The 1,141,067-nt window shown below is 41.1% G+C and overlaps 8 protein-coding genes, 3 long non-coding RNA genes and 1 pseudogene across 46 annotated transcripts; 9 read left to right on the forward strand and 3 right to left on the reverse strand.

Annotated features, from left to right (window-relative positions):
* Nucleotides 1-351: 351 nt before the first annotated feature.
* LOC110262133 (uncharacterized) lies at nucleotides 352-65,332 on the reverse strand. 2 transcript variants are annotated; one of them, XR_014812771.1, is made up of 7 exons: nucleotides 65,208-65,332; nucleotides 25,057-25,197; nucleotides 12,592-13,603; nucleotides 12,423-12,501; nucleotides 10,112-10,239; nucleotides 7,208-7,392; nucleotides 352-3,749 (listed from the first exon to the last, which is right to left on the reverse strand). It is a non-coding gene; the product is annotated as an uncharacterized LOC110262133 (long non-coding RNA). The 2 variants fall into 2 exon arrangements; XR_002346721.2 differs by lacking the exon at nucleotides 65,208-65,332 and adding an exon at nucleotides 59,244-59,295.
* An 11,148-nt stretch (nucleotides 65,333-76,480) lies between these two features.
* On the reverse strand, nucleotides 76,481-190,050 carry CNOT6L (CCR4-NOT transcription complex subunit 6 like). Of its 5 annotated transcripts, none has more exons than XM_021100613.2 (12): nucleotides 189,389-190,050; nucleotides 147,523-147,644; nucleotides 145,178-145,364; nucleotides 143,140-143,225; nucleotides 123,086-123,175; nucleotides 112,975-113,043; nucleotides 109,898-110,055; nucleotides 107,335-107,489; nucleotides 96,049-96,200; nucleotides 92,781-93,008; nucleotides 90,007-90,209; nucleotides 76,481-84,097 (listed from the first exon to the last, which is right to left on the reverse strand). In XM_021100613.2, exons 2-12 carry the CDS (start codon nucleotides 147,632-147,634, stop codon nucleotides 83,885-83,887), a joined length of 1,653 nt encoding a protein of 550 aa, XP_020956272.1. In that variant the 5' UTR covers nucleotides 147,635-147,644; nucleotides 189,389-190,050; the 3' UTR covers nucleotides 76,481-83,884. The 5 variants fall into 5 exon arrangements, with proteins under 5 accessions (XP_020956272.1, XP_020956265.1, XP_020956266.1 ...); XM_021100606.2 differs by lacking the exon at nucleotides 189,389-190,050 and adding an exon at nucleotides 189,112-189,178; XM_021100607.2 differs by lacking the exon at nucleotides 189,389-190,050 and adding an exon at nucleotides 189,041-189,178.
* Nucleotides 190,051-190,168: 118 nt separating this feature from the next.
* MRPL1 (mitochondrial ribosomal protein L1) lies at nucleotides 190,169-379,795 on the forward strand. Of its 21 annotated transcripts, none has more exons than XM_084972617.1 (12): nucleotides 190,169-190,450; nucleotides 220,330-220,594; nucleotides 237,251-237,365; nucleotides 247,209-247,467; nucleotides 250,929-251,012; nucleotides 253,014-253,085; nucleotides 256,020-256,131; nucleotides 267,459-267,565; nucleotides 294,334-294,415; nucleotides 295,843-295,887; nucleotides 297,740-297,795; nucleotides 307,764-308,166. In XM_084972617.1, the coding sequence occupies exons 3-11, from the start codon at nucleotides 237,286-237,288 to the stop codon at nucleotides 297,784-297,786; spliced, it is 888 nt and encodes a 295-aa protein (XP_084828743.1). In that variant the 5' UTR covers nucleotides 190,169-190,450; nucleotides 220,330-220,594; nucleotides 237,251-237,285; the 3' UTR covers nucleotides 297,787-297,795; nucleotides 307,764-308,166. The 21 variants fall into 21 exon arrangements, 18 of the variants coding, with proteins under 18 accessions (XP_084828743.1, XP_084828742.1, XP_020956279.1 ...); XM_084972613.1 differs by lacking the exons at nucleotides 190,169-190,450; nucleotides 220,330-220,594; nucleotides 307,764-308,166 and adding exons at nucleotides 229,057-229,109; nucleotides 230,143-230,239; nucleotides 378,606-379,795; XM_084972614.1 differs by lacking the exons at nucleotides 190,169-190,450; nucleotides 220,330-220,594; nucleotides 307,764-308,166 and adding exons at nucleotides 229,057-229,109; nucleotides 230,153-230,239; nucleotides 378,606-379,795.
* Nucleotides 379,796-388,391: 8,596 nt separating this feature from the next.
* Nucleotides 388,392-841,754, forward strand: FRAS1 (Fraser extracellular matrix complex subunit 1). Of its 3 annotated transcripts, XM_013978814.3 has the most exons (74): nucleotides 388,392-388,881; nucleotides 396,901-396,932; nucleotides 569,290-569,397; nucleotides 576,010-576,102; nucleotides 590,020-590,179; nucleotides 591,838-591,971; nucleotides 599,899-599,982; nucleotides 601,592-601,693; nucleotides 602,001-602,192; nucleotides 606,795-606,884; nucleotides 609,887-609,922; nucleotides 611,529-611,676; nucleotides 613,118-613,261; nucleotides 614,569-614,703; nucleotides 631,213-631,356; nucleotides 638,411-638,551; nucleotides 640,402-640,542; nucleotides 641,819-641,995; nucleotides 656,704-656,844; nucleotides 659,151-659,294; nucleotides 680,059-680,211; nucleotides 680,443-680,589; nucleotides 686,104-686,250; nucleotides 689,290-689,430; nucleotides 690,732-690,872; nucleotides 692,619-692,759; nucleotides 695,156-695,426; nucleotides 698,996-699,080; nucleotides 701,886-702,212; nucleotides 712,682-712,835; nucleotides 719,046-719,224; nucleotides 723,922-724,038; nucleotides 733,218-733,332; nucleotides 735,080-735,217; nucleotides 738,250-738,282; nucleotides 743,792-743,923; nucleotides 745,444-745,569; nucleotides 747,857-748,104; nucleotides 752,250-752,398; nucleotides 752,904-753,066; nucleotides 754,635-754,770; nucleotides 757,992-758,182; nucleotides 759,677-759,830; nucleotides 761,088-761,354; nucleotides 763,212-763,400; nucleotides 764,786-764,905; nucleotides 766,098-766,277; nucleotides 774,877-775,001; nucleotides 775,289-775,429; nucleotides 778,179-778,406; nucleotides 781,515-781,628; nucleotides 783,441-783,591; nucleotides 784,986-785,145; nucleotides 786,478-786,646; nucleotides 790,015-790,261; nucleotides 791,795-792,139; nucleotides 794,024-794,184; nucleotides 795,012-795,159; nucleotides 800,486-800,691; nucleotides 803,779-803,935; nucleotides 806,369-806,569; nucleotides 808,359-808,546; nucleotides 809,922-810,197; nucleotides 811,988-812,220; nucleotides 814,215-814,375; nucleotides 816,578-816,792; nucleotides 820,641-820,791; nucleotides 822,690-822,797; nucleotides 824,407-824,566; nucleotides 828,835-828,951; nucleotides 831,744-831,910; nucleotides 833,976-834,181; nucleotides 835,838-835,984; nucleotides 838,078-841,754. In XM_013978814.3, the coding sequence occupies exons 1-74, from the start codon at nucleotides 388,806-388,808 to the stop codon at nucleotides 838,669-838,671; spliced, it is 12,042 nt and encodes a 4,013-aa protein (XP_013834268.3). In that variant the 5' UTR covers nucleotides 388,392-388,805; the 3' UTR covers nucleotides 838,672-841,754. The 3 variants fall into 3 exon arrangements, with proteins under 3 accessions (XP_013834268.3, XP_084828705.1, XP_020956263.2); XM_084972579.1 differs by lacking the exon at nucleotides 778,179-778,406; XM_021100604.2 differs by lacking the exon at nucleotides 764,786-764,905.
* LOC146400889 (uncharacterized) lies at nucleotides 487,188-491,918 on the forward strand. The gene is made up of 2 exons (XR_014812779.1): nucleotides 487,188-489,563; nucleotides 489,835-491,918. It is a non-coding gene; the product is annotated as an uncharacterized LOC146400889 (long non-coding RNA).
* On the forward strand, nucleotides 614,815-622,066 carry LOC146400890 (uncharacterized). Its single transcript, XR_014812766.1, has 2 exons — nucleotides 614,815-618,764; nucleotides 619,302-622,066. It is a non-coding gene; the product is annotated as an uncharacterized LOC146400890 (long non-coding RNA).
* A 10,672-nt stretch (nucleotides 841,755-852,426) lies between the features above and the next one.
* ANXA3 (annexin A3) lies at nucleotides 852,427-875,336 on the forward strand. The gene is made up of 6 exons (XM_021101481.2): nucleotides 852,427-852,460; nucleotides 852,698-852,898; nucleotides 855,684-855,733; nucleotides 863,516-863,603; nucleotides 868,791-868,885; nucleotides 873,106-875,336. Exons 1-6 carry the CDS (start codon nucleotides 852,427-852,429, stop codon nucleotides 873,268-873,270), a joined length of 633 nt encoding a protein of 210 aa, XP_020957140.2. The 3' UTR covers nucleotides 873,271-875,336.
* A 9,047-nt stretch (nucleotides 875,337-884,383) lies between these two features.
* LOC102167454 (uncharacterized) lies at nucleotides 884,384-890,043 on the forward strand. Of its 2 annotated transcripts, none has more exons than XM_084972595.1 (2): nucleotides 884,384-884,538; nucleotides 886,060-890,043. In XM_084972595.1, exon 2 carries the CDS (start codon nucleotides 888,290-888,292, stop codon nucleotides 889,856-889,858), a length of 1,569 nt encoding a protein of 522 aa, XP_084828721.1. In that variant the 5' UTR covers nucleotides 884,384-884,538; nucleotides 886,060-888,289; the 3' UTR covers nucleotides 889,859-890,043. The 2 variants fall into 2 exon arrangements, with proteins under 2 accessions (XP_084828721.1, XP_084828723.1); XM_084972597.1 differs by having other exon boundaries at nucleotides 887,813-890,043.
* A 4,323-nt stretch (nucleotides 890,044-894,366) lies between these two features.
* On the forward strand, nucleotides 894,367-904,757 carry LOC146400891 (uncharacterized). Of its 2 annotated transcripts, XM_084972599.1 has the most exons (3): nucleotides 894,367-895,421; nucleotides 899,092-899,246; nucleotides 902,527-904,757. In XM_084972599.1, exon 3 carries the CDS (start codon nucleotides 903,004-903,006, stop codon nucleotides 904,570-904,572), a length of 1,569 nt encoding a protein of 522 aa, XP_084828725.1. In that variant the 5' UTR covers nucleotides 894,367-895,421; nucleotides 899,092-899,246; nucleotides 902,527-903,003; the 3' UTR covers nucleotides 904,573-904,757. The 2 variants fall into 2 exon arrangements, with proteins under 2 accessions (XP_084828725.1, XP_084828724.1); XM_084972598.1 differs by lacking the exon at nucleotides 894,367-895,421 and having other exon boundaries at nucleotides 900,774-904,757.
* Nucleotides 904,758-909,080: 4,323 nt separating this feature from the next.
* On the forward strand, nucleotides 909,081-919,464 carry LOC110262134 (uncharacterized). Of its 6 annotated transcripts, none has more exons than XM_084972589.1 (3): nucleotides 909,081-910,135; nucleotides 913,805-913,959; nucleotides 915,169-919,464. In XM_084972589.1, the coding sequence occupies exon 3, from the start codon at nucleotides 917,711-917,713 to the stop codon at nucleotides 919,277-919,279; it is 1,569 nt and encodes a 522-aa protein (XP_084828715.1). In that variant the 5' UTR covers nucleotides 909,081-910,135; nucleotides 913,805-913,959; nucleotides 915,169-917,710; the 3' UTR covers nucleotides 919,280-919,464. The 6 variants fall into 6 exon arrangements, with proteins under 6 accessions (XP_084828715.1, XP_084828717.1, XP_084828718.1 ...); XM_084972591.1 differs by having other exon boundaries at nucleotides 915,493-919,464; XM_084972592.1 differs by having other exon boundaries at nucleotides 915,652-919,464.
* A 31,110-nt stretch (nucleotides 919,465-950,574) lies between these two features.
* Nucleotides 950,575-959,248, reverse strand: NPY2R (neuropeptide Y receptor Y2). 2 transcript variants are annotated; one of them, XM_005666792.4, is made up of 2 exons: nucleotides 958,702-959,248; nucleotides 950,575-953,443 (listed from the first exon to the last, which is right to left on the reverse strand). In XM_005666792.4, the coding sequence occupies exon 2, from the start codon at nucleotides 953,425-953,427 to the stop codon at nucleotides 952,273-952,275; it is 1,155 nt and encodes a 384-aa protein (XP_005666849.1). In that variant the 5' UTR covers nucleotides 953,428-953,443; nucleotides 958,702-959,248; the 3' UTR covers nucleotides 950,575-952,272.
* Nucleotides 959,249-1,030,670: 71,422 nt separating this feature from the next.
* Nucleotides 1,030,671-1,031,060, forward strand: LOC100515153 (large ribosomal subunit protein eL32 pseudogene; annotated as a pseudogene).
* The last annotated feature ends 110,007 nt before the right edge of the window (nucleotides 1,031,061-1,141,067 follow it).

The following is a 1,141,067-nucleotide window of genomic DNA, read 5'->3' on the forward strand; positions in this document are numbered from 1 at the left end:
TAACGACGCATATGACCATTGGTCATGAAGTTTCCTATCTCCGCCCTCACCCCCCCTCTGCCAGCCCCGCATCCTTGCTCACTTTGAAGAAAGGTAGCATAACCAATTCTTTATGAGGGTAGTTAATATTACTATTTGAAGGGCTAAGAGATGTTTAAATAAATATTCAGTACAATTATACTCTACACCCTTTGTGTGTATATTTTTGGAGGAAAGTGGTTTCTGTTCTCTGAGAAATGGTTATTAAAGCAAGAACAAAATGGTTTTGGATGAGACTTGGCTGAAAATGACATTTCTAATTTGTTTGTTGATTGTTTGAGAAACAAAACAAACTAAAATGCTCTGTGAATCTTTTCTTTTCTTTTTTTTTTTTCTTTTTTTTTTTCTTTTTACCTTTTCTAGGGCTGCACCCACGGCATATGGAGGTTCCCAGGCTAGGCGGTCAATCAGAGCTGTAGCCCCCAGTCTACACCACAGCCACAGCAACGCAGGATCTGAGCAGTGTCTGCGACCTACATCACAGCTCACCGCAAAGCCAGATCCTTAACCCACTGAACAAGGTCAGGGATCGAACCTGCAACCTCATGGTTCCTAGTCAGATTCATTAACCACTCAGCCACAACAGGAACTCCAAACTGTTCTGTGAATCTTACGATTTGACCACCACATATTTGGTTCATGTTCAGCAGTAATGATTAATATCCCAATCCTGTTTGCCAGTGAATATTGATTCTAGGTCCCCTATGGAAAACAAAAGAATTCCCAGAAGTCCTCCTCTCACCATAAAAGAACTTACGTGACAATATGGAATTGTTGTGTATTATTGAGATGTTGGTAAAATAGCTCTCTAATCAAAACTTTTTCCTTTAAGTTTCAACTTGAACTAAATGAGCAGCTAGCATTGTTTTTTTGTTAGGGGTAAGGCTTTCTTTTTTTTTTTTTTTTCCCTCCAGGAACCATTGTAGAGGGGAGGGAAAATGTGAGTCACCACCACGGTGTGCTGAGATGTGACTTCAAACAAGCTGATATTTTTGTTCTTGGACTCAGCCTAGCCTGAGAAATGTTTCCTTCCATTTATTCACCTTTCTCATTAGAAACTGAAATACTCAGAGGTTGAGCTTAAGTGGGATGAAGGAAACACAATGGAATCACAGACAAGCAGCAAAAGTCACCCAACCAAGTTACTTCATTTTCCAGATGAGGTAAGGGTAACCCAAGCTAGTTAGTAGCTAAGGTTAAATAACTAGCAGATACAAGGGTAGAACCCAAGCCAAAAAGGGGCCATGCTTCTGTAGGAGAAAATGTCCCAATAAAATGTAGAAAGGAGAGACCCCAGCCATGATGACTAAGCAAAGTCTAGCCAACTGCCCCAACCAGTCCTCCCCCATGCATCTGCTTCCGCATCTACTACCTTGCCTGACATCACTCCAGTCCAACTAGTCAAGCTTGGACCCAGAAGACGTAGCCCATAAAAGCCTTCCAGGCTCAGACTCTGGAGAGCGATCTCATCTGAGCCCGCCGGCGTAATAAACCTGAGTTCTCCAACTCTCCGAGTGCTCGCTTGGTTTCTCGCCGGGTAAAAGAGCTGACCCACTACGGCCACAGAGCTACTGGAGCTGGTACGCTACAGCCACGGGGCTGTCGCCAGAGCTGATACGCTGCAGCACAGGGCTGCTGGGTATCTGCCGTAACACTTCCACATGCAGTGTTCTCTCTGTCACTCCAATCTAAACTTGGAAGAAGCAGCAAAGTGGAAGACACACAATTCTGTTTAATTAGTTAATTCATTAATATAGTTTATGAATCAAGTCTTTGAAGGGTCTCCATCACTGCTTTGCCCCTGGTGGCCTACTCATGATCAGAGCAAGAGGGAAGTTCCAAGAAAGCTTAATTCAAAAAATAAACATTGGAGACAAAACAGAATGAATTAGGTATTTCTGACACCACAGTGAATATACCCACTACAAGGCAGGGAAAGCAAAAAAATTTGCAGCCCATTTCACAGATTATAAATAAGGTCTAAAAAAATCTAGCACCTCGGAATATCCTAAGGCACAGCCAAAAGGAAGACCAAACCTTTGCCAGCTACTCCCTCTTAAGCAACTTCTTAATTTCTCTCTACCTCTGTTTTCTATGAAACAGTAAAATAATAGCATTATCCTCCTAAGCTTGTTATGGGGACCCCACGCATGAATAAGAATTATGTAATAATTATAATAATATAACTATTCATCATTATAATATGTATTATAAATGCATTCACAAACTGTGGCACACAGTGAAACTATATAGGTGTTTGCTATGCTGCTGCTTGTTAAATGTATCTGATAACGCAACATAACTCACTTTGGGGAATGAAAGCATGAAAGGGAAGTCTGAATTAGTACTTATCAGATGGAATTAGAAAAAAAACTCCCTGATGGTACAGAATTGCACAATTGAGTAAGTCCGAGAGCAGAAGGAGGTCAAGGGGAAGAGACCATGTGGTTGCAGAAGGTTTGAGGGCAGAGTTTGCCTCCTAAAATGAATCACCTTAGGCAGATATTTCCAAAGGACACCACCACCCTCTGCCACAACGCTGGCGAGGCTTCAGCTGAAACTCTTAGTGTACCAGTTTCCTGAGGGGCAAGCAGGCAGATCGAACAAAAGGCAAGCTGAGGGCTCTTTCTGGCCCAAATTCTATGACTGAAACAGGGCTGCCCCTCACATTTCCTGACTCACTCCATTGTCACTTCTTCTCCATTCTCGCTTCTATTACACAATTACTTTTTGTTTCTACTAGGTCACTCTTTCCTCTGTTTTAAGTTGGATTTTATGAAATTGGGTAAATGTTTTAGCCTAATCAAAAAAAAAAAAAAAACCTATGCATTCCATTTCAGTCCCTTATCTCATCAATATTTGAGAGGCAGCAGGCTGTGTGGAGATAATAATGAGTGAGGCGTTAAACAGACCCGGTTCACATGCTGGTTCTGTTATCTAAGAGCCAGATGACCCTGGCCGGGCCACTTACCTTTGCTGATTCTCGTTTCTTCATCTAGATGATGGAACGGATGGAACCCACTTCTCAGATTTGGGTGAAGATGAAGAGAACACTTTAAATGGACCTGACATTGTACATCTCCTCCCTTGTGTCAACCAGGACTCTCAGTAATGAGTAATCAAATTTTTTTAGCTTCGCTCTGAAGGGCAATTTCCTTTGCGCCAGGTAACTCAAGGCACAAAGAAACTCAAGGGTGGAAGGCAGAGGTGAGTGGTGCTGACAGGAAGTGAGGCCAATATCAGATTGCTCCCATGTGAGGCCTGTCGGGCCCACACAGAACCAGAACCAGAGTCAGCTGAGGGCAAGAGGGTCTAATGTGGTGATTAAGGGGCAGGTGATCAAGATGGCCTCTGAGAGAGAGAGAGAGAAAGAGAAAGAGAGAGGGGGGTACTATGCAAACAACAGGTGCCCGCTATTCCACCTCTGTGAGCCCAGGGATCTTATTTGCATCACAGGCAGCTTGTTGTTAATGCCTGTCTTAGACCAAGAGCACGGTATCCAGATTAATCCCCGCTCCCTGATGTAATAGACGCTTCCAATATGGTGCAACACCACCTTGACGGTATCATCCTAGACTTCCACTTGACGAGCCACAGCCCGTTCCACTCAGCTCGCTTCCAGCTGTTTTTCCCTTTTTCAATATTCATTGATTTGGAGTTCCATTCTGGTGCTGTAATCTCTTTGGTCTTGCCTCCAAAGTCTCATTGGCCTAGAAAAAAACAGCGAGTTTTCACACATGGTTCAGCTATAGTCACACATTTGAGTAAGTAAATAAATGCTCAAAACCCCATCCAAGCATCTGATTACAGCACATGAAAATAGTTATAAAAACTGCACTGTTTCTGAGCACTTATAAAGTTCAGAGTAGGAGACACATGTTTGATTTTGCCTGCGCCAAAAATTCTAAGATTCAATAAACAATTAGACCTACAGAGGAGATGAACTTGAGACAACATATTTGAGCCCAGCCCCACCACCTCTCAGCTTCTGATTCACCTTACTCTTCCCTTTAATTCTTAGCACCATTAAAACCTTTTCCTCCTGTCCTGGACTAGGAAGCTCTGTCTACACTTGAACCTTCTTCAAATCTTTGTTTCTAATCCAAATGGCATATCAAGAACTGTCTTCTGAGAAGTTCCCTTGTGGCAGCAGTGGGTTAGGGATCTGGCATTGCCACAGCTGTGGCGTGGGCCACAAGTGCAACTTAGATTTGATCCCTGGCCTAGGAACCTCCACATGCCACAGGCGTGGAAAAAAAAAAAAAAAAAAAAAAAAAAGAAGCGCTTTATGAATGAAAAGCAATGCTCTCCATTGAAAGATTCCATGTAATTTGTTCCACCTCATTTCAAAACACATTCAAATTAACAGAACAAAATAAAGTGTAAAGCTTTATCTTCTAGATATTAAATATTATAATTAATAATATTTTTATTATGATGATCAAAGGCAATTAGGCACTGGAGTTCCCATCGGGGCTCAGAGGTTAATGAACCCAACTAGTATCCATGAGGATGCTGGTTTGATCCCTGGACTTGTTCAGTGGGTTAAGGATCTGGTGTTGCCATGAGCTGTGGTGTAGGCCGGCAGCTACAACTCCGATTCCACCCCTAGCCTGGGAACCTCCATATGCCGCAGATGTGGCCCTAAAAAGACAAAAGGGGGGGCAATTAATCATTGATCAAAGACATAGGAAGACTTCGGGGTGGGGGCTCTAAAAAAAATCACACCACTGAGTAAGTAGAAATTACACTACTTTCTTGTAATTAATATTGGTCCAGAATTTCCCCTTCATTCAGACTTTCCTCAAGGCAATGACTTAGCTCCAGAATCTTTTTCCTGAGTTTCAGATGACAATATTGTTGGAAAGTGGAGTATTTCTAATACTGCAGAGGTACAATGATGAGTCGTGTCTTTTCTAGGTGTTTCATGGAATCACAGGGACCAGGACTGAAAATCGGGCATTTGTTACAATGGGAATGTGTGACAATTTTTGCACAGGACAGACTAAGCGGCCCTAGCTCCTCCTTCCCCACTTCTTCTGCCAAACTTCAGTATCTCTATTCCTTCCAAGATTTGGAGGCATTAGGCCCAAGAGTTTGAAGGCACCCAGAACTGCTTTTCTGCCATCTTTCCCCATTGAAGCATCAGCAGCAAATCTGACTTGCCTATTTGAGGCAGCCAAGAGCATGTCCATGAGCAATTGAGAGACAGCAAATCCTACTCCTAATTACAACTCATAGTTTCTTTGTCTGAAATTGATGGCCTTGGAGATCCCAGCCAAGCATTGTTGAGCTCCCCCTTACGGTAATGTAGGGGAAATATCGATTAGGAAAACCTAGTCCCTGGGCTTAAATGGCTCATAGTCTCCATGGGATGTATCAGAATGCCAGGCAAAATGTAGCAAGGGCTGTGACCTATGCCACAGCTGTAGCAAAGCTGGATCTGGAGTCCCTGTTGTGGTACAGCCGAAACGAATCCAACTCGGATCCATGAAGATGCAGGTTCCACCCCTGGCCTCGATCAGTGGGTCAGGGATCCAGTGCTGCTATGAGCTGTGGTGTAGGTCTCAGACACGGCTCGGATCCCGTATTGCTATGGCTGTGATGTAGGCCAGCGGTTGTAGCTCCAATTGGACTCCTAACCTGGGACCCTCCACATGCCGCAGGTATGGCCCTAAAAAAGCAAAAAAAAAAAAAAAAAAAAGCTGGATCCTTAACCCACTGCATTGGCCAGGTATCACTGCACCTCTGAAGTGACCTGAGCTGCTGCAGTCAGATTCTTAACCCACTGTGCCACAGCAGGAACTCCCAGGGTTTCCTTCACTTTTAAAGAAGATTCCACTTTCTCTGGGCCACTAAGTCTGTTACCACTTGCCAAGTAGTTATATAGCTTCCTTTTCCTCTCAGCATCCTTGCTCTTGGGTTTTTGCCTTTTAAAAATGTTTAAATGCCTTTTTAGTGGTAGTTGAAGATTTCAGGTTCTGTTGAAGAATGGGCCCCACCACAACCGGGGGAGGGGTGGTGCTGGTCTGCTGGGGCCCAGGACTGGCTGGACATCCTCCCACCCCCACCTCCACCCCCACCCCCAGGAACCAGGCCCCTGAGGCCTGCGGCTTGTGCCAGGCAGAATCAGGACCCTCGATTTCCAGGTCAGGAGATGCTTGAGCCAAATCAAATGTTCTTCAGGAATTTCTATCACAACATTGGAACGGAACACATTGGCCATGTAAAGTTGAAATTTTTTTTTAAGAGTGGGAAGAGCAAAAGAAAGATCTTGTTCAGACTTGAAATCTATGGGCTCAGCCCCCAAAGCACTGGGGATGCTTCCTCAGCAGAGAACCAAGGCAGCTACATTTTTTTCCCCCTTGGTCAGTGGTTCCAAATATTTTTGTTACCATGATCCCCTTGTGTTGTGTATATGTCCTCTTGCTCCCTGAATTTTTTGCTCACCTTTTTTTAATGAACGCATCCATTTTCCTTTATCTTACAATGCTCCAGTAAAAAAAAAAAAAAAAAAAAAAGCAAGCAAGCAAAAACCCCCAGTATGCTCATTACATTTTTCTTGAGGCAAACCAGGCTGTTAACAGAGTGAAGAGTCAACACACAAAATATTCAATGAAAATGATACAAAGCCATTCTAAAAATATCATTAGTGCAAATTCATTTGTGATTCATATTCCAAGTAAGTGGTGAAACTCAGTGATCAGCATTTCACCCACTTTCAGCGTCTCTGCAGCCACAGCAAGGATGGAATTGTTGGCAGCTGGCTGACAACAGCGGTGTTTAATAACACGGTGGACTCCCAGGAATGGCACATTCATCGCCTTCCCCGTGACAGCGCCTTTTCCTTGGAACTGTTCACCCCCCAGGACAAATGTGCTGCCTGTGTACAGAGAGCACCCAGCTGTTGCCTGTCACCATCAAAGTGGCGGTAATACCGGTGGACAAGCTTACCCTGACTCGCCCCCCTTGGCTCTCACGGCCATTTCACTCGCGTCCGCTCTCAAGTCTGGGGAGGAAAGCTCTGGAGCCGCCAAGCCAGTAACATGCAGTGGACAAAAGCAGGAATGACTAATTTGTCCTGGGAAAACATGTCCAGTTGTTAAACCTATTTGCACCCAATTCATCATTTTCAACTGGAAGGTCCTCGGTTTAGAATACGCCTCACCTGGAGTTTCCACTGTGGTGCACAGAGTTAAGGATCCAGCACTGTCTCTGCTGCGGCATGGGTTCTATCCTAGGCCCTGTGCAGTGGGTTGAGAATCCAGCATTGCCTTAACTGTGGCATAGGTCACAGTCGCAGCTTGGATTCAACCCCTGATCCAGGACCTTCCATATGCCTTGAGTGTGGCCCTAAAAAAAAAATAATAAAATAAATAAAAAATAAAAAAGCTCCTTACCTACCTATCAAGTTGGACCATATTAAATTACCAGTAACCAACCATTTCTGAACTACATGACTAGTAATTTCAGTCAACCCAAATCACATCTACTCATCCTTCAGGACCTGGCTCAGGTATCTCCTCATCAGGACCCCTTCTTGGCTTCCCTGATTTAGATGCTACCACTCCGCTCTCACTGCATGCTGGGTATATTACTATGTCATACTTACTTCTCCTCTGTCTTTCCCACCAGAATTAAAGTTAGGAGCCATGTATTACTTACCTTTGAATACCCTACATGTAACTCTGTGACAGGTAAACAGTAGGTGCTCGATAAGTGCTTGAGTAAATGAGACTACCAAAGAGGACAGCCAGCTGGGCAATAACTATGGGTGTCAAAATCCATAATCTCATCTAAACAAACGGTCCCAGTATGGATGAGTCTCCTTGGGTGTATCTCCATTTTTTTTTTCTTGCTTTTTAGGGCCCCACCTGCAGCACACAGAAGTTCCCAGGCTAGGGGTCGAATCAGAGCTGCAGCTGCCAGCTTACACCACAGCCACAGCAATGTCAGATCTGAGCCTCATCTGCAACCTACACCACAGCTCACGCAAGGCCGGATCCTTAACTCATCAAGCAAGGCCAGGGATCGAGCCAGCATCCTCATGGATACTAGTCAGGCTGATTAGTGCTGAGCCATAATGGGAATTTCCAGGTGTATCTCCTTACATACAGCTCCTTGTAATAAAGAAGGAGCTGTCCACCTGTAGCTCTGTGAGAACAAAGAGGTAGTTATCTGCCCCCAACACACCCAAAGGACAATGGCCTGCAAGTACTAGAGAGACTCCTGCTCAGAAAGGAGGGAGAGGGATACACAGAGGAGTCCCTGACTACTGCAGTTCTGAAATCCAGAAGCGGTGGGACTGCTGCAAGTTCCTCCTTCTGTGTCTGAGGCCTGGAAGTAATTCTCCGCAGCTCGTGGCTCTACTCTCCAGGCTGTTCCAGCCTCTGAGTCATCCTTACTTTTTCATGAAAGGTAGCACTTGTTTGTGGCCAAATAATGTTCTCAGCTTGCTTCCTGCCAGAAGAGTTTTGGAAGTCCAGTGGCTTCTTATTTTGTCCTGTCTCTGTCCCTTTCAGTCCCAGCTGGCAGAGTTTCTGTGATACAGTTTTCTCAAAAAGGTGATGGGGCCTCTGTGCAATTCGTTGGGGTTCCCACCATTAGACAAACGCCACACCCATAAAGCTCTTCTAGATCAGCTGTTCCCTACCCTGGGCTCCTGCTGAGAATGAAAGACCATGTTCTAAGTTCCCCATGGGTCCTATTTGTGAGAGTTGTGTCCTTAATCTCTTGAAAGGGACCTTTGTGGACTGAATAACCTGTTCTTTGTTTATTTGTTTTTGTCTTTTTGCATTTTCTAGGGCCGCTCCGGGGGCACATGGAGGTTCCCAGGCTAGGGGTCCAATCGGAGCTGTAGCCGCCGGCCTACACCAGAGACACAGCAATGCAGGATCCGAGCTGCGTCTGTGACCTACACCACAGATCACGGCAATGCCAGATCCTTAACCCACTGAGCAAGGCCAGGGATCGAACCCACAACCCAGGGATCGAACACACAACCTCATGGTTCCTAGTCGGATTCATTAACCACTGAGCCACGAAGGGAACTCCATTACCTGGTCTTTCGACATCTCTGAGGTCTTAACAAAATGTACCATTGCTCCCTTGGCTTCCTGACAGTACCCAGAAGTCATTTCTTAATTTTGGCATTTTTTGTTCTCTAAAGAGATTTTTCAAAACCTTCAAGTTTTGGCTCCTTTGGTTTAACAATCCCTCTCTCAAGTTCTCTTCTCTTCCATTTCATTTTTAAAATGTTATTTATTTATTTATTTAGCTTTTTAGGGCCGTATGTGTGGCATATGGAAGTTCTCAGGCTAGGGGTCAAATCGGAGCTGCACCTGTTTATACCACATTACAGCAACGCGGGATCCAAGCCACGTCTATGATTTGGCCGCAGCTCACAGCAACGCCGGATCCTAAACCCACTGAGCAGGCCAGGGATCAAATCTGCAACCTCATGGATACCTGTCAGATTCGTTACCACTGAGCCACAATGGGAACTCCTCCTCTTGCATTTTATTATAAGCAGCAAGAAGAAAGGAGGCAGCACCTTCAACACTCTTGGAAATCTCCTCAGCTAGATCACCAAGTTCATTCAGCCTGCTTCTACTTTCCACTGAAGGGCGGACGACACAGTGTTGCTAAGATTCCTGCCAGTACATAATAAGGATTCTCCTTCGTCCAGTTTCCAGTACCATCCAGATTTCTACCGCCAGGTTGTTCAGGCAACTTAAGCTTCCTTTACCATGCTCCCCAAAATCTTTCCAGCCTCCTCCCACTGGCTGGTCCCAAAGCAGCTCTGAAATTTTTAAGCATTTGTTACAAAGGCATCCCACTTCTAGCACCAAGATATGCACTGCTTATGTAACAGTGAATAACAAAGTATCCCAAACTTCCTGGATTCAAATAGCAAAGTAGTGAATTCCTAGGTTCTGAGTCCAGGTGCAGCTCAGCTGGGTCCTCTAGCTCAGTGTCTCTCATGAGGCTCCAATGACAGTGTTGGTGGGGGGCGGGGGCTCCAATTATCTCAAGACCTGAATGGGGAAGAACCTCTTCCCAGCTCACTTACATGGTTGTTGGCAGGATTCGGTTCCTGGCAGGCTGTTGGACTGAGGGCTTCAGTGCTTCACTGGCTATTGGCCAGAGGACACCCACTTTTGGTCACATGGCCACTCCATAGGGAAATTCACCATTCAGCTGTTTGATTTATCAGAATGCACAAATGAAAGGAGTCACAGAGAGAGTGCACGTCACACAGAAGTCACCATCTTTTACATCCTTACCTCGGAAATGACTTCCCATCGCCTTTTCTATATTCTATTCATAAGTGAAACTGTGGGTAATCATTTGTCAAATCCATTTTGCCTGCCTTCCCCCAATTGAGGTCATTTTAAGACCTGCATGTCCTCTAAGTGGCACGTAGCCTAAACAATAAGATGTTTGCCTGAGATGATGTCCAGGAACCTGCAGGAAAGTGGTGATAATTCAAGCTGCACTGGTTAAGACTCGATAGGACCACCTACCCTCCAACTGAGCATGTGTGAGTGTTCGCTATGTGACCTTTTGGCATCAGAGGGCTGAAAACTCCACCCTCAGATCATGCTAAGTGCTTCTATTTTGAATGTTCAGGTGCCTGTAGCTTAGTTACACCTGCACAGAACAACGATTACCGCATCTTTTTCCAATCACCTTTCCCCACGCTCCCCACGCTCCCCTCACTCCCCACACCTCAGACTGTCCTGCTCCTTTATTCTTAATCCCATAAAACCCCCAAGCCCCTTGCCTCCAGGGAGGCAGATGTGACAGGTCTCCTCCAGTCCCCTCGCTTGGCTGCCTTGTAAATAAACCCTTTCTTTGCTCTGAACCCCGGTGTCTCAGTGTTTAGGCTTGTTGTGCCTTGGGCAAAAGAGACCTGGTTCAGCACCACAAGCAAGGCTCTAGGTTCAACCCACACTAAGGGAAGGGGATTACATGTGAGCGTGAATAAAAAGACCACTGGGACCCGTTTTAGAAGCTACCAAACTAGAGCTTCATAAAGATGCATGAAAAGGCAGTGATTAATTATTTTAAAAGTTAGTATTTATTTTGGAGTTCCCATCATGGCGCAGCAGAAACAAATCCTACTAGGAACCATGAGGTTGCCAGTTCGATCCCTGGCCTCGCTCAGTGGGTTAAGGATCCGGCATTGCTGTGAGCTGTGGTGTAGGCCCCAGATGCGGCTCGGATCTGGCGTGGCTGTGGCTGTGGTATAGGCCGGCAGCTGTAGCTCTGACCAGACCCCTAGCCTAGGAACCTCCATATGCCACGGATGTGGCCCTAAAAAGACAAAAAGGAAAAATATATATATTTATTTAAAGTTTATTACATGTTACTATTCTAAATGCTTTGTCTACACTCCTTTGCCTCTTACAACAACCCTCTGGGGAAAGTATGATCATCCTGACTTGACACAGTAATCTCAGGATTTAAGCTTAAATAATTTAAGAGTACAAATCATTTGCAAAGGATTTCCAGCAAGTAAACAGTTAAGCCAGTGTTTAAACCCAGGCAGTGTGGCTCTAGAGCCTCTTACCCACCACAATCCACACCTTCTTATTTTTAAAATAAGGTAGGACATTAGGGAGGAATAGATTTATAGCTGGATCTAGACACAGTGTGGCGTGCCCATTAAGTAAACAATTCTAGGGCAGTTTTCCTGCTTCTGAACTTTTCATGGTAGTGGTGTAAATAGACAAGATGATAAATATCTCTGTATTAACTTTCAATGTTCATAAACATACTTTTCATGGGAAAAACAACGACTGGAGAGATTTGAGTGATTTGCCCTAAGACCCTAGGCTGTGTGCTGCTTTTTTCATATTATATTTATAAATATTTTCCATATCATTAATCACTCTTGAAAGTGACAGTTAACGTCTGTACTTCTCGAGCTCTGATTCAACATTCATATCACAGACTTCACCCTGAGAGGGCCAGAAACATCTGGATTAAATCCTTTAAAGTCACAGTGTGTTGCTATGTAGGATGAGAAATTCTGGAGGAGGAATAATGTTTAAAGCACATTGGTAAAACACAACAGAATGCCAGGCAATAGAGAAGCTCCATTCTTCTCTCCCATGTCCTTCGAAATTTCCACTGAAACTGAAGACCTGGAGGTCCCAGGTCCCATCCTGGTGTAAGGAGCCCAACCAGTATCCATGAGGACGCAGGTTCCATCCCTGGCCTCGCTCAGTGGGTTAAGGATCTGGCATTGCTGTGGCTGTGGTATAGGCCAGGGGCTGCAGCTCCGATTCTACCCCCAGCCTGGGAACTTCATATGCTGCTGGTGTGGCCCTACAAAAAGACCAAAAAAGGAAAAGAAAAAGAAATGGAGTCCCTACCATAAAACTGGGGGAGCACACCAATAATTCTGGAACCGCTGTCCACATCAAGGATTTTTTGAGGAATTTCTGTTAGATGCTGTGGGATGAAAATGGATTTTTATAGCACTGATTTCCTTTTTGAAATTACTATACAGTAACATTAAAGGTTTAAGAAAAACACACTTACTTGGGAAATTTGCGGTGTTTCTGGAGATTCACAGCACGTCCGCCGTTCACGGCCCTCTGCAAATTTCAGCTACTGAGACAACTATGGTGGGGGGGCAGGGTGGCAGCTGGGGACCCCTGGAGGAGTCCATCTGTATCTCCACCTGTGTGGGCCAGGCTGGGCCCAGGTGGGCAATGTCTGAAGCCCCACATCCAGCTCCAGGGCACAGGCCCAGCGACAAGGCACTGGGGAGCTTCAATAATTCCAACACCTTCTTCAATGGGACAGGGACTGTCTTTGTGGCCCTGAAACCTGCTGTCATAGATGGGGTAAGAACTGGCAGGTGTAGGCAGCTGTTATCTGCAAGGAAGATGCTGCCACCAACCATGCCAGAGGCCACTTCACTGCAGGGTCCCAAGGAGATATCAATTGGGTGCTGAAGCGAATCGGAAAACTGGTGAGCAGACCAAGTACCCTTGGAACCCGCAGGAAATCAATGTGTGTTCAACAATCTCCCTGGCTGGGAGGCTGGACACGTGTGGAAGAAAGGGAAACCATAGGGCTATGGCTGTGGCTCGTGGCCATGGCGTCCGCGTGGCTCCTCTGGCCTGTCTTTCCACTCTGCTCCCGCTAGAGGGAGCTGTGTGCCCTGGTGTGGAATAAGGGCGAGCCGCCAGCTCAGTCCCAGAGTTTGAGGACTCAGGCTTCTGGGCTGCTAGTTCCTCGCTTTGCCAGCCCTGGTTGTCTGATCCAAGCCTTCTTTGAACTTTGATCCATCCTGGCCCCAGCAGGTGGGAGGAAGCTGCCTGGGTGCTTGGCTTGTTGTTCTTAGATTCCTAAGCAGAACTGCCCGGATGGGAGAGGCTCCAGTTTAGCTCTTAGGCACGTCTTCAGTTCACCCCGTCCCTCGCCTGAGAAACTGAGAACCAGAAGTGAGGCCAACTAGGAGCCGGCGCTTTAGCACTGGTCCTCTAGAAGGATTGTCCAGACATAGTCGCTGCTGCTCAGCAGAGGCTGAGGACCAGCCGGGGACCTGAAGAATGGGATTCGGGTGAAAATAAACCAAAGAACCCCCTCGGCTTAGACCTTTCTTAAATAGAGAAAAAAATTTCTGTTATCAATATGTATAAAGCCTGCTTTTCTTTTTAAAATTTTATTTATTTGTATTGAGATTCAATTGACATATAACATTATATTAGTTTCAGGTGTACAACATAATGATTCAATGTAGGTGTACGTTGTGAACAAATGAAAATTTTTATATTGTCCAAAAAAAAAAAAAAAAAAAACCCAAGTACTTGGAAACTTAACATTACCAGCACAGTAGTTTTAAGATTCTGTTTTGGCACAGATTCATAGTTCATTTCTTTTTTTAATGTTGAATAGCATTTAATTGGATAATAAATCACATTTGTTTATCTGTTCACCTGTAGATAGACATGTGTTTCTAGTTCTTAGCTATTAAGAATAATACTGTTCTGCACATGTGTATGCAAATCTTTTTTGTGGACATAGTTTTCACTTCCTCTGGCTTAATGGAAACCTAAGAGTGGAATTTCTAGGTCACATGGTACATGTGTATCTCTTTATAAATAGCTTGCTTTTCCGGAGCTGTTGTATTTGCATTTCCACAGCAGTCTTTAAGAGGTACACTTGGAACTTCCCATTGTGGCTCAGTGGTTAACGAATCTGACTAGGAACCATGAGGTTGCAGGTTCGATCCCTGGACTCGTTCAGTGGGTGAAGGATCCAGTGTTGCCATGAGCTGTGGTGTAGGTTGCAGAAGCGGCTCAGATCTGGTGTGGCTGTGGCTCTGGTGCAGGCCAGTGGCTACAGCTCTGATTAGACCCCTAGCCTGGGAACCTCCATGTGCCTCGAGTGTGGCCCTAGAAAAGATTTAAAAAAAAAAAAAAGGTACACTTGCTTCACACCCTCCCTAGCCCTGGGCTTTGTCAGTGTTGGTTTTCGACATCCTAGTGAGTATAAAGTGGCATCCCAATGTGGTCCTAACTTGCATTTCACTGAGGACAACTTATACTGAGCTTTTTTTTTTTTTTTTTTTCACATGGCTTTTGGCCTTGGTACATCTTTTCCAAGAAGTGTCTTATTTTCTGAAGGGTTTCAAAGTAATTTAAAGACATTTGATGTACACGTGTTACTAAAAATGTCAGCTTGCATAAAATAAAATAGAGTTCAATGTTTGTTTACATTCACTTTTTGTTTTTAGGATTGATAGATGGTAGATATGTGTTGAGGCAAGAACAGTAAAACGTTAAAAGCAGAAACTGGAGTTCCCGTGGTGGTACAGCGGAAACAAATCCGACTAGGAACCATGAGGTTGCGGGTTCAATCCCTCGCATCACTCAGGTTAAGGATCTGGCATTGCCGTGAGCTGTGGTGTAGGCTGACAGCTGTAACTCCGATTGGACCCCTAGCCTGGGAACCTCCACATGCTGTGAGTGCGGCCCTAAAAAGAAAAAAAAAAAAACAAAAAAAGTAGCATCTAGGTGGTGAGCATACAAACAAATGTTCACTGTAAAATGATTTGATGTTTTCGTGCATTTCAGAATCCTCATTATAAATATTATTCAGCCTTTTTAAAAAAAGAAAATTCTTACACATGTTAGAACATAGATGAACCTTGAAGACATTTCGCAAGGTGAAATAACGTAGTCACAAAAGGACAAATACTGTATGATCCCACTCCTGCGAGGTACGTGGAGTAATAAAATCCATGGAGACAGAAAGCAGAGTGGTGGTTGCTGGGGGTGGGGAGGAGGCAGTAGAGACTGTTTACTGGGTATAAAGATTTGGTTTTGCAACAAGGACAAGTGCTGGAAATGGATAGAGGTGACAGTTCCACAGTATGGGTGTCCCTTAAGTCATAGAACCATCCATTTAAAAGTAGTTAAAACGGTAAAATTTGTGTTATGTGTGTTTTACCATAAGTAGGAATAGATTAAATTTGTTTTATTACAAAATATTAGAAAGAAATTTAGTTTGATAAAACCAGAAGTTTGTTCCAAAAGTTTTAACTTTAAGTGCTTGAGAGATTTTTCAAAGGAAGGTTTGAAAATTAAATAAAAGATAAAAACAGATACTAAAAAAATTGGGATTTACTATAACTTGATGTTTCAAGTGATAGTTTTTACTGAATTTTCATTTGGTTTGGAGGCAGGACTTATCATATAAATGAGTCTTGTACTATGTTATCCTATGATTATAGGCTGTAATACAACCAGGAAAATAGAAGCAACCTCTGAGTTGCATCTGAGACCCAGCTCTAACTTGCTTTGTGATCCTACTCATGAAACCTTGAGTGCTACCAAGAGATCTTCAAAACTTAGTGCTTCTGTGACTTTTTATTTTTAACTAGATTTTTTTCTTCACTATGGCTCACATTTTCCTGTGTATTTTCTTGTATAGAAATTTTTACTGTATGATAAATACAATGGAATACTACTTAGCAATAAGAGCAACTATATATTTTTATTTATTTATTTATTTATTTATTTATTTATTTATTTATTTATTTATTTATTTTTAGGGCTGCACATGTGGCATATGGAAGTTCCTGGGCTCAAGGTCAAATCGGAGCCGCAGCTACCGGCCTATGCCACAGCCACAACCACAGCAACACCAGATCCAAGCAGCATCTCTGACCTATACCACAACTTGTGGCAATGCTGGATCCTTAACCCACTGAGAGAGGCCAGGAATCTATCCTGCATCCTCATGGACACCACGCCGGGTTCTAAACCTGCTGAGCCACAACGGGAACTCCAAGTGGAACTACAAATAACTATAAAAATCAGAAGAAGCAAATGAAAAGTAAAAAGCAAGATAGGTATGTAAATCAAACCAAACTGATAAATTAAGTGTAAATAGCCAGAGCATTCTTGTACAAATCCAATTGTGAACACTTGATTTCATTTTTCTTGGGTAGAAAACCTAGGAGTGGAATTATTGTGTCATAATACATTTAATTTCATAAAACTTTTTCCCAAAGTGATGGTGTTTTTTCACATTCCTACCAAAAATGTGTAAGCCTTCTGGTTGCTCCACATCCTGGCTGAATCTTGGTATTGTCAGTGGTGTTCATTTTAACCACTCTGGTGTTTAGGGAGTGGTATCATATTGCAATTTTAATTTTCATTTCTGTGATGACTAATGATATAGAACAAATTTTATGTGCTTAATAGCTCTTCATTATTTTCCTTTGTGAAGTGTCTATTCAAATCTTTTGTCCATGTTTTTAATTTTTCTTATTATTATTGAATTGTAAGAGTTCTTTATATCCTGGACGTCAGCCCTTTGTTGGATCTATGTTTTACAAATATTTTTCCTCCTTCTGTGGCGTGTTTATTTATCATTTTATAATGATGACTATTTATGAGCCTAAGTTTTAAACTTTTGATGACATATAATTTGAATCAACTTTCCTTTCTCTGGTTCTTGCTTCCTTTGTCCTAAGAAATCTTGGCCTACTCTCAAGTCACAAATAATTCTTCTATGTTTTCTCCTAAAACTTGATAGTTCGCTTTTATGTTTAATGCCTTTGATTCATGTCAAATTGAATTTTGTGCCAGATGTCAGGCAGAAGTCTAGATTTTTTTTTTTAATATGAACCTACTTTTTAGAAGCTGAGGATATCTTTCTGCTATGCATTCTTTAATTTAAAAAAAAACCTACTGTAAGGCCATTCTCAATCTTTTATCTTAAACATAAAAACTAATCTCAATATTTGTATCAGATATGATTGTGTTTGCCTGTGAATAATTGAGATCATAAAAACAGTGACTCAAGAGAGCCAGATATTTCTTTCTTTCTCATATAAAAGCAGTCCAGAAGTGGGCCATCTCAAGCTCACACAGCACCTTACTGGTCATCAGAGGCTCAGGCTCCTTCCAGCTGCTTCTCTGCCAACCCTAAACTGCTGCTATCCCTAATCAAACATGGGGCTGAATATCCAGCCATATTGTGTCCATGTTCCCAGCAACAGGATAGAGGACGTACAAAAGCCATTTGACCACCTTTCAGGCGACTGATCAGAAATTCCACTTAGGGAGTTCCTGTTGTGGCGCAGTGGTTAATGAATCCGACTAGGAACCATGAGATTGCGGGTTCGGTCCCTGCCTTTGCTCAGTGGGTTAAGGATCCAGCGTTGCCGTGAGCTGTGGTGTAGGTCGCAGACATGGCACAGATCCCACGTTGCTGTGGCTCTGGTGTAGGCTGGCAGCTACAGCTCTGATTGGACCCCTAGCCTGGGAACCTTCATATGCCGCGGGAGCAGCACAAGAAATGGCAAAAAGACAAAAAAAAAAAAAAGAAAGAAATAAAAAAATTCCATTTATATACCATAGGCCAGATTTTAGCCATTTCATCGAGTCTAAGTACAAATGAATATTTTAGCTAAGTGGATAGTTAGGTGATCAACTACTAGTTAGGGTTCTATTGAAGCATTATTCACAGTATCCAAGATATGGAGGCAACCTAGGCACCCATAATAAGTGAATGATAAAGACGTGGTACATATATACAATGGGATATTACTCAGCCATAAAAAAGAATGAAATATTGCCACTTGTGATAATATAGATGGAGCCAGAGGATATTATGCGAAGTGAAATAAATCAGATAAAGAAAAATGAATATCATATGATCCCACTCACCTGTGGAATCTAAAAAACAAAACAAATGAACAAAAAGAATCAGAGTCATATATGCAGAGAACAAGCAGGTTGTTGCCAGAGGGGAGGGGAAGGTGGGATGATGAGTGAAAGAGGTGAGGGAAATTAAGAGGGACACATTTCCAGTTACAAAATAAATGAGTTGGGGTTCCCATCATGGCGCAGTGGTTAATGAATCCGACAAGGAACCATAACATTGCGGGTTCGATCCCTGGCCTTGCTCAGTGGGTCGAGGATCCGGCATTGCTGTGGCTCTGGCGTAGGCCGGTGGCTATGGCTCCGATTAGACCCCTAGCCTGGGAACCTCCACATGCCACGGGAGCGGCCCTAGCAAAGACAAAAAACAAAATAAATGAGTTGTGGAGGTAAAAGGTACCGCATGGGGAATATAGTCAATATGACTAGAATATCTTTTATGGTGAAGACGACGGTTGTCAAAAGATACAAACTTGCAGGTGTAAGATAAATAAGTACTACGGTGTAATGTACAACAGGATCAATACAATACATCCACTGCTCTGTTATATGTGAAAGTTGTCAAGAGAGTAAGTCTTCAGAGTTTTCATCACAAGGAAAAAATATTTTTCCTTTTATCTTTTTTTAAATTATTATTCTTTTTTGCCATGCCTGTGCCCTGTGGAAGTTCCCAGGCAGGAATTAAAACTGGAGCAGCAGCCTGGGCTGTTGCAGTGACAATGACGGGTCTTTAACCCACTGCATTACAAGGGCATCCCTGTGTATCTTTTATTTTTTAATCTCTATGCGATGATAGATGTTCACTAAACTTGTGATCATTTTCATGGTGTATAAGTCAAGTTGCTGTACACCTTAAACGTATACAGTGCTGTATGTCAATTCTACCTCAATAAAACAGGAAGAAAAAAAGTAGGGGTTCTAGTGAAAGAAAGGGGAGAATGAATATGGGAAGCACTTGGTACTCTCCTTAAGGGTATAACAGCCCTGGGGCGCTTTAGAAAATGTCTAGCCATTCAACTTTAAACAAAACAACTCATCAGCTTTTCTTCTTGCAAAAAAAAAAAAAAAATCACCTTTTAAAAATTTTTTCACTTAATCTTTTCCTACCCTGTAATGTCAATTTGAACAAAAGAACATTTTATTTATTTATTTATTTATTTATTTTTGTCTTTTTTAGGGCCACACCCACGGCATACCTAAATTCCCTGGCTAGGGGTCCAGTCGGAGCTGTAGCCACCGGCCTACACCACGGCCACAGCAACACAGGATCCGAGCCGAGTCTGTGACCTACACCACAGCTCACAGTAATGCTGGATTTTTTTTTTTTTTTTTTTTTTTTTTTGTCTTTTTGTCTTTTTGCTATTTCTAGGGCCGCTCCGGTGGCATATGGAGGTTCCCAGGCTAGGGGTCGAATCGGAGCTGCAGCCACCGGCCTACGCCAGAGCCACAGCAACATGGGATCCGAGCCGTGTCTGCAACCTACACCACAGCTCACGGCAACGCCAAAACCTTGACCCACTGAGCAAGGGCAGGGATCGAACCCGCAACCTCATGGTTCCTAGTCGGATTCGTTAACCACTATGCCACGACAGGAACTCCAATGCTGGATCTTTAACCCAATGAACAAGGCCAGGGATAGAACTCATGGTTGCTAATCAGGTTTGTTAACCAGTGAGCCATGACGGGAACTCCCCAACTTTCTTTGGCATCACTTCCATCCTTCCTCAACCTGTTAGAAGAAGCTTTAGAAAAAGTGTGACAGCCAAGCCCTCCTGTGTGGGGAGAGGCTATTTATTTAATAACCACAAAGAAATGACCCTAGTAAGGACTGAGTCTAAGGAAATAAACCATCTGAGATCATGCTTGACCTCAATTTTCCCTAAAATAGCATTTCATAAAATCTTAGAGGGATTAATACCTGGAGTCTAGGATTCTACAGGATTTTATGACAAATACATACTCTTATTTCACTTCACTTTGTTTGTGGTGGCTTTCTTTTCTCCTTGGACCCTAAAAAACTATTTTGAAATCTCAACCAAAAATGGTTGTATACACCAAAAGCACAAGCAATGAAAGCAAAGATAAACAAGCAGAATTACATCAAACTAAAAAGCTTCTACACAGAAAAAGAAATCATCAACAAAAGGCAAAGGCAACCTACAGAATGGGAGAAAACATTTGCAAGTCACATATGTGATAAGGGGTTAATATTCAAAATACAAAAAGAAATCATACAACTCAAGAGCAAAATCAAACTGTGATTAAAAAATAGGCAAAGAAGGGAGTTCCCGTTGCGGCAAAGTGGAACTAGAAACCAACTAGTATCCATGAGGATGCAGGTTGGATCCCTGGCCTCGCTCTGTGGGTCAGGGATCTGGCGTTGCCATGAGCTGTGGTGTAGGTCACAAATGTGGCTCAGATCGTGTGTTGCTGTGGCTGTGGTGTAGGCCAGCAGCTGTAGCTCGGATTTGACCCCTACCCTGGGAACCTCCATATGCAGTGGGTGTGGCCCTAAAAAGAAAAAAAAAAAAAAAGAAAGAAAAAAAAAAAAAGACAACAAAGTGTAGACAAGGGTATGGCAGCAAGGGAACCCTTGCACACTGTTGGTGGGAATGTAAATTGGTACAGCGCCAATGGAAAACAGCATGGAGGCTCCTCAAGAAATTAGAAATAGAACCACCTATGATCCAGCAATCCCACTTCTGGGTGTATAACTGAAGGAAATGAAAAGAGGATCTTGTAAAGATACCCAAGCCCTCATGTTTATTGAAGCATTGTTCACAGTAGCCGAAATAAGGAAATGAGGCAAATGTCCACCAGTAGACAAATGGATAAAGAAAATGTGACAGATATATAGAAACATAATTGTTATGTTTTGTTTTTTTATCTTTTTGCCTTTTCTAGGGCCGTTCCTATGGCACATGGAGCATCCCAGGCTAGGTAGGGGTCTAATCGGAGCTGTAGCCACTGGCGTACGCCAGAGCCATAGCAACACCAGATCCAAGCCGCATCTGTGACCTACAACCACAGCTCATGGCAACGTCGGATACTTTACCCACTGAGCAAAGCCAGGGATCGAACCCACAACCTCATGGTTCCTAGTCCGATTTGTTCACCACTGAGCCACAACAGGAACTCCTAGAAATATAATTGTTGTTGTTATTATTATATGGAATATTATTCAGCCATAAAAGAGGAAATCCTGCCATTTGTGACAACATGAATAGACAAATAGACATAGAAGATATTATGCTAAGTGAAATAAGTCAGACAGAGAAAGACAAATACTATACCATATCGTTTGTCTGTGGAATCTGAAAAAGCTAGACTCATACAGAGAGTAGAGTGGCCTGGACAGGGGGTGGTGGGCAGGGAATGGGGAGCTATTCGTTAAAAGACACAAACTTCCAAAAATATTATTAATGAGTTCTGAGGATCGAATGTACAGCATGGTGACTATAGCTATTAATATTGTATTATATACTGGAAAGTTCCTAAGGAAATAAAACATAAATGTTCTTGTCTCAAAAGAAATGGTAATTATGTCATGGGATAGAGGTGTTATGATAATGCTATGGTGGTAATCACTTTGCAATGTATATATTGATCAAATCAATACATTGTACACTTCAAACATATACAATGTTATATGTCAATTATATTGCAATAAACTTGGGAAAAATCAATGCAAATATGGAAATCTAAAAAATGGTCTTATAAGAGTTTCCATTGTGCTAGAACAAACAATCCAAACATTTATATGGAACAACAAAAGACCCAGAATCGCCAAAGCAATCCTGAGAAATAAAAACCAAGCAGGAGGCATAACTCTCCCAGACTTCAAGAAATACTACAAAGCCACAGTCATCAAAACAGTGTGGTACTGGTATCAAAACAGACAGACAGAGGAATGGAACAGAATAGAGAACCCGGAAATAAACCCTGACACCTATGGTCAATTAATCTTTGACAAGGGAGGCAAGAACATAAAATGGGAAAAAGAAAGTCTATTTGGTCGTCCCAGGCCCACCCCGGGAGCCATCTGGCGGACCTCTTCGGAGACTATAAAAAGCAGCCTACGGCAGGGGGCGTCGCAGGACCAACAAACGCATTGGGATGGATCGCTGTGTGGCGACACGGATTCTCCAGGCAGGGCAGGCATAAGGCCTGGACTCTTTCCTCCTGGAGCCCGCTTCTTCATCCGTGGCCTCGAAAACGAACCACTCCGACCACGGACCGTGGACCTTGGCCTCCACCTTTCATTTCCCAACGGCAGCCAGGGCATCCATTGTCACCACCGCGGAAAAGGTGTCCACAAAAAGGACAGGTGAGCGCCTCCATGGCATGCAGTGTCATCCCCTCCCGCCACCCCCACCCCGGCTTTAAAGGGTCCTCTTTCAAGTAATCACCTTGCCACAGCTGGGACTTGGATCGGATCCCTGGCTCCGGAACCCCATATGACCTGGGGCCGGCCAATGCATCCCTCCATAGCGTCCTAAATCCGTACATCGTTGATTCAGGACTTTCCCTCGTGGCACAGAGGAAACGAATCTGACCAGGAACCATGAGGTTGCGGGCTCCATCCTTCGCCTCACGCAGGGGGTTGAGACGAGGCTCAGATCTGGCACGGCTGCGGCTCGGGCGTAGGCCAGCAGCCTTAACTCCGGTTCGACCCCGGGAGGGAGTGGGAGGGATCGGGAGCTTGGGCTTATCAGACACAACTTAGAATAGATTTACAAAGAGATTCTGCTGAATAGCATTGAGAACTATGTCTAGATACTCATGTTGCAACAGAAGAAAGGGTGGGGTAAAAACTGTAATTGTAATGTATACATGTAAGGATAACCTGACCCCCTTGCTGTACAGTGGGAAAAAATAATAATAATAATAAAAAAAATAAAAATGCAAAAAAAGAAAGTCTATTCAGCAAGCATTGCTGGGAAACCTGGACAGCTGCATGTCAAGCAATGAAACTAGAATACACCCTCACACCATGCACAAAAATAAACTCCAAATGGCTGAAAGACTTAAATATACGACAGGACACCATCAAACTCCTAGAAGAAAACATAGGCAAAACACTCTCTGACATCAACATCATGAATATTTTCTCAGGTCAGTCTCCCAAAGCAATAGAAATTAGAGCAAAAATAAACCCATGGGGAGTTCCCGTCGTGGCGCAGTGGTTAACGAATCCGACTAGGAACCATGAGGTTGCGGGTTCGGTCCCTGCCCTTGCTCAGTGGGTTAACGATCTGGCGTTGCCGTGAGCTGTGGTGTAGGTTGCAGATGCGGCTCAGATCCTGCGTTGCTGTGGCTCTGGCATAGGCTGGTGGCTACAGCTCCGATTGGACCCCTAGCCTGGGAACCTCCATATGCCGCGGGAGCGGCCCAAGAGATGCCAAAAAAAAAATAAATAAACCCATGGGACCAATCAAACTGAAAAGCTTTTGCACAGCAAAGGAAACCAAAAAGAAAACAAAAAGACAACTTACAGAATGGGAGAAAATAGTTTCAAATGATGCAACCGACAAGGGCTTAATCTCTAGAATATATAAGCAACTTATACAACCCAACAGCAAAAAAGCCAATCAATCAATGGAAAAATGGGCAAAAGACCTGAATAGACGTTTATCCAAGGAAGATATACAGATGGCCAGCAAACACATGAGAAAATGCTCAACATCGCTGATCATAAGAGAAATGCAAATCAAAACTGCCGTGAGGTACCACCTCACACCAGTCAGAATGGCCACCATTAATAAGTCCACAAATAACAAGTGCTGGAGGGGCTGTGGAGAAAAGGGAACCCTCCTGCATTCTTGGTGGGAATGTAAACTGGTACAGCCACTATGGAAAACAGTTTGGAGATACCTTGGAAATCTATACATAGAACTTCCATATGACCCCGCAATCCCACTCTTGGGCATCTATCCGGACAAAACTCTACTTAAAAGAGACGCATGCACCTGCATGTTCATTGCAGCACTATTCACAATAGCCAGGACATGGAAACAACCCAAATGTCCATCGACAGATGATTGGATTCGGAAGAGGTGGTATATATACACAATGGAATACTACTCAGCCATAAAAAAAGAATGACATAATGCCATTTGCAGCAACATGGATGGAACTAGAGACTCTCATACTGAGTGAAATGAGCCAGAAAGACAAAGACAAATACCATATGATATCACTTATAACTGGAATCTAATATTCAGCACAAATGAACATCTCCTCAGAAAAGAAAATCATGGACTTGAAGAAAAGACTTGTGGCTGCCTGATGGGCGGGGGAGGGAGTGGGAGGGATCGGGAGCTTGGACTTATCAGACACAACTTAGAATAGATATACAAGGAGATCCTGCTGAATAGCAGTGAGAACTTTGTCTAGATACTCATGTTGCAACAGAACAAAGGGTGGGGGAAAAAAATGTAATTATAATGTATACATGTAAGGATAACCTGACCCCCTTGCTGTACAGTGGGAAAATAAAAAAATTTTTAAAAATAAAAATAAAAAAAAAAAAGAGTTTCCATTGTGGCTCAGTGGTAACAAACCTGACTAGTATCCACGAGGATACAGGTTCAATCCCTGGCCTCGCTCGGTGGGTTAAGGATCCAGTGTTACCATGAGCCAGGTTGCAGACATGCCTTGGATTCTGCCTTGCTGTGTCTGTGTTGTAGGCTGGCATCTGCAGCTCCAATTCAACCCTACCCTGGGAACTTCCATATGCCACACATGCAGCCCTGAAAAGCAACAACAACAACAACAAAGGGTCATATAAACAACTTGCGGCAAAGACAGTAATGCTTACCCAATAGTACATTAGTTTCCTCCATACTCCACCCCCTTGTCCGTTGGTTCACTCCATGTTCAGCCCCTGGTCTACTGACTTCACGTGTCCTCAGTCCCCTTGCAGTCACGGCAGGACAGGTGACTAGCTCTGACCAATGGGCTGTGACAAAAGTAAATGTGCATTACTTCTGGGCCATGGCAGTGAAAGCCCACAAGACTTCTCCAGTGCTTTTCCCCTACCTGTGGTGCAAAAGAAGGTCCTTATTCAGAGAGGAAAACACAAGGATCAAAGCAGCCTAATAGCTGAGCCATGGCATGGAGGACAGGTGCTCTGAAGAGCCATCTTGATTTATAGATGACTTTCGATTAGCAAGAAATAAACCTTTGTCTCTTAAAAAACTTCTACTTTGCAGTCATTCATTGCTATAGCACAAGCTAGCTCCTCCTAACACACAACCCAACAGAGCAGTACAAACCTTCAGTGGCAGGTGGATCGTGGGTACAGTATGCCACAACTATTTGGTGACGTATTGTATAGCCCTTGAAAAGAACTGTTACAAAACTAATAACAGCATAAGCATCATTATCTTAGTAACTGGAAAAAAAGCAGACAACAAAAACATGAAGGCAGGGATTTCCCAGTAAAATTGACAGGATGGATGAAATGGTGGTTCAGCATTGTTGAGATGTTTTCCAGGAAACCATAATGTATCAGAAGATCTGTATGTATTGGGTTGGGTGGAGATGGATCATGGAGTGGTCCCAGCTGAGTCTAAATCCATATTCAGACTTGTTCAGATATAGGTTGACTCTCTGCTAAAGAAGGAGCTTTTAGGAAAGAACCCACTTGAAGGCAGGGGAGAATAAGGACACACAATTTGGTCCATAACAACTTAGTTTTTGGCGTGACAGGGAACACATGTCTGAGCACTTGAATTTGTTCTCTGACCCAGGCCCCTTGGACTCAAGTCAGCACTTGAGAGCTGTTTGGCACATGTCTCTGTGTGCGATGTTGGAAGCCTAAGGCTGTGCTCCTTTGGGAACAGGGAAGACATCATGGGAGTCAGAAATTCACCTGGATTCAGGGAAGGGCAGTGCTGACCCAGCACAACCTGGAGCCAGGGTGTGACTGAAAGCAGTCAATGTCAAAGGCACTGCAATGACACCAGCAAGCCCACTTTCAGGGGCAATGGGAGGACTTTATATGATGGGCTCATCATCACCCCCATCACACCCATGGCCTAGAGGTGGCAGCTAACTTGGCAGCAGTGGGAGGCAGCTCTGGAGCAAGGGCCAGCACTCTTAGCACAGACATCAGAGCCATGGAAGGCCACCCTTCCTTTGCAGACAGTGGTGACCTTAGAGGTCAGTGAAGGTTTCAAGAAGTTATTTATGAGCTTCTGTGAGTGGTGTCCTGGGAACTCTCAGCAGAGAGGGCAGGAAATAGGCAATAAGTCCAAAAGACTCTGCAGAAGAGGGCAGGAGACCCCACCAGAAGTGAGGGTCATTGTTGATTACTGCAATGACCCCCATTTTCTGCCCAGACTGCACTACATATAGAGCATAACTTTTCAAAGGGCAGGTGATTTAACAGAAGAAAGAAGATTAACCTGGAAACAGACAAAGGTGAGTCAGGGAGGCAGCATTTCCTAGAGTTTATCCCTCCAGCACTGTCCAGAGGAAAGAAACACTGATCTGGGGGAAAGAAGAATTTAGATCATCAGAGAAGGGCTTATCAGGCCTATGTGGAACGTACCTCTGCTAACACCCATCTCGACATCCCAGGTGCCCTGAGACTTGAAAGATGCTGCTCAAGAGAGTAACATGAATATTTCAATCACTGTAAGTTAATGATCAATGACAGTATAAAGTATGTGGTCCCTTTCATAAGTGTTAAAAAATAAAGAGACTGGAGGTTAAGAACCTGACTAGCATCCATGAGGGTTAGGGTTAGGGTTAGGGTGGCTCAGTAGGTTAAGAACTTGGCTAGCATCCATGAGGACACAGATTTGATCCCTGGCCTCACTCGGTGGGTTAAAGATCCAGTGTTGCTGTGAGCCAGGTTGCAGACATGGTTTGGCGCTGCCTTGAGCTGTGGTGTAGGTCACAGACGCAGCTCAGATCCTGGGTGGCTGTGGTGTAGGCTGGCGGCTGCAGCTCTGATTCAACCCCTAGCCTGGGAATTTCTGTATGCCGTGTCTGTGGCCATAAAATGAAAAAAAATAATAATAATAAGGAGGCATTGTGGTAATCAGGTTGGTCTCTTGGTTAAAAAGATAGACTCTCAGGAGTTCCCGTCGTGGCTCAGTGGTTAACGAATCCAACTAGGAACCACGAGGCTGCAGGTTCAATCCCTGGCCTCGCTCAGTGGGTTAAGGATCCAGCATTGCCCTGAGCGTAGTGTAGGTGGCAGATGCAGCTCGGATCCTGTGTTGCTGTGGCTCTGGTGTAGGCAGGCGGCTACAGCTCTGATTCGACCCCTCGCCTGGGAATCTCCATATGCCATGGGAGCAGCCCAAGAAATGGCAAAAAGACAAAAAAAAAAAAACAAATTAAAAAAATAAAAAGAATGGACTCTCAAAAGACTGAAAGCCCTTGGGTTACACTGATCAGGTCATTGTTGAACCTGCAAAGCAAGGATTTGTGCCTTCCAAGCGGTGTTGCTGGAAGAGATCTGCTTACCATTACTAACATTTCTATAACAACAAATTAAATTAACACATACAGGAACACACAGACATGAGAATAAATGAAAGTAGGAGAAACGTGCTGAACACTCTCTGCTCCTCCATGGTTAACCCCCACGATGGTCCATGCTTTTGGTGAATGGCTTCCAATGACTATAGCAACCCAGTCTCCTCTCTATGAAATTTGTGGACAAAGGAACTCTTAATAAGGTCAATTCCATCAACAGTTTACCCTCCAGTTTATACTTTTAGGCCTTTTTGTTGTTGTTGTTTTTGATTTTTTTTCTTTTAGGGCTGCACCACGGCATACGGAGGTTCCCAGGCTAGAGGTCGAATCGGAGCTGCAGCTGCTGGCCTATGCCAGAGCCACAGCAACACCGATCCTTAACCCACTGAATGAGATCAGGGATCAAACCTGCATCTTCACGGATAATAGTGGGGTTTGTTATTGTTGAGCCGCAGAGAGAATACCCTTAGACCCTTGTTTTAATAGAAGTTTTCTATTCCCAAAATTAAAAAAATATTCTCCTGTGTTTTCGACTGTTAGCACTATGGTTTTATTTCACAGTTCTGTCTTTAATCCATCTGGGTTCATCTTTATATGATGCAAGGCAGGTATCCAGCTTCTTCTCTACATAGTGAGTGACTTTCCCCAGATTCATTTGGAAACATTCTATAATTTCCCCACTGATTGCAAAGTTCCCTTTATCACATAACAAATCCTCATATATAATATTTTTGGATTTTTAAAATTCTATTATATTCTTTTCTCTCTATTTTATTTCATTGGACTCTATGTCTTTCACTGTTTTTATGAATAGTTTTTCCTACTGTCTGTCATATTTTCCAGAGTGGGCTTAGCAACTTTCATGGATCTTGATTTTTCCAAATTTTAGGATACATTTATTGTTTCCCAGATGAACTTTCTGGAATTTTAATTGGGATTTGCACTGGATTTATCATATATCTTAGAGAGAATTAAGATCTTTATAGTAGATACTAAGTGAATTAAGTCAGACAGAAAAAGACAAATATATATCACTTATTTGTGGAATCTTAAAAATGATACAAATGAATACAAAACAGAAACAGACTCACAGATATAGAAAACAAACTTATGGTTATTAAAGAGGATAGTGGGTGGTGGAGAGGCACGGAGATAAATTAAGAATTCAGAATTAGCAGATACACACTACTATATATAAAATAAAAAACAAGGACCTACAGTATAGCATGTATAGCATAGGGAATTACATTCAATATCTTATAATAACCTATAATGGAAAACAATGTGAAAAGAATAAATATATTCTGAATCAACTTTCTATATACCTGAAACTAACACAACACTGTAAATCAACTATGTCTATCAAAAATATAGATATATATTTATTCTTTTTCACATTGTTTTAATAGCTTGCTTTTTCTATGAATATGGAATATCTCTCCACTTATGCCAGCATTCCTACATGTCATCTACATGACTTTAAATTGATCTTTTTAGGAGTGCCCTTTGTGGCTCAGCAGTAAAGAACCCAACTAGTATCCATGATGATGTGGGTTCGATCACTGGCCCCACCCAGTAGGTTAAGGATCTGGCATTGCCATAAGCTACACTGTAGGTCGCAGATGCAGCTTGGATCTGATGTTGCTGTGGCTGCAGCTGGGGTGTAGGCCAGCAGCTGCAGCTCTGATTCAACCCCTAGCCTGGGAACTTCCATGTGCTGTGGATGCAACTGTAATAAATAAATAAAGTAATAAATAAATCTTTTTAAAGGTCTTGTGCATTTTTGTCAGGTTAGCTCCTTGATACTTACATTTTTTTCTTGCTGCAGGTAACAGTAAACCTTTTAAAACTGTTTAAATAGAGGGTAAACTTTGGAAGTACGTGTATACTTGAGAATCCCTTTATTTTTTTCTCAAATGATAGATTAACTGGTTTATAAATTGCTATAAATTATATAAATTTTATAAATTGTGCTTTCAGCATTTTTTCATTTATTACTCTGAAATATTTTTTATATCCAATATTTATTTGGTATAATTCTCATGCTTGGTTCTTAGTAGAAGGTCTTTAACTTTTAAAGTTTTGAGAATTTTGTTTTTATCTTTGATTTTAAAAATTTTACTATATAATGTACCTAGGGATTTCTACGAGCAAACACTTTCAATCTGAGGTCTTTCAACTTTCTTTAAATCTGGGGAAATTTTGGTCATTATCTCCTCAAATATTTCCTCTTTTTTTTGTGTGTGTATATATATATATATATATGTATATATATTTACTATCTTTCTAGTTCTACAATAAAACAGATATTTACATTATAATTATGATCCTCTTAATTTTTTCCATATTTCCCAACTCTGTCTCTGTTCGATGCTTTATAGAAGAATTTTTTTATTTGATCTTTTGTTTTTCAAATTGCATACATTTTGGAATTCATCTATCTTTATTATAGTTTTCTATTTCAATCATTTAATGCATGTATGTACATTCTATGAACTCAGATTTAATAGGCTCTAAGCATCTTTCTACTAAGTCTCTACTAAACATCTTTCACCCTACATTGTCTCAGGATAGGGGAGGTAAGGTCAAGGTGAGGAAATGCTCAGAGGCTGAGGGTTTGTGACATCATTGCTCTCCCTTTTTGACTCCAGTCAAACTTGAACACTGAACTGATATCGCCCCAGAAAAGCTGGTGGAGAGAATAGGACATGGTTATAAAAGGGCATAGGTTACCCTGTCCTCTCTGCATCAAAGGCACTAGGTCCTCTTCCTTTCTGCGTACCATTATCTTCTTCTACACCAGGACTCAACTACCTTTATCGTTTTACCTTAATTTTCAGCTGCCTTGACTTCTCTTCTACTTCTGTGGCTTCTCCAGGGCTAAATGTGAGTCAGGGGGCAACTGTTCTGGTTAGTTTGTCATCTTTGTGGAAAAAGGGAATCCTGTCTAAGCTTAAATGCAGAATATGAACGCAGGTTGATAGATATGAATCTGGCAACATTTTGTAGACATTCCCTGGGAATTGGCTGGATAACAGGCCTAAGTCCATCCACAAAGAGACTTGCCAGCACTACTTAAAAATAAAGATAGCTTTAGGGATGTTCAGTGCAATTAGGAGCAGTGTCTTTTTGGTCAAGGAACTCATCACTAAAAATCCTCTACTATAAAACCTCATAAAAAGAGATTTGAGAGTAAAAGTGAGAAGAGGAATGTTAAGGGCTCCTTATAGCCTGTGGAGAACAATAAAAATAAGGCACCAAAATATCTGTGTTCTACCTACCACAGCCCTGCAGTGGAAGAGTGGAGCAAGCAGGTGGGGGCTGAAGTCTGGGCAGTCGCTACCAGCTGGAAAGTTGGTCAAAAAAGGGGGGGAGTAAAGCAGGAAGAAGAAAGGGCTGAGCAGCAAGATGGTGGGACAAACATGTGCATGAATAGAGCAGGAGAGATGGTGCCATGGCTGGATGAATGCAGACATTCAGGGAATGGAAAAGATATTTAGAGAAAATGATTGGGAAGATTTCTCTGTGGTATACTATATAATCCCCCACAGTAAAGTTCTATATTATTCCTCAAGGCACCTGGAGTCATATTTATGTTTTAATTTCCTGGAACTCCATGCAGAGGCTTGGCCACTAGAATCTGGGCTTTTATTGAGACTGTTGGTAAATAAACCCCTTGCCCAGGTGCAGATTAGTTTTACTTTGTTTGCTTTTCCAAGTCATCCAATCCCAAGTAGCTCGGGCGTATCCTTTAACACCGCATTTGCTAAAGTGGGTTCAGCAATTATAGGTAAAGAGGGTTCTAAAGTCAAATAAAACTTGGGATGTACAAGGTTATACGCTTAACATGAATTCTTTGCTTGCAGGGTTTCTCAGAGCTTTTAATATGCAAATATTACTATCATTCTCCAGTAAGGAGGCATAGTATGCCCTATTTCTCAAATTTGACCACAAAATCATGGACCAAACTCTAGGAAACATTCTTTTGGATTTCTTACTTTTGTTTGACTTATAATGTGGTCTTAGCAGATGTGGTCAAGGGCCATTCTTTTGGTAGTTGTTATGGAAGAGCATCTTGCAAAAGGCATTCTTCACAGTATTACTATCTAGCAAATGCTTTAACCATGAAGGTGTTATCTGTCATCTCTGTCATTATGCATGATCATATTCAATTAAGTAATTGTTTCAAAGCCGCTTCTATTGTTCTCTCTTCGTGGCACCTCATGTGGTTAGTCTTGTTTTCCTAAGAGTGCATAAGCTCCATAAAAAGAATCATGCCTATTCTTTTACTGAATCATGCATAGCATTTGGTGCAGTGTTAGATGAAAGATCAATATTCAATAAATATACTTTGATTGGAAAAAATAAAACTGCAGCAGAAGTATACTTTTATAAACCTCTCATGTATCTGATAATATGTTGTCTAAGTATTTTCGTGCTGTAATTGTCACGCCCCATTCCTTTTTTCTCTCTGTCCCTTTTCAGCACTAAATACACCCTGGAAGGAAAATGAGGGCAATACATCTAAGCAAAAAAGCCCTAAATTTTTTTTTTCTATTTATTCCAATATTAAGAAAAAAATCTCGGAGTTCCCGTCGTGGTGCAGTGGTTAACGAACCCGACTAGGAACCATGAGGTTGCAGGTTCGATCCCCGGCCTTGCTCAGTGGGTTAAGGATCCGGTGTTGCCATGAGCTGTGGTGTAGATTGCAGACGCGGCTCAGATCCTGCGTTGCTGTGGCTCTGGCGTAGGCCGTTGGCTACAGTTCCAATTCGACTCCTAGTCTGGGAACCTCCATATGCCATAGGAAGCGGCCCTAGAAAAGGCAAAAAAAGAAAAAAAAGAAAAAAACTTTAGCTAAAAAATTCAAACTATTCCAGCTCGTCTTTGCTTGATTCCCACCCAGTTTATTCACTAATTGTCCAAAATTTTTGCTCTTCCTTTTTCATGGCTGTGTTTTCCTTAAATATAAAATTCAGAATCTTCCAGAACATTTCTTTGCTTTGCGAGTCAGGAAAAATTTCCCCACCATCTCATTCTGAAAGCACTTGGCAGGTAAACTTCTGTTATCATATCATTGTATATGAAGGTCCTTAGCTTAGTCTAATGGTGTTTTGCCAAGTAAACAATTTATAGTCTATTATTTCCACTGGAAAGTCCCCTTTTCAAATTGAACAATTTCACAATAAAAAAAAAAAAAAAAACCACTGGTCAAAGAAAACCCAAGTATTTCTTAGCATTGGTATTTGGGGTTTCAACTTAATGGGGTCATTATTCATATGACCAGGTTGATGACACCAATACATCAAATTTACAATGGAAATTTAGGACCAAGTACTTCTGTCAATAGCTCTATTGTTCCCAGTTCCCTTGTTTGCCTGCTGACTCCCTCCTCCATCTCTTGCAGGCATAGAATCATTGGCCCCTCTGCAGGGACCTCTCCAGATCCTGCCCTTGCAACCCGCCCCCAACCTTACCCCCACCCCTGAACTTGTCTCTCACCCTTGCTTCTTCCCATTAATGACTCTTGCTGGCTTCTTTCATTGTTCCATTTCAAACTCCATTAACTGTCCACATACTTCCTCTTTCTTCTCAAGTCTCTCAATTAGTGGCCTTCCCTTCTCCCACCCTAACCTAAAACCAAGCCAAGAGATGTGGCTGACGTACTCCTCACCCGAGCTTCCAGACCATAGCTCCGGACATTTTATCAATAACCCCACTTGCTCTGCTTGCACAAGATCTTCCCAATATTCCTGTGGCTGTCATCCATCAGCCTCTAGGACCATCCCACTGCTTCGCTGATGTCAGGCTCACTATTTTCCTTCCTACTGCACTCCCTGCCATGCTGCAGAAGGAGAACAGTATCAAAGATGACTGTCCAGCCAACATCCTGGCCTCCCAGCTTCAGACTCGTCCTCTTCTCTGACATTCTAAGCCACTCCACTTTGGTGCCTCCCTGCCACATACACGCACCCACAGAGTCATACCTCATGCCTGGGTGCTGACTAGGTCAAAGGTCTTGTACTTGGCCTATCAAACAGGATGGACTCCACAGGGTTGACATCATAAACCAGCTTAATATTTTCACACGACTCCCTCTGACTCCATGGAGTTTCTTCAGTCTTTCCCATCTACTGAAATTCCCAGTAGAGCCCATGTTTTCTCTGATGACTCTACTTCTATTAATCAATAACTCCATTTTTGACTTGTAAAAAAGTTCAATTGAATCTGAATCAAACTTTCATTCTCTCAGTCCTTCCCCTCAGTCAAGTTACTCTCCCTACACCTCTCCATTAATAGCTACACATTCTGATCCCTCTGGAAAATGAAGAGGATGGAAAGGAAAGATTTAAGCAGAAGCATAACTGACTCTGATGCCTCTGAAGTCTCTGTGTTGTATGCCCCACTGCTGGTTCTTTTTCTCTTTAGTGTATTACTCACCAACATTCCTTTAGCAAGGCTGGTGTCTTTTCCTGATTGTCGCACATGACATAGCTCTGCCCCAATTTCTTTTCTTTCTTTCTTTTTTTTTTTTTTTTGTCTTTTTTTGCCTTTTCTAGGGCCACACCCGCAGGATTTGGAGGTTCCCAGGTAAAGGCTCTAATCGGAGCTGTAGCCACTGGCCTATACCACCGCCACAGCAACATGGGATCCGAACAGTGTCTGTGACCTACACCACAGCTCACGGCAACGCCAGATCCTTAACCCACTGAGCATGACCAGGGATTGAACCCGCAACCTCATGGTTCCTAGTCCGATTCATTAACCACTGAGTCACAATGGGAACTCCTCTGCCCCAATTTCTGATCATCTCTGGTCGTCTGACCTTCTCACTCTTCCCTGTAGGCCTATAGCAGAGATTCTTTAAGACAACTCACAAAGAAGCTACCTATAATCAACAATTAAAAAACAAATGATGGGCATTGCCATCATGGCTCAGCAGTAACAAACCCAACTAGGATCTATGAGGATGCATGTTTGATCCCTGACCTTGCTCAGTGTGTTAAAGATCTGGCATTTCCATGAGCTGTGGTGTAGGTCACAGACTCGGCTTGGATCCTGAGGTGCTATGGCTGGTTACCCTAGCCTGGTAACTTCCATATGCTGCAGGTGCACCCCTCCCCAAAAAAATTCAATTTTTTAAATGGACAAAGAGACTTGAAATCTATTCTTTAAAGAAAATACATGAATTGCCAGTAAACACATGAAAATATGCTCAATATCATTATCATTAGTGCAATAAAAATCAAAACTACAATGATATGTCACTCTAGACTAAGGAGAAAGCCAGTAGGGTGGCTATAATTTTTAAAAGGTAGACAAAAGCAAGCATTGGCAAAAATGTGGAGCAGTTGAAACTCTCATACTCTATATTCTCATTGTTGGTGAAAATGTATAGTGAGTGGTACAGCAGAACCGTCTGGAATTTCCCCAAAAAGATGAACATACAATTACATATAACTCAGCAATTCCACTCCCCGATGTGTACTCCAGAGAAACGAAAACAGGCATTCAAACAAAAACTTGTACCGCCAATGTTTCTGGCAACCCTATTTATAATGTCAAAGAAGTAGAAATAACCCAAATGTCCCTCCACTGATGAATGGATTAAAAATGGTATATCCATACATCCATACAATGGAATATAAGCCAGCCACAAAAATTAATGAAGTAGTGGTTCATACTATTACATAGGTGAAACTTGAAAGAATTATGCTGGTATGTGTAATCCTGTTTAAATGAAATGCCCCAAACAGGCAAATCAATAGAGGCAGAAAGATTAGAGGTAAACCAGGACTGGGCGGGTAGGAGGAATGGAAAGTGACTCCTAATGAGTACAGGGTCTCTTTTAGGGAAGATAAAAATATTCCACAATTAGAAAATGGTGATGGTTTCCACAGCTCTGTGAATATACTAAAGTTCATTGAGTTATGTACTTTAAAACGGTGAATTTCAGAATTCCCTTGTGGTGCAGTGGGTTAAGTATCCAGTGTTGCTGCTGCAGTGGCCCCAGTTGCTACTGCTGCGGCAAGGGTTTGAGCTCCAGCCCAGGAACTTCCAGAAGCCACGGACATTGCCATAAATACATAGGTTAATTTCGTGATAAAATAAAGCTGTGAAGAACAATAAGGAAGAGAAAGTAGAAGGAGTGGGGAAAACAGTTACTATACCAGGTCCATATCACTGCCACTGTGGTCCTTTCTCCTTCCTATAACCTATCACCCTCTAACAAGGCTTTCTCTTTTGTTTTATTTTATTTTATTTTATTTTATTTTATTTTATTTTATTGTTTTTTTAAGGTCACCCCCACAGCATATGGAGGTTTCCCAGGCTAGGGCTTGAACCAGAGATGCAGCTGCTGGCCTCCACCACAACCACAGCAACACCAGAGCCAAGCCATGTCTGTGACCTACACCATACCTCATAGCCATGCTGGATCCTTAACCCACTGAGTGAGGTCAGGGATCGAACCCACTGAGTGAAGTCATGGATACTCATCAGGTTCCTTAAAACTGAGCCACAAGACGGAACTCTAAGGCTTTCTCTTTTAGACATTTTTTTCAGGAACCGCTTACAAAACAGTCCCTGTGTCATCCAAGTTTCAGGAAGCATATGTTAAGCTCTCAGAATGAGTCCTTTGAAGTCACTGTCTCTTGACTCACTTTGGGAAGGCTGATGGAGGCAAGCATCTCTCTGTTTTGTCCCATGGAGATGTAGCACACAAGTTCTCCAAGAACCCCTCACTGTGTCTGAGCAATTGTGAACCCTTAGCCTCCTCTTAAAAAGCTGTTAATGGGCTGGTGATGAGAGAGTCAGATTAGAACCACTCTCTTTGCATAGACTGTGTAGTGCATGGCTACCTCAGGGGGCAGCAAACGTTGTCGAGAGACAGATAGCAAAGATTTTAGGCTTTGCGGTCTCAACCGCCTCTGTTGCAACGTCTCATCTCAGCTGCTGCAGCAGGAAAATACTCACAGACGGAGCATAAATGGATGAGCATGGCTGTGTTCCAACAAAACTTTCATTACAAAAATGAATGGGGGCCAGATTTGGTTCGTGGGCCTTAGTTTGCTGACCCCTGTTCTAGAGTCACTTGGAGGAGTTTAGAGAGTGAGAAGGGGGTACTTGAAACCTTTTAACTGAACCAAAAGAGCCCATGCTAACATTCTGTGGTAGTATCGGGTGATGAAAATCCTCTCTCCAACCATATTCTCCCGCCCAGCACTCTCGATGTTTTCCCGACTCGGAGCCCGCACTGTGCTCTCCTCACCCTGCCTGTCCCTTCGCACCTTCCTGTTTACCTGATCGATGAGGTGACTGCCTCATTTCAGTCTCTTCTTCACATCCTAGTCCATGATCTCATCTTTGCTATACCTTCCTCCTAGATTGACTCACCCCCTTGACCTTCTACCAAAACTTAAGAATTGCAACCTTTTAGAAAATCCAGCTCTGTGGTTTTTTTCCCTGTTCCAGGACTTTCCAGAGGTGCCAGGGCAACCTGATAACCATGGGGGTAAGTTCCACCACATGCTTAACCCTCTAGCAACATCAGCCAGAAACCAGCAGACTTTTCTGTAACTCTCAGCCAGAACTTTTTTTTTTTTTTTTTTTTTTTTTGTCTTTTTGCTATTTCTTTGGGCTGCTCCCTCGGCATATGGAGGTTCCCAGGCTAGGGGTCTAATCGGAGCTGCAGCCACCAGCCTACGCCAGAGCCACAGCAACGCTGGATCCGAGCCGCGTCTGCAACCTACACCACAGCTCACGGCAACGCCGGATCCTTAACCCACTGAGCAAGGGCAGGGACCGAACCCGCAACCTCATGGTTCCTAGTCGGATTCGTTAACCACTGCGCCACGACGGGAACTCCAAGAACTTTTTTTAAATTGAAGTGTAATTGATCTACAGTATCATATTCATTCCAGGTGTATAACAATGATTCAATATTTTGGCAGATTATAGTCCATTAAAAGTTATTACAAGGTAATGGCTATAATTCCCTTTGCTCCACAATATCTCCTTGTTGCTTATCTATTTTATATGTAGTAGTTTGCCTCTGTTAATCCCATATCACGAATTTGTCCCTCTCTCCTCCCCTTTGTCCTTTGGTAACCACTAGTTTGTTTTCCATATCTCTGAGTCTGTTTTGCTAATACATGCATTTGTATTACTTTTTAGAATCCACATTTAAGTAGTATCATAAGTATTTATCTTTCTCTAATGTATTTAAGTACATGTTGCTGCAAATGGCATTATTTCATTCTATTTATGGCTGAGTAATATTTCATTGTGTGTGTGTATCTGTGTGTGTATGTGTGTGTATCACATCTTCTTTATCCATTCACATGTTGATGGACACTTAGGTTGCTACCATACCTTGGCTATTGTAAATAGCACTGCTATGAACATTGGGATGCATGTGTCTTTTCAAATTAGTGTTTCCATTCTTTCTGGATATAGACCCAGGGCTGGGATTACCCAATCAAATGACAGTTCTATTTTTAGCTTTTTGTGGAACCCCTTACTGTTTTCCATTTTGGCTATATCAATTTACATTCTCACCAGCATTGTACAGGGATTCCCTTTTCTTCAGATTTTCTTCACATTCTCTCCAAGTTCCTTGTAGACTTTTTGATGACAGTCATTCTGACTGGTGTGACACAATATCCCATTGTAGTTTTGATTTGCATTTCTCTAATAATTAGTGATATTGAACATTTTTTCATGTGCCTATTGGCCATCTGTATATCTTCCTTGGAAAAATGTCTATTCAGGTCTTCTGCCCATTTATTGATTGGGTTGTTTGTTTTGTTTTTGATATTGAGTTGCATGAGCTATTTATATATTTTGGATATTAACCCCCTGTTGATCACACCATTTGCAGATATTTTCTCCCATTCCATAGGTTGTCTTTTTGTCTTGTCAGTAATTTCCTTTGGTGTGAAAAAGGTTTTAAGTTTGATTAAGTACTCAACCAGGACTTTGATCTCTCTTTGGCAGTGATGGTATAGACCACCTTTATGAACTCTCATCTTCCAATTTAAAAATGCTCTGAAGGAAAAAAAAAAAAAGTGTTCCCTGTCTTAATCTATACCTGCATGTATACCAATATGGTGGCCACTAGCTACTTGAAAAATGTCCAAGGAACATAGTATGACCGAGGAACTAAATTTTTAATTTTTATTTTCTTTTAATTCATTTAAATGTAAAAACTGAAGTAGTATAAAATTTGTTCTGCTAAAAGCACATATTTTTATTTTAATTGGACTATTTCACTTTAACCACTGAAAATGTAGCTTCTGAATTAAGACATGTAAAATACAGCTGATCCTTAAACAACACAGTTTAGGGCTCCAACCTTCTGCACCATCAGAAATCTGGATGTCACTTATAATTGGCCCTCTGAGTATGCAAGGTTCCTTCCCATCTGCAGTGTGGCATCTGCAGATTCAACCCACCATGACTGTGTAGCACTATGGTATTTACTACTGAAAAAAATTCACGTACAAGTGGATCCACATAGTTCAAACCCATGTTGTACAGGGGTCAACTGTACACTGATTTTTAAAGACTTAGTTAAAAAGCAAAAAGAAAAAAAAAAAGAATATGAGGGGGTTCCCACTGTGGCTCAGCAGGAATGAACCCAACGGTATTCATGAGGACGTGGGTTCAATCCCTGTCCTCACTCAGCAGGATAAGTGTTGCTGTGAGCTTTGGTGTAGGTCACAGACATGGCTCAGATCCTGTGTTGGGGTGGCTGTGGTGTAGGCTGATTTGCTCTGATTTGACCCCTAACCTGGGAACCTCCATATGCCACATGGGTGGCCCTAAAAAAAAAAGAATGCGGAATAATTCATCAATAGTTTTATGACGATTACCTGTTGAAAAGATAATAGTTTGGGCATTACTTATATTGGACAGTGAAGACCAACAACTATTAGTGTTTTGAGGGAATTTTTCTCTAGTATTTCTTGATTTTAATACTATTTTTTTTAGTTATGCAGAAATGCTAAGCGTTAACAGAAAGAACAAAGGATGAATGTGCATCCATCTCTAAAGAGTCAAGGTGGGGGGAAACTGTATTTCTCTCCCCAGAGACTCATGAGGAGCTGAACTCAGCTTCCAAATGGAAATAGAAGACAGCAGGTTAAATCCCTAGGGTTTTCATAAAAAAGTAACTGTTAATCATTACAGAGGCCCAAGCTAGCTCTTGCAGTCTCTTTATTACTTAATAAAAAAGAGTGCTGGATCCATATTTTACTACCATTTAATCTAAAGTCTATCAAAACAGGAGTCCCATTGTGGCACAGTGGAAACGATTCTAATATCCATGAGGTTGCAGGTTCAATCCCTGGCCATGCTCAGTCCAGTTAAGGATCCAGAGTTGGCGTGAGCTGTGGGGTATGTTGCAGACATGGCTCGGGTCCCGCATTGCTGTGACTGTGGTGTAGGCTGGCAGCTGCAGCTCCAATTGGACTCCTAGCCTGGGAACCTCCACGTGCCATGGGTGCGGCCCTAAAAAGCAAAATAAATAAATAAAAAATCTATCAGACAAAGGCAACAGCTTGTTTCATCTCTGAGTTTCAACTTTGTACCTGAACTTTTTAATTTCCTTTTCAAATCTTTGGTTTCAGTCTATAGTCCTTGACAAACTTCTGGTATAGAGAGATCTTGTCGGCAGTCTGGATTTTGAATTTGAGACCTTTTTATGTAGACCTTTTTTGGACCTCTTTATGCAGAAATGAGAAAGAGAAAATTTGCCTATGAACACTTGTGCATTTGTGCCTACCTATATATGACACAGCACAGAAAGTAATGCCAGAATAAAATTAAAATGAAACTGGCATTTTGGAGAAATTTGAACTTGTTGACTTAAAAAAATATGCACAACCTAAAAGTTGAGAGGTAGGTTTTATTTGGGGCAAAATAAGGACTATAGCCTGGGAGGCAGCATTTCAGATAGCTCTGGAAAAATACACTGGGAAGAGTTGGAGGGAACGTGAGTATGTATGTGATTTTGGTGAAGGGGGAGGTACATGCAACCAAGCATATATTTTAATATAAAGTTGCTGCTAGTCTTGTGAAGGTTACCACTAATCATGAGAAGAAGACGTCACCATGAAGGATTTTAGTACTTTTCTAGATACAAGGAGATGCAAGAATTGAGCTCATAAAGTCTTCTCCTGAAAATATCTATCTGAAAACCTGTTCTGCCAGTTTTCCCAGGACACAGAACACCTCACTTCTGATCTCCACCCTGAGCTCCTTTCAGGCGGTGTTGAGGGTTGGCAGCTCTGGTGGCTCATGACTCAGTCCACGTAGAGGCAGATGGCAAGTCCCAATCTCCCATTCACAAGCTGCTTTCAAAAGTAGGGGCAGGAGTTCCCGTCATGGCTCAGTGGTTAACGAATCCAACTAGGAACCATGAGGTTGCGGGTTTGATCCCTGGCCTTGATCAGTGGGTTAAGGATCTGGCGTTGCTGAGAGCTGTGGTGTATGTCACAAATGTGGCTCAGATCCCACGTTGCTGTGGCTGTGGTATAGACTGGGGGCTACAGCACAGATTAGACCCCTAGCCTGGGAACCTCCATATGCCATGAGTGTGGCCCTAGAAAAGACAAAAAAAAAAAAAAAAGTAGGGGCATCTGACTCCCTTCCAAAGAGTACAGTATGGAAATGGGGAAAGAATAACTTCACAGTAAAGAGACCAACTAAACACTATTATCAAGCACGTATTCCATTCAACATGAACAGTGACAAGCCATGTTGATAATATGTGCCATTGATAATGATATAATGAGAATGGCTCTTTATTTCTGTGACCCTCTCCAAAACACACAACTCCAGTCTAGCCATGATTTAAAAAAAAAAAAAAAAAAAAATCAGAAAAATCCCAAATGAGGGACACTGTACAAAATACCTGATGAATACATGTCAAAATTGTCAAGGTCATCAAAAACAAGGGAAGTTTGAGAAACTGTCACAGCCAAGAGGAGCCTAAGTTGGTATGATAACTACATGTAATGTGGAATCCTGAATGAGATCCTGGAATAGAAAAAGGGTATTAGATAGGAAAAAAAAAAAACTAAGAAAATCTGAATAAATTATGAACTTAAGCTAATAATAATGCATCAGTATTGATTCATTAATTATAGCAAATGTACCATAATAATAACATGATGTTAACAATAGGGAAAGTGGGGGCAGGGTATATGGGAACTCTCTGTACCTATGTTGTTCTAAAATTAAATAGTTATTAAAAAGAAAAAAGAAAAATGTTGCTTGTTTGTTCCAACGTGGGCCCCTAGAAGATTATTAAAGAAAATGAATATTAATGACTTGTTATGACCCTTGCTATAATAATGTCCTTGAATCCATGCCCAAGAACTACCTTATAAATATCATCATTGCAGAAAAGGCTTCTGGTAGTGCCTTCGTAATTAAAAGTCCCAAATAGTACTCCTCCCCTAAAGAAAAAGTGGATCCCCAGGTCACACAGAACAGGAACAGTTAATAGCTTCATCCTGGCCCATTGTAGTGCCCATTCTGCTGCTGGCTGGAAACTATTGTTATTCATGTCATTCATAATTGGATTTTCTTAGGAAAAAAAATATTTCTCAATGCAATAAAAATATCATAAAGTTCAAACTCTGAGTAGCAACTCTTAAAAACCCAATCTACTCCCTAGTGCAAAATGAACAAATTTGGAAAGAAACTTGTAGACATATGGAATAAAGTGTTAAATTTGCTAACCAGATTTTTCTGCTCGGTTTGTTTTCTGAATGTAGGTAATAAGTTAAAGTTAAAAATTGACTAATACTAGTTTCCAATTAAAAAGCAGAATCTCTGTGACTTCTTTGATTTCAGAAGACAAAGCTAGATTTTCCAAAAGATGCTACAAATTAAATAATATCTCATTATGCTTTCACGGATCACTGCTTCACAGGGAGTTTAATTATCATTAGGAGTGTGTGCAATTTTTTTGGGTAGAACACAAAAATGTGTTAATGAGAAAAACAGATCATTCATGCTACTCATTGAGCAAATATTGAACCAATATGTTCTATGTCCCAGACCCTATGCTGAGCAGATTATAATGGGGCCAAAAAGAGATGCAGGCCCTGTCCTCCTGGTATAGAACAATATTAACCAAGTAATTAATGTCAGACTATGTAACTAACTGGACTGAGCAGTCTCAACAACTTGGGTATAAACATACAGTTATTTTATTTTTCCAGCAAATGTTTTCAATTCTGTTCTGCTAATCCTCTTTTTTACTGGGTAGCAGGACCCCTAACATTGTCTCAGTTCTGGTCCATAATTTGCTGTCCCTTTCAGTTGTTAAAATAGAACGTCTTTGTTTCTCCAAAGAAGACATTTGTATCCTCCAAAGACAGATAGCTAAAAATCACAGGAAAAGATGCTCAACACTGCTAATTATTAGAGAAATGCAAATCAAAACTACAATCTAGTATCACCTCACGCCAGTCAGAATGGCCATCATCAAAATGTCTACAAACAATAAATGCTGTGGAGGGTGTGGAGAAAAGGGAACCCTCCTATGCTGCTGGTGGAAGTGTAAATTGGTAAAACTACTATGGAAAATATAGGGGTTCCTTAAAACACTAAAAATAGAACCACCATATGATCAATTCCACTCCTGAGTATGTAGGAGAAAACCGTAATTCAAAAAGGTACATGCACCCCAATGTTCATCACAGCACTCTTCACAGTAGCCAAGACATGGAAGCAATCTAAATGTCCATCAACAGAGGAACAGACAAAAAAGAGGTGGTTCATGTATACAATGTAATATTACTCAGCCATGAAAAAGAATAAAATAGGAGTTCCCGTCGTGGTACAGTGGTTAACGAATCCAACTAGGAACCATGAAGTTGTGGGTTCCATCCCTGGCCTTGCTCAGTGGGTTAAGGATCTGGCTTTGCCGTGAGCTGTGGTGTAGGTTGCAGATGCGGCTTGGATCCCACATTGCTGTGGCTCTGGTGTAGGCCGGTGGCTATAGCTCCGATTCAACGCCTAGCCTGGGAACCTCCATATGCCACGGGACCGACCCTAGAAAAGACAAAAAAAAAAAAAAAAAAAAAAAAAAAGAATAAAAGAATGCCATTTGCGGTTAACATGGATGGATCTGGAGATTATCGTACTAAGTGCAGTAAGTCAGACAAAGACAAATAATCATACAACCTCACTTATATGTGGAATCCAAAAAATGATACAAATGAACTTATTTACAAAACAGAAACAGACCCACAGACTTCAAAAACAAATCTAAGGTTACCAAAGAGAGAGAGTGAAGGGAAGGAAGGATTGGGAGCTTAGGATGGCACATGCACATTATGGTATATGGAATGGATGGTGAACAGAGACCTGCTGTACAGCACAGGGAAATCTGCTCAATATTATGTGATGACATATATGGAATGCATATGTATATATGTATAACTGAATCACTTTGCTGTATAGCAAAAATGAACTCAAGAGTGTAAATCAACTATACTTCAGTACAATTTTTAAAACAGAATGTCTTTGGTTATTAGGAATCAATTTTATTTCTTTTAAAAGTTCAATCACTTGTTTAATAGAGGCTCCCCTTCCCTACCCTGCAATCTGACTTACAGCTTAGGTGGGTATAGGTGGAGTGTGATTGGCTCTTTCCCAACACACCCCTCCTTCCTGGAAGCTTCCCTCCTCCTGAGCCCAACCCCAGAGGGATGAGGGAGAAAGATGTCTGGTTGTGGGACATAGCAGGCAATACTGATGTTTGCTTTCTCTTGGTCATTTCCACTGCTCAAGCTTGCTGCCCATAAACATGATGTGGAGAGCCAGTGCCCAACCGGTTTGCCAATGAGGAATTTATCCCAAGTAACTCACTTAGGTTGAGCGGTCCCTTGGGAGATTCTGCCACACCTTCCAGCTGGTGGCCTCACATTGTATTCCTCTGATGTTCATGCCCCTTTGTCCCCCACTGGAACAGCAAGCCTGCCACTCCAACTCTGCTCCATGGTCCCAGTTCTGGAATGTATGGGAATGGGCAAAATTCATTTTCTGTACCTATCTAGAAACACAAATTTTCTTTCTGACCTGATCTTACTAAACACTGTCTTCCAAGGCCACTTTCCTGATCTTTCTTCTTCTCGGGCAGGAACAGTTTAACAAATCTAGTGGCAGATAGTACATCCAACTAGTAAAGGAAATGTCAGTTTTCAGATGCTTTCCTAATTACTAGCACGCTCTTGCCCACCACTCCCCACTTCCTGAGCTTCAGTGGAAACTAATCAAGCCTACCCCTTCCCCACAGAGAAATGAAAGGATGGAAATATTCCATGCTGGAGTTCCCATTGTGGCACAGGGGGTTAAGAACCCAACTATTATCCATGAGAATGCAGGTTCGATCCCTGGCCTCACTCAGTGGCTTAAGAATCTGGCATTGCCACAAGCTGCAGTGTATGTTGCAAATGCGGCTCGGATCCCACATCGCTGCAGCTGTGGTGTAGACAGACAGCTGCAGCTCCAATTTGACTCGTAGCCTGGGAATTTCTGTATGCCACAGGTGCAGCCTTAAAAAGAAAAAAAGAAAGGAAATATTCCATGATGCTGCTTTCAATGGTCACTTGGAATGTCAGCTAACTGCAGTGGCCCATGCCCTAGACTGTGAGATGCCTGAAGTTACTGGGCCCCCAAACAGGAAATTTGTGAAATTACAGATGAAACATATGTGAAATGTGTGCAGGAAATAGAGCCTGAACAATCCAGATGTAAAGCATCTGTTTTGCAGTATCTATTAGGAACACAACATATGCCTACCCTATGACACAGCAATTTTACCCCAGGAGTATACTCAATAAAAGCAAGTACACAAGCACCTCAAAGGCGCACTAGTGTTCACAAAAGCACTTTTCATAATAGCCAAAACTGAAAAGGAAAATAGAAATTTACTAGGACAGCTAAATAAATTGTGGCATTCACACAAAGGAATACTTTGAAACAAAGAAAAGAGACAAACTCCTGCTATAGGTAACATGGATGAATTTCGAAAATTATAATATTGGAGTTCCCGTCGTGGCGCAATGGTTAACGAATCTGACTAGGAAGCATGAGGTTGCAGGTTCGGTCCCTGCCCTTGCTCAGTGGGTTGACGATCCGGCGTTGCCATGAGCTGTGGTGTAGGTTGCAGACACGCCTGGGATCCTGCGTTGCTGTGGCTCTGGCGTAGGCTGGGGGCTACAGCTCTGATTGGACCCCTAGCCTGGGAACCTCCATATGCCGAGGGAGCGGCCCAAAGAAATAGCAAAAAGACAAAAAAAAAAAAAAAAAAATTATAATATTGAGGGAAAGGAGCCAGAAGGAAAAAGTAGCTAATATATGATACCATTTATATGAAGTTCAAAATTAGGCTACCATAAACAATGGTGCTTAGTGTCAGATAACAATCAGCCGTGAGGAAGAGGGGTGTATTGTGGCAGAAAAATGGGTGCTTCTAATGCTCTAGTTCTTGATCCAAAGTGTTCATTGAGCTCTACACTTATAATCTGTGCAGTTTCCTATGAAAGAAATGAGTTACACTTCAACAGAATGGCTATGTTAAAAAAAAAAAAAAAAAAGGCCATCTAATTCCTTCTTGAAAAAGTTAACCATTGTTATATAAAAACTGTGGCCAAAGAAGCTGATTTAACACATGCAGCCTTAGAAGTTAGGACTCCTATATCCCCAGATGAAGAATGACTTTTCATTTGGAGCAAACTTATGAATTATTTTCCTCATTTTCAATTCTAAGTGTTCTTTGCAAGTACAAAAGTGAAGTGAGAACTGGCAAGGTATTGGCTCCACCAGCAAAAGTGTTCAGTGACATCGGTTTTCTATCAAAGTCTTCAGATGCTTCAGAGAAAAAGTCAGTTAGATGATGTCCAATAATAGCTCATTGTTTTCTTCCACTGCAGGAAATCAAGGTTGGAAGTCCATTACAATGAAAGTGAAATAGCTGTCATAATTGTGAGTGCTATTGTAAATTCAGTTTAAAATTTCAACATCGAAAATAAGTTTACTGGGTTTTTACAGTTACAACATTTTGGTTTCATGGATATAAGTATATGATATTTTTATTGAAAATATTTTAAAATAGGACAATTTTATAGGTCTTATAACAAAATAAGTATATTGCATAGTCAATAAATTCCAAAAATTACATGTTTTTTTTGTTTTTGTTTTTTTTTTTTTGTCTCTTTGCTATTTCTTGGGCCGCTCCCGCGGCATATGGATGTTCCCAGGCTAGGGGTCGAATCGGAGCCATAGCCACCAGCCTACGCCAGAGCCACAGCAACGTGGGATCCGAGCCACGTCTGCAACCTACACCACAGCTCACGGCAATGCCGGATCGTTAACCCACTGAGCAAGGGCAGGGACCGAACCCGCAACCTCATGGTTCCTAGTCGGATTCGTTAACCACTGCGCCACCACGGGAACTCCAAAAATTACATGTTTTAATGATTTTAACCATCCTCTCTCAAAAGCATCCCAGTTATATAAATTAAGTTCACTCTCAAAAAATGTCCCAATTAAGGAGTGACATGAACAAGAGGACAGATAAGAAGCCCCCAAATTCATTCTCTCACAGAGATACCAACTTAGTAACAACATATGATACAAAAACCTTTTTGAGAACTCCAGGAAACAGTTAAACAGTCACAGTACCCCAGGCAAGTGTGAGGCAAAAAACAGCAGTATTAAAATGAGGGAAAAAAAGACATTTCTTTTCACTCAAGATAACCCTTCCCTCAAGCTAGCACAGCTCAACCGGATGAGGAGAAACCATCCAGTTAATGACTTCTCCCTCAGGAAGGAAAGAGTAGTACAGTTATCCAACATTCCAGCTTTTACCAAGGAAGGACTAGTTTCTGTCTAGCCTGACTTGGAACACTGATGGCTAAATGACATATTTTGGGTGCCTGAGGGCCACTGATATTTTCAGTGGAGATATTTTCAGAGGAGAGCTCAAAGCCTTGTTGCTGCACCAGAGAGCCTACGGTTCAGAGAACCATCAGAGGGAGCAAGAGATTATGAGCTCCAGAAAAAGAAGCAGGCAAAATCCTCTACCTGGGAAATTACATGTACAAGGCCAGAGAAGATACATCCCCAGAATAGGTTTGAGGGGCTTCCAAAATCTCTAGCCAGGCTGATTAGTGCCTTCCCCTGTACAAAGGCAGACTGTAGAAAGCGGAAGATGTGGCTGTTCTTTCAAATGCCCAAACCCCAGCAAAATATAACAAGTCTTATGAAGCAACAGGGAAACATGACACAATCAACTGAACCAAATAAATCTCCAGAAAATGACCCTAAGAAATGGAAATCAGGAGTTCCCGTCGTGGCACAGTGGTTAACGAATCTGACTAGGAAGCATGAGGTTGCAGGTTCGGTCCCTGCCCTTGCTCAGTGGGTTAACGATCCGGCATTGCCGTGAGCTGTGGTGTAGGTTGCAGACTCGGCTCGGATCCTGCGTTGCTGTGGCTCTGGCGTAGGCTGAGGGCTACAGCTCTGATTGGACCCCTAGCCTGGGAACCTCCATATGCCGAGGGAGCTGCCCAAAGAAATAGCAAAAAGACAAAAAAAAAAAAGAAAGAAAGAAAAAGGAAATGGAAATCAATGAATTAACTCACGAAGAGTTTAAAGTATCCATCTTAAAGAAGCTCAGTGGGCTACAAGATTAACATAGACAACTAAAAAAAAAATCAGGATATGGTACATAAACAAAAATGAGAATAACCACAAGGAAATAGAAACTATTTAAAAAAAAAAAGAACAAAAGTGACAGACTGCAGCTGAAGAATACAATAATTAAATTGAAAAATTAACTAGAGTGTTTCAAAATCAGACTTGATCAAGCATAAGTATCAGTGACCTCAAGATCCTCCCTGGGGTATAAGAAGTTCAAGACATTTCCCCACAATGGGAAAATGAGTACCCTTAACTGGTCTGAAAACCAGTGAGGCTAACAGGAAGAACCTAGACTTTGCTTGTAAAGAGCATGCACACATTTGCTTACTCCCAAAACAAGGTGGAGCAAGCAGATTGAAACACAGACCAAGACTGGCAAGAGCCAGTTTTCTGTAACTGCCCTGGTGAGCACCCCAGCCTAAGCCAAGCACCTGCTCCATCCCAGCTATGTGGCACAGCTCCATAGCTCCATAATAGGCCAAGGGCCGTTGCAACAGAGGGGAGTTCACAGTTGTGAGAAATGAAGCCAACTCAGACCTGGAACAGCATCTGAATAGGGTGAGGGCAGTCACTGCTGATGCCTCCTAAGGCAGCAGGTCAGGAGTGTTCAGAGACTAACAGAGCTTGGAACACCGTGGTCTGTGCCCCAACACATGCCTAACACCTTCTCCAGACACTCATGCTCTGTGGTGCAGCTACTCACTGGGGATGGGACTCCTGCATTCGAGGGGAGTGGGCAGTTGTGAGGGACAAAGCCAGTCTGAACCCTGAATGACACCTGTATAAGGCAGGAATGACAATTGCTGGCACCCTAAGGCTATGAGCAGGAGAGGTCCAGGATTTTAACTGGGGCTAGAACCACCACAGCTCACACCCTGGCCCACACTGAGTACCCACTCCAGTCCCTTCTCCCCTGAGGGCTGAGGGTGCCAGTGCTGGGACGGGGGAGAGTACACATTTAGAGGGAATGGAGCGAGCTTGGCCCCAACCCTCAAGGCTTCTGTTCTGGCAACATGGGACCTAACACTGCCCCAATAGGATGGTGTTGGCCATTGAGTAGAGGAGAAGCCCCAGTTCATACCCAATCTAGACTCTAGCCCCTCTATCTATAGCCCTCCCCAATCTACCAAGGTAATAACTGCTATCACACACTGGGGGGAGACATAATTCATGCTCACACCAGATCTAGCTCTCATAATACCAAAGCCACTGGGCACACACAGACCATGTAGGGATACTCCAACACAAAGACATCTCTTCAAGACCAGAATAGGTAACCGTTTTACCTAATTTTATAGAAACAGAGAAAGTTAAGCAAAATGAGAAGAGAGAGGAATTTATTTCAAATGAAAGGACAAGAGATAATTTCTGAAAAAAAAACAATCAAAGAGAAATAAATAATTTACCAATAAAGAGTTCAAACCAATAGCAATAAGAATGCTAACCGATTTAGGGAAAAGAATAGATGAATACAGTGAGAATTTTAATAAGGAACTAGAAAATATAAAAAGAACCAGTCATAACTGAAGAATACAATAACTGAAATGAAAACCACACTAGAAGGAATTAAGAACAGATTAGATGATACAGAAGAAAGAATAAGTGATTTGGTAGATAGGATAATAGAAATCACCAATTCAGAAGAGCAAAAAGAAAAATGACAATAGCTTAAGGGCACTCTGAAACAATACCAAGCATACCAATATTCACATTATAGGGATCCCAGAAGGAGAAGAAAAAGAATCAAAAAATGTATCTGATGAATTTATGGATGAAGATTTTGGAACCTAAAAAAGGAAACAGATTTGGAAACTACAGGAAGCACGGAGGGTCCCTAAAATGATGAACTCAAATACACCCACACCAAGACACATCATAATTAAAATGACAAAAGTTAAAGAGAGAATTCTAAAGGTAACAAGAGAAAAACAAATATTCTCACACAAAAGAACCCCCATAAGGCTATGAGCTGATTTTTAAGCAGAAACTTTGCAAGCCAGAGAGGAATGGCATGTTATAGTTCTGAAAAGGAAAACCCTGCAACCCAGGATACTCTACCCAGTAAGATTATCATTCAGAATTGAAGGAGAGATAAAGAACTTCTCAGACAAGCAAAAAACTAAGAGTTCATCAGTACTAAATCTACCCTAAAATAAATGTTAGAGAGTCTTCCCTAAATGGAAAAGAAAAGGCTATAACAAGAAGGAAGAATCTATAGAAAAGGAAAAATTCTGCTAATAAAGACAAATACATAATAAAGGCTGGAGTTCCCATTGTGGCGCAGCAGAAACAAAATATTGTAAAGCAAACTAAACAGTGAAAGGATGAATGTAAAGATGTAAAATCTGACATCAAAAATTCAAAAAGTGGGGGACAGGAATGAAAAAAATGTGTTTGAACTTAAATGACTATCAGTTTAAAACAAATAGATATAGTTATATGTTAACAAACATGAACCCTATAGTAACCACAAACCAAAAACCTCTATTAGATAAATAAAAACTAGACATAAAGGAACACAAGTATATCAATAAGAAATTCATCAAACCACAAAGGAAGAAACTAAAAGAAGAGGAAATGAACAGAAAAGAACAATGAAAACACCCAGAAAATAAGCAACAACATGGCAATAAGTACATACCTATCAATAATCACTTTTCTTCTTTTTTTTTTTTTAAGGGCCACACCTGCAGCACACGGAAGTATGTGGGCTAGAGGGTTGAATTGGAGCTACAACTGCCAGCCTACACCACATACACAGCAACACAGGATCCAAGCCATATCTGTGACCTACACTGCAGCTCATGGCAATGCCAGATACTTAACCAACTGAGTGAGGCCAGGGATCGTTTTCCACTAGTTGGATTTGTTACCACTGAGCCACAATGGGAACTCCTCAATAATCATTTTAAATGTCAGTGGATTAAGTGCTCCAATCAAAAGACATAAGATGACTGGATTAACAAACAAGACCCATCTATTTCTGTGTACAAGACTCAATTCAGAGCTAAAAACACAGACTGAAAGTGAGGTGATAGAAAAGGATATTTCATGCAAATAGAAATGACAAGAAAGTAGGGGTAGCAATATGCTCATATCAGACAAAATAGATTTTAAAACAAAAGTCTGTATCAAAAGACAAAGATCTTGCATAATGCCAAAGGGATCAATATAAGAGGATAAAACACTTGTTAATGTACATGCGCTTACTATAGGAGCACCTAAATATATAAAGCAAATATTATCAGACATAAGGGGAGGAATTGACAATAATAAAATAATATTGTGGGGCTTTACCACCCTACTTATATCAATGGACAGATCATCCAGACAGAAACAAGGAAACACATGGACCTAAATGAAACATTAGGCCAGCTGGACTTTAGAGATATCTACAGGACATTCCATCCAAAAACTGGTAAAATGTCCAACTACTCAAATCAATCTACAAATTTAATGCAATCTTTATCAAAATACCCATATTTTTCACAGGACTAGAAGAGATAATCCTAAAATTTATATGGAACTCCAAAAGACTCCAAATTGCCAAATCAACCTTGAGAAATAAAAACTGACTTCAGATTATACTACAAAGCTTCAGAAATCAAAGCAGTATGGTACTGGCACAAAAACAGACACATAGATCAATAGAACAGAATAGAGAACCCAGAAATAAACCTATGTATCTATGGTCAACTAACCTAAAAGAAAGGAGGCAAGAATATACAAGGGAGAAAAGACAGTCTCTTTAATAAGTGGTGCATGGAAAATTGGACAGCTACCTGTAAAAGAATGAAATTAGAACATTTTCTCACATTATATACAAAAATAAAATAAAAATGGATTAAAGATGAAGTGTAGGAGCAGAAACTACAAAAACCCGATAAGAAAATATAGGCAGAACATTCTTAGACATAAATTGTAGCAGTATTTTTTTTAACCCTGTCTCAAAGGAAAGGAAACAAGCTGAGGCATAGGCATATAGCTCTGATTCGATCCCTAGTCCAGGAACTTCCATATGCCGTAGGTACAGTCATAAAAAGAAAAAAGAAAAAAAAAGCTGGATGAGTTAATAAAGAAGATATGGTGCATATATACACAATGGGATAGTACTCAGCTATAAAAAAGAATGAATTTCTGCCTTCTGTAACAATATGTAGAAGTTATTATGCTTAGTGAAATAAGTTAGAGAAAGACAGGTACTGCATGCTACCACTTATATGTGGAATTTAAACAATAAAAACAAATGAATGACTATAACAAAACAGAAACTAATGCACAGATATAGAGAAGAAACTAGTGGTTACCAGTGGGGAGAAGAAAGGGAGAAGGGACATGACAGAGGTAAGGAATTAAAAGGTACAAACTACTATGTATAAAATAAATAAGTTACAAGGATATATTTTATAGCATAGGGAACATAACCAATATTTTATAACTTTAAATATAATATATAATCTATAGAAATTTTGAATTACTGTTTGTATACCTGAAACTAAATAATGTTGTAAATTAACTATATTTCAGTTTAAAAAATAGATTGTTATACTATAGATGTTTCAGATAATCCCCATGGTAACTATAAAGAAAATACCCCAGGAATGAGAATGGAATCAGAGCCTGCACTGTAAAAAAACCAACCAAAGGAAGACAGCAAGAGAGGAATAAGACATAAAGAAAAAAATTAACAAAATGGCAATACTAAGTCCTTTCCTTTCAGTAATTACTTTGAATATAAATGGATTAAACTTCCCAAATCAAAAGACAGCAAATGCCTAAATGGATTTAAAAAAGACAAGATCCAACTATATGTTTTAAAAGAGACTCACTTTAGATGTAAGGACACACATAGGATGAAAGTGAAAGGATAGAAAAAGATAGTCCATGCAAATGGTAACCAAAAGAGAGCAGGAGGGGTCATATCTATGTCAGACAGATAGACTTTTAGTCAAATACTCTCACAAGCAATAAAGAAAGACATTATGTAATGAAAAAACGTCAATTCACAAGGAAGATACAATAATTATATATATTATGGTATATATATCCTCAGATCACTAAAATATGTGAAGCAAAACTGACAGAATTTAAGGAAGAAATAGTAACACAATAATAATAGCAGATTCCATACTCCACTTTCAATAATGGATAGTGTTGAGACAGAAGATCAGTAAGAGGAAACAAAAGTCTTACACAATACTGTAAACCAATTCGACCTAAAGACAAAACACTCCATCCAACAACAGCAGAATACAAATTCTTCTCAACAGTACATGGAACATTCTATATAATAGAGTATGTGTTAGACCACAAAACAAGTCTTAACAAATTTAAGAAGACTGAAATCATACTAAGTATTTTTTCCTATCATAATGGAATGAAATTAAAATTTAAGGAATTCCCCAGTGGCTCCGTGGATTAAGGATCTTGCCTTGTCATTGCTGGGGCACAGGCTCAACTATTGGCTAAGGACTTTTCATATGCTGTGGGCATGGCCAAAAAAATTAGAATAGCAAGATAAAAACTGGAAAAATCACAAATATTTGGTAGTTAAACAAAACACTCTTGAACAACAAATGGATTAAAGAAGAAATCACAAGGGAAATTATAAAATATCATGAGACAAATGGAAATGATAATACAACATATCAAAACTTTCAGAATGTAGCAAAAGCAGCACTAAAAGAGGTTTATAGTAGTAAATGTCTACATTAAAGAAAGGTCTTGAGAGTTCTCTGATGGCCTAGCAGGTTGAGAATCCTATGTTCTCATCACTGTGGCTCTAGTTGCTGCTGTGCGGCGTAGGTTCAATCCTTGGCCCAGGAATTTCCACATACTGCCTGTGTGACAAAAAGGGAAAAAAAAAAAAAAAAAAAAAAGAAAGGTCTTGGATTTCCCGTCATGGCGCAGAGGAAACGAATCCAGCTAGGAACCATGAGGTTGTGGGTTCGATCCCTGGTCTCACTCAGTGGGTCAAGGATCCGGCATTGCCATGAGCTGTGGTATAGGTCGTCAGCTATAGCTCCAATTAGACCGCAGCCTGGGAACCTCCATATGCCATGGGTGCAGCCCTAAAAAGACATTTAAAAAAAGAAAGATCTCATCTCAATAACCTTACTTTACTGTTAAAGGAAATAAGAAAAGTAGAGCAAACTAAGTCTATCGTTAGCCAAAGGAATGAAATAATAAACATTAGAGCAGAAATAACTGAAATAGAGAATAGGAAAAAACCAATAAAACAAAGAATTGGTTTTTTGAAAGATCAACAAAACTGACACACTCATAGCTGGACCAAGAAAAAAGGAAGACTCAACAAAAATCAGAAATGGGAGAGGAGAGATTAAAACTGATGCCACAAAAATAAAAGATTATTAAAGAACAATTATGTGCCAACAAAGTGGATAACCCAGAAAAAAATGAATAAATTTCTAGAAACATACAACCTACTGAGACTGAATCATGAAATAAAAAATCTGAACATACTTATAACTAGCAAGGAGACTGGAGCTCCTGTCGTGGTGCAGTGGAAACGAATCCGACTAGGAAACATGAGGTTTTGGGTTAGATCCCTGGCCTTGCTCAATGGGTTAAGGATCCTGTGTTGCCATGAGCTGTGGTGTAGGTTGCAGATGCCACTCGGATCTGGCGTTGTGGCTGCGGCATAGGCCAGCAGCTGTAGCTCCTATTAGACCCCTAGCCTGGGAACCTCCATATATCGTGGGTGTGGCCCTAAAAAGACAACAAGACAAAATAAATAAATAAAATAACTAGTAAGGAGACTGAATCATTAATCAAAAACCTCCCAACAAAGAAAAGCCCCAGACTTGATAGCCTTACTGGAGAAGTTTACCAAATAGTTAAAAGAAGAATTAGAAGTTCCTGTTGTGGCACAGCGGAAACAAATCCAACTAGGATCCATGAGGTTTCGGGTTCAATCCCTTTGCTCACTCAGTGGATTGGGGATCCAGCATTGCCATGAGACTGTGAGCTCATGAGTTCGTGAGCTCAGATCCCAAGTTGCTGTGGCTGTGGTATAGGCGGGCAGCTGTAGCTCCAATTCAACCCCTAGCCTGGAAACTTCCATGTGCCTAGCTGCTGCCCTAAAAAGCAAAAAAAAAAAAAAAAAGGAAGATTTAAATTAACCTTTCTCAAACTCTTCCAAAAATTGAAAAGAAGGGAGCACTTCTAAATGCATTTTATGAGGCCAACATACTAAGGCCAGAGAAAGATAACTATAAGAAAAATATTGACCAATTTTTTTTTTTTTTTTTTTTTTGTCTTTTTGCCATTTCTTGGGCCGCTCCCACGGCATAGGGAGGTTCCCAGGCTAGGGGTCCAATCGGAGCTGTAGCCACCAGCCTACGCCAGAGCCACAGCAACGCAGGATCCGAGCCACGTCTGCAACCTACACCACAGCTCACAGCAACACCAGATCCTTAACCCACTGAGCGAGGCCAGGGATCGAACCCGCAACCTCATGGTTCCTAGTTGGATTCGTTAACCACTGAGCCACGACGAGAACTCCTTGACCAATATTCTTGATAAATATTGCTGCAAAAGTCCTTAACAAAATACTAGCAAACTCAATGCAAGAGCACATTTAAAGAATTATACACCACAGCTATGTGACATTCATTCCTGGGATGCAAGGATGCTTCAATACACAAAAATCGGTCAATATACCATACCATATTAACAAAATGAAGAAGAAAGTCCACATGATCATTTCAATTGATGCAGAAAAAACAAACATTTGACAAAATGCAACACTTTTTTTAAGGTCTTTTACAAAGAACATTTTTTTTTATTAAAGTATAGTTGATTTACAAGCAATACTTTTATGATAAAAACATTCAACCAACTAGAATTAGAAGAAAACTACCGCAATAGAGTAAAAGCTATATGTGATAAACTGACAGCAAACATCTTATTCTGCTTATTTTGTGAAATAAGGCAGTGGCAAAAAGACAAATATCACATAATTCCCTGTGAAGTATCTAAAGTAGTTGAACTTTTAGAATCAGAAAATGGAATGGTTGTTGCCAGAGATGAGGGAGAGGAGAAAAAGAGGAGTTTGTTTAGTAGGTATAGAATTAAGTTTTGGAGTTCCCGTGGTGGCGCAGTGGTTAACGAATCTGACTAGGAACCATGAGGTTGCGGGTTCGGTCCCTGCCCTTGCTCAGTGGGTTAACGATCCGGCGTTGCCGTGAGCTGTGGTGTAGGTTGCAGACGCGGCTCGGATCCCGCGTTGCTGTGGCTCTGGCGAAGGCCGGTGGCTACAGCTCCGATTCAACCCCTAGCCTGGGAACCTCCATATGCCGCGGGAGCGGCCCAAGAAATAGCAACAACAACAGCAACAACAACAACAACAAAAAAAAAGACCAAAAAAAAAAAAAAAAAAGAATTAAGTTTTGCATAGAGCTAATACTGTTGTACTGTACACTTAAAAATGGTTAAGAGAGTAAAGTTTAGGTTACAATGTTTTTACCACAATTTTTTTAAAAGTATCTGAGTTAAGTTTTATGTTATATATAGCTTAAGTTATGGTGTATGGTCTCCCAATCCATGACACAGAGCTGAGTCCTTCAAATAGTCTTCATCTTCTGAAGCAAGCCATCTCCAACACACCTCCCCAACTTACTCCAGAGAATGAATCACTCAAAGCTGTGTTTTATGGGAAATCTGCTCAAGATGAAGGTGGTGGAAAAAAAATTCAAACTTCCATGACTTTGTGAATGCTCTTCCCCACATTGAAAAGTGCATGGCTTATTTGGGGGAACTAATCCGTTTGGTGTGGCAGGAAACTAAAGGCTGAAGGAGTAGGAAGGAGATGAGGTTGGAGAGGCTGAATATCATACAAGGCTTTTCAATATCTGACCCCATCCAAAAAGTCGGAAGTTTATCCTCTAGTCAATGGAAAAATCTCCAAAAGTCTCCACAGTGAGGGACAAGATCCCATTTGTGTTTGCAGAAAAATAATTCTGACAACTGCAAAGGATGGATTGGCAAAGACAAGGTTGGCATAGCTCAGCTGGTGTCACTTGTACTTTGGCAAAAACTTCTTAAATTGTGGAAGCAATGAATTTAGGAGATATTTTTGAGGTAGGATTAAGAGGATTCAGTAACACAGTAATGAAATTAATTGAAAGGCACTTGAAGGAATAAATGTAATTCACCTGGTGTAGGGCCTGACACATAGTAAGTAGCCAATAAATATTCATTTCCCCATCTCTTAGAAGTACATACACTTTACAACTAGCATAAGCATTCTGTTACTTGGTTAGGTGCATAACTATGATTCTTTCAAAAAAAAATACATGCATATCATGTTTTATTGCACTTTGCAGATATCGAGTTTTTCACAAATTGAAGGTTTAGGGCAACACTGCACTGTCCCAATAGTTAGCAATTTTTTAGCAATAAGTATTTTTAATTATTTTTTAGACATAATACTATTACACATTTAATAGACTACAGTATAGGGTAAACATCATACACCAAAAATTGTGTGTCTTGCATTATTGTGATATTAAGGGGGTTTGGAATCTAACTTAAATTACCTCCGAGGTACACCTCTAATATATTTAATTCTGGGAAAATTTTTTAATACATTGGAAATTGAAACAACTCATTGGAAAATTTTTGGTAATATTTGGCAAAAGTTGGCAATATTGAGTAAAGTCAAAAATACTCATATTCTAAGGCAAAGCAAGTCCCCTCTGTCTACAGTCTCTACAGAAAGTCTCACGTACGTGAAAACCGAGAACCAACCAAAATGTCTTTGAAGAGGAAAATGGATAATAAATTGTTGACTATTCATATAATGGCATGCTATAGAGTATTTATGAGCATGGATTAATTTTGAAAACCTATTAAGCAAAACAAACAAAAAAATGCAGTAAGATACGCATGATACCACTTAAGGTTTGAAACCAGTTAAATAATAACTATGGAATAAATAAGAAAAGAGGCTTGTGTAAAGGAGGAGTGCACTGGAGGAGTTCATTATATTTGTGAAATTTAATGTCTGAAAGAAGGACTTGAGCAGGTGTAGTGTAATGTTAAGATTTGATAGAGGCGAATACACTGATGTTCATTACAAGATTCTCTATGCTTATTCACATGTTCAAAACACTTTGCAATAAAATTTTTTTATTTTTTATTTTTATGGCTGCACCTGTGACATATGAAAGTTCTAAGCCCAGGGGATAAATTGGAGCTGTAGCTGAGGCCTACACCACAGCCATGGCAACACTGGATTTGAGCCACATCTGCGACCTATGCCACAGCTTGTGGCAACTCCAGAACCTTAACTCACTGAGCAAGGCCAGGGATCGAACCCACATCCTCACAGAGACAATATCGGGTCCTTAACCCACTGAGCCACAATAGGATCTCTTGAAATAAAATTTTTAAAAATGAAGTAGTCAAATATCTACCACCTTCTAAGCTCCAAAATAATATTCTATCCTGTATTTGCTAAAGCTGCAGGTCAGTAGCTAGGTCACATCTTTAACCTTGAATGGTCCCTGCAGAAACAGCAATCACCTTGGTGCACCAGAGAAGGAGTTCTGAGAAACTGGTGCTTATCTGGCTCTGATCTTGAGTAACTCGATAATTGTCATGTGACTCTGAGCAATTCATTTTATTTGGGGGCATTCCCTGGTAGCTCAGCAGGTTAAGGATCCAGCATTGTCACAGCTATGGCATGGGTTTGATCTCTGGCCCAGGAACTTCCATATGCCTAGGGCATGGCAAAAAAAAAAAAAAAAAAAAAAAACTTACTTTAGTCCTCAATTTCTTCATCTCTTCTTCAGCCACCACAGCTTAAATACCCTTGAACTGAGAAGACAGACTGAATCTTACAGTGAATCTTAAAAATAATAATAAGAACACCTGTCATGTATTGCTACACACCAGAGATTCTGGTAAACACTTTAATTAGGAGGATTAAAAGCTACAATGCATTCATTTCCTGTTATCATTTCTAATCTATGCATCAGGAAACTGAGGTTTAGAAAGGTTAAATAACTTGCTAATGACACACAGACAAAGCAGGGATTTTAGCCCAGATCTGTCACTTTCTGACTCCAAAGCCCATGCTCGGTCTGATCCAAACCTCAGGGCCTTTGCTGGGTGAGATCCACACTCTTAGTAAGTAGCCTTCCTAACACTCTGAGTAGGGTGGCCCTTAACTTATTCTCCAAACACAGAGAGTAAAAGGGGCACTATTAACAATTATGCATACAGCATTAATTAGTCAACCCTGTGTTCTAATTGCTAGGACACAGGGCAATTAGATGCTTCAGCAAATTCCAGCAGCTGTTTTAGAGATATGGTACAAACACAGTGGTTTTCTAGTAGCAATCAAGCGGGTCATTTAGACGCCCAGTCTAAAGGTCTGGTAGCATCAAAAGTCCTCCTAACGCAGCTGGCAGGAACAGAGAGCTGGAATGGTGCCTTCACCAGCTTCATACACAGCTGTTGCCCACTGAGGGTGTGTTCAGCAGCTGCTCCGAAATCCTTCCACAGTTCCTCTCCTACTGCCCCATTCACATTCTGGAGCACAGAATTTCTGCTTCCTCCCTTGCTGGGACACTTAGAAAAATCCTGCGGACAGAGAAGGCTCTTCAACTCCTGCAAGCCTTCGATGTAAGAATAGGCTGATGTTGCCCTCTAGTGTGACCAAGGAGGCAGGAGGGGTGCCCTGCAGAAGGGAAGGCGAGAAAGCAGAGCACCACCTCCTACCAAGCAAGTATATTAACACGTTTTCCTGTTGAATTCTTACAACTTTGTAAGTCTGCTCCTATGTTCTCCATTTTTACAGATAATAGAAGTGCTCAGAGAGACTGAATAATTTATTCAAGGTCATACCACTAGAAAACGGATTGAAATTCAAACCCAAATCTGTCTAGCCCCTGTTAAAGTCCGTGGTCTTTGCTTGCGTCATTCTACAGACTGTATAAAAACTGGGTCTCCAACTATTCAAAATGTATTTTAGAGCACTACTCAACGCCAGGAATGGATGTTGAGGATAGACTGAAATATTCCGTAAAAGGAACTCAGGGTACCTTAAGATGAAGTCTACGTGCCCATCCATGTGTGTGGGGCAGCGGGGACAGGGGTGGGGAAGAGAGGTGGAAAGGGTCCCGTGGTGCCTTTCCTTGTGTATTCTTTCATTTACAATGGCCTCCTACACCTTTGTTAATATTTTCCTACAGTCTTTATAAAAATTCAATCTTCCTCACCAATCTTTTCTCTCTTACTTCTGAACCACCTACCCCTTTCTCTGTACCAGTGATCTTCTCATATTACAGTCATCAGCACCTCTGTCTAATTCCTCCATCCACTGCCCTTGTATTTCAGAGTAAAATACCCGAGAGCCAAGAGCCGAGAGCCAGGACTCTCTCTCTTTTTTTTTTTCATTTCAAACCGCCCAGAACAGACCCTCAAGGCATTTGCAGGATTTGGACTGTGAAAGATGTCAGCCACTGTCTTGGATGAGATTTTAATTCCAAGACATTAATAGCTTCCTCCAACTTGATAACATCCCACTGTGTCCTTTTACAGAATGAATTTGCCATGTTAAACGTCTAACAGCCTGGCAAGATCAAAGCTCTCTTAACTCAACCTACACACTGGTGAAAATATAGGACAATGAACCCTGGAGTTGGGAAATGGGCTGGATGTGGTCTCTCTCCTCATCTCAAGTGTGGAGACTATGAAGCACTGTCCTACCGTGCTTCTCTCTGTCATCCTTCATGTCCCCATCCTCTTCTCTCCATATCAGGTGCTACTCTCTTGTACCCTAACACCATCTACCCTCTCACTCAATTGCTCCCTTAAATAGAACCCCTCTGCTTTTTCCTTTCCCTAAATGGCTTTCACTGATCCTGACTGGTGGGTTGTCTGTATTCAGGGAAATGTGACTAACCTCCTGACCTCTAGTTCTGCAGCCGACCAGCTGTCTTCCACGTATTAACCCTGTTTAAGCACGTCTTTAAATTCCTGGGATGCTCAGTCAGCAGCATCTAGAGCAGCAGCACCATCTGCTGGGAGTTTAACCCCTGGCTCCCTGGGTTGTTATGGTGGTAGGGGATTAGAAACCCTAGTCTCATATGGGGCCAGGTCGGAGCCACATGATTTCCTAATGCCCCTCTGCCATCCCACTCATTCTAAAGGCTGGCAAAGGAAGTTCTGGTATTGAAAGGTAAAATTTTAGTACACTTATGTTAGTTTCAGTGATACATCACAGCAAAATATTAGAAGCAATTTATATATTCATTAAATTCAGCCCTGTGATAACACAAACAAAATATTTTGAATGGCTTTCTAATATTCTGTGGTTTCGAAATACATGTATTAACTTGGGAAAATGCTTGTTATAATGATAAGTAGAAAAGAAGCAGGATATAAATTAAAAACTAGCAACTGTTTTGATGTATTTTCATCCATTCCCCCCCACCCACACATACTTTCTTAAAAATGTAACAAGAGAACTGCTGTTAGTTCATAAAGCACTTTCACTTATTCACAGTAATAAAAGATCAATGCAAATACGATAGCTCTGCTGTAGGTACAGCATGTTAACCAGCATAAACCCACAACTGCGGGTGAGCTAAACCATTTTATTGCTTCCTCCAGTTTCCAGAACTTCTTTTTCTTTTCTCTTCTTTTTTCTTTTTTTGTCTTTTTAGGGCCACACCTGCCATGTATAGAAGTTCCCAGGCTAGGGGTCGAATCAGAACTGCAGCTGCTGGCCTGCACCACAGCCACAGCAACACCAGATCCAAGCCGTGTCTGTCACCTACACCACAGCTCACAGCCACACCAGATTCTTAACCCACTGAGCGAGGCCAGGGATCAAACCCACATCCTCATGGATACTAATCAGGTTCATTACCCATGAGCCATGGCGAGAATGCCTAGAACTCCTTTTCCTACCAGCAATTCTTCACCACCACCACCATTTAAAAAAATCAGCGATTTCATTTCTCTCCTTTCTTCCCCCTTTCTTCCCAAAGTCACCCAAGCTCTCTCTCTTTGCACCTCTCTGAGTCTCAAATAAGGGGGATAAAAAAGCAGATCACAGCAAACATTTCTCCCACTTCATCTTTTCAAAGACTCTCTCCCTTGCATCCCCGAAATGACACAGGCAGGGCACTGTCACTAGAGAAAAACTGGTGGCCTGAGTATACAATTCCATTAGAAGATGACAGTCCACCACTGCCGGTTCAGACAAGATCAGAATTTTGTATAGTAACTGCCTAGTTCTGGTAAACAGGCAAATAAATATTGTACTTGCTTTTAAGAACTGTACTATAAGGCCCTCTCAGACCTTTGGCATGTGTGCTGAAAGGATTTCTTATTCTCTTTCCTGCGTCTGTTTTCAGGATTGGGCAAGAGACACTGAGAGCTCATATGACATAACACTTGTCCCTCCAAACAGCTGAGTATTTCCATCGATAGACAATGGCATTTATTTAGAGGAGCTTCTTTTGTATGTATTATGACAGCAGGTGTTTAAAGCACAGTGCAGTCCCGTCAGAAAAAGAGCCACAGTGCAGTCCTGTCAGAAAAAGAGCCATTTCCAGTTTTCCACTTGTATTCAGAATATAATCAGGTCAGAGGAATACCCCTAGATACCATTAGGGGAAAAGTGACAGTCCACATAGGCCCATAACAACGCCCATCTAATGTGGCTTGGATCTGAGAAGGAAGTAATCAGAGGAGAGGGACAAGGAGGTATAGACTCAATTAATTTCTTTATAAGTTTTCCATCTTTAGGAATCCTCACCCTTGATTATTTTTTTCCTTGCTCATAATCTATGATAGCAAATACACATATGTATCACCTCCCAAAGAGCTCCAAAATGGAAGCAGTTGAATTTGAGAAACTTAAGAGCCCAAAGCATAAGCAAGGTTGGCAGACTGAGTTTAGCATTGAGCTTTTAGAAGTCCTTTATATATAAAATAAAACTATAAAATAGCACAGCACATAGACTATCAATGACTTTTCGTACAACTTAAATTAGTAATAATAGGTTTGCACCTAATAAAATGGAGAAGAGAAAGGTATTAGTTATCAAGTCCTACCTGTGATGTATCTGACTGGTCTCTTTCTTTCCATGGGTCCCCAAACCTTAGACCACTCTTGACTGGAATCTTGTTCTTACCCCACCCAAGAAACCAAGAGGAAGAACAGGGCTAGTGATGGAAAGATTCATTTAATTTGGAATATCAGGGTTCCTGTTGTGGCTCGGTGGTTAACGAATCTGACTAGGAACCATGAGGTTGTGGGTTTGATACCTGGCCTTGCTCAGTGGGTTAAGGATCCAGCGTTGCCATGAGCTGTGGTGTAGATGGAAGATGCAGCTTGAATCTCATGTTGCTGTGGCTCTGGCATAGGCTGGCAGCTATAGCTCCAATTAGACCCCGAGCCTGGGAACCTCCATATGCCGCAGGTGCACCCCTAGAAAAGACAAAAAAAAATGGAATATGGTGAAATTTGGTGTGCCCAAGAACTTCTAAAGAAACAGTCATAAATAGAGGACCAAAAATAAAGAAAGAGACGAGGGGTGGATAGACATTAGGGAGTCATCAAAGGGGGAATGGCAGATGCAAGACTGAAAAGGAAAGGAAGTAAGTACGGCTGGTTCTTGGAATAATTCAGGGTAGTGGAGAGAGAAAGAAAAGAACAGTTAGGGAAGAAGTAATTCTTCCTGCGTTGTCTTCAACTCTTCTGAATGTTCACAAACGCCAAGAGAATGCAATTTTTCAGAAGAAATGGATGTGTGTCAAGAGTGGATGTGACAGAAAGGTGGGGGGAAATAAGGACCGAGGTCATTGATTTGATGTCTGGGAGTTGGCCAACTGCCTCGAAGCTTCTGGACCCACTGCTCCACTAACCTGCCTCTCTCTTGGTCCAGAGGGTCTGAAGAGAGAGTGAGCCAAGAGGGAAACAAAGAACAGGAATTTTCCTTTCACTCATTGTCAAATTTGTTAATTCTCTTTCTGTTTTGTCTTCTCTTTCAGGATGAGAGGGTAATGGAATCAAATGAACTTATTCTACAGAATGAAAGAGGCTTAATTCTGTCCAGTTAGGAGTTGAACTACTTATTCAATTATTCACATACAGAGATAAATTGGCCATTACATTTCCTTCAGTCCCAGTTTATATATTAATTCTCTGCATATTTCAAGGACATTTTTATTAATGAATATGAACATAACTATCTGGACAATAATGAAAACAGAAGATTCTATGATTCTAAATGCCAAGAGCTGGGAGGCCAATTAGTGGTCATTGAGATGGACTGTCAGTCTTCAGAAACTATTTTCTTTTACGGTGTTTCCAGAAGTAGCAGCAAGGAAATCTCTATGCAGTCAGTTTTTAAACACTTCCAATAATTTAACAACTCTCTCATTTATCGTTCTGTGTGTTTTTAAAGGGAATAAAACTAAGAACAGAGAGCCTCTATTAAAGAAAGCCCCAATAATTCCTCTTCCATATGATAACAATTTCCGAATATTTGAAGGGCTGTCCTATTTCCAAGTCTTCTTTAATGAATTCCGTCAATAAACATTTTATTAAGGGCACTGTGCAAATATGGTAGAAGCTGTTCCACCCCCCAAAACTGGGAAGTTGCAAAAGGAACCTAATATTTGGGACCCTCTCACATCCCTCCCTTAGTCTACGCATTTCCTGATGGCTCCATGCCTTTTTCCCACCCCCCCCCGGAAGTATACCTAAGAGCTGGCCTTCATCAGGATAGTAAAAGAAACATTTCTCTCTCTCCATCTTCACACTGAAGCCAGTATTCAGGGCCACGTAGTTTGTACGTGGTGATTTTGTAAAGTCAGAGGTTTGTAGTGGTTAATAAAGTTATCCCCTCAGTTCTAGTGAAAGGCGTTACTATGTAAAACTGAGAATGTGGTTATGTGGATAGTATCCAAGACTCTTCAGAAACAACTGCTGGGCCAGTTGTGTTGAGGAGAAACCCAATCTGGATGGTTAAAAGAAGTAGCATATTCTCATGCTGTCAGCCTCTATAGCAAATCTTCCTTCTCCCATTGGGAGGGGGGGAAAAAAAAGGAAGCTGTTACATGTCAATGCCTGAACCTAACTTTGTGATCATAGGGTCGAGAATTCGCATATTCAAAACATAAAGTCTTAAAAAAAAAAAAAAGTATAGGAGTTCCCACTGTGGCACAGTGGGTTAAGGATCCAACTACAGCGGCTCAAGTCACTAAGAAGGCATGGGTTCAATCCCCAGCCTGGCACAGTAGGTTAAAGGATCTGGCATTGCCACAGCTGTGGTGTGGGTCACAGCTGTGGCTCAGATTCAATCCCAGGCTCAGGAACTTCCATATGTCACAGATGCCCTCATTAAAAAAACCAAAAACCCAAAAAAACTTTGTGTAGAATGTATACTTTCCAACCTTATCTGCTTTTTGGTAGATAAAGTTCACAAACTATCAAGGGCATAAGCAAAAATTTGGCAAGAGCATTTCTGGCTTAGAATAAGACTCTTAAAACAAGACTTCTTCCCCCTCCCCCACAGAATATTTTATAGATGTGGAAATACTAAAAATAAAGATTAAAGTTTCCACAGAAATAAATATCTCAAAGCATGATTTTCCATACCATTTCCTCTCCTTATGTTTAGTACCTCATTTTCACACATCATTTGTGGTCTACTAAATTTAGACAGATCATCTTGGCTATGCAGTTGCAAATTACTAAAGAAAGCCAAGCTTGTGGGAGGGAAGGTGTATGTTGTTCTTTGGGTTTTCTTAGTTTCTCAATTAACAGATAAAATATTGAATAAAGCAATCAAAATAAGGGAAGTACTTAGGTAGAATCATATTTAAAAGCCACTTTAAGTAACTTCACACCTCTCTCATAAGATGATATCTATGGTGCTTTCTTTGATATATAAAAAAATATATATGTAGCTCTTCCAAGAAATAATGTTAGGATTCATCTGGCATTCATGCTGTTACTACTAATGACACATAAATATAGCCATATATTTGCAAGCTTCTCTGAAGCAAGGTCTGTACTATATCATCTTTATGAATCCACCTACAGCACCAAGTGTGCACATAAGTGCAAGAAAGGGATAAACTTCTTGCGGGTCATTTGCCTGCCTGCTCTCAGATTCATTCCTAACCTCTGCTAGTTTTGCCTGTATCTCAGGGTCTACATTTCCTGTGGTCCCTTGACAAGTGACTTCTGAGCAGGTTTGGCAAGTGGGAAGTCTTGCTGGCTTACTTGGGAGTGGGAGAGAGAAGAAATCAGAGTATTTTGCCCTCTTTCTCTGCTTTGGTGGCATCTCTGGCATGGACTATATTTTCTCCCTAACACTGGCTCCCATGGGAAAATCATTCCTCTATGTTTCAGATCTTACAAGACAGCCACTGAGAGGTTCCAGCTCCCACTAGATAAGCTCGACTTCTCAGCCCTGATAGCACTCTGTCCTCCCACACTCCATCCACCCAAATGGTGGTAGCAGTTTCCTGCTTTTCCAAATTTCAGGATTGCCTCAATGCCTTCTTATTTGGCTTCCCAGTTTTTCCACCTGTGTAACCACTGCCCTGCACTACATTCTTCTGTTTGCCATGTCCAAAGTGGTTTCTGTTCTTCTGAATGTCTCCTGGTACCAGATGGTCACAGGAAACTGATATTCAATATGGAACCCTGGGGTTGGGTTGTGATCTGTTTGACCATGAGTGCAATGAAGACCTCCTATAGGCAGTAAATGAACACTAGTAGGCTGTGGCATGCAGTGGCATCATAGCTTATGCAGTGGCATATCATAAGCTATGGTTTCTGGAGCCATAGTACAGGGTGAAAGCAATGCTTTGGTCAAGTAACTGATGCCTTTGACCATTACAATAACAATTATGATTAACAAGAATTATTAGATGGTATGGATGCTTCTGACTGCCCTGAAGAGTGTATACAAAGAAAAAAATAAGCCTGAGATCTTAAACTTTTAACTGAAAACCTTAAGCTACGTAGCCACATTCCATAGCCCTGTAGCCATAGGGCAGACATGGCTGAGAATCAGGCCCAAGGCTTGAAAATATAGATTGAAAAGTTACATTACTTGAATGTATGGTTCTATCAGGTATTTTATGCTCAGTGAAGGGCTCTGGATGGAAAGGAGGATTTCAGTGAGACTTTGGATGGTGACATTTGAACAGAAAGAGATAAGGTTACAAACTCTGAACTCTCCAGCTCCCTAAATCTTCCTAGCTGGCAGAAGTAGTTTTCCCCTTATCCATTTGTCAATTTACATTCTATCCAAAACAATCAACCTTCACTTGCATAAAACCTTTACAGGACTTCACTTGTGGTGGATGCCTGAGAAGAGAATGTTTATCTCCCGTGGAACATTTTCCCATCACCCATCATTGTCTCTAGTCTAATAACAAAGTTCTACCCCAACATAGCCCAGATGGAAAAGTGCAGGACCTGCTGCTGTAAGAGATAGCAAATATACTAAAAGAGTTGCAGAATTTTGTCAAAATAAGAAAATAGAGACATACCACTATATACTACTACTGATTCTATAGAAATAAAATGATTATAAGAGAATACTATGAACAACTGAATGCTAAAACACTGGATAAACTATATGACGTAGACAAATTCCTACAAATAGTAAAACCTACAAAGACTAAAACACAAAGAAATACAAAATCTGAATAGACCTATAACTAGTGATGAGATTGAATCAGTAATCAAAAATCTCCCAACAGAGAAAAGCCCTGGACTAGGTGGCTTCACTGGGGAATTCTACCAAATATTTAAAGAGGAATTAAATGAATTCTTCCCAAAGTCATCTAAAAATTGAAGAGGAGGAAATACTTCTAAACTCATTTTACAAGGCCAGCATTACCCTGATACCAAAGGCAGACAAAGATACTACAAGAAAACTGCAAATCAATATCCCTTAAGAATATTGATACAAAAATACTCAACAAAATGCTAGCAAACAATTTGGCAGCATATTAAGAGGACTAGACACCGTGATCAAGTGGAATTTATTCCTGGAAAGAAAGGATAATTCAAAAAAACCAAAATCAATCAATGTATTATATTAAGAGAATGAAGGAGAAAGCCCACATGATCATCTCAACTGATGAAGCAAAAGCATTTGACCAAATGCAACACCATTTCATAATAAAAAAAATCAAAACACTCAGTAAACCAGGAATAGAATAAAACCACCTTGACATAATAAAAACACCATGAAACCCCACAGTAAACATCATGTTTAATGATACAAGACTGAGAGCTTTTCCTCTAAAATCAGGAACAAGGAAGATGCTCACTTTTACCACTTCTATTCAACACAGTAACATAAGTTCTAGTCAGAGAAACTCAGCAAGAAAAATAAAAGGCATCTCAAACAGAAAGGGGAAATAAAAATATCTCTATTTGCAGATGATAATCTTATATGTAGAAAACGCTAAAGATTACACACGTACACACGCACATAAACTATTAGAACAAATTATTTCAGAAAAACAAAAGCAAACAAAATCAACACACAAAAATAAGTTTCATCTCTACACTCATCAGGAACAATGTGAAAAGCAAATCATTAAAACGATTCCTTTAACAATAGCATAAAAAACAAAATACTTAGGAATTTACTTAACTAAGGAGATGAACTACACAATGAAAACTAAAACATTACTAAAAGAGGCATTCCCATTGTGGCTATGGAGTTCCCATCATGGCTCAGCGGTAATGAATCCGACTAGTATCCATGAGGATGGGGGTTTGATCCCTGGCCTCATTCAGTAAGTTAAGGATCTGGCGTTGCCATGATTTGTGGTGTAGGTCGCAGACACAGCTCGGATCTGGCTTTGCTGTGGCTGTGGTGTAGGCCGGAGGCTACAGCTCCCATTCGACCTCTAGCCTGGGAACTTCCATATGCTGTGGGTGCGGCCCTAAAAAAAAAAAAAAGAAAAGAAAAGAAAAAATAGACTAATTTACATCATCAAAATGAAAAGTTTTTATGCAACAGAAACAGAGGACTCTATCAACAGAATAAAAAGGCAGTCCACAGAATGTGAGAAAGTACTTGTAATCATGTATCTAATAAGGGGTTAATAATGAGGATATAGAGAGCTCCTGAAACTTAATAACAAAAACACAAACAACCCAACCAAAAATGGGCAAAAGACTTGAATAGTTCTTTGTACGTCTTCTTTTTCTAAAGAAGCTAATGAGACGATCACTAATAACTAGGGAAATGAAAATCTAAACTACAATGAGATGCCACCACTGTATACACATTAGAATGACTACCATTAAAAAAGAAAAAAAAAGGCAGAAAACAAGTGTTGATGAGGATGTGGAGAAACTGGAACCCTTCTGCTCTGTGGTGGGAAAATTAAAAAGATAGTATGGCGGTTCCTCAAAAAAATAGAAATATCATGTGAGTCAGCAATTTCACTTCTGGATACAGAGTTTCAATTCTGCAAGATGAAAAAGTTCTAGAAATCTGTTGTATGCCCAACAGTGTGAATATACTTAACACTACTGAATTGAACATTTAAAAACGGTTAGGACAGTATATTTTATTATCTATTTTACCACAAAAAAAAAGATGCTGCAAATAAAATAATTTTTAAAATGAAAATAAAATGATGAGAAGCACAAAGATAAATGCTCAGATGTGAAAACAGCTGTGCATGCTGTGATTTACTTGTTTGCTTCCCGGTGCATTTCTCACCATTTCTCCATCCTGAATGTACCACAGGATGCACCATTTTCCAGGCTTAAGTTCAGCCAATGAGAGACACGGTGAACTAGAGGGAAGAGGGGAGGAAAGTCATAGTATTTCTCCTCTTACAGCAACTGATGGCATTTCTAGCAGCCTCCAAATCTTCTTCGTGACCCCAACACCCCAAAGACAGGCCCTCCCTTTGTGCCAGCACCTCCTGCAGGCAGCCGCTGCCATGGTGCTAGCTCCTGGTAGGTAAACCCACTTTCTTGGATCTGGTAACCCCATCTCCTCTTGATTTCCATGGCTTAAAGGTTATAGTGGCTGTTGGAGTTATTCATCTCTGGTTTGCCTCACCATTCACTCTTTGCCTTCATTTTTCCTCTTCCATTTAACTCATTCCCTAGATTATATTCATCTTAATTGAAATAGCTTCTGTTTTTCAACTGAATCCTAATACAATCCTTTATGAAAGATATGTCTAAATCTCATCCACATGGAAACATTAAAAAAAAAAAACCCTCATAAATTACACCGTTTGGTCTACATTGCCCTTTTAAATAAGGCCTACATGTTTATTTCTATGTTTTGCACAGTTTTAAGTGATTGGTACATATTTATAAAATACACACACACACTAGGAATTTCTTTTGTGTGCCAAGTACAATGGTTTTCTGTAGCAAGCGTCTATAATCCAAGAGCACTAGTCTAATTACCTGCCATGTGAATGTCCCAGGAAACAGATTTTGAGATGAAAACAGGCATTCAGGAAGTTTTTGGAGAGAGCTCAGAATCAAATATGGGAAGTGAAGGAAGAAATGACTATCAAGTGGGTCATGATAAAGGCCTTAGTCATTCCCATGGGGACTCAAACTGGCACGCCCCTTTAGAATTGTCACATATTGATATGAGGGAGCCAAGCCTTATAACCCCACATTTACCAGACATTGGCTGCAGACCAGTGTCTTGTCTTGGCATTGGGCATGACTTTGGGCCAGGAAGCTTTCCCTCCTCAGCCCCAGGTAATTCTCAGAGAGCGTCTCAGTGGAGAGTCCACTCCCAGTAGATGAGAGAATGAGTGTTTCCATGCCGAACACAGGAATCAAAGCAATACACCACATCACCATGGGCCACTCAAAGTCACCTGTTTCATATAATAATTCTGAAATCACCTCCATCCCCCTCGCCCCACTGAAACTTACAAGGGAAAGCTTAGTAACCTGAACCACAGCCTTTCTGTTGCAGCTGTTCTGGGGCTACGATTGATACTCCTCATCTCTCTCCTCCACTATCTACTCACCGTCAGCTACCTCTAAGCCTCTGCTGGTCTTGATGGCTGACCTAGGGCCTGGTTGCCATGCCCTTTTCCAGGCCATGACTCCTGTACTTGCAACTTCCCAGCAAAATAGGGCAAGGGAGTACCTAGAATTCCCCAAGTGTCCTCCTGGGTGCCCAAGACTTATACTTTCCCTCTCCCACTGTGTATAGAGGTCCATAGCAGCTGGACCTCTAACACCATAGGTCGGCAGGGTCCCATGACCCAATGGGAAGGGCCTCTTGAACTCTAGTCTGGAACTTCCGTAGAGCTCTTTCCTGATTCCTGCACCAACTCAGGCCAGGCTCATACAGCTATGGAGTGACACCTCTCTGGCCTTCAGTTTCCTCACCTGAAAATTAAGAAAATCACATTTCCTCACCTCAAAAATTAAGAGAATGACAATACATATTTTATTGAGTTGTAAAGATTAAATGAATTAATACATATAAAGCATATATAGTACCTGATACATAATAAACCATATATGACAGTAAATTCTTGCTTTATATTAATTTACATATTTGCCATGATCCACAAATAAGAAAGGGATGCAAGTATAATAACATTCTCAGGAGCTCCCCTTGTGGCACATCAGAAACGAATCCCACTAGGAACCATGAGGTTGAGGGTTCGATCCCTGGCCTCGTTTGGTGGGTTAAGGATCTAGCATTGTTGTGAGCTGTGGTGTAGGTCACAGACGTGGCTCAAATCCTACACTGCTGTGGCTGTGGCGTACGCCGGCAGTTGTAGCTCCAATTTGACCCCTTGCTTGGGAACCTCCATATGCCACGAGTGTGGACCTAAAAAGAAAAAAAAAAATGCTCAGAAAATATAGGACTATGCTTCAATTTAGTTTAATATGAAATTTATCAATTGCTATTATAATTTTATTTCCTTGATTTGCTTCAATAGAAGTTCAAGATCCGGAGTTCCTATTGTGGTGCAGCGGAAACGAATCTGACTAGGAACCATGAGGTCGTGGGTTCGATCCCTGGCCTCACTCAGTAAGTTAAGGATCTGGCATTGCTGTGAGCTGTGGTGTAGGTCACAGACGTGGCTTGGATCTGGCGTTGCCGTGGCTGTGGCATAGGCCAGCGGCTACAGCTCTGGCTGGGAACCTCCATGTGCTGCGGGTGCGGCCCTCAAAAGACATTAAAAAAAAAAAAAAAAAAAGAATTTCAAGATGCCTTATCAAGTCATATTTGAAGATAAAAGCTAGGTCTGGACATATGAGAAAGTTCTCATCAAGTAAGTGACCTTTAATCAAGAGGATCTAGGAACCACTGGATAAATCTTCTCTTCATTCCTCAGGTGGATATTCTCAGGTGTGTCTTACATGGCTCCTCAGAAGGTTCCCAGTGGGATCACAGAGGTGATCAGCCCGAGAACTCACCAACAAACTGGCTGGTCCTCCTTCACTGACTCTCCCCAGTCCTCTTTCTTTTTTCCTGAGATCACATCCCCAAATCAATTAGCTACACAAAAGACCTCATAGGCTCTGCCCTTTGTGAAACTTAGGCTAAGACAGCCATTATCATAAGTAACCCAGGGAAGCAAATGCTCAAGATGGGATTCTGGGCCTGGATCACATTCTAGTCACTCTGTTGCTGGTTGATGCTCTCACTGGTGGTGGATTTGAAGTGCAAGTGGAAGGGAAGCATCGGTTACATGGTTACAGAACTAGCACTTAACCAGTATGGTGCAATGGTAAGTATGGTGATTGTGGGGCTGTCTGGTTCTCAAAACTGACTTTAGACACCTCAAAAAAAGAGAAAGACAGGCCCATATTAGCCAGCTATAACACAAGACACACTGTGAAAAGTCAGATACATCCAGGGCAGTGTCTAAGGACCATTATTTTAGCAGCAAACAGGACTAAAGACCATGACCAGGATTTGCATAACAGTAGCAGAACCACAATGAGTCTCGGCAGTCTTCCAGGTTGTGCATTAAAAGTGAGACTCTAAAACCTGGGATGGGGACATTTCTCAGAAAAGCCAGAGAAGCTTGAATCCCCACACCCTGAACCTTCGGGGTCCTCCACTTTGCTAGAGAAACTTCCCTTTGTCTGGATAACTTGCAAAGTTGTCACCTATAGCAGGCGCCTCCAAAGATAATGTTTCTCCTTCATCAGATCCACCTACACCTCCTCCCTTTGAATGTGAGATCAATAACTATGGCAACATCACAGCACAGCCTGTGCAAGGAATATATCAGAAGAAAAGAGTTTCCCAAAGAATTCTAAGACCTGGACTAACATTATGACCAGGAATGAGAGAAACACGTGGAAATGGATCCTCAAAAGTGTTGGGTCAGAGTGACCTGAATAAAAATGCATAAGGAATAATTCTCACAGTGGCACCCTCTAGTGATTCAAGATCTAAAGTCTTAGCAAGGAGTCCTAGAGGCAGTCCTAATAAGCTTCTGGCATGACTCCTTGAAACTTGGTGTGGCAGGTCGTGTTCCTTAAGAAGAATACTCTGACATGGAGATGAGTGTGCAGGAAACTTACCCGTTTAGTGAGTGCTCTCAGAATCAAACTTTGTGAAAGGAATCAGAACTAGGCCAAGGGAGTAGTTAGGTTATAAAAGTCTCAACCAAGGCATCTGGGGAACTCTGAAGATGGGAGGGCCCTTTAGAGTTGCTGCGGTGTGGACAGAGACTGGGCCTTTAGGCCCACACACTGAACGTAGGCTGCCCCCATACGTGGGGCTCATGATGCTAGTGTACATATATCAAATGGCCATGAGAAAGTAGGGATGCTACTGCATAACAGGAGGCAGGAAGAAACATGTCTGGAACCCAAGGGACTCACTGGGCAGCTCTTGGTTCTCTCATGCCCAGGGATGAGTTGGCAGATTCAGCCACCAATGGCCCAACAAGATTAAAACATCTGGTTGGGATGAAGCTCTTGGTCACCCAACATTAGGGAAGCAATGTAGACCTACTGGTGTGGTGGTGTAAAGCTGAATAAAATCTAGAATGCATGATGGAAGAGGGAAGATGACATTAATTGTATATTCCTCAGAACCAGTGGCAGCAGTGGACTACACCTTGTTTCACTATTCCTCTATATTTTTCTGGGATCACAGCCTGTCTTGACCTCGAAGTCTGTGATGAAATGGATTTATCAATAGGTCCAAACAGATCTCATTGGTACAGAGTACATGGTGCTAGACTCCTCTCAGGCTCTGTCTGCCTCACATCCTCTCAGCTTGTTTTCTTATTCTCACCATTGCCTTGGCAACCAGTCACATGCAGATGTAGCTTAGTAGCACTTTGCCTCAGCTCCACCAAATGTTTCTTGCTTTCCGCTCTATTCCCCACCCTATTTCTCCACTGTTATTGTATGGGATACCTGCAGGAACCTGCTCAGTGGATCTGATAGGTGCGTGAAGATGGATAGGAAAAGGGATTTACACTCATGGAGTAACCCCCTGCCTCTCCTCTCCCATCCCTCAAGAAGACGATTCTGAGTACATTCCTCTCAGCAACTCCTAGGGTCAGCAGCAGGCTTATGCCCCGGGTTCTACACAGAGGTGATCAGCTCAATAATGCATCTTTGCCTTGGTTTTCCCTCCTCCTCTGCTTCATCCGTCCTAAGTTCCCTACTCTACTTTCTTGGGATCACTTTTCCAAATAAGCTATCTGTATGCAAGCCCTTGTCTTGGTGTTTGCTTTTGGAGAAGCCATTTCATGAGATTTAGTTTCTTATATCCATTTTACCAATGAGAATGCGTTTTCGTCCAAGATCACATGCTCGAATGCAAGGACACCTGGTGAATGTCTTAACTGCCCTGTGTGTCTTAAAGCAGTTATCCTGAAACCTGGTCCCTTCTAGATCCACTTCAGAGGTGAGCAATTCTACTTTTGGAAGGCTTTCAAAGGTCTGGCCAACATCAAGGCCTCTGTAAAGAGAGGGTCCTCAGGATCAATGACAGGCCCACGATGGGTCCTTGGTAGAAAAGACAAATCAGCTGGCACTGACCTTTCAGACCACAGATTGGTGATGTTAGCAGCCTCTTCCAAATAAATAACTAGTCCATATCCTCCCTCAGCACTTACGCTGGACAATTCAGTTATTATGTTTCACTCTCTTCAAGAATAATCTTTTCTCAATCACATCATACTTTAATATCATTTTTCCACCCAATATCCCTAAATACAGCTTTCAGAATGTCTATTATTTCACTGTGTGCCTTTCCGTCCTTCTTCTAAGGTTCTCAGATTTAAGTTACTGTTACTCTAACTAAAACACTATGTTCTCCTTAGTCATAAATGGAAGAGGATTTTGGGTGTGAATTCTTGGAGGATGAGGAACCTGTCCATCTTTACATCGCACAGAGCATCTCGTTCTAGAAGATACTTGAATGTTTGTTGAATGGATTTACTCTATGCCTTGGCAGGTCCACCTGCTGGAATTGATCAATACTGGTAACTCGGAAGATCTGTCTGATGGTTGTCCACCAGTCAGGATGGGCTACGTTAGGCTGTAATAACAAACCTTTGTTATATTAAGACAGATTTGGTGGTTGTTTTTCACTCACACTACATGTCCTATGTAGGTCAGCAAGGGAGCTCTGTTCCAAGTTACTCAAGGATCCAGGATGAGAGGTTTGATTGCAACATCACGCTTCTATGATCATCACAGCAAGAAAAGGGAATATGACAGATTGCACACTGGCTCTTAAAGCTCCACTCAAAAGTATCACATCCCTCCGCTCCAATTTCTTCAGCCCAAGTCTCATATGACTATCTTCCAAATCTATTCTAAACAAAGTATTATTTAAGTAGTAATGTAGTTTTCACCAGAAAAAAAAAAAAAAATGTAGCACGAATCTGTAACTTTTGCCTGAATTACCTTGGCTCCCTACTTCACTTTACGAGAGGGGTGCTGACTTGAAAGCAGACACGGATACTGCACACATAGAGAGTAAAAAAACAAGACAAAGATATGCAGTTGCAAAATGGCCATTTATTGCCTACAGGGGGAGGAAAGGGAGGGAGAGAAGGGGAAGTACACAGGTGCAAGGAAACAAGCATATATTTAGCCCTATACATCATGTGTGAGCAGTACCCAATCTCCAAAATGGAAAAAAGTATTTTGTCATCGGACATAGTAGTTAAGGTTCTTAAGCACCTCCCTCCTGAGCTGCCACAAGATTTAAAAGGCAGGACTGCTTTGTTTAGTCAATGTTCACATTAATGAAAAAAATACTACCACCCAACTGTGTCCTTTTGCACGCACATTTTGTACAGTGTCTATTGTGAAAAACATCTCAGCTGAGCAGTTTGGTCAAGATTCAGACCTCATCAACTATTTAACTGTAATAAATAGAAAAATAAAGCAGCTGGTGATTTTGCCAGAGAGATTGTGTTCCAATTAAGAGTGGAGCCACTTTCTCTGGGGATAACAGAGTGTTAAATGATTAGAACACCACAGAACCAGTCTATTAAACATTAAACACTAGTAAGCTACAATTACATGGCACTTCATTAAAGCTTCTAATTTAAAAAAAAGAAAATCTCAGATTTTAAACTGATTATTAGAACACAATAACAAATTGATTTAGTGCTTGGCTTTTTGTGAGGACAAAAGCGAAGTAAATACACAGCCTAAAACAGGAGCATCTGTTTTGGAATAATATCAATAGAAACTACCAAGTATTCAGGGAAAAAATTACCAAAACTTCTTGCTCAGTTTTAAACTCATGTGCTTTGCTTTCCAACCATTAAATTAGGTACAAAAACACTTCAGAGGCCACAAATGACTCAAATGTATGCAAAACAATGAATTATTAATTGAATGCCAAGTAATAAAAATAAATGAACTCTTCCCTATTCAAATGGTAAATTGAGTGGAAGAGTAGGTCATCTCATGGATGATTAGTTGGCACTTGTTTTATGGTTGAAAGAAATCACAATAAAAAATATAAATTAATCCATGGTGAATCTGACCAACACCCTGGCCTTTTCGGAGAGAAAAGGTAAACACACACACGCTCAAAACAAACACACACCTCCCTCCATACTATCCCACTCCAGTCAGAGACATAAAACCCAAAGTTTAAAGCATTCATTCCCCTCAAAATATAGCAATTACTCCAATGAACTATATTCCTCAGCTTCTCCTAGATGAAAGAATTGCTTGCATTTGGACAACTGGACAAATGCCCAGAGTGCACTTCTCAGTGCTGCTGGTGTTTAAGAAATTTGCCACTCACAACACTGAACGATTCCAGATCCAGTGTGCAGTAACACAGCTATCCAAAACCCCCCCACACCCCAAACTTGGCAGAGCACCGCTCAGAAATTTCAAAGGTAAGGAAATACTAGCAAGTTAAGCGTGGAGAAAGGACAGTACAGTTTCTGAATAAATACACACTCAGACTACTTCATCAAGATCGAAACAAGTAGCCGGAAACTAAGCCTGTTCTGTAAGAAGCAAAGCCATTGTTTGACACACCAGTGCTAATAAGCCAATTGTGGTACATATAACCTGTGATATCTTGAAAGAAAATACAGTCACATATCAGTAACTAGAAATTAACACAAAACTGAAAGGAACAAAAAAGGACCCTTTCGGGGGCGGGGGGGCGCTCCATGATTCTTATGCTTTAGAGTTAAAAGTGACAGACACAATTAGGGACATTAACTAAATTCAGGGAGATTGTTGTAACAAAAATAACAACTAGTAGGTGCCAAACTATGTCTTCTCAAAGTTTGTGGAAGCTGAACATACCCAACGTTATTGTGCCAAAAGTCCTGTCACCTGGCATTGCATACCCTCTTCAATGTGATTTATTTCTGATGACAATTTCTCCTTCAATACAATGCTACTAACTTTATACCATATGCCACAGAAAATTAACATTTAATAGGCAGAAATGTCCTTATTTCATTTGCCTTGAAAGTGAAAATTATTTTACTTAAAAACATTCCATTACTTTGATGTCATCATGTTTGTTGAATAAAACCTCAACATACTTGTTTTCCTTTGGTTCCAAGAATAACCCAAGTCTAACTAAACAAACTTAAGCTGAAAGAGATTACTTAGGTTAATAAAGCTTGCTTTTCCTGGAATCTCCCTATTTCTTGCTACAGAACTTGTGATTTAACAGAGAAACTTATACAAAGAAGGTATTTGGTTAAAACAAGAAACATGCATGTTCTCCCTTACCACCTTCCAAAAAGAACTGTGCTTTTTTTTTTTTTTTCTTTTTCTATGGATCTTGTTCAGAACACCCTGCAACAATAGGTATAAGAACTTTCTTTTTTTCTTTTACCCTTAAGCTTTAAGGTGACACACAATAAAGATGTATCATGTTGTAAAACAAAAGATACTCTTGGTATCCTGCTCTTCAACAGATTACCACTTTGGTAAATAACCCAGGGTAAAGGTGTACTAATTTCCTTACGTTTTGAATTCAAATTCAGTGATCATGATGCTGTTAAAAAGTTACAATCGGAGTTCCTGTTGTAGCTCAGTGGTAAAGAGCCCGACTGGTATCCATGAGGATGTAGGTTTGATCCCTGGCCTTGCTCTGTGGGTTAAAGGATCCAGCATTGCCCTGAGCTGTGGTGTAGGTCACAGACACAGCTCAGATCCTGTGTTGCTGTGGCTGTGGTTGTAGGCTGGAAGCTGCAGCTCTGATTTGACCCCTAGCCTGGGAACTTCCATGTGCCGTGGGTACGGCCCTAAAAGGACCAAAAAATAAATAAATAAATAAAATTGCTCAAAGCAACCCTAAGTATAAAAGTTTTCATCTGCCTACAAATTCAAGACTTTAACTGAAGTTCCTCACTTAGAAAAATATTCTGATTTCCCTAGTTAATTTGTGTAGAGTTCTACAAACATGATATATTTGGAAGGAAAAGGTTAAACAAATCTTCTACACATTAGAAAGGTGATTTTTTTTTAAGGGAAGGACAGGTAGAAAAGAAAGATTACCTTACAAATGTGAGAATTCACATTTCTGTTAAAATATTATCATGTATGAGTGCTTTTTTGAAAATGCGCCCTAAAGTCTTTGCTTGCCATTTTTATGGCCTGCCACATACATCAGAAACTGATGATGTTTTCTGTGACTGAAGCTACTGACCAGTCAGTGTATTTTACAAAGTTATTTAAATCCCTCAGAAACTCAGAATGTAAGACTCTGGAAACAAAAACGTAAGTACTGGGACATTGTCAATGTTTACTGCTAGAAAATCTAGCCTTGGAGTGGAAATAATGAACCATATGTCTCTGATTTCATCAAAGAACACATTTCACATATTTTTTTTCTTGTGCTTTCTCTATTATTTGCTATTTGAGTTGAAAGTATAGATGCATTAGTGATTTTTAGAAACTCTTGGAAATGCAAATATAAACTTAATTTTTGATCCATTTAACAGTATATACTTAGGACATACAATTTTAAAATGGAACACCTTACGTTTGCCCACGTTCCACTTTTAACGTGTCACATCCTCAATTCTAATACACCCCCCCCCGTAGAATCAAGTGATATGAGCCTTCAATGTCCTTCAACTTTCTCCCTTGCTTCTCTGTGATTTAATATATAACTATAAAACACCAAAGAATAGGGACAAATAAGAAATGAAGCTTTATATTTCTGCAAACTACAATACTAAAACACAGTGGCTTCTTTAATACATTCACACAGGATGCTTATTAGTAAAATTAAATATCTGCCTATGGATATCAGAAAAATAATTTGAAAAGAGCGAGCTTGGAACAAGGCAAATGGGAGGGAGGAAAAGCTGGTCTCAGAACCCATTGTGCCATACCTGACTTTAACATGTGATATTCGAACGAACGTTCACACGCCTTACATCAAAGAAATGAAACAAAAATATTCAGCTACGTTGTACAAAATTTTTTTTTACATAAAACATCATAAATCTTGAACAGATTTACTATATTTGAATTCTAAAAAGTTGCCTATAGAATGGTGCTGGGATTCTGTTCTCTGCTTGCTTTTAGGCAGTGCTGTTGCTTAAAAGTTGACACCAGGCACAATATTTTAAAACAAAGTCAACAAGCAAGGAGCAGTAAGTGGATTTGAGCCTTTCCCAGATGTCAGTCCTGAGGATGCTGCAGTATTCCCCATCAAAATGTGTAAAGCTATGAGGCGGGTACTGATGCCTGAGAGAGTGGGCGACCTGACACGCACACGTATGACTGGTGTAATGGCAAACAGTGCAGTTTTCCCTTCCTCCAACAACACTGTTTCAATAAATTTAAAGAACACTCCAGTTCTTAGATAAATATCAGAAATCATATTTAACAGTTAAAAAAACAACAACACATTATCACAATCTAAAAATGCCCAAATTTTCTTTTAACTTCAGATAAAATATGCAGCAGCCCCATGGCATAAAAAGCTTATTAACTTATTCTGAGAGCCAGAAAGTATATGAGCATAAATATTTCACTCTCATTGAATATATACCACATGTCATTCACCTCTTCCTTTGGGCTTCTCATGCCAAAGTTCCAAATGTCTATTTAACAAGACAATACTGAGGAGAGCAGCATTTCTGATCATCTGAATTGGCAGCTCAAAACAGATACCACTCCTTTTACAAAGGGGACAAAGGGTGAAGGGTGTGTGAAATTTGGGCAGTGGGCTAAAGGGAAACCGTGCACATGAAATCTGGGTTACCATGCCCCAAGTGTGTTTGCCACCCAAAACATAACACAATTACCTACTTCAACAGAGCTACTACCAACATTTACTAAAACCACATTAAAAATACACAGGATAATGAATGGTTTGAAAGAGTGCATTTGGAAGCAGAGAGAACCCAATTACACACCTTCCTGCAACAGAGTGCCTCGATCATACACAAAATAAACTTAAGCTGTTTACAATGTTTCCCAATTTTTTTTTATTTTTCCCTCTACATTTAACTATTAAAAAAGTTTTTTTTTTTATTAATAAATGGGCTCCTCTGTGGTTCATATACAATCATAAGTGAACTTTAAATTCCATTTTATACAAACATCTCAAAAAATATTGGGAGTGAAGTATGGTAGGAAATATTGCTCACATTGCTAATTAACATGCGTATATGAAAGGAGGAAAATGTTCTGTTAGTGCATATACCTCCAGAGCAGAAAACCCACACAAAACAAAAGATTTAAAATAAAACATACAGTAGCTGATTACAAAAAAAGGTAATGTCCACAAAATTAAGTTTTTCATGCTATTCTACTTTCCAGTACTATGCTTCAGGTAATCAATTTGCATGGCTAGATGTTGAATGCTTGAGGTATATAAGAAGGGGTACCTGCACATTGAGGAAAATCTGTCATCTTAAGGGTTGTTTCTTTATTTTGTTTGTTTATTCTGGTACCTTAACATTTTTAAAAGAATATTTTATTTACATCAAACTTCACTCAACTACAATGACATTCCAATTATAACAGATGACAAACAACGCCTCTATCACTAGGCACTTTTAAGAGGGAGTTTAGGCTTTACAGAACCCTTCTGATGCAATCCCATATATGATATTACATCATCCCACCACCCTCATCCCACTAAAATTACCCTTCAGGGGAAATATTCTCTTATGTAGCCTGATTAATTTACTATGGAAGAAATTAGTATAAAACAACCAAAGGAAATGCATCATTTAAGACTAATAAAACAGCCTAAGATGTCAGGTTTGAAAGAGGAGACAAATTGTATATATTTAAAACTAATTAAATAATTTAAATTTGACCTGTACTTTATATATTAGTGAGACACAAATATAGGCTATTTTCTTTTAAAATTTCATTCACATAATGGAAAATTTCTTGTTTATTAAAAATATCACATTTTGAGACTAGAAACAGTAAAGTGCATGAAAAGTTTAAAATATAAATTTCAGAAAACTCTTATAGCAGCAAAAAAGCAGAATAAGGAAAAACTTAAAAACACAGACACAACCTTTTCCTGTTACTGTGCCATAATTAACATCAAGTAGCCAACCAATTTTTCCCCCAGAAAACGGTATTTCATTCACTGCCTCTTGAGTCACAGATTTTCAACTGGCCCCTCCTGGGTGAAAAAAGGATTTCAACATATCTAAAGAGCATCAATAATTGGGAATAAACCAGTAGCTTCTTAATTCAACCCTGACAGACAACAGAAACAAAGGTTAAAAGCATATAACGGCCATTTGGCAACTAGAGTCAGGAAAAATGATCCAAGGTTTTCAACTACTCCCTGCTTTCTCCCCCTCCAAATCCTTTCCACTGTCACCTCAAATCCTTTCCACTGTCACCTCAAAAAGCCAAAACCAACAGCCACTTGACCTACTTTGGGAAACACATGAAATATGTGTATAGCTTTCTCCTTGTAAAACTTTGATCAGGGCCTTTTCAATTCAGTAGTTTTTGTTTTTGTTTTTGTTTTGTTTTTTTTTTTAACATTTCACCATAACAGCAAAAATGATGCAGATGATATACTTTCTCTTTTTCCAGCACAGCCAGGCAGAAAAGGGTGGATGGAAATCATTAAAAAAAATACTGGATGCTAATTTGGGGGGCATATTACATAGACCAAATACTATTTTCAAAAAGTATGGCAGTAGAAATTACCTGCTGTTTTCCTATAAAGACACTGGAGAGACAGGCCTAGAATTAATACTTCTAGTAAGGTTATAACTAATAGGGGAACAAAATACAGAATGATTCAAGAAACAAACAAACAAAAAGACGAACCAGCGCTTGCCCAACAAATAGCTGTGTGCTGTTAAATGCTTGATTTTGAAAGCATATTGCGCAACCATCTTTAATTTCTCAACTTTTTTCATTATGGCTAATTTATGTACAGATCCAGCAAATTTAAGTGCTTTGTTTATGTGCAAATGACTGGGGAGTCAAAAATTAGTTTATCATCATGGAAAACAGAAATTCAAAAAAGTTTCCTGCAAGGCAAGCCATCATTCAGTTTAAAATCTTCTATTTATAGTTTTTAAAAACTGCCTTTTTACAAAAATGGCTGTCTCACTTGAAACTGTTTGAAAGAAAGTGTATGTTTTGGAAGAACAAATACACTGTTGTTGGGCCTCGAATTGATGATTTATCAATTATGAGTGCTGACTCCTCATATAAGAAGAAGGTTCAACTAAAAACATGTTACATTAAAAATCTGAAAAGAGAGTAATACTTTGGTTCCAGCCCTAGTGCCAAATGATACCAATATGCACAAAACTGTACAAAATCGTATAGCAAACACATAATGAAAGGAACCTGAAGAAGCAGCTTAAGGATGGCCATACTTCACTCCTACATACTTTGATTTACAACTGTACAGGTCCATAGCAACAGATCCCCGTCTTTGCGGGGCAGTACTCCACTACCTCCGATTAGGCAAGTGAACACCATTGACAAGAGGCAGGAGTGGAGGGTGGAGTTCAAGTTGTGTTAACAGTGAGAAGTGGTCTGAAGGGATGTGAGGGTGTGGACACCCAGTGATGTTGTTCTCAACCAGCCATTGAGGATCTAAAGGCCCCAGGACACCAAGCACGTTCATATGAGTCTTGGAATAGAAAATGTAGTCAATCACGCCCTAAAAAGAGATTGGGAGTTGGGGGGGAAAAAAAGAAAAATAAATGCTTAGATAAAAGAAAAACTCAAGATACATTAAAAGAACAATCCATAATTTGTAAAAGCCAAATACCTGAGTAAATTGTAGTTCTGGTACCTATTGTCTTGACAATGGGTCAAACAAAGGACAAATCTTGAATGGGTGTTACATGAAATAAAGACAGCAGAATAGGGAGACACAGTACCCCGTAGAAATCATAAAGCCTTGCATGTGTACATAAATGGCAAGCAAATGGAGAAGCTAAGCACACCAGATTATGTCTAGGCATCTTGAGAACTGGCTTGCTTGGGTCAGTGAAATCTAATTTATCAGTATAAACATGGAAACTACACTAACTCTATCAGTTATGATAAGCAGAAAATAAGGTTATTTATATAAAAACATACATAGTTAATGAAAAGTTATGATAAATTAATTCTTTTAATGATAACTGGCATTATTTTTAGTTATTTGTAAATCAAGATATCCAAACACAGCTGAATGAAGCTGTGGCAGGGCAAGATTTCATATTTGCTAATTCTAGTTCAGCCCTTCCAAAATACTGCACACCTTTAATCATTCTGATCTGTTTTTTAGTTTAGGATATTCATTTTCACTAATCCTGGTGGACTGCAAATTCTGGATTCCCTGCTGCATTAACAATACCTCAACAAAAAACATTCAGCAGAGATCTACTTGTGGATTCAGTTGTAGAGCTAGATGATTTGGTTTATCTGACCAATAAATTTCAAAACTAGTGTGCTGCTTTTTTTTTGGCCCCTGGCTAAGTATGCAAGAGGGTAGAGTCAAATTTTTTCCTACCCACATCAAGACAGCCTGAGCCCAAGTGTGGAGAAATACTTCTACACCTGTAAGCACTGACTCATAAGTATTACACATACTGAGTTCTGGCTAATAATTTAAATGATAGCACAGTGAAATGAGCTACTTAAAAACAAAGACAAACAAACAAAAAACCTTTTTTTTTAATGTCTTTTTAGGGCTGCACCCAGAACATATGGAAGTTCCCAGGCTAGGGGTCAAATCGGAGCTGTAGCTGCTGGCCTACACCACAGCCACAGCAACACAGGATCCGAGCCGCATCTGCAACCTACACCACAGCTCACAGCAACGGCAGATGCTTAACCCACTGAGCAAGGCCAGCAATCGAACCCGTGCCCTCATGGATGCTAGTCGGGTTCCTTAACTGCTGAACCACAATGGGAACTCAAAAAAAACTCTTACTGAAAAAAGTTATCCTGTGAAAATTTTGGAAACAATTACCTTAGTCTGCAGATTTTGACACGACCAAAACCAAAAATAACAAAACAATTCTTTTGAGGGAGAGGGCCTTATTCAACACTAGATAAGAATCTTAACCTTATTTTACCTCAGATTAAGGAAACTACTTGAATCCAGGAGAGGACTTTCTGCCATTAACGCTCCAAGTTCAAAGGGTCAAGAAATGGCATAAGTACAATGTATTTTATCCCTTCATTTTGGTTAATGCCTAGTTTTGCAGTAATATTTTAGGAAAGGGGTTAACAAGAGTCAGGGTGGTTTTACTTTCTTTTATGAAACTACCTTTTGCTTCAGCTCTATGTCAACAAACAGAAATAAAACATTTTCAATAATTTAGGTTGAATAAAACTTCCTGTATCTTACCATTTTATTATAGAGTATCATTATACACATAAGCTACTAGAATTATACAATCTTTTGCAAACACAGGGATAAAGATGTTAAACATTCCAGAAAGTAAGATTTATATATTGGAGACATAACTATTTTCATGGTTTGAGATATTCAGAGTAAAAGCTCTTATCAAAAAGGTCATGTCTGAACTCACCCAAATTATCTGTACATATGTAGGTACATCTGTACACTGTATCATATCAAAAAGTTATAGATTCTTAACCTTTTCTGATTCAAACTGCGTATTTTTTATTATTTTTTAGGCTGTGTACATGGCATGTGGAAGTTCCTGGGGCAGGGATCAAACCCATGCCATAGCAGTGTTCTGAGCTGCTGCAATGACAACACTGAATGCTTAATCTGCTCAGTCACACAGGAACTCCCCAAACTGTTTATTTTCTTTCCCTCCCATCCCCTCCTCCCCCGCCTTCTCTCTTTCTTTGTTTTCAGTGCTGTGCCTGTGGCATATGGAGGTTCCCAGCCTAGGGGTCCAATCAGAGCTACAGCTGCTGGCCTACACCACAGCCACAGCAATGCAGGATCCAAGTCGTGTCTGCAGCCTACACCACAGCTCACGGCAACACCAGATCCTTAACCCACTGAGTGGGGCCAGTGATTGAACTGAATAGTCAGGTTTATTACCACTATACCACAACAGGAACTCCAAATTTTCTTTTTTAAAAGACCACATAGGAGTTGCCATTGTGGCGCAGCCAAAATGAATTCAACTTATATCTGTGAGGATGCAGGTCCGATCCCTGGCCCTGCTCAGTGGGTCCCGTATCCGGCGCTGCCATGAGCTGTGGTGTAGGTTGCAGATGTGGCAGCTTGAATCCCTCGTCGCTGTGGCTGTGGTGTAGGCCAGCAGCTGTAGCCCTGATTTGACTCCTAGCCTGGGAACTTCCATATGCCGTGGGTGTGGCCATAAAAAAATAAAAGACCATATATAATGTGGGGAAAGAGTCTTTATATTAGGTAAAGACTATAGGTAAGTCTATAGAACTGTATATGAGAAAAAAGTAAAAACAATGAAAACATTTTATGAGCTAGCATTCTGCTAAGCTTTGTTTTGTAAAAGAATGTGAGAAAATTAGACACCATAAATTTCATCATGTAACAGAAAGATTTATTACTTGACATAATGGCAATTTTTCCTTCCTCTTTTCATTAAATGGTTCAGACACACCCTAAGACTGGGCATGGCCGGAGGGTGGGGGTGGGGGTATGAAAGCAGCAGCAGCATGTTTGAATTAGGCTGTTTATTCAACTTACCTTGTGTTATAGAGTGAATGCTTGTGTTCCCCCAAAATTCATAAGCTGAAATCCTAATCTCCAATGTGATGGTATAGGGAGGTGGGGCTTTTGGCAGGTGATTGGGTCATAAATATGAAACGGTCATAAATGGACCCCCAGAGAGCTTTCTCTGCCCTCTCTACTATGTGAGGATGCAGTGAGCATACGGCTGTCTGCAACCCAAAGAGGAGCCTCATAAGAACCTGACCACACTAGCACCTGAACCTATACTTCTGGCTTCCAGAGCTGTGAGAAATGAAGCCACACAGCTTATGGTATTCTGTTACAGCAATCTAAACTCACTAAGATACCTAGTCTACAAGTCATTCTCCCAACTGCTCACCCTTCAAGTCCCTCCAAATCAATTATAGTTCTAATTTATTCGAGAACCAAGAAAGTAAACAAATGCTAAGCCAAGTAAAGAAAACTTAACAGCACTCCATTCACGCAATGGCAGAATACTATATACTATATCTGGTTCTGGTTTTAATGATAATCACATGACTTTTTTTTTTTTTTTTTTTTTGCTTTTGCTTTTCAGTGGTGTACCCGCTGCATATGGAGGTTCCAGGCTAGGGGTCAAATCGGAGCTGTAGTTGCTGGCATACGCCACAGCCATAGCCACAGCCACAGCCACACTGGATCCCTAGCCCCCTGAGCAAGGTCAGAGATCGAACCCACAACCTCATGGTTCCCAGTCAGATTCGTTTCTGCTGCGCCACAACAGGAACTCCATACCCACATGACATTTTAATTTTTTTACTTGTTGGCTGAGCCCATAGCATATAAAAGTAACCAGGCCAGGGATCAAACCTGCACCACAGCAGCAACCCAAGCTGTTGCAGCGATAACACCGGATCTTTAACCCGCTGCACCACAAGAGAACTCCCCACAAGACATTTATATATTTGATGCTACCTATCCTTTTTAACCAAGTCCCTTCAATATTGGTACAGCACATAAAATGCTTAGTAAGAAACTGAAAAGCTTACTGTGGGTTACTTGGACTAAAAGCTTAATTCTCTCTCTAGGCAGGGATACCCTTAGTTTGTTCTGATCATCCTTCTTTCCCATCTTATTTCAGCTTCCTGTCCATCTACCCAGCCAGCCAGTGTATTTATCTTCCCATTCATGACCCTCTCACACAGGTTTGTAGTTCTGTCCTTTCTCATCCTATCCTACATATGCAAATAGCAAACACTCCCTGAGCCATGTACTTTTGGTTCTTTCACTGTACTTCTTCAGACAATATAAATGGTTCATTAGGATGTTTTATTCAATTATTAACACATATAAAATCTTTTGAGGAAACATCAACAAAAGATTTTAAAGCAAATGAGATGTCTGAGGAAATAAGATAGCTTAGATTAATATTCCAAATTTTTTTTTCCCAATATTGACTTTATGGATAAAATAACCTGTATAGAAGCCTAGTTAAGGTAGAAGTGACCTGGTCTTTTTCCTACACATGTACCAAAACAACAAGAGTTGTAGAATCACTGAACACTTACTTTAAGGAACTTTTTTTTAGGTTGTGGGTTGTGTTCGCAGAGATGTATTACATACCGGTGTATACAGCTTAACCTATAGTAAACTGTGTATCGTGAAATCCAGAGGTTTTCCTTTAAGCTTACACAGGGGCAGGGGTGTGATAGTCAGCTAGGATCTGCTTTCTTAGCACTTCATCCCAATTCTGTGTTCAATGGTATTATGTTGGGAGCTTGAAATCTACCACAATGAGAGTACCTGTACCACAGAAATCAGCCAACACTATAAATTTAGGCTTCTTCTTTCTCAAAAAGCTAGTTATTAAATATTTATCAGCACATTTCTGCACATGAATCATCTGAACAAAATAAATTATCTCTGAATAGTATTATCTACTCTTACAGCAAAAATACTAAAACTAGATTCAATTTCTAAACATTTTTTCCCACTTCTTTCTTATAAAAACTGACCAATAACATCAGCACATGAATTTCCTATCTTCTTCCTACTGTTTCTTGGGAAGAGGCTAACAAGCATTGAAAATGGAAAAAGGTTTCCAGAGATGTATAAGGGCCCATTTCATAAATTTCCTTTTGTATTTTATTAAATTCTCTCTAGGCTTCTTACTCTTAACCACTTTCTACCATCTGCATTTTTTTAGGACAGTATAAGATTTTAGTATAGATGCCTGAAATGCTACAAAGTCAAACAAAGGTACAGCAGGAAAGCTATAGGCAGACAGGGTGATCAGAAAAGTGGCAAAGGGAAAGGGACTAATAACTGCAGAAAACCACTACCAATCAATGTTTCAAAAGAACAACTGGCCCTCTGTTTTTATCTTATTTTATAAAGAAAAATCTTTCTTGTCCTTTTATCAAGCTGGAGTGGTCTACTGCCTACAAATATATTAGTATGACAATATGGATGTAAAACAGACCCTAAGTACAACCCTCTCTCATTCTATCTCCCAAAGAAAACTGGAAATTTTTGAAATAAGTAAGATATAATGGAAAGTCCTAACAGAATTTTGAGGGAATACGATACAATGTCATTCATGGTGAGTTTAGCTATCTATATCAAGCTGCTTATGCTTCAGATCCTTACTGAAAGTTAGGGATGGTATGGACAAGTGAATATTGACTACATTAATAAATATAAAGTGCCTTTGAACAGTGCCTGGCACACACACAGCAATATGAAATTTGACCAAATGAGGGTTAAAATTTTTCAAGTCAACAATAAAAACCACAAAACCTAACAAATCTCCTTATATTTCAGTGCACACTCAGCCAAGACATTTTGAGAATCTAAAAATTCCTGAAGATTATACAATTGAGCATAAATAACATATACCTTTCTTGTCACATGTTTGCATTTGAAATAATTTCTATGCCAGCCCAGGGGCTGTCACTCACTTTGAAATCAAAGGTGTAATTGGTGTAAGGCATCAAGTTATTTTCATAGGCGCTCTTCAGTTGGAAGCCATGTGTGATTCTCCCTTCTGAGCTTCCATTCTTTCCATTGCAGCTGAAGTTCATAAGACACTCATTGTACCTTAGTTCCTTGAAGTCTTTATGGTTGTCAGCTACTCCTCCATTGCTTAAATATTCCACAACACCTAGAAAAATAAAGAAGGAAGAAACACTGCCTTTCAGCATTTAGAGCTTACAGAAGACCTCATGGCCAAAATGTGCTGCCAAGTGCTCACACCAGGTTCAGAGTGGTTTCATCACACTGCACCTTTACATATGAAACTGCCTTTTTGTCGTTAATGTTAAAAAAAAAATCAAAAATCAACAATTTCCTGTGATTCGAACTGAAGGGTATTTGCCTATTTCAAAACAAAAATATCAGGATCACCCAGAAATATCTTCAGTTTTCCTAATGGTTCTTCAAGCTGAAGATGATTCCTAGGGTCTAGAGTGGGATTCACCAAGAAGGTCTTAACCCTAAACATTTTTAGAGTATTAGCCCAACCACTACCTCTTTAGTATTTCACCAATTCTATGCAGTCAATCAACCACTTTCAGAACACGTAAAATATAACATATGCAATAAAAATTTTTTTAAATCACTGACAATAGGAGTTCCTTTGTGGCTAAGGATCCAGAGCTGTCACTGCAATGGCTAGGGTCACTGCAGTGGCTCAGGTCACTGCTGTGGTGCAGGTTCTATCCCTGGCTTAAGATTTTATGCATGCCATGGGTGTAGCTAAAAACAAAACAAAACAAAAAATTGCTGACGACAAAAATAGACATTGCAATGTCTAGTTGCAGTACTAGGTGGCATTACTTTTTTGTTTTGAGCTACAGTGAATTTTTTCAGTATGAAACTAAACAGGGCATGAGGTATACCACTTGGTCAAAAATATTAGATGTATCTAAAAAACTGAAGAGAGGGAGTTCCTGTTGTGGCTCAAAGGGTTAAGAACTTGACATAGGGTCCATGAAGATGTAGGTCCCATCCCTGGCCTCAATCAGTGGGTTAAGGATCCCATACTGCACAAGCTGCGGCATAGATTGCAGGGGCAGTTCAGAACTGGTGTTGCTCTGGCTGTGGCACAGGCCCCAGCTATAGTCCCGAATTGACTCCTAGCCCAGGAACTTCCGTATGCTGCAGGTACAGCCTTAAAAATATAATTTAAAAAATAAAATAACAGTAATAATAAAAAGCTGAAGAGAGTAGAAGCATTCAAAAAAAGTACACTGCTTCCAATGAATATAATGAATATAATGAATAGCAAGTAAAAATGAAAAAAAAAATACCCTTCTTATGTTGATTATTAGTGAGCACTGTCAGTCACCTCTTTCTGCGACCAGGGATGACAGCAACATATAATGAATAAATGGTGAGTGCAACATCAATATTGTGAATAGCTGGAAAGCAGCTATGGTTTATCTAGCATTTACTATATGCCAGGCACTGTTGTAAGAGCTTTAAACACTTAAACCTCACAAATAATTCTATAAAGGAGATAAAATGATTATCCTTTCATTTAAAAATGAAGAACTTAGTCACAGATTGCATAGCTCCTACGTGGTAGATCCAGCATCCAGCCCTGATAGCCTGGCTCCAGTCGGCACACCGTACTATGATGTTGACTGGTTTAAACAAATCAAATGAGATGGGGAAACTTGTGCTTGAGAGCAAATCACTCAAAGAAAGAATTAAAAAAGAAGGACATGGTTAAGGTGTCAGCAAGGCTAGCTAGAGGCTCAAGACAAATATTTGTGAAAGGACAATTTCAGTATTTATTTGCTAAGAAGAAAAGGAAAAGAGGCTTTCTAGATTTGAGAATTTTATTAATATTTACAATTGAGGGCATTTGGGTCATCTTATATTTATGTTGAATGGTTACTTTAAATAATTTAAAATAGCTCACTGCAAATATACAAAATTTAGAATATGCATTGGTAATAGCAAAACAGCAATACTTTACTGTTTTTACCTTTGAATTTAGTATCTTAAGATACAGATCAAAAACAATTTAAGTTAGGACATAAAGTAGTTAAGTGGAGCTCAAAAAGTAATGTGAAATTCTGAGATAATTTTGGTCACTCTTCTGTACCTAATATCAGTGTTCAAGTATAACTTAATGAATTCACTTCAAAGTTTCCAACTATTAAACTGGATGGCTACCTGTACTGAAACTTTCTGCTTGCCTCTTCCAGTCTCTCCACTGCAGCCCATGTCACTGGAGGCGGACCTTGACTTGCATCGACTGCAGACCCTCTAGCTGGACTGGTGAATACGGAGCAGTGGCAAGAGTTCATAGGACAGGAGCAGAGTGAAGGAGGAATATATATTCCTTGGGCTCCCTTTTTGTTGGTTTGCTAGAGATTGACTGCATCACAATTCAAATCCATCACTCCTATTACAGGCCCTCTTCTCACAACTACTTTTTTCAAGTTCTGACAAGAGCTCCTGCCACTTTCACCTCAGGTATGGGGGTGGGGAAGGCTTCCCAACTGTCCTAAGTACTGCAGCATTCACTGTTTTGTCCCAGCACACACTTTTGGAAACAGCTTAACTAAAACTCTCTTCAATTACCCCATGTCCTAACCCTGGAACTCTTACTGACACACCCTCTAATTTAGAAGAAAAATTCTCTGCTTGAAAGTCAGGAGCTAGCTAGGCCACTCAACTAGAAGTTAGGGCAAAAGCAAAGAGGAAATGACATCATAAATACCTGAATCTGGCAATGAGTTAAGATCTGCACATAGCACCAGCGGGATGGAATTAGGATCTGCGGTTGGGCTGCCAGGCCTGCTTGAGGCTTTCTCCAGAATGTTTTTAACCTCTGAGACAAACATCATGGTCTGAATGAGTTTCACATCAGAATACTCTGGGTCCCAATGCATGTGGGCATTTGCCACTATAAGCAGCTGTTTGTCTGCAGCATGAATAGGCTTCACACCTAAATTAAGCATTAGGGGAAAAAAGGTTAAGATTATACTTTATCAAAAAAAAGCAGTATCTTAACGTGTTCTCCCCCAAACCATAGACATTTCTTAACTCTTTTCCATTAATTTATACGTTCCCTTTTACCTCATAGAGCAGTTCTTAGAAGTGCTGAGATTCTGGTAACCCCAAAATGAGGGTCAATCAACCGCAGCCTTGGGGCTAGATCTGGCCTACCACCTGTTTCTGTACAGCCTGCATGAGCCAAGGCTGGTTTTACATTTTCAAAGGGTTCTACGAAACCCTTAAAAAAGATTGTGATGAGACCATATGTAGCCCACAGAGCCTAAACTAGTTACTACCAGGCCACTTACAGAAAGTTGGCCAACTTCTGCTCTCTAGCCAAGTTAGGAATGAGACCCATTTGATTATAGTACTGAGTTCTTAGTGTAAAGACAACTTTAAATATCTCTGTCATTTAACTGTTAAAATAACCTACAGTGAGGTTATCTAAATCACCTAAACCTTACTTTAAATTCTTCCTGCTGCCCAGTACTCACTCACCTTGTATTTATTTCCTAAGCATGTCAGTGACCAGGGCAACAGTAAAAGGCAATCATATTACATTAACCTATACAATAAATTAACAAAACAAATTCATACCATATATCCAAAATAAGTGATTTTATTTATTTATTTGGCCTCCCTGTGGCATATGGAACCCACAGGCCAAGGATCAGGTCACAATTCTAAGCTGCAGGTATGGCAATGCCAGATCCTTAACCCACTGCACCAGGCTGGGATCAAACCTAAGTCCCAGTGCTCCCAAGACACCACTGATCCCATGGGGCCACAGCAGGAACTTCCAAAAGAAGTAATTTTGAAAATGAGAACTGGGGAGCAGGGTGCTCTCCAAATCTGCATGTGGGATTCAGATTTGGCTTTATTATTATCCCTAACTTTTATTACTAATCACTTAACCTTTTAGGTATTCAGGTCCATATGGACAATAAGGTATTCAATTAGATAATCTCTAATGTTCTTTTTCCCCCTAAAATACTGTTTTTTTGGTCTTTTTTTTTTTTTTTTTTTGGTCTTTTTAGGGCTGCATCCACAGTTCCTCTGCAATACTGTTTTTTAATTCTAGCAAAATAAATATTAACATAGTGGACAAGAAAAGCATTAAAAAACCTGCCCCTTTGAAATGGCCATAAGCACATTTGAAGGGGCAAACTGTGAAAATTTAACCTAGTTAATAGGTACTGACAGAAAAAGATGTCCATGAAAATCTTATGCAACATTCATGATATGATGCCATTTAAATAAAACTATACCTATATATATACAAAGAAGTGAATAAGAGTTACCCCTACCGGGAATTAATATGATGAAGGGATCTCACACTTTATCCACTTTTGTACTATTGGACTATTAGTGAACACACAAAATTAATTTTTCTATTGAAATTTTTACACAAGTATCCCTTAAAAGTTTCTGCTGAAAATACAAACTCTGCAGAAAGACCTAATTTTCTCAGTCTACGATTTTGGTAAAGTTAAGTTTCCATCTTACCAAGCTATAAGTATCTTTGATGTTGAGTAAACAAGTAACTGAACTATCTTTTACATGTGATAGAATTAGTCATATTTAAAGCAATTTGATCATAAGATAAAAACTTTCAGCCCAAATTCTCTAAGCTCTCTTCTTTTCCTAGAAGTTTTATAGTGCCACTTTTGGCTGTAGATTAAATGCTCACTGTATTAAATATTAAAAAACTCACCCCTTCAAAGAGGCCATAATCACCTTCCATAATATTAAATTCCTCCCCCAGGAGTACAAGAGAGACATATTTCAGAATGTGAAAGTGTCTACTGTATAATTTATAATTACTCCTCTGCAAATTAAAAAGAGTGAAACTCCAAAAGAAGTTCAATTTCTGCATCACCAGAGAAAAAGGTACCAAATTTCTGAGAAGAATGAGACTAGAAAGAACATAAAAGTAAGTAAAAATGAAGAGGCTTAAAAAGAAGAAATTTAAAATCTCCTATCAAATAATTTTTTATGATAAACTGAAGAACAGTGAGAAAAGGTTTGACAGATAAGCATGGTCTCAATAATTCAAATCAATACTTAAGGAATAAAACTTTTTTTCTGCAGGTAAGTAAAGAAAAAAAAATTTTAAATAAAAGTCATGATGTGTGGAGTTCCCGTCATAGCACAGTGGAAACGAATCAATTAGGAACCATGAGGTTGTGGGTTTGATACCTGGCCTTGCTCAGTGGGTTAAGGATCTGGCATGGCCGTGAGCTGTGGTGTAGGTTGCAGACATGGCTTGGATTCTGTGTTGCTGTGGCTGTGGCGTAGACCGGCAGCTGTAGCTCCAATTCAACCCCCGGCCTGGGAAATCTCCATATGCCACGGGCATGGCCCTAAAAACCAAAAAATAAAATAAAATAAAAAGTCATGATGTGGTCTTATACCTTCTCCTTGCTCTTACCTAAAACATAGTTAAGTAAACAATGAAATGCTCAAAGGCAGGCAGTAGAAAAGGGAAAAAAAAGGTCTGGATATGCAAAGTACATAATGAGTTTCTGACTTTGAAGGAAGCTATAAATAATCCAAAATGGAAAATAAAAGCACCGGGTAGATAAAAGATCCTGCTCTTACCCTGACAATGACTGAAATATAACAAAGAAATCAGAGAAAACGTGCCAAGTACTTAACCTTAAAGACAAAAGATTTCAGACTCGAGAAGCTAAAAATGTGGCTAAAAAGAGAACCAAGTCATCATAATTTCCAAATTCAGCCTAAAACAATTCTTATTTCAAATAACCTTTTGGAAGTAATGGCATATTAACGACCTTCTTTTTTACAGATTACCTGGTAAGTACTATCCCCAGATACAGACAATGCTTTACACAATTAGTGCTACTTTCCGACCCATCTCCCTTAACTTTCCTCAAAAGACAAGAAAATAACTATGCAACAAATACCAGCAAGACTCTGCACTTGTGATGGTGTTCATTTTTAGTATGAATATTTTAAACTGCACTCACCTGCTCCAAATAGTTCTTTGTGGACCTCTAATACCACAGCAACACCAATATTATCTTTTGTCATCACTCTGTTCAGCATAGCTTCGGATCCATCTGAATTAGCCATTGCCACCTGGTTAAATTCCACTGTATGCTTCTGTACCAATGTAAATCTAAAAGTAACGGTGCATTAGTGTTACAATATTAGGCACTTGAACTATCGTGCTAAAAGACATCAAATGAAGGGAGCACAGAATAGACACTGCTCATTGTCCCCCTGGCCATTTTAGAGTTGCAAGGGGCCATGTGATACAGCTCTGGCCAATGAGAGGGGAAAAGTCTGCTTACGGTAAAAACTTCCCTTGAAGTGCCACCTAGCAAATATGTGGGGTATGTGTGTGCATACATGCACATATGCGTGCATGTATTCCTTTGCCCTTTTACATTGCTGCCCATGTGGTGAGAAATAGGAAAGCAAAGGTCAGCCCACTATGAATGGGGGAGTAGCTGAACCAGTCCTGGACTGCTATTTTTGGACTGCTTCGGTGAGAAAATTATTCTATTTCTTTAAGCTATGTTGGGATTTTCTTGTATTCAAAGATGAACAGGAGTTCCCATCATGGCTCAATGGAAACAAATTTGACTAGCATCCATGAGGACGCAGGTTCAATCCCTGGCCTTGCTCAGTGGGTTAAGGATCTGGCGTTGCCTTGAGCTGTGGTGTAGGTCACAGACATGGCTCAGATCTGGTGTTGCTGTAGCTGTGGTGTAGGCCGGCAGCTGTAGCTCCGATTCAACCCCTAACCTGGGAAATTCCATATGCCACAGGTGCGGCCCTAAAAAGACAAAAAAACAAAAAACAAAAAAACACAAAGGTGAACACAACCTTAACTGATTTCACAAGTTAATAAGAAAGAAGAGTATAAAATTCACCAACACTGTTTGCAGTTTTATTCTCACCACATCAAGAAATTTGTCAAGAAGTTCCTGTCAGGGCGCAGTGGAAACAAATCTGACTAGGAACCATAAGGTTGTGGGTTCGATTCCTGGCCTCGCTCGGTGGGTTAAGGATCCTGCATTGCTGTGGCTGTGGCATAGGCCGGCAGCTGTAGCTCCAACTGAACCCCTAGCCTGGGAACCTCCATATGCTGTGGGTGCAGCCCTAACAAGCCAAAAAAAAAAAAGAAAGAGAAAGAGAAAGAAAGAAAGAAAGAACGAAAGAAAGAAATTTGTCAAGAAAATGCAAGGACCCAGCCTTATCTCAACTAAGGAGAAGCCAATTTTTCCATCTGGCTTTTACTACAAAGCTGGAATTAGGTGTACGTTAAGTGAACAGAAGAAAAATATTCTATACAATGAGGAGTGGCTCTCCCTGTGATTATAGCTTCTGTATTTGCACTAATAATATTTCTTTTCCTTAGTGCCAAATTATGTATCATTGAGTTGCATGATTTAACAGAATTGAGTCTAGCTCTGACATAATAGCAGTATGACTGGCCAAGCCATCTAACCTCTGTCAGCCTAGTTTTATTACATTTGTAAAGTATTTACAAATGACCAAAACCTACAAAACATATTGTCTACTTTTTTTAATAGGTTTTAAGTAGAGAGAAGACATCTTCGTTTTATAAAGGGCCCCTGTCCCATCTTCCTCCTGGCTTTGAAATAGAAGCCCACACATATCCCCTTGAAAATACTGACTAAAAAACCTTACTGTGCTGCAGGATACTGTGCTAGATGAAAAAATATTCCTCTCCCTGCTCCAATTCTGAATGTGTCAGATGTGCTGAGAAGAATAAAAGGTCAGGTCATGTGTCTATTCCTAACCCAGAGTGATTAAAGGGACTGTAGTTCCCACCCTCTACTTTAAAGAGGTGACATTTGAACTGAAATATGAAGGATGAGGAACCACCAAGGTGAATGATGGGATTGAGAGCATTCCAGATGGAGGAAGAAGGGAAGGTCCTGGACCAAAAAAGAGCTTTATATGTTTATGGGTTAAAAAAGAATGGAGATTAAGAGGAAGAGAAAAACTGAAGTAGTTTCTAAGCAAGGATATTATTTGATATTTATTTTTCAAGATCACTGCAGCAACACTGTATAGAATGAATTATAGGAACCAAAACTGGGGAATTGTGAGACCACCTAGAAAGTTTCTGAAGTTGTTTAGATGACAGGTGATGGTGGTCTAGGCAAAGACAAGAGAAATAAAGAGAAGTAGGCAGATTCAGTGTTCTGCAGATAGAATTGATCGTCCTCCACATCAGACTTTTAAAAATGTCTTTAAGCAATGGAATATCTCTTTCAAACAATTTCTGGTAAGATTCTCACATATAAAACAGATAAATGCAGTATTATGTTTGAATAAATCAGTCACTGAAAATGATGAATTTGTTTTGATGATTATAAAAATCTGAAATCAGAGGATAATAATTAGTCTCATATCAGTCTCAGTATCCAATTTATTTCTCTATTTTGTTTTGATTACACAGTATTAATAAAAATCCTGATTCACATAGACATATAGATACTAGCGGTAATAACTGGCTTTGAACTTAGAAAAAGGAAGCAAGCAGGCAAAAACTCAATTCAGAGTTCTGCAACAAGTCTACTAAGCACATCAGGAAAACATTACTGATTTTCAAAGTGTTAAAATTTAGTATTTGAAACACCAGAATGAACATATTATCCTAAAATGACAGTTTAATTAATTGTATTTAATTTTTGAAATATCTTGAAAAATATTTACAGAACTCTTAAAGCTATTTATAGGAACCTAGGGTTCTGTAAGAAAGTTTAAAAATCCTGCTTAATAGTTATACTTTTAATATTGGAATATATTCCTTCTTCCAAAGTCAGACTATTATTTGGTGGGGGGGGGGGACAGAGTATCTAATTGTATCTTTCTTCCATCAAACCTTGATCTAGTTCATTTCTTTAAAGGAATACAGAATAAATCTAATTTATTTTCCATTTGACGCTACTTTAAGTATCATCCCCAGGTCTTCTCCAGAAAATAAGTCATTAATTCTTTACATGATGTATGATGTGAGAGCTGTTCATTTAAAAAACTCAAGTTTACCCAAAGGTGTAGTACCTAGAATTGAGCATAAGTGAACTACTGTATTTTTGTTAATGGACTTAAATCGCACATTGGCAACAGCCACATTAATTATAAATCAAATACATACTAATATATATCTAAAACTTTGTGATCTTTTTAGCTCTGAAACCAGGTCTCTTCATCTCTGCATTTATAGATGCTTTATTTTTAATAAATGAGTGAAAAAAAAGATTCTATTAAGTTATGTGTTTATTACAGAGATTTGAGAATAAGGACAAAATACAAAGGAAATTTAAAGTCACCCCCATCAACATGTCAACATATTTCCCCAGACCTTCGCCATGCATGTGTACACAAATATTTTTTATACAATAGAAAAATCATGTAAATCTTCGTTATAGCCTACTAATGAATACTCTACCAGGGACATTTCCCTGTAAAACTAAATATTTTTCAAAAATCAATTTTTATGATTGCATTATGGTCTATCCACTATATAGATTCACCATAACTGAACTATTCTGTGTTGGATATTTAAGCTACTTCTGTTATGAGCTTTTATACCTAATGCCATTATGAACACTGTTGCATGTAAATATTTTCTGTGCTCTCAAATGATTTTTTTCTCTCCTTTCTTTTCCTTTAATAATCAAGAAGTAGCAGACTTTATGTCTGTTGAGCATCGTTTCATGAGCTTCTGCTCATTAGTTCACCATTCGGAAAGTAAGAGCACTTTGAAACTTCATTCTGTTTTTCCAAAAGATTACATATGCCTGCCAGTTTTTTGGTTTTTACAAATCTTATATGTATGCAAGTCTTCTCTTAATCAAGATTCTCAATGAGACAGAACAAATAATTTAAAAAATAAGCTGTGCGTTACTGAGGATTTACTTTGCATTGAGACCTACAATAGATACCTCTTATTAGTCTAAAATTTGTTAAAACTTTGCGAAGAGGTGGACATGAAAAAATGCTGTCCAGATTCCTCAACAGTCCTTCAGGAATTGTTCCAGTTGCACAGAGCTGCCTCACCCAAGGTCAAGTACTTCTGGGAGTAGCACATATCCAATAACAGATCAAGCAACAGAGAGAGGTCTTATTCCTCCTGGGTTAACTCTCACAGGCCATTTCAGCTCCAAAGATATGGGGGGGGGGGGGGTCAGCTAAGGCTGTGAGTCTGCAACGCAGTTCTACTCTCTCAGTGCTCTAAGAGTATGCACAGTTCTCTTTTTCTCCCTCTCTTTCCACAGATGTTGATCCCTAATGAAATCCTGAACACCGAACTAACTTGGGAGTCTTCTTTCTGGAGAATTCAAACTGCAACAAGCAGTGTTACTATTACCATTACAAAGAGAAGGAAAACTAAGGTTTGAAAAGTCTTTCTTTTCGAAAAATGTGATGGTCTATTCATCTCCAGTACATTAAAATTTCTCCTATACTCCAATATTCATGATCGATGACCCATGCCATTTCTCTAATCATATTCCAGCAAGATCTTTTAACAACATGAGATGTAATTATCTGAATTTGGGACCCTAACTAGTTAAGGCAGTTTAGTGACTCTCTTGGCTCTTCTTGTCTTCTTGGTTTGCCAGTCTCCTCCTCACCTGGTCTTTTACTTAGTCTTTCCACTCTGAAAATAATTCTCCTCAAAAGAGACCAGAAAAGCAAAATAGAAGTTGTATAGCTCTCTTTCTTTCCTGATCATCAGTTAGTGATTCCACAATCCACATAAGTATATTCCCTTTATGGTGCATGTTATTTTGTTATTTAAAATACCATCCTTGTTAACTTAGCACTTTCACCTAAATTTTCCATTTTCCTAATTTTCCTGACAAAGACCACAGGTTCACAAAATCTCTCTCTCTTATTAAATATATGCTGAGTTACTGATGTTTTTATTGAAAAAAAATGTTTTTTTAAATGACTCCTGAACAATTACCTAGCTTATTAGATGCCTCCAACTATCCCTACAACTTTCTTCCTCACTGGTATAATTTACGACTGTATTGCCCTACTTTTGACTTTTTAAAATTTCCCAATCTTCTTAAGGTATCCACATTTTAATGTCTTTGGTTTCAAAAAGTTGAGAAAAATAAAATCAGTTTTCCTTAACAAAGCACATGTCATTATAACTAGCACACCCTTCCATGGCACTTAGAAATACTAAAAGGTCAGAGTCACACTCTCTATTTTATTATTTCAGCTTTACCAATAGTTGCAGAACCAGAGACAGCTGAGAACTAAGGAATCAAAGAAAAAATTCCTCCTTTGCAGTGAGAATTAAGTAAGAACAAGACATGCTTCTTGAACCTTAAGAACTTTTCAGGGACTCTGCTTTTATTTTTATTTTTTTTGTTTATTTATTTATTTTGCTTTTTAGGGCCTCACCTGCGGCATATGGAGGTTCCCAGGCTAGGGGTCTAATCAGAGCTACAGCTGCTGGCCTACACCACAGTCACAGCAACACAGGATCCGAGCCACGTCTGTGACCTACACCACAGCTCACAGCAACGCTGGATCCTTAACCCACTGATTGAGGCCAGGGATCAAACCCGCAACCTCATGGTTCCTAGTCAGATTCGTTTCTGCTACGTCATGACAGGAACTCAGGGACTCTTCTTGTAGAAAATGAGATTTCTAGCACTAGTAAGTATGGAGAGCTGTAATCTCCCACAATTTATCTTGTTTCAATGTTTATTTTATACTATGTTTGTAATTACAATACATTTATGATGCATTAAGAAATAATTGTCCATATTCTGTCCATACTAAAGTAACAATACTACTTTTTTCTTCCTCCCACATACAGACAACCTCCACTCTGCTTCTACTTTGTCACACCGATTCCCATATAAGTGATATTCTGACACAGAGTGTCTTTCTCCACTCTTTCTAGCAGATGTTTCTTTTGAATAAGACATACTAGTTTACAGTTACTTTTTACTCATTAATCTAAGCCATTAAGCCTTGGTAATAGGTAAAATCTTAAATATGCCTCTCTATTCCAATTCATTTTATTATCTCTATAGCTTCTACACAGATAGTAAAAATATTATTCCTGATGCTATTTTTCTTTTCTTTTAGTCTATGAATTCTTTAGTATATTCATTTTTTAAAAATTTTTTTATTTCAGAGGAGGTCAAATAGGTATGAGAGATCATAATAAAGCTTGATATGATTGAAAAACAAACAAAAAGACCTCACCCTTCTTACATGATTTGGAAAGATTATGAGGTTGAATGTTTCACAGGGAAAGAACACATCCAAAACATCCCTTCAAATATACAACAAGGAAATAACTCAATTTCTTACTAACTTATAATTCAGAAGTAATTTTATGGTCCATGATGTGACTGAATTAACACTAGAGAGAGGGCAGTGAATGAAAACTATGAGCAAGCAAAGCAATCTATAGGACTTAGGTAACATTCCCTCCCATAATTCATTTGCAAGCCAGAAGGAACAATGTAGGGCATAAGTCAAGAAGAGAATAACCACGCAAAAGTTCAGTATAGCTCTTTCTGATCACATTAAACTCACCCTCAAACCTAAAACAAACAGGAGTTTTTTACTGTATATTCAGTATAAGATGCTATAAAATGTGTTCTTGGATCCTTTTAGGTAATCATGGGCGTGCCAGAAAATAACATACCAGAAAAGGTGAACTTGGCGAGTGAGATAAAGAGAGAAGAAAGTGGATATTCACCATCCTGCATATATTTGTACCACTGAAAGCACTTTTACATTCCTGAACATTTTATAGCCCCATAAGAAAGCTCTGAAGGGAGGCAGAACAGTTATGATTATCTGTATTGGAAAGGTAAGGAAACTGGCATAAAGCAATTATTTTATGTTCCAGATTAAATTAATGGGAAAGTCAACATTAGAAACCAGAAACCAGGAGTTCCCATCTTGGCGCAGCGGAAACAAATTCAACTAGGAACCATGAGGTTGAGAGTTCAATCCCTGGCCTCGCTCAGTGGGTTAAGGGATCTGGTGTTGCCATGACCTGTGGCTTAGGTTACAGATGTGGCTCATATCTGATGTTGCTGAGGCTGTGGAGTAGGCCGGCAACTGTAGCTCTGACTGGACCTCTAGCTTTGGAACCTCCATATGCTATGGGTGTGGCCCTAAAAAGCAAAAAAAAAAAAAAAAAAAGGAAAAACCCAGAAATCACAATCTCAGATTTTAAATTCAATCACCACCTATGACAGACAAAATTATTAAGTGTGAAACTAGTAAGACAGGTCATTCTGGAATGATACTACACCTCCGGACACCCGCTTCACAACCACAAAACTACGTGTCATAACATAGAAAGAAAAACAAGGACGTGGCCTTAGCTGGTACCCCTGAGACAGAAAGAGAGGCAATACGGGAAAGACTAAGCACCCTGACAACCTAGTTCCCAATCCTATTGGAAGAGTGCCTCTCCACAGTGTAATGGTCACAGTGTTCTCAAACTGCTCTTTTCATCTTTCCTTTTCTCACTATTTGAAACAAAGTATGATCAGATCAGAATCACTAACCTCAGGAATAATAAGTCTAGTATCTAGGTCTTGTTTCATCTCCATTTGTCAACATTTTGGATTTCTTTAATTCTGGCTCCAAGACTCCACTTCTACTAATTAAGCCTACAGGACACAACATGGCAAAGAGACATTTAATTTTCTGACTCTTAAAACGCTTACAATAGTCTCTTCATACACACACACACACACGTATATGTGCATATGTGTGTTTTATAAAATACTTTGGACTGAAAAAAATACTTACGAAGGTAAAGAACAAATAAAAATCTGATCTCTGGCATCTTATCAATCAAAACTTTTTTCCAGTATCTTCATATGCATCTAACTACCCAAAAAATTATGTTCATAAATTATGACCAAAAGGTGCTGCCAAATCTTGACATTCCTTCTGAATACCCAAAGATTAAACTAGAATAAATATGATGTAAATATTTTACCATAGCTAATTTCCTGAATATTGATCTGTGTCCTAGCAATTACTAAGCAATAGACTATTTTTCCATCATAATGGATAAATTATTATAAAATTTTGCTAAAAATATTATAGAGTTTCCACGTATTGTTACCTATTCTGTACCACTGTTTTCCATGAAGGGGAAAGGTGTCATCAATGAAGATCAGAAATTATCTAAGACCTTGAGAATGAGTTACAGAGAGCTGAAATACTCTTCAACAGCTACTTCTGACTATTAGTTTTGGAAATCACAGAAATTATCTCACAAGGTAATATACAAATATATACAACAAATGAGAAAATAAGCCCAGAAAGACTATGTAACTCATTCAAGATTACACAGCTAAATAAGCAGGAGAACCACCTGGCTTCAAAAGTCTTTTCTTTGCACTGCTCCAATCTGAGGGAGTAGAAGAAATGCAGAGTAGCTCACTTTGTGTTAAGTTCCAATAGTTTGGCATTGGATAGATAGATAACATGGCATCAGCAAGTTATTTGGCACGGTTCACAAGAGGTAGAATGTAACAACGTATCACAAAGTCTCCATCTGTTGCTGGATCCTTGTTACTATTGAGGCAGAATGTTGAAGAAGGAAAAAAATGCATAGGATGCATCTCAATATTTCCTATGTGTTTATCTCTAAAATAATTCATAGAATTTTTAATACTTCAAGATCAGTTTTCAAATACTCAGTTGTTTAAAGTTTCCTAGATAATAGTTATAATTGTCAATTCAAGATCTTAGTTACCTGTAGAAAATTATGAAGGAAATTACGAAGTCATTTTAGATTTTCCTCTCAAAACTGCGAAGGGAATGATAAAAAAATTTATATATTATCTTCCTTCAGAAAGAAACAATGGTAAATAGAAAAAAATTGGTATATTTTAAGTCAGAGTGCTTTCAGTAATTAAAAAAAAAAAAAACTTAATGGCTGCTGCACCTGTGGCACATGGAAGTTCCCGAGCCGGGGACTGAATCTGAGCCATAGCTGTGACCTACACGGCAGCAGCGGCAACACCAGATTGTTTAATCCATGGCACTGGAAGTAATTTTTTTTTTAAATTATGGTGTTTCAAGGAAATTTATGTATGAATAAAAGTAACAAAAAATTCAAAGCAATTTTTCAAAATTAAGTAATCTTATAAGAAGTATGTATAAGTGGTAACAGAAACTTAAACAAGAAATCTAAAGATTCAATTTAACAGTGATTAAAAGCACCGACTATGAAGCCAGATACTGTCTATCTTGGGTTTCTCATCTCTAAAAAGGAGGAAATAGCTCTATTCCTACCTCTGAGGGTTGCTTTAAAAATTAAATAAAATAATCTGTTTAAATAGAAGAAAAGGGCTGACATGTAAACACTATGAAAATAATAGCTACTGCTATTCTAAATTCTGTAAAAAAATAAATAACCAACTCACTAGAAAAACTTAGCATATCCTGACCTCAAATACTATAGAGCTGTGCATTAATTATTAAACGACTGAGAACATCTCTATTAAAAATTCACAGAAAAGAAATGAAAGTAGGTACAAATAAATTAGGAGTGGTCCAAATATCTTTCAAATCACTTAATTTGTTTACCTGAAATAACAGGCCATGCTAGTAATAGGCTATATCAATAAAAACATTGAAATGCTTTATTACAACAGGCACTATCAGGCTGGAAAACAGTCACAAGCGTTTATGCCTCTTCTATTAGTAGTTCTCCCCACCTAATGAAAGCAACCGAAGTTATTGACTATGGGATACAATCTCTATCAGATCCTACAATTCAGTCCTCTACTAGAGGTTTCTTCAAGTTTTCCACTGTAAAATTAGCGGCCTTTATAAGGCAAAAATATGTTTCTCTCTTTTCCTCAAGATAACCAAAAGAATCTACCTCTAACCATCCAGCCATTCGGCTAGCATTCGAGAGACAGCCTTCTAATAAGCCTGTTATTATGGCTCTGAACTTTCCAATAGAAAATGTAGTTCCTAAATCTATACATACAACATCATAAATCCAGTAAGAGAGAAATATTGCAAAGGACTACAGAAACAGAGAAATATATGACAATAACATTTCTGGGACTCCTCATAGTTTATAAGTACCTATTCATTCATTCATTATCTCATTTAATTCCTGTAACTACCTCTGAACAGATACTCTTTTTCATCTTAAACTCAAGAATATTAAAGTACAGAGGTCTCTACAGGATTGTTCATGTTTTAATAAACAGAGTCATAACAATCTTATCTTTGACTATACTTCATCATCAACTATATTTACAGCTCTGAAAAAACACAGGCCATGTTTTCTGTTTTCCATTTCAGGCCATGACTGCTGTCCAGTCTCACGTCTCAATCAGTCCTTTAACTTCCCATCTCCGTAAGCTCTGTGCCTCTCTCTGTCCTCCCTTATCGACATCTCTAGCTCACAAAGAGCTCTAAGTGGTATCAGAAACTGTATCTTTGTGTCTATCGTGACTAGCACAGCACTCGTCACAAAGTCATTGCTCCATGAACATGTAGTGAATAAATGACTAAGTAAATGTATGGATGGTTAACTTAAAAAGACGAGAAGTTGATAAAATGAATGATTCTGAAAAAGGCCAACTATTAAAAAAAAGACAAAAAAACCACAGAAAGAAATTCAGATCACTTATTTCTAATCTTAAAGGGTAATACTTTTTTTACGCCAAAATTAAGTTTACTTCATGAAAATATATTTGGAAATATGATTACAACATCATATTCAAGTATATACCCCTTCATGTTTTAGCGTAATTTGGCAAAAAAAAAAAAAGAGGCATAAAGAATAATAATACAATAAACATCCTTACTTCCAATACACAGCCTAAGAAATAAAACACTACCAACAGTCTTAACTTTTTTTTTTTTTTTTGCTTTTTAGGGTTGCACCCACAGCATGCGGAAGTTCCCAGGCTAGGGATTAAATCGGAGCTCTAGCCTCTGGCCTACACCACAGCCATAGCCACTTGGGATCTGAGCCACGTCTGTGACCTACACCACAGCTCATGGCAGTGCCAGATCCTTAATGTACCAAGCAAGGTCAGGGATGGAACCCGCATCCTTATAAATACTAGTTGGGTTCATTTCCACTGAGTCACACTGGGAACTCCAACAGTCTTAACTTTTATATGACCTGCTTTCCAGCTTTTTGTCTATTTTAGGGTCAAACCAAAGTCAATTTTAACTGTGTGGTAATTAAAGAAACAAGTATATTATTACGCTTTGTTTCCTTAACTCACTTTTCTGTTTTGAAGAATATTGCACAACCGTCCACATGCTTTCTCTCCTGCTCAGACATGATTTTGGCACGTGACTTTGGAGAAAAAAATCCATCATATCCACGCTCCTTCAATGCTGGCAGAAAGAGAGTGAAGTATTGCTCTGTTTCCACTTCCTGAGACGAAAGAAACATTATCAACACGACAGAGGAAAACTAAGATAGAAAAACGTACATCATTATGAGTAAGGTGTTACTAAGTTAAAATAGTTCACTTAACAATTATTATCTACCTTACCTTATTGCCAGCAGCCACCATTTGACAACGGCAGCTTTTTAATTTCTAAAAGAACTGGAAAGTGACATGATTTTCTCATGCTCACACAGCTGGTTTAGTCCCAAGTTTCTTGACTCCCAATTTAGAGTTTATTCCACTATACTTCACTTCCCCAACTGGTAACTGAATGAAGAAAGTTGGTCATATTGCATATTAAGTGGTAGGGAATACCAAATTTTATACATAAAGAGGTAATTTTTATATTTACTGTTTCTAAACTGTGATGGAAAGGAATGATAGTCAAAGAGTGAGAAGCTTAAGATCTACCAACAAAAAATTCTACTTATTAGCAATTTTTAGGTCCCTGAACACCCCCCATCCAATGGTCTGTGTTAATTTAATTATTAAGTGAGACTATTTTATTCTTTGACCCCCCCAACACATTATTTTAAAAAATCTTCCCATATGAAATAATCAAGTATGAAGATAATGATTTATGTATGCTAATGCTGATAACCCATAGTTTTATAATAGTAAAAACTTATAAACAGTACGAATATCCAAATGCAGGGAAAATGCTAAATCAATCAATATACAGTCATATAATTGGCTTCGAAGAATTTTAGTAATATGGAAAGTGCATTAAGAACAATAAACAAGAAACAAAATATGTCAATAGTGTGCTGTTTTGAAAACTTATCTGTAAATAGGCAAGTGAATTTAAAAAAAAAAGAAGAAATACTTCAGAAGTTTTAATCCAGCAACCATCTTTGGGATATGGGCTGAAGTATTCTCTTCAATTATTCTTTATATTTTTTCAAAATTTCCAAATTCTCTAGAATGACTACTTTATAGCACATTATTATTTCTACAATAAAATATCTTTTAAAATTAAAATATACTTCACACTATACTTGGAAGAGTGTGAGGCTGTTATTACTACAAATAGTGAGTCAAAAGGAGGATAATTAGGGCGCTCCTGCTGTGGCACAATGATTTAAGAATCTGATCAACTGCAGTGGCTTGGGTCACTGCAGAGGCATGGGTTTGAGTCCTGGTCTAGCACAGTGGGTTAAAAGGATTTGGCATTGGAGTTTCCATCATGGCTCAGTGGTAACGAACCCAACTAGGATCATGACGATGCAGGTTTGATCGCTGGCCTCACTCAGTGGGTTAAGGATACAGCATTGCCATAAGCTGTGTTGTAGGTTGCAGACACGGTTCAGATCCTACGTTGCTGTGGCTGTGGCACAGGCCAACAGCTGAAGTTCCAATTAGACCCCTAGGCTGGAAACTTTCATTTGCCACAAGTACGGCCAAAAAAAAACAAAAAAAACCAAAAGCAAGATCTGGTGTTGCCATAGTTGTGGCATAGGTCACAGCTGCAGCTCAAATTCAATCCCTGTCCCAGGAATTTCCATGTGCCACAGGTGTGGCCATTTAAACAACAACAACAACAACAACGAAAAAGAGGACAATTAATTATGACAAGCCTACTTGTGTACTTTTATTTGCCTCCTCCTCCCCCCAATTCTGTGTCAGTTCTCAGTGTTTAGAAGAATACTTAATTTTTGAAGATTTCTTCTTGTTATTTCCAAGGGAGTCAAAGGAACCATGGATAACATAAATTTAAATCAAGCTACTTCAATACAAAAAAATTATTATCAAAGTAATAACTTTCTTCTTAAGCTATGCTGAAAGGAACATGTGAAATTATAAACCCATAACCTTGTTGACTATTCATTAGCTGAGTGCTGAAAAAAAGCAATAAAACACATATTTCAATAGAAAAGTGCTTCATCAGTTAAATTCATTACAATAAAGTATCTAAGTTTCAGAGGTTGTTTTCACAACAAAGTAAAATGCATGATTTATAGTACAATATTTTTAAGTCTTTAAAATGTTAATCATTAAGAAACAATGGTGAGCAAGTAATTTTGTTTTACAGATTCAATTATAAGTTAAATTTATATTCCTTAAAGATGCAGTCTTCTACAGTTTTCTCTTTCAGCAGTACCAGTGATTTGTTCATAAGATGAATTAACATGAACAATGCGGTGAGATTATTTTCACTCAAGAAAACATTAAATGAGTGTTAAGTGGATGGCTATTAGCAAAACAGTTTCACTGTGGAAATATCTTAAGTGATTATTTAATTTGTCCTTTAAAAAAAAAAAAAAACAGAGAGAGAAGAGAAAATAATTCCTTTGGGTTTTGCTTCAAACACAGATCTCTCCCAGAAGTAAGATCTTTTATTATTTTTAGGTTCACCTTTAAGTTAAAGACAATTTAATTTCTATAGTGTTACCTGAAGACTAATGATATCTGCGTCACAGTTAACAATTTCTTCCATAATTCCCTTTTTCCTGTATTCCCAGTTTAATGCCCAGGATGGGCAGTAGCCATATAGCTGCCGGGTGGCGTATTTATCACATAACACATTGTAACACATAACCGTGAATGATGCTAAGAAGTGGGAGAAAAAAACAACAGAAAAAAGGGAGAAAATTAGGCAGTATCACGTGTACACAAGCACACATGCCACACAAACATACTCCAAATATCAGTCTGTGAAATACCATGGGCAAGATTCTATTAAGCTCTGTGATAAAAGTTCTTTAACCAGAGTTAAGACTAATAGTTCATATTTGAGATTTTTAGGATATTTGAGATTTTTAGGATATTTTAATAAGTAAAAATCTGAATTTTAACTCAGATTTTTGCACCGTATGAATGGAACAAAAGTAAATTACAAAGATGTAAATTTTAGTTTCTCACTAAAAGGCTCTGATTTCATGAGCCTGTATTAACAAAATATCCATACTTAGTACTTTTTTGGGCCTCCTAGTGCTCTCACTGCTCTGAGCCAGAAGAATATGGACTAAGAAAGTTTAGTCATAAGAGAATCCTTTTTACCAAATCAAATGTTCATTTCTAAAATTATATTCTCACTTAGAAATACCCTTGAACTATAAAAGTACTATGAGCAAATGAACAGGAGAACACACCTTGTATCTCTGCTACTCACAAGTGTGCTCTAAGTACCAGCAGCATCAGTTATCACCTCCAAACTTAGAAATGCAAAATTTCTGGCCTCACAAAGACTTAGTTAATTGGACCCTGCAACTCAACGAAATCCCCAGGTGATTCTTTTTTTTTTTTTTTTGGCTTTTTAGGGCCACACCTGTGGCATACGGAAGTTCCCAGACTAGGGGTCAAATCGGAGCTACAGCTGCCAGCCGCACCACAGCCACAGCAATGCAGGATCCGCGCCTTGTCTGTGACCTACACCACAGCTCACAGCAACTTGAGATCCTTATCCCACTGAGCTAGGCCAGGGATTGAACCTGCGTCCTCAGTCCTCATGGATACTAGTCGGGGTCTTTCCACTGAGCAATGACGGGAACTCCCCCCCACCCCAGGTGATTCTTACACACATGCACACGGGTTTCAAAAGCTCTGATTTTTATCACTAATTCTCTATCCTGGCCTCCCATTCAAATCACTTTGTAAACCTTTAAAAATGCTGATAACCAGGGCCCTACCCTGGGCTAATTAAGTCAGTATATTAGGATCTGAGTATTAATATTTTTAAAAAGCATCCCAGGTGATTATGATGGACAGATGCAGTTGAGAATCAAATCCTTATTAAAAAATGAGTAATCCAAGAAATGAGGTAACATTTGATTGAAGTTGATTCATAGTCAGATGATGGAAAAAGAATTAAGAGAAACATAGTTCAATGGTGCCCAGAGGATCTAACTGGCAGCCATCTTGAACACTGGTACCCCTTTCACTAACTGGAATTAATTCTTATCTAATTATTACCATTATAGTTTTGTGGCTCTTGGTCATCCTTAATCATTGTTAGTTATTACATATATGTGTGTGTGCATATATATATATATTTATGTACATATATGTGTGTATGTATGTATATATGTGTGTGTGTGTATATATATATGTATGTGTATATATATATCTCCCTGTGCACCCAAAGTATAAGGCATTTTCAATAATATCTTTTTTTTTTTTTTAAGCACTGATACATCCCAAGAAAAATCTAAACTGGTTTTTCAATAAGTAAAACCCAAGAACACATTACTTAAGATTTCAACAACTAATGAAAACTTATTCCAGTTTCTTTTCATAATGGAAATGAAGGTATGTGATATTAGGAAAGCTTTTCTTCAAGATTATGTTAACTCGTACTCAAAAAGGGATTACTTTGAAGAACCAGAAAATGGTGTTTTTAATACCGCTTTAACACCAGAAAGAGAACAATTAATTATACATTAAGGAAGACTAAACATAAAACAAATCTGCCTAACTTAAGCCTTTGTTAAAAAAAAAAAAAAAACCTAAGGTATTTCTTTTACTCAGGCTAACAATGTGCATACTGATAACAGAAGTATTATTTGTCATTAACACTGACTTACTGCCTCTTAGAAGAGGCTGATACAATGGCTCTGGAGCACAGTGGGTTTAAAATTATTATCTCTAGGAGACTGCTGTATGTGATAATATTTCTCAGTGTTATTAAAATGTAAATAGAACCATGAAGATATTATACTACCTAAATTTCCCAATACCTAGAGCAAATGATTTTTCTGAATCCTTTTACTTCTTAAAAAAAAAAAAAAAAAAAAAAAAACTCATTAAACAGAGGTTTTAAAATACACAATAAATTCTGTAATTTAGCCTTTAAAAATTATTAGATATCAGCATTCAGTGATTGGTTTACTTTCACACTAAAACAGCAAAATTTTCATTTTAAAAATAAAATTAGATATCATGAAAACCATGAGTTGTGTTATATCTAATAAGCAGAAAGAAGTCCTATAAATGTCAAATCATCACTGGTCTGCACAAGGAGATGAAGGCTTATATTTTCTACATTACTGTAGTTAAGAAATCCTAAGTCATAAAATTAAATTACTCAAATCTTCACCCTATGCCATTTCTACACTTTGGGCCCACTATCATACTTTGCTGCCAATACAGTAATTTTGAGTTGGTCTAAACTACCTTCCACAGGTGTTACCAGTCTACCCACCTAAGAAAGATAAAGTATCCAAATAGTTTAAAATCTTTCAGAAGAAAATTCATTATTACTCACTTTTCTTAAATCACCAAACCCTGTGTGAAGATGACATTTAGAAGGCTCTATTACAAGAAATAAGTTTAAAACCAAGAGCTGCATCATTGTGAAAAATACGAGATTCTTGTATATAAGCCTTAGTCTGAACTTTAAATCTCTCAGTATTTTTAAACTCATCTACTCAGGGGAGGTAAAATGAAGGCCAGCTAATTATTTCAAAAAGCCTAAATGGCATTTCAAGTATTTCTGAAAAGAGTAAAGGATAAATAAGAAAAACTATTTACCTGATGGCAGAATTTGGTCTCGTTCTTTTAATGTAATCCATGGCCTCGGAGGAAGCTGCTCTGGATGAACTGAAAAAAAAAAAAAATTAAGCAAAATTTCATGTTTTCCTAAAATTCGTATCATTTATTTTATAATGTCAAATTGGCGTCTGTCTTCTCTTCACTAAAATGGCCCACAAACTGATTTAAAAATCCAGTGCTGAAATGTAACAAAGATTTAGAAGCTGAAGGAAGTTGACAAAGAGTTATGTAGAAAACATATGAGTAAATTCATTAATGGTATTTCTACTTACACAATATTTATAAAAAGTACCTATTTAAAACCTTAGGTGAGATCTTATGTCTTCATTACACATGTAAATTGTGTTGACTCAGCCTTGTTCCCAGCTGGAAAATCAAAGCTATGTGAAGTTTCAATACACTGATGAACAAAACACTCAAATGTTTTTAAAATGGAAAAAAAATATGAATGTATAATAAAAGTTAGGATTTCATTTCTTAGTTTTAATCTTTCTTTTATAATGACAGTGCAAAGCAAGAGTCTAGAACTACACTGTACAGAAAAAAAGGAAGGCACTGGTTAAACATTAATTGCTCAGATATGATTATCAATCCCATAGAACTAAATGCTACCTATCAGATGAAAGAAAAAATCACTAAGTTAGATTTAATCACCTCTTTTTCTTCTCCCTTTTGAAACATTTGAAATTATAGGGTAATGTGATTCAAGTTTGCAGATTTACCCAGGAAATTAGTGCCTAAGAAATGTATTCCTTTAAAGTAAAAACACTTCATTGTCATCCAGCCAGAAATTTTGACCAAAGTATCCAAGATCTTACCTAAAAAAAAAAGTATCCAAGATCTTTTTTAAAATGTCAGTTTACTACTTTGGTGTTCCAAAAGTCTATCTAAAGGATGCCTGCTTTGGCAGCCATGCTTTTCACAAAGTGAAATGAACATTATTTTGTATGGTCCATAACTTGTCAGGAAAGGAATGAAGGTCATCATAAGATAACAAACCAACCATCTAGGTAGTTCAGCATATTGAATCATGGAAAATAATCATGCCTGCGAGGAGTGCCATGCCACAATCAGGGCAACTCTCTCAAAAATAAAAAGGCCATTATATAAATGAACACTCTAGCTGCTGAGATCCTTATTAGCAAATGGTTAAGAATTCAGAAATCAAGAAAAGTATCAGGAGTTCCCACTGTGGCTCAGCGGAAATGAACCTGACTAGTATCCATGAGGATGCGGGTTCAATTCCTGGCCTCGCTCAGTGGATCAGAGATCCAGCATTGCCATCTAGGTCCCAGACATGGCTAGGATCTTCCTTGGCTGTGGAGTAGGCTAGGCAGCTGCAGCTGTGATTTGATCCCTTGCCTGGGAACTTCCATATGCCATGGGTGTGGCCTTATAAAGCAAAAAAAAAAAAAAAAAAAAAAAGGAAAAGACAATTATCAAAGTAAAGCACATAAGGTGATGTCAATATTGTGATGCTTCCCATATCTTAACTAATACAGCACAATATACCAGGATAAGTAAATGTATGGTATTGTCCAACAACAACCAAAGAATAAAAACATGGGGAAAGACACTCTATCTCACCAGTAACCAGGAAAAATAAAAAGATGAGATAGCATGTCTATTCAGGTTTACAAAAAAAAAGTTTAAGTTTAATAGTATCCGGAATTGGTGAAGGAGATAAGAAAGAGATACTTAATGCACAACTGGTAGAAGTACAAATTGGTACAGCTACCTGGAAGGACAAATTGGCACCATCTTTTAAAATTTATAACATTCATGTCCCTTTGACCCAGGAATTCCAATTGATGTTCATTATACCATCATTTATAATAGCAAAAGCAATGGTAAATAGCTTATATCCATTTTACAGACATCTATGCTACAGTTTAAAAGAAAAAAAGATATATGTGTGCTAAGGTGGAAAGGCATGTAAAAAATACTGTTGAGAGGGAAAAAAGCAGAAAAATATATAGTAATAAGAAAAAAATTTTATTAGAAAAAATGTAAAACACACATGCAAAGTAATACTATTAAATTTCTACGTGGTATAATTTTTATATGTAAATGTCTATAGAAATGCCTACAAGGATACACACCCAACTTATATGTGCATTTACTCTTACATGGAGGGAACTAGAATTAAAGTTCGTGGTCAAAGGAAAATATAGTCTTAACTGGAATTTTAACATTTTTTAAAAGGAGAATATTATACTCGTGTGTCTTTCATGCAATACGTCTTTCAACATCATACCTAAAATGCGATAAAACTATTCTCCCATTTTTATCTCCTATACTTGCCACACTAAGTTCTAGACAGCACTGCAACCAGACTTGAAGCCATCAGGAGTAAACAAGGATGGGAGGGCAAGAAAAGTCTGACTTCTCTGACCAATGGAATGAAAAGGGGAAAGCCCAGCAGGGAATAGGTGAGAAGCCCACAGCCAGTGGTAGTGACGACCCAAAGCTGCTGATGGTGACATCAACAGAGTCCCAAAATCTAATCCACTCCACACCTCATAGTGGCCTGGTCTCCCACAGTGTGAGTGCAAGCTGAGCCTGGAAGGGCCCACAGAACCCACATGCTAAAACTAAACTGGGCAGTTGCCTGCTACTGAGACTTTTCCTGAGTCTTCTAACATAATATTCTAAATATCTAGGGCCCAAGTGAACATCACTGGTCATACCAAAGACCAGGAAAAATCGCAACTCAAGTGAAAAAAGACTTCCAACAGAAATCAACACAGAGATGATACAGATGTTGAAATTATCTGACAGAAATTTTAGAGCAGCCATGATAGAGCTGCTTCAAAAATTACAAATTCTCTTAAAACAGATGAAAAAATAGAAAATGCCAGCAAAGAAGTGGAAGAGCACAATAGTAAGGATAACAAAAGATAAAATGAGTGAAATTTGAGGGCAAATCAAGAGAATTTACCCAAATGAACAATAAAGAGAAAACAAACAAAAAGAACAGAGCTTAAGGGACCTGCGGAACTATAACAAAAGATCTCAGATCATCTTATTATCAGAGTCCAGAAAGAGAGGAAACAGAATATAGACTTAAAAAGTATTCTAAGAAATAATGACTGAAAATTCCCAAATTTAGTATAGAAGTTCAAGATGTGCAAACTTCAAGCAGAAACCGTACCAAAACACATCATAATGAAACTGCTGAAAACTAAAGACAAAGAATCTCAAAAACATCTGAGAAAAGACGCATTTCCTAAAGAGGAACAAAAGGTTTCTTTTCTAAAACCATGGTGGCCAGAGGAAATGGGAGAATTATTTTTCAAGTGCTAAAAGAACTGTCACCTCAAATTCTGTTTCCAGCAACACTTTCCTTCATAAATCAAGGAAAAATAAAGTTGTTATCAAAGGAAAACTAAAAGACTTTGTGGCTAGCAGACCTGCCCTTAAAGAAAGGCTAAAGGAAACTCTCTAGACAGAAAGAAAATAATAACAATAGAAGAAATGGAATATCAAATAGAAGGAATGAGGAATGAGTAAAATTAAAGGTATGTATAACAAATTAATCTTCTCTGCATGAGCTTCTTAACACATCTGTGGTCTGAAGCAAAAATTGTAACATCTGTGTGGTACTCACTGAAGGTAGAGGAAATATTATAGACAATTATATTTTAAAAGTAGGGAGGGTTGGAGTTCCCATTGTGGCTCAGAGGTAATAAACCCAGCTAGTATACATGAGGATGTGGGTTCAATCCCCAGCCCCACTCAGTGGGTTAAGGATACAGCATTGCCGTGAGCTGTGGTGTAGGTAGCAGATGCAGCTTGGATCTTGTGCTGCTGTGGCTTAGGCCAGTAGCTGCAGTTCTGATTCGACACCTAGCCTGAGAACTTCCATATGCTCCTGGTGCAGCCCAACACACACACACATACACACACACACACACACACACACACACACACACACACACACAAGTAGGGAGGGTGAAGGGACACAAATGGAAGTAGGGCATCAGTACTTCATTTAAAGTGATGAGACGCCAGTATCAATAGACTGTGCTAAGTATGTATATTTTGATTTCTAAAGTAACCATTCAGAATGCAACAAGGTTAAGGATTTGGCATTGTTAATACAGTGGCCTGGGTTGTTATGGTGCAGGTTCAATCTCTGGCCAGGAAACTTTTGTGTGCCACGGACAAAACAAACAAAAAAATTAACTTTAAATATCAATAGTCTAATAAACACACAAATTAAAAGAGTGGAGTCTTGACAGAGTATATGAAAACATATACATAACTGTCTGCTGATACAAGAAACTCACTTCAAATACCACAACACACAGTAAAGCTGATACTAAGAAGATGTAAACATGAAACAAAAAAAAAAAAGCCAGAGTGGTTTATATTAATATCAGATAAAGGACCCATTAAGAGCAAAGATACTGGGAACAAAGAAAGTGATTACACAATGATAAAAAGATCAATTCACAAAGAAGATGTAGCAACCCTAAATATGTATACACCAAACAACACAACTTGCAAAACACATGAAGCCAAAACTGACAGAGCTGGAAGGAGAAATAGACAAATCCACAATTACAGTTGGTGATTTCAACACCATAATGTCTGCACTTAATAAGACCACTAGATAGAAAATTACAAAAATAAATAGAAGAATTAAAAAGCACCAACTACCAACATGATCTAAGTTACATGTATAGATTACTCCATCCAACAAATGCAGAACATATATTGTTTTCAAGCACTCATAGGACGTTCACCAAGATAGACAATAAAACAGACCTCAGCAAATTTAAAGGAACTGAAATAATACAGACTGTTTCCCAACTGGTCCCAAACTGGAATCAAACAAAAAGTTAATAACAGACAAAAGGAAATTAAACAACACATTTCTAAATAATCCATGAGTCAAAGAGGAAGACTCAAAAGAAATTTTTAAAAATACATTAAACAGAATGAAAATGAAAATACAACATATCAAAATGCATAAAATGCAACTAAAGTAGTTCTGAGAGGGAAATTATAAAGTGCGTAGTGCTATATATCCTTACAGATAAAAAGAAGAACAATTTCAAATCAACAATCTAAAATTTTACTTCAAATAAGAAAAAGAACAAAATAAACCCAAAGCAAGCAGACAAAAGGAAATACTAAGATAAGGGGATACAGAAAAGTTTAACATTAAAAAAAAGGAAAGATATATGGTGCAAATTCTAAACAAAATAGAATACATGCAGCTATATTTTTTTCATGTAGATATATTAGTATCAAAGTAACAAGAACAGCATAATGATAAAAGTTTGAAATAGCCAGAAAGATGAAACATAAAAATGTCCCCAATGTGTGAATTAAAAGTTGCAAGAGGAGTTCCTGTCATGGCGCAGTGGTTAATGAATCTGACTAGGAACCATGAGGTTGCGGGTTTGATCCCTGGCCTTGCTCAGTGGGTTAAGGATCCAGTGTTGCCGTGAGCTGTGGTATAGGTCGCAGATGCGGCTCGGATCCCGCATTGCTGTGGCTCTGGTGTAGGCCGGTGGCTACAGCTCTGATTTGACCCCTAGCCTGGGAACCTCCATATGCCCCGGGAGCAGCCCAAGAAATAGCAAAAAGACAAAGAAAAAAAAAAGTTGCAAGAGCTACAAGAAATAAATAAATCTACAATCAAAGTGGGAGATTTTAACATAGCTCTGTCTCTAATGAACAAAAACAAAGTAATCATTAAGTATATATAACATATTCAAACAATAAACAAACTTTAATATACGTAGAACGCTGCACCAAACAACTACAGAGTGCACATTCTTTTAAGGTACATATTTAACATTTACAAAAAGTAAGCAAGTGCTGAGTAATAACATATTTTAAAAATTTAAATCAACCACAGTACATTTTCTAACCACAATAGAATTAAGGTAGGAATCAATGACAAAGAAAAACTAGAAAAAGTCTCCTAAAAAGAAATAAACTTTCAAATGACTCATTAAAGAGGAAATGAGAGCTATTAGAAAATACGCTGAACTAAGTGATAAAGAAAATTAAATTAAAACCTGCTGGATTCAGTTAAAAGCCATGTGCAAAGGAAGATTTATTAATGAATACATCAGAGGAAAAAAAGAAAGTCTAAGCGTGAATGATTTTGGTGTTAATCTTAAGAAGTTGGGAGGAAAAAAGAATCAAATGAAACCCAAAAAAAGCAGAAGGAAGAAATAAGATAAGAAATCACTGATACTGAAAAAAAACCCATATAATAGAGACAACCAACAAAGCTAAAAATTAGTTCTTCAAAGAAAATATTGATAAATCCTCATGAAATACAGGCAACACAAACGACTAACATCTGGAATAAAAAAGACATCATTATACATTAAATGGACATTAAAATGTCATAAAAAGATTATTCAGAACAACTGGATGTCAATGAATTTGAAGATATTGACGAAATGTGCAAATTACCAAAAAACAAAACTTTCAGAAACTGACAGAAAAACAGAAAATCAGAAGAGTATTACAGTTACTAAAGAAATTAAATCAGTAACAAACTTCCTACAGAGAAATCTCAGGCTCATGTATTCTACCAAACATTTAAGAAAGAAAGAACACAAACCTTAAATAAACTCTTCCAAATAATAGAAAGTAAGGAAATTAACTCTCGATAACTTGTATGAGGCCAGTAGAACCTTTATATCAAAACGACAACAATACTGAAGAGAGAAATCACTGGCCAATCTCAAACACACATGCAAAAAATCCTAAGTAAAAACATTAGCAAACTGAATACAGGGATATGTAGAAAGGGTAATAATACATTACAACCTACTTGGGTTTATTTTAGGAATACAAAGGTGGTATAATATGAAAAACAATCAGTGTAATTACCAAATTAAAAGAATGAACGATAAAAATTATACATGTATCTCAATAGAGAATAAGCATTTGATAAAACTCAACGATTATTTATATTAAAAAATGAGACTCTCCTAGCAAGCTAGGAATAGAAGAAAACTCCTTAATTTTATTAAAGTTATCTCTATAAAAAACTACAGTGAACATCACCCAATCATAAATTATTAAAAGCTAATAAATAATGAAATTAGACAAAGATACCCACTGGGACCACTTATAGTTAGCATTTTACTGTTGGTCTCAGTGAGAGCAATAAAGCAAGAAAAAGAAATAAAAGATATAAGAATTACAAAAAGAATAAGAAAAGTGTCATTATTTACAAGTGATATGATTGCATAAATTGACATTAAAATGCTAATAGGATTCAAAAAGAATTGAGCAAAGTGGCTGAATATGTATTTAGCAAGTGTTCATTAAGGTAGTAGCTGAATACCAATAAGTATACAAAACTCAACTGTACTCCACAAATCAGCAATAACCATTAAGTTAATATTTATTTTCACAAAGAATATAAAAGCATGAAAAAAATCAGTACCTAGAATAAATGTAATAAAAAATGCACAAGACCACTATGGAGAAACATAACCCAATACTGAGAGAAATCAGAGAAGGCACAGTAAATGAAAGAATATCCTACCTTGTTAGATTAGATAACCCAGTGTTGTTAAACATGTTACTGCTTTCCAAAGCAATTTATCAATTCAATATACAATTGGTTCTTGAATAATATGTAGGTTAGGGGCCCTGACCCTCATACAGTTGAAAATTTGCATAGAACTTTGTAGTCAGCCTTCCACTGCAGTTCTACATCCACAGATTTAACTAAACATAGTTCCTAGAGTACTGTAGGACATACTCATTTTTTTAAAAAACCCACATATAATGGACTCGTGCAGTTCAAACTGTGTTCAAGGATCAGCTGTATCCTCAATCAAAATCCCTAGTCTTGGGAGAGGGAAGACATTTGAAAAGCTGATTCCAGCAATTTTAATAAAAATAGAAGGCAAAAAGAAGCATGAGACCAAAATTAGTCAAGACTTTATAACCAAACTGAGGAAAACTTTACTGAATCCCAAAACATTTTCTAAAGCTATCATAATTAAAAACAGTATTATGTTGCCATAAAGACTAGTGGAAGAGAACAGAAAATAGAGAATCTAGCAACAGATCCACACAAACACTTGACAATTCATGACAAAGACGGTGCAAAAAACAGTGATGAAAGAACAATCATTTTAATAAATGGCTCAGGGTCAATTTAATATACACATGGAAAAGTTATAAAATTGATTCCTGTGTTACACAAACATCAGTTCTAGGGAGATTATAGCTCTAAATATTGTAAGTAAAAAACAGAGTTTTATGATAATAACATAGAATATATTCATGAACTTGATGTAGGGAAAAATTCTTAAAGAGAACACAAAAGTAGTATCATTCTAGGAAAGATCAATAAAGTGGAATATACTTTTTAAGTTTTTTCCTGTTTATCAAGAGACAAACTAAGAGTGAAAAAGCAACAAGAGCAGGGGAAAAAGCATTTGCAACATTTGTACCAACAGCTTATATCTAAGACACATGAAGAACTCCTTTAAAATTACACACACAGGAGTTCCCATCATGGCGCAGTGGTTAACGAATCCGACTAGGAACCATGAGGTTGTGGGTTCGGTCCCTGACTTTGCTCAGGGGGTTAATGATCTGGCATTGCCGTGAGTTGTGGTGTAGGTTGCAGACACGGCTTGGGTCCCGCGTTGCTGTGGCCCTGGCATAGGCTGGCAGCTACAGCTCTAATTCGACCCCTAGCCTGGGAACCTCCACATGCCGTGGGAGTGGCCCAAGAAATAGCAAAAAGACAAAAAAAAAAAAAATAAAAAATTACACATACACATCCCCCCCTTGCCATGTGGCTGGATCACTGGCTATCATCCACATAGACAAGAGAGATAACTTACTCTTTTTTTTTTTTAAGAGATAACTTACTCTTAAAACAAAAAGGAAATAACACACCTGCTTTGTATACAACTTAATTAAATGGCCACATATTCTTAATTTCTTACTAAAAGGGTTTCTCTAATAGGATTTTTATCTCTCTCCCATCAATCAACTTTTAGTCTTTAAAGCCAAAAAAATTCAAATAATATTAATTTGGTTTTACCTCATCATAAATTTACTACTTTAAAAAATTTTGTATGTAGGTGGGCGTCTTCTATGATAGAGAGGAGTAGAGTAGAACCAAAATATTGTGATGATGGACTGTGCTGGAATCTAGATTTTTCTAGCTCTCTTTCAGGATACTATATTTTTTAAAGGCATCATTCCAAGAAAAATATATGAATTAAAAAATGTTTTAAATCAAATACTTAATACATTTTTTAAAAATTCCAGCTGGAATACATTTTAATCAGATAAATGTGGTGGGTTTTTTTTGTTTTGTTTTTTTGTTTTTTAAGGGCTGCACCCATAGCATATGGAGGTTTCCAGGCTAGGGGTCGAATCAGAGTTGCAGCTGCCAGCCTACACCACAGCTACAGCAACGCTAGATCCGAGCTGCACCTGTGACCTACACCACAAGTCACAGCAGTGCCGGATCCTTAACCCACTGAGCGAGGCCAGGGATTGAACTCGAGTCCTCATAGATCCTAGTCGGGTTCGTTAACCGGTGAGATGCAAAGGGAACTCCCAAATCTTTTTGGTGTTCTTAATAAAAATCCTGCTTGCAAGATCTCCACAAACGTGTAGTGAATCAAAAGAATCATTTCATTCATGAAATCTGTGTACAATATGTGAGTTCCAAGAAATCTGCATCAAATTCAGACAACTGATGACTATGTACCCCTATGGTTAAGAGCAAGACCACCTTGGGTTCACAACTCCAGCATCAATCAGCTGTGTACTTAGGTAAATAACTTATTCTCTGAATCTCAAAATGTCTACTGTGCCAGTAAAAATTCCTACCTCCGAGGTTCTTAAAAAGATTCAACATGATAAGGTAACTAAGCTCCTAATTGCTTAGCAAATATAAAGCCCAGAGTATATGAAATGAATTTCCCGTAACTACCATGGGATATACTAATTAAAGGAACTTCAATCCTATAAGCAGTTATAAAAAATGGTCAGATGCGCTTAAGCAAAATGTGATGTACTAGCTAAGAGCAGTATCTGTAGAATTTATTGCTTTGTCAGTAATAGTTACCTGCAAGATTGTCAAGCATGAAGTTCAGTAGCTTTCGGGTTCCATCTGGGTCCTGGTATAAATTGAGAATATCCTGTGATAAAGGATTGCCTAAGAAAAAGACAAAAATAAAATCTGTAAGACTTACCACAGGGAGATGAAACAAATGTGCACATAAAACAAAATACTAATTTTCTAAAGTGAATTTTACTGTATTTAATCTGTTAAATTTAAAGAAATCACATGAATTAAAAAATACTCTTTGTTAAGGTAGTCATAAAGAAAAACTTGAGAAGAATTGTTTCTTTCCAGTTTTCACTGCTTATACTGTACACTTACCATTTGAGTTTGTCAAAGTCACACATCTACATACATACATACATGCACATATATGTATAAACCTTGGTTAATTCTAAGCTAATATCACAACTTGGCCCACTGAAGTAACCCTAAAGGTTCTATATTTATTTTTGAAGACAATATTCTAAGTGAAAGAAAAACAGCCTTGTATGGGAAAGAATGTGTGATATCATGAAAAAGAAGGATCTTCCTAATTAGAATATTTATATTACAAATGGAGAAAAGAAAATCTATCATTACCAAGATGAGTTAGTGAAATATCAGAAGAAAATAAGAATTTTTTACGACCATGAGCAGGGGTATCTAAATACTAAGAGTACAGATTTATCAAACACTAAAAATAAACTATTATTAACAGTCAATATATTCCCTTAAGAAATAAAGGCAATACTTGTTACAACAAACATGCAAAAATACTCTAGCAAACAGATTTGAAAACAAAACAAAACAAAAAAACTGTGGAACTTTCAGAAATGAAGGTTTTAACCATTAAAACAAACAAGCAGGAGTTCCTGCTCTGATTCAGCTGTAACAAACCCAACTAGTATCCATGAGGACTCAGGTTTGATCCCTGACCTAGCTCAGTGGGTTATGGATCCAGTGTTGCCATGAGCTGTGGTGTAGGTCATGGACACAGGTTGGATCCGGTGTTGCTGTGGCTGTGGCACAGGCCGGCAGCTGCAGCTCTGATTCAATGCCTAGGCTGGGAACTTCCATATGCCTCAGGTGTGGCCCTTAAAATACAAAAAACAAAAACAGGCAAAATCTTCAATGCAACACACACCAATCAAAATAGCTAAAATTTAAAAACACCAATGAAGCAGTTAGAATGAATGGGAAGTACTTGGAATCCTTAGAAACCGCTAGTGCAGGTATAAAATAATACAACTGTGGTGAAAATCCATTTGGAAGTTTCCAACTGATCTATAAGTGGGGAAAGGAAACTTCCTGCAGTGAGGGAAAAGTTCTATATCTTGAGTTAGGCGGTGGTGACACATGTGCATACTGCTGTCAACATTAGTCAGGCTGCACACTTCAGTATTTGGATATTTTACTGTAAGTAACTGTAACTCAATAAAATACTAGAGGAAAAAATATCATGAGTTGGGCAACAGATTACTCACAGCTGAAAATAAAACAAGTCAACAAGGAAAAATATATTCAAAGAAATTACCAAAAATGCATCACTGAGAGTCCAAAAACATGAGGCAGTAAAAATACGGAAATTAGCAGAAAAAAATCTTAATATGCATTAAACTGGAGCTCTAGAAAGAAAGAATGCTACTTTGGTTTCCAGACCAAAATGTAAAGAGATGGGAAGTTGTCACTCCCAGCCCCACAACTGAGGTGATAGGGCAAAGTGCTGTCCTAAACACAAGCAGCCAGATCAGAGAGACACAGTCTAGTGGGAGCAGAAGCCCAGGGCTGGAGCTTGTATTGGTTGGAGCACTTGTAATTGATAAATTGCTGGACACTAAGAGAAGATTAGCTTGAGAGTTAAAAACTAGAGAGAACCCAATCTTAGGGGTCTCCACACTTTCCTGAATTTCATCCCCAGGAATCCTACCAGGTTCTCACTATAAAGACTGAAAAAAAATCCTCTTGTGCTCTGGCAGGGGAAGGAAAGAAACTGTTCTCTAACAAATCCTTCCCACAAAGGAATCTATTTTACCAGAATATAACCAAGTGCAGTTTACCAAAGCCTAAACAACCTGGGATAGGAGAAACAGCCCACCCTAGCCCCCTCAAGCCTGATGTGCATGGGGAGGAGTACACCCAATTCAGCCTCATCAAAAGACTGAGAGCACACCGCACGAGCGCACTCTTCCTCTCCTTCCACACTTCATCACCACATTAACAGAGGTCTGAGAACTGCAAGCTTCAGACCCCACTCAGTCTCTGGGAAGATCCAAGGACAACAGAGGACATAAAAACAAGGACACGAGGAGTTCCTGTCGTGGCTCAGCGAAAATGAATCCAACTAGGAAACATGAGGATGCAGGTTCGACCCCTGTCCCCACTCAGTGCATTAAGGATCTGGTGTTGCCGTAAGCTGTGGTGTAGGTCATGGGTGCAGCTCGGATCTGGCATTGCTATGGCTGTGGTGCAGGCCAGCAGCTACAGCTCTGATTTGACCCCTAGCCTGGGAACCTCCATTTGCAGCAGGTGTGGCCCTAAAAAAAAAAAAAAAACAAAAAAAAAAACAAGGACACAAGAGAATATTTTTAGATTCTGACACACAACTAGAGTAAACAGTAAACACAACCTACATTCTCACCAGAGAGAGGAGAAATGAGAAGAGGCAATATTTGAAAAGAAAAAAGTTGCAAATTTCAAAAGCTATTTTTAAACTTCAAACTGATATGAAAAGCACAACATATACAAAGAAGTTTATGAAAACTTTCATTTTATACTGTACTGAGAACTAGAAAATGCCCATGCAAATAGAAAACTTTAAAATCGGATAGGGAAAAAGGACCAACTACTTCAAAAGAAAAAACATGAGAATGACAACAAAATTCATTAACAACAATGGAAGCCAAAATACAGTGGAATAATATCTCCACAGAGTTGCAAGATGGTATTGGAGACTTTAATACTCTTCTACACAAAGTAGACAGAAAATCAATACAGATAAAGAAGACCCGAACAATATGGTTAACCAACTGATATCTACGTAATCTTCTACTCATGAACAAGAAAATATACATTCTTTCCCAGTACACATGAATATTTACCAATAGACCATAGTCTTGGCCAGAAAACAAACTATAATATATTTAAAATGAATGAAATCTTATAAAGCACACCATATGACCACAACAAAATAAAACAAGAAACCAACAACAGACAGGTATCTGGAAAATCCCCAACTATTCTGAAATTAAACATCATACTTCTAATAATACATGGGCCAAAGAGGAAGTCACAGGGAATTTTTTAATGTTTTAGTTAAATTAAAATGAAAACACACGATCAAAATTTGTAGGATACAGCTAAATCAACATTTTGAGGAAAATACATACCATTAGATGCTTTTATTAGAAAAGAAAAATCTAGGAGCCCCCGTTACAGCTCAGCGGTAACAAACCAAACTAGTATCCATGAGGATGCTGGTTCTATCCCTGTGCCTGCTCTGTGGGTTAAGGATCCAGTGTTGCTGTGAGGTGTGGTGTAGGTCACAGGTATGGCTTGGATCCCATGTTGCTGTGGCTGTGGCGTAGGCTGGCAGGTGTAGATCCAATTCAACCCCTAGCCTGAGAACTTCCATATGCCACAAGCGTAGCCCTAAAAAGCAAAAAGAAAAGAAAAATCTAAAATCAATGTTTTAACTCCCATATTAATAATCTAAAAAAAAGAGCAAATATAGCCCCCCAAAGAAACAAAAAGGAACTAATAAAGAGCAAAAATCTATAAAATTTAAAACAAAAAACAGATTAATATTGAACCCAAAAGATGGTACTCTGAAAGAGGCAATAAAATTAATAAATCCCTCTTTAACCAGGAACAAAAGATACAAATTATAAACATCAAGAATGAAACAGAGAACAGCCCTTGAGACATTAAAAGGATAGAGAACACTAGGAAAAATTTATGTCCATAAATTCAACAACTTAGAAGAAATGAATAAGTTCTTTGAAAGACAGAAACTCCCACAGCTTATTCAAAAAGAAATGGAAAATTCAGCAAAAATGGCAGAGTAAAAGACCTCTAAAATTTTGCCTCTCCATAAAAGCAGTAATGAAAAAACAAAAACAAACAAAAAAAGCTAGTAAAAATTGTAGACTCCATTAATTCAAAATTCTAGAAATTAACTAATGACTATAGCAATACAGGGAACATTTAGTCAAGATAAAAGCACAGCAATTTATCGAATTTTTTTTTTCCTGGTCCCTTACTTCCAGGGCAGCTTGACAGCCACTGGAGCACCAAAACTGATCTGGAACAATTCCAAAGACTTATTCCCAAATACTAGTAGTTATCGGACCTATGTGGTGATTCCTTGACTCTTGCCTAATGTTAAAAGACTTCTTCCTTAAGAGAAGTGGGGTTGGGGGTAATGTTTGAGGAAACTATTAATGGCAAATGTTTTAAATCTATGGGTATCTCAGGTCATGTAAACAGCTGAGGCAAACAATAGACTAACCAAAAAACTTAAAAGGAAAAGCTTGGGAATGAAGTATCAATAGGGGTTTTGAAAAGCTCTGACATATTCTTGGGACTCTAGAAGGTTATACATACATGGAGGCCAGTGCACATGCTTAGGAAATACCTAGAGAGAGCCTAGGTTCTCAACTCTGTCTGACCTTAAGATCAGACACAAGTAGGAAGTGAAGGACAAGGCAGAGTTATAAACTTCCTGGCTGAGATTTGAAGGTGTGTCCCAAAATACACATGTAGGCACTTGGCCAAGAGTGGGAGGCTTATTGGTTATGGGCATTTAAGGAAATCTCTGTCCAATCATTGGGTGACCATGAACTGAATAAAGACTTCAATGTCCACACATGATAAAGTACACAAAATTCACAGAATTAATTCTGAAAAGTTACTAAAGCAACAAACAACAAATATAACAAGCAGCTGGGAAGGGGAGAGAGTCTAACTTCAAAAGTTACATATTATTTTATTTTTTTTAATTAATTTATTTATTTTGTCTTTTTGCTATTTCTTGGGCCGCTCCCGTGGCATATGGAGGTTCCCAGGCTAGGGGTCCAATTGAAGCTGTAGCCACCGGCCCAGGCCAGAGCCACAGCAACGCGGGATCCGAGCCGTGTCTGCGACCCACACCACAGGTCACGGCAACGCCGGATTGTTAACCCACTGAGCAAGGGCAGGGACCGAACCCGCAACCTCATGGTTCCCAGTCAGATTTGTTAACCACTGCGCCACGACGTTTGTTTTTTGTTTTTTGGTTTTTTTTTTGTAAAAGTTACATTTTATTTTAAATGTCCAATTATTAACAACAACAACAAAAAAACTATAAAATACACAAAAACAAGACAGTGTGTCTCATACACAGGAGCAAAAAAGCAATCAGTATAAACTGCCCCAAGAATAAACACTGTATCCAAGGACTTAAAAAAAACGTTAACCCACAGAATGGGAGAAAATATTTGCAAATGAACCAAATGACAAGGGATTAATCTCCAAAATTTACAAACACATCCTGCAGCTCCATGCCAAAAAAACAAACAACCCCATCAAAAAATGGGCAGACAATTCTCCAAAGAAGACATACAAATAGCCAAAAAACACACAAAAAGATATTCAACATCACTCATTATTAGAGAAATGCAAATCAAAACCACTATGAGATACCACCTTACATCAGCCAGAATGGCCATCATCAAAAAGTCTACAAACGGAGTTCCCGTCGTGGCGCAGTGGTTAACAAATCCGACTAGGAACCATGAGGTTGCGGGTTCGGTCCCTGCCCTTGCTCAGTGGGTTAACGATCCGGGTTGCCGTGAGCTGTGGTATAGGTTGCAGATGCGGCTCGGATCCCGCGTTGCTGTGCTCTGGCGTAGGCCGGGGGCTACAGCTCCGATTCAACCCCTAGCCTGGGAACCTCCATATGCTGCGGGCACGGCCCAAGAAATAGCAACAACAACAACAACGAAAAGACAAAAGACAAAAGACAAAAAAAAAAAAAAAAAAAAAAAAGTCTACAAACAATAAATGCTGGAGAGGGTGTGGAGAAAAGGGAATCCTATTACATTGTTGGTGAGAATGTAAATTGGTGCAACCACTGTGGAAAACAGTATGGAGATGCCTCAGAAAACTAAAAACAGAATTACCATTTGACCCAGTAATCCCACTCCTGGGCATCTATCCAGAGAAAACCAAGACTCAAAAAAATACATGTACTCCAGTGTTCACCATATACAATAGCCAAGACCTGGAAACAACCTAAATGTCCATCGACAGAGGAGTGGATAAGGAAGATGTGGGACATATACACAATGAGTATATGTGGAACGGAATATTACTCAGCCATTAAAAGGAAAGAAATAACATCATTTGCAGCAACTATGGAAGGACCAAGAAATTATCATGCTAAGTAAAGTCAGTCAGACAGTGAGACACCAACATCATATGCTATCATTTACATGTGGAATCTAAAAAAAAGACACAATGAACTTCTTTGCAGTTCAGATACCAACTCACAGACTATGAAAAACTTATGGTTTCCAAATGCGACAGGTTGGGGAGTAGGGGGATGTGCTGGGGGGTTGGGATGGAAATGCTATAAAATTTGGTTGTGATGATCACTGTACAACTATAAATGTAATAAAATTCATTGAGTAATTTTTAAAAAGACTTTAAAAATCCACTATTTTAGGAGTTCCCCTAGTGGCTCGGTGGTTAATAAATCCGACTAGTATCCATGAGAGCATGGGTTTGATCCTTGACCTCACTCAGTGGGTTAAGGATCTGGCATTTCTGTGAGCTGTGGTGTAATTCCCAGACTTGGCTTGGATCCCAAGTTGCTGTGCTTGTGGTGTAGGCCGGCAGCTATAGCTCCGATTTGACCCCTAGCCTGGGATCTCCATATGTTGCAGGTGCAGCCCTAAAAAGACAAAAAAGACCAATAAACAAATAAATCCACTCTTTTAATATGTTTAAAGAGCTGAAGAAAATCACTTCTAAAGACTTAACAATAAAGTAGGAGAACAATGTATCAACAGATGCAGAATATCAAAAAAGAGAAATTATAAAAAGGAACTAAATAGAAATTTTAAGATAAAAAAAAAAAAAAAAAAAAAACACTAGAAGAGCTTAAGAGCAATATTGGACAGGTAGAAAAAAGGACCCATAACCTTGAAGATAGGTCAGTTGAGGCTATAGTATCTGAAGAAAAGAAAGAAAAAAGAATGAAGAAAAATTACAGAGCTCAGATATCTATGAAAGAACAAGTATGTCAAAATATGCATAATGGAAATCCTAGAAGAGGAAAAGAGAAAAGAACAGGACAATAATTTAAATAAATAATGGTTAAAAGCACCCCAAATTAAAGAAAAACATTAATATACCTATGCAGGAAGCTCAACAAACTCCAAGTAGGATAAAATACAAGCGAAATCCATACCTAGAGAAATTATAATAAAACTGTGCAAAATCAAAGAAAGAATCTTGAAAGTACCAAGAAAGAAGTGACTCATCGTATACAAATCCGCAAAAAGATTAACAGCTGATTTCTCATTAGAAACCATTGAAGATGGAGTTCCTGCCATGGCTTCATCGGATCCTAGTGGCTAACGAATCCGACTAGGAACCATGAGGTTGGGGGTTCAATCCCTGGCCTTGCTCAGTGGGTTAAGGATCCAGCGTTGCTGTGAGCTGTAGTGTAGGTCACAGATGCAGCTTGGATCTGGTGTTTCTGTGGCTGTGGTGTAGGCCAGCAGCTATAGCTCCAATTCAATTCCTAGCCTGAGAAATTCCATATGCTGTGAGTGCAGCACTAAAAAGCAAAAAATAAATAAAAGACAATATAAATGTAATTTTTGTTTTTAACTTTTTTTCTCCTAGCTGATATAAGAGATAATTGCATTCACCAATAAATCTACACTGAAGGGCAGATAATGTAAAAAAAGATGGTATCTGTGGTTACAACAGCATAAAAGAGAAGTGAATGAAGCTATAGGTGCAAAATTCTTGTATATTAAAATTAATCTGCTATTAATCCAAATTAGATTTCTATAAACTAAGATGTTAATTGTAATACTCAGAGTAACCACTAAGAAAATAATACAGCAAAAGAAACAAAGGAATTAAACTGGTACACTTGAAAATATCCATTTGACACATAACACATTACTTGAGGAACAGAGGAACAAAAAGGATATAACACATATAGAATACAAATAGCAAAATGGCTGACATGAATCTCCTTTATCACCAAATACATTAAATGTAAGTGGATTAGACACTGATTAAAAAGTAGAGATTAGCAGAATAAATAATAAAGCATGATTCATTATATGCTAGCCACAAGAAACACACTATAAATTCAAAGACACAAATACGTTGAAAGTAAAAGAATAGAAAAAGATATGCCATGCAAACAGTAACTAAAAGAGAACTGAAGTGGCTATACTAAAAGCACAGGGATAATCTCAATGTCTTATATCAATGAAAGGAAATGAATTAGTAGTTGAAAACTTTTCAACTAAAAAAATTCCAAGTCCTTATAGTTTTCTGGAAAATTCTACCAATAATTTAAGAAAGCAATACAAATGTAAACTCTGAAAAAAACAGAAGTGTTAGTAATACTTTCCAACTTATTTTATGAAGTCAGTACTATCCTGATATCAAGCTAGTCAAAAACATTATGAGAAAAATACTACAGAATATGTCTTACAATCATAAATGTATAAATCATCAACAAAATACTAGCACATCAAATACAAAAATACATTAAAAATAGAATACATTATGGCCAAGTGGCATTTATAATGGGAATAGAAGGTGAGTTCTATTGATAGAAGGCTGATTATCTATGAATAAAACATCAATGTAATTCACATATAAATAAAGTCATATGATCATCTCAACAGTTGTAGAGAAAGGATCTGACCAAATTCAACTTGCATAAATAACAAAACTCCTCAGCAAATGTGAAGAGAAGAAAAATTTATTTCACCTGAAAAGGCATCTAACAAAAAACTTGCACCTGATATAATTAATGGTTAAAGACTGAGTGCTTCCTCCCTAAAACTGAGAAGGGGGCAAGGATATGCAGTATTAAAATCCCTATTTAATATTGTCCTCACCAGTGTGAGGAGGCAAACAAACAAACAAACAAAAAAGGACAGGAAGAAATGAAAGGGTCTCTATTCACAAATTAAGAGTTTGTAAAAGTAGTAAGTTTACAAATGTTGAAGGGAAAAGGTCAATATATTTTTTAATGAACTGCATTTTAATTCTATACAATGTCAATAAATAATTGGGAATTTTTGAGTGTTATTTACAAGAGCATCAAATATCAAATAAGCAGAAAATCTGGCAAAAGTATGCACGTCTAGCAAAATATTTACAAGATCTACATGCTGAAAACTACAAAACATCAAAGAAAAATAGAAAGGTATACTCTATTCATAGATTGGAAAGCTCAATATTAAGTCTCAAGATTAATATACTGATTCTTTCCCCAAACTAATCTACTTATTCAATACAATTCCAATAAAAATTTCAGTAGGATATTTTGCAAAAATCATAAGCTGACTCTAAAACTTATATGGAAATGTAAAGCATCTAGAGGGTGCAAAGCAATTTTGAAAAATACCCATAAAGTTGGAGAACTCATACTATATACTCTCGAGGCTTATCATAAAGCTACAGCAATTGAACACTTTGATCAGTGGAAAGAATAATGTACCCAGCAGAAGACCCACATATATCTGGGTCTAATGAATTTAGCCAAAGTTGCAAAAAATCTGTGTAGGAACTATATCTTTTCAACAAACAATGCTGGAGTTGCTGAATGTGCATACACAAAAGAACAAACTTTGCACCGTATATCCAAAAGTGAATTCAAAACACACCACAGACCTATACATAAAACCTAATTATAAAATTTCTAGAAGAAAATCTTCATGTACTTGAGTGAGGCAAATACTTCTTAGATGTGACAGCAGAGACATAATCCACAGATGAAAACAAGTGATAAATGGGACATCATCAAAATGTAAAATCCCTCTTGAAAAAGCCTTATTAAGAAAATAAACATACAAGCCACAGTTTGGGAGAAAATATTTGCAAAAACACTCATTTTAAAAATGACTTGAATCCAGATCATATACTTAACTCTCAAATCTTAGTAATTGAAAAAAAGCAACTCAATAATAAAACTAGGCAAAAGATGTTATAAACACTTCACCAAAGATAGACAGATGGCAAATAAACACACGAAAAGTATAATTATTCATGAGAGAAATGAAAATTAAAACCGCAATATTAGTACATCCTATTAGAACGAAAAAAATAAAAAAATGTTGATAATACCAAGAAGCATTAATGAGGACGCACAGCCAACTAAAACTCTCATATTTTTCATAGGAATATAAAATGATAAATCCACTATGTTAGATTATCAGCCAGATAAACAGTCTGGCAGTTTCTGATTAAGTTTAACATATAGTTACCATACCATCTGGCAGCCCTACTCCTAGGTATTCATCCAAGGAAAATAAAAAATTACACAGAAATCTATACAAAAGTTTACAGTGCCTTTATTCCTCATTTCCCATAACTGAAACAACCCAAATGTCCTTCAACCTTTGAGGAGATGAAAACTTGTATATCCACACAATGCAATACTACTCAGCAAGAGAAATGCAGTACTGAAACAGACAAGATGGATGAATGGATGAACCTCAAATACATTATGCTAAATGAAAGGATCCAGACTCATAAGGCTACACATGGAGTTTCCATTGTGGCTCATCAGTGACAAATCCGACTAGGATCCATGAGAACGTGGGTTCCATCCCTGGCCTCACTCAATGGGTTAAGAATCTGGCATTACCGGGAGCTGTGGTGTAGGTCAGAGATGCAGCTTGGATCCCACGTTGCTGTGGCTCTGGTGTAGGCCAGCAGCTACAGCTCTGATTCGACCCCAGCCTGGGAACTTCCACATGCCTCAAGAGGGGCCTTAAAAAGACAACCCCCCCCCAAAAAAAAAGGCTACACACACTGTTTCCATAAAAGACATTCTGGAAAAGTAGTTGCCAAGGGCTGAGTAGAACAAAGTACTGACTTCAATGAACCCAAATTAATTTTGAAAGGTGACAGAACAGTTCTATGTCTCAACTGTGGTACTGGTTATACAACTGCACACATCTGTTAACATTCACTAAATGTCAACGTTTGTCAACAAACAGGTCAATTTCACTACATACATGGAGTTCAGTAAACAAGTTGCTAAAAATTTGTTTCAAAAATATATTCAATATACAATTTCAAGAGCATTCACTAAGAGTCCACAATGAGAATATACAAATCCAAAACCAATAGAAAGTATACAGACTGAGAAACAAACAAGGGGAAAAAACCCTATTTTTAGAAAGGCAAAAAGAAAGAAAAATCACACAACAAAATGAAATAAAAAAGTAGGATGGCAACAACACAAAAATATCAATAACTACAAAAAAGGTAAGGTAGCAACAACACAAAAATATCGATAACTACAAAAAAGGTAAGGTAGCTGGTCTGAACCAACACATGAAAAAAAAAAAGACTGGGAGTTCCCATCGTGGCGCAGTGGTTAACGAATCCGACTAGGAACCATGAGGTTGTGGGTTCAGTCCCTGTCCTTGCTCAATGGGTTAAGGATCCGGCATTGCCGTGAGTTGTGGTGTAGGTTGCAGACGCGGCTTGGATCTCACGTTGCTGTGACTCTGGCATAGGCCAGTGGCTACAGCTCCGATTTGACCCCTAGCCTGGGAACCTCCATATGCTGCAGGAGCGGCCCAAAGAAATAGAAAAAGACAAAAAAAAAAAAAAAAAAAAAAAAAAAAGACTGGATTAAAAACAAAGTCCAGTTATATACTATTTGTAAGAGATACACCTAAGCATAAGTACACAGAAATGTTGAAAGTAAACAAATGAGAAAAGATATACTAGACAAACATTAACCAAAGAAAACTTGCGTCGTTACAATATGAGACAACACAGACTGTTTAAGATAAAAACTCTAAGAAGAGGTTTATGACCTGGTCCAATTTACCAGAAGGTATAGCAACATATATGCATAGTTGGTAAACCTAATAAAATAATCTCAAAGAATATACAGCTGAAGCTGATTGAACTACATGAGGGAATGAACAAATTCACCATTTAAATGGAAATTTTCGCATATATGCCTTAACTATTAAAAGAGCAAACATGGAGTTTCCATCGTGGCTCAGTGGTTAATGAATCCAACTAGGAACCATGAGGTTGCAGGTTTGGTCCCTGGCCTTGCTCAGTGGGTTAAGGATCTGGCATTGCCATGAACTGTAGTATAGGTTGCAGACACAACTTGGATCCTGCGTTGCTTTGGCTCTGGAGTAGGCCGGTGGCTACAGCTCCAATTGGACCCCTGGCCTGGGAACCTCGATATGCCACAGGAGCAGCCCAAGAAATGGCAAAAAGACAAAACAAAACAAAGCAAAAAAAAAGAGCAAACAGTTGAAAATTTCCAAAGATACAGAGAATCTAAGGAACACAACAAATTTGATCTAATGGAGAAATATATAGACCTATACTCAACAATTAGAGAAACAATACTCTTCAGATACAGTAAAACATTTACAAAAATTGATCATATACTAAGCCATAAAGCAAGAATCAACAGATGTAAAAGAACCAGTTATTACAGGCTACCATAATTGCCCATAATGCAATTAAGTTCAAAGCTAACAATAAAACAAGCTAAATTTAAATCACAAATGCAGGGAAATTTTAAATAAATCATGAGTCAAAGAAGATGATGATAACCTATTAAAAATACTTAGCCCAGGAGTTCCTGCTGCAGTACAGTGGGTTAAGAATTCAACTACAGCAGATCAGGCCGCTGTGGAGGCAAGGGTTCAATCTCCAGCCAAGTAGTGGTTTAAAGGATATGGCATTTCTGCAGCTGTGGCATAGGTTGCAAGCTGCAGCTCAGTCCCAGCTACAGCTGGAAACTTCCATAAGCCATAGGTGTGGCCATAAAAAGAAAAACACTTAAGCCAAAGCAATGAGAATATTTTGTACCAAAATATGAAAATATGGGATGCCCCTCAAATGGTCAAACATATAGTCTAAAAATTAGTTTACAATACTTATATTTGAAAATTTGAGTGATAATGTTCTTTGTCTCTGACCCAAGAGCGTCATGTCTTCTACGACAACCCATGAAACCATAACTGGCTAACTTATTAGCTTGTAAGTAGGGTAAAATCTCAGAGCCTTTACAGTTCTTGACAAATATTATAAAAATAAATCCAGCACTGTATAAAAGTGCCAAGTTGAGTTCATCTCAGGAATATAAGCGTAGTTTAAATTGGAGGGGAAAAATGCTTACACATAATTAACACTTCAACCTATGAAATGAGAAAATAATGTAAACAGCTCAAAAGGAAAGCATTTAATAAAATTCAGCACTTGAATAAGTATTAGCAAAACAGAAACAGAAGGAAACTTCTAGAACCTAAAAAAAAATTTTAACCAAAAATACAGACCAAATATTCCTAATAGAAAATTAAAATCAATTCCTTTTAAAATCAGGAATTCTAGTATTAATGCCTCTATTCCATATCATTATTTATTATTATTATTATTATTATTTTGTCTTTTTGTCCTTTTTAGGGCTGCACCCACGGCATATGAAGGTTCCCAGGCTAGGGGTCTAATCAGAGCTGCAGCCGCTGGCCTATGCCAGAGCCACAGCTACACCAGGGCCAAACCTCATCTGCGACCTACACCACAGCACACAGCAACGCTGGATCCTTAAGTCACTGAGCGAGGCCAGGAATCGAACCCACAACCTAGTCCTAGTCAGATTCGTTTCCGCTGCACCACGACAGGAACTCTGCCTCTATTCCATATTATATTAAACATCCCAGTCAGTATATTAAAATAAGCAAAAGAAATTAAATAAATGAGAATTTGAAAGGAAGAAACAAAATCTTTATCAGCAGATGAAATGATTATCTGCATATAAACCCTAAAGAACCTGTAGACAAATTTTTAGGAAAAATGAGAATTTAGTCAAGAAGGCTTACTATAAGACCTTTTTCTTTTTAATAGTAATTTGCATATCCCAACAACAAATAGAAAAGGTAACTTAAAAATAAAAAAGACATGGTTCATATATAAAAGCAACAACAACAAAAAAAACTTATAAGGTATCAAAAAACAAGTCTACAAAGATGTGCCTGACCAGTGCTCAGAAAGTTATAAAACTGCATTCAAAGATGTAAAATAAGATCTAAATAAATGGAGAGAATGCCCAAATCCATGGACAGGAAGACTCAATGTAATTAAGATATCAATTCTTAAACTGATACAAACATTCAATGCAATTCCAAAGTCCCAAGACCATTTTTTGTGAAACTTAACAAGCTGTTTCTTATGTATGAAGATTCAAACTGCCAAAGCACTGCAAAAGTAAAATTTAAAGAGTTTTCCTCAACAAGATATCAAATCTTAATATAAAGCCTTAATAACAGCTACGACAACATAGTAACTAGTACAAGGTTTGACAAAGTGCCTACTGGGTACAGAGATCCCAAGACAGGCCTACTACATAGGGTTGATACATTGGAGATGACTTTGCTGATGGGTCTTAAGAAAAGTGAAAACTATTCACTAAATGATGCTGAGACAACTGGTTAGTCACAGGAAAAAAAAAAAAGATTAGATCCCTCCCAAAATGAGGCTCCTTATACTATAATTAAAAAAAAAAAAAAAAAAAAAAAAAAAACATTCCAAATGAATGAAAGAACTAACTGTGACAAGCCAAACTTTTCAACTTTTAGGAGATAATATAGGAAAATTACTTCTGACCTGAGGTAGGCCAGGATTTCTTTTTTTCTTTTTCAGCCACCCTCACAGTATATGGGAATTTCTGGGCCAGGGACTGAATCCAAGCCTGAGTCGCAACCTATGCCACAGCCGCAGCAACAAAAGATCCTTAACCCACTGCACCCGACTGGGGATGCAACCGGCAACTCCACAGAGGGAAGCCAGATCATTAACCCCCACAGCGGGAACTCCCAGGATTTCTTTAATAAGAAAATGAGACATTAATCATAAAATAAAACACTTAAATTCAACTACAATAAAAAATATAAAATCTGTGCACTGAAAGATACCAACAAAGAAAAGGCACAGAGTGGAAAAAGACATTTACAATACAAAATAGACAAAAGTTTAAAACTCCTACCGATCAATAAGAAAAAAATACCCCAAGTGAAAATGAGCAAAGGGTATCAATATCAACTTCAGAGAAGAAATGTGGCCAATAAATATATGAAAAAATGATCCATTTTGTTAGCAATTAGAAAATGCAAATTCAGAGTTCAATTAGAAACTGTTTCAAATTCAGTAACTGGCAAAACTTTAAAAATCTGACAACAGTATCTGCTGGAAAGACAGAAAAATGGAAATTATATTACTTTTGGAAGTATATGTCAGTATAGCTACTTTGTAAAATATCATGTCATTACCTGATAAAGCTAAGAATGTGTATTTGATTTCATTCCTAGGAAGTCTATTAGGAGACATGTACAAGAATGTTCATGGCTACACTGTTTACAGTAGTCAAAACAAGATGGAAACAATCTAAATATCTACAGTGGAAGGATTAATTACAGCATATTCATATAACAAAATACAATACAGCCGTAAAACAGATGAACTACAATTACATGCATGCATGAAGATGACTGAAACAAAAACAAAAAGAAAAGTCAAATCAAACCAAGTCACAGAAAATTATACTCAGTAGGATTCCATTTATATAAAGGTTAAAGCACCCTTAACTGATACATAGAAAACCTCAGTAATTGGCACAGTATGTGCTCATCATGCCTGTTAGATGACTGAAAGGAAAGCAGAAACTAACAAAATTTAGGACAGTAGTAATCTCTGGAAGAAGGGATGTAATCAAGAAAAAGCACACAGGAGATGGATACCAACAAGGTCTGATTGTGCCTACTTCCCAATAATCTCACCAACAGTTATTTTATCAAATTACTGGAATTCTTCCAATCTGATAAAAATTAAGCATATTTTCAATGTGAATTATTGTTATATATAAGGTGATCAACTTTCTATTCTTAGAGCCATTTGTAAATCCTGATATGAACTATTAATATGCTCTCTACTAGACTATCTTTTATTTATTGATTCCCAGAAGCTCATTATATAACACAGAAATAAGTACTTTGCCTCCTACATAAATTGACAATTAGATTTTTAAAGTACATTTCTAAAAAAAATACTGAAAACATTGGACAATGGATGTACTGTCATTCATTTTATCATTTCCTTTAAAATGCTGTTACTCTCAGGAGTTCCTGTCATGGCTCAGTGGTTAACAAATCCGACTAGGAACCATGAGGTTGCGGGTTCAATCCCTGGCCTTGCTCAGTGGGTTAAGGATCTGGCGTTGCTATGAGCTGTGGTGTAGTTCGCAGACGCGGCCCAGATCCTGCGTTGCTGTGGCTGTGGTGTAGGCTGGCGGCTACAGCTCCTATCAGACCCCTAGCCTGGGAACCTCCACATGCCACGGGTGCAGCCCTAGAAAAGGCAAAAAAAGACAAAAATAAATAAATAAATAAAATGTTGTTACTCTTTTTATATTATGACATAGTTCATGAATAAAAAATTTTACATAGTAAAAGAATCTTCAACTTCCATGTTCCATTTTATTTATTTATTTATTTATTTATTTATGCCCACAGCATATGGAAGTTCCCAGGCCAGGGATCAAACCACATCACAGCAGGAACCCAAGCCACAGCAATGACAATGCTAGATTCTTAACCCACTGAGCCACCAGGGAACTCTGGTGGTCCATTTTATTTTAAAGGAGATAGGTAATTCTTAGGAGAAAGCTAGAAATTTTCACAATTATTAAAGTTCTAATGTTTTTATTATTTGGAACATCAGTGTTTAATGCCTAAGGAAAACTCTTTGGTCCGTATGTCAGAGAAAGTATTGCTTTATTATACCTTAGGCATGAACATGAATTCTAAATTATCTTAAAATAACTGTATGAGAATTGCTTTTACTTACACCTTTTCTTCCATCAAATTAATATAGCTTGGATTTCTCTTTTAAATGACTTAAAAGAACATTTCCAACCTCCTGGACTGGCAGTGTCTACAGTTTTTAAATTGTCCTTCTCATCCTAACTCCTGAAACACCTACCCTCCACACATACTCCTCAAGTCTCAAAACAGAATTTCTACAAATTACTGAGACAGGATTATCAAAATCATTATCAAAATTTCAATATCGATGTTTCAAAAGACAGGAAATAGAAGAAAGGCACTCCCTTTTCCAGTTTCAAGACAAAATGGAATCTTAGAGGCAATCTACTCTCTTTGTTTCTTTTAAATATATCAGTCCTATTTTAAATATTCCATTCTACTCCCTCACTTCTTTTGGGACACAAAGTAGTACCATTATGTGGTTATTAAAACTGATTAAGAAATTATTTCAAATTTACCTTCCTAAGACTATAAAGCTAGAGACATTTTATTCCTTGAATTCCTTCATAAAGTCAATCCTGTTTTTACCACCTCAAACTTTTGAAAGAAGACCGAGAGGGCTTTGGTTTTCCTTCATTTCTAAAAGGTCCTTGCTCTTCTGTACTGATCACCTGAATGTAAAGTAGCACTGCCAGAAAAACAGATTCTCACAGAAGAGGAAAGGGCTGCATGTAAGTATTTACCATAGAACAAACTGAAGTTTAGTGAAAAGGAATTTATCCACAGGCATGGACAAAGCTAAATTACAGTTAGTAAATCTGAGTTGATGCCTGATTTGAAAGTCTATGGAGAGATTTTAACCAATGTGAATCATCAGTACACACAAGGACACTAGAATCAAAAGCAGTAGTTTAGACAACTAATAAAACAGAATAAAGAACTAAAGAGATAACAGATATTCAAAATGAATATTCACAGTTGATACTTATAAATTTTCTGGAAACATGTCTCTATATGAGATACTGTGGAAGAGAATTATGGAACAGTAAGATATATAATATTTGCTTTTACAGGAATGTTATAAGGTACAAAGGACAAGTTCAACTGGGTTCAACAGCAAATTATTCATTCGCCATTAACATATTCTCCATCAATATTAGGAAGAGGAGAACAGCTGTTCTGAATGACATTAAAAGAAACACTATCCTTGGGGACAAAATATATATATATATATATTTATTACAATTAGTATGAAAGTGTGAGTATTCTAAGATCATAAAAATGATAACCATTCCATAATTTGTAAGAGAAAGGAACAGACCTTCCCCCACTCCAGCTCTAGCTGGATGGCTGTTTCAACTATATTTACAAGAATCATACTCAGCATATAGAGAATAAGGTGAAATGTCCCAACAGTTAAACTTCAAATGCCTTGGGTTAACTCTCAAGAAAATATTTTAGATCTAGGTATCCTGGTCTGTCTACTTCATACATGCCAAAACCATCAACAAAATCCTACAAAGAAACTAAAACTTAGACCATTCATACAACTATCCAACTCATGAAGGATCAACAGTATAAGCATCAGTTTCACAAATAATGTCAGCAATCTTCCCATTCTTACTCAAGCTTTTCTTTTTTTCTTTATTTTACTTTTACTTTTTTTTTTTAGGGCCACACCTGTGGCATACAGAAGTTCCCAGGCTAGGGGTCAAATTGGACCTGTAGCTGCTGGCCTATGCCACAGCAATGCAGGATCTAAGCCATGTCTGTGACCTACACCACAGCTCACAAAAATACCGGATTCCTTAACTCACTGAGCAAGGCCAGGGATCGAACCTGCATCTTCATGGGTACTAGTCGGGTTAGTTTCCAACTGAGCCATGATGGAAACTCCCCAAGCTTCTTTCTTAATGCTCCATAATACATTCAATTTAAGCAAATGCAAACAAAACATGTTCTTGTGACTCTACAGTCTTTGAATAAAGGAAATAAAACATATTAAATAAAACATACTTTAATGCTTTGAGTAATAAATATTCACTCCTCATGAGCACAGAAAATGCCTAATCAATACAATAAATCTGTATTTAGTACTCCACATTGTTTTTCAAAATCAACCTCTCTGCCTACACTATGCTATAAGAGAAAAATATACAAATTTCAGCATTTATGAGATTTGAGTTGACTTTTCACCCCAAACAGAAGATACCATCAGAGGAACATGCATTTTGGATTAACACATTTTACTTACAACAGATGCACTTATTAGGTGTAGTTCATTTCTATTTTTATAATGTTTTCCCTCTTAAAAACACATGTCAATGCTAACTTATCTACTCTTTGAAAACCTGACATGGGACATTCTGGCTAAGGTTAAAATTTATTATGTTACATCATTTTTTTTTTTTTTTTAAAGTGGGGGGAAAAATCTACAGTGAAATGTTAATTTAAAATATCTCCTCTAGGAGTTCCCGTCGTGGCGCAGTGGTTAACAAATCCGATTAGGAACCATGAGGTTGCGGGTTCGGTCCCTGCCCTTGCTCAGTGGGTTAACGATCCGGCGTTGCCGTGAGCTGTGGTGTAGGTTGCAGACACGGCTTGGATCCCGCGTTGCTGTGGCTCTGGCGTAGGCCGGTGGCTATGGCGGCCGGTGGCTATGGCTCTGATTCGATCCCCAGCCTGGAAACCTCCATATGCCGCAGGGGCGGCCCAAGAAATAGCAAAAAGACAAAAAAATAAATAAATAAATAAAATATCTCCTCTAAGAAATTACAGTTTTACAGAAAATTAAAAGTAAAATATATATATAAAAAAATTTCCCTATATAATTTTGTTTAAACGATGGCAGCTTGTAGAAATCCTGAAGCTCAGTTTGATACAAAAGAACCACTTTTCTTTCAAGAGGAATTTAAAGTCACATTCTCAAAATTATCCTAAAACCTGACCCAACTGTAGCCAAAATGGACTTTAAAAGGCTAAGTAAACCTCAATACTGAGTGTTAATGTTATTTTTTAAAAATCACTCACCTTTCAAACCTAGAGTTTGTAGCTGGAAGAGCCGACCAAGTTCATAAGGCAAAACCCGTAACAGATTGTTATTTAAAAGCAATTCCCTGTTTTAAAAAAAATTGAGTTTAATACATCAAACTTTATTAATACCTACAACTGTTGTTCTAACATACCATGAGTGATGTTAATATTCAAAGCACATTTCTACACATTTATCCAAAAATGTTGTAACTGTCCCAATTATTAAGAGTGCTTCCACGATTTACTCATTCTCTAGCACAGATTAAAGTTAAAGGTATAGGGATTAGGTATCATTCTCAGGCTATATCCACTCCTTTTTCTCTCTCACCCAAAATGCCTCCCAGATGCAAATCAGAGTGATAGATACTCTGTGTATTCAAAGACAGTAGATATCCTTGAAACTACTCTCATTCATAGAAAAAATAAATTTTTTAATAAGCTTTAGGATTTAACTATAGTGGTCAATTACCCGTATCAATTTTTATAGCATTACAACTATAACCACTTTAAGATACAACAATCACTGATACAGAATATAAACATTAAAAATAAAGCATAGGATAGTACAGATAATAGGATAGCACAGATTAATATATGATTGTAAAATCTGGGGCAGACTACAGAAAAAATAAACCTTTGTTGATAATTAATGACTAGTATAAGATAAATGATTACAAAGTATAAAAAAACAACAAAAATATACAGTAAGCGGATGGTAAAGAACAAGATCTTTTAAATGATTGATTTTAAAATGTTTGATTTTAAACATGTGATAGTAATTTCTTAATTGATACTCAGTAGAAAAGTAATCCTCATTTTTATTGGGAACATGTATACAAGGTCTCAAGATTCCTATAAAATTTTCTTGTATGAAAAAATTCTTAAAAGCATCCTGAAAGACTAGAAATAAACCCATTTATTATTAGGTGTTAAGGTTTCTTTAAGGAGTTGTAAGATATAAGCATACCTTGTCTTACAAAATAGGTATGTTTCTAGAAGCTCTACTTATAAATAAATCATATTTTCTCAAATATTTCTGATTAGTCTAGACGAGTCTAGTTCCAATAAAATCTGATGAGCTCTGTCACTTGAGTCTAAAGTGAGACTTAGGAGTTCCCATCATGGCTAAGCAGTAACAAACCCCACCAGTATCCATGAGGATGTGGGTTCAATCCCTAGCCTCACTCAGTGGATTAAGGATCCAGTGTTGCCATGGCTGTAGTGTAGGTTGCCAGCTACAGCTTCGATTTGACCCCTAGCCTGGGAACTTCAATATGTCACATGTGCAGCCCTAAAAAGCAAAAAAAAAAAAAAAAAAAGGTGAGACTGAAGAGTTCCCTTGTGCCACAGCAGGTTAAGGATCCAGCCCAGGAACTTCCATGCCACAGGCTCAGCCAAAAAAATAAAACAAAATGAATGAATGAATAAATAAAAAATAAAATGAGGCTTAGGTATTTTAGCTATACCCTACCTCAGGTCTGTCAAAAGAAAGTGATAATACTTAAGCACATTTCTACCTAGAAACCTCCAAATTTAAAGGAAAGAAATGTTCCATGGACAAAAAGACAAAAAAAAAAAAAAAAAAAAGAAAAAAAAAAAAGGAGTTCCCATCGTGGCGCAGTGGTTAACGAATCCGACTAGGAACCATGAGGTTGAGGGTTCGGTCCCTGCCCTTGCTCAGTGGGTTAACGATCCGGCGTTGCCGTGAGCTGTGGTGTAGGTTGCAGACGCGGCTCAGATCCCGCGTTGCTGTGGCTCTGGTGTAGGCTGGAGGCTACAGCTCCAATTCGACCCCTAGACTGGGAACCTCCATATGCCGCAGGAGCGGCCCAAGAAATAGCAACAACAACAAAAAGACAAAAGACAAAAAAAAAAAAAAAAAAAAAAGGAAATGTTCCATGGGAAGCCAACTCAAGCACTGTGCATTTCTTTGCATACATATGGAATTCCTATTAGAAGATAATTAACCTCCCATAATATTCTTACTCAGTAAATTTAGAATTTTATATAGCGAATCACATTTACACTTCCTCACCTGAGAGACACCATGTTTCCTAGTTCTGCTGGTAAACTTCTGAGTTTATTGGATGACAGATCCAGGTAAACCAGATTATGAAGCTTGGCAATATCAGGTGGAATGCGACTAAGGTAATTGTCATTTAGATGCAGCGCTGTCAAGTGTGTCAATGACCAAAGTGATGTACTTAAGCTCCGCACTCTACCTAAAAGGCAAAATATTGGTGTATTACACTCCAGGCCCCAAGCAAAGACCGGACTAAAAAGTAGGCAAAAAGCCTGCAAATACATACAGATACTTTGACTCTGTCATTTGAATTTTATATTTAATGCTATTTGATTACTTACAAACACACCTGGCCCCTTCTTTAATTTCCCATCACTTTCACCTGACAACCATTCTGTCTCATGAATCTTCCAAGTATTAAATGAGATGTGGCATAATGAGGAGAACCTTGGAGGCAGGGTGATCATATGGTTTCAAGGGCTGCATTGAGCTTTTGTAGCACAACAGCCCTGATTTTTTTTTAAGTCATAGTCCTAACAAAAGTACTTCTCACATACTTCAAGAAAACTAAGAGTGCAAGGTTTACCCCTATCTAGGGCCTGGATTAGTCTACACACTTGAAATTGGCAAGAGTAACTGCTGTGATTTAGAAATAACCTTAGATTAGCCACCAGGCAAACCATTTTACCCTGAGGAGGCATCTTTTCCAGCTCCCTCATGTTTCAATTATAGATTAATAATAGATGGTTTAGGATTTTGCATTAAGTACAACATACTCAAGGAAATGGTCACTCATTAAGCTTTACCAATTAGTCAGCATCTGACAGTCATGGTAAAACATACACTGGAAAAAAAATCAAAAGACTTGGTATGGAGTTCTGATTTTTACCATTTATTAGCCATATAAGCCTAAGCAAATCACATAGCTTCAGATTCTGTAAAACGTGATAATATCTTAATACTAAAACTTATATTAACAGACTTTTAAATTTCTGAAGAACAGGTTTTGATTAAGAGAACAGTGGAAGGTAAAGATGGCAACAAAAAAAAAATCTCAAAAGGGAAATGCTATTTTTCATATGGCTGTCAAGTAGTAGACTCAAACTTAGATCTTCTGTCCAGGGTTCTTTCATGCTGTCTATAATCAGGCTTGAAGTGCCAACTAGGATTTTGCGTTTTAATAGGAAACAAAGTTTTCAAGTGAAAAGAGACTCTAGTAAAAAAGAAACTTGCTTTCGTTTTACCCTGGGTTTAATTGAGTGGTTCTCAACCAGAGATGATACTGCTCCTCAAGGAACTTTGGCAGTCAGGAGGCATTTTTGGTTGTCAAAACCAGAGGGGTGCTACCTGGCTTCTAGTGAGTAGAGGCCAAGACTGCTGCTAAGCATTCTTGGTGCACACAACCACTCCTAAGCATATTCATTTCTTTCTATTACCAATCACCTATCCACCCAGTTACCTTTCAACTAAAGGTAAAGATAATTCTTGCTTTTAATATGATAATGTGGGCTTACCTCTTCCAAATGAAAGCCTACTGGAGAAGAAACTACATTCTATATATGATCTGTACTGAATCAATCCAAAAGGAAAACTATATTTATATTTAATTTTTAATAAACTATTAACTTTGTAATAATTTTAGATTTACATAAAAATTACCTATCTTGGTAATTATCTGTAAGTAACTGTATTATTTTATATAGTTCCTGTATACCCCTCATCCACTTCCCCCGAAAATTAGCTTCTTACGTTACCATGGTACATCTGTCAAAACTAGGAAACCAAGATTGGTATTTAGCATAAACTAATTTATAGACTGTATCTGAATTTCACTAGTTTTTACACCTTTTTGTTCCAAAATTCAATTCAAGATACCATTCTGCATTCAGATATCATGTCTCCTTGGTCTCCTCTCCACTCTGACAGTTTCTGAGTCTTGTTTTTCATGACCTTGACAATTTTGAGGATTACCACCTAGGAATTCTGTAGAATCTCCTTCTGATGTTTGTATATTAGACTGGGGTTATGAATTTTAGCAATAGCTAAAACAAGTTCAATTATATCAAAGAACCTAGTTTTACTTAGAAACTGAATACCCAATGCCTTCAATTCTAGATGCCAACTGTGGCCTACAGTATTAATCTTAAAAAAAAAACAAAACAAAAAAAAAAAACAGAATGGGGACAAAGATACTTAGTCAAAGACAAAATAAGTTAAACACTAGTATATTAGCATCTTGTATTTTCTTAATTAGTTTCATCTAACTAAAAATGCATAGCAAAGAAATAAATAAAATACTCAACTCTTGTTCATTATTGCTATTACATCCCAGATTAAATGTTTCAGATTCCACTCACCCGAGATTTCTAATTCTGCCCAGTGAGATTTTTTCCCATTGGCTACCTCCTCTGCTGACATGATGGTATAAATTCTGCGAGGATCTGGAGGATCATATTTTTCCTTTGGCATCCCTATTAGTCTGTAAGGGAAAAAAAAGAGAATCAAATATAATTACAGTCTTAAAGAAAAAGAGAGAGAAAAACTGAATGGTAAGTTTTTCTTTTTCTCCCCCCTTGCCAGGCTACTGCTAAATTCTCACTAGAAGGAAAACACATAAGGAAAACACATCTATTGCAGGAACTCAGTAAAGATGCCTGAGGGAAAATGCAAAGAAGCAGGGGCTTCGTGATAAACAATGGTGGTTGCTTCCCAAATATCCACTGCACTCCTTCCCCTTTATGTAGCTGCCTTCCTTTCCAAGATAAACTGACCCTAAATGAGTTTCCTAAATAGCCTGTGATTAGTCTAAGAGAATCAGGGTAACCCTATCCGCCTTACCTCAGTGATACTCAGATTGCACCATATCTAAGACAATCAGCACATGACATTCCCCTTGTCACAGATGAATTCAGAAATATCTAGTAATCACTAGGCTTAAGGCTCACTCTATGTTTATGGAAGGAGCAGGCTTTTCTTTCCTGCTGGTCATAAATGAAGAAGAATATAGCCCCAACTGCAGTTGGCAACCATCCAACAACTATAAAGGAAGCCAGCCATAGAGGTCAGAGACTAGAAAATAGAGAAATAAAGCCAAAGTCCACCCCAAACCATATTGGTAGCACTCTCAAACACTGGGCTTTTTGGATACAATCTACTTTGCTCGTTTTTAAACTACCAGCTTGAGTTGTGTTTACTGTTACTTGCAATCGAAAACACCCTAATTAAGATGATCATGTATCTTGGTTTGCATCAGCCAGTCTTGGTTTATATCTGTTGTTCTTAGGTAATTATTAATATCGCTTTTTTCACTTTCAAAAGTGTCCTACTTGGATGATGAGTTTCCTGCCCATCCTAACTGAAACTAATACTATACAGTTTTCTTCATGTACCTGACAAAATAATCACTGAACAATCATCAATGATGACCAAATAGACATAAAACTCTTCAAGTGTGCAATGTATGAATCATATGACAAATGATCCTAAAAGTTATCCTTCAAGAGGTCTAATACAAGAATTACTTACTGCTTGGTAACTGGCAGAAAATGAAACCCAGTTCAGATCTAACAAAAATAGCAAATTACAAAGTCCTGAACCTAATCAAACTCCTTCATGTTATCAGTAAATCACCCCATAGTATTTACAGTACGTTCTTCACACATATTTTAACAAAGACATACACATACACACACCGAAACCAAGTGTCTAAAACAACGAGTGTTTCCAAATAGAGTTTACAACCTCTATCTCAACAGACAAGTTACTTTCAGATGATCTGAAAGTGATATAAGAACAAAGAAAAATTGGAATTTGTTACATATAACAATAAAGGAAAATCATGTTCCAAGAAATCAAAGCTAGGAGTTCCCATCATGGTGCAGTGGAAACGAATCCGACTAAGGAACCATGGGTACTTCAGAATATAATTTAGATAACAAGGTTTTCACACATGCACCATAAGGCACATGTGTCTCTGCGGGTACTCCTGCATACTAAAATAAGACTACAAAAGCACAAGCTGAAGCAAAATCAAATCAAATAGATCCAGATTCAAAGACATGCCACAAATTCATCACCTACAATGAGGATGGGTAAAAAAACAAAGACTATGAAGTCTGCAAAAATGTATGTTTCATTCATTTTTACTTTTTTATTAAAGTATAGTTGGGAGTTTCGTTGTGGCTCAGCAGGTTAAGAACCTGACTAGTATCCAAGAAAATGTGGGTTTGATCCCTGGTCTAGTCCAGTGGGTTAAGGATCTGGCATTGCCGCAAATGTAGGTCACAGACTCGGCTCTGAACTAGCATTGCTGTGGCCATGGTGTAGACCGGGGTCTACAGCTCTGATTCAACCCCTAGCTTTGGAACTACCATATGCCACAGATGAGGCCCTAAGAAGACAAAAAATATATAGTTGATTTACAATGCTGTGCCAACTGCTGCTGTACAGTTTTTTAAATTTTATATTAAAGTATATGTTTCATTAATTTTAAATCATTTTTATAAAACACAGAACGGAGATCAACTTAATTTGGCTGTTTTAATGATGGATCCCAGTAGATGGTGTGTTACTTAAAGGGACAATGAGTTGTTTCTGTGTGGAGGCATATCCTTTCTACATCTCTGTACAGTTCCTACCACATAGTAGGCACTTATTATGTATTTGTATGATGAACACACACTTTATCATCCTAAAAACTACCCTTTTCTTCCCACCTTTCCCAATTAATAGTCAATGCTCTTCTAAAAGTTAATTTCATGGAATAGTCATTAATCCACATGTTCAATTTCCCTAAATATTTAAAAAATCTAGATAAGAGATAATACTCATCATCTCTCCCGGCTTCCTAATGCTAATCTCTGAAATAGCCACTAGATAAGAACTGTATTTCTTTGTTTAAAAATTTTTTTCACAGGTTTCCACTTTTGTAAGTCCATTACAATTTATAAAATCTGAGATTTCCCTGGTAGCCTTGTGGTTAAGGATCTGGGGCTATCGATGCAGTGGCTCAGGTCACTGCTGTGACACAGGTTGAATCCCTGGCCTGGGGAACTTCTGCATGCCACAGGCATAGCAAAAAAATAATATGTGTATCCTGCAAATACAGATCCATAAAATATTTACCAAAGTCTCTAATATTTAAAAACCAAATTAACATTAATACTGGTTACTAGAAGTTAGAGGTATCTTTCAGATTTGATTTGGAAGTCAATAAAAATATGTCACTTAATTCTTCTAAATGAATCTAAATTTAGACAGTCAATGGAAGTTAAAACATTTTTCATTTGCATTAACTAAGTAATTTAGTAGGATCTATAATTCTGGTGATCACTACTGTCCCAAACAGTAAAAACTTAGCTCACATTTAGGAAGCTGGTATTATTGATTCCTTCTATTCAGCTTTATTTTCCCTCTCAGTTCCTCAGCATCAACTTTCCGCCTTGGAGATATACCACAAAAATATATTTCAAAAGAACATATAAAAAATAATTCAAATGTAATTTCAATCTCTAAATGTGACACTGATAATGTGCATTCCCAATAACCTATATACAGGGTCAATTGAAGACTTAAAAACTGGATGAACACTTTTCATCCAAGAAAGAGAAATGTTTTATGTTGTAAAGCCTAGCAGCTAATTCCTTTTCCTATCTTCTTTTTCAAATTAGTGAAGAGGCAGGTTTTTGAATCGGTTTTTTCAAAGAGTTTCTAATTTCTGCAACATCTTACATCAGTTCCCAAAGGATCTCCCCATTACATCAACCTAATTTATACTGAGGATCCTAATCATATAACAAAATAAAAGCCCCTTCACAACCAGCCTTTTAAACTTCCAGTCTTCAACTTCATTTCAACACTGTAAAAACACTCCGCATACATCCCCAAATACTAACCACCTAAGTTTCTTTGAACCTTGCCATACACTCTCCTCTAGTCCTTGAATCTCAGTTTATCACCAACGTAACTCTCTCAGACTCTAGCGCAAAACTTCTGAAAGTAACCATCAGTGCTGGACAAAGAACCTGATTATTTCCTACTTCTCAGTTCCCACATGAACTATCCTGAAAGTAAACAAATCAATTTCCATCACCAAAGGATGATTAATCACTACACACAGTGAAGATTTTCACTAGTTTATTTCTCAGTCTTCCATTTGTAAAATATTAACTTCATGGAAAATGCGTTCTTTTTTTTTTTTTCAAATATCTAAGCAACATTGTATGTAACACTAGGGTTACTCTCCCCTAAAAAAAAATTTCAGGAGTTTCCAAAACTTTAATAAAACACAAGATACCTATGAACATGTTGTTCAATGAACAGTATGTTGCAAAATATATATGAAATACTCTCAAATATACTCTTGCTAGGGAATCCCAAGGTTTTCTATCCAGGGCTAGGAAAACAACGCAGCATAATTCCCCCTGCCCCATCCCGGAAAAGAAAAAAATAATAATAATGATCAAAACCACATTCACAGCAAACTGTTAAAGGCCAGAACTAAACTTCTGTTAATTCTGGTCATCTGAAACAGCTTATTTTTAAAAAACAGCAGGCTCTATAGTGCATATAAAGAAGTAACTCCTTATAGTGCATATAAAGAAGTAGCTCCTTAAATCACAGCTTCCCTCCCACTACCTTCTCTAAATTTAAGGTCATTATGTATCAGTCTATAGTTCAACGCAATTAATACTATTTCACTTAGGATTTAGAATAAGAAAGAAAGAACGCTACAGCCAAAGAGTGCTTCATAATGAACCAGAGACTTGCGACTCAGTGAGTCCAACCCTAAGGTACAAACCAGTAAACATGACTTATTTCTTTAGAAATATTAAGTGTTCATCTCAACAGTAGCTTGTTTACAATTTTAGGCATAGATGCAGAGTTCCCAAAGTTGAAAGAAGACAAAATTAAGCCTCTACTAGGCATTCCTGCTTTACATGTTAAAAGAAGATGTCACTGACTTATTACATTTTACATATTCTCAGGTACATTTGTCTTCTATTGGCATTTATTTCCAAAGCTTATGCAACACATTTGCTATTTTTTGAACACCCACCTTGACTAACATTTATCCTTCCCATCTGGTCTTAATCATTAAGACCATTTTCCTTTCAGAGAAATAAATAACTTACAGTGCACTACTTCTCAATTTTCTATTTCTTCATCAATACCTATTTTTAACTATACACAACTATTAATCATTAACTATATACAACTATTAATCATTACAACAGTCATAAAAAATTTATAACTTCCATAAATATTCCACAGTGTCATAAAAATAGCACTGAGTAAATCACACTGCACATACTAGATTCATATAAATAAAAACTGATGGCAATCACAAGAGCTTAGAGGACACCCTGAGGTAAATAACAATTTCCTCCACATTTGCACTCCTCTTCCACCCTAAAAGCCTCTGGATGGCATTTATCTTCAACGACATTCAACTCAAGTCTGTACATGATAATAATGTAAACATTCAGACAGAATCCAAAGTTTTCATGGTATCTCCCAGTCTGTCACCATTCTAACAAAAACAAAACAAAAAACAAAATCCATGTTTTACAATAATAAAGTCACTGATGAAAAAAATAACCTTCAGACGTTTGGAATTTCATGTTTCTGATCAGTTTAACATTCAACAAATACTACAGGCCTACTGCTATCCCATATTATGCCAAGCATTAAGACTTCAATGATGAACAAGATGAACAGTAATCTTTGTCTTCATGTAGCTTACAACATTTTCATGGCACTACCTGAAAAATAAAGTTATAAAATACTTTCAAATAATGCTATAAAGAATTTAGCACTTCTTCTTATTGCTACCTTTTTTTCCCCTCATCAGGTAGTACATTGCTCCCAACTGCCACCATGCTGAAACACATAGCTAAGGGGAAAATAAAAGGTCCTTATCACAAAGGATGAGAGTAATGAATAATACATAACCTAGGAGTTCCCGTCGTGGCTCAGTGGTTAATGACTCCGACTAGGAACCATGAGGTTGCAGGTTCGATCCCTGGCCTTGCTCAGTGGGTTAAGGATCTGGCATTGCCGTGAGCTGTGGTGTAGGTTGCAGACACGGCTCAGACCTGGCATTGCTGTGGCTGTGGTATAGGCCAGCAAGCAGCAACAGCTCCAATTTGACCCCTAACCTGGGAACCTCCATATGCCACGGGAGCGGCCCAAGAAAGGGCAAAAAAAAAAAAAAAAAAGAAAAGATAACCTATAGAATGATGAAGGACAGGTAGAGAGAGTAGCACTCCCAGAACAAGAATGGTAAGTTTTAAATTGCCTATTAGTGGGGAATGAGACTAAAGATAACAAGGATAAGCATGTTTCAGTACATTTAACTTGAGATGATGATAGCAAATGGTTTCCTAACACAGTGATCATATTTTTCTATGACCCTTACTGGCAAACCAAATAATCAGAAAATGGGAATACCAAGGATTCTGCTGATCTTTAGAAATACTTGGATTCAATATGTTTTATTTCCAGTCAGTTTATTCTTAGGGATCTCCTTCATATCCAGTTATCTAACAAAAAATGCATAGGTAAATGTAACAATAAAGCCCCTGGATGAAAATGAGATAACTGTAATAACTGTTATACTTCTTTCTAAAGGTAATCCGAAGACAACTTTAAGGTAATCCAGAAAGATAACTTCTGACTCTATAAAAGGGTAAGGGCAAAATCTACTTGTCAGTAAAGTATCATGGGGGGTGGGGGGGGGAGAGAGGGGAAACAGAGTAAGACTATAACTCCTTTTCTGCACATCGAGAAATTTTCTCCTCCCACATGTGGGATACCAGGAAAAAAAAAAAAAAAAAGCAGCAGCAACATAAAATATAAATAAATACTAAAAGGAAAAACCTAGAATTACAAATCTACAAAGCATTTCAAAATTCCAAAATAATGTTACTATTAGACAAGTTTCATTTTGTTCAACTAGCAATCAATTAAGACAACCAAAGTTTATGATTCAAGTCCTATCATTTCAAATTAGGACTTAATCTATATCTAACAATCACTATGCTTTAATGCTTCTTACATTTAATGCCTCACACTTATCTAAAGATATTGAATAACAATCTTATGATCTTACAGAAAATGGAAGATGATTAGACTGGATTAAAATTTTCAACATCAATTTTTCCAGGACTATGAGTTCCTCTCCCAAACCCCAGCTATCCACTTTTTTGGTGTAGCCTGTGTTTTCTACTTCTTCTGGTATATATATTCGTATCTCTTTCAGTAGTGTCATATCACTATCCTTTCTTCATAGCTTAAGTCATCTTTCATCTCTTCTCTAGAATATTTTCCCAGGTAAAAAATCAACAAGCTGATTCTAAAATTTATATGGAAGGATCAAGAAAAGCCAAAACACCTTTGAAAAAGAAATATATACTTGGATTTTCCCACCATCTGATGTCAAGCCTTCCTAGGAAGCAATGATAATCCAGACAGTTTGGTACTAATGAAAAGACAGGCAAAATAGTTCAAAGAAATAGAACTGAGAAACTAGAAATAGACCCACACATATACCATCAACAGATTTTCCACAGAAGTGTGAAAGTAATTCAATAGAGAAAGGACAGATTTTTAAACAAGTGGTTTTAGAACAAGTGGGCATCCACATGCAAAAATTTTTAAATATGCATCAACCCACGTCTTCAACCATGAACAAAATTAACTTTTAAGGATCATAAGTTTAAATGTAAAATCAACACCTATAAAACTTATACAAAAAAAAAGAGAAAAATCTTTGGATTAGGCAAATATTATTAGGAAAAAAAAAAACAAAAAAAAAAGCATTATCCACAAAAGAAAAATACCAATAAACTCTATTTCTTGAATAGTTAAACATCTGCCCTCTGAAAGATGAATGAAAAGACATGCCCAGTAATTGAGAATATTTGCAAAACACTTATCTGAAAAAGTACTCCAGAATATTTAAAGAACTCTCAAAATCATAAGAAAGTCTAATTAAAAAGTAGCAGAAGATTTTAACAGACACTTCACCAAAGAAAATATACAGATAGAAAATAAGCCCATGTAAAGATGGTCAATATTAAGCAGCAGGGAAATGCAACCTAAAATCACAATGAGATAGCTATCATTACACATCTATTAGAATGAGTACACTGAAAGTTTACAAAAGTTAGGAATGACAAGAAAGCCATACACACACACACACACACACACACACACACACACACACACTCTCTCTCTCTCTCTCTCACATCCCTGGGTGTATTATTTACAAATATACATGTATTTCTATACAAATACACACATATTTGTATATAAACACACACACATATTTTACTGGTGGCAAAGCACAGCGGTACTGCCACTTCAGAAAACGGTTTGGTAGCTTCTCATAAAGTTAAACATACACTTACAGAACTCAATTCAATCCCTAGGTATTTTCCCAAGTAAAATTAAAACTTATGTTCACACAAAAATCCCAACATAAATGTTTTCGACTAGTTCATTTATAACCACCCCAAACTGGAAACAATCCAAATGTCCTTCAACTGACAAACTATGGTACAACATACAATGAAATACTACTCAGCAAGAAAAAGAAAGGACTGAATTACTGACCCACACCATGAATGAATGCCAAATGCATTATGCTAAACTAAAAGTCCCATTGTGGCTCAGGAGGTTAAGAATCCGACTAGTAGCCATGAGGATGCAGGTTCGATCCCTGGCCTCACTCAATGGGTTAAAGGATCCGGCGTTGCCATGAGCTGTGATATATAGGTCACAGATGTAGCTCAGGTCTGCCATGAGCTGTGGTGTAGGCTAGCAGCTTGCAGCTACAATTGGACCCCTAGCCTGGAAATTTCCATATGCTACAGGTGTGGCCCTAAAAAAAAAAAAAAAGTAAAGATGCCATACTTAAAATGCTATATACAATAAACTCCAACACACTAAAGGCCATGTGTGACAAACCCAGAGCAGACATCATACTCAATGGTGAAAACCTGAAAGCTTTTCCTCTAAGATTAGGAACAAGACAAGAATGCCAACATTCTTGCCACTTTCATTCAACATGATACTGGAAGTCACAGAGCAATTAGGCAAGAAAAAGAAATAAACAGAAATAAATAGAAAAAGAAATAAATCAGAAAGAAAGTAAAACTGTTTGTAGATAACATATTATATACAGAAATCCCAAAGGACTCTACCAAAAAACTGTGAGAATACATGAATTCAGTAAAGTTACAGGACACAAAATCAATACATAAAAATCTATAGTGTTTCAGGAGTTCCTACTGTAGCACAGCGAAAACAAATCTGTCTAGCATCCATAAGGATTTGGGTTTGATCTCTGGCCTTGCTCAGTGCGTCAGGGATCCAGTATTGCCATGAACTGTGGTATAGGTTGTAGACAAGGTTTGCTTTTCATTTTGTTGATATAAATATTTGCAAATCATATCTCTAATAAGGGATTAGTATTCAAATTATATAAAGAACTCATTCAGCACGATAACAAAAAAAAATCCAATTTAAAAATGGGCAAAGGCTCTCAATAGATACTTTTCCAAAGAAGATATACAGATGGCAAAGAGGTACGTGAAAAGGGGCTCAACATCCCTAGTCATCAGGCAAATGAAAATCAAAACCACAGTGGACTATCAACTTACACCTGTTAAAGTGGCTATTATCAAAAAGACAACAGATAAATGGTGAGGAAGTGGAGAAAAGGGAACCCCCCCCCCCCTCAACTATTAGCAGGAATATAAACTGGTACAGCCACTACAGACAACAGTAAGGAGGTTCTCAAAAAATTAAAAAGGTAACTACCAGATGATCAAGCAATTCTACTTCTGGGTTTTATCCCAAAAAAGCAAAATCATTATCTAAAAAAGATATCTGGGAGTTCCTGTCGTGGTGCAGTGGTTAACGAATCCGACAGGAATCATGAGGTTGCAGGTTCGGTCCCTGGCCTTGCTCAATGGGTTAAGGATCCGGCGTTGCCGTGAGCTGTGGTGCAGGTCGCAGATGCGGCTCGGATCCTGCGTTGCTATGGCTCTGGCGTAGGCTGGCAGCTACTGCTCCGATTAGACCCCTAGCCTGGGAACCTCCATATGCCACGGGAGCGGCCCAAGAAATGGCAAAAAGACAAAAAAAAAAAAAAAAAAAGATATCTGTACCCTCATGTTCACTGCAACATTATTTACAACAGCCAAGACATAGAAACAACCTATGTGCCCAACAACAGAAGAATGAATGAAGATGTTATACACATACACACACATACACACACACACACTCACAAAACAAACAATCAAATATTATTTGGCCATTCAAAAAACAAGAAATCCTGTTATTTGCAAGTGGACCTTGAAGACATTATGCTAAGTGAACTAAGTGCAAATACTGTATGATCTCACTTGTATGTAGAATCCAAAAAACAAAAAAAACATACTCATAGATTGAGAGAACAGATTGGTAGCTGCCAGAATGGGTGAAGTGAGTCAAAACGTAGAAACTTCCAGTTACAAAACAATTAAGTAATGCACAACATGGTAACCACAGTTATTAATACTATACTATATATTTGAAAGTTGCAAAGAGTTCTTAAAAGTTCTCATCATACACACAAAGTGTAACTTTGTGGTGATGGATGTTAACTAGACCTTTCTCACTGCAATCATTTCACAGTATATACATATATCAAATTATTATGTTGTACACCTAAAACTAATACAATGTTATGTGTTTATTATATCTCAATTTTTGGAAAAAAAATTGTAGCATAGGAAGCCATTTGAATGATATTCCAGAATAATCAAAACTACAGGGACAGAAAGCCAGTTAGTGGTTGCCAGGTGCTAGGGGTAGATGGAGGGGTAGACAGACCATAATGAAAATAAGTGCATTTTTCATGTGATGATGTGAACTAAATGTACTGGTTAATTTATAATTAATCATAATATCATCATCAGAAATACACTCAGGAAATAAAATAATTAAAGCCTTCCTATCTCTTGGTAAAGCAAAACAACATGAGGATAACTACCTTCCCATCCAAAACACCACTAAAGAGAGTAAAAAAAGAACAGAATGGATGATTCCCCTATCTCTAGCTTCACCTCAAGGCATTTCTAAATAGGTTAGGCTAAAAATAGCATTAACTGGAGTTCTCCTGTGGCTCAGCTATAACAAACTCCACTAGCATCCTCGAGGACGTGGGTTTGATCCCTGGCCTCACTCAGTGGGTTAAGGATCTGGCGTTGCCGTGAGCTGTCGTGTAGACTGCAGACTCGGCTCGGAACTCAAGTTGCTGTGGCTGTGGCGTAGGTCTCAGGTGTAGCTTGGATCCCGTGTTGCTGAGGCTGTGGCACAGGCCAGCAGCTACAGCTCCAAGCCTGGGAACTTCCATATGCCACAGGTACAGCCCAAATAAGCAAAAAGAAAAAGAAACAAAGAAAAAAAAGAAAAAGAAAGAAAAAGAAAACAGGAGTTCTCGTTGTGGCTCAGTGGTTAACGAATCCGACTAGGAACCATGAGGTTGTGGGTTCGATCCCTGCCTTTGCTCGGTGGGTTAAGGATCCGTGAGCTGTGGTGTAGGTCACAGACACGGCTCCAATCTGGCATTGCTATGGCTGTGGTGTAGGCCAGTGGCTACAGCTCCGATTAGACCCCTAGCCTGGGAACCTCCATATGCCTCAGGAACAGCCCTAGAAAAGGCAAAAAAAAAAAAAAAAAAAGGAAAGGAAAGGAAAAAAAAAAAAAAAACAAATAGCATTAATTGACTTTAACATCAAATTACAAACGTTAAATCTGTTAGTGCTTTCCTATAGATCATTTTCCTAACAAAAAAACTGCCAGTGAGAAGACAGTCTAATAATAAACATGACACTACCTCAATCCTAGTTGCCTCCTTTATTAATTCCCTTTTACTTTCTTCTGCTCACCTCCAAAAGAGCTTATATCTTCTACTGATTCAGCTGTCACATTCTTAAATTATAAATGAGGGTTTAAATTTATTAAAAATAAAAAATGAAAAATAAAACTGATTATCTGAAAAAAATTATAAATGTCTTAAAAATGCTGTACATATATTATATTCTTTTCACTTTCCCTAATAAAAGCAGACTACAGCAAAGTATTTACTGTTATCACATTTACCCCAAGTTTTTCAGCATGCACAACTATAACCACTAGAGTAGGTTTAGTTTGCCTAAGACCCAATTCTTCTTTGAAGTTGAGATAATCCACTTAAAGCAGACTATCTCTAAATTCAGTATTCTTCAGGGTCAGCAACTAGCCTATCTTCTAGTTCTAAAATAAATCCTTTCTTTAAGATTTTGAAAATGAATATAAAGTAGATATTTAGATTTAGATTATCCCATCTATAAGAATGATTTTATGCCACAGAAGAAATGCAACAAAATTCCAAGCTTATGTCCTTAACGGTTAATTTAAAATTCCCATTCAGGAGTTCCCTTTGTGGCTCAGCAGTTAACAAACTTGATTGACTAGGATCCATGAGGACAAGGGTTCGATCCCTGGCCTCGCTCAGTGGGTTAAGGATCCGGTGATGCTATGAGCTGTGGTGTAGGTAGCAGACACGGCTCGGATCCCAAGTTGCTATGGCTCTGGTGTAGGCCAGTGGCTACAACTCTGATTCGACCCCTAGCCTGGGAACCTCCATATGCTGTGGGAGCAGCCCAAGAAATGGCAAAAAAGACAAAAAAAAAAAAAAAATTAAAAAAAAGAAAGGTAATTTAAGAATACTTAGATTCACAAAATTAATGTCATGCAGAGATCACTGTCCATTTAAATATTTATATTTTCTTTGATCAAGAGCAGCATATTTAAGCATTTTTGTTAACTTAGTTATTACAAGCCTAAGACTATAAAGGTTTATTTATCTAAAGTTTATTCACCTATCACACCCATATTTTTCTAAATTTTTTTCTATATTCTGATTGAAGAAGTGAACCCGATTTTGCTTGGGTAATATTTAAGCTTAAGATGCTTACTTCTATCAATCACTCATTTGCACAACATTTAAAAATCAATTGGTATTATGAAAAATATTTTGATAAGGCAAATTACATCTAGAAAAGCTAGTTTTTAATTTATAAGTTCAAAATCATATTCTTATTAAATGTACATAAACACATATATCTAAAGCATAAAGGTCATACTCAAAAATATGTTTAAAAACTTACTGCCAATAACACTTTCCACTGTATGTATTCTTCAGCTGTTCAATAATTTTAGTTCAAGTAAAATACCCTGCATTACTATTTCTTTTTTTTTTTAAAGAGCCTATTTAAAAGTCACTTGTGGGAGTTCCCGTCGTGGCGCAGTGGTTAACGAATCCGACTAGGAACCATGAGGTTGCGGGTTCGGTCCCTGCCCTTGCTCAGTGGGTTAACGATCTGGCGTTGCCGTGAGCTGTGGTGTAGGTTGCAGACGTGGCTCGGATCCCGCGTTGCTGTGGCTCTGGCATAGGCTGGTGGCTACATCTCCGATTCGACCCCTAACCTGGGAACCTCCATATGCCTCGGGAGCAGCCCAAAGAAATAGCAAAAATAAATAAATAAATAAATAAAAGTCACTTGTGAATGCCTACAGACAACAGACCTCTTCTAAGCAAAAACTTCCTTTTTTCTAGGGAAGGAAATACTGTTTTCCCAACCACCTCTGAGTATAACACAAATAAAATTACCAATAAGATAGGCAACTTCCTATCTCTTCTTTTTGAAATCAAAGTGCAACAACAACAAAAAAAAGTGTAGGCCTGAGTGTTGTTATCCACTGAAAAATTCCCTAGGAGTTTTCTTGTGGTACAGGAGGTTAAAGATCTCGTGTTGCCAATACAGCAGCTTAGGTTGTTGCTGCGGCATGGGTTTGATCCCTAGCCTGCGAATTTCCACATGCTATGGGTAAGGCCAAAAAGAAAGAAAAAGAGAAAGAAAGAAGAGAAAGATTCCCTAGATACCTAAATACACTGCATCTATATGGGCAAGACAAGAATTTTTTAAATCATCAGTTTGGGCAATCACCAAAAAAATGACCACTCCCAGGAGCAGCAACTAATCAAGCAGTTATGCTAAAGTGAAAATATGAGAAAGATTTATTGAGTAAAACTAGTGGCAGTCTAAAAGATAAGTACTGATTAATGAAACTGTCATGGCTCTAAGAAATACTAAAATAACAAATCACAGTACACAACTGAAGTCTAGAAAAGGAGTTCTCAACCAGGTGTGACTTAGGCCCTCAGGAGACATTTGGTAATATCTGGAGATATCTTCGGTTGTCACAACTTGTTGCTAATGGTATCTAGTAAGCAGAGCTCATAGATGCAGCTAAACATCCTACAACACTCAGGACAGGCCCTCACAACAAGAAATATCTAGCTTAAAAGGTCAATAATGCCAAGGTAGAGAATCCTGCACAAAAATGAATCCGGAATATAGTGTATATTAAGCAAGTGTTTAGAGAAATAAAGTACTACTGCAAAAAAAAAAAAAAAAAAAAAAATTGGTTATGATAGAAAAGGAAAAGTCAAAGGTTATGAGTTCTATTTATTCATAAGGTCTTGTTTAAAGACATCCTAACCAACTAAAGTTGTCACCAGATGCTAAGGGAAGCAGCAATTCCACCGAAAGCTGAGCATCTCAGCAATTTGCACATGGAGACAAATATCAAGTTTATAGCTACTATTTAATGAGCACCAACCATGTGATAACATTATCCACATAGTGCTTTACATATAGTAAGTCACTTAGCAATCACAACTACTCTAAGTGGTAGGTGTTCTAATTTTCTCCATTTTGGAGAGGCAAAGGGAACTTGCCTCTAGTGACATGGCTAGTGGGTGGTAGAGTTGGAATTTAATCCAAGCAGTCTGGTTCTACAGTCTCAGTTTAATCCAATACACAATTATTGCTTCACATGTGGAGCTGGGAAAGACTGAGGACAGAGCAGGAAAACAAAGAGAAACTTCAGAACTCTGGGCCTTCTCATGAGTACTAAATAGCAGCCATCAATTGCTGAGTGTTGGGCAGGGAAGCTGAGAAAGACAGCCAATATATCTAACCATAGGAACTGCTCAATTTCAGAAGACAGACAAGCTCTCTGGTGGAGAAGAGTGTGTGGCATGGGGTGTGTACGTGGGGTGATGTATGCACACTATTTGTTATGAATTTCACTAAAATAAACTGTAGCACAAGGCTAACAAATAATAAATATATAATATTCATTATTGTAAATTCCAAGTAGCCTACTGACTCTCACAAAATGTTTTAGTTGATTTGTTATTGAACTTTTTTCTGTAGTTAACATGTGAATATTGCAATTGACAAATGAATCAGCCAACATGAATGATGGCTGATAATTTCATTCATGTTAAAAAGATAAAACAATAAAGACTTATAGCTTCACTTGTTTGAGCAATTTCTTTGCAGACAATGGTTGTCTAATACTGCAGGAATGTTTCCTTAATTTTTTGTGCTACTCACAGCAGAATTAGAACATTAAAATTTAATCTGGATTGTTAATATTTCCACCACAATTTTCCTAAAAGCAGACAATCAACAAACTAAGATCTACATGTAGCATTGGTTTATCTGCAGTACAAATATTCTCTGTGGATTTGTGTAAAAAAATCTCCCACACAAATGACAGATTTTGCTAAGTATATATGCATCCTATTATATGAAAAGAACAAAATTAAAATTTTAGAAATAGAAAGAAACAGAAGTCATATGTAGTCCAATAGTTCTCAATAGTCTTGAAGGGAGAAACAATACAAAATTCTGCACAAAGTCCTCCACAAAGTGGATGTGAACATTACCTTAATACCAAGATGAAACAGAAAGTACATGAAATACTTTAAAAATTTTTAGAAAATTGAATCTAATAATATAGAAAAAGGATGATACATCATACCAAATGGTGATTATTCCAGGAATGCAAGGTTAACATTAAAAATCAATATAATCCACCTATATTCAGACTAGGGAGAAAACCATCAACAGAGGCATAAAAAGCATTTTTAAAAATCTAACAGCCATTCCTATTTAAAAAGAAAAAATTATCATTTGGAAAATAAAAAGAAAGGTATTCAACCTGATAGATGGCATACATGAAAAACCTATAGCTAACACCATGAAATTCTGAAGTTTTTCTGCTAAGATCAGGACAAAGCAATGATATTTGCTCTCACTTCTATTCCACTCTAGCCTATGCAATCAGGCAAGACAAGGATATAAAATGCATCAAGACTAGAAGGAGGAATTAAAACACACCTTTATTCCCAGACAACTTAAATGTTCATATGCAGAAAATCCTACACAGTACCAAAAAAAAGCTTCTAGAGCTAATAAGTTTAGCAAGGTAGCAGGATACAATTATACTCCCCCCAAAATTGCATTTCTATATACAAGTAACAAGCAGTCAGAAGCTGAAATTTTTAAAATATCATTTACAATAGCATCAAAAATTATACAACACTTAGAGATTAAGAAGAAAAAAAAAAAAGATGTGGAAGACCTGCACATGGAAAACTACAACACACTGTGGAGAAAAAAATAGAATTTAATAAATGAAGACTTACAATATGTTCACAGAAGAAAAGAATTAACATTATTACGACGTTAATTCTCCCCAAATTCATCTACAGGTTCACTGCAGTTACAATTAAATCCAAGCAGGTAGTTTTTATACAAACTGACAACCATAGCCTAAAATTTATATAGAAATACTAAAGAACTAGAACAGCCAAAATAACTTTGAAAAGGAAAAATAAATTTAGAAGACTTAGACTACCTGATTTCAGAGTTACTATAAAGGTGCAGTAATAATGGCAATGAGTTAATAGCATAAAGATAGATAAACAAATAGATGAAGAGAACTAAATAGAAAGTCTAGAATTAAACTCACATATATATAATATGCTCAATTAATTTTAAACCAAAGAGTCAAGGCAATTCAATAGAGAAAGGATAATCTTTAACAATCAGTGCTGGAGAAATTAGACCACCATAGTCAAAAAAAAACCAACCTCAACTTTTATATCACATCATATACAAAAATTAATTCAAAATCAGTAATATGTATAATGTGCATGTGTTATTATATTCTAAGTTGCAGGTGTTTTTATTATCTCTATTTTAGAGATGCAGAGAACTGTAATCGAAAAACCTAAAATTACAAAATATCTAGAGAATACAGGAGAATATCTTAGTGATATGGGTTTAGCAAAGATTTCTTAAACAAGAGAACAAAAGCATGGTCCATAAAGCAAAGAATTGCTAAGTTGGACTTCAACAAAATCGAGAACTTTTTTTCCTTTGAAAAACATTATTAAGAAAATGATAAAACAATCCACGGACTGGGAAAAATATTTGCAACTCATACGTATAATTAAAAATGTATTATCTAGCATAAACAAGGATTCTCAAAAATAAGAAAATTTTCTTAAAGGACAAAATATCTTAACACATACTTCACCAAAGAAGATAATGTGGATGGCAAATAAGCATATGATGAGGTATTCAATGTCACTGGACAAATGAAAATTAAACCACAATGAGATACCATCTACTAAAATGGCTAAAAATTAAAGATTGACCAAGTAAAAGTGTGAAGCAACTAGAACTAAGGAGTACCATTTTGGAAAACAGCTTCAGTTTATTTAAAAATTAAATATTAAATATATACTTATCACATGATGCAGACATTTCACTGCTGGATATTTACCCAACAAAAATTAAAACAAATGCATATTCAAAGACTCAACTGAACCCAAATGTCCTTGGCAGTTTTATCTGCAACAGCCAAAAACTGGAAACATCCCAAATAGCTATCGACAGGCTAACAGATAAGTACAATGTAGTAAATGCGAAAAATGAAATATTACTCAGCAACAAAAAGGAAAAACCTATACTATATAATGATCAAAGGATCAATCCAAGAAGAAGATAAAAGGTGCAAACACATACACACCCAACATAGGTGCACCTCAACGTAGGAAGCTAATGTTAACAGACATAAAAAGAGAAACTGGAGTTCCCGTCGTGGCGCAGTGGTTAACGAATCCGACTAGGAACCATGAGGTTGCAGGTTCGGTCCCTGCCCTTGCTCAGTGGGTTAATGATCCGGCGTTGCCGTGAGCTGTGGTGTAGGTTGCAGACGCGGCTCGGATCCCGCGTTGCTGTGGCTCTGGCGTAGGCCAGTGGCTACAGCTCCGATTCAACCCCTAGCCTGGGAACCTCCATATGCCGCGGGAGCGGCCCAAGAAATAGCAGCAACAACAACAACAAAAGACAAAAGACAAAAGACAAAAAAAAAAAAAAAAAAAAAAGAGAGAAACTGACATTAATACAATAATACCCAGGGGAATTAATACCCCATTTACATCAATGGACAGATCATCTAGACAGAAAATTTATAAGGAAACAAACTTTAAATGAGACATCAGACCAGAAGGACTTAATCATTACTTAAAGAACATCCCATCCAAAAGCAGCAGAATACATTCAAGTGCACATGGAACATTCTCCAAGACAGAACACATGCTGGGCCTCAAAAAGCAACACTCAGTAAATTTAAGAAAACTGAAATCACATCAAGTATCTTTTCTGACCACAATGCCATGAGGCTAGAAAGCAATTACAAGGGAAAAAACTACAAAAAACACAAACACATGGAAGCTAAACAACATTCTACTAAACAAACAATGGATCACTAAAGGAAAAGAAAAAAAAATACCTAGAGACAAATGAAAATGAAAGCACATCAATCCAAAACCTATGTGATACAACAAAAGCAGTTCTAAGAGGAGCTTATAGCAATTTAAGCATACCTCAGTAAATAAGAAAAACCTCAAATAAATAACCTAACATTGTGCCTAAAGCAACTAGAGAAAGAACAAGCAAACCCAGTCAGTAGAAGGAAAGAAATCATAAAGATCACAGCAGAAATGGAGACTATGAATGAAATTAAAATGAAACTAAAAGCTGGTTCTTTGAAAAAAATAAAATAAAATTTATAAACATTTACCACAACTCATCAGGGAAAAAAGGGAGAGCCCAAATCAATGCAATCAGAAATGAAAAAGAACAAGTTACAATCACATCACAGAAACACAAAGGATCTTAAGAGAATACTATGAGTAACTATACACTAATAAAATGGACAACCTAGAACAAATGAACAAATTCTTAGAAATATACAATCTCCTAAGATTGAACCAGGAAGAGCTAGAAAATATGAACAAATCAATTACTGGTATTGAAATTGAATCAGTAATTTTAAAACTCCCAGACCAAAAAAAAAAAAGGAGTTCCCGTCATGGCGCAGTGGTTAACGAATCCAACTAGGAACTCTGAGGTTGCAGGTACGGTCCCTGCCCTTGCTCAGTGGGTTAACGATCCGGTGTTGCCATGAGCTGTGGTGTAGGTTGCAGACGCGGCTCGGATCCCGCGTTGCTGTGGCTCTGGCATAGGCTGGTGGCTACAGCTCCAATTCAACCCCTAGCCTGGGAACTTCCATATGCTGCGGGAGCAGCCCAAAGAAATAGCAAAAAGACAAAAAATAAATAAAAATAAAAATAAATAAAAACTCCCAACAAACAAAAATCCAGGAGCAGATAGCAAATAAATTTTACCATTTAGATCACCTATCCTTCTGAAACAATTCCAAAAAACTGCAGAGGAAGGAACACTCCCAAAGTCATTCTATGATACCAAAACCAAAGATATCACACACACAAAAAAAGAAACTTACAGACCAATATCACTGATGAACATAGATGCAATTATCCTCAACAAAATACTAGCAAACTGACAACAACAATACATTCAAAGAATCATACACCATGATCAAGGACGGAAGGATTTTTCAGTATCCACAAATCAATCAATGTGATACCCCACATTAACAAACTGAAGAATAAAAACCACATGATCACCTCAATAGATGCAGAAAAAAGCTTTGATAAAATTCAATATCCAGGGAGTTGCCGTCATGGTTCAGCAGAAATGAATCTGACTAGTATCCATGAGGATGCAGGCTCAATCCCTGACCTCACTCAGTGGGTCAGGGATCTGACATTGTTGTGAGCTGTGGTGTAGTTAGCAGACGTGGCTCCAATTTGGCATTGTTGTGGCTGTGGTGTAGGCTAGCAGCTATAGCTCCAATTCAACCCCCAGCCTGGAAACCTCCATATGTCACAAGTGCAGCCCTAAAGAGACAAAAAAACAACAACAAAAAAATTCAATCTCCGTTTATGATAAAAACTTCATAAAGAGAACAAAGTAGGAACATAACATAATAAAGAACATATACGACTAACCCACAGCTAACATCATACTCAATGGTGAAAAGCTGAAAGCCCTTCCTCTAAGATCAGGTACAGGACAAGGATGCCCACTTTAGCACTTTTATTCAACATAGTTTTGGAAGTCCTAGCCACAGCAATCAGAAAAGTAAAAGGAATACAAATTAGAAAAGAAGAAGTAAAACTGTCACTGTTATTCAAAAAGACACCTGCACCCCAATGTTCCTAATAGTACTATTCACAATAGCCAAGACAGGGAAGCAACCTAGATAGCCATCAACAGATGAATGGATAAAGATGTGGTATATATATATACAATGGAATACTACTCAGTCATAAAAAAGATTGAAATAATGCCATTTGCAGCAAAATGGACAGTCTTAGAGATTATCATATTAAGTGAAATCAGATAGAGACAAATAACATGATATGACTTATGTGCAGAATCTAAAAAATGATAGGAGATCCTGTCATGGCTCAATGGAAACAAATCCAACTAAGAGCCGTGAGATTATGGGTTTGGTCCCTGGCCTCACTCAGTGGGTGAAGGATCTGACATTGCCCTGAGCTGTGGTATGGGTCGCAGATGCAGCTCAGATCTAATGCTGCTATGGCTGTGGTGTAGACCGGCAGCTGTAGCTCCAATTGGACCCCTAGCCTGGGAACCTCCATATGCCGCAGGTGCGGCCCTAAAAACAAAAAAATTAAAAATGAGCGTATTTACAAAACAGAAGTAGACTTACAGACATATAAAACAAACATGGTTACCAAAAGGGATAGCTGGGGGGGCGGGGGGAGGGAAGATACATTGAGTTTGGGATTAATTTATACACACTACTATATAGAAAACAGATAAACAGCAAGGACCTACTGTATAGCACAGGGAACTATATATTCAATATCATGTATTAATCTATAATGGAAAAGAATCCAGAAAAAGCACATACACTGTGTGTGTGTCTGTATGTATAAAAACTGAATCACTTTGCCGTACACCTGAAACTAGCACAAAACTGTAAATTAACTATACAATTTTAAAATGGTTAAAAAAATAAAATAAAGAAGTTTACAGAAAATAAAAAAAGGACTGACCTATTGATATACATGACAACATGTACTAATCTCAAAATAATTTTGCTGAGTAAAAGAAAATAATTTTGATGATTTCAGCAAACTGATTCTTAGACAAACTGATTTTTAAAAATTTTATCTAGAAGCAAGAGAGTTGAGGAAGTCCATATAGGTCTTGATTTTAAAACATCCCAGCACAAGATCTATATATAGTGTCCAGAAACCCCAAGGAGACAAGCACAACTCTATTAGCAGGATAGATGGGTAAATGAGAGTACAGTTAGAGATGCAGGAATATCCAAATCTTACTACTACTATCATATTCCTAACATGCTGAATCCAAGTAACCTGAATAGAGCACACAGTGATTCAGAAACAGTTCAACTTTCTGACACAAACACAAATGTAACATCCATTACAGTGCAGCTTACTATTTAACAAACTTTGAAATAAACACAGAGGAAACCATGTTCCAATTTCTCTAATGAATTCTCACACTAGCAGTCCCTCTCTTTCATTTCCTACTTCAATCACAAACAGACACTGACGAATAAGAAAAATAGTTCAGGATTTTTAAAATTTGCACTCTTGTCCTCCAAATTCTCTGTCAGCCTAATTCCAACAGACCTCTTACCCTTTTTGAAGGGCAGCTATTAGATACCCAGATAAGCCAGAAAAAAAAGCTACACGATGAGAACAAAGTTTCCACCCTTGCTATGTACTCAAGATGCTATTATGTAGTCAAGAGAGAACTACCCAATACACTTGGCATGTGTTCAAGGATAAAGATACAAAGTCCTTTGTCTATTCTTCAGTATACTCCTTAACATATCAATCATCAAAGGTCACTATACGTGATTTCTGGAAATTCTCCTTTGAATTCGTCTACTATAGTTAACCCGCTAAAGATAAGTAGGAGGGGGAAAAACAGAAGCAAGAGTACTCTATTCACAAAGATGTCTACAACATAAGATCAGAAAGTTTACTGCAAGTGTTCTCCTAAAAATGCTAATCAATAACAAGCACTGTCCCTGCCAAAAAAGTATTCTCCTAAATCATTTGTCCTGACAGTAATCTGAAAGAAGAGTAAACAAGAATCCACAGCACAGCCTCTTTCTTCAAACTTATCAGAAATGAAAACATCTTTGCTGCTATAAACAAAGTCAATGGTGAATACATTCAGACCCAAACTAAGACAGGCTTCAGGGGCAGTTGTAAAAAGATCACAGATCATCTACAGAAGCCACACTGTTTAAAAATAAGCGTATTGGAGTTCCCGTCGTGGCGCAGTGGTTAACGAATCCGACTAGGAACCATGAGGTTGCAGGTTCGGTCCCTGCCCTTGCTCAGTGGGTTAATGATCCGGTGTTGCCGTGAGCTGTGGTGTAGGTTGCAGACGCGGCTCGGATCCCGCGTTGCTGTGGCTCTGGCGTAGGCCAGTGGCTACAGCTCCGATTCAACCCCTAGCCTGGGAACCTCCATATGCCGCGGGAGCGGCCCAAGAAATAGCAACAACAACAACAACAACAAAAAAGACAAAAAGACAAAAAAAATTAAAAAATAAAAATAAAAAAAAGAAAAAAGAAAAAAAAATAAGCATATCAAGAGTATGAGAGTTCCTATCACTCAAGACAATAAATCCACTACAAAAACTGGACTCTGTCCAACATAGTTCATGAGGGGGGGCAATCTAGAACTTTATACAAAACAAAATACTTTTATCTTTTTCTTTCTCCTACCTTCTAATTTTAGGCTCTGCCTCTCCAGTGCTATTTAAAAATCAAAGAATTCAGGAGCTCCCTCCTGGTGCAGCGGAAAACGAATCCAACTAGGAACCATGAGGCTGTGGGTTCAATCCCTGGCCTTGCTCAGTGGGTTAAGAATTCAGTGTTGCCGTGAGCTGTGGTGTAGGTTGCAGATGCGGCTCGGATCTGGCATTGCTGTGACTGTGACGAAGGCCAGCAGCAACTGCTCTGATTATACCCCTAGCCCGGGAACCTCCATATGCCATGGGTGTGGCCCTAAAAAGACAAAAGACCAAAAAAATAAATAAATAAATAAATAATAAAAATCAAAGAGTTCAGTGATGTTTCAGAAATATGTCTTCAGTTTGTTTATATAAGCAAAAAACCATCTGTATATAAACTATGCATGTTGTATTGCATCGAGAAAATTTAAACACTAATTCAAGAAATATTTGGTTTCTATTTTAGAAAGCGGAACACGGCAGCATTATTAAAATCTAAGTATTTAATGAACCCTTTCATAATTAACAGCTTTTCCAATTATCTTAGCTTTTCTATTTCTTGGGCAAAATAATGACTACAAAGTCTTACTTACTGACAGGAAAGTCTGAGAGTAATCATAATAGCTGTCCCATACACTTTCTGACCTGAACCAAATTGCACGATGTTCCAGGGTAAGATATACATAGCTAAATATACATAAAGAGGTGTTAAACCTAGGCTTCCTTATCTGAGAACCAATGTTTAGAATTTGGAAAAACCATGTCTAATCTAAAAGTCTCCATTAAAAACAGTGGGATAAAAATGAAAAACCTGAGTTACTAAACTCTGTCTTGGATAAAACTTGATAAAGCACAACGAAAAACTCCATTCAGGAAACAGTTCCAAGGTGCCAGCATCTTAATTATGAAAGAATTTAAAAGGCAAGGCCAATGCAGCCTCACATTGATCCAAAAAAGATAGCACTAAACAATAGAGCTAATCTTTAACTTTTCGACATGAATAAATGTGAGAGTACCTACTCTGCTCATACAAATGACTGCCAAGAAGGTAGTGCTTTGTACTGAGAGGAAAAGGTCTGAAGGGAAGGGGTGTCAGCTTTAAAACAGTTCCTAAAATAGTTGCTTAAAAGGATAAAGAATAAGAGAACTTACAAAGGCTTTGAGTCAAGCTTGGTTCCAGGAAAAGGATACTTTGGCCCTACGTGAAAGCAAAAACCAGCCACTGTAAAATACAGATACCCAGATTTTGTCAGCAAAAGGAAGAGTATTGTTCATTATTTCCTACAAAGGTAGCAGAACCTTTAACTTAGATTCCTATTTTTTCCTGGCAGGTAGATACTCTGCAAAAAGCAACAAAGCAAACTAAATATAAAACTCTTCTGAATTTCAACCCTGCAGTCAAAAAGCCAACTTTACAAACTCATCAAAGGTCACAGAGGAACAAATTTCCTGTTTTGTTACTTAAACTCATTACCTTCCTCCTGAGCTAACCAATACAGAATTTCCTTCTTCTTGTTTTGAGGCTGACAAAATGAGGACGGTATACTTACAACAAACTAGGAACAAAAGGTGGTTACCCAGAACCAAGGAAAAAAAGTTGATATTTTCTAAAACCCAGCTGCACATAATGCATTTGAGGAAGAGCTAAGTACATTTTTTATTAACAAATTTTTAAAACTGTATTTTGAGGTTGTTTTACAAAAAGAGTTAATGCTTTATAAACATTTATCAAAAATCCACTATTTTTAATTTTTATAACTGTGTTCCTTGCCCTAAAAACCTTATAATCTAAAAAAGATGAGGAAACAGTAAACAATGATTATTATATTTTAAACAATTATGTATTTCCTATCTCTTTCTAAAATGTATTTAATGTCACTTTACACACTGGAGTTTCCTCATGGCTCAGCTGGTTAAGGATCCTGAGTTGTCATTGCTGTGGCTCTGGTTACAGCTGTGGTGTAGTTTGATCCCTGGCCCAGGAAATCCCACATGCCACAGGCAGCCAAAAAAATTTGCTTTCCACAAAGGATATTTAACACTGTTTGCAAATGACTGTAGTTTAATGAAGAAATGTGTATAAATTCATTAAAAGCCTTACTGAGAATAAAATTCAAATGGAGCAACGGTTCTCGACCAGGCTGATGACTGTGAAATGTGCTACAAGCACTGTATTTTGAAACTAAAAATAATAAAAATGTCCTAGGTTTGGGTACAATTTATACACACGATATATACTATATATGCATTAGTATTGCTAACTCTATCCTCTTACTAGCATTCTACCAATGAGAGAAAAAGAGTTACAACTATTTCTCAAAGATATTACATACAATGGTGGATACATGTTGCATATGTGAATATCAAACTTCATGTATGTTGTATAGCTTCTAGTCCTCATCCTATTAAATTACGGCCATCTCTCTTATCACTCTAATAAAAAACGTTCTTACTAAACATCCAGGGCTGCAAACTACTAAACTGATTTTCAGTCAGTAGCCATGGCTTCTCTGGTTTTAAAAACTGAGGATCACCCTCATTACCTAAAACTTTGTCCTCCCCTCATCATCTAAATCAGAAAGTTTTTTGTTTTTTTTTTTATGGCCGAAGCATGCATGCAGAAATGCCCAGGCCAGGGAACAAACCCACACCACAGCAGTGACAATGCCAGATCCTTAACTGCTAGGCCATCAGGAAACTCCCTGAATCAGATTTTCAAGTAGACTGAGGGAGGACAAAGTTTATAAATGAGAGAAAGAATAAAACATGTCTGAATGTCTAGTTTGTGTCTAGATACTATGTTAGATGATTTGCATGCATTATCATTTAATTTTTCTAGAATTACAAACTTACTAATTTCTATTTTACTGATGAGGAAGTTTAAGTAGAGAGATATTGTGAAACAGCCAACACCTCACAGCTGGTAAGTGACTAGACTGGAATTTAAACAAGGCTAAGTCCAACTACAAAATCCAAGCTGCTTCTACTAAACCATGGCAAGTTTAATTTTAGATATTTCTAGAAGAAAATGAAGAATAATAATCTTACAATTTTGAGTGCAAAAATTTCTTCAAAGGTAAAGACCATAAAGAGAAAGAATGATAACTAAATAATATTTAAAAATTCCAATATCCACAAGGCAAAGAGCAAAGTCATAAAGTCAAAGGATAAAGAGGAAAAAGGAGCAAAAAGTCTGTAACACTGACATTGTACAAAGAGGTAATGTTTCTAAAATAAAAACAGCTTTTACAAATCAATAAGAAAGTATAAACACCTCAAGGGAAAAACTGGTCATGATCAAGCAAATCACAAAAGAATAAATTCAGTGGCCAAAAAAAAAGTGAAAAAACACAACCCCATTAGTCATCAAATAATTGGAAAATATTAAAAACATATGACTGTTATCAGAATAGCAAAGATTAACAATGTGAAAGACAGTGGAGAAACAGGCATCCACTACCAACTGGTGGGAGTAAAATTTTATACATTTCATGTTAACTTCCTCTAAGAATATCTGTGAACAGTTTATACTGTAGTGTGTTGCACTTGTTCATTTATTGTTTAGAAATAACTAAATTATATGTTTTATCCCCCTTATTCATAAGCTATAAGTTTCACAAGGGTCTCCTCTACTTTTACACATTTCTAAAGGGCAAACTGGACTGACAAGACATCAAAATTTTGAATGTGCAATCATTTTAATCCAGCAAGACCAATTCTAAAAATGTACCCTTTAAAACAGTGTACAAAGACATATGAGTCTTTTCAATGCATTATTGTTGATAACTGCAGAAAATACAGAAATCAATTAACTGCCAATCTATAGGGGATTGAGTTGTAAACAGCACATCAATAAAATGGGCTTTCAGCCATTAAAAAGCATGACACATGGAAATGTAAGATGATGAAGCTGCTGTGGAAAAGTCTGTCAGTTGCTTAAAAAGTTAAACACAGAATTACATATGATTCAGTAATCCCACTCCTAGGTATATACCCAAGAGATGTGAAAACTATGTCCACGCAAAAACCTGTATGTGAATGTTTATAACAGAATTCTTTATAACAGCCAAAAAGTGGAAACAATTCAAATGTTCACCAGCTATGAACAGATGAACAAAATATGGTATATATCAGTATACTGGCATATTATTTAGCCATGAAAAAGAAGTAGTGCTTCTTCCTTCAACATGGCACACACTCGAAAACCTTACATTAAATTGAAGAAGCCAGACACAAAAGGTCACATACTGTATGATTCCATTTATATTAAATGCCTAGAATAGGGAAAATTCATAGAGACCGAAAGTAGATGGGTATTTGCTCGAAGATGACATGATGAGCAAACTGGAATGGCTAAGAGGTACGAGATTTATTTGAGGGGCACGGAAATGTTCTGGAAGATACCAGTAGTGGTTCACAGCACAGTGAAAATACTAAAACCATTTTAAATGTGCATTTTAAAAGGGTGCATTTTTTTATGTGATATACATCTCAATTTTTTCAGCCATAATTTTTCCTAAAATGCAGCATATCTATGGATAGGAAAAAATGCCAATAATATGCTGTTATATCAAAAAGTTTAAAAAATAGGCTATACAGTATGATTCTATTTATATATGTTTATGTGGTTATTTAAGTTCATACTGTCCAGACCAGATACTAGTACTAAGTATATTATACTACTAACAGTCTTGATCTCCATGAGCTAGGATAACCAGAAAATTATACTCTTCGGTATCATTTTTTTTTTTTTACACAAAGAGCACATAATTATTTCCAAAAGCAGACATGAAAAACTATTACCATCTGCAAAGAAAAGGAGAATAACATGACAAAAATACACAGAGTAGATTGAAACCAGGAGTCAATGCAGCAAAGACCACTGAGAGAATCTGTGAACTTATTAAGGAAAAAAAATTATAACCCTAGTTTCACTAATCTCAAATTAAAATTTAGATCCTCTTTCAATCAGACCTATACAACCTACTGTAATAGCAGTATCTGTGATTTTTGTCACTAACACAAATTATATTTTGTATCACATTATAGTTGTTACAGATACTTTAAAATATCATCTACATATATAGCACTACTTCAAAATTATGGTGGTTATTAGACACTGCTAGATCTTGTTTAAATGCATTGACAAAAGCACATTTTATTAATTTATATTAATTATATTAATAAATATTAATACATCACAAATTTGTGTGGGGTTTTTTTGTCTTTTTAGGGCCGTACCTGCGGCATATGGAGGTTCCCAGGCCAGGGGTCCAATTGGAGCTATAGCTGCTGGCCTACACCACAACCACAGCAACTTGGGATCCGAGTTGCGTCTGCGACCTACACCACAGCTCACAACAATGCCAGATCCCTAACCCACTGAGCGAGGCCAGGGATCGAACCCGCAACCTCATGCTTCCTATTCGGATTCATTTCTGCTGTGCCACGACGGAAACTCCTGTTTTACGTATTTTAATATTTCAAATATAACAGGTTCCTTTTTAATCTTACTTATTTTATTCACTTAAAATCATTACTATAAAAAGGCTTCTCCAGACTGCTAGAGAGTCCATATAACCAAACAACCACCCATAACCAAACATAACACCCAGGCATTAGAGACAGGGAAAGGAAATCCACTCAAGGAACGTATTCTAATTATTCAGGCATGAAGTAATAAGCAGGGCCTAAAGTCAGGCAAAAATAAAAATTATTTCCATTTTAATCAATTTGTCTAATATAAAATTCATAATTTTCTTCACCAAATTATATCCTTCTGATTTCTAAGTTATCTCTTCTTCCTTCATATTCAATCAATGATATCACTTAAAAGCTTTCTTTTGTATCCCAACTGACAAAGATCTCTTTCCTAACTTATTATTTATATTTTATTTTTATTTATTTTTTTTTTTTTTAGGGCCACACTCACAGCACATGGAAGTTCCCAGGCTAGGGGTCGAATCAGAGCTGCAACTGTCAGCCTAAACCACAGCCACAGCCACAGCCATAGCCATGCCAGATCCGAGCCACATCTGAGAGCTACACCACAGCTCATAGCAATGTCAAATCCTTAACCCACGGAAGGAGGCCAGTGATCAAACCCGCAACCTAGTAGTTACCAGTAGGGTTTGTTACTGCTGAGCTCAACAGGAACTCCCTACATTTTAATTTGAACTCTTGATAAGAGCCTCCCTATTTGCATTCTGATCTCAACTGATTCTGCATACCTCAACCAGACTAATCTTCTTAAATAATTATTTTCAAACTGCCACCAAAATCACTCAATTTTCCCAATGTCTATAATAGTAGTATTAATAATGACATTTTACAGCCATATTTGCAATAACTATTAATTAAGACAATTATATAGGGAGTTCCCCTCATGGCTCAGGGGTAATGAACCTGAAGTTATGGATCCATCATTGCCATGAGCTGTGGTATATAGGTCACAGACACAGCTTGGATCTGGCATTGCTGTGGCTGTGGCTTAGGCTAGCAGCTACAGCTCCAATTTGGCACCTAGCCTAGGAACTTCCATATGCCACAGGTGCAGCCTTAAAAAGCAAAAAAGAAAAAAATAGCCATGTCCTACAAAATGTCATCTAAAACAATAACAATACTCAGGTATTAATAAGTGAACCCCAATGTATAGATATAAAAAACTACTTTGTGCTCTAGAGTTAAACCTACGATAAAATCAAAATTCCTAGAGCTCCCACTGTGAAAGAGTGGGTTAAGAATCTGACTGTAGCAGCTCAGGTAATTGCAGAGGTGCAGGTTCCATCTCCAGCCCAATGCACTAGGTTAAAGGATCTGACATTGCCACAGCTGTGGCTCAGATACAATCCCTGACCCAGGAACTTCCACATGCCACAGGTGCTACCATAAAATTTAAAAAAAAATTAAAATCAAAATTTCTCGTCATACCCCTCCGTAATAATCATGCTCCAATTTGCCTTATCAGCCTCCTTGATCCCACTGAAGCACTAGATGTTAACCAGATATTAACTCGAAGTTCCTCTCCTCCTTGAATCTGGACTCATGCCTTTCTGCTACTACATTATTTGTTGATGTTAACTTTTACCATCTGCAGTGCCACTTGATTATTCATTCACTTAATAAAGTTACTAACCCTCTAACATACACTTACACTTAGTACATAGAAGGGATTAAGCCCATACTATGTATCAAATACCCGAGCTACAAAGGTAAGGTATCTCTGCCCTTAAGAATCTCAGTCTAGGAGTTCCCGTCATGGCGCAGTAGAAACAAATCTGACTAGGAACCATGATGTTGCAGGTTCGATCCCTGGCCTCGCTCAGTGGGTTGAGGATCCAGTGTTGCCGTGAGCTGTGGTGTAGGTCACAGACCCGGCTTGGATCTGGCATTGCTGTGGCTGTGGCATTGGCTGGCAGCTACAGCTCCGATTAATTAGACCCCTGGCCTGGGAACCTCCATATGCCGCAGGTGAGGTCCTAAAACAAAAAGCAAAAAAAATGAATCTCAGTCTAATGAAAAAGCAAAGACATAAACCAGGTAAATACATGACAATGTGGTAAATGTCATCAGAGATTAATGCACAGAATGCTAGGGGAGCAGAGAAAAGCACAAAGCAAAGACTGGAAGTGTCAGGCAAGGTTTCCTGAAGTAGGGAACACCCAAGGTAAATTATTAAAGAACTCAGAGAGGTCATAAAGTGGAAGGTATTGTAGCCATATCTGAAGTATAAACCAGGCTATATACTAAGCTGGGCTAGCAAATGTGTTTGAAGAGACAGGAGTAATAAATGATAAAACTAGACAGGTACCCAGACAAAACCATGATGGGCCTCACCTATAATACTATCAAAACTTCATTTTACTCTAAAAGCAATAAGAAATAAATAAATAAATGCAATAAGCAGCAGCAGGATATGCTGGAAAGTATATAAATTTAGAATTCCCATGACCTAAATCTGAATCTGACCTCTTGTCATTTACTTCTTATGTGACTTTTCATCAAATTTGCTTCTCTAAGCTTCAGTTTCCTCAACTATAAAACAGAAATTAATAAAAGCAACTTTGCCAAGATTCTAGGAAGTTAATTCATGTAAATCTCAGCAAACTACAAGCTTGGTTTTCCAGCAAGGTTTTACAGTCTTAATTGTTTATATAGAAAAAAAAAAACCTACAAAAAAACAAAAACTATAGAACTGAGATCTTACGTGACCCACAAAGCCAAAATATTTACTATATGGACCTTTTTAGCATGTAATAGGCAACCAAAATGCAGTAACATTATTAAGGGTTTTAAGCAGTGAATTTAAACAACATCAAATGAATTTTAAAAGGATTTCTCTGGTGACAATGTACACAAAGGAAGAGAAGCTAAAGGAGTAATTGTGGATGTTGGGAGCCAAACAAGGAGAATGCTGCAGTAATCCATTAACTTTTCCTTTCCTTTCTCCTAACTATAAAGGTGAAATCAACTTCTGCCTCCTCTCTTTATCCCCATAGACTACAAGCCCATATATACTCTGTATGGAAGAGCACTTAATGTTCTTTGTCACTCAGCTTATTCTGTCTTCACTTGCTTGCTATTTATCCAGGCTTAAATTCCCAATAAGTGTAAGTAGTGTTCAGAGTAAATATTTTGGAATCCAACAGATCGTGTTTTAAATATTAGTTTTATCAATACTTAAGATTTGTTATTTAATTTGTATGGCCCCTAACAATTCAAAACCGTAATAATTAATACACATTGAGTTTTTCAGTTTAGTTTTTTTATAGTTCAGATATGTCACATACTGTTCTAAGCACTTTATAGGTATTACTTCATTTAACCCTGACAACAACACTATAAGGTAAGGACTGTTAACTTACCATCTCCCAATTACAGATGAGGAAACTGAAGCACAGAGAACTTAAAGAGTTTCCCAAGAACTAGAAAGTGAAGGATCAAGGCTCACAATCTTAACCAGCTACAGAACTGAGAATCATACCATCTAATTCACAGGACTTTCATGAAAACTAATTTATATTACATATTTAAAGGGAAGGGGATGGCTTTTCAAAGTCCTTAGTACTCAGTAGTCCAAGAAAAATACTGGTTCCACTTCCTGCTTGAAAAGACTATATTCTGAACTTCTCTTTATTCCCCCAGAACCCTGAATATAACCATTTATAGCCAGTAAAAGCTTAATAAATATTTACTAATAGGTTAGCTATACTTTTGTTGATTCAAATTATTGTACTATTTCAAGGTTATAATTTCATACATAATTCACAATACATTATTTCATAAATGTATATGTAGATTTTATAGGAGATTGTACTAAACATGAATCTACAGTAGAATATACCTCATCAGTTTTTTGGTTTTGTTTAAATGGATATATACATAAAGAGCCTAACAAAACCTTTGTATAGAAAGCTATTAAGGTTAGTGTATCCTAAATTTAGTTCTATTCTCTTAGCAGTATTTGTAACTGGTATTATATAACTCTTATCTATATTACTCATTTAGGGAATCTATTTAAGTAATTTGGGAAGAGGAAAAAAAAAAAGATTCTAAGCTATAAGATTACAGAGGTTATCCCTGCAAAAGATGAGTATAAGAAAGGAAAAATTTTATAACTTCTATTTTGTGTCACCAATTTCTGCTATGAATAAATGAAAACGGTATGAAAGCCCAAAATTAACAGGCGTCTATTCAGAATGAACGACAAGTCTTTCACACAGCAAAGTGAACTACTGATTTCTTTAGAAAATTGGAAAATGTTTACCTGTAATGAAATTTTAAAGTGGACTGAAAAAATTAATGAAAAGTAATAATCCTGCTAAAAAAAAGAAAAGAGAATACAAAACAAAAATCCTATTACTGCTTTCCAATTTTTGCCTTGTGAACAGAAAGATTCTTAGCTAAAGCCAAAGCTATTTAATTTCTGAGACTTATAACATGAAGGACAGAAATATTTTTTAAATATTATCTAATCAGAATGTAACTGCATGGAAACAAAGTTTCAAAAAGTAAACAAAGGGTAATTACATTAAGTCAAACATAACCTTACCTTGTAGAGCAAAATTTCCTAAGAAATCTATTAAAACTTTTTAGAAAACTATGCAGAAAACTTACAAAAGCAAAACCACTGATGCTGAAATGTTTTGGGAAAAAGTCAAGTGACAGCCAGGTTCAAAGCATGGAATTCTTCATTAAGCATACACTTGATATCAAAATGTTTATTCCCATCTTTTTAATTCTGTATTTAGTACTTCATTTATGATTTAGTTTCTCCCTGCTTCCTGTGTCTCCCTCCAACCTAGCTATCAAACTAATAAAAAAATTTTTCCAGTTTTCAATAAAAGTTTTTAAAAAGAAACAATATTCTCCACTAATCAAGAGATCTGAATTATTTGGAAAATCTTCAGTAAAGGATTACAGAGCCCTCCAAATGTGTATATGAATTAATAGGAAGACAACTAAGAAAGCATGAAAGGAGTAGGAAGGAGAGGGAAAAAAAGGAAGAGGAGAAAATGGGAAAAAGCTAGCTCCTCCTTCCCAAACAAGATAAACATTCTTATCTGCCACTCATTACTGGACTTAGTATCTTTGCTGTTCTAGTCTGTATTTCATATTTCCCTCAAATCTCAACCCCAACACCTCTTCATGATAAAATTAAAAAAAAAAAAAAAAAAAACACCTCAACACACAAGGAACAGAATGGAATTTCCTGAACCTGGTAAATGGCACCTATGAAAACCTCATAGCTAGCATCATACTTAATGATGGATGACTGAATGCTTTCCCCCCAAGAATAGGAACAAGACAAGAATGTCTGCTTTTGACACTTCTTAATGCTTCCCCCCAAGAGTGGGAACAAGATGAGAATCTCTGCTTTTGACACTTCTTTTCAACATGTACCAGAGGTTTTAGCCAGAGCAATTAGGCAAGAAAATGAAATAAAATGCATCCAGATTGAAAAAGAAGTAAAACTATACTTATTTACAGCTGACATGATCCTTCTTATATAGAAAATCCTACGTAATCCATTAAAAAATATATATTAGAATAAATTAGTTCAACAAGGTTGCAAATTACAAGATCAATATACAAAAATCAACTGTGTTTTTATATACTTACAATGAACAACCCAAAAATGAAATTAAGAAAACAACTGTATTTACCACAGCATCTGAAAGAACAAAATATTTAGGAATTAATGCAACAAGAGAGATTTAAAATTTATACTCTGAAACCTACAAAACATTGTCGAAACAAAGAAGATCTAAATAAAAGTAAAGATTCCATGTTTATGAATAGGAAGTCTTATTTAATATTGTTAAGATGGCAACACTTCCCAAATTGATCTACAGACTGAACACAATTTCTACCAAAATCCCTGATGCCTTCTTTGAAGAAATTGATAAGCTAATCCTAAAATTCATATGGAAATACAAGAGACCCCAAATAATCCAAATAACCTTGAAAAAGAACTAAGGTGGAGGATTCACACTGCTCAATTACAAAGCTAGTGTAGTCAAGACAGTACTGGTATAAGGAAAATTATACAGCTGAATGGAATAAAATTGAAAGTACAGAAATAAATTCTCACATTTGCAGTTAATTGATTTTCGATGAGTGATAAGACAATTCAATAGACAAAGAACTGTCTTCAACAAATGGTACTGAGACAACTGGCTATCCACATGTAAAGGAATGTTCGACTCCCTACATCAGGCCATAATTAGAAATTAATTTAAAATACAGCAAAGGTCTAGGAGTTCCTGCTGTGGCTCAGTGGGTTAAGAGCCCACATAGTATTCATGAGGATGCAGGTTCGATTCTTAGCCTTGCTCAGTGGGTTAAGGATCCAGCATTGCCACAAGCTGAGGTGTAAATCCAGATGCGGCTTGAATCTGGTGTTGCTGTGCCTGTGGTATAGGCCAGCAGCTGCCGCTCCTCTCTGACCCTTACCCTGGGAACTTCCATGTGCTGCAGGTATAGTCTTAAAAAATAAATTAATTAAATAAAATATAGCAAAGGTCTCAATGTAAGAGCTAAAACTATAAAACTCTTAGGACAAAGAAGGGTAAATCTTCATGACCTTAATATGGTTACCTAGATATGACACCAAAAGCACAAGAAAAAAAATCAGACTTCATCAAAACTAAAAACTTGTTCTTCAAGGGACACCACTAGGAAAATAAAAAAGAACTCACCAAACAGAGAAAAATATTTGCAAACCATTTGTGATAAGGGACTTGCATTTATAACATACAAAAAAAAAAACTGTTATGACTCAATAACAACAAGATAAACAAAAAATTCTAAATGGGCAAAAGATCTGAATACACACGTGAATGGCCAACAAGCAAATGAAAAGATGCTCAGCCTTACTAGGGAAATGCAAACTGAAACCACAAGACACTATGTAACACCCACTAAGACTGTTATGATCAAAAAGGTAATAAATGTTGGCAAAGATGTGAAGAAATTGGAGCCCTACTAGGCAGCTGATAGGGATGTGAAATGGTGAAGCTGCTTTGGAAAGTAGTCTGGAAATTCCTCAAAAGTTTAAACATAGAAGTACCCATATGATTCAGCAATTCCCCTCCTAGGTATATACCCAAGAGAAGTGCATACTCCTGTATACAAAACTTGTATATCAATGTCACAGCAGAACTATTTATTGCCAAAAAGTAAGAACAACCCTAATGTCCATCAGCTATAACATAAATGTGGTATATCCATACAATGGCATATTATTTAGCCATAAAAGAATAAAACACTATAACATTATACAACATGGATGAATCTTGAAAACAGGAGAAGTGAAAAAAGCCTGTGATAAAAGACCACATATTTGTATTAAATGTGCAGATTCCATTTATATGAAATGTCCAGAATAGGTAAGTACATAGTCAGAAAACAGATCAGTGATTGTTTAGAATTAAGGGTATGGCAGAGTGAGGGAAAACTCTTAAAAGAATACAGGAATTATATATCAGATGATTAAAATGTTCTATAAATTTTGGTGATGGCTGTATAAATGTGAATATACTAAACACTACTGAGTTATATATTTTAAGTGGGCTGCTTCTATGGTAAGTGAATTATATCTCAAAAAAGCTGTTACCAAAAAATTTTCTTAATTTCAAGTAGTCTATTCCATTTTATGTTACTCCCTCTCAGAATTATCTGCAAACAGTTCATACTGCAGTGTTTTGCACCTGTTCATTTATTGCTTAGAAATAACTAAATTATATGTTTTATCTCCCTTATTCATAAACTTTAAGTTTCACAAGGTTCTCTTCTACTTCTTTCATACTTGTTTCTAGAACGCAAGTATAATAATGGGCACAGAATGGGCCCTCAAATAGGGTTCTTAATTTTCAAAATGCAGAACATCAGAAATATTTAACATAGAGAAGTCAGCCAGATTACTCAAATATCTTCCTTTTGGGGTAAAGAGATATATAAAATTCCCCAGATTCCTAAACAGACTCAAGAATAAAAGTGGAGAGTTCCCACTGTGGCTCAGCATATTAAGAACCCAACTAGTATCCATGAGGAGGGTTTGATCCCTGGCCTCTCTCAGTGGGTTAAGGATCAGATTCGGCTTGGATCTACTGTTGCCAGGGCTGTGGTACAGGCCAGCAGCTGTAGCTCTGATTCGACCTCTAGCCTGGGACCTTCCATATGCTGCAGGTGCAGTCATAAAAGGAATAAAAAAATTTTCAATAAAATAGAATAAAATAAAAGTGGACATAGACCAGAGGTGTCACACTACAATAATCTTAGGCAATAAAAGAATAAGTTGTGATTCAATTAAAATTAAAGTTGTCCAGAAATAAAATTAATTTAATGGATTATGTTTCCGTGTTGGTGCAGGTGGTCAAAGAAAGTTGTATTTTCACCATGAAACATGAGCACAAGTTAATAATTAAGCCTCTGTTGTTCACTGGATGATTTTATTGTTCTTTCTGGATGAAGACTCACAAATAATAATTACACTGACTTTAGAGTTACAAAAACAGTAACAGAAAACACTAAAACAGAGTAAAGTCCACCTAAATGACGTTTCTTTAAAGTATAAAGTAATAATAATGGTCAATCCCAAAAGAAAAAAAAATTCAAAAAATGTGTTTCCCATGAAACTATACCTCCAAAACTGAAATTCTAAGTCAACTAATTTCAAAGTACAAAGAGAAATAACTCAAATGGCCAGAACCCGGGAGACCACAATGGCAATCAACAAATGGATAGTAAGAGAGACCCACTAAAGGTTATAAAATCCAACTGTAACAGTCTCTGTAAAATCTGTATCTTTAAATAGCTGCTGAAGTTGACCTGTTATTTAAACCCGCCTCAGAAGAGAAGTCCTTCTCTCCTTCTCCTTCTTCTGTAGCTCTTATTCCTTCCCTTCTTATCCCACTCACTCCTTTACACAATTTGACTCTCTGAAGATGGAAACCAATTTAGGTATTATAATTCTTTTAGACATAATTTCACAAATATATGCTACCATCTAAAATAACATGAGGAGTTCCATCGTGGCGCAGTGGACACGAATCCAACTAGGAACCAAGAGGTTGTGGGTTCGATCCCTGGCCTCGCTAAGTGGGTTAAGGAGCCGGCGTTGCCATGAGCTGTGATGTAGGTCACAGATATGGCCCAGATCCTGCATTGCTGTGGCTGTGGTATAGCCCGGAAGCTATAGCTCTGATTTGACCCCTAGCCTGGGAATCTCCATGTGCCTTGGGTGCAGCCATAAGAAGCAAAAAATAAATAAATAAAATAAAATAACATCATGAAATGCCCCAAGCTGTCCACAACCCACGGACTACATTCCCATCCCCCTTGCATTCAAATAAGGCTCTGTGACAAATTAGCACCAATGAAATGTGGGCAGATGTTTGTCTTTGGGGGTTCTTAAGAAATGCCCTGTGGGTGATAGGCAGGGCTCCAAGGCCCTAGGGAATGGTGGAGCCATAAGATGTAAGGTGTCTGGGTCCCCTCAATTACCACAAGGAAGAAAGCCACAAGCCTAACAAGGAGCACCTGCACTGGACTGTAATGCAAGCAAAATACAAACTTACATGTGTTAAGCCACTAAAATTTTGGAGTGTATTTATTACCCTAATTAGCATTATCCAAAGTAAAACATGCACAAATCATATTTCAATTTCCCCTAATTAAAGACATTTATAAGGGATATTTTGGAAAGATTGTTTAAAAGCCCATTTGTGTAACATTAAATTCTAAAACCTCAACAGTTTTCCACCTTGATCCTACTATAAGGTAATTACTTTAAATGATAACAAGGAGTCCCACTATTAATAATAAATTTCACTGTTCAGTTATCTTAATATATTAGTTCATATCATCTATTTTCATGATTATTACAGAAAAATGTTTTCCTCAATTCTCCCCATAAAAAAATTACAAAGTGTTTTGGAGTTCCAGTAGTGGCACAGTGGTTAACGAATCCGACTAGGAACCATGAGGTTGTGGGTTCGATCCCTGGCCTTGCTCAGTGGGTGAAGGATCTGGTGTTGCCATGAGCTGTGGTGTAGGTCGCCAATGCAGCTCGGATCCCATGTTGCTGTGGCTCTGGTGTAGGCTGGTGGCTACAGCTCCAATTAGACCCCTGGCCTGGGAACCTCCATATGCCGTGGAAGTGGCCCTAGAAAAGGCAAAAAGACAAAAAAAAAAAAAAAAAAAAAAAATTATAAAGTGTTTTAAAATACCATAATCCATAATGTCTAATGAAAATTATCAAATTCAACTTGAGGGAGAATTCATTTTGATTTTATTGTTTTTAATGTATTAAAAATTATCACATAATTTTTAAGGTAAGAATTCTTCCTAACCACATGGCAGCTAATTCTGTTCACTGTAAATGCACACACCCACAACACAAAAAGTTTAACAAAACCATAATATTTTGCATTTGAATAGTTTCCCCTCCTATTCTTCACAAAAGTGCTGAATTTTAGTCCTTTACTAGATTTTTTTTTTACATTTAACATTGCTGATGTAAATAATCATGATATAAGGCCTAAGGAAAACCCAGCATTAGTAAACAGAGACATTACAAACTTAAACCAATGAAACTCTTTCCACACACTCTTCACCCTACCTTCACCAAAAAAAGGGGGAGAAAAAGAAAAAACAAATAAATAAAAGAAAAAGAAAAAATTCTTTAATCTCTCTGTTGCCTTTACCTCAAACTCCATACCACTATTTTTTCAACCCCAATACAATTAAAGTAAATGAAGAGCACATTTACCACTCCACACAGCATTTTTTAGAAAAAGAAAATTATTGAATAGTTGATAGATTTTTACTTCCATTCAGGAAAATATTCCAAAAGTTTTTGTTTTTACTGGAATCAGTCAATTTAAACTAAAGCAATTACATAGCAATTTTGTGGCATTTATACTTTGTAGATCTATAAATATAAACTCTAGGTTCTTGGTCCTTTTTAATGCCTGATTGTATTGAAACATATGTGCTATATATAGCTGGAACAATTTTTTCCGGGGCTACACAGCAAGAACTCTTTTTTAGAAAGAGTGAAACTGAAAGATGGTCTACTTGAAAATATGAAACAAAATCAAGTATGATCAGAGAGTTGCTATAAACTAGTACACTCAGCTATTTTACTGACAGTTTATTAAAAGACTTCTAAAATACAACATTTAACTTTGTTTATATATACTTCTTACACATCAAAGGACCCTGAAATGTTCTATTGTCTTGATTTTTAACTTACATTAACAGAATACTGCTCTCAGTAATCCAATATGTATTTGTATTTAATACATATTTTTCAATGTCCACAGTCAGGGCTGCAGGAAGAAGAACTAATATTTAACTAAACAGCTACTATGTGCCAAATGTATTTTTTTTTTCAATTTATCCTCAGGACAACCTTACAATAAATGTCTTATCTCCTTGTTACTGATGACGAAACAGACTTATCCACACTTAGGTACCTTGCCTAAAATCAAATAGCTAAGAAAAAATAGCACAACCAGAGTTTTGAGGTCTGTAAACTAAACATGTGTTGTTTTTCCAGTAGTGGTCATATAAAACAGCTCCCCATCTCACCTGTTCTCCCCCTCAGTTCCCAGTGAACAGAAGGAAACATCTCTGTGAGACTAGGCTCAGAGAGAAGCAACCTCTAGCCATTACACAGAGCATGGATCGAATCTGTAACATGACTTTATCCACAGCGTTTTAGCTAAATGAGCTAACTAGATGGAAATAGAGGGTAGAGTCAATAGAGTAAACAGCAAATAATTATCCAAATACCATTTATATTTAGCTCTGAAATGCACTGTAGGCCTCACTGGTAGCTGGCTTACCTTTATAGTTGTGTTTAACTCAGACTACTCTCAAAATCTCTTTCCAAGAGTGGAAATGGACTTGGAGTGGACAACAGAGGCTGCTTGATCTAGGTTTTGGAGACAGTGAGGGAAAACTTGTTTGTGCATGACTATCTTGATTGACAATTAAGATAACTAGAGGCAATAAGGCAGGATCTCCTAAAATATAGTACTGTGCTTTCCCTGTGTACAGACGGCTCAGCTAAACTCCCTGAACACAATCCAGCTAATAAACAGTCTAAGCTAAATAGTCGAGCCGTGCTAAGGAAGATGACAGCTCCAGTAACTTCCTCTTTCTCGCCAACCTCCTCAGCTCGGCGAGTACACGCCTTTCCCCCTAGGAGGCAGGATAAAACAATTTCAAACGCACAAAATCGATCCGGTCCCACCAACACCATAAGACAGGGAAGTCAGCTTCCATGTCTTCCCCAGGCCACCAGAGTGAAATTTTATCTTAAAAAACTGCATAAATATTATCAACGAGAAAGTATCTGCAACAACGACAAAAAAATGAAAATATGTACTTAGTCCCTCCACACAGCCTTAAGGAAAGGATGGAAAGAAGGGATCTCGACACCGCGTCTCCTCGAGATGTAATGCTTTGATTCACTTTCCCCCGGGTCCCACCGCCAGCCAGGGGGAGCTTGCAGTTGGAACGCCAAAATATGCCTTTTCCTGTCCTCCGGAGTCGCGGAGGCAGCCGCGGCCACCGCGATCGGCGCGTCCCGCACCGACCCTCACCTGCCCAGGCCCGAGGCAGCGCCCTGGGCCCGGGCGGGCCCAGCGCCCCGGGAGGCATCCGGGAAGGCCGGCGGGAGGCAGGCCGACGGGCGGGCGGGCGCAGAGGCGGTTAGGCCGCGCTGCAGGCCGGCGCGCTTCCTGCCGCGGCCCCGGGAACGGCGGCGAGGCCCGGACCCGAAGCTCTCTGGGCCCAGATGCTGTGCGTGAACCACACACACACACACACACACACACACACACACACACACACACACTCACCCTCTTCGGCACACACACACACACACTCACCCTCTTCGGCCCCCGCGGAGCGGCTCTCACCTGCGAGGCTCCCGAGCCCCGGCCACAAAGGGGGAGGGACACGCCACTCGGGGGTCCGGAACATACCGAACCCGCCTACCCCCAGAGTCCCGGGCCCCAGGCGCGGACCACCCCCCAACACACACACACACACACACACACACACACACAGCCCGGAACCTTCTCCGCCTCCTACAGAGACGCGGGCCAGCAGCGCACCCGCCACACACCCACTCACTGTGGGTCCTCAGGCCGCCTCTCCGCCCGCCAAAGTCCCAACTCGCACGCTCCCCCACGCACATTTGTCCCTCTCCCACCTCATTTCCCCAGGGACGCGCTCCTCTTCCCAACACTCTCGATCCTACGCGGAGCTACAAAAACACTCTACCTCATTCTCTTCCTCTGGCCCAGGAGCAACAGCAGCCATTTCCCCGCGGCAGGGGAAACACACACACAAACACGCGCGCGCGCGCACCAGGCCCCCACAGATGCTTCCCCTCCGGAGCCGCGGCCGCAGACGCAAACACAAACACCCACAGGCGGGCCTGGCTGCCGCCCGCCCCGAAGGGAAGCCGCGGCGGCAGGCAGGGCCCGGATCCCAGCTCGCGGGCGGGCGCGCGGGGCGCCCGGACAGGGGTCGCGGAGGGCCTGCGCCCCCTCCTCACCTGCATTCAACGCGCCGGGGTCCGGGCGGCGGCGGCGGCGGCGGCGGCGGGGCGGCTGGTGCTGGTGCTGCGGCGGCGGGGGAGGCGGCGGCGGCGGTGGCGGCGGGGCTGAGGGCAGCAAAGACATGCAGGCAGCCCGCCGGGGGGAAAGGCACCGGCCGGAGGGGACGCGGGGCGGGCAGGCCGGGCCGGGCCGCCTGAGGAATGGCAGAGGCGGCGGCAAGAAGGGCGGCTGAAGAGAGCGAGAAGGAGACGGATGGGGGGCAGGGAGTGGGGCCGAGGGCCGCGCCGCCGGGTTTCGGGGACGGTGACGCTGGGCGCTCAGGAGAGGCACCGCGGCCGCGGCCGCCGACGAGAAGGCCGCTGGCGGAGGAAGCTGCGCCCCCGCAGCCGCCGGAGCCGCGGCTATTACTCCAAGGGCCGCGCAGAGCCTGGCCTTGGCCTTGGCCTCCTGGCGCTGGGGCTGCCGCCGCTGCGGGGCTTGCTGCTGCGCCTGCTGCTGCCGGGGCCGAGGCTGCTGCACCGAGACGCCAGCCTTCGGTGCCTCCGGTCTCTCTCACACACGTTCACACCCCCGAGGCCCGGGGGAGAGGCGTCCGCGCGATATCGGTATTGAGATTAATAACAAGGTGCAGAGAGTGCGAGAAGGAGGAGGGTTGATTGACGTGGAGGGGCTGGCGAGAGTCAGTCACTCCCCGGCGCGGAGGGGTGGGGTGAGGGGAAAGAGGCGGAGCTCCAGCGCCGCGCCTTGGCCACGCCCCCGGGGCGCCGCGTCGGGACGTGGTGCGCGTGCGCGCGGGGCTGCCAAGGTTCTTGCCCATTTTCTCCTTTACCCTTGCTGGCTTACTTGCTTTTCTTGGCTCGAATGACTAGCAGAGCTGGGGAGGCTGGTAGGTTATCAAAAAGCCGCAGTCACAGAACCATGGCGGGTGGTGGGAAGAGACTGGCGAACCTGCTTCGCCCGGTGTTCGTGTGTGGACTCGGCGCTGTTTACTGCACGCTCACCGGAGGCGGCCTGACAGCGGAGCCGAGCGCTAGTCTGGGCGGCGAATGGGACGCCAGGTGAGGTGAAGGAATCGATTGAAAGAAATGTTTCCTAACATCTTCAGTGGTTTGATTTTGTTTTAAACATGTAACATCTGTAAGTTGCATCGAGAGAGAGAAATAAAAGAACCTGTAACGCTCTGCGATAACCCCGTCCTATTTATTTTCTAATTTTCCCCTCTCACGATGGAATTACGTTTGTTTGCCAGCTGCAGGATGAAAATGTCAAAATGTAAACTAGAAATATTAACGTTTACTTGGTGAATGTGGCCTTGACACTTTAAGTTTATGGGGTTTAATTTTGTTTTTGTGGCCAGCTTCAGCTTTTACCACCAGCAGTCCAAAAACAAAGTATACCAGTTCTAGAGGCAGAATACTGCTGTTGCAGTTGTGCACAGTCTCTTTCCCACTGCATACTCTGGACTTGTGTACTTAACCCGTGTTGGTCAAGGGTATGTTAGCAGTGTTCAGTATTTTTTAGTGTGTTCTTTTGGACCCTAAGCACGTGTTGTTGGTTGCAGTTAATCTTAGACCCTCTTATTGAATGTGGAAAGCCCCTCTTGGAGAGAAAAATTGCGGTGAAAATGCAGATCATCATTTACCCGGAACTGATCAACTATTAAGAGTCCCCCATTGCAGAAGAACAATTGCATCTCTTTCATCTTTGTCACGAGGAAGTGTTGAGTGAGTGAGTGAAGAAGCCCCTCAAGATACAGAAGACTGAAGGTTACTTTGTTTTCCACCTGTGTTAAGTTTCCATTTCCCTCCTTAGCCACACCACCCCCATATCAGCTTCTGTAATAGGTGTGGAAATGGCCTTGATTCTAGAAGAAATCCCGCTCATTCCTAACTATCTTGATTCTAGGCTGAGGTATAATGGATAATTACCTTTCACTTTGTAAGCAACAAAGCCAAACAAGTCACTTCAGGAGCTCAGAAAAGTAAACCTGCCTCAGTGGCATCTTTTTTTTTTTTTTTTTTTTGGATAGGAAAGAAATAGTTTGATTAAGGTAGGACGCTTGTAAGAGATGCAAGCTGGCAGGCACAGAAGCTCTGCTTACCTCAGCGGCATCTTGCCACAGCATTTCTCCTTGGCACAGAAACACTTGCCCCAAGGAGAAATACTACCAAATGCTGAAGAGAAGACGAAGATAAATACCTGAAAAATATAAATTGGATGATGGGACATCCTCACAGATTTAAACTTCTTCAAATATCTATATAGCCCTAGCTATTCCTATACAATAAACGAACATCTGTGGAGGGTGTGTTATGTTCCAGACATTGTATTTTGCATCAGAGGCACAAAGATAAGCATATGTAGTCTCTATTCTTCAGTAGCTCACGGTCATAGGGGAAGCAGACCCATAAACAGGAAATTCTCCTACAACAAACCAGAAATGAAAGTATGAAACTGACACAAAATTAACAATCACGACAATGTCCAGGAGGATTAAACTGATGGCGCTGGCAATTTCACTTGAGCCATGTGATACCTGCCACTCTCAGACTCACTGGGACTGGGATGGGGAAAGAGAGGAGAGTCTTGGTGGATGTAAAAGAAGCACTAATAAATGCGGAGGCGGGGGGCGGTTTGCCAAAGTTGAGGCAGACTCACAGGTAGAAAATACTAGTGGGTGGGGGAAGGGGGAAGCAATATAGGGGTAAGGAATTAAGAGGTGCAAACTATTATGTATAAAATAAGCTACAAGGGAGTTCCCGTCGTGGCGCAGTGGTTAACGAATCCGACTAGGAACCATGAGGTTGCGGGTTCGGTCCCTGCCCTTGCTCAGTGGGTTAACGATCCGGCGTTGCCGTGAGCTGTGGTATAGGTTGCAGACGTGGCTCTGATCCCGCGTTGCTGTGGCTCTGGCTTAGGCCGGTGGCTACAGCTCCGATTCAACCCCTAGCCTGGAAACCTCCATATGCCGCGGGAGCGGCCCAAGAAATAGCAACAACAACAACAACAGCAAAAAAAAAAAAGACAAAAAGACAAAAAAAAAAAAAAATAAGCTACAACGATGTATTGTACAATATAGGGAATATAGCCAATATTTAATAATTGTAATGGAGTAGAACCTTTAAAAACTGTGAATTACTATATTGCACACTTGTAAATTATATCATATTGTACAGTAATTATACCTCAATTTTTTTAATTATAAATAAATAAATGATGGGTTTTGCAGGTCCTGAACCTCAGGTTTATATAGGCGATGTTCACTGTTGGCCTTTAAATTTTAAGTACTATATGTGTAACAATCCATTGAAAAGTTGTAATTGTGATATCCAGAGTTAAGAATAGTGAATTTTATCATAAAAAGATCAATTGAAGGAGTTCCCATTATGGCTCAGTGACTAACATACATGAGGACACAGGTTCAATTCCCAGCCCCACACAGTGAGTTAAGGATCTGGCATTGCTGTGGCTGTAGTGCAGGCCAGAAGTTGCAGCTCCAATTCGACCTCTAGGCTGGGAACTTCCATATGCCATGGGTGCAGTCCTAAAAAAAATAAAATAAATCAATTGAATGCATCTTAAATTTAAGTAATCTCTTACACCAGAGCAAATAGATTGACGCTCACTAAAAACAGGGAAGCAGTATTTTCATATATTAACAGTATATCATCCAAAAACTAGATTGTTGTTCTTCTCATATGCAAGGAGATTGAGATTAGAGAAATAATAATTTCTAAATAATTGGTACTGTACAAATGCTGAGAAATTAAATTTTCGCTGATATAGTAAAAAATACCCCCTTAAGACTCCAAAAGATATTCCAATTACAAAAGAATAGTATTTAAGCCTTTTTTTTTTTTTTTTTTTTTTTTTGCTTTTTAGGGCTGTGCCCTAGGCTTATGGAGGTTCCCAGACTAGGGGTCCAAATCAGAACTACAACTGCTAGCCTAACCACAGCCACAGCAACATCAGATTCCAGCCACATCTGCAACCTATACCACAGCTCACAGCAATGCCAGATCCTTAACCCACTGTTTGAGACCAGACATTCAAACTGCATCCTCATGGATACTAGTCAGGTTAGTTACTGCTGAACAATGACGGGAACTCCAAGCCATTTTTAAAAAGCAATTTTACAGTAGATCAGAGTTTGCAACAGAGTAGGAACCCGATTTTGATAGCTTATTTCATGGAAATTTTCCATGCTTGACAGTTACTGCAATTTTTAAATTAAAAATAAAAATACAGGAGTTCCCGTCGTGGTGCAGTGGTTAACGAATCCGACTAGGAACCATGAGGTTGCGGGTTCGGTCCCTGCCCTTGCTCAGTGGGTTAACGATCCGGCGTTGCCGTGAGCTGTGGTGTAGGTTGCAGACGTGGCTTGGATCCTGCGTAGCCAGTGGCTACAGCTCCGATTAGACCTCTAGCCTGGGAACCTCCATATGCCGCGGGATCGGCCCAAAGAAATAGCAAAAAGACAAAAAAAAAAAAAAATAATAAGAATACAATAAGAAAATCTCTTTAAAGAAGTGATTTATCCAAGTAAAAACTTTTGGCTTAAGTCCATCCTTTTTGACCAAAATGCTTTAATAGTAGCACTGTGTAGGTACAACTTGTTTTGAAAACACTTACGTTTATTTGTATTATTACAGAATTGGTTCTTTACTTCTCAAAAAAAAAAGAACTTGATGTTCTAGTGAACACCTGTGTCTTTTCCAAATTAGTGATTAATATTTAATCTGAGTAATTCTGATCTCTCCCTGTTTTCCTTTTGGTAGCACAGGTAACTGAACCTGTTAGACCCTTTATAACTATATTCCTTTGTCTATTTTATGAAATTCTGTCCAGCATCTTACAAGACAAAGATTTACATTTTTTAATTTAAAGACGGTGTTACTATTTGATAGTCAAATTTGATTTTACTGATTTTTAGTATGCACTTTTATACTAATAACTACAAAACTTTTCAAGAAAAGTGTTACATATAAATTATTTAGAAGGTATAATTAATAAAATAATTAAATGTAATTTAACTGACTTTCATTACTACTACTTTTGCATGGGTTTTAATCAAGACCATCTTGAATTTTTACTTTCCAGACCTCCTGACATGGCCTCCAAATATACCCCAGTGACATAGTCTACCTTTTACTGAACTACATTCCTCTCCATAGTCCCATCTTTACTCATCCTATTCCTCTTCCTCTCTTTCCCTCTAATCCATTAGTTTATCTCTAATATTTTTGAGGTACCACATACCATGGGAATATTCATCCAAGAAAGGTAGCTTTATTCATGGTCTCTACCCCTGCTTTAGTCCATCACCTCTCTCTTCCCATCAGCCTTCCATTTGTTGCTTTCTCTAGAATAACGGTGGATGACACCAAGGACCATTCCATGCTTTTCACCAAAGATAAATATCTTCCACCATTTTTAATAATGTGCCATATGATATGTCAGTCCTAGATAAAATGACAAAGCAGGCAAAGTTCATCTTGGTGTCCTCCTGCTTCCTCTTTCTACCCTCCAGTCTCAAGTCCTTTGATCCTTGAACCTTCAGAATCTCCACTCCAACTCCATCAACATCCATACCATTCTTTCTAATATTTTCCTGTATTCCAGAAATGTTTTACTATATAAGTACCACCACCATCAATAAATATCTAGTGCTTCAGTTGTTCGAGGATTTGGAGGAAACTGGCATGCTATCCAATCAATAAAATCCATTATTTTAATATTGTACTCCAATGATCTTCATGGGGTCTTCAGAGGTATACTTCAGAAGACACCTAGGATGCAGAGAGGTAACCAGATAGGTGGGAGCTCAATTGGAAAGCCTCTGTTTTATCTGTTTACATATTTCCTATCTAACTTTTTGCCTGGTAAGTTTTCTTTTTCTATTAACAGTGCTCCTTTCCTTTGGGGAGACCATTCCTGCCTATATTACAAACAGGTGATTCTAGTGGCAGTTGCAGCTTAAGCGAGTCCCCCAACTTCTTGACTACAGGGTGGGCATATGACTAAAGCCACAGCAAGGAGAATTCTCCCCCAGAATGTTTTCAAGTGGAACTAAGGGAAGAAGGGCTAGTCCACCATAGTGGTACAAGTGAGACAAGAAAGAAAGAAGGGTAGTTCCCTTGTGGCACAGTAGATTAAGGATTAGGTGTTGTCACTGCAGCAGCTTAGGACACTGCCATGGTTTGGGTTTGATTCCTGGCCCAGGAACATGCCGTGAGAGCAGCCAAAAAAAAAAAAAAAAAAAAAAAAAAAGAAGAAGAAGGAAAAGGGGGAGAATAAGAAAAAAATGAGAAAGAAGAAGGAGGAAAAAAAGGAGGAAGGAGGGAGTTCCCATCATGGCTCAGTGGAAACAAGTCTGACTAGCATCCATGAAGACAAAAGTTCCATCCCTGGCCTTGCTCAGTGGGTTAAGGAACCAGCATTGCCGTGAGCTGTGGTATAGGTCAAAGACGCGGCTCATATTTGGCATTGCTGTGGCTCTGGCATGAGCCTAAAAAGACAAAAAAAGAAGAAGGAAATCTTAAGAGTGACCAATGGCTACATACTACCTTGTGCAGAATGAATCCATCACACAGAGACAAGGAGTGTAGAGAGCAAGCCCTGGTTGTGTACCAGTGTCAAATTCCATCATCCATGGGGTTCAGCTGCACCTTTTCACAAAGTGTAGTATCTCATCTTCTATATCTAAAGTACCTTGAGTTAGACTTCTGTAACCACAACATCCCAACTAATATGTTGTGTTTCTGTATGAAAAGTCTTTCCAAGAAGGCTAAGTGCTGCTAACTAAATTTGAAAACCACTGAATTAAACTACAATACGACAATATTATTGTTTGAATCATACTCAGTTCCCAAATGGTGAAGATCCTGTGGTCTTACTTCCTTACTTTCCAGATGAGGAACCTAAAGCAAAGTGGCTTGCTGACTCTCACCTAGGTGATCAATGGCAAAGTCAGTGTCAGAAACTGACATCTAGATACCTAGTTCGGTTATGTCATCTGTTTTATTCTTCCCAATGATATTTTTTTTAAGAGGCAATTACTCACAGATACAACTGTAACCTACAAAACTAAATCCAAACCATGGCAATTTCAGACACTGCTTAATGGGAAGATATTTGGTGGCATGAGGCTGTAATAGTCTCTCTAAGACTTTCCCATATTTTTCATATTGGACTCAAACACATTCTTGAAGTCTTAGATCATCAGATCTACAAGTTTTAACTGCTATCTTTATGCTTATAACTCCCAAATTTACATCTCCAATTTAGGGTTCTTGCCACACATTCATGTCTATATTGTCAATTTCCTCCTGGGTTAGCTCCACTTGGACGGTCTGCACTTTTTTCAAGATCAGTATGTCTACAGCTGAGCTCATTATCTTTCTTCCAACATCTATTCCTGGCCTTGTATGATCCTCTCTCATTAAAAATGGTACCACCATGCTAATAGTCATGTAATCATATGAATGGTCACCCAGAGCAGAGTCCTAGGAATCATCCTTCACTTTTCTCTCCCATCTTCTCCATGATCTACCAATTCAGCCTACTAAATATTCTCATTTCTCTATCTGTCCCAATGCACTGCTAACGTCTTAAGTCAGCCTGTCACCTCTTGCCTGAGCTTTTGCATTTTGTCTGTTAATATATCCCTACTAAGAACAATCCTAACTGCCTCCTAAAACATATTCTATTCATGTTACTCTGATCTTTAAAATCTTTCAATGACTTCCCATACTGTGTAAACTAAAATCTAATTTCACAACCGTATCTGTCCCTTATTCACAACTGTATCTGTCCCTTAGTGATCTGCCACCCCTTTATCATCACCACCTTAGCCACTTAACCATCAACTTCTCTCTTTCACCTGTGACTGTTAGTAAACTACTGCCATTTCTGAAACAGGACATGCTATCTTAGGTATCTTTGCACATGATATTTCCTCAGTACGGTTATTTCGTCTTCCTCTTGAAATCATCCTTCACAATTTAGCTCAAGTATCACTTCCTTTGTAAGGCCTTCTCCGAAACCCCTAGTGTGTATTTCCTTAGCACACTGTGTCCAACTCTGTTACAATACATGGGATTAAATTAATTAGTAAAATGTCTTCTACATCTGAACTAATTTGAGTTCAATCTCTACAACCAGAACATCTGAAATAATACATTGCATTTCTGCATACAAGTTCTTTCAAAGAAGGATAACTGCTACTAAAATAAATTTGGAAACCACTGAATTTAAGGACAAGAAGGCATTATTGTTGATTGAATTATAATCTTTAAAAAAAAAAAAAAGCCTCCCATTTGTGGAGATGAACTAGAAAACTTCCCCTCTGGGTGAATGCAGTCTGTCAAAGCCCAGCTCCCACTCACCTCTTGGCCAGATATTTTTATCCAGTATGCAAACAGAACAACTTTATCACAGTTTACTGCAATTATCTATGTGAGTACACATCTGTCGTTCACATCCTGGACTGTAAGCTCTCTCTTTATCCCTAGCAATCACACAGTGTCTGACACACAATGCTCAAGGAACATTTGTCCAAACTGTTAATTAATGATAGAACTTCTCAAATCATACTGTGTATCTTAATTTACTACTGACCAGTTGCTAGCAAAAGAAATCAGAAATAACAATCATGAACAAAAGAATTTTCTTTTCCTCTTGCATAAAAAACCTGGAAATAATTGATTCAGGGCTGAAATGGCACATCCATGATCAGCAGGAACCTGTCTTCTTCTCTCTTTGGCTTTGCTATCTTTAGAATATGCTTTTTGTTCCTCCCTCATAGTCCGGTATGGCTGCCATGGCCACCTCATACAGTTGTGCATTTGTTTACTGCAAAGGCACCCAACCAAGAAGTAAGTGGTGCATCTACCCAGAGAAGGAACATTTTCTAGTTCATCTGCAAGGATGGGTGCTTCTTTCTGTCCTGTCCAAAGGCACCAAAGAAGTTATCGGAGCTCTGATCATTGGGATCCCAACTCTCCTATCCATTTTCCTGGCAGGGCAAAAATTATCCCTTTTCCTAAACACTGTCCTGCAAGGCCCACCAAAACCATATTCTGTTAGACTTCATTGGCCAAAAGTTAATGACAGAACAAAACTAGCTAAAAGGGAAGCTGGAAAATAGTGTTTCCGTTAAATACACTACCACCAGAAATAAACTACTGGGCTGCCTCAGTATAGGTGGAGCATGTATACAATGCAGTACCTCAACATTGACTGGATGGTGGATGAGTCCCAAGAAACAGAGTTAAAGCTTTGTATTGAGTTTCATAACAAAGAGTTTTAACTCTAGCAAAGCAAACTTATGTGTATATATAAGTTAAAGCAAGATACTTTCACCAAAACTTTCATGCTCTGTTTCTATTTTTTTTAATTAATTTATTTATTTAGTCTTTTTGCCTTTTCTTGAGCCACTCCCACGGCACATGGAAGTTCCCAGGCGAGGGATCTAATCGGAGCTGCAGCCACCGGCCTACACCACAGCCACAGCAACTCGGGATCTGAGTCTCGCCTGTGACCCACACCACAGCTCAGGGCAACGCCGGATCCTTAACCCACTGAGCAAGGGCAAGGATCGAACCCACAACCTCATTGTTCCTAGTCAGATTCGTTAACCACTGCGCCATGATGGGAACTCCTCATGCTCTGTTTTTACATACCAGTAATTAATAACTCTCTCTTTTTTCTTCTCTCTCTCTCAATTAAAGTTTACCAGAGTTTGTTTTTAATATCTCAAACACCAGCTATTTAAATTCTGAGTTGTCAAGTAGAAGGATTCCATTACTCTTTCGAAATGAAATAAAAAAACTCCTCTTAAGAGGGTAATTCTCCTAACCGGATACACTGAAATTTTAGGACTGTCAGCCACTGGTAGTTTGTAAAGGTTCTCCACTGCCTTTTGTTCAAGGATCTTTATAACCTCAAACACTTTTTTTTGGGGGGGGGGGGGCCACACCCACAGCACATGGAAGTTCCAAGTCCAGGGATCAAACTTGCACCACAGCAGCAACCTGGACCACCGCAGTGACAATGCCAGATCCTTAACCCACCGAGCCACCAAGCAACTCCTCAAACATTTTTCTAAACTAGCACATTCCTCCTTCACTCACCCTAGGTTCCATTCAAACTTGTTCCCTACAAAGGCTCTGACTTTCCCACTTTATAGCTTTGGCCACATTGTGGCTTACACTTCTCAAACTTTCATTTGTACATAATCAAAACAAGCACATCTTTCAAGCACGAGTTCCAATGCTCTTTCATTCATGAAGCCTTCTGGATCCCTCCCCAACCCCTACCTAACCAGATATACCTTCCTTCCCATCTGAACACCCCAAGAACCTTGAGAGAAGAGACTCTGATATGTAAACATGGTAGAAGTCCTATAGCTTTTGGAATGAAACCAATTTGGGTAAAAATTCTGGCTCTGCCACTTTCTATATGATCCCAGGCAAACTGCTCAGCTTCATCTGAGACATAAATGTAATATATACTTGCGGGGTTGGCATGAAAACAAGTAAAATAGTAAATGTTAACCTTCACAATAGTAGACACTCAATGTTTCTTAACTTAATAAATACAGCATATAGGCTTGTGCTGACATGTGTTAACATTGTAAGTTTTTCAAAGATACTTTCAAGGAGCAGCTACTGTGCTCTCTTCCACAAGATTTTATCTAAAGTAAAAAAAAAAAAAAATCCCAAAAACAAAGCACACTGACCTAATTGAAAGACATAACCACAAGCAGAAATACTTAAAGCATGTGTATAATTCAAGAAATATCTTCAAAAATAATATCCAAGTAAGCATAGCCTGAAAAACTGTGGGGGAAACATCTCTGTTTGCACTGGATTAGGAAGCAGGAGTGATCAGCTTCTAATTCTGTCATTAAATAGTCTGGCATCTCTGACAATTTGCCAGGATTTTCATTTCATGCCTTCCTTGTCTCTCAAAAACAGGATTAAAAACAGAATATTACTTTCCCCAAACAACTTGAAGATGAATATAACCAAGTGAAAATCTTACAGGAAAAATAACAATAGCAAAAATGCTGTATATTATTGTAAGTCTTATAATTATGTAATTATAATAAGACAAATAAATGGTTAAAAGAAGTATGTGTCTCTTTTGGCTTTTTTCCTGCAATGAATGTCTTTATTATCAGCTAAAAATGCCTTGTTGGCTGAGAGCACACCCTAAGCACTTCCCCAGAACCAACCTACCCACCTGCCTTACTTTTTTTCCTCCTTCCTTCCTTTAACAGCACAGGATTTACAGTTGTTTGATAAATTAATATTTTTACCTGACCAACGCTTTTGGTGGAAGGAAGCAGACTACATGCTAATGCTTGGGTTGACCCACATAACCGCCTTACCAAAAATACCAAATATCACCATGTTCTCTTGCTAAAAGCATTGAGAAAGGATATGTTTTTCTGTTTTCCTTGTTCTTGTCTTTCAGGGAAACCTGCAGTTCTGTGTGGCAAGCATGAGCCAGGGATTGAAATCAGGGAAAGAATATAAGACATCAACCCAGGCTTTACACTGATATATGAATTTGTTAATAGAGTTATTGTCGGTTGTTACAGGAATAATTTTTCAGATGAGAAATTTCCATGAAATTCAGTTTTTTCAAAAGAATTAAGATGTTCAGGGAATTCCTTTTGTGGCTCAGTGGTTAACGAACCCAACTAGGAACCATGAGGATGTGGGTTCGATCCCTGGCCTCGCTCAGTGGGTTAAGGATCTGGTGTTGCCGTGAGCTGTGGTGTAGGTCGCAGATGTGGCTTGATCCTATATTGCTGTGGCTGTGGTACAGGCCCACAGCAGTAGCTCCAATTCGACCCCTACCCTGGTAACTTTCTCATGCCGAGGATGCAGCCCTATAAAGAAAAAAAAAAAAAAAAAAGATGTTCAACTTTGGATTTTCTGTTTTTATCTTTATTGCATACTTTTAAATGAAAATATCAGGACATTCAATAGAGAAGTAGAAGTGCCTAAAGAAACAAACAGGTGAAAAGACCATCAAAATTTTACTATCTGCCATTTCGTTCTGAATGCATGCATGGTAGCATCATTTTCCTAAAGAACTGACATTTCAAGTTCTCTAAACAGTCTATTTGAAGCAAATTTTTATATTTCTTTCACAAAACAAATACATTTTTCTGGAATTTTTTTTCCCTGTCAACAAAGGATATGGAAGTTTCCATTGTGGTGCAGCAGAAATGAATCCAACCAGTATCCATGACGATGTGGGTTCCATCCCTGGCTTTGCTCAGTGGGTTGGGGATTCGGCATTGCCATGAGCTGTGGTGTAGGTCACAGACATAGCTCAGATCCCCCATTGCTGTGGCTGTGGTGTAGGCTGCAGCTGTAGCTCCGATTTGACCCCTAGCCTGGGAACTTCCATATGCCACAACTGTGGCCCTAAAAAGAAAAAGGATGTGTATCTTTTTTTTTTTTTTTTTTTGGTCTTTTTACCTTTTCTAGGGCTGCTCCCGCAGCATATGGAGATTTCCAGGCTAGGGGTCTAATTGGAGCTGCAGCCGCCAGCCTACAGCAACACATCTGCGACCTACAGCACAGCTCATGGTAACGCTGGATCCTTAACACACTGAGAAAGGCCAGGGATCGAACCCGCAACCTCATGGGTCCTAGCTGGATTCGTTAACCACTGAGCCAAGACAGGAACTCCAAGGACGTGTATCATATAGCCTCTAAAAATATGTCCCATACTGTGCTAAAGAGACTGTTGAATAAGCTATACTAATTAGGCTGAGGCCCAAGTCAGGGATTCTTTCCCATGGAAATGAGAATGGCTGTTTGGCTGACTTAGCCTGCAGCATGTGAGAAGCTGAATCAGCAAGAAGGACAGGCAAGGACAGGTGGAACAGAGGATGGCAGGCCCTGTTCTCACAAGGAGAGGCCATGAGGAGGCTAGGCTCTGCCCAGATGTTCAGCTCACATCTTGAAACTAGAAACACAGTCTACTTCATTTGATGTGAAAAAGAAGGTGCAGAGCTGCTACACTTTAACTACTTTAAACCCAGAAGTTAATATGACTGTCTCTTACCCTCCAGTGCTGTCCATTTTTTATGACACTGACTTGTTTAAGGCATCAGGACAATTGTTCTGGGGAATCTCACACTTTCTGGTTTGTCTAATGCTTCCTTGTGTTATCATTTAGTTCATTCTGCTATCCCCTGTGTTTTCTGCCAAGTGGATATTGCATCCAAAAGTTTAATGGATAGAAATTAAAGATTTGATGAGACTGCATCACATCCTGTGACATACATTCTGTGTGTCCTCTTGCCTCCCATCAGAAGATGCATATTATCTGGTTGACTCACAAGAGGTGATAATGAATTTGGACCCTGACTTAGAGTGATGAGCCTTTTCTCTCCCAGAACTCTAGCTCAAGGACTTGTTGCTTGTTGAGACTTAGCATTTGGTAAAATTTTGACTTCAGTATTGCTTTTGCCCTTAAGGACTTTATATGTTAATTAAGCCTTAAATTGGGTTTAGAATCCCTTATCTGTTTTGTTTGTTTTTATTTTGACTGTAGATTTATCTTCAAGATAAAGATTTACTTGATACTTTTTTCCCTTTGCTTTTTATGGCTGAACGTGAAGCATATGAAAGTTCCCAGGCTAGGGGTTGAATTCAAGCTACAACTGCCGAAACACACTACAGCCACAGCAACCCTGGGTCCAAGATGCATCTAAGACCTACACCACAGCTCATGGCTATGCCAGATCCTTAACCCACTTGAGCGAGACCAGGGATCAAACCTGCATTGATTTTTTTTTTTTCTTTTTAGGTGTGGCATATAGAAGTTCCCAGGCTAGGGGTCAAATCAGAGCTACAGCTGCCAGCCTATACCACAGCCGCAGCAATATGGGATCCGAGCTGTGTCTGTGATCTACACCACAATTCATGGCAATGCTGGATCTTTAAATCACTGAGCAAGGCCAGGGATCAAACTCGCATCTACATGGATACTAGTCAGGTTCCTTACTGCCCAGCCACAGCCAGAACTCCCTGCACTGATACGTTATTAATGGTAGTTTTCATAAACCATTTGGTGCAGGAAACTGTGGCCCAGAAGCACACTGTATGGCAGAGCAAATAAACTAGATGGTAAAAATTTTCAACAGATATTCGACTCATGAAATAATTTATGTTTTGAAATTTGAAACCTATATAATCTAAAATAACTATTTAATGGTCAAATTTTAGGATTTTTTTAAACTAATACCAACTGCTGATATACCTACATACACACACAAAAAAAATTCAGTGAACTTCCACCAACTGACCTTGAAAATAATCATCAGTTACAGGAATTACGTTCTTTTCTGCAGCAGGGGTAATCTTATTATTTGTGTTCTTTCTAGAATTATACCCCACTTTTTAATTTAGCTTGCCTATATTGGAGTGTCCATTGTGGCTCAGCAGTAACAAACCCCATTAGTATCCATGAGGATGTGGGTTTGAACCCTGGCCTCGCTCAGTGGGTTAAGGATCCTGCATTGCCATGAGCTGTGGTGTAGGTTGCAGATATGGCTGGGATCCCTCCTTGCTGTGGCTGTGGTGTAGGCTGGCAGCTGCAGCTCTGATTTGACCCCTAGCCTGGGAACTTCCATATGCTGTGGGTGGGGCCCTAAAGAAAGAAAGAAAGAAAATAAAAATAATTTAGCTTGCCTATATTGGTGTCTTAATCCCCTCAAATAACCAAAAAAAGCACAGTATTTCTAATATTTCAAATCATCTAATTTCTTTGTACTTATTTTCCACTTGGACAGGTTTTTTTTTTGAAATAGATCAATCTTTTGACTTGAAGAAAACCTCTATTTTTATTCTTTAGCTCTAAAATGACTCATGCTCATCACATGTTACAATTTCTGTTCTTTCGTTAACCTTTTCAGTTCCTTCTTTTTATCAACCTGAACTTAAAAAGTTCTGATTTATACATGATACAATTTACGAGAATCACAACACAAAACTATTTTCCCCATTGCTTGTTATAATGCCTGCAAATTAACTGTGGGGATTCAGTCTTTTGAAAATAAAAACTTTTCTAAAATACATTAAAATATATATATATATATATATATATATATATTTTGCTTTTTAGGGCCATACCTGTGGCATATGGAGGTTCCCAGGCTAGGAGTCAAATTGGAGCTACAAGCTGCTGGTCTATGCCACAGCTACAGCAAGGCAGGATCTGAATCTTGTCTGCAACCTAGGTCACAGCTCACACCAGATCCTTAACCCACTGATCGAGGCCAGGGATTGAACCTGCATCCTCATGGATACTAGTCAGGTTCGTTTCCACTGAGCCATAACAGGAACTCCTGAATTTGCTTTTTTTTTACTTCACTTTATATTGCTAATATATTTTTAGGATATTAAATATAATTCTAGAGCATGGTTCTTAGCTCCATCAGAGCCAACATTCCCCTTTCACAGGAAATATTTTATAATACCTTTATCATCCTGAAATGAAATTCATAGACAAAGTATTGTATGTGCATGAACTATGTATAAAAAAAATCATTCCTTAGCTGTAACATGCAGGATAATTAAAAACAAAGCAATTTGTAATGAAATACTGTATGAAATGCTCAGCTATGTCTTCACTAGAAGGCAGAGTGAAGAAGTTAGATGTTTGTACCTTGAAGTAACTTTGTTTTTTAAAATTTATTTTTATTTCTTTATTTATTTGGCTGTGCCTGCAGCCTGCAGAAGTCTCCTGGCCAGGGAAGGAATCCATGCCATAGATGCGAGCCGCATCTCACCACAGCTCATGGCAACACCGGATCCTTAACCCACTGAGCAAGGCCAGGGATCGAACCTGCAACCTCATGTTTCCTAGTCGGATTCGTTAACCACTGAGACATGACAGGATCTCCCATGGAACTCTTGAATTTATTTTTTTATTTAGGTAACACTGGTTTATAACACTATATTTATACATAACATTATAACATTATATTTCTACTTCTGTATATACTACAGCATACTTATCACTAAAAATTTAGTTTCCCTGTCACCACACAGCTGATCCTTTTTACCAATTTTTGCCTACTCCTCCCTACCCCCTCCTTCCCTCTGATAACTACTATTCTGTTCTCTGATCCACATATCTGTTTTTATTGGGTTTGATTTGTTCAGGGTTGTTTTGCTTGTTTGCTTGTTTTTTATATTCCATATAATAGTAAAATTATACAGTATTTGTCTTTCTCTTGTAGCTTTAACCTGAATGTCATGACTATAAAAGCAGACTGATATACAGATGTGTTGATTTATCATAAGGGTGACACTGTTGTGAGTCACATGATTTTACCAAGATGGTGAACCATTCTTGGTAAAATTCCAAGCAAAACCAAATAAATTCTTTCCTTTATTTTCCTAATAACTACATTCCTAGAAAATGTATGTTAAGACAATGGAAAACATTATGCTTCATGTGAAATAGAATTGAGGTCTAGGTTCAGATCATACACAAGAGTTTTTTAAACTACAGGAATACTTAGAGGGACATTCAGAAATCATGTAGCTTGCAAGGCCATGCATCCTTTCATATACAGAACTTTTCTAGAATTCCTGAGAATCCTAGAATTTCTAGCCTCCCTGGAACCTGTCCACTAATCCCAAGTACCACCTCCCACCACTACCTATATGATTATGATGTCCAAAAACCTTCCATACAACTGTCAAAATGCCCCACCCATGAGTGGGTGATTGCTAATTAAAGATTGTGATTGCAAAAGTGTATTTTAAAGATGTGTTAGCATTCCATTGAATTAATATGCACCAGTGGATTACCAGCTTTTCACTAAGTTCAAGGATGCAGTCTCCTTAAGTTAGTGAATAATCATTATAACAACCACTGACTGAGACCACATAATGTCCCAGACATTTTATTTGCATTTGGCTATTTAACCTTTACAACTGCCATATAAGGTTAAGTATTATTCCCCCCATTTTATAGATGGAAAAACCCAAGGCTCGAAGTATCAAATAACTTTCTTCAGGGGAGTCAAGCTCCAAACCCAGATCTTTTTGATGTTTAAGTCCATGTCCTTAGCCACAACAACGTATTGCCAGATGTAGTTTGTATTATATCTTAGAGAAATTATTCTCTTTCTGTTCAATTCTTTTCTTACCTTCTGATATAGTTTCCCTTCATAATTGCCCTTCCTTTTTTATCTTTCTGTAACAATTCCCTTCTGGAAAACATGAGGCTCTTCCCCAGTCCCTCCTCCTCCTGACTTTTCAAGTGGAGATCTATGTTAGATTTGGCTCAGCTACAATTGGTTCTAATTAATGTCTCTACCCTCAGGCTGTCTTTGTATAAATGACTCAATATAACTGAGCAAATTCAATTTTTAAAGGAGTTTGAGAATTTTTAATTCAAACTAACATGTCCAGGGAGTATACTATTACATGTTCATTGCCTCTTTTTTTTCTCACCAGCCATTCACTTTTTAAGTGATTGGATGGTTGCTTTCACTCCCTGACTAGTAGCATCTGAAATATTATTTCAGTGATTATGAATGACCTGGTCCTGAGTGGAGTGCTTTTTTTCCCCTACTACTAGAGTAGAAGGAACTTGAGGAGGGAGAATATATGCTACTATGTTTCTACACTGTTACATTGTAATGCTTGTATGTAATAAATTCACAGTAAGTATCTATTGAGCGACTGCATGAAGCTAACTTCAGTCTCATTTAGCACAATAAGCTAAATCTGAACAGACTTCCTCACTTAGATCCTTTGTATTTTGTTTTCCACACTTATAAAATGAGCTGAATTCATAGGACTGTGATAAAGACACATGAGCTATTTATGAGTTGTGGAAATTTGAAAAGAATAACTCCTCTTCCCCCTTTATCTTTTCCCCACAGTCTTTTAATCTTTAATAGACAATTTTAGCTGGATCACAGGAAATGAAGAGAGGGTTATTTGTCCATGCTTGAACCAGACTGCCCAAAGGGGGATCTTTCCACCCTCCCACCCTGCTCGGCATGGTTGTCTCAAGGGCAATCCATTTAAGGACCCCAATGGCTAGGGAAAGCCAGAGCTACCAGGCAGGGTCATGTGGCCCAACTGTCTCCTGATCATCTAGAAATTCTTCTAATGCTAAACTTGGAAGGTCTGGGTTTTTTAAAGAAAAACAGAATCCTGACACATAAGATTTGTTGCTTTCTCCTCAGAGCCTCCCTAGCACATGACACTCACTAAGAATTTCTATCATGGAGTTGCTGTTGTGGCATGGTGGAAATGAATCCAACTAGTAACCATGAGATTGCAGGTTTGATCCCTGGCCTTGCTCAGTGGGTTAAGGATCTGACATTGCCCTGAGCTGTGGTGTAGATCTCAGATGCGGCTCCAATCCTGCGTTGCTGTGACTGTGGTTAGGCCGGCAGCTATAGTTCCAATTGGACCTCTAGCCTGGGAACCTCCATATGCTGCAAGTGTGGCCCTAAAAAGAAAAAAAAAATTCTATCATAAATACATGAGCCAGTATATACTTACTAAGTCATACATAGGTCTTGCTAAGTCCCTATCATTGTGTGTCATAGCCAGCATCTAAATGCATTACAGGCAACTTTTATTTAGGTTCAACTCAATGCCGACTGAGAACCTTCCATGAACAAGGAACAGACCTAGCTGCTCTGGGAGACACGAGTATGAATAAGATATGGCATCTTGTTTTAAGGAACTAAAAATCTGGTGGTGGAGACAGACGCAGATATAAATAACCTTTTCTCTAATGTGTAACCCCAGGGATGTTCTGAAGTTCCCTAGCCCATGACCTTCCTCTCTTTTCGCAGGCATTTTCCAACTTCTCGCTCCCTTAAGAACACTTGCGCTGTTGTGCTTTATCTTCCTGCCTTTGTCACTCCCTTGACACCATTCTCATATTCTTTCATATCCACAGTTCTTATTGTTCCAATAGCTCTTTCCTCTTTCTTTATTTAAGCAAACTTCGAGCACATCCTTCTTGAGTAAAGAAAAGACTTCCCTGGAGGCTTTTCTTCGATTATCTTTCAAGTTTGGTTTCTTTTCTTCTTTTCTTTTCTTTTTCTTTTTCTTTTTTTTTTTTAAGTTTTTCTGTACTTCAAGTTGACCATTCTTAACCTTTGGTAGGTAGAACAGCCTTCTCTATATTTTCCCCAGAAGATACTTAGTAGATGTTTTATTAGTAAAGTGAAAAATCTGTACCTAGTGTGTTTCTATTTTTTTTCCCCTGTGTCACATAATATATTACAGAAGCTGAGTAAAATTCAGCTTAAAGGATGGACATATGCATGCTGCCTGTTATCAATAATATTGCCTCATTAAAATCAGATGAGTCAATAAATGACTTGTGTATCAAGGTCCCATAAAACAACGTAAGGCAAAAAAATATAATGCCTTTCTAAACATTTTCAGTTTTTTTTTCTAATTTTAGCGAAAGAAAATGAAATGCGACTTTGCATTTTTAAACAAATATTGTATTACTATATTTCTGATTCTGTATAGCACTTTACAATTTTCAAAACTTTTTGATGTGTAATTAGCTCATTTGATCTTTATATCAACATCTGATTTTGAATAAATCATTCATATCACAACTGCCAATTTTAGCAAATAAGAAAACTCAGAGATGCCAAATGACACTTTTTTTTTTTTTTTTTTTTTTTTTTTGCTATTTTAGGGCCATATCTGGGGCATATGGAAGTTCCTAGGCTAGGAGTCCAATTGGAGCTACAAGCTGCTGGCCTACTCAGCAGCCACAGCAACTCGGGATGAAAGCCACAGCTCACGGCAACACCGGATCCTTAACTCACTGAGCGAGGTCAGGGATCAAACCCACATCCTCATGGATCCTAGACTGGTTCATTAACCGCTGAGCCACAAAGGGAACTCTGAAAAATTACATCTTTTAATTCACAGGATCTGCTTATATGTGGCAGCTCTAGACCTCAAATCCAGGCATTCATACTTTTAGAACATTATTCTTCTGCCTCTTCATGCTATACATACTTCATCAAGCTACTTATACTTGGATTTAAATGTGATTTTAATTGTGTCGAAAATACTAAACCATAACTTCTATATTTTTCACCCAACATTTAGGTAGAAAAAAAAATTTTTTTTTTGTCTTTTTGCCATTTCTTGGGCCGCTCCCGCGGCATATGGAGTTTCCCAGGCTAGGGGTCTAATTGGAGCTGTAGCTGCCAGCCTATGCCAGAGCCACAGCAACTCGGGATCCAAGCCGTGTCTGCAACCTACACCACAGCTCACAGCAATGCCGGATCGTTAACCCACTGAGCAAGGGCAAGGATCGAACCTGCAACTCATGGTTCCTAGTCGGATTCGTTAACCACTGCGCCACGACGGGAACTCCATAGGTAGAAAATTAATACAGATTATGTGGTTTAGTAGTAAAGCTCTGTGAAGAGTGATGGCTTGGAGCTCCCGCTGTGGCCCAACGGGATTGGTGGCATCTTGAAGTGCTGAGATCCAGCATTGCTGCCACTGTGGCTTGGCCTGGGAGCTCCAATATGCCCACGGAGCAGCCAGAAATGGAAAAAAAAAAAAAAAAAAAAAAAAAGAATGATGACCAATTTTTTTTTTTTTTTAATGCTGCAACATGGCATATGGAAATTTCCGAGCTAGGGGTTGAATTAGAGCTACAGCTGCTGGCCTCCACCACAGCCACAGCAATGCAGCCACATCTGGAACCTACAGCACAGCTCAGATCCTTAACCCACTGAGTGAAGCCAGGGATCAAACCTGAGTCCTCATGGATACTAGTCATGTTTGTTTCTGCTGAGCCATAATGGGAACACCTGAAGTTTTCAACTCTTACTTTTATGGACATTGATAAGGCAGAAATTGAAGAAATATGTTCTCTGTAGCCCGGTACTCATACTAGTGTGAGAAGAAATCTCAACAGGCCACTGATCAGCTGGGAGAGGCATATGATAGTGGCAATATACTGTTGGAAATCTTTGGGTAACTTAAGATTCTCTTGGGCTGTCATCAATTTTAAGAGATTTAACTGTCAAATTTCCAAGTGCTTTGGAAATTTCTACTTTCTTGTATCACCTATAATTTACTGCATAGAGAAAAAATCTGGATGACTGAACACATTAACAGTGGTTATTTATAGGGAGAGCAATTATTGGAGAGAGACTTCCATTTTTATTTTACACTCTTTAGAATTATTATATTACTTTTGTTACAAAAATAAAAATTTTAGGGTGCTGTGTTAATAATCCCAAACTGAAAATAAGCTTGTCTTCCAGACATTTCAGACAATGGGTACAATTCTCAGGGTGAAAAAAAAATTCTCTACTTTCTAAAGTAGATTTTTACCAATATGACTTACAGGTATGGACACTTAGAAAAACATTATTTTCATTCACTTCTCTCCCTTCATAAGTATTTTACTATTTGATTATGCCCAGAGATTCTTGGATTCTTGTGTGCCTATATTTTTCAAGGAACAGACAATATATATATATGTATGTATGTTGTTGTTGTTGTCTTTTTGTCTTTTTGCCTTTTCTAGGGCCGCTCTTGTGGCATATGGAGATTCCCAGGCTAGGGGTTGAATCGGAGCTGTAGCTGCCAGTCTATGCCACAGCCACAGCCACGCAGGATCCGAGCCGTGTCTGCAACCAACACCACACCTCGCGGTAATGCCAGATCCTTAACGCACTGAGCAAGGCCAGGGATTGAACCCACAACCTCATGGTTCCTAGTCAGATTCATTAACCACTGAGCCATGACGAGAACTCCAGGAATAGACTATATTCTTGGTACATAGTCAGTGCTCAATAAATGTTTGTTGAATGAATGCATTAAATAAAGCTTAATTGTAGTCTATTTTGAAGTCAGAATAACATTTAATACAGAAGGATACAAGTTTGGGTTCTGAAACAGTTTTTTTCCCCTAGTAACCTAAAAATGTTATAATAATCTCTAAAAGTTATTGTTTAAAATTCCCTTTTTATTTCAGGGAATAGTTTATATAATTAAACATCTGATTTAACAAATAAGTTATATTTAATATTTTAATTTCTAAAGGAATTATTAAATAAGTAGTTTATGTTGACGAAGCTCTTTCACGTTATTTAATTAGCATTTCTTCATGACTATACTTCTGGTGCTATTATCTGAGTTTAAAAAATGTGATTGAGGAGTTCCCATTGAGGCTCAGTGGTAACAAACCTGACTAGCATCTATGAAGTTGAGGGTTTTGTCCCTGGCCTCCCTCAGTGGGTTAAGGATCTGGTGTTGCAGTGAGCTTTGGTGTAGGTCGAAGATATGGCTCAGATCTGGTGCTGCCTTGACTGTGGTATAGGCTGGCAGCTGCAGCTCTGATGTATTCCCTAACCTGGGAACTTCCATGTGCTGAGGATGCGGCCCTAAAAAAAAAAAAAGAAAAAAGGTGATTAAATGAATGAATGGATGGATGAATAAATGCTTTGCTTAAGATCTCAAAGACAGCTTAGCGTTGATTGCCTTTTTTTTTTTAATAATTTTTTTATTTTCCCACTGTACAGCAAGGGGGTCAGGTTATCCTTACATGTATACATTACAATTACATTTTTTCCTCCACCATTTGTTCTGTTGCAACATGAGTATCTAGACAAGGTTCTCAATGCTATTCAGCAGGATCTCCTTGTACATCTATTCTTATCTCCCCCGACTCCTGTTTGGCCCCCTGAGCCCTGTTTTCCCCTCAGAACAAAGAGGTAGTAGTGCAATGCTTTTTTTCCATGGCAGTAAATAAGTGGGTCATTTGTAGTAAATGCTTGACCAGGAAAAGTTGAAAGACTGAACCAAATAAGAAATATCTGCTTACTGCAGGTATGGTTTAGCATCTTAGTTTATAATTTATCTGTAGGAAATATTATGATCAGCATTAGCAAATCTTTTCAGTCTTTAAATTTACAAACTCACGTTTCTTCAGCAGTGCTAAAGGAAAATTGTCTTCTTTTCTATGCCTGGGGTGGCGGGGGGAAGGGGAGAGAGAGAGAGACAGAACGCAAAATTGAAATGGATCTGAAATACTGAGATTTCTTTGCTATATTTTTATTGAATTTGCATTTTAAAATTGAAGGAATGGATCTAACTAAAAATTGGCATTTATAGGGAAAATTACGATTTGGGGAGTAGGTCAGCTTTTACTAAGTTTATTTGCCTTTTTTTATTATATTTTTATTGAGTCTTTTTCTATAGTTTTTTGGGAATTAAGCCAGTTGTTGTAGAGGGAAACTTGTTTGTATGCACATGTAAGATTTCCCCCCACTTCCTTTAATGTTCATGTGAATTTATTAAATTTCTTTGGCTTGGGATATTTGCCTCTCTTGATCTTTTGTGTTCTGAACAGCGCTTTCCCTTCCATCTATTGTTCATGTGAATTAGGTGTTCACAGTTGCATTTACAAACTGTTGGGGAAATTAAAAGTTTTCCTTGGTGGCATGTAACTCAGAATACAAACCACTCTTGGTAGGTGCCAGTTATGACTGATACCTGTCCCAGTCTAAGCACCAGCACAGGTGTTATAAGTCATAACACCAAAGTTGAATTATAGCTTTTGACTAATAGACACCAAATTCTCATTATTTCATAGTTCTCTTGGGAAACGCAAATGTTCTCCAAATTATTTGGTTTTAGGGTTGGGGTTTTTTTTCCTTGTTTGTTTTTTTTTTTTTTTTTCCTATTCAATTCCAAACTCTTTCTTAGCTTTATCTCCCTCTTTGAAATATTTACCAGTGTTATGTCTCAGTATAATCACTGATAAATGTACATTATTATCATGCTGGCTTTTCTTCCTTACTAAGATTTAAATATATTTGAAATATTATTAATACATTTACAGAGTTCTTTTGATTCATAATATGGAACAAATCCTGCTGGATAACATTATGCAAAACAGCTATTTGCTTTAGTAAGAGTAAACCAAAGTAATGAAAATTCCTACCCCTTTGGGCTTATGCATTATTTTAAATGTCAAAATCTATTGAGAAAAATCAAGTATATTCCTCTTCCAGGTAGTTAACTACAAACAGAAACAAAGAAAAACTTGCAATGCTTTTATTTAAACTGTTACAGCATTAAATAAATTTATCTTGAATTTCTAATATAGGAGTCCCTCTCTGCCAAAGATGCGGCCCACTTCCAAACTTTTGTTTGGGAAAAGACCATTTAGAAATAATTGTTTTCGGGAGTTCCCATCGTGGCGCAGTGGTTAACGAATCTGACTAGGAACCATGAGGTTGGGGGTTCGATCCCTGCCCTTGCTCAGTGGGTTAATGATCCGGCATTGCCCTGAGCTGTGGTGTAGGTTGCAGAAGCGGCTCGGATCCAGTGTTGCTGTAGCTCTGGCGTAGGCTGGTGGCTATAGCTCCGATTCGACCCCTTAGCCTGGGAACCTCCATATGCCACGGGAGCAGCCCTAAAAACGCAAAAAAAAAAAAAAGAAAAAAGAAAAAAAAAATAATTGCTTTCTTATACTGTTGCCTTATTAAGTTCTATTTGTTCTCATTTTTCAAAGAAAGAGGCAGATATCACTAATTTTATAGTTGGCAAAGGTTTGTGATGAAATTATGACTGTTTCTCTCTTTATTAAAATCCTTCAATCTCCAAGGATTACAGTGATAAAACACACCCCAGCCTAGCAGGCCAGAGCTGCTCTTTCTAGTGGGGCTCCCACCTTGGTTTCCAAACTTCTAAACCACTTCCTTTCTCAGAATTCCCGCCGACAGTCCCTGCTTTTGGAAATACCAAACCCCACCCAGAATCTGTGTCCCCCTTGACTTTCCATGACAAACTGAGCTGTGAGATTTTCCAAAATCCCAACCTTTTTTTCTGTAGGTTTGAGATTCTCATAGGGCAGTGGTTTCCTCCAGGCTGCAACAGCAGCACCTCACCACCTAAGCAACCAGGGAGCAGAGGGAAGCCTCTGGTCCAAGGCCATACCTACTGAATGTGAAAGCCTGGGGCTGGGGCTTATCTGTGTTTGCAGCAGCACCTCTGATTCTGATCCACAACTCTCCACCGAACCTCACCGATACCCACCTCAGTACCCCCAGACTCACTTGTCTGCACAGCAAGTGCCCAACAAGGCTTTCAGAGGAAACCAATCCTTCCAAACAAACAAAATAAAACAAAAATGGCTGCCTAAAATTGGTTAACTAAAATAAATGAAACTGAAGCTCATTTTCCCAAAGCTTATTTACTTAATGATCACAGATGTTAATGACTAATTTTCCTAAAATTCAGCTCCTTTGAGTATTTTTTACTGCCTTATCATTTTCCAAGTTTGCACATTCTTCAAGCCTCTAATGAAATATCTACTTTCAATCCAAACTGAGATTCTCCCCACCTGAGTTTAGTCTTTTTCTCTTATTTGTTTCCATAGTGAGTTAGGAGCAGGTTTCTCTCTTGTATAACATTATCTATTTCTTGTGGGCAAAACTCTCTTATTTTTCTCATTATGTCTTACACAATGCTTTATGAGTAGTAGACATTTGACAAAAGCTTTTCGATTTCAATGGCAGTACAGTACACTCATTGAGAGTATTGACTGGAGCCAACCTGCATTCAATTGCCAGCCCCTTTACTTACTAGCTTTGTGACTTAGGGTATGCTTTAAATACCACTCTGCCTCAGTCTCCTTATCTATAAAATGGGTGTAATATAATAGTATTCACTATATATGTATATACACATAGAAAGAGCAGCTCTGGCCTGCTAGGCTAGGGAGTTGGTTTATCACTGTAATCCTGGAGATTGAAGGATTTTAATAAAGATGAGAGAGAAACAGTAATAATTTCATCACAAAGCCCCTTTGACCCCCAAGAAAAGATAGTGATACCTGCCACTTTCTTTTAAAAATGTGAAAAAGTAGAATTTAATAAGGCAACAGTACCAAAAAGCAGTTATTTCTACGATCTTTTCCCAAAAAAAAGTTTGGAAGTGGGCTGCATCTTTGGCACAGAGGGACTAGACCAAAGAATAGGAACTGTTTAAAGGATATATCTTTTTTTTTTTTTTTTTTTTTTTTTTTTTGGTCTTTTCGCCTTTTCTAGGGCTGCTCCCTCAGCATATGGAGGTTCCCAGGCTAGGGGTCGAATCGGAGCTGTAGCCACAGGCCTACGCCAGAGCCATAGCAAATTGGGATCTGAGCCGTGTCTGCGACCTACACCACAACTCACAGCAACGCCGGATCCTTAACCCACTAAGCAAGGCCAGGGATCGAACCCACAACTTCATGGTTCCTAGTCGGTTCGTTAACCACTGTGCCACAACGGGAACTCCTAAAGTATACATCTTAACTTTAAACAGTTGTAATATTTATTTTTTATGACAAAATTAGTTATTCTGTTAAATCTGAGTAAGGCAGAGAGTAAAATAAGGCTATTGAAAAGGAAATGAAGATATATAAACAGATATGTGAATAAAAGCATTAGATAACTTTGAGTTTTTAATGTAGGAGGCCCTCTGTGGGGCAGTGGGTTAATCATCTGGCTTGTCTCTGTGGAGTATTTGATTCGATCGTCTGCCTGAATTAGTGGGTTGAGAATCTGGCATTGCTGTAGCTGTGGCATAGGTCACAGCTCCAGCTCAGATTTGATCCCCAGCCTGGGAATATCCATGTGCTGTGGGTGAAGACAAAAAAGAAAAACAAAAAACAAAAAATATAGTTGGGTGAGCTCAGGGTGATTTCCTGTAAGCTATTTTACCCAGACCAGTTTGACTAAGAGTTTCAATATGTCCAAAAGCATATAAAATAGAGAAAGATGCATCAGGATGTGAAACAATCACCCACCCAAGAAAAGTAGCAAGTTGTATAATAATTACTACATATACATGATTCAGGTAGAAAGGCCCTTAGGTGAGTTGCTTAAAATATGAAAGGCAGGGAGTTCCCATCGTGGCGCAGTGGTTGACAAATCCGATTAGGAACCATGAGATTGTGGGTTCGGTCCCTGCCCTTGCTCAGTGGGTTGACGATCCGGCGTTGCCGTGAGCTGTGGTGTAGGTTGCAGACGCGGCTCGGACCCCGCGTTGCTGTAGCTCTGGTGTAGGCCAGTGGCTGCAGCTCCGATTCGACCCCTAGCCTGAGAACCTCCATATGCCTCAGGAGCAGCCCAAAGAAATAGCAAAAAGACAAAAAAAAAAATATATATATATGTATATATATATATATATATATATATATGTATATGAAAAGCAAATGGATCTTATCTAAGTATCTTCTCAGACTAAGTATCTATTCTTCAGCCATAGCCCTTTTTTTCATTCTGACAGACTCCAGAGGACACAATTTGAAAAGAAGTAGGATTAGAGGTTGCAAAGTCAAGTGCGTGTAGAATCTAGGCAGACCCCGAGGATGAGCGAAATGCCCAGAGAGACAGCACAGCGTGTAACGATCATGGTGCATGGGTGGCTGATGGCCCAACTAGAAAGAGAACACATTCTCAGCTCCAGTGAGTGATGACCACGTAGAAACATGGGCTCACGATGACTTGGTCTGTTGGCTATTTTCAAAAGAAGACTGAAATCGAGAGTCTTAACTTAATCAGTTGTCCATTCAATTAAAAAAGACATTTGTGGGCCAATACTATGTGAACAGTGCATATTAAGAATGTTTCTAAGAATTCATATTTCTCCTTAGGAGGGGTGTGTGTGTGTGTGATGTAATAGTTATCTGCCAGATGATGGAAAAAACACAGAGGCATTTTTTTTTTATTATTTTCCCACTGTACAGCAAGGGGGTCAGGTTATCCTTACATGTATACATTGCAATTACAGTTTTTCCCCCAGTCAGAGGCATTTTTTACCATTCACACTAGAGGGAAAAGTTAAAGAGAATCAGACTTTAATGCCAATGTCATAGGGGACTGTTCTGTCATCCTTGGAGGGTGCTAATTGACATTAAAAACTGTCTTGTTGGAGTCTTAACTGAATGACTCCAAATATTGGATATGTATCGAATAGGAAGGGCTGTAAATCGTGCGGTAAGGCCTTCTCTTCTACGTATAGAAGGAGCTTCAGCAAAGACTGGTGTAGCATTGTACCTTGGAAGTAAGATGACACTGGTGTTCTTACAGTAAGATATGGACCTCAGGACAGAGTTAAAAGTCAACCATAAGAAGGCCTGCTGTGGGAGCTCCCGTTGTGGTGCAGTGGTTAACGAACCTGACTAGGAACCATGAGGTTGCAGGTTCGATCCCTGACCTTGCTCAGTGGGTTAAAGATTTGGTGTTGCCGTGAGCTGTGGTATAGTTCGCAGGCACGGCTCAGATCCCAATTTGTTATGGCTCTGGTGTAGGCCAGTGGCTACAGCTCGGATTAGACCCCTAGCCCGGGAGCAGCCCTAGAAAAGGCAAAAAGACGAAAAAAAAAAAAAAAAAAGAAGGCCTGCTTCAAATGGCTTGGCTTTCTGCCTTCATTCCTTTGAACTATGGAAATTGTTATTATTAGCATGATGTTAAAAATTTTCACCAACACGTACAATTCTCTTTGTGTATCCCACCTAGTTAAATTCTGATCTAGCAATGCAGTTGACCCTCCATATTCAAGAGTTCTGCATCCATGGCCCAAATAGCCATAGATCAAAAATATTTTTTAAAAAATTCCAGAAATTTTCAAAAAACAAAACTTGAAGGGAGTTCCCATCATGGCACAGTGGTTAATGAATCTGACTAGGAACCATGAGGTTGAGGGTTCGATCCCTGGCCTTGCTCAGTGGGTTAAGGATCCGGCGTTGCCATGAGCTGTGGTGTGGGTTGTAGATGCGGCTCGGATCCCGAGTTGCTGTGGCTCTGGCGTAGGCCAGCAGCAAAAGCTCTGATTCCACCCCTAGTCTGGGAACCTCTATATGCTGCAGGAGCGGCCCTAGAAAAGGCAAAAAGGCAAAAACAAACAAACAAACAAAAAAACTTGAAGTTGCCATGCTGACAGTGATTTATATATCATTTACATTGTATTTCCAACTATTTACATAGTATTTACGATGTATTAAGTATCATAAATAATCTAGAGATGACTTAAGGTATACCAGAGGGTGTGCACAGGTTATAAGTTAATACCAGGACACTTTGTTTTTTATTTTTATTTTTTTGTTTTTTTTAGGGCCATACCTGTGGCATATGGAATTTCCAGGCTAGGGGTCAAAATAGAGCTGCAGCCGCATGCCTACACCACAGCCACAGCAATGTTAGATCTGAGCCACGTCTGTGACCTACTCCACAGCTCCCAGCAACACGGGATCCTCATCTCACTGAGTGAGGCCAGGGATCAAACCTGCACCCTCATGGCTTCTAGTCGGGTATGTAACCCACTGTGCCACAATAGGAACTCCACTAGGACACGGAGCATCTTCAGAATTTGGTGTCCGTGGGGGTCCTGGAACCAATTTCCCCACAGATACTGAAGGACAGCTGTATACTGACTAGGAATCTGTATTACTCAGGGGGGATACAATTTAAAAGAGTCAGTTTTCAAGGACATACCTAGCAAGGTGGACAGGATAAATTAAGGAGATGGTTGGTAGCAAATGATGTATAACCAGTATAGTATTCTTTTTTTTTTTTTTTTTGTCTTTGTTTGCCTTTTCTAGGGCTGCTTCCGTGGCATATGGAGGTTCCCAGGCCAGGGGTCCAATTGAAGCTGTAGCCGCTGGCCTATGCCAGAGCCACAACAACTCAGGATCCGAGCCGCATCTGCAACCTACACCACAGCTCATGGCAACACCAGATCCCCAACCCACTGGGCAAGGCCAGGGATCGAACCTGCAACCTCATGGTTCCTAGTCGGATTCATTAACCACTGAGCCACGACGGGAACTCCTAGTATAGTATTCTTTTAAAATAAGAAATGATCAATAGCTACCAGATTACAGCAAGGAGAAAAAACTGTTAGGAAAAAATGAGTAAAGATACTGAAGCATTTTTGTAGCAGGTGGAGTTATGGCAACGTGATAAGGGCAGAACAGCTTTGTAAAAATAAAAGCATCCTTCTAATCTACTAAATTATTTGAAAGAAGCAACATAAATGACAAAGGATTAATCAGTGAGTATAATTTACTCAGATTTCCTCATAAATTGTAATAATGCTTTCTTATTATAGACTATGAAAGATACTTAATTCTCATGGAATAAGGGATATGATAAATAGTCACAGGTAACTTGATAAAATTTAGCAAACTGACCAGGATTTTATATTAATTCAATTAAGATTAAGTTAAAATATAGGGCACAGAGTACCATATTTTATTTTATAACCTGGAACTTTTTCTTTTATAAAATGGGTGCAAGGAAAAAAAAAAAAAAAACCCTGCTAATCTTGGCCAAAGAAAACTTAGGAAAATTAAACAATAAATGAGACCTAGTAAACCTCATAATTGGGCATCGTTATTGTAAAAAACACAATCATGCTTGCTTGGCTTACTCTCAGAGGGTTTTCTGCGCATGGCTGTGTTTTCCAGACCAAGAAGGAACTAGAGTTTGGGTATTTATCTGCTTTTAGGACCTCAGCAATAATTTTGGGTCCTAAACTTCAGCATAAAATGCTCCCAAGCTCTGGATGGATGTACGGATTGTACCAAGGGACTGTCTCATTGAGTGTTTGCAAACACATTGCTGCTGTCTGGCCTCGGCCCTTTTTTGTCCTCTCCTGCTGCCTTTGACTACTGTCTGTCTGTAAGGAAGGTGCCCAAGCCATCGAAGCTCACACTGTCCTAAGTGGGTCACAGGCTGCAGCTGGCCACGTTGGAGAATTGCTCTGATGTCCTTTCTGTTACCTGGTTCCCATAAACAAGAAGTCCTGTGCTCACATGACCCCTGAGGTCTCAGCGTCATATCATTTACATATTTTTCTTTTGCCTCCCTGCTCAGGTTCTAACATGCATCCTTGGAAGGCACTAGGTAGAAGCAGAGCCCACACCCAGAAGGGCCTTTCCTTCGCATTGGTCTTGTACCCTTCAAACCCTCTCACCTGCCTTCAGATGAACCGTTCCTCAGAGCCAGGCAAAGCTACGCAGCAGGTCCTGTGTCTGTCCAACTTGTGTCTGCATCTAGGGTGTGAGCCACTTGGGTTAAGTGGAGCCCTCCCAAAACAGAGCTGCTACTTCCTGAATCTGCTCTGCAGGCTGTGTAAACGGTGAGTTGTGGTAACTCTGCAAAAATCCCCACCCTCACTGACAGCCACGGGAGGGGTTGGGCATCTTCCGATAGTGGAGTCTTGAGAACCAGGATGTCTTAGTCTCCCTCACCTTCTGGATGTAGCCCTCCTGGTGAGGATTCAGGAGAGCCATGCATTCTTGTATTTTCTTGAACAATTACGTTTTATACCAGTGATGATGGTTCAAAAATAGGAAAAAAAAGCAATTACCAGCACATATTTTAGAACCTAAATTATTACAGTTGAAAAGAAATTTTATTTTATTTATTTATTTTTTGTCTTTTTGCCTTATCTAGGGCCACTCCCATGGCACATGGAGATTCCCAGCCTAGGGATCTAATTGGAGCTGTAGCTGCCGGCCTAGACAAGAGCCACAGCAATGCAGGATCTGAGCCGAGTCTGCAACCTACACCACTGATCACGGCAATGCCAGATCCTTAACCCACTGAGCAAGACCAGGGATCAAACCCTAAACCTCATGGTTCCTAGTGGGATTCGTTGACCACTGCATCATGACAGGAACTCTTGCAAAGAAATTTTATTTAGTAATCTTTCTATTCTTATTTCTATGCCCAGCATTATTATTTTCCTTTGATCTTTGGAGACATCTATTTATCTTTCTAAATAATAGCTGTTTTTCCTGATGGATAAAAATGCTAATTACTCCCTCCCCTTGGGTCCCTGCATATCCCTTTGACCTATTGTGTTTTTGGTTTGGGTTTTGGTTTTTTTGTTGGGTTATAGCTGTTATCTGTCCCAGAGGAGCCAGAAAGTCATCTATTATTTATTCATTAAAAATTAACCCATGAGATTTCCCATCAGGCTCAGTGGTAACCAACACGACTAGTATCCACAAGGACTCAGGTTTGATCCCTGGCCTTGCTCAATGGGTTAAGGATCCCACGTTGCCATGAGCTATAGTGTAGGTGGCAGATGTGGCTCAGATTTGGCATTGCTGTGGCTGTGGTGTAGGCCAGCGGCTACAGTTCCCATTTGATCCCTAGTCTGGAAACGTCCATATGTCACAGGTGCAGTCCTAAAAAAGAAAAAAGACAAAAAAAAAAATCAACACGTGGAGTTCCCTGGTGGCCTAGCAGTTAAGGATTCGGAGTTGTCGCTGCTGTGACTTGGGTTCGATCTTTAGCCTGGGAACATCCACATGCTTCAGGTGTGGCCAAAAATAAATTAACCCTTAACAATTATACATTGCTGTTTAGCTTAAAATAACAAGGTGTCATTGAAGCTGAGAAGTTGCATGTAGAATCATGTGCCACAAAAATGTTGTAGTTACTATTTTCCTTTTTTTTTTAGGGCTGCACCTGCCCCGTATGGAGGTTCCCAGGCCAGGAGTCAATTCAGAGCTATAGCTGCTGGCCTATGCCACAACCACAGCAATGCAGAATCCGAGCTGTGTCTGTGACCTACACCACAGCTCATGGCAATGCTGGATCCTTAACCCACTGAGTGAGGCCAGGGATTGAACCTGAGTCTTCATGGATACTCATCAGGTTTATAACCTGATGAGCCACAATGGCAACTCTGAGAGTAAAATAATTTACACTGTGATGAGACGCCATTGTACATAGATGAATACTGGAGTGTTTAGCTTCACTATTTTATCAGATAACAATGACTAGGAAATAATTACTTAATCTCAATAGTAAGATTATTAACTTGTTGTTAGTCCCTAGGTTCAGAGCTGGGGAGGAACTCAGCCTCATTCTGACCTAATTTAAAAGAAGGGCCCTGAATGGAGCACAACAGCAAAATGTCAAGTTCACTTCTAAGTCTACAAATCGATAAAGCCACATAGCACAGAAGGGAGGAAGACAGTCACATCCTTTCAGTGACTTATGGCCTCCTCTTATGAGTGGTGCACACGTTTTTTTTTTTTTTTTTGTAAAAATCAAATGTCTTCCTGAGAATTGCTTTGTTGCTATTGTTCCTTTTTTTAGAGTTATAACACAAAGAAAACACATTGCCATATTTTAGATAAATATTTCAAATGTTTTACCTCTGCATGCATTAGAGATTTTTTAAATAGTAACTCTAATTAGTGTTTTGTTGGTGCTTGTGATTTCCATGCTTTGCTTTGAAGATCAAATAATAATGTGTATGTGCTTACATGTTATTTACTTTCTCCCACACACTCTGATATTATCTGGCCATTTTCTAATGTAAAACATTGGCATGAAAAATATTGAGTCATATGTATGTATAAATACCAGCGTTTCACGGTGGCAGAGAAGCAGTGAAGCAGGAGAATAGTGTGATGGTTATGATGTACTAACCCCGATATGAGGCTCTGACACTACTTGGTGGCCTTAGACAAGTTTTTGTTTGTTTGTTTTGTCTTTTTGCCTTTTCTAGGGCTGCTCCCACGACACATGGAGGTTCCCAGGCTAGGAGTCCAATCGGAGCTGTAGCAACATGGGATCTGAGCTGCGTCTGCAACCCACCACAGCTCATGGCAATGCTGGATCCTTAACCCACTGAACAAGGCCAGGGATCGAACCTGCAACCTCATGGTTCCTAGTCAGTTCATTAACTACTTCGCCACTACGGGAACTCCTTTTTTTTTTTTTTTTTTTTTTTTTGAGATGAGAGAAGAATTTATTTCAAATGAAAAAAGAGGTCCTTAAGTTTTTGGAGCCTCCATTTCTTCATCTATAAAATGAAATTAAGCAAGATACTATATCTTAGCTTAGCACAATGTCCAGCATGAAATATGTGTGATCCATGTAAAATAGTGACTAAGCACATAGACTCTGGAGTCAGGCATCATGGATTCAAATCCAAACTCACCCAACTCACCTAAGTACTGATTGAGCAAGTCACTGAACTTCTCGGTGCCTCTGTGCCTTCATCTGCAACCAGAAATGTAATGGAGTTCCTGTTGTAGTTCAGTGGGTTAAGAACCTGAGTCGTATCCATGAGGATGCAGGTTTGCTCCATTTAAGGAGAGAATTATAGAGAGCATTTATACATCCAGCTTTTCAGACTCAGAGATTCCATGTTTAAGACTGCTACTAATTCTGGCAGAGAGCTGCCAATTTGAGCATCTTGATTAGAATAACTAGAGTCTCATGATTTTAATTAGGTTTTTGTTTGTTGAGAAAACAAAGACATTTGCTGGTGCTTGCTCGAGAAAACAGGGGTTACTGTAGGGACATTTATGGTAGATAAGGATCTTGTAAAAACACAGGGAGAGGGACAGTGACACCGCAGGCATGTTGGAAACAGGAACTGAGGTAGCATTTGCCACCTTCCACTGGGGCGGGTAGATCTCTTTCTTCTTCATATTTCTACTTTTCTCAGCATCCTCACTTCATTCTGCTTTTGAAACTGACTAGCTTCATGTGACTCTACTCAGGCATCATTTATGCTTGCTACATAATATCAGTTTATCATTTAAGGCTTCTCTTGCTTCAAATCTATGCCATGACCCTACAACTTGAGTTCTCCCACCTAAACGCATCAGCCTTTCATTTCCCCAATTCCAATTTTTCAAGACTGATGATTGGTCCAGTTTTTCTTTTCAAGCCAGATCATCGGCTGCAAAATGAATGGACTTTCCTTAGGTCAGAGATTTTCCACTGAGCCAAGTATTGGGGGCTTGGGGAATTTTATTCAAGTGAGAAAGGGAAGTGTCCAGCAGCAGCAGATGTGGGTGGAGCAGGAAGTTAGTGATACGTCTTGTGTCTGCACTGAAAGATGGAGGTCATGGAGTTTATACCCAGAGATTTAGGAATCCCTTGAAGTTTATCCTATGAGGAAGAGAGCCTATTGAAGAAATTCTGGCTTGGGACTAATGATGGAAATAATGAATTTTGCCCTGGAAGGTACTCTTTGTCTTTGCCACTGAAAGTGTGGTCCACAGACCAGCAGCCTCAACATCACCTAGGAGCCTGTTAGAAATCAGAATCTCAGGCTCCACCCCAGACCTGCTAAGTTAGAATCTATATTTTAATAAGATTCCCAGATGATTTACATTTACATTAAAGTTTGAGAAATGTGGCTCCGGGATGAATTGGTTAAGTGTAGACCTTCTAAAATTTACCAAAGGCTTTTACCAAGAAACTTCCAGGAGTGCTGCAACCATGTGAGAACTAAGTGCTAAGCTGTCAGAATTTTGCGTGTTGGTTGATTTTGTTTGGTAGCTTGAAATCGGCTATTCTGGGAATGTTCACACCACGGAGACTGGCAAATGCTATAAATTTGTGTCTTTTGTACTGGAAAGCCAGCTGTCAAACATTTACCAGCATTCCACTGGACAGTTCTAAATCTCCCAATTGAATCTGTCCCCTAAAACTTCTCCTAAGCGTTGTTGGACAGATAATGTTATATGGAGTATAAAGTGGTTAAACAAAACAACTCCTCCTCAAGTTAATGGTAGGTATGGATGCGAATGTTTCATGATATTATGTAGGGAGTGGTTTTTAAAGTGTGGTCTCTGGACTAGTAAATCAGCATCGGCAGAGAACCTACTATAAATGCAAATTAATGGGCTCTGCCTCAGGGCTACTGAATTGGAAAATCTAGGGGCTGGAGCACAGCAATCCAAGGTTTAATAAGCCTTCTAGGTGATTCTGATACACACTAGTGAAGTAAGAAACGTCACAGAGTGCCTCGTCTTTGTCCAATAGGAGAATCCATTTTCAACTTGAACCCCAAATGAGAAGTGACTCTTCTCGCAAAGGAGTTTCCAGTTCCTTTGAAGATAGTTGAGGAAGGCAGAGAACACACATCAAGAGAACTACAAGAGGGAGTTCCCACTGTGGCTCAGCGGGTCACAAATCTGACTAATATCCATGAAGATGTGGGTTCAATCCCTGGCCTTGCTCAGTGGGTCAAGGATCCAGCATTGCTGTGAGCTGCAGCGTAGGTTGTAGATGCAGCTCAGATTTGGTGTTGCTGTGGCTGGGGCTGTGGCTGGCAGCTGCAGCTCTGATTTGACCCCTGGCCTGGGAACTTCCATATGCTACAGGTGCAGCCCTAGAAAGACAAAACAAAAACAAAAACAGGAGTTCCCACCGTGGCTCAGAGGTTAGTGAACCTGACTAGCAACCATGAAGTTGTGGGTTTGATCCCTAGCATCGCTCACTGGATTAAGGATCTGGTGTTGCCGTGAAGTGTGGTGTAGTTTGCAGACATGCCCCGCATCTGGCATTGCTGTGGCTGTGATGCAGACCAGTGGCTACAGCTCCGATTGGACTCCGAGCCTGGGAACCTCTGTATGCCGCGGGTGTGGCCATAAAAAGCAAAAAACAACAAAAATAAAAAAACAAAACAAAACAAAAACAAAACACACACAGAGAGAGACAGAGAACTACAAGGCTAGGCAAATATTGAGAAACTTTTCCCAGGGAAATTAGCCAGGCAAGCAGTCAGCTGGCATGTTGCCAAGAGTCCTGGAGAATTAAAACCTTCCTAGAAAACATTTGAGAAAAGTTGCTTTAAAGTGAACTTTGAGGAAGTGCATAAGCATAGCCTAAAGATTTTCTGCAAATACTAATACAAGTTCTCATATAAAGAAAATGACATCCTAGCACATGTAGGAAAAGGAATGGCATGTACCATATTAAGAAATTAGCAGAAATTGGAATAAAGGGTACTAGAATAACTTACTCATTTTGCCTTTCTAGTCAAGAGCTCTCATTGGCTCCTTAGTAATGACAACAGGTAACATTTAATGAACATTTACTACTCTGTTCCAAGTATAGTAGTATCTAAGTAAATCATCTCATTATTAGCCCCATGTCACAGATGAGGAAACGGAGACTCAGAAAGGTATAGTAACTTGCCCTGGGTCACACAGATAGTAAGGGCTGATACTGGATTCAAACCCAGGACGTTTTGCTCCAGAGCACCACGGCTTAACCAAAATGCTCTATTGCCTCTCTTTAATTGGAACCTCCTTATGAATTAAATATTTAGAGGCTTGGATTTCCCACTTCAGAGTATGGATTTTTTGCACTGTTTACAAGTCTCAAACTAAATAACGTCTTTATATATTATTGTATGTAGATAACCGGACTCTGGACCCCACATGACTAATGCTATCAAGTTCTGGTGCCCAAAGTGGGCGATCTGGTAAGCTGTACCTTTACAGGACGTTGCTTTAATAAGCTTATTAACTTAATAAGCTTAATAAGGTGACTACAACAAGCATAGTCTATGTTACTCTGAGTCCCAATATTGGATGTTTAAATTCTCTTATCACAGCAGGAGACACACAGAGATATACAGATGGGGGCCAACTGATCCTAGCTATGGAAAGGGAGGTATATGGAGTCTAAGGAGCAGCATCTCTAATCTGGGTGTTTGTTTCTGTCTGAGATAAATTAGGTAAACTTGCTCTAATTCTGGCATTTACCCTTACATGAAATTCATTTTTAAATATCATGAGAACAAGGGCTATTTTGGTTTTACTCTCCACATCTATGTATTGTCAGGCACACTGCTTGGTACAAATACTCACATATTTGTGGGAGGAAGGGAGGAAGGGAAAAGAAGGTGAAAGGGACAAAGATTATAAAGGTAGATTCAATTTCTTTGAAACTTTTTAAAATAACAGCCATAAATGGGTGTGGAAACTTTGAAGTAATTACTTAGGTATTGACAAAGCAGGAAAATAAATCAGAAATCTTATTTTTCAGGAAGATGGGTACAAAATACAAATGTGAATTAAAGCATTTGTGAGGGGAGTTCCCGTCGCGGCGCAGTGGTTAACGAATCCGACTAGGAACCATGAGGTTGCGGGTTCGGTCCCTGCTCTTGCTCAGTGAGTTAACGATCTGGCGTTGCCGTGACCTGTGGTGTAGGTCGCAGACGCGGCTCGGATGTCGCATTGCTGTGGCTCTGGGTAGGCCGGGGGCTACAGCTCCGATTTGACCCCTAGCCTGGGAACCTCCATATGCTGTGGGAGCGGCTCAAAGAAATAGCAAAAAGACAAGACAAAAAAAAAAAAAGAAAAAAAAGCATTTGTGAAATTCCTACTTTGATTCAGTCCTATGGGCAGCTCCACAGAAGCAAGTTTGCAGGCTTGCTATTCTAATTGAGTCAATGATTCATGCATGCGTATAATATTCATTTATTCAGCAAACATTTATTGAGAGCCTCCTCTGTGCCAGGTTGGTAACGTGCTGAGGTTACAAAAATGAGTAAGACATGATTTCTGCCCTCAAGAACTCAGATGATTAGTGAGAAAAACACATACATTGTGGTAATGGTCACATAACTCTGTAAATACACTAAAGTCCATTGAATTGTACAGTTTAGATTGGTGGATTGTATGATATGTGAATTATATACCTGGATAAGACTGTTTAAAAGAAATGGATAAACAAAAATAAGTCTCATATGAAACCAGGAAGAGGTGGCCATAACTCAGCCTGGGAAGCCGAGAGAGGCTTCATCAGTCAGTAAAGCCTAAACTGAAGGCTTGAAAAAAAAAAAAAAAACAACAAAAAAAAGTTACCTAGGTGATATGGAACAGGACGTTCCAAACAGAGGGGACAGCATGAACAAAGTCATGGAGGTGAGAAACTGTGCCTGTGTCTGGTGCTGGGGGCGTGGGCTGCTGGCAGGGGGTTGAGGCCGGGGAGGTAGGCGGAGGCCAGAAGCGAGCTGGAGATAGTCACGGCAGGGTTTTATTTAAACTAGGAAGTGATATAATTCGTGATCAGATTTGTTTTAGATAAACCATACCGACAGCTGTGACGTAATGGAAAGGATACTGATTTTTTTTTTTTCAGTCAGAATAACTTGTCCGTAGGTCTCAGATCTGCCATTTTAAAACGAGAAGGGTTCCATAAGTTTGTCGTTTTATTATTCACTTGCTCCTAATGGCACAGCTGGTCAGCAGGGGGGAAAATGTAGAGGTGATTAATGTTCGGACTAATTTAAAACCAGGCTGACCTTGTGATGAGTTAAAAAGAGTTTGTTAGGGAGGGGCACACCCCCTTCGGTTGGTAGTGGAAAGTCTGGCTAATTTTTAAGTATTTGCAAGGTTGGAAACGTGGCGGTGGAAGCTGGTGAGATTCTTCGATTTTTTGTTTTTCGTGCTTTCCTAAGTACTCTCATAATCTATTAAAAATGATCGCTTTCAGTACACTTGCAAAATCAAAAAGAAGAAAAAAATAAAAAGGAATAAAATGGAGTATCGCCAACAGGACCGTATTTTCCAGGAAGGGCGGATTTCCCTGAAGGTGGTTAAGCTGTCGAACCGGAACCACGAAACTCTGGGTCCTACGCAGTACGGAGGACTGACGGGAACACTGCCAAAGGGCACCGCGCCATGCGCCCGCCCCCGCTGGCTTGAAAGCTTTTGGTTCCAGCCCCTTTCCTCTTGCTCCTTCGAATCTCTTCCCCCTCCACAGTTTCCGTATAGGAACCTTTTGTAACATTCTTCCACGTTGAAGCGGGGGACCAATTTCGTCGACACAATCCGGAATGGTCAACATGGCGGTGGCCGTAAGAGTCCTCAGTAGAGGTAAAGCAAGGGATCTTCTGGGCTTGCAGGGGAAATAGCTCTGGCGCAGGATTTTCTGTGGAAGCACAGTGGAGGCTGGACTCTACTGGGTGCGGTTCTGCACCGGAGACTGGATAGGCCTCTACTCTTTTGGACTCTCAGAGCGTCGTTACTCTTTAAAAGAGACCTTACCAGAGGTTTCACTCCTTTCAGGAGCTGTCCACTCTAGGAGTGGAGAGTGGGAGGCGGATGTACATTGACACCGCTCTAGTCACCCGTAGGGACGGAGGCAGAGAAATGATTCTTTCTCCCGTGCTGGGGGTGTGGGCTGCAAGAGAAAGGAGTTTGATACGTCAAACGAGTTCTGGAGTGGAAAAGGCGGTGTATTTGTGCGGCACTTAAAATACTTGGTGCTTTCGGAGCACATGGTTGCAGACAATTACAGTTCTTAAACGTCAATTAGACGTTGTTTAATTTGGAGACTATTTCTGTAGCACTTCTTGGTAGCAACTCTTTTCAGCAGTTAATAAGGCCAAGATGACAGCTTTTTTTTTTTTTTAGCTACAATACTTTATTTTTTTTATTTTTTATTTTTTTTTTGTATTTTTGCTATTTTCTTGGGCCACTCCCGTGGCATATGGAGGTTCCCAGGCTAGGGGTCGAATTGGAGCCGTAGCCACTCCTCTACGCCAGACCCACAGCAACACAGGATCCGAGCTGCGTCTGCGACCTACACCACAGCTCACGGCAACTCCAGATCCTTAACCCACTGAGCAAGGCCAGGAATCGAACCTGCAACCTCATGGTTCCTAGTCGGATTCGTTAACCATTGAGCCACAATGGGAACTCCTAGCTACAATACTTTAAAAAGTTTGTGTTTTTGAAGCACAGAGATACACATTGTTATTTAATTATTATGGTAGATCTTTAGGTGGAGGCAACAGTCAGGATCACCCCCATTTTACAGAGAAAGAAACTGATTCTGTTAAGTATGTGGGTAAGTTCATATAACTAGTAATTGATTAATTGGCTTTTTTTTTTTTTTTTCTCTGAGCTTCTCACAGGAAACTCATTGTAAAGAACAGCATTCCCTATTTGGGACAGTTGTTGCTTGAAGGATAGGGGCGGCAAGAGATCACGACAGACCCAAAGTGAGCAAACCAAAAAGTGTATCTTTATTGAAAAGAGATTGATGGTGCTGTCTTCGTGTATGACAGAAATAACGTTAGACAAAGAAACCAAAAAGAGAATCAAAGATTATCATTCTTTCCTTACTGCATTTTCTTCTCATGGCTTCCAAGATACTTCTTCATTTTCTTTTTATTTCACCTGTCATTTCTCACATTACTTTGCTGGTTTCTCCTCCTCTTCCCAATCTCTTACCTTGGAATGTCTCAGGAGCCAGCATTCCATCCTTCATTCTGAAGTTTTTTGTATCTAAATTCATTCCTTTGATGGTCTTATCCAGGTTTCATTGCTTCAAATATGGTCTGTCTTAATGATTCTCAAAATTATCTGTAATCAGAACTTCTCTCCTGAACTTTAGATTCATAAACTCATCTCTCTATTCTAGATCTCCTTTTGTATATCTAATCAGCACGTAACATTTGTCTGAAATCAAACTCATTGGCATAGCCTTGGAGTCTTCCCCATCTCATTTGATAGTAACTTCATCCTTTAGTTGCCCAGACCAAAACCTCAGAATATCCTTGACTCCCCCTCTTTTCTCACACTTCATGTTAAATAGGTGGCAAATCCTTTTGGCTTCACCCTCAAAATAAATCCAGAAACTGATGTCTTCTCAATACTTCACTGCAACTGCCTTCCAAGCCCATCCCTTACCTAGATTTCTCTACAGTCTACTCTCAACAGGTGGTCACATTGGTCCTTTAAGAATGTAAATTAAATCATGTTTCTCCTGTATTCAAAACTCTGCAAAGCCTTCCTCTTTTTTCTTAGAGTGGCCTACAGATATGCTATTTTGTTATCCATGATTGAATACTTCAGATGTGGCTAATTCAAATTGAATGTGTCATACACATTCGATTTGAAGACTTAGTACCAACAAAAAGTAAGATAGCAATTATTTTTTATATTGATAATGTGTTGGGATGATAATATTTTGGGGTATTAGCTGTACTAAGATGTTAATTTTTATTAATTTCACTGGTTTTTTTTTTTTTTCCCCCCCACTGGTTTCTTTTTAATCTTTTTTTATTGTTGCTGTTAGGAAATTTATAGTTATACATGTGGCTTATGTTATTCTTCCATTGGACAGCACTGGGCTAGGATCTTACACATCTTTTGGTTGCTCCCTTCTCTCACCTCCACTAACCTAGCTTACCACCCTGAGCTTATCTCCAGCTGCGCTCCTTCTCACCCACTGTGCTCTAGCCACACTGGCTTCCCTGTTCCTTAAACACACCAAGGACCTTCCTTTGTTAGGAGAACCTTTTCTCCTAGGTGGAGTAGCCTTGAAATACTTTTTCTAGATATTTTCATGACTGACTTTCTCATTTCTTTCAAACTTTTGCTCACACATCACCTTTTTAAAAGGGCCTACCTTAACCATAGATTTAAAATCGCAGCCCACTTTTCCCTTGATTCTCAATTCCTTTTACCCAGTGGGTTTCCCCTCACGAGTACCATTTTATGTTTACTGGTGGTGTCGCCCCCTGCTAGGAGGAGACAGGGAATTTGTTTTGTTCACAGAATGCTTAAAGCAGTGCTAGCGCATGTTTCGTTGGCATATACATTGTCAACTGAATGAATGAATACCTAGATCTTCAATAAAATGCCACCGCTTTTCCATGTGTTTTAATGAATAATATTTAAAGTAATTGAAATCCAGTTTTTGCTCTTATTTGTTCAGATTTCCTTCTTTCATTCAACATGTTTATTTTGTCTTCATTTGCCAAACACTGTGTTATGTGTTAGGAACAGAATGGTAAACAAGCTATTTGCATTCCCTGGCTATGGTGCTTATTATCTATTGAGGGGCAGACATTCATTGTAATTACTTCTATAATTACAATTGTCCTGCGTGCTCTGAAGGAAAAGTACATGGTGTTCTAATAGTGTATATGAGAGACTTAATCTATTTTGGGTCTTCAGGGAAGACTTTGCTGAAGAAGTAGCTTAAATAGAGTCCCTGAAAGATCTTTGGATATTTATGAGTTAGCTGTGGGAAAGGGAAGTGGAAAGTGGTAGGGGAGAATGTCACAGATGGAGGGAAGATTATATTGGAAAATCTGAAGGTTGTAAAAAACATGGTGTGTTCAAGTAATTGAAAGGAGACCAGTGTATTTGGAGTGTGGCAAGCATGAGAGGGAGTGGTGTCAGATGAAGCTCACTAGATGGGTTAAAAGTAGCTCATGGAGGACCTTGTTAAGGGTTTACTTTATTCAGAGAGCACAGTGAACCCATCCAAATGTTTTAAGGATATGATGAGATTTCATTTTAAAAATCATCCCTCTTACGAGTAGGTGGAAAAGAAGTGGAGGGGGCCAAGAGTAGAAGATAGAACAGTTTGGAGTCTGCTGCAGTAATCCATGTAGTAGAGGAAGGTGGTCTGGACTGTGGTGCTGATGGTGGGAAGGTTAAGATCTCCTAGGGAGGGTGAGAGTTAGAGAGTTAGGTTGAGAGACCCTGGAGAACTCTTAACCTTTCAGTATCAGATTTAAGAGAATCAGCTAGCAAAGGAGATGGAGTTTTTTCCATCTCATTGCCATGGGGCAGGGGTGGGCATGACTTTTGAGAATGAGTGCAGATTCAGGAGGATTCATAAGTAGTTGAGGAAATTCTCAGGGCTTTTGTTTTAGCAAGTGAGGTTATCTGCTAAGAATGAGAGGAGAAGAAATGTGTTTCAGGAATATAAAATACTACAGATAGATAAATTGACTATATACAGATGGAAAATACAGATATCATGGTCTAACAATGCTATTTAAATAGTGGTATTTTTTTAGTTTGGTTTTTCTTAGTCTCTAACAGTTTGATTTCTATTGAAAATTTTAGTTTCTGGTTGTCGTGGCTGGGAGCTCTAGAAGCAGTAGTTATTTTATTGCAGGTTGCGGTTTGATGTGTTCTAGAGAATTATTTTGAGGATCTTGCCAAGGTTTTTGGGTTCCTGTGTAGTACAATTAGAATTATTATTATTTTTTTTTTGTCTTTTTGCTATTTCTTGGGCCGCTCCCACGGCATATGGAGGTTCCCAGACTAGGGGTCGAATTGGAGCTGTAGCCACCGGCTTACACAAGAGCCACAGCAACATGGGATCCGAGTCGCGTCTGCGACCTACACCACAGCTCACGGCGACGCTGGATCCTTAACCCACTGAGCAAGGGCAGGGACCGAACCCGCAACCTCATGGTTCCTAGTCGGATTCGCTAACCACTGCGCCACGACGGGAACTCCAGAATTATTTTTTGGAAGTGTTTGCCAAATCTTGAGTGGGTATTTGCTTTTTTCCTTCACTTACCATATGTGATTTTTCAAGATAACTGGCTTCTTTAAAAATATGGGAGGTCTCCTCTTCGACGTTGCATACTAGCATTGCCCACTAAATTTGAGATTCTGGAGGGCAGGAACTAGATCTCATTAGTATGTTTCCCTTTTTCTTCCTAGCCATTAAGGCCTCTTATGTCTTGTGTGTGGCAAAGAATTCCCACTAGTAAACAGGTCTCCTATACTGCACCAAAAGGCATACCCACAATGTTTACAGAATTCACAGTTGTGGTGATTTCTTTCTTTTTTTTTTTTAATAGTTATTTCCCCAATACAATTTTTTTTCTACTGTACAGCATTGTGTCCCAGTTACATATACATGTACACATTCTATTTTCGCACATTATCATGCTCCATCATAAGTGACTAGACATAGTTCCCAGTGCTACACAGCAGAATCTCATTGCTAATCCTTTCCAAAGGCAATAGTCTGTATCTATTAACCCCAAGCTCCCCAACCACCCGACTCCCTCCCCGTCCCCCTTGGCAATGTGGTGGCTTCTTGTACTTCAGTTTTGTTCTAGAAGATGAAAGGTGAAATTGAGTTGTAAAGGCCCTGAGGCAAGAATTAACTCGAGGGGCTTGAGAGATTCAAGGATCTGAAAGGATCACAGTGGGAACGTAGGAGAGTGGTATTGAGTGACAGGCAGGGGACAGCTCACGTGGGGCTCACATGTAGGCCACAGGATGGACGCAGTGGTAGCTATTCGGCGTGCACAGTATGCTGGCATGCACAGTGCACTGCACTTGGGAATTTAACTTATGAGATGAATTCATTTGATGTATAGATTAGTCATACAGTTTACATGCTATTGGTTGTTGGCACAGTTTTATATAATGAGTGGATTTCAGAGTTCTTCTGATGTTGCTGTGAGCTGTGGTGTAGGTCACAGACACAGCTCAGATCCTGCATTGCTATCGCTGTGGCTAAAGCTCCGATTAGACCCCTAGCCTGGGAACCTCCATATGCCCCAGGTGCAGCCCTAAAAAGACAAAAAAAAGATAGTCTTTATGAACTGATATGAAATTATTACTGTAATCTATACATATAAACATAACTTTATGAAAGGCACACATGAGGATATGTATATACATTTCTTATAATTACATGTGTATATCTATGTCTAATATATGTGTGAAAATGGGCTGTAATACCTTTATATGAAAATGCAAGGTGTAGAATAGTACATAGAGTGTGCTATCATTTTATAAAAGAGGGGGAAATAATATTACTAGAAAGATGCAAAAGAAAATGCAAACATGGGAGGGAAGCTGGGGGTTAGGGGTTGGAGGAAGACTTTTGTATATTCTTTTTTCAAACATTTGCTAGTATTTCTGTGTGCAGAATATATTTATAACATGTAAAGAATAATTTAAAATTTTAGATACTTACTATTAAGCTTAAAAAAACAGAACATTACTTCAAAGCCCAAGTGCCTTTGTCTTCTTTCATTTGCTTCTTCCCCAGAGGTAAGCACTTTTTCTAAAATTTCTTTCTTTCTTTCCTTTTTTTTTTTTTTTTTTGGTCTTTTTGCCTTTTCTAGGGCCACTCCCACGGCATATATAGAGGTTCCCAGGCTAGGGGTTGAATCAGAGCTGTAACTGCCAGCCTACGCCAGAGCCATAGCAACTCGGGATCCGAGGCACATCTGCCACCTACATCACAGCTCACAGCAACGCCAGATCTTTAACCACTGAGCAAGGCCAGGGATCGAACCCTCAACCTCACGGTTGCTAGTCGGATTCGTTAACCGCTGCGTCACGACGGGAACTCCTAAATTTCTATTTTATCACTTCATTGTTTTTCTGCATAGAAACCCCCCCACACACACCCACACCCACATACACACACACACCCCCCCACACACCTCAAGTACAGTGTTGATTACTTATGCATGTTTTTGAACTTAAATACTACCAAATGAATTCCTGTCACTTTTTTCTCAAAATTATTTGTAAGATCTGTCTATCTGTCTACTTGTCTATCTATCTATAGCACATGGTTTATTTTTACAGCCCTATAGATTTCGTTATGGGACTATGCCATGATTTATTTATTCATCCTGCTGTAGGTTTATTTATTCATCTCTGAGTATACATGTGTAAGAGATCCTCTAGGGTGCAAGGGTGCACGCCCTAGAGTAGCGTTACTACATCCTTGATGCCCAGACTCTTTGGGTAATGCACTTTATTTTCCGAAGTGGTATTTCAATTCACACTCGTAACTGTTGGGTGTAAAATTTGCCCTTATGCGACATTTTCAGCTACCCTGGACTTTTAAGAAAAGTTTTGCCAATCTGATGTATGTAAAATAGTGCTACTTAAATTATCTCAAACCTACACATTTACCTGTCCAAAATAAGATCAAAGCACTGCTTCCTTCAATGAGAAAATCTTGTGAAAAAAATTTTGTCAGCTGCCCTAAATAATATACGTAGTTATGTGTTTGATTTATATGCTGGTGTATTCTGTATATTAATCCTTTGTTCAGTATGTATTTACTATTATATTCTCCCAGGTTTTTGGCTTGTCTTTTTACTTTCTTTAAAGTATCTTTTGATAAACAGGTGATCTTAACAGTAATGTAGTCACTTTTTGGTTAGTGCTTTTGTTTTTTGTTTATGAAATTGTTCCCTCCTCAAAATCATAAAGATATTTTCTGAAAACATGTAAGTTTTGCCATTTACATATGAGTCCCCAGTCCATTGAGGTTTGCTTTTGTGTGTGGCTAAGGTGTGAGATAGGGATCTAAATATACTCGTTTGCCTGTGGATAATCACTTGTCTTAGCATCACTTATTGAGTTCTTTGCACAGTGATTTACAATAACATCTCTGTTATATTTCAAATATCCATATGTGCATGAGTCTGTTGCTGGGCGTTTATTATTTCTTTTTTTTTTTTTTTTTGTCTTTTGTCTTTTTTGTCTTTTGTTGTTGTTGTTGTTGCTATTTCTTGGGCCGCTCCCGCGGCATATGGAGGTTCCCAGGCTAGGGGTTGAATCGGAGCTGTAGCCACCGGCCTACGCCAGAGCCACAGCAACGCGGGATCCGAGCCGCGTCTGCAATCTACACCACAGCTCATGGCAACGCCGGATCGTTAACCCACTGAGCAAGGGCAGGGACCGAACCCGCAACCTCATGGTTCCTAGTCGGATTCGTTAACCACTGCGCCACGACGGGAACTCCTATTATTTCTTTAGTCTGTCTTTCTATACTTAAGCTAATACCAAAGTGTCTTAAATACCATAGCTTTATAATAAGTCTTGATCTTTCATAAGGTAGTTTTTTCCACTTTGTTCTTTTCCTTTAGAAGTACCTTGGGCAACTCTGTGAATATATACTCTATACCAAAAAAAGAATAATAAAATTTAAACTAAGAAAAATTCAGACTATATATGCTTAATCTGTAATAGTAGAGCTAACTTACTCTGTTGAGCTTGAACTAGATTAAGTTAAAAATAAAAAGACAATTCTTCGGTTAGATGTATTTACTTCGCTTTAGTTTCGAGAAGTACAGTTTCCACTTTCACACTTTTTAAAGAATGGTTAACAATCGCAAAATACTGAATATGTTTTATTTTGAAAACATCGAGAGTGTAAAAGTTATGAATGTAAAGTTAATATTTTAATATTTTACATGTTTTTTTCTTTCAAGTCTTGATTCATCATCAAAGGCATAGTCTTTCCAAGATGGTTTCTCAGATGCCTCTTTATCCTCGTTCTGTATACATTCAGCTGCCCAACAGACATTTTGCTGCTGCTGCTACGAAGTAAGTATTTTTTTAGGTATTTCTGCCCTTAAATCTTTGATTAAAAAACATTATGCTTGGTTCCATAAAGACGTACAGGGTCATAAAGCTGTAAAAGTTTATCATCTCTGCTTCTTTAACCTGATAGTCCTGAAGGAGAGATAATGACTTATTATAATAATATTTCACATGCATCAAACACTAACATTCAATAACTGATTTAACTCCTTCAGAGACTTTATGTGCAAGCCATTGCTATGCTCTTTTTTAGAGACTGAAAGCAAAGGCACCAATAGATTATGCAACTTGCCCAAGGTCATAGAGCTAGTAAGTATTGGAGCTAGAATTTTGTGACATAATAAATATTTATAGTGACCTCTGCCACCAGTTCCTGACACAAAGCTCCTAAAACCATTGTAATCTCCTGAGTGATTGGGATGCTAAGAGCAGTTTTCAAAAGTATCTGGTCTTTGACTCAGTTCCTGATACAGAGCTCCTAAAACCCTTAAAATTTCTTGGGCAATTAAGAGAGTCATTTGGCTTTTGAGGCAACTCTTGGTGGACTCCTGGATGGGGACTGGTCATCAGAAAGACCAAGCTGGGATTAGAAGTTTGGAACTTTTAGCCCTACAATCCATCCTCCAGGGAGGAGAGATGGGATAGAGATTGAGTTCATAATTGAGCATGCCCATGTGATGAAGCCTTCATAAAGATCCCTGAACTGTGGGGTTTGGAGAACCTCTGGATTGGTGAGCACACCCATGTCTGAAGGGTGATGCACCCAAACCCAGTGGGTACAGAAACTCCGGTGCTGCAGACGCTTCTGGACCTTGTCCTATGTACCTATTCATCTGGCTGTGCATCTGTATCTTTATCATATCCTTTATTATACAATAAACCAGTAAATGTTAAGTGTTTCTCTGAGTTTTGCAAGCCATTCTAGTAAATTAGGAAGCCTGAGAAGGGGGCCCTAGAACCTCCCGATAGATAACCATTGACCAAAAGTACGCAGACCCAGACTTGCAGTTGGCATCTGACGTGGGGGCAGCCTTGTGGGACAGAGCCCTTCACTTGTGGGATCTGATGCTTAATCCAGGTAATAGTGTCAGAGTTGTGAATTATAGGATAGCCAGCTGTTGGATAATTGGAGGCTGATGGAAAAATCTACACATTTAACGTTGGAATTGTGAGTAGAGGAAAATAGTTTCTTATCTAACGATACACCCTGTTCTACATCTTGCTTGCTTCTAACTTAACATATCTTGGAGATTATTTCAGACAGAGCTGTCTAGTCATTTTAAAAAATTTGAGATAAAATTGGCATATAGCATTAGATTAGTTTCAGGTATGCAACATAATGATTTGATATTTATACATATTGGAAAATGCTCACCACAATAAATCTAGTTAACATCTATAAGCACAGTTAGAAATTTTTTTTCTTGTCAAGAGAAATTTTAAGACTTACTCTCTTAGCAGTTTTCAGGTCTGCAAATAATAGTATGAATTATAGTCACCATGCCGTACGTTACATTTGTATGTCTTATTTTATAACTGGAAATTTGAACCTTTTGACCATCTTCAACTATTTCACCTACACCACACCCCTTGCTTCTGTCAACCACCAATCTTTCTCTGTATCTGTAAGTTTGTCTGTTTTTTTAAGATTACAAATATAAGTGAAATCATATGGTATTTGTCTTTCTTAGATTGCTTCCATGTCTTGGTTATTGTAAATAGTGCTACAGTGAACATGGGTATAATATTTCATTGTGTGAATATACCATCATTTACCTAACCATCCCTCTATTGATATGCATTTATCTTTCTAGTTTTTTGCTGTTAAAACAGTCCTGCTTTGAATAATCATGTACATAGATCTTATCAAATATTATGAATATGTTTGTAGTATAAGCTCAGAAATAGAATTGAGTCAAAATATGTTTGCATTTATAATTTTGATAGGTAATAGCAAATTGCCTTCATAGAGATCTTGCCAATTGATATTCTTACCAGCAAACATTATTAGGATGCCTATTTTCCCATATCCAGTATAGTCAAAATCTTTGAACTTTACCAGTTTGATAGGTAATAAATGGTATCATCATGGTTTTAATGTATATTATTATTATTGAGGTTGTACTCTTTTTATATGTTTAAGAGCCATTTATATTTTCTTTACCATAAACTTTCTGTTTATGTCCTTTTCCATTTTTTTTGTTGTTGATTAGTAGGAGCTTTTTATATATTATAGATTAGCATATATCTGCACTATACCTTTACTATGTTTTAATTGTTAAAGTAGATGAATGAATGAAGTGCAATGGGATCACAGATGAAATGTCAGGTAATTCTTCCTGGAGGAGAATATGGCAAGAAGTATTTAAACTGGGTCCCCAAAGAGAATTTTGCAGGGGAGTTGGGAGAAAGATATTTCAGTGGTTCAGAGACATGAAAGTGAATGATATGGCTTGAATATAGGATGCAGGGAGAGGAAGCAGAAATGTAAATAAATAAACAGGAGGTCTCCTTTGATTTTTGAATAGTACCTGGATTCTTTTTTGTTGTTGAGAAGTTAGAATCTTGCTTTTTCCAACTTACACCCCCACCCAGCAGTGAGTGAGAATGCCCACATTTTTAACAGTCTTGGATATTAACAATCTTTATTTTTATTTCTTCATCTTATTTCTAATTTATATCTTTTGCCCATTTTTCCATTTTTTCTTTCATCCTATAGAAATTTTTCATTTTATATCTTCCCCATATTCTATTCCAGTACAACTTTAAAAGGAATTTTCACTCAACTAAAAAGTGTGGTATGAGTGGAGTTCCCGTCGTGGCTAAGTGGTTAACAAATCCGACTAGGAAACCTGAGGTTGTGGGTTCAGTCCCTGGCCTTGCTCAGTGGATTAAGGATCCGGTGTTGCTGTGAGCTGTGGTGTAGTTTGCAGACGCGGCTTGGATCCCGTGTTGCTGTGGCTCTGGCGTAGGCCTGCGGCTACAGCTCTGAATAGACCCCTAGCCTGGGAACCTCCATATGCCCCAGGAGTGGCACTAGAAAAGGCAAAAAGACAAAAAAAAAAAAAAAAAAAAAAAAAAAAAAGCGTGGTATGAGAAATATGCATCCTTAAAAATTACAGAAAATTATTAGCAGATAATTTTTCTCTGTATCTGACAATGAGAGTTCTTCAGTAGCTTGACCAGAATCATGGTATTCATAATTTTAGTTGTGATTTTAATTTTTTAATGTATTGACTTTCATATACTAAAAATAGTTTTTTGCATGGCTAAGCTTTTATCAGGAGTTGAGATAGGGAGAGGGCTCATGCTTGCTTCTCTATCTTTTGTCACTTAAAAGTGTGTGTGTATACTCCTGGTTTGCCAGGGGCATCTCTGACTCTGGTTCTGCTTTTCTCTTGAGTATAGGTTCGTTTTCTTGGGTCTTTGTGTACCTCAGAATTTTTATTGGCTACTAGATATCTTATGTAGAACAGTTGAGACTAAAATACATAGTATTTATGCCTAGAAATGGACATGCTTCTTCTGTCTCAGCAAAGTTGAGTCAATCCATTTGGAAATTGAGCTGGGTTTGGTTTTGTTGTTGCTATGGTTCCCACCACATCAGATTTCTGTATTGTTACCTTGTGCTTGGGGTGGGGGCTGGGTTGCTGGAAGGTTTTCATTTCTCAGTGTTCCTGCTCCATGCTCAGTTTACCGCCTTGCCTGTGCAGCTGTGCCTTAGAAGAAGGTCACTCTCCCTACTCTTCCTCCTCTCCTAGTAGAAGACTGTTGGTGCTTATTATTCAGTGCTTGTCAGACTGATGATGGGTGCAGAAGGGAGTCTCTGTTTTCCAAATCCAGCCTTTGTCTTGAGTAGCCCACTGTCTTTGGTCCTTGGGGATGAGGTTTTCTAGGTATTTCTCTCCCCTCTCTCCATGGTGTGTGTCTCTTGCAGGTCATGTGCCACAGTGTCTGGGCCCTTCCCTAGTTTTATAGAGGATACTTCACTCAAGACTGCTTCCTACCCTACCCCCAAGATAGAAGTTTTAATATTTTTTTCTTTTTTCTGGTGTTTTTTTTTTTTCTTCTTTTCTTTCCCTACCTCCAATGGGTGTTTACCTGTAACCTAGAGGGTTTCAGGGTTGCTTGCCTTTCCTGCAGCAGAGGCTGATCTTCTGCATGCTGTACCCTCGAGGGAGGCTTTCTAGTCTCCTGGCCTGCTCCTGTCTTTCCCTGGGAGCCTCTGGTGGAGGTCTGTGGAAAGGGCTCATGTCTTGAGTGTGAACTTCCCTTGTGTCTGGATTCCTCAGAGGTTTTATACTATCATGCTAGTGCTAAAAGTTTAGCTGCTATTTTTCTTACTTGCTTGCCTTCCTCTCATTCTCTGCTCATGGTGAAACTGTCCTTGCTGCATGCCCAGCAGCCCAGGTAGCTGTATGCATGTGGAGGGGGATTGTGGGGAGTGCGGGCTGACTCCTTAGATGTCAGGCCTACTTGGTTGTCCTGCAATCTCAGCTCTGTGACAGGTTCAAGAAAAGTGATTTTATCTGACTGTGACATTGTTAATGCTCTTTCCAGCTTTTATTTGTAGTATTATTGACTGGGTTTTATTCTGTCATTTTTTTTTTCCCCTACACCTATGGCATATGGAAGTTTCTGGGCCAGGGATCCAATCTGAGCCGCAGCTGTGACCTACGCCACACTGCACTGGAGATTGAACCCACGCCACCACAGAGACAGTGCTGGCTCCTTAGCCCACTGTGCCACAGCAGGAACTTCCTGTCAGTTTTTACGTGGTAAATGTAAGCAGAACTTCTGCATTTAGTTTAATGAATAAACCAGCACAGAGATTTTAGTGAATTTATGTGATTACACTGAGAAATAAGAATTCCATACATTTGCATTCCATTAATAGTTATATGCTCTAGGCATTTTCTCTTCATTTCCGTTTAGTTCAGTTCAGTTTGACTGTGGTCATGTGCCTCCCACCTTAATTCCTCAAAGTAAAGGCTTCTTTAGCCTTAAAGGTCTTGGATCTCTAAGGTCACAGATCTTCAAAGGTCTTGAAGTGAACTTTATTGGCACTGATTTTTTTTTTTCTTCTTCTGTTTGGGTGTGACCATGGAATTATTTTTCCTTTCATGCTTTTGGAGTTAGGAGATAGGCGAGGCCGGGCTTTTGGAGTTAGGAGATAGGCGAGGCCGGGAGAAAGTTATTGCCTGAATACAGTCTCTTATTACTCATTTAACCTGTGTGGTTTAGTTACCCAGGTAACTGCAGCTAAATTCTGTTCTCGCTAATTCAGACTGCCAGGTGTTTCTCCCTCACCTTCCTCAAAACCTTTCTAATATGATTATTTTATTCCCTGAGAATCGTAGTGTTTAAACTCTTCTGATAGGACCTTACATAACTGCCTGAACAACAAAGTTCTTTTGGATGTGTTTCTTATGAATAAAGATAGGTGATTTTTGAAGGGTCATGGAAAATAATAGGTGGTGAGTTTATAATTAATTATTCTTGACATTTAATTCAATAGCAAATTTTTTTTAATTTTGGAAGAAAGTATTTTCCTTAGGGTCCTGTTTGCTCTGTGTTATAATGATATACTTTTTAAAAAACGAATACAGTGTTCCATTTATAACTTAATAATTTTAACTGAACCATCTCAAATATTTTGTGAAACAAGGTCCAAAGTATAAATAAGTAAACTGCTGTTTACCCAACTCAGTCTTTTCTTTTGCGTTTTTAGGGCCACAGCATATGGAAGTTCCCAGGTGAGGGATTGAATCAGAGCTGCAGCTGCCTGCTTAGCCATAGCCACATCAGTGTGGGATATGAGCTGCGTCTGCAACTTACACCACAGCTCATGGCCATGCTGGATCCTTAACCCACTGAGCGAGGCCAGGGATCAGACTCAACTCCTCATGGATACTAGTTGGATTAGTAACCCGCTGAGACACAATGGGAACTCCCAAGTCAGTCTCTTTATGTATCAGACTTTTATTGGGTTTTGCAAATATTTGTTAATTTAAAAAATATTTTAGCCTCTGGGAACTTCATATTACTAATTGCAAATTAAATTGACAGTCAGCCATGATTAAAAATTTAGTGGTGAAATTAGCATTTATGTAAATAAATCTGTAGGTTAAGCTAGGATATTTATTCCTTTGCTTATTTTAGATTGAGAATTTATTATTAAAACAGGCTCTCTAGGCTTCTTTTATTGGCTTCACTGCTCTTTTACTAAATATAAAATGTGATTTTTCTGGTTTGGAAGGTTTCAGAGTTTTGTGGGGTACTTCCAAGTGCTATTGAGGCATGTTGCAGCCATCTACTTGGGCACCTACTTAAGACTTGTCAGCAACCCAGTAGGACACCTGTGTCCTATTAAAAATAAGCACTGTTATTATCTGCTATTCTGCTGAATTGCTCATTAGCTGGGAGGATACTATTATTAGTTATGTAAAAATAAGGATTCATTGAGTGCTGTTAAGTGAGAATGGAATTATGTGTTGCATTGCTTTTTGAGATTCTTTTTCTAAAAATCATTTTATTGTCATCCATTTCTCTCCCGTAAATTTTATAGGACCCCATATTAGTTTTCTATTGCCACAAACCTCCTTGCTTAAAACAACACAGGTTTATTATCTCGTAGCTTTGTAGGTCAGAGGTCAGACATGGATCTCACTTGGCTAAAATCAAGATGTCATCAGAGCTTCATTCTTTCTAGAGGCTCCAAGGTAGACTCTGTTTCCTTGCCATTCCCAGCTTTGAGAGGCTGCGCATATTCCTTGGCTCGTGGCTTCCCTTCCATCTTCAAAGCTAGGAATGGCATGTTGGATCCTTCCATGCTCAGATTTCTCCTGTCTCTTCCCTTGTCTGTCAGGTATAGAAAGGGGAAAGTTTCTCTGCTTTCAGGGACTTGAGTGCTTAGATTGGGCCCTGGGCCTGCCTGGGTAGCCCAGGGCACTCTCCCCATCTCCTGTTCCTTAATGTTAATCCCGTCTGCAAAGTTCTTTTTTGCCATGTAGTTATGGACATCTTTGGGAAGCCATTATTCTGTCTACCACAGAACCCAGATGTCTTTCTAGAATATCATTTCATTGATTTAAGTCTTTTATGTTAAAAACGTTAAAGGTGTAATTGAAAGAGTACTGAGAAAATATATCACCTCTAGTTCTGTCTTTTCTTTTTAGATTCAAACTGTTGTTGAACATATTTTCTTAGATATTTTGTAAGCATCGTCTTAACAAACCACCCTACAATTAATTAATATTGCCCCACATCTGTGGGTGAGCTGATCTAAGCTAGATTTGAATGGGTACCTCTGATGACCTTTGCTGGGCTTGCTGTGCATCTGGGAGTCTGAGGTCAGCTGAGAATTGCCTGGAGCTCTGTGGGGGCAGTGCTGTTTCAGGCCTCTCAACCTCCTACCTTTGGGCTTGCCCAGGCCTGTTCTTATGAAAATGGCAGAAATACAGACTTACAAGTGGAAACAATTGAAGCCTCTTAAGGCCTCTTAGAACAAGAAACAGTCACTTTTGTTTTGTTATAGTGCCCTCCTAGTCACACGACTAGATCTAGGCACTGGGAAATATACCCCACCCTTTTAAGTGGGAGGAACTGCAAAGTTACTTACATAGCAAAGGAACTTGAATAGAGGGAGCGATAAGGAATTGGGGCCCATGATGCAACTAATCCCACACTCAAACTATATTGCCCCAGCTCAACTCTTCTCTTTGACTACCTTCCTCATAAGAAGGCTGTTTTGCTTTCTTTATTTCTGGTTTTGGTTAATGATACTGCTCTATGTCTAGTCACCCAAACCAGAAAACTATGAAGTATTCTAGAGTCTTCTCTTTCCCCTTTCCCTATCTTCAATATTTACCTTGTAAGACATCTCTATAACAATCTTTCCATCCTCTTAGCTCTCACTACTCTGATTCAGGCTGTTATATCTCCTTGAGAAGAAAGGAAGGGAGTTGTCTCTTGATTGTCTCTGATGCAACTTCCTTCAAATCCATCCTTTACGTTGTAGCCAGAGTCCTCTACTTGAGATACAGATGTCACTCCTGTTCAGTGGCTTCTCATTGCCTCTAGAGGAGGCCCTTTGTGATCTGGATTCTCTAGCCTGATCTGCTGCTTTTTCATGCCTTCTGCTTTACCCTTTAGGTGTTAGCAAAATACGGCCAGTGGGCCAAAAAAATCTGGCCTGTCGTTTATTTATTTAGGCTTATCCAGGAATTTATTTAATGTTACAAGAATATTTTATTTACCTATAAAAAAGAGAAAATCATGTTTATTAATAAGAGCCTTCAGAAAAAACTAGTATTTGTTGTTCTCTCCACGATAAATAGCACTGCCATCTATTTTTGTATGGTTTATAAGCTAAGAATGAGTTTTATGTATTTTTTTATATTTTTAAATGATTTGGGAGAAAACAAGAAAATAACAATCTTTTGCGACACCTGAAAAATTTTTTTGGAACACAGCTGCACTCACTCATTTTTGTGTTGTCTGTGGCTACTTTCACCTTGTAGTGGCAGAGCTGAGTCATTGAGACAGGAGACCAGAAAACATTTGCTACCTGGTCCCTTACAGAGAACGTTTACCATCCCCTTTTCTAGTCATCTAGAACTTATAATAGTTCCATTGTGTACCATTCTGTTTATCATGCTTCAGTGCATGTTATGTTGTTTCTTTGCCTGGCTAACTCTATTTTTTAAACAATAGCTTTATTGAGATATAATTTACATATATATAATTCACCCATTTAAAGTGTACAATTTAGTGCTTTTCAGTATACTCACAGAGTTGCGCAACAATTTTAGAACATTTTCATTATTTTTACTCAAAACCCCATTCCTGGAGTTCCCTGGTGGCCTAGCAGTTAAAGGATCCAGCATTGTCACTGCTGTGGCTTGGGTCACTGCTGTGGCTCCGTTTTGATCCCTGGTCCAGGAACTTCTGCATGCTGTGGGCGTGGGCAAAAAAAGAAAAAAGAAAAGAAAAAAAGAAAAGAAATGCTTTCTTGAAACCAATTGGGGAGTTCCAGTGTTTTGAAAAAAACAAAAACGAAAGCTCATGCCCACTAGCAGCCACTTCCCATTCCCCTAACCTTCTCCCTTGGCCCTAGACAACCACTAAATCTACTTTCAGTTTCTGTAGACGTACCCATTCTTAATAGTTCCTATAAATGGAACCTTACAATATGTGGTCTTTGTGATTAGCTTCTTTCACTTAGCATAATGTTTTTAAGGTTCATACATATTGCAGCATGTATCAGCGCTTCATTCCTTTTCATTTCTTACTAACATTCTGCTGTAAGGATATACCACATTTTGGGTATTGGTTCATCAGTTGATGGACATCTGGGTTGTTTTACTTTTTGGCTTTTTTGAGTAATGCTGATATGAACATTAGTGTACAAATTTTTGTGGAGTCATATATATTTTCACCTCTCTTGAGTATATATCTGGGCTAATTCTTCCTTGTCCTTCAAGAATTGACTTGGGGGTCATCTCTTTCAGAACCCTTCTCTGACCTCCTGGGCTAGCTTCCCTTTGGCCCTGATAATGGTCTCATAGTACTTACCACATTATATAGAAATTACCTATTTGCCTGTCTGCCTACTCTACTCTTAACGTTTCTAGAGAGCAGCATCAGTGCCTTATTCAACTTTGTATCAATAGTTCAAAAGTTCACCGAATATTTGTTGAAATAGAAAAACTATAAAGCAATCTATGCTTTTGAATTAAAATAAGCTTTATCTTTTGCCATTTTTTTCTAATGTACATTGAGCTTTTTAAGTCTCTTGAACTACGTATTGTGATGACTGATCTTGAGTTTATTATTTTTTTTAAGGCCTGCAAAGAAAACACAAAAGGGTGCCAAAGGAAAAGCATCAGATGAAAAAAAAGATGATATAGAAAAAATAAAATCATATCCCTTTATGGAAGGTGAGCCTGAAGATGATGTCTACCTAAAACGCTTATATCCAAGGCAGATATACGAGGTAGAGAAAGCGATTCACTTACTTAAGAAATTTCAAGTTCTGGACTTTACTAATCCAAATCAAGGTGTTTATCTTGATTTGACACTGGACATGACTCTGGGGAAGAAGGTATGTAGACTCAATTAAAATAAATTTATTTGTGAACTGTGGTTGAATGAATTGCTGTTTCTTTTTTTTTTTTTCTCTCGCTTTTTTTTTAGGGCCATACCCACAGCATATGGAGGTTCCCAGACCAGGGGTCGAATTGGAGCCACAGCTGCCGGCCTACGCCACAGCCACAGCAATGCAGGATCAGAGCTGTGTTTGCGACCTATACCACAGCTCATGGCAATGCCAGATCCTTAACCCACCGAGTGAAGAAGCCAGGGATTGAACCCACAACCTCATGGTTCCTAGTTGGATTTGTTTCTGCTGAGCCACAACGGGAATTCCTGCTGTTTCTTAATGTAAAAATTTTTGTCTCCTATAATAATTTTTAGAAAATCTTATGTTCTTTCTGAACTTTACAGTGAAAAATGTTTGTCTTTTAATTTTTCACACATAAAATAAAATGTTGAATACACTCTGCAGAGTTGATGAACATGTATCTCCTATTCACTTGGAATTCACTGGTATAAATTTCAGCAAAAGTAGCGTTAGAATTAATTGAGGTATTGGAGTTATCTCTTGGCTCAGCTGGTGAATGATCCATTGTTGTCACTGCTGTGGCGAAGGTTTGGTCCTTGGCCTGGAAACTTACATATGCTGAGGGCGCAGCCAAAAACAAAACTTAATTGAGGTATTAAACTGTAAGTTTGAAAAATGACTTAAGCTGCCTGAGTGTGTTGTTCCTTCTCGTAAATGAGGACTTTGGATTAGTTTAGGGGCCTTTGGGTGTATTCCTTAGAATCCTGGGTTGAGACCAAATTTGCATGGGTGGGGTGCCACGCCACTTAACTCTCATCTCCACCAGGACCTTTCTGCTTTGTCTGTCTGTGTATTATAGTTCCTGGGAAGACTGGTTTCTAAAATTCCCAAAGTGGGAGTTCCTGTTGTGGTGCAGCAGAAATGAATCTGACTAGGAACTATCAGGTTGTGGGTTAGATTTCTGGCCTCGCTCAGTGGGTTAAGGATCTGTCTTTGCCGTGAGCTGCGGTGTAGGGCACAGATGCAGCTTGGACCTGGTGTTGCTGTGGCTGTAGTGTAGGCTGGCAGTTGTAGCTCTGATTTGACCCCTAGCCTGGGAACTTCCCTATGCCATGGGTGTGGCCCTAAAAAGCAAAAAAAAAAAAAGCAAAAAAAAAAAAAAAAAAATTTAAAATTCCCAAAGTGGGAAAAACATTAGATTGGAATCGAGGTCCATTACAACTTTAAATTTTATAAGCTTCTCACTTAGAAAGTCTAATTTTTTTTGGCGATATTTTAATTTTTATTCTGAGAATGTCTTTTTTTGGTCAAACTAGAAGGTATATGTTTTTAAGTACAATTTAACCACCTCAACAACAAGAATAATTGAGCACGTAGGAGGAGGCAGTGCAACATAGGTCTTAAGAGCACAGGCTCTGCAGTTGGGTTACAGTACAGGTCAGAATCCTGGCATCACCACTACTTGCTCTTTGACTTTGAGCTTCTGGTTTATCCTCTACAAATCTCAGGTTTTTTTCCCTCTCTATATAAAGGGGGATAAAATGCTTGTTAGTTCATTTAGTTCTGGATTAAATTAGATAATAGTAAAGAATTTTACTATTAAAGGTGTTTAATAATGTTATTATTAAAATAATTTAATGTAAGTGTGTTTAGTGAAAACAGTTGGCATTCACTGGAAACTTTCTATGTACCAGCCACAATACTAAATGCTTTGTATCCATTTTCTCATTTAATTCTATAATAATCTCAGGAGATGAATCTGAGACATAGAAAGTGAAGTAACTTGGTCAAGGTCACAGAGTACGGGGTGGAGTTAGGATTTGAACTAAGCTCATTTCTTAGGTTCTTACTTATTATAGTTTATACCAGCCCTATTGTAATTTTATTCTATACCTTAATGCTACTGTTATTTTAAAATGTCGTAAGGTCCAAGATAACCACTTTCTCAGTCAACCACTAGTGTCGTTGGTAATGAAGTCTTATAGGACACATGCTTCCTTTCATAAATGGAGGCCACTTGTAAACTAATAACGTTGAAAGGCTACAGTTGTCTTCCTAAGACATTTTTTGTTCTTGAGTGCTTGTAAAACATGCCAGGGTTCCCCCAGGAGATGCTATTATTGTGATTGCTTGCCATTGAAAAATTTACTGAAGCCAGTTGTGACACGTTAATGGCAAAGGAATGCTAGTCAATAAAACTGAGTTGAATGGCTGATATAAAGTGTGCTCAAGAGTTTGTGCCTTCATGTCTGAAATGAAATTCTCAGGAGGTTATCTTCCATCAGAGCTTTTCTAAAAATATAATCTTTCAATCAGTTTTCACTAGGGAACAGCTCCTTTTCTCTTTCTTCCAGACCTTAAGGCTAGACTAAAATTATGGGCCCACGCCTTGTTTCCATGAGATCTGACCACAGGCCTAGACAGGTCCTTGACCCAATGACTGAACAAATTCGTTCTGAGGCCCTGTAGAAACTTTCCCCATGTCAGGGCACCTCAAATGCATGCCATAGTTTATTTGGGATTTTCCAACTGACCTCCCAAATATATCTGAAAGTGGTGGTGGTCCAGGTTGCTTCAAAATAGACCCACTCGGATGAGCCTTTCAGAGCCACTCTGTCTTGGATTTAGGGTTAATATCATCTGATTTACCTGATGTTTAGAACCAATGATGGAAATTAGGGATGACCTGCTGAGGAGATTAGCTGGATATTGTTTAGTATGCATAGCTATCTATATTCATGTTCTCCTTGATGGAGTACAAAAATTCCACGTTCTTTTTTTTTTTTTTAAATGAAAATGGCTTCTTTGTGTGTGTGTGTGTGTGTGTGTGTGTGTGTGTGTGTGTGTGTGTGTGTGTGTGTGTTTATCTTTTCTAGAGCCACACTCGTGGCATATTGAGGTTCCCAGGTTAGGGGTCTAATCAGAGCTGTAGCTTCCAGCCTACACCAGAGCCACAGCAATGGGTGATCTGAACCGCATCTGTGACCTACACCACAGCTCACGGCTACGCCGGATCCTTAACCCACTGAGCGAGGCTAGGTGTCGAACCCACAACCTCATGGTTCCTAGTCAGATTCGTTAACCACTGAGTTTCGACGGGAATTCCCTGCACTTTCTTTTGAATTTAATTCAGGGCAGCAAACTTGCTTGGCATCTCTCATGTGGAAAGATTGTACTGAGTACTGGGGAAGATGAGGCTTGAGCAAGCATGTTTCTTGATACCGTGGTAGGCAGTATGGATCTCGGAAGGCAGCTTCAGATTTTATTAGGAATTCTTACAAAGAATATTTCTTATGCCTTAAGGTGTAATCAGTGAATATTTCAAAATTAATAAGAGGACACAAAACATTAAAAACAAAACAGTTCTATTTTTTTACAGATGTGAAAAGTACAGAAAAGATGAATGAGCCTTTTTATAATTGTTTTTTCCATTGTGTACTTAGAAAAAAGTGGAGCCATTTGCCAGTGTTCTTAGTTTGCCATACCCATTCACTTCAGAAATCAATAAAGTTGCTGTATTTACAGGGGTAAGTAATATTTGTCAAATTTCTGTATCATTTAATTTTTTACATTATCACATTAATCAGTGATTAGAATAGCTAGAGTTAGAGAAAATCCTAGTATTTCCCTAGACTTATTTTCCCTACGTGGAACTCAAAGCAGTTAGGTGACTTACTTGAGGTTATGTCATTAGTTTGAGAAAGAGCTAAGTTACAACCTTAACTTCATCATTATTCATTTACCACATGCTTCCTACTCAAACTAATTCTTCAAACTATAATAAAATAGATTTTATTTTTTAAATTTGTTTTTATTTTATTTATTTATTTTTTATTTTTTATTTTTATTTTTTGTCTTTTTGCCTTTTCTAGGGCCGTTTCCTGGTGCATATGGAGGTTCCAAGGCCAGGGGTCGAATTGGAGCTGTAGCCGCCGGCCTATGCCAGGGCCACAGCAACTCGGGATTTGAGGCGCATCTGCAACCTACACCACAGCTCACGGCAACACCGGATCCCTAACCCACTGAGCAAGGCCAGGAACCGAACCCGCAACCTTATACTTCCTAGACGGATTCGTTAACCACTGTGCCATGACGGGAACTCCAATTTTGTTTATTTTTTTAAATGATTTTTATTTTTTCCATTATAGTTGATTTACAGTGTTCTGTTTGACTTTCTTCTGTACAGCAAAGTGACCCAGTCACACAGACATGTATACATTCTCTTTCTCACATTATCCTCCGTCATGCTCCATCATAAGTGACTAGATATAGTTCCCAGTGCTATACAGCAGGATCTTATGGACTTAGAGAAGAAAACAAACTTTAAAGCAGTGGGCCCGCTTAGTGCTGTGAAGACGCAGAAACCACACTTTTAAAGTTGTCTAGTCTGGAAATTCAAGGCTATAACAAGTATGGTAGTCCAGGTCTCTTTCATTTTTTTTTTTTTTTGTAGTATAAACTTCTGTTTATTACATGTTTTATGAATTTGTTTTGTAAAGTATTTTGATTCTTCTCCATCTGTCTCACCTTCGATGAAGAAATTCTTTACCTTTTTTCCAGAAAAGTGGAGAATGTAGCTCTTGGAATGCCACAAAACTTGAGTAAATAAGGGAGTGATATACTTTCACAGTAAAATCAAATGGCATAAATGGAACATATAGAAAAAAACTAATACTGTGAATTTTTCTTTTGAATTTTCAGACAACAGGCTAAATTTTGTTTCTGTTATCTCTTTTCTTTCTTTCTTTCTTTTTTTTTTTTTGTCTTTTTGCTATTTCTTGGGCCGCTCCCGTGGCATATGGAAGTTCCCAGGCTAGGGGTCTAATCGGAGCTGTAGCCACCGGCCTACGCCAGAGCCACAGCAACGCGGGATCCGAGTCATGTCTGCGACCTACACCACATCTCACGGCAATGCCGGATCGTTAACCCACTGAGCAAGGGCAGGGACCGAACCCGCAACCTCATGGTTCCTAGTCGGATTCATTAACCACTGAGCCACAGATGGGAACTCTGTTATTTCTTTTTCTTTAATTTTATTTTTTTCATTTTTTAATTTTATTATTCAGCGAATTTTATTACATTTATAGTTGTACAATGATTGTCACAACCAGGTTTTTTAGCATTTCCATCCCAATGTTTCTGTCATTTCTTAAGTAAAAATTTTTATTCCTCTGTATTAGCCTAATAAATGTCTCCATTTAAATTAGCAAAACTAAATATATTTCAACCTTTTCTTTTTGGAAGGTGATATATTGATGGTATTGGAAATTTAGGTTGATGCACTTGGTTGGGTCCTAATATGCCATTTTGATGTGTTTTCCTCGTATATTAGTTAAACACCTTAATCACCTAAAAACTAAACTTGTTCTAGATGTTCTATCTCTGATGCATATAGTTGAAAATTGATGCATTTTCAGTTAAAAGTGAAAAACACTTTTATTTTGAACTGTGGTGTTATTTCTGATAAAGTGCTTTAAAGCAGACTGAATTTGTTGAAGATTGATGTTGAAACTATTGTGTTTTGGTAGAATGCTTCAGAGATTAAAATAGCAGAAGAAAAGGGAGCTGCGTTTGCAGGAGGAACTAATCTGATTCAGAAGGTACAGTGTTGTTTTTGTGTTCATTAGTTATAGAAATTGTTCCGTTATCTTTGCCATCCATTGATTTATTACATGTGGAACATAACCACCATATTCATATCTTTTGATAAATGGTCAGTAGAGCTTTACAGAACAGGGAGTATTTTTGAGTTTCAAAATCAAGCTAAGAAAAAAGTATCCAGACAGTCTGGTATTAATTATGCTTGATTTACATTGTGTGTTTTTCCCCCTTTGTTTCCTTTATGTTTGTGAGAGTTTTGTGGGTGGACTGGAAAGGTCTCAGAAGTCAGAGAACTAACTCTTTTTATTAAACTTGTATACTGCCTGTGGTCTGTTTTCTTCCTGCAAGCATAAGAGTATCTTAGAGGACTGTAATAGCAACAGTTGGAGTCTGAATAGATAGCTCTACTTCTTAAATGTTAGGTAAGAAGTTACTTCTTAAGAAAGAATTGGTAAGGGAACAGAAAGTGTTCTGTAGCATTAAGTTCATTACATAAAACGTATTTGAAAAAGTAACCCAAATAAAGTAATCAAGTACATTTTAAAATTATTTGATAAATAAGATATTATAGGTACAGAATTTATTTTAGGTGTCCCAGTGATGATCTATTATTAGAGGGGAAAAACGCCACCTCTGTAATGCATCAAAACTAGCATATTCTTTCAAGTTAACCCCTGGTATCTTTTAAAACTCATCCTTTTTTATCTTAAAAAGGTATTCAGGTTGTGAAGTAAAGTCAGTATCATGGCTACAGTTTTTTTTTAAAACACATTCCTGAATTTTTTACCTAGTTTAAATATTATTTTACTGGTGCTTATAATAGATAAATGTAGGATGAATTAATTGAACTTTTAGTCATTTCATTCTTTTTCTTTTTCTTTTCTTTTCTTTTCTTTTCTTTTTTTTTTTTCTTTTTCCTTTTGAGGGCCACACCTCTGGCATATGGAAGTTCCCAGGCTAGGGGTTGAATTAGAGCTACAGCTGCCACCCATAGCCCTGGCCCTGGCAACTTGGAATCTGAGCCGAGTCTGTGAATTACACCACAGCTCATGGGAATGCCGTATCCCTGACCTACAGAGTGAGGCCAGGGACCGAACCCTTATCCTCATGGATACTAGTCGAAGTCCTTTCTGCTGCACCACAGTGGGAACTCCTAAGTCATTTTTTAAGTAAGACTTTTGTTTACTAAATTTATTTTGCTTTAATTACAATACTTGTGAAATATCGCAAGTATGCTTGGCTCTGAGGGACTTTAGTTTCATTTTTACTTGTCTCTAAAGCAAGATTTTCATATAGCTTTGTATTATTCCAAGATATGCTATAACAAAACTTTGAAACATAATTTTAAATTTAATTCACAGGAAGATGTTTTAGAGTCAGTATTGGAATATCTTGGAATAGAAATTTCATGTACAGTCCTTTGACATTTCAAAATTGCTTCTGCCTTCATACTTCTAGTGACGAGAGCCTTGGTTCTGGAACCAAACTGCCTATGTTTGAGTTTTGGGTGTGCCTTTTAAAAGTGCACAGACTGATTCGTCCTACCTGAACCCTCAGTTTCCATATCTGGAATGTGTGGTCAATGTTAGTGCTTTCCTCGTAGGATTATTGTATTAGTGAACTAAACCATATAACGTAATTTAGCAGAATTTTTGCCATGTGGTAAGTGCTTCTTTAATGTAAGTTGTTATTGTCCAGGGAAGCACATTATGTTATTTATGAACTAAAGAATTTGTAAAAAGAAAGAATGGTAACAGGAGGATAAGTTCCAGAATCTTGCTCAATTTTGCCTGAGTTCAAGTTTTATGATTCAGTGTGTAACCCCAAACCAAGACTTTGAATGACATAGTGTGGTAAGATTTTATGCACAAAGAATCAATGGTAAAATAATTGTTCTAAAAAGTTGCTTTATTTTATAATTAACCACATTTTTAAATAGAGTATACTGTATTAGTACAATAATTATTTGGGGTGCCTGCCTGAATTAATTTAAAATGTCTTTTAAAAATTGAACTTACTCTCTTTGTGCTTAGACTACAATTAGAGTATGGATAATAATTATAAGTAAACTTGTCTTTGACCATTCCACTCTTCTTTTAGTTTTTGGAGGCAAAGGGAATTTTAGTTTCAATTCTTTGTGAAAATAATTACAGATTCATTTCTCTTGATGCTTGAAATTTTTTTTTTTAATTTTTAAATTTTTTTTTGTCTTTTTGCCATTTCTTGGGCCGCTCCCGCCGCATATGGAGGTTCCCAGGCTAGGGGTCTAATCGGAGCTGTAGCCACTGGCCTACACCAGAGCCATAGCAACTTGGGATCCGAGCCGCGTATGCAACCTATACCACAGCTCACAGCAACGCTGGATCCTTAACCCACTGAGCAAGGCCAGGGATTGAACCCGCAACCTCATGGTTCCTAGTCGGATTTGTTAACCACTGAGCCATGATGGGAACTACTATGCTTGAAATTTATGAAAGCAATGTAGTAGTTAGTGATTTGGCAGCTGGTGCTATTAACTTTACCTGTGATCTCTTGCAAAACTTTCATCATGTTTCTTCAGTTTTAATGGCCCTATGAATTCAGCTTTATGGGACAGTATGAACCATGTACATATCAGTGCCATGTTCTAGTTTCTAACACTGTTGTCTGACATAACTCCATGGGAGAATTAAGCCCATAAATTTTGTTCTGTTTTGTTTTGTTTTTAATAGATGTGGCTATTTAGAAAAAAACATCAAAAAATGTTTGCTTCTAATGGTTTTAATAATTGATAAATGTGTTCATATGAGCCTTGTGTTTGATGAAAAGAATTATGCTTAATGTCTGTTTTCTAAATTATAAGGGAAATTATAACTGCATTAAACTTTATTTAGTTTTAAAAGGGTAAAGCTTTTTGTATAATCTAAGATTATCTTTTTTCTCCCGATTTTCAGATTTTGGATGATGAAATTCAACCAGACTTTTATGTAGCTGTTCCAGAAATAATGCCTGAGCTTAATCCATTAAGGAAGAAACTGAAAAAAAGATTTCCTAAGCTTACTCGAAGTAAGGGAGAATTCTTGTACTATTTCAGTATGCTATCAACAACTTTCTATTATGTATGTTTAGTTGGAAAGTAAATTTGCTAATATATATGTAGAATAAATAGAACGTCTTAGTATTTGAGTTTTATGTTATATAAGACCACATGGATTTAATTTTTTTTCCTTTGGCATTAATATTGGTGAGTTAATATACTTTGAAAACCTAGTTACTCTTTATAATACCAGTTCTTTAAATTTAGGCCATATTCTCGTTTTAAGTTAATGGACCATTTTACCCACTAGGTATGTTATCATCATACTATTTTATACCTCTTTATCATTATAGGATGTATGCTCATTTATGTCAGCATTCAGCGTATGTATGTGTGTGCTTACTGTGTATAGTTCTACAGTTATTTCCCTTAAGCAACTTTCGCCTTTTGGATATTCCTTCCTTACGAAATCTAGTAAGAGAAATAAGGGTGCCACATGAATAGCCTTTTGATAAAGTAGGAAGTATTCTATGATAAATTCACAAAGAGATGGAAGTGTTCGGTAGAGGAGGAATTTATACATAGGTGGGGAAATCGGAGAAGGCATCCTGAAGGGCGTCCCATTTAAACTGTACCTTGAGTGATTTGGTGAACAGATTAAGGCGGATATTATTTTAAGTAGAAAGAATCTGTGAACCATAGACACTGAAGTAAGTCAGAAATTACGGGCCACACCCCAGAAATATCTTAGGTCTGCAACCTACACCAGAGCTCACAGCAACGCTGGATCCTTAACCCACTGAGGCCAGGGATCGAACCTGCAACCTCATGGTTCCTAGTCAGATTCGTTAATCACTGAGCCACGACGGGAACTCCTAGCAGTAGCTTGTAAGATGTATTGGTGTGAATCAAGGTTAGAGGCAGGGAGACCAGTGCAGGTGCTAATGAAGGCAGTATTTGAAGTCTTCATAACGAGATTGGAGCGAAGAGGACAGATGTCAAAGATAATAAGGCTTTGCACTATATAGTTAGGAATGGACAGGTTGAGAGGGAGAAAGAGAAGAGTCAGATGATGCTGAGATTTTTAAGCCTTAGGATCTCTCCATATCATTAATGGAAACAGGAAGTAGATTTGGGAAGAAAAATACATTCGTTTGCAGATATAGTTTCTTTTAGATGGTGCTGAATATATGCTCTAGATAAATGTTTCAAATAAAATTTTATGGTGTAAATAGAGCAGATATTTTAAAATCATTTTAGTAGATTGGTTTTCAAATTTTAACAGTAGGTGAGCTAAAAAAAAATCTTGTGAAATTCTTCATACATGATAGCCATTAATGCTCATCTGAATTATAGGTCATGTTCTGTATTTTAAGCAAATTCAGATGTACTCTTCACTTCTTTTTCTGTACTAGAGTTTTGTTTCTTTGTGATAGCCTGCATTGAGTAACACTTCCTTATGAGATATTGGACAGAGGTAAGGTGTTTTTTATTAGGAATTTCCATTACAGTAGTGTTTGTTTTCATGGAATCACACACATCCTTTCTAAGTAAGACCTGAAAGGGAACATTATTTAAAAAATTAGAAGTTCCCGTCGTGTCTCAGTGGTTAGCAAATCCAACCAGGAACCATGAGGTTGCAGGTTCGATCCCTGGCCTCACTTAGTGGGTTAAGGATCCACCGTTGCCGTGAGCTCTGGTGTAGGTCGCAGATGCGGCACGGATCCTGAGTTGCTGTGGCTGTGGTGTAGGCTGGCAGCTACAGCTCCAATTAGACCCCTAGCCTGGGAACCTCCGTATGCCGCAGGTGCGACCCTAAAAAGAGAAAAAGACCAAAGGAAAAAAAAAATTAAACAAGAACTGCAGTTGAATGAAAATAATACTCATTTTTTCCTAATTCAAGCTTAACAAAAACCAAACAATACTAAATATAGTCAGTTAAAACTGAAACTGAATACTGAATATATCTGTATTCAGCCAGCTCCTAGCTTTGCATGATGAACTAATTTTTCACAAAAATTGATTTTATCACCTTTGCTATTTTATCCATTCCTTGAATAACTCAATTTTCTTTAGCATTGAGGTGTTTTAAATTATCATTTTCATTGTAAAATTTGGGATTATTATTTTTAGTCTGAAAGGTTTTCAAATAATTTTTTTCTTTTGAATATAAAAAATTTTCCTTTAAAGTGTTTTGTATTAGTGGACTTTATTTTCTTTGTACTTTCCTAATGAATCATAGCTTCTGTATACCAAGGTCAGTTACTTAGGTATGTTCTACTTTCACCCCCTCACCCCTCCATTTGCTTAACAAAGCATTTTGGGAAAACTGACAGACCTTTCTCCTTCCCTAACCTTTCTTTTCATGCCCCACGCAATCTGTTTAACAGCACTGGCAAAACATTTGTGTTCTTTCAACATGAAGACAAATGATTAACCTGTCAAAAATGTTAAAGTGGAATACACCAGATGTGCATTAGAACAAATGAAGCTTATATTATGCATTTTTAGAGCTTATTCAGATTCTTGTTTAGGAACATTTGATTCCCCTAACATGCAACAGAAAACGTAAGGGTAAAATAGAAATTAGTTTTGAGCACATGGATGGAATTAAAAAAACAAACAAGCCCCTGCAGCTGAGCTCATTATTTCCCATTTTGTTTTATATTTTGTTTTTCTGAAGGGAGTGGGTGTAACCATCCTGGCTGGATTGAATTTTGCACATTTTGCAGCATGTTTAATGCTGTAGTTTATTTGTTTTATTTTAATTGCTTATGTAACTACAGGCAAGTTTTCTATTTTTCCAGTGCACATTTGGCTTGTTTCCTTAGCATTTCTTTTTTATCTCGTTAAAAAAAGACATTTAGGAGTGCCCGTCATGGCTCAGCGGTTAATGAACCCGACTTTCAACGATGAAGTTGCTGGTTCGATCCTTGGTTAAGGATCTGGTGTTGCCGTGAGCTGTGGTGTAGGTCACAGACATGGCTCGGATCCCGAGTTACTGTCGCTCTGGTGTAGGCCCGTGGCTACAGCTCCGATTAAACCCTTAGCCTGGGAACCTCCATATGCCTTGGGTACTGCCCTAGAAAAGACAAAAAGACAAGAAAAAAAAAAAAAAAAGACATTTAAAAGTTGCTTTTAAAAATTTCTTGGGGAGTTCCCGTCGTGGCGCAGTGGTTAACGAATCCGACTAGGAACCATGAGGTTGCGGGTTCGATCCCTGCGCTTGCTCAGTGGGTTAATGATCCGGCGTTGCCGTGAGCTGTGGTGTAGGTTGCAGACGCGGCTCGGATCCCACGTTGCTGTGGCTCCGGTGTAGGCTGGCAGCTACAGCTCCGATTGGACCCCTAGCCTGGGAACCTCCATATGCCGCAGGAGCGGCCCAAAGAAATATCAAAAAGACAAAAAAAAAAAAAAAATAAATTAAAAAAAAAAAAAAAAATAAAAATTTCTTGGAAATTTTGCTTGTCAACTAGCTTCCTCCCCATAAATGCCCTCTGAAATTCTTACATCTCTAATATAGATATGTTTTACTGATTTTTTTAAATTTTCTTTATTCCTAATCTTATTGTTTAGCATTTACTAAGCAAAAAATACTAGCAGGAGAAATATCTTGACCTAACGGAATCAGCTTTCTATTATGTATATTAAGCCATAAGAGGTATTATAGCACATGCAGAAACAGTAGAACTTTGTAAAACTATACTAAGTTATTGCCAGGTATTGGATATGATCAGAAACTTGGACCCACGAATGTATGTCTGTGTTAATACAGCTCTTAGAATTGAATATCACTGCTCCAGTTGGAGTCTTGTCCATAAGGACATTCCAGCAGATGTGTCCAAGTAGCATTGCCATTTACTGAGTAGGACACTGCTTTCTCTGAGGAAATTGATATTGCATGTATTTGGGAGCAATGGATGTAAGATTATTGAAAACTAATGTAAATTGTTTTTAACTCATAGATTAGCATGCTGTACCTCAGAGTATTGCTCGCATTACTGGAGCAATTTGAATTCTTTGGAGATAAAGAAAAATGCTAAGACAGGGAATTTTTGCAGGGTAACCAACTTGAAATTTTTCTAAATTTCCTCCTTGCATGTATTAGTTTAAAATGTATTTATGTGTAAGAGACTCCAGTGATGATTAGGTATGACTGTTATTATAGATAAATTATTACGGCAGGTTTTTTTTAACTTTCCTTCATTTCCTTTATTCCAGCCATAGTGACCTCCTTGCCCTTCTTCATACATACTAAGTGTTCTCCCTTCTCAAGTCTTTGGACTCTTTGTCCCATCCATCTGTGATGCTTTTTGCTAGTTTGCCTGGCTCACATTTTTTTTTTTTCTCTTGCTTTTTAGGGCCACACCTGTGGCATATGGATGTTCCCAGGCTAGGGGTCAAATTGCTGCTGTAGCCGCTGGCCTATGCCACAGCTACAGCAATGCCAGCTGTGAGCCGCATCTTTGACCTACACCTCAGCTCACGGCAACACCAGATCCTTAACCCACTGAGTGAGGCCAGGTATTCAACCTGTGTCCCCATGGATACTAGTCAAATTCCTTTCTGCCGAGCCACAAGGGTAACACTTGGCTCACATTCTTATTCAAATATCACCTAAACAGAAAGCCTTCTGTGACCATCCTATATAAAATATTAACCTCTGCTTCCCATTATCACTGAATTTCTCATTATTTCATTTTTACATTCTTTTTAAGGCTAATCACTACTGGCATCTTGCATTTTAAAATTGTGGGTGTATGTTTGATTCTTCCCATTAGAGTAAGAGCATTTTTGATTTTGTCCACTACTATATTCCTGTGATCCAGAGTAGTGCCTGGCACATAGGAGGTACTCAACAGATATTTGTACAGTGAATGCACATTTACTGCAGTATTCCGTTCATAGGAGACACCAGATTAAATGTTGCAAATGAAGAATGGTTTATCTACCATTTATAGATTTTTTTGGATTAGACTAATTGTGTTTATAGTTATGTGGCAAGCGTTGAGTGTGATGGCTGTGAACAATACAGACAAAGTCCTTGCTGTCTCCAAGTTAATGGTTTCATTGTCTGCACTAGACAAACCGATTTACTGTGCATTTAGTTTTAGTTTAATTAACTCACATTTCTCTAGTTAAATAAACCAAAAGCAAAATGCATAACCTCAAAAATCTTCATTTGATTCTGCTATCCTTTATAGCTGTGATCTTAGTTCTTTCTCTTGTTTCATACCAAGTTTTTCAAGCAGGTGGTTTTAGTGGTTGGCTATCTCTACTTCCTTACTAAGTAGTATTCTTCCTTACATCCTCCTCTCACGTAATCGAGCTAAAATTTTGCTCTCACTAACAGCCACTGATTTTTTTTTTTTTTGCCACATATAAAGATATGTTTTGAGTTTTCTCTGTTTCTTTATTCTTTCTTTCTTTTTTTTTCCTTTTTAGGGCTGCACCTGCAGCATATAGAAGTTCCCAGGCAAGGGGTTGAATCAGAACTACAGTTGCTGGCCTACACCACAGCCACAGCATCATGGGATCCGAGCCATGTCTGTGACCTACACTACAGCTCATGGCAACGCTGGATCCCCAACCCACTGAGCGAGGCCAGGGATGGAACCCACATCCTTATGGATACTAGTCGGATTGCACCACAATGAGAACTCCTTCTCTGTTTCTTGAAACTAACTTTTACCCTGTACAATCTTAGCTCACCTTTTATCTCACTAACTACTCCTTCTTTGTCTGCCCTGGTATCTTATATTCTACTTGCTTTATCCCTGTTGTATGCCCTGGTAAAGAAGAAAAGAGAGGGTACATCAGGATGAAATTCCTGACCATATAGTTCAGTATAGGTTGTGTTCATTATGAAATTAAATAGAATTTGAGAAAGAGAAAGGAAAAAGAAAGAGGAGAAAAGTAGAAAAGTGTAAATGCACAGAAAGAAGATAAGATAAAAAAGAGGAGAGCAGTTACAGAGCAATAAGGAAAAGCAAAGCCCTAGAAATAGTGGTAACGATTTATATCGGGCTATATTGAAAAGCAGAATAACAAAGATCTCGTTCTGTCTTGGCTTCATCACTCACTGTGACCTTGAACAAATTTTGGAAAATTTTTTGTGCCTCTTTATTCATCTACAAAATGAATTTCAGGATAACATCTCCCCATAGAGTTTTTGTTATAATATGCAAAAGCTTAGCACAGTCTGGGTACATAACAAATATGTGCTATAAATGAGCCTCGATTCTAATTGACTCCCTGCTGTTCTTAAAGTAGCTATTCATGTCCATTAATTTTCTTTTTCTTTTAGAACTCTTTCATGTCTTCATATGTCATTTCTACCTTTATAACTCATTTATTGAATAAGCAGATAATTACTGAGTGCCTACTATGTGCCAAGCAATCTGCTTAAGTACTGGGGACTAAAATATGAAAAGATAGTCCTCATCTTTAAGGAGACAAAAATTGAGAGAGACGAGAACAAACTGCTACTCTAAAATGCAGAAAGTGTACTAGTGGAAATTGTACAAAGTGCTTAGGGGAATGAGCGATACTTTGTATATTCAGATTATATAAAGAGGGTAGCATTTAAATTGAGAGTTTAAGCATGAGAGACATTTTCTTTCCTGATATGCATGAGGAGAATATTCCAGGTAGAGGAAATGGCCTGTACTAATACGTAAAATTAGGAGACGGTCAGTTCTGTTCAGGAAATTATAAGTAACTTTCTATCTTTTGGTACATAAAATGCTATGAGAAAGATCAGTGAGATTAGTAGTGATAGGCAGTGGGCCAAATCATGGAGGGCTTTATGTGCCATACCACGGAGATTAGATTTTATCCTCTGTGCAGATAGGAGCCATTGAAAAATATTGCTCGGAAGAATGATGTAAGATTTGCTTATTAGAATGATTCCATTTGGGAGCTGAGGAAGTGATAGGGTGGTGATGTGAGGATAATGAAACTTCAAGAACAGAGACCAGTGAGGTGGGTAATGCAGCAGGCCAGGGAAAAGATGAATAAGGACAGAAGCTGAGCGGTGACAATGAAGACAGAGAAGAGCAAGAGCGTTGTGGGATATGAGGAGGTAGAATTAACAGGAGGAACTGATGCAATGTGGAAGGTCAGGCAGAGGGAGGAATCTAGAATGATACCCTGATTTCTGTCTTGAGTGAACATTGTTTTAAAGAATATAGATCTACAGGAGATGAAGCAGTTTTGGGCAGATGCTAATATCAGGAGATGAGGTAGGGAGGATGGAGATAAGGACAAATCTATTGTTTTCTGGAAGTATGAAGATGAAATAGTTTATAATAAATAAATGTACACATTGTAATCTCTAGAACAAGCAAAAAGAGAGAGGTAAACTAAATAGAGGAATAAAAATGATACACTAAACTTTTTTGTTTAATACAGAAAGAAAGCAGTATAGGAAGAACAGAGGAACAAACAAGATGAGACACATAGAAAACACATTTCAAAATAAAGACCTAAAGTCAGCCATATCATTAGGTTAATTGGAAATTGTATAAACATTTCAACCAAAAGACAGAGATTATAAGACACTAGAAGAACAATCCAATTATATGTTGTCTACAGGAGACACATTTCACATTTCAAACACAAATAGGCTGAAAGTAACACGAAGAACAAAGATATACCATGAAAACAGCAAGCATTAGAGAATTGGGTTGGCTATTTTAAAACCAGACAGAATCCTTTTTAGACAAAGAATTTATTAGAGAAAAAGATGGATATTCTATATTAATAAAAGAACATGCTCATCTAGAAACACATATTTAACTTAAAATACATGAAGCAAAAACTGACAAAATTGAAAGGAGAAATAGATAAATCATCAGGTACAATTGATTGATCACATATATGGAAAACTGATAAGTATGTGAAAGACTTGAACAATATTGTTACCAGTTTTCCTGATTGCTAGCAACACAACACTTAACAGTAGGAAGTATTTGGTATACACTTTCCAGGTGTAAATCGAACATTCAAGTTAGACCATTTGCTGGGTTATAATGCAAGTCTTGTTAGAAGTCATACAGAGTGTGTTTTTTAATCATGACAGTTAAGTCAGAAATCAGTAACCAAAAGAGAAATCTCCAAATACATTAAAATTAATCAATTTCTAAGTAACGTATAGATCAAAGAGGGAATCACAAGAGAAATCGGAGAATGTTATGAACTGAATGACAAAGCACATGTCAAAACTGTTGTTAAAGCAGTACTTATAGGGAAAGTTATAGCTTTAAAGGGCAAATTAGAAAAGAAAGGCTTAAAGTCATTGTTCTCAGCTTTTACCTTGAGAACCTAGAAAAAAAGAAAATTAAGCCCAAAGTAAGTAGAAAGAAGAAAATAAATATCAGAATGGAAGTCAATGAAAGAGAAAAAAGACAGGAATTCCCTGGCAGCCCAGGGGTTAAGGATTTGGCATTGTCACTTCTGTGGCTTGGCTTTGATCCCTGGGAACTTCCACAAACCACAGGTTCGGCCAAATAAAGAAAAAAGACAAATAACAGAGAAAAGCAATAAAAGGAAAACTGGTTCATTGAAAAGATCAATAAAATTGATAAGACTAGCTGGACTGGTTTATCAGCATTGGGAATAAAAGACGACATCAGTATATATCCCATAGACATTAAAAGATAAGAAGGCAATATTATGAACAACTTTATGCCAATAAATATGACAATTTATATGAAACGGGCAAATATTTTGAAAGACTCAAATTACTGAAAATGTCCAGAAGAAATACAAAATCTAAATAGATCTGTGTCAAGTAAAGAAAATGAATTAGTGGCGTTCCCTTCATGGTTCAGTGGTTAACAAACCTGACTAGGATCCACGAGGTTGCGGGTTCAATCCCTAGGCTGCCTCAGTGCTTTAAGGATCTGGTGTTCCCGTGAGGTGTGGTGTAGGTCACAGACGTGGCTTGGATCCCAAGTTGACGTGGCTGTGGTATAGGCCGGCAGCTACAGCTCGAATTTGATCCTTAGCCTAGAAAACTCCACATGCTGTGGGCGTACCCCTAAAAAGCAAAAAAAAAAAAAAAAAGAAAAGAAAAAAAAGAAAATTAATTAGTAATTTACCACTTCCTATAGTGAAAAATTCAGGCCACATGACTTCTCACTGGTGAATGCTGTCCAACATTTAGGGTAGATCTAATACCAATCCTTCACAACTTCTTTTAGAAAATAGTGGGGAACGGACACTTAACCCATTTATGAGGTCAACATTACCCTGATGTTAAAGCTAGTCCAGGACATCACAAGAAAGAAAAACTGTAGACCATATTCTTCATGAGCATAGATACAAAAATCTTTATTTATTTATTTATTTTATTTTTTATTTTTAGATACAAAAATCTTTAACAAAATGTTAGCAAATTGAATCCAGCAGTATGTTTGTGTGCTTGTGTGTGTGTATAAAGTTTAATAAACTTTAATCTAGGAGATCTATTTAGGAATACAAAGTTGATTTAACATCTGAACATCAATATAGTATATATACTATGTTAATAAGGAGTAAAGACCTGAAGATTATATCGGATGTTCCTTATTACATTTCTTTATTTCTTTTTTTTTTTTTTCTTTTCACTTCTTAGGGCTGTACTTGCAGCATATGGAGTTTCCCAGGCTAGGGTTTGATTTGGAGCTACAGCTGCCAGCCTAGATCACAGCCATAGCCAATGCTAGATCTGAGCCATGGGGCCAGGGATTGAACCCTTGTTCTCACGTGTACTAGTCTGGTTCGTTTCTGCTGAGCCGCAATGGAGACTCCAGATTCTCCTTTTACTTTTATTTATTTATTCTTTTTTGGAGCCAGAGATCAGATCTGAGACATAGTTGTGACCTAAGCCGCAGCTGCCACTGTGCTTGGCCGGGAATTGAACCTGTATTGTAGTGCTCCCAAGACATTGCCTATCCTGTAGTGCCATAGCGGGAACCCCTTATTGTATTTCTTACCCTTCAAATAAGTCACATTTTCTTTGTATAAAATGAAAATTTTTCTTGTTAAGTCATGCCATTATTTGTCTGCTCTGGGGCATATAGAGTTCCTGAGCTAGGGATCAGACCCAAGCCACAGTTGTGGCCTATGCTGCAGTTGCGGCAATGCCACATCCTTTAATCTACTGTGCCAGGCCAGGGATTGAACCTGCATCCTGGCACTGCAGAGACCCCGCCAGTCCTGTTGGGCCACGGTGGAAACTCCGAATTACTTATTTTGATGTGTTAAGTTTTTAGTTAAATGTTAATGACTAAAGATTAGGCAAGTATAGTTTTTATTTGGAGTCTCCTACATGATTCCTTGAAAATTCTTAGTTTTACTTTGATTCCTTTTTTCTCCTGTCTAGATATCAGTTGCCTCTTTTTTCCCACATAAACAGGACATAGTAACATTAGAATCCAATTAAGTTTCAGTTCTTAACTCTCTGTTCATGCCAGCTTCTGTAACCATTTGTGCAGTAATGAGCTGCCTCCAGACTATCACTCACTAAAATATTAGTCTCACTATCACTGTTTCTCTGCCAAATCATGCTATTTTTCTAGCTTCTTCCCTTTGTGCTAAGGCAGGTTAGGTGAATTTCATACAAAGGTGAGTGAAAAGTTCTTTGCAGATTTCAAGACACCACTGTTAGCTTTTTATCATGAGTTATTCTATAGGTTTTTAATTTGTCTTCAATGTTTCTGATGTTTTAGTGATAAGCATCCTCATTGTATATACTTAATTATTAGTTATTTATTACTGTGCAACAATAATACCACAAGTTTAGTGGCTTTAAACAACACATTTACTACCTCTGCTTCTGTGTTAGCAATGTGTACAGCCAAGTTAGGTTTTCTGCTTCGGAGTCTCCTAAAACTTCAATCAAGGTGTCAATTAGGGCTGTGGCTTTATCTGAGACTTGATTTGGCTTGGGTCCATTTCTAGATTCATGTGACTTTTTGGCAGAATCCAATTATTTGCAGGCTTCTGGATTTAGGTTCTCAGTTTCTTGACCCATGGCCCTCTCCATATACTAACTCACAATGCGGTAGCTTGCTTCTTCAAAGCCAATAGGAAGAGAAACTCTTCTAAGATAGGCATTTTGATTTTATATGATGTATTCATGTACGCACAGTCATCCTGTGTCGTGCTTAGAAACACATCACAGGTCTCATTCACGCCAAGTGAGAGGGGACCACACAAGAGCATGAACACTGGGAAATGAGCCACCCTAAATTTTTTCTGTAGTTTATTTTTTGTATTTGAACGTGGGATGAATGTTTCTCTTACTAGGTAATTTTTGCTACTTGTTTGGATTTAGTGATAACTTTGGATTTTCAATTTTTCTAACCAGATTCCATTGGCCGGGACATACCCAAAATGCTTGAATTATTTAAAACTGGACATGAAATTAAGGTAGATGAAGAAAGGGAGAACTTTCTGGAGACCAAAATAGCAACAGTAAGTTATAGTGAAAATTATTCAGTAATCCCTTTTCTTTTTTGCTTAAGTGATTCACTAATAATTTATAATATACCAGTCCTTTGAACTTGTTCTTTTTACTAGCATTAGGGGTGGCACTAAATTATACATATTTTTTAATGGCTTGAATTCATAAATTTTATTGGTGCTATAGAATTCCTTCTTTCCAGAGTTATGTGCCACTCAGAATTACTTGCACTTTGCCTTATTTGTCTTCTCTGTTTATGTTATTTTTGCTCTCTAATATTTTGAGTATTTTGAGACCCAGTCTGGATCTTATATATCCCTTATAGACTATTGCACAATGCTGAGTACCATAGTAGGTACTTAATACTACTTTAATGGAATTGAATAATTTGCTTTATTTTAATGAATTATTTCTGATTATCCCTGCTTGCATTTTAAAAACTGTTTGTCCATTTATAGAAGATGCTGGAAATCAATTTCCAAAGCAGTTTTTAAAGACACTAATAGAGATATATCAGATTTTTATAGCTCCGTGTTTTAAAATAGTTATTTGCTAATATTTCTTAATGCTATAGAATCTCTAATAGGCCTACTTAATGTATGTCGTTTTTTTCCTGTGCAGTAACTATAGGAATAATAATAATATTGTTAACAAACTTTAAACAGTGCCTACCAAGAGCCATGCACTATTCTAAACACTTTTCATATATTCTGTCCTTCAGTCCTTACCCTGTGAGAGGTAAATTATCATCGCTATTTTATAGATGAAGAGATGGGAGCGTAGAGAAGTTAAATAATTTTTCCAAGGTCTCAAGCTAGTACGAGGCCTGTAGGGTATTTGAACCTTTGGAGTCTCAAGAGTCCAGGCTCTTTACCTTTATATCATCTTACCTGGTGACTGGAATTACTTGAATAGCTATTATTCCTATGCCCATCTTCCTGCTGAGAGGAATTTTGCATAATAACCAACAGCTGGTAGTCAAGCTCATTGAGCTAAGCCTACTATAGATCATCAGAAATACAGAAAAAATAGTTTTATGGAAGGAAAATTTGCTTTAGAAAGGGGGTAAAGCAAGTTTAACCCAGTCAGGGATTGGAAAACCCCTCATCACCATCATTATCATGAAGCTTAGTGCTAATTCATTTGACACTGAGCTCTGCTAGAATCTGATGTTGGAATTTCTTTGTTTCCAAAATGCCTTTGGCAGTGTGTCTTGTTTCTTAGGGATGACAACACTGTAATGTGAAAAACAAACAAAAAAACCAAATACATTTTTTAGGAGGATATTCTGAGGTTGTAGAAAACTTGAATACCTGATCTGCCACTTAAGGGATGGCAGATTTTAAGCAAGTTCCTTTTTTTAAAAATGTTTTGTAATTAAAATATAGCTGATGTACAATATTACATAAGTCACAGGTGTATGATACAGTGACCTACAAATTTTAGAGGGTATTCTCTATAGTTATCATAAACCTTTGGTTATATTCCCTGTGTTGTACAATATATCCTTGTAGCTTGTTTCATATGTAATAGTTTGTACCTCTTATCCCTCTATTCCTATATTTCCTTTCTTCCCAAACAAGTTTCTCAATGTTGTTGTCTCTCAAATTTCCTCATCTATAAAGTTTTTATAGTACTATTTCACAATGTGGTTTTGAAGATTAAATAAAAATTCTAAATGATAGCAGCTATTGTTACTGTTTTGGTTGAGCTTTATTGGGTCTGTAAAGTCTTGTTTCTAAGGCTCTTCTAGATGTATCATTTTCCTTAAGTAATGTTTTCTTAAGTGACATTTTCAGTGTATTGTGTGGGTAATAGTTTATATAGATCCTGACTCAGCATATAAGAAACCGTGGCATCTCATTCATTCTTTTTAACCAATTCCAGAGTGATAAAGACATGAGCTCCAGGAATTCCCTTTGGCCTGGTGGTGAAGGACTTGGTGTTGTCACTGCTTTGGCTCAGGTTACTGCTATATCTTGGGTTTGATCCTTGGCCCGGAAACTGTGGCATGGCCAAAAGAAAAAGAAAAAGACCTAGGCTCCAGACCAGACTACCTGGATCTTTTAGAGATGTAATGCCTATTCTTAAAGAAAAGGAGTGTAATCTGTGTATTTAGAGAGACTTTCTTTGAATGCAACTTAAGTAGTATAGTATAGTAGGAGCTTAAGAGAATGGGTTTTAGATTCATACTGTGTGGATTCAAATCTTAGTTCCAGATTACAACTGTGCTGTGTTGTTCTCTGAGCCTCAGTTTCCCCCCATTCCCTACTTCCCCTACATGTAAAATGAGGTTGATAATGAGACATATTTTCTAGCTTAGGAAGGAGTAGATGAGATAATTACCCAGTAACTGTTAAGCAGACTTCTCCTTCTGCTAAGGTGGAGTAACAGGGACCTGATTTACCTTCCTACCTAAAGCAATCAGCATTACCTTGATACCAAAACCAGACAAAGGAAAGGACAGCCCAGCATCATTCATGAATGTAGCTATTAAAAGTATAAACTAAATTTTAGCAGATAGAATCCAACATTATATAAAAATGATAACATATCATGACCAAGTAGGCTTATCCTAGGAATGCAAGGTTAGTTTAACATTCAACAGTCATTATAATTTACTATATTAGCATACTAAAAATCAAATGTCATGTGATCATTTCAGTAGATACAGAGAAGACACTTGACAGAATCCAACACTCATTCCTGGTTAAAATGTCTCGGCAAAATAGAAATAGAAGTCAACGTTCTCAATCTAGTAAAAGGCTTCTAAGAAAAATCAACAGCTGACATCATACTTAATGGTTAAAGCTGAGCACTTTCCTCCTAAAATCAGCAACAAGATAAATATCCACTCTCACCACTTCTCTTCACCATTAATCTAGGGATTCTAACTAGTGCAGTCAGGCAAAAAAAGAGGCATCCAGATAGAAAGGAAGAAGTAAAACTCATTTTTCACAAGGGGACATGAACTAGATATTAGAACAAGGAAGTGGGTTATGTAAGTTGCAGAATACAAGATCGGTATACAGAAATCACTTTGCTTCTATATGACAATGAACATTTAGAAATTAATATTTAGGAGTTCCCGTCGTGGCTCAGTGGTTAACGAATCTGACTAGGAACCATGAGGTTGAGGGTTCGATCCCTGGCCTTGCTCAGCAGGTTAAGGATCCGGCGTTGCCATGAGCTCTGGTGTAGGTTGCAGATGCAGCTTGGATCCTGCGTTGCTGTGGCTCTGGTGCAGCTACAGCTCTGATTCCACCCCTAGCCTGGGATTCTCCATATGCTGCAGGTGCGGCCCTAGAAAAGACAAAAAGACAAAATAAATAAAGTTAAGGAATGCCATTTATAGTAATATTAAAAACCATGAAATACTTTGAGATAAATCTAACAAAAAATGTGAAAGATTCATACATTGGAAACTTCAAAACATAGTTGACAGAAATTAAATAAAGAAGATCTAAGTAAGTGATGAGATGAATCATGTTCATGGATCAATGAAGTCAATTTTGTTAGGATGTCAGTTGTCTCCCATATAGTGTATAGACTCAGTACATTCTCAACCAAAATCCTATTTAGGTTTTTGTAGGAATTGACAAACTGATACTAAAATTCATATGGAAATGCAAAGGAGCTAGACTAGCCCAAACAACTTTGACAAAGAACAAAATTGGAGGTCTACCTGATTTCAAGATTTATAAAGCTCCAAGAATTAAGACAGTATGATGTTGATGTCAAAAGAGACAAAATGATCAATGGAATAGTAGAGACAGTCTCAAAAAAAATAAAAAAAAGATAAGGTGTACATGGACAACTGATTTAAAACAAGGTGTAAAAGTTTTCAATGATGAAATAATAGTCTTTTCAATAAATGGTACTGGAACAATTAGATATATATATGTGATAAAATGAACTTTGACCCACACTTCATACTGTATATAATTAGCTCAAAATGTGTCAAAGACCTAAATGTAAAGCCTAAAATTATAAAACTTCCAGAAGAAAAAGTTGAAGTAGGGAATAATTTCTTACTTATGACAACAAAATGATGATAATCAAAATAAGAAATTGGTAAGTTGTAGTATTTATTTATTTTATTTTTTTGTCTTTTTGCCTTTTCTAGGGCCACTCCGGCAGCATATGGAAGTTCCAGGCTAGGGGTCGAATCGGAGCTGTAGCTGCCAGCCTACACCAGAGCCACAGCAACTCCGGATCCGAGCCGCATCTGTAACCTACACCACAGCTCCGGGCAACGCTGGATCCTTAACCCACTGATCAAGGCCAGGGACTGAACCCGCAACCTCATGGTTCCTAGTCAGGTTCATTAACCACTGCACCACGATGGGAACTCCCTGGTAAGTTGTGGTTTTTAAAAATTAAAAGCTTTTTCTCCTTAAGAGAATGGAAAGATAAATCACTGTTTGGGATAAAATATTTGCATATCATCTGATAAATTCACACTATATAAAGAATTCTTAAAACTCAATAATAAAGCAATCCAGCTTTTAAAAGAAAAAATCAAAAGATTTGAGCACAGTTCATCAAAGTGTGATGAACTCATTGAAAGTTCCTCAGTATTAGTAGTCATTAAGGAGATGCAAATTAAAATGCAATGGGATATCATCACACATCTATTGGAATGACTAAAATGAGAAGGACTGATCATATTAAGTGTTGGTGAAATGTGGAGGGACTGGAACACTCGTATGTGTTATGGGAATGTAAAATGATGAAACCTCTTTGGCAAACAGTTTGGCAGTTGAAGAAGTTTAACACCCGCCTAGTAGATGACCCTACCACTTCGCATATAGATGTTTACCCAGGAGAAGTGAAATCATATGTTCATGCAAAGATTTGGAAACAAATGCTTATATTAGATTTATTTGTAATAGCCCCAAACCCGAAACATTTCATGTCCATTGACAGCTGAATGAGTAAACAAACTTTGTTATATCTCTACAATTGAATATTCTTAATAATAAAAAGAAATGAAGGGTGCATGCTTTAACATGGATGAATATAAAAAAGTTATTATGAATGAAAGAAGCCAGACAAAAAGGAGCACATACTGAATACATACATGTTGTGTGATGTAAAATTCTGGCAAATGCAAAGTATAGTAATAGAAAGTAGACCAGTAGTTACCCTGGGACAGGGTGGCTGGGCTGGTGTGGGAAGGAGGGATTACAGAGGAGCTCAAGGCATTTTGGGCATGATCGACATGTTTGTTATCCCAACTGGTGATGGTTTTACAAGTGTATACATATGTCAAAACTTAAATTGACACTAAGAATGTGTAACATAACAGAATACTATGTAGCAGTAAGAGGGAACAAGCTGTGGATATGTGCTATGATATGGATGAATCTCAAAAAACATTATACTCAGTGAAAGAAAGACTATACAGAAATCATATTTATATGAAATGTACAAAAAGAGGTAAATCTATAAAGACAAAAAGATTAGTCATTGCCTCGTGTGTGGAATGGGAGGAAACAGGCATTAACAGTATGCATCAGGGATCTTATTGGGGTGATGAAGATGTTTTAACAGTGATTTATGATGATGGTTGATAAACTTAATAAAAAATCATTGAATTGTAAATTAGAAAATGGTGAATAATATGATATACAAAATATGCCTCTATAAAGTTATTTAAAATGTACAGTATGTCAAGTATAACTCAAAAATGTTGTTGAAAAAACAATAAAAATCTGTTTATGGTTGTATCTAATACAATGTAACTCTTCCATAAAAATATTTATTATTATAATTATCAGGGGTAACAGATTTTTAAAAAAGGTTTCAAAGCAAAGTAATACAACCTCCTTAAAAGTCCGAGATTTCCATAAGTGATGTTACTAAAGGTGTATTTTTTTCTTTTGTTGTTGTTGCTACCTGTATGGTATAAGAATTGTATTTGGAGTGAGTGTGCAGATGAAAGGGCACTGGCAGCACTCCTTGCACATTTCTGGTCATCATTTTGGGTAGAAGAGGGCCATCTAGAACAGGATCAACAAACTATGAATGGCCCGGCCGGGGCTGATTCCAGTTGTGGCCTGTTTTTTTAATAGCCTATGACCTAAGAATTCTTTTTACAATTTTAAGTGATTGTAAAACAAAACAAGCAAAACAAAGAATTTGCAGAGATCATATATGGCTTGCAAAGCCTAAAATATTTACTACCTGAATCTTTAGGAAAAAGATTTGCTGACTCCTTTTTTTTTAAAATTACTCAATGAATTTATTACATTTATGGTTGTACAGTGATCATCACAGTCCAATTTTATAGGATTTCCATCCCACAACCCCAACACAGCCCCCCCCCCAAACTGTTTCCTTTGGAAACCATAAGTTTTTCAAAGTCTATGAGTCAGTATCTGTTCTGCAAAGAAGTTCATTCTGTCCTTTTTTCAGATTCCACATGTCAGTGAAAGCATCTGATGGTGGTGTCTTGTTGTCTGACTGACTTCACGTAGCATGATAATTTCTCGGTCCATCCATGTTGCTAAAAATGCTGGTATTTCTTTCCTTTTAAAGGCTGAGTGATATTCCATTGTGTATATGGACCACATCTTCTTGATCCGCTCCTCTGTCGATGGACATTTAGGCTGTTGCCATGTCTTGGCTATTGAAAATAGTGCTGCAATGAACATTGGAGTATGTGTGTCTTTGCGAGTCATGGTTTTCTCTGGATAGATGCCCAGGAGTGGGATTGCTGGATCAAATGGTAGTTCTGTTTTTAGTTTTCTGAGGCATCGCTACACTGTTTTCCACAGTGGTTGCACCAATTTACAATCCCACCAACAGTGCAATAGCGTTCCCTTTTCTCCACACCCTCTCCAGCACTTACTGGTTGTAGACTTTTTGATGATGGCCTTTCTGGCTGGTGTAAGGTGGTACCTCAGAGCGGTTTTGATTTGCATTTATCTAGCAATGAGTGATGGTGAACATCTTTTCATGTGTTTTGTGGCCATCTGTCTGTCTTCTTTGGAGAATTGTCTGTTTAGATCTTCTGCCCATTTTTTGATGGGGTTGTGTGGTTTTTTTGGTATTGAGCAGTAGGAGGTATTTATAAATTTTGGAGATGAGTCCCTTGTCAGTCGATTCATTTGCAAAGATTTTCTCCCATTCTGTGGGTTGTCTTTTCGTTTTGTTTCGGGTTTCCTTTGCTGGGCAGAAACTTTTAAGTTTAATTAAGACCCATTTGTTTATTTTTGTTTTTATTGTCATTACTCTAAGAGGTGGATCTGAGAAGATGGTGCTGTCGTTTATGTCAGAGAGTGTTTGGCCTATGTTTTCCTCTAAGAGTTTTATACGGTCTGGCCTTACATCTAGGTCTTTAATCCATTTTGAGTTTATTTTTGTGTTTGGTGTTAGGGAGTGTTCTAATTTCATTCTTTTCCATGTGGCTGTCCAGTTTTCCCAGCACTACTTATTCAACAAGCTGTCTTTTCTCCATTGTATATTCTTGCCTCCTTTGTCATAGATCAGTTGACTGTAGGTGCGTGGGTTTAATTCTGGGCTTTCTATCCTGTTCTGCTGATCTCTACGTCTGTCTTTGTGCCGGTACCATATGGTTTTGATGATTGTTGCTTTGTGGTATAGTCTGAAGTCAGGGAGACTGATTCTTCCAGCTCCATTTTTCTTTCTCAGGATGTCTTTGGCTATTCTGGGTCTTTTGTGCTTCCAAACAAACGTTAAAATATTTTGTTTGAATTCTGTGAAAAATATCCTTGGTAGTTTGATAGGGATTGCATTGACTCTGTAGATTGCATTGGGTAGTGTAGTCATTTTGATAATATTGACTCTTCCAGTCCAAGAGCATGGTATGTCTTTTCATCTGTTTGTGTCATCTTTGATTTCTTTCATCAGCATCTTATAGTTTTCAGAGTACAGGTCTTTTGTCTCTTTAGGTAGGTTAACTCCTAGGTATTTTATTCTCTTGGATGTGATGGTAAATGGGATTGCTTCCCTAATTTCTCTTTGTGATGTTTCATTGTTAGTATATAGAAATGCAGTTGATTTCTGTGTATTGATTTTGTATCCTATGACTTTACTAAATTCATGGATGAGCTCTGTTTTCTGGTAGCATTTTTAGGATTTTCTGGGTATAGTATCATGTCATCTGCAAATAGTGATGGTTTGACTTCTTCATTTCCAATCTGGATTCCTTTTATTTCTTTTACTTCTCTGATTACTGTGGCTAGGACTTCCAAAACTATGTTGAAGAGTAGTGGCGAGAGTGGACATCCTTGTCTTGTTCCTGATCTCAGTGGTAATTCTGTCAGCTTTTTACCATTGAGAATGATGTTTGCTCTGGGTTTGCCACATATGGCCTTTATTATGTTGCGGTAGGTTCCCTCTATGTCCACTTTTTGAAGGGTTTTTTCAGAAATGGGTGTTGGATTTTGTCAAAGACTTTTTCTGAGTCTATTGAGAGGATCATACGGTTTTTAATCTTCAGTTTGTTAATGTGGTGCATCTATGTTCATCAGTGAAACTGGGCTGTAATTTTCTTTTCTTGTGGTATCTTTGTCTGGTTTTGGTATCAGGGTGATGGTAGCCTCATAGAATGAGTTTGGGCATATCCCTTCCTCTGCAATTTTTTGGAGTAGTTTCAGAAGGAGAGGTGTTAGCTGTCCTCTAAATGTTTGATAGAATTTGTCTGTGATGCCATCTGGTCCTGGACTTTTGCTCATTGTGAGTCACACGGGAAGTCCCTGGACTTTTGTTTGTTGAAAGTTTTTTTTTTTTTTTTTTTTTTTTGTCTTTTTGCCATTTCTTGGGCCGCTCCCGCGGCATATGGAGGTTCCCAGGCTAGGGATTGAATTGGAGCTGTAGCTGCCAGCCTACGCCAGAGCCACAGCAACGCGGGATCCGAGCCGAGTCTGCAACTTACACCACAGCTCACGGCAACGCTGGATTGTTAACCCACTGAGCAAGGGCAGGGACCGAACCCGCAACCTCATGGTTCCTAGTCGGATTAACCACTGCACCACGACGGGAACTCCAGTTGGAAGTTTTTTAATCACAGTTTCAATTTCAGTACTTGCGATTGGTTTGTTCATCTTTTCTATTTCATCTTGGTTTAGCCTTGGAAGATTGTGCTTTTCTAGGAATTTGTCCATTTCTTCTAGGTGGTCTGTTTTATTGGCGTACAGTTGCATATGGTAGTCTCTTATGATCCTTTGTGTTTCTGTGATGTCTGTTGTTACTTCTCCTTTTTCATTTCTAATTTTATTGATTTGAGTCCTCTATCCTTTTTTCTTGATAAGTCTGGCTGAGGGTTTATCAATTTTGTTGATCTTTTCAAAGAACCAGCTTTTTGTTTCATTGATCTTTTCTATGGTTTTCTTTGTTTCTATGTCATTGATTTCTGCTCTGATCTTTATGATTTCTTTTCTTCTACTAACTTTAGGTCTTGTCTGTTCTCTTTCCAGCTGCTTTAGATGTAAAGTTAGGTTGTTTATTTGAACTTTTTCTTGTTTCCTGAGGTGGGCTTATATAGCTATAAACTTTCCTCTTAGAAGGGCTTTTGCTGCATCCCATAGGTTTTGGAGTGTCGTATCTTTGTTGTCACTTGGTCTAGGTATTTTTTAATTTCCTCTTTGATTTCTTCAGTGATCTGTTGGTTGTTTAGTAGCATGTTGCTTAGTCTCCATGTGTTTGTGTTTTTTGCATTTTTTTTCTTGGGTGTTGATGTCTAGTTGTATATAGCGTTGTGGTCGGAAAAGATGCCTGATGAGATTTCAATTTTCTTAAAGTTACTGAGGCTTGCTTTGTAGTCCAGGATGTGATCAGTCTTAGAGAATGTCCATGTGCACTTGAGAAGAGTGTGTATTGTTGCTTTTGGATGGAATGTCGTATAAAAATCTATTAAGTCCGTTTGGTGTAATGCTTCATTCAGTGCCTGTATTTCCTTATTGATTTTCTGTCTGGATGATCTGTCCATTGCTGTAAGTGGGGTGTTAAAGTTCCCCACTATTAGTGTGGTTTTGTCGATTTCTCCTTTTACGGTTGTTAGCAGTTGCCTTATATATTGTGGTGGACTTGTGTTGGGTGCTTTAAATATTTAAAATTTTTATATCTTCTTCTTGGATTGATCCTTTGTTCACTATGTGGTGACCTTCCTTGTCCTTTAAAATATTCTTCATTTTAAAGTCTATTTTGTTTGATATGAGTATCGCTACTCCAGCTTTCTTTTGGTTCCCTTTTGCATGGAATATTTTCTTCCATCCTCTCAATTTCAATTTGAATGTGTCCCTAGAAGTGAAGTGGGTCTCTTGAAAACAGCATATATATGGATCTTGTTTATGTATCCCTTCAGCCAGTCTATGTTTTTTGGTTGGGATGTTTAGTCCATTAATATTTAGGGTAATTATTGATATTTATGTTCTTATTGCCATTTTATTAATTGCTTTGGATTTGTTTTTGTTGCTCTTTTTTCTTCCCTTCTTCTCTTGTTCTCTCCTCTCTGGTTTGATGACTGTCTTTAGTGTTGTATTTGAGTTGATTTTTCTTATTTGTGTGTGTATCAATTGTAGATTTTTGTTTTGCAGTTACTCTGAAGTTTTTATATGAGTCTATATATACGAGATTGTTTTAAGTTCTTGGTCTCTTAATTGCAAGTGCATCTCCAGTGTCCTGCATCTGTACCCACCTCTTCTCATGATTTCTGATTTTGGTGGCATAATTGTGCATGGATGATTTCCTATCTTTACTGTATATATACCTTTACTGGTGAGCCTTGTCATTTGAGGTATTTTTGTTTCTGGTTGAGGCCTTTTTTCTTCTGCCTAGAGAAGTTCTTTTAGTATTTGTTGTAAAGCTGGTTTGGTGTTGCTGAATTCTCTCAGCTTTTGCTTATCTGTGAAGCAGTTGATTTCTTCTTCAAATCTGAATGAGAGCCTTAGTGGGTAAAGTAATCTTGTTTGGAGATTTTTTCCTTTCATCATATTGGGTATATCCTGCCACTCCCTTCTGGCCTGCAGAGTTTCTGCTGAAAAATCTGCCGATAACCTTATCGGGGTTCCCTTGTGTATCATTTGTTTCTTTTTCCCTAGCTGCTTTCACTGTTTTTAATTTTGGTCAGTTTGATTAACATGTGTCTCAGGGTGTTCCTCCTTGGCTTATTTTATATGGTACTCGTTGCGCTTCCTGGATTTGAGTGAGTGGTTCCTTTCCTATGTTAGGGAAGTTTTTGGCTATTATCTCTCTGAATATTTTTTCTGTCCCCTTCTCTCTCTCTTCTCCTTCTGACATCCCTGTAATATGGATGTTGGTGTGTTTAACGTGTCCCAGAGTTCTCTGAGACTCTCTCCATTTGTTTTCAATCTTTTTTTCTCTTTTCTGTTGTGCATCCATGATTTCCTCTAATCTGTCCTCCATCTCGCTTATTCGTTCTTCTGCCTCCTATATTCTGATGTTGGCTGCTTCTAGTGAATTTTTAATTTCAGCTATTGTATTTTGCATCTCTTCTTGTGTAAGTTTTATATCTTGTGTCTCTTTCGTGAGTGTTTCCTGTAAGTTATCCATCTTTGCCCCCAGTTTATTTCCAATGTCTTGCATCATCTTCAGCATCAGCAGTCTAAAGTCTTTTTCCTGGAGATTAAGAATCTCCTCATGGCTTAGCTGTTTTTCTGGGGTTTTTCCTTTCTCCCTCATCTGAGTTACAGGTCTCTGTCTTTTCATTTTTACAGGTTTTTGGTGTGGTGACCTTTTTTTCAGATAATAGAGTTGTAGCCTCTCTTATTTCTGGTGTCTGCCCCCTTTGTTGCTGAAGTCAGTATGGGGGCTTGCTGTAGGCTTCCTGATGGAGGTGTAGGGTTGTTTATATCGTGTAATCGCCCCTCCTACCTCTTGATGTGGCCTCTTTGTCTTCTGGAGTAGGATTTTTTTTTTTTTCTTTTTGCCTTTTCTAGGGCCATACCTGTGGCATATGGAGTTCCCAGGCTAGGGGTCTAATAGGAGCTGTAGCCACTAGCCGACACCACAACCACAGCAATGCCAGATCTGAGCTGCGTCTGCTACCTACACCACAGCTCATGGCTACACTGAATCATTAACCCACTGAGCAAGGCCAGGGATTGAACCCGCAACCTCATGGTTCCTAGTTGGATTTGTTAACAACTGCGCCACGATGGGAACTCCTGGAGTAGGATATCTTTTTGAAAGTTTCTGGTTCATTTGGCTGACGATTGCTCAGCATTTGGTTGTAAATTTTGTTGTTTTTAGGAGAGAAGTTGAGCTGTAGTCCTTCTATTCTGCCATCTAAATTCCAGGATTTGTTGACTCCTAATCTAGAAAGATGTTTTTGGAGAGTGTGAAATGTATTAATTTTGTGTTTTTATTCTCCTGTAGGCTATCTTACTTTAGTTAAATTATCTAGATTTCCCTTGTTATAATTGTGTACTTCCACAATGCTTCAGGATCCAGTTCTAATATTGCCATAATGTGAAATTGATCTTGAATAGTATAAGTTGGTCTTTCTTCTGTATCAAAGTGATGGATACAATCAGTTGAATGATCTTTTTTCATTATCTGACTTGAGAATTAGCATTTTGAGTATTAGAACTCATCCACTAATGTCTTTGAGTATTAGAACTTTACTAATGATCTTATAGCCAGCCAATATATTACATTTATCAGCAGTACTTTCAGGTAAATTAGTTTCCTTCTTAATCTTTCCTACCATTTGTACCTATGGTTTATATATTCATGAGACTGGTTATGTCTGCATGTTATCAGATCAAATACTCGTAGTGGTGAATATGTCACTCAGATGATCTGTTGAACTTCATGCTGACAGAATAGACTATTATTGGAATATTTTATTTTTCAGGCTCTCATGTAGTTACCAATTTTTTTCTTTCTTGGCATGAAGACTAAGTTGGTTGGGATAAAAGTAAGTTAAGTTGCTAAGGGATCAGATTCAAGGGAAACAAAGCATAAAACTAAAAGGTTTACAGGGCAGAAAAAGCGCATTTCTTCAACTGGACCCTAGCTTTTTAAAAATTTAAATTATGCTTCTATCCATGAAATAGAAATGAAACTAAGGCATATTCTAAGAGAATGAAGTTGAAGAGTTCCGTTGTTGGCACAGTGAGTTAAGAATCTGGTATTGTCACTGTTGTGGCCCTGGGTTTCTGTGGTGTGGGTTTGATTCTTGGCCTGGGAACTTTTACATGCTGCTGGCGCAGCCAAAAAAAAAAAGAAAAGTTGAGACATAATATGTACTTGTCTAGTATATATATTCTATACTTGATCTTAGCTAAAAGGCTGAGAAGCGATCTAGTATATATATTCTAAATAGTAGTGTAATTTCAGATAGTAATTAGATAATTTTAAAATGATTTATCTGAGTTTAGTATTTAGAAAACAATATAGTAGTCATAATTCTACCCAGATAACTCTTTTGACACTTAAAAATTTCAAATTAATGTATTCACTTGGTTAAATTTAAGCAGCTTGCACAAATGTATAAGGAAACACTGAAATCCTTCTCCAATTCTTTTCTCATGGGACTTCTATTTATGATTTTATTTTGTTCTTCCAGAAATGTTACAGCATAAACATTAATACCCTTACAGAAATATATATTTAGTGAATCAATATTTTACTTTATAAATATTAATCTACGCTAAACTTTTTATTTTTTTGTTTTTTGTTTTGTCTTTTCTAGGACCGCACCCAGGGCATATGGAGGTTCCCAGGCTAGGGGTCTAATTGAACCTGTAGCTGCCCGCCTATGCCAGAGTCACAGCAACTCAGGATCTGAGCCGCGTCTGCAACCTAAACCACAGCTCACAGCAACGCCGCATCCTTAACCCACTGAGCAAGGCCAGGAATTGAACCTGTAACCTTATGGTTCCTAGTAGGATTTGTTAACTACTGAGCCATGATGGGAACTCCTACCCTAAACTTTTTTTTTACACTAAACTTTTTAAACAGTCACTTATTATTAAGTAATATTGAAAGCAAAAATTTTAATTCCTGGAATTTCACAAAATGAGTCTCAGAATTAAGAATCTTGTCTTTTATGCATTATAAAAATACTTAGTGTATATTTTGACATTACACAAAAATATTAAACAGTGTCCAGATATAGCAGAAAGCTGCCAGAATAGACTTTGAAGTAATTTTCAAAGGGTGTTTGTTAGTGTTTTATAACATACTACTTTTATGTTAGCTCCATTTTATGTTAGCTATGAGGCTCTCAAAAACACACTTTGTTTTTCTCACTGATAGATTCCTTGTTTAAGAATCTTGGCCTTCAGCCTACTTTTCCAGATCACTTGTAAGTGTAATTGTAAGCCAGCCCAAACATTGTTGAATGTTTTTTTTTAACTTGTCCTTTATTGTAAGGTAAAAGTTTTTTCTGATTTTCTACTGACTTTCTCATTTTAAGAGGCATGCATAATACCTTTATATTTGTCAAAAAATAACATATTCTCTCATTCCTTTCACTTTGGTTAATTCTGACTTTCTCACATATTTAAAATTAAACAAATTAAACAAATGTGATAGTGCAGGGAACTATATCTAGTCACTTGTGATGGAACATGATGGAGGATAATGTGAGGAAAAGAATGTATATATATATGTGTGTGTGTGTGTTTGTGTGACTGGGTCACTTTGCTGTGTAGTAGAAAATTGACCGAACAATCTAAACCAACTATAATGGAAAAAAACAAAAATAATTTAAAAAAATGTGATAGTGTTGTAGTTAGGTTTCATTTGTTGAGAGTGATGGAGATCAGAGATAAAACTTTTCACTAGGAAAAAAAAATTACCAGAGCTGTAATATATGGCACAATAGGACTTGTCATAGCAAGAAGAGAGGACATGAACTGTAGGTTAAAGGAATATTTGCAACATATTTATTTGGTGTCTTTAACTTGTCATAGTATTTCATACCATAATAAATTATGACTCTCATGGCCTATTATGTACACTCCTAAAAAAGCCTATAAAATCCGACTCATGTTTCTGTATGTATGTTTTCAAGTAGCAATTAGCTAACTTAGGTGTGAATTCAGTTCAATACAGTCTTAGATGTGTAGACAAGTACTTTAGGGTTTGTGGGTTTTAGACTTTGACTTTCAAATCAACTCTAACCTATAAATCTTCTGGGATTAATAAAGTTAGATAGAATTTGAGGATAGAAATGTAGATCTATGTTAAAATGCACAGTGGACCTTTTAAAGGGTTCGGTGTACTGTAAAATCTCAGGTTCAGATCTTTTTTTGTAGTTTTGGCCCCTTTATAAGTGCTTTGGTGTCAGCACAGCAACTTAGTGGAGTTTTCTACACTCTATTAAAAAGTGTTTAGTTTTCAAAAGAGTGTTTAGTGAGGACATGCATATTTCCAGTCAACCTTTTTATGTTTTAATTTTTCACTTCAAAGTGATTCAAGTACACATGCACATACAAGTGAGGCTTTTAAAAATGACTTTTTACTGTAATGTATTTGAAACATCATAAAATTAGGAATCTTGATTTATCTTCATTTTATCTTAGAGCATTGGGGTCTCCTTGGGGTCATAGAACTTTGGAAAAGAAAACCTAGAGAAATCACATGTATAACATTTCAGATACGAAAATAAATACCACACATTTTCATGGGATTTATTGCTTAATAAAGCCTAGCTAAGCTCTTATTTGAAAGAACTTAAGTTCTTATTTGCAAATACCTACAATGTCTGCATATCTTTTTCCTCAGTTTCTTATTTTGAAAAAATTTAAATGAATGGAAAAGTTGAAAGAAAAGTGTAATGAACACATTTATATTTATCACCTAGATTTCACCAATTTTGTCACGTTTGCTTAGAAAAACTAAGTATTTTGCTTAGAGAAAGTAATAGATATTATTTGATTTTCTGAACCACTTAAAATTATGTTGTAGACATAATACTTCACCCCTAAATATTTTCACATGCATAGTCTAAGTATAGGACATTCTCCTGTATATGTTTTTTAAAGTACATTTTTTAGTATAGTTTTTAGAATTTATTGCTGTTCTTTAATTTACAAGTCATTGATTTGCTCTTCTTTATAATCTTGATAATTTGTTTCGTTGTTGGTTTTCTAGTTTTCTAAGTTTTATATGAGACTTGTGAGGATTTTTTTCCCCCTAATAATGAAAGACTTTAAATTTGTGAGCTTGCCTCTAATTGCATGTTTGGTATTTAGTTTTCTTGTCATTAGTTTCTAAATAATCTGGCATGGTACTTTTTATTCTTATCTGGGAGAGTATTTTAAAATTTGAAACCTTTTTTGACTTATTCAAATTTTTGCTATGTTCTAGTTTGCCTTGTGGTTGAACAATGCATCCTATTTAGTTTCTACTTTTAAAACATTTCTTGGGAGTTCCCGTTGTGGTGCAGTGGTTAATGAATCAGACTAGGAACCATGAAGTTGCGGGTTCGGTCCCTGCCCTTGCTCAGTGGGTTAAGGATCTGGTGTTGCCGTGAGCTGTGGTGTAGGTTGCAGACGTGGCTCGGATCCCGCGTTGCTGTGGCTCTGGCATAGGCCAGCGGCTACAGCTCCAATTGGACCCCTAGCCTGGGAACCTCCGTATGCCGCGGAAGCAGCCCAAAGAAATAGCAAAAAGACAAAAAAAAAAAAAAAAAAAAAAAGCATTTCTTGAGAAATTTTTCATTGTGGCCTATAAGATTAATATTCTTTTTCCAAGTATCCCATCGATGCTTAAGAATGACATGAGCTCTGAGACCCCCAGGTAACTCTGGATTGAACACCACACAGTGATAACTGATAAGAGAATGTCAACTCCTGAGTCAACAAGGGAGAAAGCCAAGAAATTAATACAATCTAAATTTTCAGGATCTTGAGAAGACTAGGATACGGCTCTAGATACCTCTGGAACTGAGTGTTACTGGTCTGTGTGGGGATGGAATAGGATTAATTGAAAACTAGTGAAGATTTTTACTTATTTCATGACACTGGCATATGGTGGGAAAGACTAAAACAAGGATCTCTTGCTGAGGAAGATTAGGAGTTGAGGAAATTGAAAATAGATTAAGTAGATATATGTATATGGAATGTTGAGAAATCGTTCCTTCCACCCCACCCACCCTTCTCTGACTTGGTTCTCAGAATTCTGGCCACAATCTAGGCAAGAGGAGTTTAGATGAGACAATTCAAGAATAATAATAATAGGCTTTTGAGCAGCTTTGTAATGTTTTTCTTCCCATTTGAAACATCCATGGTGGTTTTACTCTTGATGAAGAGAGAGTTGTTAATTTTTGGTACTTTGATGAAAATAATTTGAGATTTTTTAAAGGATATTTATTTTTTCTATTATAGTTGATTTACAGTGTTCTGTCAATTTCCACTGTACAGCAAAGTGACCCAGTCATGCATATATATGTACATTCTTGACATGATTTTTAAAAAACTGTTCTAATTTGTAGTTTGTTTTTGATACCTGTTTTCAGGCTCCCTTTCCTGTCCTTCTTCCTGCCTCCTTCTAATTTGTAGTTTGTTTTTGATACCCGTTTTCAGGCTCCCTTTCCTGTCCTTCTTCCTGCCTCCCTCATTCTCTTTCCTTTTGTTTTTTTCCTTCTTTTGATAGCTCTTGAAAATTTTTCTTTCTTTCTTTTTTTTCTTTTTAGGGCCACACTCACTGCAGGTGGAAGTTCCCAGGCTAGGGGTTGAATCAGAGCTGCAGTTGCTGGTTCACGCCACAGCCACAGCAATGTAGGATCCAAGCTGCGTCTGCAACCTACACCATAGTTCAGGGCAATGCCAGATCCCTGACCCACTGAGCATGGCCAGGGATTGAACCTACATCCTCACAGATACTAGTCGGATTTGTTTCTACTGTACCACAATGGGAACTCCCCAAAGTTTTTATTTTTTTTTTCTTTTCTGCTTTTCCCTTCCTCCTTGTTCATCCACCTACATGTTGGAAAGACATGACAAATAGAATTAAATTTGTAAGAAAATTGGAGTTCCCGTCGTGGCACAGTGGTTAACGAATCCGACTAGGAACCATGAGGTTGCAGGTTCGGTCCCTGCCCTTGCTCAGTGGGTTAACGATCCGGCGTTGCCGTGAGCTGTGGTGTAGGTTGCAGACGCGGCTCGGATCCCGCGTTGCTGTGGCTCTGGCGTAGGCCGGTGGCTACAGCTCCGATTCGACCCCTAGCCTGGGAACCTCCATATGCCGCGGGAGCGGCCCAAGAAATAGCAACAACAACAACAACAAAAAAAGCCAAAAAAAAAAAAAGAAAATTAACATGAATTAGTTGGACGTGAATACCATCGAAGTTTTTCAGTGAGATGCAGTTAATTAATTTTGACAACGCAGCGTATCAAATCAAAAAATATTGCTTGATAGATGCAGCTTGAATTAATAAGTGCTGTGTAGTTAACAAACCAGTTGTTTATATTAAACAATGTTTTTAACATAAAAGTGTGTTCTCTAAAGATGTTTAAGTATTTTCCAGTACTCTTATTCCTATTAGTCATTCATCACATCAGAAAACTTCTTAAATGCATTCAATGGTCTTTGAATTATTACTAATTCCAAATTTGTGGCATCAGCAAGTTTGTTGTGAAACATTGATTTTTCCTGTGAGTGAGTGGAGTCCTCCTCTTCCTATTTATTTTCTTGTATCATAGGATAGGTTCCTATTAGTATCCTATAAAATCAAGTTAATAAGTAAAGGAGTAAAGTATTCTAAAGAAACAGTGTACTTTCAAAATATGTATGCTACTTATTGTTTTAATTTAGAAGCTATTGCTATTTCTGTTCTTTTAATTTGTTAATATGCAATTAGAATATAAAATCTTAAATAATTTGGATTGAGGAAGACTTCTAAAAACTTCATTAAATATAATTGAAATTTTGAAGAACATCTTTTAAAAGTAATGCAATAGTCTAGCTTTGGCATGAATGATGGTTATCATAGCATTAAAAGGTAAAACAACTGGTTTTAGTAGCCCTTTTACAATCATGTAAACATCCAGATTTTGAGGACTTATAAATAATAATGCTATTGGCTAATCAAACCTAAGCTCATTTTCTTAAAAGAAAAGAAAAAAAAAAAAAAGGAAACAGCATAAGACAGCTCATCTTTTGGTTTATACCAGATCATGCCAAGACCTGATTTAACTAGTGTTTCTTGTCTGGATCTTTGACATACATCATATAAAGGCAGCGTCTTTGATGTGCACCCCCGCCACCCACTGCTTTTTAAAGTTGTAGACATGGTTCATTCACTGGTGTGTATTACTATGTTTTGCTGGTGTAATAATGGATTGTTTTGTGGGAAGAATATTGTCAACTTGGCAGCTGATAAAAGATGAAGTATATGGTAACAAAAATAAACAAGTTCAGGGCAAGGGAATATAAACATAGTAAAATCTTGTGTTGAAATCAGAGCCTTCAGATTTAGTGAACATGTTAGAACAGGAAGAGTGAATGTATTGGAGGTCATTAAACAAAAGATGTGGAAAGTATAGCACGTGAAATCGAAGGCTTATTTTGAAGTATCTAGGTACATAAGTTGAGAAAGGGGCAAGCAAGGAATATTGCTTAAATCAATTAGATACAAACAATAGTTGGATACAAGGTGGCAGCTCATTGGCTTATGGCTTGCTGCCTTTTCCTCTCCTATTTCCTCCATTTCCTTCAGTTGATGATTAACTTTTCTTTGGTTGCATTATTTTTGGTATAGTACAGTGTACTGTGTCATAGATCAGGAAATTGAAAACTGGAAAATAAACTGTAGAATGTAAAAGTCAAATTCTGTACTTTTTAGTTCTTATTATCAATCAAGAAGTAGATCGGCAATGGATCTTAGGTGTCTTGGAGTATGAGGCTAAGAGGATATATTTACCTAGGACTCAACATATGCCACCCTTTTGCTTGATGCTTTATTGTGAGAGATATGTATTTATTTAACTGGGATGAATAGTCCTAGTATTTTAGTTTCCATCATTTAGATGTATTTTTATCAGTGTTCTTACTAGTAGAAATAGTAGAATCAAAAATAGTTTATTATCATTTCCAGTTTTCTTATCTGTACTGTCATGAACTCAGATGATTAAGTATCCAGAACTTTTGGGCATTGGAAGTGTGACTCTTCTCTTCTATCAGATACAAACAATAGCATAAGAAAAACCATACCATTTGAGAGAAACAGCGAACTTTTAAAAATTCATTGCATTAACTCAACGATGTGTAGTGACCATTGATTAATAGAACAACGCATGATAAGAAATATGTGTGGCATAGCATTTGATAGGAGAGTCAACTGACCTGCTTTCTTTTGTTTGCCAATTTGTTTTTTATTAAGTTGTTGACAGTTACACTGCAAACATGGCTTTCTTGTGCTAGGTTTATTTTAAAAACCAGTGCAAATATGATAGCTTTTACTTCTATCTTTAGCCAAATCCTGGTAGAAGAAATTGAATGGATCTGAAAAATAATTCCCTGTGACTTTCATTAGTGTTACTTGTAAACATACAATATAAATTTAGTAATGTAATATTTACAGTAAATAACAAAATAGCTATGACTCTTATGAATTATGAAATATAATAAATGTAAACACAAAATTAAGCATTTTGCAAACAGCTTTATCATGAGCAATGATGAAAGCTGCTTCTGCCTAATAGCACCATTAGATTTTGATAAAGATATTAATTTGTTAAAGTGGGATAAAGCATAACTCATACCACAGCTTGTTTTTGCACGAATTTTCATATCTTTGGAGACAAATAATATATTTTAATATAAGAGTTGGGAAACAATGGTCTTATGGTCTGTTTTTCTACCACCTGTGAGCTTAGAATGGCCTTTTAAAAGGTTGTATAAAAAAGGTATCATATGTGACTCTCAAAGCCTAAAATATTTACTCTTTGGTCCTTTACAGAAAAAGGTTGCCAACCCTAAAATATAAATACACAAAACCTGAGTCTGGGAAGCTCTGGTTCTAAGTGAGGTTGTGGAATAATCACATGACACCCTGTCTCTCTCAGTGAGTGCAGCTATTATAATACCTGGACAGAATGCATGGAGCAGCTATTTGAAGACTCTGAAAAGTAAATAGTAGCAGATGAATTAGGGAAGGCCAAAAATTTGAAGTACCACCAAATTGGTGATGAGTTTGCCATTTTTCTGTTTGTGTTGTCACATGGCCTGATTTCTGCGTAGCCTGAAACCTGGAAGTGGACATCAGGGCAGGCAGAGAGCGCCCCAGCAGAGCTCTAGGAGAAGGCCTCTACTTCTGGTTTAGGGAGTAGCCCTCATGACTCTTAACAGTGACAGTGGTTGCGAGAAGGACACAGGTATCTAAAACTGAAGAAAGGGAGGCTTTCCTTTCAGATTAGAGGGTCTGTGGTCACAAGGGCCTCGTCTGCATAGTAAATGTGTTGTAGGATGCCAAAAGTCTGTCCACACTCTACAGAGCTTTTCTTTGAACATGACAAAACAAAAATGCTTTCTGCTCTAACAAAAATTAATGGTTGCTTTTGCCCATTCACTTTTCCTTTGGTCTATCTTTCACACCAGTGGTCTGCAAACTTCCAGCAGACCCCTTTTTTTTCTTTTTTGGGGGGGTTTGTTTGTTTTTTGCTTTTAAGGGCTGCACCTTCAGCATATGGAGGTTCCCAGGCTAGGGGTTGAGTTGGAGCTACAGCTGCCAGCCTATGCCTCAGCCACAGCAATGAGGGATCTGAGTCAAGTCTGGGACCTACGCCACAGCTTACGGCAATGCCGGATCCTTAACTCACTGAACGAGGCCAGGGATTGAACCCACATCCTCATGGATCCTAGTCATGGTCACTAACCTATGAGCCTGAAGGGAACTCCCACTTGTTTTTTGAAGTAAAGTATTGTTGGAACACAGATCCAGTCATTCATTTTTGTATTGTCTGTGATTTCTTTTGTCCCACAACAGTAAAATTGAGTATTTGCAAAGCCCCAAATGTTTACTATCTGAGCATTCACAGAGAGAGATTGCCAACTCCTGTTTTATCCCCTTCCTCTAAAATTCTTTCTAAAACATAGGCTGGAAATACTGTTTGTCTGCTTGGAAACATTTAGCAACTTCTCATTGTGGCAGAATATATTCTAAGATCTTTAGCTTTACATTCAAATCTTTTTTGCAACATAGTCTTAGATCACTATGTCAAGTTCAAATTCAGTATTTCCTGTTATTTTCAGTGATGCAACCTGAAGTCTAGAGTTACAAATTGGCAGCTGAATTTGGCCTCCAGACTTGTTTTGTTTTATTGAATTGGCATTTAAAAACTAGATGATATCACACACAGAAATCCAGATTTCTAGTTGTTCTTGACAAGTCAAGAGTTCTGTTAAAATTGGCCTCAAAGCCCTCAGTATAACATTCTATTAGCACTGAATGGCTACTGCCTCCTCCCTAGGGTATAGTTCTGTCCATCTCCCATAGCCTGTGTCCTGCAGGTCCTGTATGGATATGCCCTCAAACCCAGTCCTCTTCAGTCATGCATGTTACCTGCTCTGGCCTCTGTAGGCACTTGAGTCCGTAACTCTGGGCCTAGCTATAGTGAGCTGCCTCCTGGTCACCTGATCTGCCTGTTCTCACATTACCTCGTGCTGTTCCCTCTGCCTAGAAGATTCTCTTTGTCCTTCAGAACTCTTCATCCTTTAAGACTCAGTTTATTTATTTATTATTTTGGCTGCGCCTGCAGCATGTGGAAGTTCCCGGGTCAGGGATCGAACCCAAGCCACAACGGCAACCAGAGCTGCTGCAGTGACAATGCTGGATCCTTAATGCACTGCCCCACAAGAGAACTCCCTAAGACTCAGTTTACATATCGCCTGTGTGAAGCCTTTCCTGTCAAAGTCAATCATTTCTTCCTCTGTACCCTTGTGGCACTTTGTTCATATAGAGTGGCAAATGTCCTGCTATATTTTAGTGACCGGATGGTAAGCGCCTTGATGTAATGTTTGTATCTTATTCGTCTTTCTGTTGCTAGTCTCCAGCATGCTGCTTGACAGAGTGGAGGCCAAGTAGATGTAATTAAATTGTTTGCTGTTAACATCTAAATGCTGGGAATGTAGAAAAGGATTCATTAGGCAGAAAGAAAGATTCATATTTTTCCAACTTAAATGTGTATTTTTTTCCTTTTGGTATTTCATTTAGTTTCCTCTTTTCCTTCCCTTAGTGTATACCAACTCATTTGTATTTTCCAAACAACTGATACTTCAGTTTTCACAAGGACTACCAACACTTACTAGCTGTGTCCAGAGTTACACACTTAGAAGCGGTAGAAGTAGAGTTCAGAGTCGCATTTCTCTGCCTTTAGAGGTTATGCACATAGCTGCTGGGTCACTCTTAATCATGAGTTTGCTTTTGAATAAATTACAGAGATTTCAAAGTCTCAGTTTCTAATTGTTAAAGAAGAATAATCATGGTACCCATCTTTAGGCTGCTTGGGAGAAATGAATGAGAATATCTATGTAATGCTAAGAACAGAGTTGGCTTAAAGTAAAGCAGTAATAGAACTGCTTGATTTATTATTGTTGTTGTTATTATTATTATTATTATTACCACCATTTTCCTTAATATTGTATGGGAGATAGACTGTTTTCCTTTTCTTGGTTTAGACTGTCAGGAGTACAGGTAATTAGGAGTGTTGGCCCATCTGCAGAAGCCATATGCTAGGCCACCCTTTATATAATCTTAGGACATTGACTTTGGAAGGGATTTTGGAGGTCAGATATTCTAACGAGTGATTACGCAAAGGAGCAGTTTTCGATGCAGCTTCCAGTTAGAGGGGTTCAGTCAGCTAGAGGCTATTAGAACCTCTACAGTGACGGAAGGTGGCTGCTTTGAGAGGAACATGTGATTGTTTAAAAATTATGCACACATACTTTGTGTTTCTTTTTTAGTTCTGTCCTCTGTAACATGCAGAAAATTAAGTTGAATCCTTTTTCCCTGCTGTTGTCCTTAGTCCTTCAAAGTATTTGAGCAGACTTACATTGGCATTGGTGGTTCTCAAAGTGTGGCCCCAGGAATCTCTTTCAACTGAGACCTTTTCCTTCAGGAGCCTTTCTTCTCTTCTTTCTTTTAATCAAAGAATCCTTGAAAACCCTAAAAGTGTGGGCTAAAATTTTTGTGTTCCTGTGTGCATTTTTCTGGAGCAACGTTGGATAACCTGAAAATAAGTTGGAGAATCACTGCCTTAGACACTCTCATGACCACGGTTTGTCCTGAATATGTCTGCATCTCAAAGGGACAAAAAGTGGTTAAGAACCATATGTTTTTCATTTTCTCATAATGGTAGAAAGTGCAGACAAAGGTTAGGAATTGCGTGGAAAAGAGGAATCTAATAGTTAAAGTAGAGATAGAGTTCACCTGTATCTACTGAGCCACCACCCTGACATCTTTGGGAAGTCTTCCATCTAGTTTGCTTTATTTCAGACATAATAAGGTATTAAGCAGAAGAGAGAGTTCAGTAAATTAGTCTTCTCTTAAAAACACTTAGGCTACAGAACGAGGAATAACTAGTTTGCCCTGTAGTGGATAATCACTTTAGCTAAACATAGCTTATATTGTGATATATTCAAATACACAAATATGGTGCTTAACATAGTTCAATATCTCCTTCAAGGTCATCCGATTCCCCCCACCCCCCACCTTTTTTTTCCTGCTGTACCAAGTTTTATGCTCTGCTATTGAGAATCTACAGATAATACCATCCCCTCAAAATGGTCCTTTTGTCAGACTACAAAATGTTATGGCATGGAAAAGCACTATTGGAAGAGCAGAGCAACAGATATTGGCAGAGAAGCTTGTAAATGTTGCTTTCCTGCGTTATTTCTAGATCATTGTCAGCCCAAATACATTGCCTATGCAAGTTTTGATAAAATGCATGCAGTCATACATTTTTTTTTTTACACAACTATCTTGTTATTAGTAGCCAATTGCGTAATCACAGGTATGCCCATAAATCATATAACTTTACAGAATATCTAAAAGAAAAAGCAAAATGGCTCTAAATATATTTTAAGATTCAGCTGAAGACATAATACTATTAGAGATGCTAAAATTTGGACAAAACTCTATATTTTCAAACAATTTATATACTTTTAAACTTAATGAAATCATTGAAGGCATCTGCTGTAGGAATGACAAAAAGTCTGCAGAAAACTCTTACAAAAACTGAGAAGTTTGCCTATATAGTCTAACAGTATAGCTTGTAACTATTAGAAAATATACATTGGACTTCTTGCTTTTTTTGTATCTATTGCATTCCCATACTTAACAGAGGGTAAAGGAACTCTTAGGTGAAGGAGCTCTTAGAGCTGTAATGGTTACTTCAGTTGATGATGGTAAGAAGGATGTTTTGAGGTAAAGTGGAGAATTAAGTAATGAAAGGATAAATGTTGATACTCTTATAATGTTTTGTGTTTTCTTTAACATAGCAAATGTAAGGTGTCTTGTCTGGAAGTGAACTACCTGCTTCACTGCAAATTAAATTGTTTAAGGTCTATGGATTTAATAAGGAGAACTGAGCTTTGCTTGTTTTTTTTTTTTTCCTCTCAAAACTCCCACTTGTGGATTGGCCTGAAGTGAAAATTCATCCAATAATGTCCAAACCTTCTCAGTTAGGGTCTGGTACTACATTATGCCCAAGTGAGTGTCAAATAAATGTTGTCTGATAATGATGAGAATATTTTTTTTTAGAAGGAATTAGGCTTATGTACCACATTTCTCACAATAGTCTCAAGAGTCGTTGGAAAATAGAATTCTTATTTGAACTTGAACTATTACTCTGTAATTCTTGTCAATTACACTATTATAAGTTTTATATGAATTTTAAAAAATGGATTCATTTGACAGTGTAAAATCCTCCTACATTGGAATGTAATAGAACTGATTTTAACTGGTATATTTAAGAAGAATAACATGCATTGAATTTGAGTGATAAACTCAAGAATTTTCCAAAGATGTGCTGCATTTAGGCATTTTATCAATTGGGCTCATTCAGTATATATTTCCTTACTGCAGTTTTTGCTAGGTAGTGGGACAGTTGTCATTGCAGAGTTAGAGTATTAGCATAGCACCTTGAAAATGTCTCTGTGTGAGATATGTGTCATCTGAATATATGTGGTCTAGAAGTTTCATTTTCGACTTTAGAAAGCACTAACTGCTAAATATTTTCTTAGTTTTTTGTTTTTGTTTTATTTCTTTTTTGGCTGTGCCTGTGGCATATGGAAGTTCCTGGGTCAGGGATCAAATCCAAGTTGCAGCTGCCACCTATGCCACAGCTGTGGCAAGGCTGGATCCTTAACCCACTGTGCTGTGCTGGGGACTCAAACCCTTGTGGCCTCAGAGACAACACCAGATCCTTAACTCATAGTGCCACAATGGGAACTCCATTTTCCTAGTTTCTTTTAAAAAATAATAACTTCAGGAAAAGAGTATCACTCATTCCTTGGGGATAGGATGTATTCTGCTCTGGGAAATGCTTTGGGAAAATTACTTGAAATTCAAGAAATCTCAAGTGGAACAACTTCAAAAACATTTTGCTATAATATGTTCTAAAAGGTAATTAAGTTTTGACATGTAAAGACATGTAAATGTAGCATTCTAAAAGAAGAGGTGTGGAAGTTTTTTCTTTCAGAGCAGAGTCTCTTAATAATTTGTGTTAGTTGAATATTTGAAAAAATAGTCTGGAATAAATGCTGATATAGTTACCAGAATTTTTATTATTGTCTCACCTTCACATCATTAATGTTATCTATCCTCTTCTTTCAGCTGAATATGTCAAGTGACCAGATAGCTGCCAATCTGCAAGCAGTTATCAATGAAGTTTGTAGGCAAAGACCACTGAACTTGGGTAAGTGGTTCACTGAGGTAGACTTTCCTATAGTCTTTTAATACTTTAAAAATCTAAAATATTAAGAAAACAATCCAGTTAATATGCAACTGCAATAACAATGATGTTTCCAGAGATTAAGGAAATAAAATTTAATGCTCCAAAGGGTTCCTAATTACCTTGTTAATAAGTCATAGTTTTTTAGAGACGAGACCTCTTTAACATTAGAAGGAATACATCCTGAAACCTTTATAAATTCCCATATATTTCTGCCATTAAATGTAATAAAATTTGAAAGAAAACTGTAACTGATTGCCTTAAACTTTCATTAGTGTTTAAGTAGAAACTAAAATCATTTATGAGATAGATGATATTTTGAGGCCAGACCATTCGCTTTGTCATTGGTATTAGCAGTTGGCTTTCTTAATCTTATTTATTTTAGAACAGAAACAAGGTTTTTAATCATGTCACAAGAATCACTTTTTATAAACAGGGTGATTCATGGAGAACAGTGAAGCTTGATCGAGATGTGAAAGCTGTGTCATAGGTCTGGAACACTGGTATGCTAGGAACCTTAGTGTAGAACTCATTGTGTTGTCTGCCTTTCACAGTCCTACCTCAGGTAGATGCGATCTCTTGCGGTGGATTGAAGCCAGGGAAGGGTCCATTACCCTGAATTGACTGTGTACTTACAGCCTTACCGTTATAGGAATCTGTCATGTTTAGTTTTATAAACCAAGTATAAATACAGTCCTAAGCTATTTTTAAACTTTCTTTGGGCGTTAAACACAGTCGTGTATAAATACTTCATTTGTTAATTCTCTTGTGCTAGATATGACCATAGTACCTAGTGCTTGTATGTGAATAGATTCTTCTGTTTCACGGAGAACTTCGATTTCAGGATAGGAAGCTTTGAGCCTATAGCAGGAGTAGAATGATAGACAGTAAATCTCTAAAGGCAAGGTAGTTATCCTCTTTTTGCCATTTTAAATGAGGTCCCTTAATATTGTTCTTATGAAAAGCTTTTTAATTTTTAAGGAATTTTACTAAATGTTTGGTAACACAGAGGTAGCATCTGTGCTGTTTTAAATAAATACTTAGAATCTTGCCCCATCAAATGTAAATATCACCACCTGCTCCCTTCACTGTTGACTTGCAACAAAATGAATTCTGGATGATCACTTTTTAGAAGAGAGAAATGAATTATTAGTGAATACATTTAGTTTCAACAATAAATATCTAATATACTAGAGCATAGCTAGTTTGTCTTCTGCTCTAGAAATGAAACGATCTTCCCTTTGTCAACTCAAAATAATTGTTTGGTAGTGTCAGTACTTTTCAAGTGAAAACATAACACAGGTTTTGAAAGGTTTCTTTCTGTATGTTTGTATTTGCTCATTAAGTATCTACAGAATGAAATGAAAATTGATTATTGTCCTTGTTTTCAGGACCCTTTGTGGTACGTGCTTTCCTTCGAAGTTCAACAAGCGAAGGTTTGTTGATAAAGATCGAGCCATTGTTGCCTAAAGAAGTAGAAGCAAAAGAAAGTGGCACATTAACTGCTTAAATGTGTTACATTGTGAAATTGTTTTCAGTGAATCAAGGAGCAACAGAGAAAATTAGAAAACTTTTAACTTCTGTGTCTGATGTCTTTTTATTTCTTGATCATCATACTTGAAAGTGAATTTTAACGCCGGAAAATCTTACAGTACTTTCAAACATAAGAAAATAAAATTTTTCTGTGTGTGAACCTACCTTTTAGATCATGTTAAATTTTATTCCACAGAATTCAGATTCTACATGCTGGTAATTATAGCAGTTTCCAGCCTAGTAACTTCCCCTTGAGAGCCATACCATCTCAGGGAAAAGTAAGAGCCTCAGTTCCCATAAGACAGAGAAGAACAGAATCATGTCACAAATACGACTCTTTTCTAAAGAAAAAATTTGGAAAATGTTCATTCTAAAAATTCTGAATATTATTTGTGATAGCGCAAATATGGAAAATGACTAAGCCATTAAACCAGAGAATGGGAAATATTTTTTCCTCTAGGAATCAATTTATAGTATTTGTATTTTTCATAATAACAATATTGTATATTTTAATGGTGCTTTGCAATATACAAGGCACCATGTATGGTGTTTTTATGTATACTTCATTTGATCCTGAAATCCTTTGCTTAATAGCAAGTTGTCAGTGTTTGTTGAATGAATATGAGGTAGATAAAACAATTTATGGATGAAGAATCAGGCTAAGAAGTTCATGTGCTAGTTTGTAAACTGGTGTTGGTCCTGAAGTGTTTACTGGAATGTGACAAAATGAACAAAAAAATAAGGATAATTTTGGCATGCAGGTGTCAACTGTCCTTTCTTGGGAATGATTTCCTTTACTCTCAGACTCTCTTCCAGTTTTTTTAGGGGATGTTAAAGGGCTTCTTATATGAAATAAAAGTGCTGATAAATTTGTTGGTGGGTTTTACTAACCCTCACTTTGTAAAGAATATCTTGACAGCTCCATGTAGGTCTCCCAATTGTTTTTGAAATTTTAGTGGTCTGAGAAGTCCAAATGACTGTGAACAACCATTGTACTCCACCAAGCTTTTTTCCCCTCAGGAGAATTAAATTTTAAAGGCCGTTTACTAAAAGTAACTGTAACATTAACTGCAAAACAGCAGCTACCTTCTTTGGAGTACCTACCACTATGCTTTATATGCATCCTCTCATTTCGTCCTTCCAGGAGTTCAGGGAGGAGGGAGGTACTCCATGTTATAGATAAGGAGAGGCGGGCGGCACTCTTCATTTCATAGATAAGGAAATTGAAACATGTGTGGGGTCCCATACCTGGCAGACGAAGATTCAAACCCACGTTTGTCTGATTTTAAAGCCTGTTCTCGTAACCATAAGGCTATTTTACCTCCTTTTAATCTATTCTAAAATGGATTAAATTGTTTGATCAATTTTAGGTTTTTAAAATACTGAGTAATTATACTTCCGTTTCTTGGTTTGTCTAGTTTACAGGGTTCTGGCACAGTTGATGAGAAGAAAGTAGAAGTAAGAGGGTTGGAGGAGGGGGAAGAGAAAAGAGCAGGGCAGGATGGAGAGGAAAGGTATCCACTTGTTTCTCACAATTGCAGTTGTCGGAAGGTGTACCGATTGAAAGATCCTAGTTCACAGAGTAGAAGCCCTATTGTTGTATGTGTAGGTTTTCTTCTGACTAATAGAGTAGCTATAGTATTATTGAAAATTTTAGAAATGCTAATAAATATTAAGAAATATATCACTCAGAATATTATCCTGATAAGCAGTATTAATATTTTGGTGCTTTCCATTGTCTTTTTCAATTGACAGAGAGACAGAGAGAGACAGAGAAACAGAGGGAACATGCACACACATGATGTTATAAAGTAAGCATTTCCCCATATTATTTAAAATCTTATATGAAAAGCATCATTTTACTAGCTGAGCAATATTTCATCCTGTTGATGCTCTAATTTATGGAGTCATTTCCCAGTTTGGGGGCATTTAACTTGCTTTCAGGCCCCCCCTCTACCGTTATTATTTACAATGCTTTGGAGAAAATCTTTGAGCATCACTTATTTTCCTCTATATTTCTAGAAGTGACATTCTTGAGTTAAAGGTGTGATATGGCTAAGGGTCTTAATTTTGTCTTAGAAAGGTGCCTTTTTGAGCAGAACAAGCCAGAACAAGAAATATGGTTGGAAAACTTGCTCTGGGCGAGAACATTCCAGGGTCTTATTAACTGGCCTATGAATAAATTATTCCCTAATCTTCCCTTAGAGCATTTTTCCTATTGGCTACCTAGAACTAATGTTGAATGTTCATCCTGGTGTGCTTCTGGAAAAATAGAAGAATCACTCTAGGCTACTCTTCACTTAAATCTCTTTCTCTTTTGTATTGTTAATGTATTTGCTTTTTTGTTAGAAAATAAATTAAAAGCTTATATATAAAAAGAGTAAAATGTTTTTAAAATGCATGGTAAATACTACTGATTCCCAAATGTTAGCCTGCATGCAAATCACCTTGTGAGCACAAATTGCCTGGCACCAGTCAGTGATCTGAGGTGGACCGTGAAAATTTACATTTCTAACAAATTCCTTTTGCCAAACCCAGGTTTGTATGCCTGGTACATGGTGAGGCCAAACAAACCAAAATATTGGAGTTTGGAGCAGAGAAAACTTTATTGCAAGGGCTGAGCGAGGAGAACAGGCTGCTGGTGCTCAAAAAGCCTAAACGCTCCCAAGGTTTTCAGGGAAGAGTTTTTATTGGGCAAAACGTGCAAGGAGGACTGTAAAGTATGTGACCTTCCCCTCACTGGTTGGTGGAGAGATAACAGTAATAACGCTCCAGGAATCTCAGTCCTTAGCCTTCTGGTCCAGCCAGTCTGGGATCCAGGGATTGTGCTCTGCCTGCAGTTACCGTCCTCCACCTGGGTGGGAGTATCCCTTGAGGGGGAACCAGGACCCTGCAGTCTTCTTTTTTGACTGCTTTTTCTTTGTTTCTGCATCCCCTTGCTCTTCTAATTAGAAACTGAACCTGCCCTTTGGAATTTGGGGAAGGTCTCAAAGGCCAAAGCCTTTTCCCTACAACAAGGAAGCGGGGGGCACGGACAGGCTTTGGTACTCTGGAGGGCCCCCAGAGTCCTGCTTGGGTTCATTCCCAGGTGATGATGGTGTTACTGGTCCATGGATGATACTTTGAGAACCACTGTTATTTACTAATGAATCTTTTAACCTTGGATAAAAAGATCTCTAGCTTTGTTATCAGCATCAGTTTATTTTAAAATTCAGCAGGTAATTCTGATGTAGCAGGGTTGAGAATCACCAGTATATGCAATTAGCCAAATTATAAAAGAAAAAGTTTTTAATAAAAGTCAAGATTCTAAAAGAATGATATGAAAAAAAAAAAAAGAGTGCACCAAATTTAAGGGCTAGGACTAGTTCCTAGCTTTCTGGTCTATCCCTAGAAGTAAACAATTTAAATTCCTTTGGAATGGGAGTTCCCGTCATGGCTCAGTGGTTAACAAATCCGACTAGGAACCATGAGGTTGTGGGTTCAATCCCTTGTCTCGCTCAGTGGGTTAAGGATCTGGCATTTCTGTGAGCTGTGGTGTGGGTTGCAGACGCAGCTCCAATCTGACGTTGCTGTGGTGTAGGCCGGCAGCTACAGCTCTGATTAGACCCCTAGCCCAGGAACCTCCATATGCCATGGGATGGGCCCTAGAAAAGGCAAAAAGACAAAAAAAAAAAAAAAAAATTCCTTTGGAAAAACAATTCAAAATCTGGGATATTCTGTAAAAGAAGAACATCATGAGGTGATCACCAATGTACTTTCTAACACAAATTTTATGATTATAGCTTTTGTGGGTGACATTTCATGCCATTAGAGATGATGTGATATTATTAATTAATATTACTCAATAAACATACACCTAAACATAAATTTGATGGTATTGCTTAGTTTTACGGTGGGATGGGGAGACCTGGTCAATGATTGTTTTTTAATAGCAAGTAGTTAACCACAGTATCCAGTAGGTGGCAGTAATAACCTTTCTCACAACTTTTAAATAGTCCTACTTATTCGTAACTACTTGTTTTCTTATTTGACTATACCAATAAAATAGCAAGAATACTTTATAGACCCGTTGGAGCTTTGTTAGGCTTTTTGTTGTTGTTCTATTTTGGGTATATTACAGAGGTTGCTTTAGTTGTCACTCTGTAATAATGCATTTTTAGAATTTAAAAATTCATTTGTTTTAACTTTTATTATAGATTTTTTCAAATAATACAGAAAAATAACACTCATTTACTCATCACCCAGCTCCAGCAATTATCAACATCATACTATTGTTCTAGGTACATCTGTCGACTCCCTAGCTCATCCTAATCCTTGCTAGAGTAATTAATCGCAAATCCCGCATATCACTTAACCTATAAGAGTTTTGAGAATAATTAAGCTACCATTACAAGAAAATTTTAGGTCCATTTTTCAAAACCCAATGTTTTTGTGTTCCCCTCTAACCACTGAGAGTATTTAAGTTTTTTGGATTGCATTTTGCATATAATAATGAGCAAATCACATATTTCTAGTGCTTTGAGAACTTAGAGTACATAGTAACATAATTATTCACAGAAACTTATGTATAAATATCAATACTTTAAAAAAATCAAAAGGAAGAAATAAACTGGTATCTTCACTTAAATTTTTGTTTTTGAATCAAAATATAAAATTAGAAATGTAACTACTATAAGGAATGGGTTGAAGTAATATTCAGTTTATATCTGAAGGTATCTAAAGGAACAAAAAGATTTACTGTATTATTTTATTTTAAAAAACAAAAGCACACTAAATAAATTTGGCAGGTAGAGAAAGGAAGAGTTTAAAGGAAAAAGTGACCCATAATTCCTTCAGCAACCATTTCACATTTTGTCATACTTCCTTTTTTCCTTCTTCCCATGTGGAGGGCTCCTTTCTCCCTTAAATAACATGTTTTGATGCTCTTGGATATAGAGTAGGAAGGGAGACATCTTGGCTTTGGAAGTTTCCCTTGTCTCTATATCTTTAGTTGCTTTTATTTGAAAAAAGCCAACCAAAAGCAATTAAGTATTTGCTAAGTGAAAGGCCTAATGCTTTCTGTACCTCATTATATATTATATAAAATTTTATAACATATTTCCCAACTTGGTAATAAGTTTAATGAAAATTAATTTATATAAATTTTTAAGTTAAATAGAATAACCCAGTGTTTTCCAAAGGGCAATAAGTATACCATTAGTGGCAAGAAAGACCTAGAGATGAAATTTGATGGTAAGTGAACCACATTGTAAAATTAGTAGTTAAGTATGTTTTTACTGTATTATAGGAAAATATAACTTGCACATAAAAGATTATGATTTCATGGATATTGTTGCCTAGGATGACATTGCCTAGGTGATTATTTGTAAAGTCTATTTAAAAATATTAAGTTGGAAGTTCCTGTTGTGGCACAGTGGAAATGAATCCAATTAGTAACCATGAAGTGGTGGGTTTGATCCCTGGCTGTGCTCAGTGGGTTAAGGATCCGCTGTTGCCCTGAGCTGTGGTGTAGGTCACAGACATGGCCCAGATCCTGCACTGCTGTGGCTGTGGTATAGGCCCAGTGGCTGTAGCTCCCATTTGACCCCTAGCCTGGGAACCTCCATATGCCACAGGTACGGCCCTAAAAAGCAAAAATAATAATAAAATTAAAATATTAAGTTAATTATATAAACATATAAGTTATGTAAGTTGCTTTCCAAAGTGGTTATACCATTTTTCATTTCCTCCAGTAATGCATAAGGGTTCCAGTTTTTCCACATCCTAATCAACACTTAGAATTGTCTTTTTTTATTATAGCCATTTTAGTGAATATTTAGTTGTTATACATGTTTTAATTTGCAAATGAATTATTTTGCTGAGAAAGTATTTGGGGATAATTGATAGAGTTTAAATGTGTGCCATTTGAAAGATGGAGTATATTTATAGTTCCAGAAATAGAGGTGGGACAAATGTAGACTATAGGGAACTAAATACTAAGCAAAAGTTAAGCAAAATTTAAATATTATGGACTCTTTTGCAAAGTTGTAGTGACCTTTTTATTTACTATATTTACATTCAGCTGTATCAGTGTTTTCTCAGTTACAGTCAACAGAAATTAACCAGAGAAGAAAATGTAATGTCAGGGTATGGAGTGATTAACAGAATCAAAGGAAAAGTTAAACAACTGGCACTTGGAAAGGATAGGAAGCAGTGCAGTTTAAGGGATCTAAGTAGCAGGAATCAATGGACAGCCTCCTCAGGGAGCTATGGTCAAGGCGAAGCAGCTCTGTTTTCAGACCTTGTGTCACTCCACTCAACATTTAAATTTTAAGGAAAGAGAGGCTCTCTTTGGCCTAGTTTAGTTTACTTGCCCACTCCTTGGTCAGGAGGCACAATGATAATCTCACCAGAAGTGCATGCCATAGGGTAGAAGAAATTGCTCAGGGGGAATGTTGAAATGCCTTTACCAGAAGAAGGTACTTCTTGGGTGCTGGGCAGGCAAGACTGATAGATGCCCGGTATACCGGGTCGCTACCTCTGCTTGAGTGTCTAGGAAGAATTAATAGCAATGATAGGAGGGTCAACAAATCTCTAAGTGTCATAAATTCCTTGAGTGTTAATGTCTCCTCCAATGATTTCTAGGAAATCAATATGTTTTTCTTTGAACTAAAAATAATTACTTTGTTACTCTAAATAAAAGTATTTTTACATACATAGCGAATGTTCTTTGAATGCAAAAGAAGGTTGCCCATTTATTTTTTGGAGGGAGAAATGTCAGTTTCACTTTATTAAACATAAATAGAAACACAGATTCCCTATAGTAAAAAGATTAAATAAAAGCAAAACTTCTGAGATTCTCCCACTCAGCCTCTCTTGTGGCTCCAGGTGGATCTTTACACTTGTACAAATATGTTCCTACATTTACAAGGTTAACTGCCTGTTGGCATATGTAGGTTTTTTATATGTAAAAATAGATAGTATGAGCAAGTACTTCTTCCTTTTTTTTTTTTTTTTTTTTTTTTTTGGCTGTACCCACGGCCTGTGTAAGTTCCTGGGCCAGGGATCAAACCCGTGCCACAACAGTGCCATTGTACTGGCAGTGCTGGATCCCTAACCTGCTGTGCCACAAGAGAACTCCTTTTTTTTTCCTTTTTTTTTTTTTGGAGCAAGTACTTCTTTAAGGTAGGTTGCTAAAATAGTATAGTTGTTAAGAGCACAGACCCTAGAGACAAACTATTATGATTCAGATTGTAGCTCTGCTATGTGACTGTATATTGTTGGTGTTGCCCAATGATTTTAAGGAAACTTTTTGCTGACATACATTCATATATGTGAACAACTTGCATTTTCCCCAAAGTGAATGTGTACCTAGCAAATGGATCAAGATGTAGATAATACCTGCACCTCAGAAACCCCTTTGTTCTCTCCTTGTAAACTGCTTCTATTCAAGGTAACCACTATCATGACTTCTAAGACCATGTATTTGTTATTCTTGTTTTGAAATAACAGTGTTATTCATGTAAATGGAGTAATAATTAATATGCACATGTTTGGAAGGAGGCCCAGGTTCATTCAACGTGTTTATGAAATTCATCCATATTGTGTATTTGTAGTTTATTAATTCTCATTGCTATTTGATATGCCATTGTGTGAATATATCACAATTTATCCATTCTTCTGTTGATGGACATGTGGATTCTTTGTAGTTTGAGGTATTACAAATACTACTGATAGGAACTTTCTTATATATTTCTTTTGGTAAAGTTTTAGGACTTATACAAATAATGCTACTTATTAACATTCTTGTCCACCTCTTTTGGTGACCATACGTATACATTTCTTTTAGATATATACCTAAGAGTGGAATTGCTGGATCATAAGTTAGGTATATGTTCATGTATAGTGGGTAATAGTTTTCAGTTTCCAAAGGTAGTTGTACCAAGATAACACCCAGTGGTGAGTAAGAGTTCTAACTAACCCACATCCTTGCCAATAATTGGTGTTATCTTTTTCATTTTAACCGTTTTGCTGAATGTGACATTGTCCAGTAATTTTTGAAGAATATAAAAATTCCGTCTCCCCCACTTAGTGGGGGAGATGGAATTTAGAATATCATTCCCCACTGATTAAAGTTGACTCTGAGTTTGGGCAGCTCTGCCATAGGAGTGAGGGGGTGCTGGCCTGTCAGTTCCCAAGTTTTCTTCCAGGGCCGACCAGGCCTGGCTCTTATAGGCTCTTTCCTGCCCAAGCCCAGACCTGCCCATTTCCCCTAAGCCCTCCCTCTATCTGGGCCCACAGACCCTCTGGGAAAAGGGAACATGTGAGAAACACAATACCAGGGCTTGTCCCTTGGATCTGGGCCAGTGGTCTGGGCAGAGACTGGGACAGGAGCCATAAGAGTCAGTTTCCCAGGAGAGGCCCAGTGCCTGCCTCCCTCCCAGAGTCACCACCTTCCTGGCACCTCTTGCCCTGTGCTCTCTTGGGCCTCGCAGCCCCAAGAGGGTCTTCTCTGCTGTTTGGTTTGGTTTGGATTATCCTTTGTAATAAAGGGCCCTCCATCAAACTCTAGAACCACTGCCCACTCTTTATGTCTAAATTCCGTATTTGGTAAATTAGACGTGTAAAGTTTTAAAATGATTGTTTCTAGTATATTATGCAATTTCAGATATTACTACTCTTAGCTTAGACTGAGGATTGAAAATTCATGGCTCACATTCTTTTATCTGCTATTTCCAACCAGGCAGATAATGACAGATGGTGTGACTTACACCACTGATTTCTATGTGACCCCAGATTTTTTTTCTTAATACGGTGCTCCACATAGTCACACTGTTGAATGGAAGTGTGCTGGAAAATTAAAACACTCTTTTCGTTCTATACCTCAAGGTACAAGGTAATCAGCCAAGTCTAAAAATTTTCCCAAGAATTGCCATTATTTGTTGGCCCTGTATTAGACTGACAGAAACGTGACTCACTCTTAGAAACCCATCATTTAAATCTATTACTTAGCCATGCTAACTGATAAGCTGGCTTGCTTTTATTTTATTCTAGTTAATTTAAAATTTTTTGTTTGCCATTCTGTTTTAATATTTAATTGATTTATTTATCATTTGGAGTAGGAAAAATTCTGAAAAGTCTGCTGTAGCTTCTTAGGTCAAAGCAAATTAGGGGAAATGACTTGAAAGGAAGAAAGATGATACAGATACAGGGTTATACATGAATTCTAAGTTTGGGGGGTTAGGGAGACCTTTCAAGGTTTTCGAATATATTGGTTATTGTATAATATATATTGATTATATGTTGTCTCTTGAAATTAAAAATAACTTCTGGTGGTGAATTAGAAGTAGTATTTTTTTTCAAAGTAGAAAGTTAAAGGATGAGTTGCTTCTTTTAAAATTTGGGTCATGCTAAGATGATGAAGCTGATGATTAAAACCCAAGATAAAAGATAATTAAAACCTGAGGGGAATAAAGAAGGAGGGGGGGATAGATTAAAAAGTAAGAGTTTGGTGACTTAGATGGAACCAGGAGATAAGTTTTAGCAGTAGTGGTTTATGCTCATGTCATATTCCTAGCTCCTTCCCTTGCTAAGTGTGTTACATTGAGCTTTCATTTGCCTTGTGAGTCTCAACCGTTTTGGCTATAACATAATCATAATTGCTTTTATTAACTCAGAGTGTTGTGAAGACTAATCAGGTAACATAAATGAAATTGCTTTATAAAATAAGGCACAATCAATGCTGTTACCATAAATACTAGGACCATATGTGAGCCTCAACATTTATATAGCTCAAACTAGATTTTTAAAAGTCTAGCTTTCCTTTTCTGCCTATAATGGAACAGTGTATACCAGACTTGCCCTCTACCTGTAAACAACTAGAAAATTGGACAAAATATTTGAAGCAACTGTTTTCTGGCCTGGGAAAGCATATGCAGTACAGGAATGTGCTCTCTGAATGGATGAAAACAAATGACTTGTACAAAGCCATCTGCATTCTGCCTGGTGTCACTTTCCAGACCTGCACAGGAAAAGGAAAACCAAGGAAAGCATGGCGGTCTCTGTGTAGAAGACACTGGGATCAGACTTTGGGAAAGTGGTGGTGGCTTCAATTTGTGAGGCACAGTACCAGAGCTGTGGGAGCTGCGCAGAGAAGATCCAGGAATGTGCAGGGGGGTTTCACTGAGACCTTTGCTGGGTGGTGAGGTGCAGTGTGTAGAGTGAAATGCTGCATGGCTAGAACCCACATCAGTTACAAGGGAACTGTTAAGTCAAACAATTCCCAGAACTTACGTGTAGCTGAGAGACAGTTCAGTTTTAACCACCAGAGTGGCAGGACCATATTGAAAATCCCAGGCATTCAGTAGTTACACCAGAGTTGTGCCTCAGAATAGAACTAAAAGATTCAAGAATAAAGGCTACTCTTGACCCCTAGTAATAACTTAAAAACAGCCTCAAAAAGATCACTGATTGGCAAGTACTTTAACTGCCTGCCAAATTGAACACTCTAAATATAGAAAGCAAAATCTAGAATTTTAAGAATATAGCATTTATGGTGTCTGGTACCCAATAAAAATTATGCTATGCAAATAAGCAGGAAAACGGGAGGAAGAAAATCAGTCCATAGAAACTGACTTAGAAATTATGGAAATGAATGAAGTAGCTGACAAGGGCTTTGAAACAACTGTAGTAAATATGTTCAAGTATGTAAAGGAAAACACCATAATGAGGAGAGAAATGGCAGAGATTTTATAAAAGGTAAAGGGAACTTTAGAGCTGCAATGCAGCTCAGAAATATCTGAATGGAATGCAATGCAATATCTGAATGGAAAATTCACCTATGGATTTTCAGCTGATTAGTCACTGCCCAAGAAGGAAACTGTGAACTTAAAGATACAGCAATAGAAACTATACAAATTGAGATACAGAACAGAAATAATAATACTGATAAAAAGGCCAGATCCTCAGTGATCCGAGGGATATTTGAAGTGATCTAACATATGTATTATTGCAGTATCTAAAAAGGGCAGGGAGGAGGAGCCAGATGAACAAAATAAAAGCTATGATGTCTAAATCCAAGCAGGATAATTGAAAGGAAAACGATTCTAAGGCATATCATATTCATTTTGTTGAGAACCAGTGATAAATTAATCTTAAAAGCATCCAGAGGTGGGAAAAAATAATTAAATGCAGGGGTATCGAGATAAGAATTGCTACTGATTTCTTGTCAGAAATAAAGCAAGCCAAACAAGGAATGGAATGATAACTCATTCCGTTACATTCAATGCTTAAAAAATAAGTTAAAGATTTTGTGTTAAGTGAAAATGAGAGCAACATAAAGAAAGAGTTTTTTGACAAGTGAAAGCATGGAGCATTTTTCTCCGGGAGACCAGAATTATAAGAAATGTTAAAGGAAGTCCTTCTAGAGGAAGAAAACTGATACCAGTACAAACAAACCTAGCTCCATACGAATGAATGAAGAATGCCAGAAATGGTAAAATATGTGGGGAAAATACAAAAAATACTCTTCTAATTTTTATCATTTCTTTAAAAATTACGTTTTAAAAGCAAATGTAATAACTGTATGGTGGGGTTTATAACAGTTTGAAGTCAAATATATGAAAATAGTAGCACAAAAGTTGGTATGGTACATATTTATACATGGCTCATTTCAGTTGGGTGCAGTTTTCTGTGTTTATCTAATATTTTTAGTGGATAAAATCACATGTAAAATCAAACCAACACTGAATTTTTTGCTATCTCTCTAAAACGTTTGCATTTTCCAAAACATGCATCATAGCTGAACTGACTGTACAGTTCACCAAGTATGGCGAGGTTTGCATCTATGTGACCATGATGAAAATCAAGATACAGAACATTTCCATCATCCCCAAAAGTTTACTTGTGCACTTCGTACTGATTCTTGCCTTCAGCTCCAAGCAACAACAAATTTGTGTTCTATTGCTATAATTTTGCTTGCTGTAGAATTTCATATAGATAGATCTTACAGCGTGATGTATATGTTTTATTGTTTTTAAATTCATCCATATTGCTGCATGTATCAACAGATAATTCTTTTCTATTGTTAAAATATTTTCTGTTATATAGATATGTCAAATGTATTTATCCATTCATTCACTTGTTGATGGGTATTTGTGTTTCCAGTTTGGGGCTATTATGAATAAAACTTCTGTAAACATTAATGTACAAGCTTTTTTTTGGTGGACATTTGCGTTCTTCTCCCTAGGATAAATAATGGGACTGCTAGGTGACAGCTTTCATAACCACCAAATAGGTCTCCAAAGTGGTTGTACCATTTTATACCCCCACCAGCAATGCCTGAAAGTTGAAGTTGCTTCATATCCTCATGAATAGTTGGATTTTTAATGTTTAGTTTTAGCTATTCTAGTGGGTGTGTAGTGGTATCATCTCATTTTGATTGTAGTTTGCATATCCCACAATAACTAATGATGTTGAACTTCTTTTTATGTGCTAATTAGCTATCCTATCTTCTTTGATAATTAGTACAAAGTGTCTATTCATATCTGCTCTTGTGAGAAATTGGATTGTTAGTCTTATTGAATTTTAAGGATACTTTATATTATCTGGTTTCAAGCTGTTTTGTCAAAAAAAAATTTTTTTTTTTGTCTTTTTGCCTTTTCTAGGGCTGCTCCTGTGGCATATGGAGGTTCCCAGGCTGGGGGTCCAATCGGAGCTGGAGCTGCTGGCCTACTCCAGAGCCACAGCAGTGTGGGATCCAAGCTGCATCTGCAACCTACATCACAGCTCACGGCAACACCGGATCCTTAACCCCCTGAGCAAGGCCAGGGATCGAACCCGCAACCTCATGGTTCCTAGTCGGATTCGTTAACCACTGAGCCACGACGGGAACTCCCTGTTTGTCAAATTATATGTGTTGCAAATATTTTCTTCCAGTTGAGGGCTGACTTTATTTTCTTAGTTGTGTCTTTGAAAGAGCAGAATTTTATAATTTTCATAAAATCTTTTATTAATATTTCTTGTATGGTTAGTGCATTCCATGTCCTAATTTATCTTTTCCCTCACAAAAGTTACAAAATTTTTCTTCTATATTTTCCTCCATTATGTTTCTTTTACAAGGTTAATAAGTTTTAACTGTTACTTTTATGTTTATGATTTATTTCAAAGAAAAAATTTTTGTGATGTAATGAAGGAAGTATATTTATCCCATACTGATATCCAATTGCCTGGCATCATATGTTGAAAAGACTCTTTCCCTAAACTTTACACCTTGATCAAAAATTTATTAACCAGGAGTTCCCGTGTTGTGGCGCAGTGGTTAACGAATCTGACTAGGAACCATGAGGTTGCGGGTTCGGTCCCTGCCCTTGCTCAGTGGGTTAACAATCCGGCGTTGCCGCGAGCTGTGGTGTAGGTTGCAGATGCGGCTTGGATCCCGTGTTGCTGTGGCTCTGGCGTAGGCCAGTGGCTACAGCTCCGATGCGACCCCTAGCCTGGGGACCTCCATATGCCGCGGGAGCGGCCCAAAGAAATAGCAAAAAGACAAAAAAAAAAAAAAAAATTTATTAACCATATAGGTGTAAGTCTGTTTTTGAACTCTCTATTTTGTTTCACTGATCTGTTTGTCTATCATTATACTAATAATGCCACACTGCCCTGATAATTGTAATTTATATTAAGTCCTGAGGTCAGAAAATATAAAGACTCCAACTTTCTTCTTTTAAAAAATTTTGTTCTGGCTGTTTATGATCATTTTTATTTCTGCATAAATTTTAAATCAGCTTGTCAATTTCTACAAAAAGGGCTTCTGGGAAGTTCCCCTGCCCCCTGTGGCACAGTGGGTTAGGATCCAGCATGATAATTTCTAGGTCCATCCATGTTGCTGCAAGTGCCCTTATTTCTTTCCTTTTAATGGCTGAGTAATGTTCCATTGTGTATATGCAGCACATCATCTTGATCCACTCCTCCATCGATGGACATTTAGGTTGTTGCTATGTCTTTGCTATTGTACATAGTGATGCAATGAATGAACATTGGAATACATGTATCTTTTGAGTCATGGTTTTCTCTGGATAGGTGACCAGGAGTGGGATTGTTGGATCAAATGGTAGTTCTATTTTTAGTTTTCTGAGGCATCTCCATACTGTTTTCCACAGTGGTTGCACCAATTTACACTCCACACCCTCTCCAGCATTTATTATTTGTAGGCTTTTTGATGATGGTCATTCTGGCTGGTGTAAGGTGGTACCTCAGAGTGGTTTTGATTTGCATTTATCTAATAATGAGTGATGTTGAACATCTTTTCATGTGTTTTGTGGCCATCTGTATGTCTTCTTTGGAGAATTGTCTGTTTAGATCCTCTGCCCATTTTTTGATGGGGTTGTTTGTTTTTTGGTATTAGCAATACCAAGTTTTCTAATCCATGACTGGTACATCTGTCAACTTTCAATTTTCTTTAATGGCTCTCAGCAAGAAAAAGTTTGAGGATGTTCTTTGCTATGTCTAATTTGCTGAGGGTTTTTGTTGTTCATGAGTAAGTGTTAAATTTTATCAAATACTTTTTCTGAGTCTATTTAGGGACCCGTGTGGATTTTCTTTTTTAAGATTGTTAACATGGTGAATTACGTTGATTATTTTTCAAAGGTTAGACCAACTTTCCATTAGTGGGATAAATCCCTCTTGATCATGATGCATTATCCTTTTTATATGTCGCTAAGTTAGATTTGATAATATTTTGTTAGGAACTTCTGCAACTAGGCTCAGGAGAGAGAATGGTTTTTTATTTTCTGTAATAGCCTTACTTTTGGTATGAGTAGTGCTGCCCTCATATTGAGTTGAGAAGTATTTTCTGAAACTTTATGTAGGACAACTATTATGTCTTCCTCAAATGTTGGATAAAATTCATGAGTGATTGCATCTGGAACTAGGGTATATTTTGTTGGAAGAATGTAATTGATTAATTCCATTTATTCAGATAAAATACTATTCAAGTATTTATTTGTGTGCATGTGTGTGCCAGTTTTGGTTTTGGAAAACTTTGGCTTTCAAGGACTTGGTCTGTTTCTTCTAAGTTGTCAAATTTATTGCAATAAATATGTTTAAAATGTTTATTACTCTTTATTATATATCTATAAAATCTATGGTGCTGTCACTCATTTCTATACTGGCAATTCATGTCTTTGTTTTTTTCTTGATTCTTCTAAGGTAGCTTATCATTGTATTGATCTTTTTAAAAATCGGCTTTGAATTAATGGATTCTTTTCTCTGCATTTTTTAAATTGGTATTTTATAGCAGTTTTATTAGGATGTAATTCACCCATTTGAAGTATACACTCAGGTTATTTGTTTTGTTTAATATATTTAGAGTTTTAAAACCATCACCATAGTGAGTTTGAGGACATTTTCATAACCCCCAAAAGAAATCTATCCAGTCACGCTTTATTTTCCCAACACACCCTTCCCGAGCCTTAGACCACTAAACTACCACTAAACTACTTTCTATCTCTATAAATTTGCCTATTCTTGCCCTTTTCTATAAATGGAATTATATCATATGTGATCTTTGTGACTGGCTTCTTAGCATGTTTTCAAGGTTCATCTATGCTATAGCATGTATCAGTGCTTCATTTATTTTTATTGTTGAATATTATTCTATTGTATGGCCATATCACATTTTGTTTATCAACTTACCAATCCATGAATTGATGGACATTTGGATTATTTCCGTTGTTTGGCTTTTTAAAAATGTTTATTTATTTTTGGAGTTCCCGTCGTGGCACAGTGGTTAACGAATCCGACTAGGAACCATGAGGTTGCGGGTTCGATCCCTGCCCTTGCTCAGTGGGTTAACAATCCGGCGTTGCCGTGAGCTGTGGTGTAGGTTGCAGACACGGCTCGGATCCCGCATTGCTATGGCTCTGGCGTAGGCCGGTGGCTACAGCTCCGATTCGACCCCTAGCCTGGGAACCTCCATATGCCGCGGGAGCAGCCCAAGAAATAGCAAAAAAAGAAAAAAAAATTTGCAAAAAAAAAAAAACTTGTTTTTTTTTTTGCTTTTTATGGGTGTACCTGCAGCATATGAAAGTTCCCAGGCTAGGGGTTGAATTGGAGCTGTAGTTGCTGGCCTGCACTATAGCCACAGCAATGCCAGATCCTAGCTGAGTCTGCAACCTACGCCGCAGCTCATGGCAACAGCAGATCCTTAACCCACTGAGCATGGCTAGGGATCAAACCTGCATGCTCATGGATACTAGTCAGATTCTTAACTTGCTAAGCCACAACGGGAACTCCTTGTTTGGCTATTGTGAACAATGATACTATGTTATTTATGTACAAGTTTTATGTGGACATATATTTTCATCTCACCTAATGTATACCTAGCAATAGCATTGCTGGACCAAATGTTAACTCTGTGTTTAAACTTTGGAGGACATGCCCGGCTATTTTGCAAAGTGGTGGCATGATACCATATTCCCAACAGCAGTATATGAAGGTTCCAGTTTCTCTACATCCTTAGCAACACTTGTCATTATCTATCTTTTAGCCATCCTCGTGGATGTGAATTGGTTTTGATTTACACTGTGGTTTTGATCTGCATTTCCCAGATGGCTAAAGATATACTTTTTCTCTTCAGCTAGAGTTTTGCTAGAGATTGTGTTGAATTTGCAGATCAATTTGAGGAGTATTGCTATCTTGATAATATCATTTTTTTCTGTCTATGAACACAGGATGCCTTTCCATTTATTTAAGTCTTCTTTATTTTCTTCAGCAATAGATTCTAGTTTTCAGTGTACAAGTCTGGCACTTTTGTTATATTAGTAATAAGTATTTTTTCTTTTTGATGTTATTATGAATGGAATTATTGTCTTAATTTCACTTTTGGATTATCCTTTGGTATTATATAGACCTACAACTGACTTTTGCCCTTGTATCCAGCAACCTTGTTAAACTCAATTATTTTTTTTCAATTATTACTCTTCATTGCCTGTGTGAATGTGTGTGTGTGCGCATTCCTCAGGATTTTCTATATTCAAGGTTATGTCATCAGTGAATAGATGTAGTTTTGCTTCTGTTTCCCAATCTGGATGCTTTTTTTTTTTTTTTTTGTCTTTTTGCAATTTCCTGGGCCACTCCCATGGCATATGGAGGTTTCCAGGCTAGGGGTCCAATCAGAGCTGCAGCCACCAGCCTACGCCAGAGCCACAGCAACACAGGATCTGAGCCGCGTCTGCAACCTACACCACAGCTCACGGCCATGCCAGATCCTCAACCCACTGAGCAAGGGCAGGGATCGAACCCTCAACCTCATGGTTCCTAGTTGGATTCGTTAACCACTTAGCCACGATGGGAACTCCTGGATGCTTTTTATTTCATTTCATCTCCAATCTCTCCAGCTTGAAACTCCAATACAGAATTGAATAGAAATGATAAGGGAGGGCATCCTTGTCTTGTTTGTGATAGTAGGAGGAAAACACTCAGTGTTTCATCATTAAGTATGACTAGCTGAGAATTTTTGTAGCTGCTCGTTATAATGTGGAGGAAGTCTCCTATTGTTGAATATTTTTTATCATGAATTAGTGTTGAATTTTTAAAAATGCTGTTCTGCATTTATCAGCATGATTCTGTGGCAATTGTCCTTTATTCTAGTGACATGATATATTAATTGAATTTTTTTAGATAAATCCTGCTTGGTTATGTTGTATAATCCTTTTAACATATTGCTGGATTTAGTCTGCTGGTATTGTGTTGAGCATTTTTGCTTTTATATTCATAAGAAATATTGGTGTGTGATCTTCTTTCTTATGAAATTTTTCTCTGGTTTTGTTATTGGGATAATACTCTCCTCATCACATGAGTTGTGAAATGCTCACTTTTCGATTTTTATGACAGCTTATGAAAAGTTGTTAGTTTTTAAAAGTTTGATTGAATTAACCAGTGAAGCCATCTGGGTCTGAGCTTTTCTTCTGGGTAATTTTTTATTTCTAATTTAATATCTTTACTTGTTATAGTCTATTTTGACTTTCTTTTTCTTCTTTAGTTTGGTAGTTTGTGTCTTTCTAGAAATTTGTCCTTTTCATCTAAGTTACTTAATTTATTGCCATACATTTGTTCATAGTATTCCCTTATTATTTTTTTATGTGTGTCAGTAGTGATGTCTCCTCTTTTTTTTTCTTGATTTTAGAAATTTGAGTCTTTTCTTTGCTTGGAGAATCTAGTTTAAATTTTGTGAATTTTGTTGATTTTTTTTCAAAGAGCCAGGGTTTCATTTTATTAGTTGTCTCTATTGTTTTTCTATTCTCTATTTAATTTATTACCACTCTGATCTCTTATGCCCTCTTGCTTGATTAAGATTTAATTTTCTCTTTTCTAGTGTCTTAAGGTGGAAGTTTAGGTTATTGATTTGATATCCTTTTTCTTTTTTAATGTAGTCATTTAAAAACTATAAAATTTCACTTTCATTGCATTCCATAAGTTTTGGTATGTTATGTTTTCATTTTCTTTCATTTCAAAGTATTTTCCAGTTTCTGTTGTGATTTTTTTCTTTGACTCATTGGTTATTTAGTAGTATGTTATTTAATTTCTACATTTTTGTTAATTTCCCATATTTGCTTGTTATTGATTTATAATTTCACTCATTATGGTAGTTGGAGAACATAGTGTAATTTCAAACCTTTTCAGTTTATTGAGGTTTATTTTAGGGCCTAGCACATGGTCTGTCCTAGAGGAGGGTCTATATGCACTTGAGAATAATGAGTATTCTTTGGTTGTTGAGTAGAGTGTTCTGTCTTTTAGTTGTAGTTAGTTTAACATGTGCTTCCTTTTTGTACCTTTTGTGCAATATCTTTTTTCTTCTACTCCTTTTTCCCCTGCCCCTTTCCATCCTCTTCTTTTGTTTGTGTGTATGTGTTTGTGTGTACATGTGTCTGTGAATGTGAATGACAGAGTCTTCATTATTCTTCTACCTACATTTTTCTCCTGGGTCTCTGGGTTTTTTATTGAGAGGATTTGTATAGCACTAGGATTTTTAGGAATATTTGGGCTAAGTTACAGAAGAACCAACTGTGCTTTTTAAAATATAAATTACACCTTAGTAAAGTTGATTTAAAAAGAAATTAATAACTCTGGGTAAAAGTTATTTAAGATTGTAAATTACAGTTTATTAGAGTAATAAATTATTATTGAATGGAGAGATTTTTGAAAACCTACTCCCTTAAAAGAGATTTTTTAAAATCTACCACAGCTACAGTCATCAAAACAGTATGGTACCAGCACAAAAACAGAAATATAGATCAATGAAACAGGATAGAAAGACCAGAAATAAACCCCTGCACCTGTGGTAAATCTATGACAAAGGAGGCAAGAATATACAATGGAGAAAAGACAGTGTCTTCAATCAGTGGTGCTGGGAAAACTGGACAGCTATATCCAAAGGAATGAAATTAGAACACTCTCTAATACAAAACACAAAAATAAACTCAAAATAGATTAAAGACCTAAATGTAAGACTGGATACTATAAAACTCTTAGAGGAAAACATAGGCCGAACACTCTCTGACATAAACCACAGCAATATCTTCTCAGATACACCTCCTAGAGTAATAATAAATGCAAAAATAAACAAATGGGACCTAATTAAACTTAAAAGTTTTTGCACAGAAAAGGAATCCCTAAACAAAACGAAAAGACAGCCCACAGAATGTGAGAATATATTTGCAAATGAAGCATCTGACAAGGGTTTAATCTTCAAAATATAAAACTTCTCCTGCAGCTCAATATCAAAAACCAAACAACCCAATAAAAAAAAAAATAGGAGTTCCCGTCATGGCACAGTGGTTAAAGAATCCGACTAGGAACCATGAGGTTGCGGGTTCGGTCCCTGCCCTTGCTCAGTGGGTTAACGATCCGGCGTTGCCGTGAGCTGTGGTGTAGGTTGCAGACGTGGCTCGGATCCCGCGTTGCTGTGGCTCTGGCATAGGCCGGTGGCTACAGCTCCGATTCAACCCCTAGCCTGGGAACCTCCATATGCCGTGGAGCGGCCCAAGAAATAGCAACAACAACAACAACAAAAAAGACAAAAGACAAAAAAAAAAAAAAAATAGGAAGATGATTTAAATAGACATTTCTCCAAAGAAGACATACAGATGGCTAAAAAACACTGACGAGATACTCAACATCACTAATTACTGGAGAAACGCAAATCAAAACTACTATGAGGTACCACCTTACACCAGCCAGAATGGCCATCAACAGAAAGTCTATAAACAGTAAATGCTGGAGAGGGTATGGAGAAAAGGGAACCCTCTTAAACTGTTGGTGGGATGTAAATTGGTGCAACCACTATGGAAAACAGTAAGGAGTTTCCTCAAAAAACTAAAAATAGAACTATCATTTGATCCAGCAGTCCCACTCCTGGGCATCTACCTAGAGAAAACCATAATTCGAAAAGATACATGTACCCCAATGTTCATTGCAGCACTATTTACAGTAGCCGAGACATGGAAGAAACCTAAATGTCCATCAACAGAAGAATGGCTAGAGAAGATATGGTACATACATACAATGGAATATTACTGAGCCATAAAAAAGAGTGAAATAATGCTATTTGCAGCAATATGGGTAGACCTAGAAACTCATACTATGTGAAGTTAGACAATGAAAACAAACATCATATGATATCTCTTATATGTGGAATCTAAAAAAAAAAAGGATACAAATGAACTTATTTGCAGAACAGATACTGACTCACAGATTTTGAAAACCTTAACGGTTACCAAATAGAACAGATGAAGGTGTCAGAGGGAAGGACTGGGGGTTTGGGATTGACATATGCACACTGAGGTGTATGGAATGATTGGCCAATGGGGACCTGCTATCTAATACAGAGAACTCTGCCCAATATTCTGTGATAATCCTTTTGGGAAAAGAATCTGAAAGAGAATGGATGTGTGTATATGTGTTACTGGGTCACTTTGTTGTACAGCAAAAATTATCACAGCCTTGTAAGTCAACTATATTTCAGTAACTTTAAAAACAATCTACCATATCCTTTTCTAGTGGTATTTAAATACTATTTTTCTACTTCCAGTAGATTTGTCAGGTAAATCCAGTTTTTCCCCACAATGTATTATTTTTTCCTCTTAAATTGTTTAGTAAAATGCTTCTGCCTTTATTATTATTTAAAGTTTTAAAAAGTTACCGATGACTGACAATGTCTACCTTAAACTTGTAGCTGTCAACTGTGTCAGGCTAAGAGAGCATATTTATCAGCAATTGTTCTTTAATCCAAAATACAATGTTCCCTTTATGTTCATTTAAAAAGGAAGGATTGATTTTAACTGATCTCCTAATATTACCTGGAAAGTAGAAAGCAATTTCGCATAGATTAAAAGCCTAAATTAACTGTCAAAAAAAGCAGGTGGACTTGTCAAGTCATCTCAATGGATTCATTGAGAATTCAAAGGAATAATACATCAGAGCCTTCGTTCCATGTCTTTAGCTTGCAAAAAAAAAAAAAAAAAAAAGACCCTTTATAAGAGTAAGCTAATCATTTAACAAATATATGTTCCCATGGGAAAATGATGGTTGAGTATAGCAGTGATAACCCTCAACATTCTAAAAGAATAAAATGCAACACAGCAAAACCCTTACTTTGCTGAAAGTAAGGTATAGCATGAATTTGGTTAATGATGGTTTATCATTTTGAAAGTATGTTTTGAGACTTATAGTCAAGGTTTAATATTAAGGTCTATAGACATCATTGAGCTTCTAGTTATGAGAACTAATGGTAGAGGTGAGTGAATAATGCTGTCATTGCTTTTCCTAATGTTTATTTTAATGCATATGTCTTAGATTGTTAATTCTAGATGATATTGATAAAATTCTGATTTGGTGCTAACCTGAAATAGTGCTAATGTGTAAAAATGAACAAACATTTTCTAAAAATACACGTCTTGTCAAAAGAGTCACCTAGTTTTGTTAACAAAATTTCGCTTAAGTGTATAGTCTAGACGTATTCTAGGGAACCTTCACTCCCTGATGTTTTCTCATTAGATGCTGTGCTTACTACAATTTATTTGCGTGTTCATTTATTTAATGTCTGTGTCCCATATGACTCTCATGTATATATTTACTACTATACACCCAATACCTACAACCAAGCCTGGAATGTAGTATACCCTCTAAAATCATTGTTGAATGGCCAGTAAATAAATAAAATGTCAAGAGACCTGCCTTGAAATCCAGTCTTAACTCAGTTTTGACTTAAGAAAATAACTTGAGCAAGTTACTTACCCTCTTTCTGCCTTTTTTCCCTTCTGTAGTTTAGTGATAACAATACCTTACATATAATACATTACATCTCTATAATATTCAAAACATATTCACAACATTCACTGAATGGTTACTGTATGCGAGGTACACTTCCAGGTATTAAGGATATAGCAGTGAACTGAAAAAGGCAAAAATCTGCGCCTTCATTGAGCTCATATTCTAGTGAAATTTGTTGTTTTGTTTTGGTCCTCACAACACTCCTGTGAAGTGGGTACAGCTTGATATTAATTTATTAATGTGGAAATAGAGACTCGAAGTTAAGTATTTACTCCATATCAATCAGCTAATGAGTCCAAGAACCCAATATTTAGGTCCAGTGCTTTTCCTTCCTTCCCTAACTCCTCATCTATCATGTAGGAATTTTTTGAGGAAAAGTAAGATTCAGTTTATACCACATCTTCTGTAAATAGCCTGCATAAATACAAAGTGATGGCATGATTCAGGTTTTAAAGTGGCTGTAAAAACTGTGGCATTTCAAAATACCTTAAATCCAAAGGAAATTTAAAATTTAAGTCTGAACTCATTTGTTTAGATATGTCCTGGTGTTATTTATGTAATGTTTGACTCTTATACCTCCACCTTGGCTGTAGGAGTTGGGGCTTCCTGTTGTTAAATGATCTAATAATGTACATTAGTGTAGAAATCTAGACAGTGCCTGTAGTGGGTAGCATATTAGTTGCTAAGCAAGGGAAATTATTACACCATCTGCTGCCTCTTATAAGGTGTGTTATTACCCAACTCATTCTCTGAATCAACACACCGAAGGCACCATAAGTAATGTAAATTGTAGTGGCTTGCACAATTTTTAAACTAAGTAAGCAGTTTTTAAGAAAAAATCCTCAACATTGTGCCTCTTCTCAATTTTAATGGATGCCATGGTAAATTATTTTTGTCTTCCAAACTTTGTTTTTATGGGATAATCTTTTGTTAGACCATCAGATATCCTATATTCAAACTTCAACAAGAATTTTTCTTTGTAATGAACTTACAACAGTTCTTTAGCACTGATAGTAAGCTACTCATGGAAAATCTAGTATTTATCTGAGCACTTTAAACTTTAAAAAGCATATAATGCCCCCAGATATGCTTAGGTTTACATAGAGGAACCTGAAAATATATATCTATTTGAGAAGGGACAAAATAATTTCTTTACAAATATGTCCTAAAAGCCATACATTTGATATAATTCTATTTGATCTTTTATCCTACTAAAGGATTAGATTTCCATAGAAAAACACTTCTCAAAGGGTGTTCCTTGACTGTTTCTTAAGGTAGTAACAGATTTTATTGGGAGAGAAAGAAGGTTTCTGTAGTTAAATGTGATGAAAATACTAAGTTAAAGAAAGAGGTTTCTTTACTCTCAGACTTCTCAGAGCCTTTAATATATTAATGTGTTAGTCTGTATTATAATCTCCAGTGGGCAGTGTTTTTCCCAACATTTTGCCGCTTTTTTTTTTTTCCTTGAGAATATCTTGTGGGACTAATGTTCTGCAAAACACAGTTTGGGAAATACTACCTTGCATAATACTTATGAAGTCTGTATTTGTCATAGGTTACTGCTTAGTCCTTTTCTTTCTCTGGGCTCTCTCAATTATACCCACCATTTTAAATGCCACATGTAATCAGTGATCCTCAAATATGTAAATTCCCAGTCTGCTTCCTAAGCTCCACATCCATCCATATATCCATTTACCTAACCAACCTTTCCAGCTAGGTATTGAGACCTACACTATAACACATGGCAACGTTGGATCCCTAACCCACTGAGTGAGGCCAGGGATCGAATCTGCATCCTCATGGATACTAATTGGGTTCATAACCCACTGAGCCACAATGGGAACTCCCAGACCCTACTCTTTTTTAACAAAAGAAACTTATTGGAAGGATACTGGAGGTAGGCCTCAGAATAGAAGTACTGAACAATCAAACCTTAGGAATCTTTGAGAAGGACAAGAACCAAGATAGCTTCAGATATTTCAGCCTTAGAAGTTCACAGATGTGGTTATCAAGTAGGTTTCCATCAGCTGACTCAGGTAGGTCCTGGGGGTCTCCTCAAGGGTCAGATTCTTAGAAGAGAAAAACTGGCCCACAGGGGGATAAAAAAGTTGTCCTCTGCCTTCAAGATCCATGATAATCTGTTACATCTCCAGCCCACTCTCCCTTAACCCCACTCTAAATTCCATTCATAATGATCTATTTGTGATTTTTTTCTGAAGATATCATCCTTTTTCTCCTCTAGCCTTTGCGCCTAACTCTTGTTTGGACTAATCCTTCCCAACCGCTTTGCCAAGTAAACTCCTTTTCGGGTCTCAGCCTAGATTTCACTTCTTCCACGAAGCCTTCCTTAAATGCAGAAGTCTGGCCCAGGATCACATATGTGCTTCTCTGGTCAAGATTAGGATGTAATTTCAGAAGAAGGAGGGGTGGTATGAAGATAAAGACAATATCTGCTATAGTTATGAAAATATCTCTCAGGGACAAAGGCTCTGGAGAAGGCATCTGAAGGCTTAGCTTCCTAATGGTTATTATTTTAATTACCTATCATGTAGAATATCCAATAATCCACGTAAGATTTTAGTCTTTGCATCTGATTCATTCATTTATGATTTGCATTTATTAATTTATTTGAACATAGAGGACCTATCATGCCACTTATTGCTAGGAAACAGGGTTATAAGGTGAACTAAACATAGTCCCTGCCTTTAAAAACTTGGTCTTGTATGAAAATAGTCATATATGGATAATATGGAAAAAGTGGATTAAGAAAAGAACTTGGGCTAGGATGAACAATAATTTACCCATTGGACAAGCAGTGGAAAAGAGTTTTAGAATTCCAATAATGGGAAGAGCAGATTAGCTGCCACCAAAACAGAAGAGGGTACATGTGTTTAAGAACTATATGTAATTCAGAATTTCAAGAATGTAATGTGTCCCCATGTGTGTGTTTTGGGAGAGAAGGTGCAGAAGGAATGGTTAGTGATGAGATTGGAGAGGCAAGCAGGAATGAGAGCATGACGGACTTTGCACACCAGGATTGAAGATTTGAATTCCATCTTGTGTACAGTGGGAATGCATGCAAAGAGTGCTGGGAAAGGGACCATAATGATCAGATTTCTGTGTTAAAATGGGTATCAATGGCTATGTAATAAACAGAGTGAATGGACGAGAAATTAAATTCAAAGAAACTTGCCAAGTACTATACAGTAAAATTAAGGAGAAAAGCGATAAGGCTAAAATATTGGCAGTGACAATTAGGGAAGAAGAGAAGACAGTAGATAAAGAACCTATCTAGGTTGTACTATAAAATGCCTTATGAAATGGGGGTCTTCCTTTTAAATTTTTTTGGTGTCCAGTAACAGGAAAATGAATTCAAATAATAAAGGAGTTCATTGGCTCACAGAGCTAGAAAATTGAGAGAGCAGGTATTAAGCTTAACAGTGTCATTTAAAAAGTTTATTATCAGAGTTCCTGTCGTGGCTGAGTGGAAACAAATCTGACTAGTATCCATGAGGACGAAGGTTTGATCCCTGGCTTCGCTCAGTGGGTTAAGGATCTGATGTTGCCGTGAGCTGTGGTGTAGGTCGCAGTTTCCATTTGGATCCCATGTTGCTGTGGCTGTGGCGTAGGCTGGTGGCTACAGCTCAGATTTGACCCCTAGCCTGGGAATCTCCATATGCCACAGATGCAGCCCTAAAAAGACAAAAATAAATGAATAAATAAAAAGTTTATTATCATCTTGTAATTCTGCTTTCCATTCTATCAGATTATTTCAAGTGCGTTTTTCCTCCTGGTGACAAAATGACTGCAGCAATTTCAGGCCTCACCTCAGAAAAATACAAGATCCAAAAAGTCAAAGTGTGTGGGTGATCTTTTGGAGGCTTTTCTTAGAAGAGAAAGAAAGCCAGGTTATCTTGGTCCATTCATCACCTAATCCCCATGGCCAGGGAAATTTCAGATTTGTATAAACCATTTTATCTGAACCAATGACTATAGCAATGAGACTGAGTCCAGTCTGGGAATGGGGTTGTCATCCCACAAGCATAGGACTCTCAGGAATGGAGTGGATTCCAAACTGGAAGCTTAGGCCGGAAGAGGTGAGTGCTAGGTAAGTCTACCCAGGAGTCTACTCTGAAAAGTCTACTCTTTCTAGAATATTGATGGAGAGATGAGAAAGATATATATATGTGTGTATATATATATAAATATGCAGGATGAAGGGAAGGATTTTTCTTTGTTTTCTTCCGTTTTTTTCTCTCTTCCTTTCTTTCCCTCATTGAAGATATTTAAGCATGTTTATTGGTTCGCACTTTCATTTGGATCTTATTGGCCAGCGTTGTGTCACATGGCCACACTCAGCTTTGAGGGAGGCTGAAAAAGTACTGGCCATATAGTAGAAGGCAACAAGGGAAAAGAAATGGGAACAGCTGGTGGGTGAGCAAAACAAGAATTTGCTGTTAAGTACTTCTTGTGAAGCCTTTTTCTCCCCAACCCCCAATATTTTGTGAGTGCTTTTTTGTTTTGTGTGTTTGAAATATTAGAATTATATGATGATACTGTAGGTCTGTTATGAAGTCTGAGTTCAACAATGTAGGGAGAAAGGAAATGTGTTCCTTTCCTTTCTACTGAGATTGTAAAATGAATGAAGTGGGAGCTGTGAACATACACTCCAGATTTTACTTTGCAAGATAATGCTGAGGCAGAAATTTAGTTTTCTTGGATGGACCTCCAACTAACATGAAGTGAATGGTTCCATGGGATAGAGATGAACACTTGAGTCATAGTACATTAAGTCCTAGCAGTCAACATGTGAGACACAGTAACTCACGCTTTGATTAAGCTCAGTAAGAACTATTCCCTTGAAGAAGTAAAGTATCAGCTTATATATGAAACTCTCACACCAGTATTGTGACAGCTGATTCAGATGGGCTAGGTGATCCCAAATTGCTGAGCCTTGTTCCCTCAACCAGAGATAGCATCAGAAATGAAGATGACTAAAGATTGATCTATAATGTAAAATAGATGATCCAGCCAGAGCAGACTGCCTTCTCACTGGCAGAAGTGCTGCTCTCACTATGGTTCTGCTTTGTAAGCCAGCCTTCTTGACAGCAGCCATCAAGTATGATACAAAAGTATGGATGGATCCCGCCAGCGTCTATTGACCTAACAGGAATCATTCTTCATCACTCACTTCCTGATACATAGAAACAGTCAGAATGATTGAGTGCCTTGAAAGGGTCTGTGTTTCTAGCTCTGAAAACACACACTGCTTTACTTCTCCATTTATTTCTCATCAGTGGATTTGCTTCAGCCATTATCCAGCAGCAGAGAGACCATTATTGCATGAAAGTGTTCCATGACAATGACTCAATTCACTCAATTTTGTAAAGCTTAGCATGGGCCCTGGACTTTCTGGGTCCCTCTCAAAATGTAAGACAAGCAGCTTACATTTGAATAGTGATTAGACACTTAAAAAATTTGCAAAACTCAGGCTTATTCATATTTAAGAACAGCACTAGCTTATTTTCCATTCTTCAGGTAAAAAGGCCTGGAAGTGACAAAGATAATTAAAATTTCCCGAGAAGTTCCAAACTTTTAAATACTGTTGTGTATACTTAAGTATTGTCTTCTATCAAACCCTTTCATTAGCACTGCTGTGGAGCTGCAACCATGTTTGACCTCACCTTTTTGCTGCTCTACAAGCCCAGTTCTAAAGTAGTAAGTAGCAAATGGGAAAGGGCAAGCAGATAAGGGAGAGAACAGGGAAGAGGGGAAGAAAAGTGTCTAGATAATCTACAAACTCCACTTTAGCCAGAGGTGATATTTCCCTGAGGCATTTGTATGTAGACCTGCCCATTTCAGTCTGTTCTTCTCAGACCAGCATCTTGTATGACAGCATTATCCTGTTGTATGAACAAAGGCACTGATTTCAATGACATGGAAATTGATGTTTACTGAGAGTTTTTATGAAGAGTAATTATTACATTGAAAGGGGATCCAAAGAGTAGTTATTCACCTTCACAGGCTTTGATTTGGGTGTAAAGGCATCTGATCTCCAGGGTTCAATAGTGAGAATAAATTTGTATGTTAAATCCATATTTATATGTTATTTTTTCAGGTATCACACTTGCAGCATTTGTAGTTTTTGCCTACCCACAAATACTGACATCAAGGCCTAGTTTGCCTACTTCCTTCTCAATATATTGCTGCTTCGGTTACTCCCTCAGTATGCTTCGACACATTATCAAGATTTTTGCTTCCATGACTAGCCTTTTCTTTCCTTAAGTTGGAGATCCCATCTTAGTCAGCTTTGCAAATTTCCCAACAAAGCCCAATGCCTGGCTTATAGGAGATGATCAAATAAAAGTTGAAGGAGGAGTTCCCTTTGTGGCTCAGTGAGTTAAGAATCCACCATAATACCTATGAGGATGGTTTGATCCCTGGCCTTGCTTAGTGGGTTAAGGATCTGGTGTTGCTGTGGCTGTTGCATAGGCCTGCAGCTGCAGCTCCAATTTGACCTCTAGTCCGGGAACTTCCATGGGCCATAGATGTGACCATAAAAAGGAAAAAAAAACTTGAAGAAAATGTATCTGGCCCCTATAGATGATTTGGGACAAATGAAATAACCTGTTTGTCTGCATTGCCTTATTTTAAAAAAGGTAAATAATTTGATTGACATTGTAGGTGTATATATTTTGAGGATCAATATATGGTGGTAGGAGAGTAATCACTCAGAACATGATTTTTGTACCAAATTCAAGGGAAAAAACAATGAGCCTCTGGTTCTCTGCTATGATGTGTCTGCATAAAATCCTATTCTCCTTGTTTTGATGATGTTGCAAGTATCTGATCAATTCGCTGTTCACACCCATGCCTGGATCCATATCGTACTTATTAAGGCTTTACAGGTTTCTCTTTTCAATTGAATAGCTGCTCTTCAGCATTAGTATAATCTCAGAATTTAATCAGGAATCAGAGCAAATGTCAATTGGTGTCTCACTTTGTGGGCTGAGAGAAGAGGGCCAAAGATGATTACCTTTTAGCCTAATTTCCTCATTTTAAAGAACTTGAAGCCAGCAATGGTGAAGCCATGTGTGTTTTTCCATCTGCTATCCCTGAAAACTGAAGCTTCTTTATCAACATTGATTAATATGCTCTAGCAGGTGCAGGGGCTTATAAATCAGTTTAAATAATTAAAAGCTTTATTTACCTGGGGATTCCTAGAGCACCCTCTCAACTTCACTTCTTGCCCATGGTCAGGGGATCCTCCGTGACTCTGGTCACTCCCATTCAAATCTGAAGTCTTCATTTAGAGAGTTGCAGCCTGCCTTAAATATGCTTCTGGTCCTTGACTCAGTAATTCTTCTTCTGGGAACTTAATAGCATGAGGTTATCAGAGACCCTTTCAGATATTTATATATAGCACACTTGTTTTAACATGTTTATAATATCAAAAACTTGGAAACGATCAAAATGCTTAAGTAAGAAATCGACTAAAAATACCATTACACAGTGGAATCCAATGCAGCCACTAAAAATTACTTCTTTAACAAGATGGGCAAATGCTCATTATGTAACATGAAGTGAGAAAAGCAGATTACAACTGGATATACATAACATGTTGTAATTTTGTAAAACAAATTATACATATAAATACATGTATACCTTTGGAAAATGTATTTTTATTTGGTTAGTGGGATTATAGGTGTTTGCAAATATTTTTCCCACTTAGGCACATCTGTATTTTCCAGATTTTCTACAATTTTATCAAAAAGAGTTAATTTTCAGTAATAAATTGGTTCAGCTATTTTTTCCTAAGTGATAACCAAAGGTAGTGATCACATGTATAGTAAAGGGTGGGCACATCTTCTGAAGCAGACTATAAAGGTGAGAAGCAGGGGCGACAAGCCCACCAGAGTCAAGGTGTCGGAGACAAACTGTTTACAGATATGGGTCACCTGGCCTGGGGGAGTTTCTGAGAAAAAGGTGAAAATTCCATGCCAAGTAAAACACATACAGAGCCCAGTACTGCTTTCAGATGAATGAACCATTACATTGTTGATAAACCATTATATTGTTGATGTATTCCAGATGCTAACCATATACAGAGCCCAATACTGCTTTCAGATGATAAACCAACAGGTCTGGCTCTGTTGCCTGCAGCAGAGCAGCCAAGATGAGAGAAATTGGAGTCAGCAGGTGAGGACCCACCTGGCCAAGGAAGCATCTGGAGTCAGAGATGGAGGGACAAAGCTTGCTGTAAGCGATAAGGGAGAGGGAGTGAGCCCCAGCAGGCACAGCAAAAATAAGTTTTCTCACTAGATTCACAGAACACAGCAGTGGGAAATACAGGGCTGAGTAATATTTGGAGATCCAAACTCAGCAGAGGAAGTCTTAAAACGTTTAGTCTCCTTTAGTACTCCTCTGCTCTAAACCGTCCAGTAGCAACTCAGGTGGCTCAGAGTAAAAGTCATCTTGATAAAAATTACAAATTTAAAGGCACGACCTTAGAAATTGGCTTGAAGTTTTATGATGCCCTCTTCTCCACGATTCTGGACTGCATAAGAATCAGACTCTCCTGACCATGAAAGAGCCATGACTGCTTACCTGGAACCTTGGAACCTACAGCAGATTTAATCCAGGAGATGGCCCAGAAGGGGAAAACTTGATAAAGTGATGCAAATTGGCATTTAGATCTGGGCTGGGAGAGTGGGGCTATGGGGAGTGCAGTGAAAATGAGAATTTGAGTCTGGAGTATAAGGTATCCTTGTGCTTTGGGGATAATTACCTTTGTGCAGAGATCAAGTCCTCTGGTTCAAAGAAAGAATGTCACCAAGGTGCTCAGCTGCTTTGATCGAATTGAAGTAATGACTGTGTATTTGAGACTTACCTGCTTGAATTTTCATTAATTTATATCCCCAGGATCTGAAATTATTCCACAGTCATCCTTGCTATTAAAAGATTGGCTGAGTGGATATGTCATAAGCAGCCACTGGAGGAAAGTAGGGTGTGGAGAGAAAGAGGTGTGGAAGAGAAGAGGGAAGGGTGAATCTCATGAGTAGTAATGTCAGAAAAGTGGTCCCTGGAAAGCCTAGGGAATGGGTCATGTACCCTGGTATGTGGCTGTACCCTGTCCTGTTTCATCAAAGCAGAATCAAAAGTGCTGCTATTAGAGTTCTGAGTGAACATTCTTATGGGCATCGAGGAGCCCTTGCTCTACATATACCCCAGCTCTTCCGAGGTCAGAAACCAAAGCAGTGAGAGAGCTGAGAATGGAGCCCTTAAGCACCTGCTGCCCGCTGTGACCTATGTGTTAACTACACAGAGCAAGATGTGTCTACAAAACATTTCTTGTTATTAGTGATGGGAAGTGGGACTTGCCAAGTTTAGCAACATCTTTGAAATCAGGGGTTCAGTTTTTGCAACCTGAGCACCAACACCTACACAAAATACAGATACCTTTTGGAAAAAGGACTTTTTCAAATAATAAAGGATTCAAAGATGTTTTCTTTGACATGAATGGCTGTTTTAAGGCAGCACTTTTTCCTTATTTAAAATACTTAGGAATAAACCTACCTAAAGAGACAAAAGACCTGTACTCTGAAAACTATAAGATGCTGATGAAAGAAATCAAAGATGACACAAACAGATGAAAAGACATATCATGCTCCTGGACTGGAAGAGTCAATATTATCAAAATGACTACACTACCCAATGCAATCTACAGAGTCAATGCAATCCCTATCAAACTACCAAGGATATTTTTCATAGAATTCAAACAAAATATTTTAACGTTTGTTTGGAAGCACAAAAGACCCAGAATAGCCAAAGACATCCTGAGAAAGAAAAGTGGAGCTGGAAAAATCAGTCTCCCTGACTTCAGACTATACTGCAAAGCAACAATCATCAAAACCATATGGTACTGGCACAAAGACAGACGTAGAGATCAGCGGAACAGGATAGAAAGCCCAGAATTAAACCCACGCACCTACAGTCAACTGATCTATGACAAAGGAGGCAAGAATATACAATGGAGAAAAGACAGCTTGTTGAATAAGTAGTGCTGGGAAAACTGGACAGCCACATGGAAAAGAATGAAATTAGAACACTCCCTAACACCAAACACAAAAATAAACTCAAAATGGATTAAAGACCTGGATGTAAGGCCAGACCATATAAAACTCTTAGAGGAAAACATAGGCCAAACACTCTCTGACATAAACGACAGCACCAACTTCTCAGATCCACCTCTTAGAGTAATGACAATAAAAACAAAAATAAACAAGTGGGTCTTAATTAAACTTAAAAGTTTCTGCCCAGCAAAGGAAACCCTAAACAAAACGAAAAGACAACCCACAGAATGGGAGAAAATCTTTGCAAATGAATCGACTGACAAGGGACTCATCTCCAAAATTTATAAATACCTCCTACTGCTCAATACCCAAAAAACCACACAACCCCATCAAAAAATGGGCAGAAGATCTAAACAGACAATTCTCCAAAGAAGACAGACAGATGGCCACAAAACACATGAAAAGATGTTCACCATCACTCATTGCTAGATAAATGCAAATCAAAACCGCTCTGAGGTACCACCTTACACCAGCCAGAAAGGCCATCATCAAAAAGTCTACAACCAGTAAGTGCTGGAGAGGGTGTGGAGAAAAGGGAACACTATTGCACTGTTAGTGGCAATGTAAATTGGTGCAACCACTGTGGAAAACAGTATGGAGATGCCTCAGAAAACTAAAAACAGAACTACCATTTGATCCAGCAATCCCACTCCTGGGCATCTATCCAGAGAAAACCACGACTCGCAAAGACACACGTACTCCAATGTTCATTGCAGCACTATTTTCAATAGCCAAGACATGGCAACAGCCTAAATGTCCATCGACAGAGGAGCGGATCAAGAAGATGTGGTCCATATACACAATGGAATATCACTCAGCCTTTAAAAGGAAAGAAATACCGGCATTTTTAGCAACATGGATGGACCTAGAAATTATCATGCTACGTGAAGTCAGCCATACAACGAGACACCTCCATCAGATGCTTTCACTGACATGTGGAATCTGAAAAAAGGACAGAATGAACTTCTTTGCAGAACAGATACTGACTCATAGACTTTGAAAGACTTACGGTCTCCAAAGAAGACAGGTTGGGTGGTGGGGGGATGTGTTGGGGTTGTGGGATGGAAATCCTATCAAATTGGATTGTGTTGATTGTTGTACACCTATAAATATAATAAAATTCATTAATTAATTTAAAAATGGAAATTCATCTGAAAGGGCTGAATTTAAACTGAATTTAATCATTCTCCCATATCTAAGCCAGCACAGGGAACTCCAATAGTGAAGGTCTGTGCTCAGAGCTCATCATAAACACAGGCCAAAGTAACCACACAAGGCTTTGGTTCCACCTGCCTGTTTTTGCTGGATTTTGACTGAGTCAAATGAAAGAAAAGCTTTATACGGTGCCTAGCATAGAGCTGACCCAAGCCATATGGGCTTTCCAAAGAGACTAATAACTTTGTGAATTCATGAACTGTTACTAAATAAATACTTCTTCAGCTCAGTGTGGCAAGGAGTAAGAGGACTTTTGTGGCAGTCTTTGGCATTTCTTGTCCTATACTGTCCATCAGGGTAGCATTTAGACACATGTGGCTATTTAAATTTAAATACAAATTCATTGAAATTAAATTAACTAAGGTTAGTTATCGCATATCTGAAAGTTGCTAATAGAGTAAATATTAAAAGCCCTCATCACAAGAAAAAAATTGTATAACTATATATGGTGCTGGATAGTAACTAGACTTATCATGGTAATCACGTTGCAGTGTATACCAGTAGTGAATCATTATGTTGTATATCTGAAACTAATATAATGTTATATGACAATTATAACCTCACTAAAATAAGATTAGGTTAAATTTAAAAGTTTATTATTTACACACACTGGCCTCTTTTCAAGTGCTCAGTAGCCACATGTAGGTAGTGGCTGTTGATTGGATGGCACTGATGTAGAAACTTACCATCATTGCAGATCTTTATGTCCCAAGTAGTTCAGGTTCTAAACATCTATGCCCCTCACAGCACAGCAAGAGCCTCACAGTCTGTCTACTGATAAGGCAGTTTAATAGCAATTTATCATACTTATTCAACTTTTAATCATGCAATCAATATTTATTGAGCACCTATTATATTACGCGGCTTTGCTTGTCTATGGGCCAAGCAGGTGCCTGTAGCTTGAGATTTCAAAGAAGGCCCTGTGCTAGAAGATAGACGTGGTGGTATTTGAGGTAAGAGTGTCCTTTGCCACTGGCCATTGAAATGAGCTGAGGAGTTGTGACTCATGACACCATAAGTGTCTGCTACAAATACCTGGTAACTGTAAGGATTTTGCCTTTATTTTAACGTTCATTGTTATTATGATGTAAAATATTTTTGGTATCTGATAGTCATGCAATCTAAGCATTCATTTGAATGTGATCCATTAAATAATAATGCTGAAAAAAAAATGTCTGAAAATCAGTATCTTTGGAATAGAAGTTGGATGTGCTAAAATAAGGCCAGACACCCTAACACACTGTGCTGTTACTTTTGGAGAAAGCATGCTATGAACTGTTAGAGATAACCTTGAGAAAATATAGGGCAAAAATAGGCAACAATCATGGTAGATGGATGTGCTGTGAGAATTCATATCTCCCCAGTTTCTATGTTTTACTCTGGGAAAATTTACCTGACATTATGTGACCCTTACATGGCATGGCTCTGAACAACTTTCTCCATCAGGATGCATTTCCTGTGAAGGCTCCCTATAGACTGGCACCCAAGGCAACTGCCCAGAGTGCCCATCCTACTGGCTAGCTTCAGTCTGGCACATGGTAGTTAAAAACATAATGGTTGCCTCCATAACATCCATTTCACCCTCTTGCCTTGGGTGGGAAGCATATGCTTGGTGGGATCAACTTACCCAGCGCTAAAGGTGGGTCCTCAATCCTCTAGCCCTGGCTATGTTACTGGTTCAGGCCCAGGCTCATTTCCAAGGTCTGAAATTACGATGGTAATTGACGTCTCGGGCCGTGATAATTTTTTTGAGAGGTGGAAAGTCCTAGTGTGAAGCATGTGAACTTGGCTTCATTGTGGGAAGCAAGGAAAGCTCCTCTTCCTCCAGGGTACATGAGAGAGCATTTGGTCCTGGAAGCTGCTGGTAAATCACCTTGTTGCCATAAAGAAGGTCAGCCTAATTAAAAATTCAGTACAAGAAGGAGGGCACAGTCAAGGGGATTGCCAAAAAATGGGAAGCAATGTCTCTGATGGTATTACAAACCTTTTGCTCAAACTGACCCTAAAGTTTGCGCTGTAGTTTTTTTGGTTATATGAGTCAGTAGATTGCCTTAATCTCTAAGCCAGTTTGAATTGTGTTTGTGCTGCAGAAAGCTTCCTAACTGATAACAGAAACTTATAAATAAATATTCCTTTCCCTTCCTTAACATCAGCAGTATCTTTAATCAGGACTTAAGACAGAAAATTATAAATGAATCCTTTAAAAGACTATAGCTTTTTCTCATGACTCAAATCAAATGTTCTCGTCTTTTTCCATTCAAACTTTTTTTTGTATAACATTATTTTGCTGTTAGTCTCTAGTTATTGGCAATTCACTTCTAAATTGATTTACATTGATTATAAAGTAAAACATCACCTACTACTCAGTTTAATTACCAAATTCTGATTGCTTCCATAAATAAATAAATGACTCTCTGCATGTGACAGTCTGGGCACTGCTGACCTCAGATTGGTCAGATTCACTTTTGGTCCCAGTGGTGGTCAGGCGTGTGTAGGAGTTCTGTTTGTAATAACTCTCTGGTGCAAAAGTAATGTTGCATAGTTTCATATTTTACAAAGTACGTAATTGCTTCCGTTTGTCCTAGATATATGTTCAGCAATGTCTATTCTCCAAATCATCTCCCAATAGAAATGGTTGGAAATATGAATGCAGTTATATTTTATAGTTTGCACAGGGACATTTGTGTAAATTAAATGTGTATCAGTTTGGACTCTTTGTGTTGCCAGTGGAGGAGGACCCAACTTAAATTGGTTTAACAAAGAAGAGGAATTTATTGGTCTGTGTAACTGAAGAGTCCAAGGGCTTTAAGTAGGGCAGGATTTAGGATTCAGACAGTGCTCTGGGAACTAGCTTCTGTCTGTCTCCATCTGTCTAAGCACTACTCTCTACTGTATTTGCTCCATCCTCAGGCTCCATATTGTGGCTCCAGGCAGCTCCAGGTTTCCAACAGGAGAGTCTCCCCCTAAAATCTCAAAAGAGGTCCCAGAATTGAGGGTAGTTGGTATTGATTGCCTTGAACCAATTATTGTGACCAAGAAAAGAACACAGAAATGGGTTTAGAATAGGACATATTCGCAACCTCTGCATTCAGTGGAAGAGGGAGTTCCCTGGAACATGTCCATACCTTCTGCAAGTAAGGAGAGTCCTAAATATGTATGTATTGGATAGTCTTCTTTCAAAAAAAGGGTGTGTGGAGGATGGGAAGTGAAACAATGACGACGAACCATCAGAAAGTGAGGCCACATACCATTCTTTTTTTTTTTCCTGTTTTTTTTTAATTACTCAATGAATTTATTACATTTGTAGTTGTACAACGATCATCACAATCCAATTTGATAGGATTTCCATCCCACAACCCCAACACATCCCCCCACCACCCAACCTGTCTTCTTTGGAGACCGTAAGTCTTTCAAAGTCTATGAGTCAGTATCTGTTCTGCAAAGAAGTTCATTCTGTCCTTTTTTCAGATTCCACATGTCAGTGAAAGCATCTGATGGAGGTGTCTCGTTGTATGGCTGACTTCACGTAGCATGATAATTTCTAGGTCCATCCATGTTGCTAAAAATGCCGGTATTTCTTTCCTTTTAAAGGCTGAGTGATATTCCATTGTGTATATGGACCACATCTTCTTGATCCGCTCCTCTGTCGATGGACATTTAGGCTGTTGCCATGTCTTGGCTATTGAAAATAGTGCTGCAATGAACATTGGAGTACGTGTGTCTTTGCGAGTCGTGGTTTTCTCTGGATAGATGCCCAGGAGTGGGATTGCTGGATCAAATGGTAGTTCTGTTTTTAGTTTTCTGAGGCATCTCCATACTGTTTTCCACAGTGGTTGCACCAATTTACATTGCCACTAACAGTGCAATAGTGTTCCCTTTTCTCCACACCCTCTCCAGCACTTACTGGTTGTAGACTTTTTGATGATGGCCTTTCTGGCTGGTGTAAGGTGGTACCTCAGAGCGGTTTTGATTTGCATTTATCTAGCAATGAGTGATGGTGAACATCTTTTCATGTGTTTTGTGGCCATCTGTCTGTCTTCTTTGGAGAATTGTCTGTTTAGATCTTCTGCCCATTTTTTGATGGGGTTGTGTGGTTTTTTGGGTATTGAGCAGTAGGAGGTATTTATAAATTTTGGAGATGAGTCCCTTGTCAGTCGATTCATTTGCAAAGATTTTCTCCCATTCTGTGGGTTGTCTTTTCGTTTTGTTTAGGGTTTCCTTTGCTGGGCAGAAACTTTTAAGTTTAATTAAGACCCACTTGTTTATTTTTGTTTTTATTGTCATTACTCTAAGAGGTGGATCTGAGAAGTTGGTGCTGTCGTTTATGTCAGAGAGTGTTTGGCCTATGTTTTCCTCTAAGAGTTTTATATGGTCTGGCCTTACATCCAGGTCTTTAATCCATTTTGAGTTTATTTTTGTGTTTGGTGTTAGGGAGTGTTCTAATTTCATTCTTTTCCATGTGGCTGTCCAGTTTTCCCAGCACTACTTATTCAACAAGCTGTCTTTTCTCCATTGTATATTCTTGCCTCCTTTGTCATAGATCAGTTGACTGTAGGTGCGTGGGTTTAATTCTGGGCTTTCTATCCTGTTCCGCTGATCTCTACGTCTGTCTTTGTGCCAGTACCATATGGTTTTGATGATTGTTGCTTTGCAGTATAGTCTGAAGTCAGGGAGACTGATTTTTCCAGCTCCATTTTTCTTTTTCAGGGTGTTTCTCTCTCTTTTTTTAAAAAAAAAAAAAGATTTTATATATTTACTCCAGGGAAAACCAAAATTTGGACAGGAAAGTCTTGGTAAATTATACAATATGCAATTTGGCTCATGAGTATATAATATTAACATAATCCTGAAAGTGCTAAATATTGATGGGACCAAAAGTTATGGCATAACTACATAGGGAGAATGAAGGCAGTGGAAATGTGTTTGTGGATAAAAGTGTATTGAGTTTAAGAGAATCAAATCTGTATTTTCTGTAGTTGTAAGTAAATGCTTAATTTCTAAAATGAAAAGGATAGGGAACACTCCTCAATTCAATTTTTGTGGTATGTGTGGTGTCTTTTTTTAGGGCCACACCCTTGGCATATGGAAGTTCCCAGGCTAGGGGCTGAATCTGAGCTGTAGCTGCTGGCCTACACCACAGCCACAGCAACTCGGAATCCAACTCGGAATCACGGCAATGCCAGATCCTTAACCCACTGAGTGAAGCCAGGAATTGAACCTGAGTCCTCATGGATACTAGTTGGGTTCATTACCGCTGTTCATTATGAGAACACCTCTAAATCAATTTGTGAGGCTATCAAAACTTGAACTAAAACTGACGAGGACAGTAGAAGATAGCTAGTTTGACTCATAAGCATAGATGTGAAAGGTTGTTTTTTTTTTGCTTTTTTGCTTTTTAGGGCTGCACCGTCAGTGTATGGAAACTTCCAGGCTAGGGGCTGAATCAGAGCTACAGCTGCCGGCCAACACCATAGCCACAGTACATACACTACTCTTGTCCTGGGACTCCAGGGAATTTAGGATGGTTCAGCCCAACAAGGCCTTTTCACTTTCAGGTTCCTAGGAAGTAACCACGTTCCTTTTGGTGGAGCTTTTTTGCCTTTCCTTCTGGCCATATTCAGGTCCCATCGGAACACTGATCTCTCTATTAGCTCAATGCTTATCTTGTCAGCCAAAGTTCATAGTTGTACAAGGAGCTATTAAATCTATTGGCTCTTTGCTTTTTTTTCTTTTTTTTTTTTCAAAGCCAATTTCATTAGCCTCGCAGTATTATTTGTGAACACCAACAATGGCTAGGAAGAGAACCTATTTGCTTGTTGGTTCTGAAGCAGCTGCCTGACTGATTTGATAAATAGAGAATGACTAACCTAAGAAAGCAGGGAGAATGCCCTGGAGCCATGCAATGTGCTGCAGAGACCACCCTTCCCCTCAAGGTTAAGTCGGTTCTGATGTAGTTAGAGGTCTTAGGGATAATCTGTCTTGAGACCAGTGTCCTGAAAAGGGGTTAGTTTCTTTTTTAAAAGAGGGTAGTGAAAATGCAAGGTCATTTCCAATTCTGGAAAGTTAAAATTGCCCACTGAGAAATTTGCTGATCTTCTAATCTGGCTGTTAATCAAACAATCTAAAAATAAGAACTGCTTTAAATAAAAGACTAAAATAAATCACTCGAGAGAAAGTTGCATATCTGTTCCTGTCCAGCTGTCTAATCACTTATTTATTCCCCTTTAAGGCTAACATGGTCACACTTGTTCTTTTCACTTAACCAATATGAACCCCCTTTGTAAAGTTATATGAAGAAATACATATTTTGGGTTTTTTTGTTATTGTTGTTTTTAGGGCCGCGCCTATGACTTATGGAAGTTCCCAGGCTAGGGATCAAATTGGAGCCACAGCCACAGCAACTTGGGATCCGAGCAGCATCTGTGACCTACACCACAGCTCACAGCAACACTGGGTCTTTAACCCACTGATCGAGGCCAGGATCAAACCCCAGTCCTCATGGACCATCCTAGTTGGGTTTGTTAACCGCTGAGCCACAAAGTGAACTCCCGAGAGCATATTTTGTTAAAAGTTATTTTGCCAAGGGAGGTGTTACTTCCAGAGAATTGAAGGAGTCCTAAAGAAGAAGCTGAAATAATGTGAGACAACTAGGAATGTCAGGAAAAAGTGATGAACTTGGAGTTAAAGTAATGAGCATGGAGTAAAAAAACTGGAGTTTAAATTTAGTCCAGCCCTTACAGTGTTACCTTGACCAATTTGCCTAACCTTCTCTGAGCTGCAATTTCCTAAGAAAACAGAGAGACTCAAGTAAGAGGATCCAAAGTAACACAGTGATTTGACCCTCCTTGGAGCTGGGGCGGGGGGGGGGTGTCTTTATGTGGCCTTTACATCTCTTCTCCAAATATCCGTACATGGATATTTACTCTCTTTGAAATTATAACAGTTAATACCTTTGATTTATGTAAACTTTGCCCTCAGAGAACTTTTCTGAAAAAGGAATAGCTTATTCTAAAATCTTTACTATGACTAGAATAGATGACACTTCTTTATATCTGCCAGTGTTTTTTTTATCATAAAGTTATAATGATAAGGATTAAGTCCTGGGAACTGGAGAGAAGCCAAGTACCACCAAGATTATAGGTTCTCATAGGTACAAATCCAAATCTTATTTGGATTGTATCCAGGAACTGATGAACCTTCTACCCAGCCTTAAAATGAAGACAGAAAGGAATGTGATGGGCTTGGGAGGAGAAAGCCTTCAAATGCCAAGTTGAGACGTTTTGCATTCCAGCTCCCAAACTCAGCATTTTAAAATCAGTCTCTTTATTTTAAAGAAAGGCAGCTTTTTTTTTTTTTTTTTTTTTTCTGGCTCCATTCTATGGTTCTTGCCCCACCTATTTCTTGATATTTTACATATCATACACAAGTACTCACATAAAATAAGTAATATTTGATAAATATTAAATGTCCCAAAGACTTTTTTTTTAATCTAGTCAAATTTAACCTCAGCCAATCTATGTTGCAAACCCAAACAGAGAAAAGGGAGAAAAGCAAGACAAAATAAAATGTGAAAAAATAAAATGTGAAAAGCTAGCATTTCTTTCATTAAAAAAGTAAGTTCTGACTTTACTGGAAACCTTTCCCTGTCACTTTTTTGTATATAGTCTTATCTTCTGCTGATCTGGATTAGAATAAGAGTTTCTAAAAGCCTTTTTGAGTGACAGCAACCAATCATTGCAGCTCTTCCTTCATCTTTGTTTCCTTCCTTATTCTATACATTAAAGAAAAATCACCCATCACATACATAATATTATGTAACATTTTATTTTTAACATTAATACAGTTTATAACTTTGTTGAGCTGTAGCTCACATATACAATTCACCCTTTTAAAGTGCACAGCTCTCGGTGGTTTTTACTGTCTTCACAGAGTTGTGCCATCATCACCAGCATCTAATTCCAGAACATTTTTATCACTCCAAAAAGAAACCTTGTACCCATTAGCAGCCTCTCTCCATTTTGCCCTTTCCATAGGCCTGGCAATCACTAATCTACTGTTTCTATGGATTTGCTTATCCTAGCATATTATTACCGTTCCATATAAATGGAATTGTGTAATACATAGCTTTTTGCATCTGGCTTCTTTAATTTAGAACAAAGTTTTTAAGATTCATCTATGTTTTAACATATAACAAGTACTTTGTTTTATTCTGTTGCCTAATAATATTCTGTTATATGGGTATACCACATTTCATTTGTCCATTTATCAGCTTATGGACACTTGGGTTGTTTCCATTATTAGGCCATTATGTTGCTATGGATGTTCATGTGAATGTTTTTTTGAGGACATACCTTTTCAGTTCTCATGAGTTCCTAGAGTGGAATTGCTGGGTCATATGGTAACTCTAGGCTTAACTTTGTAAGGAACTGCCATTCTGTTTTCCAAAGTTTCCACATCATTTTACATGCTTACCAGCAGGGTATGAGAGTCTGATTTCTCCACGTCTTTGCCAAAAGTTGTTATTGTCTGTCTTTTTGAGTATAGCTATCATAGTAGGTCTAAAGTTGTACCTCATTATGATTTTGAGTTAAATGTATTTTGATTTGAAAGCATTTTTCAGAATTTTATGATATCCTTTATAACTAATAGCCATGGTTGTTATTTATTGAATACTTTTCTAAACAATATCTTATCTTGTGAGTATAATTATAGCCATTCCCCCGTATTCAAGGCATCCACGTCCATGGTTCAACTAACCATGGATCAAAAATATTCAGAAAAAAAATTCCAGAAAGTTTCAAAAAGGAAAATTAAATTTGCATGCTGGCAACTATTTACATAGCATTTATACTCTATTAGGTGTTATAATTAATCTAGAGATGATTTAAAGTATACAGGTGGCTGTGCATAAGTTATATGCACATGCTTCACCATTTTACATAGGGTACTTGAGAATTTGCACATTTTGGTATCTCTGGAGATCCTGGAACCAACCCCTACAGATACCAAGGGACTCACTGTATTCCTGTTCCACAAAGAGGCCAAGGTAAGGAAAGTCAAGTGCTGTTTATAGTTTTCATTAAAGGTAGGGTCAGTTTTTGCAATCAGGGCTGTCTGACACCCATGTCCTTACTGTTGTGTCAATTGATTGCATGCTATCAAGACACTGAATCTGGTAGTCCTCAAACTCACGTCTTTGAATTTCTAACTTAGCCCAAAGCCCAACCATCCTATTCATTTCAGTAGAGAGTCTTTAAAATCTTTGAGAACACTGTGTTCAGGACCTGGACCTAAATCTTGGAGAAGGGTCAAAAGGAGCCTCACTTGAGCAATTTGTCTTACTTTTCTCCTCGCCCAACCCAATCATTCTGATTGACTATTTAGCTAGATAATGTAGTGCCGACTTCATCATGGATACTAAAATTTCTTATGCCAATGTAGAAGATTTTCCTGCCTCAAATGAATAATTGCTTTTTTTTTTTTTTGGTCTTTTGTCTGTTGTCATTTTAGGGCTGAACCTGAGGCATATGGAGGTTTGCAGGCTAGGATCAGAGCTGTTGTTGCCGGCCTATGCCAGAGCCCCAGCAACGCCGGATCCAAGCTGCGTCTGTGACCTACACCACAGCTCATGGCAATGCTGGAACCTTAACCTGCTGAGCGAGGGATCGAACCCGCAACCTCAAGGTTCCTAGTCGGATTCATTTCTGTTGCACCATGGTGGGAACTCCGGAATAATTGCTTATATTATCTGGTTGACAGTCCTTTAAATCTAGAAAATCTTGCATCATGGAGAAATAAATTCAATACCTTTGTAAAGGAGAGCTGAGATCCTTGTAGCAAGTGCTTCCCTCAAGACACTAGTTTTGTTTCTATGACTCCATCTCTTTTCTTTTCTTTCTTTCTTTTTCTTTTTCTATTTCTTTTTTTTTCTTTGTCTTTTTAGGGCCACACCCATAGCATATTGATTTCCCAGGCTAGGGGTTGAATCTGAGCTGCAGCTGCTGGCCTATGCTACAGCTACAGCAATGCCAGCCCAGAGCCATATCTGTGACCTATGCCACAGCTCTTGGTAACACCAGATCCTTAACCCACTGAGAGAAGCCAGGGATCGAACCCTTGTCCTCATTGATACTAGTTGGGTTCATTCATGGAGCCACAGTGGGAAATTCATGACTCCCTCTCTGTTTAATTAATCTTACAAACTCTGTGTTGCCTGACTATGCCTTTAAAAACAAAAAACAAAAATACACAAGTCCTGTCTGTTTGTCCTTCTATCTGTTATTCAACCTACCTATGTATAACGTTTATTCAAGTAAAACGGGCATATGATTAAGGGTACTAGTCCCTTGCCCTATTTATTTCACCTTTCCTCATTCTCAAGAGTCAACCTCTTATAACACATTTCTGGTATTACTTCCATGTGTCTAAATATGCTTTTTCTATCATGCTTGATTGATCACTTGTAGACATTACCTAAACTTGCTTTCTCTAAAGTAAATGAGAAATGACATATTTATTCAGGAATACTACTCATCGCTTCCCTAGTAACTTAAGAGCTATTACCACACCTTAATTTTTTATTTCATCAACAGTAGGCATTGCTGTCCATTGCCTGTCTTGTCAGATGAGGATACCATTGCCTCTATCCTTTCATTTAGTTTTTCTCCACTTCTTCCCCTTCCTGACTTCTAACATCTATACTTCTCCACTTAAATTGTTAAAGTTCATAACATTTATGGTCTATTCTGTAACCAAAATTTAGTTTTTCATATGTTGCCTGTAGGATGAATCTAAATATTGAAAAGCAATACAATGTTATCATTATTTTCACTGTATAATAATTGTGAATTGATACATTATACTGTGATTACATTTTCCTTGTCTAGCTTTTCCCTTTGTGATGTATCTAAAAGTCCTTTTCTTACACTTTTCCTTTATAATTGTCTTGATTATTTCCATACTCTACATAAAATCAAATATGCTGTTGAGTGCGCCCTTTGCCTGGAGCCTTTGCCTGGAGCCTCTCCAGGCAAAGACTTTCCATCCCTTATATCCAATTCAAACTTCTTGCAAGTCATCCTGGAAATTCCCTCTACTTTCTCATGTTTTACTGGAACACATCCTCAAGAAATCAAAAATATTATTCCACTGTTTTTAGGCAACCCATATTGTCATTGAGAAGCTGAGTGTAGTTTTAAGTAACATTGTTTTGTAGGTGAGCAGCTTTGTTTTGAGGGAAGACTTTAGGATCTTCTCTTTATTCTTGAAGTCCACAATTATATATCTGGATATAGATATTTTTTCATTCATTGTACCGGGCAGTTGAGGACTTCCTTAATATGGAAACATATATCCTTCATCTCCAGAAAATGTCCTTATTTATTTGAAAATGTCCTTATTTCTGTTTTTTTGTTCTGTTTTGTTTTCTGTTCTTCCTTTCTAGAACTCCTATTATTTGATGTTGGGTCTCTGTATTAATCTTATTTAATTTCTTTAGAAAAAAAACCCTCTCTCTCTGTTTTTTAAGATAGACACTACATATTGTTCGAGAGAGCTGGAGAGGTGAATTTTTAGGAAAACGCATTTTTAATTATTTCCCCTATTTTTAGCTCAGTGCTATCGTTTGTTGTACCTGGTATATCTATGTCCTGTGCCTCTCTTATATTCTTCAGATTGTTTTTCTCCTTGGTTGTAATCCCTGCTTCATTCCCAGTACTTACCTGTATGCACACTGCTCCCCCACCACCCCACTTTGACTGAGGCTTCTTCCTTCATCAGTAAACACTTCTCCATCAGCTCCCAGTTTTCCAGAAATTGATCTAATACATCATTCACCAATCAAACTCTTCCTCTTTTTCTTTGTATTTTGTTTCTGTTGTTTTAATACCATCTAAAGAGGAGAAGATAAAGTACGTGATTGTTTCCCTCTATGACCCTCTAACAAATCATGCTCTTTATCAGAAACCACCTGCCTGTCTCTGCAGATTCTTGTCACTCCTTATCCGTAACTCAGCTTCCTTCAGATCACCTGACTTTGCTTCACGTGATCCATTTTTTTTGACTCACCTGCTCAGCTTTGCCATTGTTCTTCTTAGTTTAGAGATATTCCTTGATATATTACAAAATAGGTCTTAGAATCATTGTCTAAGGTTTAGAATTAGTGATTTTCATACTGTGAATTATAACCCAATTTTGTAGTAAGATTATTATTTTATTTATTTCCTCTCAGAGAAGTGAAAGTGGTGGAATAATTAGCTATGTGTTTGGGGTGGGGTCCAGGGGAGTGAGAAAAAAAGAGGAGAGCTAAGTTGTAATTTCCTTTTTTTTTTTTCCTGTCTTTTTAGGGGTGTACCCATGGCATATGGAGGTTCTCAGCCTAGGGGTCCAATCGGAGCTGCAGCTACCAGCCTGTACTACAGCCACAGCAACGCCAGATCAGAGCTGCGTCTGTGACCTACACCACAGCTCATGGCAATGCTGGATCCTTAACCCACTGAGCCAGGCCAGGGATCGAACCTCATGGATACCAGTCGGGTTCATTAACCACTGAGCCACAGTGGGAACTCTGTAATTTCCTTTAAGTACAGTGTCTACAAGGTTGCTAAAAAGAGTGATCAACTGTTTTCCATTATCAGTATATAGAACCAAGAAGAAATAGGCTTATGTTGCAACGAGAGGTTTTTAGAAAAACTAGAAAACATTTTTGAGCAAGAAAGAATTCCTATAGGAAACCATGTACTTTCCTTTTTCTTAAGTACCTTTAAAAATAGGAGAGGGACTCATTTGGTTTTCTGTAAGTATTTAAATGTGATCCAAATTAGAAGCAGAAGGAAAGACTGGAAAACCTGTCGGGCTCTTTCTCCTGCTAAGATGATGATGAGAAATAACAACAATAGTGACAATGACTATCATTTATCGAATACTTATAATGTGCCAGCTTCTGGGCCAAGTACTTGACATGCCAGTCTCATTTAATTTTTACAACAAGCCTGTCGGGTAAGAAATATTAACTATTCCATTTCACAGATGAAAAAACTCATTGTCCCAGATCCCTAAGTGACACAGATTGAGATCTGGGTCTGTTTGGCCGCAAGATCCATACTTAGAATCATCACATTCATTTGCCTCTTCTAGGATGCTATCCATGATTTATATTTTCAAAAACAATGCCTTTACCTAGGACTGCTATTCCAAGTATTATTTGCAATCGTAGTTGTTTTTAAGTGATTTGTTTTTTGCTTTGCGTTTTATTGTCCAGTCAGAGTGAGGTGATGCCTCTATTTCTAGGACTAGTTTTCCAGTGTGATAAAACTACGCCACCTCCAAAGCTGTCCTTCAAAGTCCAATTGCTTTTCCTTTTTTTAAAAAAAATTTTTGTTGAAGTGTAGTTGATTTACAGTGTTGTATTAATTTTTGCTATACAGCAGAGTGATTCAGTTATACATATATACATACATATATTCTTTTTCATATTCTTTTCCATCTTGGTTTATCATATGATATTGAATATAGTTCCCTGCGCTATGCACTAGGATCTTGTTGTATATCCACCCTATATATACTAGTTTGAACTTGCTAATCCCAAACTCCCAATCTTTCCGTCCCTACCCCTACCCCATTGGCAACCACAAGTCTGTCCTCTATGTCTGTGAGTCTTTTTTGGTTTCATATATATGTTCATTTGTGTCATGTCTTAGAATCCACATATAAGTAATATCATATGGTATTTGTCTTTCTCTTTCTGATCTACATATGATGTTTCCCTATAAACACAGAGGACCCTTAAAACTCACCATCCAGTGTGGAGCTTAGCTACTGCCTTGAAGGAACTGGTTCAGCAAATGTCTTCCTAGTCCAACCCCACAGCAGCCTGGCAGCTCTGACAGTCTTGCTGAGTGCTGGCAGATCCCTAACCAGGGCAGACAAAAATTTCTTCCTCATAAGGACGTGCTTCACAGTCACCCTTTCAAATTGTGGCTGCTTCATGAAGGGTGAAAAATTATTAGTTAAATAAAAGCCTTCATTCCAGAGTATCTTCAGATGAATTCCGTTTCACTTTACAAGCCTCAGTGGCATGTTTATTCTTGGCTTTTGTTGGCTTTGTTGTTCATTACAGAGCTGTTTGCCCTTTTCCTGTTTATACATCTGAGTGAATTGGAAGGGGAATACTTGTTTTAAACCCACTTAAAAGGCACAAGATCAGTAGAAAGGAAGGAAGAAAGAAAAGGTCTTTTTCCCTCTTGCCATGTAGGTAAAGGGAAATCCAGTTACATCAGATCCCCATTGTGAGACAAAGAGTTCAGTATACCGCAAAGGAAATCCTCACAACTAAAACACGTTCACACAATTGCAGTTATTTGTCATTCTAGAGGAATTCCATAGTCCTTTCCAGTGTTTATACCTGTTGTCGTTTTCCTTGGTAGTATCCATCCTGAGGGTGACCAAGGGAGAACACCCCGGCCCACTCACTCCCTGTCATTTCTTCTCCCTCCCTCCTTTGGAGCTCAATTTGACTAGGTATGTGGACCAGGTAGAGGCAACAGAAATGACTGAACAAGTCATGTCTGTGATTTCTCCCTTTGCATGTGCCTTTCCATCTGTCCAAAGTTATTGACCACCTCCTTCGGCCAAGAACAGATGGTGCTGTTGGTCACACAGTCGCTGGATAAACACTTCTCCTTTCTTCATGCCCCTACAAAAACACACCCCTGGTAGGTTCTGTGATGTCATTGTTACATTCTGGACCTTAGGCTCTTAGTTTGCTCTGTTCTAGAAAATAGGTTAATGCTGACTGGCTCCTACATAAGCTAAGGAGGGCATTCTAGTCACACTTGTTCCTTTTTTTTTTTTTTTTTTTTTTTTTTTTGCTTTTTAGGGCCGCACCCACGGCACATGGAAATTCCCAGGCTAGGGATCGAATCAAAGCTACAGCTGCCAGCCCACATCATAGCCACAGCAACGCAGCATCCAAGCCACATCTGCAGCCTACACCACATCTCATGGCAGTGCCGCATCCTTAACCAACTGAGTGAGGCCAGGGGTTAATCCTGCATCCTCATGGATACTAGTTGGATTCGTTCCCACTGCATCATAATGGGAATTCCTTGTTCCATGTTTTAAACAACTCAGCTTCACGAGTTAGCTTTTCCTTCTTTATGTAGAGGCTTTATGAGAATTCTCTATATTATTACCATCATTACCAGCCTCAGCAATGATACACTTTCCAATATGGGGACAGAAGGAGAAAGAGAAAATGATCCTGACTAGGCCATATCTGCCCTTTGGAAAAAGTACAGAATCCTAAAAGTTTATTGATTGGGATTCAACATAGAAGATATTAAAACAGATGATAAAACCACAGCAATTTAGCAAGTGTAGCATACAGAAAGAAGACAAACAAATTTATGTAACAGGAAAAGAATCCAGCACATATAAAATTTTAATAAATGATATTGGAAGACATGACAGATCAATCAGAAAGGTAAGACTGTTCATTAAACGGCCTGAGGAGACATCAATTATAATCAGAGAAAAATTAATTTAGATTTTCACTTCATACCATATGTGAAAATGTATTACAGATGGACTAAATATAAACTATTAATAAATATAGACAAACTGTAAGTAACTTCTCTCTAGAAGGGAATCCACTCTCTTGGCCTTAGAGCAAAGATAAAAATTACAAAGTAATTTATTATCATTTGACTACATAATAATGTTAGTTTCTGTACTCCAAATGCCTGTAATGGGGAGTTCCCATTGTGGCTCAATGGTAACGCACCTGACTAGTATACATGAGGATGCAGGTTTGATCCCTGGCCTCACTCAGTGCATTAAGGATCTGGCATAGCCATGAGCTGTGGTGTAGATTGCAGAAGAGGCTTGAATCTGGTGTTGCTGTGGCTGTGGTGTAGGCTGACAGCTGCAGCTCCGATTCAACCCCTAGCCTGGGAACCTCTGTATGTCTCAGGTGCGGCCCTAAAAAAATGAAAAAAAAAAAAAAAGCCAATAATGACATAAAAGGCTAATATATATAAAGAACTTATACAAACAGACAAGAAAAACACTCTGATACAATAGGAAAAATGGGCAAAGAATATATGAACAATCATTTCACAAAAGAGGAAATTTTAGAGTCTAATAAAGATATTCAGTTGTGTCTGTAATCAAAGAAATGCAACTAAAATAATGAAATATCTTTTGTTTCTGCCATCAAATTAGCAAAGTTTCTGTATTGTTTGGGTCCCCTGGGCTGCTGACCCAGAGTTAGGAATAAGATAGATTCATTTGGGAGTAAGGTCTCAGAAAATGAGAGAGGGAGGAAGCAGGGTTTGACATTTGTGCAGTATGAACATTCTATTATAGCACATGATAATCTATCAGGAAAAATAGAGAAATAATTGGTGCTGATAACTTCCCACTATAAACCCATGTAATTCTTACACCCCTATACAGCATGTATTTTCCTGATATTAGAGATGAGGAAACTAAGGCACAGAGAGGATAAGTAAAATGCCCAAGGCAGAATTATAACTTGACCCGAGGCAATCTGGTTTCTTGGGTCTTTCCACTGTGCCTTTCCATCTGTCCAGAGTCATTGACAGATGGAACTGACAGAGTTATTGATAGTCTTTGGTTTTCAGTCTTGTATTGCACTACCTCTTAAGTATAGTGTCTAATTTAAGCAGTTTTTATTTCTGTATACTAACAATGAAATATTAGAAAAGAAATATAAAAATGCAATACCTTTTAAAATCATACCCCCCAAAATTAAATACCTAGAAATAAACTGGACCAAGGAGGTGAAAGACTTATATGCTGAGAACTGTAAAACATTAATCAAGGAAATTAACAAGGGTTCAAAGAAATGCAAAGATTTTCCAGGCTCCTGGGTTGGAAGAATTAATATCATAAAAATGGCTATACTCCCCAAAGCAATCTACAGATTCAATGCAATTCCTATCGAATTACCTATGACATTTTTCACAGAACTAGAACAAACAATCCAAAAATGTATATGGAACCATAAGGGACCCAGAATTGCCAAAGCAATCCTGAGGAACAAAAACCAAGCATAACTCCCCCAGACTTCAGACAATATTACAAAGCTATGGTAATTAAGACAGTGTGGTACTGGTACCAAAACAGTCATACACACCAATGGAACAGAATAGAGAACCCAGAAATAAACCCAGAAATAAACTCCTTTGTCAGTTAATCTTTGACAAAGGAGGCAAGAACATAAAATGGGGAAAGACAGTCCTTCTAGCAAGTGGTGCTGGGAAAACTGGACAGCCGCATGTAAATCAATGAAACTGAAACACACCCTCACACCATGCACAAAAATAAACTCAAAATGACTCAAAGACTCAAGACACCATCAAACTCCTAGAAGAGAACATAGGCAAAGCATTCTCTGACATCAGCCTCACAAATGTTTCCTTAGATCAGACTCCCAAGGTAACAGAAATAAAAGCAAAAATAAACCAATGGGACCTAATCAAACTGATAAGCTTTTGCACAGCAAAGGAAACCAAAAAAAAAAAAAAAAAAAAAAAAAAGACAACCTACACAATGGGAGAAAATAGTTTCAAACAATGCAACTGACAAGGGCTTAATCTCTAAACTATACAAACACCTTATACAACTCAACAGCAAAAAAAACAACAACCCAATTGAAAAATGGGCAGAAGACCTGAATAGACAGTTCTCCAAAGAAGATATATAGCTGGCCAACAGGCACATGAAAAAATGCTCAACATTACTAATTATTAGAGAAATGCAAATCAAAACTACTATGAGGTACTGCCTCACACCATTCAGAATGGCCATCATTAACAAGTCCACAAAAAACAAATGCTGGAGGAGTTCCTGTCATGGCTCAGTGGCAATGAATCTAACATCCATGAGGACGCAGGTTCGATCCCTGACCTTGTTCAGTGGGTTAAGGATCCAGCATTGCTGTGAGCTGTGGTGTAGGCTGGTGGTTACAGCTCTGATTCAACCCCTAGCCTGTGGACCTCCATGTGCCTTGGAGACAGGCCTGAAAAGCAAAAATAAATAAATAAATACATACATAAACAAATAAAAGAAAAAAAATTGTTTAAAAAAAAAAAAAAACAGAGTTCCCTTTGTGCCTCAGTGGTTAATGAATCAAACTAGGAACCATGAGGTTTTGGGTTCGATCCCTGGCCTTGCACAGTGGGTTAAGGATCCGTCATTGCCGTGAGCTGTGGTGTAGGTCAAAGACGCCTCAGATCCCGAGTTGTTGTGGCTGTGGTGTAGGCCTGTGGCTGCAGCTCTGCTTAGACCCCCTAGCCTGAGAACCTCCATGTGCCATGGGTGCAGCCCTAGAAAAGGCAAAAAGACAAACAAAACAAAGCAAAACAAAACAAACAAATAAACAAAACAAAACCACAAATGCTGGAGAGGGCGTGGAGAAAAGGGAACCCTCCTATACTGTTGGTGGGAATATAAATTGGTATAACCACTATGGAAAACAGTACAGAGGTGCCTCAGAAAACCAAATATAGAACTACCATATGACCCCGAAATCCCACTCTTGGGCATATATCTGGACAACACTTTCACTGAGAAAGATACATGCATCCATATGTTCATTGCAGCACTATTCACAATAGTGTAGACATGGAAACAACCTAAATGTCTACTGACAGATGAATGGATTAAGAAGAAGTGGTATATATACACAATGGAATACTACTCAGCCATAAAGAAGAACAAAACAATGCCATTTGCAGCAACATGGATGGAACGAGAGACTCTCATCCTGAGTGAAGTAAGTCAGAAAGAGAGACAAATACCATATGGTATCACTTGTATCAGGAATCTAATATATGGCACAAATGAACTTTTCCACAGAAAAGAAACTCATGGACTTGGAGATCAGATTTGTGGTTGCCAAGAGGGAGGGGGAGGGAATGGGATGGACTGGGAGTCTGGGGTTAATAGATACAAACTTTTTTTTTTGTGTGTGTGTGTGTTTGGAGTGGATAAGCAGTGAGATCCTGCTGTACAGCATGGGAAACTATATCTAGTCACTTATGATGGAAGTTGATGGAGGTAATGTGAGAAAAAGAATGTGTGTGTGTGTGTGTGTGTGTGTATGTCTGTGTGTGTGTGTGTGTGTGTGAGATTGGGTCACTTTGCTGTACAGTACAAATTGAGAACACTGTAAACCAATTATAATGGAAAAAATAAAAATCATTAAAAAATAGTATTATCAGTTTTTTATTTCCCCAATGCATTATTTTTTTTTCTACTGTACAGCATGGTGACCCAGTTACACATACATGTATACATTCTTTTTTCTCACATTGTCATTCTCCATCATAAGTGACTAGACATAGGTCTCAGTGCTGCACAGCAGGATCTCATTGCTAATCCTTCCTAAAGGCAATAGTTTGCATCCATTAACCCCAAGCTCCCAATCCAACCCACTCCCTCCTCCTCCTCCTTGGCAACCACAAGTCTATTCTCCAAGTCCATGATTTTCTTTTCTGTGGCAAGGTTCATTTGTGCCATATATTAGATTCCTGATGCAAATGATATCATATGGTATTTGTCTTTCTCTTTTTGACTTACTTCACTCAGGATGAGAGTCTCTCATTCCATCCGTGTTGCTGCAAATGGCATTGTTTTGTTCTTCTTTATGGCTGAGTAGTATTCCATTGTGTATATATACCACATCTTCCTAATCCAATCGTCCGTTGATGGACATTTGGGTTGTTTCCATGTCTTCACTATTGTGAATAGTCTGCAATGAAGACATGGGTGTGTGTGTCTTTTTTAAGGAAAGTGTTGTCCAGATATATGCCCAAGAGTGGGATTACTGGGTCATGTGGTTAAGCAGTTTTTTTTGTTTTTGTCTTTGTTTTTTTTTTGTCTTTTCTAGGGCCGCTCCCACAGCATATGGAGGTTCCCAGGTAGGGGTCAAATTGGAGCTGTAGCCACCAGCCTACGCCAGAGCCACAGCAATGCAGGATCCGAGCCGCATCTGCAACCTACACCACAGCTCACGGCAACACAGGATCCTTTAACCCACTGAGCAAGGCCAGGGATCAAACCCTCAATCTCATGGTTCCTAGTCAGATTCGTTAACCACTGCACCACGACGGGAACTCCCGATTAAGCAGTTTTTAAAATGATGTTAAGAAAGAATTTTAACCATGTAGGGAAATACTGATGGTATAAATTAATTGGAAAGAGCTGAATTCAAAATTATCTATATAATGAAATCCCAGTTAACTATAATATGCATAAAGTAATGGATGAAAATAGGGTAAATTATTAATAGTAACTACATAGTAAGAGGGGAGGTGGACTCCTCCTGGCTTGCTCTGAATGCTCCTGTTTTTTCCTATGTCCTAGGAATCCCCTCAGTTCTTGGAAAAACTGGGGTGATTGGTCAGCTGTGTTGATTTTAATTACCTTTTTATATGACTTGGTTTCACCCCAAGGTTTTCTAAAATGAGCATATATTAACTGGATAGTCAGGAAAGAACAATAAATTTTTGGAAGAAGAAATGGAAGCGGAGTTCCTGTCGTGGCGCAGTGGTTAACGAATCCGACTAGGAACCATGAGGTTGCGGGTTCGGTCCCTGCCCTTGCTCAGTGGGTTAATGATCCGGCGTTGCCGTGAGCTGTGGTGTAGGTTGCAGACGCGGCTCGGATCCCGAGTTGCTGTGGCTCTGGCGTAGGCCGGTGGCTACAGCTCCGATTCAACCCCTAGCCTGGGAACCTCCATATGCCGCGGGAGCGGCCCAAGAAATAGCAACAACAACAACAACAAAGACAAAAAAATTAAAAAAAAAAAAAAAGAAATGGAAGCATGTTGGTTGGGACTGTATTTTGGTTGAGGAGAGATGGGACTAGAGGAGAGCATCGCAAATGATGACTCAGATCAAAGGGATTAATCAGGTAGCAGGAAATTTTTAGTTCATTTTCTCATTCATTCAACACTGAACTGTCAGGATACAGAAATGAAGAAGGTGACAATCCCTTGCTCCCAGGAGTTTATGTTCTAGTAGGTTAAGGCATTCAATAAACATGTGCTAGCACTTACATGTTGTGATGAATGCTGCACAGGAAAGAAGTAGAGTGAGGTAATAGTAATGGCATGGGGGTGCTGAAGGGAGAAGGGTGAAGGAAAACTTCTGTGGATTGGTGACATTTGATTTGGGACTGAATGAGAAGTGGCATTATGAACATTATTAATGCAAGTGCAAAACTGAACTGAGTGATTAAATTTCTAGCAACTCACTTCTTGGACCTGGAGATCGGAGATAGAATTCCGAGAACTCGCTCATCTCTGGAGCTAGAATTCCTTGGCACCACGCTCCCAACTCAAATGAACGATAACTGAAAGAGTATGTTCACAGCTTTGAAGTGTGTGAGTAGCTGAGCCAGTTTGTAAAAATGGAGCTTTTTCAGAAGAAAATACATAAATATCAATTATTGGCAACTTTTTCCTAAATATACTTTGAAGCATAACCAAACACCTTGAATTTATAGTTATTCATCAAAACAAGTGCTTTTAAATAGACCAGTGCCTTTGTTTGAATGATCTCATTTTAGCATAAAACTGCTTAGAAGCAATACACATTTCAAAGGAGTAAATCATAGCATAAGAGACTCTGTGCCCTCCTTCTCTTCATCTAGCAAATGTAGGACTCCCCCAAATGAAGGCTGAGCATGCAGTTTACAGGGGAGAAAAACAAAGCAACCAGTCTTGCAAAAGTCAACAGAGCTTCTTCTGGAGTCATCAAACTAGTAGAAATAATGTCTCCTCCAAAGCTCTTCTTAAACATCAAGAGCCTCTTTCATAAAAAGAGAAAATAGGTTCACAGGACTTCTTGGCTTTTCATCAAGATAGATAAGTGACAGAGGAAATTATTCAATAAAAGCAAGGAGGGATCACCCTGGAGCAGGGGACAAGATCTAGAAACAAGAGGGTTTTTTTTTGTTTTGTTTTTTGTTTTTTTTTTTTTGGTTTTTTTTTCTTTTGTTTTGCTTTTAAACTAGCAGAGCTTGATATATTCCTAAGGTCTAGCCCAGGCAGTAAATTAGGACCAGGGTGTCATAGTATGTTTTCGATTTTAGTGCTAAAAAGACTTTTGTACTTGTTCTTCCTCATTCCTCCTGTTTCTTTTCAAGAATACTCTTTAGGAAAAAAATTGTTAAAATGCTTATCAAACAATTTTCATGCTTTAAGCTGATTATGAACTTGGACTTTAAGAAAGGAAATAAGCAGTAGGATAGATTTTTTTAAATCCTCAGAAACATTCCTTTGGGGGAGATGCTGTTTTGGGTAGCAGTTCAGCTTGGGTGTCAGTGTCTGCTGGTAGGCTTATCGTAACTGAGAACACTGAGCTTTTCTTAAAAAAAAAAATTCCTTTGCTGGAATGAATAATTGAAAATGCTGAGCCATTAAAACTTCAAAGATTAATTTCTCCATTAATGGCATAAGGTGATAGAGAGAAACAATCAGGCTAAAGAAGAATAATCATGCTAACCCAACTGGGGCATTTCAGCTGATATTTAAAAGTACTAGGCCAAAACTTTGATCTCCTTCAGTTTTGTTTGAGGGATTTTTTAGTCATTTAAAACTGCAGAGACCTTCTGTCTTTGTGTGTTTGAACTGTGTTCTGATATATGATTTTCTTTTAATCCTTTCAGGTAATAGGATACAAAGTGCTATTTCAGGGGACTGTGAGCGGCAGGGTGGTTATTTCATGACCAGCGTCAGATATTCCCAGAAGGCTTTGGGTATATTTTTAATGTGCTTACTTGATAGCCGCAAGTCCATTCAGTTATATTAAACTTGGAGGCAGACCATCTCACTTTTCTAAAGAAAGAACAATGATGCAACAGGAAGTGAGATGGCAAAGACGAGACACCTGTGTTCCAAGATAAACCCAATAAGGCAGGGCCTGGGTTTCAGTAACAATTGGAGATAGGGTTGACTTAACCAAAAACTTACTTTTTAGTAGCCAACTCTGCCAGGACCAGATATATATTTTCCAGGTTTTTAGCTAAGAGTACAGAAGCTAGCTGATAATAACACCAGACAGATTGTTTTCTCTTTGTTAGTGAAATGTTTATACTGTGTAAGTCTAACTCATAAAACATCATCATGAATGCTTATCAGTTTTCTATGGTTGTAGGAACTTTCTCAGAGGCTGTAAATCAGATCATTATAACTATTGTTGTCATCAATATTACTGGCAAAATCAGTACCATATTAGTAAGAGATAAATATTATATAGGGTTTCTGCCTTTATTTATTTCCTGTTATGTCTGAGGCACTGTTTTTGGCCTATTCAAAACATCATCTTTATTCCTTATAACGGCCCTGCTTAGTAAGTATTATTCATGCCATTTAACATTTGAAGAAACAGAGTTTAAGTAACTTGTCCAAGGGTTATAAATGATTGAAGATTCTAGTAGGACTTCTTCAACTCTGAAAAACAAATTCCATCACAGTCGCTTTTTCCCATTTTTTATACTGCTTTTCTTTTAGAACTAGTGGATGGAGTGGTTTTCCTTGCCAATATCACTTACTCAGAAGAAATATCTTTCTTTCTTTCTTTGCAGTCATATTGTATTTACTGAATATTCACAAGTTCTTCAGTTCCACAGCTGTCTAACTGGTGGGAGAAAAAAAGACAAATTGTGGTAGGGAACTCTGGTGCATCTTCATTGTAGAAAGAAAAGGAAGCACATACCAAACTTTGGCCCTAGTACTTGGAATTCTGGTGGGATTGGTTACCTTTACATGTCCCATTTAAGTTTTTCACATCTTGGGCTGTGGGAGAACTGTTCACATGGACTAGTGATCTGGGTAAGTTCAACAATAGCCAACTCTGAGTGCTTTCCAAGGTGTGAGGTACTCACACTGATTATCTTTTTAGTCAACACATCAACTCTATGAGTTCAGTACTGTTGTCACTCTCATTACAGATAAGGTCAAGGTCATTCATATACTTTTTGGTAGAAGAGGAATTAAACTGATTAACTAATTAGACTCAATATCAAAATACGGTCATTATTAACATGATATTTGGTAATTTTTCAAGTTAGTATTCTCAAGTGTCTTGAAATTGTGATGTACTATAATTTTCAAACATCCTAATTTGTAATTAAAATATATAAAATATTGAAATTTGAAATGATCCACTTTTTGTAAACTAGAGAACTTTCAAGGATTTCTTTTAAATACCATCAGCTTCTACTGTTTGCATTCAAATATATTTTCTTTTGTATGAGATAAATGTTTGTAATAGCGGGCAGTATGCAGGAAACTGAACACAATGCTGTTATCTATTTTGCTACTTTATTTCCTATCTTGGATGTTCAAAAGCCATCTAAAGGGCCTGACACAGCTTGTCTTTACATGTAACGAGTGCGGTATGATCTTGCTATAATCATGACAGTAAGGAACAGAGTGGTTAGAAGCACAGATTGTAGGGGTTGAAGCCAGCCTTCCAACATATACCAGCTCTGTAATTTTAGGCAGATTATATATCCTGCCCAAGACTTGATTTCCTCATGAAAGAAATAGGGGTAATAATAATAGTATGTAACTCAGAGAGTTATTGCGAAAAATAAGTAGATGCGTTTAGCACAGTGCTTGGTTTAGAGTAGGTGCTCAATAATATTAGCTGATATAATCTCCTATTCTACAAGGATTCTGTCTTCCCCTGACTCAATAAAGTCTAGTTATATGGTAATAACACAAAATAAGGAGCTATATGTTCACCTGTGGGGTGAGCTAAGGAAGTCTTGGTCTGAGTACTATAAATTGATATGTACTATTTGACTTATTTCATTTTTAGTTTCATGTATTATGAGGGGAGGAGGGAACAGATAGACAATAAATAACTCTGAGAGGGTTAATAAAATACTTACTCTTTTCTATCTAATCTTGTAAACTAGTAAGCACTATTTTTGTCTTATTAATAGAAACATTGCCTCCAAGATGATGAAGAATTTGTATATGGGGAGGCCTTTAATCACTTCTCACTAGTTACTGATTTTTTAAGAAACTAATCATTAACAAAATGGAAATTAGTACATTTTGAATTCTTTTGGAATGTATTTTCTTCTTCTTGTGGCTTGAAAATAGCTTATGCTATCTGTGCAGAGAGTTAAAAAAAAAAAATCCACGTAAATGCAGACGGACTTGGTGTTAAGAGCCAGTAGAAGGAGCTGAGTGGGCTGGAGGACTGCACAGTAGGATGCGTCAGGACTGGGGCAAGGTGCTGATTCAGAAGGGACTGCCTACCAAGGTACTGTTAGACATCACCTGCTCTGATGCGGTGGCCAACATTATTGCTAGCACTCATTTTCTTGGCAGGTTGTCTGTAGTGTGATAAAACATTGCTACTACCATAGCTCAGTGAGCTCTATTTTCAATAAGGGCCACACAGGTTTCTCATCTTCCATAATATTCTTCAAGCATCTTTTGACTCAGGATCTCATACCTTACACATGCTATAGGAGAACAGCAAAGATTTTTGGCTGTAGAGGTAAAGAGTAGAGTTTCCTTTTATGCTCTGAAAGTTTTCTATATGCAGATTTATCTTCCCAGTCTCTTTTGCACCTACCTCTCTGCCACGTGAGCATCTAGCACAACCTTCCTTCTCTGTCTGAATGCCTTCTTATTGTCTGTAGTTGTGTACTCTTTCCACCAGGAGGAGTATGATGATTAAGCTGGCATAAGGCTTTCTTTGAGTTATTAAACACAAAAAAGGACTTTAGCTATGAGAAAAAGATGTCAGAAGTTGTAAATGATGAAAAAATTGGAAAAAGCAATTTTGTTTTTATTGGTATTAATTTTATTAACAAATGGAGTGAATGGGAAAGCCTGTTAAATTCCATTTCTGGTGAGGAAGGGAGTGTGATGAAATAAAACAAACATACATACTTATCTATTTGATTTTGTCTAATTCCCTTCTTCCTGCCTCCCTTTGTTTCTATGCCCTGTGAATTACTTCTGACAGAATCTCATTTTCACTTATCCACTGACCACCGTGGTCAGGGCAAGGCACTTATCCCTCATTATATCAAACTCAGCATCTCTAAAGTAGGAATGAAGCTTGCTATTATGTTTGTGAGGTGACCTTCTGAAGGTGAACTTCTGCTCTTGTATCATTTAGTGTTTTGCTGCTAAGCAGCAGGATACCAACTGTAAGAGGGGACACCAATATGGGAGAGGTTTAGTTACCATTGTTGGTGCTACCATGAGGAAAGAGGTTGTTGAGGTCTTTGTTAAGGTAACCCTGATCAGACTGCCACCAGAACAACTGAAGCATAATTCAGTTCATCCTCATTTGGTCTATGAATTCATCTTTTCCCCATTCCGCTAATGTGTTTCATGGTTTTAAAATAGCTCCTAGCGATTTCACTCTAAGAGGATTCTGTATTGTCAATGTGAGGCATATCTTAAGTCCAATGAATGGTATCACTTCTACAGGTCACATTTAACGAATAAGCTCTTCTCCACAGCACGTATTGTACTGTGTATAAACCACATGATCCTGTGCGTCCAGCAGGACAGCATGAATCTTGGTGGTATTGATACTCGTCATGGCAAGAGCATGACTGCTTTCATGATCAAGAAGTTTTATTTTACATTATTCCTATTTTTCCTGATTTGTATGACCCCAAAACTAAGTCCTTTAGTCCTAGAAAATGTCTTGGCTCATATTTCTTCATTTAAAACAATATTTTTACTCAGAGATTAAAAATTTAAAAATAGATTTTAAAAGATATGCTCCTAGTTGAACTATAGTCATAAAATTTTTATATTGGTTCGTACTGGTTCATAAACTCTTTCTTAGATAGTCTTAGGTAGTCTTAGATAGAGTAGATGTATAAGAATAAAACAATTACTTGAGAATTGATTCTCAAAGCTCTATCTATCTTCCTTCCTTGGGCATACATATACATGTACTTCTTATAGCATTAGCGAAAATAAGTATCAAAGATCAAGAAAGAAGAATTAAAACTCCATGGATTCCTCTTTTATTTATACTTCTGTTTTCATTTATACTTTTCATTTATACATTTATACATTTATACTGTTTTCATTTATACTTCTGTTTATTTATACTTCTGTTTACATTTATATAACCCAGAAGTGGTTTTGTAGTTTAGGCTCTTTAAAAACAAACAAAAAACGAAAAATGTGTGAATTTTTGTTTTGAATTTCACATCAAAAATTCTGGAATAACGCACATTTTAGTTGACTGTATCTTTATTAATAAATATACTCTATATCTTTTTTTCTCTACTTGCTCTAAAAGAGGTCTGTTGAAGTTATCCATTATGACGTGGTTTATATCAGTTACTCTTTTTATTATTCGCTTTTTTTTGCTATATACATTTTGATGTTATGTTATTTGATCCACAAAGTTGGATGGATGTAATAACTTCTTGGCGGTTTGTAACTTTTTATCAACATAAAGTATTCCTTTTATTTAGTTAACACTTTCTCCCTTTGAATTCTATGTTGTGCCTTTATTTATTTATTTATTTGTCTGTTTATTTATTTATTTATTTATTTATTTTAGGGCCATACCACAACATAGGAAGTTCCCAGGCTAGGGGTCAAATTGGAGCTATAGCTGCCAGCCTATGCCACAGCCACAAGCAACACAGCATCTGGGCTGCACCTGTGACCTACACGACAGTTCATGGCCACGCCAGATCCTTAACGCATTGAGTGAGTCCAGGAATCAAACCCTCATAGATACTAGTCAGATTCATTTCTGCTGCACCAGAGTGGAACTCCCAATATTACCGCTCAACATTTTTTTCTGGGAGTTCCCGTTGTGGCGCAGTGGTTAACGAATCCGACTAGGAACCATGAGGTTGCGGGTTCGGTCCCTGCCCTTGCTCAGTGGGTTAACGATCCGGCGTTGCCGTGAGCTGTGGTGTAGGTTGCAGACGCGGCTCGGATCCCGAGTTGCTGTGGCTCTGGCGTAGGCCGGCGGCTACAGCTCCGATTCAACCCCTAGCCTGGGAACCTCCATATGCCGAGGGAGCGGCCCAAGAAATAGCAACAACAACAACAACAAAAAAGAAAACAAACAAACATTTTTTTCTTGTTAGAGTTCTCTCTTTTTTTTTTTTTTTTTTTGGTCTTTTTGTCTTTGTTGTTGTTGTTGCTGTTGCTATTTCTTGGGCCGCTCCCGCGGCATATGGAGGTCCCCAGGCTAGGGGTTGAATCGGAGCTGTAGCCACCGGCCTACGCAAGAGCCACAGCAACATGGGATCCGAGCCGCGTCTGCAACCTACACCACAGCTCACGGCAACGCCGGATCGTTAACCCACTGAGCAAGGGCAGGGACCGAACCCGCAACCTCATGGTTCCTAGTCGGATTCGTTAACCACTGCGCCACGACGGGAGCTCCTAGAGTTCTCTTGATGTATCTGTTTTTTTATTTTCAATTTTTTCGTGTCATTTTGTAGCAGATGTGTCTGTTATAAATAGGACATAGGTAACTTCCATTCCTTAAAAGGAGCCCTTATCCATTCATATTTATCATGATTACTAACATTTAAATTTTATTTTTACCCTCATCTTTTATGCTCTTGATTTAGCATGCTCATTGGGTTTTTTTACAACACATTTGCTGATTTGATTTTTTCTTGTTTGTTTCTCTCTTTATTTTGCCTTTAGTGACTTGAGAAGTGTCATTTGCTGTGGTCGAGGGTTCTTAGGAATTTTCACTTCCTGGTTCCCCTTCTTTCAGTTCTTTAGAAAACTTCTTCCCTCACTCCATGTGGGGCTCACAGTCACCATGGTGGAGGTGTGGACATAGTGACTGAATCCCACATGACTCAGGCTGGCTGAGCAGAGCAATTCACATGTCTGGCCAGAAATGGAGTAAAGAATGAGCCAGTCCCTGATCAGAACCTTTCCTGGAATAAAAATTACTAACCTCCTTTACAATAAGCCATAACCTTTAGCGTATTGCTACTTTCTTCTTTCTCTCTAAAATCACCTATCTTGTTGAAATCATTTTCAATTTTAATTATATTTTTTAAGCTTTTATAGTATAATTACTTTATTTTCATATTTAATTAATGCTTTATTAAGCTTTGCATCCATATTAACCTTTCTTTATACTTATATTTAAGTTTACCAGTTTTTTTCGTTCAGTACCATTTCTTGTATCTCATGTCTTCCTATTTTGTAGATACTTTATTTGGAGGAATATGTCTAGGAGTTTTTTAGAAAGTTTGAGTGGGCAGTAAACTTTCTGAATACTCAGTTGAATAAAAATGTCTCATTTGTTTGCGCATTCAGTGATGATTTATATGACTTTGCATACAATTTTGTATAAGACTTTAGATTCAAAATCCCTTTCTTTTAGAACTCTATAGAAATTATTACATTGTATTTTTGCATCCCATGAAGAAGATGAAAAGTGTAAATCCACCTGTGTCTTAATAATTTAAGACTATTTAAAAAATAATTTTATTTCTGGAGCTGCGAAATCTTACCTGAATGATTTTAAGTGTTTCCCTTTTCGTTATTCCTGCTTGGGACTAAAACTAAAGATTTTGTTGTTCCTTGGCTCAAAGAAAATTTCTTTCATTATTATTAAGGAAACCATTTAAAAATAATTTTTAAATCATCCAAATTATATGTGAATAATAGTTACTGTGTTCAGCTGTAGTAATGCACTGAGTAAAAGTTTGAGTGCCTCCACAGTCATTCCTTTAATTTCCCAGGTCATATGAAGCTGTAAATCTAGCCTGCATATACCTGTAGGAGCTGCTAGTATGAGGCTCTATCTGAGGGTGCTTGATCAAGGCACAGGGACATAAAATTGAACAGTGGAGAGTTTATTGATTTCAGAGCATGCACTTGACATACAGGATTTAATGCCCTGGCAAAGTCCTCAGGAGGTGGTATGGACTTGCTACTGGGATGGCTTCTAGAAGTATAGAAAAAAATGATGGTTCATAAACTATATGTACTTGAAATGCCAGAATTTGTGTGAGACAGTGAAGGAAGGGATCAAAAGGCCCAAGGAAATGAGCATGCTGAAGTTATTTTACTATGTGAAGGCAGAAGACCCATTAGAGCATTGTGTTCCAGAGGCACACCCAGAGGACATACCACCCACCAAGGCCACAGAGAACATGCTTGTGTGAGGGTACCAGCATCACTAAAAGTGCTCAGTGGTGCCTGCCCTCTGTAAATCAGGACTAATGGGAGAAGAGACTGTTAGAGAACTAGGCTGATAAGAAGCCAAAACAATAGAGGCCAGGTGGCAGCACTTAAGTCTAGAGGCCAGGTGGATGCAATTATTATAATGAAGTTTCTGATCAGTTTAAACATGGAAGAGAGAGAAGAGAAAGGGTTTCAGAGCAATGCAGCATGAAAAAGTCTTGATCAGCTATTGTTGGCTTTGAAGATTGGTGGGGACCATGAGCCAGGGGAATATGGGCAACCTTTAGAAGCTTGGAAAAGCCAAGTCAGTGGATTCCAACAGGAACACTAACCTTGATTTAGCCTGGTGGGACCCTTTTTTTACTTTGACCTCCATAACTGTCAGATAGTAAATTTTTGTTGTTTAAGCCACGGATTGTGTGGCATTTGTGACAGAAGCAATAGGAAATAGAATGCATACACTAATACTCATCCATTTAATTTATAAGTCTGCCCACTAAAGGAGGCACATGCATCCTAGAGGATCCCACTGGACTACTGTAAACTCACTCAAGTCGTAGCCCATTTGCAGCTGCTGTGAAAAATGTAAATTTGGTAGCAGATTAATATGGCTTCGGGAACATGCATTTGCAATGCTGGCAAATGCATTTTTTTTCTATTCCAATCAGAAAAAAAAAAAACAAAACACTCAACATGGAATGGGTAGGATTACCATTCACATGGAATGAGCAGCAATATATATTTAAGATTTTCCAAGGGCTATGTAAAATCTACTACCTTCTATCGTGGTGTGGTCTGAGGAATTCTGGACCATGTGGCTAATCCCAGAATAGCACACTGATTTGCTACATCAAATGTATTATTCTAATAGGCTAAGTGTACTGGGGGCCTTGGCAGGATGCTTATGCACCTAATGGTAGAAGATAAACCCTGCAAAGATTTGAGGGTCTATTACATTGGGGAAAAAACTCAGCAGATCAGTAGTTATGAGTGTGCCAGGATTTCCCTTCAAAATGAAAGACATATTTTTGCATCTTGCAACTTCCACCATGAGAAAGAAAATATAATGCTGGTAGGCTCTTTGGATTTAGAAGGCAGCGTATTTTGCACCTGGGAATACTGCTCCAACCCATATACTCAGCAATGCAGAAGCCTGCCACCACCGAGTAGGGTGCACAGCAAGAAACGCTTTGCAGCAGGTCCCTGCTGCAGTGTCAGCAGCCCTGCTGCTTGGTCCAAATGACCCAGCAGACTCTATTGTATTAGATGTATGGATGGTGAAAAATGATGCTGTGTGGGATTTATGGCAAACCACTCTGGTAGAATCATCAGGCTTCTGTAGCTAGTCTGTGCCCTCACAGCAGATAATTTTGTGCTTTTTGAAAAACAGCTCCTGCTGTGCCACTGGGCTCTGGTAGAGATGGAGCATCTGACCCAGAGACACCAAGTGAACATGCACTTGGAACCAGGTTCTATCAGGTCCATTAAACTAAACTAGGGTAGGTATAGTAGCAATCTATTGTAAGAGGAAAGTGGTCCATCTGGGATCAAGCATGCACAGGACTAAACATAAGCAATCTGATTGAGCAGGTAGCCCAGATCCCCTGGCCACCTACCACTATTGCATCCCCCAGTTCATCCTTATGGACATTGGGAAGATTGCTTATAACCAGACATCAGAAAGTCAAAGATGGGGCAACCTAGTATATGGGCACAAACTGAAAATGGGCAGCAGCCACACTGCACCATCATTCCTGAGAGGCATTAAAAGACAGTGAGAATAGGATTTCAGGCAGTGTACCTGGTTATCCAGTTTGTGTGGGAGAAGAAATAGCTCAAGGTTAGAATATATATAAACTCATGGTCAGTGGCCATAAAAGGATGTGGATAGACACATGGGAGTGGCATAAAAATGTGAAGATCTTTGTAGCACATGTCAACACCCATCAGAGAACATCTGTCATGGAAGAGGCATGGAAAAACCACATAAACAAAATTACCTGGTGTTTGATATTAGCTAGTCTTGGTCATTGGCTGCTCCAGTGTTTGCACATGGACATATGAGTGGAGTGGTTATGGTGGAAGAGATGAAGGCTATGCATGACTCCAGAGGCTTCCATTTACAGCTCTTTTGTATTCTCATGAGTTGGCTACTGCTGCCATTTAATGTCCAAACTTCCAGACAGACAGGCAAACACTAACTCCCCAAATATGACACTGTGACAATATTATAGCCAGCCATTTGGTGGCAAATTGACTACATTGAGCTCTCTATCCTCCAATTGCCAGAGATTTGTTCTAACAGAAAAATCCAAATGATCTGGGCTTGGGCTTGCCTTTCCTACCCACACCTTCAGCCAGTATGATTAGATGAGGGCTTACCAAGCATTAGATCCATCAGGATGTGGTCCCAAGAGGATAACATTACATCAGACCAGGGGACCCACTTGTTAGAAAAGGTGTGGAAGTAGGTCCTGGACCAAGAGATTTATTGATTGCATCAGAAATGGCACCATGCAGAAACTTCAGCCCAGTAGTGTGTTGGTATGGGATACTGAAGGTGCAGCTTAAGCTCCAACTTGGAGATGGTACTCTACAAGGGTGAAGCAGCATCCTTTGTGACCCCAATAAAAAGAAAATATGAGTCTAAAAATAAAAGAGTGGAAGGAAGCAGGAGTGACCTCACTCACCATCATTCTCACTGACCCACTGGGGGGAACAGAAATCCCAGCCATTTCAGCCCAGCATGAGATGCCTCTGAATAGCCATATATGCTCTAGAGCTGCCTATTGGGTTGAGTGAGACTAGGCTGATGCTGCATTGCACCTCAACTTCTTTCTTTGTGTAATCCTGCTTCTTCCCTCTCCCTTATACAAGTATGGATCCTAAATAAATATCCTACTTGCCAAATCTATCAGATTCTGCTTCCAGAGGACCCAGTCTTTGATAGCCCCCAATCCCACTTCCATTTCCAGCCTTAGGTACTAAGAAAATGTAGTGCATATTTTTCTAGGTCTCTCTCTCTATGTATGTATTTATCTATGTAAATACATAGATTTTAAATTATTAAACTTTTATTCACAGAAATGAAATCATAGTGCATATGTGGTTTTCTATGACTAGACTTATTTTTTAGCAGTTTTACTGAGGTATAATTCACATTTAATAAAATTCACACTTTTAAAGTATATTTCAGTGAGTTTTGATAGATAATTACAATATAGGATATCATTATCACCAAACAAATTCCTTTATGCTCCTTTGCAATCAGTCCCTTTAGCCCAGCCCTAGCTCCTGACTGATTTCTGTCTCTGTAGATTTACTTTTCCATAATATCATGGAACCACACAGTATGTAGCATTTTGTGTCTGGACTCTTTCTTTTGGCATAATGAGTTTGAGATTTATTTACATTGTTAGATGTGTGAATAACTTATTCTTTTTTATTGTTGAGTAGTATTCCATTTATGAGTGTACCACATCTGTGTACAGGTTTTGTGTGACATTTTTTTTTTTTTTTTGTCTTTTTGCTATTTCTTGGGCCGCTCCCGCAGCACATGGAGGTTCCCAGGCTAGGGGTCGAATCGGAGCCATAGCCACCGGCCTACGTCAGAGCCACAGCAACGCGGGATCCGAGCCGCGTCTGCAACCTACACAACAGCTCACGGCGTTTTCGTTAACCCACTGAGCAAGGGCAGGGACCGAACCCGCAACCCCATGGTTCCTAGTCGGATTCGTCAACCACTGCGCCACGACGGGAACTCCCTGGACATGTTTTTAATTCTTTTTTGAGACTGGGAGTGGGATTGGTGAGTCATTCATTGAGTATATTTAAAGTTAAAAGAAACTGTTAAACATTTACAGAGTGACAGAAACACTTTACATTCCCACAAGCAGTACATGTGAGGGCTCCAGTGAACCCATGGGCTTTAATTTTAGTTGTTTTAGTAAGTGTGTAGTGGTATTTCATTTTGGTTTGTTTTGTATTTCCTTAATGAAAAATTATGTTGAGCATATTTTAATGTACTTATATCATTTTTGGTGAAGTGTTTATTCCAGTCATTTGTTCACTTTTTATTAGGATGTCTATTTGTTATTATTGAATTGTAATATTTCTGTATATATTATGGAGAACATTTGTTAGTCAGATATATATTTACAAGTATTTTTTCTCCAGGCTGCCTTTTATTTTCTTAAAAATGGTCTTTCCTAAAGCAGAAGTTTACATTTGATGATGTCAATTTATCACTTAAAAAATGGTTGGTTTTTTTGTGATCTATCTAAAAATCTTTACCTAATCCAGTGATACAAATTTTTTTTCACGTGGCTTCTCAAAATTTTATAGTATTAACTTTATGTCTATAATTCATTTCAAGCTAATTTCTTCATATGGTGTAAGGTAAGTTCTAGGTTCATTATTTTTACCTAAGGAAGTCTAATTATTCTAGCATCATTTGCTAGAAAGGCAATTTCTTCTTCTCTGTGAAAAAACAAAAACAAAACACACAAAAAACCACAATTAACCGTACATGTATAAGGTCTGTTTCTGAACTTTTTATGGTGTTCCAGTGATTTATACACATAACCCTACTTAAAAACTGTATTAAGGTTCTACAGAGAAACAGAATCAATAAGCTAAATATATCTTGCATGCATGGATGCACACACGTGCATACACACACACTCACACACATGCAAAGAGAGATACTTAGAGAGATATATAGATACAGATTTATTATAGGAATTGGCTCACAGTTACAGAAGCCTACCATCTGTCATCTGTAAGCTGGAGAACCAGGAAATCTGGAGTCGTAATTCAGTCTGAGTCCAAAGGCCTAAGAACCAGGGTAGCCAGTGGTATAAGTTCCAGTCCAAGTCCAAAGGCCTAAGAACCAAAGCCAATGTCTGAGGGCATGAGAAGATGAAAAAAAGTACTACTAGATCAGGCAAGGAGAGCAAACTTGTTCTCTTTCTGCCTTTGTGTCTATTCAGGACCTCAAGAGATTGCATGATGCTAACCTACATTAGTTAGGATTGACTCAGTCTTACCAGTTCATATGCCAATCTCTTCTGGAAATACTCTCATAGGAACATTCAGAAATAATATTTTACCAGCTTTCTGGGCATCCCTTAGTCCAGTCAAGTTGATATAAGTTGACATATAAAATTAATCACCACAAGTATCACATTATCTTGATTACTATAGTTTTATTATATTGAGATTTATTCACATTGTTGAATATACCAATAGTTCATTCTTTTAATTAAAACCAAGTGCTATTCCTTAAAATATTTTTTTCCAAAAATTTTTTTTCTCTTCTGTCTCCTTTATATTTTCACATAAACTTTAAGAACATCTGCTTTTGTGGAATTCTTGTTGTGGCTCAGCGGGTTAAGAACCCAACCAGTATCCAGGAGGATTCGGGTTTGATCCCTGGCCTGGCTCACTGGATTAAAGATCTGGTGTTGCCATGAGCTGTGGTGTAGGTGGCACACATGGCTTGGATCTGGTGTTGCTGTGGGGTTAGGGTTAGGGTTAGGGTTAGGGTTAGGGTTAGGGTTAGGGTTAGCGTAGGCTGGCAACTGCAGCTCCGATTTGACCCCTAGCCTGGGAACTTCCACATCCCTCAGGTGTGGCCAAAAAAAAAAAAGGAACTTCTGCTTCTGGCAAAGATGGAGTAACAAGGACCTGAATTACCCTCATGTCTGAAATAACTAGAAAACTGAATAAAATATATGAAACAACAATTTTCAGACATTGGACATCAGGCAATGCAGGACAGTGATCACTGAGATGAGAAATAAATGAGATGAACTCCGTGGCTGCCCATTTTACTGCCTGGAGAATATTTCCAGGCCACAACACAAGGAGGAGGGGACCAGCAGAGCCTAACAGCCTTCCTGAGTTGAGGAGAAAAAGTTGAGAATCTTGGGAGGACAAGCAGCTAGAGTTCCTAGGGCAGAGTACAAGGAAGGAGAGAGCTGTCAAGAAGGTTCTGGAGATAATTCTGTTTTAGTTCTTTCTCTGCTGAGTAGTGATAATTTCACGTGTGTAAGGCAGGTACCCAAGGCTGGGGATAGACTTCTATCCCTCAAAAGCAGAGGGACCAATCCCTGGTGCTCACACAAAACCAGAAATACATCATGTTCTCATCAGCCAGAATGAAAGATCTTATAATTCATAGAGCATTGGGCAGAGAATTCAGAAAGTTTTGGGACTAAATTAGACACTGGCTAAAGCTTGTTTTGATCTCACCTCACAAAGTTTAAAAGGAAGCCTTGAAAGAATCAAACTGTTTCCAAGTAAATAAATTGTATCCAAACATAACAATATCCATCACTTAACTAGGTAATATTCACAATGTTTAACATCAAATAAAAAAAGGAATACCTGATGTAGTAAACTGAATAATGGCTCCCAAAGATATCCACATCCTAATCCTGGGAACCTGTGAATGTTACCTACTATGGCAACAGGGCCTTTGCAGATGTGACTAAGTTAAGGATTTTGAGATGGGGTGATTGTCTTGAATTATCCAGTTGGGCTCTAAAGGTAATCCCAAATTTCCTTAAAGGAGAGAAGGCAGAAGGAGATTTTATTATAGAGGCAGAAGGCAATGTGATGACTGAAGGAAGATGCTACACGGCTGGCTCTGAATATGGCTGAGGAGCCACGAGCCAAGATATGCAGGGAATACAGGTCTAGATGCCAGAAAAGAATTGGAAACGGAGTTACCCCTTGAGCCTCAAGAGTGAGTGTGACTTTTCAGACTCTAATTTTGGCTCAGTGAAGTAGATTTCAAACTTCTGACCTCCAGAAGTATAAGAGGAAAAGTATGTGTTACTGAAAGCCACCACACAGTGGTAATTTATTACAGCAGCCATAAGAAACCGATACAGATTTGGTGCTGCAGTAACAGATACTTAGAAATGTGGAAGATTCTTTGGAATTAGGTAATAGAGGCTGAAAGAATTTTGATCAGCATGATAGAAAAAGCATAGATTACTTTGAACAAACTATTGGTAGAAATACAGATATTAGAGACAGTCATTGTGGGCTCAGAAGAAGTGAGGATCATGGTAGAGAAAGCTTATATTAAAAAATACCCAAATTGTCATAAACCAACTATGTAAAAAGTGAACATTAAAGGCTCTGTTGGTGAAGGCTTAGAAGGGAGTAGAGAATGCATTTTTGAAAACTGGAGGAAAGAAAAACCTTGTTATATGTTTGCAGAAGTTTGAATGAATCGTTTCCCATAGTTGTGTGGAAAGCAATGCGTGTAAGTAATAAACTTGGATATTAACTCTGGAGACTTCCAAGCAAAGCATTGAAGCCTGGTTTCTTCTTGCTGATTACAGTGAATGAGAAAAGAAAGATAAATTAAGGGAAAAATTGTTAAACAAAAAGAAACCAGGACTTGATGATTTAGAAAATTCTCAGCCTATCTAGATTGCAAAAAAAGCTAGTATTTGGAGATTTACTGCCAAAAAACCATGCTGTAAAGAGTAAATCAAGGGTGTGGCTGGACATCTTTTGCTAGTGCTTTGGAAGAATCAAAAGATCAGTATATTCATTGATCCAGTGTGAATTTGAAGAGATTAAGCATGTGACTTAAGGATCTCAGCCATCTCAGCAGAAGACAGAAAAAGAGACATAATTATCCCAGAAATATCTGTGGAGGAGCCTTTTGTTTAATGGCACACCTTCTCATGACAGACACAGGAGACTGACAAGTTTTTTTTTTTTTAAACCCAATGTATTCTATTATATTTGCAGTTATACAACCATCATCACAACAATTTTACAACATTTCCATCCCGAACCCCCCTAGCCCATCTCTCCCCTGAAATCTGTCTTCTTTGGTAACCATAAGTTTTTCAAAGTCTGTGAGTCAGTTTCTGTTTTGCAAATAAGTTCATTGTATTCTTTTTTTAGATTCCACATATAAGTGATAGCCCATATGTTTGTGTCTCACTGTCTTACCAACTGGACTTAGCATAATTATTTCTAGGTCCATCCATGTTGCTGCAAATGCCATTATTTCATTCCTTTTTATGGCTGAGTAATGTTCCATTCTGTATATGTACCACATCTTTATCCACTCCTCTGTCAATGGACATTTAGGTTGCTTTCATTTCTTGGCTGTTGTATATAGTATAGTGCTGCAGTGAACACTGGGGTACATATATCTTTTCAAGTCATGGTTTTCTCTGGATAGATGCCCAGGAGTGGGATTGCTAGATCAAATGGTAATTCTATTTTTGCTTTTTGAGGAATCTCCATACTGTTTCCATAGTAGTTGTACCTGTTTTCATTCCTACCAATATTGTAAGAGGGTTACCTTTTCTCCACACCCTCTCCAGTGTTTATTGTTTGTAGACTTTTTGATGATGGCCATTATGGCTGGTGTGAGGTGGTACCTCATAGTAGTTTTGATTTTCACTTCTCTAATAATTAGTGATGTTAAATATCTTTTCATGTGTTTTGGGGCCATCTATATATCTTCTTTGAAGAACTGAGAAGTGTCCATTTAGATCTTCTACCCATTTTTTGATGGGGTTGTTTGTTTGTTTTTTGGTATTGTGCTTCAGGAGGTGTTTATATACTTTGGAGATTAATCCCTTGTCAGTTGCTTCATTTGCAAATATTTTCTCCCATTCTGTGAGTTGTGTTTTCATTTTGTTTATGGTTTATTTTGCTGTGCAAAAACTTTTGAGTTTAATTAGGTCTAATTTGTTTATTTTTGTTTTTATCGTCATTAGTCTAGGCAGTAGATCTGAGAAGATATTGCTGTGGGTTATGTCAGAGAGTGTTCAGGCTATATGATTTCCTCTAAGAGTTTTATAGTATCCGGTCTTATATTTAGATCTTAGTTTTAGTTTATTTTTGTGTATGGTATTAGGGAGTGTTCTAATTTCATTCTTTTACATGTAGCTGTCCATTTTCCCACCGCCACTTATTGAGGGGACTGTCTTTTCTCCATTGTATATTCTTGCCTCCTTTATCATAGGTTAGTTGACTGTAGGTACCTGGGTTTAATTCTGGGCTTTCTGTCCTCCTCCATTGATCTATATTTCTGTTTTTGTGCCAGTACCATATGGTTCTGAGGACTGTAGCTTTGTAGTATAGTCTGAAGTCAGAGAGTCTGATTCCTCCAGCTCCATTTTTCTTTCTCAGGATGTCTTTGGCTATTCTGGGTCTTTTGCGCTTCCAAACAAACTTTAAAAATATTTTGTTCAAGTTCTGTGAAAAATGCTATCAGTAATTTGATAGGGATTGCATTGAACTGTAGATTGACTTGGGCAGTATAGTCATTTTGACAATATTGATTCTTCCAGTCCAAGAGCATGGCATATCTTTCCATCCGTTTGTGTTATCTTTGCTTTCTTTCATCAGCATTTTGTAGTTTTCAGAGTGCCAGTCCTTTGTCTCTTTAGGAAGCTTTATTCCTAGTTTGTTAGTTTGTGTGTGTGTGTGTGTGTTCATCTTTAGGATTTTCTAGGTATAGTATCATGTCATCTGCAAACAGTGATAGTTTTCTTCTTCCTTTCCAATTTGGAGTCCTTTTTTTCTTTTCTTTTTCTTCTCTGATTGCCATGGCCAGGACTTCCAAAACTATGTTGAATAGAAGTGGCAAGAGCAGACGTCCTTGTCTTGTTTCTGATCTTAGCAGGGATTCTTTCAGCTTTTCACCATTGAGAATGATGTTACCTGTGGGTTTGTCATATGTGGCCTTTATTATGTTGAGGTAGGTTCCCTCTGTGCCCACTTTCTGAAGGATTTTTATCAGAAATAGGTGTTGGATTTTGTTAAAAAAACCTTTGCTGAACATATTGTGCGGATCATATGGTTTTTATTCCTCAGTTTGTTAATGTGGTGTATCACACTGATAGTTTTGTGGATATGGAAAAATCCTTGCATCCCTGGAATAAGTCCCACTGATCATGATGTACAATCCTTTTAATGTATTGCTGGGTTCAGTTTGTTATTTTGTTGAAGATTTTTGCGTCTCTGTTCATCAGTGATATTGGCCTATAATTTCCTTTTTTTGTGGTATCTTTGTCTGGTTTTAATATTAGAGTGATGGTGGCCTCATAGAATGAATTTGGTAGTGTTGCTTCCTGTGCAATATTTTAGAATAGTTTCAGAAGGATAGGTATTAACTCTTCTCTAAATTTTTATTAGAATTCTCCTGTGAAGCTATCTGGTCCTGGACTTCTGTTTGTTGGAAGTTTTTAAATCACAATTTCAATTTCAGTGCTTGTGATTGGTCTGTTCATCTTTTCTATTTTGTCTTGGCTTAGTTTTGGAAGATTGCAGTTTTCTAAGAATTTGTTTGTTTCTTCTAGGTTGTCCATTTTATTGGCATATAGTTGCTTGTAGTAGTCTCTTATGATCCTTTGTATTTCTGTGATGTCCATTGTTACTTCTCCTTTTCCATTTCTAATTTTATTGATTTGAATTCTCTCTGTTTTTTTCTTGATAAGTCTGGCTGAGGGTTTATCAATTTTGTTGATCTTTTCGAAGAACAAGCTTTTTGTTTCATTGATCTTTTCTATGGTTTTCATTTCTGTTTCATTTATTTCTGCTCTGACCTTTATGATTTATTTCCTTCTGCTAACTTTGTTTTTTGTTTATTCTTCTTTCTCTAGTTGCTTTAGGTGTAAAGTTAGGTTGTTTATTTGAGCTTTTTCTTGTTTCCTGAGGTAGGCTTGTATTGCTATAAACTTCCCTCTTAGGACTGCTTTTGCTGACTCCCATAGGTTTTGAGTTGTTGTTTCTTTGTTGTCATTTGCTTCTAGGTATTTTTGAATTTCCTTTTGATTTTTCAGTGATCCATTGGTTGTTAAGTAGCATGTTGTTTAGTCTCTAAGTGTTGTGCTTTTTGCATTTTTTTTTCTTGTTGATTTCTAGTCTTAAAGTATTGTGGTTAGAAAAGATGCTTGATATGATTTCAATTTTCTTAAATTTACTGAGGCTTGATTTCTGGAGTAGAATGTGACCTATCCTAGGGAATGTTCCATGTGCACTTGAGAAGTATGTATATTCTGCTGCTTTTGGATGTAATGTTCTATAAATAACTATCAAGTCCATCTGGTCTAGTGCATCATTTAAGGCCTGTGTCTTTTTGTTGATTTTCTGTCTGGATGATCTGTCCATTGCTGTAAGAGGGGTTTTAAAGTCCCCTGCTATTATTGTGTTATTGTCAATTTCTTCTTTTAAGATTGTTAGCAGTTGCCTTATATATTGTGGTGATCCTGTGTTGGGTACATATATATTTACATTGTTATATCTTCTTCTTGGATTAATCTTTTAATCATTCTGTAATGGCCTTATTTGTCTCATAACATCCTTTAAGTTCTGTTTTGTCTAATGTAAGGATTGCTACTCAGCTTTTTTTTCTTTTTCTTCTTTTTTGGTATTTTTAGGGCCACAACCACAGCATATGGATGTTCCCAGGCTAGGGGTCTAATCGGAGCTGTAGCTGCCAGCCTGCACCAGAGCCACAATGCCAGATTCGAGCCACATCTATGAACTACCCCACAGCTCATGGCAACACTGGATCCTTAACCCACTGAGCGAGGCCAGGGATTGAACCCGCAACCTCATGGTTCCTAGTCAGATTCATTTCTGCTGCACCAGGATGGGAACTCCCAGCTTTCTTTTGATTTCCATTTTCATGAAATATTTTCTTCCATCCTCTCATTTTCAATTTGTATGTGTCCCTAGAACTGAAGTGGGTCTCTTGAAAACAGCATATATATGGGTCTTGTTTTTGTATCCATTTAGCCAGTCTATGTCTCTTGGTTGGGGCATTTAGTCCATTCACATCTAAGGTAATTATTGATATGTATGTTCTTATTACCACTTTATTGACTGTTTTGGATTTGTTTTTCTTGTTTTTTTCCCCCCTTCTCTTCTCTTGTGGTTTGATGACTATCTTTAGTGTTGTGTTTGGGTTGCTTTTTCTTATTTGTGTGAATATCTATTGTAGATTTTTGGTTTGCAGTTACCATGAAGTTTGAATATAGGAGTCTATATATACAAGGTTATTTTAAGTTGTTGGTCTTTTAATTGCAAGTGCATCTCCATTTCCCAAATTTGTACCCTCCTCTTCTCATGATTTCTGATTTTGGTGGTATATTTGTGTGTGGATGATATCCTGCCTTTACTGTAAGTATGACTTTACTGGTGAGTCTTGTCATCTGTAATGTTTTTGTTTCTAGTTGTGGCCTTTTCTTTTCCACCTAGACAAGTTCCTTCAGTATTTGTTGTAAAGCTGGTTTGGTGTTGCTGATTTCTCTTAGCTTTTGCTTATCTGTAAAGCGTTTGATTTCTCCTTCAAGTCTGAATGGAGAGTAGAGTAATCTTGGTTGGAGGGTTTTTTCCCTTTCATCACTTTAAATATATTGTGCCACTCCCTTCTGGCCTGCTGTTTCTGCTGAAGAATCTGCTGATAACCTTATCAGGGTTCCCTTGTATGTTGTTTGTTTCTTTTCCCTAGCTGCTTTCACTATTTTCTTTTTGTCTTTAATTTTGGTCAGTTGGATTAACACGTGTTTCAGGGTGTTCCTCCTTGGGTTTATTTTATATGGTACTTGTGCTTCCTGGGTTTGAGTGAGTGATTCCTTTTACTGATAGAGAAGTTTTCAGCTATTATTTCTTCAAACATTTTCTGGCCCTTTCTCTCTCTCTTCTCCTCTGGCACCCCCCTAATACAGATGTTGGTGGATTTAATGTTGTCCCAGAGTTCTCTTAGACTGTCTTCATTTCTTTTCAATCTTTTTTCTCTTTTCTCTTTCATCAATGATTTCCACCAATCTCTCTTCCACCTTGTTTATTTGTTCTTCTGCTCCTGCATTTTGCTGTTGGTTCCTTCTAGTGAATTTTTTTTTTTTTAATTTCAGTTATTGTATTTTGCATCAGAGTTCCCGTCGTGGCACAGTGGTTAATGAATCCAACTAGGAACCATGAGGTTGCAGGTTCAATCCCTGGCCTTGCTCAATGGGTTAGGGATCCGATGTTGCCGTGAGCTGTGGTGTAGGTTGCAGATGCAGCTCGGATCCCACGTTGCTGTGGCTCTGGCGTAGGCTGGTAGCTACAGCTCCGATTTGACCCCTAGCCTGGGAACCTCCCTATGCCTCGGGAGCGGCCCTAGAAAAAGGCAAAAAGACCAAAAAACAAAAAACCCCCAAAAAACTGTATTTTGCATCTCTGCTTGCTTAATCTTTAAATCTTCTATTTCTTTGCTTAATGTTTCTTGTATTTTGTTAATCTTGGCCTCCAATTTATTTCCAAGATCTTTTTTTTTTTTTTTTTTGTCTTTTTGCCATTTCTTGGGCCGCTCCTGTGCTGCGGCATATGGAGGTTCCCAGACTAGGGGTCTAATCGAAGCCACAGCTGCCAGCCTACACCAGAGCCACAGCAAGATGGGATCCGAGCCGTGTCTGTGACCTACACCACAGCTCACGGCAATGCTGGATCCCACTGAGTGAGGGCAGGGATCAAACCCGCAACCTCATGGTTCCTAGTCGGATTCATTAACCACTGTGCCACGATGGGAACCCCTATTTCCAAGATCTTGAATCATCTTTGCTATCATTAGTCTAAAGTATTTTTCATGGAGGTTGGCAATTTCCAGATCACTTAGCTATTTTTCTGGGTTTTTTTCCTTGTTCCCTTATCTGAGTCATAAATCTTGGCCATGGGGAGTTCCTGTCGTGGCTCAGTGGCTAATGAATCTGACTAGGAGCCATGAGGTTGTGGGTTCGACCCCTGGCCTCACTCAGTGGGTTAAGGATCCGGTGTTGCTGTGAGCTGTGGTGTAGGTTACAGACGCAGCTTGGATCCCACGTTGCTGTAGCTCTGGCATAGGCTGGCGGCTACAGCTCCGATTAGACCCTTAGCCTGGGAATCTTCATAAGCTGCAGGTGTGGCTCAAGAAATGGCAAAAAAAGACAAAAAATAAAAAAATAAATCTCGGCCTTTTCATATTGTATAGATTTTTGGTGTGGTCTCCTTTTTCAGACAATAGAGTTGTAGCCTCTCTCTCTCTCTCTCTCTTTTTTTTTTTTTTTTTTTTTTGTCTTTTTTTGCCATTTTCTTGGGCCGCTCCCTCAGCATATGGAGGTTCCCAGGCTAGGGGTCGAATCAGAGCTGTAGCTGCCGGCCTACGCCAGAGCCACAGCAACTCGGGATCCGAGCCATGTCTGCAACCTACACCACAGCTCACGGCAATGCCGGATCGTTAACCCACTGAGCAAGGGCAGGGACCGAACCCGCAACCTCATGGTTCCTAGTCGGATTCGTTAACCACTGTGCCACGACGGGAACTCCGTCTCTTGCTACTGATGTCTGCCCCTATCGTGGCTAAAGTTGTAAAAGGTACTTGCTGCAGGTTTCCTGATGGGAGGGACTTGTGCCTGCCCACTGGTAGGTAGAACTTATTCTTATCCCTCATGTGGGTGGGGCTTCGTCTCTGGGTGTGATTAGAGGTGGGTGTGTGCCTGGGGGTCTTTAGGCAACCTGTTTGCTGATGGGTTTGGCTGTATTCCCACCAGATTTGGTTTTTGGCCTGGATGTCTCAGCCCTGGTGGGTGGGGACAGATTTTTCCAAAATGGCCACCTCTAGAGGAGTTCACACTGATGATTCACACTGAGACCTTTGTCTCTAATGTCTTTCCCCCACAGTAAACCACAGTCACCCCTTGTTTTCTCAGGAGATCCTCCAAGAACTTCAGGCAGGTCTCACCCAGATTCCTATGCAGTTTCTGCTTTGTGCTGGGACCCAGTGCACATGAAAGCCTATGTGTGCCTTTCAAGAGTGGAGTTCTGATTCCCCCAGTCCTGTGGATCTCCTGTGCGCTAGCCCCACTGTCCCTCAATGCCAAATGCTCCAGGGGTTCCTCTTCCCAATGCCAGATCCCAGGTGAGGGAACCTGATGTGGGGTTCAGAGCTCTTACTCCTGTAGGTGAAACTCTGCAATACAGTTACTTTCCTGTGTGTGGGCTGCCTGCCCAGCAGGCATGGGGTTACTTATATTGTGTAATCACCCCTCCAACTGTCTCGATGTGGCCTCCTCTTTGTCTTCTGGAGTAGGATATCTTTTTTGATAGTTTTCAGTCTATTTTGTTGAAGGTTGTTCAACAGTTATTTGTAATTTTGTTGCTTTTATAAGAGAAGGTCAGCTCTGGTCCTTCTGCTCTACCATCTTAATCCCATCCTGACAAGGTTTTGGGAATGTCATGTTAGCAGAAAAAACTGACATCTTGGACTGAAAAGGACAAGAAACAGAATGAAATGAAGGAAAGCTGTTGGTCTCCCAGAATTTTACAGGCAGGAAACATGATAAAAGATATGTCCTACTCTTTGAGAAAAAAGAAAGATGACTTTAAGGGTAAGGACTTGGGTCCACAGTGCAGAGCCATAAGCTACAGAGGATTATTCCAAAACTTTTAACCTAATGAAATTTGACCAGTTGGATTTTGAAATTGTTTGGGACCAATGACTCTTTTTCTCCTTCCATTTTCTCCCTTTTGGAATGGGAATGTCTGTAACTGTTATCCTATGCCTTTCCCACCGTCATATTTTGTAAGAATATGTCTTTGTCTATTAGTGTTTGCTATAATAAAATTCCATAGATTGGGTGGCTTATAAATAACAGAAATTGACTACTTATAGCTCTGGTGGCTGGGAATTTCAAGATCAAGATGTTGGCAGTTTTCATGTTTGCTTCCTAGTTCATAGACAGCAATTTCCAGCTGTGTTCCTACATGGTAGAAGGGGTCAAAGGACCTTTCTGAGGCATCTTTTATAAGGTAATTAATCTCATTCATAAGGGCTCCACCCTCATGACCTAATCACCTCCTCAAAGCCCCATCTTCTAATGCTGTCACCTTAGGGGTTAGGATTAACATATAAATTTTGGAGGATACAAGCATTCAAAGTATAGCATAATATAGGTAGTTTTACTAGTTTCACAGGTTCACAAATGGAAGGGAATTTTGCTCCAAGATGGATTATATCTGGAATGCCACCCATATTTGACTTGGGTAATGAGATTTGGGACTTTTGAGCACCTGCTGTGGGTTGAGACTTTTGGAGATGTTCATATGTAATGGAGCAACATTTCCCCGACTGAAGTAATTAGTTTTCCTTTTCCTGAGAATCTGAAATGGCTCCTATGTGCTATTTAGATCTCCTTTAGGACCTACTTCTACTACCTCTCTTTGCTACTAGACTTATAACCAGACTCAGGACTCATCACACCCCAGAGGGGGAGATACAGTGACCTATCAGGAGACACCATAAGCACCAAAAAAATCACAATATAAACCAGAGAAATATTCACAGAAATGGATTCTAAGGGTGCGGGATTAAGACATCCAGAAATTCTCAAATTCTGATTATTTTCCTTCCCCTAGGCACAGTCTCCGTGCTAAATGACACCAAATTTATTTGGTAGTCTAAAAGGAAGATTTACACGTACATTTTTGGTAGGTTAGCAAGGTCCTTTCTCAAGAGAACACCAGCCTCCCCTTCATTCAGGGGACTTTGAGCCTGGGAATCGTTTGAGGATCCATGATTCTCTGTTGTAGTGGTTTAAGCCAGACTTTTAAAACATTACATCTAGAGCTCTTTCACCTACATGAATCAGGAAAGACTTTCATTCACTGCCTATCTATTTCAGTCCTAAGGGCACTGTGATCAGTTTGCCCACACAAAATCTCTAAGCATGTCTAAGCATTCTCATGACTACTTTGGCTCTGCTTTCATTACAGTAACCACAACTGCCTTGTCTTTGAGGATTAAGTGCCATCACTTGCTTCCTGCCACCCTGGCAGCCCATCATCCTCATTGAATTCATAGAGTACAATTAGATGACAGCTTTTCTCATGCTGGCTTATAAGAATCGTTACCACAGAGCTCTTCAAGACTATGACGGCTCACCTGATCAATGAACTTCTTCATGTCTTGGAGAAGGCAGTTATACTTGTCTTCTCTCTTTTCCTCTAAGTTGCAGTATTTGGCCATTTTATTAGTTTTTCCAAAAAAAACTATATGTTTTTGGTTTTATTGATATGTATTTTATTTTGTACATAATTAATTTATGTTTTTGTGTTTATTAATAGTTTTTCTTTAATTTCTCTGGGCTTAATTCATCATTTTTTCTTGATTCTAGAGTTCAAATGTTAGCTTTTTAATTTTGTTTTCAATCCTTCTTAGTTTTAATAAATTCTTTTAAGCTGTAACTCTTCATCTCTTACTTTGGATACCATATACCATATAAAACTGGCTCACATAAGCATTGATAAGAAATTTTCTTTGTCTTTAATTTTTCTATATAATTTTTGCAACTTTGGTTTTGATATCCTGTTTAAACCAAGAGCTATTTAAAGGAGTGCTTCTAAATCTCTACATGCACATATTTGAAATAAAAAATTTTCTTCTTTTGTTAATGCCTACTTTTATCTTGGTTTTTAGAGAATATGTTATGTATTTTTTTCTTGAATTTATTAAGATTTTATTTGTGGCCTAAAAAATGGACAATGGTTATAACCATTCTCTGGGTATTTGAAAAACAAATACACCCTCTACTTTAAGAAGGCATGATTCTGTTCTGCTTTTCCTACATCTACCATCTTATCTTTCTCACCTCTCACTCCCAGCAATAATTTCAAAATTCTGCTCTGGGTCTCTGTTTTACATTTCAAAATGAGTATAGATCAGTGATCTTTACCATTGTATCTTCCTAATCCTCTTCCCCCACCCCATCTTCTGATAAATTTTTATTTTGAATCATCTTTCTTTAACATTCATCCCTAGGTATTATTGGCATTTTAGTTCTAAACTGTTGTTTACTTTTCTGTGAATTATGCCTTTCTACTTTTATAATCCTCATTCAACATATATTTTATACTTCAAAAATTGCATTATCATCCTTTTAATTTTAATACCTTCTTCAGTTTTTAAAAACTAGGGTTTTTTTTGCTCACCATTGTTTCTTATACACTCAATCTTTTACTAGTTTAAGATTATTTGTCATAAATTAATTTCCTCTCTGCTTCTTTGTTGCCTGAGAAGGATACATAGGTAGAATATTTTATAATCATGTAAAATTTATTCCCTTGCTCTTTCATGGGGATGAATGATGTCTAGGCTGGTAAGGAATTCTTGAACCTTGCTTCTTTTCTCTGGAAAGCCTGAAAATATTTTTCCCTATCTTCCAGAGGTGCAGGCAAAAAGTCTATTGTGATGTTCTTTCCTAAGTTAATATGTATGTGTATATGTGTGTATTAATGTCTGAAAGTATCAGATTTTCTTTTTATTTTTGGGATTCATAGTTTTACTATATTTTGTCAAAATATGTGTCATTTAAAAAGTTAAATCATGCTTGGCATATTTAATCTGAAAAGCAGAATCTTTCTTCTGTTCCCTTTTAAACTTCTCCTTTGTATGTTTTCTGGTTATTTCTTGGACTGCTCATTGTTTTGTTTTTCAGCTCTTCTGGATCTGTCTTATACATCTTTTTACACAAAACGTCCAACCTTTATGTTTTGGGGCTTCATTGTGATATAGTTCCTCTATTTGACCTTTCTTACTTTCAATTTTGTTTCCAGAAGTACCACTTTTTTCTGGTGTTCCTCTAATGAATTTTAAAATTCAAGTACTATGATTTAAAAAAATATTTTTTAAGTTACTATTTTTGGTTTTCTAATTCTTTGTATACCAATATCTTTTTTTTTCTTTTGGCAGCACCTGTGGCACATGGAAGTACCTGCACCAGGGATTGAATCCTAGCCACCATAGCTGCAACCTACATCACAGTTGCGGCAACACCAGATCCATCAATATTTTTTGTATGCCATTGATTTATGTAATTTTTTTTCTTAAATTGTATTTTCTCTCTATATTATCTGCCTTGTGGGAGACATTTGTCCTGTCTTTCCCCTCCCCCTGCCCCATTCTTCCTCCTTTAAGCTGCTGAGCCCCTTAAGTAAATCTGAGATCTTTCTTTGCTTTCCCATAACAGTGCATGTTTAAGTTAGCCTGTTGGGAACTGTCAGTTGGTGGTGGAGGGCAGGACGTGAGAGTTAAGAGAGAATCTTTTCTAGTGATGCGGCAGTGAGTGGGAACTTGTCAGACTGTTAGCATTCTTGAATGTGGCTGTGTGTAGTTGTGGGGGCTCTGGGGAAGGTGGTCCTTCTTCAGCCACAAAAAAGGGGGGAGCTTAGCCAAATGATCCCTTCCAAGAATGGCCTGCAGTAGTAGAACTAGAGTGTTTCCTTGTGTTGGAGGTGTCCAGTAGGCTCAAACCACTGGATGCTAAATCAATAAACTTCACTTTCCACCAGAGCTATAGGCCTTTTCCTTGGGTGTCTAGTCTTTGATCCTTCCAGCTTTTAAATGATGCTCTACAGAAGCTGCCTAATCAGGCCAAACAAACTGTCTCTGTAGGACACTAAATCCTAAGTAGGCCATGCTTTCTTCATTTGCCTCCCCAGTCCCAAGGCCCTCCCCACATTAGCTGTTTATGTCAGTGCTTGGATGGGAGAGAGAGGCTCTGTGCTCAGGCTCTGATTTTTGCAGCATGGATAACTATTGTTTCATTGACTGCTTCTTTCCTTCTATTTCCTCTGTTTCCTCCATTGAAAACCCCCATTAGACAGATACTGTCCTTTAGTTATATCATATTTTGTTGCTCTAACTTTTGAAAATGTCCTTAATTTTATCTTCCAGGCTACTAATTAAAGTCTTCAGCCATGTATGTTTTATTATTCAGAACTCCTATTACATTTTTCTTATTTTGGAAATTCTATCTTTATTTTCTAAAAACTCTTTTATGTTCTCAACTGCTCTTTTTTCATAAATGTCAGAACTTGTTTTACAAAAATACTATACTTTGAAATAACTCTGAGGATATAAATTTAATCTTTTAAAAAGTGTTTTTGTGTTTGTTACATGATGTTTTCTGCTCTGGGATCAGTTATTTTGTTTGTTCATCTATATATTTCTGTTTCAAGCTGTGGTTCTTTTTTCAAATGTGATTTACTTTTTTAAAAAATTTCCTTTTTAGGTCCACACCCATGGCATATGGAGGTTCCTAGGCTAGGGTTCGAATTGGAGCTATAGCCACTGGCCTACACCACAGCCACAGCAACACCAGATCCGAGCTGCATCTGTGACCTACACCATAGCTCATGGTAACACCAGATCCTTAACCCACTGAGTGAGGCCAGGAACTGAACCTGCATCCTCATGGATGCTAGTCAGGTTTGTTTCCGCTGAACTACAATGGGAATTCTTCAAATGTGTTTTGATTTTAGTTGACCATTTCTATTTATGACAGAACTATGTTGACTATACAGGCAGCTGGTGTGTATTTCTTGAGCAATAGTAAACTTTAATTGCTTCTTCCCTGGATGGGTACATATGGGATGAGGTGGCCGAGTGGTTAAGGCAATGGACTGCTGACTGGGCACATATGTTTGGGGATGCCAGAGGTGGTTTAAAGGGGAGCTCTATGGATACGTGCTCATGGGTAGGATTCCTTCCAGTTCCATGGGCACTAGGCAGGCAGGCTGGTAGGGATTCTCTGTAACTACACAAATTAGAAGGGCATTACTCTGGGTGTAGTGCTTTATGCTGTGATTAACACTAATTAATGTGACTATTTATTAGAATGTTATTTTATATTTAACCCTTGTAGGTAGCCACTTATGAAATCCCCACATTTATACTGAAAATGAAAACAACTGAGGTTATTTGGTTGTGTATGTAAAGCTGTATCATATAAACAACTTTTCAGTTCAGTTCAAAGATTTAAGTCTTTTAATATATTCAGACTAGAAGAAGATTTACAGATATAGTTGTAGATGAAAACAATTGCCCTTTTCTTTTCAAATAAGTTTTAGAAAATCAAAGTAGAACACTTTTGTTTTTTTTGGTATTTTTTTTCTATGAGAGGTGAACGCAGGAAAATCGTGATATTTTAGCCATGAGAGATTGTGTAGGTACACATATGCTTTTACAACTCTGTTCTGTCTTTGAATACTTATGAAATTAATTGCATTTTTATAGCACTTTTTTCCCCTTTACTTATTTGAATGGGCTCCCTTCCTTTCAAGTCTCTGACTACAACGTCATATGTAAATTTAGGCAGTTACATATCTTTGCATTTTATTAAAAGCTTTGGTCTTGCTTCATTGCAAGTTAAATTTTCTATATCAGTGCCATGTTTAATGCATCACTGGTTCAGATTCATGCTGACGTGCTTTGGTGAGAAGATGCATAATGGCTGATGCTAAGGAAGGATGCTAAGGTTGGTTAGAGCCAGCTCAAGGAGATACCAGTGTTGCTCCCATCTCGGAGGCACTTGCAAATTCCTCACACTTTTTGGTTCTAAACAAGATGTGAAGGGACACAGGGTCATGACTCTTCACTGTCTGTTTTCCCACCTTCTTTTTATCTCATGCCCACAGGGGAAACATTTCTCAACTCTATAACCTCCTAAAAATGACAGCAAGTTCAGGACTGCGTGTCTGCCAGGGCACTCCCATGAGAACCCATGGCCAGTTTCCCCCTGTCTTTTCAAAATCCACAATCATTTTAAGATTGAATCACTCCAGGAGCACTGAGGTCAGACTTAACTGCAATTCAGTTGCTACTAGATGCTTTTAGGATAAGAGATAAAAATGCAAAATTAAATGCTAACGGATTAGTATGAGCAAACATACCAGACGCACATTGATAGTAAAAGTTGCAGCTCCAATGGTATCATCACTGGAAATCTTAAAAAAAAAAAAAGAAAGAAAGAAAAAAAAAAAAGACACTGAAAAGCATTAGTTTTCCATGGATCAAGGTATGAGATCATTACCTTTGCTTCTTGCTTCTTATTCACTCTTAGAGACATACCATCATTATCATCATCACCATCATCATCAGTTGTGACTTATCCGAATGGCCTCCTGAAACAGACCTCTGGGAACATTCACAGATCCAGTTACTATGGATCCGGTTACCACTCATAGCCCTAAAACAGCCTCACACATAAAAATGCCTGACCCAGCTGAACGTTCTTAATAATACTTTACACTTCTCTAGTACTCTTAATATTTCAAAAGATTTTCATATCCATTTTCTTAATTTAAGCCTCTAAACCACCAGTTCGATAAGGAGATTCCAGGTATTATTATCTCCCTTTTACAGATGAGGACTTAGAAAATCTATTGATGACTTATCTGAAGTCAGTCAACCAGTTAGTCTGAGAACTTATACTGCATCCTAGGTATTATTTCCTGGGTTCGGTGAGATAACACAGTCTCTCTTTTCTTGGTTCTCAGAGGCCAGTACCTTTGGGTTGCAGTGAAAATAATCTCCAAGTCATGAGTTTACTTCTGAGAATATGTTGTCTGTCATTTCTGCTTTGAGGTTGTTAAAAAGCCTTTTTGGTGGGGGGATGGGGAACCCAGGACACATCGGGAGGCTTGAATTCACTAACATTGATTCTTCTTTGTGTTACCTCGGGAAGAATACCTTAGAAACAGGCTTGCTTCAGGAGCAAGCTTGTGCTCTACTGAGTTTTCCCTCATAGAGAATGTATTTGGTAATTACTCCCTCATGGACTCTTTATTTTCTTTGCATGTGCTATTTACTGAATATTTCTGTTCCATCCCCCACCCCCACTCCCAATTCATATGTTGAAACCTACTCCCCCCGCCCCCTCAGGTGATGGTATTTGGAGATGGGGCTTTTAGGAGGTGATTCGGTCTTGAGAGTGGAACCATCATGAATGGTGTAAGTGCTCTCATAAAAGAAGCTCCAGAGAGCTTCCTTCCCTTTCTGCCCTGTGAGGCTAGAGCCAGCAGACAGCCATCCATGAACCGGAAAGCTCTCACCAGGCACTGAATCTGCAGCTTCACATCCTGCACTTCTCAGCCTCCAGAACTGTGAACAAACAATAAGTTTCTGTTGTTTCTGAAGTCCCCAGTCTATGGTATTTCATCATAGCAGCCTGAATGGACTAAGACAGGAGGTATGTAATTAAAAATATTTTTTAGGATGGTCATTGTGGTTGTCTCCCCAATATCCGTTCCACTTTCTCTTACTACTAACTTTTCATTCAGGCATCCATATCTTCCCCAGGAAGCCATGTATTTCTGGAGCCCTAGTTTGCGTCTGCTCTTCTGGAATAATTACTTTATTTATCACTCTCTAAAGTATCTTGGTTTGGACAACAAAATGAGTTACCTGATTGGGGAGATGTTAACTCAGCTCCTGACTGCAAGGGTGGGGCATGTCTTATGACTCTGGTCTCAGCTAGGTCATGAAATCCCATGTTCTGTTAAACATGCGGACTCATGGATGAGCATGGGAATGAACGTGAACCAAGGAAATACAAGGGAATGTCTGATGGGAGTTCACAAGAAGGTGGATTCCCTACCTTTTTTTTAGCTGGTTCTGGATCAAACCTCTGTAAATTGAACTAAAAAGCACGTAGCTCTGAGAATTGCTGGCAGTTATTTTGTACCTAAAAGCAGGATCCAAGTAGCGGGTGAAGTTGAGAGTAGAAGGTAGCATTCATCAGGATAGGCTAGGTTATACGGCAGTAACATGCAACCCCCAAGTCTTCATTGGTTAATAAAATAAAGTTTCCTTCTTATACTACTTGTCCAGTGAGTGTTGGCAGGACCTTTGTTCCACAGAGTCATTCAGGGACTTGGGCTTCTGGACGCTCCACCATGTAGTGATGTTGCCATCATAGGTTTCAGACTTCACTGAGGCAGGAAAGGGAGCATTGGCTTGAAAGTGACACAGGCCATTGTCTAAAACAGTGCTGTCCAGTAGACACATAATGTGAGCCGCATGTGTAATTGTTTTGACTAACTTTATCATTGTTGTTATTACCAAATTTGGAGGTGATGTTTCTTTGCTAAGATTTCTGTGCCGTTTTCTGCTTTGAATTAGAATATAGTTTACACACAGTAAATTTACCCTTTGCAGTATACAGTTTGACAAACACATACAGTCTTGTACTTACTATTACAAGCAAGTTTTAGAACAGTTTTCTCTCTCTGCAGAATGACGCTATGCCCTTTGTAGTCAGTCCCTGCTTCTACCCTTAGCTCGCGACAACCATTGCTCTGTTTTCTGACCATATGATTTTGCTTCTCTAGGATGTCACATAAATGCAATCAGAGTGTGTAGCTTTTTGAGTCTGGATTCTTTCACTTAGCACAATGCACCTGCGATTTCTCTAGGCCACAGCATGTATCAGCAGTTTGTTCCTTTTTGTTGTTCAATAGTATTCTTTTGTGGAATGGATGTACTACAGTTTGTTTATCCATTTCTCAGTTGAGGGACATTTGCGTTGTTTCCAGTTTTTGGTGACTAATAAAAAAACCAATAAAAACGTTCATGTACAGGGTTTTATGTGAACGTGGGTTTTCATTTCCTTGGGTAAATATTTAGGAGTAGGATGACTAGGTCATATGGAACTCCATGTTTAACTTTATAAGAAACTGCCAAAATGTTTTCCAAAGTGTCTGCATCATTTTGCATTAACACTAGAAATATGTATGAGTCCCAGTTCCTCTACATCCTTGCCAGTTCTTGGTATTATCAGTTTGTTTTTTTTTTTTCTTGGTCCTTGTAGGGCCACACCCGTGCCATATGGAAGTTCCCAGGCTAGGGGTTGTATTGGAGCTATAGCTGCCAGCCAGTGCCACAACCATAGCAACTCAGTGTCTGAGCCACATCTGCAGCCTACACCACAGCTCACAGCAACACCAGATCCTTAACCCACTGAGCCATGAGGGAACTCTGACTATTTTTTTGATCTAACTATTTGAAGCAGAGAAATAAAAGCAACAAATATTGTCACATACCAAAACTCTCAAGCCAGAACCAGTGCACTAACTAGCACTGCAGGAACACTTCCCAGGTAGGTTAAAGGAGAAGATGAGAGAGAGGGAAAGAGACAAAGAGTTCGATAGAAGATGCAGCACATTGAGTGGGGCTGTGCAGAAGGAAGACAGTGCACCTGAGGATGGGGGGCTGTGGGAGAAGGGGCAAACCCGGTAAGACAGAAGAGCAGGAGAGCTGAGTACAGACAAGTTGGAGAGCAGTTGAAGCAAAGGTAAGCCAAGCCTGAGGGAGCCTCGGAAAGGTTCAACCTGGGACCTTGCTGAGAGGCAAGATAGTGTGGCAAAGGGTAGTTAGGGTAGTTAAGAGAAGGGCTCTGGAGTGAAGCAGTACAGACAGTGCTTCCTGAATGTCCATGTGTTCCCCTGTGGGCCCCAGCTCCCCTCCAAAGTTAGGTTGGGGTCACATGACTCTTGCCACTGGACTCTAAGAGGAAGGGCTGAGGCCCTAGGGATTTCAGTGTGTCCTTTATCACTCTCTGGCCCTGATGCAGAAGCAGTGAGTGGCTGGTATTCCACAATGGCCCAGCAACAAGAGCTGATCAATGCCCAGGGGCCATTAATGTCCAGGGGCCAGGATGTGATTGAGAAAGAAACTTGTGTTGTTTTCTGACACTGTGATTTAGGGGTTTGTCTGTCATTGCAGCTTGAGTTGCTTCCTCTAATACACTTTGTCATGTATTAGCTGACTTTGGACAGATTACTTAACTCTCTGAGCATCAGTTATTTTTCCTGTAAATGGAAATAATAAGAGTGCCTATCTCTCAAGGCTATTGGAGGATTAAATGGAAAAGTGTACAGTGTTAGGCACAAATATTCAATATCTGCTAGCTATTATCACTGCTGTTATTGCTATCATTTACAGCAGGAATTGTTAAATCAGTCCCTTAAAATGGGCAGCAACAAGGCCGGAGAAATGCTAATAGATGATAGGACTGATCCAAGGAGATATTGTGGGACATGTTAACGGAAGTCAAAACCAGACATTTGAATGAAAAGCCCTAAAGATACAGACCCAGCTTTCTCCAGCTAGTGAACTGCCAGCTTCTGTCTGTGGAAGCATTGGTTGTTGGAATGGAGAACTCATACCTAGAGGTTAACGTATGGACATAAGCTAATTGTGATTAGTTGCATATTCATAAAAATGCTTACTAAATTTCCATCATAATGAAATAGGTTATGCTAATATAATTATTTTTCCAACATTTTTATTTAAGCAGCCATAAAAGACCTTGGATACACCTAATAATACTGAATTATTGGTTGACTCTCAACCATTTGTCATCCAAGCATCTCCGTGCACAGTCTTTGGGCCTATCAGCTCTCTAGCAAATTAGGATGATGTGAGTGGGCCAGTGTGCCCTCTGGGGCTGGGCTGCTAGTACAGTGGGGATGTTTTCAGTAAATACAGCATGAGATGAATTCAGGATAACGGGGTAGTGCCATTCCCACTTCCCTCATTTCCTTTCCTTTGAAAAAAAGTGGCATATTTGCATTTAGCACAAGAATAACAGATGTCTTATTGAGACTTCTTTAAGCGCCATGACTATGTGATTTTTAAAAAAATAAAATAAAATTGGAAAGAGAAATTTGTCTAAGTTATTCCCAGTCAATGGTGGCTACAAGATTTCTATAAGGAGGGCAGTAGGATGGTAATGTGGTTGACAGAGTGTGTTGGAAGCTGAGTGTTCACGGCACTTTACACGGGATTGAGAAAATGTGGTAACTTCCTAAATAAAAAAGGAGCAGGGTATCTTTTTGGGGGTAGTGGGGCTTAAGACACCCACCCCCACTTGATGTGGCCACAGCTCTCAGGCACATACTATTTCGCTTAGTCCAATCTTTCAACAAACGTTTAATGAGCACCTACTATGTGTTTCATATATAAAGGTGACAATCTCTTCCTGAGACCACCACAGTCCAGGAGAGACTGAGGGTGAGTTGCACAACCCCTGGGACCTGTCGGTACTCAGAGATCAGTGCTAGGTTGTCAGACGGTCCTTTTTACTTTGGTTAATTGTAAGAGGTACAGGGATCTGCCCTTATAAGTTATTGAGTTATTCTGAAAAGTGAATCTTTCCAAGTAGCGCCAGTGCGGAGTACAACGTCCGCCGGATTTATGGTGGTGGTGAAGAGTGGAAATGAGTGAGGCTCGTTGTTCCACAGCTCAGCGTTCTACTTGGACAAACTTCCCTCTGAAAGGCTCACCCATCTGAGGTCAAGTGAGAGACCTAGGATGTCTCTTCTCTGGGCCAATCAGAATCCAGCCAGCATCTCTCTGATGCAATTCTTCTCATAATTAATCCTGGACCTGCTATTTTTATTTGGTCTTAAAAACAAACAAACAAACAAACAAAAAAAACACGCTGATCACTCAGTCCTGACTGTTAAGACCTCCACTCTTCGAGCGCGCCCCAACCTGTCTTGCCCTGACATTTACTTCCCAGTCTTTGGCATTTGGGGGCGCAGCTGGAGCCGCCGTGCGGAGACCGCCTAGTGTTCCGCGGATAGCCTCTCTCTGGGAGAGGTAGAGGCGCATTCGCGGTGGGAGGCCCCGCCTAGAACACACACACCAAGATACCTCCCAGGCTGCTGGTAAACCCACGATGCGTCGACCGGAGGGTTCCAGAGCGAGGAAGATGGATCAGGCTCGCTTTTAGTCCGCGGGAGCGGTGGGGTGTGGGGGTGGGAGTAACGCCGGGGCCCTTGAATGTGGGCATACCCCCTCCCAAATGAGGGGTGTGGATCCGGTTCGCCGGTCCCTCAGCAGTGCAAGAGCCAGGACCACGCCATCTTCCCCTCTGCCCTGCTCTGGTGTGACCACTTTTGATCCTGCCCCAGACAAAGGCAATCCGAACTCCAGCAGAACGAATAAGGGGATCAGGTTGCTCTCTCGGCTTCCCCTCACTCCCCCACCTCCTCGCTTCTCCCTTTTCCACGTGACTCTGGAATCTTTTGCCAAAGCTCCCAGTCTCTGGGTCCATTTTCACACTAAGCTTGGGAGAGAGGGAGGAGGGGAGGAAGGCAGAGGAAGGCGGAGCGTGTGTCCTTTAAACGCGGGGATCCAGAGGGGGCCTTATTTTGTGCGTTTGCGGGCTCTCCGGTCCGAGTGGCTCTAATTCGAGGGTCCTTTCCAGGCTCTCTAGCTTTTTCCTCCCTGCGTTTAAAATGACGGCTCGTCCTCCATCCCGGTAATCACACCTCGACCTGCAGATGAGCTCGGGGCGAACGGTGCGGAGGTGGCCGCCAGCGTGGAGCTAGCCGCGCCCGGCAGCCCCCCTCACCGCTGCGAGCGGCGGGGGCGGGAAAGTAGCGGCAGCGCTCCCCGCGCCGCCGGCCCCGGTTCTCCTCGGTAGCTTTCGCACAGTCTGCGGCAGGGAGCGCAGCCCCAGGCGGCGCCGGGCAACTGCAGCGCGGCGAGTCCTGGGAACTGCCCGCAGCGCGGCACAAAGTTTCCTGCGAGCAGCCCCGGGTGGCTGAGGTCCGCCGAGCCGGGTGGCCCAGCCCAGAAGGAGTAGTGGGAGGGTCTTTCCGGGCTCCTGGTGACCCCCTCCACCTACGCGGCGCCGACGTAGAGTGTCAAGCGAACTTTAAAAAGCTGCTGCGAGGGACCTGCGCCGGGATTTCCACGCTTAGGGACCCGGGAGCGGACGGCTCCGGCCTGAGAGAAATGCTGGGAGATCCTTCCCGCCGTTGACCGGCAACTTTCCTACGAGACCGCCGCGGGGAACTGCGCCCTGCCTTCTCTTTTATTCTCCGCAGCTCAGCCGGCCTTGGCGTCCTGCTCTGCTGGAGTGCTGGGCGCGCTCGCGGCCCGGCAGTGACCGAATTGAATCCCCCGCCCGACCCCTGGCGCCTCCGGGCTGATGTGAGGGTCGCTTTCGGCTGGTCCATCGCCTCATTTCCCCGGAGGTGACCGCCCGTCGCCCTTTTCGGTGCGCGCAGCCTGAGGCGCCGAAGCCTGCGTTTTGGCTGAGAACTGGTTCTTGGATGCTGAAGGCTGGGCTCCTCCAGCGTGGGTGCCGAGGCGGCAATGAGTGTCTTCAAAGTGTGGCTCGGGGTGGCCCTAGCATTGGCGGAATTTGTGGTATTGCCTCATCATTCTGAAGGTGAGAGAGCGGTGGTGTGTGTGTGCGTGTGTGTGTGGGATCGTGCTCTTTAAAAAGCTCAGCGGGTTTATGGTATTGTGGATCGGATGGAAGTTTTTTGGGGATGGGTAGTTGGGTGGCCCTGGAACTGGAGTGGGGTTTTTCTGAGAAGATTCCAACTCTTAATTGTTTTGCATGCAGAACACAAGCCCAACTCCGGACTCCCTCTCTGTCTTAAGTGCTTTTGGGTGGGTGGGTGGCCGATTGAAGTGCCCTTTCTGAAATTGGATTCTCTTTCTTCCCATTCCCTGGTGACCCTGAATGGAGCAACTACATGGAGCGTAGGTGAGGAGTGAACAATTGCTCTTACCTGTGTAAAAATACTTCTGTTCCTATGAAACATAAAAATCCGGCACCTTAAAAATCCCCGTCTTTCTCCCGCCCTCCTCGTCCCAATGAGCCTCCCTGTCAAGTCCAGTTAAGATTCTATAAGCTGGTCAGAGTGTGTTCTGGAGGTGGACAATTCAATTGCACTAAAAGAAATCTCCCCAGTACACAGAGGCACGATCCTGCCTCTCACCCAGAAAAGAAGTGGTTAATAAGAGTTTAGCTCCATTATCTGACTTCGCCCTCTGTCTCCCGATTTTCCTCCCGGGGCTCCAACCCACATGTAAAACCTTGGAGCTGGGGGAGAGAAAGGGGGAGGCTGAGGGAACTGTCGCCATGATAGCAAGAGCAATCTGAGCCCAGGCAAATAAATGAATCGATAAAGAAATCAGGAGTTCGGGGGTCATGGGATGGCGGGCCCGGGGACGCCAGGCGCTGTGAGCTCCCACCTGCTCCGAGGCGCGGGGAAAGTCGCCTAGCTGGTACTTAGGGAGGGGGAAGGGAGCCGGCGGGCCGAGGAAGACGGCTTAATCTACCGCCTCAGGCTCTCGGCTTCCCCTCCTGGCTCCATTCATTATTCATCCAGCTGCGGGAAGAAGAGTTCACCTGCCCCGCAGCAAATCAGAGCCGCAGCCGCGGCCCGCGCGGGGCGGGGTGCCTTCTCCGCGCTGGTGCAGGTGGGCGGCTCGCTGGTACATACTCCGGCAGCCGCAGCCTCCGGGGCGGACAAAGCCCTACCTCGGGTCGACCTGCAGCCACCTAAGCTCCTAGCTAGTGGCATGGCTTTGGAAATGCAGAGCAGTGGGGACTTTACTATGGGTGAAGGGTCAGCCTGCCCCCACCCAAGTGTGTACTGTCCCCCGGAAGAGCAGGTCTGGGGCCCCTTGCAGACTTTTTCAAACGGGGCGTAACCTGTAGAACTATGTCTTTCTTTGTGTGTGCGTGCGTACGCAAACTTAAAAAACAAAACACAACCTAAAACTTGTAGGGCTTTACTGTAATAAAGCAAATGGGAGCGTCAGCCCAGGCCACTCAAATCCTAACTTGCTGGTGGCAGTTTCTTGTTTAGGATTATATCACAGCAACGCGGACATCGGGCTAACTGTCCCTCATAGCTCACCAGGGCGCAGTTGGAATGATGTACCTTTCAGAAGCAAATCTGAAATTACAAAAGCCATTATTATTACGGGCCTGCAGGGTTCGCTCTCTGGAAGACTAGTTAATACAAAGGGCAAAGTTTAAGAATGTCCGAAGTATTTTATTGGGATGGGGGAGGAGGAGTGAATGCAGGGAGCTGGGGGCGCTATTCCTCCGGAGATTCTTTGGAAACGTCTTACTGTTTCATCCCACCTTTAGAGCATTCTAGAATCATTTCCCAACTTGGATTTATAGATCTCTGAGAGTTTCCATCCAAGTCATAAAGGTGCTTACCTAATAATAAATGAATGAGTGGATGGATGAATGAATATGGACATTTACTGAGCACTGCGCTACTTGCTTGGCACCACACTAAGCACTTTACATACTCTATCTCATTAAATTAAATTAATTCAATGATAACAGTCCCACAGCCAAAGAATGAGCTGTCATTTGATGAGACCTTTGATTTGGTTCTGTCAGGGTTTTTCTTTTAAAAATAAGACTATTGAGGTCAAGAATAGAGAGCTTAGGAATCTTAGAGGTTTCCTCAGGCTTGTTGGTTTTTTGTCTTTTGTTTTGGCCAAGCCCTGGGTATGTGGAAGTTCCCTGGCCAGAGATCCAACCCCAGCCACAGCAGTGACAACACCAGATCCTTAACCCCTAGGCCACTAGAGAGCTCCTCCTAAAGTTTTTATTATTAGCCTTGGCAATGATTTTTTTTTTTTAATGGAAAAGAAGCATTCACATGTGTCTCTTTTATTAAATTTAAAATTTTTTTAAAAAACTCAATGAATTTTATTACATTGATAGTTGTAGAATGATCATCACAACCCAATTTTACAGCATTTCCATCCCAAACCCCCAGCCCACCTCCCAACCGCCAACCTGTCTCCTTTGGAAACCATAAGTTTTTCAAAGTCTGTGAGTCAGTATCTTATGCAAAGAAGTTCACTGGGTCCTTTTTTTAGATTCCACATGTAAGTGATAGGACATGACGTTGGCGTCTCACTGTCTGACTCCCTTCACTTAGCATGATATTTCCTAGGTCCATCCATGTTGCTGCAAATGCCATTATTTCTTTCCTTTTAATGGCTGAATAATATTCCATTGTGCATATGTACCACATCTTCCTTATCCACTCCTTTGCCTATAGGCATTTAGGTTGTTTCCATGTCTTTGCTATTGTATATAACATGTATGTGTCTGTTTATGTGACTTACTCTGTGATACTTTGCTGTCAAGGTCATGGGAGAATTTGCTGTTTTTTTCTCAGTACTCAGAGTGTGTTATGTGTGTTTCTAGTATACCAGCTAATAATTCTACAATTATAATTGATAAAGATGCAATCTTCCTTACTTAACTGTGTGCTCACTGAGGGCTTAGAATGGCTTCTGGTTATTCTTGTATCTCCACCTTGGCTCCTGGTACACCATAGGTGCTAAGAAATAATTGATCAGGTGAACTAGTATTGCCAAATCATATTTCAAATTAAGCTTAAACTGCTGGTGTGTGACCTTGAATGAACCACCTAATGTCTGTGGACTGTGGTCTGTTATTTACCAAATGCGGAAGTTTGCTAGGTGATAGTTCTAAAATACTTCTACTAATCATGCAGCATAGGAAAAAAATCAATATCTGCTGCTCATTTATGGTTAGTAACAACTTTCTAGTTCTGAATTTTAATTATTAAAAGAAAAATCAAGTTTTGCAAACACATTATTGGCATTATTATTTTACATTTTCTTATATTGCCAAGCTGATAAACTACTAAGATTTGAGAACATAGTAAAATCAAGAGGTCACAGAGAAACTTCTAGGAAACATGGCTGCTTTCTGAATCATGCAGAAGTTCCTGGGCCAGGGATCAAACTGGCACCACAGCAGCAACCTGAGCCACAGCAGTGACAACTGCCGGATCCTTAACCTGCTGAGCTACCAGGGGACTCCTGAAGAAACATATCTACAGTTGTGTTGACCCATGGAAATCCTGTGAAGTTATGCTAGATAGAACATGTTGGTTTAGTGATAGACAAAGATTCTTGAATTGGAGGTTAAGAGAACTGAGTTCTAGTCTGTGTGCATCACTTTTCATGTGATTTTAGACAATCTCACAATCTTCCAGCCTTTTTCCTTTAAATGCCATTAATAGAATACACTGAAAACGAACATTTGATAGACAGTGTGTTTTATGTATAGGTGGATCAGCATATTTGGTTCCACTCTTGGCTAGAGTGTTCCATCTGTGCAAGATTCTTTGTTTAAAACTCTATATTAAGGGAGGAAAGATGTCAGCTGGGAAAAATAGCTTATCTCTTCATTCTTTCATTCTGCAAATCTTTATGGAGAGCTTATGTATCAGGTTATGTCTGGTAGGGCATATAGACATCAAAAAAAAAATTTTTTTTTTTCACAATACTTTCTGTCCAGGAGTTTGCATACCTGGAAGTCATCAATATGGATGAGATGGCAGTAGGGGTCCTTGATAGGTTTCCCAATATTGAATAATTGCAACTCCGCATTTTTCTAGCTTTTTCTACTACCTACTAGTGAAATAAAGAGATGTATTGTCATAGGCTCTTATTTCCATTCTATTACATTTTTGTTCTCTGAGGATTGGATTCTGGGTGCTACCCTCTGCATATAAATCCTTCTGTATTTACTGTTGTGAACTCGAGTGGCAATATCACTCAGTTTTACTCAGACATGAGTAGTCATATAATACTTCCCACCACTTGGCTCAGGAGAGAGGAGGGGACTACCACATGGCTCAGTTGGCGCCATGTGCCAGATCTTACAATAGTTCAAAAACAGTTGGTCCATTTTCATTTTAACGGCTCTATTAATTGATCTGACTCCTGGTTGACAGTAATCAGAACATGAGCTGTCCTGTCAGTCTAGAAAATGATTCTGTTTTAACTGTTCCACAGTGTACAAGCCATATGCTGAATTATAGCACAACATAAAGCTTGAACATTTAAATACCAACTTGTGGCTGCTTGTTCCTAACGAGTCATGTTTTTGTGATACCATGCTCTCCACGTTTCCTCTCATCTCATGGTCATATCTGCCACTAATTCATTGAACTAATGATCTGACATTTTGTGACTCTCAGATTTCACTTCTCTAATATGCTCATGTTATCAGGTACAGCTTCTGTGGTGAATGGTTTCAGGATGTGAGTACTGTGCAGATTATATGTCAAATTTTCTCTAAAAACTTCAGGTTTTACACAGGTGCCTGATAATAGAATACATTATAATGTGCCAAAGGGCCTACAGACAGACACTTACTCATTTAAATGAATATGAGGTGACGTTTTGCCTATGTGACCTGCAAGAAAGGCATCAACCACAGGAGAGGAAGCTCTTGGGATCTCAGCTTCCTTCCTAGGCTTCAAGATCCTTTCACCCTGAAAAACTTGATGCACTTTCTCCCAGGTCTTAGAACTTAAATTACCTGCCATCTCAGCTGTGTTCCATGCCCCCAAACTGGCCAGGTTCTTGGTCAGGGAACTCTCCTTCCTCTTTTCTCTTATTTTTCCTGTTTTTGCCTGAAGAAGGCTTGTTTCTCCTTCCAGGTCTTCATTATCAGTCAGAATTCCCCTTAAGCTGGAGTTTCCTTAAGTTCAAATAAACCCCATATCGAACCTCAGATAGAGTTGCAGTCGTAACATCATTCCTCAAGAAAAAAAGTGATGAGTGAAAAGAGTCCCTTAGTTTTCTGGAGTATTTGAGTTGATCAGTTAGAGAAAAGGCAGAGCCGGAAGCTGCACCCAGCACCCAGTGCCAGCAGACCTCCGGACGTCATCTGCTGTGGATGCGAAGCATGTGCCAGTGTGGGAGAAATATGCTTGCTTTGGAATACTGCGCCTGGCGTCAGGCGGTGGTGGCTGCTTGATGGGACTGGAAATCACAGTGGAATGCTTTTTTTGCTCTATAGAGTCAAGCAGTGAGGTTTTGGAAGCTGTGTTAATGGAGACTCATTTCCATGGCTGCCTTTTGGGTAGAGATATTATGTTTTAGGAAAGCCTTCAGAGGCCAAAGCTTATTTCTTTTAGAATTGTACATCCTATCAAGAAGGTATGGTACATATACACAAAGGAATATTACCCAGCCATTAAAAAGAACAAGATACTGGCATTTTTAGCAACATGGATGGACCTAGAAACTATCATGCTACGTGAAGTCAGCCATACAATGAGACACCAACATCAAATGCTTTCACTGACATGTGGAATCTGAAAAAAGGACAGACTAAACCTCTTTGCAGAACAGATGCTGACTCACAGACATTGAAAAACTTATGGTTTCCAAAGGAGACAGGTTGGGGGGTGGGGGGATGTGCTTGGGCTGTGGGATGGAAATCCTGTGAAATCAGATTGTTATGATCATTGTACAATTGCAGATGTGATAGATTCATTTGAGTAATTAAAAAAAGTCAGCAAAAAAAAAAAAAAAAGAATTGTACATCCTAGAGCAACCCAAACTGAATTTATTTCCTTTTTCTAATGACAGAAATAATTTATCAGCAGTTACACATAGTAATAATAATAATTATTATTATTTTGACTTGAGTTTCTGGCAGATGTTTGGCTTAGCCAAGTGTGTGTATGTGGCGCCGTACTCGATGCCACTTTATTTTTTATATCACAATGAGTTTATAATGTCTGTCTACATTTCCAGAAGTGGGTTTTGATAAGAGTACTTAGATTCTTAAGATATCCAATTCCTAGGAGTTCCCTGGTGGGTAGGGTTCTCACAGCATGTTCACTGCTGTGGCCCAGGTTCAATCCCTAGTCTGGGAACTGAGATCCCACATCAAGCTGCTGCGTGCCATAGCCATAAAAACAAACAAACAAGAAAAACCAAACCTGATTCCTTTTGGGGTTTTGAAAAGATACTGGCATTTGGAAGGTAGTGCTATGGAGGAGGGCAGTAAAATTAGTTTGGGATAGTCTTATTAAAGGTTCGATTTTGTTCTAAAGGTTAAATTTTGTTAAATCGTGTCTAAGTGATGATCTTTATGTTTAACTTTTAAATGTCATAGGTAATTAAATATATCCATTTAAATAATTTAGGAATTTAATTGTGTTACTATATGTTTATTTACCTATATATGATTAATTTATGTCCATATATCATATAATCATATATAATTATTATATATCTATATCCATGTGAGACAGATATATATATCTCCTTTCTTATGATATACCAGAGACTATGAAATACTATCATGCTGTCTTTTTTTTTTCTTTTTCTTTTTTTCTTTTAGGCCACACATACAGCATTTGGAAGTTCCTAGGCTAGGGGTCACATTGGAGCTATGGCTGCCAGCCTACACCACGGCCACAGCAATGTGGGATCCAAGCCACTTCTGTGACATCCGGCTCATGGCAACGCCAGATCCTTGACACACTGAGCAGGGCCAGAGATTGAACTCGTGACCTCATGGACACTAGTTAGATTCATTACTGCCGAGCCATAATAGGAACTCCTATTATGCTCTCTTTGAATGGATTTTTAAAGAGAAAAAAGTCAGTTGAGAAGAATTTCCTCCCAAGGTTTTATCTCAAGTTATCCTTATTTGAATGTCAAGGGCACAAAAGTCATTTCAATAAGTTTGCCTATGAAGATCTTTGATTCAAACCCCAAGGGTAAATAAATAGCCATCTCATTTTCTTTGAAGATTGTTCTTAATTCTCTGATTAGAGGATAAGGTTGACCAGCTCTTTCCTGGGAGGTTAATAGTATTGAGATTTTAGGAATGATCTGTTGGTGGCAAGGCACCGTAGTAAAATGTGTCCTTCCTTTTTTGGACCTCAGGTGCGGCACATTGTCAAGTATGCGTCTGCCTTGGTGTGTGTTTGCTGTTAAAATCTACTTTGCAGCCTGTTTCTGAGGAAGTCAGTATTAGCACACTGCTCACATGTTTACAGGTTAAATCAGCACTTACTGTGCTGTTCAAAAGTTGATTGAAAAAGGCATAATCTTGTAGGCTGGAAGGCTTCTTGAAGGAGATGAGATCAAGTTCAAGGACCTTGAATAGAACAAATGCATCTCCTATGGGAAAAGAAAATGAACAAGAGCATTGAGATAAGAAAATATCATGGGACCCTAAGTCGGCCTCTTGGTTTGAACTGGGGAATTTGTGTAAGCAAAGAGTGGTAGAGAAGCCTGGATAAGTAAATTGGGACTAGACTGTGGACGTGTTACTGATTTGTTATGTGGGAAAATATACACTGTACTTACAGCATATCATTACAAATATATTTATTTTAAAATTCAAATAAGTTTTAAACAATGCTTTCTATCATGCATGTCCAAGAAATCTTGTTTCAGTGTATGGAGTTATTTCCCCAGGGGCAGAATTCTCAAGCTTTTAAGATTTTGGAAAAGCCCAGTTTGCTGATTTCGATGCATGTAGATGCAGTTTTAGTGTAAGCTGGCCAGGGCTGTGCCTGTTGGTCTGTTATGCATTCCTTTTAATTCTTGTTTTGTTTTTTCCCCACAGGTGCTTGTGTCTATCAGGGTTCCTTGTTGGCGGTAGGTCATTCTTCATGTATTTGGTTTATTTCTTTTGAATGTGAAATGCTTGGTTGAGGTTACTGAGAGAATGAAGTGACCCTGTCATTGTGAAATATGTTTATTTTCCTTCACAGTTTGAGGATTATCCTTCTTCTTGGCACAATCATGCTCAATTACTTAATACCTTTTCCAGAGTGAATTAGTTCCATTTGGATACTCAGGTATTGGAAGAGAAATACAAACACCTAACACAGTTTGCATTCCATGGCTGTCCTGTGCGTTCTCTCAGTCAGAGAGAAAATTAGATCCCATTCTCTTGTCAGATATGAACTAGGACACAATTTGTTTATCTTCCTGTTGCATTTACTTCTTCCTTTAAACCCCCCTCCAAAAAATGTATGGTTATTGAGTTACAATATGGAGGATCCCGACTGTTGCTTTGAATCAATCGCTTAAGTTTTGGTAAACAACAAAAAAATTAACATTTTATCTATGAACCTTTGCCATGTAGAGTAGGATTGATTTTGAATTTAATGTCAGGATGACTTGGGGGAAAAGCTGATGCAAGACTCCTGCATTTCTTTTCATTAATAATGTACTATGGTGCATAACAGTGTGTTAAAGCCTTATTGAAAAGACCGTCTACACTCCATCAACTCCAATAAATGGTGTGACAAGTCATTCTTTACCACTTTTTTTTTTTACTTCAGCTTAATAAATGTTGTAATAAAAGCAGAAGTCAGATGGTTGGAAAGGGTTTGCTCATTTGCATCCTGACCTGCTATTGACATGTGTGATGATGTATGTCATCTTGGATTATCTGTATGGTGTTGAAATAGATGAGGGATATTTGAAATATCTAAAAGTCTAGGTAATTGTAGATGTTCACAATAATATTCTTGACTCTGAACTTTATGTAATTTAGTTACTGCTCTGGAGATTTATGGGTTTCCCCCTTCCTTATATTTTTTCTATTAAAGAATCAGGCGAAAGCCATTTTCCACTCTCTTTCCCATTCCATGCCCTTAAAGGCCTACTTTCCCAACTGTTTATTCTTTAATACATTTTAGAAATCATTTTAAAATCAAAGTGCTATAAAGTGTATCATCAGTTTTAGGGAGCTGTAGTAGATATTATCGACATGTTAGTTGTGCATTTGAAAACAAAGAAAATTCCTTACTGTATAGAGTGTGTCATAGCTTTTTGATATATTTTCATAGCTATCAATCCATCTGACACACACAATAGGCTAGTGAAATAGGCAGGTCACGTATTATTTTATACCCCCCCCCTTTTAAAATGAAGAAACAAGGATAAGAGAGAGAGATTTGCTGAAGGCAGCTGACACTAGGGGTGGACCAGATTCTGTTGTTCTTCCTGAATCTGAAGAGAGGTTTGACTGTGAAAGCATCAGGTACATGGAGAGGTCATTCTGGTTGAATGAAGTTAAAGGATTGTGCACGAGCATATTCCCAGCCCCTCCTCTGGCTTCTTTGCTTCCCAAGATTCTGTTCCGTTTCTACCTACAGCTCCTCCAGCTGATGTGCTTGTGATTGTACAACTCAGTCAGAAAGATAATACATTTACTACAATAATAAAGTTTATTATATATCACGTGACAGTTGTGGACCTGCTGTTCTAGGCACTAGGAATGCATCCGCGAATGAACAAATCCTTCCCCTCATGAAGCTCAAATTCTAACGAGTAAAATATTTAGAATGCCAGATTAGTGTGCCAGAGGAAAACAGTATGAGGTTGGGGAGATAGAAGAGGCTGAATAGGGGACAAGTGTGGCTACTTGAAATAGGGGGGTAGAGGAGGGCTCCCTAAGAAAGTGAGGTGACAGTTGAAGGGGTGAGTTAGTCACCTGGATGCCCAGGGGAAGAGAATCTCAGGGTGGGGGAACAGCAGGTGGAACAGCAAGCGTCAAGTCTGAAGGCAGGAGCTTGCTTGGCCATTTGAAGAAGTTCACGGAGGTCGGCATGGCCGGCGTACATGATCCAGGGGGAAGATGGCAGGAAACGAGGCCAGAGGTGAGCAGTGACCGGGCACATGGGGCCTCGTATGGACTTTAGCTTATCCTTTCAGTCAGGTGCGTGAGCCATTGGAAGAGCTAGAGCAGCAGAATGACAGTATCTGACTTAGTTTAATTAAACTGCTGAAATGTGAATATGAAAAGAAATAGCATTTATGTTTTCTAGGGAAACTATGCTGAATACTTTAAAAAAAGACTCCATAGAGGTGAGTCACTAAAACTTTGCTGTCAAATTAAGTGTGAGAGAACCAACCCTAAAAGATTGCGGGGGGGGGGGGGGAACAAAAGTTCAGGGGGATTCTGCAGTTAGATTTATCTGTGATCACTGAAGGTTCTCTTTCCATTTTGAGGAACTTCAGACTGGGAGTGGGTATGATGCGCTGTGGCCAGAGCTGATGGTCTGCATAATTCATTGCTGCTCTTTCTCCACGCAGTCTGACCTGGAAGAAAAAGCACTGCACCTGCATCAGTGAAATTGAATGAACATTCATTTATGTATTTAGAATTAAAATATGGAGTTTAATAACTTTTAAATACTGTTCTAGGATTCTCTGATTAAGTAACCCCTTGGCTGAGAGAATTTATAGGGTGAGAGGCTTCAGAGTCGGGAACTGCTTTGAGGGCAGTGGTGTGATGTACCAGCCCAAACCTTGTAAATCTGTGTGCAGTTTAGAGCTAGGCGTGACTTCAGAGATCATGTAGTCCAAACTCTATAGGTGGGAAATCTGGGGAAGGAGTGTGGAGTCATTGGGCTTCCTTCATTTCTCAAGTGAGTAACCAGAAGTGGAAAGTGGGTCTGGCTGACAATGGCAAAGCATCAGCCTTACCCAGAGTTCCATGAAACATACCAAGCAAATGAGAACACAGATCCAGGCACTGGCTGCTAGTTGTGAGGATTCCTCCACTGATACCTTCTCCATCTCATCACTTGTTGCCTGGGAAGCTGCCAGATAGAGTGTGACATTCATGGCCCTTGTGGTCCAACTGACCTTGTTTGTAGTCTTCCTTATCTGCTACAGACTAGCTCTGTGGCCAAGTAACAGGACCTTCCTGAATCTCCATTGCCTCCTATATGAACCGGAGGTATATAGAGCCTCCCCGAAGAGTTTTTGTAGAGCCAAGAAGATAATGTGGGGGAAATGCCTGCTACCTGCTTTTATGCAATAAGAAAATTCCTCTTTATCAACCAAGAAGAAGAAGGGGAGGGACGGTTATTTAGCACCTGCTATGCATTTCATACTTTCAGTGATCCCAGGAAATAGGTATTGTCCTTACAGATAAGGAAATGGAGGCTCAGAAAGCCTAAGGCCCTTTTCCAAATCATACAGCTGGTCGGCACTAGAGGAAGAGGGTGTTCCTACGTGGTTCTGGCTCCAAAGCCTGCTGTTTCTCACAGCCAAGCCAGGCTGCCTGTTGTCTCCAAACACAACTAGCTTATTTTACCTTCAGCTCAGTGTGCCGCTCCCCACCCCCCACCCCGCACCTGCCACGCAGTTGTCTCTGCCAGTCTGTCCTGACCTCCCGAAAAAGCCAGCTGTCCCTGGCTAACCCTTCCTGTTTAGCTGAGGTTCTCCTGCGCTAGTGTGCGCCAGATTCACTACACAGAGCAAGGGAGGCTTAGGGGGTCATTCTGTCTTAGTATATAATCCACGCTATATCATATCTATGTAGCCACACACATCCTCAGCAGTGCATTGTGTTTCCTACCCTTTGACAGCCCTATGGACTCAGGCTGACACCCTGGGGTAATTTGGTTCTAAGCTGCAAGTCCCATCTCTCCTGTTATGTTCTGGCTTCAGCTGTCTCTCTTCTTTCTTTAATGCTGTCTTCCCTGCCTTTCTCTTCTTGCCATTCCTTGGGTCAGAAAATACCCAAGAAGCTCCTCTACCTTTAGAAACCCCGCATATGGGAGTTCCCATTGTGGCACAGTGGTTAACGAATCCAACTAGGAACCATGAGGTTGTGGGTTCGATTCCTGGCCTCGCTCAGTGGGTTAAGGATCCGGCATTGCCGTGAGCTGTGGTGTAGGTCGAAGACGAGGCTCAGATCCCGCGTTGCTGTGGCTCTGGCGTAGGCTGGCAACTACTGCTCCGATTAGACTCCTAGTCTGGGAACCTCCATATGCTGTGGAAGTGGCCCTAGAAAAGACAAAAAAAAAAAAAAAAAAAAGAAGAAACCCTGCATAATCTATTTTGGGGTGTGTTCTTTATCCCACAATTTCCCTGCCCCCTCCCCCCGGGCCCTCAGGACTTTCTCTGAAATCAGCCCCCGTGGAAGAGAGAGTGTGACTGTGTTAAAGCAGGAATCCATCAGAGGAAAACTACCTACTTGATGTGTTTGTGATGGGGCAGCGGGTATGAGGAGGAAAAGAGTTTTTTTTTTTTTTTTTTTTTTTGGTCTTTATGCCTTTTCTAGGGCCGCACCCACGGCATATGGAGGTTCCCAGTCTAGGGGTTGAATCGGAGCTGTAGCCGCCAGCCTACGCCAGAGCCACAGCAATGCGGGATCCGAGCAGCGTCTGTGACCTACACCACAGCTCACGGCAACGCCGGATCGTTAACCCACTGAGCAAGGGCAGGGATCGAACCCGAAACCTCATGGTTCCTAGTTGGATTCGTTAACCACTGCACCATGACGGAACTCCAAAGAGATTTTTTTATGTCAGAGTTTTCACCTATCTCCTGTTCTTTTCCATCTATATTGAGTACAAAGAATTTCACTTTCTTTTGGTGTCACCAGAAGCAATTTTCCTTAATAGGTTCTTACTGTGGGTGGATGGTTGGACTTTCCAGTTTTTATAGCTGTCAAATGGAGATGAACGATTTTCTTCACAGGGTTGTCGTGAAGGTTAAAGGAGGGTAGCATGAAGCACTTAGTCCGGTGCCTGGGACCTGCTGTAAAGGTTAGCGGCTGTTACCGTTGCTGTAAAGCAGTCACGCTTGGCAAAAAGTGGACATAACTGCTCCTCTTCCCTAGATCAAAAGTGTGGAGTGTTGGGATTTTCCTACCTGGAACACTTTGGCTCACAAATGCTGTCAAAGTGAATCATGAGGCACTAACTTTTAGCACACTTGAAGGGAAGGGAAAGTTTTCAGGAAGAATTCAAAATGCGAGGTGTTTGCTATATATAGTATAACACAGTGGAAGGATCAGGCTTTGGAGTTTACATCTTGGTTCTGCTGCATACTTGCTGTGTGGCCTCAGACATGATACTTTGGACAGCAGAGTCTCAACTTCATGGTCTATATAATAATATTCTTCACAGGGTGTTGGTGTGAGGATTACCTGAGAATGTGCTTGTGAGGGAATCCAGAACCGTGCTTGGCAAGGAATGGGCGCTCAGGTCACCTAGGTGGCAACAAGTTGTCAGCGTGGACGTGACTGCATGAAGGAAGCCAGGGTGTCCTGGTTCGGGTCCTGGCTCTGTAGTTACTAGCTGTGTAGTACTGAGCGAGGCACTTGAATGAAATGAGGCCTCAGTTTTTAAATCTGTAAAATGAGAGAGTTAGATGATGTCCTCGCCAGGATTCCTTAGTGCGGTACCATCCAGGGGAACTTTCTGTGCTGATAGAAATGTTCCAGAGCTGCGTTGTCCAGTATGGTGGCCGTGAGCCACATGTGGCTACTGGGCACTTGAAATGTGGCCAGTGACATGAGGAACTGAATTTTAAATTTTGCTTACGGTTGCTGAATTAAGATTAAAAATTTAAACAGCTACATAGGCTCATGGCTACTGTATTGGACTGTGCAGCTTTAGAGATTCAAAGTCTTTTTTTTTTTTTTTTTGGCTGTACCTGTGGCATATGGAAGTTTGTGGGTCAGGGACCGAATCTGAGCCATAGCTGTGATGATCTATGCTACAACTGTGGCAACACAGGATCCTTAACCCACTACACCACAGCGGGAACTCCTAGAGATTTAACATTTTTAACTTATTCTACTTAAGCTTGAATTTTAGTCTCATGGGTGGTTCTCACCTAGGCAATGGCTCACTGTTGTGTTGTTAGTAGTTTGAGGAAGGTCACAAGGAATTCGTTAGAATACCTGAGTTTTGTATTTGTTTATATAATTGTTTTATTCATATATACATATATATAATTATTACAATACTCTTCTTATATTGCTCGATATGTTTTCTTGAATAAAAGAAAAGGGCGGAGTTATAGCTGAGCCCTCACTTGCAATCAGTCCTAATTATTAAAATTTTTCCAGCTTTATTGAGGTATCATGGATAAACAAAAATTATATCTTTTAAGATGTTCAACTTGATGATTTGGGATACGTTATGAAATAATCACACACAAACTAACAAACATACCCATCACCTCACTTAGTTACCATATCCTTTCTTCCTTCCTTCCTTTCATAGTGAGAACACTTAAGATCTATCCTCTTAGCAACTTTCAAATGTACAGTACAGTGTTGTTAATTATAGTCACATTGTCGTACATTAGATCTCCAGAGCTTGTTCATCTTGCATAAGTGAAGCCTTACGCCCCTTGATCTCCCTCTTTTTTCCCCTGCCAAGCATTCTACTCTCTGCTCTATGAGTGTAAATATTTTCAATTCCACATGTAAGTGAAATCGTGCCGTTTTTGTCTTTCTCCATCTGGCTTACTTCGCTGAGCATAATGTCCTTTAGGTCCACTTATGTTGCTGCAAGTGGCAGAATTTCTTTATTTTTAGGACTGAATAATATTCTATCATATATATCACATTTTCTTCGTCAATTCTGTTGATGGGTATTTCAGTTGTTTCCATGTCTCGGTTGTTGAGAATAACTCAGAGTTGAATATAAGAGTGTAGATAACTTTTCAAGATCCTTATATCATTTTTTTGGGCGTATGCCCAGGAGTGGGATTGCTGGATCGTAAGGCCATTCTTTTAAATTTTTTGAGGACTATCCATACTGTTTTCCCAATGGTTACACCAATTTACTTTCTCACTGACAGTGTGTAAGACTTTCCATTTCTGCACATCCTTTCCAATGCTTGTTATCTTTTGTCGTTTTGGAACAACCATCTTAACAGGTTTGAGGTGATATTTCATTGTGGTTTGGATATGCTTCTATTACATTTCTTACAAAATATTTTTGGTGTTTTGTCAAAGTCTGAAACATTTGTGGGAGTGTCATCTACTGTGTATTGTGATGGAAAAAAAATTTGGAACTTCTGGTCTAATCTGTAAGCATTGTTGATTAAAAATTAAAGAGGATTAAAGAAGACAAGTAGAGCTTTTAGGTGCTAGTGTCTTTTTATTTTACTTTTATTTTATTTTATTTATTTATTTATTTTTTGTCTTTTTTTTTTAGCTATTTCTTGGTCCGCTCCCACGGCATATGGAGGTTCCCAGGCTAGGGGTCGAATCGGAGCCACCGGCCTATGCCAGAGCCACAGCAACGCGGGATCCGAGCCGCGTCTGCAACCTACACCACAGCTCAGGGCAACGCCGGATCCTTAACCCACTGAGCAAGGCCAGGGATCGAACCCGCAACCTCATGGTTCCTAGTCGGATTCATTAACCACTGCGCCACGAGGGGAACTCCTACTTTATTTTATTTTACTTTATTTTATTCTTTTGCTTTTTAGGGCCGCACTCACAGCATATGGTAGTTGTCAGGCTAGGGGTTGAATCAGAGCTATAGCTGCCAGCCTATACACAGCCACAGCAACGCTGGATCCGAGCCGTGTCTGCGACCTACACCACAGCTTATGGCAATGCCGGATCCTTAACCCACTGAGCAAGGCCAGGGATTGAACATGCATCCTTATGAATACTAGTTGGATTTGTTTCTGCTGTGCCACGATGGGGACTCCATAGTGTCTTTTTAAAAAATTGATGTTAGAGCATTATTTTCTTTTATTTAAAACTGTAAACACCAAAGAGGTAGCCCATAGAAATGAAAATGTCTCAGAGCTGTGTTTGTGCTGGCATTCATCAACAGCTCAAGAGATTTTATGGAGAATGAAGAGAATTTGGAAGTTTTCCATATGAAGTACTCAGACCACCCCCCAACATTTAGTGACTCTTGTCAGTAGCTGCTCTCAAACACCTTAAACTTCTCAGCAGTAAGGTGAGTGGTGGCAGTACTTGGCATCTTGTGGATGTACTCAGAGGGGAAGCAGTAACATCAGCCATTCCTTAATTTCCCTCAAGAGCACTGTTGGATGTGGTAGGATGTCACTGTTCTTCATTATCGATTAACAAGAATTCATCATTTTTAAGCCTCTTTTCATTTACTTTAAAATACTGAGTAATATGCTTTTAAGTGGGGAGGCTACTCTTTATTAAAATGTAATTATTCTGGGGTCAAAACTAATTTTTTTTTCCCTGCAGAAAGTCAGTATTACATCATCACTGTGCTAGGTACTAGAATAAATTTTGAGAAGTAATGAGCTTTCTTTAGCTAGAGGTATTCAAGAGGAGAGTGGACAGCCATTATAATAAATGAGATAGTGGTGGCTTGGTCTAGATGACTTCCAAAAACCTTTCTAACTTGGGTTCTGATTTGTGTGGATCGTTTTTGCCTTAAGGAAGCCCTTAGAGAGGGTGAGAAAATCTCCTGACCCCAGAATGTGCAATGAAGAGTTTCCCCTCTGTATTGCTTCAGAGGGAACACTTTTCTCCCCTTGGGTACCAGGTGGTGAGAATTGGGCTCTGAGTGCCTCAGATAATTCATTTTTCTTTGCTGGGCTTTTATAAATTGTCCGCCATAATCAGATGTGCTAGTTTCCTCTTTGGAAATTCATACCTTTTGAGAATAATTGTGTGAAAAGAATAATATAAGAGATTTTGTGCTTTTATTGATGAATAACCCATATGCATTTTCATTCTTATTCATATTCTTGTGGTAGGAACAGATGTTTTAAGTTAACAAACACATTTCTTATGTTTTGTTTTGAATTTAGAAATAACAGCTGAGCTTGGCAGCCATATTAATTTGCTCAAAATATGGTATCATGATCATATATCTCAATTTTCTGGTCAGACCATACATTCTCCACACTATTTTTTTCTCTAAGTTTGTGCTGTTTTTGCTCCACTTTGCCTTACAACCTAGTACCTCATTTTGTTTTTTCCTTCATTTATCTGTCTATAACTACAAAGTATATACATATATGTTTATTTTATACATAGTACATTTATATATGCACATGTATACTTTAGAAAAGAACTGTCACTCATTTATGACATCTTATGATATTATCTTGTCATAGGTACTTACTTTTTAAAGCCCTCTGCTTACTAAGGGAAAAACCATGTAAATATCAAATGACAGTTATGAGTTAAGCCAGTTTATATTTTCTTGGAGTTTGAGTGGCAAAGGTCTAAGGAAAATTTGGCTTTGAAAGTCTAATATGGATGGCATTCTGCTTCTGTGACAGGAAGGTACACTTAAATATAAAATCTGCACGAAGTAATTTTAAAAAATCTGGGCATTTTGATATAAAATAAATACATAGCCTCTGGTATGCTAGCTAAGTTCTTTTTAGCAATGATTTCTTAGTTTTCCAGAGTTTATAAACTAAATGAAAGGAAGAAGGAAAGGGAAAAACTTTCACAGTAAGAAACAGTTTATTGTTAGTACCCGAGAAACACTCGAGTTTGGGCCATGACCTGTGAGTTCTTTTCTGACAGCTCCCGAGATTGGTTATTTATTAAATTTATGTCATTCCTTTCTTCCAAAGGGAAATCCATTGGGTTTGGGAGGGGCTGGGAGAGGAAGGTGTCTACCTTAGAGGACAGATTTTTTAGTTCCTTGTTCCTTACATTCCTACAATGGCTTTATAATAGTGAATAGGAGAGAATTATTAACAGAGCGACTTATTCTTTGGTTGTGGACCTGCTGATATAAGTAGCATAGGAACTTATCGTCCTGGGCAATTGTTTTATGAGCTAAGAAATTCCCTCGTTATTTAAGCCAGTATAACTAGGATTTTATGTAACTGTGGCTGAGAACATTCTAACCATGTAAGTACCCTATAGTCAGATCATGGCCTTAGCTGAAAGCACATTGGGATGGATAAGTGTCATTGTAGGGTACAGCAGGATAGTTACCCGTGTGAGGTCTAGATTCAGACTTCCTGAGTTTGAGTTTGAGCTCTTCACTGCTGTTCAAGCTGGGGCTGCTTACTTCATCTTTAAATGGTGGTAATAGTTGTGCATGTATTGTAAGACCGTTGTAGAGATAAATGAGATAATACACACAAGTACCCAGGATCTCATGTGTATAAGTATACACTAGTAAGTAGTAATAGTTAAGTATGTGCCAGCTACTGAGAATACTGTTGTTCATGGAGGAAATCACTTTTGATCTTGGCCTTAAAACATTGGTCAGTTTAGAATTGGAAGAGATGAGGGAAGGGCTCTTTAGGTGGAGGATCAGTGTAAGTGAAAGCATTAAGTGCAAAGGCAGTCCAGTTTGATTCAAGTATGAGAGGTGATGGGGTAAAACACTACGAAGGGATTTTGTAACTCCAGATCACACAGGGCCTGGAATAAGGCATTTGAATTATATTCTGTAGCCCCTGGGGACCCTTTGAAATGGAAATCCTTTTCTTTTGACTTCTAACTCTGTCACTACAAACCCATTAGTGCATTGTTGGAAGTGAGGAATCTTGACACCCACCGCTCCACATTCCTCCCTCTTCTCATTTGCATCAGAGTCCAGATGTAGTTGCTCTGCAGAGCTTTGGAGCTGGTGTGAGTGGCTCCAGGTAACTGATCATCATTGCTGGAAAAAAAAAGGTCCGTATGCAGACATATCTGACAATGAGTCGTACTGTTATGTTCAGTATTAGTTCAGCAAAAACAGGTTCACCTGGCATTATGTCAAGTGAATCTCTTATTCTGGTTCACAACTTGCAAAGATTATGTTCCAGATAGGATTAAGATCAACATGTACATTTTATTGTATTAAATTTTTTTGAATTGAAACTTTACTTATCCTACCCCAGGTTTTGAAGAGTATAAATTTTCTCTTGTGCTGGAAGCAGAACTGATTATCTTTTGTTTGCTGTTAGAATTTTATCGGACTTATCATTCCTACATTGAAAATGTGTTTATTGGAGGTCGTGGCTCAGTGGTTAACGAATCTGACTAGGAGCCACGAGGTTTTGGGTTTGATCCCTGGTCTTGCTCACTGGGTTAAGGATCTGGCGTTGCCACGAGCTGTGGTGTAGGTTGCAGATGCGGCTTGGATCCGGCTTTGCTGTGGCTCTGGCGTAGGCCGGTGGCTACAGCTCCTATTCGACCCCTAGCCTGGGAACCTCCATGTGCCAGAAATGGCAAAAAGACAAAAAAAAAAAAAAAAAAAAAAAAGTTTATTAAAAGAAAGATCAACTGTAATAAGATAATTTAAGGAATAGTAGGACTGCTTGAAAAATATGAAGTGCTAGAAAAAATTCTTCACAGTTTGAAGACTTAGGAGAAGAGAGGGAGATTTTATGGGAATAAGATAAGTCAAGTGCTTATGAGAAGGAGAAAAATTCATGTTTCTTTAGTAGAATTTAAGCTGTTGAAGAAATAACATCTTTTTATGTTTCTTACTCTGTTTCTCTGATAACTTGGAGGAACAACTTCGGTAATAACGGGTGGGAGATAAATATAAAGCATAATAAAAGAAACGCTGTGAACATCAAGGCATGTGTATTCCTGCAAGGTGTTTTATGCAAAGTTACTAAGGTCGAGGATACTTAATATGCAAGACTGCATCTTGAAAACTAAGAATTCCGTTTTTTTTATATTATAAATAAAATTACTGAGTTAAGACGAAAACAATTAAAAAAGAAAAATAATAGTTTTGTTTTGTTATTATTATTTTTTTTAAAGCAGACTATGCTACCCAGAATATTACCTCAACTTTGAGAATGATAGTTTTCTTTTTTGGTTTTGCTAAATGAGAATGGCCATATTGTTTTATTTATTACCTCAAAAGTAACTTATGTGTGTTCTAAAAGAAAGAAACCAGACAAACATATAATGTGAAAAGAAGGGAAAAGTTCTATTAATTTCAATAATTCCATAAACAAAAATAATGACTGCTAAATGTTAGGTGGATTTATTAAAGAACTTTTTTTTTTTATAAGTGTGTGTGTGTTTGTGTGTGCTTAACAGGGTGCATATTTTTGGTCACTTTTTTTAAATTTAATACTACATAATAAATATCTTTTTATGTCAATATACCTCAATCTATAACATAAATCAATCATGGATACCCTGTAAGCTATTTTAGCCATCCCTGTTGATTGGTGTTTGTGTTCCAGTGTATTAGTATTGTAAGCAACATTGTGTGATGAACATTCTTGTACACTTTTCAGTTTTTCCTAAGGGTAAATTTCAGTTATTTTCTGAGGGTAAATTCCTTAGAAATACAATTTTTGAGCTACATAATATACATTTTTAAAAGGCATATTCGTATACATATAATTCATATTACCAAATTGCCCTTCAGGGGGGTTGTGCTGATTTTCATTCCTATTGGCTGGTATTGTAGAGAATTCTGATATAAGTTCTGATATAAGGATGAAACCAACACCTGAGTGTTGAATGATTGTTTTTTTTGTTTTGTTTTGTTTTGTTTTTTTGCCTGCAACCTTGGCATGTGGAAGTTCCAGAGCCAGGGGTTGAACCTGCGCCGCAGTTGAGATCTGTGCCACAGCTGTGGCAACACCAGATCCTTAACCTGCTGTGCCACAGGGGAGCTTCTGAATGACGATTTTTTAAAAACTGAAGTATAGGAGTTCCCGTCGTAGCACAGTGGTTAACGAATCCGACTAGGGACCATGAGGTTGTGGGTTCGGTCCCTGCCCTTGCTCAGTGGGTTAACGATCCCGCGTTGCTGTGGCTCTGGCATAGGCCAGCGGCTACAGCTCCAATTCGACCCCTAGCCTGGGAATCTCCATATGCCGAGGGAGCGGCCCAAAGAAATAGCAAAAAGACAAAAAAAAAAAAAAAAAAAAAAAAGAAGTATAATTGATTTGCAGTATTGTGTTAGTTTCAGGTATACAGCGAAGTGATTCAATTGCATGTATGTTATGTTTCATTTTTTTAAGATTATTTTCCCTTATAGGTTATTACAAGATATTTAATATTGTTTCCTGTGTTACACAGTAAATCCTTGTTGCTTATCTATTTTATGTAATAGTGTGTATCTGTTAATCCCATACTCCTAATTCATCTCTCCTCTCCTTCCCTTTCCCCTTTGGTAACCACGTTTGTTTTCAATGTCTGTGAGTCTGTTTCTGTTTTATAGGTAGACTCATTTGTATTATTTTTTTAGATTCCACATATAAGTGATATATAATGTTTGTTTTTCTCTGACTTATATCACTTAGTATGCTAGTCTCTAGGTCTATCTGTGTTTTTGCAAATGGCTATATGTTATTCTTTTTTATGACTGAGTAATATATATATATCACATCTTCCTTTTATCTGTTGATGGACACTTAGATTGTTTCTGTGTCTTTGTTGTAGGTACTGTTGCTGTGAACATTGGGGTGCATGTATCTTTTTGAATTAGAGTTTTTGTCTTTTTTGGATATATGCCCAGAAGTGGGATTGCTGGGTCATATGGTAGTTCTAGTTTTAGTTTTTTAAGGGACCTCCATACTGTTTTCCATAATGGTTGCACCAATTTATATTCCCATCAACAGGGTAAGAGGTTTCCCTTTTATCTACACCCTCTCCAGCATTTATTATTTGTATACTTTTTGATGATAGTCTTGAATGATTGATTTTTAAAGGCTGATGGAATAGAAAACAATTTAATAATTTAATAAGACTAAAAAAAAATCTAGTCATGTAAAACTAAAAAAAACCCAAATAGAATATAGATTTTCAAAGAATTAGTTTTATAAAGAATTTCCTAGTATTTATAAAGAATTCATGCAGATATTTAAGACTATCACCAAACTTTAGGAGTTAAACTGGCTAAGAACAAGAATAGAGAATTCACATAAAATGCAAGTAGAGAACAAATATATTAAGAAGAACCATTTTTAATAACCAGGTTAAAAACTAAACCAATAATGGGATATCACCTTATGCCTATTAGAAGAAAATTTAAATGATCAAATTCAGTTTTGATGAGCTTTCTGGGCATTTGCCATAAGGAATTAATTTATAAGAAAGAAAAATTATACATAAAGATTTTTTTCCCAGCATTATTTATAACTAAGAAGTTATTTAAATGTCTGTTTTAGAGAAGTGGCTAAGTAAATCATCATAGATTAAGGTGACACGGGACATTATATAGCCATTAAAATAATAGATGTAAAGAGCATCTAGCCGTGTAGACACATTTATTAAGTCAAATATGGAGTACTCAATTCAAACCCTGTCATTAAAACTATTTAAGGAGAGTTCCTTGTTGGCCTCACTAGGATCCAGCATTGTCACTGCTATGGCATGAGTTTGATCCCTGGCTGGGGAATTTCCACATGTCCTCAGCATGCCAAAGAAGATAATCAGGAAAGGAAAGCATAGATGGATGGAGTGGGATCAGACCTTAAGTGGCAGGAATCATCTGGACAAAGTTCTTTTTCAAAGATAGAAGCAAAGCAGCAGGAAGTATATGACAATTACATTTTTGGACTCTTAGTATAAGTGATGGCAACTCAATTCAAACTTTCATAAACAAAGCCTGTACTTTATTGTTAAACCCAAGAGCTCAGCTTTAGGTGCAGCTGTGTCCCTGTGCTCACATGACACCTCGCTTGTCTATGCTCATTACTTTTGGTTGGCAAGTTGGCATTATCACAGGTGGCAGCATTGGTTTACATAGTTGAAATAGCTTATATTCACAGAGAGCCCCCTTTTTGGGGTGTTATTGCCAGTCAAAATTCTAGGAAAATCTCTGCTTGGTCCAGCTTGAGTCAAGGATTATACCTCCAGGTATAATCCTACCCTCATTGGAGAAGAGGAACCTTATGATTTGCTAACATTACCAAGAAGCGGAGGGCAGTTTTAACAATGAAAGCACGCTGGGCAAAAAGACAAAAACCAGATATTCTCTACAAGAATAAATAGATATTTAGAGGCTGTATGGCTTGTTTCCTGAGTCTAAAGTAGGAGCTAGCATCTGCATGATTGGCCTAATCAACAAAGCTAGAGGAAGCATCTTTGGAAGCAGGTCTTCTACCTCTTGACTCCCCCCATTATGGTCCGCCCTCGACCAACATCCATGTTTACTTTATCTGAAGTTGAGAAAAAATGTTAGTGGGACTCATTTCACTCTAGAATACACCTTTGCTTGTTTGAAAAGAACGCTCAGCAAACACATGGGTGTAGTTGCCGAGTTAGGGCCATGTTGATGTCCTTTTTGGTTTGGATGGCTGTGGGGTAAATAAGTGGTGGGTTAGATGTTAATGCATTTTGAAATGGAATGTTTTATTGTTTTCTTGAAATGCTTGTTTGGAGCATTTCTTGGGTACTTACTTCTTGGTTTCATTTATTTTCCTTTGATAAATGACTAGTCTTAAGAGAAAACAGTTTGTAGTGGAGACTGAAAATGTACTGACTAGAGAGATGGAGCTCAGTGCATATGGGGCCAAACATTTTTCCAATCCTCTGGAACGAGTCAATGATTCGATGTACAGGCTTCATGGCAGATTCATTGTCCTCCTCTGAGGAATGACAGCTGAGTAAGGTAAACCAGGGCACTGCAGGTGGGACATTTTAGACTATTATCTGAAAGGGTTATCATTTCTAGGGTTTTTAGAGTTATGGTGTTCAAAAGGGGAAAAAAAAAATCCCCTTTTCTTGATTCCCGAAAGTGTGGAAGAAAGCAGTTTTGTAATATTGGAAGTTAAGAAATTGGATCGTTTCGGTCTTCTTAATTTAGTGGCTGTAAATGAATGTTTCTTTTCCCCCGTGTGGGGAAGCTTTATTTGGGATATTTAACTTACTTACTTCTATTCATTGAGGCCCTCAAAGAGTGTTTGTAGGAAAAGAAAATCAAAATTCAGCCCATTTAATCCTGGTGCGGATATTTCTCAGTGTGAGTTTTGCATAGTCGAGCAGAGTCTTCCAAGACTATAGATACCACTGACTTAAAATGAAGAGAAACTGGATGAGTTTTGGTGTTTAGGCAAAGAAGCATAGGTGGGGATTGGGCAGGGAAGAATAGGGTCTTGAGGATGCTCTGGGTGGAAGGACCCATGTAATTTTCCCTCAGTGTGAGTCCAAAATATTTATGAGTGTTTGTATAGGAGAACTGTATGGAAACACTGGGGCATGTGCTGGAGAGAAAGAACAAAGAAACAGAAATGTGATTTAAAAGGGTCTTTTATTTTATTTTATTTTTTTTTGTCTTTTCTAGGGCTGCACCTGCGGTGTATGGAGGTTCCCAGGCTAGGGGTCTAATCGGAGCTGTAGCTGCCAGCCTACACCACAGCCACAGCAACTCGGGATCCGAGCCGCGTCTGTGACCTACACCACAGCTCATGGCAACGCCAGATCCTTAACCCACTGAGCAAGGCCAGGGATCGAACGCGAAATCTCATGGTTCCTAGTTGGATTTGTTAACCACTGAGCTACGATGGGAACTCTAAAAGTGTCTTTCTGAAAAGAATTTTAGGGGCTGCTGACATCACATGGCTTTTATTTTATTTTATTTCTTTGCTTTTTAGGGCTGCATCTGAGGCATATGGAGGTTCCCAGGCTAGGGGTTGAATGGGAGCTACAGCTGCTGGCCTTCACCACAGCCAGATCTGAGCCACGTCTGTGACCTACACCACAGCTCCTGGCAACGCCAGATCCTTAACCCACTGAGTGAGGCCAGGGGCCAAACCTTCAACCTCATGGTTCCTAGTCAGATTCATTTCCACTGCGCCACAACGGGAACTCCCACATGGCTTTTAGTAGCTAGAACTGCCCTTAGAAATCATGGCTTCCAAGCTTTGTTTCATTTGTTACTGTTGTTTTGTCTCGTTGTAAGGATTTTGTGTATAGATGTCAGAAGCAGCTTGAGTGTCAGTGTAGAGGTTGTTCTGCGTCTCTAATTTTTGTCATGGTCTCAAAATTCTCTCCTCCTCCTCCTCTTGCTCCTTTTTCTTCTCCCCTTCCCTTCCCACCCCTCCCCCGCCCCGTCCCTTCTCCTTCCCCTCCCCCTTCCCTTTCTTCTTGTTCTTTATGTCCCATCTTTTCTTATCTACATCCTTATGTTCTAAATCTCAATTTTTACCCCAAACTGATGATGTAATAAAGCATGAAAATGAATTAGGAACCAGACCTAAGAGCTTTCATTTTTAAATATTTATAATCATCTCCTTGTTGTATTGGATGATTTTTGTGTATCTGTGACCATTAAAACTATTCTGTCATTAGTCTTTGTCTTGAAAACTGACATCTTCTCAGTCTCTGATTGGGCTCAAGCATTAAGAGGTGTGTTACTGTGTACAACTTAACACCACACAAATGGAATGACATCTCACCTTTGGTAACTCAGCTCTTTGGCAAACTTAACCTGTTTGGAACACAGCTAAGAAATAGGAACTAACAACAAAGGTCTGTGAAGAGCCAAAATTGCTGCCACGATAGGTGTGCCTAGAAGGGCTTGGTTGATTTGTTCCCCCAGGGCTGCAGGATGCATTCCTGTCCATACTGCTACTGTAGGTTAGAGGAGGAGGCATAATTGCAGTGTTCAGCAGTGTTGCCTAGAGAAGTGGCTGGTGCGCTCAGGCATTGAAAAGGAAGAGTAGATGCTTAGGTAAGCACTTTGGGAAAAGGTTTTGAGTCTTGTTTCCTTGTTATATATGTATCACATTATCATAAACAAGATGTCAATAAAAAATCAAATCTTTTCTAAGTATAATAGGTTTTGTCTTAACATTCTATTGTCCAGAGTTTGTACATGTGAATAGCTGGTGATACATCTGCTTTGGGAAATGCAGTGTGAAATACTCTTTTCTATGCTCAATCCCACCTTTGCCATGAATATGTAGTTTAAACTGTACAAATTTGCTTTACAAGAAGATACATGTAAGCATTCTATGAGATGCATGTTGAGATGAATTCATTTTGGGCCCACTTTACCACCTGAAATTCTTTTACAGTTATGGAGTATTTATTTTCAGTTCACTTCTAATCTTCCATTTATGTGGCAAGACTATTCTTTTTTTTTTTTCTTTTTTCTTTTTAAATTCTTTGTAATTACTTTTAAAATATGTCCTTGGATGTCTTGCTGAATCGATCTGAACTGGGATGTGCAGTTGGGCGGTATTATAACATGCTGCCCTAAAATCCTTCCCTGGACTTGAAAACAAAACCTCCCCACTTGAAAGCTTGGGTATATTAAGCTGGTGTTTAGCTACACTCCCTGACTTGTCTGGGATCTGGTATCCCCCTGGGAAAGAGCTTCAACCCTGAAAACAATTGGAATTCAGACATCTGGTGTCATGTCTTAAAAACTGTGAGGAGGGGATAGTGTGGGTCAAGGATAAGAAAGCCAGGCTGTAAAGAGGGACAGCAGGCTTCCTGAGGGGAGGGTCCCCCACCTGAGGACAGTATTGGCATGGTGGAACCCTCCAGTAGGATTTTCTGAAGCAATGAAAATTCTGTATTTGTGCTGGTTGCCACTCTCTACATGTGGCAAATGAGCATTTGAAATGTGGCTAGTGTGAAAGAGGAAGAAATGGATTATAAACTTATTTATTTTTAATTATTATTATTATTATTTTTTGTCTTTTTGCCTTTTCTAGGGCCGCTCCCGCGGCATATGGAAGTTCCCAGGATAGTGGTCTAACCAGAGCTGTAGCCACTGGCCTACGTCAGAGCCTCGGCAATGCGGGACTCGAGCCGCATCTGCGACCTACACCACAGCTCATGGCAATGCCGTATCCTTGACCCACTGAGCAAGGGCAGGGATTGAACCCTCAACCTCATGGTTCCTAGTTGGATCCATTAACCACTATGCTACGACGGGAACTCCTTTTTTTTTTGGTCTTTTTGCCATTTCTTGGGCCGCTCCCGTGGCATATGGAGGTCCCCAGGCTAGGGGTTGAATCGGAGCTGTAGCCACCGGCCTACGCCAGAGCCACAGCAACACTGGATCCGAGTCATGTCTGCAACCTACACCACAGCTCACGGCAACGCTGGATCCTTAACCCACTGAGCAAGGCCAGGGATCAAACCCGTAACCTCATGGTCCCTAGTTGGATTCGTTAACCACTGAGCCACGATGAGAACTCCTATTTTTAATTAAATTTAAATATCCACTCGTGGCTAATAGTAACCATCTTGGACAGCATTTGTATGAACTTTGTGCAAAACAGATGACTCAAAAAAAGCAACGATTCTAGGTATAGTTTTGGGCAACACTCTACCCAGCCTGTCAGAGCTGTTTTGTACTTGGAAAGAGATGCTGGGGGGTAAAACTGAAAGAATCGTATTCCTTGGGATTTAGATCGTCTGAGAAACCTGGGAGGTAAACTCGCAAGAACCTATCAGTACCTTTCTCAGTCCCATTGTTGTGGGACATCCCCCCAACCCCAATTCAGGTCAGCTAGAGTTGTGTAGGTGCCAGAATCTGGCAGTAGATGGCAAGGAACTTTAGACCTTGGCCACTGCCTTAGGGCCTCGTGGGTCAAGGACAGGTGGATAGAAATTCTACTTACGTAAGAAGCCTTCATTCGTCTTTACTATTCCTTCCTTCCTCAAAGAATGTGATATTTTCAGGCATTTTTCTTTGTTCATGTCTTTTAGAAGAGGTGGAACCCCTCCTCAGGCTCAGTGATGAGTTTTCTTTGGCCTCAGTCAGTGTTCTTCTTTTTCCTTTTTTCTACTCATATCCCTTCAAAACTAGTTTTGAAAACCATATACCTCTTAACACCTTTACAGTTTTACATCTAAAATTTTTTATCATAAGATGCATGAGTTGCAATGGATGTAATGTTTTGCATATGGAAAACATTGACATTTTAGGACTGTTACCATTCTATCTTAAAATGTCAGTATACCCAACCGAATCTGAATACTGTAGCAATTTGATTCCAGCCATCATCCCTAAAAAGTACAGAAACTCATCTTTGTAGGAAATGTACATTGTTTCCTTCTCAAACTTTCATTTCTGTTCCAATTTTCCCACAGAATTTTCCTTATGTAATTTATTTTTATGCTTGAATTTCCTTTATTGATTGCCCTATTATACTTTTCTGCAACAAAATATGTATATGCATTTGAATTTAAAACATTTGCAATGTTTCCTGTGAACATAAGGCTTTTAAGTGTTAAATAATTTCCTTTGGGTTGAATTATTACAGTTGAGCAAAACAACATAAATACATTACAATTTTGATAAATACTTGTTAAACATTAGGAAGTACAGTTTTATTGGGAATGCATCCCTTAATGAGATGGATGGGGCTTTTTTTCCCTTCAATTAGTTCATGCAGAATGCATAGTATTTATTGCTAGATGAGAAACAGTTCAGCATCAATTCTATTCCCATTTTTCACTTTTCTGGATGTAAACTATGAAATCCTGTTCACATAATAAGTACATGGTAAAGGAAGGAATTTGTTATAGCCTCTTTGAACTCCTTCTGACCTCCTAAGTTTTAGGCCAAAAATCAATTGTGATCTATCACCAAAAATTATTTTTAATGATCAGCTGACAACTTGATTAGGTCACTCTTCAATTTTATTAAAAGCAAAGGATTGCTAACTGCCTGATTTGCAGTTAGTTGCCAGTTATCAGAGTAATTTGCTTTCTTAACACTTATATTGGTATTTCAGAATGCCCCTGTGTTTGGTGACCTGAGATTTTAACAGACCAGAGCATTACACTGTATAAAAATTCAGGATGAGTGAGAAGTATGCCTCTCTTTTATAGTGTGAAAAGACAGTGAAAGGCTTAGCCTATTCTTAGAAAAGGAAGCATATGGATATGGGGATCTGGAAATTGCTTTAAATGATCTCTTCTCACTATTCCCTTGAGGAGACTTCACATAGCCCCAAGGGCACAGCACTCTAGCACCCTCAGTTTGAATGCATTGCCACGGTTCCCTTCTCCTGGCTTGTGATTGGTCAAGGCATGGCATAAAATTTCATTCTAGACTCTGAGAAGCAAGGGAAAGTGTGTTGCAAGACTCTGGGAAATGTTTCCTTGTTCTCAAAAAGAGATCCAGGAAAGGGCCAGTCTCTTGTTCCTTTGGATGTGGATGTATCTGGTGTTGTGGAACAGCCGCAAGAAGACCTTGGTCATCAGGGGACCAGGCTTAAGGACAGAGTGCCACCTTAGCAGGTCAAAACAGAAAGAAAGAATGAAATTGGAGCCCCTATGTTGCTGCTGACCCACTGAACTAACCAAGCCTAGAAACATCCTGTCTTTGAACTTCTTAGTTAAGCAAACAAATTCCTTATTGTTGAAGCCATTGTTTTTGGCTTACTGGTTATTGGTTATTATTATTATTTTGACATTTATTATGATAGAATTCACATACCATATAATAAACTCATTTAAAGTATACAATCAGTGGGTTTTGGTACACCTGCAGAGTTGTGCAACCATTGCCGCAATCAGTTTTAAAACATTTTCATCACTCCAAAAAGAGAGCCCATACCCTTAGCAGTCACTATTTCCCCCCAGTATTTTCCCCCACTCCCCACCCACCCCAACCCTAGCCTACCACTGTTCTGCTCTCTGTCTGTATAGATTTGCCTATGTGGACATTTCATATAATTGAAATAATTCACTGTATGGTCTTTTATGACTGAGTTCTTTTACTTAGCGTAATCTTTTCAAAGTTCCTTCAGGTAGTAGTATGTATCCACACTTCATTCCTTTTTATTGTCAAATAATATTCCATTGAGGGAATACTGCTTTTCATTTATCCTTTCACCAATGGATGCCATTAGGGCTGCTTCTGCTTTTGGCTATTAGGAATAATGCTTCTCTAAACAGTTGTGTACAAGTTTGTGTGTGAGCCTGTTTTCAGTTCTCTTGTGTATATATCTAACAATGGATTGTGGTCAGATGGTCACTCAGTGTTTAATCATTTGAGGAAGTGCCAAACTGTTTACTGAAGTAACTGTACTATTTTACAATCCCACTTGCAGTGTTCCAATTTTCCACATCCTTGATAACTCTGGTTATTTTTGAGTCATGGGTATAAATTGGAATATCTTTGTGGTTTTGATTTGCCTTTGCCTGATGGCTAGTGATATTGAGCATTGTCTCATGTGCTTAACTGGCCATGTGTAGATCTTTGGATACTGCATTATCTAAATCTTTTTTTTTTTTTTTCTACTTAAGAAAATTTTAAACATATACAAAAGAAAACTGGTATAATAAACCTTCATATTCCAATCACTCATTACTAGTAATTATCAGTTCATGACCAAACCTGTCTTATTTACTTTCCCTTCTGTTTACTTGTTCAGTGAATCACTTCATTAGGAAATATGTTAGTATAAAATGGCAATGGCTTAAAAGATGCCAGAACCACATTACTATCATCAGACTTTAAAATTTGACCGTATTTCTTTTTTTTTTTTTTAATTTTCCCACTGTACAGCAAGGGGGTCAGATTATCCTTACATGTATACATTACAATTATATTTTTCCCCCACCCTTTCTTCTGTTGCAACATGAGTATCTAGACAAAGTTCTCAATGCTATTCAGCAGGATCTCCTTGTAAATCTATTCTAGGTTGTGTCTGATAAGCCCAAGCTCCTGATAACTGCCACTCTCTCCCCCTCCCATCAGGCAGCCACAAGTCTCTTCTCCAAGTCCATGATTTTCTTTTCTGAGGAGATGTTCGTTTGTGCTGGATATTAGATTCCAGTTATAAGTGATATCATATGGTATTTGTCTTTGTCTTTCTGGTTCATTTCACTCAGGATGAGATTCTCTAGTTCCATCCATGTTGCTGCAAATGGCATTATGTCATTCTTTTTATGGCTGAGTAGTATTCCATTGTGTATATATACCACCTCTTCCAAATCCAATCCTCTGTCGATGGACATTTGGGTTGTTTCCATGTCCTGGCTATTGTGAATAGCGCTGCAATGAACATGCGGGTGCACGTGTCTCTTTTAAGTAGAGTTTTGTCCGGATAGATGCCCAAGAGTGGGATTGCGGGGTCATATGGAAGTTCTATGTATAGATTTCTAAGGTATCTCCAAACTGTTCTCCATAGTGGCTGTACCAGTTGACATTCCCACCAGCAGTGCAGGAGGGTTCCCTTTTCTCCACAGCCCCTCCAGCACTTGTTATTTGTGGATTTATTCATGATGGCCATTCTGACTGGTGTGAGGTGGTATCTCATGGTAGTTTGGATTTGCACTTCTCTTATAATCAGCGATGTTGAGCATTTTTTCATGTGTTTGCTGGCCATCTGTATATCTTCTTTGGAGAAATGTCTATTCAGGTCTTTTGCCCATTTTTCCATTGCTTGATTGGTTTTTTTGCTGTTGGGTTGTATAAGTTGTTTATATATTCTAGAGATTAAGCTCTTGTCGGTTGCATCATTTGAAACTGTTTTCTCCCATTCTGTAAGTTGTCTTTTTGTTTTCTTTTGGGTTTCCTTTGCTGTGCAAAAGCTTTTCAGTTTGATGAGGTCCCATGGGTTTATTTTTGCTCCAATTTCTATTGCTTTGGGAGACTGACCTGAGAAAATATTCATGCTGTTGATGTCAGAGAGTGTTTTGCCTATGTTTTCTTCTAGGAGTTTGATGGTGTCCTGTCATATATTGAAGTCTTTCAGCCATTTGGAGTTTATTTTTGTGCATGGTGTGAGGGTGTGTTCTAGTTTCATTGCTTTGCATGCAGCTGTCCAGGTTTCCCAGCAATGCTTGCTGAATAGACTTTCTTTTTCCCATTTTATGTTCTTGCCTCCCTTGTCAAAGATTAATTGACCATAGGTGTCAGGGTTTATTTCCGGGTTATCTATTCTGTTCCATTGGTCTGTCTGTCTGTTTTGGTACCAGTACCACACTGTTTTGATGACTGTGGCTTTGTAGTATTTCTTGAAGTCTGGGAGAGTTATGCCTCCTGCTTGGTTTTTGTTTCTCAGGATTGCTTTGGTGATTCTGGGTCTTTTGTGGTTCCATATAAATGTTTGGATTGTTTGTTCTAGTTCTGTGAAAAATATCATGGGTAATTTGATAGGGATTGCATTGAATCTGTAGATTGCTTTGGGTAGTATGGCCATTTTCACAATATTGATTTTCCCAATCCAGGAACATGGAATATCTTTCCATTTCTTTACATCTTCTTTGATTTCTTTGATTAAAGTTTTATAGTTCTCGGCATATAGGTCCTTTACCTCTTTGGTCAGGTGTATGCCGAGGTATTTGATTTTGTGAGGTGCAATTTTCAAAGGTATCGTATTTTTGTATTCCTTTTCTAATATTTCAATGCTGGTATACAGAAATGCAACTGACTTCTGAATGTTAATCTTATATCCTGCTACTTTGCTGAATTTATTAATCAGTTCAAGGAGTTTTGGGGTTGAGTCCTTAGGGTTTTCTATGTATAGTATCATGTCATCTGCATACAGTGAGAGTTTGATCTCTTCTCTTCCTATATGGATGCCTTTGATTTCTTTTGTTTGTCGAATTGCTGTGGCTAGGACTTCCAAAACGATGTTGAAGAGCAGTGGTGAGAGTGGGCATCCCTGTCTTGTTCCAGATTTGAGTGAGAAGGCTTTCAGTTTTTCCCCATTGAGGATTATATTTGCTGTGGGTTTATCATAAATGGCTTTGATTATATTCAGGAATGTTCCCTCTATACCCACTTTGGCGAGGGTCTTGATCATGAATGGATGTTGGACTTTGTCAAATGCTTTTTCTGCGTCTATTGAGACGATCGTATGATTTTTGACTTTTTTTTTGTTAATGTGGTATATGATGCTGATTGATTTGCGTATGTTGAACCATCCTTGTGAACCTGGGATGAACCCAACCTGGTCATGGTGTATAATTTTTTTGGTATGTTGTTGGATTCGGTTGGCTAAGATTTTGTTGAGAATTTTTGCATCTATATTCATCAATGATATTGGGCGATAGTTTTCTTTTTTGGTGGTATCTCTGTCTGGTTTTGGAATGAGGGTGATGGTGGCCTCATAGAATGTCTTTGGGAGTATTCCTTCTTCTTCAACCTTTTGAAAGAGTTTAAGGAGGATGGGCACCAATTCCTCTTTATATGTTTGAGAAAATTCACCTGTGAAGCCATCTGGTCCTGGACTTTTATTTGTAGGGAGTGATTTTACGACCTCTTCAATTTCATTTCTAGTGATCAGTCTGTTCAGTTGGTCTGTTTCTACTTGATTCAGTTTTGGCAGGCTGTAAGATTCTAGAAAATTGTCCATTTCTTCCAGATTGTCAAACTTGTTGCCGTATTAGTTGTTCACAGTATTCTCTTATGGTTTTTTGTATTTCTGCTGTATCCGTTGTGATTTCTCCTTTTTCATTTATAATTTTGGTTATTTGGGTTCTTCCTCTCCTCTTTTTAGTGAGTCTGGCCAGGGGTTTGTCAATTTTGTTTACCTTTTCAAAGAACCAGCTCTTGGTTTTATTAATTTTCTCTATTGTTTTTTGAGTCTCTATTTTATTGATTTCTTCTTTGATCTTTATAATTTCCTTCCTTCTGCTGACTTTACGACTTTTATGTTCTTCTTTTTCTGATTCATTTAGGTGGAGGGCTAAGTTGTCAATTTGGGATCTTTCTTCTTTTTTGAGAAAGGCCTGTATTGCTATAAATTTCCCTCTGAGCACTGTTTTTGCAGAATCCCATAGATTTTGAGAGCTTGTGTCTTCATTATCATTTGTTTCAAGGTAGTTTTTAATTTCCTTCTTGATTTCCTCATTGACCCATTGGTTTTTTAGTAGCATGTTGTTTAGTCTTCATGTAGTAGGTTTTTTCTCTTTCCTTTTCCTATGGTTGGTTTGTAATTTCATGGCATTGTGTTGACCGTATTTCTTAATGTCATCAACTATCCTGCCAATGTTCAAATTTTTTTGATTTTCTCTTGGACTGTTGTTTATATTTGTTTGGGTTGTTTGAAATCATAATACAAATACAGTCTACATATCTCTTTTAACCTTTAACCACATCCACCTTTTTTTCCTTGGAATTTATTTGTTGGAAATACATAATACATGTTCATCTGTCCTGTAGGGTTTCCTACATCACAGATTTTTCTGAATGCATTTATTTGGTGTCATTTAGTGTTGTTTCTGTCCTTGGTATTATCTGTAAATTTGTAGTTGGATTCTTTACTCATATAGGTTCTACTTTTTTGTTTTGGCAAGACTTTAATATAGATCACGAAATTACTTAGATCAAGAGGTACATTATTTATCCTTTTTTATGATGTTAAGAGTGATAAGTATGTTCAGGTGTTATCAATCTGGCCATATGTTAACAAAGTCATCTATTGGCTTTTCACCTTACTGTTAGCAGCTGCCAATGACTATAACTTGAATCTCTAATTTTATTAGGTTTTAGCAAAATGCTGACATTCCAGTTCTATCACTCATTCCTCATTTCTGAGCTTGTCCCTGTATCTCATATCTGGTTAGCCTAAGGCATAGTTCAGAAAGCAAAAGCAGGTAAATTCTTGTTTTTTTTTTTTTTTTTTTTTTCCTCTTTTACTTACCAGTTTTAAGAATAATGATTAGTTCTCTAGGATTCACCAAAGGGAACCAGTGAGGTTTTGCCTTTTTAACTTTTTAAAACCACATTATTATGGATTCATGGATGTTTAACATGTTTGAGGTGTAGCAATTCGTTGCTGTTAATATTCCTTCTGCTGCTTAGTTTGTCCCATTTTGGGTGGTGAGAACCTCCTTACGTTTGCTGTTTGCCATTGATTCCTTTAGACAAGACCCCCATAAGGTACACTGTGACAGTTTCCTTGACTTCTAAGATAAAAGACATTACATCCTCAGTGCATTTCCTGCCTCATTCTAGGGGCAACCGGTTTTCCAGTGAGCTCTGGTTCCTTTTATTGGGAAATGGTATTCGGGGGCCAAAATCTAGGTGATTAAAGCTACATGTTGTTTCTGATTGATTGTTGTTTCCTGGCCCTTTCAGTGGATGAGCTAAGAAGTAAGATATTTCCTGCTTTTTTGTTTTTTGTTTTTGTTTTTTTTGTCTTTTTGCCTTTTCCAGGGCCGCTTTCCGTGGCACATGGAGGTTCCCAGGCTAAGGGTCTCATCAGAGCTGTAGCCGCTGGCCTACACCACAGCCATAGCAACACCAGATTGGAGCCGTGTCTGTGACCTACACCACAGCTCATGGATCCTTAACCCACTGAGCAAGGCCAGGGATTGAACCCACAAACTCATGATTCCTAGTTGGATTCGTTAACCATGCGCCATGACGGGAACTCCCATATTTCCTGTTAAAGAGAAAATAAAGCATGGGTTTCTACTTAATTCCATTTCAAATTTAGGAATATTTTTATTTTTACGGTATCTTTTATTTTGAAAAGCTTATTTCTGAACGACACTAATGTAATTACATATATATGCTGTGATACTATGTATCTGTAATAATTTCAGATGTGAAAAACTGGTATTGAATTGATCACTATGATTTCTGAAAATAGTTTAAGATTTTTTTTTTTTTTTTTTTTTTTTTTTGGTCTATAGAATGTATTCTGCTAAGGATAGTCAGACTTCTATGTTTTAAGGTCAACACTAAGGATAGTCAAACGTCTGTGTTTTAAGACGTGCAATGATTCTTTTCTGTATGATTAAGTATGCTGTCAAATTTTGGATTTGATAGGTAAGAAATGGTAACTCAGCATAATTTTAATTGCATTTCTGTGTTCATGTTCATATATTTAAGGGCCATTTACATTTCTTTTACTCATTATCTGTTCACCCCTCCTGCCCGAGTGTTGGTCCTTTAATTCTCTATTTTTAGAGAAGTTTCAATCACTTGTACTTGGTCTTTTTGTGACTTACACCTGAAGATATCTTGAGAAATAAGTCAAAACTACCATACTGCTTCGATATCATGTGGATCCTTTATTTTGATTTCTAATTACTTTCCTTTTGCGAATTCCAAGTTTTTTTAATTTGTCTCTGACTATGGCATACAAACTCCAGGTCATTGGACTTATTTTGTCTGCCTGGAGAACACATTATGACATTAGCCAGGTGTTTGGGCTTCTTATAGAAGTAGATAGGAGGAAATACAAATTGGATCTAACTCTTCAAACTTCATTTTTTCAAAGTCTGTTTGAAATCTGCCGCATGGACAGCGTGTAACAAATGTCTGTGAAGAGCCGTGGCATTGGAAACTTGTGATTTGGAACCGATTGATCCTAAATCTGTGCTTCCTCACTCTTCACATAATTGTGGGTGCACACAGAATGGGCAGAGTTTATGTTGTACAAGAACTTACACTCCAGTTAAACACAAACTGTGCATTTATGACCATGCAGAAGGCAATAGCCTTAAGTTCCAAATTGGAAGGAAGCTAATTCTCTTGGTGTAAAGAACATTTTAAATGTACTGAACAGTTTTCAGTATTGAACTGTGTGCTTATGTAGAAAGTTCTGAACGCCTCTAGAATTTGTGAGCCAGTTGATTGTTCAAGACTATGGGAAGGTAAAAAATTCTTAAAATTATGCTAAGTTTGAAGCTATTTTTTCTGTTGAAAAAAAATTTCCCCCTTATTTTCAGAACTTGACTTAGAAACTACCAGGTAGATAGAGTGTAAAATTGGGCTCTGAGGGCCAATGAGGTCTTCTTAAATTCTGTCACTTTCATACTTCATGTTTGAGTTTGGCTAATGCTGTTTCCATGGCCCTCAAACCATTAACTCATCTGTGCTCAGGATCATTGAAGTTATAAATCCACGCTGTTCTTACAGTGCAGCTCTGTGTTACAAACTATGATTTTCCCATTGTCATTAAGAAAACAAATGCAATGGGAAATTTTTTTCTGCAAGTTGACAACTGAAGAAAGGCATTTTTCTTCTAGTTGATATAAAGGCTGTCATTGCTTAGGATGGTCTCTCTTATCCTTTTGTACATTAACTGAGCATAATTTTCAAATGTAAAACTTCCAAAAGGAGCATAATTCTGAAAATGGCAAGATTATAATTAGGGGAAGTATAAAGGATAAATTTGTAGTTTATAAATCATGGGTATTAATATTCAGCAGGAGCCTAATTCACAGTAAAACTCAAAATAACTACATTGTTAAAAATAATTGAATTGGAGTGTTAGAAGAAATTTTAGCAGTTAAAGATTATTTTAGGGGAGAGGGTTTTGGCCATCTGGGGTTTAAATTTGCATTTAGGTGGGGCTTTTTGCATTGCTCTTCAAAACAGTGGCATACATTTAAATTAGTTTAGACTTATTTTTCCCATTATTACTACCTGTCCCTTGGCCCTCTAATCTGTGGTAAACACTTGGTTATTTTCATATATTTCTGAATTTCTCTTTTCTGCTGTTTGTGCTTTCCTGCTGTTTAAAGGTTAATGGCACCATTAGCCTGGAGCTTGATTCCTGCATTGGCCTCCAGCATGCGCCCCACCCCCTCCCCATCTGGTGCCCTTCAAATACACATCATGCAGCCTCAAGAGATACCTAGTCGACAGGTGAATCTCATGTCATTCTTCTGCTTAGAACTTCTTAGTACCATGCCAATATCTTCAGAGATGGAATGTACTGTACCTTGAAGAGCCCTGGTGGCTCCAGGTGGAGTGAATGGGTCAAAATATATTTCAGTCTTGAGTAATGCTGGACCTTTCCAGTGGGCTTTGATTGTGGCTGCTTTTCAAAAGGGCATTGCTTTTCCAAACAGATCAATTTTTAAAAGTCATACATGCTTCAGTTTGGGGATCTGAGGCCTGGATGGCTCAGAGGGAAACGCTCCCCTGGCATGTGTTTCTGGAGCTTTCAGTTCTTCTCATTCTGGTGAGACATGTAGAGTGGTAGATAAAGGGACTTCGGATGCACCTGAGTTCAAATCCTGCTCTGCTTTCTTGCAGAGTAATTTTACACATGTTATCTTTTGAACCTGTGCCAACCTCAGGTTCCAGTGCTGTGGGCGGGTTGTTATGAGGACCAGCATGTGGTGGGTGCTCCATCAATGGTGGTGGTCAGTGCCCCGTTAATGGTGGTGGTGCTCCACCTATGGTGATGGTGCCGCATCAATGGTGGTGGTGCTTTGGGATCTTTGGTGGACCTGGTGGGGGTGGGTTTGGAGGATCTTCCAGTGTTATTCATTGCACTTCTGTCACCTTGGATGCATTCATAGATCATGGATTAAAAGGTATTAGAAGACTTCAGAGTAATTCCTGCAGTTCCACACAAAGCTGTCCTGAATGTACGACCCAGGTGGTCTGTGTGCACAAGGGAAGCTGCAAACCATGGAGGGGTTGTTTATTGAGTGATAGTTTAGAAAGAGAAAAACTTGGCTAGCTTTAACCTTTGCTTTTTTGTGTAGCTGGGTATCCACGAAAGATCACAATGAGGTTTGTGTAATTTTCATTCAAAGTTACCCTTTGATTTTGACAACACTGGTTCACCCCAGGAAAATCCAGTCCCAATCCTGTAGACATATTCCTGTCTTGACTCAGCAGCAGCCAAAAGCAGGGAGCCACTCTCAAAAGAAGAAGAAGAAGAAGAAGAATTAGGTATGCATTGAGAAGCATTCAAGATATGATAAAGTTATTCCCAAATGGAAAAATACCACAAGTACCAACTTAAAACTCAAATGCCTGTGCAGGAGCCATGCAAAAATAAACATTGCAGTAATGGAAGGGAGTTAACCAGGGTTTCTAGAAGCTAAGATAGAAAGTGCTAAGTATAAACTGAAGTGAATCTCTGTTTTTGCAGCTGTTATGACTGGGGCATGTTGCTTATATTGAAAAAGAAAAACACTGTGTTCATACCACAGTGACAACTGATTATATTTAATATCTATTCCTATAAAAATCTTATTAAGATTTCAGAAGAGCAGAAGATTAAGTTACCAGGATTAAAATTATTTTCATTTGAATAAATTAAATCAAGAATAACAGGTATTTAAAAATGTGAACTACCCAATCTGATGTATCTGGCCAGATGCTCTCCAACTTTATATTTTTATTTTTTTTTATAAAGAACCATCTGCTGTAAGTGGAGGTGCCTATTAACTTTTCTAGTAGAAAAAGAAATTAGCATCTGAAGACACAAAGCCAGTGAATTGTGAAAGAACACAGTTATGAAGTCAAAACTTAAAAAAATCCTCTGACACCCCAAGGACCAATTTAAAAGTGTTCTATTTAGAGAAATTCTGTTTGCAAAGCATATATTTTTAGTTATTTCTGCTGAGGTTACTACGAGCAGCAATCTCAGAAGTAGGTTTTAACGGATGCCTCATGGTGTTGCAGGTAATGAGATGAGCTCTGTATCACAACTCATCTGTTTATGGAGCCCACCCCCCATCCTGACCCTACCCCCTGTCTTGATGACCAGCCTGAGATGTCAGAGGAGGCTACCTGGAAATCACCAGGCTGTTAGAAACATAACAGTGTGAAAGGAATAGATACAATTTTGCATGAATTATCAAGTGGATTTTTGCAACTATAAAAGTGAAATTGGGAAAGCATGCAGTTCTCCATCTTTATATTATCCACATATTTTCAAAGAACTTTGAGTCACACAACATCTCTCACTTTAGGGAAAAGATGAAAAGTGAGGTCAGTGGATTTTTGGATAATTCTCTCAAGATGAAAGCAATGGCAAGTGCTCTAATTTACATATTTGGGTTGTTTGAGGTAGCATAGATTTTTCCTGAGTTAAAGCCACATGCAACATTCTTTTCTCCCCGTGTATTGTATTAAAGATATGTTTTAATCTTTAACTTAAAAAGTTTTAAAATTGGAATTTTCCTGACTTTCATCTATAATAGAATCTTAATAGTGTGGAGTGTTTTAATATGAACTATGCGAAAGGAACTCTCCTTTTTTTGGTGGGAATTTTGCAGAGATGAGATTTGAACTTGTACTGAGAAAAAAAGTACAATTAATTATTGCATAGTCATTGCTTAATCTACTAAAACAGACTGTTTTCAGACCCATCAGCAGAATCTATTTATAACTGTCAATTCAATACTTGATTCATTATAAGGTACCACTTAGGAGTGTAAACTCTGGAGCCACATGATCTAAGCTCAGCTGCTGGGTCTTTTATTTAGCTGTTGGTCTTGGGATAAGTTACAAAATTCCTATGCCTTCATTTCCTCATCCGTAAATTGGGGTAATAATAGTATTTGATGTATGGGGCAGTTGTGGGGAGTCTAATGAGTTAATGTATTTAATATAGCACTTGGTATAGAATAAGCACTTGATAAATTATTATTTTTGTAGTCTCCTTGGAATTAATAAACGGACCCAAAAGAAACAAAGCTGAATTGAAAATATTCTATAGGGGAGTTCCTGTTGTGGCGCAGTGGTTAACGAATCCGACTAGGAACCATGAGGTTGCAGGTTCGGTCCCTGCCCTTGCTCAGTGGGTTAAGGATCCGGCGTTGCCTTGAGCTGTGGTGTAGGTTGCAGATGCCGCTCGGATCCCGCGTTGCTGTGGCTCTGGCGTAGGCCGGTGGCTACAGCTCCGATTTGACCCCTAGCCTGGGAACCTCCATATGCCGCGGGAGCGGCCCAAGAAATAGCAACAACAACAAAAACAAAAAGACCAAAAAAAAAAAAAAAAAAAAAGAAAATATTCTATAATCCAGAATATTCACTAATTCTTTTTTAAGATATAATTTATTATTTAAATAAATGTTAATGTATGTTTCTTACTCATCAATTAATATTAAATTGTAGACTTAAGATCAAGCAATCAAAGATAGATATTATTCTTAATTTTCCTCATATATTAAAATTAGAACCTTTAGTTGTGACCAAATACTGTTTTCTGAAATCTTCCTGAAGTATTTTTGGAAGAACACATTGAACAACACCTTTATGTAATATTTACCTTTACTTGAACAATTTTTCCCCCCTGAAATTAGCAATGATTAATTTTTACAGTGAAAACAACAGCAGCTAGTTTCTTTAATGACCACGTATATCAAAGAGTTCCCTGTACTGACTATTAGCAGATATCACTATAGTCTATAGTTGATATAAATAATTTATTTCTATGTCTATGTCAGTTAGCTTTTGAAAACAGATGAGAAAGTCTAGTGAAAATCACTGGGGGAGGGGCAGAAGTGTAGGTGTAGTGTAGTTCATCTTGGTTTAACATACATTGCAGGTTCTGGAGTTAGGGAATGTTCCTTATTGGTTGTTTGGCTTTAGGCAAGTGACAGCTTCTCCAAGTCTTAGTTTTCTCATTTTGAAAGTGGACGTGATAGTATGTACCTACTTCACAGGGTTATGAAGCCTGTGTACTACTACTGATAATTGTAACTGTAACCTACTATGTACTTCCATGCTAGACATTGTATTAAGTGCTTTATGTGCATCCAGCATGTTTAATCTTCTCCAAAGCCTTGTGAGTTCTACTACAGTCACCATTTCCATTTTATGGAAGAACAGGCATTGGGAAGGTAAGGAACTTTTTCAAGGCTTTACTAAAAGTAGTGAAGCCAAGATTAAGACACCATGGTCAGTCTACTTTGCCTCTTATTAACCTTCAAGTGCCTGGGAAAGTTTAGTTGCTACCATTCAGCATTTAAAGCATTAGCTGCAGGTGGTAAAAAGAATGTATGAATTTCCATAGAGTGATTAAGCAATTCACTTGTAATCAAGAGCAACATTTTTAAAATAAAATAATGGAATTGTAAAGGAACTACAAAGAGGCTTCTAGATAATAAACTGGAATTTATCACTGGATAAATGGAATTGATAAACTGGAATTACCCAGTTCGATTGAGGATAATACTTGCTGTCCCCTTGATGCCATTATCGTTGCTGTCCCCTTGATGTCATTTACCATTTGAGAGGTAAAGCATCTGTGATGACTTGCCAGAATTTTCCAATAAATTTACTAGGTTTACTAAAATTTACTAGATTTACTAAATTTACTAGATATAGGAAGTTTGCTTTCTTTAGTTTTAACTCACACATATGCCAACTTGACCTGTGAATCCAGAAAGAATGAAGTTATCAACTAGCTGCTCAGCCTGTGTTCAAGCAGGAACAATGCTCTTCCTGTGACTGGCCCCTTCACCAGGAAACATTAAAAAAAATCCAATCAGGGAGTTCCCGTCCCGTCGTGGCAGCAGTGGTTAACGAATCCGACTAGGAACCATGAGGTTGCGGGTTCGGTCCCTGCCCTTGCTCAGTGGGTTAACGATCCGGCGTTGCCGTGAGCTGTGGTGTAGGTTGCAGACGCGGCTCGGATCCCGCGTTGCTGTGGCTCTGGCGTAGGCCGGTGGCTACAGCTCCGATTCAACCCCTGGCCTGGGAACCTCCATATGCCGCGGGGGAGCGGCCCAAGAAATAACAACAACAACAACAACAACAACAACAAAATCCAATCAGGATAAAAAAGCAAGAGCCTACAATATGCTATCTACAAGAGATGCACCTTAGGGCAGAGGACACATATAAATTGAAAGTGAGGGGATAGGAAAATATATTTCATGCCAGTGGACAAGATAGGAAAGCAGGAGTTGCACTACTCATATCAGACAAAATAGACTTTAAAATGAAGGCCATAAAGACACAATTGAGATGGGATTAAGATGGTGGAATAGAAGGACTAGAGCTCAACTTCTCTTCTAAAAACAACAAAATTTACAGCCAAATGCTGAGCAATCTTCAACCAAATGGACTGGAAACTTTCAAAAAGATATCCCACTGCAAAAGACAAAGAGGAGGCCACATGAAGAGGTAGGAGGGGTGATTACACAGCATAAGCAACTTCATACCTCCTGGGTGGGAAGCCCCACAGACTAGAAAGTAACTGTTTCACAGAGACTCACCTACAGGAGTGAGAGTTCTGAGCCTCACATCAAACGCCCATGTGTGGGGATCTGGCACTGGGAGAAAGAGCCCCCGGAGCACCTGGCATTGAAGGCTGGTGGGGCTGGTGTGCAGGAGCTCCACAGGACTGGGGGAAATGGAGTCCCCATTCTTAAAAGGCACACACAGACTTTCATGTGCACTGGTCACCGGGCAAAGCAAAGTCTCCATTGGAATCTGGGTCAAACCTGACTAGACTTCTTGGAGGACATCCTGGGAAAACAGGGGTGCCTGTGGCTTGTTGTGGGAGAGGGACATTGAAAGCAAAGCTCTTGGGAATATTCATCAGCATGCCTTTCTCTGGAGGTGGCTATTTTGGGAAAATCTGGCCCCACCCATGAGTGCTGAGAAGCCCCAGGGCAAACAACAATCCAGGTGGGATCACAGCCCTGCCCATCAGGAAACAGGCTGCCTAAAGACCCCCAGGCACACAGCCACCTTTAATCTCACCCAGAGACAAAGCCCCACCCACCAGAGGGATAGGAATTAGCTCCACCTACCAGTGAGTAGGCATCAGTCCTTCCCATCAGGAAGCCCACAGAAAGCCCCCATACCAACTTCAGCCTCAAGGGGGGCAGAAACCAGAAGTAAGAGAGGCCACAACTCTTTTATCTGTAAAAAGGTCATCACACCAAAAACCTATAAAACTGAAAAGACAGAGAACTATAACTCAGATGAGGGAGAAAAAAAAAAAAAGAAAAAACAACCCCAGAAAAACAGCTAAGTCATCAGGAGATTCTCAGCCTTCAGGAAAAAGACTTTAGACTGTTGATGCTGAAGATGATTCAAGACATTGGAAATAAACTGGGGGCAAAGATGGATAACTTACAGGAAACACTCACCAAAGAGATACAAGATATAAAACTTAAACAAGAAGAGATGCAAAATACAATAACTGAAATAAAAAATTCACTAGAAGCAGCCAACATCAGAATATAGGAGGCAGAAGAATGAAGAAACGAGGTGGAGGACAGATTAGAGGAAATCATGGATGCACAACAGAAAAGAGAAAAAAGATTGAAAGAAATGAAGAGAGTCTCAGAGAACTCTGGGACACGTTAAACACACCAACATCTGTATTATGGGGTGCTAGAAGAAGAAGAGAGAGAGAAGGGGACAGAAGAAATATTCAGAGAAATAATAGCCAAAATATTCCCTAACATAGGAAAGGAACCCCTCACTCAAATCCAGGAAGTGCAATGAGGACCATTTAAAATAAACCCAAGGAGGAACATCCTGAGACACACATTAATCAAAGTGACCAAAATTAAAGACAAAGAGAAAATCTTGAAAGCAGCTAGGGAGAAAGAAACAAATGACATACAAGGGAACCCTGATAAGGTTATCAGCAGATTTTTCAGCAGAAACTCTGCAGGCCAGAAGGGAGTGGCAGGATATACTTAACATGATGAAAGGAAAAAACTTCCAACCAAGATTTTACTTTACCCAGCAAGTCTGTCATTCAGATTTGAAGGAGAAATCAACTGCTTCACAGATAAGCAAAAGCTGAGAGAATTCAGCAACACCAAACCAGCTTTACAACAAATACTAAAGGAACTTCTCTAGGCAGAAAAGAAAAGGCCTCAACCAGAAACAAAAATACCACAAATGACAGGGCTCACCAGTAAAGGAAGCTACAACATATACAGTAAAGACAGGAAATCATCCATGCACAATTATGCCACCAAAATCAGAAATCATGAGAAGAGGTGGGTACAGATGCAGGACACTGGAGATGCACTTGCAATTAAGAGACCAAGAACTTAAAACAATCTCGTATATATAGACTCATATAAAAACTTCAGAGTAACTGCAAAACAAAAATCTACAATTGATACACAAACAAATAAGAAAAGTCAACTCAAATACAACACTAAAGATAGTCATCAAACCAGAGAGGAGAGAACAAAAGAAGAAGGAAAGAAAAAAGAGCACCAAAAACAAATCCAAAGCAATTAATAAAATGGCAATAAGAACATACATATCGGAGTTCCTGTCGTGGTGCAGTGGTTAACAAATCTGACTAGGAACCATGAGGTTTCAGGTTTGATCCCTGGCCTTGCTCAGTGGGTTAAGGATCTGGCATTGCCATGATCTGTGGTGTAGGTCGCAGACGAGGCTCGGATCCTGCGTTGCTGTGGCTCTGGTGTAGGCTGGCGGCTACAGCTCTGATTCAACCCCTAGCCTGGGAACCTCCATATGCCTCAGGAGTGGCCCAAGAAATGGCAAAAAGACGAAAAAAAAAAAAAAAAAAAAAAAAGAACATACATATCAATAATTACCTTAAATGTTAATGGATTAAACTCCCCAACCAAAAGACATAGACTGGCTGAAGGGATACAAAAAGAAGATCAATATATATGCTGTCTTCAAGAGACCCACTTCACTTCTAGGGACACATTCAAATTGAATATGAAGTGATGGAAGAAAATATTCCATGCAAACGGGGATCAAAAGAAAGCTGGAGCAGCAATACTCATATCAGACAGAATAGACTTTAAAATGAAGAATATTTCAAGGGACAAGGAAGGTCACTACATAATGATCAAAAGATTAATCCAAGAAGAAGGTTTAACAATTTTAAATATCTGCACACCCAACACAGGTTCACCACAATATATAAGGCAACTGCTAACAACCTTAAAAGGAGAAATTGACAATAACACATTAATAGTGGTGGACTTTATCGCCCCACTCACAGCAATGGACAGATCATCCAGACAAAATTAATAAGGAAACACAGGTCCTGAATGAAGCATTACACCAGATGGACTTAATAGATATTTATATGACATGCCTTCCAAAAGCAACAGAATACACATTCTTCTCACGTGCTCATGGAACATTCTCTAAGATTGATCACATCCCGGGCTACAAAGCAAGCCTCAGTAACTTTAAGAAAATTGAAATCATATCAAGCATCTTTTCCAACCACAATGCTATACGACTGGACATCAACACCCAAGAAAAAAACTGCAAAAAACAGAAACACGTGGAGACTCAACAACATGCTACTAAACAACCAATGGATCACTGAAGAAATCAAAGAGGAAATTAAAAAATACCTAGCAGCAAATGACAATGAAGATATGACACTCCAAAACCTATGGGATCCAGCAAAAGCCCTTCTAAGAGGAAAGTTTATAGCTATACAAGCCCACCTCAGGAAACAAGAAAAAGCTCAAATAAACAACCTAACTTTACATCTAAAGCAGCTTAAGAGAGAACAGACAAGACCTAGTTAGCAGAAAGAAGGAAATCATAGAGGTCAGAGCAGAAATCAATGAAAGAAATGAAGAAAACCTTAGAAAAGATCAATGAAACGAAAAGCTGGTTCTTTGAAAAGATCAACAAAATTGATAAACCCCTAGCCAGATTTATCAAGCAAAAAAGAGAGGACTCAAATCAATAAAACTAGAACTGAAAATGGAAAAATAACAATGGACATCTCGGAAATACAAAGGATCATAAGAGACTACTATTTGCAACTGTATGCCAATAAAACAGAAAACCTAGAAGAAATGGACAAATTCCTAGAAAAGTACAATCTTCCAAGACTAAACCAAGATGAAATAGAAAAGATGAACAGACCAATCACAAATACTGAAATTGAAACTGTGATTAAAAAACTTCCAACAAACAAATGTCCAGGACCAGATGGCTTCACAGGTGAATTCTATCAAACATTTATAGAAGAGCTAACACCTGTCTTTCTGAAACTATTTCAAAAACTTGCAGAGGAAGGGACACTCCCAGACTCATTCTATGAGGCCACCATCACCCTGATAGCAGAACCAGACAAAGATACCACAAAAAAAGAAAACTACAGGCCAATTTCACTGATGAACATAGATGCAAAAATCCTCAACAAAATACTAGGAAATCGCATCCAACAATACATTAAAAGGATTGTACATCATGATCAAGTGGGATTTATCCCAGGGATGCAATATCTGCAATATCCGCAAATCAATCAGTGTGATACACCACATTAACAAACTGAAGAGTAAAAACCATATGATCCTCTCAATAGACATGGAAAAAGCCTTTGACAAAATCCAACACCCATTTCTTTTTTTTTTTTTCATTTTTTTAATTACTCAAATGAATTTATCACATCTGTAGCCAACACCCATTTCTGATAAAACCCTTTAGAATGTGGACATAGGAGTTCCCGTCGTGGCGCAGTGGTTAACGAATCCGACTAGGAACCATGAGGTTGCGGGTTCGGTCCCTGCCCTTGCTCAGTGGGTTAACGGATCCAGCGTTGCCGTGAGCTGTGGTGTAGGTTGCAGACGCGGCTCGGATCTTGCGTTGCTGTGGCTCTGGCGTAGGCTGGCAGCTACAGCTCCGATTAGACCCCTAGCCTGGGAACCTCCATATGCCGCAGGAGCGGCCCAAAGATAGAGCAAAATGACAAAAAAAAAAAAAAAAAAAAAAAAAAAGAATGTGGACATAGAGGGGACCTACCGCAACATAATAAAGGCCATATATGGCAAACCCACAGCTAATATCATTCTCAATGGTGAAAAGCTGGAAGAATTACCGCTGAGATCAGGAACAAGACAAGGATGTCCACTCTCGCCACTACTCTTCAACATAGTTTTGGAAGTCCTAGCCACAGTAATCAGAGAAGTAAAAGAAATAAAAGGAATCCAGGTTGGAAATGAAGAAGTAAAACTATCACTATTTGCAGATGACATGATACTATACCTAGAAAATCCTAAAGATTCTACCAGAAAACTGTTAGAGCTCATCCATGAATTTGGCAAAGTCACAGGATACAAAATTAATACACAGAAATCGACAGCATTTCTATATACTAACAATGAAACATCACAAAGAGAAATTAGGGAAGCAATCCCATTTAGCATCACATCCAAGAGAATAAAATACCTAGGAGTAAACCTACCTAAAGAGACAAAAGACCTGTACTCTGAAAACTACAAGCCACTGATGAAAGAAATAAAAGATGACACAAATAAATGGAAAGACATACCATGCTCTTGGATTGGAAGAGTCAATATTATCAAAATGACTACACTACCCAATGCAATCTACAGAGTCAATGCAATCCCTATCAAATTACCAAGGACATTTTTCACAGAACTCGAACAAAATATCTTAAAGTTTGTTTGGAAGCACAAAAGACCCAGAATAGCCAAAGACATCCTGAGAAAGAAAAATGGAGCTGGAGGAATCAGGCTCCCTGACTTCACACTATACTGCAAAGCAACAATCATCAAAACCATATGGTGCTGGCACAAAGACAGACGTAGAGATCAGCAGAACAGGATAGAAAGCCCAGAATTAAACCCCCACACCTACAGTCAACTGATCTATGATAAAGGAGGCAAGAATATACAATGGAGAAAAGACAGCTTGTTGAATAAGTAGTGCTGGGAAAACTGGACAGCCATATGGAAAAGAATGAAATTAGAACACTCCCTAACACCATACACAAAAACTCAAAATGGATTAAAGACCTAGATGTAAGGCCAGACCTATAAAATTCTTAGAGGAAAACATAGGGCAAATACTCTCTAATATTAATGACAGCCACATCTTCTCAGATCCACCTCTTAGAGTAATGACAGTAAAAACAAAAACAAACAAATGGGACCTAATCAAACTTAAAAGTTTCTGCACAGCAAATGAAACCCTAAACAAATGAAAAGACAACCCACAGAATGGGAGGATATATTTGCAAATGAATCAACTGACAAGGGACTAATCTCCAAAATTTATAAACACCTCCTACCACTCAATAACAAAAAAACCACACAACCCCATCAAAAAGTGGTCAGAAGATCTAAACAGACAATTCTCCAAAGAAGACATATGGATGCCCAAAAAGCACATGAAAAGACATTCAAATCACTAATTATTAGAGAAATTCAAATCAAAACTACTATGAGGTACTGCCTCTCTCCAGTCAGAATGGCTATCATTAACAAGTCCACAAATAGCAAATGCTGGATAGGGTGTGAATTAAAGGGATCCCTCTTAAATTGTTGGCGAGAATGTAAATTGGTACAACTACTATGGAAAATGGTGTGGAAGTACCTTAGAAAACTATATATAGAACTATCGTATGATCCTGCAATCCTACTCTTGGGCATATATATCCGGACAAAACTGTCCTTGAAAAAGATACACGCACCCATATGTTGATTTTAGCAGTATTCACAATAGCCAAGACATGGAAACAACCTAAATGTCTACTGAAAGATGAATGGATTAAGAAGTGTCATATATACACAGTGAAATACTAGTCAGCATAAAAAAGAACAAATTAGTGACATTTTCAATAACATGGATCGATCTAAAGACTCTCATACTAAGTGAAATAAGTCAGGAAGAGAAAGACAAATACCATATGCTATCACTTACATCTGGAATCTAATATATGGCACAAAGGAACCTTTTCATGGGAAAGAAACTCATGGACTTGGAGAACAGACTTGTGATTGCCAAGGGGGAGGAGGAGGGAATGAGATGTACTGGGAGTCTGGGGTTAATAGATACAAACTATTGCATTTGGAGTAGATAAACAGTGAAATCCTGCTGTATGGCACAGGGAACTATATCTAATCACTTGTGATGGAACACGATGAAGGATAATGTGAGAAAAAGATGCACATATATACATATATATGTGTGTACATATCTATATATATGTATTTATACCAGGTCACTTTGCTGTACAGTAGAAAATTGACAGTGCACTGTAAATCAACAATAATGGAAAAAATAAAAATTATCAAACAAAAAAATCCAATCATAAAAAGAATGGAATATCCGTAAATAAATAAATGCTTAAAACCTGTCTAATTTACCAGGAAGATCTTTATTTTGAATGTTAAATTGTCAGAACTATTTCAAGTGAAGTAATTCTATCTTCCGATGGTTAGATCGTACTTGGTTAGGTTTCATTCAAACAATGCAAGTCTTATTGTAGGTGGATGAAATAGACTATTTCCAATTGTTCTACTCAATTGATAGCTCTAAGAGTTTATTTTTAATTTACTTATTTGGAAGTTGGAGCATATTTTCCCCACAAATAGTTCAGAAAATCTGGTTGGATTTGTTTAATGCTTGGTGAAGTCTCACCATTATATTATCTTGATTTTGATCTTAAGAGTAGAGAGAGGATTATTTTGGGTGAATTGTGTCTTCCCTAAATTCATGTGTTGAAATTCGAACTCTCGGTACCTTAGAATGTGACTGCATTTAGCTAGAGGGCCTTTCAAGAGGTAATTAAGGTAAAATCAGGCCGTTAGAGTGGACCCTAGTCCAAACTGATTGTGTCTTTATAAGAAGAAGAGATTAGGACAGAGACCCACACAGTGGGAAGACATGTGAGGACACTGGAAGAAGAAGACCATCTAAAAGCCAAGGAGAGAGGCCTCAGAAGAATCCAGCCCTGCCAGCAACATGACCTCTGACTTCTAACCTCCAGAAACCTATTAAGACACATAGCATGTGATGCTCTGCCGGCAGCCCTAGCATACTAAGGCGGGGACCACATGGTGTGGGCAAAGCCCCCTTGACTTGAGGCTAAAAACGCAATGCCAGAAGTCAGTCTTTAGTCCTCTTTTACCTTTGGTCTATTTCTCTTCTTTCCCCACGGTCTTCTTGCCACTCTGCATCCCACTGCAGTCCTCTTCCAAGTACTGGGGCAGGACAGGCAGGATTCTCTCCAGACTGCTCCCTGCTCTTTATGTTCCAGACACAGTTAAGAATAAAGAGATATGTAGTGTCAGTGGCTTTAACTACACATGCTAAAATGTGACTGCCCGATGGCCCCTTAATTCCCTAAATATGAGTTCCATGGGGGCATGGAGTCTCTTTAGTGGCCAGCATATTCCCAGAGCCAAGAATAACATCTGACACGTGACAGTTACTTCAGTTTGTATTGTTGAATTATTCATAGAGTTGAACTCAAGTGAATCTTTTAATGTAGGAAGTGTAGACTGTTCAGAAGCAAGTAGAGTAAAACATGTTCAGCATTTTGGAATGCGTTGTCTTTTTTCTGTGGTAGCTGTAGGTGAGGGGACAGTAATAGTAGCCCCCAAACTGAGTGCTTACTCCTGGGATCGGTCTGTTCTTTTTATAGTTTCCTCTCTTTCTAATTCTGCACCCACAGAATTAAAAAAAAAATCTCCTCATTACTTTCATTCAAAAGTGCTCCCTTGGCATTGCAAGCCAGGTGTCAGCTTTCGGGACAGGGAAGAACATGGGGCAATCAAGGAGGAGACAGGTGAACTTGGTGTGTTGGGGTCATTTGTAGATCGAGGCCTCAGCAACTGATTTTTATTTCTACACGTATATGTGGTACTTGAAAGGCGCAGTGTGAAATGTGGGAGTGAAGACAAGTAAATTTGGAATGCTTCTATAATTGACCCTTCCAGACAGAAATATGGCCGTGATGAGAGGTGTGTTCTTAGCAAATGACAACAGGCTCTGAGCACTCCTCCTGTCCTTATTCCTTATTCTAGCCCTCCCCTCCACTTGCGAAGTCATTTGGGTCCTCCTTTTGAAAGCGGTGAAGAGTCACGTGAGGTAGGAGGTAAATAAAAAATTTATGTATTCAGTAAATACTTGTATAGCGTTTAGTATGTTCCAGGCACTGTTCCAAGTGTTTTCTACATAGCCATTTTTAATCTTTATATTAACCCTATGAGAAAATTCTGGCCAGAGAGGTTCTAGCTCCAGGTTACGTGGTAGAGGGGATTCCGACCTGGGCTGTGTGGTTCCATAGCCGTGAGCTCTTACAAGAAAGAACTGACAGCAATCAGGTACTTTGTGGAGCAGGATTGAGGAAAGGGAATTCCAGTTTCGGGTGAGAGATGTTGGATATAAATGTGAGGGAAATAGCTTATTGTTGTATTGAATTGACCTCTGATTCATCCAATTTTGTAGTGCTTGTCCCTCATCTGCTGTGGTTACCTAAACACTGCAGTCACCTCTGAGGGAGCTAGGTTTCTTGGGGAACTGGAAAGGGGATATCCTAAAAGAAAATGGTTTCTGGGGGCTGGAGGGGAGAAAGGCGGTTCAGGAAAGAAACGGGTGTTGAGATGGGGAGGATGGCAGGGTTTGGCTAATGATACAACCCTAGATATGATGTTGACTCTCTATGTCTTTTAATAAATGCAAGTGGTGAGTGGTGTAATCTCTCCTTCAACTTTAAGGTTGTTGTGAAGACATAACCAGAAATTAAGCATAGAGCTTAAATTAGAAAGACTGCAAGCTCAACAAATCCAGTTGTTTTCATTTATTTTCATGTAACTCATTTTTTTTTTTTTTAAGTGAAGGTAACAAAGTCCAGCATAGTCATTCTGTTTCAAGTAAGAGTGACCTCCTTGGCTTTCCTCCTCTTCACCTGCCCTTTCTGTCCTTGAGGGCACTCCAAGGATTCTTCAGAGCATCGCTTCAAAGCGTAGTTTGAAAACCACTTCTCTGAATCAGTCTTTATTTTAAACATGAGGAAATTTAGGTCAAGCGATACTCAGTGTCCAATGACCTTTCCACGCTCCGAATGTTCCGTCTCATTGGGAAAAAAACCATCTCTCTGTGAAAATACTCTGAGACATTAAAAGTAAGCACTTAAATAATACCTCTCATTTATTGAATACTTGTGTTACTCTTGGGCAAGGACAGCCTTCCAAGTGTGTGACCTGTGAAGTCCCACGGCTGGAAGAGCCGAGCTCTTGGTTTTACACTCTCCTGTTGCCATCTTGAAGTTTTTAGTAGTTTTTGAACGAGGTGCCCTGTGTCTTCATTTTGCACCGGACCCCACAGATTATGTAGCTGATCCTGGGTTCCTGGTGTTTATATATCTCATCTCATCTAATACTCCAAACATCTTCAAAGTACGGATGTTATTTTCACTACTGTACAATTAAGGACATCGAGCCTAAGAGAATTTGCTGACGATCACATGTGTTGTGATGCTGCAGAATGGGGAAGTGTCGGTCAGAGCCCCCTGTCTTTCCACCTTAGGCTGTTGCTAGTCTAAGGCAAGACTGTGCTGTAGAAGGGAAAAGTAACTACTGGTAAATCTTTGGGGGAAATGTAAGAGCTGCTGAAGTGCGCTCTTGGGGCCATTTAATATGGATAAACATTTATATTAATTTTTAAATATAGTTAGCTTGATTTTTTTAAGAAGATAGTTATAAGACTGATTTATATAGGACCTTTACTCCATAGATCTGTTGGCTTACCCAACAAGTGTGATTTTGTTTCTTTGCGAAAAATGAAGCTGGAAAACATTTGTGAGAGAACATATTTTATTTTATTTTATTTTGTCTTTTTGCCATTTCTTGGGCCGCTGCTGAGGCATATGGAGGTTCCCAGGCCAGGGGTCCAATCAGAGCTGTAGCTGTCGGCCCACACCAGGGCCACAGCAATTTGGGATCTGAGCCTCCGAGCCGCCTCTGTGACCTACACCATAGCTCACGGCAACACCGGATCCTTAACCCACTGAGCAACGCCAGGGATCGAACCCACAGCCTCATGGTTCCTAGTCAGATTTATTAACCACTGCGCCACAACGGGAACTCCAAGAGAACATATTTTATTTTAGGCCTATGAATTGGAGGCAAGTTGAAGATTAGAACTTTCTGGTGCTTGCTTTTGCTTCAACATTCATTTCATGTTTTTTTTTTTTTTTTTTTTCACATAGAGGCGTAAGACAACATAGTGGTTTTGGAATTGCTTCAATTGATAAAAGCAGGATTAAAAATGCATTGCTTGGTATTGCTGTGTTCACATTTGTAAGAACCTAAAACTTTATGCTCAGTCTCCTTTTCCTTCATAATTTCAAAGCAAGAGTATAATTTTTAACATTTTTCATTCAAAGTGTTAGTGAATTTTTTTTTTATAGTTGCCTGGGCTAGAAAATCGGAATTTTCTATCTAGGTAAAATTCTTAACTGAGAATTTCCGGTCCTAATAGGTTTGGATGACATGGCTGAAATTGTAATGATAACATATTTATATAGTGCTTTTAGTTTGTAATATGTTTTTGTATTTGTTATAGGAAAAAGGATAAGATGGTAGAATGGGGAAAGAAAGATGTTGACCTGATATTCTGACAGAACACGAAAAACACAAAATGAGGGTTGTAGAACAAGAGCAAATCAAGCGAACCCAAAGCCAAGGCCCTGAACGGGATTCAGGAGAGCATTTGTTCATTCTGCTAGTGCCCATTGGTCTGCTTCACTCAATCAGCAGATAGTCATTGAATCTCCCAAAATACCAAATAAAACCCATTCCCCTTTAGTATCCCGAATTAGACTACAGTGGCCCTATCAAGTCCTCAAACTGCAGATTTATTTCAACACTATTTTTAAATTTGGTGTATTTTCAAAATGTTCTAGCCAAGCGAACTTTGCTTAAAAGTGAATATAGTGATTTTCAAAAGAAAAAAATACCCCCCCCCCAGTTGGAATAATTTTATTCTTTTTTCTGAACTGTTGAACATACTTTCTTTAAAGACTTTTCAGAAAAGAAGCCACTTCCAAGGGACCTCCAGAAGCACTTTTCCGGAAGAAACAGAGCATGGCATGTATCCCCATCTCTAATCCTCACCTAAGTCCTTGAAAACTCAATTAGTCAAGTTCATGCCCAGAATCTGTCAGACAGGTTGTAACCAAAGAGTGTTAATGGCTCAATTCTTTAGTTATCAAAATGTCACTTCATATTAAATGAATGAACTCTAAGTACCCATATGCTAATTGGATTTATTCCGTACATGTTGGCTGTGCTCATTATCACCCTGAGTCTGAACTTTACTGAATGACTCTCCAAATTCCCCTTAATTTTCCAAGTTAGGATGGCATTGGGTACCACTTTCACAAAGGTATTTTAACTTCGAGCTAAAGAATGTAGTTAAAGTAAAGGCTGAAAGTTGGAGAAGAGGCTGAAAGACTTGGAAAAAGGTAAACAAAACAAAACAAATAAAAACTAGAAAAACCCTCATGGCGACAAGCTGTGTAAACCAAATAGATAAAGTAGTGAGGACTGTTATGAAGATTTTATTACCTTGAGATCCTAGTTACCACATTACTATAGATTTCTCTCAGTCAGACATATCTAAATTTATGGCCACATTGTGAATTCTGTTTACATTTGAGGGAAGGAGACAAAAGAGCAAAATAGTCTCATTTTAGAAGAAGCAAGCACAGACTTTGAACATTGATTAACTCTCCTATTCTTTAAACCAAAGTAGATTTGTATCCCATTAGTAGAATAACAAAACTCTTTCTGGAGGAGGTGGTGGTGGTGGTGGTGGTTGTGTGTGTGTGTGTGTCTTTATCTTCTACATCTGGAATATGCCAGTACCCACCTCTGCTTATTCTGGAGCACAAAGAGAGGCAGGGGAAGCGGCTTTCTACTTTCTCATGAATGACTTTTTACGCACTCTCTCAAAGACACAGAAAGGCAAATAAGAGTATCTTGGGTTGAGGGCCTGTGAAGCTCAGAGGAAAGCCACGAAAGTCAGCCTGAAAACCACAAAGGGGCCAGTATTTAGACTTTTTATATTATCTCCAGTAAGCCACTAACTAAATAGAGATAGTACTAGAAGAAGACATTCATCAAATAATTTCTAGTGTTAAATAAAACATTTGACATTGTTAGTCCCTTTTTTTTTTCAGTATTTTAATATTCCTGGAGTCTCAAAAACTGCAATTTTTCAGTTCTCTCTTGCCTTTTGAGAGGCCAGGTTTGGCAGCTGGCATTCTAGGTCTTTGTGTGTAGATTACATACAACTGTTTCTCATAGGCCTTTTCCTTCTAGGATAGGGGGATGGAGTGGATATGGGGGGTGTGGGGGCAGAGTAGAGAGATGGGCCTGGTAAGGGATGTCCACTTATGAAGAGTACAGTTCTTGGAGTTCCTGTTGTGGCTCAGTGGGTTAAGAACCCATGCAGTCTCCATGAGGATGAAGGTTCCATCCCTGGCCCCGCTCAGTGGGTTAAAGAGGTAGGTCACAGATGCGGCTTGGATACTGCATTGCAGTGGCTGTGGCTGTGATGTAGGCTGGCAGCTACAGCTCTGATTTGATCCCTAGCCTGGGAACTTACATATGCTGCAGATTTGGCCCTAAAAAGAAAAATGAACAAACAAAATAGCACAGTTCTTCACCTTAGCTTTGCAGATCATAATGCTGATGGGACGGGCCAAACCGTGCGCTCAACAGGCTGGATAGCAGCCCCTGTACCTTCCTGTCCCCAACACTTGACGGGATCAGCTAGAGAGGAACACCCACTTGTAGGAAGCAGCCTCCTCCATGCTCTGAGCTCATTTAGCTCAGTGCCATCAGCTAGAACCTCCTGGATTGCTGTGGAACTGTGACAATGCTTCTTTCTCTTTCTTTCTTTTTTGGGCCACTCTTGTGGCGTATGGACATTCCCAGACCAGGGGTTGTACGCCTAAGCCACACAAGGTGGGATCTGAGCTGTGTCTGAGACCTACACCACAGCTCATGGCAACGCCTGATTCTTAACCCACTAGAGAGGCCAGGGATCGAACTCACATTCTCATGGATACTAGTCAGGTTCATAACCCACTGAGCCACAGTGGGAATTCCTGTGACAGTGTTTCTGTTCAATACTTTACTCCAGTTTCTTCCAAGGGTGGTTGTGACAACTTTGATATTAAATAAGGTGAAAATCAGATGTTGAGGAGTAAATCAGAGCAGAAGCCCCTTGAGATGCTGCTGCATTGCACATGAGCCAAGCTAGCACTAGACTCACCCCTTTGGTCTTGGCCACTGTAATCTTAATATGTTTGCTCCTTAAAATGATTTTAAGAATATTTAGTATAAATCTATCAAGGGCAAGAGATAGTGAGAAGTCTGGGAACACACTCTTGGCAGAAAAGGGAGGTCTGGTGCCACCTACCAGATTTTCTTCTTTTGAAATGTTTAGGGTGTGCACACAGTTGGTCTTTTCTGTATACAATGCAGACTGCTGTCTTTTCTTTAACTTTTTTCTTTTGAGGTAAGTCGACTTACAATATATTAGTTTTAGGTAAACAACATAGTGATTCAAAATGTTTATAGATTTTACTCCATTTAAAGTTATTATAAAATATTGACTATATTCCCTGTGCTACACAGTATGTCCTTGTGTAGACCACTGCCTTTATTCAATTAAATAAATAGGTCTAGTCTTGCTCAGATGATTAAATGATTCACCATATGCTTTTTTTTCCGCTTACTTTCATGCTGTTTGTTAAGTAATTCATCTCAGAAAAGGAGAAAATGATATATAAATTTGTATATTAATTCAGTCGATTCAGCAGAAATTCATTGTAGAACTGCATGCCTACTATATTAGTGCTGGTGGTGTAGCTATGAAGGCCAAATGCTTGTTTTTCAGGAACTTACAGTTGTATCAGAGGACCTTTTAACTAAAAGTTTAAAAATTTAAAAACAAAGCAAATAATTAATTCATCCATAATAATATGTTCAAGAGAATAAACCTTATTTTGGAATCATACTTTATCCTGTATTTCATGTCCTGCAATGATTTTCTACTAAGATTATAGCACCCTTTATATTGTTATATTTTGTAATAAAGTTGAACTAATCTTGAGGTTCAGACAAGGTGTTCAGCCTAACCTTGCTTCATGTTGCCTTCTCCTATTCATTGTTCTTCTGATTTAGATTGATTGAATTTATTTGTTTTCTCAGCAGTGGGTTAATGTCCTTTCCAGTGTTCCTTTACTTTAGATCCAAATTCTGTAGGAAATCTACCATTCACCAGTCTCTCCTCCTGGCATCAGGTGCTCCATGTGGATAGCTCCCACTGGTCTGAAAGAGTCTTTATCTTGTTCTGAAGCCAAAATTCAGGCTCGGCTTGGCAGAATCTTCGGAAGAGTAAAGGTTTAATGGGAGTAGTTGCCTTCCCCATCTGCTTTGGATTGTTGGGTTTACCTGACACAGTATGTTTTTGTATGAGTATGTAACCTTCAATCCTAATCCTTATTTTGGAAGAGGGGAAAGAGAGTGGGAGTAGTTGACAGGCATCATACGGTTCTAGAAATTTCGTTATTTAAAGCACCCTGGGTGTGCTTTTCTGTTCCCTCTCTCAGTGTAACGAAAGACTCAGTGATGGGAGAGATTCTTATGTTCTGAACCAGGACCTCTTGCTGCTCTTCCCAGAGGGTGGGGAGGAAATGAGGAGAGGTAATGGGACAGGAGACTCCTTGGTGCTTATGAAGACCCAAATGAGTTCCCTCTTTGTTTCATCTGACTAGAGATGGTGAGGAAGAGGATGGATGCTCCTCACCATTATCTTCAAACATAGAGATCTTCACATCACAGAGGGAAAATGCAACTGTTGGAAAGAGGCTAAAATATGAAACATGGCCAAACTTGAAATCAGTACATAAATTGTGAAACGTACGATGAGGTTCTGTTTTCCCACAATGTGAAAATCATGAAGCATTAATTAGGATGGAAACTAGACACATTGGAAAGCTAAGAGAGTAATGCCAGGGGACAGGCCTGTTGCTGCCATGTTTACATCCCAGATGGGGTGCTCTCAAGTGATAGGAAAGGATTCTGAATCATGGGAAATGCATGTTTTGAAAACACAATATTTGAAACATATAATAAAAAGCAATTCTCGGAATATTTGACATTCCAATTTTTTTTTTACTATATTGAAAATTTCTTTGATAATCTCCTTCACTTAAATGAGTATTATTGCCCTGCTTTCTATGTTTTTTCATAATAAATCTAAATTTTAGTTGAATTAAGCATTCTTTAATGTAACAAGGGAAAATGTCTGATTGCATGTGATTAGCATGTTTTTGATTCTTGATTAAAAACTGTAATAATATCACCTTATAATAATGGGTAGAAAAGCAATATAGAAAGTGAACTGAATAAGTGAAACTAATGAATAATCCACAAATATGTATGAAGAATCTGGCTTTTGCTATTGCTTCAGAGGAATCATACAGTCATTTCATGTGCATATTTATAAATACAACTTATCCTCTGGGATCCATAAATCTGGAAATCATGAATCTATAATTTATTTTATTATACTTTATACCTCAGCCATGTGTGAACTTTTCCATTAGGTGATTCTCTTTCCTGATAGCTCTTTCTTGAGGCCTCTGGCTTGTGAATGGGCCTTGGAAAACATTAATATGCTATACGGGTAATTAAGATTCAAATCATTAACATTTTGGCCTCCACAAATGGCTTGTGAAAGTAATTCAAGAGTAGTCATATGTAATTGTCTTTGCAAAATGGATTCTGTATATGCTACTTTTTTCTTAGTTAATGCAGTTATGAAATGGCCAAACCAAAACCATCAAATGGCTATACTCAATCAATATTTCTTTCTTTTAATACCTTTATTGTATTTCTTATAGTTCCTCAAAAATCTATGTCGCAAATTCAAGTCAGACGTTTTAGAATAGTAGTTCCTAAATCTAACTTTGGACTATAGTCAGTTAGGGTATTTATTAAAAACCCAGACATCTAAGTCATTTCTGAGGATGCTGATTCAGCAGGACAAGGGTGTAGTCCCGAAACTTTACTTTTAATAAGTTTCCCAGGTGATTTGATGACTGGTTCTTGGACCAGTGCATGGGAAACTCTGATCTCAAGATCATCACCATCAGGTAATGGAAACAAACAAAACCTCTTGACTGACAGTTGGGGCTGTAGTTTGGTGGTTCAGATTACGTTCGCCAGAAGCAGCTAATATTACTACCTTGAGAAAAGGGGAAGAGCATCTCTTTTCTGTTTTCCCTGCTTGTCTACTGAAGCAAAACAATTGTAAAATAAATCCTGTTTTCCTGTTTACTCCTTGTCCTTTTGATTTAATCAGACTGATGGGGAGAATTTTCTTAAAGTTATAAATGGATGTATCTCAGACTCTTAACTGTTTGCTGCTTGGAACATATTTGAACAAAATATAAGTATATTGCTTAATTCCTTATATTCTGCTCATTTGGGAGTTGACAGAAAGTTTGATTTATTTAAAATGTACACTAGTTTCTTATAACCAATATATATTCCACATTTTTTGCATCTGAACAAATAGTTTTCCTTATAAATAATAAAAAAAAAACCAATAACGAACCTTGTTTATGTGATTTCAAACAACAAAATAATTCTCTCCTCTGGAATGGTGGCAACAAAGCAAGAATCAGCTTTGTCTTCATCAGCATTCAGGACTATTCCATATATGGATTTATCTCCAAGGCTTAATTTAGAGTTTTTCAAGAGGCACTACATATTCTCAATAAACCTTATTTCTGAGATTATCAAAACATCTTTCATGTTTTTCCCATTCTTCTCATTCTCTGGGTAGGAGTGTTGGTCCTGAGTGAGATGGTGTAACAGGGAGAAGCCCCCATTAACTCTGATTTGTTCTTCACTGGGGTCCAGACCAGCCAGGTTGCAGGGGCACAGGTTCAGAACTGCAGCCTCAGCCATTCTTGCTGAGGAAGAGGCCACTTAGTACCATGCTTGGCCTCAAGGATTATTTTTGTGCAAGATTGAGCATGCTCTTAGGGGTTGCTGACTTTAGGGGTCTATTCCAGAATTACTCAAGGCCTTTCAGTCTTTGAATCTTAAGGCAGGCCCAGTTCCTAGGCTTTCTTGGACATGGTCTCAACTGAATTAAAATCTTGCTATAAATAGTGTCTGAACCTAGCTTTGGACCAAATCTGGATACAGATGAGATGGATGGAATGATGTTGGTTCTGGTGTTGTCTTTATTTTTTTTCTCGCTTTTTATTAATATTTTTATTTTTTAATAGTTATTTCCCCAATACAGTTTTTTTTCTACTGTACAGCATAGTGACCCAGTTACACATACATGTACACATTCTATTTTCGCACATTATCATGCTCCATCATAAGTGACTAGACATAGGTCCCAGTGCTACACAGTAGGATCTCATTGCTAATCCATTCCAAAGGCAATAGTTTGTATCTATTAACCCCAAGCTCCCCAACCACCCCACTCCCTTCCCTCCCTCTTGGCAACCACAAGTCTATTCTGCAAGTCCATGATTTTCTTTTCTGTGGAAAGGTTCATTTGTGCCTTATATTAGATTCTGAATATAAGTGACATCATATGGTATTTGTCTTTCTCTTTCTGCCTTACTTCACTCAGTATGAGAGTCTCTAGTTCCATCCATGTTGCTTCAAATGGCATTATTTCATTCTTTTTATGGCTGAATAGTATTCCATTGTGTATATGTACACCACATCTTCCTAATCCAATCATCTGTCGATGGACATTTAGGTTGTTTCCATGTCTTGGCTATTGTGAATAGAGCTGCAATGAACATGCGGGTGCATGTGTCTTTTTTAAGGAAAGTTTTGTCTGGGTATTTGCCCAATAGCGGGATTGCTGGGTCAAAGGGTAGTTCTATGTATAGATTTCTAAGGTACCTCCATACTGACCTCCATAGTGGTTGTACCAGCATACATTCCTACCAACAGTGCAGGAGGGTTCCCTTTTCTCTACACCCCCTCTAGCATTTGTTATTTGTGGATTTATTAATGGTGGCCATTCTGACTGGTGTGAGGTGATACTTCATAGTAGTTTGGATTTGCATTTCTCTAATAATCAGTGATATTGAGCATTTTTTCATGTGCTTGATGGCCTTTTGCACATCTTCCTTGGAAAAATGTCTATTCAGGTCTTTTGCCCATTTTTCAATTGGGTTGTTGGCTTTTTTGCTGTTGAGTTGTATAAATTGCTTGTATATTCTAGAGATTAAGCCCTTGTCCGTTGCATCATTGGAAACTATTTTCTCCCATTCTGGAAGCTGTCTTTTTTTTTTTTTTCTTTTTGGTTTCCTTTGCTGTGCAAAAGCTTTTCAGTTTGATGAGGTCCCATTGGTTTATTTTTGCTCTTATTTCTGTTGCTTTGGGAGACTGATCTGAGATAATATTAATAAGGTTGATGTCAGAGAATGTTTTGCCTATGTTCTCTTCCAGGAGTTTGATGGCGTCTTGTCTTATATTTAAGTCTTTCAGCCTTTTTGAATTTATTTTTGTGCATGGTGTGAGGGTGTGTTCTAGTTTCATTGATTTGCATGCAGCTGTCAAGGTTTCCCAGCAATACTTGCTGAAAAGACTGTCTTTTTCCCATTTTATGCTCTTGCCTCCTTTGTCAAAGATTAACTGATCGTAGGTGTCTGGGTTTATTTCTGGGTTCTCTATTCTGTTCCATTGGTCTGTCTGTCTGTTTTGGTACCAGTACCACACTGTCTTGATGACTGTGGCTTTTAATATTGCCTGAAGTCTGGGAGAGTTACGCCTCCTGCTTCGTTTTTGTTCCTCAGAATTGCTTTGGCTAGTCTGGGTCTTTTGTGATTTCATATAAATTTTTGGATTGATGTTCTAGTTCTGTGAAGAATGTCATGGGTAATTTGATAGGGGTTGCATTGAATCTGTAGATTGTTTTAGGTCGTATAGCCATTTTTACAATATTAATTTTTCTAACCCAGGAGCATGGAATATCTTTCCATTTCCTTACATCTTCTTTAATTTCCTTGATTAATATTTGATAGTTCTCAGCATATAAGTCCTTTACCTCCTTAGGTGTATTCCCACATATTTGATTTTTGGGGGTACAATTATTAAACGTATTGTATTTTTGTATTCCTTTTCTAATATTTCATTGTTAGTATACAGAAATGTAACTAACTGAATGTTAATCTTATATCCTGCTACTTTGCTGAATTTGTTGATCAGTTCAAGTAGTTTTTGGGTTGAGTCCTTAGGGTTTTCTATATATAGTATCATGTCATCTGCATACTGTGTCTCTTCCTATTTGGATGCCTTTTTTTTCTTTTGTTTGTTTGATTGCTGTGGCTAGGACTTCCAGTGCTATGTTGAATAACCGTGGTGAGAGTGGACACCTTTGTCTTGTTCCAGATTTTTGTGGGAAGGCTTTCAGCTTTTCTTCATTGAGTATTATATTTGCTGTAGGTTTGTCATAAATGGCTTTGATTATGTTAAGATTTGTTCCCTCCATGCCCACTTTGGTAAGAGATTTGATCATGAATTGATGTTGGACTTTGTCAAATGCTTTTTCTGCATCTATTGAGATGATTATGTGGTTTTTGACTTTTCGTTTGTTAATGTGGTGTATGACATTGATTGATTTGCGAATGTAGAACCATCCTTGTGTACCTGGGATGAATGCCACCTGGTCATGGTGTATGATCTTTTTTATATGTTGTTGGATTCAGATGGCTAAAATTTTGTTGAGAATTTTTGCGTCTATATTCATGAAAGATATTGGCCTATATATAGTTTTCTTTCTTGGTAGTATCTTTGTTTGGTTTTGGAATTAGGGTGATGGTGGTGTCATAGAATGTCTTTGGGAGTGTTTCTTCGTCTTCAACCTTTTGAAAAAGTTTAAGGAGAATGGGTATAAGTTCCTCTTTGTATGTTTGGTAGAATTCACCTGTGAAACCATTGATGTTGTCTTTAGGGCCTTTGCTACTTGTGGGAAATTGAAATCTGGCTTCTTAAATCCAAGACAAGCCAAGGAAACATCTAGGATGACAGCCAAGGAACTTCAGATAGTATAGCCCCTAGATGCTCGGGTGCTTTACTCTTCCGGGACACCAGTTTTTTTTGGGGAATGCAATGAAAATTCAGAAACCTCTCTACCAGTCTTGCGACCAAATTGGCCTTCTCTGGAATCTGAGTGACATAGCGGTGCAGCCTGGTCTGATCTTCCTCCTTGGAGCCATAGATAGCCATGTGTACAAATTTTCATATAATTTTTGGGGTTGGAAGAGGTCTGGTTAGGATTCCTGCTCAGTGGGATAGGCTAAAATAAAACAAGTTCCTTTGGACAGTTTGGGCCAATGCCTCTGATTATAGCTGTTTACCCTTCACTGAGGTTTAAGTGTCTTAAAGTAAGTCCCCCAACACCACCCCCCCCAACATCTTGGGAGCACTGTGGGGCCTCTGTAATGGAGTGGGAACCTTGGTTAGGGTTTGGTGCAGCGCTGGCCTGCATTCCTTCCCTTGGTGAGTCTGCAGGACCCTAGTCAACAAGCAGTGTCATCAAGCATACTCACCCTTCTGGGCCTCCTGGCACACCGTGCGATAGCACTTAATGTAGTGCGGGAATTAGCCAGTCTGGCCTGGGAGATTTAGCTCCCTGCTAAATAGTAGGCAAGGGGTGTTTATCAGACGCTCTGCCACCCTGCAGATTTAGTGTATAAACAAAGACTTCTTGGGTTATGCTTGAGGTCTGCTTCAGATTAGACCATGTAATGCTTTGCAGTGAAGCATTGGTGTACCCATCTAAAGCTGCACAAAAGACTTGGCTGGATCTTTTTGTCTCATTGCATGTGTGGTGGACTTCATTGAGAATAGCCACCTATGGCAGCTAGAATGGGAATAGCTCTGGGATGATGAGCCTTGTGATGCTGCAAGTTAAGGATTGTGATGTGACCTAGACATATGCCGTCTATCTTAGGTTCTAGAATCTAGATCCTAAGAACTTTATCTCTTCATAGCACCTGCTCAGCATCATAATAGGTGTATGATGCAGGAAATCCTAGATACTCTTTGTGTTGAAAATTCTTAAAAAAATTTTTTTTGATTTAAAAAATTAAAAAAAAAATTATATTTTGCTTTTTAGGGCCGCACGCACAGCATGTGGAAGTTCCCAGGCTAGGGGTCGAAGTGGAGCTACAGCTGCCGGCCTATACCACAGCCACAGCAACGCAGGATCCAAGCCACCTCTGCAACCTACACCACAGCTCATGGCAGTGCCTGATCCCCGATCCACTGAGTGAAGCCAGGGATCTAATTTGCATTCTCATGGATACTAGTTGGATTCGGTTCTGCTGCACCATGACGGGAACTCCCTATGTTAAAAATTCTTGATTTACTCTATCTGACCAGAGCTAGACCAACCCATCTTCCCTTCCTCAAATCTCATTCTATCCATTGCTTTACTTTTCAATGTAGCACATTGTGCACTTTCAGTATTATTTCATATTTTAATCACATCACACAGTTTCAATCATAGATCATGAAACAATGAATGAGTAAGAGGGTAAAGGGGGACAGCATTACTGACGTAGTGCACCATTCTCCAAACTTCCTTAGTGTGTGGAGACATCTAGAATGTATTTATTTTATATGAGTCAAAGCTCTTGTTCCAATTATAAGCAAATTAATGGAACCTTGGAATTATTGCCTGAGGATAATTAAAAGTCACTTAGAATGAACCCCAGTGTTCATCAATTCAGAAAATATTTTTTAAGCTCCTAATATATGCCCAGCATTTTACTAGGCACTCGGTTATAGTCAATCAGGCAGATGCAATTCTGTATTCATGGAACCAAGAGTCTTGATGGAGACATGATTAAAATAACACAACCTAAAGAATGGGTAAGTGATTGGCTAGTGTTTCAAGCAGGGGGAATTGTATACCTGAAGGCACTGAGAAAGAGAGAGAGGCAGAGAGGAGGCAGCAGAGAGGACGGGAAAGAAGGAGAAGGGGAAGAAGGAAAAAGAAAGAAAAAGAAATATTGAACTAAAAGCATTTCAGAATGGATTGAACATGGAGTGGGGGGAGGGGAGTGGTGAGACATGAGGTTAAAGAGAGAATCCTGGGCTCGCTAATGAAGAGTTGGAAGCCCTTCTTGGGAAATTCCATTGTGGCTTAGTGTGGGTTAAGAACACGACAAGTATCTATGAGGATGTGGGTTCGATCCCTGGCCTTGCTCAGTGGGTTAAGGATCTGGCATTGCCATGGCTGTGGCTATGGTGCAGGGTAGCAGCTGCAGCTCTGATTTGACTCCTAGCCTGGAACTTCTGTATGCTACAGGTGTGGCCTAAAAAGAAGAAGAAGAAGAAGAAAAAAAAAAAGAGTTGGAAGCCCTTCCAAGGGGTTTGGATTTATGGTAAGGTTTTGAGGTAGAAAGAGATGTGATCAGTTCTGCGTTTTCATAAAGACATCTGTGCTCTGGCCTGGAGAACAGATTGGGGCAAGAGGAAATGATGGTGGGCTGACGGCAGTGGCAGCCCTGGGGTGGAGAGGAGTAGGATTTAGGAGATATTAAGGGAGTAAGGCCAGTAAGACTAATCAAGGATGACTTCCAGGTTTCTGGGCTCAGGCCAACCAGGTGAATATAGTGATACCATTCACTGAGAGAGAGAACACAGGAGGAGGAACTGGTTTAGAGGAAGGATGATGAAATAAGTTTGGGAGAAACTCACTCTGAGATGCTGTGAGAAAGCCAAGGGAAGATGGTGATGTGGCAATTGCATTTTAGGTTCTGGAGTTGAGGAGGAGAGAGGCCTTGGATGCAGATACTGAGATGAGAATATTGTGATAAATCCGTGGGAAAAAAGGAATCTGAGAAATGGTCCAGGGCCTCCTGGGAGGTGAAGTTAAATGAGGAATTAAAACTGGCGTAGACAAAATAAGAGACAGGACAGATGGCTTAGTGACAACTTGAGTGATGCAATAAATACTCCCAGAATCTGGAAAAGGAAAGTTCTGTGGCCTGAGGTAACCAAGGATGTTTTCAAGCCAGTGTAATCTTTCCAAAATGGACCTCACATTCCTTGCCTAAAACCCTCAGTGGGCCCTCATTGATTTTAAGATGAGGTCCAAATTTTTTAGCTTGGTTGCCAAGGGTCATCTTAATCTTGATTACTCCCCAACTCTCAACTCTTCATCTTCTATACTTTTTTCTCACTCATTTGCTGGTTTGCACCTGCTTATTCATTTCCCCAAATATGAAGCTGCTTCTCACTTCTGGGTCTCTGCCCACGAGGCTCCCTTCCTGCATTCCTGACCTGCTCTTCCATACCTTGTCTGATTGGCAACTCCAGTTTCTCTTTTAAAGAGAAAGAGAAATTGCCCAGGTTGTTCTCTCTTAATGTTGCTTTCCCTCATCTCTAAAGATGGCATTCATCCCTACTGGCTCTACTTCTCTCCCTCTTGCATATTTCTGTTATTTCATATAGTGCCTTTTTTTGACTTGTTTTTTGTTTTGTTTATATATATATATATTTTTTCTTTTTTCTTTTTCTGGCTGCACCTATGGCATATGGAAGTTCCCAGGCTAGGGGTCCCAAGCTAGGGAGCTGCAACTGCCAGCCTACGCCACAGCCACAGCAATGCAGGATCTGAGCCATATCTGTGACCTACACTGCAGCTTGCAACCATGCTGGATCCTTAACCCACTGAGCAAGGCCGGGGATTGAACCCACATTCTCATGGAGACTATGTTAGGTTCTTAACTCTCGGAGCCACAGTGGGAACTCCCTTGTTTATGTTTTTATCACCCCTTCCAGACTTTTAAGCTCCTTATTGCCAGTTACCTATTTTTTAAAATTACATTCTTGGCGTTCCCATCGTGGCTCAGTGGTTAACGAATCCGACTAGGAACCATGAGGTTGTGGGTTTGATCCGAGGCCTTGCTCAGTGGGTTACCGATCCAACGTTGCCATGAGCTGTGGTGTGGGTTGCCAACTTGGCTCAGATCCCGCGTTGCTGTGGCTCTGGCATAGGCCGGCAGCTACAGCTCCAATTGGACCCCTAGCCTGGGAACCTCCATGTGCCGTGGGAGCGGCCCAAGAAATGGCAAAAAGACAATAAATAAATAAATAAATAAATAAATAAATAAAATTACATTCCCCATACCTAGCATATAATTGTTTGACACGTACAATAAATCTTGAGCCGGCATGATTCCATTAAGCTTCAGGTATATGTAGATTACAGGGTAGATTATACAGGAAGATAGGAACTATATGTGGGAGTGTATCAACTAGATTTTTATGTGTTTAGTAGATTTAATAGCACTGATTACGAACTCAGTGCTGCATGCTTATTGCTAGCAATGATGGTGTTAATTGAGTGCAGCCAAATCAGAATCATTTCGGTTCACATCTTAGCTTTACTTTCCAATCTTCTGTCTCAAAAAGTTAAAACTATGGACGTCGTAACAAACTTTCAAAGCCTGTTCATCTGAGCATCCAGTCATTCATTAACCATTTTCATTCAGACAGTTACTGCATATCCACCCGAGTCCAGGCACTGAGCATCTGGACAGATGTGGCTCTACCCTCAGGCAGCTCATACCTTCAGGAGAGAGTGTGGGCTTTAGTGCTATTAGCCATTATTTCCTCTGCCGTTAAGCTATTACACTACATAAACCGAATTGTTGGTTCTGATTGTTGTTTCTGCCTTTTTTCCCCAGTATTATTAACGCTTGGAGTAAAAATTACATTTTTTAAGTTTTTGAAGATTTGCTGCATTCTCCTGTGCTTTCATTGTGCCTTGGGTGAAAGCGTTTTTCAGAGGAATCATTCTTTTCAGTATTAAAATTCTGTGAGTGATATATAATCACATAGGATTTGATACAGAGGTGTCAATTTATAGAATCCTTCTCGACTAGGTCTCTGTGATCAAGGCGGGCACAAACCACAGCAGACTTTTCCTTTCAGCTCAGGTTTTCTTGAGGCTCCACCCAATCCAGACTATTTTTCTTTTTTCCTCCCCCACCATTCCGCCCATACCTATAGCGTTATTCTACTATATTTCTTTTGATGTAAAGTGAGGAAGGTGTTTGCGTCTTTACAATTATAGAGGAATTATGTAGTCTGGTGAGAGGAACATTAAAAATGTCTAGGCTAAGTCTTCAAAATAAAAGCAGCGTAGGCAGAAGCTGAAACTGCTCAACATTCCTGACACCTCAGTTTGTGCCACTTGGAGAAGAAGACGATATGTTGGCATTAGGAAGGCGTGTTTACCTCTGAGCTGCTTTTCAGGGCTGAAATCTGTGCGGTATGAAGAACACTGGAGCCTTTTGAGTATCGTGCCAGAGAGCCCAGCAGTATTCAGTGACTAGTAGTACAGATTCAAGTGGGAAAAGAAAAAGTTAACTATTCATTACTTATTCAGGCATGAACCTGCAAGAATGGGAAATGTGAAGTTATTTTGCCGGCATTAACTGGAGTAAATAAAAGACTATGTAATAGCTTCAGCATGGATTTAAGTGGTTGCTGATAAATAGGTACCCGGGACCATCTCCACGGAGATAGTTTGTTTTATTAAGTGAACTCACTAACAAGGCAATTAAGCACTGTGCTATTTCAGCGTCGTCCCAGACTTCACCTGCAAAATTCCTTTGTTCTTTCTTACGGTATACGGTTTAGGTCTGCAAGGCTGGTGCCCTATCGGTGCCGGCTGGTGTTTCTTGGTGGTTTCTCACCAGGTCTCCTTGTGCAGACCAGGCCCCCCTGAAGAGGATGAAGGTACTCAGGAGGGGCAGCCAATTGCTATTGACTTTTACTTCAGGTTTGGCTGGGAAATCAACCCCATTCCTATTTCATGTGCTCATTGGTTCAGTGTTTATACACGAAGTGAGGTCTTTGTTTGATGGTTCATTATATGCTCCTTCTTAAAACAAAACCAAACCCCAAAAAGTATCTCTGACAATATAAGCATCAGCCACTTTCTGAATTTGGATTGTTCAGAGCTTTCAGTCCAGCCACAGGACTCTCAGTAGGCTCATAGCTAATGTTTGTGGAAAGAAGGCAACAATGACGATCTCAATTTAAATACTGCAGGATTGTAAGCACTTTTCTTTTTTTGGCCAAGGTAAGGAGACAACTAGAGAAAAAGGCGTATCTGGATATGCAGGAATGAGGAGCAATTATAGATTCCTTCAGGTAATTCAGGAGACAGAAAGTGATAGAGGGTAGATGAAAAGAGATTTTTGCCTGGGACAGAAGGAGGGATGTTTTTTTCCACTGAGAAGGTAAAAAGAAGAAAGGATGGCAGTTGATTCCAGTGCATTTGTGGAGGTGGGTGCAAGTGTGGTTTGGTTGCATTGGGGTGGTTTGCACATGAGAACAAAGGGTTTGTCAAGAGCAGTTGACGTTGGGAAGAGCAGCTGAGTGGAATGGGAGGGCCTCTAGCCTGATTGGCGCTACCGGGGCAGGTGCTTGGAGCTTGCATGGAAGGAATGGTTGTGCCAGATGGTCAGATGTTTGCAAGTTGAGATGCAGAGCTATTTGCTGGCCTTAAATCTCATTTTGTTCTCTTTAGTGTCTTGATTTCTGACCACTCAGCCCTAACTTCCATTTATAAGTCAACCTAAACCCCTCCAATTAGACATATAATCAGCTTCTCTGCCTCTTTAACTTGACCTCCACTTTCTAACTATAGCCTTTGCCTTTCCATGGCTTAGCAGTTTTGCAAATGGATTTCTGGGTAAGAAATCCATGGCATGACCCAGTCCTCAAAATCTTCTCCTTCCCAGCTTTAACAGGCAGCCCTCACTGTTCTAGCTTGTGGGTTGGTCTCAGACAAAGGGAGCAGACCAAGGACAAATAAGAGGATTAGTGACCTGGTCAAGGGTCCAGCTGTGCTGTGAAGTGGAGTCTGTTGTAGGGGTATGTGAGGCTTGTCTAATCGTGCGCAGAAGTCCTGAAAGGTCAGATTTGGGGTTTGAGCCATAGTTAGTGGCTTATAGGAGGTTATGTGAGAAGATACATGGATGAGGAAGATAAGGGTGTTGGCAGGAAAGTTACTGAAGTAACAGTCTGTGGGGTCCAGAGTGGGGTGGCTGATGGACTGACAGGAGAGGACGTGTTAGTTGACCAAGATCCTGGTAAGGCCCAATGTAGTAGAGGAACTGACACTGGGATCTCACAGGCTTCTGTTTTTGTGGACAACTCTCATAGCCGGTCTCAACTCTCTCACCTTTATTACAACCGTAAGTATGTATTAAGGATTCACAGGCATGTTAGAAGGCTGCATTAGATGACCCAAAACATCCTTTGAAGGCCCATGATGCCATTACATTCTAAACAGAAAAAGAGCAAAACTAAGTGATTTACTTTATCCAAATTAAGTGATGTACTTTACAGAAACACAGTATGTTTTTAGACCTTTAGCCCTATGTTGGCCCTTCTTCTTTGTTTCTTTCTCTCTCTTTTTTTAAAGCCTTATTTATCTTGCACATGTGTTTTTAATACTTGACCTAGAAGATTCCTGAACTGTGTCTCTGGAGGACATGAAATTCTATGATATGCTGATGCCAGTATTTTTCTTTCTTTTTTTTTAATGATGTATTTTATGATTTCTTTCCTTAGAATAATTATTTCAATGTCAGGATTCCATTATAGGTGTTCATGCAGTGAGAGTGCTTGGACAGGCTCATAGAACATAACCAATCAGACTTTTTACCATTTTCATGGGCAAGTGTCATGAGGTGTGTTTGGAAGTCTAAAGAGATGCTGGACACATGTGAGTAGCAGCCCCTTCTTTGGACCCCAGAATTCTTTATTTCTCCTCCCTGAATTGCTCATGGTGGAGACTTTGGCCCTACAGGTTTTTTCTTTCATCTGCTATCCATTTCCTCAAGTTGGTTTTCCTGTCACTTGTCCCTCCTCTTCATCCAGTGGGACAGCACGGTGGCTTCCACAAGCTGTGCTGTAATCACATCATTTTTATTTGTAGGATTAATTTTGGTGTCTGGTAAGTCATTGATCCATTACTTAGAAATGAGAGAAAAAAAGTAGAAAGCCTGAGAAACTCAAAAGAGAATTGCTCTTCTCTCTTCTTTTTCCTGCTGGAATTACTCTTTTCATGATAGATAACTCCAAAGATGTTTTTGGGAGATGTGTTCAATGCAGTGGTTTTACCTACTGATTTAAAGCCCACATGGGACCTAGATCTGTATGTGAGTTATCAATTATAGTATTATATTAACAAATGGCATTTTTCATATCCTAGATATTGTAATAGGTGCTTTAAATGCATCATATTTCATTTGTTTCAGAACAGCCTTATGTGGTAGATGCTGTTATTTTCCCCACATTATAAATGAGGTATCTGAGGTTTAAAAGCTAGAGCAATTACTGACAGCCACTTAACTAAGTGGTGTGGGTGGGATTTGAGCCCCCATGGCTGATTTTAGAGACTAAGAAGATTGACCTTGTTTTTTTCCATCCTAATTTTGACAGCCTCAAAGGACAGTTGCATGCTGCTAGGGTTTAATTGTATGAATTTCTTATCCCATGAGTGATGGGTTTGGACTAAGTGGTATGATTGGGCTGACTGTTTATTTGAGACACCCAGTAGCAAACCATATTGTAAAAGAAAAACCAAGCCAAAAGCTCCTCCCCACACTCACAGATAGAAGCAAATTTTGATCCACAGTGCTGATGCCTTTCTCAAGTGGCATTTATTTCTAAAACTCTTACTATTATACTCAGTCTTTCTCTTTCAATCTGCTTCTTTCCAATTTTTTTCTTTTCATTTTCCCTTTTTCCTGCCTTTGTGTTCCCTCTCCTTTCAAAAACTCTCCCGGTATATCTTCTTGGTAGAAGTTTCAGGTGATGCATGAATTATTTACTGTTACTGCCCTGTGTTTCTGCAGTGGATTTGTGGAGAACTTTCTCACAGGGGCACCACCTGCAATTATTAATGACAGTTACAAACTGATCTGAGGCAGAAGCTTAGAAACACTTGGGCTATTTCTTGCAAAGTTCAGAAAGCTGATGTAAGCATAAGAGTGATGGAGGAAAGGCATTCCAGGAGACATTCAGCTTCCCAGATGGGCATACCCATGTCAGGGAGCCCAGGTCATATGTCGTTTCATCGTGAGCACAGACTAATTCTAGAAGAGTTTTTTATTTGGGGTATGTTAAATGCAGGTGTTTCCATTTTAGTTTTTGTCGGTAGTAGCCCTTCTAACTAGATCTTATCACAAGGGCGGTGCTGCTGCATATGGCTGGGCAGGCTGTGCACTGAGCAGCTCTAGGGGATACAGCTTATATTTCTACACAACTGTATATGGACGTCTGGTCTGAGAGTATGCAGTCAATTCTCATTATTTGTAATAAAGTCACCACAAAGCACATACTGAACCATTGCTTTTAGGGGAAATACAGGGTAGGGCTTCTGTGAGCCTCTGATCACAACATTTTCATCAACTGACCAATAAGTAAACTTGTTTTATGTGTGCTTTCCTTTAGAGACACCTTATTTAATATTTTTTTGTTGATCCGTAAACAGTGAACTCATGATTATGAGCATTGTAACTCATGCCTTAACATGGCTTATCTAACACATGTATTTTTTCCATAAGAACCATCACAACATTCTTGAACTTAGGAACACCAGTGCTACACTTGGGGACCATTTTAAACAGCAAAATCACCAATGAAAAGTGCAAAAATGTGAAAAACAGGTACCAAATAGACTGCAAAAAGGGACCTTTGTTTGTAGTATGGGAGCTGAGACAAGAAAGCAGAGAGTCACTGTAGTTGACTTCAGATGGAAATGTCTGTGACAGGTGACTCAGATTTTTCACTGCTCTGTCCATGTCCTCAAATGACCAGGAGAGCACAGTAAATATTGATTTGGGGAGTTACAAATAAATTTTAGCCAGTAGATGAATTTGCCAGCAGGTAATGAGGATCAAGAACTGTATAGTCTTTTAACTAAGAACCGGAGGAACCCAAGGTGGGGAGGTGTTGTGCTGAGACTGATTTTTTGGGAAGTAGGATTCCAGCATTTAGAGCTGGAAACAGCTTTAGACGGCACCCAGCCTAATCGCATCAGTTCTTGGATGAGGAAGAGGCTCAAAGACAATATGTGACCTGTTGAAGGCCATGCAGCTAGTGACTAGTGGGTAGACACTTATGCTGGAACAGTCATTGATGGGGACAGACGACTTGATGCATCACAGTGATGCCCTGCCCCCTCTCTCTGTGCCGTGGTGAGAGCCCTCACAGGACTTCCTGGAGCTGTTACATTGAAAGAGAAGGGCAAGAGGGATGTGTCACTAAATATAGCTCTTCCATGTGTGGGCTTCTGTCAGTCTCTTCAGGCCACTCTTACAGAATACCTTAGAACCTGAGACCAGGTGACTTATAAACAACAGGGATTATTTCTCATGGTTTTAGAGGTTGGAAGTCCAAGATCAAGGTGCCAACAGACTCAGTGTCTGGTGAGACTGTTTGCTGGTTCAGAGATGAACATATCTCTGTGTCCTCATGTGGTGCAAGGGGCCATGACTATCTCTTGGGCCTAACTCTGTTCTTCAGGGCTCTGTCTTCATGACCTAATCACCTCCCAAAGACCTTACTTCCAAATACCATCACTTTGGGATTAGATTTTTAACAGGTGAATTTTGAGGGGACACAGACATTCAGTCTAGAGCTGCTTCTCACCCTGTTTGTTTAATTCTTTGTTCAAGACCTGTTTTTTTGCATGCTTACTGTGCGCCAGCACTATGTTGGGTGCTGGGGTACTGGGGTGAAAGGAACCCCATGAGAAACTAACAGTCCAGTCGAAGGCCTTCCCCGGAGTGGGCACTAGCACACTCAAGGCTGGAGGCCACTAGCACTGTGCCATTTGGAAGGAAAATTCCTTTCCCAGCAAGAAAAACCCTCCAAAGGAACTAGACAATGTCATGACTCAAAATCTTACACTAAGGAGCCTCTCATGTCACCTACCTGGCAGTGGTTTTTCTGGACTTAGACAGGGCTGGACTATACTTATGTGGCTTTTATAGTCCTTTGGTTCATTTTCTTTATTCTTTTTTTTTTTTTTTTTTTTTTTTTGTCTTTTTTGCCTTTTCTTGAGCTGTTCCCATGGCTTATGGAGGTTCCCAGGCTAGGGGTCTAACCAGAGCTGTAGCCACCGGCCTACGCCAGAGCCACAGCAACACGTGATCCAAGCTGCGTCTGTGACCTACACCACAGCTCATGGCAACGCCGGATCCTTAACCCACTGAGCAAGGCCAGGGATCGAGCCCGCAACCTCATCGTTCCTAGTTGGATTTGTTAACCACTGCGCCACGATGGGAACTCCTCATTTTCTTTACTCAGATAAAGAAAAGATTTGAAGCCTATGACAGCACCTAATTCCATAGTAAAGTGTCCAAAGGCCCTACTTGTTGGAGGGAATTTGAATCAGTAATTGTTATTTATTCAATGCTAATAGAAATAATTTATTTAATTATATATGTGTATCTGAAACTGTGCATATATAATATATATATATGCATTTTTTTATGGAAAAGAAAAATGTTTATTAAGAGTATCAAGTTTGGAGTTCCCACTATGAAGCAATGAGATTGTTGGTGTCTCTGGAGGTTTGATCCCTGGGTTAAAGGATCTGGCATTGCTGCGGCTGCAGCATGGGTCACAACTGCAGCTGGAATCTGATCCCTGGCCTGAGAACTCCATATGCCTTAGGGTGGCAAAAAAAAAAAAAGAGAGATGACATATATATATATATATATATATATATATATATATATATATGTATATACACAAACACACACACTCTTCTCAAACATAAAGAATGGAAGAGAGAGTGTTTGATTGTGATAATGGAGATGTCGTTGTCATTGGAGATGACTGACAAGGCAAACTTGAAGCACTGACTGGGGAGCCTGGATTGAGCCCCATGGGAAGTGCCCCAGGTCTGGTGTGTGTCATTTTGGCATTGGCAGGTGCCTGCTCCCATCTCTGAAGGAGAAATGAATGTTAGATCTGGATTTGGGGACATGTGTGGCTCTGTGAGTGGTGGTTAATAGCATGTGCTTTGGTGTTTGGTTGAACTTGGTTCTAATCCTGTCTCCATGACACCTTGGGCACATTACTAAGGCTCTCTTTGCTTCCAGATTCTTATCTGTGAAATATGATAATAGCATCATACAATAAGATAATTATGTAAAATGCTTAGTTCAATGTTTTACAGATAAGGCTGGATAAATGGTGTTTTTGTAGTAGTAACTGGCCAGTAGGTTCTGGTTGTTATCAGGGGCCATGCGTGCATGATATGCTCTGACTTAACCTAAGGTGGGAGCTTCCAACTGTGGTCTCCCCACCAGGCACTTGCCTTCCTTCTGCAGGTGGTCACAGGCTGAGTGCAGGCGGTTCTCCCTCCACGCCCTGGCTTGCGGAGACCCTCACTTCCGGTTGCCCTTGTGCCAAACTGCCCATCACTTGGCCCTTAGCTGCTGTCATTTTGAGTAGCCATAATGTTCGTTGCATCTAATAAACACCACCCTGGTCTATATTTTTATTTTATACAGATGTGGAGCTTAGCTAAGAAAAATAAGGGTGGCCATGGAGAGCACTTTAACTCCAGGGCGAGAAACTGAGTAGTTTTGTTTCTGGAGAGCCCAATGCCAATATCTGGTGAGGGTGTGGTCAAGGGATCAGAGGAGAGTGACCCAGGGATCAGTGCTATTAGAGATAAGCCAGACGGTCATCCAGGGTGTATGTAGGGGAATATACCCACAGGGGTATGCAGTTTCTTTTAACTCTTGCTTTTGTTACCTGTTTTCATAATCAGATTGATTTTTCAGCCTTGATAAAAAGATCACAACTATTGTGTCATAATTCTATGTCACTTGCCACTCTGCGTCCCTGGACAAGTGACTTGACCTCTCTGAGCCTTAGTTTCCTTCGCTAGAAAATGGGATGTGTATTTTTAGTACCAATCTCCTGAGGTTGTTATGAGAATTAAATGAGATAAATATGTGCACAAGAAAATGAATGTGCATGAGATAGCTGGGACCACAAACTTAGCATGGTGGCTGCCTTATATCAGAGTAAGCATTTGATAAATGTCAAGGTGATGTTATTTAGGTTGCCATTGGACTGTAGTTAATAAATTAAAACACTGAGTTTGAGCTTCCTTAGTCTTAAATAAGGAAACACTGAATGCTGAGGAATCTCTCATTTCTGGTCCATAGGATTTATAAGCAAACCACTGTGTGTGTGTGTGTGTGTGTGTGTGTGTGTGCATGAGTGTTCATGCACATGCATTTGCAGGTGTGTACCTCACTGTATTTAAATTAGAATAATCTAGCTCACTGAGTGTTCACAGCTTGGGGCTCACAGACTTGCACAGTTTGGGAAAGCCCTGCAAGTGTTCTTTGGGAGTAAGTCTCTCCTCCTCCCTGGCTGCCAAAATTGTATGCTGCCTTCTGCAGGCAGACACTGGAGAGGGTCTGCTGCAGGTGTTGGGCCCATGGTCTGCAAAGCAGGGATGGACTGCAGAGCAAGGATATAGTGGAATAAGAAAGAGCATAGGGCATTACCAAAAATGAACACTTAGCAGCTGACTGATTCTGCAGGGAATATTTGATGGGATGTATGATAAAATCATTTTCTAAAAAATTTCTCTTATTTTATATTTGAGATCCCCTCCCTCCCCAGTTATATTTAGATATGAAAAAGCAGTTTCAGGAGACCTGGGGCAGCATTAATTGGTTTTTATCTTGGTTTGTCCTTTTCACCTCCCAGTTCCTAGTTCCACCAATTTATCCTTTTCTCTCTAGTAAGCCTTATTTGGATTCTGAAGTCCCTAAAATAGCCAACATTCCACAGTGGTGATGCTTTGTTAGTAGGGAAGAGTTGGGGTTATAGAATATTAATAATGTGCTAAGTAATGAGTGCTGCATTAGCATAAGTAAAATAGATTCTTTCGAATTTGAAAAAGGATTATAGATGATAACACTGATTGTAAAATGGAAATATACTAAGAGAGTAGAATTGAAATGTTCTCACCAAAAAAAAAAGGATAAATATGGAGGTTTTAGATGTGTTAATTCACTAGATGGGAGGAATCCTTTCACAAAGTATATGTGGCAAATCATTGGGATGTACATTTCGAATAGCTTACAATTTTATTTGTTAATTATACCTCAGTAAAGCTGAAATTTAAAAAAATTCTTGGAACTATATTATTAGTATTTATGTGATATAATGTAAAAAAAAAGAGGTTGAATTAAACTAAGTAATGGCTTTTGCTTAGTTTATACTTTACAGAAGTTATTACTTAAGCATTTATGCCATTGGCTGAAATTTCTCATCTAGAGATATTTATTAAACTGTATTGTTATAACTGAATTTGACTTTTAGCCCCTTTTAATTCATTCAGCTGGCAATTTTTTATTGATTAGAAAAAAAAAACTGAAACAAACTTTTCTCTTCCTTTTTAATTTTATTTTTACTATTTATTATGGAAAATTCCAAACAAATACAAAAGAATAATGTGATGAATACCTGTGTATTATCACCTCTTATCAATTCATGGCCAGCTTATTTCATTGTACAGTCAGTCACCTGCTTCTTCCCATCTAGTATTATTTCAAAGTAAATCCAACCATCATTAAATTGATAAATATTTAATATATGTATAAAAGATAGTGAGTCTTTTAAAAATATAACCAAAATAACACTATTATACCTAACTAAAGAATTAATTTTTCCTTGGTAACTTCAGCCATTCAGTCCTGTTCAAATTTCTGTCTCTGTTTTATCCTTGGTTTGTCTATTCATTTATTTATCTTTATCTTTTGCTTTTTAGGGCCACACCTGTGGCATATGGAAATTCCCAGGCCAGGGGTCAAATCGGAGCTACAGCTGCCGGCCTACGCCACAGCCACGGCAACGCAGGATCTGAGCCATGTCTGCAACCCACACCATGGCTAATGGCAACATTGGATCCTTAACCCACTGATCGAGGCCAGGGATCGAACCCACATCTTCATGGATCCCAGGTGGGTTTCTTAACCGCTGAGCCATGAAAGGAACTCCCATCCTTGGTTTGTTTATAATGATCCATATTAATTCCGGACATTGTAATTGCTTATGTTCCTTTTTTTAAAATTTCTTTAATAAGCTTTTTTTTTTTGGAGTTGTGCTTTTTTCATTTTAAATATCTAGTCCAAGATGCCCTCAATGTGAACTGGATTAGTTTCCTAGCTCTTTTAGGAACTTGAATGACCATGAGCAAATTACATAACCTCTCTGAGCCTCAGTTTCTTAGTTTGAAAAATGATAGCATTGAGGTAGGAGACCTTTAAAGTCATCTGTAGTTCTCAAATTTTGTTGTTACATAAACTACTTGCAAGGAAAAAATAAAGATATCTAGACTCTTTTTTTTCTTTTGAGAGAGGAAATGGCTTTTAGAAAGGTCACAAGTCAGAGCAACAGATAAAATATTGGATGATGGCTGGAAGATTCTTTTTTAAAAAAATTTTAGAATAAATTCTGCTCTCATGGAAGTTGATATTTGGCTTATTACCACTAGAGTACACAAACTACCCTTTTCACCTGTATTTAACTGAGCAAAGTCCAGGGTTATTTGAGATTTAAGTTTAAAAACTTCTTAGGTGAGTGAGTTATTTTTTGGCAGTGGTAGACTATTTTATTTTAATTTTTTTAGAATATGTTATTTCAAGCCACTTTCCCACTAAAAACAATGGGAAAATATGTGCAACATATGAAAACCCTTTTGCTTAAAGCCATTAGGGGAGCTGTTAAGATAGTAAGATCATAGGACCAAGGTGCAGGTAAGGAAATGTCTGAAAGCAGTGGTTGAGAGGCTAAGAAACAGAGCACAGCTTTTAACACAGTCATGTGGCTGATGGAAGATCAGGATGGGACTAGGGCCTACCTCAGAGCAGGACCGGTAAATACCTCAGACTTTCATTTGAGAACTTGAAGCATTGCATCCTAGAAGCAAGAATAAGCAGGAAACAGATTAGTCCCACAAAGATTGGAGCTGGGCTGTTGAATCAGGTCAATCCCTAGTTAGATTAAGATGGCTTTAGAATTATTGGTACCCTTAAAATAGCTCTCTGATAAAAGTGAAATTATTCCTCTCTGGAAGAAGAGAGCATTATCTATTGCCTTCAATAGTCTACAGTACTTTCAAGATATATAAATTGTTCGCTACTCAGGTAGAAATAATGAGGCATATGAGAAGACAAGATGTAACTGAAAATTAAAAAAAGGAAAAAAAGATGATAGAAAAAGACCCACCAGAGTCTCAGATAATGGAATTATCATAGTCTTTACAACTATAATTAATATGTTTGAGGAATTAAAAGGTAAGACTGAGAAGTACCCTCGATAGCTGGAAATTTAAGAAAAAAGAATAAGACAAAATACATAATTAACAAAATACAACAACTGAAATTAAGAACTCAGTGAGTTGCTTTACCAGATTTGACACAGTTGAAGAGTGAAGTAGTGAACTGAAAGAAAGAGCAGAAGAAATTATTTAGTCTGAAACACAAAGAGAAGAAAGGAAGATACAGTAAACAGTGTAAGAGACAGATGAGCTCAGGTGAAAGGCAGAGCATTTGTGTATCTGGCATCCCAGGAGGAGGGAGCAATGGGATGGGAAAACAGCATTTGAAGAGTAACTGAGAGACACTAAACAAGCACTTTGAACTTTACACAGGATACAGGACTCAAAGAAACCCTAGTATAAATACCTTGAACCAACAAGAAGAGAAAGATCATGAAATTAGTCAGAGAATAAAGATATACTACCCTGAAGGGAGAAACAAGATACTAAGATGATTTTCCAATGGAAACAATAAAAGCCAGAGAACAATGAAAAGATATTTTCAAAGTAGTGAAGAAAAACTACGGCCAATGTAGAATTCTATTCCTAGCAAAAATGTCTTTCAGACTTAAAGGTGAAAAAAGACGTCTTCAAACAAAAACTGAGAGAATTTATTGTTAGCAGATCTGCACTAAACAAAATATTAATGAATATTCTTCAAGCTGTAGAAAACTTATATCAGAGGGCAGCTCAGGGATACAGGAAGAAACGCAGAACAACAAAAATGGTAAATATGTGAGTTAATCTAAATGATTATTGACTTCAGAAATACATAATTAAAATACACAATCCAAATAGTACATCGTTTGGGAGAGGATTAAATGTAGGAAAAATGGTCTAAGGTCCTTGCATGATCTAGGAAGTAGTAAATGGTAATTTAGGTTAAATTTTAATAGTTCACAAACCCCTGGCCAGACTCACTAAAAAGAGGAGAGGAAGAACCCAAATAACCAAAATTATAAATGAAAAAGGAGAAATCACAACGAATACAGCAGAAATACAAAAAACCATAAGAGAATACTATGAACAACTATACGGCAACAAGTTTGACAATCTGGAAGAAATGGACAATTTTCTAGAATCTTACAGCCTGCCAAAACTGAATCAAGTAGAAACAGACCAACTGAACAGACCGATCACTAGAAATGAAATTGAAGAGGTCGTAAAATCACTCCCTACAAATAAAAGTCCAGGACCAGATGGCTTCACAGGTGAATTCTATCAAACATATAAAGAGGATCTGCTGCCCATCCTCCTTAAACTCTTTCAAAAGGTTGACGAAGAAGGAATACTCCCAAAGACATTCTATGAGGCCACCATCACCCTCATTCCAAAACCAGACAGAGATACCACCAAAAAAGAAAACTATCGGCCAATATCATTGATGAATATAGATGCAAAAATTCTCAACAAAATCTTAGCTAACCGAATCCAACAACATACCAAAAAAATTATACACCATGACCAGGTTGGGTTCATCCCAGGTTCACAAGGATGGTTCAACATACGCAAATCAATCAGCACCATACACCACATTAACAAAAAAAAAGTCAAAAATCATACGATCATCTCAATAGACGCAGAAAAAGCATCTGACAAAGTCCAACATCCATTCATGATCAAGACCCGTGCCAAAGTGGGTATAGAGGGAACATTCCTGAATATAATCAAAGCCATTTATGATAAACCCACAGCAAATATAATCCTCAATGGGGAAAAACTGAAAGCCTTCTCACTCAAATCTGGAACAAGACAGGGATGCCCACTCTCACCACTGCTCTTCAACATCGTTTTGGAAGTCCTAGCCACAGCAATTCGACAAACAAAAGAAATCAAAGGCATCCATATAGGAAGAGAAGAGATCAAACTGTCACTGTATGCAGATGACATGATACTATACATAGAAAACCCTAAGGACTCAACCCCAAAACTCCTTGAACTGATTAATAAATTCAGCAAAGTAGCAGGATATAAGATTAACATTCAGAAGTCAGTTGCATTTCTGTATACCAGCATTGAAATATTAGAAAAGGAATACAAAAATACGATACCTTTTAAAATTGCACCTCACAAAATCAAATACCTCGGCATACACCTGACCAAGGAGGTAAAGGGCCTATATGCCGAGAACTAGAAAACTTTAATCAAAGAAATCAAAGAAGATGTAAAGAAATGGAAAGATATTCCATGTTCCTGGATTGGGAAAATCAGTATTGTGAAAATGGCCATACTACCCAATGCAATCTACAGATTCAATGCAATCCCTATCAAATTACCCATGACATTTTTCACAGAACTAGAACAAACAATCCAAACATTTATATGGAACCACAAAAGACCCAGAATCGCCAAAGCAATCCTGAGAAACAAAAACCAAGCAGGAGCCATAACTCTCCCAGACTTCGAGAAATACTACAAAGTCACAGTCATCAAAACAGTGTGGTACTGGTACCAAAACAGACAGACAGACCAATGGAACAGAATGGAGAATCCGGAAATAAACCCTGACACCTATGGTCAATTAATCTTTGACAAGGGAGGCAAGAACATAAAATGGGAAAAAGAAAATCTATTCAGCAAGCGTTGCTGGGAAACCTGGACAGCTGCATGCAAAGCAATGAAACTAGAACACACCCTCACACCATGCACAAAAATAAATTCCAAATGGCTGAAAGACTTAACTATACGACAGGACACCATCAAACTCCTAGAAGAAAACATAGGCAAAACACTCTCTGACATCAACAGCATGAATATTTTCTCAGGTCAGTCTCCCAAAGCAATAGAAATTAGAGCAAAAATAAACCCATGGGACCTCATCAAACTGAAAAGCTTTTGCACAGCAAAGGAAACCCAAAAGAAAACAAAAAGACAACTTACAGAATGGGAGAAAACAGTTTCAAATGATGCAACCGACAAGGGCTTAATCTCTAGAATATATAAACAACTTATACAACCCAACAGCAAAAGAGCCAATCAATCAATGGAAAAATGGGCCAAAGACCTGAACAGACATTTCTCCAAAGAAGATATACAGATGGCCAGCAAACACATGAAAAAATGCTCAACATCGCTGATTATAAGAGAAATGCAAATCCAAACTACCATGAGATACCACCTCACACCAGTCAGAATGGCCATCATGAATAAATCCACAAATAACAAGTGCTGGAGGGGCTGTGGAGAAAAGGGAACCCTCCTGCACTGCTGGTGGGAATGTCAACTGGTACAGCCACTATGGAGAACAGTTTGGAGATACCTTAGAAATCTATACATAGAACTTCCATATGACCCCGCAATCCCACTCTTGGGCATCTATCCGGACAAAACTCTACTTAAAAGAGACACGTGCACCCGCATGTTCATTGCAGCGCTATTCACAATAGCCAGGACATGGAAACAACCCAAATGTCCATCGACAGAGGATTGGATTCGGAAGAGGTGGTATATATACACAATGGAATACTACTCAGCCATAAAAAGAATGACATAATGCCATTTGCAGCAACATGGATGGAACTAGAGAATCTCATCCTGAGTGAAATGAACCAGAAAGACAAAGACAAATACCATATGATATCACTTATAACTGGAATCTAATATCCAGCACAAACGAACATCTCCTCAGAAAAGAAAATCATGGACTTGGAGAAGAGACTTGTGGCTGCCTGATGGGAGGGGGAGAGAGTGGCAGTTATCAGGAGCTTGGGCTTATCAGACACAACCTAGAATAGATTTACAAGGAGATCCTGCTGAATAGCATTGAGAACTTTATCTAGATACTCATGTTGCAACAGAAGAAAGGGTGGGGGAAAAATATAATTGTAATGTATACATGTAAGGATAACCTAACCCCCTTGCTGTACAGTGGGAAAATAAAAAAATTATGTTAAAAAATTTTAATAGTTCATGGATGCATGTTATAATTTCTAGAACAACTGCTAAGGAATACATAACTAACAAGAAAATTAAGGGGAGGAAGACATAGAAAAATAAAAAATTCTTGATATATCCAAAATGGACACACACACAAAAAAAATCAGAGGATATAGAATATTTGGACAAATCAGTCATCCTGACCTAATTGATATACAGTGTATAGAATAGTATATACAACTGCAAAATTTACATTTCTTTCAAGAGCACATTTTGTTTATGCCCCGAATACTTTTGCCAGGCATAAAGCATGTCTTAATTTGTAAAAAATTTCGGTTAAAAGAGTAACTGAGAGACATCAAATAAGCACTTTGAGCCTTACACAGGATAAAAGACACAAAAAAACCTCAGTATAAAGAGCACTGAAGTTAGAAAATAAGTATTTTTCTAAATAATAGGTCAAGGAAGAAATCACAAGAGAAGTTAGAAAACATTTTGAATAGAAGGGTAAAATTACTGTAAAGTACAGTTAAAACACTGAATAAAGAGAAATTTAAAAACCATAAAAATATACATATATGAATAACATTTAAAAAAGAAGGGCTGAAAAGTCTCAAGAAGTTGGAGAAAAGAATAATAAATGAGACCTAAAGAAAGTAGAAGGAAGAAAATAATGAATGTAGGAACAGGTACTAATGAAATAGAAGCAAACGTACAATAAAGTGAACGGACAATGTTGGAAAGACTAGAAAAATTGATAAACCTCTAAGGAGACTGTATTCCTTGACTTTGGAGAATTATTTGGGTTAACAAATTCATTCCAAAATTGGCATTGCTACTATTATCTTTTTTCCCCTCTTTCTTCGTATTCAAAAAAATTAACATATGTATACAACATTAAAAAAGATCAGTACTTTTTGTAGCCTTCTGTATGTTCTTTGTTTAATCAGCTTTCAAAGGAAACAACTTTTTACTTTTTTTTTCATTATGGGGTGGTATATGTTCATTGAACAAATATACGTATACAAAGAGATTTACTGGACAAATCTCAAATCCAAGATAACAGTTGCTTTTGAATATTCTTTGAAGCTCATTTCTTTGCTTATAAGTTCACATATATTTACAAAAATGTGATAATGTGTATTCTTTTCCATAATCTTTTTTTTCCACTGAATACTGTGTGATGACTATCTTTCCATGTCATCGAATTATTTTAATGACCGCATGACCTGATTTACTTAAGTGTACTGGTGCCTGTGTTTGGACATTTAGGGTTTTTTTTTTTGTATTGCTGTTCTAAACAGTCCTGTGATAAACAGTCTTGTAACTAAATTTTTGTGCAAATCACTGATTATTTCCTTTGGATAAACACCTGAAAGTGAAATTGCTGAGAGAAAAAAGAGATAATTTTTAAGGCTTCGTATATTTATTGTTCAATTACCTTCCAGGAAAATTGTGCTAAGTTATAATCTCATCGACATCAACAGTGTATAACAGTATCCATTTCCAATACTGTCTCCAACATTAGGCATAACCTTTTAAAATAAACTTCACCCAATTATCTTAACCTATTCTTAAGATGCTGAGTCAGAGTTTCCAAAAGGAAGGTAGTTGTGGGCATTGAAGTGAGAGGACTTTGCAATGGGCGTCCCTCTGGGTGGACAGATGGTAGAAGGGGCAATGGTGGGAGTCAAGGCAGGGCGTTCCTGCTTAGTGGGTTCCACAGTTCATTGCTAAGGGTTCTTCAGGGGCCAGGAGCCATCGACAAGCCCCAGATGGTGAAAGCATGGTGGGTTTTTTTATTCTGTACGTCCATTTTTAATATTTTTTTTGTTTTTTTTTTAAATTATATTCTCATAGATATGTCAGCGTCTCTCACATGGGGGGACTATCCTTAGGTGGGTGCAGTGGGCTGAAGGTGGGGTTAGAGATCCTTACCGAGCTCTTAGAAGCCCAGAGGTCACACTGTGGCTATGCAGGTGTGCTTTGGAAATCAACAGCCTCTGTGAGCTCACCAACTTTGATTTATAAAGTATCGTAAAGTTGACAAAGATTTTCATATTTTTCATATTAAAAAAGCTATTTAAGAAATGCATTAAAAGATATTTTTAAAATGCATGCAATATCCAAACACTGTAGTGGAACTATTTTTAATGGCTACTTTCATTTTTTAGCAAAGTAATAATGTGCGTAGTCTTAAAATACAAATAGTAAAACAAGGTTTGTAGTAAAAAATAGCACTCACCCACACAAGTTCTCACACCTCGAAGCAGCTGCTTTTGGTACTTTTAGCTGTTTCTTCAGGCATGTTTTTCCACATGGCAAAGTAACATGGTTATACTGCTTTTTCTTGATTTTTTTTTTTTTTTTTTTAGGTATAGATAATTTCTGTTGATTTCCATAGAAGATCCGAATGTAGTTCTCTTATATACACACATCTCATACGTGAAGATGTATTTTATAACATCTTCATCCTTCCCCTTCCCACGCTCCCACTACTATTTTTGAAAAACTTTTTAGTGATAAAAAAGTACATACAAAATGTAGCACGAATAGGAAGATGAACCCCAAAGTGCCCATCATCTAGCTTTAACAATTATTAATTTGTGGTTAATCTAATCTGTCCATATCAGAGTTGAGTTTTCTTCCTAGGGCCTCTGGTGATGTGGTCCTGGGTGGGACCTTCATCTGGAGAATTAAGAACAATGCCATCTGCCAAAAAAGACATGGGTGATCTTTAGCTCAATACAGTAAACATGTGTTACAAAACAAATCCCCTAGGTGATTTTTCACCTTTTAAGCAGAATTAATTTCATGATCTCGTTCTGCTTCATCAAATAGAGGATTAGATTTCTTTTGAAATGAATGGAGAGGAGAATGAGTCTGATTAGGATCCATGGGGACACAGGTTTGATTCCTGGCCTCCCTCAGTGCGTTAAGGATTTGTCGTTGCTGTGAGCTGCAGGGTAGGTCACAGATGCGGCTTGATCCTGCATTGCTGTGGCTGTTGTGTATGCTGTCAGCTGCAGCTCTGATTTGACTCCTAGCCTGGGAACTTCTATATGCGGTGGGTGCGACCCCAAAAAGACAAAAACAATAAAACACCCCCCCCCAAACTCCCCAAACCTTAGCATATTCACAAATAATTAAAAAAAATAAATAACTTGACCTGGTACTCAACCTCCTTTGATTTCATCTTTAAGGACATCCATCCTTCTTAATGTTTATCGTTGCAAGTTGTAGTGACCTTGAATACATAGCATTTCTGGTAGCAACTGGAAGAACACATGCACCAGCAAAATCCGTAAGTCTTGTGCTTCCTCAAGTGGAAACGAGGCATTTTTGTGGTGGGAAGCTGAAGGCACCCATCTTTCCTATGACTAAGGCACCCAGCTTTCCTTTTGAGTTTGAAATATAGGCTGGAGAAATAGTCTTCTTTTACAAACTTTCAACGACTGTAATTCACACACTTTCTTTGGGGATTGTCGTTTCCATGTTGCTGCTCCTTTCCATGTTGAATGAAGCTCCAGATTCGGAATTCTACTGGCCTTTTGTATTTTGGCTTCTCGCGCGGTTCTTTGAGGTGGCAGTGACTGGGAAGAACACCGTCCTGGAAATGGTGGGGCAGGGGCAGTGTCTCCAGAGCGAAAGGCCCACAGTGAGTGCCAATTGTAGTTAACCGAACTAAGGGCCTGAGCATCCTTCGCAGAAAATATGCAGTTGGCTTTTGAATAGCTAGCTTTCAGTTTGCATTCCTATTTTCTTCTCCTTCTTAAATTCTGTTTCTGAGGAGTTAGCTTTTCTCAGTTTTCTGTATCCTTTGGGAATATTAGAAAAAATTAGTATTAGATCAATAATACTCATAGTTAAAAATTTAAACAGAACAGAAAGGTTGTACAGTGCACTGCAGGCCTCCTCCAGTCTTACTCTTTTTCTTTTTTTGACCACACCTGTGACATGCAGAAGTTCCCTGGTCAGGGATCGAACCTGTGCCATAGCAGTGACAACACTTGGTTCTGAACTGCTAGGCCACCAGGAAACTCCCAGTCTCTTTCTTTATAGGAACCACCATCTGTTGATTCTTGGGTCTCCTAGACATTTTCCATATGAACACACCCATGCATGTATACATATTATTTTTCTTGAATGGGAGTGTGGTTTAAGTATAGTTCTCTATTATATATATTACATATATATATTATATGTGTATATATTTTTATTTACTTAATAATATATTTTGAACATGTTTTTGTGTCACTACATACAGCAAACTTTTTCTTTTAGATGGCTAGGTAGTTCTCTGTGTTAGGGATGTTCCATTATTTATCGTTTTTGTCATATCCTTTCCCCTCTTCTTCAGATAACATACCTCAAGACAGGCATTTAGTCAATCTCACACTTAAGGCTTGGGTCCTCTGGGAGAGGCATCATTTTCCAACCTTGAGGAAGCAAGCTACTGGCAGTCTGGAAACAGACTGTCTCCATCTGCACCTCTCTTTCACTGCTGGGTGTTTGAGGTGTGGTGTGTGTGTTTGTGTTTGCCAAAGTCAGAGCTGCAGTGGTGGCTCCAGGGTTCAGTGGAGCGTGGAAGAGTGAGTGGGAAGTTGGGTATATCAGTGGCAAATCCTTAGATTGGACATAATGAAGCAGAAAATCAGGGTACTGTGCTGTCAGAATTTTCAAGGTCAATAATGCCACTCACTCTCTTTTCAAGTCAAGTTAGCACAGCGGCCGATTCCGGCAGCTTCTCGAGTTTTCCCAGACAGGAGGGAAGTCTCAGAGCTTGTAAAGCCCATCTCCGGAAGAGCCCTCAGATTCCCAAAGGAAACTGAAATGTCAGTTTTAGCTTGCCTTCAAGCCAGAGTGCTAAACTTTGGACAAGCTCAGTACTTTTCACACTTCTTTTTGAAAGGCAACCTATTTTTTCAAATGAAATCTCTGTTACAATTCCCAGTGTATACGAGAGATAAAAGTAGAGCTGCAGGGTTTCTGGTGGGTTGGGGACCAGGTTTGTCTTCCCAACCTCTCCACCCGCATCCCCATCAGTTCCTACAACCCGGCATCTTTGAAGAATGCAGAGAGAAAACAATGGACTGGATAGCATTTCATTTCATCTGAGATGTTAAGAGTTTGTCTCTCTTTGTCTTTATATAGTATTTAGACACCATGAAGAGTTTCTACTTTGCGTATCATGTCAAAGAGAAAACATCTTCTCTTTGTCCTTAAAAAGCCTGCCAGATCTCTCCTGGATCAAAGGGCAGCCTGTTGGTTGACCATCGGCTATATCCCTTCAGTTAACTTTTAGCTACTAAAGAAAAAGTTAGAAAGATCCAGTTTGGAGAAGCCAGCTTGTAAGGGCAGCACATCTTGACACACATTCCAGAGCCTATGAGATTGATTGCCTTCAGTGTTTACCGCAGCCAAATGATTAACCAGGACCCTGAAACTGAACCCTCCAGAGCAGCGACTTGTGCTGAGAGTGCAGAGAGGATGTTTGCATATGACTATCAGATTTCTTGGTGAAGCCCCCTTAAACACTGTTTATCTTGGGGACTCCCCCCTGCCTGGAGGATTTTTATTTCCTTCTGTGTTTTGTTGTCCTATGCCAGAGGCCAAGGCCAGCCTTGTAGTAGGTACTGAGTTTGATGGCTCAGGGCTTTCTGTGGGATGCCACTGAGTTTGTGGGAGAAGGACATTTACCTCCAATCATCTGGGGTATGTAGTGCTTTGAAATTGTTCACTGCTCTGAAGGTCATTGCTTTCAGAGCGAATCAGTTTTTCTAACCAAAGAAACACCATGCTCACAAACACTGACTCCTATTCTAATTATTTGCGATTTCAAAAACAAAATACAGCTTGATCAAAGAGCCACCTTTCCTGGAACCTTCTTTTTAACATTTTTTTCTCACAGCTTCAAGATTTATTGTGGATGAAAAGTTCCCATTTCCCCCCACTGAAATAGCCTGCCTCATTACAAAAAGTTTATTGAGCACCTACTATGTGCCAGTCAGATTCTAGGTGAATTCGCGGCACGGTGGTGAACAGAACAGACAAAATCCCTGCCCTCAGAGGACTCTCACTTTTGTTCTTGTAGCTAGTTTAAAAAAATCTCATGAAAAGTCCTTCTGTAAAAGGTGTTATTCGTGGAAGGCAGTGTGCTTCAGGGTGGTGAAACCTGTTGTTTTGGTGGGAATTTCATTTTCTCTGAACTCAAGGCAGGGCTGTTGGAAGAGGAAGATCATGGGCTTGTCCTGAGTACAAAGGTAAATAACACACAGTTTCTTTCTTTCTTTTTTTTTTTCTTTTTTTCTTTTTTGTCTTTTCTAGCATCCGCAGCATATGGGGGTTCCCAGGCTAGAGGTCAAATCGGAGCTGTAGCCTCCAGCCTACGCCAGAGCCACAGCTCTGGTGACCTATACCACAGCTCACAGCAACACCAGATCCGTAACCCACTGGGCGAGGCCAGGGATCAAATCCACAACCTCATGGTTACTAGGCGGGTTCGTTAACCACTGAGCCACGAAGGCAACTACAACACACAGTTTCTAAAGTGTGCTGTTACTACCTGCATGGAAAGAGTAAGACATTTTCTTAAAAATACACATTCCTCTAGGGGTAATGCAGACTTAAAAGAAAAAGCATTCAGTTGCAATTCTCTTCTGAGAGGGAGCATCGTGAGGTCTGAAAGAGTAGCGGATAGAAGGATGTTTTCCTTCATTCCCTGGGGCCTGGGATTTCTAAAGCCTCATGTTTCTTATCTTTCTATCAGAACCCACAGAATGCTGAGGGCTAACAGCGGATGAGAACTTTCAAGAATTCTTACTCTTTATTGGGAAGATATATTAATTTTTAAGGCAGTGCTTTTGCTTTCTTTTGCATCAATATCTTAGTCTGTGGATGGAAGGAATCAAGTGCTATTTTGAAAAGGACTGATTCTAAGTAACAGCCCAGAAGCAAAATCGATATTTGCATTGTTCTATTTATTCTGTGTCACATTACTCTTTAATTTATTGTACCACGATGCTGTATTTTAGAGAAATGAAAGTTGATGTCACCATTAAGAAAGGCTGAAACCTGCTTATAAATTTGAATTGGTATCTTTCCTTGTGAATCGGTGTGTGTTTGGAGTGTGGCTCCTGGAGAGACAAGATGCTGCTTCAGCAACCTCTCCAATACCTATGCCCCCCTCGCCCTCACCTCCCCCTGCCCTCCCTCCACCCCTGGACCAAGGAAGGACTGAGGCACTGGAAGGAGACTGAGCAGCTTAAGGTAGCAGAACACATGTGGAGCAGATTGAGTTCTTCACCCACACCCCTTTGTTTAGGGCTTCAGGGTTGCTTATTCCAGGATCCCAGGGAGAGTAAAGGATTTGTTGCTCTTAAGTTGAGTGCATGCTTTAATTCAGGCCTAATTGTTGTTAAAAGTTGTATACAGGTATTTTTCGCCTTCTTTCCTAGAAGAAGGAATTTCGAATTCAAGAAAAGACCCTTCCCTTGCACTTTTTGTGTATGTGTGTGTATCTCTCACGTCATATAGACTAGTTGTTTGCATTTTTGTAAAATTTGCCAGTTGAGAGTGGTCTAGAGCCAGTATCTCAGAGATAGTGGCTGATTCAGTTTTGGAGAATTCATTGATTCCTTCCATGGATATTTGTCGAGGTTTTACAGTGTGCTCAGGAAGCAGAGGGAATAAACCATTTTTTCCTTTGTTTGGATCTAAATCTGGTTCTCAGTAGTAATGCATTATGTATGACGTGACTATAAATTGATGAGACATTTCCCAGGGAAACTGGTCTCATTAATTGTAGTCATGTTCCATCAGCCCACTAGCCCTGCTGACTTTACTGCCTAAATATAGCGCAGAGCTCTCCTTGCTTCCTGTCCTCAGTGTCTCGGCATAAACTCAAACCTTCATTATTGCTGGCCTGGATTGTCACTATTAACTGCTCTCCTTGTTTCACTGGTATTCTTGCCTCGCTTTTACCCATCTTCTAGGCTCTTCTACACTGATGCTACAGTGATCTTCCTAGAAGTCTGGTCGTATCTCCAAAGGTTTTCGTCCATGGCATGCAAGACCTTCTTCTAGTCTTCCAGCCTTAATTCCAACTATGTCCCCTTCGCCCCCATCCACACTTTGTGTTCTAGGAATGTCCAGTGTCCTTATCCACTAGACTGGGAATTCTGTGAGAGTAGGGTAGGTGTCTGCTTGCACCTCTTAGATTTTCTGGGATCCAGAATGATGCCCAGAATATAGTGGAGCTCCATATGTTTTTGTGGAATTGAACTGAATTACATACACTCTCTGAAACTAGCAAGATTTCAGCTCGTTAGCAAACCAAATTGCATTGCCTTCTGTCTAATCCCTTAAATTCGTATTTGATAGCTTCAGCATTGTTTGTCAAAGCAGTTTGTGAAAATAGATGGCTCTTTCCCCTCACTGCTCAACAAAACAAAAATAATTTTAGAACAGTTAGCACTTGATGAGTGCTTTAGACTGTCTGTATATTTCATCAGGTTGTCCTCCTCCTCATCTGATAGCAGAAGGTGGTATTAATTTCTAAAATAATAGAAAGGAGTAAAGCAGTGCCAGAGATTCTTTCACACTATGCTCTTCAAAGTATTCTTGCCTTTCTGTTATCTTGAGAGCAACGCATGAAATAATTTAACAGATTTTTCGTTATTTCTTAAATCTGCCTTACATTTTGTGATTCTTCTCTTTTCATATTCTTTAAAACAATTTTCTTTATAACAGTGATGCTAGCATTTACCCAGCAATATTCAACCAAAGTTTATGAAGCTACTGTTACTTGAAGATCTCTCTTCTCCAACTAGAGCAAATTCTTTAGTCAAGAAACTTCTGCAAATTCTTTAGTGTTTTCGCTCAGTAGAAATTACTCTATCCTTACAGATTTAGATTGCAGGTTATTCACTCTGTTTTGCCTTATTCATAGCCACTTTTAATTTATGTTTGTTTGTTTGTTTTAATCCCTCTTTCATGAGGCTAAGAGGCTGTATCCATACTTGTGCAGCCAGTACATGGCATGCTCTTTGTATTGAGGGGTGAGCCCACTTATCATCAGGCTCGGTATCTTGCGTTGTGCTTCATGAAGACACATGGATAATAATGTTACCCACAATTTCTTGTGATCTCCTCATTCTCTCGGAACTAATGGTGTACACTTTAGAGGGAACAGTTTTGTCTCTGTGTAAAGAAGAGGAAATTCAGGCTTAATGGAGTTAAGCAACTTCCTTAAGATAACCCTGGTCTGTTTGCCTAAAGTATTTTTTATCAGGGGATTTTTATCAAAAGGAAGAGATCATTGTAAGGAACTCTCATGTAGTCATCAGCTTGGAAAGCTAGCAGCATTTGCCTATCAGTTGCATAGGGAAGATCAGAAAGTACTACATTTCTTTTTAGGCTCGTTTTAATTACCTTTATATAATTATATTCATAACTGTTTAAAATCATTCCTTTTGTTAGTATTTGCAAAAGTAAGAAAATCCATTTTTAATCCCTGGAGGAAAAAAATGCAAAAATAAGCAAACTGGAAATCTTAGCAGATGGGTAATTAAAAGCAAACAAAGCAGAATTATCCTGAGAGTTGGTCATAGTTCTTATGTAAGGATGTGTACTTTATTTGGGAGATTGAGTATACCCAGCCCTTGAATATCTAGCAGCAGATAATTGACTTTGTCCGAGGCCTTCTCCACTCTGCTCAGGTGTGCTTCCTTCTACAGTCTTAGTGGCCCAGCGAAGAACAGAGGTCATGGACTAGCATGAGTGACACTGTTAATAGTTTCCATTATTTTTAGATGAGGCATTGGATAGTTTATGATTACTTAGACCCCTCCTCCATTGTATTCACATGGATAATAAAACGCTAGTTCAGGGAGCTGCATTAAACCACAAAATCCTGGGGCTGTGGCTGGTTTGTCTTATATCCTTAGCACCTAGGACAGGGCCTGACTTCTGGTAACTTCCGGGTGTGGGTTTGGGGGCTGGTGAACCACCTGAAGATGTGTCATTGGCTAAGTACCTACACATGGACTGCTTTATTTTTAAACTGGTTTGATATAATCTGAGCTAAATCTTTTTGGCATGTGTTTAATATAAGAAAAAGGTTGTTATGTGATTTTGAAAACACACTGAAAAATGAAAAGATTAAACTGCTCTAATTTTTCTCTGAGCACGTTGCCAGGAGTAAAATAAATAGTGTATGTTGTGCTGAAATGGGCAGAAAAGAAAACAAAAGCTAAGGGTGGGAGAGATTGTATTTAGAAAGCAAAGTTATTTTCCAAAACGATCATTTTTTGTCATGACCTTTTCCTCAAGTTTACTGATGATACAGTCACTTGCTTTTTCTAATCTAGAAACACACGGCCTTCTAGGAGCTTATTTACAACCCACAGTGAAGAGCAAGCACAGAAGAAGAAAGCTCAATTATGCATTCTAAACACCATGCTTGGTGTGGTCAGGTTGAAATGTTACTCTGCCTGTACGATGGTATCTTTTACATCTGAGCAAACATACCTGGCTTACTTTCCTCAACTTCCTCTTCTCTTTTCTCTCTGTTCAGGAAATCAATTTGGTCGAGTTTCTTGTGTAGGGCGAAACCCATGGACTCCTACAGAGCTGGCGAGGGGGCCATCAATGGGATCTCTGTTAGCTCATTTTTCATCGGGGAGATACATTTCTTTCCCAAAGCTGTGATCTAGGAGAGTTGCCAAGCAGCTCGAGTTTTAAAAAAAATAGACACAAAACAGCAAACAACGTAATTCTTTCATGTGGCGATCTCTCGCTTTGTGCTCATTATGCTCTTGCTGGCTGATCAGTTCTAAAATAGCATCCATGGTTTCTTCCCCTTCGGCTGTTTCTGGGTTCTTGGAATCTTAGTCAGAACTTGATTCCAAAGACTTGTTCATGACAGCATTCAAAGTGTGGAAGTGGAAGACCCTTGTTTTGTTGGTTGTGACTCAATTGAAAAATAGTGAAAGTTCATGAACAGTTTCTCAGGTTCACTTCTGTGAGCTTAGCAGGTGAAAAGCATTTATAAAGCTTTTAGGTCCGTATCAGAACCTGCATGGTGTTTGAACCCAAAGTCCTAATCTTTTTTGATATCACTGTCTCTCTTTGACAAGATTTACAGTGGTGCCTTAAAACTCAAATGGATTTTCTTTTCCTTCCGGATCTTCAGCAGGGCTTGTAAATGAGACAAGCCAGTTGCCACAGTTTGCTTCCATCTGCTTTGTTCTGCGAATGCCTCTTTGCTAGTCAGAGCCAGCTCTCTTGACCAGTGAAAACAATGATGCCCAACCAGTCAATGGTTTTTTTTTTTTTTTTTTTTTTTTATTGTGAACACTTGAATTTAGCTTATGTATAAGATTCTCTAAAGGAGCTGTTGCTTTTCCAATACTTAACCAAGGCACTGTCCCCAGGTAGCTTCAGCAGTCTGAAAAATGACCTCTGTTTTAAGGAGACCTTTCAGATGATTGAGTTGAATCGACTGGTTCTAAATGTTACATCATCAGTGAAAACTATCCTAACAATCGTTTTGGGGGCCTGGGACAAGTGTGGTTTCAGCTCAGCTGTTTTCTCATCAGGGTACCAATGGGGCGACTTTCACTGCACGCCTGCACTCTCCTTTCCCTGACCTCCAGGCCCCAGCCATCCCATCCAGATTGACTTTTCCAGCTGCTTCCTCTGCTCTGAGTGCTCTGTGGAAGTTTCTTCTTTAAGCTCTGCGGAGTGAAGAGAGTGATCATTAGCTACGGTGCTCACGCAACAATCGATGATTTAAACTCCCATTCGTATATTGTAATCGATAAGCAAAATATTTCTATTTTGCCTTGAAAATCCATTGCTTGTTATGTTTTTAGGCTCGCTGCAATAATGCCCAAGACAAATGGCACATTGGGTTCTTATCATCTCGGTTCTTTGTAGCAAAGCTAAGTTTTTGTTTACTTTCCTCTACCTGGTATGACCTCTCTTCCCAAAGCAGGCTGGCTGTTGGAGTCTTTGGCCCACTTAGCTGTGCCATTGCTGTTTCATTCTTTTGCTGGAGAATGGCTGTTGTGTTGATATGCTGTTAAAGTTACGATCCCTGTGATTGGGCCGGGGCATCCGGTAGTGATGAAGAGTAGCCTCAAAGAGCGATTGGAATCTGTACACATTGTCTGGGTTAGTTTGACTAGAGCCCTTAAACCAGACGGTAAGAAGCAGGAGCTCTTTGACATCGCGCATGGAGCTTCGCAATCTCACATCATTGCATTCGGTCAGCCATCAGGGTGTCACACACATTCGATGCTAGTGTGAAGGGGCAAAATTTACCAGTGTGTGTGGGCGTTCCCAGACTCTGCACATCCCTCCTTTCTAAGAAGCACAAAACTCAGTGGATGACTTTTGGAGAGAAAAACAATCAAGTTGGAATTCCAACTAGCTGCTTCGGGGGCTTCATTGAAGGATGGGCACAGAAAATTCAGGGAAAAGTGATCTAGAAAAGCAGAAAAGGTATGATGGTGTGGATTAAATGAGAGAGTTTTTCTAGAATGGTACAGTGGGTAGCTCCTGTGAGTTGTGGGTTGTTTGAGAATAACATAAGATAGGGCTTTCAGGTTCCTATGGACTGTATTCTGGAACTCCTTTAAATGACTGTAAGAAATCCAAAAGGAAATGGAAATTCTTGTTTGGGCTACACGTTTTAGTTGTGACATTGTTTTTTCCCAACTGCTTGGATCATGGCTTTTTAAGTTTTCAGTAACCATTAACAGGACACATATTTGGTATGATTTACCTTTAAAAATAATTAAGAACTAATTTGTGATTATCCCTTTATTATTGCTCTCATTCTTAATCACTGAAAGTGTTTTTCTCCCATGGGAGAAGAAGGAGGCCCTAGGGATTGTACATAATCTCCAACCTCTCTTATCTCCTCGGCAACTCAGGGTCGGTATCTATTACTATTAATCAGTGTGGCAATTACATTTATTTATCGTGCCTGTGATTTGTGGTTTTATAGTTTTTAATTTACCCATGGGTAAGTTTTTAATAAGGGGGAAGGCAAGGATAAATGAAGAAAGCCTGAGTAATGTGAGTTATGTGTCTATATCTCCACTGACCATGAAAAATAAATAGGTTTTAAATATGTTTCCCTTAGTAAGAATACAACAGTTTTGTGGGTCATAAGCTCAAGGATTGTAGGTCAAATATGTCAAATACTATCTAGGGACATGTTTTTTTTTTTCTCTCTCGTGGTATTTTTAAAAAACCTTGAGTCTATTGCCAAAATGGCAAATTACGGAGATTTCATAAGAAAATCTGTATTTCTAAACTCGCTTGAATAGTTGGAAGGTTTGGGAACACTGGGCCCATATTCCCATGGCAACAGTCATCTGGATGTGTTTAAAAATCTTGCTTATTAGGTGGGGCTTGTGGACTGTGGCCCCTACAGTGGTGTTTTCTTGGACTCTGGCTGCTTCCTTTCTTTATGTAGGCATCAGAGTAAATGCTATTCCTAGCTAATCTCTAAATCAAAAGTAAACAAAATGATGAAGCTTAAAAGGTTTGTAATAATCCTAGTCCTCTTAATAATGTTAGACACCTGTACAGCCTTGCATTGTAATGTAAAACAATAAAGTAGGGTTTATTTATTTTAATTAGAATATTTTATCTTATTTTTTATACAACATCGTTTCTGATATGTTTCAATGGTTTTTTTTTTTTTTTTTTGCTTTTTACGGCTGCACTTATAGTATATGGAGGTTCCCAGGCTAGGGGTCCAATCAGAGCTGCAGCTGCTGGCCTATGCTACAGCCACAGCCACAGCAATACCAGATGCGAGCTGTGTCTGTGGCCTACACCATAGCTCAAGGCAGTGCCAGACTCCCCACCCACTGAGTGAGGCCAGGGATTGAACCCGCATCCTCATGGATACTAGTCGAATTCATTTCTGCTGCACCATAGCAGGAACTCCCTCAATGGCTTATTCTATTACCCAGATGTAAGCCCAAGCCATTTAAAGATCTAATAAGATGTTTTATAAGAAGAGAGAAGAGATAGGATTATTTTAATTAAAAGAATGGTTATCTTTTTTCCTTTTTGATGAGTTTATCTTTTCCAGATCTCCAATCCATAGGTTCTATTAGTTAGTGAGCCCGTATACATAAATGAACTCTGTTGTTTGACATAGTTTAGATAGAGTGTGGGCTCTAGATTAAGATGGCCTGGGTTTGAATTCTGAATCTGCTGCATACAAACCGTGTGATCTGAACAGCCAAAGCATCTCTGAGCCTTGGTTTTCTCACCTGTAATACAGGAATCATTACAGCACCTACCTTCGAGGACTGTTCTAACGATTAAATTGAGTTGACAGGGTAGTTGGCTCAGAATGAGAACTGAAAAAATATGACCTATTTTTATTACTTCTAGAAAAAGCATCTTTGGTGTTATGTACTTTATCACACTGTTTTTTCTGGATTAAAAAAATATTGGCACATTATTGGGAGTACGCTGGGCATGTCCACATTATCTGCCAGGAGTAAGGTTGTAAAACTCTGCCCTAGGATATTCTTTGGTATTAAATCTCAACTTTAAACATTTCATCTAGTACAGTAGATCTTCACCTGTTAAATGAGGAGACTTCTCTTTGCTGTCTACCTTGGAGGATAAAATAAGACAGTCGTTTTGTAGTGATAATTGAGGCTGTTGGTAGGAAGATTCTGAAAAGACTTTGTCTTCTATAAACCAATTTGATGATAAATTTAGTCATCTATTTTTCAATCCCCAAGTCCGTGGATTCTCCAAGCCTTGGTAATTGAATATAGAAAAGCATGAGTATCAAGTGGTAGCCAAAGATACACAAACAACTAATTTATTGATATGGAAATATGTTTGTTCTTAATGCGTCTCTTGTAATTTTAACGTTATTTTTCTTAATGTTGACTTTGACTTCTCGCTAGAAGGGAAAGCAAATTTAACCATATGCCTAAAAGGAATCCATAGGAAAAATGCTTTTCAATCAGCATCATGGGATGTAGTACTAACTTGGGGCGCTGTTCTACCTTGACAGGAATTTACAAGCATGTGCTTCCATTCTGTTGTTCATTCTTCTGGAAAAATTTGCTTTTAAGTCTGAAGAGATAGAAATGGTACCACAAGAACTATTTTTTGGATCCCGAATTGCTGTTTTGCGCCGCAGGAATCCTACATCACTGAGTACCCACTGCCCTTTCTGGGGAAACAGAAAACAGTGTTTTGCTGTTGTAAATGAAGATTGAGCATGATGGGTTACCTTTGAGGAAACTGTCCTTTTAAATGATTGCAAAAACACAAATCTGTCTCAGCTGTAGGGTTTTCCGTGCAGAAGATCTTGTAAATTTTGTCTGGCTGCCATTGTCATTGTTGTTACATTTATTCCATTTCTGTCACTGCCTGTTAGGTGAATGTTTTGCTCTTATCTCATAACTTTGGAAACCCAAGTTATTTCTCCTGAGGCTATCAGGCAGAAGAGTCTTTCAGGAGCTGGTTGATTCTGAAGTATGGAGCTGCTTTTTCCTAAGGATTTTAGTGGAAGATGTGGTTTTAGTCTCTTGCTAGGTCAGTGTAAACCATCCTATATTGGGGAAAACAATAAATAAAATTATGTCAGAAAAGTAAGTCCCAAGAAATAGTCCAGGTGTTTTTATAGCTAATTGCTAGGAAAGAATCTGTAGGGTGATCTCTTCTCTAGCCTTTTCTCGGATTGAGCACGCGGGCCAAGAGGCCCAGATACTTGAGGTGGTGTTAAACAAGGAACAACAGGCGTATGACACACAATTTTAGTTCCTGCTTGTCTCTAGGAAACACACCCAAACTCAGATGGTAGAAAAAATGGTAAAGACACCGCGCTTTTAACAGACACTCTTGGAACATTGTCCCACTCTTATAAAAAAATATTTTATTTGCATATTCTCATTTCGTTTTTGCCCATCTTTTTATGAGTAAATTTATATTCATGGACCCTTATTTATGTAGGTACACACCTTCATTTAAATTGCCTTTGTTAGTCCTTGAAAATTGTGTCTATTTCTCTCTATTGTTAGAAAAATTTAGATAATCTTTCTCATTATTTAGAAAAATCTATTTTAATTAAATTTAGGGTCAAAGATTTCACATTATTCCTGGGGCTCGTTAATTGAGTCACCTAATTATTCTAAGAGTGGGTAATATTTATAATGATTTTAGTAGCAGAGATGGTAACTTAGGACTGGTTTCTTTCTAAGTTGTGGGCACTTTCTGGAAGTTGTTTGGTACTCAGAACACAAACCGTCTTTCCCACTACCTGCCTTTTGCCAAGGGAACAGGATTTTACATTATGATGAATGAGGGTTAGGTTTCCATTCTAACTTACAAAGCTTTGTAACCCATACTAGGGCTGATCTAGAGCACTGTGGTTTCTTACTGCTTCTTTGAAAAAATTAGTCCCAAGTCACAGATGTATGATTTCCTACATAGCTCCAGTGTTGACAAAAATAATATTTTGCCTCTCCTTTTCACTCAAACTGATAAAGAAGGGTTTTTGGGTTTTGTTTTTGTTTTTCTCCTTCTATCCTGGGTAGTGTGAGGAGTTCTCATTCGTTTTCTTCCCTTTCATGCAGAAACATAAAAAATGTTGTGCGTGGTCACATCTGACAAAGAGGTTTTTGCCTTGGTGTCCAGCCTCAACTGTCCCCCTGGTGGGGACTGCATTGGCCACCTGGCTGAAACAGAGTTGAGTTCTGAGATGCTGGAGACAGATGCAGGTTCCTGCACTGGGCACAGAAAGCAGGAGCGGGGAGAGGGGGAGTTCAAGTCAGAGTTCCTAGACAGATATACAGTCGGTGGTCTTCCATAGGAGGTGGCAGAGCAGAGAGCTAGATTACAGGCTGAACGGTGGGGCGGGCAGGCACATCTTTGTAAGGGATGCTCAGCATTTTCCATTGAACAGGGTGGGGCAGTATCTGATGCTTAAAACACTAAACAAGGGGTATTTTTTAAGTGGTGTGTTTGTAACTGCAGAGCCACTCATAATGCTTTACTTTTTTTTTTTTTTTTTTTTTTGTCTTTTGTCTTTTTTGTTGTTGTTGTTGTTGTTGCTATTTCTTGGGCCGCTCCCGCGGCATATGGAGGTTCCCAGGCTAGGGGTTGAATCGGAGCTGTAGCCACCGGCCTACGCCAGAGCCACAGCAACGCGGGATCCGAGCCGCGTCTGCAACCTACACCACAGCTCACGGCAACGCCGGATCGTTAACCCACTGAGCAAGGGCAGGGACCGAACCCGCAACCTCATGGTTCCTAGTCGGATTCTTTAACCACTGTGCCACGACGGGAACTCCTACTTTTTACATTTTTAATCTTACTTTTTATTAAAGTATAGTTGATTTAATATTGTGCTAATTTCTGCTGTATAGTCATAATGCTTTAGAGTAATAAAAATTCTGAATGAAGTGCAGATTAAAGAATAAAGCATAAGGAACAAAAGCTGCATTTATGACCAATTAATACAACTAATCCTTTAAAATTTTCATGAAATGTTAAGAAAGTTGTCGGAAGAGATTTAGAAAGGTTTTGCTTTTATTAAAATGCTAGTGTGAATTTAGTACCTGTGTAAAACACTAAAATGGTTCTAAAGGGAAGAAAACCTTACCTGAGATAATGCCTTAATAAATGTAAGTTATTACTATATAACAAGTTTTCTACAGAAGGAATCTAAAGGCTATTGAAAATCTCAGTTTTTATTACGGGAAGTCAAATAGTTTAGTGAAGTTGTATATAAACATAGGCACAACATAGTTAATGCCTTTTTTGTTTTAAAAGCTTTATATTTTCCTCATTCCTTTTTGTCCTCCCTTTTAATGTAGGTCTTTTTAAAAGTAACATCTGATTTTCCTGATTCATCAGCCTAAAACCAGTCTAAAGTTCTTTCACAAAACTTCTATCTTCTGGAACCTTTTCCTAAAGTTTTCCTGAGGATCAGACTCTGCTTATGATTCATTCATTCATTCATTCATTCATTTCCAATACCAAGCGATGGGAATACACGAAAGAGAAAAGGTCAAGGTTTCTGCTCTTCCAGGAAAAGACAAATTCCGAAGTAATCCTTATGATGCTCTAAACATTGATGGACATTAATCATGCCGGAATCCTGCCCCTGACCTCCTTGTTTTTTGAAGAATGGTTAATGTCCTGGTGAAAATCAGAGCTTTCTGAGCTAAAGGTATCAGGAAGCTGACCCAGTATCCTTTCTTTTGACAAAATAGAAGTTTATAAAATACTTTCATCAATGTCTCTGGCATATAGTAGGACACCTTGCCTTTCTTTTTATAGTATTTTTCATTGTGTTTCAAGCAATCTCATCTTATGAAAAGCTCCAACAATCCTACACAGGGCATTTCTCAGTGTCCAGCTCTTATTGGACCCTAATAGTTATGTTGACTTGAGACACTTCAAAGATCTTGGAAGTAAAACAAAATGTTTTCAATAGAAAGCATATCAAGCTGCTAAATTATAAGACCTGAGTTGTAACACAAGCTTTATTAGTGTCCACTTATAGTCCTTTCCTGCTTGAGACTCTGTTTACTTATCTGCAAAAGGAAGGGCTAGGGTAGAAAACAGTGAAGGGTCTATGTTAGGTAGTTATGGTCGTGTAACAGACCACCCTCAAACATCAGTGTCTCAAAACAGTAAGCATATATTATTGCTCCAGAGGCAGATTTGGGTCATCGAGGTAGTCCTGCTAACATGGGCCAGACTCACCTGATCCTGGCTGGTGTTGCCGCTGCTTCTGCCATGGGCTAGCCCCTCTGGAATGGTCTTTCCCATGGCTGTTAGCTGGGCAATAAGAGAATGTCATGTACTTGTCATCCAGCAGGCTAGCCTGGGCTTCTTCTCTTAGCCAAAGCTTGTGTCCCAAGAGCATGGAACCTTGGGATGTACAAAGCCTTTTAAAGCCTGTTCATCCTACCACATTCTGTTGGCCAAAGCAAATCTCAAGGCTAGCCCAGAACCAAGAGATGGGGAAATAGGCTCCACCGTCTTATTGAAAAATCATAGAAACAGGGAGGAGTGAAAAATTACAGCCTGTTTTGAAATTAATTGACTTACAGGCCCCTTTGAGCTCTAACTTTCTGTTAAACCGGTAAGTGATCTAATTGGTTATTTGAATACCTACCACTGTGCTTAGGCACTGAAAGAAATACAAAAGAAAGAAAAACGCTTGACTTTATGGAAGGCACTTTGTATTTTACAAAATCATTTTCACTTTCCAGAGAAACATAAAATAAAAGATACCCTTGAGGATCTGGCAATGTGGTTAAGCAAATAAGGCTCATATATTAAAGCAGAAAACATTTCAAGACCATCTATTTTTCTTCTGGATGGAAACTTGTGAGAGCTACAGGACACAGAAAAGAAAGTGGCAAATGTGGGCTGGAATTGTCTACCAAGCCTTGAAGGGTGAGGTGGCAGTGGTTAGATCCAGACTAATGTGATATTTTTCCTTTTGATCACCCCTTATATTTATTCACGCAGAGAGAGTAAAAGGTATTTTAATTAAGCCAAGGAAACAGAGAGTTTTGCAGATGAATACTTAATCTCAAAACTTATTTCCTGCTAGTTTAAGGAAGAAGTTATATCTTGACTACAGAACTTTAGTAAATAAAAACTATTCTCAAAAGAATATTTAGTTTTCTCAATACTCATCAAGTATTTTTAAGTAGTGGTTCCTTTGAATAAAGTGGGTGAGATTAATTTCGGCCACTGGCAGAGATTGCTAGCTCTTCACTAAAATCCACTTCCCCTTCCTATATCTCCCAGCCTCTTGTGCAGTTGGATGTATCGTTTGATAGAGTTCTGTCTCATGGAATGTGAGTGGAAAAACATATGCCACTTCTAGGCTTGCTCTATGAAACCCCCAATGAGTGCTTTTCCAAATATCCCCTTTTAGGCAGCTGGATTGGCCACACCCAGGGCGACTTTGGAAGCCATTGACGGATATTGTAAGAACTGCTGTCAACCCATGATCCTAAACAATTGTCTAGAGAAGGACCCCTCTTTCAAATGGGAACATTTGCCAGAATCATTAACATGAAATTGTATTGTGTTTGACACAATACATAGTGGACCTATTTGTTTTATCAGTGTCATCTACTGCAACTAATACAACAAATAATACATTTACTTGTAAGATCAGGAGAGCTAAATCATAATCAGATAATTTTCTATTTTTAAATTTTTATTTATTTATTTATTTTCTTTTTAGGGCCATACCTGCGGCATATAGAAGTTCCCAGGCTAGGGGTCGAATTGGAACTGCCCCTGCTGGCCTACACCACAGCCACAGCAACGCCAGATCCGAGCTGCCTCTGTGACTATGCTGCAGCTCATGGCAATGTCGGATCCTTAACCCACTGAGTGAAGCCAGGGATCGAACCCACATCCTCCGGATATCCTTAACCCACTGAGTCATATGGGAACTCCATAAAGAATTTTCTGGACTTCTGTATCCACAGACATTACTTTTGATACCAAGTTAAGTTTGTCAAACACTTATTGACTCTTTTCCATCTAAAAATGGCTGAGCTCATTGCTTCAGGAAGTGCAAAATATGATAGGATAAACACATATATAAAAGGATGATTATTGTACAAGGTAGTAAACATATTTTGGGTTAAAACCTAAATTAATATATCATAGAAATCCCACTATTTAGTGACTCAAATAAGACAGCAAATTCTCTTTTTTGTAATAGTTCAGAGTAAAAGTAGGCAGTCTGGGATGGGTGGGCAGTTCTACTCTAGAGAGTTATAATTATCAATACTGATAAGAATAATTACTATTGGCCATTATTAATAATGATCATTATTATTATAGGTAGCAGTGACTGGCATTTACTCTGTGTTAAGCTCTTTTTCAAGTCCTTGGGTATAATCGCTTAATAGTTACAAACCCCATATGCATTAGGCACTGTTCATTTTCCCATTTTATAGATAAGAAAACATAGGCAAAAGTTGCTGAAGTAATTTACCCAAGATACACATAGCTAGGACACGACTTCACTGGGCTTTGAACAAGTCTGAGCCTAGGCTGTTAACCATCATGCTGTACTTAGATAAGCAAGTTGATGCCATGGGTAGTCATTGCAGTATGAGAACATACATTGATTTGGGTGACATTTGACCTTTAAACTCATTTCTTTTAGCACCCATAAACCCAGGTTGTAATGGTGTAGTTGACGCTTGTGGTTATGCTGCATTACATTGTTTTTTATATGTTTTATGTTCTAGATGTATCATGATGCTTTGAGGCAGTTCTCCTAATTTCCATGGGCTGCTGTTTTCTTATACAATCAATAAAGGTTGCACCAGTTCAGAAAAGTTGATGATGACTATTTGCATATGTTATCTTCCTAAGCTTTATGGGTCTCCAACCAGTTTAGAATTGGGTTAATTCATCTTCTTCACCCACACTACATGCTTGGTAACTGGCCTCTTGCTGAGCACATGTAGAATAATACTCGAGGTGGAGGTCATCCCGTGAACTCCCATCAGAAGCACTCTGCATAGGTCTTTCCTTGTCCTCTGCATTTGCCCTGCAGCCTCACTCAGACAGACAAGAGTGTCTGAATTTTCCTCTCCCTCAGCCACTCCTTATAAAGAAGGCTGGGTTTACCGGAAAGGATGAAAATGGTTCTGATGTAGCATTTTTGCTTTTTTTTGCCTGTAATATTCACACAAGGTGGTATGGCACCTGTAAACCTAATTCTCTTCTCTGAGTAGGCATAGTCAAAATGTGCAAAGTGCCATTTTTATTACTGTCCACTGCATTTTTTCATATTATCAGACTATTGGATTTTTTTTTTTGTCTGAGACTTATCTCCTATTGACTTTCAAGACAGAATAATTTTAGTTTTCCTTCAAATATTGATTGCTGTCCTATTTTTTTCATTTCCTTGTGATCATTTTCTTGTGTAGGGATAGGAGTGGATAGAAGCAGATCCTAAATGTCTTATCTATGGCATGCTGAACCCCTTTGGTGACTGAGCCAGCTCTTGGTAATGAGGTGAAGCAGGTGCTAGAAGATTCTTGGAGATGTTTCCTCCCCTGGGCTATTGCGTCTGGTCAATGCTGAACCTCGTTGGATTTTGTGAGAGTGTTTTGTGTGCAAGATGCCTGGTGAGAGAGAATCAAAGAAGGAACTATAGTCAATTTACTGTAGTTGGCAGCTCTTCACTGGAAACTTTAGTGAAGTGGTAAATTATGATCCAGGTTGGGACTGCCACATGTACTGCAAGAAGGGTTTTGCAAGTCCAGTAAGCCTAACAAGGGAGTCGTAAACTGCAGGCTGCCCTTTTATTCCTTGAGTACAGTTGGCCTGAGCCATTCAGGACAAAATTAAGTAATTTTTCTCAATTATCACACATTTATCCTCTTGGCCCAAACAAGAGGTCAGGAAGTGAATGAGGAGCTGGGGATTTCTGTTTCTCTGACTGGCTCTGCTTCTCACTAGCCACATTACCTTGGACAAATTGTTTTCCCTTTGTTTCTTCTCCCTACTGCAAAGCTAATTCTGGCTCCTGGAATTCATGGGCGGGTGTGCGGTGGCCTTGTGCATGTACCACATTGGAGTTTGAATCTCTGCTTTGCCACTTACCCAGTGTAACCTTGGTCAGGTTGCTTCATCTCTCAACCTTCCATATGGTCTCTCAAGTGGGGAGAGTCATGTCTACTTCACAGGACTCTTATTTATTTACAGATTAAATAAGACTGTGCCCAGGTATCACCAAGCACAAGATCTAGCACATGGTAGGTGCCTATTAAATTCTTGTTATTATATTTCATTATTATTATTACTAGCTATTATCAAATTCTCAAACTGGATGAGATGCTGGCAAAAGAGCAACAGAGGTGCAAGAAATGTTCTTTTATGAAAACATCATGCCTATTGCTATGTAAAGGCACTACTTTCCAATGTAGTAGTAATTATTATATTAATATTAGAAAGTTGTTCTTTAGAGGCTTATTTTCACAAATAAAAGAGAGTAAGTTTGGACATCTTCTGAGGTGTGAGTCCATGTGTCATAGTGGAAAGAACACGTGATTCCAGAGTTGCACAGATCTCGCCTTGAATTCTGGCACTGCATGTCCTAGCTTTGACCTTGGAAAAGTTATTTCCTCTAGGCCTCAGTTTGCTTGTTTGTAAAATGAAGATGAGATGATAATGTTGGTTTAAACAAGACTTATTTTGGAGTTCCCGTTTGGAGCAGTGCAAACAAATCTGGATAGTAACCATGAGGTTGCGTGTTTGATCCCTGGCCTCACTCAGTGGGTTAAGGATCCGGTGTTGTCGTGAACTGTGGTGTAGGTCACAGACACGGCTCAGATCCCATGTTGCTGTGGCTGTGGCTGTGGTGTGGGCTGGCAGCTGTAGCTTTGATTACACCCCTAGTCTGGGAACCTCCATATGCTGCAGGAGCAGCCCTAAAAAGCAAAAAAAAAAAAAAAAAAAAAAGATAAATAAATAAAAAATAAAAAAAGTAAGACTCGTTTTGAAGATTAGAGCTAATATACAGAGTTGGTTAAATCGTATGCATATAAACTGTATGATTAATTAATAGAACACGACCATATACTTTCTTAAGGTGTTTTAATGCCATCTTGAGCTTCCAAGATCTTCCAGTTGTGTTGTCTGTTATTCTGTTCCTAAAGCATCCCATTCTTTTCCTTCATAGCACTTAGTCATGATGTGCCTTTCTCCATTTATTTGTTAGCTGTCTTTTCACCCTGGACTGAGGGCTAGGTCTGTATCTGTTTACTAGTACATAGCTAACACACTACCTGGCATGCAGTTAGTGCTCAATAAGTCTTTGTTAAATGACTGAATGAAAGAATAGCCAACAACAAATAATGGTATTTCTCCTCTGTAAGCAAGCACCATTTGTTTGTCACTTCATTTCATATTGCCTTGTAACATCACTTGTTGTCTTGTTAATTAGCTCTTGTAAAATTGCTAATTATTTTCTTATACCCTCTGATAGGTTGTAAACCCCATAAGTGCTGGAACCATAGATTAGATCTGCATCCCCCACAGACAGTGCAGTGCTTTACACTGTGATTGTTTGTTGAATAATGAACCAGAAAAGGAGAAAAAAAACCCATTCCAGGGAAATCACCCAGGATTAAATTTGGGGGAATGTCTTGAGGTCAGTTAGCATTCAGCCCTCTTGCTCTATGCTTCCTATCTATTGTATTGTAATAGTGATTGTTGACATCTGGGGAGATGAGAAAAAAAAGCGTAATGGTCACCTCTCTGACACTGTCCCAATCATTCTTATATACTCATCTTGGTGATGTTTCTTCACTGCTCTGGTGAAGTTAAGTGGCCAGGCTGCAGCCTCAGTCGAAATTGCTCTGCTTTTGAGTTCCTTTCTCAGGTCACTTCCCTCCCCCTCGCACGTTGAACTGCTCTTTGTCTTCCTTTTGGCTTCCAACATCCCAGTCCACTCTCTCTCTCAGTCCTCCTTTTTCATTTTTAACATCTGCTTTACTCTCCTGTCTGTCAGCCTTAGTCACAATCAAGTTCAAAGTAAGCCAGCTCCCACTCAAGGACTCTTCCTGTGGGCTCTACTCTCCTACCGTCAGCTTGAACTTGCCCAACCCTCTTTCTGCTCTGATTTGGGACCTTGAAAGCCATGAAATCTAACCTCAGCTGAACCCTCAATGTTGGCAAGCAATATTTTATTAATAAGAATAATAAATGATTAAATAATATTTAAAATTATATTAAAAATAATAAACAATTAAGTAATAATTAATTAATTAATTAAGACATCCCTAGACAACTACTATTCCACATATGCTCTGTTTTCCTAAGGCTCTCCTGCCTCACCCCCTCCCGGGGAGGTGCAGTGCTTTGCCCAAGGCCATGCGGCTGGTTATTGCCAGGATTGGAACTTGAGCCTGTGTACTCTGGCTTCAGAGTCACTTACTATTCCTGACGCCTGTTCTACATAAGGAGCAGCTTTTTTTTTTTTTTTTTTTTTTTTGTCTTTTGTTGTTGTTGTTGTTGTTGTTGCTATTTCTTGGGCTGCGGCTCCCGCGGCATATGGAGGTTCCCAGGCTAGGGGCTGAATCGGAGCTGTAGCCACCGGCCTACGCCAGAGCCACAGCAACTCGGGATCCGAGCCGCATCTGCAACCTACACCACAGCTCACGGCAACGCTGGATCGTTAACCCACTGAGCAAGGGCAGGGACCGAACCCGCAACCTCATGGTTCCTAGTCGGATTCGTTAACCACTGCGCCACGACAGGAACTCCAAGGAGCAGCTTTAAGATGTGTCTTGACTTATGGATGTCCCCTATGTGCCCATATAACTCATGCAAAATACATGACATGATCTTTTGAGGATTTTCTTTTACGTAAATGTAATATATGATGCTTAGAATTTGGTAGTTTGTTCCTTTTCACTCAATAACATATTTTGGAGTTGAAGTTATTCTTAACTCCCCCAGCTTTATGCCACATTTTTGTCAGATTCCACAGAAAGTCCCCTTGTAGTTTCTTTTACTCCCCAGTCCATGCCCAGTATTGCCACTGTACTCGGGCCATTTTACTAGCGTGTTGATGTCACACTCTGACTAGGAAAAAAAAAGAAGCGTACAGCTGTGAAACTACCTCCTGTCTGCCAGGATCTCTTTGGCACATCACGGTAGCCTTTTCCTCTTTCCCAGGGTCTAGCTTTGATCTTACTCCTTTCCTGTTCACATGCTTCTGTGGCTATTTTCTACCAAGTTAAGTAGGCTCCTTGAACTGGCCCTTAAAGATTTCTATAATGCAGCCCCACCCCGGGCTTTCCCATGTCCATTCCTTTCTCATGTCGTTTCCGAAGAGTAGCCTCCCTTTCCTGCTGTGGCTCCCTGGGATCAGCGGCATCTCTGCAGCACCATGACGCAGGTTCCATCCCTGGCCCAGCGCAGTGGGTTAAATGATCCAGCATTGCTGCAACTATAGCTGCGGCTCAGATCTGATTCCTGGCCCAGGAACTCCATATGCTGCCCCCAGAACAGCCTCCTTCTGGAGTTCTCTTGTGATTCAGCAGGTTGAGGATCCAGCATTGGTTTTTTTTTTTTGTTTGTTTGTTTTGTTTTTGTCTTTTTGCCTTTTCTAGGGCTGCTCCTGCGGCATATGGAGGTTCCCAGGCTAGAGGTCTAATCGGAGCTGTAGCTGCTGGCCTACACCAGAGCCACAGCAACATGGGATCTGAGCCGTGTCTGCAACCTACACCACAGTTCACAGCAACGCTGGATCCTTAACCCACTGAGAGGCCAGGGATCGAACCCGCAACCTCATGGTTCCTAGTCGGATTCGTTAATCACTGAGCCACAACAGGGAATTCCAGGATCCAGCATTGTTACCGCTGAGGCTGGGGTCACTGTTGTGTGGGTTCCATCTCCGGCCTGGGAACTTGTGCACTTCCACAGGCTTTGGATGCGGCCAAAAAAGAGTAGTCTCCTTCTATCTTTACCTGTTAAAAGCTTCCTCATCTTACTCCTAAATCTTAAATGCTGGAGGAGCAGCTTTAAGATGTGCCTTGACTCATGGATGCCTCATTTAGGTGTTATCATCTTCCCTCCCTCCTTCTTCCTCCCCGCACCCCCTCCTCTACTTCTTGTGTTTCACATGTCACTGTTTCCCCTGTCTTGTCTACATCTGCTTCCTTGCATTTAGGCCCAGTCCAAATGGCACATTCCTTACCCTTCTGATTACAGGTTTCATCTCCTGCCTCAGTGCATTGATAGTATGAGTGCTACATGTAGTTACATTTTTCTTTTCTTTTTATAGCCACATCTGTGGCATATGGAAGTTCCCAGGATGGGGCTAAATCGGAGCTGCAGCTGCTGGCCTACGCCACAGCCACAGCAATGCCAGACCTGAACCACATCTGTGACCTATGCCACAGCTTGCAGCAATCCCCCATCCTTAATCCACTGATTGAGGCCAGGGATCCAACCCATATCCTCACGGAAGGATGTTGGGTTCTTAACCCGCTGAGCCACACTGGAACTCCGATGTAGTTATATGTTTTAATTGAGTAGGATCATCCAAGAAAAGTTAAGTTGTATTTAACACCACCATTTAAAAAATTTTTTCATGTTTACATACATTTTGTTAGCCTAAAGAACATTAGTCTATTGAGATTCTTTCGTGAAGTTCTTGATTGAAAAGCTCTTTAGGGCTCCTTTGTATTTTAAAACCGTACTTTTCCTCAGAGTGTCATTATTTTGGATTGAATTTAGAGGTGACCATAGGATAAAAAATAATGCCTTTGTGGCCTCTGTGTTGGCGGCAGTATTTTATCCATGACTCTCAACCCACAGAAGTGCATTGTGAAATGTGAATTGGAAGATGGATGCAAATATTGGGTACAGAAAACTGAGGAGTGCTAGAAATGCTGACTTTAGGTTCCATATGTTAGACAGTTTTTGACGTCGAGTCACCATGAGGTATAGAAGGCAATACCCTAAATCCTCCTGATGTGTCCTTTTGTCTGCCTGGGGTTGAGGTCTTAGGCACTTGCCGATTCTTCCCAGGTTTTCCAAGGAGGTGGTTTGTCTTGGTCTTGAGTCTTTAGTTGCCAAGAGCCATCTTGATTGTCTCCTCACTGCCCACCCGAAGCTTTGTGGGTTTAGAAGTCCTATGCTGCTTCTGTTGCACCCTGCAAGCATGGGCGTCCCTGCTGGGACTGTCTGTGGCCCCCTCTGCCTGGGGCACCTGAACACAACATCACTCCTCTCTAGAGGAGTCTGGTTACCTGCAGAGGTGCTGTGGGGAGGTGGGGCCCAGTCTCTCTTTATTCCCAGGCCCCTCCCTTTCTTTCATTGTCCTACCTCTTGATGTCTGCCATCCTTCATAACCCCTGGGAAGCTCCCACAACCCCATCCCCAAGAGCTACCCTGTCTCTGAGCACAGGAAGCAACCTAGAATTGAAACTAGAAAGTAATACAGCTTCGCACCTATTCCTCTAGTAGGGGTATTTTGACTCTAGTTGCTTCATACCTCCTGCTCATTCTTACGTAACCCATGTCTTTGTATAAAGTGAGGCAAGTTGGGACTGTGTTTACTGATTAGTGATGAGAACCAACAAATCCTAATGGAGAAAACGATTAGATTTTTCAAGGACAATATATATATTTTTTTCTTATTGGGAAGCTGTGGAAAAAGTGTTCCTCCCTCAAAACATTGCTTTGGAGAGCCATTGAGGATAAAAATGACAGGCTGGTTGAAGCAATAAGAAACATTTCTATTTGCATTACACTGTCATTGTCACCGTGCTTAATAATTCTTACTCCTGCTTCTCATCAGTTACTTGTACACTAAGCTGCATCGTACAGATGGCATAACTGGGTGCTACGTGACTAACTCTTGGTTACCACGTCTCTCAGTGTCTGCTCTGTCTCCCGTCTTTCAGTTGAACACACAACTGCATCTGTGAGATCAGAATAGCAGCTTCTTTTATTTTTAGGACCAATCTCTGATGCTTAGCCTCTGAATGAGCCTCGTGTGTCCCAGGAGTTCTCTGTAAATTGAATTTTGCTGTGTTCACGCTTCCACTTGGAAATGTGTTGGCTCCTGTTCTTGACCACAAGAAATCATGGTCCATTTAGGTCACATAAAATACCTTATTGTTAATTTGGAGCCTGGCAAATAGACCTATGTTCATGCATCTGTTCCATATTTGGTATCTTTATGAGACCTGCTTAACAAAGACTTGAATATCATTTGAATATACAGGAGGATTATGTGTCTGAAGAGAAGATGAAAAGACAGCTTAATGGATAGTCATGCTTCCTGCAAAAGCACAGTTCCCATACATACCTCACACCCCCACCCCTCCCCCGTAAGACCCTTTATTTTCCGGTAACCAGGAGTGGTTATTTATCTTGGGTGTAACCAGTACAGAAGGGAAGGCAAAGATAGAGGGGGTATATTCATTCCACTGTCTCAAAAATGCTGAACATACCAGTTGTCTAACAATTAAGATAAGCCAGGTATTTGGCTGACTAGTACTGGTCATCTTCAGGTATTAAAGTAGACTGGAATATAATTTGTCTTGGGGATAAAATGACAGGATTATAAATCTTTAACCAGGCTCTCTTGAATCCAGTAAGATGGAAGGCTGAATTAGGTCAGAAGTCTCAGGCAAGAAAACACATCTAAATCTTGAGCCATTTGCTTGCAGTGGGAATACCTGTGTAAGAATCGCTGGGATGGATGTTTTCATTTAGAAACAAAATATAAACCCTAAATGTAAATCACTGAATTTTCTTCCAGCCGCATACAAATAATGCATGACACTCATGCCCAGGCTGCAGTGTTATTGAGGCAGAAAGGCATTAGTATATTCCGTAATGTGCTGTGAAGATTTTCATTACTGGATCTCAGCAGGCTTGGTTCTAGGCAGAAAGATGAAGTAGGTGAAATCACCCTTTGCTGCTTCCTGCAAATGCAGGCCAGCGCTTCTCCCTTGGCCCCAACCTGACACTGCCTGGGAGGCTTCTGGCCCTGTATCCCATAGCCTAGGGACTATTTTTTTTTAGGGGGGGGGAGGCAGATCTCCCTTTGGGCTCTTTTTGTCCCAGCGCTCTCGGCTCCCATTAATTAACCCCTCCTGTGTGCCTGTGTGGGGGTGAGCAGCTCTACATACTACCCACCTTTCATGTCTGCCCCTGGGTCTGCCTTCCAGTGTCTGCCCTCCTGGGCATCACACAGTTTCCTCCTCTCGCCTCTGACACCCTCGCCAGGAGAGGTTTACCACTCAGGTCCCACAGGGCCACAAATGAAAGCTCTTAGAAACTACAGGGAGAAAAAAAACTAAGCCAACCCATTTGTCTGTGATAATACTTAACATTCATTAAACGCGATGTGTGGTCTAGACCCTCAGGGAAACCTTCTATCTCATTTCATCTTTACAGCGCCCTCTCAAGGTAGGAATAATCACCTACCTCTGTTTTACAAATGAGGATACTGAGGCTGGAGAGGCTAAATAGTGTCTCCAAGGCCCCTTGACCAGTAAGTGCGAACACCAGGATTTGAGCCTGCACTCTTACCTGCTCTGCTGTTCTAACCAAAAGCTAATGGGAGAACGAGCAAGGAGGGGAGCAAGAGGGAGGGAGAGAGGGCTGTTCGCGTCTGTATTCTCTCCGCATATAGGGACCTTTCCTTCTGTGGTTCCTTTCAGCACCTTAATATTGTAGCATTGGTTTTCTGGAGCCACACTAATCATAGGTGCCCATCACTACGATGTTTAAGTCCCATTGCTGTACATCAACTATACTTTAATAAAATAAATTAAAAAAAAAAAAAGAAATTTAGGCCAACTAGGGACCAAGAAAAAAAAAATGGCAAATTGGATACTGGACAAATGAAATTAGGAAGATAGGTCCTTGTAGCTTAAACCTTTAGTGGTCCAGGGATTTCTCATTATGGCTCAGTGGAAACAAATCTGACTAGTATCCATGAGGACACAGGTTCCATCCCTGGCCTCACTCAGTGGGTTAAGGATCCGGTGTTGCTGTGATCTGTGGTGTAGATCAGTGTCTGCAGCTCTGATTAGACCCCTAGCCTGGGAACCTCCATATGCCGCGGGTGTGACACACAAACAAACAATCAAACCCTTCACTGGTCCAGACTTGAAGCTTGAAAAGGTGAGGCATTTCTGATATCAATCAGGAAATAACGCCATCCTGCTTTTCATGTCACATGGCTTCTTGTTTAAATCTTATGATAGAATGAAGGTGATTTTTCTCTTGATTTGAACAGGAAGACTAGCTTTTGTCTCTCTTTTCTCTTTTTATATTTAGATAGGACATATTTCATAATGGATTGACTATAATCTCCAGTGGCTGCCTCCTGGGTGCCACTGCTGTTCCTCCCTTTGGACCAGTGCTTCTAGAGAGACAGATGAGACTCTTGGGTCTTGTGGGGGTGGCAGCACCTCCCATTTCTGTTCCCTGGGGAGGAGGGGCACACTTGCTCTGTGCTGGGACCCATGCTTCGGAGTGTTGGTCCTGACTGGTGTCTGGCTGTGTCTGAGTCAGGGCTTCAGAAGGAAACAGACCACACACCAAAATTAGGTAATTTGAGGAGAGATTAAGAGACTCAAAGATGAGAGTGGAGCATGGACTAAGGAAACCACAAGGATGGTGTGGTGCCCCAGGGCTCGCTAAAGCAAAGAAGCCAATATTAATTCTCTGTCTGAAGGAGCCAGGGGAGCAAGTCATGATTGGAAACCGAAGGAGAGCCCACCCGTACACATAGCTTGCAGGAACTGTGCTCTTCGGATTAGGGACTTAGCCAGAGTGTGGTACCCAGCAAGGAGGGAGGCAGGGAAGGAAATATCCTCACTCTCCATCCTTCCTCTGATCTTCTCCTGGGCACAGGGGCCTGCTGATGTTCAGACTGGCCACCTGCCTTGGCTGAGAGAAGACGTCAGGCACACAGGCTGTCAAACATGCCTCGTAATTACACCCCTGAGAGATGCTAGCTCACTGTCTCTTGGTGGGTGTCATTTTCCAAATCAATACGTTTGAAATCTCAGCCACCCAGATGTAAGTGAATTAAATGTCAAATGCTTCACTGGCCATCATGGGAATTTTTATATTGACTCCGACCATATTAAGGGTAACAGCTAGTTAGTACCTTAGTTCCGAAAACAAAGTAATTTTTCTTTTGTAAGTATCTTCCTATTATATGTGAGATATCATTACTTTATCGACACTTATGTAAATTGGTATTTTAAGAAAAAAGACTGAAAACTAGGAAGCCTAGAATATCATAAAATCTTGGGCTTGGAGGAATCTACCCAATTATATTCCACTCAGAGCAGAAATTCTTTTTTTTTTTTTTGTATTTTTGCCTTTTCTAGGGCTGCTCCCTCGGCATATGGAGGTTCCCAGGCTAGGGGTCTAATCGGAACTGTAGCTGCTGGCCTACGCCAGAGCCACAGCAACACGGGATCCGAACCGCGTCTGCAACCTACACCACAGCTCATGGCAACGCCACATCCTTAACCCACTGAGCAAGGCCAAGGACCGAACCCGAAACCTCATGGTTCCTAGTTGGATTTGTTAACCACTGCGCCACGACGGGAACTCCATGAGCAGAAATTCTTTCTGAAGTACCCTTTGTAATCATCAGTGGGAGGACTTGAAACTCAGCCCATTCCCTTTGCCACCAGATGTAATTCTTAGAAAGCGCTTCCTTATACTGGGCAGAAATCAGCTTACTCTTCCTTTCAGCAGTTGTTCTCATTTTCCCCTTCACAGCTACATAGTTTAAATCCTTCACATATGTGAAGACAGCCGTTATTTCCCCCTGACACCATCTCATTTCTAGGCTGCATATTCCAGTTTCTGCAACCTGTCCTTGTACGATACCATTTAATTCAACCACCATTTGTTGAACCCCCAGCTACATACAAGGTACCTGGTCCAGGAGCTAGGAGGGTGCACATACCAAGCTTACAACACGCTGGGGAAGTGGAATGTAAACATTTACCAGTACAAGACAGAATGAAGTGGGTTGAGTAGAAGATGAACTCACTTAACTTCTAAGACTACTTTCAAGTTGTGGGTTAAGTTGGTAAACGGGACAGGAACCAGGGAAGGGCCCCTCGGCCTGTCAGTAAGATGCTTTCTCCAGATTGAGGCCGGTCAGTTAACTCACGGAGGGTCCTGTCATTCAACCAACTCTTGGTTCTGGTTATCTTGTCTAGCCATCAGGACATCACGGGGGACCTTTGCCATGCTTTGCTGAAACCAAGATTTGTTATGTGTGTTCCAACAGTTCTCAGTCAGGGGGCTACACACCCCTATAGTGGGAATATATTAGAACCTCAAAAGAGAGAGAGAGAGAAAGAGTGATGTGAATATATATATATGTGTGTGTGTATATGTATGTGTGTGTGTATGTATATATATATATATGTCTTTTTAGGGTTACACCTGCAGCATATGGAAGTTCCCAGGCTAAGGGCTGAATCGGAGTTGCAGCTGCCGGCCTACACCACAGCCACAGCAGTGCCAGATCTGAACTGCGTCTGCAACCTACACCACAGCTCACGGCAACGCTGGATCCTTAACCCACTGAGTGAGGCCAGGGATCGAACTCTTGTCCTCAAGGATACTAGTTGCGTTCATTAACCACCAAGCCACGATGGAAACTCCGAATATTTTTAATATTCGTCAAAAGCGGGGACATGGTTTAAAAGAAAACTTGAGAGACCAGAAGAACTATGCCCAAGTGTTAAAAACTGCTGGTGTTAAATGGTGGTACCTGGTTATTTATATTTTTCTACAGACTTTTCAGTCTATTTAAAATACTTCACAATTTGTAGAAGGAAGAAGAAATAAACATTGTCAGTGGCACATAGTGCAACCTTAGAAGCTGAGTATGGCCGTGGCAGATCATGGGCCCCTAGAAACAAGAGCCTATGGGTGGTTGGAGTTGACAGTTATGTTTCACATTCTCTTGCTGTACCTGTTTGGTTTCATTATTAAAACTACTATTTGATCCAGCAATCCCACTCCTGGGCATCTATCCAGAGAAAACCACGACTCGCAAAGATGCATGTACTCCAATGTTCATTGCAGCACTATTTACAATAGCCAAGACATGGAAACAACCTAAATGTCCATCGACAGAGGAGTGGATCCAGAAGATATGGTACATATACACAATGGAATATTACTCAGCCATCAAAAAGAACAAAATACCAGCATTTTTAGCAACATGGATGGACCTAGAAACTATCATGCTAAGTGAAGTCAGCCATACAACGAGACACCAACATCCAATGCTTTCACTGACATGTGGAATCTGAAAAAAGGACAGACGGAACTTCTTTGCAGAACAGATGCTGACTCACAGACATTGAAAAACTTATGTTCTCCGAAGGAGACAGTTTAGGGGGTGGGGGGATGTGCTTGGGCTGTGGGATGGAAAGCCTGTGAAATCAGATTGTTACGATCATTATATAACTACAGATGTGATAAATTCATTTGAGTAATAAAAAAAAATGAAAAACAAAAACAAAAACAAAAACTGTCCTTTTGGGAGTTCCCATGGTGGCTCAGCTGTAAGGAACCTGACTAATATCCATGAGGACATCAGTTTGATCCCTGGCCTCACTCAGTGGGTTAAGGATCCAGCATTGCCATGTGCTGTGGTGTAGGTTTCAGAATACAGCTCAGGTCTGGTGTTGCTGTGGCTGTGGTGTAGGTCTGCAGCTGCAGCTCTGATTTGGCCCTTAGTCTGGGAACCTCCACATGCCATGGGTATGGCCCTAAAAAAAAAAAGAAAGAAAGAAAAGGAAATTGTCCTTTTGCTAAAGCCAAAACAAAGAGCTCTCTGGATGGGAGGTCAGTTGGGAGCTTCTGGGTCCCAAGTCACCATCCACAGGCTGTGTGCTGCAGGAGCAGCCTCAGGGGTAGGCATCTTCCAGCCCTGCTCGAGGTCATGTTTCAAGCACCTGTTAACTCCTGGTCCATTAGTACTAAAGCTAAGAAAGAAGTTTAGCCTGTCTCCAGCCCTCACACCTTCTTCCTTGGGGCTACTCCCCCACTTTTTAACCTTTTCCCCCATGTCGATGGGTACAGGTTTGAACACAGCTTGTTACCTCCCGTGTGCAGGTTACCTAATGTCCTTGATCCTCAGTTTCTGCATCAGTAAAATGGCAATCATTTTAAAACCTAGCTTTTAGGATTAGTATTAGTTTCCTAGGGCCACCAAAACATATTTCCACAATTGGGTGGCTTAAAATAGCCCAAAACTGATTGTATCACAGTTCTGGAGGTCAGGAGTCTGAAATCAAGGTGCTGATAGGGCCAGGCTCTGGCTGAATGTTCTTATGGAGCCTTCTTGCCTCTTCCAGCTCCTGGTGGCCTCAAGCATTCCTTGGTTTGTGGCAGTGTAACTTTAATTTCTGGCTGTCTTCTCTCTGTGGGTCTGTGTGTCCCCACTCGTCTTACAAGGACAGCTGATGTTGGATTTCTGGTCTACCCTAACCCAGTATGACCTCAGCTTAATGTAACTGATTATATCTGCAAAGACCCTATTTCCACCCGAGGTCACTTTCTGAGGTTCCAGGTCCCCCTGAATCTTGGGAGGACCCTGTTCACCCACTACAGGATTGTCTGGGGACTAAATGGGTGCTCTCCTCGGGGCCCCACATGGTGTGTGCGCTGCACCAAACCCTCACTACAAGGTGTGCCCTGTCCCCCAGCTCTGCTGATGCAGGAGTGTCTGTGGGGAGTGGAGGCTGCAGCCCAGATGGCTCATTTCCCAGGGAATTGCCCAGGATTTCATCTATAGGACACTTCCCAGCATCTCACTTTTCCCACCTACCAAATGGGGCCAATCATTGCTCTGAGAAATGTATAGAAATGCAGAGAATGGTGACGTGTCCTTTCTTTAATTCTTGTCTGGTTTTCCAGTTATGGACATAGCAAGAGGAAATCTGAGGAGCTAAGTTAGAGTGGAGTTGGGAAAATACAGTTGTTTTCCCTGAAAGTATGTGTCAGGCCCCCTTTTGGGTCATTTGCATTCCTTTCATTCTTTTCACCTTGGGGCCTCTTTCTCACATCTGGAGAGAGCACCTGTGGTGGCCTCTTCCTTTTAATATCAAGTGCCAGCAGGTAGCAAGGCATGTTGTGCCGAGACATTGCTCACTACCTCCTCAGGCTCAGGATGAAAGAAAGTGGAATTCCCCCGAATGAGCAGAAAGTGTTTCATTAAAAATCTTAGTTGCATAAAACTGTTTATAATGTGGAGCTTTGAAAAGTGATTCTTTCCCCACTCCAGAAAATATATTTTAAATGACGTCTCTATAAACTTTGAACGTGTTGTGTGTACAGAAATCCAGAGAAAGTAAACAAAGGAGAGTCCAGCTATTCATTGAGTCCAAATAACTTATCTCAGAGAATTTACTTTCATCTGCAGGTAAAGTCTGATGCTGTTAAGAGACATCTTTTGTATGTCTCTAGGCATTTAAGGTGCCTAATTGGCAGCCACTTGCAAGCCAAATGGATATAACTGTCATCTCTGACAGCCTGGTAAATACCAGCTGCCCCAGGGAGGCACAGGGCCTGGGAGCTAGGCAGCTGGTGCAAGGATGCTGCAGCAATTGGACCCATGGATAGATGTGGCTGAAAAGATTTGATTAACAAACACTCTTGTCCATATGAAGCTCACTCTTTGACTACTGGCGATACCACTGCGTTTATATTAACTTATTTAGCCATGCAGCATTGACCAAGTGCTTACTATGTGCTAAGCACTAGGGGTATGGAAATCACAGTCAGTTCCTACTCTTAAGGGCTTCCCAGCCTAGTAGAGGAGATACACAGGTAGACCTTCATTCACTCCCCAACTAATTGAGCATATACAGCATCTCATACCGGGTGTGCTGTGGAGTGTATAGAACAAGACAGATATTTCCTAATGTTACGAAATCTCTCGTCTAGTGGGCGAGATGGACATTTGATAATGATGCAAATAACCAAAGAATTGTATTTATAAGAAATGCTGTAGGATTTCCCTGGGGGTTTGGGGATTCAGATCTGGTGTTGTCACTGCTGTGGCTTGGGTTGCTGCTGTGGCACAGGTTCGATCCCTGGCCCAGGAATTTCTTTGTGATGTGTGTGCGCCACCTCCCCAGTAAAAAGAAAGACATTAAAAGTCAGGGTGCCATGAGGATACATGACAGGGGCAAATAAGTTGTTTTTCAACAAGGTTTTCCATACTATGTGGTAAGTGCTGCAATGGTGGTATATATAGAAAGCATACAGCAGCAGAGATTTACCCAGACTGGGTAAGTCCAGGAAAGGTACATAAGACAGGCTGCTTCTAAATCCTGGAAGATGAGTAAGAGGTAACCAGGCAAGGAAGAAGCATGGACTCCCTTCTGAGTCTCCACCGCTCTTTCCCTTAGTGGATGGTGATGCTGTTCAGCAAAACAAAAGCAGGAGGAAAGTGGGTTTATGGAGAGTGACAGTACATTTGATCTGGGTCACTTTGGGTCTGAGGTACCTGCAGACATCTAAATTCAGATGCACTAAATCCAGAGGTCAGGGAGCTATGTGCATCTGGAACTCAGCATGGAGGTGACTTGGGAAATCACTGGAAGCAATTCAAAGCTTAGCAATGGATGAGAGAGGAAGAAAACAGGGGCTCAGACTGGGAGAGGTGCCCAGAAGGAGAGGAGGAGTTGGAAAAGGAGACTCAGAGCAGCTGGAGACATAGGAGGGAAACCTGGAGAGTAATGGCGAGAAAGTTACAGAGGTCCAGACAGGGGCAGATAGTGTCAGAGCTGCGAAGGGGTCAAGCCAGATATGGACTTGCATGGTTGCTGGGTTTGGCATAAGGAGACCATTGACTTCTTCAGTAGGTGCCATTTCGTGGGCTGGTGAGAGCAGCAGATGGGTGCGAACATGGTCACAAACCTTAAAGGTCACATCTCTATTTTGCCCCAAGGGCTAATTTTTATTCCCAAGGGAGCAAAACCAGATACCAAAAGAACAAAACTGTTATCATAGACTATCGACAGTCACCAGGTAAGGGAGAGAGAGAGGGGCATAGGTGCTGTTTTGGCTCCCCTGAACTCAGACCACATTCAGATAGGTGGTCCATCTTCCAGCAAGATGGGTTGGGATGGACCCACTGTTCCCGGGAAGCTCACCGTGGTGTTTCTCTGTTGGCGTGTTCTGTTGACTCTATTCTTTTGGATCTTGTAAATAGTGGCCTTGCCTTACTCTACTGTTCAAATGATCTCTTTCGTTTTGGTGTTGAAGTGTGTCTTCTAGCAATTGGGTTATAACAGTAGAGGCTTTTATGAGTAGTTTCTAGTTCTGGGCATGAGGTATGGGAAAGCATTATTTAGTATTTGCTATATATATTTTTTTCAGCCCATTTTTACTCTCCTCGTAGCTTTTACCATTATATTTACATTTCTGTTTATATTTACATTTGAATGTTATAGCCATCCAGAGCTCTAGAAAGTGGTCAGTGCATACGTGTTTCCAATGCATTAATTAATTAAGAAGTAAAAACAAATCATCGGAAACATGAAATTGTGAGAGCAAAGAGGTGGTGGTGGGAAAGCAAACTAGCATGTGTTTACTGCCTATTATGTTCTAAGATGGCTCTTGCTGGTCAGATCAAGTCCATTGATCAGCAGCATTAGCATCCACTGGGAGCTCTGTAGGAGTGCAGGCTCTTGGGCCCCATCTCAGACCTGCTGACTCAGAATCTGTATCCCAGGTGATTTGTGCTCACAGTAGAATTTGAGAAGCTGTGCTCTAGGCACTTTTTAAACTATCACATTTAATCTTAATAGTAAATCTGTGAAGTACATTCGGTTAACCCTGTGTCAGTGAAGGTTCCCTGGAGAAACAGAACCAATAGGAGATAAAGTTGAGACAAGTTACGATGAATTGGCTTACCTGAATGTGGAGGCTGGCCAAGTATGTCTATATCCATAGAATAGGCAGTTAGGAAAGGAAGCTCACAGGCAGTCTGGAACCCCTGGGCCTAGGCTGAAGCTGCTGTCCACAGACAGTTGGGAAGAAAAAAATCCAGAGAAGGTGAGATCAGTTGTTGTTCGCTATTGCACTGGCCAGGAAGAGCCCAGTCCCTTTTAAGGGCTTGCCTGATTAGATCAGGCCTACTGCGGATGGTGTCTCTAGCTTAAAGTCACCTGATTAGGGACTTCAATTATATGTGAAAAATCTTCTTAAGGCAGCACCTAGATTACTGTTTGGTTAAATATCTGGGACAAAGTCTACTTGTGCTACAAATGGCTTTGCCTTCTCTTCCATCCTCATGGTTTAGCCCAGCCGAGTTGACATAAAAAAAACCATGACATCTTCATTTTTTAGTAAGTACAGGTCACGTAATTTATCTTGGATCATACAGCTGGTAAATGGTGCCCTGGCATTCAGTCCCAGGACTGTCTACCATGTTGGCTCCAGAAGAGTGATCCCTTTTCAGAATTTGAAAGACCAGTACTTATAGAGTTAACACTGCCTGTCAATTGATGACCAGTTATTTGTTGAGCCTCTGGTGCATCCCATGTAGGTCTGTGGTAGGTGTGTCCCTGAGTGTCATTAGCAGAGTGCAAGCAAAGTAGAGCACGGCCGGCTGATCCAAATGGTTTATAGCGTGTAGATTTTCTGTTGGGTTGAACTTGGTTAAAGTAAACTTGCTCTACCAAGATTATTGTCCTGTGGAATGTATTCATGCCAGAGTTTATAGATTGCAAGTTGCTTGGTAGTCTTTTTGAATGGACTTGCAGATGGTGTTTGAGTCTCTATGTTCCTGGATTTTTTTAACTTCAGAGGTCTTTGTTTCTAACTTCAGGGCATTCGTTTTAGAGGAGACTTGTATATGAATGTGTGTGTGTGTGTGTGTGTGTGTGTGTGTGTGTGTGTGTGTGTGTGTGCGCATGCGTGCATGTATGTTTTAGTTCAATAAAGTTGTTTGCTTTTCTGGATTGTTAGAAAATGTGCTCCAACAAGTTGTGACCAGGTGCCATGCATTGCTGACTGGTTGATTGTCATACAATCCTAATTTTGGATTGTGTGTTATTTTGGTTAGCATTTAAAAATATGTACACTGAAAGCAGATCAGGACAAGCAAAACCTCTGAAACACAGGCTGCTAATAAGTAAGTGTAATCTGGGCACTTCTTGAAAATCGTCAGCCCTTGCTTTAGACTCTGATCTGTTTTATGATTTCCATCTCTTCATTCTTAGATTCCCTTGTTCTATTCTGATGACCCACATTGCAAATCAAGGCTTAATTTGGAATTTTCTATTCAAAATATTTCTGTAGTTCCCTTTGAGACTGTCCTCTTTACTGACCCTGTCCTTTTATCCTGCTGATCCTAGTTGCTTTCTTGGGCTTCATGACTCCAATATGATCTGAACTCCAGAGCTAAACATTTCATAGCTGCCCATGGGAAAAGGTGGTCTGCTTAAGATATATAGTGCTTCAGTAACATGGGAAACTTGGGGTTTTCAAAATAAATCAGTCAGGAAATTAGTAACCTATGGTTCAACTTGCAGAAGATTCAACTATATATTTAATTTTCCCTTTCCTAAAGAACAGCTTTGATGAATGGCTGATTTAATAGAGTGGTGAGGAGCAGCTGTTTGACAGACTGCTTGGGAAATTAAGATCTTGCTCATCTTTTTTTTTTTTTTTTTTTTTTTCCCTTCTAGAATCATGAAACCTTGATATGAGCCTGGGCCAGAGAATACTAAATGGTGATCAGTTATCAGGGATATCTATTATAAATGCCATCTGTTCAAGGCTTCACATATATTTAATAGCATTTTTACTGAAGTATTCTATTTATCATAAAACCTGACACTTGTGAACTACGTGGAAGACTATATTAATTTGGAATCAGCGTACTAAGTTTGAATCACATGAGGCTTATTAGCATTTGCCAGGTCAGGGCTTCCTTGGGCCTTTGCCCTGTCCCTTTATATAGCTATAGTTTTTAAAGACAATCTTAGTATTTTTTTCATCCCAAGCTTGTCAGCCAGACTAGAGCAGCGATATGCAAAATGACTCAAGTTACTATACAGATGGTGTCGCAGTCCTATTCTTTGGTGATTTCCCTATAGACCATATCAAAATTGTGTTCTGATTAATTACTTTTCTAGTGGCAACTAAATATAAAGATAACGAGAGGATCTTAGTTTGTCTCCCATAGGCCATCACTTTTCTGTTTTCCCCTTCTTTTTATCCTGTCACCCTCACTATGCTTAACTATGTCTATAAACTCCTGCAGAATTTTTATTTGTATATTTTATGCCAACTTGTATTGTAGTAATAAATGTACTTAGCTTCTTTCCAAATCCTCAAGCCTAAAATCTGGTCTGATTTACTTTAGTTTCTTCCAAAACACTTAATAAATATTTCTGAATGAAGGAGGCACAAATGAAACTGTGGGTGCTTTTAAAGGGAGATGCTGGTCAACTCTCTATACAACAGTGTGGAAAGGACAGACGAATGGGACCCATGGTCTGGCTTCTTGTTGGTGTTGGAAGTCCAACAGAGCTGTGAAACTACTTCTATGTTCCTCGCTATGTTCCTTTACTAGGAAAGCAAATCCTTTAACCAGGCGTGATGTTTAAGGAGAGACAGACATGGAGTGGTAAGAGGGGAGGGAGCCCCTGGCCTTATAACCTTGTCACCTGGGATGACGACATCACCCTCACCCCCACCCTTCCTGCTGGGGAGGATGATGAGTCATAGACTTCACCTGCACAGGGGGGATCGGCAGAAAACTGAGCTAGCTGAGATTTGGTCTTTGGAGAAGGAATTACTCCACCAAACTCTGTCTCCATAATTTGTAGCCCCAGATGTTCATCCTTGGTCCAGGCGTTTATAGGGGCAAGCATGAGGGACTAAACTGATAAAGCTAAAACTAAGCCTTAAAGGCAGCATCATCATTAGATTTTATACCTATTTTATACCTACACACATTGGGTTTAACAGGGAGGTGCTTTTGGCTGTACAATTAAACAAGGCCTTACGAAATTGCTACTAAGTTTTAGATTTGCCAAGTACATGGAATGTATGATCAATGAGAGGTGGAAGTTTTCTGACTACTGTCTTCATCACTTATCAACAGCTGTGCTTCCCAGATGAGAGGTAATAACTCTTTGTCTCCCAGATGAGAGGGGGTAACGTTCCCCACTTCTCTTGTATGAAACACTCACTATAGTTGTGGGCATTTACATAAACTGATTTCTTTCTCTTTGGAGAAAGGCAGGTACATAAGTCGGAGTTTTACCAGAAAAAGAGAACAAGTAGAATACACCTACTCCCTATCTGTCTGTCTGTCTGTCTGTCTATCTATCTATCTAGTTATGCCTGGAGCTGACTTATACAGGATATAGGCCCCTGGACCTTGCAGGCCACCAGAGAATCTCTTCCTCAGGGAAACCTCAGCTCTTCTCTTAAGGCCTTGCAATTGTTTGAATCAGGTGCAATCAGATTACTGAGGATAACCTCCTTCACTTAAAGCCAACTGATTGTAGGTATTAATCCTTCTACAAATTATCTTCACAGTGACACCTTGATTAGCATTTGAATGAATAATTGGGGACTATAGCCAAGCCAAGTTGCCACATGAAACTGCCCATCACAGAAAGGTTTTGTGCATTGGATTTCTAGGCTACATATTGACTCTGTGAGGTGGAACATTTTGCATTGTTCCAGTGAAGGGTCACTGACTCATGGTCATGAATTCAGTCTCCGCATGGACATTTGGCTTTATTCTGCCCCCTGCTCTCATCTATAAATGGCCATAAGAAGGCAGCAGCATGAATGGACCATCATAATAGTACCATCACAGATGGAAAACAGCTCAAAGTGTATGTCCTGCAGATGTGGTTTTTATTTCCAGCTGTTAACTAATTAGTTCTGTCCAGGTAAAGAGGCATTGTGGCACATTCACTGACCTGCAGGTGAGGCACACTCAGGACTTACGGGCTTGCCCACACTAGATGAGATAGGAAGTCATCAGGGGCTGCCTTGGGATATCCATCATCTGCTTCCAGTTCTCGTGTATTCACCTGTGAGCTTTTCTTCTCCTGATTTATCTGACCTTGCACATAGTTATTATCATGACTCATTAAAGTGCGCAATTGCGGACAATATTTTCACTTTCATTGAACTTAGGTTTGCTTTTTTCAAGCTGAAGGCTAAGTGGTGTGCTCCTCACCTCATTACCTTGGGAACTGGTGAGCAAGTCCTCAGTGCATCCGTCTTGATTTCCTTTAGTCAGATTGGACAGCCTGAACTATTTCCTTTAACGTTCCTGTGTCAGGCTTCCACTCTCTTAATCATCTTTCTTGCACTACTCTGAATCTTCTGCATTGTTCTTGGAGTATAAGATTGGAAATTATGCTCAGTTGTCCAGGTTCAGGTGTGAGAAGAAGGTAAGGATGTGGTTTTTATCATCCCAAGGATGTTTTTGCTGGCTCTGTCTCCTCTAAAAGTTGGCGTGCCTTGGTGCTGTCGCACACCTGATTGTTTAGCTGTGGGTTCTGCCTAGGTTCTCATCCAGATCAATGGCTTCACTGTGTCACCTAGATACTGAATGGCCATCACATTCCTTCAGCCCTGATCCCTCCTATGAAGACATAGATGGCATATCCCTAATTTACTTCTCCATTTGCATGTCTAACGGATCTTCTGATTTCACAAGAGAGAACCCTTGATTGCAAAACCCCCTTCCCAATCTATTTCTTCCAGTTTCCCTCCATCTCATATATAATTTTTGGCTTAAGACAGATATTTCAGTTTGTTGTACTTCTGCCCTCCACATCCAAGCCATGATCATGTCCTATGCTTCTACTTCCTAAGATAGACCCTAAGTTCTGAGTCCATTACCTCAACCCTACTCCAAAAAAAATTCACCGTCTTCTTTTGCTAAACTGATGCACTAGCCTTCTAAGCTGGTTTTGCTCTTTCTACTGTCACCCAGCTACGTCTTTGCTGGCCACCAGAAACCCCAGCCAACTGCAGCATAGTCATATCAGGCCCCTTCGCTGTGGGCTGCCCTCCAGTGCCTCTCTGTTGTCGTTGGTCTAAATTCAAGCCCTTAACCATGATCTACATCCCCCCCCCGCCCCCTCCTCACTCTCAAACCGCAATGCACATTGTTCACCTGGGGACGTAGGCACTTCAGCCGCTGTGACTTCTTTTCCTCACATGTGCCAAGCTTGCTACTAATTCAGGTTTTATGTCATCCATTCTTTCTCTTTGAAACACTCTCTCTAGAAACCTCATGTGATTGACCCTCTCTCCTCCTTCAAGATCTCAATATAAAATCACTTCCCTAGGGAGACCTTCTCTGTCCACATTATTGGTCACCTCTCTCGACTCTCTCCTCTACCATCCCACGCAGTGCTGGTTAGTCTTTGTTCATTGTTGATCATTATCTACTAGAATGTACTGTAGTGAAGGCAGGCTCTTGAACCCCTCCCTGTCTCCCTCCGTTCTTTCCTATTCATCACACAAGATAGTATCTGGCACAGGGTATTTACCTGATAAATATTATTTTAATGGTGGAATAACTACTGATGATTTTTTGTGCCTTTGGTCTGTAGCAATGTACTAGGCTGATAGCTTTCAGAGGTGCTATGGGCTGAATTGTCTCCCTACTTATGCTGGAGCTCCAACCCCCAAGGTGAGTGTCTTTGGCCAGAGGGCCTTTTACAGAAGGAATTCAGATTAAATGAGGACCTAAGGGTGGCCCTGATCTGATTGGATTGGCGCCCTTAGAAGAAGAGGAAGAAACACCAGGGAGCACTCCTCTTGCTCTTTGACGCCCCCCGCCAGCAGGTCCACACCCACAACCGAGGACAGGGAATGTTGTGGAAAGTCCACCATTTGTGGGCTGGAAGGAGAGCTCCCCCCAGAAACCTGGTCGGGAGCAGCCTTGGTCTTGGACTTTCCATCCTCCAGAACTATAAGAAATAGATTTCTTTTTCAGTCTGTGGTATTTTGTTGTGGCGTCCCTGGCAGACCCACACGAGGATGACTTATGGTGACTGTCTGGTCGCTTTTGTAGGTCTAAGCACATGGCATTTTCCACATAGAATTTGGATTGAATTTTCCTGAATGCGCTGAGGGTCCCCTCACTATTTCTTGTCTCCCAGCTGTCTGCCTTGTCACCTAACTTGTGAGGTCTTCTGTTAGCCTGGCATCTTGTTACTCAGGGGAGTTAGTGTTACCTGATGAATTAGAAAAATCTAGAAATGTTAAAATATGTTAAAGTAACATTTGAAAATGTTGACAGGAGTTCCTGTCGTGGCTCAGTGGTTAATGAATCCGACTAGGAACCATGAGGTTGCGGGTTCGATCCCTGGCCTTGCTCAGTGGGTTAAGGATCCAGCGTTGCCCTGAGCTGTGGTGTAGGTCGAAGACGAGGCTCGGATCCCGTGTTGCTGTTGCTATGGGGTAGGTCAGCAGCTACAGCTCCGGTTAGACCCCTAGCCTGGGAACCTCCATATGCCGCGGGAGCGGCCCTGGAAAAGACGACAAAAAAAGCAAAAAACAAAAAAACCCCAACCAAATGTTAACAGAAAAGTTCTTACTCCCAGTTCCCACTACCACTGTGCATTCTTTTCATCTGGAGAAAGGCTCATTTATTCTTACATAAAAAATCTCAAGGCCAGTTCCTTATTCATAACAATCATGTCTTATTGATCATAGTGTCTCTAGTGTCTAGGGCAGGAAAGCCTTTCTTCTAGAACACACTCTCAACTCAAAAAGTTCATTGAATGAATAATGAAAGTTTTCTGGACCCTTGCTAATTTATTCTTCGTCTTTGATGTAAAACCTTGTTAGACGTCTTTAGAAAGATTAAATAATTATATGCTTTAGAATAGTCAGTGTGTACTGATATTATACCTTTATTTTCATCCTTCATCTTGGTGTTCAAAGTTAAAACTCTGAGCTAAATTTAGAGATTTCCTTTTGTTCTTGAAATTTGTTTTCTAACTTTGTCTTAATGGTGTCTGTGGACATATATTCTATAGTTTTATTGGTGGTGATTGTGTATTGTTTTCACTCCAAGATTTCACATATGCTCTGTTCCTCAGAAGTGGGAGAAGACAAGAAGAAGGCAGATGAAGAATTTGGAATGATCATTTATCATGTAAGCGAGCTGGGAAACTCCAACATCACTTTTTTAGGGCTTGAAGGAAACTTTTTTCCTTGTAGAGTTTAAATGAAAATCGTGAAATTCTGTAGGTGTTGTTTATAGACCTTTTGAAACTGAGGTCAAAAATGAGCAAAAATGTGTTGCAATGAGTGTGGATATGAAAACCAAAGAGTAGGGTGGGGGACAATTGAGATAAAACAAAGCAGAAATGTGGGTGAGATTCTGGGGATAGTATGTGCTGGATACTTTAGATGAGTTTTTGCAAAAGTTTGTAGAAGCTCCCCCCTCCCATCCTTTTGTGTCTACAGGCAATTCATTGTTTTACCTCAATAACCATGCTTATTGCTTAACTCTGGTTATTTTGTCTTTCCTCTCACTCCACCCTTCCTGCAAAGTCAGTCTGGGCTCTTGAAGTCAGATTGCTTGGTTTCAAATCCTGGCTTCTCCACTTATTGTTTATGTGATCTTGGGCAAGTTACTGAATTTCTCTATAACTCAAAAAGCATCTATAAAACAGGGCAAATAGTTGAAAGAATTGTGTTGGAGGTTCAGTGTGCTCATACATGTCAGGGCTGGCACATAAGACCTCAGTAATTAGTAGTTATTGTTTTATATTCATCACCATCACCACCACCATCGTTTCATTTCTCCCAGGGAACCTAGCACCTAAAAATTGAATAAATTTTGTAAATGACACATGACATTGTGGAAAAAAAATTAAGTAGAAGAACTCAGAAGTTAGGTGATTTGTTGAATAGAAAAATGTAGCTTCTTTCACATTCACAGGGAAGGTTGGACAAGGAAGAAGGATTGAGACAAAGGCAAAAGTTGAGAAAGGACTGAATCTTCACAGGTGCGCAGAGAATTCACACAGCATTTGTAAAGCAGGATTGTGTGGAGATGCTTTTGATACTCATCATCACATCTCCTTCACCCGCCGCTGCTTTCAGCTGGTAGGTCCATAGGAGCTCAAACTCATAGTGACCACTAGGCAGCCTCTTTTCACTTGCTATCTCAGGACCGTCTCAGGCCACTGGAGTCCGCTTGGCCAGGAGGCAAGCACAGCTTATAAATATGAGGGGTTTGTGCCGCCTAAAAACCTCAACCAACAGCCCCAGCCTCCAGCCCTGCAGATGAACATTCTAGGAGGCATTCTCTCTGCTTCTTAGAGATTCCACTGGCACAGTCGAAGTTGACCATGATCTTAACAACACGTCTTCATTCTGGCTTTTCCTCTTTGTGTCACACCCCCCTCCCACTCACTCCTGCTTTATGGGACATTCCTCCAAGTGAATTACCTTTTCCCTGAGTCCTTGACCTTGTTTTGGGCCATGCTTTGGGAAGAACCCAAACAGAGAAGAAAATGAAAGGAAGAGTGTAGTAAATCGATAGGCCAGCCTGCACTTGGAATGCTCTTTGCCATTATCTCTGGTACACAGCTTGCTGCTAAAATACCTTAGAAATATTTCAGCACCTTAGCTTCTTTCAACTACATTGAAAGTTTCTTGAGGAGAAGGACTGTCTTCTTTAAAGGTATTTGATGTACCCCACCTTCTGTCACTCATCAGTAGGCATATTTGTTGATGGATTGGTTTTCTAGTTGAATCTCACGATTTCTCTTGGGACTGTCATTCAGAGTAATCCAGTTTTACCAGTGGGAAATCACTGGCAAATGATAAATGAGTTCTATTCGTTTGGGGATTTTAGGTTTTAAGAGCAGTGGCTCATGTGCTCTTTCTAGCTGAAGAACAAGTGTGGCTTCTTGGAGTAATTATCTCTCCAGAGATGGTTACCTTGGTGGGTATCCTTACCTTGATGTCCCTTCATGTAATGGTGAAAGGACTTTCCTGGTTTTGATCTGGTTGTGTGAGAAATAAATGAATTATTTGCAAAGGATACTATTCTCAAGCATTTGTCTACAGAGCCTGAAAGCAATTTTTACAAATTAATGACTGAGCAAATCAGTAAAATGGTCAAAACAAAATAACACTAATTACTGTTTTGAAATATTTAGTACTCGTAATGGGCCAATTTTTCTTTTTTGGCCCTAACTCGTATTCCTGTTTGAAGAGATTCATGGAAATATCTCTACACTGGTATGAGATCCAGATTTACACCTCCTAGAGAATTATGATAACACTGATTTGTTTAAGAAAAGAAAGGGTCCATTTGGGTCCATGATGATGCCACATGTAATCAGGCCTATGAAATTGGAAGGATAGAAACTATTTGATGATTTAATACATCAAAAGTGCTAGTAATTGTGCCTAGCATAGTGAATACTCAGTAAGCATTATTTTGTTGTTGTTGTTGTTGTTGTTGTTGTTGCTATTTCTTGGGCCACTCCTGCGGCATATGGAGGTTCCCAGGCTAGGGGTCGAATCGGAGCTGTAGCCACCGGCCTACGCCAGAGCCACAGCAACGCGGGATCCGAGCCGCGTCTGCGACCTACACCACAGCTCACGGCAACGCCGGATCGTTAACCCACTGAGCAAGGGCAGGGACCGAACCCGCAACCTCATGGTTCTTAGTCGGATTCGTTAACCACTGCGCCACAAGGGGAACTCCAGCATTATTTCTGATGATGGTATGTGAAAACCAACCACAGCAGTAGAGGAAGGGCTCTAATGCCTTCAACTTGCGCGTTTCCCTTGTGATTTGGAATCATAGGATAGAGGATACCTAAACGATGGGCAAAGAGAGCTCCCCGCATGTCTCATTCTGTCTGGGCTGCTCGAATAGATTCATCGACTGGGTGGCTTATAAACAGCATTTATTTCTCAGAGTTCTAGAGACTGGGAAGTCCAAAATCAAGACACCAGCAGATTCAGTGTCTGGCGAGAACTTGCTTTCTAGTTCATAGATGGCTGTTTTCTTGCTGTGTCCTCATGTGGCAGACGGAATGAGGGAGCTCTCTGCTGTCTCTTTTATAAAAGTAGTGATTCCATTCAACCTCATGACCTTATCATCTCCCAGAGACCCCACCTGCATTTGGGGTTAGGTTTCAACATATGAATTTGGGGGAGATACAAACAGTCAGTCTACAGTACTGCATTTGTTAAATATCCCTTCTCTATAGAAATACAGATGGCGGGAGCCACCACCACCACCCTGGCTGGCTGCCCATTTGATGTGAAGAAGTTGGAAATCATCTTTTCTTACAGCTAATGGGATGTCAGTCTGACTTGAGGCAATGAGACAGTATGGCCGACAGTGGGTTTATAGCCCATGTCACAACCTTATCTTTGCTGTGGTTGTTACTGCTCCAAATGGAGGTCAAGTGAATGCAAACCGTACAGAATTCTTTTCTTGGACACAGCATGTGTTCAGCCACAAATAATTCAGTGCAAGCTTCTGGGAGACATAAGTCTGTGCCTCATATTTAACACACACACAATATGGAGCTACCGACAAGGCCACACCCTTGTCATATGGTATTGCTGACATATTTCTCCCAAAACAGCACTGCTGATTATTATGAAAGCCAGGCAGGTTTGCATGCAGAAAGAATGTGCTGGTAGTAGAAAGAAAATAAGAGAGTAACTTCTAACACATACTTGGAGGTTATCTTTCAACTTTTTCCCTGTATCATTTTGAAGTGAGTAAAGGAATTCCTGCAATACTCATGTCATCAATCTATTCAAGAAAGTAATATGTTCAAGTTTGCTATGGCCCCAGAATTACATTTTTTTTTTCAGACAAGTAGCTGCCAAAGAAGTCAGTGAGGCATCAGTTTGATGAAACCTCTTCTAGCAAATTGCTGGTATATTTACCTCTATAGTCATATCTTTCATCACTTCAAGGGGAGATGTCTCCTCTTATGAAAAAGTGATGGGGATGCTGTAATTTGAAGTTCCAGCTTGTCTTGAATTGATCTTTGTCTTATTTGTCCCCAAGTCTGGAAGGCCAAGTGAGAATCCTTCTCTTGCTTTTTCCCAACTGTTCTATTTCAACCATTTCCTTCTCTCGAAGATGATTTGTTCTTAGTAAGTATTTGAACTTTTGTTCATCTTTTTCCAATCTCAGATTTGCTCTTATTGCATTTACGCAGAGTACATATTGCATGTTGGTTTTACTCTGGTTTTTGGCCCATGTGTCTGCCTCTCCACCTTGGGGTCCAAGACCACGTCTTATCTTATTTTGGTGTTGGTGGGAAGAATGAGCTTTTCACAGAGTAGACTCTCAAGAACTGTTACTTTGGAGTTCCCTTATGGCTCAGCAGGCTAAGGATTTGGTGTCACTGCTGCAGCTCAGGTCGCTTCTGTGGCATGGGTTCAAATCCTGGCCCAGGAAATTCTGCATCTTGTGGATGCAGCCAAGAAAAAAAAAGAACTGTTACTTTTATGAAATATGTATTGAATGGATGTTGAAATATCATAGTTATTAAGTTTTAATACTAAAAATATGACATTATTGACAAATTAGAAGAAAGTTTTAGAAGTTAATTGGAATCATAGAATTTTTGAAAGTATGTGGAATTTTAGAGAAACTTGAGACTTTAGCCCAACCTCTTTGTTTCACAGATGGAGAATCTTGACTTACTTTGGATAGGAAGTCCGTGAGCCATGAACTCCAATCTTTCTGTGCTTTGTTTATGAGCTGATGAATTGGCTTATGAAAGACCTGTTGTCAAATAATTCTAAGAGTGATATAAGGGCTCTGAGCTTTCACCCCACATTCACCCCACTACATGTGATGCACCATGAATTGTGAAGTTAAGGCTCAGCCTATTGCTTCTGAAAATGTGTAATATTAAGAACTAAATCAAGCTAACTTTATAGCCTAATGCCTGCTCAGTTTAACTGACTACAAAGCCAGGATTTAAGGTGTCGCTACGAGAAACAAAAGAGGTGTCAAAAATACAAAAAGCACTGAGGATCTTGAAAATTGTTAGAGCACTCTTCTCTGGGGATTCGTTGTGAGTCGAGGGAGAAGAAAGATAATAAGTATTACGTACTTACCGTGGGCCAGACCCTGCCACATTTTTTGGATCCATTGATCCTTTTATTTTATTTTATTTTATTATTTTTTTGTCTTTTTAGGGCTGCACCTGTGGCATATGGAAGCTCCCAGGCTAGGGGTAGAATCAGAGCTGCAGCTTCCAGCCTACACCACAGCCATAGCAATGCCATGTCTGTGACCTACACCACAGCTCACGGCCGTGCCAGATCCTTCACCTGCTGAGTGGGGCCAGGAATAGAACCTGCAGCCTCAGGGATACTGTTCGGGTTCGTTATTGCTGAGATACAAGGGGAGCTCCGAGATCCAACAGTCCTTTAAACCAGTAGGTCTCAACCAGTGGTGACTTTGCTCTTGGCTCCCCCCCCCCCCCCCCCAGCCCGCTGGAACATAATTTTGATTGTCACTACATGTGTAGAGGCCATGGATGCTGCCAAACATACTCCTTTGTCCAGGGCAGTTGTCTATTCCCAAATATCAGTAGTGTCACAGTAGAGCAACCCTGTAGACAAGTTTTATATCATTCTCATATTTACAGATGAGAAAATCAGGGGTCCATGTTACCTGGCTAGTAAGTGGATTGAGTCTTTGAACCCAGATTTCTCAGGAGGCCCCAAAACTTGTGCCTCCTCACTGACCCATTCTCTAAATGGAGCAGTAACTCCCAAACATAGATTTGCCTGAGCACCCACAGGAGATTGCTGAGAATTCAGCACTCTGGATCCACTCTTAGAGATTCTGTTGTATTTGGTCTGGTATCGAACATGGACCCTGCATGTTTTAATAGTCACTAAAGCTCCTCGGATGCACACTTTGGGAAATATTGTCCCAGGCAATGGTGTCAGTACTTGGACAATGCTGCTTTTACTGTCTGGGTCTGGGACTGGGATTGGGCTACTTTGCTCTGCTCTGGTTTCGCACCTCTTTAACCTCATACCTTCCCCTCCTGTGACTGTGCCTTAGGTAGTGATGGGGGCTTTCTTCGTTGTGTGTGTGAATGTCCTGGAAGATACTGGGTAAACGGGGAGTTGGAGGCAGATGTCATTTTGTATCGTTGGGATACATTATTTCTTAATTCTAGGCTTCCATTCTCTTAGATTAATGATGGTACTTCAAGTATTGGAAAAATATAGAAATGTTTCATAACACTGATTCATGGAGCAATGACTAAAATTTCCTTTAGGGTCAGCCAGACTGGTTTGATTAATTTAGCAAACTGAATGCTTCCTCTGTGGCAGCTAGGAACTTTTCTTCTTGATTGCCAGGCGATAATATGTGGTGAAACAGGGTCAGTGCTATTGGACCTTAGGACCTGGTAGACTCTCCAGTGGATCAGGGAATGACTTAGAGGTGACTAAGGGAAAAGGAGATTGGAAGTATTTCTTATAAGGTATAGTTGATCCTCATTATCTGTGGGTTCCATGTTTGTGAATTTACCTATTTATTTGTAACCCCCAAATCAGTACTCCTGGCACTTTGGTGGTTATTCAGGACATGAGCAGAGTGGCAGAAAATTCAAGTTTCTTGACACACATCTTGGGTGAAGTCAAACCTGTTTCACTTCTCATGCTGTAAACAAGCATCCTTTCTGCAGTTTGTTTAGTGCCATATTTTTCACATCTTTGTACTTTTTTGGTGGTGATTTAACTGTTTAAAATGGCTTCCAGCTTAGCGCTGAAGTGCAGTCTAGTTTCCTAAGCAAGAAGGCAATGATGTGCCTTTTGGAGAAAATATGTGTGTTAGTTAAGTTTTATTCAGTCATTTATTATACATAGTGTTATTGGCTATGAGTTTAATGTGAATGCATCAACAATATATATTAAATAAGGTGTCTTTAAACAGAAACACACAAGGTGAGGTTATATATTGATTAGTTGATGAAACTGTTGTGACCAGAGGCTGCAGGAATCCTGCCCTGTGTTTCCCCTAGGAGCAGTGGTTCAGTATTAAGTAATTCAGTGCTTCTAGAGCCTTTATAGACCGTAACTACTGTGCATAGTGATAATCCACTATAGATGGGTTTATGGATTACCTAAACATCTATACAACGGAGTACTATGCAGCCATAGCACAGAATTGTCAGGAAAAGACATTGCTTTTGGCACAAGACAAAATGAGTCATGTTTTTTTGAAGTAAATATGGCTAATCTCCATTCATACAGAAATTGCAGCAGATTAAGATAATTCTCCCTAAAGGAATAAAGTAAATTGAAATGAAGTACTCCCCTTTCAAGATGTAATTATTAAAGAGATTTAAGGGCCATTTGATTCATTTTCAAGAAGCAACATGAGTATCTGAACTCATTTCTGGGATCATTATCATGTGGTTTTATTAATCTTGCCTTGGCTTTTACACTGGGATTTAAATTTTTGTTTGTTTGTTTTTGCCCACAATCCATGGACTGCTCCATATGGAGAAAAGAAAGCCCTTTGCCATGACTATTTTTCACCTTTTTAGATTGCATAGTCTTTAAAATTCAGAAGGGAAAGTTCTATTCTGTGAAAAGAATAAAAGTCATCTCTACAATGAAAGGAAATTGTGGGAAGCCTCTAAATATAGACTGAGATGTTCTGAGCTATGTCTTCTTCACCACATTTTTCATCTTTTCTGTATTTGAGGATCAGTGACAGATACCAGTTTCTGCCAAAGTGGTACCTTCTTTAGGGAGACCCTCAAATGCAGTTTATTTTTTTATTTTTATTTATTTATTTTTTTGTCTTTTGTTGTTTGTTGTTTGTTGTTGTTGTTGCTATTTCTTGGGCTGCTCCTGCGGCATATGGAGGTTCCCAGGCCAGGGGTCGAATCGGAGCTGTAGCCACTGGCCTACGCCAGAGCCACAGCAACTCGGGATCCGAGCCGCGTCTGCAACCTACACCACAGCTCACGGCAATGCCGGATCGTTAACCCACTGAGCAAGGGCAGGGACCGAACCCGCAACCTCATGGTTCCTAGTCGGATTCGTTAACCACTGCGCCACGACGGGAACTCCTCAAATGCAGTTTATAGTTTGCTTTGTACCCAAGCCCCAGAGGACTTTTTGGGTGGTGGGTGGAGGAAGGGAATTGGAGGTCCTGATGAAATTCAGATGCACTGTTGACTCCAGGAATGGGAAAGAGCTAGGGCCTCTGGGATAAAAAGAGCATTTCAAAGGGGGGTCTTCAGGGGTTCCCACTGTGGCGCAGTGAGATGGGTGGTGTCTCTGGAGTTCTGTCCTTGGCCCAGGGAACTCCATATGCCATGGGCAGCCAAATAATAATAATTACAACAACAACGACAACAATAATAATAAAATGAAAGGGTGGTCTTGAGAGTTTCCAACCAATTAGATTCTGTGGGAATGACAAAATATCTCTCTGAAAATGAAAATGTGTTCATGAATTCCTTGAATCAGCCACTCTAACCAATGTGTAACCTGGCTGCTCCTGAACTATCAGGGTGAGAGTAGGAAAGAGGAATTTTAAATAGCGCAGAGGGCTAAGTTCTGACTGAAGCTTCCTCGCCTGTGGAGAGAAGCAGTGCAGGGGTGGTGGCAGAAGGTAAGGGTAACGAAGGCACCATCTGGTGACTCTGCTATTGTCATTCTGGCCTCTGCTGCTAAGACTCAGTTACCAAGGCCCACCCTTTTCAGCTGAACTTCATGGCTTCTGTTTACACAGTCTGTTTCCTGCCCCTCTTCTGCTGGAGGGGAAGCCCGGGGAGGGAGAAGAAAAGGGGCAGGTTGGGACCTTGGACCTTCAGCCCACTGTCTACAAAATGCCAACTTAACGTTTTAAAAATGATCATCGCAAATGTGCTCCCTGTAGTAGGCCGAGGCATAACCCCTGAGCTGGTCACATTCTAGTCCCTTACTGTGCCGTATAATCGCAGATGGCAAAAGGCACTTTGCAGATGTGATTAAGGATTTAGAGATGGGAGAGCAGCTTGCATTATCCAGGTGAGCCCAGTCGTGTAATCACGGGGGTCCCTTCAGGAGGGAGGCAGAAGGAGAAACTGCTGGCAAGGAGGAGGTGTGATGGTAGAAACAGCCATTGGAGTAAGTGTGTGCTTTGAAGATGGAAGAAGGGAGCATAAGCCAAGACAGGGCCATAACACAGGTGGCTGAAAAAGGTAAGGAAGCAGGGTCTCCCTTCAGAGGCTTAAGGAACAACCAGACCTGCTGACACCTTGACTTTAGCCCAGAGAAACCAATGCCAGACTTCTGATCTTCAGAACTGCTAAAAAATACATTTGTGGTATTGTAAGTCCCTAAATTTGTGGTAATTAGTGCCAGCAGCTATAGGAAACTCACACACTACCCGAAGGGCAATTTTTTATGGCACAGTTATTGTATTATTTCCTTTTGGAAAAGTTCACATAACATTTGTGGGAATATGCCTCTTGTGCAAATGTTCTCCCACACTTCATTTTTTCTTTCATTCTTTTTTAAAGTATAGTTGATTTACAATGTTGTGCCAGTTTCTGTCATACAGCAAAGTGACTCAGTCATACAAATATATACATTCTTTTTTCTCGTACTATCTTCCATTATGTTCTGTCCCAAGAAATTAGATACCCTGTGCTATATAGTAATACCTCCTTTCTTGCCCATTCTAAATAACAGTTGCATCTACTAACCCCAAACTCACCGTCTCTCCCACTCCCTCCCCCACCCCTTGGCATCCACAAGTCTGTTCTCTGTGTTTGTGAGTCTCTTTCCGTTTTGTAGATAGGTTCGTTGGTGCCATATTTTCTTTATGAGGGTAACTAAGCGAACTTATTTAAGCAATTTAGAGAGAATGCCTGGGATGAGTCATATAACTAAGGCATTTAAGGGGGTCAGGGAAAATTTAGTCTAACTATTTTACAAATGAGTTAATTGAGACTAAAGGCTGGGCCTCCTGACTGCCAGTCTAATGGGGGGTAGATGAAGCAAGTGGCTGGCTGCCCCTCTTTCTGGCCTCCTGGGAACTTCCTGCCTCCTTTCTGAAAATGGCTCAACTCTCTCAGTTGCTGCCATATGTGATTGTACGTTGTTGGGAATGACGAGGCCAGGAACAGCTCTGATTTTGTTAAGGATAAGAAGGGGGTTGAAGGAACAGGCGCCCTGGGAATCAAGTTATTTTAAAAAATTATTCCAAATGCATAGTTATCACCACAGAACTGCAATATATACTCTGTTCTAAGCCTTCATTAAGAAATGAAAGGAATTTTCTCTGAACCTCAGCACGAAGCCTTGAAATCCAATCCCTGTTCTTTGAATGCAAAGTCTGGAAAGGAAATGGAATGCCATAAATTACCTCAATTAAACCTTTTTCTTTGTCTTTTGTTCTGTTCTTTGGGAAACTAATCCAGGGAGGACAAGAATGCAGCAGAAATCAAACTTGCTCAAATGATTTGAATACTCCCAAACCTGAGCCTAATTATAACCTTTGTTTACCGTTGTAGACTGCTGTCTCAGATAAAGGAGGGTTCTTGAGGAGTTTGGGGCTATTGGGAGGCTTTTAAAGTGTGTTTTTTTCAAGTAGGTGGTAGATACACCTGTGCATTTAAAAAAGAATGGAGTAATACCAACCTAAAGTTTCCTGCGATTTTAAAGGGGCAGAGGGAGCTCTGGGAATGTTACACCCTTGCTTCCAGTAGCTTCTGTAGATCCTGGCCACAGTCTATGAGGCACATATTGTTATTTTATTCTACTTGTGGAGAAGTTGTAGTTCAGTGAGCTAAAGTGATTAGCAAAGTTACAGTGAGCAATTTGAAAAGAATTCAGGTCTCAAGACTGCAGATTGAGAGACCAGACAGTTTATAATTCCTTTAGGTTCCAGGGCAGGCCAGGTGAGGGCAAGGGGCAAACGCAGGGTCAAACCTTCCCAGTTCAGAGTTTTAGATGTATACGCCATCATTGATGAACATTTTAATTGTATAACTATCTTTTTAAAAAAATCTCATTGCTGATTTACTTATATTAAACTTTCCTGCATTTATAATCTGTTATTCAAGCATCAGTGTGCTCATTGTAAACAAGACTAAAAGCCTCGATAATCTCCTATACTTTTCCCCAGGTTCATACAATGTAGAACGTTCGTTTTAAGGAAAAGCATTGCCTCACGTAGATCCTATTGAACAGAGGAAAATGGATACCTATTTAAATAACTATTATTCATATGTACGTCATTGCCCCTAAAGCACTGCCTGGACTTTGATCTCTTCAAGAGTTAAAGCATTTCCCTGCAGTTTTGTTTATCCTCAACCGGGTGTGGGTTACCTCACACGGGAATGGAATCGCTCACTCCTGAATGAATGAGATTTTGATCTATTCCAGTCTCTCCACTGCACCTCAGGCATAGGTAACTCCACTCACCTGAACTTTTATGCCCCGAGAATGGCTAAGTATCTAAGTATCAGAGTCCCTGAGGAAGCAGCTCCTTGGGCTCTGGGGAAGACGTTTTGTGGGGGTTAGGCCTCCTTCATAGAAGGAACTGCTGCCCTTGTGGTCGGCAGGTCCACAAAAGCCTGTTGAAACAAGCTGTCACCCCTCTTTGGAATTTACCCTAGGCAGTGCCCAACTTCCCAGGTGGTTCCTGGCTTGTCTGTGGATGTTGCTTCTCAGGCAGCCCCTTGGAAGTGTCCTCAGCCTTCCGTGAGCTCTGAGTTTGTCCCTTCTTCCCTCTGTTTCCTCTTCCTCTGGAATTGGAACTGGAGTTCACTCGTGCTCCACAATTCGTAACCCTGGCCCAGCTTGTTCCCCACCTCGTCACAGCATTGGTCACCTGCACGGAGGGCTGGCAGTGGTCTGCTAATGGTCCTAACACATCACCTCTGCGTATTTTCAAGAATAGAGTCCCAGAGGCCAAACTGCATAGCAGACAAAGCCTTTTGGTTGAATATTTTTTGTTTACCCTTTCAGACCTCTGCTCCGCAATCCTGGAGGCTGTGTGCAGTGACTGACTCTTTCCCCTCTGGCTTCCAGTTGGACATGAGCACTGGGAGACCCTGGAGGAGATGGGAGGGCTGCAGGACAGTGAGGGGGGGTGCTCTCTCCCCCAGACCCCCTGGCGCCACCCCACAAGTTGCTGTGGTCAGTCTGTTTCCTCTGCTTCTGAAGACCACGGCTCTTCTGGGTTCTCCACTCTGTCCCTGTGGGCCTAGTGTGATAAGGCCTCCTTGGTGCCCTGCTGTGGCCTGGGGTCCCTGTCCTTTGTCTAAACCCTTGTCAGTGGCCTCTGTCTTACCCTTTCCTCTTTGTCCCTGTTGGCCTGAGCCATCTGTTTTCTGCCAGGACCAGAGTCTCTGGCCCCCTTTTTCCTAAGTGTCCCCCATTCTTGGCCATGAGTGGCCCCCTTTCCTCCTCTATGTGTTAGTACTCACATCACCACGTCTCTTTCCCCATTGCCCATGGTTTGAGCAACTGTCATCAGTCGTTTCCATCTTAGTCAGGAATTAGCTCAGAAAGTAGTGTCAGAACCAGAAGCCATTGGGAAAGTCACATTGTTTAACGGGTCTCTTCTGAAATATGAAGAAAATAGGGCAGAGAAGAGGTGTGTTGCTCACGGTGTCTGGATACTACCTGGCAGCTGGTCCTCTATTCTTTGCTCTGTACAGTGCAGAGACTGGGGATAGATGTCCCGAACTGGAGATGTCTTCAGAAATGAAGGTCAGAAGATGCCACCTTCTGAAACTGAAACCAGTAAGACCTAACATCAAATAGATGAAAAGTCATCCCTCTGAAGGAAAAAAAAAAAATGCATTCTAAGAGAAGATATCACTTTTGAAAGTGTTTTGCTGGCAAGTCAAGCTTGGTTCACTTGTCTTCAGCTAGAAGACTTAGGGAGTTTTACAAGAAATGAAAATAAGCTTTAATATAGTGGATTTTATATGCACAAAGAACTGCATCATCACAGAAGGAGGGTGATTTGTCTGGAGAAGAGGAAAACAAATAAGACGTTATTTGTGGGTCTCCTTTGCTGATTAATTATGTCAAATGTCACCCCAAGTGTTCTGTTTCAGTTCACAGATAGATCCCTCTAATGATAGAGTCTGTTAAATTAGGAAAACCCTGACCAGCTACTATGAGCTTCTCGCCATACCAGGAATTGGATGTATAAAGATGATCTAGACCTAGATCCTGCCTTCTAGTAGACTTTACTGGGGAGAGAGATGTAAAACTGACGCCCCCCTTTTTTTTTTTGTCATTTCTTGGGCCGCTCCCACTGCATATGGAGGTTCCCAGGCTAGGGGTCAAATCAGAGCTGTAGCCACCGGCCTACGCCAGAGCCACAGCAACTCAGGATCCAAGCCGCATCTGCAACCTACACCACAGCTCACGGCAACACCGGATCGTTAACCCACTGAGCAAGGGCAGGGATGGAACCCGCAACCTCATGGTTCCTAGTCGGATTCGTTAACCACTGCGCCATGATGGGAACTCCCAAAAGAGACCCCTTTTAATGTGGACTACATTAGCTCTCCTTATCATGCTGTCTCGTAAGCTCCTCTTTTTCTCTTTTCAAAATACCTGGGTGCTAGGAAACTCTTGGAAAACCATCTCTTGAGGTCTTTGTTTTCACTCTCTTTTGGAGGTACCAGCCACTGTGTGACAGACCGGACTGGAGTGAGCTAGGGAGCACCCAACCTCTTGACTGGTTCAAGAGAAAGTGTTTGGGGCCAAGTATGAGATTCAGCTTTTGGGTGAAACTGAGCCGTGAAAGAGGAGATAAGTCATCACCCAGGACTGACACGAGGATGAGCTCAGCAAATTAATTCATTCAATGGTATTTAATGAGTGTGCACCGCATGCCAGGGGCAGGCACTGGGTCAGTAAGACCAAGTCCTTACCCTGGAGCCTACATCTTAGGAGATGTCTCAAAAGAGTCTGAGAGGCAAGAGAGGCATGTAACCCCAAATCAGGTAGACCTGGAGCAGAAGTGAAAGCAGTGGGGGGTTCAGGATATTGAATGTGGTCTGGAGTTAAGGGTAAAGGGGCAAGAGAACTGCTGGTAGAGGTTCAGCCTCTGGGTTACTTTCCCCCAGGGCTTGTGCATTTCTGTGGGTCTGAAGACAGACCCTTAAACTGTCAGCGTCCCCCTGGGTGCTTATTTGTTCCAGCAAGGGTCATAGCAGCAGGACTCACTGAACTTGACCTTTGAAAATAACTGCCTTTAATCAAAAGTAGTATTTGATTCTGGATAAGTCTTCAAAGAGGCTAATTTCATTTACCTTTTAAACTGCTGGCCAGCCTCCCAACCTAGTTGACCAAAGGCTCGAGTTTTGTAGAACAGCTCATGTCTCTGCACCCTGTGCCTAGTTCGTGGTGGTCTCTGACTGTGTCCTGTTTGGGATTCACACAGCAGAGTCACATGTGCTCTTTATCCTCATAACCTGGCTCTACGGAGCTCACCCACCTCATCTGCTGCTAATCCTGGCCTCGTCCTTCATGTGACAGTGGTACTCACCACAACCGTGCCCCTTCACGCCTTTCTGTCCACGTACCCACGCTTTCCTCTTCCTAGAGCTGCCTCTTCTGGCTCTTTGTCTCCTTTCACTCCCCTCCCCCATCTAACTTCTTCCAAGACTCAATCCAGGCACCACCACCTCTCAGAAGCCTTCCCTGCCCCCTGAGCTGGGCTGAGGGCCCTAGTCTCTGGCTCCTATTCTAAGCCACACACTCATCACCTTTTATGTAAAGTATCCATGGTGATAAGTGTTGTGTTTAAATTTAATGTTTAGTCTCCCACTGGGCTCCTTCAGGCCTGGGCCCAGGTCCCTTTAGAACCTCAGCAACAAACACAGTGCCTGGCACAGAGTAAACAGGCGTTCATCTTGGAAGAAGTTATTCTGATTTGTTATGTTTTGGGGCTTTCCTGACTTCAGTAGAGTCTGTCAGCTTTTGCTTGTCCTTTCTCGGGCCCAAGCTCTTCATATTTCAGGGACACTTACATGTCTTGAGAAATCGGGGCCATGAGGATGGCTCATGTGCCGTTGTCCTGTCCTTGCCTGTGAGGAGGATGCTAAAGTTCTGGGAAGTAGGTTTGCCTGATGTGGTGGCATCTGAGGAGAGAGCAGGGAGGGTTATTTACATGCATGTATTTATTGCAGAGCAAGGGCCCGAGGGTGTGGGAGCTCTTGGCAGGAGTTGGTGGTTAGGATATAAAGTCACAGGGTCTGTTAGATGGCAGTGCCTCAGGAGAAGCAATAAGCGGCTTTGGTCCTGGGCATGCACTGTGGGGAGCCTTTGGTCATCCCATGTCTACACCCTCTGGGACCACGGCGTCCAGTGTGCACAGCAGACGGGAGCGGGAGCATCTCATCCTGATTTGCATATGGTGGGGAGCATACCCTCTGGGGAGTAAGATGGGACTTGTTGGCAAAGAGGGCAGCTATGGCCGTTTAGGTGCTTAAATGAGAAGTTTCATCTTGAAAGCAATTGCCTGATACAACTAATTCATATTGGAAGAAGTTGGAATAGAAGTGATTTCCAGAGGACATGGGTTATAGACTGAAGAGGGACATGAAGGAGACTGGAAAAGCTCTCTTTCTAGACCCGGGTGGTGGTTACACGGCCATCTCTGGATGTAAAAGTATCACGGAGCCATACACCGAAGGTTTAGTGCTTCAACAATTGAAAGAGTAAGTCAGTTGCAAAAGTGTATATACTCTCACTAAAAAACCAAGGAGGCAGGAGGCTGAGTCTGACCCTTAAATAACGTGGCTGGGGACTGAAATGCTGCCTTCGAACTTACACACTCATTTGGATCACACAGGGGCCATGGAGGAGGTGCAGGGCAATCTCACTCTAGCATGGGTTTGCTCAAGCTCCTTCCCCTTCCAGCTTCCCTCCAAGTACCCTACACTTAGACGCTCAGCACTGGTGCCCAGTGGCTTGCACAGTTGTTTCATAGTTGTTGCAGTTTTTTTCATGAATTTGGACTGAAGTAAAGCTATGACATTAAGCATTTTTTTTGAAATTATTTTTTGTTGTGGTAAAACACATATAACATAAAATTTGTCATTTTAACCATTTTTTAGGTGTATAATTCAGTGGCATTAATGCCATTTACAAAATGCAACTGTCACCATTATTTATTTCCAAACTTCTCATCACCCCAAACAGAACTTCTGTTATTAGCAGTCACTCCCGACTCTCCCCTCCCCCAGTCCCTGGTAATCTTGAATCTATTGTCTATGAATTTGCCTACTGTAGATATTTCATGTAACTGGAGTCACTATAATGTTTATCCTTTTGTGTCAGCTAAGCATAATGTCTACCAAGTTTATTCATGTTGTAACAAGTGAACTTCATTTCTTTTTATGGCTAAATCTAAATAATAATCCACTGCATACACCACACAAATCAAATGTTTATCCAATCATTTGTTGGTGGACACTTAGGTTGTTTGACATTTTTTGGCTATTGTAAATAATTCTGCAGTGAAGATTGACTAATCAATACTTTAAAAAATAATGTAAAATTTGAAAATTGTCACCTTCTCAAATTCTTATCCATCCTTCAAGTCTTGACTAAAATGTTACCTTCTCAATGAAAAACTTTCCTCTTACCATCAGTGCCTTGGTGCTCATGTCCCTCCCTCTAGGCCTGAGGTTGTGCCTGTTATCTGGAGCTGTGGGCTATTCATGTGGGCAAACCAAGAGAGAGCTCAAGGCAAAGAAGCTTCAGATAGGACGAGGCTGGTCCATCAGGGAAGGAAGTCTGAAGATGATCTGAAGAAAGGAATTAGAGATCCGTCCTAAGGGAGCTAGGGACTGAGAGTGCAAGAGTGTTGAGATTTGGGAACAAGACTGATTTTTTTCTTCCTTGAAAGTGGTATGGGGCAAGCCTGGTGGTATTTCTAAGACCAGGGATGGTCAACTCTCTGTAGCCATACTTATTTACTCCTTATCTGCATGCTGTTCACTGTACCACATTTTACATGCTCCTGAGCTTGAAGATGTGATGTCTTAGAATTTCTAGCTCTGAGCTCAGCACATAATAGGTACTTGAGTTAGTTGAAATATAGATACTACTTAAACTGACAGAGCAAATACCAGTGGCTCATTGGCTAAGGGTGGGTTCCCTGAGAGGTAGACTCCGGGATGGAGATTGGCATGCAGGAGCTTTGTTGGATAGTGCTCTTGGGGCAAACACCTGTGAGTGCGAGGAAAGCCAAACTGAACAGAGAGAGGAATTGCATGAGACATTGTCACCAACAGAGACTCAGCTGCTCCCACGGGAGCTCTGGAGTTGGGGTGGCTCTTCAGACTTGGTTATGCATCTAGGCAAGGAGGCTGGGACTTGTACCGCCTTATGGACCAGTCACTGGATGCAGGCTATCCTTAAAGGGAGGATATAATGGGAGGCAGTGCCCTTCAGACAAAGGCAGTTTTCAGTGAACACTTCTGGCAGCTGGGGAAGGGAATGCTTCCATCCTGAAGGGGGATGTCTGAATGGCCTGCCAGGACTAGAGTGTGGCTCCATAATTTGGGGCATCCAGGTGCCTTCTGGATTGTGTTGATCTATTGTCCCCCAAGTGTTATATGGGCACGAAGGCTTACCCTTACCTCTGTATTCCCAGGGAAAGTGAGGAATGGGATGTGTTTCTCTTCCTTCTATCTTCTCTCCAAGTGCTTTCCACTTGGACATGACCCTTAGGTATATGTATTATTCCAATGACTTGTCATTGGCTTAAACATGGTCATATGAATAGATCCAACTGCAAAAGGGTTTGGGACACTTCCTCCGCCCCAACTTTATCAAGGTACAATTGACAGGGAGTTCCCGTCATGGCGCAGCGGAAGCGAATCTGACTAGGAACCATGAGGTTGCAGGTTCGATCCCTGGCCTAGATCAGTGGGTTAAGGATCCAGTGTTGCTGTGAGCTGTGGTTCAGGTCGCAGACGAGGCTCAGATCTGGTGTTTACTGTGGCTGTGGTGTAGGCAGGTGGCTACAGCTCAGATTTGACTCTAGCCTGGGAACCTCCGTATGCTGTGAGTGCGGCCCTAAGAAGACAAAAGACAAAAAAAAAAAAAAAGTATACAATTGACAAATAAAATTGTATATGTTTAATGTGTGAAATATGATGATTTTATATATATATGCATTATGAAATGATTACCACAATCAAGTTAATTAATGCATCCATCACTTCCCATGGTTATCAATAGTGTGTGTATGTGGTGGCCATGCTTAGGATCTACTCTCTTAGCAAATTTCAATTATACAATACAATAGTGATAACTATACCCACTATGCTGTACATTAGATCAAGAGAGAACTTATTCATCTTATAACCGAAAGTTTGTATCCTTTGACCAGCATCTCCCCTTGGGACGTTGTTTCTTTTGTCTGCCTCTGTAAGGCACCATTGAAGGAAACCAAAATGACAAAAGTGGTTACTTTGAATCTCTTTCTTTCATGTCTTATTTCCCAAGTTTTTGGCTGTAAGCACATATAGAGCTTTTATAAAAAGAATTCATATTATCAAGGCACATAGCAGATGCAATTAATTGCTGGAAGAGCATGAACTTTTAAAGGGTAAAATTTTAATTGTTTCCTTTATCAAATATTAGCGCCATAGTGAGGAAGAAGCAGTAGACAGTTGCCCCAAATGGCTTTAAACATTATTTTATTTGATTTATTAATTCAACAAATACTTACTGAGCATTGTTCTTGGCCAGAGGAAACTTTCTTTCTACTACTTTGGTTCAGTTTTCATTAGTCATCACCTTTGTGACCTCCCAAGGTTAAAAGTTAACCACAAATCAGGGAGCTTTTTCAGGATAGAAACACTCATGCACATAATTCTTGGGAATCAAATCTACACAGACATACTTAATAGGAGTTGGGTTCATTATTTCTGGTTGCCACTGGATTTACAATGGAGCTGGGACATTAGATAATTAAGTCTCTGCATCTTTAGGAAGGGAGCTGGCTATCAGGAGTTTGGTGAGGGCAGCTGACTTCACTACCATGGATCCCCTAGGAGACCCAGAAAATGTAGCTGCAGAAGGTGGAGGCTAAAGAGACAAAGGTTCCTTTCTTATTTCTTGCTCTGTTTCCGCCTGTGCATTTGTACGGGCAAAGGCACCATAATATTCTATCGGTAATAAATTTTCCTTCTTAATTTTCTAGTATGTTGATGGGTTAGGAATGATCTAAATTCTGTGTCTGTCCTGAAGTCATCCACAAGTTTTGTCATAAATTGTTCTGCCACATGCACATTTAAATAATGTTTTATTAAGGAATTTTTCCAGTAAACACAAAACTAGTGAGACTAATATAATGGACTCCATGTAACCTTCATCTAGCTTCAAGAATTATGAATATTTTACCAATCTTGTTTCATCTGCCTTCCTCATTTGTTATTTTTTGCTGGAGAATTTGAAAGCAAATCCTTCATTGTGTCTGAACATTCCACAGACATCTCGATAAGAGCAGTACCCTTCCTGGGTACCTCTCAGACTTCCTTGAGGGCTGCCTGTGAAAAGTGTTTTTGATTTTGCAGCAGGAATTTTCCTCAAGCCAGTAAGTTGCTTGTGCCAAGACCAATTAATTTACTCATCCATAACAAAGAGAAACAGTATGTGCTGTGTGCAGGTCGGTTGTGGAGCCCTTACCTGGCTTTCGCCTGCCATTTATTTTAATTTGCTTGCCCTCACACAACATTACTAGCCAGTCTTGTCTTGACAGCCTTGAATGACCTAGCAGAGGGGCCCTGGTCACAGAATGAGGGGACAGAGACAGGCTTTGTGCATAACAGCCTTAGCTGTTATGATCTAAGTACAAAGTCCATGTTCCCTGAGATTAATGACCATGCCAGAGGTGTCCTTCCCTGCCCCCCACCCCCACCCCCATTCTCTAAAGCAGTCAATCACTAACCGGTTTGTAAACTTGCCCTTCTGGATGCTGGGCCTCAAGATAGGTGGAGAAGGAACTGAGATTTGGAGCACACCCGATGGCTCTCTCCGTCACGCTGCTTAACTTCACCTTGGTCTAGAAAATGCTTTAAAAAATTGTGGGAAAATATACATAACATTAAATTTACCATTGTAACTATTTTTAAGTGTCCAGCTGATTAGCATTATATTCACCTTGTTGTGTAACCAGCTCACAAAACTTCTTTCATCTTGCGAGGCTGAAACTCTGTCCCAATTAAACAATAATTCCCTATTCCTCATCCACTCAGTCCTGGCAGCCACCATTCTCCTTTCCGCCTGTATGAATCTGGCTACTCTGGGTACCTCATGGAAGTGGAATCACACAGTGTTTGTCTTTTGTGACTGACTGATTTCACTTTGCATAGTGTCTTCAGGTTCATCCTTGTTATAGGATGTGTCAGATCTGCCTTCCCTTTTAATACTAAGTAATATTCCATTGTAGAAATATATTGCCTTTTATTCATCCATTAATCTGTTGATGGACACTTGGGTTGCTTCTGCGGTAGGGCTGTTGCGAATATGGGTTTGAGTAACCTGTTCTTGTAGGTGAAAAGTTCTGTTCCGGTGCTGGAATTCATTGCTTTCTTGTATTTTTGGTGGCCCCCATTTTTTTTTGGTGGCCCCCACAGGTTGAGTACTTCCTTCCCTGTGGTTTTGTAGGACCTTTGATCCACACGATCATTTCTTTGAAATTCTAGGCAGCTCCTCTCCTTGGTCTGCTGTGCAGTTTGACTTTAGTAGGCCCACCACTTGGCACAGTGCTTGGGCTATAATGTAGAAGATATTTGTTAATCGAATGGATGAATGAACATACTAAAATTAAATTGAAGAGAAACAGAAAGTTATTTTTTCCATAGAAAATGGCTAGAACCCTGGGCCTGTCTAGATACGTCCCAGAATACTTCTCTTTCAAACATCTGGCCCAGAGGCCTATTTAAATTAATTCAATGTAGATTAATATAGCTATTCTTATCTGTATTTTTTAGTCAAAACATAACCACAAACCTCTTTTTTCTTTCTTCTTACAGCCACACCTGCAGCATATGGATGTTCCTGGGCTAGGGGCCAAATGGAAGCTGTAGCTGTAGCCATACAGCTGTAGCTGTAGCCATAGCCATGGCAACACCAGATCCTTAACCCAAGGAGCGAGGCCAGGGATCGAAATCGCATCTTCACAGAGACAATGTCAGGTCCTTAACTGCTTTGCTGCAATGGCCACTCCACCAACACCTCTTTTCTTGCCTTTCTTCCCATGATTTGGACAAAGAAGGGGCTCAACATATACTCTAAAGAGAAAGTCCATCGACAAATGCGTGTATGAGGAAACGATTTAATGGAGGAGCCAACTAAGAATATATTCTTTGGTTATTCCTTGGACAGCTTCACTGTGATGGGGGAGGAGGAGGAGGAATGGGATACGATTTACCTCTCACTCCACACACATCCAGAGTTCTGGGTAAATATCATCGATACCCAAAGCAGGCATGGTCTGGCTCTCAGGTCTTCACCTTCTAGGGATAAAACAGACACAAACAGAATGACTTCCATTTTTTTTTTTTTTAATTTTTTTTATTTTTATTTATTTATTTATTTATTTTCTCTTTTGTCTTTTTGTTGTTGTTGCTATTTCTTTGGGCCGCTCCCACGGCATATGGAGGTTCCCAGGCTAGGGGTCGAATCGGAGCTGTAGCCACCGGCCTACGCCAGAGCCACAGCAACGCGGGATCCGAGCCGCGTCTGCAACCTACACCACAGCTCACGGCAACGCCAGATCGTTAACCCACTGAGCAAGGGCAGGGCTCGAACCCACAACCTCATGGTTCCTAGTCGGATTGGTTAACCACTGCGCCACGACGGGAACTCCCCATTTTTCATTTTTTATGCCGTGAAGGGAAAGAGGAAGCCATGGTGGAGAATGATAGGAGCCCACATTGGAGGACACAGGTGAGGAGGTGACGCCTTAGGAGACAGTGCAGGGAAGGGAAACACTGGCTGAAGGAGAGTGTTTGCAAGGAGCCCATGGAAGGCTGGTAGGAGCAGGGTGGGCCAGGTACGGGAGAGAGGTGAGGCTGGAGCAGCTTTAGGGGCCTGTAAGCCATGGAAAGGAATTTGGATTTTTGTTTAAAAAAATGCAAGACTCCACTGGCATATTTGAACTCGGAATGGTATGAGCAAATTTGCATTTTTAAAAGCTCATTCTGATTGCTGAAGCATATGCTGCCCTGGGCTGCTAGAGCCACAGCCCAGTGAGAGCCACAGCCCACTGCCACCAGTGGGCCCGAGGTGGCAGTGGACCCAGGGGGATGTGAACTGACTGAAGTTTAGAGATAAGAGGTTGCTAACTTTCCAGAACAGAGTTGTGGCTCAGCAGGTTAAAGACCCAACATTGTCTCTCTGAGGTTGCAGGTTTGATCCCTGGCTACTCTCAGTGGGTTAAGGATCCAGTGTTGCCACAAGCCGTGGTGTAGGTCACAGTCGCGGCTCGGATCTGGTGTTGCTGGGGCTGTGGTGTAGGCCGACAGCTGCAGCTCTGATTGGACCCCTGGCCTGGGACCCATGGGTGCGGCTGTAAAAAGAAAAAAAAGTAAGAGCTTGCCTTCCTCATCTCCCATGTCCAGTCTGCTTATCCCTTTGTTTATTTGGCTCCCTCTGAAGGCAGTTCCTCCAGGTCTACCTAACTGGTTGCTACAGTTGTCACTGCTGCTTTTTGAATAATTTTACGTGGTGCTGGTAAGATTCTCAGCACGAGTTCATTGAACAGTGGTTGTTGTAACTGCCTGCCCTCACTCTCTCTCATGAGCCTAAAAGATCTCTTTCTCTCTCCCTTTAATACACACATCAAAGCAACAGTTGTTGAAAGTATTTAAGTGAATATTTCAGTGAATGAAGTTTGATAATTCTGTCCATCTTGGTCACTTCCATTTGACTCCTAAGAAATTTTATTTTGGGGAATACACCCAAGGAGAAGGGAATGGTCCCAGAAGGGTCTATATATAAAATACAGAACACTCTGCTGCCCTAAAACTCACTTTTTGTTTAGGGTGGTGGTTAAGTTTTGAGTATATCTGGGAATATGCTTCCAGGTGCTGTGAGTGGTTCAACCTTTTCTGAATTGGAGAAGTGTAGACTGTCATTTTTCCCAGTGTAGCACAGTCCCTTACCTGAATAGAGCAGCACCAAACCAGGGGTGGGCAGTTTTAGGAAGGACGTCAAGGAGATTTCGTGAGGACTGGCAGCCAAGTGCATATTGCTTGCCTTATACCTGGTTGAGACCTGGGTTCTGTCTTAACCTTTGGATCTTGTCCAAGGGCAGATCTAAGGGAATTACTCTTTGGACCCACTGTCATTTTGACCCTGCTCTTAACGTTATTGAAGGTTAGTGTCAAAGTCAATCAAGATAGTCTTCCTAGAGATCTTGAAACAAATGATGGTCCTGAACCCCTTCAAGCTCAGAGCAACCCACTTGCTACCCTCGTCCAGTGGGAAGGGAGGTGAGGCCACCTGGCTGCTGGGATTGAAGAGAAGGTGACACATGGAGGTTGGTCGCCTCAGCATATTCCGAACCCTGCCTTCTCTCTGTGTGATTTTCCAAATGTAAAATGTGAAATCTCTGAGGAACTGGTCATTAAAATGAATTCTTTATCCTTTCACGTCACAAAATGGAACTTGTAAATTACAAAAGACGCATTCCTTTCTACCCTAACCGAGGAAGAAATGTTGTCTCTTTCAGGATTTATTTTCCCTGGTATGGGATTTCAGCTTCAGATATGATTCAGGAGGTATTTGTCTGGTAATTGAATTCTTTTGCTGATTTTTCTCTTTCTCATCTTAAAGATGATTTCATTTTTTTCATGCTATTTACTGTTCTTATTAGGGAAGATCAATTAACATATCTGTGAATTGTGGCCCAGTTTATGCATCTGTTATCAGAGTGAATTACTTGTTTGTTTAAGAATGAAGTTCTACCTCATTTAAGCCCATTTTTGTCTATTAGCAAATTAATTCTATTTGAATTTTCATGAGTATGTTTTACTTCACACCAAAGAAAATCAGAACATTGAAAATTTTTTGAACGAAAAATGTGTTATTTGCTTATAAATAGTGGAAGTAGAACAGCAAATAATATATTTCCTAATTGCTTTTATCAACAATTGAGCATGGGTAATGTTGATACCAACCAATTCCAACAACAATTCCAATTTTGTTTATATACTACTAAACAAAAATATGCTTTAAAAAAAGCTTTTAAAAGACTGGGAATTGGGGGTTATTAGATGCAAACTATTACATTTAGAATGAACAAACAATAAGGTCCTGCTGTATTGATATAGGGAACTATATCCAATCTCCTGGGATAGACCATAATGGAACAGAATATAAAAAAGAATATATATATATATATGTATACACATACATATATATATAGTCATTTTGCTGTATAGCAGAAATTGGCACAACATTGTAAATCAACTATACTTTACTTTTTTAAAAATTTATTTTATTTTATTTTATTTTGTCTTTTCTAGGGCCACACCCACAATATATAGAGGTTCCCAGGCTAGGGGTCTAATCAGAGCTGTAGCTGCCTGCCTACACCCGAGCCACAGCAACGCCAGATCCAAGCCACGTCTGAGATCTATACCACAGCTCATGGCAACTCTGGATCCTTAACCAACTGAGCAAGGCCAGGGATCGAATCCAAACCTCATGGATACTCGTCGGTTTTGTTAACCACTGAGCCACGACGGGGAACTCCTATACTTTAATTTTTGAAAAAAGCTTTTAATAGAGCCACCTGCCAGGTCAAATTGATTAGGCATCTAAATATCATGTTGAATTTAAAATATATTTGTGTGAAATATCTGTTTCATCCTTGAGGAATAATAAGAAACTTTGTTGAGAGGTTGAGCTTTCTCCAGAGTTTACTTGAGATGTCAGGATAAGTAATTGCCTTGCTGCTACACATTTGGAACTTAACATTTTGTTGGGCTTATTTTTGCTGCCACTCTACAGATAATAAATTTCATGAAGGGATCTTTCCATTGACAGAAGTGAGTTCCTTTTGTTTTCTCTGCAGAAAAAGAGTTGCTCTGCTTTATGATGGGCAGGTATCCCAGCACTAATGCTTTCCTTTTTGGTCTGGAATCAGGTAATGACTGCCCATCATTCTCCCTGACAGTGGAGATGACAATCTTGCTTGTTTCATACTTCTAGTACAGCTCAAGGACAGGAACAGTGGCTAGAATTTTATCAGCAGGCTTCAGAGTCTAGGGACAGGAGTGATGTGATTTGAAGTAGATGATTAACTCTGAAAATTCTTCTCATGTTATCAACTCCAGATTGACCAGAAGGTGCTATTTGCCATAGAACCCTGAATGCCTTTCCCTCACTTATCCCTCTGAAATCATACAACAAACACAGCCAATGCTATTGATCCAGTCGTTCCTTCTCTCCCTCTCTCCCTCTCTCTCTCTCTCTCTCTCTCTTTTTTTTTTTTTTTTTTTTTGTCTTTTTGCCTTTTTCTTGGGCCGCTTCTGCGGCATATGGAGGTTCCCAGGCTAGGGGTCTAATCGGAGCTGTAGCCACCGGCCTACACCACAGCCACAGCAACTCGGGATCCGAGCCATGTCTTCGACCTACACCACAGCTCCGGGCAATGCCGGATCCTTAACCCACTGAGCAGGACCAGGGCTCGAACCCGAAATCTCATGTTCCTAGTTAGATTCGTTAACCACTGAGCCACGATGGGAACTCCCTCTCTTTCTCTCTTTAAAAAAATTTTATGCAATAGGTCAAGTGTTGACCAGCTATAGCTTGCAAGACAAATCCAGCCTATGACTGGATTTTACATTTTTAAATGTTTAAACAATCAGAACAAAACATTACACAAAAGTGATATGTCAGTGCCCATGAGTAAAGTTTTATTGGAACCCAGCCTGAGTTTCACTCATTCATTGTCTTACGACTGTTTACCTTTGTTGACAAAGTTGAATTGAGGAGTTAGAACAGATACCGAATGGCCCATAGAGTCTAAATTGAGGCAAGTCTAGACAGTTCTCAAAAAATGTTTTGTTTACTATGTATATAGCTAAGATCATATTCTTAAATGTAGTGGTGATTTTTTTTTTTTGTCTTTTTGTCTTTTTGTCTTTTTGTTGTTGTTGTTGCTATTTCTTGGGCCGCTCCCGCGGCATATGGAGGTTCCCAGGCTAGGGGTCCAATCGGAGCTGTAGTCACCAGCCTACGCCAGAGCCACAGCAACGCGGGATCCGAGCCGCGTCTGCAACCTACACCACAGCTCACGGCAACACCGGATCGTTAACCCACTGAGCAAGGGCAGGGACCGAACCCACAACCTCATGGTTCCTAGTCGGATTCGTTAACCACTGCGCCACGAGGGGAACTCCTAGTGGTGATTTTTTATGTGTTGTGGAAAAGGTGTTTTTTTCAGGAGCCAAATGGAGAACCCCCCTTTTTTTTTCTTTTTTTCTTTTTAAGGCTGCTTGTATTGCATATCAAAGTTCCTCGGCTAGGGATCAAATCAGAGCTACAGCTGCCAGCCTACACCACAGCCACAGCAATACGGGGACCCGAGCTGTGTCTGCAACCTACACAACAGCTCATGGCAATGCTGGATCCTTAACCCACTGAGCAAGGCTAGGGATGGAAGCTGCATCCTCATGCATCCCAGTCGGGTTTGTTGCTGCAGAGCCATGATGAGAACTCCCCAAAATGGAGAACACTTTTAGCACAATTCTCCTATTTGGTATAGTCTGATTGTATTAAGGGAAGAGTAAAGCAATAAGATATCAGAGCCAGTTCAGACAATAAATCATCTAATCTGAAGGTAGGAGATTATTGCATGTATGGATTCTGCTTGCTCCCTCTTTTCCCAGCCATTTTATTTAGGAGCACAGCTCAATGTGTCAGGTGTGCAGACTATCCAGAAATTTCAAGAATACTAGTGTTCAATAGACCTTAAAAAAATTCAAAGGATACTAGCCCTAGCAAACCAAACTTGGGTTTGCTCGCCCACCTTGCAGCAAAGCCAATCTGCTGATACTATGTGGTGATGAAGGAAAATGTAGCATTTATTTGCAGGGTGCCAAACAAGGAGAATGGGCAGCTCATGCTCGAAAGACTCACCAGTGGCTTTCAGAGAAGAGTTTTTAAAGGCCATATTTAGGATGAGGGTTGACTTTCTTCTCATTGGCTGGTGATGAGGTGACCTGGTGATGTTTTGGGAATCTTAATCATCAGCCTTATGGTTCCAGCCAGTCTGCTGTCTGTGTGCTTGTGGTCAGCATGTAGTCACCATCCTCCACCTGGATGGGGGCCTTAGTTCCTGCAGAACAACTTAAATATATGTGTCAGATTGTTATATACATTCCTTGAGGGGGAACTGGGACTTTGTTTTATCTCTGTGCTACTGTTTCTTGACAGTGATTTTCCTGTGCTTTTGTATTTCTTTACTTCCCTAATTAGTGACTCTTGAGTCTCCTCTTTGGAACTCAGGGAAGAATTAAGAGACCGCAATCATTTTCTACAAACGAGAAACAGGACATGGGGAAACTTTTGTACCTATGAGGGTGCTGCTCAGTTTCAAACCCCTTTTCCTTTGATATTCCTCATTGCTGAGTGGAACATGGGTGGGACAAAAAGGAGAATAAAGTTTTGGATGGAGAGGTTAATTATAAATTTGGCAGGGGAACTCGTTTTTGGGGGAGGAGGAGCTTGGTTTCTCAAGTAGCATTTTTCCTTTTTCTTTTAAAAGAAATTAACACATGTTTATTATGAAAAAGTAATATATGACCAGCTGTATTTTTTAAAAATAAAAGTGGGACCATAGAATTTATTATCAAGATTAAAAATACTAATTTCTTTAGTACTCTCTGGTAGTGCTTTAAGATTTATTCCCCTCTCTGTAAGAAATCCCTGTGTGTACACAAGGTTAATGTGACAGTATACAACTTCTGGGCTGATTAATTGATAGTTTAAGTGAAATTACCTTTTGCATATATATTAGAAACTTTAAAAAATTTGCATCTACATTCCTTCTTATGCAGAGCAGCTCAGTAGAATGCTATTTATTACATTTGTGAGAGTTGTCTGTTAGCTCTTAGTAAATATTTTGGTGTGCCTTGGAAAGGCTTCTCATTTCTCAAATTCTGTTTCTGCAGCAACCCCATCTTTTTCAAATCATTCTTGAAAATTTCATGGCTGACCATCTTTAGAATGGGGTCCAGGTTGAAGCACCTAGTGTGTGTTGAATAACACGGTTCATGGACTTGAGGTTCTACAGGGTCATGAGACCATGAGCCACTAAGAAGAAGGTGGCATCTCCTGATTTGCAAGATGAAGGCTTCTTCTTTCCTACATTTGACATTCGGCTTTGGGACAAGATCACAGAACCCCTTCAATTATAGTAAATGTCAATCACGGGCCAAAGATGGATGAAGACTGAAATTGTATATTTTGGATGAAGCCCAGGAAACAAATTATAGTGTATACTCTGTCTTTAATGGGATAATTCCCCCAAGAAGGCTGGAAATCTCAGGCTCTTCCACAGTGTGGCCAGGCAGATCTCTCCCAGGCTGTCTGAAGGGCTGTCACTAGTTTCTTGTGAGCCCTGGAAGAATCTAGGCGGGCAGGGAGCCACTGTGGAGCCTTGCCTGGGTTCAATCTGGACTGTTACTGGGCCTGAGGTACTGGTTACTTTGCTCAGCTCTGGAAGAGTTCTTGCTTGGAGTTACTGAGCTCGAACCTGTGAGGCCTCCAGGGGAATCTATTAGAACCCCTTGGTGGGATTCACTAGGATTCTGGCACTGGCCCTCGGATTCTGATGGTCTAGTTATTCAGCATTACTGCAACTGTGTCTCCTCCCCGCTGTCCACCTTATGGTCTCCTTGTTTCCTGGGTGCATTTCATCGCACTGACAGGACTGTGAGCCCTCCCCCCGCCGCAAAACTCACTGTCTATTTCTTTAACAGCTCCTAAGCACAGGTGGGACTTTGCACTCAATTCAGTAGCTTCTGTGTAAATGTTGACTGCGTGGCAGGGTGAGAGAGGCTAGACGTTCTCTGGAGAATGTGCGCTTTTGCACAGCTATGCTGTGTGATGTTAATAAGTCCCAGCCAGACCTTCCAGGGGCAGCGATGTAATTCTCTTGCCATTAGTCAAACAAACAGTAGTTGGGACAGGTGTTAAGTTTAACTATCTCTGGTGCACCATTTAAACCACACATCCACCTGTGGGTTGTCTGCCAGCCTGCCCTTCTGTTGCGGTGGGTCCCCTAATTCTCTTTCCAGTCCCTTTCATCTCTTCATTGTTCTCGAAGGCACAGCTCTGTAAATCACATAGAGGCCTTTCAACTTCCCTTGCATTTTGTTTTATTCAGCCAATTGACTGGTACTGTCAGCTAATTGGAGTGGAAATGTAAAATGAAAGCTGTATTATTCAGCTGCCAAGTCTCCTCACTTGGCAGGGAATGGGTGAGGCTGGTAATTGTACCAGAAGTGTAATTGCTCCAGGTTCTGCCTCTGAAATTAACAGTGAACCCTGGGAGGGTCTTCCTCAGAAACACTGGATACCTGCTTCTCTTCAGTGGCCTCCTGGCAAGCTGTGAGGCTTGAGACAAATCTAATCAAGCATTCTTGTGTTGTTGGAGAATACAACCACTGTGTATTTTGCTGACTGCAGGAGTGGATTGCTTGGTCTAAGTACTTAGTCAATATGTCATTCCCATCAGAACTGGCAGTTAATTTCCTCTTGGTTTGGAATGGGGGTAGGATCCACATTCCTGGAGGTGAAGATGCTAACCTCATATGCCAGCTGTGGCCTGGGCCAAGGTGTTCTTGGGAACAATAGCTGATGCAGAACAGAAGCCCATTTTGTAACCTAGTTATGAACCAGGAAAAGTTTACCCGTCTAGAAAGAGCTGAATAGATTAATGGAAAAGTAGGAAAGTCAAATGTAGTTGATTTGTTCATTGAAGTTGATCATCTCAGTGGTTTTCACCCAGCCAATTTTCTTTTCCACTTTAATTCGTGGATCAAGCAACAGGGGTGAACAATATTTTAGGGTTGATTATACTGGCTCTATCTGGGAACACATGGCCCAGGTAACTTCCACTCCTCCCCATAACTTAACCCTGAGCTGGTGACAGACAGTAGTAATCTTTGTCATTTAACCTACCTGGATGGAGCTTTAGAATCCTCCTCATTATACCATTTAAAATTGCTGTTTCCAGAGCTGGTGTAAATGATGAAACCTGTTTACTGTCTCTGACTTCGAAATTTAGAAGAACCACTGTGAACCCAGGAAATGGAAATAGCTGCAGCTAAGTAATTATTAAACTCTTCTCATTTGCCAAGATTAAGAAAGTTGATTTGAGCAGTGTTGTCTAGTACAGTTTTGTTACTGTATCATAATTATTTTATTATGCCATGTGGCTTTATAGAAAGCTTCCTCACATATTTCCAAAAGAGAAAATGTTTTTGTTTCTTGTGAAGCTTAAGATCTTAGGAAAGATGTTGAGAGTATTATCGCCGAGGTGGGGTAAGCTACCCAGTTTGGTCCCTGATTTCCCTCCCTCCCCGAAATCCTTGCCAGCTACACTCTGATGGGGTGGAGGTGGCAACAGCAGCCAAAGTCAATTAGTTCAGTTGATCAGTTCTGCTCAAACCTGTTGAGGGCTGTTCTCATCAGAACTATTATTTTTCAGTTAAATAGTACAGTTCTTGAAACCAAGCAGTCTTGACTTCAAATCCTGGCCTCACCAGTTGTACAATAACTGACCAAATACTTTCTTTAAGTTTCCATTTCTTTTTTCTATAAATCAGGAGCAATAATAATTGATTTATAGGAATTTTTGTGAGGATTAAATGTTACATATAAACACACATATATATATACCCACGTATATGTAATACATATGTAGCATGTATTTTATAGGTGTAGATATGCACACATATATATACACATACATACATATAATATATGTATCTAATAGTAGCTATGAGTATCATATGGACATATAACTTGTGTACTGGACTTTTTAAAAATGGGGTTCTGAAAGCTCAGTGTTTGATTTTTTTTAAAAAGCAGTTATCTCTATTGTATATTTTGAAACAGTAGCTTTCTGACTTGCTTGCATGTAATGGAGAGTGGTTGGTACGTTGAACATGGTCGTGAAATGCACATGCGAGAAAAAATCCAGCAGCTGATGGACTACTTTGTAAATTCTGCACAGGGATGCAGTGATGAGCCCTCTAACAAAGATCATGCAGAGATTTGTCTGGTTAGGACAAAGGCAGGAAAGGTCTGAGGTTGGAAAAGTGGGAGCCTCTGCTCTACCCTGTAAGTGCTGGGCACTGTACCAAGGAATGCAAATGTGTTACCTAATTTATCCTCCTGAGATTCCTCTAGGGTAGATTTTATTGTCTTATTCTTTTTTACAAAAGCAAACTGAGGCTGAATCGGGGATAATTATCTTGCTTAAGGTTCTGTAATTATTAGGGTGGGAAGTTAGATTCCAACCCAGAGTTGTTCAACTCCAAATCCATCTCTAGATTATGGATGATGTGGTCTAGTCTCTGAATTTTGTGGGAGAGGAATCTGAGACCCACACAGATGACTTGTCTGTTGTGCCAGCTTGGTATAAGCAGGTAAAAGCAGGTTGGTAACAGCAGGTTCTGACTCTCAGTCCAGTGCTCTTTTTCTATACTAAGTTCTCTCTCCACTTTTTGTCTTTTGCTTTGTTCTCTAATTGTTTCAAAAGTCTTGCTTCTTTAACTGTATTTCAAGTTCAAGGGTGAATATAAGGAACTGGGTTGTATTCTTTTATATCTGATTTGGGTTGTATTTTTCTATATTTCCCATATTGTTTAAATCCACATTGATAAATCCTTAGTACATTCTTGGTGAATTGAATTCTTTTTTTTTTTTTTTAATTTTTAATTTTTATTTTTAGGGCTGCACCCACAGCATATGGAAGTTCCTGGGCTAGGGGTCAAATCAGAGCTGCAGCTGTGGCCTATACCACAGCCACAGCAACATGGGATCTGAGCCACATCTGCGACCTGTACCACAGCTCATGGCAACACCAGATCCTTAACCCACTGAGTGAGGCCAGGAATCGAACCTGAACCCTCATGGACGCTAGTCAGGTTTGTAACACGCTGAGGCACAACGGGAACTCTGTGAATTGAATTCTTAAAGGAATTAGTCTCTGAAATCCTATTTTGAATGAGGCAGAGATATCAATACATACAAATATACACATATACATATTTCTTTTATCTTTGAGAAACTCAGTTGATACTTAATAATAAAGGCTCTTGATGTTATTAGATCCACTGCTTTGTTTTTATCCAGTCTGATTATCTTTTAAATTTTTGTCCAGTGTAATCACTGATATTTTAAGATGTATATATATCTTGTTTTCTTTTTGTCACTTTTGTTCTATTTTTCTTTTTTCCTCCTCTTTTAGTCTTCTGGATCAATCTAGTATTTTTTGTATTTTATTTCCCATTAGTTTGTTTGTTAAAGGTGCTTTTAATATTTCTTTAGTGGTTATCTGAGAGATTGCAATATGTAATCATCATTTTATTTATCTCTTCCCATCTAGTACTAGAACCTTGAAGCATTTCAGCTTTATTTATCCCTCTACTATCTTATGTGTAATTATTATGCATTTTATACTTACATATATTTTAAATCCCAAAAGATGTTAGCATTTTTGTTTTGTACCATTATGTATTAGATTTACCCACATATTTGCCCTTTTGGTTACTCTAACTTCCTTCCTACATTACTGTATTTCTATTTAGAATCATCTTCTTTTCACCCACATAACTTCCTTTATTATTTTTTTAGTTTGAGTTTGCAGGTGACAAATTCTCACAGGTTTTAATTATTTAAAACATCTTTTTTTTATGGCAAATTAATATTTAACTTTTATTTTTTTAAATTTTTTTCCATTTTTTTTTATTATTCAAATGAATTTATCACATCTGTAGTTGTATAATGATCATAACAATCTGATTTCACAGGCTTTCCATCCCACAGCCCAAGCACATCCCCCCACCCCCCAAACTGTCTCCTCCGGAGACCATAAGTTTTTCAATGTCTGTGAGTCAGCTTCTGTTCTGCAAAGAAGTTCCGTCTGTCCTTTTTTCAGATTCCACATGTCAGTGAAAGCATTGGATGGTGGTGTCTCGTTGTATGGCTGACTTCACTTAGCATGATAGTTTCTAGGTCCATGCATGTTGCTAACAATGATGGTATTTTGTTCTTTTTGATGGCTGAGTAGTATTCCATTGTGTATATGTACTACATCTTCTGGATCCACTCCTCTGTCGATGGACATTTAGGTTGTTTCCATGTCTTGGCTATTGTAATAGTGCTGCAATGAACATTGGAGTACATGTGTCTTTGCGAGTCATGGTTTTCTCTGGATAGATGCCCAGGAGTGGGATTGCTGGATCAAATGGTAGTTCTATTTTTAGTTTTCTGAGGAATCTCCATACTGCTTTCCACAGTGGTTGCACCAATTTACAATCCCACCAACGGTGTACTAGGGTTCCTTTTTCTCCACACCCTCTGTAGCACTTACTGTTTGTAGACTTTTTGATGATGGCTATTCTGGCTGGTGTAAGGTGATACCTCAGAATGGTTTTGATTTGCATTTCTCTAATAATGAGTGACGCTGAACATCTTTTCATGTGTTTTGTGGCCATCTGTCTGTCTTCTTTGGAGAATTGTCTGTTTAGATCTTCTGCCCATTTTTGGATGGGTTTGTTTGTTTTTTTGGTATGGAGCTGCAGAAGTTGTTTATAAATTTTGGAGATTAGTCCCTTGTCCGTTGATTCATTTGCAAAGATTTTCTCCCATTCTGTGGGTTGTCTTTTTGTGTTGTTTAGGGTTTCCTTTGCTGTGCAGAAACTTTGAAGTTTGATTAGATCCCATTTGTTTATTTTTCTTTTTATTGTCAATACTCTGATAGGTGGATCTGAGAAGATGTGGCTGTCATTAATGTCAGAGAGTGTTTGGCCTATGTTTTCCTCTAGGAGTTTGATAGTGTCTGGTCTTATATCTAGGTCTTGAATCCATTTGGAGTTTATTTTTGTGTATGGTGTTAGGGAGTGTTCTAATTTCATTCTTTTCCATGTGGCTGTCCAGTTTTCTCAGCACCACTTATTGAACAAGCTGTCCTTTCTCCATTGTATAGTCTTGCCTCCTTTGTCATAGATTAGTTGGCTGTAGGTGCATGGGTTTAATTTTGGGCTTTCTATCCTGTTCCACTGATCTATATGTCTGTCCTTGTGTCAGTACCATATGGTTTTGATGATTGTTGCTTTGTAGTATAGTCTGAGGTCAGGGAGCCTGATTCCTCCAGCTCCATTTTTCTTTCTCAGGATGTCTTTGGCTATTCTGGGTCTTTTGTGCTTCCAAACAAACTTTAAGATATTTTGTTCGAGTTCTGTGAAAAATGTCCTTGGTATTTTGATAGGGATTGCATTGAATCTGTAGATTGCCTTGGATAGTATAGTCATTTTGATAATATTGAATCTTCCAATCCATGAGCATGGTTATGTCTTTTCATCTATTTGTGTCATCTTTTATTTCTTTCATCAGTGCCTTGTAGTTTTCAGAGTACAGGTCTTTTGTCTCTTTAGGTAGGTTTACTCCTAGGTATTTTATTCTTTTGGGTGTGATGGTAAATGGGATTGCTTCCCTAATTTCCTTTTCTGCTTTTTCATTGTTAGTATATAGAAACGCTCTCAATTTCTGTGTATTGATTTTGTATCCTGTGACTTTGCCAAATTCATGGATGAGCTTTAATAGTTTTCTGGTAGGGTCTTTAGGATTCTCTAGGTATAGTATCATGTCATCTGCAAATAGTGATAGTTTTACTTCTTCCTTTCCAATTTGGATTCCTTTGATCTCTTTTACGTCTCTGATTGCTGTGGCTAGGACTTCCAGAACTATGTTGAAGAGTAATGGTGAGAGGGGGCATCCTTGTCTTGTTCCTGATCTCAGGGGGAATTCTTCCAGCTTTTCACCATTGAGAATGATGTTAGCTCTGGGTTTGTCATATATAGCCTTTATTATGTTGAGGTGGGTTCCCTCTATGGCCACTTTTTGAAGGGTTTTTATCAGAAATGGGTGTTGGATTTTGTCAAAGACTTTTTCTGCATCTATTGATAGTATCATATGGTTTTTACTCTTCAGTTTGTTAATGTGGTGTATCACACTGATGGATTTGCAGATATTGAAGAACCCTTGCATCCCTGGGATAAATCCCACTTGATCATGATGTACAGTCCTTTTAATGTGTTGTTGGATGTGGTTTGCTAGTATTTTGTTGAGGATTTTTGCATTGATGTTCATCAGTGATATTGGCCTGTAGTTTTCTTTTTTTGTGGAGTCTTTATCTGGTTTTGGTACCAGGGTGACGGTGGCCTCATAGAATGAGTTTGGGAGTATCCCTTCTTCTGCAATTTTTTGAAATAGTTTCAGAAGGAGAGGTGTTAGATCTTCTCTAAATGTTTGATAGAATTCGCCTGTGTAGCCATCTGGTCCTGGACTTTTGTTTGTTGGAAGTTTTTTAATCACAGTTTCAATTTCAGTTCTTGTGATGGGTCCATTCATCTTTTCTATTTCATCTTGGTTTAGTCTTGGAAGATTGTACTATTCTAAGAATTTGTCCATTTCTTCTAGGTTTTCCATTTTATTGGCATATAGTTGCATATAGTAGTCTCTTATGATCCTTTGTATTTCTGTGGTGTCCGTTGTTACTTCTTCTTTTTCATTTCTAATTTTACTGATTTGAGTCCTCTCTCTTTTTTGCTTGATAAGTCTGGCTAGGGGTTTATCAATTTTGTTGATCTTTTCAAAGAACCAGCTTTTCGTTTCATTGATCTTTTCTATGGTTTTCTTTGTTTCTATTTCATTGATTTCTGCTCTGATATTTATGATTTCTTTCCTTTTACTCACTTAAGGTCTTGTCTGTTTTCTCTCAAGCTGCTTTAGATGTAAAGTTAGCTTGTTTATTTGGGCTTTTTCTTGTTTCCTGAGGTGGGCTTGTATTGCTATAAACTTTCCTCTTAGAATGGCTTTTGCTGGATCCCATAGGTTTTGGAGTGTCATATCTTCGTTGTCATTTGCTGCTAGGTATTTTTTAATTTCCTCTTTGATTTCTTCAGTGATCCATTGGTTGTTTATAGCATGTTGTTGAGTCTCCACGTGTTTCTGTTTTTTGCAGTTTTTTTCTTGGGTGTTGATGTCCAGTCGTATAGCATTGTGGTTGGAAAAGACGCTTGATATGATTTCAATTTTCTTAAAGTTACTGAGGCTTGATTTGTAGCCCAGGATATGGTCAATCTTAGAGAATGTTCCATGTGCACTTGAGAAGAATGTGTATTCTGTTGCTTTTGGATGAAATGTCCTATAAATATCTATTAAGTCCATCTGGTGTAATGCTTCATTCAGGACCTGTGTTTCCTTATTGATTTTCTGTCTGGTTGATCTGTCCATTGCTGTGAGTGGGGTGTTAAAGTCCCCCACTATGATTGCGTTATTGTCAATTTCTCCTTTTAAGGTTGTTAGCAGTTGCCTTATATATTGCAGTGAACCTGTGTTGGGTGCGTAGGTATTTAAAATTGTTATAACATCTTCTTGGATTGATCCTTTGATCATTATGTAATGTCCCTCTTTGTCCCTGAAAATATTCTTCATTTTAAAGTCTATTTTGTCTGATATGAGTATTGCTGCTCCAGCTTTCTTTTGATCCCCGTTTGCATGAAAAATTTTCTTCCATCCTCTCACTTTCAATTTGTATGTGTCCCTAGAAGTGAAGTGGGTCTCTTGAAGACAGCATATCAATGGGTTTTGTTTTTGTATCCATTCAGCCAGTCTATGTATTTTGGTTGGGGCATTTAGTCCATTCACATTTAAGGTAATTATTGATATGTATGTTCTTATTGCCATTTTATTAATTGCTTTGGATTTGTTTTTGGTGCTCTTTTTCCTTTCCTTCTTCTCTTGTTCTTTTCTGCCTATAGAAGTTCCTTTAGTATTTGTTGTAAGGCTGGTTTAGTGTTGCTGAATTCTCTCAGCTTTTGCTTATCTGTGAAGGTTTTGATTTCTCCTTCAAATCTGAACGAGAGACTTGCTGAGTAGAGTCATCTTGGTTGGAGGTTTTTTCCTTTCATCATGTTGAGTATATCATGCCACTCCCTTCTGGCCTGCAGAGTTTCTGTTGAAAAATCTGCCGATAGCCTTATCCGGGTTCCCTTGTATGTTATTTGTTTCTTTTCCCTAGCTGCTTTCAAGATTTTCTCTTTGTCTTTAATTTTGGTCAGTTTGATTAGTATGTGTCTCGGGGTGTTCCTCCTTGGGTTTATTTTGTATGGTACTCGTTGTGCTTCCTGGATTTGAGTGAGTGGTTCCTTCCCCATGTTAGGGAAGTTTTTGGCTATTATCTCTCTGAATATTTTTTCTGTCTCCTTCTCTCTCTCTTCTCCTTCTGGCACCCCTATAATACGGATGTTGGTGCGTTTCACGTTGTCCCAGAGTTCTCTGAGACTCTCTTCATTTGTTTTCATTCTTTTTTCTCTTTTCTGTTCTGCATCTGTAATTTCCACTAATCTGTCCTCCATCTCACTTATTCGTTCTTCTGCCTCCTGTATTCTGATGTTGGCTGCTTCTAGTGAATTTTTTTATTTCAGCTATTGTATTTTGCATCTCTTCTTGTTTATGTTTTATATATCTTGTATCTCTTTGGTGAGTGTTTCCTGTAAGTTATCGATCTTTGCCTCCAGTTTATTTCCAATGTCTTGCATCATCTTCAGCATCAACAGTCTAAAGTCTTCTTCCTGGAGGCTGAGAATCTCCTCATGGCTTAGCTGTTTTTCTGGGGTTTTTTCTTTCTCCCTCATCTGAGTTATAGTTCTCTGTCTTTTCATTTTTATAGGTTTTTGGTGTGGTGACTTTCTTACAGATAATAGAGTTGTAGCCTCTCTTACTTCTGATGTCTGCCCCCCTTGTTGCTGAAGTCTGCATGGGGGCTTGGTGTAGGCTTCCTGATGGGAGGGGCTGATGCCTGCCCCCTGGTAGGAGGAGCCGACTCTAATCCCTCTGGTGGGTGGGGCTTAGTCTCTGGATGGGATTAGAGGCAGCTGTGTGCCTGAGGGGTCTTTAGGTAGCCTGTTTACTGAGGGGTGGGGCTGTGATCCCACCTGGGTTGTTGTTTGCCCTGGGGCTTCTCAGCAGCTGCCTGACGGTGAGGCCAGATTTTCCCAAAATGGCCACCTCCAGAGAAAGGCACTGCTGCTGAATATTCCCAAGAGCTTTGCTTTCAATGTCCTTCCCTCACAACAAGCCACATTCACCCCTGTTTTCCCAGGATGTCCTCCAAGAACTACGGTCAGATTTGACCCAGATTCCCTTGGAGACTTTGCTTTGCCCTGGGACTCAGTGCACGTGAAAGTCTGTGCACGCCTTTTAACAATGGGGTCTCCGTTTCCCCCAGCCCCATGGAGCTCTTGCGCACAAGTCCCACTGGCCTTCAATGCCAGATGCTCCGGGGCTCTTTCTCCCTGTGCCAGATCCCCACACATGAGAGTTTGATGTGTGGCTCAGAATTGTCACTCCTGTAGGTGAGTCTCTGTGAACCAGTTAGTTTCCAGTCTGTGGAGCTTCCCACCCAGGAGGTATGGGGTTGTTTATATCGTGAAATTGCCCCTCCTACCTCTTGATGTGGCCTCCTCTTTTCTTCTGGAGTAGGGTATCTTTTTTAAGATTTCTGGTCCATTTTGGTGAATTGTGCTCAGTCTTTAGTTGTGAATTTCGTTGTTTTTAGGAGAGAAGTTGAGCTCCAGTCCTTCTATTCCGCCATCTTAATCTGTCTCCCTAAAACATCTTTATTTCACTTTCATTGAGGAAGGATACTTTTGCTAGGTATAGAACTGGTGATTGTTTCTCACTTTAAGGATTTGTCTTCTGATTTCACAATTTTTTTTTTTTTTTGGTGGAGACATTAGCTGTTAGTTTTAGCATTATTCTTTGAAGATATTTCTCTATGGCTTTTAAGATTTTTCTCTATGGAAACAGTCTTAGTATCTGTTGATGGATAAATGAATGAAGATAATGTACACAATGTATAATAATGTACACAATGGAATATTTTTCAGCCATAAAAAAGGAAATCCTGTCCTGGATGGACCTTGAGGGCATTATTCTTAGTGAAATAAGCCAGACAGAGAAAGACAAATCCTGCGTATTGTCACTTATTTGTGGAATCAGGGGGGAAAAAAGTCAAACTCATAAAAACAGAGAATAGGAAAGTGGTTGCCAGGGGCTGAGGTGGGGAAAGTAGGGAGAAGCTGGTGGGAATGGGGGTTCTTTGCTGATGGTTTTTAGTAGTCTTACTCTGATGTGCTTAGGTGTTTGGGTTTTTTTTTTTTTTTTTTCATGTTTATTCTGCTTGATATTCATAGCACTTCTTGAAGCTATGGCTTGATTATTCCATTTTGGAAAATTCTTTGCTATTATTTCTCGAAAAATTTGTTTCTGCCCATTTTCTGTTATTTCTTTCCCAGGACTCAATTGCCCATATGTTAAACCTTGCAGCATGTTCCTTGTATCCTCCATGTTCTTTTCTATGGTTTCCATACTTTTTGTTCTTAGTGCTTCAGTTTGAGCATTTTGTATTACTTATCCTCCCGTTTACTAATTGTTAAAATCGAGTCTGCCATTAAGTAAAATTAATCTCATCTATTTGTTCTCTGTTCTGGAATTTCAAATTAATTATGTTTGTACATATTGGTTATCTGATGAAATATTTATATTTTTAAAAAAATCTCTAATATATGTTTGTTTATGTTTTTGGCCATGTCCACAGCATATGGAAGTTTCCAGACTAGGAATGGAACCCATGCCACAGCACCAACTTGAGCTTCTGCAGTGACAGCACTGTATCCTTAACCTGCTGGACTATAGGGGAACTCCTCCAATAAATATTTTAATTGTTGTCTGTTATCTTCTTAAAGATCTAAACAAAATAAAGTACAATCTTTCTTTGAGTTACATGGTAGTTAAGTTCCTGGACAAGTCAGTGTGTATTATTACCACTCAATAAATTCTTTGTGTTTATGTGCAAAACAGAGTTAGGGTGTATAACTATAAATAGATTTTTCACCAACATGAATGTTTTGTGGGACATTTGAAAGTCATGTGGAAGTGAGACAGTTTTTCTCGGTGCAGGAGTGTCTTGCTCATTACATGATATCTGGAATTTAGGATCCTTATCTATTAAATGCCGGTAGCACCTGAACCTGCATTGTTCAAAGCAAATTTTTAAATACTTCTTGGTGTAATACCTCTTTAGGAGCCTGCTTTACATGAAATGGCGATGCTCAGTCACAAGTGATGAAATCTTGACTCAGGGCTTCTGCTAGGCCTGACGAAAGACAGAATAGGATGTGGCTATGGTTGAATGTGAATGTCACTACCACTTCCGGTCATTCACTGGGTGACCAGTTTGTATAGTTCCACTGCCAAGGGGCTGGCTAGAGGAAAAAGTTAGAGGTGGAGGATTTGCTGCACAGCTTCCAAAGCTATGATACAGCTTTGGTATGCTGGAACACAATAGCATCAGGCAGACAAGCCTAGCATTCAGTTGGAAATAGAGAGGCTCTTTTAGAGCAAGGGTCTTGACTGAGACATCAGTTTAGAAGGCAGAATCTCAAACAGCACATATTGAAAACAGCTATTGCTGCTGCAAAGGCAGCACAGAGAGTAACGTGCTATCGTCAGTGTATTTAACTTTCAGCAATTACATCACAAAATTGCTAGCAATTATTTAAATTTGTGGGTATCTATCCATCCACCCACCCATCGATTCATTAACTAAGTCAAAAACATTCTAAGTATTTCAGTCACTATGGGAATTCAAAGCTACATATATATAAAGAAACTGTCCTTACTCTTGGGGAGGGAGATAGATGAGTAAACAGCTAATTATTGAACAAATGATGATGATTTAGTGGGGGAGAAGACAAGAAAATAAATAATTTTAATTTGAGAGATAATTGTATAGCTATAATTTAATTTCATGTGCAAACATTTTGAATGTTTAATTTTTTTCTCCATTTGCCTTAGAAATAGGAAATGAAGTCTTTAAGAGCTGAATTGTTTGAGGAAAAAAAAAAAAAACAATTTCAAGCTTAAGCTATAGTAGAGGCTCCCTGGTATCTGGATTACTTAAAGTCAAAATATGAGGCAGACCTTTTGTTCATTATAGAACTTTTTCTGTGGTTAACATCTCCAGGAATTTATGAGGGTTATTTTGTCATTGGAGTCCTCTTACACTGGGCTTTCTCTGTAACAGGATTGTGTTAGAACAAATGGAAAGCTGAGTGTAAAAATAGAAGAGCTAAGCCTGTGTTTCCATTGCTTCAGAATTTGGAATGTGAAGCACATTTACTGGGTATTTAATTTTAGTCTATATTTTGAAGAGTTTTTGTTTGTTTGTTTGTTTTTATATACTACGCTAGGAGTACAGTTTCCTCAGCACTCTGCGGGTGGAATATTTTGTAAATATTTAAGCTGTGGGAAAGTTAACTTCCCCTTATCTTGGAAGCTGGAGTGATTTTCTAAAGCTCTAAATGCTACAACTATTCCCTCCATCACAGAAAATACCACAATCAACTGGTTAAGACTGTGGCAAGTGAGCAAACTTGTAGTTGACATTTATTAAGTGCTTTCTATGCACCAGTCAGCTGTGCTAAGTAAGTACATTAGTTTATTTCATCTTCACCATCACCCTTTTGGGTCCTGTCTTATCTTTAGTTTGTATATCTTTTAGTTTGGGAAATGAAGACTCAGAAAAGCTAAGAGACTTGTCTAAGTTCCCAAAGCTATAAAGTAATTGAATCAGTATTTGAACCCAAGTTTATCCACTCTACTCTGCTGGCATTGCTGCTTGGCTTAGTGTGGTGTATAACTTTGTGTTCCTAGATAAAGGCTGTGGGTACAGAGGTGGGTGTGGTGGGGAAAACATAGCTGCAGAATTAAATGGACATTGGTTCAAATATAGGTACAGTCACTTACAAGCTTTGGGAATATCACCTGACCCCTTGGAACCTTGGTTTCCTTACCTGTTAAGTGGGGATGGTGATCTGAAAGTGTTTTAGGAAGAAATACAAAAGATGTGAATGTGCTAAAGAATCTGAAACCCAGAAGCTGCCTTCTTTCTCCTTTTTCTTTTCTGTGACAAAAAGAACCTGGAGGAAAAAGACTGGCTTTGTGGAAACATGGGAGTGCTTTGGAAACATGGAAATAGGGACTTAGTTAAGGAGCCAAAGAGGGCCTCCTCGAGGAAGGGGCATTTCCTTTGAGACTTGCAGGATGTGTGGGAGTTAGACTGAGTCGGGTAGAAGTGTGCTGCTGGGGGCCTGGGGAGCCTGTTAGACAGGTAAGTCACTTAACCCCATGGAACTTTCCTCTGTAAATTTGGCAGCATTGACCCAGTGCGCCTTACTTCGTTGGCCTATTAAAGTGAGAAAGTGGAAGTAAGAGTGACTTGAAATGGTAAGCTGCTCTACAGTATCTGTCTGTCTATCTATAAATCTATATACACACATACACTACATATATAAAATGAGGCATATGCACATACACACTCATATAATAAAGCACTCATTGTTGTTGATATTATATGATAACAGTATAGCATAGAAGAAAAAGGATGGGTTTGAAACCCAGACCACCCATTACTAGGTGGCTCTGGACAGTTCTCTCAGACTTCCCATACCCTATTCCTTCATCTATAAAATAAAGGTCATGATGGCTTGGCCACAGGATGCTGGGAGGGGCCGGAAGCACTCGGCAGTAGCTTGTCCCCTTTCCTTTCCTCTCCCTTCCTTTCCCGGCCTCACTGGTGTTGCCAGCCTGCTAAGAAGACATAAGCACAGGGACACGATGTTAACTTGCTGTGCTGTTCAGGGTCTCTTGTCACCCAACTGAACAAAGACCTTTTCAGTTATATATAGCAGCTACCTTTTCATCATCTGTGATTTATGCTGTTGTTTCTGTATCTGAGCTGATCTTCTTATGGCTGATGCCTTGGGGTTTATCATTTTAAGACAGCAGCAGGAGGAGACCAGGTACAAGCTCACCACTCCAGGATGCCGAAATGGGAAACTGCTTTGGTCCTTGGTGTGCAAAAGAACCACAAGGGTGTATTGTGTGGCACAAACTTTTGAAATTGGTCTCACACAGGAAGTGGTTCACCTTTTTCTCTTTTGTTTGGCATTGGCTTGTCTTTGTCCCTCCTGAAAGGGGAGGATTTAATGTAAATACAAGGACTTATATCTTTTCTTAACAATAAGTGTCCTCTGCTCCTTTTTGTTTGGGGCTGGATGAGGAGCTTCCCATGGACTTTGAAATGAGACCAAATGAAAAAGGTATTGTTTATCTAAGCTGTCTGTGGAGGGGCACTTGGGGAAAAAATTGAACTCTAAAATAACCTTATGGAAGTTACTGATTCTTTTCTTTATGGTTCTTTGACAAACAAGAACCATTATTTCTGTGCCCAAACTGGAGCTGGGTCAAAGAACCTTTTGATATGGATTATCTTTCCTGAAAATCAGACTTGTCAGGAAAATGAACCTCCAGAAATGAAGACACAAGGCCCAGTGGACTATTGTGGTCCTTTCATTGCTTCGAAGGACAGGCAGAGAACACAGTTAACTTTTAAAAATCTTACTGAGTGCAAGAAAGTTTGGGGATAACTCAGGAGGTTTAGATAAACACATCGCTGTTAGGTATTCAATGGGGGTTTTATTTAACTCCCTCTGCCCCCACACGCCAGTTCAGCTCCAGAGCCCAGATTCCATCCACCTGTGGTTGGCAGGGGAAAGGGCGCCACTTTTTTTTTGTTCTTCTCTTATATTTTGAAAGTCACTTTAAAGGATCACATACCTTATGTATTTTATTATTAAAAAAAATAGAAAATAAGGATAAGGATAAAGGAAGAAACAAAAAATCACCAAGAATCCCTACCCAGGAATGACCAACCACCCTTCTCTTACTGGTTTGTGTAATTCCATACTTGGTGTTGAGGCACAGAAATATATTTTAATTATAATAAGGCATTATATTCTACATACTATTTGGTCATTTGAAAGCACACCTTTAGGGTTGCTTTATTTCTTCTTTTTCATTTTTGGTCTAGGAAGACAAAGGGGATTTAGAATGAGATGAATTAATCAGTGATTAAAGTAAGGTTATTATACTGATGAAATGATAGAAAATTTAGGTTGGCAGTTGATATACTGCTATTATAGAATACCATAAATAATTTCCCCCCAGAAATTTGAATACCAATAAGGGATATATTTTTTGTTTATTTCTAGCATTAAACAAATCTTTAATAAGTACTTAGCTAAGTGAGGTAGTTATTGTTTTTTGAAGCACCTTGCTGTTACTTTAAGATGTTTGGGCATGGAGGCACTATATTATCTGCAAGAACACTTTATTCACTCATTATTAAAAATATTAAAAAGCCGTTTTAAAAGATCATATTTTGATTACTTTTAGCAATCGTAATCTAATCCTTTAATCTATATTCTAGTGAAAAACTATTTTAAACTATTACTTTTGCACAGTGTGTTAGATTGGCAGAGAGGGTTATAAAGTGACAGAATTGCACTGGTAACATGGAAAATCTGTAAAATTTACTTTACGGTGTTATTTCTTTGGACTTTATGGCTTTATCTAGAGTTTTAGCTATTGAGGAACTCCAGTATCCCTACCTTCATAAAGCAATTTTATGGCACCATAGAAATTGATTCGCAAAGTTTTAGACCTGAAAAATATATGACTATCTATCTGGGCCTTGGTAAAGGGCTCATTTTATTTAAAATTAGCCATAAATTATTTATTCTATGAAGACATTAATATAGGGAAGTTTTTGGACAAGCCCAATGCCTACCTGAAGAACATTTGCCTTCCTAGTTTGATTCTAGTGAAGTAATAACCTTCACCATTAAGGGGGTTTGGAGTGACATCATTTTAACGTTTTCTCAAGACCTCAAGTCCTAACTGGGCTCCCTCAAGTCTCAGAGATAGATATTTTCTTGAGGATAAGCATGTACTCAGGGTTGTTCACTAATGAATTCAGCCACCGCTCAGGAATCATGCTAGGTCGAGGGGCTGTACGAAGAGGGTTAAAGTGAGCTCTCCTTCCTCCAAGAGTCACAGACTGGGGGGGAAGGCCAATATGTGAACAAACTCACGAGTGGTTCCTGGGCCCAGATAAATTAAAATTTTTTTTTCAGTGTATATTCACAATTTTAAGTCAATTTAATACCATTTGCTTTGTCCTCATGGGATATCAGGGAAAAGCTAATGACATATCTTATTTAATTTTGAATTTAAAAAAATCATGTTTCTAAGAATGAAAGTGAAAAATTATTCCATGTTTTTAGAACCACCCGTTTAGAGTTCATTAAGCCATTTCCAGTGATTGAGACCTGCCAGATGGTATAATGGACTCTTTTGGAGTCTAGGATCATGGAGGAAATTGTTGACGTTCGGGGAAGAGCTGGATGCCTGGTGTAAGATACCACATCTGGAGAGAGTTAAGACGACAGGTGCCTTCGAGCCATCCCGAGCCCAAGGGAGTACTTGGGGGTGGTGTGGCCATCTGAGGTCTGCATGAAAAGGAAGATGGGTTCGTGCTTACAGGGGCTTTTCCAATTCCCTAAGTTGTCTCAAAAATGCAATCTCTGGTTTCTTTCCTTTTTTCTAATGTAACATCTGGGTGTTTTCATTGCTAGGGTCCTAATTAAGGAGTCATTTCACTGTTTTCCTTGTGTAGGCTGGAGTGGAAAGATAGGAAAGTTGAGGTACCTAGAGGACTGTTTTCACTCTGAGATAAGGAAAGGTTTAGAAGATAATATGCTAAATACCTGTGACATTGTAGAAAGCATTTGGATTAAAAATAAATTAATAGGCCTTAGTAAGTTCCAGGCACTGTTCAAATCTCTTTAAGCCCATCATCTCATTTGATCCTTTCAATAACCCTGTGAGTTTAGTACTTTATCATCCCTACTTTGCAGATAAGGAACCTGGGCCATAGACACCTCAACTTGATAATGGACTGAATGTTAATGAATGGTGACACAAGGATTCAAGTCCAGCAGCCTGGCTCCAGAACCTGGGTTCTTAGATCTCATATGGCTTTGTGAACTTGAGCAATCTGCTCAATCTCTTGCATCTTGTTTCCTCATCCGTTAAGTAAGAATAGTCATGATAGAGTTCCCGTCATGGCTCAGTGGTTAATGAATCCGACTAGGAACCATGATGTGGCGGGTTCGATCCCTGGCCTTGCTCAGTGGGTTAAGGATCCGGCGTTGCTACAAGCTGTGGTGTAGGTCGCAGACGTGGCTCGGATCTGGCATTGCTGTGGCTGTGGTGTAGGCTGGCGGCTACTGCTCTGATTCAACCCCTAGCCTGGGAACCTCCATGTGCTGCAGGTGCGGCCCTAGAAAAGACAAAAAAAAAAAAAAAAAAAAAAAAGAATAGTCATGATAATAATGGTGCCAACTTCATAGGGTTGTCAGGCCTGTAAGAGCTTTGCATAGCACCCATGCACAGTTACCTCCCTCTCTGCTGGGCCCAGCCTTCTAGGATGATGGCAGAGGTCAGGAAAGCAAACCAGGCCACCCTTCTCCTACCAGCATGCCCTGTCAGCAAAAGAGAAGTGATCAATGAACAGTAGCCACTGGCTTTGTGAAGTTTCCATTTTTATTTAATCTGTATCCTGAAGCTGGTACTGTTTTCTTAAATCAGCAGGGAACATATATTACATTGTGCTTGAGAATGAATTTTTTTTCCCCTCTCCTATTTGTCATTGTTTTTTGGGCTAAGAGCAGACTGTAGTTGGCATGCATCTGTCAATTTCAGAGGACTGTGCTATAACAATAAAGAGAAAGAAATTCAGAGGTTTCCCAAGTCAGGTTCTAGTACTCATTTGCTTTGACTCAGATTTTCTCTGTGAATTAGCCACTGGGAAGGTAGTCTCACACAGATGTGTTTTATATTTCTTAAATGACTTTGGGTTTGAATCTGTCTCTGAAATCTTATACATTAATGATTCTCAACACAAGAGGATGACTTCATTTTTCCTTGGGAGTCTTGTGCATATCCATGCAAATCTATACCACTTTTGGTTTGTCAGACATGGTCCTTCAGAGAAACAGGATGAATAGGAGGCATATGTGTTTATGTGTGTGTGTGTGTGTGTGTGTGTGTAAAGAGAGAGGGAGAGGGAGGAGTTTATTTTAAGGAATTGGCTCATGTGATTGTAGGACCCGGAAAGTTTGAAACCTGTAGGGAAGGCCAGCAAGCTGGAAACTCAGGCAGAATTTCTATGTTACAGTCTTGAGGCTGAATCCCTTCCTCCCAGGAAACCTCAGTCTTTCTTTTAACGCCTTCAGCTGATTGGATGAGGCTCATCCCTGCTGTTGAAGGCAATCTCCTTTACCTAATCAACTGATTATAAATGTTAGTCACATCCGCTAAATATCTTCACAGCACATGTAGGCTGGTGTTTGACCGAAGAGCTGGGTACAGAGATAGCCTCACCAGGTTGGCACATAAGTTAAGTGTCACATTTGGCGTCTGCCTTTTTTATGAAAGCATCCATCCACCATTTTCCCAGCTCACCCCAGCACAGGTCGAATGCTAATATTTCTTCTGACTCTATCAAGGGCTTAGAAACTTCCCTTACTCTTCCTTAAAGTATCTGAGTAGCACTTCAGTTGTGTAAGGAAAAAGAGATGGGAAACTATAGAAAGGAGGGAAAAAGGCTTCACTGAGCAACTTGTGAACCGTGAAGGCTTGCTTTGGAAGGACCTGCAGTGTGCCAGGCCGAGGCAGTGCCTGCTTGGAGGTGCTCACAGTCAGTCAGTCCAGGAGGACAGGAATGTAAATGACCGCAGGGAAGTGTGGCAGTGTGTGCAGGACACTTGGGGTCACAGAGAAGCCTTGAGGAGCCGCCCGCGAGTCAAGGGTGAGGTGTGGAGGGTTAAGTGTTAGGAAATGATTCGTCCTTGAAGTTGAGGCTTGAAAGAAGTGTGTTGGTTTGCGAGCTCTCTTTGGGGGAGTCAGGGAGACGCTGTGAGACCAGGGGAGGGAGGCTGGGGCCGTCCAATGGCTTGGCCAACTAGAGTGGATGAAAGTCTCAGAATGTGAGATTTGCAGAGGCCAGGGAGAGAGCCAGTTCTGGTGGGGTCTGCACTTTCTCCCATCAGAGGTAAAGATGAGCCACGGGATAGTTTTAAGTCAGAGAACGGTATGGGTTACATTCTTAAACAAGGCTTAATGTTTAAAACTCAGCCAGATAGTATGGCTGTTTTCAACCCATATAAAATAGGAATTTGGGTTAGGAAATCTCTGGGAAGATGAATTACATGACAGTTTCTGGTATGTTTACTGGTTCATTTCAAAGTCATAGAGCAGCATTTCAAAGGACATAGCTCTCTGTGAGATCCGTGCTGCACTTGGGCTCACAGTTACTTCAGACCAGGCACAAGTGACTTCAATCCTGTCCGATATTTTCACCACAAACATTTTTGCCTTGAGTAGTTTCGCTGCACAATGAATTGGGGTTAGACAATTTTTCTGTAAAAGATAAAATAATAATAAAATAAAAAGGACATACTAAAACATGAAAAAATAACATTTTAAGAAAGATTTTATTGTGAAAAATGTTTTTAAAAATTGAATACATTTGAAATGTATTTAGATTCATGGTTAGAGTTGTATTTGGGTGTATTTTAGAGAAGGCAGTGATACTTCCTTCTTCAAAGTTGAACATTAAGGATTCGAGATTAATGCTGGATGTAGATTCTTTACAATATTAAAAAAAAAAAATCTGCTCTAAGTCTCTTCATATTTCCCTGGAAGTAAAATGAACAGACAAAGGATTCTGATATTTCTTCTTCTTCTTCTTCTTTTTTTGGTCATCTTTTGTCTTTTTAGGGTTGCACCCATGACATATGGAGGTTCCCAGCTAGGGGTCGAATCGGAGCTACAGCTGCTGGCCTACACCACAGCCACAGCAAAGCAGGATCCCAGCCGCATCTGCCATCTACACTGCAGCTCACGGCAACGCCAGATCCTTAATCCACTGACTGGGGCCAGGGATTGAACCCACAACCTCATGGTTACCAGTCAGGTTCATTAGCCACTGAGCCAGTACGGCAACTCCCTGCTATTTCTTATCAATACATGTAAAGTATGTAACTGGTAATATATATATATATATATATATATATATATATATATATATATATCTTGACTACATTTAGTAGTATGTAACTGGTAGTATAAAAGTATGTAACTGGTTATATATATATATCTTAACTACACTTAAATGTTCCAGCACATGCCCAGTCCTTATATTTCACCAAATCATCTAAGTCGGTTTCTGTGCCAAATACCAACATTCTGTCTACATCATGTCCTCCACTATTAAGTATCAAAAGGTTGTCACCATTTTTAAGAAACTTATATTCATCAGGAATAACGGTTTCTTTTGGGGAGATAAAAGGAACTCAATTCTTCTTTTGCCTCCAGTTTCTCATATTATGTGATAAATTTGGTGAAGACAGCGTTAGAGAGCAGGTGGTCGTATCTGAATTAAAGTCTTGATACTTAGAGCTCTGTGGCTGCTGTGGTTTACTCCCCTCCTCTTTTGTGTTTGCCACACCTTGATAAACTTTTGGTTTTGATGGGTGGTAGGAATGACCGTGCTCACCAAGGACTTACAAACTGATGTCATCATTTTCTAGTAGAGTACGCAGTCATCTTCACAACGCTCCCATTTCACACTTCTAGTAAGTTTTCTATCAAGTCAATATACATAGTTATCAGCCACTATTTTAAGACCGTCACGTGTTCTCCTCATTATATAGATCAATATGAGGCCTGAGGTTTTTATAATATTAAAATAGGAGTACCACATCAATGGATGAAGGAAACCAAACTATCCACCAGTTAAAGCCAAATTGTCCAACCAAGCTGTCAACTAGTTATTTTATCTTTTATGGCAAAATTGCCTTACGGCCAATTAGTTGTGTGGTGAAACTGCCTGTGGCAAAGATTCTTATGTAATACCTAGACTCAGATTCTGTGTGGATTCTAGTAGGGTGGCAGATGAGAAATAGTAAGGAAATTTCTAAGATCTTTCTTCTGAGCCCAGTTTCACTTTTCTGCTTATGGCCATTACTTTCCTTTCCAATTTGTTGAGAACTAACAGTGACATCTATTTATGTTTATTTATTTACCCTCCCGTTCATAATGCAGAACAATTCATGAGATCCTGTGTATGCTTCATTTGTAACCCATGGCCAGTGCACAGCTGGGCACACAAAAGCCACTCAATAAGTTGGTTGATCGGCCTTAAAAATATTGAACTTCTTACTCTAGTCCTTGTTTCGGAGGAATGTTAGCATATGTGGTAGCAAAGAACTGGGAAGGGAGGTATGAGGTGCTGAATAGTATTGGTGGCAATAGCTGCTCTTGAGAAGCTGGTTAGTGTCATTTTCCTTTGAACATGCTCTGAAGGTTTTTACTGGTAAACAGCAAAGAGAAACTTCAAGTCAGGGAGCAGCTTGTCCTCCTGAGGTTTCAGTCCGATCAATAGTTTTTACTGCGGGTATCGACAGTTCTAGCTGCATGCCCTTGTCTTTGGCTACGTGGGCTGACTGTGGTGAAATGGATTAGACTGCTTTTATTGCTTCTTGGGGTTTAATCAGTGCCCAGCAAGCACTCTGCGTGCCCCTGACTTTCCTTTGCCTTTTAATTGTTCAGGCTGTGGGGCTGTTGAGGGTGCAGCTTTCATGTTGCTCATACCTTGAGTGAACAGTTTTTAACTCCGAGCTTATGCTTCTTTGCAGGATGCCACCGTTTGGAAGCCTGATTCATGCCAGAACTGCCGTTGCCATGGCGATATCGTTATCTGCAAACCTGCTGTTTGCAGAAACCCTCAGTGTGCCTTTGAGAAGGTATGGTCTCCCAATTGTTTTCCAAGTGGAATATCAGAGAAGTGTAGGGTGTTTGCATTTTTTTTTTTTTTGATTATCTGGTTTTGACATTTATCCCAATCTCTAATTGCAAGACATAAGAGAGAATTTTAAGATATCAGATCTAAGAATGTCTTAATTTCTGTTTTTTGGGCATTTAGACTAGGCCAGGCACTCATTTAAAGCTTCTACCAGTGTGATCCCATTTAATATGATGGGGGGTAGGTGCCTTTATCCCCACTTTTCAGATGAGGAAAGTGGAGCCTGGAGATTTTAGGCAACTTAATATGATTATGCAGTAAATAAACTGATGTTCAGAGATCTTTCCTAGGTCTGACAGATGCCAAAGCTGCCGACACTAACACACCATTCAAGTCAGGACTGACTTCTCAAAGATTTTTATTTTTTTTTTTCTGCTTTTTTAGGGCCACACCCACTGCATATGGAGGTTCCCAGGCTAGGGGTCCCATCGGAGCTACAGCTGCCAGCCTACACCACAGCCACAGCAACACCAGATCTGAGCTGCATCTGCAACCCAACACCACAGCTCACGGCAACACTGGATCCTTAACCCCCTGAGGGAGGCCAGGGATCGAACCTGCAACCTAGTCAGATCCGTTTCTACTGTGCCACTATGGGAACTCCTCAAAGATGGTTTTCTAAAGACAATATGGGTTGCGCAACTGATTGTATCGTTGTGCTGCCATTGGGCTATATAGGGTCGTAGGCCAGGCTTTGACTCAAGAAATCTTCTATTTAACTAAGTGTGTGAGGATTATTTTCTCCTTTCCCCTTTGTTAAAATTTTTCTTTCTTTTTTTTTTTTTTTGACTACACATCTGTTCTGTTAGAATTTTTTACCCAGTGCTGACTCTTTTGTTTTTAAAGTGAATCTACTTATCAAAAAAAAAAAAAAAAAAAAAAGCTTAAGCTTCAAATTTGAACATTTGAAACTCCCTGGGGACGACCAATTATTTTCCTTAAAAAGCATTCTGTCAATTTCACAAGCACAGTTTATTTTTCTAGTTTTCTCCCTCCCCACCTCATAATTAATCTTGAGTCCCTATGCCATCTAATGCTAAGAAGTTTCTGTTTGTTTCTAACACTGGAGTGAAGGTTCTGTTTACCTTTCAGGATATTTCTCAGTTGCTGCATGGGTAGATTTCTGGGAAGCTGAGTTTATATCAAATGTTGGTAAATTTGATGATATTTTGTTGTATGTTATGGGGCTTTCTATTTTATGGAGTAAATACTCCTAAAAGATCGATATTTTACTTGCTAACTCATGTCAGAATCTGAGTAGGTGTTTTTGTTTTTGTTTTGTTTTTATTTTTGTTTTTAGGGCCACTCCTATGGTATATGGAAGTTCCCAGGCTAGGGGTCAAATTGGAACTGTAGTTGCCGGCCTACACCACAGCCACAGCAACGCAGGATCTGAGCTGTGTCTGCGACCTACACCACAGCTCAAGGCAACGCCGGATCTTTAACTCACTGAGCAAGGCCAGGGATCAAACCTCCATCCTCATGGATATTAGTCAGATTTGTTACTGCTGAGTCACAACAGAAACTCCCCTGAGCTGATTTTGTAAGGGCCATGAAGACAGACCTTCTTCCACTTCACATGATTAATTGTGGAATCATGGAAGAAGCCCCAAATTAAATGTTAGAAGACATAGACTGCATTGCTGAAAACTAAATGTGTTTTCTACAAAGGGTCAGCAGACAAAATCTCTCCTGCTGCCCATTTTTGCATGGCCTATGAACAAGGAATGGTTTTTATATTTTTAAATAGTTGGAAAAAACCAAGAGAGAACAATATTTCAAGATGTGAAAATGTCATAAAATCAGGTTTCAGTATCCATGAATAAAGTTTTATTGACACACAGGCCCACTCATTTGTTTACGTATTGTAGGCAGTACTTGTAGTATTGTCTATAGCTGATCTTCTGCTACAGTGACAGAGTGATGTAGACCCTACATGACCCCCAAAGGCTAAACTATTTACTACTGGCCCTTGAGAGAAAAAATTTCTGACCCTTATTTTCTCCCAAATGTGATTTTGTCCCTTTTTAATTTGTTCTTCTGATTGTTCTCACTTCAGTCAATAGCAGCTCCCTTCTCCCAGTTGTTTAGACCAGAAAACATAGCATCATCCTCCCCACTTTCTTCCACACCCCACATCCAGTACATGAGCTAGTCCCCAGCTTTTCCTTCATAAAATAGTACATCCCAAATGCAACTCTCTACTTTTAATCTGCTTCCACCGATAATCATTTCTTGCCTGATCCTAGTAGCCTCCTGACTTGTTTCATTGTTTCTGTGCTTGCCTTTTTCACTCTAATCTTGATATAGCAGCCTGGGGGATCTTATTAGAATTGAAGTCAGATCATGATGCTTCTCTCCTTAAATCCCTCCAATAGCTTTCAAAGTCCTCTCTTCTCACTTGGAGCAACTCCTCACAAAGTCCCGCAAAATACTGCCGTACCTCTCTGATTAACTGACTCCTTTCCCTGCTCCCTCTGCTTCAGACACTAAGCCTGTTCACTAGTCCCCGGATTTGTGCCAGGCACACGTCTGCTATTAGGGCCTTTATGGGGTGCGCTGCACTGAAATTATCTATCCATCTATCTGAAATTATCTATCTATCTATCTGAAATTATCCTATCTATCTGAAATTATCTATCTGAAATTATCTATCCATCTATCTGAAATTACCTATCTATCTATCTATCTGGATCCTTTACTTCCTTTAAGTCTTGCCCAAATGCCTTACTATGTAAAATTGCAATTCTCCACCCACTACCACACATTTCCTATTCGTTTCCCACCTTTATTTTTCTCCTTGGCACTAACTACTGCCTGACGTACTCTATATTTTACTGATAGTTCTTGTTTACTGTCTCTTTTATTCACCGTGTATCCTCAGCACCTACAATTGCACCTGACACATGGTAGGCACTCAATAAATACCTTTTGAATGACCGAATGAATACCTGGGAGAGGAAGCTAGAGAGTTAGTAAGTTCAAGGTTAGCCTTGGATGCTGTACTGTGGAGCTTGGAATTGTATTTTTAAGAGAACAGAATACTAATGAAGGGTTTAAGGCATATGGAGAGAATGACCAGCCTTTCTTTATGAAGGATCATTCTGGTTTTGCAAAAATAATGCATTGTATTGGAAATTAGGAGATCAATTCAGAGGCTGTGAGAATAATCCAGATGAGAGGATGTGCACCTGAATCAGAGCCCTGGTAGTTTGGGCATCAAGAGGAGAGGGCAGGTTCAATAGATATTTAGGGGATAAATCAGCAGAACTGAATGCAGGTAGGAGGGTGAGAGAAAGGAAGAGGAAAGATGGCACATATTTCTGGCTGGATGTCTCATTGGTTAGCTGAGTTTGAATCTGATATTGAGGATATAGGAGGATGAGGAAGAGCATTCCATCTGGAAAGAAAAGGGCTCTTTTGGTGTGGGGCACGCTGAATTTGCAGTGTTTGTGGAAGAGTCAGGTGGGTATGTCCAAAGGGCAGCCGGATATGTGGGTCTAAAGCTCCGAGGAGCAGATGGGTTGGAGCCATAACGTGGGTGTCATTAACAGAGAAGACAGTAGCGCAAACCTTTAGAATTAAGGAGCTCATCCAAGAGACTGTGTGAAAAAAGAATACATGACCATGGGTGGAATTGGGAGAACACAGTCATCTCAGGGGACGTGAACAGAAGAGGAGGGGACTTAGGAAGATTAAGAAGACGTGGTCAGAGAGGTAAAGGGTGAGGCATGGTCCGAGAAGAGAGACCTGTGTGGTAGCCAGGAGGGTAGAGCGTTTCCAGAGGGATCTGCATCAACAGTGTTGATCCCAGGTAAGGGAGTGAGTGGGAGGAGGATTTCATATGATCCATTGAATTTGGCAACATGCAGGCCACTGGTGGCCATTCCGAAGGGGGTGTCAGTGAAGTGGTGGGGTGGGTGCTATACTCCAGAGGCCAGAGGAGTGAATGGAAAGTGGGCAAAAGCTCTTTTAGGGAGCTTCACAGGGAATGGAAGAGAGAAATGGGGCATCAGGCAGACTCCAGTCCCTCTGTGAAGCTTCTTGGAACCTTGCACCCCCAACCATCGAGCCTCCCCATGTGTCGCCATGGTGCTTTGCACTTGCCCTTGTTACAACCCTTGACCAGACTGAAAATGCTTGTTTATTTGACTGCTTCTCCCTCCAGACTCTCAGCTCCTGGAGAGCAGGAATCCTGTTTTCTTCACTTTAAAAATTTTTTTTTTTTTTAAATTTTATGGCTGCACCCATGGCACATGGAAGTTCCCAGGCCAGGGACTGAATCTGAGCTGCAGTTGTGACCTGCGCTGCCGGGTCCTTTAACACACTACACAGGCAGGGCTGGGGATCAAACCCAAGCCTCTACAGTAATCCGAGCTGCTGCATTTGGATTCTTAACCCCCTGTACCATGGTTCATCACACAGCACAGTACATGGTACACAGAAGATGCTTGGTCAACATTTATAGAATCACCAAACAAGAAAAGGGAGAGGGTTTTGTTTCAGCTTTTGACATTACTGTGAGAGAGACTTGATCACCTTGGGAAGGAAAGGAGAATGACTTAGACGAGAGAGAGAAGCTGAAGATGTAGGGTCGGAGAGGAAACAGAATGATAGAACTAGAAGAGGCCTTTATGATTTATTTAGTCAGACTTTCTTATTTTATGGACAAAGAAACTGACTTTTAGTTGCTTAGTCACTTGCTTAAAGATACAGAGCTAGTCAGTAGCACAGCCATGACAGGAACCTTGGTTCCTGGCTCATGAGCCAATGTCATTTCTATTCCACCAAGTTTTCCCTTGTGTTTCTCGGGAGCATGTGTTGTTATTCACATCTGCTCGATACACTTACCTTAGTTCATGGCACGAGTTAGTGAGTCACCATTGTACCCTAAGCTAAATTATCATTATTCTTAGTAGTAACTTGGATTCTTATCTTTTAAAAAAAAAAAACTTAAAAAAAAAAAAACCTTTTTACAATTTATGTTTTGCTTGTGGGCTGACTGGAAATAACCCAGTATCTATCACAGTTCTGCTAGATATTTGTATCTATCTATCATCTCTCTATTCATCCCATAGGCATAGGTAATAGAGTCTATATTCATATCCTATATCCATATAGAATAGCTAGCTATAGAGTTCAGTAAATAGGGTGTGAGAGAGACAGAGGCAGAGACAGAAAGAGATAGAGATTGAGAGAGATAAAGACTGAGAAAGAGGAAAGAGGAATTTAGAACCTTGACCATCTAACCCAGTTTCTTAGTGGAAATTAGGTTAATGTATTTTCTATATTTACAGTCTTAGTAGAAGTTACACAAGTATAGGTTCTACTTGGGGTTCAGAGAGTACTTTTGTGAATAGTCATTAATGTTGCCTTGTATGAACAATTTTATAAAATCCTGTTTCACCTAAGTTTTATCCTTTATTAGGCAGGTAAGAATTTGGTGATCACTATTACTGACGTATTTATCTATTTAGTGAATTACCAGTTGTGAGGTTGCAGTCCCATTTCTCATCCATTCTTATGGATGCGGTGATATACAATTAGAGTTCTCTTGTAGGTACACATTTTTAGCAGAAGCAATCCCAAATAGCGAAGGAATATTAATACATATATAATTTTTTTTGAATCTACCAGCTGAATTCTTTGTAGACTTTTGTTCTGTGGACAAGTCATGATTTCCTGAATCATGTGGGATCTCCTACTCTTTTTTTTTTAAAGTCAAAATCCTGAATGACTTGTTCTGCCGCATCTCTAGACTTGAGGAAATGCTAAGCGGCAGGGCAAGGTGAGTCAGAGGGTCTAAGAGAAGGATCACTGGGCTGCCAAAGACACACAGATAGTTTTAATAACCTTAGGTAAATAGATCCCTCACAATGGCAAATAGGTGGTTAATGTGTGACAACGTCCCAATAAATCCTAGAGTGTCAAGTAGAGGCCTGTCCCCTCCACAGGGTCAGGTGTTGATAGGAAACACAGTTGTAATTACAGAAGCCTCGAGGAACTGTGTAGATCTTTATCGAAGCCAGGAATCCTACCCAGCTCCCCACAGTACGTGTGAGACCGCCACAGCAGTGCTGTTTCCTTCTGTCACCACCCTGTGTGCTTTGCTACACTGTGTCCCAGGCACAAGAGGACATTGGAACTCCAGCCAACACCCCCCTCCCCTGTCCCCACTCCCATCAGGCCTCTGTAGGATGTTAGAAGACCTGCCAGCTCTGTGGCCACCCTGTCCCAAGTCTTCTTCATTTTAGGGAGCTCTAGTTCGTCTTTCACCCCAGCTGCTTTTCTGCTGTGACACTTGGATGGAGCATTTCCAGTGGATAAAATTCTTCACTTCATTGCATGTGAAAAGATGTAGACAATTTCAAGGACATTACTTTCACAAGGGGGTTCATTTTATCTTTGTGACAAGCTCATCTTGACAGCATCCTTTTTGTTTGTGTGTTCAGTTTATCCTGTTTATTGTCGTCACCCGTGGAAACACGAGATTTAGTCAATCCCATGTGCCTGGGTTTACCGCTGCTATTTTACACTGATTTTTAATGCTCAGGGAGAAGTGCTTCAAATACCTGCCAACCAGTGCTGCCCTGAGTGTGTGCCAAGGACTCCCGGATCTTGCCATCATGAAAATAAAATCCACGCGGTAAGTGTTTTCTCACCTGCGGTTGATTCTGTGTTTGCAGATCATTGACAAGGGAAAGCTGGATGCTAAACCCATGTAGACAAGAGAGGATTTCACCCTCTTTTTGTAGGCCATGGAGGACCTCGAGCTCCTCTGACTTTCTGTGGGCGTTTAGGTTTCTTGAATAAGATGAAAACTGTTGTATTTATTCCATAGGCTGGCATAAATATTTGTAGATTGAATTCGAATCTGTCTAAAGAGTAGTCTGAGAATGTCGATTGTGAAGGAGTCGTGATGCTGAATAATAAAGGGCCACCTTGCCGTTGTGTACCACATCCCTTTTTCCCCTAGATAGTTACAAACAACACTGAGTCGGTGGCTAGAGCAGCTGTTATTACTCCTGTGTTAAAGATGGAATAATTGAATTGCAAAGAGCTTAAGGTACTCTATTACTACTCTACTCTATTACTACTGAGTGATGTAACCTGGACTAGAGCCCTGGTCTTCTTCCCTATTCAGGGTGGAGCTTCTGAACTTCAGGACTGTTAACACTGCAGGCTTTGTTGTGGGAGGAGGGCATCCCATGCATTGAGGCACGAGCGGCATCTCTGGGCTCTACTCACCAGAAAGCACCCTCTGCACTCCTGACCACCAGAAATGTCTGCATCACGGCCACGTTTCCCCTGGGGCCAGGATGAAAACGCTCACCTCCCCCATTTAGAAGCAGTACTAAAAATCACTCCCAAAGTTCTTTTATTATACTTTTTCATTCCAGACCCTGCAGGATTAACTTAGAGATATTAAATACTGATTTAAAAGGACCATTACAAGGTTTATAATAGAGATTACGAAAATAAGATGGCTGTAGTTCATCTCCACTCATACCGACATGCTCCCCCGAGGCCTCAGGCAACGTTGAATGTGATAGATAGAAAGAGGCTCTTTGCTTTTTTTTGCTTTTTTTTTTTTTTGGTCTATTGTTTTTTGTCTTTCTAGAGCCACACCCATGGCATATGGAGGTTCCCAGGCTAGGAGTCAAATCAGAGCTGTAGCTTCCGGCCTACACCACAGCCACAGCAACGCGGGATTCTAGCTGCGTCTGCGACCTACACCACAGCTCACGGCAACGCCGGATCTTTAACCCACTGAGCAAGGCCAGGGATTGAACCCCTGTCCTCATGGAAACTAGTCGGGTTCGTTAACCACTGAGCCATGAAGAGAACTCCAAGAGGTCCTTGCTTTAATTTTCATCTTCCTCCTGAAACGAAACCTTCCCCAAGTTAGTGTCTCCACCCGTTCAGGAGAGAGCATGGGTTAGCCGGATCGGATGTACCTACTCTAGGCTGCCATGCAGTGTGTGTGCCTAAAACGCAGTGAGTACTCTGCACTTTCCCATAGGACAGGATTATCTCATTCGAGCCACTGTCTCCACGGTTCCCACTGTCTCCACGGTTCCCACTCTTCCACTTCTGCACAATGTGTTGCTGAGTGACACCCAAGCTGGATCTATGGCTCCATACCCCGTATCACCTTGGGCTGCCTGGTTCGGTCTAGGTTACGTGGGGTGGTGGAGATGGCACACCACTCCACAGGGTCCCCTGTGAAACAGAAAGTGCTGCAGGGGAGATTGGGGATGGAATTAGTGCCAGTTCACAATGATTGGAACAGGTGTGTGGTTCCAGGTCAAAAACCCAAAGCCGAATCTTTCAAGTGAAGGAGCCCTAGGATCCAGAATAAGGCCCACTGGATCTGGGGGATAACAGACATCTTAAATAAGAGGTGGTACTAAGGACAGAAGACATTAGAATTCAGTGAATCTTTGCTTGGCTGCTCTAATGACACTTATTTGCTTGCTCATGTTATTTTTTGCACATGTGCAATCGTCTTGATTTAGATGCCTGGGAACATTAACAATATTTTGTCTACCTTTATAGTGCTCTTCCTTGCCCCCCACCTAACCTGGCACTTGGCACGGAGCTTTTTCCAGAGTAGATGCTCAGTAAACATCAGGACTTAAACAATGAGCAAATCCTTTCTCCTGCTTATCCATGTCCTTGTCCCAAGTCAAAGACCAACCAACCTATGTGGCAGGGCGGTTCAGGGACCACAGATCTACCAGTGGGTTGGTTAGAAATCTTCTTGGCCTCCTGCATTATCTGGTGTTTAGAAAGTTCTCCTCCCTGCCTCCCTTGCAATTCATCCCTTCTGCTGTAACTCATCACCTGAGAAGCTCTAAACTGGGTAAGACTGTGTCCATGCGCTGTTTTCCCACATGCAGCTTTCAGAATATACTCCCCCAGAAAGTGTTATAATTATATTTCTGGTACTTGGTGTAGCTGAGAAAAATGCTGAATTTCAGGAACTGTAGTTTGAAGGAAGAAAAAAGAACTCTAGTAGTCTGCTTCTTCAAATAGAAGAATGATTTTTTTTTTTATGTTGACATAAGATCCTCTTGATTACGTTGAAATGTCTTGTTTTTCTGTTCTTCCTTCCTCTTTTTCTTTCTTCCTTCACCTTTTTAGATTCTTGCCAAATCCTTCTTAATGTTATTAACTTCCTCGAGTGGGTTGAATGCTTGTCTGGGTCTGGGCTTCGTCTCACCTTGTCACTTGCATCACTAGACTTTTTCCTGAATCTTGGAGCCTTTTCTTTTTCGCCCTCTTGGCTTGCTTGGGAAGCAGCTTCCAGAGCACTTTCCTCTCTTGCTGAAAGGTGGTAATCCTCTTGCTTTAGCCTCTGGCTTGTATCCCATAGGGCACATTATGGAGACTTTCCCCGTAGCTATAAAATAGTCTGGTGTGTTAGAACTTTGGAATGGTGAAGTGGAAGCTTTCCCTTAAAGGGGAGATTGAGAAGAGGCTTTAGGATGGAGGGGAATCTGCTGAAGTGATGCCATCCCCAGAGAATGGAGTTGAAGGGAAGAGAAGTCAAGGATGGGCTGAGCTCAGGGTGGCGTGAGGAGGCCACCTTTCATGAAACAGCCTCTCCTTGCTAGGGGACCTCCTTTGCTGGCATTGTACAGCTGGCCTTCTTGCATGTCAAGACAAGTCCCCAAATGGTCCCTGGAGTGAGGAAAACACTTGAGCCTTTTGGCTGCCTCCAGGTTATTGGAGAGTTTCTCATGGACTTATCACGGCCAGCATTGGGGGGACTACTTCATCCATGACCTCCCAAATCTGTCATTTCAAATGGGCTTTTGGGTCTCTGCCCAGCCTTGCCAACCAGTTAGGGAGACAAGCCTGAAATATGTTTTTGTGAAGAGTGTTGGAATGCTTTTCCCCTGTCCTTTTCCCCACAAAAGCGCTTGTGAAAGGGAGGAGAAAGGACCTTTAACCCCTTTCTTTTCCTCTTTACTGCTTTAATCTCAGCACCAGATAATGTCATGTCTGAAAAGATCGTACTTGAAGATTCACTGAGAAAGAACATGGCAGGCGGTAATGCCCCTGTGCCCACGTCCCGTTGAATACAGGAGCATGGAGGGAGGGGTCTGCGTGCTCTGCCCGTCTGTGAGGCTAAAAGAACTAATTTATGTGTGTGAGAGAAGAAATGAAGATTGAATTCCACAGCCTTGTTCTCTTCAAAGTCGAGGATGTAATTACAATATGCACTGAATAGCCCCAGATATTTAGCATTCTGGATCTATAACTTTGTAACAGGAACAAATTATATAAAGAAAAATTATTTTTTTTTGTCCTGTCAGTAAGCCAGGCAAAGACATTATGACCTTATCTTTCCTTTGGACTTATGTCAACAGCCAAGCCTGCTTGTTATCTGGCTGTGCAGTATATATTTAAGATGTCTACAGAACGTGCTTTTGCCTGTGTCAGAATCTCAAGTTTTCAAAAGGTGTTAATGAGGTTAAGATGGCACAGTTAAAACTGGGTCTTGTGGCAGCATTGCTTTGCGTATCTATCATTTCTTAATTTTATAGTTTTCTTTACTATCACAGTGCTTATAGAAAAAATAAAGCTTTTGTAAATGAGTATAGATAATACTGTGAAATTTAAAAATTATCTGTCTATCTATCCATTTATCTATCTATCTATTAGCATGTACCAGACCCCTTGATCTCTAGTCTCCCTCTGGTGAAGAGAGATGTCACTGATTCAGGGATGGAAGTAGGAGATGAAAATAGAGGGGACCCATGTGACTTGTCTCAAAGAGAGAGGTCAGACAAGTCACCTATGCACTTGGGATCACTGTCTGGCCTTCTGTGACTTTGACTTCAAGCAGCAAGCTTATTGTGAAGGGAGAATCCCTTGCTTAATTTTATGTCTCTTAAGTTAGACAATAGATTCACATCATTAGAGAGCTTGAAGGTACCAAAGAGATTAGCTAATGCAGCCCTTTCATTGTACAGGTGAGAAAACTTTGTTGATTGACAGGCTGTTATTATAATTAATTTTTGTGGTCTCAGTCTGAGAAGTGGTATGATTGCAAATATTTAAGAAAGGATGGTTAGTGTTTCTCAGTGGTAACAAAAACAAGCTCTTATTTTAATGAAATGTCTAGCTGTTTAAAAGCAGTCTCCTAACTTTTAATAGAATGAAGACATTCACGTCAAGTTGTTTTATAAGCAGCTTTCAGATTTTGCTTTATTTAAGATATAGAAATGATTCATTAGATATTTTAAACAGTACTTTGCTCTCTGATGACAAAAGTGAGTATTTGCTTATTGGTGACGATTTGAAAAATGGAAAAGTATGCAAGCAGGAAAAAAAATCTACTGGTAATTTCCAAACTATGAAAACCCCTATTGTTTTCACAGTTTTGATTTGGCTGGGGGGTGGCAGTAAAGATGAATGAATGAATGGGTAGATAGATAGAGACACATGGTTTTGCATAGTTCGTGAGTATACTTTATCTACATATAGTATATGACATACAGTTTATGTCTTGCTTTTTATGTAAAACTATGTTGCAAATACTTCCCCAGCATATTCCTGGAGAATAAGATTTCCTTTTATTAGGCATTTGGGTAGCTTCCAATAGCCACTAAAATATTTTCAGTTTCACTATAAGAAACAGTGAGACGGAATTCCCTGTATTGCAACTTTTTTGTGTCATTGATCATTTTCTTCAGATAACTTCTTAAAAGTGAAATTAGTAGGTTATGTCATCTAAAGAGTTTTGAGTATCGAATCTGTGACATCTATGGTCATTAAAATTCAATTTTAAGTTGTCCGTGTCTAATGATATAAACCCAGTGGGAATATCCCAGATAGTACAGCTTCTTTTCAAGTCTGATTACCTTGGGTAGCCAGCCTGATTGAGTTCTTCCAGGTGCTAGAGTGAAGGAAGGTTTTGTTTTGTGTAGGAGAATCCCACTCCACTGCAGCTTTGCTCACAATAGCTGCTGCGAATTTTAAACACTTCCCATATCTGATGTTAAAAGATATTATCTAATTTTAATTACTATTTCTGTGCAGTTAACAAAGTTGAATACTCTATAAATGTGTTGCTATTTTTTTCCATTGGGATTTTTTTTCTTTTTTAAGATCAAAGTATAGTTGACTTATAATATTAGTTTCAGGTGTATAACATGATGATTTAATATTTTTATGGATTACAAAATAATCACTGCCATGAGTCTAGTTACCAAAGTTATTATAATATTAGTGACTATATTCCCTATGCTGTACATTACAACCCATTACTTATTTCTTTTGTTACTGGAAGTTTGTACCTCTTAATCCCCATCACCTATTTCACTCGGCCCCACACCCCCTCTGCTCTGATGACCACCTGCTTGTTCTCTTTGAGTCTGTGTCTTCTTTTATTGATGTCTTTAATTTTTAGAATACAGGTCATTCACCTCCTTGGTTAAATTTATTCCTAGGCATTTTATTCTTTTTGATGCAATTGTAAATGGGATTTAAAAAATTCTCTGATAGTTCATTTTTAGTGTATAGAAATGCAACAGATTTCTGTATATTAATTTTTTATCCTGCCACTTTGCTGAATTCATTTATTAGTTCAGTGGTTTTTTGGTGGCATCTTTAAGGGTTTTCTGTACATAGTGCTGTCATCTATAATAGTCATTTTATTTTTTCCTCCTCCAATTTGGATGTATTTTATTTCTTTTACTTATCTGCTTAATGTGGCTAGGACTTCCAATATTATTTCAATAAAAATGGTAAAAGTGGGCATTCTTAAGAATTTGTGTTCCTATCGTAGAAAAAAAAATGTTAGCTTTTCACATGTTAGCTGTGGGTTTGTGTATATGGCCATTATTATGTTGAGGTATGTTTCCTTTATAACCCACTTCGTTGAGTGTTTTAGTCATAAAAGGATGCTGGGCTTTGTCAAATGATTTTTCTGATCGTGTGATTTTTATCCTTTGCTTTGTTAATGTGGTATTATTACATTGATTAATTTGTGGATGTTGAATCATCCTTGCATCTCTGGAATGAATCCCACTTGATAATGATGTACGATTCTTTCAGTGTACTGTTGAATTATGTTTACTAATATTTTCTTAAGGATTTTTGCATCTATGTTTATCATAGATATTAGCTTGTAATTTTCCTTCTTTGTGGTATCTTTGTCTGACTTTGGTATCTGTGGTACTGACCTTATGGAATGAGTTTCGAAGTGTTCCTTCCTCTTACAGTTTTTTTTGAATGGTTTGAGAAGGATAGGTATTAACTCTTCTTTAATGTTTGGTAGAATCCCCTTGTATGTTGTTTGGCCCTAAAGTTTTGTTTGTTGAGATCTTTTTGATTACTGATTTTATTTTATTTTAGTTTAGTTTTTTAGGTTTTTTTTTTTGGGGGGGGGGGGCTGTACCCACAGCATATAGAAGTTCCCAGGCTAGGGGTCCAATTTGAGCTATAGCTGTCAGCCTGTGCCACAGCCACAGCATCTCGGGATCTGAGCTGCTTCTGCAACCTACACCACAGCTCATGGCACGCTGGGTCCTTAACCCACTGAGCAAGGCCAGGGATTGAACCCACATCCTCATGGTTACCACCGAGCCACAGTGGATACTCCTGGAGTATCTTTTCCGTCTATGTACATCTTTAGATATGAAGTGATTCTCTTGTATGCAGCATATAAATGGGTCTTTTTTTTTTTAATCCATTCAATCCCTCTTCCTTTTGATTGAAGTATTTAGTCCATTTACATTTGAAGTTATTATTGATATGTATGTACCTACTGCCATTTAGTTGTTTTCCAGCTGTTTTTGGTACTTCTTTGGTCCATTTTTCTTCTTTCAATCTCTTCCCTTGTGATTTGATGATTTTCTTTTTATTTTTTTGTGTATCTGTTGTAGGTTTTTGGTTTTTCGTTACCTCGAGGTTCATATATATTGACACACATACACACACATATATATGGCTGTTTGTTTTAAGCTGAAGGTCGCTTAAGTTTGAATGCATTCTAAAAGCACTACATTTTTACTCCCCTCTCAACACATTTTATTTTTTAATGTCATATTTCACATCCTTTTATTTTGTGTACTCCTTAACTATTCATTGTAAATGTTGATTTTATAATTTTTGTTTTTTAATTTTACTCACTTTTTAAGTGGTTGATCTATTATTGCCTTTGCTATATATTTCTCTTTACCAGTGAGATTTTTTTCAATCATATGTATTTTATTTCTAGTTACAGCCTTTGCTTTTCTGCTCAAAGAATACCCTTTAACATTTCTTTTTAAGGCCAGTTTAATGAACTCTAAGTTTTTGCTTGTCTGGGAGACTGTTTATCTTGCCTTCAATTCTGAATGATAGCCTTGCTGAGAAGCACATTCTTTTCAGCACTTTAAAGAGATCATGCCACTCTCTTATGGCCTGCATAGTTTCTGCTAAAAAAAATAATTGTAGGACTGTATCCCTCTCCGTATGAGGGAAATTTTCAGCCATTCTGTCTTTCTTTTATTTTTTTTTTTTACTTGATGAATTTTATTACATTTACAGGTGTACAAAAATCGTAACAACAAAACCCAACAGCATATCCATCCCAAACCCTCAGTATATCCCCCCAACCCCCAACCTGTCTCATTTGGAAACCATAAGTTTTTCAAAGTCTGTGAGTCAATATCTGTTCTGCAAAGTTCATTGTGTCCTTTTTTTAGATTCCAATATAAGTGATAGCGTTTGATGGTGGTGTCTCATTGTCTGACTGACTTCACGTAGCATGATAATTTCAAGGTCCATCCATGTTGCCAAAAATGCCGGTATTTCGTTCCTTTTGATGGCTGAGTAATATTCCACTGTGTAAATGTACCACATCTTCTTGATGCACTGCTCTGCCGATGGACATATAGGTAGTTTCCATGTCTTGGCTATTGAAAATAGTGCTGCAATGAACACTGGAATACATGTGTCTTTGCAAGTCATGGTTTTCTCTGGATAGATGCCCAGGAGTGGGGTTGCTGGATCAAATGGTAATTCTATTTTTAGTTTTCTGAGGCATCTCCATACTGTTCTCCACAGTGGTGGCACCCATTTACATTGCCACCAACAGTGTAATAGGGTTCCTTTTTCTCCACACCCTCTCCAGCGCTGATTGTTTGTAGACTTTTTTGATGATGGCCATTCTGGCTGGTGTAAGAAGGTACCTCATAGTGGTTTTGATTTGCATTTCTCTAATAATGAGTGATGTTGAACATCTTTTCATGTGTTTTGTGGCCATCCATATGTCTTCTTTGGAGAATTGTCTGTTTAGATCTTCTGCCCACTTTTTGATGGGGTTGTTTATTTTTTTGGTATTGAGCAGTAGGAGGTATTTATAAATTTTGGAGATTAATCCCTTGTCAATTGATTCATTTGCAAATATATTCTCCCCTTCTGTGGATTGTCTTTCATTTTGTTTAGGGTTTCCTTTGCTTGGCAGAAACTTTTAAGATTAATTAAGTTCCATTTGTTTATTTACTTTTGTTTTTATTGTCATTACTCTAAGAGGTGGATCTGAGAAGACGTTGCTGTCATTTCTGTCGGAGACTGTTTGGGCCTATGTTTTCCTCTAAGAGTTTTATACTATCTGGCCTTACATCTAGGTCTTTAATCCATTTTGAGTTTATTTTTGTGTATGGTGTTAGGGAGTGTTCTAATTTCATTCTTTTCCATGTGGCTGTCCAGTTTTCCCAGCACCACTTATTAAATAGGCTGTCTTTTCTCCATTATATATTCTTGCCTCTTTTGTCATAGATTAGTTGGCTGTAGGTGCATGGGTTTAATTTTGGGCTTTCTATCCTGTTCCACTGATCTATATGTCTATCTTTGTGCCAGTACCATATGGTTTTGATGATTGTTGCTTTGCAGTATAGTCTGAAGTCAAGGAGACTGATTCTTCCAGCTCCATTTTTCTTTCTCAGGATGTCTTTGGCTATTCTGGGTCTTTTGTGCTTCCAAACAAACTTTAAGATATTTAATTCGAGTTCTGTGAAAAATGTCCTTGTTAATTTAATAGGTATTGCATTGAATCTGTAGATTGCCTTGGGTAGTATAGTCATTTTGATAATATTGACTCTTCCAATCCAAGAGCATGGTTATGTCTTTTCATCTGTTTGTGTCATCTTTTATTTCTTTCATCAGTGCCTCGTAGTTTTCAGAGTACAGGTCTTTTGCCTCTTTAGGTAGGTTTACTCCTAGGTATTTTATTCTTTTGGGTGTGATGGTAAATGGGATTGCTTCCCCAATTTCTCTTTCTGATCTTTTATTGTTAATATATAGAAATGCTGTTGATTTCTGTGTATTAGTTTTGTATCCTGTGACTTTGCCAAATTCATGGATGAGCTTTAACAGTTTTCTGGTAGAATCTTTAGGATTTTCTAGGTATAGTATCATGTCATCTGCAAATAGTGATAGTTTTACTTCTTCCTTTCCAATTTGGATTCCTTTGATCTCTTTTACGTCTCTGATTGCCGTGGCTAGGACTTCCAGAACTATGTTGAAGAGTAGTGGCGAGAGCGGGCATCCTTGTCTTGTTCCTGATCTCAGCAGGAATTCTTTCAGCTTTTCACCATTGAGAATGATGTTAGCTCTGGGTTTGTCATATATAGCCTTTATTATGTTGAGGTGGGTTCCCTCTATGGCCACTTTTTTTTTTTTTTTTTTTTTTTTTTTTGTCTTTTTGCCATTTCTTGGGCCGCTCCTGCGGCATATGGAGGTTCCCGGGCTAGAGGTCAAATCGGAGCTGTAGCTGCCAGCCTACGCCAGAGCCACAGCAATGCAGGATCCGAGCCGCGTCTGTGACCTACACCACAGCTCACGGCAACGCCGGAACCTTGACCCACTGAGCAAGGGCAGGGATCGAACCCGCAACCTCATGGTTCCTAGTCGTATTCGTTAACCACTGCGCCACGACGGGAACTCCTCTATGGCCACTTTTTGAAGGGTTTTTATCAGAAATGGGTGTTGGATCTTGTCAAAGGCTTTTTCCGTGTCTATTGAGAGGATTATATGGTTTTTATTTTTCAGTTTGTTAATGTGGTGTATCACGCTGATTAATTTGCAGATATTGAAGAACCCTTGCATCCCTGGGATAAATCCCACTTGATCATGATGTACAATCCTTTTAATGTGTTGTTGGATGTAGTTTGCTAGTATTTTGTTGAGGATTTTTGCATCAATGCTCATTAGTGATATTGGCCTGTAGTTTTCTTTTTTTGTGGTATCTTTGTCTGGTTTATTATTTCTTCAAATAAGTATTATGTCTCTTCTCTATCTCTTCTTCTGCATTCCCTATAATGAGAATGTTAGTGTGCCTGGTGTTAATTTAGAGTTGCCTTAAACTATCCTCATTTAAATTTTTTTTTTCTTTTTGCTATAATGATTGGGTGATTTCCACTAGTCTGACTTCCATGTGCTTATGTATTCTTTATCACCTAATATGCTGTCAGTTTTCCTCTAGTGTATTTTTCATTTTAGGTGTTGTATTCCTCAGTTCTGAATGTTTCTTTTTTGTATTTTCTAACTCTTTGTTCAAGTTTTCACTGTGTTCTGCCTTTCTCCCAATTTCTATAAATATCTCTATGATCATTGCTTTAAACTCTTTATTAGGTAATTACGTTAGAGGTTTTTTCCACAGGGTTTTATCTTTTCCTTTCTTTTGGAAAAAATTCCTCTGTGACCTCATTTTGTTTGATTTTCTGGTTGTTTCTGTGAATTAGGTGAAATAATTATCTCTCCTGGTCTTAAAGGTGTGGCCTTGTGTAGGAGTGTCCCGTTTGTAGATTATATATGCCAGCTTGCCCTAGCAGGCTGGTTGGGTCCAGTGCAGGAGGGCTTGAGTGGATTTTAGGGTGCATCCAGGTGAGCTGGGACCTCCATGGCAAGGTGCTTGGGGTTGAAGTGGACACTGGCCAAGCCTCTCCTGGGCTAGGTTGGGGTTGCCACCTTGGTGGGATGGCTAGAGTTGGAGTGAGCACAGTCTGGCGAGTGTGTGCTGGGGCCACCTTTGCAGTCTCCTTAGAGTGCTGGGTGCTTTTCAAGCTGCTCTCTCTCTCTGCTGAGACTCAGAGAGAGTGAGTTTGTACACAGACCCTCTTTAAGAGTGAAGTCTTGGATTCTTACAGCTCTCTGACTTTCCGCTGATTTTGAAATCCAGTTATGGAGGTTCCTGGTGCAGTTCCCCATGGCTGTGGTGGTGCCCAATGGTGGGGTTCAAACCCTTCCCTCCTTACAGAGGACCTCCAGGTTTGCAATATCCCATTCTGCTCTTGAGTGGCCTGTCAGGGATATGGGTCCCCTTCTACCCATTTCAGTGAGGTTTTTTTCCATATATCCTATATTTTAGAAGAGATGTTGTACTAGTCTGCAGGTTGTTCTTAATGTTGTTCTGTATGTAGTTGTAATTTTAGTGTGTACATGAGAAGAGGTGAGCTTAGAATCTTCCTATTCTACCATCTTAATCTTGCCTCCTGTCCTTTTTTTTCTCATTGCCTGTAAGTGCTTTTGTATAGTAAAGCATAATTCTAATTAATGTAATTTGCAGTTTTAAAAATCAGTTTGTCATTTGCCTTTAAAAATTTTTTGTAATGTATATTTGACAGACTTTTAAAATTTTAACTCAGTAGAACCTATCCCTTTTTCTCTTATACTTTCTTCCTTTGCTTTTATGTGTAAGCCTCTCAAGGCATAAAGGTCAATAGCCTGCTGTGTCTTTTATTAGCCAATAGTTTATTAGCAAGTTATGGATTTGCCCATTTATATGCTGCACTAAATTTGAAATTTATATTTAATTATAAAAGAAGTAAAAATTGATGGAAGAGGACTTGGCCTTGGCATCGGGTCCCTTGCTACAATCACAGTCAGCACATGGTCATGAAAAGGAAAGGAAGGCTGTGGACTCGTGCAGTGGAGAACGGGGCGAGGACTAAGCACCTCCTACCTGCTACCCTCCTTGCTGACTCTTTTAACAACTACCTCATTTAACCTTTACAGTAACCAGTTGAATGGGGTATTTTCATACCTTTTCAGGGTTTTGGACCAGGAAGCTGAAATTTAGCAAGATTAAGTCACACACTCATAGTCTCCAAGGTAGAGAAGGCTGAAGTGAAATTTGAGAACATGCATGCATCCAAAGAGATCCTTGATTCATCCAGCTCAGTGGATTCTTTGCATTCCTGCCATCTTGTACTCCCAGTAATTCCACCTAAGGAAAGTAATCTTCATGATAGTAAAGTGAGCATTTGGTTCCCAAATAACTGGGTGACTGTGACTACCTATTACTCTCATTGTTACAATAATAGCCCTGGTCATTAGTGATTCCAAAATGTCAGACTTGGCATGCTTGCAACCTAGCAGCAATTTGCAGAATAAAGTGGTACTGACTTGTTTAGGTAGGAGCGAGTTCTTTTGTGCTTAAGAGAGATGAATAATTATTCTGGATGCTGGCCTGAGGAGAAGCAGGAGGGTGTTTATTTTCTATGCTTCTCAGTAACACAGTTGAAATCCCCAGATTATATTTAGGTGATTGAGCACCTCGAATGTGTGATGTTTTTAGTAGAGGTCTATATATGATTTGTGCTGAATCAGAGATCATATGCTACATTTAATAGAGGCAAGAAAGACCGATTCCAATATTTCCAAAAATGTTATAGGAGGAAAATTTTATTTGTTAAGCTAATTTTTTCAGACATTTTTTAAAGGGCTACCATTATTCCATTCTGCCATTGAGAACATAACGTATTTTGACAGCTACTTCCCCAAGCAATAAACATATTTGCAGTTTTCTGCATTCAGGGTTCACCTCCTTCTTTGCATCACATCTGAGAATGGCTCATTTAGATACTTTTGGTACTTAGTAAATCATATAAGTCAAAATATGGATCTGTTACATCACTGATACAGTGCCAGCTTTGGGAATGTTGAGCCCCATCCTAAAGTGGACTAGGAGCATTCTATGTATATAGATGAGCACCCTCGAAGGGAATGAGATGGCTCTGCCTTCGGGAGAACTGGAAGGACCAGGTGCCTCCTGCTGGCTATCACACTTTCCCTGGGGCCATGAGACAGACAGAAAGAGCATGGGGGAGGAGGGGGAGGGGCGGGAGGGAACATGAGTGTTGGAACTCAGCAGGGTAAAAAGTAAAGGCGAAAAAGGAAACAGGATCAGAGTGAGAGCCCTTGAAAATAATATGACTATTAAAGAGAATTCAGTACATATACGTGTATGAGTATGTATTTTACTTTGGTCTTCATAGCATTTTTAAAATGATAGGATGGGGTGATTTTTATTTTTGTGCTTTTCTGAAATTTTCAAGTACAGAATTTTAGAAATTAAAAAAAGAACAGTAATAGTCAATATTTAAATTGGCCCCCGACTTGGAATATTGCTAGACCTGGTCTCGACCTTGCAAGCCGTCTTCCGTCTTTCCTGACCCCCATCCTTCATTTGTTGCAGAGAAGGCTTGTTTCTGTTTGGTCAAATGAAAGTCTGTATTCTGACAATAACCTTCTTTTTCTTTTTTCTTTTCCTAATGCACAGCATGGGACAGAGTGGACCGCCTCGCCGTGTGGTGTGTGCTCTTGTGCTCACGGGGAGGTCCAATGCACCCCCCGACCATGCCCACCACTCTTGTGTGGACACCAGGAGCTGGAATTCATCCCTGAAGGAAGCTGCTGCCCAGTCTGTGTGGGCCCTGGGAGTGAGTATGAGCTTGTGGAGAGAGAGCCTCTTGGCCTTTGAGGTTAACCTGGTGACATCCCACATCTTTCTTGATCGGCAGGGCTCGAATATCCCTAGCCCCACTCCTTACTAGAAGCAAGATGCAGCCTTGCACTTGGCAGGAAGCAATGTTGCAGAGAGTGAGGTTGGAACAGATTCTTAAGCTCCATTCCAAATCTGGGCTTCTGAGACTCTCTGGCCCATTATTTTGCCTTGGCCAGATGCATCCCTCTGCATTCATAGCTCCTGAAGGAAAGGGCAGAAGGACAAGATCCTTTGATACGATTCCATAAGGCCAAGGTAGTTCCTCCTGCCCCTTTAAGGGACAAATTACTTCTCCATGTAGCATTGCCAGCACTAATTTTGGTGTCTGGTCTTTTAGGTGACATAACATCTTTCTCCAAAGTACACTGAGCATCTCTGGCTGTTTCATTTGTCTTTATGGCATCTTTGCCGTGGGGATCATGCATGCCTGCAAACCGAGGCATAGCTCAGCAACCCAGGGCCACACTTCCAGACCCTCTCCTTAGAATCCACACTTGATCCAAGTACTCTTTTATTATGTTTTAGGGATGTATGTCCCTTTCCATTTTTATAATTAAGAAGTACATACTTCACGATAAATACGAATTATTGTCATTGCTAACATTATATTCTCTCCTAGCATATAACAGCTAGAATTACTCTTTTTAAATAGCCCCTGGAAGCTACAGTCTATTCTTGCCTTTTTCCTTTAAAAAGACCTTTGGTTTCTTTCTGATCCCTAGTTATTCCATCCCTGGCAACCATTTAGCCTGGAGAACCATTCCGGGGATTAAAAAGTATGGTTAGGATGGTGAAAGTAGAATGTATTCCTCCTGCATTTCAGATGTCACCACCAGAACAGGATGGATGGCCAAATAAGCCAAGTAAAAATACGCCAACAACAGTGTTTAGGGAAGGGGCAGGGGGCTTTTGGGGTTTTTGGGCTTTCTTAAATTTTAGGGCTTTCTTGTTGGCTCTCCATGAGAAAGCTCTATTGGAAGCATTTGGCCTGGAGAGACTGGGGGATCAGCCATTGCCAACCCCCTCATTGACTGGGTGCCTCATAGAAATGCAGAGCCCCTCGTTCAAAGTGCAGGAGACAAAAAGCTTTTATTTCCTGGTCTTTCTCAACCTGTCACGTTTTACGTTTGCTGTTAGTGTCACACTCCCTCAGGTGTGGGAATGTTTGCTGGGTGGGTGAGGCCTCCACAGGCACCCCAGGCCCCCAGGCCCTACCCTGCTCCTAGGTGCCTATGGCACTGCACCCAGCTCCCCACTATGGGTGAAGGGTGGAAGCATCCACTGGGCACAGATTTGGACTCATGCTCCGGGGAACCCAGGAAGTCAAGGAGGCAGCAGGAGGTAGGACCAGGCAAGAGCCAAGGCTGCAAACCCCTAGCCTGGGCTACCTTATCGCACCCAACTTCAGAGGGAAAGGTATTAAGAACTCTATACAGTGACTACAGAGCGTTACTCCTAAGTGGAGGCCCCCTTGTTGGCACTGCGCCCCCTGCACAGGGCCTCTGTGCCGTGCTGGCCGGCATCAGCCATGCCATCAGCCTGGGATCAGCAAGTGCAGTGCCCCCAGTAATCCTCATTGCTCTGACCTTTCAGAACCCTGTTCCTATGAAGGCCGTGTGTTTCAGGATGGGGAGGACTGGCCTTTGAGTCGATGTGCCAAGTGTGTGTGTAGAAATGGGGTCGCCCAGTGCTTCACCGCTCACTGCCAGCCTCTGTTTTGTAAGCAGGTAAGGAAGACAGCCTCAGATGGATCCTTCACAGACTGTTAACTTCACTGTGTAGAACTTGGAGTCTCTTCTGAGATTATGTCAGGCAGGCCTCGGAAGTCCTGGAACAAGAAGCAAAGGCTGTTTTATTTCCCTTATCCTTTTGGAGACCACCCCTGAGACGCATCTTTTACCCTTAGAAGCTGCAGATAGGTCTCATCTGCCATTTAGGCTAATTGTTATGTAATGAAAGTGAGCCTTGAGGGTAAGCGCCAAGAAGCCGCCAACTCTAGTTGCAGATGTTCCAAAAATGTTAAGCTAAACATCTGGAAAACTCACTTAGATGATCAGGATTGTTGTTGTTTTTCAGTGCATAGGTATAGTCTGCTTTTTAATGACATATATATGTTTCTGAACCTAGTTATCCAGACATACATTATTTAATTCTTAGAAGATGGTGATTCAAATTATCAATGGATTTTCTCTGAGGAGGTTTAAAATATGAGATCTTGTTCTTCATTTAAAGCTGATCTGATTTTTCAAAACATTAGGCTCTACATACAAATTTAGAAGAGAAAATCAATTGCAAATAAATTTGGTACACATGGTATTTTATAGTTTTGTTTTTTTTTATTCTTCCAGTAGCTCCTATGGATGTTCCTTGGCAGTTGACAGATAACCATGAAAGGAGTTTGCCTCCAGTTGAAAAATAGCTCATTTTTGATCTAAGGAAAAGCTGGAAGCCAGCATTCAGTTGATACAGAGCAGTACTTTGTGTCAAATAAAACAAAATCAATAACATGGCATATTGTGACAATTGGGCAATATTTTTAAAGGCAGACAAAAGGCCATTAGACAAGAAATGCTAAATGCCAAATCAAGGGAAAATGTATCTAATTGGAGGACTGGATTGTAGTACCCACACTACAGCAACTACTGCACTCATGTCAGCGATGAGTCAATTCATCACCGAGTCATCCTAGCTTTCAGATTACAAATGAGCTTCTTGGCAGAATTGCATAATATCTTACATTCAGAGGATGTAGTGGTGTTGGACATTTTTTTTTTAATGGTTTTTATTTTTTCCATTATAGTTGGCTTACAGGGTTCGGTCAATTTTCTACTGTACAGCAAAGTGGCAAAGTGACCCAATCTCTCTCTCTCTTTCTCTTTCTCACACACATATACATTCTTTTTCTCATATTATCCTCCATCATGGTCCATCACAAGTGACTAAAAATAGTCCCCTGGGCTATACAGCAGGATCTTCTTGCTTATCCACTACAAATGCAAAAGTTTGCATCTGTTAACCCCAGACTCCTAGTCCATCTCACTCCCTCCTCCTCCACCTTGGCAACCACAAGTCTGTTCTCCAAGTCCATGAGTTTCTTTCCTGTGGAAAGGTTCATTTGTGCTGTTATATTAGATTCCAGATATAAGCGGTACCATATTATATTTGTCTTTCTCTTTCTGACTTACTTCACTTAGTATGAGATTCTCTAGTTCCATCCCTGTTGCTGCAAATGGCATTATTTTGTTCTTTTTATGGCTGAGTAGTATTCCATTGTGTATGTATACCACATCTTCTTAATCCATTCATCTGTCAGTGGACATTTAGGTTGTTTCCATGTCTTTGCTCTTGTGAAGAGTGCTGCAGTGAACATACAGGTGCATGTATCTTTTTCAGGGAAAGTTTTGTCTGGATATATGCTCAAGAGTGGGACTGTGGGGTTATATGATAGTTCTATATTTCATTTTCTGAGGTACCTCCATACTGTATTCCATAGTGGTTGTACCAATTTACATTCGTGTTGGGCATTTTGATGTACACATTCCAGGGTTTAGTCCCCTTGTGTAAGAAGGGTATTTAAGCAGTTTGCCACAATTACAATAAGGGAGGTGAGAGAAGGGATGGAGTAAACACACCATTGTGAACCTTCTATTTTAAGTATTTAAAAACTGAACCATGGGCTGCAAGTACAGGGTTTGATTGGAATAATTGAAAGTACTGGTTATAATTTTTATAAACATTAAATATGAATTCTTGCTTCAAACAGTACTCCCTTACAGTTTGCATGGATTAATTTAAAAAGGTGAAATTTGGTACCATACTTTAGAGCTAATTGATATGCAAGCATTCGGAAGTCTTAGAAATAGATTGATTTTAATCACTCTTGTATCAAGTCTATAGTTTTGCCTTGACATTAAAAAGGACCCGGGAGTTCCCGTCGTGGTGCAGTGGTTAACGAATCCAACTAGGAACCATGAGGTTGCGGGTTCGATCCCTGCCCTTGCTCAGTGGGTTAACGATCCAGCGTTGCCGTGAGCTGTGGTGTAGGTTGCAGACGTGGCTCGGATCCCGCGTTGCTGTGGCTCTGGCGTAGGCCAGGGGCTGCAGCTCTGATTCGACCCCTAGCCTGGGAACCTCCATATGCCGCGAGAGCAGCCCAAAGAAATAGCAAAAAAGACAAAAAAAAAATAATAATAATAAAAAAAATAAAAAAATAAAAAAGACCCAACTGTCAGACTATTTAAACCATTTTCCTAGATTTAATGTCACTATGAAATATTGGCTATTCTGGTGACATGAAGAGGTGCTATAGAAGTAGTACCTTTGTTGGAATTACCACTACCATCTAACCAATACCATCACCACATTTTGAGCGTTTATTAATTTGAAGAGCTTTTTAATTCTTATGACAACCCTATAAAGTAGGAGCTATATTATTATCCCATGTTATAGGAGATAAAATTGAGATACAGAGTTTAAATAATTTGCCCAAGGTACCAATGTTGGGAAGTGCCAGTGCTTCTAACTAGGCAGTTCTACATCACAACCTTAGCAGACCACACCTGACTCACATTTTTAACCATTACGCTCTATCGCCTCCCCAAATGCTGAGTTACATATCATTTATGTATAGTAATAACCACAAAAACAATAGTTGCCAACATCACCGAGCATGTTTGCAAGCATTTTATTTGCATTAACTCATTGTCTTTAAAAAGCACAAGTTCATTGGAAAAAATGTATTTCCAGGTGTTTAGCTCTAGAAAAATTTGATCTTTTTTTAATATAAAGTGTTTCTTTAATTGTAAAAGGAGTCTGTATTCATTAAGGAGCGTTTGGGAAAAGCAGAAAAGAAAATGATCATCCATATTTCTACCACCCAGAAAGATCACAATAGAATTTTTTTTGTAATTTATTCCAAGGTTTTGGTAGGCAAATGTGGATATATTTGTTTGCACAGTCACAATCTGATTTTAGGAGGTGGTGATCATCTGTGACAAAAGGAGAAATTCCTAGGTTCAATTAAGGGGTTGTTTCCTTAGTGGGTGATGTAAATTCAGAATAAAATTGCTTCCTTTCTGCTTTTGTCCTTGTGAACAGAGCCCTACCCTAACCCATCAGCATTTTTGTAAGCTTATGAAAATGATCTGTCTGATGAGAGTTCTTTCTGATGCTGTTATCACCAATTTTTCTTTAATTCTACAGTTTTCTCATTCCCAATATTGATTAATCTAAGTCAATTGAACTATATATTTGGATTTTTTTTCAAAAAAGATAGAAAATTGATGTCTTTTGAGCCCCTGGGTGTTTAAAAACAATTTTCTTTTTGCCTACCTTCAAGAAAGATCATTTGTAGGGGTCTAAAATTTAAGGAGATAATAATCTCTTCCATATCAACTATAGACTCCCTTCCATTGAATTCTGGAATTTAGTGCCATGGAGATTTGTCTGCTTTCTATTCTGTTATATTCAGCTAATTTACTCTGTTGCATTCTTGCAAGATGTTTGTTTATCTTTATAATTGAAACACTTTCCCCAGATATTTCTAAGTGAGGTGTCTTTTCACATATTTTGCCTAGAATGTTGTGAAGCCCTTTCAGTCTGTATTCCAGTTTTTGAAATGTTTTCTTTAGTTATGGCCTTGACCTGCCATGTCTGTTCCAATTAATCTCATTTCTCCAGAAATAGCTATGACTCTTAGATTGCTCCCCTGAATTCCCCCTCATTATTGATCAGGTTCTCTCTCATCATTTTTTACTTTGTGTCTTTCCTCTGCATTATGGAGAGGGCTTCTTGAGTTTGTATGTACTACCTCCAGTATTGATTTTAATTTAATGATTTTGCTTTAATTTTCTTTTAATTCTTCCTTATTTCTCCCATCATTGGTTTATCTATTTTTTTTCAATCCCAATGCTTTTTCTTTCTTTATTGCTTCTTGCTTCTATTTAACAAAGACGCTGTCTTCTATCTTATTAAGTTGCAAAATGGCTTTAAGTTTTTTTTTTTCAGACCCTGCAATACATAGTGTTCAGAGAGCTGCTCTTTCTGTGAATCTTCAGAGTGCCCTTACTTTTGCTTGCTTGGGTTTTTCCACCCAGTTCCTTCCTTTCTACTTGCTCAATCTCAATCAAGAGAAATCTGTCCATACCCACTGATTGAAGGCTACAGGGGTAAGCAGCTTGCCCTTGGCTAATTCCCCTCCTTGGATCCATTGCCAGGTGCTAAGAAATGTGCCTGTTTCCCTGAACAAGGGTCTGGCTGGATTTTGTTTAGTATAACTCAACTGTATTGAGATCAGATCTTTTCCTATCACCACTGCCCAACTCTCTTACATTTTGGATTCAAGAAACAAAAAACTGTGGCCCCCAGTTTGCACTGCTGCGAGGCTTCTTTCCATGTCTCTCAGTGACTGCTTTACACTTGAGGCATCCTCTTCCCCAGTGCTTTTCTTCTACCTACCCCACCCCAGCCACGTGCTTCCCACTCTTTTTGTTTGTTTCTCTCCTCCCCCCACTTTTTTTACATTACGGGCTCTGATGAGAGGTAGGAAGAAAGATATTGAGGGAGGTGAAAGGCCAGGATGGCATTCTGGCCACTTCAGACAGCAGCCCCGCACATTGTAGAGACAAATCCATGTTGCATTTGATACAGGAAGGCAGAGAGATGAGAAGAAATCATGGTTCTTAGTTCAATTTAGGTTCACAAAGCAAAGAAAGGCCACAGAATGTCTTTTTTTTTTTTTTTTTTTTTTGTCTTTTTAGGGTCACACCTGTGGCATATAGAGGTTCCCAGGCTAGGGATCAAATCAGAGCTATGGCTGCCAGCTTACACCACAGTCACAGCAACGCAGGATCTGAGCTTCTTCTGTGACCTACACCACCGGATCCTCAAACCACTGAGCAAGGCCAGGGATTGAACCTGCAACCTCATGTTTCCTAGACAGATTCCTTTCCTCTGTGCCACGACGGGAACTCCCACAGAATGTCTTATGGTCAGGGGGACTTCCCCTTGGCAATGGCAAGAGGTTTGCCGTTCTACTTTATGGTGGTAGAAATTATGTCTTATTTTTGTATCTTCAGAAGTATCATAGAGGAGGTATCATATTTTGTCAGGAGCCATTAGCCATAATACACTCTAAACTTTGTCGTGAGTATTTTTATTTAAGGAATATGGAAAACCATAATTAAATAAATTTGACCCTTGAACAACAAAGTTCGAACCAAATGAGTCTGCTTATATGTGGATTGTTTTCAATGGCAAGAACTGCAGTACTATGCCATACAGCCATGGTTGAATCCAAGGATGTAGAACCACAGATACGGAGGGCTGACTATAACTTATACTCTGATTGGGTTGGCCCCCATAACCCCTACATTATTCAAGGGTCAACTGTGTATCCTTGTGGTCCTACCCAAAATGATAATGATACTAATCATATCTTTTTTGTACCAAACTCCTGTGATTACTGAGGGTACCACATTAGACCTGGGGTCGGTAAACTTCTTCAGTTAAGAGTCAGATAGTGATCACATTCAACTTTGTGTGCCATGTAGTTGGAACATCTGCTCAGCTCTGCCATCATAGCACAAAACATGCGGAGACAATATGAGCATGAATAGATGTGGCCGTGTTGCCATAAACGTTTATGGAAATTGGTGGTGGGCTGGATTTGGTCATCAGTACATAGTATGCTGGTCCCTGGATAGTCTATAGGTTTAGAAGGGAAAATCCATGAAGACCAGAGTGATAGAATTCAGGCGTATGATAGCAGTGAAAGTGTTCAGCTAAAAAGTCTTTCTTGTTTCTCTGATCCACTTTGCTACTCATCTTCTTACCTGCCTCTCCAGTTGTTCTGCTTATAGAGTACCAGCCCAGGGGGATCTCAGCTCTCAATTATGAAGTTTTCTCATATCCCAGGATACTTTCTCTTTAAATGCTTCTCCTTTCTGTTTTTGTTGGTCTCTATTTATGAAGAAAGATTCTGTCAATAAAATATGTAACTGGGCATTTCCAATAAGAATTGTAGAGCTTGATAGCCTTGTACTAACCTCTGAATAAATAATTACCCTTCCCCGACACTTTCCAGTTGACTCTGCCACTTGGGTTGACTCTGTACTTGGGTTTAGTCCATCTTGGTTAAGATAGATTGACACTGGCTCTATATTTGTATTCAAGATCTATGATCATGACATGTGTCCTCTGTTTACTTGACAGTGTGCAAGTTCATTGTTCACTTCAGTAAAGTTATTGAATAGTGAGCATGACATCAGATAATGTTTTACTTCCTCACTGAAATTTCGTTAAACTGAAGAGTTCTGAGGTCAAGGAATGCTCAACAACTTCAATGCATGTCTAATTTTCACATACTCTAGTATTAAATACCAATGGTCATAATATTTTTTTATAGAATTATAAAGAAATAAAGGAACCTAAAGCAGAGAAAACCGTTGTTATTTTAATTCCAGTGATTTAGGTGTATGAAATAAATCCCTATTAGATAGTAATGCAGTAATCTTTCTGATCATATATAATTGGGTTAAAAAAAACTACTGTGGTATTACTGGAATTTTCCATGAAAAAGTAAGCTTATTTGACCCAGACACTAAAACACACCCCCGAGTACACTGCCTTCTTTTTTCTTGCAGAGTGAATTCTATGGCAACAATGATAACACAATCTCATTTTCTGCTTTTTGAAAGAGAAAGTGCAGATAACTGTTCAGGAGCTATGTTTGTATAAGATCTACCACATTTTATCCATGGAATTGGTTTATTCTAATCCTTTTTCTCCTGCTTTTAATTTGTCTACCTTCCTGCCATTCAAAAGGCTAGTGTAATAAGTCAAAGTAAGAAGCTGACGCCTTGGCATTAATGAGGAGACTAATGCCATGAAAATTCTTCTTGGGCAGCAGAGACAAAGGGTCTGATATTCCAGGGGTGGAGGTGGCAGAGTTGAGAATGTAGGAGTGTGGCAATAGGAAGTTCTTCAGGCATTTAGTGTTTGTCACCCACATTTTACTCACTTAGTCCTAGATATCATAGGGGCATGATAGATTTTTTTTTTTTCATGTTAAACCTCCCTAATGTATATATATAAAAGTATGGGTTCACATAAAGATGCAAAAGAATAGTGAAATAGTATGTCAGTGGAGGGGTACCTTCACTTTGAGATTAGCAGTAATTCAGCAGGAGTGTAAATGTTCTTAAGTGTTGAAATGGTTGGTGCTCTGAAGTCTCTCTGCCAACCATTTACTATTACCAAGTCAGCTCTGTGACCTTAGGTGAGTCACACAACCTCTCTGGTCTTTACTTTTCTCTTTTGTAAAGGCAGGATAAGGACATCTGTTTCACAGGGTCATGTAAAGCACTTGAAACCGTACCTGGCCAACTGGAATTACTGTCATTATGGTTATCAGTTGTGCTTTTGTTCCTTCTTAGAAGTGGATGGGACTCGAGGAATGTGCAGACATTTTAAGGGCCCTGAGAAGTGCTCTTTCTTATCAAAGTACCAAGTGACTCAGAAATGCTAAACGAGAGGAAGTTGCTATTTGTGGATGCTTGAGGCACATGACTGAGTTGGCTGGGAGTGAAATTTTCCTAGTCCTGTGGATTTTATTAATATCGCCTTTTGATGGTTTGCCTTTTCGGGGGTGTTAAGGATGAAACCCTAGTCCGAGTCCCTGGAAAATGTTGCCCGCAGTGCTCTTCGCGATCCTGCTCCACAGCCAGCCAAGTACACGAGGTAAGCTTTGATCTGCCCAAGTAGGGGTTTTGACACCCGTTCCCCCACATCGCTCTCTGCCCTTCTAACCACCACACCTCCCCAACCCTTGTCTGACTCTGCCAGGATTAGTAACTCAGTACATAAACGGCTTTTTTCTTCTCTTCATGTAAAGCCTTTGTGAAAAAATTAAATCGGAGGGGATTAGAAATATAAAAGAATGTGCTGGCAAGCAGAACCTGGTTCATGAACCTTGGCGAACTTAATGTTCACACATCTTGAAGGGGAAAAGGACTATGGTTGGTTACTATCAGCTTACACTTAGGTTGGTGGCTCTGGAAATGTCTGTTGACTTTGGTTGGATTTTATGCTCTGATATCCAGAGACAGAGTCTCCCTGCCTTCCGGTGGGGTAGGGCAGGGGGGTGAGAGGTGAGAGAGAGCAGGGGGCCAGAAGCTGGTGGTGGTGGAGCCTGCAAACTTAAAAGGACTGTTGGGACAGCCTAGATAACTACCCAACACATAGTAGGCACCAAATAAAAGTGAACTCAGCAATTTCCGTGAATGAATGAATTCATGTTCTGTCTTGGGAGTGCCCACCTGAGCCCAGAGAAGCGAAGAATATATAAAAAATAAATCCAACTACTTCCCTTGCTTGCCAGTCATTCTAAGGAAAACCAAACAGAAATTGGGATTTTCAACTCTCAGTAGAGGATTTAGAACTGAAGTCTTAACGGCATGGTGATGCAGATTCTTAGATAGGTCCCTTGAAGTCTACATGAAAGTAACTGATGGGGAAAGGATTTTTGTATGTCCTAGATCTATGCTAGTACCTATGTGCTAGGTTAACTTCTCCTGGAAGAGATGGGCTCTATATCTCTTGTGGCAGCAAGTAACAAATGCTCCTCTAAAAGTGGCTAAAATGAACATTCACCATCTCAGATAACAAGAAGCCTAGACACGGGGCGGTCGCAGGGTTGATCAGTCCAGATCTTGGTGGTATTGTCTTTTGATCTTTCCACCCTGCCATCCTCAGCAAGCTGGCATTTGCTTTTGGCCTTGTCGTGGCATATCCCAGTATGGCCTCCACAGCTTCAGGAGCTCACCCTCACCCCATCATTGCTAAGGCCTGGTGGAAGAAAGGGCTGGGCTCTTCTTTTATGGGGGCGGAGTCTTCCTTCCACCTCCGCTTCTCTGGCACACTTCCCTGAGGTCCCCTAGGTTAGGACTGGGACCGAGTCTGTACGCTGCCTGCAGGGAAGCTGGGGAAGTGCGATCGCGGCCCTGAGAGCCGGGTCTCCCAGCCAAGAAGAAGAGCGGAAGAACCACCTTGATTAGCTGCGAACAGGGTCTCCCTATTAATTTCCATGTTCCAGGGCCTCTCTGTGCCTGGCAGAGAGCAGGCCCTCAAGTCATCTGTGGAATGAATATAGTGGAATGAAGACAAACCCAAAGTTCTCTCTGGATATTTATTGGCTTTTTTTTCTTAGAGACTCTTGATGCTTAAATGATACTGTTTCTCCGGAGTACATTCAATGTGGCTCAGTTAAAAACTGTACTTCTGTGCTTGTGTTTCTCTCTGACGTATGCGACATTTGATTTTCCACTCTTTCTCCCCGTTCTTTACTCAGCATGGCGAGCAGTGGAGTGAAAACGCCTGCACCACGTGTATCTGTGACCAGGGGGAGGTCAGGTGCCACAAGCAGGCCTGCCCTCCATTAAGATGCGAGAAGGTACTCAGAGTGTGTAGCTTGCTTTTCAACGCTTTATTCGCGGTCACTTAAGAAACGCATTTCCTAGCCTTAGTGTTTCCTTGGAGGGAATCTAAAGTTTTATGATGCTCGGAATATTAGATAGAGATAGGAAATACCTGCTTCCCAGGAAGGAGGTTGAGGTGGAGAGGAACCTACCGCCGCTGGCTTAGGTGGTGGAAGAAACTGGCACAGAGCTGGGGTTTTATGTCCCTTGGCCCCGTTGGCTGGGATGTGTTCGCACCCTCCTGACCACTGCCCTTCCCCGCCATTCTCTCCCTGTCCTCAGGGTCAAAGAAGGGCTCAGCGCCACGGGCAATGCTGTGAGGACTGTGTGTCTCCCACTGGAAGCTGCTCGCACGGTGGGCTCATGCGGTACCAGGATGAAATGTGGAAGGGCTCCGCCTGTGAGTTCTGCACGTGTGACCGTGGGCAAGTGACCTGCCAGACTGGAGAGTGTGCCAAAGTGGAGTGTGGCCAGGTAAGAAGTGAAGGCATGTCCATTTGGACTGTAATCCTCCCTCCAGCAGGATCAGTGGTCGCTCCAGTGGGATCAGTGGACCCTCCACCCGCCCTTCCCTCTCAGCAGCAGAGGGGACAACCAGGTTGAATGCTCACTTCCAAGGCGGCTTCTGCACGAAGGTTCTGTGGTGTGAAGTGAATGTCACCTTTGTCCAGCCTGCTTGGAACAGCCCCTCGGAGCTTTTTGCTCTCAGTGCATCTGCTCAGATTGGAAGCACTGAGCTGGAAACGGGGAAGGGAAAGGCCTGACCTGGGACATGAGCCTATCAGTCAGCACAGCTGGACCTCATTGCTGGTGGCCAGCCCCACTCGCATGGTTGTGAAGCAGAGTCCGCAGGTGCTGCAGTGGCCCGGCTTCTGTCACTGGCCCCACTGGCAGCGTTTGGCAGAAAGGAGAGCCAGCACCTAGAGGCTGCTCCTGTGAATCCAGAAAGAAAATGAAATGGTTTGCATTTTTGTTTTAAGGAGGCAGGGAGGGAGACCTCATAAATAATTAACTCTGTTGATCTCTGTCTGCAGAATTTCTAGAATCATCTAACAAAGTGGCCTCTGTTTGGACTGTAGATGTATAATGTGGGGAAATTGCTTCTTTTTTTTTTCTTTCCTTTGAACTCATTTTTGACCCACTGCAAAACAAATTGCTTGTAAAGCTGTCTCCTTCTCCCTGGCCGCTCCCATCCGCCCCACCATTTCCCTCGGGGTTGTGAACTTGAGTAGATGAGGGAGGCTCGTCTGAGGATCTGAAGCACTGGGTGTCTGTGAAGGCATCTTTCTTTCTAGTTCTTCTCCCCCACATCTCAGTCCCTCTTAATACTGCTCCTGAGGAGGAGCAGCCCTTCAAACAGGGTTGGCAGTGACAGGGCTCTTTTTCATGTCACCGTCCGCTTCCGTGTCTTAGCAGAGCCGAGACACATTTAGGTAAAGAGGGTCTTGCTTTTTGCAGATCTGTTTCCTTTTCCATGCCTTTTCATTTCTGTTCTTTCTTTCTGTCAGGGGAAACCAGAATGGTTGGATGAAGATGAGAAAACCCTAGTCAGGGCCCTTTTCTGTCTCCCTGTCTCTCGGGCTGAGGCTGGGATGCCTGGCCTCGGCAGTGTGCCCATAGGATGCTGGGTTATTTCCAAGGTTTTAATTTGTATAATATCTCAGAGTTTATGGAAAATCTGTGAGACTTGATCCTGTTAGGGCGGGTCCTTTAGCCACCTATTCTCAGTTAGGTCTGAACAGTCACACTCATAGAAAATAATTTGACCTACTATCCCCAGTGTGACTGCATTTCCAAGGACTACCCATCCTCCATGGCACCTGCCCATGTAGTGTGAGCCAGTCCTCTCCTCTGGTCTTGGGGAAATGGGGTGCAGCAGCTGAAGCAGGTGGAGAGGGCCTCAGCCTTCTGCACAACACCCCATCTTCTCATCAATGCATTGGGAAGTACTAATGCCTTCAGGCTATTTCTCCAGATCTTTAGTTGGCTAAATTACTTTCTTCCAGATGACGTCCATGTACCCATATTTTGTTTAATGCACTGGGTTCTAAACACAACCAGAAGTAAAATTTTAACCAAAATTGAATCTTGCAAAAATATCCCTTAACCTTCCTCCTGGGCCATACTTTTCTAAATAGCTCTGGCTAATGACCTTGTGAAAGCCTGGGATACCAATTTCCTAACTTCTGCTTAGCTTGGAGATACAAAGATGAATAAGACATATTCTAATCTCAAGAGTGCCTAGGCTGTGGGGGAAGTCACATACATAAATAGGAATTATAATATGCAGTGGCACCAATGATTATGAATTAATATGAATTAAATGCATTAGGAGCACCTGGAGAAAATGCTACATCTGCCGAGGGGAGCAGTAAAAGTACCCTGCTAGTATTTTCATTCATTCTATCCCACTTTCTGCCTTTTCTATAACATATCAAGGTCATTTGATTTCTGATCTTGCATACCAAGGGTGGAATAAGTCTAAGTGTATGTACATCCACAAATGTGCCAAAAAGTAAACCTCTAGTAAAAGAGGCAAAATTGTGCAGCTGCATGGTTGTAGTAATTATCACATTGGTTATCAAGAACTGTGTTGTGAAGAGCATTGAAATCATCAGTTTTTCTTTGTTAAAAAAGGAGAAAATGGCATGACCCTTGCCTTTGATCTATAAAACCAAATCCCTAGTCACAGAAACATAAATAAGTCAACAATAAGCACAATATAATGATTTCCATCTTTCTATATTTAGTATTATCATTGAGCATGAATTCAGATGAAGAAGTCAGTTTACTTTTTTTTTTTTTTTCTCTAAAGGACCTCACATTCATATATGAGGGATAAAATGGCAGGGGCATAAAAGCTTACAGCAAAGTGCATGGAAGAGGGGAGTCACGCCATAAATGTGAGGTGCCTTTCCTTCCTCCAGGGTAGGGACAGTCCCTTTCCAGTGGGCAGCTTGTGGCATCACAGTCTTTCATCTGGTTGGATGGATGTTGGTGTGACTCAGTGGGGTGGAGTTAGCAGATTCCATCTGGCCAGTGCAGCAGCATCCTCTTAGAAAGAAGAGTTAGTTTTGTTTCACAAAGCAATTTCTCTCAAAGCAAAAGACAAATGCTAATTGGTGCAAGCTCCCCACTGCAGTGAACTGATGCAGTCTGGGGCCTCCAGACTTCTATAAATAGCAAATCTATTTAGAACTTCCTACCTCACCAAAACTGCATCCTTGTTCCTGGGAGCAGGACTTGCTGTTATATACAGTAACATTTGAAGACTCAGAAAAGCCACCTTCTTTTCCTTATCGGGGCGACACAGACTCCATTTTCAGGGTTGTCTGCATGTGTTACAGCAGGCACTCAAGGCTTCCTCATGTATTTTGTCTTTAATAGAAGTACACATACTCTGTCTTGTTCCAAAACATTGTTTTAAGTGACTTAAATTACACATTTGTAAGCCCCTTTATATGCTTTGAAAGCAGATTTCACTGTATTTGTGGGTTATGCCTTCACTATCAGCTGATTTGTCACATTTCTGCAAAACAATTTATATGTAAATATGTCTGCTCCCCAGAGCCCCCACTGCTCTCCATTGTCCATTGAAATTTTGAGGGGCAGTGCTCTAACTCCCTCTTTTTTGAAATAACTTTTTAGATATAGAAAGTTATAATCATTCATATCTTTCTGTGTTTCTCTTAAAAGTTACATTTTCCTTCATTAAATAGTACATAATCATTTCAGAAAATTGAAGACAACAGAAGTGGCAAAGAGCCTTTACAATCCAGCCATAAAGCTACGATCTAGAGACAACCAGAGCTTTAATTTTACATATTTCTTTAGTGCACAGCACTTTGAAGCATAAAATATCATTGTGATTATTTGGTTTATGCAATTTTATGTTATTCAATTTTTACCTAACATGGTTTTTGCACTTCAAATGTGATATAGATTGCAAATTAATGTCTTCATGTAAATAACATTTTTTAGAAAGTAGATATATCTTTAGAAAGTGGCAAGTGCTTTATTTAATTTTAATTTTTTAAAAATTTTATCTTTTTAAGGCCACACCTGTGGCATATGGAGGTTCCCAGGCTAGGGGTTGAATAGGAGCTGTAGCCGCTGGCCAACACCACACTTCACGGCAACACCGCATTCTTAACCCCCTGAGCGAGGCCAGCAATCAAACCTGCATCCTCATGGATACTAGTCAGACTCCTGAGTATTCCTGAGCAGCCACATGGGAACCCTGGAAAGTGCTTTAAAGAGTACTCTTTAGCCTGTAGATATTAGATGTTAGTATATGCATATGAAAAAATGTAAATAGAGGTTGTATTTTTAACAGCAGATTCCCTGAGAGGTAGGACTACAGTGGAATTATGTTTTATAAGTTATAGAATTCAGAATTATTTAATTTTTATAATAAGCATTTATTATTTTGTAATAAAAATAATATTTTGAAATGATTGACGTTGGGAAGTTAAAACGATAAGATTTTCAAAGTTTAACATTTACACCTTACTAGTGTGACAATTCATTCCTTCGTCTTATAATTTTTTAAATAGTGATTATGTGAGTTGGAAAACAGTTTCAGAATACTGAATAGAAATTAGTTTTTTGCTGTTTAATTTATGCCTGAAACTTCATCTGTGCATAGAGGGATGTGTCTGATTTCGTATTCAAGGAAAAATGTTGGTTCTATTTGAGCACTGTTAATGAAACCAAATCACAAGCTCAAGCCTTGTGTATTAAAGGTTGTCCGATCCTTTTCTGAAACTCCTAACTTTCCAAGACCCTGATATTAATCTTGGGCCATTTTTCTTCTTCAAGTGAGTTCCTGGTTGTGGGTAGAGATCGTACACAAGTATCACCAGAACTGGGAAGGAGAAGCATGTGGAGGAAGGGGTGAGCTGGCCTGACGAGGCTTTCCCTAGGAAGATAGCTCAGAGGACATGGACTACTAAAGAAGAGGGGGTGGTTTAAGGCTTTTCATTCCAGTCAGGGCATTCAGTTGCTTTGCAATTTTAGCACTGCTGCCTAAGATGTTAATTCGATATGTGCCTCTGCAACCCTTTACTTCTACAGGGTGAAGACTTAATTCACTTAGATGGGAAATGCTGTCCTGAATGCATTTCAAGGAATGGTTATTGTGTATATGAAGAAAAGCCGGGATTGGTGAGTATTAGACTAATAACCAAAGACGAACAGCAGTTAATCATTCAAGATTAATTTAATGAGGGGCATTAACCTTTTCATTTCTTGTACCCACTCATGTGTTCAACAAACATGGTTGCACCCTTACTATGCGCCAGGTATTAGAGATACAGAAGTGGACGCGGTGGGCAGAGTCCCTGCTCTCATGGGGCTTCCCTTCTAGTGTGGGGACACAGACAACAAGCACATGTGTGTGTCAGGGGACGACAGGTACTGAATAAAGCAGTGGAGGATAGCAGCTGAGGGGAGAGAGGTGTTCTTTAACATCCGATGATTAGGAAAGTCCTCTCATGAAGAGAAATTCGGGCAAAGCCCGAAGCAAGTGAAGGAAGGAGCCAAGGATGTCTTGGGAGTGAATAAACCAGGAAGAGGGATCAGCACACAAGAGCAGTGAAGTCGAAGTGTTCTTGGCATGTCCAAGAAACAGCGAGGGAGTGAGTTTGGCTGGAGCCAGGGGAATGGGGTTGGGGGCGGGGGGGGAAATGAAATGAGGTCTAGGAGTAGCCTAGACTTTGGTTTTACCCTAACGCAGATGGATGCTGCTGGGCAGTTTTGAGCAGAGAAGTGCTCTGATGGGGCTTACTCGTCCAAGGACCACTTTGGCTGCAACATGGGCCAGTGAAGGGAGTGGGAGAGACTGGAAGTAGGTGGTCCAGTTAGAAGGTTTTTGCAATAGTCCAGAGGAAGATGGTGGTGGTAGCTTGGTCTAGGGAAGAGGTTATATGAAGCAGTCAGGCTCTAGATTTATTTTGCAGGTAGAACTGAAAAGATTTTGATGGATTGGATGTAGAGCAAAACTCTATTAGCTAAGGTTTCATTTCTCCCTAAGTCTGTAGCTTTTTTATTATGTACCCTAAGGAAAAAATATTTTTCTTAATCTCTTCAAATTTGCTCTGTTGATGTAGCCCGTATTTTCCATATGGGGTTCTTGGAATGTTGATAAATGGTGTTCTTAGAAGTATGCCAGTTGATTGTAAATACAGCTGCTTCATTGACCAGTCAGAATGGGATTATAAGAATTAGGATTAGCTATTTTGATTTGTGAACTGATTCCTAGCACTTTTTCTTTGCGAGTTGAATAATTTGCATCTGTCAACCTGCCAGTGTTTTGTATAAGCTGGGGAGGTAGAATTGTGTAGGGTTAACATGCAGGTTCTAAGTTCAAAACCCCTGCTTTGGCGCATTCTGTGACCCCGGGCAGCCAAAAGCAAATAAATAAAACTTTTTTTTTTTTAAAAGAACTTAGAACAGAACCTGGCATATGAGAAAGCTTAAAAATCTTATGATGATGATGGATGGCATTGTTTGTTTCATATTTGTAATTCACAATTTAGTCATCCTTGTTCCCTAAGAATTTAGAGAAGTTCCCTGTATTTATTGAATTTGTGTTTTCTCAATCACAATAGTTTTTCTCATTTTTATTTTTCCATTATAATTGGTTTACGGTATTCTGTCAATTTTCTACTGTATGACAATATGACCCAGTCACTCACACACACACACACACACACACACACACACACACACATTCTTTTTCTCACATTATCATACTTCATCATAAGTGACCAGACATAGTTCCCTGTGCTATATATAGCAGGATCTCATTGCTTATCCCCTCCAAATGCAATGGTTTGCATCTATTAACCCCAGATTCCCAGTGCATCCCACTCTCTCTCCATACCACTTGGCAACCACAAGTCTGTTCTCCAAGTCCATGAGTTTCTTTTCTGTGGAAAGATTCATTTGTGCCGTTATGTTAGATTCCAGATATAAGTGATACCATATTGTATTTCTCTTTCTCTTTCTTTCTTTCTTTCCTTTTTTTTTTTTTTTTGACTTTTCTGGGGCCACCCCCACAGCATATGGAGGTTCCCAGGCTAGGGGTTGAATCGGAGCTGCAGCCACCAGCCTACACCAGAGCCACAGCAACGCGGGATCCGAGCCGCGTCTGCAACCTACACCACAGCTCACGGCAATGCCAGATCCTTAACCCACTGAGCAAGGGCAGGGGCCGAACCTGCAACCTCATGGTTCCTAGTCGGATTCATTAACCACTGCACCACAACGGGAACTCCTGTCTTTCTCTTTCTCTTTCACTTAGTATGAGAGTCTCTAGTTCCATCCCTGCTGCTGCAAATGGCATTATTTTGTTCTTTTTATGGCTGAGTAGTATTCCATTGTGTATGTATACCACATCTTCTTAATCCATTCATCTGTCAGTGGACATTTAGGTTGTTTCCATGTCTTGGCTCTTGCGAAGAGTGCTGCAATGAACATATTGGTGCTTGTATCTTTTTCAAGGAAAGTTTCGGTATTCCTGTCCATTTTTGGAAGTAAATAAAGCCCAGAGGAATTAAAGGAAAACAAGTTTTTTTTTTTCATTTTTAAAAGTTTTATTGAAGTATAGTTGATGTACGATGTTGTGATAGTTTCTGCTGTACAAAAAAGTGATTCCGTTATACATGTACATACATCCATTGTCTTTCAGATTCTTTTCCCACATAATCACAGAATATCGGGTAGAGTTCCCTGTGCTATATAGCAGGTCCCCATTGACCAGTCATTCCATAGACCTCAGTGTGCCTATGCCATTCCCAAAGTTGTTTTAAGTAAGTACAAATCCCCATGATGCTCCAGGACCACATACATTTCAAGAATTTGCTCTTACAAACTGAAGTCTCCTGACTGCAGAGTCCTTCGTATTGAAGGGAATTGAAGCCAAATACTCCAGCACAAAGCGAGAATAAGAATTCAAAAATATTTCCTATGCACGTTGTCGTCACCTTATATTGGTATGCTTTTCTTGGTTTTGATATAGATACATTTTGTTTCTATTCATAACCAGTGAATCAAGTTGCATGTCACTTGGGGAAAAATGGATATTTCCTCCCGAAAAAGTGAATATATCAGCCTAATGGTGTTGTTCGCAGTATAATAGTAAATACGTTTCTCTTTTTTCCTAGATGTCTTCAAATGCGAGTAATGTTAAACATATTCCGGTAAGGATAGATTTTAAGCTTGTATATAGATACGTATAAAATTATTTTAAGCAATGATCTGGATAAAACGCCGTAGTACGACGGCACTGTGGTCTGGGCTTAAGAATCGTAATGATCACAAAGACTTTTATTCGTTGAGCTTGTCCTCCTCTCTTTAGCTTATTTTTCCCCCACAGCGATGATTAACACTTCTCCAACTCTAAGCCCCTACACCGGGTCCTTTCCTTTTCTTTTTTCTCTTTCTTTTTCTTAGGATGATTTTCTTCTTCCGATTTTTCTCTGGCCTAGAAAACTCGGTTTAACAGTCAGCTAATTTCATGTAGAATTGAAGAGAGAGCTTTTAGGGTCTGGGGAGCATTCAGTCTCTAGGTTGTTTGCATGACAGCGTTGTGTGGTTTCTTGTTAAGGGAAAGTTTAGGCATGTTTGTGCACAGGAGCACGCTCACAGTTTTCGAGATTATAGAATAAGGGGACCAGGAACCCAAGTCTACCTTGAAAGGGAAGAAACCTTTCTACTTTCTCAAGATAATATTCCTTCTTTTCCTAACATTGCCATTTACTGCTGCTCTGCAGTGTCCGTTGATTGTTTGGAATGTGTAACATCAGTTGATTTAATAAGCACTTTATCGAAGCTTTATTTTAAAATATATTCTTTATTCCTTTCTGATTTACCTCCTTCATCTCCCCCAACATTCTGGTAGGAACCTTTGTCTCTTTTTAATCTCCAGGGTAAGTAGGACTGTGAACAAAAAGGAATGACTATAATTCACTTTGAACTCTGTCAAAGTACTAATGCTATGACCATAATTTGCTTGGCTGAAAAGAGTATTTAGTGTGAGAAGACCCAAAACCTTCTAAAATGGCACACCCAAACCCCACTAAAAGTGGGCATGGAAAGGCTGTCATTTTAAGAATGCAGTGGCCCTACTGTTACTTTTATGTAACAACAGGGAAATTCAGGGTTTTAACCAGCTTCCTACTGGTATTATAAAGATTGTATTTAATGTATCTGCTAATCACTAAGTACCTAGTCATCCCTTCTGGTGTTTTTTGGTGAGATGGGTTGAGAAACAAGTGTTATATGCTTCTTCCTTTTTCTGCAAATGCCCTAGAACCCTTTCACGGTTTATATTTCTGCCTGGGTTCTACATTAAAATAAACCAATTATAAACAAAGCAGGAGGAATTCCTGTTGTGGGTCAGTGGGTTAAGAACTCAGCTAGTATCCATGAGAATGTGGGTTTGATCCCTGGCCTCTCTCAGTGGGTTAAGGATCCAGCATTGCCATGAACTGTGGTGTAGGTCACGACATAGCTCGGATCCCGTGTTGCTGCGGCTGTGGTGTAGGCCGGCAGCTACAGCTCCGATTCAACCCCTGGCCTGGAAACCTCCATGTGCTGAAAGTTCGTCCCTGAACAGAGAAACAAAAAACAAAGAAAGAGAACTACTATCCTTCTGAATGTAGGACTCTTCTCTTCCTGTCCTACTTCAGTTGAGTGAGGCATGATGTTGATCACGAGCCTTCCCTTTGTCCCTATGGACAGTCTCCACCAGCAAACCATCCTCTGACTCCACCCTGATAACATCATTCTTTCTGTTTCCTGTAGGATGGGGAGAAGTGGCAGGATGGCCCTTGTAAGGTGTGTGAGTGCCGGGCAGCTCAGGTAACGTGCTACGAACCCTCTTGTCCTCCATGTCCAGTGGCCACGCTAGCCCAGGTGGTGAAGGGACAGTGCTGTCCAGATTGCACATCAGGTGGGTCCCTGTCTGATTTATTTCTGCTGAGCTGTTTCTACTGCCAAAACATTCAGAGAGCTCTCCTCCCTTCCCACTCCTTGGTCTTTTTCTTTAGTCGCCCACTGGGCTGGTTTATTTCTTAATTTTTCTAACAAATGATGCTAATTAATCTTTGTCCATGTATTTGCCAAACTCCACTGATTGTGGGTATGTGACCTTGTATAAGTCACTGAGCCTCTCTGAACCTTAATTTCCTTGTTGATAAAATGGCCTTATCTACCTTGCAAAATGATGGTGAAGATCAGATAACATAATGTTTGAAAACTTGTAATGGCAAATATATGATCAAGACTGTTCCGTTGTTGAAGATTTAAGAGTAACCGCTGAAAGTTTGTTATGGCTATTCATTTCTTTAAGGTGAACTGTTAAACAGCTGGTTCCTTTTGGAGTTCTCGAATGGGTTTTTGAAGTTTAAAGACTCATTAATTTCTTCCAAAAGAAAATTTTATCTACTTGTTCTGCAACTCTGCCTTCAAATCACCTGGGGTTGAATTAGTTCCAGTTAATAATTGTTGGCAAGCACTGGAGTTGCTCTGGCTGAGCAGTAATTTGCCTGTAAGCTCAGTCTCTCTTGGAGAAGTGGCATTTTCTTCATTCATATTTCATAATTAATTGTTTTCATCCGTGGGTTGCAGATTTTCATATTGGCAGTTGCTCTTGTTGCACTCAACGTATTTTGGCTAATCTGTGTTTCTGTGAAGAGTTTATCATGGGAAAAGCTTAGCAATGTCATGATTTAATTATGTTACCTTCACCAAAGTGGCTCTCTGGGCTTTCCAAAACAAATATTTTGCATATTATGATGTACCATACCTTGAAAATCAGGTCCTTGACAACTCCGAAACCTGAAAGAAGTCCTTCGCTGACAATTACTGCCAAGTTCAGTGATGATTCCAATTACCGGGAGTGAGATTTGAAATCTTGGGGAAAAAGGAGAAAGATGGTTCTGTTTATTTATTTATGTTAGAAAATAACTATTTTTAAGCATTGTAGAGTTTATGTCTTAACCTTTTATGTACATCAGAACTTAAGAAGAACATCTCAGAAATTATAAATTACCGAATCTGTTCAAATCGTCTATTATGGAGCTAAGTCATTCCTGTTTCTAGGGGTATCCAGGAGGTAGAAGCATTACTAGGGATGGTTTGGTGAGGTTTTTAGCATCTTCAAATTGGGGCTACAGGAGACAGTGATAGTGTTTCAGACAAGGAGCTGTTCTTTGACATCTTGCGTTGAAATCAGTTTTGCATTTTGAGATCCTTTTTCATACCTAAGTTCCAGAGTTTTCTGGTCTTCATTTCCTATGCATAGGAAAGGCCCTGTAGATCTTTGTCCTGAAGCATGAGAGAGAAATCATATGGTCTTTACTGAGTCTCCTCTTCTTTGTCCTTGATTGTAGTTCACTGCCACCCAGACTGCTTGACCTGCTCTCAGTCTCCAGACCACTGTGACCTCTGTCAGGACTCCACGAAGTTGCTGCGGAATGGGCGGTGCGTGCATAGCTGTGGCCTGGGATTTTACCAAGCCGGTGCATTCTGTTTAGGTATGGCTCCAGGCAGACAGCCCGGGGGCCCTGAAGCTCACTGTGTCCAGGAGGGAGTCATGGTGCAGGAAACGCACAGCTTCCAAAAACCATTAGCAGGGAGAAATGTTATCCCAGAGGCTACTTGACCTCTCTGCTTGCAAGTCTCTTTTTTCTGCCATCTGATGGGTGTCCCCTTGCTTACTGGCGGATAGACGGTGGGCAGTCAGATGCCTACTAGGTGGTCATGGCTGGATATTTCACTTTTGAAGCCTTTCAGGGAGAGTCATGTCATCAGGATGCTTGGTGTCTTTAAAACACTCAGTTAATCCAAGATAGAATTAGGGTTGACCTGGACCTTCGAGATCACTTACTAGAACTTTCTCATTTTATAAGTGGGGAACCTGTGGACCAGAGAATTAGCTGGCTTGCTTAATATCACCTAGGTAATTGGTAGCAGAGATTACCCCTTGTGGGTTACCACAGGACCCAGAGTGGCTTCGTGTACATTTCAGAATTCCTGTAGTACATCGGAGAGGGAGCTCTTCCCTGGGAGCATTTGGCTTTGTTGAGGCCAAATCATTGTTACTTTTTCTCCTATCTCTGACTTGTGGAGTTAATTATTCATTTAAGAGGGTGTAGGTTCATACCCTGGCTGTGAGTATTTAATTGCTCTGCCTGTATTTAATTCTTACCTATAAAGTGGGGTGATGCTGGTACCTTCCTCAGGAGGGTCTTGTGAGGGTTACATGAGTCAATACATGTAAAGTGCCTAGAATAGTGTTTAGGATATAGTCAGGCTTTGATAAAGATCGACTGCTTTTTCTATGTTTGTAATTATTCACTTCTCCCTACTTTCTCTCCTGACGCATAATCTCCAGCCTTTTGGAAAGTTATTTATATCTGTGCCATAGGGATATTCTTGTAAAATGGTTGAATGAGGATGATCTCGGGGCGGGGGGGCGCATCAGATAAGACCCCAAGTCTAACTGCCTGACTTTCAACGCCAACTTCCTGTGACCTTGACCTTGGGCAGCTTACTTAACCTCTGTGAGCTTGCTCCTCATCTGTAAAATTGAGATGAATATGTTTACTCCATAGAGTTTTGTGAAGATTAAATGCATTCATATATGTAATGCACTTCACACAGTGCATGGCATGAATTATGTGCTACATAAATGAAAGCTGGTAAAGTTATTTTCCTGCTTTTCTTGTTCTCTCTGTCTCCAGAGCCTCACAATTGGGCTGTGTAGGAACTGGCCCTGGGGTGGTGCCATTGAACTAATCAGAGGTTCCTTTCCCTTTCTCCCACCCTTGTCCGGAGCCAGCCTGCCAGCCTCAGTGCTCCACGTGTTCCAGTGGGCTGGAGTGCTCGTCCTGCCGGCCTCCCCTGCTGATGCAGCACGGCCAGTGCGTGTCCACCTGTGGGAATGGCTTCTACCAAGACCACCACTCCTGTGCAGGTAATCACCAACAGGGCCTTGGGCAGGTGGGCCACCAAGAAAGCCACCTCCTACCTCCAAGCTATCTGAGGCCACCCGGAGCTGTAAGCAGCTTTTCAAGTAAAAGAAATTCTTTTTTTTTTTTTTTTTTTTTCCTTTTTACAACCAGTGCAGCATATGGAAGTTCCCAGGCCAGTGGTCGAGTAGGAGCTGCCGACCCACCCCACAGCCACAGCCACGCCAGATCCAAGCTGCATCTGCAACCTATGCTGCAACGCTAGATTCCTAATCCGCCGAGTGAGGCCAGGGATCAAACCTGCATCCTCACAGACCCTATGTCAGGTTCTTAACCCACTGAGCTACAACGGGAACTCCTGGGGAAGAAACTCTGAATGCACCTCCTGATAGCATGAGAACAGCAGATGCGAATGCTGACACACATTGTTTTGATAATTTTATTAGTGCTTTAGTGACACATGTGTGTGTGTAATATGACTTCCCTGAGTGCTTTTGCACATGTCTGGGGCACTTGGACAATATTGAATGAACATCACACTTTGGGTTCAGATTATCATCATGTTGTAAGTAAGATTCCTTTGTAGTGGAAGGACTCAGGGCTTAAATGAAAATGAAGGGGAAAAATATATTATGTATTTTTAAGCTTTAGTTTCACCTAACAAGAGAAGGAAAACAGAAACCAGAAAGTGGCATTGTAATAACAAACTTGAACAAATAAAACAAAAGTAGGCATTTAAGTTTATTCCTACTTTAGTATCTCTATACTTAGGATACATATGAGTATCTATTACTTTAGTAGCTTTATATGCCTATTTTCTGTTTGTATTTTTAATTTTATACTTTTCATTGAGATTAAGTTGAAGTTCTTAATATCATAACTGGCTGTGGTGGTGAGAGTGGTCATAATATAATTTAATTTTTTGTCTATACTTGACCATTTTTTCAATATTGATTAGAATCATGGGTATAAATAAGACAGAAAATGTATAAAGTTTTTCTTTTTCTTTTTCTTTTTTTAGGGCCACACTTGAAGCAAATGGAAATTCCTGGGCTAGGGGTCGAATTGGAGCTGCAGCTGCCTGCCTACGCCACAGCCACAGCAATGCAAGATCTGAGCCTCGTCTGTGACCTACACCACAAGTCAAGGCAACACCGGGTCCTTAACCCACTGAGTGGGGTCAGGGATTGAACCCATGTCCTCACGGATGCTAGTCGGATTCATTACCGCTGAGCCACAACAGGAACTCCTAAAAGAAGTTTTTCAGTACAGACATGGGCGGAGAGGCAGAGTCCTCTGTTTGTCTTTGGCAACAGACAGAGATGTGGCTGCGCCCAGCACTTAAGGCAGGGTGTGCGGTGCATGCAGACCTGATGCGGCAGATGGGCCAGAGGGTCTTGGATGTCAGCCCAGGGAACTGTGGTAGCTGCGCTCTGCAGCTGAGCCGGGGAAGGCAGGGCTGGGATGAGAATCGGGACCTGGGCCAGTCCGGGGGTCAGCTGACATGCTCCTCTCTTTTATGCCCTTGGTTAGATTTTCAGGAAAATCACTTGCAGGGACAAAGGTAAAAGAGAACCCAAGATGGTATCCATCGGGTGCGCAGGCTGAAGGCGCTCCAAGGTCGAGTGGGGGCCTCTGTGGAGGAGGAGGCTGCTGGCCGTCCCTACTCCAGGTCACGGTTGTAAGCGGAATCCGTAGGCTTGTGGAAACCATCCTGAGAGGAAGACTCTCACTGTGTATGCCAAGCGGGTGTGAGGAAAGCAGGGCCTGGAGCAAGTCACATTACACAGATGGAAGCACGCTGGCTTCTGAGTCTAGCTCGGGGCTCTTTGAGACCTGTAAGAATTCTCCTATGTTTCTGTATCCCCAACATCGAGGGCCACACGAAGGGTTCAGCTTTGTTCAGCATTTGTTGAACGAGTGAAGGCATATTCTACCCCTTGGTGAACCTTGAAGGACCAGTGTTTCAACAGAAGTCTCAGCCGTAAAAGAGAAAAGAAGCCATAATGTTTATGACTTATCCTGTTCTCTTTACTTGCTATTTTAGAACAGGCACAAAATGGGCACGTGTAGATGCTCTTATGAGCGTCTAATGGTTCAGCAATTTAGGTAAACTGCTGAAATTTCAATTTGATGAAATTATTGAAGGTATTCTTTACTCCTTTCTTCTATCACATCAAAGAGAACTCCTGCTGGCACTCCTGCGACAGATTTGCCTTTGAAAGGGAATTAATTCCCCCTAGATTTTATGTTTCCCTCCACACCTCCTCCATCCCCAGCTATAAGACCCACACACTTGTTTCCTTTTGTTTTCTTTTTTTTGGCCACTCTTCTTCCTCTCAAGCCCAGTGTTTTAATTGGTGATGTTAATGCTGTTTCAGGGCACTGTGAGATGGGTAATGTTTCATTTGATTACGGGTTTGCGTAGCTGACTGCTTCCACATTCCATCCACATACCCATACACAAATGCCTGAGTGGAAAGTTGCTGGGAAAATTTGTTCATGCTCCCTCCAGGGAATTAAACCAATTTGCTTTAGTTCAGCCCGGTTGCATTTTTATGCATAAAATGAGAAGAAAAAAAGAGAGCAAGAGAAGAGAGAGGAGAAATGAGAGAGAGAGAGAGTGATCTTAAATATTAAAGCTAAACTTGTGATCAATTTCCATATACTGTTTCAGTGCCTAAACTGCCCAAATAATCTTTCCGAATAAGCTTTCTCATTATCAGAATTTTTTTTGCAATGTTCGTGCTTGCACCATTTTTGGTGACGTTTCACTGCTGACCTTAGAAGTTGGTCAGTCCACCAGTGCTCTTCCAGCAAACGCTAAGCTTTTCAAAATGAAGCCTGCCATTTTATGGTAACGACAGGTTTTCTGAATTGATTCCTCTTATGTTCTGACTGGCATCGTTTGCCACTTTATTGATCCATCAAAACCAAAAGAAAGTGAACACTCTGCTAAGGAAACTCATTACCAGAAATTACCTGATTAATATTCATGCTCACCATGTTGAATGTGGGGCAGAGTGAGAAATACGGGGGCAGAGCCAAGTGGCACGCAGACACATGACTCTTCAACAAAAGAGTGTGAGCAGGTAAACCAGTGAGGGTGAAAGAAGGCCCAGAATCCTGCCAGAGAACCTCATCTTTAGATGCCTTTATCATTGTCCCTTTTCCCTTGAGTTTTATGATATATACGCATGTATACATACATGCCTACAAACATGTGCACATGTGTGCATGTATTAACATTATTGCTATAATCTTGTGCCTGATTAAACTGGTAGTGTTGTAAATATGGATCTCATTATGTGCCCCACACCAGTCACTGCTTCGTTTCCTCTGCTTTCCCCAACATGAGAGTTTGATGCTTTGATCAAACTTAGCACCACCCGAAGGCTTAGCACCACCCAGCTTTTATACCAGTCTAAATCAGAGACAAGCAATGTGTAAGCTGCTCTTCTCCACGGCAGGAAGGACCAAGGAGTGATCAACCTCTTAGTGCCTGGAACTCATATTTTAGGCCCAGCACTCTGGCTTCTGCCTTCACCCCTGGGCTTCTTTTGCCACCAGCTGAATCTGGGCCAACATCTCTTCTTGACCCATGGTCTGGGGTTCTCCTTTGGTTCTTGACACTTGTCCTGTTGTGACATTTCCAGGAAGTAACAGCCCATCTCTTAATCACCCTCAGCCTGATGGTCAAGCTTGAACCTTGTATGGAGGCCCTTTGCCTCGCCCCCACACCACAGGACCTTACACCCTCCCCCCGGCTCTGGGGGACCACTTGTCCAGGACTTACTGTAATCTCTACCAGAGTGGTGATTCCATTACCTCTTCTTAGAAACCCTGGTATGAAATCTAAATCTAGATCCAGACTGAGAGCTTCCCTATCCTGAGAACATTCTTCCTTGCCCCTCTTTTCAGTTAACCTCTGTTTCACTCTGGTGGGACTATTAAACTGTGCACACAAAATATTGGATATAAGAGCCCATAGGAAGAAAAGTCAAAACAACCCAACTAACATACACAATGCAAGATTTATTTAAAATCAGTAGCTCAAGGAGTTCCTGTCTTGGCCCAGTGGTGAACGAATCTGACAAGGAACCATGAGGTTGCAGGTTCCATCCCTGACCTTGCTCAGTGGGTTGAAGATCCGGCGTTGCCGTGAGCTGTGGTGTAGGTCGTAGATGTGGCTTGGATCTGGCATTGCTGTGGCTGTGGAGTAGGCCAGCGGCTACAGCTCTGATTCAACCCCTAGCCTGGGAACCTCCATATGCCGTGGGTGCCTCCCTAAAAAGACAAAAAATAAAAAATAAAAAAATAAAATAAGTAGCTTGAGACTATAGACTTTGAGGAGCAAAAAGGCAGAATTTAGCTTTTTTTTCTTTTTCTTTTTCTTTTTGCCTTTTCTGGGGCCGCTCCCTCAGCATATGAAGATTTCCAGGCTAGGGGTCTAATTGGAGCTGTAGCTGCCAGCCTACGCCACAGCCACAGCAACCTGGGATCCGAGCCGCGTCTGCAACCTACACCACAGCTCACGGCAACGCCGGATCTTCAACCCGCTGAGCAAGGTCAGGGATCGAACCCACAACCTCATGGTTCCTAGTCAGATTCGTTCACCACTGAGCCACAATGGGAACTCCAGAATTTAGCTCATTTTAATACATGTATCAGTGCTTGGTATGTCTACTTAAAACTTCCATATTTGCAAAGGTTTGAGGATGGAACTGTGTGTACCCATGGCAAGTGCTGCCTTCATTCTGCAGATCCAGAGATGGGAGGAAGGGTGCTCAGGACCATAGGCTAGGGAGCCAAACCACCTGGATTCCAATCTTGGCTCTGTCACTTCAAATAGCTGATTCTTTAATTCTGTGTTTCCGTAGCTGTGGCTAAAGCAGGGAGAGTAATATCTGCCATATAGCGTTGTGCTGCATGCAGATTAATGAGTGATTCACACATGTCGTTTAGGATGGTGCCTGGCACCTGTAAGCCCTTTGTGTGCGTTAGGAGACTTGCCTTTCTGCTTCCCATTGTCTTTCTTTCCTGTTGCCTTTCCTCTGCTCCTCCATTCATTATCTTTTGACCATTCCTCAAGGTCCTGAGAATATGAAGATCAACAGTACTCCATCTTCACCTGTAGTGAGATGGCAGTCACGGCAGGGTTAGCTGCTGCTTACGGCAATGGGGAAAAATAAAGATCCAAACACAAAAACCTATGCTTCTTATTCTCTATCTGATTGCTGTGAGGCCTTAGGTTTGAAAGCTGAACCAGTCAAACAGCTGAACACTCTATAGCTTTGTGTGAGGGGGCATCATCCTGAATCTCAACTTCATTCCTCACTGGTCTGTGGCTTTGGGCAGGTCATTTAACCACTTTGAGCCTCAGTTCCCTCAACTGTAAAATGGGGATAATATTATCTGCTGTAAACCATTGATAAGGAGGTTAGAAACAATGTCTGAAACTCTAAATATATTATGACCGACACATAGTATGTGGACAACAAGGGGCAGCTCTTGTCTTCAAAAGTATTCCATTCTTTTTCAGTTTATGCCAATACAAACAAACCAGAGAGCCTGCATTAGGAAAAAAAAGATTGTGTGCCATTTGTGTCCGATTTTAAATAACTTTTATATATTACAGAGAAGTAAAGTAATACAGAGAACAGTTTATTGTACTCATCACAACAGGTTAAAATCATTTTATGTTCTTTAAATGCTTTGATTAAATGTTGAGAATCTAGAATGATTTGTTTCTTAGCCAATATTATGGTATATTTAGAGGGAGATTTTAGATAAGGAAACCTGTAAAATTTACAGATAGGATGCTGACCCAGCTGAGATTTAAAAGCTGTAGTTTGAACAGAAGAATTTCTGACATTAATTATTTGTTGGACGCTTGTTTGGCTGGAGCATGGTGGACTTGAATTGCTAACCCTTTGGAGCCAGGTCCAAAGCCGTGCTTTGTGGGTCTTGGCATTATATGCTGCGTGTGGCTGCGGCCAGCCTGACTGTGGCAGGCAAGGGCATTTATGAGACTGCGGTTCTGAAATCCTCAAGAAGACCGGAGCCCACCTCGTTCTGTTGGGATAGTCACTGTCATGCTGGTATCCTCCAGGGCGCCTCCAACACACCCCAGAATTGGAGGATCAGTCCCCATTTCAGGGCCAGACCATACATTCAGTGCGGGGGTCCAACACGTTCTGCCAGTTTCTTTTCACTCATTTTGGTCTGCTGTTTAAGTCCTATGCATGTGCAAACCTCTGGTATCCTACAGCAGTGGTGGTTTAGTGCTTACTTGCTGAATGTTGTGGAAAGGAGACTTCTTGCTTCAAGTGATACTCCCATCTTCTCCTTTCTGTTCATGCAACAAATATTTGTTGAGCTTCTTCTGTGTGCCAGGCACTGGGATGCCCCAGTGAACTGACAGAAAACTGCCCCGCAGGTCAGGAACGTATTTTCTCAATGGGAGAAGAGTGTCAGTAAATAAGTAAATAAGGAAGATCCTTTCAAATGGTTACCACTCTATGAATTCATTACTTTCAGTGCTGAAGAGACAGCTTGAAAGGTCTATCATAGGAAGTGACCGATTACTGAGGCAGGGGCCGGTCTTATCCTTCTGCCTTCCCCACAATGCTAAGCACCTGAAAGGCCCTGCGGAACAACTTTTGCTTGGAAAACAAATGTGATTTAAATCATTGCACAAAGGAGAAAGCCCAGGAGTGTACAGGCATGCTTAGACGCCGGCGGACCAGTGACCTGACTCCCCTTTAGCTTCTATTATTCACTCCCTGTCAGCAATTCCTGGCTAGGTGTGGCTTCAAGAAAATTACAGTCTTTTGCCCACCCTTCTTTCTCTTTACCTCCTCTTTAAGATAATTAGGTGCCTTATCAGTGCTGAAAAGGTGATTCTTTTTTTTTTTTTTTGTCTTTTTTGCCTTTTCTAGGGTCGGTTCCATGGCATATGGAGGTTCCCAGGCTAGGGGTCGAATTGGAGCTGTAGCCGCCGGCCTACACCAGAACCACAGCAACGCAGGATCCGAGCCGCATCTTCAACCTACACCATAGCTCACGGTAACGCCAGATCCTTGACCCACTGAGCAAGGCCAGGGATCGAACCCCCAACCTCATGGTTCCTAGTCAGATTCGTTAACCACTGCGCCACGACAGGAACTCCTCAAAGGGTGATTCTTTAAAGGGGAAAAAAACTATGATTGTGTAGAGAAGAGACTTGTGATTGCCAAGGGAGCGGGGAGGGATGGAGTGGGAGTTGGGGACTCACAGATGCAAACTGTTCTATGTAGAATGGATAAACAACAAGGTCCTACTGTAGAACACAGGGAGCCATATCCAATATCCTGTAATAAACCACAATGAAAGTGAAAAGAATTGAAAAAATAACAACAACATCATAACCCTGTCACTGGAACTTGGGTAGGATCTGTGGATCGTTTGGCTTGCTCTTCTAGAATGTACATTTCCTGATGACACTAGTTGTTGTAGATGAGTGAAGCAGGTGACAATGATATTCCAAACCCCGTCCCTCTTTGGACATTCTTATAAAAGATAAGTGGAGAGAAGAAGGGAACAGCAGCTGGCCGGGCTTCGCCTGGGACCTCTGCTGCACCGGCGACTGGCTGTGTTTGGCATTTGTCTGTGCTGCTCGGAGGCCCCTGCTGTGTAGGCCCAAAGACAGATGATGGAACAAAGGTGTCACATACCAGCAGAGAAAGCCCTCCACAAGTGCAAGGGAGTTTATCTTCCAGACAGATCCCATTCTTCCTGACAAAATCTGAACCCCCAAATATTTCAGCGATGGATTACAAAGCAGTGACAAGTCTTCTGGCTTCCTGCCCAGCTCCTGGGGTTCTCAGTTATTTTAGCTAGACCGTCCCGCTGTGGTGGCGGCGGCTTGCATTCTCTCTCTTCCGCATCTACCCCCCCACCCCCCGCTGTCCCGCTTCCACACCCCCACCCCCCGCTGTCCCGCTTCCACACCCCCTCCCATTTATGCTGCCGGCAGAGCATCCGGCGGCTCCACGCCAAGGCTGCCCAGACCTGAGCAGGCTGCGCCAGTGCGGCCAGGAAGTCAGGGAGCTTACCCCTCAAAAGCTTGGTTTGGGTTGATGGTCCCTCCTTTGGCCCTTCAGTTTTTATAGATAAGCAGACTCAAGGTATCCCTGGAAAAAATCCACAGCCATTTAACTGGGGGGGGGGGGGGCGCTGAGGAAACACCCAGGCAGTCTAGCAGCTGAGAGTTTGCAGTCACTGTGGATGAATGGAAGCTGAGAGTTCCATCAGCTTAGGTGGTCACCACTGCATTTGAAACCCCTCAGGGTGTGCTGTGTTGCAGACTTAGGGGTATAGGGATAGGGGCAGCAGACATAAGTGACAGCCTGAAGACTGTTTCTGGTGAGCTGGATGTCTGTCTTTAGCCTCTGACTTACTTATCAATGAACGCTAGCCCACTTGTAAATCTCTGCATGTGGACCCAACTCCATCAGCTGGGAAGTTGTTCCTTCATTTCAAGCTCTCAGTCTACAGAAGACCCTGCTAAAAATTCAAATGTGTTACCCAAAACAAGTAAATCATTTAGCTATATCACAAATGTGGTTAATGGATTAACTAGCTATTTACCCAGCATGTGCCTTAGGGAAAAGAACTATAGGCATTTTTTTTCTCCTTTAGTAATTTTTTTCCTCTAAATACCAAATGAATTCATCTAACAAAGTCAGTAAAATTCAAGGCACATAAAAATCAGTGGAAATCCTTGACTCAAGCTCTCCCAAATCATTGCAGTTAGTATTTTGGTGAATGTCTTCCTAATTTACGTAGCGTGTTTGTTGTGTACACAGGCACATATAGATGCATTTATTTATTTTTCAAAGTAAGATCCCACTCCGTATGTAGTTTCATTGCCTACTTTCTCCATGTTATTTATTAGCCTTCTACAACATCTTTCTAAAGCTGTTTTATAACTTTCCATCTGTGGCTAGGCAAGAATTCATTTAGCCAATCCTCTGTTGTTTGACATCTCCTCCTAATTAGTTTTCTCTTATCATAAATAACCACAATGTAAACATTTTTTTTTTTTGTCTTTTCTAGGGCCACACCCTCAACATATGGAGGTTCCCAGGCTAGGGGGTCTAATTGGAGCTGTAGCAGCCAGCCTACACCACAGCCACAGCAACACAGGATCTGAGCCATATCTGCGACCTACACCACAGCTCATGGCAACACCAGATCCTTAACCCACTGAGCGAGGCCAGGGATTGAACCTGCAACCTCATGGTTCCCAGTCGGATTTGTTTCCCCTGCACCATGACAGGAACTCCAATGTAAACATTTTTAATAGAAATTGTGGGCATTGCTATTGTTCAGAGGGCTAAGGACCCAGCATTGTCTCTTTTAGGATGCGGGTTCGATCTCTGGCTTTGTTCAGTGGCTTAAGGATCTGGCACTGCCATGAACGGCAGCATAGGTCACAGATGTGGCTCGGATCTGGTGTTCCTCTGGCTGTGGCTGTGGTGTAGGCTGGCAGCTGCAGCTACAATTCGACCCCTAGCCTGGGAACTTCCATGTGCCACAGGTGCGGCTGTTAGAAAAAAAAGAAAAAAGAAATTGTGGTAAATATATTTGATTAGGGTAAATTCTTAGACATGATTGCTGGGTCCAAGTGTGTCTATGCACATATTTAAGCTTTGGGCGCATACTAACTTATTACTCTCTTTTAAAGAAGTTGGCATTTGCAATCCTGCTAGAAATACACAAGGGTGCCTTCCTCCCACAACCCTTGTCAACACTAGGTATTATGATTCTTGTTATATTTGTCAATTTGATTGATGTAAAATGCAATCCTGTTTATTTATATACTTATACTTCTTGGAGGGATTTATATAAAGAGAGCTGAATTAATCATACTTAGCAGCTCATGGCCCCTCTGCGTCTTTAGCCTGCAGCAGGCTATCCTCCTGTTTGTCTGTCTGTCTCCCTGTCTGCCTACTACTCCTTTTGTTCCCATAACCTGTTCCCACTTCCCTTCTCCCCAGCTCCCCACTTAAGTAACTCTTCTAATGCAATTTAATGTGGATTTTTGTATGTGTCTGCTCTTCTTGTTTTGTATGCATGTGTTTTAAATATTCATACATATTACTAAGTGGATATTTCATTCTTCTCCTTTTTTAATTTTAAAGTCTTTTTTAAAGGACAGTTTTAGATTCACAGCAAAAGGAAAAGGAAAGTATGGTGATTTCCCATTTCCCCCCCTACCTCCCTACAGGCATAGCCTCCCCCATCATCCACATCCTCCACCAGATGGTACAATTGTTCTGATCCATGAACTGTTCTTTTACCTTGCTTTCCTCACAAAGCACTGTTTCTAAGATGCATACATGTTGCTGTGTGTCCAGCCAATCCATTGCATGTAGTTGCTGCTCGCCAGTGTAATTTGCATGTCCCCCCCCCCCCATTCATGAGGCTGAAGTTTTTTTTCATGTGCTTTTATCTTTCTACTATGAACTCCCTCAAGTGTGTATGGGTTTTCAGAACGTGCGGAGACCAGACATTTCAGTTGCAGAGTGTGAAGTCTTCTGTTGGCAGAGGGAGGAAGGTTGAAGGCAGCCCGGTAGGGGGACAGAAGCAGATGGGAGTAAAAGGATCAAAAATGATGACTCATACACACTTCTCCTTTTAGATGTGTCTGGCATTTGCGCTTCTTAGGCAACTGGCCTGGGCCTCAGGCGCCGCTGTGATGGGGAGAAGGCAGCATAGCCTGCCCAGATGCTTCACCACGACCTTCACTGAGCTATTCCCAATCACTTTCCAAAGGGCTCTTGTTGATGTGCTGTAGCGATTGCCAGGAAAGAGCTCTGGAGTGTGAGGCCTCTGGGAAAGGCTGGAGTCCCTTTATATAACTGCTGGAAGAATTCCTGCGGGCCTGTTGTTCCCTTCATTCCCTTTCTACTTGAACTTCCCTTTCACATAGTCTTTCTCATCCTTTCCGATTCTGTCTTGTGTTACATTCTCATTTGCTCCCTTTATAATTACTTTGGTTTTGAAGCCAGTTGAAACAAGATTTGTTCTATCTCCCAGGGTGTGCCGCTCATAGGACCACGTGAGTACAAGCTTCTCTGCTTCTCCGAATATATCTTAGCCCCACGAATTAAGGACAACAAATGTTATTATTCCCACTTTACAGATAGGGAAGCAAGAACACTGGAGTTGAATTTAAGATGAAAATTTTTTCATCCAACAAGAGCTTCTGACTGGAAATTTGCCCACTGTCTCCTGATAATACTTTCAAACTTGGCAAGTACTTCTTGGTCATTTGCGAGATGTGAATGATCGTTAGCAGTTGCCAGGATGTGGATAACGAACAGAATAAAGGAATTTGCCTTGGGTATGGATGCCCTGCTCGTGCCTGGAATTTGGGCTCCTTCATGTAGTTGTAAGTGCCAAGGTCTTGGCAGTTTGGAAACCTGAACTGCAGCCTCCCTGGTAACTCAAAGGGCCTGCTAATCAAGTGTGCTGATTCCCTGAAAATGGCCGGGAAACTTATTCCAAAAGACCATGGAAAAGGCAAGGAACCAAAGCTCCTTCTTCCTGAGGGGCAGTTTGAACCGAAGGCTGAATCCGGAGGAATCTGTTTCCACCGCCTGGGGTCTGGGACGGCTTCCTGGAAGATAAGAAATGGTTCATAGGATGTGATTTTAACACCTCCCTGCAAAAGGGTTGCATTTTATTCTTAGGGTAAAATTTTATTCTTAGGGTAAAATTTTATTCATAGGGTAGCACAGGTTCGACATTTTTTTTTACAGCCATCTTCTATTTCAAAATTAGCAAGTACCAAAGGAAGTTTGTTATTTTTAGAGTAAGGTTTCAATATAGGGTTACAGAAAGAAGAATAATTCATTCCTTTTCATCTTGAAATGAATCACTCAGCAAGCCAACACATGTCTTGTTAGGCTCCAGAAAAGTCAGGGGCTTTCCTAAATAAATTATCTACTACATGTGAGATACGAAGGTGACTTTCCCTTATTCATCCTCTGTTTTAATTCATTGCCACAATTTTCACAACATATACTTCAAACCTGGGGTGATCTGAAATCTATCACTAAGAGAAATTATGGTGAGCGGGCTGGGACTGACCTTTTATTTTTTGTAATAACCCAGATGTAATAAAAGCCACATGTAAAATAAGCCTGCAAGAAGAGATTATCTGCAGTAGCATATGTTCGGTATTAGAAATTAGAAATCAATTGTAAAACACAGTGGGAGTATGTCATTATGGGAAATGACAGCTCAAAAAAAAAAAAAAAAAAAGGAAAGAAAAGAAATGACAGCTCAACATAGTCCCATGTTGAAGTAAAAAATCCCTTCTGCTGTCCTGCCTGGCTGTGGAAGATGCCTTTTATTTGATATAGAATGAAGCCAAGGCCCAGAATCACATGTGGTACTCTGAAGAGATGTATAAGTATTCATCATCATAGCAGATCTGGACCCCAGTATTTATTAGGTAAATAATACAGCTCCAAATTTATCTATCTTATGTCCTCAGACTCTGACATAGTTGTTTCCATGGAGAAGATAACGGAAAGGATGAATCCGCCATAAGTAGTGAAAAAAATTTGCTGTGCATTCATTTAACATGCATTTAATGAGTATTAACTTTGTACCAGCATCAATCTGGATACGGGGCTTTTAGGTGCCTAAAACATGACCCTCTTTTGGAGACTATTACCTCCCATCGAATGGGATTGATCTGTAACTGAATAATTAGTACAGCAGGATAAGGAGCGTGAAGGTTATGTGGGAAGTGCTGCGGGAATGGGATGGAAGGAGGAAGTAACTTTGTTGGGACAAGTTCAGCAAAGCTTCACAGAAGTAGTGACAACTTAGGAGGCCTCCTAGGTGTAAACAGGATTACAGGGGCTGTGGAGGGAGCCAGAGGCATTTGCTGGCTGGGTCAGTCCTGGAGGGAGGGGGAGCCCAGAACCCGTGGTAGGTTAGGGTGCCTTGCTACATAAAACTGCTGTGCTTTAGGGAGGCAGCAAAAGGCAGGGCTGAAATGTTTAGTAGTGCTCAGTGTGTGACGGGCCTGGGTGCCATCCCGATGTTTGTAACCTCAGTCCCCTTCATCCTTTGACCCCTGTTCTGATTGGCAGCCCCAGGGGCAATATTAAAAATATTTAACAAGCGGTATGACGCAGATCGGATCAGTCAGATGGAAGGGAGACCCGAGACCCTCTCGAGTGTTGGCCCTTTCGGTTGCTGGAACATGGTGTCTGCCAGCGTTCCCAGGGCCAAGACCACAGCGTATGGGAGGGAACTAGGATGACAGCCATTTACCTACCAGGTTGGAAGTATTTTTACTGTTTTAATGGCCCATGCAGCTGAGTGTCTGCAGGGCCTTCAGACAGTCCCTGAAAGAACTGGGGGATGGGCTTTCATTTCTCATCTCCTCCCCACCCCCTGGACAAAGATGAGTTCTTCCCTTCAAGGTATCTTGAGATAACTACCCTCTCCTCTCCCCACTTCGAAGTAACTGCTCTAAAAGGAAAACGGATCAATTGCACTGCCCTGATTAAAACTTTCCCAGAATGGGAGTTCCTGTCATGGCGCAGTGGTTAACGAATCTGACTAGGAACCATGAGGTTGCGGGTTCAATCCCTGGCCTTGCTCAGTGGGTTAAAGATCCATCGTTGCCATGAGCTGTGGTCACAGACACGGCTCGGATCCCGCGTTGCTGTGGTTCTGGTGTAGGCCAGCGGCTACAGCTCCGATTCCACCCCTAGCCTGGGAATCTCCATATGCCACAGGAGCGGCTCTAGAAGAGGCAGAAGGCAAAAAAAAAAAACTTTTACAGAATGAAGTCCGTGGTCCTTATCTCTGCTTGACTGACACTCATGATCTGACCCCTGCTGTCCTTTTAGCCTCACTGCCCATCACCCCATTGGGCGCTTGCTCCCCAGGGCCCTGGCTTACCTGTGGGAGCTGGAAAGGCCCCCACGGGCTAGCCAGGCACCTCGCCTGTGAACCATGATAGGTGGTTCTGCTGACGGGCCTGGGTGCCATCCCGATGTCTGTAACCTCAGTCCCCTTCATCCTTTGACCCCTGTTCTGATTGGCAGCCCCAGGGGCAATATTAAAAATATTTAACAAGCGGTATGACGCAGATCGGATCAGTCAGATGGAAGGGAGACCCGAGACCCTCTCGAGTGTTGAACAGACAGATTAGCCTGGCCTGCCTTCTTAGACATGCAGTTGGATTTTTTTTTGTTTAGGTAACGGCTTTGTATCAACTCCATTTCCTCAGTAAGGCAGAGGCACTTAACAGTGATCGACTTTTCAGATGATGGCGGTAATCAGCAATTGAAGAGCAATTGAATAAATGAGTGACAGGGCATTCACGTTCATCCAGAATAGAATCTGATACTGGGATCCCTGCATCCACATATTTAGTTATAATGTGGTGTCAGTGGTTTATCCTAACACAGTGTTCTCGTGCACCACTTGTAAATAAGGTGTTAAATATAAGTGGAGTTTATAGAGCGCCTAGTGGTGTACTCAGCCCAGAGTTAACAAAAGAAATATGACTCTGCCCTTGTGAACGTTATAGTCTAGTGAGGGAACCAGATAATAAATAAGTAAACTTTTCCTTTGTCTCTGCTCTCCATCTTGCCATTGTCATTTCTCATGTGGACCAAAGACTCCACACTGGGAGTTCCCATTGTGGCTCAGTGGGTTAAGAACCTGAGAGTGTCTATGAGGATATGGGTTCGCTCAGTGGGTTAAGGATCCAGCATTGCTACAAGCTTCGATGTAGGTCAGAGATGTGGCTCAGATTCAGTGTTATGGCTGTGGTGTAGGCCAGCAGCTGCAGCTCTGATTCTACCCCTAGCCCAGGAACTTTCACATGCCACAGGTACAGCCCTAAAAAGAAAAAAAAAAAAAAAATTCCACACTGGTCTTCTTGCAGGTGTGTCAGTCCTTACACCCTTTCTATGTGAGAGTGCTTCTAAAAATCTAAATCAGGGCCTTTGTCTGTCCTATGTAAGCCCATTCATAACTCACACTGCAGTTAGGATAAAAATTCTAAGTTCTTTCCATGGTCTCCAAGGTCAAGTTTGATAGGGCTCCTGCCTACCCCTGCAGCTGTGAATCAGGCCACTGTGCCCTGTGCCATGCTGCTTCCCACTGTGCCCTACTGTGTTCACTGTGCTGTGTCCACCAGGTCCAGCCACAGAGAGAGCCTCCAGTTCTTTGAACCCCCAAGCTCCTTCTCAAGAACTCTGTTTGCACTGCTGTCTGGCTGTGCCCAAGGCTGGTCACGTCTCATCATTTGGATCTTCCTAAAGTCAGTCCCTTCCACTCCCACTACTGTTTTTCTTTGTCTGAGAGCTCTTCCTAGCCCTTAACACGATTTGCAGTTAACTCTTAATTTTGGGGGATAGGAGGGGGGGCTTTCTGGAATTAAGGTCTTCCTGTGCAGTTTAGAACTGAGAGTAGGGCATGGGACCTTGAGATCTGCAGTGCAGGCATCCTTTCTTCTGATTCCAAAGAGATCCTAATTACTTAGGTAGAGTTCCCAAGTCACTTGCAACCAGTAAACGCACCATCCCTGCCAATTTTGGTCAGAGTGAATACCTCTGCAAAACAGGTCATGCTCCCTTGTGAGGCCAACCTTTTGAAAATTAGGATATGTTAACAGAAGCCTGGGTGGGGTTGGCCTTACCCAACAGTTTATAACATCTGACATAGTCGGTTATTCAGAATAGGCCTCTCTTTATAGACCTGCTAAGGAGAAGAGCAAGCATGAATGGTAATGAAAAAAAAAAAATCAAATGCTGCAAGAGGAGGAATTTTCAAGTCTTAAAGGAGCAAGTCTGATGTAGAAACAACATGTAGTTAGAAACCTAAGTGAGAAAGGCAGGTTTTCGTGAGTCCTCCCAATACGTGTTTAGAGCAGATGCTGCTGGGGAGAAGCAGAGGCTGATTCCTAAGAGTCATGAAAGAGGATGGAGGGAAGGGGGTGGATCTGGGGCAGATGGAGAGGGAGGGGAAGAAGAATAGAAAGCAAGCAGAACCAGGTCTTTCCAGGTCTAATCAAGGACTGGCCTCCCCGGCATCTCTCCTTAGCTGTTTTGATGTTTCAGAGTGAAGAGCAGTTTCTTGTGTTGACATTTTGTCACATGGTTACAAAAGGTAAGGTGACAGTGGGCCATCTGATTTCATTAGACAGACTGTATTTGTCTAGAAAATTATGATTCCCTTCCCTGTGATTCCCATTACTCAGAAGCCTCTGATTCCCTGTTCCAGTTCTCTTAGGAATAATTTACAGAAGTTGAGCTTCTGGCCAACAGAGATAGGTTTTTGTTGGTGGGGGGTGTTATTTTCCTCCTGTGGTGCACATATGTGCATAGTGGTTTAGGAATGGAGAAGCCAACATCCTCCTTATAAATTCTAAAGCCTTCGAAAGATGAATTGCAACCAGTCCTTCCCATTGTCGGTTGTTCCTACAGCCTGCCACGAGTCCTGTGCGGCCTGCTGGGGTCCCTCAGAGAAGCACTGCTTGGCCTGCAGAGACCCCCTCCTAGTGCTAAGGGAGGGCACCTGCGAGAGTAGCTGTGGCGACGGGTTTTACAACAAGCAGGGGACGTGCAGTGGTAAGTGCCCAGCTTTGCAGGTCAAAGCGTTGTTTTCTCTTCCAGCATCCCTTGTTTCATTCCAGTCATAGCACCGAACGTCAACGTTTCTTTTACTTAACAAACAGGCAAATGCTGCTAACACTGACAGTGTTTTAGCAGTTTATGAAACTTGTTTTCCCCTTGGCCAAATCCCCTTTGCCCTCAAGTACACATTAGGTTGGGTGCTCTTTCTAGCCTTTCCCACAGATGCAGACCACAAGGCTCAGGCTGCTTGCCCTGGACCCACAGCTATCAGACAGGAGAGGAGTTCCTTTCTCCAACACCCAGGGTCTTCAATGCCAGGCTGCCTTCTGAAAATGCGTGGGGACAAAGACACTCTTAGGCCAGCCAAGGGCCACCCTGCTTTTGGTGTTGGTTCCACTGAATTCAAGCTGAAGCACTTACTGTCTCGTCTACCTTTCACACCACTGCAGACAGAAGGAGTTGACCCAGCTTAGTGCTTCTCAGGCCAAGCACTGTTCCAAGTGCTTTCTAACTCTTTGACAGGCAGGAACATCTGGGGGGAGAAGCATGACCTTGGGCAAAGTACTTAATCTCTTGTAAAACAGGAACAATAGCAGTAGCTGTAGCAGACAGAACAATGGTTCTTCAAAGATGTCTGGTCCGAATCCCTAGCCCTTGTGAGTATGCTGCCTTAGACGGCAAAAGAGACTCTGTCAGTGTGAGTAAGGTAAGGATCTTGAGGTGGGGAGATTATCCTGGATTATCTGAGTGGCCAGTGTAATCACAGGGGTCCTTATATGAGGGAGGCAGGAAGGTCAGAGTCAGAAAAGGAGATGGGACACAAAGCAGAGGTCAGCAAGGGGCCAGGAGCACCCAGGCAAAGCACAGAACCTGGAAAGGTAAGGAAATGGATTCCCCCCCACCCGCCTGCCCCCCAGCCTTCCAGAAAGAATGCAGTCCTGCTAACGCTTTGATTTTAGGACTTCTGACCTCTTGAGCTGTATGATACTAAATTTGTGTTGATTCGAGCCACTGAGCTTATGATCATTTGTTACAGCAGCAATGGGGAACTAACACATACTCAACTCCGAAGGCCGTTGCAAGGACTGAGTTAATGTATGCAAGGTATTTAGCACAGTGTCTGGTATGGAGCAAGTGCTATGTGAGTGTTTGCTGTTTAATCCTCACCATGATGATGTGAGGTTGTTCTTATCAGCCTCGTTTTTCAGACGAAGAAAGAGAGAGGCTAAGAACCTTGCCTGAGGTAGCTAATAAGGGGCTGAATAGGGATTCGAGCCTAGGTCTTCTGGCTTTAGATCACAACTGCCTCTTAGCTACTCTGCCGCCTGCTCTAATGTGATACCTCCTTGTGCGCCTCTGCCCATTTTCCCTCCCTCCTCCTCACCCTGGACCCTCTGCACCCCCTCTTCCTTGTCCGCTTGTCAGTGTTTAGATTGGCCAGCTGCCCCCGTGGACATTGCCAGGTCCAAGGTGGGCACCAGACGGTGAATGAAAGGTTTGAATCGAGTTTGTTGTAATGGCCATACCTATTGAAAGGCCGTAATGACTTCTTTAAAAAATAGCATAAGTCCACTAAATCAATAAAAAATGTACTGCCCATAAAACTTTCTTGAGTTACTGTGCTCGTTTTTGTTTTTGTTTACCGAGCAGGGCAGCAGCACAAATGGGATGATCTTTGGGACTTGACACATCCGCTTGTCGTAGGGAAGAGAGAGAGCTCTTGGCAGCTGCTTGTTTAAAGCTGTGCAGGGATCCATCGGCATTGCTGGTGTGAGAAATCTCACTCAATATGAACATGTCACAGGTGGCTTTTCTGTGGATTCAGGAGAGGACAAGAAAAGAAAGGCAAGCTGCCATTATCCTAGGCATTTTAATCTCTTTTCTGCCAGCATCATTTTCCTGCTCAATTAAGCCAGATGTATTCTCTAAAGGTCAGCAGATGTCAAATTTGCACTAACTCAAAGGCCTAAAGGCATTTACCCTTCAGTTCCCCCAAGGAGGCTGGCTACTGTCACTGACAAGAGTGGTGCCGAAGACCTGCTCCCAAGACGATATTATCTGGATTGAGAAAGCAAATTTTGCTAGAGATGCATGTGTGTAAAAAGAGGGATGGTTAGCGTGCACCTGAGGCGGTGAGGGGTGGACATCTACTTGGGCTGAGGGGTGGAGTGAAGAAAGCCAGGTCTCCTTGCAGAGTGGAAGAATTTAAAAAGAAGACTACTGAACAGGTGGCTTGGGGAGAGAGTTTACATCCAAAATGCTATCTGTATACATTTTGAAACAAAGCAGAAAGAGAACTTTCAAACCGGAGGATGGCTATCGCTAACATTAGTCAGCCAACTGATCAATTGATCGACAGGTAATTACTGCATACCTGCCAGGTGCTTAGCAGATATAGGACTTTGTGATGTTATTGGCATTGATCACTGGTCCTTTGGATTGGCAAGGCTGGAGTTTACACTTTCCGTAAAAGTGTTCAAGTTCTCTAAGTTTCTATCAAATGCCTTCAGAAAGGTTCATATAAATTATTTTCTAAAACAGCAGTGAACCAAGTCACTGATTGGTATCGGAATGTTAATTAAGACGTGCGATACTGATAATGCTGGCTTACTTTCAGTTCGGATTAGTGCTATTCGAGATAAAGACCGGCTGGTGTTGGTTTAATAATTTATAACTGAGCAGCCCATATCTGTAGAAATCTCAGAGTAGAGTGCTGAGAAAAATCCAGCATAACCTGTTATAAACAGTGCTATGCCCTGGCTGAAAGAATTTATAGTAACCGAGGTTTTACAAATGCTTTGAGTTTGACAAATATTATATGTAAAGGGTGGGGAGATTCAAAGGACAAACCCTTCTCATTCCTTAGTCATGTTAGTACCTGCACTACTACGAAGGGCTTTCCTGACTCCAGCTAACACAATAAATCAAAGTTCGGAGGTTTCTCTTAGCTCGTCTCTCTCTCTTCCTTCCTTCCCCCCATCTCCTTTCTTCTCTTTCCTTCCTTCCTTTTATACCAATTTCCCTTCCTCACTTAGGCAACTATTTTAATTTTTTTTTTTTTTTTTTTTTTTGCCCGCACCCTCGTCATGTGAAAGGTGACAGGCCAGGGACTGAACCCGTGCCACAGTAGTGACCTAAGTGACCCAGTGACAATGCCGGGTCCTTAACCACTGTGCCACAAAAGAACTCTTATGTTACTTTTTTAACCTTTTTGTTTTTATGGGCTCATGTAAAATGGGTATTGTTTTAGGTGAGTATACATATATGTGTATTTTCCTTAAATCTTACTGTGTTATATAACGCATGTTCTTTTTCCACTCGGCAATGTTTTTCAGATTCTTCCATCATGTTGCTAATTCTTCTAGCCCTTTGCATATTCCTTCCTGGTCTGCATCCCCCCAACTCACCCATCCACTCTCCCGGGGACAGGATTCCTGGCTTCTATCCATCTGCACGCTGTCATTAATTAGGGAGCACCAGTGAACAACCTCCACCATGTCCCTTAATGAACTTGGATGGAAAGTTTCCTGGGATGGATGGGTAACCTGGGAGCAGAACTGTTGGTTTCTTAACTCTGCATATTCTTTATGTGAGCAAGTAGTGCCAGGTAGCTCATGGGCATCTATAATCCCAAGCATAAGGATTCTCTCATCTCCATGTCCTTGCTACCATTTGGCATTATCAAACTTCAGGTATTTTTCTGGTCAATAGGCATAGAGGTCTAATTTTGCATTCGAAAAATGAGTTATTTTTAATGAGTTTGAGAATATCTTCAACACTTTGTTAGACTTTTGCATTTTGTCTTTGATAAACTGCTTTTCAATGTGTTTTTCCTGTCATTTTATTTGGTCTTGCTGCCTTTTTATTGGTAATCTTATGGAGTTCCTTGCAGGTTGTAGATATTAATTCTGTCAGTCTTAGATATGCAAATATTTTCCCATTTCATTACCTTTTAACCTTTCATGTGGTGCCCTTCATTGAACAGGAATCTCTAATTCATCATTTTTTCCTTTAACATTTTGCTTTTGAATATTTGCTTAGGAAGACCTGTCCTATGCAAGTTCACAAAGAAATTATCCTGCAATTAATGGGAGAAATTCTATTAATGTCACAGTTTTATCTTTATGTAAGTTGTTGATCCACCTGGAGTCCACTTATGTCTGTGGTTTAAGTAGACCTCCAGTTTGATTTATCTCCATTTCATGACCCAATTTTCCCGGCATTCAGCCTAACCTTTTCCATTGCTCTTTATTGTAGACTGAATTTCCATATGCGTGTAGGTCTGTCTCTGAGCTATTTCAATTGTCTAAATTTCTGTTCTTTACCACTATCACTTTGTTTTGTTTTGTTCATTAACTTCTGTTACTTTGCAGTATGTCTCAATCTGATTGGGCAAATTCCCCCTTTCTTCCCTCTTCATTTTCACAGTTAACTGTTCATGCACTTTAGAGTATGTTTATTGAATTCCTTATGAAATTCAACTAGAAGTTTTACTAATGTTGTACTGAAGTCATAGGCTAGTTTGGGGAGAAATTTCATCCTCCTGGTAATTTTATTTAAATTTACAGATTATACTCCAAGTATTCCTTTAATTGTATCTTAAAATGTTTGATCTGCAATGTTTTTATTGGTGGGCAAATCCAATTTTTTTCAAACATTTCCGCAATTCTTTATTTCTGGAAAAAAATAACTTCGATTATTGTAGATTATTCAGCTCTGTTGAGATGTCAGTTCTAGAATTAGAGACTTCTGGAATGTTTGGCAGGTGGGCTGAAGAATGCTTTTGAGATTGGTTTTTGCTCCTTTGTTTCATTTACAAGTTGTGGGCAAACTTGCCTACGAGTTTGCTTTTGGGGAGATGCTGAATCCCCCAGGGTGCGGGATGGGACATTTGGCCCTATCCCTTGCCATCTTTTTTCTCAAGTTCTTAAAATATTTTTCAGGAGGTTAGGATGGTATAGGTGGATTAAGAGAACAGACAGAATAAGTCTCAGCAGTTCTCTATTCCTGAAATATTAATTCTCTGACATCGAGAAAACGTTTGTTCTGTTTGTTTTTAAAGGATTTAGTCAATGAATATGGAGTAGATTGATTTGTAGGCATACCCTGCAGCTGCATTCACCCTCACCTCCCTTTTCCACTCTCAGAAAAGGACTTTCTCTATCCCCTTCAAGGCTAATCTCTCCATCTGTACTTTTGAATCTACCTCTTCTTTTTCTCCCAGATATGCTTTCAACAATTATTCAGACTCTTCTCTTTTTAAAGACCTTTTCCGGAGTCTGTATTTTCCTTGGGCTTTTGCAATATTGGAGAGACAAAAACATCCCCTTACCCTTTTAATTATTTCCCCTCTGTGCCCTTCAAAGGAACAGTTTATAATCATGGCCTTCACTTTCATTCAGCCTGATGACTCCGCTGGAATGGTTATGGCTCAGGTCACCCACGTCCCACTTCCTAAATGAAGTGAACCCTCTTCAGACATTTTTTGTCCTCTCTGCATTGTCAATGTCTCCCTCCTTGAAACTCCTCTCTTGGAGTCTCAGCCACTAAACTTCTGTTTTCTCTCCTACCTTCAGATCCTTTCTTCTTAATTACTTTTGCTAGTTTTTTTCTTTTCTGAGTAAATTTTGATACTTTCTAGACCCTTGACCCCTTCTGTCATATCCTTCATGCTTTTACTGAGTAAATTAGTTACTTTCTGATTTCAGTAACCACCTGTATGGATGTCCCCGGGTCTCTCCCCTGAGTCCCGGAACTCTAAGTCGGGCTGTTTACTGGACTATGTGCATCCCAAACTGAGCCCGCTTTAATCCCGCCCACCTACTGTCATTTTTGTGCCCCCTGAGTGTCTTCACTCGTCCCCATGCCAGTTCCATGGAAGCCATCTGAGACACTTTCACTTACACAGCTCTCGAATCAACCACCTCGTTCACAGCCTTGATTCCACTCCCCATCATCTTGCTCCATGAACGTGGCCGTGGTCTCCCAACGATCTCCCCAGCTCCTCTTCCTCACCCCTCCAAGCTGACTCCAAACTGAAGCCAAAGTGACCTTATCCACAAACATGGCCATGTTCCTACTGTGTAGGGGTTCCTGATGTCTTTCACAGGGTGAGAATCTAGACTATAGAGTCTGGCGCACAGGTTTCCATAATCTGGCCCTTCCCACTTTCCCCACCGAATGGAACTGCTCTTCCCCAGGATTTTCCCAGGCTCGGGGCTTGTATTTGCCTCACTGCTTTGGCCCATTGTACATTCCCGTCACCCTGGCGTGTTTTGACTTCCTTTCCACGACAGTGCTCAAGGGGCATTTCTCCTATGAGTCCTTTTTTGACCTTTCATACCCCCCACCCTATACACGTTTTGTTGGAATTTTTATTGTGCGGGTACAGATCTATCTGATATGTTTAGTATTCCTAATGTTGCTTAGGTTTATCTCCCTCTCGTAGACGAATAAGCCCCTGAAAGTGGAGACCAAGTTGATTGGGTTTGTGTGTTTCTACCACCTGGCACAGTGCCTGACACAGAGCTCAAGAAATGTTTGGGGGGCTAAATGAGTAGATTCCTGGAAGATTGTGTGTGTTCAGTCATTTCAACATAATTTCTCTAGGATGACCTTGCTTCATAGAACTCTGAATTTCTGAATTCTCTCCCCCGCTAGGGTTGTCAGACAAAGTGTAGGATGGAATATTTGGGACAGACTTCAACTAAAAAGTTCTTCATTATTTACCTGGAAATTCAAATTCAACTGGGCATCTGGTATTTTGCTAAATCTGGCAAGGCCATTTTGATTTTAAATCTCATGTCAAATTGGATACACTGGTGGGTGGGCCTCAGCGTATCTGTTATGTTTAGTTTAATGAATAATTACTTGGTTCTCCTTCAACTGTGAAAACAGAAATGTTGGAATCAAGGAAACAGAACTCAGGTGAGCAAGCAGAGACTGTGATTACTATGCTGATACCAACTGTGGACATTGAGAAGAAGAGACTTTCTCTGCTCCCTTTGCTCACTGTTGATTTCCTCTGATGGTCTTCCCTCCCCCTTAGCTTGTGATCAGTCCTGTAAGAGTTGTGGCCCCAGGAGTCCCAGATGTCTTACCTGTGTGGAGAAGACAGTGTTGCATGATGGGAAATGCATTTCTGAATGCCCTGGTGGGTACTACGCCGATGCCACTGGCAGATGCAGAGGTAAGACATGGGTGATCGTTATCATCACTCTCATCGTCATTATTGAAAAATAGTTAACACATATTTCATTATACTTGATGCTATATGCTGCTCATTTGGAAGTTTGTGTGTATGATGGGGGAACTCATATTAAAAGGAATAGCTTTTCTGAGTTCCTGTCATGGCTCAGCTGTTAACGAATATGGCTAGCATCCATGAGGATGTAGGTTCGATCCCTGGCCTTGCTCCGTAGGTTAAGGATCTGGCATTGCTGTGAGCTGTGGTGTAGGTCGCAGATGCAGCTTGGACCTGGTGTTGCTGTGGCTGTGCTGTAGGCTGGCAGCTGCAACTCCAATTTCACCCCTAGCCTGGGAACCTCCTTTTGCCGTGGGTGCAGCCCTAAAAAGCCAAAAAGAAAAAAAAGAATGACTTTTCTTGTAGAGCCTGTGTGCCTCAGTATAGGCGTGGGTGGCTGCTGGAGGATTAGAGTGATTCATTAAAGGTCTTTGGCATATTAGTCATCATTAGGGATCATCTGTTCTTCTTGAAATGCAAGAACAGCTTTCAGATCATCACACAGCCCTTGTATACATGTAAACCACCGCTGACTTAGGTCGTGGGTGGGACACAACCATTCCTTGGATGGCGTTTATAAACACATATGTAGGCAACTGCAGCGCACCACAAACATACTATAAAGAAGTAAACCGAGTTTGACAGCCTGTGAAGCTCAAGTGTGTATCTATAGAAAAGTTGGTTTTATGTGCTGTTTATATGGTGTTTCTCTCAGATCTACACCCCTTAGCTAGGAAACATTCCTGTTTGAGATGGGAATGTACTGCCGCCTAGGAGGCCTTGATTGCCCCTCTTCTCCAAAACGAACACACATAGTATTACTTCCACATGCAGCATCTGCTCAAGGCAGGATCTGCAGACCCATCCCATGGCCTGGGCTTAGCACCTCCTTTATGTTCGCCACCCTCTTTGCTCATCCATGTCCATCCCTCTTCCTCAGTATCCTGCCCGCCATGGTCTCGTCCTCCCCCCATACTCCCCTCTCCCAGCTCCTGACCATTGTCCTCTGGAGCCTCCCTCCAGTGTCTCAGTCCTGTCCCTTAGGACAGCATGGTGCCATCTGTCTCGTGGAGTCAGAGACATCCCACTGTTACCACCTGGGACCAGAGCAGTGGAGGTACGATCCTGACATTGCCGTACGCAGCGGTCAGATTCTTTAATGTAATTCTTACTTGGAATCCTAGACTGTCCAGCTGTAAGTATCTTAAATGACCATTTAGTCCAAGCTCTCCCTGTGCATTTGCCAAGGACTAGAGGCCTGGAGAGACCCAGATTTGGCTAAGGACATAAACTAACAGACACATTGGTCCAAACGCCAGTGCTCTCAACACTCAGATCCGTGAACATTGGACTCTTCCCCATTCGCATGGGGAGTTTTAGGTTCATGCAGACCTAGGGCTAAACCTCACAGCTGCTACCAGTTAGCTTTGTGATCTTGGGTACATTTTTTAACTTCCCAAGACCTCAGTTTTCTCACCTGTAAAATGGGGTGAATAATACCTACCTCTTAAAGTTACTATGGAGATTTCAAGTGGCAATATATATAAAACCCCTTAATGCGAACACTAAAGAGCAGCTAATAAACAATAGCTAGAGCATGGATGGATGATGGGTAACGGGGCAGTGTGGGCTGTTCTGGTGATGTAACCACCTCCAAACACATATTTCCTCTGACTTAATGTGACCGCTGAAGGCGGATTGAGTGACAGAGGAGAGGGCTTCGTAGCACATAAGGAACCTGGCCAAGAAGCAGACTCCTCGATCCCATTGTGTTCCCCTCCCCCTCTCTTCCTCAGTTTGTCACAACTCGTGTGCCAGCTGCTCCGGACCCAGGGCCTCTCACTGTACAGCCTGCACCCACCCCCAGGCTCTGCGCCAAGGCCACTGTCTGCCCAGCTGTGGAGAGGGCTTCTACCCTGACCACGGGGTCTGCAAAGGTATCGCTGGGGTCACCATCCTTGAGAAACCTTCCCATCACAGGAGCATATATTTAAGCTATTTTGGGGGGCAACTTTTCCTCTAGTGTATTCTATATGGTTATGTATGCATCATACGCCTTTTTTTTTTTCATTTCCAAAGGATAACCTGAAAAATCACATTTGAATATTTGTGAAGATACCCAAAAAGTTATGGTTTTTCTGGCCATCCTGGAGCGCAATGTCCTTCCCTTTACCGTACATGAGAACCAACCCACCTCTTAGTACCTCCTTTTTCTCTGCTCTGAGCGTTGCTAATGTTTTTCGTAGTCATTTTGTTTCTCCCTGAAGAACTCCTTTTTGTTAATGATACTGCTGAGCAAACTGAGAGTTACTCGCACTGCCTCTGGGCTGAGTAAAATAGAAAATCTTTAATAGCTGTTTGCCAAAAAGGCTTTGGGCTTCTGAGGAGGGCAGTATCATTTGAGCCTCTTGAAACCAGAACATAGGGAGCAAACTCTTTAATTAAGTGAAGTTAATTTATGTTTATTTCTATGTAGGGCACCTTGGAAAAGTTGTGGGAATAGTTACAAGAAAAACACCTAGAAGACAGGGCAGCTGCAATAAATGTTCTGAAGAAGAGACTCTTAAAGGACAGGGGCGTTCCTGTTATCAGAATGTGAGCATGAGGGATTTGGAATACTCTGGCTCTGATTTTCACCAGTAGCCAAGGAAAACCCAGAGACTGTGATGGGTTGTAAAGTCTTGTTGCTTTTCTAAAGGGGTCTCTTCCTTGTCTAGAAAAGCAGACTTTCCTCACATAAATTCTAAGAGGGATTCGTTTCCTGGACACCTCTATAGTGGGTGATGGATGACATAATGGACAGTAACTCAACTACTATTTTTGCAGAAAATATAGTAATGGCCTTTATACGTGCGTGTCTTAAAATCGTCAATAGAAACTGAGCTATCATGTTAAATCATCATTCAGTCTATGTGAATCTCTGGAAAACCAAGCCAGTGTTGTCCAGTTTGCTCTTCCCCCCCCTCATGATCTAGCCTAGCAGCCCTTCCAGGACCTGAGAGACATTACCAGTTAGTATCACCTTCCCTTGGCCTCTCACAAGTACTGTTAGCATCACCCTGTGCTTTGTGGAGAACACTAGAAAAAACAGTTTTCGTAAAGGATATATCTGGTGAACTTTTCTAAGTGGTTTTGATTTAATTAGGGACTCCCCTGGGTTGCAAGACATCTAAGACCCTTGCATTGTTTTCTGCATTTTATTCCTCTTGGCAGCCTGTCACCCCTCTTGCCTGACTTGTGTGGGTCCAGAGCCCTCTCACTGCACCCAGTGTATGAAGCCGGAGGAAGGACTGCAAGTTGAGTCGCTGTCTGGGACAAACATCACTGCCGGCAAGTGTCTACTCCGGTGTAGAGCCCAGTTGTACTTGGAGAGCACTGGGCTGTGTGAAGGTGAGTAAGCCTGATTGGAGGAGATGGTAGGGAGCTCCTGGGTTTACCTCTTGAGAGATCCTGTGAGTAGGACCAAAGCCGGAAGATCTTTGTTTGCCCATTGCTCCTGGATGCTTGCGGATGGAGCACAAGACCCACTGGTGAGAGTGGCCCCCTCGGCTGTTGTCCTTTCCCTTTGTGAATAATAGATGCTCTAAACAGCTGGTTCTTCTTGCTCTACGGTCCCCAGAGTTGCACTCACAGAAATTCCAGGTAGGGGATCTTTCAGAGACAGTGTGAGTAGCTGAGACAGACTCAGAGTTCATGAGAGAATTCCACTTATTGTTTGTTGTGATTTGCTACTCTGAATATGAATTGGTTCCTTCAGGGCAAAATCTGGACTTCTGTCAAAATTTAGAAGTGATCCCTGCCATTGCCTTGGCATATCATCTACGGAGAGTTGATGGCATCCTGAACAATTTTGCTCAATACTAGATCATCTATAAGTGGTTGAGGAGATAAAGGGGGAATTATATATACATAATTTATTGGGAGGTAGGGGAGCCCCCTCTCTGCTCCAATAAGACTCTTCTTTGCTGTTGGATAAATTATTTGACTCTTAAGCTACTTGGAAAAAATTCATTACTCATATTTTTTGTTGTAAATATATGTTCATTAAAGAGAATTTTGAATGTGGAGAAAAGCAGAAAAACAATCTGCCCAATGTCTACCACCTAAGCCCAGTTGTCTTTACCATTTTGCTGTAATATACCTGATTCTTTTTTCCTGTACATAGCTTTGAGTTTTTATTTTTGCAAGGTAACCATAAGCACACTATAGATTGAATTTTGTACTTTACAAGCCCACTTATTAAAGAGGCTTCAGTTTTACATTGGACTATACCCTCATGTGGAAATGCTGGATTTCAAGGTTAGGTTAAAAGATTTTGGACACTGAGTTATATGGCATAGAGGAAGTATGCGGAATTAGAATACAGAGACCCTAGACCAGACACTCAAGCTCTCTGAGCCTTTGCATCCACAGCATTAAAACAGAGATAATTATCTTGCACACAAGCTTTTTGCCAGGATCGAAGGAGGTGCAGTGTGTGAAAGTGCTAGGTGAATCGTAGAGCCCTCGTGAGCAATTGGTATAAATCTCATTCCATATACTCAGGTGTTCAAGAACATCATAATGTCAACTCCCTCACCCCTGCTCCCTGGGATGCGCCAGGTGGCAAGGGGTTTCCATGGCGCCAAAATTGGGAGGAGGGTCTCTACTCCCCATGTTGCCAATAGTGGGATCCGGGTGCTTGCTGCTTGAAAGCTAATGCTCGAGAAGCAAAGTTGGTGGAAAGGAAAGTTTGCTTTATTTTGGAAGTTGGCAACTGGGCCAGAGGGTGGACTCATGTCCAAAGGGCGACTCCCCACTGACAGTCAGTGGGAAGGAGCTTTGAAAAGGGGGGTTTCAGGGGTGTGTAGGTGGAGGGAGGGGCTGCATGCAGAAACAGCATGGTCAGCGCTGACAGTCACCTTGCACCACCATCATGCCGTGGTCTGACCAGCATTTGCTTGGTGGTTTTAAGTATAGTTAATCTTCAGCTCTAGGGTCAGTTTTATTCCCATTCTTTGAGGCCATTTCTTGGAATTGTTGCATATTATGACATGGCTACAGTCTGGTCATCATGTAGTTAACTTCTTCCACCTGGTGAGGGTTTCAGTGTCTACAAAACAGCTCGCAGGATACAGTTCAGAATATTGTATAGCCCTTGAAGAATAACTTAAAGTCCTTGGCTATATTAAATGACTAAACTTATTATTTGGTCTTGTTTGATGGTTTTCCTTAGCTTCTACATTTCTTTTTTTCTTTTTTTTTTTTTGTCTTTTTGACTTTTCTAGGGCTGCTCCCGAGGCACATGGAGGTTCCCAGGCTAGGGGTCTAATCGGAGCTGTAGCCACTGGCCTACGCCAGAGCCATAGCAATGTGGGATCCGAGCCGCGTCTGCGACCTACACCGCAGCTCACGGCAACGCCGAATCCTTGACCCACTGAGCAAAGCCAGGGATCAAACCTGCAACCTCATGGTTCCTAGTGGGATTCGTTAACCACTGAGCCATGACGGGAACTCCTACATTTCTCTATTTCTCTGATTAAACTTACTCTTTGGCTAAAATTTTTCTACAGAGAAGAGGCAGGCCAAGGTCACGGTGGGGTTAGGACCCTAGGGTCCTGCTCCCTTTCACCCTTACGCCTGGTGTCTACTGTTGTATTCATTGACCAGACTTTTGTGGCTTGAATTCTCCTGACTGTTTCCACAACCACTTAACAACCATGGAGACTTTGTTGCTAAGAGTCCCAGTGCCTTCCCAGGTCACACACCACACTGACTTCATTCTGATCCCAGAAGAAATAAAGAAGAAATCTTCCCAGGCTACTCAGTGGAGTTAGCCTCTTCCTACAATTTTGACTACTATATTAAAAACGAAAAAGAGAGGATTTGGAGAGGGCTCAGAAAAGAGATACAAAAATGATTAACATTTTTACAGTGACATTGTTAATAAAAATTGGAGTAACCAGGGCTCTTCAGCCAGAAAATAGTGTTTCTGTTGATTTGGTGCATTCCATGATGTGGACACTGTGAGAAGTGCCTTATTGGTTTTGTTCCTTGGTCCTGATACCCACCTTATGGGGTGAGTGGGACAACTGTTTTAGAGGAGAAGAAAGTGAGGCTGGAGAAAGTTAAGGCTATAATTTGCTCGGCAAATTATAACGGCATGTAGCCAGAGGCGGGTAGAGCCCAATGGAAACCTGAGTCAGCCAGACTCCAGCATCCGTGCTCTACCCCAGGATGCTACTATGCTACAGTCGCTGAAGGGGCAAAAGCACAGCATTGCTACGCTGCAGGATTGAGAGGTTTTAAGTTTGAGAAACTATCCTCAACAGAGGCGGACGTTCTGGGAATCCCTGTATACAGACACCTTTTTCAAAGGATTAGAATCTAATCCCTCTGGAATGGTTTAATTATGGCCCCACGTGAAAAGGCTAGATTGACCCCTTGAGGGTCTCGTAGCCTCGTGATTTTATGCTAATTTAACATAATATTATTACACATCACATGCATCGCATTCTACTCATATTTATTACCAAATCCCGCACAATCTCTGCTAGGTAGATTGTTGTACTCAATTTATAAGTGCTGAGAATGTAATAGAAAGAGGTTAATTGAGTTGCCCAAAAGTCCGTTGGGAAACTGAACTCGACCACCGGTTGTTTCCAGCCACACCTGAGTATCAAGCATGCTGGTGGATGTGTTCCCGTCACTCATCCTGTATCTCCAGCAACCTTTCCGCCTTCCCACAATCTGTTCCATTTTTGATTCTGGGAAGCGTTGTCTCTGAATTCGGGCCTGGGAGCCCTGTGAGACTGCATAGGGCCCTCCTTCTCTCACACACACAAGAACTAGCCTTGCCTCTTTAAAGAACATTTTGGAGAGCTGGAGTTTCTATGTGTGTTTGCCATTGAGAGTCGATTTTACAGCCCTTTTGATCTCAAGTGCTTTTCTATAAAGAAGAAGAAGAAGGGGAAAAAAAAACCCTACATTTTCTGGAACTCTCCCTTTTCCTTTCTCTGAGACTGCAGCACAGAGTGATTAGAATATTACTGCAGCTAATGAAAGCAAGAGGCAGACGCATTATTGGGAGAAGCAATTCACTTAGAGTTTGAATATTGTCAGAAGTTATTATAAAAGTTTCTACTCTGAGCTACATGACACACCAGGAATTATCTAGTGGAAGATGAAGCAGATTTGCTCAAGATATTTGACTAAGACCCAAGTCTGTGATTGGGAGACAAAAAATATAAAATTAACACACAGTGACCAAAGAGGATATTGTTTCTTATTAGCTGGAGAACAGTCTACCTTTTTCCATTCCTTCTACAGATGTTTACTCAGTGTCCCCTGAGTGCCAGGCATTGTTGAGACATTTGGGATGCACTCAGGAATGAGCCAGATGAAATTCCTGCTCCCGTGGAATTTATATTCTAGTGTGAGAAATAGATAATAATAAATGAAGTAGAACAGTAGCAACAATACCCTTGTGTACCCTTGGCTAGTGGTCTGTACTGTGAAACCCACAGCAGGGGGTGGGCTGAAGTCAGCCGCAAAGCAGAAGCACTTTGGTGAGATGAGGACAGAAACCTACCTGTGTTTGGCCTGTGTTTTTGGCTCATTCTCAAAAATGAACTTCGGTACTTCAAAAGATGGAGCTTTGACCTTATATTTCTTTTTTCCCATGGCCTCTATGTTTCCCAAGTGTGGCTAAAATTGCTAATGCAAAATAAAATCTGTTATTAATCATAAAAGATAATATGGAGGCATTTTAGTAGTCAACCAAAATTGTGCGTGTTTAGTAAATGAGTAGTAGCTTGAATATTAGATTATTCATTGAGAACTATGTCTAAATACTCATATTACAACAGAACAAAGGGTGGGGGAAAAATGTATACATGTAAGGAAAACTTGATCCCCTTGCTGTACAGTGGAGAAAAAAAATAAATTAATAAAATAAAATAAAATGAGGAACCTTTAAAAAAAAAAAGAAGATTATTCAATCCTAAAAGAAGGATTTTTATAATTTTATCCAGAGTTCATCTCACCTGTTTAAGTGATGGTTTACTAGCATTGACAGATTGTAGTTACTAAAATAAATGAAAAACCTACGAAACACCTGCCAACACCCTTGCACAAATAAAACAAATTAATAAAAACCCAAGCCCTCCAAAACAAGATCAGAGACCAGCTCTCACTTTTCCATTCATCTTCTCCACTGACTTTCCATGCCTATGTGAGTTCATGTGAGTTTAGATGAGGTCGCCACGGTAGAGCTGGGTAGGGGCTGCTATGTTACCCAACCCTAGGGGCACCATTCTCACGGTAATTTATGGGACTGGTGCCTCCTGGCGTCACTGAGTGATGGAGCAGCCCATGTGGCTGAACATGGCGGCCCAGGGTGATGGATGAGAGGAAGCACTGGGCTGTTGTCACTGTAAGGCCTCCTGTCCCCCATGCATGTCCCTAGTTCAAGTCAGATTGCTCAACTCAGTCTCAGATTCTCCTTCCATTCTTGTTGAGAATTTTTTTTTTCCCCTTTTAAAGGATTCAACAATTTTGAAGACTTTGCTCTTAATTTAGGTCTCTGTAGAGCAGAACTTCTCATAGGAATCTCCTGGGAATCTTGTTACAGTGTGAATTCAGATTCAATAGGTCTGGGGTGGAGTCTGAGCATCCACATTTATTACCTGCTCCTGGTCCTCTGAGTAAGCAAAGCCTCTGGTGAAAGAACGATAAGTATATCACTTTATCATATCACTGGTGTACAATAGCAGTTTTTTTTTAAATTCCTAATTTTGTTTCTTATTGCATGTATTTTGCATATTATAGAAACTTTTTAAAAATAAAGATGAAGAAAACAAAAACAGCTATTACTAGGTCACCTAGATTTAGCAAATCAAAATACAGAATTTTTTAAAGAATCTAATATGAAATTCTATGGTAAAATTTTTGAAAGCCTCTATCAAATTACTCTAAACAAAAAGATTGATTGTCAAAATCTGCCCAAGAAGAGATAGAAAGCCTGAATAAATGAAAAGTCATACATAACATGGAAAAAGTTAAAGAACTTCCTCTAAAAGACTGCTAGGCTTAGACAGTTTAATGTGTGAGTTATTAGACCATCTAAAACCCAAATAAATAAATCATATAATATTATAAAATGCCAGAGCATAGAAGGTAAAATATTTTAGAATACACTTTATTTATTTATTTATTTATTTTGGCCCAGCCTAATAACACTAATGCCAAAATTAGAGCATTAGAAAGAGAAAACCTGTAGATTTTAGATAAGGCCTCTTTAAAAACATCAAATTGAATTCAGCACCGTATCAAGAGTTTTAGTATTTGTATAAAGTTATGTTAAGAATATATAGATAGGAGTTCCCATTGTAGCTCAGCGGTTAACAAACCTGACTAGTAGCCATGTGGTTGTAGGTTCACTCCCTGGCCTCTACCAGTGGGTTAAGGCTCCGGCTTTGCTGTGAGCTGCGGGGTAGGTTGAAGACGTGGCTCATATCCAGTGTTGCTGTGGATGTGCCATAGGCTGGAAGCTGCAGCTCTGATTTGACTCCTAGCCTGGGAACTTCCATATGCCCACAGGTGCAGCCTTAAAAAGCAAAAAATATAGATAGATAGATAGATAGATAAATTTGTATTAAGATACCTATTAGATAATTTATCATATCAAAATGTCAGAGGAGAAAAATGTGATCACTTTTATTTGCTGAATATCTGTCTAACTAGATCAGTGGTCTACTCTTTTTTTCTTTTAATCATGATCTATTCTTCATCTAAGGAAAAACCTCTTAGTAACTTAGGAAGATGTGAGTATAGGATTAGGAAATAAAAACACTTAGCACCCCAAAAATGTTTACTATGTCCCAAATATTACTTGAGATATTGTAAAATATTTTTCACTGTTTATCTGAAATTTAAATTTAACTTTTAGGTGTCCTTTATCTTATCTGTAATCCTACCTACATAATCCTTCTATCTTGAGAGAATATCTTCTAATATTTTGGCATAGGTTTTACAGTTCTTTACACACACACACACACATACATCACGTTTTAGTTGATAAAATTCCTTACAATGAAGAATTTGATTGGAAATCCTGTGAATTTATATTTATTCCCATTTTAAAGGTGCAGAGGAATTCCCTGGTGGCCTAGTGCTTAAGGATCTGGCATTGTTACTGTTGTGGCTTGGGACACTGCTGTGGCTTGGGTTCTATTCCTGGCCCAGGAACTTTGCATGCCACAGGCGCAGCCTAAAAATAAAAATAAAAATAAGGCTTAGAAGGAACCACCTAAAGAATAATTTAGCAGTGGGAGATCATGGACTCTAACAGGGGACATCCTTGCTTAGGAAACAGTTTCTTCTTTCCAACCTAGATCCTTGCTCTTCATGTCACCCTAGAGCTTTGCAACTTCATTTCAGGCCAGGCCATCGCCATTAATGATCCAGCTCAGTCACCTTGTCAACAGTTTGGCAGTTGTAGAGCAGGGTGGGGCATGAACATGGCTAGGATGATGAGATTAGCCACGATTCCACTATTCTATGACAAATTAATGAATTTTTAAAAAATTTCCCACACAGCTCAGCAAGAGGGTTCAAAATAATATGATTTTGAGGTAATTATAAGTTTTATTTAAAACATAAATTCTGTAGTCCAACAATGGATTTTACCTACCTAGTGATGTTTCTACAGTTACATCCCTAGAAACATTGTGTTTCAAAAAAGAATGCAGAGATAATAAACATGCCAGTGGCCCCCATCCCTGCATCCCTGCCTTTTCATTATACTTGGAATGATCACTTCAGGGAAACATCAGGGAAATTTTTGCCACTAAATTTTTCCAAGCCTTCTTTTTTCAGTCTTGGAGATGGTGTTCCGTCCTTAGGCAGATCTTATTGCATGGGGCACAATCACACAAAAGCGATACAAGTTTGGCATCCATTATTTTTTTTCCAGTTTTATTGCGATAGAAGTGACATATAGCATTAAAGTGTACAACATGGGGATTTGATATACGTTTATACTGCAAAATGATCACCACAAGAAGTTTAGTTGACATCCAACCCCTCACATATTTTCCTTGAGATGAGAACATTGACGATTTACTCTCTTAGCAACTTAGATATCTACCAGACAGTATGGTTAAGTCTAGTCACCATGCTGTGTGTTACCTCCCCAGAACTCACCTGTCTTATACCTGGAAGTGTGTACATTTGACTTCCTCCGCTGTCTCCCCTCGTCTCAGTCTGTGTCTGAATCTTATTCAGCCCGGTTCTAGTTCTTGGTTGTCTCTCACATTTTTGTGATTATCCAAGCCACTTTCTTTGTTCTCAGTGGCTCCCAGTAGTTGAAGGTGTGCCAAGCCCTGTCCCAAAGGGGAGGGTCTCAGTTAGCACCTGGAATCAGGCTGGTTGGAGCCAGACTCTCCGGCAGCAGCTTCTAAATTGTGCAAGTGGACCTCTTTCAGAGGAAGACTGGCAGCTGGGCATTCCTGTGCCCTCCCTCTGCACTGAGCCCCGAGGGGGTGGCAGGTTAAGGACTCTTCTTCTGTTCGTTACTGTCCCACCGAACCCCTGGATCCAACCCTGCTGATTACCAGCGTCAGGCCACCAGTGGGTGTGTCCTTTGGGCAGCAGCCAAAGGGCCCCAGATGTGCACACAGGCTCTTTTCAGGGAGTCAGAGTGACTGGAGCAGGACAGAGGGAGCGTGTGACTCTGGTGTCCCCCTGCCTCCCAGAGCTCAGAAGGGGATTGTAGGCACTGGCCTTTTATGTGTGTTTTAAAGGAGAAGCCTGGTCCTCAGGCTGCAGCCTTTTGTACATGCAAATATATCTCTTTTGGGAAAAGTCTGGGTGTTTCTGACCAAAGCCTCTGCATGATGCTCTGGGAAGAGGCCACCCCAATTTCTAGTGAGCCTGGAAGGCCTTTCTTTATCTGCTCTAGTCTCACAGGTCTTCTGGATTCAAGTCCCATTGGCTTTCAGAGCTAGAGTTTTGGAGGCCCATTTCTCAGGTGGAAGTCTCAAAGTTGGGGTGCTAGATGTTAGGTCCAAATCCTTCACTCCTCAGGGAGAAGCTAGGTGTTGTGAGTTCTCCGCTTTTGCTCTTCCATGGGTAGGGTTTACGGAAAGAGTGTGTCTCGACCTTCCTACCTGTTTTAACATGGGTGTTTTTCCCCACTCACCTAATGTGTAGGAGTTGCCCTGCTAGTTTCTGGATTTCCTTCATAAGGAATCATTCTGTGTGTAGCTGTAGGTTTGGTGTGACCTTGGGAGGAAGTGAATTCAGGAGCCTCCTATGCTGCCATCTTGGACCAGAATGTCACATTCTTTTTTTTAAAAATTAATTAATTTATTTTTTGCTCTTTAGGGCCACACTTGGGGCATATGGAAGTTCCCAGGCTGAGGTCAAATTGGAGCTGCATCTGGTGACCTATGCCACAGCCACATCAACACCAGATCCCCAACCCACTGAGCGAGCCCAGGGATTGAATGAACCCCCATCCTCATGGATGCTGGTTGGATTTTGCTGTGCCACATTGGGAACTCCTGTCACATTCTTTTTTTTTTTTTTTTTTTTTTTTTTTTGGTCTTGTTTTAGGGCCACACCTATGGCATATGGAGGCTCCCAGGCTAGGGGTTGAATCAGAGCTGTAGCCTCTGGTGTATGCCACAACTACAGCAATGCCAGATCTGAGCGGGGTCTGTGACCTACACCACAGCTCATGGCCATGACAGATTCTTAACCCAGTGAGCGAGGCCAGGGATCGAACCTGTGTCCTCATGGACACCAGTCAGATTCATTTCTGCTGAGCCACAATGGGAACTCCCTTGCATTCTTTTTTAAATAAAAAAATTCACTGATTATTTTAGTTAGTTAACTTGCTTTGGGTGAATGGGAAGAAATAACGTGTCTTGTGGTATTTTGATCTATTTAGTTGCTCCAAAGATTCACCAAAGGCCCCAAGGCACAGAATTTTAATTTAAGAAATAAATGGGCAGGAGTTGGCATGCTCTGTTTACAAGGATGCTACCAGTTATGAAATTGGGATTCCCTTGCATTAGTTGAATCAAATCCGTGGCATCTCTATGAAGCAGCTCTCTTGAATGTAGTCCCTAGAGTGCTGACATAAGCTGTACAAATGCATGCCTTCTGGAAGTGTTCACTCTTCCTCACTTTCCCCATCTTGTTTTTATAGCATGGGTGTGCTACACTTTAGGGATAGAAAGATGAAAATGATATAGAACATGCCTTAAGGAAAGCGAGATCAAGCGGGGGAGACTGACATCAAACAAGTAATTAAAAGAACATGATACATGTTGTAATGGCAGTAGGCACAAGATACAGAAAGAACACAGACAAAGGAGGTAGGTTGTCTAGCGGAGAGGGTCTGAGGAAAGACTTGCAGGGGGAAAACCACATCATTAATGGGAGTTGACCAGGGAAGAAGGTGGGAAGGGGCGTTCCAGGCCAGGGAAGCAGAAGCTGCATTTGGAGCAGTCCCACGCACTTGGTATTCCTGCAGTGTCAAGGCCACACGGGTGTCGTAGGGAGGGAAACTGGAGACGCGGGGGTGAGTCCACTTATGAAGGGCGGTATGTGCTGTGCTGAGGAGTGTGGAGTTGACACTGTCGGTTTTGGAAAACCCACAACAGGATGTTAAGTAGGAGGATAATTTGGTCTTTTTGCATTTTACAGCTATCAATCTGGTCGGGGGGCAGCTAACAGGGGAGACATGGAGTAGGGCTGGTGAGGAAGCTGCAGCATTAATCCACATCATGGCTGATGCCGAGGGTCTACATTAAGGGTCATGGGGATGGTTAAGTTGTGATAGATTTGACAGATTTAAGAAATAAAAAGCAACGCATCTTGGGCGTGTTGCGGTGATGGAAAAGGAGAAGTCTAGGGTTTTCAGCACGAGGGATTCAAACACAAAAGAAAGGCCAGGCAGGGGGTAGGATGTGGCTTGGGGTGAATAATGAGTACAGTTTGAATGGAAAGAAGGTGATGCCATAATTTACATTAAGTAGATAGGGGTTGAGCTTGGAAGTGGATCATGGTAGTGTTTGGGGAATGAGATACCCTTGAAACTCCAAATCGAGATAGCCTCTAGGTAGTTAGATTTGTGTGGCTGGAGTTCAGGGTAAAAGTCAGAGCCGTACACATAAATCTGGGACTCGCCAGTCTGGAGGTCCTCACTAAGGCTACGGAGACGTTTGCCCAAGAGGGAGAAGCCAAAGGGCAGAGGGTACAATTTTGGAAAGCCACTGTATTCATGACGTCAACAGAGAAGGGCTGAAAAGAAATGATCCCAGAGAAAGGCAACAGGTGCTATCCCCTGCCTCCCCACCCACCCCACTGGTCCCGCTCAGTCAGCAGGAACTCGATTATGAGAACTTGTGACATGCCTGGGACAGGGGCTCTCACAGTACTTCGGGAAATCACAGAGATGGGGAAAATGTGACTTTCACTCTTAAAGGGTTCCCAGTCTGGTGGGGGGTTCAATCATGTTTATTAAAAAAAAAAAAAAAAAAAAAAAAAAAAGGAGTTCTTTTGTGACACAGTGGATTAAGGATCCAGTGTTGTCACTGCAGTGGCTTGGGTCACTGCAGTGGTGTGGGTTCAGTCCCTGGCCTGGGAACTTCCACATGCTATGGACACTGGCCAAAAAAAAAAGGGAAAGAAAGAAAGAAGGAGAGATAAAAAGAGAAAGAAAGAGAGAGAGAAAGAAAAAGAAGAGAAAAAGAGAAAGGAAAAGAGAACGAAGGGTGAGGAAAGGAGGGTGATTTTATTGAACTTCACTCTTGGGGTGTTCATCCCTCATCACAGTATATTCCTACTGCCCATCCTAGAGGATGTTGCTGTTTATATCGTCATTCAAGAGACATCTACCCCAAAATCTGCTTTGATATGGAAAGTCAAGAAAATTTACATGATAGGAAAATAGGGATGCTGGCCCACTTTTTATATTATTAAAAAAAAAAACAAAAACAAATAATAGAGTCCATTGTCTGAAATTTGAATAAAAACTGGAATGAACAAATAATTGCTATGTTTTCATTGTTTTAGGTGAAATTTTTACCGGAGTCAGGTTGACTGGAATTTACAGCCATCCGAGGACACTTCAAGTGCCGACATTTTTAGTGCTTAAGCGGCTCAGTTATGCTTTTTCAGAAATATATTCAGCCATCCACTGGAAAGCCGCTCTCTAAAAATGTAGTATTACGTGGAGAAATTCTTCAGAACTTTTTTTCAGATCTTTTCCATCTATGCCCTGTAATGGAGTTAGTCTTCCTTGAAGGATCTTAGACTTCCAACCAGAACTTCTGCTATGAAATCAGCTTCCATAGAATGATAGACCCTCATAAAAGGCACTGAAATGGTGTCGACATTTGTAAAACCAGCACTAAACTGAAGTTTCATGAGCTGATTTTAAAGATGCAGAAACCTGTAGTTACAGAAATAACCACAGAGAAAAAAATACTTGGAGAGGATGGTCAAGGTACCCTTAGTGACCTGTCCTTACGCTTCTGTGCCACATGGCAACTAACTAGCCCATTATCTCTTTGGTTCTTAGACAATTCCAATAAGGGCAGTTCTAAAGCCTGCCGTGAGGATATTTAGCGAGACTTCTTCTAAAATCTAGTGAGTGGCAAAGGGACTTGTCTCCTGGCCCGTCAACCTTCTAACTCATTTGTCTTGCTTTCTTGTTTTATATAATTCAGTAACAACCTTTATTCACATCGAGCCAGGTTATCACATTGATTTTGTGATCAAATGGGATGAAATAGGTTGTGTGCTCATAATGCATTAATTCTCCATCTCCCAGTTTTCAATTCCACAGTGATACGCTTTGATTTTCTAGTTATTAGGGAGGTAAAACAGGAAGAACTGGGGATTTTGGCAATCTTGTAAAGTCTTGTATAAACATATTGATATTGTCATAAATATATTTAAGCATATAGATGTATGTTGTTGCCCCAGATCATCCTAGAAGGCTTTGTGTTGACAATATAATTCAGTTGCTTTTTGAAATATTGCCACCTTTCTATTACATGCTGTTTCATTTTGTGTTAAACATGTCTTAAATGAGCTAATGCATATCCTTCTTTTATAATAATGTTTTCTTACCTCTTCTTTTTTTTTTTCCATTTCTTGGGGCCACTCCCGTGGCATATGCAGATTCCCAGGCTAGGGGTCTAATTGGAGCTGTAGCCGCTGGCCTACGCCAGAGCCACGGCAACTCGGAATCCGAGCCTCGTCTTCGACCTACACCACAGCTCACGGCAATGCCAGATCGTCAACCCACTGAGCAAGGCCAGGGATCGAACCTGAAACCTCATGGTTCCTAGTCAGATTCGTTAACCACTGAGCCACAACGGAAACTCCTTCAGTTTTGTTTTTTAAAGAGGACATATTCTCTCAGTGATTCTGAAAAACTTGGGGAAAAAAACTCCTGTGACTTGTGCTATGAGAGCACAATCTTAAAAAAAAGAAAAAGAAAAAAAAAAAAGGAAATCATTTAAAAAACTGGAGCTCTGGCTCTGTTTTCCTAGAATAATAAATACAGTTGAGTAGATATAAAGCTCTGTAGCGTTATCGAGGGACGATAATCAAATGTTTATCAACCAGTAAGGCAGGGTGTACTGCCCAATCCCAGTGGGTACTGGCCTTAGCTCAGGCGCAGGGTCCCACAGGCTCCTGGTACCAGTGTTAACCCTGGGTTATGGTCAAGGCAGGGGGGTCGGGTGGGACCAAGGCTGCAAGGGAGCACCAGAAGGCTCAGGGCAGCAGTCATATACCAGCCAGATACTGGGAGTTTCCTACTTCAACCACCAGTACGACTGGACCAGGATAGCCTAGCTTATATCAGCCCCACATAAACCAAAGATGGGAATTTACATTTTCATTGGGCATTGGTAGAAATGGAGACCCCAGTGGTGTTACATCCCTTCTCATTCTTCCAAGCTGCCAGCCTTTAAGTCTTTGATATTTGATAGAGGGGGCAGAGGAGGCCAAGAGGAGACTGAGAGTGGTTCCCTGGAGTTGCTGAGTCTTGTCCATTGGACAGAAGCTGGCCTGAAATGCACGGGTGCATCCACATGAGGAAGAACCAGATCACTGTCTGACTCACAGCTGTTTGTCCAGCATGTAGCCCAACTTGAGGCTCAATAACAAAGGAATCCATGAGTGATTGGAGGTGAATGACTGGCTGTTTCAAATTGTAGGTTTAGGGAGGTGAAGCGAGGCCAGCAGATCAGGAGACGATTGCTGTAGGGAAGTTTGTTACTCACAGTTCCCAAGAGGAAGGGCATCGCGCATCCCGCAGGGGCCACCCAGGGAGGCACGAGGGTGGGAGGAGCCAAAGGAGCCTTGATTGTGGTTTTCTGTGGGAAGAAACAAGTGAGGCAGGGTAGACAACCACATTAGTGTCCACGGCACACCATGCAGCACCTATAGTTTAGATCCTCTTACGGACGTGCGGAAGCAGGAGCCTTGAGAAATGACACCACTTAGTCAGGGTCACAGAGCGTTGTGGTGGATGCTCTTATTCTGTTATACGCCATCTCCCATTTACCATATTCCAGTTACTTGCTGGTGTATCTGTTGATGCAGCAATTTGAGCAGCTCAAAACGTTGGACTGTGCTGTCCAGCCTCCATCAGAGAGTAGGCATCATATAAACCTCCGTGGAATCAATAAGTAAGGCTTCCATCACCTTCCGCTTTGATGTGAGCAGCCCTTTGACAGGGGTGGTGGAGGAGCTATCCTCAGGGGAGAAGGCCTGTTTTGCAGCTTCCTGTTCTTAATCTGACATTTTCTGAGAATGGGCAGGTGGCAGGAAAGGAACGGATGACTCTGCAGGCAGTTATTTCTATTTTGTGGCACTAATGCTTTCTTAACCTGGGTTCTACCAAGGCTTGCTTCGTAGAATAAGTCCTTGCAAAGGTGTTGTGTGAGATGGGTGCTCTGTCCTTCGGAAAACGAAGTAAAAGTGCAGAACGTGCCCTGATGCAGGAATGTTAACGGGAGAGACGGAGCTGCGGTCCTTGTGGAATGGCGACCTTCCTGATTGTCTCCGCTGCTTTCTCTTTCTTCCAGCTTGCCACCCATCCTGTTTGGGGTGTGCAGGGAAGAGCCCGCAGAACTGCACCGCCTGCTTGCCCTCCCATGTGCTGTTGGATGGGCAGTGCCTCTCCCAATGCCCAGATGGATACTTCAGCCAGGAAGGCAGTTGTACAGGTGAGTATGTAACATGCTGGGGCGTATTCCCTGGGCCCACATCTCGTCTTCCTAATGCAACCAGGCTCTGTAATTAGAAAACTCATCCTACCAGGGGACCAGAATTGGGCTGTAAATCCTTGTCTTGAACTTGGAAGAGTAAAGGGACAGAGTGAGGGGAACAAGTGAATTCTGTTCACCCAACAGGAAGTGTGGGTGAAATGAAAAATTAAAATCAGCTTTACCCTCTGCATATAGCGAGGGATGGATTTAGTGGCCATCATCACGGAGATGGGCTACTGCAAGCTCTAGTGCATTTGTGTAGGATCAGGCCTTTAGTGTCAGCTCCACAGTTCTCAGCCCCGCTTCCCCTTGGCTGCTCCTAATAGAGCAAAAGGAGGGAGAAGTATTTATTTTCTTCCTTGACATGTCAGTCCAATATGTTTTTAAGAGCACCTTCAGGGACAGAGATTCTGGAAATTACCAGTTCAGATTAGTGAAGGGTTTTATTGGAATTGACAAAGTACTAAAATTTAAGCACCTTATTGTAGCACTGTGTTTTCTTGTAGCTACAGAAAAAAAGAAAAGATAAAACACATTTTATCATGATTATGGTTTTATTTCCAAAAATAGACTATTGTGTCCAGCTTATAGGAAAAAGGCCATCATTATGAAATGATTTGGCATGTATTTCTGGAGTCAGAAAACATGTAGTCAATGTATAAAATATTTTTGAAATAAATTAAGAGTTGTTAGAGTTATCTAGCCTCAAACTCCAAAGACGAAATGTAATGTGAACACAAATTTAGACGATTGAAGATCAATATGGTATTTCTTTTGGAATTTTCTTCTCCCAAGTAGCTTTTTAATCTCTGTAGGCCCCTAATGGGTAGCTTTACTTTAAACATTCTATCAAGCTCAGTGGGGAGCGTTCCTGGTTTCTTTGTCACCAGGGGTTGTCCTTGAAAACTGGGGTCTGTCCTTATGTGCTGTCGCCCTGGACTGGTTGGTTTTTGTGTGTGGAAAATTGTTTCGGGCAGAAAAGTCTGAGGAGCTCGAACTCTTCACTGCCTGTGCTTCTGCCCGCTTGAAGCCAGCAGATGGATGGTACCACGAGCAGCAGGGCACCAAGGTCACTGGAAATATTCTGGCAGAGAGGAAGCGCTGGGAGGTGAAAATCATCCTGAGAGTGTTGGTATCTTTTGGGCAGGCATCTGCAAAGTTAAGAGCCTCAGGAATGTGGAAGGGCTGATGGTTAATGCTAGCTTTCTAATCAGCAGTTCATTTTCTTGCTTGCTTGCTTTTTTTTTTTTTTGTATAAACTCCTTATCTTCTCTTGGCCTCTCGCCAGAAGATGTGAGAGGCAGTTGACTTTAGTCTTTAGTGGAAATCTGTGCCTTTGCTTTCTACCAGCTCTGGGCCAAAAGGGACTTCTTGGTCATCGGTTCCAGCCAGCTCTAGCCAGCTCTGGGCCCTCCCCTCCCCACCTCTTGGAATCAGACAGGCTTAGGCCTCCTCGTCCTTGGCAGAGAAATTCTTCAATCTCCTTCCGCATGCTGACTCCCGCTGCCACCTTGGCAGCACAAATGTAGCTGCAGCTGCAAGCTTCTTTTATTCTTTGCCATCCTTGTCTTATTGCCTACACCACGTGCGACTCACTGCTCTTTTGCAGTGTCTGCCTCTTAGTGATTTGGTGGGTTTTTCTGGGGAAAACATAGCTTTGCCAGTTTTGCCCAAGGAATTGACCTCCAAACCTGGTTCATGATAACCTCCAGAAAGAGGCCTTTTTCGGTCCTTTGTATTTTAATTAAGCATCGTTGCTAAAACAGGCATCCAAGTTGTGGCCTGAGGGAGAGCCCGGCTGGTGTCAGACTCAGGTGAGAGGGTTAGTTTCTCCTGCTGTGGATGGTGTCCCTTTGCCTGCCAGGGTTTTCTGAGACCCAAAATGTCTTCCTCTTCTCCCTGCATCCCTCTTTGAATCACCGTGTTTTACAGAGGGAGAGAGACCTACCTCTTGCTCTCTGCCGTGTGCCTTTGATCTAAACTTCCTTACCTACATAGGTGGGGATGGCCATGCTGAGCAGTCAATTCCTCTAATTTTTATGGCCCTAGATTCCATATTCTGCTCCTGGAGTGTGTTTTCACTGACCCCAGAAATGCCGTCTTTAGGTCAGGCCTAAGGGTGTGCCAGGCTTGCTCAGGACTCTTCAAAAGATGATGAGTGTTTGAGGTCTGCTCCTAAGGTAGTTTGTGGAGCACATGAAATATTTCATGTGTGTACGTGCTGCGCTGCTAATGCCAATGCTGGTTCTTGTTTTTCCTTCTAGAATGCCACCCCACCTGCCGGCAGTGCCACGGCCCGTTGGACTCTGACTGTCTCTCCTGTCACCCGCATGTCCCTCTGGCTGGCGGGACCTGTAGGACCAGCTGTAAGGAGGAGCAGTTCCTCAACCTCGTGGGCTACTGTGCTGGTGAGTGAGTCCCCTTCATGGTCTCAGAAATCACTGGCCGAAGGCACAGGGAAAAGGCTGGGGCTCTTCATGTCAGGCTTCGGAAGGTTCTTGTCCATGTCCTTTGTCCTCAGTTTAAGAGCTGTCTTTGGGGAGATACTTGTCTCCTGTCTGAAAACTCACTTTACTGCTTCCTCTTTGACATCCAGTAAGTACCTGCGGGTTCAAGTGGAATCTTCTCCTAACACTCTTGCAATTCCCCCAAAAAACATAGACCCTCACACGAAGGAAGCTTCAAGTGTTGATGATGGTTCCCTGTGTGCTTGTTGTGCACTTCAGCTGAGGATAACAAGAAGTGTTTTCCAAACACTCACTCTGAAGGCTGTCTCCCTCCTGCCTCTCTCCGGTCTCCCTCCTGTCTGCAGTGGAAAACCTTTGCCATCAGCCCCAGGCGCAAACATTTAGAGAGGTTGACCCAGGAGAAAGTCAGTTGTTTCAGAAAAGGGGATTTTTCCTTCTCAGATTAGAACTCAGGTCTCAAAAAGAAAGAAATGAGGGGAGCAGCCTGGAATTTGGATAATGATGAGGAGCCATGCATGGTTTGTGTTCATTCATCTATTCATACAACAGTTATCTTTGCATCTCTACTAATGCTCAGATGCTCACAATTCCTCCCCCACCCCCCCAAAAAGGATGAATAATGGAGTTCCCGGGTGGCTCAGTGGATTAGAGATCCAGTGTTGTCACTGCTGTGGCACAGATTTGATCACTGGCCCAGGAAGTTCCGTATACCATGGGTGCTGCCAGAAAAAAAAAAAAAAGATCGAATAAGATAATGGCTCTGCCCTCAAAGAGCTTACAGTCTGGCGAGGAGAATTTACAGATTATTGGATTATTATGTATTTCTTGACCCCCTTCTCCAAATTGTAGGAGAAACTTGAAGCGACATGCCTGCATTTGCTGTTGTCACAGCTCTGAAGGGCTTGACTGGGAGGCCTTCTGGGATCCACGGGGCAGGAGGCAAAGCTGAAGAATCTGGTTGGAGTCACTTGGAAGGGTTGACTTGGCTGTAGGGCTTATTCCCAGGCGGGCGGGGAGGAGGTGTGGCCAATTGTCTACATCATAGTTCCATGGGCCCATTCCGCACAGCGAGCCAATGAGAATGATTCAGGTGTGGCTGGGATCTCACAGTTCTGGGTGATCCATTTCTTTTTGCACATGAGCTTGGCTAAAGACTAGATATTGGAGGAGTTCCCACTGTGGCTCAGTGGAAATGAATCTAACTAGTATCCATGAGGACACAGGTTCAATCCTGTGGGTTAAGGATCTGGTGTTGCTGTGAGCTGTGGTGTGGACCAGGGCATGTGTCTCTGATTTGACCCCTAGCCTGGGAACCTACATGTGGCCCAAAAAAGCAAAAAAAAAAAAAAAAAAAAAAAAAAAAAAGGCTGGATACTGAGTAAAAGATCTACACCCTAGGAAGACTGACCTGTCTTCCTAGGGTGTAGCCAGAAAATTCTGGGATGCAGACATTTTAGGAGCAATGAAAAGCAGAGTTCAGGCTTGAAACTAAGGCAATACCCCACAGCTGAGGCTGGAGCCAATTTCCAGTTCCACTGGTGGAGTCAGGACTGACTGGGGAAGTGGGCAAGGGGCAGGCCAGTACCTACACTTGGAGAGAAGTCTGGCAGTGGCAGGATCTGACTGGTCTTACAGTTTGTGAGCTTGAGTTCAGCAACTGATTCTCACTTTAGGGTATGAAGGAGCAGCTACTACGAGAGCTAAGAGGTTCCTGACACTGTTAAAGCACATGGTTAAACTCAGGGTGCTGAGTTGCTGTTTCAGGGGACACAGAGATCTTCCAGGCTGCTTAAGGAAATGAACCAGAGATACAAGTACAGTGAGCAGATACTGCAAAGCAATTTTTGGATGAGTTAATAGCACCAAAAGGCAGTAAGGGTTGCAGGAATTCAGAGGAGGGAGAAATAAAAGATATGGAAAGTGTGTGGGGGACCTGGGGCCAACAGTTCCTCCCGAAGATTAACCAAGATTCTGTTAGACAGAGGGAGGTCGGGCGGGCTTTCCACATGGGGTTCTATCAGGGGGCGGGCCCGGAGGGTAGAACATGTGGGCCGTTCATGGCCAGTGAGAGTGGTCCAACCTGGCTGAAGCACATGGTTGAATTAAGGTGTATTAGACGAACTAGTTGGAAACTTCAAGTTGGAACCGGGTATGGAGAACCCCAAGTTCTAGGTGGAAAAATTTGGACTAAATCTTGTGAGCAGCAGGACCATGAGAGTTTTATGGGGGACTGTGTCTTGACTAGGACTATGTCATAGACAGGAGATCTGCCAGCCACGTGGAAGATAACTGGAGCAAGCAGAGATGATAGAGAGAAGCCTTAGAAGGATGAACCTCCATAGTGGCTTTTCTATTTCCAACCTGTTCTGCACGTGGACCCTAAAATTTTTCTTCTGGGGCATATTTTTTATTTATTTATTTATTTATTTTTTTGTCTTTTTGCCATTTCTTGGGCAGCTCCCTCGGCATATGGAGGGTCCCAGACTACAGGTCGAATCAGAGCTGTAGCTGCCAGCCTAGGCCAGAGCCACAGCAGCACAGGATCCGAGCCATGTCTGCAACCTACACCACAGCTCGTGGCAATGCTGGATCCTTAACCCACTGAGCGAGGCCAGGGATCAAACCCACAACCTCATGGCTCCTAGTTGGATTCGTTAACCGCTGAGCCACAACGAGAACTCATGGGGCATATTTTTTAAATAAGTGTTTATATAAGGAGATTGGAAAAGTTTAATTTTTAATCAGCTCTGTTCTCTCCAATGTCCAGAGCCCTCTTCGATGGTAAATTAGGTGATTAGGAGTTGCATTAATTTTTTAAGGCTTATAAGGGACCACTCGAATAAAGAATAGTGAGACTAGGCTAAATGACTCTGGAAGTCCCCAGCCCTAGAAAAACTAAAATAAGCTGAAAGCGACAAACCTTGGCTGTCCTAAGTCTATTAAGTGAAGGTTCTAAATAAGGTAACCCATTGTCTAGTGTTTGGATAGCCTTTGTTGAATTAAGAATGGTGAATCAATATTTGTTGCAGAAAAATTTGACCAATAATTTCAGTTGTTAATTTTTCAGAGATGCACACTGACAACCACAATTTACTTTTTCAATAAATACATGCCCTTTCCAAACACCACCCAGTTGTTTCTGTAACATTGTAATGCGGTCAGTAATTTATGGCTTCATCAAATACTGATTATCCACATGCTTCATCCCAGGCACTGTGCTAGGCTCTGAGAGTGCCCAGATGAATAAGATGTGGTGCATCCCTTCAAGAAATACACAGTGCAGTCAAGGTGGGAGAGCTGTGTTGAATATGATGTTGCTGTGGATATGGGATCAGCCTGTGGGACAGCAGCCTAACCCACACTGAAGGGGTGTGTGTGTGTGTGTGTGTGTGTGTGTGTGTGTGTGTGTGGAGTGGGTAGTGAAAGCTTTCTAGAACATGGCATAACTGAGATGATTTTGAAACATGAGTAGGAATTGAGGAGCTTGGAGATTTAGAGCAGAGAGCATTCCAGAAAATGGGCCAAAGAATATTTTCTGTTCTTGCACTAACAAAGAGTTAAGTAGGAAACCAGCCCTGAGTACAGGCATGTTGAGACCTAAAGCAGGGCAGATCATGAAGGCCTTTGTATGTTCTATTTAAGGAGAACACACTTTGGTATCAAAGCTGTGGGGAATCTCTTGAAGGTTTTTAAGGAGGGAAGTGTCAATGATTATATATTTGTGAAGGGAAAGATCTGTGGAAGATTGCACAGAAGAAGACAAGACTCGGGGCAGAAAGACCTTTCGGAGGGAGTTGCAGGAATCCAGATGAGAGATGAAGCCCTTTGATGAGAAAATTGCTGAGAGGTTGAAGAGGTGGGGGCATGGCTTCCCTAAGTACTAATTATATATTAGGTTGGCCCCTGTTAGATTGCTGTTTTGTGGGCAAAATAGTAAATAAATACAAGGGCAAATAGTGGCAATTTCATATGGTTCAACCTAATAGAAGCAGCAGAAGCTGGTGATCCCTTAGCCCCGAGGGCTAAGAGAGAGGGGCTTTGGGGGATGATTTCAAGATTTCTGGTCAAGTAAATTTGAGCTTGACCCACTTGGGTCATTGGACCTGCAGGGGTAGCTGTCCAGGAGGAGGCTGAAGGTCTTGGTGAGCACAGCTTTCTGACTGTGGCCACCGTGAGCTCATCTGCTATGTTCACTTTACCCTGAATCAAAAGTCCTGGAAGTCTTTTTTTTTTTTTTTTTTTTAGCTAAAGTGTTGCTTCAGTCAGGTCATAAATTAACCTCCTGAAACATTTCAAGGACTTTTCTCTAAACTCAGGAAGGTCTTTCCTAGGAGGAGCCCTGGAGAGAGACAAAGCAGCGGGTAGTCCACCTATGCAGTGCCATCAGTAGAGTGTATTTCCACCACCCTTGGGAAGGTCCAGCTCAGGAAGCCCTGGACAACACCCTCTTTGCTCCCTCTACTGTATGGGAGCTTTGCAGAGACAGGATTTATTCTCTATCTGAGCTGTACCTGGTATCATCAGCAGAGACCTCTTAATTGTACTGAGCTGTTTCATCTATCCCACGGACAAGCATAAACACATCCCGGGAACAGGTCCAAGAACCTCAGCATGTTATCACGTATGGAGGTGTCATATGTGTGGGACGTTTCTCTCCAAGCGCGTCAAGGCAGATATACAGTTTGTAGGGTTTAGGCCAGAGCTGAAGGCTTTCAACAAAGATAAGTGAACGGAGGTAAGAGGCAAGAGTGGATAAAGTTGCAGCAGACATAGTTAACGGCTGTGGAAAGCCAGATTTTTTCCTTTCCTTTTCTTTTCTTTTAGGATTGGCCATGTGGCATATGGAGGTTCCCAGGCTGGAGGCTGAATCAGATTTGTGGCCTCTGGCCTATGCCACAGCCACAGCCACTCGGGATCTGAGCCATACCTGTCACCTATACCCAGCTCACAGCATTACCGGATCCTTAACCCACTGAGCAAGGCCAGGGATCGAACCTGCATCCTCATGGATACTAGTCGGATTCATTTCCACTGCGCCACGACAGGGACTCTGAGGTTTTTTTCTTCATAGATTTTTGATTTTTATATTTTACCCACATCTCAACAACATTATCCCCAAATTTCAAAGCCTAGACAATTCCTCCAGGTGTCTTTCTCAGCTAAAACTTTTAGTCTGTTCACAGAAGAGGGTGAGAACTAAATAAGAAAACATGAGAGTTCCCGTTGTGGCTCAGCGGAAATGAACCCAACTAGTACCCAACCTAGCAAGGCGGGTTCGATCCCTGGCCTTGCTCACAGGTCATGTTGCCATGACCTGTGGTGTAGCTCACAGATTCGGCTTAGATCCCAAGTTACTCTGGCTGTGGCGTAGGCTGGCAGCTGCAGCTCCAATTTGACCCCAAATCTGGGAACTTCCATATAGCTCGGGTGTGGCCCTAAAAAGCAAAAAATAAATAAATAGATAGATAAAATAAAAAAGAAAACATGAAGGAGAAATATCCATATGGGGATGCATTTAAAAAAATGCCTTGGGCTTTGTGGAATGTTTAATGAGAAGGCTGTACTTTTTAGTTCTTATGTAGAAAAGAAGGTAATACTGTGAGTAATATTGTTGATGGAAAGACTGCAAATGTTTACTTATTTATTTATTTTTAACCAACGTGTAGTTGATTTACAATATTGTGCTTCAAGTGTGCAGCAAAGTGATTCAACTATGCATATATATGTACGTAGATACTCTTTTTTCAATTCTTTTCCATTGTAGTTTATTATAGGATATTGACTACAGGTCCCTGTGCTATACAGTGAATCCTTGCTGTTTGTTTCATACATGGTAGTGGGTGTCTGTTAATCTCATATTTCCAGTTTATCCCTCCCTCCCCTTTGGTAATCATAAAATTTGTTTTCTGTGTCTGTGAAGACTGCAAAGTTTTAAATAGCTGATTTGTTAGGATGGTAGAATTCTATGGGATTAAAATTTTGTTTATGCAGTAATTTTTTATTTTGTTTTTTAATTTATTTATTTTTTTGTCTTTTTGCCATTTCTTAGGCCGCTCCCACGGCATATGGAGGTTCCCAGGCCAGGGGTCGAATCGGAGCTATAGCCACCGGCCTACGCCAGAGCCACAGCAACGCGGGATCCGAGCCGCGTCTGCAACCTACACCACAGCTCACGGCAACGCCAGATCCTTAACCCACTGAGCAAGGGCAGGACCGAACCCGAAACCTCATGGTTCCTAGTCGGATTCGTTAACCACTGCGCCACAACGGAAACTCCAAGCAGTAATTTTTTAAATGAAGGTTTGTTTTCTTTGTTAAAAACTTCCAGAATGTAACTTAAAGAAGACAAATGTCAGCAGAGAAATATTAGTCTGAGCATTTTCATATTGTATTCCACAGTACTCAAATTCTAAGCAATGGTTAATAGGTATTACATGCAAAAAGTCCCCTGGCTGAATGAATTTGTGAAACTCTTAGTTAAAACAGCTTTCTTTATTGCCGAATTTCTGAAAACCCTAAATAAGCAGCTGTGCATTGTGGACCTCTGAGATGAAGGGGGCTGGACATGATTTTCCAAACATTTCACCACAGATCCCTTCCCTTGATTTATGACAGCGTCTCGCAGAGCTAACCAGTACTTTGCAGAACAATCTTTGGGAAGCCCTGTACTAACTGATGTTACTATATTGGACAATTTGTTGGCACTCCCTTAAGGTAAAATGAAATAATCAGCCTGTGTTCAGATTGTGGACTTCTTCCTTCCTTCCTCCTTCTCTCCCCTGCCCCTCGCTTCCTTCCCTCCTTTCTTCTTTCTCTGTGGACAAGCAGAGGGGACACCAAGAAGGCTCAGGATTGCCACTCTCTTGACTGCAGAAAAGCATCAGAAAGCCATTAGTAATTATCCTCTACGTTGGCTCTGAGAAATGTTTGCTCTCTGAATCTGAGCTGACTGATTAGAAAACCTGTTAACATTTTTTTCTCCCAAATCATTAAAAACAAAACCTTTTGGGTCCCTTCCAAAATTTCGCCTATTTATTGTCAATCATTTCTTAAAGAGGACCTAAAAAACAAGGGGAAAAATGTCAAAATGCACAGACTAAAAGAACAACAAATCCTTGTTTTTGGAATAAGCTCATAGGACTGCAACACGGAGTAATGAGAAAAGCCAGTTCAAATTGAACATCATTATGGACTAAGAAGGAGCCAGGGTAACCAGCTCTCAGCCTCCTTCAACTGTGAGTTGAAGCCAGAGAGGTAGGAACCTCTGTTTTGTAGCCACTTCTACTTGTGGGGAAGGTGGGTTGGTGCTACCCTGCATCATGCTGTAGCTGCTCCTGAGGCTGTAACCAGAAAGAAGGAAAGAGGCACACACTGAAACGTGTAGCAGTTACTACCTAAGTTTCATCGTCCAAATCCTACCCATCCGTCCCTCTCAGCCTCATTCAGATTCCTTCCCTTCTAGGACCAGCTTGCTTTCCGCATCTCCCACGTTGTAATTCCTAGGCATGCTGGTTGTTTCTGCCCATTACCTAGCACATTCTCTGTGAGTGATCTTTTCATGGTGTCTAATAATACATGACTGTTCTGAGGGTTTATTATGTGCCATGCACTGTGCTAATTGCTTAGAATGTACTTTGCTGTTTAATACTAAAATGATCCTCCAAGGGAGATACTAATGTGATCTCCATTGACACAGGAAGAAAAACAGAAAAGTTAAGTCGCTTGCTCAAAATGACACAAGTTGGAAGATAGAGCAAAATTTGAACCCAGAGAGTGTGATTCCAGAATCCACATACTTAACCATTTTGTCATACCCTAGGGTACCAAATGCAGCTGATTACAAATATAAGGACTCGACTGGTGATTTTCTGATTGTAGATTAAAAGGTGGATTGTCAGGGACTGAGATAATAAGATGCTTTGGAGAGGCACTGTTGGGGAAAGTTGTAAGAACTTGCTCATCTCTTTCAAAAGCTAAGGAAGCTATTTCAGACTACCATATTTTGGGGTTTTTTGGGGCCACACCCATGCATGGCAAGAGATCGAACCCAAGCTATAGCAGTGACAAAGCCGGATCCTTAACATGATACACCGCCAGGGAATTCCCAGACTACCATGTATTTTTATTATATATCCTTATTAAATGAAAAAACTTTAAGTAAAAACATTAATGCACAATAAATTTCAGTAGTTATATCCCTCCACATGTACTTTTATCTTTTTCATTGGTTACATACATGCATTTTGAATAGTTGTAACCAGGAGCAGGCATAACTTGAAGATGTGGGCTTGGTTTCCGACCACTGCAATAAAGTGACCACACAAATGTTTTGGTCTCGCAGTGCACATAAAAACTATGTGTACACTATATTGCAGTCTATTAAGTGTGCAATAGCTTTTCTTACAAAAAAACCAACGTGCATACCTTAATTAAAAATACTTTGTTGTTAAAAAATGCAACCATCAACTGACAGCATAGGTTGCCACAAACCTTCAGTTTGTAAAAAAAAAAAAAAAAAAACACACAGTTGTCTTCAGAGCACAATTAAGTGCAATAAAATGCAGTGTGCCTCTATTTCTTTATCATTTCTCATAAGTATGTCATAAGTTAAATACTTATGTATACCATGTATTTCCATTTTGGGGCACATAATCAGAGAACCTACATACTTGTCATTTTTAATGGCTCCATAGCTTTCCATTACGGTTATGTTAACTTAATTTGACCAGTCACGTTCCTGTTGTGGGTCTAGGCAGTAGCCAGCAGGAGATAGATTTACCGCTGAAAGTTAAGTATGACCTCCCAGGCTTTGCTGGCGTGAGGCCTGCTTTTCATGTTATTGTTAATAGCAATAATGATGTGCTTTTGGAATTTTATAATTTTTAAAGCATTTTCTCACTTGTTTTTTTCATTTGATCATCTCAAGAAACCTTCCTGTAGAATTGGGAAAAAGAGCTCAGTGGGGTGCCTAACCAGCACCTAGCTGATGATAGGAAATGTTGGGTAAAGGGATGAGCTGTTTCTGGCGTCCTAATGTCTGCTTTCATCCCCTTCTCGTGCATCGTATGGTAATTATGCCAAAGATCTGTCTTAGTGTGACCCATTTTTTGCTTCTTATCGCCTCTTTTTCCCCTTCCACTTCATTCCATCTGATCCTATCCTTCTATCTCTCTATTTTTTTCAATTTTCTTGTGTCTCTGTTTTTTTTTTTTTTCTTTTCTACCCTTGCTGCTTTGTTTTCCTTATTTTCTTTTTTGGCAAAGCAAAGTCTTTTCTTATTTCTCATCTGTCACCCTAGCTCCTGTTGCTTGAACTATGAATTGCAAACCCAATCTCTCTCTGGAACTTTTGATGATTGTCTTTCCCTTGTTCTCTGATTTTGTGTTTTATTTCAGGGACCACCCTGTCTACTGAAGGATGATTGAATATTTCAAGGCATTTCTTTCCTTTGAACTTTCACTTTAGGGGGAAAAAAAATGTGACCTATGCTTATATTAAGACCTTCCTAAATTAAAAAAAAAAAAAAAAAAGGAACTTGTATTTTCTCCTTCATGTGCCTTTTACTAAATAGCATTTTACCCTAGCTTTAGAAATGACCTTACTTACAAGTTTTCAACTTGGCAGGGCTCCCAATGAAGTCAGAATTGCTGTTGTCTTCATAAGAACTGCAGGCCAGGGCCTGAGTTGCAGAGAAGGCTTTGAGAGTTTATGCTTAAAGAAGACAACCTAATTTAGATCCACAGACTAGCCTCCTAAGTATCAAAGATAGCAGAATTGCTAGGGCTATGCTTACCTACTTTTCTTCCGAACATGAAGATCTCCATGTTTATGTGTAATGGGCAAAAATAGCTGACTTAGATGAAAGTGTAATGGTCAATGTCTATCAATCCTGACTGGGCCTGCTATCGATGAAGAGTAATCCCTGACATTTATTTTATAAACGTATGTGACGTTATATCACATACTTCCTTTGTGCTAGCTCTTCACGTACCTTATCTCATTTAATCTTCACTGCAACCTTGGGAGGTCAGTCCAGTGATTAGTAGCGTTTCCATTTTATAGCCCAAGAGACTTAGACAAGAGATAGTAACCAATTTACCCAGTGTTTCTCAGCTAGTGCTCAGTAGAGCAGAGCTTTGGAGCAGTGCCACTTCGGAGGGCACGCGTGTCAACACTGTGTCATCAGTCTTCATCACCTGATCTAGGTCCAGTAGGACCTTCTCTGCTTCTCGGCTTTGATGCTCTATCCCCTTGCCAACCGTGGCCTTTCCACATGCATGGGCCACACCTTCTCTCAACTTAACTCTCACTCCCATCAGTAGACGTCTTTACTTTCTTGTTTTGTTCAGAACCTTAACACAATCTGATAAACAACCACAGCAAAAAAACTTCCTCATGTTTCCTCCTCAGATGTCTGTTATCTTCTAGATACTTTTCCCTCACTCCTTCCTTTGAGAAAGGCGCTCCCTCACCATGGCTCAGGGAACCCCTTCATCTGTGACCCGTCACCTTCAAGAACTAGTCTTGTCCATCAGTTCTGTCCTCATCTGGTTACCGATTTAATCTCCCTCCTTCCCCTTGTCTCTCCCTCTCTCCTTCCTCTCTGATCCCTTTCCTCTAGGACCTTAGTGTCTTAAATCCAGTCCCCATTTCTGTTTTCAACCTAGAGTTCATCTCAGATCTACACGCAATGATCCTCTCCAGGCTGTCATTTCTGTCTACCTTCTGGACATCTGATCCATAGGAACGACAAACTCAAAAGGTTTACAAAGAAATCCCCCACCCCACCAGGTCCTTTTCTTCCTTCTCCTGACTCTCTTGTCCTTCCACTACTTATTTTTCAATACAATTTAAAATAGAGTACAGCTGATCTTTGAATAATGTGGGTTTCACCTGCATGGGTCCACTTATATGCAGCTATTTCCACCAGTAAATACATGGTCCGTGGTTGGTTGAATCTGAGGATGCTGAAGAATGGTAGATACGGAGGGTATAAGTTATACCCAGATTAACCTCTGCATTGTTCAAGGGCCAATTGTAATTCAAAATTAAATTTACACCTGTCTCCTTCCTAACCTATTCCACATACTAATCACTGCCACATCTTGCCAAGTTCAAGTCCCTCCTTTTGCCTTTCAGTGAAATATTCTCTGGTCCTTCTTAGACACCAATTGCATTTTAGGTGTTGCTTTCTTCTGACATTGGACCTTGTCATGAGCACCTTGAGGGAAGGGTCTGACTCCGACTCGATGCTCTATCTCTGCAGTAACTTCCATAGTTATGCCTCCCACCAGGCTGACATTCTACAAGTGCTCATTGCAGTGCAGGTTTTTCTATTTTGGAGGTAAAGCAAGAATTAAAACATAACCTGATGGCAGTTCAGGTGCAAGGCATCTGGATATCTGAGCTGGAGTGGTACTCAGGTCCCCTTGTTGGCAGCAAGAACTGGCACCAGCGCTGACAAGAGAGCTTGGCTCTTCCATCTGACACTGCCACCTGCCCCCTCCTTCTTCTGTCTGTCTTCTGTCAACTGTCTGGGTCCTTCTGCTGCCGCCTTCTCACCACCTTTGCAGTCTGTCCACACTGGGCAGAAATCACTGTCCTATAATGGTAGCGTCAGTCTATTGTAGTGGGTTTTGTTGCTGTTGTTGATTTTTTTTTTTTTTAGGTTAAAGCAATAGCCTTGGATGTGGAAACAACAGGAAGATTTGTTTGCCTTCTGTACTAATTCAGAGCCTCTAATAAAAAGGATACATGATTTGTAAGAGCTTGTGGTTGGGCTAGGACCAAAGTAATGATCAAAAGGGGAAGAGAGGAGGCTTCATTTTCTTCTGCCATCCACATGTTCTTTTCTGGATTCCTGCTATACTTATCTCACAAGTAGAACCCCATCACTTTTAAAAGTGGCGTCAGAATTCAAATTTTATACATACTTTAAGGACCCTGAGCTTTAGCACGAAATCCTTTCTTGTTCTCCTGATGAGGAACAGCTACAAGTGCTGATTATTTTAACTGCTTCCAAACACATTTAATGCAGTTGCACTAAGAACCTAACCAACTGACAAGACATTATTGAAAATCTCACTACGTGTCTAAATTTGCCTTTAGAGGTCATTATTTATCAGCTAAGGAGTCACTACTCCATAAAACCAATATCCGAAGCCATTGCTTCCACCCTACACGTTTACTTTAATATCTTCAAGCTTTTTTGACTTTCCTCCAAATACATGAAATAAGTCATTTCACTGCCATGCACTTCCATCCATCACGATTGGGAATAATCCTCGCTGATGCTCCAAGCAGAGCCTTTGTGATTTGAAGAAAGCATCACACGGCGATGACCGCATATAATATCCTCGCAGCTGCAGGGTGACATACGAGAGGATAGTGCAGCTGCTGAGTCAAAATATTCATTTTTTACGTATTTACATTTTTAGCATGTGTGCATGCTGAACGTATTTAGAAAACAAATGGAATCCTCTGCTTGCTTAGAAAAGAAGTGTATTTGTTTCAGCTCGAGCTGCTCCTCCATTTCCAGGCTCCCTTGTAATGTGTTCATTAATTTGTTTGTTTAAAGTGCTAATTCACTGGGTTTGTTAGCAAGCAGACACATATACAAACAACTGGAATTCCATCTGCCCTCCACTTCCACATGCTCATTCTGTACCGGTGATCTGCACAGAAATGTCGCCTGGGTCTCTATCCTCTCCTTGTCAAACCTAATGAGTCTTTTATTTAAAGACTCTTTACTGTAATTGAAATAGTGACAAATAAAGATTTACTTACTGAGTTGCAAAGGAAGGACTCCGGGAGCCAGCCTCTAGAATAGGTGCTGTTTTGAAGCAATTAATGGAGGCGCACTCACCATTTAGACATATTTGAGGTTAGCCTCCTTTTTTTGATTACAGACAGGAAGGTCAGATGCAAATGCCTTCTTGCACAGATGGGGCTTTTAGGACGGGCCGTTAATCCTTGGAGAGGCTGCGAGATTGGTGGGTTGGAAACTCAAGTCCCCTCTTTTAGTAACTGCGGTCCCCGGTACAAATTAAGCAGACAGTCTAAACTTCCTCTGGTGTATCCTGTGATTTTTCCAGAATCACCTGTTGGGGGGGGCGGGGAGGTGGGGTCAGGAGGATTAGCAGGGTATCTAGCCTGTGTTTTGTCTTCCTCTCTGTGGAGACAGGCATTTTAAGGACATTGTTTCTGAGAGTTGTGCTCCTAGCTGTGGGGCCAGTCAGGATCTGAATCAGGACTTGTCAGATGGTCACCACCCACCAGGAAGAATTCAAGACTTGTCTCCAAATCAGCATAATTCTTAGAAAACATGCCCCGAGGTGTTAACTGAGCATGAAGTGACTGGGGTTGTGGCCGTTCCCTGGGACACCCGTCACCTCCTGCAGGGCCTGGAGACGGGCTGATACCACCTCTTAATTATGTTTAGATTGAATAATTAATCCATCTGGCTGGCCATGGGGAGACTTCTCTCTTCATTAGCTCAAATTGTACTGACAAGGCAGTTGTAAATTGCCACACACACAGCCAAGTAGCGCCCTGTTCCTCTTGGCCTGAAGTGCATTTTGAAAACGAGGTGGTGCCGGTCAACCTTTACATGGGCCTCCAAATTCCCCACAATTTCCTAGATTTTGTTTGTCTTTTTAGGGCTGCACCCATGGCATATGGAGGTTCCCAGGCTAGGGGTCCAATCAGAGCTGTAGCTGCCGGCCTACGCTCCAGCCACAGCAGCACCAGATCCAAGCTGCATCTGCGACCTATGCCACAGCCCACGGCAACGCTGGATCCTTAACCCACTGAGCAAGGCCAGGGATCAAACCCGCATCCTCATGGATACTAGTCGGGTTCATTTCCACTGAACCAGAGTGGGAACTACCTTTCCTAGTGTTTTGACTCCAATGATGTCTTTCTTTTATTTGACAAATAGATAAGGGCTCCCTACTAGGTACTACTGATGTAGCCAAATCCTACTTTGTTTTGAATTCTGATGGCATTTTGGAAGCTGAGAACTGGTGAAAAGGTCTTCCCTGGTCACTCCTGGAAGACAGACTCCTGATATGTTGGTTTTCCTTCCCAAGGGACCCTGAGATCTCCATTCCTGGTCACCACAGCTCTCACGTCCTTCCACTGTAGTACTCGTAGTTTTCCTCATGTGCCCAGTCTAGCATGAGCCTCTTGAAAACAGTTCAGCAGTAGATGTTATTAATGGAGAAGGGTCTTCTGTGGACATAATGGACAGGGAAGCAGATAGAGTAGGGACCCTACTCCCCTCCCCAGCAAAGCTCCCATGGAAAGCTGCTGTGTGTCTGAGGTTCCTTGGACTGTGGTTCTTTGCTGTGGCTTTAATGTCTTCTGTCATCGCTAGTTACCTTTCATACAATTTCTCATTTAAATCTGTAATAAAAACACAGAGACCTCAGTAGATAGACTAGCAAAGGGCACATATACACAGATTCAAGTTGGTTTTTTCTGTCTTTCACCTGTGCCCTGGGCTCTGTGGTTTTGGTATCTGTGCTCATCTCATTCTGCTAACTTTCTCTGAGAGCACATGGTGGCCCATGCTCCCTGGTCCAAAGGGGGATGGTTGCCGAGGATGAGGAAAGAACTCACTGGTTTTTATCTCAAATTATTGTTTGATTGCACATATTTCATGCTCAATTGTTAGTGTGTATCCAAGGTCCTTGTCCCCACCATATTGAAAGCTCTCAGAGCACAGTACATTTGAATAATTTTGTTGTTTGAAGAAAAGATTTTTAAATGCTCAACTTCACTTATAATAAAAAAATGCAAATTAAAACAATGTAACACTAGTTTTTATCAACCAAATTAGCCAAGATTATTTTATTATTTCAAAATTTCTTAGTGCAGGCCAAGTTACAATGAAACAGTCTCATGAGTGGCTTTTGGATATAAATTGACACAGACTTTCTGGAAAGAAATTCATAATACCTATTGAGACTAACATTTTTTTTTTCATGGCTATAGTGGTTAAAGGGGTGTGCTCTGGGATCAGTGTGGATATGACTTATGTGCGCAAACAACTTTACTCCTGAGTCTGTTTCCTCATCTTTAAAATGGATATAATAACATTGCCTACCTCATCTTTTCAAGTGAGATTATGCATTTATAGTAATCAGTATAGTGCTTGATGTACATTCAAAGCTTAATGTAGGATATAATAATAATATGAATTGAACTCTTTGACATTGTCTTTTAGGAAATTACCTAAAATACACAAAGGTCTTATTATAGCCTTCATTATAAACGTGAACAATTTGGAAGTATATGATCAAGTACAACAAAAATGGTAAATTTTGTTTGTTTATTTGGTGTTAGAATATTATATAACCCCTAAAAATGATGTTTACCAAGAGTCCCTAATAACATGTGGAAATGCTGATGGTATTGAGTAAAAAAAAAAAAAAAAAATTATTACATGATGACATTTAATATAATCTCATCTATGTAAAACTCTGTATATGGAAAATTATATAGAAAAAGAACTAAGAAAAATGTCCATGTTAGTAGTTATTTACTCTGAAAGGCTCTTTGTTTATTTATGCCTTGTAAAAATGTTCTTCATATTTTCTTCCCTGGCTCACATTGTAGTCAGAAAACAAAGCCTTAAGCTACCTATTTTGAGCCCCACTCAGCCTCTCTCTGTGTGGAAGATCACAGTGGCCTCCTGGGCTTGAGCCTGAAGCTTGCTTCCAGGTGGTGCCTGGGGGAACTGGCACCTGCATCTGTCACACCTGAGTAGCCTGCCCTCTGACTCCCCGTCGGAACACTGGGATTAATCCTCAAGCCTTGCTGCTCTGATTTCTGGCTTCTTTGCCTGCACATCATTACTCACTGTGAGCTCTCCCAAGGGATGCTCTCCAGCAAGATTTTGACTTCAAGCCTCTTAAGACAAAGGTGTTTCCTAGGTTTTAGGAGGTTACTTTTCGTTTTGGTTGGTTTCATAAAAGTCAGTCAACATTCAGATTGACTCCAGAGCTAGATTTAAGAACATATTTGTTTTAAGTGGTCTTCTGGTGGGGCTCAGTATAAGACAAAGCTGGGAAGGGAAGTTTTCGTGTATTAAATCTTGGATTAACATGAGACCCACTCAGACTGTTGTTTCAGAATGAATCTATTCATAGGATTGGATGTTCGGTATTACTTTTTTTTTCTTTTTTTTTAGGGCTCCACCTGGGCATATGGAGGTTCCCAGACTAGGGGTCAAATTGGAGCTGTAGCCACTGGCCTACACCACAGCTACAGCAACACCAGATCCAAGCCACATCTGTGACCTACACCACAGCTCATGACAATGCCAGATCTTTAACCCACTGAACAAGGCCAGGGATCAAACCTGTGTCCTCATGGATGCTAGTCATATTCGTTTCCACTAAGCCACGATGGAAACTCCCAGTATGACTTTTTAAACCATGAAGGAATGAATAGGGAATGGATACAGGTAGTGAACAAAAAGTAGCCAACTTTCCAGACTCAAGTGGTTACAGTCTCGTGTATACCATGAAACTATAGACTAACTTGGATTAATGTGATGCTTTGGGCAACCTACAGTTGATTGTTTTATATTTTCAGGTGTCATTTATTGATTTCTCCTTGCCTCTGAGTACTCACTCCATCATGCAGTATGATATGTCTGGTGATTGATCTGATGCCTCCTTAAGGCTTAATATGGAGCCATGGAGAGAGGCAGAGAAGCCCTGAGTGATTTTGGAATCGGCACCTCTTTCTTTTGTGTTTTTATTGAAGTATAGTTGACCTACAAAACTCTTGGTTCCTGGTGCACAACATAGTGATTTGATATTTCTATACGTTACAAAATCATCACCACAATAAGTCTAGTTTACATCTGTCACCACACAAAGTTGTTACAGTACTATTGGCTGTATTCCCCATGCTATTCATCTCATCCTCACTTTATTTATCATTTATTTTTGTATTTTTTGCTATTTCTTGGGCCGCTCCCTCGGCATATGGAGGTTCCCAGGCTAGGGGTTGAATCGGAGCTGCAGCCACCGGCCTACGCCAGAGCCACAGCAACGCTGGATCTGAGCCGCTTCTGCGACCCACACCACAGCTCACGGCAACACTGGATCATTAACCCACTGAGCAAGGGCAGGGATGGAACCCGCAACCTCATGGTTCCTGGTCGGATTCGTTAACCACTGTGCCACAATGGGAACTCCTCGACTTATTTATTTTGTCACTGGGAGTTTGTGCCTCTCAATCCTCCTCACTTATTTCACTCATCCCCCTCAACCCCTCCCCTCTGGCAACTGCCTGTTATTCTTGCTATCTGTGACTCAGTTTCCGTTTTATGTTTGTTGTGTTCTTTTTCTTTTTAGATCTTACATATAAGTGAACTTATATGGTTTTTGTCTTTATCTGACCTATTTCACTTAGCATAATACCCTCAGACATGGATGTATGTTGTTGCAGATGGCAAGATTTCCTCCTTTCTAGGGCTAATACATGTATCTCGCATCTTCTTTATCCATTTATCTGCTAATGGACACTTAGCTTGCTTTCATATCTTGACTTTGGTAAATAATGCTGCAATGAACATAAGGGATGCAGCTATCTTTTCAAATTCATATTTTTATTTTTTTCAGAAAAAAGAGCACAAAGTGGCTATTTTAATTATTAATTTTTAATTTTTAATTTTAAGTATTTAATTAAGTATTTTATTTTTTCAAGGAACCTCCATGCTGTCTTCCATCGTGGCTGTGCCGGTTTACGTTCTGTCTCTGCAGCTCCTGAGCCCCTTCCCTTGGTTTCTGGTAGCCATATACCAAACCGATGCAAATAGCCTTGTCTGCTTTGAGACCTCCAGAGAATGAGACTTACTCAGGAGGATAGGAGTTGCGAGTTGTGAGGAATTTCTACACTTCCCAGGCAGTCAGAGGCCTGGATTAAAGTATTCTGAGCGGAGAAAGGAGGCTGAGGAGGAGGGTCATCCAAAGTGTCATGTGTTGCTAACCTTTCAGGTGGGTTAGGAATTAGCGGAGATCATTGGATTTGGTCATTAGGACGTGGCCAGAGAGACCTTTCAAGAGCCATGCAGCAGTTGAATTGTGGAGGTTGAATTGTGTGAGGTGAGGGAGGCGAGGAAGGTGAGTGGCAAAGGTAGAGGGGCAAGAGATAGGATGGTTGTAGAGAAAAGCTTTGGGGTGTAGGTCGTGTTTGTGTGGCACATGTTTGGAATTGAGGTCAAGGAGAATGAAGAGCAATGGGGGAAAGGGGGCAATAATGTTGCGGCAATGTGCACATGACGTTGAAAAAATAGATCAAAACGTGGGTGGAGGAATTAGCCATTTCATCCTAAGAGGGGAGATGAAATGAAATAAAAATGGTGAACAGAAAAGAACCAAAGGTGCTTATGCTTTAGGACTGAGTCTAGTAGAAGGTGAGATAACCTGGGAGCAGGTGGAAGGGCTGGTGACTGGGGAAGAGGAGCAAGGGTTTCAAAGCAGCTGCCATGAGAGCAGGAAGGAGCGTCCCTAACCCAACTCTTGCTTCCTTTAGAAGTGTCGGAGTTCCCGTCGTGGCGCAGTGGTTAACGAATCCAACAAAGAACCATGAGGTTGCAGGTTCGGTCCCTGGCCTTGCTCAGTGGGTTTAACGATCCAGTGTTGCCGTGGGCTGTGGTGTGAGTTGCAGACGCAGCTTGGATCCTGCGTTGCTGTGGCTCTGGTATAGGCCGGTGGCTACAGCTCCAATTTGACCCCTAGCCTGGGAACCTCCATATGCCATGGGATGGGCCCTAGAAAAGGCAAAAAGACAAAAAAAAAAAAAAAAAGTAATACGCGTCATCCTCTTCACTGAAACAGCTTCTAGAGGTCCCCATGAGCAGACATATCCATAAATATTTATTTATTGTACCCACAAAATACTCCAGAGATCTGCTTACTTTCCCTTCAAAGCCCCCCCACCTTGGTGATTATTCTTTTTCATCCCTCTAATTGTACATTAGAGAAAGCCTCAGTTAGATGCAACTAGTTTTTAGACCAATGCACAGCTGCAGATCTTGTTGACGCCTGCCTGAGCCCAGAACTCTCTATAAGCACCTGCTTTAAAGAAGAGACTGTGACTTTTCAAAAACTAGAGCCTTGCATCTGTGATGTTTCCCGGGTTTCTGATCCTAGCACATACCCTCTCATTAAGATAGTCATTAAACAGTCACCTCCATTTGCTCCAGCAGCTTCCAAAGTGCTCCTGGCACTGTGAGGAGGGCACAGGAAAAAGAAAGCAAAAGGTGGGCATTGGTAGAAACCTTACACAAGATTGGGGGAAATAGGCTCCTTATCAGATTTCTCTCCATACAGCCAGCATTTCCTTTATAATTTACTGAAAGGCTCTAATGGGGATTAATTCGCCTCAGTGTATTTCAAGAATTATTTCTTATATTGGCAAAAGGCTGCCAGTAACTTGAAACTCCCGGAGTTCAGAGAAAGGTCAGGGACTGTTCATTCATGAGTTGCCGAAAGAGTCTGCATTTTTCAGGAGGACACTGTGGGCTCAGCTTCTGGAGTGGCTGCAGAGGTCCCAGAAAGGCTTCTCATGCACCTGTGTGGGCGCTGGGGATGGGATTGAAATCTCTTCACGGGCAGAGGACATGTCTCAGCTGATCAGCAATTAAGAAAGTGTATCACTCAGGGTATAGTGTTTTATTGAAACAGACAATCTGTTTTATTGATGAGGATTTTTTTGGTCTAAGCATTGCTAGAAATCCCAATCATTATCTCTAAGACTTTGGGATGAAACGACATAGCTGGTTGTGGAGAGATGCATATACAGCTGCAAACGGCGCTCTGAATACCACAGGGAATTTCTGTCTTCTCTTTTCCTAGGACTTTACCCCTTTTTCATTCTGGTGGGTACTGCAGGATTTGTGGCTTTTTTTCCATCTTCGGGGTGGAGGATGGTAAATGGGTTTCGAAGGGTTATTACCAGTTAAGGTAGGACAGAGGGCATTTTCACCTATAGGGGGAGCTGAATACAATCAAGTTCTTCAACTAAAGGATGACTATTATATGGGCAAGAACAAGAAACAGTGCTGACTGTCCCAGATAATTAGTCTTATAGCTTTAATCTCACAACTGGTACAACAGCTTCTGTGAATGAAGTTTAGGGTCATGAAAATGACTTTTCGACTCCACTTGTCTTTGTAACTTGCCTCTTGTTACAGACTAAAACTTTCCACCAATTCAACTGTCAACCAACCCTAACCCACACACCCACCCCCCACCCCCCCTGCCAACCCCACCGTCTGAGACTGGTATGCGGACTCTGGAAGGCCATGTTTGGGAGAAGGAGCCTCTTGGGAGCAGGCTGTACCAGGGTTCTTGGAACTCTTGAGGGGGTGTGGTGATAAGATGAACTGTTCTGTTACCTGACATTTCTTTCTAGACTCCTGGCAGGTGTCTATCACATGCTGCTCTAGGACTTGTTCAGTTGGAAACGGATAAAAACTCAATGGCTGTGCTGGGCCTGGCCATTTGCTAAAAACCTCAAACACAGTTGGTACAGGTCCCAAGCTTCTGCTTTACTGCCATGCACTGCCTTTGGGCTCCGCTCCGGCTGTCCATGCTGCAGCAGTAGTAATTGCAGTCCCTTTTACCCTTCGGTGTAGTAGGGATGCTGTGCTCATAGCATCCTGCCTTCTCTGCCTCTCCAGACTGCCATCCTCTGTGCCAGCACTGTGCAGCGGACCTCCACCACACCGGCAGTGTCTGCCTGAGGTGCCAGAATGCCCGGCACCTGCTGCTAGGGGACCGCTGTGTTCCCGATTGCCCTTCCGGATATTTTGTGGAGAGAGGAGCTTGTAAAAGTGAGTAAGTGCTGGACACAAGAGCTGGCGGTGCCTGCTAAGCTCCTGGGGGTAGTAGCTGAGATGGTTTCAACTTCCCACGAAGGAGGGGAGGTGGGGAGCACGCTGTGGGGCAGTAAACCAGACAAGCTAACGTTCTTCGTACTGGGGCTTTTATTAGCGGCTCTTGGGGTGCTGCTCTGGAAGGGCATGTGGCTTCATGGGTTCTCTTTGTGTCTCTTCCCTCTGCAGGATGTCACTCCTCCTGCAGAACCTGCCATGGCAGAGGACCCTTCTCTTGCTCCTCGTGTGACTCCAACCTCGTTCTGTCCCACCTTGGCACCTGCAGCAGTACCTGCTTCCCAGGGCACTATCTTGGTGACAACCGTGCTTGTCAGCGTAAGTTCTTAAAAATGAACTTTCTCACCCTTCCTGCTCTTCTGAGGTCATTGAAGCAAATAGGGATTCTTTTTTGCTTCCATTTTCTCATCTGGTAGCCTTTATTTTTATAAAAGGAAGAAAATGAATCTATGAAGCACATAGATGCCATTAGCAGATTATAACTCAGATATGGGCCTAGTTAGAAGGCCTGGGCTAAGATCCTCTGAAAGCACTAGCTCTGTGATCTTCAACCTCGCTGTGCTGTAGTTACCTCGTTAAAATAATAAAAGTGTTAATCTGTTTCATTCCTGTGGTTTTTCTCAGAGATTCAATTTCAAGATCCTGAGCAGAGACTGAAGCTCATTGATTGATGCTGGTACATAGGCCATGACTTCAGCACTTCTCTGGCTTGAATTTGGCTTTGACACGTGTTTGTTGAATGTTGACAATATGCAAGGCCTGGTATGCTACAAAGCATTCAGTTTCTGCCCAGACAGTAGTTATGTACTTTTGCCTGAAAGTTACTTGTGTAAGTGTCTTAGCTCTCAAATAAGTCAAAATACGGTGAGTTACCTGAGTCAGGCACAAACAAACAGGATAAATTCAGGAAAGGGCAAATCTGGTTGGGAAAAAGTTAGGAAGTGCTTCACAGACGAAGGAACAGTTTCGGGACAGGCTGGGGTGGCTTATTTTATTTCGGTCAGTAAAGTGCCCTTTGCCAAAATATTGTGTTACACTTTTCTGCTTTTGCAAATGACAGTCAAGGATGACAATGCTGATATTTCCATTTTATGCCCTAGGAAGTACCACGTTGAGGGAATTTTAGAGCAGTGGTTTGGAGAGTGGGCTGTAGAGTCAGATTCAAAAGTTCAAAGTTCAAAAAAGTTAAAAAAAAAAAAAAAACTGCCACTTACTAGCTTTGTGACCTTGAGCAAGTGAGGGCCAAAGTTTCTTTTTTCTACAAAAGGGGGATCAGAGTAGTGCCTACATTTAGCACTTAGCACAGACCCGAGCAGAGAATAAGCTTTCAGTGTAGCTGTTTGTCATCATCATCATCATGTGAAATGAGAGGCAAATCGAGCAATAAAAGATATTTACGCTTTAGACATAAAACGATAGATACCACTGTTAGTTTATGGAGATGTTTGCAAGGATTTGCATTTGCAATGAAGTTATACGGAACCCATGTGCATCATCTGTGGAGATACCAGAGATGATGTCCCTTTTTGGACCAATGAAAAGATTTTTTTCCCTTTTGTAACAAAAACTTGGCTTGGTATATATCAACTGTCTGCCAGAATCTCTAGATTCTGTAACACAGGAAACATGAATGAAGTACCTGCATGCTCTATTCAAGCAAGAGAGTGTAGAAGTAGAAGAAGTGACCTAGATTTACGAGGCTCTTCACAGCAATGGAATCACAGAAATAAAAGTTCAAAAGAGAAACGAAATCCCTTATCCAGCGTATGACAAAAATACGTTGCATTGGAATACTTCTCTTCTGGGAAGCTTTTGCTATGCACAAATGCATTTGGTATGCCACCATATAAACAGGATTTTATAGACTATTTCAGTTAAATTAAGAACTTTCTAACTTTAGTCCTTTGCTGAAGCTTAGGTTTCCTTCTGCCAAAGATTGAATAAAGTATGCCCCTAAGTTGGGATCATTTGAGTTACTAGTACATGAAAAAAAAAAAAAAAACCCACAATGTCCCTTTCTAATGCCCATCATTATAGGCAATTATAGGCCTGACAATTTCAGAAATTGTGCAGTAAAGGGCTTTTAAGGAAATATAGTCAGTATTAAAGGGAGGCATTTATAACCATATTATAGAAGAAAGTAAGAGCTGAGGGCTGTCTAGATTCTGGTTACAGAACCCTTTAGAAATTGCATACTGAGCTCTAAAATTCAAGGATGATCAGCTGAGCAGAAACTTTAAAAAAGAAATGAGAGATGAGGATCTCGGAACTTGAAACCATGGGCTTTGGAGTAGGAGAACTCCAAGGCGCCCAAGGCAGAATTTCGTTCTTACCTCCTCACAGGCTTCTGCAGATGACGAAGGAAGTTAGGTCCATGGGTGGGGATGACAGTAGTTTGACAGTTCTTTCTCATCGGCCCTGGAACTTCCCTCTAGAGCAATATAGAAAGACTCCTCCCTCATTCATATGATTACCTTTAAATTTCAAAAATTAGCCGCCGTCTCCCATTTGCACTTCTCTGCTCCAAGCAGGACTGGAGTTGGCGGAGTATGTAAGCAAAAATGGGGGCCCCTCCCTCAGAGGTACAGCAGAAAACAGGCCTATTTAGGAGGGAGGATGGACTTCATAGGCTGTGGGTACCCTCCCTCCCCAGTGAATGATGGTTAAATTGCATCCCTGCTTCCTGGTCCACTTGTGACTTCTTCACTGTCCTCTTGGCACTTCTGTGGGGTCCTTGACCTTGGAGAATTGCGCCTGGTACTCCAGGTCGTATCAACATGATTGCAATAGGCATAATACCCTCCGTGGCCTCAATATCATAAAATGGAGAAAAGGCTCCTCACCCACACTCCTCTGAAGGTGGAAGCTGAGAGAGAACCCGAGGGGTTTGGTATGTGCTGAACCACTCTGCAAGAGACAAGATCATGTGGAGATTGCCTTGCAGAAGACTGAGGGGTTCGATGAGAGAGGAAGAAGAGTTCAAAGAGGAATGATGGAAGCCCCTGCCCCTTAGTGTGACACTACTGCATCCCTCCAAGTCCTCCATGTAGTCTCTTAACATCTCAAAATGCTTGACATGGACCCATTTCTTTGTGGAGTCAGTGAGGGGGTTCCATTATGCTCCGGGAATGAGCGACTTCATAGAAGGAGTCAAGGACAAGAGGCAGACAGAAGCTTGAGGAAGAAAACTACGAGAAGCTCTCAGCTCTCAGGACAGAGCACTGACCTGTCACCCCAACCAAAGAACTGGCCGTGGGACCTCGTTTTGCAACTCCATGTCCAGCAGGTCCAGCTGACACTCAGGTTACATGAAGGCTGCTCAGCTTAAGTTAGTTTCTCTAGTAGCTGTGTCAACAACCAGCTAGGAGCTGGGGACTATGGCAAGAAACAAAACAAACCTGGTCTTTGCTTTCATGAAGCTTGACCCTCCTTCCATACACCACAGGGTGCATATGCCAGGCCCAACCTCCCAATCCATCTTTTTTGCATCTGTATTTCAGCCATCTTCAAATCCAGCTACAACTGCTAGGCCACACTTCACTTCTGTTTTTGTTTTTGTTTTTTTAACTCTTTAGGGCCATACCCACAGCATATGGAAGTTCCCAGGCGAGGGTTCGAATTGGAGCTGTAGCCACTGGCCTGCATCACAGCCACAGCAATGAGGGATCGGAGCCACATCTGCGACCTACACCACAGCTCACGGCGATGCTGGATCCTTAACCCACTGAGCAAGGCCAGGGATCAAACATATGTCCTCATGGATACTAGTTGGATTCGTTACCACTGAGCCATGACGGGAACTCCCACACTTCATTTCGGTATTTGCAAGTTTATCATTGGGAATTTTGCCAAATCTTTTATCAAAACTGAGACATAACCTGTGTAGAAATCCTGCTTCCCAAAGGATAAAATTTAATCTCATATAAGTTTCCAGCAATCCAAATATTCTTTTCTAATTATTCTCAAACTATGTGTTTGAAAATCCAGTTCAGAATATTCCTAGGGCCTTTCATTACCAGTCAACATATTCTAACAAAGATTTTACTCCAGTGGCTTTTCTTGTAGGTGAAACAAGAGGAGTTTCTTTTTATTTTATAGGGAAGTCATTTTCCTGCACTGTGGCCACACACTTTGATATTCTATAGAATGAAATCTCACATGTTCACTCTCCAGACTTTTCCTTTGACACATACTGAGAGAAGATTTCAGAGTGAGGCAGAGATACTAGTGCTTGAGTGTATATACTTATAATATCTGGCTCCTTTCATTTACATAGCAAATATTTATTGAATACCTACAAAATTATCAACAACCAGCTAGGAGCTAGGGACTATGGCAAGAAACAAAACAAACCTGGTCTTTGCTTTCATGAAGCTTACAGCTTGAAAGAATGCAGATGGTAAATAATAGCTGAAATGAACGTTGTTACGTATGTGAAAGTTCTAAGGAGCTCTAAGGGCAGTAACCAGAGACCTGTTCTAGGCTGGAGAGTCAGGGAAGGACTTCTCAAAGAAGAGACTGAAGAATGCATAAGCGTTAAAGATTACACTGAGAAGATTCAAACACATGTGTTATGATTTCTAGGTAGAAAGAACGGAGGGAATGATGGAGGAGAAGTATTTGCAGAAATGATGGCTGGAAACTTTCCAGGATTGAAGAAAGCCATGAGTTCATAGATGCAGGTGTCCTTTGAAACAAACAAAAAATCACTCTTATGGATACATGGCAAATAGAATGCAAGGGAGTCAAACCAATTGGGAGGCTATGACAGTGGTCTAGTAGGGGATGATGATGGCTTGTGTGACTTGGCATTTGTGGACGGGGGAAAGTGCTACATGTTCTGAGAATTATATTTGAGAGTTCAAGTAAATAAGACCCAGTAAATGACTGGATTAGGAGTGAGAGAAGAGAAGGTGTCAGGGTGGGCTCAAAGGTTTCCAGCATGAACAACTGAGCAGATGGAGAAGTGCTAGTTGTGGAGTTCCCATCATGGCGCAATGGAAACGAATCCAACTAGGAAACATGAGGTTGCTAGTTCGATCCCTGGCCTTGCTCAGTGGGTTAAGGATTCAGTGTTGCCACGAGCTGTGGTGTAGGTCGTAGATGTGGCTTGGATTCTGAGTTGCTGTGGCTGTGGCTCCGATTAGACCCGTAGCCTGGGAACCTCCATGTGCCACAGGAGCAGCCCTGAAAAGCAAAAAAAAAAAAAAAAAAAAAAAAAAAAAAGAAGAAGAAGAAGAAATGCTAGTTGTTAAATTCAGGAAGACCTGGGGATCATCCCCAAGCGCCTGAGTGAAGTGGCTGCTAAGAATTATAGCTAGGGCAAATCAGTAAGCCCAGGCACCTTAAAATCCTTCGTATCTTAAAATATGGGATTTCCTGAGCTCCAGAACAAAGTTGATGCCTGATTTTAATCTTGGCATCACACAAAAATCTGAGTCTACGCCATGAACTGTAGAGGGCTGGATTCCTTAAGAAGCAAGGTTCTAATGAACCTTGGGACTTTTATTCCAGAGATCTTGGAATAAGTGTAAATTAATTCTATAGCTGAGTCATAGGGCAATTTGGATGTCGGATTTCCATTCTCGGGTTGATAATTTATCATCCCTGGAAAATAAGATTACCCATGTGGATTTTGGAAAGTAAGATTTTTTATTTTGGAAAAAACAACATTTTCAATTGCTGTTGATCAGAGGGGGAGGATTCTGAGCCATGATTAAAAAACACGTTGGAGCCATGCTCTGTTCCTTTGCAGCATCTGTCTAGGTTTGATCAGTGCTTCAGTATTTGCAATTGTAATCATCTGGTCATTTTCTTTTGCTATCTGCTCAGCATGCGACATGCATTGTAGAAGCTGTGATTCTCAGGCCAGCTGTACCTCCTGCCGAGATCCAAACAAGGTCCTGCTCTTTGGGGACTGTCAGCATGAGAGCTGTGCTCCACAGTACTACCTTGACCTCTCCAGCAAGACATGCAAAGGTAAAGCTTTCCCAGTTTTGCACAATGATGTCTTTACTTGGTGATGCCCCTTTTCTAGAGATGACTGCTCCCCAACTTTGGGAAAAATACCATCATTGGACATATAGACGTTCTCTGATGGTAGCCAGAAGTCATTAGGTATGTATGTATTCATTCATTGACTTTATTAAGCAAATATTTCAGAGTACCTCCCATGCGCTAGATATTTTGCCCGGTGTTAGGAACTAGACCAGAGGTGGCAAACTGGAAACCCTTGGGTTGTATTTGGTCCAAGACATGTTTGTTTGGCCCACTGAATGGAACAGTGTTTCAAAATTTTTAATTATTTGCCTTTTAAAAATCAGACTTCACACAAAAGCTGAGATTTTCAGTTTCTTTTGCAAAAGTCAGAAGGTCCTGCAATACTAGACTTGCATTCTCACAAGTCAGCAGTAGGTAGAAGATGCTTCCGTATGTGGACCTGATCTCCTCAGATTGCCCCAGGCCCCTCTATTCCCTCTTCTGTCACAGCAGGCCTATTTCAAAGATTGACATTGCCTTCTGGGCCCCGTAGACATTTGTATTTACCACTCTAGATTGCCAGACTCTAAGCTTAACAAGGACAAGGGTTGTGTCTCATTTGTTCATCTCTCCTTAACATTCTTAAATTAGTGAAGACACATTCCTTGTCCTCCATGGTTTATCGTGAAGCAGTGTCAAAAGCCAAATATTGGAGTTCCCGCTGTGGCATGCAGTGGGTTAAGAATCCAACTGCAGTGGCTTGAGTCACTACCAAGGTGCAGATTCCATCCCCAGCCCGGTGCAGTGGGTTAAAGGATCCGGTGTTGCCACAGCTGCAGCTCAGACTCAATCCCTGAATCCCTGGTCCTGGGAACTTCCATATGCCATGGATGTGCCATAAAAAAATAAAAACAAAAACAAGTACCTTCTCCCTTGTTCTCCGGTGGTTAGAATTCTTGGAGCTTATGCTCTGCGAATGGCAGTGCTCAGCAAAGGGAAGAACCAGATTGCAGGATGGATTTCCCTTCTCCATTCCTCCATTCCATGTTTCCCCTATCTCTCCAGCTCTGCCAGAGAAGCTCAGGCGCAGAGATGGAATCAAACATCTGTCAAGTGAACTTGGGATGTTTGAGGGTTTTGCAAAATTGCACGCTTTCCAGTCCAAGCAGTTCCACGTGGTTGTTAACTTAGGTGGTCTGCTGTGCTCCAGACCACAAAACCTTTTCTCTTTTCTCCTTTCTAACCAGTGATTGTTAGTCTGCGGTGAAAAACAAGATTATCACAAATCCTCCCTGTTGTAAATGATTTCATAACTATGCTGGCCGCTTCCAAGGCTCTGTTTTAGTCATTTTCCCTCAGGACTGATTCACCCGAATAAATGAGTGAGATTAACTTTATAAATCTTCTTGGAAGCACGTGTACCATCTTGCACATCTACCTGCTTCTTTGGGACTTAGAGATACTGCATCAAGGAAGAGAGAGAAGTGACTAATGAGAGCTCCCCCCCAGCTTCTTAGCTGAGAGGGACGGTGGGTCCGGGGAGCTCTGAGTGGAGAGACATTCTCCAAGGAGACCAGTTCAGTGGCAAACATTTATTAAATTGCCATGTGCCAGGCACTGTGCCGAGTTGCTTACATTCATTATTTCATTTAATCATCACAATAGCCTTTTGAAATAGGTGCTTGCTTTTACAGATAAGGAAATGGAGGCTCAGAAAGCTTAAGGAAAGTGTGTAAGACATGCAGATAAAGAGTGACAAAGCCCTAACTTGAATACACATTTACTTCAGAACCCAAGTATTTAACCCTGTTCTCTTGTCCTGTCTTCCATGCATGAAGGACACCCCCTTACCAGCTAGAACTTTGCCTTTCAAACACATGCTCTCTGATTGCATCCGAATTGCTGGAGCCATCAAAAACAACAGCGCCGGAGTTGTGGCTCAGTGGGTTAAGGACGCAACGTTGTCTCTGTGAGGGTGCGGGTTCCATCCCTGGCCTTGCTCAGTGGGTTGAGGATCCAGTGTTGCTGTGAGCTGCAGCATAGGCCACAGATGTGGCTTGGATCTGGTATTGCCGTAGCTGTGACTTTAGATAGCTCTGATTTGACCCCTGGCCCGGAAACTACCATATGCCGCAGGTGCAGCCATAAAAAGAAAAACAAACCAAAAAACTCATGACCAATAACTCGAATAAACAAAAACAATAGCCCCAGCACCCTGTCTTCCTGAGACTGACTCAGGAGTCCAGATATTGAACCTGATGATCTATATTGCTAACAATCCTCCTGGATTACGTGGGAGCACATCTAAGGCTGGGACCCACTGGAACATAAGCTCCTTCAGGGCAGGGTCTACACCTTCCACTTAATACGCCAGTTCAGTGCCGTGCATCCGATAGGCACTTGTCGAATGACTGAACATGTAAAGCAGTCGGCTCTGCTTGAAATGAGATCTTCCATTATTTCAGGAAGATTTTTGTCTTTAGACAATTCCTTTATGCCCCGTTTATTTCTAACATCATTGGTCCTTTCTGTTGTGTTGGTCAATGCCTGATATTTCAGAGGAAGAGAGTCACGCAGCTGGTGTCACTGGGGAAAGCAGATGCATGCTTAGTTGAGTCTCTGACATCCTTTACCTATTGGCATTTGGAGGAAGTCGGATAAGGTTTGTGGAAGCAACCTGGCCACTCCCTGGAGCAGGCTTTGCATGCACCTGCTGTGACTGGAGGATAAAGAACTCTGGGGTCTATGCGGAATAAGATCAGGTGGATCTGGCTCCTCAGCAGCCCGGCTGACGAGCAGCCTCTGCCCGAGTGTGGGGAAATCCTTGTACGTGCCTGTGTCTAGCATAATTAGGAAACACTCAACCTCAGAGAGGCGTTCAGGCTGCTACAAGCAGAGCCTCGATAGAGCTCACTTATCTGCCATCTCCTATGTTGTCCTTACTTTACCCCGAGCAGCCGCAGACAGCATCCTCATAAATTAGTCTCTGGGACTGAGGGTGGACGGAAAGGCAACTGATGGAAGGAACTTTCATCCTAGAGTGTGATTGGAGTTGCAATGCATGCAGCGGGCCTCTGAGGACAGACTGCCTGCAGTGCATGGATGGCTACGTTCTCCAGGACGGCACCTGCGTGGAGCAGTGCTCACCATCATTTTACCGCGACTCGGGCCTCTGCAAGAGTAAGTGTCCTTTCACCCTCCTCTGATTTTTTTTTTTTTTTTGTCTTTTTGCCTTTTCTAGGGCCGCTCCCATGGCATATGGAGGTTCCCAGGCTAGGGGTCTAATCAGAGCTGTAGTCGCTGGCCTACGCCAGAGCCACAGCAACACCAGATCCGAGCCTCGTCTGTGACCTACACCACAGCTCATGGCAACGCTTGGATCCCCAACCCACTGAGCAAGGCCAGGGATCGAACCTGCAACCTCATGGTCCCTAGTGGGATTCGTTAACTACTGAGCCACAATGGGAACTCCCCTTCTCTGATTTTTACTGTTCTGAGAAGGAGCCTGTGGCAAGTTTCCTTTGGGGCTTTTTATCCACTTTCTGGCTTCTTTCCTGAGAGATTTTCTTTGTTATAATGAAAATTTCCTCTCAGGAGTTCCTGTTGTGCCCAGTGGGTTAAGGACCTGACATAGTCTTAGTGAGAATGTGGGTTCTATCCCTGGTCTCGCTCAGTGGGTTAAGAATCTAACATTGCCGCAGATGCAGCTCAGATCTGGCGTTGCCGTGGCTGTGGCGTAGGCTGGTAGCTGCAGTTCCAATGTGACCCCTAGCCTGGGAACTTCTATATGCCACAGATGCAGCTGTAAAAAGAAAAAAAAAGTCCACTCTTTCCTTCTCCCATGCCCAAGTAGAACATTTGATAAATTTGAAGTCCAAGTGGGAATCTTGAGAGTATATGGTCACACCAACAGGTATGTTTTGACCATTAGTTTTGCATTTCCTTAAAAACCGAACAGACCTGTGCTCCAGATATAGAGGTCTGTGGACTCTGGTCCGTATTATTCCACCATCTGCCTCCCACAAACCTCTACATACTGTAGATCTAACCATCACCTTTCTCTGGCTCATCCTTGGGTGATAGATACTCTGATAAACAACCAGGTTAGTCAGGAAAGAGTGACACTTCATTGAGGCAGTGCAGAGAGCCAGGGGCTAGTTAATACTGATGATACTGGCTGGTATTTGAGCATTTATAATTCGTTCAGTATTTTCCATCATTTAATTTGATCTTTATCCAGGCTGGGCGGGGCAGCGTGTCCACTCCTATTTTATAGGAGAGAAGATGAGGCTCAGAGAGGTGGAGTGACTGGTTCGAAGTCACCCAGCTGGTAGGCACAGCAGTCACATCCAGAAGCCTGGCTCCTTGACTCCCAGTCGACTGCTTTGCCCAGCACATCAGGTTGTACTGCCTCTCTGCAAGGGCCAGGAGCCCCTGGCCAAGCCACATGCATTCCTATTGACTTGACTTCTGTCTTTCAGGCTGCGGCAGCCACTGTCTCCAGTGCCAAGGTCCCCACGTGTGCACCCGCTGTGAAGGGCCGTTTCTCCTCTTGGAAGCCCGCTGTGTCCAGGAATGTGGGAAGGGGTACTTTGCAGATCACGCAAATCACAAATGCACAGGTAACTTGGAGGCTGTGCTCAGTTCTCTGGAGAAGTGAGGGCAGCAAGTAAGCCAGGTGCACTGATTCTCGGGGAACCAAGGAGAATCTGAATTCAGAGCAGGATGAAAATCCAAGGCGTTTGGCCTGAGTAATTGATGACTTCTCGTGCACATCTGCCACTGGCTGGCGAAATAGAATGTGGATGTGCAGGCCAATAATTCTCTTGCACAAATCAATATTGTCCCTAAAGCTGTGTGGAAACGAAGCCAGTATTTCATGGAATGTAAAGCTTATATTGAACTAAGGTGAAGTGTCCATTATGTGAGGGCCAGCCCTGTTGATATGGACTCAGGGTTTTCAGTTTGTGGACTAAATTACCGGTGACCCTGATATTGCACTAATATCCTTGAGGAATAGGATTTCTGGGGACAAGTTAATGAACTTCTATTATTAAACTAACATTAAATCCAAAGTCTTAGTCTCCTTGTCCCTTGAGTTATTCACAAGAGCTTCCAGTTTGTTCTCATCATTGCTTCCAAGGCTTGGTACTATGTGCCCCACTTCAATGAATACCTGACATTTAATAATGTGCCATTACCTGGGCATGGCATTTTACATTTCCCCAAATTTCCTTCATCTGCATCATCTCATTTAACATTCATGATGACTTGGTAAAATAAGGCGAACACTACATATCCTGTTTTACAAGGGAAAAAAAAGACACTTAAGGGTAAGAGCCAGGGCAGCATAAAGTCAGATATTAAACTCAAACTTTCTGATTCTAATTCAGGGCCCTTTAAATTACCTTGCACCACTTCTATAACAAAATCTTAACTAAGGACACTGAATAGTTATGCAGTAAACACCTCAATTATAGAAGATTATTAACTTGATCCAAAGAAATACTCCATGGTCTTCTAAATAGCTTGCCTTCCTCATGCATTGAAGTAAAAATAATCTAAGAATAGTGGTAATACTAGTAGTACATTTGTGTCCTCCTGTGCCCCGATACTGTTCTGTTCACTTCGCATTGTATTTAGCACATGTAATCCAACCAACAAACATTTGCATTAGGTGCTATTACTGCTCCCGTTTTTACGATGAGAAAATTGCACCGCAGACTGTTAAAAAAGAACTTACCCAAATTCCACAGCTGGTAGGTGGTGGAAGAGAAACGGTACCTAGACAGAGCCTATGCTTTTAATCACTATAAACTGCCTCCCTTACAGGTCAGTATGGTTAACTTTTTTTTTTTTTTTTTGGTCTTTTTGCCTTTTCTAGGGCCACTCCCACGGCATATAGAGATTCCCAGGCTAGGGGTCTAATCGGAGCTGTAGCCACCGGCCTACACCAGAGCCACAGCAACACGGGATCCGAGCCATGTCTGAAACCTACACCACAGCTCACGGCAACGCTGGATCCTTAACCCACTGAGTGAGGTGAGGGATCGAACTTGCAACCTCATGGTTCCTAGTCGGATTTGTTAACCAGTGAGCCACGACAGGAACTGCAGTATGGTTAACTTTTTAAACAATCCATTTCTGTGCCTCATGTTCAAGTCAGAGTGTGTAAAGCAATGACGGCCTTCCTTTCGAGGGTAGACCAGCTGTCTGTGAAATTCAAGCGGAAACTGTTGGGATTCTCTTCTGCTCCAGCTGGGGTCATATGCACTTGTGCTCTCACCCTTCATTTCTTTATCACTGGAGCCTGAGCTGGGAGCCCGTGCCTTTGTCCTGCCCCATTTTGAATGTCCTTTCTTCAACAGCCTGCCCTCGGGGGTGCTTGCAGTGCAGCCGCAAAGACCGGTGTCACCTCTGTGACCATGGGTTCTTTCTGAAGAGTGGCCTTTGTGTTTCCAGCTGTGTTCCTGGCTTCTCTGCCCACTCCTCAAATGAAACATGTGCTGGTAAGGGCTTCCCACTCTGATGGTCTGGTGAAGTAACCTGTAATATCTCCAGGCAGAGGCTGAGTTTGCAGATAAAATTGGCTCATGTGATATAAAGTATAGGCTTCCCATCCTTGGAAAAACCCTGGTGCTGTTATGGAATAAGGGACTGTTTATAGAACACAGAAAATTAAAAACATTCAACTTGTAAGTTCTTTGAAAGGAAAATAGTAACAATCTGTTTGGTTTAAAGGTCACCACTCTCAGTTCAGAGTTTTGGCATAAAACTTGGTGCTTTTCCTGAACCACAGCCATGTTATAGGAAAAAAAAAATGTATATATATATACACTTACAGATACAATTTATTATATCTAGATAAACATGTAGAGGTAACATGCCGGGGTGCATTGGTGTATCCTTTTATACACACACTGGAGACAAGTGATAGATGATTGATGAACGGTGTGAGGAGCCTGCCGCATTAAGTTCACATGTTTGAAGTGAACAGATTTTAAGCCACTCTGTTTGACATTAAAAATTAGGTAAAATATAAAGGAATGGAACTAGTCTTGTCCAACACACATGAGTGGACACTACCTTAAGCAACAAAGAGAAGCAAATTTATTTATTTATTTATATCTTTATTTTTTTATTTTTTAAAGATTTTTTATTATAGTTGATTAGCAATGTTCTGTCAATTTCTGCTGTGCAGCAAAGTGACCCAGTCATGTGCGTGTGTGTGTGTATTCTTTTTCTCAACATTATCGTCCATCATGTTCCATGACAAGTTCCCTGTGCTATGCAGCAGGATCTCATTGCTTATCCACTGCAAATGCAATAGTTTGCATCTACTAACCCCAAACTACCAGTCCACCCCACTCCCTCCTCCTCCCCCTTGGCAACCACAAGTCTGTTCTCCAAGTCCATGAATTTGTTTCTTTTCTGTAGATAGGATTCATTTGTGCCATATATTAGGTTCCAAATATGTGATATCATGTGGTATTTGTCTTTCTCTTTCTGACTTACTTCACTCAGTATGAGATTCTCTAGTTCCATCCATGTTGCTGCAAATGGCATTATTTTGTTCTTTTTAATGGCTGAGTAGTCTTCCATTGTGTATATATACATCTTTTTAATCCATTCATCTGTCAGTGGACATTTAGGTTGTTTCCATGTCTTGGCGATTGTGAGTAGTGTTGCAGTGAACATATGGGTGCATGTATCTTTTTGAATGAAAGTTTTTTCCACATATATGCCCAGGAGTAGTATTGTTGGATCATATGCTAGTTTTATGTTGAGTTTTCTGAGGTACCTCCATACTATCTTACCTAGTGGTTATACCCATTTATATTCCCACCAGCAATGAAGGAGGGTACCATTTAAGAGAAGCAAATTTAAATTCAGGCTTCATTTCGAACCCCAAAACTTGTATAGGTGAATTCATTTGGCCTAAGAGTGGCATTGCTGGATCATATGGTGGCTCTATTTCAACTGCTTGAGGAACTGCCAGACTATCTTCCCAAGTGGCTGCACCATTTTACTTTTCCACCAGCAATAGATGAGATTTCTAGTTTCTCCACATCTTCAGGGATACTTTTTATTGTCCTGCCTTTTCATATGTCTTCTTTGGAGAAATGCCTATTCAGATTCTTTGCCTATGTTAAAATTGGGTTATTTGTCACTTACTGAGTTGTAAGAATTATTTATGTATTCTGGATACAGAAAAGAATACAAGTCCCTTTTCAGATATATAACATGCAAATATGTTCTACTATTCTGTGGATTGTCTTTTTACTTTCTTGCCGGTATCCTTTGAAGCACAAAAGTTTTTAGTATTAATCATGTCCGGTGTATCTAATTTTTTTCTTTTTTCTCTTATGGCCACACCCACGGCACATGGAACTTCCTGGGCTAAAGGTCGAATTGCAACTGCAGCTGGGGCCTGTGCCACAGCCGCATCTGTGACCTACACCAAAGCTTGCAGAACACCAGATCCTTAACCCTCTGAGTGAGGCCTGGGACCCAAACCCACATCCTCACAGAGACAGTGTCGGGTCCTTAACCCACTAAGCTACGATGGGAACTTCAATTTTTTTTCTTTTTTTTTTTTCTTTTTTTGTCATTTGTGCTTTTTGAGTCATATCTAAGAAAGCATTGCCTAATTCAAGATCACAAAGATTTTGCCCAGATATTCTTCTAGGAGTTTTAGAGTTTAGCATTGAGACCTTAAGTTATTCTCATGTGCAGCCAGGGTGAGAACCACTGAATTAGAATGTGATTTATGGACTACAGTAGCCTAGAGTTTCATCTTCGTAGCTCCAAATGAGTATTACAAGTCTACGTCTTTAAAAAAAAAAAATAATAGCCTAATTAGTGACTGCCCCAAGCCTGACCTTTGGATTCATATGTTTTCCAGGCAAAAGACACACTCCTAGCCTTCATGTGAATGGCTCCCTCACCCTGGCCATTGGTTCAATGAAGCCACTGGATTTCTTCCTCCTGAATGTCCAAGACCAGGATGGCAGGGTCGAAGACCTCCTGTTCCACGTGGTGAGCGCGCCTACCAACGGTCAGCTCGTGCTCTCACGGAATGGAAAAGAGGTTCAGCTCGACAAGGCTGGCCACTTCAGCTGGAAAGACGTGAGGGAGAAAAAAGTGCGCTTTGTGCACAGCAAAGAAAAGCCCAGGTGATGCCGTGCTCTCTTGTTTTCCTCCTGTCTCCTCCCGTCCATGCTCTGCGCCCACCCCCACCCCCTCTGCTGGCCCCCCATCTCCTGGGGAAGAACGTTGCTCTGCAAACACCAAATGCTTTCCGCTGCCTGCCGTCATTTCCCTGTAATTCTTGGGGAGAGTGCTTCTGTTAGAGGCATTTTCACTTTATCATATAATTATGGCTAATTTGCTGATGTGACGCAAAGTTCCTGGTACCATTACCCAGGTTTTTTGGCCCAGGAAAAACAAAATCGCTTATACACCCAGCTGCTGCAGCTGCTTCTTCCCCATTAGGGTCCTACGCTGGGAGCAGGGCGTGGCTAGGGGAGGAGGGCATCCTTTTCAAGGTATTGGATGGTTCCTAGAATTTCAGAGTTGGGAGGAAACTAAGAGTCACCGTTAACTTGTTATTATCCACTTTATGGGACTAATTGTGGTTAATTTTTAAGCCTCATCCAGTCGTCCTCTGGCCGTCTTCCCCACCCCAGCTGACATAACATAAGCTTCAGGAATGCAGTTGGATATTAACCCTAGCCCAAGCAAATGTGGCCGTCAAATTAGCAGAGTGAATCTACTCCACAGAAATCATGGAGGGCACCCCAAAGACTAGCCTCTTGGCTTCTCCTTCACCCTGTCCTGCTTCATTCGTGCAGATAAGTCAGAGTGGACTCTATGTGTAAACAAGAAACTGAAACCCATGGAACAGTGGTAAAGGACACTGTGAACATTTTCTTCTGTCACCACTAAGTTTGAGATTTTTGAAAAATGTTTAAGGTTTGGGCGAGGAGATAAGCAGGGAGAGAAATAGATGGCATGTTGCTGTTGCAGCTCAGAGGCAGTGATGCCAGAAACCTCCAAAGACCCACATTACGGCAATAAGAACAACTGATATTTACTGAGTGCTAACTTTGACCCTACCATTGTGTTATGTGTTTTATATGACTTATGTATATTTACGTTGCCAGTCTACAGATAGGGAAACTGAGGCCGTGCGTGTGTAAATAATCCTGCCCAATCCTCAAGCCTATGAGACTCCAAGCCAAGGTTCTCTTGAGTCCACACCCCATGTCATCAGCCGCTATGATTTCTGCCTCCTTAAGAGTACCAGGAATAATGAGCGTGCATCCATCCTCTGGGGACCAAAGATCATTGCATAGGAAAGTGTTGCCCCAGAGATGGAGCTTAAACCTCTGGTGTCTGATGTCATAATGTTACTCTTCAAATTTGTGCTCCATCTCCTAAATTCATTTTCCTTCAAGTATAGTTTTTAAGTGTTTGCGTCACACCCACCTACACGCACAGACACACATACACAGCTCCGTACCTGTGGTCATTTATCTTGGAATCGCTTGTGAAAAGTGTGTAAAGTACAGAAATCTCCACAGACAACCAAAGTTAACCCTCTTGTCTATTTAACCTCTTTAATCTCTCATCACCTGTTTTCTTCCAGAGTCAGCTTTTGCACCCCTAAACAAGGCACAGAATGGCAGCTATTTTTCAGGGACTCCTTTCAGTGCTCTTTTTCTTTTTTTAGTACCCATTTTAACACTGGGTTTTGTTTTATCTAAAAAAAATTTTTTTTAAAGAAAGAATGACAGGACTAGTAAAATCAGGTTGCTGGAAACTCATGGAAAAAGTCTCTGGATGATACAAAAACAAAAGAGGCACCCCTACCCTGTGGATTTGTGGTTGTTTTTCCCTATGAAGACCCCAGTGTGATTCTTTAGGACTGGCTTCCTCTGGCTTGAAATCCCGCTGCAGAGTGCAAGACAGCTTGAAAATATAGTTGTAGTGGACCTGATAAGCTGGTGTTGCTGAGAAACTGAACACAATTATTGGAACCTCAGTGCCACCAAAATCGTTTTTCCCCTAGTGGGTTGGGAGTAACCACCCCTTCTTTCTTCATCCTGCTGCCTCCAGTACCTGCATTCTCTGGAGGCGGGAGTAGAGAGGGACAGGATTTAAATGGGACAAAAAACAAATGGCAGGATAGAATGATCAGGAAGACAAGGATTTCTTTTTGGGGGTTTATTGAGGTGTAATTTGCATTCAGTAAAACTCCCCGTGTCAAGCTGTTCTGTTCTATGAATGTTAATGAATGTATATGGCCTTGCAGTCTTGGGACCACAAACAGGACATAAAACAATCTTATAATCCCCCCCAAAATCTCATTTTTACAGGCACTCCCTTCGCCTCAGTTCCTGGCAACCACTGACCAAGTTGTTTTTTTTCTTTTTCTTTCCTTTTTTTTTTTACCCTTATTGTTTTGCCCTTTATGAAATGTCAGGTGAATGGATTCATACTGTATATCATCTTTTGTTTCTGGCTTTTGCCATGATGCTTTTGCAGTCCATCCACATTCTTTCATGTATCAGTAGTTAGTTCCATGAATGCCTTTTTAAAAACCTTTAAAACTGTGGTTCCTACAGTAGGACCCGAAGTCAAAACCATCCATAATGCATTAATTACACATCTCACCCGCCCAAAGTGAGCTCTGATTTTGCTTTGGCTTTGAAGGTGGGCAGCTCCTACCTTCGCTCCTAGTAGTCTTTGAAGTTGCTGGAACAGCTCTTTTTTAGGAAGTGAAAACCACAGCCAAGAGAGAGCCTTATTTTGTTCTATTAATTAGTACTCTTTGGTACAAGTCATGGAAGTCAGCTTGAACAAGGTGAAGCAAAATTGCACAGCTTGTTATAACGTTGCAGGAATGGCTCAGATCTCAAACACATCAAGGGCAACTGGGCTGGATTCCAGGGCAAGCCCAGAAGTGAGAACGAGGAAGGCAAAGCAGGGCTCGTTTCTTCCTCTTCTCTCTCTCTTTGCTCAAAGGCTACCTTCACCTCCCTCCTACAGACAGCCTTGCTCCACATTCTCATCAGCGTGGTAGACCGTGGTTCCCCGGTGGTAGAATGGGGCTCCCAGGCCAGCTCCAAATTTCCAGGGAACTATCAGTCATCTTTTCTTGTCCAGTCCACATTGCATGTGTATGTGTGGCCAGAGGAAAGAGTGGGCCATAGAGTCATGTAAGACAAACGTTGCAAGCATTGTTAATGGGGGCCACTCTCGTGAACCAGGCAGGGGTTGGGAAGAGGATTTGCAGAGAAGAGGGAATCACTGAAAACTAGTCAGAGATTGTGAAAAGATTCCTTTCCCTTTTCCAACTTAACCGTTAGCCTTCAGTATATTGCTAACCTGTCTTGGCCTGCTGGATCCTTAACCTACTAGGCCACCAGGGAACCCTGACAACTGATTTTTCAACCTTTTATATATTTTACTTAGAAAAATAGAAAACAAAAAAATGGAAAAAAAAATAGAAACACTTATGTTATAAAGAGATCCAAGAATACCCAGTAGATTTATCTGCATCTCACTATGTTAATCTTTCTATGGTCATTTCTATTTATAGTGTGAATATTATATTATTATAGTGATTCAATCCTAATTCTCAGATGCACATGACCTGAATATATTTGTAATACTTGTCTTTCTAAAGACCAACTTAATGACTGTATTTTCTCATTCCTTTCTTGGGGACTTCTTTTAGGAAAGGTTATTTTTCCCTGAAAATTAGTGACCAACAGTTCTTCTCTGAGCCACAGCTGATCAACATACAAGCATTTTCAACACAGGTAAGAAAATGCCACATAATTAATAATTTCATATGCCTACTAATTCCGAGGCACAACTCAAGATTTTCTGTAATTTTAGCAAAAATGATTGTTCTAAATTAATCTTGTCTCAGTTTCCTCATGAAATGCCACTGGAGTAATTTTCAGTACTTGTGAGTAATAACAGTAACAATTGCTAATACATCTATAGTACTCTTCTTGTTTCTCATTTATCCTCATGTCAACTTTATGAATATTATTACCCTCAATGCACAGATGAGGAAACTAAGTCACAGGGAGGTTCAGTGAATCCGTGAATCCCAGTGGATCAGTGTATCTGGTTCCAGAGTCTTTGTTCCCGACATTACATTGGAGTGCCTTCTTTACTATGCTAAATCTCATCCTAGCCCTTCCGAATAATTTGAGGCTGTACCATCGTTAAGACTAAACCTTTCTCTTAGGAATATGTAATGATGGTCACCTCTTTTGCCTATCTATCATGTAGCCAGAATGCATTTAACTCAGTCTGCAGTAGTTAGAGGGTCTTATTCAGGATCCAGTTAAGTGAAGTGTGGTGTGGTCATCAGCCAAACCTAAGTCTGAGCAAGTCCTGGCAGGTGCTGTAAAACTCGGTGTGATGGCTCTTCTCTTCTCATCACTCATCTCCGTCAAGTTGTCCTTATGTGTCCCAAATGCATGTAGTGGTCAATGCTTTGAGCGCCTGGGCTTGAGGGGCTGAACAGCTGAAATGTGCAGAGAATGGGAAGATCAGGATGTTCTCAGGCTGTGAGAAGCAGGAGGCTGGGATGTCGGCCTGGGGAGCCCAGACTCCCAGGAACATTAGACCTTGCTAATGTTAGTCACGGTTCAAGGAAGGATGGGAGATTGTTGTCTTCAAAACTGCTATTTTTGTATTTTCGGTTTGAAAGTGAAGAGACCATGGGCTGTGGGATCATGCGGGCTTGAACCCGAAGTGGCTGTCAGATGGCATTCACAGCCTAGCTTGGCAGTTCTTGATGAGGTTCTCACTTCAGGGATGACTGAAGTTGAGGAATGATTAAAAATTGATCCTAGGAGTTCCCGTTGTAGTTCAGCAAGAACAAATCCAACTAGTATCCATGAGGATGTGGGTTCAATCCCTGGCCTTACTTGGTGCATTAAGGATCTGGTGTTGCTATGGCTGTGGCCAGCAACTGCCGCTCTAATTCGACTCCCATACTGGTGACTTCCATATGCCACACCTTCAGCCCTAAAAAGAAAAAGAAAAAAAAAAAAGATCCTAAATTAATTTGATCTCAGGATTGGACGTCAGGGTTAAATTTTTGCTTTAATTGAAGCTAACACATGTGATCTCTGAAAATATGGGTCAGAGGGCCACTGAGTCTCAGGACTTACTTGCTTACTTGTTTCTCAGTATTTAGGCTCGGAAATTTTGTTTTGTTCTTTTTGTTTGTGCTGATATAGTTACTCTAATTAAGTGAGCCAAAGACTTGGGTAGGTATTGCCAAGTGACTTCTAAGAACCAGATTTTTGTTTGTTTTCCCTAAATCAAGTGAGTAGATGGTGAGGTTGCATTTTAATTTCCTTTATTATAAGAGAAACTTTTACCATTTTGACTTTTTTAAAATGGAATTTGAGAAATGAATTGTAACTTATTTTTGTTCCTTTACATTTCTGTGATATTTCAATATGGTTTTGAGCCTCCCTGAGATTTGCTCATGTGGGTTAATTCAATCTTTTCCATTTATGGATTTTGACATCACCTTTGACCTCTGTTTCAGAATCTGAGGGGCCATTCATTCTCACGTATAGAATCACAGCTTTTGAATTTTCACTCAAGAATCCTGAGGAGTAGCTATCTTCTCATTTCCTATTATGTGATTATATTAAAGATGCATTAGTTAGACATTACTTTAATAGATATTGAAATTTCCGGGAGGCCAGGAAGGATACTTTTAAGAGAAAGCCATTTGGATTAAAGAAGGCAGTGTACTGAGAAAAGACCTAGATGGTTCAACTTCAAAAGATATGCAAAACTAAGATAATGTTTTCTTTGGCTTCTTGCCTTGATTTTTTTTTTTTTTTTTTTTTTTCCTGTTGTGGTTCATTACCTTTTCTCTCTGTGAAAGACCATTTTATCTGCTTTCTGAAGTTGGTGGAGGGAAACCTGATAATCCTAAGGAAAACATATTAAAATTTGCCACATGAATTAACCAGGTGGTTGTTTTACCCAGACCACGGTTTTATCAGATCAGGAGTTCGGGTGGGCCCCTTCAAGATGTGGATGAGACGGCTTGAAGAAGATTACCGGGAGGGGCCAGAAATAGCATGAATGCAGGACTTCAAGCCCTGTGTTATAGCATGGCCTGGAGCAAAGCGCTGGCTCCCAACACAAATGCCAAAGTGCCACACCTCTTGTTAGCCTCTCTTGAATGCAGACGGCTAATTAAGGTCCCTGACGCTGAGGTGATCTCAGTTACCATGCAGGGTATATAGTGTAAATCAAGATGGCAGAGACTTCAGAGATTTACAAACAAGCAGCTACCTTGAGTGCCCCCATGAATATTATAGTAGGAAAGTGACTTAAGAAACTACCAGAACCAGAGGTGTGATGTATCCTCCTTTGCAGTGATTACTAAGACTGACTACACCTGTGACTAATGCCTTGATTGTGCAAGACTTTGGCACTTTGCCGGAGCATCTGGAGTTCCTCCAAAAGCATAAAAATAGCTATCAGGTTGCACACAGCTGGTGTATGGTCCACTGGCTCATCCTCTCTTCTCCTGCTGATGGCTTCTCTTCTCCTCCTTCCCTTCAACTCCACAGGCCCCCTATGTGCTGAGAAATGAGGCCCTCCATGTTAACCGAGGCCAGAGAGGAACCCTCACCACCCAGCTGCTTGACATCCGAGATGACGACAACCCACAGGACGTGGTGGTTGAAGTGCTCGATCCTCCACTTCATGGGCAGTTGCTCCAAACCCTTCAGTCCCCTGCAGCCCCTATTTATCAATTCCGGCTGGATGAGCTCTCCAGGGGCCTTCTCCAGTATGTTCATGATGGCTCAGATAGCACCTCAGATGTTGTAGTCTTGCAGGCCAACGATGGACACTCCATCCAAAATATACTGTTCCACGTGAAGACCGTACCCAAGGTAGGTGTCATTCCCAGACCTACTCACCCAGATGTGAGGTTTTGTTTATTTTATTTTTTTTTAATGGCTGTACCTGCAGCCTATGGAAGTTCTTGGCCAGGGGTTGAACCTGAGCCACAGCTGCAGCCTATGCCACAGCTGTAGCAATGCTGGATCCTTTAACCCACTGCACTGGGCTGAATATCGAACTCACATCTCTGTGGTAACATGACTGCTGCATTCAGATTCTTAACCCACTATACCGCAGTGGGAACTCATTGATATTTTTTTCTTTTTAAAAAATTATTCTCTTTTATTGAAGTATAGTCAATGTCATGTTAGTTTCAGATGTACACCAGAGTGACTCAGTTATATAGATATATTCTTTCTCAGATTCTTTTCCCTTATAGGTTATTACAAAATATTGAGTATAGTGCTGTATAGTATAACAATATACTGTACAAAATATCAAGTATGTGCTATATAGTAGGTCGTTATTGGTTATCTATTTTATGTATAGTAGTGTATATATGTTTTGTCAATGTTATTTTTCAATATTCATAAATTTCAGATATGGTAGTTATTTGTTTATTCAAACATTTATTAAGCACCTATTATGGGAATATGTAGGACATTCAGAGATGACTGGAACACATTACCCAATCTCAGAGGGCAGTGTGTATTTTGTTAGGAGCATCCTTGATCCAAAAGACCTGTCTCCATGTTCTCTGCAAAAGGGGTACTTTTGAACCTTTATGTTGACTTGCTGTCATAAAAACGCCTCATTATCCACTGATTTTTTTTTTTTTTTTTTTTTGTCTCCTGCCTGAGCATAGCCATAAGAATCAAGTGCACCCGTGTTCTTGTCTGCTCTTTTAAAATAGTTCGTGTGATGTGAAGCGCATAGTTAGGTTATTGTAATGAATCAAAAAGGAAGAGTTCAGCCATTCTGTTAGCTCATTCATTCTTCCAGCAATCACTCACTCTTCTAGTAATCATGGGAGTCCTTGGCCTCTGGGTTGGAGACCAGTTAAGAACAGTGATTCTCAGCTTGAGTCATTCATATCCATGAGTAGCTATCCTATTATTTATTTCATTTTTTTCTCTGAATCAACTTGGTTTTTTATCATGGCCTTTCCCTAATAAATAATACTTATGAAATCATAGGCTTAATGTAGAATTATACTTTTTTCCAAAATGCTGAAATTAATACATAACCATTTTATAAAATTTCATTCATGTGACAACATAAAATATTTTTGGATACTATCAATAGGATGACTATGATATTTTCTGAAACATTGGACTAGCCTGTGCTAGATCAAAGAGACCTACAACAAAAGTGATTTATTACTTGGTAGTGTTTCACTAGAAGCCCTTTTCTCTGTAATAGCAAGAATGACTCTTTCCCATGATGGAGGATTGGGAGACATAATTTTTTTTGAACTTTTTATTCCAGATACCAGCACCCACTGTCACGTCATTGATGAAAAGCTAGAGAGTGATTTGCTGAGGACGGTTTAGAAATCACTTGTCACCTTCTCATCACTGATCACTCAAAATTTGCGATTGATCGGGGTGAAGGTGAAGAGCTGATTCTAATGTGGTCTGCTAGCTGGTTTCTTGGGCTATCGTCTCATTATTTTCAGCTGCTGAAAACAGTGATGGGGGCATGAGATAGATGGGAGTAAGTGAAGGCTGATTACAAGATTAAGTTGGCAGATAGCCACCTTGTAGCTAATCCTAATTATCACCCTCCTGCGGTTGCCCTGGGAGATGAGGTTTTGTTCTGAAGAGATGAAAGCTAGACAGATGCAGAAAGTTTTCTTTTCTTTCTTCTTGGTTTCCTTCCAAAGATTTCAGCGCAGTCCTAGCAGCTGCCTTTCCCATTGAGGTTTCAATCTCCATGTTTGGAGCTCAGTGCAGTGTGTTACACAGTCAGTTTGCATGTCACGGCCCAAGCTTGAAGGGTATTTCTAGGATTTTAGCTGCTTCAATTACCAGTACAAAACATAGGAAAATAGAATTTTAATTGATACATAAGGCATAAGCACAGAACCTGAGGATTCCTACAGTGCGTACAGCTTAGAGTCACGTGACCGTCTTCCTTCCTTCCCCCTTCCATCCCTCCATCTCATCTCCTGTCGTGCTGTGCTTACCTGTGCGTCAGGTGAGCTAATGGTTTCTAAGCCAAAGAATTAGGATCTTGAAACCAGTTACCAGAGCCCCAGCAGCCATTAGGATGTACCAATTATAAACTTCACATTTTCATCCTGAAAATATTTTACAAATATATACTATATGTTCTTTTAGGAATTCGGAGTACTTTTTATCCTATCTGTTCTAGTCACCTTTACAAGATCTTAATGAAGAAGGTTAGAATAGAGGCTTTACAACCTTATTGCTTCTGAAGGATATTCTACTGTTGGTGGAAGGTGTTTTTGTTTGTTTTTGGTTCTTAACCTTTATTGGACACTACTGCTTGATGTGAATTATTCCTTTTGATCTTTGTGATCATTCTAGGATGTTTGTGCAGTTTTTATCTCCAATTTTCCAAAAGAGGAAACCAAAATAAAGGAGGTTTAAAAACATTAAAGAGGTTTTAAAACGTTTATTTCTCATAAAGGTATTTAGTGATGGGGCTCTGATCTCGAATCGAGGGTGTTCTGGCTCCTCACACTGTAACCATATGGTTTTCTTCATTCTAGCTCATTTTCTTCAGTGTTTTGGTCATATGTATTCGACTCCCCTCAGTGGACAGAATGGAGGCAGTGATTTAGTTATTTTCTCAGTGTCCTATCCAAGCAATCTGAGCCCCAGGCCTCTTGGAATATTCCCTGTGGACTCACAACATCTTGTTAACAAGTGATGCTATTTATAATCATAAGTCTGTCGGAGCCTGAGGGAAAAAATGGCCTCAGCGGTTAATGGCTTCCCGTAGATGTGTAGTCTGATAAGACGGACTTGGTCCCACTAGATATTCTGAAGATGGGCACCCAAGTCCTTACCCTGAGGCTCCCTGGGTATTAAATTTGGGGCGAGGACAGTTACTAACTAATGTCCCGCTGGTGGTGTAAATGGAATGGCCGAGAAATTTAGGTCTAAGTCTTAGTGAATGAAGTATAAATTTGGAGTTCCCGTTGTGGCTCAGTGGCTAACAAATCCGACTAGGAACCATGAGGTTGCGAGTTCGATCCCTGGCCTTGCTCAGTAGGTTAAGGATCTGCTGTTGTTGTGGCTCTGGTGTAGGCCAGCGGCTACAGCTCTGATTAGACCCTTAGCCTGGGAACCTCCGTATGCCGTGGGAGCGGCACTAGAAAAGGCAAAAAGACAAAAAAAAAAAAAAAAGAAATGAAGTACAAGTTTAATCCCAGTGCTGTTCAGCATAAAACTTACCCTGGTAATACAGAAGGAAAGGGAGGGAAGGATAGGAAAAGGAAGCTTTGTGAGAGCAGGAACTGGTTCAGTATTACTCTCTTGAGCCAGGCACACTGTAGAAGTTCAGTGCCTTTTTTTTTTTTTTTTTTTTTTTTTTTTTTGTCTTTTTGACTTTTCTATGCCCGTTCCTGTGACATGTGGAGGTTCCCAGGCTAGGGGTATAATCTGAGCTGTAGCCACCAGTCTACACCACAGCCACAGCAATGTGGGATCTGAGCCACATCTGTGACCTACACCACAGCTCATGGCAACACCGGATCCTTAACCCACTGAGCAAGGCCAGGGACCGAACTTGCAACCTCATGGTTCCTAGTCAGATTCATTAACCACTGCGCCACAACGGGAACTCCTTTTTTTTTTTTTTTTTTTTTTTGTCTAGTTCAGTGCACTTTTGTTGGATGGAAAGATAGGTGGGTGGGTGCAACAGCTTGAGTTAGGCCAGGCCTGCATTCCTGCCTTTGAATCCATCTCTTGCATCAGATTCATCAGCCTACAGGGCACTTCTCCTGATGCTGTGGTGGCCCAACTGAGACTGAGGGTAGGAGTGGTGGGTTCCACTCTTATTTATCAAGTTCTGCATCATGTCCCCCCACTGTATGTTTTTATCCTTGCTCTGGCATGAGTAAACTCGACTGCCACCTTCCAGGTTTATACTGACTTGCTGAGGAGAAAACAGACCCGAGACTGATGTTGAGACATGTTCTGTTGGGGGAAGGAGGCAAAAGAATTCAAAAAGATTAAAAGGTAATAAAGAACGCTCTGCTGAACAGGCTTTCGTTAATTCAGTGGATTACCAAACCCACGCCCGCTAGAGCTATGATTCTAAAGCACCTCGGCATCTAATAAGGGCTAAAATGTGAGCAGGGAAAAGCCATGCTTCTTGGTGGGTTTCTCTCCACTGCTGGGCTTTCAGGGAATTAACCTTCTTTTTCATTCATCTAAGCATCTCTGGAAATCATGCCTCTTTTTCCACGTTGGCAATAAATCTGATGATCTTTCTGACCTCATTTTGCTGTTGTTTGAGCAGTTATTTTCTGCAACTGGGTAATGCTTGATGTTAAAAGCCCCCCAAGTGTCATGCTATGAACTGGATGGAAAATTCTATCGCTGAGAGCCCTCTCTGGCTGTTTGGCTTTTGTGAGGCTCCTCTGCAGTTAAAAGCCCTGTTGCGCTTGCCCTCAGTTTTCTTAAAACCTGTCCTCCCATGGGTTGTCTCACAGGGACACGGTTTGATTAAAAGGAAGTTTGTGAGTCGTAAATATCAATGGCATAAAAATGCTTATTTCACTGAGTAAGAGTCTGCCTATCTCGTAAATAAATAAATCCTCACCGCAAATCAGGGGGTTCACCTTTTGTGGACTTGCTTAGCTTCTTCAATTTAGTGTCTTGTGAGGTGCATCGCTCAGAGTATACATTCAGAAAGTGTTTGATTACAGAAGCTGTATTCGTATGTTTGTTTATAAAGCAGTCGAAGTCTACATGGAGAGAAGGTTCTGTATCCCTGACCTAAAGCTGCAGTTGCTGAGGCACATGCACAGATTGACAAACACAAAAAACTTGTAACCATCTTTCCATCATTCTTCATTCTGGTAACTAGTATTCGTGTTTCACCTTATATGTGTCACCCTATATAATCCTTCCCTAAAATCCATAGTATGCTCCAAAATTAGGTTTTAAAAGCTATGGTATAAATGAGCCATTGCAAATTATTTTTTACAGAATAGATAAAATGCGAAGGTTACTTTCAATTATAGTTATTTTCTATTTCATAAAGTTTAAACTTTTTTTAACTTGAATATTTTGGCTTGGGGTTGGGGTACACCATCATATTCGAGCTCATCATTTATGTCCCAGTCTTTAATGGGAGGGGGGAGTTTTCATTTCGTTTGTGAGATTTTTTTCCTCCAACTGATAGGAGTCGTGGTCCTTATTTCTGGCTTACGACATTAATATTTTTATCTGTAATACAGTATATAATGGATAAACTTTATTACCAGCATTTTTGTATGCCTATTGTTCTATGAAATTAATTAGAACTATTTAATTTAAAGCACCGTTTTAATTATGCCCCATAATCCCTTGTTGAGGTTTCATTTCCTTCTAATGTGGGTACCCTGAAGGATATATAAAACATCACTGGGCAGAAGATTCTTCAACTGAAATTATGGCTAATTTCTTGAGCTTACAGGAATATGTGCACCATTGTGCAGAAAAAACCCTACAGGCATACTTCGTTTTATTGCGTTTTGCAGATACTGTGGTTTTTCTGCAAATTGAAGGTCTCTGGCAACCCTGCATTGAGCAAGTCTCTCAGCACCATTTTTTCCAGGCGTATTTGCTCACTTCATGTCTCTGTGTCACATTTTGGCAATTGTCACAATATTTCAGATGTTTTATTATTATATTTGTAATGGTGATCGGTGATCTTTGATGTTATTACTGAAAAAAGATTATGACTTGCTGAAGGCTCAGATGATGGTTAGCATTTTTTTGCAGTAAATTTTAACTAAGGTATGTATATTGGGTTTTTTAGACATAATGTATTACTCACATAATAGACTACAGTATAATATAATCATAATTTTTATATGCACTAGGAAACCAAAAAATTTGTGTGACTCGCTTTATTACAATATTGACTTTATTGCAGTGGTCTAGAATCAAACCCACAATATCTCCAAGGTGGTAAAGAAATGGCAAAATTGCACTGGGGAAATTAGGTTAAAATTTGTTTTGGACATGTTAGCTGAGAAAAGATGTTGTACAGACTTCTATTCATCCCTTCTTGGACCCTCTCCCCAAAAAATCAGCTGACAAAACCATCTTCATTGTAATGAGTAGGAAAAATTATACTTCTTTTCCTTAGAGAGTTGTCTATTTCTTATTAAGTACTGTAAACCGTTAATGCAGAAACAGAAGCATATGTATTATTCTGATATAAATGTAACTATTCTAAAAGGCTTATCTTTGGAGTTTGGGAGAACCATTTGAGATCCATCGCAATCTCTGTCCTGGGCTGGGTGTCTCACATTTTAGCCTGACTCCTTCTCTCCTGGGGATCCTATTCAACACGAGTGGGAATGCACTAAACTAAAAAAGCTGAGCAGCAAAAGAAACCATCAGAAGATGAAAAGGCAAAAATGTACAGAATGGGAGAAAATATTTGAAAACGAATATCTGATAAAGGTGTAATATCTAAAGTATATAAGGAACTCAACTCATAGCTTTAAAAAAAAATTAAAAATTAGCTAAGGACCCACACAGACATTTCTCAAAAGAAGACATAAATGGCTAAAAGGTTCATGAAGAGGTGCTCAGCTTCACTAATCATCAGGAAAAGGCAAACCAAAACCACAATGAGACATCACCTCACATCTATTAGAATGGCTGTTCTTAAAAAGACAAAAGATAGCAAGCATTGGTGAGTGTGGAGAAAAGGAAACCTTCAAACACTGTTGGTGGGAAAGCACATTGGTGTGGCCATTATGGAAAACAGTATGGAGATTCCTCAAAAAATTCAAAATAGAATTTTGAGCCAGCAATCCCATTTCTGGGTATTTATCCAATGGAAATGAAATTAGTATCTTGAAGAGATATCACACTCTCATGTTTATTGCAGGACTATTTACAATAGCCAACTATGAAAACAACCTAAGTGTCCATTAATGGTTGTATATACAGTGGAATATTATTCAGCCTTAAAAAATAAGGATATCCTGTCATTTGTGATGGAATAGATGGGCCTATAAAATAAGCTGAACACTGAAAGACAAGTACTGCATGATGTCACTTATATTTGTAACCTAAAGAAGTAGACCTCATAAAAGCAGAGTAGAATGGTGATTGCTGGTGGCGGAGCAGAGAGTGGGGGAAACCAGGAGATGTTTGTCAAAGGGCAAAAAATTCAGTTATAAGAGATGAATAATTCTGGAGATCTGATGTATAACATGGTACTTGTACTTAATATTATTATACTCTCTACTTGCAAAGAGAGCTGAATCTTAAAAAAAAATTATGGAGTTCCTGTCATGGCTCAGTGGTTAAAGAATCCAACTAGGAACCATGAGGTTGCGAGTTCGATCCCTGGCCTTGATCAGTGGGTTAAGGATCCGGCACTGCCGTGAGCTGTGGTGTAGGTCGCAGACACCGCCCAGATCTGGCCTTGCTATGGCTCTGGCGTAGGCCGGTGGCTACAGCTCCAATTAGACCCCTAGCCTGGGAACCTCCATATGCTGCGAGTGTGGCCCTAAAAAGGACAAAAGACAAAAAAAAAAAAAAAATCATAACCCTGTGAGGTGGAGGATGACTTAGCTTGATTGTGGTAATCATTTCACAATCTGTACATATATCAAAACATTTTGTACACCTAAGTATATACAATTTTTATTTGTCAAATATACTTCAGTAAAGCTGGTGGAAAAAATTAAAATGGAGATCCACATACAGATGGTCTGATTTAGAAGGTCTGGGATGGGGCCTGATAGTTTAAACTTCTAAGAAGCTTCCAGATGTTGCTGGTCCCTGCACACTGACTTGCAAGGAGTATTGTCTCCTACACACTGACACTCACAAAGAAATGACAGAATCGCATTGATAAAGTAGAGTCGACAGGGGAAGGCAGAGGAGAGGATCTGGGACAGGCATTCAGGGCGCAGTGCTTACTTGCTTGGAACATGAAAAACCACATTGCCTGTCAGTCCAGGAATGTGCTTGTTGGTGTATAAACTGAGCTCCATCACATAATCAAATGTGATGAGGCTTTTCTGTTTGAAAGATGTCTAGCAATTAAGATACCTGGGTCCAAATGGATTAGGTTATATAAAACTCTGCTGGAGTTAATGGGGCCCTTTCCCCCAGAATTCTGGTAGGTAACATGCAAAGTTCTTGGCACACTTTGGTGTTTTTTGTAAATAATATGCTGTATCAGCTGTGAAAGGAGAAAATTCTGTGGGCTTTTGCCCCTGAGCACCAATCGCCAGAGGAGGCATGTTGGCTGCTGTTGTCCTGGGCACAGACTCAGTCTCAGTGATTGTGGTGAAAGTAGTTCTGACCACCTCCTGAGGGGGGCACGTGCTCTCATGTCAAGTGACAGTGTAAGAATAGGCCTTGTCTTCTGTCCTGAATGAATATTTCCCTCCTGGACGTGCTGTTTGCTCTGTTCTCTTTTTTGGCATGTTTGAAAGTAATAGCAATAATTTAGAAAAAAACATCCCTTCCAAAATGCCCTATTTTGAAATAGCTGACTTACTGACTTGGAAAATATGAAAATGGAACCCGAGCAGCCTCACTGATCATATTCCATGGAAGCTGTCAATTAGGAGGCTTTGGAAGAGGTGTGCACCTTGCAAATCAGGGATGGCAGCACTTTTAATGACATTAGCCTTAGCAATTAGAATGGTTGCCTTCTCAGAAACACTGAAGAGTGATTTCTTCCAGTCACCTATTCCCAACTCTTGTTTCTAAGGACTTCACTTTCAATCAGTCACTGAGGCCTGTCAGTTCAGCCTCTTTAGCGTTTCTGCAATCTATTTCTAAGCATTCATTCCCCCTGCAGTCACCTTCTCATCTTCTCTCACCTGAGCCATTAAATGGTTTCTACAGTCCCAGATTCATCCCATCTCTGGCCCCTTCCATCTCTTGCTGCTGGAGGTTCTCTGAAACCCATGCCTGATCATCCCATTTCTTTCCCTGAAGACTTTATGAAAGCACCTACAAGCTAATTTGAGACTTTTATTTATTTTTATTTATTTATTTGTCTTTTCTAGGGCCGTACCTGTGACATATGGAGGTTCCCAGGCTAGGGGTCTAATCAGAGCTGTAGCCGCTGGCCTACGCCAGAGCCACAGCAACGAGGGATCCAAGCCGAGTCTGTGACCTACACCACAGCTCACGGCAACGCCGGATCCTTAACCCACTGAGCAAGGCCAGGGATCGAACCCACAATCTCATGGTTCCTAGTTGGATTTGCTAACCGCTGAGCCATGATGGGAACTCCTAAATTGAGACTTTTAGAACAGCTTCTACTTTCTATTAGCCAGCATTAAGAATCACTTTTTCTTGTTTTGTTTTGTTTTGGCTGTGCTCATGGCATGTGGAAGTTCCCGGGCCAGGTATTGAACCTGTGCCACAGCAGCAACCTGAGCCACTGCAGTGACAACTCCCGATCCTTATCCTGCTGTGCCACAAGAAAACTCCAAGAGTCACTTCTCATTCCCTCCCTCCCTCTGCTTTCTAGACCCTGCTCTTCCAGACACCTGGATATTTTATTAAGCACAGTGCACTGTCTCATGTCTTTGCTTAGGCTGAGCCCTCTGGAGTCTGTTTCACTTATGCACTTAGCCCCTTTTTTGTCATTCAAGAATTAAATGATGTTTTCATAGGGGAAAAAAAGCCTTCTCTTCCCCAAAGAGGAAATCTCCTTTTTCCTTTATTCTCCCATTGCACCCTGCGAACGCTTCTTATAGAGTATCACTTGTGATGTGTGCTAACTATTTACGTATCTATCTCCCCCAATAGACTATAGGTTCTGAAACTGAGATCTCATTTCAGCCAATCTTATATATCTAAGACCTCTAGCAAAAGATTTGGCATATAATAGGTGCTTAATGAATAGCTCTTGAATGTAGGTGGATGAAGAGGATGGAAGGACGAGTAGATGGGCAAATGCAAGAAAGAAATGGCGATACTTAGTCTTCCTGAATGATATCACTTCTTTGCTCATGACAAAATGGGAGAAAAGACAGAATATATGCATATATAGCTACCCATGCATATGTGTACACATGATATTCATATATTTGGTTCATTGTGTGACTCTAAAGCTATGGATCTCTTCTGTGGGATGGAAATCCTGTCAAATCAGATTGTTATGATCATACACAACTACAGATGTGATAAATTCATTTGAGTAATAAAAAAAATGAAAAAAAAAAAAAAAGCTGTGGATCTCTCTTATAAGGCAATCCTTAGCAGAAACAGGACCTAATCACTTATGTTTTTAAGAACTGCTGTCTTTTAATTTTGCTTGGACCGAATTTTATACTCTATTCTAGAATGATGGGAGTCTTCGGCTTGTGGCTAATTCAATGGTGTGGGTTCCAGAAGGGGGAATGCTGCAGATTACCAACAGAATCTTACAGGCTGAAGCTCCAGGTGTCAGTGCCTCAGAAATCATCTACAAAATTACACAGGAACGCCCCCAATTTGGTAAGTCTTTTTTCCTTTGTCATGGCTTCATCATTGCATTAAGCAGTATGGGATTTGCTATTGCTTGGTGCCAAGGCTGGGTCTCCAATGAACTTGACTTTCTAATACCTCACGCATCTCCTTTCGAGACAGAATAATTAAATGAGCTGTCACACTGTATGCATGTTATGTACTAGGTAGTATGTTCAGTTCTGTAAACATAGTGTATTTAAACCTAAAATTTGTTTTAAAACAAGTGCATTTTACAGACACTGTCTTGCTAAAAGTCACCTAACTAATAATATGTCCGTTTAATTTCAAAACTCGAGCTTTCAAAACTCCACCTTGTGTCCCCCTCAGAATATCACCAGACCTCTTCTTGAGATTTTCTTTTTTTTAAAAGACTTTACATTAAAAACATTTCTCAAGATTTCTATAGTTACTTCCACTTCCAGTAAGATAGTAGAGTATGAAAACCCATCATTATCACCTAGAAATGATGGATAAAAGGGATTAAGAACTATCAGGCACTCCTAGCTGACCTCCCAAGAATAAAGAGAAATCTCTAGGGGCCAGAAACAGATAAGGAACTGAAAACCAGTCTGGGCAAGGGCTGATGGCATAACTTCCCTGAGAGGGGTTATGTGTGCCCCAATAATTTGGGGGCTTGAGATTTAACGCCCATGCAGAGACAGAAAGTCGGAATTAAGACAAGAAGCTCATCAGCAAAGAGAGATGGCAAAGAAACCTCCCTGTGTTTACCAGGGCTCAGAGGAAAGCAAAAAATGTCTGCTGAGAATTCAGAACTTCAGGCATGTTTCTCCTGAAGATCTAAGGCTAAGTTACCCTGTGTGCATTGTCTGAGAACCCAAAGCTGAGGCATGAATATGCAGATTAATCAGGCGAAAGATATGTCTTGGGTCCCTTGCAGAAACTAGTAGAAAGTGCTGTAGAATGTCCACCCTCAACAGGTGGACCACACAAGATTTTCACAGACAAAACCGCTGAAGATTAGCCCAGAAATCAAAATTACAGAACATATGATGAAATAACCTCAGTACCATAACCAAAACAAACAAGAAGATTAAAACCCAAGGGTTTCAAATAAAGGAACAGTCTTACAAAAACTGTGAAAAAAAGCATATTTAAAATGATTTAAAGACACAAAAGAAGGCATAGAAACTGTAAGGAGATAACAGAATACCATAACAATGAGAAGAACAAGCAGGTAGATTTTTTTTAAAGAATTAAGTAGATCATCTGAAAATGAAAATTATATTAATTAAAAGTGAAAGCCTGCTTGGCATGATAAATAGCAGAGACATAGTAATCTGTTTTTTCTCATGGTTATTAGATTTTAAAAATTGTATATTGTCTGCATTGAAGAAAAAATCAACTTCTGCATTATTTTAAAATAATTCTATGAACTGAGTCAGAAAGAGAAGGACAGATAGCATATGATTTCACTTATACGTGGAATCTAAAATATGGCACAGATGAACATTATCTGCAAAGCAGAAATAGACTCACAGACATAGAGAACAGACTCGTGGTTGCCAAGGGGGAGAGGAGGGAGAGTTTGGGGCTGGTAGATGCAAACTATTACATTTAGAATGAATAAACAAGGTCTACTGTATAGGACAGGGAGCTATATCCAATCTTCTGGGATAGACCATGATGGAAAATACTATTAAAGAATGTGTGTGTGTGTGTGTGTGTGTGTGTGTGAGAGAGAGAGAGAGAGAGAGAGAGAGAGAGAGAGAGAGGGAGAGACTGAGCCACTTTGCAGTATAGCAGAAATTGGAACAACCTTGTTAATCAACTATAATAAAAATAGCTTAAAATAATAATTCTAGTGTCCACAAAGACATTGAAAAGCATAACCTAATCAAGAGCTGATAGAATTACAAAGCAGTCAGTCTAGCAGAGCAGTCACTTATTATAGCTGTGTAACCTTGAGGAAGGTAAGTGGACACCCTTGAGCCATAGGATTTTTTGAGAGGTAAATCTAGATAATTTTCTTAACTTTTTATTTATTTATTTATTTATTTTTGTCTTTTTGTTGTTGTTGTTGTTGTTGTTGTTACCTTTTCTAGGGCCGCTCGCTCCCACGGCACATGGAGGTTCCCAGGCTAGGAGTCTAATCGGAGCTGCAGCTGCCGGCCTACACCACAGCCACAGCAGTGCAGGATCCGAGCTGCGTCTGCCACCCACACCGCAGCTCGAGGCAAGGCTAGATCCTCAACCCACTGAGCAAGGCCAGGGATTGAACCCACAACCTCATGGCTCCTAGTCAGATTCATTAACCACTTCACCACGATGGGAACTCCCTTAACTTTTTATTTTAAAATAACTTTAGACTTATTGAAAAGTTGCAAAAATAGTACAAAGAGCTCTTGAATATCCTTCATCCAGCTTCTCCCAGTGTTAATATCATACATAACTATAAAACAGTTATCAAAACCAGAAAATTATCATTGATACAATGCTATTAATTAGTTCCCAGACCTTATTCAACTCTGCCATAGTCACCCACAGATTTTAAGCTAGACAAGGTTTATGTCCTTTTCAGCTCCAAAAATCTTGGACCTGTTTGATATATTAAATTCTTTACCTTCATCTTGATCATTAAAAGGCAAAAAAAATAAACTTCCTAAAGACAGCCCGATATCCCAGTATTGTCTTTAGGTATTAAACAGAGCAATGCTGACCCAAAGGATTTTTGAAGGCATTTTAGCTGATAAATGCCATGTAGACTTGATTGCAACCCTTTCCTGCTATAACTCCCTTAATTAACTTCTTCCTATGAACATAATCCTATTTCTGTGTGCTCAGAGCTCCCTACTGGTAATCATCAAATCTTATTACTCTTAGCAGCCATTCAAGAGTGAAAAAAGTGGTAGAAGCCCACCTAACAAAAAAAGTGGTGGGAATTAGAAGCCCACCTAACAAAAAATGCTCTATCCCAGTGATGCGAATTATGGAGCCCTTACCTCATTGCCATCCTAGCTACATCACGTTAGGATGTTCCAGTTGGACTTTAGGCTTTGGGAAGACTGATTGTGGAACCGAACCCATTGTAAATTGTTTGTGTAGTATGTGTATAAAGAACCAAAGTTCCATCACTTGCAAACTCATCACTGTTTTCGAATATAAGTTTAGACAAGTTGATTAATGCCTGTACCTTTAAGTACTTTGCACGTTTGAGAATAAATTAATGAGATGGTTTTAATGAAGTTGCTTGGGTATCATTTGAGAGAGAATCTGCCAATTTTAAATTATTTAGCACAGTGTAAGGAAACTTTAATGCAAATCATCTTAATCCCCAAATAACATGGAGATTCCAATGAGATTCTAATTCTTAAACCCTGATATATTTTTCCCTTCAAGATTCTTGGTTAAAATATTGACTTCAGTATAAAGGCAATCACTAGTAGAGACCATTTTCTGTGTTTTAAACCTGGATTGTTTTTAAACTTGGATTTTCGTGTATTTAAAGGGTCAGCTCCTTGTATGTGTCATACTATGATAGAAGTAGAGGTGAGGTCCTATGCAAAAGCTCTCACCTCGATGGACCTCTCACCTCAGTACCTGATACTGGTACTTCTCCCCGTCTTCTCAAGGACTTATCACAAAGGCACCTTATATTCCACATACCCAGTGCCTAGCTCTTCATCTTTTTACTAGCTGCTCATCCCGTTAGCAGGTTAGTGACATAGCTTCTCCTCCATCAACCAACCCAACAGGTGCTTATCTGATTCCTCCCTCTTTCTTACACTTTATAGGCACATTTGTCAAGTTCTATTGTTACCACTTCCTCAGTGATTCTTTTTCTATGATTGTCTCTTTCTTTTTTTTTTCTTTTTGAAAATGTTTTAAAGTGTAGTTGATTTACAATGTTGTGCCACTATTCTACTGTATAGCAAAGTGATACATTATACATATATATATACATACTTTTTATTTCCAATTTAACCTCTGTGGCTTTAGTTCAGGTCTCCATCTCCCATCTGGATTTTGCAGCAGCCTCATTAATTGGCCAAACTGTCCACCTAAATGGTAGCTACCCTTGTTACTATTTTTATAGAATAAAGTCCAGCCTCTTGAACGGAATTTTCATGTACATTCTGCATTCTAAATCAGTTTGTGCCATTAACCTCATGAAAGTCTCACAGAGGCTCCCAGTTGCTTATGGGGGCTGATCTCCAGGGGGAAGGACTGCATCTTGCCGATCTTTGATTCCCCCACCCCTGAGGGCTGTCCACAATAGCTAGGACCTAACAGGTGCTCATTGACTATTTACTGAGTTGGAATTAATGGAATTAGCCAATATCCTAGGATTTCTTGTTGATTTGCATAGTATGGCAATTTTTTCAAGCTGAAAAAATTTCATTAGGACTTGTTAGGAAAATTCTGCTCAGCTTTCCTACCATAAAGCAGAATAGCTACAAAATTGGCATTTGACTATCTTCTGTCCTTCTACTCTCCACATTTTCATTGTGGAAATTTCCTTTCAGAATATCTTGCAGCTGTACTCACATTCATAAACAGTCCACATCCTGGAAAAGCGTATTTATTAGCAGGATCTTATGAACAGAAGTTGAACCGGAGAGAGATGGGTAATAGAATTTGTGACTTAGGTACAAATGAGAAATAATACAAGAGAGAAAACAGAATGAATTGATTCTACCCATGATTATTTTAAGAAGAATATTGATGTTTTTTTTCTACAGCTTCAGTATTTCATCACTATCCAGAATATTATGCTCCTTTTTAACTTGAATTCAGTGCATATAAATGTTAGAATGACTATTTCCTTTGAGTAAGAAAACAAATTTCTCCAGGGTAATAAAAGTACACTATCAATTGCCCAGTCTGTCTAGTGCATTAAGATCTGAGTATCCTCCTACAGAATATTTTTTAAGTATAAGAAATATCTCTCTCTCTCCCTCTCCCTCCACCTCTCTCTCTCTCTACACACACACACACACACACACACACACACACACACACACACACACACTCTTCTCTTGCTCCCTCTCTCTCTTATTATCTAGGTGGTAGAGAGGCTTCTTTCAGATTTATTGTTAAATGCATTTTCAGGAGAACACGGCTTCTGTTTTTAGCAGTTCATTCCTTCTTCTCTTTGGTCTTCATGTGAAGGCATAGACTCCTTGTGAAATCTGGATTGTTTTTATACCACCTCTCTATCTGCAATCTCACTTTAAGAAAACAGTAGCTTCAGGTGAAGAATAAACAAGGGGACAGATTGGTGGTATCAGTGGCGGTGTTATGATTAAGAAAATGAGCTTCAGATTCAAATCTCAGCTCCTCCACTTAGGATTTGTGTGCCCTCAAACAAGTTATTGAACTTATCTGAGCCTAAAGAACTTCATCTTTAAAATAGAGATGATAATAGCATTTCAGAAGGATTAAGTGACACAAGGATGACCAGTATTCTTTTTAAGCACCCTTGAAGTATGTACAATTATTCCCACTTTACCGATGAGGAGCAGACGCTTATGGTACCTAAGTAAGCTCATGCAGCTCCAGGTGGTAGAGCTGGGTTTAAGCCACCAGGTCAAGTGCTTCATGCAGTGCCTGGCACATGCATTCCAGTGTTAGCTCTTATTATTTTTATTGTGCAGAATTCTCCCAAAGATAATTTTTTCTGATTTTTTTTTTCTAATTTCCCTTTGTGTTTACACCTAGAATGTCCTGGTCAGAAAGCATTTTCTGTTCATAGAAAGTTATGGGTAGAAATGAATAATTCAATATTTGAGGATTTGTTTACACTTCACAACTGTTTGAGTTTCTTTATGTAATTTTGATGTAAGTCAATAACTTTATACATGAATTGCTCTTGAGTGACTTTTAGCTGTTTTAACTGAAAGACTGTAAATTCTATGTCCAAAGGTAGATTGGATGATAGGTACTGAATTCTGCGTTAGCCTTTTTTCCTTCACTTCCTAGAGAAATAGAGAAGTGTATCCTATCTTTCCTGGTTTTTTGTTTTTACTTTATTTTTTATTGTTATTTCCCCCAACACACTTTTTTCCCCCCACTGTACAGCATGGGAGCCCAGTTACACATACATGTATACATAAACTTTTTTCTCCTATTGTCATGCTGCGTTGTAAGTATCTAGGCATAAGTGATTGGAAAGGAGACGAGAGCTCTGATTGACTTTTGCTTTTCCCAGGGTCCTCACTAACTCTGTGGTTTTCCTAGGGGAGGTGGTCCTTCTGGTTAATATGCCTGCAGACAGCCCTGCGGATGAAGGGCAGCACCTGCCTGATGGGAGGACGGCAACTCCCACCAGCACTTTCAGCCAGCAAGACATCAACGAAGGCATTGTGTGGTACAGGCACGCGGGGGTCCCAGCCCAGAGTGACTCCTTCCGCTTTCAGGTACCCTCTGCTTCCTGAATTGTCTGATGTCTGGATGGTCTGATGGAAACCATCACCCTATTTATAAACAAGTCAGGTCATTTTCTGTGATTGTCTAGAAATCACATTTGGGGGAAGAAAAAAAATCCTAATCCTGATACTAAGTGAAAACATGGAAAGATTTTCTTTTATCTGTCAGTTCTGTCTTATGGGTACCTCTACAAGCAGAGTCATTCTGCAGCAAAGAGGTTTATAATAGATCGTGGCTAAAGTGTTGGGAAAAAGATGTTTTCAAAATGTTAAAATGCCATATGGGAAAAAAAAAATCTTACTTTCTTTTTTCAAATGTTTTTGGAACATTTAGCATCTTATGATAAGGTCATGGACTTAGAAGCCAAACCCACTGGGTTCATGTTTCACTTCTGCTGAGTACTAACTACACAACTTTGGGGAAATTACTTGGGCAAAATTCTTGTGCTTCAGTTACCTCATCTGTTGACTAGCGATATTGTCAGGATTTAATGAGTTAATACATCTGGAGCATTTAGAATACTGCCTGTCACTGTGTGAGGGTATGGGACTACCATTTAATGACTGGTCAAATACCAGTGCTATAGACTGAAGGTTTTTTGTCCCTCCCACCCCTCCCCCACCACCACTGCAAAGTTCGTATGTTGAAATTCCACCCCTCCATGTGATGGTATATGGAAGTGAGGCTTTTGATTAGAATTAGCTGAGGTCCAGAGAGTAGTGCCCACATGAATGGGATTAGCATACTTATACGAGTCACAAGAGCACTTATGGCTACCACACCCCACCCATCACCACCCACCATGGGGTTACCGTGAGAAATCAGCTGTCGGCAAGTCTAAACCCAGAAGAGCGCCCACACCAGAACCCAACCATACTAGTACCCTGATTGATCTCAGACTCTCTGCCTCCAGAGCTGTGAAAAGTAAATTTCTATTGTTTCTAAGCCATTCGGTCTATGGTATTTTTGTTAAGAGTAGCCTGAGCCAGCCGAGTCAACCAGACCATAAGGAAGCTGTCAGTAAATTAAAGAATAAGAAATTATACTAGGGAACATTCTCTGGCCATTATGAAATATAATTAGAAATTAATAACAAAAGGATAAAAAAATCAAACCACTTGGAATTTTTAAAACAGTCTCCTTAAGTAATTACTAGTTCTAAAAAGAAACCAAAACGGCAAACTATTGAGAAATATTGATGAGGAGGAAATAGCTTATCAAAACTTAAATGATGTGGACAAAGTAATACTCAGAAGAAAATTGATGACCTTAAGTTCTTATTATTGAGCAGAAAAGCATGAAAATGAATGGGCTGAATATTCAACCCAAGAAGTTAGAAAGCTACAAGAGAAGCCTAAGGAAAGCAAAAGGAAGAAATTAATGGAGGTAAACAGAGGAGTTGACTAATTATAAGATGCTAGAATTGACAAATGAGTACAAAACCTGAATCTTTGGAAAGACCAGTAAAATTAGACGAATCTCTGTCAGGGCCAATTTGTAAATAAATAACAGAAATACAAAAGAATGAGGACATACGAATGAGAAAGAGCATTTAAGCATAGCTACAGAAAAGAATTGGGGAAAATATAAAGACGCCCTCATGGGGATCAGCCAGACCAACCCCCCACCCCCACCCCGGTCCCTCTAAGTCTGAGCTGTTCCCTTTGTCTAGGAAGCCAGCTGGGGATAAGCAACCACAGTGGCTCACCTTGTTAAAACCATCATCCTCTCTGCTTCTGATGACTGGTGTGCACATCTTCATTGTCTGACTAATTTATATTGTGCAAAAGATGTGCTTTCCCAGAGAGCCCATTGAAATAAACTCGGAAGCCATGAAAAGGAGATTATACTGAGCACACTGAATGTCCAATAAGTGAGCAAACATTATGTGCCCTTTGCCCAAGTTAATTTTTCAATTTTCGCACCCAGGGACTCAACAGTCCTCAAATAATGAGTCCGAATGGAGGCAAAGACCTCAATCAAAAGAAGTCACCTCAGCAAACTAGAATCCTTAGATCTGCCTTTGCCCTCGTAGGCATCAGTAAGAAGAGCATTGTCCACATGGAGCATTTCCCTAGAAAGGGATTCTCGGCACCTGCTAAAATGATATTTGATTGCTTTTCCAAGTTGGTTACTAAGTGAGTTATTATCAAATAGCAAAAGTTACAGGTTGTTTTTAAAGAAATTCACTGGAGTTTATGACTCTAAAAACTTTATTACTTTGGAGCGCACACATTTTGCTCAATATGAGTTTAGAATTCCTACTTGAAATCGCCTTCAAAATCTGTGGGACATTCTTTAGAATATCCTCGATAGTGATGGAATATCATCTTTTGGAAGTGGATTTTAAAATATAACCAAATAGCCAAAAGGCATTCTGACTTGGGTCTGGTAAAAAGAAGAGAAGTAATTATTTTTTGGTTAAAACAGGGAGTATTTATGAAGGAATCAGCTCAGTTTTCTTACATGTCTGGGAGCCTCCTCTGCAGGCATTACAAAAAGTGTGTTTTGAACACTGACAGCATCATTATTGCAAGTATGAAACAACTCTGAGATCATATCCTCTTGGATGTGAAAGTTTTGGTGTGTTTGTTTTTAGTCTCATTGTTTGATAGGCTTACTTCCTATTTTGATGTGAAATGACAGAGCCCCTGTAGCTTTGTGCGAAAACAAATGGTTAGCAACTCTTCCCATTCATCATTATAGTGTCCCTTGGGATTTTGAACTATTTAAAAAAGATACTGTTCTAATGATTCTTCCCTGTTGTCTCTTCTTCTTCTTCTTTTTTTCTTTAAAGCAGAAAATGCAATACAATGAGCTGCATGGATTTAATTCCATTTTAATGTTGATGTGCTGTCATGAGCCATCAATGCAGCCCATCTGTTACTTTGCATCTAAGACTTGGGATTTATGTAATGCGAGAGGTGTTAAAAAATAGAGCCTGGCACAGTGAGATGAAAGCATGCACGTTTTTGGCAGGGGATAGAGACCTGGTTTGGGCATATTCCGATCACGCTGACACAGCCTCAGGGGATGTGGTTTGAAAAAGACCAACATATTTTACACCAGTATCTTTGCTAGGGAAGCTAGAACTGAGTCCCTGGCTTAATAATACGCTCACTTTTCACTGCTGCCAGTGTTCCATCCCTTTTCTTCAAGAGATAGGTGAACAGGAGTTCCCATCTTGGCGCAGCAGAAATGAATCCGACTAGGAACCATGAGGTTGCAGGTTCGATCCCTGGCCTTGCTCAGTGGGTTAACGATCCGGCATTGCCGTGAGCTGTGGTATAGGTCGCAGATGCGGCTCAGATCTGGCATTGCTATATGGCTGTGGTGTAAGCCAGCGGCTATAGGTCTGATTGGACACCTAGCCTGGGAATCTCCATATGCCCCGCGGGTACGGCCCTAAAAAAACCAAAAAGACAAAAAAAAGGGGAAGGGAGAGATAGGAGAACATATCTTACCCTTTACTAATTTTCTAAAGGTTTCAAATTGAGTTATCGTGGTCAGTAGGAAGATCACACACCCACGGACCCTTGTCGGCTTTGTGACCTTGACACCTTAATTTTTTGACCTCCAGTTTCCTGATCTGTAAAAAAGGAGATAATCATATCTACTTTGTGAGCATTAAGTAAGAAAACTTCTGAAAAGGAGCCAGCACTATGCTGAGCCCATGATAAATGTTCAGTGAATGATGGCTATTGTTATTAATATTATTTATGTTGACGCTATAAGATGCCTCCTCGAAAATACAAAAATACGTAGATATTCTGAAACTTGAGCTCCAGGTGTCTGATGTGATCAAGGGACAGAGAAGACAGCTTTTCTCTGGGGTGTAACTTTAGAAGACACAGAGAAAGGGCTGCTCTTCCTGCCTTTGTCGCAGAATTTACAGGACTCTGTCCCCTCTCACATGGAACTAATGCAACTCCACATGGCCACACAGGCCTTAGCAATTTCTCCAACAAGTTAAGCTGGAGCAGACAACAGAAAGAAGGCAAGTTTAAAGGGAGCTGCAAGATAGCACTGAGGAAGTGGAGAGGCTGAATGGGAAAAGCATCATTTTTCAGCATTTTTGAAGCAAGAAAAAGTTGATTTTGTGACCACTACTCTAATTGTAAATGTTCTTAATCTTGCCTTGCAATGATGAGGCTGGGATTTGCCCCTTATAATCTAGGTATAGATATCTGTGCTGGGTAAAGATTAAAGTGGAATAAAAATCACATATATAATGGGTTGTAGATGCTCCTAATGAGACATTGTCTAACAATTAAAATGATGTTTCCAGAATGTTTAATGATATAGCAAAATATCATAGTATGACAGTAAGTAAAATTTTAAAATATACAATTGCATACAGAGTTTCTTTCACATATGCATAGAAAAAAGATTAAATAGCAATGCATTGATTTATTAATAACTACTATTTCTGGGTAGTGAAATTCTAGATGATTTTTATTCCTTAACTCTACTTTCCTACAACTTCAGAATTGCCTAAAATGCTTACTGACCTTTTTCATGATCAGTAAAAAAAAAAAAAAATCAGTCTTAAAATATGAAGAGCAGAATGAAAATTGTAAGGCAGGAGCATATAGCATTCAAAGGCAGATGGCTTCAAAGGGAAAAGAGAAACAGAGGCAAACGTGCTCTGCCCTGCAGAGGTTCACCAGTGGGCGTGTCTTTTCAGGTGTCCAGTGCCACAGAGGCCCGCGCCCACCTGGACAGCCACATGTTCAACATCGCTATCTTACCACAGACGCCCCAGGCACCCACACGCTCTCCTGGAGCATCTCTCCACCTGATGGTGAGTTGGGTGGGCGGGCTCGTGATTTCGGCTTAGAGGAGGCATGCTGATGGGATGCAATGGAATGCCTGGCTCAGAGCACATCAACAAAGCCCTGTGAACACATTTTTTTTTTCATTGACTTGAAAAAGAAACGTATAATTCCCAGAGTGAAAGGAAGTTTAGACGGAATCCACCCTGACCTCCCTCCCTTCCTTCCATTGCTGCTGACTTTCTCCAGCATCCCAGTCACAAGACCACTCCTGGAATACCCGGCAGGAATTCAGGCTTAGAGCTGCGTGATGAACACCATTTGGGTGTATTGATCAGCCAGCTAGAGCTCCACCTAGCTGGAGAAACTGACATTCTGTGTTTTAGAAGTCCTGGTAGAAGTTTCCTTTCTTATTCTAAAAATTCCTGAAGAAGGTGATGTTTTTCTGTCTCCAGAAAGATAAGTAGCAAATATCTAAGTGAAATGGGGGGGGGGGGGCAGGTTGGAAGGAACAGGGGGTGACGGCAAAGGGCCCCATCAGACATAAAAACAACACAAGGAAAGACCCAGAGGTGGGAGACAATATGATGGTTCCAAAAATTGCGGCTAGTTCCGTAAAACTGGAGAAATGACGGAGGCTGAGGGGAAGTGCTGAGGATATGGAGGTCTGTGAGCAAGATCCCAGAAGGTTTTGTATGCTGTGTGGGAAGGTGAGGGGGCACATGGAAAGAGTTGCGGCAAGGCAGCAGCTGAATTAGTACATGAAGCTTAGTTCAGAGAGTTGGTGACTCCACAGTAACCCCATATCTAGGAGGCACGTAATGCCTGAACCCCTCTTCTAGGCAGAGCCATAAGCAGGTAAGCCCTTATAAATTAATCATTATGGATCCACAGTTCAGTTAGCGCCCACATAATTACACTCCAAAGTGGTGTATCAGCCCTGAGCCGCAACAAAGACAGCAGGTACAGTTTAAGAAATTATGGGTCTGGGGCATGACAGAGACATAAAAGGGGAAACAGTAAGTTTTTAATGAATAGCTAGTATCGGCATTTCCACCGTAAACCATAATTTAAAGAAATCATAATTCAGCAGCACTATAAAGTCTATAATTCATCATTCTGACTGGAGGAACTTGGATCAGAATTTTCTCTAAAGTGTAAAGAAAAATGTGCATACACATTTCTTGCCAAATGCTAATGCAGTGTTATTTGAGTTTATAGGGGAAAAAAATGGTCCAGGAGCCACGTGGATGACGTCACTCCTGCTCTGTTGCTGTGAACCTCTCACCATACTTAACTTTTAGGGTCTCGGGTTGCCTGTCTGTAAATTAAGCCTTTCCTGGGTAATTGAGGATAGCACAAAGGTTACTTTAGTATAAAATGTGATTAGGCTACTCTTTCATTCCTTGAATTATACAGTTTCTATTTCTTTTGACATTATTTGAGGCCATTACTGTAGGAAGTGCATACTGCAATCTGAGGCAAAAGCACATTCTCAATTCAATGATTTGGACTCATCTAAACACACAAGTTTTTAATGTATTTGGTAAACACATTGTGGATACATATGCTAAATTCACATGTGGGATATTCATTCACATGTTTAAGGGTAAGAGTCTACTTCCCCCATCATTCAGCCATGGACACTTGGGAGCCCCTAATTTATGCCAAGTTCTATGGAAGACGTTGGAGCTTCTGTGATCTTATTATACAGTCTCTATTCTTAAGGAACTTAGAGGCTAAAGGGGGAGACAAGCAGATAAATAAGCAGTGACAATGCAGTGATAAATGCCATGACAGAGCCCTGGTCTGGAAGCAAATAGCAGGACACCTAGTCCAGCAGGACATAGGAGAGGCCAAAGAAGGCATCCTCTAGAAGGTTGAAGTGAACATTATGTCTGGAGCAGGCTCTCAAACTTTCGTCTGCATTAGGTTCACCTATAGGGTTTTTTAATTCACAGGGGGTGTCGGAGCCCATCCTAGAGTTTTCTGATTCAGTAGGTCTGGTGTAGGGCTGGGACTTAAGTTTCTAACAGTTTCCAGGTGATACTGTTGCTGCTGCTCTTATCACCACACTTTCAAACCTCTTATCTAAACTTAGAAATAGGGAGAAATTCCTTCCAGACAGGGGAGCAGCATTTGAAAAAAAGATAAAGACACAGAACATGACATGTTTGAGGAGTGATAGAAGACGAATGATGGAGTTCAGCTGGCTAGAGCATACATTTTTAAGTGAAGAAGAAGCACGTAATGAGAGTCAGATCACAGAGGACCTTAAGATAAAGGAGTTTCCACTTTATCCTAAAAGGCTCTTGGAGCAAGTAGGATACTGCAGAGAGGTGGAATGATCAGATTTTCAATTTAAGGTCATTCTGGCTGCAGAGTAGAAAACACCCTGGATGGGGGCCAGACAGGGAACAAAGAGGCCAAGAAATAGGCTCTTGCAGTCCCCTAGAACAAGAAAGATTGGTGGCATGAATGCCATGCAGTGGCAATAAGGATTAAGAGTTGGTAAGTTCTTGAAGACATACCTGCACGTTCGTGTTCATTGCAGCATTATTCACCATAGCCAAGGGGTGGAAGCAACAGAAATGTGGTAAATACGACAATGGAATAGTGGCCAATCTCAAAAAGAAGGAAATCCTCTCATGATGCTGCAATATGAATGAACCTTAAGGCTATTGTCCTAGATGAAATAAGGCCACCACAAGAAGACAGATGTTGCACCATTGCACTTATATGAGCTAGTCAGACTCTTAGAAACAGAAGGAGGAATGCTGGTTGTCCCTGCATGGAGTAGGTAGGGTATGGAGGTGGGAGAGGGAAAGGGGGAGTTGCTGTTTAATCGATGAAGAGCTTCAGGGTTTGTTTTTTGGCCACACCCACAGCATGCAAAAGTTCCTGGGGCAGGGATTGAACCTGTGCCACAGCTGCAACCCAAGCCATCTCAGTGACAATACCGGATCCTTAAGCTGCTGAGCCACCAGAGAACTCCAAGTTTCAGTTTTGCAAGGGGAAAAAATTCTAGAAATCTGTTGTACAGCACTGTGCGTATACTTAACACTGTGATGTACACTTAAAAGTGGTCAAGATGGTTTTTAAAAAGTTAGGAGGAAATTAGAGATATTTTGAGATATAAGTGCTCAGTTAGATATGAATCACTTAAGTTTGTGAGTACACGGAGATGAGATGACATTCACTGAGATTAAGAATGTATGAGAGGAGTTCCCATCGTGGCTCAGTGGTCAAAGAATCCGACTAGGAACCATGAGGTTGCGGTTCGATCCCTGGCCTTGCTCAGTGGGTTAAGGATCCCGTGTTGCCGTGAGCTATGGTGTAGGTCTCAGACTCGGCTTGGATCTGGCATTGCTGTGGCTATGGTGTAGGCTGGCAGCTGTAGCTCCAATTCGATCCCTATCCTGGGAGCATCCATATGCCTCGGGTGCAGCCCTAAAAAGATTAAAAAAAAAAAAAAAAAAAAAAAAAGAATGTATGAAAACTTGAGGTGGGGGGAGGAAGGCATGATGACTCTGGTTTGGGGTATGCTGGTAACAGATATACCTATTAAAGGCAAGTAGAAGAGCAGCAGATAATCAGGGTGGGAGATCAGACTTCAAGAATCATTTATGGCAGGTAGTGGTTATGTCCTCAGAAATAACTGAGACCTTCCAGGAAGGTTGCATAAAATAAAAAGCTGTATAATCAGGAGTTCCCATTGTGGCTCAGTGGAAACAAGCCCGACTAGTATCCATGAAGACGAGTGTTCGATCCCCGGCCTCCCTCAGTGGGTTAAGGATCCAGTGTTGTGTGAACTATGGTGTAAATTGCCCAGATCCGGTGTTGCTGTGGCTGTGGTGTAGGCTGGCAGCTGTAGCTCTGATTCATCCCCTAGTCTGGGAACTTCTGTATGCCCCAGGTGCAGCCCTAAAAAGCAGTGAATAAATAAATAAATATATATATATATATATATATATATATATATAATCAAATGCCTACCTAAATGAAAATTTGTGCTGTGGTCTTTCTATAATTTTGTTATTCATCAAATCTAAGCTCCTTTTTAAAAATGATTATTTTAGGCTGCACCCATGGCATATGGAAGTTCCCAGGCAAGGGGTCGAATTGGAGCTGCAGCTGCTGGCCTACACTGCAGCCCCAGTAACACAGGATCCAAGCCATGCCTACAACTTACACCACAGATCAAGGCAATGCCAGATCATTAACCCACTGAGCAAGGTCAGGGATCAAACCCTCATCCTATGGATACTATTTGGGTTCATCTCTGTGAGACACAACAGGCACTCCCTAAGTGCCTTTAAATGGGATCTTATGGTTTGGTTTGTAGTGCTCATCAGAATTATAAGCGTACATATACATATATATATCATATATATAAACAAATATGAAGTGTATACATTTAGAATACATATCAAATTTGGTCAAGGAGATCTGAAGACATGCATATCATAAAATAGTGTAAGATTCGGCAGATAAGTTAATAGAGTCACATCAACTCAGTTTTCCAAGTCATCATGTACTATTTGACTTAGAAGATCCTTAAGGGCAGGAGTTCCCATCATGGCGCAGCAGAAACAAATCCAACTAGGAACCATGAGGTTGCAGGTTCGATCCCTGGCCTTGCTCAGTGGGTTAAGGATCTGGCATTGCTGTGGCTGTGGTGTAGGCCGGCAGCTGTAGCTCCGTTGGACCCCTAGCCTGGGAATCTCCATGAGCAGCCCTAAAAAGCAAAAAAAAAACAAAGATCCTTAAAGGCAAAATCTATGATTAATTCATCTTGGTATCTTCCTCAGCTTCCAGCACAATGCCTTATATATAAGTAGTTGCTTAGTAAATATTTGTTGGCTAAGTGACTATTTTCAGGCCTTTCTTTCACATAGCTAATAACTTCCTGTATCACCCACAAGTTCAAACAAATTCATCATATGGATACATACAGACACACACACACACACACACACACACTTTGAATATCATAGTTCCAATTTCTCTCTTAAAGGGGAAATAAATTCTATCATCTCTTTTAATGTGAAAGACAGAAGATTTTTTATTTCCTTTTTCAAGTGACTGTGATACTCCGGATTGGGTTGCCCAAGGTCACCACTTGAGGCAAAGGCCTTTCTTTCCTGGTTTCATTTGTTTCCAGAGTGATTGCTGTAGCAAGAAGGGACTCTCACTGGGCCAGCAGGAATCCAGTTAGAAGAGCTGATCTTTTTGTGGTGTGGACTCAAGACTGGGCCTGCTGTGCTTGTTTTCTGGTTATGGGCATCTATGTCTATGTTTTTTCTTGAGACCTTTCAGATACTAATAGAATTTTCTGCAGTCTCCAGAAATGTGTTGTTATCCTTGGAATTACTCTTGTGCTTTATCTGAGCCTTTCACGCTGCTTAGCATTTTCTATCTTAGAGCCATTGATGAGTTTCCCCTACTAAAACATAGACTTCTTTGAGGAAAGGGTCCATCTCCAATTCATCTTATATCTCCCACAGTTTTTTGCTTGGTACCTTTGCTTGGTAGTAAGTTCTTACTAAAAACTTAGTACATAAATGTATGAATGAATTGATTTGGGTGAACATATGAATGAATTTTGTTGTCCTCACTAAAATATGTGAGAAGATGATTTCTCATACGACCATCGTTTTACTTGTCTTCTCATCATTCATGGGCTTCTAATTCTCAGGCCTACGATGGGCTTTGCTTCTTTGTTTGAACGACAGTCAGCATGGGAAACTGGTCTTTTCTTTTACGGGAGGGTGAAATGATAATGTTGTTTACAAATTCTGACCTGGAAATTTCAAAGTGCTAGTCATACACACTTTGCTAAATCCTAAGAGTTCAAATGTTTGCCTCTCTGATTCTTTAGATGACATTGAAATACAATGAAAAACAGTATTCTTAAAAAACTACTGACGACATTGTTATTAAAAGTATTTTTTTAATTTTATTTTTAGCTTAATTTTTTTCATAATAATGTTTTTCATTCACTCAACAAATTTTTATTGAGCATTTCCATGTGCCCTGTGTTGTCCCTGAACAAACAAAAATCCATATTTTCTGAGTTCCCGCTGCAGCGCAATGGGATCAGCTGCCTCTCTGCAGTGCCAGGATGCAGGCTCAGTCCCTGGCCAGGCACAGTGGGTTAAAGGATCTGGTGTTGCCACAGCCGCGGCAGGTTGCAGCTGTGCCTCAGACCTGATCCCTGACCTGGGAACTCCATAAGCCATGGGGTGGCCGAAAACGAAAAAAAAATCCATGTTCTCATGGAGTTTACATCCTCTTGAGGGCAGGGGGTGGGGAGAGATAGACCATAAATTATAAACAAAATAAGTAGCTCACATATAGGATGTTAGTGAGAAGTATCATGATAAAACGAAAAGTAGATCCAGTCCAGGAGGACTGGGAATGTAGCAGGGAAGACCTAGGTTGTAGTTTGAAATAAGGTGGCCGGGCTGGGCTGCCCTAAGACAATGATACCTGAAGAAGGACCTGTGGGAGACGAGGGACATACCTGTAGAGATACCTGAGGAAAGAGCGTCCCAGGCCCAGGGAACCATGCCTGTAGAGGCATCAAGCCGGGAGCATGCTGGAGTTCCTGTTGTGGCTCAGCAGTAACAAACCCGACTAGTACCCCGAGGACTCAATCCCTGGCCTCCCTCAGTAGGTTAAGGATCTGGCATTGCCATGAGCTGAGGAGTAAGTCACAGATGTGGCTCAGATCTGGCATTGGTGTGGCTGTGGTATAGGCCGGCAGCTGTAGCTCCTATTTGACCCCTGGCCTGGGAACTTACGTATGCCATGGGGACAGCTCTGAAAAGACAGAAACAAAAACAAAACGAAGTAGGAGCAAGCTTAGATATTCAAGGAACAGCTAGGAAGCCAGTATGGCTGAAACAAAGTGAGTGAGAGTAATTCCCATGAATTCACAGATGTGCTTAACCAGGGGTGGGGTAGAGGGAGAAGAAGGGTGCAGTAGGGGCAAGAATGAGGCGGGCAGCTTAAGTCCAACCTCACAGGCAGTTGTAGGACTTAGCCTTATTCTAAGTGAAATGGAGCGCCATTGCCGGCTGTTGAGCAGAGGTCCCATGTCCTTTTAAAGGCATCACGCTGGCTGCTGTGCTGAAATAGACTGTTGTGGGGAGGGCAAGAGAGCAGTGGGGAGGCCATGGTGGGACTCCAGGTGAGAGATGGTGGCTCCCGGCAGGGTGGTGGCAGTGTTGTGGGAGGATTTGGGATGTATTCAGAGGTAGTATGGGTATTATGAAAACCATTACTCTGTAATCTTCTTTGGTTGACAGATATTTTAATAAGAAAGTGTCTTCTATAATGATCTCCATGAAATAACCTCCCACTTCTTACTGTTTTATTGATAAATATTGAACATTCCAATAGCCAATATTAAAATTGATTACACTTTGATATAGCTCAACCTCAATATTGCTTTCTTCAGAAAATCAAGTCCTTGCTTTTTCCACCTATTATCTCTTTCTATTAATAAAGTATCAATAAATACTATAATAAAATATCTGTTTTCTTGGCTAGAACACAGGTCCCTTTCCATCATCCTACGTCCATCATTATTCTCTTTTCTTATCACATTATTGTTTTAGGGACATCTAGACTTTCAAAAACATCCCATAATCCTTTGAGAATTTTCAGGTATTCTGATGGTTTTGAGATTAAAAGGTGGCAAACAGCACTGGACAGTGTACTTGGCCTGCACTTTCCTGTCCATGTACCTGTGTCCACATGTGTACGTGTTTACGGGTATGTGCACACATGCACGGGCTGTAAACACCTTATGTAGGGAATATACTTTTAATTTGTTGTCCTTACCTGTTTTATTTTCAGGTGAGAGACCAGCTGCTATTTGCAATTCTGATTTTCCTTGCTCATTACATTCCAGACCTGAGCAATGACCCGAAATATGACTCTTTCCTATGGGGAGGTTGTCCTAACCTGCCAGGCCTGCCTCTCCCCAGGACAAGTACGCCTTGGGGACAATTACAAAGCAACTGCAGCCTTCAATCTCTTCATGGTTAAAAGGAAGAACACCACGCCTTCCTCCAGGAGAAGGACTTGAGCCCTACTTAATCCTTTCCTACATGGAAAATTCCTTTGGAAAGTAGCAGAGCCTGAAAGAGCAGGAGGGCATATGTCAAACTCTCAGCCTTCAGGGGGCAGTTAGGAAGAGCCTGCATTCAGCTGGGTAGTTTTATTCTGTTTGTGATCAGCATGTGTGGCCCAGGTAGGAGGCTTGTGTTCACACTCCTTTTCCTTTCTTCCTCTGCTCTGGGCTTTGCTGCCGTCCTCAAATCTCTGTTAGACCTGGTCGTGGAATTCAGAATCTCTCCTTTTTATTTACTTATTTTTTAATGTTCTCACTGTTAGTGGGTTGTGAATACACACAGGTAAATGGATAGTGAAAGCTGCATACACATTGGCCTTCTGATTAATTTCACTTGACTCATTCATTGGGTCCTAAAAGCTTGGAGCAAAAAACAGTATCTAGTTCTTTTGACTAGGACAATGGAGACCGAGAGATATTGACTCTTTTTATATGCTTTAGTGAACACAAAATTCTTAAACCTCTGAACTCAGAGGTTTAAGGTGAGCTCATTTTTAGCCTTTTGAAACTACCAAAGTTGAAAGAAAGCAAGAAAGAAGGGAAGGAAGGAAGAGAGAAAGAAAGAGAGAATGCATCACAGTTTCCTTAAATTCCCTTAGCAAGCTGGGGGGTTGGGAGAAATTCTCTCCAGATACCATCTTAGCCCATTAAATCGGAGGAGCAGAGCTGTAGGGATCCAGCTGTGACTAGTAGAATAGCCAGCTGTGATGGCTCATTTTCAAATGTGTACCACTGTGGCTTCCAACTAGGGAAAAGCCATCCTACTGGGGCTCCCACAGCATCTCCAACATTAACCCCTGGCGTCAAGGGCAGGGGAGAGAAGGGTCAGGTGCAAGACCTGAAGAGGACTCTGTGACCCTGTGCGGTTCCTAAGCCTGGGACAAATCTGCAATGCAGGAGCCCAGCTCCTTCTTCTGAACTCTCAGAGAAAATTGTGCTGCATGTGACTAAAAAAACCAGAGTGAGGTTTTTTGTTTGTTTGTTTTTTAATGAGGTTTATTTTTGCCTCTGGCTTTTGTTTTCATCACATGGTGTTTTGCTTCTTCTTTCTTCAACTTTGTGTAGGCCCGGGAGGACGGTCTGACTGTGATTCAGCCCCATTCTCTCTCCTTCATAAACTCGGAGAGGCCAAGTGGAAAGATAATATACAATATCACTCTACCTCTGCATCCAAATCAAGGTGAGATGTGCAGTAAATGATCTTTTGAGTGATGCTCTTGTCTTCTACTTGTTGACCAGCCTCAAAAGCTCTGGAATTCTGTCTGCTTCTGCTTGTTGAAGATTTAAGGAGTAACCATTATTTATCCCTTCTGCTCCTGTCTTCTGAGTTTGGAACCAATTGAGGGAGAGACACTGTGGTCTGGCAGATGGAGATGAATGGGCCAGCTTTGGTAATGACAGAGCTGCCCTGGAGAGTAGAGTGTGCATGTAACTTCATCACTGAATGAGCCGCCCCGACTCCCATGCGCAGCCAGGACTGGACAGACCTACCCTGCCTGTGGGGACAAAGCCTACCCTGAAGAGGGTTGCGATAGGCAACTGGACCAGAATGAACATGCACTAAGGACAAGGAGCTCTGCCAGGGAGCCCAGCTGGGCCGAGCTGCATATAACATAAACTCAGTTTCTCCCCCACATAGATAAGTCACCCCCCCCCACCTTTTTTAAACCAAGGTAATAAATACTGTTTACGACTTCTGTAAGTTTACATAATGCTCCAACATATCAATATCCTATGAGCTTCAAAAAAGCAAATATAGTTATGGTAGTATTATGGGTCACCAAAGTGAAGGGGAAGGAAACTACAGTTGTGAGACTATGCAGATGTTCTTATTAAGGCAGTACTGACCCAGACGCCATGTAGTACCTGTCACCTCAAATGCCTCATAACTCTGGAATGCCCGTTGTGATGAATGTGTCAGCACACAGTTCCACGCTCTTGTACAGGAGTGTGGAAATGGGCACTACAGTTAGAGGACAGGTGGGCCCCTGCCATCTGTCCCAAGCCTTCAGATCCCTTACCTTTGGCCTCAGCTACCAAGCGTGGGCTTGAAAAGACATGTCTGTGCCTCACAGGAAGGAGATCGGCTTTTCCAAAGACACATCTGCTCCTCTCCCAAGACCAACCACTGCCTTAGATTTAAGCCTTTCGCATGATCAAATCCCCAAGGAGAGATTAAATTTCATTTCCCTTTTGATAAAGCCCAAAGAAATTAAAAGACTGAAAGTCATCGTTCTTCATTATCGATCTGCTAAGCCGTAGCTGGAGTGTCCTCCCTGCATTGCTGGGGCAGAGACCGTCTTTGAGACACGCAGCCCAAATGGCTGTAGGTCTGTCAGTTCCTCAGAAGTTGAGGTAGTTCAGCATGAAGCCTCCTTTTAAAGACTTAGTAGGACATGAAAGATAATTATGGCCTCTGTTCTGTACCTGCAAAATTTGGAAACATCTAGCACATCTGCAGCCCCTTTAGCCTTTATAACTTTGTGATAGTTGCAAATCCAGATCTTAGAATATTTAATATCCAAGTTATTACCAAGACCATCCCAGAAACTAAGGAGTTTCTGACAGAAAGAGGGTAGATTAATAAAAATCTTCACAACCTCACCAGGAGACCTGTCTGCACTACTATGACCTTTGAACTCAATTGAGATACTCTGGTACAGTGTCCGTGACTTCTGGAGGATTCCCTGGTCTAAGCTACATTAGGGGGCAGCAGTTTCCTCTTACTGCTGTTTGTGGTCAGGGAATCCTAGTCAGATTTGCCCTTTTCTTGAGTGACTGGAGAACAGTATGCCAAGAACGAGCTTAGAACAATTGTTCCTGAAGGATGAGGACTCCTACGAGGGGGAAAGGCAGCTTTATGGCTCCGATCATTCAGTCAATCATCAAAGTTATTGTTGATGCTCATGTGGACTCTTCCTCCCCAGGCATCATCGAGCACAGGGACCAGCCTCACTCTCCCGTCCGATATTTCACCCAGGAAGACATCAACCAGGGCAAAATCATGTACCGGCCTCCCCCTGCTGCCCCCCACCTCCAGGAGATCATGGCCTTCTCCTTCGATGGTAATGCTTTTTGTCTCTGTTTCCAGGCACCCAAACTGCTCTCTGGTTCTTCATGGCATACTTTTAATAAACCTTTATTTCGTGCCCCCTAGGTGGCAGGTCTGAGTCAGGCCTTAGAGATGGAGTGGTGAGCGAAAAGAGGCATGAATCCCTATTCTTGGCAAGTTTGGGCAATCTAGGCATAGAGACAGAGTTTGGTGAATAATCCCAGTAATGACTGTTGCATTGCAGGCTGAGATAGGAGCTCTAACAAGAAAGAGGAATGTTCAGTGGCAGACTTGGATGTATCAAGACTGACCTAGACCGAGGGTCCATTGGAGGCTGCCCCAGCGGGTATTGACAGTGGAGGAGTGGGCAGAAGCTAACGGAGGAGTGGGCAGAAGCTAACTAGGCTAAGTGTGTGTGTTAGGATCGTTGGGAAAACATTCCCGAAGGAAGGGCACATGCCGCTGAACAGAGGCCTGGGAGGGAGAGAATGCTTTGTTCTGGGGACTCAAATAAATGTCAGCGTGTCTGGAATATGGAGATTGAACAGAGCAGGGCTGACTCTGGAGGGAGCCAAGAGGGCAGACCTTCGGGGGCTCTGAGCCTGCAGGATTGGAGCTTTAGCCTAAGAACAATAAGGACCTGGGGGAGGCTTTAAGGTTGGGGGGGATGGCTTTTCCTGAGAACTCTTGGACTGCAGTGATGCGAGTGGATCTGGGGAGGAGGCCAGGGACTCTCATGAGAAGGAAGCTGCCAACCTCAGGGAAGGTCCCATGTGGGGATGAAGGAGGTAGATGGCCTTTGGGATTAAAACTAGGATTTCATGTATGTGTAACTGGGTCACCATGCTGTACATTAGAAAAAAAATATATACTGGGGAAATAGCTATTAAAAAAAAAAAACAAAAATGAAAAACAGGATTTGATAGAAAGCACCTTTTTTTTTTTTTAAAGAAGAGAAAATTCAGCAAAAGAATAACTAAATTTTTTTGTTGTTGTTTTTTTGTCTTTTTGCCTTTTCGAGGGCCGCACCCACGGCATATGGAGGTTCCCAGGCTAGGGGTCTCATCAGAGCTGTAACTGCCAAGCCTACGTCAGAGCCACAGCAACACGGGCTCCAAGCCGCGTCTGCGACCTACACCACAGCTCACGGCAACACCGGATCTTTAACCCACTGAGCAAGGCCAGGGATTGAACCCACAACCTCATGGTTCTTAGTCGGATTTGTTAGCCACTGAGCCATGACAGGAACTCCAAATTTCTTTTTTTTTTTAACTCAATGAATTTTATTGTATGTACAGCTATACAATGATCATCACAACCTGATTTTATAGCATTTCTATCCCAAACCCTTAGTCAATCCCTTCCCCCTTAGAATAACTAAATTTCTAATTCAAGCAAGTGTGTGCCCCTCCTCTAAGCCAAGACAGCATTAACCCTTGCCACCACTTTACCCTCTCCTTGACCCAGGATTCAAAGCTGCTGAGGGTTTTGTGGGGTTTTTTTGTTTTTCGTTTTGTCTTTTTAGGGACTCACCCATGGCCTATGGAGGTTTCCAGGCTAGGAGTCGAATCAGAGCTACAGCTGCTGGCCTACACCACAGCCACAGCAACACCACATCTGAGCCACGTCTGTGACCTACACCACAGCTCACAGCAATACCAGATCCTTAACCCACTGAGTGAGGCCAGGGATTGAACCTGCATCCTCACGGATGCTAGTCAGATTTGTTTCTGCTGAACCACAGCGGGAACTCCCCGAGCTGCGGAGTTTTAAGTCCCTACCGCTAAATAGTTATGTGCTTTGGGATAATTCCAAAAATCCTGAATCCTGTCTCTTTAGCATCTTTAAAATATTTGTATCACATAACACAATTAATAGAGGGTATTATTGGTATAGTAGCTATAATTGTATAGAATAGTTGGTGATTTCATATGGTAAGTTGAACAGGAGTAATTTTAGAGTTATATTTTAAAGTCTGGCAAATGTGTAAAGTAATATTTGCCATTATTTATATAGATATGGTTGTCTAGAAAATGATTACCTCCTCGATTAGACTGAAAATCCCTAAGCGTGTGGATAGACCTCTTCCCTAAGGAGTATCCCTTCTGTCTCCTCCCTGGATAACTAACAGCCAGTGAAAAACATTCATGGTTCTCTAACCCCACCCCTCCAAGACCTCCTTTACAAGTTTGCCCTGGGATTGGAGGGAAGAAACATGTCAGCCCTGGTTGAAGTTACTTCTTCTTCTTCTTTTTTTTTTTTTTTTTTTTTTTTTTTTGTCTTTTTGCCATTTCTAGGGCCGCTCCCGCGGCATGTGGAGGTTCCCAGGCTAGGGGTCTAATCAGAGCTGTAGCCTCCGGCCTATGCCAGAGCCACAGCAACGCAGGATCCGAGCCGCGTCTGCAACCTACACCACACCTCATGGCAATGCCGGATCCTTAACCCACTGAGCAAGGGCAGGGACCAAACCCGAAACCTCATGGTTCCTAGTCGGATTCGTTAACCACTGCACCACAACGGGAACTCCTGAAGTTACTTCTGAATCCACTATGCTCACCTGTGTTCCTGCAGCCTTTTTAGAGAGAGCAGAGTCCTGTCCTGTATAATCTATGGGATAAATGCCACGAGATAAATCTCTCGCACTGTTACAGTGTGTAAATCAATGTCCCAGGCATCACTCAGTTCTACAGTGGAATTGACCCACCAGAAAGCCTTGTCAGTGATAAACGACATCACCCACATTCACCAATTTGTAGAATTTTATGTACTGGGAAAATGGGATCTGAATGAATGTATTATAAATCATTCTAACTGCTGTGATATAAAATTACTCCACTGTGTGGTTCCTTTTGTTACTTAAAATTAATGCTGGCACCATTAAATCCCAACAAAACATTAGCCAGCGACCTGGTGAGCGTTTCTTAAATCATCATAATTCATATTAAAATGTGCTTTACTTTTCTAACCTCTGCCCTATATTTTGTATCTTCCCCATCTATTTCTGACACCAAAATGTTTAGTATTTTCTCTCTTCTGTTCTTTCAGGTCTCCCAGAATCGGTGAAATTCCACTTCACAGGTGAAAATTTTAATCTCAATTTTAGTAGAAAATGGAAATTTTTTTCAGTCTTCGACACTTCTTTTTTCTCTCTTTATCATCACTTTTAGCTATTTTCTGTGTACTACTAAAAAATTACATAAACACAAGTTTCTTCTAAAATAGTCATATGGCTAGTGAAATAGTAATAGCTTAACTTTGCATTCCTGGAAAAAATAATCCACCCAAGAATACCAGAGATTAGTATTCTTTAAGCCCCACTTCAATTTGTCGTAATATCTATTAAAAAGAGGTAATAATGGTTGAGATCTTAAACTCTGGATCCACATTGTCTGGGGTTCAGCCTGCTTTGGGAACATTTCTTAACCTCTCTGTGTGTAAATGCTTTATCCATCTGTGGAGGTAAGAGATGATAATTACATAAACGCAAAGCTCCCAGAACAAGTGATTGGCACATACAGGCACACCTAGTTTTATTGCACTTTATTATGCTTCCTAGATATTGCATTTTTTTCTCATTTTTCTTTTTTTCTTTTCTTTTTTTTTTTTTTACGGATTGATGGTTTGTGACAATTCTGCATAGAGCAATCCTTTTGGTATCATGTTTCTAAGAACAGTGCTTACTTCTTGTGTCTGTCACATTTTGGTAGTTCTGGCATATTTCAAATTTTTTCATTTTTATTGTATTTATTATAGTTGTCTCTGATCAGTGATCTTTGATGTTGAGGCTGTAATTGTTTTGGGGTGCTACAAACCACACCTCTATAAGACAGTTAAATAAATGTGTGTGTTCTGACTGTTCCACTGACCAGCTGTTGCTCCGTCTCTGTCCCTTTCCTTGGGCCTCCATATTCCCTGAGACACAATAGTGAAATTAAACCAGTTAGTTAGTAATCCTGCAATGACCTCTAAATGTTCAAGTGCAAGAAGGAGTCATACATCTTTCACTTAAAATAAAAAACTGGAAAGAATCAAGCTAAGTGAGGAAAGGGTGTCAAAAACCAAGATAAGCCACAATCGAGGCCTCTTGTGCCAAACAGCCAAGTTGTGAAAGCAAAGGAAAAGTCCTTGAAGGAAACTGAAAGTGCTCCTCCAGTGAACACACAGATGATAAGAAAGGGAAAGATCTTTATTGCCAATGGGAAGAAAGTTTCAGTGGTCTGGATAGATAGTCCGAGCAGCCACAGTATTCCCTAAACCAAAGTCTAATCTGGAGCAAGGCCCTAACTCTCCTCAATTCTGTGAAGACTGAGACTTTTTTACAAAGCAATATACAATATAAATTATCTCATTTAATCCTTATAGAAATATTTTAAATGAAGTTTTTATTTTAGCATTTTAAAGCTGAGGGAACTAAGGGTCTTGAGTAATAATTTGCCCATATTTCCATACCTGGTTAACAGTAAAATGAGGATTTTAATACAAGTTTCTGACTCTGAGTATGGGATATTTCATTTCATCTTGTCTGTATGTGTCCTGGTCATGATAAACAGGTATCATGGTAGAGTGCGAGTTTGGTTTCCGAGCTTCAACATGTCCCTGAAACTTGAATAGGTGAAGGGATTAACTATTAACTTCTCCAGGACTTTAAGTTAAATGATCCATGAACCTATTATACAGAGTACAGGAAATGGACCTTGAGCTGACCTAAAATTAATTTACCTTGTTTCTGCCTGAGGTTCCCTTTTTTAATTGTTGAGTGATTTTTTTTTAAATGTTATTTTATACTTAATTTCTTAGAGCAGCTTTAGGTTTACAACAAAAAATTGAGAGTATGGTTTTTATTTTCCCTATATCCCCTGCCCTAACACACACGTAGCACAGCCTCTCCAGTGATCAACATCACTCACTAGAATGGTGCATCTTTTACCAAGGATAAACCTACTTTGACACATCGTAATCACCACCCAAAGACAAGTTTACTCCAGAGTTCACTCTTGGTATTGTGCATGCTAAAGTTTAGACCCATGTATGACATCTATCCACCATTATAATATCATACGGAGCATCTTCACTGCCTTAAAAATTCTCTGTGCTCTGCTTATTCACCTCCCATATCACTGCTACATCCCACCTTTGGCAACCACTATTCTTTTTGTTGTCTACTGCAGTTTTGTCTTTTCCAGAATATCATATGTTTGGACTCAATACAGAATGTAGCCTTTTCAGATGGGCTTTTTTCCTTAATAATATGCATTTAAGATTCCTCTATGTCTTTTCATGGCTTGGTAGCCCAGTCATTTTTAGTGCTAAATAATATTCCATTGTCCAGCTATACCATAGTTGATTTGTCCATTCACTGACTGAAGGGCATCTTGGTTGCTTCTATGTTTCGGCAATTATGAATAAAGCTGCTATAAACATCTATGTACAGGTTTTGTGTAGACCTAGGCTTTCAACTCCAAGGAGTTGTAATTGCTGAACCATAGATATGGTAAAAGTATGTTTAGTTTTATAAGAAACATCTAAACCATATTCCAGAGTGGCTCTGTACCATTTCGCATTTTCGCATTTCGCCATTTTCATAAGCATTTGGTGTTGTCAGTGTTCCAGGTTTCACTCGTTCTAATTGGTACACAGTGGGATCTTACTGCTGTTTTAATTTGTATTTCCCTGCTGACATACGACGAGGAACATATTTTCATGTGCTTATTTTCCATTTGTATCTTCTCTGGTGAGGTATCTATTGAGGTCCTCAGCCTATTTTTTAATCAGGTTGTCTGTTTTCTTATTGTTGAGTTTTAAGTGCTCTTTGTACATCTTGGGTAACAGTCCTTGACCAGACACGTCTTTTGCAAATATTTTCTTCCAGACTGTGGCTTATCATCTCGTTCTCTTGACATTGTCTTTCACAGAGCAGAAGTTTTTAATTTTAATGAAGTCCAGCCTGTCAGTTCTTTCTTTCATAAATCGTGTCTTTGGTGTCCTGTCTAAAAAGGAATCACCATACCGAAGGTCACCTAGGTTTTTCTCTACGCTATCTTCTAAGAGTTTTATAGTTTTGAGTTTAACATTTAAGTCTGTGGTCCATTCTGAGTAATTGTGAAAAATGTAAGAGGCTTCCTTCTGACTGGAAAGAAACCATCTCCTTTAGGAGAATTTTGTGAGGGAGAAAGGTCACTTGAACACATAATGAACTAAGCCAGCAAGAAGCCCAAGCCCTGATATTAACCCATAAATGAGGGAGAACAGCTCATTGGGTTAGTCGTGGTTTGTCAGCTAAACTGAGAAGGAAAGCTGATATTCCTGGTCTGGCTGCTTCGAGACAAGCACAGGTGCTCTACAGAACTGACTAGAACCAGGAACACCCACAAGGAGAGTGGCGGCTGCAGGAGGCCTCCAACCAAAGAGGAAGTTCGACTCTTTCTCAGAGAAATCAGAGATGTTGCTTTAAGAGAGGGCTAGACGTGTAATTGCTAATTTTCTTTTTCTGGGGGGTAATTTTTTTATTTAAAAAAATTTTTTATTACAGTATAGTTGATTTACAGCCTTGTGTCAATTTCTACTTACAGCAAAGTGACACGGTCATACATATATATATATATATATATACACACACACACACATTCTTTTTCTTATATTATCTTCTATGATGTTCTATCATAAGTGATTGGATATAGGTCCCTGTGCTGTACAGCAGGATAATTGCTAACGTTTTAATTGTAAGTTCTTAAGTTTGCTTGCAAAGCCCTGCACTGCATATATGTACCAGAAACTAGGTTTCCTTTTTTTACTTGTAGAGGCAAGGACATACCTTGGGCACACCGACAGCTGGGTAATATGACAAAGCTTGTTAAGTTGTAGGGCCTTCCTTTTCTGCGGAGTAAGGGTGGTGCAGGCTCCCTGGGATGTGAATGTAAAGCATGAAAAGTAAGATTACATATTGCAATTATTTATTTATTTTATTTATTTTTATATAACAAAGGGAGTTCTCAACTTAGATTCCAGGACTTCGGAGATTCCTGAATCCACCGAATTTTATGGGAAAGCTTGCATGTTTGTTCTCAAACCCCCCAAAAGTTAAGAAACATCAGTCTCTATCTTTGATGATCCAGAAAGCACCAAAGACTGAGCACAAAGAAGCAGATGCAAAAGAGAGATAGAGAGAGATGAAAAGTTTATGACATTGTAGTTTGATATCAGATAATTAGAAATAATCTCACTGTTCATCAGAAAGGCAATATTTTAATTATATAATCATGCCACAGCATTTTATACAGATTTTTGAGAACTACATTTATAAGGATTGACCTGGAAAAAGGCCCAAGGGCATTAGTAAATGCAAAAAAGAAAAAGAAAAAAAAGCAAGTTGCAGAACTATAAAGAGAGATAGCCTAGTTTTGAAAAATAAAAAAAAATAGGTAATCTAAAAAATTTTTTTTTAATTTACTAAGGAAAAAAAGAGAGAAGCAGATGCAATAACTTTGACATTCAACTGAGTGACCAGAGCCGTAAAACCTTCCTTCTCACAGGGGCAATGTCTTTTCTCCTTCAGTAAGGCTATTTCTGGACTTTTTGAGGACATGGATTGTACCTTCTAAAATCCAGCCATATCTTTTAGATCCATTCTCAAAGAAAAGACAAATCTGCAATTACCAGGAGTCACTAAGCAGTGTTTTACTTGGCTGAAGTGGAGGTCAGATTCCTACTGACTTGTTAGTAAGTCCAGAAGAAAGTAGAGAAGGAAACAAGTTTCTTATAACCAACCCGTTTCTAAGCATACCACACATTGAAAATATCCACAGTGTGGTTTTCTTCAGTAGGCAGTACAGATAAACACATCCCTGGGTGGGTGGTGCAGGTAGGTGTTCCTCTAAACATGGCTTTTAGGGAAGAAAAGGTGTGTTTAGGTGTGGGAAAATGCAAGTAAGAACCAAGGATCTGGCAATTCTGCTTTCCTTTTCCTCCAGTGATCAGTGTTCACTTGGCTCTCAGATAATCCAGGGGAATAAAATCTTAAGGTCACTGTTTTGTTCACCAAGGTGTCTTCTGTTTATTGCATGGCATGTAATGACCAGGTAAAAATGGGTTTGCTTACTTCCAAACAGATGCCATTAGAGATATTTGTATAGACATTTTCTATTCTCTTAAAAAATTATTTTCTAATAAGACATAGACTTGTCTTTTCTAAAAGAGATTTCTTTAAAACAAAATTTCTCTAGAACATTGGAAGAATGAATTGAATCTAAACTAATTCCATAAATAAAAGCTTTTACCGGCATCATCTAAGAATGCATATTTTGTATTACTTTCCTTTCCACTAACATTTGTCAATATCGCCTTGTTGTGAAACTTGCTTCCAGAATGACTTTGTTGTTCTGGTCCTGTAGGCTTTTTGTTATTCAGTAGAAAGAGCTTTGTAGAATAGCTCAAAATGTCTTATGTGATTGCTTACTTTTTCCACTTATAAGTATCTCTTCAAGGTGTTAAGGTAATCTGAAAAAATTTCTGTCTACGTATTTGTAGAACTAGCCTAAAAGGGACAGACTGCAAGGTGATTTGTGTGTGTGTGTGTGTGTGCCCTTTCTAGTTTCGGATGGAGAGCACACAAGTCCAGAGATGGCCCTCACCATCCACTTACTTCGCACCGATCAGCACCCACCAGTGTTCCAGGTCAAAGCTCCGCTCGTTGAGGTCAGCCCGGGAGGCAGTGCTTCTATAGGTAAGAATTAGGGACCTGAAAGAAACATGGCTTTGGAAGTGGAACTATATTTAAGTGACAGTCCCTGGGAGTTTTGTTGTTGTTGACATTTGTTTGTTTGCTTGGCCTCAACTGCAGGATGCAGAAGTTCCCAGGCCAGGGACTGAACATGCACCACGGCAGTGACCCAAGCCACAGCAGTGCCGCCACCAGATCCTTTAACCACTAGGGAACTCCCAGTAACAGTCCCTGTTTAAACCTCTTGATAGTTACCAAAAAGTAGTGACCCTCTTACAGGAGTTGCCTGCATTCTCATCCATACCCTTCTCTCCACCCATTTCTATGCAAATGGAAGCAGCACAGAGAGAAGAAAATAAAGCCTTCAGAGGCCAATGCTCAGTGATGGAATACAACACGGAATTTATTTTCCAGCCTCCAGGAGTTTGATTTGTTGCCACCACTAAAATATGAAGTAACAGAGAGCAGAGAGGAGAAGAGAGGGGAGCAGTTTCAATGACTGCTCTTGTTTTCTATTTGCAAAGTAAAGAGGAACAGGAAGAGTGACAGATCACAGTAACCTTCAGAAGCTGTGAAGAGGTAGAGTTGGATGTGTGTTTATTTACAATTAGTATGTATACTCTACATACTTTTTAGAAGTTTATTCTTTTTTTTTTTTTTTTTTTTTTTAACTGCCACACCTGCGGTATATGGAGGTTGCTATAGGGGTCAAATCAGAGCTGCGGCTGCTGGCCTATGGCACAGCCACAGCAACGTGGGATCCAAGCTGCATCTGCAACCTACGCTGCAACTTGCAGCAATGCCAGATCCTTAACCCACTGAGCAAGGACAGGGATTGAACCTGCATCCTCACAGAGACTGTGTTGGGTCCTTAACCCGCTGAGCCACAACAGGAATTCCTAGAGGTTTATTCTTTTACCAAGAACATCTTAAGAGCAAACAGTGGATATTGTGATTTTTGTAAGGTGTGCTCTACAGATCCTGAACCAGTTTCTACATGTGGGTATTGGCCTACAATTAATTATCATCCAACTTTCAAACAAGCCTGATATACAAAGATGACTGTCCCTCTTGCCCCACTCCTTCTCACACCAGTGATGGCCCAAGCCTCCATCTTTAAAATAACTTGACTCTTCTGTAGATTCAGGCAAAGGAGAAGGTGAAAAACAGTGAAAAGCAAAAACAGTTTCTGGGAGTATCTTCGGGGAAAAAACCTTCTCGGTCAGTCAGGACCGACTTTTTTTGTGGGCAACCACTCCCTTACTTGTGTGGCAGAAAAAAAGATCGTCTGGATTGAGAACTACCCAGCTGTAAGTTAATTTTTGGAAGAACCTACTTAATTTGGGGATTGACCATATTATCAAGTTTTCGCTCTTCTGTGGTTGATTTAACTCTAACAGTGCTTTCTTGTAACCGTCAGTTACAGCATGGCTTCCAGCCTGGCCTGGGGCTGGACTGCACAACAGCGTGTACAGATTTTAATGCACACATCTTCTCACCATGCTTTGTTCTCCTGCCTGCAGGACTTCAGCTGGTAGTGAGAGATACGGAGACAGCACCTGAAAACCTCTTTTTTGAGCTTCGGAAGCCTCCACAGCACGGCACACTCATGAAGTACACAGCCGGGTTCCCAGGGCCCATGGCGGCAGGTAGCCCCTCGCCCTGTTATTGGCCTGCTTGCAGGATTTCTTGCTGTACAGTCAGTTCTATGTGTTTCAGATTTTTTTAAAAAGTAAAGCGATCTTTTGGGCAAACTATAAGGACATACTTAGAGAGGAAAAAACTTGTAGTGCTTAGTCCATCAGCTGAATTATCTGGGACTTCTTTCTCTGTAACACCACCAAAACCTCAAAACTGTGACACTGAATTTTCTCAAGCTGTAGGTAAAATTGGTTGATTTCTGAAATCTGGAGCGCCTGAATTTAGAACCTCATATGAGACTTTCCCATGGTCTGTTCATGGAGATAAGCTTGTCTTTCTTATTTTGGTATGGGAATCTTCACAGTATCTTAAACACTGTGACTCTAGGAGTCTAAACTGTATGTATTTCATCCATTTAAAAGGGGTAGCAATGTGACCAGCTTCCCAAAAGTCATATTTATTAGGTATTCTCTGATTATAAAAGATAATACATACTGATCGCTTAGGAAGTACAGAAAAGCTCAAAGTATACAGCCAAATCTGATTTTGCATAGTTGGCCCTTATATATCATAGTGACTATTATCCATCAGAGCAGTCACCTTGCGTTGCTGTATTCTTATTCCCACAGTCTGTACTTTCTCAAAACCTTTATATAATTCCTAATAGGCCTATAATAATGCATTCTTCAGAATATCCCTGTAGAGGGAGAGTGTCACATCTTTGACCTTGAAGGCACACTGAATTTATAAGAGCAACAAATGAACGCTTGGGAGTCACAAAGGCAGATTTATTTTTTTAAATTTACTGAATAAAAGAAGTATCATTAAGGCAGAGTTCTCGCATCCTAAGGGAACTATGTTAGGGGCATAAAGGCCATAGCCCAGTTTCTTTAACATTACACTTAGCCCATATTTGTGTAATTAACATACATGTTCTAAAGATGTTTATAAAATATTAGTTTTATTACTTTTTTTAGGCACAGTCCCACTAGTATCAGTAAATTACATTAACACAGTGTTTAAAGAGAAGGCTTAGAAGAGGAATACAAAGAAGGAATTAAGTCTTTAGTTTTATTCTATAACACCAACTATGAGAGTCAATAATCTGTGAAGAAATGGAGCTGACTAGGACACCCAAGAAAACCAGTTTCTTAACTGTGCTTGTGGAGTCACTTGGAGCCCTGGCACTAAGGAGCATTTTTCATAAAAAGGGTTCTGTACCAAATAATTTTGAGAAGCTTTAATATTATATATTTAAGATTCTAAAATTCTAATAAATCCTGCTGTTTAAAACTTTTAATTTAAAAGTTTGTGTATGGAGTTCCCATTGTGTCTCGGCGATAACGAACCCGACTGGTATCCATGAGGATGCAGGTTCTATCCCCAGCCTCACTCAGTGGGTTAAGGATCCAGCATTGCCATGAGCTGTCATGTAGGTCACAGACTTGTCTCAGATCTAGCATTGCTGTGGCTGTGGTGTAGGCCAGCAGCTGGAGCTGTGATTGGACCCCTAGCCTGGGAACGTCTGTATGCTGTGGATGCAGCAAAAAAATAACATAAATAAATAAATAAATAAATAAATAAAATGTTGTTTAAACCTGTTTTTCTTAAACATTTATGACCTTGAATTTTTTTTTTTTTTTTTTTTGTACAATACCTGTCAGGTCTGTCATGAATTCCTTTTCTGGACTTATATAGTTTAGGTATCTAACCTTAATTGCATTTTTCAACTTGTAAATGTTTATTTTTAAAAAGCTTTATATTTTCAATTAAAACAAGATCTCTTACAAGTTTGTCTAGCATGATTTACTTCCTTAACTTTTCAGTAAATTTTCAGTTAACAAGATTAGATTCCAGAAAGGCTATCATAAAGAATCGAAGCAGGTCCTTTAGTCTCTAGAACTAAGAGTGATGAATGGAGGTTAGAAAGGCAAATTTTGGCTCAATACGATTAAGACCCTAAAAGAAGTTAGAGCTATCTCTGGTGGAATTAGCTCCCTTGTAAAACTGTGAGCCTCCCACCTTGAGACGTGTGGAAGGACAGGCTAAATAACCCTTTCTAAGGGTAGTGTAAAGGGAATCCCAGGTTGGGTGAGAGGTTGGACTAATTAGTTAGCTTCCAACTCCTAGGTTTATGATCCTATATATACTTTGAAATCCTGAGAACAAAGGGTTATGTAAATGAAATGCATCATTTCCAGAAGTAATTGGGTTTTTTTGGGGGGGGGGTTGTTTGTTTTGGGGTTTGTTTTTTTTTGTTTTTTTTTTTTACACAATTTGTTATATTCTGGAAAGGTGACACTTTCACACATGAGGATGTGGAGAAGAATGTTCTGCAGTATGTACACGATGGCTCCTCTGCCCGGGAGGACAGCATGGAGATCACAGTCACAGATGGCATCTCAGCGACAGCGGTGGAAGTGAGAGTAGAGGTGTCACTGTCCCAGGCCCGAGGGCCGCGGCTGGCTGCCGGCGCCTCCCTGAGCTTGACCGTGGCTGGTAAAAGCACAGCAGTCATCACCAGGTCACACCTTGCTTATGTTGTAAGTTCCTATGTTTGTCTGTTTGTCCACTGTACCCTCTGACTGGGCTGACTAGAAAGCAGGGCCATGGCTGAGTATTTGGGCCGCCAGGTATGTGGCCACGTAAAGAACTTTCTTCTCAACCTCCCTATCTTTCTATTCTCAGGAGTAGTTACACTCTCTTCTAGCTGCTCCCCGTGTTTTCTGAGCAGACAAGTGAAGGAGCAGAATGTGGATGAGAACACTCTGAGTATGTGTAGAGATGGGTGCTGCTCAACAGGAAACAGTGCCCACATCAAAAAAAAAAAAAAAAAAAAAGCCCAAGGCCCCATATTTTAAGCTCCATCAATAATATTTCAAATGGAAATTTTAGAGTAAGAGTATTTTAGAAGCACTTACATAGTCGATGACTAGTAGGTAGTGGTACTTCATGACCCACTTTTCTGAGAGAGGGCCCACTTTTCACCAAACTTTTTCTCAGGTCCAGTTCTAGGCAGTGCTGGCAGACTCCTTTGGCAGGATTCCTGACTCATCCTTCATCCCAGGCACCAAGAGAAGCAGTGTGGTTAGGGGCCAAGGGTGGATTCAGGAACTCTGGTTCCCCCCAATCTAGCCCTAATTGGATAAGTGATCCCAGCGAATTAAACTCATCTTCTTTCTTTGGCTTTACCTCTGATGCTAAGGATAATGAGGATAATTAATTTTATTTTTTATTTATATATGTTGCAAACAGATATGAACTCTCCATGTAAAAATAATAATGAGTGTTTTTGACATATACCTTGAAAATAAGAATGACTATCTGAATGGTAATCATTCTTAGTATTGAATTTTTTCTTTGCTAATCTTAACATTTCAACCAATAACCTGGCCTTAAAAAACAAATACTACATAGTTTGAAGCAATCCTTTTCTGGCCTGAAAAGTCTAGTTATACGATCTAGTCCTGAATAGTAGCATGTAAGATAAAGCACTGGCCTGGGACCAATTGCTTCGATTCCTTTTGCACAGATTTTCCCCTGAAATTGTCTTTTCTTAAATTATGGGAAACTGCATTCCATCCTGATTCTCCTCATGAGTCTAGTATAGTATCAAAACAGCTCTGATTTTGTTTTTTTTTTAATTGACAGGTGATTCTTGCCATAGGTTATGGTCTTTTGAATCTTATAAAACAGGAATTCATAAAAATGTATGAATACAGATTTAATCAATAGATCGCCAAGGCTTGAAAAATGTTTGACAGACCAAAATAGGATTTCAAGAGCAGTTCCTTCCCATTAACTGTGTCTTATAAGCTGCAGATCAAAATGCAAACCCATTGGCAACTGAACATGTATTTTCAGAAATTGATTGAATGTGAATTGACCCACTAGAGCAGAAAGACTCCAAAAGAATTATTCTAGCTCACTGAAAGCATGGCATATTTTAAAGCCTTAGCTAAGTTATATGCTAACTTTGTCTGTGGGTTGTGGAAGAATTTTGTACTTTGTGTCATGGGGAGGATTCTTCTAGAGGCATAGTTAGTGAGTTTGCCATGTACATCCAGAAAGGTCAGAAAAGCCATCTGAAACCCTGCTCATAAATGGAGCAGAATATTAAGGGATAGAAGCTTTACCTTAATTAGAGTATCATTACCTGCAGGAAGGTGACATGGTGTCAGGACAGACAAAAGGCAAAAATGGGATTCTGTGCAATTTGCTTGTTAATGGCAGTTTCCTAGACACAGTTTGCTGTGTACTGCAAGTAAACAAGTAGAGAAGGGATGGTATGAGTTTTAGAGTTAGAATGGGCTAATCCAAGCTCATCAATGTTACTAGCATAATAACCCTTGACAAATTACTAAACTCTCTAGGGCTCATTGTAATATGGGAGGCTGGTATAAGATTAGTCTTAAATAGCTGATAAAATTGCAATGCTCCAGCCAAAAATATAGTAATTCAAAATATGATACCATCTATAATAATATTACATAACACATATTAGGTCTAAATGTAACCAAAGATGTGTAACTTCTGGGAAAATTGATGCTATGACTGACTGCAATGAAAATCCAACATCTAAAACTCTTGGCAAAGTTTTAGAAATAAAAGGAGAATTTACCAAAGGGCCAAGTAGTAGATCAACGGAATGATAGCATTTCTATACATAGGCGAAAAATAGCCAATAAATGTAACTAAAAAGATGATACCACTTATAATAGCATCGCAAAAGTTATATTTGTTGGACTAAATCTAACAAAAATGATGCTATGCTTCTACAGGGGAAATTGTAATACTTAATTGACAGACATTTTAAAAAGCTTGACAAGATATGCCACATTCATGAATAGGAAGATTTAGTATCAAAAAGGTAACAGTTGCCCCACAAAGTGATCTTTCCATTTAATTGAGTTCTAATTAAAAATCCAATGAACTCTGATGATCTTAATAAGCCAGTTCTACAATGTATAAGGAACAACAGGAAATAAGGGTGATGGTAGGCCCAGGGACAGGATAGAAGAAGAGCACCCAGGTAAATGTTAATCATCAAAGTTCTAATCCTAGTGTTGAATGGTGGGTCAATAGATGTATAAAATAATAAAAAGAAAACGAAAAAGTGAATTCAGACAAAATGGGTAAGAAGGTCTCTGAGTAGAAAATTGCATAGGAACAGTGTCTACAGTCTTAGGAAATTTTTCACCCGTAATATCTTGGATATTCCAAAACAGTAAAATTATGACGGCATTTTCAGAAAGAAAAAAAAAAAAAATCCAGCTGATTTCACACTGTTCCAAACCCAGCAGTCATTTGAGATTTGAAAGATGATAATAAGTCGTGCCTGACAGGGCCAGGAGCTCTGTCCTTGTCGTTCATCACCATCTCGGAAGACAGCTCCTTAGAACTCAGCTGTATTTTCAAAATTCCCCCTCAGAGGGTACTTAGAGTAATATTAGGAAATAGTCTTTTCGAAGCCTGCATGCTGTATTTGATAACCCATGTAGAAAAATAGAGAAACGTTTACAGTATAAATTTAGGGGGCATTTTCTTGTGCAGCCTCAATGAATTGGTTTCCTTCCTTGCTATTGTCAAGTGGTGTGAAGAAATGTGGAAAATTCTGTGATCTTGCATTGAGGCTCTGAAATGTCAACTTAAAAGGTCTGGGGTGGGGGGGAGTGGACTTGAGAGCTGGCTAAAACCTGCTTCCCCAGATCACCCCTGAGCTGTGCTCACTTTCCTGATCTTATACCTCAACTAACTACACAATGAGGCCATGCAAATTTGCATGTGAAAGTACACTGGGCCATACAGTATTCATTTTCACTGTTGCTGTGGAAAGGTGTAAAGTGCCTGTGTGCTTACAGCCAGCTGCTCCAAAAGTTGAATGACTCAGGGAATCTTTCCAAGAAGATGTTGCCTCCCTCCTAGCCTCCCTCCTAGATACTTCCAAAAATGTCCTTGAAGAGAGAAGAAATTGTTCATTAAGACGTTCAGTTATTGCCCATGTAGAAACACAGAAAGCCAATTTTCTTTCTCAATAAACAGTGCAGAGGAAGAAAAAATAAATGGTCTTTGTTAAGACTGGGCATCTTAGGAGTTGAATATCCATAGGTTTGATCCTGATAGAATGGAATCCATAAGATTTCCTAAATTCTTGTCTTGTTGAGCATTACACTTTAAGGTGATTCATTGGCCAATTTAAGTACTTTTCATTCTTTGTTTCACGGAATTTTTAAAAGCATTGTTATCATAGCTTATAGGGGAACATCACCTTGTTCTAAATAGCAAACTAGTCCTAGAAACTCTAGAAGGAGTCTACAGCTGTGTTTCTAGAAGGACGACTTATTTCTGACTATGTTTTGTCCTTCACTAGATGCTTGTAATAAAACAAAACCTTGGATGGCTCTTGTAGTAACCATAGGGCATCGCTTTGTTTTATGTCCCATACTTGAAGTGCATTTCCCACAATTATCTTGAGCTATTCTTGAAAGAAAACATTATCAGTGAAACCCTTTAGAAGGAGTAATGACTGGGAATTTCATGTGGTTTGAAATAGTATTGCTTTATCACAAAAGGAAAGAGTTTTTTTCCATTTAGCAGAGAAGGGAGCACCTTCTCTGGTCTTTAACTACTGGAAGTATTTATTCCTGCAAATGTGCATTCATGTTTTGCCTCATATTTGCCTGATTAGGATGATTCTTCCCCCGACCCAGAGATCTGGATTCAGTTAAAGTCTCTGCCCATGTATGGTGCTCTCCTAAGAACCTCAGGACCTGAAGTGGAAGAACTCTCAGAGGTTTCCAATTTCACCATGGAAGACATCAACAACAAGAACATTAGGTATCAGCCACTTGGTGGTACTTGACAGAATTTTTTTACTGTATTGAAATATGTAAGCAACTAATAGTAGGCCCCTGGAAAGGCTAGGTTGCTGCTAATCTTTTCTAAACAAAAAGTTTCACTCATCTTACTTGACCTGTCAGTGTAGCTGACACCGCCCCCCCCTTGTCTTTTTGCCTTTTCTAGGGCTGCTCCCGCGGCATATGGAGCTTCCCAGGCTAGGGGTCTAATCAGAGCTGTAGCCACCGGCCTACACCAGAGCCACAGCAATGCGGGATCCGAGCCATGTCTGTGACCTACACCACAGCTCACGGCAACGCCAGATCCTTAACCCACTGAGCAAGGCCAGGGATCGAACCCGCAACCTCATGGCTTTTAGTCGGATTCATTAACCACTGTGCCACGATGGGAACTCCACTGACCCCATGTTTAAACAAAGTCTCAGTCGTCTTACTTGACTTGTCAGCGTAGCTCATTCATTCCCTTCTTCTCTTGGCTACTATAGGTACTCAGCTGCCTTTGAGACTGGTGGTCATCTGCTTACTGACAGCTTCCACTTCTCTGTGTCTGACATGGAGCACAACCGTCTGGACAATCAGAGGTTTATCATCACGATCACTCCTGTCGAGGACCCACCCCCAGTCATTGCCTTTGCTGACCTCATCACGGTAAACAGTTCAGATCCGTGAACAGTGGGTGCTGTCGAGAGCTGGACTCGGCGGCGGGCCATGTGAATAAAGGATTTCTACCTAAATTGGCAGTCGAGTCCTCTCCCCAAAATAACGAGGCAATAGTATCAAGATATGTATCGTTTTCAATCATGAGTTTTTCAAAACATATGGAAATAATTATATGTAGAAGATCAAAGTATCGTGTCTACATTATTTAGTCAACAAATATTTATGTGCCAGACGTAAATCTCGATATCTGTAGTATTTTGTATACTGTGGTAAATGTGGGGGCAGGAATATATCTTTGAGGAGTTTATGGTCTAGTGTTTGCAGCCACTAAAACACAGGGATATGGACACTGTTCCCAGGTCCTGTCTTCGATCAAACTGATACTTATCACTGTAAACAGTACAGAGGGTTCCTTGGGGTGGGGCGGACGGGGCCTTTGTAATGCATCCAAATGGCGAAGTTACTCAGACCTGAGTTCAAGGGATGGTTCTGTTAAGAGCTGAGTGACCTTGGACCAATTACGTAATCTTTATTAGCCTCAATTTCCTCATTTTTAAAATGTTACTCTTCCTGTTACATAGAAGATTGCTCTGATGATGAATAGCATAGCATTAAAAATCCCCAGCACAGTATGAGCACAGGGTAAGTATTCCAAAAAGTTAGAGCACTCTCCTTGTTCCTGTGTACATACCAACGTGCCCAAAGCTCAGGATTCTCCTGGTTTTGTCAAGCAACTGAAAATTCCTAAAACTGAGCTGTTTCTATCTTTTTTTTTTTTTTTTTTTTTTTCTTTTAGGACCATATCCGCAGCAAACTGAGCTGTTTCTAAACAGTTCTGATATGCCACCCACTTTTTTTTTCATTTCCACACTTTGGGGGAGCCATTTGAAGACCTTCCCTATTCCCAGAATCAGGGTGACCTTCCACTTTGAACCTTGTAGATCTTCCTAACAGTCATTTAGAAGTAAATGGCTTTGTATCCAGCAGCCTCGAAAAAAACACCAGGCTCAGGTTGCAGGGTCAGCATACAAAACAGGGCCCTGAAGGAGAAAGGTAGCTGGAGCAACTGCTTTTACTTATACCAATTTATTTTCCTCCTTGACCGTAAGATAAGCACTCGCTTTCAGATCTGGTGAGCCCCTTCTCCCTGCACACCTGTGAACACATATAACGGGACAAATGGCACTTCTATTCCTGGTGGGAACTTCTACAGGATAGAGTAGCCCTCATAGTATTAGAGGGAGGGAGGACATTGACAGAAGGAAGGCAGTCATCCTATCACTCAGCTTGTTCCAAGGTGGCTGTTTAGAAGGGGCGCGAACCAGATCCATCACTGAAGTCGTCTCGTCGTGTCTGAGTGTGGCTTGGAGAGGCGCTGAAGGCTTGCCTGGTCCAGCAGCTCGCACATTCCTCAGCTGCTCCCTAGAGGACCTGTCCCCTCAGAGGAGTGGAGTTGGCGCTGGAAAGTCACCCCAGGCAGCGCTTTTCAATTCACTTCTTTTCACTGCAGTTATGTGCAACTGCCCAAGGACTCTCTCCAATCTTTTCTTTCCCAGGTTGACGAGGGAGGGAGGACCCCCCTTTCCTTCCACCATTTCTTTGCCGCTGATGATCAGGACAACCTCCAGGGTGACACCGTCATTAAGCTAAGTGCGCTGCCCAAGTATGGCTGCATCGAGAACACGGGAACAGGTACCAGCTGCGACTGGGCTGTAGAATGTTCCAGGCCTGGGGAGAAGGCATGGAGGGGGGTGATTGCCAGCAATTAACCTGGACCTGGAGAACCAAAGAGGAAGTGCAATCGTTTCAAAGACACAGAAGGAAGGAAAGTTTCATTTACTCAATAAAAATTGACTGAGCATTTCCTATATGCCAAGCACATTTTTAAGCACTGGGGATAAATCAGACAAAACAGACAGAAACCCCTCCCTTCATGGTGCCTGAGACCCTGGTGGAGAGAAGAGAGATTAGAAACTTAATAATGAGAAAATTTTGTTAAGATGTTAGGGCAGAAATCAGTGCACCGGGAAAAATTAGAGTGGGGTAAGGGGATTGGCAGTGCCAGCTAGAGGGGTGCAGGGGCTTGTGGATTGCACCTGGAATTGAGTGGGAAGGAAGTGAAATTTTTTGTCCTTTCATCATGAGGCAGCTGCAGTTTAGCTGAATCGTAGCATCGTCTCAGCTGTTTCTAAGGCGATGACATGAATTGCAATGCATAGCTTGTCTCTCTGTGACCCTCTCCTCCACACCCCTTCCCCCCACCCTCTGTCCTGGCCCCACCGCCCTTGTGGTTACCACAGGGAAGGGGAGGCAAAAAGGCGGGGACCGTCCACAGGCCTCCTGAGACCACAGTGACTGGCAGTTTGGACAGCTCCTGGCAGGTTACTGTGCTGCTGCCTCTGCAGCGAGATGCCTGAGTGCCAGCGCCTGGCTCTAATTGGTGCGCAGCTCACAGCTCCCACAGAGAGGCCGTTGACTGACAGAAGGTGTCTGTGGCCAGCGTGGTGTCTGGGATGTGAGCCTGGTTACTGGAACCTCATTTAGCAGGGGGCATGTTTTCCTATAGAAAATCTTGAGTCTTTACCCCAACTTGCCTCTCAGTGTGTGCCCTTGGATCTGCTTATTGATGAGTTAGATTTATCTCAACAAATGCTTATGGTAGATACTAGATACGGTGGATGTGAAGATGAATAAGACAGAGCCCCTGCCTCGAGTGGGAGACAGATAGAAAGACTGATAAATTACAATGACGAAAGGCCAGGGCAGGGAAGGGAGCAAAGCACTGAGAAAGTACTTGGCACAAAACAATGACTTGTGCCTGGGAAGGCAGGAAAGTCTGAGGAAGTGACATTTGAGCCAGGACTTGAAGGGTTAGTGGAAGTCGCTGTGGGTAAAGAGGAAATGGCATTGCTCACAGAGGGAAGAGCATGAGCAAAGGTGGGAATCATGAAAGCCTGGTTGCCCCGAGCCTTCTCTCCTCTCCAGGTGGTTTCTTATTAAGCCTTTCTGACACTGCTTTATGTTAACCCAGAGTGCATGCAGAGGAGTATTTCACTGCAAGAAGTACTCCAAGAGTCAACTTTCTGGCAAGCCTCAGCCTCTCTAAAAGTTGTTCTCAAATGTTAATGTGCATAAGACTCCCCTGGAGGGCCTGTGCAAACAGTTTCCTGGGCAACAACCCCAGACTTCTCCTTAGAGGAGGCTGGTGAGACCCATGCATTGGCATTTCTCATCGGCGCGCAGGTGATGCCACCGCTGCTGGTCCAAGTTCCATATACAATCTAACAGCATGGAGTCCCCTTCCTTTAGTGGCAGCTCAACCAGGCCAGGGCCCGCCTGGGTCACCTCTCCAGCATCACTGTGTGCCAGCGCAATGCAGGAATAGCTGTTCATCATGGTAACCCACAAGCATCAAGAACGGTCTAAGTTGCACATAGTAGGTCTTGTTTAAGAAGGCAAGGAACCACATTAATGATCTACATGAAAAAAATAGAAGCTGTGATTTTTTTAAATTCAAAGGACTGGTGCTAAAAGTTTCAGTGACAAAGTCACTTATTGAGTAGCTTGTTTTCTAATGACAGAAAAGGTCCTTATTCTATTTCAGAATATTTTCAAGCATCATTTACTTAGGCTATTTTTGACCCAAATAAAGAAACCGTATTTCTTATATTTACAGTGATCAATGGAAAGAGATAAAGCTTCTGGAAACCCTGACCCATATGGTCCAATTTCCATATGCAATCTAACGGCATGGAGTTCCCCCCCCCCACTTTAGTGCCAGCCCTAAAGAATATGCCCTAGGAATTGTCAGATCACTGGTCAGTTAGACTCCTCTATGCTTCTGGTGTCAAAAGGAATTAAATCTGAAGGGTCACATTTAAGAAAACCCATGTTATTTAAAAAAAAAGAATATTTGTCTTGAGTTCTCATTCCAAATAAATTATAAATAAAACATTTTCATTCCTGATCTTTCCATTGGGAGGTCCACAAAAAATGACCCTGTCTGCAATCCAAGAAGTCAATGGTCTTTCGAATTTACAACCTAATCTTTGCAAAGGACCATGAAAGAGGGAAAGAGAAAGCCTGTTGCTTTCAGATCTTCTGTCTACACTTTTCTTTGTTGATGTGTATCCAGGGAATGTTTGAAGACACAGGGGCTTCTTTTTTCTCATCTCTTTAGAAGAAAATGTAACCATTTAAAATCAATCCATCAGAGAGACTTAGAGCAAGTAAGAGACAAGTCATCCGTCATTTAGACAGTGCTTACTCTTCCCCTTGGCCTTTTGGGTTGAGATGAAAAGAAGAGTTGACCAGAGCCAGCACTTTCCCTGGAGCTCTGAATGCTGCTTGAGCATCTCAGTACCTGAAAGACACCTGAGGTCTAGATGATTCCCGAGCATCACAGTAGCCCTGGCACCATCCCAGGGGTTGAGCACGGGCCCCTGCAGAGGTTTCCTGGAGGAACTGAATAGTCCAGTGAAACATGTTTCAGGAGATGTTTCCTAGGTGAAAAAAAGATATACAGTTAACCTTTTCTTGTGTAGAGAAAGCAGCTTTCTCTTGAAGAGTGCTTTGAAATCTGAAAGCTTAAGATAAAACCTTTGCTACTGTGTCAATGCTTGCCCCAGGACTTATGTTATCAAAGATTTCTAACAGAGTAACCACTGATATCCTATATGAAATAATAACAGTTTGAGTACTTTCATGCATATTATCTCCTTTGATTCTCATTTGTAGAAGAGAAATAGTGGGGAGACTGGGATCCCACCCTGAGTCTTCCAATTCCACTCTCCCACCTTCATTCCTAAACATATTTTCTTCTTTTGTCCATAATACTCTCATGCTTTCTCATTCAGCCCAGTGAGTGGGAATTGATGGATCAAGGTCAAAGTTCCCTCTTGCTGTTGGTGCAGGTGATCGATTTGGCCCTGGAACTACCAGTGACCTGGAGGCGTCATTCCCTATTCAAGATGTCCTGGAAAACTACATTTACTACTTTCAGGGTGTTCATGAAGGCATTGAGCCAACCCATGATATTTTCAGTTTTTACGTAAGTGACGGAAGCAGTCGATCTGAAATCCAGAGCATCAACATCACCATCGAGGTAAAGATTTTGGAAGTTGGGAAACTTCGGCCTTTGGCCACCATACCCCTCCCCATCACCAGATAGCTTTATATGAACTCAAAAACAAAGAAAATTGGGTCTGACCTTCGATTTTAAAGGGCCATCTAAAAAAATATAACCCTGACCTTTAGAAAACTTATAGAATTAAGGCTGGCATTTGGGGATGGTCTGACTTGGAAATCTGAATTTCCCTTTCAGGGTAAAATCAATCTGTTCTGTGTGAAAACAGTTTGTGAGGGTCAGACAGAGGCACCTTTGCCAGTGTCATATTAGGTGAAGAATAACATATGCTTATTTTTCCCTGAAATTATTGCATAGGTTCTATGTCCACACTTGCCTTTTCTTATACTTCAGTGCATTTATTCATTACATTGTAACTGTAAAGAAATGTGTTCCTTGATGCTGTATTTATTCTCGTTTGAGCAACTACATAAGCTTATTCTGTCACCCCAGGGAGAGAGAGAGAGAAAAGATAAAACTCAGAATGGAATGCTCTGTGCCTTGAGAAAATAAAACCTGGTACCCTCAGCACTCTTCGGGGACAGTGGTGGAGGGGGGCTGACACGGGGTCGGGGGAAGGTCAGGGATACAGCTTTAGACACCCACGCTTTCAAATATGTGTCCTTCTACAGGTACTGTGATATGCTAAAGGCTCTAAGGCCGTTCTGATTTCAAATATGTCCTTTTATCCCCCAAATATATTTGTAGTTGTCTAACCACAGTGTCCATATTTTTGGTCTGGAAGCTGTCATCCTTATATCTGGAAAATAATCTGAAATATCCATCAGTGTCTTTTCAAGGGGACATCTGGTTTGTATGAGCTGCTCTCCTCTCAAACTAACCATTTTGATTGGGAGTTAAAGACAGCAATACATTAGACACAAACTACTATACCTAAAATAGAGACACAGCAAAGATTTACTCTATAATACAGGGAACTATAGTCAATATCTTGTAATGACTTATAATGGAAAAAATCTGAAATACATACATACACACACATATACGTATTTTTTTTAAAAAGAGATTCAATTATACATACATATTATCTCTCTCTCTCTCTCTCTCTCTCTTTTTTTTTTTTTTGTCACCCTGTGGCTTATGGACTTCCCAGGCCAGGGATAAGATCCAAGCTGCAGTCGAGACCTAAGCCACAGCTTTGACAATGCCACTGTGCCAGGCCGGAGGTCGAACCTACATCCCAGTGCTCCCAAGGCGCCACCAATCCCATTGTGCCACAGCGGGAACTCCTGTAACTAAATCTCTTGGCCGTACACCTGCACCTAACACAATAGTATAAATCAACTGTACTTCAATAAACACATAGCTGAATACTAATAAAATTAATAATGAAAGACAATGACACCTTAAATCCTTCTTGATGTGCTGGTATTACTTTCTCTGAATACCATGCATTATTTTTTTCTTCTGACACCAGTATCTGTGAGACCTAACGTTTTATGCTTTAATCAGAGGAAGAACGACGAGCCTCCCAGGATGACCCTGAGGCCCCTTGGTGTGCAGCTACCATCGGGAGCCGTGATAAGCAATGCTTCTCTGAACCTGCAAGACCTGGACACTCCAGATAATGAGCTGATTTTTGTACTGACAAAAAAGCCTGGCCACGGTAGGACACAACTGCTATGGGAAGCTTCTTAATTGAGGTGCCCGATGGGTTGTTAGAATAAACACATAGATTTCAGCTGATCATTCCTCTGCCTTGCCTGCATATAGTCCATTTTTGCATCAAAGCATAATCAAATTCACAGCTAGCTAATATTCTTTGGGGTCATAGTAGATGCTGGTTGCTCTCGAAGCCCGAATCCTGGGTAATTTTGTCTCTGAAATTCAATTTCAGCTGTTTTCTTGCTTTCTTATATAACCGCAGGCAAAAACAAGTTTTCAGAATCTGCACATCCTCTTCGCAGAGTAGGCATCATTGCTTGATAATCCTGGGCCATTTCACGCAAGGAACAGCGTAGCAGCCTTGTAATTAATTACGAAAGGTGTTCACTTCAGGATAGAGGTGTGGTAGACATCTTTATGAGCTTATTCCTTTTGCAAAGAAAGCACTTTTCCTGATTAAACCAGAGATTAAAAAAAAAAAAAAAAAACCCACCATGAGAATCTTCCACCTACTTTTTCTCTAAGTACCATTCCCCTGGTATTAACTAAAGCTCTGGAATTTTCATCTCCCAAGTGCGGTCCTAGTCCATCCTAATTGTTGTTGGTCTTTTAAAGATGAATGGTTGCTGTCAATGGAGAGTTAGCAGGAGATGCTGTTGGCCATTGCATTTTAGCTTGACTTCATCCACTTTCACTTTCTTTAATGAAGCACTTGAAACTGTCCCACTGCAGCATACCTGACTCTTAAAAACAGAGAAATATGCCTCAGCCCAAAGATGCTTAGTGTCTTTCTGAATTTAAAAGGAATTTAAAACCTACTCCTCTCTCCCATCCCAGATGCCCTAAGAGGTAGGCAATGAGTGAGGAGTACTTTATTTTCACCTTGCAGAAGGGAAAATAAGGTTTAGCTAATGAAGTGAGTTCGAATTCATGGAGAGAAATTTGATTCCTAAGCCACTGTGTTACCATCTCCAGCCGTGTCTCTTTTAAGAGATTTTTAACCAGGAAAAGCGGTGCTTGATCTTCTTTATTTGGAGATGAGGCCATGAAGCAGTACCTTGTGCTTCTGTATAAAATGCGGAGTTGTTGGTCATTTATGTCTGTGCCACCCAGAGCCTTTGAAGTGCTTGACGTCCTACTCAGGCTCAACGCGGTTGACAAAATCAGACAATATTTTGGTGTCATATCTACTCTACCATTGTTTCTTTCTTCTTCTTCTTCTTTTTTTTTTTTTTTTTTCTTTAACTTCCTTCCTCAGGTCATCTACTGCTGAGGCAGACTGCTTCTGAGCCTCTGGAGAATGGGAAGATTTTGGCCCAGGGCTCCTCCTTCACCTACCAGGATGTCCTGGCCGGGCTGGTTGGGTACATGCCAGCGGGTCCCAGTGTGGCAGTGGATGAGTTCCAGTTCTCCCTCACTGATGGCCTCCACATGGACACAGGGAGGCTGGAGATATACACAGAGCTGCTGCCCACAGGGGACCCCCTCCACTTGGCTGTAAACCGAGGCCTCCAGCTCTTGGCAGGTACCATGGGGATGGAAGAGAGTGGCCGTGACTTCTCCATTGCTGGTGTGCAGTACTTCCTTCCCCGTCAGCTCCCAGGGAGGGTCTTGAACTGGGTGTGCAGAATTTGGGGAGGCTAGTGTTGGGAAGAACCATTGTTTGGGGGACACTAAGAGTTGTGAATGACAACTGTGAATCTCTGACATTCTTTGGACCAGATGCCCTGTCGGTGAATTTGAGAAAAACTTGAGAAGCGTTTGTAATATTTCTAGGGTCCTCAAAAATCTTAATTTATCTAACTACTCATGGGCCCTGGAGTTTTTGAACATTGCCACTGCCCATCCAGCCTGAAATAGAACGAAACCAAACAAAATCTGGCCAGATTTTCAAGATGTTTATTAAAAAAGAAAAAGCCTGGAGGGGGAATTAAGAAGTCATCATGCACCAAGAGAGATTATGCAGATAATTGAGAACCAGTAGGTATGGTGTTCCAGGTCTCATGTGCACGGTTTTGCTCAAGGCTCAGCCATGCTGAAGGACCTGCGACAAGTGTCAGTCTTGGAGTCAGTTTGCAGTAGAGAGTTCCTTAATTAGTGAGTGGGCCTTTTACCCACAGAGCTTCTAGATCTTACTGGAGTTCCGTTACTCGTCTTGTCTTAATTTTACAAGTATTTGTAGTGACAAATATATCCTATAACGATATTTGAAAATTTGGAGATTCCCAAAGGTCCCAGGTACTAGGTCTGGGATTTAACTTTATCCTCTTTACAAGCTGATAAGTTAGCCAGTTACTGTTTCATGGATGCTGAGAGAAGACCCGAGATTCCTTGGTCAGAGACAAAGTATTTTGTGACAGCACAGCCGGCAGCATCACTACCAGCAAGTTTGCATTGATTGGAGGTGGTGATGGCAGCCAAGTTGATGGGGGTGCCGCAGAGGGCCCAGATGAATGCCCTCGTGTGCATGGGATGCACTGCAGAAGGGGAATGCTGAGCTTGGGGGACTCCCCAGGTTATAGCAATGACAAGCAAGCCTGATCTTTGTCCCAAAGGAGGATGTCATCTCCTCAGGGTTATTGCTGAGAATGGCCTGGGTAATGAGTGAGCACCCTTGCATTCATGGCATTCCCCAGCAAGAATGTGCAGGGGTGCACAGGGCCCCTGGTGGACGGCCACTTCCAACAGCGGAGTGTACTCTACACAAGTGACTAGGACCCACCTGATCAGAATTTACGATTTTTAACATGAGGAAATGGCTGGAGAGGAAAGCAAGGGGGAAGGAAGGCCCTGAGAGGAGGTGTTTGCTGGGAGACAGTGCCTTGCCTCCGTCCCCAAGACCCGTGCCTCCTTCCGGGGCCAGGCTCCAGGTCTCCCTGCTCTGCAACCCTCACCACATCCTCTGTCTTGAGAAACAATGATTCTGACTGTTCTATCTGAGGTCACAACCAGATGTGTTTGCAAGTTTATGGAAAGCTGTTTTTTTATGGTTTGGTGATCCTTACGACATAAATAAATCCGGGCCAAGCAGGTTTCATCATAGATCTGGGAGTCATTTACATTGTAGAGCTAGGAGTTATTACATAGATCCAGGTATGGTGGGAAAGGTCACGGGAGTAGAGCAAGCATAGGCAGAGTGAAAATGGACCAGAAGAGAAAAGCGGCTCAGATCTAAATGCAAGGGACAATTAGCAAATTGGGAAGGTGAGACTATGCACTTAGGGGAATTAAAATTTATTCAGCTGGAAATAGAAGTGTAAGCTGCCTGTACTTCCTTAGACAGGGAATGTGGGATAATTTAGTCTCTAGCCTCCTAAAGCCATCTGACATCCTATCAAAGGCAGTGGTGGGGAACGACCTCGTCTCTCCCGTTCTCTTCCAGGGTCCGTAGCACCCATCACAGAACAGCACTTGAAAGTGGCAGATACCGACTCAAATGACCATCAGGTGACATACATCTTGAAGGAGGATCCTGGTGCAGGGCGCCTACAGATGCTAAAGCAGGACGACCTGGCACACATCTCCGTTAAAGGCCCCATCCGAAGTTTCACCCAGGCTGACCTCAGCCAAGGTCAGCTGCTTCCCTTCTGCCCACGCACACGTCCAGAGACGCCACCCTCAGTAACCTATGACAGCCAACTGCACACTTGTGTTTCGAATGAAGAGCTGAGTTATAGCTTCATTTATTCTTTCTTGTCTCCTCAGTTTTGGGGTTTTTAAAAAACTATCCTTCTTAGCTAAAATGTGTTCATGCTTTCAAAGAACCCTGATGAAATCGGGGGCAGTTAGAGAGGGAAAAAATCCTTTTGACTTCCTGTGATGCTAACAAGTGTGTGTGAGCGAGAGAGAAAGAAAAGAGAGGTGAATTGGGATGGATTAAGGTGAAAATTATGTCTGCCTTAGGTGGACAATTTATATCCCTTTCCAGCTCCCCAAAGAGCGCAAGTTAATGAACTAAGCAAAATGGAAGGGCATAAATCGGAGGTGCCTGAGGGAGCTTACATAGCTCATCCCTCCTCCAGGAAATGCTGATGTAATGTGAAGGCAGAAATGTTAAATGCTACGTAGTTACTATGCAGAGCTTTCAGGGGTAAAAAGCCACAGCTTGGCGGGGGTGGGGAGGGGACACAATCCAGCATCTTGTGATGATGTGTAATTCCATGTAGAGGTGGAAACATGGCCCCCCGAGGAGCAGAATAAAGTCCAGTCTGCACTAACACCTGCAGTCGATTGCACCCAAAGTCTCATTGGACCTGTCCGTACTTTAGTGAGGGGAGAGGAGTCAGTCCTTAACTATCCCCTGACTCGGTGTCCCTTTTTACAGTATGAGAGCAGGCTCCTCTTCCTAGAGGTGTGGTTGTAGTCACATTGCTGGGTGCTTCTAAGTGACGTGCAGGTTAAGAAAACGGTAATGTATTGCATTTTTCCCTTTGGATCCATTTGACTTCCAGGTAGAGCTTGTTTATTTTGCTCATCCTGTTCTTTATTGGCTGGGTATACCCCATATGGTTCCTAAAATGATGTAATTCTGTGCTGGGAACTGGGAGGGCCACTTCTGGGAGGATGTGGCTGAGCTGTCTGTCCTCTTGCCCCGTGACATGGATATATAACAGGGTGACACGTGCTCCCCGTGGGCAGTTTCACTGATGTCGGTATTCACAAGATTTCCTAGCGTCTTCCATGGACGCTGAGCCCCAACTGCAAGCAATGCGTGCGACTTGCTTCTTGGGCTGATTTTTATCATTGCGGGGGTGGGCATTGATGATGCGGGAGTCGCTAGTGGGAGATGAAAGGGAGGACATGAAAATCTCAGATTAAAATGTCAAAAGCACTGTCACCGTGAGAGGGGGCGAATTGATTCATTGGTGTGAATACCAGTGGAGTTCTCACGTGACATTCAGAAATAAGGGCAGAAAACACTAATAGCCCGTTCGGATTTTCTTGTCCTTTTTACAGGCCTCGTGGAATACCATCATGGAAAAGGAGAATCTGGTGGGAGCTTTGCTTTTAAATTTGATGTGGTGGATGGAGAGGGCAACAAATTGGTTGGCCAGTCATTTTCCATTAGTGTTTTGGGTAAGGGGCCCTTGGGTCTCTAAACCTCCTCCGAGTTCTGAGACTGTGTGACGCGTGCCACGCTCCCCTTGATGCTCAGCCTTTCCTTGAGCGGCTGGTGCAGAAATAGGGATCCTGTACCCCTGTGTGCAGTTGCGGTTCCCTGACGGTCTCTTTAGCAGACAGGCCTGAGGACTCTTTTAATCTTACCGCTGAACACTACGCCCAGAAATGAAAACAGGGCGCTGAAAATGATCCCATTCAAATCATTCTCTCCTTTTGTTAATAGCAAATTTTATTAAAAATTTTCTTTTATTAAAGTATAGTTGATTTACACTGTAAGGGAGTTCCCATCATGGCTCAACGGTTAGCGAACCCAACTAGCATCCATGAGGACGAGGGTTCAATCCCTGGCCTCGCTCAGTGGGTTAAGGATCTGGCATTGCTGTGAGCTGTGGTGTAGGTCGCAGACCCAGCTTGGATCCTGAGTTGCTGTGGCTCTGGCATAGGCTGGCGGCTCCACCTCCGATTGGACCCCCCTAGCCTGAGAACCTCCATATGCTGTGGCTGTGGTTCTAAAAAGGCCCTCCCCAAAAGTGTGAATTTCTGCTGTATAGCAAAGTGATTCAGTTATTTATATTATACATATATACATTATTTTTAAAAATTTCTTAACGTGTAGTTGATTTACAATGTTCTGTCAATTTCTGCTGTGCAACAAAGTGATTCAGTTATGTGTGTATATATATATATACACTTACATATATACACACACACACATATATGCGTTCTTTTTTGTATTTTTTCCATTATAGTTTATCTCAAGATACGAATGTCGTTCCCTACACTGTACAATAGGACCTTGTTGTTAATCTATTTTATATAGAGTAGTTTGTATTTGGAATTAGCAGCTACAATTCTAATAATTCTGCTAATTCCAAACTCCTAATTTATCCCTGCCCAGCTGCCTCTCCCCTTTGGTAACCATAAGTCAGTTTTCTATGTCTGTGAGTCTGTTTCTTTTTTTGTAGATAAATTCATTTGCATCATATTTTAGATGCACATATAAGTGATATCATTTATTTCTTTCTGTCTGACTCATTTCACTTAGTATGAGAATCTCTAGTTGCATCCACATTGCTGCAAATGGTATTATTTTGTTCTTTTTTATGGCTGAGTAGTATTCCCAAATTACTCTTTCTGATATTTTCAGAAGACAAATCCCCACCAGTCATCACTGTGAATAAAGGGCTGGTCTTGGATGAAAACTCAGTGAAGAAAATCACCACTCTGCAGCTCTCTGCCACTGACAAGGAGACAAAGCCTGCAGAACTGATCTACACAATCACACGACAGCCCCAGCTGGGCCACCTGGAACACACAGCATCACCAGGTAAACCCATCATCTGAGTCCAACAAAACAAAAGGTGGGATTTAGTAGGTGCTTGGGGCAGCCACAGCATGTGTACCCATTCACCTCACTTTGTTGGTGTTTATTTTTGGCCTCACTAGTTCCATCCATGACATACCACCTTGCATTAGATTTAGCGCACAGTAGGTGCTCAATACTTCCTTGCTAGAAAATGAATTAAAAATTACAATTTGATGGAAACGATCTGATCTCCATGACTAGAGTTCAACAAATAGCAAGTGAACATGCAATATTGAGTGAAGTTCCAGTTTAGCTGCTATAGAGGGAAAAAAAAAAGATAAAAGAGACACAGGTCTCATCCTTCAGAGGGCTCTCTCCTGGTTGAGAGAAGGAATCTCTGCATAGACCCATATGTAAGGGATGTAAGGGGGAATATGGCAGGCATTTTAGGAACTGTTTAAACCTGGTATCATAGGAGTTTGAAAGCAGAAGAGGCTCCGTTGGGCGGGAGGTGCACAGAGGTGGCATTTAAGGATGCCCTTGAAAGGTAGGATTTGGGCAGTCAGAAAGTGTGTTATTTCCAGAGACAGAACAACACCGTGGACACCTTCAGAAAATTATGAGTGGGCCCCTTGCACTAAAGCACATACCCTGAAAATAGCAGAAGGAGGGGCTCGTGGGTAGATTGAGATTTTATGGAGGGTCTTCGACGTGGCCATCAGTAAGCCCTGTTTGATTCAATAGGCAACAGAGAGTCACGGCAGAATCTTGAACAGGGAAGATTCATCTAGTGGCCAACAGGATGAACTGAAAGAAAGAAAGAAAAAGGAGGGGAGTTCCCGTTGTGGCGCAGTGGTTAACGAATCCGACTAGGAACCATGATGTTTCGGGTTTGGTCCCTGCCCTTGCTCAGTGGGTTAAGGATCCGGCATTGCCGTGAGCTGTGGTGTAGGTTGCAGACGCAGCTCAGATCCCGCGTTGCTGTGGCTCTGGCATAGGCCGGTGGCTACAGGTCTGATTCGACCCCTAACCTGGGAACCTCCATATGCCGCTGGAGCGGCCCAAAAAGACAAAAAAAAAAAAAAAAAGAAAGAAAAAGGAGGCAGTAACAGTGGGTAGAAAGGTTTATGTTTGACCAGATAGGAGCTAGTGAGGCTTCACCTGGAAGGGCAGCAGTGGGAATGGTTAGATGAGAATAGTATCAGAGATAATATTTAGTCCTCAGAAGTATTCTGTCAAAAAGAGGTGGTGGAAGGAAGGAAGGAGTTAATTTCAGGGGAGAACCTGTAGAACTTGGCATCTTGAATGGATGCGAGGGACAAGAGATATTTGCTGAACAAACAATCTCAAGGTAGAATTGTCTTTCCTTTGTACATCACAGAAATAGTCTCAGCTTGCAGGAAATTTAGATCACTGGTTTTCTTTGGATTTTAGGTTACAGATTCTTCATTCCTTTAACCAGGCAAATAGCAACACAGCAGAAGTACTTGCCCTAATGGAGGGAGTCAGACAGTAAACAAACAAGCAAGCAAATGTATCATATGCCAGTGGTGCTGCGTGGGGTGAAATAAGGGCATTCCTGGGGTGCAAGGAGCAAGGAGGCAAGGGAGGGCCTCCCTAAGAATAACAGAACGTTTAAGCAGAGATGAGAAGAAAGTGAGAGAGCCAGCCCCGCTGACACATAAGGGGAGGGGATCAGCGAGTGTCAACATCCTCCGTGGGATCAACCAGGAGCATCACGTTCCAGAGGCAGCAAGGAGACCAGTGTGTCTGGGACAGAGGTGGGGAGGGAGGGAGAGAGAGGTGGTGAATGAGTTGGAAGGTGATACAGTGGAAATGGTGAGGGAGATGGACCATGTCTGGGTCCAGGGTGATGGCGGAGGAGGGTGTGTCATGTATGGTAGGAAGGCAGAAGGAAGTGTGGACAGATTGGCCAAAATTCCTCCTGCAAATTAAAGCCCGGAGCCCTCCCCTTTTGTCCCAAAAGCTCCTGGGGGAAGCATGCAGATCCACACTCCCAAGACCTTGGCTGCAGGAGATAGTTGATAACTAATTCATGAGCTAATTGCTTCTGCCAGAATTCTGTCAGGTTGCTGATTGTATCTCTCCAAAGATGAAAGGGCAGACTCTGGGCCGTCGTGTTGGGCAGCTGCACCCACACCACTCAGAGCTCCAAACGGCTTAGGGCTTCGTGCAAGGCACTGCCAGCTGCCAGTGAGTCACAGCCCCCACTCTTCTCCAACCCCAGGCTGTGTGCCCCAAGTTCGCCTTTTTGTATAGCCTCAGCCTTCAGTAGGCTTAAATCCTAGATGCCAGGACCAGGCTAGCCCGCTCAGGAGCCCCTCAGAGGGGATCGCACGCCTCCCTCCTCTTGGAAAGCAGCCTCCCCAAACAGAGGGAGGGGCCCTTCCCTCACCTGCCCTTTCCCATGGGGCTTGGCTTCCTGATCTGCATTCTCTCCCACCCCCTCCAGTTTTTCTCCATCCCCCTGTTTCCAGAAATTCCAAGCAGACCAGATAGGAAGATCCTTACTTCCAGGAGCCCCTCTCCATTCCTAATGGAGCAGGGCTGCCCTGCCCCCCACACCATTAGCCCCACACCAAATCCTTTCTGTAGCATTGAGGTGGCATTTTATCCTTCCCTGTGTCCCCTGACTGTGAGTTTGATTCTTTTTAATTTTCTTATTTTTAGGGCCACACCCACAGCAAATGGAAGTTCCCAGGCTGAGACTAAATTGCAGTCGCAGCTGCCGGCCTATGCCACAGCCACAGCCACGTGGGATCTGAGCCACGTCTGTGACCTACACAACAGCTCACTGCAACACCAGATCCTTAACCCACTGAGCGAGGCCAGGAATCAAACCCACATCCTCACGGGTTCTTAACCCGCTAAGCCGCAGCGGGAACTCTGATTTGATTCTTTTTAAATGTCATAGGTTCCCTTTTAAAGAAGTCCATGTTGATTAGTGATCATCCTCCCTGAAGGCATCTGGCGGCAGCTTAGAGAAAAGCACCTCACCCCATTTGTCTCAGTGGGTGAGGATGGGTCTCCCAGGGCTGGGGCTGGGCTGGAGCCTCTTTCCAAGAAGAGAGAACAGCCTCTAGGCCAGCACTTGGGGTACAGGCAGCTGTTGGGGGCTATTTTGGAACCAAATGCCTCTGGGAGTTCTCATTTTCCCCCAGGGCTTGCAGACATGATGGTTAACTATGAAATGGACTTCGTCTTAGGCCATCTTTCTTAGCCAGCTGACTATGATTATTCTCTTTAGACAGAGAGACACAGGAAGCCATGTGCTTATGGGAACCATGCGTGGACCTCCTACCATGGAGGAGAGTCACGTGAGGGTCTCGTCCCCGTGGGGGCTCTTGGCAAGGTTGACGGCCCGCACCTTCATTGTCAGGGACCCTAAGGACCCTCTTATTCTTGGCAGATCAGAGTGTAAGGAGTTAGATTATTCGGACAGAAGCTAAGCTGCTGGAACAAAGTGACTCCAAAATACAGGACCTTCCACAAAAAGTTTATTTACGCTCACAGCAAAATCCAGAGGCAGGTGGCTCTGTGATGCTTCACATGAGGCTCCATCTCTGGTCCAAGGTGATTACTGTAGTGGATGTAGCACCCTCATCCATCTCTTTTTTAGAATGGAAGGATACACATCCCCTTTGATCACATCCCAGGGGCAAGGATGCAGCCACCCAGAGCTGGGAGGTGGCTGGGAAATCAAGACCCTAAGTGGGCATCCAGTCATGTAGCCAGCAGTCGTGTTTTTAAAGCAGGAAGCAGTCACGTTGGCTCGCACAATCTCCAGCACACACTGCTTCTCACTTTATCACCTCATTGAGTGGCTGCTGCACGAGAAAGCTTAGGCCTTGTAAGTGGGAGCAAATATGTGGCAGTGTGTTTCAGTGGCTGTGACAGCAACCTGACAGAGGATATTAGGAGCCAGGGACTGTGAGTCCCACCTAAGAGAGAGCTGGGGGTGATCAGGAAAGACTTCCCGGGGGTGATGCTTTAGCAGAGGTATCCTTTGGCTTCCTCTTCATGTCAGCATCTCAGTATCAACCAAACCAAAATAAGACCCACCCATTATCTTCGTTTGGGTTCTCCCAGAGCAGAGGTGAGGTGTATTGGTCTGCTACATCTGCCATCATAAAGCACCACAGACTGGGCAGCTTAAACCACAGAAATTTTTTGTCCCAGGAATCTGGGGGCTGGAAGTCTGAGATCATGGTTTCAGCAGGGTTGCTTCCTCCTGAGGGAAAGCTTTGTTTCAGCCTCTCTCCCAGGCTTATAGAGCACGGTCTTCATGTTCATGTGGCATTTTTCTTGTGTGTGTATGTCTGTATCACTATTTCCCCTTTTATAAGGACATGAGTGATAATTGGATTAGGGCACATCCTATTGGATGACCTCATCTTAACTAATTACATCTGCAATGGTCCTATTTCCAAATAAAGTCACATTGTGAGGTACTGAGGGTTAGGACTTCAAGGCATGCATCAGGGGTGGTAGGGAGAGGGGGACACAACTCATTCCATAATAGGATTTTCAAAGGAAATCTGAAGCAGAGAAGCTGAGGGTCATGCACAGCATGAGCTTCAGGAGGGAGCAGACAACAGGCATAGAGCTTGCTGCAGCTGTGCTAGAAGCAGGAGGGCCTCAGCTGTCTCCTAACATCCTATTAGGAAGACAACTTCTTCAGAGATGCTTTATTCCCACATCTCTTCCCTGACCTGGACTGAACTTTCTCTATCATGCTGACCCTCCAGGGGAATTGGAAAAACTGACAGGGTTAATATAGGTCTCCGAAATACTGCCGGATACATGGTTTAGCCAGCAGGTTGGTGACTGAAAACACCTCGGATGGGATTAAAAAGCCTTCAAGATATTTCAAACAGTAACTACCTGCTGTGACGGCCAATGGAGACTGTATGCTATTAGAAACACCGTCTTGCTGATAAGTGCACCACTGAAGTCTTCCAAAACCCAATTAGCAACAGCTAAAATAATTTTTTTAAGTGTATAGAGATTGAAAATTCTGTGCTTACTAGCACCTTTAAGAGATTAATTGTAGTGGAAGAACTAAATTCATTCACCAAGTATGTTCTGAGAAACCGCTCAGTGTGAGGCACTATTCTAGGTGAACATTAGAAAGAAAGAGCAAAAATCTTGTCCTCTTGAAGCTTACTTCTAATGCAGCTTGTTACCCTCTGTCACTTAATTATGGATATCACTTAAATGATAATATTTAAATACCCCAGCAAAGTCAGTGTTTCAGTCAAGAAAATGCTATAGCCAAAAAGGTATTCTCAGATTTAGTTCAAAAATATTACAAGGATATTTCAATAGTGGATCTCTGAGTGGTTTTTGTGATTCTTCACTAATTTTCTGTGGGTTTCTGTGATAGAAATGTATCACTTTTATATTTTAAAAAATTAAAGGATAAAGGTGAAATCCAATAGGCTCCTTGACTAACCCAAAAAAGATAGATAAGTTTTACAAAAAGTATTTCTCACAGAATTTTAAAAAATACATCATTTCAACATGTAATCAATGTTAAAAAAAAAAAAAAGTACTCCTAGCAGGTAAAACTTTGGAGGTAGACAACCTTGACTTCCAGTCCCAGCCCTGTCCTCTTATTAGCTGGGCAACCTTAGATAGGACCATTGCTTTTCTAATTTTATTAGTGTCATAATCTAGAAAAACAATGCCACCCTTGACCTCCCAGGATTGTTGTTAAGAGATGAAACAATCTATATAAGCAAGCATGAAACTGCCTTCAGTACATGCTATGTGCTCGGTGTTTTGTAGGTTGACTTGGGAAAGACCCACTAAAATCAGGCCTAGAGCTCTCATGTGCTGCTGGCAGAATGTCAAAGGGTACTACCACTTTGGAAAATAGTTTGGTAGTTTCCTAAAAAGTTAAGCATATATCTTACATATATTCCCACCATTCCACTCATAGAGATTTACCCAAGAATGAAAACTTACATCCATACAAAGACTTGTGCACAAGGAGTCATATAGCCCCAAAGTGGAAGTAACCTAAGTGTCATTGAACAGATAAATGGATAAACAATGTATGGTATAGTCACCCAATGGAATATTACCCAGCACTGAAAAGGGATGAGCTATTAAAAACATGCTGCCATATGGATGAATCCCAAACAGTTATGCTAAGCATAAGAAACCAAATCTAAATAGCATATACTCGATGATTCTATTTATAGAAAATTAGAGAAAATGCCAACGAATCCATATGACAGAAAATAATTCATTTGCTTCTTTGGGATGGAATAGGGCACAGCAAAGGGAAGGATTGCGGAGTGTCAGTTAGAAGCTTTGGGATATGTTCCCTGTTTTGTTTGAGACAATGGTTTCATAGATGTAGCAAAGCTTATGAAATTGTACACATTATATATCAAATTTATCGTATGTCAATGTCCCCACAGTTTAAAAAAAATGTTTAAAAAAATCAATCCCATCACTTCTTTCCCAAGAGGAAGGAAAATCTAACACCTTTTTCAATCAGTCTTAGACTCTCATAAGGGGAACAGTGAATTAAGTGACTAGTTGATTATAGAATCCACACAGTTATTTCCCCATGAGCTGTGAGAATGTATGCACAGCAGGGGAAGAGGTTTAAATTTCTCAGTGCAGCTAGGCTGAAGTTATTAAATTTTTAAAGAATGGTATGGATTTCTGTCCAAAACCACAAGATGAGGTTACAAGATGGGGGATGCTTTTCTTTCCTTTTTTTTTTTTTTTTTTTGCCTGTCAAGAACTGATGTAGTAAGCACAGAAATACAAAATGCCTCATCAAAAAATTAATGCTCCAACCTTCAGGAGGCTATTTTGTCTGGGTGACAAATTTCAGATGACAAAGAGGGATGCAAATGCAAACCATGCTGGTTGATGTGTTTTAAGATAGAACAATGATATTGATGTCACAGTTCAATGTAAAACAGTCAAAGTGGAATCTCTTTGTTTTTTAATGGAAAAGAGTAACTGGTGTTGCCAGGATTAACCATGGCACATAATAACTCCCAGGAAGCGGCAAATGAATTTCAGGACCAAACCCAAAGACTAGATAAAATAGATTCACACTTTAACACTCAGAATCAGGAAGATAGTTTGTGCTGAGGGACTAAAAGTTATGATTTTGTTTCGGTCTTGGCTGGCACCAGAGGCTGGACCCCAGGAGCCCTAAAATAGAACAAGAATTCTGGGCTATTTTGCCAAGTGTTGTCGGACATTTGAAAACACAGAGATTTTATTCATTTGGGGGATACCTTGGCATTATTTAAAAATCACTTCAGATTTTTTTTTTTTTTTTTTTTTTTTTGTCTTTTTGCCATTTCTTGGGCCGCTCCCGCGGCGTGTGGCGATTCCCAGGCTAGGGGTCTAATCGGAGCTGTAGCCACTGGCCTACGCCAGAGCCACAGCAACGCGGGATCCGAGCCACGTCTGCAACCTACACCACAGCTCACGGCAACGCCGGATCGTTAACCCACTGAGCAAGGGCAGGGACCGAACCTGCAACCTCATGGTTCCTAGTCGGATTCGTTAACCACTGAGCCACGACGGAACTCCTTTTTTTTTTTTTTTTTTTTTTTTTTTACTTTTAGAACGACTGAAGGAAAATTCACAGGTTTTCTCTGTATCATGTTATTAAAAGATACTTGTTTTCTTGGTCATTTTAACGTTAAGAAAGAGTGATTGCTTAAGCCCCAAAGTCAAACTGTAAGTGTTGTTACTCCTGGGCTGGGCCAAAGTGGTATATAAGAAGCTAAAATCACAGACCTGAGAGTGAAAAGGACCTAGAAGAATCTCCAGGATAAATTATAGATGCCCGGGGATGGCTTACTAATGACTGAAACAAGGCTGTGTAGAGCCAAGCAGTGTTTAAATGCCTACAATATTAAACATTAGAGCAGGTTTTCAGATAGGATGATGGGGCAGTGGGGGAATATGAAGCTTCAGAGCAAGGAGTTTGGAGAATAAGGCGGTGGCTGTCCCTCTCACAGATTGGACCCTCCTCCATAAGCCCCAAGAGAAAGGTGCGTAAAGTCCACTGGGCACCTGCCATTGCCTTGGCACGCAGAGGTCCAGATAAGGAAGTTATCGTGCTGCCACGGAACATGTACTGTTGTTGGGAAAAGACACAGAAACGGCTCCAACACAGGGCCTGAGAGGGCAGCACATCGATGCTGTAAGAAAAATGCTAGGGGGGAGTTCCCGTCGTGGCGCAGTGGTTAACGAATCCGACTAGGAACCATGAGGTTGCGGGTTCGGTCCCTGCCCTTGCTCAGTGGGTTAACGATCCGGCGTTGCCGTGAGCTGTGGTGTAGGTTGCAGACACGGCTCGGATCCTGCGTTGCTGTGGCTCTGGCGTAGGCTGGTGGCTACAGCTCCGATTCAACCCCTAGCCTGGGAACCTCCATATGCCGCGGGAGCGGCCCAAGAAATAGCAACAACAACAACAACAAAAAAGACAAAAAAAAAAAGAAAAAAAGAAAAATGCTAGGGCCCTCTCGGGTGCAAGCGTGAATTTCCCTCACCTGAGAGGGGTGGCTTTTACTTTGACCCCCCCGTCTCCGGCTCTCTCTTCTTTTGCTAGGTACCCCGATTGGCTCCTTTACTCAGGCTGACCTCGCTTCAGGAAACGTTCAGTACGTCCACTCCAGCGAGGCCGAGAAGCATTCAGATGCCTTCAGCTTTACGCTCTCTGATGGCGTCAACGAGGTGGGTGAGGGACTGGCTTCCCTCCTTGATGGCAGTCGATTCAGCACTGTCTCCTCTGAGTGGAGAGCGCAGAGCCGCCGATGCTCTAAGAGCTTCGTTCTCATTCTCCGCTGCCCTCGGGCCTGGACAGAGGCAAAGAGAACTCCCTTCTGGGTTCCTGGTCAGTTAGTCGTGCCAGGAGCGGTGCGAAAGACAATGCAGAGAGCACTTATGTTCTACTTGGCAGGCACGTTGGGGGGGCGGGGGAGGGAGACGACAGGTGACCCACCCAAGCTTTTCCCACGTAGGTGACACAGACGTTCCACATTACTCTTCGCCCCGTGGATGACTCGCTGCCTGTCGTGCAAAGCCTGGGGATGCGGGTACAGGAAGGCTTACGGAAGCCCATCACAGAGTTTGAGCTCAAGGCGGTGGACGCGGACACAGAGGTAGGATCCCCACCCACCGCCCCCCGGTTCTCTGGCTGAATGAAAGGCTGATCTAGTGGCATCTATTGTGCTGCGACTGACCGTGTCTCCGAGAGTGGGGGCGGAGTGCTGAGGGGGTGCCAGCATCCCTAAAGGATTAAAACCCAGAACATACCGTGGCCTGTTGGAAAAGAGAAGCTAATACCTTTGAACTCACGTTGTTTTTAAACCCTTTCTGAAGCCCTAAATACATTTATCCTTTCCCATGACTACACTTAACCATCATTTTAAGAGGCTTTTTATCATGATCCATAGCAAATGAAATGACCTTTTATCCAGCGTTTTTATTACTCCCTATTAGGGAACAAGGAGTTTCTTCACCTACACACTTTTGCCTCCTTCACCCAGACTTCACTGGATGAAAACTAATTATTGCATCTTGAGCATTCTCAGTATCCAGGCTTTATACAGTAAAACAGGGCATGCAGAGGCTAACTCTTACTCTCGTAATCCTTTCCAATTAAAGTATCCGACATTCTGACATGAGTTAGAGCCCATTAAAAGTACCGTATACTTAATGATTAGCTCTGTGTATCTCCTGCCCTGTGCCGGCATGCATTCATTTATTTATTCATTCTTTCGGCAAATGATTATTAGCTGCTACGTTCTAAGGTCTGCTCAAGATGTTGAAGGCAGCGCTGTGAACAAAGCAGCTCAAAGGTCCGGCCTTAGGCAGTTTATGACCCTTGGTTAGGGGGACAGACAAGAAAGAAAGAAAGAACATAGACTGTCATGTCAGATATGATGAGTGCTAGGAATAGAAATAAAATGACACAAAGGCAGTAGGGACGGATGGGTGTACTCTTTTAGACAGTGGTCAGGGAAGGCCTCTCTGAGGAGCTGATATTGGGGCAGAGATAGGAGGTGAAAGAGTGAGCTGGGCAGCTTCCTGGGAGAATCACTCTCCAGGCTGGAGAATCCGAAGGGCACAGGCCCTGTGGTCAAGTGTGCTTGGGACATTTGAGTTGCCACTCAGAGGCCAAGCGTCTGGACCCCAGTGAACAAGCGGGAGAGGAGACAGAGAGGAACCCCAGGGCCAGTCACAGAGGGCCTTGTTGGCCCAGGTTGGGCCTCTGCATTTTATTCCCAGTAGGTGGGAAATCACTGGAGAGTCCTGAGCAGAGTTTTCTACCTCTTTATTTTTCCTTCTGCATGTCACACTAGAAGCAGCCATTAGAAATGAGACATTCACTCCTGTTCTTTTTTTTTAATTCAGTGAATTTTATTATATTTATACTTATACAGCCATCATCACAACCTAATTTTATAGCATTTCCATCTCAAACCCCCAACCCATCCCTCAACCCCGAACCTATTTCCTTAGGAAAGCACAAGTTTTTCAAAGTCTGTGAGTCCGTTTCTGTTCTGCAAATAAGTTCATTGTATCCTTTTTATTAGATTCTACATATAAGTGATAGCATAGGATGTCTGTGGCTCACTGTCTGACTAACTTTCCTTAGCATGATAATTTCTCAGTCCTTCCATGTTGCTGCAAATGTCATTATTTCTTTCCTTTTAGTGGCTGAATAATATTCCATTGTGTGTATGTACCACATCTTCTTCATCCACTCCTCTGTCGACGGGAATTTAGGTGGTTTCCATGTCTTGGCTATTGTATGTAGTGCTGCAGTGGACATTGGGGTACATATGTCTTTTTGAATCATGGTTTTCTCTGGATAGATGCTCAGAAGTGGGATTGCTGGATCAAATGGTAATTCCATTTTTAATTTTTTGAGGAATCGTCATACTGTTTTCCATAGTAGTTATACCAATTTACATCCCCACTAGCAGAGGAGGGTCCCTTTTCTCCATGCCCTCTCCAGCATTTTTCACTTCTGTTCTGATGCGAGTCTACATATAAGTTTTGGAAAAGTATGTGTGTGGGGTGGGGGAGGGGGGTAGATGGAAAGGAAATGAATAATTTCAAAAAATCTAGTTCTTATCATCCTCGAGATTAAAAATAGCCAAGACATGGGAACAACCCAAATGTCCATCAACAGACAATTGGATTAGGAAGATGTGGTATATATACACACTATGGAATACTACTCAGCCATGAAAAAGAACGACATAATGTCATTTGCAGCAACATGGATGGAACTAGAGACTCTCATACTAAGTGAAATAAGTCAGAAAGAGAAAGATAAATACCATATGATGTCACTTATAACTGGAATCTAATATACAGCACAAATGAATATTCCCACAGAAAAGAAAATCATAGACTTGGAGAACAGACTAGTGGCTGCCCAGGGGGAGAGGGAGGGAGTGGGAGGGATCAGGAGCTTGGGGTTAAAGGATGCAAACTATTGCTCTTGGAACGGATGTGCAATGAGATCCTGCTGTGTAGCATTGAGAACCATGTCTAGATACTTACATTGCAACACAACAATGAGAGGAAAAAGTATGTATACACGTATGTGTAACTTGGTCCTCATGCTGTACAGTGGGAAAAAAAAATACAGGTTTCCACCTATGACCCTTAAAGGGCAAATTTAAATGTCTTCGCCTAAAATGGAAGGCACCAGTGTATAATAACCAACCTAATTTCTCTCCTTGGCTTTACTTTTGGTATCTATAAAGAAATGCAGTCTTTCTGTTAGAAGTGTCTTTCGGTGTGACTACCTAAAGGACCGTGTTGGCTGTCACTGACACATCTGGCCCCTGTTACAAAGTTCCCTTTTCCTCTTGCTTTTGGCCTCTGTGACAGGCCGAGTCTGTCACGTTCAGGGTTGTGCAGCCTCCCCGCCATGGCACCATCGAGCGGACCACCAACGGGCAGCCCTTCCAGCCCACGTCCACCTTCACCATGGAGGACGTCTACCAGAACCGGGTCCACTACAGCCATGACGGCAGCAATGCCCTCAAAGACTGGTTCACCTTCACCGTAGCCGATGGGACGAATCCCTTCTTTGTTATCGAGGAAGGAGGAAAAGAGGTGAGGGGCAGAGACGAGGAGAGGGAGGCCCAGCAAAGCATGCCAGAGGGGGTCTAGAGGCGGAACAGGGCCCTTGCAAGCCAAGAATGACATGGTTGGAGTTTTTGTTCTGCCCCATACTAATTGGCCTTGGGTAAGTTACTTAACTTCTCTAAGCCTCAGCTTTTCACCTGTAAAATGGGCACAGGAATCATCACCAGCTTCGATTAGTTTAAGAGTCAAAGGAAGAGGACATAGGGCTGTGACCAATTTCTTGCCAAAGGAAGATGGGTGCAAATGATGGGTTTCATTTATGTATCACTTGTTTAAAAATGAAGTTCCCTGCCCTCTGCTTCTCTGTTTTCCTCTTCCCATGTTATTCATTTGAGTAATAAAAAATAATAATAATAATAAAATTTTAACTTAAAAGAAAAAAGTCAAAGGCAGTAATCCATGTAAAGTGTTGAACACTGTCGGCAAAGAGCGAGGACTCCTATCAAAGATGACAGTTATTGTTGTTATGACTGCTGTTATTTCTCCTTTCCTTTTTACTCACCCTTTATTCCTTTAACTTTTCTTTCATTTGGGTTTTTTTTGGTTTTTTTTCTGTCATTCTGTCTTTTAGGGCTGCACTGGCAGCATATGGAGGTTCCCAGGCTAGGAGTCCAGTCGGAGCTGTAGCCTCCAGCCTACACCACAGCCACAGCAACTCGGGATCCGAACCGCGTCTGCGACCTACACCACAGCTCACCGCAACACCGGATCCTTAACCCACTGAGCAAGAACAAGGATCGAACCCAAGTCCTCATGGACGCTAGGCGGGTTCGTTAACCACTGAGCCACGATGGGAACTCCTCATTTGGTTTTTCAATAATGTCATATGGTTCCAGATTGTCTCCTGAACCAGCCAGAGTTTCTCAGTCTCATGAAGAATGATGGTGGTTAAGAGTATGGCTTTTGCATCCTAAGGATACTGATTTAAATTCTACCTCTGTCACTTACTGAGTGTCTGTCTAAGCCTCAGCTTCCCTGTCTGTCAAATGGGGATGATATCCACCCTTTTGCTGTTCACAGAGCACGTAGCCCAGTGCCCCATGCAGGAAACACAGGAGACATCCCATAAACCCTGGCAATGATCATCACCATTGTCAGCATTTTAGGACCAGCTTGTGAAACAAGCCAAGATGCTTTTCTTTTCTTTTCTCTTTTTCTTCTTCTTCTTTTTTTTTTTTTTTTGGCTGCAGGTACAGCATATGGAGGTTCCCAGGCTAGGGGTCGAATCAGAGCTGCAGCTGCCGGCCTACACCACAGCCACAGCAACACTGGATCTCAGCCACGCCTGCAACCCACACCATGGCTCACGGCAGTGCGGGATCCCTGACCCACTGAGCAAGGCCTGGGATAGAACCCGCATCCTCACGGATCCTAGCTGGGTTCTTAACCTGCTGAGCCACAGCAGGAACTCCTGAAGATGCTTTTCTTTTGAGGTCATGGACATGCAGGTGTTCAGAAGAAACTGTAAGAGTCCCCTTCCACTCCCTTCCCCAGCACTTGAACTCACTTTAAACAGGTTTCCTACAATATCATAACCCTCCCTGGGAGTAACTGCAACTCTGGTGAAAGGTGGACCCATGGGCGGCCCTGTACCCCACACCCCGTCTGACTGGGCAGAAGTGGTTTTAGTGAGCACGTGATCACGCCCTGCATGGGCTTCCAGGTTAACCGAAGAATCAGCTTCTCAGTTCTGCAGAGTTTTTTCCTACTTTGATGACGAATGATTCTTCTCCTGGCAGAAAGATGCTCCCACATGCTTTAGAAGCAAACAGCCTATGAGAAGGTCATTCTCGGATGGCCGAGGTGTCCGGGGGAGGGCTCTTGGGATTATCCTGCTCTTTCAGCATTTGCACAGCATCTCCGCCTGGCAGGTCAGCACGTTCATGTTCCCTCTCCCATGCTGTAGCTGCTCCCGGGTTAGTTTGACTTTCAGAAGAGAAAAACAGATTTCCAAATGATTCAGCAAGCGGGCCTCCTCTCTGATAACCATAAAAGGTCACAGCAGGTTTCCAAAGGGACTGTGTGTCATTTTGAAAATGGAAATGATCTGCAGGGCAGGTTGTAGAAGGTGGAAAAGGCAGCATCTTGCTCCGTGTCGGTCAGCTTGTTGTTTCTGCCCCGACACCGCCTGGGTGTTGTGACTGTGTATGTGCCTATCTGTGTGAGTATGAAGTTACCACTAATGCTTTTCTTTTCTTTCTTTCTTTTTTTTAAATGTTTTTATTAAAGTATAGTTGATTTACAGTGTTGGGCAAGTTTCTGCTAAGTTCACATCTTTTCCCTTTTTTTTTTTTTTTTTTTTTTTGTCTTTTTGCCTTTTCTTGAGCCACTCCCTCGGCATATGGAGCTTCCCAGGCTAGGGGTCCAATTGGGGCTGTAGCCGCTGGCCTCCGCCACAACCACAGCAACACAGGATCCGAGCCTCGTCTTCGACCTACACCACAGCTCACTCACAGCAACGCCGGATCCTTAACCCACTGAGCAAGGCCAGGGATCGAACCTGCAACCTCATGGTTCCTAGTCGGATTCTTTAACCACTGCACCATGACGGGAACTCCACCACTAACGCTTTTCTTGATTCCTTCTACCCCTTCTCCCTAGATGGACAGTTCTCTCTCTCAAAAAGGGAGGCGGGAGGGTAGAGAAAATCTGTTCCCATAAAACATCTTCTCACATCTGAAATCCTTCCTGGAGACTTCGACATTAATGTTTTCATGATGAAAATCATGACAATTTTAACAAAATTAAAAGGAAAATACTTTGTTGATCGTTTCACCCTAGGGTGACATTTAACTCAACTAAAGAAGGCATGGGAGTGTGAAACTGGTTCCATAGCAGGTGAAATTCCAGCACGAGCACCACTTATGTCTTGCTTCTCTTCTTCCATTGTTTCTACTTTATCAATCGGATTCTCCCTTAAGCCTCATGCCAAGTGCTGATAAGTGACAGAAACTTGCTCAGTTGCCCATTTTGAAGTGTCAGCCGATTTCAGGGCTTCCAGCTTTTGTAGGTCCTAGACCTGGTATGCTTCAGATATGTGTGAATGATGCGTTGTCTTTGGTGCTTTCGCTGCAGATGGTGACAGCAGCAGCTCAGCAGTTCTGGGTAGACATCCTCCCGGTAGATGACGGCACCCCTAGGATCGTCACCAACCTGGGGCTGCAGTGGCTGGAGTACGTGGATGGCAGGGTAAGGTCCTCTGTCACACTCACCGCCCTGGGCTGTATCCTCTTCGTGACAACATGGATAGAACTCCCGTTCAACTCCTGTCTCCCCCTCCCCCAGTGACTGAGATTGCTGAGCTCCAAGAGTTTGGTTACAATTGCGTTCTAGTTTTAAGAAGGTTCTTACAAAATGGCCCGCCCAAATATAGTAACTCAAACAAGGTGGCAGTTGCTTTTTTCCCCTCACATGAAGTGTAGGCGAAAGTGGAAAGGCTACGGTTCCACATGACCGTTCAGGGATGCATGTTCCTTGCATCTTATTCTTCTACCATTACTGGGTTGTTGCTGTTGACATTATGGCCAGACCTCTTCAGCTTTTCATCAGTATTTCAGCCCATGGGAAGAGGAAAGCAGAGAAGCAGAGGACAGGGAACTTTATTTTCAAACAAGTGATTCAGAAATGAAACCCATCATTTGCACCCATCTTCCTTTGGCAAGAAATTGGTCACAGCCCTGTTTGTTGCATGGGAGGCTGGAATCTCTAGCTGCTCAGCTAAAAGTTTGTTAACTAGAAGAAGGGGAGGATGGATTTTAGGAAACGTTTGGAATGTGCCATGGATGGGAAGGAAGCAAGGTTTTGTGTGTGCGTGTGTGTTTTTGTTTTTGTTTGTTTGTTTTTTTGTAGATGAATGTCCTAGAGGAATTCTGGAAATTAAAAAACTTCTCCCTCTTTTTCCTAAATTCCAGTTTGGTCATTTTTAAGATAATTCTCATCTGGTGACACGTCAAGCATGAAATCCCCAGCCCCAGCAGTACAACCCACCCCCGACACACACACACACACACACACACACACACACATGCACACACACACACACACACACACACAGTTCCTCAATTCAGTTTGGAAACTGATTTCTTACTTTTGTGTGTGGTGTTCGCTCTAGGATGTGGATTTTCTCATCTCTCTGTTGCTGATTAGTTGGTCGTATCTGCAGCGGCAATATTATAGCTTTCCACCGAACTCACTGGAAATTTCAAAATATATGAAATGAAATTAATGCAGATTCCCATCATGCCCTACTTGATATTTTTCTCGATACTCAGAACCATCCCATTCTCTTCTTGACACTCTCCAGTTGGTTTTCTATCTCCTACTCTCACCCTACTTCAGTGACTCTTATCAAAGGCACCAATGACCTCGGTTTCACCAAATCCAAAGTTCACCTATATGCCTTATTTTAGATCTAGAACATTTAATACTGTTGACCACCTCTTTTTGTTTTCTCAAACCTTTGCTCTCACTAAATATTTGTTGAATGAATAAATGAATGAATTAAAATTTAGTCAGTGTATTTGGGCAACACTGGGATATCGTACATTTATCTAACTCAATTTCAAACATTGCAGTCGAGTTCCATAAGCTTTAAAGTAGCCATCTTCTCTGCATCATATCATTCTTTCAAAGTTCCAGTCTTCTTTCAAGGGCAAACCCAAATCCCACCACCTGAACCACAAGCCTCCCTTCACTAATTCAGATGGAAGGAATCACTCCTGCTCCCCCAATGTGTGGACTTTTTAAAATTTTATCTCCCATTACAGCTCTTGCCACAGGTACCTTGCTCATAAGCCTTTCTTTCCCAATAAAGTGTAAACACCTCAAGGGCAGAGGCTGGCATGGTTTCTCTCCTCATAACCTCTTCAATCCCGACAGAGTTTCCAAGGCAGTAAATGCACTCAGTAAATCATTGTTGAACTGAATTCAGTCTGAGTCAGAGGGTCTTGTTCCTGCTTTATTCCCATCTCAGGAATTAAATTTAATGGGTTTCTGTTCCAGGCAACCAACCTGATCACCAAGAAGGAACTACTGACCATGGACCCAGACACAGAGGACCTGCAGCTTGTCTATGAGATAACCACAGGCCCCAAGCATGGCCATGTGGAGAACAAGCTGCAGCCTGGCAGAGCTGCTGCCACTTTCACGCAGGGTGAGCCCTGGGTGGGGGTGGGGGGCTGAAAGATGGGAGGGGCCTCTTCTGAGCCATTCTCCCTACTTCCTTCATCTTTGTCACAACCATTGCCAGCTGCTTGTGCCCAAGTAAACTGTTTACAAACAAACAGATCTTTTAATGTCTAACCACCCAACTCTGGAATTTTATTTCTCCTGGTTTTGTTTCCTGTTCCTCTGAATTATGGCAAAAAAAGAAAAGAAAAATATTATCTTTACCAGGTTTCCTCAGCTCCCAAATTGCCTTAGGTTTTGACCAGGTTTTCTGGCAAGGATCAGGTGACACTGATCTTTCAACACAAAAACAACTCCAGAATTTAAGAAAATCTGTGATCCTGTATGGTTTATTTTTCTCTCTAAGAGGTATGGATTTTTTCTAAAATCTTCAGCAAAGAAGAAACAATCAACATGGTGAAATTGCTCAAGGGAAATAGTTCCCTGTTTTGATTCCCATAAGCAGGCCATTTTGTGTTTTAGTTTCTTCTAGGCATTTCAGAGTCTTCTAGTATGGATTTGATTGGGAACAATCATTGCACAAACATGTCAAAGTTTATGTGCCCTATTTCCTTTTTCTCCCTGTCCTCAATTTGGTGTTCTTCCTTAGCCCCATTTTATTTGTGCCTTGTGTGTGAGCTGTTTTGATCCAACCCCAGCATTTCTTAGTAGCGCCTACCTTCCAAAGAAGCTTTTTTAGAAGGAAGTAGGGGCAAATTTGTGCATACATGTACAGAAGATGGGGTCAGAGACTTTCCTCTGTCCGCTCTAAGAGTTGCCTTTAACGCTCCAGAAGCATTTATCAAAGTGCTTTTTGCTAAGACCCTGGGATTCTCATTTTACCACAGCATAAGGGTACTTCTTCTACAGAAAGACGGGCCTTTTGTTGCACAGAATTACAGGATCTTATTTTATTTTTTTATTTTTTTATTTTATTTTATTTTTTTATTTTTGGTCTTTTTGCCATTTCTTGGGCCGCTCCTGCGGCATATGGAAGTTGCCAGGCTAGGGGTCCAATCAGAGCTGTAGCCACCGGTCTACGCCAGAGCCGCAGCAACGCGGGATCCGAGCCGCGTCTGCAGCCTACACCACAGTTCATGGCAATGCTGGATCCTTAACCCACCGAGCAAGGCCAGGGATCGAACCCGCAATCTCATGGTTCCTTGTCAGGTTCGTTAACCACTGAACCATGGTGGGAACTCCAGGATCTTATTTTAAAATCTGGCAGAAACATTTATTTTTAACCCCACTCTCCCTTTTTGTTCTTGGGAAAGTACGTTTTGTCTGTAGCACATTAGAAGAATAAACTAGGTGTGTCAGTAGGCATCTATGAGACTGCCTTTACATCCCCGGCTTAATTCAGCATCTTTTTTCTCACAGAGGACGTGAACTTGGGGTTGATTCGTTACGTGTTGCATGAGGAGAAGATCCGGGAGATGATGGATAGTTTCCAGTTTCTGGTGAAAGACAGTAAACCCAATGTGGTCAGTGACAATATCTTCCATGTCCAGTGGTCCCTCATCAGCTTTCAGTATACCAGGTACGCGAGTTACCGGCATTCCTTCTTGAGAAATGAATCAGAAAAACAGAGGAGGGCAGGAGAAAGCGCCTGGGGGCAGATGTAGTCATCCAATGATGGTGGTGGGGTGATAATAATAATAAAAAATAATAGTTATACCAAATAGGCCTTGAATCCTGTCTGTACCAGGCACTGTGATAGGTACATCAGGTTCCCAAAGCTGGCAGTGAGGACTAACACCTCAGAGGCCCACTGCCTGCAACCTTCACAGAAATAAACTACAAACCAAAGTCCAGTGGCCATCCTCAGTGATGAAAAGCAAAACCCAGCTCAGGCCTCACCCTCTTGTGGCTTTTCTCAACCTACATGCTTATTATGAATTAATAGCACATGGATACTTTGCCTCCTACTTTCCAACAGCCATACAAATGCCTAGCAGCAAGCTAAGTTAACGCCAGCTAAGTTAACGCTGTGTCTTAGTCATTCCAGCTGCTCTAACAGAACACCATAGCCCTGGTGGCCTGAAAACACCAGAAATTTATTTCTCACAGTTCTAGAGGCTGGGAAGTCCAAGACTGGGGTGCCGGCAGATTCAGTGTGTGGTGAGGGCCTGCTCCCTGGTCCGTAGAGAGTGGAGTTCCTGCTGTAACCTCACACGGCAGAGGAAGATGGAGCTCTCTTCTATGAGGGCGCTGACCTCATTCGTGAGGGCTCCACCCTCATGACCTCATCACCTCACAAAGGCCCCATCTCTAATATTATCGAGGGGATTAGGATTTCAACATATGAATTTGGAGGGGACGCTTTCACTCTACAGCACCTTGTCACTCCCCCATTTCCATCAAGCTCCATTTGTCTAGACACCTTTGTTACCTTGGCCCATTTCTCATTTTCTTACCGCTGGCACCGCCCTGGCTCCTCTTCACACTTCCTGGAGCTCTGGACCGGTCATTTCCCATTTGAGCTTGGCCATTAATTGCCTTTCAAGCAGCTTCTTCCCTAGGAGCCCACTGTCCTATTCTAATTTCTCTACCGCACTTGGAAGCCATTGCTAGTTCTTTGAGTTCTGAACTATGGAGGGCACAGCTCTTATGTGCTGTCCATCTTTCAACTCTCTCTCAACACAGGGCGGATATCTTTCTACATCCACAGCTTCCCAAGTCACCTGGTTTTGTGACTGTCCCAGGTGAACCCACTCCTTCAGTTTACCACCTGACTTCTTAAAGGAACCAAACTACCTCTTCTTGGAAATGTCTAACACCAATAACCCACCAGAAGAGACAGGCATTGAACGAGTGCATTCTTCACGGCCCTTTCGGAATTTCACAGACCTGCCTTTTTGTGTGCTTCCAGCTACAATGTTAGTGAGAAAGCGGGCTCCGTCAGTGTCACGGTGCAGAGGACCGGGAACCTGAACCAGTACGCCATCGTCCTATGTCGCACGGAGCAGGGCACTGCCAGCTCCAGCTCCAGGGTGAGCTCCCAGCCCGGACAGCAGGACTACGTGGAGTATGCTGGCCAGGTAGGTGAAGCGGGGGCCTCCGATTCCTGAACCGCCAGTGGGGCTGCAGCCAGGGCCGGGCCGTGCTTGTAGCAACTGCGGTGCCTTTCCCACTTCTTACCCGCCCCGTCCCTCTGCACCTCGCTCAAGTCGTCATTCGACATTGCCGTCCCGCAGTGCTTTCTTCACAATCGTCCGATCTCCATGGAAGTTTAAACAGCTGGCCAGCTTCTCAGGCTTTACATTTTGCGTCATGACCAAGACAAGTCTCCAGGGCCCCTCGTTGTTCACTCGGCCATTGGCATTCTAATCCTTCCCGCCCCCCACCCTTTACCTGAAGCGAGAGAAAGAGTGCAGGGTTGGAATGGTAGGCTGGGTGAGAGATGATGAGAGCTGGAGCTTCTCGCATAAAATGAAGGTGGAATTTGGCACTAGCACATACCCACTACTCTATGAAAGATAGATAACCAAGAAGGAGTTCCCTGGTGGCTCAGCAGGCTAGGGCTCCGATGTTATTTATCACTGCTGTGGCTCAGGTTGCTGCTGTGGTACAGGTTTGATCCCAGGCCTGGGAACTTCTGCATGCCACAGGTGTGGACAAAAAGAGCAAAAACCCTGCATAACCTACAAGGGAAAAGAATCTGAAAAAAAAAATTGATATGTGTACATGAATAACTGAATCGCTTTGCTGTACACCTGTAACTAACACAATAGTGTAAGCCAACTATACTTCAATTAAAAATAAAAATAAATGAAGTGAAGGTGGAGACAAGGGGAGGGTTCAGCTGATGAGGAAGAATTGATCGAATTCGGCCATGGGTTAAAGAACAGGGCAGAAGCGGGAGATGGATGGTGAGACTCCTCACCTGCAGAGGCACCAAAGAGGAGCAGGCGTGGCGAGGGGGTGAACTTGACTCTGCTTTGGACGTGGTGAGTGTTAGTTGCCTTAGAGATAATCAGTTGATAGCTATTCGGGTTGGTAGGCGTGCAGAGAGGGCTTCTGGGATAGACACACACACACCACGTGTCTCTAGTAAACCCCTTTATGGCAGGATGCCCTGAACGTGTCATCTTTTAAGTATTGCACAATGCCTGGCACTTGTTAGGTACTTATTAAAATTTACTGTTTTTTTCACAGTGGTTTCATTATCTTATGGCATCATAAATCTCTGTCAAGAGGAATGGGCTGACTCTGAAGCATTTCAGACTAAATTAAGGTCCCTTATGTCAAATTTATTTTTTTAAATTTTTATTGAAATGTAGTTTTTTTAGGTTTCATCGAAGTAGAGTTGGTTGACAATGTCGTGATCATTTCTGCTGGACCACAAAGTGCTTTGATTTTACATATATGCACATCCATTCTTTTTCAGATTCTTTTCCCATATAAAGTATCACAGAATATTGGGCAGAGTCCCCTGTGCTGTTATATAGCATGTTAATTTACAATGTTGTATTAGTTTCAGGTACGTAGCAAAGTGATTCAGATATATGGATACATAGATATTCTTTTTTAGATTCTTTTCCGTTATAGGTTATTACAAGATATTCATATAGTTCCTTGTGCTATGCAGTAGGTCCTTGTTGTTTCTCCGTTTTGTGTGTAGTAGATGTATATTTTAATCCCAAATTCCTGATTTATGTCAAATTTAAATAAGGAATTAGAAGATATCATATAAGCTCAGGTGTCTTTTAGCAAAATAATCAGATAGAGCAGGTACTTGTGTCTTTCAGCGAAAGACACAGAGCAGCGTGCTCTAGACCTAGAGATCTACAAGCATTTCATTTAGTTGGGAGCATTTTAAAATGTGGAATGATGTGGAGCTTAATAAAACTTAATTTGATTAGTTGATTAGCTGTGGAATAGTAATGTAGTGAATTAAGCATTTTTCAGATTTGTGTGACCTAGAGGTTAAGAACTATTGTTTACACGTTTTACCTGCCTCAATTTACATGAAGTGCAGTCCAGATCCATTGCCTGCCCATTTTTTTAAAATTTTTTATTATAGTTGATTTACAATGTTCTGTCAGTTTATGCTATACAGCCAAGTAACCCAGTCATGCATTGTCCATTCCATTTTGGACTGATGCAATAGCCCAGGTTCCATTTGAAGCTATTATCTCCATCCTTTGTTTTTTAAAAGCCAAAGTAAAGCCAAAATAAACACCTACAAGTTCACCACTTTTACCCGATAAATTATTCTATATTGTACCAGGCTAAATTAATTTACTTTATAGATCTAGCCCATCTTTTTTTTTTTTTTTTTTGACCACACCTGCAGCATATGGAGGTTTCTGGGCCATGCCACAGTAGCGACTCAAGCCTCTGCCATGACAACACCAGATCCTTAACCCACTGTACCACAAGGGAACTCCAGATCTAGCCTGTCTTAATGGCAACAGATTTAGTCAAATAGAAAGTTAAAATTCAGTCTCACTTGTTCATAATGTAACTTTCTCTGAGGTCAAACTCTATTACTCAGTATACTGAGAGCCTATGTCAATTTTGATTATACAAGTACTATGGTGCTCATGTTGACAAATATCTTACACTTGTTCCATGCTTTAAAATATACTTCGTGCCTTCTTATACATTGTCTATTTTTGTCCTCCTAGTAAGCATGTGGAATAGGAGTATTATTACTGTTATTTATAGCTGATGAGGAATCTGATGTTTGTAAAGTTTCATAACCCAACCCAGCTTGGAAGTAACAGAACCAGGACTCGAGAACCTCACACTCCAAGTTCAAAGATCTTTCCAGTTAAACTTGCCACAAATAGGAGAGGAACTGAGTGATCAAATGACTCTTGCCATCCCAACTGAGTTAAGAAAACAGGATATGAGAGTTCTTGTGGTGGATCAGCAGGTTAAGAACCCAACGTAGTGTCCATGAGGATGCAGGTTCGATTCCCAGCCCCATACAGTGGGTCGAGGATCTGGCGTTGCCATGAACTATGGTGCGGGTCACAGATGCGGCTCGGATCTGGCATTGCTGTGGCTGTGGCATAAGCCAGCAGCTGCAGCTCCAATTCAACCCTTAGCCTGGGAACTTCCATATTCCACAAGGACAGCCCAAAAAACAAAACAAAAAACAAAAAACGAAAAAAAAAAAAAGAAAGAAAACAGTATATGAACAGTTACCTACGCGGTTTTCCAGTCACGCATGGGAGGAGATGTCTTTGGCCTCCATGTGCCTAGACGGTAAATCAGCCCCATGTACAGATGGGAACGGGAAGAGGTGACACAGCAGGACGTAGGGGCTCGAAGAAGCAGTGATTTCATTCAGTGCTCTGCCCACTGGACTCGAGGCCTCCTTTCCTGTGATGCTCTCGGGGAGCAGGGCAGGGGATCTGGGGCACGGCTTCCCTCCCCGACGTTCCCTTTTTGACAGGTGCAGTTTGATGAGCGCGAGGACACCAAGTCCTGCACCATTGTCATCAACGACGACGACGTGTTTGAGAACGTGGAGAGTTTCACCGTGGAGCTCAGCATGCCAGCCTACGCCCTGCTGGGGGAGGTCACCCAGGCGAAGGTCATTATCAGTGACCCTGAGGACGAGCCCACATTAGAGTTTGATAAGAAGACCTACCGGGTCAACGAGAGTGCTGGCTTTCTGTTTGCACCTATTGAAAGAAAAGGTCTGTTGGTGCCAAAGGTGACAAGGAGCTATACTGAGAGCTGACGTGTATTGTGTCCGTTTTTATGTGCCTTGTGCTCATGTACCACATTAACTCATGTGTGTAAGTCCTTCATGCATATTTATTCATTTAAATCCCCAGAAACCCTAATAATGACCCTACCCATGGTGAGTACTTTCAGAAGGCATCTCTTCTTAGTTTAAGTTGTTAGCTTATTCTTCCGTGGGACTAGAAGACTAGTTATATTTGACCTTGCAAATGACTCATGAACTCAGGTTTCTTAAGCTCTCACCCCATGCAAAAAATATTTAGTAGCCTTGGTCAAAGAGGGTAGTTACAGTTTGTAAGAGCTGGCTTCCTGTCTCCGTTCTTGGAAGACAGATCATGTGTTTAAAGATTTCCCTATATGTGTGTTACACATAGAGCTCGGATGAGACATAAACTGTGTGTGAGAAATAAAGGGCAATTCATGAGGAAATTCAAAACAAAGATCACCTGGATTTAGGACTGTGCAATATTGAAACTTTAAAACCGTGGAAATTAAATGCCCACTTGAAGCCACATATGACTGTACGTGTCGGGTATTTTGTTGCATCTGCTGAGTGGGTGGTGGTGTAACAAACACCGCAGTAGCACCAACCTTCAGAGATGCCACTCAGAGAACAAGCGGGCCCAATAGATTGCTCTGGGGCAGCCAGCCGAGCCCAGACAGGCTGTGGCCCAGGGAGGTGGCAGCACTAATAAGTAAAGTCTTTTGTACAGAGAGGCAGGTTTTATTTTGTTTTGTCTTCTGTTTGTAAAACACGCTTATGGAGTTCCCGTCGTGGCGCAGTGGTTAACGAATCCGACTAGGAACCATGAGGTTGCGGGTTCGGTCCCTGCCCTTGCTCAGTGGGTTAACGATCCGGCGTTGCCGTGAGCTGTGGTGTAGGTTGCAGACGCGGCTCGGATCCCACGTTGCTGTGGCTCTGGCGTAGGCCGGAGGCTACAGCTCTGATTCGACCCCTAGCCTGGGAACCTCCACATGCTGAGGGAGCGGCCCAAAGAAATAGCAAAAAAAAGACAAAAAAAAAAAAAAAACAAAAACCACGCTTGTTTCTCCCTGGAAATCAAAGTGCAGAAGTTTATTCAGAAAGGCAGCGAACTGTGCTCAGTGCACTACCTTCAGGACACAGTTACTTTGCTTAAAGCAACTTAAAGTTACTTAAAGTACCAAATAGTTCTCTCATCTCTCCACCCACTGTGGTCTTAGATGGTGGGCAGTGATTCTTATGAATGAACAGAGCACTGAATTCACAGACTAGGAAATCCATTTCCAGTTGTTTGGTGAAGTATCTGGGGAATATTAAATCTTCAAGTGGTCTATACCACAGGCTTAAGAAACTGCAAAGCAGGAAGATTTCATGTCAGGGTTTGAACAGAAGTAGTGATGGAATATGTCAGAGAGAACCAAGCCTATCAAATTATCAGAGATATTAAAATGTGAGAAGTGCTCCTTCAAATGCTTTGGTTTTCTTGCCACTTGTATTTCAGGGGATTCAAGCAGTATCGTATCTGTAATTTGCTACACAGTCCCTAAGTCAGCTATGGGAAGTAGCCTCTATGCCCTAGAATCGGGCTCTGATTTTAAATCTAGAGGGATGTCTGCTGAGAGTCTTGTGATATTCGGGCCTGGTGTCACCACGTCCACCTGTGATGTCATGCTCATTGATGACAGCGAGTACGAAGAGGAAGAAGAGTTTGAGATTGCCCTGGCAGATGCTTCTGACAATGCCCGCCTCGGAAGGGTGGCATCGGCCAAAGTCCTCATTACTGGTCCCAACGACGCCTCTACTGTGGCTCTGGGCAGCACGGCTTTTACTGTCAGCGAGGATGCAGGTAATGGCGAGCATCTCTGGGGTTCCATCACCCATCCCCTGACCGCTTTCTTGAGCAGTTTCCTCTTGGTTTTGAGAGGGTTCTTAAGACATCAAGAATGCCATCCCTCAGTGACACCGTTGTCAAGTCTGAGGCGTTTGATACCAGGCATCCAGACCAAGAATGGAAGGCAGTGACGCATAGGGAGTTCCACCCACTTTGTTTCTTTGGTAACTGATGGCAGGGAGGGACCTGGCTTAGGGTTCACCGGCTGACTCTATGGTCCAGAGGGAGGGCACAGTGCTAAGCATTCTGGCTTGTGAAGGAGGGGAATGGGGTCTGCTGAAGATGGAGATAAATTGGTGTACTACTCTCCACCAGAACGACTGCATTCCAAAGTTTCAGTGTCTTAACAAATGGAACTTTCTCATTCATATAACAGCCCAAGGCAGTCAGGCCTCTTCCCCCTTTTGGCTCCTCAGAGGATCTCAAAGTCTTCCGCACACTGCTGGCAGACATCCTGCCAGCAGAGGCAGCAGCCGTGCTGAGTATTTCCTGATCTGAGCCACCTGACCTTTCACCTTTCGAAGGTGATATTCTGAACTAATACTTTGGAGCACTTACTGGACGCAGCCACCATGCCATGAGCATTCATTCATTCTCACTTGTACAGAATAGCAGGTGGAGTCCAGAGAGGTTAAATAAATGAGCAGCGAATGTGGCAGAGCTGGATTAGAACCCAGACCTCTCTTGTACACGGTATGTCTGCCCACACACCGAATGCCAAGCCAACACTTCTTGTCAGCGCAGCTTATTGGCTAAAAAAATGTGATCGATGGGCTGGTCATGTAGCTTTTGTCTAACCTTCACTGTGAAAATAGCTGATATTTTGCATATATATCATTAGGACCCTCCAAAGCATGATGTCACAGCAGCCAGAAGATGAACTTAATTCCTAAGATAAGCAGTAGGCACACATGGTTTAAGTAATGATGCACACGCACCACTCAGATAAAATAGGGGAATCACCCCGTTAGGACCATGTAATTAGGAATGTTCAACTCCAGGCCCCTTAGAGTCCTCTCGCTGGTTCTTCCTTCAGTGGCGATTTTCTAGCGCATCCCCGCTGGAGGCACCAGCTCTGAGTTTCTTCTGCCTAAGTGGGCTCGAGATGTTGTTCAGCGGACCCTCCCCTCTTGAGTTCTTCCTTCCTCTGCTGTGAACAGGCTTTGGGAACAGGCTTTGGGAAGCCACGAAACCACTTGCGCCTGAGGGCTGTCTCTCCAGCACCACCTCCATGAGGGGCCCTCCCCCATAGCCACTCTTTCTTGTCATTGAGCTATAGTTGATTTACAATGTTATGTTAATTTCTGCTGTACAGCCAAGTGATCCAGACACACACACACACACACACATATATATACACAGATTCTTTTTCATATTCTTTTCCATTATGGTTTATCTCAGGATATTGAATATAATTCCCTGTGCTTTTAGGACCTTGTTGTTTTTCTATCTTATATATACTAGTTTGCATCTGCTAACCCTAAACTCCCCGTCTGTCCTTCCCCCCCACCCCCGCCCTTGGCAACCACAAGTCTGTTCTTTGTGTCTGTGAGTCTGTTTCTGTTCTACAGATAGGTTCGTTTGTGTCATATTTTAGATTCTACCTACAAGTGACATATGGTACAGGTCCGCTCTTGCTCTTAATGTCAGTACTAAGAGCGGTGGTGACACTTCTCAGCCTTCCTCAGAGGGCAGACAGAAGCATCGCCGAAGTTGGGCTAGGCAAGCTGGCAGGATAAATAAAGCTGCTGCTGCTGCCGTGAGGGAAGACGCTGTTCTGAAAACCTCGCTCATTTTCTGGTTCAAGGTTGACCATTGAATGTATGAATCTCAATTCAGGCACAGTGAAGATTCCAGTCATCCGTCATGGGACTGACCTTTCCACCTTCACGTCTGTCTGGTGTGCAACGCGGCCCTCGGACCCAGCTTCCGCCACTCCAGGAGTTGACTACGTTCCCAGCTCTAGGAAGGTGGAGTTCGGGCCAGGTGTCACTGAGCAGGTGCGCATTCACACGTCAAAGGCCGGGTGGGTCGGTTAATGTCGTCTCTGGTCTGCTCTCCAGACTCTGGAGGACTCCACACTCCCCTTTCCAAATCACTATCTTCCTTTTCTTCAAAAACAAATAAGGGAGTTCCTGTTGTGGCTCAGTGGGTTATCAACCCAGCTAGTATCCATGAGGACACGGGTTTGATCCCTGGCCCCACTCAGTGGGTGAAGGATCCAGCCTTGCTTCGAGCTGCAGTATAAGTTACAGATGCGGCTTGGATCTGGCGTTGCTATGGCCATGGTGTAGGCTGGCAGCTGCAACTCTGATTTGATCCCTAGTCTGGGAACTTCCATATGCCGTGGGTGTGGCCCTAAAAAGCAAAAAAGGCGAAAAACAAACCAAAAAACCCCCAAAAGAACAAACTTAATTCTTCTACAAACTGCAAATGACATTTTCATCATCTAATATCCAGCACCACAGAGTTAGGAGAGAAACTGTGCTTGACTGATGTAAATATCTAGAAACAAAACACCTAGGGTTTGTGATGAAGAGATTATCATTCTATGGATTTTAAAAACTTGCTTTAAGACCACCAAAAAAAGGCAAGTTATCGCCTTTGTGTTCAACTCTCAAAGGCAAATGAATGTTAGGTGATGAGCATTAGGTAAGATTTGCTTTGACTTTTTCTCTCTTTTTTAGTTTAAAAAAAATGTATGAAGGTATAATTGACATATAACATTGTATTAGATTCAGGTGTACAACCTCCTGCTTCAGTATGTGTATGTGTTGTGAAATAAACCCCACAATACGTCTAGTTGACATCCTGATTTTTCTTCTAGTATTGCACCTTGACAATCTTGGATGATACTCAATATCCAGTCATTGAAGGGCTGGAGACGTTTGTGGTTTTCCTCAGCTCAGCACAAGGAGCCGAACTCACCAAACCCTTCCAGGCTGTCATTGCAATTAATGACACATTCCAGGACGGTAAGCCACTGGGAATGCCAGCGGGTGGCTCAGACCCACTTTCTGTTTTTTCCTTAATGTCCACGTCTGTGACACTGAAATGCATTCCCGTTTTCATTAAGGACAGGCATGCACACCCTTTTACAGAGAAGTATGGGACAGAAATAATCGGTCATGTTTCTGGCACTCAGCCAGGCACAAAAAAGATGCACAGGCATACTCTGGAGATACTGTGGGTTCAGTTCCAGGCCACCACATTAAAATGAATAATGCAATAAACCAAGTGAGACAAATTTTTGTGTTTCCCAGTGTATAGAAAAGTTTACACTATTTCGTAGTCTGTGAAGTGTACAATAGCATTATGTCTTAAAAATGTACATCCTTTAATTTTAAAATATTTATTGCTAAAAAATGCCAATTAGTGTCTAAGCCTTCAGCAAATTGTAGTCCTTTTACGGTAGTCACATCAAAGATCACCGATCACAGATCACCATGACAAATATAATTACAGTGAAAAAGTTTGAAATATTGAGAGCACTAGCAACATGTAATGCAGAGATACCAAGTGAGCAAATGCTGTTGGAAAAATGGCGCCGAGACTCGTTCAACACAGAGTTGCCACAAACCTTCAATTTGTGAAAAAAAACAAAAAAACATAGCATCTGCAAAGTGCAGCCAAGTGAGGTGTGATGAAATGAGGCATGCTTGTCGTAAGCCTTGGCTGGGCTGTGTCCTCAAGAAGCTCAAGGTCTCGTTGAAGGATCAGACCCCCAAACAGAAAAAAATAGAATATATTATGAGAGCTCCCGTCATGGCACAGTGGAAATGAATCCGACTAGGAGCCATGAGGCGTCGGGTTCGATCCCTGGCCTTGCTCAGTGGTTGAGGATCCAGTGTTGCCGTGAGCTGTGGTGTAGGTCGCAGACAGGGCTTGCATCTGGTTTTGATGTGGCCGTGGCGTAAGTTGGCAGCTGTAGCTCTGATTAGACTCCTAGCCTGGGAACCTCCATATGCTATGGGTGTGGCCCTAAAAAGCAAAAAAAAAAAAAAAAAAAAAAAAAAAAAAAAAAAAAAGAATATATTATGCTAAATGATCAAATAGTGCCATGAATCCAGGAGTGCAGGGCAGAGGCGACTGAAAAGTAACTACATGTGGAGGAATCTTAGATTTCACAAAGGAGGTGATACAGAAACACAGTCTTCAGGTGTGGTAGGAATTTAATGAATAATAAAAGCAAGTTTTGTTAAAGGGAGAGAGCAGTATATGTAAGGTATAACATTTTGCAAGATGCAAATCTGAAGAACATTGAGGTGCTTGCTTTTGCTTTGAGCCCAGCAGGAGGTGAATGGAAGGAAATAGAGTGGAAAGTCAGCTTGGAGTCAAGTTCTAAGTGGTCTTATGTTCCAGCGTCAGGAACTTGGCGGTGAAGGGTCACAGCAGATTCTGCAAAGCAGAGGAGTGGTGTGATTTTCGTTTGAGGAAACTAACACTGGCCATCCTGGGGGTAACGTGCAGGAGTGAATAGACACAGACAGGTACTTGAACAAAAATGAGTCGTCATTGAAGCGCTGACCTAAGTAACATGAGGATGAAGTAACATAGATGATCCCAGAGGAAGGAATCTGCAAACCTATGCCGGTAACCCATTGCGTGTTCACCATTTACTTCTGTTGGTTGCCTTCCCCTCAGTAATTGCTGGCTTTGGTTGATTCCCTTCAGTGTGCACATTCTAGGGTAGAAGGCTCTCTAATTACATTATTGCTAATCCTCTCCAACGTGTGTAACTGAGGTCAAATAACTGAAGATCAAAAGAAGAGATGAGGGAGCCAGAGTTAAAACCCAGGTCTGTTCTATGTGAGTCCAGCCTTCTTGTTTTATTTATTATTGTTGTTGTTGTTATTATTATTATTTTTTTAGGGACACGCCCATCGGATATGGAAGTTCCCAGGCTAGGGGTCGAATCGGAGCTGTAGCTGCCGGCCTACACCACAGCCACAGCAACGCAGGATCCGAGCCGCATCTGCAACCCACACCACAACTCAGGGCGACACGGAATCCCCAACCCACTGAGCAAGGTCAGGGATCGAACCTGTGTCCTCATGGATGATAGTCGGCTTCGTTAACCACCAAGCCATAACAGGAACTCGCAGCCTTCTGGTTTTATACTTTACCATGTTGACTTTTCATCTTGTGGTTTTAGCTGGCTACTGCCGTCTATATAACAATGTTTAATGTCACTCAAAATGCTTACAAAGTCAGCTTTCAGCCTTCCAGAGTGATCTTAGCTTCCTTTATCTTTCTCCACTAGGCTGATTTCAGGCTCTTCAATCATCTAAGTAGCTCGTGATCTCAGAACATTTTCTGTTTTTTCCTTTCTCTTCGGCTCTGATACCTGGAATTAGACTTTGGTATGGGCATGAATGATGAGCAAAGCAAAAAGGCCTTGTAACAGCCTGTATGAACTGTGTCCCACCTACTCATGAACTCCAAGAACCAAAGGCAAGATTTTTCCTAGATCGCAGACTTAACTGTCACCCATAGAGAGGCCACAGCATTCCAGGCAGTCGGTGTTTGCACTCACTTTGTCAGTTACTGAGATTAGCAGGTAACAGCATTGGGTGACACTTTCCATGCTTGAAACTGGCTCTCAGCCCTGGGAGTTCCAAAAGAATAGAGAGCAGGGTCCCACCATCTATTTCAGGACACACGACTTATACAGATAAAGAGATAACTACCAGTCAGTGTCCCCAAAGAGGTGTTGACAGTAGTGCATGATACCCACTGGGAGCCTGGAAGCCTTTGGGGAGTGGTTTCCATTTCTCATTCATGTGCCCCATCCATGTCAAAAAAGAAGGGGTTCACAGTCGGGTATGACCGACCCCCAGGGCCAGCGCCCTCCTACTCCCTATAGAGATCGCAGTGCCCAATAGGGCTGTGGAAGGGATGGCAGGATATGACGTGTACGGAAGCCCTTAACACAATGCCCGACCCGGGCTGGACCCTTTCTGTGTTAGCCATGACCCTCCTACCTGTGTCTCTCCCTGGAGCCACCCATTGCCCTTCCATTGTCTCTGCCTGAATCGCCCACTGGACCAGGGCTCCTTAAAAGCAGGGACTCTTCCCAGAAGACAGTCATGAGAAGCATTCACCCTCTTCTCTTTCTTTTCTTTCCCTTTTCCTCTTTTTTTTTTTTTTTTTTTTTTTTCCAGTGGATAGGCATGGGAGTAAGGGTTAATATCAGTCACATAGAGAGAAAGGAGTCTTTTACATCGCAAGAGGAATCTGGGGTTGATTAATGCATGACAAAACCCAAACATTTCCACTTTAGCTTTTAACTTCTCCACTTGATGCCTGTCGGACAGCAAGAAAAATCAATCCAAAGCATTAGATAATCTGCCATGAGCAGAGGTGCTTTCTTGCTGGTGTTGCTTTTTACCTGGCAACAAGCTTCCTTCTTGTCCTCCCACACAAGGTCACGTTGTTCCCGCCCACATTTTAACAGCACAGACGGTTATCCTGGATGGAAAGAACCCCAAACGGGGAACACGCAGGGCCTGATGCCAAAGTCATTCATCTTCTTTTAGGTGTGGCGTTCTTTTAAGAGGTGTCTTCTGAGTGTTTTCTTTAGTCATAAGTGGGAAATGTTGGGCGTAGCTCTGATAATGGATATGTTTTATGTTTGCTAGTGCCAACAGTCCTGAGTAGTGGGCAGATTGGAGGCAAAGAGAGCTTTCTGCATATTGGCTTGCTGAGAGCTTGGTGCTCAGCCCTCCTTCCTTCCTTTCAGGTTGGCTAGGGCACATCCAGGACAAGCCAGGAGATAGGTGGCTATAGCTTAGGGTCAGCTGCCTGCAGCTCCAAGGGCTAATTTGATATATGAATGAATAATTCCCTCTCTATATAATGTCCATTAAGAAAATAATAACTGGGAGTTCCCACTGTGGTTCAGTGGAAACAAACCCGACTAGTATCCATGAGGATGCAGGTTTGATTCCTGGCCTGCTCAGTGTGTTAAGGATCTGGCATTGCCATGAGCTGTGGTGTAGGTCGCAGACACAGCTCGGATCTGGCGTTGCTGTGGCTGTGGTGTAGGCTGCTGGCTGCAGCTCAGATTCAACCCCTATCCTGGGAACTTCCATATGCCGCATGTGCAGCCCTAAAAGCAAAATAATAATAATAATAATAACTGGCAGTCAACAAAATATTGATCTTATAAGAGGACATGTGTTAATTACCAAAGACATTGTAGGAAGTAAGGAGGAAAAACTGATCCCTTGTATTGAGAAGCTTGGAGATAGGGTGCAATACACACCATAATCTAATAATTCCTACCAAAGTCTGAGTGCCTGTGTGTACCAGATACTGTACTGAGCACCATGCATACACAATCTCGTTAAATTCAATTCTCTCAATCATTCTAGTTTGGTATTAACATTTCCAATGTACATATTAGAAAACCCCAAGGCTCAGAAACTCTTAATCACTTGCCCTATATCATACTCCTAATAAGTAGCAGGGCTGGGAGGGAAACTGATTTTACTCCAAAGCCCTTGCTTTTAACCACCATGGCCATGGTCCCTCCCTAAAGTCAAATGAGGCCATGTGAGTCGCTGAAGAGGTAACCCTACAGCAGTGGCCACAGACTGGGGCCCACTGGCCAGATTCAGCATGTGGGTGTGTTTTGTTTGGCTTCAGTAGGTGTGGCCCATATGGAACTTTTACTATTTTACTATTTTAATTGCTTGTTATTTTTAAGTTTAGAAGATATAAAAATGCAGGTCTCTGGCTCAGTTGAACACCCGATCTGCCAACAAAAGTATGAAGCTGAGAGACATCACCCTTTAAACATGACCTGCTCTTTCCTCTTTACCAGAGTCCCCCCTCTTCCCTATTGCCTTCCTGGCTTAGGACCAATGTGAGCGACCATGTCTCATCAGGCTTGCACTGCTGTTTTCCTTTTTGTAGCCTTAGAAGGAGCATGAACTTTTCTGGGTACTCAAGTCTCTATCCAGGTTTTTCTTATACCTGGCTCGTTTCTCTACTTGCATCTCCTGTCCACATTTGAGATGGCGACTGTACCCCGAAGCCAAGCAAAAGCAGGTGCAAACTTGATTCATTCTATTTTGCTAGAACTACACTCACAGTACACTTCTACACAAGAAGTTTCCTTGTCCTGAGAGCAGCAGCCAGGCCTTGAAATCTGCCTACCACCTGTGATTTCTCAGCCTCTGATGGCCCTTAGTGGAGCCTTCCTGCCAAGTGGCTGCCGAGAGTCCATGAGGGCTACGGCCACCTCCCTCAGCCTCCCCGCTAACAGTGCCTCGGTCTTTCCTTCTGCTCACCCAGTGCCCAGCATGCAGTTTGCCAAGGAGTTGCTCCTGGTGAAGGAGAAGGAGGGCGTCCTGCATGTGCCCATCGTTCGGAGTGGAGACCTGAGCTACGAGTCGTCAGTGAGGTGCTATACGCAGGGCCATTCCGCTCAGGTCCTGGAGGACTTTGAGGAGAGAAGAAATGCAGACTCTTCACGGATCACATTTCTCAAAGGGGAGAAAGTAAGTGGATTCATGGTGACTGAAAGATAAGATTCTCTCCTTCTGTGGTGCCTTTATTTGTCCGTAGTGAAGTCATTTAGACAAAGTCTGAACATCCTAGGAATTTTCTGATTAGTTGTTCATGCTTTTAACAATTTTGTCTCTTCCATGTGGCTGTCTGCTTTGTCTCCCACTTACAAGCCAATACCTGCATCATTGGTTGAGCTGGGATATTTAGATGAGGCAGAGCGTTTTGGACATTTAGCAGAAGCAAATGCCTGGGGACTTCTCATATTTGAAATTACATGGGAGATGAACACACTCCACTCACTAGTGTTCCCTAGAGAGGGAAGAGACACTTCTCTAATACCTGGGCTCTTGTTCCAGGGCAACATACATCCGTGTATAGGACCCATAGTACAGAACGAAACAGGCAGATGTTGAGCAGATTCAAGTCATCAGAGTATTCTCTTGGCAATCTGATGAAAAAATAACACAGGTGAACACAAGATCTCCTGAGAAACTCCAGTCACTAAGTATGGCTGCATCAAAATCAAAGCCTGCAACCTCGGTGTGTGTCCAAAGCAGATATTGAATGGGAATCATATGTCCCCATTAATGGATCTGATTGTCAGATGGTCGAGTTGGTTGTACCCCTTGGTTCAAGGCACACAGTCCCCACTGGTTAGGTCAAGGCCCTTCTCTTCTTTGGTTGATTTATTCATTTTATTTTCACCCTATTCTGCAGCTCATTCCCCTCCCCATCTTGGAGCTCATCAAGTGATTGTGTTTCATGTGCATCTTCTGTTTTGTGTTTGTCTTTTAAAATGCGTATTGTTTGATGTATATGAGCTTTAATTCATAAAACTGTTATTGTGTTATATCTTTTTCAAACATTTACCGTGCTTACTCAGCAATACGTTTTAATATCTGTGCATGCCATTTATATGTACTTCTAATCTCTCGCTTCAGACTGTTGCATAGTATTTTGTGATGTTCATTCACTATCTTTTACCCACTCACTCTCAGCAGTAGACAGTAAGGCCCCTCAGGGGTGGTGCCCAGGCACCTTCCATCAGTGCTCTGGTGCAAATCCCATGCATGTCCATTGGCATGCCTGTCTGGGAGTTTCCTTGGATACATGCTCAGCAGCAACATTTTTGGACCAGGGCATGAATGTGCTTAATTTGAAAAAATAACGTCAGAATACTTCCTAGGATGTCACTAGCAGGACATGAGGGTTGTTGTTAAAACCCTACAAACTCTTCAACACTTAGCATTATTCATCTTTCAGTTTTTACTAATCTGCTATGTACAAAGTTACATCTCAGTTTAATTTGCATTTCTCTCATGAATACTGTTTTATATGCTTATTAGTTCATTGAGTTTCTGCTTATAGAAATGTGTTGCTTTCATCCTTTGTTCCTTATTTTATTGAATTGCTATCTTTTTCTTACTGGTTTGCAATACTTTCTTATGTATTCTAAATAATAGTCCTTAATATTAATAATCCTAACTATTAATATTAATCCTTGCCAGTTTTAGGCATTTTAGGTCCTAGAAACAAAGTTTCTTTTTCTGTCACTTATCTATTACCTTTGATCTTGGTGTTTTTAGGTGAATGGAAATCTTCGATTTTGATATATTCAAATGTATGAAAAATTTTTGCCTTATCATTAGTTCTTTTAAAGTTTAGCTTAAGAAAACTTTACCCATCCCGAGTCACCCCCAATTCTTCCTGCATTTATCTCTACCACCAAAAAAAGCAATAGCTTCTTTCTTTGTGGCTCTCAGCCTTTGATACATTCATGACTCATAAAAGCTCTGTCTCAGTTATGTATTTTACGGGAATTTTACTGGTGGCAAGTTGAAACACATGTTAAAAAACACACATAAGTACTGTGAATGTCATCTTCAGCTTTGAGTCTGCATGTCTGTATTTGTTTTTAAGTTCAAAAGAAGATTCTCTGCCTATCCAAGAGACAGTTTGTAAGTTAATAAAATTATAAAGAAAACACAGCTTAATACTCTCTCTGGTACCCACATGGCAATCTATCCTTCATAAGCACATTTTAGAATCTTCATCTTCTTGTCTTGCTAAGCAACATGTCTTTGGAACTTGTCATTCACTAGAATGTCTTTTTTAAAAAGATATATTGAAGAGTCATTACTAAATTCATGCTTTCCATAAATAAATTCTTATTGTAAGAAAGATGTAGTAGTGATTGGGGCGGGAGGGGGCATGCTTCAGGAACTTAAAAGCCAGGTTAGCAAACCACATGTAAATGTCCCCAGAGACATCTTCCCTCTGTTTAGTAGGATTTAGAAAGTATGACAGGGAACCTTGTTATCCATATATCCTTTGCAGTATGGTAGTACAGTGAATTTTAAATGTTTCAACTAAAAATAATCACACTTCAAACCACATGACTCTACTATCAAGGCTGCTCTGTTATCTAAGAGTTCTGACCTTATTTTGTATTTTCTTAAGAAGACAGTCCTCAGTAGAGAATATTCAGTTTGGGAAGCACTTGACTTCTTTCCGTCAAACTGGGATTTAGACTGAATTCTCAGACATTCAGTTCCCAGCTGTTTTCAGATGAGACACCATTTGGCAGCCCGTTTGGGAGTTCTGCAGCTTTTCAAGGTGTCTTTAGCCTCGCAGGAAGCCTTTCCAAGTGCTTTCTAGGACTATTCAATTTTCACAAAGAAAAAGGGACATTATTCAGCTCTCCAGGAAGTATAATCCATATGTTAAACTCCATCAGAAATCTACCTATCATAACATGTACAAATGTGGAGGTGAGCCCAGGCAAAATGTTCTGCAGGTGCTTCTTAGTGATTTGTTTTGTTGCATTAGTCATTCATAACTTGTGACCAATAACTCAACATGGCTTGGAATATTTTATACACAGATAAGTGGGTCCACTCAGGCATGAACTGTTAGACTTAAACATTCTGTTTTCTAAATGAAATGGTTTGGATCCTTTGGAATTTATGTTGACTCTTTGAGGCTGCAAAGAAGAAAAACTCATTTCCTATGGAAAGCCAAGCTAATGATTGCTGTCTTCCTGCAAAGATTCATTTGTCTTGTGCCCTTGACTCTAGATGAAGAACTGTACTGTCTATATCCATGATGACTCCATGTTTGAGCCTGAAGAACAGTTCAGGGTCTACCTCAGCCACCCTCTTGGGAACCACTGGAGTGGAGCCAGAGTCGGAAAGAACAACGTGGCCACCGTCACCATATCCAACGATGAAGATGGTAACAGGAGAGATTGCCTTTAGTTGTTCTGAGGTCAATGGGGCATGAACTGATGTTTTACCAATACTATAATTATAGGTGAAAGCACTATGAAAGTGTCTACCCATAACAGTCTTGGAATATTTATATAAAACGTTACAGCAAATGATCCCCCTCTACAGAGCTCCAGTTTTTTTTTCTGTCTTTTTAGGGCCTCACCCGTGGCATATGGAGGTTCCCAGACTAAGGGTCTAATAGGAGCTGTAGCCGCCGGCCTACGCCAGAGCCACAGCAGTGCAGGATCTGAGCTGCATCTAGGACCTACACCACAGCTCATGGCAACGCCAGATCCTTAACCCACTGAGCAAAGCCAGGGATCGAACCCACAACCTCATGGCTCCTAGTCGCACTCGTTAACCACTGAGTCACGACGGGAACTCCAGAGCTCCAATATTTTTAATTATATTGTTCCCTACACATCGCCAAGAGATAAGGAATGAGTATGGTTAAAATTTAGGACAGAGACACTGAGGCAGATAGAGAATAAAAACTGTTTAAGTCACTGCAATTCAGGAGCAAGATTGGAAATACAATCAGAATCAGTTGAATCCAATGAACTGATTTAAAACACTGCCACCTTCCTGGAAAGGTCTAATTTCTCAGTTCTCTCTAATTGATTTGGCCTCCTAACCTAAGAAAGCTTAAATTCTTTAGTCAGATGTTAGCAAGGAGTGGCCCAGGTGCCAGAGAAAACAAAATTTGTTTCAAATAAGGACGTCATTGTTTTACTCAAATAGGTGTTTTAATGAATGGAGAATAATACTACAAATAGTAATAGCTATTTTCATTGAATAGTTCCTATATTATCCCAAGAATCATTCTAAGCATATTATATTATTTCATTTCATTTCATCCTGACAGTAGCCCCTGAGGTAAGTGTTATTATCCCTGTATTATAGGTAAAGACATTGAACCTCAGCAAATTATATAATTTACGCTTTTAGTTACACAGCTGCATGAAGAACCTTATTTTATTAGTTCTGGAATCTACATGAGTCAGTGGGACTCTTAGGGTTTGTAATATAAAAACAGGGGCTAATTTGGGCATTGGAAAAACATCCAAAAAGCCAGCATCGAATTTGAACTAGCTTCTACCCAAAGAGACTCAGGTTCAGACCCTGAAGTCAAGCTCTCCTATTCACACAGAAAACCCAGCGACTGAGCCTCAGAGAGGCAACAACTTCACGCTGTGTACAGTGACACCTCAGCTTCAAAAAGCAGACATACGAAAACCTTTGTCGTCTCCAACGAGGCTTATCTTCTACAACTAGGAAGCATCGACTTCCTGAGAGAGAAAGAGGGAACTGAACCTAGAGACATCAGATATTTCTGAAAAAGTCTATAATGTATTTTAAATGGTATAAGATTTGTAATTGCTCCCAGTTTTTCCATCTTTTTATCTCACTCTCTCTACCACTACACCTTCCCCGTCCCCTTGAGAACATACTACAAAACAAAGCGTAGTTTGCTATAAAAAAAAAAAAACAACAACAACAATGAATCATTTCATAGCAATGAGAATAGTGCCTCAGATCAGATTGTGTTAGGAAACTTTGTGTTCCTGAATTATCCTTGTAGCCAGTCACTAAAACTGCACATTTTTGTAAGAGCTGCACCCGTGGCGTATGGAAGTTCCCAGGCTAGGGGTCGATACACAGCCACAGCCACACCAGATCTGAGCCACGTCTGTGACCTACATCACGGCTTACGGCAATGCCAGATCCTCAACCCACTGAGCGGGGCCAGGGATCCAGCCCAGGTTCTCATGGATACTAGTCGGGTTCATTACTGCTGAGCCACCATGGGAACTCCTAAAATTACACATTCTTAACTAAATAACCTGTGAGAAGTTAGGAAAAGCTAAACGTGGGGTTGGGTGGGGTGGGGTGATGAGGGGAAGGAGGATTCAGAGGATCAAAGATAAGAGATGAATTTGGTGAATAAATGTAAGCAGTTTTAAGTGAAACTCATATCTTATAAATGAAAAAGAGTTGATTCATGCAATCAGTCAATAGGTATTTATCAAGGACTTACTGTGTCTCCATTCCATGATAAATTCTTCAGGTTTAAAAACCTGCTGTGAGCTGTAATGCCTAGATGGAAACTTGGACGGCAAGCATTTCCAAGTACTTAAAAATATTTCCCCCATTATATTGTTTGTAATAAGAAATATGTGAGAAACAACACTTGCAGAATCACAAATAAATTCCTTTCTCCGAAGTATTGCTAAGGGGTGAATACTGACTGATTTTTATGACTTCAAGCCCGTTTGCCTTTGTGTTGTTAACGCATGTGAAAAATTCCTGCTTGTCATTACAAGGTGTTTTCAAGGGAGTTGGAATTCTTTTTCACTTTTTCAACCTGCTCTTGTTTTCCTAAACCTCATTTCCTTAGCCCCCACCATTGAGTTTGAAGAAGCTGCATACCAAGTCCGGGAACCCTCGGGGCCAGATGCCACAGCCCTTCTTAACATCAAGGTGATCCGCAGAGGGGATCAGAACAGAACATCCAAGGTTCGCTGCAGCACGCGGGACGGCTCAGCCCAGTCTGGTGTGGATTATTACCCAAAGAGCCGAGTCCTGAAGTTCAGTCCTGGTAATTGAGTGCCAATCCAAGTTGTGCTTTTTACTTTATTAAGAGAGGCAGGAGTTCCCGTCGTGGCGCAGTGGTTAACGAATCCGTCTAGGAACCATGAGGTTGCGGGTTCGATCCCTGCCCTTGCTCAGTGGGTTAACGATCCGGCGTTGCCGTGAGCTGTGGTGTAGGTTGCAGACGCGGCTCGTATCCTGCGTTGCTGTGGCTCTGGCATAGGCTGGTGGCTGCAGCTCCGATTAGACCCCTAGCCTGGGAACCTCCATATGCCTCGGGAGCGGCCCAAGAAATGTCAAAAAGACCAAAAAAAAAAAAAAAAAGAAAGAAAAGAAAAGAAAGGAAGAGAAAAGAGAGGCAAAATCTTACATTTGAAGAAAGGAATGAGCAGAAAAATGAAAGACATATATTTCCAGTAGCACAAAGTTATTTAGTAAGCACACCTTTGATTTGTAGGAGTCTTTAAAATTTTTAGTGAGCAAAAATGGCATGGAAAAAGAAAAAGAAGTGCCTTACTTTAGAACATCCTACGCATTTTGGCTCATTCAAAAGGGATTTTTTTCTTTTTTTAATTGTTAGCCTATGATTCGATTGAGCAATCGGAGCATTTGATTTTTTAAGCATATACATGACAGTATCCTTCAGCAAACATTGGGACAAACCACAGTGCTGGGTGCTTCAGGGATCACTAAACCCAGAAGGACAAAGCTCCGTGCTCAAGGGGTTTAACATCTACTAGGATATGCTATGCAGATGAGTCAGGATAAGAGAGAAGGATGGGATTCAGGTCCCAACTAGCTGCTTAACTGCCTGATGCATTTATTTCATGGAAGGTATGAGACAGAGGAATTGAGTTGCATGCTAGGCTTTTTCACAGAACATTCTGGAGCAGTGCAAGGAGAAAAGGCTGGCTTAGATGGAGTCAGAAGTGGGTGAGAGTGATGCAAGTCCTCTTCAGAGATGTCTTGGCAAGTGGAGGGAGAAAAGGACCCCCTTGGACATGGAGGGGCACCTCTGTATGTCCCTGTCACACCTCCTGGAGTTTCAAAGGGCTTTCAGCTCCATTCCACATGCATCTGGATGGTGTTTAGAGGGAAGGAGGAGGCGCTTCCTCCACACCCTCACAAGGACCTCTCTTCCGAGTGTCTTAACCTTTTCCTTTTCTGCAGAAGGATCTGGGGGAAGGTAGGGCTTGGAAGTAACCCAGCCCAGATGTCTATAGGAGGGGAAGAAGGAGACCTTAACTATTGCCGGGGGTGTCTGCACCTTCCAAGAACAGCTTTACAGAAAAGGGGGTTGTTCTGGGCTCTAACCCTCCCATGCCAAGCCGCCAAACCTTACTTCGTCGTCTTTGCAGACATGCGCTTGGTGGGTAGCCTCTGAGCTATTGCTTCTTGGGAGACCGTTTTGAAGGATCTCTGTGTACAAGCCCTCCCAGCTACACAGGGGCTCATGCCTAAGTGTAAAGGGGAAAGAAAAATTAAGTAAAAAGTCTCATAACCAGGATGGAGTGTATTTTGGATCATAGATTTTTATTACTGCCAGCCAGTGTCAGACAAGGGCTATTAATCCTCATATAGAGTTGAATAGTAAATCTGCAATACGGAGCCTCCACTGCAGGTGGAATTTGGCCTGTAAAACAGATTCCTCCTCACTTGAGATGGGGCTAAAGTGATTAGCAGCCCCTGCATTTATAGCAAACTTTTGAAAGGAAAGGGCATATTTTTACCTGAAGCCTGACTTAAGTGGGTCACTAATGAGGGCCTTTCCTCTCTTTGCTCCGTCCTTGGCCAAGGTGTGGATCATATCTTCTTCAAAGTCGAGATCCTGTCCAATGAAGACCGGGAATGGCATGAGTCTTTCTCCGTAGTCCTTGGCCCAGATGACCCAGTGGAGGCAGTTCTTGGTGACGTGACCACTGCCACAGTGACGATTCTAGACCAGGAGGCGGCCGGGAGTCTCATCCTGCCAGCACCACCCATTGTGAGTTGCTCAACCCAAAGGATCGCTGCTTTTACGACTTAGTGATTTGATAGGCAGGACTTGCAGTGCTGCATGTCTTCATTTTCCTGACACAGTGGTTTTCAACCAAGAGCGAGCACTCCTCCCCAAACCCCTCGTTCCCATCACCTCCAGGGGACATGTGGCAATGTCTCGTGACCTTTGTGGTTGTCATGACCATCACACTTGCTGCTATTAGCACCCAGAGGGCAGGGATGCTGCTAAATGTCCCACGATGCCCCAGCAGCAGAGTTACCTGGCACAAATGTCAATTGTGCCAAGGATGAGAAACATTATTTTGAGATTAGGGTGAGACCAAGCCATGCTGATGCCTTAATCTGATAAAGACAGAAAGTACAATACAACTGATCTTCTCATTTCTTTGGTGGGACCTTGAAGAGTAAAAAAATGCTACTACCCCATATCTATTATTTTACATGCTCACCACACACCGAGAACTAAGTGTCTGCAGAAATGTACCACCCAGCCTCTCAGCTTGGGGACGAACAGGATGAATGGGCCAACTCTACAGTTAGGAGGAAAATGCCTGGAGTGGCCAAGGGAATTAACCCATTGGTTAAACTGGGTTAAATAATGAAGCAGTCCAAATAAGTCTGATAACCTCCCCTGACTCCTAAAGTAAAAGGATCATTTGCAAATGTGTCTCTTCTTAGACCACGAAAGAAATGTATTACCTTTATTATATCTATTTTGCCAAATGTGCAACTGCGTACCATTAACCATTCAACGCAACTTTAGTAAACTGCCTTTTATGATATGGTTTTGGTTACAGTGCACAGGGGCAGGCCAGTATCTTTCACATGAGGGAATAGGGCTCCGATTTGGGAACGAGACCAATAGGATAATAAAGCTCGGGAGTTCCTGTCGTGGAGCAGTGGTTAAGGAATCCGTCTAGGAACCATGAGGTTGCGGGTTCGATCCCTGCCCTTGCTCAGTGGTTTGAGGATCCAGCATTGCCGTGAGCTGTGGTGTAGGTTGCAGTTGTGGCTCGGATCCCGAGTTGCTGTGGCCTCTGGTGTAGGCTGGTGGCTCCGGCTCCGATTCAACCCCTAGCCTGGGAACCTCCATATGCTGCGGGAGCGGCCCTAGAAAAAGGAAAAAAAAAAAAAAAAAAAAAAAAGATAATAAAGCTCTTAACCCAGGGGGAGAGGATCTTCTCCATCATTAAGGGTCTGCAGTGTCTTTCAGAGATGTCTGAACAAGCCTTGTTAAGACTTCTATATTTTAAAGAATCCCTAGGAGTTAAGTGCTTTCGAGGATCTCTGGGGAAGGGAGCCTTATTCTCCGACTTTCCTATACCCCCACCCTGGCCTGAAGCTTTGTTGCTCCTCTGCAGGTTGTCACTCTCGCTGACTATGACCACGTGGAAGAGGTTACCAAAGAGGGAGTCAAGAAATCCCCCTCCCCAGGCTACCCGCTGGTCTGTGTCACCCCGTGCGACCCCCATTTCCCCAGGTACGCCGTCATGAAGGAGCGCTGCAGCGAGGCGGGCATCAACCAGACCTCTGTGCAGTTCAGCTGGGAAGTGGCCGCCCCCACTGATGGCAACGGGGCCCGCTCTCCCTTTGAGACCATCACCGACAACACGCCGTTCACCAGCGTCAACCACATGGTAGGTCTTTCCTGGGTCTGGTTGGGGCCAAGAGACCTGGCATTTCTCTGTTACTCTGGCTCTATGAAATTCCTCAAGGTCTTTGCGTGGCATGTGGAATAAAAATAAATAAGCAAGTGCACGTGCACCCACGGTCTTTGATCCCTGCATATAAGAAGAGGTGATCTGGTGCAGTAGAAAGAGAACTAGGCTAGTACTCAGCCTGTTTACAAACTCAATTCTGCCCGTTTTTAACTATGTGACGTTAAGAGTCTGGAGTTCCTGTCATGGCTCAGTGGAAACGGATCTGACTAGCATCTGTGAGGACCCAGGTTCGATCCCTGGCCTTGCTCCGTGTGTTAAGGATCCGGTGTTGCCATGAGCTGTGGTGTAGGTCACAGACACGGCTTAGAGCCTACAGATTTTTCCCTCTTCGACCCACAGTTTGTTTTCACTTTAAGTGCCTCGGGTGGGTGGGGTCACAGCGGGGGAAGCCGTGAGATGTAAAGATAAAGCCTTTGGATAAAGCAGGTCACTCAGGTCCAATGTCTTTGACAGCTTATTCGGAAAGGCCAGACGATTAATTCTTTTGCCACCTAACCTAGATCAAATTTAAATTATCTTCTTTTTATTAAAAAATGTAAATGGAAAGACTTAACAGCTTATCATTTCCTAAGTATTTAATTCTTTGTTCAACAAAACCATGAAAGGGATTTGATCTGATTAGAGCCAAATATACATTTTTAACAGGTACCAAATACCAAGATTTTACCTTAAAATTCAGTCTTCCTTCTTGCAATGAATGGGCGACTACTACTTTTTCCCCAGTTTCCTTTGCCCTATCTTCATTTCTTCAATTATGTATTTACTACCATCGTAGTGTATGCATTTCTGGTAGATGCCTCGGATCCCTTTTGAACAAAGTCCATGTATAAGTAAATAAATAAATAAAGTGTTGGCAGCTAATTAAAAAAATTTTAATGGAAAAATCTTCTTTAATTATTAATGGACTTCAGTGAAAATTGTTTCCATGAGTGGAATTTATAAGTTTGGATGGCTGCTTTGCGGGAGGTCCACGGCACACAGGACTAACTACTCATTAGTTTCTCTTGTTTCATGCTTCCCTATGCATATGGTCTCATAACCTAAAGGGTTTTGGTGACCTATGTGGCCTCTGCCTAGACTGAGTTAAGCACTCTTATGGATTCTGTATGTCCGGGAGCACGGAAGCATCAGTAGAAAGACTTTCAAAGGCCTGGAGGTGTCAAAAGCCAAGTTCTCAGCCTCACATCTGCGTGTTAGCGTACCCCTTGCAAGGCATGTCATAATTAGGTGGGAGCTGAGGGAGGGCACAGCAGAAGGAAGGAAAGAAAACTAAGAACTCCTAGAAAAGAAGTATCTTTCCTCTGTGTCCTGACGCTTCGCCCTCAGCAAGAGTGACTTGGAGGCCAGTCAGTCTTGCTGGAAGGGCTGAAAACCGGTTAAGTGGTTCTGATGGGGAACCTAACATACAAATAGAACAGCACCATCCCCGGGAAGCCGTCATCTCTGGGCTCTTGGTCCACCTCTGTCTACTTACCCATTGCCTGACTGACCACCTTGGGCTATGAGTACTCACTGCTCTGCCCCTAGTGCCTGGCTCCTGGTAGGAAGTCAGTACTTAGGTGGTGCATGGATGGATGGATGGATGATGGATGGTCTTCACAGATTACCTTGGCCCAGGAATGGGTGGTGTCATATCCAGAAGAAACCGTGTGAGGAGCTGTTGAAGTAGTGTACACATTTCTCAGGCGCCTGATTCTTCCTGGTAGGTCCTGGACAGCATTTACTTCAGCCGGAGGTTCCATGTCCGTTGTGTGGCCAAGGCTGTGGACAAGGTGGGCCATGCGGGGACCCCCTTAAGGAGCAACATTGTTACCATCGGAACAGACAGTGCTATCTGCCACACTCCAGTAGTGGCTGGTACAGCCCGAGGCTTCCAGGCTCAGTCCTTCATCGCGACCTTGAAATACCTGGATGTCAAACACAAGGAGCATCCCAACAGGTCAGGCAAGAGGCGGCCTCCACAAAGAGACGACAGCGATAATCTCCAGCTATGCTTAGCATGTTTTCTGGGTGGGACAGATCAGTGAGTGATGCTTCTATAAAATAAGAGCGGCGATGAGTGCTTCAGATAAAGTTTATGTTCTCTGAAGGCCCCCTAAGATCTGGCCGTTTGCCTCTCTCCCTAGACTCATTTCCCCACCTTGTCACTGTCACCTGCTGGTCCACTCACAGAGCATCACCCAGGGCTTCAAACTGGCTTGGGTGCCATGCCTCCACCCTGTGGCTGCTCCTGGCTCCCACTCTCCCCCCGCCCCCTTTCGCTCAGTGGTGATAAATCCAACTGTCCCACTATCCTAGCCCAGGGCATCTCTTCTAGGAACTTTTCCATCACCTCCCCCAATTTAATTTGGGAGCTCTTCCTTCCAGCTTCTCCGGCATCAGTGCCTGCCTCCCTCAGTCATGATCATTATTCATTCTCTGTCCCCACAAGAGGTGATGATGGCAGGGACCATGATTATTTATTTTGTAACCCCTCTGCCCTAAGATAGGGCTTCTTGGCACCTAAGAGGCACTCGCTAAATATCTAGTGAACAAATGAGTAATAACACTGTGTAAATTGTAAGTCACTGGGCAGATGTGCTTTTATTTTTTTTCCTATGCCGTCACGATTTTGATGGAAGATGGATACTTTCATTTTTGCACAGCAAAAAAAAAAAAGAGGAGAATTTGCATATGTTGTACACATTCATAAACCTCATAGTATGTAAGTGCGTGCCTCTATGAGCAACCAAGTTCAGAGAAAGGGGTTCATTTGCATGAAAAAACAGATTTGAATGTGGAGCCAAGACTATGCAAATCCTCCTTTTTCCCTGGCAGAATAAGGTTGATTTTTGTTAAAAAGAAGAAACTAGGAAGTGCCTGGGGTTACTGCTGACCCCTTCCTAGTGAAAGAACCATCCTGTTTATATTCCAAGGTTTGGATTCCTCTTTAAACCATGGGTCTTGTTCTGAGAGATTGCTGCAGAAATTCAAAACGCACCCTCAATAAACATGCTGAAAATTTAAACTTGTACAAAGAAAAAAAATGCAGCCTCTAAGTACAGTTCTGTGGTGTTGCGCTCTTAACCAATATTTATTAAGTCGTATTTTATTTAGAATTGTATACTACAGGCTCTAAAGAAACAAACAAACAAAAAAAAAGTGAAAGAAATGGTCCTTTGCCCTCTTAGTGGGGAGGCAAGATAAACAGAGTCGGAAAACCTACAAGAAAAAGCAACCATATAAATAAGTCACAGATTTCCTGGTACAAAGGCAACTCAAATCCTGAAGAATGTAGCTCCAGAGAGCTGACTGCAGACCGAGGCCAGTGAGCGCTGGTGGCCTTGCTGGAACGTGCAGAAAGAGAGAGAGGAGGAAAGACTCTTTCATTTGAGGAGAGACCTATGAGTAGTGAGATATTACTATTTCTAAGATATGTTCCAGGTGGGGACACTGGCCTTAGAGTTTAAGAGCTCAGTGACGTCTTTTGGGCACAAATACTTAAAAAAAAAATATGTGCCAAACCCTACCCAACCTCCACAGACACTCCCGGTGACAGAGAAGGGCAGCAGTACCTGCATTAGTCACAGGGCTTCAGCTCATGCGGAAACAAAGCTTCCCATTTAAAGCAGAAGAAAGCTATAAGGTCATTTGTGGTTGTGATGTTCTCTTGTACACACAAAAAATCTAGGATTCGCAATTTTTATCAGTCCTGAGTCTGGAGGATCCCCTTCCTCAGGGCGGGGGGGCGGGGGTGGAATGTGGGGGATGGGCTAGCCCTACCTGTACATCAGACCCTCACCTTCAGAGAGAAACCCTCCATGGGAAGCTTCAGGAAACAAATTGGTAGATTCCCTGGTGGAGACCAGTTGAGTTATGAGAAAGACATGTACCCGTTAACTGCTGGGAGCGGGCACCTGAGTAAGCACCTCTTCCCACCCTTTGTCCTCTTAGAATCCACATTTCAGTGCAGATCCCGCACCAGGATGGAATGCTGCCGCTTGTCTCCACCATGCCGCTGCACAACCTGCATTTTCTACTCTCCGAGTCCATCTACAGACACCAGCACGTCTGCTCCAACCTCGTCACCACCCGGGACCTGAGAGGCATCTCAGGTGAGGGAAGGGTGCCCTGCTGGTTTGCCCGGCCCCGTGCAGTGACCCTTAGGGATACGGCTAAGTGAACCCTGCTTTTCGTGTTTTCTGGTCTTCAACATCTGCATGACTAGTGGATGTCCTCCTTAGCAAGCAGCCAAGCAGAGGCAGCTTGGACAGTGAAGTGAGTAGGAAAACACAAGGACCCGGAATCAAGCTGACAGGTTCAAGTCCTTATTCCATTCCCTGTACAACTGAACACAAATAGCGGATCTCTCTGAGCCAGGTGCTTTCTTATCTATACCATGAGGATAACAATTGCTACCAATCTGGGGCTGGAATGCATCAACATTTTTAAAGCCCCCGTCGTGGTAAATTTTAGTTCGTTTTTTCTCCTCTATTGGGATCCGTGCTCTAGAATTCCACTGTCTTGGCATTTTAGAAAGCTCAAGTGCAGATGTTAGATGTTGCAAGGTGGTTCTCCTTGAGCAGGAGCTGAGGTGGAGTTTGGGGTGCAAGCTGTTTATTAGGGATCAGCATCTCCTAAAAGGAGGCGAGGATGGCAGGATCAGGCGGGATCGGGGGGTAGTTAGCAAGCAATGGGACGAGCAAGCCATCACCAGCTCTGCCGGGAGCCCTGAGGAGAGCCCATCCATCCCACTTGTCCTACTTCAGCCCCAGCGGACAGACCTTTCTACCCCACTTTGCTCAGTCACTGGACACCAACACTTGAGCTAGAGCGTGACCTTGGGCTCCGCAGCCACAGCAAAGCTGACAGATGAGGCCATGCACCTCCGTGTTCCCCACCGCAGGCATCTTACGTTACAAAGAAGCCTGTCCATTTCCATTCACCTTAGCAAGTGCATGTGAACTGTGCACTGCCTCCATTCACCACAGATGAATCCTGTAACAGTGTTTTTTGAAGATGGAGAAGCATTCAGGTGCTCTTCCATATTCATTAAGCCTCACTTTGGGCAGGGATGGTCTTTATACAGTAGAAATGAGTGGAGTGTAAATGATTCATAAATCACCATGCTATAGATGAAAGTTTCATTCTTTATAGTGCAAGAAAGACTGTTTCTAGGCTGAAAGTTTGCACTGCTTCCTACTTAAACACAATTAAATTCAGTACATGGTCACTGAGACCCTAATCTTTTTGGAACAGGGGGCTGGGCGCTGCTCTCAGACAATCTGAGAAATGCATCCGCACTTTCAGAACAATATAGTTGTTCTGCGAACTACACGAATTTGAACCCTGGTGTTCTAAAATTGTATCCGTATCCAGCTCTCTGCTGCATAAGGTCTTTAGTAATTTAGAATAGTTCAGTTGCTTGGCAGCATTTGATCCAATAATTCTTGCCTATAGGAGGGGAGGTTTAGTCAAGCATCATTAGGGAGCTATTTACTCATTAACACAAAATGAAGACTTTTTTCTCCAAGAGTTCAAAAACCATAGGAGGCGGGGGAGGTCGTCAGAGGTTTGTTTGCTGGCTCTCCATAATTTTTTTAAAGATCGGTCTTAAACATAATAATTCATCAACAGATTTTCTGTGTAGTAAATCCATTTCTTCAAAGACTGGTTGTGGGGAGTTCCTGTTGCGGCTCAGCAGAAACTGAGTATCCAACTCGTATGCACGAGGACACGCATTCCATCCCTGGCCTCTTGTTCAGTGGCTTAAGGATCTGGCATTGCCGTGAGCTGTGGTATAGGTCGCAGATGCGGCTTAGATCCCACATTGCTGTGGCATAGGCCAGCAGTTGTAGCTCCTTTTGGTGCCTAGCTTGGGAACTCCCATGTGCTGCAGGTGCAGCCCTAAAAAGCAAAAAAAAAGACTGGTTGTGAAGCACACATCCTGGCCAGGTGTGACAGGCAAAGCTTCAGAGTATTTGCTTGGCCCAGATTCTCAGGGCCACCGAGCCCTGGCTTCTTCATATGTGGTCTTATCTGTTCATCTTTTCTTCCCTGGTTCCTGCAGCCTCTGTCTGTGCAGCTGGTCACTCTATTTAACATGTGGCAACAGGAAGTTGTCAAGGTCCCCTTGCCTTCTGGCCCAGCGAGCCAGTGTGGGGAGACCTGGGCTGCTCTATCAGTAGGCTCAGACGGAAGGAAAGCTCTCTTGATGCCAACGGGACGCATCCGCTGTCCCTGCCCAGCTCCTGGGCAGCTGGCGAAAGGCAAGTCCACAGACTGGGTTACTATTCCTTGCTCCTTCGCCCCCGCAGAGGCAGGGTTCCTGGACGACCGGGTCTACGACAGCACGGCCCTGGGCCCTGGCTACGACCGCCCCTTCCAGTTTGACTCCAGTGTGCGGGAGCCCAAGACCATCCAGCTCTACAAACACTTGAACCTCAAGAGCTGCGTCTGGACATTTGATGCCTATTATGACATGACGGAGCTGATTGACGTCTGCGGGGGCTCAGTAACAGCTGACTTCCAGGTGGGTTCCTGGGGGCCTGTGCACACCATGTGTCATGGGAGACCATCTTCCTGAAGTACTTCAGCCAGTGCATCACATCCAGTCACCCCCAGAAGTGCGCCACCCAAGGGAGTCTTACTTTTTTTAATTGAAGTTAAGTTACAATGTTGAGTTAGTTGCAGATGTACAGAAAAGAGATTCAATCTATGTATACACACACACTCACATATATATTCTTTTTTCAGATTCTTTTCCATCATAGGTTATTACAAGATACTGAGTATAGTTCCCCGTGCTATATAGTAGGGCCTGTTTTATATATAGCATTTTATATTTAGTAGCCTGAATACATTAATCCCAAACTCCTAATTGATATCCTCCCCTCTCCTACTCTCTCCTTTGGTAACCCTAAGTTTGTTTCTATGTCTGTGAGTTGAGAGTCTTCTTTATAAGTCCTTCAAAAGAGACCTTAGCAGCACTGTGGCTAGAGTGAGCCCCCCAAAGTCCTCTAAATCAATTAATTGGAAAATACATGTGGACAATGTTTAAATTACTATGAAGAAAATTACTATCTGGCAGTCATTTATAAAAACCCAGTAGTGTTTACTTCTAGGTGATATATGCATATATATCACATATTTTACGTAAAAATATAAATATTTTCTTTCCTTCTGGGTATATTTTGGAAAGGCAAAAAATCTACATTTGACGGAAAGGCTATTACTAAGTAAAAGTGTTCTCTCCACGAGGAGAAACGAGTCAGAATGATAGCTGAGGCACCTGTCCTCCAGCAGACAAGGGGAGCCCTGTTGTCCCAAGCATTCTGGAGGTAACTATTTCAAACGCCTTGCTTTGGTACCTATTCCAAACCGATGCCTGACAACCCTCACGACAATAGGTAATTTTTAAGTGATGGTTAATAGAAGAAAATATGATAGCAAGAAGTCATAGTCATAGGCAGACAATGATATCAAAAGGACTAGGTTAATACATCCTGGTGGGAAAATTAATTCTAAAGCAGATTCTACCCCATTTTGAGTAGTTAGCCCAATGCACTAAAAAAATCAGATGTTTGTTCTTCATTTCACCTTAGGTTTAACCACACTGAAAGAGGGGAACCCATAGAGGGACTAGGAGTAATCATTGTGGGGAAGTGTCTTTGATTAGTTTTTCTTTCCTTGAGATGCCTCTCATTTTGTATACACTACCGCCCTCTACTGAATAGAATTTTAAGACAGTCTAAGCTTTTCTTTTCTGTTTCTGCAGTTGCATAACCTACATTCACTTTCAAAAATGTAAAACTCTATGATTATCTCCGCCTCTAGCCCCTCAAAAATCAGTATTCTCTGTTCCCCATGACTTTAATTACAGTTTTGGATATTTTTATTCAGAATATGCTTAAAAATCTCAAAGACAAGGAATTCTTTTTATATATGTCCCACTTCTTAAACCAACACAGAAGGAGTATATTCAAAGAACTCCTTTATTGTTGTCTATTTCTTTAAATAGTTGAAACAGCTAGTATATGGTGGAAAGAATATAGAGCTTAGAACCAAGCCCTGGTTCATTTCTTTATCAAATATCAGCAGAGTTGGATGAGACCTAACCTCTCGGAACCTCATCTGAAATTGTCACTAATATTCTCAATGTAGGAAGACATACTTTTTTTGTGTGCCAGTGCCTGGCACAAAATAGGTTTGCAGTAAATATTTGTCAGGGTTTTTTGTTTTTAAAGATTAGTGAGTTATATGAGGGTGAAAGAAGAATATACAGAAATAAAGGAAAAATTAATTTTACTGGCCAACTAGAGAATTTATGGAGGTTTTAATATCAACAATGACGAGGTCAGAGCAAATGTATTTAGCAAAACCTGTATATTAAGGGGACAGAGCATGGCATTAAAACCAGATAAAATCTGGAAATTTTCTATCGAAAGCAGAGTAAGGCATTCCAAAAAAGATTTTGAAATGAATATAGAATTAGTGGAGTCTTTGGAACATGTGGAATCCAATCTTAAAACCCTTAATAACATTGGATATGAAAAAATACTTCAGAAAAATTAAGGTTTGATGTCCTAAATATTGGTAAATATTGAAAGAACCTGAATATTTGGTTCTTTCACTTAACTACCCATGGAAACATTTTACATTGTAATTTCATACAAAAAAATGTGTATAATTTACATAATGTATTATAGCATTTTGCCAATGACAAAATAAAATTATTTTAAACTAAGGTTTTTTTGTTATAAAAGAAATGTGTATTTACGGAGGAAAATCTAAAACACGTTTAAAAATGAATAAACTGGCTCCCCCAGTCATACACCCATATACCCCTATTCACAGCTAGCTTCTCCATGAAAGCGTCTGCTCATATTTTATCTTTCAATCCCGTTTTCATTCATTGCCTAGTAAAATAAAAATTCTAAAGCCAAGTTAATAAAAGTAACATGAACCCCTTTCGAAAAATGTTCTTTTGGAAATATGAAGTGCCTTAAAAATCTCAGCCAAGGCTTAAAGCAAATGGACAGTGGAGGCAAAGCTTCTCTTACTTCCAAAGTATTTTTGTTGAAATTCACCTCCTCAGAAAAGCCTTCCCAGATGATCCTATTTAACAAAGCATCCTGACCACTTCCCATCTCTTTATTTTTTTTTTATCATTTGTTTATATATACATTTTTTCTACTGTACATCATGGTGACCCAGTTACACATACATGTATACATTCTTTTTTCTCACATTACGTGTTCCATTGAAATTGATTAGACAGAGTTCCCAGTGCTACACAGCAGGATCCCATTGCTAATCCATCCCAAAGGCAGCATTCTGCATCTGTTTACCCCAAGCTCCCAGTCCCTCCCAGTCCCTCCCCTTCCCCCTTGGCAACCACAAGTCTATTCTCCAAGTCCATAATTTTCTTTTCTGTGGAAAGGTTCATTTGTGCCGTATATTAGATTCCAGATATAAGTGCTATCATATGGTATTTGTCTTTCTCTTTCTGACTGACTTCAGTCAGGATGAGAGTCTCTAGTTCTATCCATGTTGCTGCAAATGGCATTATTTTGTTCTTTTTTATGGCTGAGTAGTCAGGGATCAGATCTGAGCCACAGTTGTGACCTATGCTGTAGCTGCTTAACCCACGGTGCAGGGCAAATCCAAAAGAATATTGGATCTTTATTTTTTTGATTTATGTGTCTCAAGAATTCCCACTGTGCCTCAGTGAGATCAGCAGTGTCTCTGCAGTGCCAGGACGCATGTTAGATCTCCGGCCCTGCACCATGGGTTAAGCAGCTACAGCATAGATCACAAAGGTGGCTCAGATCTGATCCCTGGCTCAGGAACTCCGTATGCTGTGGATCGGCCAAAAAAAGAAAAAAAGCGGAGTTCCTATCGTGGCTCAGTGGTTAACGCATCCGACTAGGAACCATAAGGTTTCGGGTTCGATCCCTGGCCTTGCTCAGTGGGTTAGGCATCCGGCATTGCCGTGAGCTGTGGTGTAGGTCACAGATGTGACTCAGATCCTGCGTGGCTGTGGCTGTGGCATAGGCCGGTGGCTACAGCTCCAATTCAACTCCTAGCCTGGGAACCTCCATATGCCATGGGAGCAGCCCAAGAAATGGCTAAAAAAGACCAAAAAAAAAAAAAGAACAAACATAAGTTTATGTATCCCCCTTCCTAGGCTGTAGGTTCCAGTAGGGCAATGATTTGGGTTTTGTTTTTTTTCCACTGCCAAGGGCCCAGTTCTTAACCTGGTGCCTGTCTCAGTCGTAGGCACCTGATTAATCCTGAATGAGTGCAAGATGCGCTTCTCCTGTGCCTTTTCACCCTGGGGAGAAATAACCCTTTGTGTGCACACCGCTTGCTCGGCAGGTGAGAGACTCGGCCCAGTCCTTCCTGACGGTGCACGTGCCTCTCTATGTGTCCTACGTCTACGTGACAGCCCCCAGGGGCTGGGCCTCCTTGGAGCACCACACCGAGATGGAGTTTTCCTTCTTCTATGACACTGTTCTCTGGAGAACAGGTATACCCACCGACGTCTTGACGAGGCTTACCTTATGTTCCAGCAGGAGTAAAAAAAAAATAACCGCTTAAGCTTAACAGTGGCTCCATGCCTCATCCGGCTGTCCTATGTCCAAAGGAGAACCACCCCGAGTCTGAAAGTATGTCGATCTGTGGTTCCTGAAAAGGATGAGGTCCCTTTTGAGACATCAAGACATCGAGCTGGAAAGCCTTCAGCATCATGATCAATCAGCCCAGAGAGCCAGGGCCCCAGAGTTGAGGATGGCAAGTGACAGAGGCATCTTATCCAGCCCATGAGGGCTGAGTGTGTGTTCTTTTGAAGCATTGTCAAATTCATTTTGTCCTAGTTAAAAATGATGTGATTCACGTTAAGGACGAAAGGGTCTTGAAATCAGATGCATGGAAATGAAAAAATATGTTGAGAGCAACCTGGCTTCCTTTATTCATTTGGCATCAAGTTTGCTTTTTTGTTGCATTCTTAAAAGTAGGAATTTTAACCCTCCTTTTACTTCCTGGACCGAATTTTTTAAATGGCCTTCACCTCAGCCTTGTCTCTGTCACTGCTCTCTGAGAGGAGCCCCCCAGGGCCTTGGTGGGTGAGAGCCAGGAGATCACATCCTTCCCCCCTTGCCCACTGCTGCCACCAATGCCCCAGCTATGCTTCTCTCCTCCATTCACTGCAGTGGGTCTGAGTTGAGGTTTGCTTTTTTTCCCCATTTTTCAGTGTTCCACACTTCAAACATAACCCCAAGCTCACTTCCCTTTATTTTATTACTCCCATTCTTCCTCCCTCGCTCTGACAGTGATTCGCTTGATTTGAGGCAGCATTACTTGATCTGAAGAGATTTCTTTAGAGAGGGCTTCATTTCTAGTAATGGAAAATACGGTCCTTCCTTCTGTTAAATGGTTTAAGCTCAAAGCATTTATTTGCTTTATCTTTCTCACAGGAAAACAACTTCAGGAAGTTTTCACACTCTGAGTCTGATAATTCTTTGAGCTTGGGTTTTTTTTTTAAGCTTTATTTTCCCCCCTCCTTTGGTTACCCTTTAGTTTTTGGTCACTCTGAAATCACTGGGTATCATGATTGCAATTGGCCTATGAAAGCCACTGTTGACTCACACCAGGCCATGTAGAGCTGGCCTGCTACAAGCCAGCCTTGAACTCTCCATTGCTTTCAATACAAAATGTAGCCTCCAGGACATTGTTCATGGTTAAGTCCTGAAAGGTGTCCTGATGAGGAAAAGAAAATCCAGTGAGAAGCAGATGTGTTGTAACCACATCCTGGTATACAGTGAAGAGTAAGACGTTTTAGGGACCATTTTTTTTCCCCCAAGCAATGGGGTGGGCCCTGCATCTGGGCTAAGTGGCATCTTCAGATAGAAAGAGATTATGTCAGAGTTCCCATTGTGGCTCGGCAGGTTAAGGACCCAATGTATTCTCCATAAGGAAGCAGGTTCGATCCCTGGCCTCACTCCGTGAGTTAAGAATCCATTGTTGCCACACACTGCAGCGTAGGTCGCAGATACAGCCCGGATGCAGTGTTGCCGTGGCTGTGGTGTAGGCCAGCAGCTGCAGCTGCAGTTTGACTCCTAGCCTGGGAACTTCCATATGCCGCGGGTATGGCCGTAAAAATTAAAAAGAGAGAGTCTATGTCAAAGAGAATAGAATTGTAGGAAAAAAAAAAAAAAAAGAACAGGTAGAATGAACTTTCTTACAATGTTAATTAATCTCTAAATAGATTCTATGTTCATGCAAATATGTAAATTTGCCCTAAGTTACATTCAGGTAAATGTGCAGCTCTACTTAGAGGTGTCACGGGATGGCTCACGTGTAGGCTACTGTCGGGAAAATGTTCTCCAAGCCCTCACTTGGATGTTTTGTGGATGGTTGCCTGCCCAGGAATCCAGACGGACAGTGTGCTCTCCGCCAGGCTTCAGATAATACGAATCTACATTCGAGAGGATGGCCGTCTCGTCATTGAATTCAAGACTCATGCCAAATTCAGAGGTAATATCAGTGCCATTTTGTCCTCAAGTTTTTTTATAATTAAGAAATATCTGGACTCTAATATAAGGCACAAATGACCCTTTCCACAGAAAAGAAAATCATGGACTTGCAGAATAGACTTGTGGTTGCGAAGGGGGAGGGGGAGGGAGTGGGGTGGATGGGGAGCTTGGGGTTAATAGATGCAAACTATTGCCTTTGGAAAGGATTAGCAATGAGATCCCGCTGTGTAGCACTGGGAACTATGTCTAGTCATTTATGATGGAGCATGATAATGTGTAAAAATAGAATGTGTACATGTATATGTAACTGGGTCACCATACTGTATAGTAGAAAAAAAATTGTATTGGGGAAATAACTATTAAAAAATAAAAAACTAATAATAATAAAAAAAGAAACAGTCAAACATAAAGTCGAAAGAATGTAACAGTGAAGAGCAGAGTCCACAATTGTTAACATTTGCTGTGTGTGAGTGTGTACACACATGCATGCATTCCCATTCTTTTTTGTCACACTATTTAAAGATGAGCTACAGGCCTCACTTCGAGGTGCCCTAAACACTTCAGCAGACTTCTGAAAACAAGGACCTTCTCTTGGACATCCCAATGGCTTTACCACACCCAAGACCTTTACTATTGAACCAGTAATATCTAGTCCCTATTCATATTCTCTCTATTGTCCTGCAAATGTCTTTTCTCCGTGTTTTGTATTTGTTTATATTTATTTTACATCTGTTTACATAAGAGGAAGATGGATCCAGTCAAGATTCATATGTTACATTTTGGCTATTATATTTCTTTCATCTCTTTTAATCTAGAATAGTCTCCCTCCTTTTTTTACTTATGACACGTTAGTACTGTAGTTTTAAAGAGTAGAGGTGACTTGATGAGTAACCCTTACCGTTTTACTTTTTTTTTTTTTTTTAATCTTTTTAGGGCTGCACCTGCGGCATGTGGAGGTTCCCAGGCTAGGGGTCTAAGAGGAGCTACAGCTGCTGGCCTACACCACAACCAAAGCCACGCCAGATCCGAGCCGCATCTTCGACCTACACCAAAGCTCATGGCAACACCAGATCCTTAACCCACTGAGTAGGCCAGAGATCGAACCTGCAACCTCATGGTTCCTAGTCGGATTCGTTTCCACTGTACCACGATGCAAACTCCGTTATCTTTTTAATGATGTTTACCAGTTGCCTCCTTCCACCAAGGACTTGAGTGGCCCTAAAAGAGATTTTTTTTTTCATCTGAAATAGACATTTTTCTTTATAAACTATTGAGATCGTTCCATGTCCAAGAAACATGTTGGTTGGGGCTCAAAGCTAAGTGTGTTCAGTGTTCATTGTCACATAAGGACTCCTATTATTGCGAATATGCTCATTCGTGCCATTTCTACAAGAAACATTCATCTTGTTTATAAAGAAGAGGAGGATGGGCTGGGTGAAAAGCCATGTTATCCCACCCAGTGTGGAATATACTCTAAGGGGAACGTGGGCAGGTAGAACCTTAGTTGTTTCATAGAAGAATATTAATTCAGTTCTAAGGCTTTTGTAGGGGATTCTCACAAGGACAGTAAAAACTGACAAATAAGTGGATCGTATTTCCCCTTGAAATAGGACAGTTTGTGATGGAGCACCACACCCTCCCCAATGTGAAATCATTCATACTGACTCCCGACCACCTGGGAGGAATTGAGTTTGACCTGCAGCTACTATGGAGTGCTCAGACTTTTGATTCTCCTTATCAACTCTGGAGAGCCACGAGTTCCTATAACAGGTGAATACGGGATGGAGTTCGGGGGTAAATCTGAAATGTCTTCTGTTTCTTTAAGGGCTTTTCTTCAAAAGCTGCGTTTCTCTTTTAAAAGAGGAGTAGAAGAGGGATAGATAGAAACAGCTCTCTGGCAAACAGAAAAAGAAGCAACTGTAGCTCAGATCAGCCTCTAATGTCTAAAGCAAGAGGTGCTCATGCATGTTCCAAGGCTAAGAACAGGCAGGGTGCACGTCTCTTCCGCTCACATCCAATTGTGTTCAAATCCTATCTCAGGCCCATAGCACACCCACCCGCAAAGGAAGCTGGGACGTGTGTCCAACTAAAACCTTAGTATGATAAAGAAATTGCATCCAGTGCAAAATCCAGGATCCCTGTTTATCAGGTGTGACCCCTTATGGTCCAATGTCCTATAAATAAAACACACCATTTATTCCTCTCCCACACCCAACATAGAGATAAAAGGAGAATTGGATAAATATAGTAAAATATCCCATTTGTAAAAGGGAAGAATAGGGCAAACAAAATTAAAACTTTTACCATGAAAAGGATCATGGCGTCTATCATAAATATTGTTATCCTCACTTTATAGATCACAAAATTAAGATATGCATTTAGCATGAAAATCTTATTCCAGCTCTACAGTTAAGAAGTAGCAGGTTGCCTTAAGAATCATTTTCAAAAAGGTTTGTTTTTTGTTTGTTTGTTTGTTTAGGACTGAACCCGCAGCATATGAAAGTTCCCAGGCTAGGGGGTCAAATCAGAGCTGCAGCTGCCAGCCAAAGTCACAGCCGCACCCACGCCAGATCCAAGCTATATCTGTAACCTACACCACAGCTCACAGCATCACCAGATCCTTAACCTACTGAGTGAGGCCAGGGATACTAGTCGGGTTTGTTTCCGCTGAGCCACAATGGGAACTCCCCAGAAAGATTTTTTTTTTTTTAATTATAAATGTTTAGTCTCCTATCAGGTATTTTTTTGGTGTGTACTGATTCCTTTGAAATCAGTATAGAATGAAATAGGCTTTAAGGGCTGTGTTTCCTAGAACCTCATGAGATTGCACATGAACTTGTCCCAATTTATAGGCAGAGAAACTGTCCTCATTAAATCCTATGCTGACTCTCCACCACCTACCAAATGAAGTCCAGCTCTTTGAACAAAGCCCATTCTCTCCCCTCTGGTCTCACCTCAAACCCAGCCTCTGACCACATTAACTGTCTCCCCATCCCCAGAATCCACCAGCCCATTTATACTCCACCTTTGCAATTCCCCTGTCCTTCCTGCCCCTCTCCTCTCACAAAACTCAAAAGTTCTCTGAGCTTCAGCTCAAACACTGACCCCTCTGTGACACTTTTCTGACTCCCCATGCGGTGCCAGAAGCATCACCTCCTAGGTCCCGTGTTGTTCCAGCTTCTACTGTAACACAGCTCAGCAGATTATAATGTTCTAAGCACAGTGCCATTTTCCACGAGATGGTGAGCTTCCCGTGGTAAGAGTGTGCCTGCCTGATCGGAAGGCCCTAGAATTGCAGTTTGTAGCACATGGTAGGTCCTGAATAAGCATGCTTAGGAGCTGACATTTCAGGTGAGGAGGTGAAATCCACAGATACACGGCAGCCTGAGGCACCACACCAAGCGTTGTGTGCTGTGTGCGCCATGAGTGGAGCAGGACCCTCAGAAGGCAGTGGCTCAGGGAGGGAAGCCCAGCAGAGGCTGGGGAGTCATCCAAGGCTTCTGGGCAGGGGCAGAGCTGGTGCTCCACATTGCCATGTGGGAAATGTCCAGTTTTCAGAAAGGAGCGGAGAAGAACCATAGGATCAAACACCTGCATCCAGGACTGTGTTTGGCTAATTTGCAAGTATACTGAGGCAGTCGACCTAACTCATATTTAGGACTGAGGGAAGGTAAGACTGCTGCCTGGGGAGATCATGCCACCTGTCCTGCATTCATTTGTTCAACAGACATGTATTGAGCTTTTACAATGCGTCAGGGAAAGTTCTGGGCACGTGGAATACATCCATGGACAAAATAAAGATCTCTTCCCGCAGCAGCAGACACATGGATAAGTCTGGTTAGGACATTCAGAGTAGGCCTCATTAAGAAGGTACACTTGGGAGTTCCCGTCGTGGCTCAGTGGTTAACGAGTCCGACTAGGAACCATGAGGTTGCGGGTTCGATCCTTGGCTTTGCTCAGTGGGTTGAGGATCCAGCGTTGCCGTGAGCTGTGGTGTAGGTTGCAGACACAGCTCGGATCCTGTGTTGCTGTGGCTGTGGTGTAGGCCAGTGGTTACAGCTCTGATTCGACCCCTAGCCTGGGAACCTCCGTATGCCATGGGTGCAGTCCTAGAAAAGACAAAAAAAAAAAAAAAAAAAAAAGAGAGAGAGAGAAGGTGCATTTGAGCACAGACTTGAAGGAGGTGAGGGAGAGAGCTCTGCAGATTATCTGGGGAAGGAGTTGCTGGCAAAGTTTCCCAGGTGACAAAATTTCTGGCATGCTTAGGGGGGCATCAAGGTGGCCTGTGTGGCTGGCAGGGACTGAGTAAGGAGGAGGGTAATGGGCGGTAAGGAGGGAATAGGTGGTAAGGCAGAGCCTCACAGGCCAGGGCGCGGACTCTGTCTCTCACTCCAGTGCAACAGGAGCTACTGCACTGCAGCGGGCTTTGAGGAGAGAAGCGACACGATCTGGCCTAACGTCTCGAAGGCCAGGGCTGCCTAATTAAATGTTTCTATTAATTAAGTGTTACTATGCCTATTATACAAGTTAATTTTCATGTAATTCAAATATGGCAGCCAAGGTCTTTTTGCCTACTGGTCCAAGCTTGGGAGGAAGATAAGCTGTGGCAAAACTGCAGACACACAGACACACAAACTTTCAGGGGATGGAGGGGCTTAGAAACTAAGCCCTGAAAATGTGCCTGGTTTCTCCAACACCATGAAACCACAGCAGAGGCAAAGCAAGTGCAAGGACCGTCTCCCAGGTTCCCGCCTAGGCCAGTCCGCTAAACTGACCTCAGGCCGCATCCTAGAACTTTTCTTATTTTATTTATTTTGCTTACCACATTTTTGCACTCCCTTTACTAATAAACAAACAATAGCAAAGAAACTGTCAAAGAATGTATATGGAAGATGTGAGAACTGTTCCATCACAAGAACCCTATTAATATTCACAGTCCCCCCCCCAAAAAAAAGGAGTTCCTGTCATGGCTCAGTGGTTAACAAACCCGACTAGGAACCATGAGGTTGCAGGTTTGATCCCTGGCCTTGCTCAGTGGGTTAAGGATCCGGCGTTGCCGTGAGCTATGGTGTAGGTTGCAGACGAGGCTCAGATCCCGCGTTGCTGTGGCTCTGGCGTAGGCTTGAGGCTACAGCTCCGACTGGACCCCTAGCCTGGGAACCTCCATATGCCTCAAGAGTGGCCGAAGAAATGGCAAAAAGATGAAAAAAAAAAAAAAAAGATTCACAGCCCTGTTCTCCTCAGTCAATGGATGGCAGGCTCCCAAGGCCCTTGAAGAATCTCCCTGAAGCTTCTGGATGTCTGGCTGCCTTCCAGGCAACCTGCCAGAGGTGGGCTGTGACCAGACACCAAATGTGGGAAACAAAGTGAGGTGAGAGCTATAGCGGCTCTCAGTGCCATGACCCACAGAATCCTGTGCCCCACTGTGACCTCAGAAATCCCCAGCAAGCCATCTCCTGCGAGAACCGAGATTGTTCTTCAGCTTCGTGAAAGGGAAGAGGCTGTGGAGTTTGGGAGAGGAGCCTCGAAACAGAATGCCAATGAAATGGGGAGGCATTCTCTGGAGCCGGGTCATTTAACCCTGAGGCAGGGGCCAGCTGTGCAGTCAGAGCAGCAGCAGCAGCTTACGTGGTCGCATCTCAGTTAACTGAAAGCTTTTGCAGTTGAAAATCTGTAACAGGGTGTCCGTCAATGACAATCACTAAACAATTGTCAAATAAGTTTCCTGGGAACCTAAAGCCAGTGGTGGCCGGTTCTGTCTTGCCTTCCTTGGAGCCTTTTAGATTTTTCCAGTGGGCCTTTTCCTGATGAAGAGGCCGGAGTAAATGAAAGTAGCTCTGTTTAACACCTCTGGATAGTACTGGAAGGTTAGAAGAATCAGAGATGAATTCCTGAAAAATTGTGTTGACAGACGCGTCAAGCTCTTGGATGCCGAGCACAAATACAATCTGAGAACCGCTGAAGGAAGTCATTGTGTTTCGGGGTAAGTGATAATCTGTGCCTTGGTCCCACTGACCAGTCTGCCTTCATGCTTCCAGGAAGGACTACTCTGGGGAGTACACCATCTGCCTGGTCCCTTGCACCGTGCCTCCCACCCAGCCCTGGACGGACCCAGGAGAGAAGCCTTTGGCCTGCACCGCACACGCCCCAGAAAGGTAGGGAGATGAGCGAGCCTCATCCTCTGTGAACCTTCGTCCTCGCCAGCATTTCTTTGCAAATCAGTTTTCACTATGCCGTTCCCGTCATTCACTGATGTTCAGGGATCGGGTCCTGTGACCCACGTCCCCCGCTCAGGTGGAGCAAGGCAGCACTCCGCCTTCTCTTACAATGAACAAATGTCTTTTCTATGGTATATTTAGGGCCATGTGCTTCACATGTTGGTACCTTTTGTTGGTGATTTTGCTGTTTGAAAATGGCTCCCCCAGAGTTCCCATTGTGGCTTAGAGGAATCTAATGCAACTAGCATCCATGAGGATGCAGGTTCGATCCCTGACCTCGCTCAGTGGGTTAAGGATTTGGAGTTGCCGTGAGCTGTGGTGTAGGTCACAGACGAGGCTCAGATCCCACGTTGCTGTAGCTGTGGCGTAGGCTGGCAGCTGTAGCTCCAATTGGACCCCTAGCCTGGGAACCTCCATATGCCACGGGTGCAGCTCTAAACGACCAAAACACACACACACACACACACACACACACACACACACACACACAAAGTCCCCCACATAGCATCAAAGTGCTGTCTAGTTGCCCAAGTACAGGAAGGCAGTGATGGACCTAAGGGAGTGTTAGATAGGCTTCATCTAGGCATGGATTTCAGTGCCGCTGCTATAAGTTCTTTATGTATGTTGATGAATCAACAGTGTTTATCAAATCAGGTGTCTTTGAACAGAAACATGTGTAAAACAGGGAAAGATTGATCACAGAGGCAAATGTTGTGACCAGAGTCTGCAGGATCTCAACCCTGTATTTTCCCCAGGAGCGGTGATCCCCTATCCACTCGGTGTTTACTGAAACTTTGTAAAATGTTAACTACCACCCACACATAACAAGAATCAGCTGTCCCTCCGCCCATACCCACCTCTGACCTGAGACTGTCCACATTCTGCTGATGCTCATTCATTCAGCCAGTGTTTATTCAGCTCTTACCGTGGCCTCTGCTCTGGCCTCGGCTTGGAGAGCACAGCAGAGGATGGAAAGTCACCTCTGCTCTGAGCAATGCAGAGTCTAGAGCCATCTTTCTAGAAGCTGAGCAGAGTGAATAGAAACCATTTTGGAGAGTAGATGCTGAAGACAGAATCTGACATTTTCATGTAGACATGACAGTTTGGAATGTGACTTTCAGATTAGAGTCCAAGACGGCCATTGGATTTGGCGATGTGGAAGTCCTCGGTGATCCTGACAAAGGGCAGATTCAGTGGGCTGAGGGGGAGTAAAGCCTGATTGGAGAGTGGGTTCAAGACAGAGGCAAGAAAGTGGAGACAGCAGGGAAAGACAGTGCTTCAGGAGTTTTGTTATAAAGGAGGTCAGAGGAGAGGGGCACTAGCAGGAAACAAGGAGGGGTCAAAGGAGGTTGTAGTTGTTCATGTTTTGTGGGTTTTTTTTTTTTTTTAAAGAGAGGAACAATGATTGGAAATGGCAAAAAAAGGAACAAAAAAACATTAACCCCATCTCCAGCCCCAGGGCGGTGTGGGTGAGGAAGTATGTGGGGTGGTGGGCGTTGCTGAATACACTGAAGACAGCCTTGCCTTGCATGAAGGAGGTCCTCCCTTGTGGTCCCCATCTTTCCAGGGGGACTCCCCCTTGGGCCTAACTTTGCTCCATAGGGATGCACTAGATTTGCAACACAGAGAATAATCAAGACTGACTCGGGAAATTCAGACCTAATTCAGAAGAACTGTGTCTTCTGTTATGCCCGTTTTTGCGAGGTCTGTCATACCTTATAACCTTATGAATCTTCATCATCATCAGCCATTATTCATTCTGTTTAATCAATAGGTATTTATTGAGTCTCACGGCCTGGTGCTATGTGGATTCCGATAATACACATGTCAACAAGAAAACCTATTTCCCCGAGTCAGATAAATGAACTCTTGATTCAATTAATGGTTGCATCAAAGCTGTTGAGGTGGTGTCAGCCCTGGTTTGGGGGGGGGGCTTCTCCTATACCCCATGTTCCTCCTACACCTCAGCCCTCTCAAATCTCCCCCCGGAGCACCTTGAGGTCAAAGCCAGGAATGGTCAGATGGACTTGATTGGAAGAGTAAAGCATTGAAATTATTACTCATGCATTATTCTTTAACAACAAAGGGATGTGTTAGGAGCCTGGCTAGCATGGAAGGTTCAGTGGTGAGCAGACAGACATGGACTGTGACTCTATGGAACCTGTACTGGTGAAACCAGACTTTGGTTACATATTTAAAGGAAATATCAAATCCCAATAAGTACTATGGAAGAAAAGCACACAATGGAGTGAGAACAGCTGATATGGGTGGGATCTGACCAGCCTGGAAGGAAAGAGGAAGAAGGTAAGCTTCCTGGAGAAAGTGGTGTTTGAGTTGCGATCTGAAGAATGAGCGTTCACCTGGCAAAGGACGGCGGACAGAAGAAGAGGGAGTGTTTCAGCAAAAGGTCCAGCAGGTCAGAGTCAGGAAACTTTAAATTCATAGCCACTAATCTCACATCGGCTCATGGCGCTTTCCAGAATGAGAGGCCCAGGAAAAGCAGAGTGTTGCAGAAGCTAGAGACCAATTTCTGCTCAAAAGACCCTCATAAGGACCTGAACTAAACAGTCTCTCGCCTGTCTGCACACCTCTCTGCATTCAATAAACAGTTAACACCTACAGCAAAGCACAGGTCACAGTCCTGAGAAGGGTGGGGACAGGAGGGCAGCTCAAATGGCAGATGCAAGTGGACCCTGCTCTCAAGGAACTCTTGTCGTTCCCGCATTTAGATTCCTGATACCCATCGCGTTCCAGCAGACCAACCGCCCCGTTCCCGTCGTGTATTCGCTCAATACTGAGTTCCAGCTCTGCAACAATGAGAAGGTGTTCCTGATGGATCCCAACACATCCGATATGTCACTGGCAGAAATGGATTACAAAGGGGCCTTCTCCAAAGGTAAGCCATTCCCTTCCGTCACAGACAGAGACTCTGCCAGAGCTGAGAAGCTTTCGGGTAGGTCCCTGGTCTGGCATCTCTGCTCATCAGCTTTCGGTCACTTCTCCAGGGAAGACTGCCCCACGCAGTTACCGTCGTGGCTCAGTGGTAAACGAGTCTGACTAGGAAGCATGAGGATGAGGGTTAGATCCCTGGCCTCGATCAGTGGGTGAAGTATCCGTGAGCTGTGGTGTAGGTCGCAGATGCGGCTCGGATCCCGAGTTGCTGTGGCTCTTCTGTAGGCCGGCAGCTACAGCTCCGATTGGACCCCTAGCCTGGGAACCTCCATATGCCATGGGAGCGGCCCAAGAAATGGCAAAACAAAACAAAACAAAACAAAAAAAACCAGGGAAGACTGCCCCCGATGCTGGTTTCAGAGCAGACAAGTTTAGTCAAGGAAAAGAGCCCTAGTCCTTCCTTCAGGTTGCTTCAAAAGGAGATCACCTTCTTGGCGCCATAACGATCGGCAGTGGACAGTGTGGAAAAGCCCTCTTCTGGGTAGAAAGGACGCCCGGGTTTCTGACCACATTCTAACCCATTATCTAACTTTGGGTAACTTGCTTTAGCTCGCAGTTCCTCAGAGACGTTGCAGTCTGCCCCCAGCACCTGCCAGCCTCCAAGATCCGCCCGAGGTACCTGTCCTCTCCCGCAGGCTTTCTCCACTTGAAATGGCAGCTCCCTTGCTGTGACTCTAGTCACTTTGTCCTCACCCTCCATGTTTATGAAGCCCACACGTGTTGACATCGAGCCCCTGTTTACAGCCTGCTGGGGCTCCCTATTACCCCCAGAGTCCTCAGCACCCTTGAGGAGTTTGGCTCAGTATCTGAGAGTCACAGATATGAAACCCTGGATGAGTGATTTAGAATAGGGATACTAATTGAACCTATCTCATGAGCTCTTGGGAGGATTAAGGAGGATACTATGGGTAAAGAACTTGATGCCCCTAGGGAGTTCCTGTTGTGGCTCAGTGGAAATGAATCCGACTAGGAACCATGAGGTTGCAGGTTCCATCCCTGGCCTGGCTCAGTGGGTTAAGGATCCGGCATTGCCGTGAGCTGTGGTGTAGGTCACAGATGTGGCTCAGATCCCAAGTTGCTGTGGCTCTGGCATAGGACGGTGGCTATAGCTCTGATTCAACCCCTAGCCTGGGAACCTCCATATGCTGTGGGTGCAGCCCTAAAAAGATAAAAAAAAAAAGAAAGAGAAAGAAAGAAAGAACGAACGAACGAACTTGATGCCTAGCAGGCTCTAAGGAAAAGTAGCTACCCCAGGACTGGTACCCTTCTAGCGTTCCATATTCTGGACATGGACTTGCTTTTGCCTATAATGCTCTCCCCAGCCTCCCCCACGCCTCCCCACGCACACACACCTGAAATGCTCCAGCTGACAAATGCCTACTCATGTTTCAGGATCCTGCTCAGAGGTCATCTCCACTTTAAACTCTTCCATACCTCTCCCCAGGCAGACTTTTGTGCTCAGTGGTCTGCTCATTGGATGTCATGTAGCTTCCTCTATTGTGGTAACAGCATAGTGTTGTCTTGGTTAATAGTGTAGGTTTTAGAGGCAAAGCACCTTGACTTTGAATCCCACCCTCAGCTTTGTGACTTTTAACAAGTCATGTAACCACTCAATTTCCTTGTCATAAAATTGAGCCCAACAGCAGTCCTGCCATAGGAAGGACAGTACAGTACCTAGCAAAGAGTATGAGTTTGAGATAAATGTTAGCTGTTTTTAGCAGGTGCTTTGCTTTGATGTCTGTCCTCTCAGCTGGGTCTCACTCACCTTTGTGTCCCTTGCACGTAACAGTGTGTTTGCCATAACCTAGATACCTAAGTAAATGCTCACTGATGAAGGAAGCAGTACATGAATGAATGTGTATTTTAGGGGCACGTGGACCACACAGCTCTTCACAGAAAGGTACTTTTGACTCTGCAAGAGCATGTTCAATCCTTTCTATCCTTGACATCTTTTTTTTTTCTCTTTCATCTTCAAGTCTGACCTAATTAATGCCTCACAATCTTTTCAGGTCAGATCCTTTATGGCCGAGTACTTTGGAATCCAGAACAAAACCTGAATTCTGCTTACAAACTGCAGCTGGAGAAAGTCTATCTTTGCACGGGCAAGGATGGCTACGTGCCTTTCTTTGACCCCACGGGGACAATCTACAATGAAGGACCCCAGTACGGATGCATTCAGCCAAACAAACACCTCAAACACAGATTCCTGCTGCTGGTATGCTAACTGCTGGCGTTAAAGGGCGGACTCACCAGTAGATTTCCTCAGCTGAAAACCCCGCTCTTGATGCCTTTCTGTCTTTCTTTCTTTCAGACCACACCCAAGGCATATGGAAGTTCTCAGGCTAGGGGTTGAATCGGAGATGTAGCTGCCAGCCTGCACCACAGCCACAGCAATACCAGATCTGAACCGTGTCTGCGACCTACATCATAGCTCATGGCAACACCGGATCCTTTACCCACTGAACCACTTTACCAGGGATCAAAACTGAATCTTCATGGATCCTAATTAGGTTCTTAACCCAATGAACCACAACGGGAACTCTCTTTTTTCTTTTTCTTCTTTTTTTTTTTTTCTGAGAGTTTTCTACAGATGCTCTTGTTGTTGTTTCTGTCCTCTTAATAGTACATAATGCCAAATATAGGACATAATGCCAAATATAGAGGTTATGGTGGGTAACAAGACCAGCTGTTACTGAAGAGGAAAGTCTAAGCCAGTGTTTCTCAAAATGTAGCCCAGAGACCCATAAATATGCTCAATATTCCTTCAGGGAGCCCACAAACCCAAAACTACTTTCATAAGACTCTGATGATGCTGTTTTCATACTCATTCCCTCATGAGTGCAGAGAGTATGAAGGTGTATTGTACATGGATTCACATTCCCCACTGTGACTAACCTTTCAAAAATATCATTTAGCGAATTTTGATTTGATATCAAAAAAGAATATCCACAATTATCTGAAAAAGACATTCAAGCATTTCTCCTTCAGAGTTCCTGCCGTGGCTCAGCAGTTAACAAATCCGACTAGGAACCATGAGGTTGCAGGTTCAATCCCTGGCCTCGCTCAGTGGGTTAAGGATCCGGCGTTGCCGTGAGCTGTGGTATAGGTCACAGATGTGGCTCAGATCCCAAGTTGCTGTGGCTGTGGCGTAGGCCGGCAGCTACAGCTCTGATTAGATCCCTAGGCTGGGAACCTCCATATGTCAAGGGTGTGACCCTAGAAAAGACAAAAAAAACCAAAAAACAAAACAAAAACCTCCCTCCTCTAACTACATAGCTAGATGAGGCCAGATTTTCTTCAGATACTTCAGTCAAAACAACATATCACAACTGATTGAATACAGAAGCAGTTGTGAGACTGCAGTTCTTTTCCAGAGATTTGCAAAGATGTAAAACAAGGCCAGCTCTCTTTTTGGGAGGTGGGTGTGATGTTACTTGTGTTAACACGTCATGCATTTCTCGTTTCTATTTTCAAATGACTTAGTCAATACATGTTTTTCATTTTAAAAATTATTCATTATAATGTTAATTTTAATACAGTAAATATTGACAGATATAAACCACATAAAATAAAAGCTTGTGTGGGGGGTGCTAATTTCCATGACCTGGGGCCAAATAGCTTGAGAAGTGTTGGTCTAGGCTATCTCACTCATGTGTCTCGGGATCACCAGAGACCGCTAAGCATTCTCCCTTGGAGAGGGCAGTGGGTGCCCAGAGGCAGGGTCAGCTTAAGGAGAGGGCTCCAATAGTATGTATTCTCTGGACCCAGCCCCAAGGATGCATGGAGTGTACCTTTCTCCTCCCAGTGACAGCCACGGCCAGATCAGTGGTGCCACCTTCATAAACCTTGTGTCTTTTTTCTGGAATCCCAGGACCGCAGCCAGCCAGAGGTAACTGACAAGTACTTCCACGACGTGCCTTTCGAGGCCCACTTTGCTTCCGAGTTGCCTGACTTCCACGTGGTCAGTACCATGCCCGGAGTGGATGGATTTACTCTGAAGGTCGATGCGCTCTATAAGGTGAGTGTGGGAGAAGGAGAGAAGCACGAGACCAAGATCATTTTAAAGGTTGCACAAAGGAGGATGACATTATCTCTTCAATGTCAGTTTCTTTCTTCTTCTTTTTTTTTTTTTTCCTTTTTCTTTTTAGGACCACACCTTCCACATATGGAAGTTCCCAGGCTAAGGGTCAAATTGGAGCTGCAGCTGCCAGCCTACACCACAGCCACAGCAATTCCAAATCTGAACCACATCTGTGACCTACACCACAGCTCACAGCAACAGCAGATCCTTAACCCACTGAGCAAGACCAGCAATCAAACATGCCTCCTCATGGATGCTCATGGGGTTGGTTACCACTGAGCCACAATGTCAGTTTCCTTCCATGTCAGTTTCTTTTTTATAGCGTTCTTGCTGGCAGGTCTTGTTTATTTTATTAAGCTTATCATTCACCCAGAACTTTCACATCCATCTCCAACAGACCAAAGCAATAACCAAATTCTTTAATTCGCATGTGGTCACTTGTCATAGCTCTGTGCTGAACCAGCTGATTTTCACAGGCATGTGGAAATGTTTCACAAAATCATAAATACAATCCAGTCAGTTAGAACGGCAAGAATTACTACTATTTTATAAACAAAAATACTCTTATCTCCCAGTAAAAAACATGAACTTCCAAGATCAAATTCTACTCTTCCCTATCTCCAAATAGTAAGCCATGACTTAGGATTTCAGAATTATTATCACTTTTCAGAAGTTATATAAAAGTCATGGAGGGTTTCAATGGGGATAGATGAGAGGGAAATAAAATATTTGATGACATAACTGCTCAGGAGATGCTCCAAGAAGTTTAGAAAATTTTTGTGAGTTTCTATGTATTATGCACAGAGTAGGTGCTGAGTGTACATTTGTTGAATAACTCTATTTTAGCTAAGTTCATTGATAAAAAGAAAATTAGCAGAAAAACAACGGAAGGTCTCTGGGAACAATTATGGTTATTACTGTTACTCCACTCCCATCAATAAAGACCAACAAATCATAAGCAATTACTTAGCTTAAAAAAAAAAAAGATAAATTCTTAGAGCTACTCCATGCAAAGATAGGGAAACTGAAAAAAAAAATGTGAATATTTGACTCAAGATTGCCTTAGTTTGGAAATGAAATAGAACCCCAAAATATTCAGTTCAGTTCTCTGTTCATAGAGAACTGAACCATTGCTCATGCTTTTTTCTTTTTTCTTCTTTTTTTAACTTCACTAAAAGCTTGATTTATTTTGCTACAGTTACACTGGTGTATTTACTAATCTTTAAATACACCACACAGTCTTAACGTCGACATTTTTTTAAAGGATGCCAGTAATGATCTGATTGATTCTATGCCTCTAAAAGCAAAAGTTTCTTGTGTGGATCCGTTTCCTTTCTTTTTTTATTGAAATATATTTGACATACAATATTATGTTAATGTCAGGTGTACTATATAGTGATTTGACATTTGCATGTACTATGAAGTGATCAGTGTGCTAAATCTAGTCACCATCTCTCCCCATAGAAAGTTCTTACAGCCTTATTAGCCATATTCCTTATGTTGTATATTACATTCCATGGCTTATTTATTTTATAACTGGAGGTTGGTATGTCTTAAGCCCCTTCCCGTAGTTTTATCATCCCCCACACGCCCTCCTCGCTCTGGTGACCGCTCATTTGTTCTCTGTATCTAAAAGTCTGTTTCCATTGTGTTTGCTTTGTTTTTTACATGCCACATATACATGACATCATACGGTATTAGCCTTCCTCTGTCAGACTTCCTACACTCTGCATAATAACCTTCTGGGTTCCTCCCTGCTGTCATGTCCTCTTCATGGCTGAGTGATACTCCCTTATATGTGGACCACACCTTCTTGATCCATTCATCTGTTGGCAGTCACTTAGATGGCTTCCATATTTTGCTGTTGTAAATAGTGCTGCCGTGAACACTGGGGTGGCCAGTGGTTTCCTTGAAACCATTTATCTGCCGAGGCTTATGGTGGGCAGTTGTCTTTCGGATCCCTTTCCTTAGAGGTGGTCTTTCGGCACCAGTGACCTGTGGGCTTGTCTCCCCGTCTCCTCCTGCTGCAGGTGGAAGCAGGACACCAGTGGTATCTGCAGGTGATCTACGTCATTGGCCCCGACACGATCTCAGGGCCCAGGGTCCAGCGCTCTCTCACCGCCCCTCTGAGGCGCCCTCGAAGGGACTTGGTGGACCCCAGTGGCTGGCTGACCCTTGACGAGTCCCTCATCTATGACAACGAAGGGGACCAAGTCAAGAACGGCACCAACATGAAGTCTCTGAATCTGGAGATGCAAGAGCCAGTTACAGCTGCTTCTCTCTCCCAAACCGGGGCATCCATCGGCAGCGCCCTCGCGGCCATCATGCTCCTCCTTCTGGTGTTTTTGGTGGCTTGTTTCATCACCAGGAAATGCCAGAAACAGAGGAAGAAGCCGCCCGCAGCGGACCTCGGGGAGGAGTACCCTCTGAACACCAAGGTGGAGGTGCCCAAGAGGGGCGCGGACAGGGTGGAGAAAAACGTGGACCGGCAGTACCGCACCGCGCGCAACGCCAACGTGCTCGGCCAGCCTGCGGGGCCCTACGCCTTCAAAGGCGCTACAGTGAAGAAACTGAATCTGGAAGTCCGCGTTCACAACAATTTACAGGATGGAACCGAAGTTTAATGGAGGAGGCCCATGTGTTTTTTGTTTTTTTTTTTCTAAAATCATTTTTCTAAAGCGGGGCAAAATACTGGTATTTTTATAATCTTACCGGTTACAAAAGGGAAAACTGTAGCTCTGAGGGCACCCATCACATGCATCAACTCACAACTGAGCCACCTCATTAAACAAAGAACCACTGGGACACCCCCCCACACCACCCCCCCCCCCAAGGCCGGGAAGCAGTTCTTGGTCTCAGCAAAGACACATTGCTCGTTGCGCCCTTCGAAAGCCTGCGTCAGGCGTTAGGTCAGCAGGCTGAGCTCAGAGGCTGGGGAGGTGGTCTGGGGGTGGGGGGCGCGGGGTGGGGGCGGGATGCAGGGCCTCTGGTTTTCTCCCCCACCTCCAGCTTTCTTCGGCTCCGGCTTTTCCTGGGCCTCCTCCGGACAGCAGAATTCAGATTGCTGATGCCCAGATACCACGCGGAATTGTGCTGATCAGCACAACCTCTGTGTCTGCTCGTTGTGCCCTCTTGACAGCCTGGCTCCCTGGCCTCTGATTGTCCTTTGCATCACCAGCCCTCTTCGCCTGGAGGTTCAGAGTGTTCTCCCCAGCTCCAAGGAGAAACCTCAGCCTCTCCCATCAGGCATCAGGCACGGTGGAACACCCCGCCACACCTAATGGAGGGGACACTGAAACCCAGGGACACGAGGGACCTGGCAAGCACCTCAGAGCACATCAGTGAGGCACTGCACCCTAGGCCCGGGTGGGGGTGAGGGTGGGGGGGCTGTCCTGGCTCCCCGCTGGTTTAGGCTGCATCATCCAGGACACCCCCAGAAGTCCTTCCTGGGGCAGCATGCACCGTGGCCTTTCCACTCAGCATTGCCTGATGCTTTAGATGCCCACTGAGGTTCCTGCTACCCCAAGCTTGGCCCAGTCCAATACCAGACAAGCCCTGAGCTTTGCTAGCTGTGGGGGCCTTATTTTGGTAAGGTATCAGAAAAGTCCGTGATACATTTGAATAAAGCAAATTAGGAGAAAGCTCAGGCCAGAGTGAAAAAAAGTAATAGCTGCTGACTAGTACTCACAGCAGATAAAGTACTAGTCTAAGAGATAAAGGCACCATTTCTGCTACAGGATTTCAGGGATTTCTCTTTTGGGGGTTCTTTTCTGGGTAGCTCAGGCATTTATTTGATCATATCGGCACATGACGAGGCCAGGAGCACATGGCTTTAAAATGACCTGGTGTTCAAATAGCAGCTTAATGATGTGTATAGTGTGCACACCGCTTGCTTTTGTGTTTATGTTTTCTGCTGTATTGCATGTCACATGGTTTTAAACTGGAAGCACAATTCCATTGTTTGGGAGTAAAAAAACACATTCTCTTCCTGATGCACGGCCCACCCTAGTTGCTGAACAAATCACAGAGCATTCACACTGTGTGATATTTGTGTTATCATGACCCAAGCTCTTCGAGAACATTCCGCACTGGAAATATTTTGGTACCAAAAGTACCGTGAAAGTTGTAGGCATCTCTGCCAGACTCCCAGGTCCTTGAGAGAAGGGCGGGTGTGAGCCGTGCCTTGGTTTTTCAGCAGTGCCTTGCACAAGACAAGCGCACCAGAGGATTTGTTAAGTAAATAAATGAAGGGTGTCCCGGGTGAGTGAGAGAGGAATACATTTAGGGAGGTGAGGGGAGAGAGAGTGGCAAGCAGAGAAAGAAAAAAAAAAAAACCTGTCTCTTCTCTTTGGATTATGAAATAATCTCATTGGAACAAAGAAGCAGCCTTTGACTGAAGCATGAATCTGGCAGTAATAATACATGAGCAGGAGGTGAGACTGTGAGTCAGTGTCCAGAGCAGGGCGTGTCGAGGAAAATCTGACTTAGCATCCTGGGGGGACCGGGCCCAGAACCTGATAATCCTGACTGGTCAGGTGCTACTTGAGACCAGCTTGGTTGTTTGGGGGGCAGAACCTCTGTACGGGCCCCATGAACACCCGGAATTGGTGTCTCATGACTGGAGAGCTCATCAGCTGAGCGTGGAATCCTCTTGAGAAGGACCTAGAAGGTTAATGCTAATTCTGCAAGGACAGGAAGCCAATCACTCGTGGAGCAATGTTTGACTTGGCCTGTGGTTTATAACGGCTCCAGGGTGCCTGAATGCTTGCCCCCTGAAGCAGCAACTTCCCACTTGTTACAGTAGTCTTCTTGCATAGCCCTTCCAGCCCCACTAAGCAGGACTCATGGCTGGGGTGCCTGCAGACAGCTGACGGAAGGGACCCACTGGGGGAAGGCATGAAGACTGATCTCCGAGCGCTCCTCTCAGCCTCCATGGAATGTTCTGGAGTGACAGGGGCAGCATCTGTGAGGACCCTGAGAGAGTGAGTTGTCTGTGTGAAAGGAGAGTCCTTGGGATAGTCCCGCCTCCCTTCCCGCCTGCCCCCCAACTCACCTCGTACCCTCTATCAAATGCTGACACTCCTCTAGTGGACACACACTTGTGAAACAGAAAGTGTTCAGAAATGGAGAGCTGAGATTTACCCCTCTGATAATAGAATCTTTCATTTCATTTGTGTTTTATACGTCACAGGAGGAAGCAGATAATTTGGTGACTGATGTGGGCTTCTATTGCAGTCAAAGCTTCCCTTTCGAGTTCTCTAACTCGCTCACTAATGCCTTGTGTGTGTGTGTGTGTGCGTGTGTTACTAACCTTTTATCCTATGCCTTTAGGTGAGAAGGAACAACAGACCCTTGGGGATGGCTGTTTGCTGGCTGTGAAGGTCAAAAGAAAGAAGAGTCTGCACCTTTGCCCTTGGTTGTGCCCCAGGCCTCCTGGTGGTCACGGGTAGGTGCAGAAAGACTGATGGGGTCTGTTTGCACAGTCTTAGGATATTCAGTCTCAGTGTCCTATCAGTATTCATTGTTCTTGGATACTGCACAACTGCTCAGACTGAATAAAACATCCGTGGTGCTGTCAACCTGATTTCTTGACTCTCAAATGATTTTTGTATTTCCAGTACCAATTTGTGTGTTACGAATTTCTGATTTCTCCAACAGCATATGCCACTATATAAATTTGTATTAATAAATGACAGTCTGATTGTCATTTTTGCCTTGTTCATCTCATCAGAGCCTTCCTCTCCTGAACATAAGACAGTGCCATTGAGATGGCAAAATCATTCCAACATTTGAGATACAATGTTTTTAGAGAAAACCCCTTTGAAGGAGTTGAAGCTGAGGCACTCACCAACTGTGCTGAGAACAAGATGAAAAATAAATTACCTAGCCCCAAATTACCGTAGTTCTTCTTTTGCAACCAGGAGAAGCCCCAGGACAAAGAGGAATAATTAAAATCTCCATGGGTAATAGAATAAGATGATTATATCATCAGATCTTCCCAGGACACTTGAAATAGTGTGAAAATGGCTAGGTCCTTTTACGCACACACAAAGATTTAAGCGTAACTTACCCCGAAGATGACCAAAGCGCCAGATAAGAATTTGGGGGGCTTGTGCAGGAAAAACTGGCAGAGTCAGAATGAAACTGAGCCCAGGCATTCTGCAGACCTGTCTATTTGAGTGCCTGTCCCCTCTGGGAAACCAGTGACAGGGACCAGGCAGGGCTCTGCGGGCACCTTTTGATGGCACATTTGCAAACTCAGCAAGACGTGAAAAAGTGCTTTTTCATGAGCTCCAGAGCAAAGATGCCATGACCAAGCCTGGGATTTCCTTAGCTGCTGCCCCAGGCTTCACGCAAACTTCAGTTCCTCACCCTTTCCTGTGATGGTTCCCTGCCTAAAGCAGGCTCTAAGCCCTGGAGTGCGTTTCTCCCGGGCCCCTGGAGAAGCTCTATCAGGAACCACATCTCTGACTTGTTAGGACTGGCTATGACAATGTTTCCTGAGACCTGAAAGTTCGTGGCCATAAAATCTAGGAAACTTGGGAGCAAGTGGCAGAGAATGGGTTCTCATTTCAATTTTGCAATATCTCACAGATGACGGTTTTGAAGAAACATAATGAGGGCAGGAGAGGAAGGCTATTAAGAACATCTTACTAGATTCATCCCCATGAAATTGCTAATATTGTATGTTAAAAATAGTCTAATATCGGTATTACACATCTCAGTGTCATATTAAGATGTAACAGAGATTCTATTCCCCAATGGGCCTTGAGGTAACTAACTAGGTGCCCTTTAAAAGGCACAGTGAGAGTAACTAGTGGCCCAGGTAAAATTCTATGGACAGTGTCAGTATGTTGGGGCATCTGCCAGTCAAGAGCCATGACTCCTTCACCTTCTCTATCTCATTCAGGCCTGGTGACAACCCTGTCAAATAGGCACAGGCCCATGTCCTGGGTGATTGTCTTTGAAGTTTCCCTATGAATCCCAAAGTTTCCATTCTTGACCAGAAGGCCTTCACAAGCACAGATTGGTGTTGCTTAAAAACGGGCCGAGGTTCCTATGACTTGGATTTCATGCTTGTCACAAAAAATTTAGTCCCTTGATTGATACAAGTTAGATCCATGCTGCACCTCTCTCTAAAAAAACTAGCAGAATTTTATGCCTAGGCTCATTTTGGTTTAAGACTACCATGCTCCAAGACCCATAAGTCAAAAGTTTATTAGAATCCCAGACTCTGGAAGAGTTTCTACAAATTGTTTTTTTAAAAAAAGCTTCACGAGGTCTCCCTTCAACAGTCCCATTTTGGAGTTCCCGTGGTGGCGCAGTGGTTAATGAATCCGACTAGGAACCATGAGGTTGCGGGTTCAATCCCTGGCCTTGCTCAGTGGGTTAAGGATCCGGCGTTGCCGTGAGCTGTGGTGTAGGTCGCAGACGTGGCTTGAATCCCATGTTGCTGTGGCTGTGATGTAGGCCGGTGGCTATAGCTCCAATTCAACCCCTAGCCTGGGAACCTCCATATGCTGCAGGAGCAGCCCAAGAAATGGCAAAAACAAACAAACAAACAAACAAAAAAACAGTCCCACTTAAAGGGATGTGTCCACAATGAACCAGTGCTCCATGCTGGTAACTCACAAAAGTCCCTGTGCTGCTTATTCTGTTTGCCTTCACACCGACTCTCTGCCCTGTTGATGCTCCAGGAAACGGACTTTCCGAGACTGCTTCTCCACGGCTCCCTTGCACCCTTGGCTTCTGGTTGAGATTGACCAAGTGGAGACACCATGGGAGAGAGGCTGAGGGGTGTCTCTCCCCCACTGCTGCTGCCTCGCTGTGGTTCTGGCAGTGCCTGCCTCCCAAGTCCTGCTGGGCAGCCCCCTCCTGCCGTCCCTGACCTTGAAGGCTCTGATAACACTGTCCCTCCCTCCTGTGCACACCTGGAGGTAGCCATGCTTTCCTGCTGCCCTTAGTCCTCGGTTTCATCACCCCATGAGCCCTTGAACTCCACCCTGCCCACACTTCCAGAGAGCCCCCTTTTTAAACTTTTCCTTCAAACTCTTTTGGCTCACTGTTTCTCTTCTGCCAGACCTCTGATGCAGTCCTTAATGCACTGCCAGTTAGTTATAGCTTTCTAATATAAATCAGAAATAATTAACCACTTGAACTCAACCCATGTCTTAATTTTAAATTGGCCCATTGTTATAATCAGTGGTATGTGGATAAGGGTTTCGCGACCAACTTTTTTGAAGCATTTGACAGTTTTTGTGTTGCATGTACTTCACTATGGCTGAATTTAACCAACACAACTTCACTGAACATGGAAATGGGAAGAAATATACAGGAAGACAAGGTTATATAGCATTTCTCCCACACAGATACAGTAGACATAATAATGTAGAGGTAAACCTCAAAAACATCAAAGTAGTAGAAGGTAGTAATTAGAAAGGTTGGGAGTTCCCGTCGTGGCGCAGTGGTTAACGAATCCAACTAGGAACTATGAAGTTGCGGGTTCGATCCCTGGCCTTGCTCAGTGGGTTAAGGATCCGGCGTTGCCATGAGCTGTGGTATAGGTCGCAGACGCAACTCAGATCCTGCATTGCTGTGGCTCTGGCGTAGGCCAGTGGCTACAGCTCTGATTGGACCCCTAGCCTGGGAACCTCCATATGCCATGGGAGCGGCCCAAGAAAAGGCAAAAAGACAAAAAAAAAAAAAAAAAAAAGAAAAAGGTTAATACCTTTGTTATTAACATAATTTATTCAGTTGTGTTTACTTAATTTTTTTTCTTTTTTTATTTTTTTTTTTAGGGCCGCACCCATGGCATATTGAAGTTCCCAGGCTAGGGATCCAATCAGAGCTACAGTTGCCAGCCTACACCACAGCTCACAGCAATGCCAGTTCCTTGATCCACTGAGTGAGGCCGGGATCAAACCCGAGTCCTCCTGGATATTGGTTGGGTTTGTTACCGCTGAGCCACCACCAGATCTCCAGTGTTTGATACAATTTTTAGTAATGGCTATGTTTGCTTGCAAAACTCCTGAAAATTTAGTAGTTGGTTCTCTCATGCCAGGCCAGCTCAGCGTACCGCCATGGAAGAGGAAACATATTCAGTACCCACCACAAGCACTTGGTCAGTTAAATCTGCTTTGATGAGTTTTTTCCTCACATTTTACCATATTTTCAAAATACGCCTCAATCGCTTTGCTCTAAAATCTTATATTTGACCCTCAAATTGTTCTGTTTAGCAGAGAAAAAAAGATGATATAGGAAAGTTAGCTTCTTATAAAACTATACAGTAGTTCAATGTATTCAGAATGGTTGAAAATTCCATCAAATCATCTGGATTTTTTTTTTTTGTCTGGATGACTATAAACCTGGTTTCTAGGATCCTAATATTTATCATTATTATCATTTTATCACCTAACATTATCTTCTGAGAGAATTCATCCTTTGAGGGAAAAATATTAATTTTATAATTTTACTATAGCATGATTCTAGTCTAAACAGTGGGAATTAGGCAGTCATTATAACTGGGAAAACTCAAAAAGCAGTTAGAATGCATTTTAATATTTTATTTTATTTTATTTTATTTTTGCTTTTCAGGGCCATACCTGTGGCATATAGAAATTCCCGGGCTAGAGGTCAAATCAGAGCTGTAGCTGCCAGCCTGCACCACAACCATGGCAATGCCAGACTGGAACACTGAGCAGTGTCTGTGACCTATACACCACAGCTCACGGCATCACCGGATCCTTAACCCACCAAGTGATCAAACCCACATCCTCATGGATATTAGTAGGGTTGGTTTCTCCTCAGCCACAACAGGAACTCCAAGAGTGCATTTTATTTTAAAGTAGCCAGAGTAAAATCAAAGAGGTTAAACCCTGAACCTGGAACAATTAAAACAAATCCTACATGTAAACACCACCTGTTACTCATTTCCTTCTGGATATAAATCCAGCTGGAACACAACCTGTGGAAGTTAATGAATCCCTCTACACCGTCTCCGGATTTGCAAAATAGAGGTAATCACGCTTAATGTAAGCTATCCTGTACACATGAAATAAGACCACGTATGCCAAGTGCCTTACTCAATGTCTGGTATAAATAACAGATTCTCGATATATATCCTCTGCCCCCCGCTAATCCTAGAATTTTCCAGAATGAAGTGGGACTTGATAGTTTTTTGTGGTGGTCTCTGATGGGAGCAGGAATTATAATGCAAAACAAAAAGCAGAACATCATCCTATCTTCTCTGCTGGCACAATACTCACCACTTTAGATCTAGAAATATGGGGAGCTTCTGAGGCACTGGCTTTACGAGCAAGACCACCTCCCTCCTTTCTCCATTGCAGCTCCTCTTCCACTTAAAGAAGGATGTCAGAGTTCCCATCGTGGCTCAGTGGTTAACGAATCCGACTAGGAACCATGAGGTTACAGGTTCGATCCCTGGCCCCACTCAGTGGGTTAAGGATCCAGCATTGCCCTGAGCTGTGGTGTAGGTCGCAGATGCGGCTCAGATCTGGCGTTGCTATGGCTGTGGTGTAGGCCAGTGGCTAGAGCTCTGATTAGATCCCTAGCCTGGGAACCTCCACATGCCTTGGGTGCAGCCCTAGAAAAGGCAAAAAAGACAAACAAAGAAAAATAAGGTATCAGAGTTCCTGCCATGGCTCAGTGGTAAAAACCCAATTAGTATCCATAAGGATGTGGGTTCGATCCCTGGCCTTGCTCAGTGGGTTAAGGCTCTGGTGTTGCCATGAACTGGGGTGTAGGTCACAGACACAGCTCTGCTGTGGCTGTGGCATAGGTGGGCAGCTGCATCTCCGATTTGGACCCCTAGCCTTGGGATTTCCATATGCCATGAGTGTGGCCCTAAAAAGCAAAAAAATTAAAATTAAAATTAAAATTAAAGAAGGATGTCCTCTTAGACCAGTGGTTCTCAAACTCTAGGGGGCATCCGAATCACTTAGACAGCTGCCTACACAGTAGGTCTGAGGCAGGGTCTGAAAGAATTTGCATTTCCAGTGAGTTCCCAGATCCTGGGACCTAGCTTTGAGAACCACTGCTCTTACACAGAAGTCCTTGTCAGTGACTTTGCTCTGAGTCAAAGTAGCTCCTGCACTGGTTACAGGGGGCACCATGAATTATCCTGCTGAAAGACTAGAAGAAAAATGCATTCTAACAGTAAGTTACTATAGATGAACTGAACCCAAAATTACAAAAATCTTGTGGAGAAAAGGGAACCCTCCTGCACTGTTGGTGGGAATGTAAGCCAGTACAGCCACTATGGAGAACAGTATGGAGGTACCTTAGCAATGTGTACATAGAACTACCATATGACCCATCAATCCCACTCTTGGGCATATATCTGGACAAAACTTTCCTTAAAAAAGACACACGCACCAACATGTTCATTGCAGCACTATTCACAATAGCCAAGACATGGAAACAACCCAAATGTCCATCAACAGACAATTGGATTAGGAAGATGTGGTATATATACACAATGGAATACTACTCAGCCATAAAAAAGAATGATATAATGCCACTTGCAGCAACATGGATGGAACTAGAGACTCTCATACTGAGTGAAATAAGTCAGAAAGAGAAAGACAAATACCATATGATATCACTCATGTCTGGTATCTAATACACAGCACAAATGAACCTTTCCACAGAAAAGAAAATCATGGACTTGGAGAATTGACTTGTGGTTTCCAAGGGGGAGGGGGAGGAAGTGGGAGGGATCGGGAACTTGGAGTCAACGGATGCAAACTATTGCTCATGGAATGGATTTACAATGAGATCCTCCTGTGCAGCACTGAAAACTATGTCTAGATACTTAGACTGCAGCACAACAATGGGAGAACAAATTATGTATACATGTATGTGTAACTGGGTCCCCAAGCTGTACAGTGGGAGGAAAAAAAAAAAAGAATGTTGGGGGAAATAACAATGAAAAATAAGTTTTAAAAATATTACAAACATCTAGATGACAATTCATTAGTCCTAATCTTTTTCTTCCAGTTAATATTTTCACTAAAACTTTTCTCAGGATATCAGCAATGGAAGTAATACAACCTTACACCATGATTGAGAATTATGGGGCACATAAAATTTTTTAAGAAGCAAAAATTCATTAAAATGACAATGTTCAAAGCATTCAAGCTGCATTGGCTTCTTTGGTGACTGTCCCAGTCTTCTAAGGGTGCCTCTTCTATAGCTACAATATTTCAAGACCTTTTCCCAGAATCTAACATTACATACGAAAATTAAAAAGCATCACAAATTATTAACTGTAGTTTCACATGAGTTTGTCTTGACTCCATTTAGATTGTAAACTCATTGATATTTGACCTGTCTCATTATTTCCTTTTCATATTCCATAATGCTTAACACTGTGTCTTACAGGTAGCATGCAGCCAATAAATATTTGCCGAAGAATTTTGGTGGATGTAAATCCACACCTCTGCTTTGATCAAAAATCAATAAAGTAATTGAGAAGATCAAGGTACAGAACTGCAAATAATTTCCTGCTTCTTGTGTAATAAAGGGAAAAAATTAAAATTGTATTCATTTTGCTTCATTTTGCTTAAATAATGGAAGGATATATTAAAAAAACTAAGGAAACTGTTTATCTGCAGGGGGCAGCAGAGAGCAGAAGGAACAGGGTGGGTGGTGAGGGGTTAAGAGCAAGATTCTCTGATATATCTTTTTTAAAATGTTTTTGATTTTTTAACCATTTGACTATTTTATTGAAAATGTATCAACTGACAAGGGTGAACTACCTCCTTTTCCCTCTTAAATTTTTCTTGGCAACGACCATGATATTTATTCAAGGAATGTTTGGCTCTCACAGGATGATCTCAACTGGACTGCTTGGAAGACAGCAGCAAACACCCAGCATAGGTCATGCCCAGAGAAGGGTCATATTCGTTTCCTTTTGCTCCTGCAACCAATTACCACCTGTTTAGCGGCTGAAAACAACACAAACATATTATCTTACAGTTCTGGAGGTCAGAAGTTCAAAACAGGTCTCACCAGGCTAAAATCAAGGCATTGGCACAGGGCATGCCCTCTCCAGGCTCCCAGGGAGAATCCACTTCCTTCCCTTTTCCAGTTTCTAGAGGCCACTTGTGTGCCTTAGTTCACCACCCACTCCCATCTGCAAAGCCAGCAATGACCAGTTGAGATTTTCACTGTGCCTGCTGTGTGCCTCTGGTTCAGATTCTGCTTCCCTCTTCCCCATTCCAAGACCCTTGGGGTTGCATTTGGTCCAGATAATCCAGAATAATTTCTTTATGTTAAGGTCAGCTAATTAGATTTATATGTGGAATCCAAAATATGACATAAATGAACTTAGTTATGAAACATAAACAGATGAAACAGACTCACAGGCATAGAGAACAGACTTGTAGTTGCTGGGGAGGGGGGAGGAAGGTGGCTGGGAGTTTGGGACTTACAGATACAAATTCTTATGTATAGAATGGATAAACAACCAGGTCCCACTATAGAGTTCAGGGAATTATATTTAATACCCTGTAATAAACCATAATGGAAAAGAATATGAAAAAAGAAAAAAAAAAAGGCAGCTGATTAGCAAACTTAATTCCATCCGCAACCACAATTCCCCCTTGCCATGTAGCATAACCGATTCATAGATTCCAGGGGTTACATTAGACATCTTTGGGGGGGGATTACTCTGCTTACCATATGTACCCGTCATAATCAGATACAGAGTTTTGAATCACAGAAGCCAGAAGAGTCAAACCACCAGCCTCTCTCCTATTACCGCCTATAAGGGAGCAAAGCAGACTATCCCTGCTGTTCATTTACTTTCAGAAATGGGAGAGACCAAAACACTTGCACCCACTTAGTCTCTGTGGCTTCCCTGTCTCCAGAGTGACGAGGCTCATGAGTAATAAGACAGTTTCAATTTGGAACCTAAGCGTGGTTTTGCCTAGATTGCTGGCTAGTCCTGTCTCCTCCCCCTCATTCCTCAGGGGCTGCTTGGGTCAACCTCCTGGCATTTTATGCAGATTTATAAAAAGGACATGGCAGTCAAGTATGTTGGAATCAAGTGGCTTGGGTTTGAATCTCAACTACATGATTTACTGGCTATTTGACCTTGCACTAGGGTCTTTTTTCAACCATACAGTGTATGCACCTCTTAAAAATGATCCAGAATAGGAACTACCTCATTGGATTGGGGTGAAAACTAAACAAAATAGTGTGTGTATTTAGAACGGTGCCTGGCATATAGTGACTGCTTAAAAAATATTAGCTAAATTGTTGATTATTTTGTAGTCATAAATGCCAAAATAATATTTCATTTGTTGGTTGAGTTTTTCCCCCAAGGAAACTCTTATTTCCGTGCCTAACAGTCTGCCTGAGACCCTCAATATTTCTACCTGTCCCCAGGTCTGAATATTGTATGTGGGGGCTTCTTTAGTTGTCCTTGTTCCATTTGACAAAGCTTCACCATATGCTAGCTCCCAGTTCCTTCCCATCACCTCTCTGTATGCTGCTAAAATGGGTTGCTCAGAACTATCCTCCCTGCCCTATGCACAACGGGCAGAGGATACTTCCCTCTCCTCACCTCTGGGTTCAGTCATGTTGCTTGCTTTGGCCAATAGGATGTGAGCAGCCATGAGGTAGGTAAGCAAGGGCTTGGGAATGGGGGCGGTGCTTGTGTGGTTGGGTGTGGCCTCTTATACTCTGACATCACCAGGAGAAGAGCTTTCTTCGGGGAGCGCTTGCCCCTTCAGCCTGGACGGAGAATGAAGCCATGATGCAGGGCCCCCTCAGCCATCCTGCAGAGCTGAGAGAATAATTTGTTTTAAGCCCCCACGCTTGATGGGTAGTTGTTATATAGCATTATGGTGGCAGGAGCTAACTGAAACATGTGTCCACTCTCTAAATTTTTCACAATGTAGCCCTGTTTAAAAACAAATCATTGGAATCCACTGGTGGCTCAGCAGGTTAAGGGTCTGGTGTTGTCACTGCTGTGGGACAGGTCCCATTCCTGGCCCTGGAACTTCCACATGCCACAGGCATGGCCAAAAAAAAAAGAAACATATTCAAGTGGTCGCTAATTAGCAATATATATATATATATATATATGGTATAAATATATATATATTTTTTGCTCAATATATATACATGCACACACATATATATAGCATATACATATGGGCATAGGAGAGAAGTAATACTCCATACCTACACAAGATTTTTTTAAAACTCAACTTAATCTGCTTGCCTATTTACACTTCTCTTAGTAACCCATCACTCTCTATGTACAGTCAAGTATTTTCTATCTTTTCTTTCCTTATTTTTTTTCAGGTGGTAACATCATCAACTCACACACCTGTGAACAAGAAGCTGCATACAATGTTCATTGCAGCATTACTAAAGGTAGCAAAATATTGAAACAATGAGCAGGATAATGAGGAATAAACCATGATAGAGCCATAAAATGGAATACTAGACAGCAATTAAAATGAATGAACAACTGTAGCTACTCAAGTAGCTAGCATTGCACAGAAAGAGCAGTGGCAGGATAGACATCATGATACCATGTATTGAAAGTTTAAAATCTACTCCAGAGTATCATATAATATTTATGGCTATATCAATATTTTGAAACAAGTAAAATACAGTTGGATTACCACTGGAGAAAAAGTGATTGGAAAGGGCACAAAAGGAACATCAAGTGTATCAATATAGCTTTAAAATCTCCTGAAAACATTCTAAAAGAATATAGCATCATATTTAAGATTTGATAATGCTGGGTGGTGAATACACAGGTATCAATATTATAATATTACCACCTACTTTTGGTATCTTTAAAATATTTAACAGTCAAAAATTTTAACAGCCATGGTTTTTTTAAGGAGAGACTGTGGGAGTTATTGTAAGCTGTTTGCTATGATATGTGTGTTTGCATCCTCCCCTAATTGACATATTGAAGTCCTAATCCCTAGAACTATGGCACTGGGGTGAGGTTTGGGGAGGTAATGAGGCCATGCATGTGGGGCCCTCACAAATGGGATTAGTGGCCTTGTAAAGGTGCCTCCGGAGAGCGCTCCTGTCCCTTTCATGGTCTGAGGCTACAAGGAGACCTCTGTGTGATTTTCTCCTGTCAATCTGTCTCCTATCAATTAAATTCTTAGGGCAGCCAGAAGACCCTGGAAGAAAAGGAAAGTCCCTCCCTCTCAGCCAGGTTAAAAAAAATCTGCCTTTGGTGACTTCGCTTACTTTACCTTATCTCTGCGTCTCGGTTTCCTCATTTATAAAATGGGAATAATAGTGTCCACCTTATAGGCTTATTGGAAGATTTATCGCATATCTGTAAAAAATTCAGAACAGTGCCTAGCACAAAGGAAATGCTAGACGGCTGCCATGGACTGCTGTTAAGTGGTAGGTGTCCGCCATCCGTTTCAGGTCCTGAACTTCTTGAGGATGGGGACCGACTAATCTCTGAATCCACAACGCCTGGAACAAAACGAGCGTTGCAATAAATCTGAAGAAAATCTGAATGTAAGTGAAGGAGAAGTGAAAATCGAGGACACGGGTTTCACTATAAAGACGGGGGGAGACGAGGCCAGAAAGTTTATAGAGCCCCCAAGGGAAGGGCTGAGGGCCCGGGGGGTGCAGACCTGGAGCCCCAGCGGCCGCGGGGCGCGGCTTCCCTTTTCCCGGCCGCGGGCGGCCAGCAGGTGGCGTCGGGAGGCGGAGGCGGGGCGCGAGGAAGGGGCGCGGTCCGGGTCAAGGGCGGGAGTGAGCTGGCAGCACCGGGGCCGCGGCGCACACCCTCTGACGGGTCTTCCACGCGCCGGTTCCAAGGCCGCCCTCCAGGTAAGTTCAGCCTCCGCGCGCCTCTCAGCCCCGGGCGCGCCTGCGCCAGGTCCCCCGGAAGCAGAGCGCGGCCCCGGGGCCATAGCAGAAACGGCGCCCACACCGAGCCCACTGCGCGGGGGCAGGGTCCGAGGGGAGGCAGGGAGTCCACGTCTCCCGTTTCAGAATCACGGAAGAAAATCTTCCCGATTCAGTTCACGGTCCTGAGGGGCAAAAATGTCTGTTCTGCGAGGGTCACTCAGTTCCGGTCTGGTGGGGGGCGGGGGAGCACGCTGACAGCCAGTTGCCCCGGCGGGAGCCCTGGACCCTGGCTTTTCATCACAGCCAGAATCTGTGCTGGGATCCAGTTGGCCATCCTGGCCTCCCCAGTCCTCAGGGTCTGGGGAACAGAAAAAGAGCGCGGGGCGGGGGGCCTGGAGGCGGTGGGGTGGAGTGGAGTACAGAACGGCCTTCGTGTCCCTGGCGTCTCCGGAGGGGCTGGCTCCCAGCTCCATTCTGAGGAGTTGGAATCCCACCCAGTCCTGTGAGTATGTCCTTCTCTTCGCGTAGGCAGTTTATTTTATTTCATTTACTTTTTTTAGGAGGTAGAAGGAAAGTGTATTTAGATCATGGGCGTTGGGAGTCGGAAAAGCTGCTTTTCCTTGAAAAGACTCACCTTTTTCTTTGATTGCAAGAGTCTGATCCACTGACCATGAGTCATTTCCCAGGCCTTTGAGTGAGCAGGTGGGGGGTCTGAGCACTTGATTGCAAAGGACCATATATAGGAAATTGTGGTTTCCACCGGGTTCTGGGTCACTAATGGAAGCCCCTCTGGCCGCTGATAAGGTACACGAATGCGGCTAAATTCTTGCGGAGGATTTGTGTTGCATACAGATCCGCCCCAGACTCTGTGCTCTGGGAGGGCTACATTTACATCTTAAAAAAATCGTCCTGAAAATTGTAACTCGTAAAAACGTTATTCTGCAAAGATAGCGCCGTTGGCTTTCATGAAGGCAGAAAACTTCAGACTGACGGGAAAAGGAATTCAAAGATGTCAAGAAAACCAGAACCTTGTTCCCAGAGCCCTGTGGTTCTGTGGAGATACCTGCTGAAATACAGGGACTGAGGAGGAAGTAAAGGAAATGATGCCAACCCTCTCATCTCTTTCAGAAAAGGAATTTAAAATTCTGTTGTTAGGTCATTTGGCCTCTACTGTGGAGTAATTCGTCACTTCTGAAAACTTAAATCAGTAATAAATGTTCATAATTTACAAATTCTACTGGATCAGCACATAATGAGCATCCGCTTCAACAATGTATGGGCCAGGCCCTTGGGTAAGGCAGAAGTTTGGGGATTAAATGCCTGCCTTAGGAGTGTGGCTACCTAGGGGGTGTAGGGGGGCACTCACTTGCTGTGTGACTGGACCATCACAGTAAAGTCGGCCCTCCGGGTAGCCGCCGGTTTCACAGCCAAATCGAGGTTGGTGGGATCCACGGGTACTGGGGGCCAACTGTACTGCGCCATTGTATATAAGGAAGTTAAGCATCCATGCATTTTGATATCCACTGGGCAAGGGAAGGAGGGAACCTGGATCCGTGGATACTGAGGGACCAGCTATGCCTCTGTGTGCCCCAACTTCTTCATTTGCAAAGTGGAGATGTTATTAATGATACACAGCCCCCAAGATTATTGTGAGGCTTATAGTCATTCATTCATTCACTCAGTAAGCATTTTTTAGTACTTTCTGTGCCCCAGGGAACAAACATGACAAAAATATCTAGCCTTTCCGAATTGACCTTATATGAAACCTTACAGCGTTTTTTATGTTCTCTGCAACATGGTAAGAACTCAAAATAGCTGATATACACATATTATTTCATTCAGTGCTCTCCTCTCCCCTTGTTACAGATGAGGAAACTGAGGCTCAGAGAACTCATGATATTTTGTATCCACTATATCTATAGAGGGAGGCAGCATCAGCCCCTGTAACTAGAGAACCAACTGTCCCACCCCTGACAGAGAGCCTGAGGAAATCAAGGCAAAATATTTCCAGGGACTAAAAGAGTCATTTCCTATTGAACTTTGCTCTGGGGCTGTCATTAGATTTTTTTGAATATTTTGTTCCCAGGAAGGCTGGGAACAACTTTACCAGCAGGTTTTACCAACTGCAGATTTATAGCATGTTTGAATGTCTACATATGGGAAGTGTATTTGGGTTCCCAATCAGGGCTTCATCAAAGAGTTGCCCTTTTTCATTTCTGGGTGCTACCAAGGACTGGACCTTCCTCCAAGAGCAGACATGTCTGTTTATAAAGGCTGTAGGCTTGGAGCCTCATAAAATGTAAATGGAATTTTCCATCAACACAAGGAATCCAACTGAAACCAGTTAAAAAATGGGGGGGGGGGCAGGTTTTTGTTGTTCCCTATGAAGGTTGTTAGAAGAAGTCATCCGTCAATGGAGTTCTGTTGGATTTTAAGTGAGTCAAAATTAGCTTTCCAGGAAACATATTTGCAAACTCCTTAAGTACAGAGTTGTTTCCCTCTTTCTCTCTCTCCCCCTACCCCTCTAGTTTTGAGCCCTTTGCAGGTCTAGCACAGTCCCTGGTAGATAGTACATGCTCAGTACACATTTGATCAGCAAATTGGGTATTTGATCTTAGAGACACATCCTTTCCCTGAGATGTTTTCTCTTTGAATGTTGACTCCCCTGTCTGGATTAGAGTAATCTCTAAGAGTTAGCCTGAGATTATTGTTCTGAAGCCCCAATTCTTAGCTTTTAGTACTTTTTTTTTTTTTCCTTTAATAGGTTGTTGTGATCTCAATTCAAGAGGAAGGTGTGATATGGCGTCTGTCTGGGTAAGTAAAATCAAGGCTTGATAGCACAGTAATTTATCTAAGCCAAGTCAAAATACGGAAAATCCAAATATTAAGAAAAAGTTTTTAAAGTTGATAAAAGGATCATGTGAAAAAATTAGCATGGCCAAATAAGGCTAGAGTATGTCTAAAAATAAAGTGTTAAAATGGATTGAAAAGGTACATAGTTAAAATAATGTGTACTGCCACCGAAGCAGAGAGGTCAGTAACAGAGGATAAATTGCATATGTGGTTTGGGAATTTATTATAAGAAAAAGACAACATTTCAGAGAGGAGGAGACAGTTATTCAGTAAATGATGTTAGGAAAACTTCTTTCCATTTGGGGAAAAAAAGTCAATCTGGATTCCTTCTCCCTTCTTACATGAAACTAAATTTCAGGTGAATAAAATACTGAAATGAAAGAGACAAAATAAGGGCGAATTTAAAATGTAATCTTGGGAGTTCCCATCATGGCACAGCAGAAATGAATCCAACTAGGAACCATGGGGTTTCAGGTTCAATCCCTGGCCTCAGTCAGTGGGTTAAGGATCTGGCGTTGCTGTGAGCTGTGGTGTAGGCCGGTGGCTACAGCACTGATTAGACCCCTAGCCTGGGAACCTCCATATGCCTCGGGTGTGGCCCTAAAAAGACAAAAAGGCAAAAAAAAAAAAAAAATATGTGTATATAATCTTGGCTTGAGGAAGGCAGTTGCAACCATGATATAAACCAAAAGCCTACAAGAAAAATATTGGTGTATTTAACTCTGTATGAATGTATAATTTATGATGGCAAACAACAGTATTAATGGAGTCAGAAGAAAACTCACAGGGGAAAAGTATTTGCAGCACGTTTGACAAAGACTCATTTCCTTAACACAAAAATAACTTGAATAAATCAGTAAGAAGAATGAACTTGGAAACATTTTTGTAAGGAACATAAATAGGATATGAAAAGAATTATAAGTGACCAACAAACATATGAAAAGATGCTGTGTCTCACTGAGAAATAAAGAAAAAATGCAATGAGAAGCCAATACTACCAAAGTATGAGTAAAAGTGAAGAAAAAGTAAGAAAACCAATGTTGCAGGAGTTGTGAGCTAGACAGGCATTGTCATACTCTGTTCTAGGGAGAGGAAAGCTGGCTATCCTTTGGGATGGTATTTTTGGCTCTATCTGTCAGTGTTTAAGGCACACCCCCTGTAACCCAGTCATTCCACTTGTGGGTATTTATCATATAGATATACTTGCATAAGTGTAAAAATATAGGCTGATGGATATTCATTTGTATTAATGAAAATAAACAAACAGCACAAATCACCATCCACGGGGTGTGAACAGGATATAGGGTTTTAGTTGCACAAGATCAAAAAGTTAAGTTCCGAGAGTTGCCTTTGTGGCTCGGTGGAAACGAATCTGACTAGTATCCATGAGGACACAGGTTCGATCCCTGGCCTCGCTCAGCGGGTTAAGGATCCGGCACTGCCATGAGCTGTGGTGTAGGCTGCAGATGCTACTCGGATCCCAAGTTGCTGTGGCTGTGGTGTAGGCTGGCGGCTACAGCTCTGATTGGACCTTATGCCATGGGTGCATCCCTAAAAAAGACAAAAAAAGATAAGTTCTGGAGATCTGTTTCATAACAATGTGAATATTCTCACCACTCCTGAACTGTGCACTTAATGTTTAATGTGGTAAATTTTATGTTACAATTTTTTTAACCACAATAAAAAAAACCCTCAGATTTCTGTCAATACTCTTATCACTAAATTTTATCTGTTCTTTTTTTGCTTCTTAAACTCAAAAGCACATACACACTCAGACACAAATGAGCAATCAAGTCTATGCTTTCCTACAAAACTGTTGATCATTGGTGGTTACCAGTGCATGGTGAGTTATTGGGAACTTCAGTTGTGATTTCAGTACATTACCATTGAAGATGAAAGAGTAGCTGGTTTCCTAGGTCTCTATATTCTATCCAGGAATGTTGCAACCCTCCCATTGTTTCAGTTGTTGTATTACTCTTTCCTTTGTTTAAAATTCTTGAATATGGGTGGCCCGACTTTTTGAAAGTTTGCATTACACCACTTTGCTTTTATGAAAGACCTATGTCAGTACAGGCAATACCTTCAAGATATTACAGGCTTGGTTCCAGACCACTGCAATAAAGCGAATATCTTAATAAAGTGAGTCAAGATGATTTTTTTTTTTTTTTTGGTTTCTCACTCCATATAAAAGTTATGTTTTGGAAACTCCTAGAAGAGAACATTGGCAGAATACTCTTTGAGATAAATCTTAGCATTATTTTTTTGCATCTGTCTCCTAAAGCACAGGAAGTAAAAACAAAAATAAATAAATGGAACCTAATGAGACTTGAAAGTTTTTGCACAGCAAAGGAAGCCATCAACAAAAGGAAAAGACAACTTGCTGAATGGGAGAAAATATTTGCTAATGATATGACCGAGAAGGAGTTAATATCCAAAATACATCAGCAGCTCATACAACTCAACACCAAAAAAAAAAAAAAAACCACACCAAAAAAAAAAAAAACAATTAAAAAATGAGCAGAAGATCTGAATAGACCTTTTTTCCAAAGAAGACATACAGATGGCCAACGAGCATGTGAAAAATGCTCTAAATGCTTAAAATCACTGGTCATCAGAAACACAGATTAAAACCACAGTCAGGTATCACTTCATACCTATCAGAATGGCTATCATCAAAAAGACCATAGGTAACAAATGTTAGTGAGGATGTGGAGAAAATGGACCCCTAGTACATTATTGGGAGGAATGCACATTGGTGCAGCCACTGTGGAAAAACATATGGAGGTTTTTCAAAAAACTAAAGGTAGAACTACCATATGACCCAGCATTTCCACTCCTGGGTATCTATCAGAAAACCCCCCAAACACTAATTTGAAAAGATACATGCACCCCAATGTTGTTAGCAGCATTATTTACAATTGCCAAGATTTGTAAGCGACCTACATGTCTCTCAACAGATGAATGGATAAAGTAATGGAACATTACTCAGCCATTAAAAAGAGTGAACATTTTGCCATTTCTAGCAATGTAGATGGACTTGCAGGGCATTATGCCGAGTGAAATAAGTCAGAGAAAGACAAATAATGCATGCCATCACTTATATGTGGAATCTAAAAAAAATACAGCTAGTAAATGTAAAAAAAAAAAAAAAAAAAAAAAAAGAAGCAGACAGATATAGAAAATAAACTAGTGGTTACCAGTAGAGAGGGGGGAGGGCCAAAATGGGGGTAGGAGTGTACCTCTATTAGGGATAGGGATAAAATAGGCTATAAGGATATACTGTACAACATTGGGAGTATAGCTGACAAAAAAGTTATATTTACAGTGTACTGTAATCTGTTGTGTACAGTAGCATTGTCTAAAAAAGCCATGTACATATCTTAATTTTACTTTATTTTATTTCTTTGTCTTTTTAGGGCCGCACCCGCAGCAGATGGAGGTTTCCAGGCTAGGGGTCAAATTGGAGCTGTAGCTGCCTGCCCACACCACAGCCACAGCAACTCGGGATCTGAGCCACGTCTGAGACCTACACCACAGCTCATGGCAACGCCAGATCCTTAACCCACTGGCAATGAGGCCAGAGATCGAACCCGAGACCTCATGGACACTATTTGGGTTCATTAACCACTGAGCCACGATGAGAACTCCCATTTCTTAATTTTAAAATACTTTATTGCTAAAAAATATAACAGCAATCTGAGCCTTCAGGGAGTCATGATCATTTTGCAGTTGTAACATCAGAGATCACTGATCACATTCACCATAACAAATACAGTAATAATGGAAAAGTTTGAAACTTTGCTAAGGTACCAAAATGTCATACAGAGACACAAAGTGGGCAAATGCTTGGGAAAAGGGTGCTGATAGACTTGCTTCATGCAGGGTTACCACAAACCTTCCATTTGTGAAAAATGCAGTACCTGTGAAGCACAGTAAAGTACGATGAAGACAGGTGTGCCTGTCCCTGTTTTTGCTCAGTGAAAGGAAGCCAAAATGGGTTTTTGCTTTCGTGCTGTCTCTGTAGGTCTTTCTTAAAATTGAAGTGGCATATGGAGTTCCCATCGTGGCTCAGTGGTTAACAAATCTGACTAAGAACCATGAGGCTGCGGGTTCGATCCCTGGCCTCACTCAGTGGGTTAAAGATCTGGCATTGCTATGTGTTGTGGTGTGGGTCTCAGACATGGCTCGGATCCCGAGTTGCTGTGGCTGTGGTGTAGGCCGGCAGCTACAGCTCCGATTAAACTCCTAGCCTGGGAAATTCCATATGTCACAGGTGCGGCCCTAGAAAAGGCAAAAAAAAAAAAAAAAAAAAAAAATAATAATAAAATAAAATAAAATTGAAGAGGCGTAAAGTGAAATTCCAAAAATCTGGGGATACCCTTGGCTTTGTACCATTTCGGCTTCTGAAAGTTTTCTAGGAAAGCTCTCCATTCAGATAATGGGGGGACCTCTATCTCTTGGTCAGGATGGGTTTTGCTACTTCATCCCCATGAGAGGGCCTGCTCTCTTAGCAGTTTGTACTCTTTGACCTCAAGGCCTCTTGTCAAATGATGCCTTTACATCTATAGCAAGCACTCAGGTAACCCATAAATCAGAACACCTTGAAACATTCTTATTAAGATACCATAGCAAGTGCTTTGCCTCTGTGTGCCTGCTACAGGACTAGTTTTCTCATGCAAATATTCTGAGCTCTCTGCTCCTTGGTCAATTCCTAACTTATTTTTACAGGATAATAATGAATGCAGTTACTATTTGTTTGAACACAAATTTGTTTTTTTATTAAGCTACAAAGATTTTTCTACATGAGCTCGTAATCACTGCAGTCATCACAAACCACACACCCCTTTCGAACATCCGAACTTGCTCCACCCTCTCAGTTTCTCACTCCGGACTCAAATTTGCACAAGGAGGAAGGGGAGCATAGAGACATTCTGGAACCCAGAGATAAAAGAATTTTATAAAACAATAACTTCCTGTAAATCTGAAGGTTCACCTAAAGGGTCGTTAAGCAGTGAAAGCAGCAAGTACCTAGTGTGGTGGGCTCTTCCAGCAGCAGAAAGAAGACCTTCCAGCCACAACCTCAGTTCTCCTTTGCATAGCTCTCTAATTGGTTAAAAGGCAAACTCCTTTTTTTTTTTTTTTTTTTTTTTGCCATTTCTTGGGCTGCTCCCTTGGCATATGTAGGTTCCCAGGCTAGGGGTTTAATCGGAGCTGTAGCCACCAGCCTACGCCAGATCCACAGCAATGTGGGATCCGAGTCGCGTCTGCAACCTACACCACAGCTCACGGCAACGCTGGATCCTCAACCCACTAAGCAAGGCCAGGGATCAAACCCGAAACCTTATGGTTCCTAGTCGGATTCGTTAACCACTGTGCCACGACGGGAACTCCAAAAGGCAAACTCTTGAATATGACCTTGAGCGAATTACTAAGTCTCTTGCTAGGTCTGTTTCCTCCTCATCTGTAACATGAATATAATAATTGTACCTACATCGTCTAGGGCTTGAAAGCCTTAAATCGGTTCTTGTGAAATGTATGAACAGTACCTGGCATGTAGTGAGCTCTCAATAAATGTTGTAGTCATCATCATTTTGGTATATTACTTTTCTTCTGAAAACGTATTCCTTGATAATTAATGTTCTTGCAAGCTCCCGCTTGTTTCCTGGAACCAATTTTATTGCAAATCAACATCAGCCCTCCCTCATGGGAATGATTCTCTGGGAGCTATCTGAAACTGATGGATTTTCCCCAAATAGATAGATGTTCTCTAACCACTCCTATTTATAGTATTTTCTTGCATAGGTATATATATATGTGTGTGTGTGTATTTATATATATTTACACACACGTATATATATAAACGATGTTATATTTTTAGAGCAGTTTTAGATGCACAGCAAAATTAAAAGGAAGGTACAACCATTTCCCGTATACATCTTCCAGTGAATTCTGTGAGTTGTTCTAGAGAATTACTGAACAGGGTCGTGGAAGCCCCCTAATTTATAGTCCCTGGGTCAGAAGAGCTGGTGGCTCTGAGACTTGCAGCTGGTGTCTGAAGTGAGGGCTGAGCCCTTACTGAGGGTGGTGGAGTCTGGTGCTAACCTTGGGTACTGTCAGGACTGTACCCACTGGCAGTGGGAACAGAGCATTACATGTCTTTAAATATAAATAAACATCCAGACCCATAGAATGCACCGCACCAAGAGTGAACTATAATGTAAATGAGGCACTTTGGCTGAGGATGTGTCAATGTTGTTTCAAAAGTTGCAACAAATGTACCACTCTAGTGGGGGTTGTTGATGTTTGACCCCTGGGCTGGAACTTCCATGTGCCACAGGTTCAACCCTAAAAGAAAAAAAAGAGGAGTTCCCGTCGTGGCTCAGCGGAAACGAATCCAACTAGGAACCATGAGGTTTTGAGTTCGATCCCTGGCCTTGCTTAGTGGGTTAAGGATTCAGCGTTGCCAGTCAGCAAGTCTTCAGTCTTATCAGTCTTTGCTCCTAATGACTAGATGAAGTCAAATCTTCTTCATGCCTATTTAATGTTCCCTGGCCCTCTAAAACTATCCTTCAGATGTCATAGTGCATGACACCTCCAAGCCACCTGTGTGGCGAAGCTGGGCCTGCGGAGCTGCTGCTACCTACCCATGAGAGAGGCCAGTTCATCCTTGACATGGGAAAATTAGTTATAACGCTTTCTTCATGAAAGGGCATTGGGTTTGCAAGAAGCCAAACATTTATATTCTGAAGAATGGAGGAAAGAGAAGGGTTCAATCCCTGGCCTTGCTCAGTGGGTTAAGGATCCAGCGTTGCCGTGAGCTGTGGTGTAGGTTGCAGACGTGGCTCAGATTCCGTGTTGCTATGGCTCTGGCGTAGGCCGGTGGCTACAACTCCATATGCCGCAGGAGCAGCCTAGAAAAGGCAAAAAAGACCAAAAAAAAAAAAAAAAAAAAAAAAAAAGAAAAGAAAAAATATTTTAACTGTAGAGGCAGATTTTTATTCAAAGGCCTAGGAAATCCCATATAAGTACATATATACTTGAATTTTTCTCAATTTCTCTTAAGCAGTGTTAAGATGTTTTATGCTTTCTATTGGATGGTCTTTCCCAGCTGAACTGACATGTTTCTAATTTCTGTACTTAAAATTAGTATTGTGGCCTTTTTCATTTCCATGCTATTCCTGCAGACCTATGTCAGTGGAACTTTCAGAAGGGAATTGATCAGCCACAGTTGTACATCCATTAAATGAAGCTTAAGAACTGACAGTCCTAATGGGCTTTTCATTTATAGATGCTTTGGTACCGAATTCCCCAAGGACAGTGGTCGACAGTAATTCAAACATCTTCAAGTCTGTGAGCACCAGTGACTTCTGTGGGAGATGCAGTGGAAAGCTTTGAACTATCCCTGGAAACAAAGAGGATTAGGACATCCCCACGTTCTCATGCAGATGCCACTTTAAAGCAAATATTCTTCAGAGCCACCATGACTAACACAATTCATTGCTCTAGAGAATGAATGTTTTAGATTTTCCATTTGTTCCCCAAGAGAAGAAAAAGAGGGGCCTTTTATATACGTGGTCATTGTCATATTGCCTGCGTAATTCTTGAACCACTCTCGAAGTGACAAGAAGGTGTGCAAAGTATGGATTTGCCATGTGTTTCTAATAGGTAGATGGGAATACGCGGGTGTAATACAAATGAAGATGTCATTTCGAACTAGTGGGACTGTCAGAAATTTCTTTCCAGGTTGGACACCGAGGGACAATGAGAGATCATCCAGGCTTTAACCCATCTGTGGATGCTGAGGCGATTCATAAGGCAGTCAGAGAAATCGGTGAGTGATGCTTTACAGCTCCTTTCTTAATGCTAAAGCAGATCAGGAAAGTTAAATCCAAAAATGCATAGGTTCAATTTGCCTAAGTTGCCTTATCAATTAGAGATTGTAAGGCACTTAAAAAAAAAAAAAACAAACTTTTTTTTTTTCTGCCCACTCCACTGTGTATGGAGTTTCCAGGCCAGGGATCAGATCTGAGCCCAGTTAGGACCTATGCTGCCACGGAGACAACGCCTGATCCTTTAATGCTCTGTGCCCAGCAGGAGGATCAAACCCGTATCCTGGTGCTGCAGGGATTCCACCAATCCCCTCGTGTCACAGCAGGAGTTCCAAGGCACTTTTAAAAATTATGAAATAATTAGGAAAAGTATAGGAAACCCAGTTCTATTTAATCTTAATATTTACTGTATTTACTTAATACTAAACACTACCATCAGCACTGCCATCTCAGCATCAATCATTATAGGTACAGTCCCTGCCGATTCTGCCTGGATCTCATTCCTCAGAGATAAGCAAGAGTTTATTCCTATGAAACTTTTATTTATTTATTTGCTTTTTAGGGCTGTACCTGCAGTATATGGAAGCTCCCAGGCTAGAAGTTGAATCAGAGCTACAGCTGCTGGCCTGCACCACAGCCACAGCAATACGGGACCCGAGCCGAGTCTGCAACCTACACCGCAGCTCATGGCAACGCTGGACCCTTAACCCACTGAGCAAGGCCAAGGATCAAACCCGCATCCTCATGGATACTAGTTGGGTGCATTACTGCTGGGCCACAATGGAAACTCCTATTCCCATGAAACTTTTAATCCTGTAACTCCATATGTGTGTACATAGGCTCAAACAGTATCAGTTGAAATCATCCTGGATATATGCTTCTGCAACTTGTTTTTCTCCCTTGACATTATGTTTTGGAGATGTAGCCATGTTGATATGTTGAGCTCTAGTTCATTAATTTTAACTGCAGAGTAGTCTATTGAATTATTACATCCTAATTGATGTAATTGTATTGATGGAGCATTTAAATCGCCTGCAGTTCTTTCCTATTACAGTATAAAAATACTGCATTGAATAGCAATGTGCTTCTGCCTTGTGCACATTTGCCAGCATCTCTTAAAATATAATGGTTGGAATCTTTTGGTTGAAGGGGATGTTTCTTTCCAAATTAACTAGAAATTTCCCCAGACTCCGTTCTCAAGTGAGTATACAAATTAGCATTCCTACAGGCAATATGTGAGACTTCATCTTGCCCCATCTCCTCATCAATTCTTGCTGCAGTCATCCTATTCAGTTTTTCCCACTGAGTGGGTCTAAAATGATCTCATTCTGTATCTGTTTCCTTCCTCTTCTCCCTCCCCTTACTGATGAGGTGAAGCATCCTTTCTTCTTTATTTGCTTCCTCTCCCATGAATTACTTCTTCACATCTTTTATCCATTTTTTCAGTTGGCTGTCTTCTTTGTGCCGGGCAAGATTTATTTTAAAATAAATTCTTGGCGTTCCCATCATGGTGCAGCGTAAACGAATCCTACTAGGATCCATGAGGATGAGGGTTAGATCCCTAGCATTATTCAGTGGGTTGAAGATCTGGCGTTGCTATGAGCTGCGGTGTAGATTGCCGATGTGGCTCAGATCCCATGTTGCTGTGTCTGTGGAGTAGGCTGGCCGCTGTAGCTCCAGTTGGACCCCTAACCTGGGAACTTCCATATGCGGCCCTAAAAAAAAATTTAAAAAATAAAAATTAAAGAATAACTTCTGGATACAAAGCTTTTTTAAAAATTATAAACTATGAAACTATCTTTTCCCCATCTGTGGTTTTCCTTTAACATAGGTTACAGTCACTTTTAATGCATTGAAGCTCTACGTTGTAGTGAAATTAAGTTTACACGTATCTTTGTAATGATTTATACTTACTATGTATTTTTTATAATGAGCTCATAAAGATATCTTCCCGTATTTTCTCCCCAAAGTTTTACAATTTTATTTTTCACACTGAGATCTTTAATCTGCCTGGAATTAATGCTTGTGTATGGTATTTAAATCTAATTTTATTTTCTCTCACATGGCTAGTTAATTGTTCCAGCTCAGTTTATTGACGAGCTCATTCTTTCCACAGTGATTTGTAATGCCACCTCTGTCTTAGAAGTTTTGCTGCTTCTCTGCTCTCTGTTACAGTCCATTGGTCTGTTTGCCTCTCACTGTCTTAGTTACTATTATAATTTTTTTTTTTCTTTTTAGGGCTGCACCTGCAGCATATGGAAGTTCCCAGGCCAGGGGATGAATCAGAGCCTCAGCTGCCAGCCTACACCACAGCCACAGCAATGCTGGATCCTTAACCCACTAAGCAAGGCCAGGGATTGAACCTGCATCCTCGTGAATACTAGTCAGGTTCATTACTGCTGAGCCACAACAGGAATGCCTATATATTTTTTTTAATGATTTTTATTTTTCCCATTATAGTGTCCAGTAAGGCAAGAGTTTTTCTTGGCTCTTTGCCCTCTCCTGATGATTAGGGTCTGTTTGTCAAGTTCTATGAATTATGCAGTTAGGGTTTTGTATCACTGTAATATTATATTTCTGGCTGCTTAGGTATTTTATGTTATTTTATTTTATTTATTTTTTGTCATTTTTAGGACTGCACCTGTGGCATATGGAGGTTCCCAGGCTAGGGGTTGAATCGGAGCCGCAACCTCCAGCATATACCACAGGTGCAGCAATTCGGGATCCAAGCTATGTCTTCGACCTGCACCCCAGCTCGTGGCAACGCCGGATCCTTAAGCCACTGAGCGAGGCCAGGGATCAAACCTGAATCCTCATAGATGCTAACCGGGTTCATTAACTGCTAAGCCACGACAGGAACTCCTTTTTTTCTATTTTAAAATGAAAGTTACTTATCTATTCTTTTGATTCTCATCTTACATATAATGTTGAATAGACTTTTTCTTAAGGTTACTGTCAAATTGACTGAATTAATGGGCTTCAAATTCTGTTGCTTTTCTTCCTTAACATTATGTTTCTTTTCTTTTCTTTTCTTTTTTTTTTTTTTTTTGTCTTTTTGTCTTTTGTCTTTTTAGGGCATATGGAGGTTCCCAGGCTAGGGGTCTGATCGGAACTACAGCTGCCGGCCTACACCACAGACAGCAATGCCAGATCTAAGCCGTGTCTGCAACCCATACCACAGCCCATGGCAACGCCAGATCCATAACCCACTGAGCAAGGCCAGGAATCCAATCCACATCCTCATGGTACTGAGTCAGATTCGTTTCCGCTGCACCACCGCGGGAACTCCCCAATATTACATTTCTTTATGATTTTTTGCATTAGTTATGCAGGCCCACTCTGAGAAGGAGGTTTTTGTGGTGAGCACCACTCCCAACACCAGAACCAGGCGTCATGATGGCATTTGCCTTAGGGATGTGTCAGATCTAGCCTCTGAAACATGAGGCAGCTTGGTTTAGTTCTGGTCTTGAGCATGTGCAGAAATAACAGGAGAAAACACCTGGCATGCCACCGACATGGAACTGTGGCTGGTTAGTTATGTCTGGAGTCCAGGGCTGAGGGTGTAGAGATGCAGAGAAGGGGTGGGAAATTAGAACTGAGACATGAGCCAGGAGGTAGGTCCTAATGAACTAGTATACAAGCTCAGGGGCTTAAACTTCATCCTGAAGGTTACAGAGAATCATTAGAATTGCAGCCCTGGGATTGACATGATCAGATGCATTAAAAATAATTAGGAACAGTTTTTTACTTAGGCAGTAATATACAGTATGAATTATAAGGGGGTTAAAGTAAGAGGTTGTTGAAGTTTCTAAGTGAAATAGGAGCATCCCGTGGCAGAGAAGAGGACAAATTCAAGAGGGACAGATGATCCCTACAAAGTAGAGAGTAAGGAAAAGAAAGGAGTAGAGGATGACTCCCAGGATCTCTGGTTGATGACTGCATCCCCAGTGGTGTCACTGGTGAGGGAGCTTAGAATGAAAGACAAGTTAGAGAGGAAATAGAATGAATCGATCTGGAGCAGGCTGAGTTTGAGATGCTCGTGGTTGGAGATGTGAGTCCTGCCTCTAACCCGGATGCCATTACAGGTCTGTGTTGATCACAGGGCACAGTGAGGGTCTACTCTAACTCTGTTAACTATGCAGAAGAATTCAAGACCAGAGACCCATTGGGGCAGCATCTTGCACTGGGAGGCCCAGCAGCTAATCAAGCACACAGCTTCCTTTGCCCCCTCCTTCATGTAGAGTGTCCACACGGATGTGTGAAGCTCAGGGGTGTGTGGGTCACCTCAACACAGGGAAGGTGAGCCTTGTGTTCTGGTTTCTCTTTATTCCATTCTAGCCATGCAGGACCAAAGCATACAAGCCAGTTCACAGCCCCAACCCAGTGGTAGGCCTCTACCATATAGGAGCCAATGCAACTTCCCACATTATCTTAATACTGTAATTACCAAGGAAGCAGTGACCCAGAGATGGTTTTCAGGGAGGCCAGCATTAGTCCTTTGCTCATACCCACCACAAGTGGTTAAGCAATAACAATTACTAAAATGCCTAAAAGGCACGTAAACCAGTGACAGAAATGCATGTTTTGGAGTCAGAGACTTGGGTTCACATTCTTGCTGCACTACAAAAGCTGCGTGACTTTGGTGAATGAAATGTTTTTTTAAAATATTAGTGTCTTTATCTTTAGAACAGCTTAATCATGCCTACCGCCCAGCGCCCCCGTGCATACCAACCATGACCATGGGTAAAACGTGCAGAGTGTGTGGTAGATTCTCAATAAACGTCAGCTCCTTTTTTTCTAGAGAAGAAAATGATTTTGATATCAAAGATGGAGATAAGAAAGAGACAAAAGGAGATAAGACAGTAACTGAACCTCCTCAGGATGAAAACTACCTCAAACACCATTATGCTCTTCGTGCTCTTTGCAGTGTCTGATATACAGATGGGAATATGGGGGCAATGATTGTTTTCTTCCCTCCAGACTGTCCAAATAAAGTTAATTTTCTTTTTCCCAAAGCCAAGCAATCAAAGAAATAAAGGTGCCAACCTGGTAAGACCTGGAAATTAGAAATTAAAATGCCTTCCTCACTGCATTTGTTTCAGACTATTAATCGTTTTTTTCTGTTGTCCATGACAGAAATGAAGCCTATGTGGGTTGATGGTAAATACAGTTATTTCTGTTTCACTTAGGAACTGATGAGAAGACGCACATCAGCATTCTGACTGAGAGGTCGAATGTACAGCGGCAGCTGACTGTTAAGGAATATCAAGCAGCATATGGAAAGGTACGAGTCCATTAACATGACAGGCAGTAAAGAGCTAATCCCTCGTGGATCAAGGCTGCTCCCACGTGATTATGCCCATGGATCTTTTATTTTAGGCCAAGTGTAACAGAAACTTCCCTGTGTATCCAGTCAGTAGCCTAGAGTAAGAGTCTTGGTTTTGCCCTTCATCAGCCGAATGGCCTTAGGCATGTTAGTTGATCTTTCTAGGACTCAGTATCTTCACCTGTTGAAGAGGAGGCGTTGCCTTGGGTCAGTAGCTCTGAACTGGGAATGATTTGGTTTCCCAGGGAATATGTGGCAATATCCCCAGACATTTTGATGATCACAGCTGGTGGGAGAGAGAAGGATGTTCTGGCATCTGGTGGGCAGAGGTCAGGGATACTGCTGAACATCATACCGTACACATGCCAATCCCCCATACCAAAGAACTCTCTGATCAGTTATTTGATAAATCCTGTCTTACATGATCTTTAATTTCTCTTCCAACTTTAATAAGTTTATGGAACTACAGATTTATTGCTTAATTCATTCAGCAAATGAAAACTTAACTGTGTACCAGAAAGTATACAAGAACTATTCAAGAACTTTTTGTATGTCTTTCCCACACAGTTTATTTGTTCAGTAATAAGCTCCTGTGTGTCAGGAGTTGGGTACTAGTCTATGTTAGGAAATATCCCAGATATTGGAGAGTCACTGGAATAAAAAGCAGATCCTCCTTTCTTCCATAAGCCAAACATTCTATTAGAAAAATAATAAATAGGCAAATAAAATAAATTCAGATATTGGTAGGTGCTATGGAAGAATTAAAATAGATGATATTAGAGAGAATGACTAGTGAATGGCTCCTTTGGATACATGGTGAGGGAATGTCAGTGAGAGCTTGTTACTTTACTCTCAGCAAAGACTAAACCATACTGAGGATTCGGCTCTGCTTCATCTGGGGTAGGGCATTTCAGACAGAAGGTCTGGCAAAGGCAAAAGCCCTAAGGCCAAACCAAGCTGGAAATACTGAAGAAACAGAAGGTACAATATGGCAGCTGTGTAGACAGTAAAGGGAGGCAGAGGAAACTGATGAGGTTTGAAGAGAGGCTTAGAATATTCTGGGCCTTGGGGGTCTTGGTACAGAGGTTAGATTTTTATTCTAAGAACAATAGGGACCCATCAGAGGTTTATAAGAAGGGGAATCCTATAATCTATATTTTTAAATGATTATTTTAGCTGCTGTGGCTAATGAGCTATGTAGGGAAGGGAAAGAGTAGAAACACAAACCAGTCAGGCTATTGGGTAAAACTGAGGGTGCGTAGTAACCATGCAAAGGCGGCTGAGGCATCACCTGCGGGTATTCTCCAAGTCCTCAGGCTCCATGAAGACACCCTTGTCTGTGTTCTTTTTACCAGATACTTCACATGGCATCACTCTGCAGTTTTATCTCTATTTCTGTTTTTCCCTAGGGTGTAATTTCCTAGGGATAAGAATTGGGTCTAACTCACCATTAAGCGCTCAGCACAGAGCAGGCACGCAGTAAACATTTGTCGAAACAAAGCCAAGCTTCCGGGCAAGGCAACACACTCATGCACAGGGAAGGTACAAGATCTACGGGGCTTTCAGGATTTCCAAAATAGGGAGGAAGGATGCAGGTGAAGGGTGCCAGTCCTGTCTCACAGCGGGATAGAAAGAGAGCACCTGAAGGAAGAGTCGGGTGGGTGGAATTTAGTATTTGAACAGGAAACACCCCATGACAACTACCACAGGGCTAGTCCCGCTTGGCTCCACCCCATTTGTTTTGGTGGGAGCTCACCCCCAGTGCTGTGGTAGATGTTGGTCTGTACCCACATTGTTCTAGCAGTGAGGCTTCCAGCCTCCATTGCAGAATCATCAAGAGCGGGAAAAATCATTGTTCAATAACACTCCTTTGGATATTAAAATGGAGACCATGTTACTTGCTTTCAATGGCGGGGGGGGGGGGGGCTGGGCTGTACTTACAAAATGTGTGAGAACACTGCTCAAGGGGAACATCAATAAGTATGTCCCCCTATTGCCATATTTTGGATTTCCTCTGCTGTTGCTGCCAGAGAACTGCTTTTGACAACTGCTAGTGTCGCACACTCTTACCAGAGGCAAATGCTCCAGCCCTGCCTTCCCTCCACTTTTGCCCCCTGAAGCTCCTGGGCCATCACTAGGAAGCCAGGCAGGAAGAAAGCACCTGCCAGGGAGGCTGGGTGTGGTTTCGGGGCTCCTCCTCCTCTTCCCTCACCCCAACCCAGGTGCGCTCAGAGCATCGAGGCCCTGGGAAGTGCATTGTAACACGCAGTTCCTGTCTGTGGCACTTATAGAACCCCTTCCATTGGCTTTCCTTCAGAAAACCTTCTATGAAACAACATTTTGGAAATAATCATAAAAAGCAGATCCACAGCCAAGGGCACTTTTACAATTTATTTTCCATCTTTCAATTCTGTTCCTCTCCCTTTGCTTTATGTTTCACAATCCCTTTTCTCTCTCTCTCTCTCTCTCCCTTTCACTCGCCCCCTCCCCACCCTCTCTCTCTCCCCTTCTCTCTCCAATATCCCTATTTTTCTGTCTCTTGTTTTTCCTCTCAGTGGCAGACACAATAGGGACTCATACTACCAATTACCTAACATATTTTAGCGAGTTAAATCTACACGTTTATCACCCTTGGCCAGTTTGCATTATTTAATAGAATATGTATTTCCACGATTTTGTTTTTGGGTTAATGTTGTCTCTGCTGTATTTGCTGTGTGGTTTCCATTGTTCACTTGCTCTCTTTCCTTTTTGGCAGCATTTTGGCTCCTTTGCCCTAGGAATAGGAGAGGTCTAGGTGGGAAAAAGACAAGGGTTGCTTTCCTGAGCAAACCCTCCTTGCGGCTGGTGTTCATTCACTGAGTAGAATATACTTTGCAGCGAGGAAGCTTCCATCCTCTTGTTTTGTGGAGTTTGTGAGATTGCCATTCTGCCCTGATTGCTCTAGCTCACTAGGTGCTGCTTTTCCCCGCTTGTGAAAAGAAGGCGTTTTCATGCCACATCAGGCTTCTCCTCAAAGGAGAACACGTTTGGAGTGCCTTTCAAGCGATGCAAACTCCCTGCACCAAACCAGTGCACAGAGAGCACTGGGTGGCACCTTGGCTCATTTGCCCTATGTATAGGAGTGGCCTAGGTGGGAAAGAGGCAAGGGTTGCTTTCCCGAGCAAACCCGCACTGGGTTCGTTCACTGAGACAGGAACTCCTGCGTGTTACAGCTCTTAAAGTTACCTCTTGACCAGGTCAAAATGACAACGGTCTTCTACCACCTGGCTTTCTTCAGGAAGTGATAAAATATCCCAACCCAACCAGCTCCTGCCCCAGGCATCCTGTCAGGCCCTATTGGCCAGAATAGGGTAAGATGCTCTCCACACCCCCAGCCACTCCTAACAAAGAGGAAGGGGAGGACCGGGATGGATTTCCTGCAGTCACGATGCATTCCCAGGTAGCCCATTGATTGCATCAGGAGACCCGAACAGTTCACATTTTATTCATGAGTATTACTGTGGTTCCGGGTAGAAGAAATGGCTGCTGGGAAAATACCAACAATGTTTGTAAGGACAGTCACGGACCAAAAGTCCGCAGAGGGTATGGATTGTCCTTGGAGCTGAAGAAGTCACGGAAGATAGGGAGTTCCCATTGTGGGACAGCAGAAGTGAATCCGAGCATCATCCGTGAGAATTTGGGTTCGATCCCTGGCCTCACCAGTGGGTCAGGGATCCAGTGTTGCTGTGAGCTGTGGAGTAGGTTGCAGATGCAGCTTGGATCCTGCATTGCTGGCCCTGTGGTGTAGGCTGGCTGCTGCAGCTCCTATTAGAGCTCTGGTCTGGGAAGGTCCATGTACCACGGCTGTGGCCTAAAAAAACAGTTACAGAAAATAAAGACAGGGGTGCAGTGGTGCCGGCAGCACATGGGACTAAGGTCTTCAGTGATGAGCACAACGACAGAGAAGGGACAAATGACTGCCCAGGAGGAGTGATGAGGCTGTGTCTAGGAAGGCCACAACCACCTTACCAGACGGGCGGCCTGCTCCCTCTGTTGCCCTGGACCCTCGGGTGTGAGGACCGATCCTCTGCTCAGAGTCCAGCCTCCTCTGTCCTCCTTGCTTCATTCTACCTGCAGCCCACCCATCTTTCTTTGGATCTGCCTTTCTTTGAGAAGTTATCCTCTGTATTGGCTATCAGGTGGCAGAACCTGTGGACCCAAAAGGAGCAGTTGCACTGGCAGGGACTAGGTGGACCTCGGGTCGCCATGGAAAACTCTTGGTGGAGCACAGGCAAGAGTTGGGGCGGGAGGACCTGCACCCCATAAGAAATACCCACCAGCTCTCAGATCCTCGAGGGTTGTAGGAGCACCGAGACATTCAAGCTGGGAAATGAAGACTGTGATAGGGCAGAGCGAGACCCAAGCTTCCCCGGGCAATGGCAGCGTGAGCTCCTGTCCAACTGCCAAAAGATGAGAGTTGGCATCTTACCAGAAGGTTTGGAGGGATAGGATGAGAGACGCCTGGCCATTGGCCGGAAGCGCATGGCGGGGGAGGGGGTTGCGGAAGCTGCCTCGTGATTGGCCCGGGCCACGGGGATGTCACAGGGAGGCATTGTGACTTGAGGGCAAGGCAGTTATAAAAGCCCAGTGCTTCCACCGTCTCCCAGACGGAGGATATGGCTTTTCAGCTGTTCCTGCTCTTGCTCTTCAAGGCGGTGTCCTCTGCCGCCTTCTCTGCACCTGCACATGGCATGCCCCAGGCCCACCTGTCCTGCCCCGGGCCTCTCACCCACACTTGGTGTACCACATTCCTGTTCGCATCCAGCTTTGAGCCCCTTTGCGGGCGGATGAGCCTACGCACCCGCACCCGGCGCCTCCTCCACCCGCAGCCCTCCTCGGGCCTGGCCCAGCTCCTCAACACTGTGCTCAGGTTCTACAACAGGGGCTTGGACGTCTGGAACCAGAACCAAGCAGACCCCCACGCGGAGGGGAAGCAGCCCTCCCAGCCCTGTTGGCCAAGAGACCTGGACACGTGCCACGCCTCCAACTCCACACTGCACAGAAGGCAGCTGGCCACCCCTCCTCAGACATCCATGGACCCCAGATCCAAGATCTCCACCTTGGCCCTCCTGCTCCACAAAGGAGAGTCACAGACTCACAGGGCGAGTTCCTGTACCTCCTGCCCACCTCCATGCAACCTCTCAAAGGGCTCTCCAGCCCATGTGGGACCACCAGCCTGGGTGAGGCGACTGGTCCAGTTAGGGCCACCAGTCCTGGCAGGGCCAAAAGTCCAGGCAAGGCGACCAGCCCAGGTGGGACCACCAGCCCAGGTGAGGACACCAGCCCAGGAAGGACCAGCAGCCCAGATGGGACCAGTGGCCCTGGTGATGCTACCACCACAGGTGGGACCAACAGCCCATGTGGGGACGTTTCCCCAGGCAGGAGCAACAGCCCAAGTGGGGCCACCAAGCCTTGCGGGACCAATGGCCCCAATAGGGACAGCAGCCCAGGTGATGGGGCCACTAGACCAGGCCACGACTCCAGCTGATGCCAGGCTACCAGCCCAGGCAGGCCCAGCATACCAGGTGGGGCCACCACTCCAGGCAAGTCCACCCGCCCAGATGTGTCCGTCACCCCAGGCGAGGCTACCAACCCAGGTGGGGACACCAGCTCCTCTGGTGCCACCAGCCCAGTCAGGTCCACCAGCCCAGGTGGGGCCAACACCCCAGGCGGGGACACCAGCCCAGGCAGGGACACCAGGATCGGCGAGGATACCAGCCCAGGCGGAACCAACATGCCAGGCCAGGCCAACAGCCCAGACGGGGACACCAGCCATGACAGAAACCCTGTGGTCACAGCTAGGCTTTGGAAACATTGAGAGTTTGCTCCTTCTGTTGACTCGCTGTGCTCTGGTGCTGCTCTTTTCCTTCTGGACATTTATCTCATGCAGAGAGATAAAGGACTACCGTGAGTTCCAACAAGAGCAGCTGGCAGAGCTGGGCAAAGGATTGAAGATGATGGGTAAAGCCCTGGGAGAACTTGAGAAGACACTAAATGCAGAAAGAGAACATAAAAATCATCTTTCCAAGGAGCTGTCTGAGCTGAAGGCAGAGCTCAGAATTTCTGAAAAGGAAACAGAGAGATGGAAAAAGCTGTTTTTTCTATTGTCCCGGGCACAACACCTTTTGAAGGCCTTCCCGGAAGATGCAAAGGGGCACTGTGTGCAGGTGGAGCAGGGCCCTTAGAGGCAGGCCCAGGCCTGGGAGCTGGAGAGTTTCTTCCTCCCTGTGCACGCCCCCTAGAGGGGGAGAAGAGGGGTGGGGAGGGAGGGCAAAGCGGAGGCTGGGGTAGGGGTGCTGGGACAGAGACGTGGCCTGAATTTCATGATGTATGTATATTTTGAATAAATAATTGAATGTTGGAAGGCAAAGAAGTGTCCCCAGGAGATTGTGTCACCTGGGATGGGGGTCACAAGTCCATGCACCCTCCAGCTGGATGGGTCTCAGAGCCCGTGCAGAGCTGGGCGCCGTTCCCATGGAAGGTAACCAGCCAGAGGGGTGGCACAAGACCTCACAGATACGTCGTGGCAGAACCGGGGCTTGGACTTGCCGTTATGGCTCCAGCTCTGGCCGTGGGTCCTGCCTGATGCGGGCGTTTGATGAGCAAAGGGGAGGGGTGAGACCAGGGTAAGAGAGGCCAGAGGCATGGGCTGTACCCCCCTGCCCCAGGAGAGGGGCTGGGACGGTGGGCTGTGCACTCAGAGACCCCGAAGCCCTACAGGAAGAGGGGAGGTGCTCCGGCTGCTCTGGGTTGGAGGCATGGGGTGAGTGGACAGCGCAAGGCAGAGCAGGGACAAGTGGGAACAGGTGCACCTGGGACACTGGAGGGGGGGGACCACTTCCAAGAGGCAGAGCTGAGTGTTGGGGGCTGTGGGGCAGGAGCTCGGGTTAACTGGGCCCCGAGGCAGGGCTATGCCCCACCTGATCACAGCCCAGTCCCTGCCTTCCCCAGCCCCTGCCTGCCGCCTCTGCTGCTGCTCAGCCGCCAGTATCGGGGCCCTGAGACCCACAAGGAAGCTCTGAGCTCCAGGGAGCCAGGCGGACCCATAGGGCATTGGTTAGATGTGTATTTATACTGAGAGGTTCACAGGAAGGCCCCAAGCCCCCGGCAGCCATTTCTCCCCAGCAGTGACATCTCACATCACTAAGGACAGCATTCCTCCAGAGACGCCAGCGTGGTGTGTGCGTTTGGAGCTGTCTGTCTGTCACCTGTGCACCCCCGTGACCAGGGCACAGACCAAGGGCCGAGTTGCCCCAGCAGACTAAGTCCTCCCTCAAGCCAGCCAACCTGCCCCCACTGCTCCTGCCTGAAGCAGCCACCAGCCCGCTCTCCCCTGTGGGAGTCTTGTCATCTCTAGAGTGTGGATGAGCAGAATCAGAGCTGTGGCCTTTGGAGATAGGACTCGTGTTTCCCCCACTCAGCAGGATGCCCAGGTGTCCGACCCGGTTGTCCTCCCCCGTTCTTTCCTCTCTGTGGCTGGGTGGGCTGCATGGTTCCAGGTTTTGGAGACTCCCGTAAACCTGCAGAGAACTTAAGCTTTCCTTTTCTGGCTCGCGTGATTTATGGTCACCTTTTTAAGAACGTGTCACAGCGGGGAGTGCCAGCCTTCAGGTTCTGTTCTCCTTTGCATTTCCCTCAAGACTAGTGATGGTGATTGTAGTTTCATAGGCTTCTTTCCACCTTTGTATCCTCCATGATGAATGTTAATGTCTTTTGCCAATTTTCTCTTGGGATCACTTGGGGGGTTTTTTGCTTTTTTTGGGGGGCGGGGGGCTGCACCCATGGCATGTGCAGGTTCCCAGGCTAGGGGTCCATTCGGAGCTGGAGCTGCCAGCCTAAACCACAGCCACAGCAACCCGGGATCTGAGCCGAGTCTGCAACCTACAACACAACTCACGGCAATGCCAGATCCTTAACCCCCTGAGCGAGGCCATGTTCTCATGGATGCTAGTCAGGTGTGTCTTACCCACTGAGCCACAATGGGAACTCCACATACGTTGGCTTTTACCGTTGAGTTTTGAGAGTTCTTTTGTCCGATGTGTGCTTCGCCAACATGTGCTCCTAGTCTGCAGCTTGTCTTTTTGTCCTAATACAATCTTACAGAGAAAAAAAAAATCGCATTTTTGATCAAGTCCAGTATTATCAACTGTCTTGTTTTATGGATTGCGCTTTTAGTGTCATGTCTAAAAAGACTTCAGCAAACTAGGTCCTGAAATTTCCTCCTGCGCTTCCTTCTGAAAGTATTACAGTTTGACATTTTGCTTTTAAATCTATCCTGTGGTCAATTCGAGTTCACTTTTTTATCAGGGCTGAAGCTCAGGTCAGGTGTTTTGGTTCATTTGCTTTCTTTTTGTTTCTAGGCCTGTAGGTGTTCATTGCTCTGGGGCGGTTTGTGGCATGGACCATCCTTCTCCGTTAAATCAGTTTCACCTTTTGCAGGAATCAGTCCTATGAGTGTAGGTCCTGCTCCGTTGGTCCTGTGCCTTTTCCTCCACCACCACCAGAGTGTCCAGGTTTTGTTCTCCCTGGCCTCATGGAGGGGCGGGGGCTGGCCTGGGAAATTCCCTCCAGACACCCCACAGCCCCATGGAGATGCATCAGCCCCCAGCGAGCCCTGGAAACACGGCAGGTGGAGTGTGTGCATGTGTTGGTGGCGCCTGAGAGCCCTCCTCGCGGAGGACCTTGCCCCAGAGCGAGTGAACATGTACAGGCCAAGTGGCGGGAGGAGGGGTGACACAGGTTGGATTTCATTGAGCACTGAACACGGCAGGTGGCCTGGTGACCTGTTGACCATGACAGCTGAGGAGCCAACAGGGTCTTAGCCCCCTCGGCCCCATTCCCCAGGTCTCGGGCCAGAGAGACCCGGAAACCCTGCCAGACACAGGCTTTTGCTAAGTGCAGGCACAGCTCCCAAAGTTGGGGACAGGGGACAGGGCAGAGGGTGGTGAAGGACAGCCCGCAGGTGGGTGAGCTGGTGCCAGGTGGGAGAAAGCCCAGCAGATCCCAGGTCCTTCTGTGAATGCATGTCTACGTGGCCAAGATATTGACAGCTGGTGGTTGCAGCAGAAATCAGAGCCAGCTCAGCCGCGGACTGGCTGGCTCACCCACCACAAGAGCAGCCTGGCCCAGGAAGGAGCCTGCCCTTTCTTATCAAATACGCAAAACATAAAACATACCATCTGAATTTTTGTAAGTGGAAAATGCTACTGAAGAGCACCCCAATCTTTGATCCTCCCATCGCCAGCACCCATCTTCAGAAAGCTTTCGCCTAGTAAATCTGGAACTCTGTCCCCACTGAACATTGTCTGCCCCCTCCCCCAGCCCCTGGCACCCACCGTTCTGCTCTCTGCCTCTAGGCCTCTGATGACGCTAGGGGCCTCAGGTGAGTGGAATCCTGCCGGATTCGTCCTTCTGTGACCAGCTCGTCTCCCTGAGCTGAATGTCTCCCAGGGTTCCTCCATGCTGTGTCCTGGGTCCGAAGCTCTTTCCTGCTCAGCCTGAGGAATATTCCGTTGTGTGGCTGGACCACAGCTTGCTTATCCATTCATTTGCCAGCAGACACTTGAGTTGCTTCCATGCTTTACCTGCTGTGAGCATAGGTGTGCCAAATATCATTCTGACACGCTGACTTCACTATTCTTCTTGGATAGTATACCCAGAAGTGGACTTGCAGGGTTATCTAGTGGTTCTACTTATGGTGTTTTGAGGACTCTCCATCCTGTTCCATTAGAGTTGGTTTACAGTGTTCTGTCAATTTGCTGCTGTAGGGCAAAGTGACCCAGTCATACATACACATATGCATTCTTTTGCTTACATTTTCCTCCATCCTGTTCCGTCACAAGTGCCTGGATAGTGTTCCCAGGGCTATACAGCAGGCTCTCATTAGTTATCCATTCCAAAGGCGATAGTCTGAATCTATTAACCCCAAGCTCCCAGTCCATCCCACTCCCTCCTCTTCCCCCTTGGCAACCACAAGTCTCTTCTCCAAGTCTATGAGTTTCTTTTCTGAGGAAAGGTTCATTTGTGCCATATATTAGATTCCAGATATAAGTGATATCATATGGTATTTGTCGTTCTCTTTCTGACTTACTTCAGTCAGGATGAGAGTCTCTCGTTCCCTCCATGTTGCTTCAGATGGCATTATTTCATTCTTTTTTTTATGGCTGAGTAGTATTGCATTGTGTATATATACCATGTCTTCCCAATCCATTCATCTGTTGATGGACATTTGGGTTGTTTCCATGTCTTGGCTATTGTGAATGGAGCTGCAGTGAACGTAGGGGTGCATGGATCTTTTTCAGGGAAAGTTTTGTGTGGATATATGCCCAAGAGTTCAATTGCTGGGTCACACGATCGTTCCCTGTTGAGTTTTCTGCGGTAGCCCCAAACTATTTTCCATGGTGGTTGTGCCACTCTATAATCCCACCTACAGTGTAGGAGGGTCCATTTACTCCATACCCTCTCCAGCATTTGTTATTTGTGGATTATTAATGATGGCCATTCTGACCGCTGTGAAGTGAGTGGTACCTCATAGTAGTTTTGATTCACAGTGTCTTTCGATGCACCCTTTAAGAAAATTTCATGAAGTCCAGTTTGCCTCATTTTCCCTTTGTTCTCTGAACCTTTGGTGTTATTTCGTGATGAGTATGTTAGAGAATGTAGTAGACGAGGTGGCCTCTATGTATCAACAGGGGGAAATGTTGGCAAAGAGGTGACTACCCTGAAAAAGAGCCTAATGGAAATTCCAGAAATAAAAAACCATGTCTGGACTGCAGCATGAATTGGATGAGCTTAACGCCAGAGGAAAGAATCTGTGAAACTGAAACAGCAAAATGTAAATGACCCAAACCGAAGCACAGTGAGGGAAAATGCAGTGAGTTTAAGAATGAGTTTAAGAAAAGACCCCAGAGGAGTTCCTGTGGTGGCAAAGTGGTTAACGAATCCGACTAGGAACCATGAGGTTGCGGCTTCGATCCCTGGCCTCGCTCAGTGGGTTAAGGATCCGGCGTTGCCATGAGCTGTGGTGTAGGTTGCAGACAAGTCTCGGATCCCGTGTTGCTGTGGCTCTGGCATAGGCCGGCGGCTGCAGCTCCGATTGGACCCCTAGCCTGGGAACCTCCATATGCCACGAGAGTGGCTCAAGAAATGGCAAAAAGACAAAAAAAAAAAGACACGAGAGGTTTGTGGGACAATGTCAATGGGTCCACTGATTGCATGACTCAATTCTCAGAAACTGAGGAACGAGGGAACAAAATAATACTTGAAGGGATGAATGGTTAGGAATGTTCCCCAACTGATGAAAAATACCCATCCACAAACCTCAGAAGCTCATTGAATCCCAGTGAAGACAGATACAAAGACAATCTTGCCCTGGACAGCACAGCAAAACTGCTGAAAAGCCAAAAATTATAAACACCAAAGCACAAGAGCAGCTATAGAAAAATGGGTTCAGGAGAAAGAATTCTCAGAAACACAGGAGACCAAATGGCAAAACCCAGCCTCTTCAGAGGAGGAAAGAAAAAACACGTCTACCCAGAACCTTACGTCCTGCACAAACACCCTTCAATAATGAGCCGAAGAAAGACATACTCAGCCAAGAGTCCGTTCCCATTTGACCCACATAAATGCTACGAGGAGATCTTCGGAGAAGGGAGCTCAGGAGGGGAAGGACAAACGTGTGGCTAAGTGTACAGGCTTAGCAGATTTCCAGGCGGATGGAGAGACATTCTCTGACAGCTGAAAGCTAAGGTAAGAAGAACAGTGTTCTGTTGGGTTTAGAGTGTAACCAAAGCAAATAAAATAAAATAAAAGGATGACAGGAGCATGCAGAGTAGCTGGTGGTTCAAGGCAACTTCCTCCATGAATTCTTGTTGTGACAGCTCAAGATGGTGTGAAGTGGCCCCAGTGCTAAAGATGTGAGAATTGAAACCCAAACCAAACTGCCCCGTTTCAGCTCCCTTCCCTAGTCGTAGTTACTGTCAGGAATTTTGAACTCTCAGTGGGGAAGTTCTGCATGGCTACTGTGACGGCTTTTTTTTTTTTTTTTGGTTGTTTAGGGCCACACTGGTAGCATATGGAGGTTCCCAGGCTAAGGGTCGAATGGCGCTGTAGCCACTGGTCTCCACTACAAGCACAGCAACACAGGATCCGAACCCCACTTGTGACCTATACCACAGCTCACGGCAACGCCGGGTCTTTAACCCCCTGAGCGAGGCCAGGGATCGAACCTGTGTCCTTATGGATACTAGTCAGATTCATTTCCACTGAGCCACAATGGGAACTCTCAGAATTTAAAAAAATGTTTTTATGGCTGCACCTGCAGCATGTGGAAGTTCCCAAGCTAGAGGTGAATTCCAGCTGCAGCTGTCAGCCTACACCACAGGCACAGCAATGCCAGGTGCAAGCTGTCTCTTCAGTGACCTATGCCATAGCCATGGCAACGCTGGGCCCCTGATCCACTGAAAGAGGCCAGGAATCGAACCCTCATGCTCACAGAAAAAAAAGCTGGGTACTTAACCCACTGAGCCATGATGGGAACTTCCCCAGAGCGTATGTTTTTATTAAGGAATTGTTTTGTGGAGTTTCACTGTGGCTCAGTGCTAACGAAACCGACAAGTAACCATACGGATGTGGGTTCAATCCCTGGCCTCGCTCAGTAGGCCAAAGATACAGCATTGCCATGAGTTGTGGTGTAGGCCGAAGACACGGATCGGGTCTGGTGTTGCTGTGCCTGTGGTGTATGCCAGCAGCTGCAGCTTAAATTCGACCTCTAGCCTGGGAACCTCCGTATCTCATGGGTATGGCCCTAAAAAGCAAAAAAAGAAAAAAAATTATGTGATAACTAAGTAATGTGCAAGCCTGCAAGCACAGGATGGCATTACCCACAGAGCAAATTCTGTGTTTTGTGATCAGCTGTGAAATTAAGCTTTTTGTGGCCACCTGGAAGGACCATGCTGGCCCTGGGGTTTACCAAGCAGCCCCAGACAGCAGGGCCGGCAGGATGGATGGGACCCGAGGCTTCCCCCAGGCTGTGGTCTCCTTAGAGCCCCTCTTCCGAACCGATTTCTACTGTGGTGTCTACAGCCTCTGATGGAATCTTCTTATCCCCAGGGAATTTTATTACCATTGTTATCAGTTACAACACAGGGAATTATTACACAAATAAATCCCAATTTTCATTTCTTGAAGATACATAATTACGGGTTGAGCTTCCCTTTTCCGAAGTATCTGCAGGATTGGAAATGTTTTAATGTAAAGAATCAATATTTGTGCACCCAATGCATGCTATTTATTCATTGTAAACCACAGCCGTGCCAGAATGCACTGGTATCCCAAGGGCTGCGTCCCCGCCACATGCTCTGAGCTGGGATGCCCGCCTGCTCGCCCACCGCACCCTCGGCACGGTAGCCGGAGGCCGGAGGGGCCAGTGGCCTGTGGCCCTGGTCGCCTCCTGGTACTCACAGCCCAGCGTGACCCCCTGCAGGTCATAAGCAGCCTCTTCTGCCTGCCCTGCTGAGCCCCCATCTACTCGGGGATAGCGCCAGCTTGACCTGGGGACCAGGGCACAGGGAGGACCCCTGGCATCTCTGACACACCATGACATCGTGATGGCCCAAAGCTCTGTGCAGAGGCCTTGGATGGAACGCCAGGAAGCAGTTAGATGCTGTGGCCCTCACAGAACCCCTTCCATTGGCTTTCCTTCAGAAAACCTTCTATGAAACAGAACATTTTGGAAACAATCATAAAAAGCAGATCCACAGCCAAGGGCACTTTTACAATTTATTTTCCATCTTTCAATTCTGTTCCTCTCCCTTTGCTTTATGTTTCACAATCCCTTTTCTCTTTCTCTCTCTCTCTCTCTCCCTTTCACTCGCCCCCTCCCCGCCCTCTCTCCCCTTCTCTCTCCAATATCCCTATTTTTTTGTCTCTTGTTTTTCCTCTCAGTGGCAGACACAGCAGGGACTCACACTACCAATTACCTAACATATTTGAGCGAGTTAAATCTACACGTTTATCACCCTTGGCCAGTTTGCATCATTTAATAGAATATGTATTTCCACGATTTTGTTTTTGGGTTGATGTTGTCTCTGCTGTATTTGCTGTGTGGTTTCCATTGTTCGCTTGCTCTCTTTCATTTTTGTTGGATATTTGAGTTATTGGATGTCTTTTTGTCCTGGTAAATCATCAACATTCGATGGGTAGTCAGAGGAACAGAAGAAAATTTTTGCTTTGCGTGTATCTGCAATCAAAGGCCTGAGAGACACAGATTCCAGGAGCTGTTCAAATTGTCTTGCGCTAGAATCCAAATTGGGGGCTGGGAGTTATGTTCTTCAAGAGGAAACTGGTCTTGATGCAGAAAGTCTCGTGTGAGTTTCCAAGTGATTCGTCGTGGGTGCTGTCCAGAATGAAAGATGATCTTTCAGGAGGGATTGGATTGGGTATGAGGGCCTTGCCTTGCCTTCCTCCACAGGGAAAAGACCCTGGGAATGTGTGTTTGTCAGCAGACAGGTAGAGGCTAGCAGGTATTTCTGCAGGAAACCTGGTGCTGTCCTAGAGTTGGGTATCATTCAGGAAATGCAGTGTCTCATGGACGCAGGGGTGTGCCCGGAAATGCACTTCCCCTGACCATCCCATTATTTTCCCCTGGGAATACGTGACCCAGAGGCCATTCTTTCCTTCTTTTCCACCACAAAATGGACGGTACCAGAGAGAGAACAGGGGTCCAACACTTGCAAGCTTCCATGGAGTACGAGTAGCACCTTCACAGAGCGAGGCAATATACCCTTGGTGTTTAGACCGGGTAACTCACAGTGCAAGGAGTACCGGTATGGCTTCCATCAGAAGGGGCACTGTGGTGTGGGCTCCTCATGAAACTGTTTCTCCTCCACCAGCTAGGAGTGCATTGTGTATTTTGTAGTGGTTTGTTTTGCTTTCGTTTTTTGAGTTTCATTTCCTTCCCCTTCCATTCTGATGGTTGGAGCCAATGTGCCCTGGATGTAGCAAGAGGCTACAGTGTTTAGCGGAGAATTCACTCTGCTGTGTAAGTTTTGCATGGGCCTGTCAAGATATTGGTAATCACCCACAGGTGGGATGCCGGGTCCCATCCACTACCCTCGATTCCCTTATTCCCTGGAGTCTTCCTTCCATTTCGTTTGCAAGTGAGTCTCTTGAGGATTTGTGAGTCGTGGGCTACAAACTTGAGTAACTTCTCTTCTCATAGGCATAGATTGAGCCCCCAAGGACTCCATTTGGCTTTTATTCCAGGTACTGACATCCGTTCTAAACAGGTGTGCAGAGTCATCCTTGGTCTGGGGAAATATCCACACGGCCCAAGAGCAATGGCCGGGCTGGGTGAACACTATCATTTTGTGTCGCCGTGGAATCCTCCCTGAACTCTCCCCATTTTCTCCTCAACAGGCTCAGCCTCTAGAGGATCACAGAGAAGGAGGCTTGTTGTGAAACTGAGTCAGAAGGATGCTCTTATAGCAGACTTTCAAGACAACCCTTAGCCCGGGATAACAACCAGAGGATGACTGGCCTGAGAACTTGGTATTCCAGAAAGCAGAATTCAGGTACACAAGAGATCATGATTCCCTTGATTCCTCCTCACCCTTTTCACACTCTCTACCTCTTTCTCCCACTCCCTCTCAGCTTCTCTCTCTCTCTCTCTCTCTCTCTCTCTCTCTCTCTCTCTCTCTCTCTCTCCCCCTCTCTCTCTCCCTCTCCCCCTCCCTCCCTCCCTCCCTCTCTCTCTCTCTCGGTGCCCAGGGGCAGAGACAACAATCCGGCCTAAGCAATCTGGACTCAAGTTGGTAGGGTCAGTATTTTGGCGGCCAGGGCTTAATCTGGTTGTGTCATTGTTTGAAGACTGTCATTCTCAAGAATCACACAAACCCTGACAGGACTGGAAGGTCGGTCTTAGGGAAAATGCCTGAAGTTAGGATTTACCCATGGGGCCCATATTTTACCCAGTAAGCCATGTGCTAGAAACGTTTCAATTGGGAGGACACGCTAGGTGGAGTACCTATGTCTCTGTCTTGGGGTATGGCTCCTGGGTGCTCCACACAGCACGAACTCACATCCAAGGCAGGAAGAGGCATCCCTTCAGAGAATGTGGCCAGAGGGAACTGAGTGGCTGGAGGCCCGCATGAACGGGTGGTCAGGAAGGAAGGGTCTGGAGACCAGGGAGCATGAGAGGCTGGCTGGTCCACGGAGTTGGCCCTTGATGGCTCAGGATGGCCTCCAGTGAATCACCTGTGAGTGAGGTCTTCTTCTCTGCTCAGGGTGGAGGGGAACAAGTCAATGGAGGAAGAGAGTTAGCTTTGGGATGAAAGGCCCAAGGCCATGCGTGAGGGCCAGGAAGACTGGTGGTCTTTCCCTAGCAAAACGTCTTCTTGGTTTCACGACAGTTTCTACAGGCACCTTTCAGAAACATCTACAAAAAGAAACACACTAGTGCCTATGGGCACTCACAGAGACACACGAGGCCAGGTCCACCACACTCACTGCAGTTCGGTCTTGGGTCGTGAGGCAGCAAAGCACGGGTTCAGTGTGGGAGGAAAGAACATGTATTTCAAAGATTTCCAAGACAGGGATCAGATCCATTAGAGTCTCCTGACCTGGTAGTAACAGGGACGTGTCCTCCCTCTGAAGGCTCAGGAAAGGAGAAGTTGCCAGGCAAGATGGGATTTTTATTATGGCCATCTGGGTTGAAGAGATACTGAGAGAGGGCATATTGCAGTGGATCGTTGTGCATTTTGAAACAGTCCTGTCCCCTTTAGAGACCTGAGGCAAGGAACCTTCATCAGGCAGCAGCCACAGCAAAGAGGAGGAGAGATCGAGTGAGCAGGAGACAGAGCAGTGACAGAGAGGGGCAGGGAGGCGGCAACACAGACACAGGCATCAACAGGTAGATGGAGAGAATCAGAGCCAGAGACAGAAAGACCGACAGAGAATCTGGCAGGATGGATGGGAAGGGTGACGATGAAGAAAATAAGCGGGGGGAGGAAGAAGGGGAGAAAAACTATTAGCGATCTCATGCGTACATTGGGAATGCAAACATTGTCTCCTCCTCTGTCATCATTGGTCTTGAGTTTTGACACCAGGAAGGGGACTAACAAAAGGAACGATATCTTCACGGAGGCGGCTTGTATATTCTGGAACTGTACCTTCTATGGGGAGACCCGGCCCTTGGGTTCATAGCTTGTTCCCCTGGGGGCTGAATGGACTTGGGTCATAAGGGAAGTTTGTGATACTTCCATCAGGCGTGGTTCGCCCTAGCTCGCTATGTGCTGCTTCTCCCCGTTTTTGAAAAGAAGGCATCTTCATGCCACATCAGGCTTCGCCTCAAAGGAGAACACATTTGGAGTGCCTTTCAAGTGATGCAAACTCCCTGTACCAAACCAGTGCACAGAGTTCATTGGGCAGCACTTTGGCTCATTTTCCTAGGTATAGGACAGGCCTAGATGGGAAAAAGGCAAGGTTTGGTCTCCGAAGTAAACCCGCACTGGGGCTGGTGTTCACTCACTGAATAGGATACACTTTGCAAGGAGAAACGTTGCACATTCATCTTTTGTGGAGTTTGTGAGATTTCCGTCCGGCGTGGATTGCCCTAGGTCACTGTGTGCTGCTTTTTCCCGCTTGTGAAAAGAAGGCGTTTTCATGCCACATCAGGCTTCTCCTCAAAGGAGAACACGTTTGGAGTGCCTTTCAAGCGATGCAAACTCCCTGCACCAAACCAGTGCACAGAGAGCACCTTGGCTCATTTGCCGTATGTATAGGAGTGGCCTAGGTTGGAAAAAGGCAAGGGTTGCTTTCCCGAGCAAACCCGCACTGGGGCTGGTGTTCGTTCACTGAGACAGGAGCTCCTGAGTGTTACAGCTCTTAAAGTCACCTCTTGACCAGGTCAAAATGACAACGGTCTTCTACCACCTGGCTTTCTTCAGGAAGTGATAAAATATCCCAACCCAACCAGCTCCTGCCCCAGGCATCCTGTCAGGCCCTATTGGCCAGAATAGGGTAAGATGCTCTCCACACCCCCAGCCACTCCTAACAAAGAGGAAGGGGAGGACCGGGATGGATTTCCTGCAGTCACGATGCATTCCCAGGTAGCCCATTGATTGCATCAGGAGACCCGAACAGTTCACATTTTATTCATGAGTATTACTGTGGTTCCGGGTAGAAGAAATGGCTGCTGGGAAAATACCAACAATGTTTGTAAGGACAGTCACGGACCAAAAGTCCGCAGAGGGTATGGATTGTCCTTGGAGCTGAAGAAGTCACGGAAGATAGGGAGTTCCCATTGTGGGACAGCAGAAGTGAATCCGAGCATCATCCGTGAGAATTTGGGTTCGATCCCTGGCCTCACCAGTGGGTCAGGGATCCAGTGTTGCTGTGAGCTGTGGAGTAGGTTGCAGATGCAGCTTGGATCCTGCATTGCTGGCCCTGTGGTGTAGGCTGGCTGCTGCAGCTCCTATTAGAGCTCTGGTCTGGGAAGGTCCATGTACCACGGCTGTGGCCTAAAAAAACAGTTACAGAAAATAAAGACAGGGGTGCAGTGGTGCCGGCAGCACATGGGACTAAAGTCTTCAGTGATGAGCACAACGACAGAGAAGGGACAAATGACTGCCCAGGAGGAGTGATGAGGCTGTGTCTAGGAAGGCCACAACCACCTTACCAGACGGGCGGCCTGCTCCCTCTGTTGCCCTGGACCCTCGGGTGTGAGGACCGATCCTCTGCTCAGAGTCCAGCCTCCTCTGTCCTCCTTGCTTCATTCTACCTGCAGCCCACCCATCTTTCTTTGGATCTGCCTTTCTTTGAGAAGTTATCCTCTGTATTGGCTATCAGGTGGCAGAACCTGTGGACCCAAAAGGAGCAGTTGCACTGGCAGGGACTAGGTGGACCTCGGGTCGCCATGGAAAACTCTTGGTGGAGCACAGGCAAGAGTTGGGGCGGGAGGACCTGCACCCCATAAGAAATACCCACCAGCTCTCAGATCCTCGAGGGTTGTAGGAGCACCGAGACATTCAAGCTGGGAAATGAAGACTGTGATAGGGCAGAGCGAGACCCAAGCTTCCCCGGGCAATGGCAGCGTGAGCTCCTGTCCAACTGCCAAAAGATGAGAGTTGGCATCTTACCAGAAGGTTTGGAGGGATAGGATGAGAGACGCCTGGCCATTGGCCGGAAGCGCATGGCGGGGGAGGGGGTTGCGGAAGCTGCCTCGTGATTGGCCCGGGCCACGGGGATGTCACAGGGAGGCATTGTGACTTGAGGGCAAGGCAGTTATAAAAGCCCAGTGCTTCCACCGTCTCCCAGACGGAGGATATGGCTTTTCAGCTGTTCCTGCTCTTGCTCTTCAAGGCGGTGTCCTCTGCCGCCTTCTCTGCACCTGCACATGGCATGCCCCAGGCCCACCTGTCCTGCCCCGGGCCTCTCACCCACACTTGGTGTACCACATTCCTGTTCGCATCCAGCTTTGAGCCCCTTTGCGGGCGGATGAGCCTACGCACCCGCACCCGGCGCCTCCTCCACCCGCAGCCCTCCTCGGGCCTGGCCCAGCTCCTCAACACTGTGCTCAGGTTCTACAACAGGGGCTTGGACGTCTGGAACCAGAACCAAGCAGACCCCCACGCGGAGGGGAAGCAGCCCTCCCAGCCCTGTTGGCCAAGAGACCTGGACACGTGCCACGCCTCCAACTCCACACTGCACAGAAGGCAGCTGGCCACCCCTCCTCAGACATCCATGGACCCCAGATCCAAGATCTCCACCTTGGCCCTCCTGCTCCACAAAGGAGAGTCACAGACTCACAGGGCGAGTTCCTGTACCTCCTGCCCACCTCCATGCAACCTCTCAAAGGGCTCTCCAGCCCATGTGGGACCACCAGCCTGGGTGAGGCGACTGGTCCAGTTAGGGCCACCAGTCCTGGCAGGGCCAAAAGTCCAGGCAAGGCGACCAGCCCAGGTGGGACCACCAGCCCAGGTGAGGACACCAGCCCAGGAAGGACCAGCAGCCCAGATGGGACCAGTGGCCCTGGTGATGCTACCACCACAGGTGGGACCAACAGCCCATGTGGGGACGTTTCCCCAGGCAGGAGCAACAGCCCAAGTGGGGCCACCAAGCCTTGCGGGACCAATGGCCCCAATAGGGACAGCAGCCCAGGTGATGGGGCCACTAGACCAGGCCACGACTCCAGCTGATGCCAGGCTACCAGCCCAGGCAGGCCCAGCATACCAGGTGGGGCCACCACTCCAGGCAAGTCCACCCGCCCAGATGTGTCCGTCACCCCAGGCGAGGCTACCAACCCAGGTGGGGACACCAGCTCCTCTGGTGCCACCAGCCCAGTCAGGTCCACCAGCCCAGGTGGGGCCAACACCCCAGGCGGGGACACCAGCCCAGGCAGGGACACCAGGATCGGCGAGGATACCAGCCCAGGCGGAACCAACATGCCAGGCCAGGCCAACAGCCCAGACGGGGACACCAGCCATGACAGAAACCCTGTGGTCACAGCTAGGCTTTGGAAACATTGAGAGTTTGCTCCTTCTGTTGACTCGCTGTGCTCTGGTGCTGCTCTTTTCCTTCTGGACATTTATCTCATGCAGAGAGATAAAGGACTACCGTGAGTTCCAACAAGAGCAGCTGGCAGAGCTGGGCAAAGGATTGAAGATGATGGGTAAAGCCCTGGGAGAACTTGAGAAGACACTAAATGCAGAAAGAGAACATAAAAATCATCTTTCCAAGGAGCTGTCTGAGCTGAAGGCAGAGCTCAGAATTTCTGAAAAGGAAACAGAGAGATGGAAAAAGCTGTTTTTTCTATTGTCCCGGGCACAACACCTTTTGAAGGCCTTCCCGGAAGATGCAAAGGGGCACTGTGTGCAGGTGGAGCAGGGCCCTTAGAGGCAGGCCCAGGCCTGGGAGCTGGAGAGTTTCTTCCTCCCTGTGCACGCCCCCTAGAGGGGGAGAAGAGGGGTGGGGAGGGAGGGCAAAGCGGAGGCTGGGGTAGGGGTGCTGGGACAGAGACGTGGCCTGAATTTCATGATGTATGTATATTTTGAATAAATAATTGAATGTTGGAAGGCAAAGAAGTGTCCCCAGGAGATTGTGTCACCTGGGATGGGGGTCACAAGTCCATGCACCCTCCAGCTGGATGGGTCTCAGAGCCCGTGCAGAGCTGGGCGCCGTTCCCATGGAAGGTAACCAGCCAGAGGGGTGGCACAAGACCTCACAGATACGTCGTGGCAGAACCGGGGCTTGGACTTGCCGTTATGGCTCCAGCTCTGGCCGTGGGTCCTGCCTGATGCGGGCGTTTGATGAGCAAAGGGGAGGGGTGAGACCAGGGTAAGAGAGGCCAGAGGCATGGGCTGTACCCCCCTGCCCCAGGAGAGGGGCTGGGACGGTGGGCTGTGCACTCAGAGACCCCGAAGCCCTACAGGAAGAGGGGAGGTGCTCCGGCTGCTCTGGGTTGGAGGCATGGGGTGAGTGGACAGCGCAAGGCAGAGCAGGGACAAGTGGGAACAGGTGCACCTGGGACACTGGAGGGGGGGGACCACTTCCAAGAGGCAGAGCTGAGTGTTGGGGGCTGTGGGGCAGGAGCTCGGGTTAACTGGGCCCCGAGGCAGGGCTATGCCCCACCTGATCACAGCCCAGTCCCTGCCTTCCCCAGCCCCTGCCTGCCGCCTCTGCTGCTGCTCAGCCGCCAGTATCGGGGCCCTGAGACCCACAAGGAAGCTCTGAGCTCCAGGGAGCCAGGCGGACCCATAGGGCATTGGTTAGATGTGTATTTATACTGAGAGGTTCACAGGAAGGCCCCAAGCCCCCGGCAGCCATTTCTCCCCAGCAGTGACATCTCACATCACTAAGGACAGCATTCCTCCAGAGACGCCAGCGTGGTGTGTGCGTTTGGAGCTGTCTGTCTGTCACCTGTGCACCCCCGTGACCAGGGCACAGACCAAGGGCCGAGTTGCCCCAGCAGACTAAGTCCTCCCTCAAGCCAGCCAACCTGCCCCCACTGCTCCTGCCTGAAGCAGCCACCAGCCCGCTCTCCCCTGTGGGAGTCTTGTCATCTCTAGAGTGTGGATGAGCAGAATCAGAGCTGTGGCCTTTGGAGATAGGACTCGTGTTTCCCCCACTCAGCAGGATGCCCAGGTGTCCGACCCGGTTGTCCTCCCCCGTTCTTTCCTCTCTGTGGCTGGGTGGGCTGCATGGTTCCAGGTTTTGGAGACTCCCGTAAACCTGCAGAGAACTTAAGCTTTCCTTTTCTGGCTCGCGTGATTTATGGTCACCTTTTTAAGAACGTGTCACAGCGGGGAGTGCCAGCCTTCAGGTTCTGTTCTCCTTTGCATTTCCCTCAAGACTAGTGATGGTGATTGTAGTTTCATAGGCTTCTTTCCACCTTTGTATCCTCCATGATGAATGTTAATGTCTTTTGCCAATTTTCTCTTGGGATCACTTGGGGGGTTTTTTGCTTTTTTTGGGGGGCGGGGGGCTGCACCCATGGCATGTGCAGGTTCCCAGGCTAGGGGTCCATTCGGAGCTGGAGCTGCCAGCCTAAACCACAGCCACAGCAACCCGGGATCTGAGCCGAGTCTGCAACCTACAACACAACTCACGGCAATGCCAGATCCTTAACCCCCTGAGCGAGGCCATGTTCTCATGGATGCTAGTCAGGTGTGTCTTACCCACTGAGCCACAATGGGAACTCCACATACGTTGGCTTTTACCGTTGAGTTTTGAGAGTTCTTTTGTCCGATGTGTGCTTCGCCAACATGTGCTCCTAGTCTGCAGCTTGTCTTTTTGTCCTAATACAATCTTACAGAGAAAAAAAAAATCGCATTTTTGATCAAGTCCAGTATTATCAACTGTCTTGTTTTATGGATTGCGCTTTTAGTGTCATGTCTAAAAAGACTTCAGCAAACTAGGTCCTGAAATTTCCTCCTGCGCTTCCTTCTGAAAGTATTACAGTTTGACATTTTGCTTTTAAATCTATCCTGTGGTCAATTCGAGTTCACTTTTTTATCAGGGCTGAAGCTCAGGTCAGGTGTTTTGGTTCATTTGCTTTCTTTTTGTTTCTAGGCCTGTAGGTGTTCATTGCTCTGGGGCGGTTTGTGGCATGGACCATCCTTCTCCGTTAAATCAGTTTCACCTTTTGCAGGAATCAGTCCTATGAGTGTAGGTCCTGCTCCGTTGGTCCTGTGCCTTTTCCTCCACCACCACCAGAGTGTCCAGGTTTTGTTCTCCCTGGCCTCATGGAGGGGCGGGGGCTGGCCTGGGAAATTCCCTCCAGACACCCCACAGCCCCATGGAGATGCATCAGCCCCCAGCGAGCCCTGGAAACACGGCAGGTGGAGTGTGTGCATGTGTTGGTGGCGCCTGAGAGCCCTCCTCGCGGAGGACCTTGCCCCAGAGCGAGTGAACATGTACAGGCCAAGTGGCGGGAGGAGGGGTGACACAGGTTGGATTTCATTGAGCACTGAACACGGCAGGTGGCCTGGTGACCTGTTGACCATGACAGCTGAGGAGCCAACAGGGTCTTAGCCCCCTCGGCCCCATTCCCCAGGTCTCGGGCCAGAGAGACCCGGAAACCCTGCCAGACACAGGCTTTTGCTAAGTGCAGGCACAGCTCCCAAAGTTGGGGACAGGGGACAGGGCAGAGGGTGGTGAAGGACAGCCCGCAGGTGGGTGAGCTGGTGCCAGGTGGGAGAAAGCCCAGCAGATCCCAGGTCCTTCTGTGAATGCATGTCTACGTGGCCAAGATATTGACAGCTGGTGGTTGCAGCAGAAATCAGAGCCAGCTCAGCCGCGGACTGGCTGGCTCACCCACCACAAGAGCAGCCTGGCCCAGGAAGGAGCCTGCCCTTTCTTATCAAATACGCAAAACATAAAACATACCATCTGAATTTTTGTAAGTGGAAAATGCTACTGAAGAGCACCCCAATCTTTGATCCTCCCATCGCCAGCACCCATCTTCAGAAAGCTTTCGCCTAGTAAATCTGGAACTCTGTCCCCACTGAACATTGTCTGCCCCCTCCCCCAGCCCCTGGCACCCACCGTTCTGCTCTCTGCCTCTAGGCCTCTGATGACGCTAGGGGCCTCAGGTGAGTGGAATCCTGCCGGATTCGTCCTTCTGTGACCAGCTCGTCTCCCTGAGCTGAATGTCTCCCAGGGTTCCTCCATGCTGTGTCCTGGGTCCGAAGCTCTTTCCTGCTCAGCCTGAGGAATATTCCGTTGTGTGGCTGGACCACAGCTTGCTTATCCATTCATTTGCCAGCAGACACTTGAGTTGCTTCCATGCTTTACCTGCTGTGAGCATAGGTGTGCCAAATATCATTCTGACACGCTGACTTCACTATTCTTCTTGGATAGTATACCCAGAAGTGGACTTGCAGGGTTATCTAGTGGTTCTACTTATGGTGTTTTGAGGACTCTCCATCCTGTTCCATTAGAGTTGGTTTACAGTGTTCTGTCAATTTGCTGCTGTAGGGCAAAGTGACCCAGTCATACATACACATATGCATTCTTTTGCTTACATTTTCCTCCATCCTGTTCCGTCACAAGTGCCTGGATAGTGTTCCCAGGGCTATACAGCAGGCTCTCATTAGTTATCCATTCCAAAGGCGATAGTCTGAATCTATTAACCCCAAGCTCCCAGTCCATCCCACTCCCTCCTCTTCCCCCTTGGCAACCACAAGTCTCTTCTCCAAGTCTATGAGTTTCTTTTCTGAGGAAAGGTTCATTTGTGCCATATATTAGATTCCAGATATAAGTGATATCATATGGTATTTGTCGTTCTCTTTCTGACTTACTTCAGTCAGGATGAGAGTCTCTCGTTCCCTCCATGTTGCTTCAGATGGCATTATTTCATTCTTTTTTTTATGGCTGAGTAGTATTGCATTGTGTATATATACCATGTCTTCCCAATCCATTCATCTGTTGATGGACATTTGGGTTGTTTCCATGTCTTGGCTATTGTGAATGGAGCTGCAGTGAACGTAGGGGTGCATGGATCTTTTTCAGGGAAAGTTTTGTGTGGATATATGCCCAAGAGTTCAATTGCTGGGTCACACGATCGTTCCCTGTTGAGTTTTCTGCGGTAGCCCCAAACTATTTTCCATGGTGGTTGTGCCACTCTATAATCCCACCTACAGTGTAGGAGGGTCCATTTACTCCATACCCTCTCCAGCATTTGTTATTTGTGGATTATTAATGATGGCCATTCTGACCGCTGTGAAGTGAGTGGTACCTCATAGTAGTTTTGATTCACAGTGTCTTTCGATGCACCCTTTAAGAAAATTTCATGAAGTCCAGTTTGCCTCATTTTCCCTTTGTTCTCTGAACCTTTGGTGTTATTTCGTGATGAGTATGTTAGAGAATGTAGTAGACGAGGTGGCCTCTATGTATCAACAGGGGGAAATGTTGGCAAAGAGGTGACTACCCTGAAAAAGAGCCTAATGGAAATTCCAGAAATAAAAAACCATGTCTGGACTGCAGCATGAATTGGATGAGCTTAACGCCAGAGGAAAGAATCTGTGAAACTGAAACAGCAAAATGTAAATGACCCAAACCGAAGCACAGTGAGGGAAAATGCAGTGAGTTTAAGAATGAGTTTAAGAAAAGACCCCAGAGGAGTTCCTGTGGTGGCAAAGTGGTTAACGAATCCGACTAGGAACCATGAGGTTGCGGCTTCGATCCCTGGCCTCGCTCAGTGGGTTAAGGATCCGGCGTTGCCATGAGCTGTGGTGTAGGTTGCAGACAAGTCTCGGATCCCGTGTTGCTGTGGCTCTGGCATAGGCCGGCGGCTGCAGCTCCGATTGGACCCCTAGCCTGGGAACCTCCATATGCCACGAGAGTGGCTCAAGAAATGGCAAAAAGACAAAAAAAAAAAGACACGAGAGGTTTGTGGGACAATGTCAATGGGTCCACTGATTGCATGACTCAATTCTCAGAAACTGAGGAACGAGGGAACAAAATAATACTTGAAGGGATGAATGGTTAGGAATGTTCCCCAACTGATGAAAAATACCCATCCACAAACCTCAGAAGCTCATTGAATCCCAGTGAAGACAGATACAAAGACAATCTTGCCCTGGACAGCACAGCAAAACTGCTGAAAAGCCAAAAATTATAAACACCAAAGCACAAGAGCAGCTATAGAAAAATGGGTTCAGGAGAAAGAATTCTCAGAAACACAGGAGACCAAATGGCAAAACCCAGCCTCTTCAGAGGAGGAAAGAAAAAACACGTCTACCCAGAACCTTACGTCCTGCACAAACACCCTTCAATAATGAGCCGAAGAAAGACATACTCAGCCAAGAGTCCGTTCCCATTTGACCCACATAAATGCTACGAGGAGATCTTCGGAGAAGGGAGCTCAGGAGGGGAAGGACAAACGTGTGGCTAAGTGTACAGGCTTAGCAGATTTCCAGGCGGATGGAGAGACATTCTCTGACAGCTGAAAGCTAAGGTAAGAAGAACAGTGTTCTGTTGGGTTTAGAGTGTAACCAAAGCAAATAAAATAAAATAAAAGGATGACAGGAGCATGCAGAGTAGCTGGTGGTTCAAGGCAACTTCCTCCATGAATTCTTGTTGTGACAGCTCAAGATGGTGTGAAGTGGCCCCAGTGCTAAAGATGTGAGAATTGAAACCCAAACCAAACTGCCCCGTTTCAGCTCCCTTCCCTAGTCGTAGTTACTGTCAGGAATTTTGAACTCTCAGTGGGGAAGTTCTGCATGGCTACTGTGACGGCTTTTTTTTTTTTTTTTTGGTTGTTTAGGGCCACACTGGTAGCATATGGAGGTTCCCAGGCTAAGGGTCGAATGGCGCTGTAGCCACTGGTCTCCACTACAAGCACAGCAACACAGGATCCGAACCCCACTTGTGACCTATACCACAGCTCACGGCAACGCCGGGTCTTTAACCCCCTGAGCGAGGCCAGGGATCGAACCTGTGTCCTTATGGATACTAGTCAGATTCATTTCCACTGAGCCACAATGGGAACTCTCAGAATTTAAAAAAATGTTTTTATGGCTGCACCTGCAGCATGTGGAAGTTCCCAAGCTAGAGGTGAATTCCAGCTGCAGCTGTCAGCCTACACCACAGGCACAGCAATGCCAGGTGCAAGCTGTCTCTTCAGTGACCTATGCCATAGCCATGGCAACGCTGGGCCCCTGATCCACTGAAAGAGGCCAGGAATCGAACCCTCATGCTCACAGAAAAAAAAGCTGGGTACTTAACCCACTGAGCCATGATGGGAACTTCCCCAGAGCGTATGTTTTTATTAAGGAATTGTTTTGTGGAGTTTCACTGTGGCTCAGTGCTAACGAAACCGACAAGTAACCATACGGATGTGGGTTCAATCCCTGGCCTCGCTCAGTAGGCCAAAGATACAGCATTGCCATGAGTTGTGGTGTAGGCCGAAGACACGGATCGGGTCTGGTGTTGCTGTGCCTGTGGTGTATGCCAGCAGCTGCAGCTTAAATTCGACCTCTAGCCTGGGAACCTCCGTATCTCATGGGTATGGCCCTAAAAAGCAAAAAAAGAAAAAAAATTATGTGATAACTAAGTAATGTGCAAGCCTGCAAGCACAGGATGGCATTACCCACAGAGCAAATTCTGTGTTTTGTGATCAGCTGTGAAATTAAGCTTTTTGTGGCCACCTGGAAGGACCATGCTGGCCCTGGGGTTTACCAAGCAGCCCCAGACAGCAGGGCCGGCAGGATGGATGGGACCCGAGGCTTCCCCCAGGCTGTGGTCTCCTTAGAGCCCCTCTTCCGAACCGATTTCTACTGTGGTGTCTACAGCCTCTGATGGAATCTTCTTATCCCCAGGGAATTTTATTACCATTGTTATCAGTTACAACACAGGGAATTATTACACAAATAAATCCCAATTTTCATTTCTTGAAGATACATAATTACGGGTTGAGCTTCCCTTTTCCGAAGTATCTGCAGGATTGGAAATGTTTTAATGTAAAGAATCAATATTTGTGCACCCAATGCATGCTATTTATTCATTGTAAACCACAGCCGTGCCAGAATGCACTGGTATCCCAAGGGCTGCGTCCCCGCCACATGCTCTGAGCTGGGATGCCCGCCTGCTCGCCCACCGCACCCTCGGCACGGTAGCCGGAGGCCGGAGGGGCCAGTGGCCTGTGGCCCTGGTCGCCTCCTGGTACTCACAGCCCAGCGTGACCCCCTGCAGGTCATAAGCAGCCTCTTCTGCCTGCCCTGCTGAGCCCCCATCTACTCGGGGATAGCGCCAGCTTGACCTGGGGACCAGGGCACAGGGAGGACCCCTGGCATCTCTGACACACCATGACATCGTGATGGCCCAAAGCTCTGTGCAGAGGCCTTGGATGGAACGCCAGGAAGCAGTTAGATGCTGTGGCCCTCACAGAACCCCTTCCATTGGCTTTCCTTCAGAAAACCTTCTATGAAACAGAACATTTTGGAAACAATCATAAAAAGCAGATCCACAGCCAAGGGCACTTTTACAATTTATTTTCCATCTTTCAATTCTGTTCCTCTCCCTTTGCTTTATGTTTCACAATCCCTTTTCTCTTTCTCTCTCTCTCTCTCTCCCTTTCACTCGCCCCCTCCCCGCCCTCTCTCCCCTTCTCTCTCCAATATCCCTATTTTTTTGTCTCTTGTTTTTCCTCTCAGTGGCAGACACAGCAGGGACTCACACTACCAATTACCTAACATATTTGAGCGAGTTAAATCTACACGTTTATCACCCTTGGCCAGTTTGCATCATTTAATAGAATATGTATTTCCACGATTTTGTTTTTGGGTTGATGTTGTCTCTGCTGTATTTGCTGTGTGGTTTCCATTGTTCGCTTGCTCTCTTTCATTTTTGTTGGATATTTGAGTTATTGGATGTCTTTTTGTCCTGGTAAATCATCAACATTCGATGGGTAGTCAGAGGAACAGAAGAAAATTTTTGCTTTGCGTGTATCTGCAATCAAAGGCCTGAGAGACACAGATTCCAGGAGCTGTTCAAATTGTCTTGCGCTAGAATCCAAATTGGGGGCTGGGAGTTATGTTCTTCAAGAGGAAACTGGTCTTGATGCAGAAAGTCTCGTGTGAGTTTCCAAGTGATTCGTCGTGGGTGCTGTCCAGAATGAAAGATGATCTTTCAGGAGGGATTGGATTGGGTATGAGGGCCTTGCCTTGCCTTCCTCCACAGGGAAAAGACCCTGGGAATGTGTGTTTGTCAGCAGACAGGTAGAGGCTAGCAGGTATTTCTGCAGGAAACCTGGTGCTGTCCTAGAGTTGGGTATCATTCAGGAAATGCAGTGTCTCATGGACGCAGGGGTGTGCCCGGAAATGCACTTCCCCTGACCATCCCATTATTTTCCCCTGGGAATACGTGACCCAGAGGCCATTCTTTCCTTCTTTTCCACCACAAAATGGACGGTACCAGAGAGAGAACAGGGGTCCAACACTTGCAAGCTTCCATGGAGTACGAGTAGCACCTTCACAGAGCGAGGCAATATACCCTTGGTGTTTAGACCGGGTAACTCACAGTGCAAGGAGTACCGGTATGGCTTCCATCAGAAGGGGCACTGTGGTGTGGGCTCCTCATGAAACTGTTTCTCCTCCACCAGCTAGGAGTGCATTGTGTATTTTGTAGTGGTTTGTTTTGCTTTCGTTTTTTGAGTTTCATTTCCTTCCCCTTCCATTCTGATGGTTGGAGCCAATGTGCCCTGGATGTAGCAAGAGGCTACAGTGTTTAGCGGAGAATTCACTCTGCTGTGTAAGTTTTGCATGGGCCTGTCAAGATATTGGTAATCACCCACAGGTGGGATGCCGGGTCCCATCCACTACCCTCGATTCCCTTATTCCCTGGAGTCTTCCTTCCATTTCGTTTGCAAGTGAGTCTCTTGAGGATTTGTGAGTCGTGGGCTACAAACTTGAGTAACTTCTCTTCTCATAGGCATAGATTGAGCCCCCAAGGACTCCATTTGGCTTTTATTCCAGGTACTGACATCCGTTCTAAACAGGTGTGCAGAGTCATCCTTGGTCTGGGGAAATATCCACACGGCCCAAGAGCAATGGCCGGGCTGGGTGAACACTATCATTTTGTGTCGCCGTGGAATCCTCCCTGAACTCTCCCCATTTTCTCCTCAACAGGCTCAGCCTCTAGAGGATCACAGAGAAGGAGGCTTGTTGTGAAACTGAGTCAGAAGGATGCTCTTATAGCAGACTTTCAAGACAACCCTTAGCCCGGGATAACAACCAGAGGATGACTGGCCTGAGAACTTGGTATTCCAGAAAGCAGAATTCAGGTACACAAGAGATCATGATTCCCTTGATTCCTCCTCACCCTTTTCACACTCTCTACCTCTTTCTCCCACTCCCTCTCAGCTTCTCTCTCTCTCTCTCTCTCTCTCTCTCTCTCTCTCTCTCTCTCTCTCTCTCTCTCTCCCCCTCTCTCTCTCCCTCTCCCCCTCCCTCCCTCCCTCCCTCTCTCTCTCTCTCGGTGCCCAGGGGCAGAGACAACAATCCGGCCTAAGCAATCTGGACTCAAGTTGGTAGGGTCAGTATTTTGGCGGCCAGGGCTTAATCTGGTTGTGTCATTGTTTGAAGACTGTCATTCTCAAGAATCACACAAACCCTGACAGGACTGGAAGGTCGGTCTTAGGGAAAATGCCTGAAGTTAGGATTTACCCATGGGGCCCATATTTTACCCAGTAAGCCATGTGCTAGAAACGTTTCAATTGGGAGGACACGCTAGGTGGAGTACCTATGTCTCTGTCTTGGGGTATGGCTCCTGGGTGCTCCACACAGCACGAACTCACATCCAAGGCAGGAAGAGGCATCCCTTCAGAGAATGTGGCCAGAGGGAACTGAGTGGCTGGAGGCCCGCATGAACGGGTGGTCAGGAAGGAAGGGTCTGGAGACCAGGGAGCATGAGAGGCTGGCTGGTCCACGGAGTTGGCCCTTGATGGCTCAGGATGGCCTCCAGTGAATCACCTGTGAGTGAGGTCTTCTTCTCTGCTCAGGGTGGAGGGGAACAAGTCAATGGAGGAAGAGAGTTAGCTTTGGGATGAAAGGCCCAAGGCCATGCGTGAGGGCCAGGAAGACTGGTGGTCTTTCCCTAGCAAAACGTCTTCTTGGTTTCACGACAGTTTCTACAGGCACCTTTCAGAAACATCTACAAAAAGAAACACACTAGTGCCTATGGGCACTCACAGAGACACACGAGGCCAGGTCCACCACACTCACTGCAGTTCGGTCTTGGGTCGTGAGGCAGCAAAGCACGGGTTCAGTGTGGGAGGAAAGAACATGTATTTCAAAGATTTCCAAGACAGGGATCAGATCCATTAGAGTCTCCTGACCTGGTAGTAACAGGGACGTGTCCTCCCTCTGAAGGCTCAGGAAAGGAGAAGTTGCCAGGCAAGATGGGATTTTTATTATGGCCATCTGGGTTGAAGAGATACTGAGAGAGGGCATATTGCAGTGGATCGTTGTGCATTTTGAAACAGTCCTGTCCCCTTTAGAGACCTGAGGCAAGGAACCTTCATCAGGCAGCAGCCACAGCAAAGAGGAGGAGAGATCGAGTGAGCAGGAGACAGAGCAGTGACAGAGAGGGGCAGGGAGGCGGCAACACAGACACAGGCATCAACAGGTAGATGGAGAGAATCAGAGCCAGAGACAGAAAGACCGACAGAGAATCTGGCAGGATGGATGGGAAGGGTGACGATGAAGAAAATAAGCGGGGGGAGGAAGAAGGGGAGAAAAACTATTAGCGATCTCATGCGTACATTGGGAATGCAAACATTGTCTCCTCCTCTGTCATCATTGGTCTTGAGTTTTGACACCAGGAAGGGGACTAACAAAAGGAACGATATCTTCACGGAGGCGGCTTGTATATTCTGGAACTGTACCTTCTATGGGGAGACCCGGCCCTTGGGTTCATAGCTTGTTCCCCTGGGGGCTGAATGGACTTGGGTCATAAGGGAAGTTTGTGATACTTCCATCAGGCGTGGTTCGCCCTAGCTCGCTATGTGCTGCTTCTCCCCGTTTTTGAAAAGAAGGCATCTTCATGCCACATCAGGCTTCGCCTCAAAGGAGAACACATTTGGAGTGCCTTTCAAGTGATGCAAACTCCCTGTACCAAACCAGTGCACAGAGTTCATTGGGCAGCACTTTGGCTCATTTTCCTAGGTATAGGACAGGCCTAGATGGGAAAAAGGCAAGGTTTGGTCTCCGAAGTAAACCCGCACTGGGGCTGGTGTTCACTCACTGAATAGGATACACTTTGCAAGGAGAAACGTTGCACATTCATCTTTTGTGGAGTTTGTGAGATTTCCGTCCGGCGTGGATTGCCCTAGGTCACTGTGTGCTGCTTTTTCCCGCTTGTGAAAAGAAGGCGTTTTCATGCCACATCAGGCTTCTCCTCAAAGGAGAACACGTTTGGAGTGCCTTTCAAGCGATGCAAACTCCCTGCACCAAACCAGTGCACAGAGAGCACCTTGGCTCATTTGCCGTATGTATAGGAGTGGCCTAGGTTGGAAAAAGGCAAGGGTTGCTTTCCCGAGCAAACCCGCACTGGGGCTGGTGTTCGTTCACTGAGACAGGAGCTCCTGAGTGTTACAGCTCTTAAAGTCACCTCTTGACCAGGTCAAAATGACAACGGTCTTCTACCACCTGGCTTTCTTCAGGAAGTGATAAAATATCCCAACCCAACCAGCTCCTGCCCCAGGCATCCTGTCAGGCCCTATTGGCCAGAATAGGGTAAGATGCTCTCCACACCCCCAGCCACTCCTAACAAAGAGGAAGGGGAGGACCGGGATGGATTTCCTGCAGTCACGATGCATTCCCAGGTAGCCCATTGATTGCATCAGGAGACCCGAACAGTTCACATTTTATTCATGAGTATTACTGTGGTTCCGGGTAGAAGAAATGGCTGCTGGGAAAATACCAACAATGTTTGTAAGGACAGTCACGGACCAAAAGTCCGCAGAGGGTATGGATTGTCCTTGGAGCTGAAGAAGTCACGGAAGATAGGGAGTTCCCATTGTGGGACAGCAGAAGTGAATCCGAGCATCATCCGTGAGAATTTGGGTTCGATCCCTGGCCTCACCAGTGGGTCAGGGATCCAGTGTTGCTGTGAGCTGTGGAGTAGGTTGCAGATGCAGCTTGGATCCTGCATTGCTGGCCCTGTGGTGTAGGCTGGCTGCTGCAGCTCCTATTAGAGCTCTGGTCTGGGAAGGTCCATGTACCACGGCTGTGGCCTAAAAAAACAGTTACAGAAAATAAAGACAGGGGTGCAGTGGTGCCGGCAGCACATGGGACTAAAGTCTTCAGTGATGAGCACAACGACAGAGAAGGGACAAATGACTGCCCAGGAGGAGTGATGAGGCTGTGTCTAGGAAGGCCACAACCACCTTACCAGACGGGCGGCCTGCTCCCTCTGTTGCCCTGGACCCTCGGGTGTGAGGACCGATCCTCTGCTCAGAGTCCAGCCTCCTCTGTCCTCCTTGCTTCATTCTACCTGCAGCCCACCCATCTTTCTTTGGATCTGCCTTTCTTTGAGAAGTTATCCTCTGTATTGGCTATCAGGTGGCAGAACCTGTGGACCCAAAAGGAGCAGTTGCACTGGCAGGGACTAGGTGGACCTCGGGTCGCCATGGAAAACTCTTGGTGGAGCACAGGCAAGAGTTGGGGCGGGAGGACCTGCACCCCATAAGAAATACCCACCAGCTCTCAGATCCTCGAGGGTTGTAGGAGCACCGAGACATTCAAGCTGGGAAATGAAGACTGTGATAGGGCAGAGCGAGACCCAAGCTTCCCCGGGCAATGGCAGCGTGAGCTCCTGTCCAACTGCCAAAAGATGAGAGTTGGCATCTTACCAGAAGGTTTGGAGGGATAGGATGAGAGACGCCTGGCCATTGGCCGGAAGCGCATGGCGGGGGAGGGGGTTGCGGAAGCTGCCTCGTGATTGGCCCGGGCCACGGGGATGTCACAGGGAGGCATTGTGACTTGAGGGCAAGGCAGTTATAAAAGCCCAGTGCTTCCACCGTCTCCCAGACGGAGGATATGGCTTTTCAGCTGTTCCTGCTCTTGCTCTTCAAGGCGGTGTCCTCTGCCGCCTTCTCTGCACCTGCACATGGCATGCCCCAGGCCCACCTGTCCTGCCCCGGGCCTCTCACCCACACTTGGTGTACCACATTCCTGTTCGCATCCAGCTTTGAGCCCCTTTGCGGGCGGATGAGCCTACGCACCCGCACCCGGCGCCTCCTCCACCCGCAGCCCTCCTCGGGCCTGGCCCAGCTCCTCAACACTGTGCTCAGGTTCTACAACAGGGGCTTGGACGTCTGGAACCAGAACCAAGCAGACCCCCACGCGGAGGGGAAGCAGCCCTCCCAGCCCTGTTGGCCAAGAGACCTGGACACGTGCCACGCCTCCAACTCCACACTGCACAGAAGGCAGCTGGCCACCCCTCCTCAGACATCCATGGACCCCAGATCCAAGATCTCCACCTTGGCCCTCCTGCTCCACAAAGGAGAGTCACAGACTCACAGGGCGAGTTCCTGTACCTCCTGCCCACCTCCATGCAACCTCTCAAAGGGCTCTCCAGCCCATATGGGACCACCAGCCTGGGTGAGGCGACTGGTCCAGTTAGGGCCACCAGTCCTGGCAGGGCCAAAAGTCCAGGCAAGGCGACCAGCCCAGGTGGGACCACCAGCCCAGGTGAGGACACCAGCCCAGGAAGGACCAGCAGCCCAGATGGGACCAGTGGCCCTGGTGATGCTACCACCACAGGTGGGACCAACAGCCCATGTGGGGACGTTTCCCCAGGCAGGAGCAACAGCCCAAGTGGGGCCACCAAGCCTTGCGGGACCAATGGCCCCAATAGGGACAGCAGCCCAGGTGATGGGGCCACTAGACCAGGCCACGACTCCAGCTGATGCCAGGCTACCAGCCCAGGCAGGCCCAGCATACCAGGTGGGGCCACCACTCCAGGCAAGTCCACCCGCCCAGATGTGTCCGTCACCCCAGGCGAGGCTACCAACCCAGGTGGGGACACCAGCTCCTCTGGTGCCACCAGCCCAGTCAGGTCCACCAGCCCAGGTGGGGCCAACACCCCAGGCGGGGACACCAGCCCAGGCAGGGACACCAGGATCGGCGAGGATACCAGCCCAGGCGGAACCAACATGCCAGGCCAGGCCAACAGCCCAGACGGGGACACCAGCCATGACAGAAACCCTGTGGTCACAGCTAGGCTTTGGAAACATTGAGAGTTTGCTCCTTCTGTTGACTCGCTGTGCTCTGGTGCTGCTCTTTTCCTTCTGGACATTTATCTCATGCAGAGAGATAAAGGACTACCGTGAGTTCCAACAAGAGCAGCTGGCAGAGCTGGGCAAAGGATTGAAGATGATGGGTAAAGCCCTGGGAGAACTTGAGAAGACACTAAATGCAGAAAGAGAACATAAAAATCATCTTTCCAAGGAGCTGTCTGAGCTGAAGGCAGAGCTCAGAATTTCTGAAAAGGAAACAGAGAGATGGAAAAAGCTGTTTTTTCTATTGTCCCGGGCACAACACCTTTTGAAGGCCTTCCCGGAAGATGCAAAGGGGCACTGTGTGCAGGTGGAGCAGGGCCCTTAGAGGCAGGCCCAGGCCTGGGAGCTGGAGAGTTTCTTCCTCCCTGTGCACGCCCCCTAGAGGGGGAGAAGAGGGGTGGGGAGGGAGGGCAAAGCGGAGGCTGGGGTAGGGGTGCTGGGACAGAGACGTGGCCTGAATTTCATGATGTATGTATATTTTGAATAAATAATTGAATGTTGGAAGGCAAAGAAGTGTCCCCAGGAGATTGTGTCACCTGGGATGGGGGTCACAAGTCCATGCACCCTCCAGCTGGATGGGTCTCAGAGCCCGTGCAGAGCTGGGCGCCGTTCCCATGGAAGGTAACCAGCCAGAGGGGTGGCACAAGACCTCACAGATACGTCGTGGCAGAACCGGGGCTTGGACTTGCCGTTATGGCTCCAGCTCTGGCCGTGGGTCCTGCCTGATGCGGGCGTTTGATGAGCAAAGGGGAGGGGTGAGACCAGGGTAAGAGAGGCCAGAGGCATGGGCTGTACCCCCCTGCCCCAGGAGAGGGGCTGGGACGGTGGGCTGTGCACTCAGAGACCCCGAAGCCCTACAGGAAGAGGGGAGGTGCTCCGGCTGCTCTGGGTTGGAGGCATGGGGTGAGTGGACAGCGCAAGGCAGAGCAGGGACAAGTGGGAACAGGTGCACCTGGGACACTGGAGGGGGGGGACCACTTCCAAGAGGCAGAGCTGAGTGTTGGGGGCTGTGGGGCAGGAGCTCGGGTTAACTGGGCCCCGAGGCAGGGCTATGCCCCACCTGATCACAGCCCAGTCCCTGCCTTCCCCAGCCCCTGCCTGCCGCCTCTGCTGCTGCTCAGCCGCCAGTATCGGGGCCCTGAGACCCACAAGGAAGCTCTGAGCTCCAGGGAGCCAGGCGGACCCATAGGGCATTGGTTAGATGTGTATTTATACTGAGAGGTTCACAGGAAGGCCCCAAGCCCCCGGCAGCCATTTCTCCCCAGCAGTGACATCTCACATCACTAAGGACAGCATTCCTCCAGAGACGCCAGCGTGGTGTGTGCGTTTGGAGCTGTCTGTCTGTCACCTGTGCACCCCCGTGACCAGGGCACAGACCAAGGGCCGAGTTGCCCCAGCAGACTAAGTCCTCCCTCAAGCCAGCCAACCTGCCCCCACTGCTCCTGCCTGAAGCAGCCACCAGCCCGCTCTCCCCTGTGGGAGTCTTGTCATCTCTAGAGTGTGGATGAGCAGAATCAGAGCTGTGGCCTTTGGAGATAGGACTCGTGTTTCCCCCACTCAGCAGGATGCCCAGGTGTCCGACCCGGTTGTCCTCCCCCGTTCTTTCCTCTCTGTGGCTGGGTGGGCTGCATGGTTCCAGGTTTTGGAGACTCCCGTAAACCTGCAGAGAACTTAAGCTTTCCTTTTCTGGCTCGCGTGATTTATGGTCACCTTTTTAAGAACGTGTCACAGCGGGGAGTGCCAGCCTTCAGGTTCTGTTCTCCTTTGCATTTCCCTCAAGACTAGTGATGGTGATTGTAGTTTCATAGGCTTCTTTCCACCTTTGTATCCTCCATGATGAATGTTAATGTCTTTTGCCAATTTTCTCTTGGGATCACTTGGGGGGTTTTTTGCTTTTTTTGGGGGGCGGGGGGCTGCACCCATGGCATGTGCAGGTTCCCAGGCTAGGGGTCCATTCGGAGCTGGAGCTGCCAGCCTAAACCACAGCCACAGCAACCCGGGATCTGAGCCGAGTCTGCAACCTACAACACAACTCACGGCAATGCCAGATCCTTAACCCCCTGAGCGAGGCCATGTTCTCATGGATGCTAGTCAGGTGTGTCTTACCCACTGAGCCACAATGGGAACTCCACATACGTTGGCTTTTACCGTTGAGTTTTGAGAGTTCTTTTGTCCGATGTGTGCTTCGCCAACATGTGCTCCTAGTCTGCAGCTTGTCTTTTTGTCCTAATACAATCTTACAGAGAAAAAAAAAATCGCATTTTTGATCAAGTCCAGTATTATCAACTGTCTTGTTTTATGGATTGCGCTTTTAGTGTCATGTCTAAAAAGACTTCAGCAAACTAGGTCCTGAAATTTCCTCCTGCGCTTCCTTCTGAAAGTATTACAGTTTGACATTTTGCTTTTAAATCTATCCTGTGGTCAATTCGAGTTCACTTTTTTATCAGGGCTGAAGCTCAGGTCAGGTGTTTTGGTTCATTTGCTTTCTTTTTGTTTCTAGGCCTGTAGGTGTTCATTGCTCTGGGGCGGTTTGTGGCATGGACCATCCTTCTCCGTTAAATCAGTTTCACCTTTTGCAGGAATCAGTCCTATGAGTGTAGGTCCTGCTCCGTTGGTCCTGTGCCTTTTCCTCCACCACCACCAGAGTGTCCAGGTTTTGTTCTCCCTGGCCTCATGGAGGGGCGGGGGCTGGCCTGGGAAATTCCCTCCAGACACCCCACAGCCCCATGGAGATGCATCAGCCCCCAGCGAGCCCTGGAAACACGGCAGGTGGAGTGTGTGCATGTGTTGGTGGCGCCTGAGAGCCCTCCTCGCGGAGGACCTTGCCCCAGAGCGAGTGAACATGTACAGGCCAAGTGGCGGGAGGAGGGGTGACACAGGTTGGATTTCATTGAGCACTGAACACGGCAGGTGGCCTGGTGACCTGTTGACCATGACAGCTGAGGAGCCAACAGGGTCTTAGCCCCCTCGGCCCCATTCCCCAGGTCTCGGGCCAGAGAGACCCGGAAACCCTGCCAGACACAGGCTTTTGCTAAGTGCAGGCACAGCTCCCAAAGTTGGGGACAGGGGACAGGGCAGAGGGTGGTGAAGGACAGCCCGCAGGTGGGTGAGCTGGTGCCAGGTGGGAGAAAGCCCAGCAGATCCCAGGTCCTTCTGTGAATGCATGTCTACGTGGCCAAGATATTGACAGCTGGTGGTTGCAGCAGAAATCAGAGCCAGCTCAGCCGCGGACTGGCTGGCTCACCCACCACAAGAGCAGCCTGGCCCAGGAAGGAGCCTGCCCTTTCTTATCAAATACGCAAAACATAAAACATACCATCTGAATTTTTGTAAGTGGAAAATGCTACTGAAGAGCACCCCAATCTTTGATCCTCCCATCGCCAGCACCCATCTTCAGAAAGCTTTCGCCTAGTAAATCTGGAACTCTGTCCCCACTGAACATTGTCTGCCCCCTCCCCCAGCCCCTGGCACCCACCGTTCTGCTCTCTGCCTCTAGGCCTCTGATGACGCTAGGGGCCTCAGGTGAGTGGAATCCTGCCGGATTCGTCCTTCTGTGACCAGCTCGTCTCCCTGAGCTGAATGTCTCCCAGGGTTCCTCCATGCTGTGTCCTGGGTCCGAAGCTCTTTCCTGCTCAGCCTGAGGAATATTCCGTTGTGTGGCTGGACCACAGCTTGCTTATCCATTCATTTGCCAGCAGACACTTGAGTTGCTTCCATGCTTTACCTGCTGTGAGCATAGGTGTGCCAAATATCATTCTGACACGCTGACTTCACTATTCTTCTTGGATAGTATACCCAGAAGTGGACTTGCAGGGTTATCTAGTGGTTCTACTTATGGTGTTTTGAGGACTCTCCATCCTGTTCCATTAGAGTTGGTTTACAGTGTTCTGTCAATTTGCTGCTGTAGGGCAAAGTGACCCAGTCATACATACACATATGCATTCTTTTGCTTACATTTTCCTCCATCCTGTTCCGTCACAAGTGCCTGGATAGTGTTCCCAGGGCTATACAGCAGGCTCTCATTAGTTATCCATTCCAAAGGCGATAGTCTGAATCTATTAACCCCAAGCTCCCAGTCCATCCCACTCCCTCCTCTTCCCCCTTGGCAACCACAAGTCTCTTCTCCAAGTCTATGAGTTTCTTTTCTGAGGAAAGGTTCATTTGTGCCATATATTAGATTCCAGATATAAGTGATATCATATGGTATTTGTCGTTCTCTTTCTGACTTACTTCAGTCAGGATGAGAGTCTCTCGTTCCCTCCATGTTGCTTCAGATGGCATTATTTCATTCTTTTTTTTATGGCTGAGTAGTATTGCATTGTGTATATATACCATGTCTTCCCAATCCATTCATCTGTTGATGGACATTTGGGTTGTTTCCATGTCTTGGCTATTGTGAATGGAGCTGCAGTGAACGTAGGGGTGCATGGATCTTTTTCAGGGAAAGTTTTGTGTGGATATATGCCCAAGAGTTCAATTGCTGGGTCACACGATCGTTCCCTGTTGAGTTTTCTGCGGTAGCCCCAAACTATTTTCCATGGTGGTTGTGCCACTCTATAATCCCACCTACAGTGTAGGAGGGTCCATTTACTCCATACCCTCTCCAGCATTTGTTATTTGTGGATTATTAATGATGGCCATTCTGACCGCTGTGAAGTGAGTGGTACCTCATAGTAGTTTTGATTCACAGTGTCTTTCGATGCACCCTTTAAGAAAATTTCATGAAGTCCAGTTTGCCTCATTTTCCCTTTGTTCTCTGAACCTTTGGTGTTATTTCGTGATGAGTATGTTAGAGAATGTAGTAGACGAGGTGGCCTCTATGTATCAACAGGGGGAAATGTTGGCAAAGAGGTGACTACCCTGAAAAAGAGCCTAATGGAAATTCCAGAAATAAAAAACCATGTCTGGACTGCAGCATGAATTGGATGAGCTTAACGCCAGAGGAAAGAATCTGTGAAACTGAAACAGCAAAATGTAAATGACCCAAACCGAAGCACAGTGAGGGAAAATGCAGTGAGTTTAAGAATGAGTTTAAGAAAAGACCCCAGAGGAGTTCCTGTGGTGGCAAAGTGGTTAACGAATCCGACTAGGAACCATGAGGTTGCGGCTTCGATCCCTGGCCTCGCTCAGTGGGTTAAGGATCCGGCGTTGCCATGAGCTGTGGTGTAGGTTGCAGACAAGTCTCGGATCCCGTGTTGCTGTGGCTCTGGCATAGGCCGGCGGCTGCAGCTCCGATTGGACCCCTAGCCTGGGAACCTCCATATGCCACGAGAGTGGCTCAAGAAATGGCAAAAAGACAAAAAAAAAAAGACACGAGAGGTTTGTGGGACAATGTCAATGGGTCCACTGATTGCATGACTCAATTCTCAGAAACTGAGGAACGAGGGAACAAAATAATACTTGAAGGGATGAATGGTTAGGAATGTTCCCCAACTGATGAAAAATACCCATCCACAAACCTCAGAAGCTCATTGAATCCCAGTGAAGACAGATACAAAGACAATCTTGCCCTGGACAGCACAGCAAAACTGCTGAAAAGCCAAAAATTATAAACACCAAAGCACAAGAGCAGCTATAGAAAAATGGGTTCAGGAGAAAGAATTCTCAGAAACACAGGAGACCAAATGGCAAAACCCAGCCTCTTCAGAGGAGGAAAGAAAAAACACGTCTACCCAGAACCTTACGTCCTGCACAAACACCCTTCAATAATGAGCCGAAGAAAGACATACTCAGCCAAGAGTCCGTTCCCATTTGACCCACATAAATGCTACGAGGAGATCTTCGGAGAAGGGAGCTCAGGAGGGGAAGGACAAACGTGTGGCTAAGTGTACAGGCTTAGCAGATTTCCAGGCGGATGGAGAGACATTCTCTGACAGCTGAAAGCTAAGGTAAGAAGAACAGTGTTCTGTTGGGTTTAGAGTGTAACCAAAGCAAATAAAATAAAATAAAAGGATGACAGGAGCATGCAGAGTAGCTGGTGGTTCAAGGCAACTTCCTCCATGAATTCTTGTTGTGACAGCTCAAGATGGTGTGAAGTGGCCCCAGTGCTAAAGATGTGAGAATTGAAACCCAAACCAAACTGCCCCGTTTCAGCTCCCTTCCCTAGTCGTAGTTACTGTCAGGAATTTTGAACTCTCAGTGGGGAAGTTCTGCATGGCTACTGTGACGGCTTTTTTTTTTTTTTTTGGTTGTTTAGGGCCACACTGGTAGCATATGGAGGTTCCCAGGCTAAGGGTCGAATGGCGCTGTAGCCACTGGTCTCCACTACAAGCACAGCAACACAGGATCCGAACCCCACTTGTGACCTATACCACAGCTCACGGCAACGCCGGGTCTTTAACCCCCTGAGCGAGGCCAGGGATCGAACCTGTGTCCTTATGGATACTAGTCAGATTCATTTCCACTGAGCCACAATGGGAACTCTCAGAATTTAAAAAAATGTTTTTATGGCTGCACCTGCAGCATGTGGAAGTTCCCAAGCTAGAGGTGAATTCCAGCTGCAGCTGTCAGCCTACACCACAGGCACAGCAATGCCAGGTGCAAGCTGTCTCTTCAGTGACCTATGCCATAGCCATGGCAACGCTGGGCCCCTGATCCACTGAAAGAGGCCAGGAATCGAACCCTCATGCTCACAGAAAAAAAAGCTGGGTACTTAACCCACTGAGCCATGATGGGAACTTCCCCAGAGCGTATGTTTTTATTAAGGAATTGTTTTGTGGAGTTTCACTGTGGCTCAGTGCTAACGAAACCGACAAGTAACCATACGGATGTGGGTTCAATCCCTGGCCTCGCTCAGTAGGCCAAAGATACAGCATTGCCATGAGTTGTGGTGTAGGCCGAAGACACGGATCGGGTCTGGTGTTGCTGTGCCTGTGGTGTATGCCAGCAGCTGCAGCTTAAATTCGACCTCTAGCCTGGGAACCTCCGTATCTCATGGGTATGGCCCTAAAAAGCAAAAAAAGAAAAAAAATTATGTGATAACTAAGTAATGTGCAAGCCTGCAAGCACAGGATGGCATTACCCACAGAGCAAATTCTGTGTTTTGTGATCAGCTGTGAAATTAAGCTTTTTGTGGCCACCTGGAAGGACCATGCTGGCCCTGGGGTTTACCAAGCAGCCCCAGACAGCAGGGCCGGCAGGATGGATGGGACCCGAGGCTTCCCCCAGGCTGTGGTCTCCTTAGAGCCCCTCTTCCGAACCGATTTCTACTGTGGTGTCTACAGCCTCTGATGGAATCTTCTTATCCCCAGGGAATTTTATTACCATTGTTATCAGTTACAACACAGGGAATTATTACACAAATAAATCCCAATTTTCATTTCTTGAAGATACATAATTACGGGTTGAGCTTCCCTTTTCCGAAGTATCTGCAGGATTGGAAATGTTTTAATGTAAAGAATCAATATTTGTGCACCCAATGCATGCTATTTATTCATTGTAAACCACAGCCGTGCCAGAATGCACTGGTATCCCAAGGGCTGCGTCCCCGCCACATGCTCTGAGCTGGGATGCCCGCCTGCTCGCCCACCGCACCCTCGGCACGGTAGCCGGAGGCCGGAGGGGCCAGTGGCCTGTGGCCCTGGTCGCCTCCTGGTACTCACAGCCCAGCGTGACCCCCTGCAGGTCATAAGCAGCCTCTTCTGCCTGCCCTGCTGAGCCCCCATCTACTCGGGGATAGCGCCAGCTTGACCTGGGGACCAGGGCACAGGGAGGACCCCTGGCATCTCTGACACACCATGACATCGTGATGGCCCAAAGCTCTGTGCAGAGGCCTTGGATGGAACGCCAGGAAGCAGTTAGATGCTGTGGCCCTCACAGAACCCCTTCCATTGGCTTTCCTTCAGAAAACCTTCTATGAAACAGAACATTTTGGAAACAATCATAAAAAGCAGATCCACAGCCAAGGGCACTTTTACAATTTATTTTCCATCTTTCAATTCTGTTCCTCTCCCTTTGCTTTATGTTTCACAATCCCTTTTCTCTTTCTCTCTCTCTCTCTCTCCCTTTCACTCGCCCCCTCCCCGCCCTCTCTCCCCTTCTCTCTCCAATATCCCTATTTTTTTGTCTCTTGTTTTTCCTCTCAGTGGCAGACACAGCAGGGACTCACACTACCAATTACCTAACATATTTGAGCGAGTTAAATCTACACGTTTATCACCCTTGGCCAGTTTGCATCATTTAATAGAATATGTATTTCCACGATTTTGTTTTTGGGTTGATGTTGTCTCTGCTGTATTTGCTGTGTGGTTTCCATTGTTCGCTTGCTCTCTTTCATTTTTGTTGGATATTTGAGTTATTGGATGTCTTTTTGTCCTGGTAAATCATCAACATTCGATGGGTAGTCAGAGGAACAGAAGAAAATTTTTGCTTTGCGTGTATCTGCAATCAAAGGCCTGAGAGACACAGATTCCAGGAGCTGTTCAAATTGTCTTGCGCTAGAATCCAAATTGGGGGCTGGGAGTTATGTTCTTCAAGAGGAAACTGGTCTTGATGCAGAAAGTCTCGTGTGAGTTTCCAAGTGATTCGTCGTGGGTGCTGTCCAGAATGAAAGATGATCTTTCAGGAGGGATTGGATTGGGTATGAGGGCCTTGCCTTGCCTTCCTCCACAGGGAAAAGACCCTGGGAATGTGTGTTTGTCAGCAGACAGGTAGAGGCTAGCAGGTATTTCTGCAGGAAACCTGGTGCTGTCCTAGAGTTGGGTATCATTCAGGAAATGCAGTGTCTCATGGACGCAGGGGTGTGCCCGGAAATGCACTTCCCCTGACCATCCCATTATTTTCCCCTGGGAATACGTGACCCAGAGGCCATTCTTTCCTTCTTTTCCACCACAAAATGGACGGTACCAGAGAGAGAACAGGGGTCCAACACTTGCAAGCTTCCATGGAGTACGAGTAGCACCTTCACAGAGCGAGGCAATATACCCTTGGTGTTTAGACCGGGTAACTCACAGTGCAAGGAGTACCGGTATGGCTTCCATCAGAAGGGGCACTGTGGTGTGGGCTCCTCATGAAACTGTTTCTCCTCCACCAGCTAGGAGTGCATTGTGTATTTTGTAGTGGTTTGTTTTGCTTTCGTTTTTTGAGTTTCATTTCCTTCCCCTTCCATTCTGATGGTTGGAGCCAATGTGCCCTGGATGTAGCAAGAGGCTACAGTGTTTAGCGGAGAATTCACTCTGCTGTGTAAGTTTTGCATGGGCCTGTCAAGATATTGGTAATCACCCACAGGTGGGATGCCGGGTCCCATCCACTACCCTCGATTCCCTTATTCCCTGGAGTCTTCCTTCCATTTCGTTTGCAAGTGAGTCTCTTGAGGATTTGTGAGTCGTGGGCTACAAACTTGAGTAACTTCTCTTCTCATAGGCATAGATTGAGCCCCCAAGGACTCCATTTGGCTTTTATTCCAGGTACTGACATCCGTTCTAAACAGGTGTGCAGAGTCATCCTTGGTCTGGGGAAATATCCACACGGCCCAAGAGCAATGGCCGGGCTGGGTGAACACTATCATTTTGTGTCGCCGTGGAATCCTCCCTGAACTCTCCCCATTTTCTCCTCAACAGGCTCAGCCTCTAGAGGATCACAGAGAAGGAGGCTTGTTGTGAAACTGAGTCAGAAGGATGCTCTTATAGCAGACTTTCAAGACAACCCTTAGCCCGGGATAACAACCAGAGGATGACTGGCCTGAGAACTTGGTATTCCAGAAAGCAGAATTCAGGTACACAAGAGATCATGATTCCCTTGATTCCTCCTCACCCTTTTCACACTCTCTACCTCTTTCTCCCACTCCCTCTCAGCTTCTCTCTCTCTCTCTCTCTCTCTCTCTCTCTCTCTCTCTCTCTCTCTCTCTCCCCCTCTCTCTCTCCCTCTCCCCCTCCCTCCCTCCCTCCCTCTCTCTCTCTCTCGGTGCCCAGGGGCAGAGACAACAATCCGGCCTAAGCAATCTGGACTCAAGTTGGTAGGGTCAGTATTTTGGCGGCCAGGGCTTAATCTGGTTGTGTCATTGTTTGAAGACTGTCATTCTCAAGAATCACACAAACCCTGACAGGACTGGAAGGTCGGTCTTAGGGAAAATGCCTGAAGTTAGGATTTACCCATGGGGCCCATATTTTACCCAGTAAGCCATGTGCTAGAAACGTTTCAATTGGGAGGACACGCTAGGTGGAGTACCTATGTCTCTGTCTTGGGGTATGGCTCCTGGGTGCTCCACACAGCACGAACTCACATCCAAGGCAGGAAGAGGCATCCCTTCAGAGAATGTGGCCAGAGGGAACTGAGTGGCTGGAGGCCCGCATGAACGGGTGGTCAGGAAGGAAGGGTCTGGAGACCAGGGAGCATGAGAGGCTGGCTGGTCCACGGAGTTGGCCCTTGATGGCTCAGGATGGCCTCCAGTGAATCACCTGTGAGTGAGGTCTTCTTCTCTGCTCAGGGTGGAGGGGAACAAGTCAATGGAGGAAGAGAGTTAGCTTTGGGATGAAAGGCCCAAGGCCATGCGTGAGGGCCAGGAAGACTGGTGGTCTTTCCCTAGCAAAACGTCTTCTTGGTTTCACGACAGTTTCTACAGGCACCTTTCAGAAACATCTACAAAAAGAAACACACTAGTGCCTATGGGCACTCACAGAGACACACGAGGCCAGGTCCACCACACTCACTGCAGTTCGGTCTTGGGTCGTGAGGCAGCAAAGCACGGGTTCAGTGTGGGAGGAAAGAACATGTATTTCAAAGATTTCCAAGACAGGGATCAGATCCATTAGAGTCTCCTGACCTGGTAGTAACAGGGACGTGTCCTCCCTCTGAAGGCTCAGGAAAGGAGAAGTTGCCAGGCAAGATGGGATTTTTATTATGGCCATCTGGGTTGAAGAGATACTGAGAGAGGGCATATTGCAGTGGATCGTTGTGCATTTTGAAACAGTCCTGTCCCCTTTAGAGACCTGAGGCAAGGAACCTTCATCAGGCAGCAGCCACAGCAAAGAGGAGGAGAGATCGAGTGAGCAGGAGACAGAGCAGTGACAGAGAGGGGCAGGGAGGCGGCAACACAGACACAGGCATCAACAGGTAGATGGAGAGAATCAGAGCCAGAGACAGAAAGACCGACAGAGAATCTGGCAGGATGGATGGGAAGGGTGACGATGAAGAAAATAAGCGGGGGGAGGAAGAAGGGGAGAAAAACTATTAGCGATCTCATGCGTACATTGGGAATGCAAACATTGTCTCCTCCTCTGTCATCATTGGTCTTGAGTTTTGACACCAGGAAGGGGACTAACAAAAGGAACGATATCTTCACGGAGGCGGCTTGTATATTCTGGAACTGTACCTTCTATGGGGAGACCCGGCCCTTGGGTTCATAGCTTGTTCCCCTGGGGGCTGAATGGACTTGGGTCATAAGGGAAGTTTGTGATACTTCCATCAGGCGTGGTTCGCCCTAGCTCGCTATGTGCTGCTTCTCCCCGTTTTTGAAAAGAAGGCATCTTCATGCCACATCAGGCTTCGCCTCAAAGGAGAACACATTTGGAGTGCCTTTCAAGTGATGCAAACTCCCTGTACCAAACCAGTGCACAGAGTTCATTGGGCAGCACTTTGGCTCATTTTCCTAGGTATAGGACAGGCCTAGATGGGAAAAAGGCAAGGTTTGGTCTCCGAAGTAAACCCGCACTGGGGCTGGTGTTCACTCACTGAATAGGATACACTTTGCAAGGAGAAACGTTGCACATTCATCTTTTGTGGAGTTTGTGAGATTTCCGTCCGGCGTGGATTGCCCTAGGTCACTGTGTGCTGCTTTTTCCCGCTTGTGAAAAGAAGGCGTTTTCATGCCACATCAGGCTTCTCCTCAAAGGAGAACACGTTTGGAGTGCCTTTCAAGCGATGCAAACTCCCTGCACCAAACCAGTGCACAGAGAGCACCTTGGCTCATTTGCCGTATGTATAGGAGTGGCCTAGGTTGGAAAAAGGCAAGGGTTGCTTTCCCGAGCAAACCCGCACTGGGGCTGGTGTTCGTTCACTGAGACAGGAGCTCCTGAGTGTTACAGCTCTTAAAGTCACCTCTTGACCAGGTCAAAATGACAACGGTCTTCTACCACCTGGCTTTCTTCAGGAAGTGATAAAATATCCCAACCCAACCAGCTCCTGCCCCAGGCATCCTGTCAGGCCCTATTGGCCAGAATAGGGTAAGATGCTCTCCACACCCCCAGCCACTCCTAACAAAGAGGAAGGGGAGGACCGGGATGGATTTCCTGCAGTCACGATGCATTCCCAGGTAGCCCATTGATTGCATCAGGAGACCCGAACAGTTCACATTTTATTCATGAGTATTACTGTGGTTCCGGGTAGAAGAAATGGCTGCTGGGAAAATACCAACAATGTTTGTAAGGACAGTCACGGACCAAAAGTCCGCAGAGGGTATGGATTGTCCTTGGAGCTGAAGAAGTCACGGAAGATAGGGAGTTCCCATTGTGGGACAGCAGAAGTGAATCCGAGCATCATCCGTGAGAATTTGGGTTCGATCCCTGGCCTCACCAGTGGGTCAGGGATCCAGTGTTGCTGTGAGCTGTGGAGTAGGTTGCAGATGCAGCTTGGATCCTGCATTGCTGGCCCTGTGGTGTAGGCTGGCTGCTGCAGCTCCTATTAGAGCTCTGGTCTGGGAAGGTCCATGTACCACGGCTGTGGCCTAAAAAAACAGTTACAGAAAATAAAGACAGGGGTGCAGTGGTGCCGGCAGCACATGGGACTAAAGTCTTCAGTGATGAGCACAACGACAGAGAAGGGACAAATGACTGCCCAGGAGGAGTGATGAGGCTGTGTCTAGGAAGGCCACAACCACCTTACCAGACGGGCGGCCTGCTCCCTCTGTTGCCCTGGACCCTCGGGTGTGAGGACCGATCCTCTGCTCAGAGTCCAGCCTCCTCTGTCCTCCTTGCTTCATTCTACCTGCAGCCCACCCATCTTTCTTTGGATCTGCCTTTCTTTGAGAAGTTATCCTCTGTATTGGCTATCAGGTGGCAGAACCTGTGGACCCAAAAGGAGCAGTTGCACTGGCAGGGACTAGGTGGACCTCGGGTCGCCATGGAAAACTCTTGGTGGAGCACAGGCAAGAGTTGGGGCGGGAGGACCTGCACCCCATAAGAAATACCCACCAGCTCTCAGATCCTCGAGGGTTGTAGGAGCACCGAGACATTCAAGCTGGGAAATGAAGACTGTGATAGGGCAGAGCGAGACCCAAGCTTCCCCGGGCAATGGCAGCGTGAGCTCCTGTCCAACTGCCAAAAGATGAGAGTTGGCATCTTACCAGAAGGTTTGGAGGGATAGGATGAGAGACGCCTGGCCATTGGCCGGAAGCGCATGGCGGGGGAGGGGGTTGCGGAAGCTGCCTCGTGATTGGCCCGGGCCACGGGGATGTCACAGGGAGGCATTGTGACTTGAGGGCAAGGCAGTTATAAAAGCCCAGTGCTTCCACCGTCTCCCAGACGGAGGATATGGCTTTTCAGCTGTTCCTGCTCTTGCTCTTCAAGGCGGTGTCCTCTGCCGCCTTCTCTGCACCTGCACATGGCATGCCCCAGGCCCACCTGTCCTGCCCCGGGCCTCTCACCCACACTTGGTGTACCACATTCCTGTTCGCATCCAGCTTTGAGCCCCTTTGCGGGCGGATGAGCCTACGCACCCGCACCCGGCGCCTCCTCCACCCGCAGCCCTCCTCGGGCCTGGCCCAGCTCCTCAACACTGTGCTCAGGTTCTACAACAGGGGCTTGGACGTCTGGAACCAGAACCAAGCAGACCCCCACGCGGAGGGGAAGCAGCCCTCCCAGCCCTGTTGGCCAAGAGACCTGGACACGTGCCACGCCTCCAACTCCACACTGCACAGAAGGCAGCTGGCCACCCCTCCTCAGACATCCATGGACCCCAGATCCAAGATCTCCACCTTGGCCCTCCTGCTCCACAAAGGAGAGTCACAGACTCACAGGGCGAGTTCCTGTACCTCCTGCCCACCTCCATGCAACCTCTCAAAGGGCTCTCCAGCCCATGTGGGACCACCAGCCTGGGTGAGGCGACTGGTCCAGTTAGGGCCACCAGTCCTGGCAGGGCCAAAAGTCCAGGCAAGGCGACCAGCCCAGGTGGGACCACCAGCCCAGGTGAGGACACCAGCCCAGGAAGGACCAGCAGCCCAGATGGGACCAGTGGCCCTGGTGATGCTACCACCACAGGTGGGACCAACAGCCCATGTGGGGACGTTTCCCCAGGCAGGAGCAACAGCCCAAGTGGGGCCACCAAGCCTTGCGGGACCAATGGCCCCAATAGGGACAGCAGCCCAGGTGATGGGGCCACTAGACCAGGCCACGACTCCAGCTGATGCCAGGCTACCAGCCCAGGCAGGCCCAGCATACCAGGTGGGGCCACCACTCCAGGCAAGTCCACCCGCCCAGATGTGTCCGTCACCCCAGGCGAGGCTACCAACCCAGGTGGGGACACCAGCTCCTCTGGTGCCACCAGCCCAGTCAGGTCCACCAGCCCAGGTGGGGCCAACACCCCAGGCGGGGACACCAGCCCAGGCAGGGACACCAGGATCGGCGAGGATACCAGCCCAGGCGGAACCAACATGCCAGGCCAGGCCAACAGCCCAGACGGGGACACCAGCCATGACAGAAACCCTGTGGTCACAGCTAGGCTTTGGAAACATTGAGAGTTTGCTCCTTCTGTTGACTCGCTGTGCTCTGGTGCTGCTCTTTTCCTTCTGGACATTTATCTCATGCAGAGAGATAAAGGACTACCGTGAGTTCCAACAAGAGCAGCTGGCAGAGCTGGGCAAAGGATTGAAGATGATGGGTAAAGCCCTGGGAGAACTTGAGAAGACACTAAATGCAGAAAGAGAACATAAAAATCATCTTTCCAAGGAGCTGTCTGAGCTGAAGGCAGAGCTCAGAATTTCTGAAAAGGAAACAGAGAGATGGAAAAAGCTGTTTTTTCTATTGTCCCGGGCACAACACCTTTTGAAGGCCTTCCCGGAAGATGCAAAGGGGCACTGTGTGCAGGTGGAGCAGGGCCCTTAGAGGCAGGCCCAGGCCTGGGAGCTGGAGAGTTTCTTCCTCCCTGTGCACGCCCCCTAGAGGGGGAGAAGAGGGGTGGGGAGGGAGGGCAAAGCGGAGGCTGGGGTAGGGGTGCTGGGACAGAGACGTGGCCTGAATTTCATGATGTATGTATATTTTGAATAAATAATTGAATGTTGGAAGGCAAAGAAGTGTCCCCAGGAGATTGTGTCACCTGGGATGGGGGTCACAAGTCCATGCACCCTCCAGCTGGATGGGTCTCAGAGCCCGTGCAGAGCTGGGCGCCGTTCCCATGGAAGGTAACCAGCCAGAGGGGTGGCACAAGACCTCACAGATACGTCGTGGCAGAACCGGGGCTTGGACTTGCCGTTATGGCTCCAGCTCTGGCCGTGGGTCCTGCCTGATGCGGGCGTTTGATGAGCAAAGGGGAGGGGTGAGACCAGGGTAAGAGAGGCCAGAGGCATGGGCTGTACCCCCCTGCCCCAGGAGAGGGGCTGGGACGGTGGGCTGTGCACTCAGAGACCCCGAAGCCCTACAGGAAGAGGGGAGGTGCTCCGGCTGCTCTGGGTTGGAGGCATGGGGTGAGTGGACAGCGCAAGGCAGAGCAGGGACAAGTGGGAACAGGTGCACCTGGGACACTGGAGGGGGGGGACCACTTCCAAGAGGCAGAGCTGAGTGTTGGGGGCTGTGGGGCAGGAGCTCGGGTTAACTGGGCCCCGAGGCAGGGCTATGCCCCACCTGATCACAGCCCAGTCCCTGCCTTCCCCAGCCCCTGCCTGCCGCCTCTGCTGCTGCTCAGCCGCCAGTATCGGGGCCCTGAGACCCACAAGGAAGCTCTGAGCTCCAGGGAGCCAGGCGGACCCATAGGGCATTGGTTAGATGTGTATTTATACTGAGAGGTTCACAGGAAGGCCCCAAGCCCCCGGCAGCCATTTCTCCCCAGCAGTGACATCTCACATCACTAAGGACAGCATTCCTCCAGAGACGCCAGCGTGGTGTGTGCGTTTGGAGCTGTCTGTCTGTCACCTGTGCACCCCCGTGACCAGGGCACAGACCAAGGGCCGAGTTGCCCCAGCAGACTAAGTCCTCCCTCAAGCCAGCCAACCTGCCCCCACTGCTCCTGCCTGAAGCAGCCACCAGCCCGCTCTCCCCTGTGGGAGTCTTGTCATCTCTAGAGTGTGGATGAGCAGAATCAGAGCTGTGGCCTTTGGAGATAGGACTCGTGTTTCCCCCACTCAGCAGGATGCCCAGGTGTCCGACCCGGTTGTCCTCCCCCGTTCTTTCCTCTCTGTGGCTGGGTGGGCTGCATGGTTCCAGGTTTTGGAGACTCCCGTAAACCTGCAGAGAACTTAAGCTTTCCTTTTCTGGCTCGCGTGATTTATGGTCACCTTTTTAAGAACGTGTCACAGCGGGGAGTGCCAGCCTTCAGGTTCTGTTCTCCTTTGCATTTCCCTCAAGACTAGTGATGGTGATTGTAGTTTCATAGGCTTCTTTCCACCTTTGTATCCTCCATGATGAATGTTAATGTCTTTTGCCAATTTTCTCTTGGGATCACTTGGGGGGTTTTTTGCTTTTTTTGGGGGGCGGGGGGCTGCACCCATGGCATGTGCAGGTTCCCAGGCTAGGGGTCCATTCGGAGCTGGAGCTGCCAGCCTAAACCACAGCCACAGCAACCCGGGATCTGAGCCGAGTCTGCAACCTACAACACAACTCACGGCAATGCCAGATCCTTAACCCCCTGAGCGAGGCCATGTTCTCATGGATGCTAGTCAGGTGTGTCTTACCCACTGAGCCACAATGGGAACTCCACATACGTTGGCTTTTACCGTTGAGTTTTGAGAGTTCTTTTGTCCGATGTGTGCTTCGCCAACATGTGCTCCTAGTCTGCAGCTTGTCTTTTTGTCCTAATACAATCTTACAGAGAAAAAAAAAATCGCATTTTTGATCAAGTCCAGTATTATCAACTGTCTTGTTTTATGGATTGCGCTTTTAGTGTCATGTCTAAAAAGACTTCAGCAAACTAGGTCCTGAAATTTCCTCCTGCGCTTCCTTCTGAAAGTATTACAGTTTGACATTTTGCTTTTAAATCTATCCTGTGGTCAATTCGAGTTCACTTTTTTATCAGGGCTGAAGCTCAGGTCAGGTGTTTTGGTTCATTTGCTTTCTTTTTGTTTCTAGGCCTGTAGGTGTTCATTGCTCTGGGGCGGTTTGTGGCATGGACCATCCTTCTCCGTTAAATCAGTTTCACCTTTTGCAGGAATCAGTCCTATGAGTGTAGGTCCTGCTCCGTTGGTCCTGTGCCTTTTCCTCCACCACCACCAGAGTGTCCAGGTTTTGTTCTCCCTGGCCTCATGGAGGGGCGGGGGCTGGCCTGGGAAATTCCCTCCAGACACCCCACAGCCCCATGGAGATGCATCAGCCCCCAGCGAGCCCTGGAAACACGGCAGGTGGAGTGTGTGCATGTGTTGGTGGCGCCTGAGAGCCCTCCTCGCGGAGGACCTTGCCCCAGAGCGAGTGAACATGTACAGGCCAAGTGGCGGGAGGAGGGGTGACACAGGTTGGATTTCATTGAGCACTGAACACGGCAGGTGGCCTGGTGACCTGTTGACCATGACAGCTGAGGAGCCAACAGGGTCTTAGCCCCCTCGGCCCCATTCCCCAGGTCTCGGGCCAGAGAGACCCGGAAACCCTGCCAGACACAGGCTTTTGCTAAGTGCAGGCACAGCTCCCAAAGTTGGGGACAGGGGACAGGGCAGAGGGTGGTGAAGGACAGCCCGCAGGTGGGTGAGCTGGTGCCAGGTGGGAGAAAGCCCAGCAGATCCCAGGTCCTTCTGTGAATGCATGTCTACGTGGCCAAGATATTGACAGCTGGTGGTTGCAGCAGAAATCAGAGCCAGCTCAGCCGCGGACTGGCTGGCTCACCCACCACAAGAGCAGCCTGGCCCAGGAAGGAGCCTGCCCTTTCTTATCAAATACGCAAAACATAAAACATACCATCTGAATTTTTGTAAGTGGAAAATGCTACTGAAGAGCACCCCAATCTTTGATCCTCCCATCGCCAGCACCCATCTTCAGAAAGCTTTCGCCTAGTAAATCTGGAACTCTGTCCCCACTGAACATTGTCTGCCCCCTCCCCCAGCCCCTGGCACCCACCGTTCTGCTCTCTGCCTCTAGGCCTCTGATGACGCTAGGGGCCTCAGGTGAGTGGAATCCTGCCGGATTCGTCCTTCTGTGACCAGCTCGTCTCCCTGAGCTGAATGTCTCCCAGGGTTCCTCCATGCTGTGTCCTGGGTCCGAAGCTCTTTCCTGCTCAGCCTGAGGAATATTCCGTTGTGTGGCTGGACCACAGCTTGCTTATCCATTCATTTGCCAGCAGACACTTGAGTTGCTTCCATGCTTTACCTGCTGTGAGCATAGGTGTGCCAAATATCATTCTGACACGCTGACTTCACTATTCTTCTTGGATAGTATACCCAGAAGTGGACTTGCAGGGTTATCTAGTGGTTCTACTTATGGTGTTTTGAGGACTCTCCATCCTGTTCCATTAGAGTTGGTTTACAGTGTTCTGTCAATTTGCTGCTGTAGGGCAAAGTGACCCAGTCATACATACACATATGCATTCTTTTGCTTACATTTTCCTCCATCCTGTTCCGTCACAAGTGCCTGGATAGTGTTCCCAGGGCTATACAGCAGGCTCTCATTAGTTATCCATTCCAAAGGCGATAGTCTGAATCTATTAACCCCAAGCTCCCAGTCCATCCCACTCCCTCCTCTTCCCCCTTGGCAACCACAAGTCTCTTCTCCAAGTCTATGAGTTTCTTTTCTGAGGAAAGGTTCATTTGTGCCATATATTAGATTCCAGATATAAGTGATATCATATGGTATTTGTCGTTCTCTTTCTGACTTACTTCAGTCAGGATGAGAGTCTCTCGTTCCCTCCATGTTGCTTCAGATGGCATTATTTCATTCTTTTTTTTATGGCTGAGTAGTATTGCATTGTGTATATATACCATGTCTTCCCAATCCATTCATCTGTTGATGGACATTTGGGTTGTTTCCATGTCTTGGCTATTGTGAATGGAGCTGCAGTGAACGTAGGGGTGCATGGATCTTTTTCAGGGAAAGTTTTGTGTGGATATATGCCCAAGAGTTCAATTGCTGGGTCACACGATCGTTCCCTGTTGAGTTTTCTGCGGTAGCCCCAAACTATTTTCCATGGTGGTTGTGCCACTCTATAATCCCACCTACAGTGTAGGAGGGTCCATTTACTCCATACCCTCTCCAGCATTTGTTATTTGTGGATTATTAATGATGGCCATTCTGACCGCTGTGAAGTGAGTGGTACCTCATAGTAGTTTTGATTCACAGTGTCTTTCGATGCACCCTTTAAGAAAATTTCATGAAGTCCAGTTTGCCTCATTTTCCCTTTGTTCTCTGAACCTTTGGTGTTATTTCGTGATGAGTATGTTAGAGAATGTAGTAGACGAGGTGGCCTCTATGTATCAACAGGGGGAAATGTTGGCAAAGAGGTGACTACCCTGAAAAAGAGCCTAATGGAAATTCCAGAAATAAAAAACCATGTCTGGACTGCAGCATGAATTGGATGAGCTTAACGCCAGAGGAAAGAATCTGTGAAACTGAAACAGCAAAATGTAAATGACCCAAACCGAAGCACAGTGAGGGAAAATGCAGTGAGTTTAAGAATGAGTTTAAGAAAAGACCCCAGAGGAGTTCCTGTGGTGGCAAAGTGGTTAACGAATCCGACTAGGAACCATGAGGTTGCGGCTTCGATCCCTGGCCTCGCTCAGTGGGTTAAGGATCCGGCGTTGCCATGAGCTGTGGTGTAGGTTGCAGACAAGTCTCGGATCCCGTGTTGCTGTGGCTCTGGCATAGGCCGGCGGCTGCAGCTCCGATTGGACCCCTAGCCTGGGAACCTCCATATGCCACGAGAGTGGCTCAAGAAATGGCAAAAAAGACAAAAAAAAAAAAAAAAAAAAGACACGAGAGGTTTGTGGGACAATGTCAGTGGGTTCACTGATTGTATGACTCAATTCTCAGAAACTGAGGAACGAGGGAACAAAGTAATACTTGAAGGGATGAATGGTTAGGAATGTTCCCCAACTGATGAAAAATACCCATCCACAAACCTCAGAAGCTCATTGAATCCCAGTGAAGACAGATACAAAGACAATCTTGCCCTGGACAGCACAGCAAAACTGCTGAAAAGCCAAAAATTATAAACACCAAAGCACAAGAGCAGCTATAGAAAAATGGGTTCAGGAGAAAGAATTCTCAGAAACACAGGAGACCAAATGGCAAAACCCAGCCTCTTCAGAGGAGGAAAGAAAAAACACGTCTACCCAGAACCTTACGTCCTGCACAAACACCCTTCAATAATGAGCCGAAGAAAGACATACTCAGCCAAGAGTCCGTTCCCATTTGACCCACATAAATGCTACGAGGAGATCTTCAAAGAAGGGAGCTCAGGAGGGGAAGGACAAACGTGTGGCTAAGTGTACAGGCTTAGCAGATTTCCAGGCGGATGGAGAGACATTCTCTGACAGCTGAAAGCTAAGGTAAGAAGAACAGTGTTCTGTTGGATTTAGAGTGTAACAAAGCAAATAAAATAAAATAAAAGGATGACAGGAGCATGCAGGGTAGCTGGTGGTTCAAGGCAACTTCCTCCATGAATTCTTGTTGTGACAGCTCAAGATGGTGTGAAGTGGCCCCAGTGCTAAAGATGTGAGAATTGAAACCCAAACCAAACTGCCCCGTTTCAGCTCCCTTCCCTAGTCGTAGTTACTGTCAGGAATTTTGAACTCTCAGTGGGGAAGTCCTGCATGGCTACTGTGACGGCTTTTTTTTTTTTTTTTTTTTTTTTGGTTGTTTAGGGCCACACTGGTAGCATATGGAGGTTCCCAGGCTAAGGGTCGAATGGCGCTGTAGCCACTGGTCTCCACTACAAGCACAGCAACACAGGATCCGAACCCCACTTGTGACCTATACCACAGCTCACGGCAACGCCGGGTCTTTAACCCCCTGAGCGAGGCCAGGGATCGAACCTGTGTCCTTATGGATACTAGTCAGATTCATTTCCACTGAGCCACAATGGGAACTCTCAGAATTTAAAAAAATGTTTTTATGGCTGCACCTGCAGCATGTGGAAGTTCCCAAGCTAGAGGTGAATTCCAGCTGCAGCTGTCAGCCTACACCACAGGCACAGCAATGCCAGGTGCAAGCTGTCTCTTCAGTGACCTATGCCATAGCCATGGCAACGCTGGGCCCCTGATCCACTGAAAGAGGCCAGGAATCGAACCCTCATGCTCACAGAAAAAAAAGCTGGGTACTTAACCCACTGAGCCATGATGGGAACTTCCCCAGAGCGTATGTTTTTATTAAGGAATTGTTTTGTGGAGTTTCACTGTGGCTCAGTGCTAACGAAACCGACAAGTAACCATACGGATGTGGGTTCAATCCCTGGCCTCGCTCAGTAGGCCAAAGATACAGCATTGCCATGAGTTGTGGTGTAGGCCGAAGACACGGATTGGGTCTGGTGTTGCTGTGCCTGTGGTGTATGCCAGCAGCTGCAGCTCAAATTCGACCTCTAGCCTGGGAACCTCCGTATCTCATGGGTATGGCCCTAAAAAGCAAAAAAAGAAAAAAAATTATGTGATAACTAAGTAATGTGCAAGCCTGCAAGCACAGGATGGCATTACCCACAGAGCAAATTCTGTGTTTTGTGATCAGCTGTGAAATTAAGCTTTTTGTGGCCACCTGGAAGGACCATGCTGGCCCTGGGGTTTACCAAGCAGCCCCAGACAGCAGGGCCGGCAGGATGGATGGGACCCGAGGCTTCCCCCAGGCTGTGGTCTCCTTAGAGCCCCTCTTCCGAACCGATTTCTACTGTGGTGTCTACAGCCTCTGATGGAATCTTCTTATCCCCAGGGAATTTTATTACCATTGTTATCAGTTACAACATAGGGAATTATTACACAGATAAATCCCAATTTTCATTTCTTGAAGATACATAATTACGGGTTGAGCTTCCCTTTTCCGAAGTATCTACAGGATTGGAAATGTTTTAATGTAAAGAATCAATATTTGTGCACCCAATGCATGCTATTTATTCATTGTAAACCACAGCTGTGCCAGAATGCACTGGTATCCCAAGGGCTGCGTCCCCGCCACATGCTCTGAGCTGGGATGCCCGCCTGCTCGCCCACCGCACCCTCGGCACGGTAGCCGGAGGCCGGAGGGGCCAGTGGCCTGTGGCCCTGGTCACCTCCTGGTACTCACAGCCCAGCGTGACCCCCTGCAGGTCATAAGCAGCCTCTTCTGCCTGCCCTGCTGAGCCCCCATCTACTCGGGGATAGCGCCAGCTTGACCTGGGGACCAGGGCACAGGGAGGACCCCTGACACACCATGACATCGTGATGGCCCAAAGCTCTGTGCAGAGGCCTTGGATGGAGCGCCAGGAGGCAGTTAGATGCTGTGGCCACACTGAGGACTAAGACATTGGGGTCGGCTGCTGCTCTAGCTGCCCTGGAGGTGCCAGATCAGACAGGCTGCCACCTTCCCGCCCAACTCAGGCCCAGTGGTGGGTAGAGAGACTCTGGCAGACGTGCGGGCCAAGAAGATCAGATGAGGACATTTGAAATCGTGAAAGGAGTGATGTCACACAGCAGCAGATACAAATGCCAGCACTGCACAGGAGACAGTGGGGGTATCAGAGGCTGGCAGGTGAGCCAGCGGAGGGGGGTCTGCAAGTGTTGGAAAAATTAAGGCCACATCTGTCCCTGAGAATGACAGGAGGCACCTTCTGGACCAAGGCAAGGAGAACACGGTGGCCGGAGCAGTGGGGGTGACAGTGCCCTAATATCAGAGTCAAAGGAGAGGAATGGGCAGCTGACTGAGGGGTAACCTGACCGATGCCACGGAGTCAGGCCTAGGCCATGGGGCGCAGGGGAGGGCTGCACCCCAGGAAGAAGCCCTGGTCTTGAACTTGACCTGGCTCAGACCAGGGCTGTGCTGCCAGAGGAAGGACGGGTATCAGGGGATCCAGTAGCAGCTTCCCCAGGGGCAGGGGCATTTGCTTCAGGAGGGGAGACCATGGTATCAGGAGGTCAGTGTCTGCATCGGTGCCTGGGGCAGTGAGAGTCGGTGCCAGCAGGGTCACATGCAGGGTCCAGCTCCCACCTGGGTCCTGATCCTCGGAGTGGCAAGTGGCGGCTGACAGGCCCCACACTGACTCTGTGGCCTGTTAGGGGGATGCCCACTAGGCAAGAGGAGCACAGAAACTGCCCCCTGCAGCCAGGGCGCTGCTCAGGACTCAACACAGCCAGCGGGGCAGGAGCTGGGGTGGAGGGGAGGATCTGAGGTCACCAGCATGGCCATGAACTCACTACCGATGTCACATCCCAGCATCCACTCAGATAGTTGTGTGTTTGCTGCTGGTCTCGTGACCCAGTACAGCCAGCGACCCTCTCCTTAGGACAAAAAGGTGGGCACTGGGAGTCGCCCCTACTGCCAAACCAGGCCGACACCGACAAAACAGCAGACCGGTTCTTCACGGAGCCTGCGGCAGCCTTCTCAGGCAGCCAGAATGAAGGACTGCAAACCTCGAGGCTTAGAGCCCAACTCGGGCCCAAAGCCTGAGATCCAGGTGTCAGCCTTCACTTCATTCCATCTGCAAAGACCCTATTTCCAAACAAGGCTTGGTTCATACACGTGGGCGTCAGGATTGGACATAGGCTTTGGGGCCACCATTCAGCCCCCTGCACACACTAGGCAGAGAGACAGGCACATTTTTCCCACTAGGAATACATTTTGGATACGTTTTCACAGTAGCTGAAGTGGTCAGCTGGGACAGAGCCCTCTATAAAGACTCCCTGTGTGGCCTGGGACCGAGTCGGCCAGGACAGCTGGTCGACCCCGCGCGCGCGGACTTGGTCCCACCAACTTGGGGCTTATCTGCAACAAGGTGGCTGGTTCTAAGGTTGAGCTTCCCTCCAGAGTGAGAGTTGAAGCTGTTTACCCTTAGAAATCCCCTATATTCTATTGCTACTAGATAGCAGTTATAGAGGCAGCACATGTTGAAGGAGAGTGAATTTCATGGAAGAATTGTCCAGGCATTTGTAGACATGTTTTTAAACCACGGCATCCACTCACTTTGTCTTACCAAGTCATCACTATATCTAAAGGAGAGTACTTCTTCCCAACTCAGTGTCACCGAAATTCCAGCGAGTTTTTGGTTTGTTTTGGTGTAGTGTGTTCTCTTATGTTCTAGAAAGTCACAAAGAATTACAAAAATAGACGCACTGTTTGGTCAGGAAACTGCCTGAGTCATCTCGGTAAATTCTATACTGGGAGATGTGATTTCTCCTTAACCCTGTGAATCTTTTCTCCTTGGAATGCAGTTTAAATTATCAGAAAATATTTGTAGTTCAACAAAAGGCTTATGGCCTTAGAATCCATACTAACAAGGCTCATTACTTAGAGTCTTCAAAATCTTATTTGGGGAGGCATGTATTAACTCAGCCCTAAAGAATTCAATATCATATCCCTAAAACTTCTGTAAAATTCATGGAGTGTTAAGATGAGGGGGAAGTATTAAGAGACTTTCTACTAAGAGATGATTTGGAGTCATTTTACAGAGGAAAAGATATGAAATAATTATAGAAAAATAAAAGTATAAAATCAAGTGCAAATACAGATGATGACAGCAAAAAATTTATTCTTGTGACTCTTGGTGGTTTGAAACTTTTTCTTCATTTTCTGAGTAATTCAAGATTCTCCTCAACAATATCGATACCATTTTATTGCAACTGAATTTATTTCAAAATGTGATGCTGGTTTTGAGATAAGCTATTCGCAGTCCACTTCCTTCCTTACAGTATATTATTGTATTTTTGAAGAGTGAAGATCTGACAGCATAGCTGGAAACTGCGTGTTCAAAATGGCTACATCTGGATACAAAAAAAAAAAAAAATCAAGTTCTTCAACAGGAATTATTACGGATGCAAGGAATGCAAAAGAAATGTGGAAAACTAGAGAAGGATAAGAAGAAGTTGGAGGAGTTCCCGTCGTGGCTAAGTGGTTAACGAATCCGACTAGGAACCATGAGGTTGCGGGTTTGATCCCCGGCCTTGCTCAGTGGGTTAAGGATCCAGCATCACTGTGAGCTGTGGTGTAGGTTGCGATGTGGCTCAGATCCTGCGTTGCTGTGGCTCTGGCATAGGCCAGTGGCTACAGCTCCGATTGGACCCCTAGCCTGGGAACCTCCATATGCTGCAGGAGCGGCCCAAGAAATGGCAAAAAGACAAAAAAAAAAAAAAAGAGTTGAAACAAGAAGTGGTAAACCTCCAGAATCACATAGAAATGAATATGCAGAATGCAGTCTAATAGAGCACTATACACACGAAATGGAAGAAAGAGCAAGACAGGAGATAGAAGAACAGTTAACAAAAGTCAACTTATCTCTACAGGTCTATTTATTGATCTTTAATGTGCTTTAATTCACTTCACTCTAAATTACATCTTGGATGTATACATTTTATATGTTTCCTCTAGTTCTCTTTTAACAGTTGTAGCAGTAAGCAAAGGAAATAATCAGAATAAAGGTTATCAATATTTTGGATTGAAGGAAAATCAATAGTTTGGATGAAAAAAAGGAGTAGGTCTGTGTTTTGTTTTTTCTTAATAATAATTGAAAATGTCCCTTGTGGTGTTTTCATTGCAGCTTGGTGGAAACAAATCTGACTAGCACCCATGAGGATGCTGGTTTGATCCCTGGCCTCGCTCAGTAGGTTAAGGATCCAGCATTGCTGTGAGCTGTGGTGTAGGTCACAGACGAGGCTTGGATCTGGTGTTGCTGTGGCTGTGGTGTAAGCTGGCAGCTACAGCTCCAACTCATCCCCTAGCCTGGGAATCTCCATATGCTATCAGTGCGAACCTAAAAAGACAAAAAGAAAAGAAAAAAAGAAAATGCCCCTTGTAAGCATTGATTGACAAGGTGAGGATCTGAAGTTTCAACAACTTGTTATAAAAGCCTGGGTTATCCTCACCCCCACTCCCTCATCCTGCAGCAGCAAGGTACATCTGTTCAGCCACCTTGCAGCCAAGCCTGGGCCAGCACTGCCTGGGAGAGAGTGAAGAGAGTGCAGCACGGAGGGCAGTGGCCAGGCTGGCCATGCTACTCCACCTGCGGCTCCACTCAGGTGCTCGCCCTGGCCAAGAGTCAAACTCCCGCTAGCAGTGCAGCCTGGTGCCTTCAGCCCAGGGCAGGGACAAAGTGGGGGCCCCACCATGGCTGCCAACAGACCGCAGAGGAGGGGACTCCACCAGCTGCAGAAGATTCAAAAGCACAGCCCATAGCCCTGCCCCTTCAGACTTGAAGGGGAGATGTGGAAGGAGAGAACGCCCTTGGGGATCCCTGGGGACAGGGACCCTGGCGGCAGGAGCCACCACAGGCTGGGCTTCAGGCTGAGTAGCACCTCCTGCCAACACCTAATGGTGATTCTCTAATGCATACAAGGTACATAAATGATCCTAGCAAACCCCCAATGGCCAATTGGAAGTCTGTGGCAAAAGCAGCTCCAGACCCACTGAGTGTGAGTGTATGAGCTTGTCTCCTGTGTGGATGCAGGGGGGTCAGAGATGCTGCAGGCAGCTGTGTACACGCGGGAGGGATGGACAGGTCTTTACCTCCACCTTCCTGAGAGAGATGCTGGATGCCAAAACAAACAAACAAACAAAAAACACAACCTAAAAGTTGAGAGTTAGGTTTTCTTGGGGCAAGATGAGGACTTAAGCCCCATGGCAGACAGCATATCAAGTAACTCTGAGAAAAACACTCAGAGGAGGTGAGGAGGGAGTTAGGGTCTGTAGGATTTTTTACAACAAAGGGCAGGTAGTAGGAACAAAAGATTACTGCTAATAGCAGAAAACCAAGTATCTTAAGGAATTTAGCACTTTTCTATGGGAAGATGCAAAGGTCTGGGCTCCCTGAAATCATTCCTTTGACATGCACCTCAGTTCTCTGGGGTCAGTATCTTGTGATTTCACAGCCTGAGTTTGCTCAGGGCTCCCTGTTAGGAGTCGCTGCAGTCTGATGGCTGCTAGATGGCAGGTGTTCTTTGTTTCCTTCCTGAGATCCCTTGGGGCTCACCTGCTCACCCTCGGAGGTGACTTCAGTCACTGACAATGGTGGACATCTTTTGTTTTTGTTTTAAATAGCAGGACTTTTTCAGATAGCTCTGAAATAACGCCCCGAAGAGGCAGGGTGAAATAATATCAGTGAATATGTGATAAAGGTGAGGGGGAGGTGTCTGCAGCCATGCACGTGTTCTACAAAAGTTTGCTGCTGGTCTCATGAAGGTCACTATTAGCCACAAGGAGCAGACATCACCATGAATGGTTCTAGATATGAGGAGATGCAAGAATTGGGCTCATACAACCTTCTCCTAAAAATATCTATCTAAAGACCTGTTCTGCCTGTTCTGCCAGTTTTCCCCTGCTCTCCACCCTGAGCTCCACTTGGGGTAGGGGAGGGGGGGTGGTTGCCAGTTGGTGGCTGCAGTGGCTCACGATTTGATCCATGTAGAGGTTGATGGCAAATGCCAAACACCAGGTCACAAAGGGAATACTTTTCTGTCAGTGCATTACCCTATATTTATTTCTTGTAAGGGATTTTCATTAGATTTAAAATAAATGGGGAGAATAAAATTAAACAAACATTTCTTAATGAACACCTATAAGAATATCAAACATGATTTCGAGAAAGCCAACTTGTAAAACTTTGGATGCAGGACAATGTCATTGTCATAAACAGCTACACAGTGTCCTCTTGTGGCTGAATGAGATAATGCATGAGTGCTGCAGGGCATATTACTGACTTGTCTGTCTTCCCAAGCTTGCTGTTAGAACAAAATAAAAGTCTGTAAGATTCAATGTATTTGGAGTGACTTCTAGTGGAATTCATTCTCTTGTCATTTTTCACTGTAAAATATAGGTCCCTTTCCAAGTGCAGTATTTCAGGCAGTATTTATTAAGCATCTGAGTCAGGTCCTGTTTTCCAAGATGGAACATAGGAGGTCACTGCCGCACAGGGAGTGGGGTGGGGAGATTTTGGGATAACTGATCTACATTTCAGCTTTGTATATCTGGTTTAAAATAACAGTATATCACAACAAAGCACATTTATGGAATCTTTCTGACTAAAAAAGCTCTTGTTTATTGAAAATGGGAAAAGTATTCATTAGCATATTTGTATACTATCATTTAAATTTAGATCTGAAATTATTCCAAAAAGTGACCATCCTATATTTTGATTCACTTCTTATTTAGTAGGAATGATTATCCCTGTCCTTTAATATTTTGGAATATATGATTTTAATGGCTGCACAGTATTATCATATCTTATACATAAATAGCCTATTTCTGTATTTCCTGTGGTCCTCTTCCTCCAACAACTATACCTTGATTGTGTCTGAAGATGAAGTGCAGTTGCTATGAGCTCCAGGTAGTTTTCAAATGTAGGATTATTGCTGAACTTCTAGAGCATTTTCACTTTATCCTTTTCTCTTAGGATGCAGGCACTTAATGTCTAGTCTCCTTCTTTAGACCGGACACTTCTCCCAGGCCAAGATGCTGCTCAATCAATTCTCCATCCAGCTATTAGCACAGTACTTGGCATATGGTAAACTCAATGAAGATATCAACAAAGATGTGAAAAACAATAAATGTGAGTTACTCATTTTTGCAGAGAACGTTATCAAAATCAATCACCTGTTCTTGGGAGCACACAGCTGGGCTACATTATCCAGCACCACCTGCAGCCTATGACCACGTGTTTGCCAATGGAAAAGGAAAGGACCAACATGTGACCTTCTAGACTGGCTGATAAAGTCCCTCCACATGCATTTCTTTATGTAGAGAGGTGCACATATGGATGAAGTCCTAGGGCTGGACAAGGGATGTGGTGGAAGAACTTTGGGTTCCTGAATGACCACATCAAGGAGTGCAGTCTCTCCAACATAACTGCCCACCCGGCACTGTTATGTGGGAAAATACATAGTGATACTCTACTAAAATTTAGGGGTTATCTGGTAATTAATCATAAAATGTATATCTGCAAAAGGTTTAAATCACAGGATTAGTTTAAGTAATAGTCAAGCTACTACATTTAAAATGACCAAAGTTACTGTGAACAATTATATGCCAACAAATTTGACAACCTAGGAGAAATGGACAAACTTCTAGAGATATACAGCCTGCCAAAGCTGAATCAAGAAGAAATAGATCATTTGAACAGAATAATTACTAGAAGTGAAATTGAATATGTAATAAAAAACACTCCCTACAAACAAAAGTCTGGGAACAGATGGCTTCACAGGCAAATTCTACTGAACATCAAAGAAGAATTATACCCATCCTTCTTTAAACTTTTCCAAAAGGTTGAAGAAGAAGGAATAATCCTAAAGACATTCTATGAAGCCACTATCACCCTAAAACCAAAAACCAAAATACTACCAAAAAAAGAAAATTATAAGCCAATATATTTGATGAATATAGATGCAAATATTCTCAACAAAATTTTAGCCAACCAAATAAAACAACACATAAAAAAGATCATACACCACCACCAAGTGTTGGAACTTCATCCCAAGTTCACAAGCATGGTTCAACATACACAAATCAATCCACTTCATACACCATACTAAACAAACATCAAAAACCACATGATCATCTCAACAGATGCAGAAAAAGCATTTGACCAAATTTACATCCATTCATGATAAAAACTCTTACCAAAGTGGTTAGAATAAAGCCATTTTTGACAAACACACAGCCAATGTAATACCAATATAATGCTCAATGGAGAAAAGCTGAAAGCCTTTCCACTAAAATCTCGGACAAGACAAGGATGCCCACTCTTACCACTTTTATTCAACATACTATTGGAAGTCCTAGCCACAGCAATCAGACAAACAAAAGAAATAAAACGTATCCAAATAGGAGGGGAAGAGGTAAAATTGTCACTCTATGCAGATGACAAGATGGTATATATAGAAAACCCTAAGGACTCCACACAAAAACTCTCGAACCAATCAATGAATTCAGCAAAGTAGCAGGATATAAGAATAACATTCATAAAGCAGTTGCATTTCTGTATCATAACAATGAAATACTAGAAAAGGAACATAAAAATACAATAATTTTAAAATCACACCCCCCAAAATTAAATACCTAGGAATAAACCTGACCAAGGAGGTGAAATACTTATATGCTGAAAACTATAAAACATTGGCGTTCCCATCACAGCCCAGCAGTTAATGAACCTGACATCCATGAGGTTGCAGGTTTGATCCCTGGCCTTGCTCAGTGGGTTAAGGATCTGGTGTTGCCATGAGCTGTGGTGTAGTTTGCAGACACAGCTCGGATCCCGAGTTGCTACGGTCCTGGTATAGGCTGGCAACTACAGCTCCGATTAGACCCCTAGCCTGAGAACTTCCATATGCCTCAGGTGGGGCCCTAAAAAGAAAGAAAGGCCCAAAAAAAAAAAACTAACCAAGGAAATTAAAGAGGATTCAAAGAAATGCAAAGACATTCCATGCTCCTGGATCGGAATAATTCATATCATTTAAATGACCTTACTACCCAAAGAAATCAACAGATTTAATGCAATCCCTATCAAATTACCCATGATATTTTTCACAGAACCAGAACAAACAATCCAAAAATTTATATGGAGTCATAAAAACCCGGAAATGCCAAAGCAATCCCGAGGAACAAAAACCTCAGGAAGCATAACTCTCCCAACAATGTTACAAAGCTACAGTAATCAAGACAGTGTGGTACTGGTGCAAAACAGACACACAGACCAATGGAACAGTATAGAAAAGCCAGAAACAAACCCAGGTACCTACAGTCAATTAATTTTTAACAGAGGAGACAAGAATATAAAATGGGAAAAAGACAGTCTCTTCAGTAAGTGATGCTGGCAAAACGACAGCCGCGTGTAAATCAATGAAACTAGAGCATACCCTCACACCATGCACAAAAATAAACTCAAAATGGCTTAAAGACTTGAACATAAGATAAGACACCATAAAACACCTAGAAGAGAACATAGGCAAAACATTCTCTGACATCAATCATACAAATGTTTTCTTGGCAAGTCTTCTAAGGCAACAGAAATAAAAACAAAAATAAATAAATGGCACCTAATCAAATTGACAAACTTCTGCACAGCAAAGGAAACCATAAAAAAAAAAAAAGAAAAAAAAGACAACCTACAGAATGGGAGAAAATAGTGCAAATGATGCAACCAACAAGGGCTTATTTGCCAAGATAAACAAACAACTTACACAACTAAACAGCAAAAAATCCAATAGAAAAATGGGCAGAAGACCTAAAAAGCATTTCTCCAAAGAAGACATACAGATGGCCAATAGGCACATTAAAAAAAAAAAAAAGCTCAACATCACTAATTATTAGAGAAATGCAAATCAAAACTACAATGGGGTAACCACCTCACACTGGTCAGAATGGCTATCATTAATAAGACTGTAAATAAGAAATGCTGGAGCGGGTGTGGAGAAAAGGGAACCCTCCTGCACTGTAGGAAAGTAAATTGGTACAACCACTATGGAAAACAGTATGGAGGTTCCTCAGAAAACACCATATAGAACTACCATATGAACTAGCAATCCCACTCCTGGGCAAATATCTGAACAAAACTTTCCTTGAAAAGATACATGCACCCCTAAGTTCATTGCAACACTCTTCACAATAGCCAAGACATGGAAACAACCTCAATGTCCATCAACGGATGAATGGATTAAGAAGATATAGTATATATACACAATGGAATACTACTCAACCATAAAAAAGAACCAAATAATGCCATTTGCAGCAACATGGATGCAACTAGAGATTCTCATACTAAGTGAAGTCAGAAAGAGAAATACAAATTCTATATGATATCACATATCTGGAATCTAAACTATGGCACAAATGAACCCATTTACAGAAGAGAAACAAACTCATAGACATGGAGAACAGACTTGTGGTTGCCAAAGCAGAAGGGGAGGGACTGGGAGGACCTGGGAGTTTGGGATTAGCAGATGCAAATTTTTGCATTTGGAATGGATAAGTGATGAAGTCCTGCTGTACAGCACAGGCAACTATATATCCAATCGCTTGTGAGAGAACATGATGAAAGATAATAGCATGATGAGAAAGAGTGTGTGTGTGTGTGTGTGTGTGTGTGTGTGTGTGTGTGTGTGTGTATGATTAGGTCACTGCTCCACAGGAGAAATTGACTGGACAATGTAAATCAACTATAATAAAAATTTTTTAATAAAGTGATGGGTAACATCTAGTAGGCATGCTTGCTTTTCTACATTGCATGTGATATTGAGCTAAACCCTGAGTGCTGGATGTTTGAAAAGTTAGCTTTCCAGAAATCATAGTCATCCATGTTAGTTCTCTTAAAAAAGTGAGCATGTGTTCCAGCCAAAGCAAAACACTGCTAGGCCTTGGATTCCTCTGAGTGAAACAGGTTTGAATTAGGAAGATTGTGGTCTGTTGTTTAAAACATCTGTTACATTGTTCATAGAAGATCAGCATAGTTAAGCAAAGTTCTGTGTTTGCTATGCAAGTAAATGAGGCTACATGAAGGCAATCTTTTATCCTGACTATCCTTTCCTTGAAGGGCATGTCTTAACTGAAGGTTCAAGTTTACAGGATTTCTTTCTTGGGTTTCGCAAACAAGTGCCGGCATAGTCTTGCTCACTGCAATACCAGACCGAGCTGAGATTGGGAGCCGAGATCTCTTGAAACAACTTTTACAGAAAGAACTTTCCAAGAGTAACCAGAAGCCTTTTTGAGTGAGCTCCCAGCACAGTTTTTCTAAAAGTGTTCTTCTATGAAGGGATATCCTATACCTGGTGTGTGATGTCTAGAGGGATTGGTAACATCTAACAGGCATGCTCGCTTTTTTTTTCTCCCAATGTATTCCATCCTCTACTTTATTTTTTATATGATTTTTTCCCCATTATAGCTGGTTTACAGTGCTCTGTCAATTTTCTACTGTACATCGTGACCCAGTCACACTATACATATACATTCTTTTTTCTCACATTATCATGTTCCATCATAAGTGACTAGATACAGTTCCCAGGGCTATACAGCAGGCTCTCATTGCTTATCCATTCCAAAGGCAATAGCTTGCATCTATTAACCCTAAATTCCCAGTCCATCCCACTCCCTCCCCCTCCCCCTTGGCAACCACAAGTCTCTTCTCCAAGTGCATTTGATTTTCTTTTCTGTGGAAAGGTTCCTTTGTGCCATATATTAGATTCCAGATATAAGTGATAGCATATGGCATTTGTCTTTCTCTTTCTGACTTACTTTACTCAGGATGAGAGTCTCTAGTTCCGTCCATGTTGCTGCAAATGGCATTATGTCATTCTTTTTATGGCTGAGTAGTATTCCATTGGGTATATATACACCATATCTTCCTAATCCAATCGTCTGTCAATGAACATTTGGGTTGTTTCCACGTCTTGGCGATTGTGAATAGTGCTGCAGTGAACATGCGGGTGCGTGTGTTTTTTTAAGGAAAGTTTTGTCTGGATATATGCCGGAGAGTGGGATTGCTGGGTCATATGGTAGTTCTAGGTATAGATTTCTAAGGTATCTCCATACTGATCTCCATAGTGGTTGTACCAGTTTACATTCCCATTGATAGTGCAGGAGGGTTCCCTTTTCTCCACTCATGGCATTTATTATTTGTGGATTTATTAACGATGGCCATTCTGACTGGTGTGAGGTGGTATCTTGTGGTAGTTTTGATTTGCATTTCTCTAATAATCAGTGATGTTGAGCATTTTTTCGTGGGCTTGAAATGTTTTCTTCTAGAGAATTATGAGGGCTTGCAGATTAGTTTAACTCAAAAGTGTAAGTGCTGCTGCCACAAATATACACTGTTTACACAGGAGATGCTTATCTAGGATTTTCCACCTTGGTCCAGGCCTCTTCACTCAGCATTGCTATCCACAGTGGTGCAGCCATGACTTTTCTCCTACTTCCCTCTCTTCTCCTTGTTTCTGCTTCCTGGTTTGCACCAGGCCCTGCCCAGATAACTAACAGTGAGTTCCATGACCCCTGTAAGACTTGGTTCTCTTGAACTTGGCTGTTGCTCTGGACTTTCCAGGGTTAAGCTTTGCCTGATGTAGATTGGCCTACTGGTCTTCCTGGCATTACCTGTTCCTTGGAGCCATGTTTGCCTCACCTGTCCTTCCAGTCAGTCCTTGTCTGTGGACAACAGAATTGAGGAGGAGGACAACATGAGAAAGAAACTGATAAGAGGGACTTGGGCTTGGGAACAACAGAAGCTATTGTAAGGAATCCCGTTAATATACTGAACACTGTAAGTTTTCTGCAAGGATGATGTAACTCCATTGCATAGCTATACCCTTAAGAATGAACTGGTGGGAGTTCCTGTCTAGGCACAGTGGTTAACGAATCCGACTAGGAACCATGAGGTTGCGGGTTTGATCCCTGCCCTTGCTCAGTGGGTTAAGGGTCACGGTGTAGGTTGCAGACACGGCTCGGATCCCGCGTTGCTGTGGCTCTGGCGTAGGCTGGTGGCTACAGCTCCGATTAGACCCCTAGCCTGGGAACCTCCATGTGCCGCGGAGCGGCCCAAGAAATGGCTAAAAGACAAAACAAAACAAAAAGAATGCACTGGTGAGTGAAGTATCATCAATAAGAGATGGTAAATAATATAGCAGCACAGGTACTAGTAGCAAAACTGCTCAAGGTATATGCTCAACTATGCTTTGCATAAAATAGCCCCACATCACAATATTAACAGTTCCAAAATGTCATTAGTGTTCCTGCCGAGACCAGCTCAGCAGGATGGGTGCTGTGAAACTTAAGGAAAAAATTTAACATAAAACAAAACACAGAGACATTTATCTTAAGTAAAGGTGGGAACCAACTGGGGGACTCAAGGTCTCTGGGACCCAGAGCACCGCCTCAAGAAACCACACTGCTTTTATTGTGCTCTTTAGGATTAGGTCAAGTGAGGAGGGTTATAGGTGGAGGATATAGGGTTTTTTTTTAATTATTATTATTTTATAAGTTCTTTTATTATTTTAAAATCACATCGCTGGTAGATGGTTAGGCATTTAACAATCATTAGCATTTGAGTTAGCTATCTATGCATTTCAGAGAATCCTCACTGTGCTTCTGCAAAGGGCATGCCTGTTTTTGGCAACCCACCGTGCCTAAATTTGCACCTTGGTTCTCTTTGCTAACGCATATCCTGCTAATGACTGCTCATAAACCACTTGGCCGTGAGGTTCCTCTTTCTCTTATTCTTTAGAGGACATATCATGCTTGTGCAAAGGGCATGTCAATCTGCACAGGTCCCGCATGCCTAGACCAACACGGTTATGTCCTCGTTCTGCTGACCCTGTGAATAACTTATGCCTTTAGGTCTTTGTTCTTAAGCTTAAGTCATTTACCAGCACTGGGACCGTTTTTTCAAGCAGGATGATGGAGTAAAGTAAAGCAGGACAAGATGGAGTTTTCAGCAAAGAGGCTAAGAAAATATTGTAGAAACATATCTCGCGACAGTGTTCCTAAATTATATCTACTAAAAAAAAAAAAAGCTCCTGGGTTCTGTATTTTGATGAATACTCATGATTATAATCATCTGTTTCAGATTGTCTTGGAATGTAATGATATTTATAAATCATTCTTATGAAGGTCTTCACAGGTAAGGAATGCCTACATCTAATTTTAGACTTTTAAGCTAAACACCCGAAAATAAATACAAAATCCTTTTCATGAAATAAGCCAGATGTTTGTATCTCCTTTGGGGCTTTAGAGACCATAAGCTATTAAGTATACTATATCCATCCTTTTGTGAGTCTTTTTCTGTGCTGGACAAAAAGTATTTTGGCAATTGTTTACATGGGGTTGTCCTTGTAGTTAGAAGGAAGCTTTTATTTCCAGTAAATTATTTTTCCCAGAACAAAAATGCAAAAGAGATCCTTCAGTGTCAAACTTTTCTTATTACTTCAGTGAATTTAAAATTACATTATCTCTGTTCCCCTGGGTCCTTCTGTTACTTCCTTGAAGGAATTGAATATGGTCAAGTCCAATAGGATCCAGATATTATTGTAGGTCTATCAGAGCTGATGCTATTTCATTCCAACTTAATATACACAGTGTACTCAGCAGTCCTGACTCAAAATACGCCCCTTGAATCCACTTTTCTCTCCTTTTCAATTGCATTCTCAAAAACATCACTCTGATTCGCTTCTATCAGAGAAGAGGAATAATTGTGCAATAGATCCATGGGTTATTAGAGGTTGGCTGCAGCTTCTTTTGAAGCTAGCCTAATAGATGCTATCATTTTAAAATGTTGGTGTTCGAAATGATAAGTGCCAGTTTCATACGTGTCATCTTCAACTATCAGCTGATTGGAGAAAATTGGTTACACTCACCAAGGAGCTTTTATGCAAATACGCATAAAACAGATTATATTTAAATTATTATTGTCCACATTCCAGAATGCACTCCCCCACCCTCCTCACCCTGCCCCACTCACAGCCCAGTGATAGTTACATCTGTAGGGTCAGGGTAGGAATAGTTATGTCCTATGGAAAAAGATGATTAACAATTATTATATGGTTTGATGTTTTATACAGAGACAATATATGATATTGTATGATGTACATCAGGGTGATTTCATTTGTAATTAAATATGTTTATATTTGTGCATGTACACATACATGTACTTTTTTTGTCTTTTTGCCTTTTCTAGGGCCGCTCCCGCAGCATATGGAGGTTCTCAGGCTAAGGGTCTAAGCAGAGCTGTAGCCGCCAGTCTATGCCAGAGCCACAGCAACGCAGGATCCGAGCCGCATCTGCAAGCTACACCACAGCTCACGGCAACACCGGATCCCCAACCCACCAAGCAAGGCCAGGGATCAAACCCGCAACCTCATGGTTCCTAGTCAGATTTGTTAACCACTGCGCCAAGACAGGAACTCCCCATGTACTTTTTTTTTTTTTTTTAAACAACATATGTTACTTTCCTATGATAATGGCAAAAAATTTTTTAAATATTCACTTGCTTTTTCTTTGTTTCTTTAAAGACAATGCAGCACTTTTAAATTTAATTTAATTTGATTTTTATCTTTTTGGCAGTGCCTGCGTGAGGCATGCGGAAGTTTTCAGGCCAGGAATTGAACACGCCCCACAGCAGCGACCTGAGCAGCTGCAGTGAAAATGCTAGATCTTTAACCTACTGCACTGTAAGACAACTCCAGCACTTTTTTTTAATGTGACAACTCATGCCTGAATCATGATCAGAAATGTAGTGGTTTGCAAGTAATTTTTAGAGAGTTGAAAGTTGGTAATGATTTATTTATAAAGGAGAGTAGATTCATTAGTTATTTCTGCTTACTTCATTCAGTTACACATTCAAATTAAAAAGAAAGAGTTGGAGTTACAGATAACATGTGAATTGCTATAACCCATAAGTCTATCTTTCCTATAAGCTCTTTTGTACCCAGGAGGATTTGTAAAGTCTGTGGACATCTGACCAGGGTACCAAGGCAGAAAAAAGGTCAGTGGTCCAACAGATAGGTGTCTTTGGTAAACTTTAGCAAGTCAAAAGTTTAATAGCCCTTATTAGCCCTTTATTAAATAAAATTCCTACCTTTATTTAATGTTGTAAGACATAATCATGAAAATGTTTGCATTCTCCACTATTTTTTACTGTTTCTTAAGGAAAAGTAAATTCTTTATCTTTTGCTATCATGTAATTTAATAGTTCACCTCTTTACGAACTTGAAAATCTTAAAGATTATTTTCCCCTTGAAGCATCATTTCCTTTGCTCATCCTGGAAAGTTCACTCAGTATAGCCTTCTGTGGTTGTAAAAGTTTTTTCCAAAGCTTTGGTAGAATCCTTTCTTTATTCTAATCGATCTGCCACAGGAAAAAAACGTCTTTACTTATACTTTACTCCTTAGTCCCCCTGTACTAACAGGGCAGGAGGCAGTAACATTGTCACAGATAAATCTATGCTTTTTCTTGTGTGTTGCTGCTGTGGCTGTTAGTTGTGGTTCCCTGCAGTTTTGAACTTCCTGGTTCCCTCAATGCCAGTGGAGGCTTTTCCCAGCATTCCCTTTTGCAGGTCCTCTAAAGGAATTGCAAGATTTTAATTTCCTCTATTAAATGACATTTTGCTAGAAATGCCTATGAAGGCTTCTCCTTAGCCATCTACACCATGGATAATACATTTTTCAGGCTGTTCCATGCTTCCCTTGTACACGGTTCTAGATAACTCTGAGTGAGCCATAAATGTAGTCTATGTATAGAGCTTCTCTCAACTATGCAAATGTCTATCCTTAATGGTCTTTTAAAAATAAAACAGATCTAATCCTGAACCAAAATGCATCTTTACTGGATTCCTACAGAGCTAACACCTTACTTTTCTACAAGTTGTATAATAAAAGTGGGGAAAGCATACTGTTTACATTCTTATAGATGTATATTCAAATCCATTTTAATATTTACCTGTCTCATCAATTCAGTTTCCTTGATGGATATTTACTGAGCAATAACATGGTGCCAGGAACTGCAAGTAACCTCTGATACCACAAAGATTAAAACCCTGGTCCCGTACCTTCATATGTTTCATATGCAACAAAGATTGGAAAAAGAAATCTGTAGGAGTAAAACATATAGGTACTGAACAGCCTTCCAAGTCATAAAAATATTTTGGCATAAGGCTGATGAGGAAATATTGAAGAGTTTTCAACAGAAAAGTAATTTGATAAAATTTGAGTATTTGAAAAATCACTCCTGCTAGTGGGTAAAAGTTGGATTGGATGGAAAAACTATGAGATGGAGGAAGAACAATTAGGAAGTTACTACATTAAACCAGGTGAGAGATGCAGGGGTCCAGAGAAATAATGACAGCCTGAACTATGGTGGGGAGCATAGGGATGGAGAAATGTGAATTGATTCAAGAAACATCTAAGAATTAGAACAAAATGTGAGAAGTAATTGGACATGTGTGAAAAAGAGACACAGAGTCAAGGGGGACTCAAAGTGTCAAAGTGTCACTCTTTTGGGTGGACAGCAGGGTCATGACAGGGATAGGAAATATGGAGACCAGAGTAGAGGTGGAGCGGTGTGTGGATCCAAATGGCAGGTATTGACAAGCCTGGTTTTATCTGCTGGTGAGATGCCGTGGGGGCAGGTCAAGGAAGCTGGTAGAGAGGCAGGTGTGAAGTTCAGAAGAAAGGTCTGATCTGCAAACAGAGATTCAGGCATTGTCAGAATATGGATTACATCAGCAGCCATAGGAGCGAGTCCACTGACTCAAGTTCATGTGCAGACTGGAGATAGTACTAGACTAACTGTCCAGGAGCCACAATTATTTCCCTTTTTTCAGTTGTGTCAAAGGTTGACTATCTCATCTTGGATAGGAACTCTGACATAAAATAGCACACCTTTGTCTAATTTCCCAAATTCTTTTTATTTCAGCAGGTAAAATCACCAGGAAAGACATTTTATTAATGAGTTAGAATTAATTAGATCATATGTTTTAATTGCATTCTAATAAATTACTATGATAACAGGTGATACAGTAGCATGCACATTTCCTACAGTGTAAGAATTCTCAAAGAGGAAAAAAAACCCTTTAACCACAAATATCTATTAGTATCTTAAGCAAAGTAACTGATATTTAAAAGACAAAAAGCTTCTTGAACCATTACATTAAATCCAGAAGAAAAATGAATTATTCAATTATATATTACAGATATATATTGTTTGTTAACTTCTTATTCAGTATTATACCTAATTGAACTTCTATGGTTTCCTTTTCTTTTCTTCTTCTTCTTTTTATTTTTTATTTTTTGTCTTTTTAGGGACACACCCAAGGCATATGGAAGTTTCCAGGCTAGGGGTCAAATCGGAGCTGTAGCTGTCAGTCTACACTACAGCCACAGCAATGCCAAATCTGAGCTGCATCTGCAACCTCTACACCACAGCCCACAGCAACACTGGATCCTTAACCCACTGAGTGAGGCCAGGGATCAAACCAACATCCTCATGGATACTAGTCGGGTTCATTACCACAGAGCCATGACAGGAACTCTGCTTCCATGGTTTTCATTCTTTTTTAGTGTTCCAAAGTTGCAGAACACGTCAAGAGCAGTCTTTTATTCCTAGCATGGAAATAGTTCAATAAAGGTCAGAATATGTATTTTAAATGTATTCATAAAATAAATCTCTCCCATCATAAAGTCGTGTTGTGTTTTTTTTTTTTTTTTTTTTTTTTGTCTTTTTGTCTTTTTGCCTTTTCTAGGGCCACTCCTGCGGCATATGGAAGTTCCCAGGCTAGGGGGCTAATCAGAGCTGTAGCCACCGGCCTACACCAGAGCCACAGCAACGTGGGATCCAAACCATGTCTGAGACCTACACCACAGCCCATGGCAGTGCTGGATCCTTAAACCACTGAGCAAGGCCAGGGATCAAACCCACAACCTCATGGTTCCTAGTCGGATTTGTTAACCACTGAGCCACAACGGGAACTCCCCATTCATAAAGTTTTAACTAAATGAAATACTCAGGCTGAATTTACTTAAAATTTAAGCAATCTATTCACAATTCAGTCAGACTTATAAAAATATGATTACAGTGAAACTTCCATCACAGCATCCTAAAAACTAGAGCTATTTTAAAGTCTCAGTTATTTTTCATGAATATAGTAAGGTTTTAAGCATCTGGGGTTGAAATAAAAATTGTATTCACAAAATCATTACAAGAAAAATATAGAGAGACCCAGCTCTGCCCCTCAAGATTTCTGAGACCTCAGGTCATAAGTTTCATTTCTGCTCCTAAGTGACAACATCTATTTCTTCAGGTTGCTGTTAGGCTAAACAAGAAAATTCACACCAGGAGATGGGATTAAGATGGCAAAATAGAAGGACTGGAGCTCACCTGCTCTCATAAAAGCAAAAAATTATAACCAACTGCTGAAAAACCTTCACCAAATAGACTGCAAACTATTAAAAAAGACATCCTACTCCAGAAGACAAAGAGGAGGCCACATCAAGAAGGTGGGGGGGGGGGGAATTACATGATATAAGCAATCCCATAGCTACCAGGTATTACCCAAGGAGAAACACCCCAAGACACATATTAGTCAGAGTGACCAAAATTAAAGACAAAGAGAAAAGATTGAAAGAAGCAAGGAGAAAGAAACAAATAGCATACAAAGGAACCCCAATATGGTTATCGGCAGATTTTTCAGCAGAAACTCTGCAGGCCAGAAAGGACTTTAAGCATGATATACTTAAAGGGATGAAAGGGAAAAATCTCCCAACCAAGATTACTCTACCCAGCAAGGCTGCCATTCAGATTTGAAGGAGAAATTAAAAGCTTTACAGAGAAGCAAAAGCTAAGAGAATTCAGCACCACTAAACCAGCTTTACAACAAATACTAAAGGAACTTCTCCAGGTAGAAAAAAAAAGGCCACAACTAGAAATAAAAATGTTACAAATGACAAGACTCACTGGTAAAGGCATATATACAGTAAAGTTAGGAACTCATCTGCACACAAATATGCTACCAAAACCAGAAATCCTAAGGAGGGTACAATGCAGGATATTGGAGATTCATTTGCAACTAAGAGATCAACAAGTTAAAACAATCTATGTAGATATATAGACTCCTACATTAAAACTTCATGGTAACTGCAAACCAAAAATCTATAATAGATACACACACAAATAGGAAAAAGCAATCCAAACACAGCACAGAAGATAGTCATCAAACCACAAGGGAAGAAAACAAGAGAAGGGAAGAAAAAAGACCAACAAAAACAAATCCAAAACAGTTAATAAAATGTCAATTAGAACATATATAGCAATAATTATCTTAAATGTAAATGGACTAAATGGCCCAACAAAAAGACATAAACTGGATGAATGTATGTAAAAACAAGACCCATAGATATGCTATCTTCAAGAGACCCACATCAGTCCTAGGGACACATACAAATTGAAAGTGAGAGGATGGAAGGAAATATTCCATGCAAACGTAAATCAAAAGAAAGCTGGAGTAGCAATACTCATATCTGACAAAACAACTTTAAAATAAAGAATATTGTAAGAGACAAAGAAGGACATTACATAAGGACCAAAGGATCAATCCAAGAAGAAGATATAACAATTGACACATGCACCCGCATGTTCATTGCAGCACTATTCACAATCGCCAAGACATGGAAACAACCCAAATGTCCATCGACAGATGATTGGATTCGGAAGAGGTGGTATATGTATATATATATGTATATACACAATGGAGTACTACTCAGCCATAAAAAGAACAAAATAACACCATTTGCAGCAACATGGATGGAACTGGAGACTCTCATACTGAGTGAAGTAAGTCAGAAAGAGAAGACAAATACCACATGGTATCACTTATATCTGGAATCTAATATATGACACAAATGAACCTTTCCACAGAAAAGAAAATCAGGGACTTGGAGAACAGACTTGTGGCTGCTGTGGGGGAGGGGGAGGGAGTGGGATGGATTGGGAGCTTGGGGTTAATAGATGCAAGCTATTGCTTTTGGAATGGATTAGCAATGAGATCCTGCTGTGTAGCACTGAGAACTCTGTCTGGTTACTTATGATGGAGCATAACAGTGGAAGAAAAAAAAATGTATACATGTATGTGTAATTGGGTCACCATGCTGTACAGTAGAAAAAAATTGTATTGGGGAAATAACAATAAAAAAATTAAAAAATAAATAAGTAAATATATAGGCACCCATAACAGGATCACCTCAATATATAAGGCAACTGCTAACAACCTTTAAAGGAGAAATTGAAAATAACAGGATAAGAGTGGGGAACTTTAACACCCACTTACAGCAATGGACAGATCATCAAGACAGAAAATCAACAAGTAAACGCCTTAAATCATGCATTAGAACAGATGGATTTGGTAGATATTTATAGAACATCCCATCCAAAACCAACAGAATACACATTCTTCTCAATGGCACGAGGAACATTCTCTAGGATAGATCACATTCTGTGTCACAAATTAAGCCTCAGTAAATTAAAAAAAATTGAAATCACATCAAGCATCTTTTCCAACCGAAATGCTGTATGACTAGAAATCAAGAAAATAACTGCAAAAAACACAAAATACATGGAGAGTAAACAACATGCTACTAAACAACCAATGGATCACTGAAGAAATCAAAGGGGAAATTTAAAAATACCTAGAAGCAAATGACAACAAAGACCCATCAATCCAAAACCTATGGGATACAAGAAAAGCAGTTCTAAGAGGGAAGTTTATACAAGCTTACTTTAGGAAACAAGAAAAAGCTCAAATAAAGAACCTAACTTTACACCTAAAGCAACTAGGGGGACAAGAGTAGACAAAACCAAAAGTTAGCAGAAGGAAAGAAATCATAAAGATCAGAGCAGAAATCAATGAAATAGAAACAAAGACAACCAGAAAAAAGATCAATGAAACTAAAAACTGGTTCTTTGAAAATATCAATAAAATTCGTAAACCCTTAGCCAGACTCATTAAGAAAAAAAGAGAGAGGAGTCATATCAATAAAATTAGAAGTGAAAAAGAAGTTACAGTAGACATCACAGAAATACCAAGGCCCATAAAAAACTACTGTAAACAACCATATGCCAATAAAATGGAAAACCTAGAAGAAATGGACAAATTCTTAGAAAAGTACAATCTTCCAAGACTAAACCAAGACAAAATAGAAAAGATGAATGGACCAATCACAAGTACTGAAATTGAAACTGTAATTAAAAAACTTCCAACAAACAAAAGTCCAGGACCAGATGGCTTCACAGGAGAATTCTATCAAACATTTAGAGAAGAGCTAACATCTATCCTTCTGGAACTATTCCAAAAAAATTCAGAGGAAGGAACACTCCCAAACTCATTCTATAAGGCCACCATCACCCTGATACCATAATCAGATGAAGATACAACAAAAAAAAAAAAAAAAAAAAGAGAAAATTACAGGCCAGTATCACTGATGAACAAAGATACAAAAATCCTCAGCAAAATACTAGCAACCCAAATCCAACAATACATTAAAAAGATTATACATCATGATCAAGTGGGATTTATCCCAGGGATGCAAGGATTTTTCAATATCCACAGATCAACCAGTGTGATACACCACATAAACAATCTGAAGAATAAAAGTCATATGATCCTCTCAATAGATGTAGAAAGAGCTTTTGACAAAATCCAATGGTGATTTCTGATAAAAACCCCTCAGAAAATGGGCACTGAGGGAACATATCTCAACATAGTAAAGGCTATATATGACAAACCCACAGCTGAGATCATTCTCAATGGTGAAAACCCAAAGAATTCCCACTAAGAACAGGAACAAGACAAGGATGTTCACTCTTGTGACTACTATCCAAGAGTTGTGGAAATCCTAGCCACAGCAATCAGAGAAGAAAAAGAAATAAAAGGAAACCAAATTGAACAGGAAGAAGTAAAATTATCACTATTTGCAGATGACATGATACTATACCTAGAAAATCCTTAAGATTCTACCAGAAAACTGTTAGAGCTCATCAATTAGTTTGGTAAAGTTGCAGGATACAAAATTAATACACAAAAATTGACTGCATTTCTATATAATAACAAAGATCAAAAAGAGAAATTAGGGAAACAATCCCATTTACCATTGCATCAGAAAGAATAAAATACCTAGGAATAAACCTACCTAAAGACACAAAATACCTGAACTCTGAAAACTACAAGATGCTGATGAAAGAAATCAAAGAAGACACAAACTGATGGAAAGATACACCATGCTCTTGGATTGGAAGAATGAATATTGTCAAAATAACTATACTACCCAAGGCAATCTACAGATTTAATGCAATCCCTATCAAATTACCAAGGACATTTTTCACAGAACTAGAACAAAATATTTTAAAGTTTGTTTGGAAGCACAAAAGACCCAGAATAGCCAAAGCCATCTTGAGAAAGAAAAATGGAGCTGGAGGAATCAGGCTCCCTGACTTCAGGCTATACTACAAAGCTACAGTCATCAAAACCACAAGGTACTGGCACAAAACCAGAAACACAGATCAGGAGAATAGGATAGAAAGCCCAGAATTAAACCATATACCTATAGTCAACTAATCTATGATGAAGGAAGCAAGAATATTCAATTGAGAAAAGACAGTCCCTTCAATAAGTGGTGCTGGGAAAACTGGACAGTTTCATGTAAAAGAATGAAATTAGAACACTTCCTAACACCATATACAAAAATAAAATGACTTAGAGACCTAAATATAAGACCAGATACTAGAAAACTCTTAGAGGAAAACATAGGCCAAATACTCTCTGACATAAACCACAGCAACATCTTCTCAGATACACTTCCTAGAGTGATGACAATAAAAACAAAAATAAACAAATGGGACCTAATTAAACTTAAAAGTTATTGCACAGCAAAGGAAACCCTAAACAAAATGAAAAGAAAACCCACAGAATGGGAGAAATCTTTTCAAATGAAGCAACTGACAAGGGATTCATCTCCAAAATATATAAACAGTTCCTGTAGCTCAATACCAAAAAAACAAACAATGCCATCAAAAAATGGGCAGAAGATCTAAACAGACAAGTCTCCAAAGAAGACATAGAGATGGCCAAAAAACACAAGAAAAGATGTTCAACATCACTCATTAATAGAGAAATGCAAATCAAAATTACTTTGAGGTACCACCTTATACCAGCTAGAATGGCCATCATCAAAAAATCTACAATAAATGCTGCAGAGAGCATGGAGAAAAGGAAATCCTCTTACACTATGGGTAGTAATATAAATTGGTGCAACCACTGTGGAAAACAATATGGAGATTCCTCAAAAAACTAAAAATAGAATTACCATTTGATCCAGCAATCCCACTCCTGGGCATCTATCCAGAGAAAACCATGACTCGAAAAGATATGTACTCCAATGTGCATTGTGGCATTATAAACAATAGCCAAGACATGGAAGAAGCCTAAATTTCCATCAACAGAGGAGCGGATAAAGATGTGGCATATATACACAATGGAATATTACTCACCCATAAAGAGGAGTGAAATAATGGCCTTTGCAGCAACATGGATGGACCTAGAAATTATCATGCTAAGTGAAGTTAGTCAGACAGTGAGACACCAACATCATATGTTATCATTTATATTTGGAATCTAAAAAAATACAATTTTTTTACAGATTTCTTTGCAGAACAGATATTGACTCACAGATGTTGAAAAACTTATGGTTTCCAAAGGAGACATGTTGGTGGGGGGGGATGGATCAGGGATCTGGATTGGAAATGCTGTAAAATTGGATTGTGATGATCGCTGTACAACCATAAATATAATAAAATTTTTGTATTTAAATTAAATAAATTTGTCTTTAAAATAAAAGTACTATAGCATCTATGTCCCCCTATTTATATGTAAAATTTTATTACATATATGTTCATAAGTTATCCAAAAACATAACCAATTATTTTGAGGGGAGAATAATTTATGTTGAAATTGGTCCATATAGGCCATTTTCAAAGTGCAATGAATGTAATATTTTTTTCTCTTTTGTCTTTTTGAGGGCCGTTCCAGCGGCATATGGAGGTTCCCAGGCTAGGGGTCGAATCGGAGCTGTAGCCTCCTGCCTACGGCACAGCCACAGCAATACCAGATCTGAGCCTTGTCTGCGACCTACACCACAGCTCACGGCAACGCCAGATCCTTAACCCACTGAGTGAGGCCAGGGATCGAACCCACAACCTCATTGTTCCTAGTCGGATTTGTTTCTGCTGCGCCACGACGGGAACTCCGTAATGTTTTTAATAGTTCTTAGCAGATAGGTTTCATTTAAATTACATTGTCTTATGATCATGAATGGGTCCATGGAAGATGAATTTCAAAAAACAAAGAAGACAAAAAACACTCAGTAAACATGTTAAAGGTATATACCTGTGCAAAAACTGCTTACAAATAACCACCAAATATTATACAATGCCACAAAACTATCTGCAAATCTGATATAATTTTAGTGGGGACAAATTCAGCTCCAACATAGGAATAATATGTGTTGTAAAAGAACAATTAGCGATGATTGAAAGTATTGCATTGCAGGCTCATTAGCTAAATAGTAACTATATATATAAAGCAGGGACAACTTGAAACTAGAAGTTAAATGATGGTTTACATTTCTCTGAGAATTTCAGCCTTCCATTCTGCGTTGAAGAAACTTTTCAATGAATGTGCATTTTGTTTCAAAAATCAATTGGCTAACTCAGTGGTAAAGATTTTCCCCACTATTTGCCGAAATACTAATTACATAGCAAATTTAATTTATTTCCTTAAAGTCCTTCCAATAGTTGGTCTCCAGCATATTCTCTGATGATTTTTGTCCATAAGAAGAATAACAAAAAGCCAAACTACTATAGAGTCTGGCTTTCTAGGGACGTTGCTATTGGTAGACTTCATCAGAGAGCGGGTTGGTGAATTACACATCCTCCCCAATCTACCCCGTAATGTCATCTGCAAGTCAACTTTTTACCCATCGCAATGCTGATAAGCTAGCTCCTTGCTCACTCTTTCTGGGAAAGAGTCAAAAGCACTTCTCTCTGCTTTTACTCATAATTCAACCTACCATCCAAGCAACTGCAAGCAAACTTCTGTGGCCCTGTCTTTGAATCCAAGTGTTTTTATCTAGAAAACCAGTTTTCCATGAATTACACTGCAGATGCTTCATTCCGATGCTCTCTTTCTTCCTTAAAATGGAAAATCAGGATACACCTGCACACTCTCCTCAAGCAGCTCGATGCTCTGGTCAGAATTCATCCATTTATTTTCACAATGGCTATGGCCTTAGACGTTGGTAGCCTCTGTGAAGGAATCATCGGGACCACCGTTCTTTGTGACTTCCAGGTTCTTTTTAGCCTTGGACGTCATGGACACCTCGGAGTGAATGGCGTCCAGCCTCTGTTCGCAGCGGAAAGCTGAGAGGAAAGCCTTTCTGTAGTTGCTGTTCATCCAGCCGTAGAGAAGGGGATTGGCAAAGGTGGAGCACATAGCGATGATGTGGAACACAGTGAAGATGAGTTTATACTCCTTCAGGTCCAGGACTTGGCTGTCAATGTCCACAGCAAGCTGGAAGGCATGCAGAGGCAACCAGCTGACCGCAAATACCACCACCACACACACCAGCATCTTGGTGGTTTTCTGCCTCCGCTGATGGTAGTGGTCGTTCACACCTCCAGGGCTGACATGGTTCTTAAGTTTGCTCCAGATCCGAGCGTAGGAAAAGGAGATGATGCCCAGAGGCAAAACGTACAGGATTAATAAGGAGGAAAGACTATAGACGGTACCATAGATGCTCTTCTCCTCGCCAGGCCACTTCTCAGTACAGGCCACAATCTCAAAGTCGGGGATGATCTCAATCAGTGAGTACTCCCGGAAGATGGCCAGGGGGCTGGCTAGCAGGGCACTGATGCCCCATGCCAAGCCTATGATCAAGAAGCTGATTCGCTTGGAGATCTTGCTCTCAAGGTGGTAGACGATGCAGCGATGCCGGTCCAGGGCGATCACTGTCAAGGTGATGGTGGACACCTGGACCGCCAGGCCCTGGGCATAGGGCACCAAGTGGCATAGGACAGGACCCATTTTCCACTCCCCCATTAAGGTGTAGGTGAGTGTAAATGGCAAGCACAGGGTGTTCACCAGAAGATCTGCCACAGCCAGGTTGGCAATAAAGAAGTTGGTTACTGTGCGCATGCTCTTGAATTTGATCACCACGTGGATCACCAAGGAATTGCCAACCACACCAAGCAAGATGATGGAGCAATAGGCCAGTATAAGGATGATCTGTACCTCAATCAACTTGGTGCTGTCTTTAAGCTCCGGCTCAGAGTCAGGGGCCAGCTCGCCTCTAGGAGTGGTGTGCCCTGGGCCAGAGGGCTCCATCTTCATTTCTTCCACTGTTTGGTTCTCATCAGCCTCTGCTCCTAACGGACCCATTTTCATTAACGAGCACAAGAATCTACAATGTAAAAAAAAAAAAAAAGAACAAATATGGAACAAGGAAAACACAATGGTGAAAGGATGACACAAATGGATTGGTTTCATTTTGGTTTTGGGCTCGAAGTGCCTGTCCTCTGAGCTCTAAATTGGACACAGTAGAACCTTTTAATAAACAGACCCTTTCATTAGTCTGTTCACAAATGTGGATGAATTAAATCAGGTCCCTGAAATGTCTATGATGATGACAACATGCAGCACGATAGTACAGATGTAACTCTAACGTGAATGGTACCAAATGGATTCAATCCATCTTAAGTGAGATGGATATTAGAAACATGATCAATTATTTTTATGTCTGCTATAAATTCATCACTTCAATTTTAAAGTAGATAAGAAAGTTTCCTTCAATAGCTTGACTTTTTAATATTTATAAATATAGCAACAAATTGCACAGAAAAGAGACAGATAATAAAAACCTTTTGCCTGGTGTTTTGGCTTTAGGAGTATAAAATATATAAGGTAAACCGAGCCAAAAAATGTTTTACAGCCATCGTCCTATTGTAGGGGTTAGTGTTAAAAATAGGTAGCCTGGGAGTTCCCATCGTTGCTCAGTGGGTTAAGGATCTGGCGTTGCCATGAGCTGTGGTGTGGGTTGCAGACTTGGCTCGGATCTGGCATTGCTGTGGCTCTGGCGTAGGCCGGCAGCTACAGCTCTGATTCAACCCCTAGCCTGGGAACCTCCATATGCCACTGGAGCGGCTCAAGAAATGGCAAAAAAAGACAAAAAAAAAAAAAAGACAAAACAAAAACAAAAACAAAAAGAAGGTAGCCTGTGTAGAAGAGTTGCTTTTTTTTATGATCTGAGATAAATTTTCTACCTGACATATAGCAGGATCCTACACAGGAACTATATGGAAATATGTCCAATCTGAATTTCATCTCTCTCTAACCCCTAAATACAAAAGTTCTAACACTTTCCTTCTCCAATCGCCCCTCCCTGCCCCAGAATGTCCCTTCTTTTTCTCCTATTTCAGTCCATGCTATGCTCACTTAAGTAAGCCACGTGAAGTTAAGAAACAAGGAAGCATGCTAGGCTTTTTCATCTCCTTTAGCCCCCATATCTAAAAAGGCCCTCATACTACTCTTACATAACTCTTCCAGTGGATCCTCTTAATTTTTTTGTTTGTCTTTCTACAGCCACACCTGCAACCCTATGTAAGCTCCCAGGCTAGGGTCAAATTGGAGCTGCAGCTGGAGGCCTACACCATGGCCACAGCAAAGCTGGGTCCGAGTTGCATCTGCAGCCTACACTGCAGCTTGCGGCAATGCTGGATCCTTAACCCACTGAGCAAGGCCAGGGACGGAACCCACATCCTCATGGATACTAGCCCCCTATGGGGGCTTAACCCACTGAGCCACAGTGGGAACTCCCAGATACACTTATTTCTACCACATTTATTTTGTCCTTCTTGATATCTTACCATAATTACTCTAATAATCATCTAACCTAAGTCCCTTTCTCTCCTCCTGCTCACTTTTTCTTTTCTTTCTTTCCTCATTCATTCAGTTGATATAATTGAGCATCTACTAAATGCCAGGAGTGGCTCCGCCCTCATGATATTTATACTTATTCAAGCATGCACTCAGCAAGCATTTTAAAACCAAAGTCGGAAACAAGGGTTTGTGCTGGGGAAAAAAAGACAATGGATGGTGTCCCTACTTGAAAACATCTACTGAACAGAGCCTAAAATGGAGACTTTCTGAAATTCAGAGTCTTCCTGATATTCAAATGTGATCATTTCACGTCCTCAAAATCTCCATATTGCTTCAAACAATATATCAGTTTCTAATACAAAGCTACTTTTTCAAGTCTATAGAAACATCTGGGAGTGACCTCCCAAACATCTGGGAGTGGCTCAGCAGATTAAGGATCCTGCTTTGTCACTGCTATGACGCAGGTTCAGTTCCTGGCTCTGAAATTGCCACATGCTGCAGGCACGGCCACAAAAACCCCCAACGCATCCAGAGCCCAACATCACAATGGTAGGGCTTTCTGAATAGACTGAGAATGACAAAAGGCTGCCACCATTACTTCATAACCGCTTTTAAATGAATTTTGCATTCATCATAATCTCATCTTACATGGTAGGTGATTCATATTCAGCCCACAGACAATTCTTAGCTAGGCCTGTGTGGCCAGCTCTGTTTCTCCCCCTGCTCCTGGAAGGCCGACTCTTGCAGATTCTATTTTCAGGCTCTGAAGGCACCGGGATGCTGGCTGGGTCTGGCCAACAGGAGGCACTGGCGGGTAATGAGGAGGAAGGGAGAAGCCAGCATCTCTTCTCCCTCCCTCTCTCCTCTGGGCAGTGCCTCATCAGGCCCTCTGGGGCTAGGTCCCGCAGGACTGGCCTGCAGTGATTTTGTTTCCAGCCGTGGTCCTGGCTTCGGTCACACTGGCTTCTCTCTGCATCCTTCTAGCTGGGTGTAGTCACAACTTCTTGCTCTTACTGATCTCTTGTGGCCTCAACATCCTTTTCTCCTGCTCACTTTCTTCTTCTTTTCTTTTAATATCCTCTGCTTGCCTTCCAACACTTGTATAACCTGTTTTCTGCATTCAGTACCTTCTCTTTTACTTCTTGAGTAGGCTCACTTTGCATGATCTGCTGATCCCATGCACAGACGCTTTAATGAATTTGCTCTCCCACTGCTGGTGCTGCACACACAGTGACACGAAGAAAAGCCCAACTCCACTGTATGACAGCCGATGCTCTCCTTGAACTCAACTCTGCTTTCAACTCTCTGGACATCTCAGGATATATCATATGCTTCCGTCATACGGAACGACTCCCAGTTCCAGCAACATGACGCCTTTCTCAGGTCTCTCTGCCCTCCCTGTTCTGTCACCCCAACTACCTGTGCTCACTTCTAATGCTGTAATACCTGCCACACCACAGTTGTTTTCCTCCAGCTGCCCCACCCCAACCATCTCTTTCAGGACAGAGACTGGCTTGTTTCTACCCATTGTTTAAATCTTAGGAAATATAAAGCTAATGGAAAGCCCAATTTTACTAAATAATTGAGGTCAGCAAAATACAAAGTAACAATTTTTATCCTTTCCTTTACTCAAGATAACTGCCTATATAGGATCCTTGCTCTGATAGGACATCCCTGTGCTATTTTCTTGTTCTTAATCAGGTAACCACCTCTACAAGAAAGTTGTTCCAGATCCCTTTTTAAATCTAAATCAATCCCTGATTAGAACATTAAAAATTATCAGTCAGTATCCAATCAAAAGGAAACTTTCTATCTCAAGGGCTTATCACTCATTCACACACACACACACACACACACACACACACACACACACATTGACAGTTGCTTATTTTTGCAAGGATTTTCCTGTACTCACATTTGCTTTACAGATATATTCTAGTTTTCTCTGCATAAATTTCAAATAGAACATTCCAAGGGCCCAAGGCCCCCTTTTGCATCTGCCTCTGTTCTTCAGTGATTAGAGAAAATGGAAACTAACCTTTCAAATCTTGGAGTGTATATTTCATGGGCCCTTCTGTTTCCCTTAGACTAAAAAAGAGACTTTACAGAGTACAATTAGTTAATCCTGACAAGTCATTAACAGAACTGACATGACTCTAGGAGGACTGAGTTTGAGGTTTGCAGCAAACGAAATATAGAGTAAGCTTCAGAGAGAAGGTTATTAGGAGGATATCTGATTTATTAACTTATTTTGCTTTTTCCTTTCAATCTCATTTTCTTTATTCCTTTTTTGAACAGCTTCTCTACGGTATTGGTCTACAAGCTGTTAATATGTGGATTCCAACAGCTGTTCTCAAGTACAGGACTGGCCCTCAGCCAGGTCAGAGCCTTACCCAGAGAATGCATCATTTTATGACTGCATTTCTGGAAAAGTGGAAAAGGAAAAGAGAGGTAATTCTCCCATTAAAAACTCAAAAACACAAAAATTAAAAGATAAATAGAAAAGGGGGGAGAACTCTTTCCTTGAAATAAGGTCAAAATGAAGCATTTGCACTGTTCTTTTAAGAAGTTGCACTAGCGAATCTTTAGAGATTCTGCTATAGAACTATTTCTTTGTAGAGCAGGACAATAGCTTTTTTTTTTTTTTTCCTGTTTTTGGAGATTTGAAGAATTTCAAATGATCTGAGTGAGAAACCAGTTTATGCTTTGACTCCATATTTAAATTTGTGGGGCTTTTTGCAACAGTGTTCTTATTGTCACAGGTTGGTCTCAGTAAAACTTAACATCTTACCAATCACAAAACCTTCCAGGATTTTTTTTTTTTTTTTTTTCCAGGGAAAAAGAATCTCAGAAAGTGTGCCACATGTCTTATCTGTTAGTCCTGGAGAGAGAAGGTCTGGACATCCAAGAATGCTCCGTGCAAGACATTTCTGTTTGCCTGATAAGTAGAAGGTTGAATATAAGTCACCAAGGCCATAGGGGATGTCTCTTTTCTGTGTATTTCAGTCTCTGACCTTTGAAAACAGCACTGTGTATTTCATGTCACTGAATTTACATGACGTGTCCCAAGTACCAAAAGGCTTTTCCTTTTGCCTTTTTTTGTGTGCACCATATGCTCCTACCAGGGGCGTGAGCCCTGCAGGTGGGGAACCAGAAAGTGCGTACGGTATCACCCACAATGCCCGGACTTGGCCTAAAAGAGGAGCAAACCTCTGCACTCAGGGGGACCTCCCGCATCCCTCTCCCAAGGACCCGAAAGCTTCGTTTCCAGAGGGTGAATCAGAGTGAGGACTTACTGACCTGGCCTCGCGTTTCTGCGGAGAAGTCGAAGCCAGACATGTGCCTCGGGTCAGTCTGCAGATTACCCAGCCCGCCCACCCAGAGCAGATACTGGAAGGCCCCAGTTCCGTCTTCTCCGAGGGCGCAAGGCAGCTGCGCATCGGAAGGAGGGAGAGGGCGCGTCCGCCTGGCAATGCGAACCTAGGATCCGCGGCGGGGGAAGCGGGTGGGGACCAGAGGCTCCGGAGGAGAGAGGCAAACCCCTCCCTCCAAGAAGAAGAAACAGGTGCGGGGCAGGGGGCGGGGGGCGTGCAGGGTCCTGAAACAAGAGAGGGCTGGACGGGAAGTTTCCGTGCGAGGGAGAAGGAGTCCGCCTCTCCGCCCAGAAAGCTTGGAGCACACTCAGCGGGACTCTGCCCAGTGCCCCCTCGCGGGTCCCCACCGCCAGCGCTTCTCCCCCGGATCTCCCAAGTTTGATACTCAGGGCGTTGACACCACTCTTACCTCCTTTGCTTTCCACCAGCCCCTTTCTTTGCTCTTCGCTCCTCCGATCGGCTAAGGACCCCGGGGCTCCCGCTGGGCTCACCGCATCTGCCGGGGAGAGGCAGGGGCGAGGGCGAAGGCGCGGAGTCCCAGGGGCTGGCGCTGCGGACGAGAGGAGCCCTCGAGCTGGCTGGAGGACGACCTGGGAGGCAGAGACCCTGCCACTTGGAGGGGCTTGGAAGAGCTCACAACTCCAACCAGGAGATGTTTCCCTTTTTGCTTGTAGGAGCAGAGGTGGGGAGCTGGACCGGCGCAGAACCACGGAAATGCGCCGCACAATTGCGCGCGGTGGACCAACCCTCAGCCGGGGCTGGAGAGCAGGGCGCTGGTGCAACTCCTACTGGGCGGTCGCTGCTTTCCAACAGAAGGTAAAGGGACTTCAGATTCTCGTCGCCCTTGTCGCCCACGATCAGCAATTTCCTGAACAGGTGTCTGCGGACAGTTTACAAGTTGGGTAGTGCGCATTCGGATTCAAAACCGGCAGCCGGCGTGGTGTGCGCTTCCGCTTGGAGCAAAAGCTAGAATAGGAAGAAAAATAGCAAAGGGTCACCAACCCCCACCCCCGTCCCCACCCCCAATCTGGCTTTATCCAGTTAGCTGACTTTCTGATCTTTCGCTCTTTGGTCGCGAACTAAGCTGCTGGTGCCACGATGCACGGTGCCTCCTGAATTCTGGCACTCGTGTCCTCCTGGCAATGTCCTCTGCTCGCTATGCCTGGAGCCGAGCGGGCTGAGTTAGTACATCCCAGCAAAACAGGATTGCAGGGTCAACAAAGGTGCGAGGTCTCTTTCCTTGGTATTCCTCTCAGAAACTCTTAATTCAGAGCCATTCCTTCTTGCAGTTTTCAGCCGCATCTCTCTTTCCCTTGTTCATTTTTAGAGGGGGCAGCAGAGCCCATCAAACTAGGGAAACTGAAAACCAAAGTCTTTCCTCAGAGAGCCTGTGCTGGGGCTTAGCGTCTGTGCATTGGTCTCTGCATTTCTTTTCTTTCTTTTTTCCTTTTGGGGCCGCACCCTCCTGAAGATTCCCAGGCTAGGGGTCGAACCCGAGCTACAGCTGCTAGCTTGTGCCACAGTCACAGCAACACAGGATCCCAGCCGCGTCTGCAACCTATACCACAGCTCAGGGCATCTCCAGATCCTTACTCGACTGAGCGAGGCCAGGGATGGACCCCGCAGCCTCATGGTTACTAGTCAGCTGTGTTGTTGGGAACTCCCAGTCTCTACATTTCTGAAATGGGGATGGTCATATGGCTTCACTTGGAATTTCTGTGAAATTTTTTTTTTTTAAAAAGATTAAAAGATTAAACTTTTCAAAAAATACTCTCCAAGGTATTAGTTAAGTCCTCTTTTCAGGAGCATGGAGTTTCAATCTATAAGGTTTTGCCGGAACCCTGAGAGTGTTACATATGTCAGGCATCTTTTCTCAGCCTGATTTAAAATTGATCTGGCTAATGTAGAACTGTGCCCACGGGGAAGAACAGAAATTATGGATAAAACAAAGCAGCTTGTGCTTTTCAATTACCAAGAAACAAAAATACATAGAAGTGGAAATATCCAAGATGTTCTAGGCAGCTCCATTTAAAATATATATATTTTTTCGTCTTTATTTTATTTATTTATTTATTTATTTTTTAGGGCCGCACACCGGGCGTATGGAGGTTCCCAGGCTAGGGATCTAATCGGAGCTGTTGCCGCTGGCCTACACCACAGCAACGCCAGATCTGAGCCCAGCTGTGACCTACACCACAGCTCACGGCAACACTGGATCCTTAACCCACTGAGCAAGGCCAGGGATGGAACCTGCAACCTCATGGTTTCTAGTCGGATTCATTTCTGCTGCGCCACAACAGGAACTCCTCCACTTAAAATATTTTTGCCCATTTTTTGTTTTTAACCTTGGTGAAACAGTCCTTGTTCAAACACCTATTTTCTGCAGCAGGTTCCATGCATCTTAATACATTTGCACCAGTGAGCTGTAACTTTAGAAGAGTGGGAGTGACTTAAAACAACAATCCCACAAATAAATATCTAGGGAAACAGATGAGTGCTGTCCTTCTGAGTAACTGTTTTGGAGGAGTCAACTGATTTCAGTGACATAGATTGCACAAAACGAGTTTGCCCCCTTTTAAAAGTGTCTTTCAAAAGCATCTTGGCAGGCATATACAAATATTTGTCTCACTCCCTTATGGACAAGTATGTGTTTTAGCAGATTCGTGTAGTTCCACATGAATTTTTAGTCAGCAATCCAGATAGGATTGCATGATCTCTTTGATTACTGCCTTCCAGTAAAGAACAGAATTGCATGAGAAACTGATACCTGGAAATTAAAGTTGCTTTATTGTGTGCCATGTCAACAAGAATAGTTCTGACAATTCACTCAGGACATTATTTTGTGCATCAAGGGCTAATTAATACCTTTTAATGAACATATACTCTGTAGGATAACAGCCATTCTGATGAATGCCAATAAACTCCATCAAGACACTGATGGTGGTGGAAGTGGGGGTGAAATATTGATTAATACAATTGGAGAGGGAGTTCCCGTCATGGGGTAGCGGAAATGAATCTGATTAGGAACCATAAGGTTGAGGGTTCGATTCCTGGCCTCGCTCAGTGGGTTAAGGATCCGGCGTTGCTGTGAGCTGTGGTGTAGGTCGCAGACGTGGCTCAGATCTGGCGTTGCTGTGGCTCTGGCATAGGCCGGCGGCTACAGCTCTGATTAGACCCCTAGCCTGGGAAACTCCATGTGCCACAGGTGTGGCCTTAAAAGGACAAAAGACAAAATATATATATAAACATAATTGGAGAAAGGAAAGGATGGTTACTGCCTGATTGTCTTGTGTCAAATCATTTAGTTCCTCGGCCAGTTTCACATCTAACCTCTTCAAAGAGGCAGCAGACTCAAATTCAGATGCCTGTATAGCTAGGGTTGATGATATAAATATGCCAGCAGGCTAGGCTGGGGGAGACTGAGGGAGTGGTGGGAATATCACACATCAGACGACACAAAAGCACAGCCCTCTTCTGAAGAAGGAGATGGCGTCTCAGACCCCACTGAGCTGCCCTGCAAAAATCTAGATCCAGTATTGTCAGGTCTGATTTTTTTCTTTTTTTCTTTTTTTTTTTTTTTTTTTTTTTTTTTTTGTCTTTTAGGGCTGCACCTCTTGCATATGGAGGTTCCCAGGGTAGGGGTCAAATTGGAGCTGTAGCCGCCAGCCTGTGCCACAGCCACAGCAACCAGGGATCCGAGCCGCATCTGCAACCTACACCACAGTTCACCACCACGACGGATCCTTAACCCACTGAGTGAGGCCAGGGATCAAACCCATGTCCTCGTGGATACCAGTTGGCCTTGTTTCCCCGAGCCACAGTGGGAACTCCCAGATCTGATATTTTAAAAGGAAAAAATCCATTTTCTTAAAAATCCTCCAAATTTTAAATGAAGGAAGTTAATTTTTAAAAAGTCAGACCCCTAGGGGGCCCAGATATGTGCAAACCAAAAAATAAAAAACAAATAAAATAAATAAATAAGGAGATACAGATGGGGGGGTTGTAGATGGATAGATGGGTATCTGCAGCCTGGCTTATGGGCTTCCAATAGTGTAGCCTCTGAAATTGTATGTGATAGTTGACAAACCTCCTAAAATATCCAAAACATGACTCTCCTACCATTTTCCCTACCAAGAGACCATTCCCTAGTGCAGGTAAATATAAAAGGAAGGTAGTCACACATGAATTGCTAAATAAGTAATTTCCTTTCCCATTTCTGGTTGGGTATATGTTCAGCCAGAACAAGACTCTGAAATAGTCTCTGAGTGACTGAGGGAGACTCGGTTTTTCACCATGACTCTGACATGGTGAAAAACTGAAAAATTCAATATTTTAGATCAATAGAATGAGGAATTTCAGAGACGTTCTTGACTTAAAAAAAAGGTTAGATAATGTTAGGGTAGAAGACCACATATGATACATATTGTTTGTTTATTTATTTATTTATTTATGGGGTTTTGTTTTGTTTTGTTTTGTTTTAGTGCTGCACCTGAGGCATATGGAAATTCTCAGGCTAGGGATCGAATTGGAGCTATAGCGGCCGGCCCACACCACAGCCACAGCAATCCAGGATCTGAGCTGCGTCTTCAGCCTACACCATAGCTCACGGCAACACCAGATCCTTCACCCACCGAGCAACGCCAGGGATCGAACTTGCAACCTCATTGTTCTTAGATTTGTTAACCTCTGCGCCACGATGGGAACTTCCATACATATCTTTTAGATAAAGTAAATCATGACATAAATTTCTTTCAGTTTAGATTTATTTTGAGGACAAGGATGCTTCCTCCAAGATAGAAATAGTTTCATTGTTATTTTGATTACAAAATTAACTTATACCCATTGTCAAAAGAACAAAGAAGGAAAAATTACCTAAAACAATGTTGTCAGAATACTTTCTGGAATAATGACAGTGTTGTGTATTTGCACTGTCCAATGGGTGCCCATGCCTAATCATTTGGAATATGGCAAACGAAACCCAACTTTTCATTTTTTCAGTGAAGTACCAAAATGAACAAGTATGTTTTGATGCCTGGAGGAAAGTCCTCCTGGTTTATCTCTGCCAGACAGCTAGGTGGTTTTTCTTTTTCACCCTAATGTCAGGGTTTTCTGAGAGATTATTATATTAAATAGCCTTCGAGCCATACAACCCTACCTTAAATCCCATCAGAAAGGAACAATGTGTTGTAGCTGGAATTGGGAAGCTGCTTTCCGAAGGAGGAAGAGATAAGTTCCATGAATCAGGACCCCAGCCAAGGAACGGGAAGAAGAGCAGATGACAGAAAGAGAAAGGGCAGAAAGCCCACCCAGAGGAATTCTTTAAACCCAGGCACGTAAGAAGCTCAGCGAAGCTTATTAGCTTTTATAAAATAATGTATTTAACTTCTTGGACTGAAAAGGCAAAGCCTGATAACAAGTCCCTGGTTAGGAAATATTAATAATATGAATTAACTGCTGTTATATAGTGTTTAGTATATTTGAAACTGTCTTGCTTCACTGAAATGTTCAATAAATTTAGTTCTTATTTTTCCTTAGGTTTATTAAGTCCCTCCTACAGACATTCTCTTTAAAGTTTCCATAACATTCCCCTATAGTAAAAATTATGGAGGAGTTCCCATCGTGGCTCAGTGGAAATGAATCTGACCAGCATCCATGAGGGTGCAGGTTTGATCCCTGGCCTTGCTCAGTGGGTTAAAGACCCCGCGTTTGCGTGAGCTGTGGTGTAGGTTGCAGACATGGCTTGGATCCTGCATTGCTGTGGCTGTGGTGTAGGCTGGTGGCTACAGCTCCCATTCGACCCCTAGCCTGGGAACCTCCACATGACGTGGGTGCGGCCCTAAAAAGACAAAAAAAAAAAAAAGAAAAATTATGGTATGCTAATGCTATTTGGCTATACTGTTGATTCTCAGTCGGTTTGTAGATATATTTCTGATGAGATCTGTGTCTACCTTTCTTCTCAGGCAGGAAAGGCACAGTGGGAGGTAAATTAATATCTGAACAGATACGATAGAGGTCTGAGGTTGTATCAAATAGACATAGGAAAAGAGACTGGTTTATGTAAATGAAGTTGCAAGTGTAATAGCTTTTTGAGAGTTCCTGTCTTGGCTCAGTGGAAACGAATCTGACTAGCATCCATGAGGACGCAGGTTTGATCCCTGGCCTCTTGCAGTGGGTTAAGGATCCGTCAAGTTGCCATGAGCTGTGGTGTAGGTCACAGACATGGCTCGGATCCTGCATTGCTGTGGCTGTGCTATAGACGAGCAGCTATAGCTCTGCTTCGACCCCTAGCCTGGGAACTTCCATATGCCACGAGTGTGGCCCTAAAAAGACCAAAAAAAAAAAAAAAAAAAAAAAAAAACCCAAAGTGTAACAGTTTTTTCAATTAGCCTCCCTTTTTAAAAACTAGCCAGTCTAATCATGCTTGTTCTGATGAAAAGGTAATCTTGTTCTACTTTCTTCTACTTCATTACAAACTCAGTTCATTTGGAACAAGTGGACCAGTAAGTGTCTGAATGTCCCAGAAACCAGACAGGGAATTTCACCTAGCTGATGGGTGGATTCTCTTACAGTCCTTGTGTGTAGATTATTATGTAGACAGGTGTCTCATTGAAGAAAAGCAGCTAGTCATTCAAAGTGAAATGTACACTAAATACTAAACTGGGCTTAAATATCTTTTGCTGTGTTTTGTATTTCTGTGGATATAGGGCTTTCATTTTTGTTTTGAATTTTTAATTAAAGATTCAAAATTAGTAGGATTGCAAGCAACGTATGTACCGTTTTGCTGAGATTTTTATCTTTCAGGGGTCATCCAAATGGATATTGAGAGTGGCAAAGGACCAAATCTAGGAAGATATTTAAATGCAAATTATTCACAGTTCAAATTTTAACATAGAACAAAGGAAGGGACATTTTTATGTGGAATTCATAATTTAATCAAGGCAAATTTTCATTGGATTATCTGAAACATGCACAGGAGGCCCATGGCTAAAGAGGAAACATGTACCCTTTTAGAAATATCAGTTTTATTTAATTAGTGTTTATCCTTATAGCATATAGAGACATAATTTGATATATATTTTTTGAATCATACACTCAAATTTAAATTTAAATTTTTCTCCAAAAAAAGTACAAGTAAAATCAAAGCTCTCTCTTACACTGAATTAATATTGCTATATCTTGAGAGATGAGAAATCAAATATTTAAGTATGATTTTTATGTGTTATTCTGGAGATGGTGAAATGGCATATTTAAAGCAAAAATTTCAAACATGAGTAACACTAGCAGGATTAATTAAGGACTCACTAGTCTTTGTCGTAAAAAGGGAATTATACAAAACCCACATAAACATTTTATTACAATTCCTATCAACAATCTTTACTGTGTGTCTAATTTGGCACTATGCCAGATGATGTCCACACAAGACAAATGACACAGACTGGTCACTGGCTATCTCTAGTCCACTGAGGGTATGCAGACTTTTAAATAAAGAAGCAGGGAGTTCCCGCTGTGGCTCAGTGGGTTAAGAACCTGACTAGAATCCCTGAGGATGCAGGTTCCATCCCTGGCCCCACTCAGTGTGTTAAGGATCTGCTCGCAGATGGGCTGGATCTGGCATTGCTGTGGCTGTGGTGTAGACCAGCAGCTGAAGCTCTGATTCAACCCCTAGCCTGGGAGTTTCCATATGCCACAGGTACAGCCCTAAAAACAAAAAGAAAAAAGAAAAAGGAGTACTCTAAGCAGACTGAGATTCTCTGGTAGACTCTGACTTAATAGATTTGGGGCTGCAAGGCAGGAATGTTTAGTTTTTGTTTTTGTTTGTGAGTGTTGTGGGGTGTGTAGAATCAGGGGAGTGTTTTGTGGGGGAAGTAACAACTCACTGTAAACCTAGATGGAAATCTTCTCAGCTTTTTTTTCTCAGTGCTATCCCCACACTGGGATAGCATTTTTTCTGCTGGAAATAACCTTCTAAAAACCATATTATCAGGCACGGATCCGGTGATATATTCAGAATCTTTTGTTGAATTCTTGGAAATAATTACCAAGACATTCAATTTAATCACTTAACATCCAGACCACACTCAAATAAAAATTTCATTTCCCGGGATTTATTCCACATTTTATCGTCACCGAGTTATTCTTTCAACATTAATAACTAAGAACAAATGTTATAGAAATTTATAGTCTAACAATCCTGTCCTCTGGCATCTTTTTGATTTATGGAATTTCGTGGCAGTATAAAAAAAGCTATAGCAAGGCTTTAGACTGATTCATTCATCTCGCTCTTGGTTTGCTGGCACATTGAAATCTGATAAAGAAATTGTTTTGTTTGGAGTCACCAATTACTGAATTAAATTTACCTGTCAAGCGAAAAGTGTACAAAAAATGTAAATGTTGCCTTCTGTTAAGTGGATTATATGTCGTAGCCTAGGATACTGGGATTATATTCAGATAAGTATGGTGGAGAAAATACAAACGTGGAATACAATTATATAACCTTGGGCTATTTTTGTCAAACTGTGATGTTAGAGTTCCCTTCATCAGAATCGTCTGAGGTCCCTCGTAACAGTGCAGGATCCAGAACTCCACCCCAGACACTTGGGCTGAAGGAAACTCTTGGGGTAAAAGGTACACTCGGCAATTAACAATCTCCCCATTTTTTTTGTGTGTGGGGGTTATTTTTTATTTTTTATTTTTTTCATAAAATTATGCTTCTTATATTTTATGATTTTTTCTATTATCGTTGATGAATATGTATCCACTTTTTTTTTTTTAAATAGGGCCACACCCATGGCATATGGAAGTTCCCAGATGAGGTGCTGAATCAGAGCTACAGCTGCTGGCCTAAACCACAGCCACGGCAGCACAGGATCCAAGCCACATCTGTGACCTATACCACAGCTCATGGCAGTGCCAGATCCTTGACCCACTGAGTGAGCCCGGGGTCAAACCCACATCCTCATGGATCCTGGTTGAGCTCGTTAACCTCTGAGCCACGACAGAAGCTCTAGTATGTATCTACTTTTGACAAGCGCTAATCTAGAGGGACATTACCTCATATGCCAATAAATAAAGAGGCAAATAAATAAATAAGAAAGAACGGCAGAGAGAGAATTTTATCTGAATTATTCAGACATTTTATGTGTCTCAGAAACTGCTGAGCACTTTTGCATTTCCCATTGTTCACACAGATGTTATGTTATAATACATTTTGCTTCCATAGACAAAATTATTTGGCTTTTTCGTTTGTTTGGCTTTTGGGTTTTGGTCCTTGTTTTATTATTGTTGTTTTTCTTTTACTGTGCTCGTGGCATGCAGAAGTTCCTGGGCCAGGGATCAAATCCACCACCACAGCTGTAACCAAAGCCACAGACGTGGCAATGCCAGATCCTTAACCCGCTGAGCCATGAGGGAATTCCAGTAAAATTACTTGTATATATAGGAGTTCCCACTGTGGTGCAGTGGGTTAAGAATCTGACTGCTGTGACTCAGGTCACTGCGGAGGTGTGGGTTCTATCCCCAGCCCAGTGCAGTGGGTTAAATGATTGGGCATTGCAGCAGCTGCAGTGTAGGTAGCAGCTGTGGCTCAGATTCAGTCCCTGGCCTGGGAATTTCTATAAGTCATGGGTGCAGCCAATATATATTTATATATATATATAAAATTAACCAGTATAAATTTCTAGGGACCTATCTCTTCACTTAATTAAATTCCAAGTTAGAAGTCAGAGACTAGTTCCTTAGGGAAACAGCCCCTCATGCTCAGCAGGTCAAATTTGCCTATAAGAGAGCTCTTAACCCCCTTGTAATATTTTGAATTGTACTTGTCTATATGGTTATTTTACTACGTGATGGAGACTCATCTCCTCAACCTGATCTTGAGACCCTGAGGCAGCCCTGGGTCTGATGTAGCTGCCACCATGTACCATCTGCATCGTCCACACTGCTTCCTACAGAGATGTCAATACATCTCTGATGTCCCTCTGTTTGTATGGGGAGGTATGGAAAGGTAGTCTTCCACCTATCCCTCCTGCTAACCAGTTAATTTAGCTTTACACAGGGTATTTGAAACTGTCTTCTCCATCTCTCTCCATTCCCTATTCCTTGCTCCATCCCCACCTTGCCCAGTTAGGGCTCATCTCTCTTAGAGAGAATTCTGAGCACACCTCTTCCTTCTCCTTCATCTCCTCTTGTTATCCTTCTCCACTGTTAAGAAAAGCCGGCATTCCTAAACTGCTCAGGAGACCCATGACCCTGACCCAGGGATGCAAATCCTTCCAGTCCTCCTTGGAGTTCACTCTTCCTTCAAGTCCATATTTCCACAGTTAATTCCTGCTTGTGCCTTGCATAAGTACTCACTCACACATGTAAGGGAGAGGCAGCTGCAGCCTAGTGGTTAGGTGTGAAAAGGCTGGGGTTAGCCTACTTGGATTCAAATACTTGTTATGCCACATATTAACCATCCATTTTTGGACAAATTGCCTGGGCAAGTTCTCCAGGCCCTCATACCCCTCATCTGGAAAACAGTTAATGATGTAAACCTACAAAGCTGTTGCAAAGATTCCTAGATGGGACAGCATAGGTGGAGAATCTAGCGTGGCAGAGTGCTATGGCTGGCTCAGGTAGCTTCTCAGCAAATGTTAGCAATTACTATCGAGTAGGCATCTTGCCTTCTCCCCCTACATGTCAATTCAGTACCTTTACCTGATTGTGTAATCGCTTCCATTACATCTTCACTCTCAGACACCACATTTCTTAAATGCTACTCTTTCCTTACTTCTCTTTTGTTCATACCTTCTGAAAATGAGCCCTCACTCCTATAAAGACATTCCAGGTGATTGCAAAACTACAATGACTTAGTCTCCACATGCGGGAAATATTAGGTCAACCTCTTTCCTTTCCCTTCTAAAACCTCAATGACTTCCTCTCCTTACTCAAGCCCAGAGATTAAGTCTAGAAAAGACTAGTTGTCCTGGGGTTTGGAGTTGAGCATGACTTACTTTGCACTAATTTCAATCTAAAAAGCTGTGCCATTCTTGAGGTCTTGCATTTATCTGAGTAATTTTAACACGTTCCTGGTTACTCACTGGTGGATATTTGAAAACAATGACACTGTACAAAACATGAAAGCAATTCAACAGCTCTTTTTGAGATATAAGAGGTTGTGTGTGTGTGTGTTGTTTGTGATGTCAAATACACTCTAAGAGTGAACCAAGAGCTATAGAGAAACTGCGTAGAGCTTTAAGAATAAAAATAGATTTTTTTGTTTTAGAAAATTATTAGAAACATCAAGATCAAGAATATTAAATTGGGTATTACAAATTATTGGAATGGTCATAAGCAATCATAAGAACGTTTTGTTATTTTAAAAAAATTTATCAAAAAATTTTTATTATTCCAATTACAAAAAAAATTTATTATAATTGGAAACCTCTTGGACTTCTAGAAAGTTCTAGGAAGCACAAACTCTCAAGCTTCCTATGCCCTGTTAAATATAAAATTATAAGTGCTGTCTACAGGCCATCTTAGCAAGTGAAGTCAGTGTATTCCTCTCTGCCAGCTGTCTTAAATAGGACACTAGCCTTGTTTTGAACAACAGTACTTGTGATCCAAAATTATTTAACAATTTCATGATTAAGGCAAATCATTTGAGAGCACAACAATACCCTTAACTTAAAAATGCTGGAAATACCATTTCATGAAAATGCAAAGTGAAACTTCTTAACAAGCTTTACCAGGAAATTCGCTATTAGAGAATGATGGCTTCCATCCTGTCATGCATAAAGTGGTGATTCTAAAATTCATCAAACATAAATGGCTGCTGGAAGAGCCTTAAAAGTTACCAAACAACCTTTTGTTTAGAAAAGATTTACTGTGTTCTGTATGCCAGCCGCTTTACCAGGCCCTGGAGTAAAGGATAAATAAATTATAATCCTTGTCCTAAAATGTTTATAAACGAGTTCAAGAGATGACTGTGTGAAAAATAACTAAGTTGCAAAGTGATAAAGCAACAGAAGTCCACAAGCCACAGATTTAATCTATAGAAGTTCATGGTTAATTTTCCCAGGGAAAACTCAAGGGGCTTTACTAGAGGTAATATCTGAGCAAAGATTCAAAGAATGAGTGAGAGTTTTCCAATACGAGACTTTTAAAGTCCCTTCCAGCTAAAAAATTATGTGATAATTAATGGAGAATTATGGATTTTACATATAAAATTTAAATTCTGAAAATGGGGTTAAATTTGTGAAATAGAAATATCTAGTGAGAAGCAGGATCAATATGGTGGAGGAGTAAGAGGCAATGTTCACCTTCTCTCACAAACATCAAAAAACCCCATCTATGTGTAAAATTATCTACACAGAGCACCTACTGAATGCTGGCAGAAGACCTTAAACCTTCAAAAAGAGAAAAAAAAAAAAAAAAAAAAAAAAAAAAAAAAAAAAAACCCTCCACATAACTGGTTAGAATAAAAGGAAAAAAAAAAAGAGAGAGAAAGAAAAGGGGGGAAAAAAAGAATCAGGACTGGATCTTCACTCTTGAGAGGGAGCCATGAAAGAAGAAAGGAATCCATACCCTGGAAGGCCACCTAACTGATGGGGAGATCAGCCAAGATGGAGAGGGTACCTCAGTGCCTCAGAGAAAAGCACAGAAGCTGGACAGAGGAGGGAAAAGCGGAGAGGAAGAGCTTCACAGACCATCAGTACCACTGTCTCCTAGACACCAAAACCTGAGATGCTGGGGTGGGGGCTAGGTGCTGAGATCAGGCTCCAGAGGTCAGCTCTGGGGAGAGGATTAGCACTGGCTGTGTAGAGACAGCCTGAGAGGCTAGGGAGCAGGGCACCATGGCCTGGGGCATGGCGTGCCAGAGCTGAGGGAACCCAGCAGGAGGACTGGGCCTACAGGAAAAGCAAGGAGCCATTGTTGGGGAGGGTGAGAAGAGGAGGGGCTGAGAGGCCATAGGAATATCTTTGTATGCACATGCACAGACTCTCAGGTGGCGAGGTGCCTCTTGTGCAGGCTATAAGCAGTGGGGCACCCCTTGCAAGGACTATAGGCAACAGGGTGCCTCTTGCACCAGTCAGAGTGCCATTTGTGCAGGCTACAGGTGGCAGGTGGAAATGGCCTGCCACAACTAGGGGTCTGTGAACATATACCAGCTGTGGCCCCAGTCACCTCAAGGGTCAGTGCAGAGGAGGGCACTGCAATGGAGCACCACCTGTTGCTCTCACTGGGAATGCACACACTCTGCTGCTGTCACTGCCAAACACTCTGGGTGCCACCTATACCTGCCTGAGGGTCACTGCCATTTCCCAGGGTTCTGCAACCAGGCGTAGCATGGGTTACCACTGTGTGGATCCTTGCCATTGTCAAGGGTCCAGTAACAAGGCACTGGCTACTTGCCCTGCCCATTGCCTCCATTTCCCTGGTAGCAACCACAGGCCTTACACCAGCACACCCCATATCAAGGGGATAACAGCCTGCACCCACTAGGGAAAGATGCAGGAAGCATCCAAACAAAAGCTACCCTCACACCAAAAAAAAGTACCCAGGGGTACTCTAGCATTTAAATATCCTTCCAAGCCCACAGTAGCTGTTTTCCCTAAACTCATAGAATAAGAAAAATATAGGAAAAGTGAAGAAGCTCAGGAACTATTCCCAATTAAAAGAGCAGGAGAATTCCCCTGAAGGAGCAAATGAAAGAAATCTCTGCAGTCTAACAGAGAGCAAGTTCAAAAAGGAGATTGTGAAGATATTGAAGGAATTAAAAGGAGATATGAACAGTCATGCAGATTACTTTAGAAAGGAATTAGAAAATATAAGAAGTGCCAAGAAAAGTTAGAAAATTCATTAGCAGAGATACAAGCTGAGTTAAAGGCACTGAAGAGCAGAATGAAGAAGGCAGAGGACTGAATAAATGACTTGGAATATAGAATAATCCCAATCACCTAATTAGGACAGCAGACAGAAAATCAAATGAAAAATCATGAAAGTAATTTAAGAGATCTATGGAATAATATAAGGCAGGACAATCTATGCATAATAGGGACTCCAGAAGGAGAAGAAAAAGAAAAGGGGATTGAAAAATATTTGAAGAAATTACAGTTGAAAACTTTTCAAATCTATAGGAAACAGATATCAAGATACAGGAAGCACAAATGGCCCCAAACAAGTTGAACCAAACAGACACACAACAAGACATATTACAGTAAAAGTGGCAAAAATAAAGATAAGGAGAGGATTCTAAAGGCAGCAAGAGAAAAACAGAGTTAATTATAAGGGAACCCCCATATGGCTAACAGCTTTCTCTATAGAAACCTACAGGCCAGAAGAGAATGGCAAAATATATTCAAAGTTCAAAAAGGGAAAAAAATTCAACCTAGAATACTCAGCAAGAATATCATTTAAAATAGAAGGAGAAATAAAGAATTCTCCAACAAACAAAAACTAAAAGAATACAGCAATACTAAACCCATTCTAAAAGAAATACTGAAATGTCTCCTCTAAATAGGAAAGAAGTAAGAAGATACAGGATAGAGGAAATCACAATTGAAAATTAATCACCTAAATAAGCCAGTATACAGATCAAAAAGGAAAAATGAAACGACTTATAAAAGTGATGATGAACACAAGGAACAGAAAAAGGATAAAAAATGAAGATGTGTAAAATGGACATAAAAATCATAAAATGTGGGTAAGAAAAGTAAGAAAATTTAGCATTTTTTATTAGAATGTGTGTGAACCTATATGACTATCAAGCTAAAGCAAGCAGATATAAGAAGGGATTAACATAGTTGAAAAACAGGGGAACTACAAATCAAAACCAAACATTACATTCACAAAAACTAAAAGAAAAAAGAAAAAAAGAGGGCACAAGCATAAAACAAAAGAAAAATCACCAACCAGAAAAAAGAAAGGAACAAAGGAGAAACATAGAATCAACTAGAAAACAAAATTTAAAATGGCAATTTAAATTTATTTATTGATAATTGCCTTAAATGTCAATAGACTGAATGCTCCAATCAAAAGACATAGAGTAGCAGCCTGGATAAAAAAAACAACAGCCTATAATATGCTGTATTCAAGAGACTCACCTTAAGGCAAAGGACATATATAAATTGAAAGTGAGGAGATAGAAAAGATATTTCATGCCCATGGAAAAGACAGAAAAGCAGGAGTTGCTATATTCATATCAAACAAAATAGACTTTAAAACAAAGGGCATAAAGAAAGACAAAGAAGGACACTATTTAATGATAAAAGGATCCATTCAATAAGAGGATATTACACTTGTCAATATATCTGTCCCTAATATAGTACACTGAAGTATATATAATAAATACTAACGGACATAAAGGGATAAATAGATGGGAATACAATAGTCATAGGAGAATTGAACATTCCACTCACATCAATGGGCAGATCCTCTAGAAATAAAATCAATAAGACATTAGAGACCCTAAATGATACAATAGAAAGGTTAGACTTAATTGTTATTTTCACATTACATCAAAGAAAAAAAAAAGAACACATCTGATTATACATGCTTTTCAAGTGTACATGAAAAATTCTCAAGGATCGATCACATACTGGGGCACAAAACTAACTTCAACAAATTTAAGAGTATAGAAATTATTTCAAGCATTTTCTCTAACCACAATGGCATGAAACTAGAAATCAACCACAGGAAAAGAAATGAGAAAAAACTGACTACATGGAGATGAAACAACATGCTATTAAAAAAACAATAGGTCAATGAGGAAATCAAGAAGGAAATTAAAAAATACCTTGAGACAAATGATAATGAAGACACAACCACTCAAAATCTATGGGATGCCACAAAAGAAGTGCTCAGAGGGAAATTCATAGAAATACAACACCTTTTAAAATTGCAACCCCCCCAAAAATTAAGTACCTAGGAATAAACCTGACCAAGGCAGTGAAAGACTTATATGCTGAGAACAATAAACATTATTCAAGGAAATTAAAGAGGATTCAAAGAAATGGAAAGATATTCCATTCCCCTGAATTGGAAGAATTCATATAATTAAAATGGCCATACTACCCAAAGCAATCTACAGATTTATGCAATCCCTATCAAATTACCCATGACATTTTTCACAGAACTAGAACAAACAATCCAAAAATTTATATGAAACCAGAAAAGACCCAGAACTGTCAAAATAATCCTGAGGGGGGTGTGGAAACCAAGCAGGAGGCATAACTCTCCCAGACTTCAGATAATATTACAAAGCTACAGTACTCAAGACAGTGTGGTGCTGGTACAAAAACAGACATACAGACCAATGGAACAGAATAGAGAACCCAGAAATATAGAACTACCATATGATCTAGCAATCCCACTGCTGGGCATATATCCAGACAAAATCTTTTATTAAAAAATATATGTGCAACCCTATGTTCACTGCAGCCTTATTCACAATAGTCAAGACATGGAAACAACCTAAATGTCCAGCAATAGATTAATGGATTAAGAAGAAGTGGTATACATACACAATGAAATCTTACTCAGCCATTAAAAAACAGACAAACTAATGCCATTTCAGCAACATGGATGGAACTAGAGACTCTCATACTAAGTGCAATAAGTCAGAAAGAGAAAGACAAATACCATATGATATTACTTATATATGGAATCTCATATATGGCACAAATGATCCTGTGTACAGGAAAACAAACTCATGGACATGAAGAACAGACTTGTGATTGCCAAGGGGGAGGGGGAGGGAGTGGGATGGACTGGGAATTTGGGGGTTCATAGATACAAACTATTGCATTTGGAGTGGATAAGCAATGAAGTCCTGCTGTATAGCACAGGGAGCTATATCCAATCACTTGTTTTGGAACATGATAGAGGATAATATGAGAAAAAGAATATATATATATATATACATATATAAAATGAGTCACTTTGCTGTATAGGAGAAATTGAAAGAACATCGTAAATCAGCTATAATAAAAAAGAAATATATCTAAGAAAAATAAAATAACTTTCAGATTAATGATTTCAATAAATGGATAATAATTTTAAATGATTTGATAAATATATTTAAATAATTGGATAATAATATTAAAATTATTATTTTAATAATAATTTTGTTTGACAATGAAAGATCCAATATGAAAAAATATACCAATATACTTCATTTCCTCCTAATAATACTGAACCACCTGCTTATTTTATTCATTTGACCGATGTAGATATAACCCCTTATGTTAAAATTCTGAATAAGGACTAAGGTAAATCCCAGAAAAATTGCCATTGATACTTGGCAATCCCAATTTAGGTCACTGAATGAATTTCTGGGTTAATTTTGCATGGAAAATGCTTATTTATATTTTTCCAATTCCTAACCTGTAAATACTCTTTTGTATCAATAGTACAGATTTCAGGTGTTTCATTTTAAAAGCACATAGGAGTATCTAAGACAGGGCCAGATGCTTCATCTGATTTAGATTCTATCTATCCCTTTGTCATCGATAGGAAACAGGCAGGGTAAGGCCAAAATGAGTGAAAAGCATCAATGAAAGGTGTTGCCTGTTTGTTTTTGAGTAGTCTCTCATTTATTTAATCCACTTTATAATTAAAAAGCATATTTTCAACACTTTGATTTTCTTAAAAGCTCAAATATCTGAAGAGCCATGTTCTTGACCCTTCCTTAAATAAAATAATACTTGAAAACTCAGGAGTTCTTGTCGTGTTGCAGCGGAAACAAATCCGACTAGTATCTATGAGGATGCAGGTGCTATCCCTGGCCTTGCTCAGTGGGTTGAGGATCTGGCATTGCTGTGACTGTGGTGTAGTCCAGTAGCTGCAGCTCTGATTGAATCCCTAGCCTGGGAACTTCCATATGCCATGGGTGCAGCCCTAAAAAAAGAAAGAAAGGAAAAAGAAAAGGAAAGGAAATTTATATCTAAGCCACCTCAAGCACTAGAGTCCTTCTTTCATCTTCAGAGCATTTGTCCCTACCAGTTAGGAGCACCAGAAAGATGACTTTGTCTGTAACTTGAAATATGGATTTTTAAATTTTTATTTGAATTAAAATACTATCTATGCAAGTTTTACATTGTCATTGCATCATTTTCAAAAAGCATTTAAAGTCAATTTCTGTGTTGGCCTGAGATGCTTCTTCTCTTCCTCTGGGTATTTAAAAATCTAGGTATTAGCCCTGATATGTATTCAGAGACTAGCAGAGAAGAGAAAAGTATCTGCTCAAATATATAATATGATAAGACTAAATACAGGTGAGCTGTGATTTAAAGACAAATCAGTATAACCTAAGAGCAAGAAAGAATAAATGATATAGAAAGTAATACACTCTCAAAAGATTTGTTATTTTACAAAAGATTTCCTGAAGAATTCCTTTAAATCATGCAAGTCTATCATATTATTGGATTTATAAAATATTGAGTTAACAGGGAAATATAGATTTTATATATTAAGAATAAGGGCAAGAGTACATTGTATGTACAGCATTTTATGAGCAATTAGGGCTGAAAACATATTTTTTATTCACTCTCTATTTCATTGAACAGCAATTTTGTGGCATGAATTTGCTCTATGTGTATGATGGATATACCTAGTCTTAAACAATACTGCTGTAAACAGAGATTGATGAAATTGGGTCTGGGCAATGCAAAAGCCCACAATTTACTGCTCAAGAGATGAATTATAAAAGTTAATTACATCCCAAGGTGGTAAGTTCCATAATAGATTTGTGATTCAGAGAGGAGATGAAATTGTTTTTTGTATCTTGTCGATGGATGAATCATTTATAATTTGACAGGAGCTGGGCTAGAAGATGGCAATTGGAAGCAGTTGAAACAAGAGTAGCAAATGCATGGAGGTACGAAAGGGTCTATCAGAAGGACCAGGCGTGCATGGTTGAAGATGCTTTGTGTGGGGTGGCTGGGTGATGATGAGGGGAGAAACAGAGCAGCCAGATAACTGAGGGGTTTGTACCCTCTGCTAGGTAGTTGCCTTTCATTGCATTAGTAATGTTTAGTCATTGAGAGGTTTAAAACACAAAAAACTGTAGTCATTTTGCGTTTCAGTGAGACTATTCCGTTAGCAAGGCAGAAGTTTAGGGAGGAGGGAAGGGTGCATCCTGGAGCAGTGATTCAGAATTCACGCAGACTCTGATGAAAGAACCACACGGAGAGCTTTAAAAAACTCCACAGATATCACTGGTCACCACCCCAAATTTAAAGAATCACATAGGACTGGAAGTTGAGAATTTATATTTTCATCTGTTAATTATTTATTTATTTTTTTGGCTGCACCCTTGGCAGGTGGAAGTTCCCAGGCCGGGGATCAAAGCTGCACCACAGCAGCAACCCACACTGCTCCAGTGACAGCACTGGATCCTTAACCCACAGCTCCACAAGAGAACGCTGAGGTTTATTTTATTATCTAGGAGACTTTCTTTGTTCAACTCACTGTTGACAACTGATTGAAGTTCCCAGACTTAGTGAGGTTACACCTTAACTTGTGTCTTTTTGTCCAGTAGAGTCGCAAGTACTGTCTTTCCAGTGCAAAAGATAATGCAAAGGTTGTGGCTCACTTTTCTGGAGGACATTAGCACTTTTGCATCTAAATTGGTAATATTCGTTCATCGGATTGCCTATAAATAACTAGATCTTCAAATGCTCTCTGAACCAACCTTCCCATCTCACTGTTGTTATATAATAAGTTGACTAAAACATTTGGCACATTTATATTTGTGTGAGTCATTTTTTTACATTTTATTTTTTTACTTTTTGAAAATTATCCTTTAGTGGATGTGGAGGAACCATCAAGGTGTCCAAGTGAACTCACTTAGTGGAGCCAGTTACACTGCACTGACCAAGAGGCCTCTTTCCATAGCTCTGTCTCTGCCCCTCCCCACTTCTTCTGAAACTGTTTTAAGTGGCAATGAAACTTTACCTTTGCTGACTCTCCGATTCTCTAGGTTTTATTTCTTTCTTTTTTTTTTTTTTTTTTTTTTTGTCTTTTGTCTTTTGTTGTTGTTGCTATTTCTTGGGCCGCTCCCGCGGCATATGGAGGTTCCCAGGCTAGGGGTTGAATCAGAGCTGTAGCCACCGGCCTACGCCAGAGCCACAGCACCGCGGGATCCGAGCCGCGTCTGCGACCTACACCACAGCTCACGGCAACGCCGGATCCTTAACCCACTGAGCAAAGGCAGGGACCGAACCCGCAACCTCATGGTTCCTAGTCGGATTCGTTAACCACTGCGCCACGACAGGAACTCCTAGGTTTTATTTCTAATTTCTTTCTTTCTTCTTATTTCTGGTGCTTGACTTTTTTAGACTCTGGTTATAGTTTGCAAATAGCAACAATAACGAAAACACCAGGTTTATGATCTAAGCACTTGATGATTCTTCCTAAGATGACAGGGATTTATTTTCTGTTGTGTGATAAATGACAGGGATATTGCTTTCTTTTAACTTATGAGTATTTCTCTATTTGTGCCCACTAGAAGGGAGACCATCTCTTTGAGGTCCAGAGTAGTGGATTTCTGTCTTTCTGGGTTCACTTTACCCAGAGCTGAGGCTGTAGAACTGAAACTGTAAGGTGTCTGCCTGTATGAGGTAACTGAGAAAAGCCTTTATCTTTCAAATGAGTGTAAAATACTTCCTACTTCCATCAGGTACTAATTAGATTTGCAAGGTTGTCTAATTGAAAGAGCTCCACTGTAATTGGTTTACAGAGAATGGTAGGAATAATATAAATCTCATACTCCCCCCTGTTTGTAGAATAAAGAAGCTGAACTTTTCATATTATCATGTGTTAGACTTTAAAGGAAAATTTTCCTTTTCACTGATGGCTAAGAAATATTTTTGTAAAAGAATCCAAGTTCATGAAATTAAGGTAAATCCTTAGATAAATCAAATTACTGGAATAAATTTGATTTAAAATCACAGCCATATGACTTTTCCATGATGTAATTATCAGATTTGTCTTTGTTTTGATACTAGTTCATCTGAACTTCCTAGATTTCTTGTACTGTTTTACTGATCCAATAAGCTAACATAATGTTTATGATTATGGATAACGTTAAATTGTGCTCATCTAAATGAATTAATGTCTGACAAATAGTTTTATATGAGTAGTAATTGTGTTTTCTAATGTGTCAGCTTAAAATATAATGTCAAAAAGCACTAGTTAACTTCACAATCTTGGATTAATATTAAACCTATTTAGTAAGTAAACTTTGGATTCTTGGATAATTCTTTTAAGTAAGAAAGACTGTTGAGGCGTTCCCATTGTGGCTCAGCAGTAATGAACCCAATTAGAACCGTGAAGATGCAGGTTCGATCCCTGGCCTCGCTCAATGGGTTAAGGGTCCGGTATTGCCATAAGCTGTGGTGTAGGTCACAGATGTGGCTCGGATCCCACTTTGCTGAGGCTGTGGTGTAGGCCGGCAGCTACAGCTCTGCTTTGATCCCTAACCTGGGAATTTCTGTATGCTGTGGAAATAGCCCTAAAAAGAAAAAAACAGAAACTACAGACAAAGAGTCAGAAGTCCTGGGGTTGACCCTGAAGAGTTAGGCTGAAGGAAATGTGATTTTCCATGATTTACTCTATGGGGCAGAATAAAAAGGAAATGTTTTTACATTCTGTGACAGCTCATACCTACTATACTCAGAATGGTGCTAGAATACATAGGTGAAGAAACACATTTTTCAGGTCAATGTTTTGACAAATCTGTATGTTCAGTGACTTTTTTTTTTTTTTTTTTTTTGGCATGGTTCTACCAATTTTTGAGAAGGCCGTTAAAATCTACAATCACTTGGGAGTTCCCATTGTGGCTCAGCAGAAATGAGTCTAACTAGTATCCATAAAGATGAGGGTTGGATCCCTGGCCTTGCTCAGTGGGTTAAGGATCCAGAGTTGCCATGAGCTGTGGTGTGTGTGGGTCACAGATAAGGCTCAGATCCCGTGTTGCTGTTGCTGCATCTGTGGTGTAGGCTGGCAGCTGCAGGTCTGATTCAACCCCTAGCCTTGGAACTTCATATGCTGCAGGTGCAGCCCTAAAAAGACAAAAACAAAAACAAAAGAGAGAGAGCATACTGATACTTTGAGGCATAGCTTTTATTTATTTATTTATTTTTTTATTTATTTTTTTATTTTTTTTTTTTTTGTCTTTTTGCTATTTCTTGGGCCGCTCCCGCGGCATATGGAGGTTCCCAGGCTAGGGGTCCAATCGGAGCTGTAGTCTCTGGCCTACGCCAGAGCCACAGCAACTCGGGATCCGAGCCGCGTCTGCGACCTACACCATCAGCTCACGGCAACGCCGGATCGTTAACCCACTGAGCAAGGGCAGGGACCGAACCCACAACCTCATGGTTCCTAGTTGGATTCGTTAACCACTGCACCATGACGGGAACTCCTGAGGCATAGCTTTTAGATTTGTCACTTCAGTCCTGAGTTTAGTATATAAGACAGGTTATACTTTTGGGTCTTGCTAATGAACGTGTACTGTTATTTTTGTCACTTTTCAGAGAGATAAAATTGATGCGTGTGACTCTAGGATGTGTAACTTTGCTTGTCTGCTGAACCGCTTGTGTAGGATAATATCAATTATGTACTTCCCAGCTAAATAGAAGATAGTTAATCTGGTTAACTGCTATAGTTCTTCCTGGTATTTAGGTCAATAATTGAGTATATGCAATAAGAGTTTTTCTAAGGAAAAAGCAAAAAGATTTGTCCCAAAATAAAATGGGAGATTGCCCCAAACCATAAAAGAATATAGTTAAGGGCAAAACTTGATTTTGTGCAGCTGGGTGAATACGGTTTGAGAGAAGTGAAATTTATTTTACTTGGTTTATATTACTTAAGATAGGAAAGAATTATCAAGAATGGTAAAATATTGGCAAAGTTCCCTCAGGTTGAGAGTTTATTCAGAGGGTATTTTTTAAGGAGCTTATGATCTTTTTGTTTTCAAGTATTGTATTAATACATTTAGAACATGGTTTTCTCGCTGGTAGGAGAACTTTGTGTAGAGCATTTAGCTTGCATTTAACAAGGTATAGTAAATGAGTTGTTTGCTATGCCTTCTCTTCAGTCTTCCCAGATTGTAGATAATCTGTAATAATTTTCTGTACCCAGGATTGACTATATCACGCCCTTGACTAAAAAATACTACAGAAAATAAAAAGTTACTCATTCACACCATAAAAGGAGATACATGGGAAAAAATAGGGTTTTTTTTTTTTGTTATGCTTCATATTTCTTAATTAGCTCCAAGAGTATCTGTCACATTTCCATGAGTAGAGTCATAAAAGCAAAGGATAATTTTGTATAGTAAAATGCTGCTAGTATAAATCTTTTCAGAGATTACAGCTGGTTTGGAAGATTTCGGAGGTGTTTAATAACTTCACTGCTGATAATGTCTTTAGGTTCAGGGAAAACATAAAGTAAATCCTTATGAAAGAATTACATGCTGTACCCAATAGCAGATTTTACTCTCTACCATTCTAATGTTGCTGGTTACAGCAGTAAATGAGCTATGGTCATTCCATTCTATCTGCAGCTGTAAGGTTTACTGTCTTGCTATAAGTGAAGATCAGAATTTTTGTCTTCAGCCAAAAAGAACGGCTTCAGAGCTTCAAGGAATAGAATGTGACAGATGCTCAAAAATTGATACTTCAAAGAATCATGTCTTACATAGATTCCCAGGCTGACTTGCCTTGTGTGTCTTTGAGGGTGTGCCAGGGGACTGAATCCAGATTTCCAGGGCTGTTTTTAGTCCAGAAGCAGACAACTTCATGAAAGTAGAGGAAGCCCCAGGAGCATTTGGTATTGAAGGCCGGTGGGGCTTGTGTGCAAGAGCTCCACAGGACTGAGGAAAATGGAGACCCATCTTTTTTTTTTTTTTTTTTTTTTTTTGCCATTTCTTGGGCCGCTCTGGTGGCATATGGAGGTTCCCAGGCTAGGGGTCCAATCGGAGCTGTAGCCACACGCCTACGCCAGAGCCATAGCAACGCCATAGCAACGCCAGATCCGAGCTGCGTCTGCGACCTACACCATAGCTCACGGCAACACTGGATCCTTAACCCACTGAGCAAGGCCAGGAATTGAACCCACAACCTCATGGTTCCTAGTCGGATTCGTTAACCACCGAGCCATGACGGGAACTCCTCCAAAGACCCCATTCTTGAAAGGCACACACAGTCTTTCATGTGCACCGGGGCCTAGGGCAAAGCAGACTCCACAGGACTCTGTCAGACATGGCTGCAGTTCTTGGAGGACCTCCTGGGAAAAGGAGGCGGGGACCGTGGCTCATTATTGAGGAAGGACATTGGAGGCAAAGTTCTCAGGAATAATCATCAGCGTGTGCTCCTCTAGATGTGGCCATTTTGGAAAAGTCTGGCCCCACTAATCAGGGCTGAGAAGCCCCAGGCCAAAGAACAAACTGAGTGGGAACACAGCCCCACCCATCAGCAAACAGGCTACCTAAAGAGCCCCTAGGCACACAACCACCTCTAATCTCACCTAGAGACAAAGCCCCGCCCACCAGAGGGATAAGAATCAGCTCCATCTACTAGTGGGCAGGCCCCAGTCCTTCCCATTAGGAAGCCTGCAACAAGACCCCATACACAATTCAGCCACTAGGAGGGCAGATATCAGAAGCAAGAGAGGCTACACCTCTATTGTCTGCAAAAAAGGAGACATTACCAAAAATCTATACAAAATGAAAAGAAAGAGAATTATGACTCAGATACGGGAATAAGAAAAAAAAAAAAAACCAGAGGAGTTCCCATCGTGACTCAGTGGTTAACGAATCCGACTAGGAACCATGAGGTTACGGGTTCTATCCCTGGCCTCACTCAGTGGATTAAGGATCCGGCATTGCCATGAGCTGTGGTGTAGGTTGCAGACGCAGCTCGGATCCCATGTTGCTGTGGCTCTGCTGTAGGCTTGGCAGCTACAGCTCCGATTAGAACCCTAGCCTGGGAACCTCCACGTGCTGCAGGTGTGGCCCTAGAAAAGGCAAAAAGACAAAAAAAAAAAAAAAAAAAGAAAGAAAGAAAAAAAGAAAAAAAACCCAGAAAAACAGTTAAGTGATCTAGAGATTATCAACCTCCAAAACAAAAAGTTCACTGGATGATATTACCAGCAAATTAGACCCTGCAGGAAAAAACAAAACATTGAACCTGAAGGTAAAGCAATGGAAATTGGCAAAAAGGAAGAATATACCTAGAAAGACTCAACATGCACAGTAACTCAGTGATTTTGGGGCAACAGCAAATTGCCTAACATTTGTGCAATTGGAGTCCCAAAAGGAGAAGGAGGAGAGACAGCAAAAAAATTGAAGAAATAATGTGTGAATGTTTTCCAAATTTAATGAAAACTAATATCAGACTAAGCTGATTTCAGAATAAAGCATATTGGCATAAACAGAAAGGAACTTTTAAAGATAAAACTTTCTATTTATTAAGAAATCTTAATAATCCTAAATGCCTCTGTATCTAGTATGATCTTCAAATAAGCTTTAAAATACAGCTGTCCCTTAGTACATATGGTGGATTGGTTCCAAGATCCCTGCAGATACCAAAATCTGAGGATGCTCAAGTCCCTTATATAAAATGATAGATTATTGGTATATAACTTATACATCCCCCCATAAACTTCAAATTATCTCTAGATTATTTATAAGACCTAATACAATGTAAATACTATGTAAGTAGTTGCCTGCACACTGAACATTCAAATTTTGCTCTTTGGAACTTAGAAAAACCCTGCCTGAAAAGCAGCACTGAGAAAAGGTGGCAAAAGAAGCGCCATCCTCGGTATTTCCCAGTTTTATGACCTACCAAACGCTCTTTTTTTTTTTTTTTGGTTTGTTTGTTTAAACTGCCTTGTGTTCAATTTACACTGCTTGTAACCAATACAAAATAGCACACATCACTTTCTCTGGCATGTGCCTAGTTGTACTTTACTAGTCATTTTCATTAGAAGCTACACTTGAGACCAGGCTTTTCACAAAAATTATGCATTAAAAACCGACAAGTGACTATCATCCAGATATTGCAATTAACTGTCATTATCAACATTAAAATCTAATAGTTATATTTAAAGCAAAATGATTTCTCCATTTTCTTAGCAATACTGAGATAAATGGAGTGAAGATAGGTTGTAAGATTTGAATAATAAGGATCTGATCAGACACCAGAACTGAGGCAGGTTTTAATGCATATAGATAGATTTTCTGTATTGAGGGTTAATCGGCTTTCACCTACATCAATCTTATTTTCTCCTCAGCTTTTAAAAAACTTTGAAAATAATGCAGTTTTCACTGATTGCATTTCTCCTATGCATTATTAACAAATACTTGGACAATTACACCAAACTTGGCATCACTTCTTTTCCTCCATTGTCCTTCGGAATATAACATGAAAACCAGATTTTATCTATCTGCAAATAACCCCTGGTTAACCATAGTTGCCTTAATGATATAAAATTACCACCCTACTTTTCAGTCATATTCTGCCCAAAACTTTCAAGCTGTGGAAAATTATGATAGAATGAGGTATCTCTTCCCTTTCATGTAGAATATTAAGATCTGGATCCATTTGTGAAGATTTTAAAGTTTTCCATTAGAGAGTGGTTTCAAAATAACTCAGTTCTATTCTGTACAATTTCACATGTTTGTAATAAAAGAGCCAGAATGAATAAGAATCAATCATGGCCAAACAGTATTGCGGAATAATTTTCATGTTATCATAATTAATTATTTAAATCATGGCAATGTCTGAATATCAGAAGTTTCACCTTTATATTCTTGCTTTTCTTGAACTTTTCAAACTGTATTTCCTCAAGCAGACACTTTCAGACTTCTTGCTCTTGCTCTCAGAATCCTTTTGACTGTGTTTCTGAGTTTTTAGGGATGGAGGAGAACTATCTGCATGGAATGGGTTAGAATAGTTTCAATTCCAAAAAAAGTGTTTTCTTAATCCACAATCTTCCTTTATGTTTTATGTATAGAATAAATAAAGAATTACACATTAGGATCCCTGGAGTATTTTTTTTTCTTTTTTCTTTTTTTAGGGCTACACCTGCCCAGGCTAGGGGGTCCAAGCCACAGCAACACTAGATCCAAGCCCTGTCTGAGACCCACACCACAGCTCACAGCAAAGGTGGATCACACTGGGCAAGGCCAGGGATCAAACCTGCATCCTCATGGATACTAGTCCGGTTTATTACCGCTGAACTGCAGCAGGAACTCCTAGAATCCCTGGAATAATTTAAAAAATATATGCATACCCAAGTCCCAACCCCTTGGATTGTGATTTAATTAGTTCCATATGTGGCTACAATATTTATATTTGTTCAAAGCTGCTCAGGTGCTTGAATGAGCACCTGGGTTGAAAAACACTGAATGAAGGTTTTATTGGGTTGAATTGCCAGGGTTTAAATCCACTGTTTTTCACTTGCTGTGTACATTTGAATGAATTCCTCAGCCAATTCACAATTTCCTTTCTATGACACCAATTTATTACTCACTGCTTGGCATAATGCTGAATTTTTGGTAATGCTATTTATTTATGACATATCAAAAATATTTGAATAGGCAATCTCTCAAAGCCCTGTGAGTATGGATGCTTCCTATGTATGCTCTGAGGACCACTGACACTCTCGGGCAAAGCTAGGATTAGAGGCAGTGGGCAGCACTCTCTGAGTTGTTCGGGAAAACTACTGCAAAATATCCACTAATGGGTGCTGTATCTTGGTGAGCGTTTTGCAGTAAGTGTTATTTAGTCTGCTAAGGCCTTATTTTTCTGCCATTTATTTTCCATTTCATAGAACGCAAATGGATGGCATGATAAGAGTTCACTCCTCATGACTCCAATGACACATGTATACATACCATCGCATCTATAACCCATGGCTAATCAATAACGAAGTGCTCAGGATCAGATCTTCTCTTTCTCCCTCTCTTACTTTCCTTTTGGAAATGTGATACAAAGGAATCCAAAATCACATGCTGAAACAAGGTTCATTTTCTTTTCTTTTTGTCTTTTTTTTTTTGCCTTTTCTAGGGCCGCTCCCAAGGCATATGGAGGTTCCCAGGCTTTGGGTCCAATCGGAGCTGTAGCCACTGGCCTACACCAGAGCCACAGCAACACGGGATTCAAGCCGCGTCTGCAACCTACACCACAGCTCATGACAATGCCGGATCCTTAACCCACTGAGCGAGGCCAGGGATTGAATCTGCAACCTCATGGTTCCTAGTAGGATTCATTAACCACTGCGCCACGATGGGAACTCTAAGGGGTTTAATATAAGTTCCATCTCTGGGTTCCATCTCTGGTTTTAAATATAGCTTTGATATGTGAAACAGAATCACTAAAATATACAGTTTTGTAACCAACATGAATATGTGAATAAAATACTAGAAATCTTTATTTTTCATTAATTTAATCCAAATAATCCAACAAAAAAATCATTTCAGGCTCAATGTTTTTAATCTCGAGAGGGAATTTACTACTTGTTTGAATAGGTAAAAAAATATGGAATAATATTAAAGATCTATTAAAACGTATCCTTTTTTTATTAATAGTCCATCTCATGAAGGTCTTTTTATTTAGGTATGGCTTCTGGTATTAAAATATATTCTCTCTAGGAGTTCCCATTGTGGTGCAGCGGAAACGAATCCGACTAGGATCCATGAGTTTTCCAGTTCGATCCCTGGCCTCACTTAGTGGGTTAAGGATCCGGCATTGCCATGAGCTGTGGTGTAGGTTGTTGTATATGCGTCTCTGATCTGGTGTTGCTATGGCATAGGCCAGAGGCTACAGCTCCAATTAGACGCCCTAGTGTGGGAACCTCCATGTGCCTCAAGTGCGGCCCTAAAAAAGACAAAAAATAAAAAATAACAATAAAATAAAATGTATTCTCTCTAAAATAGTTGAAAAGATATTTCCCCTATGTAATATGCAATATATTTTATTATGAAATATTTACTAATTAATGAAGTAATAGGCTTAACCCAGTAAAGGTAACTCATCTCCATTTCTCGACGCCTCAACTTGAATCACAATTCCAACACATAGATGGACAAGCTATTTACCTGTCCTAAAGCCAGAGTTTCTTCATCTGTAAAATAGAGGCATTTATGGTACTGACCTCCTAGAGCTGTTGTGAAGAATAAATAAGGTAATACATGCAAAACTGCATTGTATGTGGCGGGGACAGACTCTACGATCGCCCCCATGATCCCCACAAAGGCACTCATGTCCTTCTCTGGTACCCCCCTCTTTAGTGCGGGCAGGACCTGTGACTTGCTTCTGGCCAAATGAGAATAGCAGACGGTGACAGTGATTACATGTATGTGGTTACATTATATAAGACTGGAACCTCCATTTTGAGAGGACTGTCCCTTCTTGGCTTTGAAGAAGCAAGAGGCCATGTAGGAAAGGCCCACATAGAAAGGAACCAAAGTTGACCTCTGGCCAACAACCAGCAAGAAACTGAGGTCCCCAGTTCGTCAGCCTACAGGACTGAAGGATGCCAACAAATACATGAGCTGAGCTTGGAATCAGATCCTTCCTAAGTTAATCCTCAGATGAGATCACAGCCATGGGTGACACCATGATTGCAGATTTTGGAGTCTCTGAAGAAAACACCTGATTAAACCAGGTCCAAACTCTGAGCCCTCAGACACTGAGGGAAAACATGTGTGCTGTTTTAACCTGTTATAGAAAATTAATAGAGTATATGATGTATGGTAAATGTTCAAACATATACCTGAATTAACAATATTTAATTTTGATTTTTCCACAGGCTGATAAAGATTGTACTTTTCTTCTTACCAAAGCTTTAGCAATTCTGATTTCTTTATTCTGAATTTTCTATTTGTTCATGAAAAAATATGTATTATTGACTCACTGACATTTTCTCCTCCAAATTATTTCTTACAACTTAAATGTGAGGAGGAGATGATTGACAGGTAAGAATTTTCTTCCTTTTCAAGTCTCACATTTGAAATCCAAATGCCTTTGGCCAGAGGAAAACAAGACCCAGCTCATGCTGCCAGGTGTATAATCTACATTCCATGAGCATTACTTTCTTCTTGTATATGATGAAAGAAAGCAAAAATATTTGTGTTTGTGTAAGCAATTTTTTTTTTTTTTTTTTTTTTTTGCCACATCCATGGCATATGGAGATTCCCAGGCTAAGGGTCTAATCGGAGCTACAGCTGCTGGCCTACACCGCAGCCACAGCAACACCAGATCCAAGCCACATCTTGCAACCTACACTACAGCCCATGGCAACTCGGGATCCCCAGAACACAGAGCTAGGCCAGGGATCAAACCAGCAACCCCATGGTCCCCAGTCGGATTCATTTCCAATGCGCCATGACAGGAACTCCTGTGTAAGCAAATTTAAGTAAGAGAAGGGGAGTTTTGGAGGGTAATGGCTTTTTAAATTATTTTTCTTTTTAGTGCCGCACCTGGGGCATATGGAAGTTTCCAGGCCAGGGTTTGAATCAGAGCTACAGCTGCCAGCTTATACCACAGCCACAGCAATGCTAGATCTGAACCATGTCTGTGACTTACACCACAGCTCATGGCAGTTCTGGATCCTTAACCCACTGAGTGGGGCCTCTCCCATGATGCCATCGATCCTGCGGTGCCATAGCAGGAACTCCTGTGCAGTTGTTTTTACTTCCTTATAATTTCTTTATATTCTGTTGCTCCAGGAGACATTTGTCCAGGAGCAAGCACTCCAATACAGGGTCTTAGGTCCCAGGTTCCAGCCTGTCTCAATATTATGCATGGAATACAGGAGGACCCAGTTAATTTTCCTTGAATTCTGGTTACACTTCTGTGAACTCAAACCAATTTAGAGCAAGTTACATTACAAATAAATGCCATCACACACCCACACATACAACCTCCAAGTTACTTTACCAGCTCAGTGAACCAGGGTCATTCCCTTTCTTTAGTGATTATAATTTATTTATGAATTTTAAGATCCATTGAAACTCTTAGCTATTTATACTTTCTGCAACCAAGCCCATGTGATCTACTATCATTATCCCCGTAACATATTATCCTGATGGCTTGGGCCCATAATGCTGAATATTTGTTACTTTTTGGATCCTGGGTAAACCACACAAACATTTACTCTCTCACCCAGCTTCATTCTTCTCTTAAATTTGTTGTGCACGTACAGGGTGAATGGGAGCCTATTTATTGCTTTTAATCACTCTACTTGTACCTTTCCTCCAAATGGAGAAATGTAATCTAAGTTTAACACTGTCCTCTTGACATTTACCTAGAATTTCTTTTAAAATCCAGGAAGATTTGAATGATATCAGTGAGACACAAGGTAGATGGTGGGAGAAGGTATCTGCTCATATTGTCATTTGACCGTCTTGCAGTCTGCCAGGCTGAGGTAGTGGGAAGATAAAGTCAAGGATTATACACTTTTACCACTTCTATGAAGCTAGATATTTTAGCCAGTGTAATAAGTCAAGAAAGTGAAATTGAATTTATTAGAATTTGAAGGGAAGAAGTAGGATTGTCTTTATCCACGGGCAATTAAATCATGTATGTAGAACACAGAAATACTACAAGAATTTATAAGCAAGATTGGCAAGGTTATAGAATATAAAATCTATGCACAAAGATTATTTACATTTCATTATTGGAGAAATTAATAAGCTGAAAATATTAAGAAAAACTTACTTTGGAATATATGAAAAAGAAAAATATAAAAATAAATTTACCAAAGTAAGTGAGGGATTTATACACCAAAAACTACGGAAAACATAGCTGAGAGAGATTTAAGGATATACAAATAGAAAGACACTCCATGCTCATGAATTGAAAAATTCAAGGAGTTCCCATCTTGGCTCAGTGGAAACAAATCCATGAAGACACAGTTTTGATCCCTGGCCTCGCTCAGTGGGTTAAGGATCTGGTGTTGCTGCGAGCTGTGGTGTAGGCCAGTGGCTACAGCTCTGATTCAATCCCTAGCCTTTAACCATATGCCATGGGCGTGGCCCTACAAAAAGAAAGAAAAATTCAAAATATTGATAAGGTAATTCACTATGAATTTCATCTATATTGCAATACAATCCTTATCAAGATTCTGGAATTTTTTTGGAGAAAGTATAGAGCTTATCCTAAAATGTACATGGAAATGAAAGGAACTCAGAATAAAATAACCTTGAGAAAGAAAATATAAATTGGAGGGTTAACACTTTCATACTGGAATGAGGATAGACATATGGATGAATGGAACAGGATAGAGTCCAGAAATAAATCTTCATACTTGTGATCAACTGATTTTAAACAAGTTTTCCAAGGTAAACAAATGAAGAAGGGATAGTCTTCTCAAAATAATGGCTAAACACATGCCAAAAAAAAAAAAAAAAAAAAAAAAAAAAAAAGAATTCAGCTTAGACACTGTGATGGATAAACCCTGTGATGGGATATTATATATTACATATATTTTTAAAGGTTGTCTCGACAAACTGGAGTGAGAGATTCTCCCTGATAAATTGATGAAGTGCTTAGCCCTGTTGAGGAAGCCCACATGGCAAGGACCTGAGGTCAGCCTCCAACAGCCAGCCAGAAGAAAGCTACTGTCTTTAGTCATACAGCTATAGAAAATGAATTCTACCAACAACCTGAATGAGCTTGGAAGTGGATCTTTTTTTTTTTTTCTCTTTTTTATGGCTGCACCTGCAGCATATGGAAGCTCCCATGCTAGGGGTTGAATGCAGGCCCCTATGCCACAGCCAGGGCAATATCAGATCCAAGATGCATCTGTGAACTATGCTGCAACTTCAGGCAACACCAGATCCTTAACCCAGTAAGTGAGGCAGGGCATCCTCACAGAGACTATGTCGGGTCCTTAACCACTGAGCCACAATGGGAACTCCTGGAAGTGGATCTTTACCTGATTAATCCTCCAGATGAGAATGCAGCCCAGTTGACACTTTTTGTTTTTTGGCTACAACAGTGGCATGTGGAAGTTCCTGGGCCAGGGATCGAACCCACTCCCCAGCAGTGACCCAAGCCACTGTAGTAACAATGCCAGATCCTTAACCCACTGTGCCACAAGAAAACGTTTTGGTTGACACCTTGACTGCAGCCTTGTGAGATCCTGAGAAATCCAGCTAAATCATGAGCTGGAAACTGTGAGACAATAAATGTGTGTTGATTTAAGCCACCAAGTTTGTGGTAATTTTTAGGCAGCGATAGAAAACTTATACAGATCTTTTACCCCATATCATACACAAAAATTAACTCAAACTGGATAATAATCCTAAATGTTAATTGCTAAAGATATAAAACTTCTAGGATAAAATCTTCGTGACCTTTGTTTAGGCAAAGATTGCTTACATGTGACATCAAAAGCATTATCCATACACGAAAAAAAGGATATATTGCATTTTATCAAACTTTAAAGTTTTGTTTTTTTAAAGTCATCATTAAGGAAGTGAAAATGTAAGCCACAGAATCATAGGATATATTTTTATATTTTTTAATAATGTACTTACGTCTGGAAAATGTGAAATGCTCTTGAATGATAATAAGAAAAATAACTCATTTAAAATGGGCAAAATATTTAAATAGGCATTTCACCAAAAAATACAAGCTAATAAGGTGAATAAGCACATGAAAAGAAGTTCAACATCATTATGTAGTGAAATCAAAATCAAAATGACATACAAATAATCATTTACATACACAGAATATAATGCATATAAAAATGACAATACCAAATTTTCATGAAGATATGAAAAGTTTGGATCCTCATAGTAATGAGTTACTTTAGGCAGAAGTATGGCAGTTGGTTTTTCTAAAAATGTAAACATACATTGCCATATGTGGTAGGCAGAATTGAACTTGTCACCAAAGGTTTCCTTTCCCAAATCCTCAGAACCGTGAAGGTAATGAAACACCATACCTGTTTATGTTATGTCTTAAGTCAGTCTGAGCCTCTGTAACAAAGTACTATAAACTGAATAGCTTAAATAATGGAAAATTACTTATCTTAGTTCTAGAGTCTGGAAAACCTAAGAGCAAGGTGCCAGCAAATTCAGCATTTGATGAGAGCACTCTTCTGGTTTGCAGATGAGCATCTCATTATACCCTCACACGACAGAGACGGCAGAGAGCTGAAGCAGTCTCTCATGTGTCTCTTGTAAGGGCACTAATCCCTTCAGGAGAGCTCCACCTTGTGACCTAATTACCTCTCAAATGCTCTTCCCCCAAATACCATCGCCCTGGGGACTGGGGGTTTCAACATGAATTTGAGGGGTACACAAACATCCATCCCCTGGCAGGTTACATGCCAAAAGAGGTGCTGCAAGTATAATTAAGGTTACAAATCAGTTGATTTTTAAGGATATAAAGGTGAGTTCAATTCATTTACTTGAGACCTTTAAAAGCAGAGAATTTTTCCAACTGGTAGAAGGGTATTTCAGAGGTATGAAACAAAAGAAGGATGTGACATGCCACTTTTTGGCTTGAAAATGGAAGGGGACATCTGAGAAAGAATGCTCATTGTCTCTAGAAGCTGAGAGCAGCTCCTGGCTCACAGGCAACAAAGAAAGGGATTGACTAGTGCCACAATTGCAAGGAAATGAATTTTGCCAACAGTCTGAATGAGCTTGGAAGTGATTCTTCTTTGGAGTCTCCCAGTAGGAGGCTAGCTGACCTACAGCTGGATTTTGGGCTTATGAAACACCAGGCAGAAAACCCAAGTCAGCCAGGATGGACTTCTAACCTATAAAACTGTGAGAAACTAAATGAGTGCTCTTCCAAGTCAGAGTTTTCTGGTGATTTTTTATGCAGCAAGAGAAAACTAATACTTGGAGTTCCCGTTGTGGCTCAGTGGTTAACGAATCCGACTAGGAACCATGAGATTGTGGGTTCGATCCCTGGCCTTGTTCAGTGGGTTAAGGATCCTGCGTTGTTGTGAGCTGTGGTTTAGGTCACAGACGAAGCTCGGATCCCGCATTGCTGTGGCTGTGGTGTGGTGGCAGCTACACTCCGATTTGACCCCTAGCCTGGGAACCTCCTTGCGCTGCGGGAGAGGCCCAAGAAATGGCAAAAAAGACAAAAAAGGAAAGGAAAGGAAAGGAAAGAAAAGGAAGGAAAAGAAAAGAAAAGAAAACTAATACTCTATACAATGCAGTAATTCCACTCCAGGGATCTACCCAAAAGAAATAGTAGATAGAAACCTATCTCTACACAAAGACTTGTACATGAGTGTTCATAGCAGCATTATTTGTAACTGCCAAGTTGGACATAATCCAAATACTCATAACCTGGTGAATGGATAAACAAATTGCAGTCTATACATACAAAGGAATACTACTTAGTGATTCAAAAAGAAATCATTACTGATACAAAAAATAACACAGATGTACCTCAAAGCATTATGCCAAGTGAAAGAAGACAAGGAGGACTACATATTGAGTGATTCAATTTGCATACACTTTTGAGAAACAGCAAATTATTAAGACAGAAAGCATATCACCAATTTTTTGAGTTTAGGGCAAGTGAGAGGATCAATTCCCTACAGGCCTGAAGAAATTTTGGGGACTATGAAAATATTGAAAACTGAAGTATTGAGATAGTTGCACCACTGTAAGTATCCTGAAAATCATTGAGCTATACACTTCCAGTAAGTTATTGTGCAGTATATAAATTAAACTCCAATACAATTATAAAATAATATGAAATCAAAGAAGAAAATGACTTGCCCTTATACATTCTCCAGCATAATATTCCAATATTTCTGCAGTTGTGGAGCAGATGGGACTTTCATGCACTGCTGGTAGGACTATAAACTCAGAAAACCACTTTGAAAAATGGCGATGTGTTGGTCTTGGACAATTTGAGCTATTAAAATAAAACACAGGGTGGCTTTACCAATAAACATTTGTGTTTGCAGTTCTGGAAGCTAAAAAGTCCAAGATCAAGGTAAGATTTGATGTCTCGTAAGATTCGATGTCTAAGGAGAGCCACTGACAGGTTCACAGACGATTGTCCCTTGCATCCTTACATGGCAGACAGCAGAGACAGGAAGATCTCTTCTGACATCTGTAAGGGCATTGATCCCATTCATGCTGGCTCCACTTCTTAACCTCATCTAATTCCAGCTATCTCCCAAAGGCCTCATCTCCTGATGCCATCACATTGAGGGGTAAGGTCTTAGCATGAATTCGGGGGGAGGGGAACACAAATATTTAGTATGGAACATGAACCAAAGCTGAACATAGACATATCTTATTACCCATAATCATCCTCCTATACATAAGATCAATAGTAATAAGGATGTATTTGTGACAAAGAGAATACAGAAATATTTTCATAGTAGTTTTAGTATAACTTTTTTTAAAAAATCTTTTTAGAGCTGCACCCACAGCACATGGAGGTTACCAGGCTAGGGGCTGAATCAGAGCTGTAGCCGCTGACCTACACCATAGCCACAACAATACAGGATCTGAGCTGTGTCTGTGACCTATACCACAGATGATGGAGACACTGGATCCTTAACCCACTGAAAGAGGCCAGGGATAGAACCTGTGTCCTCATGGATACTAGTCAGATTTGTTTCCACTGCGCCACAGCAGGAACCCCCTGATATAGCTTTAAACTGAAAAAGCCCATCAACAGCAAACTGGAGAAATATACCATTATATATCTATGAATTGAAATATTAGCCAGCAACAAAAAAGAATAAAGATGTATCATAGCAACCTTTAAAAATAATTTAATTGAAATATAGATTGGGTACCTTATTATGGTTTTTTTGAAATTACATGAATTACATAAAATTTATTTTTTTCTGTTCATTGATTTTTATTATTATTAAAGTGTTGTTGATTTACAGTGTTTTCTTCAAGTTCTGTTTTATAGCAACATGACCCAACCACACACATTTCCCTCTGCTATACAGTAGGGCCCAATTGCCCATCCACTCCAAGTTTGCATCCAAAAAACCTCCCAAATGCCATCCATTCCACTCCCTCCCTGCTCTTCTCTGGCAGCCCCAAGTCTGCTCTTCTTGGCCATGATCTGTTTCTGCTTTTTAAGGTAGGATCATCTGTTCCATATTTTAGATTCCATGAATAAGTGCTATTATATGGTATTTGTCTTTTTCTTTCTGGCTTACTTCAGTTAGTATGAGAACCTCTAGTTCCATCCACGTTGCTGCAGATGGCATTAGTTTGTCTTTTTTATGGCTGAGTAATATTCTATTGTACCTATGTACCACATCTTAATCCATTCATCTGTTGATGGACATTTATGTTGTTTCCATGGCTTGGCTATTGTGAATAGTACTGCAATGAACATAGGGGTGCATGTATATTTTTCAATGAAAATTTTGTCCAAATATATGCCAAGCAGTGGGATTGCTGGATCATATGGTAGTTCCATATTTAGTTTTCTGAGGTACCTCGATACTGTTATCCATAGTGGTTGTACCTATTTACATTCCCACCAACAGTACATTTGTTTGTTCCTCCACATCCTGTCCAGCACTTGTTATTTGTTAACTTACTAATCATGGCCATTCTGCCTATTGCGATGTGGTACCTCATTGTAGTTTTGATTTGCATTTCTCTAATAATTAGGGATGTTGAACATTGTTTCATATGCCTGTTGGCCATCCATATGTCTTTGGAGAAATGGTCTATTTAGGTCTTCTGTCCATTTCTCAATTGGGCTTTTTTTGTTTTTGTTTTTGTTGAGTTGCATGAGTTGTTTGTATATTTTGGAGACTAGGCTGTTGCCTGCTGCATCATTGGCAAAGATTTTCTTCCATTCTGTGGGTTAGCTTTTCATTTTTTTAATGGTTTCCTTTGCTGTGCAAAAGCTTTTGATTTAATTAAGTCCCATTGGTTTATTTGTGTTTTAATGTCACTATTCTGGATGTGGATCAAACAAGATGTTGCTGTGATGTCAAAGAGCATTTTGCCTGTTTTCCTCTAGGAGTTTTATAGTATCCGGCCTTATATTTAGGTCGTCAATCCATTTTGAGTTTATTTTTGTGTATAGTGTTAGATAGTTTTCTACTTTCATTCTTTTACATGTAGCTTTCCAGTTTTCCCAGCACCACTTATTGAAGAGACTATCTTTCTTCCATTGTATGTTCTTTCCTCCTTTGTCATAGATTAGTTAACCACAGGTGCTTGAGTTTATTTCTGGACTTTCTATCCTGTTCCATTGATCTATATTTCTCTTTTTGTGCTAGTACCTTATTGTTTTGATGACTGTAGGTTTGTAGTATTGTCTAAAGCGAGGAAGCTTGATTCCTCCATTTTCATTTTTCAAAGCATTTTTGAATTTCTTTGGTCATTCGGGTGTCTCTTGAGTTTCCACACAAATTTTAAAATATTCTTCTCTAGTTCTGTGAGGAATGTCTTTGGTAATTTGATAGGGATTGCATTGAATCTGTAGATTGGCCTGGGTAGTATAGTCACTTTGATAATATTGATTCTTCCAATCCAAGAGCATGGTATATCTTTCCATCTGTTTGTGTTGTCTTTGATTTCTTCATCAACATCTTATAGTTTTCAGAGTATAGGTCTTTTGTCTCTTTATGTAGGTTTATTCCTAGGTATTTTATTCATATTTTGCTAATTTCAGGTATACACATAATGATTGGGCATTAGCATACATTATGAAATTACTACCACAATAAGTTCTAGCAAAACCCCGTCTTTCCCTGTACAAAGTTACTACACTATTATTGATTGGATTATATTACATGTAATCCCTATGATATATCCCAAACATCGTAGTATATTTTAAGTACTAACCTTTATCATACATATCATTGCAAATATCTTCTCTCATTCAATGAATAGCGTGCCTTCTCATTTTGTTCATAATTTCCATGTGTAGAAGCTTTTTGTGGCCAGATCCAAGCCACATCTGTGACCTACACCACAGCTTGCAGCAATGCCAGATCCTTAACCCACTGAGCAAGACTAAGGATTGAACTCACCTCCTCATGGGATACTAGTTGAGTTCATTACTGCTGAGCAATGGGAACTCCCTATAAAATCTTTTTAGTTTGATGTAATTTCATTTAAAAAGTTTTTGCTTTTGTTTTCCTTCCCAGAGGTGGTGTACCTGAAAAATATTGCTAAGGCTGATGACAAAAAGCATATTGCCTTGTTTTCTTCTAGGCATCCTATGGTTTCAGGTCTTATATTTAAGTCTTTAATCCATTTGGAGTTCATTTTTGTATATGTTTTGTATATGTAGTAGTTTTTTGTTGAATGTTTATATATTTTTTCTTGTCAGAGAAAATAATTTTTATTAAAATATACTTGATTTACAGTGTTTCTTCAATTTCTGTTATACGGCAAAATGACCCAATCACACACAGTTACTCATGCTGTACAGTAGGGTCCCATTGCCTATCCATTCCAAATGTAACACAGTTTGCATTCAAAAACCTCAAACTGCCCATCCATCCCACTCCTTCTCTGCTCCTCTCTGGGAACAACAAGTCTGCTCTCCTTGGCAGTGATCTGTTTCTGTTTTGTAGATAGGATCATCTGTTTGATTCTTTTGCAAGTAGCTGTCCAATTTCTCCAAAATCATTTATTAAAGAGGCTGTCTTTTCTCCATTCTATATTCTTGCTTCCTTTGTCATAGGTTAATTGCACATAGAAGAATGAGTTTATTTCTGGGCTTTCTATTATGTTTCATTGGTCTATGTGTCTGTTTTTGTGCCAGCACCATACTTTTTTGGGGGGTGGGGGCAGCTGTGCCCATCACATGAGGAAGTTCCTGGGCCAGGAACCGAACCCACACCATAGCAGTGACCAAAGCCAGTGCAGTGACAATGCCAATCTTTAACCTCTTGTGTCACAAGAGAATTACTTTTTTGATTACTGACAGATTTGTAGTATAGTTTGAAATCAGGGAATGTGATACCTCCAGCTTTGTTCTAGTTCTGGGGAAAATGTCATTGTTATTTTCATTGTTACAGCATTGGATGTGTAAACTGCCTTGGGTAGTATGTTCATTTTAACAATATTAATTCTTCTAGCACATGAGCACAGATAGCCTTCTATTTGCTTGTGCAATCTTCAATTTCTTTCATCAATGTCTTACAGTTTTCTGAATACAGGTGTTTTACTTCCTTGCTTAGATACATTTTAAGGTATTTTAATTTTGGATGCAATTATATATGAGGCTGATTTTTTAATTTTTCTTTGTGATAGTTCACTGTTAGCATATAGAAATGCAATAGATTTCTGCATATTAATTTTAAATCCTGCAACTCTACTAAATCCGTATATCAGTTCTAATATTTCTTTAGTGGTGTCTTTAGGATTATCTGTATATAGTATCATGTCATCTGCAAAAAGTGACAGTTTTACCTCTTCCTTTTCAATTCAGATGACTTTTAATTCTTTTCCTTGCCTAGTTGATCTAGCCAGGACTTTCAATAATATATTAAATAAAAGTGGTGAGAGTGGGCATCTTTGTGGTTTTATTGACCTTAGAGGAAATGGTTTCAGCTTTTCATTGTAGAGTATGACGTTGGCTGTAGATCTGTCATATATGGCATTTTTATGTTGAAGTATACCCATATTTTTGAGAGTATTTTTTATCATAAATCCATGTTGGATTTTGTCCAAAGTTTTTCCTGCATCTATGAAATGATCGTATATATTTATTTTTCAATTTTCAATATATTACATAGATTGAGTTGTAGCTAGTAAACCCTCCTTGCATCCCTGGGTTAAATCTCACTTGATCATGGTATACTGCTCTTTTAATATATTGTTCAATTCAGTTTGCTAATATTTTTTTGAGGATTTTTGCATCTATGTTCAGCAGTTATATTGGCCTGTAATTTTTTTATAGGGTCTTTATCTGATTTTGGTATCAGGGTGATGCTGGCCTGTAGAATGACTTCAACTGTTCCTTCCTCTTCAAATAATTGGAGTAGTTTGAGACAAATAGGTGTTAACCCTCCTTTAAATTTTGTGTAGAGTTTACCTGTGAAGTCATCTGGTCCTTGACTTTTGTCAGTTGAGAGTTTTAAAAATTACTGATTCAATTTCATTCCTCATAATCAGTCTGTTCATATTTTCTATTCTTCCCGATTCAGTCTTGGGAGAGTATGTGTTACTTGGAACTTACCCATTTCTTCTAGTTTGTCCATTTTATTGGCAGCTAATTGTAGTGTCAATTGCAACTTTTCCTCTTTCATTTATGATTTTATTTATTTGGACCCTCTGTCTTTTTTTTCTTTTTTTCACGAGTCTGGTTAAAGTTTTATCAATTTATCTTTTCAAAGAACTAGCTCTTAGATTTATTTATATTTTCTGTTGCTTTTTGTCTATTTCATTTTTTTCTGCTTTGATTTTTTTTTCTTTTCTTTTCTTTTCTTTTTTTAGAGAAGCACCCATGTCACATGGAAGTTCCCAGGCTAGAGGTCACATTGGAGCTGCAGCCACTGCCCTATACCACAGCCACAGCAATGTGGGATCCAAGCTATGTCTGCAACCTATAGCACAGCTCATGGCAATGCTGGATCATTAAACCAATGAGTGAGGCCAGGGATAGAACCCATATCCTCATTCACCACTGAGTCATGAAGGGAACTCCTATTTCTGCTTTGATCTTTATAGTTTCTTTCCTTCTAATAACTCTAGGTTTAGTTTGTTCTTTTTTTTCTGGTTCCTTTAGGTGTAAGTTTAGATTATTGGAAAAAAATCATTAGAGTCTATAGCAAAACAAAACAAATATTTCTTTTCCTTTGCCTGAAGAGCCTCTTCAGGGATACAATATAAACTTCCAGAGATATTTAATGAACACTCAAGAATATATGTCAATCCTCCTGTTCAGCACAAGTGATACCCACTGCTCTACATCTTATTTTTTTCACTCAATTTTATATTATAGAGATCACCAAATAGAAATGCCTATGTGGTTTTGACAGGATTAAATCAAGAGCATGACTTTTCCTGACTAGTCTTTTGAACCAACTGAGATGTGACAACAGTCACCAAGTAGAGAGCCCAAGAACCAGTTTTAACACTGATGAAGACCAAGTGAGAACAAAAGGGGTTGACAATGCCCTCCTTCCCAATGTCAATCTGAGAACAGCCCATTGGAGAGAAAAGTGTTTGCAGAGCACACACAGCCCATATAGTGCCTCTCTCATGGCCTGAGTGGAGGCCGAACCACTAAAGACATCTTCTTGGTAGATTGGGTTCATGCAATTGAGAAACATGACTCAATGGAAGTCTCAAACTATTCAAGAAACTGAAGTAACTAAAGACAGAGAAATAAAAGGTGAGTAAAGGACCACAACTGCTCACAGGGAAAAGTCCATATTTAAAGAAACTCTAAGTGAAGTGGAGAAACTGCACTTCCATCTATAACAAGTACAAAAGATGGCAGGTTTCCTACAAATTCTTATTAGTAATCAATTAAATGAATATACAGTAGTTTTTAAACCAGTTTATTTCTCATTTGTTCATTTAGGTAAATTTTTTTCTTCTATTAATAATGCTATAATGAAAATCCTTGGCCATAGGTTCTTATGTGTACGTAAAAATATATCTACTTCTTAATACGGAAATAAAGAATAACTTGCTAAATTTTTATAGTGTAAGCAAAGTATTAAAACATAAGGTACAAAAAAGCACTTATTTCCTCTCTGTTAAATCACCAAAATGTGGTGTTCGTGTCTTCCAGGTCACAGGCAGGTCACAGGCATCTGTGCTATCAATTCAGCGCTTCACTTTCCTAATGGAATCAAGCTCCCAGAACAGGAAAGTGGCCCAAGGGACATCATGCAGCCTCTAATACCATCATGAAGCCTGTTGACCTTCAGACAACTCATCTACCCAGAACCCGAAACCTTTTGCTTAAACGCAGGATCTTGTTTGTAGACTCAAACGGCAAGACTCCTGGCAAACAGAAACAAAAGGGGCTCTGACAGGAGTGGCTCACAAGTCAAAACACACTAATGATTCCTCTGCATCATCATAGAAATTCTGTTTTGGTGAAAGTTTTCTGAGTGTTTGGTTTCTTTTCAAATTAGACACATCTTTTTAATTTTTCAAAAAAAATTTAAGAGAAGTGTTGGTTCCTATTCCAGGAATTAGTTTGTCTAGCATGTGATGCACGCTAGATCTGACTTTGAAGGTAATGGTTCTCATAAAGAAAGTACTCATAAATGGTTCTCATCAAGAAAACAAGAATATGTAAAATATGGTTGAGTATTTTGTGTAAATGGTAGGCATTGTAAAGATCATACTTTTCTAATCCTAGGCCACTTCTCAAAAAGTGAATTACTGGGCATCATAGTTAATCATTCTCTCTTTTTACCACAAATGCTACTCTCTCTATGCACCAGTGAACTGGAAACACAACAAAAATAAACAGAATATTTTGAAAACAGAGACAGTCATAATATGAAAAAAAATGTGTTTGAATGTTTAAATGGGACTTTAATAAGAAAAGTTTCATTGTGGAATTTGTACTTACACTGGCGGATCTGGAATTAAAGTTGCTCTAATACTGCTTGTAAGGTTGAGCAGTACTAGTACAACATTCTTTTACTCTGGTATTTCATTTTCCATTCAGTAGATCTAGCCAGATAAGCTGTCCTTTTTGTTACTTTACTTGTATTCATAGACTCATTAGTTACATATTTCGTGGGCTCCACTTAAGTACTAGAAGGGTGCTAAATTGTAGGGATGAAATGGGAAGCTTAAATAGTCACAGTCCTTTCTACCATCTACTGGAAGAGAGATAAGTTTTAAAAATCACAGGAATAAATATATAAATGCAATCTTTATTTAGTACTATGAATAAAAATACGTGGAAAGCTAAAAGAAGATAGAACATTGGACCTGTTATGAAGTTTCGTTTAAGCCAAGACCTGAAGGATGAATGGATGGTTCCTCAAAGAAAGATGTCCAAGCCCAAAGAAATAGCATTGAATGGCCTGGAAGGAGATCATAGCTGAAAATAGAGACCAAGAAGGGGATTTGGATATGTAACATCAGAGTTATGGAGAACCACATTATTAACAAACAGCCCATATGCTTTATTATGAGATTTGTTCTTCTTCAAAAGAGCAAAGGAAAATTATAACAGGGTTTCAAGAAGAGAGCTGGCATGATTGGGTTTGAACTTTTAAGCCATCGTTCTGGGAATACAATTCTTCAGGAAGACTTTGAGTGGGGCCAGGAAGATTCTCGGGACAGGAGGTTGTTACTGTAGCTCAGGAGAGTCATAACAGAAGGGTTCAAGTGGAGATGGAGAGAATGCTACAGACCTGAGAAATCCTTTAGGTAAAAGTGATTGGATAGTGGGGTAGGGGAGACTATCAAGACGGTGGGTTTGAAACTGGATGGGCGGTACTTAGAAAACATGGACAAGGGGAAGGTTGAGAATTTTGACATTGGGCTTCTCATATTTGAAATGCTCTGTAGACATTTTCTTGATGTGTATCATGTATGTAATTTTGATCTTCATATAAGAGAGAATGAGAGAGAGGGAGAGGGGAGAGAGAGAACCTAGTAATTCCTTTGACCTCCTTTGTCAAGAAGTCCAGGACCCATCTAGTAATTTTTTAATGCTCTTGAGCAGGAATGTATGCCAGAGCTTGTCAAAAGCCCATGAGAAGAGAAGAATTCTGAGAATAAATATCTACAAACCAATGGCAACAACAGCAGTCACTCCTTCACCAATAAAACCCCAGCAGTTGTGGAGATAAGCACCAAATGAAACCAAATAAGGAATGCAAAACTGAATGATCTTGCCTAAATTGTATAAACCCAGTCACAATGTAATTATTTAGTCATATTTGTTTTGACCCAAACTTTTACATAAAGTTGTGCTTGTGAAAATTACCAGTTTTGCATTGTTATGGCAACAATTTAAAGTAAGAATGTCTTTCAGTTATCCTATGACCCTGAATGACTTGGTGACTGTAGTATCAGAATAGACTATACAGACAGTTTTATAATAGCTTTAAAAGCCATGAACCCTTTAATAATCTAAAACCTTCAATTAATGCATAAGGACTTCAAAAAATTTCCTGCTGTGACTAAGTCACATAAATCAATAATATAATAGCAGAATGCAATTTTTAATCCCATTGGAAGTATATTTTATTCTGAGTCAATATTGTAAGAACCTTCTCTCTTGTCCACATTTTTTAGTGCAAAAACTGACTACTCTTATGGAAAAATTAAAATTATTGCATATAAATAAAAAAGCATGCAATTAAAAGGAAAAGTAACCTTTTAGTACATTTTTCAAGGGCAATTGTAACAAAAAGTTGCTAAATATAATCAAATAGGAATTTAAACTGTAGAATGGTATGTTCAGAAATTAAAAATTATGGGGAGTTCCCATAGTGGTGCAGAGGAAACAAATCTGACTAGTATCCATTAAGATGAAGGTTTGATCCCCGGCCTTGCTCAGTGGGTCAGGGATCCAGTGTTTCCATGAGCTGTGGTGCAGGTCACAGATGTGGCTTGGATCCTACATTGCTGTGGCTGTGGCATAGGCCAGCAGCTGTAGCTCTGATTTGACCCCTAGCCTGGGAACTTCCATATGCCGCAAGTGTGGCCCTAAAAAACAAACAAACAAATAAATAAATAAATAATGAAAATTATGGCACAATAGAAAAACACTAAAATCTCAGTGGCTTAATAAAACAAAGGCTTAATTCTTCTTGCAAAGTCTATCACAGCCAGACATCTACCCTAAGCCAGGTAGGACATGTGAGCTCTGGGGTTTCTTACATGCCTTGTCCAGAAGAGATTTCTGTCATTGCACATTCATTTTATTATCCATAATTGATTACATGAACCGAACATAATTGCAATAGGGAATTCACAAATATTTGGTGCATACTAGGTAGCTAATATAAGTGATTTTTGATGTAATTCTTTCAGGTGTATCCACATATCTTCAGATTTCTGTCTGGCATATTTTTTTACTCTTCATTCCTCTTACAGAAACACTTTCCACAGTATAGCAAAGCAGTTATGGTCCTTGTCTGGGGTGACACTTCAGCCAAGGTACCTAATTTTTCAGTAGTATCCATAGTGGTGACTATAGGAACCTGGAAATAATATGTTAACTACAGTATCTGGCCAAAAATATCTGCCAAGAAGTTCAGGTAATAGTAATATTCTTCCCAAAACATTTGTTCTAGGGAAAGATCTCCCTTTTCTCTCTAAGGAAGATGTATTTTATACCCAGATATTAATCACATGCAATCCACATCCAGTAATGTGCAAGTAGGTTCACACTAGACTCACCCTCCTCAGACAACACTATACAAGCAGGAATGATCACAACTCCAGAAGTTCTTTAGAGAGCAAAGAAGAAGGAGGAGGAACAAAGAAGGAGGCAAAGGAAGGAGAAGAAAGTGGCAGCAAATTTTGGAAGGGAAATCACCATTTGGACAGAGGGAGCAGAACTGAGTACTCTTTCTTTCTTTCTTTCTTTCTTTCTTCCTTCCTTCCTTCCTTCCTTCCTTCCTTCCTTTTTTTCTCACTTTCTTTTGGGGGGAGGCTTCCATTCTAAAGTACCTTCAACATCTATGCCAGGAAGGATGGCTAAAAATGTAATAAAAAAAAAACCCATTATATCTTTGGGATAAAGAACCGAAAGATAAGATTTGGGTCAACCACAACCACTGGAAAAGAAACAAATCCCAGATAGAAGAGAGGCAAAGTGAAGGAGTCCCAAATTCTGTGTATAAACTATGCCTAAATCCCCAGTTGACTTTTAAACCATGCATGTGTGTGTCAGATTCTAATCAGCACAGCTAAGGTGAGAAGAACTGAACTGAAATGTATGCTGCCATTTGAAACAAATCAAGTTAAATGCTATATAAACAACCCCCCCAAAAAAAACCCCAAAAGAAACCTATACTCTGGAGGGTAGAGCGTAATCCCAGATCTTTACAATATAACATTTACAAGTTCAATTTCATCAACATATAAATAGAGTAATTCCCACTGTGGTGCAGTGTGTTAAGATCTGACTGCTTTGGCTGGGGTCACTGTGGAAGTGTGGGTTTGATCCCTGGCCCAGTGCAGTAGGTTAAAGGATTCAGCATTGCTGCAGCTGTGGCTTTAGGTCATAGCTGCAGCTAGGATTCAGTCTTTAGCCTGGGAACTTCCATACGCAATGGGTGTGGCCACATAAAAAAAAGAAGTAGGAAAACATGACTCATTCTCAAGGAAAAATGACAATGATGGGAGATGATGCAGATGTTAAACTGAGGAGACAGGGAGTTAAAAGCAGTTACTATAACCATGCCCAAGGACATAAGATTATGTTTGCAAAGAATCGAAAGATTGGAATCCAAACAGAAAAATAGAAAATGTAAGAAATTAATCAAATTTCTAGAACTGACAAATATAATATCAAAAATAAAATGTTCAAAGAATGAAGTTAATGTCAGAATGGAGATGACAGAGGAAAAACCCTGTAAACCTGAAGATCTATTAATAAACATCTGAGAAAGTTAGAGAAAAATATTTTAGAAAAAACAGACACTCTTTCTCCCCCAATGACAGGGAAGAAAGAACAAGACAGAAAATATTTTTGGAGAAACAATAGCCAAGTTTATTCCAAATTTGGTAAATGATATGAATTTACATATTCAAAAATTTCACTAAATGTCAAACAGAATAAATGCAAAGAATACTATGCTTAGTTACATGATAAAATTACAAAAAGCAATTATAAAGAGAAAAACTTGAAAGCCATAAGAGAAAAGTCACATATTAAATATAGAGGGACAATTTCTTTAAATGGTTGGAGAGGAGTTTCCATAGTGACAGGAGAAACAAATCTGACTAGTACCTATGAGGATGCAGATTAAGTTCCTCTGGCCTTGCTCAGTGGGTTAAGAATCCGCCGTTGCCATGAGCAATGGTGCAGGTCGCAGACACAGCTTGGATCTGACTTTGCTGTGGCTGTGGTGTAGGCTGATGGCTACAGCTCCAATTCAACCACTCACCTAGGAACCTCCATATGCCATATGAGTACGGCCATAAAAAGCAAAAAAAAAAAAAAAGTTGGCGACTTCTTATGAAAAGCAATAGAGACCAAAAGAGAGTAGCTCAACATCTTTTATCAACCCACAGTTCTGCACCCTTGTGAAAATAGCCTTCGAAATTGAAAAAGGAAGAAAAATGTTTTCCAATAAAAGGAAACAGATTTTTTTTGTCTCTAGCATATAGTTGCTCTAAGTAAAAACATAGATATATTGGAAATAAATGAATGGAAAATTTATGTCCTACAAATAGCAAGCTGAAGGAGGTAAGAGTGGTGTATTAAAATCAAGAAACAAACGTATCAAGAAAAAGATTATTATCAGAGAAAAAATAATTCGTAATAATAAAGAGTTAATTTATAAGAAAGACATAGTTATAAATGGATATGTAGTTCATAGAAATTCAAAGTTCATGAAGCTAAAAGGGATAGAAATTAAAGAAAAAATAGGTAAATTTATATTAGTGATTGCAGTTTTTGTGTGTTTTGTTTGTTTGTTTGTTTATCTTTTAGGGCCACAGCTGCCAGCCTACACCACAGCCATAGCAATGTTGGATCCGAGCCATGTCTGCAACCTATACCACAGCTTTCACGGCAACACTGGATCCTTAACCCACTGAGCAAGGCCAGGGATGGAACCCAGGTTCTCATGGATACTAGTCAGACTTGTTTCTGCTGAACCACAATAACCCCCAAGTGATTATAGATTTTAATGGCCTTCTCCAAAATTGGTAGATCTATGCAAAAAAAAAAAAAAAAAAAAAAAAATCACTGAACATAGAGAGCTGTCAACATTGACCTGAATATTGCTTCTTACCAATGTATTCTAGCACCATTCTGAATATAGTAGGTATAAGGGCTGTCACAGAATGTAAAAACATTTCCTTTTTATTCTGCCCCATAGAGTAAATCATGGAAAATCGCATTTCCTTCAGCCTAACTCTAAAAGTCAACCCTGGGACTTTGGGACTTCTAACACTGGCCATTTGTCTGTAGTTTCTGGTGGACTTTGTTGTTGTTGTTTGTTTGTTTTTTGTTTTGCTTTTTAGAGCTGCTCGCACAGCATATGTAAGTTCCCAGGCTAGGGGTCAAATAGGAGCTGCAGCTGCCGGCCTACACCACAGCCATAATGATGCAGGATATGAGCCATGTCTGCAAACTACACTACAAGTCATGGCAATGCTGGACCCTTAACTCACTGAGGAAGGTCAGGGATCAAACCTGCATCTTCGTGGATCCTATTCAGGTTCATTACCCACTGAGCCATGAAGGAAACTCCCTAGTGTCTATTGTTTTTATCTCACCAGGTCTCCAGCCTTCTGCTGACTGGTACCATCTCTGGCACCACAAATATTTTCTTCCTGGTTACCTGAAAATTTCTCTACTTTTTCCTCTTTTATTTTCCTGAATTTTGGAGGAGATGCATGGACAGTTGGTAAGTATGAGGCTGAACCCAAGGTGGTGACATTTAGCTGTGATATGTCAGTTTTATACTCTTATTTGCCCATACACTATGCTTAAGACAAGGTGATTCAGTGCATGTAAATTTAGCTTTATTACAGTGAAGGAAATGGAAAAAAATCTTTCTCTGTAAAGGAAAAGTGACATCTGAGAGTCTGTTGACCAGGGTATCTATTTCAACTATTATCATTATTATTATTACTATTATTATTATTATTATTATTTTGCTTTTTAGGGCTGCACCCATGGCATATGGAAGTTCCCAGGCTAGGAGTCCAATTAGAGCTATAGCTGCTGGCCTACACCACAGCCACAGCAACACCAGATTTGAGCCGAACCTACCTACACCACAGCTCATGGGAATGCCGTATCCTTAATCCACCGAGCAAGGCCGGGGATCAAACCCACAACCTCATGGTTCCTAATCAGATTTGTTTCCACTGCACCACAACAGGAACTCCAATTCCAAGTATTATTAATGGCTAGGTATTCGCACTCCAAGAGATAAGGTTTTCAATCCTTTGAAATCGATTCTCTGTGTGTGGAGTGTGGCTCTTAGTCCTAGGTGAAAGCAAGTGCTTTTTTTTATCCAACTACAGCAATCAAGACCTTCCGCTAGCTCATCCCACCTCTCAGTTTTATTAAACTATTGACTTCACTCCGCACATTTAAGATTAAATTTTTAAGGAGAAAAAGAAACAGAGCAAAAGAGAGTGAAGACCATGTTTAAACAAAATAATCTTCCTGCAAAAACAAAATTCAATCAATTCCCTCATGTGTGAGTTCTGGAAATAAACTTTAGAGAGGTTATGCATTTAAACTGCTTTGATGTTCCCTTTAAATGCAGTTTAAAATTGAAGAAGAATTTTCTATCAAAACTGAACTTCTAAAATTCTATGCTGTTTAAACTTCCATGCCTGGAGAGTCAGCAGAAAAACACGTGGCATTTAAAATATAAATTTACTGAACATTTACTTCTTGGGGCATCAGTTAATTAGAATGGAGAAGTCACAGGGTATGTACCATAGTATTAGGTATTTGACAAAGGTAATTTATCTTCAACAAGACTACCTGTCTTTCCCCCAAGGAACTTAGATTCCAAAATGAACAGTAGTTTTAGTCTTTGTTTCTCATTGGAAAAAGGCAAAAGACCTCATACTGCTCCTCCCATATATTCTAGCCCTTGTATCTGGATGTATGGAAATATGGACAGTGCCTATATTTTACCACTTTGGGACTGTTTGAGGGAACACAAACGTTCTGCTCTTGCTCACCCCTGGTTTTACCCTCCAAGTAAGTCCCCGCTGGAACATTCCCAAGTTCCTTGGGCTTTGGAGCAGAGTTTGCCATAATCTGTCCTCGCTTCATCTCTCTATAGACAAATGCTCTGCATTTGACTCCTCACGCTCTTCAGTCCAAGAATGCAATGTATCTTCTACTCCCACATGCCCTGCAGTTTTCTGTTGCTCTGAATTTATTCAGGCTGCTTCTTTTGTCAGGACCACTTCTCCTCTAGCCTTTGCCTCCCAACACTTGAAGCCTCAGAAATGTTCAACTGAGCAATGCCGAAGTCTTTCCTATGCTCCTTTCTGGATTAGATATGCTCTGTGTGCTGGTCAGGGTTCTGAGTATGTATGCTCCTTATTGCACTGGTAATATTTACTTCTCTAATTGTATTTGCATTTGTTTTAAATCTTGTTTCCCTTGTTAGAATGTTAGCACACCATATGCCAGAAATATATTAGATGTTAGTATGTTTTTCATGAATTAATGCATGAATTCAGTGACCAGTCAAGGAAAATAGAGATGAAGGAGAATAATTAATTTTGTCAACAAAATGTCATGTTAAAAACTTAACTTGCATCTTGAAAAATATTTATCGAATACCTCCTATGTATGCTCATAGAGCTTAGTGTTTTAAGGAGGTGGCATAATCAGTTTTCTATTTTATCAAGGGCAATCATATTTCCTTTCCTAATTACCTCCCAGACACTATTCCAGTTACTAGGGATCAAGATGTGACTAAGATATGATATATCACAGCCAAGTGGTGATAGTGCAGTAATAGATACAGACCTCTAAGCAGGTAATTGAGACATAATATGATAAATGCCTTAGACAAGGTAAACATCACTTGGCTTATATATAACAACATGATGGAAGATAATATGAGAAAAAGAATGTATATAAAGGTATGACTGGGTTTCCTTACTGTAGAGCAGAAATTGACACAATATTGTAAATCAAATATAATAAAATTTTTTAAAAATAGATAGGTAACAAGGACCTACTGCATAGCACAGGAAAATCCACTCAGTATTCTGTAATAACCTACATGGGAAAAGAATCTGAAAAAGAATGACTATATGTCTATGAACAATTGAATCATTTTGCTGTATGCCTGAAATTAACACAACATTGTAAGTCTCTACTCCAATTAAAATTTTTAAAATGAGTATACATTAAAATAGCATTATTTTTATTATAGCCAGTTCAAGAGAAGGAGATGAACTGAACCAAGACTCAGGATGAATGTGCAAGAAACTGTTAAAAAAAAAAAAAAAGAGGGGTGAGGGAGTTCCCACTGTGGCACAGTGGGTTAAGAATCCAACTGCAGTGGCTCAGGTCTCTGTGGAGGAGTAGGTTAGATCCTTGGCCCAGTGCAGTGGGTTAAAGGATCTGGATTGCTGTAGCTGCAACACGGGTCACAGCTACAGCTCAGACTCAACCCCTGGCACCTGGGAACTTCCATATGCCACAGGTGCAGCCACGCAAAAAAGCAAAAAACAAAAGAAGGAGGAGGTTGAAAAGGTAAAGAAAAGAAAAAAATTTTATATTCACCAGCATCCAGCATTTTTACAGACCTTGGAATACACATGAATTAAAGACCCAATCTAGGAATTAGCAATCATTTAACTCCCTGCCACAACACTTTTGTCAACTAAACTGAATTCTGAAGTCCTCCACATGGCTTAACCCCAAGTTTCCACGGCAAAAAGTAAATTAGAAAGCCAATGCTATTTATGCCATGGCCACACTCTGCACCATCCAGGGATGTAAAGTCTACTCGAGTTACTGTAGTTTGTAGACAGTGTGAGCTAAGATGCAGTAGTCCTATATTTGTATAGCTTTCCTCAGAAGGAGTTTATGAAGTCAACTTGGCAATACAGCCAAACATAGTAAAGCTGTACCATAGTGTTGGTTCTAATGTAGCTAATGACTTTGGTGACAGGGCCACTTTGTCTCTGTTAAAAATTAGATCCCTTCTCTTGGATAAACTACAGAGTATAAGGCCTTAGAAAAAATAAGCTTAAAAATCCACTTAGTATCTCCTTTATGTGTATTTTTTGGAGGGGGGTCACAGAATACTCGAATGTAATTATTATTTTTTATTAGAGTCAACTACTTTGTCTCTGACACTGTTCCAGATTCTGGATGTGCAAAAATGAAAACTCCGTCTTCAAATAGTTTATATTCTGCGAGGCAGCGACATGAATCTAAAACAATAATTATATCCAAAATAATAGTTTCTAGAATAAATAATGAATTGAGTGGTGCAGGAGAGTTGAGGAGAAAATAATTAACTCTGTCTACCTTGGGGAGTTGGGAAGTGTCATATATGAAAGGAGATTTGAGGTGGTACTTCAAATGATGCCTGTGTCCTTTTGCTGTGCTCAGCAAGGAAACAATTATATGAAAAAGTAAATGACATTGGAGTTCCCTTTGTGGCTCAGCAGTTAACGAACTCATGAGGATTCGGGTTCAGTCCCTGGCCTCACTCAGTTCGTTAAGGATCCGATATTGCCATGAGCTGTGGTGTCATTTGCAGACTTGGCTCAGATCCCGCATTACTCTGGCTGTAGTGTAGCTCTGTTTGGACCCCTAGCCTAGGAATCTCCATATGCCATAGTGTGGCCCTAAAAAGCAAAAAAAAAAAAAAAAAAAAAAAAAAAAAAGGTAAATGACATTAAGAAAATAAAATTAAAAGACTAAGGTAAAAAAGGAAGAGCTCCTGTGTGGCTTAGTGGGTTAAGGCTCCAGCATTGTCACTGAAGTCACTCAGGTCACTGTGGTGGTACCAGTTCAATCCCTGGCCGAGGAAGCTCCACAGGCCATGGGCAAATAATAAAACAAACAAACAAAAAGGAGATGTTAGAGAAGATGACCAGAGTCAATATATATTTTAAGGCCCTGTTAGCCTAAGTTTTTTTAAATTATCTTTATTACATTTAACTAGAGAATAAATGTTGACATCAATAAACTTCTTGGGATGACAATTTTAATACATATTTTTAAACATATAATCAGTAATCACTGACAGCGTAACCTATAACAGCATTGCTCTTTAATCACCCTCCTTCTTAAATAGCATCATCTTAACACCCAGGTTGTATGGTATAACTGAAAAGCCAAAGAGTTACTTTGTAATTTTTATGACTTTTGTCCTCCTGTCTCCTTGAATATTTTAGTTCTAATGACAAGATATTTTTACAATAGTATATATGATATTGCCTTCTGATCACTAAGATTTTATTCGTTCAAATTTAACAAGGCTCTACTAAAAATGCATTTCTTTTTTTTTTTTTTTGGTCTTTTTAGGGCAGCACCCACAGGTCCATTCAGAGCTATAGCCACTGGACTATGCCACAGCCACAGCAATGCCAGATCTGAGCCTCATCTGTGACCTACACCACAGCTCATGGCAACTCCAGATCCTTAATCCACTGAGCGAGGCCAGGGATCAAACCTGCATCCTCATGGATGCTAGTCAGATTCATTTCTGCTGAGCCACAATGGGAACTCCAAAAAAGACATTCATAAAGTCTCCACTGTGGCACAAAGTCCCTGCAGCACTGGCACATGGGTTGGAGACCCAACCACCAACACCACCAGTGGGTTGATGATCCTTGCCTTGGCTTCTGACATAGGTCACAAGTGCAGCTTGGACCTGATCCCTGGCCCGGGAACTCCATATGCTGCAGGTTGGCCAAAAAAGAAAAAAAAAAAAAAAAAGACATGCATTTGATGCACAAATGTAAGTTTTATAGGCGTTATCTGCACTTGACTCAATAAACACGCCAAAAAACAGAACAAACCCCAACAACAGAACCATTACTTCAACAAGTATTTGTTGTGTAACCGCAGAGAATACAATGAGCAAATGAATAACATGGGCCCAACCCTTCCAGAAGTTCATGTTCTAGTTGAGAAATTAGACTTGAAAATAAATTGTTGGAGTTCCCATCATGGCTCAGCAGAAACAGATCTGAGTGATACCCATGAGGATGCAGGTTCGATCCTTGGCCTGCTCAGTGGGTTAAGGATCTGGCATTGCTGTGAGCTGTAAGAGGTTGCAGACATGGCTTAGATCCCACATTGCTATGGCTGTGGCATAGGTCAGCGGCTATAGCTCTGATTCAACCCCTAGCCTAGAAACCTCCATATGTCATGGTTGCGGCCCTAAGAAAGAAAGAGAAGGAAAAAGAAAAAGAAAAGAAATTGTAACCAAAAGTGAAGAATGCTATGGTAAGGGCAACTGCAGCACGTAAAGCAAACATGAGGAAGAAAGTACATTTGAACACATTAGAATACCTATGGAGCTCAAAACAAATGAAAACATCAGACCGACCTTAGAGAATTAAATCACATTCTTTCGGCATAGGCAGTTTTAAAGGGCTTGAAAAAGACTATCAAATGACCCTAACATACAGCCAGGTCTGACTGCCCCCTCAGGTAAAGTACCTTGATAGCGAGCAGACAGCAGTGGGCAGGTCAGACATTTTAGAAAGTAGTAACAACACCAGCAAACCCTGGAGGCCTAAAGATACACAGCTGGTTTAGACAACCCTAGGTAGTTAAGATCTACTACAGGGTAGATTGTAGATGGGGGCTGATAGGTGTAAAGTGATAAGGAAGAGGTTAGTCAAATTGCAAGTAGCCAAATCATAAAATGGGCTCATGTGCTGCGCAAAGGACTTGAGATTTTATTCTGCAGATGCTGAGAAGCACCTGAAAAACATTGAACATCAGAGTAACCTAGTCACATGCACATTAGAGCTGTTGTCCTGGAAACATCATGACGCCCAGAGGACAGGGATGCAAGGTCACAGGACACCCACAAGGACTCTACCACAGAAGCCCATGAGGGAGAAGAGAAGGCCTCTGATAAGCCAGTGGAAGTAGGGATGGAAAAAGAGGAGGAGATCGAGAGAATTTTACAAGGGGCGAGGTGGCTTAGTGGAAGGATGGCTTCTGTGAACCACTACTTCTCCACCTGTAAACAGAAGCATTATTGCACAGATTAAGGGCGTGATATAGAGCTAAAATGGCATTCCATCTAAGGAAAAAGTACCCAGGAAGGAGACATTGTCTTCAGGTGCAAGATGACTAGGCAGAGCTTGATGACTAAATGATATGGGAGGGGTGGGGAGTGGGAGGAAGGGCCAGGGAGAGTCCTAGGAGGACACCAGGCTTCTGGAGGGCAAGAAAATGGGTGGCATTGGGAGGGTGCCTAGCCCCAAGAGAAGGAGGCAGTTAAGGCCACAGATTTGGGAGGGGTAGAGAATATTTGTGGGGGAAAAAAAAAAAAAAAACAAAACTGGAAGGAGGGATCGAAGTTTACAAGTTGTTTGAGATAAATTTGAATCCCGGCTGCCTGTGGAGCATCTGGCTCGAGATCTTTGGGCAGGTGAATATCAGAAACTAGAGAATGGAATGTTTATTATATGAATACCCAAAGTGGGTACCAGAGCTTTGAATTTGGCTTTAGCATCACCATCACCCACACTGTCATCATTGTCATCATCATCATATCCATAATATTTATTGATATGTCAGGCAACTACCTGAGCCTTCCATATACTTTGTCAATTTAGTCATTCAACAAACCCATTATGTAGAATTTTGGAGATCAATAGAGGAAGTTTAGAGATAGTATGAAGTCATTCAAGTATTCCTACTCTTAACAACAATAATTTATAAATCAGCAGCTAATTAAAATAGGTTAATAACAAAAAGTATATTGCTTTTTTTTTTTTTTTTTTGTCTTTTTGCTATTTCGTGGGCCGCTCTTGCAGCGTATGGAGGTTCCCAGGCTAGGGGTCGAATCGGAGCTGCAGCCACCAGCCTACGCCAGAGCCACAGCAACGCAGGATCTGAGCCGCGTCTGCGACCTACACCACAGCTCACAGCAACGCTGGATCGTTAACCCACTGAGCAAAGGCAGGGATTGAACCCACAACCTCATGGTTCCTAGTCGGATTTGTTAACCACTGCGCCACGACGGGAACTCCAGTATATTACTTTTCAATTGAAGTCAGTCTATGGGGAATTCAGAGCTCATACACTGATCCAAGACTGTCCAGGAGACCTGGTATCTAATTATCTTTGTTCTAGAAGGATTCTGAAGGTTATATTCTGAGTCCATGAACCAATTTGTGGAAAGCAGGTCTCAGAAACAAGCCATATAAAATCATTTAAGAATTAGACTGTTCTTTCCAAGTTGCGTGTCTCGCCTCTGCTTATGAAATCACGTAATTTCTTATCCCTTGTGAAAATGCTCTATGTTGAAAGGAGTTTCTCATCTTTGGAAAATTTTGATGTGAGGATTATGTTTCTTTACTGAAAAATGCCGAAAGGGTTTTATGGAACAGAAATCCACAAGAGGCACTAGCTAATCTTAGGTTAGGTGATATTTGCATTGTTACCTCATTTTTTTTAAATAAGAGCAGGAAATGCTCAAGCAGATCTGTATCAAAGAATGAGCAGGATGAATAAGCTGTTGAAACAAATACACCACCAGATATCTCTAGCAAAATGGATTTATTCAGGATAAATAGAGAACTGCTATTCAGGGTCTGCAACCGTGGTGAACCAGGTGGAGGTCTTGCACAGCAAGGGAAGAAGACTTTTACAGAGAAGCAAAGGGAGATGGGAGGGCTGTAGTAAACAAAGAGATCATGGCTTTTCATTGGCTGGGTCCTTGCCAGGAAAGGAGTCTTTCTTCTTCTATTGGCTCTGCTATCATCACAGGGTGCGATAATGCTCTTTTGTGGTCTCCCAACTATTTAATCAAGGTTTACATTTATTTTTTTAGCAAAGGAAGGAAGGAAGGAAAGAAAGAAAGGAAGGAAGGAAGAAGGAAAGAAAGAAGGAAGGAAGGAGAGAAAGAGAGAAAGAAAGAAAGGAAACAAAGGAAAAATTAAAAGGAGAAGAAGCAGTGAGTGGAGCCCAAAGGAGGAGGGGAGAGAGAAGGAAGTTTGTGCAGAGGTTTAAAGACAAGGAACAGGGAGATGGAAAGAGGAAGGAGGAGGAGGGAAGGGTAGGAGACAGATGATAGATGATAGATAGATAGATGATAGATGATTGATAGATGATTGGTAGATGACAGATAAATAGATGATAGATGATTGATGATAGATGATTGGTTGATAGATATATAGATAGATATAGATGATAGATTACAGATAGATAATAGATATGTATAGACATAGTTTTATTTATACAAACAAATATATTTTTTATAATTCTTTTAAAAAAAATAAGCCCCCTGGGAATTCCCGTCGTGGCACAGTGGTTAACAAATCCCACTAGGAACCATGAGGTTGCGGGTTCGGTCCCTGGCCTTGCTCAGTGGGTTAAGGATCTGGCCTTGCCATGAGCTGTGGTGTAGGTTGCAGACGCGGCTTGGATCCCCCGTTGCTGTGGCTGTGGCGTAGGCCGACGGCTACAGCTCTGATTAGACCCCTAGCCTGGGAACCTCCATATGCAGCAGGAGCGGCCCTAGAAAAGACAAAAAATAAAAAAAAAAAAAGCCCCTGGAGTTTCCGTTGTGGCTCAGTGGTTAACGAATCCGACTAGGAACCACGAGGTTTCGGGTTCGATCCCTCTTGCTCAGCGGGTTGGGGGTCTGGCGTTGCCGTGAGTTGTGATGTAGGTCACAGACTCGGCTCAGATCCTGTGTTGCTGTGGCTCTGGCGTAGGCCAGCGGCTACAGCTCCAATTAGACCCCTAGCCTGGGAACCTCCACATTCCACGGGCGCGGCCCTAGAAAAGACAGAAAGACAAAAATAAATAAATAAATAATTTAAAAAAGCCCCAAACATGTTTAATTCATTCTTGATCAAAATTTGTTCGAAATATATGTCATTATTTTCAACTAATAGTCAATAAGAAAAACTAAGATATGTTATGGTAAAAATGTTATTTGCACCAGTGCTTCGAGAAAGTAAAGCTTTAGATTAATTATTATACTTGTTTGGAGAATTAAAAATAAGATTGGAGAGTGTTTATATACCAATCACTATAGCATTTAAATTAAGTTTATATTTTTGGGCTATTTTATTACCATAAAATTAAGTTTCTAAGTCTGTTTACTAAAGAAAGACAAATTTTTCATAATATTTGAATGCCATGGTAGAAACATGTCTATCAAATGATGATTTGTGATGCTGAGATTTACATTGCTTGTTTCAGAAAGCATATTTGTTAGAACTTCTTTTTTTGTAAAAACCTAGTGTCACTGCATTCTGTAAATAATGTTTATCATAGGAGATTTTTTTTCACCAAACTTTTAGTAGTTAGCACACTAATTCTCACGTCACAGATCTAGTTCTAATATAGCCAATGAGTAAAAAACACAGGGAGATCTGCCTATCACTAGAAGACTAGAGGATTTGCTAAGGAAAAATTTCTTTATAGCATTTCTCCAAGGTCTGTATTTTTATTTCTTTTCAACGAACCTACATGCTATGATGGGAAGAACTCTGTTTACAGGCAAGTAAATGAGTTTCAGTTCCAGATCAGCTGCATAATGCACAGCTTTGATTCAGTTACTCATTTTTGAGTTTTAGTCTCACCACAGTAAAAGAAGGATAAAACAAGCCATATTAGAATAATGACTAGCACATGGAGATAAAATATGAATGAAATGAATGAATAGATGATTATGCTCTCAACTCAAAGGTGTGAAATAAATATTTATGCTCTTCCAGTCTAAGAATCATTTCGCTCCCATCTTAGGGCTACAATAAAGGTATTTCTTATTCATCACTTTGTATTAGTTTGAACTTGTAGGTAAAGAGCTGATTTCCAAAAGTCCATTTTTCAAAAAATTTTCCACCTATTTTCAATCCAATTCCAGCCACCCTTTCCAGGAATCTCTCCAACTTGGAGCTCCATTGTCTCCTTTTGATGCTTATGTTCCTCTTGTAAGACAGTGCTTTGCTTTTGTTGACTTTCCTCATTGTTTTCAAATTACTTGAGTGTCTTTATTTTGTCTTCTGAACCATATTCCTTCTTTAAAGACTGAAACATATCTTTGGCTTATAACACTACCAAAAGGCTCTGTGTATGAACACAGAACAGGCAGGTAGAAACAAAACGTGTGCTGCCTAACCCCAGAGGTACACGCAACACCCTCCTCACCCTAGCCTGGAGGAGACCATCTGTGACATACCTGGCTTCAGCGGCACTGAAAAAACCATTTTGAACAAAGACGGCAATGTTCCTGGGCTCTGATATAGACTAAAAATAACTTTAATGCCAATTTTTTCTTTCCTTTCTAGGGCTGCACCTAAGGCATATGGAAGTTCCCAGGCTAGGGGTCAAATCAGAATTACAGCTGCCAGGCTACACCACAGCCACAGCAACACCAGATCCTTAACCCACTGAGCAGGGTCAGGGATCAAACCCACAACCTCATGGTTCTTAGTCGGATTTGCTAACCACTGAGCCACGATGGGAACTCCTCAACTTCCTCTTTTTAAAAAGACACCAGTCCCTGGCTCAGGCTCTATTAGTGACCCCATTTAACATTAATTACCTCTTTAGAGATCCTATTTCCAAATATATTCACAAACTGAGTTATTAAGGATTAGGATTTCAATGTATAAATTTTAGGGAGTGGAGAGAGTTCAGCCCTAGTCCCACCTCATTTTTTTAAGATTTTTATTTTTTCTATTATAGTTGCTTTAAAATGTTCTGTCAATTTCTTCTATACAGCAAAGTGACCCAGTTATATGTATCTATACATTCTTTTTCACACATTATCCTCCATCGTGTTCCATCACAAGTGATTACATATAGTTCCCTGTGCTGTACAGCAGGATCTCATTTCTTATCCACTCCAAATGTAATAGTTTGCATCTATTAACCCCAAACTCCTGTCCATCCTGTTCCTTCCCCTCCCCCTTGGCAACCACAAGTCTGTTTTCCAAGTCCATGAGTTTGTTTCTTTTCTGTAGAGAGGTTCATTTGTGCCCTATATTAGATTCCAGATATAAGTGATATCGTATGGTATTTGTCTTTCTCTTTCTGACTTACTTAGTATGAAAGTCTCTTATTCCATCCATGTTCCTGCAAATGACATTATTTTGTCATTTTTTTATGGCTGAGTAGTATTCCATTGTGTATATATACCACTTCTTCTTAATCCATTCATCTGTTCTTCCCCCCATGTGCCTGGATTATGTTCTTCTGCCTTCACTCCTGACATAACTCCTCTTTTCTAGAAGGATCCCACTGGTAATCACCCCTACTAGCCTGCTTATTCTTATATTTACTGTAATTTCAATGTCTCCCAAACTCAACTTGAGCCAGAGAAGAGCTTCAAAAAAAAAAAAAAAAAAATCAGGAGTTCCCGTCGTGGCTCAGTGGTTAATGAATCCAGCTAGGAACCATGAGATTGTGGGTTTGATCCCAGGCCTTGCTCAGTGGGTTGAGGATCCGGCGTTGCCGTGAGCTGTGGTGTAGGTTGCAGACTCAGCTCAGATCCTGAGTTGCTGTGGCTCTGGTGTAGGCTGGCAGCTACAGCTCCGATTGGACCCCTAGCCTGGGAACCTCCATATGCCATGGGAGCGGCCCAAGAAATGGCAAAAAGACCAAAAAAAAAAAAAAAAATCAGCATTAGCATCTTTTTCCTTTCTTGCCTTCAAATATCATAAACAATGGAATGAAGTAATAAGCAAGCAAGGCAAGAAAACAAGAAATCCACTTGCACTCCGAACAAGCTACAGTTAAGGTTGGGGTTGGAACCAAAATGCAGTCTAAGTATCATATAAGTATATGTGTTCATGCTTGCTTACTGTGGAATATTTTGTAAATGAAACACATTTCACAGTCCTAAGCTTAAAAAAATGAAACGAGCTTTTCCTTTGCTCGTTTTCATACTGTTTAAAGACACAGACCTATTTCATTTCAGTGTAAAAATAAAACTAAATCAAAACAAAATTGCTAACATTCATTTTCCCTAATTAGTGACTTCATGTGTAAAGAAAACCTTTTATTTGGGTAATTGGCAAAGTAAATAATTAGGATTTAATTGAATTTTGGGGCTGCTTCCAGCTGCTGAAGTTTCAATCACATAAATATCTATAATTTAACATTTGGCATTTAGGTAACCAGGGTGATAGGAAATGTACTGTTTTTCTTTTCTTTTCTTTTTTTTTTTTTTCTTTTTCAAAGGAGGAAAGGTATCCATGGGAACATAGACTATATGGCAGTACGGGGGAAAAAAACTCATGAATCTGTCATAGTAAAATTAATATTGGTAATTTTTCCCCTAATATAATCATCTTAATGATGACACTTTATGATTAATGCTACTTCTTTATGATTAATGTGTTTCTTAGAACCGCTCTTCAGTTTCTTCAAAAGGTAGTTTAAATGATTCATGTTATCCCACTCATATTTTCATCAGCCCTGGATAAATCGTTTGGAGGAAAATTAAAGAAATTTTAAGCTCTAGATAGTAAGAAAACTTATGTGAGCAATGTGCAACACACACCCCAGGTCCCATGGGCATGAGCCTTTATAAGACTACCTTTAAGGTTGTTTTCTGTTTTGTTTGTTTATTTTTTGCCATGCCCACAGCAGGTGGAAGTCACCAGGCCAAGAACTGAACCCATGTCACAGCAGTGACCCGAGTGGCTGCAGAGACAATGCCGGAGCCTTAACCTGTGGCACCACAAGAGAACACAGAGATATTTTAAATTCTTACTGAAGTCAATATGTAGTGCGATTGCCAGGAACTTTAAATGCATCTTATTTCTTAGTTGCTTAAAGTGTCTCTTATTTTGGTAATTACGCTTTTGAATTATGTTCTCTGACAGTAAAAATGTATGAGAGAAGAAGAAAAAAATTAAATAGATTAGGTTAGCATGAAGAAAGGGGATTTTTAATGAAAAAAAAAATGAGGGAAGATGCTTAATGATTTACCATGGAAGAACTGACCCATTTGGGAGTGTCTCTTATTTTTGACCCTGGATAAGAACTGGGGCTGCTTTTCCAGGCCACCCAACCCTTCTTTCCTGAATGCCTGAGACAACATTGTCATCTTACATTATCTGAGGCCTGTATGTTCCATAAGATACAGAAGCTGGAGGAGGGGTCTATAGACTGAATGCTTGTGTGGCCCTGAAATTCTGGTGAAATCCTGACACCCAATCTTCTGGTATTTTAGGTGGGGCCTTTAGGAGGTGATTTGGTCAAAAGCGTGGGGCCTGCATGAATGGGATTAGGGCTGTCACCAAAGGGACTCCAGGGCACTCCCCCAGCCCTTCTGCCCACTGAGGACACACAGAGGTGCCCGCTGTCTATGAAGCAGGAAGCAGGCTCTCACTAGAGACTCAGACACTGCATCTGCCAGCCTCCAGAACTATAAATATAAATTTCTATTGTTTATAAGCCGCACAGTCTATGGTGTCTTTGTTACGGCAGCCCACATGGACTTTCCTACAGGATGAGAACTTCTTTGGAATAGCTAAGTCTTTCCCAAGAACGATCTCAGAAATCAGAGATCATCGCTGTTGCTAGTCTCGCATTAAGGACGAGGAAATCAAGGCTGGCTGAGCATAAATTACTTTCCCGGGGTCATTTAGTTAATAAGCTATAAAAATGGTTTGAACTCACATGCGTATGACCCCAAAGCACAGGCACACCCCATTCTCCCCCCTCCCTCAGCTCCCGAGAGTAACACATACAGAGACAGAGGGTCAAGAGAGAGCAGGAATTTGGGGAACCAGAAAATGAAGTGCATTAAGGATGTACATAGATTATACCCTCCAAGTAGTAGCCATCACAAAGGAATGTTCTGAACCCTTGAATTGTGACTAGACGAAGTGACTAGCCTTTAGGCACCGTGTCACTTTGTACGAATGTTATGCACATACATTATACACTTTAATTGACTTTCATGAAAAATCAGAAATTTCACCAGATTGACCCAAGATCAAGGCACCAAAGAGGCATGTTGATTTCTTTTCAGGGAGCTTGATGTTCAAAGAAGTTACTTTATATTCTGTTTGAGCAAACACAATCCAATATATCTTAAAGTACCACATGGAGAAAGGTCACTTCCCAGGAAAACAGCCTTGTCTTCCTGACTTCCATGTTCTGCGCGTGTGTCTCCATAGAGATGGTGCCTTCCTGACCAGTGAGCATAACAAACTCATCCTTTGAAAAAACAGGCTTTTGCAATTAGGTGAAGGGAAAATAAGTTTATTGACAGAAAAACATGGAGATAAAAAACAGGTACAATTTTTTCTTTTGAGATAATCCGAGTGAATAGCAACAACTTGACAACTGCATGGGTTTATACTCACAAATGGTACCTATTACACTCTTTTTTTTTCTTTTTTCTTATTTTTCCCTCAATTGGTAAATCAAGTTATGAAACTAGAGGAAAGGACATCTAAAAATCCTTAATTTTATTCATTTAACAAACCTGCATAAAATAGGATCACATGGAATCAGAGACACATCAATCACAAAGAGTGGTTTTTATGATGGGATTTACTCCTAGTGACTGGGATTTTGGGGTGGAATTAAATGCAACAAATTCATTTGCAGCAACATGGATGGACCTAGAGATTATCACACTAAATGAAGTTAGTGAGAGACAAATATCATAGATATCACTTATATGTGGAATCTAAAAAAAGGATACAAATGAACTTATTTTCAGAACAGAAACAGACTTTGAAAAACTTTCGGTCACCAAAGGGGACAGGTCGGGGGGGAAGGGAGGGACGGACTGGGAGTTTGGGATGGAAATGTTCTAAAATTGGTTGTGATGATTGTTGTACAACTATAAACATAATAAAATTCACTGAATTATAGAAAATATGACACACTTATTTTGAAGGGGAACACTCATAATTTGTCTTTGGTGTATACTTCTACTGATCAGAAAAAAATCGTAAACACTTACCATAAAAAAGTAGTAAAAAAAAAAAAAGTATTGAGAAAGAGAAAACTTTTTCTGCAGTCCCGATATCAGGAGTTAATTTTATCACTGCTAATATTTCAGCATATTTCCCTTCAGTAATTTCATTTTCAAAACACACTTAGCTAGTCAAAATCCTACTGTATAATTTCATCTTACTTGTGATTGGCTAACTATTTTGGATGGCAGGCAGCAATATGCTTCTGCACCAACCCTGGCAGAGGCTTCAGTGGCCAAAGGAAATGATCAATCTCCTTAAAGGCAGCCTCCAGGAGCAACATCAGCAGCACTGGGACTGTTTCTACATGTCCTCAATTCTGGTTGCACCCCGGGGACCCACCACCCTAGAACAATCAGTGCATCCGGTCATCTGGTTTTTTAAATGCCCCTAAGTGATTCTAAGGCATAGCCAGCATTGAGGGTCAGTGCTGTAGATATTGAAGCCTTCAAAGATTTCAGTCTCAAACACTCCGAAACAGAGTTCCTTTGTGGCACAACATGTTAAGGGTCCAGCACTCTCATTGCAGCAACTCAGGTTGCTGATGTGGCATGGGTTCCATCCCTGGCCTGAGAACTTCCACATGCTGCAGGTGTGGGCAAAAAAATAAATAAATAAATAAGAGCTGGGGGTGGTGTTTGTTTTATTTCCCTCAGAATTAATTTATTTTTTAAATAAATTTTATTACTGTAGAGGTGACTTAACAATGTTGGGTTAGTTTCAGGTGTACAGCAAAGTGATTCTGTATAATATTGAGTATAGTTCCCTGTGCTATACAGTGGGTCCTTGTTGGAAAAAGTGTTGACTAACCCATTTGAAAGTTGAGCTCAGAATTTTTATTATGAATTTAAATACTTATAAAATATGTAATTCCTGGCACACTGTAAATAGTGGAATTTTAAAATAACTTTTTGTGTTACTCTTTTTAAATGTATCCAGAGAAATCTAAAGAATACCGATTGCTATCTACCCTTTCAATTAATCCATTAACCTTGTTTTGACCATCAGAAGTTTTACACAAGATCACAGATGAAAGGAATGATGTAAAATTCTTTTAATCCCAGATAATTTTATCTCAGGATAATATATTATTATGATTCACAGTATTTTATTGACCACCCTAATAAAATATGTATGTAAGTTGAAATTTAATTTTTTGTTCATGATCATATATGATCTAAGGGCTAATAGATTTCTTCTAGATTAAGAAACCCCAAGGGATTAATCTCTAAAATACACAAAAATCTCATACAGTTTTCTATCAAAAAAAACAAACAACCCAATCAAAAAATGGTTAGAAGATCTACATAGGGAGTTCCTGCTGTGCCTCAGCAGAGATGACCCAACTAGTATTGATGAAGATGCAGATTCAATCCCTGGCCTCACTCAGTGGGTTAAGGATCCAGCGTTGCCATGAGCTGTGGTGTAGGTCGAAGACGTGCCTCAGATCCAACATTGCTGTGCCTGTGATGTAGGCTGGTAGCTGCAGCTCTGATTCGACCCCTAGCCTGGGAACTCCATATGCTCCAGGTGCAGCCCTAAAAAGAAAAAAAAAAAAAGAAAAAAAAAGCCTAAATAAACATTTCTCCAAAGACAGATAGATGACCAAAAAGCACATGAAAAGATGTTTAACATCACTAATTAATTGAGAAACGCAAATCCAAACTCTTATGAGGTGTCAGCTCATATCATTTAGAATAGTCATTATCAAAAAGTTTACAAAGAATAAATGCTGGAGAGAATGTGGAGAAAAAGGAACCCTTCTACAATGCTGGTAGGAAAGTAAATTGGTGCAACTGCTATGGATGACAATATGAGGTTTCCTTAAAAAACTCAAATAAAGTTGCCATATGATCCAGGAATCCCACTCCTGGGCGTATGTCCAAAGAAAACCAAAATTCAAAAACACACATGTACCTCGATGTTCTTTGCAGCACTATTTACAACAGCCAAGACGTGGAAACAACTTATCCATTGACAAATGAATGGATAAAGAAAATGTGGTATACAATGGAATACTACTCAGCCATAAAAATACTTAATAATGCCATTTGCAGCAACATGGAAGGACAGAGTTTATCATACAAAGTGAAGTAAGTCAAAGACAAATGTATGGAGTTTAATAAAGAATGATACAAAAGCAGTTCCCGTCGTGGCTCAATGGTTAACAAATCTGGCTAGGAACCATGAGGTTGTGGGTTCGATCTCTGGCCTTGCTCAGTGGGTTAAGGATCTGGTGTTGCCAGAGCTGTGGTGTAGGTTGCAGACGCAGCTTGGATCCCGAGTTGCTATGGCTCTGGCATAGGCCAGTGGCTACAGCTCCGATTATACCCCTAGCCTGGGATCCTCCATATGCAGCAAGAGAGGCCCTAGAAAAGGCCGGGGGAAAAAAAAAAGAAAAAAGAAAAAAAAAAAAAGAATGATACAAAAGAACTTATTCACAAAACAGAAACATACTCAAAGATTTGGAAGCAAAGGTTATGGTTACCCAAAGGGAAATTTTGGGGATAAATTGGGAGGTTGGGAGTGGCATGTACACATTACTATGTACAAATTCAATAAATAACAAGGACCTACTGTATAGCACAGGGAAATCTACTCAGTCTTCTGGGATGGCCTATGTGGGAAAAGAATCTGAAAAAGAATGGGCATATGTATATGTACAACTGATTCACTTTGCTGGAGCTAACACAATGTTATAAGTCAACCGTGCTCCAAAAAAGTTTTTTTTTCCAATAAAATTTATTTTAACCAAAAGGAAACCCCCCAAAGGAAGCAGGTGCTAAGCCTGGAGGAAGCATAGATGCGCATCCATTAGACAACATGAGAATTTCTGTGCAGTGCTTGTACAATCTCAAGTCTCTGGAACTTGGCCACAAACCAACTGTCATCCATCCTTCTGATTTTGGACAAATAAAGCTAAACACGGCATCGCTATGATCAACAAGTCCCATTTACCAGAATGACTGTGTTTGTAGGCACTTAAGGAGAGTGCATGTTGAAGGAACTCAGCAGAGGTTATTGTCAAAAGAAACAAACCAATGAATGAGGCAAAGCAAAAACTCTAGAAGAGGTTAAGACGCATCATTCATGGGAATAATTTTGCCTCTCAACCAGAAAAACACAAAAGAGTTCAAGTAGACTGAAAGTAAAAATGCTTCATGATGTTACCCAAGGTGGCAGAGATAAATTGTCAACAACTCAAAAAGAACATTGGTGCCTGAGAGTTCCTGTCACGGCTCAGCAGTAACAAACACAACTAGTATGCATGAGGATATGGGTTAGATCCCTGGCCTCAATCAGTGGGTTAAGGATCTGACATTGCCATGAGCTGCGGTGTAGGTCACAGAGGCAGCTCGGATCCCGCGTTGCTGTGGTTGTGGTGAAGGGAGGCAGCTGTAGCTCTGATTTGACCCCTAGCCTAGAAACCTCCATATGCCACAGGCATGACCCTAAAAAGCAAAAAAATCTTTAAAAAAAATTGGTGCCTTATTTTAAGGGTACTGCTGAGGATATCGCTATCTAATACATGTCGGATGACATAACTCTTTTGTAAACTATGAAAGTAGGAAACATAAAGAAGGTAAAGCCTAGAAGCCTCTTTGGACATCCCCAAATAGATGTTATACAAATAGCCCAAGCAATGAGCTATGATTGTGTTTCAGTTAATATTTCCTTATTCTTAGGGTGAATCAAGGGCTTTCCTAGCCAGAGAGCTATGGTCCTACAGGTGTAAGGGTGGTAATACTCCTCCTCTTTCTATGAAGAAGAAGAAAAAGAAGAAGAAATGGAGTTCCCATTGTGGCTCAGTGGAAACGAATCCGACTAGGAACTATGAGGTTGCGGGTTCGATCCCTGGCCTTGCTCAGTGGGTTAAGGATCTGGCATTGCCATGACCTGTGGTGTAGGTCGCAGACAAGGCTCAGATCCTGCATTGCTGTGGCTGTGGTGTCGGCCAGAAGCTGTTCCAATTGGACCCCTAGCTTGGGAAAATCCATGAGTGAAGGTGTGACCCTAAAAAAGCAATAATAATAATAATAATAATAATAATAAATAATACTTAATAAATAATAATAAATTAATAATAATAATAATTAATAATAATTATTATATTATACTTATTATTTATTATTATTGCTTGATTTTATTTTCCTGATTAGAATGTGGGGAAGGTCAGGAAATTCAGTTTTCTCTCCAGTGACTTGGGCACACATTTCACTGGTATTGCTATAAGATAACTATGTAAATATTCACCTTTTATTCAGAAAATCCATTGTCCTTGTCATTCAAAACCATCAGGAAAAGTAAAGAGAACCAATGGAATCCTAAAACTGTTATGAGCAAAGCTCTCAGTAATCCTTGAAGTTTCAAGGCCTAAAGTATGAGCATTTAGACTTAGTGGGAACAGAATCAAGTCCCTCCAGAGCCCAAAAGTTATCTCCTCTCAAGTTGACACATGTCATTCCATGTGTTTGGGAGTTTCATCTCCAATGTCACATTTTATCTTTTGCAAATTGACATGATTAAAAAATACAAGGGGCTCATATCCAGCTTTATCATCAATAGATTTAAGCTCCATCATCAGAACCTACACAGCCCTTGCACGATCTGAATGAAGCCTGAAAAGCTGGTCTTCCGGGAAAGATGTCAGAGGACTCTGCCCTTGAACCATGATGGAAAGAAAGAACGCTGTCTTGTACTGTTAACAGCTCAAGTGGCAGCAAAACTCCAACATGGTCATTAGATTCATGTATTTTTTTTTTTTTTTTTTTTTGTCGTTTTGCCATTTCTTGGGCCACTCCTGTGGCATATAGAGGTTCCCGGGCTAAGGGGTCCAATCGGAGCTGAAACCACTGGCCTACACCAGAGCCACAGCAGCGCGGGATCCGAGCCACGTCTGCAACCTACACCACAGCTCATGGCAACGCTGGATCTTTAACCCAGTGAGCAAAGCCAGGGATCAAACCTGCAACCTCATGGTTCCTAGTTGGATTCGTTAACCACTGAGCCACAACAGGAACTCCCAGATTCATGTATCTTAATTAGTAAGACTACCCATTTCCTCTTGAGCACTGGATTTTTATGCCATTTGGAGGCCTGAAATTACAGCTACAGAGGGTAAACCCTGTCCCACCAAGGGTCTGATGAAGCTGATTGCTGCAGACGCGACTGTTTCTGTCTAAGGCAATGGACATGCTTTTCTGATTCAGTGACATAGGGTGTTTTGGCTTCTAATCTTGCTTATACTTTGACACACTCTGTTGACTGAAAAAAAGTTTTTCAACACTCTCCATTATTTACATTCTATTGTTTTTTTTTTTTTTTCTCCCGAAGGTATTCCCCTGCCCCTTAAGGAAAAAACAAACTTTCTCTAGTATCTCTTAGCGACTGTGATCGTTCATTTTATGTTTCAATTTGACTGGACCAGGGGACACCCAGGCATCTGGTAAAACATAATTTTTTGGCATATTGTTTGTGATGGTGTTTCTGGCTGAGATTAGCCTTTAAATGGGTGGGCTCAGTGAAACAAATTATCCTCCATGATGTAGGCAGGCACCATTCAAATGCTAAGGGCCTGACTAGACACAAAGGTGGAGGAGCGAGGTGTTTGCCCCTTTTTCCTGCCTCATCCCTGCTGAGCTGGGACCTCTCCTCTCTTCTCTGGTTGCTGAAACTTGGCTTCTGTCTGCCGTCGCCTGACAGAAATGCAGAGATGGAGTTTTGGGTGAAGGAGAAAAAATAGCTTTATTGCTTTGCCAGGCAAAGAGGGCCACAGCAGGCTAATGCCTTAAAGACTATGCCCCTCTTGGATGGGATGAGGAAGTGGTTTTATACTTTGGGGAGTGGGAAAAGGGTCTATAAGGATCAATTGCCTTGTCTTTCAAAGCTGGTGTTTAGTGGCCCCAGGACTGGTTCCGCTGGTCCTCCTTCCTCCTGGAATGAAAAACACTTCAACAAGTAGTTCTTCCTTTTGTTGGGGGTTTCTGTTCTGAAGAAGGGCTCAAAGGTATTGTTATGTATATTCCTTTAGGAGGAACCAGACCCTGCCCCAAGGCTGCACTATTGTCTCTCTCTTTTTTTTTTTAATTTTTAGTGATTTTTATTTTTTCCATTATAGCTGGTTTACAGTGTTCTGTCAATTCTCTACTGTACAGCAAGTTGACCCAGTCACACATACACATATACATTCTTTTTTTTTTTTTTCTTTTTATCATGGAGTTTTTTTTTTTTTTAATGGAGCATATCACAGAGTACGAAAACAACTAACATTTACCAAACACTATTTTCATATTTAGAAAATGTCTTTGAACAGGAAATGACAATTGTGGCCAAGTTAACTGTGACTTGCTTCCAGTATATTTTCAGCAGCATTATTTTCAGAATAACCAAATCTTCACATTGACTATATCACTTTTCTTCAAAAACAAATATTGAAAACAAAGACAAAACTCTATTATGCATTGCTTATAAAACAAAGTTGAATTTTTTAACATTTTATTCAGAGTTACAGTTTTTTTCCCAGCACCTATTCCATTTCTACAGACCCAGTGATTTTCTTCATTGAGTCACATATACATTCTTTTTCTCACATTATCCTCCATCATGCTCCATTACAAGTGACTAGATAGAGTTCCCTGTGCTATATAGAAGGATCTCATTGCCCATCCTGCACTAAGTTCTCTTGATTGCTCCTCCCTGGTCTCTGCATCCCCTGATTAGTAACTGCCCCTTGGAATACAGGGAAGTTCATGGAGGCTGCGACTTATTCCCTATAAACAAGAACCAGAGGACACAGAAAGGCTTGTATGTCCCTGAGCCCCTACAGGACACTAGCTCCTACCTTCAGGCTGAGATTTACACCATGGGCTCCCTGGTTCTCAGACCTTCAGACTGGGACTGAATTACACCACTGGCTTTCCTGGCTCTGCAGCTCACATGTCATGGGGCTTCTCAGCCTCCATAACCGCACCATCCAATTCACCATAATAAATCTCCTTTCATTTCCTATTGGCGCTATTTCTCTGGAGAAGCCTGACTAATGCGGCTACAATTCTGAATTTAATTCACTGCTAGATTTGTCTTCCTCTAATTGATTCTGCTGATGGAAAAATGTAATAGTTATTCCTTTTAACATTTCGGAAGGTAGATTGCAATCTTATAGGCCTCTTTTGGTCCTTAAATTTCTGTAATATAATGCATTCTAAGCTTCAGCCTTGTAAAAACTGGACCTCAACTCCACATTGACAAAATACTTTTTACTCAGGTCATAACAACCCTGTCAACAAAACCTAGCACACCAGGAATGGGAACTAATATTGGGGCTATTACAGCTATAACCACGTACGTTCTCTTCAGAGACTTTTCGGCCAAAAAAATCTGCTTACTTTAATGGAACAATGAATAAGCATCTTGCATATTCCCAGTGGTATCTGTGCCCCTTAAGGTACTTCTTATGAAAATACCTTCTGCTCTGGAAGCCCCACAAACAAGGTTAAATGTATTTTCCAGTCACAAATAATCACATAGCTATTGATCTCCACTTAGCCAAGGGAAAATTGACATTATAAGAACTACTTCTACTCTTCCTCAGTGCTGCCTACGGAGGTGGCAGCCATCTCCCTCCTGGCATCATGGCCTCTTTCAGACCCCTCATGAAGCCCCAGATCATCAAAAAGAGGACCAAGAAGCTCATCCGGCACCAGTCAGACTAACATATCAAAATTAAGTGGAACTGGCAGAAACCCAGAGGCACTGACCACAGGGTGAGTAGCAGGTGCAAGGGCCAGCTCTTAATGCCCAACACTGGTTATGGGAGCAACCAGAAAATAAAGCCAGTGCTGCCCAGTGGCTTCCGGAAGTTTCTGGTACACAGTGTAAAGGAGCTTGAAGTGCTGCTGATGTGCAACAAATCGTACTGTGCTGCGATTGCTCACAATGTCTCTTTCAAGAACCGCAAAGCCATTGTGAAGAGAGTGGCCCAGCTGGCCATCAGGGTCACCAATCCCAACACAAAGGAATAGAAGGATTTCCTGTTGTGGCTCAGTGCATTAAGAACCCAACTAGTACCTAGGAGAATGCAGGTTCAATCCCTGGACTCAGTGAGAATTAAGGATCTGGCATTACCACAAGCTGTGGCAGATGTGGCTCCAATACGGAGTTGAAATGAATAGCGGGCTCATGTGCACATTATATCTGTGTTAATAAGACCATGAAACTTGGCAGCGGGGGTAAAGTAATATTTCTAGCATCAATACTATACCAAGGTAAGTATTTCAGGTAAGTGATCACATAGTTTGGGGCATCGTTCAAACCAAAACTAAAACAGGTCAGGATATTTTAATAGATCACTGCCACCTGCATCATTTGTCTCTAAAACAGCTTTCAGTGTTGGGCCTTTTAAGGGGTGAGACGAAGGATTACAGTGGACAAGTGATGGGCTGGAAGGCAACTTGCTTGACTTAAGTACCTTTAAGGATGGGTGTCTTCTGAGCATGGAATTAGTATCAGCATTTGTTTTTTTATCCCTAGATTTTATTTTCTAAATTTGTGTGTGTGTGTGTGTCTTTTTAGGGCCACATCCGAGGCATGTGGAAGCTCCCAGACTAGGGGTTGAATCAGAGCTACAGCTGCCAGCCTACCCCACAGCCACAGCAATGTGGGATCCGAGCAATGTCTATGACCCACACCACGGCTTATGGCAATGCCGGATCCTTAACCCACTGAGAGTGGCCAGGGATACAACCTGCTTCTTCATGGGTACTAATCAGGTTCATTACTGTGAAGCCACAATGGGAACTCCTCCCTAGATTGCAAATATCTTTTCTCTGATTTCAAATAATCCGAAGGAAATGGTTTAGATAAGCACCAATTTACCCTTCATGTTTACTTGAAATAACCCCCTTGAAACACTAGCAATGTAGTGTTTCATTTTATGTCAGTCAAGAAACTGAAATGAGGAGTTCCCGTTGTGGCTCAGTGGAAATCAATCTGACTAGCATCCATGAGGACACAGCTTCGATCCCTGGCCTCACTCAGTGGGTTAAGGATCCCGCACTGTTGTGAGCGGTGGTGCAGGTTGCAAACATAGCTCGGATCTGGCATTGCTGTGGCTGTGGTGTAGGTCAGCAGCTGTAGCTCTGATTTGACCCCTATCCTGGGAATTTCAATATGCTGTGGGTACAGCCCAAGAAAGAAAGGGGGGGGGGAGGGAGGGAGGAAGGAAGGAAGGAAGGAAGGAAGGAAGGAAGGAAGGAAGGAAGGAAAGAAGAAACTGAAGTGAAACTTCAGAGGTTTTATGGAAAGGAGGGCAAGTCAGCAATATTCAAACCTCCAAGCCACCTATACTGCCACCTTTTTCTTTTCCTACCTCCCAACCACACTTCTCATTCTTCAAATACAGGCCATGCACATGTGATGTTGTCCTAACATCTCTGAATTGCTATAAGAACAACTCAGACACCAATATTCCTTCCAGGAATTATCACTGGATTTTATTTTTGTTTAAGAATTACTAGATGGCCCTCAACATACCCAAATATTCAAATCTTTAAAAGCCCTTGACCCATATTTTGATATTCTCTAGCAAAACATGTTTCGTTTAAAAAAGTACTACCCTTAACATATGTACGTGTGACTGGGTCATTTTGTACAGTAGAAAACTGACAAAATGCTCTAAACCAGCTATAATGGAAAAACTAAAAATCATTAAAAAAAACAAAGCCATCTTTACATACAAAAATATTATCCTTAAATAGAAAAAACTATTAGAGCAAGTCCATGAGCATGACACACGGTGAAGCCAAACTGAAATATCAGAGTTTGGAGCTGAGATAGGCTTATTGCAGGCCCTACAAGGAGATGGGTGGCTTAATGTCCCCCAAATATCCTGAACTCCCTGATCCAAAATTGCAAAGCATTTTTAAAGGCAAGGTGAGGGATCAGAGTGGTTGGGTTGTTGGAAATTTCTCAGGGCCAGACATCCTTTGTTCTTATAACTATTCTCAGAGGTCATGTCACAATGTTTGGTCAACCCACAAGACACATGTTATTAATAAAATTCTTTGAGTAATAAAAAATTAAGAAAAATAAATAAAAAATAAATTGTAGCATATTACACACATTATCTTGTCTGTAGATTTCCCCCCAATGAACAGTGCACCTTGTAAATGGTTCCATGTCTTCACCTGTAGAGTAACTTCGTTCTTTTTAATGGGTATATATTATTCCACAGTATAGATGATTTTATGCAAAACGTTGGTGCCGGTCTCTTTATAAACAATTTTATAAACAATCCTGAAACAACTGTCTTTGTACATGAGCGAAATATATTGTAGGAGCTCATCTGTGAGGAATCTTCCTCACCGTCAGTGTTAAAGTTCCATCTCCTTATCAACAGTTTACTCTCTTTCGGGGCTTTTGTTTCTTTCTCCTTACCTCCAACAATAGCAAAAATTTAATAAACTGAAAATGTATTGGAGTTCCTGTCACGGCTCAGTGGTTAACGAATCCAAGAACCATGAGGTTGCGGGTTCGATCCCTGGCCTTGCTTAGTGGGTTAAGGATTTGGCGTTGCGGTGAGCTGTGGTGTAGGTCACAGATGCGGCTCGGATCCCGTGTTGCTGTGACTGTGGTGTAGGCCGGTGGCTACAGTACCGATTAGACCCCTAGCCTGGGAACCTCCATGTGCTGCGGGAACAGCCCTGAAAAAGGCAAAAAGACAAAAAAAAAAAAAAAAAAAAAAAAATTTAAAGTGTATTGATTGAAGGGGGGGAAAGGCACATGTTATACTTCAGAGAGGAGCTAAAGCAGAGGACATGGGGCAAGGGCTGCCTCTGAAGGCCCCATACCATTCTGCTCCATAACAATCTGCCCTTGTCTATGATACTCCTCAATCTGGAGGAGAACAAGTGTTGGACAAGAAAAGGAATCAAAGTTCAGATAAAGAGGCTAATCATAAACTTGACAGAGGTGCCCACAGGGCCTCCCTCGGTTTTACCAGCAAACACTGCTTTGAGAGTGGCTGCTGGAGTCTGACTCTGTCACAGCTACTCTGGTTTTACGTCCAAAGGCGTTTCTCACCTCAGTGGCCAAAGCAGATGTCACCATTAATGATTTTATTGCTTTTCCAGATACGAGAAGATGCAAAAATGGGGGCCCATAAACTTTTCTGAAAATATCTATCTGAAGGCCTGTTCTGTTCATTTTTCCTGGAGCACAGAGGGCCTCATTCCCGATGTCCACCTTTGGAACTGAGGAGGACCCTGGGTCCCAGAGTGGACCCCCACTCCTGTCCTCCATCTGCCTCTTTATCTAGAGAAAAACTTTGGTCAAAAACCAATGTAGGCGTTCCTGTCATGGCTCAGTAGTTAACAAATCCGACTAGGAAAGATGAGGTTTTGGGTTCGATCCCTGGCCTTGTTCAGTGGGTTAAGGATCCGGTGTTGCCATGAGCTGTGGTGTAGGTCACAGATGTAGCTCGGATCTTACGTGGCTGTGGCTGTGGTATAGCTGTAGCTCCGATTCGACCCCTAGCCTGGGAACCTCCATATGCTGCGGGTGCAGCCCTAAAAAGACAAAAGACAAAAGACAAAAAAATAAATAAATAAATAAATAAAATAAAATCTGGAGAGACTGTTTCAGATGGACAGTTTTTTAAAAATGTAGTTATTCTTACAGAGTTTGCGTATCTCTCACTTGCATTTAATTCACTCATAAAATTTCATCATACTAAGGTATTTCAGAAAAATACAAGAAGTTGACAAATTTTTAAAAAGGTAGTTTTATTCCTACAGCATTTACATATCTCTTTAACTTTAAAATTTTATTTAACTTCTCTTCCACCCAGGTATAACTTCTATGGCATCTGCCATTTATGCAAGATTATCTTTCAGAGAAGAGAAAACCCTCAAAGCGAGGCTAAAGGACAGTAGTGGGAAGAGCACTGAAGCCATTTCCTGCCTGAACAAGGCTGAGTCCTGCCATCCTGACAATCGTTCTGTCTGTAAAGCACCGGGCACATAGCAGGAGCTCAAGCTATGTTAGTTGCATCCTTTTTAGTAGTTCTGGGTCCTTCACAGGACTCAATTCCTCTGGCACAGCAGGGTCCTCACCTGCAAGGGAGCCCCCACGAGACCTAAATGAGATCAGGCTTCAGGTGCTGCCTCTTTCACACTCTGTTCGGCTCCTTAGTTTCCTTTCCTTGCCCACATCGGTTCCCTCTTCAGTCTCCAAACCAGGAAAATCATGCCCAGAAAGAATATGGAAAAAGGAGAGCTCAGTGTTAAATGGACCATAGTCTGAATCTCACAATCTCGGTCAAAAAATTTTTTAAGCGTGATCAGGTATTACATGTTTGCAATGTGTATAAAATAGCAGAACCCTCTGGGCCCTTCCCCCGTACCATCTGCTTTAGCTCCTCTCTGAAGTCTGCCATGTATCTTGTTGGAAGTTTATGGGAACATGGTGACCTGTCCTCTGAGGACAGTTAGAAAAACACAGGATTTCTGCACCAGGAAGCTTGCCAACCACACCCCTCTCCCACTTTGCCTTTAAAAGTCTTTGCCATTTGTGTGCAGGGAGTTTAGGATATCTGTGGGCCCCAGGGTGGTGGGAGAGGGGAGGGCATGAGCTGCCAGTTTCCTTGCATGACCTGCAATAAACCTTCCTCTGCTCCTGCCTCCAACATTTTGGTTTGTTGGGCCTCACTGTGCATCGGGCTCATGGAAGTGTGCAAACAATTGGGTGAAGCCAGCCTAGGAGTCTGTGCCTGAGGCAGGTTGACCCCAGAAGCTGCTGGAGCCATTTTCACTCTGGGGACCTATGGCGAGGACTGTCCCTGACAGGCTCCAACCACCCATGACATGAGGCTGTTTGGAGCCGAGAAATGTCCAGAGCTGTGGTCCACACTTGGTGTCACTGGGGTTAAGTGGCTCAGCCTAGGCAGGCTGGGAGCCCTCTTCCCTCCATCTGGGCTGCTTCCCTTGCAGGAAGGGAGCCACTTTGGGTCCATCTCTTTTGAGAACTGGGCCCATCTGGAGGTTTCCTCCCTTTGGGAGTGAAAGAATTTTAAAATACACCTCCTCTGATTGTCTGTCTGTGTGACCCTAGCTTATTTGCTGTGTTTTTGTATATTGTTTTGGGGTGAGCCACTCGTGGTCTCTTCTCTTTCTGGAGCCAGGCTGCTCTGGAGACCTCTGGGAACAGAAGTGGCATTTCTGGGCTACTCCTGTCTGGTCCTTTGTTGTTTGTGTGTGTGTTGTACTTGTATTGGTCAGTTGAGATGTCTTTGGTAACAGGGCTCAGGTGTGTGACACCAGGTAGCCTTCCCTATGGTGTTGGGTTTTGCCTGTAGTGAAGCATTGGTTGGGATTCTCCCTTTGCAATGGATGGGTTTGTCCCTTTCTGGTGCCAGAGACTTGTGATCCTGAGAAACCCTTGTGCCTTGTATTTGTTCGATAATACCTGCTGTGATAATCAGAGCTCTGTTCCACTTGATAGTTCCCCTCAGGATATGTTGAGCAAAACTGGGAGATCTTTTTATTCTTCAGGGAAGAGAGAGAAAGAAGATTTTGAAACACTCTATTCTTTAGACTCTAGAGAAACTTGGTTCACAAGAAACTCTTGAAATTCCAAAACTGGTTCTTTTGCATATGCAGTTAGAGAAAGCTGGCTTGATGACTTTACCTAGGTGTTATAGAAGTTAAATAAAATCTTAATTTTTTTTTTCTTTTCCTTTTTAAGGCCACGCCTCTTGCACGTGGAATTTCCCAGGCTAGGGGTCAAATTGGAGCTACAGCTGCCGGCCTACACCACAGCCACAGCAACATGGGCTCTGAGCTACATCTGTGACCTGCACCATAGTTCATGGCAATGCTGGATCCTTAATGAAGTGAGCAAGGCCAGGGATCAACCTGCACCCTCATGGATACTAGTTGGGTTCATAATCCACTGAGACACAAGGGGAACTCAAATAAAATCTTGTTATATCTGTTATCAAGTAGTCAACCAGAAAAGTAACTTAGTATGATGAACTTTTATAAGTGAATTAAATGAAAACGAGGAGTTTTTAAACTCTGTAGAAATAATTGTGTGTTTTTTTTTTTAATCTATCTAAAATAGTCTCTCCTAATTTTGGCAACAGTTATTTGCCTTTTGGTTTTCACTAGAAAATTAAGGTTTTTGAGAGTTGAGGATTCTAATCTAAATATGTAGTTAACTACTCAAAATAATGAAGTGAACATTTCACAATATTGTAGGAAAACGGGATATATACATACATTTTTAGGGCAGCACCCGCGACACTTGTGATCAGATCTTTAAGAATACTTTTTAAAAGTCTTTAAACTTCAGTTAAGCGACATTTTGCAAAACTGCTACATTTTCAAGAAGGACATTTTCAAAGCCAGGTTTCTGGTAAATTTTACATCATAATGCTAAACTAGGTAAGATTTTGAAATTCTAATGGAAACTCTGATTTCATAGAACTGAGTAAACTGGTAAATATGGCGATGATTTTTTTTTTTTTTTTTCCTGAGATGTTACTGACTTTTGATTTGTTTTTTCCCGTTATGGGCAAATCTTTCCTGTTGGGGTAGCAGTTTGGTGGACTATGCCTTTGTGGGCAGTTGTAGTCTTTGTCCTTTCTCTCTACCTAACCCCTTGAGGACTGGAAACTCTTAGATTCCCAACAGGTTTTTTTCAGATAAATTAGGAGGGCCACCTTCTAAAAGGAGCAAAAAAACCTCAAGATATTTTGGGAACCTCGAAAGTGGAAGAATTCACCCAAACCTGTAAGGGTGAAATCTGACAGTTCCTCAGCAGGACTGTCCTGGTCTTGAGAAGTCTTGTTAAAATATCAGTCTGAGATTCCTTATGAAAAACATTACAGCACAGCCAATTTAAAGGATCAAAGAATTATCAATTAACTGAACTCATTTTGAAAACAAACTAATCTTAATTGTGTGCGTTTGATTTTAAAATGAGGGTATTTCTAGAGATGTGAATGGATGTCAGGTTCTAGTTCTAGGAGTTCCTGTCATGGCTCAGTGGTTAATGAACCCGACTAGTATCCATGAGGATGTGGGTTAGACCCTTGGCCTTGCTCAGCAGGTTAAGGAGCTGGCATTGACACGAGCTGTGGTGTAGGTCACACATGCTGTTTGGATCCTGCATTGCTGTGGTGTAGTCTGGCAGCTGTAGTTCTAATTTGAACCCTAGCCTAGGAATCTCCATATGCATCAAAATGTGGCCCTAAAAAGACAGAAAAAAAAAAATCTAATTCTAGGAGGTCCCATTGTGTCTCAGCAGTAACAAACTTAACTAGTATCCATGAGGACTCAGGTTTGATCCCTTGCCTCGTTCAGTGGGTTAAAGATCCAGCATTGCAGTGGCTGTGGTGTAGGCTGGCAGCTACAGCTCTGATTCAACCCCTAGCCTGGGAACATCCATATGCCATGTGTGCATCCCTTAAAAAAAAAAAGACAGAAAAAATTCTGATTCTGTTAGTTGAGATCTGCATACTGTCTAAGGCCCTCCTCCCGGATAGGTCTTTCATTATAGGTGGGGAAGGGTGAGTCAACCTGCTTCTTTAGTCTTGTCAGTAGAGCAGCATGGGAATCTAGTACAGCTATGACACAGTCAGAAAGTTAATAGGTAGGTATGAGAAATAGAACCCAAAGCCTCAGTCCAATCATAAATTAGACAAGAACAGAGCTAAGTCCCATTCAAATCATTGTGGGTAAAGAAGCAAAGAGAATTGTGCTATTTACTACTGATTCTAAGAAATATTCCCAACCCAAGGCTGATCAGTGCCATTCCACAATCACCCCTCACTGCCCCCTTTCAGCAGGAAGTAGCCAGAGTGGGTCTTCACCCCTTTTCCCTAAAATTTGTGGGAGGGCCATGGACAGAGGGGAACTGCAGCAGGGAAGAACAAATCTGACTCCATATGCGGTCTATTTCTTTCAGTTTATCCTCTGTGTAACCTAGAGTGTGTATACCGGCCCATCTCAGAGAACCCTGCCCCCAGGCTTGGTTGTTAAACTAAAACAGCTTTGTTCAGCTCACAGGGAACGTCCTGAGCCGGCCCATTCCTGAATGGATGCAGGAAAGAAGAATTGAACACAGCCTCTCTGAAACCAGAGGTTATCTGCAACACCTTAGGACTTACACTGCCTGTCCTACAAAATTGCTATTTCTTACATTAACAAGTGTGTGACTGAGCTTCTGAGAATGCATAGTTCATGTAACTGTGGATGTGGGAAGAAGCAACAAGAGGGACTTTTTTCCTGAACCATAAGAGACTAGTAAGATAGGTGGTCCTGAGATTTCTGTCTATTGCTCATAAGCCCTAATCCAGTAAAGCACTTGGAACGGCCTGTCAGTGAAATTTTTACCAGACCTGGGAGTGAGCATTGGGAATGAAATGGGCATGAAATGCTTTTAAAACCATAGGCAAGTTTATGACACTGAAGGGGTCCTGTCAACTAAAAAGTGGCCTTTGCCATCTGCCTCTCCAAGGATTAGGTCAATAGCTGCTGCACTTGCTGATCTTCAACACCCCCTGAAGGGGATGCAGGGGAGACATCAGGAGTGAGGCCCTCTGTGCTCTGGAAATAACTGATGGTACAGAGGCCTTCAGATAGTTAGATATTTTCCTAAGATTTGATGAGCCCAAATTCTTGCATCTTCTCATATTTAGAAAAGCACTAATATCCTTAATGGTGACATCTGCTTTGGCCACTGAGGAGGGAAATGGATTTGGAAGTTAAACGGGGGTAGCTGTGTCAGACTCAGACCCCACCAGCCACTCTCAAAGCAGGGTCTGCTGGTAAAGCAGGGCAGGACCCTGTAGGCACCTCTGTCCAGCTTATGATTAACCTCTTTATCTGAACTTTTATTTCTTTTCATGGCCAACCCTTGTTCTCCTCAAGATTGAGGAGTATCAAAGAAAAGGGGGGAATTTTATTTAAAAATACTGCCAGGAGTTCCCGTCGTGGCGCAGTGATTAACGAATCCGACTAAGAACCATGACATTGTGGGTTCGATCCCTGGCCTTGCTCAGTAGGTTAACGATCCGGCGTTGCTGTGAACTGTGGTGTGGCTTGCAGATGCGGCTTGGATCCCCCGTTGCTGTGGCTGTGGTGTAGGCCGGTGGCTACAGCTCCGATTAGACCCCTAGCCTGGGAACCTCCATATGCCTCGGGAAGCAGCCCTACAAAAGGCAAAATACAAAAAACAAACAAACAAAAAACTGCCAATAAATGCTAATCATCATTGAGCCTTCAGGAAGTCATACTCTTTTTGTAATAGTAACATCAAATATCACTGATCACAGATTGGCCTAACAAATATCATAATAAGGAAAACAGTTGAAATATTGAATGAGCAAAATTTGACAGACTCACAAAGGAAGCAACTGCTGTTGTTAGCGCAAGTCCGTTTGCCCGATGCCTAGTGAGGCCAAACAAACTTTGGATCAGAGAAAGGGTTATTGCCGACCATGCGAAGAGATGGGTGGCTCATACCCCCAAAATACCTGAACTCCCTGAACCCAAATAGCAAAGAATTTTTAAAGGCAAGATGAGGGAGGGGCATGGTTGGTTGGTGTAAACTTCTTGGTGCAGAAGTTCTTTGTTCTTGTAGCTGCCCACAGAGGTCAGGTCACCTTGTTCCTATAAACTTCCAACAAGATATATATTATACTTCAGAGAGGAGCTAAAGCAGAGGATATGGGGGAAGGGCTGCCCCAGGGAGGCCCCATAGGGTCCTGCTCGGTTACAAAAGGAACAAAGAAAAAACTCTTTTTATCTTTGGCTGTTGTATCAAAGTGAGGCTTTACTTCCTACATATTTTTTTAAATTACATGTGCTTATATAAACTCACATGTTAGCATTATTTACAACTTCGACCTCTTTCAACAAACTCTTTCTGATTTTAACTAAGTGACTGAAAAATAGCAGGCTAATGAAGGGAATCAATACAAATATATCTGAGATACATGCAGCCCTATGTTCATTGCAGCACTATTAACAATGGCTAAGACATGGAGGCAACCTAAATGTCCATCGACCTCAGAACTGATAAAGAAGAAGTGGTACATATACACAATGGAATATTATTCAGCCATAAAAAAGAATTAAATAATGCTATTTACGGCAACATGGATGGACCTAGAGATTCTCATGCTAAGTAAGTCAGACAAAGACAAATATCACATGATACCACTTAAATGTGGAATCTGAAAAAAGGATACAAATGAACTTATTTGCAGAATAGAAACAGATGGATAGAGGGGGGAGGGATGGACTTGGGGTGTGGGGTTGACATATGCACACTGAGGTACATGGAATGACTGGCTAAATGAGGAACTGCTGTATAATACAGAGAACTCTACCCAATGTTCTGTGATAATATTTATGGGAAAAGAATCTGAAAGAGAATGGATGTGAGTATATGTATAACTGAATTGCTTTGTTATATAGTAGAAAGTATCACAACATGATAAATCAACTATACTTCAATAAAACTTAAAAATACATCTGTAAGCAATTTTAAATGATATGCAATCTTATTAATCAATGGAGAAAGTGGATTTTATTTGACAAGTATTTTTCAGAGGAAGTGTTTGGTTGAGTTCATGAGATCCCCAAGGAACATGTTAGTATTTTATATAAATAGGTGAAAAGAGCTTGAATGTTATTGGGATGTTCATTTTCTCATATAATTTAAGTATTTTACCTGATGCCTTAGTGCTTTGTCTTGTGGATTTTTGTCCCTAACTAATATGATATTAAGTTATGCTAACCATTATACTAATTAATCACAATTTCTAAATCTGTATAATTAAACATAACATCAAAAAAGTTTTTGATTCAGTTTTGTTTTGTTTCAGTTATCATTTCCTATCATTTCCATCAACATGAGGGTGCACAGAAAAGGCAATGCTGGGTGGGATGGGACCCAGGAGAAAGCAGAAACCTGCAGCACAACTGAGTGAACGTCAGGGCCTGGATGATGGGCCCTGAAGCCTGAAACCAATGTGCTGGTGGCCTAGGGATGAACAGAGGCTTTACAGCAGGCAGGCTATTAGTCATCGGGGGCCACTGTGGCATATCTCTCCCAGTGAGAAGAGCAGAGCCACAGGGGCTAATATGGGACCTGCTGGCAGGGGGTCTGAAAGAAGGAAGCAGGGATGCTGAACACTGGGCTGGGGTTCAAGGCAAAGACTTCAGTCTTTGAGAGCACCTGAAGATGGCAAAGTAGGTTCCTAAAAATTCTGGAAGGCTCCATCCCAGAAATGTTCAGAACCACACCCCAAGTGAGCACCAGATTAGCTCCAAATGCGTTCAGTTCAAGCTCATAGTTCTAGATAAATAAATCCCTTTGGCCTGAAACCAGAAATACTCCTAGCACTTGTGGCTACACGGAACCTATGAGTGTGTTCAGCAGGATGGGGATTTAGCAGGGTTTTTGGTGTGTGCTTTTAGATTTGTGTTGGATCCTTGAAAGAACCATTCATCATCCTGACTCACTTTTTCCAGCTCCAAGATGAGATTATTTTTGTGTACATTCCTTAAAGCAAAGTTAGGAGAATTTAATGTGATTATGGCCCTAGAGTGCTTTGCATTTATTTTTCTAGAGTGGAAAGTCTCGGTGTTAAAGCTTGGTTTACACAAGTCTTAACTGGAAGCAGGTTATGTGCCTATGTGCTACTGTGAAGTGTTCCATCCTCAGAAAGTGTTACATTAAGCTTTACTGAATGGAAGAATCTATTCTCATTATCAGCAGAGGACCCCCATCCCAAGCCTATATATTTATATACACACACGAACACACAGAGACACACTCTATGCAATTGCACTTTCTCTCTTGGTACATAAATAAGTGTGTATGTTTGACGAGAATCTATATACATACATATGCCATGCAAGCCTACTCTTTATGCAATATGGAAAAAAGCAACAAGTTTCAAAAATTAGGAGTTCCCGTCGTGGCGCAGTGGTTAACGAATCCGACTAGGAACCATGAGGTTGCGGGTTCGGTCCCTGCCCTTGCTCAGTGGGTTAACGATCCGGTGTTGCATGAGCTGTGGTGTAGGTGCAGACGCGGCTCGGATCCCGCGTTGCTGTGGCTCTGCCGTAGGCCGGTGGCTACAGCTCCGATTCAACCCCTAGCCTGGGAACCTCCATATGCCGCGGGAGCGGCCCAAGAAATAGCAACAACAACAACAACAACAACAAAAAAAAAGACAAAAAGACAAAAATTAAATAAACTCAAATAGGAATGTGCTTTGTCCAAAGCTCAATGCAAGCACTTCTCAGCCTGTTTCAGGAAAGAGGCCAGAGTTCAATTGCAAGTTTTCTACACAGTTTATTAAAGTAAAAGATAAAATACTTTCTCCAAGCAGAGAGAAAAATTGAGAATGAAAAAAATATAACCTCTGACAAGGGCTGCCTGGGACGCTTAATGGAATATAAGTGTTCCCAACATCTGGGGCAAAAATAACATAAATTTCTGTAGCATGGAAAATAAAATCAGATTCATTTCACTGGAATTCTTCTTCCTGGTCTATGTGTGTTGTGAAACACAAACATCCACTTTTTTTTTTTCTTTTTTCTTTTCTTTTTTAGAGCCACACCCACAGCATATGGAAGTTCCCAGGCTAGGGATCAAAGCAGAGCTGCAGCTGCCGGCCTATACCATAACACAGGATCCAAGCCACGTCTGTGACCTACACCACAGCTCACTGCAATGCCAGATCACCAACCCACTGAGCGAAGACAAGGATCGGACCTGCATCCTTATGGATTCTACTCAGATTCATTTCCACTGAGCCACCATGGGAACTCTTTGGAACATCCACTACTGTTTCTCCCTAGTTTCCCTTTCAATTTCCATGATGTTCTGTTGACCTCCAGCTATCCGTTTCTTATTTGCTCAACCAAACTTTGATGTTCCTTTCATTTATACTTCCTCTAGATATTTTAAAAATGTTATTTGAGCATAGTTGGCTTACAGCGTATTAGCTTTAGGTGCACAACAAAGTGACTGTTATCTCCATTCTTTTTTCCATGTAGTTTATTACAGAATATTGAGTAGAGTTCCCTGTGTTATACAGTAGGTCCTTGTTAATCATCTCTTTTATACAGTAGTGTATACATATTATTTCCATCGTCCTAATGCATCCCTCCCAACCATGGTTCCCCTTTGGTAACCTTAAGTCTGGTTTCAAAGTCTGTGACTGTTTCCGTTTCATAAGTTAGTTCTTTTGTATCATTTTTATTAGATTTCACTTATAAGTGAAGCCATATGATGTTTGTCTTCCTCTGTCTGACTTACTTCACTTAGTAAAATAATCTCTAGGTCCATCCATGTTGCAGTAAATGGCATTATTTCATTCATTTTTATTGCTAATATTCCATTGTATATAATGCACCACAGATTCTTTATCCATTCCTACACTGAAGGCCATTTAAGTTGCTTCTATGTCTCAGCGATTATAAATAGTGCTGCAATGAACATTAGTGTGTATGTATATTTTTGAATTATTGTTTTCTCCACCTATATGCCCAGGAGTGGGGATTGCTGGATCATATGGTAGTTCAATACCAGTTTTTTAAGGAAGTTCTATACTTATCCGGTCATATTTCCCACTTTCCCTTTTCTCATTTCTATATTGGTAAACAGCTCTTGTACCGCAGACTACCACTCTCTTACTCTTTTCTCATCTATCTCCAAATTCTATACTATACACACCTAAATATGTCTTGAGGATATGTTTTAACCTCAAATATTAAATGGAATATCTCTTTTCTTTCTCTCTCTCATGTCAGTTAGAAAATATAATGTATTAACTACCATTTTTTTTTGAACCATCGTTTTATTCCAGAAACGTTTAATTCCTTGGGCAGGCCTCGAATTCTACCAGACATTTTAGATTTCTTCTTGACCAGCTCTTTACCGTATTTACTTTTTATGTTCGAGATATTTTTCTTTGCATCTTCTGATGAGACTGAGACTCTTAGTTTCTCAGAATAAGACTCTATTGTCTAATGTGGTGAAGAACTGGCACACCTCCAACAAGCTGATTTTTTTTCTCTTTTACCCCTGGACCCTGCTCCTTCCCATAATTTGAACCCTTGGGGGCACCCCTCAAGTGTTTCTTGCACGAGGAGACCTCATTCACTCTCATAGTTTCAACAGATTTTTTTTTTTTGGTTGCATTTTTTTTAAATTACTCAATGAATTTTATTACATTTAGAGCTGTACAATGATCATCACAACCAAATTTTATAGCATTTCCATCCTACACCCTCAGTGCATACCCCCACCCTCAAACCTGTCTCATTTGGAAACCATATGTTTTTCAAAGTCTGAGTCAGTATCTGTTCTGAAAAGAAGTTCAGTGTGTCATTTTTTTAGATCCCACATGTAAGTGATAGCATTTGATGTTGGTGTCTCACTGTCTGACTGACTTCATTTAGCATGATAATTTCTAGGTCCATCCATGTTGCTGCAAATGCCGTTATTTCTTTCCTTTAAATGGCTGAGTAATATTCCATTGTGTATATGTACCACTTCTTCTTTATCCACTCTTCTGTCAATGGACATTTAGGTTGTTTCCATGTTTTGGCTATTGTATATAGTGCTGCAGTGAACATTGGAGTACCTGTGTCTTTTTGAGTCATGGTTTTCTCTGGATAGATGCCCAGGAGTGGGACCAAATGGTAAATGGTAATTCTATTTTCAGTTTTCTGAGGAATCATCATGCTCTTTTCCACACTGCTTGCACCAATTTATGTTCCCACCCACAGGATAATAGAGTTTCCTTTTCTCTACACCCTCTCTAGCATTTACTGTTTGTAGACTTTGATGATGGCCATTCCGGCTGGCTTAAGGTGGTATCTCACAGTGGTTCAATTTGCATTTCTCTAATAATTAGTGATGGTGAACATCTTTTCATGTGTTTTTTGGCCATCTGTATATATTTTTTGGAGAATTGTCTGTTTAGATCTTCTGCCCATTTTTTGATCAGGTTGTTTTTTTTTGGTATTGAGCTTCTGTTTATAAATTTTGGAGATTAATCCCTTGTCAGTCAATTCATTTGCAAATATATTCTCCCATTCTGTGGGTTGTCTTTTCACTTTATTTAGGGTTTCCTTTGCTGTGCAGAAACTTTCAAGTTTAATTAAGTCCTATTTGTTTACTTTTATTTTTATTGTCATTACTCCAGGAGGTGGATCTGAGAAGATGTTGCTGTGGTTTATGTCAGAGAGTGTTCGGCCTATGTTTTCCTCTAAGAGTTTTATAGTATCTGGTCTTATATTTAGGTCTTTAATCCATTTTGAGTTTATTTTTGTATATGGTGTTAGGGAGTGTTCTAATTTAATTCTTTTACATGTGGCTGTACAGTTTTCCCAGCACCACCTATTGAAGGGGCATGTCTTTCCTCCATATATTTATGTCTTTGTGCCAGTACCATATGGTTTTGATGACTGTAGCTTTGTAGTATAGTCTGAAGTCAGGGACCCTGATTCCTTCAGCTCCATTTTTCTTTCTCAGGATGGCTTTAGCTATTCTGGGTCTTTTGTGCTTCCAAACAAATTTTAAAATATTTTGTTCGAGTTCTGTAAAAAAATGTCCTTGGTAATTTGATAGAGATTGCATTGAAAATGTAGATTGCCTTGGGTAGTATAGTCATTTTGATAATATTGACTTTTCCAATGCAAAAGCATGGTATGTCTTTCCATCTTTTGTGTCATCTTTGATTTCTTTCATCAGCATCTTAGTTTTCAGAGTACAGGTCTTTTTTTTTTTTTTTTTTTTTTGTCTTTTGTCTTTTTGTTGTTGTTGTTGTTGCTATTTCTTGGGCCGCTCCTGCGGCATATGGAGGTTCCCAGGCTAGGGGTTGAATCGGAGCTGTAGCCACCGGCCTACGCCAGAGCCACAGCAACGCGGGATCCGAGCCGCGTCTGCAACCTACACCACAGCTCACGGCAACGCCGGATCATTAACCCACTGAGCAAGGGCAGGGACCAAACCCGCAACCTCATGGTTCCTAGTCGGATTCGTTAACCACTGCACCACGACGGGAACTCCCAGAGTACAGGTCTTTTGTCTCTTTGTTCATCAGTGATACTGGCCTGTAATTTTCTTTTTTTGTTGTATCTTCATCTGATTATGGTATCAGGGTGATGGTGGCCTCATAGAATGAGTTTGGGAGTGTTCCTTCCTCTGAATTTTTTGGGAATAGTTCCAGAAGGATAGATGTCAGCTCTTCTCTAAATATTTGATAAAATTCTCCTGTGAAGCCATCTGGTCCTGGACTTTTGTTCGTTGGAAGCTTTTTAATCATAGTTTCAATTTCAGTACTTGTGATTGGTCCATTCATCTTTTATATTTCATCTTGGTTTAGTCTTGAAAGATAGTACTTTTGTAAGAATTTGTCCATTTCTTCTAGGTTTTCCATTTTATTGGCATATAGTTGTATGTAGCAGTCTCTTATGATCCTTTGTATTTCTGTGATGTCCATTGTTACTTCTCCTTTTTCATTTCTTATTTTATTAAGTCCTCTCTCTTTTTTTCTTGATAAGTCTGGCTAAGGGTTTATCAATTTTGTTGATCTTTTCAAAGAACCAGCATTTTGTTTCATTGATCTTTTCTATGGTTTTCTTCGTTTCTATTTCATTGATTTCTGCTCTGGCCCTTATGATTTCTTTCCTTCTGCAAGCTTTAGGTCTTGTCTGTTATTCTCTCTTTAGCTGCTTTAGATGTAAATTTCAGTTGTTTATTTGAGCTTATTCTTGTTTCCTGAGGTAGGCTTGTTTTGCTATAAACTTCCCTCTTAGAACAGCTTTTGCTGCATCCTACTCCTATAGGTTTTGGAGTGTCGTGTCTTTGTTGTCTTTTGCTTCTAGGTATTTTTTAATTTCCTCTTTGATTTCTTCAGTGATCCATTGGTTGTTTAGTAGCATATTGTTTTGTCTCCATGTGTTTGTGTTTTTTTGCAGTTTTTTTCTTGTTTTTGATTTCTAGTCATATAGTGTTGTGGCTGGAAAAGATGCTTGATATGATTTCAATTTTCTTAAAATTACCAAGGCTTGATTTGTATCCCATAATATGATCAATCTGTGAGAATGTTCTTTGTGCACTTGAGAAGAATGTGTATTCTGTTGCTTTTGAATGGAAAGTCCTATAAATATCCATTAGTCCATCTGATGTAATGCCTCATTCAGGGCCTGTGTTTCCTTACTGATTTTCTGTCTGAATGATCTGTCCATTGCTATAAATGGGGTGTTAAATTTCCCCAGTATTATTGTATTATTGTCAATTTGTCCTTTTAAGGTTGTTAGCAGTTGCCTTATATATTGTGGTGATCCTATGTTGGGTACATATATATTTAAAATTGTTATATCTTCTTGGATTTATCCTTTGATCATTATGTAATATCCTTCCTTATCTCTTAAAATATTCTTCATTTTAAGGTGATTTTGTCTGATATGAGTATTGCTGCTCCAGCTTTCTTTTGATTCCCATTTGCGTGGAATATTTTCTTCCATCCTCTCATTTTCAATTTGTACGTGTCCCTAGAAGTGAAGTGGGTCCCTTGAAGACAGCATACATACGGATCTTGTTCTTGTACCCATTCAGCCAGTCTATGCCTTTTGGTTGAGGCATTTAGTCCATTTACATTTAAGGTAATTATTGATATGTATGTTCTTATTGCCATTTTATTAACTGTTTTGAATATGTCTTTGTTGGTCTTTTTTCTTCCCTTCTTCTCTCTTGTGGTTTGATGACTATCTTTAGTGTTGTATTTAAGTTGACTTTTCTTGTTTGTGTATCCATTGTAGACTTTTGGTTTGTATTTGCCCTGAAGTTTTGATATAGGGGTCTATATTTATATAAAATTGTTTTAAGTTGTTGGTCTCTTAGTTGCAGGTGCATCTCCAGTGTCCTGCATTTGTATACTCCTTATGATTTCTGATTTTGGTAGCTAATTGTGCATTGATGATTTCCTATCTTTACTGTATATATGCCTTTACTGGTGAGCCGCATCATTTGTGGTATTTTTGTTTCTAGTTGTGGCCTTTTCTTTCCCACCTGGAGAAGTTCCTTTAGTATTTGTTGTAAAGCTGGTTTGGTGTTGCTGAATTCTCTTAGCTTTTGCTTCTCTGTAAAACTTTTGATTTCTACTTCAAATTTGAATGGGAGCCTTGTAGGGTAGAGTAATCTTGTTTGGAGGTTTTTTCCTTTCATCACGTTAAGTATATCATGCAACTCCCTTCTGGCCTGCAGAGTTTCTGCTGAAAAATTTGCTGACAACCTTATCAGGGTTCCCTTGTATGTTATTTGTTTCTTTCCCTAGCTGCTTTCAATCTTTTCTCCTTGTCTTTAATTTTGGTCAGTTCGATTACTATGTGTCTCAGGGTGTTCCTCCTTGGGTTTATTTTTTATGGTACTCATTGTCCTTCCTGGATTTGAGTGAGTGGTTCCTTTCCTATGTTAGGTAAGTTTTTGGCTATCATCTCTTCAAATATTTTTTCTGTCCCTTTCTCTCTCTCTTCTCCTTCTGGCACCCCTATAGTATGGATGTTGCTGTGTTTAACGTTGTCCCAGAGTTCTCTGAGACTCTCTTCATTTCTCTTCAATCTTTTTCCTCTTTTTTGTTCCACATCAGTGATTTCCACTAGTCTGTTCTCCACTTTGCTTATTCATTCTTCTGCCTCCTGTATTCTGCTTTTGATTGCTTCCAATGAATTTTTTATTTCAGTTACTGTGTTTTACATCTCTTCTTGCTTAAGTTTTAAATCTTACATTTCTTTGCTCAGTGTTTCTTATAAATTATCAATCTTTGCCTCCACTTTATTTCCAGTGTCTTGCATCATCTTCAGCATCATCTGACTAAAGTCTTTTTCCTGGAGGCTGATAATTTCCAGATCACTTAACCATTTTTCTGGGGTTTTTTCTTTCTCTCTTATCTGAATCATAGTTCTCTGCCTTTTCATTTTTATAGGTTTTTAATGTGGTCCCTTTTTTGCAGACAATAGAGTTGCAGCCTCTCTTACTTCTGATGTCTGCCCCCCTTGTGGCTGAAGTTGGTACCAGGGCTTGCCGTAGGCTTCCTAATGGGAGGGACTGATGCCTGCCCACTGGTAGGTGAGGCTGATTCCTATCCCTCTGATGGGTGGGGCTTTATCTCTGGGTGAGATTAGAGGCTGTGTGCCTTGGGGGGGGGGGTCTTTAGGCAGGCTGTTTACTGATGGGTGGGCTGTGATCTCTCTTGGATTATTGTTTGGCCTGGGGCTTCTCAGCACTCATTGGTGGGGACAGATTTTCCCAAAATGGCCACCTCCAGAGAAACACATGCTGATGTATACTTCAGAGAGCTCTGCCTCCAATGTCCTTCCCCCACATCAAGCCACAGTCAGCCCCTGTTTTCCTAGGAGATCCTCCAAGAACTTCAGACAGGTCCAACCCAGATTCCTATGGAGCCTCTGCTTTGCCATGGGACCCAGTGCACATGAAAGTCTGTGTGAGCCTTTCAAGAATGGGGTATCTGTTTCCCCCAGTACCATAGAGCTCCTGTGCACAAGCCCCACTGGCCTTCAATGCCAGATGCTTTGGGGGCTCTTTCTCCCAGTGCCAGATCTCCAGGTATGGGGACTTAAGGTGGAGCTCAGAACTCTCACTCCTGTATGTGAGTCTCTGTGATACAGTTACTTTCCAGTCTGTGGGCTTCCCCACCAGGGAGGCATGGGGTTGCTTATATTGTGTAATCACCCCTCCTACCTTTTGATGTGGCCTCCTCTTTGTCCTCTGGAGCAGGACATCTTCTTGAAAGTTTCCAGTTCATTTGGTTGAAGGCTATTCAGCATTTGGTTGTAATTTTGTTGTTTTTATGAGAGGAGTTGAGCTCCAGTCCTTCTATTCTGCCATCTTAATCCCATCTCCCCTCAACTATTTTATTTATTTATTTATTTATTTATTTATTTTTTGTCTTGTTGCCATTTTTTGGGCTGCTCCCGCGGCATATGGAGGTTCCCAGGCTAGGAGTTGAATCGGAGCTGTAGCTGTCAGCCTACGCCAGAGCCACAGCAATGCAGGATCCGAGCCACATCTGCGACCTACACCACAGCTCACAGCAATGCCGGATCATTAACCCACTAAGCAAGGGCAGGGATTGAACCCGCAACCTCATGGTTCCTAGTCGGATTCATTAACCACTGAGCCATGATGGGAACTCCCCCCAGCAGAATTTCTTAATCCCACATTCCTAATCATCCATAAGTTATTTTTACTTGAATTCCACCAAAATTTCAAACTTCATATGTTCTAAACCAGGACCTTCAAATTTTTCTAAACACAGATTCTTTTCTGTAATGTCTTAAATGGGAACCCCATATTTTATCAGATTTTTAATTTTTCATCTTTTTAGGGCATCATTCCATGGCATATGAAAGTTTCCAGGCTAGGGGTTGAAACAGAGCTACAGCTGCCAGTCTACACCACAGCCACAGCAACATGGGATCCATGCTGTGTCTGCGCCCTATACCACAGTTCACAGGAATGCCTGATCCTTAACCCACTAAGCAAGGCCAGGGATTGAACCTCCATCCTCATGGATCCTAGTCAGATTCATTTCTGCAGAGCCACAATGGGAACTCCCATATTTTACCAGTTTTGAAAGCTGATAGAATTAGCAGATACTTATTATGAAGTTCTTAAATGTGGCAAGCCATTTCATTATATGCACACACAAATACAAAGGAGTTACAGGTAATATCTGAGTTATATTTCTGTAGCTTCGTTTTGCACACATAGTGTAAATGGACAGTGTGCCCACCTCAGCAGACCTAAATTCAGAAAAGATCATTGAGAAACAATGGCCTCTCAGAAATATTATAAGAATTCTAAATATCAACACACAGTGGGAACATGTAACTTTATTCTGAGGTCTGCACAAAAAGTGAGTCAGCATGGAGGCCCAGGTCCCAGATTAATGCCCCTTTTAGCATTGATTAATTAATTAATTAATTGGTGGCCCATTTGCCCTTAAATATAAATGTTAGACATTTACTTTAGTGTGTTGCTTTACATTAAAATTTTGTTTATAGCTTTTTAAAATTATGTTCTATGACTTTCAGAAACTGTGAAATTTTAGCTTTTAAAGAACAATTAGCAAACTTACAAATCACAGTTTAAAATCCAGTCTTTTTTTTTTCTATACCATATTCATCGTTCCTCACCAAAAACTACAATTATTTTCTCATCATAATCTCTATATTCTCTTGGTAAAATGATCATTGCCTCTTTTTTTTTTTTTTTTTTTTTTTTTTTGGTCTTTTTTTGCTATTTCTTTGGGCCGCTCCCACAGCATATGGAGGTTCCCAGGCTAGGGGTCGAATCCGAGCTGTAGCTGCCGGCCTACGCCAGAGCCACAGCAACGCAAGATCCGAGCCGCGTCTGCAACCTATGCCACAGCTCACGGCAACGCCGGATCGTTAACCCACTGAGCAAGGGCAAGGATCGAACCCGAAACCTCATGGTTCCTAGTCGGATTCGTTAACCACTGCGCCACGACGGGAACTCCAGATCATTGCCTCTTATTTTTTCTCCACGTATAACCAGAATTCATTTTATTGCTAACTTCAAAATGTTAAAATTTTACTCTATCCTCTCTTTTATACTTCAATGCTATTTCCTTTGTCTAGGCGCATATTTCCTCACATCTGTGTTGCCAAAAATAACTTCTTACATAGCCTTCCTGTTCTCCACCATCTTTTCTTCCAATACATCCTGCACTCTGCAACTTGATGCAAATGCTACCGTTCTCACATTGGCCCCTTACTCGAAAAACTTCACTAGAATTCTGATATTCAGAAACGAATGCCAAATACTTCTGCTTAGTTTCTAAGGTTACCTATTATTTAACATCTTACACAACACACACACAACCTTAACTGAAACATATCCCCTGCACTCTGCACCTATCATATCCATATCAAAATCTGTCCTAGGATCTTCCTTTATACATTCCAACTCCATTTTCTCTTGTGTCTGAGTTCTCTGCCCTTTGGTCTATACCATTTTTTGACAGATAATCATACACCATTGACTTGTTCTCATCGTTTCACAGATGCACGTTTCCTCCAACCTAAATGACACATCCTCCAAGAAAAGAAAGAAATATCTACTTTCTTCGTCTCTATTCGCCTCCACTCCATGAATACTCAGAGTGACTGAGATAGCTGGGCACGTGGGTATGACCTCTCAAGTTCACTTGAACTGGGTCACTTTTTAGTTTCCTTATTGAATACTCAATTCTGTTTTATCTTTCATGAAAATTTTTCATTTTTTATTATCTTTGTGACATTCTTAGGAACTGTGTACACATTCCATATAACTCACTTTGGTCATATTAAATTTAACTCAAGCCTTGAGATAGGGAAAAATTTTCAGTAATAGTAATTTTCAGATTCTTTAGTGGAATTAAGAGAGTGCAACCTTCTTAATCAGAATAGAAGAAATAAACATGACCGTTTACACACCCAAGCACACACACAGACACACACACATACGGAGAATCATATGAGTCTCTTGCCCTACTCACATTCTGAGAACCATTGCCTGAAAGGATCATCAGTGTCCACTATCATATCTCCTAAATAGGTTGAAATGAAGAGGGAGAAAACATACAGGAGAATTTAAAATTAAAAGAACAAGGTGTTCCTGTCGTGGCAAAGCGGAAACCAATCCAATTAGGAACCATGAGGTTGTGGGTTTGATCCTGGGCCTCACTCAGTGGGTTAAGGATCTGGCATTGCTGTGAGCTGTGGTGTAGTTCACAGATGTGGCTTGGATATGGTATTGCTGTGGCTGTGGCATAGGTGGGTGGCTACAGCTCTGATTGGACCCCTAGCCTGGGAACCTCCATATGCTGCGGATGCGGCCCTAAAAAGACAAAAGACAAAAAAAAAAAAAAATTAATTAAATTTAATTAAAAGAAAAAATATTTGACTACATTAAAATGTGACCATTTTATCATAAACTTAATGAAAATCAAATAACAATAAGATTTAGATTTTTTTTGGTTACTTCTTTCCTTGAATGAGCTCTGGAGAAACTACAGAAAAGAAAAGAAAATCAAGGATCTAAAAAACCAAAAAAACATGAAAATCTATGAGAGTTCCAGATAGACTGACAGCATCTCAGACAGAGTATCAAGGAGTGGTAGTGCAGGCAGTACCTGCCTCTGGCTGAGAGCATCCAGGCACATGTTGGAGATGTATTATTATGTTTTATTCTTCTCTCCATGTTGCTTTAGACAATTATCTGCCCCACTGCTACAGGAATTCCCTCAAGCCTGGACTGCATGGTCTTGAGAAAACATGAATAAGAAAAAGAATTCAAGGTTAGAGAGTTCATGGTTCAGTGGTTGGCAAATCTGACTAGGAACCATGGGGTTGCAGGTTTGGTCCCTGGCCTTGCTCAGGTTAAGGATCCGGTGTTGCCCTGAGCTGTAGTGTGGATCACAGACGCGGCTCAGATCTGGCATTGCTGTGGCTGTGGCATAGGCTGGTGGCTACAGCTCCACTTCCACCCTTAGTCTGGGAACCTCCAAATGCAATGGGTAGAGCCCTAAAAAGACCCCCAGAAACGAAAAAAGAAAAAAAATATGCACATTGCTAATGTTTTCAGGTGAAAAGATTTTATTATTAAGTTTTTAACACTAAAAATTATGATAGCAATAAAATACTTTTTTCTGACGAATTAGCATGTTCTGACAAGTTTTAGACAGATGGAAATAAAGTGTCTTGTTCTAGCATTTTATTATATATAAGTATACTTGATAATAAAAAGACATTGCAGCTCTAACAGCATCTCAAATAACCTGCGCTTCTGAACAAAGGAATTACATTTTAAGTTAATGTATTAATCATTATATCTTTCAAAAATGTTTAAAACCTTCATTATTCTTAGCACAATGGTTCAATTTGATATTCCATATTGCAGCTCATATACTTTTTTACTTTAACTGTGCCATAATTACATTGCTGGGTTTAAAAATTAAATATACAAGTAGTTTCATAATACAAACCACTATTGAATAACCTAAAGTATATGTCATTATTAAAGTATTTATGTAGCTATATTAGTGATTTTATGTAATGGTTTGACTAATACAGTGTAGCATTATGTGTAGCTATGATTATTTCATTATTTTAAATATAACTGCTTTCAAATTTAAATAAGTTTTAGAGGAATATTATTTCGAAAAGCTATAAAATTTAAGCTAAGATACTAAGTTGTTATATTATTTACCCTAGATGTCAGGATTAAAGAAACAAAGCTGTTAGAACTGTCATATTATTCTGTGTCATTAAATAAAGCTTTGGAGAAATTTGATAAAATATGAGAAAAACAGAAAAAGATTCAGAGCTGTGACTTTCAGCAAACTGTGGCACAGATATGTCACTGATAGAGCAAGATATAAATTTACCCTCAACCTCCTTATCAACCAAATCTAATGATTTTCAAGAAAAATGGAAAGAAAAAACCTATTTACATCAAATGTATTTTCTCCTGTCCTGGATACACAACCATGCAACTAGAATATTCAACTAGCTGAAAGTTACTGAAAGTTTTCCATGAAAAGTTGGAAATACTAATATCTCAGAAGACATTACAAGCAGGAAATTTTCAATAACTTATTCCACATAAATTATTCCAAATATTAAAAAGTATCAAAAAGATCACTTGATTTCTGCCACTTTTTAAAAATCCTCCAAAGATCTACATATTTTTTTCTAATGGTGAAGGCACTTTAGAGATAGGCAAAGATTAACCTAAAGAATGAGAAGGAGGAGTTCCCGTCATGGCTCAGTGGTTAACGAATCCGACTAGGAACCATGAGGTTGCAGGTTCGATCCCTGGCCCTGCTCAGTGGGTTAAGGATCTGGCGTTGCCGTGAGCTGTGGTGTGGGTTGCAAACACGGCTCGGATTCCGCGTTGCTGTGGCTCTTGATCTTGCAGAGCAGAAAGTATGAAAATAAGACATAGTATTGACATGCTGGCATCGAATGCCCAATGTTTATGATTCAGTTTTGTGAAGTGTCTAGCATTCAGTGAATTATCCACAAAATTTTGATTAGATTAATAGAGATTTTTCTTAATATGGATCATGGTAGAGGAGATTTATTGTTCAAAAACATTTACTCCCTAAAGACCTAAATGTAAAGCCGGATACTTTAAACCTCCTAGAAGAAAACATAGAACAGAACACTCTCTGACATAATTCACAGCAGTATCTTTTTTGATCCACCCCCAAGAGTAATGAAAATAAAAACAAAAATAAGCAAATGGGACCTAATTAAATTTAAAAGCTCTGCATAGCAAAGGAAACCATTTTTCAAAAAAATTCACAGAATGGAAGAAAATCTCTGCAAATGAAGTAAATGACAAGGGATTAACCTCCAAAATGTACAAACACTGCCTGCAGCCCAATATCAAAAACAAAACAAAAAACTGAATGAAAAAGTCAGAAGATACAAATAGACATTTTTTCCAAAGAATAAAGATGATCAAAAAAACCATGAAAAGATGCTTAGCATCACTGATTATTAGAGAAATGCAAATCAAAACTACCAATGAGCTAATACCTCACATGAGTCATAAGCCATCATCAAAAACTCTACAAACAATAAATGCTGGAAAGTGAGTAGAGAAAAGAGAATGTAAATTGGTACATTGGTGGGAATGTAAATTGTTACAATCACTATAGAGGTTCCTTAAAAAACTAAAAATAGAACCACCATATGACCCAGCAATTCCACTCCTGGGCATGTTTCTAGAGAAAACCATAATTCTAAAAAATGCATGCACCCCAATGTTCACTGCAGCACTATTTACAATAGCCAAGACATGGAAGCAACCTAAATGCCCATTGACAAGAAAATGTAGTATAGTATATACAATGGAATACTACTCAGCCATGAAAAATAACAAAGCATGTGATTTTCAGCAACATGGATGGAACTAGAGAGTCTCATACTAAACGAAGTATATCAGAAAGACAAAGACAAATACCATATGATATAACTTATATCTGGAATCTAATATATGGCACAAACAAACCTATCTATAGAAAAGAAACAAATTCATGGACATAGAGAACAGACTGTGGTTGCCAAGGGGGAGGGGGAGGGAGTGGGATCGACTGGGAGTTTGGTGTTAGCAGATGCAAACTATTGCATTTGGAATGGATAAGAAATGAGATCCTGCTGTATAGCACAGAGAACTATATCCAATCAACTTGTGATAGAACTTGATGGAGGATTATGTAGAAAAAAATATGTATATATATGACTGCGTCACTTTGCTGCCCAGCAGAGGATTGGATAAAGAAGATGTGGCACATATATACAATGAAATATTACCAAGCCATAAAAAGAATGAAATAATGCCATTTGCAGCAGCATGGATGAACCTAGAGATTATCATATTAAGTGAGGTAAGTCAGAGAAAGACAAATATCATATGATATGACATATGTGTGAAATATAATAAAAATGATCCAAAATAACTTATGTATAAAACAGAAATAAACTCAGACTTCTAAACCAAACTTAGGGTCGGTAACCAAAGGGAAACTATGGGGAGAGGGATAAACTGGGAGGATGGCATTGACACCTACACACTACTATGTATACAATAGATAACAACGACCTACTGTGTAGCACAGGGAGCTCTGCCCAATGTTCTGTAATAACCTATATGAAAAAAAAGAATGGATATATGTATATGTATGGTCAGTTCACTTTGCTGTAAACCTGAAGCTAATGCAACACTGTAAATCAACTATACCACAATAAAATTTGTTTAAAATGTTTTTTTACTCCCTCTCTTCCTGCTTCCATGGGTAGAGTGTATTTTCCTGCCCTTTGTATTTCATTTGGGCCAAGGACTTGCTTCCTTCAGCCAATAAATGCTAATGAGCAGAGCACGATGGAAGGCTCACGAACCACTTGCTGATCTCCCTTGCTCTCTTTCTTTCACCAGGAAAAGAATTCGCAGATTAGCGCACTGGCTTCAAGAGGAAGAAGAGAGGATACAGAGCAAAACCATTCCAACCAACCTTTCAAACTAGGACTGTCCTAGGTCTCCCAAAGCCAGTCAGTCTGCACATGTGTGAGTGAGGCTGGACTAGAGTCTGGGTTAGACCAGCTTCCACAGCAAATCCAGTCACTGGAACAACAACAAAATGTTCATCTTTGAATGATACTGAGATTAGGTGGTTCTTACAAAGTAATATCTACCCAATTCAGGGCAGAACCCAGAGCAAAATCTGATGATGGTACAAGAAAGCATTTGTGCAGAACGCAAACACCAACAACAAATAATATAACAGATTATGCAGGGAATAAATTACAAAAAGTGAATAATTTAAATAACAGCAGGAAGTTCCCACTGTGGCTCAGCAGGAACAAACCCAATTAGTATCCAGGAGGATGTGGGTTTGATCCCTGGCCTTGCTCCGTGGTTAAGGATTCAGTGTTGCCGTGAGCTGTGGTGTAGGTTGCAAATGCAGCTTGGATCACAAGCTGCTGTGGCTGTGGTGTAGGCTGGCAGCTACATCTCCAATTTGACCCCTAACCTGGGAACTTCCATATGCCACTGGTGCGGCCCTAAAAAGCAAATAAATAAATAAATAACACCTGATGTGATATGTTAATTCATATTGAAAATATGAGAAATTTTAAATATTACTCAATTTTTATGGTACAACTCCTGAGTAAATTGGTATAAAAGAGATAGCAATTTGAGTTATACTTCTAATTTCCAAAACTCAAATGGTTCCCTATAAGAATAATCTGAAGAGTGCTGCCTCATAAGATAACATAACTGGAACAGCATGGTACACGGTTATGTAAATTACCTACGAAATCTTTTATCTTGACAAATTATAGAAAAAGTCTGAGGGGAGCGTTCCTGTCGTGGCTCAGTGATAATGAACCCGACTAGGATCCATAAGGTTGTGGGTTCAATCCCTGTTTGCCCTGGGTGTACATATATCTACACACACACACATTATTTGTCTCATATTATCTTCTATCACATTCTATAATAAATGAATGGATATAGTTCCCTGTGCTATATATTAGGACCTCATTGCTTATCCATTCTAAATGTACTAAGTTTGCATCTACTAACCACAAACTCTTGGTCAGTCCATCTCACTCCTTCCTGTCCCCTTTAGCAACCACAAGTCTGTTCTCCATGTCCCTGACTCTATTTCTTTTCTGTAGACAGGTTCATTTGTGCCATATATTAGTTTCCACATATAAGTGATATCATATAGTATTTGTCTTTCTCTTTCTGACTTACTTCACTTAGTATGAGACTCTCTAGTTCCATCCATGTTGCTGCAAATGGCATTATTTTGTTCTTTTTTATGGCTGAGTTCATATTCCACTGTGTATATGTACCGCATCATCATCCATTCATTTGTCAGTGGACATTTAGGTTGTTTCCATTCTTGGTATTGTGAATAGTGCTGCGATGAACATAGTGGTGCATGTATCTTTTCTTTTTCTTTTTAGGGCTGCACCAACGGCATATGGAAGTTCCCAGGTCAGGGGTGTAATCAGAGCTACAGCTGCCAGTCTACACCACAGGCACAACAAGGCCAAATCCAAGCCACATCTGTGACCTACATGTACCTCACGGCAACCCCAGATCCTTAACGCAATGAGTGAAGCCAGGGATTGAACGTGCATCCTTATGGATACTAGTCAGGTTCATTACAACTGAGCCACAACAGGAACTCCCGTTTTTTGTTTTTGTTTGTTTGTTTTTGTATTTCTGCAGTATCCTTGAGACTTCTCCTTTTCCATTTCTTACTTTATTTGGGTTCTCTCTCTCTTCTTGGTGAGTCTGGCCAGAGGTTTGTCAATTTTGTTTACCCTTTCAAAGACCCATTTCTTGGTTTTATTGATTAATTCCATTGTTTTTGAATCTCTATTTTAGTGATTTGCTCTCTGATCTTTACGATTTCCTTCCTTCTGTTAACTTTAGCAGATGGGAACTCCCTTTGAGTGAGTTTTTAAAAAGCACCTGTTCCCCCAATAAAATACATCTTAAGTCAGGATATTATTATATAACAATTATGTATATTATACAATCATTATGTAAATCTGTATGATTATAGCAATTGTGTAATTGTAATATAATGGTTAGAAATGGTAAATCTGGGAATGCAAATATATTTTTGAACATACAAATTTTAATCACAGTAATTAGAAATTCAAAACTAGATACAATAGTCAGCATAAAAGAGTTATACACTTGCTTTCAGGGATAGAGAATTCTTTTTTAAAATTTTTTAAGCTTTTTATTTTTTCTATTTTTTCTATTATAGTTGATTTACAATGTTCTGTCAATTTCTGCTATAGAAAATTCTTTGTGATTATGTCAACACTTCCTTCCTCATTGTTGGATTTTTTAGGGAAATGAATCTTAGATTTAACATTGTTTTGTGCATGTGTGTAACAATGAAGACTTTATGTACTTTTTCAGCAATAATTTTGAGTAGATACGCTCTCCTTTAGAAACAAATCTGACAGAGTTAGGTACATTTCAAAGTTACAGAAATATTCAGAAGTTTATCTAGTGAACTATTACAGTAAGATATAAAATATTTCAATAGGATCCTTATTAGATTTTTTAAAAATCTCAATTTTCTAGTTCTTTACACATTGATGTATCACAGTAACATATTCCTTATTATTTTCAGTAATGTTAATTGTCAATGTTTACATTATTGATCTAGGTTCCATCCATTTTTATTCCATTATTTACTGATATCATGTAAACAATGAAAAACCATGCAGCTTTTCCAGATAATAAACCCATCTTTAAAACTGTATAATTTTTCTCCAATATAGAAAAATAAATTGATTTTATAATATAGTTTTGGTGAGTTCCCTTGTGGTACAGTGAATTAAGGATCTGATGTTGTCACTGCATCTGTGTCACAGCAACACAGTTCGGGTTGCTGCTGTGGCACAGGTTCAGTCCCTGGCCCAGGAGCTTCTACATTCTATGTGCACAGCCTAATAAAAATTGTTTAAAAAATTAGTTTTGGAGAGTTCCCATCATGGCTCAGTGGTTAACGAATCCGACTAGGAACCATGAGGTGGTGGGTTCGATCTTTGGCCTTGCTCAGTGGGTTAAGGATCTGGCATTGCCATGAGCTGTGGTGTAGGTTGCAGACGCGGCTTGGATCCCTCGTTGCTGTGGCTCTGGTGTAGGCTGGCAGCTGCAGCTCCGATTAGACCCCTAGCCTGGGAACCTCCATATGCCATGGGAGCAGCCCAAGAAATGGTAAAAAGACAAATAATAATAATATTAAAAAAATTAGAAATAAAAAAATTAAAAAATTAGTTTTGAGACTTCCCATTGTGGCTTAGCAGCTTATGAACCCAAGAGGATGCAGGTTCAATCCCTGGCCTCGCTCAGTGGGTTAAGGATCTGGCATTGCCATGAGTTGTGTTGTAGGTGCAGCTATAGCTCTGATTTGACCCCTAGCCTGGGAACTTCTATATGCCACAGGTGAGGCCCTAGAAAGCAAAAGAAAAAAAAAAAGGACACTATTCCAGAAGAGGATATTACCCTTCTCAATGTACATGCACCCAAATACATACAACAAATACTAACAGATATAAAAGGAGAAATTGATGGGAATACAATTCTAACAGGGGAATTTAACAGCCCACTCACATCAATCTGCCACATCATCTGCCTCTGGGCAGAAAATCAATAAGGCAACAGAGATCCTAAATGACACAATAAAACTGTTAGACTTAATTGTTATTCTCAGGATATTATATCCAAAAAAAGAAAAAAAAAAGAAAAAACCCACAGAATATTCGCAGAATATTTGTTCTTTTCAAGTGCACAGGGAACATTCTCAAGGACTGACCACATACTGGGGCACAAAACTAACCTCAAAAAATTTAAGAGTATAGAAGTGATTTCATTTTCTCTGATCACAATGGCATGAAACTAGAAATCAACCACAAGAAAAGGAATGAGAAAAAACTGACTACATTGAGACTAAACAACATGCTACTAAAAAACCAGTGGGAGAGTTCCTATTGTGGCTCAAGGGGTTAAGGATCTGGCATTGCCATGAGCTGGGGTGTAGATCAAAGAGACGGCTTAGATCTTGCTTTGCTGTGGGGTGCTGTAGGCCAGCCGCTGCATCTCCGATGGGACCCTTAGCCTGGGAAACTCCATATGCCACAGGTGCGGGCCTAAAAATAAAAATAAAAATAAAAATAAAAACTCGCACAGAGACTTCATGTGGCCTGGTAGCAGCTTTTAAAAATCAAATTTTGTCTGCATTAGGAACTGTTTGTTTTTTTAAGGAAGGGAACTCACTCAACTGGTTTAAATGATAAAGGGGAATTTATTTTAGGACAAAGGGATGTTTCGTGGAATGAGAAAACTAATAAATTCAGTCTCAGGAAAGCCTGGAACCAGGCCCTGAAGAACAACTGAATGTCCAGATGCCTGAGACCCTCACTTTCTGGCTTTCTTTCTGGAGCCATGCAGACTTTCGTGTTCCACTGAACGTGTTTCCGCCTTCTCCCTGCACACGCTGCCCTTGCACATGGGCGGTAAGGACCAGCTTAGCCGGATTCCTTTTGCCCCACTTCCCAATTACTGAAAGACCAGGCCAGCTTGTCCAGCTTGGGCCAGCCAGCTGGCTAAGGGGCTTGGGCAGTGTGGGCAGAAACCATGAGGCCTCATGCCACAGCCACACAGCAAATGTCACAAATGAGGCCCAACTGCTCTATCGCTTATCCTGGAGCCCTTTCTCCTGCCCTGCCTTACGGGGTGGTCACTCCTTCCTGCACAAACACAAAGCCAGTTCAGCTTTAACACTGGGCTTCTCATCAAGTCCCTGAGCTCTTTTAGCTCCTGCAAACTCTGACAATTTTTTTCAGTTTTCTAAGGGATTAGTAGTGCTGGGAACATAAATAGGACTCATTTTGTGCTGGGAAGTCAAAATTCCTAAAGATCCAGGAACACAGTAAATGAAAGGAGGTCTTTGCATTTTAAATTAGTTTTGATCTCAGCTCTATAAAAGAACAAAATAATGCCATTTGCAGCAACATGGATGGATTCAGAGGTTATCATACCAAGTGAAGTAAGTCAGAGAAAGACAAATACCATATGCTATCATGAACGTGTGGAATCTAATTAAAAAATGATACAAACAAACATTTACAAATAGAAAACAGACTGGAGTTCCCGTCGTGGCGCAGTGGTTAACGAATCCGACTAGGAACCATGAGGTTGCGGGTTCGGTCCCTGCCCTTGCTCAGTGGGTTAATGATCCGGCGTTGCCATGAGCTGTGGTGTAGGTTGCAGACGCGGCTCGGATCCCGCGTTGCTGTGGCTCTGGCGTAGGCCGGTGGCTACAGCTCCGATTCGACCCCTAGCCTGGGAACCTCCATGTGCCGCAGGAGCGGCCCAAGAAATAGCAACAACAACAACAACAAAAAGACAAAAAAAAAAAAACAAAAAAAAACAAATAGAAAACAGACTCACAGATCTAGAAATCAAACTTATGGTTACCAAAGGGGAAATATTGGAGGGAGGAATCAATTTATTGGAGGGAGTTTGGGATTACATATACACACATATATAACTAGGTAACTAACAATGACCTACTGTGTAACACGGAACTCTATTCAATAGTCCGTATTAACCTATATGGGGAAAGAATCTGGAAAAAAATGGATATATTAGTATACATGTGGCTCATTCTCTTTGCTGCACTCCTGAAACTAACACAACATTGTAAGCCACCTATACTCCAATAAAATTTATATTAAAAAATAAGATGAGACGTTCCGTTTGTGGCTCAGTGTGTTAGGAGCCCAGCTAGTAGCCCTGAGGACGCAGGTTCGATCCCTGGCCTCACTCAGTGGGTGAAGAATCTGTCATTGCTATGAACTGTGGTGCAGGTCACAGACATGGCTCAGGTCTTGCATTGCTATGGCTATGGCATAGGCCAGCAGCTGCAGCTCTGATTTGACCCCTAGCCTGGGAACTTCCATATGCTGTACACGTGGTCCTAAAAAGCAAAAATTAAAATGAAATAAAATAGGTAACTACCAAGGATCTACTGTACAGCACAGGGAACTCTACTCAATATTCTGTGATAACCTATGTGGGAAAAGAATCTGAAATAGAATGGATAACCGTATGTATAACGGAATCATTTAGCTGTGCACTTGAAATTAATACAATATTGTAAATCAACTATACTCTAATAAAATTTTAAAAAATAAAAAATAAAGTAAAATTAGTTTTGACCTCATGGATCCCCTGAAAGGTCCTCAGGGACCCCCAGAGAGACATGGACTAGACCTTCATAACTGTTGAATTACATTATTCAAATTTCCTATATCAGAAAATTTTCAGAATAAAGAAATTTCTCATGGAATCAAAGAGCTGAAATTGGAAGTGAAGGGAAGGCAAATAAGTGACTGAGGAATGAGAATGGAAGCCTGGTATCTCCACAGTATTTTATTTGTCCTTGTGGAATGATGCCTGAATCTATGCCAGAGAGCTGTACACAGAACCTGATAGCAGCTGTTTTGTTGCTTTTGGGGTTGTTTTGTCTTTGTTTTTGTATTTTTAGGGTTGCACCTGCAACATACGGAGGTTCCCAGGCTCTCAGGCTAGGGGTCGAATTAGAGCTGTCTAAGCCAGCCTACGCCACAGCCACAGCAACGCGGGATCCGAGCCATGTCTGTGACCTACACCACAGCTCATGGCAACACCAGATCCTGAACCCACCACGTGATTGAACCTGCATCCTCATGGATGCTAGTCAGACTCATTTCCACTGAGCCATGGTGGGGACTCCTGCAGCCGTTGTTTTTTCAGGGATTCTGTGTCGTGTGGAGCCTCATTGCCCCACAACAGGGCGTCATGCTTCAACACATGGAGGACCTAACACACACAAGGCCATCTGGAGCATCACCAACCAGAACTCTTCACACAGACCGCAGCATCCTCGGGGCAGGCACTGCCAGAAAGAGCCGAGAGATGCCCTAGTAGGGTGTGGGGGAGGAATGGGGGCATGTGGAAAGAGCAGAACCTGGGGTACGACACGTTCACTGGCTCATGAGTGACCTCCCTCGAGATGCTGGGCAGGAATGCTATGAGAGGTTTCAGGTGATGATAAAAACGCTGCATTACCGGGTGGATTCAGAAGCCAGGAAACGCCTCTGCACTCCTAGCTGCCAAGGATCATGGAAATGATCAGCTACTTGAGTACATTTCCTTCTGCTTCTTTCCAGACTCCAAGAAAAACCTTTGATTGACTCAGTACATTTTTTTAATCAGTAAAGTTTAATATTTACAGTGTCTCCCCAAACTTGGGTTCTCTTAAAAATGTGAAATAAAGGATTTTCGGATGTGGCTCAGTGGGTTAAGAATCCAGGTGGTATCCATGAGGATGTGGGTTCTATCCTGGCCTTTGATCAGTGGGTTGGAGATCCAGTGTTGCTGTGGCTGTGGTGTAAGCCGGCTGCCGCAACTCCAATTCCACCCCTAGCCTGGGAACTTCCATGTGCCTTGATGTGGCCCTAAAAAAGACCCCCCAAAAATATGTGAAATAAGTGTGGTGCAGCACTGTTCTATTTTCCAAGGGGTAGCTAATAAGATCATGGTCCCCTCAGTTTAAAAGGAAACAAAGCAGAAAAGGGGGCATACTTACTTCTTGATTTATTTACTCTAGAAATTTGTTCTCGTAATGAACCTCGAACTGTCCTTTTCCTGGCAGAAGTCATTTGGGTTTCCGAGGTATTTTCAAACCCGGCTTCTGGGCCTTTAGCATGAGGGCTCCTATAAAGCCATCAAGTATGAGGGAAATGCTGAACTAATGACTAGTGTACCTTCATGGGAGTGCTCTCTTCCTACTGGGGAGAAAAACAATTGTCTCTTGGCCTTGGTTTTAGTCATCTTCATTTCTATAACAACCCAAATTGTTTCTATTCGATAACAATTTCCAAAGGCAAGAGAGGAAATGTGTTGCCAAGGCGACTGCAGCCATGCGGAGGAAGGAGGGGCTTATGGTACCCATGACCACACAAGCTGTGATTTCTTCTGCCTCCAGCTCACAAAGATAACTCTGCTAAAGCCCTAGTGGTCCTCAGATCATATTTCATGCCTTCATCTCAACCCAGAAACTCTGATGTCTATCTCAAATAACTTCTTTGGCGGCAAACCTAATTTTGCAACTTTACTTCGTAGGTGGAAGACTATTTAATCACAGCCATAGTGTAGAGTGTGGAGGCAACATGCTGGTGTAAGAGAGTAATCTAAGAGCTTGAAGAGATGTATATGTGATGCCACTGCGCCCTGAACAATCATGATAGTCTTCCACGTTCACCAAATATCTTTTAAAAATAGAACTGAGTTCCTGCTGCGACTCAGCAGAAACAATTCTGACGAGTATCTATGAGGATGCAGGGGAGTTCCCATCTTGGCGCAGTGGAAACGAATCCAACTAGGAACATGAGATTGCGGGCTGGATCCCTGGCCCTGTGCAGTGGGTTAAGGATCCTATCCGGCATTGCTGTGGCTCTGGCATAGGCTGGGGGCTACAGCTCCGATTAGACCCTCTAGTCTGGGAACATCCATATGCAGCAGGTGCGGCCCTGAAAAGACAAAACACACAAAAAACCAAACAAACAAAAACCAAAAAACTACAGTTTCCTCCTGGAGTTCCTGTCGTGGCACAGCAGAAATGAATCCAACTAGGAACCATGAAGTTGAGGGTTCCATCCTTGGCCTCACTCAGTGGGTTAAGGATCCGGCATTGCCATGAGCTGTGGTGTAGGTCCCAGATGCAACTGGATCCCGAATTGCTGTGGCTGTAGCATAGGCTGGCAGCTATAGCTCCGATTGGATCCCTAGCCTGGGAACCTCCACATGCCACAGGTGCGGCCCTTAAAAAAAAAAAAATGAGAATGCAGGTTCAATCTCTGGCATCGCTCAGTGGGTTGAGGATCTGGCGATGCCATGAGCTGTGGTGTAGGTCGCAGATGCAGCTTGATCCCACGTTGCTGCGGCTGTGGTGTAGGCTGGCAGCTGCAGCTCTGCCTCAACCCCTAGCCTGGGAACTTCCATATGCCATGGGTGCAGCTATAAAAAGAGATAAATAAATAAATACAGAGCTGAGGAGTTCTCTGACGGTGCACTGGATTAAGGATCCAGCATTATCACTGCAGCAGCTAAGTCCCTGCAGTGACATGGGTTTGATCCCTGGCCTGTGAACTTCCACATGCCTCGGGTGCAGTTATCAAACAAACAAACAAACAAAAAAATAGAGATGTAAATTATAAGTACCTATGTCTTCTCCTTTTGAAAAAAATAATTGTACTTTAAACATCACTTAATTCACTAATTATTTTCATGATAAAGAAACCTAAAAATCTTAAAGGCAACTGAAAACAGCTAATGTTCTATACACTAGCAGTATCAAATTGCACTGCAAAGAGAAGGATTTGCCCAGCGTCTGCTGACCAGGTGAGAAAAGCAAGAAGAACTGTAAGGACAAGTCTTTCCGGGGTGGAGAAGTTCAGGTGGGATATTTAACTGAGGTGGCCACACAGAGCACATTCATAAGCAAATCTAAAATCAACCTTTAAGAAAAAAAAACAAAACTTTATTAGAGTAGAGTTGACCTACAGTGTTGTGTTAGTTTCAGGTGTACAGCAAAGTGAGTCAGTCCTACATAGACACGGATTCATTTCATCTCATAAAATCACAAGAGAAACCAAAGTTCATGGAGAAGTTATTTCACCTTTCAGACCAATGACCAAGGCAGAGCTAGAGGGGGAGACATGTCTGAGAGCAAAAGAGGTTTACAGCATCCAGTGCTGAACTGACATTGTGCCTGGGGAACAGCTATTGGGGAGCACATCGGGTGTTACCAGATGTCTTACATGCGTTGGAGGGTAGTTGGCAGCCCTGTGCAGTCAGAGAATGAAGAGTGAGTTGCTCAGCCATTTAGCTTAAGTCACAGAGGAGGTCTTTCTTCTGATCATTCTTAATTTCTCTGAATCTGAAAGAAATGTCACTATACAGTATGCAACTGGGTTCTGACGGTATGCAATTGGGTTCAGATTTGGGCAAACACCAAAGTCAGTTAAAATGTCAGGGGTCTATGATGAATCTATTCAGAGCAGTAAAAACGTCTTTCGGGAACTGAGATATTTGCTGAATCGTGTGTACCCTCTTGATGTTATTTCAGGAGTAACTTGGATATTTAAGCTCAATAAACTCATTTGATGCATTTCAGAAACACTTTGTAATTGAAAAAGCTTTCTCTGATTGAGCTGTTTTACGTCACACTAATGTGCAGCATTACTGTATATATTCAATAGAAAGGTCTTTACCAAAATCCAAAATTTTTTAGACATTCGTCAACTTCAAAGCCACTGGTGGGATGGCCTCCTTCCTGGAAGCTTTGGTAGCTAGAACACTGTGCATTCTTTGCTCTAAGAGGGACACTGAGATGCCTCCTATACCAGTCTGTACCTGCTCAAAAATACAGTCTGGCTAGAAATTCTGTAATTGCTAACTCAGTGTGTTAACAAGTGTCTCAAAGGCATTAGGCTGAGTCCTCTTTAAGGACCACTTTCTATGTTTACTTTATACTATTTATTAAACCTAGCAAAGTGTTAAAAAATACATAGGCACATGACTAGAATTTGAAAAAATAATTAAATAGATATGCAAATGGATGTAGAGTGCGCATCCCCAAAATCTTCATGGGTTGCCTGATTGGTATACTCTAAGTTTACTTTGGAATTTGGGGTTGTGTTTGACATATCTGTATGACCCATAATGAATCTCATCTAACCCAAAGACTGAAGTTTCCCCTTAGTCAAGGCAATACAAAAACTCTAGGAAAGCCTGATGTCCTTCACTGAAATGCATCCTCAAGATACAGACTGAAGAGTACTCGATCTGAAAAACTGGGTGTATTTACTCTGAAGATGATATAACAAAGCTGTATATTCTGAAAAGTCCCAGTTAGTCAAAGTACTAGCACTCCCTTTATTTGATTCACTCGTGGCCAGTGGAGCACACGGGACAGGAAGCTTCTCCTCCTCACCCAGAGTCAGGACTGCACCCTCTGCAGAGGCTGTCTGCTCACCAGGTGTGATTTCATCATCTGCCCTTAAAGAAACGGGGCTCCCAGAAGTGTCCCCTGTGCCTTGCCCTTGTGGCGACCACTGCCTTTTCCATGCCTTGAACGTTGTGTTGCTTCTCTCCCCAGCTCCTCCGGAGGCAGCCAGTGAGCTTCCCAATCAAGCCTTGAGGACCCAGACTGACCAGTACTGCTTTTATGATTCCCCTATGAGTTTTCCCATCATATCCAGATTTGCAGATTTGTGTCACCTCTGGACAAAAAGAAGGGATTGCAAGAGTTATAGGAAGGGTCTTCTTAAAAAGTTAAGGGGAACAAAATGCGACATAGATTCTGCTTGGCTCATTAACAGCAATTTGGAAGCGATTTTATCCACCACAGGGCTGTGAGGGTCTGTCTCTCTTTCAGACTTGAGATGCTCGATCTTCAAGCCCTTTATTTTATAGTTTTTACCCTTTAGATTATCCTCAGCTTTGTGCTCTATATTGAATATTTTTTTTGGCATGGAAAATGCTAATGCGTCATATAAGACCCCAAGTCAAACATTATTTACTCTCTTAAGTTAGTCGATCAGCCCCTAGTGTTTCCTTGGCTCTTAATATGTATGTACCTCCATACATGTATTAACATGCGGTTCTGTGCCTGTGTGGATATGTCCGTCTATGACCCGTGATAATGTGCACATCCACGACCTGTGTTAATGTGGACTGCTACTGGGCTGCCATAACAAAAAAAAAAAAAAAATCATGGACAGAGTGCTTTCTAAACACTGGAAACTTCTTTCTCACAGTCCGGTTGCTGAGAAGTTCAAGCTCAAGGTCTGGAAGATGCGTGTCTGGCAAGGGCTCACGTCCTTGGTGCCAGACGGCTGTCTTTTTTGCTGTGTCCTCACATGGTAGAAGCGGTGAGGGAACTCCTGGGGTTTATAAGGGCGCTTATCCCATTCATGAGAGCTCCCCCGTCATGGCCCAAGCACCTCCCAAAGCACTGAGTTTCAACCCAGTTTGGCTGGGGGCAGGGGTTCACAAGCAGTCAGTGTGTAGCACTGTATGACCTGTGTTAGCATGTACCGCTGCACCGTGTATAGCGTGTTAAATTTAATTTAATTTGGATTAATTTACATGTAAGTAAGTTTAAGGGAGTTTTTACCAAATACGGATTTTACGACTCATCTCTGCACTCCTCCATTTATTACATAGAGATATCACACATGAGATCAATAGTCTAAGTACTTGATTTAGTTCTTAGAGACTGGCTGTACTGTTTCCCTCTAACTGTATTTTATGTCATTAAGAGAAAAGCTGCTATTTACCTTAAGCCAGTACGTCATAGTATCTCAGCTAATGCAGTGTCTCTTCCATGCATTAGTTGACCAGTTAGTATGTTTTAGGCACCAAAGATGAACAAGACATGAAAAGCCTGCCTGCATAAATCTTACCTTTGTGAAGGACAGAAATCTAAGATATAAGTAGACAAACTAGTGGTGTTAAGTCCTACAAAGGAAGCACATGAACACTGACGGAGCAATTCCTGCAGAACCTAACTTAGATGGGACACTCAGGGGAGGCCTGAGGAGGGGACTTTTGGTCCAAAAGGTTCTCGTTACATCCTTCCTTCATCTAAACTTCTCTGTAATAGCCACCACTGACACAGTATCTGGTACACTGTGGGTTTGCATAGATAAATCAGATAAAACTTAGACTACTGATCTAATGTGTGATATCTCTATGTAATAAATGGATGAGTGCATAGATGAATCGTAAAATCTGTATTTGGTAAAAGCTCCCTTAAACTTACTTACCTGTAAATTAATCTAAATTAAATTAAATTCAACACGCTATACTTCATGTTAGTCAATTTGTAGTTAATTAGGTAATTAGCAGGTTCTGATCAATTTGCAGCTCTTTTATAGAATTCTGATTTCTGTTGATACATGAGCATTGTACTATGAATATGTAATATCTGGCTCATAACAATGGGAATTCCACATTTTCTAAAATAAGTTACAGTTACAAAATGCTTTCAGTCATTTTTCACTCATGGATTACTGCTATGTTTGGACACTTCATCTTTATCACCTTTTTTTTCTTTAACGTTCATATCACTTGAAATTGAATACATGGGGGTTCCCATTGTGACGCAGCGGCAACAAAAACAACTAGTCTCCATGAGGATTCGGGTTCCATCCCTAGCCCTGCTCAGCGGGTTAAAGATCTAGCATTTCCATGAGCTGTGGTATAGGTCACAGACATGGCTCTCATCCCGTGTGGCTGTGCCTGTGGTGTAGGCTGGCAGCTGTAGCTCTGATTCAACCCCTAGCATAGGAACTTTCATATGTTACAGGCATGGCCCTATTAAAATAAAATAAAATAAAATAAATCTCTTACATAAAACCACTAGTCGTTTCTCAATTTTAAGCTAATTCTTTCCAAAGGGATGTCCCTGCACTGGTAAATTCCATTTCCTTTTAGATCTTAAAAGATAAGGTAAGAATAACAATAATTACGTTCTTCTGACAGGTCAAATATTATTCCTAATTAAATTCCTGAAAACTGAATTCCTAATTAATATGTGTGTTTAGAGAATCACCATGATGTAAATTATTTTTAGCATTATACCTGTGTTCAGAATTCATGATCAAAAAAATATCAGTGGAGTTCCAGGGTGGCTCAGCAGCTAAGGATCCAGCATTATCACTGCTGTGGCTCAGATCGCTGCTCTGGTGTGGGTTGAATCCCAGGCCCAGGAACTTATTCATGCCGTGGGTATAGCCAAAAAGAATTCATGATTTAAAAAAATATCAGATTTTGGTCTTGTCTTGAAAAGCTTATTTAGCAAAAAGAAGCAGAGGAAATATAAATACATAGAACAAACATACTTTTTATTCAGGTTTGAAATGAAGGATAAAATGGATCTCAGCTGCTTCTTTCTCCATCTCTTTGAAGTGGTAGCATTCCCGTAAGAATTTAATTTGTTTTCTTTCTTCTTCTTCTTCTTCTTTTTTTTTTTTTTTTTCTTTTGTCTTTTTAGGGCCACACTCACAGCATATGGAGGTTCCAAAGCTAGGGGTTGAATTGGAGCTGCAGCTGCTGGCCTACAGCAATGAGGGATCCAAGCTGTATCTGGGACCTACACCACAGCTCACGGTGATGCTGGATCCTTAACCCACTGAGCAAGGCCAGGGATAGAACCTGAGTCCTCATGGATACTAGTCAGGTTCATTAACCACTGAGTCACGATGGGAACTCCTAATCTGTTTCCAATATGGACCACAAAAAGAGATTCATCTGGTCAAACAATAATTGAATAATAGTAAAATGTTAGTTCTGAGGGAAAGTTTCTTGGTGATAGCATTGGTCAACTAACAGCATGTTGATATACCTACAATGCTTCTGCAGAAGCCACAGCGTGGTGGGCAGGAGCAAAGAAGGAGCCAGCATTCCAGCCTGGCCTTAAATGGCTATAATGATGCTAACACTGTCCACCCAAGTGCACAAACCATAACGATAAAGCTTGTAAAAGCCAAGAGATCTGGAAATAACATGTTTGCGCTTTTGTATGGCTAAAGTAATAGACTAAGAAAAAAAAATCGCAACAGAACAAAATCCACAGTGAGTTAGTCCACTGTAAGGATGTACCCTACCTTTCTTCTAATCACATTTTCCCCCTTTATGTTTGAGCCTAGAATGTGAGGGTATTTGCTGAAAGGAGATGAATTGATTTTCAGCCAGAAGTTCTGGACACAGACGTTTGGAAGGAATTTGGAAGAAATCAGTGGAGATTTGGGTAGAAGAGAAGCTAAAAGAAATAGGAAAGGAAAATGCCAGACAAAAGTTCTGTATGTTCTTTTGTTTTTTAGGAGCAATTTGCACACTTGAACCATAAACGCTGTTGAAAACAACAACATCAACAGTTACTAAAATCCATCTGGACCTTGAGTAAAAAGCACACTTTCTCAAAAACCAAAACCTCAATTTTCCTGGGTAATTTCAGTTTTTAATACTGTCACTTACAGTGAAGTAAGAAAACACGTTATTCTGCATATCTTTTGTTGAATGAAGATATTTATAACATGGTTTTTCTTTTCTTTCTCTGAATCTAGAGAAAGTTTTGGATATGCAAATGGTGGTGACTTTAAAAACTTTTTTCTCATCATAAGAATATTAAATCTTTGTGGCTCATTATGAAATTGTCTCCTAAGTGTGCAATATGGCATGTGTAGCAAATGGAAAGGCACATTTGGGAAGGTTTTGAAATTTATTGCTGTCAGCGAGCTGGTTTAGAATAAATATAAATAAATAAATATAGAGGTTTTGCAATAAAAATGATAAGACAAGGCTTTTCAAAGTCCAAACTGCCCATTAAATTTTTAATAAAACGCACGTATAATGTGCTCATTGCATAAAAATGATTTCTTCAGAGAATTGTTTCATGAACATTTGCCTTTTCTCTATTATTCATCTTCCTCCCCAACATGGATCAAGCTCACACGGTAATTTTTTGGTTGCTCGTCACATTTGTCTTCTGGGTACATTCTTTGGGTTGAGAATCTCTATACTCAGGGGCCCATGGAGGGGCACTGGTAAAGTATAATAGTTTCACTTTAATTCAGCTAGTAACTTGCATTTCCTCCCAAATTAAGAGATGCTGTCTTCTCAGCCCTCTTCAGGTACCAGTGTCTAGGTGGCTCTCAGTCAAGTCTCCCTCTTTTATAGGCAAGTAGCTTGACGGTCTTCCCCAAGCTCCTTACAGCTGTGTGTGCTGTGTGCACAGAGAATGGGAACAGAAGTGATTTTGCCTTTTACACTTGGCCTGTCTTTTCTCCCATGATCACTGATGTCTTTTCTCCTCTGCAGAAACTCTGGAGATCAAAAGATCAGTGAGCACAAAACAGGAGCCTGAATCCCTAACAGCTACCTTGAACTTCATGGGCAGAGAAATAATCTCATAGTGAATTTGAGGGTACGCCTCTGATCGCAATGAGTGGCACTTTAACTCACACATACTTTTGTTGTTGTTGTTGTCTTTTTTTTTTGCCTTTTCTAGGGCCGCTCCCACAGCATATGGAGGTTTCCAGGCTAGGGGTCCAATCAGAGCTGCAGCCGCCAGCCTACGCCACAGCCCCAGCAACGTGGGATCCGAGCCACGTCTGCAACCTACACCACAGCTCACGGAAACTCCGGGTCCTTAACCCACTGAGTGAGGCCGGGGATCGAACCTGCATCCTCATAGATCCTAGCTGGGTTTTATCGCTCAGCCATCGTGGAAACCCCCCATGTTTATTATCCTAGTGTTCTCCCATTCTGTATTACAACATAACTAATCATGTCAATCAAAAAGACTTCTTTTTTCAGGAGTTCCTGGTGGCTCAGTAGGATCTGGCATTGTCACTGCTGCAGAATTGGTTCTAATCCCTGGCCCAGGAACTTCCATGTTCCATGACCATGGCAAAAAAAAAAAAAAAAAAAAAAAGGAGAACTTCTCTTTTTATTGGGACCTTAGTTCCAAACCACGCTTCAGTATCTCCAGGATGAATTAGAGAAGAAACCAAAATGTCTCATTTAAATATAACTAGTTAATTGAAGCAGACAAATACTGTATTGATCCATATGCAATGTTCCAGAGCTCTGCCCTCAGCGGTGTTTGGCCCTATGTATCACGGTGACTATTTTAAATAATTTTTTTAAAGTGTAGTTGATTTACAATACAGAGTTAGCTTCACATGTATAGCAGTGTGATTCAGTTATATATATATATAAATATATGTAACATAGTTAAGAATTTTATCTAATGTCTATCTATCTAAATTCTTCTCCATTATAGGCAATTACAAAGTATTAAGTATAGTTCCCTGTGCTATACAGTAGGTCCTTGTTGGTTATCTAGGTTATTTTTACTAGTGTATATAAATTAATCCCAAACATCTAATTTATCCTTCCTCCCCATCCTTTTCCCTTTGGTTTGTTTTCTGTGTCTGTGAGTTTGTTTCTCACAGACAAATGAAGTAAGTTCATTTGTATCTTTCTTTTTAGATTCCACATACAAGTGATATCTTATGATATTTGTCTTTCTCTGTCTGATTTACTTCACTTAGTATGATAATCTCTAGGTCCATCCATGTTGCTGCAAATGACATTGTGTCGTTCTTTTTTATAGCTGAGTAATTCTCCATTGTGTACAGGTTCCACATCTTCTTTATCCATTCCTCTGCTGATGGACACAGATTCCCTCCACATCTTGGCTATTGTAAATAGTGCTACAAATGAATACTAGGGTGTATATATCTTTTTGAATTAAGAGTTTCCACCAAGATGACTTTACTGCTATAATAACCAGCTTTGGAGCAATTTCTTTGGCCTTGTAACTGAGCAGGACCATGAGAAGCTTCCCCGGAGGAGATGCCACTCATGTCCTCCCCTTGCCTTTTTATCTATAGAAAAACTTTAGTCAAAAAAGTGAAGAAAAAATACAGAGAAAAAAGAAAACAGTAATAATAATACAGCCATTCAACAAAGTCAGGGTCCTTCAGTTCTTCAAAGACTATAGATAATAATCTGAGCCAGGTCCTTGGAGCTGTTTTGCAGGTGCTAAAGCCCCACCAGGTAGAAGAAGTCAATTGTGTGCTGCCTACAATCACACAGACCCCAGACCAGTTGGAACCAGAAGGTTGATGATGCTGATTCCCAATGACCTCACCATCCGCCAATCAGGAAAGTGTCCATGAGCTGATCACGCCCTGCTCCTCACACACCATAAGATGCCTCACTACCCCCTTCAAGGAAGGGCACAGTCCTTGAGGCACTAACCTGCTGTGTTCCTCTCTTTGCCTGGCTATCTATGCTACTTTTTCTGATTCCTCCAACTCTGCCTCTGAGGTTCTATTTGGCGTCAGTGCACAGAGACAGCTGATATTTCCGCAACAGCATCAGCTTCCTCTCTTCCATTGTCTATCCTAGTACATGTCATTGTATAAATTATCATTTGATTACCATTTGGGCTGCTTACAGAATAATCCAAATTGGATACCAACAGTCTGGGAGATGACCCTGGGCAACAAAGAAGAGCTATACAACAATTTCCTTTGTCTCCTACTGCAGCAGTGGAGACTCTATTGCTGTCTTATGCCAGAAACAAATTTGAGAAATGCAGGGGCTGTGGAAGTGTAACTTTTTTTTTTTTTTTTTTTTTTTTTTGTCTTTTTGCCTTTTCTAGGACTGCTTCCTCGGCATATGGAGGTTCCCAGGCTGGGGTTGTATTGGAGCTGTAGCCACTGGCCCACACCAGGGCCACAGCAACATGGGATCCGAGCCGCGTCTGCGACCTACACCACAGCTCACGGCAATGCCGGATCCCCAACCCACTGAGCAAGGGCAGGGACCGAACCCGCAACCTCATGGTTCCTAGTTGGATTCATTAACCATTGTGCCACGATGGCAACTCTGGAAGTGTAACCTTTTGAATTAATATTCTTGACTTTTTATCCAGAAGGACTCTGTAGGCACAAATACAACATCAACAACTTCTGCTATAATTTATCAGCGAGTGTGGAGGAATCAACTTCAGAAAACAAATCAAACAAAGGCTATTCAATGGACAGGACACCACCCCATGATAATCATGCCAAAATTCCTAAAGAAGATGGCAGGATATCCATTTTAATGCATACGCACTCCTTAAAGTCATCGACTTAAAAAAATGCACAACCTAAAAGTTGAGAGGTAAGTTTTTTGTTTTTTGTCCTTTTGCCTTTTCTAGGGCCACTTCCTGCAGCATATGGAGGTTCCCAGGCTAGGGGTCCAATCAGAGCTGTAGCCACTGGCCTACACCACAGCCACAGCAACGCGGGATCCCCAACTCACTGAGCAAGGCCAAGAATTGAACCCACAACCCCATGGTTCCTAGTCGGATTCGCTAACCACCACTGCGCCACGACGTGAACTCAGAGAGTTAAGTTTTATTTGGGGCAAACTTAGGACTTAAGCTCAGAAGGCAGAATCTCAAGTAACCCTGAGAAAACTGTTCCCAGGAGGTGAGGGGGGAGTCAGGATACACAGGAATTTTTTTTTGCAACAAAGGCAGGTGGTAGGAACAAAACGTCACTGCCAATGATAGGAAACCAGATATCTCAAGTTAAGGAATTTAGCACTTTTCTGTGGGTAGATGCAAAGGTCTGGGCTCACTGGGATCATTCCTTTGATAAGCACCTCAGCTCCCTGGGGTCAGTATCCTATGTTTTCACAGCCTGAGTTTGCTCAGGGCTCCCTGTTCGGAGTGGCTGCAGTCTGATGGCTGCAATTTGGCAGGTGTTCTTTGTTTCCTTCCTGAGTTTCCTTAGGGCTTAGCCACTCATCCTTGGAGGTGCTGCACTTGCTGATGACTGAGACATCTTTCATTTTGTCGACTTAAATACAGCCCAGGCACCCCAAAAAGGAAACGGGGAAATATCAGGATATACGTGATAAAGGTGAAGGGGGAGGAGCATGCAACTATGAACACATTTTACAGAAGTTTGTTGCTGGTCTTGTGAAGGTCACTGCTAGTCACAAGGAGCTGACATCACCATGAAGGATTTTAGTGTTTTTCTAGATATGAGCAGATGCACGTAGAATCTTCTCCTAAAAATATCTAACTATCTTGGAGTTCCCATTGTGGTGCAGCAGAAACGAATCCGACTAGGAACCATGAGGTTGCGCATTCGATCCCTGGCCTCACTCAGTGGGTTAAGGATCCAGCATTGCCATGAGCTGTGGTGTAGGTCACAGGCGCGGCTCGGATCTGGCATTGCCGGGGCTCTGGCTTAGGCTGGCAGCTACAGCTCCAATTAGACCCCTAGCCTAGGAACCTCCATATGCTGCAGGTGGGGCCCTTAAAAGGACAAAAGACAAAAACAATAAAAAAATAAAATAAAATAAAATAAAATAAAATAAAATAAAATAAAATAAAATAAAATAAAATAAAATATCTAACTATCTAAAGACCTGTTCTGCCAGTCTTCCCAGGGCACAGAGTGCCTCACTCCTAATCTCCACACCGAGCTCTGCTCAGGGGGCGATGTAGGTTGAGCAACCACAGTGGCTTATTATTTAATCCATGTAGAGGCTGAAGGCAAGTGCCAAACTCCAGTTCAGAGAGTGAAAAATAAAGCAGATATAATCTTTGGCTGATTTCCTACTTAGTGAAAGAGAAAGTAAAATGAATAACGTGCCTACAGAGTCTGCCTGAGGACATATATTTACATTCTTTTGCCCTTATTTCTGAGTTTTTGTTTTAATCTGTTTTTCTAGTTGAATTTTTCTTTTTCTCAGGTATCATTTTTTTGAAGCAGCGCTTTCCTGTTTAAAGAGTTGTTTTCCTTAGTCCCTGTGACTTGAAATTTTACTGTTTGGGTGCAGTTCACTTTAAAATGCTCTGCTGAGTAAGGAAGAGAAAAGCACAAACACAGGGAAATATAGCCATTTTTTGGTAATAACATTAAATAGAGTATAATCTATAGGAATATTGAATCACAAAAAAAGTATGGAAAAATAAGCATTACACAAAATTTTGTCTGCACTGTTTCATTTTGATAGATTCTGCCATCTTTATATTCAGTTTTTTAATGCTGCAGAACAAACGCAATTCACATATGAAAAGTTTTTCATAATTAGAATCTTTTCAATTTTTTACTTATTTTTATTTCGATTTGTTATTTATTTTTTAAACTGAAGTGTAATTGATTTACAATATTATATTAGTTTCAAGTGTACAACTAAGTGATTCAATAGTTTTTATAGATTACACCCCATTAAAATTATTACAAAATAATGGCAATACTTCTTGCTCATCTACTGTACACATAGTTGTTTGAATCTCTCTCTCTCATTTTTTTTTCTTGTCTTTTTAGGGCTGCACCCACGGCATATGGAAGTTCCCAGGCTAGGGATCAAGTAAGAGCTGTAGCTGCTGGCCTACACCACGGCTCATAGCAAAGTGGGATCTGAGCCACGTCTGTGACCTACACCACAGCTCATAGCAATACCGGATCCTTAACCCACTGAGGGATCGAACCCGTGTCCTCATGGATACTAGCCAGGTTCGTTACCGCTGAGACATGACAGGAACTCCAACATAGTTGTTTGATTCTCTTAATCCCATATCCCTGTCTTCCTCCTCCACCTTCCTTCTCCCCATTGGATACGTTGGTATCCACTAGTTTGTTGAGTCTGTTTCTGTTTTGTTATATACATTCCAATGTTTTGCTTTTTAGATTCTGTGAACATTACTGTTTGAAATGGGGTCTTTTAAAGACCATGGGACAGGAGTTCCCTACGTGGCTCAGTGGTAACAAATCCGACAAGGATCCATGAGGACTCAGGTTTGATCCCTGGCCTCGCTCAGTGGGTTAAGGATCTGGCATTGCTGTGAGCTGCGGTGTAGGTTGCAGACACAGCTCAGATCCTGAGTTGCTGTGGCTGTGGTGTAGGCTGGCAGTTGTAGCTCTGATTCGACCCCTAGCCTGGGAACTTCCATATGCTGTGGGTGTGGTCCTAAAAAGAAAATAAAAATAATAATAAAGACCATGGGACACTGAGTCATTATCTCCCCATTACTGGCAGAGAAAATGGGGGCTTACTTCATACAGCATTAGAGGAGCTTTTTTTCTCCAGGGATAGATTCATGGCTTTGCTTACCCTGGTTTGTAACGGCAAGACTTAAAAAAGGGTCACACGATAAACTTTATTATTGACATATTACAAATGAGAAAACATGTACAGAAAGTTGGGTTTTAAATTCAGATCTCTCTAGTTCTAAATCCATGTTCACTGCCATCAAAGGGCCTCATATAAATGAAACTGGTTAACTGATGCAGCCATGTTGATCTGGGTGCAATTTCAACAGCTTTGCCTTCAGCGTTTTTGGCCCTATGGGCCCAAGATGACTTCGAGGATGAAGAGTAGAGTTGATATTTGTCCTGGTTTTACTATGTCTCTCCCACTTTGATGATATCACGGTTCTGTTGCAACCATCCTGCTTGAATCATCTGTTTTTTCAAGTCACCTCTGCTTTAATGATTCCTCAAATTATCTGCATGCTACTTTTGTGAAACTCATAAAGTCCAAAGACCTTCCCTCCCTCCATTCTGCCCCTGCTACTCTTCCTCTCATTCTTTGTTCTTTCCTTCCCTGCAGCTACCAGAGTTTCTTGGAGGGGGGGGAACATTATTACAGTGAGCCTCTATTTCTTTCAGAGGATATAGATTCCAATGTAATCTCTTTTTATAGTTCATTAAAAAATTCTCATTCATCCCCATCTCTCTCTCTCTTTATTTTGGTCAGATTGATTTTTTTTTTTTTTGGAGTGGTGAACCTGTACTATTTTATATTTGATTTTGTGTCATCTCTTTTTTACGTTTGAAACAAATACAAAAGAGAATCTTTTTTCTGGCATTGCTGTGGCTCTGGTGTAGGCTGGTGGCTACAGCTCCTATTCAACCCCTGGCCTGGGAACCTCCATATGCCTCAAGAGCAGCCCAAGAAAATGGCAAAAAGACAAAAAAAAAAAAAAAAAAAAGGTCAAGCCTCAAAAAAAGCTTCAAATCAGTTCCATTGCTAGATGCATTAATGTAACATATAGAAAGATAACTACTTGCCTTTTGGAAGGAGAAATAATTTTTTTTCTAGAGAAAAATAAAATCTTACAGAACCTCAAAGTATCTCTACAATTTTCCAAGATTTAATTAAATGTTACCAGATTTAGCAGGAAATTAGACAACTTAACCAAAAAGGAACTGAGAATGAGAAAGAGAGAGAAGAGAGAGAAAACAGAATCATAGCCACTGGAGATTATCAAAGACACGCTCTCCTTAAAACAAAGGTGATTAATATGTTCAATAAATTAGAGAAAAAAAATCGAGAATTTCAGTAGAGAACTGGTAATAATGAAAGGAATCACTATGGAGAATGATATGGAGGTTCCTAAAAATAGGGTTACATATGATCTAGCAATACCACTCCTGGATACATATCTGGAGAAAGACACATGCACCTTAATGTTCACAGCAGCATTATTTCCAATAGCCAAGACATGGAAGCAACCTTAGTGTCCACCGACAGATGAACTGATAAAGAAGTGGGGTGTGTGTGTATATGTGTGTGTGCATTGTGTACACAACAGAATACTGTTCACCAATAAAAAAAGAATGAAATAATGTCATTTGCAGCAACATGGATGGACCTAGAGATTATCATACTAAGAGAAGTAAGTAAGACAAGGAGAAATATATGATATTGCTTCTATGTGGGAACTGTGTCAAGTTTCTTGGGATAGAACATAATGGGAGGGGGAATGATATGAATAAAAGAATGTGTGTGCATATATATATAACTGGATCACTTTGATGTATGGCAGAAATTGGCATATTAAAATCAATTATATTTTAATAAAACAGTATTTCTTGATCTATTTGATAGGTACACAGGACTATTTGTTGCACAATAGGTACCCTTCTTGTTTTTCATATCTATGTTTTATATATAAGACAAGATGTATACATCTATATGTACACATATATGTGAATGAAAATATATATGAATGTAAAAATCATATTTTTATAAAAGATAAAATTTTTAAAATAAGCTAGAGACCTGAGGTATGGATAGTTTATATGCATAAAAATGAATGAAGAAAATAGTAAACCATTAGCATAAATGATAAGGAAAAATAATAATAAACAGCAGCTGAAACCAGGTGGAGCCCTTGCTAGAAGCCCTAAGCTGTGTAGACGGCCTGAACGAGAGCATGAAGAATGATGTGCATCAATTAGGTGCTGGGAATAGAGCCCGGAGGAAGCTCTTCTGAGTGCAGGTAGTTGGGCTCCTAGCAGATTGACAAATAAAAAAAAAAGCTCTGCAGGGAGCCAAAGCCCTAAAGCCCAGGTTTGGTAAGCCCAGCTGGCTGAACACCAGCTTATCAGTCACAACCACGGGCCTCAATAACATGCTTGAGTCTAGCTCTGTGAATATGATGGAAATGTAGGTATATCCATACGCACAGATAGGCTTCTTGACAGCATCCCCCTCTTCCTCCTGTTGTTAAGTGATAAGAATGGTTCAGAGGAGTTTCATGTTCTTTGGGAAACTTGATTATTCTATTGTCAAATCATATTTGTCCTGGAAGCCCTTCATCAAAATTACATTTACCCAGCCTTGCATAGTCCTTCCACAATAGCTTTTTTTTTTTTTTTTTTTTCCTCCTCTATCTCTTTACCCAGAAACCAGTTTTTTCCATCCATCAAGTTGACAAATTTTGTAGATGCTTAACTCTGTATCGGCCATGGGTATCATGGGTACTGAGATAAGCAAAATGGCTTTTCTTTAATTCAGTTTAATGAAGTCAGGGTATGTTTATCTATCTTATATTAGATAAAACTGAGATTTAGGTGAGGAGTTAGCCCTAGAGAATTTCTTTAATTTATTTACATTGCTACTCAGCTACTCCCAGATTACAATGTTTTCTGAATTTGTGAGTTCTGCCTTTCAGCACTGGTGACTCACTGGTCCATACAAAGCCCATCTCAAATACAGTAGTGAGAAATAAAATATTGCCTGCCATGTCAGTAAACAAAGGATGTCACAGTCCTCAGTGAGGGCAGCCACCTTGGATGCCTGGGAGCCCTGGGGACCTCAGCAAGGAAACCAAGAATAGTCATCCAGCAGCAATCAGACTGCAGCCACTCCCAAAGGGGAGCCCTCGAGAATGGAAAACACAGGATATTGGCCCCAAGTAGCTAAGATGTGCATCAAAGGAAAGATTTCAAAGAGCCCAGACCTTGCACCTTCCCAACCTAGAAAAGTGCTAAATTAAATTCCTTAACTTGAAATATATAGCTTTCTTTTATTAACAGTAATCTTTTGTTCCAATGAGCTGCCCTTTGTTGGAAAACTCCTATATACCTTGGCTCCCACCTTATATTTTTGGAGCAATTTTTACAGGATTACTTGAGATGCTGCCTCTTGGGCTTAAGTCCCCATTCTGCTCCAAAGAAAACATAACTCACAATTCTCACATTGTGCATTTTTTTTTAAATTGACAACTTTAAGGACAATAATCCCAACAAGAAATAATATAGGAGTTCCTGTTGTGGTTTAGCAGGTTCAGAACACAACAAGTACCCACGAGTATTGGGGTTCAATCCCTGGCCTCGCTCAGTGGGTTAAGGATCCTTAGCTGCCATAAGCTGTGGTGTAGGTTGCAGATGTGGCTCAGATTCAGCATTGCTGTGGCTGTGGTGTAGGCCGGCAGCTGTAGCTCTGATTCGACCCCTAGCCTGAACTTCCATATGCCATAGGTATAGCCCTAAAAAGGAAAAAAAAAAGTAATATGAGCCTAAAGATTTTACAGATCTGAACTTTTGATTCTAGAAAACAATTTTCTAATTTAATTTTTATTTTCTATTGGAGTACAGTTGATTTTGCTTCAGGTGCACACCAATATGTATATGTATTCAATTACACATATGCATATATATTCTTTTTCAAATTCTTTCCCCATATGGTTATCACAAATATTGAGTAGAGTTTCCTGTATTAAGCAGTGGGTCCTTGTTGATGACCTATTTTATGTATTTTATATACAGTAGTATGTTTATGTTAAACCCAATCCTTTAATTTATTCCTCTCCCTCACCTTTCCCCTTTGGTAACCATAAGTTTGTTTTCTAAGTCTGAGTCTGTTTCCACTTTGTAAATAAGTTCATTTTTATAATTTTTGAGATTCCACATACAAGGGATATCATGCAGCATTTGACTCTCTGTCTGACTTACTCAACAAGATAACCTCCAGGTCCATCCACAAGGCCGCAAATGGCATTATTTACATCTTTTTGTGGCTGTGTGGTATTCCACTGTATATATGTACCACATCTTCTTTATCCATTCAACCATCAATGGACATTTAGGTTGTCTTCCATGCAGAAGACAAAATTTTTTAAAGCTCCTAAAAATTGTTAGCTCACATTATTTTCTTGGCTTAATTCCCATTTACTGATGTGGAAGGAAAGAAAAGAATGTTGGGTTTGTTCTCAGTTTTCTATCTCTGTCAACATCTGGTCCTCAGTACCATCTCATCAATAACAGTTAATTGTCGGAAATGGTACCCGATTCACAAACTAACAATTTAGCCTGTCACAACTCATTAACAGTTCATGGATGCTGGCAGAAGGCACAAGATTCTTGGGTAAGAGACAAAGACTTTATGACTTGACACATGGCATAGCAGGTGTCATGAGAATCAGCATATTTGCATTTTCTCTCATGTCCCCAGTCCCACAAGGAGAATGAATGGACAGAGTTGTCTGCACAGAGTGGTTTGCCTTAGAACAGAAGAACCTTAATCTTCTTTAACTAGTGGCAGGCATGCTTCTCTTTGCTCTAAAGAGACACTTTTTTTTAACTTGACAATAAGCATGTCTGCTCTTTGCTTTAGAGAAAGGCATTTTCTTTCCAAGGCTGTTTGGCACATAATCACTAAAAGGTAGCTCAGAATAAGAAGGCAATTAGTGCCTCTGTCTTAAGACACACAGTAACATTGAGAGATCCATAAGAATGGAATCCTAACAGTACAAAAAAATGCTTCATGAAAATCAGCATTCTTCTGGCTTGGGCTAAAACTCTCCTAAATTCTCCAAATAATAACTAGGATCAGAAGACATTCTGCAAGTGAATAAAGGTGATTATTTGGTACTTGATGATTCATTGTTTTCATCAGGTGACTCCATGAATCATATATGTCAAGCAATTTGCATATGCAAAAGAACCTCTCGGATGATGGTAAAAGTTGGTGGTGAGATTGGCTTGCTCTCCACCACCTCCCACTGTCCTTTCTCCATCTTTCCATGTGAGGTGATATAGCTAAGACACATGAAGCACCAGGGACTGTGGCCAAAGCTTGGCCTCTGTCCACCTGTGCTGAAAAGAAATGAAGAGACAGAATTTGGGGTGAAGGAGAAAAAAAATAGCTTCTATTGCTTTGCCAGGCATAGGATATAGCAGAAGGCCAGTACCCTAAAGACTGTGCCCTCCTCTGGGAGAGAATAGAAGGTAGTCTTATAGTTTGAGTGGAAAATAGAGCCACAGATAAAGATCAAGGTAGATGCGATAAGGATAGAATAGGATAGTTACACAGGTAGCTCTAGAAGTCTCAGGAGGGTACCATGGATAGAGAAGGAAAACTAGGGGACTTCACTGTCAGTAAATAATCTCTTAAGAAATCCCTCAGAACCTTGTTATAAAACCATAAGTAAAAGCATAAGCTCTGCCTCAGGTCATTAGGTGAAAGATAAAATGAGGCCCGCATTTAAGTTCAGCCAGATAATGATTCTTGGGACAAAGGACAGGAATTTAAGGGAAAGATGACCTTCCAAAGTAGGAGACCCTCAAAATATAGAAACCTGAGATGATTCAACATATTTTAGCCTATGTTACTCCCCTTCTGCTGCTTTGAACAAAGTTTGACCCTCATAGAATCAAATACTCTCTTACCTGATATGAAGGAGGAGCCTGATGTCCATTCAAAGAATGAGAAAGGAGTTCCCGTCGTGGCTCAGTGGTTAACGAATCTGGCTAGGAACCATGAGGTTGCAGGTTCGATCCCTGGCCATGCTCAGTGGGTGAAGGATCCGGCATTGCTGTGAGCTATGGTGTAGGCCGCAGATGCAGCTCAGATCCTATGTTGCCGTGGCTGTGGCATGGGCCGGCAGCTACAGCTCCGATTCGACCCCTAGCCTGGGAACCTCCATATGGCATGGGAGCAGCCCAAGAAATGCCAAAAAGACAGAAAAAAAAAAAAAGAAAGAAAAAGAAGGCAGTCTTTTCCCATTCCCCACTCTCCTTGAATTATAAAAATGTAACCCATCTAATCCTTGGGGCTGAGCTTCTTTGTCTATTTCTTGCCGATTGCTTTGTCTCTCACTGCATTCTCTCTGCACTGAGGTGCAAAGAACCTGAGCCTCAGTAAGTCCAGACACCAGGTGAGCGAGTCCAGTTAAAAAAAACCATGGGTTCACATCCCAATCTGGGTTTAGGCTGGGTTCAAGTCAGAGGTGCTTTGGTTTCGGAAGCAAGCTTACATTCGTCTTCAAAGTTGGTGTTTATCAGGACTGGTAATGGCAGTTCTGCTCTGGTGGGCTTTGATTTGTTGGGGGTTCTGCAGAAGATATTCCTTAAGGAGAAACAAGGACACTGCTCCAAGGCTGCACCACTGTTTCCTGGCTGTTCCTCCCTGGTCTCTGCATCCCCTCCCTTCCCAGATTAGCAACTGTATGAACTTGCCCTTTGGAACTCAGGGAAGGTCACAGAGACTGAAGTTTACCTAAAAGCAAGAAATGGGTGACACAGAAAGGCTTGTTCCCAGGAGCCCCACAGGACTCTGCTCAGTTTCATTCCCCCCTTTTCTTCAATATTCCTCAATCTTGAGGAGCATCAGTGTTGGACAAGAAAGAGGATAATTGTTTGGCATAGAGCCACTAATTATAAACTCCGCAGAGGAACTTGGTTTTAGGGGGACTTAATTTTAATCCCCACTTCTGTTTGATCTTTTTCCAAGTCTTTTAAGGAACAGGGCAATAACAGCTCTGGCTAAGTTCTGCTGAAATGGGGCATAATGGTTCCACAACTTTAGGAAATGGACACCAAATTAGGAATATTCCTGAGTTCCAAGTCCTGGATCTGAGTCTTGTATGATTAAAATCTCAATCCCTTTGTTCGCCATTTTGGTGCAACAGATCCAGCTAGAAGTAGGAGCAACAGCTGGCACTTTAAAAGAAAAAAAAAAAAATAGCTCTAATTCCCTGAGGAATACAGGAGAGTAAGCCTGAAACCCAGTCAGGAACTGGCTCTTTGGGGAGATTTGCTGTAGCCAGTTGTCTAATTTTACCTAAGTAGATTTTACTTCTTTCTTTCTTTTTTTTTTTTTGTGTGTGTCTTTTGTCTTTTTAGGGCCACACCCACAGCATATGGAGGTTCCCAGGCTGGGGCTGAATCAGAGCTGTAGCCACCGCCCTACACCACAGCCATAGCAATGCCAGATCCAAGCCACACCTGCAACCTACACCACAGCTCACAGCAATGCTGGATCCTTAACCCGCTGAACGAGGCCAGGGATCCAACCCATTTCCTCTTGGATACTAGTCGGGTTTGTTAACCACTGAGCCATGATAGGAACTCCAAGTTTTACTTCTGATGCAGCAACAACATACACATAACAGGATCTATTGGCCACCATGCATATGACTCCTCTCTCTGTTAATGTCTGATCTAAAGCAACTTCATTGTCTAAAAATTGAATAGTTATATGAAGGGATTTTGAAAACATAAGATTGCAGCTACAAGCTACAAGCAGACACTGCTTGTACGATGACTACTGGCATCTGACATAGCTCAGAAAACTCAAATTCTTAGCAATACAGAAATGGGTCTGAAATCCACAATGGCCAAAGCAGATGTACAACGCATGTCTGTTCAGCCATAAAGCAGGCCGCTTTGGTCAGTAAAGTTTAAGTTAAGCCAGTATAAGCCAGAGTGACTTCCTCATACCTCAGTATGTGCAGGTTTATCCATCATTTCCCCTTCTGATTATAAGTCCTTCAGTAGAAAGCATTGATGATCAAACTGATAGGGATGGAGTAGGCACAGGTGGTTGCAGAAGGCCCAATAATGGATCATAGATAGAGGGGGGAAAACTAGAAGATGTTGAGAGATCACTGTAAGTTAATAAATTGCTCAAAAGAGCCATCAGAGCAAGGCAGGCTTACTTGACTAGTGGAGGTACGAGAGTTGCCTCGGGTCATTGGTTGGGGGATGGGATGAGCCCTGCATTCAGATTCAGACCAAGGGCAAGAGTCTGAGGACCACCCTTCTGTGGATTTGAATACCCACCTTTCCGGATACCAAGGAGGTGCCAGTACTCCCAGAAAGGAAGAGACGGGCTTTCCTGACCCCCACCCCCCTTGGATGACAAACTGTAGCCCACCGGATCCTGGGGGCAGAGCTTCCTTGCCTGCCTGCCTGCATCTCTTACAAGCATCCTATCTTAATAAATCTATTTCTTGCCTATCACTTTGTCTCTTGCTAAATTCCTTCTGCCCGGAGACGTGAAGAACCTGAGCCTCAGTGAGTCCAGACACAGGGTGAGTGATTCTAATTTAAAACCAAGCGTTCCAGTCCCAATCTGAGTTCTGGCTAGGTTCAGGCCGTTCGTGCTGTCAGTTTCAAAACCATCTGGCCCTCAGGTGATTCAGCTGCTTGCCCTGGATGTAGATCCCGTCCCTCAGTGCTGGGCCTCCTTTACGTTTGCCGAGTTACCACACACTGGGGGGAAACTGATCAGCTATCATGAACAAGCTTGGAGGTATTTAATAAGAAAACACTTTATAGGTGTCGACTGAAAAAATACACAACCTGAAAGTTGAGAGTTAAGTTTTATTGGGGGTGAAATTTGGACTTTAGGCTGGGACACAGCATCACAGGTAGCCCTGAGAAACCACTCTGAGGAGGTGAGGGGGGAGCTAGGATATCTGAGTTTTTGCAACAAAGGGAAAGTAGTGGGAACAAAAAAGTGGACAGATAATCAGATTTACAAAAAAAAAATAGTTTCTATGGGAAGATGTAAATGTCTGCACTTACTGGAATCTTGCCTTTGATAGGAACCTCAGCCGTGGGCCAGTATTTTTGGTTCCTTCTGAGTTCCCTCTAGTAGTGGCTGCAGACTGATGGCTGCTGAATGGCAGTTTTTTGTTTTTTCTTTTTTTTCTGCTTTTTAGGGCTGGCTGTGGTGTCGCCTGGCAACTACAGCTCTGATTACTGATTTGATCCCTAGCCTGGGAACTTCCATTTGCCACAAGTGCAGTGCTTGGGAGTGGCTGTTCTCTTAGACGACTGTGACATCTTTGTTTCGCCCATTTAACTGCAGCCCCAGAGGCAGTATTTCAGCCCAGGTTAAGGGAGAGGTGTGTGCAGCCAGGTACACTAAAATGTGTTTGCTGCTGGTCTCGTGAAGGGGACTACTAGTCACAGACATCATCATCATTGAAGGATTTTAGTGTTTTTCTAGATAGGAAGAGAGACAAGAACTGGGCTCCTAAAATCTTCTCCTAAAAATGTCTAACTATCGGAAGACCTATTCTTCCAGTTTTCCCAGAGCACAGAGCTCCTCTCTCCTGATTTTTCAACCTGACCTCTGCTCAAGGGATGCTTCCAGTTGGCTGCTGCGTGGCTCATGTTTTACACCATGTAGAGGCTGATGGCAAGCGCAAAACTTCAGTTATATAGGCCATGTATTATTCCATTTATACCCAGTTATCACACAAGCGTTGTGCATGGCTTTTAGCAGCAGACCTAAAGCAGGCAGTGGGACATCATGAGTAGTTATGCTGTGGTAATTCCACTAGATAATTTTCTTTTCCTTCTGAACATCTGGGCAGAAGTGTGGCTAACACAATAATTTCATAAAGACGGACCTCAATTAACAGAACTAGAATTTCATATCTATCAAAATGATACATTTCTCTAAAATTACCCTCATCTCCACTGAACACAGCCAAACCAGGGCTAGTTTTTTCACCAAAGTAAATCTGCTCCATTAACCCTAATGCAATTCCTCAGAAGGCATCTCAGACTAAATTCCCAAAAGGCCTCTCAAGTCTAAGAAATCCAGGCCTAAGTCCTGCCATTAGATTCTGTCTTGGCAGATTTCTCGTATCTAGAAGTCCCCAAAATATTGATTCCTGCGCATGCCAGGAGAGTCTTTCCAATTCACCTGATAATGCTGCTCAGAACCCAAGAGTCTCCAATTTCTGAAGGGACCAGGCAGAGAGAAAGGAAAATATTTGAATTTTATCCACAGAGGTGTGATTTTCCCAATTGCTATGTCATACATAGCTTGAAGGGAAGGGTTTCACTCTCTGGACAACACAGATCAAAACAAGTGATATTCGAGACAAAATAAACCGCTAAACATTATAACCACAATCACCAGTTCACTTAGTGAATCCTTTTCATTGCCTGCATTACGAAACCATGAGGTTTTCCATTGGGAATATATATATACACATATGTACGAATATATATATGTATTTTTTAACCCAGTTCAGTAGTATTGTCTGAACTTTATCAGAGACCTATATTGGTGAAACTTCTTGAAGATAAATCACTTTTGCAAAATACCAGCGTCGAATAACTGTCTATGAATAACATAAAGACTTAAAAGCCATGGTTAAATATATTATAGTGTAATTGGTAAAGAAACTTGGTTATGTTGCTGAAACTCAGCCTCTGTTTGCTGCCTAGAAATGTGGAGACAGAGTTTGGGGTGAAGGAAAAAAGAGAGCCCCCAAGATCAGGTGGGCTACAATTTTATCTTCCAAGGGGAGTGGCGGTTGGAAAAGCCTGCCTCTTCCTTTCTGGGAGGAAGGATGGTCCTCAAACTCCTGCCCTTGGTCTGAATCTGAATACAGGCCCAATCCCATCCCCCACCCAATGACCTGAGGGGATTCTCATACCCTCACTAGTTAAGCAAGCCTGCCTTGCTCTGATGGCTCTTTTGAGCAACTTATTAACTTACAGTGATCTCCCCTTGTCCCCTGTTTCCCTCATTATCTGTAGTCCATTATTGGGACTTCTACAACTGCCTGTACCTACTCCATCCCTATCCCTTGGTCAAATAAGATCATAAGTCACTGTGAGAAAATATGTATTCCTTAACCAAAACTACTGGAGATCTAAAAGCAATTCTACATCACTTAACGTCACAGAACTGCACACATTTTGTTTTCAAAAGTAGCATTTCAGAGTTCCCATCATGGCGCAGCAGAAACAAATCCGACTAGGAACCATGAGGTTGTAAATTCAATCCCTGATACTCACTCGGTGGGTCAGGGATCTGGCGTTGCTGTGAGCTGTGGGGTATGTTGCAGGCGCGGCTCAGATCCTGTGTTGCTGTGGCTGTGGTGTAGGCTGGCAGCTGTAGCTCAGATTCTACCCCTAGCCTGGGAACCTCCATATGCCATGGGTGCGGCTCTTAAAAAAATATACATATGCATAAACACATATATATCCACATATGTATACATACATATATTACATATATGTTTATATACATATATACATATGTATACATATATATGTTTATATACACACATATATATAGCATTTCAGGAAAACTTTGTTCTCTTAACAAGGACTAACCAAATTCAAGTCTTGCCTCAGCTCACTCCCAACAAAATGCATTTTTACCCAACGAAATTTCCTTTTCCATAAACATTCTACAACTTTTTAAAATCCATATTATTTTGTCCCTTATTTTCTTTTTCATTCAGAAGCAATCACCGCTAGGACAAAAATCACTGTTTTCCCTTAAGAAAATACAAGGCCATTCCTTATACCTTTTCTGTTCAAAACACGTGTTTTATTTTCCTTAAGCAGCCGTTGTTAGGGGCTACATGGGGGCTCATTGCTAAAACAGCTCTGTCTGCTGACCCATGAGACGGACCAACCTTGCTCAAGCGACATCCTGATTTCGCCGCTGGTGCCAACTTTCCCAAGACTACGAGACCCTTCCCCCCTCACGGTGGGACCCCACACACCTCCAGCTTTCTCGGGATTAGGAGACCACCCTATCGTGAGACACCTTCGACTTTCACGACTATGTGACCACCAGCGTCCAGCTGCAGGCGAAAGATCAACGAACCTTCCCCCCGCTGCAGGGAATCCCATTTCCCATCCCGGGGGTCCAAGAAGGCCCCGCGAGAAGGGCAGGGGGGCTGGCTCTTCTCAAGGGTCAGTCACCCGCTCCCTTTCCCCTCCAATACATGTTCTTCTCTGTGCCTCAACAGCCGGCTCCTTCTCTTTTTCTCCGCGCTCGCCTTCCAGCCGTGAACTATCTTCTACACCAGCACTCTACATGTGTTACAGGAAAAGTGGACCCCTTCCAGGGCCCTAGAATAGGCTCTCATCTAACATGCAGAAATGAGTTGTATCAGGAGACACATATGCTGACAAAGCAAGAGACTTTGTTGCAAAGGGGGCCTGGGCAGGGAGCAGCAGGATGAGGGAACCCAGGAGAATGGCTCTGCCCCGTGGCTTGCAGCCTCAGGTTTTATGGGAATAGGGTTAGTTTCCAGGTTGTCTCTGGCCAGTCATCTTGCTTGGCCCATACTTGGTCTGGCTCAGTTCTTGGTGTTGCTCGCACCTCTCAGCCAACATGGATTCCAGTGCCAAGAATCCTGGGATGTTGGTGGTCTCCTCCCCCTCTACTGGCCCCTCCCACATTCTCCTGATTAGTATGCAGGGCAGCACTGTGTTCCTTAAGGGGCCTCCCATTGTGAGATAACTCGTGCAAACAGCTATTATCATGCCTGGCCAACGTGAGCAGTTTCAGTCAGTGGTCCCCTAAACAGGTTGGTAAGCATAAGTTGCAATAATTTTAAAAATATGTGCTTTCTTATAAAGAATATCTCAGGATGGCATCAAACATCCTCATCAATAGTTCTAACTACCTTCAGTTTCTCTGTTTAGTCATTGATGTCTCAGTTTCTTATTTTATTGGCAAATGACCCAGACGTGCCTTTCACTTAATTTAGCACTATAAAAGTTACCAAATATCCGGAGATGTCATCCTCGAGTAGATATGCTTAAAACATAATTATTCCTAAAGGACTTACCCAAAAGCTCTTATCTCATTTACATTTAATTTACTTATAAAACATTTTATCATCTTAAGTTATTTTTCTTGCTGACAAATATTCAGCAGATGTAACGCCTTATTTGATCTCTCATAAACCAAAGCATAGCAGAAATTTTATATTTAACAGTGATGACTCTAAAAACATGTCTGTATTGATCAATACATCTAGCTTAAGCAACCTTCAATATCAGATATTAATTTAATGTTGAACTGAAATTGATCCTGGCCACTTACCTTCTGTGTTTTTCAGCACTTAATTTTTTAAGCCAATTAGGTAGAGCTCACACACAAATTAACTTTGATAATAACCATGCAGAAGTAAGGACAAAGGACCCATAAGCATACACACAGACCGACCAGAGATCTCATAGCTTCATTTTCTAGATTTAGTCAAGAATCAGATATCACAATACAAACTCACTGGTTTATAAATAGCAGTTGGACTAAGTTTTCTTAATCATGAGCTTATAACTACAGGTCAACCAGTTTGTCAAAATCTTTCCTAGAGGACCATCAGAAGGAACTGGAAAAGCATTTCCCATATTGAGTTGAAATTAAACATTTGTGCACAAAACTGAAAGCAAAACCAGAATCCTCACCAGAATCCTCACCAGAATCCAGTCAAATAGAAGCCACAGTCTTGAAAAACAAGACAGCCCAAAGTTCAAATTTGCTTCCAGGTATCATTAAGCCCATAGCCTTAGTCCAAGCGGCAACTTACAAATAGGATCTCCCAAATGGAAAACCCCCAAATGGGAACCAGAAGTTCCCCTGACAGGCAAGGTCCAGATGCTTGGAGTACACCCTGGGGAACTTACCCAGATGCTGGCAGAGGTGTCATGACATCCCAGATGCTGCTTTTCTCCTTCCCCAAAATGATTTCTCAGGCTGGTGTGGGAAGAAGAGGCGGGGGGGGGGGGGGATCCTTAAGGCAAAGATGGCCTTGGCAGCTGCTGGGGCACTCCCATCCCAGAGCTCCAGCTACCAAGAGTAGGTTGGGTATGATCAAGGCATGGCCCTACAGCAGGGCTCCCTGATGATCTGGCCTGTGGAGGCATCCTCCAGCCCTCTGCTCTCCCAAAGGAGGCTGGCATGAAGAGAAATCCCAAAGCATCTGAAACTGACAACACTTATGACTTGAACTCAGGCAGAAGCCGGATTGGGACTTGAACCTACAGTTTTTCTTAATTAGAATCTCTTACCTACCCAGTGACTGAACCATCTGAACTTACCGAAGTTCAGGTTCTTTGTGTCTCAGAGCAGAAAGAATTTAGCAAGAGACAAAGCAAAAGACAAGAAATAGATTTATTAAGATAGGACATTGTGAGAGATGCATGGAGGCTCTGCCCAGAGGAAAGTGGGGAGGGGAAAAGACCATATTTTCCTCTTTCTTGAGTGGACATCAGACTTAACATCATTAGCACCTCCTTCATATTGGGTAAGAGAGGATCTGACCCTATGAGGTCAAACTAGGACTGTCATGGCCCTATTTAGATCAGCAGAGGTGGGTAACATAGGCTTAAATATATTGAATCATCTCAGGTTTCCATATAATGAGGGTCTCCTTCTTTGGAATGTCATCTTTCCTTTAAATTCCAGTGCTTGGTCCTAGGGAATCATTATCTCGCTGAACTTGAATGCAGGCCTCATTTTATCTTTCACTTAAGGACCTGAGGCACATCTTTCATTGATGGTTTTATAGTTGCATAAGTCTGCTTCACTCTGGTTTTCTTTTTTTAAATTTTCTTTATTTTTAAAAATTGTCTTGGAGTGTGGTTGACTTACAATATTGTATTAGTTTCATGTGTGCAGCAAAGTGGACCCATATGCATATATATATTCTTTTTTCCCATATAGGTTATATAGACTGTTGGGTAGTTAGCCCTGTGTTATACAGTAGATCTTTGTTAGTTATCTATTTTATGTATAGTAGTGTGTATATGTTAATCCCAGCCTCCTAACTTATCCCTCCCTCTGCATAAAACCAATTTCTCCTTTTGCCTTCATGCTGGACTCCTGTGCCCACAAAATGTTCCAAATTTGGGGCATCTTTTTTTTCTTTTTTAAAATTATTATTATTAAAGTATAGTTGATTTACAATGTTTTTCTACAAGTTTTGTTGTACAACAGAGTGACCCAATCACACACATTTCCCTGTGCTGTACATTGGGGCCCACTGCTCATCCATTCCAAATACAACAGTTTGCACCCCCCAAAAAAAAAAACCCCAAATGCTCACCCATCCCACTTCCTTCTCTTTTCCAAAGTCTGCTCTCCTTGGCCATGATCTGTTTCTGATTTTTTAGATAGGATCATCTGTTCCATATTTTAGATTCGACAAATAAGTGATATCTTAAAAACTACACATGCAACTCAACAACAACAACAAAAAAACAAAAAACCCAACTGAAAAATAGGCAGAAGACCTAAATAGATATTTCTCCAAAGATGACATACATATGGCCAACAGGCCTATGAAAAAATGTTCAATATCCCTAATTATTAAAAAAATGCAGTCAAAACTATAATGAGGTGTCAGTTCACATCTGTCAGAATAGCCGTCATAAATAAGTCAACAAATACTGGAGAGGGTGTGAAAAAAAAGTTAGCCTTCTTCACTGGTAAGTGGGAATGTAAATTCGCACAACCACTATGGAAAACAGCATGGAGATACCTCAGAAAATTAAATATAAAACTACCATATGACTCAGCAATCCCACTCCTGGGCATTTATCTGGACAAAACTTTCACTGAAAAGGATACAGGCACCCCTGTGCTCATTGCAGCACTGTTCACCATAGACAAGACATGGAAACAACCTAAATGTCCATCAACAGATGAATGGATTAAGAAGAAGTGTTATATATACACAATGAAATATTACTCAACCATTAAAAAAAGACAAACTAATTCCATTTGCAGCAACATGGATGGAACTAGAGATTTTCATACTAACTGAAGTAAGCCAGAAAGAAAAAGACAAATACCTAATGGTTTTCTTTCGTTCTTTTTTTTTAAATTTATTATTTATTTATTTGCTATTTTAGAGCCACACCCATGGCATATGGAGGTTCCCAGGCTAGGGGTCGAATCTGAGCTACAGCTGCTGGCCTATGCCACAGCCACAGTAACATGGGATCAGAGCCATGTCTGTAACCTACACCACAGCTCATGGCAATGCCGGATCCTTAACCCACTGAGTGAGGCCAGGGATCGAACCTGAATCCTTATGGATCCTAGTTGGGTTCATTAACCACTGAGCCATGAAGGGAGCTCCTACCTGATGGTTTTCTTGAGCGATTGTTAACTTACAGTGGTCTCCCGAAGTTCCCTAGTTTTCCCTCTCTATTTGTGGTCCTCTACTGGGACTTCTGTGACTACCCCGTGTAACTATCCTTCTCCATCCCTATCACATCCATCATGCTGAGTGGTCCTATGGGGCTGGCTTCCCACGGGTCCATCCCAGATGAGCCCCAAAAATGTATTGCCCAAACTTGGCTCTGTCTACCAGTGTCAAATAGAAATGCAGAGACATTTTTATGTGAAGGAGGAAAAAATGGTTTTATTGCTTTGCCAGGCAAAGGTGGTCACAACAGCCCTAAAGAGTGTGCCCTTCTCTGGGAGAGAATAGGAGGGGGGGGGGTCTTATAGTTTTGGAGCAGAAAATAGGGCCATACACAAGGATCAGGATAGATGCAAGTTTGCATTCTTCAGTGCTGGTGTTTAGTGGCCCAGGATTGGTTCTGGTGCTCCTCCTTCTCTCTAGAATGAAGAATGCTTCATCAAGGAGTTAACATTTTTCATTTGTTGGGGTTTTAGTCCTGCAGAAGAGCTCAAAGATATTATCTATATTCCTTGATGAGGAACAAAGACCTGCCCCTAGACTGCACTGTGGTCTCAACATCTCTGCATCCCCTCTGCATCCCCTCCCTTCTGATTAGCAGCTGCCCTTTGGAACTCAAGCAAGGTCATGGAGCCTGAAGCTTTTTTCTAAAAAATAAGAAATGGGGGACACAGAAAGGCTGGTGCCCAGAAGCCCCACGGAGCCCTGTTTGGTTTCATTAACTCAACAGAGATTGTAAACTGAAAGCAAATAAAGATTTGTCACAGCAAATGGTATATCCTCAAGAATATGAGGTTTATATTGAATATCAGCACAAACAACACAACCCATTCTAACCCCTGAAAGCTCCAGGGTTAAGCACAAAAAGAGACTACACCAGAGGTCTGCTCAGAGTAGGTGTGACTTTCCATTCCCTTTGTCACTCTGACTTTTCACAGGCACTGAGCTCAGCCAGGTCTCCTCTCCAGCTCTATGCTAGTGAGGTTGTGTCATGGAACCACTGACTGAGACTGCCCACCTTGGCCAGGTGCCATGATAGCCACTTGCATGAAGTGACTCACCTCAGGAGGCTCTGATGAGGAATTTGGTGCTGCCCTGCAGACAAACCAGGAGAATTTCACTGGGACCAATAGAGGGCTGGAGATGACCAGCCTCCCAGGATCCTTGATGCTGGAATCCATCTTGGCTGCGAGGTGCGAGTGCCACCAAGAAGGACACTGAGCCGGACTGAATATGGGCTGAGCAATACCATGGACCAGAGGCACCCTGGAAACGAACCCTGTTCCCAGACAACCTGAGGCTGCAAGCCACAGGGCAGAGCCGTTTTCCTGGGCTCCCTTACCTGCTGCTCTCTGCCCAGGCCCCTTCCCAATAAAGTCTTTTGCTTTGTTTGCATGTGTGTCTCCTCCAACAATGCATTTCCTAGTGTTAGACAAGAGGCCATGTGCAGGCCCTGGAAGGGCTCCCTCTTCCTGCAACAGCTGAGCCTCCTCTCCTCAATCTGAAATGCTACATTTTGGAGCTCAGATTTTGCTCTTCTCCTTTCAGCTCTTCTCCTATCTCCTGGACCTGGGATTCCAGGCAGAGGCCTTCATCCAGCTTGGACTCAGTGGCTGCCTGGCTGCCTCCGTGATGGTGTCGCCTTCTGCTTCAAAGCTGAGCTGTATTTTTTTTTTTTTTTTTTTTTTTTTTTTTACTATCCTCTCCACAAGCCTGAATAAATCCTTCTTTCTGAACGTCTTCATAAAGCGATGGCCCAGATTAAGTCATTGATGTGAATCTTCATTTTAATTATGTTATTCACAGAAACATTAAGCTCTTTTCAGAGTTAGCATGGCTCATTCTTTTTAAAAATGTGATACCCTTGGTTATGTGAAAAGGCTATAAATGAGGCATATTAGAAACTGCTTGAGCTGCTGCTTCTGATACCAGGCGATTTGGCTTGAAGCTATTTTTTTCAAAGACCTCCTGAATATGGTGAGAACGGTTTTCCTCTGGGTATTTTCTTCCATTGCCCCATAGACATTTTATGTCATGTGAAATTTTTTCTCCATTCACAGATGATGTATTTAATTCACTGATATTTATGCGTGGGGATGGCGGGGAGGGAGAAAGAGGCAGGTTGAGATGCAAAAGGAAATTCAGAGGAAAGATTAAAAATAAAAATAAATGTCCTATGTAAGTGGGTTCTGAACTCATTAGAGGGACATTTTTGGTATCAGAATGTTAACAATTAAAGGTGAACCTGAAAGAATCCAGTTCAGTTTCTACAAATGGAGAAATTAAGGGCAAAGGTCACCAAAGGAGTAAGAGGCACAGCTTGGAACAGAATAGAATCAGGGATCACCAAAGCAGTGTGCTTCCCACTTTAACGGAGGCAAAAGCAATAGTCACACAAGCATGGAGTGACACATTTGCTGTTTTGAGTTCTAAAAAATGTTTTATTTTATTCTGAGAATATCATAATCAGGAATATCTAAGTCCTGGGCTATTATTACTCAGCTTTCTGTCCTAGAGAATTCTGGGAAAGAAGAACTAGGGAAACAATTATTTATTTATAAGTGAGCCAGTATTAAATACCATCAGAGAGTTCCCACTGTGGTGCAGTGGAAATGGATCCAGTTAGCATCCATAAGGACGTGGGTTCAGTCCCTGGCCTTGTGCAGTGAGTTAAGGATCTGGCATTGCCATGAGCTGCGGTGTAGGTCACAGATGCAGCTCGAATCTGAGGTTGCTGTGGCTGAGGTGTAGGCCAGCGGCTACAGCTTCAATTTTACCCCTAGCTTGGGGGCTTCCATATGCCGCAGGTACGGCTCAAAAAAAAAAAAAAAAAAAAATTGGGAGTTCCTGTCATAGCTCAGCAGAAATGAATCTGATTAGCATCCATGAGGCCGCAGGTTTGATCCCTGGCCTCCCTCAGTGGGTTAAGGATCTGGCTTTTCCGTGAGCTGTGGTGTAGGTCACAGACACAGCTTGGATCCGAGTCACTATGGCTATGGTGTAGGCTGATGGCTACAGCTCCTATTTGATCTCTAGCATGGGAACCTCCATATGCCACAGGTGTGGCTCAAAAAAGGCAATAAATAAATAAATAAAATAATCATCATAATAAAGTAAATATCATCAAAGTAGGGCCTTTTTATGAAATCTGAGTTAGAGTCTATGACTCAGATATGAGTCTAAGTAGGACTCCTACCTGCTTCTGAAAGTCGGTCTTGAACATGGCTGGAGGAAATGGGCTGACATGGTGTAAAAAGACAGAACCAAAGGAACATGAATCCTCTTGGATGCTCAATTATATATTCTGAAGAAGAAGAAAAGGAGAAACCACCTGGTCAGGTTGTCCTAAGAGAACAGAGGGGCTCGCAAACAAGGACCAAGCATCTTGTCCCAGTAGCCCATCAATCCCAGCTAATAAAACAGAATCCCCTCCCCGCTCCCAACTCTGCTGAGCTCACCCTCATTAGCCCTCCCATGGGAGGGACCAAATAAGGGCATGGGCAGAGGGGAAGAAGTGGAGCCTGGGGGCACAGGAGTATTCCCTGTCCAGGAGCAGTGTTGGAGCAGCCAATGCCATTTGGGACACAAGATTCCAAGGAAGGGGGCTAAGCATCATCTTTTTTTAAGTATAGTTGATTTACAATGTTGTGCCAATTTCAGCTATTCAGCAAAGTGACCCAGTCTCTCTCTCTCTCTCTCTGTCTCTCTGTCTCTCTGTCTCTCTCTCTGTCTCTCTCTGTTTCTCTCTCTCTCTCTCTCTCTCTCTCTCTCTCTCTCTCTCTCACACACACACACACATTCTTTTTCTCATGTTATCTTCCATCATGGTCTATCCCAAGAGACTGGATATTGTTCTCTGTGCTTTACAGTAGGACTTCATTGCTTGTCCATTCTATTCTTTTTCTAATATGTTGTTGTTAGTATACAGAAATGCAACAGATTTCTGAATATTAATCTCGTATCCTGCTACTTGGCTGAATTTATTGATCAGTTGGAGTAGTTTTCATGTGGAGTCCTTAGGGTTTTCTATAAATAGCATCAAGTTATCTGCATAGTGACAATTTTACCTCTTCTCTTCCAATTTAGATATTTTATTTCTTTTGTTTGTCTGATTGCTATAGCTAGGACTTCCAGTACTATGTTGAATAAAAGTGGTGAGAATGGGCATCCTTGTCTTGTTCCAGATTTTAGCGGAAAGGCTTTCAATTTTTCTCCATTGAGTATTATATTGACTGTCAGCTTGTCATAAGTTCCTTTTATTATGTTAAGGTATGTTTCCTCTATACACACTTTGGTAAGAGTTTGGGCCTTGTCAAATGCTTTTTCTTCATCTTTTGAGATGATCATGTGGTTTTTGACTTTTCTTAATGTTGTATATGATGTTGATTGATTTGCATATGTTGAACCATCCTTGTGAACCTGGGATGAATCCCACTTGGTCATGGTATATGATCCTGTTTATATGTTGCTGGTTTCAGTTGGCTAAAATTTTGCTGAGAATTTTTACGTCTATATTCATCAAAGATATTGGCCTATAATTTTCTTTTTTGATAGTATCTTTGTCTGGTTTTGGTATTAGGGTGATGTGGGCTCCACAGAATTCTTTGGGAGTGTTCTTTCTGCTTCAGCCTTTTGGAAAAGTTTAAGAAGGATGGAAATAAGTTTCTTCTTTGTATGTTTGACAGAATTCACCTGTGAAGCCATCTGGTCCTAGACTTTTGTTTGTAGGGACTGTTTTTTTGTATGTCTTTTCCTTTTTTTTCTTTTTTTTGCTTTTTAGGGCTGCACCTGTGGCATATGGAAGTTCCTAGGCTGGGGGGTCAAATCAGAGCTATATCTACCAGCCTATGCCACAACAACAGCAACACAGGATCTGAGCCATGTCTTCAGCCTACACCACAGCTCACAGCAAGGCTGGATCCCCGACCTACTGAGCAAAGCCAGGGATCTAACCCAAATCCTCATGGATACTAGTCAGATTCACACCATGACAGGAACTCCCTATTTGGGTTTTTTCCTCTCCTCTTCTTGATGAGTCTGGCCAGAGGTTTGTCAATTTTTTTACCTTTTGAAAGAACCAGCTCTTGGTTTTATTGATTTTTTTCTATTGTTTTTTGAACCTCTATTATATTGATTTCCTCTCTGATCTTTATGAGTTCCTTACTTCTGCTGACTTTAGATTTTGTTAGTTCTTCTTTTTCTAATTCATTTAGATGGTGGGTTAAGTTGTCAATTTGAGATTTTTCTTTTCTGAGGAACACCTGTAATGCTATGAATTTTCCTCTAAGCACTGCTTTTGGGGCATCCCATAGATTCTGAATGGCTGTGTCTTCATTATCACTTGTCTTGAGGTATTTTTAATTTCCTTTTTGATTTCCTCATTGACCCATTGGTTTTTAAGTAGCATGTTGTTTAGTCTCCATGTAGTCACTTTTTCTCATTTCTTTTCCTGTGGCTGATTTCTAGTTTCATGCCATTGTGGTTAGAGAAGATACTTGAAATAAATTCTATAGTCTTAATTTTGTTGAGGTTAGTTTTGTGCTTGTCCATTCTCAATGTAATCGTTTGCTTCTACGAACCCCAAACTCCCAGTCCATCCCACTCCCCCTGCCCTTGGCTGTTCTCTATGTCTGTGAGTCTGTTTCTGTTCTGTAGACAGGTTCATTTGTGCCATATTTTAGATTCCAGATATGAGATGTCATATGACATTTTTCTTTCTCTTTTTGACTTACTTCATCTAGTATGATAATCTCTAGTTACATGCTCAGGTATCATCTTTATTTGGCGACTTAGTTGTGAATATATGGATTAATATAAATTGGTAACACTATTCACTGTCCCTGTTATTCACAAATAACAGGAGCCACTGTGGTTAGAATCAAACCCTTATTATACATCTAAATTCATAACAAAATTCTCCCTTAAATTCATCTTAAAATTATTTTAAACTACTTTCACTTGTTGTTTAATGGATCTAGCCAAGGCAGAAACTATAAAACCCAATTTAAAAAAATTCCTAGAAAAATAATTTCCTCAACTAGTCCCAGAATGCTCTCTGTAGGTTTGTCCTGTACCAGTTAAAAAGAAAGACAGAGAGGAGTTCCCTTATGGCTCAGTGGAAACAAATCGGACCAGTATCCATGAGGACGCAGGTTTGACCCCTGGCCCCACTCAGTGGGTTAAGGATCCTGCATTCCTGAGAGCTGTGGTGTAGGTCACAGATGCGACTCGGATCTGGTGTGGCTGTGGCTGTGGTATAGGCCAGCGGCTACAGCTCCAGTTTGACCCCTACACTGGGAATCTCCATATGCTGTGGGTGCAGACCTAAAAAGGCCAAAAAAAAAAAAAAAAGACAGAGACTGGGGTAAATGTTCCAGATTTCCAGTTCAGCATGTTTTCAACTATACATCACAGCCTCTGAATGCAGGAATAAGAGCATGGGCTTTTCTTATTGTCTAAATCAGGATCTGGTCTACCCAGAAGCAGAAAGACAAATTAACAATCAACTGGTCCCAGTTATGACCTTTAGTTTGCGAGCTTATCACTACATTCCAAAACAACTCCCCCTCGGCATAATCCTCAGAGCCTTCATCACTACCATTTCACAACAAGGCCATTCAAACTCAACAAATGTTAAATTAGTACCTTCCGGAGCGATGACATCCCACAGCTCCCAGAAAAGTCATTGAACACACTTTCCAAAATTTCTAAATTCCAGTACCAGTGATAAGATACATCTGCCAGCCATCCTGATGGTGCATTCAGAAAAAGTCCTCCACTACCCCCTAATCAGAGCAAGCTGAATCAAAATCAAACTGTTTCTCCTCTTCCCTCGTGCTCCTGAATTGTACCCAACACAGGCATGAAAGTTGGATCCCACCTGACTGAAAATGATGCTAGAATTAGAAACAAGCCTTTGAGAAAAATGGACATTTCTGGGCCTGTTCCTCCCAAGCAGACTCCTGAAATGTCTGCTGAGCCAGAGCCCTGAGGTGGAGGTGAAAGTTCCATTGGCTGAGAACACTCCAAACTCACTTTTCTCCTGCCAATTTGTTTTTTCTCAAAATAACAGTTATTTTCTTAGATGGATTTTTTAAAAGAAAAAAGTCATTTATTTAAACTGGATTCAGGAGTTCCCATTGCAGTGCGGTGGAAACACATCCGACTGGTAACCATGAAGTTGCAGGTTCAATCCCTGGCCTTGCTCAGTGGGTGAAGGATCTGGCATTGCCATGGGCTGTGGTGTAGATCAGAGATGTGGCTTAGATCTGGTGTTGCTGTGACTGTGGCGTAGGCTGGTGGCTACAGCTCTGACTCAACCCCTAGCCTGGGAACTTCCATATGCCATGGGTGCAGCCCAAATAAATAAATAAATAAATAGATGGACTCAGCTACCAGGAGACCTGAGATTCAGCTATCCTCACACTGCAATAGACACCTCTCCTCTCTAAGGGCTGCTCTCAAAAGACAGATCTTTCCTAGAGTGCCGATGCAACCAGAAGCCTCAAGGAGTCATGAGAACCTAAGAGCTGGGCTTCCACTGTGGTTTTAATGTTATTGCTGGCATTCAGCCACCTGACCTTGGTGAAACTCTTGGTGAAACACTGAAGCTCACCACACTTTTGAGATGTATCACCTGAGTTGGACTCTCACAGGTTTGTGGAGCAGGCAAAGATGGTATCATTTTTCCATTTTGTAGATGAAGAAATTCTGGCCTATGGAGGTCAATGCCCCTAGTCTCCCAATCACTAAGTAACAGTCAGTGCTCAAACTCAGGATGGTCCAAACCCAAGACTAATGCTATGGCCACTGCCTTGTTACACAGCCTCTCAGGAACCCCATGCATCCCCATCAGCCTCCAGAATCCATAGGTAAGGCACCTGGAAGCCTCTCCTCCCACCATCTGCCTTGGCTGGTGCATCCCAAGTAGAATTGGAGCAGAATAGAGTGGTGGTTACAAGGCTATAAGACCAAGAAAGTAAAGTTTGAATTCTGGCTATTTAATGCTCAGCTATGTGATTTAGCACATGACAATTGCACCGTGCATCAGTTTCCTTTTTTATAAAAATGAAATAATATTGTTTTAATTGTGTCAATCTTATGTATTTGTAAAGGAATAATGAAGTTACCACACTATAAAGGAGGGATGTTTCCAGCTGCAAAAGAAGTGCTGAGGAAGTTCCCCTCTTGGCCCAGGGGAAACACATCTGACTAGTATCCTTGAGGATGTGGCTTTTGATCTCTAGCCTTGCTCAGTGGGTCAGGAATCGGTTGGCATTGCCTTGAACTGTGGTGTAGCTTACAGGCATTGCTCCACAGCACATGGGAGTTTCCAGGCTGGGGTCAAATCAGAGCTGCAGCTGCCAGCCTACACCACAGCCACAGAAACAGCAATCTTTAACCCACTGAGTGAGGACAGGGATGGAACTCGCAACCTCAGGGACACCACGTTGGATTCGTAACTTGCTGAGCCACAATGGGACCTCCTGTTTGTAGACTTTTTGATGATGGCATTCTGACTGGTGCAACTTTTTAAGTGCTCTAATATCACTTGTATGTGGAATCTAATTTACAAATGCTACAAATGAACAGATTTACCAATCAGAAACAGATTCACAGATTTCAAAATCAAATTCATGGTTACCAAAGGTGAACTGTGTGGCTGGGGGGATAAATTAGAAGTTTGGGATTGACATATACACACTACTATATATAAAATAGATAAACAACAAGGACCTACTTTATAGAATAGGGAAATAGTACTCGGTATTCTGCAATAATTTTTATGGGAAAAGAATCTGAGAAAGAATGGATATATGTATATATATATATATATATATAACTGAATCACCTTGCTGTATACTTGAAACTAATGCAACATTGTAAGTCAACTATATTCCAACAAAATTTTAAAAATAAAATAAAATGTGAGAGTCTCTAGTTTCATCTATGTTGCTGCAAATGGCATGATTTTGTCATTTTTTAATGGCTGAAGAGTATTCCTTTGTGTATATGTACCACATCTTAATCCATTCATCTGTCCATGGATGTTTAGTTTGTTTCCATGTCTATTGTGAATAGCGCTGCAGTGAACACAAGGATGCATGTATCTTTTTCAATGAAAGTTTTGTCTGGATATATGCCCAGGAGCGGGATTGCTGGGTCATATGGTAGTTCTATATTCAGTTTTCTTTTTCTTTTCTTTTTTCTTTCTTGGTTGTTTTTTGTTTTTGTTTTTGTTTTTGTTTTTGTTTTTGTTTTTTTTTGCTTTTTGAGCCACAGCCACGGCATATGGAAGTTCCCAGGCTAGCAGCTGAATCAGAGCTGCAGCTGCCAGCCTACACCACAGCCACAGCAACATGGGATCCAAACCGAACCTGCAACCTACACCTCGGCTCACAGCAATGCAGGATCCTTAACACACTGAGGGAGGCCAAGGATTGAACCCGCATCCTCATGGATAGTAGTCAGACTCGTTTCCACTGTACCACAATGGGAACTCCCTATATTTAGTTTTCTGAGGTACCTCCATACTCTTTTCCATAGTGGTTGTACCAATTTACATTCCCACCAACAGTGTAGAAGGTTTACCTTTCTCCATACCATCTCCAGCATTTGTTATTTGTTGACTTGTTTAACAATAGCTATTCAGATTGGTATGAGGTGGTACCTCATTGCAGTTTTGATGTGCGTTTCTCTAATAATTAGTGATGGTGAGTATTTTTTCATGTTGGCCATCCACATGTCTTCTTTGGAGAAATATCTATTTAGGTCTTTCAATTGGGTTGTTGTTTTTTTGCTGTTAAGTTGTATGAGTTGTTTGTATATTTTGGAGGAGTAAGCCATCATCAGTTGCATCTTTAGCAAATTTTCTCCCATTCTTTAGGTGATTTTTTGGGTTTTTTATGGTTTCTTTGCTGTGCAAAAGCTTTTGTTTTATTAGGTCCCATTGGTTTATTTTTGTTTTATTTCTATTGCTTTGGAAGACTGACCTAAGAAAACATTTGCATGGCTGATGTCAGATAATGTTTTGCCCATGTTCTCTTCTAGTTTTATGGTGTCTTGTCTTATGTTTAAGTCTTTAAGCCATTTTGAGCTTCATATTAAGTAAAGTAAGTCAGAAGGAGAAAGACAAATACTATATGACAAACTTTAATCTGAAATCTAAAATGGCACAAATGAACTTATCTACAGAAAAGACACAAACTCATGGACATGCAGGACAGACTTGTGGTTGCCAAGAGGGAGGAGGAGGGAGTGAGATGGACTGGGAGTTTGGGATTAGTAGATGGAAACTATTGCATTTGGAGTGGATAAGCAATGAGATCCTGCTGTAGAGCACAGGGAACTATATCTGATCACTTGAGATGGAACATGATGGAGGATAATGGAAAATAAGAATGTATATGAATGTATAGTTGGGTTAATTTGCTGTGCAGTGGAAATTGGCAGAACATTGAAAATCAACTATAATATTTTTTTCCTTTTAAAAAATGAAAATAAATTTTAAATAAATAAATTAATTAAAGGTAAGAAAAGAAAAAAAAAGCCACACCATTTTGGTATTTTTAATCAAAGATTTATATTTAATTAAAATAAATAAAAAGTAAAGACAAAAACCTTTAAAAAAAAAAAAAAGAATTCCTTGGGATAGAGCCTGTGTATTTTCTCATAACAATTTTAAAGTGAATAATTTAGTGGTGTTTATACACAGAATTGTGCAATTTTCACCACAATATAATTTCAGAATATTTTTAATCACCCCCAAAGAACCCCCATACCCATTAGCAGTAACTGCACACTTTCCCGTCCTCCCAGCTCTGGGCAACCACCAATTTACTTTTTATCTCTATAGATTTATCTAATTGTCAACATTTCATACAAATATATACATGCAGTATGCATCCTTTTGTGACTAAGCATCTTTCACTTAGCATAATGCTTACCAGAGTCAACTACATTGTCTCATTTATCTGTATTTTATTCCTTTTTACTGTTGAGTAATATTCCATTATATGGACATACCACATTTGTTTGTATGTTTGTTGTCAGTACATCTGGGATCAGTTTTCTCCTTTTTAATCTAGATTCTCGAGATGGTGATTTAAATTATTGATTTGAAATCTCTTCTTTTTTTAGTATAGGCATTTACAGCTATAAATAGTGCTCTAAGCACTGCTATAACTGCATCCCATAAATTTTGGTAGTTGTGTTTTCATTTCTATTCATCCCAAAATATGTTTTAATCTCCTTCATGATTTCTTCTTCGACTTATTGATTATTTAAGAATGTATTGTTTAAATTCTTTATATTTGTAAGTTTTCCAAATTTCCTTCTGTTAATGAGTTCTAATTTTACTCCATTGTGGTTGGACAACATACCTTATATGATTTCAGTGCCTTAAAGTCTGAGGGAAGAGGACCTGATTTTCCTGGGACTATAAAATCTATGAATAATTAAACTTTTTTTTTTTCTTTTAATGGCTACACATGTGGCATATGGAAGTTCCCAGGCTAGGGTTCGAATTGGAGCTGCAACTGGGGCCTATACCACAGCCACAGCAACACCAGTTGTGAGTTGCTTCTGCAAACTGCACCACAGCTTGCAGCAACACTGGATTCCAGTCCACTGAGTGAGGCCAGGGATTGAACCAGCATCCTCACAGAGGTGTCAGGTTCTTTACTTCCTGAGCCACAATGGGAACTCCCTACAAATAATTTTTAAATGAATAAATTATATAGAAATTTCTGGCAAAGGTGAGTAGACATGATGAGTTCACTCAGGAGGCAAAAGTCTTCTGAATCTTTTATTGCAAATTGTTACGTGGATAATATGCAAAGAGAGCAAAATAAGAATGGTGTTTTCTGTCTAAAACACAGGGGGATTCGGTGGCCAGATAGCAGAGGTTCTTTTTAACACCAAAATATTTTGTTATGTTCTGTGCTTTTGACATATCCTTAAATCACTTTATCAAAAATATCCGAAAAAATCATTGTAACTTACTTTTGAAAATGTATTTCCTATAGCTTTTTATTGCTTTCAGATCCTGGTGGCAAATGTTCGTATCTTGATGCCTCTAAATACTCACTGGTTTTGCTATTATCTAATTTATACCCCAATTTAAATTAAAAGAAAAAGCAAACATTTTTTCAGTGTATAAAATATCCTTGGTTTGCCTAAGTGGCCACGAATAACACAAAAATTTGCTTGTCCATCTTATAAAAAGCACAAAATAGGAATAATTCGGATTTTAATTAAATTCTGCTGTGAGACCTTTTTGGTTTACCAAATTTAGAATATAAATTAAATTATCTACAATAATCTGAAAAAATAAAAGAGAAGTTCAGCTTTCCTAGTTTAATTGCAAGTAAAATGTGATAAAAATGTTTTAATAACTGTAGTTTACAAATTAAAAAAAATTGTACTTATGTTCAAAGAATAGTGAGATTCCCATTAAAAAATGTGTTTTGAAGTTTGCAGGTGGCTTAGCTGTTAAGGACTTGGTGTTGTCACTGCTGTGGCTCAGGTTTGATCCCTGGCCCAGGAAGTTCCATGTGCCACACCTCCCCCCGCCCCTGCCAAAAAAAAAAAGATTTGTTTCTGGTTAAAATATTTTCATCAGTCAAGGTAAAATATACCCAATATAAAAAAGTTAAAATCCCTGGAGTTTTTTTAATGCTTTCAGTTTTCATATTACCTTCATCCCACAAGTCATTAATTAATCACAAATTAATTGTGGGCTCTAACTCAACAAGGCGCTCATTTTCTCTATATTTTTGTAATTAAGACTGTCACAATCAATTAGCCAGTGCTGTATGGTTGTGCTATCCACACATGGAGACTTCATGATTCTTGACAGTCTCTATTTCCCTGGCCTCGTGCTTGATGCATGTGCAATTGCTACCAATCCAAAAATTTAATGGGAAGCCCATGGACATTTTTGAAGTCCTTTCTCCATAGCTCACCCCTGTGCAATACCCTTCCCTAAAAAGTCTAGCTACCTCAAAGTCCTTGGATTCCTATTTTTGTCTCTTCAACTCAGCAAGACTACTGGTCTCCCTCATTGTGCTACTGCCCAGTACTTTCTTCTCTGAAGAAATTTAGGACAATAAAATGATAGGATTCATCTCTTCCCTTCTTCTCTCAGAGCTCACAGTTTAAACTATTTGTCTGATGTCTGGAAAAAGTGGTTACCCAGATTTTTTAGGTTTTTTAGGTGGGAAGGTAAATACAAATGCTTTTACTCCATAACTAGAAATGGAATTCCAAATAACTTTTAAGACAGGATTCACGCAGCCATACATGTATTTCAAAATCCTCAACTTTTTGCTCATCTCAAGGAAGATGAGAATAAAATATTTTCTGAATCGCTACATCAGTAATGACTCAAGATTTGCATCAACATATGATTCTCTAACTCTGTATCGAAGCACCGTATGTGTTAATTCTATGACCATGTGTCGATAAAAAAATCTCTTTCTTACACGGCACAAATGAACTTATCCACAGAAAAGAAACTCATGGACTTGTGGTTGCCAAGGGGGAGGGGGAGGGAGTGGGATGGGCTGGGAGTCTGGGGTTAGTAGATGCAAACTCTTGCATTTCAAGTCGATAAGCAATGAGACCTGCTGTAGAGCCCTGGGAACTATATCTGGTCACTTTTGATGGAACATGATGGAGAAAAAGAATGTATATATGTCTGTGTGACTGGGTCCCTTTGCTGTACAGTAGAAAATTGAGAGAACACTGTAAAAATACACTGGGAAACATAAAAATCATTAAAAAATATATATCTTTCTGCTTCCTGCCACTTCCACCACCAAATCCTGGCCCAGCTGTTTTACATGTCAATGCTCACTCCTTTGAAAGACTTTAATACCAAATCAAGCAGAGTGGTAGGAGTGGTTTTCTCCACACACATCAATTTTAAACAAGATTAGCTTCTCTGAAATTACATTGAACCTAGGATCGCGGAAGAAATCTTTTATGTTACTGCAGGTGACACCTTTTTGGTTTTGTGTCACTTTTCTTTGCTCAGTAAATACCTTTTGCAAAATCAAAAATGGGCTGCTATCAAATCAATATAGTAAAACACTGAAGAATAAGATGGATGCAAGATAATGTGACTTTTTAGATTCAGTACCGCTGTTGAAAAACACTGAGTGATCTGGCATCTTGTCATCTGTGAACCCAACTTGTGTTACCTTTTATATCCCACCATCCAACCAGCCTGCCTTGGATTTTTCTCTAGAATTTGGCTTTTCTTCCCTTGATAAAGAAACAAGACATCTGAAAAATGCAGAGCTGCCGGGTAAGTCCTCTTGAATGAAGACATCCAGGGGGAAGGTCTTGGATGGACTGCTCAAGGAAGAAGCCAAATCCGGAAAGAAAGAAAAAGAAATGGCTCTGTGAACCCATAGTGACACTAAAATGACTAGAGATATCCACAAGAAAAACATGAAAAACTAAGTGGAGACTATAAATGGAAACTATCTACAGCATGTTATTGGATGAGAAGGCTCATATTAAAAATTGCCAATTTTTACCATTACCAATTTGTTATAAATTCTTTCCATTCATAATTTAAACCATATCTTTGAGAACTTGAAGTCAGGATTTTAAAATTCATGGGGCAGAATAATGGTCTAAGAAGAGCCAAGATAAATCCAAAATGAATGAACAGAGAGGCGACATGCCATGACAGATAATAATAACTATTATAAACATGTAGTGATTAAAACAACACAGCATTAATATAGGCATAAACAGATCCACAGACTAGAACAGAAAGTAGGTGTATATACAACAGTGCTGGCATTGCTAATCAGTGGGCCTTTCCAACTTTTGATGGGTTTTTCAATAAATACTTTTGGTGCACTAAGCGTTCAGTGTGAAAATGCTATTAACAATTAATAAATAAATTAATTTTAAAATTTAATTTCATTAATCTTAGATCCTCATAAGACCATACAAAAATACACTCTAACTTAAGACCTTGTGGTAAATCAGTTTCCCCAGAAAACGGCTCTCAAATAGGCCTGCAGGAGGTTTATGAGGAGTGGCCCTGGGGGTGAGGGAACCGGAGTTGGACAGATGGAGAGGTTAACAGGTTTCAGCTCATCCCACAGGAAACCTTGAAAGCTCTTTAGAGGCACCCTCTACTGAGAAGCCGGCAGCCCCCAGGAAGGGGTGCAGGAACTTTTGTTTGTTTGTTTTTTGTCTTTTTGCCATTTCTTGGGCTGCTCCCACGGCACATGGAGATTCCCAGGCTAGGGGTCGAATCGGAGCTCTAACTGCTGGCCTACGCCAGAGCCACAGCAACATGGGATCTGAGCAGCGTCTGCGACCTACACCACAGCTCAGGGCAACGCTGGATCCTGAGCGAGGCCAGGGATGGAACCTGCAACCTCATGGTGCCTGGTCGGATTCGTTAACCACTGCGCCACGACGGGAACTCCAGGACCTTTTGACTGAGGACAATCCCTAATTCCTAGAGGGATCCCGCTGTGAACCTTCATCACGCGAAATTCCCCGATGTCGTATTGTTTAAGGGTGATCCGGGAAGCGTATTGTAGTAATTACAGTCCACCCCTCACACGGCTCAGGTCGAACGGCTTTGGGTAAAGACACTCCGTTTGGAAGAACTCCAGGATCCTTGTCTCTTTTTCGTGGACACTGAGAAGGGAACTATTGCACCTTATCCAAAGGCCACACAAATACTCACCCTCTCCCTCTTCCTGCTCACTCTTCCTTCCCCCACTCAGAGCTGGCAGCACCCGGTGAGGTAACTTAGATCCTCGTTTCTTTTTTTTATTTTTCTTTTTTTGCTTTTTAGGGCCGCCCCCACGGCATATGGAAGTTCCCAGGCTTGGGGTTGAATCAGAGCTACAGCTGTCAGCTTACGCCACAGCCACAGCAACTCGGGATCCAAGCCATGTCTGGACCTACACCACATGTCATGGCAACACCAGATCCCCAACCCAGTGAGCGGGGCCAGGAATCTTTCCCGAATCGTCATGGATACTAGTTAGATTCATTTCTGCTGCACCACAATGGGAACTCCCTAGACCCTCATTTCTAAGTGCTCTGAGCCAAGGGTGGCCAGACCCTCCTCAGACTGTGGCTTTTCTATTCAAGATTAAAATGGAGAGGGGAGTTCCCCAGGGGCTCCGTGGGTTAAGGATCCAGGAGTTGTCACTGCTGTGGTGTGGGTTTGATCCCTGGCCCAAGAATGTCCACATGTGGCAAGAAAAATAAATAAATAAAGTATGTACTCTTTCTAAAATAAAACAAAATAATAAAATAAAATTGCCAGGGACTACCAAGAGATGTTCCAGTAAGTCAGCTGGGTGCCAAATATAGTCTTCCCCACCCCTACTGCATGACAGCAGCCCTGGCTTCTCCTAAAGGCAAGAGTCAATCATCTCTGCCAAAGTGATAACTTTTTTTTAGGGCTGCACCCACAGCATATGAAAGTTCCTAGGCTAGAGGTCAAATTGGAACTGTAGCTGCCAGCCTGCACCACAGCCACAGCAATGTGGGATCCAAGCCACATCTTTGACCTACGCCACAGCTCATATCAATGCCGGATCCTTAACCCACTGAGTGAGGCCAGGAATCGAACCTGGGTCCTCGTGGTTGCTAGTCAGATTCGTTTCCCCTGAGCCACAAAGGGAACTAACTCCCAAAGTGCTAACTCTTTTCTTCGTCTACTGGCCTCATGATATAAAAAACCCCAAACAGATGTCAGCTATGCCTTGAGTTTAATGCACTCTTGCTATGTCCGCTGATGGAAGCTTTTCTCTCTTTGTGAAATAAGACCTTTAGCCCAAAGAGCCTAGCATTTCAGGGGTAAAAGGCCAAACTCTGGAAATGGGGCTCTTAGAGGGAAGACACTGGGGCTATTCATACTTCCAAGCCAGGACGCCTAGACCAGGGATTTTCCCTGTGAAGGATAAAGAATGTTCTACTTGTTGATTTACTTCATATACCATGTTCTGCAACACAATGTCCCATATCAGCTCCAAGCTGGCATGTGAGTTACACCCTCTAAGAGCTATCGCATGACTCCATCTGAAGGCTATTGAGAGGGGTTGTATGAAATAGAATCTGTGGATCTTACGATCACATGCTTATTGTTACATGACATAATTATTTTTTTTCTTTTTTTAGATTCCACATGTCAGTGAAAGCATTTGATGTTGGTGTTTCATTGAATGGCTGACTTCACTTAGTATGATAATTTCTAGGTCCATCCATGTTGCTAAAAATGCTGGTATTACCAGTTTGACATAATTATATGCAGAATCCCTGTCAGTGGTTGAAAGAGTCTCATAAGTCTTTATGATTGTGCTGGATAACTGTTACATTTGGAATGGATAAGCCGTGGGGTCCTACTCTATAAAACAGGGAACTATGTCCAATCTCTTGGATTGGAACTTGATGGAAGGAGGATAGTATGAAAATAAAAAGAACGTACATATATGTGTGACTGGGTCACTTTGTTGTACAACAAAAACTGGAAGAAACATAGTAAATCAACTGTACTTTAATGCAAATAATCAAATTAAAAATATAGATGCTCTAAAAAAAAGGTCTGTAATAAAAAAGAAAAAAAGAAAAATTATCCATCTCAGAAATAAACCTCTACACTATGAGAAAAAAAAAAAAAAATGATGCTGGATAAAGTCTTACCAGCAGAAAAGGCGACACTACTCAGTTCCCTTCTAGATGAATTCCTGCTCCTTTGGGGTAAGCAATCAACCCGTTGCCAAAAGGCTGGCCATTTTCCTAGAGAGATGGTGCCATAGTGAGAGCCAACCTTGTTGCTGAATTCCATTTTTGGCGGATGGGACACTTAGCAGCCACAGCAGTAGTTAAATCAGCCTTGGGGACTGAGAGGCCCTATTACTGGGCCCACACACATTAACTCTCCCTGTCACCGTGACTCTTCCATCTTATATCCACTGTGCTGGTGCTAAAATGGTCCCTAACAGGAGACGGGTGATGTCAACTGATGAAATCATTCTGTTTGGGTTGTTTAGTGACTATCACCTGGGGGATGTTCTCTGATGGACACAATCACGTGATGCAAAATATCCTAACATTCGCATTCACTACAATTTCTTCCTTATTGCTTCTGATTCTGGAGGGCTCCCACCTGACCTCTAATTTTGGGGGGATCTTGTCATCTCCTTTGCGATCAAGGAGCCCAGTCTCAACATCAGCCCTGGTCTGCAGAGGACAGCCACCATTCATCTACTCAGCATCGCTTTGGCGCCTCGTACAAGTGTGTTCCTTACCACTCTGGTAAATAAAGTAGATTCTGGACCCTCCCATAGAACACAGCTGCTGCTGCTGCAGTTTCCAGCCCCATGTCATCTTTTTCCACCCTATATAGGATATGTAGGACCTCCTGTCTAGCTCACTTCTTTTTTTTTTTTTTTTTTTTTTTTTTTTTTGCTTTTTAGGGCCGCACCAGTGGCATACAGAGGTTCCCAGCCTAGGGGTCTAATCGGAGCTATAGCAGCCGGTCTACACCACAGCCACACCAACACAGGGTCCGAACGGAGTCTGCGATCTCCACCACAGCTCATGGCAACACCAAATCCTTAATCCACTTAGCGATGCCAAGGATTGAACCTGAATCCTCATGGATACTAGTCGGATTCATTACTGCTGAGCCATGATATGAATAGATCTTAGTAGATCCTGATAGATCCGCTGGTCCAGTCGGAACGCTGTGTGCTCCAGGTGAGTCTGCATCCTCACCTTCCAAGCAACACTCAGTCTGGCCCCTCCAATCATCCTTGACACCTTCAGGATTCAAGTCATTTGCCCAGACTCCTAACCCCATCCCTTTGCCTTCTACGTTCCTATTTTTTTTTTCCATAATATTATCACCCTCTGACATATATTTTACTTCTTTATTTGTTGGATTGTCTCTTTCCAATTACATAAACACCATAAGAGCAGGTTAATTTTTATTCATCTCTAGCCTGAACCCCTGAAATAGTGCACAGAACATTGTAGGCACAAAATACCTATTTGTTAGTCAAATGAATAATGCAGAATATAAAAAGCAAGATGAAAAACAAATATGATACAGTTCATATAAAACTTCAAATCTCCTTAAAGCAATACTTCATGCAACTATTTAAAATAGTCATGAAGAAGGAGGAGGAGGAGAAGGAGTTCCTGCTGTGGCACAGTGGGTTAAAGGGTCCAGCATAGGTCACAGCTGTGGCTCAGATTTGGTCCCTGGCCTGGGAACATCCATATGCTGCAGGTGTGGCCTTAAAATTAAACAACAACAACACTTAAAATTGGAGTAGAAAAACATATTATAAATTCCTGATAGTGGTTATCTGATAAGAAAATGATCATAATGGAGAATCTGAGGAATTTGCAGATGGAAAACAGGGTTTCAACTTTATCTTTCATGTGTATTTTCTTATTATTTTTCAAAAAATCAGAAGTAAATATGGCAAAACTTAAAATTCTGTGTAACTTCTTTGTATGTTTAAATTAAAACAAAAGGAATCTAGGGGTTCCCATTGTGGCACAGTGGAAATGAATCCGACTAGTATCTGTGAGGATACAGTTTCAATTCCTGGCCTCATTCAGTGAGTCAGAGATCCCGCGTTGCCATGAGCTGTGGTGTAGGTCACAGATGCACCTAGGATGTGGCATTTCGGTGGCTGTGGCTGTGGCTTAGGCTGGCAGCTGCAGCTCCAATTCGACCCCTAGCCTGGAAACTTCATATGCTGTGCTGCCCTTAAAAAAAAAAAAAAAAAAGAATCTAAGTGAAAAAATTCTAATTTGCCATCCTTGACATGTGGTTGGTCTAATATTCCAAATTTCAGAAGCTGAAATCATATGATGTTTCTCAGTGTAATTTCACAAGACATAACTTCCAACTGGCATTGCCGTCAGCTTTACAACCAAGTATCTAATGCCTCGGTTTTTCTCTTTAATCTAATAGACCAAATCGTACGCTCCTATCAACTAAAATACAAAATGAACTCGATCATTTGCCAGAGAGGAGATTTTGTCTTTGTTTGTAGCCTGAGGGTTAAGAAAGGGCCACACCAAATCCTGGGCAGCTTTCTCAGAGCAGGGCTGGCCCTGGAGGGCTTGGCCAGGGGAGCCCTGCAGTGCCCAAGGGGAGCCCAGGAGGTGAGAGAAGGCGCTGAGGAGCTACAGCGCTGGCTCTGAAAGGCCTCAGGAAGTTTCCCACTGAGCCTCTCTCCTCAGCCCTTTCTGAATGTGGGAGCGATGCTCAGGTTTGCTTCCTCTGGACAGAAGAGGTCAAGTTCAGATGACTGTCTGAACACAGTTATTCCTCTGCAGCTAACCCTCCACAAAACCAGCCTGCCCAGAACACTGGGGACCTTTGGCCTGGCTAGGTCTTGGGAACAATCTATACCATTCATCACCCAAGCAGATGTCGTGGCTCAAGGATTCAAGAACTATTCCCACCAGAGACCCTTTTATATAATTTTCTCCCTATGGCCTCTCTATTTCCAGGTGAAGCTAAAGTCTACTCTGGAAGTATAAGTCAACTGTCTTGTATTTCAGTACTTCTTCCCCACGTTGGCTTTCCAAAGTCACAAAATCCAATTGTTCTTTCACTTGTTTGTTCATTACAACTCCCCACCATGAAGCTTCCTCTAAGGGGCCTGGAAAAGATTATGCAGCTTGCATGGTACATCATCAAAAGAGTTATGTAGCTCTGGGGAGGGGATGGAGCCATCAGGAGCCTCAGCAGAAGTCCTATCAACTCAGCGTTTTGCTCTTCTGCTGCCCGTGATTATCCTCAGCCAGGTAACCCAGCATTAGGTCGTCCCTCACACAGATGCCCTCTGGGAATAGAAACCAAAGCAAGAAGGAGAAGTCAAACTGTCAAGCTGCTCTGAGCCGCATAAAACCAAATTTAATAACTGTTGCTCAGAAGAGGCGCAGGCATAATACCCAGGGCCGTTGCATCTTTGCCTCTCTGACAACTCACGCCTCTGTCGGGACCTGTCTTTATCTGTAGAATTGTTCTACCGAAATGCCTCTATCATTATGGCACAGGTAATCCAAGCATCCAACTCTGACTTGATCGTCACCTCTTCTCAACATCAGGGACTGCACATCACAAATTAGGTGATCAGTCCTACCAGAAGGCCTCCAACCACCCAGAAAGAGAGCAAGCACATATTTATATATTCAACAAATAATAATCAGACAAGCTTGAAAAACACTGTTTTTCTCCCTCATTACACAGATAGCTAAGGTGTTATTATTATTATTATTATTATTACTATTATTATTGTCTTTTTGCCTTTTCTAGGGCTGCTCCCATGGCATATGGAGGTTCCCAGGCTAGGGGTCGAATCGGAGCTGTGGCCATCGGCCTACACCACAGCCACAGCAATGCAGGATCCAGGCTGCATCTGCAAGCTACACCACAGCTCACGGCAACGCCAGATCCTTAACCCATTGAGCAAGGCCAAGGATCGAACCTGCAACCTCATGGTTCCTAGTTGGATTCGTTAACCACTGAGCCACGACGGGAACTCCTAAAGTGTAATTTCTAAAAAATGGCAGGCACCTAAGTGGTCTCCAGCAATATAATTAATCAAGAGGAAGTATTTAAGTACTGAGCGTCCTTTTGGCTAGACTCAAAGCAATTATATTTCAAGAAAGCTGAAGGCTCAGGATTATCTCTTCTTGCCCACAGCCTACGAAGAGACTAAGCAGTATATTCCCTTGTGGAATTTGTAATGTTAGAAAAGGCTGAATGTCACAGAAGTGACATTGATCCAAATAATATAACGATCTTCTGACAGTTATATACTTAGCGGGAATCATGTCACCATGGTTGTAAATTGCCATGGCTTCCCAGATGCCCTTTCTCCTGCTGCATTTTGGGCAGTGTTTCACACTGGCAGGGTGGCTGAATGGGACAGGGGATGGAGATGGGACAGGGAACGATTTCGTCAATCACGGGATGTGACATATACATGTGACTAGATCAGAGGAGGTGACTACAAGCCTGTGAAACTCATTGGGAAAATTGTAGAAAAGCCAATGGCTTTCAATCCATCCAAATGCAATGTTGGTTAGTTTTGTTTGTGTAGATGAGCAAGAAATGATTAAGATCCATTTATTTACATGGCAATTCATTGAAATCATCTTCATCTATCATCCTAGGCAGCAGTTGCCACCTGGGGACAAGCAGAAAGAGCCACAGCATAAGGGCAACCCTACTGGGAAGCCACAATTTGAAAGAATTGTAGGAATGAGACAAACATCAATATTGCTTGTTGAATTTAGCAGATGTGATCTTGCCCTCAAAGCATTTTCTATTTTTTAAGCAAACAAAAATTGATCAAATAATCACACAATCTATATTAAAAACTGTGATAAGGACTATACAGGAAATGTTCATGGAGCTGTGAAAACTTTGGCAAGATGATCTGACTTAGCAAGATCAGAGAGGCCTCCACACCACCCCCCCCAACTTAGGAACTGACCTTTGATCTGATATTGAAGAGGCTTCTCAGAAGTAAGGGGAACATAACATCCTGTGCAAAGGCCCTGAGGCAGAGGAAGTAGAGCATATTTGAGGGTGTGAGAAAGATCTTTAGGTCAGGTTTGAATATTTGAAATGGAGAGGCCCTCGTGATAAGAAGGCCGTTGAGGACCTGTTTGTAACCTTAATTATGCAGAGTCCTCTGGAATGTCTCACTAACATAAGCAGGGCAATCTTATTCAGAGATGATTGTGCAAACATGGAGAGCCAAAACAGAGGGTGAAACATCTTTTAAGCTCTATCCCTGTGGTCATCTTTTTGTGCATAAAGGGCTCTCTAATGGGTACCGTCCTCTGATTTTTGCAGAGTGCCCTCTGCTTCACCTTCATAGGATCCCAGCTCCACTCTGGAGGGACAGTAGGCCTTGCATGTACAAAGCATCCATCTGGGAAAAAAGAGGATGGAACCTTCCTGAGCAGGGCTAGGACTCCCTCCTGATGAGAGCTTTAGGAAGATGTTTTGAGTAGAATATCTGTAAGACAAACAAATATCCTGTCTCGATATTGACTCCTGTTCATAGTAGGGCTTCAGCGTATGTGAACTAATGAAAGCCCTAAGCAAATGAAACCACACCTTAAGTCTTTGTGTTTTGAAGTAAAAGGCCTTTCCTTTAGCTCCCGGGCCTCCCCTCAGTCTCAAAAGGCTGACTCAAGAGTTCATGATTAGGAAATATTGTTACAGCTAAAAACTAGTGAAACAGTCTTCATGATGTTATGTCCCTCCTTGGCCCACTAACTTATTGCTAATGGTTACTGTCCAGTTAGAGGTCTCTTGCACCTGGTGTTTTCTTTTGTAACTGGAACACCCCCTAATACCCCTTCCCTGTGAGCAATCTTCTTTCTAGAGAGAAGATCAAGGAACGATAACCCCAAAGACACCAAAAAAAAAAAAATAAAAATAAAAACATCACCGGACTGACTGCTGCCAAATTTGATGACTATGAACTGATCTATGGATGAAGAATAATATAGATACCTTAATCCACAGCCCTGTCTTCCGAGCTAAACCTGTAAAACCCCCTTGCTGTCCCCTCTTAGGACAGGGCATTGTTTTGAGGCATTAACCTGCTCTGCCCTCCTTTGCCTGGTAGAGCAATAAAGCTGTTCTTTCTCTTCCTCAAAACTCTGTCTCTGAGACTCAACTGGTGCTGGTGGACAGAGGCTGCATTTTCAGCTACACAAATAGAATGCATGTGAGGCTATTCTAAGTTTATAGTGAAACTACTATTGAGGAACTGCTGAGATGGTGCTCGCTTTGATACTAAAGAGGTGGGGAAACTTTGAATCTGGATGACATCTCTCCCTAATGAAACAAAGAGCCAGTCCCGTTCCAGGTTAAACTCCTCTGCTGGGCTTTATGGAGCTGGCATGAAGGGTGGCCCTTTTCAGGACCTAAAGATGTGCCCACAGCAGGCTTGTGAGTGCTTATAGGACTCTTCTCTTTATGGGGTCCAGAAAGACTGTCTTAGAAGATAGAGCTTCAGATGCATCAAGTGGTTAAAGACATAGAAGAAGAAAGAACAGGTAAAAAATCCCCCAAACTGGTCTGAGATCAGTGCTTGTAATTTCTGGTACATATGCTTGCTTGCTTGCTTGCTTCCTTCCTTCCTTTCTTTCTTTCTTTTTTTGTCTTTGTCTTTCTAGGGTGGCGCCTACAGCATATGGAAGTTCCCAGGCTAGGTCGAATCAGACCTGCAGCTGCTAGCCTACACCACAGCTCATGGCAATGCCAGATTCCTAATCCACTGAGTGAGACCAGGGTTGAACCCACATCCTTATGAATACCAGTCAGACTAACTTCCACTGAGCCCTGATGGGAACTCCAAAGCCATGGCTCCAGCCTCTCTTCCACCACCACCACCACCCAGCTGTCCTCTGTGCTCGGGCTTGCAGCCTTCTGTGCTAGATGGCCTTGGCTGTCCCAAGTTCACCTCTGGCAGAAAGCATGAGGTAGGAGGTAGATGGGCCCCTAGGCTGAGAACAGCTGGGACTTGTGAGGCTGAGTACACTGGGCCTGGCTTCTTTGACACCTCAGGGAGAAAGTTCATGGCAGGAGCTGAGCTCTGCTGGAGTAGAAAGATAAGATAACTACTTCAATTACACATGCTCAGTAAGACTCCTAGAGGTCAGAAGGAGAGGGGGTGCCAAACCATAATAAGTCCTGATACCATCCTGGCATCCTTTGCTATGAAATTCATCTTTGCCAACAATGTGCACGCATATCCAGGAAGGTCCTATGTCCAGTCAGGTGTGAGAAATACAACAAGATAATTGGCTAAAAGTAAACAAAGACCCAGAAGAACTGTCCTATATAAGCGACTTAAATCACCTTTCTGGTGCGCTCCTCACTCAGGGGGATGCCTGCACCTGCACCCCTCTTTAGGGTGTGTATTACTGCTTTGCTTCTGACTTAAATAAACCACTTCCCATGTTGTCCTGTGACTCTAACAGTCAACTCTATACCTGTTTGCACAATCTTTGCCTCCTGGAAATATTCTTGCTTTCAAAGGGGGGCAAGAATCAGGGCAATTCTGCTTCCAGCCTCTAAAAGATCTCACTCCAAGCCATCACTCACTGCTGTCTCTCTGAGATCAGGCAGAGGGGTGGCTTATGGAGGTCCCGTGCCAGGGATCCGATCCAAGGCACCTTTGTGACCTACACCAACAGCTGGGGCAACACAGGATCCTTAACACACTGCGCAGGGCCTGGGATTGAACTTGCATCCCGGCACTTCAGAGCCGCCGCTGATCCTGTTGCACCAGAGCGGGAATTCTGGCTTTAGCTTTCTGAATTGTAGAGAGTCATCATATCTGAGGGTGAAGACAGAATTACCCTAGCAATGCGGTCACTGGAGTTGTAACCAAGCAGGACCCCAGGGAGCCTTCTGGGGCAGGCCCTTCCCCCATGGCCTATCTGAACTACCTAGATAACAGTACCTGATCCACATTTCCTGAGTGTTTTGCAAATATTCACTATGATGACCATGAGCACATGGCCCCCGGGGCCTCCTGGGACCTAAGGACTGAGCATGTTAATCCCCGGGAGTCTGCCCATGACCTCACCATCAACCAATCAGAACTGTGTATAAGCTGATCTCTTACACTGCAACCCCCTCACTTGGCTTTGAAAAATGCTTAGGAGTTCAGGCTTTTTGGGGGGTGAGGTGGGGGATCATGAGCCACCTGTCTTCTCGCAGGGCCCACAATAAAACGTTCTCTGCTCCAGACTCTGGCATAAGGGTTTGTGAGGCCTCAATTTGCATCCCGCAAACACACTTGTGCTTAACAGAGTGACTTCTCATCCCAGCACAAATGCTTCTCCCCTGCTCCCTCTAGGATGCACGCCCCGTCGTTCTGTTCTTTTTATCAACTAGATTGTGTGCTTCCTGAGGGCAGGGGCCATAGTTTCTTTCCCGTAGCTCCTGGCAGCTCATAGCATGCTCAATGAATACTTCCTATTTAATTATTTGTTTGTTTATTTATTTATTTATTTATTTTTGTCTTTTTAGGGCTGCACCCATGGCATATGGAGGTTCCCAAGGTAGGGATCCAATCTGAGCTGTAGTCGCTGGCCTACACCACAGCCACAGCAACATGGGATCCAAACCAAGTCTGTGACCTACACCACAGCTCACGGCAATACCAGATCCTTAACCCACTGAGTGAGGCCAGCGATCAAACCTGAATCCACATGGATACTAGTCGGGTTCGTTGACCCCTGAGCCACAATGGGAACTCCTCAAAGAATAATTTTTAAATTGAATCTTAGTTTAGTTTTTTTATGGGAGGTATCTTAAAACTGGCTTTCAAGAGAGGATTCAAGAGTCCCTATGTAGAGGAACAAGGGAGAGAGAATTTTACTTTTCATCATATACTTTTAAAATTTTTACCACATGGATATATGTGTTCTATAACAAGACACTCTTGTCAACTTAAAAAATGTACAACCTGAAGGTTGAGAGTTAAGTTTTACCTGGGGCAAAATTAGGACTGGAGCCCAGGAGCCAGCATCTCAGGTATTCCTAAGAAACCCCTCAGAAGAGGTGAGGGAGGAGCTAGGATATAGAGGAGCTTTTGCAGCGAAGGACCGGGAGCAAGAACAAAAGAGGCCTGGGCTTCCTGAAATCCTTCCTTTGATCTGCACCTCAGCTATGGGGACCAGGATCCTGAGTTTTCACAGCCTGCAGGACTCACTCTCTCACCCTTGGAGGTGGGTGCATTCAGAGATGACCTTGACATTCTTTGTTTTATCCTTAACTACAGCCCAGGCGGTGGCATTTTCAGATAGCTCTGAAAAACCACCCAAAGAGGAAAGGGGGGACTATCAGGATATGATAAAGGGGAGAGGGAGGGCCATGCGGCCATGAACATGTTTTACAGAAGTTTGCTGCTGGTCTCGTGAAGGTGACTACTAGTCACAGACATCAGTCAACATGAAGGCTTTTAGTGCTTTTCTAGATATGAGGAGATGCAAGAACTGGGCTCATAAAATCTTCTTTTAAAATATCTAACGATGGAGTTCCCATTGTGGCTCAGTGAATGAATCCGACTAGGAACCATGAGGTTTTGGGTTCGATCCCTGGCCTTGCTCAGTGGGTTAAGGATCCGGCATTGCCCTGAGCTGTGGTGTAGGTCACAGACGAGGCTTGGATCCCACGTGGCTGTGGCTGTGGTGTAGGCAAGTGGCTACAGTTCCGATTAGACCCCTAGCCTGGGAACCTCCATATGCCGTGGGAGAGGCCCTAGAAAAGGCAAAAAGACAAAAAAATAAAAAAATCTAATTCTCTGAAGACCTGTTCTTCCAGTTTTTCCAGAGCACAGACTGCCTCACTCCAGGTCTCCACCCTGAGCTCCACTCGGGGGCACTGTGGGTGGCAGCTGCCATGGCTCATGATTACATTCATGTAGGGGAGGAAGGCCATTGATGGCAAGTGCCAAACTCCAGTTCACCCTCTCTAATGACAGGTTCCCAGGAGGATGGAGACAGACCCCCACCCCCCAAATGTGACTGTTCAGCTTAGAGACCAGCTGCAGACATGCGTGCGGCCCAGCATAAGATCTACACCCAATCCCGGAAGGTGGAGCAGAGATTAACCACCTACAAGGCTTCACTGCCCTCTGTCAGGGGATTCGACCACCTGCCCCTCCCTTGACCTTCCCCTCCTCCTTCTTCATTGTTCCTTCCACAAGTTCCTGCCATGAACTCCAGCCCCAGATTCCCACCACGGATCCTTTTTTTCTGTCTTTTTGTGATTTCTAGGGCTGCTCCTGTGGCATATGGAGGTCCCCAGGCTAGGGGTCCAATCAGAGCTGTAGCCGCCCAGCCTATGCCAGAGCCACAGCAATGAAGGATCCAAGCCACATCTGTGACCTACACCACAGCTTACGGCAATGCCAGATCCCCAACCCACTGAGCAAGGCCAGGGATCGAACCGGCAACCTCATGGTTCCTGGTCGGATTCCTTAATCACTGAGCCACGATGGGAACTCCCCCACCACGGATCCTTTATAGCCTAGCACCACCTCACAGTCAGGGCTGGCACCATCTTGAGGTCAGCCTGTGTCCCTCTGATGCCTTCATAAATCTCTTTGGCTTTACCAACTAGGCCTCTGGCGTCCCTCCCTCGGCAAACCTAACGTCTAAGTTTTATTTGTTTGGTACACCCTCCTTATGATGTAAGATGCAAGGGAAAAGTAAGGGGTTTTGCATTTTACTCAGCAAAGTCAGGGAATGAGGTCTGTAGTGTGAGAGGGAAATGCTTTTACAGAGGGTCCCCCCACCGTCCTCCCTCTTCCGAGGCAGACACTTCTCATTAATCATGACATTCTTTCCTATGGCCCAGGTACCAGCGATAAGCCCTTCTCCACCCAGCACACCAGGCAGTTCTTAGGAACTGAGCAGTGTTAATACAAAAAGTCAAATGCCAACACCATCGTGAAATCAGATGATCCAATGCATTGGCAGCCCTCTTTGAGTGGCAATTCACTACTAATGAATCTGAGTTAAAAACTAGAGAAACTGGCCCAGATGAGGACAGAAGAAAAAAAAAAAAAAAAAAAAAAAAAAAAAAAAAGCAGGTGGCATAGAACAGTGGAATGTGATGGGATCAAAGGGCCATGCTATAATCCATCCCCAGACAAAAACGACCCACAGAAGAAGAAACTAGTTTTCAAAGATGATGGCTTTAGCCTGTCTGGATGGCTGTTCCCCGATTTGGTGCACCTCACTGGGGGCAAACCAGCAGCTGTCACTGAGGCAGGATGCTGCCGTCCATCGTCCAATCTTCATGCTGCTTTTTTCTGTAAAAAAAAAAAAAAAAAAAAAGTGCCCTGAAGGGCATTTCACAGTTTCCATTGTCACTTCATTGTCATTTCTCAAACTCTATGTGGCAGTCTCATCAGAGACACCACGGGGTGTTAATAAAAGATAATCTTTTCAATATGTTCTGTTCATCCCATGATGACTGAAAGTAGAAAAATGCTTTGGAAGAAAAATGGCTACTCCTGGGGGCCTCGGCTCTCTTTGGACGTGGAGCCATTCATCCACTTGCTGAAATAAGGCCCTCCTAACTCTGCTGGAAATGGGAGAGGAAATCACTCTGTGATCCAATTCCAGGGTGAAGGAACTGGAATATTCATCTGAGAGGTCAAAGACATATGGCAACAGACACCTGGTCCGATTGGGCCAAACTAGGGCACGTTCTTAGATGCTCTTTGCCAACTGCATACCTGCGGAGGGACTGGAATGACTCTGAACATTGAGAGAGGAAACGCCCTGATAGAATCAAGACCATCAGTTCAGACAGTCATCTATCAAGCACCTGCTGTATGCCACACACTGTGCTAGATGCTAGTCATGGTCTTTCCACCCAATGAGTAAATAGAGAACAATTTTAAGAACGAACAGAAGACTAGGGGCCAGGCAAAGGGAAAGTCTACATGGGAAGCCAAAGTCAGAAGAGATCCATGTGGAGCACGTGGCTAGAGACCCTTCATGGATGAGGTGGGTCTTAAAGATACTGAGTTAGTCAGGGTTCTATAGAGAAGTCATGGTTCTGCTTCTCTGGGAGATGCTGACTAATTTACACACACACACACACACACACACACACACACACATTATATATATAAATATAATCCATATTATGTATATAAAAGGAGATTCATTATGAGGAACTGGCTCATACAATTCTGAAGGCTGAGAATTCTCATGATCTGCTCTGCCACCTGCACCCTGCAGCCCAGAAGAGCTGGTGCTATAACTCACTCAGATGCCGAAGGCCTGGGAACCAGAGGAGCTGCTGGTGTAAACACTAGTCTTGAAGCCCAGAAAGGAGGTAAGAAAAAAAAAAGGCAAATTCCTCCTTCTTCTACCTTTTGGTTTTCTTCAGAGCCTCAGGAGTCTGGATGATGGCCTTCTCTTTGGGGTGGGAGGCCTATTTACTGAGCTCATTGATTCCAGTGCTAATCTCCTCCAGAAACACCCTCAGAGACATACTCAGAAATAATGGTTCTGATTGTTTAATCTGGGCATCCCCAGGACCAGTGAAGCTGTCACATAAATTAACCTTCAGACAGCGAGAAGAGACAGGGAGCATTACAGCTAGAGAAGTGGCCTTCACAGGGTGGGGACAGGGCAGAGCAGGGTGGTGGGGCAGAGAAGGGTCGTGGGTTTGGGGAGGAAATGAGTCAAGTCAGACAAAGTATTTTGTGTGTGTGGAGGGGTGGTGGGAGCTGACATGGAGCCATGTCATTGGATTGCTTAATAATGAAGCAGAGTCCCAGGGCGGCTTCAGTGATGACATCAGAATCCAACACAACCTAAAGATAAACTGTGGCTCAGTGGTTAACAAATCTGATTAGGAACCATGAAATTGCGGGTTTGATCCCTGGCCTTGCTCAGTGGGTTAAGGATCCGGCATTGCCGTGAGCTGTGGTGTGGGTCGCAGACACGCCTTGGATCCCACATTGCTGTGGCTCTGGTGTAGGCCAGTGGCTACAGCTCCAATTAGACCCCTAGCCTGGGAATCTCCAAGTGCTGCAGGTGTGTCCCTAAAAAAGATGAATAAAGACAAAAATAATACTAATAAAATAACGATAAGCTGTGGATGATATAGCCATTTTTTATTTTAACTACTCTGTGTTGAATGAACATCAGCTGCCAAGCTGGGCAGTCTTGGTGCACCCCTATGAAATCCTTACCAGAAACCACCGATTTTGGGTCCCTGTTTTAGAATTAAAAACAGGTGGCCCAGGGAGTTCCCATAGTGGCGGAGCAGAAACGAGTCCAACTAGGATGCAAGTTGGATCCCTGGCCTCGCTGAATGGGTTAAGGATCCAGCATTGCCGTGAGCTGTGGTATAGGTCACAGACGTGGCTTGGATCTTGCGTTGCTGTGGCTGTGTTGTTGGCCGGCAGCTTCAGCTCTGCCGATTCAACACCTATCCTGGGAACTTGCATGTGCTGCAGGAGTGGTCTTAAAAAAAAAGAAAAAAAAATGTGGCCCAGAAAGATTAAGACATTTTACCAAAGTCACACAATTAGTGGGCAGGACTATGTGAATCCCAGGTCCTTCACCCTCTGAGCCATGCAGGTGCAACAGAGCTAAACCCGGATAAGCCTTGTCCAGACATCAGCAAGGAGATATCCATTATGCTCACTCTGGATATCAGTGTATTTCCTTTAAATATCACTTAGGGCCCCCCAGTTCAAGGCTCTCTCATCAATACCTGAAAGCACCCCGTGAGTTTATTCATTCATTTCACAAACAAGACGTGTGTGGTCTGTGCCAGGCACTGCTCTCAGCTCTGGGACAGACCCCTGACCAATGCCTTGTGCTCCTTCCTTCTTTGTAAACCTTCTTGCGTGGAGTAAATGGATGCCCGGGGGGAATTTTAGAAGGAATTTTTTGATAACAGTTCATAATGGACCATGACCAATTACTTATATTTAAATGTTGTCCTGTTCACCTCGGGTACAAATGTGTATGTAAACAAACCACAAACTTAAAAAAAAAATGCTGCACATATATTATGGTCATACATTCAATAATTTTAATTTCTAAGGTATGAGTACAATGTAGCATTGGCAAACAGAAATTGAGGTAGGAGGTAGATGGGCCCCTGGGCTGATCAGATACAGGTGTGAGCTGGAGTCTGGCACTTGCCATCAGCCTCTACAGGGAGTAAAACCTGAGCCCACTGCAGCTACCCACCCACAGCACCCCCTGAGCAGAGCTCGGGGTGGAGACCAGGAGTGAGAGGCACTCTGCTCTGGGAAAACTGGCAGGACAGGTGTTCAGATACTCAGATATTTTTAGGAGATTTTCTGTGCCCAAGTCTTGTATTTCCTCATATCTAGGAAAACACTAAAATCTTCATGGTGATGTCTGCTCCTTGTGACTGGTAGTGCCCTTCAGGCGATCAACAACAAAGTTTTGTGAAATGCGTGTGTGGCTGCTTGCACCTCCCCCTCCCCTTTATCATATCCAAATATTCCCCTTTTTCCTCCTGGGGTAGTATTTCAGCCCGGTCTGCAGTTGAGGATACAGAACGTCACTGTCAGCTGTGACTTCAGTCCCCTCCAAGGGTGAGAGCAGGTGAGTCCTGCAGGCTGTGAAAACCCAGGATCCTGGCCCTGATATGGGAGGTGCAGATCAAAGGAAGGATTTCAGGGAGCCCAGGCCTCTTTTGCTCCTGCTCCCGGCCCTTTGCTGCACAAACTCTTGTATATCCTAACTCCTCCCTCTCCACCTCAGAGCAGATTCTCAGGGCTACCTGAGATGCTGTCTCCCAGGCTTAAGTCTTAATGTCACCCCCCATAAAACTTAACTCTCAACTTTCAGGTTGCGTATTTGTTTTTAGTCAACACAGGCAATGAGCACGATGATTGGTCGGAGGAAAAGAAAGGCCTGGAAGAGGACCCCTATATAAATAACTTAACCCAAGTCTTCAGCGCTCCTCATTAGCGAGGATGCCCACACCCTCCTGCTTTGGGTGTGGAATTCTGCTTCCTTGGCTGCACCAGCAACATATGGAGGTTCCCAGGCTAGGGATCGAGCAGCGTGGGATCTGAGCAGAGTCTGTGACCTACGCCACAGCTCTTGACAATGCCAGATTCAAAACCCACTGAGTAGGGGCCAGGGATCAAACCCGCGTCCTCACAGATGCTAGTTGGGTTCGTTCACCACTGAGCCACGATGGGAACTCCCTCGTTTCTGTCTTAAGTAAACTCTATGTGCTCTCCCACAGGTACTGTGCCTCTGATCATCTCTGTTCCTGTTTTACCACTTCAGTTTTGCTAAATCATTTTTTTCAAAGAAAAGAGCCAGGGCTCTGCTTCTAGCCACTAGCCATGGGTGACCTAGTGGTTAGGATTCCTGGTTTTCGCCTACCATCCTAGGGTGACTCCTGGGCAGGGAGCTAAGATCTCCCTTCGAGCTGCAACCTACTGCAGTCAAAGATCAAAATGTGTCCTTTTCTTGTTTATGCCTCTTCTTGACTTCTGCATCCTTTAATGATCTACTTTTGCTGCACATGGGATCAGACACTTCATTTGGTTTAGGGCAGAAATCCAAACATCTGAAAACCTCTCATTATTGGGCTGTATTTACTTAAGGTGGTGACTTTACACCACACGCAGGTTTAACAGAACTCAGGTCTCAGGTCTGGTCACAGCCCAGGTGAGAGGAGTGTTGGGGTCCAAGGGAAGGCTGCTGTCCCTCACCCTTCTTTGCCTGCAGTCTGCAAAATGCCTGCTGCCTTTTTTCCTTTCCTGATGCTTTCTTCTCTCGGCCTCAGAGATGAGCCCTGAGTGTTGTGCAAGAACTTGTTGGGTTTATTTTGCCTTTTGCAAAAAAAAAAAGTCTTTTTTCCCCAAACTCTCTCCCCTAATGCACTCATCATCCATAAACTATGATTCCAGCTTCTTAGAAATGCTAACACTTCAAGTGCATATTGTTGCCTAAACTTGGCCTCTGTCTGCGGGGCCAAATACAAGGGCAGAGACAGAGTTTTAGGTGAAGGAGAAAAAGATAGCTTTATTGTTTTGCCAGGCAAAGGGGGCCACCGCAGGGTAAGGACTTGAAGACTGTGCCCCCGTCAGGAGAGATTAGGTGGTGGTTTTATAGTTTGGAGAGTGGAAAATAGGCCCATAGCTAAGGATCGGTGTAGAGGCAAGCTTGCATTGTCTTTCAAAGCTGGTGTTTAGTGGCCCCCAGGACTGGTTCAGGGGGTCCTCCTTCCCAGAAGGAAGACTGCTTCATCAAGTAGTTCTTCTCTTTGCTGGGGGTTTTAGTTCTGCAGAAAGACTCAAAGATATTTTTGCTCATTTATTTCCCGAATCTTTGGGAGGAACAAGGACCCTGTCCCAAGCCTGCACTACGGTCTCTCGATTGCTCCTCCCTGGTCTCTGCATCCCCTCCCTTCCCTGATTAGCAGCGGCCCTTTGGGACTCAGGGAAGGTCATGGAAGCTGAGGCTTATTTCCTAAAAACAAGGAATGGAGGACACAGAAAGGCTCGTGTGCCCAGAAGCCCTACAGGGCCCCGCTCAGTCACACTCTTTAGTTTATCCCGGTAGCATAAAAGTAAAAAATCTATTTGATGCATCCAACTAAAGTAAAAGAACTGTCATGTCCTATTTTTTCTTAATGTTTCTACAAATTAGATTCTTTGATTTCTGTAATTTAAAAATCTTGAAGAAGTACTTTTACAATGGAAACTTGGAAAATAATTTCTAAATGCTCAGCAAACTATTTTTTAAGACTAAGAAATGACCTGAGAGGTGTTTAACAGGACCCAATTTTAGTTACTATTGTTAATCATTTTATTTACTCAGCTGATACACAACAATTTGTTTGTTCAGCACCAGTCGAGCCAGAATGTGAAAATTTCCTCTGCAAATGGGAAGCTCTTATATTTCCACCATACATCTTGCCTATGGTTTGTATTCAGTTCATATTTAAAATGCAGAGCGGCGTGTGCACAAAGCAGAAATGGTAGAAACACTCCAAAGGACCCTTGGACACAGACAGACAATCTATCTCTGAGCCTCGTTACTGTGAGGTTCATCCCGGGAAAAACGAGACTTAGCTCTCGCCCAGCTCCTGCAGAGACATGACTAAGACATGACTAAGTCTTCCCCGAACTCATGGGACCCGATCTTAAAGACTAGCCCCACTACCCAGGAGAAGGTCTAAACTTCTGTTCATATCCTACTAACAATTCCCCCAAACTGACTGGCCTGCTCCTTTTTCACCCTATTTACATAAGAAATGGCCAATCAGCTTCTGCACCAGGAACCCCCTTTCTTGGCACCCCCATATAACCTCCCTCCTGGAACAGGCTGACTGCTGACCTCCCTTTGTGAGTCAGCCAGGCAGTATACCCAGCTAATTAGTCTTTTATGCCTAAACTCAGGTCTTGTCCTTTTGGCTGACCTTACAGTTACACCCTCTGAAGTGCTAGGTTTCAAGACCCCTTCAAGGAGATTGAACTCAAAGCCTCTAGCCAAGACATACCAAAAAAAAAAAAAGTTTCCATTGTGGCTCAGTGGTTGATGAAACCAACCAGTATCCATGAGGATGCAAGGTTGATTCCTGGCCTTGTTCAATGGGTTAAGGATCCGGCCTTGCTGTGGCTGTGATGTAGGCCAGCAGCTGTAGCTCCAATTCAACCCTTAGCCTAGGAACTTCCATATGCTGCCGGTGTAACCCTAAAAAGACCAAATAAATAAATAAATAAAAGCCTCTGGCCAAGACAAGAATGACCAAACCCTTATCATTGTCCCACCCATCTCCTTGTAATGCCCCTCCCCTACCTTGAGAAACCTGGCCTTCTCCTTCCTGCCCCCACGAGGAAAGGAATGTGGCCCCCTTCTCACCGCACCCCTATATGGACCTTATATACCTCAACAAACCAGAAAGTGTATTGTAAGACCCCTCTCTCCCCAACCAATCAACAGGTTGGCAGGTGTGTCTCAAGACCTCTCCTCTCCCTGGGCTATAAAATCAGTGTCAGCTCTCCCTGATTATCAGGAAGTCATCCTGCTGCACTAGCAGTGTCTCTTATCTCAATAAACTCTTCTTTCTTTTCACCCTGACAAGAGTCCAGAAATTCTTTTCTGACCTGTGTGCAGAGACCATAACACAAAGTAACTCTCCCTCGCCATCCATGGTGGTCTCTCCAAGAGGAAAGAGATGAGAAGGTACACCTTAGATTCTGGGCTGGAGAAGGTACACCTTAGATTTTGGAAGAGTAGCTGAAACTAGCACACATTTCAAGGTCAGAAGCCTTTTTTAGCTTAAGTGCAGGCCTTATAATTTGCTCCAGGCATAAAATTGCCTTGTTATGCTTCAAGATTTTAGCTACCATTAATGACTTTATAAGTTGAGAGGGTAAAATTTGAAGGATGCATTGGAAAATATTACTTATTAAAGCTCTTTTTTTGCCTGCTATAAATTCCATTTCCATTTAAATGGAAGCAGAAGCAGACAAATTGCTTTCATGGTGCTCTTCCTATTTGTGTTTCTATGGAAATAGATTCTTGATTAGCAAGGGCAAAGCTAAAATCAAAAGCCTTATACATGGGCGGACCATAACTGAGGGTGTTTTATTGAGCAGCTGGCCAGATTTTATCCAATCCAAGCTAACACAGTGTTAAAGTAGCCCAGACGTATAGAAATGGACACTCATACCCCCACTCTACTTCTCCCGGAGCTGTTTACCTCTTATATTTGCCCTATTATACCTTAACCAAGCTCTGTCAAACACAAGGCCTGTCAGGGAGTTCCCATTGTGGCTCAGTGGAAATGAGTCTGACTAACATCCATGAAGATGCAGGTTCAATCCAGTGGGTTAAGGTTCCAGCATTGCCCTGAGCTGTGGTGTAGGTTGCAGACAAAGCTCAGATTCTGTGTTGCTGTGGCTGTGGTATAGGCCAGCAGCTGGAGCTCTGGTATGACCCCTAGCCTGGGAACCTCATGTGCTGTAGGGGCAGCCCTAAAAAGAAAAACAAAACAAGACAAACAAAAAAAACCCCACAAGGTCTGTCAATCATAAGAACCCACTACTTGGCACAGGGGCCTTCCTTAGATATGCTTTCTAATATTTCTCTCCTAATTAGTTCCCCAAATGGTGCTTGCCCCAAAGTGTGTGTTTAAGAGAGGAAAAAAATAAAGTAAAACAAAAAAAATCCAACCACAAAAAAATTTTGAGATATTGAGAGAATGCAGATGAAAAAGAAAAATAAATAAAATGTGAAGCTGAATTTGAAAGAGTAAATACTTTAGTATCACTTTTGCTTGTACCTCCCAACAATTTCTTCGTAACCCACATTTGAATTAAAAATACGTCAGGTCTACACTCTCCCTATTCTGCAAATAACTGCCTTAGAAAACCCATTACTAAAAACTTCCATTACTCAAACCATGTCTGTCAGCTGCTGTCCACTTCCATACTCTTTTGACTTCCGAACGGCTAAGATTTTGACAAAAGTGCTAACACAGTCTCTCTTATGGCAGGAATTTGGCATTTGCGGCAGCAGAGGAAGAAATTACACTGGTATGTTCTTCGGATGCTCAATGCTAGGGAAATGTACCTGATGTACATGCATGGAAAGAAGCTAGAAACATCTTGGTTTAAAACAAGTCCACATAATTGCATAAAATATTAAATAATGATTTGACCAAAGAGAAGAATTTAGATCAAAATCTATTATAAAATTCGAGATGGCAATGTTGATGGTATTCTCTCAGCTGTTTGACCTGAAAGATATGTGGCAGATCACATATGAACTTCTTACCTCTAAACTTCTGGATCAGCACAAGAATGAATTTGCACACTGCTATAGATGGCCTGAAATCTCTCTGATTTTCTCAGTTTCAAACACCCTACAACTATCTCCATACTGAAAAGTTAGAGGCTACGAATTAAGAGGAACTGCTCGTACAAGAGTTAGAATTTCTCTAAGTGTATTATGATTATAAAGCAATAACATTACAGTATTTCTAAGGATGGCACTCAAGAGAGAGGAAAGAAGGAAAAAAGAAAGAAAAGGAAGGAAGAAAGGAAGGAAGGAGAAAAAGAAGGAGAAAGAAGGATGGAAGGAATGAGGGAAGGAAGATGGAGGATAGAAGGGAGATGGAAAGAGTGAAAGAGGAGAGAGAAAGTAAGAGTAACAAGGAGAAGACAGGCATGAAATAAGCTAGAGCAGGAAAGAAAGGAAGGAAGGAAGATAAGAAATTTGGTGATCGCTGAGCTGATAATTATTTAGGAATGGAAAAAAAAAATGAATGTGGCCACAAGTTCACACTGATCATAAAAATGTATTTCATGTATTGGCTGTAGGAGCAGTGCTCCTGAACATCTCTAGAGAGCCAGATGGAAATAAACGAGAAGGGACAGATAAGAAAAAGGTTAGAAGAAAGGGAGAGGAGAGAAACCCTAAGAATACATCAGTGTCTCATCAACGTATCTTGGTCACTTGCGTTTTTGCCGAGGGGCAAACAGCCTATACGCACCATTGAAATAGTCTCTTTGGATGCTGGGCACACTTGTAGAATTAGATGATTGCTATGGGTAAAAAAAAAAAAAAAAAAAAAAAAAAAAAAAAAAAAAAAAAAACAAGAGAAGAAAAGCCAATATTGTTGTACAATATTTGCCACAAAACAGAACCACACTAACATTTAGACCATTTACCTGATTGTATATTTCAGATGATTAGTTTTAACAAAAATATTATAAGTCCCTATGATCCCCAGTCACTTCGTATCTCAGCCATGGGGGATGAGAATACTCATTAGAATAAAAGAACATTAATTATGTTGAAAAACTCTTGAAATTCATTATCCAACGTTTCTGAAGGGATGACACTTCTTTAATCTTTGTTTTCATTCACATTAAGTATCTCAGTGTGAGAACGATGACACAGTCCTCACGAGTTGCTGACCAGGTGTGCCAGGTAAACAAACGACGGGCATGCAACTAGAGACTTTCATACTAAGTGAAGTAAGTCAGAAAGAGAAAGAAAAATACCATAGGATATCACTTCTGCATGGAATCTAAAATATGGCACAAATAATCTTACCTACAAAACAGAAACGAACTCACAGACGTGGAGAACAGACATTCCAAGGGGGATGGACTGGGAGTTGGGGGGTAGTAGATGCAAACTATTCCATTTCGAATGGATGGACAATGAGGTCCTACTGCACAGCACAGGGAACTACATTCAGTCTCTTGGGACAGAACATGATGGAAGATACCGTGAGAAAAAGAAGGTATATATGTATGATTGGGTCACTTTGTGGCACATCGGAAACTGGCACAATGTTGTAAATCTACTGTACTTTAATAATAAAAGAAATGACTGGCTGCCAAAGAAACAAAACAAAACAAAACGCTGAACTTTGTGAGAGTAATAGATCATGGAAATCTAGCCAGAAGATTCCCCTGTAGGAAACCAGAGACCACTTCCCATTTGAAGACAGGTAACGCAGTGGCTTTCAGTCCAGTCCCAAGGCAGAGTGATACTGAAGCTGTAGCTTCCTCTCAAGCATTCTTGTATCTTCCCTGGACTCTTTCCCACACAATCTCAAGGTCACCTTTTGATTTACCCCTAAACTGGTCTAGGCATTGGTATCTTGTGAAAAATCTATTGATATGTTGGAATTGCCGTTGTGGTGCAGCGGAAATGAACCTGACTAGTGTCCATGAGGATGCGGGTTCGATCCCTGGCCTTGCTCAGTGGGTTAAGGATCCAGCATTGCCATGAGCTGTGGTGTAGGTTGAAGACATGGCTCAGATACTGCATGACTGTGGCTGTGGTATAGGCCGGCTGCTATAGCTCCGATTTGACCCCAAGCCTGGGAACTTCCATATGTCATGGGTGTAGCCCTAAAACAAACAAGCAAAAAAACTATTGATATGCAGCACATTCTATTTCTTTACTCCTTTTTCTAAGGGGTCTAGAGGGCGTAGACAACAAAGAATGATAAGTGTGAAGTGTGGTACAGTTAGGTGGTTAATAGGTAGAGGACAGATATTCAAATGACCAGAGAGAGTAGATACTTTCTGTTGAAGACACTCAGTGGGCTCAAGGAGTTGTGCTCAGTGGCTCATTGTGTCCCACTGTGGCTCAGTGGTAACGAACCCAGCCAGCATCCATCAGGACTCGGTTCCATCCCTGGCCTCTCTCAGTGGGTTAAGGATTTGGTGTTGCTGTGAGCTGTGATGTAGGTTGCAAATGTGGCTCAGATATTGCATTGCTGTGGCTGTGGTATAGGCCAGCAGCTATAGCTCTGATTCGACCCCTAGCCTGGGAACCTCCATATGCCACATAGGCAGTCCCTTTTCAGGTGCAGCCCTGAAAAGCCAAGAAAAAGCCAAAAAAAAAAAAAAAAAAAAAAGACACTCAGTGGGTTCAAGCATAGACTGAGGTTGTGGATTCTACTCTCAACTTTGAAGGGATGAAAAAAGCCAAATGACCCAAGTGAGAGTTCCTTGAGGAAAAGGGCAGCAAGAGATGGTGAGGAGTGTTCTGGAAGTTCTTCTCTTTACCCTAATTAAGTGTCCCTTTGAAGGTTAGAAAAGAGAAAACAAGCACTAAAAGGATGATTGGTCAGATGATTAAGTCTAATGAAATAATTGCTGTAAAAGCAAGAACTGAAGTTCCGGTTCATTGCCCCTAAGTATTTGAGGACATCTTCTTCATTTGGTACCAAAACGAAGGACTCGGTGATAATGGATATTTACCAGGAATAAGGCAAATAAAAGAGTGGCGCTCACCAGGGTAAAGTGATAAATGTAGCTTTCCTTAACTTAGAAGGACTCTCAGCTCTAATAATGGGGAAATAGGTTTCGATCTTCCCCTTTACTAGTGAAAGGGGAAATGCTTCTGAATCAGCAAATCTTTCCCTTGGCCACACTAATCAATATAAAAGGAAAAGCACACAGACCAAAGAGGAAAGAGAAGCAGGGCGTGGAGCTGGGACGTGTGGGAAACGGGGGGAGAGGGGAGAGGAAAAGGGCCTTATCCATGTGCTACTTTTACTAGACTGCAGTCAAATTCCTTCCTTTCTTTTCTTTCTTTCTTTGCTTCTCTCTCTCTCTCTTTCTTTTTCTTTCTTTCTTTCTTTATTTCTCTCTCTCTTTCTTTCTCTCTTTCTTTCTTTCTTTCTTTCTTTCCTTCCTTCCTTCCTTCCTTTCTTCCTTCCCTTCCTTCTCTCTCTCTCTCTCTCTCTTTCTTTCTTTCCTTCCTTCCTTCCTTCCTTTCTTCCTTCCCTTCCTTCTCTCTCTCTCTCTCTCTCTTTCTTTCTTTCTTTCTTTCCTTCCTTCCTTCCTTCTCTCTCTCTCTTTCTTTCTTTCATCTTTTTAGGGCCATACCTGCAGCATATGGAGGTTCCCAGGCTGGAGGTTTAAATCAGAGCTGTAGCCATTGGACTACACCACAGCAACATGGGATCCAAGCCCATCTGTGACCTACACCACAGCTCATGGCAACACCAGATCCTTAACCCACTGAGCGAGGCCAGGGATCGAACCTGTGTCCTCAGGTATGCTAGTCGATTTGTTTACACTGAGCCACACTGGCAACTCCTCCTATGGCCTTACCACTCTGTCAGGTCTGAAATTTAAAGAGACTCCTACAATAGGTGTGACAGTTTGAAGGATGTCACCCTATACTTTACCAGGAGGCCAGGACCCCCCTTACCATGCTCAGTGGGTCAGGGATCCAGCATTGTGGTGGCTGTGGTGTAGGCCAGAAGCTGTAGCTCCAATTCAACCCCTAGCCTGGGAACTTCCATATGATACAGTTGAAGTCCTAAAAAGCAAAAAAATAAAAATAAAATAAAATAATTATATATGTGTATGTATATATAGTACATGGAAAGGTATATATTCTATATAATATACACATAACTTTTAACAATGTCTGGGTTTAACAACTAGGTGAAAAAATACTCGAAAAGTCTGGAGACAGTTCCAATACACCACTGAAAAATTAAAAAAAAATAAAACTTGAGTAGCTTAATTCTTTTATCAAAGCCCAGCAATAAGGTTTCTCAAATTCAGGTAGTTAAAAAAGTAGGAAAGCCAAGATGCAAATTATCTCCTCTGGAATTTTCTGCTATATCCTGAGTTGCAACAATTATCAATGTAGTTTCTGTACCAAGACATTCCCTGACCAAAGGTTTTTAAGGTATAAAATCTCAAAAATACAATGTTCTCCCTCCCCCTCTTAAAAACTTATGATTAATAGTAGCTTAGTATGTGTTATGAAAATTCTTGCAAGGAAAACTGGCGAACTTGAAGCCAGTGTTTCTTACATATATCTGACCTGAAGCCCCCAACCCCCCCGCCCCCTTTATCATACCAGTTGCCCTGCATTGGCCCTCACGTCTCAGGAGACTCAGATCCATATGTCCATTTCAGGTATGTGTATTTGCCTCCTCCAGGACTCTTAGTAGCTTATTGACCATACGAATGACACCCTAACTATTACCGGAAAGATGTTACTGGAATCCGGGTTCTTGATCACAGAGCAGAAGAATGAACTTCATGAACACACAGGCAGCAAGCCAGCAAAAGTTTTTTTTTATGGCACAAAAGCAAATAACTCCCAGCACAGACACTGGGAGGGAGAGGAAGAGCCCCCCCTTTCTATTGTTCTCTGGAGGTTTTTATTTCTGAACGACAGGAGTACAAATGTGGGGTCCAGATATCAGTTCTTTTTCCCATTGGCCTTGCCCAGTCACCTGTATCTGGCCTTGTCCAAGAGGAATCTTAGAGGTGGATGTGCCCTGTGAGTGTTCTGGTTTCTTTGTTCTTTTCTTCCCTAGACTGGGAGGCTCCATTCCTCTCATTCCTTTTCTATTAGTTAGGAGTGGGTTAGAGATAAAGGCCCACCTGGAAGTAAAATAGATCTATTCCCTGTAGTAAAACAAGCCCGGTGGGGCTGGTATTTCCTGAAACCCTTAAGTTACACGTGTTCATTAATGACCATATATATCAAAGCCCACGTTCCTACACGAACCACCTGAATTATTAGTCTGCCTCAGATCAACACGTGTACCCTGCTCGCATGTGAGGACTTCATACAGAAGGACTCTGTACTGTCTTTAACTGAATCAAATTCAAACAAATGCTGATCAGAAACAGTGGAAAAACAACTACATTTCTTTGAGGGGAGAATTCCTCCCTTGCAAGATACCAGGACATGTTACCAATATATTTAAATTCAAGCTCATAATTTTCCCTAGCTATCATTGTTATTTCCATTTGATGGATATTAAGCCTGGAAAGAAATTAAATCTTGCCTAATAAAGGATTGTTTTTATATTGTATATTCTTCAGGTATAATTTAAATCAGTCAAGCAGTAGAAGACATGAGCCCTCATAAACGGGGAGAAGATGTATTTGGCTACCTTACCACAGCATTCAGGGGCTGCTTTTCCTATTAAGGTTAGATTTCAAAGATGCTCAACATCACTAATTATTAGAGAAATGCAAATCACAACTACAATGAGGTACCACCTCACACAGGTCAGTTTGGTCATCATCAAAAGGCTATGAACAGGAGTTCCCATTGTGCCGCAGTGGTTAACGAATTCGACTAGGAACCATGAGGTTGCGGGTTCGATCCCTGGCCTTGCTCAGTGGGTTAAGGATCTGGCGCTGCTGTGAGCTGTGGAGTAGGTTGCAGACACGGCTTGGATACCGCATTGCTGTGGCTCTGGCGTAGGCCGGTGGCTACAGCTCCAATTAGACAGCTAGCCTGGGAACCTCCATATGCCACAGTGCGGCCCTAGAAAAGACAAAAAAAAAAAAAAAAAAAAGAAAAAAGAAAAAAGAAAAAAAAAACTGAAACAGAGGCACAGACTTGGAAAACAAATTTAAGATTACCAAAGGGGAAAGGTGTGGAAGGGATAAATTAGGAGTTTGGGATTAACACATACACGCTACTATATATAAAACAGATAACTAACAAAGACCTCCTGTGTAGCACAGGGAGCCCTACTCAGTAAGTTGGAGTAGAACCATGTGGCAGACCTAGAGTGAGGCCAAGCAAACCAAAATGTCAGAGTTTGGAACAAAGAAAGCTTTATTGCAGGCCCTGCAAGGAGACGGGTGGCATGTGCCCTCCAAATATCCCAAACTCCCTGAACCAAAATTGCAAAGCCTTTTTAAAGGCAAGGTGAGGGGGAAGCGTGGTTGGTTGTTGTAAACGTCTGGGTGCAGAAATCCTGTGTTCCTGTAACTGCCCACAGAGGGCAGGTCACCATGTTCCCATAAACTTCCAACAAGATACATGGCAGATTTCAGAGAGGAGCTAAAGCAGAGGGTACGGGGGAACGGCCTGTCCAGAGAAGGCCGCATAGAGTCCCGCTCCATGACAATCCCCCCCTTTGCTTTGATACTCCACAATCTTGAAGAGAACAAGAGTTGGACAAGAAAAGGAATAAAAGTTCAGATAAAAGGTTAATCATAAGCTTGACAGAGGTCCCCACAGGGTCCTGCTCAGTTTTACCAGCAGATACTGATTTGAGAGTGGCTGGTGGCATCTGAGTCTGACACAGCCACTCTGGTTTTACTTCCAAATTTTTTTTTTTCCTTCACTGGCCAAAACAGATATCACCATTGATAATCTTAGTGCTTTTCCAGATATGAGAAGATGCAAGAATTTAGGCTCATCGAGTCTTCTGAAAATATCTAACTATCTGAAGGCCTGTGCCGTGAGTTATTCCCAGAGCACAGAGGGCCTCACTCCTGATGTCTCCCCTGCATCCCTTCAGGGGGTGTTGAAGATCAGCAAGTGCAGCAGCTATTGACCTAATCCTTGGAGAGGCAGATGGCAAAGGCCACTTTTTAGTTGACAGGACCTCTTTGGTGTCATAAACTTGACTATGGTTTTGAGAGCTTTTCATGCTCATTGTATTCCATGATGCTAGGAATGCTCATTCCCAGGTCTGGCTCATAAGATTTCATTGACAGGCCATCCATGTGCTTTACTGGACTAGGCCTTATTAAGAGAAGACAAAATCTCCCGACCTCCTGTCTTACTAGTCTTTTATGGTCCAGGAAAATATTCCATCTTGTTGCTTCTTCCCACATCCAGAGTTACCCAGTTACAATCATGAATCTCCTAT

The sequence above is a fragment of the Sus scrofa genome, chromosome 8 (assembly GCF_054392235.1).
Source record: "Sus scrofa isolate SSC_HxYL_T2T_F1_AM1 chromosome 8, Sscrofa_HxYL_maternal_Yorkshire_Landrace_v2.0, whole genome shotgun sequence".
Taxonomy (NCBI): Eukaryota; Metazoa; Chordata; class Mammalia; order Artiodactyla; family Suidae; genus Sus; species Sus scrofa.

Excerpts from the sequence above, each read along its gene's own strand:
- MRPL1 (XM_021100614.2), top strand. The coding sequence starts at position 229,070 with ATGGTCAACATGGCGGTGGCCGTAAGAGTCCTCAGTAGAG. Across the intron at positions 247,468-250,928 it reads ACATGACTCTGGGGAAGAAG|AAAAAAGTGGAGCCATTTGC; the intron begins GTATGTAGACTC and ends TTGTGTACTTAG. Across the intron at positions 294,416-295,842 it reads GCAAAGACCACTGAACTTGG|GACCCTTTGTGGTACGTGCT; the intron begins GTAAGTGGTTCA and ends CCTTGTTTTCAG.
- CNOT6L (XM_021100606.2), bottom strand. Across the intron at positions 107,490-109,897 it reads CAGATATCATTAGTCTTCAG|GAAGTGGAAACAGAGCAATA; the intron begins GTAACACTATAG and ends CTTTCGTCTCAG. Across the intron at positions 90,210-92,780 it reads TAACTCATTGCCAGATTCAG|GTGTTGTGGAATATTTAAGC; the intron begins GTATTTATGATG and ends TTATTTTTCTAG.
- LOC146400891 (XM_084972599.1), top strand. The coding sequence starts at position 903,004 with ATGGCTTTTCAGCTGTTCCTGCTCTTGCTCTTCAAGGCGGTGTCCTCT.
- FRAS1 (XM_013978814.3), top strand. The coding sequence starts at position 388,806 with ATGAGTGTCTTCAAAGTGTGGCTCGGGGTGGCCCTAGCATTGGCGGAA. Across the intron at positions 763,401-764,785 it reads CCAGGCTGACCTCAGCCAAG|GCCTCGTGGAATACCATCAT; the intron begins GTCAGCTGCTTC and ends TCCTTTTTACAG. Across the intron at positions 816,793-820,640 it reads CAGTAACAGCTGACTTCCAG|GTGAGAGACTCGGCCCAGTC; the intron begins GTGGGTTCCTGG and ends CTTGCTCGGCAG.
- ANXA3 (XM_021101481.2), top strand. The coding sequence starts at position 852,427 with ATGCTAGACGGCTGCCATGGACTGCTGTTAAGTG. Across the intron at positions 852,899-855,683 it reads GTTCCAAGGCCGCCCTCCAG|GTTGTTGTGATCTCAATTCA; the intron begins GTAAGTTCAGCC and ends TTCCTTTAATAG. Across the intron at positions 855,734-863,515 it reads GTGATATGGCGTCTGTCTGG|GTTGGACACCGAGGGACAAT; the intron begins GTAAGTAAAATC and ends ATTTCTTTCCAG.
- NPY2R (XM_005666792.4), bottom strand. The coding sequence starts at position 953,427 with ATGAAAATGGGTCCGTTAGGAGCAGAGGCTGATGAGAACCAAACAGTG.
- LOC110262134 (XM_084972589.1), top strand. The coding sequence starts at position 917,711 with ATGGCTTTTCAGCTGTTCCTGCTCTTGCTCTTCAAGGCGGTGTCCTCT.
- LOC102167454 (XM_084972595.1), top strand. The coding sequence starts at position 888,290 with ATGGCTTTTCAGCTGTTCCTGCTCTTGCTCTTCAAGGCGGTGTCCTCT.